This window comes from Dromaius novaehollandiae, chromosome 17 (genome assembly GCF_036370855.1).
Source record: "Dromaius novaehollandiae isolate bDroNov1 chromosome 17, bDroNov1.hap1, whole genome shotgun sequence".
Classification (NCBI taxonomy): domain Eukaryota; kingdom Metazoa; phylum Chordata; class Aves; order Casuariiformes; family Dromaiidae; genus Dromaius; species Dromaius novaehollandiae.
The window spans coordinates 2,719,113-3,710,574 of NC_088114.1; the positions used below are offsets into that span (position 1 = coordinate 2,719,113).

The 991,462-nt window shown below is 45.6% G+C and overlaps 41 protein-coding genes and 7 long non-coding RNA genes across 110 annotated transcripts; 23 read left to right on the forward strand and 25 right to left on the reverse strand.

Moving 5' to 3' along the window:
* Positions 1 to 320: 320 nt before the first annotated feature.
* On the reverse strand, positions 321 to 1,038 carry LOC135330191 (uncharacterized). Its single transcript, XR_010392021.1, has 2 exons — positions 884 to 1,038; positions 321 to 557 (listed from the first exon to the last, which is right to left on the reverse strand). It is a non-coding gene; the product is annotated as an uncharacterized LOC135330191 (long non-coding RNA).
* Positions 1,039 to 2,539: 1,501 nt separating this feature from the next.
* On the reverse strand, positions 2,540 to 13,125 carry LOC112991737 (uncharacterized). Its single transcript, XR_003261347.2, has 4 exons — positions 12,728 to 13,125; positions 8,186 to 8,341; positions 3,209 to 3,331; positions 2,540 to 2,583 (listed from the first exon to the last, which is right to left on the reverse strand). It is a non-coding gene; the product is annotated as an uncharacterized LOC112991737 (long non-coding RNA).
* Positions 13,126 to 13,312: 187 nt separating this feature from the next.
* Positions 13,313 to 91,618, forward strand: HECTD4 (HECT domain E3 ubiquitin protein ligase 4). 4 transcript variants are annotated; one of them, XM_026114479.2, is made up of 76 exons: positions 13,313 to 13,796; positions 25,556 to 26,073; positions 28,638 to 28,727; positions 29,082 to 29,212; positions 31,436 to 31,544; positions 32,187 to 32,325; positions 33,251 to 33,421; positions 34,584 to 34,776; positions 36,174 to 36,335; positions 36,433 to 36,546; positions 37,766 to 37,906; positions 38,235 to 38,467; positions 39,000 to 39,145; positions 40,094 to 40,164; positions 40,841 to 40,946; positions 41,596 to 41,716; positions 42,735 to 42,863; positions 44,079 to 44,203; positions 45,297 to 45,450; positions 45,755 to 45,855; positions 46,612 to 46,810; positions 48,245 to 48,391; positions 49,562 to 49,666; positions 50,447 to 50,610; positions 51,002 to 51,235; positions 51,464 to 51,656; positions 51,818 to 51,922; positions 52,004 to 52,092; positions 52,219 to 52,394; positions 52,883 to 53,018; positions 53,152 to 53,293; positions 53,404 to 53,570; positions 54,156 to 54,302; positions 54,620 to 54,804; positions 55,220 to 55,373; positions 55,696 to 55,976; positions 56,323 to 56,512; positions 57,678 to 57,759; positions 58,458 to 58,660; positions 58,844 to 58,979; positions 59,658 to 59,840; positions 60,128 to 60,298; positions 60,680 to 60,849; positions 61,264 to 61,379; positions 62,250 to 62,353; positions 62,629 to 62,790; positions 62,926 to 63,074; positions 63,337 to 63,416; positions 63,542 to 63,705; positions 64,241 to 64,478; positions 64,923 to 65,059; positions 65,229 to 65,355; positions 66,359 to 66,496; positions 66,880 to 67,016; positions 67,179 to 67,339; positions 68,382 to 68,563; positions 70,030 to 70,235; positions 70,562 to 70,692; positions 70,918 to 71,123; positions 72,105 to 72,284; positions 72,604 to 73,907; positions 75,567 to 75,774; positions 76,589 to 76,812; positions 76,893 to 77,044; positions 77,305 to 77,411; positions 78,374 to 78,497; positions 79,339 to 79,529; positions 80,650 to 80,796; positions 82,039 to 82,158; positions 82,298 to 82,453; positions 84,148 to 84,251; positions 85,058 to 85,279; positions 85,781 to 85,947; positions 86,433 to 86,628; positions 87,445 to 87,667; positions 88,118 to 91,618. In XM_026114479.2, the coding sequence occupies exons 1-76, from the start codon at positions 13,626 to 13,628 to the stop codon at positions 88,252 to 88,254; spliced, it is 13,284 nt and encodes a 4,427-aa protein (XP_025970264.2). In that variant the 5' UTR covers positions 13,313 to 13,625; the 3' UTR covers positions 88,255 to 91,618. The 4 variants fall into 4 exon arrangements, with proteins under 4 accessions (XP_025970264.2, XP_025970266.2, XP_025970265.2 ...); XM_026114481.2 differs by having other exon boundaries at positions 48,272 to 48,391; XM_026114480.2 differs by having other exon boundaries at positions 42,735 to 42,857.
* Positions 91,619 to 92,179: 561 nt separating this feature from the next.
* TRAFD1 (TRAF-type zinc finger domain containing 1) lies at positions 92,180 to 108,329 on the reverse strand. Of its 4 annotated transcripts, none has more exons than XM_064521908.1 (13): positions 108,183 to 108,329; positions 107,832 to 107,948; positions 103,236 to 103,440; positions 101,941 to 102,076; positions 101,816 to 101,869; positions 100,061 to 100,469; positions 98,317 to 98,580; positions 97,320 to 97,390; positions 96,912 to 97,124; positions 95,045 to 95,177; positions 94,417 to 94,729; positions 93,521 to 93,584; positions 92,180 to 93,120 (listed from the first exon to the last, which is right to left on the reverse strand). In XM_064521908.1, the coding sequence occupies exons 3-13, from the start codon at positions 103,277 to 103,279 to the stop codon at positions 93,076 to 93,078; spliced, it is 1,746 nt and encodes a 581-aa protein (XP_064377978.1). In that variant the 5' UTR covers positions 103,280 to 103,440; positions 107,832 to 107,948; positions 108,183 to 108,329; the 3' UTR covers positions 92,180 to 93,075. The 4 variants fall into 4 exon arrangements, with proteins under 4 accessions (XP_064377978.1, XP_025970269.2, XP_025970271.2 ...); XM_026114484.2 differs by having other exon boundaries at positions 107,828 to 107,948; XM_026114486.2 differs by lacking the exons at positions 107,832 to 107,948; positions 108,183 to 108,329 and adding an exon at positions 104,123 to 104,221 and having other exon boundaries at positions 103,236 to 103,300.
* LOC112991758 (uncharacterized) lies at positions 104,435 to 106,256 on the forward strand. Its single transcript, XR_003261351.2, has 2 exons — positions 104,435 to 105,570; positions 105,678 to 106,256. It is a non-coding gene; the product is annotated as an uncharacterized LOC112991758 (long non-coding RNA).
* On the forward strand, positions 108,297 to 141,223 carry NAA25 (N-alpha-acetyltransferase 25, NatB auxiliary subunit). The gene is made up of 24 exons (XM_064521907.1): positions 108,297 to 108,435; positions 111,478 to 111,563; positions 112,461 to 112,599; positions 114,229 to 114,347; positions 117,266 to 117,340; positions 118,220 to 118,327; positions 118,922 to 119,000; positions 119,888 to 119,999; positions 121,164 to 121,253; positions 121,633 to 121,802; positions 122,544 to 122,656; positions 125,723 to 125,930; positions 126,806 to 126,895; positions 128,445 to 128,625; positions 129,286 to 129,385; positions 133,848 to 133,999; positions 134,308 to 134,433; positions 134,744 to 134,987; positions 135,210 to 135,333; positions 135,693 to 135,758; positions 136,289 to 136,386; positions 137,088 to 137,198; positions 137,659 to 137,805; positions 139,665 to 141,223. The coding sequence occupies exons 1-24, from the start codon at positions 108,378 to 108,380 to the stop codon at positions 139,785 to 139,787; spliced, it is 2,919 nt and encodes a 972-aa protein (XP_064377977.1). The 5' UTR covers positions 108,297 to 108,377; the 3' UTR covers positions 139,788 to 141,223.
* A 1,841-nt stretch (positions 141,224 to 143,064) lies between these two features.
* Positions 143,065 to 148,163, forward strand: ERP29 (endoplasmic reticulum protein 29). The gene is made up of 3 exons (XM_064521909.1): positions 143,065 to 143,265; positions 145,034 to 145,172; positions 146,323 to 148,163. Exons 1-3 carry the CDS (start codon positions 143,146 to 143,148, stop codon positions 146,823 to 146,825), a joined length of 762 nt encoding a protein of 253 aa, XP_064377979.1. The 5' UTR covers positions 143,065 to 143,145; the 3' UTR covers positions 146,826 to 148,163.
* An 879-nt stretch (positions 148,164 to 149,042) lies between these two features.
* On the forward strand, positions 149,043 to 163,321 carry TMEM116 (transmembrane protein 116). The gene is made up of 11 exons (XM_064521910.1): positions 149,043 to 149,144; positions 150,457 to 150,503; positions 150,708 to 150,771; positions 154,394 to 154,525; positions 158,644 to 158,748; positions 160,483 to 160,532; positions 160,941 to 161,024; positions 161,108 to 161,246; positions 161,824 to 161,968; positions 162,083 to 162,156; positions 162,703 to 163,321. Exons 1-11 carry the CDS (start codon positions 149,106 to 149,108, stop codon positions 162,901 to 162,903), a joined length of 1,080 nt encoding a protein of 359 aa, XP_064377980.1. The 5' UTR covers positions 149,043 to 149,105; the 3' UTR covers positions 162,904 to 163,321.
* Positions 163,322 to 163,565: 244 nt separating this feature from the next.
* LOC112991789 (disintegrin and metalloproteinase domain-containing protein 20-like) lies at positions 163,566 to 166,209 on the reverse strand. Its single transcript, XM_026114542.2, has one exon. It carries the CDS (start codon positions 166,161 to 166,163, stop codon positions 163,971 to 163,973), a length of 2,193 nt encoding a protein of 730 aa, XP_025970327.2. The 5' UTR covers positions 166,164 to 166,209; the 3' UTR covers positions 163,566 to 163,970.
* A 2,048-nt stretch (positions 166,210 to 168,257) lies between these two features.
* Positions 168,258 to 170,555, reverse strand: LOC112991790 (disintegrin and metalloproteinase domain-containing protein 9-like). The gene has a single exon (XM_026114543.2). The coding sequence runs from the start codon at positions 170,553 to 170,555 to the stop codon at positions 168,258 to 168,260; it is 2,298 nt and encodes a 765-aa protein (XP_025970328.2).
* A 1,919-nt stretch (positions 170,556 to 172,474) lies between these two features.
* Positions 172,475 to 199,722, reverse strand: MAPKAPK5 (MAPK activated protein kinase 5). Of its 9 annotated transcripts, none has more exons than XM_064521913.1 (14): positions 199,290 to 199,712; positions 194,603 to 194,676; positions 193,237 to 193,312; positions 191,925 to 192,022; positions 190,330 to 190,438; positions 187,582 to 187,671; positions 186,854 to 186,949; positions 185,663 to 185,743; positions 181,514 to 181,701; positions 178,989 to 179,109; positions 178,183 to 178,313; positions 177,427 to 177,542; positions 176,957 to 177,061; positions 172,475 to 175,765 (listed from the first exon to the last, which is right to left on the reverse strand). In XM_064521913.1, exons 1-14 carry the CDS (start codon positions 199,323 to 199,325, stop codon positions 175,668 to 175,670), a joined length of 1,419 nt encoding a protein of 472 aa, XP_064377983.1. In that variant the 5' UTR covers positions 199,326 to 199,712; the 3' UTR covers positions 172,475 to 175,667. The 9 variants fall into 9 exon arrangements, with proteins under 9 accessions (XP_064377983.1, XP_064377984.1, XP_064377981.1 ...); XM_064521914.1 differs by having other exon boundaries at positions 172,475 to 176,140; XM_064521911.1 differs by having other exon boundaries at positions 177,421 to 177,542.
* An 832-nt stretch (positions 199,723 to 200,554) lies between these two features.
* ALDH2 (aldehyde dehydrogenase 2 family member) lies at positions 200,555 to 211,617 on the reverse strand. Its single transcript, XM_026114636.2, has 13 exons — positions 211,451 to 211,617; positions 210,137 to 210,241; positions 208,332 to 208,472; positions 207,476 to 207,555; positions 206,615 to 206,726; positions 205,518 to 205,646; positions 204,869 to 204,982; positions 204,381 to 204,483; positions 203,461 to 203,645; positions 202,939 to 203,103; positions 202,552 to 202,709; positions 201,646 to 201,760; positions 200,555 to 201,099 (listed from the first exon to the last, which is right to left on the reverse strand). The coding sequence occupies exons 1-13, from the start codon at positions 211,595 to 211,597 to the stop codon at positions 201,067 to 201,069; spliced, it is 1,587 nt and encodes a 528-aa protein (XP_025970421.2). The 5' UTR covers positions 211,598 to 211,617; the 3' UTR covers positions 200,555 to 201,066.
* Positions 211,618 to 214,221: 2,604 nt separating this feature from the next.
* On the reverse strand, positions 214,222 to 230,255 carry ACAD10 (acyl-CoA dehydrogenase family member 10). 4 transcript variants are annotated; one of them, XM_026114530.2, is made up of 14 exons: positions 229,735 to 230,255; positions 229,043 to 229,191; positions 227,892 to 228,067; positions 226,508 to 226,666; positions 225,574 to 225,733; positions 224,997 to 225,138; positions 223,600 to 223,668; positions 222,196 to 222,377; positions 221,477 to 221,627; positions 220,090 to 220,235; positions 218,821 to 218,994; positions 217,546 to 217,910; positions 215,294 to 215,365; positions 214,222 to 214,983 (listed from the first exon to the last, which is right to left on the reverse strand). In XM_026114530.2, the coding sequence occupies exons 3-14, from the start codon at positions 228,030 to 228,032 to the stop codon at positions 214,870 to 214,872; spliced, it is 1,875 nt and encodes a 624-aa protein (XP_025970315.2). In that variant the 5' UTR covers positions 228,033 to 228,067; positions 229,043 to 229,191; positions 229,735 to 230,255; the 3' UTR covers positions 214,222 to 214,869. The 4 variants fall into 4 exon arrangements, with proteins under 4 accessions (XP_025970315.2, XP_025970313.2, XP_025970312.2 ...); XM_026114528.2 differs by having other exon boundaries at positions 215,294 to 215,362; positions 227,892 to 228,086; positions 229,735 to 230,254; XM_026114527.2 differs by having other exon boundaries at positions 227,892 to 228,086; positions 229,735 to 230,254.
* A 250-nt stretch (positions 230,256 to 230,505) lies between these two features.
* On the forward strand, positions 230,506 to 246,989 carry BRAP (BRCA1 associated protein). The gene is made up of 12 exons (XM_026114531.2): positions 230,506 to 230,724; positions 230,976 to 231,125; positions 231,893 to 232,094; positions 232,942 to 233,131; positions 234,775 to 234,888; positions 235,411 to 235,559; positions 238,160 to 238,235; positions 238,866 to 239,004; positions 239,497 to 239,606; positions 241,188 to 241,277; positions 243,192 to 243,295; positions 244,574 to 246,989. The coding sequence occupies exons 1-12, from the start codon at positions 230,643 to 230,645 to the stop codon at positions 244,932 to 244,934; spliced, it is 1,767 nt and encodes a 588-aa protein (XP_025970316.1). The 5' UTR covers positions 230,506 to 230,642; the 3' UTR covers positions 244,935 to 246,989.
* Positions 246,990 to 256,993: 10,004 nt separating this feature from the next.
* Positions 256,994 to 311,940, forward strand: ATXN2 (ataxin 2). 18 transcript variants are annotated; one of them, XM_064521921.1, is made up of 26 exons: positions 256,994 to 257,289; positions 264,881 to 264,917; positions 266,636 to 266,695; positions 267,408 to 267,479; positions 267,717 to 267,867; positions 273,709 to 273,723; positions 275,888 to 276,012; positions 277,288 to 277,379; positions 280,183 to 280,380; positions 280,876 to 281,054; positions 282,575 to 282,784; positions 284,840 to 285,022; positions 286,587 to 286,775; positions 287,463 to 287,570; positions 288,366 to 288,436; positions 289,172 to 289,479; positions 289,966 to 290,029; positions 291,101 to 291,253; positions 292,613 to 292,679; positions 294,642 to 294,826; positions 295,463 to 295,595; positions 300,008 to 300,061; positions 305,580 to 305,725; positions 306,660 to 306,887; positions 310,259 to 310,427; positions 311,298 to 311,940. In XM_064521921.1, exons 1-26 carry the CDS (start codon positions 257,165 to 257,167, stop codon positions 311,324 to 311,326), a joined length of 3,351 nt encoding a protein of 1,116 aa, XP_064377991.1. In that variant the 5' UTR covers positions 256,994 to 257,164; the 3' UTR covers positions 311,327 to 311,940. The 18 variants fall into 18 exon arrangements, with proteins under 18 accessions (XP_064377991.1, XP_064377990.1, XP_064377992.1 ...); XM_064521920.1 differs by having other exon boundaries at positions 310,259 to 311,940; XM_064521922.1 differs by having other exon boundaries at positions 292,613 to 292,673; positions 310,259 to 311,940.
* Positions 311,941 to 312,951: 1,011 nt separating this feature from the next.
* On the reverse strand, positions 312,952 to 334,332 carry SH2B3 (SH2B adaptor protein 3). Of its 2 annotated transcripts, none has more exons than XM_064521938.1 (8): positions 334,206 to 334,332; positions 327,440 to 328,165; positions 319,463 to 319,564; positions 319,290 to 319,381; positions 319,120 to 319,193; positions 318,831 to 319,042; positions 318,127 to 318,298; positions 312,952 to 316,905 (listed from the first exon to the last, which is right to left on the reverse strand). In XM_064521938.1, the coding sequence occupies exons 2-8, from the start codon at positions 328,136 to 328,138 to the stop codon at positions 316,709 to 316,711; spliced, it is 1,548 nt and encodes a 515-aa protein (XP_064378008.1). In that variant the 5' UTR covers positions 328,139 to 328,165; positions 334,206 to 334,332; the 3' UTR covers positions 312,952 to 316,708. The 2 variants fall into 2 exon arrangements, with proteins under 2 accessions (XP_064378008.1, XP_064378009.1); XM_064521939.1 differs by lacking the exon at positions 334,206 to 334,332 and adding an exon at positions 329,109 to 329,208.
* A 4,404-nt stretch (positions 334,333 to 338,736) lies between these two features.
* PHETA1 (PH domain containing endocytic trafficking adaptor 1) lies at positions 338,737 to 342,692 on the forward strand. Its single transcript, XM_064521944.1, has one exon. The coding sequence runs from the start codon at positions 339,033 to 339,035 to the stop codon at positions 339,804 to 339,806; it is 774 nt and encodes a 257-aa protein (XP_064378014.1). The 5' UTR covers positions 338,737 to 339,032; the 3' UTR covers positions 339,807 to 342,692.
* Positions 341,275 to 358,090, reverse strand: CUX2 (cut like homeobox 2). Of its 4 annotated transcripts, XM_064521943.1 has the most exons (20): positions 357,782 to 358,090; positions 354,412 to 354,549; positions 354,185 to 354,308; positions 353,407 to 353,483; positions 353,255 to 353,321; positions 352,199 to 352,247; positions 351,564 to 351,668; positions 351,274 to 351,465; positions 351,132 to 351,190; positions 350,998 to 351,046; positions 350,811 to 350,910; positions 350,695 to 350,720; positions 350,094 to 350,310; positions 349,252 to 349,353; positions 347,041 to 347,831; positions 346,754 to 346,913; positions 345,770 to 346,039; positions 345,263 to 345,451; positions 344,800 to 345,073; positions 341,275 to 343,699 (listed from the first exon to the last, which is right to left on the reverse strand). In XM_064521943.1, exons 1-20 carry the CDS (start codon positions 357,939 to 357,941, stop codon positions 343,129 to 343,131), a joined length of 3,720 nt encoding a protein of 1,239 aa, XP_064378013.1. In that variant the 5' UTR covers positions 357,942 to 358,090; the 3' UTR covers positions 341,275 to 343,128. The 4 variants fall into 4 exon arrangements, with proteins under 4 accessions (XP_064378013.1, XP_064378011.1, XP_064378012.1 ...); XM_064521941.1 differs by having other exon boundaries at positions 350,094 to 350,720; XM_064521942.1 differs by having other exon boundaries at positions 350,695 to 350,910.
* Positions 358,091 to 409,854: 51,764 nt separating this feature from the next.
* On the forward strand, positions 409,855 to 414,455 carry MYL2 (myosin light chain 2). The gene is given in 8 exon segments (XM_026114628.2): positions 409,855 to 409,939; positions 409,941 to 409,997; positions 410,836 to 410,925; positions 411,641 to 411,716; positions 412,502 to 412,606; positions 413,543 to 413,618; positions 413,703 to 413,751; positions 414,155 to 414,455. Coding segments are annotated over 8 exon segments (609 nt in total). The 5' UTR covers positions 409,855 to 409,882; the 3' UTR covers positions 414,254 to 414,455.
* A 1,232-nt stretch (positions 414,456 to 415,687) lies between these two features.
* CCDC63 (coiled-coil domain containing 63) lies at positions 415,688 to 423,473 on the reverse strand. Its single transcript, XM_064522435.1, has 11 exons — positions 423,459 to 423,473; positions 422,401 to 422,567; positions 422,048 to 422,237; positions 420,375 to 420,494; positions 419,699 to 419,880; positions 418,751 to 418,932; positions 418,001 to 418,221; positions 417,270 to 417,344; positions 416,720 to 416,912; positions 416,015 to 416,218; positions 415,688 to 415,800 (listed from the first exon to the last, which is right to left on the reverse strand). Exons 1-11 carry the CDS (start codon positions 423,471 to 423,473, stop codon positions 415,688 to 415,690), a joined length of 1,662 nt encoding a protein of 553 aa, XP_064378505.1.
* Positions 423,474 to 434,607: 11,134 nt separating this feature from the next.
* On the forward strand, positions 434,608 to 453,503 carry PPP1CC (protein phosphatase 1 catalytic subunit gamma). The gene is made up of 7 exons (XM_026114532.2): positions 434,608 to 434,930; positions 445,802 to 445,933; positions 447,189 to 447,419; positions 449,931 to 450,035; positions 450,952 to 451,175; positions 451,708 to 451,842; positions 452,305 to 453,503. Exons 1-7 carry the CDS (start codon positions 434,876 to 434,878, stop codon positions 452,392 to 452,394), a joined length of 972 nt encoding a protein of 323 aa, XP_025970317.1. The 5' UTR covers positions 434,608 to 434,875; the 3' UTR covers positions 452,395 to 453,503.
* A 2,422-nt stretch (positions 453,504 to 455,925) lies between these two features.
* Positions 455,926 to 458,444, reverse strand: LOC135330193 (uncharacterized). Its single transcript, XR_010392022.1, has 2 exons — positions 457,266 to 458,444; positions 455,926 to 456,941 (listed from the first exon to the last, which is right to left on the reverse strand). It is a non-coding gene; the product is annotated as an uncharacterized LOC135330193 (long non-coding RNA).
* On the forward strand, positions 458,431 to 469,021 carry HVCN1 (hydrogen voltage gated channel 1). 5 transcript variants are annotated; one of them, XM_064521949.1, is made up of 7 exons: positions 458,431 to 458,517; positions 460,424 to 460,656; positions 461,150 to 461,254; positions 461,525 to 461,756; positions 463,686 to 463,798; positions 464,031 to 464,087; positions 467,332 to 469,021. In XM_064521949.1, the coding sequence occupies exons 2-7, from the start codon at positions 460,465 to 460,467 to the stop codon at positions 467,440 to 467,442; spliced, it is 810 nt and encodes a 269-aa protein (XP_064378019.1). In that variant the 5' UTR covers positions 458,431 to 458,517; positions 460,424 to 460,464; the 3' UTR covers positions 467,443 to 469,021. The 5 variants fall into 5 exon arrangements, with proteins under 5 accessions (XP_064378019.1, XP_064378016.1, XP_064378017.1 ...); XM_064521946.1 differs by lacking the exon at positions 458,431 to 458,517 and adding an exon at positions 458,633 to 458,869; XM_064521947.1 differs by lacking the exon at positions 458,431 to 458,517 and adding an exon at positions 458,633 to 458,869 and having other exon boundaries at positions 467,365 to 469,021.
* TCTN1 (tectonic family member 1) lies at positions 464,330 to 479,824 on the reverse strand. Its single transcript, XM_064521945.1, has 15 exons — positions 479,595 to 479,824; positions 478,361 to 478,481; positions 476,251 to 476,381; positions 475,352 to 475,518; positions 474,855 to 474,942; positions 473,880 to 473,989; positions 470,927 to 470,947; positions 470,130 to 470,255; positions 468,997 to 469,122; positions 468,531 to 468,615; positions 467,972 to 468,110; positions 467,527 to 467,683; positions 466,277 to 466,402; positions 465,809 to 465,953; positions 464,330 to 465,224 (listed from the first exon to the last, which is right to left on the reverse strand). The coding sequence occupies exons 1-14, from the start codon at positions 479,755 to 479,757 to the stop codon at positions 465,810 to 465,812; spliced, it is 1,704 nt and encodes a 567-aa protein (XP_064378015.1). The 5' UTR covers positions 479,758 to 479,824; the 3' UTR covers positions 464,330 to 465,224; position 465,809.
* A 3-nt stretch (positions 479,825 to 479,827) lies between these two features.
* LOC112991851 (uncharacterized) lies at positions 479,828 to 486,953 on the forward strand. The gene is made up of 5 exons (XR_003261365.2): positions 479,828 to 479,890; positions 480,624 to 480,743; positions 480,824 to 480,911; positions 482,407 to 482,535; positions 485,119 to 486,953. It is a non-coding gene; the product is annotated as an uncharacterized LOC112991851 (long non-coding RNA).
* Positions 486,954 to 487,153: 200 nt separating this feature from the next.
* PPTC7 (protein phosphatase targeting COQ7) lies at positions 487,154 to 510,475 on the forward strand. The gene is made up of 6 exons (XM_026114614.2): positions 487,154 to 487,737; positions 497,738 to 497,917; positions 500,854 to 501,052; positions 503,297 to 503,420; positions 505,441 to 505,570; positions 506,816 to 510,475. The coding sequence occupies exons 1-6, from the start codon at positions 487,536 to 487,538 to the stop codon at positions 506,872 to 506,874; spliced, it is 894 nt and encodes a 297-aa protein (XP_025970399.1). The 5' UTR covers positions 487,154 to 487,535; the 3' UTR covers positions 506,875 to 510,475.
* Positions 510,476 to 511,878: 1,403 nt separating this feature from the next.
* On the reverse strand, positions 511,879 to 519,717 carry RAD9B (RAD9 checkpoint clamp component B). Its single transcript, XM_064522436.1, has 10 exons — positions 519,628 to 519,717; positions 518,951 to 519,065; positions 517,869 to 517,968; positions 516,798 to 516,904; positions 514,685 to 514,791; positions 514,153 to 514,217; positions 513,441 to 513,563; positions 512,432 to 512,696; positions 512,328 to 512,346; positions 511,879 to 512,104 (listed from the first exon to the last, which is right to left on the reverse strand). The coding sequence occupies exons 1-10, from the start codon at positions 519,715 to 519,717 to the stop codon at positions 511,941 to 511,943; spliced, it is 1,155 nt and encodes a 384-aa protein (XP_064378506.1). The 3' UTR covers positions 511,879 to 511,940.
* Positions 519,718 to 521,735: 2,018 nt separating this feature from the next.
* Positions 521,736 to 526,486, forward strand: VPS29 (VPS29 retromer complex component). 2 transcript variants are annotated; one of them, XM_026114508.2, is made up of 5 exons: positions 521,772 to 521,887; positions 522,392 to 522,403; positions 524,265 to 524,456; positions 524,852 to 525,087; positions 525,410 to 526,486. In XM_026114508.2, the coding sequence occupies exons 1-5, from the start codon at positions 521,885 to 521,887 to the stop codon at positions 525,525 to 525,527; spliced, it is 561 nt and encodes a 186-aa protein (XP_025970293.1). In that variant the 5' UTR covers positions 521,772 to 521,884; the 3' UTR covers positions 525,528 to 526,486. The 2 variants fall into 2 exon arrangements, with proteins under 2 accessions (XP_025970294.1, XP_025970293.1); XM_026114509.2 differs by lacking the exon at positions 522,392 to 522,403 and having other exon boundaries at positions 521,736 to 521,887.
* A 438-nt stretch (positions 526,487 to 526,924) lies between these two features.
* On the reverse strand, positions 526,925 to 569,277 carry KNTC1 (kinetochore associated 1). Of its 2 annotated transcripts, XM_064521950.1 has the most exons (64): positions 569,163 to 569,277; positions 568,941 to 569,078; positions 568,725 to 568,845; positions 568,235 to 568,350; positions 567,785 to 567,857; positions 566,620 to 566,697; positions 566,020 to 566,054; positions 565,735 to 565,845; positions 564,749 to 564,842; positions 564,357 to 564,409; positions 563,962 to 564,074; positions 563,107 to 563,161; positions 562,385 to 562,483; positions 561,189 to 561,232; positions 561,009 to 561,074; positions 560,844 to 560,919; positions 559,521 to 559,646; positions 559,349 to 559,438; positions 558,603 to 558,668; positions 558,048 to 558,109; positions 557,503 to 557,614; positions 556,565 to 556,708; positions 556,257 to 556,313; positions 556,064 to 556,174; positions 554,853 to 554,969; positions 554,193 to 554,336; positions 553,801 to 553,899; positions 553,200 to 553,303; positions 552,933 to 553,038; positions 551,895 to 552,029; positions 550,547 to 550,666; positions 549,670 to 549,739; positions 549,527 to 549,594; positions 548,258 to 548,550; positions 547,409 to 547,581; positions 547,116 to 547,213; positions 545,625 to 545,766; positions 545,042 to 545,098; positions 544,367 to 544,530; positions 543,731 to 543,835; positions 542,835 to 542,963; positions 542,098 to 542,214; positions 541,607 to 541,716; positions 541,152 to 541,362; positions 540,562 to 540,651; positions 540,066 to 540,237; positions 539,588 to 539,646; positions 539,212 to 539,428; positions 538,625 to 538,698; positions 538,087 to 538,297; positions 537,871 to 537,980; positions 537,142 to 537,191; positions 536,330 to 536,408; positions 535,525 to 535,643; positions 534,529 to 534,664; positions 533,404 to 533,499; positions 532,448 to 532,504; positions 531,959 to 532,013; positions 531,800 to 531,863; positions 530,621 to 530,750; positions 529,387 to 529,476; positions 528,695 to 528,840; positions 527,697 to 527,787; positions 526,925 to 527,451 (listed from the first exon to the last, which is right to left on the reverse strand). In XM_064521950.1, the coding sequence occupies exons 2-64, from the start codon at positions 569,070 to 569,072 to the stop codon at positions 527,416 to 527,418; spliced, it is 6,678 nt and encodes a 2,225-aa protein (XP_064378020.1). In that variant the 5' UTR covers positions 569,073 to 569,078; positions 569,163 to 569,277; the 3' UTR covers positions 526,925 to 527,415. The 2 variants fall into 2 exon arrangements, with proteins under 2 accessions (XP_064378020.1, XP_064378021.1); XM_064521951.1 differs by having other exon boundaries at positions 556,073 to 556,174; positions 568,941 to 569,277.
* Positions 569,278 to 569,371: 94 nt separating this feature from the next.
* RSRC2 (arginine and serine rich coiled-coil 2) lies at positions 569,372 to 585,234 on the forward strand. Of its 4 annotated transcripts, none has more exons than XM_026114594.2 (10): positions 569,372 to 569,526; positions 572,774 to 572,930; positions 573,791 to 573,834; positions 576,487 to 576,677; positions 577,639 to 577,782; positions 581,523 to 581,645; positions 581,733 to 581,812; positions 582,406 to 582,638; positions 583,989 to 584,078; positions 584,606 to 585,234. In XM_026114594.2, exons 1-10 carry the CDS (start codon positions 569,521 to 569,523, stop codon positions 584,783 to 584,785), a joined length of 1,248 nt encoding a protein of 415 aa, XP_025970379.1. In that variant the 5' UTR covers positions 569,372 to 569,520; the 3' UTR covers positions 584,786 to 585,234. The 4 variants fall into 4 exon arrangements, with proteins under 4 accessions (XP_025970379.1, XP_025970380.1, XP_025970382.1 ...); XM_026114595.2 differs by having other exon boundaries at positions 582,409 to 582,638; XM_026114597.2 differs by lacking the exon at positions 569,372 to 569,526 and adding an exon at positions 574,735 to 574,812 and having other exon boundaries at positions 572,836 to 572,930; positions 576,465 to 576,677.
* A 1,542-nt stretch (positions 585,235 to 586,776) lies between these two features.
* Positions 586,777 to 603,715, forward strand: ZCCHC8 (zinc finger CCHC-type containing 8). 3 transcript variants are annotated; one of them, XM_026114505.2, is made up of 14 exons: positions 586,777 to 587,019; positions 587,770 to 587,812; positions 588,117 to 588,191; positions 589,829 to 589,934; positions 590,700 to 590,777; positions 591,098 to 591,201; positions 592,950 to 593,015; positions 594,905 to 594,965; positions 595,463 to 595,605; positions 596,319 to 596,461; positions 597,635 to 597,750; positions 598,455 to 598,538; positions 599,498 to 599,612; positions 600,347 to 601,841. In XM_026114505.2, the coding sequence occupies exons 1-14, from the start codon at positions 586,833 to 586,835 to the stop codon at positions 601,168 to 601,170; spliced, it is 2,145 nt and encodes a 714-aa protein (XP_025970290.2). In that variant the 5' UTR covers positions 586,777 to 586,832; the 3' UTR covers positions 601,171 to 601,841. The 3 variants fall into 3 exon arrangements, with proteins under 3 accessions (XP_025970290.2, XP_064378029.1, XP_025970291.1); XM_064521959.1 differs by having other exon boundaries at positions 586,883 to 586,997; positions 587,676 to 587,812; positions 600,347 to 603,715; XM_026114506.2 differs by lacking the exon at positions 586,777 to 587,019 and adding an exon at positions 587,106 to 587,329 and having other exon boundaries at positions 587,676 to 587,812; positions 600,347 to 603,715.
* On the forward strand, positions 602,180 to 689,488 carry CLIP1 (CAP-Gly domain containing linker protein 1). 9 transcript variants are annotated; one of them, XM_026114494.2, is made up of 26 exons: positions 624,658 to 624,853; positions 626,150 to 626,721; positions 640,357 to 640,481; positions 641,573 to 641,789; positions 644,864 to 645,061; positions 645,456 to 645,559; positions 647,824 to 647,884; positions 649,051 to 649,083; positions 653,324 to 653,428; positions 656,922 to 657,866; positions 659,263 to 659,379; positions 660,402 to 660,459; positions 660,702 to 660,785; positions 661,877 to 662,033; positions 662,680 to 662,845; positions 662,931 to 663,146; positions 664,188 to 666,473; positions 667,713 to 667,850; positions 669,708 to 669,814; positions 673,659 to 673,779; positions 678,761 to 678,813; positions 684,625 to 684,742; positions 685,233 to 685,392; positions 686,132 to 686,181; positions 687,685 to 687,809; positions 688,469 to 689,488. In XM_026114494.2, the coding sequence occupies exons 1-26, from the start codon at positions 624,760 to 624,762 to the stop codon at positions 688,689 to 688,691; spliced, it is 6,633 nt and encodes a 2,210-aa protein (XP_025970279.2). In that variant the 5' UTR covers positions 624,658 to 624,759; the 3' UTR covers positions 688,692 to 689,488. The 9 variants fall into 9 exon arrangements, with proteins under 9 accessions (XP_064378023.1, XP_064378022.1, XP_064378027.1 ...); XM_026114501.2 differs by lacking the exon at positions 664,188 to 666,473; XM_064521953.1 differs by lacking the exons at positions 667,713 to 667,850; positions 669,708 to 669,814; positions 673,659 to 673,779; ... (4 more) ...; positions 687,685 to 687,809; positions 688,469 to 689,488 and adding exons at positions 602,180 to 602,266; positions 604,660 to 604,723; positions 605,318 to 605,556 and having other exon boundaries at positions 664,188 to 666,656.
* A 127-nt stretch (positions 689,489 to 689,615) lies between these two features.
* Positions 689,616 to 698,949, forward strand: VPS33A (VPS33A core subunit of CORVET and HOPS complexes). Its single transcript, XM_026114591.2, has 13 exons — positions 689,616 to 689,759; positions 689,876 to 689,941; positions 690,240 to 690,367; positions 690,913 to 691,102; positions 691,923 to 692,039; positions 692,721 to 692,895; positions 693,668 to 693,861; positions 695,662 to 695,788; positions 695,964 to 696,031; positions 696,652 to 696,789; positions 697,467 to 697,604; positions 697,777 to 697,945; positions 698,512 to 698,949. Exons 1-13 carry the CDS (start codon positions 689,658 to 689,660, stop codon positions 698,703 to 698,705), a joined length of 1,806 nt encoding a protein of 601 aa, XP_025970376.2. The 5' UTR covers positions 689,616 to 689,657; the 3' UTR covers positions 698,706 to 698,949.
* A 77-nt stretch (positions 698,950 to 699,026) lies between these two features.
* LOC135330194 (uncharacterized) lies at positions 699,027 to 706,031 on the reverse strand. Of its 3 annotated transcripts, none has more exons than XR_010392024.1 (5): positions 705,808 to 706,031; positions 704,450 to 704,727; positions 702,674 to 702,780; positions 700,789 to 700,855; positions 699,027 to 700,072 (listed from the first exon to the last, which is right to left on the reverse strand). It is a non-coding gene; the product is annotated as an uncharacterized LOC135330194 (long non-coding RNA). The 3 variants fall into 3 exon arrangements; XR_010392025.1 differs by having other exon boundaries at positions 704,830 to 706,031; XR_010392023.1 differs by having other exon boundaries at positions 704,450 to 706,031.
* Positions 706,032 to 706,053: 22 nt separating this feature from the next.
* Positions 706,054 to 710,651, forward strand: DIABLO (diablo IAP-binding mitochondrial protein). Its single transcript, XM_026114688.2, has 6 exons — positions 706,054 to 706,165; positions 706,974 to 707,094; positions 707,485 to 707,616; positions 708,624 to 708,734; positions 708,890 to 708,986; positions 710,011 to 710,651. The coding sequence occupies exons 1-6, from the start codon at positions 706,119 to 706,121 to the stop codon at positions 710,223 to 710,225; spliced, it is 723 nt and encodes a 240-aa protein (XP_025970473.1). The 5' UTR covers positions 706,054 to 706,118; the 3' UTR covers positions 710,226 to 710,651.
* A 2,858-nt stretch (positions 710,652 to 713,509) lies between these two features.
* On the reverse strand, positions 713,510 to 715,916 carry B3GNT4 (UDP-GlcNAc:betaGal beta-1,3-N-acetylglucosaminyltransferase 4). Its single transcript, XM_064521960.1, has one exon. It carries the CDS (start codon positions 715,546 to 715,548, stop codon positions 714,403 to 714,405), a length of 1,146 nt encoding a protein of 381 aa, XP_064378030.1. The 5' UTR covers positions 715,549 to 715,916; the 3' UTR covers positions 713,510 to 714,402.
* LRRC43 (leucine rich repeat containing 43) lies at positions 715,384 to 721,273 on the reverse strand. The gene is made up of 12 exons (XM_064522437.1): positions 720,902 to 721,273; positions 720,709 to 720,819; positions 720,483 to 720,622; positions 720,108 to 720,346; positions 719,694 to 719,869; positions 719,454 to 719,580; positions 718,811 to 718,950; positions 718,613 to 718,696; positions 718,167 to 718,370; positions 717,782 to 717,869; positions 716,751 to 716,914; positions 715,384 to 715,521 (listed from the first exon to the last, which is right to left on the reverse strand). Exons 1-11 carry the CDS (start codon positions 721,271 to 721,273, stop codon positions 716,763 to 716,765), a joined length of 1,833 nt encoding a protein of 610 aa, XP_064378507.1. The 3' UTR covers positions 715,384 to 715,521; positions 716,751 to 716,762.
* Positions 721,274 to 731,525: 10,252 nt separating this feature from the next.
* Positions 731,526 to 785,100, reverse strand: MLXIP (MLX interacting protein). 3 transcript variants are annotated; one of them, XR_010392026.1, is made up of 18 exons: positions 784,641 to 785,100; positions 756,745 to 756,851; positions 756,312 to 756,397; positions 754,828 to 754,917; positions 754,509 to 754,550; positions 752,919 to 753,090; positions 751,801 to 751,890; positions 750,770 to 750,861; positions 749,938 to 750,601; positions 746,862 to 746,983; positions 746,039 to 746,225; positions 745,109 to 745,233; positions 742,953 to 743,054; positions 741,013 to 741,140; positions 739,839 to 739,962; positions 737,729 to 737,858; positions 736,961 to 737,143; positions 731,526 to 736,575 (listed from the first exon to the last, which is right to left on the reverse strand). XR_010392026.1 is itself a non-coding variant. In XM_026114492.2 (17 exons), the coding sequence occupies exons 1-17, from the start codon at positions 785,009 to 785,011 to the stop codon at positions 737,022 to 737,024; spliced, it is 2,754 nt and encodes a 917-aa protein (XP_025970277.2). In that variant the 5' UTR covers positions 785,012 to 785,100; the 3' UTR covers positions 731,526 to 737,021. The 3 variants fall into 3 exon arrangements, 2 of the variants coding, with proteins under 2 accessions (XP_025970277.2, XP_064378031.1); XM_026114492.2 differs by having other exon boundaries at positions 731,526 to 737,143; XM_064521961.1 differs by lacking the exons at positions 731,526 to 736,575; positions 736,961 to 737,143; positions 741,013 to 741,140.
* A 4,381-nt stretch (positions 785,101 to 789,481) lies between these two features.
* Positions 789,482 to 810,550, reverse strand: BCL7A (BAF chromatin remodeling complex subunit BCL7A). 2 transcript variants are annotated; one of them, XM_064521963.1, is made up of 7 exons: positions 810,259 to 810,550; positions 805,921 to 806,029; positions 802,295 to 802,376; positions 798,662 to 798,758; positions 797,076 to 797,243; positions 794,059 to 794,180; positions 789,482 to 793,059 (listed from the first exon to the last, which is right to left on the reverse strand). In XM_064521963.1, exons 2-7 carry the CDS (start codon positions 805,953 to 805,955, stop codon positions 792,988 to 792,990), a joined length of 576 nt encoding a protein of 191 aa, XP_064378033.1. In that variant the 5' UTR covers positions 805,956 to 806,029; positions 810,259 to 810,550; the 3' UTR covers positions 789,482 to 792,987. The 2 variants fall into 2 exon arrangements, with proteins under 2 accessions (XP_064378033.1, XP_064378032.1); XM_064521962.1 differs by lacking the exon at positions 805,921 to 806,029.
* A 1,324-nt stretch (positions 810,551 to 811,874) lies between these two features.
* Positions 811,875 to 828,501, reverse strand: CFAP251 (cilia and flagella associated protein 251). Its single transcript, XM_064522438.1, has 19 exons — positions 828,465 to 828,501; positions 826,872 to 827,172; positions 826,650 to 826,758; positions 826,228 to 826,308; positions 826,050 to 826,127; positions 825,706 to 825,750; positions 825,257 to 825,474; positions 824,452 to 824,637; positions 822,994 to 823,241; positions 822,754 to 822,902; positions 822,054 to 822,227; positions 821,575 to 821,759; positions 820,962 to 821,076; positions 820,625 to 820,788; positions 818,588 to 818,678; positions 818,248 to 818,391; positions 815,089 to 815,317; positions 813,752 to 813,853; positions 811,875 to 812,805 (listed from the first exon to the last, which is right to left on the reverse strand). The coding sequence occupies exons 1-19, from the start codon at positions 828,499 to 828,501 to the stop codon at positions 812,657 to 812,659; spliced, it is 2,805 nt and encodes a 934-aa protein (XP_064378508.1). The 3' UTR covers positions 811,875 to 812,656.
* Positions 828,502 to 831,039: 2,538 nt separating this feature from the next.
* PSMD9 (proteasome 26S subunit, non-ATPase 9) lies at positions 831,040 to 835,581 on the reverse strand. The gene is made up of 6 exons (XM_026114669.2): positions 835,349 to 835,581; positions 834,624 to 834,726; positions 833,490 to 833,683; positions 832,831 to 832,932; positions 832,205 to 832,293; positions 831,040 to 831,855 (listed from the first exon to the last, which is right to left on the reverse strand). The coding sequence occupies exons 1-6, from the start codon at positions 835,460 to 835,462 to the stop codon at positions 831,828 to 831,830; spliced, it is 630 nt and encodes a 209-aa protein (XP_025970454.1). The 5' UTR covers positions 835,463 to 835,581; the 3' UTR covers positions 831,040 to 831,827.
* A 1,404-nt stretch (positions 835,582 to 836,985) lies between these two features.
* Positions 836,986 to 842,744, forward strand: HPD (4-hydroxyphenylpyruvate dioxygenase). Its single transcript, XM_064521964.1, has 15 exons — positions 836,986 to 837,115; positions 837,363 to 837,389; positions 838,315 to 838,377; positions 838,504 to 838,608; positions 838,684 to 838,726; positions 838,815 to 838,897; positions 839,229 to 839,318; positions 839,522 to 839,625; positions 840,020 to 840,097; positions 840,275 to 840,437; positions 840,827 to 840,898; positions 841,195 to 841,317; positions 841,497 to 841,613; positions 841,793 to 841,916; positions 842,503 to 842,744. The coding sequence occupies exons 1-14, from the start codon at positions 837,113 to 837,115 to the stop codon at positions 841,901 to 841,903; spliced, it is 1,182 nt and encodes a 393-aa protein (XP_064378034.1). The 5' UTR covers positions 836,986 to 837,112; the 3' UTR covers positions 841,904 to 841,916; positions 842,503 to 842,744.
* Positions 842,745 to 844,929: 2,185 nt separating this feature from the next.
* SETD1B (SET domain containing 1B, histone lysine methyltransferase) lies at positions 844,930 to 897,033 on the reverse strand. The gene is made up of 18 exons (XM_026114510.2): positions 896,468 to 897,033; positions 896,054 to 896,208; positions 895,498 to 895,596; positions 894,735 to 895,005; positions 891,442 to 891,554; positions 887,338 to 888,513; positions 868,198 to 868,965; positions 862,685 to 862,855; positions 861,695 to 861,782; positions 860,194 to 860,411; positions 859,828 to 859,969; positions 858,668 to 859,123; positions 855,325 to 856,881; positions 852,746 to 852,912; positions 852,081 to 852,212; positions 851,056 to 851,175; positions 850,513 to 850,650; positions 844,930 to 849,808 (listed from the first exon to the last, which is right to left on the reverse strand). Exons 1-18 carry the CDS (start codon positions 896,538 to 896,540, stop codon positions 849,635 to 849,637), a joined length of 6,018 nt encoding a protein of 2,005 aa, XP_025970295.2. The 5' UTR covers positions 896,541 to 897,033; the 3' UTR covers positions 844,930 to 849,634.
* A 3,000-nt stretch (positions 897,034 to 900,033) lies between these two features.
* Positions 900,034 to 910,765, forward strand: LOC112991876 (uncharacterized). Its single transcript, XR_010392027.1, has 2 exons — positions 900,034 to 900,685; positions 901,899 to 910,765. It is a non-coding gene; the product is annotated as an uncharacterized LOC112991876 (long non-coding RNA).
* A 4,066-nt stretch (positions 910,766 to 914,831) lies between these two features.
* Positions 914,832 to 928,389, forward strand: RHOF (ras homolog family member F, filopodia associated). The gene is made up of 5 exons (XM_064521967.1): positions 914,832 to 915,031; positions 915,486 to 915,573; positions 924,049 to 924,158; positions 924,807 to 924,941; positions 927,330 to 928,389. Exons 1-5 carry the CDS (start codon positions 914,852 to 914,854, stop codon positions 927,492 to 927,494), a joined length of 678 nt encoding a protein of 225 aa, XP_064378037.1. The 5' UTR covers positions 914,832 to 914,851; the 3' UTR covers positions 927,495 to 928,389.
* A 900-nt stretch (positions 928,390 to 929,289) lies between these two features.
* On the reverse strand, positions 929,290 to 945,752 carry TMEM120B (transmembrane protein 120B). The gene is made up of 12 exons (XM_064521966.1): positions 945,558 to 945,752; positions 942,393 to 942,511; positions 941,242 to 941,358; positions 939,922 to 939,981; positions 939,169 to 939,264; positions 938,017 to 938,106; positions 934,411 to 934,476; positions 933,345 to 933,406; positions 933,070 to 933,162; positions 932,455 to 932,519; positions 932,206 to 932,274; positions 929,290 to 930,796 (listed from the first exon to the last, which is right to left on the reverse strand). Exons 1-12 carry the CDS (start codon positions 945,723 to 945,725, stop codon positions 930,683 to 930,685), a joined length of 1,119 nt encoding a protein of 372 aa, XP_064378036.1. The 5' UTR covers positions 945,726 to 945,752; the 3' UTR covers positions 929,290 to 930,682.
* An 11,681-nt stretch (positions 945,753 to 957,433) lies between these two features.
* MORN3 (MORN repeat containing 3) lies at positions 957,434 to 968,940 on the forward strand. The gene is made up of 5 exons (XM_026114578.2): positions 957,434 to 957,626; positions 958,463 to 958,620; positions 960,399 to 960,558; positions 963,073 to 963,257; positions 967,585 to 968,940. Exons 1-5 carry the CDS (start codon positions 957,482 to 957,484, stop codon positions 967,651 to 967,653), a joined length of 717 nt encoding a protein of 238 aa, XP_025970363.1. The 5' UTR covers positions 957,434 to 957,481; the 3' UTR covers positions 967,654 to 968,940.
* Positions 968,800 to 984,874, reverse strand: LOC112991813 (calcium release-activated calcium channel protein 1). Its single transcript, XM_064521968.1, has 2 exons — positions 984,568 to 984,874; positions 968,800 to 972,100 (listed from the first exon to the last, which is right to left on the reverse strand). Exons 1-2 carry the CDS (start codon positions 984,679 to 984,681, stop codon positions 971,534 to 971,536), a joined length of 681 nt encoding a protein of 226 aa, XP_064378038.1. The 5' UTR covers positions 984,682 to 984,874; the 3' UTR covers positions 968,800 to 971,533.
* Between the last annotated feature and the right edge of the window lie 6,588 nt (positions 984,875 to 991,462).

Genomic DNA, 991,462 nt, shown 5'->3' on the forward strand with positions numbered 1-991,462 from the left:
GACAACTTTAGACTAAAAGATCTAGAACTACATAGGAGAGTCACAAGAGTACCACTATACTTTCTCCTGTCATCATTGTCCTGAAGTAGCAGGTCACATAAATGACACAATATTATGGGTACAGTTTTGAATGCTACTGCTCCTCTTCTGGTTTGGAGACAGCATCTAAAGTTCCCAGTGATTTGGGTGGGAATGTGAGGATACAGGAAAAGATAAACAGCATACCTCTTAATTTGATTTCTCAACAGGCTGCACTAGGCACTTGACAACTCATATTGTTTAAGCAATTAGAGCAATCAGATCCACATTTTATGAGGATCTTATTCATAAACTCATTGGTCTTTTTTTTTTTTTAATTGTTCAGGAAGCCACTAATTGAACAAAGTGCGCCCGCCCCATTGGCTGTAGTCAACATTGCACTGAATCATGCAAGGCGGTTGGTCCATTACGGTTATATGTGGAATTTAACATGTTTGTCATTAAAAAAGCATGTTATTTCTTACCTGTGTAGTTGTTTTCTCATGTTTCTTTTATTTATATCAGACCACTTTCAGTCTCTGGCAGATGAAGACAAGAAAAACATTTTTGTCAATTGACTGCCTCTTTGGGCTCTTTTTATCCTGGTTTTAACCCCATTATTTCAATATTTATCTTTCCCAGTATAAATGACTTCACCTGATAGACTGCATACCAGCAACTACCAGCCATGGTTCACCCTAAACCAGACATAAATACTTATTACACGTAATAATGATAATGAGAGGGGAAGGATGGTGGTAAAAATATAACTTGAGATTAAGGAAATTAATTTTTTTTCTCAGCTCTATTGATTTTTTGATCCTGAATGAATAACTTCAGTTCAGTGAGGTTACTGTTCACCTACCTGTAGAACAGCAGTAATCTTTCTCATGCTGGGTCTTGAAAAGCCAAATGTTTTTAACTTCTGCAGACAGACAATTCATGACAATGCTGCAAAGTACATAAAAGAATGAAAAGTGTGTGCCTGGATTACACTGAGAGAAACTGGTCCAATAAGCTACAAAATGTCTTCCCCTACTGAGATCATATCAGCATTTAAAACTAAAAAATAAATGCATTGTATGGTTTTGAAGACTGGCACAGGTGGTATGAGAAATAAATGCTTTTATAGTTCTCTTTATCAGTTGCAATGTCATTTCTGAAGAACTTTGACCATTATATCTGTACAGGACAGTCAGCTTAAAGATTTAGTGTCTCTGGGCAACATTCTATGTTTCTGCATTCCTTCTCAGTTAGCTTAGCACTTTGCCTGCATAATTTTTTTAATAATCATAATAAGCAACTTCTCAAACATTACATACACTCAGTACTTTGGCCTCATGACACCCAGCAGAGATAAAAACTGCTGTTACAACACTGAGAAGCTGGGTGCAAAGGTAAAGTGATTTTTCCAGTCTACTGGAGCAAGTCAGTAGGATTTAAAGAACCAAAACCATGTAGCGCTAGGAAAGGCTTTAAACCTCGTGAAGAAAACAGGAAACTGAAACAGAAGCAATTACGTCTTCATCTATTTTGTCAGTCCTACTTGATCTAGAGGTTTTCCACTTGCTTGACAGATGCACTAGGATGTAATTGTTTTTAAATCTAAGGCTTCAAGGATTTCAGATATCACAAAGAGCTAGACATGGTATCCAATTGTTCAAAATGCTTTTTTTCATGAGGAAATAAAATACAAAGATAAAATGCGTAAAAATAGTCTTATGCAGCAAGTTTATGTTCTTGATATACAAGGGAGGAAGGTTATTTTTCTGAACAGGTTAGTAGGCCCTAAAAAGAATAATGTACACCCAAAATATTTCACTGGTGATGTTATGTAAAAGCAGTATGCAAATTACTGGTGTAAATGTCCTGCTAAGCTTAAACGGATGTCTGTTGCACCAAATTTCATTGAAGTTGGTGCATAACCATGACTGTTCCTTAAAATAAGCATAAAAATAAACAAACACCCCTCTAGCATCAGACAACTGAAACAACAGCAACTATTATGCAAATGACAGGCACATGGCAAAGCTTCTGTACATTGCATATTGTCGAAGGTTTCCCTCTGGACTGATGCAGAAAGTGCAAAAAGGGCTTGACAGGGATTTGAAATCTGGAGCTTTGTGTTTTTGTAAGTGAAAGAAAAGAAACAAACACATGCACACACTAGGGACACACAGGGAGAAAACAAAAACTGGATTTTGAGAATGCTGATCCAAGAAAAATCATTGAGGGAGCTTTTTTTGTCAAAGTACTGGTTTTGGTCAAAGTACTATGTGCAATAGCCTGTGGTTTGTTTCAACCTATGCTCTGGGAAATAAGACTTTTTGCATGCTTTGTAAATAATCAGAACTTCATCAAGGCAATGCCTAACATCATCATGTAATTATCTTCTAACACAAACAACATGTTAATCTCCAAACTGGCTAACAGCTTGAATCAAAAAATGAAAATAATACAAATAACATCACAAATGATGTGGCTTGGGCTTAGCTGAAATAATAGCTGATTTCACAAGTACCTGGTAAGTATGTCTGAGCACGAGCCAGTCAGTGCAGCTGTCTCCTGGGGGGATGTATAAGAATGGTCATTACAATTTCTATCATTCTTCGCATTCTCTCACCCCAAACTGCAACTTTTCATGCCATCCCACTGGCCACCAAACCAAGCCTGGCCAGACTAGACATTCTAAGAAACAGCATTTTTGTGTGTTTGTCATGTGCAATGAGCAGCCCATATGACAACAATCTGGAAGAATGTAGGAAGAGGCACAATATATGCATTATGGTCTCTGTACTGCATGTGGAAGGCTGGGCTGATGCTGTCTATTTATGAACCAATAATCTAACAAAGACAGTGATGCTAGTATAGCCCTCCAAATAGTTGGTTGGCTTTGGATGATTGACAAACAGTGCTGTTCTCCATTCTTCTGTTGATTGATTGCTTCATGGAGTTATTTTAGTTGAAGGGCAATTAACTGTTCTTCATGGTTTATCTGCAGGCTACTCTCATGCTGTTGCTCTTTCTAAAGAAACATTGCTATGTTGTTAAGCAGAAAGACACAGGTTTATAAAACAATTTCAGAAAAGATTGATTTTTACCTGTCAAGACCAGGATTTTATCAGCACTTGATATTCTGCTGCAGCATTTATAAACTCAACTCTACAATATTACAAACGAACTGTCCTACCTGTAGCAGCATGAAAAGACTTCCAACCATCCTGGCTTCATCTGGGGACCAGCCCATCTACAGGTCTGTAGAATGATGAATTATTTGGCTTTACTGGTTTATGCCATCTGGCTATAAGGAACACTGGGAAAAACAGGTGAGTCATAGTGAGCGTAGCAAGACTGCAGCATGCAGGAATGCAGTTCAGTTTACCTCTCACACAGAAATCATCATCTCTTCACTGACAGAACCACACTGGACACCTATATCCTTTTTTGTATGTCTTCCTCATATTCATTTAATATCTCATCAAGTTACACACCTTCTGTGGTTTTACTGATGACAGTTCCTCGTCTTCTTTTAAAAGTAGACTATTGACTGGAAAATACAGTAAAGAGATACTGGAAAGAACAGGAAAAGTGTTTCAAGAAAGAAGGAAAAAGGAGGCAGACACTAAGGGAAGAGCAACTTTGGAGATATGGGCATTTACAGCTGCAACACAACACCATACAGAGCACAAAATTATTCTCTCCAGAGGAGAAGGCGTTCCAATTTACACTGCATGGCTTCAGTTCTCAATTACTGGCTTTCAGTCTTAGTTTAGGTTTTGAATACATGTCACCACTGAAGAGAAAATCAGTAAAGTGTAAAGCATTTTCTCAGGCCACAGATTCACTGACCTGGCTTCCTTTTCTTAGGAAAAAGAGTAGTTAGTGCTACAATGCCTGTGAAAACCTGCTAATTAAGACTTGACAGGATCTTGGACTGATTTGTGAATTTGAAGTAAAAGATAAAAATAATAAAAGTTTAAAAGGCACCTTCATTTGAAATCCTGCTTTGACTCTTCTCTTTTGTTGCCTGTTGTTCAGACTCTCTAGTTACTGTTTTCTTTTTTATAAAACCCTGGCAAATTATGCTTACTTAGGGATGTGCTCATGGAAGGCAAGTCACCTTTGGATGAACAAAATGTAATGAATTGTGGTTTTTATTCCCAATATCACTAACTTGGCATGGGTGACTGAGTAGATTTTTTATCAGGATTGGCATATCTTTATCTAAAACTTGCATAATGATCCAGCTCTAGCCTTTTGTAGTAAATTATAAACATGTATTTACTTGACCGAGAAATTTAAGGAAATGCCAGATAAAAATTATTCTATATAAATGCCATTTGCAAGCACTAAACACTGCTGTGCTTTAGCTTATTTTTTATATACTTTACCCTACAGTCCTCCTTTGGAAGCAAAATCCCATATGCAGAAATGCTCTTCCCCTTACGGGACCCTGTAATTTTCCTGTCTGGGACCTTTGAACAGCCTACTTGCATGCTGCTTCTTTAACACTTCCATATGGGAATGCCCAAGCACTACAGCCAGGCTGGGTTCCTTTATGGCAGGTGCAGTTCAGCCATACATGTGTAACAATGCCTGCCCCAGGCATTTCACTCTGGACGACACCTATAAACCTCGGCTGATGGAAACAAGCTGGCAAAATTTTGCTTCTTGCCATCCTGAGTAATTCCTCCATCGTTCCCTCCTTCTCTATTTCTCCCCATGTGCGAGCTACTACATGACATTCCCAAACATGCTTTTGTCTTTTTCCTTCCTACAGGTCCTTCTACCTTCTCCCTACCATGGGTATGGAAATTACTTTGAATAGAATGTAGAAAATAGCAAATGGACTATGAGAGACCATCTAATCCCACACCATGAGATCAGCTATGCCCCCATCAGACCGAGCTGGTATTTGTCTGGTGCATTGCTAAAGCCCTCCACTAAGAGAGATCCCACAACCTCAGAAGACAATCCAGTCCCTTGTTGAACTTGCCATACCAACACGAAATGTTTTGTTATGTCTACCCTACATCTCATCAGCTGCAAATTAAGCCCTTTTTTGTCCTATCGAGAGCAGTTTATTTCTTCTCTGTTTACTTCAGCCTTTCACAGTTATTACCGTGTCTCCTATCCATCCTTTCTTCTCCAAACACAACATCCTTTCAAGCTTTTCTCATATACTGTGTTTTCAAGATGTCTCATGGCTCTCATCAAAACTTTCCCCAGCCTGAAAAGCAATGATCAAATCCAAATACAGCAATCCAGGTGATGCTTTGTGTTTAGCTTTTAAGCAGTTCTAATCTGTGTTTGTACAACATTTATTACAGTAAGATTTTGTCTTTGAATGATGCTTCCAGCTGCTACAGAAGTACAGATAATAAGAAAAAATAAACAGTATAGATAAATTCTTGCCAGTAATAGTAATCCTAGCTCTCCACCCACTTACCCATTCATGTATTTCCTTTTGCTATATTTATGTATTTTAAATCTCAGTGTCAAAATATTCTAAACGTTATCATATGATGGATTTACACAGAGATCTATGAATGAAGTTAAACTAGCCTAATATTCATAAAATCTTTCCTAGATAGTTGGACTTCCCTGTACTCCAGAAAGCCATGAGAACTTGTAATGTATGTTATTCCTAAAGTGTTTCCTGTAATGAGACAAGACTTGTATCAACAAGAAATGAAAAAGCCAAGATGCACTCATTTCTATTTCTTGATTAGTTCTGCTTTGTCACAGAGGAAAACTAAGCATCCTTATTTGTGAAGAGTAGCTCCTGATTGAAATAGCATGAAATCTGGTTAGGGTGGGCTGATTATTCAGTGTAGCAGAAAAATGCTGAAGCCTGAGGAAAATACTTAGATACCAGACAAATAGATGTGATTATGTCAGAAATACAAGTCACAGAATACTCATAGTAGATAATTCATACATTTCTTGATCTTAAATCTATAGATCATAGGAAATAAATCCTTGTACCAGAATACAAAGGATATGAGCACACTGGCCTGTCTAGGTATCCCTTCTTCTGTCTTATCATTTAATTCTAATTACCATTTCAGTTTAGTTAAGTGAGGCATTGTTGGTACGACAAGCTGTACAAGTGTTAATGTAACATTAAAAAAAAAAAAAAGAGGTGACAGTCTTGTCTAGTGTCTGTCAGAATTAGCCAAATTCAGATAGGGTAGCTACCTTTACAGGTAGATACAATCCTTCCCTATTCATAGTCTTGTGGCAATGAAGTTCATCAATCCCAAAACGAGAGCGAAGGGGAAATGCTGTATTAGGAAGCTTCTTCCAAGTATTTTTATGTGTGGTTCCGACAGTTCCAGACTGGGATGGAAAAAGGCAAAATCATGTTGTCTGTGACCAAAAAACATGGAAGCTGAAGCATAGCCCAGCCTCTTGTCCTTGCTTTACAGAACTTTGCATTCCTCTTGCTGCATAGCAAGGAGCTGACTGGGCCATGACTGAGTCAGGCCACTCCAGAAAATCTGGACCAACAGTCAAAGACATTTTATGATACCTCCTCTGATAAAAGATGCAAGATTTAAAGTAATGATCTCTGCTGTGTAAACCTGCCAAAGGATAGTTCCAGACTTAACTGAGGCCTGGCAGAGACAACAAAGGGACAAGTTTTTGTAAAATAAGGCTCTTGGTCAATATTAAGTAACTTGAACTTAGCCTGCACACGCACCCAGTGAAGCTACTGAGCTAGTTAACCAGGAGGGGTAAATTCCCAGGGCAGAGTCTTGGTGGCCTGGCCTGAGGGAGCTCTTGCCTCCTCAGCACCAGCAAGTACAGTGTGATGCTTCCACACCTTGTGATGCAGTCGCAGCGACTATCTTGTGCTTCCCGTTTCCATGAGGGCTTTGGTGACGTGAATATCCTTCTCTTCCTCCAGGAAGTCTGACAGCAGGTTTGACAACATGCTTTGATCATCTTGAATGAACATCTCAGGGAGTCTAATGAATCAGAAACAAATCCTGGCAGATTACCACACCCATCACCTGTAGGAGTCGTGGACGGGGACTTAACATCCTGTTTGCCTCTTCTTATATTGGGGTGCTGCACTGTGACAGCAGCATGATCAAGAGGTTAATGCATTTAATTTTCTGCATTATGTTGATTGACATTGCCACTCTCCCTAAAATACAAGTGTGAAGTAAAACAGTTTGTGTTCACACTATTTAATGTGGAGGATGAAAATATATTTAATTTAAAGCTGGGAGATCTTTAGTATGTTCAACTGATCAATTCTCATTTCTTAACTATCGAAGATTTTAAATTATGATATAGCACTGTGTCTCCAAATGGAACTTATACTGATTTAACTAAAATTAAAGCTGAGTTCTTTAACACAAAATAGCACAAATGTGAACATTTTAGATGTCTGACTTAGAACAAAGGACATCTTTGAGCAACAAAGCAATGCTCCTAGAAGGAAAAAAAACAGAAGCCTGTATGTTCTACATCAGTAGCTGGAATTCTTTCTTCTTATCAATGAATAGCTCTCAAACACTGAGATTTGCAGGATTAACATTTCAACCAATCTACAAAGAAAATTATAGAAAATTATAGAAATATAAATGTAAAAACCCAAACTATTTCTGGAGAGTCTAATAAAAAGCTTATGACACTTAGTATTTCCAAGAGTTTTATATAAAACTTGATGTAAAATGAGCATTAAATATGAAGCTGGAGGTATTTCAGATGAAAGATTTATCTTGGATTTTTGTCCAAGTATTAGCCATCTCTGTACAGACCACTTTCAGCATTACGACAGTATTGTCAAGCAGTACTTCTCTATGCTACAGGAGGAAGAAAATACCACCGATCTTGCAGCATACACTGATCAAAAACCTAACATTTTTGTAATTGATTCTTGAAAACGGAATTTAAAATCTTCAGATCTCAGCCAAGCTATTAGGGATTTTGACAATTTATTATCACAAACCCTGTGAAATGCTTTATAAAGTGGTCCTTGTAATAATTCGTATGAACTGTATAAATCCATCTTGTTACATTCATACTTTTACAATATTGAGCAGAATAGTGCAGCAGATTTTTTTTATTTATTTATTTACTCATTTTACTGTACCAGTTTTCAGGGAGTTGAATTTTAAAACAGTACCAAATAACTGTATTTAAAACCTACCTATTTTTGGATATTAATAATGAGTCTTCTGAGACATTAGAGATTCAGAAATTCAGGACAACCGCTGAGGGATCTGTTCATCTCCCAACCACTCTTCCTCACTGATGGGCAGCATTTAAATATTTCCCTCCATAAAAAGACTCCTTGCATTAATTTCTTGAATAAGAAAATGAGAAATGAGATTACTAAGAGTAACACTAAATATCTGCTTTCTTGTGTTATGCATGTGAAACACCACAAACAGAATCAAAGTGTAAATTGTTATTTCATTTGTAAGCTGAATATGAGTCAATAATAGCATACAGCTACAGAAGAAGCAAACGTCATATTGAGACACTTAACAGGAGTATTGCATAGAAGGTACAGGAACATGTCCAAACCACTTAGCACTAAGGCCTTACCTGAAGTACTATCAGCTCGAGAGAGATGCAGACCAATTGGAGGAAACACCAAAGAGCAAAACTGATCAGACTTCTAGAAGACGTGACTGAGAGAAAGTTTGAAAGGACTGAGGTTATTTAGAGCAGAGAAGACTGAGAGGAGATGTGGTTACAGCCTTCATACATGAAAAGAGGCTGCAGAAAAGGGGAAGGAAATAAACTGTTCTCCATGCTTATGATGGCTGGAACAAAAACTAAAAAGCTTGAATTACAGTACGACATGTTCAATTAAGCATTAGTAAACTCTCTAACAATAAAGACAATTCAATAGTGCAAGAGACTGCAGATGGTGTCTCCATCATTCTAGATGGGACAAATATTTGTCAAAAGTAGTGTAGTTACAGTTGATCCAGCCTTGGGTCACAGGACTGGATTAAATGACCTCTAAGAAAACAGTCGAGCCTTTTTTTTATTATGATTCTATAATTTACCTGTACATTCATTTCATGTCCATTTTAGCTAAGGCTATGTTTGCCAGCAGCATGATTCATATTCATGTTTCCTATAATAAAATTGTCCCTACTCATTTTAATAAAATCTCTTTTTATTTGTTCTTCTTACCTACCTTGCTATGTCAGAGCCTTATTCAGAGATTACTGTTAATATGTCAAAATGTGAATATTTTTCCTTTGCAATTGAAATGAATTTCAGAGGTTTGAAATTATTTTATCTCACTGTTTAGTTTCTCCTTTCTCCTCTGTCAAATACTGATTTTTCCACCTCTGTCCTTTCTAAGTTTTGCATAGAGAGAAACAAACCATATTTTTTTTAATAATAGTTACTGTGCCTAGAAATGCCAGTATTCCTTCAGTAGTGGCATTATTAATGATGGCTTTAGGGCACTCTGAATCAGATGTACTAGGTACGTAAGGCAGAGGAGCCAGAATTCAGGGTATGGATAGATCACATAAAAATAGCAGCTATTTCTTCTGTTTTACACATTTTTTTAGTGCCACAAAGAACATTAAAGCTAAAATGGGCATTTCTAAATGAACAGAAACACATACAGCAAAACCTTAGGATGAAAACTATTTCCCTCATACATTACAACTGTGTTAACATAAAATTAAACTGGAGGTCAAGACAGCGTTCCTTTAAATTAAGTTACATAATAGGCAAATAGTCCTTTCTAGGCAAAAATAGTGAATTTCCATTCTCAGCTCACAGGACTGAATGTCTGCCCATAGACCATGAACGTCCTATGCTAAATCTCTGTAACAGTGATGAACAAGGGCACAATCAGCTCCAGGACTGGGGACCCAACACATAAGATCATTTCAGAATCTGGCCACCAGAGGCAGACGCAAACACAGCTCAAGCAGTAGGGACCCAGCTGTAGACAGCTGACCAATCTGCTCAGAAATAATTAAAGCAAAAGACTGATTTTCTGTACCAGCCTATTTACAAGTTAAGGATTTTACTTCTTCAGCTTGGTGATTTATGTCACAAAATTATTTTATTCTATTTTTAAGTCACTCCATCTCTCATAATGTAGTACAACGCTTCTTTGTAGTTATTGCAGTAATCTTATGAATGCTACATTGAAGTTACAGTGGCTGACATTTTCTGGTTACATGCAGAACAAGAATAATATTTATTTTGTCATTATATTATACAAGGTCTTCTGTGCCAGATGCCAGGCAGACTGCTTTATATTTGCAGAATTCATTACAGGATCAGGGCCTTAATACTGAAAATTCTTGTATAAAGCTATGGCAGCATTCCATGTTATGTAAGCTTATAGATCATACAATACACAGTTAATTCCTGAATGCTGAGTATGTAAAATAAGTTAGTGCTTCATAAGAGAGAGGAATAAAAGAAAACAGAATACAGAAACAGAGGAAGAGAAGCTTATGTTTGTTAATCATTATTTTATTAACCCACATTGAGGCAGGACAGGACACATTTCTCAGATTTAGCACTGTATATTAATTCAAGAACCAATTTTTAACTTTGATTTGTCAAATCAAACATTCTAAAATTCAGAAGAACACCAAATAAACAAATAAATAAATACAAAATGGTAAAAAACTCTTGTGTTCAGCTTGTCTTCAGACAAATATGGCTAAAAGGGATTTCTAAAATGTCTGCACTATCTCCAATTTACAGTGAAGCAGCCTGCTTTTTACTCCAGGGGCAGGTCGAGTTACTTAGCTCTTGCTGAAACGCATGTATCGGGATCCTTGGAGCCTGGCTGTGCCGCAAGAAATTGTTTGCCACCCCCCAAATGACAAAGCACAGACTTTGGCCAGTATACAGTGCAACCATACACCTTTTTCTGTGCTTGGCCTGGCATGAGTGCATTCAGAGCTGCACAGACCTCTCTTCTAGCTCTGAGTCAGCTCCTTATTCAAATACAAGGCCTTGGTTTGTATTTCAAAGCAATTAGCGGATTGAATCGACAGCTATATCAAACCCTGATTCTCCATCTGGGAGCTACTGTGACAACCATAGTCCTCTGGGATAAAGCAGGCCATAAAGCCCTGGAGGAAGCATATGAAAGGTGGAGACAAAGAATTTTTAGCCAGGGGTTACCCAGCTATGAAACAGTCCTTCAAAGAACAACAGATGCATCCAAAGCCCAGCCATCTCTAGGAAACATTACACATTTTTCCTGTTGACAAGCCTTTCTTGCATGAGTGTTGCTTGTTAAGTGAACATCGTATTTTATTCCCAGCTCTGCTATTTCTATTGATTTTGTGGAAGATGTTCAGCTAGTACAGTGACAGCATTAGAAAATCTGAAGATAGAATGATTTTTTTCAGTGTTACTCCCACTAAAATGTATACACACTTACTTTTCTTCTCTCTTCCTCTATTCCTGTCTTATATGAATGAATGAAAACAAGGTAAAACTCCTACCCCAATAACAAAACAATAACACCAGTCATTACCTTGTAATAAAATATTGTGACTAATCTAACCTCAGCAGCTTTCCTATTTCTCCAAGGAGACCTTGTGAGCACAGCTTATCTCAACAGCCAGAAGTTAGCTGCCAAGTCCCACCTGCCAAGAAATCTTCACACCTCAGCCTTCTCTCTGACTCCTAGCAGAGCTCCCAAGGGAGGATCACGGTGCATTTCATTTCTATGGTATGTCTATCTGCAGCCGTTGTTCTCTGTGTCATGTCTTGACCAAAAATAATATATATCCACAAACTGCCTCTCACAAAAACATTTGATACCGACTCTCCCCTTTCAAAAATGAGAACTCATTCTCAGCTATGGGCATCTTTAGTGCTGAGGAAACAATATCTATTTCCACAATAAAACCAAACCTGAAAACTCTTCTGCTCTCTAAAGTATGAATGGTAGTGATATGCTACCAAACACAGTGTACTGAGTTACCACACAGATACTGTTTTTATGAATTTCTATGAACCCTGTTTTTTCTGCACTGACCTTAAACAAGAACTATGTAGTTGTGTGCATCCCCACAGTGCTGAGCCAGCGATAGAGAGCTTATTCATGGGGGTTAAGATGTCCATTACATGGCAAAAACATTTCTTCCCAACAAGATTTAATAGGACATGTAGCACTGGCAATGGATCTCATTTTACTACAGCTTTGAATTCATTTTTCCCCCAAATACCACAGTCCATTTGTTGTAATGCAATAATATATTATTGTAAATAATCTGATCAAACAAGTAAATAAATCTGTAGTGTTCCGTCTCTATTCAGCTGTGCACAGTCACTGCTCCATGAAAGGCAGCCACTTGCAATGGGAAACCCCACAGTAAATGTACACTAAAAATATTTAACTTTTATCAGCCACGTCTTTCTCATCATCACAATTTGTTTCACACGCACATACACTGCTGAACAGTGAGGTGCATCTGCGTGCGCCCCGTTGGGCCGGTCTGTGCCCTCTCTGAGCAGGCCCAGGGGGAGGACTGCACGGGCCGAGCGTGAAATTACACGGGCAGAAAACAGGAACGTTACATGATAGCGGACAAGAGAGAGAGAAAGGGTCAATTTTTCTTTGGATCTCCTTTTTTTTCCCCCCACATGGACTGTGATGTTGCAAAACTTTCGCTTAGCACCCTCTGCGTGTTCACTACCCCCACAAGTCTGCAGGAGCGGATTTGGGGGCACCTACCTGCTCGCGCACGGTCCCTCAGGAAAAGGCTCCCGAACACGATTCCCTCCAGGAGGTGATGGAGAGGAAGGCAAGGGAAGGGAAGGGAGAAAGGGCGGTTCATTCAGGGAGAAGAGAAGGGCGTTATTTCCAGAAGGCGGACCAAACGGGCTGGCCAGGGATGCCAGGAGGGGAGAGGCTACCCCGGGGGGGGAGGTGAGGCACCAAGAGGGATCAGCCCTTAGGGGGAAAACGGCAAAATTCAGAGGGGCTCTGACTAGCCACGATGGAGCCTGCTGAAGAGGGCAACTGAGGGAACAGGGATTCCTCCCGGGGCGAGGCGCTGAGAGGAGCAGCCGCCGGGGAGAGACGAGGCGCTGAGCGGGGCAGCCCTCGCGCCAGGGGCAGGCGCGGGCTCAGCTCCCCTCAGCGCGGGCTCAGCTCCCCTCAGCGCGGGCTCAGCCCCCCTCAGAGGCGGGAAGCGCCGCGCGAGCCCGCGCCCGCGGGGCGACCCTGACAGGCGTGGCTCTGAAGGGGGCGTGGCTCTGAAGGGGGCGTGGTTTTGAGGGGGCGTGGCCCCGCGGCGCTGGGTTGGGGGGAAGGGTGTATTGTTCCCCGCGCGGTGCATGCTGGGCGCGCCTCAGCTCTCCCCCCCCCAACATGGCGTCGCGCTGTCACCTGTGTGTGTGAGGAGGGAGCGGGACGCGGCGGCGGCGCAGCGGGCACGGCGGCTCCCGCGGGTCCCCGGGCCGCTGGCACCGCGGTGGCAGCGCGCCGCGCCTCTCTGCTGCCCGCCGCGCTCCGGCACGCCGGCACCCAGGCCGCTGGGGACCCGCCTGCCCCCGCCCTGCCCCCGCCATGGGGGGGTAGCGGGAGCCGCCTCGCCTCAGCGCTGCCGAGCCCCCCCGCCGCCCGCGCCATGGGCTCCCCGGCGGCCGCCTCGGCGGCGGCGGCCACCGACTCGGCGCAGTGGCTGTCGGTGAAGGAGGAGACCATCTTCCTGCACGACGGGCTGATCCGGGTCACCGACCTGGCCGAGCTGCCCAGCGAGATCGTTGGGGTGGCCGAGCCCGGCGACACCGAGCTGGAGGTGAGCCGGGCCCGCGGCCCCGGGCTGAGGGCAGGGGCCGGGGGGGATCGGGGGGGGGGAGCAGCCTCCCCCGGGCCCCGGGAGAGGAGGAGGAGGAGGAGGACGAGGACGATGGGGAGTGGAGGGAGAATGACTAGGGGAGGAAGGGAGGGCTGGGGTGGAGGGTGATGGACGTGGATGGAGGGGGGAAAGATTTGGGGCAAGGAGCCACCGAGTGTTGAGGCGGTCCCGCTTGTTTCAGGTCTAATTTATCTGAAATAATGATGAAAGTGGAGCTGGGCAGCAGGGTGGTGAGGAGCTAGTGAAGATGGAGGGTGAGGAATTGGCGCTATCTCCTTGTTTTGAATCAGTAAGGTTAGAAAATCTCAACCACGCTCATGCATTTCAAGGTGGCCTTTGGCTCAGTTATTTTTATCTACCGTTTTGTACCTTTTTGCTGTTGCTTTTTTATGGTTGGTAATTAATCTGCCTTACAATAAGATGCTTAGGGTACTGGGGTGTCTAGGTGTTGTATTTAGGGTGTTGCTAGTGATCATTTTTAAAGAGCAAGGAAGGCAGCTGAGATTTTTGCTCCAGCCTTCTGAAGCCTGCCGGGGATCTTGGCTATCGGCAGATTGTGCAGCTGTTTTGTCTTGTAAGGAGACGGTGAAGGACTGAGTGTCACGGATTGTAGGTTACATCTATTTTGTAGACTGCATTTTTTCTTCCCTGTGTGCCTTCCTTCTCTCTCACCCCGCCCTCTTCTCCGGCAGTGTGGCTTGCAATGACACAGGGTCTTTGTCAGAGGAGCCGAGTGGTGTGAGCTGAGCAGGGATGGTTCAGCAGCAGCTTCAGCTATGTGCTATGTTGGATTGCTAGCGTTTAGGCCGCAAACCCCTTTCCTGAGGCTTTGGCTGCTGACTGGGGTGTTGCTGAGAGCCTATGAGCCGTGCCAGATGCAGAGGCTTGCAGTTCTGACAACATCATTGTTAGACCTGTGATGTGAAGTCTTTATAGTGTTTATGAAAACTTCCTACTGCCTTATCTAAGGAAAGATTTTTTTTTAATTGCTGAATGTGCATTTTTATTTCTGTGTGATGTGACACTGGCAGTTGGGTTTAGATAGCCTTAGCTGCTACCATGAAATGGATGTTGGCAAGAATCACATGAACAGGATAAGAGACTTTTAAGGTGGATGACTTATCTCTGTGTGTATAAGCATGCAATGATTCTCCCTTGTGATCAGAGTCCACTTTGGCATTCAGTACAGTTTCTATTTGAGAAGGTATTTCAGTTCCATTATATAGTTCTAGAAACAGCATCATATCTAACAACTGTGTTAGAAAGCTAGCCCCTCCCACAGCATTATTACTCTGTCATATGGTTATAAAGGATACCCTTTTTGAGGAAAAAATAAATCTCTTTATTTTAAGATCTTACAAGCTAGGCCAGAAATGTGTTTCAGCATGAAACTTGACACATAGCTTCACCTGACAACCACTTTGGCACTGCAGAATTTTTCGTTAATGTTAGGAAAGGCTCTGAAACAATAATCATCTGGGGGAGACAGGGATGGAATTAGTGTCACTGTATCCTAGTCTTTATAACACTTTCATAAAGAGTGTTTCAGCATTCCTGTGCCACTGATTCACTTTATCTTTCCATTTCTGTATGTTGTGCATGCTTGCAGTGTGGAACTGAAGTAAAAATTACTCTTTGCTGTAGTACTCATTGTGATCTATAATTTTAAGCCACAGAATATTAAAGCATTTTATTTTCTTCCACTAAAAATATGAGGACCACAAATGACTTGTTTTTCAGCCCTTGATTGTAAAATCATTTTTAGTTTGGGGCATTGAGAGGAAGGAGTTGTAGAAAAAACCTTGAAATTTCAAGTGGCATAAATGTAAATTAACTCGCTTATAACTTTTCTGTGCCTTTGTGCAAAAGATAGGCTACCTTAGCAAACTGGAATGGCTTTGAGGAGCCATTTTGTGGAAATAGGTGCATGCATCTTATTTAACTGTGGTCATGGAATCGACTAATTCACTAAATCGCTCATTTGCACTATTTCCACTCCTGCTTGCCATGTAAAAACATACTTGAAAATGGTCCAAAAAGACATCTCTTGGGATATGTTATTGGAGAAGGGTAGGAGATGCTGCAGCTGCTGCTTTGATTAGTAAACTTCTTTAATACACTTCTTGTGCTTTCTTTGTCAATAGTAGTCAGAACCCCAATGAAGTTTTTTGATATGAAGTTCTTGATTAAAAGATGTAGTATAGACTTTTGTTTTTTTCTTTTTGCTTAAATATCCCCTTAAAGAGTTTACTAGTGAATAATGTCAAAATATTTGGTTATGTTTCTTTTGTCCTCTTGTTCAAAGATTTTCCTTCTTTTTCCTGCATTTCTTTATTTAGAAAGAAAATGTTACAGTGCTGGCCGTATGCCAAAACAGGTTTATGAAAATTTAAACCTGTTATTTGGACTTGCATAAGATTTTTTTTTCTTTCCCTTGATAGTAGGTTACAAAAGTCTTAGCTTTCTCTTTTGAAGACTGCTTGTTCCAGGAGTATGTTTAGGTTTAAAGTTTGGGGGGTTTGGGGGTTTTTTTTTTTCCAATTTTGATGCGATATAAACAATATATGCTAATTTTTAAGACTGCTCATCAGTGCATTTGTAAAGTATATGTATTATCAAAATTACTTTTTTTTAATAGCTTTCATAATGAAGTGCATAGAAAAGCTGCTGCTGTAATGGGCTTCACGTTAAAATCCTCTAGTCAAAAAGAAGTCTAGATGAGTTAGCAATTATGCAAGCCTTTTCACTCATATTTTAAAACCATTCATGTAGAGAAACCAGTTTCAAAGTGCACATGGTCTTGTGCTTCTTCGAGACTACCTTAAGTGCAGTAACAGGTAACAGATTAAGATGTTACCATCCCATTTTGTCCAGGCCCTGCCCTGATTGTCAATACCTGCGCAGGAGGGGCAGCTTAATGGCAAGTGAGCTGTTCTTATGTGCCACAATGGAAACGGCGGCACTGCCAGAATCCTCCCCTTCAGACATCTGTCACGGGGACAATAACCTCTGGGAGAGGGGCAAGATGTATGTTTGAGTGTAGTGGTCCCTTTAACCATCTAGTTTAATCTGTCCCTGTGTAAGAGTCAATGTGCTGAGATTTGTAAGAATGCCAGCAATATAAATCGACATGCTGGCCCTTGGTAATCTAATTATAAGGACACTACTGAACAGCGGTTATTCACATAGATCATGACATTATAGTAAATAACATCCGCTTGATTCTAGGCAGTTCACGTTAAATGGCTGATGCACGTTACTGTTGTCGTTCTTCCATTTGAGGATACCTACCTCCTGATCTCTGAGTTTGCGTCCCGTACTTTCAGTAGTTTTAAATTTGCAGCATCAGCAGTTCTTCAGCTAACTGAGAGGTCCAGTCAATTTTTTCACAAGGAAATAAGTGGTAGGAAAGACCAAACTAATATATCGTCTCAGTATGAAGTGGAATGTTAGCTGTCACTCCACTGTTAACTTGTAAACACTCTATATTTTACATAACACCCTAACAGAACTAAGTCATTTGAATACCTGCTCTTGCTTTCCTTCCTGGTTAGCCTAGGAAAGTCCTAAATACTTGATTTTTTTATGTGAAGCTAGAAACATAGCTCATACCTCAATAGCGATCTGTCTGGGTCGTGTATACGTCTGTCCTCATCTGATGTTTTGACTCTTGTCAAACTCCACTACTGTAGAAGGGTAGAGTATGAGATGCCACTATGCAGCTGTTGCTGTGCATTATATGTATATTTTAATTAAAAGTAGGTGCAAAAAATAAAGGTGGTACTCTTTCCCCTGCCCGCAATGCAGTCTGGGCTAGCCCTCTAGAGAGAAGTTCAACAGCTGAAGTTCAATACTGTTTTAACAGGATGTGCCAAGCCTGTGACAAACTTGCGCTCTCTGTCAAAATGATTTGGACTTGGAGATGTTTGATAAACTTCTAACTTTCACCCATTTTCCTTGCAGACTAGCAGAAACACTTTGTCATTTTTCTCTGACTGCTGAAAGAGAGTCGTTCTCTGTAATTATCTAGGTCAGAAATCTTTTCTGGTTGTGACCCTACTTCCGTCTACAAGCTTCACTTCTGTCAAGCTAAAAATCCCTAATGCCAGCATAAACAATTGGCTTTTCACTAAGTGGATGACCCCTCCTGAGGTTACGACCTCTAGCTTGGGAACTGCTGATCCAGGCATTTATGTCAGCCTTGTGACTTTCCTATTCCTCTGTCTTTGGGATCCTCTTCCTCTCCAAATACTCCAGTATTCCTCTTTAAGAATGCTTATGGCTTTCAAGAGTAACACCAAAATTAAGTCAGTTCTTGAAATTAATTCTGCGCAGAAAGATAACCTTACAAATGTGAGCCTTGGAATGTTATTTTTGCAGTTGCGTGAGTTATCAACACAACTCCTTGTAAGGGAGTGCTTAAATTCTGCAGGAGTTGAGGACACTTTCAATTTCACTTGCCTTCTGAGAGGACTCTTTGAAATCTTGATCATTTCCTTTCAAGCTTATTTTCGTTAGCTGATCCTTGCATATACCACCAGTACAGCCTAATTTGATATCTAGCACAGTTGCTCTTGTTACCATCAGTTATCGTAAGATGACTTGTTTGAATTTGATTAGACTTCTCCTATGATATGGACTACTGCTTTGGGGCTTTTTTAAAGTAATAGTCTAATTTATCCTTATAGAGGTATATTAGAAAACGTATGCTAAAGGATAATTCCACAAACAGCTTTTTTCCAAATATAGTGCATATTACATATTGCAGCTGATAAGTTGAGTGATCTGTGCTCTCTGCTGCTTAAAGGACAAGGATCAGTTTTCTGCCTTTTGTAGACATTTTCATATGCTACTCAATAGGAGCCAAATAAATATTTTAATAAATAAATGAACAAACTAAAAAATTAAAAATTTTTATAGCCTTTTTTAATTTACAGCTTTCCTGTACTCTGTAATTGGTCTCAGACGTCAATGTTATTTGATAAATTTGTACAGGTACAAAAAGATTACGTTTGGTACAATATTGTGTATGCAGTAAAAGATATGGGTTTGGTAGTGCTTTTCTCAGAGCAAGTAATTATATTTCTGATGCTTTCACAAGGGAAAAAAGTTCATGCTTTTAGCTGAGTTGTCAAAAAGCTGTGCTGCTATATACAGGATGATATGAATCAATAGAGGCTGTGAACAAGGTGATACAGTTTAAATTTCTTGGAGTAGAAAAGAAACAGAACAATCTTGAAACTTCTGATTTTAAATTGAAGGTATATGTTTGTGGTGGTGTAGTTTGCAACTGCAACACTAAAAAGCCTAATGTAAGTACATAGCATCTCCTAAGAAATTATAAAAATTCAGCATCTAAAGCAGGGTGAAAATGTTTTCATATGGTAATATATTGTATAAACTCACAGGCATATCAAACAAAAAGTCTTATAGAGGGTTTAGAAAAATGTTTTAAAAGAAATCAAGGCAGTGTTTTCACTAAGCCATCTTCATACTGTTTCTTCAGGAACTGCCCTAAGCAGAACTGCTGGTACCCAACAGAGCAATAGAAAATAGAGTAGGAGTCTGTATACAATGTTGCTTATGGGAGCACTTTGAGTTTTGATGTACATTTCAATTTTCAGGGTATCTTAAAACTGCTAATTCTGGTATTTCTCTTACAGAATAATCTATAAATCTTGGAATGCAATCTTTCCTATATGATTTTATTTGTATTTCTAAAGACAAAAGAACCAAGCAAACAGCGCTGTCTGTATGTTAAGTCAGATACAAGAGGAATGATCTTACAGCTATAATGTGGTGCAGGAAGTAAGGTAGTTAACTTTTTTCATGCCACTGTTAGAGATGTCTTATGACTTACAGGTTGTTACTGCCTTTCTGGATGGCTTGTCCCTTCTTCTGTGAGATGAGAATAATACTTATTTCATACAGAGGGTATTATGGGTCTAACTGGTGTTGGGAAAAATGTGCCACTATTTTCCAGGAGTAGTTCTCTTTCTGTGCAAAGTTCTGCCAGTTTAATTATGTGGAGAAAGGAATTACACTATTTTGGAGATTTAAAAAACTTTCACTTGTAGTACATAGCTATAGGAAAAAATACATGTTTTCATTGCTCATCAGTCCCCTATGTAGTAGAATTGAAGCTGATCAATAAAACCAGTGTGCTCTGCCTGAGGCTGTGGTTTAAGCTATTCCACTGAGAGGGCTATTACAAAAAGAAAAAGTCCTTGTTTCCTTCTGTCCTTGGCCGTGCATTTTCTTCTTCCTTTCCCATTCCACCTACACGTATGTGCAGTGAGCCAGGTCAGGGAACTGGTCTAAAACAGAAAACTAGCCTAAAAAAAGGGTTGGAGGGAGGTTAGTCATGAGAACACAAACACTACTGCCAGCACTAGGGAGAGGAAGAGGGGGCAGGAATTTCGGCTAGAGGAGAAAAAGTACCTTTTGGTGGCAGCTTACTTTTAAACTTAATACGGTCATAAAACCTCAAGCTAAAACTCTTCATATAGTTTAGTGCATCTTAGTTTTAATGTGTCCTGTATTGTATTTACTTCCTGTAGAGAAATATTTTACCCTAATAACAGTGAATGCCAGTGACTGCTTTCTGGAACAGCATTGGCAAAAACATCGATTAATGGGAAGAAGTATTTGGTTAAGGTCATGTAGTGGGATGTAACAGGGCAGGAATTGTATAACACAGGAAAGATGACATCCTTCTCATAGTTGGTGATCTAAAATTAGATATCTTTCATGCCTCTCGATGTTGAAGATGTTTTCAATGACCAATTAGAGTGATCGAGCTTTTGGATTACCCATTTTCTAATGAAAATATTTTTTGAAATTGATTAAAAAATTCAATAAGGAAATAATATTTAAGGACCAGATACTGCAAAATTAAAGCAAAGGCAATAAGCTTTTTATAAACACCTTTTTATTTTTTTACTGTATATGATTTCAGGTTATTAAGCCTGAGACTTCAAAAATGTGCACTTTTGAAAGGTAGCCTTTGCTAACTAAAGGTGGACTTAAATTTGGAAAACAGATAATGATTACAGTTGTGTTGTATGAACTGTAGTTTCAAAGGGACTAAAGAGTAGGATTCCCAGTTGTAAAAACTGCCAGCATGATGTTTGCCTTACTCATAAAATGAGACTTAGGAAAAGTTCCTTTTAAAGAACAATTCTTTTTTTATTTCTTTCTCTAATTCTAATGTCTTGATGGTTGGATGTTTGCAAACATTCAGATATGTTGCATTTTTTTGGTTCACCAGAAGTTGTTATTTGAAACTTTGTTTCTACTATAAAGATTTTTTTCTAATTTTATAATATTGATCGTTAATTTGTCTTATCTAAAGGCACAAATCGAATTGTTTTAACTCTGCCAGTGTACTTATGGTAGACAGGCTTCTAAATTTTTCTGTCAGTTCTCTTTACATTTGTTGTCTTAAATGACTATTGAGTATTAAGCATCAACATCTTAATGTCTTCATTTGCAAAGCTTCCTAGTGTATTAATGTGCATTATTTTTGTAGCTTGGCTAGTTCTCTTTGTTTTCTACTATTGTTTGCTAATTCTGAATGTAATCTGTATGTTTAGATTTTTATTTAGTATTCCTATAAGCGTATGATTTTTGTCCATCTGCCTGACGGTGTTACTATTGAACTGCTATTTCTGATAGAGACTGTCTTTTGAGAGCTGTTGTAAGTAGGCACTTGGGTAACGTGTTCTATGGCAAAGCAATGTAGTTCTTCTCTCATTTTCATGCTTTTAAATGTTTTCTAAGCCTTGTTAGCCAAAAATGTTTTGTGCTGTGAACTTACTGATTTACTGGTTCAGATGACTGCTTTTGATGTGCTGGCTTTCGTTTGTCTGCTCTGAAACTTCCCCAACGGTTGTATAGGAAACCGTAGAGGCAAGATGCCTGAGTATCACTTATGAAAGGATGCTGGAACTCAGTCCTAAATGAGAGCTTCAAACTCAGGTGCTAAATAGTGAGTCGCCAAAGAGGCAGGGGAAAGGGGAATTTGTTGAGCAAGCAGTTATTTGTTCCGTCAAATATTGGAGAGGATAACTTGACTAACAGAGATACGCACATCTGCAAGGAAATGAATCTATGCTTATTTTGACAAAGAGAATGGTCAGAGATTGGAGAATGGAGATTGGCTATAAAAGTTAGTGTATTCTGCCAAGAAGAAAGCCTCTCTAGTGGGTACAGCCTGGGGCAAAAGATATTCAGAACAACAGCCGCTGACTGAGGTGTGTCAGGAAGATCTGCAGTAAATCAGCTGGTTAAAGGTGTGTGTGGGGGGGGAAGACCATTCTGATTTAATCACAGGATAAGTAGAGTTAGCACAGATTTCCTATTTCTATTCTTTGCTGTGTCTTTTATGATCACTGATAGTTGCATTGTCTATTTTGGATTTTGTGAATAAATGTTTTTTTTTGTTTTGACCTGCTTTGACTTCAAAGGCGCTTGAAGATAACAAGCTTTGCCTGAAGATGTGAGAAAGCTGTAGACAGTAAGCTGAGGACACCTCGGCAAGGCCTGTGGTTCCCTTGTACAGCCTTTAGACTATGTACAGGGAAGCAGTATGCATGGCATGGAGCAATCGAAGCTCTAGCATTAGTGTCAGGTCAGAAAGAAGTGTGTTTTGTTAACGAGTGAGAACCAGAACGGCTCCTTGGTGCTCACCACATCTTGAGGAGCATGTCTGAATCCCGAGAGCTCCCAGTTTGTTATAACCAGTTGTGAAAAATCATTTTGAAGCTCCTTCTTGGAAGTAGGTCTAAGTACTTTCCTCTAGTCAATAAAAAGTCTTTTGAGGAAAACAGATTTTATTAAAGTTCTTTGAAGATTCGTGTATAGTAAATGATCTTGCACCTCTCTCCTAAAATCCTGTTATTTTCTGAAAGTGCAAATGCTTGCTTAGACCTTCAGAGTACATGGAATGATTGAAATTTTTTTCACTGGTTCCGTAATCTCTGGGTGATAACTAGCTGATGTTTCTAAAAATCTGCAAGTCTGCTTTTTTTGTAACCATCTTCTAAATCTGTTAAATCTAATATAGTTCTCTTACCGTTAACCCAAATTAGTACACATTTATTTTATGAAAGATCAAATCAAAACACTTTTAACATTTTCAGGCACACTGTACTATGCTTAAAAAGCAAGTTATAAACTAAGAGGTCAGTAAGAAAATGAAACTTCAACAGGAAAAGGCTTTTAATCACCATAATCACCTGTAAATATTTGGCACTGGCTTCTTGTCTTGATTTATAAAAGACTGACTGACGTGTAGAACAATATGCAGGACGAATGATTTATCTTCCTGGAAACTTCTGTGGGACGTGAGAAATAAGAGTGCAGAACACACCAAGTGACTAATTTTTATAAAGGTAGCTTCAGTTGGACTCTAAAGAGAATCACAAGGGGTTTTTTTTAATTTATATCAAAAACGCAGACCTTTCTGTGACGGTATGGTGACAGCTTGATTGGAGAGAACCTGCCAAACGTGACAGCGGTAACCTGAAGGAAGCTGGAAAACGCGCGTCGGTTGCGGTTGGAACTGAATTCATCATTCATCAGTTGCAGTTAGACATAAATCTTTGATTGAGTCTGCAATTTGGTTGAAATAAAGCAATTCTGATGTGTTTGAATATTTGGACCTTTTGCTCATTATTCCATACTGGAAATAGGTTGTACAAAGTTTGTGAATTAAATATATCACACAGTGATATACAGGAATTTATAATTTAGGTAGGCACAAGTTTTATATTATTCATTACTATTTTAGGTTACATATATTATTATGTATAACATTAATTACTGTTTATTATTAAATATTATCTGGCATGGTTTCCAGGGTTCCAGTATGTTTATAGGAAGGAGACAAGATCATAGATAACCACCCTCCCTTTTCCCCCCTCCTGCCTAGTGCTTATTAGAATATAAAATTGAAAACCAAGTAATCATATCGTGATTTCTCTTTTGTGGTGTCTTTGTCATTAGTATACTAAAGACCATAGACATCTCTTCTTCAGCATTTAACTATCAAGGTGAAAACATTTTTCTATTCTTCCTCCTCCCCTGCTGCAGCTGGTTATCACTTAGTTGCGAATCCATCCCTTATTTAAAATTTAGTTCAAGAATGCCAAAAGCAAACTGTTTTAGGATGCAATTGTATCTATAATAGCAAACAGTGAAACTTATTTTTGAGACAATAGCATGTATAAAATTAGCACTTGAGGTAGTTATTGTAAATGCATATGTGTTTTAGGGATTAATATTTCTCATCTGTTCAAAGAAATTAATAAAAAACACTTGAGTTTTAAACAGCTCAATATTAACATTTATTCAAGTATGACTGTATGAATTACATTTTAAAATGAACTTTTCGTGACTATAATGATAAGCATTTGGGCTCTACCGAAAAGCTGTTTCATTGACTGTAGTAAGGGTGTTTGTAGAAATGGCAGATGTGATTTGTCTTAAAGCATTTGATCAATCCTTTCAAAAGTCTACAACTTAGACATAACCATCTATTTCGTATTCAGTATGACTACTGCCTACAATTAAAAATATATACATGTATATATAGATTTACCCCTTGCATCTGTTAATCTCTCACGTGCCCCTTCTCTTGAAGATTAAAAAAAAAAAAAAAAAAAACATGGGGAGGGACAAGTTTTCATCATAAAGATGGACCAAAAAGCGTGTGTTTGGGGGTGGGTGAGACAGGGCAGTGTGGCATGCAGGCGGACGTCCCTTGGACACTGTATCAGCAAGTGTGTAGCTCAGCACTTTCTTGTGAAGTGGGCATAGCTTAAGTGACTTTGATCTCAGCTGTTGTGTGCCGAAGGGAGAAAAGTTGTAAATAACCTCAGACCGCGAGTTCTTCCACGTACCAGAATGGGTACTAACCCATAAATGTATTTGTTTCTGTCATGATTTGCTTGCTTGTTTTCTGTTGTTCCAACTTTGTCTCTGGTTTTACGTAGAAGTGCCAGAAAGACCTCTTTCTTCTGTCTAAAATGGTGATCAGACTTTGAGGTTTTTAAAATATGTCAGCAGTTGGGATTATTTTGAAAAAGGTGTAGCTGGGTGCAATAGGATAAAATTGAGGAAGAAAAAAACAGAGTAGGGAGAAAGTATAAGAAAACTTTTGGTTCGCTTTAGAGAACTGATGGTGTTTTGGTTTGAAAAACAATAAAACTAGAACGTATGAGTTCTTATTACAAAATATTTTTCGCCTATTACTGTCCATGAAAGGGCTGTAAGCACAGTAGGGTTTTTTCTTCCACAGTCCCTTTGAGTTTGTTAGTAAAGTTGCTGTGATTACAAAATATGCTCCAGGGAGCAAATCTTTATTTTTCTGAGGTATAGATTTTTAAGAAGAATATGTATCAAATAATATTATTGTTACTGTTTTAACATCATGATCAACTTAAAACGTTTTAACAGCGGCCCTCAGTTCCAGGCTTCGGTAACAATGCTGACACAGTAACAACTGGTTCCAGACCACTTGCATGCTCTTTGGCCTCCAATTTAACTTTATTCGTGCCCAGAAGTTTTTTTAAAAAAATTCTACAATGTCTTGTGGAAGACAGCTGATTTAGAAATTTTACTGCAGGCATATGGTAGACTTCTAGCTTTTTTATTATTATTATTATTAATACCAGCTTTTTTTCCCCTCGTTTCAGATACTAACATTTGAGACCAAGAATCCAACAGAGCTGGCTGAGCGCTTACGGTCCGTGTGCGGAAACCAGAGCAATGCTTACGCTCGGCTGCTGGAGTACCGACTAAATGCTCTGCGTGGACTCTGGAACGCCCAGAGGCAGCTGGCCTTGGAGGAGCAGCACGACCGGGAGAGCTCGGGCGATGAAGAAGCACTGGCCTTGCTCAAGCGTCAAGGCCTGCTGCAGCAGCCTGAACAGGCCCCGTTTACTTCACGAATGGGGTTGCTCTTGGTCTTTCCCCTTATTCAGTCTCAAAGTAGAACAGACCCTTCTCTCTGTAACATAACTGCTGAGGTGCTATTGAATTGCCTTCGAGACTGCCAGCCTTTGAGCTTGACTAAGGAACCGGCTGACTGCCTCAATGGAATAGAGTCTTTGCTGTGCTCCTGGCTGGAAGAAACTTCTGCTTCGGGCCAACAGATCCCATATAAGCAAAAGGAAAATGCTGCTGCCGCCCTAGTTGCCTTGGCTTGTGCAAGGTAAGGAAACTACACTGAGATTATGTTGTGGTTCGTATTGGGAGTAGGTGTTTGTGCTTATAGGCAGTCAGTCAAAAATGAGATGATCGCCCTATTGATATTCGTTTTGGTTTACATTAATCTTTTTCTTTCTGATATTAAAATAGTGGTTTGGAAAGGGTGAAACTAATAAGCTAAATATTTATTTTTTGCATGTGTTTAGCATAGGTAAAACCAGAAGGTTCTAGGTTACAAAAGCCTCTTGTGCATATTGCTGCTTCTACTGCAGTGATCGATCTATTCTAGGAATGGTTCTGCATGAGAAAGTTGTCTCACTTTTCCCTTTGTACTCCCCCTTCAGTCCCGTAGTTTGTGCAGCTTCATTTGGCTGTAGAAAGCATTACTTGAAAGTTCAGGGCAATTTATTTCAAATTTCAGTGTTGTCCTGTTAAACTTCTGGAGACGTTTTTTCATTTAGTGGCCAGGGAAGAGTTCAACTAGTATAGGTTGAACTATCCTGTGCCTTGAGTAGGTTTTGCACAGCAAGCGCTATCTAGCACAAAATGGCTGTAATAGCTTTTAAAAAAGACTTGCTTTTTTTGGGGGTGGGGCTCGAGGGAGAGAGGGAAGAGTATCACCACATTTGAAATTTAGATCCTGCAAAGCCCTATCAAGGTGGGAATCTGAGGTCACTAGTTGCTTTTGAAAATCTTGGCCTTAGTGTTTAATTTTTTTTTTCCCCTTTGGACTGCAGCCTTGTCTGTCAAATGTAACTCTGGTTTAAGATGCTGAAGTAGAAGTTCTCAGTAACTGTCTAGATTTTTTGGGGGAAGGGTTTGTTCATATGAAAAACACTTTCAGTTTCTAGTGCACTTGGTCTAATGAAGTTGATAAGATATCTACTGTATGTGGCAAACTTCTGCATTGATAGCTGCCTTATCTAAAAGGCAGCGTACTTAGCTGTAGCTCAGATAAATAAATTGTGTTTGATAAACAGACCTCATTTATTTTTTCCAGATGTCAATTTTCAGCAGTGTTGAGTGCTCTTTTGCAATTGAACTTGTAAAAGAGCTAAATGTTAAATAAGCTTTTTAAATGAAGTGGTTTTTTTAATATTCTTTGCAAATTTGTCTTGCATTGCTTACAGAGGTGTAATATCTTGACATGATTTCTGTCTACCTATGAAAGCCCTGCGTTCTTCATTAAATTATGTGTACCATGTATTGGGTACTATTATAAAGAAAAAGCCTTTGAAATGAGACAATTATTGATATTCTTGCTTGCAATCTTGGGTGCTTCATCTAAGAATAAAACAACAGGATGAATATTGATTTAAATAATTAATTGAGGTGCTTTGAAGTATTCAGTGTCAATTTTCTCCAAGATGAGTTTTATCAGTGAAAGCATTCAGCTGAAAATGACAGTGGGAAGAACAGGGTTTGGGGGGGAGGAGGCTGACAGCGGTAAGTCTGACCCTGTGTGACAGAAAGCAGAAGGCCGTGCACAGCAGAGTGCAGGGAAAGGATCTCTTAGACTGGTCAGTCATGCTTCTGAAAAAATCAATTCATAACTGGCTATTATCACATCTAAGGCATGGTCAAGATTCTTGTATTTAGCTAGGTTGCTATGTCTGGAAATAAAGCCAACCACATCTTTCAGAAAATGCGGCTTCTTCCTAATACCCTGACCCTTAAAATAGAAATTGTAAAATAATTTTTAATGACCTCTATATCTGTTTCTTCCTGGAAAAAAGGAAGAAACCTTTTGCTATGTTAAGATACAGAATTTGTAGGTTTTCCAGAAAAATTATTGAACTTATCAGTGAACAAGTATTATAATTAGAATTACAAACTCCATATGTTTGTAAATATCACAACTATTTAGGTTTAACGACGTCTGTTTAGATTTAGTTTTGTTTTCAGAAGAATCTAGTCTTATATACATTTAAATATATCACTTCAGTAGGGCAAAAGCTTCCCAGTTTGTTTTTGGAAGCCAAAGTAATCAGACTCTTGAAAAGACCAAGCTAATTAATTTATTATCCATTTTAGTCGAGAAAAAAAATCCTGGCCCTCTCTAGCTATGTCTGCAGTAGCTTTTATTAATGCTTTGGCTCAGCCCCAGGAAAACCTGCAAATTGTGTTCAAAGAGCTAAAAATGGTTAATTGACTACAAGAAATACTGAAAGTAGCTGCCTGTAATAGATGCAAAATTGAGGTATTTTATAATGTGCCTAGATTGCTTTTACTACCCCTGTTGTTTATGACACAGATAGCTGTGTGGTAGCTGATCTCCCTACCTGCATGGTGCTACTTCCTCCTTCAGAAAAATACTGTGATTAAGACTGGCAGTTAGCCAGCATTCTTCCTTTATGCTACCCTTTCTTCCTCTTCTCACTTCCTCCACAAAAAAATTGAAAATCATCCAGAAAAGAAATGCAAATTAGAAAAGATGTTTCGTGAAATATCTTGGATATTTTCTCTTTGTGATACCGGATATTATATTCTGCATATTTGCTGTTCTCTGTGTGCATTCAGTCTAGTTTCAATAGACATCTTTAATTCATATTTTTCTTATCCTTTTAGAGGGTCGCTGAAAACCTTTGTTCATACAGTACATCTATTACAGAAACAGACTGATCTAGGATCCTTGCCTGTGGCTGATGTATTATACAGGTTTGTACTGATTTTTCTAATTGTAGCACTTTCACATCAGCTCTGAAAATGTGTAAATGCATTTATGGGCAAGTGTCTTTTAATGGTAAATCCATTTAATCATATTTATTGAAAGCTCTAGGAAAGATCAAAATGTAGTCAATTGCAGAAGGAAAACGTTAGAAAGCCAAATGTAAAAGGATCTACTAATTGTTTGGGTTTTTTTTTTAATTAAATATTGATGATTCCTTTAAGTGGCTTATGAACTCTGACAGAGTAACATTACTTCAAAAATACCTTTAAGATCAACTTCCGATTTAGCTTATTTTTGCAGTCATTGTTCTCTCTGCATCTTGTTTTGTTCTCTGCTTAAAGGTTGTTGCTTTTGGAGGGGGGACCTGGATCTCCCTCTTGTTTGCTCGGAGGAAAGCATATAGTGTCTTGGGGCTTTGAAGACATGTTACCTGCACCTGATGCCAACAGTAGTTCCAGCAGTGAAAATAAAGGTGAATTATTTTATGACTATAAAGTATTATACTATCAGAATTAGCAGAGGAGAACAAAGATGCTTTTTTGTAGCAATAACTTTTTAAAAATTATCTAAAGCTTTCAAATTGGAGAGGATTTGTTTTTTCCTGTTGGAAGTCATGTAGAAGCAAGTACAGTACATATTAAATAATTGAAAGCTGAAAGGCTTAAAAGGACCATCTGGAGAGAGAACCGGGCATCACAAGAGTATCCAGAAGCCTGATATATAATGAGAGGGGGAGGGGAGCAATTGCCTAGGCACTTAGTTGTCTAGCTTGCACATTCAAAACTGAAGTTTTGAAAACGTAAGCCTGATTTTACAGGAGTACTAAATGGTTTGCATTGTTTGGCTTGTCATACCCATTCCCATTATGCTAATCTAATTAGGTATGTAAATGACTTGCTTTTTAAAGTTGATTTGGGGATCAGGTGGAAAAAAGTATCCTGTTCTACGTTAAAATGAAGAGGGTAAGTCTTAAGTCTGGTGTTAATTTTGTGACAGTATATCATATCTTTTTTCAAATACAAGATAACGGGTTCAGAAATTAGGTGTCACTTTTGGTTGCAGAAGATCAGATGCTGTTTTTAATTGTCTGGTAATCAAGTTGTAGGGTACCATTAAAAGCAGTAGGTACAGTGACCTTCTCTGCCTTCAGTGGGAATTTTGCGCAGAGGTTAAACAGAGTTTAAATCTTGCCTGCTCATTAGTCTTTTAGTAAGCATAACTTATTTGTCCGGTGTAGTATCACTGTATTCAGTAGCTGTTGTTGTCAGAGCCTATTTATTTTTAGAAATACTAGTTCATTGCTTTTCTTCCTGCCTCTGTTCTTTTTTTGTCTCTGTTGAATCTGTTCTATATGTTCATTTTTTAGTCTTCCCTTTGTATTTCTTCCCCTGAATTAGTTATCAATTTCTACTGCTTTGTTTGATTACCATTTTTGCAATATGAGAGAGTTCACATTGCTTTAGAAATATTAGCTCAAACTTTGATGATATCTCATTAAGTTTGATGGAAGTATAGGAATTTACATATCTGATTTATCACGTTAGGCTCTTTGCAAATTTAATGAAGATATCTATGTTTTTAAGATCTCTGTCCCTGCCCCCCAAATGACTGCTCAGATTCTGTAAACCTAAGTAAATAAGCTGACTGGACTGATTTATTGACATCCCAGTTACAGTGCTTTACCTTGTGTGTCCCTTTCTGATTGTCAGTTTTGTCACTCACAAAATAATAAATGCTTTTTGTCCTTAATTTAAGTATTCTGAGGTGGAAGAATTTGGTTACTAGCTGTAAGAGCAATACCGAGTTGTACCAGTAATTAGGTTAAGGCACAAGGTTAGATCACTCCTTCCCCACAAACACTATATTATTGCAGCAATGGTGGTTCTGAGCAGAAAGGCTTGCATATGCATAAACCATGCTTGTATTTTATCTTACTCCCAGTGCTGAGTTCTGAATAACATTGGCTCTTGTAAGAACAGAAGCCTTCCACTCCTTTGCATCATTCTGAAAGTGTTTAATAGCAAATACTAAAGTTATTTTATATTTAAGTAAAGGACTTTTCCATCAGAAGTGAATTTTGTTGAATAGTTCTGGGTTCCTAAGCGTGGTTAGATATGCTAGTCTAGCTTTGACTATATTTAAACTGGCTTTCCTGCATGCTATTAAAAACTACACACTTAGTGTTTTTGTTGTAGAATTTTGGGCCGTAATACCTGAAGACAGGTCTTTAGCACTAAAATGAGAGCACAACACAGAAAAAGGGAATTATTCAAAGATGGGTAATGTAAATTTGAATCATGAAAGACAGCACTATTGTCATTTCTTGTGTCAAAAGAGAAGCCGGGTGGATAACACCAAATTCCTGTTAAGTTTATTTGGCAATACTTGGAAATTAAAGCTATCCTTAGTGTTTGCATGGAAGAGTTGTGCATAATCCAGGCACCTGCTTAAGGGATTGTAAGAAATGCAAGGAAGTTGCTGTAAAAGGAATTTGACTTTAACTATGTTCTGGTAGCTCTAAGGACACCAAAGAATAAATTTAGTATTAAAAACATGATTCTGACCTGTCAGAAAAAGGAGCATCAGTGGGTTCTCAGTCGCTGTCGTAGCTCTAGTAGAAGCGCAGTCCTAGTAGATAATTCTGTCTTGTATGATACCTAGAAGGTCTCTGCTGTATTCTCTCTTCCTGATTCAGATGCAGACTTAGGGCGCTGTCTTGCAGCAGATGGGCTCTATCTTTATACAACTAATTCAGTGGGCAGAGGAATAAGCAAATTAGGATCTGGATTACATGGTACTTTGCGGTGAGTAATAGCATAGTTGAATATTTGCTTTTCTTCAGATTAAAAAAAAAAAATCCTTGTCTAGGTAAATCTTTCTCAAATGTTAGTGCTAACAAGACTAGAGTATATTATACATTTTCATTAGAGGTTATTTTAATGTTTTGGTTTTCTGCTCTGAAATTCTTACCAAGTATGTTTTCTGTAGAATTATAGCATAATTTAGGTTGGAAGGGACCTATGGAGGTCATCTAGTCCAACCCTCTTCTCAAAATAGGCATACTAGCAGAATAGCTAGTATTTTAGATTTTTGGTTTTAAATGTATAAGTTGGTTTATTTTTCACTAAGAGGGATCCACTATAGACAAATTTTGTGACATTTTTATGTCTAGCTGTACAATTGCTGAATTTGTAAGTATTTGTTTTCTATGTTATTCATTGTATAAATGATTAGTGCAGATGTGACTCACTGTACCTCTTCGCATTATTGCTTAAAATCACGAGGCTTCTTATGCTTAAAATCGTAACTTACAGAAATTGTTGACTTACATTGACTTGGATTTAAATTCAGTCAAAGTTCAGGAATGTGATTGTGAATTATTCTTAAAAACACAAAAACATAGGGCAAAGTCTTTTAAAAGTTTTAATATATTGCTTTTTTGCCAGAGGTTTTGTGTACTGTCGTAATGAGGAGCTGGAGACTGGCTGGGTTGCTTTTGGCAACAACAAACTTCTTCATCGGCCTGTCTCTTTTGATAATAAGCCTCACTCCCTTTTCCAGGTTGTGGATCAGCATACCCTCCAGGTAAAAAGAACAGCCAGTATGTCCTTTGCAGAGTAATAGAGTGAGAAAATGTTCTTAATTTAACATGGTCATTTCTAACCTGGCTAATTAGTTTTGTGTTTAAAGTTTTCTCTTTTTACTTTGTGAAACTGCCTTTTATAAAGCCCCATTAAAAAAACTTGTAAGTGTATTATAGATATTGTTCTGTTTCTGTGTGTTTAAATATACATACGTATAGATATATGTATATAGGGACATACGCTGTATGGTAGTACTGTGAGTGGTAGAACATGGTATGATCTTATTATAAAACAACCAAACAATAGCAAAATGGACTTTGACTTTAAGTAAAAATGTACTCTTCCTGATCAGCTCCTTATTCTTCTAACGTAACAGTGTTCAGGTTTTGTTTCTAACCTATGTCTTTTAGATAAAGGACTGCCATCCTTCCTAAAATTGGATAGTTTGTATACTTTGGGAGCTTTTTTCCTGTCATGGTTTTAAGAATGGTTGTGCCCATTCATGTCCAGCATGTTCCTGAAACTGAATGTCTGGATTCCTTTTTGCCGTCATTTCCTTCCAAAGTTTTGAGTAATGTTTCAGAAAGGTAGAGAAAAGTAGATAGCTGCTTAGCATGTAATTTTTTCCTAATGGTACTGTGGGTGTATTCTTAATCATTTGAGAGAAAGAGACGATCCTTTTATTTTTAGCTACATTAAGTGATTAGATATATAAGCTATTTTGAATATAATAGGCCTATTTGGCAAACATCGTACAATAGCTCTTCATTACAAATAAATGAAATGGGATCAGTGTGTCCAGTAATAAGTCTTATTATGGACTACCTGCCCTTGGTGTTCTTTATTATTATTATTTTAATTAGGCTGTTAATACTCATAAGAACAGATTTCAAAATGAGAACTTTTGTTTTGTCCTTACACCATAGGTATGTCAGATAATCCCAATGCCAGTAAATCACTTTCCAGTTGGCAGTACTATGACTACCGTGCATCTTTCTTCAGATGGTACATATTTCTACTGGATTTGGTCTCCTGCAAGCCTCAATGAAAAAACACCAAAGGGCCACTCTGTCTTTATGGATATTTTTGAACTTATAGTAAGTGAATTTGAGTGTTTTCTGTGACTCTTGAATTGGTAGCATGGCTAGTGCATAATTAAATATTAGCATTTTCAAATCAATAGACTAGGTTTGAGTATTGATATATGTAATCTGAATAGCTGCTTTGTAATATGTTTACAAAATAACTTTAGCAGAACAGAAGGTGTATTGTTCAGTTCTACTTTTCAAAGGGCATACAACTATCATGCTCTTGCAGTGTGAATTGTCTTCTAGTGTAAAACATACTTTATTATCGTTACCAGTTTAGTTTTATGCTGAGACAGTAATTCACTGCACTAGGATTTAAAGTCTTGTTTCCTGTGGATCCGCTTCATTGCATTAAAAGCTGATCAGGCCCCAGGAGTTAAAAACATAATTGTTTTGTCAACACTGCATTTTATAACCTAAAATGACTTTATATTGTATGCTAATCGTTAGTGTGTACGCACACGTGCATGCACACATGCACCACCTCAATCTAAAGATTTATTTGTTTACATAGCAGAGCTTCCAGCAATTCAGTGTATTGATAGTTGAAATTATAGGAGACTTTAGCTTTGACAAAGTACTTTGGGAGTGATGTCTGTATATCTGCTTAGTAATTTCTAACTGCAGATTGTAATTGCTCTACTTAGTGGGACGATGGAACTGGAAGAGATAGGTTATAGTAGTATAGCTTATAGAAATTATCTAATGCTGTAAATCGGACTTTACCTTCATTAAGAGGTATATTCTTTAAAAAAACTTCCTATAGAGAATACCATCTAAGAAAATAATCATTTATCCTTTTCGGCTGGAATATGATTTAAAGACTTCTCTTAGAAAACTCAGTAGTGAAATAACAATAATGTTAAAAATCTATTTTTTAAATATTTTTAAGTAGTTTTCCAGAAATAAATTAAAGGTATGACAAGCAGTTCTGTCTTCCAGAACTAAAAGATCAGAAGATACTATATTGAATTGCAAAGTCACAACCGAAACAATTATTCATCTGTCTAGCTTTTATAATACTTTTGCAAGAAATTTTGACACCAAGGTGTATGTTCATGTCCCAGCATCATATATTTTATTGTCCTCAGTAAGCAGGTTCTATTAAGATCCTCTGTCTCATAGGGATTTTAATGTCTAAAAGTGTTTTTTCTTTTCTCCTTTTTAATAGGTAGAAAATGGCATATGTATAGCAAATCCTCTCCAGGAGCGAATTATATTAATGAGAAAAGAGGGTGAATCTGCAAAGAGTATAAATGAGATGCTTCTGAGTAGGCTGTCTAGGTATCGAGCCTCCCCGTCAGCAACACTGGCTGCTCTCACTGGCTCTACAATCTCTAATACATTAAAAGAGGACCAAGCAGGTCAGAAGAGATTTTATTGGCTTACAGTAATTTTTCACCTTTTGTTTCTTGACCCATTTAATATCACTTCTAATAACTAATACTGCCTCAGTGCCAAGAATTGTATGCAATTTTTTTCTTCAAAATAAGTGTTTGAAATATATATGCAGTATTTGGATGCGGGTGGTTAGGGCTTGAATTACAAGTTATTTTGCTAAACCAGACATGGGTTGTGGGAAGAAATAGAAGAATGAAGAACTGGAGGAATACTTGTATATACAGCACCTTTTTTGGCTATGTATTCAATTAGATGGCTGACTTGTGCCATCTTTGATCAAACTGATAATCATATTTCTCTGTTAGCAGTTCAGGAGGTTTCAATGGGACTGTTTCAAAAGCAGGGTAACTGGCCTTCTAGTTGGTAATAAAATGGAACGCAGTTTAGAAAATGCAGTTTCCGTTTCAGAAGCAAATTGCGTATTATAATTTGGAGGTAATTTTGCTTTTTTGAGGTAATTTGTAAAATGTTTGGATATTCTTTTATGGACTTACTAAAACTACCCAAGTTAATTAGATAATCTTGAATGAACATAGCGTAGATTGCTTTCAGGAGGATCTGGAGCTTTTTAAAATTTATCTTAAGATTTTATTCAGTTTGCCCTTAATTACTTCTCTTCCTCTTTCAAACATACATCCAGAACCACATAAGGGTTTTTTTCCTTTGAATTTAAGGAAATAGAGATATTTCCATAAATACAAATTGTACAGGAAATAGATATGCTTACAGGGGAATTGGCAAAGAGTTAGCTTAAAGAGCTATTTTAAAGACTGTATTTTGCCAGTTGACAACTAGAGTGCTACAGAAGTGGTTATTCTTGGCTAATTCTTTAGTCAGTGCTCAGAGAAGTGTTGATCAGCTGTGGCAGGAGCTAGATCATTTTGACTGTAGAGATTTCATGCAGGCCAAGGAAACTTAAAATAGTAAGCGAGTAATAAATCTGAAATGGTTTCTTTATGTTAAAAGTTCATTTGGCTCTAAGATATTCCTTTCAATATGTTCATCACCGTATAATTCTTAAAACACAGGTTTTTTGTTTCTACTTAAGTTTTAGGCTTCTAACTTTCCTGATCTGGGGATTGCTGTCTTTATTTTTTAAATTGTTTCGTTCAGTTAAAAACCCTATGAAACCATCTGCATCCTTCTGGGGATTGATGGAGAATGTGTGGGATATTGACAGTTTAGTGGCTATCCTTTTAAATAACTTCCAAATTATGCAAAATGTTGCTTATATGAATTTCCATGTTGATTTATTTGAAGTCCTAAATAGAAATCTGCCTTGTTTGCTGCCTGTTTTTCTAAGTCTTTAACTTCATGAAGAAATGCATGTTTGTTTTATAGTTTCTGTTTAACATTCCAGCTGCAAACACTAGTTGTGGACTGCCGCTGAAAATGTTGAGAAAGACTCCGATATACACGTGTGGAACATACTTGGTGATGTTGGTCCCACCCCCAGGTGGATCAGGCAGCTCTGCAACGCGCTCACTCTTTGGAGGGACAAGTGCTTTGTCGTCTTTAAAAAGTAAGCTAGAAACATTTATGGTAGATTTTTTAAATCCTTGCTATTATGAAATAAGATAAACTTCTCCAAAATTTATTGAACACTCTTTTCTGTATAGTTCTGGCTTCAAGCTTGGTGTTCAATATTTCGGATGGGCAGTTCACAAGCCGAGCAGATCTCATTGATGCTGCAGGAAGTTCACTTGGACGTGGTGCTCTAGTACCAGGACTCGGTAGGAAGCAGATCTGTTTTCTGGGAATATTTCGTAACTGAACATATACAATCCCTATGTTCTAAATAATTTAATTTGATTTCAGTTTGCAGTAAGTGATTCTGCCATCTGTAAAATTTCGTGCTGATGTTAAAATTTTGCAAATTTTTAATTTTTGGAAGTTCAGAATTCTCTGAAGGTATTTCCTGTGATTTGCTTGTGCAATTTCAGCTGTAGACAAGCTCCAGAAAGTATTGTCTCTAGCAGAAAACAATCTTGAAAGAAGTCTGATATATACATTGCTTATGCTATAAGGTGCTAGAGGTTTTTAATTATCTTATTTTAGTATTTGTAAATACATAAATGCATCTGAACAACTGGAAGAATGTACTTTTTAAAGTTATTATTTTTTCCCTGTCACTTTGACTGAAACCTCATGCGAGTTTTCTTCAGTGCTCTTTTTTACAAACTTAGAATAATAACAAACAAAAAACATCGTAAGCACTGTCCATGCTACTTAAAAGCACTGTTTCATTAAAATGCTCGCAACAATGTGCAGCATTTACCTTGCCTAAGAAAGAAGATAGTTCTTAAAAATGCCTGAGCTAAATAGTTTTAAATAACATTTTCAAACCCCAGGGTGGACCAGAATAATTTGTTTGAACATATTAGCTACTGTTTAGAGATTTACCTCAGTCATTTGAAATATGTAGACAAGTATGTTGTTTTTTAAGAACTCCTGAAATATGCTAAGTACCTCTTATCATAGAGTTGTGTCTACAGTCCACTCATCTCGTTCCTTTTACTGTTTTGGACCTGCTTGTGTTTGTAGGTTGTAAGCTTTTTCAGAGGTGGGTCTGTGTTAACACTTTCTACCAGTTGCACCATGCAAACTGTCAGTTTTATAAAAAGTCAGGTTATAAATTTGTGTGATAAGTTTGTGGAGGAATAATATTTTTTACTTGTATTATATATAATAATAATATGTTTATGTTTATAAATAATAAACGCTAGAGTATTTACTTGGGACAGATATGGATGTGCATTTACTCAAAGCATCAAAAGGTGTGTGCATTAGTTTCGTTCCTTTGAGAAACCTCCTTTAACATTTTTCATTCCAATGCATAATTAGTTTGCTGTCTCACATGACAGATTTCTTTAAGGAAATAAATTGGATATATAAGATGATTTTTAGTAAATGTTCTAAAATCTGGTGTGCAAAATGTTTTCCTTCTCTTAGGTGCCTGTTATGATACTATGAATAACATGATCTGGACATGCTCTAATGATTATATTGATCAGTGGTGTAATCCTGGAAACCAGGCATTCCACTGTGTCTGTCAGAGACTGGGAGTCAGTCATATCATTACAGAACCTAAAGGTGAGGTAAACCAGGAGTCAGCCTTTTATACAAAGTGTAAGTTGAATGAAAGATTGTTGGAGAAACTACCTTCTGAAACTTTCTATGAAAAATTATGAAAATTATCCATGGTTACATGATCTTTGTAAAAAGAAAAAGAAGAGACATGCTTGAAAGTTTCCATATTCTTGCTAGCTTTAGCATGTTACAAAAGGATGCGAGTAATTCTTTTGTTTATAATGTAGGTGGGAGCCCTGAAGTTGAGATAATGATATCGTGTTTTAGAAGCAAATGGTAATCCAGTAATCCATATTTGTAGATGGTGTTTAAACTTTTCTTGTCCTTCTAGGAGATGCAACAACGACAAATGAGGTTATTAACCAGTTACTGCACCATGTTGGTGCAATGTGCATCCACCAACTCAATTTGCTTGCAGCCAGCAACAATATACCCATAACAAATTTTTTGGGCAAACAACATCCAATTGAAGCACATCATCTCAGCAGTATTTGTGACATTATGGAGAAAGCTATGGTGAATGGAGATACTTGTATAATACGCTGCATCCTTGTTGTCTTTCAGGTACAATGGCATCTTAAATATATTTCACGATAAACAAAAAAAAAAAGAAAGAAAAAGAAAAAAAAAACTTCTAGAATGCAGGCCACCACTTTTTTTTTTTTCTGCATTGCATTCAGTTTAATGGAGATTGAAGTAATGGTGGTTTTGTATTGTTTTATATACCCCTTTGAGGTTCCTAATTTGAAAAGTAGGCGTGATTGCCACCATTGCAGATTTAAGTAAAATCCAGAAAATCCAGAGAGGTTATGGGTTATTTTTCTTTTCTTTTTTTTCTTTTTTTTTTCTTTTTTTTTTTTTTTGTGTGTGTGTTAAGGGGCTGGAAGAAGAATGGCTTGTCTTGTTGCTAAGGTACTAGCCCAAAATTTTGGAAGGCTAAATTCAATTTCTGACTCTGAGACTTCTAGTCATCTAGACAAATAGCTTGAGAAACTGATAAGAAAAAATAAGTTAACTTAAACTACTACTGTTCATATTCATATCACCATGTTAGGCGTTTTAAATATTGTTGTGGCTTTTTAAATTATTTTCGTAGGTGGTTTTTAAGTTTTTCTTCAGTCCGCAAACTGAAAGAAATAGAGATATTGTTAGAAGGTCTGGCCTATTACTTTGGCAGTTACTGATGGCACCAAGGGACCAGATTTGCGCTGAAATTCAGAAGGAAGTTTGTCTAGCTATTAGGTAAATATCTCTTTTGTCTAATTTTAAAAAGAATTTAAGATCTGAATTACTGGAAAAGATCATTAAACTTGGGTTACTATAGCAGTTAAGTTTAATATTACAACAGGCAAACATTCAAATTGTATTAAGCAATTACATTTTAAATTAATATGATCAAATTTAGATCATTTTAGTGTAAAAATTATTATGATCTGTATTTGTGGAAGAAGGGAAATGCAGTGTGTTTGTTTTCCGTGATGAAAGTGAAATTACAGGTAGTAATTACAAGTAAAGTAAGGACAAAGTTCAACACAGCTGAAAGCAGAAATATCTCCACGAGGGTTATTTATGCATAGCTGCATTGTTCTGAAAGTGCTAGCTATAGAATCCTCTGTTTAGTTTAAATGAAGACATTTATAAGGAGCTGTTCTTGAGTAAGTGTAGAACTGTAACAGTAGTGGCTTCTTGGTTACTGGATCTTGCATTTCCCATTGCATTCTCTTATTATGGATATTTGAGCCACAGCTTTTTTCTCCATCACCACAGTTCTTCTGTTTGATTTGTTATTTAAGCCATCATCTTCCTTTCTTTCTTTTTTTTCCCCCATTTCTTTTAAATGTCTGTCTGTTTCCTGTAAAATGATTGTGCTGTCATATGTACAAGTAATTACAGTGGGGTTTCACAGAGGGAAGCAAATAGCTCTTGGAGAAGTCTTCAGTGTAAACAAAAAAACCGTAGTTGATTACAAGAGTTTGCTGGAGAAAGCCACTGCTTATTTTATGACACTGATCTATATATTCAGGTATGGCAGGTGTCTTTCTAAGTTGGAGGAAGCTATTATATAGCAATTCTAAGCACTATCTGTGAGACAGTAAGCTGAGATTCTGTGACACTATTTTTCGTATGTCCATTGAAATTATTCCCTTTACCCTTAAAGGTGTTAAATAGTGCTTTTATTTTTTTCTTTAGCTCTGGTTTAAATATCCTGTATCCTGGAGAAGTAGAAATCAATAACTTATTGAAATTGGTCCTAACTGAAGGTGAGAATTTCTTTCTGATATGTGGGAGTCTGCTCTTCTAATTGAAAACAAAATGTGAAAATGCTTCTCAACTTCTGCAGAGAGAACAGTACAGAATATTTGTCCTAAACCCAGCCTTTTCTAGGAAATTATGGAGTGCTTCCAATTCTGAAGCAGCCTTCTGAATGGCTGCATGGACAAGCGTATGTTAGGGGCAGAACAGGGAAATTTGTCTCAAAATCATGGTAGCTGTTTAAGATCAGAAAGGATCAAGACTCTGTTCTGTCAGTATTTGTAACATGTCTTGTCCAGCTTATATTAAAGAACACCCAGTTAACAATTAGTATTATCTACAGCAGCCTCTGATAATTACACAGTAACCAGTGGTAATTTTAGTCCTCAGTGAAAGAGTAATAATCTACTTACACTCACCATGAAATGGGAGCATGAACACAGGAGCAGCTGATGCACAGTAATTTGTTACTTCATAATAACTTGTTCATTTTTAAAAAGTGGAATTTAAAACAGTGCTGCGTGCACAATAAGTCTTAATAGCCTATAATATAAACAAGGAATCAGGCTACACTGTAAATATAGTTATTTCTGATCAGTAACATACATTCAGCAAGATATCTGAGAAAATAAAAATAAATTTTGTAAAATGCAGCTTTGCAAAAGTTTTTCCGTTCCATTTTAGGAGAGAGAAATAGTGGTCTCTCTCAACTTCGTGACGTTATCCTGACTAATTTAGCTGAACAGCTTCAGAACAACAGATTTGGAAGTGAAGATGATGATCATTATAGGTAAAATGAAGTAATTTTTAAAAAACTTTTAGTTTATAATGTTGTATGTTTCTGTTATTTGCTTTAGATAAGCTTTCGTAAAATTCTTCTTATATTGCTTGTACTCTTACTTCCAATATAATCTCAAATACTATCTTTGTGTGCGTTGTGGGTAGGATTTTATGAGGGCAAAGGGGAGAGATCATGTTGATTTGAGATATTAGCAGAAACTTTGGAGACTTCTGTACCTAAACTTAGATTTGAATTCCCTGGTATTCACCATGCACATGGTAAATGCAGATGATAATTTATAGTATCACATTATGACATTGCACTCCACATCACTGTGTTAAGTTAGTTTTCAGCAGTAAAACTGTCAGTCTTGGGTACCTGTTCAAGTTGAGGAGTGTTTTGTTTTGTTTTTAGGAGTCATTACACATCATATAGAGCAGCGCAGAAAATCATTGGTAGACTGTTGCATTGATTTCTGTTTTGTTGAACATTTCAGGCTTGTTTTTTTTGTGCATCTGAATTGCTCTGAAGTTGAACAGGCATTTGGTGGGCTTCACATAACTTGTATTACAGCTTGTGCTTGCATGGTATTTTGAGCTAAACAAAATGCACAATAATTAGTTTGTTAACATTTCCCATCTTTCCTGCATTTTTAAAGACTAAATGATGAGCTATTGCACTACATTCTCAAGATTGTTGTCCGAGAATCTTGTGTCTTAATCACCAAGTGCCAAACTGTATCTAAAGATGATTTTCAAAGGCTTCTTTCAACTGTGCCTGTAAGTAGAATGTATTTTGTTAAAAGTAAATTTGCTTTTGACTTCTTTGCCTCCTCCTTGAATCCGACCATCTTTTCAAGTATATAGAGGCGTAGTTATTATAGTCATGTCTCTTAACAAATATAGGAAAGGAATGTCTTTTGCTTATGCTATGCATAGAAGGAAGAAACAATTTCTTACTGCAAAATAAATCATGCAGTAACGCTAAAACAGGTTTATATATGGATGTATTTTCCTATTCCTCTGCTAACTGTTTCAGTTTGAAAGTATGCTTTTGTATCTCAACCGTCAAAGCCTCACGACAACTTAAAAAAAGAAAATAAACTCTTTTTACAATTGTGTAATGATTTATACAAGCAGACGGGATTATCATTTACAGGCAGAAATGAGTGAACATTGGTATTTTTAATGGAAAAAAATATGCATACAAGTTTTCAGCAGGATCAGCTCCCTGATCTGGCTGATTGCAAAGGCATGTGAACTTGTATGAAAACACAGGGCAGAGGGTAGGGAACTCATGGCCAGCGTTGCTGGAAGATGGGAGAAGAGTAGCAGGCAGCATGGAAATACCACTTTCAGCAATATGAATTAAATTTAGCTTCGGTTGACATGGAACCTTTATATGTGTGCTCTGTGGTGACATCATCTTTAAAACTTAAAAGATGAAGATTAAATAATTTAATGTTACAGTGCCCTGCAAAGCATGTACATACAAATGTTTAGTGCATAATTATGATGACTGCATACTTAAATAAAATGTTAAAGCTTATATACTTTGCATGTTTGTTTATTCACAAAATTCAGTATTTTGCAACTAGTTTCTTCTCTTTTGTTTGAATTAACAAGCCTGCTGTAAGTCAGCAAAAATTTTCTGTTCAAGGCAAACATTTTTGGGGTTTTTTACTTGTCTTTTGCCTCCTAATTTCTTCCTCTCTTATATTTTGAAGTACGAGGATTGGCTGAATCAAGACTGATTAAAGGGTTTAGATAATGTAAAGTGTACTTATTTATATTAAAGGCTGCATCTTCGTGCTTGCGGTATCTGATGGCTGTACAGAACCACCTACTCAGTAACACTATTTTGATTAAACCTGATGAAAATGATGACAGTGACAGCTCCTTGCAGGGAGAGACATTGAAGGTACAGGTAAACACCAAGTTTTATTCCAGTATGGCTCTCTACAGTCAGTGTTCCTCTGACACCTCTGTTTCAGCAGTATGTTCTACTTGGGCTGTGTTGTCAGTTCCTTTTCCTCTTGGTTTAGTTAAATTACAGTTGACAGTATTTTCCTGTTCTTCAGCTAGAGTCTGTGGTTGTTCTGGGTTCAGTATTCTGGTTTGAGTTCTATATGGTCAGGGAGAGCAGATGCTTCCTTTCCCAAAGCTATGTAATGAGGTTTAAAATTTATTTTAATTGATATGTATTTGTCAGAAATTTTGCATGCCAGGAATTAATTCTGCACATGTTCCCCTTCTCTCCCTCTTCATGTCATTTAGACAGACATTGAAACATTAATTTTTCAGATTTAGATAGAGAATGGTTTTGTCTTACTTGCCTTACTTGGCTTCAGATTTTTCCAGTTTTAACTATAAAGCTTATGTAGAACCATCTTCCTCCTGTTGTCTGAAATAGTGTGAAATCACTGATACCCTTTTTTTTCAGTGTTTGTGGCAAGGGAACTGTGAGTGGCAAAGGTTCAAGGACAGTGGTAGTTTTGTTGGTATAAGGTTTATTAAACTGTTGTCGTATTTCCTGTTATTGCTGGAATAGTACTGAATAAACTCATATAAGCCAGGTTTGTCCTAGCGTGCAGGCTAGGCTGTCTTGCAATAGTTTTTGAAATGGTTCTTCTATAATACTATTAATTTCTGAACTTCTGGTATTGTTTGCTAAGCTGTTTTTTGAGATTTTGCGTGCTTGTAACCTGATGCAGTTACGGTTACTCGTTCAGACTCGCTGAATAAATGCTAAATGTTTTAGTACTTTCCTTGTCTCACTATTCACCCATGTTTTCGTTGTTCAGTTTCTCTCTTTACAGTGATCCTCATACCTGCTAGGACATTCTGTCACCAATGCGGTACCTTGGCTGGCTAACAGCTGCTCTCCTGTGCTGGACTGGGGATTCCTTCCCTCTAGAAACTGGGTGTGCATCCTGTAATATGCACCTAGTTTCTCCCAGCACTTTGAGGCTTAGCATTAATCAAATTTAAGTCTTGGATGAATCTACTGCTGCAGGCCTGCCAGGTCACATTATCATTATTTTAGTTTGGAAATCCCATCCTTTCATTCAGTTGTCTTTTTTTCTTCTCCCCTCTCTCTCTCTCTAAGAATTTAAGTATCCTATAACTTTTTTGTACCTAGGAACTAAAGGCCAGCATTTTGTCACTTGCTACACAAATTTTGACGGGATGTGATGAAGTTTTAGAAATGCTGCAACAAGTCACTACAGCACTAATAAACAGTGACATTTCTGACAGAGAGCAAAGGTAAGACAGATGTGAATGTGCTTACTTCAAAATAGTGAAGTGTTGCTTTTTGTGGCTTGTGTAAGCAGAAGTTAGCATTAAATATTTTTTAATTTGTGACTTCATTTGCAAGCTTTGAATGTGTAGGAACTGTTTCTTACTATAGCATTTGCTTAGCACTGGTCTTTTGAAGATTTTTAGAATCAGACTTTCCATTTCAGTACTACTAGCTTGATGATCTACAGATTAGTATAGACAACTCAAATTTGTAGGTTTTTAGTCAGTTCCAATGGTACTTATAAGCAGAGTAACTGGAAACAAAAGGTAATTTGTCAGCTGAGAATGTTCCAATAAGATAGGGCTTTTTTAACTCCTGAATATTGCATCCCTATTAACAGTACTGGATATTTTATCAAATGCAAATCTTGGATGTTGTTATGACATCCTGCATGTCTCATCAAATAGTAAGTCCTTGCCCTTCTCTCCTCCATTCCCCTCCTCCCCCCCAAAAATATATGTTGGGATTGGAATGTAAACAGAATTTGTGGACCTTTTCAATAATTAAGCGAACAAAAATGCCAACATTTTCATCCATGTTTCAGTTTCTATGCTTTTCTGTGCCTGCAAGATTAATTTTGTTTATTCAATTTACAACTCCTTTTGAGACTTTTTTTAGATGAGTTTCATGCTCAGATATAGTTTTGTAGATGAAGATTCTTTTATACTCTTTTATAAACTACTCGAGGTAGAAGCCTGGTATATGTACTGAACAAATACGGTTGTGTGTATGGACTTTCATCCCAGGCCTATAGAAGCTTATACTTTTCTGAATAATTAATAACTCTTGGTTTACAGTATTTTGGTCTGTCATTGTTTAATAAGAAAAGGCAGCAAAGCCTAGGATGTAACACCTTGGAGAAACTGTAATATTTTCCAGTTTTCTTTTTTTTCTTCTTTTTTTTTTTTTTAATGCAGTGGAATGTGAATGTTCTCTGCTGAACTTTGAGTTATTTACTTGCACAGTCTGTTGGAAGATTAAACAGTTGTCTTGAAAAATACTAATGATAATCTATGAAACTAACTGTTACTGTATAAACCTTGAATTTTCTTGCAGATTAAAAGGCCTGGAACAAATTACAAAGGCTACTATGCTTGGTCATCTGCTTCCCGTACTACTGACATCTCTGATGCATCCAAATTTACAAACTCTAACTATGGCTGATGCCTTGATGCCTCAGCTGGTGCAGCTGGTTCTTTATACAAGTCAGGTATGGCCTTCACATGAGCAGTTGTCTACAAAGGAAAAAGATGTTGTGTGCATGTTCTAAAATGCTGTGAATGTTGATAAGCTGGTCTGCAGTAAGTGATCCACAGATTGTGGTTGAAGAACTGCTCAACAGCTTGTGACAGAAGCTGATACTGTTGTACCAAGTCAAATTTAATATACAGCATTAAATAGATATTAATTCTCATTAACAACATACAGCATAATTGTTAATATGTTTCAGTACTGAGTTTCGTAAAATGAGTTACTGTTTACATATTTCTAACACTGTATGTTTTGTGATGCAGACTGCACTGTTGCTTAAAACTCAGTCTCCAGTTTTCTCAGAACTGAACAGTTCCCCCACTGGTGCATCAGAGCAGAAGGGCAAGCTGTTACCCGATGAGAGGTGATTTGCTTCATGTTTGTGCCTTTTCATGGGATAAAACATTCTGTGATATTGGTTTAACCATTGCTGTAGGATAAATCTTAAAACAACAATCTTAAAGGCAAAGTTGTAATGGTCTGTAAAGTTGTCTTAAAGATTAGAAAAAAAGCATTTATAAAAGGTAATTCATCATCTTATAACAGTAAATTAGGCTTAGGAAGACCTTCATGAGAAAATGTAACTTACTCTGGCAGCAGGAGATACACTGTTGAAACAGTATTGAAAAGGTATTAAATGGCTTGAGCTATAAAGATAAATGTAACAATTTTAAGTCCTGGGTTAAAATCCTTGGTCTCAACTGAAAATTGTATGGTTTCTGCTTGAAAACAGATAGGATAAGCAAGTTTTGTTTAATTTAGTTAGTTCAATTTTTCTATTTGCAGTGTTGCAGAATTTGTAGAACCAGTGTGTAGTACCATTTACTTTTTCATGTTGCTACCAGCTTGTTGACCATAATTTGGTAATTGGAAAGCGTAGGGGAAACCTCAGGTTTTACACATCAGATTGGCATAGGTTATTTCCAATGTAGAGAGTGCATGCTATCTAAGTTTTTCATATTTCCTCAATACACTTATGCCTAAACTAAGGAATCGATATTTTGAGTTTCTATGTATCAATACTGAGAGGTGTTCTTAAGTACCTTACGTTTTGATGTTTGAATATGTAGTACAAATCTATGTGTTGGATTTCAGGACTCATTTTTCACTATTGTTTCAGAATGCTGGAAGAGAAAGAAGAGCCAGGTTTTCTTACGGGTTTGAAGATCCCTGCTCCCTGGGCTGCTGGGAAGACTGTAGAAACAGTTCATCCTGTCAGGGATAACTATAAATTTAAAGAAACTGTACACATCCCAGGAGCCCGCTGTTTATATCTTAGGTTTGACAACAGATGTTCTTCACAATATGATTATGATAAGGTAAGCAAGGACCAATTCAGAAAATCTTTCTTTCTTTCTTTTTCTTGTGCATTTCTGTCAGGAACACTTCTCATTTCATCTTTTCTGCCCGTTGTCTTTCATGGCACCTTACTTTCAGTGCTGAGGAAAATGTCAGAGGTTTTTTATTGATTACAGCTTGTTATTGTACGCTGCAATGCCACAGTCTAGTTATTTCAAAGGTCTAGAATATAGTGATGCAGGGAGGTTATTGGTGTTGCACAAGTGTCAAAAGTTTTCAAAGGAATTTTTGAGTTACATTTCAGTGCATGTAAGACTACATTTAGCTAAATAATAGAAAATATACAATGAGCTGTTGACTTGAAAAGGCAGGGAGGCGAAAGTGTATTATCTCCTGGTTCATGTTTAACTTTGTTATTTTTGAAGAAATAGTCCAAAAAGAGTGTATGCTTAAGTCTTCTGGTATATTGTTTCAGAACATAATATTTATTGATTCTGTCACTGTTCAAAACCCATCAGTTATAAGGGCTTTTGGTTAAGAGTTAGATTCCTTAATTAGGAAAAGTTTCCTCCAAAGATGTGAGGAAGTAGTGGTGGCTATGATGTAGGAGAAATGTAGTGTCCTCCAGAGTGGTTTTTTTGTTCATAAATTCATACCAGCTCTTCCAGGTTTTTACATCCATTTCATCATGGCACAGATTCTAAAAGTTTGACTTCCTTCTCATTTTTGCTTTTGTCCAGTTTTCCTTATTTCTTAGATTTTAATCTAGCTGCCTCATTTGTAGATGAGCAGAGTTTGTTTAAACTGGGCAGGACTGGAAAAGTTACTTTTTTTTTTTTTTTTTTTCCCTGATGATAAATGGCTTGTTTACATGGATTAATATGAACAAGTATTTTAAATTTCAAGAACACAACTAGTACTGCCATTTTTTTTAATCAGAGACCTACTTGTGCTGCTTACTAATTGTTGCGATGTATTCTCTAACATACAACAAGTCCTGTGATACTGACTCTCATTAGATTTGCTTGTAAATAAATGTGTAAATATTTATGTCACCAGTTACTGGTTAAACTCTTACAGAGAACTTTGGGCCTCATCATGTTCCCACTGAAGTCACTGGCAAAACATTAACTTCAAAGGGAGCAGGATCAATCCCTTTGTTAGAGAGGCAGTATGTTCTAATGAGCTTAGCATGAGAACTGGAAGTTAGGATTTCTCCTAATTTCTACTTCCAGTTCTGCTGTCAAACTGTGTGACCTTGAGCAAAGGACTTCAGCTCCCTCTCTGCCTCAGTTTCCCCATCTGTAAAATGGGGATAATAATACTTGCCTACTCACCTCACAGGGCTGTTGTGAGGACTTGTTAATGTTAATAAAGCGCTTTGAAAATATGAAGCGCGGTGTAAGTGCTAAGTATTATTATTATTATTAGATTTTCTTGTTTTTCTCTTACAGTCTAACAGTGTATTTTATGTTTTGAAGTTGGTGATCTATGCTGGTCCTAACACAAACAGTAGGAAGGTTGCTGAGTATGGAGGCAATACACTGGGATATGGCAGCCGTAGTGTCTTAGGAACTGGTTGGCCGAAAGACTTAGTAAAGGTACAGTATTATAATCCAAAAATATTTCACATAGAAAAGTCTCTTTTGGAAACCATGCAGAGACCATTTTAACCCTAAATGAAGTCCAAGCTTTTAAGTGTATGCTTATCCATGATGAGATTACTTCTTAAGTAGGCTATTATGTCCTTGGGGAATAACGTTAAACTCATCCATATATTATGTGTGTTGTTACTCTTTGAGATTATGTTGTTTTGTTATGTCTAATTGGAATTCATTCATTATTAGTATGTTCTGGTCCTGGAGTCTCTAACACCACTATTGTTCTCATATGTATATATGAGAACTCGTAGGAGGAGTTCTTACTGAATCTGAGGCTATGCATATTTTCTTAAGTGCCATAGGAATGATTGCTTTTTTTGTTTTTGTTTTTTAAAGGTAGCCCACAGATATAACAAGTAGCAGATGTAGCAACTTTCCACACATTTGTATACCTTCAGATATGCTTTTGGCAGTAAGGTTAAGTCCCTCAGAAACTTTGTTCAGTATGTTCCCTCAGATTTTATGTAATGCCATTTTTCTTATGTATTTGTGGTGCTACATCATCCCACACTAAAACTTGGCTAATATTCATAAGAAAACAAAACATCTTGAAAAAGGAAAACAAGAAGTAACGAACTGGAGAGCAATTTCATTCAAACACACCAGTGTTCCGAATTAATGGAATTTCAATGGTTTTAAGAAATAGATTTTTATATTGTTCTGTTAGCAACATCTTCTATTAACATTAACATTCTCCTCTCCTTGAAGAGCTTGTCTGTCTTCCAACTTTCAGGAAAAGAACTGTTGATCATTGCTTGTATTTACAGAAGAATAAAGAAAGCTTTGTGATGAGAATTAAGGCCAAGTAACACAGACTGACTTCATAAATTCTGATTTTTATTGCTCAACTACGTTTTTATTGGTTTTACTATAGTTAGCCAGCAGCAAAATTAAGATCAAGCTGTCCACTAAAAGATATTCTTACAAAAAGGGAAGGATCTTTAATCAGTATATGTAATTGGAGATAGAAACAGTTAACAGCCTTTTAAAAAATTAATCCATAAAATAAGCCACTTTTATGAAAAGCTTATTTGTTTGCCTCACTTCTTAAATGTATCTCTCTTTTTTTTTTTTCTTTTTTTCCCCCCTCCTCTCCTTTGAAATTTTAAGGTGGAAGGAGATACAGTCACCTTCTCCTTTGAAATGCGGAGTGGCCGTGAGCACAACACTCCAGACAAAGCTATGTGGGGCTTTGCTTGCACTGTACGAGCACAGGTACTCTAACGTGACAGATTCCATGGGATAGGTTCAGCTTAAACTTATTTTCTCTTTTACGTACCTTGTATCAAATGGAAACGTACATCAAAGTTGAAGTTCATTTTTGAAATTTAAAACAGTAATAACTTGCTTATTTTGACCACATAACAAAATGTCCCTTTACGATGTAAAGGACCTAAGTTTTAAACATCCTGCTTCCTTAGCTAGAGATGCCCTGTGGCACACTCTATAGCACGGTTAGGGTTTTATGGAGATAAATATTACCAGGTATGTCTTATCTATCTCTTATTGTTCACACTGGACTTGGATGAGGTTACTTTAATAGCCGTTGCTGTCTGTAGATGAGGAGCTCTTTGAAGAGACTGGGTACCTTGTAACAACCTGGGAATTGGAGAGTTAATGAGGAAATAATGATTCCAGTCTATAGAGAAGAGTGGAGGGAGCTGGGATCAGACAAAAGGAAACCTGAATCCCACTGCCTGGAAGCTTGAATCCCACTGCCTGGAAGCTAAGACTGGGTCTGCAAGATGACAGATCTGCAGGCTGAGGACTGACTGAACCAAAAATAATTTTACTTTGGGGAGATTTTTTTTGTTTAGGGAAGTAATGTTCATATCCCTTCCTTCCTGTCTTGACTTGTTCTTATATATTGCTTTTAATTGGTAAAGCATTTTTTCAGTATCCCTCTGTGTAAGATATATGTCTTATTTTGAAATGGATGAGAGAATGACTTCACAGTTGATTGACTGGTGCAACTTATCACTGTTCCTCCTACAGGAGTCTTCAGAGGATGTGTCAGGAGGTTTACCATTCTTAGTTGACTTGGCACTTGGCCTTTCTGTGTTAGCTTGTTCTATGCTACGAATATTATACAACGGACCAGAAATTACCAAAGATGAAGAAACCTGTCAAGAGCTCTTAAGATCTAAACTATTACAAAGGTAAAATAATAATAATAATAATAATCTTGTATCTGAGTTTCCATGGGGTTTTTGAGAGAAGGTGGCTTTTGCAGTTGCGCTCAAGTCCCATGTTTTACAGGTGGTTGCTTTCATAGCTGCTTGTGCAGAGTTTGCTCAACAGCTTTGTCATGCCTAAAACTAAAGAAATAATCCAGAGTATAGAGGTTCTGTTTTCTAGAACTAAGTAAATAGAGAAGGATTGGACCATATTTAGTACAAGCCACGATTGTTGTGCTCCAAAATAAGGCTGTATCAAGTCTTTTTTAATAGTGTATTGTTGACTAATGCATCTTTCTGAATGTGAGAGATGAGTGTTAGAAAAGAACCTGCAATCCTTTTCAGCTGTTCTTCTATTCATTTATTTTTCCAGATGCCAGTGGCAGGTGGAAGCTAATGGTGTAATATCTCCAGCCCTTACACCAAGTCCTTCTCCATTGCCCCTTACTATAGATGAAGACCGAGAATTTACATATCCTTCTGATGTTCTGGTGCCTCCTGTTGGACACTATTTTGATCTGCCGAGGATTAGGCTGCCTCCAGGAATCATGATAAAACTCAGGGAAATTTCAGGACGTGCTCGGCCTCAGTTTAGACCTAGTATAAAGTAAGTAGTCATTGTCCCGAACTATTTTGTTTGAAAAGTTTGGTGCCAAAGTAAGTGAATTCAAAAGGCAGTGGTGAGGATGTAGGATGCCAGTCAGCTTGATGGTAGGCATTCAATGTTCCATAAATACTTGTTTGTGAATGCAACATCTAGGGAGTTGTAAATATGGATTGTCAAAGTGTGCCTGTTATTCTTGCCTAATCAGTTTGGCTTTACCTATAACCCTAGGGAAGTGATTCAGCCGGAAGTAATGGAGGAGATGGTAGTTTCATGCGTGATTAAGCATTTGAATTTGGTTGATGCGCTCCAGTCCCTGATAAATTTCCAGTATCAGGAAGAACATGCTGAGGAATATGATTTACTTTGTAAAATTATGGGAGAGACTTTTAAGAAGCTAAATGCCATGGAGAGACAATTACAGGTAAAAAGAAAATTACACAAAAAAGCAATTTTTTTTGAGAATAAAGACTTATTAATAGCATTTCAGAAACAGAAATACAAAATGTACTGGAATTTCTTTTTTTCTTATCTTCTTGTTAAGATGAACAAATGCAATAAGCGTTATTTTTATCTGTTTATTAGAGTGTAGCTGAGCTGGAACAGAAATGGCAGAATGAGGTAGATGATGCCATGCATGGGAAGCTAGAGAACAATGTTCCATTCTTTTATGATTATCACTTCAATGAGGTAAGCATTGTTGCTGTCGTGTGTTCATACTTCAGGCTGCTCTCTCAATACATGTTCATCCTTTTTCTTCACTTTGATTAGAGCAAGATGAAAGAACTGGAACTTCTGTGTTCAATGAAAGAAGTTTCTTTTGATGGAAGTGATCTTGAGAATGTAGTTCTGGCATTAAGGTTAGTAGTTGGATGTGGAGTGTGCCATTTAAGCAAGGTACTTAAAGATGGGCAACTTTAAGCAGCTGTAGAATTTTTCAACATAATTGAGTTTGCTGCTTTTCTTTTTCTCTTCTGTGATTTCAGGGAGAAGTTCTTTCAAGAGGTGAATTCACTGATACAGAAGTCTTCTCATCCCCTAGCTAAAACAAAAGCATTAGTTAAGAGCTTGATGAATAGAGCAGAGCTGTTATTACATGTCACTATTGCAGCACAGTCTGGTATCACAAGAAGTATATCTGGTACCCCTACAGAGACTCCAGGTATGAATGAATGCACAGTATATCTCATTACTAGCATTGTACACTTATTTCTAAGATATATTTAGTCTATTCTAAATTATTCTTTTTCTCTTCTCTTCCCTCTTTCACTTAACAATAATTTGTTAATTTACTTTTTCAAATCAAATTAATTCATTTACAGTGAATGAAATAGAGCGTTTGTTTTCTTATTGTCGTATTGATGATAAATTAAGCTTGTAGTCATAATATGTGGAATTTAAACTTTAATATCCTGAATTACTGAAATGTGTAACCTAGTCCAAAAAAAAAAAAGCTAACTTGAGATAATGAAAACACATGACAAGAAAACAGGAAAGCCCTCTGAACTGAGCTGCAAGCTCTTGCTTAGCATGTGTTTCCCCCATCCTGTCTTACAGTTTTTACTGAATATGCACACTGATTTTAAGAACAGCCTGTAAATAAACTCCTAGACTAGGAGTGACGTGCTTTCCTATTCTATAATATTGCAGCTTGTAAATCAGCATCTGAAACGAAAGTGATATCTCACGCAGTACGCCAGCCTGTCTTTCTTCGCAGTATGTCGGCACCATCTGACTTAGAAATGATTGGTAACGAAGATCTCGAGTTTGCTAGATCAAGTCAAAGGTATACAAGGGCTTATGCCACTGAGCTGCTTTACAATAGCATGGCCAGTATTTTAAAAATCATCATAAGCTTTGCATCATTTTCATTGGATCAGCTTACAGCTAGCATGTCTAATTATCCTATATTCTCATAGGCGACGCCATGTTACCAGCCATAGAAGCAGCTCTTTCACTCTTCTTCAGTCCTTGACCATTGAGGATAGCAAAGATAAACCCACGTACAGTGTCTTATTGGGGCAACTGTTTGCTTTCATTGGAACAAATCCTGACCAAGCGGTATGTCATTTTAAATATGCTAAATTGTTATATTTTAAAATGTAAACTTTTACACTGAATGGAGGTGTGTCTTGTTTATGTCTCATTAACAAAAGGAAAATATCTCATAGGTATCCAGCAGCAGTTTTCTGCTAGCTGCTCAGACAAGGTGGCGTCGTGGGAATACGAGGAAGCAAGCGCTAGTACATATGAGAGAATTGCTGACAGCAGCTGTTCGGGTTGGTGGTGTGACGCATCTTGTAGGCCCAGTGACCATGGTACTTCAAGGAGGACCGAGGTTTGTTTGCTTCTCTAAAAATAATTAAATGTCTAGGTCTTTGTACAAGATGGTAAATTGCATTGCACAAAGACAAGCTGTAAGAAGTGACTAACTGTCGGGGCTCAAATTCTCAGAACTGTACCCACAACAACAAATTTTTTTGGCCATTGTGGGGTAAAAGGCTGAAACTTTTAAAAATATATAGATTTTTTGAAATTAGATGAATTTTCCTTTCATATTGGGATAATATGTCCACAAGTATGTATTTAGGGTGAGTTATTGTCTTGACTAATATTGCATTCACATTTATTAGATGTTAGTAGTAAATTAGCTGATCCTAATACTATGATCTAAATTTGATAGCTGTTTTGTAAGAATTTTGTTTGTTGCCAAATTTTGCTCTTGTTTGAGCTAAAACTAGAATAGTATCTTGTTTGTTTATTTAATGTTTTCATATAAAATATATGCAACTTGCGATTTTGCCTTTAAATCTTACATGAGTTATTTTTAATGTGTGTTGGGGTTTTTTGAAGCTGTATTTGGAAGTTTCTTCATTTCATTTAACCTAGAAAGCCATGATTTCAAATGTCTGACTACCAACAGAATTGAAGAGCTCACGTGTGGTGGGATGGTGGAACAAGTCCAGGAAGCTTTTGGAGAGACTATGACGTCTGTGGTCTCCCTGTGTGCTCGCTACCCCATTGCTTGTGCAAATAGCATTGGCCTGTTGTGCACTATACCTTACACGAGGTATGAAAGTATTTCTTTCAGAAAGGGAAAGAAATAAACCACAGCTGTCCTTATTAGGTTTTGCCTTAAGGGGAGAAGCATTACTGAATATAAACGTACTCCCTTTCTTGATGATGAGTATCTGAGAACATCCTGTTTAAATTTTCTCCGAGTCCAGAATTTGATGTAAGGAGGGCAACGGGGAGACAGAACTGTCCAGTTTTGCAATGTAAAGTAATTAACAGCTTAGTTAACAGCAAATGTTGAATACTGTTTGTATCTGTAGGTAGTGACTGAAAAGTTACTTTGGTAAAACTTGAATTTCTCCTCTCACGCAGGAGCGAAGAGAAGTGTTTGGTACGCAGTGGCCTGGTACAGCTTATGGACCGGCTCTGCAGTTTAAGCAGCCAGACAGAATCCAGTTCAAATGAAAAACAGACTAAGAAACAGAAGGTGGCCACCATGGCTTGGGCTGCCTTCCAGGTGCTAGCCAATCGGTGTGTTGAATGGGAGAAGGAAGAAGGTAGGAATACTGCCAAATATATTTTTATTGTGCGTTTTAAAATACATGCAAATACATGAGAAGTGGAAAATGTCTCTAAAATAGGGCATTCACTCACCACTGACTTCAGTAATGTTCAGGTTCTGAGAACACAAAAGTAGATATAAAAATGGGAGGGAGTCTTTAATTAGCTTTTTTCCCTCCTCCTCCTGTGTATTTTCCAGAATTATTTTAATAGACAGAGGCTTAGTATTAAGAAAATAAAAATTGAATGCAGTAATTTTGATTATGCTGTTATACTGTTTTATATACAAATGCACTATAGCAAAATAAAAATAATTTTGATTGTTTTCTGTTTGTGGGACGGAGTTGGTAGGTGCATGCATTCATTTGTTTGTGTGATTTACAATTGTGTAATCTTGCATTATCTTTAAAGGTGGTTCAACAGAAGCAGTTCACTCTGGTCTGGCTCGTCAGGTTTCCAGCCTACTTACCAATCACCTTGCACGGGCAACAGAGTGTTGTGGTAATCAAGCTGCAGGAAATGATGCACTTCAAGATGTTCTCAGTCTTCTCAATGACCTGTCAAGGTACTAGGCTCTTGTCCCTGGGGGTGTTTTTTGTATGTATGAAAGCAGTTCTTCTGGATTTTTTTCTGTTGGCATTAGTGAAGACAAAATAACTTTCAAAACCATTCTAAAACATGACTGTAAATAGACACTTACTTGATCTTTGTGTTTAGTCTATCAATGCTATCTTCAGAAATGTTGCAGATAAGGTCTTGTTAGAGATAGAATAATCTCTTTTTTAAACTTGTAAATAACCAATTTTTCTTTGTTTTTAATTTCAAGAGCATTATCAAACATTCCTTTTTTTTCCAGTAGAGATAATCAGGGTTTTTTCCCTTTTCAGGAGTCACATAGGTAAAGCAATCCTGAGCCAGCCAGCCTGTGTGTCCAAACTGCTGTCACTTCTCTTGGATCAGCGTCCTTCTCCAAAGCTGGTCCTTATAATCCTCCAGTTGTGTCGTGCTGCACTTCCTCTCATGAGCGTTGAAGACTGTGGAAATGTGGAACTGCCTCCCTGGAGTTACTCTGTACCCTCTCTGAACAGTGAACAGGATGATCCCAGTGACCCAGCCTCCAAGATTGCATCTCTGCTGTTAGCAAAGCTTGCAGATTATGTGGTACCAGGTACTGGCATCTTTCTGTGTCATGCCAGTTTGAAAAATTACCAAGCAAGTCATATTTTTGCAAGGAGCTTTTGTGTTGACAGAAGGTTTGGGTGGAAAAATGATGTATGAGATGTCAGCATTCAAAGGTTATATTTCTGTGACCTATTTACCTCTTAATGTAACCTTTTTCTGACTAAGGTGTGTGTCATACTGATGTTTTAATGTATCTGAGGATGTGGGGGTTTTGTTGTTTTGGTGGTTATTTTTCTTTGTAATTGCTTTTAAGGCCAAGAAAGTTTGTTAGTGGAGCAGCTTTCAAAACAAATGCTTGTCTCATGCTTTTATTTTCCCCTTTCTGCATCAAGGGTGCCAGACGGTTCTTTCTCCAACTGCTTCTGAACCAGATACTACTTTGGCAAAAGCCAGCCCTAAAAATTCCATAAAAGGGGATAAAGATCCTGGAGAGGAAAGCGAGGCAGTGGATGGTAAACTTTCTATTTTTATTCATAAACGGGAAGACCAGTCATCGCATGAAGTCCTTCAGCCATTACTGAGGTAATCTTAACTCAGTGGATTAGAATTAACAACCAATTCAGGCATTTCCATTTCTGTTCATCTTTTAGGGCTGCAGCTGTAGAAAGATGCATCCTAGGCATAATAGTAAATAAGAAGGCAAAATGTCTTCCCAATCCTGTTATATTTACTGGCAAATAATAAGATTATGCAAAAGTAGGTTATATGGCTGATGCTCAGTATGCTGTTACCTGGATAAAAATGCATACCACTGTACTGAATTTGTGGTGAAGCTGTAGCAGAAATAATCTAAATCCCAATATTCCCTTAACTTGTCCCTTTTATGGAACATGACTTAGCAATGATGAGAGCAACAAGCTGAAACAGAACAGAGTATACAGATGTATGAAAAAGAAGGGGGACTTGATGAAGTTAATCACAGTCTATCTTGACATGTTTTCTCTTTGGCCTTTTTACAAGCCCTGCAAAGCACTAGCGAAGGAATATAAAAACATCTTAATCTGCAAAAAACAATCACGGAAAAATTAGCTATTCAAATGGTGCTCTGTCAGAAAAGTTTAAGTATCTTGTTTTAATATTAGAGGTTACATAGGGCTAACAAATAGAACTGTCAAAACAAAAATGGCTTTGAAAGCTTTGCTTTTGATAACACATGCTTTGGATAATACATTCACTATTATATTTTCTTTAGTATTCGTAGTATGCAGTCATATCCACCTGGATTTTGAGATTTCTAAATGTGAAATAGAACAGAATGCAGCAGGTGATAATGTTGGCTATTGTCACATCTCCCCTCACTCCAAGTTGGTTCTGAACCAGTGCCTTAAAATGATACTGAAAGGTGCAGTTGTTGGGTGTTCCTAGGTGAAAGATTAACTCAAAGCCTTTGGGCATTTGTGGTCAGTAAAAATCAATTTCATAATATTTCTTTCTGGGCAGGAGGAGGGAGGACATGCAAATAAAATACATTCCGTAGTCTTCCTCATATTCCTTTTGGAAATTACAGTACGAATTGGGTATGTCCTTAACTGTGGAGTATTTCTGTTATTGCTAAGCAACTCACCTGCAAGGGTTTCTTTGAAATCATTTAAAAATGCATATAATATATTAAAGTGGGCTGTATAGTTCAGATTTTTTTTTCCCACAATGAAAATAAAGTTAATGCATTTTATTTTCACTCTTATAGTAGCTCAGAAGGTCGCCCATTCCGACTAGGAACTGGGGCCAACATGGAGAAAGTGGTGAAAATGGATCGAGACATGACTAAAGTAAGAAACAGAATAAATAGGAAATTATTCAACACCTTAAAAATTGATAGCCAGTCAGAGTTTTCAGTTTTCATTGATGTTAAATCCCCTTTATTAAATGTTGTTTTCTATTTTGTTTTAGTTTATTGAACTGTTTGGAAAGATGATTTTTATATGTTAGCATAACAAAATTATTGATGTAAATTAAGTGGCAAATACTGAAAAAGAATTTCAGCTAATGCGCTCTCCAACCATTGTAGGTCATAGTTAAGAACCTTTAATGTTCACTTTCTGTAAGTGTTTAATGCAGCTTCATAGTATGAATTTTAAAGCAGGTATTTAAATTCAATTTTCCTATTTATTTTAAGACATTTTCTCAAGTATTTACACCAGAAATACTCATGTGTAGATTTTGGCTTTTTTCTTTTTCTTTTTGTTTTGTTTTGTTTTAATCAAAGAAGAGAAACTATACCATTAAGCTAAGAATGGAATATCTAAAAACAGTGAATCCACATTGATCTCAGATATCCTTGTAGACTAGAAGAAACAACAGAGAGAATGTGTGTCTCATGAGTATGACTAATACATAAACAGGAGGGTGTTTTGATCTGTTGATGATACTCTCGCATATGTAGAGGGAAGAACGTTAAATGCATCTTATAGTGTGGCCAAATAGAGGTAACGTTAGTATTTCTCTTATGTGACAATTTTATTTTCAGAGCGGCTGCTGTGAAGTTATTACAGAAGAAGCTGCCGCAGCTCTCCGAAAGGCAACTAAGTGGGCACAGTCTGGTCTAATAGTCAGTGTTGGGCCACCCATAGAAACTGTCAATCCAGAAACCACTAGTGGGCTGTCCACTGGGGACAAAAAGAAGACCGCACAAACCTCTATCTGCAGGGAGAGGAATTCTGAGCTTGCCAGGTAGGTGACTTTGATTCTGTAGATTCTGCTTTTCCACATATCATTATTTGTAGCACTCTAGAAAATAATCTGGAGGTTCTTAATCTTCCCTTTTTGGTGTTGTGTATTCCTCCTAACAACTGAAGTGTCTTTTCTTCTCCTGTTTTGAAATTAATGGCCAAATGGCTATCTCCTTCCATGTAGGACGGATCCCGTGAGACCGTTTATCAGTGGTCACGTTGCAAACAGCATGGCAGCAGAGGTGATTGCTTTGTTACATAGCTTGTTGATGGCACCAGAATCAAATGCAGCTCAGATATGGACAACGACTGCTGAAAAGGTAAGCAAACAGAGGATTAAATATGAAATTGTACAACAAGCATGTGCTCTATAGTTTAAAGTACTGAATGATTAGCAGTCTCCCGAGGTAGTCCTTTCTACTTTACTTGTTGTAATTCTTCAATCAAGGATGTGTAACTGCATAGCAGCAGCCCTTTTAATAGTCAGTTTTTACTTGACATCTTGGGATGGATTAAATAATCAAAAAAATTCCAACAATAAAGAACATGCTATCATTTTTCAGCACAAATGTAACTTGTCATTCTTTTCAATAATTATTAATGCTGTTTGTTTAGGTAGTTATCCTCCCTTTGTCGTTCAGTCCACTTTGCCATGACCTCTGAAGGTCTAAAATATTGGCTGGAAAGCATAATGCTTTGCTTTTATGTTTCTTTGAATCCTGTAGCACATAATCTGCTGCTTAGGGTAAGTCCTTGAGAAAAGACTTTTCCTAAGATTGTACATACATCCCTGTGATTCTAAGAGTTATTAGGGAATGGAGCTGGCTTTGATGATATTCGCACTTCAGAGGACTCAGAATATGATGAGTTATGTAACTTTCTTCAAGAGCAAAAATAATTCTTCAGAGACTGTGTGTGGGCTGGAGGCTTGGGGTGCTGGTTTTTGTTTGATTTGTGCTTTGAAGTCATTATCTGGTATTTTTGCTTTCTACCTTCAGGTTCTGTCTCGAGCTCTGATGTACATTCCACAACTTGGGAAATATGCAGAGAGTATTTTGGAGAACGGGAGTAGCAGCGGAAGGAAACTTGCTAAACTTCAAAGAATTGCTCGACAGGCAGTAGCTGCCCTTTGTGCTCTGGGTGGCTTTAAAGAGACAATTAAAATTGGTTCTGAAGTACAGGTAATTCACCATCTTTTACATTGTATACCCTAAATGAGAATTGATGCTTTTGACTGTTGTTTGACCATTGTATTGCAAGCATTAACATACCTGTGAAGCAGTGTTGCTGATTGCCTGCAGTTGTGAAGTGGTGTCAAAAATATTTGTGGAGATTGCTATTGCATGTTATTTCTGGGTTGGCTAAAATACCAGATGTGATTTTGTGTTGCGTTGGTGCACAGTGTTAAACACTTCATGTTTCTTATTTGTGAAGCCTTAAACCTTATGCCGACCTTCTTTGGTTGTAGGTTTTAGGTAGAGGAATAGCAGGAAGCATTGGAGTGGTGGCATCTATTAATGAGCAAGAAGGTATAGCAACGGTCAAATTTCCACCTACCAGTGTAGACGGTAGAAAGACCTCACAAGCATCAGACACGTTAACTATTCCATTATCTAGGCTCTGTGTTCCAAGATCTGAGGTACGGTAGTTTTAAGAATCCAATATTAAGTATAATATGATTTTTTTTTTTTTTGTTACAGTATACTGGCAATTAATCTGCACTATGTAAAAGGCCTGTTTCATCTTTGATTAAAGATAACTTATAAAGTTTGCCTCATTATTTTAAACATCTCTTAACGATACCTATATTTAAATTCTCATCCAAATAACATGAATATTCATCTTTCAGAGCTTAAAGATGTTCCATTGCATACTGTGTTGTTTTTTCTTTTTTGGCTTGTGTTTGGTGCTGTTTTTGTAATAGTACAAAATGAGAATTAACTCCAGGTAATAAAACGCCCTCATTTCTTAGAAACTAACTACTTGAATTTAACTTTTTACCGTGCCCCCCCACCATCAGGCATTGCCTCTTCATAAACTGTCCATTACTGAGAAGGTAGTACAGGCAGTCCAGTCCATGTTGCTTCCTCAGGAGGGAAGTCTATCTATTCACACCTCACTTCCTGCAACAGGAGATGGCTCAACTCCAGTAATGGCAGTGGTCCGGCTTCTTGCTGAAATAAGAACTAGGTGAGTTGTTTTTTTGTGCAGCACTCCAGTCTGTTGTGATGCTGTTCAAAACGTGTTCAAGAAAACTGCACACCTTCTTGTTTTCTTCCTCTGTCAGTATTGGCTTACGACAGGAGGGAACAATGTAAAAATTCTCTTTGCTTCCATAAGTAAACTTAGTGTCTGCATGTTGTTAAAATGAGCAACAGAAGCGAGGTGCCTCCTGTAAAACTGGCAATACATTGAGCAAATGCTATGAAGCAGGGGAAAGGTGGTGTTGTGGAAGTTCCAGTGGATAGCTAAGCAACCAGACAAAGAAATAGATCAATTGGCATTCTTCCTTTAAAAATAATCTTGAATTGAGTACATGTGAAGATAACTTTGAATTCAGCCTACACTTTTGTAATGCTTTAAATAAATTATTTTTACATTAAGAGCATGCCTGGTGATGGCTCAGCTATTAGAAGACAGCTCGTTCTGTGAAGAATTTATTCAACAGTGTCCAGCTGCTGTAGAAGTTCTTAATTTGGTAGCACAGGAGTGCAGCCCTGGTAGGTATTCAACACATCCTTGCAGCTTCACTGTCATATTCAGTGTGGAGACATAGCAGCTTTTAAAACCATTTCAATGTTTTGTCCTCCAGCTACTTGAAGTTTGTGATAGCTAGCACAATACAGCATGGGTTGGCATAATTGCAGCTGTTAATGTAAGAGTAGCTAATAAGCAGGCTAAATAATTTAAAAATTAGGCATAAGGTTTAGACCAGAACGTAGCTATGCTATTATCACAGAAGATGGGACTAGCTGTCTGGTGCTACACTTCCATAATCTCTCCATTGGTCTTGCTTCTAGTGTAACCTGCTCTATATTCTTTGCTATGATTAGATGTTTTCTATATATGATCTTTTTGCTGCTTTTTACAATGCTTTCATATATTCCTTGTTCAGCTCTTGACTTCCTTCCCTCTTGTTTAAGGGTAAGCAGTGGGCCCAGCAGAAGTCTTAGTTCAAGGGCAAGTTTAGGAACATGTCAGAGCCTCTCAGTGGAGGAAAATGACTGAAACAAAGGATGTTAGGGTAGGAATGAAATGGATTTCAGTTTTATCTCCAGTGTGAAAGGGAGCATACTGATTTTTGTCAGTAGGTTTAAATTCTCTTGACTTCCTGCTTTTGCTGGGTCATAAGCTTGCTGACTAAATGAACTTTATATGCTTTTCAATTAACATAACCAAATATAAATTAAACATGAGGAAAACCATTACTTAATTTTACTAGGCGAGTGAGATATTTGATCAGTTATTTTAGAACACATTTTTGTCATATTTCTTTCTAATATGATTATTGTTTTTAAAATTGAAGTATTGGACTCTTAAGTGACTGATTTGCTTGGAACCTCATGACTTGGTTCGGTTTGTTGTTACAGGGGAGAGGCTCCTTGTTGTGGAAATGCAGTGTGAAAGGTTACGAATGCTATATCGTGACTGTGCTCGCCCTCCTCCTCCTCCACTCCAAGCAGACAGAAGACAGGTGAGCACAGAAATGGTGCCGAGTCTTCTGGCATATCACAAATGAAGTCAGCTATTGAATGCTGAAGGTCTGCCTGTGGTGTGGGAGCCAACTGGTTGGTTTCTATTTAAACATTTAATTTACTGTGATTTCATGTAATGGGATGTGATTTGTTGTGATTGCAGTTATGATAATTGCATGTGCTGTATTAAGTATGTATTTCATAAAAGAATGTCATTGGATTTTAGTAGGTAACTTCAACTGTAATTGGTGAAATGCTCTGTTCCTGTTTACAGCCCAAAGAAATCACTTGGAGCCCATCAAGAGTGTTTCCCCCTGTGCGAGCATGCATGTTTTCATCGCATCTCACAGCTGTGACCTTTTTGGCTGATCCTAGTGCAGGTGGGGGACTTCCTCGGGGCACATTTATCTATGCTACTTCACCAGTTCCAGTACAGGTAAGAACTCACAACAGTACAATTTGTGTCATTTAATATTCAATAGTGCTTGAACAGAAAGGATGAAAATTTTTTGCTTGACCTATTCCTTGTTAATGATTTATTACTATTTTTTGTTTCCACTCTTATTTTTAGGCACCATCATTTTACTGGGAAATTGAAATAGTCTCCTATGGAGATACAGATGATGACACTGGTCCGATAGTTTCTTTTGGGTTTGCTACAGAGGCAGAAAAACGGGATGGTGCTTGGACAAATCCTGTGGGCACTTGTCTTTTTCACAAGTACGTTGGAGACATACACATTAAAAATCATGGTTTTGCTCAGTACATTAATGTTTAGGAGGAATGCTGTGAGCACACTGTGGTAGGCAACGCATGTTAAATGAAAGGATAAAATGATGAACTAGAATATCTCCTTATCAGAATATGGGGAGTTGAGTTGCCTTTGTCGGTATTGTAGTTACCTAGGCTTCATTTGGTAGAGAGTTGTAATATTTATTCATTTCAGTGCTGGTTTTAATTTTCTTCTTCTAATATTACTTAGCAATGGGCGAGCAGTGCATTACAATGGGTCCAGCTTGCTACAGTGGAAGAGTGTTAGACTGGATGTGACTCTGTCTCCTGGTATGTAAGAATATGGCTACTTTGCTTAACTGAAAAATCAGAAAAATCTCTTAAATATAGGGGAAATAGTGGATGAGAAAACAGATAAATCATTTTCTTCTTTTGATGATTGTTTTTCCCTACAGGAGATGTAGCTGGAATTGGCTGGGAAAGAACAGAAGGAACACCACCCCCTCCAGGGCAGCCGGCTAAAGGCAGAGTTTATTTTACATATTGTGGGCAGCGACTTGGGCCGTATCTAGAAGATGTCTCTGGTGGAATGTGGCCAGTTGTCCACATTCAGAAAAAGGCAAGTTTTAACAAAAATACATTGGTTGATGTATGTTCTTTCACAAGCATTTAAAATGTTATGTGGAAAGTATCAAGTTTACTTTACCTACCTATCTATAAACAGTAGGATTATAGTTTCTACTTTTATTCAGTTAGGTTGAGCTCTCATTCCCTTCCCAGTGTGCATATACACTTCGTTACTTGGAACTATTTCTGCCCATCAGGACACTAAAGTGGAGATGAGATTATATTATTCTATAGTAGTAGCCCTTATGTCTACTAGTATTCCTTCCCAAGAGCAACCTTGCTGCAAAGAGTGCTGGCTAAATTCTCTGTATCTTGAAGTTAGAAACGGGGAAACTTCAAAGTGTTTGTTTAGCAGCTTAATACTTCTCCTGCTGCATCCAGTTTTATAGCCAGCAACACTGGGAAAACCATAAGATATGGAGATGCGATCAGCTTACCTTTTTTGGCAGAGTTTTGAAATAAGAGCAAAGAAAATGATCAAAAGAAAACACAGTTTATCTTAATGCTTTATGTGCATCTTGTTTCAGAACACAAAAGTCCGTGCTAACTTTGGATCTCGCCAGTTTGCCTATGCTGAAGGACAAGCTCACAGGAATGCTGCTGATCTGTGCATTGACCTAGCTGAAGAAATAAGTGCCAACTTTGAAGCATTGCCTTTTGCCATGGCTTCTGATAGTGACAATGATGCTGGCACCAGCATAGCTTCTGATCCTGGGACCCATGGCCCTCCTTGTAGAATTGCTGCCGTTGCCACAGCTCAACAACGTAAAGTGATGATTACTAACTCTTAAAAACCTCTTTCTGGAAAAGAAGTAATTAAATAGGATTTAAGTGTGTTCTGGCTGAAGTTCTTATATACTGCCTGTTTAGCTGAAGTAACGCAATAAGCATTGGCAAATACATGTTTATTTGTTTTTTACCTAGGGAGTTATAAAAATGTGTTATTTTGGTCATCCTTTGTATGGATACACAAATTGTTCTCGGCTAATGTAACTATAATGAGAAGTTATCTTATTAGGACTTTGAATATAATTAGATGCTGTAACTGACTGAATCAGCCAATTGGCTACACTGTGTCAAAATGCATTACATTTCTGCAAACTGAGTGGGGACCATGGAATGCAGTATGTCTCAAGAACCTCGCTGAATATTTTTGATGACTACTTTTACTGTGTTATGATCTCATTATTTCCATATTCATGTTTGCAGAATATGACAGTGATACATCTTGCCACTATAAAATGGAACTCAGCTATGAGAACTTCATCACATCAGGCCCTGATCCTCATCCTCCTCCTATTGCAGATGATGAAAGCGATGATGATGACGATGATGATATTCCCCGGGTGAGGAACATGACAGCTTCTGCCTGCTATGACTTGTTTAAATATGGAACTTGTAATTGAAATTTTTAAGTTTTGATACACAAGAGTTTCCCCTGCTTGCTTAAAGAAAATATAGTTGCCATTAACTTTTCTTTCCTCTTGGTGTTCTGAATACCTTTTGCCTTTGTAGGAGGATCACTATGCCCTGTTGGTTAAAGCCTGGGAAACTAAAGTCTTCCCTACAATTAGAAGAAGATTCCGTAATGAGGCTGAGAGGAAGTCTGGGTTGGATCAAATTAAAGGAGCTTTACAGTTAGGTATGGCTGTCTTTATTTCTGTGCGCATTGTTTTATATGATGTGCAGTAAGTGTGGAGATAACATCTGCATTTCTTATGCCTTACTGTATTCAGGGCTGGAAAATAGAAGATGTTTTGATTTGCTGTTTTTTCAAGTGCGTAGGATTTGTGGGGGGAGGGGGTCATGATTTTGCCTTGCTTAACTCTTCTATTTAGGTTGGACTACTTAAACGGGGAAAATGGTTTTAGAAATAGCGGAAGAATTCATTCAGCTGTTGTGAAATTACATGAAGATGCAAAAATATTTTGTAATAATAGTTTGGGAAGAAATTGTCTACATGCATTTTCTATGTATGATTACATCAATACAAAACTTCTGAGAAACACTTTAACAAAGAGGGAAATTTCTAAGTGAATACTTTGATGTTGTTGTGAAAAGAACAGGTCTGCCAAGACAATTTATTTGTGGGAGAGTCAGTGTAATGTAACAAGGTAAGAGTTCTGAGCTCTAATGAAGAACAACATACTAGTCACTGTCAGGAAACCTCCGTTCCCTATCAGCCTGGCCGAGAGAATATTTAAGTAATTAGATATCTTACCTGCTTGTGATGCTATGAGAATAAGAATTCTTAGTACTTCAAGTGAATTTATTTCAAACGTGGGGGGAAATATAACTCTACTTATAGTTCTTGCAGCATTTTGGGGTGTTTTAAAGTTTTGGTACAAAGGTTAGTCATTAGAGCAGTAAATTGAAGGTCAGGCATAGTAAGCCTCTTCTGCTGTGGGGAGATGAGGTCCTTTTGTTTCCTGAGAAGGGTTAACTTTAGAAATACACTTAAAGTCAGGTAGCCTTTATAAGTATTGCTAGAGTCTGCCAACCACTATCACTTTGAAATGAGTAAAGTTTGCAAAATGTGGTATATAATGATCAGTTGAGAATCTGATGCAGAAAATGCACTAGAGGTGTGTAGCTATTGCAAAATCAAGGCTTTAATTTAACCAGCAGCCTGTTCTGTCTACTAGGAATGGTTGATATAGCCCGACAAACTGTAGAATTCCTCTACGAGGAAAATGGTGGCATCCCAAGAGACCTCTACCTTCCTACCATTGAGGATATCAAAGATGAAGCAAATAAATTTACAATTGATAAAGTACGAAAAGGTAAGGTCATTTTGATCTTTTTTTCCGGAAAAAAAGTTATAACCAAATATCATTTATATCTGCATGTGCTGACAATATCATATGGTTAAAACACACAGATCTTCAGGTGAACATGGAATGGAATTGGAAGCATGAACTCTTTTTTCTTTTTTAATCAGAGTGCTGCTTTTTCTTTTTCTTTGAGGGGGGGGAAATAAATGTACTGTGTATGAAGTTATCTTGTTCCCTCTGCCCCTTTTAATGTGTCTTGTTAATGCAGAGGTACTCTGTTCATCTTAAGCAAAATAAAAGCTAAGGAGCTCTGGTGTTAGAGATCCACTGTATAAATTGTTAGTTTGAGAAAATGCAGTATTTTAATAATTGTGGTGTTCCTTTCTCTTCAGGTCTCACGGTGGTAACTCGCTCTCCTGACAGCAATAATGTTGCCAGTAATGCTGTTGGAACAGCTTTACCTAAGTTTGCTATTCGTGGGATGCTGAAGACTTTTGGTCTCCACGGTGTAGTTCTGGATGTTGATTCAGTAAGTAAAGCTACATCTGGAGGGCTTTTAATGCATCAGCATCATGCGTCTGTGAGCAATTATGATAAAGTGTATTAGATTGCTTAGAATGCTGATTCTGAGCTCTTTAAAAAACAAATCCATTATTGTGTTTATTGACAGTGTTGTTTTGTGTTATTCTAGGTAAATGAATTGGTACAAGTAGAGACATATCTCAGAAGTGAAGGAGTTTTGGTAAGATACTGGTATCCTATTGACATGTTAGAAAGGCCACCTGCTGGTTATAGGAGGACTGCAACGAATGGTTTGGTTACCCTGGATAATACAAATATCCAAATTCACAGGTAAAAAAGAAATGAAGTTAGAGTATGTAAAAGATGTTTTTATTACATGACTCAATCAATAACATTTCATATAGTGAAATCATTTACTACAACCTTATTCTGAGCAGAAGTAAACTTCTGAATCTTACTGTAGTTGTAGATTAAAACCAACAAAGATTAATTAAATCTTAATGTTTTAATGAATAGTGTTTATTTTTGTAATAAAGGAACTTGGTTATGATGGTCTTGTTGAAAGGGTGAAGTGATCTGTCTGTATAAATACGAAACTATTTAAACTTTCACAAAGCTGCATTGCTTGTGTAGTACATTCAGTTATTTAGCAGTACTCATAACATCTGCTTTTTGTCTGTAGGTTCTGTCTTGCTTGATTCTAGAAATGTGAATTTCACTGTTAAATACAGGACTCTGTGCACCTCATGAGACTGTATTTCTCACTTTTGGGACTGAGGTTTTAATGCAAAAGTTGCCAGTAGTACAAATCCTACCATTTTATTGTTGCATGCCAATTTGTTTAAAAATGTGATCTTATCTCTTCTCAAAAATGAAAATAGGTTTTATTTTCATGGCTCTTTTCCTCTGTAAGTGTAAAGGCTTGAAACTGCACAACCTGAGCAGTCTCCTTGGGCTTAAATTTGCAGGAAGATAGTGCCAATGTATGAGAAGCAATAGAAGACTACAGGGGCATGTTTTGTTTTGTTTAATTCAGAGCCATATTAATTAGTCATGTGAGAGTGTTTTTGATCATAAAGTCTAAGAGGTATCTTCCTGGGAGCCTAGGTTTCTTGTGCCACCAATCAGTTGCTATCTAAAGGCTCAAGAAATCTCAACTGACTCTATAGAGATTTGACTTCTAATTCAAACACCTTAATTTCATGCCAGAATTAGATGGGCTGAGAGCTATCTTAAGCAAATAAGAAAGATCTGGATCTATTTGAACCATTTAAATAAGAATAAGTTAAGAGCGTGTGTGTGTTTGTATTTGGATTCAAATGCAGTTACTGGATATGTCTTGTATTTTATGTTTTCATGGGTTTTTTTCTAGAGAGCTTTTGCGAAGTGAAGCTGCGCTGGCCAAACTGTACTGCCGCATGGCTCTTCTTAATATTTTTGCCCCCAAGTCTCCACACATGTTTACTCGCCTGTTTCATATTCCTGCCATCCGTGATATCACGCTGGAGCACCTGCAGTTGCTGTCCAACCAACTTCTTGCACCACCTCTTCCTGGTAAACACTAATCTTTATCACAGCTGCTTTTGATACAATAGTTTTCTGGGGGCAAAAAAACTAATGAGTTTGGCACTTACTGTTTGATTAAGTAGTTAAAAATGATGGCACTTGAAAAGTTTACTCAATGGACTTCTGACACGATTACTTTAGTGACAGGGGACTAAACTTAGATTCTTGCTGATGATCTAATTAAAACTGCGACTTCAGAGACCCTGCTAAGAACCACTCAGTGTGCTTGTGTTCTTTTGTCATTGGTTGTCCTCTGTTTATTTAAAAAAAAAAAAGAAAGAAAAAAAAAAAGGCATCCAGATGGGATACTTGTAAGGAATTGAGAATGTTTTATAGTTTGAATCCAGGGTACTAATACTAGATGCCAGCTGGGTCTCACAGTTTTCAAAATTCAACTCTTCTTCATTTTACAAAATGGTTTGTCCTTTTCCTACTGGAATCACAGATCTGATTAGAGAATGTATGTGCTGAATCATGGATCTTTGGCTATTTCAAGTGAGTGTTAAAAAGAAAACTATCGTGACAAAGCTATTCTGCATGCAAAGAGACGTGTGATGGCTGGGGCCTAAAGAGGAAGTAGAAAGCATTGAATATAGGCTATTAATAATTGAAAGTCATTATTTACTATTGGAAAGAGTTCTGTTCCCCTCTCCAATTACTCTGAAACTTAGCTACCTCTAACAGATGCTGCATTGTATAAGATCCTCTGGCAGGGTACAGCACTACTTTGCATGGCTTTGAAAATACTTTTACAAGCTTTTTTTTTTTCCCTCCTTTTTTTCTTTCCTTTAGTTTAAAGTATGTCTAATCCGAGTCCTGCTAATACATACAGTTTTCAAATTGGGATTTTGGTGAATGCCCACACTTGGCTTTAATGAGTGCCTTTGCGCAATACACTTTTTCTATGACTTCTGCTATTAACTCCGGAAAGGGAGCTGTCTGAGACGCGGGGGGCTTGGGACCTGCTTGGGGCCACATGAAAACTATCATGTTTGTACATGGGAAAAGCTTGAGGACAGATAAAGCTGCTTCCACCTCATCTAGAATCCCATGTGAGCAGGAAAGAGAGTCCTTCTGGTTCCTCATCCTCATACTTATGAAGTAAATGGGAATACGTCTGCCTTCGTATGTGTGACAAAGCGAGGCACCTTTACAGCTCATGCATGTCTGGCAGGTCTCCCTAAGGGTTGGTTTAAAGCAGGTGAAGAACACGGCTGGGATTTAGAGGGCCATCCCATCTGAAACCATCCATGTCAGGGATGCAAGTTTGGTTTTGGGAGGATCCTTTGTATTGCTGAACTTTGGGAGGGGAGGCTGCACTTGCTTAGGAGTGAATGTAGAGGCTTGTAATCCTACAAGTGTGTTAAAACATCTCTCTCCTCTGTCTGTTTCACTGGGTACGTAAACATTTTGAAGCAATTTCCGAATTTGTCATATCTTACCTGTTATTACAGATGGAACAATCAGTTCAAGTTCTATTCTTCTGGCCCAGTCCCTGCAGCATTGCATCCATTCCCAGAACTGTGCTGCCACAGATCTCTTCTATCAGGGCAATTCACAAGCCATCAGAGAGTGGCTTACTGTTGCCATTACTCGGACACTGCATCAAGGAGAAGAGAGTCTGTTAGATCTCACTAAACAAATATGCTCCTTTTTGCAGGTAAAATATTTATTAATGGTTCATGATGATTATTGTTTTTAAGGTCTGTCATCTTTCTAAGGAGCCCTTGCTTCATATATTATTCCAGCTTCCATAATACTGTCTTTTGCACTGAACTGTTTCTCCGGATGGATTGTGTTGCTCTTCAGATCATATTGGGCACACTGAAAACGTACATAGTAGCAATATCCTGGACCATATTGAAATCAAGTGGCCTCAAACTACATCATTATTTGCAATGCTATATTTGACTTGTAAAAGAAGGGATGAGGGGGAGGGGTGTTGCTGCTGCTTGGAGGCTTTCCTTATAAAACTTTCTTTTACAGACTGCACCAGAACAATTTCCTGCTGAAGAATTCCCAGTTTCGGAATCCAAAGTCAATATGGATGTTAATTTTCCTGGGGCTGCATTTGTAATTGTGTCCTGTAAGGAAAGTCAGTCTGGATTTCGCAAAGAGTAAGTAATTGAAGGGTTGAGAGTGGCAAAGATTACACACGTGCTGCCTAGGCTGCTGAGCCTCTGTCCCTGTGTATTTAGGTGCTCATTTTTCGGATTTTTCTCTTCTCAGAGGCTTGTTTTCTAGGTGGAGGGATAAATACTGCAGAGTGTCTGAATTGCATCTTGCTGTGTTTGGGTCGGGATTTCTAACAGTTAATTACATTCTTTTTACTGTTTTTCTAGTTCATCCCTGTATAAAGCTCCTTGGGCTCGAGTGCTTGTCTACGGGCTTGGGCATAAAGTTAAGAGGAATGGCCAGTTAAACCTAATTGAAGCAGTGTGTTATCCTCGAGATGCCTCTCCAACCAACACAGGCCTAACACCTCCCCCAACAACCAACCAGTACCCTTCAGTGATCACCCCCACAGACAAAGTCCACATCAAACTAGGTAAAAAAAAAATTAAATTAAAAAAAGAAACTCTTAAACTGTGCTCTCAAAAGTGAGGCAAGCAACATCACTCTTTCTGTAGGAGCTTCCTATATTGTCCCCAGTCCTGCCTTCTCTTATGAGAGCGTTTTTGAACAAGGTATTAGGAAATGTGTCCTAGCAGAAATATACCATTGCTCCTCACCAAACAGAGAAGTTTTTTATAAAGCTGGAAGCCGTCTGACTATGATTTTGTTAGTTCTTTTAAATCTGTCAGGATCTGCATTTCCTCTGATGATCTGTCATCTGTGAGCTGCACAAAGTAGTGTTTGGTGAATGTTTCTGCCATGTTTGAATTGGTGCTACTGTTTGATTGAGATGCTGTATTTCAGATGGAGATCAAATTTATTTTTTGCTTGTGATTGTAAGGTCCTTTAACATGTAGTTCTTTAACATTGTAGTTCCTATATGTGGTATAGGAATATATAGGTCATCCCAGCTTCTCAAGCAGAAGCAATTGTTAATTTTTCTTTCTTCATTTCCAGCCTAAGGGAGAAACAGTGTGATTTATTTAGAGCAGTGTATGTGACTGAGCTGCAGTCTTAAAACTTTCCACTCAAGGTCCTTAAGTTCTTGTGTTTGTTTATTTTTTATTTTTTAACAGTATCTCTTTTCTTGAAAACTGATCAAAAAACCGTTTCTTCGTAGTACAGTGCATGTGAAAAGCCTGTATGTTTCTAGATAAGTACAGGCTAAAAATAGTTCTATTTGATGTCATGTAAACAAAATTTTATTTGTACATTTATCACCATAGATTATATCAAGATATCATTGCATATAAACTTGTTTGTTAGATGCTTAATAGAGCAACTTCTCATCTAGCCTAAATTTAGCCTTAAAAAAAAGAAAAGAAAAAAAAGAAAAAAGATAAGATTTGATACTACTTTTACTTTTTGTAGTGCCCAGAGTCATGATGAGTATTTTCTTTGCCCTTTTGTTTAGGAGTATCTCCTCCTCCTGGAGCTGTGTTGGTCTTGCATTCTCTTCCCCTTGAATTCCCTCTGGCAATGGCATTCACAGAACAGCTACTAACTTGGAAATTGGAGGATGGAGATGGAAAATCAGAAGATGAACTGGATACTATTCCTGCTTCAGTTCTCTTGCAAGTAGTGGAATTTTTAGGTGAGGATACAATAGTTATTTAATAATGAGCACCAATAACATGCTGGTTCAGATGGAGGGTTTAAGAAAAAAGGAAAATGACAGTAGCTACGTATTTCTGAGCTTTTCTGTAATAATGAAATTTTCTTCAAATTCCAAAAAATTGTTGCTATGCACTTCTTGGATAGTCTTCCTATTTTTCTTATTGTTGACATACATCCACTGAAATGGCTTTCTCCCCCGCCCCCTTTTTTTTTTTTTTTTTGAATATTACTGTTGCAACTCAAAGCTACTGATAGCAAAACAATGCCGACTCCCATGTCTTGCCTTTCACACACAGGAAACTTTCTCTGGACAACTGACATGGCAGCATGTGTGAAGGAGTTGATATTTCATCTCTTAGCTGAGTTGCTTCGCAAAATTCACAGTCTGGAGCAGAAAAAAAATCCAGCGGGACTGTCCTCTTCTATTGCCCTTCAGCTAAATCCTTGTCTAGCCATGCTCATGGCCCTTCAGTCAGAACTTCACAAGTTGTATGATGAAGAAACGCAAAACTGGGTGTCTGGAAATGCATGTGGTGGTTCTGGTGTTGGAGTAGCTGACCAAGGAAGATTTTCAACATACTTTCATGCTCTAATGGAAGTCTGCCTTGCTGTAGCAGAAGTAACCTTACCTATCAATATGAGCGTAACAGCTAATGTGATGTCTTCAACAAATGCCCCAAATCTTAGTGACTCATCCTCCTCATCTTCATCTTCTCCAGGGCAGACACCACAGAGTCCAAGCTTGCTGTCAAAGAGGAAAAAAGTCAAAATGAAGCGGGAAAAGACATCATCTTCAGGTAAACGGTCTTCATCCAGAGCAGCCGAAACAGATGCTGCAATTCTCAGTATAGGAGGAAGCAAACCTGAAGATATGTTATGGTTTCATAGAGCACTGACTCTACTTACAATTCTCAGACACCTAACTAAAAAGGATCCGCAAGGGTTGGGTGTAACAAATGATGCTGTAGCAGATGCATGTCAAGCACTAGTTGGTCCTACAGCTCATAGCCGCTTGCTTGTGATTTCTGGAATACCAACTCACCTGGAGGAGAATACTGTCAGAAGTGCAATCAGAAAGGCATGTAATGCACATGGTGGGGTCTTCAAAGATGAAATCTACATCCCTTTGCAGGAAGAGGATCCTAAAAAAATCAAGGACAAAGCAGAAGGAGGAGAATGTAGAACTGAACTGGAAAAACCAATTGTGTCAAGTAGTGCAGACAGCTTGGATATCAGCAGTTCTAGTAGTGTCACCCCTGCTATGAGTGTTAGTGCTTCAGCATCTACAAGCCAGGCCTCCCTCTGCAGCTCGCAGGGTATATCTCGGACTGTTAGCGATATCTCAGTTGACCAGTTTCAAGCTGGACTAGAACTGGCCATTCCACCAGGATTGCTAGAACCACATGTTGTTTCCAGCCAGGAGAGTTTAGATCTTTCACACTGCAGCACTGGAAGCCTTGGCAGCCTTGGCAGTCTCGGGGAACCGCTTGACAACGTAGAGACAGCATCTGTGTCTGATGTTGGATCAATGTACACAGTCACGTCTCTGGACAACCAGCAACTTTTGTCACGGCCAATCAAGGGTTTTGCAGTAGTGGAGGTAATAGCCTTCAGACAGGAGGGGATTCCTTTCCAGTATGTTGTGCTTTTTTTTTTTTTTTTTTTTTTTTTTTTTTTTTTTTTGATATGATACTGTGATCTGACTATTAAGTGTTTCCTCCTGCTTGACTGAGACCACAACTTGAATGACTGAGAGTGGTAGGTACGGTGTAGCTCAGCACAGGTTATGGGGGCAGAATAAACTGTATGTCAATGTGGATGCAAGACTAAGGAGACTAGGAGTTCTCACCTTGGAAAGGACCACTGAGGGATATAGAATTTTATTCTCTATTTACTTTCTCTGTACCATTCAGTCTTATAAATACTGACTGTTTCTCAAAGGGCAGAGGGAGACTAGCAGTGAAGTTATCAAGTAGCAAGTTTAAAACAAAAGGAAGTACTCTCGCATGCACTGCTTAAGTTGCGGAGCTCATTGCCGCAAGATGTTGCGGAGGCAACAAGAGTATAAATGAATTCATAAGGGATTAAGTTCATGGAGGATGGGCAAACTGGTAGTTACTAAGTGCAGCAGTCAGTGCAGCCTTCAGCTCAGAAAATCTTTAAATCACTAATTTCTGGAGGCTGAGAGAATACATAAAGGAAAAGATCTACTCATGCCCTACTTCATGTAATTTTTTCCAAAGATTTGCTACTGGTCGCTGCTAGAGATTAATTCTGGGATAGGAGGCCCTCTGGTTTGACCCATAAGACAATTCTTCTATGCTTAACGGCTATATTTTCACATATTAAACCATTTACAGATTCCTCTGCAGTACTGCCTTAGAAGAGATAATAAATCATGTTGATACGTGGTTCCACGCTTATTTTTAAAAGCGTTTTAGGTGGTTGTCACTAGCGCCGGATTGAATGTCAGGCTCCTGTGCATGAGTGATAACTCATTTTCCACTGTTGTTGCACCGACTGCATGTTGCAGGTTTATCAGAACCTTACCAAAGCGCTCCCGTTTCTGCTAGCCTGTGGGTCTATAGAGAGACATTTCTGCATAGTCTGGGCTTGTATCAGTTTCCCTTTTTGAAGAAAATAGCTTACTCAAAGTGTTCAGTTGCTATTCTCAAGCTATTAATTGACGTGAAGACAGCAGAGTTGAAATAACGCATAAAGTGTGTACAGAAAGCTGTCAGCATATTCATGCTGAAACCTGCTCCAAGTCTGTAGCTGCTCTGTTGATGATGCATTATAGTTATTCTCAGAATCAAAGGAAATTATTGTTCCTGTTCCCTGGCAGTGCAGCTGAGGCTTCAAGGTCTGTTCTAATTTAGATATTTGCTAAATGGAGAATTGAAGCAAGGACAGCAGAGTTGCAAATAATGAAAGGTTACCGATCTGAAACTTTCAATTTTTTCTTACCTTATATTTCTAAGGACTGTCTCCGGACTAAGACATGGAATAATTTATTCAAAGCTGCATGTGATTAACTCTCAGGATGGTGGTTCTGGTGACAAGGTGGTCTTAGAGAAAATGTGTTTCTAGATTAAACCTGAATTCTGGTATCAAATGATTAATGTAGAAGAATGATAGAGGAGATACAGCAGTGATTATCTACATGGGGAGAGGAGAAAGTGTAAGACACAAATTAGTATAAATGGAAGTTAATTTGTTTTGTCGGAATTCTTCTTAACTAATTTCCCTGTTTGTACAGATAAGGTCAAGAGCTAAAATAGAGAAAATCCGAGCCAGTTTATTTAACAGTAGTGATCTAATTGGTTTGTCAAGTCTGGATGGTGAAGATGAACTAATGGAAATGTCAACTGAAGAGATTTTAACTGTTTCTACTGTAAATCAGAGTTTATTTGACACACAAGGGAGCCCAGCACTAGAAGATTATTTCAATGATAAGTCAATAAAAGGTATGTTTTTCATATTGGCAAATATCTCACTTCTACTGTGTACTTTTTTTATATGATATAGAGGGGTCGGATTCTCCTCACTGGCTGGTGTAAATTTAGTATGACTGCCTGATTGATAGGTGGTAATGAGCCGGGGAGTAATTTCAAAGCAAGTTTCCTTCCCTTAGTTGGCAAGCAGATGTTTGCAATCCGAACTTTGCTCAGCTGCCCCCACAGCTATCCATACAGTAGAAGAACTAAGGACTAAATTATTTAGTGACTTTTGGGAGAAAATATCCATTGTAACTATTTACCACTGTTAGACACAGCATCTAAAGTAGAATTTGTGTATAGTCTCCAAATTAGGAAAGCTAATAATTTATATTCTCTAACAAAGTGGAAGCTATATGGATTGTAATTAGTTGGAATGGGCCAAAATCTGCATGAGGGGAAAGGGAAGGATAATAACTGGAGGAAGAAACAGCCTCCACTACTAGTTCTGTTAACAGGTGTTACGGTATACCTGCACAACTTTAATCTTTACACTGGCATCGTAAATAATCAGCTTTTTCGTTACTCCTGTGGTCGCTCAAAATGTAATTACAGTATCTGATTTAAAAAGAACGGGGGGGAAGGCATTCAGTTCTTTATCTCAAATAAGGTAGGAGAGTGCAGAAATGTCAGAGCTGCTAGTAGCATTTTTCTAAATGATTTTATCTCTCAGAACAAGTGGTATGTGATGTAATATTTTAGCTTAATGGAAACCATTTTTTCCTGTTTCAAATTCTAAACAGTTATCATGGTATTTTGTACCCTGCTGTATTTTTTGTATTAGGTGAGAAATTGGTCCCAGGTGCTCGGGAAGTCCTCACAGAAATATTTAAAAGCTGTGTTCATTCTGAGCAAATGCTGAGCCTAACTCCAGCAAAACCCATTAAGGTTGCTGATATCTATCTTAGTAAGGAGCAGATAAATTCTCAGACTCCTGGAAATCTTCTTCATGTGTTCTTCACAAATGTCCGCCCTCCAAAGAAGGTGTTAGAGGACCAGCTTACTCAGGTAGTGTTTGAAAAATGTGTTTTCAGTATCTCTTTGTGTAACTTGAAAGCATTGGGTAATCATTCCCTTTCTGTTGGAAGATTTTAAGGAAATACGGTGTGCCCAAGCCGAAATTTGACAAGAGCAAATACAACAAGGCAGGCAAAGAACAGCATCCAGTGAAAGTTGTGAGCACGAAGCGCCCAGTAACTAAACCACCAACAAAGGAAAAGTCTGTGCTCAATAGCGTCAGGTTAGTGTCTCAAGCCTCCTGGCAATTGTGAACCATCTGGTTTCTCTTCAGGGATATAGATTTCCCCACCACCACCACCCTGTATTTCCACATACTGCTGGGAAGAGGGAATTGTACAATAGAGATCTAAAATAATCTTTACATCTGATATGACTTGAGGGCCTAAAAATCCTTCAAGCAATGCTTTTTGTTTTGAACAGGCACTATATTTACTTATGTAAGAAACCTTAATTCTAACATAAAAACATTCTGTCCTTTAGCCGAACAGCTTTAAGTGAGAAGAAACCTACTGTAAAGCCAAAATCTCCTGAGAAGAGCAAACCTGAAGAGAAGGACCCTGAAAAGTCTCCCACAAAGAAACAAGAAGGTAGTGGTTATATAGTGTTTTTCTGTAGTGTTCTATCTTGGAAGGTTAATACATTTTTTGGATCGGCCTGCTTAAGTGGTGTCATGATAGCTTTTGGGTTGTCTTTGTTTTTAATTAGGCTAATTTACATGTTAAATAAAAAATTTAAATGTTAAAATAGCGGTGAATGTTACTAAAATGCTGCTTTTATTTGTACACGTACTTGTGAATCTGGACTCGGTGATGTAAGTGAGGGCAAACCATGCTCAGTAAGTCAATATTCATTCAGCAGTCATGCAACAGTGTACGTAGGCCATGTGGATACATTGGGTAGAGAACTGACTTCCTAAGAGGTATGGATTCAAGACTTTTTTGTACAGTGGGGGAATGAGATATCATGGGGTTGAACTAGGATTCTTTTTTAAATTGTGTTTCTCAACTTGTATAGGGAAATTTTCTGTTAAATTACAAGAGGAAAAATGGAGGAAAGAAAAGTTTCAGATGCCTCAGAACTAGTCTATCTGTAGAGGATACAGCACAGCCATGCAGTGACAGGGGGTGGTTCCAGGGTCTTGCTTATTCTCTCTTCCTGCTGATGGAAGAGGGAAATATCAAAGCATCAGTTTTAAGTCTTCTGTCCACTGTGGGAAGTACCAGGTTAGTTCAGAAGCAGGGAAATTTACTTCAGCATTCATCCACATACGGATCCTTGATACCTGCTCGGATATATTGGTGAGGTATTCCTGAGGGTAGCTGAGGGATCTGTAACAGTGAGGGGAAAAAATGAGTACTGTTTACTCAAGGCTGGGTCGGTCTTGAACAGCACAATGTTTGGAATGTATTTGAGAAATGAGCTATGGTGGGGAGGGCAAAGCCTGGAGAAATATGGCAGGTAGTATCTCATACACCAACCGTTTTCCTACATGATGTGTAGACCTTGTGGTAAGTTATTAACTATTTCATGGTTGCATCTCTGCTGTCAGTTCCTGAGGAGAAGTATTTGACGCTGGATGGATTTCACAGATTTGTGGTTGACCGATCTAAACAGGATATCCGTAGTGTGTGGAGAGCTATTTTGTCCTGTGGATATGATCTACATTTTGAAAGGTAAGTTTTGCAAATGTTTTTGTAGAAGTGATAAGGATTGATTGTGCACAGTTTGAACAGGTTTGATCCTGAATTTTCCTACTGCACGTAGCTTTAACCAGTATGTTAATAACATCTGTACCTCTTATCTGTGGCTGCAAGGCGTGCAGAGAAAATTGTTGAGTAGTTTCTTAAAGTGTCCCTTAAAAGAGACACTATGCTGTCAGAATGAGGTTCCTGACTTTCCTGTACATAGCATAAGTAAGGAAATCATAAGCCACACTGTCAGAGCCTGGTTTACACAAAGGTGTTTCATCTTGTCCTTGTTACTTCTACGTTCTTTAAATTGGCCTGATAAAAACTGTAGATCTATCTGGCTCTCTCTGGCTGCTTCCCACATCAGATTTCTATTCTGTTTTGTGCACTGGCTATTTAAACTGACAGCATTTTTACTGGGTCAGTAATGATGGAGAAGAGGGAATTGTTACTTTCTTGTTAATATTGTACAGGAAAAAAGTCCCTTAAATGAATCCTTCTCAACTTCCTGCGCCAAGCCACAGCTAATTGCCACGTTCCCCCTCTCTTATATCTGCTTCAGAGCTTAAAGAAAGCTTAGTGCAATAAATAAGTTTAATATGCAGTTCCTTTTTTTATTCATATTTAGTAACAGTGAGACAAGGTAGGTCATAAATCACTTCTTTTTCTCAAAATGGAATTGTAGTACTGTCCATCCTGAAACAGCTCTGCTTAAGGAATAGGGGGGGAGGAGAAGCAGAACAAGCCATCTGGTATTGTGCTTAATATGTTCTTAGTAAGCAGCATTGTATTTGCATTTCAACAGTTGTAATGCCTTTACATTCAGGTGTGCCTGCATTGATGCAAGACATGCTCAAAAAGCTTCCCGGAAGTGGACGCTGGAAATGGATGTAGCCCTTGTTCAGTATATTAACAGACTTTGTCGTCACCTTGCAATCACACCAGCACGACTACATCCCCATGAAGTTTATTTGGATCCGGCTGATGCAGCAGATCCCAGAATTTCCTGTCTGTTGAGTATGTATAGATTATGGTGATTAGAATTGTTCATGCTTTGTGTTCTTCTTGGTGTTCTTGTTGCTTTGCTTGTGGATTCGTTGTGAAAGACACTTGCTGGAACTGCAAACCCTTTAAAGTGAAGGTCCTAAGGAAATCCAGGCTCCCTGCATCACATGTAAGAGATTAGTTGTTTCAGATCTGTTCGCTGAGCAGGGAGCTACTTCAAGCTTGAGAAGTGACTGAACGCAGGGATATATCTGACCCCTTGCTTTAGTGCTTGTGCCAGGACTGTAGTCTTACAGCTCCATTTATTCAGGAACCAGGGTATGGAACCTGCTCCCAAGGGCCAGCATTGATGCTGCCTGTGGTGAGACTTGAGCAGAGCTTGCTCTTTTCTTCTCGGACACAGGTGAAGGAAGGAGAAGTAATACAGTGATTTAAAGGGTAATAGAGTATTAGGCTCTCTAGTTGTGCTCCCTCTTTTTTTTTGCTCTCTCTACCCTAACGAGTCTTGCATCCTTGTTTGCATAGAAGCTTTCTCTTCAACTGAAGAGCTGGGTAGCAGTCCTATATGGGCTGGCTGCCATCCAGGTCGTTGGGGCATTCTTTTGGAGATGCAGATTGGAGCCTCGGCAGGCTGAGGGGAACACTGAGTCCAGGACTCCTGTCTCCTTGGGTATGCGTGGGCATCACAACGCCTTTGGCAGCATTATTAGAAATCCACTGCAGCTGTTCTGTGTTCTTTGAGCATACCTTCTAGATCAGACTGGAGCAGGAAGATGTCTCGCAAGCTTAGTTTGAGGGGAAAAAGATTGGATTTCAATTCTAGACCTAGGCAGACTTTAGTCACCCAAGTCCTCTTCTAAGCACTGCGTTCCTTTGCAAGTTTCTCAGGATAATGCAGATTCAGTGCTGATGAAAGGTCCTGGACTCAGGCATCTGGAGACTAAAGTCCACCAGAGGCAAATCATGGGTGACAGCTCTACAGGCATTTTCAGCCTTCTGCTATGCAGGGGTCATGAGTGGCTGCTTCAGAAGGAATTCAGTGTCTGGGACTCCTGGACTGAGTCCGCTGGGAGGATGGACTTACAGTATGCAGGGAGTATCTTCATCCCTGACTGAATTTTTCCCACCGCAGATGTTCCCATTGAAAGCCTACGCTTGCGGTTTGCACTACTTCAGTCTCTCAATACCACATTAGAGACATTCTTCTTACCACTGGTGGAGCTTCGGCAGACCGAGATGTACACTAACAGCATTGCTGCGTTGCTGCAGGAGGCCAAAGGTCAGTTTCCCAGGGAGCACACGGGGCCTGTGGTTGTTGCCTGAAACGGTCCAGTATGTGCCACATTGACTTCAGCGTGTTTTGGAGAAAATTTTAATGTATGTACCTCTGTGACAGAAACGAGAACATGGTGGGAGAGGGAAAGCAGGACAGTGGATGGTTTCACTGTACTAGTAGAGGTTCGTCAGCTTCGCTGTCAGCCAGCACATGATCTGTCTGAAATGACAGCAGAAAAACAGCATGGAAACAGGAAGAAAAACAGTGTTCCTGAGTTAGAGAGAACCAAGATGCCATATTTCATGTAACCTTGAACTGTTGGGTTTTTTTGTTTGCTTGTTTGTATAAAAAAGAAAAAGAGCGAGAAGTGAGGAAATATCATTACAAGGAGTTACTAGAAACTGTGCACCTTTCTTGATGCTGGGGGGACTTGGCCCATTTTTTCGGTCTATAGACAGCCTTCAAATATGTCTTGATCTTCTTTAGGGTATCTATATGCTACAGCAGTCTCAGTAATAAACTAGAATTTTTCATTGATCAGCAAGCAGTAGATCAGTTGAGAGTTCCAGGACATGTTGGCAAGCTAGCTGTCATTTAAGCGGTGGTGGTGGAATCAAAGAGATCAAGAAAATACTTACCATGCATTAGAGTTCAAAATAGTTGTTACGAGCCTTCATTAGACTCTTCCAACAAACAAAAATAAGATTTAAGTCATTACGTTTCCCAAGCTTGTTTTAATCTGAAGAAAGAAAGGATACAGAATTCCAAAGGTAACAACGTGTAATAGTAAGCTTTTTGTTTCGGCAGACTTGCAAACCCAGCATGTGGATGTGTGGAGCATTCAAAGGTTTTCTCTTTATGGAGAGCACAGATTTATAGTGTAATGTGACAACCCTATTATTTATCTTCTTTTCCTGCTTCTAGCATTACTGTCAAAACATCTCAGATTTTCGAAAGATTTTTGGTAAGGTGTTTCTGATTTACAGAGTTTCTAGTGGAGTTGCTAGGAAATATTTATATAACGTGAGAATTGTGTTCACCAGTGTTCTAATTCAGTGCACTTTTTCCTAGTGAAAATTAATAGCAAATGTCTTTACAAAAAAAGCTGAAGATGTGGATTAGCCATCTTTTAGCTACCTAATGAAGATGAAATTATTATTTGACTGTTGTCCATTAAAGAATTTCAGAAAGTGAGACTGTAGAAGGATAGATTAACTATACTCAAATATGTGTTTGTTTATTTAGGTTTGATCTTTTATGACACAAAAGTAACTGTAATGAACAGAGTGCTGAATGCTACTGTCCAAAGAACCGCGGATCATGCAGCCCCAGAAATCTCCCTGGATCCTCTGGAAATAGTTGGAGGTATGGAAAACACTACTTCTCTCTCAAATTCATTTTAATTTGTTGTAAGACACGTCAAATCAGTCTTAAACTGAGATGCTTATAATGCAAAGTACTCTTAAGTGTAGGTTTTTATTTTTTTAATTTCGTTTTTAAATAGGGGAGATCCGTTCTTCAGAAAATTCCTATTTCTGTCAGGCAGCGAGACAGCTAGCCTGCGTGCCATCCTCTCAGCTCTGTGTCAAACTTGCCAGTGGTGGAGACCCTACTTACGCTTTCAACATCCGTTTCACAGGGGAGGAGGTTCATGGAACAAGTAAGTCCGTAGCACAGAGTAGTGACGTGGGTGACATCAGGTACAGTCTTGAACTTACTCCAGATGGAATCCAGAATGTAGCTCATGTTAACTTTAAGGAACAGCATTTTTTGTAGTAGTGTTGCAGATGGAAAAGAAATGAAGCTCCCAAGAATTAGTTAACCCAGATAGATAGTTTTTGTCTTTTGGCTAATATAGCAGGAATTATGAGTGTCTAGGCATACAACTTTCTTAACCAGAGCAAGTAGATAAAGTAATAATGTGCTGTTTGAAGCATGGAGAGACCAGTTAGTAAGGATGTGTTCTCGGGGCGTTTGATGCCCAGACATAGTAACGCCAGACTGTGTTGAGATCAAATATTTTTAAGTACTTGCAAGTTAGTAATGAGCTAGGTAATGCTACTGTGGTATATAATGTTAAAGTGATGTGAGATTGTCTAGCCAACAGAGTAAGATATCTAAATGCTAATATAGGAAACCACCACTTTAACAAATGTAGTTGTCAAAGAATATGCAAACTTTAAAGATAAAAGGTGGTCATGCCCAAGGGAGTTGGTTTTGAGAATTGTCTTCAACTTGACATCAGAAGTATGAGCTTCAGCTTGTCCCAGACAAGCCAAAGTGGTGGTAGGTATAATAGCAAAACCTCTAGCAGCTTTCCGCTTTAAAAATTGTCCTTGATTTTAGCAGAAAACAGTATTAAAACTGCATCTTCCTCATTTCTGTGAGGAGACATGCACTGTTCCTTGTAATCATTTTAATAACTCTCATGTGACTGGTTAAAAGAATGAGCTTAATAAAGGACGACTATGCTGGCTTTACCTAACTAGTAGAGAGGCAGAAAGAGATTTAAATTAAGTGAGACCCAGGGATATCTTGCTTTACAGATCTGCTGGATGATTGGTAGGGTATCTAGGCAAATATAAAGTATTTGCCAAAGAAGAAAATTAATTGCAGTGATCTAAATCAGTGCAGTCTCCATGTACTGATTGTAATAGGTCCTTATTGGAGATTCATGGGGAGGACAGAGTTAGAGAAGAAAAGCCCAGAATGCACTTCTCAGATTACTGATTAGTGTCATCTATCAAACTGTGCAAAGGAATATTCTTATAAGTGTGCACAAATTAGCTGAACAAAGGGCTATTTGATGTGTTCCCTCACAGGGAATTCTTTTCTTTCTAAGAGCTGTGGTGGTTATTGACAATCTCTCCAAAGAGAGAAATGGTATGTCTTCAACTCAGACATCTATAATGATTCCTGATATATTGCCTCATTGCTTTTAGCTGTGGACGTACACTGTCTGCAGAGCCACATTGTTATGAAGACAGCACCATTCATCTTCTAATCGAGTTATGAATTCCGCTAGCAGGCCAAACAGAGTAACAAATGTTTATGCTGGTCTTGCACATGCTGTGCTTGAAGACAAAGCGGCATTTAGGAATTCAGCAGGAGGCAATCAAAGGAATATTTTTGCATGTTATTAAACTATTGAAATGTAGACTTGCACAAGAATAGGCTGCTATGGTTGTCATCTTCCCCACCTTTGTTTAGTCATGTGTTTGTGCAGTCAGAGAGTTTACGTGTGTAATCTAAGGCTTGAACCATGATTTCAAGGAGAACAGCAAATGCTGGATTAAAAGGTAGTTGTAACAAGCCTAAGAAGGCATTTCATTATTTTTCCCCTCTCTTTTTCAGGTGGATCATTCCGTCACTTCCTTTGGCAAGTTTGTAAAGAGTTACAGAGCTCCTTGCTCTCCCTTCTGTTATTGTGCCCAAGCTCTGCAGTCAATAAGAATAAGGTGTGATATCTCAGTACAAAAACTGAAGTTGCTTTTCTCCCACTGAATGCATGTCTGAACAGGAGCAGAACACATTCAGTTAGTACAGAATGAAATTCCAGATCAACAGCCCATGTTAACACATCGAGCCAGACAGATCTCATGTGCTGAGTACATCTGAAAATGACTGTTAATAAATCCCCTGTTACAAATGGTACCAAATGTGCTTGAAGAAGCAGCCAAGAAGTCTTGATTCTGCTCTGTTTTGCAGTGTTGACTCCTGGTCAAAGTTTACTTGCAATATATCTGTTCAGTTGTCTGATTTTAAGATTGTCCATCCCAAATAAGTGAAGTCATATTCTGCTGTGTTACTCCATGAATGTCTGCAACAGTCAGTTGCTTGTTTCCCTCAACTTAAGGCCAACTGCACAGCAAATCTGGCTTTACATATACAGACTGTATTTCAGAAACATCCACCAACTAAGACTTAGACACCAGACTTGTAATACAATTGGAGAAAAAGCTTGTGAAATGCTGATCAACCAAGCTTGTAAAGGCAGTGTTCTCTCAAGGAAGCGCACTTTATGGTATTGCTTTTGATCATTAAGTGATAAGATAATGTAATATTATATTGCTGTAGAGTATATATGCAGTCTCCAAGCTACACTTCAGTAAATCCTTTTGTAACCAACTTAACAGTATTCAACTTGTTCAAATCAGTATTTTCACAGCCACATTACTTTGGGATTTGTGCCTGCGGGGTATGCATCAATTGTTAAACACTGTTTTGTGTGCTGTATGCTTTTTTTTTTTTTTTTTTTTTAAAGGGGAAGTACATTTTGACACCTAGCCCTATAACCTACGCGGAGGAGCAGTTATTTCATTTCTTTGGGCAGCTCTTGGGTATTGCAATTCGAGCAGATGTTCCCCTCCCACTTGATCTCTTGCCCTCATTCTGGAAGACCCTGGTTGGAGAGCCACTAGATCCCGATGTTGATCTCCAGGAAGCTGACATCCTCACCTACAACTACGTCAAAAAATTTGAAAATGTAAGTAACTCCCCCCCCTCCACACCCCCCCCCCCCCCAGTTTCCCCCATAAGCACATTGTTCCAGTGACCAGTAGCAGCTAATTTTACCACCTCCCTAAATGGTAATGGTTGACTTCACTGCTCAGCATATGTTTTTATTTATTTATTTATTTATTTTATTTGGGCAGAGCCATGGAGCGTTTTCAGCGATCGTATCAGTGCTAGATTTTTGCATCCTGATGGCTTGGAAAAGCAGCTCAGTCTCATGTTTGCTGCAAGGCTTAGTGGAATTTAGGGCTTCTGGAAGGGTTAATGCAACTCTGTAGCACTAAAGCAGAAGAAAACTGACCAAAGCAATTACTGCCTTTCCGTGTTCATGCTGTTATTACATTACATCAGTGCACTGATTACATCATTGGATGATGCAACTGGTGCACTGTTTTGATACCTTCAATGATTCACAAGAATGGGATACTCCAACATGCTCATCACTAGGTATTTTTCCTGTGTTTTGTGGCAGATAAATGATGAGACTGAACTGGAAGCCTTGTGTGCAGAAATTGCTTCTCAGCATCTAGCAACAGAGAGCCCCGACTGTCCTAACAAGCCGTGCTGTAAATTCACCTACCTGACCATGACAGGGGAAGAAGTGGAGCTCTGTCCCAGAGGCAGGCACATTCCAGTGGGGTGAGTAACAACTGTCTTGGCAGGAAGTTGTACTAGGTGGGAAAGAACCATCTCTGGAATAGTTTTCCAAGCACCAGGCTCTCCAGAGATGCTTTCATAACAAGCTGAAAGCTGGCAAAATCTGGGAACAGTTTACATGTGTTGGCAGGACCTTGGAATCCCCAGCACTATTTATTGCCTTTTGTTCCCTAAGAAATAGACGGCTTAGGAGCAGCACACATCAACTGCCTCCTGGCTTAAGTAAACACCACCAGCTGTGAGGCTCATGAGATATGGGTAACGTGAGCATGAGGAAGGAGGAGTAAGCTGAAGAAAGCAGAATTGAATTGGGAAGCATCAGAATGCAAATAGTTTAACATTCAGACTCGATCACTGAAAAGCTGAAACTCACTGGAAGATCCCTCCTGTGTAATGACCTTTGGTGTAGGCCAAGAGAGTGATTCTTAAACACTCTCCTTTCTTATCCTGAACCTTTTTCCTTCCAGATGGGAGAATAAGGATGTGTATGCAACAGCAATCCGGAGCTTGAGGATGCGTGAGCTGCAGACTCCAGAGTGCATGACTGCAGTGCGTGCTGGACTTGGGTCTATTATTCCCCTGCAGCTCCTAACTACGCTGACCCCTCTCGAGATGGAGTTGAGGACGTGTGGGCTGCCTTACATTAACCTGGAGTTTCTCAAGGTGTGAAGTACTGCAGCTTCTTTGGCAAAGCTTTTGTATCTGACAAGCAGACGAGGACCTTTTCACGTGGGAGGTTTTAGGGGAGAACCTTCAGCCTGTGGTTTAGCCATGATGGTCCTTATGGAACAGTGCTCTGTACTTGGACACCCCCTTTTACCTCCAAAAAGTGTCATTGGGTTCAGAAAAATAGTAAGTGTGTGGCTATTTCCAGAGAGGAATAATTAAATTTTTTTTAAACATCAGATATCAAAACTACTTCCATTTTATTGAGCTTTTTTCAGTATCTGCCACTTGAGCTAGGATTGAAAGAGCTGCTGCCCCTGTTTTGAATTGCACATAACTTCTGAAAATCTAAACTCAATCTGTAACACTCAACTTTTGATCCTAAATACTTTCATTTTGATACCATAAGAAATATGCCATAAAAAAACTGTTTTCTTGTGTCAGAAGTTGTAGAATATACTTAACTGAGGGTATTAGCATTGCGTTTTGTTTTCCTTATAACAGCAGCAATTATGAACTGCCCCAGTCCTGCAAATTAGATGAAAAATAAATTTACACCAACAACACTACAGAGGAGACAGACTAGGACAAGCCTGTTGCAGAAGCAGATAGGTTGAAAAGATACAAAAATCTCTGTGTATTAACAGTATAGACCATGACTGGATTTCGTAATGATTTTGAACAGGTGGGAGATCTTGGGGAGAGAGGCATAATTTCCATTGTCTTTTATCCTCTTAAAGTTTAAGTGGGGAAGGTTTATGGGGGGAGAAGGAAGCAGCAGTGGACATCTTGCTTTCTTTTTTTTCCTGTTAGGCACATACCATGTACCAGGTGGGCTTGATGGAAACGGATCAGCACATCGAGTTTTTCTGGAGCGCGTTAGAAATGTTCACTCAGGAGGAGCTCTGTAAGTTCATAAAGTTTGCCTGTAACCAGGAGCGAATTCCATTCACGTGTCCTTGCAAAGACGGAGGTCCTGATACCGCCCACGTCCCACCTTACCCCATGAAAATTGCACCCCCGGATGGAGCTGCAGGTATGTGTATTTACCGCCTTCTAAGGCGAACAAAATCAGCTCTGCTCACGTTGCAGTTGTGGTTTTCAGTTCTCCCTTTTTTAATTTAAACATGTATTTAATGTACAAAGAATGAAAAAAAAATAGGCAGGTAGTTTTGGCGGCAATTAAGAAAAGAGAGAACCTGCTTTCAAACCACGTAATTCTGCAAAAATAAAACTTTTTTTTTAAAAAAAAAAGCTAAAACTACTTACAGCATTGCCTTCTAGAGACAGTCAGAGATTTCGTATAATGTTTGTCGTCTGTGTTTTGAAAATGATAGGTGGTATTTAAGGTTTAAGAGACACACACACGCAGTAATTTTATTATTTTGATATTTGTTAGTAATGGGCACTGGGGGGAAGGATACTCTTGGAAAATCAGGTGAGAGTGGAGGGTGTGTTCAAATACCTTCTTGTGTTTCCCCTGCAGGTTCTCCAGACTCTCGGTACATCCGTGTTGAAACATGCATGTTTATGATCAAACTCCCTCAGTACTCGTCTCTGGACATAATGCTAGAAAAGCTCCGATATGCTATACACTACAGGGAGGACCCGCTCAGCGGTTGAGCTGAAGAAGGTGAAGACTAGAGATGACTTTCTGGATTGTTTCATGACTCAGCTATGTTGGAAACCCTTCAATTCACATTAAAAAAAAAAAAACAAACCTCCATTATACTGTGTGAAAAGTTGGAGGTTAATTTATTTTCTGAACTATTGTTCCCGTTACAATAATTACTGGAAGACTTACATTTTGTATTTGTAGATTTTGTGGTGGACTGGTTATTTTGCTGCCTTGTTTGTGGAATATTTGTAGGATAGTTTAGTAAAGACCAGTTTGCGTATAATTTAATTTTGAAAAACCTTCAAACATGTACATTTCTAATTTTGTAATTTAGAATGGTATTACCCATGCGAACACAGCAAAACCGAGAGCGTTCTGAGGTTGGGAGCACTCAGAGGTAAAGGATTGTAGATCACTCTCCCTGAAACATTTGAGTACAAAAATGGAATTAACCGGGTTGGGAGAGGAATCACTTCTGGGTACCTCTAAGAGCAGAACATGGTACCTCTTCTTTCACAGTCTGAGAACTTCTAGCACTTGCTTGAGTTTTATAGCAGAAAATGTGCTGCCAGACTGCATGTTTACCTTTCCACCGTTTTCTTGTTAACTAACTTGTTAACTATGAGCAAGTGCACTGGTAGCCACCACAGGTAGTTTGGGGTTTCAGCTAGACACTCTTAATTAGGAAAGTTTATAATTGAAAGAATGTAACGGTGAAAGGACCATAATTCAAATGGGTTCTTGCCCTAGATGTTCTTGAATATCTGCTATGTTTATTAACAAAATAATTTCTTTATTATCACTAAAGTATTACCAGAAATGGCGTGGTTTCTCTGTATGGTGTAAGTTACCACAGTTCAAGCTTACAATCTGTGACCTTATCCTATTTCTAAACAGCTTTCAGAATAATCGGTATGTGGTTAAATACCTGTAACTTGTTTTTGTACTCAAAAATGATTGATCTTTAATTAAGAGCAAATTATCCTAGAAATATGACACCCAAAAGGAGGATGGGGGGAAGGCACAAAGTTACTTGTTTGAAGATATAGCTTTTATTTTATATGGAAAGATAATGGCAGACGAGAGAGAGAGAGAGAACAATTCTGTAAGTTTAACTTTTGTATTTTGTGAAATATGTTCTGCAGTGGTGTGAGAAACAACACATGCATCTTCCTTTACTAATGTAAAAAAGTGTGGCCCTGTACTGGGGGCATCTAAAAGTCAGACAGTACTTTGTTAATCACTTAAAACCAGACACAAATGACAATTACCTGTGCAATGAAGAACCGAAGAGAACATACTGAAATTACTGCTGTACCACTCAGCTCCGTACTATATGTAAGTTAAGTGCCAGTACTGAGCTACAAGTTAGTTACTCTCCTTCAGATGTGTTTAGTGCACATCAAACCACACAAAAGGTCATGATGATGCGTGTGTAACTGTACTTTAAGGTTGGTATTATATGTCTCTTTAGAAGACAGCATACACTAATTAATTTGGCTTGTCAGTGGTAATGGGAATTGAAAAAGCTGTATTTATTGTATATTATTGTGAATATTGGGAATGATGAGTGTGTGGTACTTGGAAGATAAAGTGTGAGTAAGAGAGAAAAGCCTAAACCAGTGTGTATATTCTTGTTCTTCTGTGAGCGAATGGAAAAATGTGTGTGCAACAGTTGTAGAGATAGTTGTTGGCATACGGAGTCTCCAAATCCTGTTGTTAGGAAAGCTGTGTTACCATTCTATTACATATTTCCCTTTCAAAGGAACAAATACATGTAGGAATAATATTTACTCTTGAATCTTGTCCATTTTCTGGTAGAAGCATATATGTAGCTGAAAAATCATTCAGAGTAAGGGCAAACACACATGTAGAGTTTACAGAGACCAAGGGGAAAACTAAGCAGAATAAATGGCTTGAAGCTATTTTATTCCCATCGCAGAAGTGCATTCTCAAACAGGTGCGAGCAGGAAAATGAGGAATGTCAACCGAATTTCATGGCAGAACTATTGTTGCTGACAAGGATATGTTTTGGGTTTCTTTCTGACGCTTCTGAATTGCAATTTTGTATTGTTTTTAAATCTCTCATTTCAGGCCCTTAATACTTTGAGTGGACTTGCAGTGCAGTCAAATACCTCACTAGCTGGGGTTTGAGAGCTCAGTATGCCAGCCTTTTCCAATGATGTGATTACAGCTGTGAGTAAGATAACTGCTGCTAATGTTTTTCTTCTCCTTCCAGAGAGCACATTCGAGTGAAACGTATCTGCATCTTGGCCCTGAAAAGTGTGCTGTAAAGTTACTTGATACATATTTATTACAATTAATTATTTATGATTACAAATAACAAACTTTTAGTCAATGCTGTTTACACCCTGCTGTGTAAATGAAGCTTCTTATTACAGGAAAAATGTCACAACAATAAATAACCTTCATCTACTTTGTTTTTTTCTGAAGATTATGATATGATCCCATGGTGAGAACTAGGGTTATGTCTTGGATTTTTTTCCTTTTTGGGGGGGTTCTTTAAGTTACTAGGAAGGAAGTGCTGCAGTGGTTGGGCTGTAGCTCAAATGGCCTTTAATTAAAGCTTTTCTAATCATCATTACTTCCTTGTGCTTTAAATGAACTTGACATTGTCTGTAATAGGCTTGTTTGTCAAAGCAAAGATTGGTTTGTGATTTTTTTTTTTTAATATATTCATTCAGAATGTAAAATTATACTAAACAATGGAAAAAAAAATGCCGAAGTTGAGTATTAGTTCTAGCTTGGTGTGTGTCCATCTTGGTACTACTACCTTACACAACATTAACCTGTCAAGTGCTCTTGGCCATACAGTGTACACCTGCATAAAGGAGATTCTTAACATCCCTTTAGATGTATTCTGTGTCCTTATTTGGGGCTGGAACTTTAAAGTCCTCCAATTCTGAAGCTGCATTGATGCAGAGGATTAGCATTGCTAGAAGTTAGTTGCAGGTTATCTGCTTTTAAACCCCACTTTTATGGGTTAATACACTGTAATTTGTTTGTATTTACTTGCAACAGAAATGTAAATATTTTGTACAAAAGAGAAAGCAAGTAAAATGGCTAATATTTCTCTTAAAGGAGGAAGTGCAATATTTCTCTTGCCTGAGAGATAATGCAGACTAAACCAAGTTGTCAGCTTAGTCATTTTAGTTATTTTTCATACTAACAGGTTTTGAACCAAGGCATCCTGTTAACCTTCACCGAACAGAAGAGACAGCTTAGGTTCCCTTGTCATCTTGCCATAGCAATTGTCCCCAGAAATGCCAGTGCAAGGTTGATTGCCACCTGTTTTTAATATCTTTATTCTGCTTTTCTTGTATGAATAAACGCTTACATTTGGTGGAAGCGTCTGTAAAATGTCTTTATTTTAGAACCAAGGTCACCTTAGCAGTCACTAGTTTCATTCCATTCTTGTGGCGTGTGTGACACTGCTGGTAGCAGTGACTTGGCATTTGGCCTGCAACAAGGCTTTTAAGAGAAGAGCCTTGCCCAAGAACTGCCACTGGGTAACGATCCCTGGCCACCAGCTATCCAGGAGGTTAATGGCCATCTTAGGGAAGGGGTAGTGTACAAGGCTGATGCCATGGTCATTATCTTACCTCCTCCTAAAGCACCCAGGATGCTAACAAACAGCTTTAATAAAGCAGAGTTCAAGGAAGACCTAATGCAGGTAATTAATAACAACAGAACATGAATTAGTGAAGACCTAATGCAGGTAATTAATAACAACAGAACATGAATTAGTGAAGACCTAATGCAGGTAATTAATAACAACAGAACATGAATTAGTGAAGACCTATTCTGTATGACTTATCATTTGGCCCTTGGTGATAAGCTTGCCCTAAAAGGAAGTTTTCAATCCCTTCTACTATGTCACTTCACATAACAGATTTCTACTTCACAATGTTTCAGGATATCATTAGATAAATTTTATTACAAGGAGTTTAAAAAGCATGAACTAATACAGCATTAAAAAGCATTTCACAGAACAAAACCATGGGATTAGAGCTCATCCACTGAAAACCATGATCCCACCTGTCCCTGCCCTGGGCACTTCTGGTAACAAGGACATGCAGCTGGAGGTACAGACCCCCCTCATCCCCAAAACATAGATATGGCTTTGCTTAGCCCATGCAGAGAGCTGCGAGATATGATATGAAGCTTTAAGGGGTTCAGCTGCAAGGTGTCCAGCAGTGCCACATTATTACTCTCTTCAGCTACTTGCTGCTGTTGAGAATGTTTTGAGCCAAACCACTCAGGCTTTTAACTTTATAAGGAAGAGCTGGATGCTCTCCCGTATGCCAGCCAGGGAGCCCTTCCTCCTAAAGGACACTGACAAGTACTCAACTACACCATAAATAAGTTACTAGGACCAGCTCTTCCCCCAGAGTAGTCTTGACTGATAGCATGCTTTGTTTTTTCATCATACATCGTTGCTGTCTTCAGGATAACTAGTACATGAGCAGCAGGAAACAGACTTAAAGATAGTATATCAAAGAAATTCTCTTGCACTGGCTGTCACAAAAAAGCCAACGTGGAAACATGGAACATGTGGTTCCCTCGGCAGAAGTATATTTGCTGACTTGGGATGTTGCTAGTATAGATCACAGAAGTAAAAACTTGTAGGATACTCTCACAAATTAAAAATACATATAAAATGATCACTGCCTATAAAAATTTAAATTGATAGAAAGTCTTCAATGACATGGCAATATAGCAATTAATTGCACTCAGATAAATAAGTACTTTAGTGCATAGTAAGAGTGCGCAGAGTGCTAAATACATATTTTGTAAGTGGTAGATCATTTGTCCTCTGGATAACCAGGTTCTGGGCTCTGGGGTTTTGCCTAGAGAGAATGGAAAAAGAAAGATGTTTTAAGAGTGCTTGATAAAAAGCAATTGATAAAAATCCCACTGAAGCAGAAAGGACTGTAATAGCTCATCATCCCAGCAAAACCAATACAAAAAAGGAGGGGCAAATGTATCGCTCACCTAGGTACCGCTTATAGTGATAATGAGGCAGAAAGTATCCTCTCTTACTAACTGGTCATACAGGATAAGCCAAGCATGCAGTAAGCAAATCAATAGCACTTTAACACTTTGCACGTTGTAACATTTCCACATTTATTCTAACCTTTGAAGCTTAGACTAGAAACCTGTCTGTTGAAGCACTCTTAAATGGAGCCATCTAGTCAACATCAGAGCACAGAATAAAACACCAATCTTACTTCCTGCTGGATGCTTTACCTTCACGTTCCTGTTCCTGAAGCCGACTGGAACATCCGACACCCTTCCTCCTTCATTTCCCATGCTGCAGAAGAACATGGAAGCTTTCAGATCAAGTAAACCTACAGCAACCTAGTGCTTTTACTGCTGAATAACCACAGTGCCTTTAAACCAGGGAGAGTTTGGAAGATCTAGAAGCCCTTCACTCTCCCCCGGATCCTAACCCAGTTACTTTGTAGCAGAAGAGCCAGAGCCTCTATTCATTTTGCCTTTACACACTTCAATAATACACATACACTGTGGGGGGGGGAGAACACAGCTGATTCACACTACATGTAATGCAAGCTGAATTAAGCAGCAAAGAAAGTAGGTGTTGAGCCACAGGGGCACCACACTAAGATTTTTGGATTTCATTTTAGGGTTAGGTGTGCTTCTTTTTTGAAGGGGTAAAAAGAAAGCTGTTCCAGCCCTACTGAGGTCTCTGAAAAAAATAAGAAGATGAGACAGCTACAATGGGTGGATAAGCATGCATTATCCCACATTTAGTCTCCAAGTGATTTTATTGTCCACTCTATTTTCATATAAAAAAAATCCCCAACTTTGCTGTTTGAGAGTCAGATAGGCACCAACCAAATTAAACCGAGTGAAACCCTTCTAGCCACAGGCAAATATCAGCAAATCTAGATTTGCACTGTAGGGAAATCGGGCAGAGGACTGCAAGGGATTTGTCACTATTTCTGCTGTTGGGTTGTCATTATCCAAAAATCAGAGTGCACCAAGCCTAAGACTGTCCCCCCACTTTCAGCAGAGCAAAGCTTGCTTATGCAGTGCCACTGCAGCACCTTATCCATCAGGGCAGGCCCAGCGTGGCTGCTTGAAACTGAAGACAGTTTTCAGGACCTCACCACAGACCTTACCTCCGTCGTGCTGGAGAAGTTCTTGAGAAGCTGGACGTGAAAGCTTCTGAACGAAAGTTTTGAGCTGGTCGTGTATGTGGCGTTGTCCCGCTTGCAGGTTCAATTGCGCCTCTGTTCTTTGGTCTTCCCTCGTTACCGGCTGCCTTCCGAGGCTTCCCTCGGAAATTCAGAGCATCATTAGCTCTGGCTGTACCAGAAGAGGTCAAGGGTGCACTCCTGGCATTTGCCATATTACTTAGCGGTCTAGTTCCTCGGGCAGGATAGCTCAGCCTCTGCTGCCTGAAGCCTTCTATACACCGAGGAGAAACATCTCCTGAAAGGACAAGAAGAGAGCGCATACTGGGAATAGCAAATGCAATAAAATACATTAGGGACTATTCATATTATTATAACAAAACCAGACCTAATTTCCATTCCAGCAGCATGGAATTTCATAACCAAGATCTTTAGTACATTGAGTTTTGGTGATTTAATCTTTCCTCACACAAAACTAGAACAAGGTAGACAACTGAAGATGTTTACATTTTGGAGACGGAACAGAATAAGAACATCTATTCTGTTTGGAACACAAACATAATCCTGCAGATATAAGGAAAACAATGTGCCTAAGTCTGCGTTTTGCCCACACCTTGATGCCTGATTCGTCTCCTAGCCAGCTCCGGCGATTCTCTTCTCTCTGTGTTGTCCTGAGAAGACGGTGGCTGCTGTGATGGCAAGCTGTCTGCCGGGCTGGCTGTGGCTGGGCGCAAATCACATTGGTCCTAAAGCAAAAGATAAATTTGAACATTTAAGTAACAGCTCGTTCAGATTTATTCCTATGAAAACATTGCAAAGCATTACCTCTCAAAAAGCTTGCAGTTAGTAGGGATGCGTCTTTAGAAAGAGGCAGATATTGGCTGTTCCCATCCCCATTTTCTTACAGATAGAGTCTAGGAATAGCTACTAGCTATCGTAGGACCTATGCAAAAATGGAACTGACTCTCAGTCTGTCCTACTGAACAGGACACACTGTATTTGGGGCCTCACTGCCAGCGAACCTAAGACCATACTCTCTTATTCAGCGTTCTGTCTCTCAGACCTAAAAATGACCCTGCAAAGCCAATCTCAAGCACGTAGCAAGTAGTCTGAAGTGCTGTTAGTGTAATTCTGATCGAGCTCCAGGTATCAACCCTGAATCAATGCCATTATGAACTGGAAAGGAAAAGCTTCTTTACCTTTTTGAGATACCAAGAGCACTACTTGGAACACAAAATATTAAATATACGGTGTCCTTTTGGTGGTTAGCAAACAGACTATATTGTAGCAACTCAACTCCAGTCACTAATTCTTAACAAGTCCTGACCATCATACACAAGCTTCACCAAAAAATATTAAAAGCTTATGGATAAAGCAGTCTTTGGATTCTGCATTTCCAAAAATCATTAGATAGGGGTGGGGGGGAAAGTCTTCCAATAGCCAGCTGCAACAGAAGGTGGATAGAAATTTCCCTTCATTTCAAGCACTACTATTTAGCAGAGGATAAGGTATGACATTTTATCAGATCTTACTAAGGAGAATAAAGGGAGAGGAGAGGAAAGAAAAGAGCACACACAACCCCATTCAAAAAAACAGCTTCATTATTTTATTAGTTAGGACTATAGGAACCACCATCAACTCTCCAGTTCCCTCAGTTCTGAAACTGAAGATGAGCAAGTTCAGCATTTTCACAACTTCTGTGACATTAGCCAATTCTAGAGGACTATTTCTTCTACATGTACACCACTCCCCAAATCTGCTCCTTAGAGGTGTACAGAAGTATTAAAGCACCTAGCACTAACTGGCATTTGTCCAACATTCTTAAAAAGCAGAAATAACCAATAACAGCTTAAATAGTACCAAGATCTAGTGCTACTTCCATATTAGAAATACCAGACAGCAATCTATAGAAGAATCAGAATACTCTAACAACTCTGCAGCATGTTCATAAACCCATCACTTCATAAACCCACCACTTCTCTCTTAGGCATAGCTAGGCCTAGCTTCAGACATATTCAAGCTTTCGCTCTTTTCCCCTCTCTACATCTACCCTTCTACACATCAGGAACATTTCTCCATCTCCCAGCTTTGCAGCCTGTGTTGTCCACTTCCCCTCTTGCCTGTACTCCTCCCCTCCCTTAGCTGCAGTTCATACCTCCTGGTTTCTGTTTCCAACATAACTTTTACGTACAAGTCAGCCATTTATATTGCATAACATCGGCACCCTTTCTTTCGCTTTCATTATAGGCACTTTCAAAGTAACTGCCCTTTTCTTTTTAGTAAGAACCCCAGCACGCCACAACATTTCAGATGAGATTCAACAGCCTTTGTTTAGGAAGATCTGATACAGGGGACAATTACATGGATTCTGGGAATGTGCAGCCCCCAAAAAGTCACAGGAATTGCCATAGTTAGCCTACTTCTTGAACAAATAGATTTGATACAACAGATCAAGTTTGGTCCCAGGATTGATTCAGTACCTGGTGGTGAAAGAGTACCTCCTCTTCTAATTGGATGCCACAAAATTCACACGGAATGATGATGTTTCCGTCTGCCTGGACAGCTTGGTGCCGGGATGAATAGAGAGATCTACTGCTTATGGGCCCAAAGTAATGCAAATCATCATATTTTCGTGGATTTGGAGAACTTCTTTTACTGAACGACGCAAAGGCACTTGCTGGATTACAACCTGTCTGTTATGCAAGCAATGTGGAAAAATTAGCTATCCTGTTTAGCATAAGTGGCCTTTTAAAAATCATGCTATGCAAAGAAAAACTTGCTACAGTTCTGACAGTGTCACTGAGTGAACACTGAACCCTTTTTAAGTCACAGTAATAGAAAAATGTCTATACTGCAAACCCCTAAATACAATACAAAAAGTACTAAACCTGATGAAGAATCAGATCTTCAGCAGGGTAGAGCTCCTCACAAAATTCACACGGCAACATGATCTCATTGCCTGCAAGGTAAGTAAAAGGTTATATTCTCTACCATAAAGAAGTCTGATGCAATCAGATCAACTGACCTTCTAAATTCCTAAGCAACAGACCCTGTTCGGTGCCACAGGGAGCACTCAGAGCAAGCACTGGGGAAATAGTCACTCTAGTCCCTCTTGATCAATTCCATGCCTGTAAATTCAGGTCACTCGGAACTAGAACAACATTTTGGGGTCAAACGTGTATTCACTGGTCTGGTACAAAAGCCTATCACCACCACAGATAATCCCTCAGTACCTCTTTCTTTTTAAACTAACCTGGCACTTCAGGTCTCCCCTCAGACCCTCCCTTCCTATCATGTTTATTTGACAAAAAAAGTTGTCACCTACTCATTTGTTACTAATCTCTGAACCCTGGCAGGCACAGACTGTTTCATTTTGTTTCTAAAAAAAAAAAAAAATTCACTTCAGAATGACATCGAGTTAGACATATTACTGTTTGATGTTGAATGGAAGGCACTTTTGCAACCCTAGGATAACTAAGAACATCTTTTACTTCTTTCAAGTGTTTTAAGTTGAAAAGAATTTTAAAATATCAAGGTCAGAGTTCACTATAGCTTTTAATCCTTCTTTCCCTACTATCCCGCTTTATTTTTTTTCAAAGAGGTATTATTAATTTAAACACTAGTATTGCTAAGTTTTGAGGGACCAGAAGATACAACTTAGAAAAGGAAAGAAAAATTCTAGAACATGCTATTCGTGCAGTGTATAGTCTCCTGTGTATTAATTATCTAAAAATGATTTAGAGGGAGTTGCAAAGAGCACGATTTTGGCATTTTTAAAATGCCAGAAAGAAATCTTTAACACTCCAATGCCAAGAATGCTGTCTTTCCCTCCCCCTTGCCCCAAACTTTAAGGGGGGATAAAAAAAAGTCAGTGTTTATACTTACTTTTTATGTGGTTTGAAATGGCAAAAGACTCTGGAGAGTCACAAGAGATGTTTGACTTGTCCATTTCAAGATGGGCAGATGGCACAGACTCTTTGGTGTAGTAGTTCTTCCAGAAGTCACTGTGAATTTCAGTTGCACTATTATTGTGAGGATTATTTTCATTTTGTAGGCTAAGGGCCAACATGTAGTCTAAACTGGCATTCTGCTCTTCATAAAGTGAAGAATTAGTGTTTTTATTTCTCTCCAGCTGTTCCAGTTCGGCCTCTTCAAAAGATAAATATCATAAGTTTTAGAGAATGTTAAGCCTTTAACAAGCAGTTACCTTCTTAAATACATTATATTAGTTACACTAAGAGGGTTTTACATGTGCAGATGTGGACACTTATCGAGTTCAGCCTTCCAAAGCCTCAAAAGGACACCCCCTGCATCAAATTTTGGAGGAAGAAGGAAGAATCATCCAGTTTTTGTTTGTAACAAAGAAAGGGAACTAGAGAAAAAAAGAGAAAGTTGTTTCTTTTATGCCACAAGCTCACGTAAGGCTTGAACCTGAGAACATTTGAGCACTTTACCAGAAAACAGAGTAGATTCTTGTAGCTTGACAGTAAGACTGAACAGCTAGTCAAAACAGGCACTGGGAGCTTTATAAAAGTTATACTGAGGAAAGTTCTGTAACCTACATTGTGAACAAGGTCCAAATAAAATATTGTAGTCTAGTCCCTCCTTACAAGGTTGAAACATTTCAGTCCTGTTTCTTCAATACATCAGCGGGAAAACTAATTCCTTTTAATGATATGATGTCTGAGAACAGTGGGAGTTATACAGAAGAAAACCCTGAAACACTTTCTGATAGTAAGGCTGCACTTAGGAAAAGCAGGGTTCCAAGACAGGGCCCAAGCCTGCATTAATGATGTCTAAAAAAAGGCTAAGCTTTTCCCCCATGCTGGCATATTTCAAATAGCTGAAGTATTTAATTTGTACTGATTATATGAGAATTTTAAATAAAGCTTACATGTGAGTAAAAATCCTACTTGTGAACACTCTTTTGAATTTAATAAAAGCAGCCTACAAGTTACAGTTCTCTAGGTTATTTAGTTTTATTAATAAAACCAGAAGTTACTTCTACAAGCGAGGCAGTCCTCTACAATGAAGACTATAATTTAGTATTCTGCAGTGTTAAATCCCCCAAGTGGCCCAAAACATAAAGCAGAACATACATTCAGCAGAGAGCTCATGGAAAGGGTATGTCTTAAAACATGACATGACCCTCTGCATGTTGAGGTAAGAGATTAGAGGCTTAAGTGGAAAGAGCTGAGATTATAAATGCCTCTGCTATGTCCAAACAGGCTTCTACGGCAGAAACGGTCAGCATCACATATGTGAACCCACATATAGATCTTACCTACCCTTTTACATAACTGAAGCAAAGAAGAGTACAGCTGCTAAATAAAAACGGACAGAATTTGCAATGAGCAAACAACTCTAATTTCATTTTTAAACTAGCTACTTGTTCTGATAATAGAACAGGCAGCGTACCAGCCTTTAACACCAGGTATCTCCACAATTCTCTTTTTAACTGGCTTATATATTTGCAGTTCTATTCAACAGTAGAAAAAAGTCCCATTCATATTGCCTCCGCAGTTTTCATTATTCAGTGTTTTCACATAAAGCAGTTAGAAAATCTTATACTTGAATCACTGCCAAATGTCAAATTAGAAGCAAATTATTACCCTTATCTATACCTTACCTTGATTCCGATTTCTTTGTACTGCTGAAACATTTCTTCTACTAATGTCCTTAAGTGTTTTGTCTCCTACGCAGCTGCTGTAAAGCTGATTTTCTAGCACCCTGGGAATTCTCCACAAAGGCCCAGCATAGTTATCTGATCTTAGTCGGTTTTTAATGTCTCGAAGGGAACGCAAATCTGCATCCTCACGCTCAAAGCGAGGCACTGTTCTGCTTACTCTTGCTTGTTTCACCTCTTTCCCACAGACTCGAGGGTGCTCTTTTAGATCTTTTACCATTACATTAAGACCACACCCACTGCATGTCTCAGTTCTAGCTCCACAGTAACTTTCATGATCGTGAAGCTTATTGAATGTAAGCTGTATGTCACAATGCTGACAGACTGCAGGACGCAAAGGGCATGCTGACGCCTTAAAAACAAACAAAAAAAGGATTATTCTTCACATATTGAAGACTTATGCAAAGGTGTGGGGGGGGGGGGTTCTCAGTTTGCTTAAGAGTTGAACAGTCTATTGTTTCTCTAGCCACATACAAAGTTACACCAAAGAATAGTCTGAAATAAGATACTATGCAAGAAATATAAGAAGTTGTTGTATAACCTGTGTAATCATAAACATGCCTGTTGAGGTACTCTGACTATTTAGAACATTCTGTGTTGAATTACCATGCCCAGGAGAAACATGATAAAAAAATAACATAAAAATAAAACATACAAAAATAATTCAGAAAAAAAGATTTTCAAAACTCTTTTTTAATCCATAATGCTTGAACAACAGATTCACATAGAGTTTTTTTAAAGTTAGTTTTTAGATATGGTCTTGAGATCCAATGCTAATTATATTTCATTGAAAGTAGTACAAAAAAAAAAAAAAAAAATCTTAGTGTGTGCTAAATTAGGGAGCGGATTTACAGCACATTCACTACTCGCCAATAATTGCTTGCATATGTTCTTTACCCTACATTAAATGCTAGATAAGTTACCATTAGAAAGGGGTTAACTTAACTTTTGTAAAACTTAAAGCATATGCTTGCTTAAGGGTATGTAAAATATATGTTATAATAGAAGATGATGCAGTAAGACATCATCATTTGCTTTATAAACAAAAATAAAAGGCAGGCTCCACACAAACTTGCAGGATAAACCACTTGAGGTGTTTTGCACTGGACATTTTCTCCATGAAAATCACTTTTTCCTCACCAACAAGCAGACTTGTGCGGCAATTCTTCCAGAGCTACCTTTAAATGAGCCCACTGGAAGATAAAATACTGAAGTTCATAACAAGGTGACAGCATAGAACTGGATTCAGTAACTCAGAAAAGTCTCTGTCCTATCTTAGTTTATTTTAAAAGCCTGTTCAGACATGACAAGCTCTGAAAACTCATAAAATGACTGCAGCAAAGACAAAAATGTGTAAAATTAAGGGAATGAAAAAAAATCAAGTTACTCATATTCTGTACTTCTGAAGCAGCGTACCATCTTCCATCTTAATCACTGATAAGGACAAAACTACCTATCATCCCAGATACTCTTTTGATACAGAGGTCTGAGCAGCCAACACCATTTTAAGGCAGTTTCCAACCAGATGTTTTCAGAGTATGCAAACTTAGAAAGCATGGTTAAATATTGCAAAGACATGCGTAAATGACAGGTTGGTATCCAGGTCTTGGCTGACAGGCTCCAGAACTACTGCTTGAAAATACTTCCAATACTCCTTGGAGTACCTTCCAAGGGTCTATAAACACAAAGTCCACCAACCTCATGATCCTCCAAGAGACTTTTTTCCATCTTCATACTACACTTACAGGTAACCTACAATAAACACATCTCATTAGATTCATTTCCATAAAAGACAGCAATTTTATAGGCAAAATTTTCATTACCTGCACATGTTCAGATTCAATATGGTTTTTCATTTCAGTCTTCGGGATTGATTCACTGCAGTAGCGACATACTCCAATGTTTCTGCTACAGTAGATTTCATGGATGGTGAAATTGGCAATAGGAATATCCTTTTTGCTATAAGAGACACACAGAGGGTTACTTTTCAGAAAATATGCTGACAAGAATTTTTAGCAGTTTTTCAAAGAAAATCCTAGTAAAGTTTTCTAAGAATTCATAGTTTAGAGAACTGAGTAACTAAAGATTAAGGTAAGCCCAACCAGGCCTCAGTGTTCCATATAGTCAGCATATGAATGTATACAGCATGCAGAGGTCACAATTTTCACACTGCATTAAGATAAAAATCAAGGTGTATTAATTTCCTTAAGTGAAAGAGAAGCTTTGTAGCATATCCAAGTTATCACCAAGTCCAAGTTAACAGATCAGTTGAAAAGATAAAAGTTTCTTCTCAAAAAGAACTTGGCTATGAGAAAAGACCCAGTAGTGCTCTGCTTGGGGAAAAAATAAACAAACAAACAAACAGCAGATTCTGTGTCTGTAGACCTGCTAACTGAATGATAACAGTAACCATATTAGTCTGCAGCCAAATACCCCTAACTCACTTAATTTCAAAGATACTTATTTTCCTATCTTCAGAAGGATGCAAGGCTTACAAGCAAACAAAAAAAGGCCCATTTGAAAAAGAACAGGTGGAACTGAAGCAGTAGGAACTTAGCTCTTATTTCTATCTCAAGCAGGTAGCATTGTTTCTAGATGAAAGTATCAGTCCCCTGTCCCCCTTCCCCCTCCAAAAAAAAAAAAAAAAAAAATCAGCCTTCAAAACACCAAAATTAACTTTATAACCTATCACTAAGCACCCTTCCCTGCCACAAAGGAAAACCACTACAGCTGTTCGGTTTTATCCCTTGCTAGGCCCCAACAAGCCAACAGTCTGGCAAAGCAACAAAGTCCAGCAACACTGTCTAAACAACACATGCTCACTTCTTGCAAACAAATTAGGCCGATGTTGCAAGAAACCACTCAGATTCCAATGTTTCTCTTTGAAAATATATCAACTTCTTTAGTTGCTTGTATCTAAAATGAGACTTCTGAGATTAGATCATTATCAGTAAATGTATTACCAACACTGCACCTTCTAAAGAAAGGCATTTGTTATCAAAGAGCATTCAAAGGGAACATATATGGCTCATTGGTTTGACCTTTGAGCTTATCTGTCAAAAGCACAGCAAGCAACACACAGCTTCACTTCTGCCAACTATTCAGTTTCATTTCTTACCAGTTGCCACACAGCTGGGTTTCCGGCTCGGTAACTGCAGCCATAGCCAACTTTCTGTCCAAGAACTGGAAGAGAGGACGAGGAAACGCTCAGTTTCGATTCCGTTCACGAGATAATCGCAAGGCTTCGCTCGGTAGCACCAGGTCTTTTACAGCGACACGGTAACACCTCCAGTAAGCGGCACGCTCCGTTTTCAGCGACGAGCCTGCAAGATTCCCCTGTTACTCAGCGGGTTATTTTAACTCCGGCTTCCTGCGGCTCCGCAGAGCCCCGGGAGGCCCCGCTGGCCGAGGCGCGGCTCTCCGGCGGGGACCGCTGCCCCCCGCGGCGGAGGCGCCGAGGCGCAGGTGACACCAGCTCCCGCCGCACCTGCGGCCTCGCGGGCCGCCCCCGCCCGCCGGGGCGGAGACACCGCCCGGGCCCAACGCGGGGGGGGGGGACTGGGGCACCCCCTTTCCCTCAGAGATGGGGGGGGGGGCTGGGGGTTCCCCTTCTCCTCAGCCGTGAGGCGGCTGGGGGCCCCGCGGGGGGGGCACCCCCTTTTCCTCAGCGGTGGGGGGAGCTGGGGGACCCCGCACATCACGGGGGGGGGGGAGACACCCCCTTCCCCTCAAAGACGGGGGGGCTGGGGGCACCCTCGTCCCTTCAGCCGTAAGGGGGGGGATTGGGGCACCCCCTTCCCCTCAAAGAAGGGGGCTGGGGGCACACGCACCTCACGGGGGGGGGGGCACCCCCGCCCCTCAGCCAAGGGGGGGGGCACCTCCTTCCTCTCAGCGGTGAGGCGGCTGGGGGCACCCCCTTCCCCTCAGCAGTAGTGGTGGTAGGGGCTACGGTTCCGGGGGGAATCGACCCCCGAGGTCAGGACCTCCCGCCCCGGGCCCACTCACCGGCTCCTCAGGAATCAAACACCGAACCCGACCCGGCCCCGCGCTTCCTACCGGCCCCGCCGCGCCCGCCCCCCGCCTCCCCATTGGCCAGCGCCGCGCCGCGCTGCATAATGATTAGGCGAGGCGGTTGCCGCTCACTGGTCAAACTGGCCACGCCCCCGCTGGGCATGGATTGGCTGGCGCAGACGTCACTGGGCTGGTAGCCCCGCCCCCTAGATATTTGAACCCGGGTCGCCGCCTTGAGGGCCTAGTCGGGCTTGGGGTCAGGAAGGTGATGGGTCTCTGTTGGGGGGGGGGAAAGGGAATGGACACTGTTCCTGTGCTGTCCTGAACCCAGCAGCAACCAGCAGCCTCCTGCAGATTAGAAACCTCCTTTCACCCTGGGGATTTCTGTAGCCGGTTCTTTCGTTGGCACACTTGCTCTTGTGCTAAAATTGTCCTGCGATGGCTCTTCCTCCTCTGTGCTCGGTGGAGATGCAGCAGCAATCCTCTCCGCTTCAGCTTTCATCTTGCCAGGCTAAACCCCAGCTCCTCTCGCATTTACGATTCTACAAAGGCCTCTTTTTGCAGCCCTTCTCAGCACCTTCCCAAACAGCTTGTTTCTGAGCTAAAGCAACCAGACCCATGTGCTCTGCCCCTCACCAGGCACAAACCTGTACAAGGCAAGCCACCTTTTGTCTTCTGACAGTATCTCACCAAATCCTAGGACTATAACATATTCCAGGGTTGAATGTTAAGCAAAGGAAGTTAAATTCCTGGACAGTCCTTCATGCCATACCTCAGGAAAAGTGCAAGTAACTAAGTGGCCTATGTAACAGGTTACAGAGCAAAACACAGTGTAGTATGAAGGGTGCAGTGACAATGTTGAAAAAGGCTATGTTATAAAATTCATGTCCTTTACCACTTTGAAGTCCTAATTTTTCACTTTGATGCCTAAAGAGAATTTTCACCTTTTTAGATACTGATAAACTATATCAGTCTCAGTTTTCTCAATTTAGGATTGTATTCCCTCTTGATGGGTGTTTGAAAAGGGTTCCACACCTCGCCAAAGGAGCTGTCTGACTGCGTATATCCACAAGATGTAGAGAGAAAGTCTTTTGAAAAATACCCTGACACATACCAATGTCTCTGCCTCATCCTAGGAAGAGGCATGTAGACTGCGTGAACAGCCTGTACGTTTGGATTTGGGAGCTTTGCATTGCATTAGAAGGGAAGAAGGCATCTAGGAGAAAAGATGTGATTTTTCCAAATACAGTTATCTAGGAAAATCCCTCTCTCCCTTCACAGCCTGCAAGGTATGACATGTGGAAGGTAAGCGCGCCATTCCTGCGCCACGCTGTGGGACTCTTCTGGCACGGGATTTCAGGAAGCCAGGAAAGGATCAGAGAGCAGCACTTGGGGGAAGGGAGTAACATGGGAGCCGCCCTGCCTGCAACACTTAATCCCCTGTAAGACTTGCCTTTAAGAGGAAAGTGAAGCAACCTCCAGTCAAACCCAGCTTTAACTTAAAAAAAGACTGTTAACAAATGTTGCTAATTGTGTAATCTTCTAAAAGGAAACCAACCTCTCTGAGCAAGTGCAACCACAGACAAGCTTCCTTTGTACTGGCTGCAGCCTTCGCCAGACCAGGCTCTCCCTGAACAAGAAGGTCACTGAGGCATTGTGCTGCTTCGCAATAAAGGAACCGCCTAGGGCAGACTTTTGTCTGGTTTGGGATCCCTGCCACAAAAAAATCTGCTTTATGAAAACTGCATTAATGTGAGCAACTCTGTATCACAGACTTTACTAAAGCATCCCTAGATAGGAAAGATGCTCAGTGAGAAATGTTTCTAATTAGTTTGATTATGAATGTTTGATTTCTGATTACCAGTCTATTGACTAAAGAGTGAATTTCTCCATTAATTACATTAGAAATTAGCATGAAGGAATGTCGGTAAACATTTGGAGCATCCCTTTCTCCCACATTCTTCTTCCCCTCTGTGGTAAAGTTGGACCTCTCTGTGAAACTGAATTTCTGATTTCAAAGAAATGATCTCCTGTATTTACAAAGGAAAAAGCCCAATATCTTTATTATGGTCTCAGAATCTGCTAGATTGTTCTTAAAATTCCAAACAAAAAAAAAAAAGAAAAAGAAGGCAGGTTTTCCATTTTCTCACAAGCTAAACCACGATATCATATTTGTAACATGGGCTCTGCAGGGAATTTTGCAGGAACCATTGGAAGAGTCAGGACTTCGAGGCACCGCGCTTGGTGGCTGCAGAACATGTTGGAAGGGTGTGGTACAAAGCTGTAGAAGGTACAGCACAAATTTCAGTACAGACAAGCAGATGCAAGTCAAGTCACACTACAACTAAGCCAGGCCAGGGAATTGTTTCCTGTGTAATGCCTCACCTTGCCTTTTCTGAAACCTAAAATAAACATGCTCTCTGAGCTCACCAAAGAATGGAGCTGCGTCTCTGTGAGTAACGAGTAGGAGGAAAGGGAGTCAGTTCCTTTGAAAGAAACAGCTCTGATGAAAGAGGGAAAAGGGAGTAGGTAGTCATTACAGCTACAACCTTTCACAGAAATTATAGCTTCTTGGAAGACACGTTGCAATTTTTACTTGAAGTAAGTAAAGATCAAGTATTAAATCTAATTGAACAATAATTCATGGCAGTAGTTCCATTTGTATACTGTTACTGCATTCATCAAGAACTGGTCACTCACCTACAAAGCTAATAACCCACAAGCATTGCCAAATCAGCATAGGAATCTGTAGTCTATCTAATTCAGTGTTCAGTCTCAGCTATCAACCAAAATTGTAGCAAGTGAGGAAAAAGGATGATCTGATAGATGATTTCAGTCTTTATACTTCTCTTCCCGTAAGTGAAAGAACACATGCACTTTGCACTTTGTCGTCATGCCATTCAAGATGCTGGCAGATAAACTCTGTAATCATTACATCTTCTAAATTATGGAGCCTAACTATAATCCAAATTATGGAATGTTTTATACTTTTTTTCAGGTCCAGTGAGTATCAATGTCTACTGTTTCTCTTCTGCAAGCATTAGCTAGACACATCTTGCAATAGACCTTGTCTTCTTCAGCTTGTCCCTCTCCTCCAACTGATCTCTCCTCATGCCTTTGCCCCAGTCTACTCTTGCAGCCCCTTTTATGCCTTTTGCACTGGAGTCAGGCAGCTTCCTTTTTTCACACTTCTGAGGCCTGGCAATGCAGCTGCTGGCAGAAGACAGCCAGCCTGCTTGTCCTCAGCTTCTCACATCCACACTCGGCCTGGCAGGGAGCAAGGCGAAGCTGCAAATTATGGCAAAAACCCTCTTCTGTCTGACCGCAGCCCAGCTAGCAAGGGCAGAGTCTTCTGTGAATTCAACTACTGAAACCTAAAGTCTCAACCGTATATATTTTTTTAAAGGCTTATAGGCTGGTGTAATTCAGATGAATCGTCAAAAGCATGTTAAGAGGCAGGTTCCCAGAGCCAACGGCCACATCTACACGCCAGCTTCTGATCCCGAGTGTGGAGATGATCAGGGTTAATGTTTGCTCTCAGAAATGTAAAGGCAGCATGGACTGGAATTGGCGTGAGGTGGACAAACAGCAGAGTAAATTTTAGACCAAACAGTTGTGCTTTGGCCAAACTTTAAGTAACCAAGAACTGACTACTGTGACGGTGAACGCCATGTTAACGCCGGTAACCAGTGGAGCTACCTGCCTCGTCCTCCAGCGTCCCAGGCAGCAGCAGGGGCCCTGCCTGTCCCCGGCGAGGCGTCACTCGTCCAGCCAGGCCCCGCAACGTGAGCGCGCAGCTGCGGAGGAGCCCGACGTCCACCTAAAGGAGGGGAAGCACAAGATGGGAGCGGGTAAGCGTCAGCGACCAGCCCAGGCGGCGTGGAGAGCCCCGCGAGGCACGAGCTGTCGCGACAGCACTGACACGGGCCTTATAGCAGCGGGTCATATCGCGACAGGCCTCGGCAAGACCCGCAGCGCGGGAAGGCCTGTGGCAACGCGCCCCTTCCCCCACCCCCGCGGCGGCGGGGCGAGCCCGAGCAATATCGCGACATGCCTGCGGCGATACGGCGGGCGCGGCCCCCCTACTCGGAGCGGGAAGAGGAGGAGCGGCGGCTCGGCGGGCCGCGCCGCCATGTCGCGGCGGGGAGGGGCGGGTAGCGCCCGGCCCGGCCCCTTTACCCCCGCCCCCGGGCCGGCCCCGGCCCCGGCCCCGGCCGGCGGCTGCGCACTGCGGTTCTGCGCTCTCATCATGGCGGCGCGGGGCCATGTGCAGGACCCCAACGACCGGCGCCTGCGGCCCATCTACGGTACGGCCCCCGCGGCGGCCCCCGCCGCCGCCTCGCCCGCTTCCCGCGGCCGGCTGTGGATAACGGGCGGCCGGGGCGGCGGCGGCGGCGGAGCCCGCCGGGCGGCGCGCTGCCCCCTGAGGCGGGCCCTGCGCGAGGCCGCGGCTCCCGCCTCACCGCGCGCTCCGCGGCCGGGGGCGAGGGGCGGCGCGGCGCCGGGGGCGGCGGCGACGGCGGGTGCGGGGCCGCGTCCCCCCTCTCGCGGCGGCCGGAGGCGCCCGGCGGCCCTGCGCCGGCCTCGCCGCGGCTCCCACCCGGGGAGGGGGGTGGCTCGGCCGGGGGCTGCGGGCCGGGGGCCCACGGGCCGGTTATGGCCTTGCGGAGAGTTAATTAGGGGACGGGAGCGGGGCGGTTTCGAGGGACGGCCCGGCTGAGGGGCCGCTCGCACGGAGCCGCCCCCGGGTGTTTTGCGGTCTGTCACCCGCAGCCGGGGTTGCTCAGGTAGATGCAGACGAGCTCGTCCCTGTTCATGCAAACACCGAGGAAGGAAGAGGGAAGAAAAGCCCTTCCCCAGGCTACGGTACCATCGGTAGGATGGGAGAGCGGGTAGAGATTTCGGATAAACGTCCTCGACTCTTTCCAGTACCAGGGGGAAAAAAAATCTCCTTAAAAACTCAAGGAGAAGTGCCCTCATTCTGCAGCGCGCTGAGTTGGGGATGCCCTTCGCTGTTGGGGCGCTGCTCTCGCCCGGAGGGCCGTGTGCTGCAGGCTGGCTCCTCCGTTGCATCCCAGGAAAATCAGTGAAGACAGCTGTGTTTGATTAAAAGCGAGAATGTACAGTTCTCTTAAAGTAAAACGTTTGTTATGTAACTGTTATTGCAGCTGCGCAGTTTACCTTTATGTGGCAATTCTAAGATTTTTTTCTTAATTTCTTAGTGTATGCTGTGATCGCCATTTTTATTGATGCGCAATTATTTGCGTTTAATTTGTATAACGTCTTAAATGTTCTTTAAAAAAAAAAACTCAGAAAAGGTAACCAAGATCAAACCAGATGACGCTGAGATATATTTCGATGTGTTAATTCCAGAGAGTATAGCAGCTAGTGAGAGAGCTTTAAAAATGCTTGCTGCTAGTTCTGGAAAGCATCATCTCCAGTGTAACACTTTGAATTCAGTTTTCGGTCATGCAGAACTCTAGATAAGGTATATATCTTTAAAGATATAAATGCTGGACTTTACAAAAGTCATAAACTGGATACGTGCAGCATGAGGTTGAGGGTCTGGTGATTTCGGTTAAAACAGTGCTTCTCACTTTGCACCTTGAGCTTTGGTTATCTCCGATTCTTTGCCAGATACGTTTATCTTTCATCTTAATTCATTGCACCTTCCTCTGAAGGTTAATATGTTGCGTTTCCAGTCACTGAATATCTCCATCTACAGACGTGCTACTAATATAGACTTCAGTATTTTTCTTTATCTTAAATTTCTTTGGAACTTGCCAACTGCTTCGGCTTCCAACAAACTTATTTGTTGTTAGCAAAATACAATCTTTTTAGTCTGCTGCCGTTTAGAGAGGTTTGTGGTTTGTTTGATTTACTTCAGAAGACCTAAAGCGGAGATCTTATCAGTACAGCTAGTTGTAAAACAACTCCAAGACAGGCACTGCAGACTGGAAAATGATTTGTGTGTGTGTGAACTGTGCAACACAGGTCCTGAAATCGAGAAAGCTCTGCCAGTGCATGGAGAGAGCGTCAGTATGTTCTGTTTCTGGATTTTTTTAAAGTCCTCTTCACTGATAAGTCTGTGCTTAAGTTTTAACGTTAAGGGTGATTCATAGGTTTTTGGTAAGTTAAAATGGCCCTCTGACCCATGCAAAGACAAGGTACTGCTGTTTCAAACCGTCTGGATGTTTTATCCAGCAACACTTTGGTTAGTGCGGGCAGGCTGCCTCCTCTGAGGTTTAGTCCGTGCTGTCCCACGAGTCCTGTTTGCTTTACTTCAAATCTGTGCCGCTCACTTGGCCGTGGAAGCAAGTGTTAAAGCTGCTGAAAGAAAAATTGTTAATGGAGATGTGCACTTTGTACAACGTACCAAGGAATTACCAAAGGTCACCTCTACTTGATAAAGGGTTCCCTCTCATAATGAGAACTATGGTCTTAGAAAGAGATATGTAATGTAATTGCAGTTAACTAGTGTTAGCTCTGTTCACAGTTTGGTCGGGGAAGGGCCAGAATAGCGTGAGCAGACTGTTCCTTCTTGGCATGTCAGGTGCGGCGAAGCTTCTCTGCTAGGTTTCAGTTAATAACCTTGGAGGGAGGGGAAGGGTATGGGGTCGTGTTCTAACCTAAAATTGCTCGTTTAGTTTGATACCCGTGGTTGTGTAATAGCGTGATGATGCATTGTAGGTGAAGCTGAAAATAATAAGAAGCAGCTGAGAAAAAGAGAGGATGGTCTTGAGACAGGGTTTTTGTACAGCTGGAGGTTTTACTAGATAGTGGAATATTCCCCTAGAAAATTTGGGAACTTCACATTTTTGTCTTTAAAACTGGTCTGCACAAAGCATGGCGATATTCCATTAGGGGCCAGGCTTGCTCTGTCTGAAGTGTGGGTCATGTAGCGAAGCGTGTCTTCTCGCTTAATGCTTTGATGGATTATGAGTGCCCAGTTTTTAAACTACTGCCTGTTAAAAGTCGCTGAAAGCCTCCCAAAGGCATACCAAATTAATTTGTGCTTTCACTAAAGCAAAGAGCGTAAGCTCCATTGCTAGCAAAGAGCTATTGCTACAGAACCCGCTGCATTATATAGCTCTTTTGTTGCTATAATGATCTATGTGGAGTAATTACAAAAGCTTATTTGTTTGAAAGACTAAAACTAGTACAGTGAGATGAATACTTAGTCTACAAAATGACATGTTTCCTGAGCATTTGGTTTGGTAGTAATTGTAAAATGAAAATGCATTTTGTACTACTGGCGTAACAATGCCTACTCCACAATAAAATTAGAGGTAGCATTCCAGAACAGTCTCTTGCCCTATAATAATCCTATATATGTTCTTCTTATACAGATTATCTCGATAATGGCAATAATAAAATGGCAATCCAGCAAGCAGATAAATTGCTCAAAAAGCACAAGGATCTTCACTGCGCAAAGGTAAGCGTGGCTGCTGTTCACTGATCTCATTTGGTGAGCAGAGTTCTGCGATTTGGAGTGTGTCGCTGCTTTTCAAGCACTGTCTGTGATCTTCCACGAACCGCAGCGCTTCCTGAACCCCGTGGAACGTTGCTGGCGGTTCTGAATCACGCAGTTTCTTGTTTGCCTGAAACCTTGTACAGATTCTTTGAGTGAGTTGCCTCTAATGCCTAAAGTATAGGTGGCTACACCTGAGCTACTGGTCTAGATCCCTGTCATAGCCACTTCAGGCAAATGTGGCAGGTAAGTTCTGCCTTAAAAATGCCTGTGTTAGACTTTAGGTTGAGGTACGTACTTGTCTTTGGTCATAAAAGCAACCTAGATAATCAGTTTAGATGGAAACATTCACTTTGAAGATGCGTTCCCTAGTAGAATATAAGGCATTTGCTTTTTTACCTCTTGTTCACTATTCTCCTTGCTGTGCCTCTGCTGCAGGGAAAGGAGTTCTGTTCCTCTTTCAGTTTTCTGAATATTAGAGTATCTATTTTTCTGCTTTTCTTTCTTCCCCTATGGATTTTCCTTTCTGTTTCATATTGCTTCTACTTGTTGGAAGCTTCCCAAGCTGAAGTGAGTATTGTTGACCTGACTCTCACTTATGTCACTTCTGCCTGGCTAGTGATTAGAAGACGGAGCGAATTGGCAGAGTGGCCTGCATATGCGTTAAGAAATGCAAAGCCACGGCATTTGATGCAGCTCGCATCTGGAAGCTTTTCTCCACACCCGTATGGATTAGAAATTTAATAAAAACTCAAGTTCTGTAGAAGTGATTAGGTGCTTGGGCAAACCTCTTCACCAGGAATGAAAGGACTTTCATTGCCAACTGTGTCTTTAACAGCTGCTTCTGTGTCCTATCAATAGGTTCTGAAGGCAATTGGCTTGCAGAGGACAGGGAAGCAGGATGAAGCATATACTCTGGCACAAGAAGTAGCAGCACTTGAACCCACAGATGACAATTCCTTGCAAGCACTAACTATTCTTTACCGGGAAATGCATAGACGTAAGTTTATTTGGTTTTTGTCCCTGCTTGTCCTTGGGCTTGCTTAAAAGTCATAATTATTTATGTTCTTTTAAAAGTATATGTGGTCCCCAGTTTCATGGTGGGGAAGAAAAAACTGGGCAGTTTTCACAGGAAAGTACCAAGTCCAGAGTTCAAGTATGGGCACATTATTACGAGAGTGAATTAATTTAAATGCTTCATTTGGCACCTCTTCTAAATGCCTCTTTGATAAAGCTCTAGATGATTAAAGTACTTTGTTTTTTGTTTCTTCTCATTAACCTTATCATGTACACAGTGCTTAAATGAGTGGCATGCTAATCATCCATCATGGTCAGCATATGAATTCACTTTTTTTTTTTTTTTAATGAAAGCTCCTGGAAGTTGTTGTTGCTATATAAGACAAAGATGACAGATCATACACACTGTGTTTTGGAAGGTACTTAATACTGCCTGACTTCAGGCCCTAAGAAGCTGTGTTACAAACAGAAGGGGACTCCTGACCCATTTTCCTGGGTTATCTTTTTAAATATGGTTCCTTGTTGTGAAAGGATATTTAAAACATAGTAAATCATGAATGCTGAAGCGATCAAGTAAAATTGTACATGCTTTTCTGAAAGAAAGCAGATGTTATATACTGCTTATCTATAGCTCTAAACAGTTGTTTCTGGCAACTTCTTGTGGTTCTTGGTGGTAACAGCGATGTTTACTGTTGAACTGCAGCAGAAAATGACAATGGAGTGAAACCACTTTTGTAGGAATGGATATCTGGAATTGATCTGCAACCATTTATTGGCGTATATCAATTGCATATATCCTAGTTTATTTCTTTCTATGCACTTATGTGTATTTATGTATGTATATGTGGTGTTAAAGTAACATTTCTTAAATATGAAATGTTTTTTGCAACTTCAATATAAACAGAGTAGAGTCCTGGATATGTCAGGAGTGTTTCCATGATTCTAAACAGCTTGTTTAAATGCTAAGCTCAGGTTTTAAACTTTTAGGTGTGTACCTCAGAAAGGAAATAGTGGATGTTAGGCACTTCCACTTTGGGTCTTGTAAGAAAATTGGTTAGATATTTAATGTGTATGTGTTGAGGATACGTGGATTATGTTAAGATAAGTTACATTTACTTTTTAATATTCTACTGCAATATAATTTTGTATGTAAGGGAAAAGATCTCTTTTCTTGAAGGAAGGAAAGATAAGTTTTGCATATGATATAATACCTATAATACTAAGTATTTAGTTATGAAGGGCCTATATTAGTATATTATGAAGTATTTTGCTTTTTAAGAATATTAAAATAGGCAATTGGGAAATAACAGGATATGTGTATCATAGACAAATCTGTGATCCAAAACAGATAAACTTGCTGAAGCAAAGACTTAGAATTGTTTCTGAGCAGTTCAGTTGTTGCTGTTAACTCTGTATGTATTATTTGAAACGCATTCTTCCTTTGACTACTGTTTGTAGTGCTTGGGGTCCTGGGAGAGAAAGAGTACTGTTTCTGTGGTTATTGAGCCTGATTAGATTACTCTTCAGAATATCACTGATGCTATCTTGAGGTAGCTGTTCTTTAAACTTTATCCCAAATGTGTCTTAACCCAAGCATCTGCTTTTGGTTTAGCGGAGCTGGTAACTAAACTTTATGAAGCAGCTGTAAAGAAGGTTCCCAACAGTGAAGAGTATCACTCTCATCTCTTCATGGCCTATGCCAGGGTGGGAGAATACAAGAAGATGCAACAGGTACAATCACCAATTTGTGTTCTGGTCATTTTTAGGTGTCACTTGGATTCTCTTTTTATATCATGCTGCCATTGTCTAAAAAGACCACTGTGGGGTGGGTTATACGAAGACAAATGTTTCCTTTTTCTTACATGAGCTAGCATGATGATGTCCCAAAATAACCAACATATCCTATCAGTTCAGAAAGACATGAGCTTTCTGTTGATCTGTGTTGGGCAGTACACTGTTTACTTATGAGGCAGTGCATGATAAAGGAATTCCAGAATATATGTGAAAAGATTTAGCAAGATCTTCTGATCCATGTTTTCAAACTTGATACTCCTTAATTTGTTATTTTCTTTAGGAAGAAAAGAGTAATCTTGCCCAAGCTCTTACTGCTGGAGCCTAACCTATAGTTAGGCTGGTATAGGTTGTAATTCGGCAGAGAAAAAGTAAAAGCACTTCTAAGCAGGTCTTACTTTTCAGTTGGCAGTACAGTGTCTTGCTGGTTAGTTTTGTTTTCATCCTTTCCAAATTAGGTGCCTAGAGAATGCCTATAAATGGAAGATTATTTTCAAAGCATGCGCACTCCCTCTTATGTATAAAAAAGCACACAGAGCCAAGAAAATAAGTTCTAAACTCCCTCTCGTTCCCCCTATGTTAAGGTGACTTGAATTTTTGTACAAATCCAGTCTGAATAGCTGAAAGAATATATTGAGCAGTAGTGTTATTCCCCATTCTAGTTCGACTTGTAAACTGCTTTAGTTCAAACTGTAGATGGAGGCAAAGTTATTGATGTACATAAAGCTTGTCACCTTGTTAAATTTCATGTAGGTATATTAAGAAAGAGATTAAAATATACAGTATTATTATATGTCTGGTCCTTAATTGCCTGTTGAGAGCTGCTTTTTGGTATTACTTATATTTAAATTATCATCTGAAAAGAAGTCATGAATCTGCGGTCTTCATGACTGCATCTTACACCCTTCTCTCATAGGTTGTGGCATTCCACCAATGATGGTGTAACATCAAATTACAGGATTATCATTAACAACATTATATATGCCAGCACAAAGTTGGAGCCTAACGTAGAAGGCCACGGATTATTCTTGCTTGCTCTGTTGTGTAGCAGAATATCTAAAAAATTGAGGTTAATTTTTGCAGCCTAGAAGAAATCAGATTCTAGCTCCAAATGGAGTAGGGCTATTTTATATCTGAAATAAGATTCAGGAAATGAAAAAGGATTTTTCAGAGATGCTGTGGTAAAGGCCTGTTTGATATTTGTTTAAATCTTAATTTTTTGCTTTTTTTGATTTTTGTTTTTATTTAGCAGCTTTAAATAGTCCCTTATTTGCGTGTACTTTAATGTTTTAAATGGGGACTTCCCTTTTGCTGATAACAGCAAACCTAACTTTAACTAAACTTTATACTTGATCATATGAAAATAATAACATAATTCTGTTGCTTAAAGAATCTGAGCAAGTTGGTACCATGAGTTTTTCTGATAAAATTTGTAATTCTGGGTGTTCCTGTCCATATTCTGTTTTTAAGGCTTTGTTGACTTCAAAAGGAACAAGCACTCAGCGCTCTCTTTGTATTTCAGAGTTCAGAACATCTCAGGAATCTGAGATCACTGATGTCAGCACAGGGCCATCTAAAACTGAATAGTGCTGCAGCCTTAGTTTAGCTAGAGTAGGATTGAAAGGTCTACAAAGCTGTCAAATTTTTTAAAAAAACAAATGATCCCTAAACCCACCCCTCAAACCTGCAAGTTTTGAGTAATTTTCTCTAATGGCAGTATACTTCAGAGATACTGTTTTTCTTCAGACCCCTATATTGTGCTCTGTTACTAGCTTCACATGGCAGCGTAAGCTTCAGAGGCATTTGACTGTTTAGTAATAGTACTCTTGTCTACAACCATGAATGGAAAAATTCCAGTCTTACACGGGTAACAATATTTAATGTTTAGCTGACCTCTTGTACATTTAAAATATCGTGCAGATGGGTATCTGATTAAATGAGTCGGACATTGTCAGAGAGAGGATGTTCTGAACTGACCTAAGCGTTAGAGCCAAGCACTTAACATCCACGCACTGTTTGCATCTCTTAAGCAACTGGAGAGTGAAAGTAAACCTCCGCCTTCTGTGTTCCGGGGTATTTCAGCTGAAAGTACTGGAATATGCAAACCAAGACTGCAGTCATAAAATTGGCACAAAAGTTTATACAAATGAAGAGAAATCTTTCTGTGGTAGTAGATTGTATTATATGTAGTTTCCTACCCACACTAATTAATTGTAAAAATGTTGTCCTCCATTGTATACAAACACTGCAAACCTCAGAGAAATGCATGAATAAGAATTATTTCTGTGTTGGACTAGAGAATCTTGAATGCTTTGATACAGTCAAGCTTTCAGCTCAGCCTTTGTTTAACCACTGCTTTGCAAATTTAGGTGGGCTCATGTTCCAGGTATCTGAGTATGTGTATGTATGAAATAAATGTAGAAGGGCAGTTGTTTACATGAACAAGGCATGTGCTTTGGTGTGCCTTTAGCACTGACTGAGAGTGCTGTTGAAAATCAGAACTGGAAACATCCCCTTGACTCTTAAAGAACAGGTCTCCTGCTTTCTGGTGTTGTTACCACTTCTAATTAAAGCAATCATCTGTTTGAGCAATCATATGTGCACATGCTCGTTGCCATGCCTTGTCAGACCTACTCAAAATATGATAGTCTCTGAAAGAGAAACAGTTTCACCCTCCATTTGCTTCTTTAACAATATATGTTAGGATGGAAGGGCTCACGGGTTGATAAAATCCTCCCGTCTAGTCGCTAATTCTGAGTTGTCTGCTGCTATCATTGCTGCTTAGCTTGCAGTGTCTGTCACGAAAGCTCAAACAGCTGCGTTCTAGGAATGACAAATTTCTTTCTTATGTTTTTCAGGCTGGAATGGCACTTTATAAAATTGTACCCAAAAATCCTTACTATTTTTGGTCTGTGATGAGCCTGATTATGCAGGTATGTACAGTGTTGCAAATGAGTTTAAGACTTTCGGTGCTGGTATAGTGCAAACATAGAAATGTGTTGAGTGAATACCACAGGTATTTTAAGTAAAGTATCAATTTGAACTGTTTATGTACAATGCTGGGAGAGAACTGAGCCCTCCTTAAGCAGCATCATTGACATGGTCCAAAATGAATGCTATGGTGTTCTTAATGCAGCTTAACCAGTCTGCCTTACTGCATTTATTAAACAACCTATCTCTACTGGTAGCCTACTATCTGTTTATTTTGGTTTAGTTAAAGAGCTAATAAATAAGTGCTGATTTTTTTTTTTCAAATAATATCTGCAGCTCCTTAGCTCCAAACTGTTTTTCTCTAACTAGATTATAAAGGTTCTAGGAGGAAAAAAAATGAGAGCTCTGAACTTAGCATTTTTTTCGGACTACAGAAGCTCTGCAGTGCTAGATAGCAGATCAGCTGTGCTGCTGTTAGCTGATAGAGAAATTTTAGGCACTAATCAAAAAGCCTGACAAAATATTGGTCAAGGAAAAAGTAAGCATGGAGGCATTAATCACATTAATTATATTGAAGTCCTGGCCTATATAAAATACAGACTTGGTCTTGCAATGTTTTACTTGCGATGGGCATTTTGTGCCTAGTTGTATAAGTCTTTGGACAACATAGTCAAGAGTGAGCATTTCAGCTTATTACTAGTTTTATTGCTGCCTATGTAACACAGCAGTTATTCTCTGCACCTGACGGATGGCATCTCTAAATGCGTGGTTTGGTGGGGGATTGAAGGACTTTTGTTTTTCCTTCTTCTAATGGGGAAAAAAGCAGCGAGTGGGGCGACACAAAGTTGATGAGCTGTTAGAATAATTCTTCTTTTCCTTAGTCTATTTCAGCACAGGACGAAAACCTCTCAAAGACAATGTTTTTGCCCCTAGCTGAAAGAATGGTGGAAAAAATGGTGAAAGAGGATAAGATCGAAGCTGAGGCTGAAGTAAGACTTGCACCTATTTTCAACTTGACCTGAATGTTATTGAGAGAAGGAATGCGGTGTTAAAGGAAGTTGGTTACTGCCTTGGATATTATTCTTATATGTGGATATGGTATACCATATATTTGATATATATCCATATATGTACATCATATCTGTCATATGATGTGAGATATATGTGGATATATCCACATATAATATGGATATATCATTATTCATTATTAGTTATTATTTAATATCTGTTAAAATAATAGTGTTCTGAAAGTAAATGTGAATGGAATGGGACAAAAGGAAAACCAAGAACAGAGGATTGAGAGGGATTTGCAAGAGTATGACCAAGGAAATTTTCTGGTGTTTCATTTCACTAGTGAAGTACTTGATTTTGCTCCCTGGAAGGCCCCAAGAGAAACTTCAGGACTGAGAATGGAAAAAAGACCTAAATTCTTGCATGTTACATGCTGCTGGATGCTAAAGATAGCTATGCAGTCATAGCTTTCTCCTATTTCTAATGACTGTAGCACAAGCCACTTTATTTCTTGGCACTCCTGTATATTGTTTTACTAGCAAATTTCATTGCAGTCTAATCTTTCTTTTAAGGTTGAACTTTACTACATGATTCTGGAACGTTTGGAGAAGTATCGGGAAGCCTTAGATGTTGTGAGAGGAAAACTAGGAGGTAACTTACTCTGTCAATAATCACAGTTGTGTGGAGGAGCAGCAGCTCTTTGCTTTGCTTCAGGGTTTTTCACTGGTTACAAAAAAAGAAAGCTATGAGCTACTCTGACTCTGAACACCACATTGAAACAAACAGTGGAAGTGCTCTTGTGCATGTTGTTTTTACCCAACTGCTTATGGTATTTTATGTTGTATTGACTGATGAATTTTGCAGCATTATGTTTATCTTCAGTACTAAAGTAGTAATATGCTACTTTTTAGCTGCCATCTTAGGAAAAGTGCATCCTGTGTTTTTGAGGATTCACTCTTTTCTGGTGATTAAATGCATGTGCAGCTTAAAGGAATTGGGCTATGAAGATTTGCATAGGATTCGGTTCTATTCTACACTCAACACAATGCTGTTAAAGGAAAGAGTTTTCAGCGAGAAGATGAAGGTTTTCTTCTGAAGAGAATGGAGTGGATTGTAGTTTGGTGTTTGTAGCTTTCTTACTTTCTGCAAGTACTATTTTTTCTGTACTGATTCTGTGCCTGGAACTCTTCTCTGTTCAAAAATAAGTGCTGAACTGTCAAGATCTTTCTAGTGCTACTGTAGGTAGTGAGATAGCAGGCCTCAGCATAATTAAATGCTGATTCTCTAGCTATACTTTGTCTAAAACCTTAATTTCTAGCATTGTTGCTCTGCAATATGCAGGATGTTAAAAAGTCAGTGTTGTATCATGCGATTTAGCAATATTTTTAGTACTGGTTCTGGCCTTTCCATCCTTTGAGGGCCTCTGTTTTATCTTCTTACGTTTACTGCTTTGTACCCTTGGCTATAATAAGATGCTTTATTCAGAAAGTGAAAGAAATCAGTGGATTAAATAGAATTGCACTTCCGTTCTAATTTAGAGAAACTGACAAGCGAGCTGCAGAGCCGAGAGAACAAATGCATGGCGATGTACAAGAAGCTGTGTAGGTGGCCCGAGTGCAACGCGCTCTCTAGAAGGCTGCTGCTGAAAAAGTGAGTTGAGATTTCTGCAATGCTACTAAAAGGAATGAGGGAGGAATTCCTGGCTGGTTGTGAATTGCTTGTTTAGTGGCTCTTGTAAAGGGTGGTTAAAATAGAATAACATCAGATGTTCTCAAAGCATTTCCAAGCATTTATACTCCAAAGCCTGAGGGGAAAGGCAAAAAAATAGTGGTATAGAGTCACAGTGGAGGTCTCACAGAATCAGTGTCATGACTGTAGTTCCTTCTCTTTGAAGGTCTGCTCACTTCTAGTGACATGTTCAAGCAATAAACTTGTTTCCCTCCTTATTTCTAAAGGCTATTGTGGCTGTCCAACTGCAACTTTCGGGGTGGGAAAAGATGGGAACTGCATTTACATTTAATTTCCTGGAACTCCATTTCTGTCAGTTGGCCAGACTTCCTTCTGGGAGATGCATCTAATGCTTTGAACAGATGCACCAGAAGAGAACATACCAGTATAATCAGATCTGTGTCATGGAACTGTCAAAAGGGTTTTGCTTTTTATTTCTCATTTAGCTGTGCCTTAATCCTAAACAAAAAAATAAAAAGCAATCTTAAAGATTAGGAAGTCCTGTCTGCAGCACCTGTCCAAGGGGACAGCAAAAAGTTTTTCTCTTCTAAGGATTTGTTCATAGTATTTAGTGTTTGTTAAATATATTTGCCATGGAAAAACAGGAAAACAAGCATCTGCTTTATAGGGGACACAGAAGTAAAATAGGGGAGAGATCACCTCACAACACTTGCAATATGCTTAGAACGAGCTTGAAGGCATTTTCAGCTTACCTTTCACTTTTGGCGTATCCTTTTCTGTAACTCCTTAAGTTGCTCTGAAAATGGGCTGGTGAAACATCTCCTGCCTTAGTGTTTTCATGGGGATATGCTTGAGCTATGTCTTCTGATTAGAATATAAATGCAAAAAGGAGAATTTGCACCTTGCCTCAACTCTTTATTGAAATTGTTTACCTTGATATGTTTCAAGAAATTCAGGATAATTGCATTATTTTAAGATGTGACACCTTCTCATGGGAAGATAGTTCTTATTGCAGTTGTTTTTCTGTAATCTTCATATGTGCTATTCCTTTTTATGCAATTTTATGAGTGAGTTACAGTATCAGCACTTCCCTAAACTTTGTTCCATGCCTTATTTTTGCTTTAGCTCAGATGACTGGCAGTTTTATATTACTTACTTTGATTCTGTGTTTCAACTCATTGATGAATTCTGGATGCCTCCACTTGAAGAAGAGCAGTAAGTTAACTGTTTTGTGGGGGATTTGTCTTTCCTTTGTGCTTAAAAAAAAAAAAAACCCTATGTTTACCTTCATATATTTGATATAATGCTGTCTGCATCTTTGGATGAATTCCTGACATCAGGCCCAAAATGATGTGTTCTCCCTACTTGATTTTGGAGGTTGGCAATAGCCTGCTGGAAACCACTGTATAAATAGTGGCTTGGATGCTGTAGAGCTCTTCCAGGTCATGCTTTTCACAGTGATTGAGGTAGAGCCAGACTTCTGGTAGAAGCCAGACTTCCTTAAGAGCATGTTTGGGAGTGCGCTGAATACATGTTGTCAATGCCTTAGGAATGGGAAAAGTCAGTGAATTTTTTTGTCTCTTTAATTGCACAGCTCTTCGGAAGGAGAGGTACACTATTCTATAGAGCAAGCTGTGAAATTTATAGAAGAGAGAATAACAGAAGAATCTAAGAGCTCTCGGCCACTTCGGGGACCATATTTAGCTAAACTGGAACTGATTAGACGTTTGCGACACAGAGGTTGTAATGATGAACATAAACTAGGTAAAAACCACTCACCGGATGATAACTTAATATTTTAGGGAGAGAACACAAATTTAGAACAAGCTTTTTACATTTAACTCAATGATTTACCAATGCCTGTTATGAAAATGTATGCAGAGCTTTGAAAGTATTAGAAACACCATCCTGAAGAAGAGCAAGTAACTCTAAACTACTCCAGGGCTTGTAAGAGAAATTTTCAAAAGCAGCTACTGGATGTAGGAGCACACAGTCAGTGACTTTGCAGTGAAAAGTGCGTTGCTGATACACTGCTTCTGTAGAAAGTCAGTCTTGCTGTTTAGCGGTAGTATCTGGGTGATTTTCCTTTTGATTTTTTTATCAATAATTCCAGGATTGATTTTTAAAAACTCCCATTTAAAAATCACATTTGGGGAGTCAGTGAAGGAGAGAATATGATTAGAGCAAAATCTTTGCTACTCAGTAGTTCCTTTTATATTTGCATCCAAAAATAAATTAGTTAGATAAGCAGAGACTGTATGCATGCCTGTTTTGCTGAGTTCTTATCTGCTAAAGTAGCTTGAATGAAGCTCTTGGGCTTTTTTTCTGTGTGTCCTTGGTTACCAAAGACATTGAGCCTCTGTTAAAATCTGCAGTAGTGCAGCTATCCATTTTGTAAATCACTGTAATCTTGAAAAAAATACATTACTGAAGATTTCTCATAGTGATTTTACAGGTTAAGCTTTTAATAGAGCATTTGAAAAAATGAACTGGCCTTTTTCCTAGGTGATCCAGAAGAACTAATGTTCCAGTACTTCAAAAAATTTGGGGACAAACCCTGCTGTTTTACTGATCTCAAAGTATTTGTAGATCTCCTTCCATCCAGCCAATATACAAAGGTAAGGAAAGATAAATGGTGGGAAGAACTGCAGAGTTTGTTCGCAGAGTGGTCCCTTTAGCTTAAGACATCTGGTGGGCATATTAAAAGGCTGGAAATATGAAATTGTTATCCTTTATTAGAAACTTTGAAAACTCCTTGCACTGCAGAAAATATAATGAATATCTGAATTCTCTGAATAACTTCATTGAGGGATTTTTACTGGAGGCTTTTATAGGTTTGGTCTTGCAAAGTCTCAGACCCAGATGCAGTATTTGTTTGGCCTTTTTATTGCCATTTCAAGGCACCAGGTTTCTTTGAGCAGTTTCTCTGCTGCAGCATTGAAAACGGATGGATTGATACTGATCAAGACGTGAGCAAGAGACCAACTGTAACTTTCCAGAATCTCTCCCTGAAACAAGCTCTCTTTGATTGAAAAGACTATTTGTGCAGAGTCATGAGCAGCTTGTTGAATGACTTCAGCAGCTGGGAATCCTGTCACTCACCCGTTGTTTTTCTAAGCCATTGTGTAAAATATCAGAGCTGGGTTGGGCTAGACAGAGAATGCAGCATCAGGCAGGGGCTGCTGATAAAATATTTGTGAACAAAGTATAGATAGTGCTGTTCTCTTTTATTATAAAAGGAATATTCCCTTGCTGCTAATGCAAGCTCTTCCCGCAGCCTCACTAGTTACAATAATGGTGGCCCTTGCATATATGGATTGCTGCTGATGTTTTAAGTGGAAGGCATGTTCTTTCCCCTGCTGGCAACAGGTATGATCAGTGGAATATTTAACTCGGATGTCTGGAAATGGCGATACTTACGTATCTCTTAAGGTAACCCTTAAGTCCTGAAGCACTGAAGAAGTTTAATCCTAACTTTCCAAGACACAAATTCTTAATCTGGGGGAAAAATCATATTTAATACTAATAGTTCAGGCAACAGGTGTTTCCCAGTGCTTGTAAAAAGCCTGAATTTGAATAAATTCTGTAAAGTTTTCTGACTGGCCTTGAAATTGTTGCTGGTTTAGTGAATGTTTCATTTTGTTGCATGCTGACATCATATTGCAAGGCCTTTCCAGCGTGTGGCTATCTTCTGGCTGTTGTGTCTCGGTTGCATGCATCCGCAGCTTAGAGGAGACTTGTAGCTGAAGAGCATTAGTGGTGTTAAAGTGCAGATGGGTGGGTTTGTTTGTTTTAAATTAACTTCAGCATATGGGAGCAATGCAGCAACTCAAAGTGCTAAGCAGTGCAATGAAAAGAATTCAAAGGGAACATTTAAAAGAAAACATGTAATGGCTTGAACTGTGATAAAGGCCGTGAGAGTGCTGTATAAAAGTGGAGGCAGGCAAGAGCTGAATCTTCAGTAGGGAAGATGTATGAAAAGGGGGGAAACATGGAGGCAGTTGAGGTGTATTTCGTTGTTTATACTAGCTTACATTTCTGGAAGCCTTCTTTTCGCTGTTACTGTTTTTAATTCACATCCTGGACAGCTCTGCTAAGAAAAACTACTTGAAAGGCACTTCGTAAATCACTAGTGTCCTGTCTTTTTTTAGATCTACTGAGGAAAAATGTATTTGCTAAAGCTTTCTGTGGGTCTTTTAACTTAAGGGAAATATTTTTAGGTTAGCTTAGATTAATTCTTGTTGCACAGCAACAGATGTTGAAGCAACTTCTCTACGTAATGGAGCAGTCATGCTCTTCCCTTGCAGCTGCCCACAGCAAGTGGGATAAAGGCAAGTCAGTCCTCTTCTCGTAGCCATTTCTTTAGGATCTGTGAACTCCAAAGCAAGTCAGGCTGTTCAGAAATACTGGTGTGTTTCAATGAGGGCTCATGTGCGATCGCTGGGAAACATATAGGAGAGAAGAATGGGAGCAAAGTCCCAAAGTGCTGTCTCGAATGCAGAGCTCTTAGTTGCGTAGTGTATTTGCTGATTTTGGTTAGGGGTAGAGAAAACAGAGGAAAAGCTTACTGCAGTGAAATAGGCCTTACTGCCCAGGCTGCACATCGTGATTTTATGTGCACCTTCAAGCACAAGGGACAGTGCTTGAACTACCACCTTTACTACTAATAGCAAAGCAGAAGCTGTCTGTCTCCATGCTGGCACACTGAGGCTATGAAGTGCCAGATTTTTTTTTTGAGAGCAGTGAATAATGTTACAGTTCAGTAGTTGAGAATGCGGTGATGTTGTTGGGCCATTAGACACGTGCACATATTTCAGCAATAATTGCTGTGATGGCATCAGTCTTGACTTCTTGCCAGGGTAGGTTGGAATATGCAGCCAAGCGATTTGGTTGACCTTGCCCAGCTTGGTAAAGTGCTGGTCAAATTGAAAACCTTTGCCGGCAAAGGCTCTATCAAAGGCTGTGGGAGAACTGGAACTGCTGTGTGTAGAGCTCTTAGCTGGCTGTCTTTTTTTTCCCTAGGGTACGCGTTTGATGCAGTTGGTTTTGTTAACTCAGTTCTAAGTTTGTAAACTTGGTTGAATCTTAGGGCAGCAATAAGCCTCTATCCAGTCCTGACCGTGTTGTAAGAAGTCTGCTGGTGGCTATTAAAACTGTAAGCAGTGAGAGGCTGCTTTTCTTTTTACAATTCTTGGATTAAGTCAGTAATGAAAGGTGATGCCCTCACTGGTTTCAACACAGTGCTTGAGGATTGAGAGAAAATTTAATAGCTTGTACAAACCATCGTTTCCTTTAAGTGTGCTGTTAAGCTTTTCAGTAACTAATTATTTTAATTACACGTTTTACTACTGTGAGTGTTAACAGGTGCATAAAAAGTCCCTAGTGTGTCAATGTATTGGAAACTCTTCTGTGAATATTGCTTGGGTTTTTCCTCCATCTGTTTGAAACTTTCTAAAAGCTATTGAGCTAGAATCATAACTGTGTGCTCACCACTTTTTTTTTTTTTTTTTTTTTTTTTTTTAATAAAAAGCAGCAAGCTCTTTAACCACAGATTTCAGTGCGACTTCCAGATTGATACGGACGTTATCACCTCATTCTTTCCTGATTTGAGGGAGGAAAGGATGCTTTTCGTTTGTGCAGCCCCAGATGCCTTGCAGGATTCAGCTCTGGTGTTTCTCTTTCAGTTCATCAGTCAGTTGCTGGAAGTAATCCCTCTGTCAACAACAGCAGAGAGCGAAATTGCACTACCAGATGATATCAAAGCCCTGCAGCAACACTTGTGTGTGGTGCAGCTCTCGAGGTTGCTTGGTATCTATCATGCCATGGATAAGAAACAGAAGCTGACTGTGGTCCGGGAGCTGATGTTAAGATACCGCCATGGATTGGAGTTTGGTGAGAAGAGTCTTCAAACTACTGTTGCGGTTCCTTTACTGCTTTTTGTGAGCAGAAGTTCAAAGCTTTTCTGGAGGGGAGGGAACAAGGCAAGCTCTTCTGGCCAGTGTTGCTGTTGATGCAAAGCACCGGTGACTCAGCTAGATAATGTTTTACCTTCTCTTGTATGGTAACATCCTTGATCTTACCAATGTGTTTCCTTTTAATTTTGTTTCTTTTGAATTGTCTGTCTTAAAGACAAATTAGACATTCCAGAACAGATCAAATGTACATTTGTATCATGTTTGGCAAAATTGCCTGACCTTTTGAACAAAACCAGTTTATATTACAGCTCTACTTAGGACAAATACAGGGGCAATAACATTTATTTATACATCTTGCAGTTGTAGGAGAATCTCTTTTTTTCCTTCCAGCAGCTGTTAGCTTATAAAGTGATGCAGATTCACTTGCGTTTTTAAGTGTGTGTGTATATATATTTTTCAAAATCTTTAACAGAGTTTTCCTGTTTAATGCAAAATATTTGAATGTGCAAAGCTTTGGGTTTTATTTTCTTTAATGCTTCTCTTTGGAGACTGAATCCAAGCACAGAAGAGCCAACAAAGTGTAATTTGAGACAAAGTGGAATGTGCCCCTCTGGCATTTCAAACAGAATGAACTGAAACAAAATAAATGAAGAAATGCAACATATCTACAGTTGTTTCACTTTTTAAGAAAATTCTGGATTGTATAAATAAGCTGTGATTATTATCTGCCTGACAGCTATGTTGTTCGATAATGCTGGCAATGTTTAAAAAAAAACAAAAAACACAGCTGACAGCACTGTTGTATGAAATGTTTTAACTGCAGTTCAAGGGTGACTTTATTTTTCTTTTCAGGAAAATCTTGTTTGAAAACTGAATTGCAGTTTTCAGATTATTACTGCCTGCTTGCAGTTCACTTGCTGCTTGATCTGTGGCTAGAGGAAGGTATGTCTGTAAAATTGTGTCTGTCTTAATCCCAACTAGTGTTTTGTTCATACCTGCTCTTACCTGGATGGTCAAGTCCTGCATTCTTCTGAGATAGAGGGCTGCTTTTTGGACAAAAGGTGCCACTGCCAAATCCCATGGAGTTATTCTGTTATGGGTTGACTGTTCTGGAGCAGAACCAGATGTCTTTTTCTTTTCTTTTTTTCCTTTTTCTTTCTTAGATCCATTTTTACCCATGATTTATAAATAGTACTTCTCCCTCATGATTTATTATCTGAAGTTTTAACAGAGCAATGTATCTGTAATCATTGCTTGTTACTTATCTTGAGTAGTTTGCTTATTGCTTTATGGTTCTGTAGGAAGACATGGTTTCTGGCTCAGCTTCCTAACTGAAACAAAAAATAGATTTTTGGGAACAGAATAAAATAGACAAATCAAATGAAGAGAAGTAGATGGGCCATCAGTGTGTTGGGGAGAAGAGTCTTGACAATCGTGTGGACACTGAATGGTCCAGACTGGATGTAGCACCCTGTGGCCAGTGTGTACCTGGCCTGGCTTGTTAGTCTCATAGCTGTCTGTCTTTCTCAATGTGACGTATTCCAGGAGTCCCTCTGTTCAGTTGGTGTTTGAGCCAACTCTCACTTACTGACTTACAGAGATTAATTTTTCCTGGTTAATCCCTGTGAGGTCCTGGCAGAGCTTTGCTGGCGACTCTTGCAGCTCAGTGCCGTCTGTCCTCAGAAGCTTGTTCTGCATTTCCTGTGCAGGTGTTTTCTCTTCCTTTGCACAGGTTCTTCTGCCAACTCCCTTCTGATAACAGAGGTGTTTCGAGGGTATTTTTCCCTCGCTGCCATATTGTGTCTTCTGGCTACTCTGCTTCTAGGGTTTCTGCTCAGACCTGTTGCCCTGTCTTGAATATTCTGTAGCACACACTTGCTCTGCCCACCCTACTATCCTAATTGCACAGAGTCTGCCTCCGGTGGTGGGCGTCCTTGGCACTGTTTTAATTCCTGCCTGTGCCGCAGTCAGGTATGGCTTTGTCCTTCTGGAAGAAGGTTTAGTCTTTAACCTGGGTAAATCCCTCACAGATTCTTGGCGGGTCACAGGTGGAGCGTCACAGGCTCTTGAACTCCTGTTTCTGGGCTGATGCTCTTTCATAATGCTCAAGTTCTCTGGGGTTACAAGCTAGAAATCCTGAACAGCCCAGGACCTATTAAGGAAAGTCACTTCTGCTGGTGGCCATGCCTGAGGGCTTTGCTCTGTGACAGATGTGAGCTGGGTATTCCCCGTGAAGAATTATTCCTTTATTATAGCCTTTCCCTCTAGGCAGCAGTTGAAATGCTGGGCTGGGTGTTACGTTTAAGGGCAGCAAGGTGGCTGACGAACGCAGTCTGCATGTTTAAATACGTGGGGCTGTTTTGGGAGAGGTGTGTAACGTGAGGAAGGAAGCTTTGATGCCCAAGTGAGTTGTGCTGCCGGTGTTCAGCGCCTCTCTCTGATCGCGCCTCTCTCTGATCACGCCTGTCTGTGTTTGTGTCCTTGTCACCAGGTGAAGAGATGGCTGTGTGGCAGTGCCTAACTCTCTTAGAAGAGGGGCTATCTCATAGTCCTTCTAATGCTCAGTTCAAATTGCTGCTCATTCGAATCTACTGCAGGCTTGGTGCATTTGAACCTGTTGCAGAACTGTACTCCAGCCTTGATGCAAAGCACATACAGCACGACACCATCGGGTGGGTAGTATATACTGAGAATAATTGGTCAAGGTGACCCTCCATGAACCAGTCCTGAGACCTACTGCCTTCACTACTCAAAGTTAACAGATTATCAGACTTTCACAGGGTGTTGTGTAAAAAGTGTTTTAGAATCGCAGGTCGCACTTGCGTTAAGTCTGCTGTAGTATGTTCCATTTCTAGTGAAGCATGTGTTTGTTCGGGGTGTTGGGAGCACTAACTACAAGGGATCTATTTTTTTTCTTCTGTGAAAGAAATCTGTGAAATGTGTATCTCCATGCCAGTCATAGCTTGGTGTTCTGGCTTGTGTCACTGCTCAGCAAATCTTGGGAGCACTAGGTAAAACACATACACCAAATGGCCTTGGTTAGTTCGTAATGTGTTCATAACATATTTGTGGGTATCTAATTCAATAAAGGTCTTGCACAATTAACAAGACGGTTGCAGGAACTCATGCCCCCATTTCCCGTTTTTAAAAATATTAAGAATTCCTTTCATTACTGTTAAGATTAAATTTAAATATGCATGTTGTGAATGCCCTCTGTTAAATCTCCAGACTTCTCATAAAAGCTAGTGTGCTGCATTTCTGTGGTCAGAGTTGCCCTTGATGAAATTCAGCGTTGTGTGCTGATGTCTGACTTGCACTGTGTTGTGTTGCAGCTATCTTCTGACGCGCTATGCAGAGTCACTGGGCCATTATGCTGCTGCATCCCAATCCTGCAATTTTGCACTCAGGTTTTTCCACTCCAACCAGAAAGATGTAAGTTGAAAGAAACCTCTCTGTCTTTGTAACAGAGCAATTATGTCGCGATGCCTTACAGAAGTCTGTGCCCTATGTGAGGGCTTATGGGGCTGGAGTGAGTTATAACACACAGGAATACTACATGCAACTTTGTGGTTATAGTAAAGGCTGACTCAACCTGTGTTTCTCATTACCAGAAATTGCAACTTGCTGCTATATGGGACTTGACTTCTAGGCTTTTATTTTTAAAAGTCACTGTTAATACTCCTCAAAAATTGGGTGTGGTTACTTTTAAATGAATGGATTGTGATTTATGCACTAATCCAAGTGAAATATAATGTGGCAAATGAGTTCTGGTGCTATAGCCTCTAGCATTTTAGAAGGCCATACGGCAGCCAGGGATGGTGTGTTCAGGTGTTGCTGGCATACATACAAATCCTTTGTATTACACTTATTGAAGCAGTATACTTCAGTGACAGTTGTCCTGGGTACTCGGGCCTAGTGGGGAATGTGTATCATTATAAAGGTAGTGAAAGAGGAAGGAACAAGGTGGAAGAATTTTGTGTGGGAGGTGGGGGAAAGAAATGACTCTTGAAAGTCTCTGCTTCACTGAAGGCAGAGCAGAGCTTGAGATTTGACCTTATTTTGAAGTGATAGAGTCAGACTGCAAAAGCTGGTCTTGTGCTAATGGGAACTATCTGCTTTATCCAATTCACATCAAAAAGTGGTGTAATTTAAAAGAAAGTCTATTTGACTGAGAAGCTTAGGACTAGAATGGAGGAGATAGTGAGGGGAGAGTAGCTGAATTCCTCTGAGACATCAGGTAGTCCTAAAATATGCTCCATGAACTAGGCATCTAGCATATTTGTATCTTGCTGATTAGTAACTGTACTTCTCAAGAATCTTACTTGGAAAGTACAGCGTGATGTACATTCTTATACATTTATAGGGGAAACATCAGTGCTGTCTCAGAATTCCCATGGAGTCATGAAAAATGATCTAGGCAGGAAAATGGTGAAACAAGATACATCTTTTGAAATCTTAGTGAAAATTATATTGGAATAGAAATAGTCTAGAATTGTCACAGGGAACTGTAGGCATAATGTTGGTCCACCTCTCTAAAATTTGCGAGGCAGCCCTGTTCTGAGGGCACAAAACACATCCTGTATATTTATATTTTACAAAGTTTGATCATTGGTGAGAGGTAGGTGAAAAAAAAAACGATTCTCACTTGGTAAGAGACTAGGGGGCAATCCAATTGCAACTCTTCCAGTCAGTCCCTGGCTAAGCAGGCTCCCAAGGCTCTGCAGTCTTATAACTTGCTTCCCCTCCTTCCCAGCACTAGATAAAACAGAGGGATTGTCTATACTCAATAGTAAAGATGTTCACATAGTACCTATAACACAGTAATTCCCCTGCTCTTTTGGCAACGTAGGTTATTCCTATGTACAGGATACCAGTTATCATTTTCCTGTCCCTGGAAGGTAGAGATGCTGAGTTAGTGTGACCTGCGTCTGACCCAGAAATGTCACTTTATCATGTGGAGGGGGATGCACAGAGATGCACGTGAATGGTGCCTTGGGAGCTTGCTCTCGTCTGCTTCCCTCAATTACTTGTTCTTTAAGCACTGATTCTACTTGCTCTGGGTTCCTGAGTGCAATGTTTTGTGCTGGAGTAAAATCCTGGATCCAAACAGCTTCCTCCTATGTACCTATTGCTTGTAATAGCTTCTTATTCTTTTTGATGAGTAACAACTTGTTCAGTATTGTTTGAAAGTCACTTGGTGGGTATTAATGAAAAGCATGCCTAGAATCAGCTGTCTGAATAAAACATTTGACTGCAGTGTGCCAGGTGAAAAAAGTGGATTGAAAAGACTGCCAGATGTGACTTATCTGCTTGGGAGCACTGCACTGTAAAGCAGCAAGAAATCATCTTTCCCTGGAAAAACCCTCTGACTGACGTAACTTCAGGTGTGGTTACTGCCTCTGAGCACTACCTTGGAGGGTTATTGACATGAATGATGATTATAGTGCTTACAGGAGAGAAGAACTGATTGTCTCCATAGCTTAACATCTGTACACAGATAAAGACCCAATGAGCCATTTTCTAAGTGATGTTACCAGGAAAATGCTACTCCACTAATGTTCCAGAAATGCTGAAAAGGTGGTGCCTGAATGATTTGACTTGTTTCACTACCACACCTTAAAAGGTTGGAATTGCAAGAGGGAGAAAAAACGATGCAATCAGCGTTACGTTATTCTTCGTGCTACGAGGCAAGGATATGTCTGAAACCAACTTGTGCCATGTTTCCTCCTGGAGATGAAGTGTTGCGACCAAAGGACCACGAGCTGTTGTTGATTTTGGGTAGCAGTGTCAATCTCGCGCATATCCTGGATGCTTTCAGTGGTTACCACCAGAAGTTGTTTCTCATGGGAAACGCATCAAAAGCTTTACAAGTTTGCAAATAGCACGTGTCCTTAAAACCAACCATGAGGTGCAAATTGCAGGAGGTCAAGGCTCATTTCAGAGTACTGCTTGTCTAGGATGATGGTATATCAAGAATGGAGAGAGTAGGAAAAAAAGGTTCCTTACCCTAAAATGTGTCTTCAGTATCGCAAGGTCAGAATCTGCCACCAGTTTCTTTGCTTCTGTGGTTCTGCTGGGGTTGCCCCTTCATGCTAAGGGTCTTGACATCAGCTTCCCATTCAAATCCCGTAACAGCATCTAACTGCAGTGTTAAAGGAGGACTATCCTTTAAAAGTTACCTTTATAGCTGATTTCACATGCTGCCTGCTCCTCTCTAGGTTGGTGTTTAAGGTAATTGGTACGTCTCCTATACCAGTTAAATATACGACATAGTGAACGTGTCCTGCAGTATTGTGTGGATGGGACTCTGCCTGAAGTAGGAAGCTTGGGATTTAAATGAGCTGATCTGGCATAAAAATATAGCTGCTGATTCAAACTGATCACTTCAGATGAATAAGTTTTCCCTCTGACCTGCTGAACTTACAGCCTGCAGTGAAATGAATTGTATTTAAGAGGGGGTCCCAGGAGCAACAACTGTCCAGGATGTTGTGCAATGCTGGCATAATATTTCTGTCCTGAGAGAGGATGCCAAGGACAGGGAGGAGAGAAAGGCAGTGTTGCTATACTTGGTCAATACTAAAAAGGCAACTTCATCCTTTTCAAGATAGTCCTCCTTTAAATATGCAGAATCACAAGTAATCTCTCTAATTTTCTTGTGTCCGTCCGTCTTTAATTTCTCCAGATACTGCAGGCAAACAGAACACCGTGTCCCATGGGGATTTAAAAGCCACGTCGATGCAGTTGAATTAGCACCCATAGCGCAATCCCGCAGCCTGACATGAACTCTGCAAGGCTGTTTAACAGAGGGTATGTTGTTGAATATTTGGCATATTTTTTCATATAATGCAAATAGCTCTTTTTTCCCCAAGAAATTTGGTTATCTAGAGGACACTTCTTATTTTGAAAAAAATTTAGTGGCTTTCATCTGTGAGTACTAGCTTCTAGTCTCTCAGAGCCTTCCAGACAGGTTGAGTCTGTTAGTATAGTTTACAGTTAATTAGGGTTTTTTTGGTGCCTTTCATCTTCAGTGCATCTGATAATCTTGTTCAGAAGAGAATGTTTGATTTGCCAAAATTTGTCATTCATGGAGTTATTCTGATGTAAAATGTAGTACTCTGTCTTCACTGGGAGCATAAATTGTTCCTTCTGTCTACGTTTAGAAATTTTCATTAAAATATAGTGTTTGTTTGGGCTCCTTCATTGCACAGATCTCCTTCTGGAGATTGCTTGGACTGATGTGACATGGTTGAGTGCCTTGTACTGCTGCATTTCATCAGAGGGGAAGCAAACTATCCTATGGACCCTGACAGTTTCCTTTGGTGTCTAGATTGTATTGTAATGTGTATGCACTGCATGATGATGTCGTGTGATACTGTATTCAAAAATCTAATAAAAAAGAGAAATAAAAAAATGTGTGAGTAATTTTTTTAATTGATGTCGTGGTAATAAATGATGCATATCCAAGTTGGTTCCAGAAAATCTGGGATACGTTTATTTTGCTTGAAAGTACTTCTTTTAATGAAACAATGATTTGAATAACGCATCTCAAAAAATATAAAATAAAAAGTACCTTCCAAAATCAACTCCCTCTTCCCTTAAGTAACTTGTCAGTGACAACAGCAATGTGATGTTTCTCAGTGTTGGTTTGCTTACTAAATAATGCTGCCCAGTGGAGCATCTGGACGTTCTTAAATTAAAGCAGTAAAACTGCTGGGATGATTTGGACAAGCAGAACTGTAGGCTTGTCCCAGGAAATGAGTATCTGCCAGACTCTGTACCTCTAGGTTAATTAAAGCCACAGAAATGCAATTTCTTCACAGTGACCTTGTTAAACTCTGGTTGTTCTGAATTTATAGAAGTAACTAATACAGCGATGGTGTGTGTTTTCTTCTAGACCTCAGAATACATCATTCAAGCCTACAAGTATGGTGCATTTGAGAAGATCCCAGAATTCATTGCATTTAGAAATAGACTGAACTCTTCCCTTCACTTTGCGCAAGTTCGCACAGAACGGATGTTGCTAGACCTCTTACTTGAAGCAAATATGTAAGTACAGCAGCAATAAGCGCAATACCTTGGGCAGTATACAAACTAGAGATTTGTGTATAGGCAGAACATTGGTCCCTTGAGACCTCAGTCAGTTACACTTATACCTTTTCAGTAAAAACCTCCCAGCTACTTCTCCCTGCTGCTAATTCGCTCTGCCCTCCAGCATCCTTGACAGTATCCTGTATAACACTTCTGACATCTTACAGTTGAGCTATACTGAAGAGAAGGTGACCTGTTAGTGAGCTGGGCTTTTTATTTCTAATTAACAAATGTTTGATTTTAATGTTGCTAATTCTTATGTACAGATCAACCAGTTTAGAAGAAAGTATAAAGTCCATGAGTCTGAGCCCAGAGGAGGATGACATTCCGTGGAAAGATTTGCGTGACAACAGAGACCTGACAGTCTTGTTTAATTGGGATCCAAAAGACAGGTGAGTAGAAATACCCCGAACTGTGGAGTTGCAGCTTTTTGATAATGCTTACGGGGAAAGAAAATCCTTTCAGGGCAGCTCCCATACTTAAATGTTCTCTAGACTGGCTAACTGCAAACTTAACGAGCATCATTCATCACTTCTAGCAGTGCTGCCATCTTACATATTAATACAGTTTTCTGAATTTCTGACTACTCCTTCCTCTTCATACATTGTTCCAAAACTTTGGATAGGCTTTTGTACCTGAGCGAAGCTTGCTGCTTTGCAAATATGAAGCATTTGCCTGAAAACGTTTGGTGCCTTTCTCCAGGGACATTTCTGAAGAACATAGGAAACTCTCATTGGAGGAAGAAACCCTGTGGTTGCGAATCCGATCTTTAACTTTAAGGCTAGTAAGCGGACTCCCAACTCTTAGTCACACTATTCAACCAAAGAACTCTGAAAAGACTGCAGAGAACGGCGTCTCGTCCAAGATTGATACAATTCGATCTCTGCTTCAACAGCTGGAAGCGGCAGTGGATTCAGGGAAGAAGTTTCTAGAACAAAAAATTCAGGTATCCGTTAAGGAAAAAGCTATTCCCAAATATTAAATGAACGTGAATGCAAGCAGAGAAACTGAATGCACCTTGTAACGTCCAACAGGCTGCAGAATGCACTTAACTGACCCCGAGTTTGTAGTGTGTGAATCTGACTGAGAGATGTGCCAGAGACAAACACTGTTTTCTGGATAAGGAAAAGCTGCAACACCTTTATCTTTTTCTTTGCTTCTTGCCTAGTATCCTGTCCTTGGCCCTCCTCCTACCCGAATGGCTGGCTTCTTCAGTAATGGCAGCTGTCAATGCCAGACTAGCTTGTTTTATCTTGTTAGTGATATTTATGAACTAGATACCAATGGCTTAGGTAAGTGTTTGAGGGGCAGGGCAGGGGCTTAACCAGACTGTCATGGGGTGTGGTGGGAGGGAGCGGAATACGTCTTTGTTTAGTTTGAAAATTACTAGGACATTAGATGATTTGGACCCAAACTGTTAACTGTGTAAATTTTTGAATGACGCTAGGTTATCCAGTAGACAATAATTTCATCTTTTATGCAAGTCTGTCTTTCTGGACAGTATATACTGATGTAATACTGGGTTTTTTTTGAAAGCGGTTGCATTTGGTTTTGACTGCTAGCATTAAATTACATTTAAACGCCTCTTGGTTTTCTGGAAGCAGAAAATGTACAAACTTACAGTTTAAAACTGCAATTTTTTTTCTTTCAGAAGATTCAGCAGCAGTCCAGGAGAGGATAGGGAATAGTTTCAAGTCTTTATTAGAACGATTGACAGGTAAATAGTAAATAAACACTGGTGGTTAAGGTAATGCTTCATAGTATAAGGATGTGTTCCTGAGAGTGTGCTGCAACTATGAGAAAGTGCGTTAATGAAGCTACAAACTCCCTTGAAAGATACTTGAGAACAAGGCTGAGACTCCCCTTGGCTTATCTGATTATTAAGTTGTTGCATGCCACATGCTTATGTCCTGTCACTTCACTACCTTGCAGCCTAGTCTTTGCAATTGCTGTCTCCCTGGTACTTTGTCCAGGTGTGGTTATAAATGCTGGAGAGATGCTATTTTTAATGATTTTTTGTGTGTGTGTGTGTGTGTGTGTGTGTGTGTGTGTGTTGCATACTGAGCAATTTGGAGGGAATTTTAGAACTGGATGTTGTTGAGAGGCTTTGGCTAAATCTGTCACTAACTGGTTAACAATCAGTCCTCTAACAACTTTGCACACTACAAGAGATACATGCTGCACAGAAAATTAAGCATTTAAGTTGATCTCCGTGTCCTGAATAAGACTTTTCTTTTCTATTTTCAGACTTGTTCAATAAATGTAAAGGTGACTTGATTGAAGTCAGAGATGGCAGCTTGAAAACTCATCCAAACCTGTTAGAAAACTTAGTCTTCTTTGTTGAGGTATTTTTTTTCTTTGCTGCCATTTAGTGTCTTTGAAGACTTTCACCCGCCTAATACAAAAACAAAGTTCCATCTGGCACCCCGGAGCTGCACAAACTCAGCTCCCTTCCCACTTCTGTTTGTGGATTGTTGCTATTCCATTGACTGTATATGTAATTGCCTTTGGGCTGATGTGAATATAAACCTTAATTTTCATCTTCAGACTAGAACTAGAGAATAACGTGGAGCCCAAAGCCATGTTTCTTGATGAAATGAAGTATTTTGGGCAATGAGTGAGTTTTGAGTCATGGCTAGGCACATGCAGTTAGACAGTTTTCTAGTGCATCTGAAGTTACTTCTAGGGTCCCTCTGTAAATCAATATAGAGCTTGTCTCCTCCACTGGACCCTTTGCTCGAGCTGAGATCTGAACTGCCTTTTGGAAGTGTCCATGTCCACTCATTGAGCTTGGAGTGAGAAATCAGTCTGAAGGGAGGTGGGATGAACACAAGTCTTGAAAAATAAAAGTTTTGGAGTACTTCAGAGTAGAAATGCTGGGTCTGAAATGCAGTGAAAGTTCTTTGATCTCAGTCACTCGTGGAAGCAGTGTTCTTTTTTGCATCTTCTAACTACTCTGAGTCTTTTCAGTAGATACACTAAAATGAGTTTAGGAGCACCTTGTAAATGCAACTTGTAACGTACTTGTACGTCTTTTTTTCTCCAGACGATCTCCATCACCCTGTGGGTATCAAGTTACTGTGACAGTGTCCTCCGACCTTTTAAATCCAACTTGCAAAAAAAGAAGAAGAAAAAAAAAGAAAGCAGTGTAGCTATGGTAGATAGTACTCCTTTCTTCCCCCCCCTCCCCCCACTCCCCCAATAAAAGTCCTGTCACTCATGCTGAAGGACAAAATCCAGGCAGATGATCTGTTAATACACTGTTTTTTGTGAGCTCTACCTTGCAGAATATGATGTAGGCTAGCAATTACTCAGTATTCATGTTTTAAAATTCTTTTCTGTTTAAAATCAAATGGTGAGAGTGCCACATCTCTGACATGCCATGACAGGTTTTAAATAGGAAACACACAGTTCAGAGTATCTCAGACCTTCCTAGCTGAAGTACACCATAGTAAAAACTAGCTAACTGGTTGCATTTATATGGATCAATATGGATAGCTTAGCAGTGGCATGGGGGAATAGAATTTATAGGCTTTACGAAGTGAGTTGTTATGTGGAATAGTCATTTGAACAAACATTAATGTGTTTATAATTAAAATATGTATTTATTTTTATAGCCTCCTGTATTTACGCATTTTCTGGATTATGTTACTGACCTGCAGACATTAACTTCCAATGTAATAGATCACATCAAAGGGCTTGAAATAATTCTGACTGCACTAAAACTTGAAGACTTGTCCCTCAAGGACACCCTGCTTTTACAGGTAAGAACTTGCATCGTTATTTTTGTGCTCTATACACTTGTATATGACAGGTAATAATCTATACTTACACCCCTACAGGATAACTTGGGTGAATATTTTTTTCCCTAAAAATGTTTTATTGGAAGGAAAAAAGACAGAAATCTCTTATGATTGACTTACAGCTGCTACCTAGAGGTTAGGGAGCAGACTGCTAGAAGCTGGGTTTTGGAGTGGTAGAGTTAGTTTTCCGTGGTTCATGATCTGGTACAGTGACTCTGCCTCATTTTATCAATTTTTGCTTACTGCACAAAATAGTGTTTTAAAATTGTTGTGTTTTAAATCTCATTTTCTACTACTTTCACTTAGCGTGGTATGTAGAGGAGAAAAATCTTAGGTTTTTAACATAATTTTCTTGTCTGTGGTATGACTGTTTTATCATCTTTATTTTACGATGCTCTATAATGGAGGCAAAGGAAGTATTCCAGGAAATTTTTGAGATTTCACAAACTGCTGATCAGTCACTTCCCTGGAAACCTTTACTCGATACATATGGAAGAATGACTGGCAACTTTTTTCCCCTTCTTAGCTATATAAAGAAAACCAAAGGCAGCAGTAATAGGCACTACTCATGCCAAGCCCAGTGTCAAATTTAGACTTGAAGTATGTGCTTAATGAGGAAGCTTGGCTTTTCAAGCCATTGCTCTCGAGCAAAATGTTGTGTTTAAGGCATCAAAATACTAGAGGACAGACCTGCAGAAATCAAGCATAAGATTTGCATAGATTTGAACAGAACTGTCTATAGGAGTCTGTTGCGATTTTTCCTGTTTATTCATGATGTTTGCTATTCCATTCATTGTTTGACATTGTTATAGGTAATCCTAATATATGCAGTCTGTATAGCTCTACTCAGGCCCAGAGCTGTGTTTGCAGCTCTGTGTATCTAGAGCTAAACAGTGCTTTCAAAAAATGTTGTTGTGCTCAAGTGTTAAAGAAAACTCTGGTGCGATTCAGGAATGGAACATGACTGGCGATGTGTCAGCCAAGGCTTGTGGCTGACATGAGGTTTTCCCCACATCTAATCGCTTCGCTCAGGCTGTGCTTCACAGGCTTTGCTGCTTGCTATCTGTATGGTGTCTGCAAAAGGCGTCTTGATAGCAAGTTGCCTCTTGCAGAACAACGGTTATAGCTGCTTCTTTGGACACCAAGAGCTGTTATTTCTGTCTACGGAAATACAACATTCACAGTTGGTCAGTGCTAACCTCACTTTATCTGCAGGAGCAAGGCCAGTGATGTTGCACACTGGTAATCCTCTTTACGCAGTGCTGCAGAGACAGGGCAGTTAAGTCTTTTAACTTGGGCCCATCAGAAAATTGCACATGGAAGAGGATATAAAATGGCTTCTTACCTTCAGGAAACCTAGGTTTCAGTGTTGCTGAACTGATGCCATCTGAACCCCTCCCACGCACCGTGCTTCTGGAATTTAGTATAAGGGTCTCTTAGTTGGTCAGCATTCGTTTGTTATATGATTTCAGTTTTCCATGTAAGAAAGAGATTCCCAGCTTTAATAAATGACCTCTAGAAAAATACTACACGCACCCCTCAATTTCAGCCATAAATATTTTTTGCACAAAGGTGTTTCCAGGGGTGAAGAAGTTGATGTGCTCCTAGTCCTGTCTGTAGAACGCCAGTACATGCAGGAATTAATACTGCTGGCCACTGACTGCTGCTTATTCTGTGCTGATAAGATTCCCTTTGTAATCTTACGCTGTGGTCCTAATGAAATTCTTACTATTGTTTGTAGAGATGGTGGGAGAGGTTTAAAAGAGGATTTAAATGATTGCAGTGGAGTGAGTGACCTGTATCTCTTTTGTGCTTTGCAGGAAGAAAAAAAGTTTACAAAGACTGTGCAAGGGAAGGTCCAGAGCAGTTACCATCACTCAGTTCAGGAAATTGGAGAGCTGCTGAAAAAGAGACTTGATACCATTAAAAAACTAAAGATTTAAGAAATGCATCTTTGTGACAAAGATTCCAGGAGAGTGACATCGGTCCCAGACAAGCAACATCCAATATACCATCACTTTAATCCAGAACTTCCTCATAATGCATGAAGGACTTAAAATCTTAAAATAACTTTTTTAGGTATTACAGATGTATTCAGCTGATTTAAATTACTGTACATAAACCAGACGCAGGGACCCTCATCGGGGTTTGACCACTTTTTATACATGTTCATAAGCATATTAGAACAGGAGAAAATTAACTTTCTTCCCTTTTGATCTCTAGAAACAACTGGAGATGGTCTTTAGAAGCAGCAATAGAAATCCAGTGTAAAGCATACATCTCAGAGGAGTTGTATTTTCATCACCATACAGTGTTTATAATTTTTTTTTGTATGGTCCTTGCCTTAGCAATGCCGAAATTGTAGATACCCACATTCAGCTGCCTCCAATGAAATGAGCCAGTTTTGGAGCTGCCTGTTTTATCCACAAGCCGCCTGGTCCTACTGAATTCGGTGTGTCGGTGCAGCAGGGGGAGGTGACTTTGCACCGGAGAAACGCGCTCTGCCTACGGCCTTCCAGCAGCGCCCAGCCCTCGGCGAGGGCAGCAGGGCCGAGTAAGCCATGCCTAGTAGTGATGCAGGTTCCTCCAAGGACTGAACGCGGAGAGAACTGCTGGAGGGAAGATGTGGGTGGTGTCAGTTTACACACAGGTTGTTTTCATGTTGGAGAAAACTGCAAACCTGCTGAAGAGCAAACTTGGCCCGTAAGCTTTAGAGAGAAAGATGGGAATCAATGTTTCAGCAAAAAAGACAAAACCAGAGACCGTGTATATAAAAATAGCTGCAGTGAGGTCTGACACTGCAGTCTCTGATCTCATGTCAGTTTAATGTAAAACAGCAATCATCATGACTTTTAAAAAGTGTATTTAGATTATTGAAACTTTAAGACTTAAATATTTTAATAGAAATTAAATCCTATTGGCTTTGGTTTTTAAGTTGGCAGAGGTAACTTTTGCTTCCGCTGTGGTATGAGGCTGAGAATGCTTTTTGTAACTGTATGCTTGCTTTTTGCAGTTGATCTTTGATTATTCAAGTACTAGCTCATTAGGCATTCTGTTAGAAAGTGCAACTGCATCATCTGCTCCCACTGAATCTGCATTTCTGCTGGTTTTTTTCCTTTTCCATTTTAAAGGAGTAATGCAGCCTGAAACTGGTGTAGGCATAAAAGTACATGTTGCACCTACTATACGAGGGACAGGTCAGACTTCTACAGATTCCTCATCTTCTGATTTAAAGCAGCTATTATCTGAAGTCTATATTTAAATTTTTAAGAGAGCTGACAATCCTACCTTTGTCATCTCTTTTGAATATGTTTTGTTAGAAATGCTAGAATGTTGATGAGAGTATTTTTTTAAAATAAATCCCCTGTGTAAAATTTCACACTGCTGCTCTTGCTGGATTTAGTTTTGCTTTGCCCCATCCTACAAGGGAAAGAAGGCTGCCTACCTACTGTCTGAATTGGAAGGGATGTGCTAATGGTTTAGTTGCAATGTCTGGTAAGTGCTCCGGACTGGAGAAATACCAAAATGTGTTAAGTTTGTTTTATAGTAATACTTTTCCTGAACAAACTGAGCTGTCTTATACATTGTATAAAAAATACCTTTTTTGGAACGAAGGGTGTGCTACTTAAATTAAAGCAAGACTGATGACTCAAGTTGATCCTTTGGAGTACATAGGGTAAGTGAAAACAGTCCCATTGCTGAGATTATGCAGTTCATAGAGAAGCACCGAGCCAGAAACCTGCACTGCCCATTTTGTTAAAGGAGAGAAAAGGCCGTTGCTGATGTTCCTGTCCCCTCGCTGCCCTGTGGACGTGCTAACCTGGACAGGGCTTCGGGCAATCACCAGCACTGAGCACAAAGGTGTCGCGCTGCCCTCGTCCGGAGGGGACAGTCCCGGCACCGACGGACGCTGGAGTTTCCTCGCGCTGCTGCAACAACGGGTAGAACTGAACCAGTCATATCAACAGCAACTGTGAGCACGTAAGTGAAATAAGCTTAATATAACCAAGCTTTTTAAATCCTCCGTGTGCCAGAAAGCAGAACTTCCTTTAAAAAAAAAAAGTTTTCTGCATCAGCTCCCTCAGAAGCAGAACTGAAACCCTCGGGGGCATGTGTTGTCTGAAGCGGGCTCTGAGCCGGAGCTGGGGCTCGCGCTCCCTTCCCGCTGCCGCGTTCGGCTGGGCTCCTGTCCGGCTTGTGCTGGCCGCTCAAACCATTTCCATACCAGTGCAGGAGAAACGCTATTCCAGCGTTAGCTGCTGTCCCATTTCCAGTAACTAATGACTGATAAGCTTGTCGAACATAAACGTTTTTGGATTACGTGGTAAATGTTTTATAAAGTCGGACACCATCTCTTTACAAGCTGTAACTTTTCTCTAGGAGGAGACAGAGTGTAAAGCACACAAAATCGGCTACATACTGGTTGTTTGGGGGGCCTGGTGGAGGGAGAACTCCTCTGTCCCTGTAAATTGTGTATAGTTACATATCTATTTCTTACAAAAGAGTGTTTCCCCTGCAGAATATGACCTGTTGGGACTTGGTAAGAGATTCAAGGTATAACCTAGTGCTGCTGTTCACCCTTTTACACTCTTGTGGGGTTTTTTTTTGGCTTTTTGATGATTAATTGGAAAACATACTTAAACCTACTAAGCCTACAGACAGAAAAAAAAATACTGCTTTTATACTGCTGGGATCATGAGCCACGATCCTCGTACAGATTTCTTCAACTCTTCTCTTTGCTTTAAACCATGGTGTCTGATGCAGGTAAAGGTCTGAAGTTTCCTACCTTCCTTTGTCTACATATGGGGGGGGGGGGGGATAAGCAGTGCCTGTTTGCCCATCATTTTTGTACTTTTTACCAGTTTTAACTGTTCAAAAATTGCATTCGTATTTTGCAGTGATAACCATGGCTTTATTTTAACCGCTGTTAACCTAAAAGGGGATTTCTGTCGTTGTATCCGCAGCCCGATCTGAACTCTGTCACTTAGGACCGTGGAGGACGCGGGTGCCTCAGCCTCCTGCCGCGGTACGTGGCGCAGCTGCCGGCGAGCCGCCTCGAACCGGACGGGTTCATAAGCGATGCAAAGTCGGTTTCGTTACCGGGTGGCTCTGCCGCCTCCCCCGTCGCGTGTCGCGATCAGCCGGCGGAGCGCTGGGCCGCCGGGCCCGCCCCCTCCCCTCCCCGCGCCCCTCCCCTCCCCTCCCCTCCCCGCGCCCCTCGGGGCGGGCCCGGCCCCGGCGGCCGGTGACACCGCGCGCTCACGTGACCCGCCGGCAGCCGCGCTCGCTCCGCGCTCCGCCATGGCTGCGGCGGCCGCCGCCGGCTCGCTGCTGCTCTGCCTGCTCGGCCTGGCGCTGCCCGGCGGCAGCGCGCTGCACACCAAGGGCTCCGTGCCGCTCGACGCCATCACCTTCTACAAGGTACCGCCGCGGCGCGACCGGGGAGCGGGGGCAGAGGGGCAGCAGGGCGCCGCCTCGGCGGCGGGGCCACGTGCGGCGCCGCGGCAGCGTGCGGGGGGCCTCGGCGGCCGGGGGCGCCGGGGAGGCAGCGGCCCGCGGGGCCGGGCTCGGGCTCGGCCGCGCTGAGCCCGCGGCGGCGCCGGGGCTTCTCGGCGCGGGGAGAGCGCTGGGGCGCGCTGAGTGGCCGCCGAGCCGGGCCCGCCGCGGCGCAGCCAAGGGGAGGGAGGCGGCTGCTGCAGGCAGCCAATGGGCGCGCTCCAAGTGGATCCGCGGCGCCGAGGCTCCGCGAGGGCTGCGGCACGCGGGGAGCCCGGCCGGGCGCGCGGAGCCCCCACAGCGGAGCCCCCGCCGCGCCGCGCGGTAACGAAGGCGCCTCCGTCGCCCGGCTGCTGCTCTGCTCCTCTCAGCCGTGCTGGAGCCCCGCGGCAGCACCTTGCGCCCGTTTCGCTATTTTTCTTGATGAAACAGAAAGTACCAGGCTTCTGTGCAAGACCTCGGTCTGCCACAGTTCTTCCCTCCCCCCACCCCAAATCAAGTTAAAATGCAAATATCTTAATCGAGTTAGGCGGAGGGGGTTTTTTCAGTAGTTGATGGAGGCTGGTAGTGCTGTGAAAGACGCTACAAGCCCAATTTTAAGAAAAGGGAGAGAAGCCTACCAGAAAAAAAACCACGTATCACGGATCGAAGCGTGTGCTTTGGCAGCGTGAGCTGAAGAGACAACACTCAGCTGAGCTGGTTAAATAAGTATCTGACCTAACCAAACTGCTCAGATAGGAGCAAATATTTCTTGCCACATATCAGCCTCCCCCAAACGTGGTTTTTCTGCTGTGGTAAGCCATTTTTGATGTTTTTACACCACTGCATCCTGCAGTCCTTAGCAGTTTCTAGCTCTCTTGCAGCACATAGGGATCTGAAGTAATTCACAGTACGCTGTAAGAGGGACTTTAAAAACCCTCAGAAACGGCACGGTTTTAATATATGCAGTATTCCCTCCTCAGGAGGAAGGGCACTAAACAGCTTGGAAGCGATCAACAGGCCTGGAACGAGAGGCTTTTTTGCAAGTGTTGCAACCAGCTGTTCTGTCAGAGCTTGAATAGTGCCTGCAGCGGACTGCGTAGGTGGGGACCAGTGCTGCAATCTGTGTTCGCTAGAAAATACATTTTGCAAGGGCTTCTCAGGGAGGGAGAAAAGAGCCCAAAGCAGGTGGCGGATGCGTTTCCAAGCTCATTTGAAAGGGCAGCAACAGCACAAATGAAGAGGCATCAGTGAAGAGATAGCAGTATGCCTCTGCCTTGCGACCAGCGTTTCGGCTCACTCCCCATACCTTCTGTTAGCACAGCTGCAGTTCTCACACTGAGAGACTTCAGACTGACTTTCTATTTAGCCTTTTAATGTCCCACTGGAAGTTGTTTAGCCGACTTCCTTCCAAGATGATAATCAGATTTAAATTGAACAAGCACATCATGGGTATAATTAAAGCCATTATCAGATTCCCCAAATATACCATGTAGAATCTTTATCATCTGGTGTAGGAATACATATGTTCACTCTTTCCTCCTTTTACACTGCAATGAGTCATTTTTCAAAGTGCATAACTATTAAATTTCCATTCTCCCTCTACCTCTACTCATTGCTTTGGAAAAAAAGAACAAGCTAGAGCACCCATATGTGACTTAGAAATTGCTCAAAATGGCATGTTAAGGACTCCTCTTTTTTTTCCTTGTTCTAGGTAATTCCAAAGCATAAGTTCGTCCTTGTGAAATTTGATACACAATATCCTTACGGTGACAAACAGGATGAGTTTAAAAAGCTGGCGGAGAGCTCAGGTTCCAGTGAAGATCTTTTGGTGGCTGAAGTGGGAATATCAGGTGAGAAGCTCTGAACCGATTAGTACAATAAGGGTTAGCGTGGAGGAAATAAAATTCACTGAGATTTCTGCTCCAAATAGGCTTTGAGGTAATTCTGATAATAAGAAATTAGACTGGCGCAGCCCAGTCGGACTAAAACACCAAATGTGCCTAGTCTGGTTAGTAGCAAAGCTGCCTGCTTTGTGCCTCCTGTGATGAGTGTAGGAGTGCTGCTTATCTTATTTTGGCTGGTTAATGAAGCAAGTCAGCCCACCCTGCTAAATTGAATGCCACCCTTCTCATTCACAATTTTATTTTGTGGTGTTTTTTTTCTGAGAGAAACCTTTTGGTTCATTTCCAGGGAACAGGCCTTACAAGAATCATGTTTTAACCTGGTCAAATGAAACAAATGCTATATTATTAATTCAGTATAGGAAACCTTCCATTTATTGCTGATAAAGCACAGATAGTGATTATTGCACTACAGCCAGTGTAACTTGATGTTCTTGTAATTAGCTTTAAGAGAAAAGCAGTGAAGAATGAATCACTATCACCTTCCTTCTTGCTCTGTAGGTAGAATTGAGAATTCAAAATTACAGGAATTGTCTTACTGGAAAATTTCACCCAGGCTGACATCTCTAAATATGCATGGTTTTACCTATGGAGACTAGCTGAAATCCCTTTAAAGTTATGTTTTCTGTCCTCAAGAATACATGCAATTTATGTAAGATCAGATAGTCTCTTGTAGCTTGGCATGCTGTCAGAATAAAATGCATACGTGTACACTCTCTGCACTTAGATTTGGAAAAGGTCCCATTGAACCATAAGTCAAATAAAATCAATAGGGCAAACAAGAAAAAAATCGCTATTGATTTCCCGTAAGCAGGACCAAGTCTGTGGGTAGAGGTCCCGCTGATGTCCTTAGACTATCACAATCACAACAAAGTACAACTAGAATCTTGTATTTTTCTTTGGAAAATCTAGCAATGGTTCACCTTGCACAAATGATTTTCTGCAGTGTTTTTGTTTCAGTGTGGCCCTTCCCTGCAAAGAGGTTATTATGGAAGTGTTGAAACTATAGAGACGAATGTTCATTGGCTTGGGGAGGAAAGAATCCTCCTTTCTTTTTTTTTCTTAACATAATGTGCTGTGTTTTGTTTTCTCTTGACAGATTATGGTGATAAGCTGAACACTGAGCTGGGTGAAAAATACAAGCTGGATAAGGACAAATACCCTATTTTTTACTTATTCCGAGATGGTGACTTTGACAACCCCTTACCTTACACTGGGCAAATCAAAGCTGGGGCTATTCAGCGCTGGTTGAAGAGTAATGGCATCTATCTGGGGATGCCAGGCTGCCTGAAAGAATACGATATGCTGGCCAGCAAGTTTGTGAGCACCACCGAAAAATCGGAACGCCAATCCCTCCTGAAAAAAGGGCAAGAAAGTTTAGAAAAAACAAAGGAAACCGATAAGAAGTCAGCTGAGCAATACTTGAAAATTATGAGCAAGATACTGGAGCAGGGAGAAGAATTTGCTGCTAATGAAGTTGTCCGAATCACAAAACTGATTGAGAAGAACAAAATGAGTGATGGAAAAAAGGAGGAGCTCCAGAAAAGTCTCAATATCCTTGCTTCTTTCCTGAAAAAGAATAATGAAAAAGATGAGCTCTAGTATGTTGGAGAACTTTGTGCAAGCTGTGAAACACTGGCAGAATCCTAACCAGTTCTCCTTATACAGGCAAACTTCCCATTGACTTCAAGAGCAGCAGATTTCCTTCTGATATTCTCAGTTCATTAGAAGATCAAGAGGAAGACATTCCATTAAAAAAAAAAAGTATTCTAAATGTTTTTAAAATTACCTTAAAGTAAGATGCCAGTATTGTGTAATACTATTAAATAACAGTGTTAAAGTAGACAAAAAAGCATTGGATTGGCCTGAAGCACATTCCTGGTGGTTTTTACAGCTGTTCTCTGACAAACAACAACAAAACACAGTCTCACGTTCCATCTTATATGTTCTAAAAGGTACAGACTTAGTGCCCCTCTCATTCCCACCTTTTCCTGTTATTTTTTAGTGTCTGTCTGATTTATTCTCTTTAATCTCCTCCTCATCATATCTGCCGTTTTCCCGGTAGTGCTACTTGTCTTGTTTCCCTTACCTGTTGTTGACTAAGTGACCTTTCCTTTTTCTGCTTCTCCCTCAGTGGCTTCCATCCCTCTTTGGCTTGGGTATCAGCCAAATGTTGGTGCACGCAGTAAAGACAGGTTCTCTGCATATCAGAACTTGCTCTTCATCTGGCCAGAGCAGCCTTTACCGGGAATTACCATTACTGTTTTGATATCCAGACAGAGCGATTCAAGTTCTAAGCAAGGGCAGAATCTTTCTGAGGTGCTATTACACTTAGACTTGCCAGAGTTTATGCAGAACTGTGATTTTTTTCAAAAGCTTATAACTTAGGCAAATTCAGGTGAACTTCTTGTGGCTGAAAAGCACAGCTGCTGCATGTGCTTTTTACCTGTCCTTCCCATCCAAACTTCACTTCCCAGGTTCAAAATATATAAGGACACTTAGAAAGTTTTGAGCAGTAGTTAATGTGAATAAAATATTTTTTTCTAACCTTGTCTTCAAAAATGATTGATGCTATCAAACTAAAGCTTCAACAGCAGTTGGCAGGGTTTTAAATATGTGAAACAGGAAGTATAAGTATTAATGCCCTTATAACCCCTATCTATAGTATTTTAATAAGGGAACCTAAATCCAGAGATCAGCTCAGTCCTGGAAGCTGTTACTGCATGTGCTGTTCATTCAGATGGCTGCTGTGAGATGCTACACTCCTGATGGGGTTTCAGAGTCTGAAGAGAAACATGTTCTGTGCTTTAAGCTAAGCAAAACTGATTTCTGCGGGAGCTTTGCTGCCTTTTGAATCCTGGGGTGGGTACAGGGAGCAGATACCCTTGCAAGACAAAATGTATTAATAATGCTCTAATAAAAAAAATTGGTTCCAATTAACAGCTGCTCCTTACACTGCTTTCTAGAGAAACTGCTGCTGCCTTCTGGGGTTCATAGGGAAGGTGAGGACTGCTCAGGCAGGAGGTGATGCCAGCTGGAAGCCAGAGGCATGCCCCAGGGATGAGGGGTTTATAGCAAGCTGGGGCACATCCCTTGTGGGAGGGACATGGAGGGCTGTGGTGGGTGGGCTTCAGCTGCTGCCCTTATGGGGCTGGTGTGAGGATGTTTCCCACGTTGCTCCTGAGGAGACAGTCCCTGCCGCACGGCTGAGGGGCAGCGCTCCCCTACTCCAGGCCTCAGGGAACCTCCGAGGCCCTAAAGACGGGGCTCCTTCGCGGCGGAGACAGGACGCTCCCTCAGCGGCGCCGCCATCCCCGCGCGCCCCCTCAGCGGCGCCGCCAACGGCCCCTCGCGCGCCCGCCTTAAGGGAGCCCGCCAGGGGCGCGCGCACCGCTCGCGGCGTCACGCAGAGGCGCTGCTGCGGGGCGCGGGGAGCGGCGCCAGGCGGCCGGCGCGAGCTTACAGCGGGGGGGAAGCTAAGCAGGGTCGGCTCGGGTCAGGCGCTGGAGGGGGGACCAGCGCGAAGGCAGAGGCAGCACGGGGACACGCGGCCTAGGGGGCTGGCAGGGACCTTCCCCCCCTCATTCAGCCTCTGCGGGCGGCCGGACTCGGGGTCTCCGCCGCCGCGAGAGCGTGGCAGAGCCCGGCAGAGCAGAAGCTTGCGCCGCGGCTTAATTAGATCACGGAGTAATTGGGGCTGCGGGACCCCCCGGGGCTGCGCTAACCCACCCCGCGCCGGTCAGAGCCCCCCGGGGCGCGGGCCCGGCTGCGGGCGGCTCCGCCGCGAGGCCGGGCGGGGCGGCGGCGGCGCGGGGCGGGGCGGGGCGGCGGCGCGGGCAGCCCCGGAGCGGCGCGGAGAGGCAACGGCGGCGGCGGCTGCCCATGGCCCTGCCGGCGCGGCTGGACGGGGGGTGGCAGGAGGTGAGCGACCCCGCGGCACCCTGCCCGTCCCCTCACGGGGACCCTGCCCGCCCTGTTCCCTCATGGGGATCCTGCCCTGTCCCCTCACAGGGACCCTGCCTGCCCTGTCCCCTCCTGGGGACCCTGCTCTGTCCCCTCACAGGGACCCTGCCTGCCCTGTTCCCTCATGGGGACCCTGCTCTGTCCCCTCACGGGGACCCTGCCCGCCCTGTTCCCTCATGGGGATCCTGCCCTGTCCCCTCACAGGGACCCTGCCTGCCCTGTCCCCTCCTGGGGACCCTGCTCTGTCCCCTCACAGGGACCCTGCCTGCCCTGTTCCCTCATGGGGACCCTGCTCTGTCCCCTCACGGGGACCCTGCCCGCCCTGTTCCCTCATGGGGATCCTGCCCTGTCCCCTCACAGGGACCCTGCCTGCCCTGTCCCCTCCTGGGGACCCTGCTCTGTCCCCTCACAGGGACCCTGCCCGCCCTGTTCCCTCATGGGGATCCTGCCCTGTCCCCTCACAGGGACCCTGCCTGCCCTGTCCCCTCCTGGGGACACTGTCCCTTCATGGAGATCCTTCCCTGCGCCCTCATGGGGCACCTGACTTGTCCCCTCTCCTGGGGACCCTGCCCACCCTGTCCCCTCGTGGGGACTCTGCTCTGTCCTGTCCCTCACAGGGACCCTTCCCGCTGTCCCCTCATGGGGACACTGTCCCTTCATGGAGATCCTGCCCTGTCCCCTCACGGGGACCCTGCCCACCCTGTCCCCTCATGAGGACCCTGCCTGCCCTGTCCCTTCTCATGGGGACCCTGTCCTGTCCCTCACAGGGACCCTGACTGCTGTCCCCTCATGGGGACACTGTCCCTTCATGGAGATCCTTCCCTGTCCTGTCATGGGGCACCTGACTTGTCCCCTCTCCTAGGGACCTTGCCTGTCCCTTCTCATGGGGACACTGTCCCTTCATGGAGATCCCGCCCCATCCCCTCACGGGGCACCTGCCCTGTCCCCTCTCCTGGGGACCCTGCCTGTCTGCTCATGGGGACCCTGTCCCCTCTCCCGGGGCTCTGCCCCGTCCCTTCCACGCACACCCCACCGCACCCCCCGTCCTCTCCCCATGTGCCCCTGCTCAGCCCCTTCGCCCGCCGGCACCTCCTGAGCCCCCTGCGCCCCGGCTACACCCGCGGCTCCGTCCCCTGCGGCGCTGGGACCCCCGGCCCCGTCGTGCTGGCGGCTCCGGGCAAAGGGGACCGCGGCCTCCCCCTCGGACGTGGCTCCCCCGGCGCGCCCGGAGAAGGGCCGAGCTGAGCTCACGCCTCTCCTTCCCCCCCAGGTCTACTCGGCTCTCCAGTGGATACAGTTCATCATGGCCATGCTAAGGTAGAACGTGCTGCTAAACCCGCGTCCCTGGCGCCGGGGGACGATCCCGGCACGGCTGGGCAGCTCACTGCAGCCTGTCGCACTCCTTCGTGCCAGCTCCAGAGAGTTATCGTCCTGACGCTGATTTTCTCGGGAATGAGAGAGCCGGCTAAGCTCCAGCGACGCAGATGTGCTCCTTTTCCAACCTGTGCTTTGTTTTGTCAGTGTTACAGGTTCCTGCTCCATTATTGCCTATGCCATCTTCCAAAACACCGTGCGGTCCCCCGAGGTAAGGACTGCACCTCCGTTTCTCTCTCTAAGTCGCGTTGGTACCCTGTGTGTAGCAGAGACCTGTGTGGGCCGGGCGTCCTGCTAGGAACGATTACGAGTCTCGGGCTTACGTCGTTAAACCGTGTTTATTCCATCTGGGAGGCAAAGGGCTTTCCAGGATTTGGGCTCTTTCTCCACAACACAAGGTTTAAGAGACTAACCTTGAACTATGGCCATGCAGGGAGAAGCAGGTTCCTCAGCACCACGCCTTCTGCAGATGAGGGAGAGCCCTGCAGGCTTTCAGATGCCCTGCCTGGGAGCGGGGATTTGTTACAGTGACCTCCTTTGTGGGGCAAAAAGCGTGCAGGATTGAGGACCTGTGTATAGAAAGCTGCTGAAGTGTAAATTGGATATGCCTCTGTAGGAAATGCATTTACAGGTCATTGTCTTTGGGCATTTCTGAGTAGTTTTTACAGGCAGGTGTGCTACTAAAGCTAGTATAACTCAAAGGTGTTGCAAAGTCCATGCAAAAATAGAACAGGCTGAAAAGCAGTTTGTTTTGCTGAGCTATGCAGTGAGGCATGTCCTGACTTTGAAAACTTCGCCCTGGCCACGCACAGGAAGCATTAACATTTCTAATGCTGAAGCGGTGGGACTCGGATGCAAATGGCGCTCAGTGGGCCTGTCCACCCGTGCACTGCTGATCCGGCGTGCGTGCAGTGCCCGGCGCTCCAGCTGTCTGCCCGGCATGCATCGGAGGCAACGCGCACGCACAGAGCTGATCTAAGAGCCCTGGCTCTTAGTCCAGGGTTTGTGGACCTCTGGCAGCCCAGCGTGTGGACCATGCGCGTAACAGGTTACTGCTAAGAGCAGGCGAGCACACCTGGCAGGTCTGTCATTGTAGAGCTGTTCTGTACCTTCCTTGTTTTCAAAGCTCTTCATAGGTTGCGGGTCTGTTCTGCAACCCAAGGACCGGGGCTTTCAGGGAAGTCGGTAAATCACCCTCGGAGAGGGGCGGTGTACACTCAAGCTGACAATTGACACACTGCTGGATGAAGCAGGGTGGGAAGGAGAATATGTGCCTGGGTTCGCAGGGCACTTTCGCACTGCCTACGGTAAGCCGGGCAGTCTGGCTCCTGGGTGGGAGCCTCGTGGAGACAGTCTGCAGCGTGTTGAGGACGAGCTGCGGAGGTCCCGGGAGGGAAGGCAGGCTGGGAGTTAGCAGCCTTAGGGCTGAGATAGACAACCTTCCCGAGGTTGTCCCGCGCGAGGCGCGTATCCCTGTGCCACGGAGCGCAGGGGAGCCCCAGACGTGGCTGCCTCTCCCGGGGTCCCTCCGCTGTGCTGCGGGGTGGAGCTGGGTTTGGCAGGGGCCCCGGCGTGACCCCACCAGCAGCCTTTGCGGGTTCGCTTCCACGGCTGGGAGTCTGCGTTGCTCAGGAGCCCTTGTGTCGTTAATCACATGATGGGGCCGTGGCTTGAGAGCCGCGCTCCAGCGGCGTGTGAGTCGCACATGGCTCCTAGCCGCAGATGGGCCATTCCTGCTCAAGGGAGTCCAGATGTTCCTGCTCAGATCGTTATTGCAAATCCGCACGGGATGTGATGGATACCAGCTGGACTGGCTAGTCTGCGTCAGGCTGCCAGGCTCGTGTTCTGCTGCCAGGGGGAAGCGTTGCTGGTGTTTCAAAAGCAGCAAAATAGCCTCCCCTCAGCCCCGCTTTCTTGGTCCTGTGGGCAAATCTGTAAACAAGGGTCTGGGAGGAATCTATATCGGAGCTTGCCATAAACGGCTCATTCCCGGAGTCATGAGACTCCAGGGTAAAACAGCTCCGGAGGCTGAGAGGAGAACGATATTATTACAACTTCCCCTACTACCCCCAGCCCAGGAAACCAAATATTGACTTCTTGAAGCTTATTTTCTGTCTCTGTGGCGTCAATTACACCTTCAGCATGTGCTAAATCATTCAGAAGATGTGATGGCAAGGAAAGAACACAGGGTTTCCTCTGTCGTGGCAGCAGGTTTTCTATAAGCAGACGTCCCTGAGCGGTGGTTGGACACAGCAAGATGAACATGTGTGCTGCTGCCAGGCAGCTCATCTGAACCATTACGTCTTTACATTCCCTTCCTCTATTTTATAAATACCTTTGTTTTGTTTTGTTTTTTTTTCTCTTTTGCAAGTAAGAACCATTCTGCCTTTTACTTACAGACTATGTCATCCACTTCTTTATTTAGGTTTGTGCCAAAATAGCTCCTCAACCAAATAGCAGTGCTTCCCTCCAAAGACGCTTGTCACTAGAGAAAGGGGTCACCTGTTCATTTGCAAAAGTTGCTCCTCTGTGTATTTCAGAGCTGCTCAGTTTTAACCTGCCACCTTCGTGATCTGGAAGGCATCCCCAGGCTGTCATCCCTGTGACTGCCTGCTCGTGCTTCAATTCTGCACTAGCAAGGGGAAGACTGAATTTATAATTGGTTAAAAGAGACATTCGTAAATGCAATGACATACAAACTAGCTCCAGATATTTAGCTAACAGCAGCAGTTTGATTGAAAGCAGAGGGCCAGCTTTGCTTAATGGCAGGATGGAGCCAAGGAAGATCCCAGACAGGATCTTTCCTAAAACTATGCTACAAGGGCAGGTCTAGTTCTAGCAGATTTATTGCTTATCAACCTCACTAAACTCTTTCTCTTTACTCACAGGAAAGAGACAAGTATAACATACCATGATGGGTGGCAAACATTTACTTAAAGGACAATACTGGGGCAAATTTCACCCAAAGGCTCAGTTCTATGACACAGTCTTCCCCAAATTAAGGCCTCTTGCAATGTTTTCATGCTGCATTTAGCATTATAATTTCCCCTTGGGGAAAAAAGAAGCCATAATTTTCTCTCCAGGATGCTGAAAATTAGGCACCAAAGACTACAATTAAGAATGTAGACAATTAGGCTAAGTTTCCCGAGTGGCTGCTCTCCCACTAACAATGAAAATGTTGGCCAGAATTTTGCACAAATATTTTCCTGCAGTGTTTACAGTCCTAAACGTCTCAGCTTTTGGCCAGTGCATGAGAACTGGAAGTGGACTGGAAAATGTCATTAGAGGAGACACAATTGTTCCAGCACGATGCAGTATCGCATATGAGCAGTGTGCAGCAGAGACCAGTGGCTCTCACAGTGGAAATTAATTTGGCATAAAAAATGGTTTCAGCCTTAGTCACCAACTGAAATTGCTTGAAAAACACAGGAAAAAAAAAGTCTGTTTCAAATTATTTCAGACCTGAAGAAGTCTGTATTTCCCGAAAGTTTGATTTCTGTATTAGCTGATTTAATAAACAACATCAGTTCTCTCTGCAAACCTGTCCCATTGTGCAGAATCATAATATTCTGGACCTTTAAAATGTTTCTGTACGATTTGATGCTGCTCTTGGATCCTGAGACATTGGTAGTGGCAGAGAGTTTGCTTAGAGCAGGGTATCTGTATTGAAGCAGCCCCTAAGTGCAAGAATCATGACGGTTTTCTTGTGCAGGGAGAGCTGCTCTAGCAGAATAGCTGGGAGGCAAAAGCATATCTGGACAAGGGGTAACGCTGCTGCTGTAGGTGATCCTGGGACTGTTGCAAACGTTGCTGACCACTTCCACTTTTCCCAGGTTCGTCCTCTTTTCTACCTGAGCCTCTCTGACCTATTTCTCGGCATGTGCTGCCTCGCCGGGGCCCTTCTCTATAGCACACCGACTTCCAAGGGGGATCTTATCTGCTATAACCTGCAAGCAACAGGACAAGTGAGTAGCCTTGGCGTCGCGATTCATGCTGTTGCTTTGCACTCATTGCCACAGTTATCGTCCCTGGTGATCAGAGCAGGGCCGTGGGCGATTATTTCTAGAAAGGCTTTAGTAGAGGCTCCGTGTGTGAACTTGACTTATCAGGTTTCTTCACCTTAAGTGTGAAACGGAGATAACAGTGCTTGGTTTTAGGTAGATCTAGTTTGTGGGGGGCAATAAGGAAGGCAGACGGAGCATGGGATTTTGTGGTTGCAGTGTTTGGGTTGCTTGTGTAAAGTCGATGGGTCTTGATCTATTTCCTGTTGGGCAAGTGCCAAAGATTATCTCTGTGTGTCCTGCACTGCCGCTTTTCTATTCCTCTTAGTGCTTCCCCCGTTCTGGGCAGGAGCAGACACATTCTCCTATTCGCCTGAGCTCAGACCTATGATGTTACTCAGGTAAATGACCCTGGGGCCTCTGATCCTGCTGCCCTGGCCCTATCCTCTCTCGTGCAGTCCCAGGGATGCTCATCGGTTGTTCTGTCAGTGCAAGCTGAGCTCCGTGCCCCGGCAATTCGGTTGCCTTCCAGGGCTCTGGGCTGATTTCATGTGCCTAACTGGAGTGGAACGAGTGAAATGTCCTTTTCCTGATGGTTTCCCTTTGTCTCACTGAGTTCCTATTCCATTCCTTAGGGTTTGCAAATCACTGCTCTCAAAATACTCCTCAGGGCACAGCCTGGCCTGCGCCAGAGTGGTGGTTTGCAAGTGGTGATCTTTGGGGTTAACAGTTTCCTTCTAAAGGGCCCACAAACAAAGTGCCTGGGAAGAACAAGCGATTGCCAGGAGCCTTCGTGTACCTTGTGCGGGCTTGTGGACCTCCCTGGGGAGAGTGGTGGGACCCACAGATGGGAACTGAAATCTCTCTGCCGAGCCACAGTGCCTGAAGCTTTCCAGCTCTGTGTGTACCCCGAGAGAGGACAAGAAAGTAACTGTGTGTGGTATGCGAGAGCGTTCATGCTGCCGTGTGTTTGGGGATGAGTGCTGCAGCTCAGCCTTGTTTGAAGAGCTGTACTTGAGGGTAAAATCGTATTACTCATGATGGCAAGTACTGCACTTGGAGAGCAGCTTTCCCACTTCTGGCTTATCTCTGATTTCTCTAGTTCCTCTATGCTGCTTTAGAAGCAACGCTCTATGTTCACTTTGAGACAGGGAACAGGAAGGTGTGTGTAATTTGGCCACTCGAGAATGTCACAGAGCAATATCAAAGACAATTTCTAGAAGATAGTGTAGGGGAAAATAAGGATAGCTTAGGAGAGGCTTTGCAGAGTCTGAAAGTGGAAGGAGCTTGCAGGACTGAGGGTACTTCTGAGGCCTTGCAGAGAAGTTTCACTTGCAGCCCTTACGTGGAGGACAGCTTTCACTGCTGGTGAGAGCCCTTTCAGGCCCAGGGAAGAGAGGCTGCATTGCTGGGACAGAGGCAGGTGGGATATAGACAGCACGGCATCATTTCTCAGTTGAGATGCTCTCTTTTCATTACAATTTAACACATAAGCATGCTGTGCTCCCATGTGTTTCTGGCTGTTTTTCCTTGCTTTTCCAGCATGTGGCAAACTTCTCAGGGATACCAGCAAATGTGGAGAAGGAGGGAGGAGGGCAGTGAGGGAGCTTTGCTTCCACACCTGCAAAGGCAGAAGTGGCCTTGCAGGACTTGCCTTAGTCTCAGGCTGGCGGGGGTCAGTCAGGGCACTGCGGTGGGGTGTCCAGGGTGCCCACCACATCTCAAGCTCAGCTGCAGGGCTGCCAGGCCTCTCTCCTGCGTGCTGGCAGAGGAGCCAGGCCAGCAGGGCACTCCGGGCAGGAGGACTGCAGGGGTGGCGAGCTGGCTTGCATCTGGCAAGAGTTCTTGCTGCTGTTTGCTCTGGGAGGAATTAAAACAAATGGAGCACTTGCCATAGCAACTGTGCCCGCATGGTGCATGTGACAGAGCGCAGGACACCTTACTAAACACCCGAGCAGTGCCCTTGCGTGGTGGGAACACCTTGTGCGTAGGTAGGAGCTAGTAACAGGTTTGACCAGCGCCTTCTGCAGAGCACAAGTGATCTGTAACCAAATGAAATGAATAAACATCTCCTGGCCCCATCCTGCCTGTGCTGAACACAGAAGTCTTGCAGAGGTTGCATTCCTGGGAGTCTCATAAACATATGTAACCTGGTCACATAAAAACACCTAGAAACTCTAAAATGTACTGCACGACGGGGGTGGGGACAGGCTCAGGACTGCTTAGCAGTGGTGTTTGCAGTTGACAGCCCTTGGAAAGACTGACACGACCCTCCATGTGATACGTCTTGTGTCTTGTGGAATTGCCTTTAGGAGCAGGGCAATAGACTTACACAGCCTGTTCACCATCGCTTTATGACCAAGGGCTAAAATTACTGCAGCTGGAAGTCCCCTGACATCCATGCGTGTGTCATAGAGGAGTGGATTGCTTTGTTCCATGGACTTTCCTTGTTTAGGCCCCAGACTCTTGAAGTCATAATAATAAATGTAAATAGTGCTTCCTTCTGCTGTCCCTTGACTTTGTCCTTTCCTCCTCCCTGCTTTGCCTTTGTGCTGCAATTAAGTCCAGCGCAGAGATTGCGGTTATAATTACATGGTTCCCCCACATTCTTCCAGTTCAGTTCAGTTCAGCTCCAGCAGCCGAACTGTCCTGGCAGGCTCCGCTTGAGCTGGCGTGCGTAATGGGAAGCTGCAGAAGTGTTGTAATGAGGCACTCGCATGTCCCCCAGCCCCTGCTGTAGCCCCTCATGCTGAGTGCTGCAGGGCTGTCCGCAGCCCCAAAGCTGGGTCGCAGGAGGGCACAACTCCCTTCTCCTTTTGCCAGCAGCTTCTCAAGTGGCTTTTGGTTCCCTCTCCCAGAAGAGAAGGCAGAGCTGATGTTTCGTGAGCCCTCTGAGGTATTTTGAAGCACAAGAAAATTATCTTTGTGGACTGTTTTGATGCCCTTCCTCGGAAATAACTGAAGAAGGGCAACAAACCCTCATTAAACCTCCTCTAATGAGCTGGAGAGCCACTGTAATGTTCCGTCTGCAATGTAGCAGCCCCTCAGACTCAGCCTCTCAAGAATCAGCCAAGAGAGTTGGCAATCTCCATGAAGGAGACCAATTTCTTTATTTAGGGATTGCTCTCCTGGACTTACATGGACGACAAATCTGTGTTCCTTCCCTCTTAGGCGGAGGACAGCAAATCAACAGAAAAATTCGCTTGTCCAGCCCTTCCTCTTTGCCTTTGCCGCTGGAGCATGTGTTTCCTGTAACAAACACAACACACATATATCGTGTGATTAGGCAGCACTGTTTATACTTGGCTGCCTGGAGCAACCATAGCTGGCCTTTCAGGAACAGATGCAAGAGAAATTTGTTCTGTCAGAGGAGGTTTCATATATTTGGTCTCATCCCAGACTAGAATTATGGGCTGTGAAACTCACCATGAGAAACAGCATTTTATATCTTTTCTTTCCTCCTTTTTCCCATGGAGAGCAAAAGGGCTCTTAGCACATTAATTCAGGTTCACTGTGCAGATATTGTATTCTTTTCCCTCGCTTTCCTCTTTAAATATACTATTGTTTTCTGTTTCCGCGAATTCGCTGTGTAGTGAGCCCATTATGTGAGGAGCAAATCTAAGTTCAGCATGTGTTGCATTTCTTAATGGATGTGGCATAAAGAGGGTCAAAGTGCTTTTTCACCCTTTTATGTTGTAAGGTTTGTGGCCAAAAAGAGAGCCAAGTCAGAAAGACTTTTGTTTGTAGGACTGTCCTGCTGTCATCATCTCTCATATCCCTGTATTTAGGCCAAAATGAAGCTTCCTTTGAGCAGTTAAAGGTGAGAACGCCTCCTCAGCCTGGCTTTTCCCAGTTTGTGTCCCACTGCAACCCAGCAGGCATGAGCACAGGGGCTCAGGAAGGCTGTGGGTGCACATTGATACTGCACCTGCGCTGTGCAAGGAACCTCACCTTTGATGGTCCACTATGGTGTTTCATATCTTGTCTTTGGCCCTCAGGCTTTGGGTTCATCAGCAATGAGCTAACGGTGCTACAGAAACTATTGTTATAGGACTGAAATCCTGCCTGTTTGTATTTCTCAGATATTCTATGTGGCCTCTTTTCTGTACACGGTCAACTACACTTGGCATCTGTATATGGACCTAAAGATGAAATATAATCAGAACCTTTACAGGACATCTCCCCTGGTGAGTAGGACTCTTACACAGTAACTGTTGGGTACCAAGGTCTAACTGTGGTGTCGTGGCACTTTAGGAGGTGCATACATAACAGCAAATCTTGCCACAAGGGCTCTGAAGGCCCTTCTGCCCTGTGGCTGTAGGGGTTTGACATATCTTGCCCATGCCACTGAGTTAGCAGCAAAGTTAAGGCCAGGTCTGCTCTAGGATCTCAGTGAAAGATTAGGCTTGCAATACCAAAACGGGCAGTGGCAATGTGTACATTTCAGAGCAGAAAAAGTTCAAGATTGGGCATTGGTGAAGTTTTTCCACAATTAGAGGTACAGCAGTTTGCACCAGTTGAACAACTAGTTTTTTGCTGTCACAGTCTTCTGCTAGTACATAGCAGAGGAATGAGTCTCTAGGAAGGACAGAAAAGGAGGGGGTGCCTGGACAAGCTGGAACTGAGAACTGACAATTTCTGCCTTCCCTGGACGTCATACAGCATTCAAGAGCATCAGTAATATATTGTAAGAGTTTGAGATAGAAGGTGTGACAAAGTGAGCTAGTGATGAAATGACTGGCGGGGTCTCTGAACAAAGGCCAGTCCTCACTTCTTCATCTCTGGCCTCTATAAAAGCCCTTTTGTGAACCAGTGTAATCGCTGGGAACCAAGGAACAAGGACACAGTACTCGGAAAAATACCCTTTGAGTTACAGGCTGAACAAACACTTCACATGCCGCGTGACCAAAATCTCTCCTTGCAGTTGTTTCATTCCTCACACCTGGCTAAACACTGAGGCACCGTCGTTGCTCTGTAACTAGAATTCCTCCAAATGTATTGCTGCTAGACAACAGGCTGTTTATGTGGCTCTTCTCAATGAAAACATCAGCCCCGTATCTGCATGTAGCTTTTCTCTTCCTCGGACATTTGATGTGCGCAGCATACTTTGCATCCCCAGATATTTCATGTCTCTGTGCAGGAGCAGCAAACTGGACAGATCAGATTGTATCTCAAGAACTCTTGTCTGTAGGGTTTGGATCCATTTGTAGGACTGATTTCTTTTTTGCTAGACTCTTACTCAAAATACATCCTCTACCATAAGTTCTCCAGCACTGCAGAAGTGCCTGTATGGTGTTGTCATAGCTGGTGTATGGATGCCAGCTGCCAAAGTACGTTTCCAGTGAACAGAGACCAGGACCCTCTGAATTGTTTGCATCTTTTCATCAGAATGTGATGAGGTTTCTGACAAACAAGGCCAGGTTAGATGAATAAGTAGTACAAAAATTGAATGAGTTTCGCCAGAGAGCTCTTCAAGTGTCTGCTGCTTTTCCAGTTTGAAGTTTCCTTCTCAAACCTTCTAGTCCTCAGGGAGAACAAGTCAGTAAACTTCTGCAAGTAGCGGTTGTTTCTATTGCAACTCGCTGCACAGTGAACCCTGCAGTGCTGATTTGGTAAAGAGTGACTTGCCATGAATCTTGCCTTGGAAAGCACTTCCAAACTTTGCTTGCGTGGCCATGGAGAGGCAAAGGCTAACAATCTAGTACTACAACCAGGAACTCCTGGCTCAGACAGAGATGCCTTCTGTCTGAGCCTTAGTTTCCCCATCTACAAAGTGGAAACAAACATTTGTACTTAGTTTTGGGATTAATCAGCATTTGTAGAACTCTCTGAGCTGCTGAAAATGCTCTGTGGGAGCCATTTCCTGTAAAGCAATGGCTGTATTGAAATGATCATTTAATTCAGCTCTTTGGACTTTGCAGGTTGTAGATTACGCGAGTTACATTGGCCGAGTAGCAACAATATTGTCCAGGTAAGGCTTAATTCCCTCTGGCAGAATGATACGGTTTTAGTAAACTGGAGTGTTCTGATCCCTGCCCCCTACTTATTTTGAAGCAAGTATTACTAAAACCTGTGTTCATCCATGACAGCAGAGTGAGCCAACAAACTCAGAAGCCAGTCAGTGTGTAAGGGCTTTTCTCCATCCAACCTAGTTATAACTATATAGCTGCATATAGCTTTTCAGATTTTGCTCTCTTTAACAATGTATTCCCTGCATGAATGAAAGTGCAGACGTTAGTAAAGCTGGTAAAGCGCTCTTCCGTAACAGTGTCAATAAAAACAATTTTTAAGTCCTCTATCGTGACAGGAGAAAGGACAAGCAGTGTGTGGGGAGGGAGTGGTGGTGCAATAACTGTCCTGTTGTCCTCTCTTCTCCTAGTGTGATCCCTTTTTTTCTGATGGTGCCTGTGTTTTGCCTGGGAAACAGCAGTAATTGCTATCAGAACTTCAGCCAGAAGCATGGGTAAGCTGCAGGCTTCTCTCTGCAACAGCCTCACTGCTTTTGAGCCACAGCAAGAGTTCAGTGTGTTCCCTTTCTCCCCTCAGATGTCTCCTGATGCACTCAGAATTAGCTGTGCCCACTAATGAACTCCTAACACTGAGTGGCTCTGTTTGCCGTGCAATGTATTACTATGGCATTGGCGTCTTCCTCATTTCCTTTCTGATCAGCTTCATAGCCATTCTGGTAAGAAACATAGTCCCTGTGCACTAGCCATTTAACCCAGATGATAACTGAGAGAGGAAGTTTTGCCCATTTTCATCTTTACGTGAGTCACAGGTCACTTTGCATGCATGATGTTCAACAATCTCCCAAGATTGCTGGAATGATACCATGGGACAGGCAACATCCGGGGAAGAACTGTGTGGTACTGCCTCTCTTTTGGAAGAGTGGGAGAATAGAAAATATCATTGTGCCACCATATAAATCCATCTGGAATCCTGTGTTCTGTCAGTCTATCCCCAAAAAAAAAGGATTTAGCAAGTAGGGGAGGCTCAGAGAATGACAGCAGAGACCACCCAGTGCATGGGCAAGCTTCTGTACAGCAAGAGACCAGATCAGTTAAGATTCCTCAGTTTGGAAAAGATCGCATGCAAAGAGACTGCTGTCCCTCCAGGAGCACGCTGTTGCATGGCATGAAAAGGTTTGACAGACTGTAATGAAGACTTGGCTAAAAAGCATGAGATACTCTGTACTAGATGAACAAACCAGATCAGAGTCTGTGCATAAAATGCAAACAACTAAATATGCTTATTCTTTTTAGGTTATACTCATTCAAGCCCGTGGTTTGTACAAAAGGTTTGTAAACTCCACAGGATTCTTGGGAGATCAGCAATGGGCAATGATTAAGATGGTGGAACAACGAGTGGTGTTTTACCCCATCGCGTTCTTCTGCTGTTGGGGCCCAGGTTAGCAGAGAACTGAGTTACTTCCACAATATTCTCCTAAGACATGATACATGACAATGAAGCTCAAAACAGTTTGGATTAAAGCAATTCCTTTCTGTCAATCCCTTTTCACAGCTGTCCTCCTCGGAACACTGAGGCTGACAGTTTCAGCAAACAGCAAAGTCTACATGGCTCTTTTTATTCTACAGGTAAAACTCTTCATCTGCAGTCACTCATGTATTGCCTTTTCTACTTGAACAGCCATATCAGTGTTTGCTTCGTTCTAATCTTGACTACACAAGGCATGTTTCTAGCCTCAAAGATCACTGCTGTGTGAGCTTAAATCTGATTTATGCTTTTATTTATGTTGTCAAATATCTTAGTTGGTTTATGTTTTTCATAGGCTTGAAAAGGTCTCAGTAACTAAAATCACAGTGTCAGAGAAATCATAGAAAATAGGACTAGTTGGGGTCCCCAGAATTCAGTTAGTTTGTTCCGTTCCTGTGAAAGACCAAGTCTGCAAATGCAGTTCCTCCCTGACGCTTGTCCAGCTGCTTGATGTGCCTGAGGAGGCTGCAATTAGCAGAGATGATTAGAATAACTGTGAGATTCCAATGTCACATGGGAATGGAGTTAGATAAAATCATGCTGAAAGTGGAGGCCTGGCATAACGCACCAGGACTGACAGCCTGGTACAGAGTTGCCGAGTGATGTGCAGTGCTGGCTGACAAGATCTCCCTTGTGGTCTCTGCTAGGCTCTGACAGCAGCTTCCCAGGGACTTCTGAACTGCATCGTGTACGGCTGGACGCAGCACGTCTTCCTCTCCCTCAAACGCAACGCCTGCCGGGACGTTGACACGCAGACTCCTCTCTTGCGCTCCCAGAAGAAGTTCTACGCCAGCACACTCCCTGCCAGCCCTCCAGACACAGAGGTGTCCACATCCACCCTGCTGTGACAAGTTCCTGCATCGGAAGAAGACTGAGCAGCCTCCTAACGGGGCCTTGTCACGTTTTAGCGATGTCAGCCAGAACCGGTCTCTGACTTGGTCTGAACTGTTTCATCATCAAGAAAGTTAAATTTAATGCAGGAAAAGCCTGAGCAGAGCTGTCAGAGACAGACACTTTTTAAGGTAGTTATTTATTTTACAGATTTATATGGACTTTAAATAGATTCTTTAAATATGGTAAATCTTTAATACAGACTTTCTTCTTATGGAAATATCTCTAGAAATGCAGCAAATTATATGTAACAGCTCAGAGGTCTGGTATGGATCCTCTGCAGGTAGGTGGCCAAAGGATGTTTTACATCTCTCGGTACTTGTCAGGTGTTTGCCAGTGCAACTTAACAGTAAAGCAAAGGTGAATATTTTTAAATCTATGACTTTTGATTTACTATAGAAATGAAAACACGCACCATCCTAATAGCCAACTGCACTGGAATGTAAAAGTTACAATGTAGCACAAAAAAATCAGAGCTCAGTTCCATACTTTGACTTTTCACACATTTCGCTTCTATTCTTCATGCCAGCTCCTGCTCAGCTACAATATTAGGAAAAATTTGCTTATGTAACACAATGGAGCACCTCTCATGAGCCAGGTGAGCGGGACTTGGCATGAATCTGCCCATGCTCTTCTAGATGCTCAAGTGAATTATTTACTAAGGCCTCACAGTTCTTTAAAAAATAAAACACATCTTTAGCTGCATTGAAATGAAAACAACTTTATAACTTTTACACTTTATTTTCTAATAGTTTCACTTTTTAGGTCCAAGCCAAATTTATTTACATAGCAGGTAATACAAGAAGAGGAAATACTCAAGTTTTGTGTAATTAACTTTTGTACAATTTACACAGTTACTTTGTGTAAATCACTTTATACACATCTCCTGGGACTAGCAGTCCAGCTTCAGGGACATGCCCGCAGGGGCCTGCAGCTGATGGATTTTCCACTGCTTTCATTTTTCTTAAACGTTGTTTTCTTTTTGCATACTCTGCTCCTCATCTGCAAAAATCTCAGTTCCCTTTTAGGCTAGTCTTGTACGGAAAAATGCAACTATCGCCGCTCTGTATTTGGTTACAACAATGAGGAGAGCAATTAGAGTGAGGGCAACAGGAATGCAGATCCCTATTGCAGTCCCAAAAACTTTATTTTGGACAACATCTGCCACGGAGACCACGAGAGGCGGTGGAGGGCCACTGTCCTTGCTGCCTCCCAGGCCGTGGAACCGGCAGTCCGGAGGGGCCCAGCCAGCTTCACAGTGGCAGTGTCCAAGGTTGTTGCAAACCCCTTTTCCCTGGCACAAAACCTTTGCATCACATTTTGTTCTGACTACAGCATCTGTGCATGTCTTGTTAATACAGATCTTTTGTGGCCCACATTTGGTGCCATCGAGCCCTCCTCCGATATCGGGTATATCTACCCCGGCATAGTAGCCTGTGCCCCAGCACCAGTCCTGGGGCCCTGGCGTCTGAATGATGGTTTCAGGCCCCCGCAGAAGGGGTATTCTCTTTACGTTTACACACTGCAGCCTACCGCACAGAGCATTTTGGGGTTTACATCCCACAAAAGCGACTTCAGACCCATCGCCCCCACAGTTGCCAAATCGATCCCCTTTCACATTCAGCTTTTTGTAGCAACTTTCTGGAGCACCCCGAGCTTCCTTCCCAAAGAGTTTTCTGCACTGGCTGTCGTAAGTTGCACATTTTCCCTGGTAACAGTAGCCGTCGTCGCTGCATGGCATCCCGTCGTGAACGTAGAAATCCTCCGGGCACCACTCGGAAGTCCCGTTGCAATATTCAGGCAAGTCACACTCGTCTGCCTCTGACCTGCATTTGTGCCCCGCAGCACGGAAGTGGCACTTCTGGCAGCATTGCCCGACAGAGCAGACAGCTCCCGGCTTCAGCCTGCAGTCTTGGTTACAGCAAGGATTGCCTCGGCAATCCAGCGGCCTCCCGCAGTCACACTGCTCTCCCTCGTCTATCACCTTGTTGCCGCAATGCTTAAAATAGAAAAGTCTGTGAGGCTCCGGGACGTTGCGTAAGCAGTCACCATCCCCTCTGTCGAGCAGGTCTAAATAACTCTTAACGCTGCAGTTGCTGAAAGCCTTGGTGTCTTCCAGTGATTCTCCGGTCATGTAGCATTTAGTGGCCTTCCCGCACGTACAGTCTTTTGTATCATGCTCCATCCCGAGATTGTGACCCAGCTCGTGAGCAAAAACAATCGAAAAGATTACGAAATCTCTCCGTATATGCGATACAACACCTGTGTTATAACCAGCGTAGCAGATGGTACCTACATATGCCAGCCCAACAACCAGTCCAAAGTCCCTGTAGGTAAATAAATGTGTGAGGTCATACTTCATCCTCTGAGCAAGATCCTGATTTGCCCAGTCATTAAAATTGTTAAGGACGTACTCTATATCCTGGCTGTATCTGATGAAGTTGCTGTGTGTCCAGATCTCCATCCCGATCAGACAGATGCGAACCTTCAGAGAATAGTAGTATGTTTCTGACAAATTGATAATGTCTGTAACCAGGTGCATGGCGGCGCTTTCGTTCCTCCCGTGAAAGGAGAACAGGTAGTGGTCCACCACGACAAATATCTCCACGTACCTGGTGTGTTTCAGCCTCTGCAAATAGTCCTGTGCGCCCAAGGGTGTTTTAGCTCCGACCTTACCTTGTTGATTTCGGATCATTTCGGTCAATCCGCAAGTCAGAGCCTTGTCCTCGGTCTTCTCCCTTCGATAGAGGAGGTGCTGGAAAGTGCGGGATCCCGGCACCGGTTCGATGGTGTAGCTCCTGTTCCCGATCTCCAGCTGCCCCCTGAGACCCGAGCAGGCGCTCAGCGTCACCAGGGAGCCCGGGCGGCCTTCGACGTAGCCGAGGTAGTAGCACTGCGGCACGTGGGGCTGCTCCACCATCCTTTCCCCACTGGGGCTGTAAGTGAAGACGGGCAGGTTTCTGACCAGCAGCCCTTTCTTCTGCCTGAGGTGGACCACGTAGTTCTCCTCCGCCGCCGTGATGGCGTAGGACGCTTCGCCCGCCGCGGCTCTCCCCGCCCGGGGGCTCAGTTTCTGCGGCCTCACGATCTCGTAGGCGGCGTAGCCCGGCGGCGGGTGCTGGCCGGCCGCGCCGGGGAGGAGGCGAGCCGCCGAGGCAATGGAGACCCCCAGGGCGAGGAGCAGGGCGCTCCCCCAGCCCGCCGGCCGCCGCCTCATCTTCCTCTCCTTCAGCCTCGGGGGAGGCGGCGAGGGCCCCTCAGGGATCTCCAGCCGTCCCCTTGCACCCAGCCGAGAGCTGTGGACACCGGATGAAGGTATGTGTTGCCCCAAAACGCACCCCCCCACACACACACACACCCCTTGGGAAGGTTCTAGAAGCTTCGTGGTGCCTCCCAGCCGCCATGTTGTGAGCGGGCCGGGGGCCGCCATGCTGGGTGGGGGGACAGCCCACGGCATGGCGGGTGATGAGCCCTCTCAGTGACGGGGACGGAGCCACCCGTCCCCACGGCACAGACCAGGGGGGCTGAGCCTGTTCCCCAGAGATGCTCCCTTGCTGTTCAGGGAGCTTCGGGGGCCATATATCCTTACCCACCCCCTTCCTCCTCCTCCTCCTCCTCCTCCGGCAGTTCCCTGTCCGAGGGACGCCTGCTCGTTGTGAATTCGGCAATTAATCGCCACACTAAGTTTTAACGCCTTTCCCAGGGAGGTTTGGGGACCCAGGCACCCTTAGCCCAAATCTTCCTCCACCCAGGAGGCGGGGAGGGGCCCCTGGCCGCAGGCCGCCTGCGCGCTGGGACTGCGACACTTTGCCACACTAACGCCTCTCCCGTGCGATTACTGATCAGCTCTGACTTAACTTCACACGTGCTGGTGCCCCTTGACGGTTCCCCCTCTTGCTTTGCCTGGCTGTAAACAGCACCCATGGGGAATCCGCGGCGGTTTAACCCCCCGCACCGCCCCGCACGCCCGCGGAGGGACCCATGCCTGCGTCCATGGTGAAATTCGTGCACGGAAAACCACGTCTCACACGGCAGGAATTAACCCAACGAGCTAGTCCAGAAGCACCCCAACTCCGGGCTCCCGGGTCTGCTCGCGGGTGTGTTTCCACCTTGCTTTTCTCGAGCCAGCGCCCAGGATGTACGCTCCAGCTCGGCACCGGCGCGGGCCTTCACTTTACCTGGTGAAGGCTGCGCCGAAGGGCTCCGAATTGATCATTAACCACGTCAGGCTGGAGGTGTGCAGCAGCCCTTCTGGGTGGAGGAAAAAGCACAAAGCGCCCTTGCTCCCCAGCGCCCAGCTGGTTCATAGGGACGGCCTGGAGTGATATATATATATATATATTTTTTTTTTTTTTTTTTTTTTTTTTTGCTCTGTACCCTCGCTGTGCAAGTGTGTCTCCTGCACGTTGTCCCCTGCTTGCATTGACACCTCGGTGGCAGCCTGACTCCTGCCAGTTCAACCTGCCGGGGAATCAGACGCTGCCAATAGTTTCTTCATCAGCCCAAAGCCTTTCCGCAAGCTCCTGTCCAAACGATCCTGTCAGCTTTGTGCTTTCCATAGCGCCGTGGAGACCACTGACATGAGCGATGATGAACTATTCTTTCCCTTGTTCTTTCCGTAATTCCTTTATTTTACACCAAAGGATCTCAGATATTTCCACAGTTTTTTCCTGTGATACAAGCCTCGGAGGCCTTTCCTCCCTCCTGCTCTCTCGCGCTGAGCAGGGCCTGATGTTCTCTGTGGCCTGCGTGCGGTAGAGGAGGTGCTCGCGTGCCCCAGGACGGGCTCGAAGGCGTGCACCCAGCCTGGGAGCGGGCTGCTGAGCGGGAGGAGGCTATAGGGGGTAGAGACAGGCCTGTATAGATAACATGGACAGTCTGCAGCCCTTCCACTGAGACGGCGGGGATGGTCCAGGACCCAGCAGTTTGCTTGCTCGCAGGGACGAGCGCATGCACTTTGGGGACTGAGCGAGGAGCGGGGAGAGGGTCTCCCTGCTGCAGCCCCCATAGGCTGCCCCAGCCACCCCGGGACCCTCCTTCCTCCGCCTGTGTAGGTCACACCCCTGTCAATGCAAACCGGTGGGACGGTGTCCAATCAGCCTGCGCCTCCTTGTCATTTTAGTCAATAATGTTATCTTTTTCCTACCGAGGGCATTCAAAACAATTCCATTTTGCTATTCTACAAACTGGAAACTGAGGTCCCCTAACTGTACGCATGCCTCTAAATCAATCTTACATGAATCTGCTGCAGCTGGGAGGCTGGATCCAGTGACTGTTGGACTCGAGCCGCACCACTGCTGCTGTACACCTCCTACGCAACGGCGTTCGGACTCTCTGGTTTAGCGCTGTCTCCTTCCCGCTGGGTCTGCACAGCCTCCTCAGGAGGCCGTTCTCGTGACTGGAAGCGTTTGGCTAGTCTGTTTAATGCTTGGGTTCTTCTAAGCATTTTCATGAGCAAAATGACAAGTGCTGCAAGTACCAGGAGAACAGCAACAGTTATTACCATGCTAGCCACGATTAACCTAAAAAGGCCCTTTTTAGTGACTGGTGCAGGCCCACTGTCAATGCTCCCTCCAAAGCCGGCAAACTGGCAGTAGGGAGGTGCCCAGCCATCGTCACAGTGGCAGTTTCCTTTGGTGTTGCAAACTCCTTTTCCTCTGCATGTCCTCTTGGAAGAACAGCGGGATGTCAGGTACTTGGCCTCAGGGACACACGTCCGATTAACGCAGATCTTCTTCTCACCGCACTGCATGCCATCCTCAACAGCTCCAGCATCTAAAACGTCTAACCCCAAGTGGTAGTCTGTGCCCCAACACCAGGTATCGCCCACCGGGGTTTGAATGATGGTCGTGTGATCTTGCAGCCAAGGTACATGTCTAATGTTTGTACACTGCATCCGCCCGCACAGGACATTTTCTAGCTTACATTTCTCAAATTTGCCATCTGCCCCACTCCCCCAGCAATTGCCAAACCGATCCCCTTTCATGTTCACCTCCTTGAAACATTTAAGTGGAGCAGGTCTTGTTTCTTCGCCAAAGATATTAATGCACTGTAACGTGCGAGATCGGCATTTGCCTAAATAACAGTACCCGTCCTCGGCGCACACAGTCCCGTCTTGCATGGTCATGTCCGCTGGGCAATGTTCAGATGTCCCGCTGCAATATTCAGGCAGGTCACAGGGACCGGTGCTCGCCCTACACACTTCTCCTTCTGGAAGAGGCTTGCAGTTCTTACAGCAGCCTCCAGAAGTGCAAATGGCTCCTGCTTTTTTTTGACAGGTGTTATCACAACAAGGGTCCAGTTTACACTGTGCCGCTGAGCCACAGTCACACTGCTCCCCAGGCTCCAGGACGCCGTTCCCGCAACGCTGCGGTATAAAAGGCATTACTGATTCTGGGGCGTTATTCAGACAGTATCCTTTCCCCGATGCTATAAAATCAAAATAGTGCTTAGTGCTGCAGTTGCTGAATTGGTAGTTCACTATGCTGTGTGCGTTCATGATGCATTTAGAGGAGTTGCCACACCTGCAGTATTTGTCATCATGCGCCATGCCAATAACATGCCCTAACTCATGAGCAACATGGGCAGCAGTGTGCATATAAGTCTGTTTTGCAAATGATATAACAGTAGAGGCACGTTGTCTATCACACACACTGGCAAAGTTCGATTTGCCACCCATGTGCAACGTTCCTGTACCATAACCGAAGTCCAGTGCAGCGAATAGACACCCCACATCATGCACAGTGTGCGCAAGGCTTTTCCGCTTCCGCCAAAAATTAAAATTATGGAGAACCTCCGTTATGTTTTTGGAAATACTGATAGGGTTCTTCTCTGCCCAAACTTCTAGTGCAGTTATTAAAACGCGGAGGCGGAAAGGATAAAACAGCCCATCCACCAGATTGATTATTTCAATAACTTCCAGTGTCACGTTAGTTATATTTTTACCAAAGGCATCAAACCCTTCCTTGTCCACTACAGCAAGGAGCTCCAAATACCGCGTGTGCCCCCAGGGCTGGAACTGCCTGGTTGCTGCCCCAGCGCCTGCAAACTGTCTGCCTGCGTTGGGTATTTTGCACATTATCGTTGCAGGACCTGCGTCCTCCCTCTGCAACAGAAGATGCTCGAACGTGGAGGAATCCGCCAGGGGCTCAATGCTGTAGCTCAAGTTTCCAACCTGCAGCAGCCCCCTGAGCCCAGAGCAGGTACTCAGGGTCACCGCGGAGCCGGGGCTGCCATCCACGTAGCCGTGGTAGTAGCAATCCGCTGCCACGCGGGGCTGTTGGACCACGATTTCCCCTCGGGCGTCACGAGTGAATACAGGGAAGTTTTTGATTATGAAGTCTTTCTTCTGCCTGAGGTTAATAGTGTAATCTGTCCCCTGAATGCTGATGACGTAGGACACCCGGTCCTGGCTGGCTCTCCCGGCCTTGGGGCCGATCTTCCTCGGAACGACTATCTCGTAGGCCGCGTAGCCCCAAGAGGGCTGCGGGCTGCCGTCTGCCGGGGGCGGCAGGGGCCCCAGGAGCAGAAGGGAGAGGCCCAGCCGGAGGAGCTGCGCCCCACCGCCTGCGGGGACACCCCTTGGCACGGCACGCCGGTTCGGAGACATGGCTGCCACCTCCCAAGCTGGAGGAAAGAGAGGAAAACGTGGACTTTGGGACACGAGAAAAGCTGCTGTTAGCTCAGTGAGGAGCCCGGCTCAGCAGCTAGCTTGGGCCTTGGGATGTACCCCCTCCCGTAGGGCAGCACTTCCCTCCCGGGGCCACCCCACTGCAGTGTCCTGTCTTCTCCCGCTCAGCCCACAGCCTCCAGCCTCCCTTTACCCTTTCCTTAGCGCTCCCTCGGCTACCTGTCCGCCCGTCAGCCCGGGAGGGTCGCGGCGTGGGGGGGAAGCGCTGCTGTCGGAAGGGCCCCGGGCGCAGCCGTTTCTGCCGCTCCGCTTCGAACGCAAACGTTCCACGGGGAGGCCGGGGTGGCACCGCGTGGCCCAGGCACCGGCACCGGCACCGGCCTCGGACCCCCGCCTGGGAGCCGCCTCCCGTTAAACACGCTCTGCCTCCCCCCGAGAGCCTGCTGTGCCCTACTTGGGCTGACCCCGTTCGCTCAGTTACGAGTCAGTGCTACTACAGCAATTTGTTTAAAAGGGGATTAAGCACTCATAAGTGGAAAGCCATAGAAGATTACAGGGAAAATAATAAGGCTTTGGCTGATAATGGGACTTTTGGCTTCAGCGGTGAGACCTTCAGTGTCTGTTGACAGATATCCACATCGCTCTGCTGAGTGCACGTCCCCGAAGGCTTAAATGATTTGAGGGGAATTTTCTTCTCGCTGGAAAGGAAGATGCACACTTTGGGCCATGCATCCTTCTATGAGCAGGGGAGCATCTCTTCTTCTGCCACTTCTGCACAGCACTTGACAGCAGGTTTGCAGCTTGTCTGGCTTCCTCAAACATGCCTGGGATGCTCAGGAATTGTTTTGATCTCCTGCTCCCCCTTCCAATGCCGTGGGTGCTCTGACAGTCACCCGCTCTCTAGCACACTGGTAACTCCCCAGAGTTACCAAGCAGACAGATGTTAATCTAAGCCTTACCACGAAGATGGCCAGGGGCACCCACTGTTGCCTTGCTGTCTCTTTTCAGCACAACTTTTGTTCTGAAATGCCCATGTGACAATGGCATATTTGGTTGCTGTCAAAAAGCCCATCAATACATAGTTTTGGGATAATAAAGCTATTTCCAGAGCCAGGAAGCGTACAGATGCCACATTCACTGCACCAGCCTGTGTTGGAAGGAGGCAACTGTAAGAGGCGAGGAGGAATACCCCAGCACTTGCCAGCAAGTTTCGGTGCCAGCCTGAGCAAAGGTCTGCTGCCGTCTCACAAGTGCCCCGGCCTGCCCCAAGCCCCACCTGGGCCTGCAGTGCCTCAGAGTCACCTCAACAAATCACAGCGCCCTGCAACCACCTCCATCATCTTACCGAAGAAACTGGATACCAGTTCCCGCCTCAACGGATACCCATGGCAGAAGTGAGGAGTTGTATTCGGCAGAGGAAATGCCATTCAAGCACTGACTGCTCTGTCCCCGCAGAACAAGTCAGTCCCCTCCCTCCCCTCACTGCTAAAAGGTGCAGTTACAAGTAGAACCGTGTAGACCTCACGGGCCAACCCGCAGCACTGGGCACTTACTGCTGCCATTAATGGAAGGCGGGGAGGGAGGCACGGCAGGTTGCGTGCCTGGCAGAGCACAGCCTTTTCCAGCGCCTTGTGCAGCCTGTTTTGTCAGCCATCCTTTCATCCCGAAGTGCTTTACAGAAGCAAAGCCTCATGGCACTCGTGCAAAGCATAAAGCAATGTCATTATTCATATTTGTAAAGCAGACAGGTTGGAGGACTGAGCGTGGCAGGACAGGTCTGAGCCTGGCGTGAGGAGGGTGGTGGCATGAGGAAGGCACGCTGTGCCCTCCGGGCCACAACTGTCCTTCCCTCTTCTGTGCTAAAGCGACTTAGGAACCAAACAAAACAAGCCAGTAACTTAAGTTTAGTAAAATCATTTATATACACTGATGCATAATATTTACATTATAATACTGATCCAAAATAAACTAACATATTACAGTTAACACTGAAAAGGAGAAATGAAAACATTTTAATACACAGAAGTTAAACATGGCAGATGAGGACAGACTCAGATTTCCAAAAGAAAAACCTGAAGTGCTGACAGCAAAACTTTGACATGTTGCTATTTCCAATCAAAAATTCTTCCTCCTAGTCAAGTTCTTCTATATTTTCTTTTTTAATGTATATAGCTGAAAATAATCAAGTCACAGGAGAAGTCAGATATACATAAAATTTTGAAAAGGTCAAATGATTTCAGATATTTTTCTCTTAAATAAAATTCTAAAAAAAGGAAAAAACTACATAGTTTTCCCATATTCTTTTAGTGTTTTTACAAAGAATTTCTTCTTTGATCCCACATGACCCTTCCATCTCAAGATATTTACAATATTCACAGTCTGCTATAAAGGATCAGTAGATTTATTACCAAGTAGAACATTACATAATGCAAGGTATCTTGTCTTGATTACGTCAACTGAAAAATACCAAACACAGGGAGGAGAAAGTAAAATATAACTTTAAAATAGGTAAATGAGGTCCATTAGAGTGTGTTTAATTTTGAAATCTAAAATCTAACTTAACATTTTAAAGAGTGAAGTTATTATGATCAACTTTCTCATATAAATAAAACCATTTGACCTTGAATCTTCAAATTGTCTTTTCTTAATCTGTCCCTCCCTGCCTCCATCTTAGATCAGGCCATTTTCACTTATCACAGACAATAAAATCAATAGTAAACCCATAAAAAGCAGTTCCTCATCGCAAAAACCCTCAGAAATTTGACGTCTCTCTCCAGACACCAAAACAGTTTGTGGTCAATCACAAATGTACCCATCTCACTATTAGTAACAGCTTGAAACGATTCTGTTGTGCAAGTTAAAGAGAGCATGAAGAGAGGAGGGACTCTCTAATGCACAGTCGGTTCCAATCTTCGCTGCCTGTTTCCAAGCTGCCTTAGACGTCAGCGAGCAGCAGTTGCCATCACGCTGCAAGGTGCTCCCCGCCACACCGGGGACATGCTTGGCACTGCGGAAACAGGCTGCAGCCGTTTCCTAGAGATCACCACACAGCAGCGTGCGAGCCTTGCTGCTGTCATCTTTAACACTACAGCAACCTGCCAGAGCAAATAGGTGCCGGGTGTTACACACCACATCGCTCACAAGCTGCTTGGACCACATCAGACAGTGGCACAGCAGTAGTCTGACTGCACTGTGCGTTAACAATGAGAGTAGCTACAGTCTGATCCATCTGATCCAGAAGTTCTGGCTCCCAAGATACTGCCAGAGTATTCTCCTCCTTGGTGGGTACAGTTCCAAAGTGCTTTTGTGGAGAATTTTCTGCGCTCGAACAAAGGTGATTTCCTTGCTTATTTCTCTATTTGCATTCTTAAAAGTTCCAATACAATGAGATGTCCCAGAAAAGACACTGATTTCAAGTTAAAAGAAAATGGTAACATGTAAAGATTGTGTGGATGTTGACATGATCGAGAATTTAGGGCAAGGATAGAAAAGCATAAGGCCTGCAAACTTGCTGATACTACCAAGAAATGACAAATGCTCATGTCTCATATTGTCCTGTACAGACACCCTAATCTGAAATCATCTCTTTTGAGGAAGATGGCAGTTCAATTCCCCACATTAATTCTGTCCTGCAGACCAAGGACTTGGAAGCTCTTTTCAAGCTGTACTGTTCTGTAGGGTAGAAGAGCTAGGAGACCAAGTTCACTTTCCACCCAGAATTATGTTTCTAGTAAGGAAAGGGGCGTTCTATTCTTGATCGTTCACTACTGTCGTCATCGATACATGTCAGTGCACAAATATTCCATGTAGTGTTAGAGGTACAATTCTGGCTTATGCAAAAACTCCCTGTTTCCATCAGAGAAAGTGATGGTTAAGTAGGGACTGTGGTTCTTACCACTTAATAATCAGGCATTGGAAAACTGTTAACAGAATTAAAAGAAAACTGACAAGGTGCTGACAAAGAATGGGAAAAGAAGTATCTCCTTCATGTAGAAAAACTAAGTTACTGTTTACAAAATTTTATAGAAAGAGTCAGACACTGGTTTGCCATCCAAGCTAAAGTTACAAGGAAGTCTGTTATAGAAAAAAAGACAAAAAAGAACAAGGCTGCACTGCCATATGAGTAAATTGGGAGATTCATGGCTCAGGTTTGTAAATGTAAACCCCAAATTAACGAGCTATGAAATATAACAATAATGTTCAAGAGTCATTACTAATAGCCCTGAATTGGCACTTCAGTCTGCAGACCAAACTCATTCAACGTCTGCACAGGTTTAGTACCAAAATATCTCTATAAAAAGCCTTCGACCAGTCTCAAAAGAAAGAAGTGTCAGAAGGTAGAAAACTAGAAATATGTACAGATTCTTTTCATTTGTTTAATTAAAATAAAAAAGCAGCTTTTGGAGCCAATATTTCAGACTAGTGTGAGAATCTGCGCTGGGCAGCCTCAAGGTCCAGGCAGCATAAGGACATGTGTCAAGGAGCAGCCCTACATTTTTCACTCCCCAGGGGGAGCTCAAAGGCATCAAAGACGTGGGAAGCTTGGACTCCAGAGTGACACAAGAGAAGGATCACCGGTGGATTCACACAGCAGCACTATGACCCTTGCCAGGATGATCTCTTTCAACCAAGAGGTCGAGTTTGAAACCAAGTGTTGGATCTTCTAGAAATGAAAGAATAGTGTATGTCGGTGGAACACAACTTCTCATCTGGGGATGAAGCAAAGGAACCCCACGTGTATTGTTGTCTGTAGAAGATCCCACCATGAAAATAAAAATAACTTGTGTATAAGTAACTAGGGCATTCTTCTATTCTGCTATTGAACAATACGATAAAAAGGAGTCTTATGCTGAATGGCCATTCAGCCTTGAAGAAGGTCAGAGGACGATGGATTACAGAAGACAGTGGGCTATGATCGGAACTGAAAATACAGCAAGCATATGGACTCAGGTGCTCTTGGCAAGGCCAAGTGTAGCTCTGGGGTCATCTAGTGAAACAGAAGGTTATTTTGTTGCCTCTACAAAAAGACTCAGAATTTAGGTACAAAGGGCAGCTATGAAGTTTGTGTTTCACAGCACTTGCTTCAAGTACTTACTGAGCAGGGTGTTGAGAAACTGTGGCTGTCTCATTCACATACATAGTCATTGTAGCTGGCTGTATGTATAGCAGATGGAAGGCAGCTTCTGCAACTGGTTATTAAGAAAAAAAAAGGTCTTTAACAATATAATTTGCCCCATCTGGGGGACTCATGATTAACAGTACATAAGTGATCATATATACCTCAAGGAACTGAGTTTTAAAAAAATATTACAGTACCAATGATTTTTTTGTATCTACAACTATACAGCATTTTCAAGCAGTATGGAAATTTAATGAAATAATTATGATTTATTAATTTACATAAAAATACTTTTTACAGTTAAAGAATAAATCTTAAATGGTAAAAAAAATAAGATTAAGAAGCTCCAGCTATTGAGAGTCATGGGAGTTTGTCTGCTCTTCAATAACTTGTTTTACTATTTCTGCCAGTTTTAGTCGATCCACTTTATCTGTGAATCCTCTCCCTGAAAGGAAAAGAATAGGTTGTCAGCTGGTGCTGGGAACAAGGAGGAAATCAAGCACGGCTAGAACCATATACTGACTGAACACAAAATAAAGCTTCATGTAGAATTTAGGACAACATTTGCAAGGGCACCGAAATGACTTATGACCTCAAGTTTCATTTAGTGAAAAAACAGCACTTGAAAAAAAAAAAAAAAAAAAAAAAAACAGAGTAAGGGAAGGGGCACGGGTAAGCCCTTGAGAACTTAGCTGATGCCAGCGGTCACCTTCTATTCATCACCATCCACTCCTGGAGGCTGACGTCCGTGCAGCCCTGCATCGTCAGGGAGCCACCTGAGCGCACAGTCCATGTCACCCCCAAGTCAGCTGGCCTAGTTTAAGTGTCTTCCCTCTCCAAACTGAGCAGAAGAGGTTTTGTGCTGACATAGGTGAGGCTGCTCATACTATCTGCTGAAACAGCTTGGTTGCAAGGGCAGCAGCTAACAGCAGAATGAGTAAAAAACAGCCAGAAGGAAACAGGCTCAGAACTGCTACAGCAGTTTCTAAAGTGATGGTCTGCCTATGGCTTTAAGTTCCTAAATGACTTCATGTCTTTGAAAACTCTATCCTGAAAGTCAAATACAATTTTTAAAGCAGGACTTAAATAACAGCTTTAGAACATCATCCACGCTGACTGAACAGGGGCCTGAAAGAGTGTCAAAATTAAATCATTCTGGCACAAATTCAAGAAGCTCATTTTATTTCCATCTAAGATCACTGCTTCCTCTCATTCACCTGGCATTAGCACTGCTCTCCAGGTAGCAGAGGGAGCTCCTTACCATTCCAACTGAAGCTCTGAAGAGTGTCTCGCAGCAACTTACACTCTCGATTATACTTCCAGGCCTCCTGCATTACTTCATTCAGCTTCTCATCTTCATTCTCTCCTATTTAAGAGAGCAAAGATAAACAGGAGGTTTGTCATTCTCACTTTCCACAACATTCAGAGTTTCAGTAAACAATACGTGCAGTTATTCTGCCTTGCCTCACGCAAACTAGAAAACTGGTTTGAGAGCAGACATTCCTGTTTGAAAGTCATTATAACAGTTCTGCATGTGACTCTTAACACTAACATCATGCATGCACCAAAATTACAGCTCACAGATAACAGTTTCCACTGAAGACTAACTATGATGACAGGATATTTGTTTATCCTTCCTTACTACTGACACAGACTGATCTTGAGGCACAACAAAAAGTTAGTGCCTTGAATGTTTAGGAATGTAACTTTCTTAAAAGTGGCAACCTTTACCAGCCTGCGGTAGAATGCACTGCGCAATCACATCTCTGAGCTTCTCCAGAGCCACGTTGGAATCGTTACTTCCATTCTCAGGGTCATGGATATAAACACCGTCCTTTGGCTTAGTGCTGCAACAGAACAAGGAGGAAACAATAACAATCTGAATGTAACTCAACTTTAGTCAGAACTTAACTCCGTTACTCATTGCATAACTGAACCAGTACAGCACACACTTACACTGGCTGGAAAGCAAGCCAGATTTAGGATTAATTATAACAATGAGACCACTTGCACTATGAGGCCACTTGAAATAAGGAAAAAAAAAAGTTTCTTTAAATTCATTCAACTAATCCCAGAATGCATTTTCCTATTTTTCAGTCAGGTAACTCAAGTAAAGAGATTACCTGACTTTCTGAGTAAATAAAAGTCAGCATCAGAACAAAATCTTGGAAGTCTTTTCCTCAGGTTGCTCTGCCTTACTCAACATATGACCCATCTTCTCATACCAGATCTGTTCCACTCTCTTTATAGTATACTAACAGCACTCCATCTCCTTCCTGCCTTCACTGTGTCAGAAGACACAGCATATTATGCAGGTACTACTCCACTCCCAACTACCCATTTCAGCAGGGAAATAAGTGTGTCAACCAAATCAGAACTTCAGGAGCATGGTTACAAGTGAATAACCTGTAGCAGGGCTTACAGTCACTCTCCAGGCATCAGAGCTGCCAACATTTTGATCTTTCAAAAACAGCTTTAGAGAGTTACCCCAGCAATTTCCTTTTGCGCAGGATTGGGTTGTTGACAGAGTGAAGGGGTTTGAGACTGACTTTGAGGTCTTGGATTCTCATGTTCGCAAGCTGTTCTGCATGAGCCTGTTGTATCCCTGCAACCATTGCCTGGAATGGAAAGAGTTATGTTCGATGTTTTAATTAGCTTTTTTGTGAATAAAAGGACAATACAGGGACAATGTTTGCCATGGCCAAAAAAAATATTTTATGCATTTCAGAGATGTGTATCAAAACTCAGGCTTGCGTTACACATGACATGCTTTGCACTACAGCCATCGATTGTAGGACAATATAGCTCAACCTCACAGGGGCTGAGTATGACAAAGTATCATCTCTGCTTCTCATGTTCACAAACTCAAGAGATGATTCTGAACTCCTGTCTGTACAGGGTTTAAAGGAAGCAAGCAGCAGTGGAGATTACATGAATGATTCTCTTGCTGCCAATTAATGAAGCCATTGAGCTGTAGTAAGGTATAAAACATGGGGGGGGGGGGGGGGGGGAATGAAAAAAGACCAAGAGAGGAGTCCTCAGTTATGTCTACTGCCATATTCTGTTCTCTCCTTGTTAGTGCACAGCTGCTGCTCTTTACCACCTATCTTGAAGCATCCCAGCCCAAATTTCAAATGAACTGTTCTCATTTCCATACAAAGATCTCAGGCTCTCACTAAAGCAGAAAGGGAGTTTTTCTGCATAACACCACGTGAAAGAGAACACTTAAGCCACCCAGTAGCTATCCAGCTCCCCTGTGCAACATTCTGGATAAAATAAAACACTGTTTAGACCTTGTCCATCATCAGCTGGGCAGAGGGTAGGATGTTATCAAGTGCCTCGGTGGAGTTGAGCCAGGGATGGTCCAGGACACCTTCAATGGTCAGCCGTTCCTCAGGTTTGACCTTCAGCAGCCTGGGTGAGGAATCAATCAGTCCATAAAGAGCTCCTTGTTCAGAGTTTCCATGTAACCATCTGCTGTTCTGTCTGGGATCAGAACACTTTGCAAGCTCTAAACATTAGAGAGGTCAAAAAAAAAAAAAAAAAAAAAAAAAAAAAAAAAAAAAAGAGATCTCTCCTAAGAGGTAAAAGACTAAGCTGACCCCAAAGCAGGCTGACTTTCCACCAGCCATTTCACCTCACTGACCCTTGCTGGGGTGATATTTTAATACTATCACAGCTCATTCACTTTTATTCAGCAACTCAGTGCAAAGAAAGCTACTGAAGACTGCTCTAGCACTACCTGTGTTCAGCTGAACTCTATATTCACATCCTCTCAGATGGGAATTATATTCCAGATGAAATAGAAATGATCCAGACTGATGTCCTCTGGAAATCTGCATCTAGAGCTCATCAGCATAATAGTCTATATTCATACCACAGACTCTGGGCATGGTGAAGTAATGCAAAGTCTCAAAGTTGGAGAGCTGGTTTCTGCATTATCTGCTTTCACCACACAGCTCCTTAGCTTTATTCCCTCTGCCAAAGGCTCCACTAACGGACAAATTAGCAGGCTACAGCACCTCAAAATAAAAAGAAACTGTTCTGAGATCTCTGAAAACCTTGTGGAATTAAGTTTTACTAGAAAAAAAAAACCACTGGAAAGAGGTTTTGCAGATAAACTCATGTTCTCTAGATAATCGCAACTGTTTAATAAAAAAGTAAAATTTCAGCCCAAGTGCTAACAAGTTATTCCAAGAGGCTACACTAAAAACAAAATGACTTGATGACTGTCATGCTTTCTGAACACAATTGTTCAACGTACTGAGAAAGCAGAAAAAACTTTTACAAAATGTCAGCAGGACCATGGGCTAGCTCATAAATTTCACTTGCAAGGCCATGCTGACAAGCAGGTCTCCAGTTCAGTTTTAATACAAGACCCATACATTCCTTTTCTGTCATTTTTCAAAGTCCTAATATATTCTCAAGCATTCCAATTTGTAGAGCTTGAGGTCAGAAATCAGCTCAACATGACTGAGAGGAAGCAACCACTTGAATGCAGAACCTCCAGAAGCAAGACTTCACATGAATAGCTGTCTACATAAATAAAGTATAAACTTCTCCAGAATTACAAAAAGCCTACAAGTATACCTGCATCATAAACACAGATTTAGACTCACTGGCTGGAAAAGACAGAAAAGCAGGAAAAGGAGTCCCGATAGCATTATTAAGAAAATTACATGAAGTCAAGTGAATCCAAGTAACAACATTGTGTGAACAGTTTCATTTTAAAAGACAATGAAGTCTTTTGACAGTGAAGCTTCTGTATGAGAAGAGTTGACCTTGGCATAAATGGAAGTTTCACTGCAACATAATCTGCAGTTTATTTGGTGAAAGACTCTGGGCTCTCCTGCATTGCTATAAACAGGTCCCTGCACCCCTTCCAACAATGTTCTTTTAAGTCCTTGGAGCCTTTACAGAACCTCAAAGGACACAGTGATTGTGACTGTTAAAAATTGTTTATCAGATTGATTTTTTTTTCTATTTATGCTGCTTGTACGTTTCCAGTTCCTCTGAAGGTACAAGCAAAAGCAGAAACTCCCCCTCATATTTTAAAAAAATAAGTGAGGTCAAGAGCTAATCAGCATCGCATTCTTGCTTTCAAACAGCACCACCGGGTCACAATATTTAAAACATGCGCAAGAGACGTACTCGTATTTAAAAAAAAAAAAAACGGGTTCCATTACCATTTAGAATAAAATAACCATGGAAAACCTTATTCTGTAGTCTCATGCCTTGCAACAGATCTTAATACACCCATCTGAGGTGAAGCATGACCTGTCAGTGTCCTTTATATAAGACAGTGAACAGAAATTAGTTCTGACCTCCCTTCCCACGCCTCTGTCCCGACTCCTTTGAGACGGTGTATTACGTGCACAGGGTTCTAAGGCACGGATCCACGGAGGTACCGAGTCGGATAATTCCTATTCGGCCACCTAAATGCCCCCAATTTTAACGGGAGTTTAGACTCTTCCATAGGAGATACATGCCTACAGAATGCTTGCAGGTTTGGCAGCCAGCTGTCTATATTCTTCTGAAGCAAGGTACTAAATGCACAATACACTAGCAATTTTAGAGACAGGAGACATCAAAAATTGAACACAAGCTGGAGAAGAAAAAAAAGGAAGAGAAAAAAAAATTTTTTTAACCAAACTTATTTCATGCTGAATATGACAAAAAAAATTTTCAGCTGCACATGCTGCAGGCAATTCCCCCACCTTTGCAAAACTGAGCCCTTTGTGATAATGCACTTTCAAGTGATTTTCCAATTTCTTCATTTAAGTGAAGAACAATACAACATTTTCCTCAGCTGACTCACTTTCGCACAATGTCTTTTGCCATTTCTGAGATCTGGCTCCACTCTTCCTCCGGAAATTCAAAGCTTCCTGTCATGATCTTTTTCCGCATGTCCTTTGGAATTGTCCGACTGTGGTGTTTGGAGTAAAACGGAGGGTATCCGCACAGCATCACGTAAATAATGACACCCAGGGACCACAGGTCACAGCTCTGAAAGCAAGGAAATCATCACTTTGGAGTACAATTTGCAGCAAGCAGTGGCGTAGTTCTGTGCGCTTCTCCCCCTCCTCCTGCAGGCCCCTATTTCCTTCAGAAATAAAATTTCATATGGATTTTTCTTCCCATCAGCTGCTTAATGTTTTATCCTTTTCTTCAACAGAAATACACCAGCTCACTATTTCTACCAGCTAGTTTGGCTTAAGAAGGAATTTTAAAATATCTTCCTGGCACATATATAGGCATAAGATAACTCCATGCTGCCAAGCCAGACTGTTTCCAGCGCCCAAACTAGCTTGTTTACAGAAAGCTGCTATAGCTCTGCTACGCAATGGTACATTGTACAGCAACAGCCAGTGCGTCAGAGGCATGGGCAAGCTGTGCATTTATTACATCTCTCATGATACTTGAATCCTAGTCTCTGAATATCAGAACATAAAATAAAACAGAATGCTATACAGTCGTGTTTTGGAATTGGAGATTTAAAAAGGAAACACCTTCAAACAAATGAGCTGGCAGAAAAATCAGAGAGGTCTGTAATGAAAGCACATGTCCTGAAAGCCAGAGAGATGAAGAACCTGCAGGTGAGCAGGAGCAATATCTCACAGCTGCTTATGCCGTGCTCAGAGCATCCCTCCCACCCCAGGCTAGAGCTCCCCTCCCCAGCCCCTGCACTAGTGTTACTGCTCGCATGACACAGAGCAAGTTCATTCAAGAAGCAGATCCAGCCAAAAGCCAACCCAATAAAGAAGCTGCACCCCAGACCGATTCCCCATCCAGATCACTGTGTTCATAAACATCAACAGTAGTCTGAAGCAGGGAAGAGGACCACAGCAGCCTCCACTTTGATTCAAGCTGCTACAGGACCATATCCTTAAAGACAGAGCTCTATTATCACTTGGCAATGACATGTTACAGCTTGGGGCTGGAAGGACTTGCTCTGACCCCAGCCATCCTTTCCATCCATTTCTCTTGTGCCAACACTAGCACTTGTGCAGCTAATCATTTATTTTCGCTGGCTTGGTTTCCAGCCATTTGAGTCCTCCAGGGGACTCCCAAAGGGCTGTGCCAGCACAAGGAGTGCATAGCCAAGTGTATGGAGAAGTCTGAACTCAGCTCAGGTTTAGATGACTGTCAGAAGACACCCATGGGCAGATCTGGGGGGCTGGGGAGTTTCTGCAATCAGTTTAAGCAGACAGAAGTCCGCACAGCTGCTGAATGGAGCGGCCTCAGCACCACCCTGTCTGCACCCCAGCTGCATATTCCACCGCGTCCTCTGGGATATAGCACTGGTGCTCCTGCAGCTGCATGGACTAACCCAGAAAATCCCTGACTCCAACGACTGCTTTTTGACTGGATCAGCAACGACTCAGTCCCTTGAAGGCAAGGCTTATCTTCCAGAGGCAGTACACTTAGATCAGCTCATACTCATCATGAAGCTGTACCCTTGACTTTTACAAAACATGTGGATGCTGGTGACAACAGAAACCCCGTGGCGTTACCCCACATATGCATGCCTTTTAGCAGGTTGCTTAAGCCAACCCCTTATGGATCTAGAAGTCTAATTTCTATTTAGATACTTAAATTCTCACTGTTTTTCCAGTGATTGGAGATAGTTTCTAATGAAATCAATGGGATTTTAGGCATATAAATAGGAACCAGGTGTCCAAAGTCTTTGTGAGTATGGTTCTTAGACCCTATTTTTCAAGGGTCTAATCTGTATTTAAAAACCCCTCCAACCATGACATACATGCACACATTTGATCCAATACACACACAGCCTAATGCAAATACTCAGGAAGTCAAAAAGGTGATTTTTTTCTCCAGTTTAAATGTGTGGGAAAGAGCTGCTGATCATGAAGTGGATTATAGGCATTTCCAGGCAGACTCCGAAATGCTGTGGAAGAACAGCGTACCTGGGAGTTCATTATAGTCTATTTCAGGGAATCAGGCATATACCAGACGCTGCTTTTCCAATGAGTCACGCTTGGCAAGGTAAGGATAAGGCTGCTTTCATTCAGCAGCATTTCCAGGTAGTACAGTCAAGACCAAAAACAGTTCAGAGTGAACCGATCAATTCTTTAAATGATCTGCCCCACGTGAAAACAAAATCACCACATCACCTTGTAAATCCCAGATCAAGGCAGCTGAACGTACCAAGGGGAAAACACATCAGCAGCAGAGTGTTAACCTTGTCAGTATGCGAGTAAACTCCAGTTGGTATCTGTTTTCAAGGCTCTGTAATTCCATACAAGAATATGGCCCAAATTTTGCTTCACTTGCCATGGCCAAGGCTATTTGGTTCATTAAAAGAACAAAACTGCTGTCAAACTGTTACCAACGTGAACAGCAAGCAACCACTTCTAGGTGTGGCTGGAACTGCATCCTACCCTTTTGCAATGAAAGGGAGAGAAGCCCCTGGGAGAGGACTATTATTGGAGAATCAATCTGCTTCGCTCCACAGAAGTGGAATTCTTGTCCCTGCCTTGCAAGACTTTCAAAAACTACAAAAAATAACTTTACCTGGGACTGGAACTTTTCACATGAAAGAGGGCAAGAGAAATTCTGTACTGAAAGAATACTGACACCCGTTTGAGAGCTCTTTTTATAAAAGTGCTTAGCAGTTGTTTCAACCATCAAGCTATTTTGCCAGGATCTCAAGAGAGAGCCATAACCCTGAAGGCGGCAGATTCATGATCAGGAAACTCACACAGACTAATTCAGCGAAGGCTGTCTCTGCCTGTCTTTGCCTTAGCTCTCTATAGAAATTATTCAAACACATCACTATATATCAGACTACCCCCTCCAGCATGTGTGGGTTAACCAACCATCCCTGAAGCTGGAATCAGTGCAGATATTTAATACTGCAATCAGAAATCATCTAACTTTAATCAAAATAGAGTCTCAAAGGAAAACACTCAGTGATCCAAACACTGCTAAGCACAGTAGGTGAGAGCGATGCTGACGTGGAGGAAGGTATTTTGGAATGATCAAAAAAGGAACACAATCTTTTCAGGCACTTTCTGTCACAAACTTCACCAAAATTCTAGCATCAATTGTGATCACCCATGGCCTACTGCGACAGACAGTGCAATATGCTAGTGCTCATCTTGCAGAAGGTCCCTGATACAGACAAGGCACCATCACAGCCGCCAGAACAAGCTAGCCTAAACAGTGCTTTGCATATGCAGAAGCCCCAGCTGACAGGGGAAGAGGATTCCTCTGAACCAGCCTCTTACGGAGGCAAAAGAACTTCCCTCACGGTCACATCCCAGCAGAATCATTTTACTCTCTCCAAAATCTTGTTAATGCTTGATGCTCCTGTTAACAGTGTTTGTAAAATTCTCCTTTAATTAGAGGATCACTAATTAGGCTTGGATCAAGCAACCATTTCATTATTTGCTTCATCAGAGAACACAAAGACAGCAGCGCCATTTAGCATGTTTCTTCTAAACTGACTGAGAAAGCTACCTGTAGAAATCACAATCTTCTGATTTACCAGTTCTCCAAGTAAACTGAACAAAACTTGGTCTGATCCTAATAAACTTAATGAGAGAAATGTTGCTGTATACCTGCTTACTCCGTAACATCTTTTAGAATAGCTGAATGAAACCCACTTATGAGAAACACAGTGCCAAAGTTATTGCTTCCTTCTTGCTCAAAACACACATGCATATGTAATAGTGAGTAAAGGGACATATTTCCCTATGGTTTCTTGTAGACCCTGCTTTCTACTGAGCATGGGGTATTTGGCTAGTTAGATGCATCCCTGAGCAACGAGATTAAAACTTTATTGCTCCTGGCTGTAAGCGGGTGATTTTAGGGCAACAAAGTTTATTGCCTTAGGTGTCAAGCTGTGTCTATAGACTACTTCTACAGGGGGGGAGGGGGGAAAGGGGCACGCAAAGACACTTTACTTAAAATATGTTGACATGTGGACTATTTCATAGCTTACCTTGTTATAAGTGTAAGGTGTTGGAGAGGTGGGGATAATACCAGACTTTTCTTTCTGATGCCGTCTCTGTGCCTCCAATACCTGTTGTCACAAGAGGGAAAGAAAGAACAATCCTAAGAAAACTGCAAAATACATCTAGATTACAGGCACGACAGCAGTGCCTATATCAAAGATGCCTGATGCTTTCAATGAAAACCCTCGTTTTGCCTGAATTAAAGCAATTGCTCACCCCTGTTTTCTACAACAGCTCTAATACCTCCATGCTTAGGAACTAGAATTTAAGATGTGTTTGGAGGGTAACCCTAGCTCCAGATATGTCCCTTTTTACCCCTCCCATGAAAACCTGCTCAAATCTGTAGCAAGTTTCTACAAAAATTTCAGTTCAAACATACCTACGAAAGGGTTTGGCAGTTCATTTGTTTTAAAAACCCTGCCCGCACTGTAGACTCCAGTGGATTGAGTGGGCCATGTATGGGGCACACTTGCCTGCGGCTGCATGATCCGACATCTGCAATTGCTCTTGCTAGCCATTAAAGGCTGCCAAAGTGCCCAGTACCACAATTAAATGGCAATCTCTGTCATTTTCTTAAGCTTTCTTCAGGACTCAAACACAAAGAACAAAGGAAAGACTGGAGAAAGCAAAAAAACTACAAAAAACAGCCTGTCTGTCTGTAATTATAGATTATGTCTTAACGCATACTGACAAGGGGGCCAAGCCAAGGCAAACGGTCAGCCCTCTGGCACTGCCCCCCTTGTGAGCAATTGCTTTTACAGAACGTTATTGTTTCAGCACAGTCCCGCTGAACGTAATCTCCTACGAGCCTGAGCTGGAAGGAGGATTGTGAGGCAGGGACTTCTACAAACCAACTGGTTTAACACAGCAAGAGACCAGCTCTCAAAATCCTGGAGTACTCTCACTGGTGGGAGTCAGACAGAGTCCGAAGGCACCAGCAACAAGTCAATGCTAGAAACAATCCAGGAATTTTGCCTCGCAGTACCCTGCTGTAACCAGTAGATCACAGTGGCACTTGACGTTGAAAGGCAGCTACCCTACATTGTTCACTTACTCAAGGCTCCTGCATCATAAGCCTTTAATAGTACAGCAGGAGCTTTTAAAGTGAGATGCTTTTGAAGGCACAGGCAATAAAGACCATTATTGCTCTATAGTCTAGAAGTGAAGTTATTCTTTACCTGAGGTGCTACGTAATACGGAGTGAACTGTGGTGTCATCAAGTCACCTTGGTCTATTTTGGCAAATCCAAAGTCACATAATTTAACAGGTGCATCCTAGAACAAGGAGGAGAGGTTTCATTACGAAATCTCACTGTATCTGCTTTTCTGCTATATCCTTATTGCCCTCCTATTCATCTTACCTTCACCATAGCACACTCCTCTTGTGTATTTATGCCCCTGTCATTTCACAAAACAGCTAATGAGGTCAGAAATGACCTTTGCAACGATCGTTTTTGTTCTCCTGGGTGCTCTGGTTCAAAGCAGTCCCTGTCTCAGCTTTGGAAAGCTCCAAATGCATTGTAGGGAGGTCTCTGCATATGCAGGGTGGTTACGAGTAAGAGAAGAAAGAAACAGGCCACATGCTATGGATATTTCAGTCAAAGCACCTACACTGCCTGCATAACACATCCTGATGACACGTGGGGCAGCAGTGGGGCAGGGAGGATTCTCTCCTCTACAAAGCAGGATTCCATGTCGAGATGGAGAACCTGATCCACATTTTGCATCTGTGGCATGGACACGCTCTACTCCAAGCGGATCAGATTACAGAAAAGCCCAAAGGTCATTTGTTTTTGTCACCGAAACATTGCACTGGTGCCATTTGACATTTTTCACCTACTCTGAATATCATCGAGCTACATTACAGAATTCAGCAATAAACAAAGATTACCAAGTCTTCATCTTACCAAAGAGTTATCCTTGAAGAGAAGGTTCTCAGGCTTGAGGTCTCTATGTGCAATGTTTAGTGAGTGGCAATGCTGCAAAGCCAAAGCTATCTGAAAAAGGGCACAATAAATCAACTACAATTGTAGAACTTCTCCTTTCACCTGGACAGTTATTTTTAGCTTTAAAAAGGACATTGCCAACATAGCTCAAGTCCCAAACATTTTCGTTCCACTTGGATACAATTCTGAGTTAAGACATCCCTGGCCATACTGAGCAATAGTGCAGTAAAGCATGAAGATCGGGAAATGAAACCAACCAACCATTTCACTCAAAGAAAACAGAAAATAAGCTGTATTAGACTTCCCAATCATTTCAGTTCGACTAACTCAGGGCATTATTACAACCCCCAAAAGTGAAATGGATCATGACAGTGTCCTTTCATATGCTGTAGTAGGCCTGCAAGGTCACTAAACTTGCTTGCCCGTTCCGCAGCAATTACATTCCGCTCAACGGTCAACAATGAGTTCCTGCTTCAAGATTTTGGTAAATACTTTAATGCATTTGTTACTCGCCTAAGAGTCAATATTCAGGCAGCTTTATCCTTTAATTCTTGAAGGGACTGCCTGCAATTTACTTATTTCTTGTGATACTGCACAGAAATACATTACTTGATTTTTTTTCAAAGACAACATCTTACACTGCTGTAGTTTAAAAACCTGAAGTCATGAAAGCTCTACAGGTTGTACATTTGAAAGTGTACTCCATTTAAAGAAAACAGAAACATAAATACTTAAACAGTATTACTGAAACAAAAGGTAAAGCCACATTAGCCTTATTTGGAAGTACTCCTATTGGCTTCTGTAGGATTGTACCCAAATACAGTAAGGTGAAGCACCGAGTCCTTTAAAGACTACAAATGACTGTGACGAGATCTTCAGCGTTAACTTAGCTCAGAAACCAATACAAATACATTCTCAGAAAACATGACGCAGCTTTGAGTCAAGGCTTTAACTGTGACTGGGCACAGGGAGCTAAGATTTGTAGCTCAGGACAGTGACAAATAATCACCAGATGAAAGAATAAAGGCTTTAAATTTTTTTTCAAAGTACATTTGTTTAAACATTAAAGCAAAGAGTTACCTGGGGCATGAATAACCTAACCATATACAAAGTCAGAATTCAATTCAAAGTCTTTCTTTGATTTTTGTTTTAAAAGGTTTCTGTGACAAATTAATCTTGGAGAGCCCCTTGCACTGTCAAAAATCAAACCACCCAAGAGGACATGAAAACAAACCATCAAGAATAATCCTGCACTTCCATCTAATTTCTCTGCTGGCTGAAGCCCAAAAGGTAACTGCACAATTAGTGTTTCATTAGAAACGAGTCAAAGCACAAGGCATAAAATTAAGATGAAATGATTTGGCCCTCATTTTGCTTCAGACCAAACAACATCTCCCTTGCACAGGGTGAAGCAATTAGGATACTGATATATTCATAAACAGTCATGTCAATTTATGTCAAATGCTGTAATATCTCATCTCATGTCTTCTCTCCTTTATTTGCTGCAGCAATCACTGGTGTAGGAGCAGGACATTTGCTGCTTAGCATCTCCACTGCAGTCTCTCACCTACAGTTCACACATATTTTGTTGGAATGTCACTAGAACCTCTGCAAGAAGCAAACGATGGTGACTCTGGCCCTCAGCTTCATGCCGTGGTACCAATTAGCACGCAGAACGGCTCGGCCATTCTGACAGCAAGTTCCTTCTGCCTTGTAACTCCTCACAGGAGCCTGCTGGTCCCCTGGTGCAGCTCCCTAGGAAGGACATCACGACACACAGCCATACTACCTTTTCTGCAACCTTTCCATGAATGCAAGCTTTCTGGCTGGGCACCACACCTCATCCAACAGCTTGGAAGCGAAAGGGAACAAGTCCACCCCAGAACTGAGAAGAACTGACGCTGGGGATCCCTGCATCGAATCCCACGGAGCCCCTTCTGCTTTGTCATCCTGCCTACTCCAGCAGGAGATAAGCTACTCACAGCAGATGCACTGCTAAGCAACAAAGAGCCTGATGGACACCAAAATCTCTAGTAATAAATACCAGTGAGGTATTAAAACACAACATTTAAGAGTGAGCTATAGTTGCCTAGAGAGCTGGAGAGGGAAGAATGACACCAGAACAAACAGCACAGAAAATACGAACTACACTGGTACGTTCTTCTTAGGGTCTTCCACGACAGCTAGGACTTCCACAAAATAAGATACAGAACCCAGGTTGAAAACCACTGGCTCAGGACACATGTACATTATCACGTGCTTCCCCACCCAAGAGGGGAGAGAAACACCAAGTCTGTCTCATGGCCGAGAGCAATTCTCAGACAGGAGCCAAGGGGCCACGTGTGGCCTGGTGAGAGCCTGCGGACTGCTGGATGTAACACCGAGAACAGCGGCGAGGGGGACAGCAGAAAGACTGTGGAGGAAGAGAGCTCTCTTTGGTGAAGTGCTCCGTAGATCACAGCAGGAAAACCATAGCTGAGAACAGCAGACGCCAGGGTCCCAACCCAGAAAAACTAGCCCACACCTTCAAATTCTTTGTTTCTATCAAAACTTTGGCATTGTCAGGTTATAACAAAGCAGGCAATGATCATCGGATCAGAACTGAGGATTATTTTAGCTTCCTTTTTCCCCTCCCCCCACCCCATGAAATTGTTAAATACTTTAGCCATTATCATTCATGGATTTGCTTATACATGGGAGTTAACTTGCCTGCTTTGTTACTTGGCTTGCTTGCTTCTCAGTAAAGTGCCGGTGCTGGCTGATTCTGTGAAATAGCTCTCCCCCTTCCATCATCTCCATTACAATTAGAAGCCGAGCCCTGTTTAAAAGCATTTCATTTTGTTACATTAAAAATAATCAAAGAATGACAGAATTGCTAAGCTAATAATGCATATTTCATATCTATTGATGCAGGCCAAAAGAGAGAAAAATAGTTGCTTCTTCTATAGTTGTTCTAGCCATTTTGGTTCAGTAATTTTGCCTTTAATCATGTAAGCTGCAGGATTTTCCGCCTCCCAGCACAATCCGACACACCGATTGTCAGCCAGGAAACTCCAGTTTGCTCTTCATGCTGGGCTCCCACTTCTAGCTGAACAAACATCACGGACATGTCTACATGGATGGATTCGGACAGATACCTGCGTGCTCCCCCCACACTTCCCACCAGCAAGCCAGTTTGAGCCTGGAAGCCATTTAGACATATCAACATGTAACTCCATCCTCAAAGAACAGTACGGCAGGCAGAGTCTTGCATTAAACAGGCTAAACACCTTCCAAACGTGAGCTGGTTTAGAGCGCAGCGTACACCTGCCTGCATCCATCCTTCCAGACATGCTGATTTGCTTAGCTGCCTTCCTAGGTGCTAAAGACATTCATGGCAATTTAGAAGCAGGAGGTTGAGAGGTGCCTGTAACACTTTTGAGTCAGGATTCTCTATTGTACCTCCTGGTTTTCATTAAAAGTTTTATTACCAACCTCCTGAAGTGTGGAGATCAGGAGTGAGGTCCTCAAGAAGCTAATTTCTAATTCTTCTCATCACACAGCAAAATCAGATACATCTGAGGCTAAGACAGGTCTCAGTTCTTTAATTCTCCCAACTCTTTTTTCCCACAACTAACATCTAATTAGAAAACAACATTTTATCCCATGTCATATTAGTATATGAAAAATAATTGGTCTGGCCCATGTTTTGTTGTGTTCATTTTAGACAGGACAATGTGTTGACATTACAGGACAGTAGTTTTAGAAGCTATTTTCTTCCTTCTCCTGCCCTCCCCCCTTCCCCTTTTTAATTAATACTGGCAATCTAAGTGGCCCACAGTCACCACCATCACGTAAAGGGACCTCACTTATGATTCTGGGTAGCAATGAAAGCTACAGCTCTAATTCTACTTTAACAGTGCTTTGAAAGGTGAAAGATGCTCAAAGGTTACAAACAATTCAACTCAGGCTACTAAAGCAATATTTAAGCAGGACAGAAGTTATTTTACCCTCTCAGACATTGCAAGTATCACGGATTGTCGTACTTTTCAATGAAACCCCTAAGTGTTGTGCTGAAAACCAGTAGTGAAGGAAGCAAATTCATTTCACTATGCAAAGGTCTGGGCACCGACAGGGGAAATAGCAAGCATTGCTTAGTTTGAAGTATAAATGTTATGGCTGAAATCCCCAAATAAACATTCATTTTGGTCACACAGTGATTAAAAAATAAATAAATAAATAAATAAATAAAAGCAAACTCCACTATACCTTGGCCTAAACATGGAAAGCAAGCTGTGGGAATGAATCACCCTATGTAATCTTACCTTGGGCTGGATTCATGTGGGAACTGCACACTGTTAGCATAAACTTCAATAATTTGAACAATATTTGGATGTGTTGCACACATCATGTGCAGACGTACCTTAAAGAGAAGGGAAGAAACGTTACTGTACACAACGACGCATCTGCCCAGTTCTTCTCCTCCCTCTGCCCCCAAGACTACAGCATACAGGAGCCTATGGGCTGCTCAGCTGTGCTCAGCATGAGTCACACATGAGTTAAAATAGACCTCCAATTATTCAAAAAATAAGAAGTGCCTGAAAGCATTTATATGAGTAACCCAACAGCCATTACGCCGCTTGGACTGAAGAAACAAAAAGATCATACGTTGGCAATCTATTCGTTGCAGACCATGGAATCAAACCCAGAGTTCCAGAAAAAGCCCAGTCTTTAGGATGTTTTTTTAAAAAAAGAAGAAGAAAAAAAAAGAAATCTGAAGCTAGAATTAGCATTAAAGTAGCAATAAGATATCACTTAAACTGACACATATCTGGAAATTTATGAATAAAAGCCAAAGTTCCCTAATCCATTTCCTTTTATGGACAGATGGATTAGTCTAGCACTTATGATAGGTAAAATCTCATCTCCTGTTCAGGCCTTTCGAAATAGGAACTTAAGGAATTTCACTCTATTTAAAGCCACCTGGACTGTCATATCAAGCCAAGCCTCGATGCTCTTTGTACAGACTTTTCCCCTGGGAATTTTAAACAAGCATTCGCTCAATAACAGGAAATGGAAGTTGCCCAAACCCTGAAGACAATGATTATTTCTATTGCTTTCACAGAAGCTTTAACAACTGCATATCATTTTAAATAGATTGACATTTTATGATGCGAGTTTACTTTGGCACGCTCTTGTCAGCCATGGTAATAGAGTCACAAGCAGTATCAGTGTGCTTATTTAGTTTCTCATATAGACTTACGTAACTCAAGCGTTCGCAGCAATTCTTACAGTACCGACATACAAAAGTGAGAGGTATGGAAACAAAACTACTTCTAAACAACTCAGGGTCCATTACACAGGGCATAGGGAGAACAGGGGGTTCAAAACACAGCTCTATAAATTGCACTTGTACATATACAACAAACACCTTCAGCAAATACACAGTGAGAAGGACCCTCACCTCATTTCACCCACTACCTCTAGAAACCAAGCCCAGCAAATCTAGGAGCAAACGCAAGGAATCTTGCATTGCGAGATTTGCATATCAAGGTTTTTTAAGCCACTGAAACAATTCCCTGAAAGGGAGAGACTTTGCGGTGTGTCAGAAGCAGACAGTATAAACAGGAACTATACCTCATTTCTAGCTTTTGGACGATCAAGAAGAATTTTCAGTGCAAAGCGTTCTTGAGAGGATTTTTTCACGCAGACTCTGGTATTACAGCAATAAAATTATTCAGTCAGCAAGAACGTTAAAGAGACACTTCAAGCAATTGCTTTATGGTTACGAGCGAGCTCTTCAGTGGGAGCTACCAAGAATGCGCTCTGGCATACACAGGGCACCGGTCACGACACCCAGGCTCGAAAGCCTCAAGTTTCACTGTCTTCTGCAACAAATATATTATGTAGAAACACCTCACACAAAGTTCAGCCATGCAGAGAGCGCACTTCAGAGCACGGGGTAACTGTGGACGAACACAACGTACTGCATACATTCGCTTTCAGAGACACTTCGGATGAAAAACCCAAGTCACTCGATGGCAGCCTGAACAACTCCAATGGAGAATCCAGTCTGCAATAAATAAAGCGCTGCCTAATGGAAACCCTTACGCTGGCAAGGCCACCAACTGTGCTGCGCATGTTTTTTTCTCTCTTTCCCCCATTTAACATTAACAATTGAACTGCGTCAGAGGGACGGGCCCACCTATTAACAGGCGGCTGAAAGAATAAAGAACAAAGGGATATTTTAATAGAGATCGGGGCAACACAGCCACAGAAAATGGATGAGGAGAAACCAACTGCCTGGACAGGAAGATAAATGGTGGCAAGAGACGATCGCCCTGCCAACCACCCCGCAGCAGAGAGGCACGGACATTTGTTTTCCAGAGCTCGTGCACAAATTCCTGCTCCCAAAAGGGAGACCGCTTGCTGAAAAGGGAACCTGTGCTTTGCTTTACAGAAAGTGTCCAGTTCCCGCAAGGGTTAGAAATTCATGACAGGCAGGTCTGGTATTCGATGCAGAGCTGGTGGCACTATCTGCTTTGGCCTCACATGATGATCTGAAAAAATAGCTGGTAAAAATAGCTAAACGGCGTAGAGCACTGACGCCTTAAGTGAGGACACCGTAGATGGGAGCAGCGACCTTTGCACCGTGCTGTCTGTAGCATCAAAAGGACAAAGGTGTTTGAGCAGCATTTTCTGCCGCCATCTTTTCACGACCGATTCCCGTCGCCACTTTGCTTCAGGAATACAGCGGGGAGACGGGACAAAGCAGAGCGGCGAGGAGAATTTTTATTTCAAACATACCCAGTAAAAGACAAAACCTTGCTCACACATCAGCTACCAACCACACGGAGTACAGAGACTTTTTTTTTTTTAATAAAGAGAGTCTTCAAGACATCACATCATTCTGTTATTAGCACACTTAAAATACATACTCACTTCTGCACAGGTAATGTAACAGGCTGAGATTACATACAAATCCGCAGGTGTGTTCTCTTACCTAACAGGACCACTGATCCCAGCTCCCAGCTTCTGCGTCCAGTTAATGTTGTACTCCTCTAAAATGGAGGTTTCCTATTCAAGAAGGAGCAGGGGGAGGGGGAAAGAGGAAAAAAAGAAAAAAAAGAAAAAAAAATTACTAAATCCCTTCCAAAAAACCAACTCAGCAGACCTAATCTGCAAGACACTAAAGCACAGAAAGTGTCTGCTTTGGGGTTTTGCTTCAACTAGGAAAATTACACATGAATACATCTATCTGTTCACGTAACAACATGAGAGCTCACATAAAGCGGCTGCTGTGCAGCTGTAGTATCTTGCTGAGATTGCTCACCTTGGCATTTTGAAACAGGATTATTGAGCACAGTAAAAGGGATCTTGGGCTTTTAACACAGAAAGCTTATAAAGGATACTTTCCCTCCGGACTCCAAAATCCAGCTTTCCTGGCTATAAATGATCAATTGCAGCTGAATATAAAGACCCCAGTTTTGGCATTAGGTACTTTCTGATCATAAAATATGACTGAAAATTGCTTTGCTTCTTTCTTAGAGTTTTCAAACCTTTGGAATCATTATACTATAAATTAAATGCATGACTAGTTTTAGCTTGTGCGATAATGAGCCAAGCTCATGTTTATAATCCTTCTGTCCTAATCCATACAAACAGGGTTTGGTTCTGTTATGACACAGCTTGGGTGCTATCATGCTTAAACATGTTGTAACGCAGGATGCAAAGGTAGCTTTAGTACAGAGCATTTTGATTAATACTGCTGCCATGGGCTCTTACACAGAGGGTGATCTAACAACAGGGCAGCACTGAACGGTAGAAATGGTGTGTGCAAACTCAAGGCACAAAGTAACACATGGTATAAAATTCCAAAATTTTTACACAAATATTGTTTCACATGTTCAGAATCAATTTTCCAAAAACCCATGCTTTTCTGATACATTGCGAGAGGTGTTAACAAAAGCTAGCACTAGAGAAGTTTAAACAAGCAGGTAAAATACTTTTAAAAACACACAGAAAACAAACGAAAGAGTCAACTGCTTGCAAAGTAACTTTATTTTGATCCGGTTTTCCCTTATGTTAATATTCATTCACAACCTGCTGCATTTCAGGATTTTACTCATAAAACAAACTACCAGAAATCTGAGAACAACCATGCTCTCAACTAAGCGTGTGGAAAACGGCAGCCCCTAACCTGGGACCCCTGACTCTGCTGCAACACAGAGCAGGGGGCAAACACTCCTGCCCTGCTGCAGCCAGACCTCCAGTCGCATGGACTGAAAGCAAAGCAAGAAAGCAGCTATTTAAGGCAAGATTTGGAGGGATAAGAGCACTGCGTCTTGTGTAAATGACAGGTGCAAATGGAGAACTTGCCTTTTTCAGTAATTCTGGAGTGGTTATTATATAAATCATAAGTGACTAGTATGAAAGGTGTTAAGGAAAAAAATTAATTACGACATAATTGGAAATCTTAGAGAAAACAGTCCAGGATCAGTGGACTACATATGGCCTGTTGTTTTCAAGCAGAAACTCAAAGAAACTTTGGCTCTTACCAAATTAATTAATACAGATTTCACTGAGCCTTGAGAAGCGTATTTGGGAAGAGCTAATCCCATTTTTCCTGCTATTCAGATACAGAGAACCGAAATCACCACAGATGTAATGAAAACAAAGTTTTAGAAGAGCATTATAAGCTGAGAAAGGGCTTTTCTGAGATACGCAGTATCTTCTCAGCACATCCTTTCAGGATCACACTTACTAAGTTTTGAAGAAAGTCAAACCAGTGCGCTGGAGAAGCAAATGCCAAAGCACTCTGAACCACATCTTGATTAAATGATAACCATTTTTTATTATTTTTTATGTAGCTTTGAAGTCTGTTGCTCTTGTTTCGAAAATGAAGAAGGGCCTGCATGCCTGCCCCAGAACTTACCTAACCTTTTCAACTATACAAGTAGGTCTAAAAAGAGATCCTGTCTCTACACGCAAGCCTGGGCTTGACAAAACGGTGCCACTTGTGCTGTGGCAGAGAGACCATTTTCTCCATTTTGGCTGAGCAAGAACACTAGCACCAGAGAAGCTGACGAGGAACCGGCAAGTTTGTGATCTATGAATGAAAAGAAGGGAGAATAAGATCTAATATCTCTCAACACCTGAAGGGTGAGGTCAACAACTACAAATAGTAACTTTGCTTTTAATTAAAAAATCATCTATTTCCTCTTACATGTTCTGTGCATTTAGCGGTGTTTTAAATAAAGCCAAAAATTGCTGTTTTCTGCATCTATGTTTTTATATTTCATTTATTTAAAAGCAGCTTGACAGCTGGAAGTAAAAAAAATAATCTAGTGATCAAGAAATGTTATTCACCATTTCCTAATAATATAAAACATATAATTTGTGAACTTTAATATATGTTAATCTACAGGGTGGGCTAAAGCTCCTTCTAGCTCACAAATACAAGTTCCAAGTCTAGCGCCAAGACTATATGCAACTGCAAAGGAACATGCTCTCCTAACATTCAAGCAGCACGAAATATTTAAAATGCGCAAATATAAAATTGCCCTCTGAAAATGTTAAAATCTATTTCACTTGATTAAGCCTAAATGCCTTGCTTTTCCATCTAGGTTAATGCACTATGGACGCAGGTAGCAGAAGGCCCAGTACCCTGCACTTGCTCCACATCTGGAAAACAGCGTGCCTCACAGTAGCACTGCTGCACAGCACTGAACTTGTAAACTGGCTGACAGGTCAGCTGGAACTAATCTGCTGAGGCTGGGAATACAGGAGGCAGAAGAGGGCTCAAGAGCGCACTTTCAGGAAAAAAAAAAAAAAACACTAAACATGCAATGGTGCAATTTTCTTACTGTAAACCTTTTTGCAGCTACTAGCGGAGGAATTTTAAACTTCTGATTGCACATTAATTTCTGTTGGGAAAGGGAATAAACTGATCTGAAATGTATTCAATTACAAAAAATTTCACACAAATTCTACAAGTCAAATTCTCTTCAGTAGTGCAATTCCCTTTCAAAAAGCTCAGGATACCCAAACCAACGGTTTGAGCATCTCTCACGCAGAATCAGCCATCTGGGATGGCAACAGCCTGGAAAGCTAGGACGGCAGCTTCTCCTAACTTCCTCAACAACAGAAAAGCTGTTTTCAGACACAGTTAGTCACGCTTCAGGCCTGCTCAGCGGAAAGGTCAGGTGTTTCTCAGTTTCCACTGAATCCCAGTGGAAAAAGGTATGACAAAGTACTTCAAGAATAATAGCACATATTCAAAGTTGATTAAAAGTATATAGACTGCTGCTTGGACAAACGCCACATATTCAACAAGTGAAATGCAAATCAACGTAACTGGCTGCCCACTGCTAAGCCATTGGCCTTTCGACTTCTGCTAGTTTGCACTAAATAGCGATCACAATCTTGAATCACAGAACTTAAACCTGCAGATACAGATGAAAACCAAACCTGAACAACTGAGCATTAGCGGAACAGAGGAATCAACATAACGCTCAGACTAAATTATGTCTCCAGTTCGGACAGTACCCGTCACCCAAAACATCTGCCCAGAATCTGCTCTTAGCCAGCACCCTCCGAACAGAGGAGCAAGGCAGATACGAGGTTGTCCCTGCTCCTGCGGGACAGGGGGTTTCCTGGTTGGTTTGTTTTAAATCAGGAGCTCCGATACAAACCATTACCTTTACATGAAATATCACAGAAGTATGTGACTAAATAATCACATTGAAAGCCTTCTGGATAGGTATTTCACCTGCAGTTTCTGTACAATCTGGATCGCCCAAACTTTATGCCTAGACTCCCTTCCACTTTTGGCTTTTTCATTTCAAGAAGCAAGACCCATGCATTTTTAATCAATCTAGAGTTCATCAATACAGGGCTGTATTGTGACATCTCTTTTTCACCCCAGTGAGCACGTAAGGATAAATTCCACAGTTGAAGATAACACCAATGAGAAAAAAAGACAAATTCCAATATGTTAGGTCTTTTTTTATCTACGCTCTTCTGGAATTCATTTGTCTTATTAAATGAAGTATTAAGGCAACCAGAATCTGCAACCAGGAACATTTTGTGCAAGATAAAACTTGCGGAGTCCTTAACACATTGTTTTATTGTCAAAACAGTTTCCCTGCTTTCCCCAGGAAATCTGCTCAGTCGGGTCACAGAAGGATTCCCCAGCAAGTGTGAAGCTCATACAGCGATTCTTGCTGGAGGGAGAGGAGGGGAGAAAAAAAAAAAGAAGAAAAGCCTGGATCCGCAGAGCTGCTCTGCCACCGCTCCAAACACAAACATCCCACATGCCAGATTTGTTTTCATAACAGCACTCGAACAGGAGCCCGGAGAGGGACCGAGGAGGCAGCGCTGCCTCCGTAGCCGGCACTGCCGCGGGGCAGAGCCTCCGCCGGGCGCTGCCCTGCTTCTCCTCCCCGCCGCCCCGGGGGGACGCAGCCCCGCGCCCGCTCTCCGCCAGCGGCTCCCACCGCCCTTCCCAGCGCCGCGAAGCCCCCGGCGCTGCTGCCCGGAGCCCCGCGGGCGCCGAGGGCTGCCAGGCAGGGCGGCGGAGAGCCGCAGCCGCCGGAGGACGGGGCCGGGACCCCCTCCGCCCCCCAGGCCGCCGCCGCCCGGGGCGCAGCCGAGGGAGCAGCCGCCGAGCCCCGCCGCCGGCGCCCTACCTTGATCGTCTTGTCCATCTCGTGATCCTCCGACATCCTCCCGCGGGGGCCCGGGCGGCGGGGGCCGGGGGCCGCCCCCAGCGAGGGCCGCGGGGGCCGAGGGCCGGCGCGGCGGGGAGGGAGGCAGCGAGGGGGTGCCGGGGTTGCCGGGGCCGGCCCGGGGGCGCCGGGGCGCGCTAGGCAACGGGCAGCCCCGGAGGAGCCTTTGTGCCGCCGCCGCAGCGCCTCATCGCCAGCCGGCCGGGCCGGGGGGCCGGGAGCCCGCGCGGAGGCGGGGCAGCGCCACCGGGAGGGCGCGGGCGAGCCCAGAGCCGCCGCTCAGCTCGGGAGCCGCCGCCGCCGAGGCGCCGCCGCCGCCCGCGCCGCCCGGGAGCCAGGCATTGCCGGCACCCTGAGCGGGGCACACCCGCCGGGCGGCGCGCCCCGCCGTCGCGCTGCCGCCGCCGCCGTGCACGGCGCGGGGAGCCGGCCCGGGCCCCCCGCCTTCCCCCCGCGCCCACCGGGGAATTTTAGAAGCCTCCGCCGGGGCGGCCGCGGCGTTTACAGGCGCCCGCCGCCGCCCCTAAGGGCGCGACGCAGCCACTAAGGCCCCCAGCGGGGCCTTCCTGCTGCGGGCCCCTTCTGATGACGCATAGAACGGGGCGGCAGCAAGGAGCACCTCAGAGGGGCGGGGCTAACAGACTGGCGCAGGCCCCGCCCACGGGGCAGGCCCCGCCCACCGCCGGGAGAGCTCGCGAGAGCTGGGCGGTGACGCGAGGCCTCGCGAGAGCTTGGGGTGCGCCGCCCTGAGGCGCCAACGGTGGCTGCGCGCTTGAGGGGATGTGGCCGGTGTCTGCGGCGGCCGCCACCGCCTCGGGCAGGGCGGTTGGAGCCGCGGGCTCCGGCTCCCCTTGGGGGCCAGGGAGAGGAGAGCAAGCCCAAAGTAGCCTCTCCTACCCTGTCACCCCAGCGTCCTTCAGGAGTGAAGGAGGACACCGCGCCCTCATAGCATACCTCTAGCCCTCCTGATGGGACAATAAAGCACTTAAGTGTTGGCATTTCAGGACTTAATCTAATTACTGCAAGATAAAAGTGACTCCCACCGCAGCTCCATCGCTCCATCATGCCTTCTGAAACGCACTCACCAAGGCACAGAAAGCCAGTGAAAACCTTAAAAGTTGCTTGAGTCCATAGCATTGATGGGTGGAAGAAAACACGAACGTGCCCATATACTTGAGTTTCTGCTTAGTGCACAGACAAAAACTGCAACAAAATTTAAGACTAGCTTTACTAAGACAAGAATGTTTATTATGAGTAGGTACAATGAGAGCGGGTACAAGCAGCTGGGAACAAACTTTGACCTCACAAATTCAAGTTGCGATGTTACCGTCCTGCTACGTTACACAACTGAGTCTCAGTTCATTTTCCTTACAGAAGAGGGATGTAGGTGTACAGGTTAAGGAGCAGCTGTTTGCTTATGCAGCTAGCTATGATGTTATTAAAAAGCCTCCTGCAGATTAGCCAAGCATTCCCGTGATTTCTTTAAAAAAAGCACACTCTTAGATACAGATGCAACAAGAATAGGTCAATTGACTGTATTTGGTATTTTAAAAGGTTAAAGCCAAGTAATGTTTTAAACAAAAGATCTTTCAGGCACCTTCTACAGAATCATTTCTTTAGAAGTTACATGTGGAGTTACATGTTCTCCACCTAAGTTTTGTGTGTTTTAAGAAGAGGTTTCCTTGCTTTGTATCTCATGAAGCTGCATAGATCAAACGCATGGAGAAGCTACTGTCTTTTACGAGTTTTTCTGTGGAATTTTGATTGTCACCTAGAAAAAAAATGTCACAAGTTAGTTTCCTCTAACTGGAGACAGGCCTCGCTTGTGAGCAGAGAGGCAGCAGCGTTACAATGCAGGGGAGGATCAGAAGCAGACGCCACTATAAACGCTGTTCCCTACAGCTGGTGCACTCCCAGCACACGCTCCTTAGGGCGGAGTTCTGTTCTCCACACAATGAATTCACAAAGGATCAATGCACTTGTATTCTTTACAATAAGAAACAGCTAAACTGATCGCTTGAAGACAGTGCCAAGTGGTGCAGACAACTGGTAGCTAAGACCCTTAAGTTTTATTCCAGCTGTGGTATTAGGTCACATATCCTTATTTTCCTCAGCAGTATGAAACAAGACGAGCTTTCTGTTTTCATACAGTTACATGGAGTTTTGTTTGCAGTTACTTTAGAAGTGCGGCTCCAAATTTGTTTCAAGCATTACAAAGAAGAAATGCAACTCTCAAGCCAGCTTATACCAACAGGCTCGTACGCAATTTGGTAGTACATGAGAAGGTGGGGAAGTATTCAGATACATGGATACTCACATTTTTCACCTCTAGGTATGCATCCAGACCATATTCTCCCAGCTCTCGCCCGTTCCCAGATGCCTTGTAACCACCAAATGGGGCTTGTGCACCAAACACGTCATAACAATTTACCCTGAAAAGGAAACGGTGTTAAGCATCTATAGTTTCAGAACTGCTTAATGGAAAAGGCTCAGCAAACAGACATCTCAGCTGTTTACAACAGAGGGGCAACTGAATTTCTAGGCTGGATTTCCACATCTGTTAGATCTCTAAGGCAACAGAGTTAATCAGGAATACTGGACCCTCAGTCAGGACAAAAAAGTTTCCTGATGGTCAATCAGGAAACAAAAGATCATGAAACTAATTCATATCTCTCATACCATAGGACCAAGTGTCCAGGTTGCCACTCACACCTCCTTTTAAGGACAGATATGAAGCACCTACTTCACTTAGTACCACTGAAGTTTACTTAGTACCATTTAAAAAAAAAAACAGTGAAATACTGATCTCCAAAACTGCACATTCTAGAACAGTAAACTGGTGTTCAAAGTACTGCCTTTGGCATAGTCTTCAACACACAGTAACATCAATTGTAGCAGCCAAAATTGCACAGACACGCTCGTGATCTAATCATTACTGGCACTCAAAGCCTAGTAGTAGTTGCTGCCTTGGCAAACTCTGTTACTGGAATTTTTTTCCCATCCCATTCATTAATTCCCAATGGTCTCATGGAAGCTTAATATACCTAAATTTTACCAAAAGTTGTCATTAAAATTCAAGGTCTGACAGTATATTCAGTGAAGTACAGGTAAAATTGGATCCGAAGAAAAGACAAGCTATAAAAGAGTAAGCTTGAATGAGAAATCACAGCATACAGGAAAGCTTCTGGCAGTTTAGAGAGAAGGAGGAAGTGTCAAGGCTCACCAAACTGTTCCAGCTCGCAGTGCCTGAGACACGTAGTTTGCTTTGTCAAGATCTTTTGTAAAGACTGCCGCTGCTAGACCGTACTTGGAGTCATTTGCTCTCTCAACTACTTCCTCAATTGTTCTGAACTTCAGGATCTGCATGACTGGCCCAAATATCTAAAAAATACAAACAGATCACATGAAAATCTGTGTAAATTGATCCTAGGGCAGGCTGTGGTTGATGCTGGAGTTATGTGTGTATGTTAGAAGTTACATAAGAGGTCAAATTCGAAGCTTGCAGCTCATGAATGTCTAGTACTTATAGACCTGTTTCTTTTTGCATCAGAGGGGGCAAAATGACAAAGAAGTGAGAAGCTGACAGATGGAAAGGTGCTGCAGGTCTCACCTCCTCTCTGGCAATCGTCATGTTGTCCTGCACGTCTCCAAAGACAGTTGGCTGGATGAAATAGCCTTTGTCTGCAGCAGGATTGCCACCACATAGCAGTTTGGCTCCTTCACGCTTCCCAGTACTAATGTAACCAAGGATCTTCTTAAACTGCTCCTCATCTACCTAGAAGCCATTAAAACAGACAGATGAGCTTGATTTCTCCTGAGGGTAAAAGAGAATTCTACTGCAACGTGCTCTGCATGCGACTGTGCTCTGTCAACTCCTTGTTTAGATAAAACTGCCAGCACAGCTTCAAAGGGAGATGATAATTTTTAAATACTAGTTTCAAGCGGAGGTTTTGGAAAAATCAGAATGGCTAATTAACTAATCCATTCTGCATAAGCAAGGGGACAATGGGCACAGTTCAAAAGAGATTAATCAGGAGACTGAATGAAACCTTTCAATCTACCTGTTGATGCACAACTATTCCAGATTAGGACTATTTCATGAACTAACAGTTAAGAGATTTCCTGCTCTCACCTGAGGTCCCTGCTCAGTTTTAAAGTCAAATGGATTTCCGACCACCCGGGACTTGGCTCTCTCAACACTCCTCTCCACAAACTCATGATATATATCTTCCTGGACATATGTTCGGGATCCAGCACAGCAGCACTGCCCTTGGTTGAAGAAGAGGGCAAAATGGGCCTGCTCCACAGCCCAGTCCACTAAGATCGGGGAGAGAAAAGAAAATAAGTAAATAAATGCAACAAAACCAACCAGAGTCAACAAGTGGCTTCTTTTGAACAATTATCATGCCAACTACTGGAACATTGGTGATACAAAGTCCTTTCAGCTGACAGCCATTTTCCATGCTTTGATAGGACCCAAGTTACGTATAGGTTTAGTACAAAGATCCATATGAACAACCTATATTAGAGAAAAAAAAAATCTGAACTGAGGCAGATTGCAGTTTCCATTTGAAATTATCAGATATTAAGGACATGTTTTTTTGGACCTAGTAGAGTTTCCTTCCTTACTGCCTTTTAAAAGCATGTATCTTGCTTTATCAAGACCAAAAGTGTGTTTATATACAAGAGAGAGAACTAGAACTTGATAATACTAGAAAAGAGTGGGAACAAGATGTACGAACTAAGAGAAAGAAAGAAAGAAAGAAAAAGAAAAAACAGAAAAGAGGAGGCTGAAGGAAAATACTGAAACAATTCTTATTTGTTGATAACTGAACTTTTTCACACTACTGGGAAAGAAGTGGGAGTGAAGAAGCGTTGATACACGAATGTGGCAGCTACAGCAGGAGGCACGGGGAGTGTTTTGGGTGAGGACAGTCAGGTGGTGTCAGAGCTGGAGACTCTCATGACACGGGAGAGGTTTCCCCTCAAGCTTTGCTGGCAGAAAGCCAAAGTAAGAGGTACAGATCAAATATTAAGCTAGCTGGTGCTTACTGTCCGCATCAGACATGATTATATTTGGACTCTTTCCTCCAAGCTCCAGTGTCACCCTCTTTAGGTTACTCTCTGCTGCAGCCTTCTGGATCAGATGCCCAACCTGCACCAGGAGAAGAACACGTATTAGAAGCTGAACTCCTATGTACTGCAACAACTAGCAGTGCAGTTGGTTTTAGATCTCAGTCAGCAGTTTAATAATAATCCCTTCACTGTCAGGGCTTTAGGGAAACAACTGAAGTCTGCCCAGAGATTCACTTATAATACGGAGCAGCTGAAGGGAAACAATAAGAAGTGCTCTAAAGAAAGCACCTCAGAAGAGTCTTACGTAAAGTAAAAATAAACGTCACACCCTGAAGCCAGCTTTATTTTTTTTAAAGGAACCTGTAGAAGGCAAGGCACCTCTAGTGTTTTGTACAAAAGAGATATTACAACAATGAGATATTCTTTATGTCCCCAAGAGCTTAAAGGTTAAGGCAGTCCATTACCTCCGTGGAGCCGGTGAAGGCCACTTTGTCGACCTCCATATGGGAAGAGATGGCAGCCCCTGCAGTGGGCCCGTAGCCAGGAATGATGTTAACCACGCCGGGTGGGAATCCAGCCTGCCAGTTCGCAGCAGGAGAGAGCAATGTTATTCTCTTTACAAACCAAAGGTTACACCTACCCTGACCTGCTAGTGATGCTTCAAAATGCTGCCCACAAAGAACGGAGCCTTTTCTACCTCACTTCCATTTCCCAGGTCCTTAGCTTTAAGGTTTAGTTTGCAAGGATGTGGACACATCTTCTTCTCCCCCCCTACCCCAAATTTAGTTTGGAGCTACATCTGTTAGCTCTCTCCTCACCCTGAAGCATAGCATTCCTCTAGGTAGAGTCTAATCACTCGGCCAGATTTGTTATGTCTTCGAACCTCAAAGAGTCCTTCCCTAACTGGGAGTGACATCTTCTGCATATGCACGTAAAAAGACAAGGAGTGTTTTGCTAAATCAAATGCTAAGATATACAAGACAATCTATTCTTTCTTCAGATCTGACAACCCTTCTCTGTTCCCGTCACATGCAGTCACCAGTTTGGTTGCATCACACTGCAATCCAGCAGTGATAGTGAGGCAGCTGCTTGGAAAACAGCTCTTTCTCTCACCTCTTTGACCAGGCTGGCTACATAGAGAGCACTCAGGGGTGTTTGCTCCGCCACTTTCATCACGACCACATTCCCAGTAGCCAGGGCAGGCCCAAGTTTCCATGCTTGCATCAACAGTGGGAAGTTCCACTGAAAAACAAGGAGGTATTTGCTGGTCCGAACTTGCAAGTTTTCTGTTAATCAGTAAGTAACCAGTGAGCTTCATTCAAATCTGCTGCAGCACCTATGGAACCAGTCTTTGATCCTTTCCTAACTGTTCTTCAACACGTTTGGTTCCTTTTTAAGCACTGCCTTCTGTTTGTCCAGGAAAACTGTAATCTGAAGGCTGACGTCTCTCAGTAACACCTCAAAAAAAACACTTTTCTGGAATTAACTTTCACTGTCAGTTTAGCCAATAAATGCTGTTCTGATCTTTTGAACTGTTTTGAAAGAAAGCCTATTTATAGGGAGAGTACGGCTCACAGATAGGCATCGATTCCAAAACGAGGCATTTACTTTCAATTCTTGCTTAATGCAAATATAAAAACATGCAAATACATTACACAATAACCAGAATCTGGGTACTCCTCTAAACAGGTAATACTATCCATGGATCATTGTATAATGTGGCTTTGTTGTTAATAAACCACCTTGCTATGCTTTTTACCTTCACGGAAATAAGATCAGGCACATACACTGAGTTTTCCACACTAGTTCTTTATTTCCTCCTCATGAAGAATTTTGTTTTTAATGCTAAATGCTCATTTAAGTAGTAATTTAAAATTTAACTATGATTCCTGCTAATGATTTGATGACCAAACTGCAGGATTTGAGATGTTTGTGGTAGCAGGATAACTCCCACAAAGATGTTTAAATTCTACTTTTTTTGCACACAAATACAAAAAAACCCCCAAACTCACAGACCACAAAATCAACAAGTTAGTTCTGCGCAGCCAGAGCAAAGTAACAGCCCTTCCAGCTGGTGCAAGCACAGCTTGCTTTCCCACTGGAAGCAAGCAGTACTTGGCAATGGATAATATCTTGCAGTTTAAGACAGCCCTTTATGGCAACACTGAATTCCTGAAATACTGCAGGAACTACTGATACATTTTACTCACTGGGATTATCTGTCCACAGACTCCCACTGGCTCGTGCCTTGTGTAACAGAAGAAATCTCCGTCTAAAGGGATGGTTTTTCCATGAAACTTATCAGACCAGCCTGCAAAATATCTGGCAACAGTAACATTTTAGTCACTGAATTTAGAATAACAAGTCTCCTGCCACCGGAAAATAAGAGAGAGTTCCTTCAGCTATTTGCTTCCCTCGCTTTTTCAGTCACTTCTTAAAATACATACTGATACAAATATTTCCCAAGCAGGTGATTTTAAGAACAGACAGGAAATGCAAACATTTGTTTCCTGCACTTGGCAGTGCCTTGCAAAACATGCATTCCCTCACGCTGTGGTGCAACATACATCACCGCCATTTGTATAGGCCCTATATATAGTGAGAAACATACAGACATTGGAGGGCAGGCAGGAGCATCCAGTGAAATGGATGAATGTTTTTGATAATTCCCACCCAACCCAACCACAAACTGGGTCCAGTCAGACCAGTGTGACCTGCTATGTTCTGGTATGATCTTTAATATCTGTTGGGGACCTACAAGCAGAGATTTAAGTCACATCAACATCTTTCAGTGATGTGTTCCCCTCCAGGCAGGCCCATTCCAGAGTCCCCCGTGAAGGACCTTGACTGCACAGGTTTAAACACATAAAGAGCTGCTGGCTCAGGGGCAGATTTTACCCTGCTGTGGGCCAGATACAAGCAAGAGATCAGACGCAGCCCTGTCAGCCACAGTGCTTCAGTCAGAGGCATCTGTTTTCCGCATGTGCAGATGTTCGACTACTGTAGGCCAGCTGAACACAAGCTTAGGGAATGAAGTGTCACGGTGCTGTCGGTGTGGCCTCGATGCCTACCTGAGACATTTGACTACCATGTCCAAATCCACCAAGTAGGCAACAGAGTACGGTTTGCCATTATCCAGCGTTTCCAGCGCCTACAAAGGACAGTGAGATTGCTTGAAGAGGAGGTGGGGAAAGGAAAGTCATGCATACAGGTTTAGATCCAACCCTCGGTTAGATCTTTGGATCAGTTCTGCATGTTGGCCTTTGTGCTAACTTTCAGCTTCCCAAAAATACTTCCCCATCCTTTGTAGCCCTCTGAAAAACCTTGGAGCTGCCTTATTTGAGAAATAGAACAGAGTAAACAGATGCTCTCTCTCCTTTCCTGGGGCACAGTATATGAACCCTTGGTTTCTAATGATACAGGAGGAAGTTTTCAAACTGAACCAAACTACTAGTGAACGACAGCACTGGCTGAGTCTGTTCTTCAGGCTGGAAGAAATGATTTAGTTGTAGGACACACTCACGTTTAGAATTGCAGAAAGATTTAGATTGGAAGGGACTGCTGGATATCAACTAGTCCAAGCTCCTGCTAAAGCAGAGCCAATTTCAAAGGTAGATGAGGTTGCTCAGGGCCTCATCCAGCCGACTTCTGAAAATCTCCAGTGTTTTCATACCCCAAAGGCCTATGACAGTTTGCATACGAGTCACAAGATCTGCCTTCTTTCCCACTTCAAGCATCTTTTGACGCTGACAGCCAAGGGCACACAGTGTTCCCTGATATACGGCCTTATCTTCCATGGCCTCTGCTCATGTACGCTGTGGATAGAAATCCCAAAACCCCCCCACAGGAGCAAACCACCCATCTCTGCCTCCCCGCACCCAAAGTTAGGGACTGTCGCAGAGCACAGCCACCAAGTGCGATACGCACCGCCAGGTAAGCCCGGTCTCTCTCAATCAGGTCAGCAAGGCGATTCAGCAGCTTCCCCCGGTGAGAAGCATCCATCCTTCTCCAAGGCGAGCCCAGCTGGAAAGCTGCCTTGGCTGCCTTGACAGCCTTGTCCACATCTGCCTGCGAGGAGTCCAGACAAGGAGGGTGAGGAAAGAGCAGCCAACCCCCGCACGCACCCGAGGAGTTAGCAGCTCAGCAGAAAGGACCCTGCTCTCATGGGCCAACCTGGCTAGCCAGGGGCAATGGGAGCAAGAGAGAGCGGTGCAAACTGACAGATACCTCCAAGCTCCCAACCAGAAGAAATGGGGTAACCTGCAAAACCAGCCACAACACTGCTCTCTTGGCCTCTTCAAGATCTCTGCAGCACGCTGGCCAAAGAAGCCAGTAGGCAGCCTAAGCTAAAAGCTGGGAGTTGTCAGTAATGTCTCAGATTAAAAAAATAATCAAAAAAACTTGTCTGTCAAAAGACAGCTGAAGCCTTCCCTGGACTCTGGAAGAAAGCAGCCTCCAGCCAGACGGCACAACTCGGTGCTGGCACCAGCCTTTTCTAGGGTAAGGACTTGCAGCTTTGCTGGCGGCTGACCCAGTGCAAGACACGCATCGCTCCCGGACCAGGAGAGGTCTCGGGCTGCGGCACCTGGAGCACTTGCCCCAGCATCACCGGCTTGGTGCTCCAGGGGAAAAGCACGCCGAGGCGCACGGAAACAAATGGCTGCAGCAGCTGTGCAACCACCACCACCGCGTGTGCTTACACTCTGTGTTATTTCAGCTATGTGGAGTGCAAATATCTTCAAGTTATTTCCGCAGTGCCATCTGCGGGGTTAATACTTGTATCCTCGAACAAGGCAACGCAAAAGCTGTAGAGGTCTGCTTTGATCCTATTTCAGGATTTCTTTGATTTCACCAGCAGACAGTCTAAAGGGTATTTTCACTTGATCAAATATCTCTAATCCAGCATTTTGTTCTGCCATGGCATTAACTTGTTTCTAGTGGGTTCACTGTTCTGGCTTGTTTTAACGGCTCTCGCCCAGACAAACCAGTCTCCCATGGCCGAACAAACAACGCAGGGTTTCTTTCACTCTCTGCTCCACTGGGGAACAGGGACAAGTTTCCAGACAGTAGCAGGAGCCCAAAACTGCTGGGAAAAAAACTCAGCTCTGCCACAGATCCCCAAAAGGGCCTTGGATAAGATACAAGGAAAATCTACTCCTCACTATCTCTCTTTCTTTTTTAATTTCCTTGGGCTGTGGACGGTCTCCCACGATGCGTGGACAGCAAAAGTCCAGGTGAATCCTGCTCTTCCGTTTCCTCCCCTCCGTGACTCGGGTTCACACACTCCGGCACAGCATCTGCCGGCCCGCAGAGGTGTCCTGCCTGCCCCAGCAACTTCCATCCACGATGCTCCCAAATCTCCAGGCACAGGCTCCACTTCACACCACACCTCTTCCTCTCCGCCCTCTCCAGTCCTGGCTCTGAAACCCTTCTGTCAGCCTGCCTGTGGCAAAGCCAAGGGGATTCTCACCACACCGGTACCGCAAAGCATAGCGGAGCTGCACTTCTTACCACCGGTGAGAAGCAAAGCCAGAGTGTTTCCAGGAGACCAGTAAGCAGGGAAAACAAGTGCAGCATTGGACATGGCATTTTTATAGGTCAGACACTTGATTACATGGCACTTTGTAGAAGAACACGCGAGCTAATCTCTCTCCTAAGTAAGTAGCTCTGCCATCCCTGCGTATCTGGCTTACACCGAAAACAGACTCCGATCTTGTCAAGACAACATTTACCTTATCGCCTTCGGCAACCTGGCAGATAACTTCTCCTGTTGCCGGATTGACAGAAGGGAAGGTTTTCTTACTGACTGCATCATGCCATTCATTATTTATAAAAATCTGCAATACAAAAAGCAAAGCAGCGTTAAGCCTTTGAGCCAGACCGAGGTGGAATCAGTAAGTGCTTTATATGTTTGATGGCACCCTAACAGGTTGTTCAGCTAGGGGGACTCCATGCCCAAGGACTCCAAAACTGTTCCCCAACATGAAGGAGATATTTTAGTCTAGAAGTACACAACACAAGACAAAGCCATGAAGTAATAATAGGAAATCACAGCTCAGCAAACAGCAAGGGAATTAGCAGTGGTTCCCATCTCACAAGGTCCTTCCAAGATGTGAAGGTCTAGCTGGAGCTGCACAGGGATGCCGGGATGCTCGGGAGACTGAAGGGCATAAAAATGCTTCATAATACAGTTGATTTTGTACATGGTATTGGAGCTTTTGCAGCATTTCTCTCACTAGCCAATTTTAGGCAACGTGCCTAACATTACTTCGTCCTGAAACAGAGTCAGAGACCAGGCACTAGCTTTTCAGCCACCCACTTTCCTTCTCAACAGGAGTGAACTTTTCCACACGTCGGGCCCGTAAGAAGCCGACAGCGTCAGTGCGAAGATCGCGGTGCTGGCTGCGGACTGGCCGGCTCTCCGCGATCCCTCAGCCAGCCACCGATTTCCTGCAAACAGCGAGGGGAAGGAGTGGCTCGGCGGTCTGGAAGCGGAGCGCTAGCCCTCCACCGGGGCGTCACGCAGTGACGGAGCTGCGCTTTCCCCAGGACAAGGAGAGAACAATCTAATCTCTGCAGATAACCCCAGCCCAGCAAAGCAGGTTTCCCTGCGCTCCCGTGCCTGACGGCTCACGTAGTTTTTGCTTTTTGCTCTTTGCTCGTTTCTGCTGAGAGCAGCAGTTGGGCAACGCACAGCGCCAAGCCGATCGCACCAGGTCACACAACTTCTGCCTCCGACTGGCTGCTGCGCCCGGAATCGCTCTTCCAGCGGGAAGTTCCCAGAATACCAGGCTTTGGGCCGAAACGCTCCGGCCACCCCAGGGCCCGCCGGGTCGAAACACTCAGGCTCCCCGGGTGCCCAGCTCGGGCGTCCTGCGCCGGCCTGGGGCTGGCAGCCCGCGGCCCCTCGCCGCCCCCGGGAGCGCACAGCCCCTGGGGGCTGCGGAGCCTCCCTGCCCCGTATCCCCGCGCTGCAGCGACCGCTGCCACTGCCGGAAAGGCTGCGGGAGCGAGCGGGACCCGCTCCCGGCGCGGCTCGGCCCTACCTTGGTGCAGGCGATCTCGGGCCGCGGGTTGGGCGCGGGGATGGCGGAGGCGGCGGCCGAGAGCGGAGCGCTGAGCCGGGCCGGGCCGCCGCCGAGCCGGGCCGGGCCGCGGCAGAGCCGGGCGCTGCGCACCGCCGCCCGCAACATGCTGCGCTGCGCCGGGCCGCGGCGGCGGGCGCCTCCCCCGGCTCCGCGGCGGCGGCGGGGCGGGCTCCTCCCCCGGGGCGGCGCGGAGCCGCGGTTCGGCTCGGCTCGGCTCGGTTTGGCACGGCTCGGTTTGGCACGGCTCGGATCAAAGCTTAGCATGACCCGTTTTGACCCGCTCAGCTCAGCCCGGCCACACTCAGTTTGATCGGGCCTGGCTTGGTTAAGCTCGGCTTGGTTGGGCCTGGCTTGGTTGGGCCTGGCTTGGTTGAGCCAGGCTCCACTCAGACTGGCACGGCTCGGTTGGGCTTGGCACAGCTGGGCTCGGCACAGTACAGCTCGGCTTGGCACAGCGCAGTGCAGCCCCCAGGCCGGCCGGGCTCGGTGCCCACGGGACAGCCGTGCCCACGCGTGCAGCCGGTTCGGCTCCCTGATCCGGCAGGCGCTGGCTGGGCAGCGATGCCGCGCGGTGACACCTCTGCGAGGTTTGGGGCCAGCCGCAGCCCCGGGACTGCCCAGCCCGGCACGGGGCCAGAGCCCAGCTCAGCCCGGAGATCGGGGCAGAGCCGAGAGCTGCATCCACGGCCCGCCCAGGACAACACCGCCGGGACATGTGCGTGCCGGTGATAACCCTGGTGTCTGGCACGGGCGCTGCCTGGGCTCCCCAAGCAGGGAACTTCGTGTAGTCACCGAGGAAATAAGGCAGAGGGAGACCAGAAACATCCCTACTGCTTCAGTTAACTTTACGGGGAAGGTGTGACAGCTTGGTTGGCTTATGTGATAAACAGCCCTGGGATCCCTGGCTACCCAAACCTGCTGCCGTTAACACGCACACAGAATCTAAAAAAGAAGCTTCTGCGTGTAGAGGAAGTGAAGCAAAGCCAGCGAGTTACCCTCACAACAGGAACTTTACTTGCTGCCTGCAAATTAGGGGCTTTGCAAGATCCTTCCAACAGTGCCTAAAGGCCTTTTCTGCTTGCTTGCTTAAGATGGCTTGCACAACTTGAGCATGTCTAACATGACAGTGAATAAGGTGTATTTTAAAGTTATCATTGTCATCGCTAAGGAAACTGCAGACCAAAAAGACTAAAAGAATATTTAACATCCAAAATAAACTTGTGGTAATTACCTTCTGACAGCATTTCTTTGACTCCTTTAAGACCGCTGCTGAGGGGTCTGTGAGCGGTAGCTGGGGGTTGGTGGCTCTGATTTATTAAAGGGGACAGAAGAATCGTACATTTTTTCAATTCAAAAATAGTTTAACCCACTGTCCTGAAAGACCCAGGTTGCTGGAAGTCTTGGTGGTAACATGCAACTCCAGCATCTGCAAGGTCTCCAGGCATTTAATTCAGGAGAGCATCTGCCCTGTTTTGCAGGTCGGAACTGTGAAGCCCAGTGAGATGAAACAATTGCCCAAGGTTATCCAGCAGGGCTCAGCTCAGCTTGCATGTTTTCTAGATCAGCTGAAAAGAAATCCTCTTGCACAGGGATCTCAGCCTCTCTTGTCCTTGGCCACCCGTATCTCCTGAAAGGTAAGTGATTCCCAGTTGTGCCCCAGGCAGCGGGTGCTGGACTGCAGCCCTTTTTGCGGTGGCCACTCATGAGAACTGCTTGTTCCAACATGTTCTCTCTCCCATTACAGACCTGCATGCCTTAAACCACTTTGGGGATATGCCGGAAAGACCTGTTATACTTGTAGCCCTGCAGAGATGTGCCTGCGCGCACCGTGTGCTGCCCAGAGGGACTGGGCAGGCTGCTTATCCACAGGACAGATCTAAGAGGTGAGCTGCAGTCGCATCTCGCTCAGGGCTAAGCTCCCGTACGCTGTCCTACATGTGTTTTCTGCCGATACTTGGATGGACGACTGGTGACCCAGGGCATTAGCCCTGTGTTAATGCCTTCGCTCCTCTTGAGCAGATCCATTCCCTCCCCTGGGAGTTGGCACACAAACCCAGCAACATTAAAACCACATGCAGTGGAGCAAACACTGTCATGGCAGACCCAGCTCCCGGCCTCAAACTCAGCCCTGCAGTAGCTGGCTGGTATAGAGCCTGCCTGAAAGATGAGATGGTGGGAGGTGCAAAGCCAGGTGCCTGCTAGGAAACCATCCGAACTGGCTGTGTTGGCAGAGTACAGGCCCAGAGACTGCCTCCCCCCTTCCATAGCAGAGCCAAATGCCTGAGAGAGGGTTGAATTTCACCCTGGAGCCTGTGAGAAACCATCAGCACAAGTCAGGTCATGGGACTTCCCTCCAGCCCGCCAGTCACTTGGTCACTGCGCTGAGTACCCAGCACAGCCATCCTGGGGCTCCTCTGTAGCACGCCTAGTGCCCCAAAGAGCAGGGAGCCAGTGCCCACCCTGGGCACCTGATGGATCCGGCCTTGTGGGAATGGGCTGTGAGGCTGACAGAGCTTCTGAGCTGGAGGAACCAGTGCCAGCTCTGGTGTTGTGACACAAGCCAGTGCTGGGACGCTGTCAGACGGACCAGGCCAGGCTGGCTACTTGGTGGTTAGGGAAGCTGTAAGCTGCACATCCCACTGTCCCGACACAGTGTTTCCAATGGGAGCAAAAGGGGCATAAAATACTGAAGAGTTGAACTTGTCACTATATCAAGCAAACTCAAGGAAGCAGGTTCCTCACTTTAATATTGCATTAATACCAGATTACAAATAAAGAGCCCAGGAATTACCACAATCATGCGGATGATTCTGCTTCTGCTGCTGGTCTCTGTGAAGTACTGAAAGCCTCTGTTGATCTGGTCCACATCGTCGCTGGTCCCCAACAAAACCCAGAGATATCCACTGCAGTCATGGGGGTCATCCAAGTTCCTCCCAGCTCCAGGGAGTCAGGCCCTGCCCCTGCTTCAGAGTCTCCCCTGAAGCCAGAACCCTCCATGGCCTGATTCAACTCTTCCTGCTGCTGACTAGCAGCTGCAGGTTGCTGGAGGTGTTGCGCTGAGTGAGAAGAGATGCCTTGCTCCATTCTCTTTACCCCCAAAATCAAGACTTGCATCCTAACCCTGTCATTCCTGATCTGCTCTCCCCCTCGCAAGGCCGGTGTTGAATGGCTGCAGCCTCATGGTCCAGGGATGGAATCTGCCCCACCATTACTGAGCCTGGCAATAGAGGCACTGAAACCAGATACCAGGTAACAGCAAACGCCATTGAAATTCAGAAGCTCCCAGGCTGCAGTTAGCACGACCTCTCCCATGCCAGAGCGGCGGCATGTCTAGCCTCTTGTCTGCCCCGTGCCATGGCTAGCAGCTCGGTTCCAGTTCAGTGAGCGCTGCCCTGTGAAGCGCGTGGGACCTTCGGGCAGACGTGGGGCCCAGGCCCAAGCGAAACACCATGCTGGGGGTCAGCACCGCTGAGACGCTCTGCTCCAGAGACCTGCATGAGAATAAGATCAGAACCCATGCAGGGCAAGCAAGGGACCGCAGGACCAGGGAAGCCTGGCAGCAGATGCCCCAGCCCTTTCTGAATGCCAGGAACGCAGTGCTAGGGAAGTGTCCTCCCCCTGAAACAGTGTCATGTTCTGGTCCCACAGCAGACAGGACAAATCACCCCCCACGCTTGTGGGCTGCCAGATTGCAATGCCTCATCCTGATGCAGAGGAGGCCCCAGAATGGAGGGAGGTCTGCACATGTTGCTACCGCTTTATTTGGGCCAGAGTAGGATCAGATGTTGGGTGTCTGCTTACCTGGTTAGCCTGATCCATGGCCCATACAGCCATCGTTGGAGCTGCTCCTTTGGTCATGGCACTCTCTGCCTGCTGGAAGAGGATGGGACATGTTATATCCTTCTGACTCCCCCAACCTAGTGCTGGCTTCCGCTCATAGCCAGTCCTGGCTCTTTCCCAGGCATCACTGCCAGCTGCTGGGCGCACAGCTGTGTGCCCTGTGCACGGGCCAGACACACCTACACTTGCTCTGGAGGGAACCTGAGCTCCGCTCTGCTCCCCCAGAGATGATCTCCCCGGAGGACTGCAGTGACGGGCAGCCTTCGGGACCAGCGTGCAAGTCTGCCACCTCCCTGCGTGGGATGCGCACGATCAGCCGAGGCACCTTTTCAGCTGTCATAACGTGGCCTTACAACAACCCCAAAGGCACCACTGCTGCTGACGGCGCTGGGAAGAGCCACGGTCTCCGCAGTGCCAGCTGGCATGGGGAAAGGCTTGCACTTGCCCTTGCCCAACTTACGAGCGCTGTGACAGTCCCAAGCCAGGACTACACAGCTGTTTAATGTTTCACTGCATTATCTTTCCTCCACAGGCAGCACCGCTCCTCCGCTGGCCTTCACAACACGCTATCACAGCAAAGGCTGGCAACGCAGGGATCATGTTAAGGGAAGGAGCAGTGGGATAGAAGGAGAGATGGCAGGGATGAGGGGCTCTCTGCTGCCCCAGACAAAGAGCAGTGTCTCCACCACAAGCCCAGGGCAGGGAGCAGAGAGAGCACGGCAGTCCTGACATTCAGAGAGGAGCCGACTCTCTCCCAGGTCTGAGGAAGAGAGCTAGGAAGAAGAGAGACGAGGAGATCTGCGCAGCTCAGCACTCCCAAGGTCCCTAGAGCTGCTGTTTCTCCTCCTTTTCTGCCTTCTTAGGGGATCAGCTGTTAAGTAGCCTGAAACGCAGGTTCTTGCTGGTTTCTGCCCAAGCACAAGGAAATGCTTCTTAAAGGCTGAACAACCAATGGGATTTCTTTTTGGCAGCTAATAAAGAGTTAAGTAACATGCTAGAATTTGATAATGTCACTAGAATATGTTAAGAATATAACCTCAGCAGCAACCCACAGATAGCAGTGTTTGCTTTCATGACACACTCTGTGAATGATTACCAAGGACACCACTCCCGGCAGATCTGTTTACATCACCTCCCAGCCCAGAGCTGCCAGAACCCTGAGCTGCGCCACGTCCACCGGCAGCACTGCGAAGTGGAATCATCAGGTGGTTTGCAAACACCAGGAAGGGGACCCAGGTGTCCTGATACCTGCCTGTTGGCCCAACCTGCCTTGCATTGGCAGAAAGAAGAGATGCATAATTACAACACTACAATTCAAGAGACCTGGTGCTACTCCCATCTTTGCTACTGACCCACGAAGTGACCATGGGCACGTCACTTTGATACGTGAGTTCTGCTTCCTCACTGCCACACCAGGAACAGCCAGTGTCCCTCTGCTTCAGCGATTCAGGACTGGAGCAGCAGTAGCTACTCTGTTGCCCAGGATGAGCCCAGGACGATGGCAGGGCCAAAATCCAAGAGGCATCCCAGCATCTGTACTGCCGAAGGCCTGATCACACCCTTATCACTGGGCAGGAGGGTGGGGGTGTTTGCTGGTGGGGGTGTCTGCAGGGAGAGCTGCTGCCAGGGAGAGCAGGATAAGAGAACAAAAAGGAGGAAATGAAGCTGTGGAGTGCGTGAGCAGCTCCCTGCCCTATCTGAGGAACCTCCCAAGCCAGCAGAGGAAGAGGCCCAGCTATGCTTACGTCTGGAGCATCTTGGGAAAAAAGAGAATGGACTTAGCCCTTCCCACAAGCAGAGACAGCAGTGATCCTCCAGAGCCCTGCTAGGAGAAGGGAGGGACCAAGAACTACACTGGCAAGTGTTGAAAAGCCCAAGCCCAGACAAGCTCTGGGGACTCCACCAGCTTTGGTGGCAGCATGTGTTGATCCTGCACCTTGGTGGAGCAATGCCAGTAGTTACAGCTGGCCTAGCATTAATCTGTTCATTTCGGAAGGGAGTCCTGGCCTCTGAAATTGCTGCCGCCCATAACATGAACTCTGCCACCTGAAGGTTGCCAGCAAAGGAATCTTGCCCCCTTGCTCCTAGCTGTAGGGCTCTACAAGTGTCTGATGTGATCAGGAATGCAAAGAGCACCTAGAAGCATGCCAAGAGCACCTACCCTGCTGTAGGTGCAGCAAAGGAAGGTTACTTTAAGGAGGAAAGTGACTCACCTTAGGTTTTTCAAGAAGAGAATGTGGAGTCCATTTGTGCCGGAAAATCTGGTGACCCCGCTGGACATCCGTGACCCTTTCCAGCTTGCAGTGAAGACCCAGGGCTGTCCCCAACAGGCCAGTGGGGGGAACAACCAGAGGGACTTTGAGCAAATGAGCTGCCCCAGGATGTGGCTGGGTAACGTAGCTCCTGGTGAGGAATGGCCCAAGCCTGGCCCATGTGCTGTAAGGTCGTACGAAAGGCTTCGTGGTGGGCAGGCTGTTGAACACACGGAATCCTTCTTTTACAGCGAAATCCCAAGCCAGGTCAGCCACGAACGCTGCGTGCTCCTGGCAGCTTTCACCTGGGGCTGGCCTCACGTGGCCTGGTGACAAGGGAAGAATTGGACACTTCTGCTGTTACACAGCCACATCCCAAACACCCCCAGGTGCCCTAGCCCAGGCCAGCCCTGCAGGGCTCAGAAAGACTCCTCTCTAAGGAAAAGGAAAGTAACATCTTGTCCTTCTCTGAGCAAAACTCCCAGGTCAGACCTAATGTGTGCCAACAAACTCCTTTGAGACTTCACAGCAACACCCTCCTGAGTCTCTCTGCTAAAGCTGGAGCTTAGTCTGGAAGTCTGAGAGCTCCACCTGTAGGACACACCTCCGAGCTCCGAACTCTGGCCTCTGCTCAGTTCTCCCACGAAAGAAAAGTGACAATGCAACCACCTCTGACAAATGCAAAAAGCAAACAGGAACTTGCATCCAACAAAGAGCAGCAGATGGGGAAATGCCTTGCTTGTGCTCCCTTTTTGGCCCTTTCTTCTGTTTGCAGGACACAACCTGGCTGCACACCACAGTCTGCCTGAGAAGTCAAAAGCCTCACACCTTCCAGAGCCTGTGCTGTCTCTGTATGGGAAGCTTTGTGCTTTAAGGATAGTCTATTCCCATCCCTCTTCTCGGCATGCAGCAATAACTTGCTGCACATACACTCCCAGACCACTCATCTCCAAATGCAGAGGTAAAACTAGATCCCGCATTTCAACCTCTCGTTTCCTATGGAAGCTCTGTGATGAGAACTCAAGGCTACCTGTGTCTCCAGCAGATCCAGGCATCTCCCAGGCTTTGCTTTACTGCCTGCAGTTCCAGAGCTCCCAGAGCCAGCAGTGCCTGAGCGCAGCAGCACGTGCTGCCAGCCTGACCTCCCCGGTTCAGCCCCAGCGCTCTCCCCGCCCAGATGCACGGCTGGAGGCAGCGGCCTGTGCAGCGCAGGGCTGGCGTGGCCGGGTTCCTCACCTGCCAGAGAGCTTCTGTGGACTCCCTGCAGCATCACGGCCAGTCGGAAAAAGGCAAAGGCCATGTAGAAGTTCCAGTTCTCGGGGCGCTCTATTCCCATGTGGTCCCAGTACATCTGGGAATACTCCTCTGCTGTGGGGACTCCCAGCCGCCCCAGATCACACTTCCACAAGCCTGGAAGAGGCAAAGAGGCAACAGTAAGTCAGCACACAGCGAGGAGCGTTCTAGGGATGTGTGAGGCTTGTGGCTGCAGAGCAGTGGAGACAGTTGCTATTGTCATTCTAAGCATGGGCTGATCTGATGCACCTGGACCCACCTAGGAGCAGCCCCAAAGTTCTGGAGAGCTCAGAATAAAACAAACACGAGAGGCTGCTCACAGCTACTGCAGCCAACGTGGGCAGCGGTAGCTGACAGGGCTCGGCTGGGATGTGGTTCTCACCTATACAGGAAATGTGACTGCAGTAATTCAGCCACAGTCACCCTTCACCTAAGAGAATGAATCCAGCACTGCTGCCATGCTGTCTCCGTATAAAACAAATGTTTGGCACCAACCAATCTAGGTGAAAAGTATACAAGGGAGTTTTTTTCTTTGGGGTGAAATTGGGAAAGCAGTGGCTGGTAGTTCTTCCTCCTGCATGAGAGAGTAATTTTCCTAACTGTTTACCCCTAGGTTTTTCCTTTTAGCAAGTATATAGCTTCATGCGCAAAATTGTTCTGGGCTGACTTAGTTCACAGCTTGGTCCTCCACCCAAGGGAGATCTGTTTCTTCTCATTCCTCTGGAAAACAAGTTCCCAACTTTTACTGCTGAAGTGAGAGAGAAAATAATCGAAATGGATTTTTAAATCCAGATTTGCAAGCTGTGAACCAGGGTCCTCCTCTCTGGGGCCAGCCCTGACACCGCTGTTAACAAAGGTCCATGTTCATGAACAGGGTGATGGAACCAGGTAGGAGAGGGAGCACATGGCCAAGTTCACAGCCAGGGCATCTTCTCAGCAAATGGGTGGCAGATCCCAGACAAACTGCGGATGGGGTAACCATGGCACAGCAATCACTGCACATGCAGGAACATGCCTCTGCCCTGGAGGGACGGGGGCGGTTCTTCAGGGAGAGCAGAAAGGACAGAGTAGGCAATACGGTATCAGAGAGGCAGCCCTTTTCAAATGCAACGAGCCCAACTGTCAGCTGAGCTCTCAGGGCAGGAGCCATTCCATTTCTGAACTCTGATTCCTATCTCCATTTGTCAAACGTGACTTCACCCCTCTCTGTACCTCTCAGTGTATCAAAGTGAGGTGGCAGGAAGTAGGCCATGCAGTTATTTGCCACATCAGAGATGGGATCTCCTAGAGTTGAAAGCTTCCAGCCAAGGACAGCAAGGACTTCTGGCCCCTCTGGATGAAAGATCAGGTTATCCAGCCTGTATCAGAGGGAAAAGAGGTCAGAAAAGTTCCAAGAGGGGGAAAAGATGCCAGCATTCAGCAGCAGTAGGTGCCTTCCAATGCTCTTTGCTCTGTGCAAAAATTGCTTTGGGAGGCTGCACAAGTGAAACATTAATTCCTGCAAGCATAGGTCAGGAAGGACTGAGATTACTCAATAGTGAATTCCTTGGTTAATAATGAACTGAACTGTGCTTTGAAGAATGAAAGAAGATGATTTGGAGCCTCAGATCATTAACAGATGTTACAGGACAGCCTAGCCAAAAAGCAATGCAGGCAAGTCCCTGTCCAGGGGGATTTTCTGGTCATTTTAAAGCATACAATAACTCAAGACCCTGCACTGTTGTGTGCTATAGATTTTGTTCAGTACAGCCTTCAGTGGCAGTGCGACTCCCAGGAGAGGGCAGTAGCCTATTGAGGAGGAAAAAGAGAGGGCAACATCCCTGCCGGGGTGCAGAGAGTTCACCTGCTTCCAGTCACATAGAAACTGTGTGTACTACACCAAGTGTGAAGGAGCCTTGGCCCAGAATTGGCAAAAACCTACACTCACTGCCCTGGCAGCCAGGGTCTGACAACACAGGAAGAAAAGTTCTCCTTGCTGAAGTAGCTCTCAGCATTCCTCGCCTCTGTCCACAGCCACCACACCCCTGAGTGACTTTATCCATAACACTGGCAGCAGGCAAGTTCTGCCATGCATCCTGCAGCATCTCACCAACCTCGTAAACTCTTTAAGCACCAAATATCATTAGCAACTTGCATCAGGACTGATTTCTGAATAGTGCAGAAATGGTTTATGATCCCCCAGCACTAGACCAATGTCATGCCAAGAAACTCTGAAATGTCAAGCAGGCAGCAAGGTTGGAACCAGGTGTCAGGACTCCAGGCTTTCAGTTCTTGCCCATCACGTCCCACTCTAAAATGGGGACCAGTTTAAACTGCCACAGATCAGTAGGCAGATAAATATGGGGGAAAATGTGGGAGCTCTGGGTGCAAGACAGCACCAGCCGGAGCTCTTGGGATATGTTTTTCATGAAAGACACAAAGGGTTCCTGGCACTCCTTGATCTCATTACCCAGGACATGCTGAACCTGACCCAAAGCATGGGTTTCAGGCTGCTCTGAGGCTGCTGGGCCAGCCCAGCTTTTTAGGTCTTGCATGTTGCTTTACACCTTTTCTCCCTCTCTACTGTCTGTCCAGGAGAGCGCTGTCAGCCAAGCAGTACCTGAAATCACCGTGCACCACCGTCGTCTTCTGGGATTCAGGGAAGTGCAGAGGCAGCCACTTGATGAGTCTCTCCATGGCTGGGATAACATGCGTTTCCATAGCTCGATACTGCTTTGTCCAGGTCTGAACTTGCCGCTGAATGTAATTACCTGCGGTAAGGGAATGAAGGCTCTCAGGGAAAAGGATAGGCACAAAGAAGCTGCAAAACAGACACATAAAAGGTGCAAGCAGAAACAAACAGCCAAACAGGTCTCTGCCCAGCACCCTGAAATAAGCTCCAAGGATCTGGTGATTATTTCCAAGGGTCTTGCACATTCGTAACTAGGCTCTGGATTTGATATTCTGATGCAAATAATCGGATCCTGGATGAAAATGTAACTTCTCTACCAACTCTTAGAAGCTGAGATAGCCCTGCAGAGAGACTGGACAAGCTGAGGAAGTTTAGTCAGAGACAGCAGCAAGCAAGTTACCCCTGAACACACAGCGCAGCTCTTGCTAAAGGTAGGAAACGCTGGGCACTACAAAACACAGACATGGAGGATCCCAAGCAGCTTTCCACACCCTCACAGCAAGCCTGGGGATCAGACACTCTGCTGCACATCTTTCCTTTCCCATCTGCCACCAAGTTTGCCCAAGTCCTGTACCCAAACCTGTCCCTTGAAACGCTGACACCCAGGAAGAGAAAGCAGCGATAGAGGGTACATAGCCTTCTCTCACCGTGCTCCCCATAGTCCTCCAGCTTGGCTGCTCTGAGGTCTACGCTGTGGATCTTGGAGAGGACCTGACTCATGGCAGCATAAATAGCCCTCCGCTGGCTAGGCTGCAGCCCGGGGAGGGAGACGTCCCTGTAGACCTGGCCAGCACAGTGCTCCATCAGGTAGAAAGGTGTGCCAAGGATGCTGGGGAAGCAAGGTGGAACCAGCATGTCTGAGGATAATCCTGCTCCCTATCACCGCTCAGATCTCACCTGCACCCTGAGCACACGCCCAGGCCCTATCCGTGTGGCATGATGAGCAGCCTCAAGAGCACTGCTCTGTGAACACTCCTTCCCAGCTGTGGCCTGGGCTCCAGCCCAGCTCCGGTCACCCGCTGGTGGCACGGCTGTGGCACGCTCAGTCTCCGTCCCTCCAGCCCCAGGAGGCAGAGGTTGGGGCTGGACTGCAGCACCAGCTGTCTCCCTGCTCCCCTTGCAGCGTGCTCCGGAGCTCGGCTGTCGGACTGCACGCAAACATCACGAACGGTGGACACGCATTTAACTGCCAGTGCAGAGCCACTTCACTACAGCGGCCGGCAGTGGCCGAGCACAGCTGTGCTGACTGCCACCACGGGGAGAGCTAGATTCTCTCCTTTGCCCCCTAAGGACTGAACTACATAGCACGCTGCAGGCACAGACTCGCTGCCATCATATCTTTAGATCATGGGGCAAGTCTGAGGTCTGGCAGTTAGAAAAAACACCTTCTTATTGGAAACCTGAGCATATTGAGCCTGAGTCAGCTGGAAGCCCCATAAAACCATTTTATAGTCGCTTTTCAAAGGAAGACAGTATTTTAATTAATTGCTAAAATAAGGACACACCTAAAACAAGCCAAATAAAAATGTTACGTTCCTTTGAACTTCTAGAGGCTCCTCTAGCCCAAGACTGGGCAACGCTAGTTAAGCCACTGCACTTTCATGAGGCCTGGTCTGGGAGACACAGCAGCTCCTGGAACAGATCCCGGCACACGTTTAACAGCACACAGTGATGCTAAACCACAGCTTAGTATGGAGACCACCACCACTACAGCCAAGGGAAGGCAGGAAGGAGGAACAGGGGCCAGGACCACTCTGTAAACACTCCACTTACATAAACAGTACTAGGAGTTGCAAGCCACCGGGATCTCATGTTTTGAAACACAAACGGCCAGGCCAGGGATCCTTCCAGGTCAACAGCCCCCTTTGCATCCCTGGAGTCAGTGTGGCTTTGCTGCGCCAGTCCACACAAACACCCCTGTTTGCCTGTCTGGGTTCTTACACCTGAACCAGCCCTGGCACGAGCACCTCCTTCTTCTCTTTTCTGCTTGCCTTTGCGGGGCTCTGGCTGAGGTTATCACACACAGAGTGAAAGCTGAGGGACAAGATTACCTTCTGTCCTCACAGAGGGCAAGTACAGTGGGAACAGGAACACCGGCCTCAGAGAGAGCCTTCAGCACCCTGCCAGGGCAAGTTAGAGAGCCATGTCAGCACAGAAAGGCATTAGGGAATTGATACTAGAACTGCATTTTCGCTAGGCAGATGCACAATATTAAAGACTCCCATGCTCAGTGTTAAATACACTAAAATTACACGGCTGGGGCTAGGGAAAAGAAACACACCAAAATCTTCATATGGCCCAGAACCCCAGGATCCATCCAACACACTCCTCGGAAAGCCAAGGGCAGAGCACAACAGCCCCCAAACGTCCTGCTGCTCTGCTGCTGTGCAGAGCTGTGCGGCACAGCAGTCTGGTTTGCAGCACAGCCCCACTACACCGGGGCGAGCCCTCAGCTAGGCTCCTCACCGCTCGTTTGCGGCCTCCGATTCACGGTGCCAGACACCAGAGCGCGAGCAGCCAGGCAGCTACACCACACGAGAAGGCACGCTGCTGGGCACGGGCTGCTGAGCAAAGCCCCCCACTCAAAGGAGTCCTGGGAGGGGGCACACAGCCACTTACTCCCTGCCATGAGACCCAGCTCAAGACCTGAGGGAGTCTGCACTACTGTGAGCCAAGGGGAACGAGGCAGAGGATGGGCCGGGACCTGCATCTGACCATGCATGTGAAACTCCCAGGTCAGAATGCAACCGCCCTCTTTGGAACCAGACTGAGAGGGAACAACTAACATGTTTACTTGGCAAAAAATACTGCCAGCCCTTTAGTTAACAGAGGAGACAACAGCAGCAATGCCTTGCTACGCCTGGCTGGACACCAATTCAGAACAAAGAGTGTCATTCTGGAATCACACACAATGCTCTTTAAATGTGACAAGAGGAATGTGCCCCTATCTATCAGGCAGGATCAGTTCATCTTTCCTCCAGGAGTCCTGAGCTTTCAGATGGCCTCTGTTCTCACGGGACACAGGGACTTCTAAAGGGATCCTGCTTCACCTGACGTGTGCTGGGAGAGCTGTGTTACGCCACATGGCCCGGGAGGATCCACAGTGTGGGAGCAGGAAGGGTGCCTTCCACAGGGGCTTTGAGCACAGGGTCCCAGGTGCGCGTCCACCCCCCGCGGCAGGGCAGCAGCACAGCCTTGTCTCTCAGTCCAGGACAGTCCATGCGAGCTGTAGCGAATGTACAGATCACAGGCTGGGAGAGGGAGCTATGCCGCAGGATGCAGGGGAAGACAATGTGGGAGGCAAGCGTGTGAACTGTGTGTGACGTGGACCAGAAAAGTCAAGGCTGTAATACAGCACTGGCCCTTGGACAGGGCTGTTGGGGTTCTTCTACCAGTCTTCACCAGTCAGCTGGCACCAGGAACACAGCCAGAGCGGCTGCCTTCTCACCTGTATTCCCTGGTGACAGCAGGGCCTGTGGGAAGCAGATCGCTAGAGGACTCCTTCTTCAGCACTAGCGAGCGATCTCCAAACTTGACATAGTAGGTCAGGGTAGGCTGTCCGTGGCCAAACTGCCGTAACATCAATGGACCTGAACGGTTGCGAGCAAAGGATCCGCAGACAAAAGCATGGGCTGGGATTATTTTTCACCACTTCTCCAGTTCTAGTTTCCCTTCTTGTGATTGGGGCTGGAATCTCATTTGCAGCAACCAGGAACCTACACATCGCTTCTCTGTCCCAAATCCCAGGGGACCATGGCAGTAGCTTGCAGATAGCAGTAGGCCAGGAATATGCCTGGCATTTCTTTGGCAACTTTTGCTCAATCCCTCCCACACAAGGAAGTCCTAAAATGCTGCTTCCCAGTTCAATAATGAGTGACCACTGAAACTTAAAAGGCTGCAATGTTTGCTTGGAGGGTGAGAAGCCTTTTGTTAATATTTTCAATCCATCCGTCATATGATGGAAAGAACCAAAGGCTCTGGGATATGTGACCTTTCAGGCTGAAGAGCAAAAAACACTGCAATACCTGTTGCCTGGCCACTGAGGACATTTTCAAGGTACTTTTGGAGACGATTTTTGGGGATCTCCATGGTCGGTCTCACCGAACAAGTATATGGAACAAACCCTCGCAAAGGAAAACCCAGACAGGTTTCCAGCTCTTTGAAAGCTACTTCTGTATCATCAACCTGAAAGCAGGAGGGAAGGAGAAAGACTGGATGACAGAAGATAGAATAAAGAAAGAGGTATGCATGCTTGTGATGCATTCATCTGTGAGTCCAAAGGCACTGATCTGCTAAGACACACAGGCATTCACTGGTCAGTCCCTGCCAACATGGGGAACCATTACCAGTATTCACGGAGCCACCCACCTTGGTCCCTGTCCAATTCCAATGGCACAGGCACATCCCTGTGAGCTTGGGCTGGAATAAGAGCTGGAATTCCTTGTGTGCACAGGGAGCAGAGTTCACTCTTCCCACCTGTCCTCTGCTTGTTCTTTCCTTGCTGGTCCCCTCACTTCAGTAAAACCCCTGTGCTCACTATCTCTAAAGCTTGGGGGTTATCCAGCCCTCAGATGACAGGTACATGAAGCCTCAGAGCTTCCAGAAGGTTATTAAATACCCCTTAAAATTTCATATTGGATAGACGTGGTTGTCTCAACCCATTGGTTAAGGCTGTTTCTGTCACAGGGAACTGAGGTCTATGAAGGAGAAGTGACTTCTCCAAGGTTACACTAGCTGTAGGGATCAGAGCTGGGAATGAAACGGTCAAGTGCAGACTTTGCCAGCAGTGCTCCCCTTTAACCCTGCAACAGCCTGTAGAAATAATGACAGGCTAAAACAAAAGGCTTGGTAACATGGGTCTGCCACTGCCATTTGAAAGACCCGAGCCATTCAAGTCAAACACAGCTTCTGGACTTAGAAACCACACCCAAAGCCTGCCCTGATTGCATTGCTTTGTACCTTCACTGTTTTAATGCCAAGCTGGGCTGCTGCCTTTAGATTCTGGCTGATGTCATCAAGGAAGATGGATTCCTGGGGCTGAACACCCAAGCGCTCCAAGCAGAGCTTGTAGATACGAGGATCCGGCTTGAATATTCCTTCGTGGCAAGATTCGACTATCTACAGTGACAAACAATGGGTTATGCATGCATCTACTGTGATCACAAACACCTGAGCAGTGCTGGAAATGGAGGACAGGAGGGTGGGAGTGAGACTGACAGGCAAAGGAAGGTGTGAAACAAAGGACCCAAGGAGTGAAGGGCGGACAGAACTGGATAAGATGTGATCCAAGTAACTGTTTGGATGCTGATTGCCTTGGCTGTGGCTCTGCCAGTTCAAATAAGCTAAACAGGATCAGCCAGTCCTTGGATGGATGATATCCAAGCAGATGTCATGATCCAGGTGACTCAGTGGATGTCCCAGGACATGCCGAACTAATTGCTCAGTGCTGTCGAAGGAAGTGTTGGAGTACACGACCTTCCGGATGGTCTGGAAAAGCGGTGTACTGGCCATTACACCTATCAGCAATGCCAAGGCAATGATCAATACCAACAGTTACCCATAACTATCAAGACCTAGTGCTATCGATGCCTCTAAGTGGGTATGGAAATCAACAGGCCTTGAGGCCTGTCAAGAATTGAGAGGTATCGATGCACACCAAGAGCGATGGCTAGCTAGGGATGCCGTGCCCAAGCAATACGTTTGGAAATCAATACTCGTTGAGGTCAAAAACGGTCAATGTCGATAGTCATCAGTGCCTACCAAGAACAACATCAGCCCCAGACCAAAAGCTATGCATGTGTGGCAGGAACGGCAGGTATCGGTGCCTATCGATAAGGTTTGATATTGATAGATATTGCCCCCACCAGTTATTACAACCCAATGCCACTTATTATGCCACCCTGGAAATTATTATGCCCCTTTCCAACATATTATGCTTTCCCTGCCATTTATTACAGCCCCCCGCCACTTATTACCCGCCTCCACAAATTATTACACGCTTTTTCTCAGGTATTACTGTGCAGTGCAGTTGCCTGCTACTACACAAGTGCCACACTGCATACGGGATGACACTGGACAGGCCATGGTTATTAAAGTGCTTTGAAACACTGGGATGAAAAGTACCACAGATCGTCATAAGAGAGCATCAGTATACCAAGAGAACCTCATAGACACCAGTGTCACTATTATAAGATACAGAAAGATGAATCAATAATGATATAATGTTGACAAGATGACTTGAAACAGTACTGGGTTTTTCAATGGAAAATACATATATATAGAGAGAGAGCTAGAGCTATAGAGCTAGATAAAGAAATGCATTTTGAAATCTGTCCAGGCTTACCACATCAAACTGCTTTCGGTCTAGGGGCAGAAGGCTCTCTTCATTCAGCAGACAGAAATTGTTGCTTAGAACAGCTGTCTTAAGACCTTCCGCACGGATACACTGTACTGCTTCTGCCATTATGGGGAGCTGTTTTATCATCTCATTTCTGATTAAGTCCAAGAGAAATGAATCCACTGGAACAGAAACATTTGCCTAAGAAACCAAAGAAACCCCAATAAAGATAATTAGCTATAAATGGTTTTTAAGCAGTGAAGAAAAAGTGAGACGAGGAGTGGCTGGGTAGGTAGACTGCCTGATCACCTTATTTTGCTGTCTTACTTCCTTTGGCAGTGGAAGGCAGCCAGAGAATCTCTTGGCTTAGACCAAATAAAATGGAGTTCTCAGGTTACTAATTCTACAGAAAAGCAGTAAAGCTAAAGGGCTGATTTGGGGAAAGAGAAGAGCACTAGAACTGTGCCTGCCATTGAATCAAGGCAGGCTGGAGTTAAATACAACATTACCATTCAGCAGGCAAGAAAGGAACTTGCATTTTAAACTGAGCTGTTTCAGAAAGACTTTATGGAAAAGAGGACTCTCATGTTGTGTTCCTGCATCTAGTAAACACAAGCTATGGTAGAGGGACTTCTCCTGAGCCAAAGAACCCTCCCCAGAGACCATGGTCTCCATCCACCAGGTGTGTTTGTGCCGGAATCAGCAGAAAAAGCCTTTCAAGTGGTCTCAGCCAGAGAGTCAAGCAAAATAAGAGAAGGGATGTCTTTTGGTGGACTGTCTCTGACTTATCATCTCTGCTGATTCTGGAGGTCTCTTGAAATTAGAAAGCTATGGAATATGGAGGAAGAGGCAGGTGGAAGTGAAGGCAAATTCTGCTCGTCATCCTCTTTGGGCACTAGAAAGATGAGGGCAGTAAAAAATCTGCCCTGATCAGATAGGAATACTTCCTAGATGTCTAAGAAGCCTTTAAGAAACTGCACTGCAGATGGTAAATCTGAACCTGCTCTTGTTCAATACATGAAGCACAAACAACTTCCACAGAACATTTTCTTTTAAAAGCTCCTCTTTCCTTACTGAACTATGATGTTCCCACATTGCAGGATCCCATTTCCCTGTAGACAGGAAGCACAAAGAACAGAGATCAGGAGTTGGCTTACAATCTCAAAGCACTGCTGTCCAAATTCCTGCAAAAACTCCACAGTCGTCAGCTCTCCTCTGGTATACTTCAGAGAGGGACTATTTTCCCCTCCAGCACGTACAGCTTGTTGGATGGTGCCAGCTGGAATACAGTTCTGGACCTCCCAGTCTATACAGAGAAAAGCAAGAAAGCCAGCAGAGAGCCTATATGGCATCATCAGAACTGGGAAACTAGCTAGAAATCCCTCTACAACCCTGAAATCTGATTCAGAAGACACAACACCAGCACTCGTGAGACATGCTGGACTGAGGTAATTTACCCAGCTGCAGAGAGAAGTTCTGGCATCCCCCCAAACCAAAGCACCTCATCCTCATTTTAGACGTGGTACCCTCGGAGTGAAAACACTAAGTCCTTAAAGTGTCCTGAAGCACCAGGTACCATTGTTAGGTGGTATCAGTTGGTGTTATTGCAGGTCAGTTTAATCTTCCAATGAGTTCAGGCCCTGACCAGGGGATGTCAACAAAATGACAGGTTGTTGTCAGTGCAGGTACTGTGGGTGGTGTAATTGGTTGTGCTGGGTAGCGGTATCATCAAAGTCACTGCAAGCAAATCCTTGAACACCTCACTGGAACCAGAGATGACCAACAAAGAAATGTGAAATTTGTTTTGCCTATATGCATAAAAACAGCAAGGTGAGGCGAGGATACACACCTGCAGCTACCTTGTAAGGGGCCGGCAGGAGCACTCCGTTCATGTCAAAGATTACAGCTTTATACGGGCAAGATCTGGAACACCTGTCCTGGACGGACCCCAGTGTTGTGCACGGCATGGGCCGAGGCACGCCGGCACCCCACCAGCACGGGGCTCGGAGAAGGCGTCGCAGGTACATGCTGCCGGCTGCGCGGAGAGCAGAACCGCCGCAAAAGCAGGGAGATATACACGATCTCTGGAAAAAACAACACGCGTACGGTTTTGAGCGTTGCCACACGGCTGGGGACAGGAAGGTAAGCAAACAGGGGGCCGACAGTCCCGCACGAGGACTTTTGGGGAAGCTGTGGCTGGTTTAAGGGGAAATGAAGGAAATTTCTTCCTGTCCTTTGGCCAAGGGCACAGGGCCTCCCCCCACCCCGGGCCTAGCGGCGTTGCCATGGCAGCGGGGCCTGCTGCCCCTGGCGCAGGCCTGCCTGGGGTGGTGGTGGGGAATCGCGCCCCCCCGCTCCGCTCCCCGCACACCCCCAGGGCCATCCCGGGGGCGCCGGGGGCCGGGGAGGGCCCGGAGGGGACAACAACGTCCCCTCCGGGCCCTCCCCGGCCCCCGGCGCCCCCCGCCAGGCCCTGCCTTGCCAGGAAGAGGTCAGGCGTCAATGCCCTTTGACCCCGCCGCCGCCAAGTCTCGCGAGAACAGGCCTGGAAGTCGCGCGAGGAGCAGCCGGACGCAGCTCGCATGGCCCCGCCCCGCCGCGCTCGCCGGCCGCCGCGTCGTTGCCGTGACGTCACGGCGTCGCCGGCGTGACCCCGCCGGGGTCAGAGGGTAAAGGTGCGCGAGGCGGAAGCGGCGCCTCATCTCCGTTGGCCTCGGAGCGCAGCGGTGGCGGCGGCGGCCCGCGGTGTCCGGGCCCATGAGCGTGTCCCTGGTGGTGATCCGGCTGGAGCTGGCCGAGCACTCGCCGCTGCCCGGCGGCTTCGCCTACAGCGCGGCCGGTGAGTCTGTCCCGGCCCGATCGGTCTAGTCCGGTCCGCTCCCACCGGGGTGCGGGGCGGCCCTGCCAGCGGGGGGGAGGGGGCCGCGCTCTTTCCGCGGTCCCGGTGGGGGGGGGTCGCGGCGTTTGGGCGCTCGTGGGGGTTTTGGGGTCCTGGGATCGGGGTCCCGGTGCCCCCCGGGGCTCCCACTACCACCAGCGTCGAGGCTTTGCTCCCGCCGGCCCGTCCTGAGCTCTCTCTTCCCCGCGCAGCTCCAGAGATGGCCGCGGAGAGCACCGGGGCGGCTGTCCCAGCCTGCTTGGAGGGGAAGGGCCCCGGGGAGCGGGCAGCCATCCTCCACCAGCACCTCGGCCGCAGGGAGATGACTGACATGATCATTGAGACCATCCAGCCCCGGCCAGGTACCAGCCTTGTGAGGAGGAAGTTTTGGGTTTTGGGTTATTGCCCACCACTTTTATAAAGCTCCCCATTAATGTGGGAAGGAAGTGGAATGCTTCCCCAGGCATCGGGTCCTGTGGATGACAACTCTCTTAGGAGTCTTGGGATGGTAAAAATGCTGCTGGATTTGCAGGTCCTTAGTCAGTCATCCATGTTAGGAAACAATAGGAGAAGTTAAGGACTGTGTGTTGGGGACTGGATAGGAAAGCTGATTCTTCCTCACAAACATTTCTTGCTAAGTAAAATGTTAACTTATTTTGGGCTGTGCTGCCTGGCCCATAGGAGTCAAATATTCCAGCTCTACAGACATTATGTTCCCTGATAGGGGGGAAGCTTAAGGACAGCAATGCCATGTCCTGCCAAAGTTGCCATCAAAGCAGAGGAGAAGGACTAGCACGCTGCTGCGTGGCTCGCCTTGCCTGTACTCTGCAAACCTGCCCTTGTTCCATTGTGCTTGTGTCAGTGTCTGTTGGGATTCAGCCTGTCACAGTACAGAACTTGCCTAGCTGATTTTGCAGCACTGGGGTCCTGCCAGAGGCTCTCACCAGGTGTCTGGCAGTTCCTGAGACTCCCCCGGAACAGCAGAGAGTAGAGGTGTATGCTTCTGCTGCTTTCCAGGGATGTAATTTGACTTCTCAGAGTGCTGTTGTGTACATGCAGGCTATGCTTAGAAAACAGTAGATATTTCTGATGTGCGGTTAGTAATCTGAAAGCTTTTGATTTGTAAAAGATGAAACAAAAGCTGCCATGGAAGGAAGAAAATCTTCAGAGGCTACATCTGCTGAGGACAAAAATAAACATGACGATCAAAGTAAAGAGCGTGAGGCTGCTCCAGACTCGCCTTCAAAACAGCTCCCTGACCAGATTTCCTTCTTCAGCGGGAATCCATCAGTTGAAATAGTTCATGGCATTATGCATCTGTACAAAACAAAGTAAGAATGCTTGACTAATTGTAGCTGTAGTGGGAACAGTGCTCCTGAATCATACCACCATCCAAAAGGGTGAGTTGGTCACCTGAGGGCTCTGGCTCCTGAGCCGGCTGAGCAGGGACAAACAGGAAGGGTGACTTCTCACCTGCGGTGGCAGGCGATGCCTTGCACTCATGGCGGAACTTAAGGCTGGCTCAGGTCTCCCAGCTGTGGTGGTGCCATTCTGGGTAGAGAGTGCTTGTGCCGGGGGCTGGCCATAAGAACATATAACAAATGCTGGTTCCTGAAAGATGATGTTTGAAAGCAGCTTCTTGAGGGATCCCACGGTTAAACTGTGACCTCTAGGATCTTGGCTGCAGGCCTAAAGAGCTATCCAAAGCTGGAGATTTCATCCCTTATTTCAGGGATTACAATTCCACACCACTCCCTTGTAATTGTATGAGAACTTCCATTTCAGATCTTCCTGAAAGCTATCAGGAGACACAAAATGGGCTTTTGAAATAGTAACAAACATTGCTCACTCATTCTAGGAATAGTTATGAGCATCTGTGGCTTGCCAACTTCAACAGTTTCTATAGAAAAACAGATGTCAAATTATTCCTGACAATACCATTGTTTTTTGGAGCTGCCCATTTTAATCCTTTGCTAAAGAGGAATAGCTCCATATGGGTATCTTAGATACTTACACAACCCCTTGCTTCTCTTTCTTAATATTTACAAATATGTAAAAGAGAATTGAGGTTAACAAAATCATTTTGAGAACTGCAGTTGTTGGAAGTGTGAGGTATCCAGTTGTGCCTTTGTCCTCCCTGGGAAATGACATGAAGTTGTCTAACTGTTGTCTTATCAGCAAGATGACCTCCTTAAAAGAAGATGTAAGGCGCAGCGCCATGCTGTGCATCCTCACAGTCCCTGCTACCATGACCAGTCATGACCTGATGAAGTTTGTGGCCTCCTTCTATGAAGTAATTGAGCATATGAAAATCATCAGAGATTCTACTCCAAACCAGTACATGGTGCTGATAAAGTTTAGCTCACAGGTAAGAGTCAGAGACCCCTTTGTCGCAAAAGGGGTGCCACAGTGTCATATAGCTGCTGTTGAGGGGTGCTGTCTGGCTTCACTGGCCTGCTGTTAGCCAAGATTGTGCTTTGCTGTGAAACAGGTCTGTCCTATTGTCCAGCTCTTTCTTGGGGCTGCTGGCTAGAATTAGACCCACAGTTTGAACTGGAAGTGTCTGTCATGTTCTGTCTATCCTATTTCTTGCTGGCTATGTAGACAAACCCTGTTCTCTGCTACCTCAGAGGTCAGTATGCTCCCTGAATTTAATACTCTGCATAATATGTTCTTTCTGCTTTCAAAAAAAGTAAGAAGAGGACAGCATGTGTCTCTGCATGCTCACAAAGGGAGCAGTACATTGTGTATGATGAGCAGGAGGAATCCAGCCAGTTGGGCTTTGCTTGCCTCTTAGAAAAGTCTCGACCAGCTTTCCTGAGGAGCTGGGTGGTCTCCCAGCCACTGCCAATGTAGCAAGAAAGGGGCAATATCCCCAAAAGCTGAGTCTAAGGGATGAATTGGTGAGTAGACATCACACTGCTGCTCACAGGTTTTTCTGGATTACATTGCTTTAGGCATTCCCTGCCAATTCCTATGTGGATTCCTCATTTGTACCTTCCTTTCTCCCAGCTGCAAACAAAATATTCTGGGGTTGTGGAGATGGTTTGCTCAGCGCTTCCCTCAGCCAGGAATGCTACACAAGATATTTCCCATGCCTTTTGTGAGGATGCAGTACTTGTATGTGTTCTCTATCATGTGCTGTTGACCCAAAGATGCATTTTTTTGTATATCACTTTGAATCCACTTTGGGCAAATATCTAGTGCTGCACTGCTTTGCAGCAAAGCCATACACTTGTGGTCAATTCACTCTAAATTCCTGTTTCTTAGGAAATTCTCTGAAGCCCTGTTTCTCTGCTGACCCCTGATGGCTGTCTCTGCAGGTCGCAAAAGCCTGTCTCACAGGCCTTTATGCACCTGGCTGGGACAACTAGGAATGTGGGAACCTGGCATTCGGCTCATTTGCCTCTTGTGGGATCGCTTGCTAGAGATAGGGTTTGGGTAGGCCGCTGAGTGAATATGGATGACACGTTTGACAGGTTTTGTTTTGATTCTGCCTCTTTGCAAGTGACTCTCAGGGACGGTTCAGAGCATGCCTGAATTGCTCCCAGTGAAATGGATCGCTTCCCACAGTTAAATTGTTACTTTCCCTGACGCAAGTATCTGCGTCCTGGAATGTGGCCCTCTCATCCCATGTTTTTAAGTGTGGGGGTTTTTTGTTTGTTTGTTTTGCAAAGACACCAAATTTGCTTTGCAAATGCACTGAAATTGCTGACGAGGGGCAAAACTGATGCTGAAGAGAAGCCCATTATTGCTGCTGAGTATTGAAATATCAGAGTAGCCATCACTGCTGTGAACTTCATTTCTTGACTTCAAGTGGTAGAAAATGGCACTAAACCCAGTGTGGAGATGCAATGTTTGCTGGCAGGAGCTGACTCTGAAATATCTCCTGTGTTATCAGGGGACTTGGCAGAGTGGGGAAGAGAGGATGCAGCAGACTTCTACTCCTCCTTGGCAGTATCAGCTGCAAAACTTTCTCTTTTTAACTGGCTTCTCTTGGTTTATGCATAGGCTGATGCAGATAGCTTTTATATGACGTGCAATGGTCGGCAGTTCAACTCTATAGAGGAAGACGTTTGCCAGCTGGTGTACGTGGAAAGGGCTGAAGTCTTCAAATCAGAAGATGTAAGTGTTTGGGGGGGTTTGTGTGTGTTTTGGTCTGTATTGGGGTTTGTTTTTCCCCTGTACTTGAGAGAGTTTTAACAAGATTATTTTGCACTGGGCAGGGCACTGTAAAAAATGCTTAACATCAACCCAAAGCTCACTTGCCATCTGTTTCTACTTGAGAGAGTGTGGTGACTTTATGGGCTGCACGGCTCACTGCTGCAGTGTCTCTAATCTAAACCTGCCTCGTGCAGTAGATTTGATGAATCCAGAAGAGTGAATCAGGCTGGCTGAAGATGCAGCAGCCACATTGAGCCTGTGGTACGGCGAGGAGGATGTGGTCTGGTAAATGTGTCATAGATCACTTTCCTTTTGCATCTGACCTCTAACTCCTGTGTAGACTCTCACAGGAATACCTAGGGGTGTTTTCACACCCCAGTGCCAGGTGTAATGAGAGAAGTTTAAGATTCATTCTAATGTGGGTGCTTAATTTACGGTGATTGGAGGACTCTGAGCAATTTGTCTCTGCCTCTTCTTTTGAAGGGGGCCAGCCTGCCTGTAATGGATCTGACAGAGCTCCCAAAGTGCACAGTGTGCCTGGAGAGGATGGATGAGTCTGTGAACGGGATCCTTACCACGCTGTGTAACCACAGCTTTCACAGCCAGTGTCTGCAGCGGTGGGAGGACACCACGTAAGAGGCTTTTCTTTATTTCCACATCTAAAGCCCTGCTTCGAGTGCAGTGGTTACATGCTGACAAGACTGGTTCTGCCCATCTGAGCACGGGATCAGAAACTACTGTGAGTTTTATTGCTCTTTTTCCCCTTTAAGGGACTTTTGGAGAGAAATCTCCCAGCCAAAAGTAATTGGACAAAGTTTCCTGTGGGCCTTACTGCTAAGGCAACAGGGCTCTTGTAGGGCAATGCAAATAGTTTAAAAATACTATAGGATAGAAATACTGGAGCAAATAGGGCTGCATGTGCATGCAATGCTATTTCACTCTTTTGTGCCCATTTGATCCTGGGTTTCCCCTGGCGTAGCTGAGGCTGTGCTCTGGGTGGATCTCCACAGCTGACTGGAGCCTAGGAGACACCTGGGGATCCCCTCAGGGCAGCAGTCCTGCCTGTCTCACTCAGACCCTCAGCAGGATGAAGAGGAGCTGGGCTAGAGCAGGCTGTGCAAGGGGACAGGACTGGAATGAGGGATAGAAGGGAGGCAGGGAAGGAAGGGATGATGGCAAGATCACTACATAAACTGGGAAGGGGAGGGAGCTGCTCTAAGCAGGCAATAGTGTAGAAGATGGGTACGGGCTGAGCAGTGGGAGGCTGCGTGCCTGGGGTGGCTTGGTCTGTCTCTCTGGCTCACTGAGACCCCCTGGTACAGGGCAGTGCTGAGAGTCTGACCTGCGTCTGTGCTCTGGTCCGGCAGAGGCTGCGTGCTTGCAGGTGCGATTTGTCCTGTCCGTAATGGCACCTACCAGCCCATCCAGTAGAGTTTTCCCTGAGCTTGTCTGAATCCTGCTCACAATGTGAGGTGCCAAGAAGATCTGTGAAAGGGCTAATTAAGATGTGACAGGGCTGGTTAACTTTACTAACAAAACAGCCACCTGTCCTTAAAGCTGCTCTTCTCTCTGTTGCTAACTCTTTCCTGTTCTTGCTCTTACCGTTCAGCACATTCCCGTAGTTGGATGTTTCAATGTGTCTCTAAGTCTTCTGCAGAGCTCTTGCCTAGCACTGGGTGCTGCTATCACTTGTGCATGTTTTGCATTCTTCTTGACGCTGTTTGCTGCTTTACTATGCATCAGGCAGTCACAGATACTGCAGCAGAAGGCTGCTGGACTGGAGCCCTATCTTCACTGTGTTTTCTTCTTTGTTACCAGTACCACTGGCTGTCTCACTAGCTGATAGACCAGGAGGGAAATCTTAACCCTCTCTTTGTGTATCACTTGTAAGCCACAGTAACAGAACCTCAGTGGGATTTATAGTATTTGTAGCTATTCTAGTTTATTGGTTGCTTTGCCCCATAAATCAAAACCAGTTTAAATTTGGAGCAGTGGAGCTTAGCCAATGTAGGAGCAAGATTCAAAGTAGCACTTAAATAATATAAACCTTAAGCTCCCAAACCAGGAGAATAGTAGAATAAAATTCCTGCCCACTTTGCTTAGGCACCACAGAGACTGTAAGTGCATGAATTTGTCTAGGAAGCTTACTGCAGTGCAAACCTTCCCTCCCATGACTACTTCTCTAGCTTATCCAGCAGCTCCTGGATTACCTCCCTGCCTAGCTGAGTCTCCTCGTGGTTAGGATCTGGACAAAGGTTCCTTCTGGTCTTGGGTCTTCTGTGTTTCTGACAGTACAGTGGTATAATTTCATAAGAAATGATAGCAGGGTGCCTGCTACTGATTCTTCTAGGGTGCAGTTATGGGACACTCTTCCTGGAAGGGATGAAGCTGAATCCCTTGGGGTAGGGATGAAATTGAAGCTAGAGCTCTCATTTCCTGAGGGATGTTTTAAGTACCAGGCTGTCTTTGCAAAGTGTAGGAACCTCCATCTCTTACTTGGCTGTCTCAGCAGTGTGTAGTTGCAGCATCTTTCCACAACAATATGTAGCTGCTCCACAAAACCCTGCAGATAATGGAGAATGTCTAAGAAATAAAGTGGTGATGAGAGGCCTTTTCCTTGTATGATTGGACTGCCTTCATCTAGTGGGAAAGCTACAAAACCCTTCACTTTCTGCATACCTCTTGCTTCACTAGAGCACTGAGTTTGCTCCTGCCTTCTCAGCTGTCCTCCTCAAAGACCACGGTGACTGTTATGATCATAGCTCTCAGCTGAAGATGTTGTCAATTGGCAGCAGTGCAGAGAAGTGATGTTCAGGCATGTGTACGGGTGTTTCTTACAGTGCTTGCAGCTGAGGCAGAGCAGTGTTTCCTGAGCTCTGCCATTGCTTTTGTGCTTACATGGCAGATGCGGAGGTCACTGGCAGCCCCACTGCTACTCTTGGTTGCAGCTGTTCTCATCACCTGGACTGGAGGAAAACCAGGTCAAACTGAGACCATGGAATGGCTTTGGAAGCACCAATACTTGTTCTGTCATTTCCTGGCTTAAAAACAATAGACTCGCATGGAATGGAGACAAATTTGAGTTGGGGAAAATGAGAGCTGAAAGATGCAGGCATGTAGGGAGTGTTCCACTGCATAAACATTCACTTTGAAATCTCTGGCTCTGTTTTTAATTACCATAATATTAAGATAGAGCTCCTTGTGTCTAATCATGATGCTTATTGCCCTCCAGGTGTCCTGTCTGCAGATACTGCCAAACACCTGAGCCAGTGGAAGAGAACAAGTGTTTTGAGTGTGGAGTTCAAGAAGTAAGTAGGTGGGTGGATGGTGAGTGAGATCTGGACTAGATTTGACTGTGCTGCTGCTCTAGTTGCTTCTGGGGTTAATTCTGTGGCTGCTGTTGGACTGATTTTACCAGTCAGCGATGTATCTGCTTTCCTTTTGAGTTAGAATCTGTACCGGGAAGGGATATTACCACCCAGGTTTTCCTGTTCTGACAAATGTTTCCAATTCTTAGAGACATATTAGAGTATAAGCTGATGAGAGCTTGTGTGATTAGATGCATATGACAGCAGGGGGCTAAACTAACAATGAGCAGTTCTAGTCTGTGTTCTTCGGAGCTTGCTTTCATGGTCCTGCTGTGCTGCCTTGTTCATTAAGCAGGGCCATTCTTCCATCCATGCTTGTGGTAGTATCAAAGTGCCTGGCACCTGCAGGCTTATAATTGGTGTGAATGAGCAGGTACTCCTGCGCTTTAGCTGTTAATCTGAGTGAGGCTTCAAAGAGGAGAAAAAGCAAATGCTGTTCACTTTCTAAGAAAGTGACTGGAATTACACAGCATCAGCAGGACATTGGTGTCCTTGATCACACTTCCTCAAAGCTCTGGTACCACTGCTTGACAGTATTGTATGTACAGGGCTTTTTCCTTCTGTTGACAGAACCTTTGGATCTGCTTAATATGTGGGCACATTGGCTGTGGCCGGTATGTGAGTCGACATGCTTACAAACATTTTGAGGAGACCCAGCACACCTATGCAATGCAGCTGACCAACCACAGAGTCTGGGATTATGCTGGAGGTAAGCGGTCTCTCTTCCCCTCTTGTAGGATGACCTTGTTTGTAAAACAGCTTTTGAGACCCCTTGGTAAGAGCACTTGCAATGGAGCTTTCCTGGAGATAAAGGGGTTTGCATCTGTACTAATATCTTGTCTTTTGGGAACATCCATCTTCTCCCTAATAGCAGCTTTTGTGGGACTGTACCAGATGGGAGAGGGAGAATGTGATTCCATAATGAACCTGGGCAGTCCTGTAGCCTCTGTGGAATGTGTTTGTTACTCCCTTTCCATCAATTTGTCCTGAGGTATGAAAATGGGCTGTTGTAATAAATATCCTGTAAGGTGTCTATGCAAAGTCTGCTAAATAACAAATACATCTGTTGTTGGCTTCCTGCCTTACTAATATGCTGTCGCAGCAGTCTGCATGGTTAATGTGCTGCATAAAGCATTTCCATTGGTGTCAACCTGGGTGTTCTTAAACTAAAACTTCCTTTGGATGAATTTTCTCTCTTCAGATAACTATGTCCATCGACTGGTTGCAAGTAAAACTGATGGGAAGATAGTTCAGTATGAGTGTGAGGGAGATATGTGTCAGGAAGAGAAAATTGATGCCTTACAATTAGAGGTAAATATTTTTGGCTCTTTGGACTCTTTGTGCTGCTGTGTCAAATGAAATGCTTCAAATCCAGATATGAGTACAGGAAAATGACATCAGCTTATGCAGCAGATTTGCTCCCTGTATGTAGGCAATCATCTTCAGGCAGAAGCAGGATGTTTTTACTGTTTTGTTTTGTTTTTTCTCCTCTCCCTCCTTCCCGCCCCCCCCCCCCCCCAAGCTCCTCTTGGCTCTGCAGAGCCAATGCAGCTAAGAGTAAGCTGGCTGCAATCTCGTCCTGTGTGCACTAGCAGACTGAAGATGAGCCAGTTGCACTGCTGCAAACACTGAGATCAGTGAGTGAGAAATGGTTTGAGTGTCCAGATTCACTCACCAGAGCCTTCCTAGCATTAATGGATCTTTGATTTGGCTTAAGAACAGATTGTGTACCTGTTGGCCAGCTTCTCTCTCTCAAACTAGAAGTGTGGAGGCCTTGAAAACAAAGGTCCACGTGCAGTGGGTTTTCCTTGCCAATGATCTGTCTTAAGGAAAAACTCTAATTACTGCTCTACTGAGGGATATACTGCAACGTGATTTCAGTCACATCAGACATAAGCGAGTCTGAGAAGCAGCAAAATGTAGAGACCAGCCTTTGTAAACTTACTGCTCAAAAAAGTATTTGTTTGCTTTTCCAGGAATTTTCTGAGTTATTCTTAAGGGCTAAATCAGCTATTTTTAACCCTTATTTTTAGGTACCTGGTGCTTGAAGTATATAAAATACCTCTCTACCTAGCTTAAAAGATCTAAATGTTTGCAGAGAGTAGACTTTACAATCTGTTTTTTGGTCTCTGATATTACTGAGAGTGTTCACAGCTTTTTACTCATATTTAGTTCTAAAGTGAAGGCCTAATTTGGTGCTTATTAGTCTGATGTTAAGAAATGGTTGCATTTCCCAGCATCCTCATAAGTCAACTGCAGAACAAAAAGGGAAAAGATGGGATGTAAGGCATTATATCCTTGTTCAGGTGCCAAAATAACATTGGAATGAGCCATCCTTGTTGGATAACAATACTTGAGAATAGTTATACACAGCTGAAGATGCTTTTCCAAAGATGCTCTTCCAATCAAGCTAGAGATGTGCATTTACCCCTCTCCTCTGGGTTTTGGGCAGTGAATGGAGACCTGTGCAACTCAACCTTTGAAATTTCAGGCTCTCATGACAGGGATTATTGATGTTTCATTTTTCTGTGGAGTGTAAAACTTCTAGAGGCTTATTGCTACTATAAAGAAAAATCTCTCTCTTGTTTTAAAAAGTACTTAGCATGATATTGGGTGCAGCTTGGGGGGAATTATCACTTGATCCTTGCTGTTATGCTCAAAAGGTTTTACTTTTTTAATCAAATGATTTGATTTAAAGTGTTTTGATTTTTAAACTGAATTGGTGAAACACATCTGCTGGATCTGTAGTTTGCATGTATTTTTCAGAACACCCTCTATGCTGAATTTCATTTGATTAAATTGATTTTTCTTTTGGAGCCCTTTTGACTTCTTCATCAGTGTAGCCACTCTTTTGAAAAAGCTGACTGTTATGTGTGTGTTTTGTGATCATAGTACTCATATCTGCTAACAAGCCAGCTGGAATCACAGCGAATCTATTGGGAAAACAAGATCGTCCGGATAGAAAAGGATACGGCTGAAGAGGTGAGCTCTGCGCTGGGCTTGTGTGAGCGCTCTGCTGAAACAGGCCTCTGGACCCTGTTAACTTAAATGGGAGATGGAGCTGTTCAGTCCCTCATAGAGCCCAAATTTCGTGCGATGTAACCTTGTGTAGCCTGTTTCACTACCAGCTGAGAAAATTGGCTCCAAGATGTATTCCTTATCTCAATGCTCAGATCTAGCAATTTGCTGCTCAGTGGTGCAGAAGGAGGTAGATTGCCACCTAGATTGAAGGCTGATTTACATGTGCTGCTCAGGAAACTGCAGCAGTGGTGAAAACAAGCCTGTGCTGCTGCAGGATCCCTGCTTGCTGATCCAATCTCTCTCATGCTGAAGCATATCTCTAGGGAAGGTTAGTGTAGCATAGACAGTGCGACTCTAACCTGCTTGGATGCAGAAAGTGGAAGCTGTCTTTCTGCACCAAACACATACTGATTTTTCCTTTTCTTTGTGATCTTCCTATGCCCCCTCATCACCCTTTGGGAAAAGTTTAGTCTCCTACTATAATGCATCCTGTAGGCAGGATGGCTTCAAAATGTCTTAAGTAAAAATTCAGTGAGAATACCTTTAATGCTTTTTCACACTATGTAGATCCTTTTAACTAGGTTTAAAATGAGTCAGGACTTGCACCTGAGCCCTTAACTGAACTGTCTGTGTGACTTCTAATTAAGTCCTTTACTCTCTGCAGTTAAGTAGCATCCTAAATGTAGAAATCATGACCTCTAATACCATCAAAATAGTGATCAACCCTGGTTTAAAGAACAGTCCCAGAAATCTTATAGAAATGCCTATAAAAGAAAAAACTGTAGTAAAAATCATCTTGCATATGACCAGGAAACACGATCCACCAACCAATCGTAAACTGAAATAACTACAATAAATGCCCTAAATGTTCTTTTGTGCTTAAAGACCCTTACAATTTATTCATGGCGGTCTATCCATGCAAGTCACATCTGGATCAGTGCCACTATGCAGTGTATTCCATTATCATGGCTTGGGCTACTTCCCCAAATTAACCATCAGCTGCATAAACATTCAGTGATTAAGGCCGGAAGGCTTAAAATCTGCCCTGGCATCACTGGGGACAGTATGTTGCTGCCACTGACATTTATCTAGGTTGCTTCTCCAGGAAAGCATTTTTCCTCTTAATTCCTGTTGCCAGTACATGCAAGCATGATTTTGACATTATTATAGGGGAAATGGGTACTTCTGTCTATGAATCTGCTAAGTTTTGCGTCAGAGTGTTTTCATGTGTTCGACGTAATGCCTGGAGGACTGGAGCATAATTCTCTTTAACAGTAATGGTCTCTAGTTTCGTAATAGAGGGGAAGAAGAAGCCAACGTACATGTGTTTCTGTTTGCGTTTTGCATGACTAAGATATTCATGTCAGTAGGTCACTGTCTTATGACAGCAGACTGCTGAGTCAGTGCTGATGGAAATAGTATGTTCATTTTCAGACTTTGACCATACCTATTTGAGGCTTAGTTTAAAATGAGCAGAAGCCTTGTATTGTAAAGCCCTGGGATGAAAATTTAAGTTTGCTGGCAGATGCAAAAAAAATCTGAGAGAATGGCTAAATGAATGCTGAACTGCAGTAGATAAAAAGTTACAGATCTGACACAGCCTTTTTTGAATGGAATCCCCTGGCACAGTTTGCAGCCTGAGTTGCTGTTCTGTATGAGCAACTTCCACATGGTTCTTGTTGGGGTAACTGCAAGGTGTAACGCAGAGGATTTTAATCCAGACTAGCAGCATTCGGTCTTCTTGCTCACGTGAACTGTTGCTTACCTGGGCACAGTAATTGGTCAAAGTCTAGAAACCACTCTGGAAAAATGAATGTCATAATGAAAGTGCACAGGACTTTGATCTGTTTGAAATGTCTGTGTGTTTGTTTTTAGATTAACAACATGAAGACCAAATTTAAAGAGACCATAGAGAAGTGTGACAGTCTGGAACAGAGGCTGAATGACTTGCTCAAAGAAAAGCAGTCTGTCGAAAGGAAGTAGGTACCGCTGCCAGGTTTAGTTGCATGCAGTCATTAAAACTCAACACTTACGTCCAAAAAAGAAAAATCTTGCTATCCCTGTGCAACTTCGAGCTATTTAAACTGGTATAGTGAGAGCCCAGCTTATTTTAAAAAAGCTCCCGCTTCTGTGGGTGTTCACAAATCTGCCTGTTGAGTGGAATGCAGCTTTTGGGATCTTGGCACTTTTCACGTGGTCTGCATAGTTAGCATTCAGTAAAACCTTTCTCTTTCCCCTGCCTGCTCAGGAGTAGACATGGGTCTGTTTTGCAATTGGAGGATGCATCCTCCAAAGAGGAAAGGCAGCTCAGCAGAGGCATCTCACCCAGCACAGAGGACTATGTAAAACTTGAAATGCCCAGATGAGGGATGTCAAGCACGGGGACCGAGTGGCTGGGTGCATTCCAGCTCCTTAGGTGGGACTGCATGGTCTCTTCCTTCTAGGCCACCAGCCCCCTGGCATTGCTGCCTCTCCCCCAGTCCTGGCTGTGGCAGGGAGCCCGAGCTAGGGAGCTGTGGTTCATGGCACTCACCTTGCTGAGTGGAGAGCAGGCGGCATGTGATGCCAGCAGGCTTTTAGGGGAGAAGCACTGGGTTGTCGATAGGAGTAGGGAAGCACTGTCTGTGGAACGTGATGCTGTTGATCTCCTTGTGGGAGCATCTTGCTTCTGAGTGAAGTGATATCATCAGGGTTTTGTATTCAGAGTGTGGTGGGAGCCAGGATCTGGAAGTGTCCAACTCTCCTTAGCTCTCTAAGGACCATATATAACCTCTGTATCATCCTTGTCACCTATTCCAGGAATTGCAGATGCACATTCAAGGCTACAGTCCCATCCTCTGCCCCGCGCGCACACCCCATCTGTTGCCTGCACTAATGGCCTTTGGTACCAGGTGGGATTGCCTAACTTGTGAGAGAAAGGTTTCTCCTGAGTTGTGCAGATTGAGTGACAAAGCTGGGATTCTGCTCCCACATCTTATTCCCCGTGCAGGTGACACAGGCAGGCAAGCAGGTCTCAGCAAGCCGAATGCTGGATAGAAAATTCCTAGGGGGTTTTAAAGTCCTTTTGTGTTAGGCCTGTTTTTTCCCCTTCCCCATCTTTTGCCAGGAGGCCCCAGTCAAGTCCTGAGTGCTCGTGGTGGGGCTGAGGACAGCTCAGGGGTCAGCTGCCCTAAGGACTGAAAGTAAAAAGGAGGCAGTAATGTTCAATCTAGGTGTATTGCACTTTTTTTTTCCTGACTTGTGCTTCTGTCTGCAAGGTGTTCTCAGCTGAATAACAAAGTGGCTAAACTTTCCAATGAACTGAAAGAGGAGCAAGAACTGAATAAGTGTTTGCGAGCGAATCAAGCCTTGCTTCAGAACAAACTGAAGGAGGAGGAGAGAGTGCTGAAGGAAACCTGCGAACAGAAGGACCTGCAGATCTCGGAAATCCAGGAGCAGTTGCGGGATGTCATGTTCTACTTAGAGACACAACAGAAAATCAATCATCTTCCAGCTGAGACCCGACAAGAGATCCAGGAAGGACAGATCAACATCGCAGTGGCATCTTCTGCCAGTTCCTCCACAGGGGGTACGGGCAAACCTTCTTCCAGGAGAGGCCGTGGTAAGAGGGGCAAATGAGAATCGGAACGTACTGCTCCCACGCGGAAACTGGCCGTGCTCCTGGTAGGCCAGGCCCACCTCTCGGGACTCTGGCTGTCAACACCCAGTTCAGTAAAGCTCAGCTAGAAATTGTCTTCAGAGCTTCTCATAAAACTGGTTGCCAGTCAGTGGAGGTGTTTGTGGTATTTAAAAGCATTTCACTGCACTATATAGCTATTTTAGGCAGATCTTAATGACCATTTTGCCTCCCTCCCTTTTCAAAGCCCCTCCTATGATGCATTTGACTTTCTTCTTGGAGAATGTGCTGTTAGGGGATGGGGGGGAGGGGGGCAGGCATATGTGTGTTCAACATCACATTCCCGAAGGGGATGTTGTAGGCTAGACCCAGTGTTTAAGGCTTCCCAAGTCCTTCTCCCCCACCTCTGTGGATTACAAGTATTCGCAGTTAATACCTGGTTTTATTTAAGAAACAATGTAAATTAGATTGTGTACATCTCCTCTTAGTATATGCAGTCCAGATGCTGCAGAGCTGCTAGTGCAGGAGTAGGACTGTAGTTTGGAAATAAAAAAGGTGTGGTGTGGAAAACAAACTATCTTAGTGGTGTAAGAAACTAAATGAGTCCTAAAGGGTCCTATCTAGGACATCAAATGCTTTAAGGGACTTTGCTGAACTACTATTTCTCCATTTTAAAGATGGCCTTTAAAAGGCCAGTGCTAGCTGCATTTGGGGCAGAGAGCATGAAAGGCTTTATACTCTGGAACTTGTTTAATGGTTATTGGTTAATGGTTATTTTTCAGGCATTTCTCTAAGTTAACTAGAACCTTCTTTGCAAAGACTGGTAGGTGTTGAGTATGAACAGCCGCGGCAGCGTTCTGATCTTCCCGGAGTGGGGTGCATTTGCTTTCCCTCTATTAGCTGTGCTGGGACTATGTTGGTATATGCTCCAGTGCTATCCTCAAAATGAGGTGGGGAGAATGACTAACACAGCGTTTTACACATTTGCTTCCTACGTGCCAGTGCTCAGCCTCTGCGCTAGCTGCCAGCCCCCAGCCCGCAGGGCTGCCGCGCTCCGGGTTTGGCCCGCAGAGCCGAGCACGCTGCCCTGTGCCAGGGCCCTCACTGCTAGACGCAGCTGCTGTGATCACGCAGTGCTGCCTGTTCTGGTTTGAAGCATGGCTCTATCCAAAATCTCGGGTGGCAAAACCATTGCATTGTTTGCCCCAAAGGTGCACAGACCCCTTAAGGGAAATCTGGAAAAATCTGGCTTTTCTCCTCTTCGGAGGCATACCACATGTGATGCTCGGGAGTGGGAACGCTTTCTTCCTGCCTGGAGAAGCGAATGTCCTTGTTGCTGTGTTGTGCTCGTAGCCTGAGAGTTTAAGGCTGCTCCTTTATTCCGAATGTCTGGGGGAGTTCTGCAATTGTCCTCTCGGAGCATAGTATGATCCCTTTCAGTTGTTAGAGCTGTGGGAACAGCCTTGATGTTAGGCTGTAACACTGAAAATGCAGCTGTGACTTACCAGCCCCAAACTGGAACACAGAAATAAAACAGCTAGTGTTTTATTGACAGAAATTCTTTTTGGCCAATGGAAAGGAATGAGTTACAATAAATATAACAACTCTAGTAAGGTGAGTCTTTATTTAATCTGCTTCATGACTTTGACTGGCAGGTTTTATTTCTTCTGGGAAGCATTAAACTTCCTGACTTTGAAATACCTGGCTCTTGTTAATGCACTCATTGCATCCATTGCTTTGGTTTGAAGATCTGCCCCAATCATCTGGGACTTCTACCTTTTCTAACTTTGTAGCATGAATGTACACTAACTCTTTTCTAGTGTGTGGATTGTACAACCAGGCCTCTGCCTTCTGTAAAATATTCTAAAGAGCTAGAGATATACAACACAGCTTGCTCTCCTATAGAAACTATTTTATTTAAGATATATTTTTACACCATCTAAGATCCTCCTACCTTTTGCTGAAAGCTTGCTTTATGTAGAACACTAAGATGCTGTACTGTATCTTGGGATTCATTTTCAAAAAATGTGATTGAAAAATTAAAACAGTGTACAGTATTTTCTGTTTGTGTATTTAAGTGGAGGGAGGAGATGGCAGGGGAAAAGGATGAAATGAGCCCTGTTCTTAAAGCCTTTAGTTCAGACGGCTTTGCCTTTGACTTAGAAGTAGTCTCTTGTCGTGTTTGCGTTGGGGGGAAGTTTGGCTCAGCTGAGCAAGCTGTACTAGCTAATAAGGCTGGGCAATTATCTCTGGCTCATGGAAAGGGGGCAGCTCATGCAGAGAAGGCACGGCTTGTTGAATGAATGCCTCTGTGTTCAAGCTAGTTGCCAAATTATCCCCAGTCCTCGAAGAGCTCCTTCAGCTTCTCCTCAATTCATGCGAGGTGGCAAGATGACCTGAGTGTGCATCTGGTTATTTTATTCACTGCTGCAGTAAACAGGGCTTCCCCCAGGCTGGGGGGGGCTCGCAGCATCCTCCGCGCAGCCCTTCCGCGTGGGACCGTGCTCTGTCCTGCTGATGAGGTTGGAGGACATGGGGGGCCTGTGGGAAAGGGTAAACTTCCAGCAGAGGCTGGTCCACGCCTCCTACTCGCCCATCATCTGGACACTTGAAAAAAGCAGTGTCTCTTAGACCTCCTCAGCCTGTGGTCAGGTTTTGACATCTGAAACTCAAACATCTGGTCAGACTTGTGGCTAAAGACTCAGCACCGGGACAGTAAAAGATTGCAGCAGCATAAAACTCCCCCCAAGCCCCAGACAGCTGAGATTAGCCAAGGTCCTGCCATGATTAAAAATTTACTTTCTTCTTAAAAACTATGAAGGAAAACTCCCCATCTACTGGACAGCAAGGGAGTGATGCTGTCTCCACTCATGCTGTGTCGGGTGTCTGGAGTGGCATCGAATAGAGCTAGGACAGAGCCTGTTGTAAGCGTTCTCCCCGTCGTGGGTCCTGTGACTCTCTCTGCAACAGGTCCCTGATTCACGGACTAGCAGAGAGGCAACAGGAATGCGAAATGACTCGTGATTCTGCATACGGCGACGCAAGCACTCAGCTCGCCACGTGCAGCTCGGCAACCTCTGAAGTGCCCAGCAGCCTCAAGACTCCTCAGCATCGGTGTTGCACCTCGGTGGTGAGAGGACACATCTGCTCCCGAGAGGTGGTCATGGAGGACTCCGGGCTTTAAAAAGGGCAGGAGAAATGCAGATGGAAAGGAGCGAGAGCCAGCAGTTGTGCGAAGCTTGGCAGAGCCCCTCTTGCTTTGAGGATGCTGAAATGATTCACTCCAGCAGCTGTTCCCGAGCGAGCAGGGAGGAGAGGCAGTGAAGCAGGGTGGCAGGTCACCATCCTTCCTCACTGCTTGTGCTCCTGAGCTGGCGGAAGCAGAGTCTGCAGCCGGAGAGGGATGGCAGGGATGGAGCGTGTGACACCTTTCTCCTTGGAAGGGAAATCGAGGGCAGCTCAAGGGTGAGCTGGCGCCCAAGCCTTAGCCATAACCGCTTTGCGCCACGGATATCATTTCCTGTACGCAAATGACTAAGTCCAGACTTAACAGGAGACAAAAGCAGCACTTCTTGGTGGGGCTCAGAAGTTCACGGGTAAGGCTTTTGCCCCACAACCAGCTCCAGTACCTGTGGGGTTGGTACCTAGGCCCTGGGTGTAGGGTTGACCCTTTGGACTGTGGGGCTATAAAACAAGCTCCTAAAATAGAAGTTCAAGAGCACTCGGGGTGTTTCATGGTTCCTGTGCAATAGGTGACCACATGGTGGGACAGGGTCACCCACAGAGACGCAGAGCAAAGCAGATACAGTATCTAGGGAAGAGCTTTGGTGACCACTGTCTGCTGATGGGTTTCCGAAGGCCTTTCCGCGTTGGAGCAGCAGCTCCCTGCAGTGCCCTTCCCCGTGCAGCCCGGCCGGCTCCAGGAGCCGCAGCTCAGGCTGAGGCATAGCATTTTCTGCAAAGCGCAGAGCAGCTGGTGGCTCTCAGGCTGCCCATCCCTTGATGCGTCCCCCAGCGTGGCGTTGCAGGCAACTCCCCTGCAGCACTCTGCGTGCCCGTGCCATGGCAAGCAGGGGCACTGCCAGACCAGCACGTTCCTGTCCTGCCAACAGTATCCCCCGGGAAGCTGGGGCAACCGGCACCCGTTTTTCCTTCTGCTCACCTCAACTAAGGTTTGTTTTTTCATCAGAGCCTAATTCCCTAAGGCCACATGGAAAATTTCTGCCTTGATCTGCGTTGACCGACTTGTCTGTTCTCGTTTGAGCTCCAAGAAAGTTGCGCCCATTTCTCCTGTGCTTTTCTTTTCTACGTAAATGGGCATTTTGGTCTAATAACTGTAATTTAAAGGCAGACACATCCAGCTGGTCCAGCTTCGCAAAGCAGGCCCTACACCAACGTGCAGCTAGCAGTGTTTGGAGGCGTGTTTTGCAGAACGGAAATGTTGCTTGTGTATTCTCCAGGCTGAGATTCAGCACACATTACGCAAGGCAACGTATGGAGGCAGCTCTGTGCACTGGTTCACTTTAGCCTCTGACTTCAGCTGCCTCAAATAGGTTAGGAGAATCATGAACATCTAAGGTTCACAATTATTTTGGAAGCATGCAAGCACTGGACCCTTCTGGGAAGTAGCCTTCCATGTGGGTCGCTTAGCTGCTTCACGGGAAGGGGGTCTGCTGCTCACGCCTTTTCTTGCTTAGCGATAGCCGCAGGTTGCGGCCGTGCCCGGGAGGGGATAGACCTGGCCGTGGTGCAGCCACGGCGCTCCGAGGGGCTGCACCGTTGGGAAAACAGCCAAGTGGTAGGTTTGCTTGAAACGGGAGCAATGCTTGTCCTTTGCTCTTATTCAGTGCCCAAGCTAAAGCCCCACACATGACGCTTCCTGCTTCTGCACCTCTGCTGAGCAAACACAGCGGCATTTATGGCTTTGCCCCTTCTTGACCTGGAAGTAATGGGTTAATTGAGTTAGGCAACAAATGTTGAGATACGGGTGTGTTTTCGTTTGCCTTCTCACAATGAATTCCTTCCATCCCAAGCCTGGTTAAAAGCATCGAGCACCTAAAAGAAGATAACGTTTACTTCCCCACCAGGAAATCGGTCCTTGTTGGGTAACGCAGCCAGGGAGGGCTGCACCTCTCCTCACCCTCAGCCCCAGATAACCTCAACAACCACAGCCAGGAACGCATCACGTTAATAAATGTGCACAGCAGGCCCAAATCCCAGTCTCCCGGTGAGCACAGGCCTATCCACGCCTCACACAGCTCGCAACACCGAGCAGTAAAGGCTTTAATTTAACTGCGTGTGCCTCAGGTCAAGAAACACATGCGCTTGCCCTGTAATGCAGGGGAGTCCAAGCATGGGAAACAAGCCCGCCCTGGGGGGTTTCTTCTTTTGGGGTGGGGGGAGACCCCCGCTATGGCTGTGAACGAAGCGCCTGGGCAGCCTCATGAGCTCTGTGTTCGAGTTCTGCAAACTTAAAACAGCAAATCTGTTTGGTGTATAAAATGTGATTAGATGTCTTCGAACCACTCCTCTGTGCCACTGGGAAACTCAGTGCAAGCACAATTAATGCAGGCCAGAGAAAATCCCGGCACCGCTGGCTCGAGTCCAAGGCCTGAGCGGAGCCCCAGCCCGGAGGGAGACGCAGCGGGGCAGGACGGGCGAGCCAGCGCTGCCGAGGGCCGGGCCGGGCCGAGCCGAGCCGGGCGCGGGGTTTAGCCGCTCGGCAAGCGCAGGGGGCTACGTGAGGAGCAAAGCGGGCTTTTTCCAAGCCGTTCTCCTTGCCAGCTTTCAAATGCGCTCCAGCTTCACCAGAGCGAAGGAGAAATACGGGCTGGATCCTGCCTATTCAGGGAAAGAGCAAAGGCCTGAACGCGGTCCTGGGAACCAGGAGCGCCTGACCTCTCCTCTTTAGTTACACGAACGTCTGCAGTTTCTCTGCAAGAAGCGAAACACCTACTTTTCTTCCCCAGGAATCAACAGGGAGGGATGGACAACTGTGTAAACGCCGTTTCTAACCAGCTGAGTGGAAAGGCAGGCAGGATGCTGAAATCACGGCATTTTCCTCTGCAGTGATCAGACTGCAGAAGCAGTTAAGAGGATTAGATATTTCTGCTCACATCTGCAGCTGCGCTAGCTGAAACCGAGAGCAGACCTCCGAACGCTCCATCCTGGGAAACGGCTCTGCGAGCCCCCTCGGGACCGCTCGTCTCGGTGCGGTCCGGGAGCAGCTGTTTTACAGAGCCATGAGCGTCTGCGGCTCCCGCAAGCCGCAGCGGGAACAGCGGTGCGCGGCCGCCTTGCACAGCGAGGCTCTGTGCCGCCGTGGAAAAGCCGGCGCGAGCCAGCCCGGATGCAGGGCTCTGAGCTGCCGTAACGTCTCCAAAATGTCAACTCCCACGCAGAAGGCCTATGTCTCCCGAGTGTCGTAGCGCAAACGGAGAACATGATAGAAACCCTGCCAGGTTTAAAACCAGAGATGAGGAGAGAGATCCCTCCCTGGACATCGGTTAGAGGATTTCTTTAACGGTTCTCTTGCCGTTATCCAAGTTGCCTTAGCACTGCAGAGCTTCAGCAAGGAAATCTAATTTCACTGCACTCCCGCTCACAGTTAAGCCTCAGCGTCTAGTTCTCGTGGATTAGCACTGTGTTACCATCCAAATAAAAATACCTGACGATTCCCTCCGAAGCTCGGTCCTGCGGAGAGGCCCGGGATGTGCTGCCAGCGTGCTCGCGGGAAGCTCCCAGCGCCTCCCCGGGGACCCCTCCGAGGAGCCCTCGGCCCCGCCGCAGAGGGGATGGGCTGAGCGCGAGTATGGAATCCATTAAGCTCTTTTCCAACCTTCAACAAAAATGTGGTCTTGTAACCAAGGAAGAAGACGTTGCTGTTTAACACACAGGCACGTTTGCTGGAAGCGCTGAGCCCTGCTCTTGGAGGCGGCCTGGGGTCTATCGCTAGCAGAACAGACTGCACGGATGGGGGGGACGTGGAAGCCCTTTCCCGACGGACGGAGCTCCTGCCGCTGCTCCCGGTTAACGCAGGCAGGTCTGCTCAGCAGCCAAGCTGCATCTCCAAAATCATTTGTCTGAGCCTCAGGTATAACGTGTCAGAGCAGGGAAAAATCTGCGCGTCTCACTTCCAATTTGTCTGACGATTTTAGCAAGGAGCTTTTGAGATCAGGCAAGAGAAGCCAGAGCAAACCAGCTCAGCCCTTTGCAAACACTGCCACGTGCTAGGCATCTGCCAGAAACACGAAACAAGATTGTGATCCTAAATTTGTCTTTCCAACATACCTGTGCCAGTTCTGCAGTGGTTTCTGTGTAATCACTAGGGATTAATACCAACGTGCATTGAAACAGCTGAGGTGACAGGGCACAGTGGAAATTCCTCAGGGGTTGGTCAGAGTAACCGAAAGCTGTTCTGGGAGGCAAACCTGATGCTGACTTGGTTTTTAATGGACATCTGTCTGCAGGGGACAAAATGCCATGGCAACTGGCCTTCTTGTTGGCATGCCGATCTCAGCGAGGGGATAGGGAGAGGATGGGCGCTGAAGGTCCGTGTGCTAGCACTCGGGAAGCGTGGCGGGACTGCTTGACAAGGCTGTGAGGCAAAGGTTGTTTATGCTCTGTGAACACCGGCTCCTGAGGGATTTAAGAGCTAAGTCTTGGCATAATGATTGCTTTGTCTGCTGCTGCGTACCAGGAGTCAGTCTTGGCCCCCCCCTCCCCTTTATAAAAATGCTAAGTCTAAAAGCAGAAAGTGCGAGGCCAAAGATCACCTGGCAGTTTGCTTGGCAGAGCTGGGGGCAGCGTCAGTGTCTCCCAGTTTGCAGCTCTGTCCCTGAAACTCGTGGAATAGCGTGCTGTTGTGCGGACCCCGGAGCTTTGTCTCCTAAGGAAGGAAATGTTCTCGTTTGGTGTCTGGGGCCAATGGACGCTGAGAACAAGGTTCACAAAAATGTCGCTTATAGGTAAAACAAGCTCTGGCAGCTCTGTATCCCTCTCCTCCTCTTTCAAGCTCTGCGGACATTGCCATTTTCCTTAATTTCCTACTGGTTGCAGTAAAAGCGGATGGCATATGCGTGCTGCGGCAGGCCTGTCTGTCATCTGCACCCTGACTGAGCTGAGTCCGGCCCCTGTTAGCACTGCTGCAAGAAGAGCAATGGCATGGATAGTACTGGGAGGAAATAGCTGCAACAGCGCAAGGGTGGTCAAGAGAGATGTGTTTGATGGGAGCTGGTCTCCACCTGGAATCCAGCTGTGGATTCAGGCACTGCAGGCAATGGCAAGACACTGCACAGCAGCTGGGGAGGGGAGGAAAGTCGGAAGAGAGTCAGCAATAGGCAGCAGTTGTCTCATCTAGCAGGCTTTTGAACTTGGGCTTTGGTTCTCTTCATTGTGCAGATACCTCTTTCTGGTTTGGCAAGTATTGAATTCATCAGTTAAAACTGAGTGCAGCTTTGCTGACTGGCTAATATCACGTCTCTCTGGGAAGTGCTCCTCGTCTTAGAGGGCCGGATTTGTTTTCCTAATGTCTTTCCCGTGCCTGTAGCATTGTCAGCAACACTTTAGCCTCCAAGAGTAGAATCAGGGATAGTGGAAGTAAATAACAGAAGTCTTCAGGAGAAAAAGTGTAGAAGTACCCAGTTCTGTGAGCTTCTCTAAGAGTTGGTTTTGCTTAAAATAAATGCCGAGTGCTAGTGTTAGTTGTCCGTGTTAGCACTCGGCAGGCTTGCGTGTTGCATCTTGTTGAATGCTGTCGAGGATCACCCTGGCTGGCTCGAGGGAGAGAGCACAATACTTAAAAGCAGGTTATGTCAAGGAAATGTTACCTCATGTAGCAGTTCCGGGTAAGTCATGACATTATCAGAATCATTAATCTTCCTACGCAAATACAGCTTGCACATGTAGTCACAAATCTGAATGGAAACAGTAGTCTTCAAAAAGACTTGGAATAAGAATGGAAACAGCAAAACGGAATGTGATTCTTGATTATAAATAGTTGCTTTTCTTCCTTAACCATGGAGCATACAAATTTGAATTCTGAGTTTTTCTACAACTAGACCATTGGAGCCACAGACCGTTGTCTGTCCCTTGTCACAGATCATTTCCAGCTAAACTAGCAGATATAATGGTAAGGAATGGCAACAAATAAATAAGTAGATCCAAATCATAAAAAGATAAATATGGGATACTGGGAACTGCAGGACCTTCAGGAAGGACTGCATGCAGGGAGAGGAAGTAGACATCTCAGGCAAGGGGAGTTATATACCATAATGCCAGTATAACTCCATTTCACTGGAAGCGTGAGTAGTTTGTTGCAGAAGTGAGCTCACAGGAGGAAGGTGGAAAGCAGTATTTGCACGGGCAGTCACTGAAGGCCTCCACTGCATCCAGCAACCTAGCTGCAGACCCTCTAATGGACATGGGTATCCGAGCTATTTTATGTGGTCATTTCTGTATTTATTTTTAAGGTGTTTGTATGAAGATGCTAGACAAACAAAGCAGGGGGAAACACAACGAAAGCCAAACAGAGCTTAACAAAACAAAGAATACATTAAAGGAGAAAACAAGTCAAACTGCAACTGTTCTTGAGTCATTACTGCAGAGATGAACGTGAGGGTCTTATTCATACAACTGCTTTCCAAGTATGTAATGTTACCCCAAAATATAATTTAATATAGTCATGTCAGCTCTTAGAAACCATCTCTGCCAAGGGGGAACCTCTTTTAGTTCTTTGGACATCCTTGAACATCAGGGGCTTCATCTTAGCCAGTGGGATCCCACAGCGTGGTTGCCACTCCAAAATGCTGCAGTCTCTTAAATTTAAAAGTTCCTAACATAAATAGTGACTAATTGCTGTGCCCTGTAAACACTCTTACCTGGAAAAGTATTGAAAGTAACGTCCTTTGCATCTAAAAAACTATTAAGTGATCTGGATATGTTATGTTTTGTTGTCTCTTACCAGACTTTCTTGTGCTTTTATTTTATTTTTTTTTTGGTAGCTTTCCTTTAAAATTTGAAGCATGCTGATAGAACACATCATTGAATAAGTAATCCTTTTTAGCTGTGGGTTACTCCAAGATCCAAAATATGCCTTGAAACTAACGCAAGTTCCTTACCTGCTACGTCTCCTGTATTGTGGTAGCACACTGAGGCCCTCGCTTTGGGGTCCAGTAGCGCCAAGCAAAAGACATACAAGACCTTACAAACAGTATCCTAAAAAGTGTGGTGAAAACTTTCTGTATGCTAGCAGACACATACATATATATATATACACACACACATATACATCTAAAATATATGCAAACAATACACGTTTATTCGACTTTACAAAAAAAAGGCTTTTCTTCTGCTTCTCTCAGGTAACATTAATTATCTTGTAAGTGCATTGAGACAGATTTCTGCCTTTACAGTAAATGGTCCTAAAGCTTGTGGCAGCGCTACTTTGCACACTTTATTATGTCCTACAGAAATTCTTGGATTGCTGAAACTCTTGACATCCTTGGGGCTCTCAGTTCTGTGGCTGTGAAATAGCAGAGTGACAAACAAGGTCGCTGAAGCAACTAGAAAACCTACTTTCCTTAAACTGCTGGCTCTGTTCAGGGAGGTGTTTCCAACTGAATAATTCTTTCTTCTGAGCCCATTTCAGCTGGTATCTGTCATCTAGTTAATAATGTGTTAACCACAGGTTATTTGGGTAAAACAAAATAAGCAGTTTAACAGTCAAAAGTGTAGGGAAATTGCTAATTCGAGGAAGCTGTTAAATATTGTTATCTTTTTACCATTGTGTGTTGCCACCCACAACTCTTCCAACCGCATGGGAAAACTGTTGCTTTGCAAGCAAGGTGTATAAATAATGCCTGCCTAACAGCACCGTTCCTTTTTATTACACTTGAATCCTGTGGGACTTCTGGAGCATTTCTATGAATAGCTTAAACTCAAAGCATTTTGAGTAACCATGGCTATAAATCAATTTAGCTCGTGTTTTTGAAACTACATTTACTCTTGCTAACCCTGTATGTACGTAGATTTTTAACAGGACAGACCGCACTTTGTTTTTATTAGCGTGAACCGGGTGCGCTTTAGGGCCTGCGAGGACTGTGCTTTTTCGGCAACGCAGGTACCATCACTGCACCAGAGCTGGCCGGCGGCTGCGTTTTACACTTATACATGAAATTTGGTGTTGTCAGAGAGGTAGCAGAGTGAGCTGGCATTTTGTGATCAAATACCTTTTTTGTGTTTTTTTTTGTTTTTTTGTTTTTTTTGGTCAGTTAAGGTTTCTCTGGACCGCAGCAATAAGGGGGAAAAAAAAAGACACCCACCCCCCCCGAAATGTCTGATAGCGGAGGGGTGGCCAGGGAATAATGCGATAATCCCCCCGGCTCCATTTCTGTCGCGTTTCACCCGGTGGCTGCGTACAATGGCTGCGGGACGTAAGCGTTCACCGGTGAGAGAATTTAACGTCTTTGTGCTCAAAGGTAAGGAGAAAAAAAAATCGGTTCATAACTTCGGCCGCCAGCGCAGGGCGCTGAGGTGACGCTCGGGCGCTGGCGCAGCTCGGCCATCTTCGCGGGGCGGGCGGGCGGCTCTCCGCCCCCGTCCCCGTCCCGCCGGGCGGCCGTTAGCGGCGGGGGCGGGCAGGGCCCGGCGGCGCCGAGCCGCGGGGCAGGGCAGGGCCGAGCCGGTCTCCTCAGCGCTTCCCGCCGCCGCCGCGCTGAGGGGAGCGGGGCGGGGCGGGCGCGCGCGGCGCTGAGGTGGGGGGGGGCGGGGGGGGGCTGCGGCGCGCGGAGGGCAGCGGCCGCCGGCCCCGCGCCGCCGCCTCACGTGTCCCGGCCGCGCTCCCCCTCCCTCCCCGCCCCTTCACCCTGCCGCATCACCGCCGCGGCCCCTTCCGACTTCCCGTAAAGAGTCCGCGCCCGCCGCTGCCGCGCCGCCCGCCCCGCCGCGCCGCCGCCGCCCGGTGCCGCGCAGCAAGGGAGGGGGCAGCTCGCCGAGAGGCGGCGCCGCCGCCCGCCGCGCCCCGCCGCCCCCTCGCCGCCCCCCGGCTCCCCCCCGCCTCCCCGCCGCCGGCCTCCCTCCCCCCGGATCCCTCCGCGCCGCGCTCCGCTCCCTCCGCCCCGCTCACACTGTTTGGGAGCAACCGGCCGAGACAGCGGCTGCCCCCGGCCCCAGCGAGCGCAGCGAGGCCCCGGCGCGGACGCGGCCCCTCGCCCCGGCCCCTCTCCCCCTCGCCATGTCCCTCAAGCAGGCGGCGGCGGCGGCGCAGGCCGCCGGCAACAACCGCAAGCCCCCCGGCGGCGGCGGCGGCGGCCCCGGCCTCCCGTCAGCCGCGGGCGGCGGGAGGCAGAACATGGGCAGGTGGGTGCGCGGCGGCGGGCCCGTCCCCGCCGCGGCGGCCGAGGGCCCGGCGCGCCCGTCCGCCGCCATCCCCGCCATCTCCCCCCCCCCCCCCCCAGCCCCGCACCGGCCTCCATGGGCGGCGGCAGCGGCGCGGCCGGGCGGGCGGGGGGAGCGGGGCCTGCTGCATGGCGGGGCGGGGAGGGGGGGCCGCGGCCTGGCGCGGCGCGGTGCGGCGGGGGGCTCCGCCCGGCGGGGCGGGGGGCCGGCATGGCGGCGGGCGGGGCGCCGCGGGCCGCCGGTTCCGCAGTGCCGCCGGGGCGAGGCCGGGCCGCCGCTCGCCAAGGCCGCGGCTGCGGTGCCCTTCAGGGGGACGGCGGGCAGGGCGGGCCGCGCCGCCGCGCGGGGACCATTTTCTCGGCGAGCGCGGCGCCGCGGTGCGCAGCGGCGGCCCGAGGCCCCCGCGGGGCCTGCGGCGGGGGGCGGCGGGGCCCGGCCGCGGCCGCACGTGCTCGGGGCGAAGCCGCCTGGGCCGCGGGCGGGAAGGGGGCCGGGGGGGGGGGAGGGAGGTCGCCCCTCCCGCATGCTATTAACCGGGGGGGGGGGGGGTGTCTTAACCGGGGGCAGCACGTCTTTAATTTAAAAGTATGCGAACATCTGCCTTTCGCAGAGCACCTTCTGCAGACGATTCTTTTTATATATATATAAATCTCCATAAAATACCGTGCGGAGCCCAAGCAGAGCGGCTGGAGCGCTGCTCGGCGTTATGGATGGATCTGATTTAGCTGATATATGCTGGACGCGTCATCCAACATGAGAGTTCTTTTTTTTTTTTTTTACACAAATTTGGGGGGTGTCAGGAATCAGGGTTTCACAGCAGGCTCAGATTCCCCTTCTCTTATCTCCCCCTCCCCATGCACACTCCTGAGGCCCTGCTGCCTTCTGCTGCCTCTGGAAGGTTGATACTGCTTGTGTCCCTTATCCACAAGCATTGCTTATAAAAATTCCCATATATTTGAGGGAGGAAAAAGAAGAGGGGGAAAAACAGACTTTCTGGTGTTCTGAGTTTTTCTAATGCTCTGGGGTCTAACAAAAAAGCAAAGCAGGATGGTAACAGTGTTGAAGGTCATAGTCTCTCAGAGCAGTTTCATTTTAAGTTTTAGTCATTTTTTTGCTAAGTTGACTTTTATGCTCTTACTCAGTTTTGTGCATTGGCAGTAAAACAGAATTTACTATGGTCCCGTTGTTGGACATCACTGAAAATAGGGTTTTACTTTGTTACCAGTCTGTGGAACTGGAAGTGGAAAAGCTTTAGTAGGGCTGAAAAGGAACAAAATAAACTTAAAAAATACTGATATTTTCAGCGCTTCATTGAAACGATTTAACAGTTTTTTATAAATGGGTGTCTGGATTGAACACCTCATGTTTAGTCTTCTTTGCTAAACAGTTATCCTTGCCAACGCACAGTGGCACTGTAGAGGTTAACATGAAGGACAACAAAACCTATAGCTTTTTTTGAAATTTCAGTTTGGTTGTGAACACTTGTCTTTAAGGAATGCAAGCTTCAGTTTCTTTGTCAAGTTAAAATTAAAGCTGTTGGGCACCCCTTGGAGGAGAAATCTTTCTATTTTTTGTTGGCAGATTCTGCTTCAAAACTTTTTAGGAACTGACATGTTCTGTCAAAGGTGGTTGCACCTTGTTCTTTGTTAGTCAGTTCTTCAAGTAATTTCTGAATGGAGGGTCTGTAAAATCACAGCCTTGGAGCTGATAGAGCTATGTGAAACACCATCAGAAAACTCCTCTTGTCACTGTCCTGAAGAAGAGTCTTGATGGTTTTTTTTTTTTTATGGAGTACAGATTTAAAGATGGTTGATGCTGCAAATTTATTCATACATGGCTCAGGCGAAAAGTTTAAATGAAAAATCAATTTCATTTCAGGTGGTCTGCATCTTGGTTTCAATTTTAACTGTATTTTGTTTAACAGAAACTTAAACAAGCATCTCCAGTTTATGTCAAGCTTTTTTCTTAATAGTTTTGCAACTCATTACTCTGCAGCGCTAGCATTCTTTTTCTTATTTTCTCAAAATGCAAAACAATGTTTCTTTTCTTGGCTAAGTTGCTCTTAAAATCTTAAATTTGGGTAGAAATTTCATTGGCAGTAAACTGTCCAAGACTTAATTTTATGTTGTATTCTTATTACTGTAAGATTTAATTGGGCAAAGCACCTGGTCCTTCTACATCTGATGGCGAGTTGGAAGGTCAGCTTTGCTTCTTCATTACGCTGGTTTCCATCGTCTTGTCATGGTTAATGTATGTTTTTCTTATTAGAAAAGTAAAATCTTGTGTGGGTGAATAGGAAATTCCAGTGTTTATCCTTTCGTTATATTATCCTTCCTTTTGTATTAGGGAAAAAATCAGAAGTGAAAATATCCTTTTAAGTGTTTTTTTTTTTTTTAAAGAATAATAACTCTCTTGTAAACAGGCACTCAATGGAAATGCTGTGTTTACTTAGTAGTAACTGCATGTGGAATATGGCAGATGGAAAATCAGGTTTTAGGGGGGATGCCAATAGCATGTTAAGCTGTAATTGGAGACAATGCAAACTTCATATATGAACCTGCTCCACTGTGCTAGTCAAAACATTATCTAATATCTACTTTTAGTGTTTAGTTCAGTTCTATCCTAATACAAACCTAGAAGGGTTAGCTGTTCTATGACTGAAAGGTGCATCTGTCTTAGTACTCTTTCAAGCAGCGCATCCTTCTTCATTACCAATATTTTCCCATTGGTATTCCATCTGAGGGCAAAACATCTCAGGGCAAGGTTTTGGATGGTTACTTGTGTAGTTACAATTGTGGCAAAAGGTCCTTTCCCCTTGCTTTTGTAACTTTCTTGCCTACTTGGACCTGAGAGTCCTTTAAGAATATTGTAAATTACTCTTAGAAATTGCTTTACCTATTAACATGTTAAAACTGAAATTATCCCATGTTGTCTAGCTTACTTTTGAGATTTGATGCTTATTGCCTACTCCTATTTTCTTTGTCCTTGACAACCTTTTTTTATTAGACTAACTAAAAGGCTTAAGTAAAGGGCAGAAGAGAGGTGTCCGTTCTGTTCAGACAGGTAATTAGGAATATGGAGTATCAAGGCTCCCTGAAATAGTGAAAGTGACTGTTCTGGAGATTTGGTCACCTGTCATTCAAAGTTAATTTCTAGTTCATTTTAATATCTTTGCCTGTGTTGTTCTTTTTAGAAGTTACTGCAATGACTGGCTATAGGATAGCCTCTTGGATAGCAATTCCTGAAAAAGGAATTATTCCCTTGATGTATCTTGTATTAGATACATACCTCTGACTTGCATAGTATGTACTTCTAAAAAGGAACCTCATTGGCAGCCTCTTTATTTACAAAACTATCTGCTGTCTTTGAAGTTTCTGAGTAGAGTTAATTTTAGGTTCTCGTCAAGTTGTGTTACTGAATTCAATGGACTCCTTCTGTCTTACTATTTCAGAATCCTAAAGGAAGATGACTTTTTTTTCCCCCCTCTCTGTTTAGCTTGTTCACATCTTGAAATCATGGAGTTCTTTGTATAGCAGACCCTAAATTTTTTCAGGCTTATATAACCTTCTTGGAGGTCCAAGTTTATAACAGTTCAGTGTTATAGCCAGTTGTTAAATAATCCTAAATAGCTTTGATGCAGTTGTGTTAAACCATTGAGCAAAATTAACAGATAACCTGCAGGTGTCTTAAGAGCAATTAATGCTTTTTTTTTTTTTTTTTTTTTTTTTTTCCTGCTTTGGGTGATATTACTTACCTGCTTCTGTGTAAGTTTTAAATTAACAACTGATTTGTGGCAATATATATGAAGAAGGTTCTACAGTGACTAATTTTTTCAACAAGCTACAGAGCGTGCACTGGGTCAGGTTTGATTCGGGTATACTTACCTGGTTAGAGAAGTTGTCATTCTATAAGAAGACAAGGTTGACATTAATAATGTTAGTATAGGGAAAAACTACTAAAAACTATGCTGCAGTACTTTTTACATGATCTAATTTGACAGCTTGAGTTCATTTGTATCTTATATAGACAAATTCTGCTATTAAATGAGGTATGAACTTTGTCTCCACTTATGGCATTTATCCCCTAAAGGAAAGTGCTTTATCAGTTCTCTGTGTTCACTTGTAGTGAAAATTCTCTAGTCTCTTGTAAACTGTTTTCAAAGCTGTAGTAATGCCAGTCAGTACTCCAGAAACATCTATTCACTCTGTTAAATTCAGCTCTCTTTGTAGTTGCACGTTCGCTGTAGACTACTGGTCATCTCCATTAACTGCAGTATGGATGCGTGTGTTTCTTGTTCCTTAGTCTCAAAGTGAAGATGCTGTTGGAGAGAGAACCTGAGAGCTTTTGCATCCTGGAAAGGCTTGCGTTCCTTGCTTTAGTTTTCACTTAACAAGAAAAATATGAATGTGTGACCTTGTTTTGCTTATACAAACACTCTACTCAGCATGTAAACGTTAGAATGGGAGGTGAGGGATGTTGAGAAGTAGGATAGTAAATGTTCATAAACATAGAAAAAAATTGCAAGTTGCTGTTGGGGGAAAATGTTTATTGTGCAGCATATGGGAGTAAGCGCTTCTGTAGGCTTTCACTCTTAAGGTATAAGTACTACCTTGCAATGAGCTGGCTACTAAGATTAATTGCTTGGTCAGACAGTGTTGTCTGGTGCAGCATTTGTCTGACTCTGATTTCCTTATCCTGAAGCGCTGGAATGGGTTTCCAAGTTTGATTTGCCAAGTTATTATACCTTCTTTCACCTTTACCTTTAACCACGCTTCTGCAATACAAAATGTGCTTTTTTTATTCAACATACTTATCGTAGTCAAGATATGAGTGTAGTCAGTAGTGGCAAATTGCTATCTGACCCTTCTCATTCCTCCCTCTGCCCCCCTAATTTTTAAGTGTTACTCTCCTGTTCTGAATTGTGGTAAACTTTTTCTGATGAAGACTGTCTACCTTCTACTTATGTAAAAGTCCTAGTTTGTCTTCAACATGATGTATCATCCAAGATATGCCAAAAGATATTTTGACCTTAGGTCTTCACCTGTTGGAATAAAAACCTCATGTCGATGGCCTTGGTTTTAGCAGAAAGTATGTGGGTTTGATTGTATTGCAGTGCTGGCAGATTTGGTTAAAATCTTAGTGAACATCTTCCTTTTAAAGTTTGTGTTTAATAGTTATAGCTAGGAAACAAGAGGTCAAGTCTGTGAAGAGATTTGGTAGATCAGTGTAGTATATAGAATTTCTGTAATTATCTTAACTCTTGGACTGATTCATAACTTATGACCTCTTGCTGACGTCAATGTGCAGATCCTTTGTTTAGAGTGTTTCTTAAAGAAGTGTGGGTAGAAACAGTAACTTTGGAAAGGCAGTAGGAGATGGAGAATCTAGAACACTACAGATTGAATACTTAAAAGGAATACTCCAAACTTTCTGACCAATCTAGCAGCCCAATTATTTAGGTTCTAAGAATACTTGTCACTAAAAATGGGAGTGCCTTCCATTTAGAAGACACCAAACTCTTTCACTTGTGGCCGACCAGGATCTGGAGAATATTACTAAAATGTTTGAGACCAACAGAGGGAAGCTGCGGTGGCTTTGTAAGAGTTTTCTTGAAAGACAATATTTTGTTGAAGCCTTTGGTTGTGATAAAAGCAAAAAATCAGAACTGGAGTGTAGCTTTATTTGGGGATCTCACCTCCAGTTAAGTGACTTTCAGGAAGAACAGGTTAATTCATCTGAATACAATGCTGAAAAACAATGTTGCAGGTTTATGAAGGCCTCACTTCAGCACCATAGCACAGGTAACCATTTGTCAGATGGCAGATTTAAATGGTGAGGTTGCTTGTCACCAGAGCAAGCTTAGTGTTATGGCACTGCCTTATGGAACATTGAAGCTGATAGGGAATTAAATAAAGACTGTTTGTGTTACGTGTTTGTATGTGTTTTTTTTGTATATATTTTAGTTAGATTAGTACTCTGCAAATATTCTGAAAATGTCAGCTTGACATCTGAAATCTGTGTTTTTTACTAATCAGCAGGTGTCATCACTATGCATGATGCTGTATAAGAAGACTTAAGTTCCTGTTTCAGAAGCTTATTTTCTTAAACTAGATAGGTGATAGTTCAGGGTTTTTCATTTTTCCTCTTTAAGGATTTTCATGGTTCTCATGGATGGTTGGATTTGCTAGCTTATTTCTGCAAAATATATTTGAGGGTATATTCATGCTCATTGGGGGAAGTTCCTTTGATTTCTTGACTAACTCTTGAGCCCTACTGGATATTGTTTTGAGAACAAGGTTGTATTCAAACACAGCATAGTGTTTTCAAAAGCAGTCGAATGCAGTTGACTTTCAGTTGGATTTAGATTCCAATATTGTCTGGATATTTTGAAACCTAAATGTAATTCATTGGGTCTCTTTAGTTAAATATGTGCATCTGTGAGATAGGTCTATTTCAAAACCTGATTTTTTTATAAAATTGAAGACTTCATTTTGCCTTACCTACAGTGTGCACTGTTAAGGTCATTCTTGTGATGCAAATCTGAGTTAAATCTGACCATACCTGTATAATTTCAGTTCTCTTTCAAGTATCACATTCTTTAGGAAAGCTGGTTATGTGAATGTACTTATATCATGGTGAAAAAATTCTGGCGCCCTTTTTCACAATTCGTGTAATTTTTAGTATCATATGTCTTGGTATTAATTTGAGTATCAAAATTAGGACTCAGTGCAAGGAAGTAACTTTGAAATAAGGTACACTTGTGAATTGGAGGAGCTGTAGCTGTTGTGGGCTTGTTAGCTGCAGGGACGTTGTTGAAACTCAAATCACTGCATTGGAGGCTGCGAACTGTTTCATCTCAGTTTGCAGTGTATTAGGAACATTCATGTTAAAAGCCTTTGCGTGGCCTAAATGCTAAATGGTGACCGATTTGCATTAAAAATGATTACTGTTTTTGAGGGGTGGACAGACTGAAGTAGATTGACTTGTTCAGTTCTGACTGTAGTGATACTCAAGCTCCGTAGGTAGGCTGTACAGAACCAGGGCTCTAGCTTGCAGCATGGGACAGTTAGTTATGTAATGACAATTACAATAATATGTAATCATAAAGACAATGACAATGTACTAATCTTAAATTAAAGAAGTTATTCTGTGCCAGAGATTGAGCCTGAAAGAGCAAATTAAGTGGTTTTGTTTTTGCATGCCAGAAAGTTTAGGAATTTGTTTTAGTTACAGGATTCTGCATAAGAGGTAATTTTTAGATCTTCATAATGACATGGCTTTAGAATTTTCTTTATTTTTGTTCTTTGATTTACTGTAGGCAACCCTTTTACGTGGTAAAGAACACTGTTTGCTTGTAGGCGAGTATTTTGGAAAATAAATGCTAAGGGGGACTGTAACTAATCAACTTCTGCTCTATGATAGTGCTGTTTTTCTTTGATTCTGCTGTCAATACTAAATTAAGATGGGGCTTTGAACTCTTGATTGTTAAAGAATTGGTTAACCTCAGTCATTCTATTTTTTAATTGCATCTGATGCATATATTTAATTTCAGAGGTCGCAGCAGTGGCAAAGGACCACCTCAGCCTACAGTAAGTATGTCTTTTCTCATTGTACCACTTTGAGATAGGAGGAAACTACTTGCCTACAGTGAACCTAAGTATCAATGTAAGAATAGCAGATAGCGGATTATTCTGTCAAGTTTTTCCTTTGAATGGCTTGATGAATATCTTAGACTATCAGAGACATGCTTTTCTGAAGATGTATTATCTTGCATTCATTTAATTTAGTCTTCTGTGGGGAGCGAATGGAGAAAGGACACTTAAACATTTGAACTATGGAAACATAAATCTCTTCTGTTTTGTAGTTATAGCTGTAGATGTGTGGATAAAATTTAACTTAGGAGCAAATAGGAACAAATTCAAAAGCACTGCCTTATCTGAAGACCATAACATTGGCCTTTTCGTTAAGCAGATGACAAAAGAGCCAAGACAGCATTTAGTTGAACAAAAAAAATTTTGTTTAGCTTTGCTATGAAATAGCTAACCCAGTGTTATCAATAGTCTGGCTGTATGGTTTTAGCTATTGTCAAGGCTATAAAATGTTAAAGTATAGAAGTGGGATAACTTGTAGAACAACATTTTATCAAAACCTTGGTTCTTGATTTAAAGAATGTATCTTTGAACTGCGCTAACCAAGCCTTTGCCAATTTGCTTGAGCTCTAGTTTTTGAGGATGGCTTGTTTGGGGGAATGGGGCAGGAGTAGGAAGGTCTAAAAGGACTGTAGTTTACTTGCACAGATGTTTATTAAGTCTCTTCACTAAAACTAAAAAAGTTTTGAGGGGAGAGGTGAAAAAGAGAGGTCAGATGCAAATGCTGAATGTTGTGTTAGTGCTGAAGTCTTTACGTCCTCCATACTGCATGTTGAACATCTTTAAACATATCTTTTCAGAACAGTGGTTGATGTCACAGAATGTGTGGTTAACCTGCAGGCATAAGTGGATTAAAAAGCTTGCAGAGTTCAGAAGAGAAGTTGTCAGCTAAAAAGCTCAAAATATGATGGGGTGCTTGCATGTTTCAGCATCTGTTAGTTCGCAATAGTGAAGTCGATGGAGAGAGATATGAAAAGTTGCAACAAAACAACATCCTTACCACCTCGTGTATGTTTATGCAAACTTAACAGTTGTCTAGCAATCTGGGCAATGCTTGGTCAGCTTTCCTAGTGTAGGATCTCAGATTCCAGTACTGCTGTGAATTTAGTTTCGACTAATTTTGTGGTATGTTTTGTAGCACTTTGACACTTCATGATTTGGTGCCTGTAGCTTCTGTTAATGAGTGTAATCCGGTCTGTTAGCTAGTCCCTGAAATGATGTAATTCAGCATGCCATCGAAGCACTTTTTATTTCTACAGCTGTCAAAGTACCTTATCCATTGATAGTTCTTAAACAAGACAGAGATGATAGCAGGGCGTTTTCAGTTATGAGTCTCTGTATATGAACTTCACCTAACCAGCAAGGGCATTTCCTTGTTGAGTGACATCTGGGACATGTAAGGTCTATGTTGTTTGGGAGGGTGTTCAGTTTAAGTGATCAGTGAAAGGGGTAAGGGTCCTAGTGTGACTTAAATTCAGTGTAGCCCTAGTGTGACTTAAATTCAGTGTATGCTATCTGAGTAAGGTCTTGGACTAGTGCATTTCTAGGAACTAGTATGTACAGAAAATAATTTTCACTGTTTTTGAAGCACTGGCTTTTTGAGTTGTTACCGTGAAATATATCTTTGTTTCCCTGACAGAATCATTTTTATTTTTCAGATTTCTTTTGATGGCATCTATGCAAACATGAGAATGGTTCACATACTTACATCAGTTGTTGTAAGTCTTCATGTTTGGCAGGAGGGTAAACAGTTTTTATAGTGGCATAGAATTGTAAAATATTACACTAATTGTAATGGAGCAAATATTAAATGGTAGGCATCTTCTGCCAAAACGGAACTTTAAAGAATCACAATAATAGATGTTCTGTACTTTGGCTTACAAAGCTACAAGCTGTATGTGAATAGGTATGGCAGATTTCTTACATGCACTGGCCATATTTTGGCTTTTTTACCTTTAGGGAGATTATGAATAAGTAAAATGAGTGTGTATACAAGGCACACAAGCCCTCCTTCCCTAAATTTTAAGGGAAATGCTGCCATGCTGAAAGTGAGTAACCGAGACTGTCGTACATCCTCGTGCTGGAATCGAGGGCAAGCCTTCATCCTTATTTGCACCTACACACATGCACAGATTATGTTCTTGCAATAATTTGTCTGGGCACATAGCTGGTCAACAGTCTTGTATGTACCAAAAATGTTTCTATGAGTATCTTTAAATCCCTTCAGAACAAATTTTGGTGCACACAGCTGTGTGCATCTGCAGAGCACATAGGCATATTTATAAATGCACAAATGTTGAATGAGTGTATTTAACTAAAAATTAAGCCATGTTTTTATACACTATACTTATGTAAAGATACATGTTTGAGAAAAACACTCAAATTTCATTTGTCAGACTGAGAGAAAACTATACTTTTCTTGCATTCTAGGGATCCAAATGTGAAGTACAGGTGAAAAATGGAGGTATATATGAAGGAGTTTTTAAAACCTACAGTCCTAAGGTAATTTTTGCTTTCTTTTTGAATCTTCCCTACTTTAAAAGATCAAGCATCGTTTATTCAGTAGTAGGATTATATTTGAATATTTACTATGAATTATTTTGGCTATTCATATCTAAGTTTATACAAGCAGATTCATTTTTGCTAACTATTATAAATATCTGCTCTCTGCAAGTATGTGAAGTTATCAAGTAGCTTATTGTATGTTAAATTAGTGTATTCTTTTTATATCTCTAATAGTGTGATTTAGTGCTTGATGCTGCACATCGGAAAACTGCAGAATCCAGTCTGGGGCCAAAACGTGAAGATATACTAGAGAGTATCTTGTTCAAGTCTTCGGATTTTGTTATGGTGCATTTTAAGGATATGGATACCAATTATGCAAGAAGAGGTATACTTTCATTTTAAAGGTTCTTAAAGTTAGCTTAAAATCATAAGTCAGGATTTTCGAACTAGATGGTTTGGGATCCAAAAACCATATTTAGACTCTTAATTCTTAAAAAAAAGTTCTGAGCATCCAAATATCCCATTGAATACAATGGACAGAATAGAAGCTGAGCATTTTCTGAAATCAGCAATTTATCTAAATTTTTAAAATAGGTTGCAGAGCCTTTCTGAGGGTACTGATCTTTGAGTAGCTGTTTTTGGTGTCTGGAAAGCAAATTCTCGGTAGTGTCACTAAACATTTTGCAGGTTTTGTGAGAGTCATTTTTTTGTAAATTTCTTTCTAAATTAGCTAGTTAAATGTTATATGAGAAGCCAAGAATACACAAACTCTATAAAAAGGTTATTCTTCAGAGTTGGTGTATATAAATCCTTTTCAATTAAGTAGCTTTTATCTCTACACACAATTTGTGTAAATATAATTCTAAAAATACTACTGCAAACAAAGTTAAAAATTCTTTAGAAGAATCCAGTATTCATTTTTTATTATTATTTTCATTTTTTATTTCTGGTCTCCTCCTTATAGATATGTATTCTGGAGAACCACGTATTTGGAGAACCACTTATGTATTTGGAGAATACGTAAGAATCTAGTGAATTGTCAGGCAAATAGTCTTAAAATCTCAAGACATGGCTTGATCTGAAGCTGTCAGAATTAAATGATTTACAAGCAATCGGACAGTCTTTGTACTTTTAATGTCTGACCTCTAAGGCCCTGGTAATTTTTCTGGAGCCTGAGGCTTATAATCAGACAGCTCCAGTTCCTCTGCAGTTTTTTTTTTTTTTTTTTTTGTGGGAAATCTTAAAGGTTTATTTGCTTATGTTCCTGATTTGCTGGGCATTTATGTATATCTTCAGGCTGCACACTGCAAGGCTCAACAAGTGTCACTGAGAGCTAAAGACTTACTGTAAAACACATGCTTTTTTCCCATGTATCAGTGATTTAGAGGAGATGTATAGGGACTGGTGGACATTTAATGAGATCTTGCTGTTTTCACCTTTTGCTCATGCATGCATACATTTTTGTCTGATTTAAAACTGAAGAATGAGAGGCTTGTTGTTTCAAGGAATTTGCTTTTCCCAGAAGATGATGCATAAATGTCAAAGCAAGAGTAGCATTGCAATACAGATAAGTGCCAGTTCCAGGTTCTGAACTGTACTTTCAGTTTAAGTCACTCTAAGGCTGTTTTATAATGGATGTGCTACAAGTATCACCTTAATGTAAATGCAGACTGGGCTGTCCATTACCCAGTCTTCATAGAGTTTTAGGGTTTTATAGAGTTTTAGTAAACAGAGGGAATGGGGAACATACTGCTACTTCTAGGAATAATACCCAATGAAACTTTTCTAGAAGAAAATGACTGCTTCAGGTTGAACAGTCACTCACTTTGCTTTATTAGGTGGAATTTCTTTGAATCTAAATCTCCACATAGCTGGAGAGGAGAGCTGAAATAAAGCTCTAGGGACTTGGAGCAAGATTAACTGGAAGGATGCAAAACTTGGTAATTCATATTGAGTAAACTAAGGATTCAGAAGAATGGAAGTGTAGAAGCACACATGTAGGAACTGTGGGCCTTTTTTTCGTGTAAAGACCCAAAGCTTCATGGTATGTAGTCAGATAAGCCTGTGTAAAAAGCTAAAAAAGTAAAGCTTTTCATAGTGAAAGCTGAAACTGAGTCTGAACTTCCAGGTGAGGACTGTTAGGTTCCATAGACTTCCAAAAAGCATGTCCAGAAACAAATGTTTTAAAATTGCCTAGCCCTCAATATCTTTTGGCTGTTCACAGACGAGTTAGTAGATAGTTTGGCCGTGCTTTGGAAGAAAGGCAGCTTGCTCTCACTTCTCTAAAAATGAAGTCAAACAAAAGGCACTCCCCAGGCACTTTTGCCAAAGGAGAGGCGTACTAGATCAGGGTGTGTTGGTGGGGTTGTTTTTCTTTCCCCCCCCCTCCTTAGAGGACTACTGGACTTCTGAGGAGGCCTTGAAGTAAACTTACTTTCTGCAAGAGATACTGCTTCAGAAATGTTTGTATCCTGGTTCAGTAAAAGTATCTTCTCAGGTCCTGTGGATTTTTGTTTTGGCACTTGCCGCTCTGCTGAACCAGAGTGTGGACAAAGGTGCTCCTGACTCATTGGATTTTGATCTTCTGAGTTATCCTCAGACTTGAATAGCAGAAATGTTAGCTGTTGCTCTTTCTCACTCTGCCTTTCTGTCAAAGACAGAAATAGAAAAGCTGACTGAAAGAGGACTAGAAAAGAATAGTAGGTGGGGAGAGAGGGTAGTAAGGGAATGGGGTGGATTCTCCTTTTGTCAGGAGTAGAAAGTGGAGTTGTCTCTGAAAGAAATATCTTAAATAAGCTGCTAAGCACCTTTCATTACTATAGTACTTGCACAGCTTTGGAGCAGTGAGCAGGTAATTCATCCTGCAGCTACATCGATAGTGCTGATGCAGGGAAGGTGATGGCAGCAAAAGCTCAGGGTGGGTGAAGCCACCTTGTTTGGAAGCATCAGGCTTAGATTTGCTTATGCCGAATGTAACATCATGCTCTTAGATGCATCAGTGGAGAGTGTGTGGTGCTTACACAGATTGCAGAAATTTGAAGGGATGGGAAAAAAATAATAGATCTGTGCAGACAGGGACTTGTTAAACATTTATTTTCTAAAAATAGATCTGTCCCTACTTCCGGGGCCCTCATTTCCAATTCTGTCAGTTTGCATAGACCTTCATGCTCTTGTAGATTTTTGTTAGGCTTCAAAAGGAATTAAGTATCTCCCATTGTGGAATTAGGGCTTTCTGCAGTACTGGCAACCTGATGAATGAAATATGCATTGCAAAACTCAGGTGAAATTGCATAATATCCATCTTCCCTGCAAGGATATTCTGTCTGCATTTAATGAGGGATGGGCACTGTCTTCTGCCTGTGTCAGTGGAAATCGGGAGCTAAAAATCCATTCTAATGTGCAAGTTCAAATCCTTGGCAGTAAGTTACTGTCTTTCTGCTTCACCTTCTGAGACAAAGGTGCAGTGCTTAAATCTGGTAGTTGCTAGAGTGCTTGGGTTGTATGATTGAAACAGGAGGCTATGTTTCTCAAAAAAAAACCTGTTAGCAGTGTTTCTTATAGCCCTAAACACTGATTTTTGAATCAGTCAACAATGCTAGTTTGCATGTGATTCAAATTTGGCTGAGGCTTCAGAAATATCTCCTTGGCTTCTCTCTAAAGATGAGAAAATTCAAGATCATTACTGTTAAAGTAAAAGGCTTCTACAATGTTTTTATTGTTTTTTTGGCACAGTTACTACACTCTGAGAAAAATACTACAAATCCAGTGAAAAAAAGGCAAAAGAAAATTGGCTATTGAAGGGGTTTTTTTTGAGTTAGCAGTGAAAGTGGCATCCTTCTAGAGAAACTGTTGCAAGGGGAATAGCAGTAGGCATATTATGAACAAAGGAAGGAAATGTAGCTCTGCAAAGCTGGTGGTAAATGATTTTAATGTTTCGAGGCAGTAGTAAGTAGATACAAAACAAATAAGAGTTTAGTGTTGAAACATTTAAGCTGAAACCTCAGTTTACTTCAAGCCATGCTAAACTTAATTTGCTGTTTGCAGTGTGGTGTTTGGATGTCTTTGGAACATAAAGCAGATTGGTTTAATAGAATTCGAACCTCAGAGTTGCACTTAAATGCCTATTTCTTCTATTGACCATTACTAGCCTAAAACATGTTTGAGAAAATGAGCATGTTAAACACTGAAGTTAATCAAACATGGGCTCTTAATTGCTCCAGTCTGGTAATCCTTTCTTTCTTTCTTTCTTTCTTTCTTTTTTTTTTTTAGACTAGTTTAATAGCACATACTTGAAGAATTTGCCCAAGCTGAGTTTTTCTCAGAACATGTATATTTAATTTGCCTTTACATAATGTGAATTTTGGCTGCATAAAAAGAAGTGTCATTGGGAATTTTTTTTTTCTCCTGTTAGCTGGCTTTGAGACAAGAAATGAGGTTTTATGTATCAAAGTTCTTTGCTAAGGAGATTTCACGTTAAGCAGATACAAGGCAGTGGGAGCTAGCTGGGTGTTACAACTTGAGCGCTTTGTTTGTATGACCAATTTTTTTTGATCTTTGACTTGTTTTTTACCATGTATAAAAGGAGTTGACTATAAAAATATGCCCATGTCAGGGTGCCATATGAATTGTTCATTCAAAAGTTTAGAGATATGAGACATCAGATAAGGTGGAGGCTGAGTCTGTCCAGTCAATATCTTGTCTGTTACTAGTCTGACAGTTGGCATTTTGTAGCAGCAATTTTTGTTCTAGCTTCTATTTTACTAATAATCTTAAGAGCAATATTCTTGTTTTGGAAACAGTTATTTGTAGAGTTTGTTATTTGTGTGTGTTCTTAGTTTAGTTGCTCATTAATTTTGGTAATGTCTTGTTTGACTTGCTACGTTTTTAATCTTGGTGTCCCATGTGCCTGTCTGGCTGTTTTTTCCAGGAAAATAGTGATCTGTGACTTCAGGTATCTTTCTGCTACATTTGAACTTTGCCTGGATACTCATAAGACTGTATTATATGACTAGAAGTCTGTGTTTGTAGCATGAATTTTTCCTAACTATGGGATTTTTTTGAGTTGTAAAGGTCACAGTCTCACTTGTAACTTGTGTCCTAAAGTGCGAGACAAATGAAGAGTAGTGAGGCTTCCTGTGTCCTGTGGTAAACTGGATTCTGCTGGGAAACTTAAGATTGACTGACTGTACAAATCTTCCCCAGGTCTGCAGCATTCTCTAGATGGTGGGGTTCTTACTCTGACTCGGGTTTTTTTTTTGTCCAAGTCCCTCTGTATCATCGCACTTTTTAACAGTGCTCTGCTGAATGCTTTTTATGTGGCTTTTTAAATAGGGAAATTTGTGGGTCGAGTATATGTGTCTATCAAGATAGTATTTTGTTCACAGTATCCGAAATGGCACCATTTGCTGTGGAGTTTTTGTACTGAAGTCATTTCATAGAAATTAAGGAAGCACCCCTGTTACTTACAGAAAATTACCACTGTCAGCTACTGTCATCATTCTTCTTACTTCTGATTTATCTAATCCCATTGGGGAAGATTTCCCCCTCCCACCAGTGAAGCAGCTTAGATGCAAATTTTTGTTTGCTAAATGACATAAGCAGTCTCCAACTTGTATTTGTAATAAAATGACTGATCGGAGAGGATCAAACATGAAATACCAAATTAATGATGTTAGGTACAGAAACAAAGCACCAGCCTGTCTAGCCTATCCAGGTTAAGGCTGGGTTCGCTTCTGAGTGTTGATGAGGTAAACGTAGAGTTTCCAAATACAAGTGTCTTTCTTTTGCCTTCCTGTCGAATGTGTTCTCTTGTTGCTATTTATCTGTGGATTGAGGTAGCACTTTGTTGCTATGTAGTTTCACGTTATATTTAAAAATATTTTCTGTTTCTAAAGTGAATTTAATTAAAAAGCTGTTTGCGTGAAGAGAAAATTGAGAGATGTTTTCTGTCATACTGGTGTACCTTAGAAATCTGTAGGCTAGTTGGAGGATTTTTGTGAAGCAGAACTGGGGAAATTCATGGGTCTGTGAACAGGTGGGAATATCTCTGAAGTTTTCCTACAGAAATGATCTCTTTAAGGTGGGAGATGTATAATCAGTTTGAATATGACTGTTAGTGTCACAGAAACATTTTAGCTTTGTCTGAATTCAGCCATATAATGTGAAATATCCACCTGTATTTATATCTGATGTCTTCCAATTTTTTCTCTTTCCATATCTGTTGTAGTTCCTTCAGAAACAGGTAACTTTTTTGGCAGTCACTCTGTCTCTGCATCTTGCCTTTCATAATGCTTTTGTTACCATAATATATAATGGAAACTTAATATCTTTGCTCGCACATTTATGGCACTATAAAACTTGCATGCGTAACTTCACCGAATCATTTAGAATATCTTGCAGTTAGTTGATGACTTCTGTTCTCACCCTTGATTTTTACCTATTCTGAACAGTTGAAAATGCAACAATTGAAATATTGCATCAGCACTAATAGGTAGTACAATGCTATAAAGACTCTGTTTCAGAACAGTTCACAAATAATCCTAGAACATGCCTGGTAAAGGCAACAGATTTAGTGACAAGCTAAAATATCTCATTTGAAAGTGTTAACCTTCAACTGAGTAGGTACTATCACAGCTTTCATTGGCAGACTATGCAATGACATCTCTCAAGGTGATTGATGCAGGTTTTTGCAATTTCACATGAGCCTTAACAGTGATGTGCCTCATCAGGTGTCTTTCTTTCATTTGCCTTTCTTTTCTTATTTTACTGATTCTTTTGTATTTGAAATGAATGTTTAGCTAATAAACTTCTCTTACTTCTCATACATCTTCTATAATGTTTTGTTTCATATGTGCTAATTAACAATGCTTAAATGCTTACCTGCTTACCCATAGTCGCTTTAGTCTCACAGTCTCATACTCTTTGTGTATGAGTTGAGTGAGCATTTCATGAGATAGTGCTGAATGTTATTTGACAGACTAAACAGAGTTAACTGTTATGACAGGTCATACCAATATATGTGCAGAACTTGACTGTGAAATTGGGTAGAGCAGGAATAATAGGTTATGTTGACAGTCCCTATTTAAAAAAAAAAATCTTCAGTGATTGTTTAAAATTTAACAGTAGTGGCCACTTCATGTTGTGAATTCTTTTCATGATGGCTTCAAAGTTCATTTCTCTTCAGTAAGACTTCAGATCTTGCCAAAATTTGATTTAAACCACGTTCTTCCATATCTGGCACTGCCTGGTGCTTTAATATCATCTTTTCTAAAGATCTGAAATGCTTGTTTCTTATTTTGTCTGTAGAATGACAATGAGAAGTTCTAGACTGAAAGCAATCTAAGAAGCTTTTTTTAATTTTATTTTTTGGTAAAGTTCCCCATGTTTCACTTATTTAAGAATTTGCAGGCAGCTATAAGATTTGGTTGCTTACAAATGTACAAGCTTGTCTTCCTTGATGAATGGCTTTGTACATTTTTTAAAAGTACTTTCATATCCTAGTATTAATCTTTCAGTTATTTTCTTAAAGCCTGGTTTGGATGAAACATGAACAAGTATGAAAATAAAAGTTCATGATCTTTTTTCTTTATCTTTTATTTAAAATTGCATAATTTATATAAATAGTAGCAGATCCCTGTTGCTTAGTGCACCTGACTAATGGTGTATTTATTTTGATATGTTGTTGAGAACAAGAGATAGAGGGTTTCTGAATCTTGCTGTGTGATCTGGGTAAGCTGCTACTTGAAAAAGCTCTTGCAGGAGAAAAGGTCTCCTCTGTTCATGTTACAATGAATGGGTACACCAAGCTACTAGATGATTCAGGGTTACATTACGAAGGGAGTAAAAGTGTTTGGGTGTGCATCTGGTATCTTGAGGAGTTATGGAAACAGAAGAAACATAGGTATCTGAACGGAAGCTTGTATTCCGCGCATTTGGAGAATGCGATCAGTTTGCATTGATGCTTTTTTGATATTTGCATAATATGTTAGTGTACAGTTATGTAGGCTGTTTGGAAAAGCATGTTATTCAAGTGTTGGATTATATAGAGGAATAAGGATACTCAGCCCTGTTCTTTAGTGAAAAAACATGCATGTAGTTTGTGTAAAATAGTCTGAAATCAATAACTATTATTCTCTGCCTTGTGCCTCATACTAAAAGTTGCAAAGAGACCTGTAAGCAGGTATGTTAGAAGTTAGTCTGTCCTTCCATAGTTTTTCCAAAGCGTGCAGTAGGCTGTTCTTAATGTAATCTCATTGAATGTAGCAACCACAAGAGGAAGTGAATGATGTTCATATACCTGTAATTCAGTTGTATTTGGTTATTCCTCAAATACACTAGTGTGTACAATGTCTTCCTGTACTTAACCAAATTTGATTTCACCCCCATCCCTCCCTGCTCCATTGTAGATGCTTTTACTGATTCAGCCATCAGTGCTAAAGTAAATGGTGAACACAAAGAAAAGGATCTTGAACCATGGGATGGAGGAGAGACCACTGCTACTGAGGAGCTTGAGGCATTAGAGACAGATGTTGTAAGTAAAGCTTTTTTTTTTTTTTTTTTTTTTTTAATCGTCTAAGCCAGTCTCTAGAAAACAAGCTGTTTATCTGGACATGCCTTGCAATATTCATTGATTTTAATCTAGTAATGACCAAAATTGCTGGCCTACATTGTATGGGTGTATGTTCAAACTTTGCTAGCAGCTGCCTCAGTACTTTTTTACAATTTGAATAAGAATAGCTGGATTTCAAATGCCACTTTTTGGCAAATATTGACAGATGGCAGCTGCTGCAGTAAGGGACATGTCTGACTCAAGGACTGACTGAAAGAGGAACTTTTATTAAGGACTCCAAATTCCAAAATGCACTGAAGTGATTTATGTTTAATTGGAGCATCCCTGTCTGACTACTGTTGCTTCAGAAATTATGGTGAAATTGTGCTTAGCTAACTGTCTCTGAGCTAAGCTGAAGGAAACTGATGGAAGTCTGACCCATGACTTAATAAGCACGGACACAGTCTCAGTAGATTCTGAATTGTTTGATGGAGAGTATATTCTCAAATGAAGTTTCTTTGTATATCACAGGAATCAGCTTTTACTCAATCATGCATTCTTTTTAGTAAGGCATTCAGACTGCAGTATGTAAAGGAAAGAAGATAATGTTACTGATTAGAGGAGAATCTAGTAATGTTACTGTAGATAATATTAACTTTGGATAGAAGAGTTATCCTGTCAATTTTAGTGTACGTATAATACAGCTCAGGTTTATTAGAATGCTTAATACCATCAGTGCTTTTATAAAACATTCAAAACATTTATCGTTTGTGAAGGTTAAATGCTTCAGTGCTGTAACAGCAATTTTATTAAAGTGGGGAAGTTGTGCAGATCAACAGGAGTCTTCTGCCTGTGGTGTGCATCTCCTAGGTAATTGCATTAGTAGTGCATTTGAAAAGATAGAGCACTTGCCACAGTGAGGCAGCTTCTAATGTTCAGAAGTGTCAATTTTCACTTTTTGAAAAGGCATTCATGTATATGTTTCTTGTTAGCCAGTGATCTAGTATAGAGCGGGCATGGTACTTGTTCAAAAAACAAACAAAACTCAAACCACTGGCTTTTGAGAGCAAAATTAGTGCATCTCATAGATGAAGAGCCCTGAAATAAAACTGTGGCTTTAATAACTTTGTTATATTGACAGTGAGTTTGTAGGCCCAGGAGAAATGGCAAAAGGTTTAACTTCTGCCATCAGCCCTTAATTTTTAAGGGAATGTGTTTCCAGTGTCATTTTGAAAAACAAGCATCGTTTTCTTCTAGTCTAATGGATGGGATCCCAATGACATGTTTCGTTACAATGAAGAAAATTATGGTGTAGTATCAACTTATGACAGCAGTTTATCTTCTTATACGTAAGTTCCAAAATATTTTGTTATTAGACTTGTGTTTAATGTTCTCCTTGGTTTGATTAAATTTTGTATTCTGAAGATAGCCTTATATACTTTCTAAGGTTGTGGAATCAAATGGCTGAAAAAACAATGGATGAAGTAGTGCTGAAGAAACCTTGCCAGAAACCTTGCCAGCTTTCTGTTAATAGTTAGATGTGGTATATTGCTGTATATTCCCTTAAATGGGCACAATTCATTCCCATTGCAGCAGGCATTCAGCAATGCCTGTTTCTTACAGAAACTTTTATGAATGAGGTGGAAAATAACAAATTTTAAGTGTAATCTATTTTAGGTAGCTACTGTACCCATAGTTTGTGTTTAACCTGTCAGAACAGTTTAATTTTATTGAGATAATTGATTTTCTCTATATCAGAAACTTGAAGTGCTGTTGATATTTTAAGGGGTCTTGTGTGCTGTGGATAACTGGTTTAGCAGACTTGTCCAAATGTAAAGTTTTAGCTACAATACACTAATACTTTGAAAATAGAAGTATAAAGCTTCCGCTGGCTACTTTGGCAGCGTGGACCCGTTCCCAGTAGTCTCCAGCTATAATGTTAACTGCAACTGCATAAACAAATCAATTGCAGATGTTGCACAGCCATGGTGAAGTGTCTTTTATCTTTTCCCACTCTTTTCACCTCCAAGGCATAAACCTATTTTTGGATGTCCAGGAACTGCAGCAAACATGCTGATGTTTATGTAGAATTGGAGCATTTGTCTGCAGCTCTCTGGTTCAATAATTTTATTTTTACTTTTTGTTAAAATAGATCTATAACATGGTGATAATCAAAGTTTCTTAATCAGCTTATAACTGAATCCTGTGGAAGCTCTTCTTTAGAATACTTTGCTGATCTAAGTCTCTGTACTTTTGAGCTTTAATCTCCCATCTTTCTGCTTTATGGATGTTAATGGAAACATTAAAACATGAAGGTGGCTTTAAATCTTTAGAGACAAATTCCACTGTTTCCCAGTCAAACAACTTGCTTTACACTGTTGTCTGCTAAACTGGGAAACTCCACTCTCTACCTGATCCTCCAAGTACATGATAAGCAGCGGGTTAGCTAAAGGCTTACCCATGTAACTGAAGGATGGTAGAGGATTTGCTTGATTGTTTTCCCTTTCTGGAGTTATCTGTGAGCAGATATAGGTTGTAAAACTACATAAAGGTAGAAGTTTGTATTCTAGCAAGTGTACTGCAGTAGTGTGCTGATGAGCTATTACACATGCTTCTAGCATTGCCGGGGTTAAAACAATGTCATCTTGCCCGTTGCCTTTGTTTCATCTTTAATGGTGATTTCTCTGTTAGGAGAAGTAAAAACATTCTTTTGCCTGTTTAAGTTGCCGTCAGTGCTGCTGCAGACATCACTTTCTGTTTTTTTGTTTGTTTTGTTTTTTTTTTTCAGTCATTAAATAAATGAGGAAGTATTGGGTGTTTTGCGTTGCTGTGTGCATACCTCATGTAGCTAAAGTGAGGCCCATGACTACAGGTTTGTATGCATGGTGTCCATGCATATCTTACTCATAGCCCAGAGTTTCATCCTGAAGGTCAAGGTTTTTACTTAAGATTTTTAACTGTTACCACTGATAAGGGCAGTAGATTTATGGGCTGGGCAAAGTGTATGTGTGTGTGTGGGGAAAAACTTGTGGTCTAGCTAAGAGCAATGGTTTGGAATTTGGCAAACTCACTTGTTTTCCTGGTTCTGCCTCCAACGCTTGAGTAAGCGTGCATATATTATTTCAAATTTGGCCTGTATTTCCACCCACTTTCTTTGTTCTTTTTTGTATTATCCAAAATACGTGCAACAGGGATTATATAATGCCCAGCATAGCATGGCCCAAGCTTCTGCCTCGTTTTGTATTTTTATGTAGTTTATGCTAAAGTAAGATTGGATGAAATAACTTTTAGAACTCAGAATTTGCATCAAAGACAAAGCACAAAGTTCTCTTATAAAACCTGACACTTCCACAAAAAGTAGAACAGGTGCAAAAACAGTGAATGGACAGAAGGAAGTACCGGTTAGCTCTGAGTATTTCATCGCTACGTGTATTGAATTCTTACTTGGTGGCTTTCTTAAGGGAGCTATGTGTCCTTTTCACAATGTAGTATTATCTAATGTCATAGGTACACTGGATAGATGGTTTTGAGGTCCTATAATATGGCAAACAAGGGATAGGTTTTTTTATTGTTCTGTTTGTGTGTCTTTTAAATTATTTTCTGACTTCTGGTCCAATGCTTTACTGCATTGCATTCATCTCTTCTGCAGTCACTCATAACAGGAAGAGCTGAAATTCTATGGCTGGAATTATCAAAGGATTAAGTGTGTAACACTCTAATTTCAGTAGGAGTGATGATACTTGTGTCTATTGGGAAAGTCTAAATAGCTAAAGAACTTCAAATTTGATCTTTAATGTTAGCTTCCTATCTAAATAATAGACTAAGGGTTTTTTTATTATTAATGTACTCAGTGATGTTGAAAGTTGGAGCCTTTGCACAGCTTTAAGGCCTAGGGATTTTGCTAGACATATGGAAAAACTGCACCCTGACCTCAGCTCTTTTAGGCAGCTAAATGGCACTCAATTTGCATATAATGTCTTTGATATCAGTGTTTATGGAGTGGTGTGACTTACACTAAAAAGCATAGCCAGTCTTCTGGCTTATAAGCAGGTTTTTTTACTCTTACCTACTTGCACTATATAATTTTTATAGATCCTCTGTACTTTGAATGCATTCAGAGAAATTCTTTTTTTCCTCTCCCTTGTCTTTTAGGGTGCCATTAGAAAGAGATAATTCAGAAGAGTTTTTAAAACGGGAAGCCAGAGCAACTCAATTAGCAGAGGAAATTGAATCAAGTGCCCAATACAAAGCTCGAGTTGCCTTGGAAAATGATGAAAGGACAGAAGAAGAAAAATATACTGCTGTTCAGAGAAATGCTAGTGAACGAGAAGGACATGGTGTGAACACTAGGTACTTACATACACTATGAGTAGCATTTTTATTTAAGTGCTGTACCTATTTTGGTACAGTAGTGATTTACTCATTGAAACTGCTTTTTCAGCACGGCTGATTTGGTTCGGAGCCCCGGGCTAACAATCATGTACTGTTTCTGGCACTCACGCTAAGTCGTGCACGTCTGTTTGGCCCTGTGTTATCTGTGTAGTGAGTGATACCAACTTCTCCATTCTGAAGTTTCATTGTGGTAAATTCATGCAGAATTACGGGAAAGGGCAGTGAATTTCAGGCATTAGTACTAAATCATTCGGTGTCTGCGGGCTCAAAGAAGGCACAGTGTGAGTTCAGTATCAAAAAGCAATTTATTAAATGAGGTCAACATTTGATTGTATTTTGAATTTTCCTTTAACTTGATTTGGGAAAGATAAGTATCATCAGAGCACTTGAACAGGTGCTGCTTATTATCTCCCAGTTCTGCCTTATAACTGATAGAAACTTGCTGTATTTCAGGGAAAATAAATACATTCCACCTGGACAGAGAAATAGAGATGTCCTGTCCTGGGGAAGTGGACGACAAAACTCACCAAGGATGGGCCAGTCTGGATCGGGCCCACCGATTTCAAGATCTGGATCCCATACTTCAGATTTCAGTTCTAACTCTGGAGCAGATCAAAGAGTAGTTAACGGAGGCAAGTATCTTAAGTCTAAAATAATGTGCCTTATACAAGTGCAGTCATTTATCTAATTGTTGAAACTGCCTATGAAATGGTTTTATGATGTGTATTTCATAAGCTAGATTAGCATTCATCATTTAACACAGAAGTGGTTTTCATTTGGGTTGAAGTTATTGGTAATGAAAAAATCATTTGCCTGCATTGTGTGTAGCTTCATATCCAGAGATGTCACTTCTTTTCCTTCTAAAAAAGAAAAACCATATTCCTTAGGTGATGGTGTGGTATACAGTTTTAAAGATTAAAAATTTGTTTTACGTATTATTACTACTAAGCTTTGTGTTGAGTAGTAGCAATACTGACATCTAGTGAAGGGGACGTGGTAGCTGTGTTGGAGGAAATGTCGTTCTTCCTCCTTGGTGCGTGTATCAATTCTGTTTCCCATTAAAAGGAATAAGGCAGATTACTGTGACGTGAGGGGAAGGTCATTGTTGGGAAAGTAAGGGAAATGTTATGCGGAAAAGGAATCAAAGGCCTTCTGTCCAAATAGCTGTTTGAGGATTTTCTGCTGTACACATGGGTAATGTTTATAAACAGGCACTGTAGGCACTGTATAGTGGGCATCAGCGATTCATAAACTGAATGCTGTTTCTTGAGATAGATTTCGGCAGCAGTCCACACTTGAGGCATTATTTTTATAAGTTGAAAGTGCTATTATTGAGAATGTTTTGTATAAATAAAAATGCATAATACTCAAGTGCCCCTGTCTGGAGAGGAAGTCTGAGGAACCTCTGAAGGTAAGTGATGTTTTCGTTTTAAATACAGTGTCAGCTGCATAAAAGAGATACAACTGAGTCTTGCCCAAACAGTGCTGACTTTGAAATCTGTTTGTAGTGTTTGTGGTTTCTGTCATCTTATTACTTCGCTGAATGAACATCCTGTACTAGAATTCACAAGCCATTTTGAATATTTTAAATTTTTTGTTTCAGAAACAACCCCATATCTGCTATATTAAAATACTCCATTAATACTTCAGATAACTGATAAAGGCATAAATGTCAGGCTTCAGACACTGAACACCGCTGTTTTTTGTAAAGATGCAGTTCCTAGAATTTATATTGCTCATCATTTGGTTTGAAAGTAGTAGCTTGTATAGTCAATACTCTGTGCGAACCACTGTATGAGATCCTTTGGTAGTTATTGATGGACCTTGTCAAGAGTGATGTGTACTGTAGAACATATATGATAGGCTAACAGATCAAACTTTACTGTCTATTCCTTAGTAGTATTTGTAGATCCTAGTTAACCCTTTGGGGAGTTTATATGACATTCAGATGTTAAATTTGAACAGTCCTGAAGTGGAGGAAATAACCTTGCAGAGCCTATTTTGTTGGTTGCAGAAATAAACTAATCTGTCCCCAAAGGGTTAAACATGAAAAATCATTTTGTCATATTTTACTTTTTTTTTTCTGTTGACCTTTTTCCCCATAATTTTTCTTTAGTTTTTATACTTTCCTTCATATCATTTGTTCTGTCAGGTGTTCCCTGGCCATCGCCTTGCCCATCTCCTTCCTCTCGCCCACCTTCTCGCTACCAGTCAGGTCCCAACTCTCTTCCACCTCGGGCAGCCACCCCTACACGGCCGCCCTCCAGGCCCCCCTCGCGGCCCTCCAGGCCCCCGTCTCACCCCTCTGCTCATGGTTCTCCAGCTCCTGTCTCTACTATGCCTAAACGCATGTCTTCAGAAGGTACAATACCACAATTTGTTCATGTTTTTGTTTGTCTTTGTTTAACTCCTTTGTGAGTTTAATTACAAAATTGTTTTTCCTCTTCATTACTTAACCTATAATTTGTGTTTAACTTTAGTTTATCAGACTATTTCTATTAACCTTTTTATTTGAAGAACTTTACAAAAACAAAATAAAGCTGTGAAATTTCCCAAGTTGGTATGAAATAAACTCAGCTTTGTAAACGCTGCTCAGTGTCTTAACAAACAACATGCACAACCTGATAATTATAGAGGGCATTTTTAGGAATATTATTTCATATAAAGTCTCATTTTGATACAGTTCAACACAAAGCAGTTTCAAATTTAATGAAATCATTTAATTGCCTTTTGTAAAAATACTATATTCAGAGAAGTGCTCTGTGGAATAGGATAGGGTAAGTTGCTTCCAAGGTGAACCTGTAGAAGACTTTAGATCTAAGTTTGCTCAGCTTCCTAGTAGTCAGTTATTTGCAGAGGAAAGTTAACCTGGGAGTCTTTGATAACAGAAGTATCTGGACTAAGTTTATCTGTACTCTGAGAACAATGAGGAAGGCTTTTTTTTTTTCTTTTTTCTTTTCCCCCCCTCCTTCCCTCCATTCAAAAACTAGCCTGCACAGCAAGCCTGGAGAAATGCAAACTGGCTGTCCTAAGCTAACTGGAAACTTGCAGTCTGTTTGCTGTAGCTGGCTCCACTGGAGCAACAGAAGTGATAAGTCATCCTGCTAATTGAAGAAGTGGCACTATTCTGCAGCTTGCCTGATAAATGCTCTATCAGCCTTTACCTGATGCTCTGCAACCAGAAAGTGGGCAGCAGTGGGCATGTCTGTATGATGCAATATTGTCCATTATGAGTATGAGGTTTTTTTTTTTAAAGTAAGATACTGAGAATCCACATGCAAATATAGTTATTTTTTAGCAGTTGTGGCTGTCATTTGTCAGGCATACAGTGAACTGTTGCTTACTGCAGTGTGTAGCTTCTATTGCAAGAATAGGATTGCTGGAAAGCATGTAGTCTTTACAACGCTTGCCTATATATAACTTGGGTTGAAGCGTACTTTAGATTCAGGGTTAAAATAGAGGCTGACACTTAAAGATTTATACAACTAGAAGAGGTACTTGATATTTCTTATCTGAAACTAGAAAGCCACTACCTGCGTTTTTCTCTATTATTGAGCTACTTTAAAAATGAGAACTGTAATCAGCCAGGTTGTCCATTGTCATGCACAGTTTTTGTTTGAAGCATCAATGCTTTAGTGTGAACTTGCATTAAAGAAAATGTTTATTAGGGTGTAGTAACTGTATTGCTGCTCAGATTTGAACATAACTCTTCTGTGGTAGCTGTATAAACTGTTCAGAGTTACTGTATTCACTGTATGGCTTTAGCTCCTGCAGTTAAACATGCATGACTTGAACCTTGGGATAGCAATAACTTGTTAAGTTGCAATTTTGTTGACTTGTAAATGAATTATGACCTGCTGCAGACCAATTTAGCCCAAGTGCAGAATGCTCTGCTGAAATTTCCCAAGAGCATTGGTCAGCCAGTGGTGACTACTCTGTGAATAAATGCTTAGTATCATTGACCACCTCACAAAAGTGATGGAAAACAATTTTTTTTTTCTTGAAGATGTTTGAACTATGTTGAAACAGAGACCTAGTGCTCATCCAGAGGGAGCCAGGCCGCTAACTTTTTTGGCTTGTCTTGCAGTAAACAATATTGAATGCTTGGATTCAAATATTTTAAATCCAGGACTTGTTTCAGTTCTGATACAGTGTCTAAATATCAGTGAATATGAGCTTTTGTAGCAAGGTGAAGAGTATGTTGATAGTCTGACTGGACCAATGGCTTGGCCTTTTTAGTCTTGCAGATCCCTGGTTCTAGTCAATGTCAGTGTAACTTGCTTGACTGTATTACTGCATTATTGAGAGTTACTAGAACTGAAGATTAAAGCCAGTTCTAAAAATAGATGGTATGTTTGGATACACTAGGTGATGGATGTTAAGTATTTATTGTGTGGGGTTGTCTTCTTTTTCTCAGGGCCTCCACGGATGTCTCCTAAGGCACAACGGCACCCTCGAGGTCACAGAGTCTCTACTGGTAGGGGTACAATTTCAAGTGGCTTAGAATTTGTATCTCATAATGCACCAGGGGAAGCATCTACTACTGCAGTGGCACGAGGCAGCCCTTCAGGTGGGACGTGGTCATCAGTTGTCAGTGGGGGTAGGTAAAGCTTGGCTTATTGCAGATGGCTTGCCAGGGGTATTTTAGAGTGTTAATGCTAAGCAGAATATGGCGTTTCTAGATAATTCAGGCTCTGAGTAAACACTGGTCTGCTAACTTAGTTTGCTCAGATGAAGTGGGAGAAGGGCGTTACCAGCTAGCTTAGTAAAATGGTTGGCTAGTCAGTCCTTAGAAGTGCAATATTGTCTTAAGTCAGTTTTGCTGTGTGAAAAGAAAGGAAGGAAAAAAGTGGGAGTTCGTTATTGAAAGAAATAATTTTAAGGACTGTTATTGGAGGAGACAAGAAAACTTGTACATGTTCCATTACCTCACTGAATTTGGATAATGGCTGTATAACTGGGTTGATGTGATTTACGAGTTAATGAAGTGTTTGGATGGAGGAATGTTGGAGTTAAAAGATGAAATGATATTCCAGTTAAGTTGGATGTATTTTTCCTTTAAAAGTGATCTAGGTTTTAAGTGGTGGTTTTGTCTTTGTCATGAGTAAGTGCTGTAGTAGCAGATGTAGTCAGTCTCTTTTTTTCTATTTTTCAATCAATTATAGTCTTTTTAGTATTTGCCTTTTAAATTTAAAGCTCAGTCTTGTGACATCTGCCCTGGTCTTGAGCTTTTGTAGTTGGGACTATGTTATAGTGGGTTGTCAAGAGTTGGGTGCTTTCTTGAATCAAAGAGCAAGTCAGCTATAGTTTGGAGTTTGACACTATTTAGCAGTGCTAGAATTCTAGGAAAGTGTTTAATGGGAATGTATTTTTAAGAAAGAAGGTGTGAATTATTGTCAGTCTAATGCATAGACAGTCCCCCTAGACCTGTTGCCTTGTGGAAAAGATTTAAACTCTTCTGTTCTAGCATTTGCTCTGATTCATCTTCCCTTCACACCCTCACTTTACCTATTACTAACGTGCAAATAGGACTGTTAAACAACTTACCTCTCTTTCTTCTTGCTCACTTGAAGTTTATGTATGATGTAAAGCAACTAACTAGCCACAGTGGGATGAGCAGGAAGCAGGAGGTACAACTCATTCTTTAAACAATATGCAACTTTTCTTGCTGCTTTAACACAGGGGCAAAAATATATATCAAATAATGCTCTTTCAATAGTATATGTTTTTTTTTTTTTCCAGTTGGCATCCCTCCAAAAGAGGACTATGTAAAACGGATGTGCTCTTTAGTCCCTTTAAAAACGTTTTACATCTGTTTGTATTGAGATTGACCACTTTTTCTGTTCTGCCTGAAATTGTGTTAATGTGAGCTTTTGTAGTTGTACCATGGGGGGCCAGGGAGCATACTGCAGTTTCACTGTGGGACTACAGGGCAGTGAATGTGTTAGGGGACAATCTGCAGGAAAATCGTACCGCTTATCTGAAATGCTGCATTGTAAAGAACTAGGAGATGTACCTGAAAGGTAAACAGGTTTTCAATTACTATATAATGTTGCATTGAATATTTTAAAGCATGGTTTTTTTAGCCTCATTTTAAAAATAAGCAAACTGCTAAGTAGATGAGGAAACTTGTCCTATAGCTATTTTTTCCTGTTTGTTTCTAGTTCCAAGATTATCCCCTAAAACACACAGGCCTAGGTCTCCAAGGCAGAGCAGCACTCCCACGGGACCAGCTCTGCCTTCTCCTCAACCTGGTACTATTCCTACTGAATCTGTTGCCATGCCTGTTCCAGCTGCCTCTCCCACACCTGCCAGCCCTGCATCCAACAGAGCAGTTACCCCTTCCAGTGAAGGTAAGTCACCCTCACTAGCTGGCAAATAGTCCATATTTCTAATCACTGAAAATGAGTATGCCCATAGAAGAATAAGCTGCTGCCTAAATGATGGGAAAGCTTTTGTCCGACACAACATAGCAACTCTAGTCAGTCCCCTTTTCTCATGACGATAGGCTTCTGTGCTTAATTACTTTTGTCCTTTAAGATATATGGGCTTATAGGTGTTTGACTTAATTCAGTTAGAAAAGGATTTTTTTCAGACTGATTCTTTAGCTCTTTTCTAATTGGAAGAAATCTAGGCCACTGCTTTCAAAGAATATTTTGAGCATAACGAAAGGAGAAAACCCTTCAAGAGTACCGTCATAGAGGTCTAAGAACCTTCAAATCTTTGTAGCATTTTATTTGAAGAGCTGGAACTAGTGAAATTAATTCACTCTTGGTTTGTATTTTTTTCAGCCTAGTTAGGGATCTGTGTGTGGCAGGGAAGAATATGTTCTGGGGTTTTTTGGTTTGATATAATTATCATAGGTGGGGAAGGTGAGATTCCCCTCCAGGCCCAAACTAGGTAGTATAAAATGTAGTATGTATGATTTCTTTTTTGTAAGTTGAATGTGGTTAAATTCCTCTTCCATTCCTATCTTGCTGTCTCTTTTTGATCAGTTTGAGTTGGGTATAAGAAAATGACTTTGAGAATTTCTTTTCTAGCTAAAGATACTAGGCTTCAGGACCAGAGGCAAAATTCTGCAACTGGAAACAAGGAGAATATAAAGCCCAGTGAGACTTCTTCTAGTTTTCCTAAACCTGAAAACAAAGGTTTGTATCAAAAGCTTCCATACATACTTGAATAACTTACTGAATTCAAGCACTAATCCAGATATATTTAGTGAAGTTAATATTTTAAAGACGACTTGGAGGTGACCCATCTTGGGCATTTTACAAGGAATATTTGATCACGCAGTTGTGAAGTGACAGGTTTACAACCTTAAGTGTTGTTCTTGGCTCATTTCATCACTGTAAAACGTGGAGATGCTTATGTGGATGGTGCGATTCCTTCCCCCAGGCAAAGAGTGTCTCCTTTTAGGAGCTGTGCTCATAATACATCAGAGCTTTGTGGTCAGCACAGTTTTTTATATAACGCTGCTCCTTGCTATTATGTCTTAAATTTGGCTTTCTCTGCAGCCATGCTTGTTTATTCAGTTCTCAGAATAAAATCTTCTCATGTTGTTGAACTTGATCAGTGTTTCAACTTTAATTTCTGCGTCTTAAAACGCTGGCATAAGCAGTTATATTTGGAAGTTTTTATTGCGTGCTTCTTTATGCTCGGAGGAGATGAGATGTAGTCCGTACACCTAAGGACTTCTGTCTTGGTGTGATGTGTTAGAACTATACATGCATTGAATACTTCTGTAATACCATGGTTTCACAGAGTACTTATGTGTGCTCACATGTGTAGTTTGTAGAAGTGTGCCCAATTACAGATAAAATGATACATATGTATTTCATTTTTAAATACACAAGCATTATCTTTTAGATAAGCTTAGAAATATAGGGTTGTATATGTAACTTGTATTAGAAATGCTTGGACAATGCTGGTCTTATGTTTGGCAGGTGTATCTCCAATTGTTTCAGAACATAGAAAACAGATTGATGATTTAAAGAAATTTAAGAATGACTTTAGGGTAAGTTTCTCTGTATGTTGACTTAAGGATATCATAGTTCTCATGTGCATCCAAATTATTTTAATGAATTAAATACACTGCATGTGTTAACAGGAAAACAGATCTTTAAAACTTGTGATTAATTTATGAAAATATTCATAAGGATTCATAGTAGATACTATAAAATCAGTGCTGATTCTTCCTGGTACAATTGCCTAATACCTGTAAATGTGCATATTGACTTAGATACCATGCGCTGAAACACTAGTTGAGACCTGCTTGATAATTAGGTATAAAGGATTGTCACATTTGTGCTCCATATGGAAGAGCTGTTTCAAAGTTGAATAGAGAGTTTGGCTGAAGAAAAATTAAAGATGAATATCAGCTGTTCCATAACATAGCTCCTGGTTAAGGTGGTCTTTTAAATTGGGTTAACTTCTCAAGTGTTACTGTTAAATCACATGGGGTGAGTCCAGGGGGTTGTCTTAAGCTTTCCTGTCACTTTCTAATCAATGTGTAGATCAATGGAGTCTCTGAATGGTTGCTTTCACAGTGTAGGCTTAAAAGATTGTCAGTGTTCCGAGATTTCATTACTGAACATGAAAGTGTGTTTTAAATGGTCATTTCTAGATGATTAAGGCCAATGGCACTGTATTTTACTCTGTATATGTGACGGCATTAGACTGTGTCTCTGATTTTTGTGTAGCAATTTACTGAAAATAGACCTTGGTGGTTGGTTTGTTTTTTTTTTTCCAGTTACAGTCGAGTTCCTCTTCAGATGCGGTGGATCAGCTGCTAAACAAAACTCGAGAAGGTGAAAAATCAAGAGAAGTGGTTAAAGAAAAGACAGAATCAACCCCTAAAGATTCTGTCATAGAAACTGGCAGTAATACTAACTCTAACAGTGGCAGTAGCAAACCTAATAGTCCAAGTATTTCTCCATCAATAAGTAATAGTTCTGAGCAAAAGCGAGGGCCAGAGGTAACTTCACAAGGTGTACAGACATCTGGGCCTGGAAGTAAACAAGATAAAGAGGATAAAGAAGAGAAGAAAGATACTGCTGAGTGAGTAATCATGCTTTTAAGAATAAGCAAATCTGTTATTAGCATTTGGCTATTTGTAGAACACAGTATTGCAAACGTGTGAAATCGTAAATGTTTATATGATCAATATATTCTCAGTTATATAGTGAGAGCAATACGTGAATTGACTATGCTAAACATCATCTAATGAGTCAGCAGCAGAGCTGCATATAGAACTCTGGTCCTCTTGATGCCTTATCCTTATCTAAATGCTTATTTAAATGTTGCCCTGTCTCATGCAAGCTGGAGTATCAACAGCTGGAAAACTTATTACGGAAAAGTATACTAAGAGTACTGTTAGTAAGAGTAGCTTTTTGTATGCTATGTGTCATCCGAGTTCTAAAAAATCTGACTCATAGATGGAATTTAGGTACCTCATCTTTCTAAATTTCTAATTGTTAAAGAGTTCCGCGGATAGGCTTGTAAAGGAATAATGCTGAGTATTGTTTTGTTTTGTTCTTTGTTTAGGCAGGTTAGAAAATCAACACTTAATCCTAATGCAAAAGAGTTCAACCCTCGATCTTTTGCACAAGTAAGTTATTTATTTGATACTGCTTAACATTATTTTTAGAGGTCTACACGGATGGCTTTCCTTTATGGGTGTCTGATCCAGGCTTACAGGAATATTGAGTAGATATCCCACTAGTCAGTGTTAGATTTGTGACTGGTTCTCTTTGATCTGACAGTTATTAGGGTTGTAACTTACTGGTTATTAGGGTCCTTAAGCATAGCAGTTTATCTGGTGATCTATCCTGAAAAGATTTGATATGCTTTCTTGTAAGAGAGACAACTACCTAATATAAATGCAAAGAGTGGTTTTGGTGGAAATCCTCTCTGCCTTTGTGAACCTTGACTCAGATCTGCTGTAGTTTCTCTAATTTGCCTAGAGTGGCACTCTGACATTTTCAGAGCTGCAGTGATAGCCACTCACCCTTTTAGGAAATATTCAGGATGTGTGGGTTTGTTTTGTTTTTGTTTTGTTTTTGATTGTAATTATCTTTGGGTTATCCTAAGGGAGGCACAAAACATCTGTGATGCATTTTGCAAATGCACGGTTTGCTTCTGTTTCTAAAACCCTTCTCATGGCTGAGCATAATACTGAATAATGCCAATGTTTCTCACTTGGAGTCAGAAAACACTAATTCTAATGCAGGTATTCTTTGTCTTAAAATCCAAATGAAAGGAACAAGGTAGTGAAGTTTAACTTCACTATGAAGCAGTGTAGGGTAGAAAGGACATCTTTAACTTTAGTGAGCTCTAGAGTTTTAAATTACTGTCTTAAAGCAGTAAACTGGTGGAGGGGGTCCTTTGTCAAGTCGTGGTTTCACCAGCACGATAGCCTCTCATCTTGCCACGTACCTCATGGAGAATGCAACTGGTAGATGAGTGGTACACTTAAGGTACTTGCATCAAAGCCTAGTTTTAATCACATTTAGGAATCAGGCAAGGCAGTACCTTCAGCAGAACTACAGAGAACACTGAGCTCCCTGGCGAAGTTTAGGCATACACAAATGTTTTTGGAGGGAGGGCTAGGGGTGGGACAGAGATATTTGGGGTATAATCAAGCTAATCCTGCGTTTGCATTGCTGAATTCTGTCTGTAGCCGAAGCCTTCTACTACGCCAACTTCACCTCGTCCGCAAGCTCAACCTAGCCCCTCCATGGTGGGTCATCAGCAGCCAACTCCAGTGTACACTCAGCCTGTTTGTTTTGCACCAAATATGATGTACCCGGTTCCAGTGAGTCCAGGCGTGCAGGTAAAGTGCAGCATGTAATATAAACTTGTTTACACTTTTCAGATGATTGTTAGTGAGTCAAGGAGACTTAGGAGACCCAAGTTAAAACAATGAACCAGTATGGTTTATATTTCTGTCGTAAAGTTTGGCATGATTACATTGTTGTTAAGTTCTAGCTATGTAAATGCTAACTTTTGCCAGTGGTCCCTCAACCTAGATGTTATAAGAATTTAAACACTTGTAAAATCTAACAGCTCTTCTCACATCTGTTGTTAATCTGTGCAGGCTTCCTCCCCAGTCTTCAAACCATAGTCTTACTCTGAAAGTTTTAAGCAACTGTTTTTCTGTCCTTAGCTTCCAGCTATGTCCTACTAATTTCTGGTTGTTGTAGGGATTACTAGGATTTTAAATCTAACTCCGTTATAAAGCTGTCTGACTTGATATATTGCTTGAAGTAGCATATCCAGTCATTACTTGAGAAAGGCTGTTGCAGACCATATGGTCCTAGTTGCTTGCACATGCAGACTTAATCACGACAATACAAGAAAGTATCATAGGTTAGGCAGTCGTCACTAAACCATATTTAAAATATGGGAAGTTTATTTTTCCTCGTCTTGGAGAAAATTGTTGCTGGTGATTAAAAAGATGTGGCTAACACTCCACTGTGCCTAAAACTTGTGCTAACTTTGCTGTTGTACTGTGTTAATTAACACCTCCTGGACACACTGGGTGATTTCTTGAGTGATTTAGTTCTCAGCTTGAAAAAGGGTACAAGAACTCCTCCTATTAGAACTGAAGGAGTGTGCAAGATACTGGTGTGAAGCTTGTTATAATAAATGTTACAGTAAAACTCTAAAATAGTCAGCAAACATCTTCAAATTGTAATTGCATATCTTTTTCCTAATTTTAAAATAGACATGCCAGAATATTGTTGGCTTGGTTTAGCAAAGGTGAATTTTTCTGATAGCGTATATGACATTGGTGAAGAGCTGAACTGTTAAATTTTAGCATAAAGCATTACCTTTGTATGAGTTGCCTGAAAAGTTCTGGTGATCTTCAAGCTAGCTTTTTCCTGTTTCTTCCTCTGAACCTTTCAAGCATAGTTTGAAAACTAGGATGTGGTAGTTCTTACTGAGATTAATTTCATAATGGAAAGTTTCACAGCAGAGAACTCTAATTATCATATCTGTAATGTTTGTCATCTAATTATGGCTGTAAAGTTACGGGAAGAAATTATCACGTCTCATATTATTAGAGGCTATCCTTTTTTTTTTTTTAATTTTATTTCTAAGCTCAGGTTAGAATATACTAAAATAGAGTTCTTCCCCCTGCACACTTTTTAAAGAAATATCATAGCTTCAATTCCTCCTTCTGTTTCAGCCTTTGTATCCTATTCCCATGACGCCCATGCCAGTGAACCAAGCCAAGACATATAGAGCAGGTAAAGGTGAGAATAATACTGCCTGTTTGGTTCTTAGTCTGCATGCAACATGAATAAAATAACGAATGCTTGTATATTGCCTATTCCATGTTAATTTGTTTTCAATTGATATTTTAAATATTATTTTAGTAAAAGAAAGTAAATGGAAATATTCAGGTGTTTCTAGATTGGCTAATTCAGTCAAAACATGATAAGTTTGAGTAATGGGGAGTTGCTTATTTTGGAATTTGATTTGGTAAACTGGAAAAGGTCTCTGTTACTTGGAACACTGGGGTAAGTTGAGTGTCTCCTATATTTCCTAAATGCTATAGGTTTGTTCAGAAAGGATCTTTCTGTTCTAGTTTGCAGCAGAGCCCTGAATAGTGCCTTAACAGAGTATTTCTGTCAACAAGAACAATTTGTATTTCTTCAGAAAGACTATTTTACTCTGTTCTGAAAAGGGCTTGTTGCTGGTCCCAGTTCGTTCTTTTGCATCCCTTCCGTGACAGTAACTGAATAACTGGACTAACAATACCTTGTTTTTAATGAGTGACACCTGTGGCTGTGGAGATGAGAACCCGTACGTGTGTGTGTATGTTGACGTGCACTCTCATCTCTTCAGTGAAGCAAAGGAGCAGAAAAATGATGGTCTTGTTTTTATAGTCATGTTTCAGATAATACGCTAATTCTACACAGTGCATGCTTTCTTGCAGTTTTATACAGTGGTTTGTGATGATCAGTTCCAGTCCTGTAGCTCCAGTCATTGGAGGAAAGGGATTAAAAGAGCAGTTCTGCTGCTGCTCAGAATTAAACAAGTAGCCTTTTTGAATGTAGGGAAGACAAAACCTGTAATGTATTTCTGTCTTAAAATACTCTAACTTTACAGTGGCTTGATTCATGAAGTCTTTTGGTTGGCAATATTGAATATTTTAATCAAACGTATATTGATATATACTCTCATTTGCTCTGCGAGGCAGGTTTCCTATTCTGAATTCCCTTTTTGAGTTTCAGTATAATTTTCTGCATATCCATCCTGTGTGCAGCAGAGCCCTGAAGGAACTGCATGTGTTTAAGTTCAGTGCCTTTATGCTGTTCAAGTTGCTTCCTATATTTATTTTTTTTCCTGTTGTTGATTTGCGATGTAAATTTCATTATGGAGAGAATTTACTGACACCTTCAACCTTTCCCTCTCTTCCTCTCTCTAAGGGGTCTGTCTACATTGCACACTGCAGTGGAGTTTACAGGTGCTTGAGTTACCTTAGCTTTTAGTTGCAGTTTCAGTGCAGCAAGGTGGAGCTCACCTTGAACTATCATGCCCTGTTGCTTAGTAGGTAAAATTAGTCTGAGTGCCTTGCTGCTGTGATTTTGGTTTGCCTTCTTATCAGGGTAGCTCACCACATTGCAGTGCTCTGCTCTCTTAATCTTTCTTCCCTCTAATTATTCCTATTCCTTTTCCTCCTATAGGATGATTTGTCCCCTTCAGTATTGACCGTGACCCAAAAGTTACTTTCTGCTATTCTGAGGGATAGCACAGAGCTTAAGAGGTGAATACCTAGAACTGTGGCTGTGTGGAGACTTTTATTCTACTCTCCTCAGCCATGAGCACAAGTAACTGTCACAGACTCAGCTCTCCAGTCAAGGAGCAGTTGCCCAGTAGTTTCCATAGAGGGTAAATTAAGCCTTTTGAAGGGGCATGATCAAATTTGATTAATGTAGGTATCCTGATAAAACCTCTCTCTTTTGTTCTTGCTTCTTGTCAGTCTTTCTTTCCTTCCACCTTCTCCCCTGCCTCACAAAAAAGCAGGCCGGGGTTTGTGGCCATGCGCATAGCTGAAAGGCAGTGATGAAAATTGAATGTTTCCTAGCAAGAGAAAGGTGAGAGGTGAGGATATTCTACTTTGTCATGGTGACACTGTAATGTAAAGTCTTTCAGGAAGACAATTGCTCCTCACCCTGTGTTTCTAACGTGAGGTGCTCTTTGCTTTGTAGTACCAAATATGCCACAGCAACGGCAAGACCAACATCATCAGAGCACCATGATGCATCCTGCCTCAGCAGCAGGCCCTCCAATTGTAGCTACGCCACCAGCTTATTCAACACAATATGTTGCATATAGTCCCCAACAGTTTCCTAATCAGCCTCTTGTGCAGCATGTGCCACACTACCAATCTCAGGTAAGCATCTTTTTAGTGTATGTGCTCAGTCAAAACAGAAATAATTAAGTGGCTCAGTTCTAAATACTGCCTGTTGTCTCCAGTAATTTTGTAAGTAGCCACTATGAACAGTTTCTGTATTCTGGAGGATACTTGGTCTTGATGTAATGTGCTTCAAAGCCTGTGACAAATGTTAAAGTCCGTTTAGAAACTGGTGTTTGCTATTGGTATTGCCTTTCAGCTCTGTTAAAAGGGCAGAAATGATTCCTTTCAAATCACAAACAGGGCATCTCCTGATTCCGCGTTCTAAAAATAAACTATTTGGTGTATCCCTGTTACTTAAAGGCTTTTAAGTACACATATATAATTGGATAGGTATATAATTATATACATAAGCTTACTACATAATTAGAGTGACAGAAATTAGTCATGCTAGTGCTTTTTTGTCATTTTCTAGCCCACTACAGAAAATATCCCTTACGTCTTTAGGGACAATTGGGTTAATGGTGATGGTGTGAAATCTTTAGTTTGCATTGCGTTTTAGTAAGACAAGCTATTTCTGTCTCTACATACATAATTATTGGTTTGATCAGACGAGTTTCTTTATAACAGTCCTTCGATTAACTGTCTGTTTTTTCTTATTTCTGTTGAATGCAGCATCCTCACGTTTATAGCCCTGTAATACAGGGCAACGCTAGAATGATGGCACCACCAACACATGCACAGCCTGGTTTAGTATCTTCTTCTGCAACACAGTATGGTGCGCATGAACAGACGCATGCTATGTATGGTAGGAAACGTTTTGTGTTATATGTAACTTTTTAAGTTGTTAAATTGCGCAGGGATATCTTTAATCTCAAGCTTCAAACATGGGTATCATTCAGATTACATCAGTAGATGTGGTTTATAAATCATATGATGAGCAGAGCATTGAAAACTGAGCCACCTGGTTAAAATGAAAACTCAAGTATGCTGATTTCAGTAAGATGCCAGTGACCAAGATGAAATTTCAACCTGGGAAGCTGCTAAAGAATATCTGCTGAAAGAAGTTTGTTCAAGTTCTCTTGATGCTCTTGAGACAACATCCCTTGATTGTTTCTTGATTATAATTAGGACTGATTTTATTGCAAGGCTATGATCTCAGTTTCAAAACTTGACTTTAGTTCTGACAACTAGTGAAATGCTGTCTTTATGGTACTACTAGCATTATTAACAGTATGAAAGCTGCTGTTTAAGCAAAATAAAACTTGTATTGCTTACCTTTCTTTTTTGGTAAGTCAAGAATAAGCATATGAAACAACTCATGTATTGCTCTGACTTTGACAACTAGTCTCCAGCATTACCAGATGGGCATATTTCACTTGCAGTGAAATCCTGAAAATGTGGGTTACCTTGTTACAAAGTATAACGTGAAGAACACTAAAGCATTATAAATGTATGGTAAATCAATACCCAATTCAGAGGAAAAAAAAACTTGCTGCGAAACATGCTTCGAAACAGGTAGATCCAAGGTTGCCAAAAGACTTGGAAATTGTCATAAAATGTCAAAACAGCAGGTGGTTTCTTGACAACATGGCATTTCAATACTTGTTATAGCATCTGAGGAAGACTTTTATTGGGTCACGTATATTATTGACTTAGATTCTAATAAAAGATTTTCTGTACCTTTAGACATCTTTGTATGTTTTACGGTGCTTAGTTTTACACTTCTACTTAATGGAAGCCCATGATGTATCATGAAAACTTACAAGCCTAAAAATCTGAAGTTTAGTGTGGAATTAATTCTGATTTAACCAAGTCTGTGTCTTACCCATCTGAAAACATCCTCCTGTCAGATCTCTGCAGTGGTATGATAACATAGTTAAGAAACAAAATTAATAATGGAGGTGAAACTTTTTGGCACTTGGAGGAAGAATATTTCAGCTCATTTGTAATAAAGCTGAAGTGGAAGTTACTTGTAGAGCTTAAGTCTTTCTCTCACGGGTCCTGCTAATTATATTACTTCGATCCTTTCAACTCTTGTGCTTGAGGTGTTCATGTAAACAGATCTTCTGTTTGCTTTTTCATTAGATTAAGTAGAATTCCAATGAAGTGAATGATCAAAGGCTTTCAGACCTTTTTTGGTGAAAACTCTCCTCTCGAATCCTAATTAAAATAAAACCAGACATGAGATAATCTCTGAGATCTGATTCAAAATGGATGCGTGTGACTTCTTAGCAGTATCCCATTGTACACCATCCTTATCTTCTGTACCCAGTGGGTTCTGTAGTACTGAAGTACAAGCCTGTTCCTTTGGTTGGCTTTGATCAAATCTCTGTATAGCTTTTTTCACTGATATTCTAATTTACAGCTGTTCTTATTATGTGGATTTTTTTGTTGGTTTTGCAGCTTGTCTGTTGTAGGTATGTGACTACCTACCAGTGCACACTATTGAAGCTGGGTCAAACTTGGAAAAGTTGTTTGGTGTTTCTTTCCACATAATTAAATGCTGCTTTTCCAAGAGCACCTCATTTGACAGAAATTGCATGTGCTCCTGTGTTCTTTTCAATAGCTACTTGGTATAGCTCTTTGGTATATACTCTTCTAAATGTTTCCCCACCTTCCCGGTAAATGATCAAGTCCTAGAAATTCTTGTTGTAGAAGTCACCCAAACCGCTTGAATACTGGTGCAGCATCATGAACTCTGTATGAGAGATGTTTTTGGTGAGAGTATATTCTTGCCATGTGCAGGCATGTTTATTGCCTAGTCTGACAAGAATTGGCCCAGCTGCACCCTTAACCTGCAAGATTTTCAGTTAGCTACACATTACGTGACTTCTGCTGTAGTGCAGCACAGTCTCAGTGCACATTTTTGCAAGTCTTCCATATGCTGAATCCTTCAAGACCTTGCCTAGACTGGTTGCTTTTCCTCAAAATGTATCCATCTGTAATGTATTACTTCAACTTCCATTTATCAATATGTGACTGCTTGGAAAGAAATATAGAATTGCTTAAGGTGATATGCTGCTCATGGAGTAAATTGCTAAAGGGCAACTTACTGGATTCATTCATAGCCTCACTGAGTGAGGTTAGATATTTTTGAACTGTAATGTAAAAAGTATCTACAACTTGTGTTCAGTATTTTGGGAATCTTAAGTTTACCCACAGTATCTTTGAATTAAATATACCAACACACGTTGATTCTGAATCTAATCTGGTCCTCTTTTAAGACTAACGGAAAATAGAGAGTGCCAACTTCCTGAGAAAGAACAACCATTGCTGCTTTTGATTTCTGGAGCGTTTGCTCAAGCAAGTTCTCAGATTCCTTTTTGGCTCTTTAAAATTGCTATCTGATTTTTTTTCCACTGTTGTCAGTATTAAGTGGGTTACAGTACCCTTTTATCCTTCAAGATGCTGGTGCTTTCTTTGAGATAATTCTTGCAAAATTCACTCCGTTTTTTTCCTATGTGTGTGGTAGAAAGAAGATATCTGCAAGGACAATGCACTGACGTGTGAGGGTTGGGGGCATTGCTTAGTATTCTTAAGGTGTGAAATATTTTCTGGTGAGATCTGAAACTCCGTCTTCATCAATGGTTTGAGTGAAGTAGAAGTCTGTGGCAAAGAGTAACTACCTGTCGATGAAGAGAAATGCCTGTTTATCCATTAAGTGAATTATCCTGACTGCTGAAAGTATTTATTTTTTGTTTTCCTTCCCATCTTATGAAGAGAGATCTCAATCCAAAAAACTTAGTGACTTATACTTGTTGATATGTAATTATTCAGTTAAAAACAAACCCCCCCCCCCCCCAAATGTTTGTCTAATGCTGTTTAACAGGATATTTCTGCACTTCTGGGGTTTCTTTGTCAGTCATTATGTGTGTCCTGCTTCTGTTTCACAAACTGGAGTTAACAAGAGCTCAAGAGAAGCAGAGTAGCTAAGCTGTTTGGCCACTAGCAGACCGTCTAAACATATGACAGAGGAATGTTTAAATCGTCGTTTTTTTCCCCTAAAAACACAGTTGGGAAATACAGTGTTCAAACAACTATCTTTCGTCCTGTCTACCAGCCAGACATGAAAAACGTCTATTATACACTTCAGCTTGTAACCTCTGGAGATGTGAACCACTTAAATGTCTTTATCATGGGAAGTTTGAAATGCATGTACTACTGAAACAGAGCGATACGCACACCTTTAACTGCCACATACAAATACCTTAATGCTGCTTTGTCATTCTTGCCCTGCTAAACTACACTTTGGTTTTGGAGTATAACATCTTGAGCCTCTGTCTTCCCCTGAGGCGCTGGCTCTGTGTGATCTCCGTCATACTGGCATCATTGGTCTGGCAGAATTTACTGGCCAGGGTTTGCAGTTAGACTGCTTGATATATGTAGCATAAAGACACAAGTCTGTCTTGTGGTGTCAGTGGAAAATTTGGTTACCTAAGCTGCAGGTGGATGTATTCCTGTGACAATTAACTTCTAATAGTTTTACCGTGTAGCTAAATTGCCTATGGTTTTGGATAACTGGAGTCCTCTGAAAAACTTTACTTTTGTGTTTAAAAACAAACTTGTGCAAAACCAGACCTTGGTTTTATGCGGATGCATTTCTTGTTTTTGTGTTCTCATTCCTGTCCCCACTTTCCCTTCCCTTTCCCCTTCTGCATATGTTTTACTGGTCTGGTATTGTCTCTAACTTTATCTGGTTTCTGTCTCAGCAGTAGAGTAAATTCTATTACCCCGATAGTACAATGGTGGATATAATATAAACTTCAAAGGATTCTCCAGGGACTAAGAGTGAACCAGTCACCAAAGGTGTCTTGGAACTGTTAAGAATGCCAGTGGTATAGCTGGAAAAGCAAGGGGCCAATTTTTGTTTTAATGTAATTATATTTTAACTTTCTCATTACAGTGAACTGTAATAGACCATTAATTGATGTAGACTTTATTTCTGTGTTAATACTAAATTAAGAACTGAAGTCCTCAGTGTCACAGTTCAGAAGGAAGGCTTACCTGAGACTCAAGTTGTTTCATCATCACCCAGTTGTAAAACTAAATATCCAGCTCTAATAGCAACTAAGTAAATAAAAATATCTGCATGAATCTACAATCTTCAAAAAAACAAAAACAAACAAAAACACAAAAAAACAGATGCTGACCTATCCAGAAGACGAGAAGTATGCACGTGGCAAGAGGCTAATTTACCTTTCTATTTCCCAAATTCAGCATGTCCCAAAATACCATACAGCAAGGAGACAGGCCCTTCTTTCTACTTTGCCAGTGAGTTGGGTTTTTTGTACTAATTTTGATTGTACAGAAAAGCACTTTCTAAAGAATAGATGTTAAAGGAATGGGACGTGTTAAGGGAACAAGTTTCCTTGCACCAAACCAGTATATAGAAAACACAGGAAGGTTCCTTTCAATGGACGGGGGAATTAAGCTGTTGAATGGATTTAGAGTACCACGGGAAGCTGATCTGTCAGATGTTTAAATGCATTTTGCACACCAAATAAGCTTGAACTTGACTACGTAGTCACTCATCTGCAGTCAGAAATTAGTGCTCTGTGTGGATAACCTCTGCTTAAAACCTGGGTGAACTCCCTTGTTTGCTATCTTTCATAGCTCAAATGAGATTTTAAAACTTTGCAAGTTAGTCAGCATCCTAAAAGGAAAAATATCTTACGCCTTATCACATTAGAAAGCTGTGGCCCGAGTTCTGAGCCCCCGGGAGGAATTGAGTTGCAGGTTGAGGAAGCTTTCTGCAGAGTTACTTTGGTGTCACTGAACGAGTGCAGTGAAAAAACGCACTTTGTTATTATTGTGACGAGAACACAGTTCCCCATTAAGGATCCTGTGTCGGTGTACAGCACGGGATGGCTTCCTCCTTGTCAGGTAAACGTTGCCAGTTATATTACGTGGCTCTGGTGCTCCTGTGTGTTGCTATCCAAGTTGGTGGCCTCCATCAATGTAAGAAATGAGAGGGGCTGTTGTACTCCATGCTTTTAAGTACACAGTGGCTAATCCAGACTTCAGTTGTATGTGTGTACCAGAAGAGGCAAACAATCAAAAAATACTGCCTTTTACATTGGCTTTTACCCAGAACTTTGAGGAAGCTGGTTTTGGTCAGTTAGGCTTTGGGTGGAGGGTGTAGTTGCAGGATGATCTGTAGCTGTCATCAAGGCATGGGGAAAGAGGACTGCAGTTTCAGGTTGTCTTTGGACTTGGCTCCTGTCCTGCAGTGAGACTTGTTGCTGTGTCTAATTCTGTGCAACCTATGCCAGGCTTCCTTCTCCTTCCTGATTTAGCTCCTGCAAGAGGGATATGAGAACTACCCCTTGTCCTCCTCCAAAAATCTGTTCCGGAACGAACTTCCTGTGTGTTTCTTGTACAGAAAAGGTTTTGTGTGAACCAGTGGAGTAGAGGTTGGCCTGTGCTATGTTCATGCATCTTGGTTTGGTGCACTGAAATAACTTGAATAAACTCGTTCCTTTAGTGGATATTCTTTTAAATGAAGTCCACTCTACATGTGTAAAATGACTTCTGTAAATGTTTATAATATGAAAGAAACATTGCTATTTCTTTGCTTCCTACCATTCAGGTCTTTTAAATGTAGTTATCCTCACCATCTTACTGGGTCTGGCAATAATCTTAAATTCAGGTTTGTTCTCTGGTCAGTTCCTGAAAACAGGCTCTATCAGTGCGCTGATGTTTGGATGTTGACCACTGTGTCCATTGACAGCACTGAAATTTCTACCAGGGAAAATATGAAATTACATGATACGATTTCTGTATATACCCTATAACTGGGAGATCTGTCTGATTTCTGCTGCTCTGCCTCTTTTAATTTCAGCTGTGAGTTTGATAGCTGACTTCTTTTTGTTTGCCTCTCAGAATCATGATCAGGGTTGCACTTTTGTAGAGTTGAATTTGGTGATCAAATCCATCTGATGTTTTTGCTCACTCCATTACTGAATTGCTTATCTTCACCCTGTATCCTCACAAGGTTAGTTCAGTTAAATATCTCATGTCAGGAAACTACTTGGTCAGAAAGGTGCTGAAGTGAAGTGAGTTAGCCCAGTGAGTATTTCTGGGGGAGAGAAACGTCTGGCATAGGGGGTGAGAAGCAGTATATTTCCACTGGAGTTCAGATGAGCTGATGTTACTTACTGCTATGAGCCATGCAGAGCTATTTTGTCCCTTCCTAGGGCTTTCTCAGCACTCTCAGATACTAGATGGCCATCTGGAAAATCTCTGAAGTGCTGACACACTGAGGAAAACACTGGATAATTGGTGATTTTTATTCCCTCCCCTCCCACCCAGTCTTATCTTGTTTCCTATTTGATACGAGTAGCTGTTTTGATGAACAGGAGAAAATTCTTGAAAGAGTTGCAGTGAAAGTGTTTTAGTTGCGGCTCAGTAGGTGAATTTCTCCTGACTATTTTGCAAGACTTCTTTCACAGGCATGCTAATCTAGGATAGATTTTACTTGTTTGTCTTGAACTCTTAAGTGTGCTAGCTAAGCATGGGAAACCCTTGTGAATTATTTCTCGAGTTAAAAAGTTTGAACCTTGGTTTTGAGCTGGCAAAGGTCTGCGCACTTATTTCAGCCTTGCTTCCACTCTTCCTGAAGCCTCCTTGATTTGTTTACAACGTCTGTACGGGACTTAGATAAGTCTCCAGATAACTTTTTCTAAAAGGCATTTTTAATGTTACTATTAAAACATAATTTGCAGCAGCATCTGAACTGGTTTCAAGTAATCTTCTAGAGCTTGTTACAGTAATCTGTGAAGACAGAAGTGGGGAGAGGAGAAGACAGGGAAATGAAAATTCTAAATCTCTAATTAAAAATCTGTTCCTTTAAATGCAAAGCTACGGACAAAAGGCCTTTAGAAGGTTATGAAAGAGCTGATACCGTGACAAAAACTTGACACTTCTCTTTTCTGCATCCCCCTCCTTTTCTGCATTTTTTTATTTGGTGTACTGTTTCTGGGTTTAACTAGTTTCCTAAGAAATAAATTCTTTATTTTGAATTTTTATTGTATAATATATCTACTGCAGAATAATTTAGTTTATTTTTCTCTTAGCCGTAAAGAAATGCAAGATAAATTGCACTAATGGTCTAAGGGAGTACCACATTATTTTGGGGCTCTTAACAAGTAGTGTGGCAGGATGTGGGAAGCCTTGAATATCTTGCAACTAATTTTCATGTACATTTTAAAACCTCTTGAATGGAGCTGAAGTTAATTTGCAGTCAGGCATGCCAACTCTGTGGCTGAAGCAGTGGAATGAGACCTGAGGAAGGCAGATGTCTGGTAGCATGCCCTTTGGCAAACACGCGAATCCTTCTATGCTTTTATTTCCATTACTTTGGAGATAATACTTCTGGCCTTCTTCAGTGTTGTATAATAATGAGGTTGAGAAATTCTACTACTTTATGAAACTATAAAATTCCTACTATAAAAATGGCCTGTGTTTCCATTGATCATTTGCATGTAGTCTTTGTAGGGAGGAATAATGTTTGAAAGTTGTCTAAATAGAAATTTGTTGGGGATGCTGCTGCAAAATAAATTTTAGTAGTGATATGAAAAGCAAAGTGCTGCGGCAGAAGATAAGTAGTCTTGCCAGTGTGCATAGAAAATATTGAAGCATTTCCAAAAAATTCTCCCCGTCAGAAATGCTGATAACATATGAAGGTTTACCACTTAAAGTATGCTAGGATCAAAACAGAGCTCAGACTGAAAGGATTTAGGTTTACAAGTATATAGGAAGTTCCTCTGCAGAATTACCTGAAACTGTCGTGCACATCACTGTTGGACCATTTGCTCACTGAAGACTTAGTAGAGCTTTCAAGACAGCAGAATGGAATTAAATTAAATGTTCTAGGCAGTTATTTTATAAAGGAGAGACCTTCATGGTGGCCTGTATAGGGCTCAACTAGGTGAAAAGATACTGTGTGTATGTGTTTTAGTGAGTCTGACTATTTTAGAGAAATAGTATTGTAAGCTTTATAACAAACCAAACTGGAGGAAAACAAATATGTGCATAGAGTAGTAATGTATCAAGGCTAGTTAATAGAGCACCATGTGGCTGCTGTCCTCTTGCGACTTGCTCTTGCTGAATAGTCATTTGCTTTCAGATGCAGCTACATTTTTGTCCATTTTCTCCATCCATCTCTCGCTTTTCATCCTTTGTATATACACTCAGGCAGTTCTATGTATTCAGAAACCTATAGCCCAACACAGTGAAAATCTTCAGAATCTGCAGCAAACAGTTACTTGCAGAAATGAGATGATGCATGTCACTAGCCATAAATACCCAGGGGAGGTGTCTGCAGCATAACAGTTATGCTTAAAGTTTCTCCTTGTACCTTGCTTTTCCCCCCCCCTCAAACCCTGTACTTGATTTTCAGATTGGCTCAGACAGGGAAAAAAAATTAACATCATAATCATCCTGCCTCAAAAATTTACCTGTAAAGGCATGCTGCAGAGAGGCACTTCATACGGCCATCAAGTTTTCTCGTGCAACACAAACACCATAAAAATGCTGTAACCCTGATAGTGAGAAGTAATTAAACTTGGTCAGAAATTACTTGAATGAATAAGCAACAGTTGCATGGAACAGGTTCAGGAGCAGGTTGATAGTTTGCTTTGAATGTTTCCCTTTCAGCCCTGTGGGTAGCAAAACTAGCCTCAGTTTTGACAGCTGTAGTGTTGGAAAGAGTAGTGCAGTAGTGCATGCTATCACAGGCAGAAATGTGTTTGTGGACTGTGGATTGGTTGATACACAAGACCCAAAAGCAATACAGGGGAATAGACAGTGCAGCTTCATTTCCTTAGGGTCTTGCTCTCCAGTTAAATACTTTGAGAGCAGTCTTTTATTGTGGCTTTTCATATGTTCTTATATTCCCTCAGAAATCAAAAAGCAATTTAGCATGACCCATTTTGAAGCAAAACAGGGCAGACTCCTCAAGGAGGACTTGTTGAAATTAGCTTGTTGTTGGAGACCGGTACGGCTGTAGCAACAGATGTGGTTTCACTTGTGTGAAAGTTTCATGTTGTTGTGGGGTTTTTTTCCTTTTTTGGAATTTCATACCTAATTTACTACTGTTTCAAGGAATGAAGAATTTCATAGCAATGTCTAGAAGCTCAGTGAATGGTGGTGATCCAGAAAGGATTCTGTAATTGGCCTTGTGGAGAAAGATATGTTATTTTAGTACAAGATACTGGCTTCAGCAAAAACTTGGTCCTTGAGAAGCCTTCGTTTTCTTAGATTTTATGTATATGCTGTGTGACCCTATAGCTCTTGCACATGCATGCAGTGTGTATACCTTACACTGACTGTGCTGTGAACAATTTCCAGAAGAGTAGCATGGTGAGGTTAGCCAGGTATAAGGCCAAAGAATTTTTTGGATGGTGGAAATAAAAATGGCTTGTAACACCTTTTTAAAGTATATTTCAGGAAAAACTAAATTGTATGGAAATGATAAATTTTATATTTTAAACTGGTCTGTTTGACTAAACAAAAGTTGAAATATTGTTCTTTTATATGAAGTATCTGTTACATTGTCAAACTAGGGAAGATGAACTGTCTAATTACGGTTATTTATAGACTTTCCTGAAAAAACAAACTACAGGAATGCAAGGTAAGATACTCAGCAATTTCAAGATAAATATTTTTTAGAAGGGGGAGGGAAAAGATTTACAGTATGATTGAGATATAGTAAAATCTTCAAGTGTAGATGATTTGGTAAGATATATGTTCTGTATAAGTTGTTAAACATTCTTCTTTTTCATCCTAGTTTCCACTGGCTCACTTGCTCAGCAGTATGCCCACCCTAATGCTACCCTGCATCCGCATCCTCCGCATCCTCAGCCTTCTGCCACGCCAACTGGCCAGCAGCAAAGCCAACATACTGGAAGCCACCCTGCTCCTAGCCCCGTGCAGGTAACAGCACTCAAGAGAGTGAATGTTTTTAAACTTTGACCCACTTTGTAGGAGGCACTGTATCAATCTGTTACTTTACATCGATATATTGATCTTGAGAGGAAAAGTGGTAGAATGTAGTTGTCTAAACAAACTACATGTAACAGCTTTCTTACAGGAGTTGTCTAGATCCTCCTCTGTTTCCTAGAAGGGAGGGAGTAGAGTGGTATCATTTCAATTTTCTGTTTGCAGTGCCTAGGAGTCAAAGGTAGTAGGCTCACGGCGTAGTTTGCTAGGTAAGCTAGCAGGAAAACTTGTTGCAGTCCAATTTCCCTTAGTGATGGCCAGCATAGAGCCCAACTGTTCATTTCTTCCTCTTCTGAGGGGATGAGATGTAGCTTTAAAAGTGCTTGTTTCTGTGTTAGGATTAAGGAAGGTTGAAAAATTTTGTCACAGCTTAATATGAGCGGAAGTTACAACTAGAAACAGAGTAGGTAAGTGCTGAGAAATGTTTAACTTGTTTTTGTCAAAGGCCTTCAGCTTCTTTCCTTGCTGAAAACAAAGTAGGCCTTTCGCAGACCTCGTGATAATGCTGTGCACGCCTTAGTTACTTGCTAGTAATGATTATGGACTTCTATAAATGCAACTGTGAAGTGTGTCCAGTCTCCAGGTTGCAGGTTCTCCTTCCTGTTTATGCCTGACTCTCTACGTTCTGGTGAATATATCAGTTTTCCAGGCTCCTGCTCACATGACTCCTTAGTGCAAGGAAAATGAGCCTTGTGGAATACAAATGAGTTTCATCATTACCATAGATGTGGTGATGCTTAGATCTGCCCTTTAAGATATTCGATATCAAGAGCAGTTTTGCAAGCCTTTCTTAGACAAGTTTGCAGAATAAATGTGTACCCTTTCCAGACCAAAGCCTTAATCTTACTGTTTCTTATCTTTTTTGCAGCATCATCAGCATCAGGCTGCTCAGGCACTCCACCTGGCAAACCCACAACAGCAGTCGGCAATTTACCATGCAGGTCTAGCTCCAACCCCACCTTCCATGACGCCAGGCTCCAATACGCAGTCTCCACAAAATAGTTTTCCTACAGCACAACAAACAGTCTTCACCATTCATCCCTCCCATGTTCAACCTGCATATACCAATCCGCCACACATGGCCCATGTCCCCCAGGTAAACACAGTTTAACAACCTTCAAGACTAAATGTCTTAATGCCCCAAAGATAGGACAGTCGGGCCTGCTGAAGGGATTTCCATTCTGTCACCTCTCGGCACAAATTACCTGTTATGTTTTTTAGATTTCTGTCTGTACATTGCCTTTCTTTTAGAGTTTTACAAGTTACTTGGGCCTCAGCTTCCAACACTCGCTACATCTACAGCTGTAGTGTAATGAAGACAGCTGAAGCTGGCACTGCAACTGAAAGAAATTGAGCTCTCTTCCTCCTATCCTTGTCTTACCCCACCATTCTGCTCACAGAACTGTTTGGTCATGCAGCAAACCAGACTGGGGACCTGATTCTGCTAACGTGTGCCCCTCACCCCTATTTTAGGCTATTTCTCAGTCAAATCAGTTCACTGATCAGGTTTGCTGTGTGATCACTCCAAGAGCTGGCATACAGAAGGGTTGGAGGTGAGAGCTGAGTTGAGGAAGGCTGAATTGCTAATTCTGGTGGCTGTGTTAGGCTCTGCGTTTTAGTCAAACTTACACAAGTACCTCCAGTAAAGGATATTACGAAGGATTACTAGGGAGTGAGTATCAGGGCAGCACTGCAGTGGGAGATAAGATAAGTGAGATTCAGTTCAGATGGGTGCAAGGCAGTCCTTGCTGAGAAAGAAAGGCCTGAATATTTTTGTGTCAGGTTCTAAATGAACAGGAGATTCCTGATGTTGCACAACTTAACCACAATCCTTGCTTCAGGATCAGACTCCCACTTCTCTTAACTGCAGTCTTGTGGTCAGCTCACTGAAAAAAAATTGGGGGAAGGGAAGCACATAATTAATCAGGAGCTCTGCATAAAGCAATGTTTAAAAGGTTTTCTAATGTGGTACTAAATCTAACAGATTTAGTGAGCTTTGTCAATGAGTGGACAGTTAAGCAATTTGTCTGCATAATTTCTTCACACTAAGCACGTGGTGTCTGGCTTATGCCTTCTCATGCAGGTTGACAATAGTTTGGGATATTGTCACTAACAGTAATTAGGGATGTTAGCCTAATAGGTGTCCAGTCCCTTACTGAATTTTGATAAAAGTCTTTGCTTTGGTCCCTGGGACACTCAGTTAATCAAATGAATTAACTGTTATTTAAGAATTGTTTTACTGATGTTGAAGTTTTAGCTTTTTAATTGTTAGGCTTTTAATTTATCTGCCTTTTTTTCCTGTGGGAGGGTGTAGAGAGGATGTCTAAACTTAAATACTGCTATTGTGGCACCTTGCCATGTCCTCTCAGGCTCTGGTTTTTGCCAGAAGCCGGATACTAGACTTAAATGAGCTATTGCTGTGATCTGGTGTGATGGTACTGCTGTGAATGTCTAGGTTGCGTAGCTTCTTGGGATGCCTTGAAATACCAGCCTGTGACCCCCAGAAGGGTCTTGCGGGAAGCTCTTGCGTTAGTGGCATGTTAAGTGCTGTGCCTTGAGACCTGTTGATTTCAAGGTCAACTTAGAGGCAGAACTGTGCAGAAAAGGCCAGGCCCATGCCTGCACTGTAGGGTGTTGCCGTTGTTTTCCTTTTTGTGTGTCGAGCACTTCATAAGCAAACTTTGCTAAAGCAAATCAGATGTAAGTTTTAGAAAGACTGCATAGCCAGTACTTTTTTAACAATCACAGGCAAAGCCTGCTTTACCCTTGATTTTTGACTTATGCAGTCTCTTCTGCTGTAAATTTTTTTTAGGATGAAAATTACAGTATATAAGCCATGATATTTATATCAAACTAACTGACTTCTTGAAATGAAGAAGTTTCCTGAAAATCTCTAATGAAGGAATAACTACAGTTCTTTAAGAAATTTTAAATGTATGTAATTATTCCATTGTGGGGAAACTAATCACTGCATTTAATAGCTTCTCAGCAGCCTGATTTCCAACTGCTGAATACCATTGTGAAATCTCATCATGTAGGAATTTCAGTTAGGCTAACACAGGGGATCAATTGAATTTCCCTTGAGGTTATCAGATGGATCTCGAGCTGTTAGATATCTCACTTGAGAAACAGTATTTTAAAAATCATTACGAAGTACTGTCAGCTCCCAATCTGCAGAGCATTTGAGCCACAGCAGAAATTATCCACTGTGTGTCTGTATTGAATACAGCTGCTATATGAATAGCTGCTTTATAATTATGGCTGCTGTAATAGCAGGTTCATCAAAGCAAAAATGGTGCTGATCCTGAAGGATATTTCTTTTTCACAGCCTTATCTTCTAAACCTTTTTTAGAACAAGAGTAAGATTTGAATTGCAGTTCCTGCCTTAAAAAGCTTCTTGAATGCTATTAATTATTAATCTTGAGTCTGATTAAAAATTTCAGGAATGTCTGCGATGAGTCAAATAAGAGACTGCCCTCTTGTCTTGAAGAAATAAAATTGTAGCCGGTACCTGCTGCTTGTCTTTACTGGCATGTGAGACCTCTGAGGCTGCAATTATTGCACCATAGGGCTCTCTTAATGGGCTAAGGTAGAAGGACAAATCAAACCTTTGACACAACTGTGGTTTTTTTTCAAGACAGACCCCCTTGACAGCTCTGAGTTCCTTAATGTTTTGTGCTTTTAATAAACTAGTGTTTACTGGATTTTAAAACAAAATATTGACATTCTCTACAGTCATAAACTGTTCTTTCTGAACTGAAGAAGCCAACTGACAAGATACTGAACTGGTTTGCCAGAAGGTGATCAGCCGTAGTAAAGATTAATCTCCTTTTTCCACTGAGACTTGACTATGATTGCTTAGATTACACAAGGACCTAAAATGTGATGAGCTTAACTGGAAACAGAACAAAGCTGACCTAACAATATTAAGGGATGAAATCACTCATCTCAGAGTGACTGCTTAGATGAAAGATAATGTGGGCACAGGTCACTGGAGAGAGTGGTTTCCAGGGCAGGGAGCCATGGAAGTGTGGAATTGTGTAATGAATGAGAAGGGGATGCCAGACTCCTAGAGCGTGTGAAGTGCATATCTATCCAGTGCGTCCTCTACATAGGAAGTGCTTTGATCTACGTTACTAACAATAATGTTTTGAAGGTTTGTTGCTGGGCTTTTTTATTTTTATTTTTTTAATATCCCACCTTTTGATGCTGGTAGTCTCTCCCAGCGCTCACTGTTCAAGTTGCTAGAGTTGAGAATGTTGCTCAGAGCCAGCAGTAGGGATTTGAGCCTTTTTTTAATTATGTCTGCGTTAAGATCTCTGACTTAATCCCTATTTGTACTCTTTAGCTAATCTAGTTGAAATGGAGCAAATCTCCGGATTTACTGGTACAGAAAACTTGATAGTCGTGTGGCCAGGAGTGATGCCTCCTTGTGACCATTTCATACTAAAGAGCTCTTTGTTGCAGGCTCATGTACAGTCAGGAATGGTTCCTTCTCACCCACCTGCCCATGCTCCAATGATGCTAATGACGACACAGCCACCTGGTGGTCCCCAAGCCGCCATCGCTCAAAGTGCACTACAGCCCATTCCAGTCTCGACAACAACACATTTCCCCTATATGACGCACCCGTCAGGTGAGGAGTGTGTGCCCGGGAGACCTGCACCGTAACTGAGCCAGGTCGTGTTAGCGAGGAGAGCTGTGTGAGCCAGACTTTGGGAAAAGGAGAACGAAAAAACCTGAAAATGTCCTTTTACAGTGGCGGGCTGCTGACAGCAGACCGTTTCTGCATTTAGCATTTGTACTTTGCCAGCCCAAATGCAGGCCTAGCTATGCGTGCGAGATTTAGCTAACTTAGCAAAGACTTTGTATAGCTGAATTGCAGAAATGGATAGCTACGCAGACACTGGCATTGTGGGACTGTGTTCTTCCAGGTTTTTGCCTTGGGGGTTGGACCGCGTAGCCTGTTTTTAATGATCTGGGGTTTTATTAAATTTAAAGTGATTGGTCTTGAGGATAGGAGTGAGAATACTGCTGAAGGGGTAGGACTGTTAGACTTCCGAGAGCTGAAGTGAAATGGCGTTCGAAGTCTATTCTTTAATTCAGAGCAACGTTCTGCAGCTTTATTTTGGGGGGAAAAGTAGATGCTATATGACTTTTTTTCCACGTTAAGTTTAATTCCTACCTAGGTTTCTGTATTATTTTACTCCAGACAACCTCTGAACTCTTGTAGTGACCTAGGTACCTGATTTTGTGTCTTGGGGGATGTGTGAGGAGGACAAGGATGCTTTCTGAGGGTTTAGGTAGGAAAACAAAACAAAACAAACAAAGGACATCTTAATATGCAGGGTTTTTTCTTTTTTCTTTTTCTTTTTCTTTTTTTTTTTTTTTTTTTTTTTTTCAAAAAAAGGAAGTTCAGCTCAGTAGTTGTCCTGTGACCACTTTACTAGCAAACTGTTGTGTGGCTTGCCAATTTATTATTTACATTTGAACTTTTTTTTTACAGTACAAGCCCACCACCAACAGCAGTTGTAAGGCTCATCTGGAATAACTGAAAGGCTGGATACCTTTTATAGGCCAAATACCCTCCTTCTACTGCTTCTGCCAACTGGAAGCACAGAAAACTAGAATTTCATTTTATTTTGTTTAAAAAAAAAATTGATTTCTTGTAACATCCACTAGGAATGCTAACAGTTCATCTTGCAGTGGGAGAGATTCGGACTGAGTAGAGGCATTTAGGAACTTGTGGGCTATTCCATAATTCCATGCACTGTATCTGAGTCCTGCAAATGCCCCAACTCTGCTTGCTGAAAACTGGAAGTTATTTATTTTTTAATGACCCTTCAAAGTTACGAACTCATCAGCTAGCAAAAGAAGTAACAAGAGTGATTCTTGCTGCTATTATCACTAAAAATCAAGACTTGGAGATCCCTTTTACTTCTAACTAAACTTGAAACAGGTTCAGTAAAAAAAAAAAAAAAATCTAATCGTCAAACTGATGAATTATTATTTATAAATCACGTTTGATGAGATAATCACTATCGTGAGACAGTGATGTAACTTTTAAGTTAAGAAAACTTTTACTTTGTAGATAATATAAAATAAAAACTTAAAAAAAATTAAAAAATAAAAAAAGTTTTAAAAACTGATCTGCTTAGTGCTTGTGTCTTGTGTTACCAGCATCTTTCTTTAATGTGTTTTCCAGCTTTTGATCCAAATTGAAAGGAATACTTTATTTAGCGTCAGGCTTTGCAGTATGGTGTGGTGGGGGTGTTTTGTTTGTGGGTGAGTGAGGGTTTTTTGTCTTTTTTGTTCTTCTCCAGTGAAACCAAATCAGTGGTGTTTGACTTGCAGGACCATTGCAAAAATGAGTCAAAGCTTTCATGATGGAAAGTTTGGTATGGCTTGGCAATCACCACCCATTTTAACTGATTTCTTGCATTCGCATTGATTCGCTAATGCCTTAAGCCTTGCAGTGTTCTGGCTGGTGTCTCACAGGAGATAGGTCACATACCAGGCCTTGATGCTTAAGATGATGAAACTATGCAAGTCAGCAGTGGTGCTGGGAAAAGGAAGAAAATGGGATAAGCATGATACTTAATGACTGGTAAAATGATGGGGAAAATGATAGGAGAAAGTAAGACTATTGCATCCTTCAGTAATATGCAGGCTAGTCATCACTGCATATATAATACTACCATCTTCCTACCTGTTCTGTATGGTGCGTGCACCCTAAAAGACCAAAAGATGATGCTGATTAAGTTGGATTCAAATCTAGTTGCATTTCAAAGGGAAGTCTCACTGTTGTATATGCAAGTTTTCAGGGACAGAAGTTAACACATTGTATTGTGGCTTGGAGAGGAAATGGGGAATACAAGTAACTTTAGTAGCTTCTCTCTTAGTCCTTTCAGACCAACAGTGTGTAGCAAAATGCAGGTGATTTATACAAGTAAATCCCGGTGGGCAGCAGGGGCATAAGACCTTTATGAACAGCAATGGTAACTTCGAGCAAGACTCTGTCTTCTGAAAAGGATCAGCTTGCTCACATAGGCTATCAGGCTCTTCCTAATTTCTAATAGATGGTTTCTGTCTCTTAGCAGCTGTTAATCAGTATCTATTAAAATAGTATCCAAGCATCTGGACAGACTCAGACTAAAAAGTGAGAAACAAATTCTAGAAACAGTTTATTAAGAGCAGATTTTTTTTTTTATATTATGGTAAAACTGCATTATTCAAGAATAAGTTACTTGTACAGTACATACAGAAACAATATATAGAAAACTACTATACAAGAACAACTTTTCTGTGCAGGTGAAAAGTAGAATTTTCAAACGAACATGCTCTTACTCCAACAAACTCTTGTTGGCTTTAATCCTCCTGTAAAAGACTGAGTTAGAGATGCACAGTCGACTCCCCCACCTCTGGTGGTGGTTGGTGAAGGTTATGGTCTGTTCAGATAGAACTAGCTTAAATTAAATTTTGGAATACTGTGTTCAAACCTGTTAGTCAAGATTTCAAGGCTTTATGTGCTTGTTAAGGTAAAACTGCATTGGTTGTATGACAGCTGTGTTCCAGGGTCCAAAGAATAGGAGAAACAAAAAGCCGCTGCCCAGATCCTTTACAGCTGTGCTGGTGCATGGAAGGGGGTGCTTCAAACAAACCGCCTTTGTCTCGCTTTGGCTCAGGCTGGGCTGCCGTCATTTTCTCATGGTTTTGGCTTTGGCTTCTCCCTGGACCTCTTCCTCCGTGATTTGCTGGGAAGTAGCGTGAAGCAAAAACAAGCCATGAGGTGACAGTGTCAGTGTTTCGGTGACCTGCTCCGAAATACCCTTCCCCTTCCACTGGGCTGGAACGATGCAGCCGGTGGAAAGGGCGAAGGCATTAAATAATGCTTCACACTCATGTCACAAACGTCTTCGGAGCCTGTCCACCGCAAGGGACATGCAAGAGCCACAGTTTGTCAGCAAACGAGTACTTTCCTAATGATGGAGTTTCCTAGAGATGGAGTTGAGTGAGGGAAGTTTTGTCTGGACCTGGACTAAAGCTTTAGCAAGTCTTGGGTTACCTGCTAACCAGGTTCCTGGTGTGATGTGCTGGACAGGGAGGGCCCTGCCTGTTGTCTTACATCTTCATCATCCAAAGCGACTGCCCTGAGTCAGTCTAAGACCAGGCTTGCTTCCCTGGGAAGCAGCTATCCTGAGTATTTCATAAATGCAGGCAAAAGCACGTGTGGGCCAGAGAACTGAATCTACCAAGTCCCAAGCTCAATCATTTTATTTCTTTAAGGAGCCAGAAGAATGTAAAAATTCTTTCCGCTGGCTCATGCTCTGCTGGCTCCGTGGCCTTCGCCTGCCGCTGCCGTCCGTGTGCTCGGAAAAGGTGGGAGCGCACGGCAGCCTCCACGCTGCACCGCAGCCAGATGCTTTCGAGGAGCAATCTGACTCAGCGCCCTGGCTAATTTTGCAGCAAGGGCTGAGAAGGAGGTGACAATTTAATGAAATAATTAGAGCGACTTTCCCACTGCTCCCTGGCAGTTTGCAGCCGCTGCAGCTCGGTTGCACGGGGGAACGGGGGGATAACGAACCCCGTGTATATTTTGCTCATCAAGCACCGCAATTTCCACTGAAACTATGGAGGAACCCCTTGCAATTAAACTGCAGGTTAGAAATGGGCTGTGTGTGCTGCTGGCGTCGCGCTCCCCCAGCACCAAGGGAGAAGGGCCCTGAATCCCACCACGGTGCAGGGCCGATGACTTGTCCCGTGCGTCCTCCCCGTCCCCGCGCCGGCTGTCTGGCAGGGCGAGACCCTGGGGCCTCATCCGTCAGGAACGAAGGGAACGGCCCGGCTTGGCAGAAACCAGCCCTGGCTGCACCTGCCTTCTTTTTTTTTCTTTTTTTTTTTTTTTTTTCTTTTTGTGGTGCAAAGGACCCTGCTCCTGCCTGCAGCCTCTGTTCTGGGTTTGGGGGGGGGGCAACTTTGTTCCTCCTGCAGCCTCTCTGCATAGGGCAGCCCTTGAAGTGACACTGTCCAGGTCAGGCTTCTCTTAAAAAAAACAAAAAAAAACCCAAAACAAAAAAACCCTCCAGTTTCAAGACTCGCTGTTTGCTAGCGTACGTGGTGCACTGAGCACTTTGCTGGTGCCAGGAGTGCTGCCCGTGTTCAGGGCTCCAAGAGACATTTTAAGGGGGGGGGGGGGATTTTGCACAGTGCAATGCACAAGGCACACGAGACCAGAGGGTTTTGGGGGGGGGGGGGGTGTTGTTTTTTGTTTTTTTTTTTAAAAAAAAAGGTCTGCTCACATCCCCTGGAGATGCCAGCGGGGTGCAAACCACCCCGTGAGCGAGCGCAGCCCCGTGCTAGCGGCTGAACTCCACGCAGCGGCCGATGGGCTGGCGCTGGTTTGAGTTGGGTTTTTTTCTTTTTTTTTTCTCTTTTTTTTCCTCCTCCCCTTTCCAAAACTCTGAACTTGGCCCCCCGAGGCTTTTTGTTCGTCTGCCAAGCTGTCCCCAGCTGCGGCTGCTCCGGGGGCTGGCGGCTCTGCAGCAACGCGGCTCCCAGCCCCGCTGGGAAAGCTGGAAGTCGCGCTGCCAACATCCCCTCGTGTTGCAACAGCTCCAGCCCTTCCTTATTCTTAAAATAACACCGGATTCTCAGAAGCGGCTCCTCCGCCGCGCTGGGCACTTGCCGCCGGGGCAGCACTTTTCCCCCCCCGTGAACCTGAACACATCGGCAGCAGCTTAATTTACGGCCCTGCGGCTCGCGTGAGCTCTGCGCCGGGCTGTGCATACAACCAATGTCCCTCCGAGAGCCGCCCGCGCTGCTGATTACGGCCGAAAAAGGCCAAACCATAACCCTCGCCCGAGGAAGGCACGAGAAGACGGAGCCCCCGGCAGCACCGCTGCGTGCATGGGGGGGGGGGCGGCTGGTTTTGGGGGGGGTTCAGCAAAGCAACAAGTGGTTTTTTTCCTGAGCCCTCCCGCAGGAGCAGGGACCCCCCCCGTCCCCCGCAGCCTTTTGCATAGCTTTAAATACCCCCAGACCCTTGGCATTAGTTACACAGCGCTTAGAAAAAGGGAGAGCTGGGGCGGGCGGACGCCTGTGCTGCAAGAATCATCTCAAGGTTTGAAAAAAAAAAAAAAAAAAACCCACAATTTTTGCAGGAAAAAACTCAGTTTAGACTTGTGCCTTTAAAAAAATATATATATATATATATAGAACTTCCATCACCAGGATGAATTTTCTGCTGTGACGAGCTGTCAGTCTTCGCGCCCGTCCTCAGCTCCTTGCGCCGTTAGCGACGGAGAGGTTAGTGTTCACCGCCGGCCCGGCCGCGCCGGCAGACGAGGGCACTCCTGCCGCGGGCCGAGGGAGGGACTGCGGCCGTGCTAGGTTTTCTTAGAAAAAAAGCAAGAAAAGCCAGTTTTCTCCTTATCTAAAAATAAAGACCAAACTCTCATAGCGAATGTCATCTCTGTACGACCCGAGAGCTCAGCTCCGGCGGGTCTGCGTTCGCCGGCAGCGCGTCCGCGGGGCGGGAGGGAGCGACTCCCCGGCAGCGACTTCTCCAGGAATTTGTAATCCACTTTTTTGGGGTGGTTTTCCTTTTTTTTCTTCCCCCTCCCAGCGATGCGGCTGTGGCGCACGACCCCGGTCCCTTTGCTGGGCTCTGTCGCGGCGAGGACGGGCGGGAGCCGCCGCTGCGGCACGGCGCGTGTAAACAGTGACGAGAACGCTTGATAATACCAAAAAAATAAAAATAAAAAAGGCCCTTTAACAGGCCGAATAGAGGAGGCGCACCCGTACTGGAGTGAAAAATTACCCCCTTCCTTGCAAAAAAAAAAAAATTAAGAAATCCCTAACCAGAAGGAAGAACGTGGTTACAGTCTTTTTCTTGGCCTCTCCTGGGTACCCAGGAGGTCAGAGCGGCGTGTACTGGTTGTCGACGGCGCGGACGCGGCCCCGGCCCGGGCCCTCGGCCTCGGCCTCCGGCTCGCGGGGGTGGGTGCCGGGGGGCTCCGGCTCTGCCGGCAGTGGTGCCAGGTGGAAGAGCTGCTCCGGGGGCGGCTCGCGGGGGCCGGGCGGCGGGAGAGGCAGCGCGGTGCCGGTGCCGGGAGCTGCGGGACAAGGGCAGAGAGCGGCGCGCGGTTAGCGGCTCCCCGGCGGTGCCGGCTGCGAGCCGGGATCGGGGCCCAGCTGGCAAAGGGAGCCGGGAAAAAGAGCCGGATTTTTACCCAGCTGCAGGGGAAATAGTGGCTGCAAGGGAAACGCAGCTGCAGGGGGGAAATATTGGCTGCACGGGGAAACATTGGCTGCAAGGGCAAAATAGTGCTGCAGGGGAAAACACTGGTTGCAAGGGAAACGTAACTGCAGGGGGGAAATACTGGCTACAGGGAGGAAATATTGGCTGCAGGGGGAAATCTTGGCTTCCAGGGAAACGTAGCTGCAGGGGGGAAATGTTGCTGCCGGGGGGGGGGGGGGGGAATACTGCTGCGGGGGGGTGGGTATTGCTGCGGGGGGGGGCATTGGCTGCAAGGGAAACAGTTGCAGGAAGGATATACGGGCTGCAGGGGAAATACTGGCTGCAAGGAAAATATAGCTGGGGGGGGATGTTGCTGCAGGGGGGGGGAATATTGGCTGCAGGTGGAAATATTGGCTGCAGGGGGAAACATTGGCTGCAAGGGAAAAGTAGCTGCAGGGGGGGGAAATACTGGTTGCAGGGGAAATTGTGCTGCAAGGGAAAAGTAGCTGCAGGGCGAAATACTGGTTGCAAAGAAAATGTAGCTGCGGGGGGGGGGAATGTTGCTGCAGGGGGAAATACTGGCTGCAGGGGGAAACATTGGCTGCAAGGGAAACATAGCTGCAGGGGAGGCAATACTAGCTGCAGGGGGAAATAGTGGCTGCAAGGGAAACGTAGCTGCGGGGGGGGGGGAAATACTGGCTGCAGGGGAAATATTGGCTGCAGGGGGAAGATGTTGCTGCAGGGGGGAAATATTGCTGCAAGGGAAACGTAGCTGCAAGGGGAAATACTGGCTGCAGGGGGAAAGCAGCAGCAGGGCAAGAGCCGTCCGGCAGCGGGTGGGCAGAGGTGCCGCGGCCCCGCGCCCCGGCAGTGCCGGCTCACCGTGCCCCGGCGCAGCCCGTGCCGCAGCCGCCCCGGCGCGGGAAGCGGCCCGAGCAGCCCCTGCGGCCGGCGGTTTGGGGCGGCTTCTCCTTTCTCGAAAGAGGAAGCCGGGGGCTCGGCGTCACCTTCCGCCGCTCTGCCCGGCCGCTTCCCCTTGCTCCGCCGGCCGGAGCCGTGGCCGTGCCCGCGCCCGGCCCCCCCGCGTCCCCCGTACCTGGCGCCGGGGGCACGACGACGACGTAGCCGGCGAGGCGGACGTCGCAGGCGGCGCCGCACTCCAGGGGGATGGGATACCGTTGGAAGTGGTGCAGCATCTCCACCACGGAGGCGAAGCGCAGGTGCTGCACGCGGCACTGGCCCCGCTCCGTCAGCGACAGCCGCAGGTGCTGCGGGCAGCGCGGTGCCGTCAGCCGTGCCGCTGCACCACGCCGTGCCGTGCCGCTGCACCACGCCGCGGGGCACGCACGGATGCACGGGTGCACGGGTGCACGGGTGCATGGATGCACGGATGCATGGATGCACGGATGCACGGGTGCACGGATGCACGGATGCACTGGTGCATGGATGCACGGATGCACGGGTGCACGGGTGCACGGGTGCACGGGTGCACGGGTGCACTGGTGCATGGATGCACGGATGCACGGATGCACTGGTGCATGGATGCACGGTTGCACGGTTGCACGGATGCACTGGTGCATGGATGCACGGATGCACGGATGCATGGATGCACTGGTGCATGGATGCACGGTTGCACGGTTGCATGGATGCACAGGTGCACGGATGCACGGGTGCATGGATGCACGGATGCATGGATGCACGGATGCATGGATGCATCGGGGGGGGGGACAAATGGCTCCGCGGGGGCCCGGGGAGGGTGACGGCACCGTGCCCCCCGCGCCATCCCCGGCCCCGCCGTACCTTGGCTCTGCCCTGGAAGTTGAAGGTGAGCACGTACTCGCCGCGGCGCGTCTCGCTCTGCCGCACCAGGAAGACGCCGTGGCCCCGGGGGCCGCCCAGCTGCACCAGCTGGGCCGCCCGCACGCGGGAGATGGGCCCGTGGAACCAGGGGAAGGCGGCCAGCGGCGGCTCCGGCCGGGCGCCCGCCGGCTCCGTGCCGCCCCGCGGTGCCCCTGCGGCGGAGAGCGCGGCTCAGCGCCCGGCCCCGCGGCCCCCGCAGCCCCCCCGCGCCCCCCATCCCGGCCCTCACCTTGGCTGAACGAGTCGGTGCTGGCGGCGGCGGCGGCGGGGCCGGTGAGGAGCTCCGGGTCGCCGGCGTCGGACCTGCCGGGGACGGCGAGATGCCGGGCTGAGCGGCGCGGGACCCCCCCACCCCCCCCCCCCGGCACAGGGCGGCCCTGGGGCTCGCTGGGCGCTTACCCGCGGCGGACGCACTCGCGGATCGCGGCCGTCCAGGCGCTGAGCTGCTGCTCGTCCCCGGCCTCGAAGAGCACGTCGGTGGCATCGTGCACCTTGGGGGGGGGGTGGCATCAGCGCGGCAGCGGGGACACGCGCCCCGTTTCCCCCCCCCCGCCCCCGGCCCCGGCCCCTACCTTGAGGACGAAGGTGTGGAGGTTGTCGGGCATCTCGAGGCGCGTGCAGCACCGCACCTCCCGCACGGCCGAGCAGGCGGCCTGCAGCTTCGGCTTGGAGGCCTGCGGAGAGCGGGGCGCGGCGGCTGAGCACGGCGAGCGGCCAACGCGCCCCGGAGCCTCCCGGGCCCCGCCGCCGCCGCGGCAAGGACACGATGCAACCCCTAAAGAAAGCCCGGAAGGTTTTGGGGACGAGCCGTGCGGCTTTCCAGCAGCAGGGACTCCGCGTTTTCCCGGAGCGGCGCCTCGGGCATCCCTGTCCCAGCCCCGGCGGGATGCGCTGCCAAACCGTCCTTGGGGCCACTCACCGCCTAACCCCGCCGGGGCCTGGAGACCCCCGATCCGGTGAGGGCAAAGCGTTGGCTTATTAAAACCAGGCTGTTTTCCACCCCGTCATTCATTTATTTCATGCTGCAGCCGGCATCTCCGAGCGGGACCGAGGGCCCGGGCTGCTACTTGGCCCCCCGCCGCGGGGAAGCCCCGGCCGAGCACCGACTGCAGCCCGGGGGCCGGGAGACGTGCGGCTCCGCTTGCAATTAGCCGGGATTTCTCGGCAAAGGGAGCAGATCGGAGCAAGGAGGTGCCCAAACCGCGGCTGCGAGGTGCCGGGTCCGCACCACCGCCGGGACGATCCCTCCTCCCGCGGCGGGGGCCTCGGCGGGGCGGGGGGGACGCACGGGCAGGCGCGACGGTCGCGTGCGGAGGCTCCCTGCCGCCCGGCCGGTTTCGCTCTGACGCAGGCACGCGCCGAAACGCTGAGCAAACACTTCCACAAACGCTGTAACACCCCTCCCGGGCGCTTTCGGTTCCCCCGCCGCGGCTCTCGGCACGGGCCGGCCGCGGGATGCACGAACGCTGCGGAGCCACGGCCGCGCGGTGCAGCCCGGCACGGTGCATTTCCCGCGATGCATCCCGCGCCGCGCTCCGGCATGATGCAAAAACACCCCCGCGCCCGTTTCCCAGCCGCTGCGGCAGCGTCAGCGAGGCCGGGAGCTGCAGCGAGGCCGGTGCCTGCAGGCGCTGGAAACCGTGCCAGCCGCGCGCTGCCTCTGCTCGAGGTTTTGTTTTTTTGGTTATTTTTTTTTTCCCCCTTCCCCTTCCTCCGCCTCGCTCCCCAGCACTCGCTGTACCCGGGGCCGGATGCGCCCCGCGCGGCACCAGCCCTTATCGGCGCCGCGCTCCGCCGAAAGCGGCTTCTCGGAAGCGGCCCGCGGCGCGTGCGAGGGCCCGCGGCCCGCAGAGCCGCCACGCCGGAGCCGGAGCCGGAGCCGGCCGCTTTCCCGGGAACGCCACAGCGGGAAATTCCGGGAAAAGCGGGTTCGCCGAAGGCGAAGGGCCCAGGGGGAAGCGATGCCGCGGCAAGATAGGGAGCCGGCGCGGCCGCGGGGCTTCGGGGAAGCGCCCGCCGCAGCCCCGGTGCCCCCCCTGCCCCGCGGCCGCGTACCGAGAAATGCCCTTCTCGGTAACGCCGAGCCGGCAGCTCCGCGCGGAGAGCAGCGAGGGATTTATTAATTAAAAGACGGGATGGATGAAGCGATGGGGGGTTGGTGCTGCTCTGCGGCCAGGTTCACCCTCGCTGGGCGCAGAGGAGGAGGAGGAGGCTGCCCGAGCGATGAAGGCAGCGATGGAAAAGGATGGAGCCGGGACGTGTGAGCTCCGCGATCCCCCCGTTCAGGCCGGATTCGGGGATTTTCCCCAAAGCCCTTCGCCAGCGGGGCCGTGCGCCCGCCGGGGTGACCCCGCTCGCCCCATCCCTCCCGCCTGCGGCCTCGGGACCCTGCTGAAAACCAGCGCTTTAGCGCGGCTTCCTCCCCCCGCGGTTTGCTGAACTCTGATCGTTTTTATTTCTGACATTGTCTTTGCGGGCGATTCTTTGCAAAGAGAGTGTAAAAATAAAAAAAGCTTCAGCTGGACGTGAACTGACCCAGAGGGGTCCCGGCCCCAGCAACACCCACCGGCGGGTCGGGCAACGCGGCGCAAACTGGAAGCGGAGGAAAAAAACGCCTCCAGGGTTTTCCTGCACGAAAGGAACCTCGGATGCTCCGTGGTCCTGGCCGGACTCGGAGCATCCCGAGCGGGAGCCCGGCCGAAGCCGGCGCAGAGCCTGCGCGGAGCAGGGCTGGAGGCGAGCGGGAGCGTTACGGGGACGGGAGCGTCGGCATCCCGGGGCGCATCCCGCCCGGCAGCGGCGGCGGAGCTCTTGGCAAGGCGCCCGCGCTGTGATTTCTCGCGGGGAAGCGAGCCGCCGGCAACGCTGCGCACGGCCCCTTCCTGCCGGCTCTTTTTAGCAGGTTTCTTAGAAAACCAGCTCCGCGCGGCACCCGCGGGAAGCGGCGCTGCTGGGGCAGGGGGAAAGGCCCCGGCGGAGGCGGCCCGGGGGGGGGGGGGACACGGCCCCTCCGCTCGCCACCGGCCCCGGCGAGGAGCGCGGGAACGAGCGCCGGCGTTTTCCCACGGGCGCCCTGCGGAGCCTGGGAAAGGCAAAGACGGGTTTGCCGGCCGCTGCCCGGCCTAGGGAGACGCGAGCTGCTGGCCGGGCTCGGCGCGGGGCTGTGGTCGTGCTGGAAGCGAGGCACCAAGGTGACAGCAGGGTCACGGCTGTGCTCGGCACCGCGGGCTTCGGGGCTCCAGGGCGAGCGCGGAGGAGCCGCTCGGCTTCCGGCTCGAAAAGCTCCGGTGGAAAAAAATACCACCGCTGCTCCTTCGCCGTTTACTTTCTTTAATACCGGTGTTTTTGTGCGCTGGCAGCCCTGCTTTCCAAGAACCGGGGGGAAAAGGCATGGCGATGCGGGGGCTGCCGGTCCCCGAAAATCCCGTGGTACAGGCCGGGCACCCCACGGCCTCGCCGGCGGAACGGGGGGCTCCGCAGCCTCCCGGCCGCTCCGGCTTTTTCCTTCGTCCGTGCCTTTCCCCAGCAGCCCGCTCCCCTCCTCGTGTCCCCTCCCCGACACGTGCCCTCATCCTTTCGCGGGCCTCTTCCTCTCAGCTCCCCCCCCCCACCTCGCTGGGGGGGTCTCGGGGTCGGAGGGCTGGCTGGCACCTCCCGGCCCCCAGAACCGCGAGAGGAATCTCTGCACCCGACTCAGGGCGAGGCTGCAGCCTCTCTCGCTGCATGTCAACGTGCCACTAGGGGATGCCGCACACGGAGGCTGTTCACTCTGAAACCTAATGACAGCAGCGCTGAGCGCCTCCGCAGGGTTACATTTGCCGTGGGGGCGCTGGACGGAGGAGGTTCCCTGCCTCTGTCGAGCACGCCAAAAGCACAGTTTCACCCTCAGATCCAGGCAGCAGCCTGTCCCGGTCCCCCATCTCGCACCGCCCCCAGCCCCAGGGAAACCGCTGCCCCCGAGGCCACGGAGCTCGGCATCGCCAAAAAGCCCCTCTCCGCCCCCCGTAAGGTAACGCGGGAGGGGAAAGAGGCCCGGCCCAGGGCACCGGCGCGGCCGACAGCCGTCCCCACTGGGAAGGGGCCCGGCGGCCACAACGGGCGTCCTTGTGCGGCTCTGAAGCGCGGGATTGTGCGCCGGCCGGGCACAAAGCCCCTCTGTTCAGATTGCAAACGGCTGCTGAACGCTAAATAAATGCATTAAAAAAATACATATATATATATACAGCCCCCAAAGCGCAGCGCCCACGGCGCGCGGAGGCCTCGGCGACCGAAACCCCGGCCGCAGCGTCCCGCCTCCCAAGCGGCGTTTTGGAAAGCCGGGGCTGTAAACAGGATCCTTCGACGACGTTTGCCGACCGCCCGCGTTGTATTTTAAGCCAAACCCGCTTCCAGCGTGGGCTGCTTTAATAATTTCCCGGAATAAATAAAGAGCACAGAAAGTAAACAAGATTTCGGCATGCGAGCGGCAGCCCGGGCGCCGCCGGGGCCTGAGTCACCCGAAAGCCCCGGCGCGGAGGGGGCGGCTCATCCCGGCATCCCGGGCCCCGCCGGCGCTGCAGCGGGCTCCTCGCAGACCCCGCGCCCTCCGTGCACGCTCTCAGAAACATTTACCTCCGCGAGAGCCACTCAGCCTCGAAACAACCACATCCTGGACCGAAACAGAAGAGGAAAAAAAAGAAAAAGCTGAAAAAAGAATTAAAAAAAAAAAAAGCCGGCCGGGTAGAGCGCCGGGGAAGACGGGGAGAGCAGCGCCGAGCAGGGAGCCCCGAGGCGCGGAAAGAGGAAGGGAAGCGGCGGCTCCCGCGGCCGAGCGGGACGGTCCCGGGATGGAGGCGAGCGGCACCGCGGGAGGCTTTTCCCGCGCCCCCCCCCGCCGCGGCCGGCCCGGCACCGGGGCGCTCCGTCCCGGCAACCCGCTTTCCAAAATAAGAAACTCTGCTCTTCGGCAATGAGCGCCGGGGCTGCGGTTACGCTGCGAAAAGTGTTTTTTTCCGTGCATGACCGAGGATGGAAAAAGTTGTGGTTAATAAATGACAAATAACCTTTTGTCTCGTCGCCCTCCCCCCCCCCCCGCCCCGCACTCCCTCACCCCGAAACACCAAAAAAAATCAAAAAAAAACCCAGAAGTCACCACCGAAATCTCGAAAAGCCCAGGCGATACCCAGCCCCGCTCGCCTTCGAAGAACAGCAGCAGGTCGGAGGGCGCCCGATGGGACCCAGGGTGACGAAAGCGGGACGTGTCCCCGCTGCTCCATCCCCTCCCGGCCGTGGCGGCTTGGCCGGAGGCCCCCCCGCTGGCGACAGCACCCCCGGCCCATGGACACCGGGAGGAAAAGCCGGTTTTCCATCACTCTGCTGGGAATAAACAGGCAGAGGAGCACCGAAACTGGGGGGGGGTGGCAGTGCCCTGCCCCGTGGGTGCGGAGGTGACAAGGACATTTGCATTTCCAACGTGATGCATCAGACCTTTAAGGCGAGACCTATAATTATGCTGAAGTGCAAACACTGCAGCCGGGGCCGGGTCTCCCCGAAACGCGCCCGGTTCTGCCCGTCCGGGCCGGGAGCCGCCTCCGCCACCGCCTCCGCCACCGCCTCCGCCACCGCCTCCGCGCAGGCCCTTGGGTGAGTCCCTTAACGCCACGCGCCAGCGATCCCAGGCCGAGCCGCTGCCCGGGATGGGGTGGGTGCACGGTCGCACCGGCAGCGGGACGGACCCGCTCGCTCGGGAGCCGGCGGTTCTCAGAAACGCACTTCAGGTGAAAGGGGAAAAAAAAAAAAGAAGAAAAGAAAAAAGAAAAAGGAAGTCGAAGCAGTCTCGCACCGAGCACGCAGAGACAGAGATCCTGCTCGTCTCGAGGACGAGGCTGCGGACGTCGAATCCGCGGCGCCGCGCTTGCTTTCCGCCCCGGCAGGGATCTCCCGGGCTCGGCGCGGCGTGCGAGCACGTATGGGACGCGGCGGGGTTCGTTAAAACGCCATCAAGAAACCAGCACAAACGAAAACCCCACTTCCTTCCCCTTCCTGTACAAACATCTGGTCAACATAAACAGCTGTGGACGTTTCCGCTGCAAATCCCGGTTTTCAGAGGCTTTAGGACTTGGCCATGGAAGGGAACGTGCGCGGGGCCGGGGCCGGGCCGACGCGCCGGGAGCCCCGAAGCTCCTGCCGGAACCGCGGGAGCCCCTTGCGCCAGCTCTGATCTAAAGGCCCCAAAGCGGAGAGGCCTCGGAGCCAGCGCATTGCCACGAGCGACGTGACACTTGGTGGCCCGGCGGAGGGGACAGACCCGCTCTGCGCCTCCGCTGAAAGGAAGGAAGGAGCACGAGCGCTGCCCTCCTAGTAGACATCAGAGACTCCACACAGGCCCTGTGCTCCTACGAAGACGCTGGGGGAAGAACTCATTTACCTAAAAGCACTTAGCTGAAGGAACCCAAATGGGGGGGGGGGGGATCTATTTGTATACAACTGAAAATCAGAAAAGCAAAGCCTGCAGAAGGTGAGCAGAGTTAAAAATACATATATATATATATATATATATGCATAAGATGTATGTAAGCACACACACACAAATACGTGACACACCTGTGCCTGTGCACAGCGATATGCACGCACACAGGAGCAAAACCCAGGGCCAAGAGGCAAGCAGAGGCGAGGCAGGAGCGGGCTCGCGGCGCCCGCTTGATGCCGGCACGTTAGGGATTAGGCGCGGGGCCTTTTCGTAGTGCACCGAGGGAGAAAGGACGGGGGGAAAGGAAAGTATCCAACAGCGGGAAGATCTAAGAGAAGCCGACATCCCTGAGTCCGCTGCACGCCGCATCCCTGCACCCAGGCACCGCATCCCTGCCACATCCCTGTGCCTGGGCACTGCATCCCTGTCACATCCCTGCCGCATCCCTGCGCCCAGGCACCACATCCCTGCTGCATCCCTGTGCCTGGGCACTGCATCCCTGCCGCATCCCTGCCGCATCCCTGCACCCGGGCGCCGCATCCCTGCTGCATCCCTGCCGCATCCCTGCCGCATCCCTGCCGCATCCCTGTGCCTGGGCACTGCATCCCTGCCGCATCCCTGCCGCATCCCTGCCGCATCCCTGCGCCCGGGCGCCACATCCCTGCCGCATCCCTGCTGCATCCCTGCCGCATCCCTGTGCCTGGGCACTGCATCCCTGCCGCATCCCTGCCGCATCCCTGCTGCATCCCTGCGCCCGGACACTGCATCCCTGCCGCATCCCTGCCACATCCCTGCTGCATCCCTGCACCCGGGCGCCGCATCCCTGCCACATCCCTGCCACATCCCTGCTGCATCCCTGCGCCCAGGTGCCGCATCCCTGCCGCATCCCTGCTGCATCCCTGCCGCATCCCTGCCGCATCCCTGCGCCCGCAGCCCCCCGCCAGCCACGCAGCCCCGGGCGATGCTGCTTTGCCCCCTCCCCTCGTCCCGCCGGCGGCTGCTCCCCAACACGGGCACTTGGGGCTCCCGACTTTGCTGCAAGGCTGGGGATATTTGGGGGTTCAACACTGCGAATCTCCGAGCAACGGGACTAAGCTGAGTTTTAATTCACATCTTACTGTTTAAAAGTAAAAAAAAATAAGGGGGGAAGAGAGGCGGGCAGCTCTGGCTCCCGGGGGAGCCTCGAGGGACCGAGCGCAGCCCGAGCGGCCGGAAACCAGCGGCGACGAGCGCCCGGAGCTGCTTGTGCAGCTGCTCGTGTCAGCTCGCGGCACCAAGCCTGGAAGCCGGCGGCAAAGGAAGGGACGGGAAGGGAAGGGGCTTGGCTCCCCCCCAGCCTTCCCCAGCGAGGATTTCCCTTAATTTCAAGGAAAAACCACAGCCCAGCTGTTGCGTTTCCAGAACCGCTCAGCAGAGGTTACTGGGACACGCTCCGGATTGGCGCTGCGCAACCAGGAGCGGCGGGAAGGGCCTCACCGGAGAGCGTTTCCCTGGGAACCGGTTTCCCCAGGAGGCTCCCGAAATCCCGGGAGCAACGCTCCTCGCAGCGGTGCATCCCGCGGCAGCGGCGCGGGCGGGCAGACGGGGGAAAGTCCAGGGCAAAGGCTTCCCCCAACTCGCCCCCAGCCCGGCCCCCCCGACACGCCGGTTATCCCGGTCCCGGCATATATTTGCACTTCCCAAGCGAGATCCAGGGATAACAGAGGCCGCTAGCACCAACGCTGCGCAGCAGAGAAGAAACTGCAGAAAGGCTTGCGAAAACGGCAAAGAAGAACCCGCGAAGGCGCCCGGGCTCCGGCTGCCCTAACCGAGGCTTCCTCGCCCCAAAACACGAGATAGCTATCGAAGTCAAATGACTACAGGGGAAAAAAAAAAAAAAAAAAAAAAAAAGCAAAAGCAAAAAAAGCAAGCGCAGCCCGTCGCACGCGCACGACAGCGGCCGCGCGGAGGAACCGCCGCGGTGACTAAGCCCCTTCCCCTCGCCGGCGCCCGGCTCTCGCCCTCGCATGCCGCAGCAGCGTCGCGTCGGCAGTCGCCCAACCGCCGCCCGCGTTTCTATCCGCGAAAGCGCTTTTTCGGGCTTTTTCACGGCGGCGCTCACCTTGGGCGGGTCGAAGAGCTCCAGGACGTAGTCGGCGGCCGGGGGGGGCCCGGCCGGGCGCAGCAGCAGCCGGCAGCGCTGCCAGCGCGTCCCGCCGTCCAGGCAGCTCTCGTCCAGCAGCCCGTACCTGAGCGGCCCCTCCTTGCGCACGGCGGCCGGCGGCGCCCGCTTGCCGGGGCCCGGCCGGAGCGGCGGCCGCTCGGCGAGCGTCTCGGAGCCGCGCCGGCGGAAGAGGCCGCGCCAGCTCCGCCGCAGCTGCCCCAGGGAGAAGGGCCGGCGGGCCGAGGCGGCCAGCTCCTCCGAGCTCCAGGCCTTGGGCAGGGCGCCGGGGCGCTGCTCGGGGCGGCCGTCCCGCTCCGCCTCGCCCTTGGCCCCCGCGCCGGGGCCGGGGCCGGGGCCGGGGCCGGGGGGCCGCCGCGGCGTCTCGCGGTAGTCGGGCGCGGGGCCGGCGGGCGGCACGCGGAGCTGGCCCCCCCCGGCGCCCCCCTGCACCTCGTGGCAGAAGTACCGCTGGAAGAGGTCGGTGAAGTGGACGGAGAAGCGCTCGGCGGCCAGCGGGTCGTGGTGCGGGTGCTCGGTGGCGAAGCGCAGGTAGTGCCGGGCCAGCTCCTTGGCGGTGCTGATGGCGTGCAGCTCGCAGAACTCGCTCCAGCCCCGGGGGCGCGCGGGGGGGCCGGCCGGCCGCGCCGGCCCATTCATCGCAGAGGGTCGAGCGCCGCGCGGGTGCTGCAAGACAGAGCGCACGGCGCCGTCAGCGCCCCGCCGAGCCCCCCCGAGGATGCACCCCCGAGGCATCGTCCCCCCCGCCCCGGTTGGTACCCGCAGCCCTCGGCCGCGGGATGCCCCGGCCCCATGCATCCCCGCCACGAGCGAGGGCTCGCAGGGCTGCCGGCACGAGGAGGGTGCTCCGCGCATCCTCGCCGCCCTGCCGGGGCCGGGCCTCGGTGTCCCCGCGGCCGGGCGAGGGCGTGCGGGGCGGCCGGCCGGCTCTCCGGCGTCCGCGGGGCTTGCTGCTCGCGCGGCTGCCGGCATCTCCCCGCGGGAGCGCGCGGCCGCCCCAGCCGGTTTCATTTTGCCGAGGCTTCGCGGCGCTCCTGGGTTTTCCTCTAAGGACCTCGTTAAGCCGAGCCGATAACGCTTGGGGGGGGCAACACACATATACATAATAAATATCTGCAAAACCCAGGGACTCATCGGCAGGTTGACCTGTTGCCCGGGAAGCAGCAGCTATGCAAACGGACTGGGAACGGGGAAATGCACCCCGGAGCACCGGCCCGTGCGCCCTGACCCATGCGGGAGCCACGGCGGGACCCCAAGGGGCTCCGCACCCCCGGCCCCGGGCTCAGCTCGCGTCCGGGCCCTCGGCTCAGGGGGCCGAAACCCAGTCCTAAAACCGAAGCTCCAGGCTGGCCGCGTTGGAAAGACTTGAAATGCAGCGGAGCGGAGTCGGGGACACCCTGCTCCGTTTTGCCCTCGTCCTCCACCACCTTTCCCCATCGCCGGCATTTCGGGGAGGCCGGCGGCACCCGGGACCGGGCTCCCACGGGACACGGCATCCCCCTGCCCCGAGCGGGTTCGGCCGCCGGGAGCGGCACCAGCACCGGGCGCGTGAACCCGCCGGCGGCCCGGAGCCGCGGGAAGAGCCGGGGCGGCCCGTTTGCTGCCGTACCTTGTGCTGGCGCGCGGCATTTATCGGCGCCGCGCATGCCGCTCAGGCAGGAAACATCCTTCCCCGGCGCGTATCCTGCCGCCGGCCCCGGCGCGCCTCTATCGCGGCCTCCCCGCCGCCGCCCGGGCGCTGGAGGGGCGGCAAGAGGGATTGCATGCTTTGTTGGGGGGGGCGGGGAGGGGGGAAACAATACAAATAATAACCGAGAAAGAAAAAAAATCGCGGGGGCCGGGAGGAAGCGCGCGAGGAGATTTGGGCAGCGCCGGCGCGGCAAGAAAACCTCGCCGCGCTGGGAAGCCGGACCTCTACCTCCGCGGAGCCGCCGGGCTTCCTATTACGTCCGCAGAAGTTTCTAGACGAGGGGAGATGTTATCGGCGCCCCGGCTTCTCGGAAGAGCCGCTGGGGCTGGGGTTGGGGCCGGGCCCGGCTGGAGGTGCCGCGGGGGCCGGGACGAACCCCCGCGGGGCCCCCGCCGTCTATCAGCGCCGCCAGCCCGCGCGTGACTCAGCAGCCTCCGCCGCCCGCGCGCTTCCTCCCGGCACCGCCGCCGGCTCCCGCACCCGGGGCTGCATCCCGCCCCGAGGGGCCCATCCCGCCCCGGGACCCCCCCTCCCCGCTCCCCGGGGTCCCGCGGCCCCGGCGCGGCGTTCCCACGGCGCGGGAAACGCCGGCTCCCGCGGAGGCGTGACGGCGGCACGGCTTTGCTCGGCACCCCACCGCGGGAAGCCGGCTCCCACCGCGGGAACGCGGCGCCCGGAGGCCACCGCCGACGGCCGCTCGCTTTTCCAGGCAGCGGGGCGATGGGAAAGGCCCTCCCTCCGCTGCCTTCGGGATTTCGCTCCGCGCGGTAGGGAGGGCGGGAGCTCCCCGTCGCCCTCCGAACGGCCCCAGCGGCTCCGATTCGGCCCGGCGAGGAAGATTTTGGCACCAGGGTGTTTTTACACTCGTGTTTTTTTGACCTTGGAAATGGGAGTAACGCGGGAACAGCCGGAATTCAACCATCGCTCCAGCCCCATATTTCATCCCCGCAAGCTGCCGCCTCATGCACCTCTTGCACGGGACGTGCACGCCCGCGGCGGGGCGTTTTCCTTCCCGCCCCCGGGATTTGGGGGCAGTTTTGGGTTCCCGCGCTAGCGGAGCGCCGGCACCCCACGGCCCGGGGGCTGCAGCGGCCCCTCCCGCCGCCCCAGCGCCGCTTTCCCAGGGCAGAGGCGGCCGTGGCACGCTTTGATCCGGGCAGCGGCGACGGGCCTGGGCTTGCGCGAGGTTAATCCCCGCGGCTGAGCCGCTTCCAGGCCTCCCGGGAGGTTTAATTAAACACTTCCACCAGCAGCGTTGGGCAAGCGGCGCGACGGGAGCGGGTCGAGCCGTCGGTGGCGGTGGGAACCTGGGGGAGCAGGAGAGACCGCCTGGGCGTAAGGGCTACGTGCGCCTTCCTGGCAGCAAAGCAAAAAGCAAAACACCGAAAAAACCACCCAAAAAAGAAAAAAAAGTCAGCAAATGCATGTGTTACTCGAGTTGCATGCAACGAGCAGCACGGAGCAGCACCTGCGCCCGCACGGGGCTCTGCACCGCAGCGTCCGGGAGCCGCGCGGGCCCCGGGAAGAGCCCGACGCGGCACCGGCAGGGAAACCGCGGCCCGGCGCGGAGACCGTGTTTTCCGCGCCCGGTTTATCTGCGCGAGCCAAGCGGTGCTCCCGCACCCGCCAGCCCCGGCGCCGGGCCACGGAGCATGTGCGAGCCCGGCCGCGCGGCCGGCGGTGCGAAAACGAAAGCGGCCCCGGCCCCGGCCCCCGCCGCTGTTGTTCACGCCGGGAAAGCGCCAGCCGGCAGCGCAAGTAGGAAATGTGATTTGTGCGCAGCCCGCGGCTCACGGACGCGATAAGGAGCCGCGCGGCCCACGGCACCCCGAGCCCGAGAGCCAGCCCGCAGCGGGGGCCACGTCCCGGCCCGTTTCGGGACGAGCGCGGGAAACGCGGCGGCTTTGCAGCCCGGAGGCTCCAGCCCGGAGAAGGGGGGAGCAGCCCCCAAAACCCCGATGCAGAGAGGGGGAAACCGTGCGGGAGCAGAGCGCCCGGGAGCGGGGTTATCGCCCGAGGCGCCGGGCACGAGTGCTGCAGCCCGGCGCGGCCCGTTTGAAGCGGCTCGAGCTCCACACCCTGAAAAAGCCCCGTGAAGTTTTATTGCTGCCTCCCGGCACGTGTCCAGCGGCTCACTCCCAATTCCTGCAGCCCAACGAAACTGCCGCTGATTTACAGCGGTGCAGCAGAATTGAAAAAGAGGAAAAAAGAAAAAAAGAAATAAAAAAAGAAAGCCCGTGCCCGCCCGCCAGGGCTTTGCTGTCTCGGCGCGGCCGCGACCCGGCGCCTGGCACGGCGCAGCATCACCGGAGCCTGGGAGCGGCACAGGCACATTGCACCGCGCTGCCTGGTGCTAATGACTTAATGAGAGGAAATGAGGGTTATGTGGCCGCTCGTAACCCCCAGAAAGCGGCACCCACGGATTTAGTCACCGCGAGCCGGCTGAGCACGCTGGCGTGTCGTGCCGGCCCCAGCATCGCTCCGGCAGAGCGGCCGGCGGCAGAAACTGCCCAGCGCCATCGACGCTAAATCTGCGTCTTCTCCGAACCGAAACCAAACCGCCCCGAAGGGCCGGTGCTGGCACACGGCTCCCGCTGCCAACCGCTGCCATTTCACACGTTTCGCAGCGGCGCCCGGCCCGCTCCGAGCACCAGCTCCGCAGGTCGGGCACAGACCTGCACCGCCGCCGCCCCGCGCACGGGACACGCGGCCCCGGCGGCTTTTCCACGCAAGCCGAAGGCGCCCGGCACGGCCGGAGAGCTCTCCTCCCTTCCCTTCTGCTAAAGCTGCTTGAACTGAACCAGCAGCTTCAAAAAGCGGCAGCGGAGCAGGTCAGAGACCCCCCCCCCCCCCACCTCACATAAGTCATGTTTTTTAGGAAACCAGGTCAGAAGTAGAGGGCTGGGGGGGCTGGTTTCTTCCTCCTGTTGCTGCTTTCCAGCAGGACAGACGCACACCGCTGATGTGACTGCCTGGCCCTAAAAGCGGCTCATCGAAACCTTGCTGTAGAGCCCAGAGCTGCCCCTGCGCGTCGGGTTTGCACGAGCCCAGCGGACGCAAACTCCGCGCTCGCTTCTCCCGCGGGAGCCGACCGGGACGAGCTGCTGCGCCCAGCCCGGCTCCTCCGAGGACGCTATTCCCGCGGCACCAGCCTGGCCGCTGCCGGCGGCTCTGCTCGCTCCCGTGCCCATCACCGCGGCGTCTGGCGCGAGGCGGCACGACCGGCGTCCATCACACGACGCTCTGCTGCCCAGGCCGGGGCCGCGGCATTGCCTTAAACCCATCGGCGCTGCTCGGCCGAGGGCCGGCGAGACGGGCCGGCGCAGCCCTTCCTCCTCGCCGAGCCGCAGCAGCGGCGCTGGCGGCACCGCAAAACCCTCCCCGCGCCGAGGTCTTGCACTTTCACTTTGTCTCCGTTGCTGGGATTTGTCCAAACGCCCTGGCGCTGGCGGGGCTGCTCCGCGGCGGAGCGCACGAAACGCGCAGCTGGCGGGGAGGAAGCAGCGAGTTTCGGTCCCGCTCGGGGAGGCGCGAGGCCCCCTCGAAAGCCGCGGCGCTCGGACAAACCTCCGAGCGATGCAGGACGCCGGCAGAGCGGCCGCTCCGCTGCCTCCGGGGAAGCGAAAAGGGATCTTTCCGGAGAGGATAAACGCATAAAGGCAAGAGCAGAGAAAGGAAGCACTTGGGGGATACGCACGGACAAACCCTCCGTAAAAGGGGGCAAGTTAAAAAGGAACCCGAGGCATCGATGTCCTCCCAAACGAGCCGGGGCAAAACCTCCCAGCGATTTCAGAGGCCTTTAAGCCGCAAGCGCGGGACCTGCCGGGACGGGGCGCGCGGGACCGGGGCTCGGCAGCGGCCACCTCTCCCGCCAGCTGCTTTCACTACCTCGGCGCAAGCAGCCAGAACGGCCCGGGACACCGGCCCGCCACTCCGGCACATCTTGAATCAATTTGCAGCAACAGTATCGAAATCGCAGCTTGACAACTCTCCCCCGTTTCCTTGACAGTAAATCCCAGCCCGGGCAGCGATGACCACGTTATTCCCACTGCCCGAGCCAGCGGGCCGGCTCCTCGCGGGGATCCCGCCGCCCGTGCCGGGGGCTCGGCATGCCGGTGGGGAGGCTGCCGGGACGCTGACCGCCGGCACAGCGGCCTCGCGCTCGGGCCTCTCCGCTGCCGAGACGGGCAGCACCTTTGAGCCGGCGAAGTCCCGGGGGGGTCAGAAAGCCGGAGCAGCCTCTGGGCAGGCTCGGCCGGACATCGGGGCAGAGGAGAAGGGGGGACGGGGCGGGCGTGTGGGGCACAGCCCCATGGGGGGGTGACACCCCCCGACAGGGGCTGCCGGGGCAGGGGAGTGTCTCCGCTGCACCTCCAAGAGGGCCCCCCCCATGCTGGGGGCCGCAGGGGGCTGGCAGAGGGAGGGTGTGGGGCTGGCTCCGCGCATCCCACGCCCCCGGATCGGGGGTCTCTGGGATAGGGGGTGCCGGGGGCAAACAGGGTCCCCAGGACCGGGGGAAGGAGGTGCCCGGGGGGGGAACAGGGTCCCTGGGACAGGGAGCCCCCAGGGGAAAGGGGGTGCTGGGAGGAAGGGGGCCCCGGGTACAGGGGGGCCCAATGGTGAAGTGGGGGTGCCAGGGGGAAGGGGGGCCCAGGACAGGGGGGAACAGGGTCCCCAGAGCAGCAGGTGCTGGGGGCACGGGGGTAGGGAGCCCCCGGGGGCGACCGGGGCCGCCGGCACGGAGGAAGGAGGCCGCGGGACAAGCGGGGAGAAAGCGGTGCGAGACGGACGGGGACCCCGGGGGGCACCGCGGAGCACGGCAGCCCGGGGCGGGGGGGGGGCGGCGGGGCGGGAGGTGCCGGCGCGGCGGCTGCGAGCGGGCAGCAGAAGCGGCTGCCGCTGCCCGACGGCACCGTCGGGAACCGCCGCTTTCGCTTTGCGCCGCCGCCGCCTCCGCGGCCCGTCCCGGCCCGTCCCGTCCCGTCCCGTCCCGTCCCCGCTGCGCGCCCGCGTTACCTGCAGCAGAAGGCGACCGGGCGCCGCTGGCCCATGGCGGTGCGCGGCGCAGCGCCGAGCCCGGGCGCGGAGCGACGCGACGGGACGGGACGGGACGGGACGGGACGGGACGGCACCGACGGCTCCGCTCGGCTCCGCTCAGGCAGGAAACGGGCGCGGGCGGCTCCGCATTTCCGCCGTGCGGAGCCGCGGCGGCGCGGGGCGCGGACCCCGGCCCCGGGCGGTTATGTAAAGCGGCGCGGGCGCCGGCGAGGGCGGAGGCTGCGCGGGGGCGGAGCGGCCTCGCCGCGGGCCGGGGGGCCGCGCCGCCCGGCCGGCAGCAGCTCCGCGGGCGGGCGCGCACGGCTCCGCGCCCCGCCCCGCCTTTATCTTATCGCCCGCGGAGGCGGCGGCACAAACACGGCGCGGCCGCGCTGGCTTTAGGGGGGGGGTTTGCAGGGGGACGGGAGCCTCGCCAGCCTCCGTGCTCGCCGCTACCCTCCGCTTTCCGGCCGAGGAAATCATCTTGCTGCAAAAGGCAGCTGCAGGGACCCGCTGCGGCGGCGCGGGGCTGTGTCGCCCCTCATCGTGGCCTCGGGCCTGCCCCGCCGAGCCGTGGGAAAGGAGCGGGCGGTGACCTCCCGCTGCGCCTTCTTCCAGCTGGGCGGTCTGTCCCGTCGCCTCTGGCCCCGGGAAACCTCCGAGCAGCCTCCCTGGGTGTCCCGAGGGCACCGCTGGGACCGGCAGCACCGCGGGACGGGGGGGCTCGGCCCTCCCAGGAGTGTCCCGTCTCCCATAAACGTGGTCCCCACTGGAGGCCTGGAAGCGCCCAGGCCCTGGCGAGCTGCAGCCGCCGGCATCTCCTGGGGATGTTCACGGTGGCCCACGGGGCTTGCGTGGCTCCTAAACCCCGGTTTCGTGGCCTTGTGCCTTGAAACCCCCCGTCCCTCTTGTCACCGTGCCCAATCTGTCCCCTTTTCACAGGGAAAAGCCTGGCACTGACACGCGGCGCGGTGCCAGCGGCGGTCACGAGGCTGCTCATGCTCTGCCCTGCCTCGGCCTCCGGCTCGGCTGCCATAAAACCCCAAACACGAGTGACTGGGAGCTGCTGTTTTGCAGGAGTTTTCCCTCCAAAGCTGCTTTTTAATCCCTCCTTCCGTTTCTCCATGCATAATTGCACTTTCTGGCTTTCTCCCCCCGCACGAAGCAGCGGTGAGCGGTGTCCTCGTGTTGCCCCTCCGCCGGGGACGGCTGCCCGGCCCCGCTGTCGCCGGTGCCTTCGTGGTCCTCCTGGATCTCAGCAGTGTCCCTGACCGCCGTGGCCCGAGGTTTCCCCGTTCGCTTTGCTTCCCACATTGATTTTCTGCAGTTCCTGGATACCGATTCGCCACCGGCAACTTCTGCTTTTCCTGCTTGCTCATGCGGGCGCAGGGCCACGCGCTGCCCTGCCGCTCGGCCCCGTTTGCCCGCTCGGGCTCCTCTGCTTCGGCCTGTTTCAATTTTGGGTTCCCGGTGGCTCAGAAATGCCACGTGGGCGTTTTCCAGCGAGGGACGCGGTGGCATCCCGGTGACTCCTGCCGCTCCGGCTCGGCCTCCTGCCAGGTCCGGGGCTGGGGGCTGCAGGGGGGCTGCACCGGTGTCCCCCGGGGCTCGCCGCGGCTTCGCCGGCAGCCGGGGGCCAGGGCACGGTGCCCCCGGTGCTACGGGAGCCGGTGCTGCCCGGGCCATCGCCGGGCTCCAGCTGCCATCTCCTGGGCACCGGCAACACTGCATGGCCGGCGGGGCCTGCGCGCTGCACGGTGCCTTTCCACGTTTCCACGCCGCGTCCCGGTGCTGCTCTGCACCGGTGCATTGCCACGCTGCGTCCTGGTGCTGCTCTGCACCGGTGCATTGCCACGCCGCGTCCCGGTGCTGCTCTGCACCGGTGCATTGCCACGCCGTGTCCCGGTGCTGCTCTGCACCGGTGCATTGCCACGCCGTGTCCCGGTGCTGCTCTGCACCGGTGCATTGCCACGCCGTGTCCCGGTGCTGCTCTGCACCGGTGCATTGCCACGCCGTGTCCCGGTGCTGCTCTGCACCGGTGCATTGCCACACTGCGTCCTGGTGCTGCTCTGCACCGGTGCATTGCCACACTGCGTCCTGGTGCTGCTCTGCACCGGTGCATTGCCACGCCGCGTCCCGGTGCTGCTCTGCACCGGTGCATTGCCACGCCGCGTCCCGGTGCTGCTCTGCACCGGTGCATTGCCACGCCGTGTCCCGGTGCTGCTCTGCACCGGTGCATTGCCACACTGCGTCCTGGTGCTGCTCTGCACCGGTGCATTGCCACGCCGCGTCCCGGTGCTGCTCTGCACCGGTGCATTGCCACGCCGTGTCCCGGTGCTGCTCTGCACCGGTGCATTGCCACGCCGTGTCCCGGTGCTGCTCTGCACCGGTGCATTGCCACACTGCGTCCTGGTGCTGCTCTGCACCGGTGCATTGCCACACTGCGTCCTGGTGCTGCTCTGCACCGGTGCATTGCCACGCCGCGTCCCGGTGCTGCTTTGCCGGGGTCTCCCAGGGCGGGTGACACCCCCCCCCGGCTCCCGCCCCAGCCAAGGCAGCAGCAGCCCTGCCCCGGTGCGGAGCACCCCGAAATGCACCCCTGGGGTCTCTGCGCCGGGGTTTTGTCCCACGCCCCGGAGCAGCCGTGACCACGAGGTGCCCTTGCCGAGCGGCCCGGCACCGGCCACCGCGTAATCGTGCCGCTAAGTCACCCGGCAGCCGGGAAAAGCAGGAAGCGCGGCCAAAGGCAGCCGGGGCGGGCGGCACGCAGCCCCCCCACCCTCCTTTGGGGCCCTTTCCTGCCTCTTTCCCTGCCGGCCGGGCACGGTGCTCGGGGGGGTTGTTTATCCCCCTCCCCCGAGGCCGCTGCTCGTCTGGGGAAACTGAGGCACGGGGGGGGGGGTGCGACCCGCCGGGACGGGCCAGGCCGAGCCGCACACGTGCCCCGAGCGGGGCTGGGACCCAGGCCCGGAGCTGCCACCCGGGCACCCTCCGGCCCCGCGGGAAAAGCAGGGAAAAGCCCAGCCCAGCCCCCAGCGCGCCGAGTTTACCTCGAGCTTAAGCTGCGCCTGCCCCGGGGGACCGCGCTGGCAGCGCGGCCGAGCCCAACGCCACGGGCCAGCGTTGGCGGAGCGCAAACTTGGCCGGCGCCGGCATCTCCCAGGCCAGAGTAAGCAAGGCAGCGCTTAGGCTTCACCCCCCCGGCGGGGTTTCCCCGGGCTCAGCCCTGCGCGGGGGGAAGCGGCTGCTCCCGGGCTGCTCCCGCAGCGCAGAGCCCCGGGGGGGCCGGTGCATGGCCGGCTGGGGGGGGGGGGCACGGGGGGGGCACAACGCCGGGCCGCTCGGAAGAGGAAGTTTCGGAGTCCGTGCCGCAGCACGCGACGATCCCAAGGGAGCGGCAACGGGAAGCAGAAGCCACGGGGAATTTTGCTGGCGGGTTCTGAGGCATCGGAGCAATTTTCCGAAGCAGCCCCCGAAGGGCGGGAGGGAAGCGGGGGGGGGTCACCGTGGGGGCCCGGCCTCGGGTCAAGCAGCTGGCAGGGCTGCCCAAAGCCGGGCTTTGAGACCCGGCCAAGAAACTCCGAGGCCAGGAGCACATCCACGTTTTTTCAGCTATCACAGCCGGTCTAATAAAAGCTGCTGCTTCTGCCTGCAGCCCTCGCTCCTCCCAGTCGCCCCGTGCTAAAGGGCGCTCTGGGCAGCACCGGCGAGATAAGCGGCGCGGGGAGAAGCCCCGAGACCTCACACCGACAGCCTTGAACAGGGAAGCTCTGCTCAGCGGGGAAGATAAGGGACAGGTGGCTTTCGTGGTGTCTTAAATCCCTTTTTATAGGCCGAAAGAGAAAGCCTGCAGGTGACAAGGTGCCCCGAACGCCACCGCCGCCGGCAAAGACTGCAAACGCCGGCGCGGAGCGTGCAGGGAGGCAGCGGGCAGCGGCCGACGCAGAGCGGCGAAGCCGGGGTTCATCGGGATCGTGCCAGCGGGGCCGAGCTGGCCCCGGGCTTGGGCTGCCCGACGGATCGCAGGCGCCGGGCGGTGCGGAGTCACCCCCGGCCAGGATGGGGCAAGCGCGGGGTGGGCGGGCGGCCGGCGCGGAGCACATCGGCGGCTCGAGGCGCACTGCCCGCGCGCTTGCGCAACGCCCGGCGCCCGCATCATGCCAGCCGACAGGCCGTCACCCGCCGCTTTCCAGGAGGCCGCTGCTTGCGCCAGAGTCGTCATCCCCTTCCCCCGGCCGCCCCCGCCAGCCTTCGGCTCATCCTCTTCCTCCGCGTTGCCGCAGCCCCCCGGGCCCGGCCTCTCCCGGCGATGCGGCTTTGCCCGCACGGCCGCCCTCGGCCCTCGCCGCCTCCCGCTGCCGGGGCGAGAAGGGGCTTCCGGGCACGTCGGGGCGGCCGGGGGGGGCGAGACGCGCCCCGGCTGCGGGGCAGCCGCGCAGCCGCCGCGGGCCGCGGTGAGGGGCGGCGCGGGAGGAGCCAGGGCGAAGCAGCGCCCCGCCCGCGGGGCCGGGCCGGGCCGAGCCGCGGCAGCGCCGAGCCGGGGACAAAAGGTGGCGGGGCCGGAGCGCCGGGGCCGCGGCCGAACCGCAGCGGCGCCGAACCGGAACCGCAGCGGCGCCGGGGCCGAACCGGAGCGCGGCCGGGCGGGAGCCGCAGCGGGGCCGCCCGGCGCCGGGGCTCCGCGGCGCGAGGTGAGGCGGCGGCGGGGCTCGGCCGGCGGCCGCGGGACCCCCCCGGTGCCGGTGCCGGTACCGGTGGCAACCGGGCAGCGTTGGCCCCGCGGGGCCCCCGGCAGCTCCCGGCGCCATGAAGCTGAACGAGCGGAGCTTGGCGTTTTACGCCACCTGCGACTCGCCCGCCGACAGCGCCGGCTTCCTCTACAAGCGGGGCGAGCGGCACACGGCCTACCACCGCCGCTGGTTCGTGCTCAAGGGCAACATGCTCTTCTACTTCGAGGAGCGGGAGAGCCGGGAGCCGGTGGGCGTCATCGTGCTGGAGGGCTGCACCGTGGAGCTCTGCGACTCGCCCGAGGAGTTCGCCTTCGCCATCCGCTTCGGCGGCGCCAAGTCCCGCACCTACGTGCTGGCGGCCGAGAGCCAGGCCGCCATGGAGGCGTGGGTGAAGGCGCTGTCGCGGGCCAGCTTCGCCTACCTGCGCCTCGTGGTGCGCGAGCTGCGGGAGCAGCTGGCGGAGATGCGGGGCGGCGGGCGGCGGGCCGAGCCGGGGATGCCGCGGCGGTCGCCGGAGCGGCGGTCACCGGAGCGGCGGTCACCGGAGCGGCGGTCGGCTCTGCCCGGCGCCCCGCCGAAGGAGAACGGCTGCGCGGTGTGGGACAACGTGCAGGACGCGGCCCCGCCGCGCCGGGCTAGCGGCTGCGACGCCGAGGCCGGCCCCAGGCCTCCGCCGGTGCCGCGGCGGCGGCGGGCGTCCAGCGGCGAGGCGATGGCGGCGGCGGTGATGGAGAGCGCCGGGGGGGCGCCGGGGCCGTCGGCCTTCGCCCGGCTCCACGAGCGCTACGGCAGGGAGGTGGCGCGGCTGCGGCGGGAGTGGCTGGAGAGGCGGCAGGGCCAGCGGCCCTGAGGGTCGGCGAGCCCCGGGCACCGCGACCCCCTTCCCGCCCCTCCTCTTCCTCGCCCTGGATCCGCCATCCGGCCTCCCCGACGCTGCCGAGCGGGAGAGCAGCCCCGATCCCGGAGCATCACTTGCAAAGTGCCGCAGCCCCCGGGGCATCGCAGCTCCCGTGTCCCGCCTGGGCGCAGGGCGAGCAGCAACGGAGGGTTTGCATCCCTCTTGCATCGCTCTTCCCCTCGCCCCGGCCCCGGGGGGGTGTTTTGGGGGGGTTATGTGACGGCAGTGACTTTGGGGCGGGTGCTGCCCGTCCCCACGCTGGCGGGTCCCCGCCTGGGCGCCTCGCCGGGGGCCGGGGCCGCGTGGGCCGCGTGTGCCGCGCCGGCCGGAGCGCTCTGCCCCGGCAGGATGTGGCTGCGGGATGGAACTATCTGCGAGCGCAGCCCTTCCGGAGCGGCAGCGCGGCCACCACCGCCCCGGGCAGCCGCGGACGCCCCGGGGAGCCGCGGACACCCCGGACCGGGCACCGCGGCCGGCTGCACGGAGCCCCGGGACGCTCTCGCAGGGGAAGTGTCACCAGCAGGAACCTGTGTGTCAGCGCCGGGGTGACGGATGATTCACGCGCGGCACCGACACGTCTCCCGAGTCATGTTTGGCTGCTCCGGGGCGTCTAACGCCGCCGCTTCTCTTTTATCTCACCAACCGGTTTTATCGGCGTTAAAAAACCCAGATATGGGTTAACACCCTCCAGTCCGTGCTGTCATAGACTGTGCAAACTGGCAACTGTGACATTTAAGTTATCTATATATATATAAGTAGATTATTTTATTGGCACGGCCTTGCATTTTGTTTTGAACGCCAGCTCATCCGTGCCATGTTTTCCCCGGCTGGCTCCCGGCATGGCATGCACCCCGCTCGCCCGCAGCCGGGCTTCGAATGGGCCAAGCTTTGCCAAAAAGTCCTTTAATTGCTCCCCGGTCCTGGAGGAAAGAGGTGGATTGCGGGCGGCCCCGTGGCTCGGGCGCACTCGGAGCAGGCGCAAGCCTTGGCTAAAATAAAGGCTGTTGCAAAAATTCCCGTGTGGCTCTGCTTCTCCTCTGGGCCTTTAAGCCCCAGGGCAGATGTAAATTATTATTATTACTATTATTATTATTATTATTTAGTTTTAATGCCCCTCCCATGCCTGCGGGGCTGGGCAGCGACTTTGTTCAGTGCTCGCTGCCGGCCGGCCAGTGCCATCGGATGGGAGACGGATTTCTGCAAACACGCCGCAGGGTTTTCCTCTTTTTCCCAATCATCCCAGCCCTCGCAGCCAAGTATTTTCATGAGCACATCTTCATTCGGCGCCACACAACCCGCCTCGGAGCCAGGGTTGCTGTTGGGCCGCGGAGGCGTCCGGGTGCCGAAACCAGCCGGGCTCAGCCGCTCGCCCGGCGCCGGCTCCGGGGGCTCCCGAACAAAGCACAGCCCGACAGCGCGCTCTTATCCAACGTCTGTATTTAGTGGCTCTTTACAGAACTTGTTCCTTCCAAAATTCGTTAACAAAGTTCATCGCTCTCGTAGAAACTTGGGAAGCGCAGCGCGCGAGCCCAACGCAACGCCATCCGCGCGTCCCGCGGGATTCCGGCACAACGGGATCCCCGCGCGCGAGAGCCCGGCCGAAGCGCTTAACCGGGTCCCGTCCCGCTAAAGCTAAAAGGAGCCGGCCGAGGAGAGCAGCAGTCCCCGCGGGCCCCGGAGCAGCAAGAAGAGTCGCCGTGCGCAAGCTGGTGCCGGCCCGGAGAGCACCGCGGCCCCCGCAGCACCGCGGCCGGTGGAGCCCCCCCGCCTCCGTAGAGCCCAGCGGGCTTGCTTTTAAAATTGGTCGTTAACTACCAGCAAAATATAAAAATACCTTCTATTCTGATAAAAACGTATACAGTGGAAAACTCTTCAATGCACAGCCTGGGAGCCCGGCCGCGGTGGTCTGCTGCTGCGTGCGGGGGCTCGCGGAGGCTGCGCGCGGCGGGGGGGGGACGGACCCCGCCGGCTTTCGGCGCTTGCAAAAAATGCGTCAAGAAAATGAAGAAATGGAAACCGGAGGGAACAGCGCGACGCAACTCACGGCCCCGTTCACCAACGGCATGCGGGAGCCGCGGGAGGGGCCGAGGGACCGAGAAAAGTGCTTCAGCCTCCAAAGCCGGATCCGGCGGAGGAGACGTGGCCGCGGGAAGCACCTCCCGCCCAGCCGCGCAGCCGGCGGTTGCGTTTTTTGAGGGCTTGTCCCCAAGCACCGGTGCTCGAGGGGGCAAAGCTCAGCAGCTCCTTCTCTTTCGCTCTTCCTTTCAAACCGGGCAAAAGCTACGGAGGGACGGGCTCCGGCCGGGGCATCGCGCCGGGAAGGCTCTCCCAGCAAACCGGCGCGGCCCGGGACGTCTCGCAGCAGGGACCTCTCCCGTCGCGCTCTCCCAGCGCCGGTGACGCAGGTCACGTCGTTCGCTTGGGTTGGGTTGGCGTTTTTTCTCCTTTTTTAACCGGACCGAGAGCCGCCCCGTCGCGAGCCGTGGTCTGCTGCCGCGGCGCTGGTAGAGGGAGTGCGAGGGAGCGCGTATGCACCATGCTACATCGTGTTCAAGAAGGCTATTGCAGACATTTCTACGACATATACAACGGCACGTGACATTCTGTGTTACAAAGGTTTCAAAACATACCACCAGGACTAAATACACACTCGCTGGCATCCCGGGTTGCGATTTAGAGTCTTCACGGACTACGGCACAGTCTCGGATGGGGCAGAAGTAACGCAGTGTCTTACAGACGGACGTGGAAAACCGCGATGCCAAAAGTTTACTCCGTTTGGTCAGTCTCATAGTGCTTCTCGATGGCTTTGCTCAGTCTTTCCTGTGGTTTTTTTTTTTTTTTTAGGTTCGTTTTTTAATCTCATCCAGTGGCAAACTACAAGACTTCAGTGTACATTTAATGACACAACTGCTACATCATCTTGATTTTATAGCTATCTTTAATATCAAAGCAGCTTAAGCTGTTAATAAATTCCAAAGTATCCTTTTATTAAAATATCTAAAAGAGGTCTATAAATATTCTTTTTTTTTTTTTTTTTCTAAAATCGTTCCCAGTTTTTCACATTTAAAACAAAGCTCGGGGGCGGTTCGTAGCGGGGTCTCTCGGCCCCTTCCACCGGGCGCGGGCTGCGCTCCCCTTCCTCCTCCTCCTCCTCCTCCTCCTCCGTCAGACAGGTCGGGTCGCCGTTCGCCTCTCCGTACGCGGTGAATTTAACAAAATATATATATATGTGTGTGTGTGATGTATATATATAGATATAGGCTCCGGCGGGGGCTCAGAACTCCCACTCGAGGGCCTCGTCGCGGTTGGCGGCCCGCTCCAGGCGGTGGATGATGTTGTTGAGGTTGGCCATCTTCTCGTGCCGCCGCTGGACGCTGGTGCTGAGCCGGGGGCCGGGGGCCGGGGGCAGCGCCGGCGAGAGGGGCCCGGCGGAGCAGGGCAGGGGCGAGCCGGAGGCGGCGAGGCCGGGCGAGGAGGCCGCCGAGGGCGAGTTGAGGGAGAGCTCGAGGCTGCAGCGGGACGACTCCGAGGCGGATTTGAAGCTGGCGGGGAGGCCGCCGGCGCCGGGGGCCGCGTCCCGAGCTGCGGCCGGCTCCGGCTCACCGGCCGGGCTGCACGAGTCCCGGCGGCCGCGGCAGCCACCCCGCTCGCCGGCCTCGGCTCGCTCCTCCTTCACCTGCGGCGGGGGCTCGTCCTCCGCCGGCGCCGGCTTCGGCTCCTCGCCCTCGGAGCCGGGGCTCGGCGGCCGGGCGCCGGAGGGTGCGGGGCCGGCCCCGCCGCTCGCCTCCGGGTCCGTGTCGTTGTCCTGGGCGCCCTCCACCAGCATCTCCCGGCGCATCCGCGACCTGCGGGTGCAAGCAGCGGCGGTGGGTGCCGGCTCCGACCCCCCCCTTTGCAAGCGTCCCCCCCCGTGACAGTGCCGCGGTGCCACGTGAAAGCAGAGGCGACCCCGGCCCGAAAACGGGGAAACGGCTTTGCAGCACTCTGAGCTGTTCCCAATTTGCAGCTTTCCAAACTGACCCCGTTTTTTTTGCAAATATTTTCCACTACCTTTATTCTTCTTTCCCCTTTTTTTTTTTTTTTTTTTTTACATAACCAAGATTTTTTCAAAGACTTCTTTGAGGGCTGCTGCATTTACCGAGAACAGCAGTGGCTTTCCTGCAACAACGCGTGGGGAAAGGTTGTGGCAAAGTCTTGATTTAAGTGGAAAAGTCTCGATCTAAAAACATCAGTCACCAAACAGGCCAATTTTCTGAGCTCTCCCCCACGCTCCCCTGAGTCTTCCCAACAAGCAGCTGCTTCCTGAGAGAAACTTGGGCCGGCTCCGATAAATATTGACCCGCGACTTCGGGCTGCCCCAGGGGAGGTGGAGGCTAAGCGGACCTGACACGAGCAGTTCTGTGCCTTTTTACGCTGTTTTACGCGGCCGCGGGGAGCAGGACCCCCGTGACTGTGCCGCTCGCCTACGGGCAGCAGCGACGCGGCACGAGGCCGGGCTGCTGTGCATCCTCGCCCCGGAGCCGGGATGCTGCGGGGATGGTCCCCGGTCCCCTCCGCCCCGGGGGGCCTTCCCCGACGGGCTGCCGGGCTGCTGCTCCGTGGTGGATGGATGCCACACGGCCGAGCGGGTGGACCACCGGCACGGCCACCGCGGCCACTGCTTCCGATGCCCAGCCCGACCCGCTGGAGCAGTGGGACATCTCCTACGGGTATCTGACAGCAAGGTCACACACCGAGTTTTGGCGACCTCCTGTGCCCCGTGAACCTCTAAAGGCCAACGGTGGCTCTGGGGCCCGCTGTTGGGACGCACGGCTGGGCGAGGGGGACGGGGGGCCCTCAAAGGTGCTCCAGCCCCATCATGCCGCAGTGATGGCCCCGCCACCTCCGCAGACGGTGGTGGGACTGGTCTGGCGGTGCTGCCCGGCCCCCCGAGCGCACCTCGTACCTGTAGTTGTGGAACCAGTTGATGACCGTGTTGGTCTTGAGGTTGAGCTGGAAGGAGAGCAGCTCGATGGTCTGCTGCGAGGGGTAGGGCTCCAGCTGGTAGGCCTTCTTCAAGGCTTCCTTCTCCTCCGGCGCCAAGACCACCCGGGGCTTCTTGATCTGCAGCAGGCTGAGCTCCTGCGGCTGGAGGCTGGGGCTGGCGCACTCGGAGCGGGCGCCGGGCGACTCGCTGTCCGAGCCGGCGCCGATCAGCCCGTAGCGACGCTTCAGGTAGGCTGCGGGAGAGGAGACGGTGCAGCGCTCCCGGGACGGACGGGCGGGCCACCCTCGCCGCCTCCCGGCCGCCTCCGCCGGCCCCGGCTGCTCCGCGAGGGCCGCGGGGCACCGGTGGGCGCGGATGCAGCCCCCGGCGCCCCGAGCCCCCCCCTCCCCGGCCGGGCGCGCTTCGCGGCCCCGCCGCTCACCTTTCTTCTCCAGCTTCTTCATGTCGCGGAGCTTCTCGACGTTGTGGGGGTCGTTGAGCCAGAGCTGCATGCGGACGAAGGGCTCCCTCCCCTTCAGGCTCAGCTTGTGCCACGGTTTGGGCCTGGAGAGGAGATCGGACACCGAGCCCTGCGTCAGGCCCAGGATGCTCTCCCCGAACAGCCGCTGGCCTGGCAGAGGAGAAGCAGAGATGGTTAGAGCAGGGCCGGAGCGGCGGGGCCGGAGCTCCGGACCCCCATCTCCCCCCGCCGTGGAGATGCGCCCGGTTCCCAGGGCGGCCGCGCTCCCCTCGAACGCCGTGGGGCAGGGGGTGAAAACGGGGCTCGGCGGCTGCTGAAAAGCGGGGTGACGCGCCCGGGAGCGGTGCAGGACGCCGGCAGCCCAAGAGCCGCCCGGCGCTGCTGCCCGTCGGGGCGGGCAGGACCGGGACCCGGCGGCGCCCGGCGAAGCCCGGCACCGGGCAGTGCCGTGCCGGCGGCGGTGCGCACCTAGGTTGTTGTCCGTCAACACCTCCTTGACCTTCTTGGTGATGGAGTAGGTGTCCAGCTCGGGGGACATGGCGACGATCTCCTGGATGCCCACGGGCCCCTGGCTGTTGGGGCAGGTCTTCCCGCTCAGCGCGGAGGCCGAGCGGCTCTCGGGCTGCTGGTTCTCCTTGCTGCTCTCCAGGGCGAGGGCGAGCGGCTCCTGGGAGCCCTTGTCCTGCTCCGAGGGGCTGGGTGGCGGCGAGGGGGACGACCGGGCCTCCGCGGGGCTGGCTGCAAACGCCGCGGGAGAGCACGCGTTAGCCGCGCGCCGGGGTCCCCCAAAGGGATGCCGCCAACGCCCCTCTGCTTGCAGAAGTATTTGCAAGCGCCAAAAGGCAGCGTGCGACGGCCAGTCCCTCCCCTCCGCGCGCAGCAGCAGCAGCAGCAGCATCGCCCGCTGCACCTGGAGCACCATTTCCAGGGCTCTGACTGACCACCAAACCCTTCCCATGGGTCCGACTGACCACCAAACCCTTCCCAGGGGTCTGACTGACCGCAAAACCCTTCCCAGAGGTCCGACTGATCACAAAACCCTGCTTTCCCAACTGCTTCCCAAGCAGCCGTGCGGCCCGCGAGCGGCTCTGCCTTTTGAAAGGGGGAAAAAAAAGCAGCATCTCTGAGGCCGCCACTGCAGAGCAGGACGCGACGGCAGAATAATTAAAGAGCGAAAACACAACATTAACATAAAAACCCAGTTACTTCTTTCTTCCAGGCACAAAGCCAAAGGTTTTGTTGTGTTTTTTCTTTTCTTTTTTTTTTCCCTCTTAACTAGATGACTTTCAAAACCCGTTTCTGACAAAATAACACGTGAAGGATCTGCCTAACAGCCTTGTCCTGTCTCACATACTAATTAAGGGGGTTCGGAACGAGCTGGATGTGTCGGAAGAGCGGCTTTGGAGACGGAGGAGAGGGTCTCGCCGGGGGTGGGGGCCGGGGGGCACTCACCCTGCGAGGGGGTGGGCTGCTGGCTGATGCCCTGGCCCAGCTGGTCCGTCAGCCACAGCTGCATGCGGATGAAGGGCTCCCGGCCCTTCTGCGTCAGCTTGCTCCACGGCTTGGGCCGCGACAGCATGTCGCTCACGCTGCCCTGCGACAGGCCCAGCACCTGGGGACGGCGGAGGGGTCGGGCGGCCGAGCGGTGCCTCGTCCCCGGGGGCCTCCGCCCAGGGAGGACACCGGGGGCGGGACGAGCCCCCGGAGCGGGGAGGACCCCCGGGACGCCCGGCCGGTACCTTCTCCCCGAAGATCCGCTGGCAGATGCCGTTCTTGGCCAGCTTCTCCTTGACCTGCCGCGTCAGCTCCAGCGTGTCCACCTCCCTGTACATGTACAGCTCGTACTGCTCCGGCGTCAGCGGCGGCACCGTGGGCTTCAGCGTCCGCGGCACGTAGGCCGGGTAGTAGGAGAGGCGGCCGGCGGCCGGCGGCTCGGCGCCCTCCGACTTCACCTCCGTCGCCCTGTGCGGCTCCTCGTCCGCCGCCGGCGGCTCCTCGTCGTTGGCGCCGCCCTCGCCGGCGTCGCCGCGGGGCCAGGCCCGGCCGTTGGCCACGCTGGAGTAGCTCGAGGAGGAGGAGGAGGGCGAGGGCGACACGGAGGCGTAGGGCCGGCTGAGCAGGCTCCGCTCGGCCGCCCAGTGCTGGTCGAAGTAGGAGCCGGCGTCGCCGATCTCCGACTTGACCTTGCGGATGATGCTCTGGACGAAGGCGGCGGGCGAGAGCACGGCGAGGGGAGCCGCCCCGGTCCCGGCCCCAGCCCCGGCCCCCGCCCCGGCCCCGCCGCCCTCCTCCTGCTTGATGTAGGCCTGCACGATGTTCTGGCTGACGGCGGCCAGCGTGGCGCGCTCGGCGGGCGGCGTGCCCCCGGCCCCCCCGGCCCCCGCCTCCATCTCCAGCAGCGCCTGCTGCTGCGCCTGCATCTCCCGCCGCGCCTGCTCCAGGATGCTCTTGATGGCGTCCTCCGAGCCGCCGGAGCCGGAGCCGGAGCCGTTGGCGACCGCCTGCGGGGCCGAGGCGGTTTTGGGCTCGCCTGGGAAGAGGAGGAGAGCAGGAGTGAGCGGGGAGGCTGCCGGCGCGACGGGGGCTCATCCCGGGGCCCGGCACGGCGCCGTGTGCGGGAGCGTTCCCGCTGCGCCCCGGGAAGCGGCCCGGAGCGGAGAGCCCGGCGCCGAGCATCGCCTGGGACCCGGCTCCCCCAGCCCGCGGGCTCGGGCGGTTGTTCGGCTCGTTGCTTTTTTTAACACCCTTAAACTCTAGCAAGAAACCCCCTTAAACTCTAGCAAGAGCGGCCGCTAATTGCATTTCCTTCCCTTGCCTTTATTTATTAACAGAACAGCTTTCGCTTAGCATGGCGCGCATGCAGATCATGGCAGCCCGGGTGGGGAGTTTGCACCTCGCTGGAAAGAACGGGAATTTCCAGCCTGCCTGCGAAAGCGCAGCCCGGGCCTCTCCGGAGCCGGAGCATCCCGGCACCGGCACAGCTGCGTGCACGGCATGGCCTCGGCCTTCATGCCAGAACGTGGCTCTCGCTGCTCCCTTTGCTATAGCGGCTTTTCCTTTTTTAGGGCATCGAATCGGCCGGGCAGCGCGGACCGCAGCACCCAGCAAAGCAGACGTGCTGCAAGCTACATTTATAACCGGGATCCTGTCTCAACGATTGCAAAGTAAATCCTATTAATGACGACGGCAATATACAAACATGTTTGTTTTCCCTGCCTGTTTTTCCACCGTTCTTGTCTAATTCAATTCTCAGGCATTCTGCTTTCTCAGCAGACTACCTGTTTTAATGTATTTCATTTCTTGTAATTGACTGTGCGCGCAGCTGGTTTAATGATTCCTCGTGCCATATGGATTGTGCGTTCCCACTTAATCATCTCTTTCGGGGTGGGGGGAAGGGAGAGGTTGGGTCCGAAGTTTCTAAAGGCCCCGATACAGAAGGGGCCCCGCGTGGAGGGAGCCTGGTGAAGGCAGCAGCACCGCAGCTCTCTCCATCACCCGGGAGGGCTTCGTCTCTAACGATATTTAACATATTTCTTTCCACCGTGATCCCCAAATATTTTCTACGGATGTCCCTAGGTCAATGCTTCGCTTTTCGTCACGACTGTGGGCAGGGAGGTGACAAAGTGACACTGCCCAGCTCCCTGGAGATCCAGCCCAACCGGGGAGGCCCCCACCAAGGTCCCTGTTGCGGATCATGTGTCCGGGCAGGAGAAACGCCCCAAAAAGCCCAGTTTGGCCCTGCCACCTTGGTCCAGGCGCCTGCTTGCAGCCGAGGTGCCCACGGGCTGCCCACGGTCAGTGACGGGCCCCCGGGTGCCACCTGCCCAGGACCTGCTCCTGCCACGGACACCAGGACCTGCAAGGCATCCTCGGGGTTCAGATGTCACCGGTGACCTCAGACACCCCAGAGGAGCCCTGGTTTCACGAAACGCCGCCACGGCTGCACCCACCTCCCTTCTGCGACTCGATCTCCTTCTTCGCCTGCTCCAGGATGTTTTTGATGGCATCGTCGGAGCCGGTTTCTGGCGTCCTGATCCGTGGCGTGATGCTACCTGATCAAAGAGGCACGATAACAGATTTGTCACCGGCGCTGGTTTTACAAGCTCCGCTTGCGTGTCAGGGAGTATTTACCGCTGCTCATGTTCAGCTATTTTTAGGGATGCTGCTTTTAAGAAGAATGTCACTCCCGATTAGTCACTAGCCACAGCGAAGGGAGCCCAGGTAGCTCCGCCGGCAGCTTTCGCCTCCTCGTCTCCAGCCCGCTCTGCCGGGGAGAGACCGCCCTGATCGCGGGGGCTTCCGGGCACCGTGCCGCATCCGTGCCCTCCGGCTGGGCCCGGACCAAGGACTGACGCCGGCACAAGGTCCCTGTATTTGCGTGGATTTGCAAAGCGGCTGGGTTTCCGGGGGGGACGCAGCCCCCCTTTTCCCCGGGCAGCGCGCGGGAGCGGGGAGCAGGCAGGTTTGGGGCCGGCGGACAAAGACGCGCGAGGTCCCGCGGTATTAACACTTCATTATTTTAACAAAACGCTCCCGAGCGCGTTGACTCACACGCGACGGAACGCGCTAATGCATAATTAAACGGCACTCGTCAGGATAAACGAGCAAAGCGCATTCGGGGACGCAGCTTCCACGACGGTTTGCTTTAACCGCTACCATTTGCCGGGGCCGCATCCTGCCCGGCGGCTGGGCACGGCGACGAGCATCCCCGGGCGACTCCTCCGGCTTGCGAACGACCCGCGGCGGCTGCGTCCCGCGGGATGGGGCGGCCGGGGCGGCCGGGGCCACTCACCTCTCTGTCGCACCTGGATCGTCCTCAGCGCCAGCACGTTCTGCTCGTCGGCCAGGAACTGCTTCATCTTGATGAACGGCTCCTTGCCCTTCACCGTCAGCTTGCGCCAGGGCTTGGGCCGGGCCAGGATCTCGCTGACGGAGCCCTGCGACAGCCCCAGCACGTAGTGGCCGAAGACCCGCTGCCCGATGTTGTGCTTCAGCAGCTGCTCCTTCACCTGGAAGGCGATTTCGGCCGTGTCGAGCTGCTCCTCGTCGGCGGCGCCGCCCTCGCACGGCTCGCCGGCGTCGCTGGCCGCCGCGGTGCCGCCGCCGCTGCCCTTGCCGGCGAAGTAGGCGGAGGCGAAGGGCGGCCCCGCGGCACCCTCGCTCTTGTAGCCGGCCGGCGCCACGGGCCTGGGGAGCGGCGCGTCCGCCGGGAGCCTCTCGCCGGGCGCCGCGCCGGCGAAGGGGGACAGCGAGAACGTCCGCTGGCCCTCGGGGGCCGGGCCGGGGCCGTGGGGCGGCGGGCCGGGCGCCGGCGAGGCGGGCTCGTCGGCCGGGGCGTGCGCGAGCCGCTGCGGGGACGGGAACGGCTGCTCCAGGCCCAGGGACTCCCTCACCGCCTCGTCCTCGGAGGGATCCTCCTCTGGAGGGGACGGAGACGGGGGAGGCACTATAGCTCCCCGGGGCAGCGAAGCCCCCTCCGAAAGCCGCCGGGAAAACGCCGTCACCCTACCAGCGCTGGCGAGCAGGCTCGGCTTCTCCAGCAGGTACTTCTGGGAGGGGTAGAAGGCCTCCTTGCCCAGCAGCAGAGCCTCCTCCGGCTTCGAGACGCTCTGGGAAGAGAGAGACGGAGGCGGGAGAGGGTTGGGGGGCGAGCGGGCAGGGCGGCGGCGGCGGCGGGCGCGGGGCCGGGCACTTGCCTGCGGCAGGCTGCAGCTGGCGGACGCCACCTTCATCGCTTTCAGGATGCTGGGGGAGAAAGGAGCGGGTTGGCGGGCCGGGCGGCGCGGCGGGGCCGGGCAGGGGAAGGGGCCGGCGCCCGGCCGTGCCCTACCTCAGCTCTGTCTTGATCTCCTCGTAGTCGGCCTGGGCCTGCAGCTTCTCCTCCAGCTTCTGCGGCGGGGAGCGGGCAGTGAGCGCGGAGCCGCGCGGAGCCGCCGGCCCCCGCTCCCCGGCCCCTCCGCCGCCGCCCTCACCTCGATGGCCTCGTTCTTGGCGGCCAGCTGCCCCTCCAGCTCGGCGATGTGGCTGGCCGAGGACTCCTCCAGCTCCTGCAGCGAGCCCTGGAGGTGCTGCACGTCCTTGAGCAGCCGCAGGATCTCCCGGTCCTTGGCGGCCAGCGCCGCCTCCAGCCTCGGCCCTGAGCACAGGGAATAGTGCACTTTGTCCTGCCGGGAGAGGGGACACCGTCAGCTCCGCTCGGCGCCGGCGGGCTGGGAAAGGCCGGGATGCTCCGGCGCGGGCCGGGGCTGGGGGGGGTCCTCACCCCGCCGGCCCCCTGCGGCGAGCAGCAGGCCAGGCGCAGGGAGCTGTTCACGGAGGCCAGCTGCTCCCGCAGGCTCTCCACCTCCCGCTGAGCCGCCTCCGCTCGCTGCAAGAGAGGGGGCCGCGCGTCAGGCCGGCGTCCCGCTTCGCCCGCCGGCGAGGCCGGGCAAAGAAGAGCCCCCCGCCATCGCCAGCACCGGCAGAAAGCACCCCCGGCGCTTGGGGCAGGAGCGGTCACCCCCGCGCGCTGGCCACGGCCCGCCCCGGCACACCCAAAGGCCGTGTTTACGCGTCAAAAGCCCTTCAGGCCTCTTTTATTATCCGTGCGCATTTATTCGCACCTGCGTTTTCCGGATTTAACAGAACTAATGAATGGGAATGGAAACGGCGAGGAATAATTATGCCTGGGACCAACAGGGGTTGGCGCAGGTCATCCTGCTCTCGCCCCGACCTGCTCCTGCCCGAAAACACCCACGACGGGCTGCAGGTGCTAAACACGCAAACCCCAGCAGCCGAAACGCAGTTCTATACATGCAATTGGTACACGAGCGAGCACCGGCGAGCGACGGCCGCGGCGGAGCGGAGCGGAGCGGAGGGGATCGCGCCCTGCGCTCAGCGGCGAGCAGCCCTCCTCACCTGGTTGGCTTTCTCCAGGTTCGTCATGATCATCGCCACCTCGTCGGCCCTGCGACCCCAAAGCGAACGGCGTCAGCTGGAGCGGCTCCGCGGCGCCGGCCCCCCGCCGCGCTTCCCACCCGGCTCCGCGGCCGGCGGGGGCCGGAGCGGGGCGGAGGATGCGCTCGGCTCTGAGGGATACGGAGCCCCGGCCAGCGAGGACCCGGTGAGCGGAGCGGCGGGGCCGCGCGGTGCAGCCACGGCCTGAGCTCTGCCCGCTGCCGGGAGCTGGGGAAGGGAGACCGCGCGGAGCCCAGGGGAGAACGTCGCCGGGTCCGGAGGGATGGGCAGGGACGGGGCAGGGACGGAGCAAGCATGGGGCAGGGATGGGGCAGAGATGGAGCAGGGATGGGGCAGAGATGGAGCAGGGATGGGGCAGGGATGGAGCAGAGACAGAGCAGGGATGGAGCAGAGACAGAGCAGGGATGGGGCAGAGACGGAGCAGGGATGGAGCAGGGACGGAGCAGGGATGGGGCAGAGACAGAGCAGGGATGGGGCAGAGACAGAGCAGGGATGGGGCAGAGACAGAGCAGGGATGGGGCAGGGACGGGGCAGGGATGGGGCAGAGACGGAGCAGGGATGGAGCAGAGACGGAGCAGGGATGGAGCAGAGACAGAGCAGGGATGGAGCAGAGACGGAGCAGGGATGGGGTGGGGACAGGGCAGGGATGGAGTAAGGATGGAGCAGGGATGGGGCAGAGATGGAGTAAGGATGGAGCAAGGATGGGGCAGAGACGGAGCAAGGACAGAGCTCTCCCAGAGAGCCGACGGAAGAAGCACTTTCCCTGCGTTATTGCTCATGTGCACGCTCGGCCCCTCCACGCTGCTTTGAAGCCCGAGGGCACAACACGCATCCCAGGAAACCTAAGGAGCGACCGGGACTCGGAGTCTCCCGCGGTCACCCAACGCATCCCAGCAGCAGCGGGAGCCCCTGGACCATCCACACGCCTCGCGGACGCTCGGCCGGACCCCGCTCGGCCCGGGCAGGATTCGGCCCTGCAGCAGAGCAGCGACTTACTTGGAGGCGGCTTCCTCGTCATATTTGCACCGCAGCTCGAGCAGCTCCGTCTGGGTCGCCTTCAGCGCTGGCCGGCCGCAGGGGGAGAGAGAGGGGTGAGGGGGGGCCGGCGGCAGGCGCGCGGGGCTGCCCCGCGCCCGCGCTGCCCCTACCTGAGTGCAGCACCTTGATCTTCTCCTCGGCTTCGCCCAGGCGAGCGGCCAGAGTGACCTGCGCGTCCTGCAGCCCCCTGCGAGGAGAAGCGCGTCGGCCCCGCGGCCCTTCCCGCTTCCCCTCCTTCTCCCCGCTGCTCAAAGCATCGCTCCGCGGTGCCGGGGGACGCGCAGGCATCGCAGCCGAGACGCTTTCACGCCGTCAAAGTTTCCGTTAAAAACCTTGATTTCGGGGGGTTTACAGCCCCGGCTGTAAAAACTCACTTCGGGCTGAAAACGGCACGTTGGATCGCAGCCCGGACACGAATTCCCTAACAAGGGATTCATTAGGAGGAACTAAGAGGCGGCGGGAGAAAAGAGGAGGAATGGGAAGAGGGGAACGAGCATCGCCGCGGCGGCACCTGCCCCGGGCAGACGGGACGGGCGTCTCCGCCGCTGCCGCCCCTCCAAGGTAATTAATCGGAGGGGGGAAAAGCAATCAGGGAGAAGTTATTCCGCGTTATTTATAGCTGGCTCTTGCCAGGAACTTGCTCGGAGAGAGATGCAATTTTGGGTTTAAAGACTCCCCGTTCATCTACGGGCACAGCGCGTTGAGGAATAGCGATGACGCGCCAGCGGGAAAGCCGGGAGCACCGCAATTAAAAGGGCGTTTAACGAGGAGCATCCGCCGACCTGCGTTTAGCTGATCTGTCCCAGCAAAGCCGCGCGGCGGAGCCGGGTTTCGAGGCAGGACGCGCCGGTGGCTAAACGTACGGTGCATCCCCAACTACTCACGTACTTTTGCTTTTCTGCCTCATTTCTCTGCAGCGAGGTTTCTGCGAAAAGCGCTGAGCCGTCGGCGCCGGCGAGCCCGCTCTCGTCCGCCGCGGTGAGCCCGGCCGGAGACGCTGCCTCGCGCCGCGCTGCGGGTGCACGGTGCTCACGGGGCGGCCCCAGCCGGGGGGGCCACGGGTGGCCCCGGCCCGGCCCCCGGCCCCGCGCGTCGCGGCCGCCCGCAGCGGGTACCTTGGGTGCCGCCGGGCTCCGGGTGCTTCTTCCACTGGCGGCCGAGGTCCTTGGGGGGCGGGTTGGGGGGCTCGAGGCGCTGGAGCTGCTGCAGCCGGTCCTCCAAGCTCCGGGCAGCCTCCAGCACCGGCGCGGGGTCTGCGGGACACAGCACGGAGGCGGTGAGGGGACGGGACGGCCGTGGCCACCCCAGGTCCCCGGTGGCCGCTGCGGGACCTGCGTGGTGGCAGCAGCTGCCCTGGGACCCCTGCGGTGGTGGTGGCCAGCCCAGGGCTCCAGTGACCACCCTGGGACCTGCGCTGTGGTGGCCACCCCGGTGACCCAGTGGCCACCCTGGGACCGCTGTTGCAGTGGCGACCTTGGGACCCGGTGACCACCCCAGGACCGTCGTGGTGGCAGCCACCCTGGGACCCTGGTGGCCACCCCAGGACTGCCGTGGCAGCAGCCACCTCCGGATCCCAGTGACCCTGCTGGGACCCCTGTGACAGTGGCCACCTGGGACCCTGGTGGCCACCCCAGCACCACCATGGCAGCAGCCACCTTGGGACCCCAGTTGACCACCCCAGGACCCTGGTGGCCACCCGAGGACTGCCGTGGCAGCAGCCACCTCAGGACCCCAGTGGCCACCCCAGTACCGCTGTGTCAGCAGCCACCTTGGGACCCCAGTGACCATCCCGAGACCCCTGCGGTAGTGGCCACCCCAGGACCATCATGGTGGCAGCCAGCTCGGGACCCCCGTGACCACCTCGAGACCTCTGCAGCCGTGGCCACTCCAGAACCACCGTGGTCACAGCCACCTTGGGACCACCACGGCCATCCAGGACCACCGTGGTGGCAGCCACCCCAGGACCCCAGTGACCACCCCGAGACCCCCGCAGCCGCGGCCACCCCAGGACCCCGGTGACCACCCCGAGCCCCCGCAGCCGTGGCCCCCACGAGATGCCCGGGGGCCGTGGGGAGGTAGGCAGGTGCGCGCGGGGCCGTCCGTCTTCCCCGTGCCGGCATTACGCCGTCATTAGCTGGTGCCTGCTCAGCGGGGTGTGCCATTATGTCTCCCAGGGCTGATGTAATTATACATTGACATAATTAACCCAGCAAGCCCATTAAGCAGGCCAGCTAAAAATTCATCTATAATTATTTGTTGTGTGCATGCTAATGAGTCCATCTGCACTGCCATTGTACAACATGAACAAATTAATTTACAAGTCTGCATTTTTTAATAAGTTCAGGAAAATGCCTCCTGTCGAGCCAGGTTAATATAGGTTTGGATCTTTAAAAAAATTAAGAAAAAGGGAAGAAAATAGAATCAAATTCTCCAGGGTCACAGAGTTGGATAAACAGGGAAGCGGGACGGAGCCGGGCGCGCTGCCGCGCGGCACACGCCAGTGGCACGTGTCCAAGGTGGAAAAATAATAACGGTAATGGGGAAAAAGGAAAACCCAAGCAACCGGCGGCCTCCGCTCCGAGCGGGATGGAGAGGCGGCTCTTCGCTACGGCGTTCCCGGGGCTCCCGCGTGCTCCAGCACGGAGAGCAGCCGCTGCCGCTCGGGCTTGCTCCGAACCGCGCGGCCTCGTCTTACAGCCATTAATAACGGCTGTAACGACGCAAGCCGGGATAACGACACGGGTAATTACAGCCCTGCTTGGGGGGGTGGCAGGGGCCGGGGGGGGACTCCCGCCCGCCGCTCCGGGTGCTCCCGCCGGGACCGGCCCCCGGTCGGATCAGCGCCGGCGGCTCCGCTCGCCGCCCCAACGAGAAGTAACGCAGGAGCGACAAAGCACCGGGGGGATTTTCCTTGGGTCGGCGTTTCCCTCCTGCCCCTTCGAGCCGCGGTCGCTGAAACGCAGCCGCCGCGCTCTCCCAACGCCCCTCTCCGTGCGGAGCCATCCGTCCCGGCACGGCGCATCCTCGGAGCGAGCTTTGGGAAGAGACTCGGGGGACGACAGCAACACGGGAAGCCCGGCCGGGGCATTTTAACGCGGTGCATCCCCGGAGGAGGCGATGCCGGGGGCCGGTGCAGCGCGGGTGCCGCAGGGCCGAGCACCGCGCTTGCACCTCCAGCCCCCAAACCGCCCCGCTGCGGGGCACGTGCTCGAAAGGGACCCGGGGGCACCCCACGCTGCAGGCTCCGGCACCCTGCTCCCCCGGCTCGCTTCAACGCCAGCGGAGAAAGGGGGCTGCCGCGGAGGCCCCGGGGACGCGGGCACGAGCGCGGCGGGAGGAGGGGGATGCTCCCGGATCCAACCCCCGCACCCCCAGCGGCACCGAGCCCCGGGGGCGACCCAGAGCATCGCCGCCCGCCCCTCGCTCCCGAATACCCGCGCGGGAAGCAGCGGTCGGCTCCCGCCGCGCCCCCCGCCAGGCCTCTGCGTCGCTCCGCGTTAATGCTCTCGCTTTATATATATATAGAGATATATATATATATATAAATAAAGTCTTGCCACTAGCTGGCGATATTGCCTGTGTTTTCGGCGGCGGTGGTGCAGGAGGACCCCCGGGTCGGGCAGCGGGACGTGTCCCGGCTAGGCCGGGGGGACGGGATGGGCACACGGGGACCCGCCGTGACACCCGCGACGGCAGCACCCGCATCCCGCATCCCGCATCCCGCTGCTGGTTCCGGAGCAGCGGCAGCGCGGTCCCGCGGGAGCCCGGCCGCCGTCCCGTCCTGCCCCATCCCGGCCGCCGGAGCCCTGCGAAACCCTCCACGAGCCAACGTCGGGCTTAAATCAAATCATCCCCAACGACAGTGACATTAATTATGCTTTTAACACGTTTTACTGCTCCCCCCCCCTCCCCGCCGCATCTGTGTGAACAATATCCCCAAGATTTACGGTTTTCTCCCGTAATTACAGCCGCGCAGCCAGCTCGCTTATCAAAATACTTGCTGAGCAATCAGGCTCCGCCGCGGCGCTGCCGGAGATTTGTGTCGGCAGCAGCCGTTCAGAGCCAAAAGCGCCGAATCAGGACTTGTGCGGCGCTTCCGAAGCCTCCCCGAGCCGGGACGCACGGGCCGGGGCGCCGCGGGGAGCCCGGGAGCGGGGAAGGGGCACGCGGGAGCCGCGGGACCACGGCCCGGGAGGAGGAGGCACCGGAGCAGCCCGCGTGCACGGAGCATCCCCGGGGAGCGCGGCGGGGTGAGAACCGGGTTTGGGGAGCCAAGCCGACATTTGGTTCCCGTAGGGCGGGATAGAATTTAATGAGGACGAAAACATGTCTCCCCAATTCCCCTAAGAAACTATTAAAACATTCTGTTATTCCTAAACGTCTGGGAAGTGAGTTAGTGGCCCTGCAGGAGCCCTTCTGTGCGTCTTCGGCAGGGCGGGCGCGGGAGAGGCGGCAGCACGGGCTCAGCCGCTTCGGTCAACTTACCGTCGAAAAGACACCTGGGGATAGCCGCAGCGGGGTTACAAGGGCTGAGCAAATGTATTCCTTTCCTAATGTCAAGATGCATTTGGCTCAGGGGCTGAACCACAGCGACGGCAAAAGATGCTCCCGCTCCTCCGGCCGGCCGGTATCTCCAGAGCAACATGCGAAAGCGAGCGTCGGCGGTGCCGGCTGCGGCGCGGGTCCCGGCCGGGGTCGGGATCGGGATCGGGGTCGGGACGGCAGGACGCTGCGCTCCTCGCTCCTCGGCGGCTCCGGTCCGGACGCTAGCTCGGCGGTGGCGGCGGCAAGCTACTCGCCACGCGGCCGGGCACCGCCGCGCTCCTTACCTGGGCCTTCGATTAAACGCCTGCGAACGCTCAGCAAAGCCGTCCCGGCCTCCTCGCTCCTTTTACTAAGCGCAATCACCTGCGGGGAGAGGGAAAACGGAGGTGAGCAGCGGCGTTTGGGAAAGCAGGGCGGCCGCCCGCGTGCCGCGCTCCCGCCGCGACGCCGGGGTGAGGGACGCGCCGCGAGGGGAGCAGCCCGGCGGGCAGGGCGCCAGGCCAGGGCGGCTTTCCCCGCGGGAGCACGGGCCCGCGCTGCCTTTGGCTGCGTTCCCGGCCCCATTGCAATGTCGCGCCGCGCTAAATCATTGATGCGCTCTGAGTAAATGAAAATTATAATTTAATGCCGGCGCTTAAATAAGAAATAAGAATTTCGCCTCTCGTCGCGCTCGCCGGGGTGGTCTCGCCCGGCCACGAGAGAGGGCGGCCGCTTCCTCCCGCCTTCCTCCTCCTCCTCCTCCTCCTCCTCCTCGCCAGAAAAGCCTCCAAGCTCGGCACAAGGCTGCATTTAAACCGCTTGTCACTCAAAACAAAAGCAAACCGCTCATTTGTAATGCAGCAGCCACCTGAGCAGGCTGCCGGCTCCCTCCCCGCTCGCTCGCGGGCGCTGGAGCACAAAGATCATTTTTCTATTGTTAAAATTGCATAAGCCGGGCTTTTTTTAGCGTCTCGTGCACAAACCGCCTCTCTCGGCCTGCTTGCAGCAGGGGAGGGACCTGGGGGCTCTGCAGCAGCCCCCCAAATACCCGGCTTTTCGCCTTGCAGCTCGGGTTTCTTCAACCATTGCCCGCCGGCAAAGCCACAACCGGAGCCTAAAAACATCCCAACGAACCGCTCGGACCTTTCCCGGGAAATCTTCCGCCTCGGAGCCGGCCGCTAGCTCCCGCAGACGCTCGAGGCCAGACGCAGCGGTGAGGGGCAGCGTGCCGGGGCCGCCGGCACCGCTCTCTCCGAGTCCCAGCAAACTCCAGGCAAACATCAACCAAAAAAGATGATTTTTTTAAAAAAAAACTTTGAGCGGCCTCTCCCGGATGGGGAAAATTTGCTAGCGCAGCGACTTCACCACCCCGCGGGCTTCGCGCCCAGCCCTCGTCCCCGGCGGAGCTTCCCGAAATTTTCCCTTTTTTTCATTTTTTATGCTTTTTCCCGCGGCACGCGCCGGCTCAAGGTGAGAAACCGCCCCGGCGCCGGCGGGGCTCGGCGTGATGAATTGCATTTCCGCGCCGGGTCTTTTTCATGGCTGGTGACTTTCCAGCAAAGCAATTATCACTGGAGAATGCGTAATAGCCTAATTAATTACTATTGTCAGGCTGGCCTCTGTGCCGTGATTATACCCTACGCAGCCAACTTTTTAAACATTTGGAAGCAGAAATATTATTGTAATTGACTGACAAAACGGCAAAACGAGGCCGCGCCGGGCGCGAACGGCCCCGCGCTCCTCCCTCCCGCGACGCGGGACTCGCGTCGCACCGGGCGACTTTATTCTCACACCCCCGAGATCAAGTGCGGGATAAGTAGTCGGTTATTTCCATCTAAATACTCGTGGCAGGAAAACACAAATGAGCTCTTTTTAAAAGAGGAACAGCTGCCAGGGGAGAAAGCAGCAGCCGAGACCCCAAACGTTAAAGAAAACTGATGGGGAAAGAAAAAAAGATGAAAAAAACCTCAAATCTTTGCTGTTTTCCTTGCTTTTTGCTGATGTATAGAGAAGTCTGGGAGAGCCGGAGGAGCAGCCGGCAGTGGCTCCATCCCGGCGTGCCGGCCGGGGGCGAAGGCGGCTCGCTCCGGGCGGCTCCCGGGGCAGAAATCCCTCAGAATTTCCCAAGGAAACGCTTGGGAAAACGCTTGGGTTTGCAAACCTGGGCTGTTTTATAGCTCGTGGGCTATAAAGCGGATGCACTGGGATGCTGCATCAAGGAGCAGCCGCGCGGTCCCTTCTTCCGCGGCACCTCGGGCCACTTGCGCCCGGCCAGAAAGCAGCTCGCGTCCAAAACGATCAATAATACAAAAATAAAGCAGGAGAATTCCAGCTAAAGGGAACGTCGTATAAATATGTCGTTCACGTTCGCGATTCTAAGATTAAAAAAAAAAAGTATGAATCAATATCGTTCTTTAGATGATGTTATTTCTAATGAGAAATACGCCGCGGCTGCTGCAAATAACTGCTAAACTGAGGGGAAAAAAACGCATTAATAATTTACTTCATAAAGCACATGATCCCGAATGAGAGAAAATTGCTGCTAGTTCTTAATTTTGTCGTAATACTTCCTGACAAGTTCAATGACGCTTTGGCGAAGCTCCTGACGCTAGAGTCAAAGCATGTTAAGATCATGATTTTTTATTTTTTTAAAATTTTTTTCCTCCTTTTTCCGAGGCGTCGCGGCGGGACGGCCGGGAGCGTTTCCTCGGACCGGGGCCGCCTTCCTCCGGCCGGCGGCCGCGAGCTCCAGCCCCGCGCGAACATATCGCAGCGAGTTAAAACGCCGATGGAAAACCAGCGCTGCCGGCGGGAACCGATTTCCCCTTTTGCATTTACCGATTTGCACTTTTTGGGCGGTAAAAATGGTAAAACCGGCTTCACGAGTGGCCTCCAGGCAAATCCGGGCTCAACGTACGGCGCGAGCAATCAGCGGAGCGGAGAAGGAGCTGTAACAGCGGGATGAGCATCGGGATGGACGCTCCAGCACGGAAAAAGATCATTGCACCCGATGTTTCCCGAAAACGGATCCGCTGGGTGCCAGGACGCCGCCGGGCAGGGCGGCCGGCCCCGGCGGGAGCGCCGAGCTTCACCTCCAATTTAGCCTAACAAAACTTTTAATTTAGATGTTTTCATCTATCTATCAGAGAAAAAGGAAAAAAAAATAAGTTTAAAATAATGACTGTAATAAATGAAGGTAATTAATTGTAGTTTGTTCCTTTACTGTCTAGTCAGCTTAATTTTACCTTTTCATCTAATAATGAGAAAATAATTTTTGTGCTCTGAGGGTTAATGATATGTAACTGCAAGAGCTGCTAATTGCATGTTGCAAACTATTCATCAAAATCCCCATCTGCGCTACTTGATTATGTTTGCTAAATTATTGCTTTGAATTATCTTTCATAAAGCAACTTTTGTAATTAGCAGGGCTTTCGCGTTGCTCTTTTCTCCGTGAGCAAGGATATTCAAACTCGGTCCGTCTCAAGCTGTTGCCATTAAACTGCCATCGCGGGCAGCTTTGTGCGATTCTCCGCCAGAGAAATAAACTGCCCTTTATCTAATCAAGACGAAAAACAAAAGCTGTTTTTATTCTCAGCGGGTACAATTTCTTCCTTTCTCCAGGCTCCCTCCCAGCCCCAATCCCCCCCCTTCCCAAAGAAATTATATAGGAAGGCTATAGGAGCCCGGACGCGCACGGGCTCCTTACGGAGACGGCAAACAAACGACGAGAAAAGCCCATTTGTGCCAACGCAGGTTAATATTTCAAGATGATTTTTTTTTCCTGCTTCCCATTTACAAGAAAGGAGAGAGGGGGATCTCTCGCCATCCATCACCGCGTTTTTATGGGCTCCTTCCCCGGACTCGGGTGATGTAGCGCTGTATTCTCCCTGGTGAATATTCATGGGAGCGCGGCGGAAAGCAGGGCTTAAAAAAAGTAAAAAAAAAAAAAGAAAGAAAAAGAAAAAAAGAAGAAAAAGGAAAAAAAAGGAGGAAAAAAGGGAAAAAAAGGAGGAAAAAAGAGGAAATGGCCCAAGCGGCTGGCTGGCAGCTTAATGCCGGCCGCCCTCGCTGCCCCGCTCCTGATGCGCGGGGCCGAGCTGGCACGGGACGCGGCCCCGGGGAGCTGGAAATCGGCTCCTCTCGCTGCATATGTGCCCCAGATCCGCCCAGAATGGGGCAAAAAGCCGCGATTCTGCTGCCGGCAGGTTAAGAAACAAACCCGCTCCTGCCTGCAGCCGGGGAGGCAGCGCTCCGGCACGTCCCCCCGCACCGCCTGGGACCGAAGCGGCCGAGAAAGCTCAGCTCCAAGGAGCAAATTCACTTTTCAGGCTCAATCCCCCGGACCTCCCATGGAAAAAGCCGGGAGGGAGGCAGCGCAGTGGGAAAGGGGAGGCCACCGGGCCGGGACCGGCAGCCCCGTCCCACCGCCGACCCCGACCACCTCGTGGCACGGCCCGGCTGCGGCTCCCCAAAGCACGTGGCTCGCGTCCTCGGAGCAGATCTAATGAAGACTATAGGAAAAAATGCAGTATTTAAAAGGCCGAAAATGTATTCCTATTGTTATCACTCTCTTCTATGCGTTTATGCATAGTGCATGGGAATGAATCAATACTGGATTGCCCTATAAATAAATGAGCATATCAGTAAACTGAGTAATAAAATGAAGTGATGAAAAATATGGAAATCAGTCGCATTTGTGTAAATCCAGTTATTGTTTACTTTAATATTTTCTTATGCAGTTACGCAGCTCCAAAGAGACAGATTTAAAATAAGGTAATGCGCAGCAGATGACAGATCCTAATGTGTCGCTGCTGGCGAGCGCCGAGTACCTACATCTCTCTGGGGGTTTCAATCTAAGCACATTAGAGGAACACAGAAAGCAACCCCCAGAAGAGAGAGCATTAGAAAAAAAGGAGGAAAAAGAGAGGAGAAGAGGCATCCTGAAGCGCGGCGCATCTCCCGCCCCACCTCGCCTCCGCGGGGATGCTGCTCCGCGGGGATGCTGCTCCGTGGGGATGCTGCTCCGCGGGGATGCTGCTCCGCAGGGATGCTGCGGAGAGCGAGCGACCCCGGTGCCTCCAGCCCCTGCCAAGCCCCTCAGCCCACTCCACGAAGACCGAAGGACCAACGTGGTGGCACAGGACTCCTCTGGGGACTCGAGCCACGGGGATACGGGGGGACCGGGCTCGCGGGGATGCCGGCACGCGCCTGTCCTCCGCGGCAGGGTTCGTCGCCTTGCCCGCTCCGCCCGCGGCAGGTCCACGTGGCTACGCCGCTGCAGAGCACGCCAGGCACCCCTGCCCTTCATTTCTTCCCTTATACTATATATTTTTTATATGCATATTGGGCTCCAGCTCTTACATGCCTGGCGCGAAAGCCGCTGCAGGGAGGGAGCGAGCGTGGGAAAAGGCCCCCGGCGAGGGCAGCACCCGCCCGGCTCGCTCCCCCCGAGCGCTTCTGCTTTTCCTTCCCGCTGCAGCAAGAAATAGCAACCGGGCCTGGCCGAAAATAGCCCGGGCGAGGGAGCCCGCCAGCCGAGCAGCCTCCGCCGGAGCTATTCTGGAGCCGCTCTCTTTTTATTTTTTTTCCTTCTTTTTTTTTCCCCTCCTCCGAATTTTTCCAACCCCCCTCTACCCCCATCCGGGCTGCGCCAGGACCTCGGGGCCGAGCGCCGGCGTTCTGCAAGCGCCCCGCGACCCGGCACCGTCCCCGCGGGGCCGCACGGGAGGGGAGCGAGAACGCCCCAAGGTCGGGGCCTGTAATTCGTCTTCGGGGCTAATTAGCTTCCTTTCTCGTTAGTCGCTTACGTCTACAGCTCTCAAAATCTAGTTTCGGCGGCGGCGAATGCGCCGTCCTGCCGAGCTAATTCCATCGCGGCAAATAGGCGGTACCTCAGGTGCATTTTTCTTAAATTCCCGGCTGAGTTCAATTAAATGTTTATGAGAGCGTCGGCTCCCCTCCTGCCGCGCCGCCGGCTCGCGAGCGGCAGAGCTCGGCTCCTTCTGCCACGACGCAAAAACAAAGGGAGAAACGGGGAGGAAGGAAAAGGGAGCGCGGGGAGCGTTTGTTCTTAAAATTGCACAACTGTAATTCCCCCAGAACGATGCCGCTCCGCTGCGCGCGTTGCAATATCGACAAGGGGGCTCATATGAATAATTGAAGAAACGGTGCATTCAGCGCCAAAGAAAAGCGGAGCCGAGCCGAGCGGGCTGCGGGGATAAGCAGGAGCTCGCTAATCAATATTCCGCTCCCCGGCCCGGCCTCCTCCTCTCGTCTCCGAAAGGAGCAGTGACATAAGCTCATCAGTAACTGTAAAAAAACATCACACTCCGAGTGTCAAAATAGTCGAGTGCAGCATATTGTATTGCCAGATTTTATTCCGAGTCCGCTCGGCTGCCAGATTACATACATCAGCGGGGAGGGAAGCAGGCCAGCGAGGACTTACTCACGCTTAAGTGTTCATAAATAAGATTTTTTTAAGATATATATGGCTTTTTAATTTCGGCAGAATTGGAAAAAACGGAGGCGCGGGTGGGAAGCAAACCGACCTCCTGCGCGGCCCCCCGTAAATCGCGGGCAGCTCCCTCCCGGCGCGGGAAAGGTTCCCCCACGGGGCCGAAGGCGGCACCCACGGCATTCCCGAGGCGGGGAAAAATGGGAAAAAATCACCAAAGGCAGGAAATGGGCACCCGGGTGGGCGACGCAGGCCATTCCCGCGCCTGGCCCGTTCCCGCGCCGGCTGCTCCCTCCCCGGGGATTCCCACCGCGGCCCCGGAGACGGAAACCCGCAGCAATTATCCGCCTTGTATCGCCGCGCGAACATCTGTAAAAAAATTTATGCCGGCGCCGTAAAACGTGGCAGGACGGAGAGGCCTTTGTCTGACGGGGAGCTACGGGAACCTCATTAGGATTTATCTGCGAACACGGGGCCTAATTACTGCCCCGCCGTCCGCGGCGGCAGACACGAGCCGTAAAGCCTGGGGGGGGCGGGGGGGGATGCTATTAATTGCTTTTTGATAAATTGGCCGCCGCGGTGCTGGAGGGTCGCGAGGAGCCCGGGTCGCCGCCAGCATCCTCGCCGTGACGCCCGCAACCAGGAGGTTTAAGGCAAATTGGGGTTTTCCAGCAGCGACAGCCCCCACGGCACCGGCTACGGGCAGCAAAATGCCGTCGGTGCCGGGGTGTGCAAATATATCGAGTTTCGGGCTGCTGCGGCTCCGGGCTGCCGGGAGACGTCGGCGCCGGGGAGGCCCCGTGCCGGCCGGCGGGATGCTCAGAGATGCAGGCGATCGCAGCGCCGCAGCCGTTTCGGCCACAACTGCCCCAAAAGCAAGGGGCAGAGCCTTTTCCTCCGCTGCCCCATCCTTGGCCGTGCTTCTGGCGTCGCCGGGACCCGAGGGAGGATCCGGCCCCGCGGCACGTCATTTCCGACGCGCTATGTAAATCCGCGGTGCTAAAGACGCACGGCGTCAATCATCCAAGCCAACCCCAGCGACGAAGCGCTCGGGCTCAGGCGAGCACGCGCGAGCTTGCTGCCTTTTATTGCAAAATATAAATATTTCGCTGTTATATAAAAAAAGGTATCAGCGAGAAAGCAGATAAAGCCGAGTCCTGCGTGTATACGGAGGAGCAGGGAGCGAAACGCGGCCGTCAGCATCTTTTTAACTGCCCTTCGGCGCGCTGCAGGCACCGGGCTCGCAGAGCGATGCTCCGGCGAGCGGCACCGGCGCCGGACCCCTCCGGCGCGTGGCCCAAAGCCCTGGTGCAACCGCGACCCGATGAATCACCGCGGCACCGGCTGCCCCGGGCTCTGCCGTCGCATAACTTAATACAGCTAAAGAAGCGCAAACGCCAACCAAGCATCACCGCCTTAAGGCTCGCTGGGCAGTTTTGCTCCGTTTTTCCCCGCGGCATCGCTTCCGAGCAAACCCCCCTGCAAGCACAGGGCCCTGCGCGGCTCCTCTGCCCGTCCCACGCCGGGAACTGATCCCAGAAAACGCATTTTCCTAATGGTTTTCCCTCCCGTTAGCGCCTCCGTCCTCGTTTGCAGGCCCGCGCGCCAGCCCAGGACGCTCTTATTTCATTTCATTCAATATATCAAACCCTTCCCCGCCACAATAAAACGGGAGAAAGGAAAAAATAAAAAGCCTTTAGGAATCGATACCTCTTTCTCTATCCCTCCACCTATATTTTATTAAAAACTTTAGCATCAATATTAATGTTTAAATCCTCACCGAGCTGAGTTTAATTACCTGTAAACTGCAGCCACAGCTACGCAGACCCGCTTCGCCCGGCAGTAAATAAAAGCGCTGCGGGTTTCTGTGGCCTACGCTTATTTTTGGCTATTTTCGCTATTTTTTTTTCCAAATTAGTGACTATGAGACCCCCGGCTGCAAGGGGCTGCCCAAAATGGGCCGAAGGGGGCCGGGGGCCTCGTCCCGCTGCTGCCGGGGGTCTCCGTGGGGCCGTGCATCGCCAGCATCCCGGGATGCAGCGTGCACCGCTCGGCCGGAGCCGCGCGAGCTCCTAATCTAAAATGGGATCGGGGCTTACGGCGCTTTATCAGCGCGGCTGTAATGGGATCTCGGCGAGGGCAGGGATTCGAGACGCGCCAGACCTCCCTCCCCAGGCAGATGGGAAGAGGCTGCGTTAAAAAATAAATAAACAAGCAAGCGGTGCCCTGCACCAGGCGATGCCGGCGGATGCACGGCACAATACACGGCACGACGCACAGCACGACGCACGGCACCGGCGGCTGCTCGCGGGCTGCTCCGGGCCCCAACGCTCCGCCGTGCCGGTCGCTGTCCGGCCAAGGCACCGGGAGCCCCGGGCGGCCCCTTCCCGCGAGCTCCCGGCTCCGGCAGCGCCGGGGGGCTGCGCTCCCCCATCGCCTTCATTACCATATCCATCCGGCGTTTATCTCGCAGATGTACGGCTCCGTTACAATGGGGAGAGGAGAGAGCTCGGGATTTGCTCTCAAAAGATATTCAAATTAGTTAATCAAGAGCCCTTTTATTACGCGGCTCGCGCAGCAGCAGCAACGGCCCATCGAGATAAACGATCAGCTGCTAATAACTGATTACACTGCAGCAAGTGTTTTCTTATCCCTATTACCACCATGTTTAAAGACATTTTATAAATTTCTAATTATTGCAAATTGTTTCGCCTTTTAAAAACATCTTCCCATAGCCATCATCCGTCAAATTTCTTTTTTTTCCCTTCCCTCCCGAAAATCCCTCTCCCGCCGCCTGAGACGAGGCGAACGGCTCTCGACGACTGCAAGACGTCCGTCCCCAAAGACGCCGGCACCTAAGGCCGGAGCCGCGCTTAGGACGGCGCTAAGCACGATCCTACTCCGTTTCTCCGCATCTCACGGACGGAGGCTGCTCGGCTCCGACGGAGACGGCGAGGAGGGCTCAAAGCCAGCGAGGACTTCCAACGCGGCGGCCGCCGGCCCGAGCGGCTGCCGGGCTCCCGCTCGGTGCCGCCGGGATCAATGAGCTTGGAAAACCACCGCAAAAACAATAAAAACCCCCTAAACTCCCCGGGATGCTTTAATAGAAAGCACATCGTCTTCTTTCCTCCCGCAGCAGCGGGCGCCGGGATGGCCCCGTCCCGAACGCGGGAGCCAGCCCCGGCATGAGGAGGAGGAGGAGGAGGAGGAGGAGGAGGAGGAGGAAGGCTGCGCCCCGGCGCTGCCAGGAAAGGGAGGCACCGCGGGGGCCGAGCCGCCCGGCCGCCCCAGGCTTCCCGGCTCCGGCGGGCGCCGACCCGGCGAGGAGACGCCACAGGCACCAGCCGCGCCATTATACGCTTTATTGATGCTGTTCTGAAGAAAGCTAATCAATATATTAGATTTCCCAAAGAAAGAAAACACCAGCTGCCAGCAGCACATCAGCCCCGGACGGCGGCGGCGCGTTTTTCCATCGGCTGCCGGAGCCGACGCACGTGGCCGCGCGGGAGGAGGAGGAGGAGGAGGAGGAGGATGGAGCGTGCGGGACGAGGCTCCGCGGCACGGCCAGCCCCGAGCTTCAAAGAGGGAAGAACAAACCCACCATGGATCCAACATTCACCACCGATGGGGAAGCTCAGTGTCGCGATGGGGAATCGATTAGTGTTTTTAATGGAATTAGATCACTCGGAGGTTTGCGGATCTCTTCCAAAGACCCAAACGTGCAGATTTGCACTGCAAACCCGAAACCAGGGCGCGTTTAAATAAGGCAGAGTAAATGTCCCACATTTCCCCAGGATTATCTGAACCATATCAGATATAATCCAATGATCTGTAAAGTGATTATACCCAACTGAATATAAGCGATCTCTCCTGGTAATGCAATATTTCATCCAGCTGCAGACATTAGGCGGAGGCAAACAAAGGAGGAGATTTAATAAGCGGGAATAAAACTATAGGCAGAGATAGTTTAAAAATTTTTTTTTTGTATTGCATCTAATTGCAATCAACAACAGACATCTGACACAGTGACAGCATCAGCAAAATTGCTGCTGAGAGCACAGAATCTTTGTCTAAAAATAATCAGACATTCTGCGCGCCGCTGTTTGTTATAACGGTAATCGATGCTGGAGGCTTTGAATTCCATCGATGTATGGATCTGCCCCGCTCTGCCTGGTGATTGTGTTCTGCACACAGCCCCTCGCGCGCGGCCGGGGCGCCGGGTGATTAAGATAAGCTCAGATTCCTTTCATACATTCCTTATCAGCTCTAATTCTCCAGCAGGCAGAGATGTTCACAGCAGTTAAAGATTAGTTCAGCTTCTCAGACGCCAAATTTGAGGGTATCGATCAATAAATCAAATCAGAGCAATCCGCTGCCCAATCAGGAGAGTCTAGCCGATGCATTATTCCTGGCGCCTTCGAACCAGAGCTTTCATGGGTTTCATCAAAACCCTGCTTCGCTGGCTCCCCGCCAGCTCCCGGCTGCCTAATAGACTCCGCAGCAGAGCAGCTCCAGCCCAGCAGAAGAGCAATAAATTTCTCATCAAACAGCCGATAGAGAAACAAGATGAACATCTGTTTTGCTGCAATGAAACTCCTGTGTTCTTCAGAAGCTGCAAACCAGCTCTGACAGACCACCCCAAAGGCAGCTTTGCCTTCGACGGAGCGGCAAGGCAGAATATTCGCCGGTTATTTCAATCAGGTAATTTGAGAAGACTTTGCATTCGCCTCTCTGCAGCTGCCGGAGCTTCGCAGACAGGATTCCAGCTCAGTCAATAATAAAAGCCATCCTGGGACCCTGCACTATGAAGGCAATTTTATGATACCCATTATGTGGCAATGTAACTTCATTAAAAGCTGTTTATTCCCTCTAAGCATTTTAAGCACTTTCCCTCACCCATAAAGAAGAGCCTTTCGGTGCACTGCAAAGGTTATTTTTACAGAGAGCTGCTCTGTGATGTTTCTTCCCCGGCAACGCGAGAGGCAGGTTGTTCCCTTTCCTCGCTAATGGGAGCGGAGCGGAGGGACCCGACGGCGATATTGCAAACACGGTCTCCCCCGTCCCCGCGGGCGCCGGGCCACCGGCCACGGAGGGTCCCCGGGAGCAGGACGGGGCTGCAAACGTCCCCCCAGTCTTCCCCATCCAAGCGCCTTCCTTCGGGGCACAGGGAGAGGGAAAGCACATCGCATCGCAGCGTTTGCAAACCAACCCTTTCGTGCAAAGATGCAAAAGGAGAAAACAAAGGAGGCTGGAAAATCGGCCCCAGCCCGAGCACCCGGCACCTCGGGCTCGGCGGCCGTGAGCAAATCGCGCCCGGGCTGGCGTGCAATACCCTGCACCCGCCGGTGCCGGCGTGGCAGCCGTATATTATTTTTATCGCACACTCAAGATGAGCTATGTTTACTGGAGCTCTGTTTAGGCGACGTTTATTATACCAGCTTGTTTTATAAATTAACCCGGACAAGCGCCCCTAAAACGCGCCAGCCCCCCTGCGCCGGAGGGCCGCGGTCCCGGGCGGGAGTCTCTGCAGGAATTTTGGGGCATCCCAGCTCTGAGGGACTGATTTTCCAACCCGGGATATAACCGAGCACCGAGAGACCGAGCTGGAGCCACGGCCAAGCCGGGGCCGGGCCCTGCCGCACGGAGAACCGGCCTTTCCCGGGAAGCGGACCCCACGGCATGCACGGGTCACATCGTTCCAAGGGGGAAAAATCAAATCCCAAGAAATAAATCCTACAAAACAAAAAAAAAACCCTAATAAATTTACCCAGTTTGTTTCTCACGAGCGCGGCCAAGAGGAGCGGACGGCTCAGCCGTGCCTCCCCAGCGCAGCGGCACCCGTGCAATTTATTAATTGCGGAATTAATAAATGCAACATCTGCATTAATCTCCACGCTTTTAGCAGCGGGACGATCCCTCGCCGCTGCCGTCGGAAAACACGCACCTTCCCCAAAGCCGTGTGCGTGTCCGTGGCCGCGACGATGGGGCTCCCGGCCGGCGGCAGCTCCCCGTCCGCCCCGTTAGCCGCCCGCACAGAGCACTGCTGCCGGCTCCAGGTCTTTAAACGAGAGCCCAGAGCAAAAGAGAATTACTAGAATACATTTTAATTGATTTACAACAGCACTTACTAACAGTGATAAAAGAAAAACTTGCTTTATTGGACCTCCTGCTAATTAGCTCAGCTAACTCTTGGTGACATACGGTCTCTCTTACAACACTACAACCCTGACCTTGACCCGGGAAAGAGCTTTTTTCTTTATATATATACATATATATGTATATATGTGTGTGTATATATATGTATATATATATGAACCAGGGTGAGCGAGGGGAGCAGGGCTGCTCCCCAGGCCCGGCCTCGCCGCCGGCACTCCAACCCACCGCCGCCGTTTCCAAACGGACGGGAAAAAGCAGCTTCTCCGGCAAATCCGAGCGCTTTTCCGCCCATCGGCAGGCCTTTCTTGCAACTTTGATATATCCTTCCCCTAACGACTTTCCCGGGCAAGTGGATAACGTCGAAAGAAGCGCACGAGGAACCAACCGATGCTTAATATTCAATAAATGTGTCAATTTTACATGGGGAGGCAAATGGCTCTTTATCGAGGAATTGGTAAATCTCCTCCGAGGAAAGTAAGTGCGTTTTAGCCTTCAAGGGGTCCCCGATGAATAGAAATGGAATGTGATTTGTGATAAAACTCAGCTGCTCCATAAAAGACGTTAAATAAATGTTGCTGTTGCACTAGGGATATACGGAATTGATTGCGTTATAGAGCGGCCGCGCGCCGCAGCTTCCCCGCGCCGGCTCGCTCCCAAACTCCCGGGAACGCCCCCGACTCCATCCCGTGGGATCCGAGCCCCGGCATGGGAAGCACAAGCCGGCACCGGCCGACTGATCCGGCAGCCTCCCCCCCTATTTGCATCCATTTGGTTGACGAAACGCGGGCGTTTACCGAATCGCCGTCACGCACAAAATTCGGGAACGCCGATCCGAGGGCTTCCGCCACCGGTAAGAGATGGCAAACAAACCTGTCTCCGCCCAGACAAATGAGAGGCCGCCGGTCCTACGCGGCGAGCGCAAACTGTGCTCTAATTGCGCTGCTGCTGCATCATCTTTAATCAATAGCATCCCGGGCTGCCGCCGCGCGCGGCCCCGGCGCCAAGAAGCAGCGCGGTGAAGAGCCCCCAGCGTCTCCCGCTAAGAGGCAGCTCGTTCCCTCGACCCCGCGGATTTCTTAAATAAACCCAAATCCCAATAATTGTTTAATGTTTGTTTTTAGTTAGTTCTGGTTCGCCTCCTCTGTCTCTTGATGTCGGAAATTGATATTTTGGCTCAAGCGGCTGGAAAAAATAAAAATTAGGAAGCTGTTCGTTACGTCTTGTCGAACTTGCAGAACGGCGGTGGGATGGTGCCGGGGAGCCGGGCTTTGCTCCGGGTGCAGCTCCCGCGTGCCGGCCGGGATGCATCCCGGGCATGCACCCACAGTGCCAGGGCTTTCCCATGCGTGCAGCAAATGCGGGCGAGTGCATTAATGCTCCCGAGGCTCCGGAGAGCCACCGGCTCCGGCGGATGCACCCGGATGCAACACGGAGAGAGGAGCCGGCGGCTCGGCGGGTTCGGGAAGCCCGTTTAAATAAGTCACTATTTCTGCAAGGTCTCCAAGACGCGCAGGATGAGCACGGAGGACCGTTCCCAGGCGCTCGCGACATCGGCTCGGCGGGCTGCTCCGGCAGAGCGGAGACCCTTCGGCACCAAGGAATTCACCCTGAAAAGTTTTAAGGCGGCTTTAACCGGAGCCCCTCGCCCAGACGCAGGGCACCGCGCTCCCGCTCCCCTGCCGAGCGCGGGGGAAGGTGGCTCTGGAAAAGTACTGGAAAGCTGCAACCGATTCCTTTAGGAGATCCATCAGGTCGGATTAGCAACTTAGTTTCTTATTAGCTATTTTCCATCCTATCATATTAATATTTGTTTTCACTAATACAATGCAGGAGTCTTATCATATTAGCAACTTTCACATCACATTAGCGAAAACAAATACTAATACAATACAATACTAATATGACATGATCTGATGGGAAATTGCTAATACAATAAGACTCTCCTACCATATTAGCACGGGAGCGATGCAAGTCCCGCTCCCGCTCCCCTTCCAGCACGGCAAGCCGGGACCAGGCGTTTCCGAAAATAGCCGGGTGCCTTGTGTCCCAGGTGCACGCGCGGGCTGGGGGCGCGGGGGGGTCCCGCACGCAATGCCACGGCCCGTTGGCGCAGGTGACCTGGATTTGCTGAGCTGCAGCAAACGCTTATTGCCAAAAATTAAACCGAGCTTGACTCGGTTCCCGCAGCGGTGGCGGGTGCTGCTGGGGAGCGACCAGCCGGGGCAGCGGCTGCCTGCATGGGCCGTGCCGCACCGCTGCAAAGCCACCGAGCAGGGCCGTGGCCTGGAAATGCAAGGACGATGACCCTGAACGGGGGCAGAAGCACCCCTGGGTGCAGGCAGAGGCTCCCCACATTCAGGGCACCTCGCTCGAGGGTGGCAGTGACGGTGCCGGGCAGGTGGCACCTCCGAGGACTTGCAGGTGGCACCTCCGAGGGCTTGCAGGTGGTCCTCAGCCGGCCTCACGGCTCTAACCATCAGAAGGGACCAGCCCAGGGTTCGGGGTGTTTAACGCACCGCGGACCCGCACGCCGGCACCCCGGTTACGCCGGCGGTAGGAGAGGACAGCCAGCGAGCCCGACCGGAGGTTACGACGTGATTTGAGCAAACGCTGCCCTGACGCCCGGCCCGTGGGTCTCCTGCGCTGAAGCATCGCGTGCCGCGGGACGGGCCCGTTGCCGTCTCCCGGGATCGGCCCCCGGAGGGGCGTCACGGATGCACCTGGCTGCAGCAGCTCCCGCTGCCCCCGTTTGCTGCCCGCCGGGGAGGATGGCCGGAGACCTCGGCCAGCACCCTGCTCTCCCCGAGACGCCCTCCCACCGCCGCACCTCGGAGGATTCACCCCCAGCAGCTTCCCCGGCCCAGAAACGCGTAAGGACACACGTCGGAAGAGGCAAGCGTCTTGCAAAATGCTTGGCCGGCACGGCACGGGCGAGCTGAGTCTCCCACCCGAGCATTGCATCCTGCTCGCCGGGAACAATTTTGCAGCCCTTCCACGTTTTTCCTGCAGGTCCCACCTAAAATCTCCTAATTCCCTGCTGGGAGCCTGGGATTCGAAAGCGCAGGGCAGGTCCTTGCTGCCCTGGAGCAGCTCCACGGCTCGGCACGCGGATGCACCGGGCGCTGGTGCATCTCCAGCCAACCGGGCCACGGCGAGAGCTGCAAACGCAGCTCCGGGGCCTCGAAAAGCAGCCGACGTGTTTACCCGGAGCAGGGCGGAGGCTCGGCGCGCTCGGCAATTTTCTATTCTCTCAGCAATTTTCTGTGCTACCGAATTAGTAGTTTGTATTGAATTAGTATTCATTTTCCCTAATACGATATATAAGCGTAATCGCGTTAGCGACTTTGATATCGCATTAGACCCTACGACTGGAACGCATCCCTGCCCCCACGGCGGCGGAGGGGCCGCAGGAGCAAAACCCCCCCGGACCTCCAGCCTGGGCCGGCTGCCGTTGAACTCCCCGTAGCACCTAAACACTCATTTCTGCATTTTCCGCCCTCCTGCCCAGCCCAACCTCTGCCTCGCCGCAGGGGCAGGGAGCGGGGCAGGAGCCGGGGTGCAACGGGGCAGATCCTGAGCGGTGCCGAGGGCCGTTTGGGTGGGAAACCGCCCCATCGCGCCTCCTTTTCCCATGGGGGAATTAACACCAGGACGGGGGCAGGCGGCAGCCGTGCAGGCGCCTTGGACGAGCCGGAGCCCCCGAGGCGGCACAGCCCGGACCGCGGCACGAGGAGCCTTTCTGCGTTCCCAGGCGATGGGACGCGGGACGGGTGACGGCCGCGGCGGTGCGGGTGCCGGCGGCCCCGGGAGCGGGGTGGGAGGGGGCGGCCGGCGGCGCGGCGGCAGCTGGCTCGCCCGTAATGGAGCCGGGAAGCGGCAGCGCGTCTCGCTGACCCGCCGTGAACCCGCCGGAGCCATCCACCCCCAGTCCTTAATTACCCAATTAGGCTGCGATGAGCAAAGCCTAAAGCGAGCGAGGCAGAGGAGGAGGGAGGGAGGGAGGAAGGGCCCGGCCCCGCGTGGAAGCGGCTGCGTCGACGCCGGAGCAGGGAGCACGGGAACGGCACCGCTGCTGCAAAGATGCTGCCGGCTCGGAGCGGCCGGGCAACACGCTGCATCAGCGGCATCGCGGCCGTCCCCGCGCATCGCTCCAGGCCGGAGCAGCCCTGGTGCAAAACCTACCCGAACACACGTCTACGCGTAGAAAATCCCGAGCCCGTGTTTAAGATCCACGGCCAATTTCCCAGCCGGGGAAACTCCCCTACCTGCCGGCTCGGACGTCCCCGGGGAGCCGCCGGCGCTCGGCACGCGCCAGCCCGGAGCCGGGGAAGTTATCCCGGGAAAAGCAGACGCCTGCACACGCGGATTTTAAAATCCTAAGAAAATCCTGAGTCTTCGCTGTCAGTGCTGTATATCACTTTGAGATATATACCATATTAGCAAAAAGAACTGAATTATATTGCATTCATGATGCAATTAAACACTTCACTAGGAATCAATGTAAAACTGATGAGGCCTGAAAGTAGTGCATATGGCTTAGAACATTATAAAACATTACCTTCACTCAAATCCTTTTCAGTAGCAATTTAAATCTTCTTACAGTTACTGCTGCCAATGGTAAACCATCTACTGATTCATAACAGTGCATGGGAACGAATGAATTTTTTTAAAAATTTATTCAACTACTAAATTACCCATGAAACCGGAATAGCTGACAGGAGTAATCTGAATTATTATTAGCTCTGCAAGTATTCTGCATTAGCCAATTTAAAACCCCGGCTCACAGGCAGAAACCAGTTAGTACAGGCAGGGTGTTAAATGACTGCCATAGTTCTTCATTTTACTGCTGCTTACGTTTAAAGGTCAAGAGATAAAAATTACATATGACTGCAAACATGGAAGGGGTGTTTATCTTTTTTTCTATGAATCAGGTCAAGCATAAACTTTAAAAACATTCGGAGATGCAATCGCGTGAAGTGATGCCTTTGAAAGGGTCGAGGCTTCGCGAGGGTCCCTGTGCCGGGGGGCTTCCCCAACCAGGGACCACGGACAACAGGACGGACACGCGTCCAGGAGCGTAAATCACCCCGTTATAAAGCCACCCAGGGCCCTGGCACCTTTCCCGCGTTACGGAGAGAGCAAAGCTCGGCTTGCTTGGACCCAGAACGTGGCCTAGCCCAAAATCACCCAAAGCCCCCGCAGCAGCCCCACCGGCAGCGTTTGCAGAGAGCAAAGCTCAGCGGAAAGCCCAAATTGCAGGGCTGGATTTGGCATTCCCTCCCAAACCCAGGGAAGGGGTCCGGATGCGCTGGGGCTACGACCCTGCTAGCGCGGTGTCGCTGCACCGAGCCGAGTGCCGGTGCTGCCGCAGCCCGGCCGGGAATCCAGCCTCTCCCAAAAACCGCCAACGGAAAAGGCAGGATGCAAAGCAGGTGAAAACCAGCAGGGACGCGGTCGCTGCTCCCCGCGCGTCTCCACTCATCAGTCCGGGCGCGCCGGATCGGTCGGGGCTTCAGGAAAAAGCACCGCGCGCCGCTGCGGAAAGCAGGCGTTGTCTCTTTAAGCGAGCACGACACTGTATCATCCTTTCTCTTCCTATTTTCGGTTTTATTAGCAAAGCAGCACAATGTTTATACTAGTGGGTATTACATTTGCCAGAACAATTACAGTATGACAAATGGCACATCAATGTAATCCATCAACTCCGCCACGACAGGAATCCTTTATCCAGGACTGCCATTAATTCCCGGCCCGGTCCCCGGGGTCCCCTGCGTCAGTCGCCATGGCAACGCGGGGGACGCCGGCTGGACCGGGATGGTGGCTCTCCGGGAGAGCTGGCACCCCGCGGGATGCTGGCCATGGGGACACGAGCGCCCAGGTGCGCTGAGGACCGGCCCTGCCCGAGGGCCGCGGCTGCAACTAAAATAGAGCAACTAAAATAAAGCAACCAAAATCGCTTTAATTTTGCCGTTTATCGGGCCAGCTCTCAAGGTTTTTGCGTAGACCGCTCCCCTGCCGACTCCTCCAAGCGCTGCCCGGGCAGCGCAAGCTCGACCACTTAAGCCCCGAGTCCCGTCTCTTCTCTCCCTGCTCCGCGGTGGATTCTCTGGTGTCTAATATCACGATTGCGCTCACGGAACGGTTGTCTCGATGGAGGGCAATCGTTTAAGGCCTCTTCCTCTGGCAGCCTGACAACCTATTTCCATGGAAGTTTGCACAAGTTAATCTCGCTGAAATGCCCATGTCTCCGGTAATTGGGTTAAAATTGACCGACGGAATCCAACGTTACGGAGCACCGTGCAGGACGCCCCGCTCGGCGGGAGGGCAGGGTGGAGAAGGTGGGCTCCCCCCGCGCCAGCAGCCGCGTGCACGCGGCACGGGACGGCGGCACTCCGGAGCCCTGGAGCTCATCCCTGCTCCGTGCAAACACGCAACCACAGACTCGGGAAAATTCAGGTCGGGAGGGACCTCTGGGGGCTCCTGCGCAGCCTCCTGCTCCGAGCTGGCTCAGCCTGCTCGGGGCCACGTCCAGGCGAGCTCAGAAGACCTCCAAGGACTGAGACCCCACCAGCTCCCAGGTGCCAAGGGAGGAGTTTAGTCCTTAGCTCTTAGCCGCAGCTTGCACCTTGTCCTTCCACCGTCTCGGCGACCCTCTGCTGCACTCCCCAGTCCTTTGCTCCCTTGCACTGTGGGTCCCCAGACTGGGCACAGTCCAGATGTGGCCTCTCAAACGCCCACTGGAGAAGACCAATCGCTTCCCAAGAGCTGCTGGCACGTCAGCTCGCCCACCGGCATCTCCGGGTCCTTCCCCATCAGCCCAAACCGCACCGCGGGCCGGGGACTCGTGCACCAGGCTGAACCCGGCTGATCTTCCCCTGCGTCGCTGGAAGGGGACGCGAGCCGCCCGCGCTGATCCGCGAAGGTGCCGAGACCCTGCCGACGGGCTCCCGGGGCTCCGCAGGAGCTCGGCATCTCGGAAGCATCGAACCTGCCCAAGCCCAGCGAGGCTGCAGCCCACGCCGGCGCGGGGCCCGCGGCTTCGAGGCGAGGACCGGGATGCTCGGAGCGGCACGCCGGCACGGGCCGAGGCAGCGGGGAGAAGACACGTTAGCTGCTGGGAGATGCAACGGGGAGCCACGGGATTCACGCAATCTTTGCACCAGGGCACGCACGGGCTGGCCATTTCTTTAAGAAAACGCACAAATTCCACCACGCAACGGTCACCGGGGGTCCTGCATAGCTCCCCCCCCTTCTAATTAACGAAATGAGCCAATAGCCGAGGCTCACAAGCCAAAAACAAGGCAAAAATCAAAGCCTTCTAATGGATGCTCTCTCCAAAGCGTAACAACGCAGGCACAGAGGGGTTTTTTTCCCCTCTGCCCAATCAATCTGGCCCCCGTCCAAAGATGCAAGCAGACAGACTGAACTACCTCACCTGTTTTATTAAGCCATTACCAGAATCATTTTATCCCCATTTATAATGTTCGATACATGGTCTGAAGACTTTTCTAATATAGTAATTAGATGGAACACTTAGATAGATGGATTAAATTGGGACGGTATTTTATGCAATTGCACTGTATTTTACAACGCTCTGGCCTGATTTAAAACACCCGAGTGCTCAGCTTTTGTCTGCATCCAGCACGCCGAGGGGGCTCGTCTCGCCTGCGGAAAGCAGGCGGGTCCGCGCGCGAAGGGCCGGCCGGGGTCCCCCCTCGCCCCGGCAGGGTAAAACGACAGGGTTTGGGGCTGGGGAGAAAAGGGGGTTATTGCACATCGGTCACAGCACAAGTTCTCCCAAGCGAGATGCTCAGAGTGGTGCTTTTCATGCGTTTATACCCGTTTTGGCCTTCCCCGGGACGCCCTGGGCACGGATGAACGAAACCGCCCAGCCGCGCACCGGCCCCCGGGGAAATGCAAAACCCACCCGCGAGCTGGGACGGACCCGCAGCACCGCCCGGACCAGGCACCACGGCATCGCCACCACAAACCCTGCAGCCAGGAGGGAAATTAAGGCTTTTTCCCATCTTTCTTCAAGCAAAAGCAATGGTCATTGCAGCCACCCCAATAAACCGGCCCCCTTTCCCCCCCGGGCCGCGCTCGGAAGCCGCCGGGCACCGCGGGGCCGGGAGGCGGCTTCATCCAATCGCCGGAGCGGCCCCGGTTCGGTAAATCATCTCGGAGCAATCCCAGCAATTTATGGGGAGGCCATTAAACGTTATGGCCACTGACGGCATCAAATTACAGCTGAAAAATTGAGTTCTGTCAGAAAATGAATTTCAAAACTAAATTAAATTAAAACCTAACTAAATTAAAATTAGGTTTCTAAACTAAAATGACTTTTTAATATTTTCATGAGGGGGAAAAAAAGAATCCCTCTGTCAACTAATAAAATTTGCCCGTGTCTTTCGGAGCTGACAAGTCCTGTCTGAGAGCAATTGCGGAGAGGCTGCGTAATAAATAACCAAAATGGAAAGGCAGGCAGGGCCGGGAACGTCGGCTCGGCCGTACCGGCTGCTCCGGAGGGGGCTGGGAAAGGACAGAAATGCCCCCGAGCAATTAGAAAAAAGGAATAATTAACGTGGTTTGAACAAGCAGCCGGTCCAGGGCGATCGGCAGCACACTGGGGACCCGGTCCGGTGCCAGGGCATCAGGATGGGATGGGAGAAGATTCCCTGCTTCCCGGGAGCACCAAGTGGGACCATCCCCTGCCCCACCGGCGGGGACGCGCCGAGGTCAAGGCATCCCAGCCTGGAAGCTCAGGAGAGCAACTCCACCCCATCCATCCGCCCGGCGTCGAGGCAGGACGGACCCCGCGCCGCTTCCCGCGGGCGAACGGGCCCCGGCGCGGACACGCGCAGCCCGCCCAAGCATCGGCGGGGAACCACCACCAGAGCCACCGACTGGGGGGTTTCCACATTAGAGGCTCCAGACCATGCGATGAAACCTCCCAAAGTCTATCCCCAGTCATTAACACCACTAATTAATCCATCCTGCTTTTTAAACAGCGCTCGATGTACGAGCCTGCCTGCTCACGTCTTGATCTCGGGTTGTCACGGCTTTGATAGAAGAGACGCACCGACGGCTCGGGTGACCGTGCAGCTATCGACTGCCAGCGCAGGCAGGCTGAGCACAAACACCGTCACAGGACACATCCAAACGAGCTCCGGGAGCTGGAGGAGGTCGCGCACGCGGCAAACGGCTCTGCGCGGCCTCGTTAAGTAGCTCCCACCGCCGGTGAGAGCTTGCGGCTATTCTGCCCTGCAAAAGCACCCGGGGAAGTAGCACCAGGGCGGTGCTGCCGGGATCCCCACCCGGAGCATCCCCGAAAACCCCTGCTCCCGAGCCCCCCTGCAAAAGCACCCGGGGAAGTAGCACCAGGGCGGTGCTGCCGGGATCCCCACCCGGAGCATCCCCGAAAATCCCTGCTCCCGAGCCCCCCTGCAAAAGCACCCGGGGAAGTAGCACCAGGGCGGTGCTGCCGGGATCCCCACCCGGAGCATCCCCGAAAATCCCTGCTCCCGAGCCCCCCTGCAAAAGCACCCGGGGAAGTAGCACCAGGGCGGTGCTGCCGGGATCCCCACCCGGAGCATCCCCGAAAATCCCTGCTCCCGCGCCCCTCTGCAAAACCACCCGCTAAACTCCGGAGCGGCGTGCATGCAAACGTGCACGCGCGTGCCCCGGATCAGACGGCGGCAGCAGCGCCGCAGCACTTCCTAAACGGCCTTCTTATCTCTCGATATTATTTATTGCTCCGTTAAATTGGCAGTTGCCGCAGCGGGTAACTTCTCCCCGGCTCGCCGCTGCCTCGCAGGCTCCCAGACTCAGGGCTAGCCTGCGAGACGCCAAGCGAGCCGTCCGCTTTCAACAACATTAATTATCTCGAGCTTTCCATAACAAAAAAATCTTGACCCCACTGGCTGCCGATAGTGGAGGAGCTTGCAGAGGAAAAGGCTTTTATCTTCGCATCTCAGAGAAGAGCCTCGTGTTTGATCAGTCGGGGTTTTTTTTCCCTCTTTGTACATTTTGAACTTTATAGACTGATTAATTCCTCCTATCGCGGTAAACTGCTGTGTATACTCTCGAGTGTTGACTTGATTTTCTTATTAAAAAAGAAATCTTCATAAGAAATTAAAACAGCTTAGCACATCTCTGCTCCATAAGCAAGTCGTAAAGAACCTTAGCCCTGAATAACGGGAGAGGGGGAAGGGAAGGAGGCAGTTGAAAAGATTTCTTTATTTTAAATTAAAGTTAAGGATTAAAAGCATCAGGCTTTCAAGAGTTATTGTGAAAGCCTTTTTAAAAGTCCCAAGTGGATAGGCCATAATCTCCTTTTAAAGGGCTAAATTTAGAACCAGAACGACTCCAGACCTCCGAACTCCAGACCTCCGAGCGGCACACGCGCGGCAGAAACGGGGGGCCGGCTTTGGGGGTTTTATGATCCCTGCTTCACAAAAACTAACGAGACTGAAACTATTTCTGCAAGCCTTGGCTGCAGGAAGCCTGGCGCTCCGGGCTCGGGTATCAATAGGATGACAAGTAACCGGCCGCCCATCGGCACAAAGGATGAAAGTCGGGAGGAAAAGATTGGGGCCGGCAAGTTCAGGAGTTAATTTCTGCGGCCGGGAGGAGCACGCACGCGCGGCCGCCAGCGCCGGGCCGCAGCGGAGGTGCCGCTCGTCTTCTATGCCGGCCTTTCTCGTTTCACCAAATTACCCTGCCCCTCACCTCCGATCGCAGCTCAATCAGCTCGCTGGGACGCTTTGTATTTTACTCTCCGCTTTGCAGTTGAGGCTCCGCAATCATGTCGAACAAAGAGAATCTGACCAGGTTCACAGCTATTTCCAATGATAAATGCTTCCAGATTTCTGGTAGTTATTCATGCAAGGACTACATCTCATGCAAAGCAATACCGTAAAGAACAATTTGCTAAAAATACAAATACCATGTTTATGCTTTAATAATATTAGCCAAGTTGGATTCTTAGTGCCTGTATGTAAAATAGCTGCACCTGCTCAAGTGACCAAAATAACATCAAAGAAACGCCTGATGCTAGTCGAGCCTAAAAATAAGCAGCAGCAGCAGCGCCTGCTCTCCCGAAGCAGCAGGCCGGCACCCCGGAGGGTCTCGGGGAAATCTGCTCTCCGTCTCAGCGGACGCTGTTGCAGGAGGCGCAAATAACGATGCTGGTGACCAAGAGCCACCGCAAGCCACTTGCAGAGAGGAACCAACCTTCTGCGGAGACCTAAAACCCATCTTCAAGGATCAACGGTGCAACGGGATTGAAACCAAACCTGACCGGCGTGGTCATTCCCCTCGTTTGGCCAATTACCAGGGACAGGTAGCAGAGGGAATCGTCCCCGTTAGAGCGATGAAAGCTTCAGGTGCCAAGGAGCGAGCTGCAGCAGCAGCGTGCACGCCGGCCCCGCGCCGCCTGCACAAACCGCGGCTCTCCCGCGAGCCTCCCCCAGCCTGAGGGACCCCAAGCGACGCCGTCCTCCTAAATTAGACTTCCACCTCCTAACCGTTCCCCAAAATCCTCCGTGGAGGGCAATTGCAATCCGGCATCGTCATCCACCGCCAACCCGTCGGGCGGCTCGGGCTCCATTGCTGCTGCAACCGTCCTGCCCCATCCCGAAAAGCCAGCTCCGGGCAGCTCCACAGCACGCGGATGCTTCCCGCACACCCTCCCGAGGATGCGGGCTGCCGGGGGAAAGCCGAGAGAAAAGGGGAGGTTTCGGGGGTTATTTTTGTGCTGATTTTTGGTACTGTGTTTCTAGAATTGGCGGGGCTGCGCAACCGGTGCCAGAGCCGGCTGCTCTCCCCGGCTCCGCGCGCCCTCCTCGCCGGGCATCCCGCACGGACATCGCCTCGGTCCCTTCCCCGAGGGCTGCTGCTGGAGAGAGACATCTCCGGCTGCAACTCCATAACTCAGAATAAAAAGACAAAGCTCAAACACGGTGCAATTAATGCAGGAAACATCGATTTCTGCACAGTACCACGCTGGCTCATTAATTCCAGGTGCTCCTACAAGCCGATTCCAGCACAGGCTTTGCAACAGGAGACAAACACGAGAATATCGAATGCCGAGATTCCTTCTTGCAATGACCTTTTATCACCGCTGAGCTTCAAAACCGCACACCTTCAGGCGTGCCAATAAATAATCGCACCCCTGGCCCCGGCTGCAAGGGCTCGCTGCCTCGCGCGCGGATGCAGGGTGCAGAGACCGCCGCGGGCATCTCACCCCACATTGCAAGAAATCCCCCCCAGTACCATGCTGCGGCGATGAGCACAGCATGCTGGCACGCGTCTCGACAAGCTGGGCCACCAAAAACAGCCCAATTTGGGCCTTTTAGTCCAGCAACCCTGCCCTGCGCGGTGGGGGCTCGGCGGGGAGGCACCGGGCCCCGCTCCCCGCTCGGTTTCCGCGGCCGTCGCTGCAGAATTGGCACGGTTTTAACGAACGCCAGAGCTGCTCCTCGCTTGATAGAGTCTGACAAGAGCAACAATCGCAGATTAGTAAGAAAACTTCTTGCTTTTCAACAAAGGTTAATAAATAGTGACAGCATTAAGTCTATTCTGATTAACTATGCTGAAAGATATTATTGCCGTTTGTAACATGAAATCATTATTGGATTAAGCACAGTGTATAAAAATGAAATGTGAGTTTTAATCTCGGGCGCGGGCTCTGCGCTCTGATGCAGAGCATGCAACTCAAAAGCTGCCTCGTATTAAACCCTGCAACCCAGCCTGTTGGCAGATAGCATCTACGCCGCGCCGCCTGCCTCGCTTTTGGGGTTTTTCTTCCCTCGACTAGCAAAGCTACCGCGATTTGACTCGAGAAGCATCTAAAAATGAGCCCCGTGTTCCGTGGCAAACACTGCTGGGAGCCAAGGCGGAGGCTTCGATCGGGGAGATGCCAGGGCGACCAGGCATCCCGGCGCCGGGACGGGGACGTGGCCGGCGCATCCCGCAGGAGGACCCACGCGGGGATGGATGGACGGATGCGGGATGCAGCTGCGGATGGACCAAGGGCTGCCACCGAACCCGGCCAGATGTAACCGCTGGAGCCAAACCCCAGCGCTCTGCCCCAAAACTGCCAGTTCTGCCCCCAAACCTAGTACATTGAGGGGAAAGGTTTTCCAAAGGGAAAAGTGTTCCTGTGCAAATGGCTAAAAACAGAAATCTGAACCAAAAAGCAGAAGGCAATGTTTGCGGCGAGGTGCGCGCCTGGAGAAAGCGCCCGCGCAGAGGAGGGGAAGGAAAAGCCCCCACCTCCGCCTAATTACTGGCCATGACCTCGTAATTTCAGCACGTCATGTAAATTCTCTCCAGCTGCTCACGGGGAATTCGCCCACCAACCCGGCGCTCAGGATAGGAGAGAGCCGCTGTGGCTTTCAATGAGACACGCTCGGGCCGAAGTCGCGCCCGGTGCAGCACGGCTACGCCGGGGAGGAACCGTCACCCCTTCTCCCCCCAACCACCCACTGAAAAACGTGGGTGAACAGACCGTGGCCAGCGCAGAGGCACGCTGGGGCTCCCCCTCCATCCGTGACTTTAGGGTGTTTTGGGTGACAACAGCCAGCAGCCCGCGGGCAGGACCACGGGCGATGGAAGCGGGAGACGACGGCCGGGCTCTAGGGCGGCTGCCACGCCGTGGGAAAAGCATCCTCTCCCCATGCAAACGCCACGCTTGCCGGGTGTCCTTTTCCTCCAGGGTACGGGTTTTCTGGAAGCGTTCCCTCTCGAAACACTGGGAAAAACAACTCCGAACATCTCCCAACAGATAATTTCCCCCCGCTCGGGGAGAAGTCGCTGATACGCGGCGTTCGCACCATCGCTATCACGCCCACAGCGTGTCACCCCGCAGCGCTGGGACCCGCTTATAACATGACATAATACTTTAACTATTCCATTATTGTATATTTTCTTTTCTCTCTTTTTTTTCCCCTTAATGTTTGAAATCATTAAGAGCAGCTGCTACGGAGCGCCCATGGAAAGCCCTTATCTTCCTCGCCGGATCAGAGGGGCGACGGTTCGCTGTAATGAAACCAGTGTGACACCCAGATCAAAGCCTCGGCTGCTGGTGCAGTGGGGAAAGTGTTTGACACTTGGTGTCAAAATGCCAAACTATTTCATTCCAGCGCAAACAGGAGACGCTTTGACGAGGGGAGATAAGATGTTTCAATCAATCAGCATTCAGGAACAGCTTCCCTCTATGATTAAAAAATAAATTAAATAATAAGGTGGTTTCGGTTATAGCAGCGGTTTCCGACACGTCTGGGAGCGCTGCTGCTGCTGACGCATAGCGATGCAATAACGAACCACAACACGACAGCGAAAACCAGCAGAACGGAGCTTGAAACAAAACTGAGAAAGCCAAAACCAAAAAAATTCCGAGTTTGCTGTTTTGGGTTTTTTTCTCTTTTTCTTTTTCCAGTAAACACTATCCATCTCTGCTTCAAATCCAAGCGCTGAGAAACGCCAAAGCGTCCCAGGAAACCCCACCTCCGAGCCCGGGCCGCCCCACGCGGCTCCTTCTGGGGCAGCGGGCCGAGGAGAAGGACCCATTTCACAGACGGGCAAGTCGAGGCCGAAGCAGCGCGGGGCGCCCGGCGGCCGCTGCAGGGAGGTTTCTGGGCTGGTTTCTGCAAACCTGAGCTTGCTAATTACCGCAGGTCTCCTCAAGGCCAAGGAGAGGTTTGGCCAAAGGGGCTCGGGAGCGCCGGGAAGCCGCCCGCGGAGCTGGGAACAGCCATGGAAGCCCCAGAAGGGAGCCAGGGCCACTTGCAAACAGCAAAGGTGGCTGCAGCGAGGCTGGATCACGTCCCAAAACACTCAAAGTGTGCTTTTGCATCGGATCGTGTCTCAAAATACACAAGTGCTTTTGCATTTGAAACAGATGCAGAAATTAGTTGCAAAAATTTAGTGTTACGTGTCACCAGCTTTGCCCCTGCGACGGCTGTCGGTGCCTCTGCGATCAAAACTGCCGCTGCCCCCGGGCCGTGCCCCAAGGCGCAGTTCTCCCCTTTTATTTCCGCCCGTTCCCCCCAAACGCGTTTCTTACAGCCAAGACCTCGAGGCAGGTGCTTTTGGCCCTGCCTCTCCCCGTCCTCAACCGAAACGCCTCCCGCACGGTGACACGACGTCGGCAGGACGCTCGCGCCCGTCCTGCACCATCAGCACAACGCAAACGGGCCGCGGGAGCTTCCCGACGCCAGCCACGAGATCGTATGTTTGTTCAAGGGAAAATAGAGTTGGAAGCAGAAGCCACCCATGGAGGAGATTAGAGAAAAGCCTGCTCAGACCTCGCTACGGCGGAGGAATTGCACGGGAACGCTTCATCCCTATGTAAATACAGCCAGCGTAGTGCTGCCGGAGCCGCCAGCTCCGAGGTTGGCCAAGTCACTGGCTGAGCAAACTCTGCTTGTTTAATTTTACACCACCTTCGGGCACGGTTACCTCCCCGATTCGCCCAAACGCTCTTTGGCTCACGCCCAGCAGCCAAGGAGACTCGTTCCTTGGAGTCAACCATCCGGCGGGATTGGCCCGGACTCCCGAAAGCTGGGGGAATAACCAAGGCCAAGCAGAAGAGCAGCTCCAACCCGCGGGGCCGCGATGCCGCGGGCGCCGGCGTCCCTTGGGGTGCCGGTCCCCAGGGATGCTGCGTGGGTTAGTTCGGGCTGGCGGAGCAACGCGAGACACAACGTGCTCCCGCCCGGCACGGGCGCTTTGGGGTGAGGACGCCAAGCCGCTCCGCGAAGCCCTCTGCAAACTCCCCTCGCAAAATTGGTTTTTAGCAAAGCCACTTATCACCTCCACCATCTATCGATTCCCCGACTCCCGGCCAGGGCTCCGAGGAGCCGGCGCAGCGTGGGCAGGGAAAGCGGAAAAACACTACTGCAAATGAGCTCGCTCAGAAGAACGTGGCCAAGATTTCCCCCGGCGGTTGCCAAAAGCAAGGCCCTGAACCGAAACCGAAGGCGGCCACGCGGGTACGAGTGGGCACGGAGAGGCCCTGCCCGGCTCCGCGCTGGGCGGGTGGGTGTGAGCTCTGCTCCCAGGGCCGGGCGCCCCGTTAAGGCCCTCGCGTTGGGCAAACGTCGCCTGCCAGCAAACGAGACCGGGGGACGCGAGCAGGCAGGGCCCAGCGACCTGCGTGGGCTCGTGGTGGGCTCCCTGCAAAGCCGGGAGGTGCAACCACCTCCGCAGCTCACAACACCTATAGGAGCTACTTTTTGCTGCATCCAGCAGAGAAAAGACAAGCGACCGTCCTTCGATCCTGCTTCACATCCCACCAGCTCCTGGGGCTGGATCCTGCCCTGTCCGCAGGCGGCTGCCGCCCCGGTCGATATACCGATGGGGACACCCGGCAGGCATCCGAGGCTGGTCTCAGGCCATCAGGTCCGATCCCACCACCCCGAACACGGGGGCTGGATTTGGCTGCCGCGACTGGCGTTGCCGCACGCTCGGAAACGCCGCGTCCGACAGCGGGGCACCTGCGGGCAGGACCACAGCCGTCACTCGAACTGCAGGTTAAAGTAACATTTAAGAGCAAAGAAGGTGGAAAAACCAAAGGAAGCGATTTACATTTTTATCAGAGAAATAGAAAACCATGCAAGGAGGAGGTTGCATGAGCTGATGTCAAATCCAAGAGAACAACTGCTGCCAGCAGCCCGAGGACACTTGGCTGATCGGGACACCGCGGCCAGCACTCGGGTGGTGTTTTCCCACTCCTCATGGTCCACAGCACCGAGACGGGCGTTTCCCACGCGTGCCCTGGCAGAGCCCTCTGCGTAACGGAGTGGGTTTGCTGCTCCCGGCAGAGCTGGGAGAGCTCGGGATGGAAGTCCGTGACTCCCCTTGGTCTTGCCCACCTTGAGCTTTGCAAGCTCAAGAGATGGGTTTACAATCAGCAGATATTTATATCATTAACTCTGCTTTTTTTTTTTTGTCTTCTGCATTGTATGGATGCTCCTGAGACGCGGTTTCACTTTCGCAGACGTGGAGGCTGGAACTCGGCCCTTCAAAACAGCGGGAGAGCTCGGACCTGCCAGCGACGGGTGCGGCAGCGTGAGGACGGCCGAGGGCAGGACCAACTCCCACGCGACAATCGCAAAACGGAATAAAAAATAAAATCAGCAGAGCGTTCCCTTCCAGGGAAGTGACCACCGTACTGGCGCGTTGCTTGAACCCAAGCCACGTAGCTCAGTCCCAGGTCTTCGCAAAGGACCCGTCCTCCTGGCTCTTCGGCATCCGCCGGCACGCGCCGCAGCCGAGCCGCCACCAAGGCAGGGACCCAACCTTGCAGCCCGGAGCCTGAGCACCCAAGCAGGTTACGGGCTGCCACGAGAGGCGGTGGCGATGGTGGTCTCCGTCCAGCAGCTCTTCCAGCAGCACGCATCACCCATGCCGGGAGGGAAAAGCCCCCGGCTGCTCCCTGCTCGCGCCCCGCGCGCTTCCCGGCGTTATCGATCTCACAGCAGTAACAGCCGGTATAATTTTGCTTAGCTTCAACTACCTGGTGATCATGAATTCTTTGGCCACAAGGTTACAAAGCATTCTCTAAAACATGAGAAAAAGATTAAGCCTGCTTATAGTTAATAATATACTGTATACTGTCTATCAAGCTGGCTGCTCGCTATTGAGAGCCTACTATTAGACACTTATTTAAAAGGCCTTTCAAGGCTTCCGAAGAAAGTGCAGTTATGCATTTTTTTTCTGGCAAGAACTACTATAGATAAACATCAATTCGCTCCTGCAGATCACAGTCACAGTAAATAAATTTTTCAGGAAGCTGAGTTCCATACAAAGCCTCCTCAAAGCTCCCCTTTCGCACAACATCAATGTTTGGCCTCCGAGAAATAAAAGCTCTGAGGTTGCCTTATCCAAAGCTAAATTATCAATTGTAGCTGCTTTAAAAAAAAAATGGGCATTTCAATGAGAAATCAGTGTGGGTGATGGGAAGAAAACACCGCGGTTTCTAGACAGCATTGCCTTTCGGAGGCAAAGCGGAGGAAGACCGGGGTTTTGCTGATGGTTGACCCAGGCCTCTGCAAGGGCTTCTGCAGCCCCAGACTTTCCTGCTCTGCGTCAGGCAGCACCAGCCAGCGAGACGAGGACAACCGGCTGCAGGAAACCCCGCAGCCAGCGCTCGCGTTCTCCTTTATAGCTTTTCCAAGTAGCAGACTGGGATTATCCATTATGCAGTATTTGTCACCAAAAAAACCCCATGCCGGTTATAACAGTAAAAGCGCGGCTCCTCGGATGGCTCCTCAGCTCTCCGCGCAGCCCCGACGCGGGGAGGGATGCCGAGCGCGGCGGAGCCGGCGGCAGCCACGCGGTGCTCAGCGTCTCGCAGGATCAGGCCCGCGGGAAGGAGTCACGACCCGTCGGGGCCCAAAAGTGCTTCCCGAAGCAGCTTGCAGGGATTTAGCTGCACGACCGCAAGCGCCGTGCACCGAAGGGGAGGCGGGGAATCGCGCCCCACCTCACCCCCAGCAAGGAGACGGAGCCAGGCCTACGCCAGCGCTCGGGATGCTCCATCTGCTCTTTATTTAAAGAGATGCTGGGCTCTTGTTTCCGTTTATTAGCCAAAAAAAACACAACCACACAAAAACCCTTGGCAGAAAGGGATTTTCTTCAGTATGAAAAAAAGCGATGGATAGAGAGGAGATACTTCAGCACGTCACCTGCACGTCCCCTAAGGCCACCCCCGAGATACTTGCATTCCCTGTGATGCTCAGACCAAAGGCGGCTCGTACCCGAGAGAGCAGCTTAATGATGAGGGGAGAAGGAGGAGGAGGAGGAGGAGGAGGAGGAGGACGGGCTCCTGCACTTGTCTCGACAACTCCAGATCAAACCTGTGCAGCCTCCGAGTGACACGGGAGGTTGTACCTGCCAGCCCTGGGCCTCCGCCACCAGCAAAGTCAAGCGGTGCAGATCCGCAGACCCAAATCAACCCCGAGCGACAAAGCAGCAACGTCCTTGCAGTCCCCTAAACTGCAAATTAAGGAGCAAAAGGTTTCTAATGCCGCAGGCGCAGCCTGCTCACGTCGTGCGAGGAGCTCGGCTCAGCCCGGCCCAGACCGGCAGCACCAGTCACTGCCCTTTCTGGGGTCGTTCACGTCTGCGGCAACGACTCGAACGCAGGCACTGAACGGTGATTCATTTACTTATTTAGCTGTTAAACACAAAGGCGATTGAGAGTTAATAAATTACCCGGGCCGAGGCGGACACCTCCACCAGCGAGCAGGGGAAACCGCCGCCGGGTACCGGGGCCGGGAGAAGCCCCTGCCCAAACGGCAGCCGCGCCGGGTCTCCAAGACCTGAGCTCTCCCCTTGCCAAGCCTAACGGCTGTGCCATCAACGTAATGTGCAGTAATAAAGTGAATAACGCGATGCCCACCCAAGGGCGAGCTTCGGCTCCAAACGCTTGCAGCAGGGGACCAGGCCCTGGTGGGAGCATCACGGAGGAAGCACCAGCGATCCGGGTCCTCGCGTGGAAACCTCTCCCGTCCTCCAGCACCGGCAGCCGGAGGCAGCAGCCACCTTGTTCGAGCATAGGAACCGGACGGCTCCTCATTACGCTACAAAAGACACTAAACACCGTTCATCTCAGTCAATACCGCCTAAGCACTGGTTATTGAAAAAATAAAAAATCAGGTCAGCTGCCCCTCTACTCTTTGTGAGGACGTTTTTCTTCCAGCCCATCTCGGAAAATAACCAGGAGATGCTCAACAGATAAGCACGTTTTCCATCACGAAAATAAACTTAATTTTAAAGTCATGAACTTGCGACACCCATTGCTCTCCTGAAAATAAAACCGCCAGGGATGATATAACATGCATATTTAACCTCCTGATGCTGCTAATGTTTTTAGCAGAAACCGATATATCTCCCGCTCCCGCTGACGGGCGCGGGAGCCGATAAGCTATTACTGCGGCTATTAGCAAGCTGCCCATTTCCTGCCGTGTTATTTCCAGGTTACATAAACGAGCCCTTGGGCTTACACTGCTTTAATAGCACCGGGCACTATATTGGTTTGTGCCGGCGCTTTCCGCCCGCCCTGCCGCAGAGCTCGCCCCGGTCGCTGCCTGGGTACCGCGACCGCGCCGGGGACGTCGGAGGGCTGCCGGAGGCGTCGGGAAAGCGCCGTGGGCCGAGAAGCTCAGCCCGCCCCGGGCTGCACCGAGATAACACCGGGGTCACACATGCATGTGTCCGTATATATGCATATGACACCATATGTGCATGCATATATACGTATATACACGCACGGGTGCATAAAGCACTGCAATGCATTAAAGCGCTCATTCATTCGGGTTTCCTTGCTCCATACGAGCCCACGTGATTCCCTATTTCCCGAGCGCCGGGAAGCCCCTCGGTCGGCCGTAGCGGTTTCCAAGGGCTCCCGCGCCCCGGCCAGCTTGGCCCAGCTCGGCACCTCCGGCGCTGGCAGTCCCCGGCGACGGCACGAGCAGCAAAGAGCGCTTTCCAGCGTTTTTAATAAGAGGCGAGGCAAATCTTAAGGAAAAAAAAAATATATATATATATATATACACACACACACACAGCCAGCAGCAAGGCCCCCCATAGCTGCGATCTTAATTGATCTGCGGCGAGGGGGAAAATATTTATTTAGGTTAAGGAGACTGCCAGAAGGCACAACTTTTAAAAGTGAAATCTCAAAGCACCCAGGGCAAAACTATGCAAATTGCCATTAAAACCAGCTTCTTATCTATATCAATATCTGCCAGCAAGAGACCTTCCCAAGCGATCCATCAGCACTTGCCGAGCAACCGCAAAGTAAGCTTTAGTCTAGCGACACTGTTTGCAAAGTTGTATTTATGGGACTTTTACCTTTCGTGTTATTGGAAGGGAGGGAGGGAAGCCGGAGCTTAATTTTCCGGCAGTTCTGGTCTCTCCGCTGTTAGCACTTGCTGCAGGGTAAGATTTTGACACACCAAACTCCACTTGGGAGGAAATTTATTTTATACGCATCTCTGCAGAAAGAAATGCACGCAGCTGCTAAGATGCAACGCTGCACGGCAGGTTTGGGGGAGCCTTTTAGTCCCCCAAGTCCTCGGGGTGGGGGAATATAAAATAAAATAAAACAGCACCTGCCCAGCTCCCCACACAGTATTTGTTTGGCTTCGCACAGGCAGCTCTGCTGGAATCGAGGATGATGGGGAGACCGGGGTGTCCCAGGATCCCGCGGGAGCATCCCGCCGCGGAGGGAGCCGCTCCCGCACCGACGGCGGGCGACGCCAGCCCGCTGCCCTTTCACAGGCTTTCGGCAAAATTCTGCCATCGGCAAGCAAATATTTTCCCATCGATAGCAACAGATAGCTAAACCCAGCCTTTAGCGTGTACTCTTATCTCTTAAGGAGAACCATGGATTTATTAACTAATCAGTAGATGAATCAAATGGCGATTCGAAGCCGGCGCTAATCCGGTCAATTTATTTTGGGGGAGACGAGGCGGGAGGCGGAGGGGGCAGGCTCCGGCCTCGGCGAGGATTTGCGTATTAGTAAAAACAAACAATCCTGTAAATAAAGAGAGCCGCCATCCTGTCCGCACGCCGCGGCTCTTATCGAGTGAGTCAGATGTTCTGCTGATTAAAAATTGATCCATTTCAAAATCTAATCAACAGAATAGGATTCTTTCATATGTTATCAAGGCAGCTGCTGACAACAAAAACCAAACCTGTTATTAACCCGCGAGCCCCGCTGACCCCAGCCGGGCCGGGCGCCGCGGCCGTAAATTATTCAGCAGCCCGGGAGCAGCGCCGCGAGCCCGGATGGATCCGCGTCCCGGCGCCGGCGGCCGCGAGCGCCCCGGGGGCCGCGTGGGACATGCCACTGCTCGGTGTCACGTCTGCAAGCACGGTGCCGGCGGCCTCTCCTCCGCGGCGAGCGAGGCTCCGGGAGCGAGCTTTGCATCCCTGCTTTGAGCCAAACTGGTGCCGGAGCAGAGGCAAAGAGCGGGGAAACTGGGCGAGCACCTGGGATTTTTTTTTTCAATCGTTATTTTTAGGGCAGACTTGGGGTCTTGCCCACGTTGCTCCAGCAGCAGCGGGATGGAGCTGGATACACGGTTGACATCAGCGGGCTCAGGGCACTGCTGGGTACCACCCGCCGCCTGCCCCGTGGAAGGGATGTTTCTTTGCAAGACCGGGAGGTTTTCTCGCCCCTCGCCAGCCGCTGTGGCCCCGCGAGCCCCCCGGGAGCACCCACGTGCGCGTCCCCGCAACCAGCCGGGCTCTGCGGCCGGACCTCCCCAAGCAACACCTTTATAGGAGTTTCCAGCCAAACACACGTGCATTTTCATTTTCCACCCCGATTTGAGGGCTGCTGCCAGTTTAAACGCACCCGCCGCAGGCAGCGGTGCCCGGCTGCCGGATGCACCAGCGGCAAGAGGCTCGAGCAGGACGGGGAAAAGGTGGCACCCCATAAACTAAGCTCAAAGACAGCAACGACTCTTCCTCTTAATAATATTACATTTATCAGTTTTCTGACTCGGAGCACAGCCTGGCCCAGCGCCCCGGCCCCCCCTCGCCCACGGCCAGGCCGGGGCAGCAACACGGGCAGCAGCAGAGCTGCAAGGCGCGATTTCCCCCCGCAGCCTCCTGGACTGGGTATTTCGACCCCTCCTGCAATCAGGGAGCTCAGGTGAAGCATTTGCTTTATCCAGAAACTCAGATATTTGCAAGCAGCGTGGTAGCATTACCAACAGGAGAAGAGAAATACTAGATATTGACTTTTTTTCTCCCCACGTTAAGTCCAACAGCGCTTTAAAAGCAGCCTGGAGAGAGCACTTTGCCATGCTGCCTCTCGCGGTGATGCCTCCCCGTCTCCCTGCAAGCACGGTCCTGGCTGCTCCGGGCAGCTCGCCGGGAAAGCCACCCTCTCCGCCGCGACGCCACCGAAACCGGAGCCAGCAGCCCGCTCCAAAGCCCCCCGCCACCGCCAGCGGCTCCGGGTGCGAAGCACAGCGCGAGGGAGGGACGGGGACCCGGCGCCCTGCCTGGCACGGGGCTCCGCTCCGCAGGGAAGAGCAAGGGGAACGGAGCACTGCCAGCACGGCACCGCCTCTGCCAGCCCCGCACGGAAGCCAGGAAGCTTTTCTTTTAATATTTTTTTAATATATATATTTTTAAGCCTCCCCGGTTGCAGGCTCCTGGCTTGCATCACCAAGCTCTGCATTTTTGGGGATCAGGGACAGCTCCGGTCCCCTCGGCGGGCTGCAGGCGGGCGCGTGGGGAAGCACCCGTGCTCCGGCCTGCCCGGAAAAGGTATCGGAGCCACTTGGACACGCTGCCACGGAGGACGCGGCAGGCTTTGCCTCTTGATAAATCAGATATTTGGCATAATCTCGTTACGAGGCAGATATCGGTGAACAGGTCTTGGAGGAGGAATTCAGCGCAGAAGGCCCTTGGAAAGATTGCATGCAAAAGGGGAAAAAAAAGAAAAGAGAGGGCATGCTTTCCGACTCTGAGGTTTCCGCCGCAAGTCACCGCGGTCTCTCCCGCCGGGCCGCGAGCAGCGACGGGGCGCGGGATGCGGCCGTGGGGCAGCCCCCAGGCACGGCGGCGGGGGCAGCGCCGCCCCCTCCCCGCTCGCTCCTAATCACAGTTGCGCCAAGCCGGTGCCGTACGCGGCGGCAGGAGGAGGCATCCTCGGAGAGCCGAGCGATCCGACGATTTTTAAGATCATGGAGCATTAAACCGTTCCCAGTAGGGTTTACTAATCAAACAGCCAAATCCTTCATAACCAACCAATCCCTACAGAGCAATTAAATCCTTCCCCTTTAAAACACTTGGCACGCTGTCTGGGGACAAAAAGAAAAATTTGCAAAATTCATTTGATAAATTAGCCAGGGAAAAGAACGGAGTGAATCAAGCTTTGTTCTTTTCATTTTTTTTAATTATGGAATTCACAATGCCTGAATAATGTTTAATAAGAACTATGAAAATTCCTAACAGTATTACAACACAACACAAAAGAATTAACCTGGTTACCGTGAAAAATTGCATATTTAATTAAGAACAGAGAGTTCAAAACTATCCGGAGATTTCAAAAGTGCCGTTGCCTAAGGGGCTGAATTACACGCTCGCAGTGCTGCTAACAGGGCGAGAACGCGCCGTCATTACCCAAGTGTCCCCATTAAGTGACAACGGGCAGATGACATCAAATTCATTTCGAAAGCAACAGGAACCCGAGCGCTCGCTTGGGTAGGGGAAGGCAAAGCGACGATCCTGCTGGCATAAACCAGACCCCTTGTTGATAAAGGCAATAATTAAAGAATAATGTTAATTAGCTGCTTTTATTCGAATGAGGCGCGCGGTACCGGGAGCACCGCGCCGCGTTGCCCGCTCCTGCCGGAGGAGCGGATCGGCGAGGAAGCGTCGCCTTTCCCTGGATTTCCGCGCCGCCTCCGCTAGTGGCACACGTGCCGGAGCGATGCCCGACGGCAGCCCCGAGCTGCTGCCGGGATCTGGGGGAAATCGGGAGGTGTTTAGGGTTGGCGGAGCGCAGCCCATCGCCGGCGATGGAGGAAGGGGCCGTGCAGCCGCGGCTCGCGGTTTCGGCATGACCCGTGCAGCGCCGAGCTCGCTCGAGCAGCCGCACGTGGAGGCTCGGACCTGCCGGAGGGACAAACCCGGCAGCGAGGAGCAGCGGGAGCAAGGATGGAGCCGGCGCTGGGATCCAGCCACCCGGAGAGGAGCCGGGGCGTGGGAGCACTGCGGGGACCGCCGGAGTCTCCCGGCTCCGCACCCAAACGCCGCCTCCTTCCCGCACCGAGGACACGGGGCAGGAGAGGGGTAATAATTACCCAGCTCCCGGCGATTGAGCAATGTTTGCAAAATCCTCCCGGCTCGCTCCGGGAGGATTAACGCGGAGCGAGCATCCTCCGCGGATGGGCCGAGCAGCACCGCGCAGCCGGGCTGCCGCGTGATGCTTCGCCCCGTTATCCCGGCGGATGCAAGCAAAGGCCGCTGCGGTCCCGGCTCCGGCACACAACCGCAGCGGCGTTACCAGAGGCAACCGCGGCGAGCGGCTGACGCACGGCACGGCTCCCGCTAGGGTAATATTTACACGGCGTTCAAATGGGTTATTTACTTTTTTAGCAATCGGCGGTGCAAGAGGCGGCGAGCGCGCCCGCCAATTAATATCGCAGCCGCCGCGCATTAGCGGCGAGTCGCTTAAACTGCGGCGAAAGCAATACTCCGGGGTCCTGTTTCGGCTTTGGGGAAATCATTAAGTGTTGCACCAAATGAGTCAAAAAAATAATTACACGGCGAGGCCGTATTACAAAAGCGCTGAAACCGTTTTGGAAGGAGTCGTCAGCACGTGCGTCTGTGCGTGGAAAATCGGGAAGCTCGACGCAGGAGGAGGTGCCCCTTTCCACCGTGCCAAACGCGGAACCGCCGCCAACCACGGGAATTCGCCAAAACAGCTCTTCGGGAGCCGCGGCCAAAATAAACAGAATTAAACACACAGCGAAAGCAGCCCCCCCATCTCGCCCTGCCTCGCAGCGGGATCCCCGGCTCCCGCTAACCCCGCCGGCGGTGCTCGGGATCGCTGGGACGGCCTCCGCGGGCAACGCCAACCCCGGCCGCAGCCCATCACCCCCCTCAGGCCTCCCTCGCTCCCTGCGGAGCCGTTCCCAGCCCGTAGCTGTCTCACTCCACCCCGAACCGCAGGGATTTCTCAGTCCGTGCAAAACGGCCTCGGCAAGACCGAGCCTCCCCCTGCTTTTTGCCATCTCTGCAAGATGCACCAAGAACCGCGGAAAAACGGGCACCACAAAACCCCACGTAATGAAAGAAAACGCGGCCGTAGATCCTAATGCAGCGTACGCAGGAAAGTGTTACAAAAGGGGAAAACTTTTTAATAAAGTCTGCAAGTATATATTCCTCCTTTATCAACCTCGAGATTTATTGACCCAAGGAGCCATATTGACTGAATAAATCTTGATAATGACCCCGGCAGACGTCAATACCTGCTTATTATCTCCCAAGTTGGGGAATTACATCTTTCTATAATAGGAGCAGGATGGTACAAAATGTTCGGAGGAACTTCAGCGAGCCTTTTTGGGGGAATGGATGCCTCTAATGTTCCTTTCCCAGTTGGAGAGGGATCTTCTGGGCTATTAATAAGACACTGCGCAGCAGAACCGTCTCCAGGCTTGGCGGGGGAGGAACTCGGTGCTGGCACACGATGCCGCTTCCGAACCCGAAATTAATTCCTTTTAAATCAAGCTTCTGCTCTACGAGCAGGTCCCTTCACATCTCCAGCACCTCCAGTCCCTGCAAGCAACGGTCTTGCATTTCGAATTCGTAATTTTGTACCGGCAGCTCCTGTGATAATTCACCAAAACGCAAGCAACGGGACTTCCCAGCACCAGCCAGCGACTCAACCTCGAGAAACCCCCCCGGCCCCCCCGGAGGGCAGGGGTCCCGCCAGGGCAAGGACTTGCCATGGGGGTCCTCACCACATCGGCTGTGGACAGGGCAGGAGACCCGGCAGCAGCGACCGCGCCAGCCCACGGCGTTAGAAGAGGCTGGGGTAGAAGTGAGCCCCAAAATTCAGTTTTTGCAAAAAATAAAGGGATTTTTAAAAGACAGGCAGTCTCACGCTGCTAGACACGTGCCCTGGGACGTTTCGCATGCATTGCCCACTGCAACTTCTTGAGGTCTCCTTTGGAGCTTGCAAAGTCCCCAAGACACGGGGCCGCCCGCGGGAACCCGAACGCGGCTCTCAACGCTGCTGTCTTCGACCAGCGAAGAGTAGCAGGAGGGGAAGCGGAGGACGAGCGCAGGCCGCTGCGGCCCCCAAACCCGCGAGCTCGTTGGAGACGAGCAAGGACTTCCACCTCTTAAAAATGGCGATTCTCTCGCCAGCAGTTAACTTCGCGTTCGGCAGAGAAAAGAGTAGCTCGGGGACTGCAGCGCACAACAATTATGCCTGCATTTTTATTTGAAGTCTCTACAGACAGCGAGAAAAATTAACTGAAGGGAGCAGCTACCGTGCCGACATATGGAGGGAGATGAGCAGCGAGCTCTGCACGCTCCGCCGAGGTTATCTAGCGGAGCAAGCACCTCCTAAAGGACTCGCGGGCTGGGAGCGAACTGTTTGCTAAATCTGGGCATAAATAATAATTCGGATCACCAAACATTTTAACATGCAGCTCCACCTGCAGCACAAAAACCCCGCTGAGCCCTGCTGAATTCGCCTTCCCGGAGCACGGGGCAGCCCTCGCCCCTGGACCAGCACCGACGGCGGGATGCTCCGACGCGGCCCCGGGCGGTGGGAGCACCGCGGTGGCCAGGAGCGGGACGACGGGGGCTGGCGGACCTCCGCCTCCTCCTCGCTTAACCCGCTCTGCGCTCTCCCCCATCCCAGCAGGAATCAAGCGGATGCAGCAAACCCAAGCGCGCCGGTGGCCGTGCCCATCGCGAAGGCAACGGCCCGGGAACCGGCCAGGAGGTGACAGGTCCTTCGCTCCTGTCCCATAGCAGCAAATGGTGTTTTCATCCATGTCCCCTATTCGCCTCTTGGTCACGGTCCCTTCCCCCCCCCCAAGGCCACAGAGACAGCCCACTAAACTGGATCAGGAGGCCAGCGCACACATCTCTAATGGGCTGCAGTATGCACACAATTAATTAATGGATTTATTAATTAGGGAAGAAGTCACTCTTCGGGCTGGAATTGGGGTCACCGGTTTCTAAAGTGAGAGCTGCAGAGCTAAAGATAAACTCTCATTTTCTGCAGCTCTCGTCTTGTCTGGCAGTGTCTCAATTATTCAACCACAGGAAAAAAAAACCACATTACGCCTCGGAACTTCACGGTCTGACTTTCCCTGCCGATGCACAACGCCGAGACGCAACAGCAGGCGGGACCGGGAACCCGGCCCGTCTTATCCTCCTCTTCATGTAAAAATCAGGGGTATTTAAAACACAGTGTTCACTAACGACAGAGCCCCAGGCTTGCTCCCTCCGTGCCCAAAATCGGAGCCCCCAGACCGGGGACGGTGTCCAACGCTCGCACTGGCTGAGCCCCGCGAGAGGCGGCAGCGTGCACGGCGCTGTACGCGGCGAGGGGGGACGTCTCCCCTCCCGGCTCACCCGATGGGCTGGCGCACGGCCGGGGGACCGGCGGCTGCTACCCCGGGCAGGGACCGCGGTGCGGGCGTGGAGGACGGGGCACCCCAAAAGGCTCCAGCGCGGCGATATCCGAAGAACCAGGCACCCCCAATGCTTTAACGGGCCACGCTGGGACACGGGCTGCCCTCCAAAAGCCAGTTCAGCTGGACTTCCTTGGTGGCACAGGGAGGGGACAAGCATTCCCGACTGCTGCAGGCCCACGTCTCCGAGGAAAGGCAGCTTCAGAGAGGACGAGCTGGGCTAAGGAGAGCAAGACCACTGGTCCCTGCTGGGAGACCGGCTGCAGAGCTCAGCCACAGTACTAGACAGCAGAGAATCCACACCCACTAGTGAGACAGCATGACTCCCCCGGTCACTGGAAACGCCTCCACAGGAGCACACACCTACCAGGCACCAGACACCCCAACCACAACACAGCTGCAAAGAACCAGGCTTCGCTACTTCCATTGCTCCCAATTTTTTCTCCCTCCTTGAACAAACCATGGTTTCCCAGCACACGTTCCGCCTTCCCTGCTGCAAGGGCAGGAGCTGTCACCAGAAAACATGGGACACGTTATCAACCCAACACACCCCCGAGCCAGTTCCCAGCGCTCCCAGAGGGGTTTGACTCCCGGGCAAGGGGGGAGGTTGCTGAAGGCCAGGAGAGCTGGCCATCCCGAGCAGCAGACCTCGCCGCTCCAGTGCGGCCACCACCCACCACACCGTGCCATCAGAACATCCCACTTTAACAAGTGTTTTGGTGTTCTCCCTCCCGTGAAAGCAGGAGGTTGTGCAAGAGCCTTCAGAGGTCCCAACCCACCAACTCACCTGCAACGCCATAGTTCAACATCTAGGAAGCTGCAGCAAGAGCGGTGCACATGGCAACACGCATCCTTGGGAAAACAACGCTTCTGAGGGACCCTTTTCCCATCAGAGAGCCCTATTGCTCCCCTCTGTCCCCAGGCAAGGTGGTCAGCCACCCTGCAGACCCATCAGTCACCAGAAGGGAAGAGAAGGGCAACTGGGGCAGGAGGAACCTTCTCCCTGCCCCAGATGCCTCCAGCTCCCGCAGGTGCACCCACACAGGTGCCCCCTCTTCCCCAGCCCCAGCAGCAGGGGAGACCTCTCTCCCCAGAAGCCGGAGACGTCCCGGGCACGGTGACCACCAGCACCGTCCCGCTGCAAAGGGCACCTCGGCAAAGCAGGGGTGGCACAATGCTGTGGCAAAGCTGCTGGTTGTGCTGGTCCAGAGCAAACTGGGAAATCCCAGGGCTCTCTCCCCTCTCCTCAGAGCCCTAACCACACGCGGGGCCCGGGGATCTGAGGAGGTGAAGTTCCCCCGCTCAGAGCCCCCAAATTTACCCTTCCTCCCCCCGTGGTTACCCTCCCACAGGCTCTGCTGCAACAGCGCAGTTCGGTTTATTAGTCCAAGCTTGAGGAATTAAGCTGCAGCCAAGAGGACTGATAGCTTATTTACTGCTGTCATCTATATAAAGAAGAATTTTGACACATTGTTAAATGATAGCACATTTAGATAAGTCAAGCTGTCATATCATTTAATGGATGTCTAAACTCCCTCTGTAGCTGATATGTAAAATTTATGCACTTCAGAATATCATAAGGTTATAATATTTTAATCACATCCACATTTTTTTTCTAAACTTCGAACAGTGAAAACATTCCATCAAGCGCAACGCGCTCGGCACGCCGCAGCCCCGCGCCGAAACCACCCAAGTTTCTGCCCAACTCGCCGCCGAGTCGGCTCCTGCACGCGGAGAGCCCTCGCGTTACGGGGAATAAAACGAGCGACGCTTTATTTGACGAACCAAGCGCTAGAGCCATGTAGCCAGAGCTAATCTGCATAATGAGATGTGAAGACGTTTATAAAAGATGGCAATAATGGGTCTCTCTCCCCTCGCTCGCAGTTGTATTTATTATCCCAAATCATCAGCTCACAACTCTCCCCATTTTTTGCTGTTCTAATACAGAACGGGGAGATTAAAAAGGCATCCGGAATGCAGAGTGTATAATCCATACAACGGCAAACTGAACATAATAAAACATGAGCAAATTAAAACAAAAAATCATAAAGGTATGAATCCCGTTATGACTATTATACACAAGAAAGCCGTAAAAAAAATACTGCATTAGTAATGTACACAATAAAACAATCTCATAACCAAATGAAATATGCCCGGCATTATCTGTGATAGAATTTTATCTCTCCTCATTTCCGAGACTATTTGCTGTAAAAGGGCTCAATGCCATTTTGATCAAAGTGCTACAGAGTAGCACATTATCTGCGTGTTTTACATATGCCCACCATTCATCAGGGCTGCTCAAACTCTGCCGCTCCCGGCGGGTCCTGGGCCGGCACAGCTGCTGCCAGGAACGCATTAAAAAAAAGGGAGGAAAAAAAGAAAAAAGGTCTTGGAGGAATAATAAGCAGATTGTGCCCCCTCCCTCTTTTTTTTTTTAATAGAGGGCATTAGGCCAAGCTGGCACAAGGTCACCTTTCCCACCGCGGTCCCGGGGAGGCGGCAGACCTGCCGCCCGGACAGGAGTCACCACTCGCCGCCGCTCGCCTCCGGCTCAGCCGCAGCGACGGGGGATCGGAGCTGCCCACCGCCGCGCGCGGGCCCGGCTCCCACCTCGCCACCCTCCAGCCAAGCCCGTCCCCGCGCGAGAAAGTAGCGGCCAATATTTTCCTTTAAACCGAGGTCTGTGCGTACATAGGGGGGGAAAAAAAAGTCATTAGCATGATGCACCGAGGACCGCTTTCGTACCCGAGCGCTCGGCCCCGTAATCCCCTTCCAGCCACAATGCTGCAAACGAGCGGCCGCGGCGAGCCGGCGCTCCGCGGTACCTGCCTTACTTTTAGGGCTGGGTATCGCAGATGCGGCACGTAATCCGCTCCAAGGCCAAAACGCTTTAAACGCTGGAACTGCCGACGGGGTCCTGCAGCCCCGTAGGGCGCGTTTAAGTGCTCACTGCCCTGCGAAGCGCGCTGCGCTCTGGACTCCGCGACATCCCAGCGGGACAAACCCGTCTGAGGTCCAGGCGAAGGAGGGTCCCCGCTCCGGCAGCGGGGGCTTCGCCGCGACGCGACACGCTTGGAAGCGCCGCGCTCCCCGCCACGCAGGGGCCGGTTTAAGGTCACCGACCGCGAACGCCCCCCCGGTTTTTCCCCCTTTTCCCCCGGTCAAACACCCCCCCGCAAGCGCTAACAAAGGACTTACCGGTGATTTCGCGGCCCTGCGGCTGGATGCGGCCCCCGCGGAGCCACAAAGGACCCCCCCCCCCCCCCGCGGCGCCGGCCCCCCCAGCACCGGCCCCGGCCCCGCGCTGCGGCAGCCCGGACGGCGACGCCGCGGACCCGCCCGCGGGGCTCCCGGGACGCCGGCAACAATAGCGGCGCCGAGGGGCTGCGGCCCGGCCCCCCCCCCCCCTCCCCGGGGCAGCGACCGCGAACAAGGAGCCGTTGCGCTGCCCCCCCCCCCCCCCCCCCGGCACCCGGTTTCCCCGCCGGGCACCTGCGGCTCGGCGCGGCGCGGCGGCGGCAAACTTGGCGGCGCCCCTCACCCGGCAACTTGGCGGCCCCCCCCCCCCCCCCCGCCCCGGTCCCGCTGTCACCTTGGCGGCGCCGGGGGGCTCCATGCCGCCCGCGCTGCTCCGCGCCGCGCCGAACAAAGAGCGGCGGCGGATCGATTGCTGATACCTATCGATGGGGAAGGGCGGGCGGCGGCGAGGGGAGGGAGCGCGGGGGGGGGGGGGGGGGCGGCCGGGCTCCCCCCACCCCCCCCCCGGCGCTGAGGCGGGGGCCGCGCGGCGCCGCGCCACCAACCTGGAGCCGGCGGACATCAAAGCGCGTCCGATACCGGAACGTCGATCCCACCTCGGCCGCCATCTTGGGGGAGCCGGGCGACGCGGGGCCGCGACGCGCCGGGCCCGGCCGCCGCCGCCGCCGCCGCCTCCACGCGCGGGGCAGCGGCGGGGCGGGAGCCGCCGCCGGCCGGGGGCGGCCCCGCCGCCGCCGCACCGCCTTCCCCCCCCCCCCCCCGCCCCAGCGCCCGCCCCGGGCCGGGCCCGCCCCGCGGGGCGCCGCCGCGCCGGGACTGCGCGGGGCGGGCGGCGAGGGGGGCGGCTCCTCCCGGGCCGAGGCGGCGGCTCCCCCCGAGGCACCTGCCGCCCCTCGGCGCCCGGCCCTGCCCTGCCCGCGGCCCCGCCGCCTTCCCTGCTCCTCCCGGCCCGCTCGGGCCGTCCTCGGCAGGCCTGGAGTGGGGGGAGGCTCCCCCCAGCCTCCCTGCTGGCTTCGCGAGGCCTCGTCCCTTTTAAATAATAATAAGAAAAGTTTAAGGAGTGCCTCGTCCCTCTTCGGCAGCTACCTCAGAGCCTGCTGGGTGGAGATATACCCATACCTAACATCTATATATTACTATATACATTTACAAAAACGGTGCTTGGAAGCAGTGGGTAAACTTTCCCAGTCTGCTGCTGTGTCCAGCACCTTTGGCCCTGGTGGAAATTGCCACAGCAAACATGCAGCACGCAGCAGCCAGGAGGGGGAAAAAATCCAATAATTCAGATTGTTTCAAGACTGTGATATTTTTAAATGACTTAATGCAGCTGTTCTCCGAAGAATTCAGGCAGCTCCGACAGCAGAGCAGGGCAGAGCCGCCGGCACTCCGGCAGCAGCCCGACCCGGCAGAAACACCCGCTCCGTTTCCCGAACGATTGCTTTCTTACCCCAAAGAAAAAATAAATAAAGAGCTTTATGGTTTCTGCCCTGAGTTGCGCTGTATCTTGTTGTACCGACTAGACCTACATCCGACGGGTCTCGAGCAGTCGTTTGCGTTTCACCGGGGGAACACGATAAATTAAACCCGCAGCAGCAGCAGCACCGCTGCGCTCTCGCCGGAGGGACGCAGCCGGCATCGCCCGCGCCAAGCCTCGCGCCGGGGAGCAAGCAGAGCGTTCTGGTGTCCCCGGTAAGGCTGCGCCTTGCGGGAGCCCCAAGCCGCCCCAGCACGCGAGGTGCCCCGGGCAGCGGTGCCCACGCCGGCCGCAGCACGCGCCCCCAGCAAACCCGCCGCGCGGTGACGAAGGCTCTTCACCCGCCGGCTAATGAGATGCGAATTCCCCCGCATCAAAGCCGAAACAAAAGAAAACGTCGGCCAGGAGCACGCGAGCGGCCGTGAGTCCCCGAGCTGCCGCCCCGCGCGGGCAGCCCCCCTCCCCGGCGAGGGGAGGCCGCGGGCAGAGCGGGCTCCACGCAGGCCCTGGGGCAGCCCCAGCGTCTCTGCCCCGGGACAGGGCACAGGGCGGCCCCAGGCCACCCCGCTACGGAGAAGCGGGGGTTTTGCTCCGGGACTCACCGGCACAGCGAGCCCAGCACGCAACAGCCCCGCCGGCATTTGGCAACGCGCCGGGCTGGGGCAGAGGCCCCCGGCCCTCCCCGGGCAGCTGCCTCCGGGAGGCTGCAGAGCCCACGCTCGGATGGGCCGGGAGAAGACCAGCAGCAGTCGCGATTCCCAACCCGGACAGCCCACGTCACTCACGTGCACAGACACCGGCAAGCCCAGGACAGCGTATTCCCACGTCGGTTGTCACTTGCAGCCCTTCTCCTTCCCGGCCCTGCCCAGCTCCTCGTGCTGCGGCAGCTCCCATACCGCTGGAGTCTCCCCCTCCACCCAGCTGGGGAGGAAATAACTTCTGCCCGTTAAAGCTTTGTCCCTGCTGATGCTTCCCACCTGGTAGCCCAGGTGCCGCCCTGCCGGAATTACGCGCAGGACTGAGTTTCCACTGGAAAGCGTTGCCCCTTCCTGCGGGAGTGCAAATGTAGTGCCCAAGTTTGCTCCATGAACACAACGGCCCCATGTGCAGCTGCTGTTCACGCTGCAAGCCACGGTCACAGAGCCACGACGCTCAGGCTGACAAGGGGGTGTTGGGACCGGTACCGAAATCGGGTCTGCTGGCAGGGCTGGGCGGGTGGCAGTAGGTGGCCGTAGGTGGCCCCGGGTCAGGGCTCAGGCTGTGCAAGGGGGGGGAATGTCTCTCTCTCCATGTGAATTTGTGTCCATCCCTCTTCGAGAGCCGTGACTTGCACTGGGAGAGGTTTGTTTACAGGATGCATAAATAAACCAGGGTAGCGTGGAGGAGACCTCGCTGGTCCTGCTCTCCCAGCCCTGCAAAGTCCTGTCCGTGCCCAGGGCCGGGGGTGGCTCCATCCGTCTGCACCCAAGATGCTCCAGGCATTTGCTGCTGGACACCGTCAGATGGGCCTTGGGCGAGGGGAGCTCCCTGCCCCAGCGAAGCTCATCTCGCGTCCGTAAATCACTTCTCCGCTCTCCCCCCAGGAGAACGGGAGACAGAAAAACGCCTGCTCGTAAATCGGACACAAAAAGTAACTTAGCATCTTTGGTGAGCAAGCGAGAGCGTGGGCTTCGGCGGAACATTTCTCCTCGGTCGAATCGTTAATAAATCGATGGGAGCTGCGGGGAAGAGGAGAGGGGCTCCTCCCCGGCCGGCGCGGAGGGCAGGGAGCTGCGGGGTGGGTGATGCCCAGCCCAGCTCCCCGCCGCCACGCCATCTCGACGGGCAGCGCAGGCGAGTGGCGCTGGGCGACCTGCCCCGAGGCTCCCGCGGAAAGGCAGGGATCCGGCCGGCCGCGCCGCGTCCTCGCTCCCGCCTCGCCGGCTCCCGCTCCGGAGACGGCGACGCCGCGCGGGTTAATCAATCAGTTTGTCTGCGAGCGGCTCGCTTTGTGCGCCCGACAAAAGCCCCTTGTAAGCGGCGGCCCTTGGCCTCCTCCTCTGAAAGGCTTTTAATTAAAGTACGGAAGGGGCTTTTCTGCGTACTTTAGGAAAAAAAGAAGCGGTTGGGTTTCAGCACGCTCCCGTCGCAGACGTTAATTTATTTTCTCCTTCCTGCCGCTTGCGATCCGCCCGATAAGTCCTTCGTGCCGGCGGCCCAGCCCGTGGGGCGGCCGGGGGGACGCTGGCAGCGCTGGCCAGGCCGGGCCGGGCCCCCCGCGCCGGTGGCAGTGGGACACCGTGCCGGGGCAGCAGGGAGCGGGCAGCCCCGGGGCTGGGGTACGCGCCGGAGCCCATCGCGGCAGCAACGGGGCCACTTCCCCCCTCGCTGCAGCCGGCCCCTCTCCCTTCTGCCCCGCTCCGGCCTCTCTCTGCGGCCTGCCCCCTTCCTCCTGCACCCCAGCCCTGCTCCCTTGTGCCCTCTCCCTGCCCCCTCCCACCTCCCCTCTCCTTTGTGCCCTCTCTCTGCCCCCCTCCCTCATGCCCTCTTCCTGCCCCTCTCCCTCCTTCCCTCTCCCTCGTGCCCACTTCCTCCTGCCCTCTCCCTCCTGCCCCTCTCCCTGCCCTTCTCCCCCCTGCCCTCTCCCTCCTGCCCCTCTCCCTCCTGCCCTCTCCCTGCCCTTCTCCCTTCTGCCCTCTCCCTCCTGCCCTCTCCCTCCTGCCCCCTCCCTGCCCCTCTCCCTCCTGCCCTCTCCCTGCCCCTCTCCCTGCCCCTCTCCCTCCTGCCCTCTCCCTGCCCTTCTCCCTTCTGCCCTCTCCCTCCTGCCCTCTCCCTCCTGCCCTCTCCCTGCCCCTCTCCCTGCCCCTCTCCCTCCTGCCCTCTCCCTGCCCCTCTCCCTGCCCTTCTCCCTCTTGCCCTCTCCCTCCTGCCCCCTCCCTGCCCCTCTCCCTCCTGCCCTCTCCCTGCCCCTCTCCCTGCCCCTCTCCCTCCTGCCCTCTCCCTGCCCTTCTCCCTTCTGCCCTCTCCCTCCTGCCCTCTCCCTCCTGCCCTCTCCCTGCCCCTCTCCCTGCCCCTCTCCCTCCTGCCCTCTCCCTGCCCCTCTCCCTGCCCTTCTCCCTCTTGCCCTCTCCCTCCTGCCCCCTCCCTGCCCCTCTCCCTCCTGCCCTCTCCCTGCCCCTCTCCCTGCCCCTCTCCCTCCTGCCCTCTCCCCGCCAGCCCCGCCGGGCCCGGGCAGCGCCCGCGTCGCACCGCGCCCGCGACAACGGCGCCACCTGGCGGCCGTCGCTGGGGCTACAGCGGGTCCGGCCGGACCGGGCCGGGAGGACATGGGGGGCTCCGGGGACAGCGGGGAGGGCAGGGGGGACATGGGGGACATGGTGAGAAACCGGGGGGACAGGGGGACATGGGGGGCACCGGAGGACACCGGGGACCACACGGGGGGACAACAGAGGGGTGGGTGAACCCATGGGCGGCCCCATGGGGATGGCCCAGGGGACTTGGGGGGAATAGAGTGACACGAGGGGGCACGGCGACCCCCCAGCCACCCCTGCCTGGCGGCAGAGCATGCACTGAGCTGTGCCCGGGCTCAGCGCGCCGTGCCCCGTGCGTGGCGCTGGTCCCCCGAGCGGGGCGCGTGGGGAGGGGCCACATTCCTGCCACGGCTGCTTATTGCCAGGCACATTCCCGCCACAATTAGCACGTGCTCTTTAATTAATTTCCCTCTTTTATTGCTTCGCTGCAACTATCTGCACGAAGAGGCCGCCAAGAGGGCTGCGCCGAGTGAGGACCGGCCCCGAGCAACGGCGAAAGACCGGAACCGAGGCGCAGGGATGTGACCGAGGCTGCGGAGGCGGTCGGTGTCGGAGGCGCCCGGCCCAGCCCCTGCCTCCGCTGCTCCCTTGGGCTGCTCCCCTGGCCGACAAGTGCCGGGATGCACAAGTGACCGGCACCGGGACACACCAGCGGCCTCCGAGCCCCCTCGGCAGCGAGCGCGGGGGTGCCGGGCCTGTGGGCCCCCGCCAGCCTCCGCCAGCTCCAAACCGCAGCACCGAGCCGCTTGGAAATCCATCTTTCTACCTTTAATAAGCTTTCTCCTTTTAAAAATAATCATTACCAATAAACAAATACAGCAGGCAGTGTATATAAGCATCAAATTAAGTAGCTACATGCATTTGTTATATTTGATATAGCCTTGTTAACTGGAAAATCCTAGGTTTGGAATATGTATTGATTTCAGCAAACATATATTACTTTACTGTAAGTACCAGCAGCCATTGTAGTTAATATACAACAGTTTAATTTAAAATGCATTAGTTTAATAAAAATGCATAAAATAGAAGAGAATTGCATTAGCTTCAATAAAAAATTCAATTTCATAAATATTATCTAGTGTTAAAATGCATCGATTTCCCAGGAAAATGTATTGGTCAGAGGTAATTTACATGGGGCTGAATGGGACCGTATCAGCGTGTATACATATGTATTAGTTTAGTCAAATGTATCTGATTGCGGGAAAACATATTGGTGGGAGCGAAATGCATTCATAAGGAAACCGTGACGGCGGAGAAGCGGCGCTCGCGACGACGGGCCCAGGAGTCCCCGCCGCAGCCCGGCCCCAGCGGTGCTGCAACCCGCGGCCACGCGACGGGGGACGTTATCGGCCGCGGCCAGGCCGAGCGCGACGTGGCTCCAGCACGGGCACGCGCTCGCCGAGGCGCCTCGGAAAGAGCAGGGGTTAATCAAATCCTTTTGATTCCGTTTTTTGTCGTGCTCAAGAGGGGCCGTCCTGTTAATTAGAAAGGCTTTTTCATGTAAAACACAGGCTCTTCCGCAGATAAGAAGGGGCGATGCTTGATTTTGCCGTTGCACAGACACATGTTATTCCCTGACATCCATTCACGTGCCGCAGCCGCTTCCCAATGGCTCTTTTGTCCACTCCAGAGCTCTATAAACATACACACACACACATATATATAAAATATATATATATTTTAAGCATTTGTTTTTTCCTGGATGCCGAAAAGTCCCTGAATAGCAGCAGCCGGGGAAGGAGAAGGCCTGCCAGGGCCAGCCGCCAGCCCCGGTCGGACCCTGCTCCCCTAGGAGAGGTCAGGATCCGGCCCTGCAGCGCAGGGGATTATGTCTGCTAGCGAGAAGGGAGCAGCGGAGCAGATGCGCCGTGCTGCAAATGCCAGCGGATGCCGTCTGCGCCCGGCCGGCGGGTTTGCGCCGCGCTCTGCCCTGGCGTGTGCAGCCCTGTGCCGGCAGCCCCGCGCGCCCCGGCCGGGCAGGACCCACCTCGCCCAGGCATTTCCCCCAGGAATATTTGGGGGAATCTCCCTGCTCCCTGCACGCCAGGGCAGTGGGCGCTGGGGGCCCGGCGGTGCCCAGGCGGTGCTGGTGGCCCCGCGGCCGACCGGTCCCGTTAAACCGCTCTGCATCGCTGCCCTGATGTTTATGGATTTTTCCCTAATGCCACAAATTAAGGTAATTGGGCTTGGCCGGCCAATGAATTCAGCTGTGCTTCGCACCGAGGTCGTGGCCGCACTGCGGTGCATCCAGCCCGTCGCCCGCTCCCGGCAAGCAGGGAGGGTGTTTTGGGGCCGAGGCAGTGCAGCCCGCCGGCTTTCCTCCGCCGTGCCGCTCTCCGGCCGCCCCGGCCACCCGGTTTCCCCGGTGCCGGCCCGGCGCGGGGCCGGTCGGAGGTCACACCGGGTATTAAAAATGGCATTTGTGTCCTCTGGGCAAGCGAGGGCAGCGGCACGCTGGCAGCGCCGGGAGGATCCGGTTTCATGTGCGCTGGCACAAGGCGTCACCTCCTGCTCCCAGACGTGTCCCAACCCTCCCCATGGCCCCCTGCCAAATGACCGTCCTCGTTAAGCAGCTGCTAACGAGCACAGCCGGCCTGGCCACCGTGCAGCCCACCCAGCGTGCTGGGGGTGGCAGCAGGGCCCGTCCGCCCGCGCCGGCAGAGCTCGCCGGGCCGCAGGGCATCGCTCGGCCGCCAGCGCCGTTCCCACCCCAGCACGTCCGCACCGCCGGGGGAGACGAGAGGGAGGGGAGATAAAATGAACAGGCTAAAAATACCGAAGACAAAAAGCCCTCAGCAAGCGGGGAAGGGTTCTGCTCCGCCGGAGCACAGCACGGCAGGACCGTCCCCATCGGTGGGGACAGTTGCTCTGGCTGGGTCTGGCTTCTCGAGCATCGCCAGCTCCGTTGCACCCAGGGCTGCCCCGTCACCAGCAGCCGAGTGACCCCCAGTCTTGGCTTCATGGGAGCTGCAATGGGGCCAAACAGGCTCCCGGAGGCTCCCAGCAAAACGTCCGCATCCCTCCCACCACCCCGCGCGGCCACGGCGGGGGAGCGGCTTGGGGGCCACGGCGGGGGCCGCCCGGCGCTGCGGTAACCTTGAAACCCTCTGTGCCTCGCATGTCACGCCGGCCGCTGACAACAGCAAGCTGCTCTCCCAGATTAGCGAGAGGGGGCCGGAGGCAGCCAGAGACAACGGAGTTGGGGGCGGCTGCCTTACCTATCACGGCCAAAAGTGGGCATGGGGCTATTTTTAAACCGCAGTGAGCTGTATTTATTGTTTCGGCCGGGGGAGCGCGGAGGGACTGCCTGCGAGATTCCTCCGGCAGCAGCGCCGGCGGCCGTGCGGAGCCATGGTGAGTACCGCGCGCGGCAGCGGGAAGCGAAGACCTCCGCGGCATTCGGTTTCTTTGCCAGGATAGTTTTAGCGGGCAGGGAGCCACGGAGGCTCCCGAGATCCGAGGCCAGGATCCCTCCTGCTCTGGAAAGGGGTCGAGCAAGCTGGGCAGCTCCCGGCCACGGCGGCAGCATCCCTGCTCCCTGCAGGGAAGAGCGGGAGCGCAGAGGTATCTCCCATGCTAGCAGCAGTCAGCGGAGCTTTCCGAACAGGACAAACCACTCTGGGGTCCAAATGTCATCCTTTTTCTTCCCCTTCCTCTCTGCCGCGAGGGGGTAGTTCTGTCCCCCGAAACTCCCCGGCTGCTCTTGGCCGAACGCCTCGGCGGGAAGGGAGAAGCTGCAGCAGTGCGTGCAGCGGGGAGGAGAGGGTGACTGACAGGCCCGGCAAGGCAGCACAGCGAGCGAGTCTGTGCTCATCTCCTGTTCGAAGGACAAGTCAAGCCTCCGTGCAGGAGGAGACAGATTTTTTAATAAGCAAATGTTTGGTCTTGCTTGCCAAGTGATTCTCCAGCTCATCCTTCCTGTCACCTATTTGGCAAAATCCATCAGGAGAGCGGGGATGGAGCCGTGCCGTAAGCAGAAGTCTGTACGCCCCTCCGTGCCTCTGAGCGCTGCCTGTGCCCACTCTCCCGAGCAGTGTGCCGGGAAACCACCGCATGCCCGGGGCTACGGCACAGCAGGCACCAGCCCAGAGCTACCACGCAGGACTTACGACTAAGAATAGGGTAGTTTCATGCTTTTATTCCGCACTATAAAAAGACAGTGAGTTAGTGGTACATACTTGAATCCCTGCAGGCACCCAAGAAAGCCAAGAAGAGGATTGAGGGGGCTAATTCCAACGTCTTCTCCATGTTCGAGCAGGCCCAGATCCAGGAATTCAAGGAGGTAGGTAGATTTTGTAGAAATGGCCAAGGGTCCTTGACACAGCGTGACCTTCAGCTCCTTCCCCTTCTGTGCCTTCAGATGGGTGCTGGCTGGTTTGCAACAGGAGGTGGCATGCCCATTTTTAAGTTGTTTCATTTTAAAAGTGAGAATAACGATTCAGAGACGTTGTTAAATGCGGAACTGCCTCAAAGCTCCCTAGCAGCCCGCGTCCCGCAGAGGAGGCAGTGACGGCACGCGCAGCCGGCAGCATCGGCGCGAGCAGGAACACATCACCCCAGCTGACTCCCACCCGCGGCACAAGGAGCTCGTCGTGCCCTACCCCTGGCACGGCTGACACACAGTCATGTGTAGATCCCAGTTACTGGGAGAACTGGTCCCAGCTGGGGCAGCTGATGGCGTAGGCTGCTCTCCCCGGCTTGTCCCATCCCAGTGCAAGGTGGCCCTGGCCGCGGCACAGGGTCTGCGTGGCATTAGGGTCTGCGTGGCGTTAGGGTTCGGGCTGCCGTAGGAAGCCGTCACCCTGCACTGCCCCTGCCCAGGGGCCAGAATTGCTGCTGGGTGATTGCAGTGGTTGTTGCTCCTTCGGCGAGTGAGGACTCCCGCAGCCCCATCCCACGCAGGGCTCTGCCCTCTGTTCCCCTTGAAGGCGACGGGAGGAAGAGGAGGGTACTGAAGCCTTCACAAGGGCTCCCTGTGCTCCTCCTGTTCTTCCCAGGCATTCACCATCATGGATCAGAACCGCGACGGCTTCATCGACAAGGCGGATCTGAGAGACACGTTCGCTGCGCTTGGTGAGCCCCCTTTTAGGAATCGCTCCTCCCCAGAAGCTTTGATGACAGTAAAGCTATCGGCTGAGAAACCACCCGCGAGTCTCCATTTAAGCAGGCCCCAGTGGTTAAGCGAATCTCGTGTCTGCTTTGCTGAAAACCTCCTGATCCAAAACCGCTTCTGGTAGAGGAGCAGATCACACACGCGGGGCACCAGAGCAGCTCCCGCAGCAGCGGGTGTCTAATCCTGCAGGTAGCACGGAGAACCAGCTCCTGGCTTCTGCGGAGCCAACTGTTCCCTTTGTTCTCTCGTGCTAAAAAGCACCTTGCTGTACCCGTCCCACGGCATCCCTGGGTTTACGGGCTTTATGGGGATTTTCAGGATTTGCGGAAAGCTGTGAAGTCACAGGCTTGGCTTTCCCATCAGCGAGGCCAGCAGGAACCAGTGACGGGTCTAGGGTCAGCCACAGCCCAGGTAAAGGTGTCTGACAGACGTGGCTGGGAATGATTCAGCTCACGATGTCCTGATGATTACAGCAGTGATCAGGTCGCCCGGGGGCTGGGGGGACTCACAGCACTGGTGGGTTTGAGAGCAGGCTGGAAAAACGCTTTCCGGGGAGGGCTGAAGCAGAGCTGATCCTGCCGTGGGGCAGGCGAATGGACTAGCACGGCTCGGTCCTTTGTATCCCTCTTTTCTGTGATCCTGGAGCCTGAAAAACAGAGCTGGACACGTCCAGCCCACCCCATCCTCTATCAGCACATGCGTTTGCAGCCCGACACCTCATTCACCTAACGCTGCTCTCCCCCAGGACGTCTGAACGTAAAAAACGAGGAGATTGATGAGATGATAAAGGAGGCGCCGGGACCAATTAACTTCACCGTGTTCCTGACCATGTTTGGAGAGAAACTCAAGGGTGAGAGGGAGCCCGGGGGACGGAGGGAGGGCTCGGCGGGCACCCACACCGCCTCCGATTTCCTGCACCGCTTGGGCAAACCGCCCAGCTCCCGGGGCCCCCACCACCCTCTCAGGCGAGGTCCTGCAACAGAGGGTCCTTGGGGGCCTCAAATGGGAGCTGCTAAAGAAGGAAGGGCAAAGGTTATGAAAATGCAGGTAACGCTGGTTGCAACACTACAGTGCGCAGAGCCCGAGAGCCAGCCAGGCTGGGTCAGAGCAAAGATGCCTCTGACTCAGTAGCTCTCCCACGCCACGGCCAGGAGCAGATGCCTGTGGACGAGCATGAGATTCCTGTGAAATCATCTCCTCCAGTTCATCCCTCCCACGTCCCTTAGTGCCAGCTTCTCCCAACAGCAGCGCAGGGACCCCCTTAGAGAGAGGCTTCAGTGGGACCATCACCTGCAACAGCCCCTCTCCCCAGGAGCGAGGACCCCGGCGAGGGCGCCGGGTGCAGAGCGACTTTGACCTCACAGCCCCGGGCGCCTGCTCCCCGTATCACTTATGCAAGCTGAGGCATGCAGCCTCCCCGCAGATCTCCAGGAGGCCGCACGGCCCGAGATCCTACGCCTGGAGCTCTATAAATACACTCAAGAGATTAGATACACGCCGGATGCCAGGACGGTGGCGACAGCGCCTGCTCTGCGGACACACTGTGACCGTGCATCTGCTCCGCTCCGTGCCATGACGCGCTCAAGGCTCAGCCCCTGAGGGAGTCTGGTATTCCCGCAGAAGCTGCCCACGGCACAGCCCGCTGCTTCCCACCCCGGCCGCGCAGGAGCCGACTCTCCCGACCATCCGGCCCCCGGGATTTCCCGTGGGAGGCTGCGGGAAGCGGGAGGCTCTGCCTGGCTTCTTCCTCCAGCGCATGTACCAGACGTGGTGTTGTCACCCGCAGGTGCCGACCCGGAGGAGACCATCCTGAACGCGTTCAAGGTGTTTGATCCAGAGGGCAAAGGCCTGAAATCTGCCTAGTAAGTGCAGAGGCGCTCGGGGGGGAGGGAGCTGATCCACGCTGAGGCCTCCCTCGCGCTCACAACATCCTCTCTCCTCTGCAGCATCAAAGAAATGCTGATGACGCAGGGCGAGAGGTTTTCCCAGGAAGAGGTACAAGTTCCTTCCCACCCTTCCACCCTTCCGCCAGCCTCCAGCCTCCCCCATCCCTGCCCATGCCCAAGCTGCGCTGGCTCCACTTCCCCTTCTGTACTGGGTCCTGCATCCTGTTTCACGGTCTCCCCGTGCCTCGGTTTCCCCTCTGAAAAGTACCCCGACCTCCCGGCAGGGTGGCAGAGCAGGCAAAGTTACGTTTCCAAGCGATCCTCTGGGCTAAATAACAGGGTGCTGTCAGGACCCAGCGGCCACCGCTCACCCCGCAGCAATCGAGCTGAGCAGGGCGCAGGAGACCTGGGGTTTCTCTTCAAAGGGGTTAGATGGGCCCCCAGCTCTTCTCCTGGCCCCAGACACAAAACCCTCCTCTGCCACGTTTTCACCTCTGGCCCTTTCCTGGCAGATCGATCAGATGTTTGCAGCCTTCCCTCCAGACATCTCCGGCAACCTCGATTACAAAAACCTCGTCCACGTCATCACACACGGTGAAGAGAAAGACTAGCCCACACTCACCCTCAGCACAGGGGTTGGCACCGTGGGATCACCTTTCTCGAGGTCATACGGGGGGTCTCTCTGTCCCCTCCATCAGCAGCTCCTCTCCTTGATCCCATCCCTGCCCAGCTCTCTGCGCTGCAGACCTGCCTGTCACGGGGAATACAAACCTGAACGGCATCCGCATTAAAGTGCATTGTGGCGCGAGGAAATCCAGCTGCTGGTGTGAGCAGGGCTTGGGTTTGCATGGTGACCGGTGTGCAGTGTCCGTGCGCGGTGTGGCACGTGCGTGGTGACAGCGTGAGAGCTGGGATGACACTGTGCCTTCCCAGGGCAGGAGGGGGCTGCAACTGCCCTGCTCCTGCCAGCTGCTGCGGCCCGGCTGGGAGCTCCTGGCTCTGTCCATCCCAGCACCACTGTCCCCCAGCCCCCAGCCCCCTTCACACCACCCTCGCACGCCCTGGAGTGCCAGCGCCCTGCGATTTCCCAGCCTGGCCAAGCTCCCAGCCCTGAAAGCCTCTGCACGCAAACAGCCGCTGCCTGTGTCGCGTTGGGCGGTGACCAGCAGCCATCTGGTCCCACCTGCCCAGGACTAGCACAGGTTTGTCCCCTTCTACTAGGCAGCAGAGGGCTGTTGGCTTTCCCAGCTGAGCTGGGAACACTCAGCAAGTGCGTTCATCCCCACCCTGTCCTCCCCAGGCCCCTTGGAGCAGGCACGAAGCAGGACGGTGGCCATAAGCCCCCCACCACGGTCCCCATCTCCATGCCAGCAGCCGTGCAAAGCACCCAGGGCCCAGTGGCGGCAGCTCCCTCGTGATGGACACACGTTGGGTTGTGCAGTGGGGAGAGCTGACCATGGAGCAGGGGTGCACAGCCCTCAGGGCTTTCTACAGCCCACCTCCAACTCTGTCTGAGTGCTTTTTGGGTGCGCGGTGTACATTAAGTGAGCTAAGCAAAACTGGTGCTGATTTGCCCCAGCATTCATAAATGAGAGACAGCCACAGCCTGACAAGGGTAAAGCAGAACCAGGGCCACCTCCAGCGCGAACCACCAGGCAACACGGTCGCAGTACGCCCGCGGGGCCGGGCTTTCTCGCAGTTTTGCAACGGGCAGAGAGGCAGCCAAACCCCAGCTCTCACCAGCACAACCCCCTCCTTCCCGGCCCGCGGCGCTGCGCGGTGCTCGCGGGCTGCAAGGAGCCGTGGGCCGCGCGGCTGCGGGAGAGCAGCTGTTCTCCGCCCCCGGCCGCGGCTGCTGTCAGCCGTGGGCGAAGCGATGCCGCTACATCATCTGGGGAGCTGCTGAAGCGCGCAAAAGGCTTTGGGCTCCTTCCAGAGGGGAAGGGAATGGGAAGCCGGGAAGCCGCGGCGGGACAAGCACTGCCCGGGCGCGGAAGCGAGCGGGAGCTAAGGAAGGGGCCTGTTTAATTCAGCACCGCCGGCTTTCATGCGTCGGCGTCGCTCTTCGCCTTCGTGCCCTTGTTGGCGGCGTCGCCCCGCTCCTCCTGGCTCCCGAGGATCAGGCTGCGCAGGCTGTCGTGGTCCAACGGCTTCTCAACTGCCTCGACAAAACGGCCACCCCACAGGGGCAATCACCACAGCACAGCCGCCACGGTGCCCCGCCGGGCTCATATACCCGGCAGGGCGGGGCAGGCCGGGCCGGGATTGGCTGGGGAGGACAGGTGGCAGCCAGGGATTGGCTGGGGGCACAAGTGGCTGTTGGGGATTGGCCGGCTGCCTTGCCACGCCTACCCCCCCTTCCCCAGACTCACAGGCCTCGGTGGCGTCTGCGGCGCGGTCGAAGCCGGGGGGCGGCGGGCAGAGCCGGGCCCGGTCCATGGTCTTGAGGAGGCCGGTGCCGCCCAGGAGCGGGTTGGCGAAGGGCAGGGCGTACGGCTCCCCCTCGGCCTCCGCCTCCGCGTAGCGCAGCACCGACGCCAGCAGCAGCAGCTCGTTGGTCTTCTTCTCTATGATATCTGCGCGGGGAGGGGAGGGACGTCCCACAGGGCCCCACCGTGACCCACAACAGATCGCGGCCTGCTGCCCTGCCCCACGTTTCTGGCAAAATCTGCGTTGAGCCTGTATTCTGAGCGCAGGGTGACACGAGCTAGAGCCAGCCGGTCAGGCCTGATGCAGAATAAACAGGGCTCCACCAGGCGGAAGGTTGAAGCGAGTCTGGAGTCGGTCCTTTGGCCGCTAGGCAACCTGTCCCCGCTAGGGGAGAGAGTCCCAAGGCCTCGCTCCAGCACCGAATCCCCTACCCAGGGCCAAGATGAGGGCTTGGGGGTCCACCAGGCTGTTTGTACTATCAGGTTAGCTCCATGTGAGCTAGCACCCCAGTTCCAGCTAAGCAGGGGAGACCGGTGCACACTGGGCAGGGAAGAAAACCGGCTCAAGTTCAAATACGGCGCAAGGGGCAGGCTGGGCATACGTTGCCCGGGCCACGTGGTAGGGGAAGATGGGCAGCCTTGACGTACCGAAGAACTGCAGCAGGTTCAGGTCCGTGATCTCCCCGTTCTCGCCCAGCTGCTCCTTTATCTTTGTGGCGTCACAGTTCATCTCTCTGAACAGGAACTCGACAGCAGATTTGAGCTGGCCCAGGACTTTGCTGCTCTCTTTGCAGCTGTGTTCATACTGGTTGGCTTCCTCAGTAGTTTTCCTTAGCTTTTCCTATCAGCAAATGTTTTGCTAGGTGTCACAGCAGCCCCCTGCCCCAGTCTGGACAATGGGACACCCCAGGGGAGGCTGCGGGATGCTCCCGTCCCTGCAGGGCAGAGCCCTTACGAAGGGGGTCCCCTGGCTCCCCATGGCGCAGCCCAGGCCCCAGGCTCTGGGAGACCAGGGCTGGCAGGAGCCCTGCAGTGATTCTCTCACTGTGCACTAGGAATTCTCAGGGAACAGGGCTGCAAAAGCCAGTGCAGAGCCTTTTCTGTCTATGCCTCTCCAGCCTTTTGCCAGAGCAGAGTCGACAGGACCAGACTCCCTAGGACACATGACGGGAAGGGCAGGGAAATCCGGCCTCCCTACCTCTAACTCCTTCAGAATGTGAAGGTCACTGCTTTCTGCGTTGTCCTGGTCCATCTCTAGGAGCGTAATGTCATTCTACATAAACACAAGCACATGGGGAGGCAGTGGCTAAATGTCAAATGGACTTGCACAACAGAGGGAGCCAAGCAGCGGGGATAGACCCCACTTTGCACTGCCCTGGGATCACCTGCCAGCACAGCTTGAAAAGCTGGGCCAGACCCTCACAGTGTGGCTCCACGGAGGGAGGCTGGTTTGCACCCACTCAGCAGTCACCTCCTGCAGATTGCCTCCAGAAGACCAACCTGCCCTTTCCTCTCGGCCTGGGGACTGTTGCTCTGCCCAGGGAGCAGGGACAACCATCGTCCCCAGGCCAGGAGAGCAGGCCATGGCCCCAGGACAGGCAACGTTTCTCCTCACTCCAGCAGCCCCACGAGGCAGGCTGTGGTGCTTCCACCATCCTGGAGCTCCCTCTTTTGCAATATATCTGCTGGGTGCACGGTGGCAGCATTGAGACATTTTTAGCTCTGAGAAAGCAGCTTTCTGTCCATTGGAGCTACATTTCTGGCTACCCCTTTGCATTCTCCCAGTCACACCTGTGTGGTAGCCTGTGAGCTGGGCCCTGATGTGGGTTATGTTGCTGGACACCCAGAAGAGGAAAAGCCTACCCCAACCCCAAGATGCTAACCGAGAAAAAGAAAATACAAGAGCCTCAGAGCAGGGCTGGAGCAGACCTGGAGGTCCTTGATCTTCCTCTGCAGCCTCTCCATCTCATTGTTCAGCTCAGTTGCATAGCTGAAGTAAGCGAAGTTCTTCTCCTCCTTTTCAATGAACCCCTTCACCAGCCGGTCGATGTCCCCATTCTCTGCCAGCTCCAGCAGGCGCCTGTAAGCCACCTCCCGGCTCTCGAAGCTCTCACCTTGTCTCCGCTTTGCCCGCTGGACTGCCTTTAAGGCTGATGGAGAGGTGGAGATGCCGAGCTGTACCCTCTCCTTCATGCCAGGCCCACTGCAGAGCCTTCACCTGTGGATGCTGTGGGGTTTAACAGGGGCCTTGGGCAGATGGGGAGCAGCGCTTTCCCTAGAAACTCTCCAAGGAGCTCAAAGTTTGCATGGGAATGAGAAAAACACAGGGGAGTCCCTCCCTGGGAGGGAAAGGCACCTAAAGCTGAGGAAAAGGAACCATGGTCTTCCTTAAGGTTCATATGGGGCCAGTTCTCTGCCTCCCCTTTCCTCCCTCTCCCCCAAGTCCACCTCGAGACACACAGTGTTGTGTGGTCTCACTCGGTTATGGCTGTTCATCCTGTTCATCTGTAGAGAGAAGGGGGTTCATGGCCCCTAACTGAGGTTCTCCCTCCCCGGGGGCCTGTGGGCAGGGGAAATGTTGTGCCTCTGGACTGGGTGCTACAAACTGCTATGCTCTAGCCAGCCCCGCAGCCTCCTGGTTTGCCGTCTCAGTTGCACGCAGTTTCTCTCACGTGGTACCTTCTTCCTTTTTGGCCTGTTCCTCCAATTCAGAGCGATCCATAAATTTCATGCGCATAAAGGTTTTCAGCTTGGTCTCCTGGTCCAGAATACGCTCCCGCTCCTGCAGCTCGATGTTGTACTGGACGGTGTCTTTGCAGTGCCTTTCCTTCATGGCAGAAGTCCTCGCCAGGGCCTCCGCCCTACGCACGGAGAGCAGTTACACAGCACTGATACTACCAAGTCCATCCTTCCTCCAGCCATCCATGGGCACTCCCTCAGGCATTCATGAGCGTGGATCCCACAGGGCACAACTCAGGAAAGCTCTGACATGGGGGCTCCTGCATCACAGACAGTGCCTAGAGGACTTGGGGGATCCCATGGTTTGGCTGCTACAGTCTGCAGTCGTTCCCACCCCAAAGACCACCAGGCCCAGGTGAGGTGTGTTGGTAGAAAGCAGCATAGCTATAAGGACCTGTATTCCTGACCGTTCCCTTGCATCTCTACGCCTGACCCTGCAAAGCCCCCACGATGCTGAGCACATCAGTGAGCTCTGATCCAGACGCAGCTCTGTTAGCCCAATGCCAGCAGCAAGCTAACAGAGCTCTTGGTGGGATTTTATGCTCAGACACAGCACCCAGCTGTGGCAGGCAGGCTCATTTGACCCAAGCTGGCTGGCCTCTGCACCAGCTCTCCCAGTCTCCAGGTATGCCTGCGTCTCCCCACGCAGACCTAGGATCAGCTGGGACTCACAGGAAAGAGGCAGCCCCATAGCGCAATTCACCCCATCCCAAGAGACATCTGAGATAGGTGGAATAAATCACTCCCCGGAGGTACAAGTGTCCCTCCATTGAGCAGGCACCTAAGCTTTAGACAGCACCCAGCTCTAGACAAGAGAGTGATGAACCCTCTCTCTGAAACTGCCCTTCGCTGTTGAGTTTACCACAGAGGGCTCAAAAGGCCATGTACCGCTGCTCATAGGCTTGTGTGGACCGCTCTATGACAGTGTCCATCCTTCTGTTCTGCTGATCCAGCTTCTTGTGAAGGTTTAAGTAGAAGTTGTCCAAAATGGCTTTCTGGATTCGCAAGTTTTCAATCTCTCCTCGGAGCTTGGTATTGGTAGTCAGGATGGTATCGAAATGGACAGTGACCTGGCAAGAGGGAAACAAAAGATTTTGGGGTGGTGCAGGACTAGGGAGCTCAGGCTTCTGTTGAAAAACCTTGACCAAAACTAGGACAAACACAGCCTGAGAGATCTTAAGTAGGCCTTGTGCTGTCCCCATCCCCAAGGCAGGGGAGGTCTCCGCAGGTCAGGACGATCAGGACGATCACGGCAGAGACCTGGAGTTAGCATCATCCGATGCAAGGTTGGCTTCATACAGCTCTGTTTTATCACTAAACAGGTGCAGACCTTCGGGCCTCTTGGCATGGTGCAAGCACTGCATTTGGGTCACCAGGCTTGAAGGAGCCTTTGAGATATTCTGGAAGCAATGAGGACAGGGGAACAATCCGAACCCTTTGTGCAGCTGTGTGGATCAAATGCATTTGCACTATTACCTTTTATCCTGACCAAAAAATGTTTTGCACACAGGCCCCAGCCTGGCACCCCACATAGTCTGGAAAGCTCTGCAAAATGGTTGCTTACGTGGTTTAGACGCGTCTCCAGTGTCTGAATCTGCTTTTGCAGCCATTTGCTACTGTTTGCTTGCTTCACCTTCACTGCTATCAGGTTTTGTCTTGCAATCTTTTTTTCCGTCTCCATTATCTGTACACGCACACACAAATTTAAAGCATAATCTCCACCCTTACAGTCTGGACTCATGTCAGCACACTTAGCCAAAGCAAATACCCTCTGTTGACCTGAACTACAGTAACCATGTCATTATTGAGATCATAGTTATAGAAACAGCTTAATCCCACAGGATCCCATTCTGCAGATGGAGAAACATAAACTGTAACGAGGAATCCCTTTATTTTCATGTCACCGAGGATATGCGTTTCTCCACCTCTGGAGGGAAATTCAGCAGGTGTTGAACAAGGCACAGCAACACTACGTGTAGAGTGGAAGAGGCAGTGAAGTGGGTTGTGTGATAGCGGTTCTTGTGCTGGCCACACAGGGATCTGTATAGCCCTCCCTGGAATTGAGTAAAAGACAGCGTTTGCCAGAACTGGGGAGCTGCCAAAGGAAACAAATCCACAAGAAGAATGAAGAAGTTGGAGAACAATGAAGCTGGGACCAGGTGGGAGAGCTATGACTCAGCCAAGAGATCCTAAAGTCATTGACTGAAAGCCAACCCCTTGCGGAAAGCTCTACAGCAGTCCTAGCAACTGTAAACTGCCTGAGCATGTTCCCTTTCTGCTGTCATGGGCCACTTGTTCAGAGCAGAGCCTACATGGACCTGTCACTTCTGCAGTACTGGGCTTTCCTTGGCCTGCCATCCCACCATTGACCGGACTCAACCAGGCTCTCCCTGGGAGAAGTGATGGGATATGCCTCTGATGTGTTGCTGCTCCTTTATTTGCCATGTCTCAGGCACATTTAGGAAGCGCTATTACATGTTCCATTTTTGCCCCTCTATCAGGAGCAAAGAAAGTCCAGGGAAAAGCACAGGGGTGCTGCACGACCCCAGGCAGGTGTGTGCTTTTAAACAGGAGCTGCACAGAGCTGGGATGACAACGCTCAGAGTCAGACCTTACTTTCCTGGCCAGTGCCGCTGACTTGGATGGGAGCCTGGCGGTATCCATTTGTCATTATCATATGTCTTTTGCTAGGAAGTAGCATTATATTGCAAGGCCTGAATTAAATGCGTTTTACATATTGGAGTTTCAGCCATAGCATTCACCTGCAAAGGGACCAAATGCAGGACACAACACTTTCTTGTGGCTTTAACTGTTTAGTTCAGGGCTTTGAATTACTCTGAGTCTTTCATGACAATAGCTGGAGAAATGAAATTACTATCCATGGCATTATATTATCAAAGATCACAACAGGGTAGAACACGTATCGTCAGTTTGCAGCACAGTCCCATACCCTCTTTCACGCTGTTGGGGAACACCCACACTGCTGCTTGTACAAGAAACCTTGCCGATTGCCTTACTATTACTCAGGTAAGATTTTCTAAGGTATGTGCTAGGGGTGGGTGACCCTTTTGAAATGCTATATGATGTGCATTTATAGAGACATGTGGAACTGTTTTTCCTCCTCAGCTGTAAACTGAAAAGGCTGGACTATAGTCACACCATGACAGAGAGCTGCTCACTCCGTGGCTCTGCTGTGCTATATCATGCTCGGTTGGGGAATGATTCAGATACTCTTACCTTTTTGTCCAGGTCAGCTAACATGTCTTTTCTGGCTCTAATCAGAGAATCATAGTGATCTTTGGTCTGCAAAAGGAATTTAAACTCCGTACGATTTCTGTCATCCAGCATCAGATTTCTTGGGGACTTGATATGGCTCAGCATTAATGACATCTCTTTGTGTTCTTGCTTCAGTGAATTTATCTCTTTCCTGTAGAAACAGAACAATAAATGACATTTAGCACACTCTGCCTGCACAGCCAGGGCAGGTTGTTACCCCTTCCCATCTTCCCATCCCAGGGTCAGAGTCCCCCGAAGAGCTCAGCCTGGAGGAGCTTTCCAACCACAGTGGAGCTGGGCAAAGCTGCACTCACTCCTGAGTGTACATTTGGTGCTTCATGTTGGCTCCGAAAGATTTCCTGCTTTCCGACAATATCCGAAACCGTTGCTGCAGTTTCCTGAGCTCTGCCTCAGCCATCTTTTCTTTCTCCTTTGCAGTGAAGTCTGAAACCATCTTCCTCAAAGAGGACCCTCTCCACTGCTGCAGAAGGAGAGAGTCTGATCACTTAAGAAAACACAAAGTGTAATTGTAGACAATGGATCTGGACCCAAGTAGCTGGAGTGGGTTAAAGGCATCACTGCCTCCAGCTGTTTAATACACGCACAGCTGCTTGTTACCCGCTTCAGCTCTTCGCTGCTACCCAAGATGCTCATCACCACCCACAGCGCCGAGCCGCGCTGACAAACACTGCGAGCTCTTCCGATCCGCTTCGGAGCAAAGTCTAGCGGTACTTTCGGTTCTTGGGTAACCCCCTCCCCACGCTACCGCCACTCTCCAGGGAAGGAAGGTGCATTAGCACCAGCTGAAATTGGTGCGTGTCCATCCCACCAGTTCCGCAGCAGGGTCCCTGCACACCTCCAGCGGCAGGGCAGGGCAGGCCGCCGGGAGCAGTCACCTCGCCTACCACCCAGCACGACTGCGAGGCCGAGTGAGTCAGAACGCTAAATCTCCCTCGCGGGAGATGCAGACGAACCTGGCTGACTTTGCGCAGAAGCGGAGCAGGAACGCGCACAGGCCCACCCCTGGGAAGGGAGCTTCTAGCTGGAGAACTGCCTCACTGGGGAGTGTTGAAGCTGTGGCAGCTAGGACACCCATGTCCTGAGCTAACCCACATTCCCTAGCCCTTCCTCCCCCAAAACCCAAATCACAGGACATGGTCTCATTCCCCGTAGGGGATGGCAGACAAAATCAGTCCCCAAAGCAGCACGACGCCTTGCTGGCAAAAGGCAGAGAGAGGAAGCCTGGTTCCCCACGCGCTGTCCAGGTGGCACGTACTCCTGCAGGTAACCCCGTCCCCACTGCAGATCCTCTGTGCTGCTTCTGACACCACTGCTGGGCAAGTTCAGGTTGGGATTGAGTTTTGGTTTTTACCTTTGAACCCTTCATTTTTTCCAGCCAATTCAGCTGTTTGCTCTGCAAACGCCAAGGGTCGGGAACGAGAGAGCCTCTGCGGGGACAGGCCTGGTTTCGGAGGGGAAAAATGAAATCTGGTTAAGGAGACGACGTGGTTGGGTCAGCAGATCTCGTGGGCCGGCTCAGGGCTGTGGCCGCGTCTCCCTGCCCGGCCCCAAACACCCGCTCGTACGTTTGGCACACGAGGAAATCATCACAGATGGCTGCATGATGAATAGAAGGAGACATTTGTAGTGATGTCATCGCGAAACATGTTCCTCTTACCGAGTTTATGAGCAGGGGAAGAACAGATGGTTCGAGCTATTCCAACCCGTTCGGTACCTGGGTTTCCATAGAAATCCTAGCGAGGCCAGGCGCTCCCGGAGCGCGGAGCCGTCGGCGGGCAAAGCCCCCGGCAGCGCTGAGCCGGGGGCCCTGGGCTGGGGCGACGGAGACGCGCTCTCTCCGGCAGGGAGCTGGGCTCGGTGCCTGCTCTGCCACCGGGGGAGATCACGGGGCAGCATCGAGGTGGCGCGGGGGGCTGGGGGAGCCGCGGGGGGACACGGGGGTGGGTTCCCCTCCCAGCCCTGCTTCAGGCAGCCGCACGGTCTCCCCGGCCTCGCTGCTCCTCGGGGCCGCGGGAGCTGGGCAGGCCGGGGGGGAGCAGCGCTACGAGGCACCCCGCGCCCCACCACGTGCCCGGCCGCCGGCCCCGGGGAGCTCAAACCCCCCCCGCACCGCGTTGGCCCCGGGAGCGCGTCGCACGGGAGGCGGCGGTTGGCACCTGGGGAGGCGGAGCGGGGAGGAAGGGCCCGGGGGTCCGCTCCGGCGACGCGAAGGCGCCCGGGGCTGCGCGTGGGGCCGCTGCCGAGGACGAGGATGGGTGGCCCGGGGCGGGCTGGTGGCCGGTGCCCCGCTCACCTGAGCCGGTCCCTGGCCTGGTTGCCATGGCAGCGCCGTGGGGTCCAGGCCCACGCGGGATCCAGCCCCACCGTTGGGACACCCGCGCGAGGGGGCAGGCGGCCGGGCCACCCACGCACCCTCTTCCTCCACCACCCGCCACCACCCACATGGAGCCCTAGAAGCCCATGCCACATCGACCAAAGAGGGCTACATGTCCCCAAAAATAGGGCGCAGCAGCGCTGGCGGCTGCAGGTGCGGGGCATCGTGACGGCCGCGTGCTGCAGCCCCGGCGTTGCTCGCTCGGCACCGGGCTGGGGGATAGAGAGGCAGCGAAGGTGAGCACAGGACGTTCGCGTCCCCGTTCGCACGGCTGCAGCGAGCACCGCTGGTCCAAGGAGAGGAGCAAAATGCCCGAAGAGCTCATCGCTCCGGAGATTGCACCTCCCGGTTGTCCCGGAGGCTTTGGTGAGCTAACAAGCCAGCCATCGGGTTTCAGGCTATTTCCTGGCCAGATGGGCTCTGAGGAGGCTTTTAATTGGAAATGAGTTTCCCGGAAGAAAGCAGAATGTGGCATTAGATACGAAAATCACAACCGAGCGCAGAACGACGCTGCGAAGGCACCCGAGCCCGCCCGGCCCTTCCTCCCCCACGGGTCCCGCCGGGGCCAGGGGAAGCTAGCTGTGCTTTTTGTGCTGTTTTCCCATGATCGACAGCTCCGTGGGATAATAATTCCAGCTTCTCCAGGGATCATGCTGTCGCTCAGTCTCGGTGGCCCTGACTGCATCATATTGCAGCTCCTTTCCCTCTGGTTTCCTTCACCCTTGGCACAAACAGGGCCAAATCTCAGGTTCAGCATAAAGGCAGAGCCATAGGGACGGACATTATCTTTTCTAGAAAAGATGTAGCCAGGCAGCACAACCGCTATTGCAGAGTTTCCCCTGGTGTCAGCTGCCTACGCAGCAATAGTCCGGCCTCGAAATACAGGCGGTATTGTCCGCCCTTGGTGTCCCCTCTCCATGGAGCAATTCTCAATCGTTTAGCCATGAACGAGTCAGTAAATGAAACTATTGACGAGGAAACTGTTTTGGTAGAGTCCGTGTCTGTCGCACTCATTGCAGAAGCATTTATTTTACTAAAGGGGACTTTTTTCACCCAAACAATGCTCGACTGTCCAACTCCCTCGGAGTAAGTGTGACTTCATTGTCTGGATGGACCTTCAGGCCGGGGCCGAGCAGAGCAGTAATCAGAGCAGGGAAAGACAGAGGAACGTCTGAATCCAGCAGATCTCTATCTTCGGGGAGAAACAGAAGAAGAGTGGCTTTCTTTGCAATTTCCATAATTTTAACCGATCTTCCTCAATTTAATAGATACACTTAAGGCTGATTGACATGGAGAAATAATTCCTTCAGCTGCAGATTTTGGGTCTAATTAAAATTGCTTGTGCTATTTTAAGGGCCAAATTCTGATCTGTGCAACCAGCACAAATCCTCCCTACTTTCAGCAATGTTTCTTCAGATTTCCCCCGTTTCCCCCAGCCCAGGAAAACGGCGTCTGCAGGGCGCTCGGACCCAGCAGACCTGGGCTGGCTCCGACCTGCACTCGCTCACCTGGCAGCATCGCAGGGACGTCAAAGAAAGTCACTGCGGTAAGCGAGAGAATCAGGCCCGTATTTTCATGCAAATGTAATACATTCATGTTACTTAATCCCTATTTATAACAAATCCAGAACTTAATTCTACTTAACCCGTCTTCAGTGTTTGACACACGAAATCTGTGAGTCAGAAGACTATATGTGGAACTGTCAAAACTTTTTCTTTCCCCCCCTCAAAAAGCCAGGATTAAATCATAACCAAACTCCCGTCGGCTCCAGCAGCTTCGCTGGGAGGAGCAGGAAGATGCTGACAACTGCTAAGGTACCTCGTGATGGGGAAAAATCTTCCCAGCCAGGAGTCTGATGGTGAAACCTTAGAGGTCTTGAATTCAGGTGGGCACACGGTCCACCTCTGCAGAGCTGTCACGCTGGGGACTTGTAGAGATTCCCCGGCCTTGTGGTCTCACCAGGGTGTCTGGCTTTACAAAGACTTTGCTTGGGAACAGGCTCTCATGAGCACATTCTCCACGGAGGTTTTTATGTCCTTCCTCCAGGGCACGGTTATCTCTGTATACACATGAACCACACAGGCCTCCAATGGACAAGCGCAGTTTTGGTCCTAAAAGCATGCAGCTGCTTCGAGAGCTGCAGACCTGCAGCCTTTTACAGCAGGCCTGAATATTGCACCGCGTGTTTCTTGCAGGAAAGGTTGCTTTCGAAACGTATGCCATCCAGTCCTCAAACGCCGAAGCGTTTTATCGCAGCACGCCACTCCTGCGCGGCACTGCTTTCTGCCCGCCCTGCCACGGGAGAAGGCTCCGACGCTAAGCGTTTGACACAGCAGTACAAACATCTGACACTATTTTCCTTATTTAACACTTAAAACAGAAATCTCAAACGAGACAGGAGCCAGATACGCTAGGCTCTGTGCAAGCGTGCAGAACGACACCCTTACAGTGTAAAAATAACAAGCGCATATCCGTCACGAGAGATGGCAAAATAGCCCACCAGCAGCCGGTTTTCACCTCTCGCTGTGCTTTCCCGTGACTGCAGCAGCAACGGCCCCTAGGTAGCAGGGCTGGGATGGAGACTCCTCCATACAACCACACGGCTCCAAGTTTTAAGCGTAATCTGCATTGAGTAAGGGGAGAGGGGGCTGCTCTTCGTTGCACTGCTGTTATCCCGCTGCACCCGAAGAGGAAATCGTCGTCGTCATCTCCTGCAGAAGGGTTTCTTCTGAACCGCTGACGCCGAGCGAAATGTGGTTTCCCGCAGGGAACTGACTCCTTCCCGGCATTACTCAGTACTTTCAAAGGGTTATTTTAGGTACCCCAGGCCTTGACTGGAAAAGCAAAACTCCCTTGCACTGCAGGATCAGCCCCTCGAGCTGAACCGAGTCGCAGGGCTTTGCTCAATCCCCCTGCACTGACTTCTGGATGTCTTTGCAGCGGGTACACCATGCCGAGTTGCTGCTCAAAGCCCGCTGCTGCGGGGGACAGCGCAGAAGCGAAGGAGCTGAGGACACGTTGCCCGGACCAGCGTGGTCTCGAAGCAGTGAAAGACCTCCCCGGTTTTCACCGGCCTCAGGGTCAGACCCGGTTAAGTAGCAGCGAGCGCTCACATGCTGCAGGAAGGTTTTGCGGGTAGCAGAGGGCTCCAGGACGGAGCAGCCTGCCAGAGCCGCCCTCACCCGGGGCCTCGCCTGCCCGGGGACGGGGCTCTCTGCCCGGAGGTTTTGTGTTTCGGCAGAGCTGTGCGAAGCAGCGGTCTCGGCGGGGCAGCGGCGGGCAGCGGCGCGGCAGGTACAGCCTGTTCTAGAAGCGCTGTTCCGATTAATCGCTGCTGATTATAACCCTGTGAAAAGCTCTGGACTAAGAATACCTCGTTAGTCAAGCGCACTCTGGAAGTGACTTAAGGCAACTGTGGATCTGCCTGTGTGGGATCACTCAGGGAAACGATCCTGAATTAATATTCAGAGGCAATTAATTAACCTCCGTGGGAGCATTGTGCATCAGAACCAGAATCGCTTTCCTCCAGTTCATCTTATTTTACTTCCCTCTTCCAAATTAAACGAAGGCCAGTTGATCTCCCGGGAGGACATCGGCACGGTGAAGTGCACGGCCAAACGGCAGCGCAGGAGCCGGGCGGATGAGCAGGGCTTCCCCTGCCCGCGCAGCACGGCCGGAGCGGAGAGCGGCAGCACAGCAGGGCTCCTCCGGCACAGAGCTCGGCATGGGGAGCTCATCCCAGCGAAGCCGCTTGCAGTCTCTGGGTTTGATTTAGGACAAGTCTCCTCGTAATTACCCCGTCTCGGCCCTCTGCTCCGAGCCCCTCGCCGCCGGGCCGAGGCACCGAGCGGGGCGGGAGCCGGTTTTCGTAACTGGCAGCTGTTGCTCAAGAGCTGATTTAAATTAAAGCTTTAGGAAGAAAATCCCGAGGGTGCGGGCCGCGTGTTTCTCTGGACAGCGCAACTCTGCGGCCTCTCCCAAGGAACCGCGGAGGCAACGCTCGTCAAGCTGGAGTATAATTAGGCCTGTTGGGATTTTCCCCGGTGTGTCAGCACACGTGTTTCTGCGGCTACTGCAAAGGGAAGCTGCATCGCTCGGGGGACGGCACGGAGCGGGGGACAGAGTCTGTCCAGCGCCGCGCTGCCGCTGCCGGCACAGCAGCGATGTCCCCGCGCCGTCCCTGTCCCCGTCCCCGTCCCCGCTGGAGGTGCTGCGGGAAGAGCAGGAGGCAGCAGAGCCGCTCCGTTGCTTGGCAACTCCAACGCACAGCTCCATCCTGTCGGAAAACATCTCTTTCAGCGGCTCCGACCGGCTTCGCCGCGGAGGATCGGGCCTGGCCGATTGGATTGGGTGGTTTTGAGGAAGAACGCGCAGCCTGGCTCTGCCGGGGCCGGGAGCGAGGAAAAGGGGCGATGCCGCCGGTGCAAGCCCGGCCGGCAGATAGGAACCGGCTGCATCTTATTGCATCCTCCGGACCCGAGGAGGTGCCGCTTTGACCCACGCTGGGCCAGGAAACGACGTTTCACGTTGTTCCTGGTTTAAAGAGAGGGAAACTGAGACCCGGGGAGCAAACGCGCCGTCGCGAGGCTGCGCAGGGACTCGGCGGGGAGCGGAGCGGGGTGCTGAGCGCTGCCCACTGCCGCGGTGCCCCGTCGGGGCCGGCCCCACTGAGCAGCTCCGCAGCATCGCTGTGCGCCAGCCCCAAACGTAGCTCCGCTTTATATTTAGCTACCAGCTTCTGTAAAGGGACGTTATGTAACAGCCCTCAAGAGTGGCATTTTATAATTTACCAGCTCAACTCGTGCTGCTTCCAGAAAGCCGCCGGGGCGGTTTGTTCCCTGGCTCTGTGCAGAGCCCTCTTCCGTCCCCCCGGCGCTCATCCGCGGCACTTGCCACCGCTGGAGCAGGCCGGGGCGGTAAGTCGGGGCCGGCCGCTTCACCCGCTGCGGCTGGGAAGGACGAAGGGCCGCGGGCGATGGTTTTGCCTCCGGGTCTCGCGGCGCGGCCGCGGCGGTTGTCACGGCCCCGGCGCGTGGAGCCGCTTCCTTCCCGGCTGGGGCGGCGGGCGGCCACCTCGCCCCGATCGCGCCCGGCGCCTGCCGAGCTGCAGCTATGAAAAGGAGAAAAGTTCAGCTGGAAAATACGGCTTTACCTTTTTATAGAAGAACATGGGAGCTGCTGCACTCCAGCTGAAAGCCTCGCAAAGAGCCAGGTGGGACTTCTTCTATAGATACATCGAAATAAAACCACTTCTTTCAAAAAAAGAGAAGAGCCCTGGCAAGTCTCCCACGCCCAGGGATGCACCTCATTGCACCGGCCACCGATGCTGTCAGCAGCCCGGGACCAGCGAGTGGCCCACGGGACACCTTGCCCCCCGCGAAGCTCGGAGGTGACAGCGGAGCCAGGCTCGCTCGCGGCGGAGGCCGACTGCAAACCCGGGCCTGCCCTGCGCCACAAACAGCGTGAATTGCTGCAGTCCCCATCTATAACAAACCCAAAGCAAGGGAATTTGGAGCCCCAGAGAGGATGCTGCGGAGGAAAGCGGAGGGCAGGGCACGAATTCAGTAACAAAGTTTAATGATACATCCGAACGCTAAATGCACGGCGAGGTGATGGCTCGAACCCAGCAGCGGGGCAGCCCGCGCTGAACGGACCCGCTGGAGACGTCCTGCTCCCCGCTTCGTCCCCTCTCCGAGGGATGCTGAAAGCGGAGGAAGCTCCAGGGTGAAGCAGCAACTGGCAGCGACGTGTCTGAGCTGCCCGGATGAGAATCCAGGGCTCAAAGCCGGCCCGAGCCATGGACTGCCCGAATCCCTGCCGTACCTTTTGATGCAACGTTATGGAAAAGCAGTCGGGCTCCTGAAAATCTGCCGGCCTCGCTAACGGAGAGCTGGAAGGAGGAGGCGAGAACAGAAACAAATAAACACGCACACGTGGCAGCTACCTCCACGATGGACCGCAACGCTTCCAGACACCGCAAAGAAGCAGAAACTCCGGGTGTCCGGCTGGAGTCAGCGGGACTGCTCTGGATTTACGGGAGCGTAAGGGAGACCCAAGCCTGGACCAGCAAAGCCACCGCGCTCTGAGCACTCCTAACCTGCCCCAGGCCTGGGAAGGCTTCGGGGCTCCCGGGCCACCAGCCTCCTGTGAGCCGGCACGTGTCTGCGGCTCGGGTGCCCTCTTCCGTTTCCACTGGCATTTCGAAGTCCCCGGTGGAGCCGGTGATGCCCAGGGCATGGGAAGAGCGCTACCTCGCTCCTGCATCTCTCACGCCGTGATGCTTCTCCCCCCGGGGCTGCCAGAAGCGCAGCCGCCGCTTTGCAAAGAGCAGACCAAGCTGGAATTGATCCGCTTCTCATTTCCACTGCCACACTCACCCAACAGCCCTCCTGGTCCTCCATTCTCACTGCTTTTAATCAGAGAAACAGCTCACGAGCGTGTTACGGTGGGGTAAAATCGGCGTAAGCCAAGAAGCCAGCCATGCCCCAGCCCAGCCACTCGCCGGTCCCGGGCTGCTGACACGCATCGGTGGCCGGTGCAATGAGGTGCATCCCCAAAATACTTTCTTCAAGCCACGTGAAGCCAAAACCACCCCAAATGTCCCACTTAGCTCCCTGAGGTGCAGCTGCCTCTCGCCCTCCTGCAACATCGGCTCCACACGGGGGAAAACTGAGCCTCTGCGAGGCTGTCGGAGCAAGCGGATCGGGGGGGAGACGCTCAGCGAGCCCCTCCGCTCCCGCTGCCTCCCTCCGCGCCCAGCAAGGGCAAAAAGGAGACGATGTGGTCCCAGCTGTATCAGAAGAAAAAGTGACTTAGGACATTTTTATATGAGAAGGGTTTTATTGGCAGTGTTTTTGCCGGTTTGAACCTTCCAAGACTCACCAGCAGAACATTTTCCCATCCGAAAATACCTTTCATCAGAAAGCCTTGAAGCACATCAACTTTGACAAAAAAAAATGTAGGAGGGGAGGAACTGCAAATAACATTTCTACCAAGCCTCAAGATTTTTCGAACAGAATCTTTTAACATTTTCTGTAGAAACTGTGATTCTAACAAACTCGAGATAGACTCGTCAGTGTTGTTGACAGCTTCCTTCGCCGGGAGGTTTCAGAGGGAAACTCGCTGCTGGGACGGCGAGATTTTTGGCTTCGTGGAAAATCCAAGCCTAGCTTTTGCGGGAAGAGGGGCAGGGGGAAAATGGACCCCACGTGCCGGAAAACCAAGGCCGGGCACCCTCCCCGTGGGCGCAGAGCGGAAGACCCCGCAAAGGAGCTGCCCGCCTGCAGCTTGCCCGGCTTGCTGCTCGAGGCAGATCGACGCGCTGCGTGTTTTGCAAATAAAATATGACACTAAGAAAATACCTGACTGCGTCACCAGCGCCTTTCCAAGCAGGACACGGACCCCTGCATCTCCAAAGCAGCCCACGGCATCGTCCGGCCGCGCTCCTGCTGTCTGACAAATTCCCTCCGTCTGCCCCAAAACTCCGGCAACACCTGAAATTTGGGGGTCAGCTTCAGGCATCAGGAGTAAGAGGCATCCACAAAAAGTTGATCTTGATTGTAACAGCAGGACACCTGGCTGCAAACTGTAGGAGCTATGAACACATTTAAATCACGTCCGAATATCTAGTCAGGAGAAGCAACACTTGACCCACGTCTTCTCTTTTTCCACAAGGGCTGTTTGCACAGCCCTTGCAGATCTTTGTTTAAAATGTACACAAACACATTGAATTTCACGGACTTAGCAAATATGTAGTCTAAAGCAAGGGGAAGCGTGGGTGACTCGCATTTCTTAGGATCCACCTACATACTGGAACAAAAAAAAGGAGTGTTTCATGATTATGTGTCCACGTATATTTATATAAAAACATACTTAAAGATATTTATACATCCTATCCCCCAGCAGCCCAGATTACGAGCTACCCTACAATAAACAAAGTAGTATGTGCATGAGATGGGGAGGACAAATCAGTAGGGAAGGATATTTTATCCGGAGGCTTCCAAGGAATGTTACTCAGGCAGTGATTTATTTGTGGAATTTCGGGAGGGGAGGGAGGAAGAGACACAAAGGTCTCACAGCTGCAAGCAAGATAAATCGTACATCATCGTGTATTTAGCAAACTATAATGCAAACCGTAGACAAATACAAGGAAAGGGGAAATATATGAACTCTAAGCTGGAGAATTATTGAATGCTTCGAGTCTGCATGCAGCGTTTAAGGGCAGAGGGATTTCCCTGATTGTCCCCTCTCTAGAAATAAATCCTTGTTCTGAGCAACACTGGAGAAAAAAATAGTTTCAAGATATTTATAACACCTTGGCTGTGTCCCTTTTTAATCAAGAGAAGCTGTTGGGGGGTGAGGCTTGTTATGTTCAGCAGAGAAAAATTAGCTTATTAAAAAAATAATTTTGTGGTGGCATTTTAATAACTGTGGCTTGCATGGGGTTTACTGCCGTTAAGTAAGTGTCCTTATTTTTTGTGTTGATGCAGCAAAACCATAAGCGCAAAAGACCCTGTGCAAAAGCACTGATGCCCTCTAAACAGGAGACCGAGAGCTCCCAGCTGCTGCTGAGACCCGGGAGCGGGACGGCAGCGGAGCAGGCTGGCGATCAAGGTGATATTGGGGATGAATATATTTCCCTCCTCTGTCGCTTCCCACGTTTCCCCTTTGCTACGTCTCTTCTAACGCAGACGGACGGCGCTTTGGACCTGGCCTGATCTGGTTCATCAAGGAGATACGCTCTTTGCCCTGACCGGTCTCCTCCGAAGGGCCTGATCCTTCCTTCCAGAAGCGTGATGTTCCCAATACATTTCCATGCCCGTAGGATTAAATCCCCTGGGTCGCATTCTGGAAGGCGCTGAGCCTCTTCCCCATTTCCCAGAGGATTAACGGGCGTGCAAGGGACTCAGCGTCCCACGAAAGGTGCCCGGATCCATGCAGGACTGGTCCTGGGGGAGAGGGGCAACGGCTGGAGGAGGAGAGAAGATGGAGACATTTCCAGCAGAGAAAACAAGGACAGGAAGGTTTCTCTGGAAACGCGGGACCCATTTCCCTCTTTGAACAATTCCGTTAAGTCCAAAGGAGTCAGCGAGAGAAAAACCTGCCCCGCAGAATTAGCGAGGATTTGGAGGAGGAGGAAAGCCCTTGGTGCAGAAGAGCCGGGGGGGCCGCTCCCGGGGAAGGTGCGGCACAAAAAAAGATGCAAATCTGCAAACGCTGTCACGTTGGAGCAAATCTGGAGTAACGCTATTGTCCTCAGCCGGCTGGCTTGGGGCTTAGCCAGCGTGACCGCGATTAGCGCATGGGCCCGGGCGCGCTCGTTTCGATACGCACTCGCTCGGAGAACTTGAATATCGAGGCCGCGTTTCGCGATGGGCGAGCGCCCGCGCTGCAGACGGCCTGTGCCCGCGTCCTCGTCTTCCTCGCGCCGGCTCCGAGGTGCGCTGCGATCGCGAGTCCTTTGCTTTATCGCCCTCCTGGACCCGACCTCTGCTCCGGCCCCGCTACGGTAATCAACGGTTATGAGTATTACCTAACTGCCAGCTTGGGGAACCTGGCAGGCGGGGTGGGAGCAATCCGCGCGGCGAAGGGCGGGGAGGAGGAGAGCACTCGGCACAGCCAGCCCTGCAAATTAAAGCAGGAGTAAATAAAGCAATTAAACAATATTCAATCAGAGATGCAGGCCGAGCAGCGGCAGAGGCCTGCGCAGCCCCATCGCCCTTGCAAACGCAATCCGGTTTAAGAGCAGAACCCCGCTTAAATGCTCGCGGCCAAGCCGCTGCTGCGCCTGAACAAAATAATAACGGAAACGTGAAATAAAAGTTAGGCACTCTGGAAAGAATATGCTGATTTCTCCGGCCGGCTCCCTAAGGATTTCCGAGCTCCCTAAGGATTTCCAAGCGCCAGGAGCCAGGGCACCAGGCCGCGCAGGGGCCGAGGGCCTCGCTCCGCGGCGGGGACCCCTGACCCCCCCCCCCCCCCAGCAGCCCCGCCGCCCCCCTCCCGCGCGTGGCCGCCGCCGCGGCACTATTTCGCCCTGCCGGCGGCGGAGGGATCCCCGCGCGCTGGCCGCCTCTCCCCGCCTTCCTCCGCGCGCTTCCCGCGCGGCCTATAAAGGGTTTCCGGCGAGCCGCGTCGCGCTCGTAGTATCCGTGCGCCGGCCGAGCTCGCTGAGGAGACGGCGGCCATTTTGTTCAGTGCTGGGTCTCGGCTGAGAGCGGCCGCCGAGGGGGGGCGGGGGGGGCACAGAGAGCGAGGGAAGAAGGAGCGCGGGGAGGCGAGAAGGAAGGGAAGAGAGGAGAGGAGAGAGACCGAGGAGAGAAGTCGGGCCCGGCCAAGCAGCGAGCGGAGGGAGGGGAGCCGCGGGGAGGGGTCCGCCCGGCCGCTGAGAGGCGATGGCGGATATAGACAAGCTCAACATCGACAGCATCATCCAACGGCTGCTGGAGGGTGAGGGTCGGGGCGCGGGGGAGCCCGGGGCGGGTGGCCGGGGAGGGGGCGGAGGCCGAGCCGGTGTCGGTGCCGGCGCGGCGCCCCCCTGAGCCCCCCTGAGCCTCCGCCGCGGCCCCTGCGCGCCCGCTGGGGTCGGGGCGCCAAAATGGAGGGGCGCCGAGGCGCTTTGTCTGCCCGGGGCTCGGCGCCGCCGCCTGCCCGGGCGCCTCTGCCCTTCGGCACCAGCTTCTGCCCCTGCCCTCCCATCCCCTGTGTCCCCCCGGCGCAGTGCCGAGACCTGCCGGCTGGCCCCCTCCTCCTTCCCTGCAGCTCTGAGGAGATGCTTAGCTGAGTGATATTTTTGTAGGGGAGCGTTTAAAAACCTGCAGGTTTAGCTTGCCCTCGCTTCGCGCACACGGGCGCTGGGTTTAGCTGGGTAGGCGTGGGGCTCGGGAAATGAAGACTTCCCATGTTTAAAGAGTCTGCCGAGGCAGCTTTGCACAAAGTCGGCAGGGGACTTACCCGGGTTCAGCGTATCATATTTTTAGCATTGGTTAACCGCTTGTATTGATACTACCGTTAGACTTTAGGTCTTAATTCATATCGTATGGTGGCTTTTAAAATGCGAATTGCATGTTGGGTTTTGCTCTGTTTCAGGCAGTATTTGGAAGGGCTTATTGTCCTGTATCGCTAGTACTTTGGGTTGAAAAGAGTTGCCTGGAGTCCAAAATCTAAGGAAAATCTAGACGTTGCAGGAGGTGTCTTCAGCATCTTCCCTTTGGCTGTGAGGGTCAGCATCAGGTTAGAATTGTCCGCTAATCTTTCCTAGGGCAAAAGGTTGAGAAGGAGCCAATGACAAATTTTCTCCCTGGCATCAGGGAAGATTATAATTATCTAGAGAAGGAAGCTAGGCTGATCCAGCCTCATTTCCAGTGTGTCAAGGCAGGCATCTCATCTGGATTTACGCCTGAAGAGCTTGGTCAGGGGTTTAACTTTTTTTCTGCTTGGCACAAAGTCATCTAAGATTTTGCTGAGACAAATAGTGAAGAAATACCTTTCAGTACTCTCCCACTTTTTTCTTCTTGTAAAATTTCACTCATTGTAATGGCCTGGATAATGACAGGCAAGGCAAAGGGACAATAGTGCTGCTATAAAATTGTTTGGGATTACAAATACAATAGGTGTATTTTGGGATTATTCAACTAGAATGAATAAAAGTAAATAGTGTTTTTTATCTGATCTGTTTTCGGTTTTGCTTGTTGCCCATTTAAACTCTCCTGGTTTAAATTGTTTGGAGGCTTCTGTTTGTAATTTAGACCAGTATTTTCCTGATGCTCTAATATACTTTGTAGGTGTCAGGTCCTGTGAGTTACATGCTTGGTGACATGTATTAATACATGCATAGTTTTATTGCAGATAGTAATCATAATTTTTACTTGATTTGTCCTAATGTAGCTAATGCAGTTTTCTCAAAGTGCAGGTTACTAATATCAAAGACTTAGAATAAGATAAGCCTAAAAGAAGGTCTGAGTAATTTGAATGATTTTTCTTGTTCAGAATTTCAAAAAGCAGTAAGATGTATTATATCAATATGTTAAATTCTTACCTGGCTTATATCAATATTCTACATTGAGAGGAGATGAGAGCTCGTAAATTAGGCTTCAGAAGGTTAACTAACAAGATCTTTGAGATGGCTGTGTAACAAAAGATATTACCTAAGGTTGCGTCAGCTGTCAGAACTGAAAGAATTTCTTGACTTTATTGACATTTTAGTTAGGATTTCATTTTAATTAGGATTTCAATTACAAATGTTAGTAACCCATGCCATATTTAGACCTATGCATTTTGTTTATTGCTTATTAAATGTGTATTGTGAGGCATAATACATCTTTCTTAGCCAATAATGGTTGACCTTTGATTTTTTTTAACTTTTTTTCAGAAAGGGCAAAGTGATATTGCATTTGAGCAAGTGCTGCATTTTTGATAGACTGCTGAATTGTGCAAATTACTGTGCAAACGCCATTCTCTCTGTAGTTGTTTAAAATTTACTTCTTGACTCATCTTTTCCTGAGATGATTATAGTACAGCTAGGTAGATGACAAGACTGATCTAAAGGGCAGCTCTGTATGGTATCTAACGAAGAAGAAAAAATCCAAAGGAGACATAAGGGGATTTTTAATCCTTTATAGATTTGGACTAAACATGAGAAATTTAAGATGTATTTCTATATAGTGTAGTGTTCTTTTTCAGTACAGTTTTAGTAGAATTGCATAATGTTCAGTTATATAAAGTTTGGTATATCTGTACGCACAAAGCTGCTTCAGTTGATACCCTTTTCAGGCTGGGTTCTGCACTGATTAAAATGATAGCCAACCACATACGCACTACAAAAACTCTTTTAATAACTAGCTGACTTGAATTGCCCAAATCCTTGTGCAAGGTTTAATTTTTAAATCAATTTGGTATTTCATTACACCTGTCTTTAAACTGTATACTTATGTATTTTTATAACAGTTATTTCAGGTGACTTTGCTAATAAAGTGTAAAGGATATGAACAGGTAATGTGGCAATAATACCTTCTTCCTTTTTAAAGGTAACAAAACCAATGTTATGGAGATAATTTATGAAGTATTTCAAATCAGTAGGAAAATGCATTTAAGCGGGTATTTGTATTTTATAATATGCCTTGGTATTGCACTGTTGGATGAGACCCAGAGAGTCACACAGGTAGTGAATGTAGTCTAATTGTCCAGGTGGAGCAAAGTGGTTAAATGGTGAATAATAAATTACTCCAGCTTTGGCTCTTAATATAGGGTATTAATAATGTATTTGTGAGGGGGTTTCACTTACTTTCTATCCTGACATCTCCTCTTATAAAAATTGAGGCAATTATTCTGATCAAATGACATTCTTACTTTTTCCCCAAATAGTTGATATATCCCACCCACATTAGGCTATTTAGCTGAAATTACCAGATGATTCTTTAAAAGGCTTTGAAGTATCTATTTGGCTTCTCATGCTAAGGTAAATATTTGGAGAGTCTTTATTTCTCCAAATGTTTATAGTACAGAGCCATTTGGCATTGAAATGTCACAAAAAACATTTTTTTCAGTGACATTGTTCTCAACCTTGGAGAGCAGCTTGATGAAAACATTGAACATAGTGATCATATTTTGTTGTAATTGAACTTATATTTTGCTTGCCTTTCTCCTTTGCTAATGAGGGTCATGTTCTACTAGGAACACTTACATGAGAACAGTTTGTCTAATTTTGTCACTTTTAGTTTCCTAGCAATGATTTTCATGAGAACAAGACTTTCAAGAGTATAGTAAATAACAGCATGCTGCATTGAGTATTGAAATGTTTCCTAAATGTCTTTGATAGCGGATAAAGGCTCAAATATAATGGAACTAGCTCACTTTACTGAGGAATAAAAAGGGACAAGCTTGAGGGCAGATTATCCTTCTCCTGGAAGGAGTATTGTAGGCAGTAAGCACTTGTAAAATTAATAGTTCTGAGCTTGCAGCTGTATGTGTCTGCTAAATCAAAACTGCCAGTAGACAAGAACAATGCTAGCAAAGCTCCCTGTGAGATGAAAAATTAGGGGCATCTCTGTAGTCATGAAAAGCGTTCCAGGAAATGGCAGAATTCCTTCTCTGCTCCAGGCAAAGAATCTGTGAAAAGAAATCCCAAGATTCCCTGAGTGTGAGCATGGTTTCCTTTCTGTTCCATGTCAGATGTTGTTTCTATAACTTGAGCCCCTTAACTGTTTCCTTCATCTAGTGTGTTGGCAGCTTTTCACACAGATAATAAAAGTAGGGTCTGGTTTGAAAGTGGAGCTCATAGTAACATACCTAGAAAACAAGACTGAAATGTACTAATCTTACCATAACAAGGTAAAATAATGCAATTTCAAGATATGTAAGTGGAACCCAAGCTGAAGTATGTCTCTGAAAATCTTTTCTACGTTACAGTTTCTGCAGTTGCTATTAAGGGAGAACTGTAGGTAATGAATGGAGGCTACTATGGATAAAGCCATGCAAGGCCAGAGCAGTAGCCTTTCTGAAAACTGCAATCCTGCTTAGTGCACTAAAATCAGCAGAAAGATTCTAAATCCTCAAACTTTCTTGTTTATACACCCACTGATTTCTATTCCTGGTAAAGCCAGTTGTATAGCTGTTGAGATACTTTATCTAATTTGCTTTAAATGGGGAAGGAGGATCTTCTAGTTATTAAAAATAGTTGAGCACAAGAATATGGATATGAACTTCTGCTGGCAACAGAGAAAACTATTTCTTACGTATGCAGTTCCCTGATTTTTTTACCTCTTTCTGGTTAATGCAAGCCCGAGGGCTTTTCTGGTCAGTTTCATGGGTCTGGTTCTCACAGCTGGTGCTCTGAAACTTGGTCAATTTCACTTCTTGGTAGGTTGGGATACTGTTACAGAGTTTCTTATAGACAAGCACCACTTGCTAACTTCAAATAATTTAATTTTCAGTAGCTTATAGCTTAAAGTTAATTGTTTCCTACTGTGTTGCAGCGGTTTCTAATAATGGAAATAGGAACTCTGCATATGGAAGACAGGGATTAGATTCCTATCACTGCTGTGGATTCAGATAAGTCGGTTAAATTCTGCCTTGGTTACCTAATCAGTGAAGTGTAGGCATTTGTCACCTCTGAGTAGCTGGATTGGTGTGACTGCGTTCAGTACATAGCTGTCTCCAGTGTGGAAGTATTTTACGAGGTGAAAATTTGTAGTCATGCACGATCTTCTGTTTGATAAAGCTTCTGTAAACTTTTGTCATACTAAAAAGAGTAGACTAGAACTTTTTCATACAGAGGCTTGGGCACTAAGGAGTTGCTTTCCAGCTTCAGTTTTGAATTTGAAATGATCTGATCAAAGTTGGTAGTGCCTGAAGTAAACTAAAACCTTTTTTACATCAATCACTTTCAAGTTATTTATTCCCTTTGTGTTGACGGTGCAAAACTGAATGTCAACCTGTCACAAGGAACTGTTAAAAACAAGATAAAAACAACCTGCAATATTTTTGGAAATGTCTTTAGGATTGCAGGCATCTTAACATAAAATATATGGTAAAATTGAGAAAGACTTGCTTAATGAGCTAAAAATGAGCTGAATTGCTGATAGACTATTTTATTTAAAGCATTTTCTGTGCACAAACTTGAGTCTAGCACTTCAGTTGACAGCATTTTAATTGCTTCTTTTAACATAGTGTTAAAGGAAAATGAGACATTTGGACCACTGAAATTTCTAGTATTTTTGAATAAACACTGGAAGAATAAATTCTTTCCTAAGTATCTCTCCCTTTCATATTACCCTTGAATGAGCTAATTCACCCTTGTTTTTATAAAAGCATTTACCTGCATTAAATGATTATATAGCAGCAAACTATGAATATTGGAAAATGCTAGCAGTGGTATGCCATACAGTCTGTTATACTGTCTTCTGTGCTAGAACCCACAGCTCTTGACATACCCTTCACAAACAAATGTATAAAAATTGTCCTAGACTTAATGGAGTTGAGCTCTTTCTGGCAGCTGCAGCTCTCCTTTGTGGAAGTTCCATTTACTTGCCCCAAAACAAACAGGGGTGCAGTTTTCCCTCTTCTTTTACTTCCTTTCCCCCTCTGCTGGACTGCTGTGCTACTGCATTCGTTTTAGAGTAGGTCTCTGTTGCTTTCTGGCGGCCTTCCTCCTTGTCCTGGAATGTGCAATATTAATTTTAATAGTAGGAACCTATTGATTTGCCTTTTGGACAGGCTGTGAGGAACTGTTGAGTTTCATAACTCAGGTCTGGAGTAGCACAGAGTGGAGAGAAGTGTGCATGAAGATGTCATTGTCTTGAAAGCTATGACTTGGGGCCAGTCTTAAAGTATGAGAAGTAAAAAGCTCTAAAAGGTGAATCTTAAGGTTTAGACTGGGCACCAGATGTATTGCTCTCCTTTAGCGTCCTAGGCTGGTTCCACAGCCCATATCTGTAGAAGCTGTAAGATTTCCTCGCTCAGTCTGTGACTTGGCAGAATACCTCTGCAGAGATCATGAAGGCCCCAGAGAGTGGGCTTTTCTTTAGTCTTTCCATCCAGTGGAGAGCTTATTTTCCAAACCTTTTCATACTTGTACAGTGGAGAGGATTTTACTTGTTAGGAGAGGACCACCCAGACTGGACATTGTAGTTCAAGCTCTCAGAAAATGATTTTTAAAAGTGCATCTCTGCCTAAAAGAGGGAATGTGTTACTATCTGGAAGTAGTGCAACAGTATGTTGAGGCAAGATATAAGTAAAATAGCATTTGAAATGGGCTCTTCTCTCAACTGATTAAGTTTTAGCTTGTTCAGCTGTCCCAGATTATTTTTTCAGGCATCGAAAGAACAAATGTGTATGTAAAGTACTGTTGTGCTGCCTTTTCAACTTTATGACCAAGCTGCCAATTAGTATTGCATTGTGTAATCTCAGTACAAGCTGCCTTGTTTTGGTCCGAAGCAGAGAACAAACTGTAAACACAACATATTTCTCAGTGTATTATTTTTGCCCTTCTTAGCAGGACTAAGTCTTGAAGACTTAATCAGAGAAACCTCTTAAGGATTCATTGAGACTGAATATCCTGCATTTCCTTGCCAGCTCTTTCATCATGGATGAGAGAATCCTTGCACTAAAAATATAGATTTCTCAATCCAACATGCAGTTCTGCTACAAATTTGATTCTTCCGAAGCCAAAAATAATCTTTCCAGTTTCTCAGGATGTAGGTCAATGCTAGAAGAAACTTAACACTTTAATTTTTTCTGTGCTGAGTCTGTGTTGGACAGTAGCGTTCAAAATGTCATTGGCAGACAGTATGTTACAGAACTGAATCAAATTTTCCTATTTTGCTATCCTGACATCTGTGCCAGTGAGTTTATATAAACTTCTGGCAACAAAGCATCATTTCATCCTGTCAAGGTTTCCTACAACCAAGTGACTAGAGGTGCAGAAGATTGTACTGTTTCAATGAAAATAGATCAGAAACCTGTGAAACTTGTATCTGAAGCAGTCAGTTTTCAGATTTTCATTTAATCTTTAGCAAAAGTGAATGCATTTGCTTTATTCATAAGCATCAGTGACTCAGTGCATAGCATATATTCTGTATTTTTGTTATACTTTTTAATTTATGAATGCGAGATAAAGGGTTTGATTATAGCAGTTTCTAACAAGACCAGATCATGGAACGTTACATTTTTGCTTTCTCAGAAAAGTCTAAGCACAAGTATATTGTATTTATCTCCAAAACCAAAGATGAGCCGTAATATTTAAGAGTCAAAAACTAACATTTATATTTCAGTTGGCTGATCACTTTTTTCTATAAATTTCTGTTCTTTATTGCTTCTGGATATTTGGCATTTTGAGCAACTTGCTTATTGCTCAGGAAGTGTTTGGAAAATTACTGTATGACTAAAAAGCTTCATGCATGATAAACTGCCGTGACAAAGATCTAACTTTCATTTATATGCTTCATTACTTCACATATTTTAATGGAAGACTTGAAGTTTAGTGGTAATTCTAGTGTGCCCATGTAATGTCAGTGCTGAGTGATGATACATAGGCAGTGAATAACATGGGAGGATATATTGCTTGAGTGATGGCATTGTTCAAGCTGTGACTCTTGACCCACAATTAACTTAATGTCACTGTCAGTACACATTGTAATTTGAACTGAAGGTCGGTTTTGAAACTTGCTTGAAGGAAGGTTATGTGTTTCAGGGCATTGTCAGCGATTATCTAGTACAGACAGCACTAGAACGACTAGGGTCTCTGGGGTGTGAGTCAGTATGCAGGAAGGTTTGTGTTGGTAGTAACACTACAAGTGCTAACTGATGGGTCCAAATGACACTTGATTTTATTGATGGATATTATACAATCACTGTGTTTTCTTAGTCCAGATAAGACACATGCACACTGGTAAGATGTCTTCTGGTTTTGGTCAGAGGCTTGCACAAAGAGGTAGAAAAACTTTGGGCTAATGAGAAATTGTAATCCCTTTGGAATGCAACTGTTTTCTTCCTAAAGCCCCTTTCCCCCTGTTTTTTTGTATTGCAGTTCTTGATTTTATGTACTGCAAGATCCACAGGGGCACTACTGAGACTACTGAGTCATGTGTAGCTTCCAGATTTCTCATTAACAGTAGCAAGGGAATTAGCCTGAAACAGTATTTAAAGTTGTTTATGGATTCAGGAGGATAATGCATTAGTTCATGTATTTGAAATGGGTTGGGGCTTATTGCTCGCTTTTTTTCCCCAACTAAAGACCAAGCTCTTTTGGGTAAGACCTTAGGTTCTTTAGTCTCAATGCCATGCAGCTCATACACAGTAAGCAGCTGAACTAGATGACACTGCTAGTGTAGTAGTTTTGTTTGTACAAGTGTTGTCAGAGTGTTTCCAGGCTTTTGAGGCTGAAGTGCTGAGATCTTCTGCCTTTATGTGGCTGAACCAATGGGTTATATTGTACAAGATTACTCCTGTCATTCCATGATCTTACTTGAATTTGCTGCAAGGTTTTTGCTTCAGCCTTATCAGTACCTCCATCTCATCCCTGGTTTTGACACCAGATAATATTTTGCAAGTTTCACCAATAAAGGCACAATATTAATATTTTATTATTTAGTGTTATCCGAACCCTGATAAACAGTGTGGTCACTGCTCTTCTGCTGTTGCATGTAATTTAGCCTTAGTTATGGAATGGCTGCCATGCAAATGTCCTTTGTCTGCCCAACAGAAATGGGGGGGGGGGGGAGAAGAGGTGATCAGATAAACAGAGGGAGAACTGTCCTGGTGAGAGTACAGGCTTGTTCAGGCCAAGTTGGGGTGCTTAGTGTCCAGACTAGGAAAGACTGAGGTAACAGTAGTTCAGAGGTCCTGTGGGTTTTGAAGAAGCATTGGCAGGTTTTAAAGAGAGCCAACTGTTCTGCAGTGTTGCAGTACAAGGAGTGAGGAGATTGACAGGGAGGGAGTGAAAGATTAAAAAAAAAAAAAAAAAAAGACTAAGTGAGGTCTGAGGCTGGGAGCCAGGTCTCTATCTTGTTTTTTCTTCAGAGGGAATGGTAAGGAGAGAAAAGATGGAGAAGTGATACAGAAAAAGCAGTACTTGGTTTCTGCAGTACAGATGAGTTTCTCTGGGTTTCCTGTCTAAGCAATGAATGAAACAGCTCAGTTTAAATGGCCAAAAATCTGGGATCATCTTTTCTGAAGTACAAGCACAATTTGTGTCTTGATAAAAATCCTTTGTAGCTTTGAGACAGTCAAGCTCCCTCTGTATTAAAACTCAGACTTTTCAAAGTATTAATGGTGTTAATGACTTCCTATCAGCCTTGTTGTGGGCTTTACCTACTTGGTTGGTTCAATTTTAATGTGTTTAAAATTTTTTCCTGAAGAGGAATCAGTAGCTAGGTTTTGAGTTATTTTGGCTGCATACCTGACAAAAAATAGAGTGCTGATATTACATGGACCTTTTTCTGAGCTCCTGGCAGAGGGTTCTCCCACATTTCTAACTTTGAATCCTAATTTTGCCTGTGAACACAACTGACTGGGGGAGGAGGGTTCTGCCATTGGTCCTGGCCTCCTTTTTTCTTAAGCTCACTCCTTTTTCTCCCAGCTTTCCCCTTTTCACCTTCCTTGGCTACAAACATTGATTTGGCACAGCTAAGAAGATGGAAATCCTCATGATGGGATGTCCAGAAACCTTCTAAAATAAATATAGTCACAGAACTTCTAAAACTTGTGATCCATAATTAGAATGAAACTTTCCATTTCATAAGTTATGGGTTTGTGTGCTCTCTTCACTTAAATGGGGATGTGTTTTTTCTTAGTGATGAATTTGGGGGCTAATTTGATTTGTTTGCTTTTCAGCTTACTCATGACCTAACAGCTTTAACTATACTGACATAGTCTAAACCTTGTGGTGGTGAAATGGTAACAGGCATCTTGGTATTTGTATGGTTATCCCCATGTAAAAAAATAGTATATTTTTGCCAGTTCAAACTTATTTTAAGTGTTCATAGTAGTTTGCAGGGGACTTCTGTGGTCATAGACTCCATTATAATAGAAAATTTAAAAATAAATTTTAAAACATAAGTGCAGTAAGATTCTGTAGAAAGAGGTGGAAGGACAAAGGTCTTCTGCTGCATATCTCTTAAAGTCACTTGTACTAGAAAAATCAGCCTCTTGGATTGATTGTCTTGTAATTCGTACAAAATACTTGGCAGCAATATTTTTGATAACCTTTTGTCAAGTAGGCTGCTCATTCTGAGGAACTGTTGTGACGTTCTGATCAGAAAATGCTTCCTTATGTATAGTTCTGACTTCTCAATTGTAGGCTTTTCTTCTGTGTTTGCTAGCTGCGGTGTAGAATGGTGCACTCCAGCACTTGTTGGTACAGTGATCTCGTTTATTTAGAAACTGCCTTGGGGGGCAGGGTTATGTGGTCGTTCAGGGAAGCTTGCAGTTTTAAGCCATGCTGTCCGTGATTAAACAGGGCACTTCATTCTCTCAGGTTCAGACAGCTTTACTGAGAACAAATGCATAACTATTTTGAAAAGTATAGTCACCTTATCCAAGATGTGTTTTATAACTAAATTAGCACTAAAGTGATTCTATTTAAAATGTGAAATTTAATGGGGGAAATACTGAGTCAAGAGTTCTGTTAGATGGAACTTAACACACAACTGAAACAGAACGCAATACCCTTTTTCTGGTAATATAGCAGTTTGGTTTCAGGGAGGCAAACTGATGTTATCCTGTTATCTTCTCATTCTATATTACAATGGCATTTAGTCAGGTTCTTAAAATAACACTAGGGATATTGTTGATTTGGATAACTGACTTCTGAATTCTTCTGACAGTGAGAGGATCAAAACCAGGTAAAAATGTCCAACTTCAAGAGAATGAAATTAGAGGACTGTGCTTGAAATCCAGAGAAATCTTTCTCAGTCAGCCTATTCTACTAGAACTTGAAGCTCCACTTAAAATATGTGGTGAGTAATGTGATTTTGATTTGATGCTTGGCTTTGGGGGTTTTCGGATGGATGCAGACATACTAAGAGGAGAACAAATGCAAGGTGCTACTTTTTGAGAAGTGAACTAATAAATGATTGTAATAAACGGGGAAAATAAACCCATGCTGGATCCTTTAGGAGAAAGAAGGGAGGCAGTAACAAATACAGGAATTGGGGTGGGGATCAAAAAGCCAAAACCAAGAAGTAACCGGTCCAGTTTACCAGGTCTGTTGCGAAAGGGATTCAGGCAGTGTTTTGGAAAGTAATTTTTATACAGGTCAAATAATGTTCAGTCCAGTCATGACTGAACAAAGAGAAGCAAAGGAGAAACAAAATAGTTTATTGTAGCTGCTGTTCAAAGAGTTAGTGGAACAGTGGTTTAACAAAGTTTTACAAAGTCCTGCTGGAAACTTCAGATTCTGTACCTTTTCTAGGACTGATTTTCTGGTTTGGTTTCACTAAACTTATACAGTGATGTTCATTTTGCACACATGTGCCTAGTTGTGCTAAAAGAATGAGGAATATCAAAGTAGAAGACCCAATAAATGCACTTTCTGAAAGCTTACAGCAAACAGTATTTTATCCTGCTCTAACACACGGGGTTTACTTCAAATTGAAGTAACTTGTTCGATATTTATAATATGCAGTGTTTCAAAAAACGTGATTTAGCGTTATCCTTACCAGAAACAAAAACATGATTCAAAACAAAAGCAGAAATACCAATTTCACTTTTGAGCCAACAAAAATGCTAGAATTTGAATTGCTGAGTGTTTCAAGAAAATGTAAATGGTACAGAGGAAAGCAAATTCCCTGAGTAGTCTGTTTCCCATCAACATCACTAATGCTATGTGGAGGTATCAAGAATAAAGTAAAGGTTTTTATTTTATAGCCTTTAGTCAAGTAAGGGACTTAACCGAATGTTGGATTTTTAATTTGAACATGTAGAATTGGCTTCTCAGAATCTTGGCTTGATTTACACATGTGGATGTTTTTAAGTAGCTATGTGCTTGTGCTCAGTACAGTTAGTTGTTGTCCTACATAGGTGTCAGACTTCTGAATGTGATAATTCTGCATGCCTTAAGATAAACTACATACTCTTTAAATAGGTTGTAAGCAATATGTAACTGCACGCTTTTTCTGTTTCTAAAGTTTCATTTGTTTGCTCTTTCTCTAGAAGTAATCAAAGAATGTAGCAAAGTGTCACTTACATGCCATCTATGAATACTCTTTATAGGTGATATCCATGGACAATACTATGACTTGCTTCGACTCTTTGAGTATGGAGGTTTTCCACCAGAAAGCAACTACCTATTTCTTGGTGATTATGTTGACAGAGGAAAACAATCTTTAGAAACAATTTGTCTCTTATTGGCCTACAAAATCAAATATCCAGAGAATTTTTTCCTCCTTAGAGGGAACCATGAATGTGCCAGCATCAATAGAATTTATGGATTTTATGATGAATGTAAGTAGTACGTATGTTTGTGTTTTTGTGACTTCAGAAAGCAGAGTAGCAGGTGCTTGATGCTTCCCAGTCGTTCAGTATTAGATCACTCTGTCTTAACTCACAGTTACCTTTGCACTGTTCAGGTGACCCCTTGGCTTATTTTAGCAAGGGAAATCTGTCCTTCCAAGTGATCCTATTGTATTCTGATCCTTATAAAACAAAGCAGTGTGCAAATGGGTGATTTTATTTAGCCACTATGTTAATTAACCATTTTTACTGCTACATATTGTTAAAGTTTTTATGGTTAGATCATCTAATGAGATGAGAGAAAATTTTACTTCACATATGCTTTGCAGTTCACCTCTGTTTCTTTCATCCGAGCTAAAATGATGCTGATGTATACTTGCATTATAACTTTAATTAGGAGAATGGACTGTTCTTTATCATGGTTATCTTACAGTGCTTGCAGTTTAAGACCTGTAATTTTGTAATGTAAAAAAACAAAAACAAAAACAAACTTTGCTGTTCTTTTCTGGGGGACCTGAAACTGAATGAAGTCCTGCTGTGTCATGCCCTGTTGCTTAGGCCAAAAAAAATAATCTCCCTCCTTTTCATAAGCTGGGCAAAGCATATGTGAAACCTTCAGTACTGACGTATTTCATAGCTTTCAAAGACCTTTCCACTGCCTTTGTGTTTGAAAGACTGTGGATACTTATTTCAGAAGTTGTGTATGTTTTTAGAGAATCCAAAATGACCTCTGTATTCTTTAAGAAATGCAAAGTGTTAAGATTTCAGGTTAAGTTTTACTCCAGGCTTCAACCAGTTGAACTTCAGTGGTATCCTCTCATATCCCTTCAGAGACAGTTTGGAGAGCTTCGTGCTCCTCGAATAGGTGCTCTGACTCTCCCATGGAGTTCACCTTTGAATTTTTCAGAATTAAGCTTAGATGGTGCATAGGCTTTTTACTGTCATCTGGGTGAATTTCATCCTTTGTCAATGTGTCTCAGTCTTCAAAATAGTTTGTCAATTTTCAGCGTCAGTAGTACTCTGCAGGTAAATTCACTTAACTTCAGACCAGAGGGAAAGTGGACTAGTCATTATTTAACATAGTAAGACATGGTGATTCCCTGTTGCTATTACAGGTAGTTCTCCATCTCATGAGGTTCAAACAACTTTGTATAGAATGGTAATAAGGATTTGGTGATTATACACACTTTTGCGGGGCGGGGGGAATTGATAAAATGAGTGTTCTTGTAATACTGGGGGTACATAGGCTGTTCTCCGACAACTTTTTGATTCATGTTACCCATAAAATAAAGATCTGCTCCATCAAATCTTTATTCTCATAGTACACATTAGAGAAAATGCTAAATAAGCTTTTTTTACATTGAGTGTTTTTAAATATTGAACACAGTTTCTGATCATGGTGAGAAGTATTTTACTATAAATGCTTGGGGATTTTAATCACTACAAGATTATAGTAGGCTAGAGTATTGCAAACTTGCTCTCTTCTGCTGCAGGTTTTGAATGATGTGTGTTTGGCTTGAAGACCAGCTACTTGCTTGTTCAGTAGGTGGCTTCTGCTGTAAAAGTTGTTACTTGAACCACCAGTGCGTCAGCCTTTGCTTTTATTTGGGGCTATGTGAGCACTCCTTTTGAACAAACTTAGTGTTGCTGTGCTGTTAATTTATCAGCTCTGTCACTACAGAATGCATTAAGATCTACTATGATAAAGGAGACTATACATAAACCTTACCATAATAAGTGTTATGCCCAGGTGTGTTGTAAAGTAAAGTGTATGTTCATATGTTTCAAAGGATGTGGCTTAAATCCGGGTACTGCAGAGGAGGTGAAACTGTTATATTAATTGCACACTGAGCCTTCTTGCAACTTCTGTCATGGGACACGCTTAGCTTGTAGCTTACAGGATGTACTCTCCATGTCTGGCTCTCCTCTTTCAGCAGCGAAGCAAAGATGTGTGGTATTTCAGAATTGACTCCTCAGAGACTAATCACAGACTTAGTCACATCTCAGATGCGTTCAGGGTTCGTATCTGTTGGGAGAGTCCCTTGGAAAGTAAAGCTGTAGCAGTTTCATTATCCAGTCCCATTTCTTAGCCTAGAGAGACCTTATGTGGTAAAGTACTAGCAGAATTTTAAAGAAATGATTTCAAATAAATGTGATTTTCTACTGAAGAAAGCAGCAAACGACAACTTTCTGAAATTTATCAGATTCTCTAAGGGATAATCTTCCAAAGCAAGGTTGGGGCTGGAGAGTCCATCCTCTGAAAGTAGAATGCAAGTCTTAAATAGACTTGTACCACTGAGAACCACTTCAGAGCTGTGTTTCTTTTCTCTCTGTGAGAGAGCTTGCAACTTGTTTATAGGCAGGTAAATAAGGTAAATGGTGTATAGGCTTTATTGCTAACTTTTTGCAAATATTGGTAAAATTAAGATGGCCATATTAGGTTGTTTGTAGTTAGCATTAGAAAAGTGTATTGACTGTTTTTTCCCCAAAATGTCTTTCTAGGTAAGAGAAGATATAATATTAAGCTGTGGAAAACCTTCACAGACTGTTTTAATTGTTTACCAATTGCAGCTATTGTGGATGAGAAAATATTTTGCTGTCATGGAGGTGGGTAATGCTTCTCTGGTTTATACTTGAGAGACTGTAACATTGTGATATAAATCATGGCAAATTCATGTTTACATTGTGTGCTCTTTCACTGTTGGAAAACGTTGATTTTGATTTATTATTTTTTTTCAAGCTCTGAAGCATTTGTTTTTTTTCCTCTGCCTTGGTTCGTGTATGAGGTAGGGTTGAGCTAGATTACAAAGTCTTGCAAATCATTAATTGAAGCTGGTAGATTTGTAACTTTGGACACAGTCAGCTTTTTTTAACTAATTTTTTTTTACATATTTAATAGGGTCTCCTTTCAAGGAAAGAATCTTCATGGTTTTTGTAGAATTACATGACCTAAGATTTGTGTAAATTCTGAAAACATGATGTATTTTGGAGTTCAACTTGTAGAAATTGGTTCTGCTATGCTGTGTTACTTGCTTTATACAACTTTTAAAGTAGTGAAATATGTATTACTATTTAAATGTTTATCATTTGCAAAGTAATTACAGTTGCCCAGGGAGACCTCAGTGAAAAACAGTGAACACTGGTGTTGTATTTCATCTTAGTAGGCCTGATCTATAAAATAGGCATACATTATGATTTCTAGTATTAATGCCTCTGTTACTTAACAGCACTTTAACAGATGCTTCCAAATTATTACAGTAAGATTACTGTAGTCCTGTAAAATGTGAAAATGGCTTTGCTTATCTTGCTTTCAGTAAGTCTTCTAAAAAGTGACTCATCTTCAGTTACAAAAGCTTTAAAACATGCTAGAGGAAAAAAAGTCTGTTAACATTGCCATTGAGCTACGTAAAATTGCAATAATGAATCACTTTGGATATAAAGTTATTTTTGTCTCAGTGTGTCAATGTTACAGAACAAAGTTGGAATAAAATGTGAATTGCTTGTATGTCTTGACTCTGAACAGGCTTGTCACCAGACCTTCAGTCAATGGAACAGATAAGACGAATTATGCGCCCCACTGATGTACCAGACCAAGGTCTTCTCTGTGATCTCTTATGGTCTGATCCTGACAAAGATGTCTTAGGATGGGGCGAAAATGACAGAGGAGTGTCCTTCACATTTGGTGCAGAAGTGGTTGCTAAATTTCTCCATAAACATGATTTGGATCTCATATGTAGAGCTCATCAGGTATTTAAACTTTGTGCATTAAACCATACAGTAGTTTAGGTTGGAAGGGACCTGAGGTGATCATTTGGTCCACAGCTACCCATGCAGGGGTAAATGTAAGCCTAACACAAAGTTGCTCAAGACCTTATCCAGTTAAGGATCTGCAAGGATTGCTGTTCCAGTGCCTTTCTGGGCAATTTGTGCCAGTGTTTAATAACCCTTGTTACGAATTTTTTTCTTAATACGTATAAGCTGTGGCTCTGACTCTTTAGCAAGATTATCTTGAACCTAGCAGAATCCTGTTGTTCTCACTGCTAATGGACTGTGCACTGAACCGGATCCTGTGATTGTTCTTCCTGTTTTGGTATAAAAGTTTGGAACTTCTGCTGCTTAGACCTAGCCAGCCTTTCAGCTGCTGACTCCGTTAGTGAAACTGTAACTAATCTTTCCTGAGCTGTATGTGCTGACTCGGGGTGTCCCATTTGAGATTTGTTGCTTTGCTCATTGTGGCAAGGAGTTGTCTAATCTAATACTTTGGCTTTTCTCTTGAAAGGTTGTTGAAGATGGATATGAGTTTTTTGCAAAAAGGCAATTGGTAACTTTATTTTCTGCCCCAAATTACTGTGGAGAATTTGATAATGCGGGTGCCATGATGAGTGTGGACGAAACTCTAATGTGCTCCTTTCAGGTATTAGATCTTAAGATTTTTACTTCCCAGTTAGTGTAGTCACAGTAACATTTTATGTCTGTAAAGATCTATTTGAAACAAGTATGGTTTTGTACCAGTAGAATGTAAGTTGAAACAGCAGGTTTAAAGCATGACTACAATAACAAAAGCAAAAATGTAGGTAGTGCTGTGTCTTCTCTCCAGGTATGTTTAAAAATGTGTTAAGTCTCTGCTGATGTGAGTAGATGAACTGTTTTACCTGGAATTAAATCATGCAAGTAAAGCATTCCTGTTTTCCTGCTTCCATTGGCATAAGATCTCAGATTAGCTGCTCTAAACCCTGTCATAGATGAGTAGGAAAGGTATTTATTTATTGGCAAGTTTGATTTGTCTGGATGACCTGTGCATTGGCTTTTACTAGCAAATGAATTGTATGACTCGGTGTAAGAAAGCTTTTTCTAAATGACTGAACTGTCTTTTCAGATTTTGAAACCTGCAGAGAAAAAGAAGCCCAATGCTAGCAGACCTGTAACGCCTCCCAGGGGTATGATCACAAAACAAGCAAAGAAATAGTCAATTTGGCACTGCCTTGTTGGGACTTGTAATATAGTATATAACCTCCATTTTTAAAACTGTAATGTGTACTGTTCAGCTTGCTCAAAATAGATAATGTGTTTGTGGTTTTCCTTTTGATTTGATGAATGGCATTTGCTGGTTGTAACAGCAAATGAAAGACTTTTCTCCCTCCCAGGAAAAGAGTTTTAAAAGCTTTCCTTTCGTTGGTGTTACAGCTGTACACTCCACAGCATCTTATCCTGTCATTATGGGTAATTGTACAACTGACTTTTTTGAATCTGTACAATGAGTAGTGTAAATGCTTGTTTTCTTCTTTAGGATCTAAAGAGGGCACTAGTGTGCTGTGAGAGTAGAAATTTGTTACTGTCAGAAATTACATACTGTTTATACAAACCACTGTGAACTTTTTTTACGTTAAAATTTGTTTTAAAGGGATCGCTTTTCTTTTAATGTCTTGTCATGTACACGTTAGTTTTATTGCTGTCAACATTAGGAATAACAATCTTGCCAGCATCACTGGTATGATGTATATTTAATTGAAACACACATCCCTCTCCGTATACTTTAAATGACAATTAAAGCCATTATTTTAAGTGTTTGTGTCTCTTTCCTGAAGCCAAAGTTTGCTTAGAAAACTGTATGTACACGACCCATCACAATGAGTTGGCAGGGCTTTCTGTTTATGCCTTCCTCTTGGAGATATAAGGAAGTCTTGACTTGAAATAGCAAGTAGAAATGCTGTGCTGTTTGTTCTATTAATGGTAAAAGTAAACACTTTTTTTGTACAATTTCCACATGTTTGATTGAGTGGACCTTTTTACAATTGCATCAGTCCTGTGACAGCCAGTCTCAGAAAGCTGGAAGTTATGGAAATGGTTCTAGATCTGCCTGAGTGATTTTTGTGCATTTTGGCCTAAAGACTTCGTTTTACAGAGAAGCATAGAAATTAGTGTAATAAGCCAAGCAGAGGAGTTAATCTTGATCACCAGTTTATACAAATCTCTCACGGAATCTTGTTTTTTAAAAACTGTTAATCTTTTTTGAACAGATAACGGTGTACAATACCATGTAGTGAAAATCACTTATTAAATGAAGAAATTGTTAAATCTTCTCAGTGTCAGTTTATCACAACATATACACTACTGCTATCAGAACACCTGACTTAGATAAATAAATTGTTCTGGAAACCCACAAATTCTTGGTTTGGTCTTGTCTAAGCTACAAGCTCTGGATGAATGCTTTTGAAAGAGTGTTTGATTCAGATCCACTTTGAAGCTTTAATACAGGCATTGCCCTTGAAAATACAGGCACCCTCCCACCAAATGTGGTGAGGGCTCAGGTATTATGCTACTGAACTGTTTCATGTATTGTAGTGGATCTAGAAAGCTGTCTAGCAAGCAAGGCAAAACTTTACATTTCAGCATTTGCAAATATTTGTATCTACACTTCTGGTTTTTTCACAGCTCTGTGATCAGGTTAGTTACAGACCAAGAATTTTTAAACTTTTGTAGGAACAGTGGTTCCCAGGTATATGCATGCACAGGAGGACTTGCTCCTCTCTGCTGGTGTTTAGCACTTTGCTGTGTTAAACCAGTTTGTACTCCCAGCCTTTAAGCCAGGTTTAACAGCTATTACATTTTCCCTTTTAAATAAAATCAGACTTCTTGAATCTGCCCTCTAGTTGGCACACTTGCAGCCTGAAATTTAGCCTTGTGTTTTGAGTGAGTTTTACCTAGAATAAAGGTACTGGTCTCTTGGGATCATGGACATAAGAGGGTCATAATTGAGAACACAACCAATTTCTGGAAGTGTTGAATATGTAAATTCTTGGCAAAGAAAGGAATGTCAGTAAACTTTACAGCTGTCCAAACTTTACAAATGCTGTCCATTACTTTAGCAAGACTTTGCATACACTGACTAACACAGGTTACAGTTGAAGTTACAAAGGGTAGAATGTGGACTGTGGAATTGTTGTTAGCTGTCTTGCCCTTGACAGGAATGCAGAGTTAGTATATATTCCTTCAGGTGCTGCCTCTTCTCACATGTGCTTTGTGGAAAATACTGCAAGATTTTTAGAAGTCAAATGAAGTTGCTTGCTCTGTATTATCAGCCTCTTTTAAAACTGCTGCAGTAATGAACTGGTGGGAGTCTGCTTATTGAAGAAATTTCTGTCACTGAAATATTTGGCTCAGAAAAACCACCAGCTCTGTTCTGGCCTCCTGTTTACCAGCTGAGTTTTCCTTTACCTTCTCCTGTACTGAGCTGAAATTTTTGGCTAAGGTGCATCTTCTGGGCAGTTCCCAGCTATTGTGTTGTGTTTTGTTTTTTAATGCCTTTTTCTCCTACTCTGAACATTTTTTTTCCTCCCCATAAAGATAATTAATCAAACCACCTCTTGGTAACTTTTGATGAGGTCACATCACATTTGGGGGGGAGGTTTATAGCCTTATAATTTTTCCACCTCCTATAAAAGTCACCTGCCTCTCTCTTATTGATCTAGTTCATAATAGAACACACAGAATGGATTGTTCTTTGCTGTCCGAAGGAATGCATTCCCCCTCGTTGAGAGCATTCGTTAGCTCACCAACCATTTTACATGTCACCATGTCACACCTTTTTCCTCAGCCTTGTTTCTTCTCCCTGCAAATGTATTTTCTGTGACACGCACACACCCAGAAGGGACTGTTTTCTGCATGACTGCATTCCAGCATGGTGTTTCAAATGTCCTGGGCTTACCAGCTGCTCTGGATCAGGGAAGTCACAGCACAACTGCAGAGAGAGAAAAGGCTGCTCTCCTGCTGGCTTGAGGCAGGAGGAAAGGATAACTGATCTTGTTAAGGGTTATGATCAAATGTTCACAGGTATAGGATGTTTTCTGCTCGCTACTCAGGAACAGCTATTGGGTTTTTTTGATCAGCGGAGGGAGAGAAGGAACAGCAGCTGCAGACTTTCCCTATTGTTTTTTCATAATGATGCTTGTATGAGGATCTAGTTTACACAACAGATTAGTAGAATAGCATGTAAACCTTTACTGAGGGGTGACCTGTTCACCCTGGCATCTTTGTGTTAGCACTTTCCTATCAGAGAAGCTCATTAACTTAGGAGGGGAGTAAAGCAGTCAGCTTTACAAATGGTGATCCTTACGCTAACGTGCAGCAAAAGGACACTTTTCCTCCAAGTAGTCACTGGTAGGAGACATTGACTATACCACGAGCATCCCTACTGCAGCAGGGAGAGAGACTGTAACTTGCTGAAGGTCATCACAAAAATAGCAGGAAAGTTGTAATAAACCCAAGTTCTCCTGAGTCCTCATCTTGTGCCTTTTGCAGGATGCCACAATCTTTGGTTTAAACATGTGTTACCCCATAGAGGAGCGGTAACTAACAGCACTGTATTGATTTGGATATTATTCTGGATAATGGTATGTTTCTCTAACAAAATGAAGTGAGTCTTGTTCACCGTCTAGTTCTACAAAGGCTATTTTTCAATACATGACAAATTTTAAAGAGAACCAGAAACAACTGAAGATGTGAACACTGCTGTGGCTTTCAGTCCTAGGCTGTTAAGTGAAGCTGCAGCACTTTAATTTCCTTTACAATGCAAGTTAGGCCAGATCCCCAAAGGTACTTAAGCAGCGTCCATAGGAAGATAGAAGAGACTTGGGGACGTAAGTCCAGAGATGTATATAGATACATATTATGCACTGTAGGCCTGAGTTTGAACAATAGTAATTGTTGAATTAGAATTGAATCTAGAAGAGTGCCTGGGGGAGGCACTGCACCAGGCCACTGTTTGCGGCTCAGCCCTGGAAACCCCGCAGCCGGCATGCCTAGGCCACAGCAAGGCTTCGGAAGGGGCCAGGGCCGGGGCCAAGCTGCCCGTGCTGCCCCAGCGGCTCCCAAGGCACCACGTAAAGCAGCTCGTCTGCGAAGTTGTGGCTTGCAAAGTGTGATACGAAGCATGTTTTCCTTGAGGATTACCCCGTCCACTTTTTCATTTTGGGCAGCCATTCATTGGTGAAATGAAGGCTGAGTTATTTCAAAGCAGTTAGGTTTTCTGCCCTTCTTGCTGCTATTGAAAAGAGGTTTGAGCCTCTGCATTAGAAAACATTTTTCTGCTCTTGTTTTCATGGGCATTTGTTTTTAAGTTTTAAAGGAAGGTCTTTCTCTTTGTAAGATGCAGTCTGATCTCTTCATTCCACTGCCTGATTTTTATCCCTGTTCAGCTTCGAACGCGGGTGCCAGCACTGATACCCGGTGGTGTCAGCCCCTCACACGATGCAGTTTGTGGCTGCTGGGGCCAAGACTCAAGACTCTCGAAGCTGGAAGGCTGGTAACCCACATCCTGCCCCTGGGGCACAGCAGCTGCTTCTCGTGGCCCCGAGGGCTGGGTGCGGAGCTGAGGGGGGACCTGCGCTCCCGGCTCTGCCACCCGGCGCGTCGACTTTGCCTTCCACAGCTCAGGCACGTAGCCGTGACCGCCCGTCGCTCTGCTGCGGAGAGGATCACGCTGAGAACGACAGATTCATCTTGTGAAGAAGCGCTCTGTAAAAATAGAAGTGTAGAAAATAGTAAGTACATTCACAGCACGTATTCGAGTGACTGCCTCCAGGAAACCAATTAAGAAAACAACCAGTTACATGATACAGGCTGTACTTCAAATAAGGACAGCTACCAAAAATGATAGTAAATCTTGGAAAATTAGTGTTACATATCCCTTTAGCTGGAAAATTCTTCCTCCACCAGCTGAGGAGTTTGAGGAGAGCATCGTCAGAGTTTGTTCCAACAGAATCCCATGCAGCTAATGGGTCTTGATAGTAAGAACTGGGTCAAAGATTCCCTGAAGCACTAGATACTTCATTTACTTACCAAGTTTAAGCTGCAGGCAGCCCATGCAGCGGGGAGAGGTTTAAGAGGAGGCCCCAGGCTGAGGGGACAGGCTGCTGTGCTTCAGGTGCTCCAGGTTTTGTGTTTTCATCCTTGAATCATGCATAAGCCCTCTCAGCTGCTCTGCCCTCCACCTGGTGCTCCTCACCGCCAGCTCCGGGGCTCTGCAGGTATCCTCTTCTCTCGCCCTCTGCGGAGCCTGTCCCCCTCGCTGGAATCGGGGGGGCGTGCTGAGAGCTCGGCAGGAAGGTCTGCCACGGGCAGTTTCACTCCTCCTTTTGCTGCCTTCTCCCATTAGCTGGTTGTATTAGTGCTTTCTGGATGCAGCTGGGCCAAAATGCCTAAATAGCTGGAAACACCCCCAATAAAACTTCCTTCCTGAGCCAAGTGGGAGCCCTGCTGTTGCTGGTGGTGGCCTCCAAGGCCTCACCTCGGCTGTCCTACGCTCCTTGGTGCTCGGCTGATCTCCATAGGTAGGTGGTTTGGGGTGATGGGTTGCTGCTTTTGCCTTCGGTGGGGAGAAGGGAGTTTCCGAGCTCTCCGAAGGCGTCGCTGGTGCCGATCCCCTTCGCGCAGGGCAGGAGGACCCGCGCGCTTCGGGGTGAGAAAGTTCTCCTGTTCCAGGAGAAGTTCTGAGCGCTTTCCTGAAGGATCCTCCCCAGAGGGAAAGACCTTTTCCACGGAAACAAACTTCTTTAGGTTTTAATAGAAGCATCAAAAGGTGGAGGGACATCTCTCCTTTAGGGAAGAACTAGAAATATTTCAGGTTGTAGCAAAACAAGCACAACAGAGGGAGTTTCCTGACCCTTTTTGCAGCTGCGTTGGCTCAGCGCACTTCCCAAGCCAGCGCGCGTTTGGGAGAGAGGAGGACCCCGGACGAGAAGGGGACTTCCCAGAAAGCGTGAGTCTATAGACAAGAGCCAGGTTAATCGCAGCCTAATTTCTCAGGTTTAACCCCTCCCTAATCCCGCTGATCCGCGGGACCGGCCCGGGCCCCCCCATCCCCGGCGGCGCCTCGCTGCTGCTGCTGCCGCTGCGCGTCGGAGCGAGCCGGGGCCGAGCTGCGGGAACGGAAAGTGTCAGCGCGGGGGGGTCGGGGCGGCCCCGAGAGCCGCCCGGAGCCTTTCCGGGGCCCGAGGGGGGGGCGGGCCGGGCCGGGCGGGGCTGGGGGCGGCGCGGCCGGGGGCGGCGCAGCGCGGCCGGGGAGGCGGCGGGCGCAGCCGGGACGCGCACGGTACCGGGGCCGGGGGGAGCGGACCGGGGGGGGGGGGGCGGCTGGGGCCGGGGGGCGGCCGGGCCCCCCCGGGGCGGCTTCGCGGCGGGGGCGCGGAGCGGGGCGGAGGTCGCGGCCGCCCCGTCGCGTCCCCCGGGCAGCGGCAGCCGCCGTTGTCGCTTGCGGCGCAACTCGGGGCCGCTCGACGCCGAGGCCGGGATGCGCCGCTTCCTCCGAGTGCTGTTTTGGCCCCGTTTTGGCAGCGGGGAGCAGACGCGGTGCGGGGAGAGGCGGGCTGGGGGCACCGGGCCCTGCCAGCCCCCAGGGTCTGCCCTGGCCCCGCAGCCCCACCGAGCCAAGGGGCTGCAGACGGGTGAGCGCTGGGCCACCCACCTGGGCCCCGCGGGCCTGAAGGCCTGGGACGAGCCCCCCACCCCGCCGCGGGGCTCCTGTGGGACCCGGGGGTCGCACCCCGGCACGGTGCCCGGGGCCGGCTACGAGCCCATCTTGCCTCCCACGGATGGGCGACGCCGCGGCTTGGAGCCCCCCAGCATCCGACGGGAGATGCCCCCCGGCTGCGAGCGGCTCCCACCGTGCCGGGACCGGGGGGAAGGAGAGCAGCCCGCGGGATGGACAGACCCACGGTGGCCCCACGGCTCCGATGGGCCGCGCGGGGCCCCGGGCCGGCTTTGGCCAAGAGGCGACGCACGAGTCTGGTGGCAGCAGCTGGGACGGGACGGGACGGGCAGCCCGAAAGGGGAAGCAGCTCGCGGGGCTGCGGAAGGGGAACGCAGTGGCAGGAGCACGCGGGGGCTTCTCTACGGGCTGGTTTTCGGCACTAAGCCACAGCGCAGCTCGTCAAGGAGCTGCTGGCCTGGGGCACGTTTCGGCCACAGCCCGGAGGGGCGCGTTGGCCACCTCGGGGTGCGGGGACAGGCGACGGGGCAGCCGCTGGGGACCGGGGGACCAGGCACTGCTTGCTGCCACCCGACTCCCGGCGTGAGGGTGTCCCCAGGGCCAGGAGCCCGATGGTGGCTCCACGGGGCCGCTAACGGGCGGCATCGCCCGGCTCTGATGAACGAGGCGGCAAAGGGCAGGCGAGGAAAAGCGCCTGCTCTCGGGTTTTGACCAAAAAACTCCATCCATCAGTATCTGGTAGAAACCCGACGGCTGTTTCCAGTGGCGAACCAGCCGCTGCCCTCTCTTGCATCACGAGATAAGGGCTGGTGCTGTTCCCCGTAACCCGTGCTCTGCTCGGAGGCGTTTGGTAATGCCCCGCGAGGAAGCTCCTCGCCGCGCGGTAACGCAAGGACGGGCCGTGCGGGCGGCTCGGCGGGCGCCGGGGAGGGAGCTGCCGGGATCCGCTTGCTGGTGCGGGGAGGGAGACGGGGGCTCTCTGAAGTGTCCGGGGGAAAGAGGGATGTGGGAGCCGCTGGCTGCTCCTCACTGCCCCGGAGGGACGGGGGTGAGCGTGGACGGGGCTGAATGCTGGCGGCTGCGGGCAAAACCCTTCCCCTCGGCTGCAGGTGCCCCGCCAGGAAGGGTCGGGACGGGGCGGCAGGGAAAGCGACGGCCGCTGGCAGCAGCTGAGCCGGTTCCCGGGCGGAAAGCGCCCACGGGGCCCTGGAGAGCAGCGTGGGCAGCCCGCGGGGCGGCTCTCCCGGCGCAAAGCCACGTGCCGTCCGGGATGGGCTGCGTGGGCCGGGCCGCCTCGACGCCACTTTCCCGGCGGAGGCGATGCAAAACCCGCGGCAGCACCGTTGAGCAACTTCCCGTCACGGGGCCCGTCCCCGGCGGCCCCCTCCGAGCCCGGTGCCGTGCTCCGGTCGTGCCGCCGGCGGGGAGGCGGGTGCCGCGGAGCCGGTCTCCCGCGGGGCTTCGGCTCCCGGTGCCGGCGGCGGGGTGACGTGCTGCTCCCGCGTTTCAGCCGTTGGAGCCGGCGGGGCTTTGCCTGCGCGACCCGGAGCCATGTCCAGGTACCTGAAGCACTTCACGGTGGTGGGGGACGACCCGGCGCGATGGAGCAACGACTACCGCAAGTGGGAGGAGGAGGAGGAGGAGAGCGGGGAGAAGCAGTCGGAGCTCAAGCTGGAGCCCTCCCGGGGCCACGTCTCCTTCCAGGACATGCTGAAGAAGCTCTTCAGCTCCCGCAGGTTCCAGGTGAGGCAGAATAAACCCAGGGAAAGCAGAAACAGCGGCGAGGCCCTGCCCAAAGCGGCGGCAGGGCTGATGCCCGATGGACCGCGAGGCTGGTGGCAGCCTCGAGGTCTCACAGCGGCTCCGGCGGTGGCCTGTTACCTGCTGAACCGGGACCGTGTTCGTCGGAAACGGGTGACTGAGGCGGGTGCAGATGTTTCCGGCGAGGCCGAGCGGCGACAAGCCTCGCTGCCCCAGGCCGCGCTCGCCGCGGGGCGGTGGAGGAGACGCCCCTAACCCGCCTCCCGCAGCCCCCGGGGACCCGCCGGGGGGGCGGCTGGGTCTGAGCCGAAACCGAGGGGGTTTATCCAGGCGGGACTTGGCAGGAATAACCCGCTAGCCGGGGGCTGCTGGCGCCGCAGCCCTGAGCAGGCACAACTGAAAGCTCCCCCCACCCCGATACAACCCGCAGACCCGCCGTGCGAGGGGTCTCACGGCAGGTCTTCTCCTCCGACAGATCCTGGTCGTCTGCTTGGTCATCGTGGACGCCTTGTTGGTCCTTGGGGAGTTGCTTATGGACTTGAAAATCATCCACCCGGACAAACATAACATAGCCCCCAAGGTAAGATGCGAGGAGGTGTCCGAGTGCACCGCGGCTTCCCTCCCTGGCGGGTCGAAGCTGCTGGGTAGGACGACGGGGCCAGCAGGGCTTCGCGGCTCCTGGTCCGGCTTGGCCTGGCCGCCCCGCAGCCCTCGCTCTGCCTCTCGGAGCAGAGCCGTCTCCAGGCCTCCTGCTCGTGGCATCCGACCGGATAGAGGTGGTCCAGCCCACGCGGGGCGAGCGCAGGCAGGAGGGGTTTCTTAGCCCTAAACTCGCGCCGTCTTTTCCCAGGTCTTGCACTACCTCTCCCTCTCCATTTTGACCATCTTCCTGGTCGAGGTGGGGTTCAAAGTCTTCGTCTACCGCCGGGAGTTCTTCCACCACAAGTTCGAGGTGCTGGACGGGGTCGTCGTCCTCGTGTCGTTCGTCCTCGACGTGGTCCTGCTCTTCCGGGAGCACGAGTTTGAGGCCATCGGGCTCCTCATTCTCCTGCGGCTGTGGCGCGTAGCCAGGATAATCAACGGTAGGTGCAGGCAGGCCCGGCCTGGGGGCTCGATTTCGGTGCTCTGAGGGTTTTGGGTTTTTTTCTTTGTTCCCTTCTCCAAGCTGCCTGCGAGAGAGGGGGACCTTGTTCTCCGAGCAAACGCTGGAGCTTTGCCCGTGCAGCTTTCATTGCTGGAGCGTGGCCTTAATTAACTTAGGAGCTCCGGCACGCGCCTCTGAAAACCGACCCCGATCGGCTCCCGAAGGCAGAGCCCTGGTCTCGCGTGAGCTACGGCCTCCCGGCAGCAGTGCTTTGCGGGGAGAGCAGGGAGCAGCCCGGCCCACCCGGAGCCGCCCCCCCGGCCACGCGCGGGGCCACGGCTCCGCCGTCCTGTCGGGAGCGTTGGGAGCGTCTCTGGGATGCTGCAGGCAACGTCCTGGTGCTCCTCGGGACCTTTCTCAGCATGATTCGGAGGGCTCGCCATAAAAAGAGGAATGTAACCCGTCCCCAAATCAGGCTTTTCCCTCCCTTCCTGGCTTTCGTGTTGCAATCGTAAATGGCTGCGAAGTTGTAAATTCAGACATTTCCGAAGCAATTGTAGCTGGAGCCATTTCCTGACTTCCCTGAAAACTCATCTGGGGATTTTAAAAAAACGTGGCAATGAGGTTATCCCTAATTCGGGCGTAAAACCTCAGGCCAAGGCCTGTCCTGTGCATCATGAGTGACCTTTTGGCGAGTGCTCTGTACTTACGCAGCTGTAAATAATCCCATTAGCTGGGATAAAGGGAAAAGATGGTTGGGACGATGTCTGTAACCTGCCCGCGGTCGCTGTGGATATGCTCCATCTGCAGCGAGGTCCGGGAAGGGGAGATGTGCGAGCAGGCTGCTGCCTGGCTCTTTGGGTCAGAGACGAACTGGCCTTGAGCGTGGAGGCACGAGCCAGGGACACCTCGGTGCCTCTCACCACGCCATTCTGCAGGAGAACAGTCCTGCGTTTACAAGTAAACCTTGGAGACAAACAAAACCTGCCCCAAGCTCGTGCTCGGGTGTCGCGTGTCGACGTCCCGGCACGGTTCACTGCCTTCGGTCACTGCTGGTTGATCGGTGGCTGGGCTACAGGCAGGTGGGAGATGTTTAATGTTATCAATGCAAATAAGCAGCATTGCTGCTTTGGCTTTAAAGAAATGAATCCAAATCGCCAGGGCTGCTGCCTGCAGCACTAGAAACGCGGGCACGCACTGCTGCCCGCTTTAATGCGTATTGCTCTGTAAACAGGCAGGGCAGCGCTCTGCCGGGTAGTGAGAACGTGCTGTTCTCGATCCTCTTACCGAGCTATTTTTTTTCCTTAGAAAACAGTGGGAAGAAATTGCCTTCACTGTGGGGGCTGAGTTCGTATGTAATAACCTAACAGTAATTCAGTAGAGAAATGACACCTCCGCTGTAACGAGAAGCGGTGGCCTTGCTGCAGTCGCACACAGAGTCGAACCTTGCAGACCTCGTGAAACGCTGGTGGCGGTGAAATCCAACGGCCTGCTGCGGCGGTGGCTGCCGGGGGGGGGGACGACGACACAGCCTCCCTCTCCGGGCTGTGCTGGTGCTAGAGCAAGGCCCAGACCGTGTGAAATCTGTTAAAACGCAGCCACGCGTCGTTTCAAAGCCATGAGTAACGTCCCCAAGGCGCTGCCGAGGGAATGAGCTCAAATTCAGGATTTGAGTGACAGTTTGATTAATTCGGTTCTGAGGCCAGACTGCCTCTTCCCAGCAGAGTATCGGTGTCTGAATCCCAGGGGTGGCTAATTTAAAACCTCCTCATTAAGGAAGGCACTTGGGAAGGGTGGTTTAACGATGACAGAACCAGAGCTTGAGAGGAACAAGTTCAACTCCTCGAGTACAGACCCTGTGTACTGCTCACCTCTGCTAGCGGCGGTTTTACACTGTGAAATGACTCCGCTGTGTATTGTTCCACAGGAATAATTCTATCAGTAAAGACCCGCTCCGAACAGCAAGTGTCCAAGCTAAAACAAGCAAACCTGCAACTTGCGACAAAGGTTGAACAACTTGAATGCAGCTGCACAGAGAAGGTAAGAAAACGCTTCAACTTTAAACAAGAAAGGCCTGCCCTCCAGCTGCTCCCTCGGACAAGCTCGCCACGGTCAGCTTGGTTCCTTCACCAGAAAGCAGTGGGATACGCTGGATTGCGGAACCACAGCCTTGCCTGTCCTGCCTGTGCTTCCCTTAGCTGCTTCTACTGCAAAGGAATGACTGCTACCTCTGTCCTACTTACTTTAGCCAGGTTGTCCTGTTTCACTGCAGAGCGAGATGTACTTCAGGGATGGGAAGATTTGTAGGAAGCTGGGAAACTATTTTAAGGTAAGAGCTATATTAATGACTTGACTTCTGTCTCCAACAGGAGCAAGAAATCGAGAGGCTTAACAAGCTGTTAAAACAGCATGGACTCGTCAGCGAGCAAAAATAGGAGCCCGGTTTTTTGAAGGTGGGGAAGTCTGCCATGGAGAGAGAGTGGTGTTGAAATGTACCCGTTTGACCTGAAAGGTTTTTGTATCTCTTTGCTTTCTCTTGTATAGTGTTGTCTATAAACATTTGATTAGACCTTGGGATTGCAAAAATAGCTTTACTGGAAAATTAAACACACACATTCCCTGTAAACAGTGATTTCATACGACCTTTTTGTACAGTTGTACAGACAAAGCTGCAAAATAATTTAATAAAGACATATCTTATAAGCTATACATCCAGGAAGTGCCACTTACGGCAGAAAAATGTAATTCTTTCAATTATGTTCTTCGTTAGCAACATTTTGTAGCAACTTGCAGCACAAATGATAAGAATCCAGGCCAAAAAGGTCATTTCTTCTGTATGAGCTGACCGCTCATCATTGCTACATCTTTTCTTTGCCAACCATTCTTTTTGCACTGTTAGTAGTTTCCTCATTTCTGTTGCTGCTTGTGTCACCTCGTTATTTATATAACGTTCACTTCCAAAAATACTAACATACCGCTCCTTTAGTTGACAATCAAATCAGCACCAAAAGAGGCAAATGAGTGCTGTCTTACGTCAAAGAATACCTCTGGCCTCAACAGCAGATTTGAATTCTGGTACTATATTCTCTCATCTCTTCTTCCACTTAAGTGTCCATTTGCAGCCTGCTGTGCTACAAAGTTCTCTCTGCTTCCACAGCTCTTAAATCAACACATTAGAAGAATGAGGATATGTAAGAACAGATGTAGGTGAGTGGACTGCTGGGAACAGTTAGGACTTCAGAAAAAACATTAGAAAGCATATTCTAAAGGAGCAGGCTGGGTGTTTGAACACAATGTGAACTTTTTCAGGTATTAGAAGGTCCCTGTGGTGAGAGTATTTTTAGCTGAAGAGTAAGTTTCACTGAGTGGGAATTTTAAAACATGTCAACTGTAGAAAATCTCTCCAATCGATTTCAGTCAGAGCCAGCTGGAAAGGTCATTGAGCTCTTCTGAAAGTATCACTTAACTGTTCAGATTTTTAAAAGAAAGGTCATTAATTAGTGGTTTGGGGAAAAATAGCTGGAAATGTGTGGCTTACTCATCTATGAAAACAGATAAAGCTGAGGCCTTATCTAATAGCACATGATTACTTTTAATTAACAATTTATTCTGTGAACAGCAGAACTAATGAAGCCTAGTCTCCTATGGAGCTGTATTCTGTGCCCCTATGCTTTTCCCCTTCCCCTCCTGCCTCCGCACTGCGACGCAGGCAGCTCTTACTAGAACTAGTTCAAAGATGCATGTGCTGAAAGGCCAGTCGCTGTACGTGGCTGACTGTACTGCCTGGGCTGTCAGCTGGCCAGCCAGCACATCACATTCATGCTGCAACCTCTTTTCCTTTCGGCAGAGGTATAATTTGGAACTCTCTACCAATGTTCCTCACCCCAAGTTTGTGAGAACCTGAGCCCTTTCTCCCTTGGCAAATTTTGACTCATTTTGTCTGCATCTTAGAAGAAACTGCCCAACATAGTGACTGAATAAACCTTGCTTCTTTAGGAAACAGGCTAAAAATCAGAAAAAGCAGATTTTTTTTTTTTGATGCACACTTACCTTAGACAAACGGAAAGAAAAAATCAAAGGGTAATTTGACATTAATGGTAGGCCGAGCTTTATAGCCTGGCTCTGCAGGTGAAGAAACATCAGTGAAAGCAACAGAACTTGTTATAGGAATAGTCCTTTCTCTTCCTGAGGGAGGCTGCAACGAAAATACATGTGAGCATTAGCTTCAGTCTTTGACTGCTTTTTTTGGACTAGGTTAAATATTCAGCTGTTATTTGTAATTTTTTTTTTTTGAGTTTCACATTTCTTTTCATGAATGATGTATAACTTTTATGAGAAGTGCGCTTTGGCAAGCAGTCCACAGTTACGTTTGAGATGGAACAAAAACTGGATGCAATACATTCTAACACCAAGTCTCACCTGTAGATAAAGAGATTAACTGGGCTGCTATTGTACAGTTGATCCCTAAGTAAAACAAGCCATTCTTTTTATCTTAAATTCTGTAATTTAATGACATACCTGGTTCAATGTGGCAGTAGTGACAGTTGCTGTAACATTCACTATTCTGGCTTGTGGATTGACTAGGGATCCATATTTAGTCCACTTCACTTCTATTTCAAGTGATACTGGTATTTGGCATGAGCTCTGAAAAATGTTATAAATTCTCTCATTGTCCAAGTTGTACAGAGGTAACCACATTAATTATTCATCGTGTTAAACTGGCAGAATGGCCCTAGAAAGCTTGCTCCAGGAGGTTACCAGAGCAACTAAGCCATGCCTGTGCTCCGAACTGCTGCCTGTGCAGACAGCAGGGGTGCTTGCAGCCTCGTCTCAGTTGCATTCCTGGAGTTTTCGTACAGTTTTGAGGAAATTCTGTCCACTTTCAAAGGTGACAGACTGTAACTGCATTTCAGACAGGACTGTTCTATCTTAGCACTGCAGGATACATTTGGATATTAACTCAGTTGGACTTTGGCTTTCAGTGATATTGCTGAGATGGTTCTTTTCAGCATGCAAGCAGGAAGGCTTCCCTAACAGAGTTGATTTGTTTCAGTAATGCTGCTGGGACAGTAGGAAACTCCTAACTCCACCAGGAAAGAATTTTGAAGCCTACAGTCTTAAGTATTTTTAGAAATTAACTTTTCAACTGTTGGTTTCTGTTTACAGAAACAATTCATAGTCTAGTTGCAAAAGCATGTAAGAAACCTACATATAAGCTGTTAGTGAGGGTGTGCTGTCATTCAGCCTGCTCCAAGCAGCACTGCCTACCACCAAAAGTGGGACTGCTCTGCATCAGGAGGAAAAAGGCTAATGCAGAAGATGTTAAGAATAAACATGTTGCTCAGCTCACTGAAGTATACTCCATTTTTAAAGGACTCTTGCTCTTACCTGATATTAGAGCACCAAGTAGAAACACTGACTTTGTTAGTTTACTCTTTCAGCCTCACCAGTTGTGCTTCATCCCATCTGCAGCGCAAGCTCTGGGGGGGTTGCTTTGTACCTAATGTGTTGCCTTGCTCTGTAACTGAGGTGTCTGGATACCACCCTGATAAAAGTAAACTCTCTCCTTACAGCCAGAGTGTAACTCCTTGTTTTGGATATTCCAGGAGGACTTTCCCCCATTGTATTTCTGCAATTTTTTTTTCCCCATGGGTCTGAGAAGAGGGGATCACAGCCTTGCCTAAGCTGATGCCGCAGTACAAGTACAGATCTCAGGCAAGAGAGGACAGTGAGAGTGATAAGGGGGCAGGAGGAGAGCTAACTTTCACCTGTTCTGAGGTGCGGAGGTGAGTTATCGGCACCCAGTCAAGCACATCCTGGGCTTGAGAATTTCCAAATGAGGCCACGTATTCAGGAAAGTTTTGTCCCTTCAGTAAATCTAGGAGGGTTTGAGTCAAGAGTTGGCATTCCATAGTGGCAGTGATTCTTCCAGAAAGAAAAGAAAAGAGTTAAAGCAAAACCCATTGGTCTGGCACAATAATAATTTCTCCTTGCTCTCATGCACTGTTTCAGCCCTCTGGCTACAATTGCTAATGTACACAATCTTTCCAAGAGAAAGACCACTGTTAATTAAATGACATTTCTTATAATTAAATACCCCACTCCTGATGTTCCTAGAGCTGTGTTAATGTCCCAGAATCTGAGCAGATTCTAAGGGAAAGGGCTGTCATTGTGTTAAAAGCACTAATCAAGAAATGAAAAATGTCCTCTTACCGTAACTTACAGCCTGATATCATGTTGTAACCAAATAATACTGGGGTTCTGGCTCCTGCTGCTGCCAGACAGTCCTGGTTGGAGGTACTTTGCAGAATGGTAAGTTGACCATATTTGTTAGTATTCTGAATGATGCCAGATGTAATACACAGTTAAGGGCAAATTCAATACTTGATATATGTTATAAAGAAAGAATCCTTAGTCATATCCTTAAAATATATCTGAAAAATATCATAATAGTTCAAGACTCCTCTCTTACACTGGAGTGTACAATGAAAGTCTAAACCTACCTCTTCTAAAAAGTCCCATGAGATTGCAGCAAGGACTGAGTCATTTGCTATTTCTGAAACACAGCCAAAAAGCATACTTTACTTTGCATAAAGAACAGATACATTGTATAGATGTCCGTGCTACAAAGTGTTTGTGAAGATGCACCAGAACAGGGCAAGATCCCTTTGTCTGCCTTTTGCCATGATGATGGTCTCTTTTCAAAGGACTTGCTTTGTGCTTAAAAAGTTTTTCAACCCTGCTGCAAACCAAATTTCAACAGGAAAAGGATATCCATGTGGCCTGAAGCCTGCTCTTACAGGCAGTCCAACAACATAACCAGGATTACCACTGAGAGGAACTGGCTTTGTATTTACCTGTAATACAAGTTTACAGTCTTAGTTCTTATCCTGCACCAAAATGATTGGAAAACAAAATATTTTGGGTATTTTAGGATTATTAACAGCCTTGAACAATGATAATAGTAAGACTTCTCTGTAAGATTGTAACAGTTCTCTAACATTGGGATCAGGCTTTGCTTTCACTGGGTACATTGTACAGCATTACAAGCTGACTCTTCTAAATGTGAAAAACAGACTTTGGAGGCCTTTAATGTACAGTTCTGAAATGCCGCCTCATTTGTGTAGCCAGTGCAAATTACATTTTACCTTGCTGCTGCAATTGTTCTGATTCAGGTTTAATAAGTTCTGTAATTAAATGTCTTTCAACAAGTCATCTGTAACATCTCCAGCGGTTACCTGAGTAAAGCTGATTTCAAAGCTCTGCTGTATTGAAAGTGCTTCTTTGGTAATTGCCCCCAAGACAAAAGAAGCAGCTGCTTCTATTATTTCTCCTGCTTCTGTGTATGTAATATGATAACTCACCTGAAAATAAAACATTTTGTGTACTAATTAGAATACATATGAGTATGAAACTAGCACAAAGAAATTAAAAAGTATAGAAGTTGCTTGCTTGCTTGCTTTAAAACCACTCTACTATGCTGTAGAGATGTACTATATCCTCAGCTGCAGTACGGCAAGGATAAGCCCGGAGAACGGGAGGAACTGAAGTACTGTTCAGTAGGTGGCTAGTCATTTTACAAGTCTTTGCATTAAAATATACAAGGCTTGCCTGTATGTCCAAAGTACTGATATATAGGGACTGATTAGACAGACTTTTCCTCCAGATATTGATCTAGCTTTCTCCTAAAGATTAAGGAGCCTGGTTTGGAGATATTGCTTACTTATTCTAGTTTGCCACTCATCTACTCCTTGCCAAGGGAGAGAGTTTCAAGAAGAGCATGAAAGAAGTGGTGGTCTAACCCGACAGACAAAAACACGACATCTGCAAAGAGGTTAGTATCCATATCAGATTTAGGAGATAAAGGACATGATTGTTACCAAATCGAACCACTGATTAGCAATGGTCAGAAATGGATCTAGGATTGGAGTCTCTTTAAAACTGACTTCTTGGAAACCTTTTCTAAGCCAACCCTAATGTTCAGCTACTCAAGATGAAAAGATGACATGATCTGCATGGTGTATTCTTCTGGCTCTCCCACCCATGTGCCTGAGGTCATCTTCCAAACATAGTAACTTAGATTCTAAACTCATCTTATTGTCTGTGATGTCATATACACATAGTAGTAACAGAAATTGATTTCAGCTTGTCTCTATGTATATTACATGTATTTATTACTTTGTTGCAAAACACTATGCGCTCTTTCATCCCAAAGGCAGTGTTTCTCCTGTCACATTTACCTTAGCAATGTCACAATGCATGGGAACTGGGAAAGCCTTTCTTGAGTCTTTGTCAGTTGCGAATCAGAAATGATTTGATGTATACATGCCATCCATCCAATGTGAGGAGGAAAAGGAATGGGTATACCTACCCCAAGAACTATATTTATGCACAGTTCATCCAAAATTGTAGGGAGCCTGAGAACCTCATTACTGCCAAGTAAGGTCCGTATTCCATTCAGAGACTGGACAACTATGGACTGGACAGTAATATTAACCTGAAAAACAAATTCATGCCATTTCTGAATATTGTGTATGATTATTTTTACTATTTTGTGTATTATGTTTGTGAACTTTAATGGATGGACAAGTACTTTTATAGCTATGAAAGAAGCCCAACAGTTGTATTTTATACAGTTTATACTGTATTTTATACAGCATTTTATAAGTTTAAAACTGTTTTTTGTTTGTTTGTTTTTTAGTAAACACGCTTGTTTCCTGGACACAGCTATACTAGCCAGGTGCTACCAGCACCTCCTTTATTCCTAGGTATTCATATTAAAAGACACAAGAAAGAGCTAGTTCAGGGTTCTCTTCCACAGAAGCAGCAGGCAACAATCCTTTAACTACTGCATTATTACATGTGTTGCTGAAGGTTCTGTTTTTAAGTAACAAATATTAGCTAAAAGAGAGTTATGCATGGAGCTGATGCATCAGACTTCAGTCTCAGCAGGTAGCATATTATTTCGGATCTGCTAAGTATCATAACTGATAGGAAATGTGGCAATTGTGTTCTAGTGCATACTGTTTTTTTGTTTGTTGTTTGTTTTCATTTAAAGAGCAAGGACAAAGTCTCTGTTCTGGTGAAGTCAGTGGAATACTCCCACTGACTATAAAAGAGCAAGAATTTTACCCTCAGATGTTCTAAGTAAGACAGAAGGATACTTACCATCTGACCTGATTTGGGTACCTAAAGCAGAAAAAAAGAACAATTTCAAACAATAGCAAAGATATGACCTAGTACAAGTAGCGGTTAAGTAAAGCAGTTAAGGCTTAATTGCTTTGCCTGTTTATCTGTTATTACAATGACTTTTACTTTGTGGAAATAATTGGATATACACTATAGTATCCAGGTAGTGTGAAAATAACTGTTGGCTTTGTGGCTAGTAGGCAAAAATCTTACAGTCCAATCCTCTTCTCCTTCCCCTGAAATATATGGAAAGTTTCTTACTGACTTACATCAGTTTTGTGTCAGGCCTAACTTTGGTGATAGTCCCAATAAATAAATAATACATTCAATAAATAGTAGATGAATCTAGTACTTCCCTTTGATAAACTATTTGCAACTCAGAGCTAAGAAACACTGAAAAAGTTCACTTCCATCAGAAAGGCAAGCCAAGAAAGACATCTCAGTTTTACACAATTGTTATTGTGTCACATTGTTTGGCCTATTGAGGGCCTCAGAGAACATTGTTCCTATTTCAGATCTGTGCAAAAACACTTGTAACTATTCACAGGCTGCCAGCTTAGGAAGTCTGCCAGGCTGTGCATACCCAAAGAGATAAAGCTATTGTTGTCCCATTCTGATGGTAACAAGTCCATAGTTCGATGGTCTCTAAACAAAGAAATGAGAAGCAAGCATTCCCTCTGTTGTTATGTAGTGCCTGGTTACACACAGGTGCCCTGTTGGAAAATTTCCACCAAATTTTGATGGAAAGGAAGAAATGTCAGAGCAAGGTCATCAATCAGGGCTGCAAGATACTCACATTCGGCACCATTTTGTCAAGAGATTTATTTTTGTGAGTTCCCAAAGTGTCCTTGATTCACATCTTTGAGAGGGGACCAAAAACATGGAGTCTAGCCATGAAACCAGTTCTGCAGAATTATGACATGATCCTGAGACCAAGCTGCTTATCTAACATCACAGCAGAGAATAAACTCCTGTGAGCTGGATGGGAAGGTGATGCAGGTAAAGTCTGCCATACACTGTCACATATTTATATCAACATCTGACCTAACAGCTTGACATATAGCTCAGCAATCAGACCCAGCTGTATGGCTAGAAGTGCTCATAAAGACTAGACCTTGTCCTTCAGGAGAACATGCTGTTTCTGACTGGAATGATGACAGCTCCTACCAATTCTATTATCTGTGGCTGGGGTGATGGATTTTGTTTCTGTAGGTCACTGGGAAGCCAGGTCAATGGTAGACAGCACTTCAGCCTCATTGCTGCCTCCCACTGAACTGATCTTCCCATCAGCCAGGGAGCCAAGCAGGGGCAGGCACAATATCTTCCTGTCACTCAGGCTGCCCAGCCTGGCAGTAAGTAGGGGCTGATAACGATGGGATTTTCTGAAAGGAACTGCTGTACCAGGCCTCTCACTGAGAAGGCTGATGGGTTTTGCCATTTCTTTTGCTGGCAGCTCCACCTGCTGGCACTAGAGGGGCTCCCTAATCTCCCCTGTGACCGCCCCGTCCCCAAGGCCGATAGCCCCGAATTCACTTTTATATAGTCATGTTATGTCTTCAGCTCCCTCCGGGAAGCAGAGCTGCCTACAGACCAGCTCCTGGGGCTACCTGTCATTCTCCAGTTCTTGCACCTGGTCCCTCCTGACCATCTGTTGTACTTTGGACAGCAACCTTCCTTCTCCTAAGCTGGGACATGGTAACTGGCAAACAACCCACGCATAACTTGTTAGATGGAGTTCTAGCAAGGAAAGAGAATACACTTCTTAACTCAAAAACATCCAGCCATTTGGAGCCTATCCTGGGGCATGCTTTTTCTGTTCCTGTGGTCTACAGCCTCCAAGAACTCTAACCTTGGGTGCATGTAGAAACACTCAGCATTTCTGACACAGAGGGTTTTCCATCTCTTCCACAGCAGAATAATCAAAAGCTAAAGTTTGTAAGCCTTGGCTGATTTCAATTATGTCCTCAAAGATTAGGAGAATGATCCCACCTGTGAGAGTGTGAACTACTTAGTGGAATTTCTGTTACCATTGAGGGCTTTGGAATTTCTTAGGTGAACCAGAAGACTGGAAGCAGTCTTTAAGCAGTCACTTGTTATGGAGTGCTAATTAACTGAATTCAAATAAATATATAAATTAAAAACATTTTAATGGAAGAAATGATGCTGTTTCTTGTTGATATCTATCCTTCTGGAAGGAGCAATCAAGTTAAGGTATTATGTGCCTCAGTTGTAAGTCTGTATGCTTCATTTATTTGTCTTCCTGAACATATGTAAAAGGTACTTATTTATACAGAAGACATCTTCCAGTTCAGAAAGGAGTGTAAAGGTAAGTTTAGCTTTGAAAATCAGCCATAGACTGGATTTAGCAGTAGGCTGGATACTAACAAGTTTGTTCTCAATGGGGTAAAAGGTCCTATCCTTGGGGAGGAGTGTAAGGAAGGCCTAGGACCTGGGGTGAAATACCTCACTATTAAAAATCTAGGCTTGCAAATAAGGCATGTATGCAGAGGATTCAACCTGACAGGTTCTTAAGTAGAAAGGTTTACCAATTCTTCAAAACCCAGACTTCCTAGAATTAGGCACTCTGGTAGTAGGCTTCTTAGAAGAGCTTAAACATGCACACATGCATAAAACTGCTGCCACTGCACTAAGTCTATTAGCTCAGTGACACGAACTTGTATCTTCAAGACCATTACTTTGTTGGCTAAGCAGAGAGCAATAAATTTTTCTGTTATCTAAGATGGAAGTAAAAACATTTTCAAAGGCTTTCTTTATGAAAGTTTGTTGCATAGGAAGATTTTTCCCAATCCACAACTTAGAATCTAAATGAAACACTGCTTTCCTTAGGAAATAAAAGCTACTTAATTCTGTAGATGTAAAAAACTATATAATACCAACTGTCAGCTATATCACGGTTTCAAATCATACTTACTGCTAAAATGCTGGAGTTAATATAGAACAGCATACTAACTGCTTGAATGGTGCTACACTTTTCCGCACTTACTAATCTACTGCATTTGGTAGCCTGGTTTACTAAAAACCCTGGAAAAAAAAGTCACAAAGTATTACTGAAGGAAATGAAATAGTAATTAAGAAAAACAGAAACAAAAACAACATAAGAACATCAATTAAATGCAAACTGAAAGTAAATGTAACGTCTATTGCAGATAAGGTTTTAGGTGTGCTGTAAAGCATGACATTATCTTAGATTCTCCAGAAATGCAATGAGACAAAACATTACTTCCTAAAAATAGAAGTTAATAAAAGCTACAAGAAGATTTGTGATTGCATTTTAGGAATCTCGTAAGATTTTCTTTTACAAGAGATTTCAATTTTCCTATGCTTATAATCATGATCATTAACCTACCATAATTTAATAATAACAGAAGATTTGGGAAGATGCAGTCTTTTCTTTTTCTCTACAGACTTTTAGGAAACTGCATGAAAGGTTAAAATGTAGGCCCAGGCCTGCAAGTCTGACTTGAGCTGCATTCAGGCTGTGAAAGGAACCTCACTGTACCAAAGGGACAACTCACAAAGGCTGCCCAATTAGGTTTTGCCTTGTGTAATAATATATTCCCTCATGGTATCACCCTTGTATTATTTTATTAAACCAGTTATGACAAATAGGATCAGTTTTAGAGGCATAAATGATCCATTAACAATACTCACTAGGATTTATGTATTTAAAGCTGCATGTTTAATCTAGATGTAACATAGCTTCCAGTGTATATTTAAAAAAAAAAAAAAACACAGAAATAGAAGCGATTTGAAAAACATTTGTTCACAAAATTTTATCTGAATTCAGTTGGTGTGTATGCTGTTTTACTGACTGATAAACTCAAGTCAGGAATAACAGGAGAATACTCTAAAACAAATAAACTAGAATTCAAATGCTTTTTCCAACCTGCAGGATTAGCATCAGAGCACCAGGAGGAGACAACAGGACTAGGCAGTCTCAGAAATGCATCCACTGTCTGTATAGGAACACCATACTGCCAAATAAAAGGATGTATTGAAGAAAGCAGGTACATTTCAGTTCATGGAAAGCTTTAGAGCATTTGCATTAACAACAAATCTGAACAACAGAAGCCTTTATTTACACTACATCTCTCAATATTGTGTACTTCTATGCACATCAGTTCTTAAACCATAGCTAACAACTTTCTTCATGTTTACAGTAATAAAACAGCTACTTATTTTTCACAGATCTTAATGTAGGTCACTTTTGAAGTAGGCTAACACAAACTATTGCATTTTACTCTGATATTTCTATATTTCCAGACCAAAATAAAGTTTGTCTGTTTAAGGAAAAACTACAGTTTCTTAAAAACAGATGCAAACAATGCTCGCTTCATCTGATACGAAACAATATAATACTGATTGAATAAGATCATTATTTACCTCATATCTGTATGTTTCATTTGCATCAGAAGAATCTTGAGAATCTGGGTTTATACTCCAGCTATCAAACTCAGTACTGAAAGCAGCACTTCCAAATTGTTTAAGCAATTGATCAAAATTTTCAGAAGTAGGCATCTCGGGAGAAATGAAGGAGAGTGCTTGTTTATCTGTCAAAACATTTTAAAGAATGAGATAATACTTAGGATACAAGATACAGAAACAGTATGTAGAAATAATTTTGGGGGGGAGTTTAAAAAAAAAAAAAAAAAAAGGACCAGATAATACCAAAGAAGGATGAACATTTAGGAGAATAAAGGCTAGGAGGTATTTTAATTTATGATTTCACCCTAATTCATGAAATTACATACTTAAACCTAAGGAAAGAGGTAAGCCCCTTTCTTTTAAAAATCATGGTTTCTAACAGCATCATATGTTCCAAAACAAAGACTTGCCAACTAGTACAATTTTTATGCTAAGCATTCAGATAAATACTGCACAGTCATAATTAAATTAAGAAAATAGTGCACTAATCACTTCTCCACTTCTACAAAATTCTTAACCAAAAAAAGTTCTCTCTTTCCCCTTTTTTCAGAAAAGATGTCACTTTTTAACTCCATAGTTGCAAATAGAAAGGAAAATTTTATTCAAATTTGTATTTAAGCCTAGTCAGAGCCAACAGCATTCCTTCCACAGAGAAGACTTCTTAAGAAGAGTATCTGAGATGTTTTGACTCCACAATTTCACAAGTGAAAGGATTACAACATACAGCCTGTGCACATATAGAATAATCAGTTTTCAGACAGGTTTAGTTACTTTTAATTTTGGTCTGTCTTTTCGATACCTAAAGAGCTTACAAAAATAATAGTGCAATGCTTAGTATTGGCAAAAACTCTACTTACAGTTTGCAGCATGAATGCAGAAAACATTGGGATTGATTTGGTCAATTAATTTAAATATCCTTTCTGGTGGATTTGCTTCAACATCAAGTGAATATACAGCAGCTTCCTGACTGCAAAGATGGCTGTCACCTCTGTGAATAATAATAATAAAATCAATGGTCCAGTAGAAGTTAGTATTAACCATATCATTTTAAAGTTATCTTCATGTGTTGAGGTAGCATCAGAAAAGCACTAATGGAGTTACTCTCTTTTTAACACAATTTGTATAGCAATTCTGTATCCTTTGAAGCCTTGTATCATTTTATACTGTGTGCTTAGTAACAAATAAGAGAGAATTCTCCAAGACATTTTATCTAGCAGAGGAAACAGTGTGAAGAGTAATATGAAATAAGATAAGAGATAGCCAGTGGTGAAGGGAAGAACCTGACAGTAATAATACTAGAGTAAAGATGACAGGTTGGATGGGATTCAGATGGTGTGAGACACCACAAATGCAGGATGCATCACAGACTGGACAGCTCAGAAGCACTTTTATTTATATAAGACAGGTGGGAAGGATGACCTTTAAGGTAACATGATGTAGGCCAGAAAAAGGTAAGTTTCAAGGACATTGGAATAATATTTACCTCTGTAAAAAGACACAGTGACCTACTTGAGACACATGTAAAAAAAGCGACAAGGTGAGAAACAGGGAGATGAAATACCGATCCAATCCAATTGTACCAGTGTCTCCGACGTGCTAGAAATACATGAAGGTGATTCCTGGGAAACGGGTACTTGTGCCAGAGTGAGTTAAAACAGTCAAGGGCAAAAAGTGAAAAAGTAAAATGACTTTTAGAAACAACTTCTTATGCATGGAGCTAAACTTTTTCATGAGGTGAACCATTTCTTAATAGGATCACATCCAAAATAAAACATCCCTTATTTCTGCATTTTACAGACCACATAACCTCTAACTTGTGATCAAAACCCTGTTAGTAACAACCACAATTATTCAAATGTGTATAAATCTAGAAGTAAATAAGCAGATCCAGAATACTTGTAGTCATTGAAAATGCCATGGATTTCTATGCAAAATGAAAATCTTACATAAAAGAATTTAGGAAAAAAAACACAACTTGATTTTATGCATTTCTAGTTGGCAAAGACAGAATAGTCACCTGAGACAATTAAACTGTCATTCAGGAAGGTGTTGATTAGACCTTTCTGATTTATATAAATACCTATAAATGGGGAGAAGTACTCATTGTGTGCAAGAACAATAAGAAATGGCACTCAAGGATGACTGCTAATTCAAATTTCAAAGCATTGAGAATAAACCCCATTTTTCAGATTGGCATAATTTATGCAGAAGGTAGGCTGACGAGCTATACTTATTGTTCTGAGAAGTCACCAAGAGACTTTTACATTTAGATTCTGAAATTAGCTTTCTTAACTTCTATTTGAGAAGATGAAATCTGGGTAAAGGTATTTTCAGGTAGTTGTTTCTTTTCTATTTACAGTCTATCAGCATTATTTTATTGATTATTACTCTGTTTGTGAAGTGACAGTGGCAGTGAGGTACCAAATTGGACACTTGCTCATAAAACTAAGATCAGGGTGATTCTCACAGTACTTCACTACAGGCCTGAATCAATCATGTTTCTACCTAATATAATAAACACCAATGAAAGAGGTTACTGATAAATTGCTGATGACCCATGAAGGTGGTCAAGTCGTCCCATGGTACCAGCCTTCTTAGCTTCCAGACACTGTGTTGTACTGATAGAAGTCTAAAGATACATTATTCTCCCCCCTAAGATGCATTATTCTTCCTCCTAAAGAAGGCATCACCAGCTAAGTGCCCACATACAGTAGGCCAGTGGAACAGGGGAAAGCAAGGAGCACAGGTTTGGAAAAGAGGGAATGAGAAACTGGGGTGGGATGCCAATTTGCTATTCTTCTACCCACTGGGGGCAAAGGACTACATGGCTAATGCAGGAGAGACTGATGAAAGCGTAGTCAGGACGGATGGGTTAGGAATTTGTAAGAGGAGAAGATAGAGCCCTTACAAATGCATGAGGCAAACAGGACGGGATTCTGTACTTCAGAAAACTATTTATTCACTTACGTGACAATAGGAACTGAACATGTAGTAAAGAGACTGAAATCCGCTGCACTGCAGTCAGGGTCACAGCAGCAATTTACATCGCACTGCGCCACCAACAGATCACAAACACACAGCTCGGCAACTGGAGAAAAGACATAAATTAGAATTAGAATTGAATCTTAACACATTACAACATTTACCTGAACACTTCATTTTTCACCTTGCCTTATTTTGACAATGGTCAAAAGTCTATATCCAAATCCACATTTTTTTAACAAATTGTTTTTGAAAGTTATGTTTTCCAAAGCATACTATAAATCTGATCCTGTGTTCCCTGTGAAATCAAAAAAGCAATCAGTTTATTGCTTTTTTTCCCCCCCCAGGAATTCTGAAGATATTAAAATACATTCAGGAATTATTTTCAGGAATGTTGAAGGTAATAAAATGTTATTCACTACTGCTGAGAAAAAAAGATACAAATAATGTAGCAATGCTACGTTTGTTTCAGCTGAGGGGGAGAGGAGGGTTTTGACAGAGCAATGAGAAGTTTAGAAGTACAAACATGCCCCAGGATACAGTAACACATTTCCCCCATGTTCCTACACAACCAGAGCTGATTTCTTTAAAGTTGCTTTTGTAGAAGACAGAAAATGAAGATCAGCACTCCATAGGTCGGACATAAATGAGTGTTTAACCTTCTAACTACTGTTTCTTTCCTTTCAGTTTGACTGTTACACATTTCCCTGTGGCCCTCTGCATGCTCTCTGCCCAGCTGAACCGCACCAAGCCAGTTCCCGGAATTTCTCAAGTTCTGACTGTTCTGTCAGCCGAATTTGGGATTGGAGTCTTTTGCTCACTGTGTAAACAAGGGATGTTTAAACGGAGAATGTGATTGCAAAGCTGTGTCCCTGAGAGCAGGGCCTTAAGCCTCTCATGCCTAAGGAGGCATGCACTAGGACATGTCTGATTTGGCAGGTAATCTAGTGAAACAGAAGCGAGGGGTGACAGCGCTGGGAAATCAAAGCTAAACCTATCCGCTCACTGGAAGACGGGGAGCGCTTGCTGACAGCACAGCTATGAGACGGTGCTGTCTGTGCTGCCACAGTGCCGCTGCCCATCGGCAGAGCCAGGGCTGAACGCGGGCTCTCAGGCTTGGGTGAGCCCGGGCGCATGCAGGGTCTCCCCGCAGGCCTGGGCCCGGCCTGGTCCAGGGAGCCGCGCAGCCCCGCAGCCCCCGCCCGGCCCGGGCACCCACCGTCCGTCACCGGGGCCGGCCTGCGCCCCGGCTGCGCCCGGGCGGCAGCGGGGGGCTCCGGCGGCGGCGCAGGGGCGGGCTCCGCGCTGGCGGCGCCGGGCGGCCGCGGCAGGAGGAGAAGGAGGAGGGTCGCGAGCCTCAGCGCCGCCATCACCGCCGCCATGGCCGCGGCTGCCCCTAGCGACGGGCGGGCACCGCGCCGTTACTAGGGGAGCGCGGGGCATCACGGGAGTGGCGGGAAAGCCCGCCCCCTGCCCCGGGGCGTCATGGGAGAGAGGCCAGCCCCCAGCCTTGAGGTACCAGGGGAGCGAGGCTGCCCCGGGGCATCATGGGAGCGAGGCCCACCCGGAGCCCCGGGGCGTCATGGGAGACAGGTCAACCCCGCAGCCCCGGGGCATCATGGGAGACAGGTCAACCCCAGAGCCCCAGGGCACCCTGGGAGGCTGCCGCAGGCCCCAGGGGACAGGCCGCCGTGGTGGGCCGCGAGGGGAGGCTCTGGCACGACGAGGCTGCAGCCGTCCTCCCGCGCCTCGCTCAGCCCGGGGAGCTGGCCACTATTGGAAAGCCATATGCAAAAACAAAAACGTCCCCCCTGTGAGCTATAAAATCTTCTGATTTATGTATTTATATATTTATGCAACTTTGTTTTTAACAATCTGCATTTCTTAAACTGTAATTTTTAAAGTATCCATTCTTCTGAAAATGCTGCGGGTCCTTTTGGTCTTTAGTGTTCAGTGCACATTAATCTTGATAGTACCTTTGCAGTATATACAAGCATTTTTATACCAGTTTGATAGTTGGGAAAACTGAGCCACGGAGTGACTAAATGACCGAAGTTCCTTGGAGTTAGCTCATAAATTTTAACATCCAGGCTTTGGGTCTAACCGAGAGACAACATGTGCTTTTTAAAGTTAAGCTTTCTGAGCTTTGTCTTTTGCATTATCTGATCAAAAGTGGCTTTGCAATGTTTGCTCCTGCGTCAAAGCAGACAGTGCATCATTACACAGGGTTTCTTACTTTTCTTTTTAGAGTCATTCCTGTCATCTTGAAGGGAAGCCACCGAAAGCTTCATGACCACAAGAGGGCGTGTTCTGTTTTGAATTTAATGTATCCGACTGCTCTCAGTGCCAGTCACAACATCTGAACAGGGTAACTTCATGTTTGCATGCAAATTTAGTATGTTGGAGAGGTTCCAGGTTCTACTACTGAAAACTGAAGTAATTCCACAGTGCGTACAGCATCTCTGCCACTTCTTCTGTCCTCTGCCTGAGTGCATTGTGCCTGGCCTGGACAGACCACATCTCAAAAGGAGACAAGGTGAGTTAATTCATCTCTTTAGCCTACTCAGGTTTCTGCTGCTCCGCTGGTACTGTACAAGAGCCAATTATTGACAAAAGTGTTGCTGAGTTATGAGAGACAGGCTATTGTCTGCCGCACATGGCACAGGGCTACCAAGGTCATTCTGATTGTATCTCATAGCACAGCTGGTAACAGCTGCCAGTTAGTTGGGATGGTTTGAAATAGCTCCATATCGCTTGGCAAAAGCCTGGAGTCATTCTTCGCCTTGGAAAGTCATCAGTGCGCTAAGGACATGGTGACATGAAGGTGAGAATCTGGTGTACTCCACTGGACCTCAGACATCAGGGTGCCTTACATGCAATAACTGTCTGACCTGGGTCTCTATTCTACAATCCTGGTAAAACAAGTATAACCCTAAGTTACCGTATTTGCCTCCTTCCTAGAAGGAGAACTGATGTACTTTGTTCTTTTGTTTCTTTGCTGATTCTGAGATTACCTTAGTTTGATTCAGCTGGAAATAGTCATGCATTTCCTTTTAACAGGGTCTCCAAAATCATGTTACTAGGGTTTTTTTTTTCAAGCTTGGGGAATAGCAGTGACTTCACATACAGCTGTGTTTTAGAAAGTGAGTGTAAAAATGTCATTGCAGGAATACTTTTTGCTTCTCATTAAGGCTGTGCCAGGACTGGCTGCAGCCACAGTAGAGATTATGTGCATGTGTGTGGGGGAGGTTCCATGATCTCCTGAAAAAACAACAGGTATTTGGCACTGTTTAGCACAGGAGATAGGCACAGGTGTAGTAGATGTCAGTGGAGGACCTATTCCCTATTCTCCTTGCAGCTTTAAGGAGAAGGAGGAGGCCTTAGGCAGGAAAAAGCGCCTTCTGTAAAGGAGGCTTGGTTTCCTGCCTGCTGAAAGGAGAGGGAAGTTCTTTTCTTTCATCACTGTTAGGTGAGTGAAGTTTCCACACCCGTTTGCTTGAGGGAAAGGAAAACAGATTTTGAAGTTTTTCTAATTGCTGTGGTGCTTGTTGTCGCAGCTGAGAGAGGCATTCCTGTAGGAAGGAACTTTTCCACCACGTGGCTGCTCTCTCCTCCACTGTCATGTGTTTGAGATCAAACATCTCCCTGGACAATGCTGACTTGGGGATTTACAGTTTCTTGAGCTTCCTTGACTAATCAGTTCCCACATACTGCATGTGGTCAGTTAACAAGAATAAAGATGTTTTTCCTACCTGTAAGTCCTGCAAAACTTGAGACTTAGAATTTAGTCTGTGGGCTGGGAGGGAGAGTGGTGCTTAATTTACAGTTTTCTCCTTTGAGTATCATCAGTGGTCATATCCTGTCTTCTGTTTCACTTGTGCAACTGCACTGTCATCAAATGAGATAATTAATATTCAAGCAGCCCTACATGTTAATTTACACATTTCTAATGGATTTGAAATCAGTGAAGAGTTCTGCTCTGCTAATAATGTGCAAGGGAAAATAGAATTTAATACATTTTTTTCATCCAGAATGACTTTGCAAAGCTGATAGTGCACAGTGGAACAGGCTCCTAGATGAAACCCAGGCTGTGCTGAAGTCTGTGAGTTAGTGCCAAATGCAGATTGGACTCTGAACACACATGCACAGAAGTTGGATAAGTAAGACGATATCATTTCTTACTGCATCTACCACTGAAATAGAATAGAACAAATGAGAAAGAGTTCAATAGCAAAGTATGATGTAATGAATCAGGTTTTCCTGTGACAGCTTTTGCAGAAGGGCTTTACTCAGCCAGATCAACAGTTCACCTAACCCCATCTCCAGTACTGGCCATAAAAGAAAAGTAGGGCAAGCATAGGTGTTGTGTCACTTCAGTTTCCTCTTTATTATTGCTTTATTAAGCGAGTAACTCTCAATTTCTAAATTATGGGATGTGATAGTTTAATAAAGTCATGAAGCCTTTCCAGAGATATATACACTTTAACAAAATGCGGTAAGTAAAAGTCTATGCAGAAACAAACACAAAGAAAATGGAAACAGGAAAAAACCCAAACCTTTCTCATAGAGAAAAGAAAGGCATGGCAAAAAAGTATAGGAGAAAACATTTGAAAAATCCCACCACCACAAAAAAAAACTGTGTTAGAGTTGAGAAGCAGATTCCAAAGAGCACACTCCACAGTGTGTAGGACAAGGTCAGGACATTAATAAATACGACATGTTCTCCATCACAGAGATTTTAATTTATCCTATCAACATGAGTTAACAATTAAAAGGGCACTGTGATCCTCATATAGGAGGTCCTATAAAATGAGAATTTGAGCAATTTAAGACTCAGTAGATTGCTATCAAAAACATTTTAAAGAATTTATTCTACTACTACTTTAATTATATTTTAAGCAACAAGATTTTGATGTGTATTTGAACACAATAGTGCGGCATTTGCAATCCAATGTCTTTTGTAAAACACTAAGATTAAGTAAAAAGCACTACTTACATTTCAGTTTCTCTCATCCAAGCTTATTTTAGTAATTCAGCAAGATTCTTTTTTCTTTTACTATATAACTTTCACCATAGCCCTTCCCTTTTAAAATTATTTTATATTTAAATATTTTAATTACTTTTACATATATGAAATTATTGCTGTTCCTCTGAATAAAAAATACTAAAGTTTTCAGAATAGTGCACCAACGTCTATCCTGAATGTAGTTACTAATGTGCAAACCTTAGTGAGTAAACTGGCAGTCTATTTGCTTCTCTGCAGCAGAACAATGAAAGAAATTCTGCTCATGGACAGACATCCTTTTGATTAAACAGTTTAAATTTATGTTTGGACATTTAAACTAACTCAGAGCATGATTAGCTTAATAAAACTGGTCTTCATAAATTATGATGGACCAGATATTGAAGCTGTTTATTGGCTGAATGTGTGCTGTTCCCACTATTGTATGATTGCAGCATTTTGATAAAGTGTTTCTTCTGAACACACCACATAAACCTGTCTGAGGTCAATTAAAAGCCTTTTTGGTGCTGGGAAGTTTTTAGTAATAAAATGCTCAACAGTTAGAGCTACTATTGTGAAAGAGCTTCCCTAGGAAATGGTATCATTCCTGTTACTTTAAATTTTTAAAATTAGACAGAAGAAAATCCTAAGAGAAACAGTTTTGTGTGTGCGTTATTCAATCTAAATATGTTTTTTCAGTCTTATACCATTCAAAACAACTTTAACACTGACCAAAAATCATAGTCACCATTAAACTACAATAGTTTGCATTTTGTAGATAAGCTGGATGACTTGGGTAAGGTTCTAAAGGAGCTGATGGAGAAATTGATACACAAAATAAATCAGCTCTTCCTGGATTTCACAGAAAGGTAGGATTTGGGAGGTCCAAGTTCCCTAGGGTGGGGATCTTCTGGCTCTGACTCCTCTCAAGATTCTTCCAAGTGGAGAGGCCTGATAATGTTGTCCTTTTCACACTAGTTTCTCAAATTGATATTACCACTCTGTCTTTAGCTCCTACGTCTTTTCAAATGAAATGCTGTTTTTGCTCCCTGACAGAGGACTTTAAAAATTCAAGTGGACAGGCATTTTTAGTTAGAGTCGAAACAAAGTCAAATAAGGCTGAAATAAACTGCATTCTGGTCTAGCACAACATCAGCCCTTAAATAAATTGTGAGAAGCTTGGGAACTCTGGGCTGCCTCTGTACAGCAGATGGCATTACAGGTAATATTTATTATACTCCAATCCCAAGGCTAAGATAGCAGGGAGGGAGGATTGACGTCAGCTGCAAGTGCATCAGTCTTAATACAGGCTGAAACACTGCTTGTGCCTTCAACAGTTGATTACATTGTACACCATTTCTGCTTAGCACTCCCCACTGCATTTATTAGTCTGTCTAAGCAAGCCTAGTGGGAAGAGTTCATTTTGTTTTGCAGCTTAAATGAACTGATGTAAATGGATCTTGGACTTTGAGTTGGGAAGATTCAACACAGCGGCAGTAACCAGGGGGATGCCCTTTGCCCCAGTTTTTGTGCCAAATTTGTGCATTTGAGATTTTTAAACAAATATCACTTGGCAGGATATAGCCCGTCTGGGTACGAGAATAATACTGGGTGAGACAGGGCACATTTCTCACATACTGGGAGGGATTTACAAGGAGACTTATCAGTAGTGATACTGTTCGGTGAGAAACAAACCCTGTCCTATTTCATTTGAAAATGTTCTTTCTGGGTTTTCCCACAGGAGCTCAGGATCTTCTGAATGAAAAACACTAGTATTTTTTCATCTGAGTAAAAGGTGTCATCGTGCAGGAGTGAAAGAGTTCAGCAAAGGTTAATTATCACATAAATTATGTCTTCCTCAGCAGTCTGGGTAAACCTGAGTGGGTGAACTGGCATGGAGGGATTATGAACTGCTAATGATGAACTGATGGTATATCCTGGCCTAGAAACCCTTCTGAAACAGAGTCATGCTCTGCCCAGTGGGTTTGACAGCCTTGCTCTTGCACTGAATTTCTCAATCTGTGAGCCATGGCTGACTGGCAAAGTGCTACGAAGAGCATCCCATCCTCCTCTAAGACACATGTGTGAGGAGGCAAGAAAAATTCACATTTAGTTGAAGTGAGATAGGGGATCATAGACTGAGAAGCAACTCTTATCAAACCAGTGTAGGACAAAACACCTTGTGCTGCTAACCAGAGCTGCCTCAGGGCGCTACAGCACTATAGGCAATGTTGAATTTTGCTGCATCAAGGGAAAAGGGTTTGAGTCAGGTTGGGCTTAACCTAGAAGGGACCTGGACAAGAAGGAAAGGGAAAGATGATGAGTGAACTGCGTGTCTGTGTTTCCCTTTCCCGCCAGAACTATTGGAGGGGGTGCGGCAGTGAGATCTGCTGCTGAGAGGAGCCACCTTGCAAGCGTGGTCTGTCACCCCACACACCCTGGCCAGCTGCAGCACAGAGCACCCTTATCTCCAGCCTGCTGGCAAAAGTACTGGCAGCTTCCGACTTCCCCAAAGCTGGGCCTGGGCCTTCCCAAGGTCCCTGCATTTGCTTTCCCTACATTCTGAATAGCAAACAAGCAGCTTAATTTCTGAAATTGGGAGATAATTTTGGTTTTAGGCTTAAAGTTTTCATGCATCATTTAAGCCTCTATGAATTTAAAAGTGATGAATATTTCCTCCATCAAGATATACAGCAACTGAAATGCTTACTTATCCTATTAGAACGACATCTCTTTAATATGAATATTGCCAGTGGGTTGGGTTCAGGGAGTATGCCACACAGTTTTTGCTTTCACTGAAGTCAGGTTTCAGGCCAGCCTCTGCTTTATTCCTATTGTTTTGTTATTTACATACCTATTTGATTAAATAATATGGTGGCAGCCACTTTATGCATGTGTATGCCTGGCTCTACATGAATTCATGTGCATTGTTTAGAGCTACTGTAGGAATTTGCAAAGCGCCGAGCCATTTTGCACACCCACAAGGTGCGCAGAAAACTCATCTGCGGAGGAATGAGCCTTTTTGAAAAGGGTGGCTCTTTGAGGTGTTGGTATGTTCAAGTTGTCCAAGCTGACACTTGAAAACCAACTCACTCTGCTTCTCTTTGTTTATATATCTTACGTGGAATTGTGATAACATCCACTGCTTTTTTTTAACGTGTGACAGCATACAGTGACCCTATCTGAAGGGCCCTCTTTTATTTGGCACCTAGTGTCCCGTATCCGGAACGGACCAACAGCCTGTACCCTTACGCACATTTCAACTAGAATCACGTCATTAAAAAAAAAACACACATTTTGGAGAGCTGGTTCCATATCTCACGAAAACGCAAGGTGCTCTCCTTTTAAAAATAAATTTCGCCTGCTGTGATTCATGCAGCCGCCCTCAATCGCCCGAGAGCGCAGAAGGCCACCAAGTTCCTTCGAGTTATTCAGAGCACGCGAGACATGCAACCCGATACGGGCGTGGAGGACAAGTATCTAGGCCGGGCGCAGCGCTGCTGACCCGTGGGCCGAAAAAAATAACTGCGTAGCCGCGGGGGGAGCGAAGCGGCGCTGAGCGGCAGAGGAGCGGCCCGCGGGCCCTCACGGCGCCGCTTATCGGGGCGTCATGTGAGAGGGCGCGCGGGAGGCGGGGGGGGGGAGGGGGAGGGGGAGGGCGCCGCGGGGGCTGCCGGGAGCCGCGCCGTCTTATTGTGCCTCCGCATGCAAATGAGGCGCTGCGAGGAGCCAATGAAGCGGCGGGCGGGCGGCCGCCGCGCAGGCGCCGTGGCGCGGGGCGGGGCTGACCTCGCCGCCCGCCCGCCGGGCCTCAGCACGCGCCTCGAAGATGGCGGCGGCCGGCTGGGGGCGGAGGGGGCGCAGCGCGCAGCACCGGCTCTGACCGCGCCAGCGCAGCGGGCGGCGCCCGGCGGCCTCTGCGGGAGGAGGCAGAGCCCCCCCCCGCCGCGGGGGGCGGCGGCGGCGCTGCTGAGGGGAGCCCGGCGGCGCGGGGTGCAGCGCAGCGAGGGCGGGGGCAGGGCGAGGGGCCGGGCCGCGGAGGGGCCGGGGCCGGCCGGGTGGAGGCTGGCCGCCTGCCGCGGGCTCGGGCCGGTGGGGAGGCGGCTGCGCCGGTGGCTCCCCTTGCTCGGCTCTCTGGGCTGCTGGGCGCCCCGCGCCATGTTCTCGGTGCTCTCGTACGGCAGGCTGGTGGCGCGGGCAGTCCTGGGCGGCCTCTCTCAGACGGACTCCCGCGACTACAGCCTGGTGACGGCCAGCTGCGGCTTCGGCAAAGACTTCCGCAAGGGCATCCTCAAGAAAGGCATGTGCTACGGGGATGACGCCTGCTTCGTGGCCCGGCACCGCTCGGCAGATGTGCTGGGTAAGTGCCCGAGCGGCTGCGGCGCGGGCCAGCGCCGGTCACGGCAGGGCTGGGGCTGCGGCGCCTCTAAACGGCAAAGCAGGGTCTCTTCTTACTTCTGAAAGGTCCCTCCTGCTCCCAGCTGCAGCGTGGCGCCCCCCGGCTCAGCCTGCCCCGAGAAGGGGCAGCGCGTGCCGCCAGCCTAGGCCCAACCTTGGTGTGTCACCTGTAGGTGCCTGCAAGGCCTAGTGCCTCTGAAAGCCGGAGGAACAACCTGGAGCACGCTTCGCTTTGCTCCTGTGTTTAAAGTCTAGCCAAATGCGATAGATACTCCTTTTCAACACAAGACCATTGAAGCAGGCACTTCCTTATTCTAGTTCGTGCTACGTCCTTGTCAAGCGAAAGACAAAGTGACATTGAAACTGGTTTCAAATGTCAAACCTCAGTTTCGGTATTTCTCGTATCCTGATTACGCAGTCCGGTCTGTATTTATGTGCAAGGTGAATCTCAGGACTTCAGATTTCAATATACTGAATAATTATAGCAAATCAATGGAATATTCAGCTTACGAGTGGCATTGTTTTTGACACTGCTTGACCTTTCTCCTGTGTAGTCAAGGTTAAACGTGGCTAACTGACAGCTTGCAAAAGTTAGTGTTTGAGCTTCTCAGTGACAGAAGTAACTTTACACTGCAACTTTTGATGTTTAGGGGGATAAAAAAAGACCACCACCCCCCCAACTGAAAAATGGTGGAATTTTGCTGCAGTGTGTCACTGTGTTACAGTGCTTGGTTGATACTTAAGAATTTTGTGCTGTCATTGTATCTCAATTATATTTTAATATAATAGACATTATTTCAGGAAACTGTAACTTGGTGCTCGGTAACAGTGTTGCTGGTTATTCTTAAGGGAGCTGTAGGTGATGCTGTAGTTTTCAAAGAGATAAGGAAGCTCTATCAATGTATTAGGTAATCTGCATCTCCTCTTTTGTGCCTGTTCCCCTGTAACTTTTTTTCCATTAGAATTAGCTGTTGGACAGCCATACTTTAACATGTGACTAACGCTGGCTGCCTTTACAGTTCATATGAGGCCATCACTGATAAATAGCTGAGCAATTGGTATTCATCCCTAAGAGAAATGCAGAATCTGCTTTACTTATAGGTGGACTCTTTGTATGGGGAAGGGGGTGTATTTAGAGCCATCTGTTAATGTTTAGGGGGGTTTGGCCATATTTGGTAATTACCATATGTGGACTTACAGTCTGTCTTGTCTTCCTGCTGGAATCAACAGAGAATTGCATTACTAAGTTTGTCTTTGCATTAATTTTCATGGCAGCTTGATGACAAACAGAATTGTAACTCCAGTCATGGATCAAACAGCAAAAAGCTTCAGACCAGCATGTTTTAAGTATCAAAATGAAAGCGGAATTTAAATTGAACTTTTTTTTTTCTGTAAAGCCATTTTCATTTTTGTTCTTTACTGCTTTTCTAATATTCATATGTAAATTGCTGGATATTCTGCAAACATTCACACTCAGGATGGTTTTTGATGCAATCTAAGATGTTGCTTTTTCTTCATCTGGAGTTTAAGCTTGTGGTCGTAGTTGCCTCCTTGTCTCAGCTAGTGCGATCACCTCTTTGTTCTCCCTTTCTCATCAGCTCCTCTACGCTGCTGCAAAAGGAGTTTCAGCACCGGGGTTTCCCTGTCCTCAAGTTCCTCTTATTCTCATCACAAATCTGAAATTCTTTATCCATCTTTTTGTGAGCCACATAACTTTTGTACTAACTCAGTACACCTCAGCAAAACTGTCTGAACTGTTGTCATTTCAAGTTGCAAAATTTTTAGCGTTGGTTTAATGAAGAGGTTCACATGCTTTTAGCAGAAGTGAATATTGTATATACTAAGGGTGTTTTTAGAGAAGAGTGAATTTCAAGTGTATCACTTAGATTTAGTCTGCCCTAGTAGTCATCGGTGACAAAGCTATGCCAGATAATTAATTTAGAATTATTCTGTGTCGGGATCTCTTCTAGAATCAATATATGGAAAGTAAGCCTGTGTGGGGTGGATATGGGTGTGGTGTAATAGTGAAAGAGCTACTCCCAGCTACTTGGCATGAATGCTTGGGGATTCATTTTCTTTGGTCAAACAAAAATTGACTTGGGCTAGAGAGGCTGTATGTTAATAGCAGAGATCTATTTAAATACAAAAATGCTAAACGTATTTGATTGTTTCATGCATACTGCAAAGGTTGAAAAATTAACAAGGTCTTCTAGCCTCTACTTCATCCTTTCATAGTAAGATCAACAGAAACCTTATGAAGATTCATGTTATTTCCAGCCCTCCCATAGATGTTAAAGGCTTTATAGGGACTGTTACTGCTGTGCTTGAATCCTTGGGTCTTTGTCTCTTATTTTGTCTTCTGGCTGTTACATACCTGTTAGATTTGTATCTTTTCTTCTCATCCTGAGCACAGGAAGGAACAAGAGACTCAAAGCCATAGTGTTTCCTTTGGGATGCCTCTGAGAAAAGGAAATAGCTCTGCTACTAATATTAATCTCTGTCTTGGAGCCTCATGATTTATGCAAGTGTTTGCCTACTGCTGCTGTTCGTACCATGTTGTACCTTTTCGTATGTTCACCGTCAGTTTCTTGGTTGTCCAGATCCTTGCATAGTTGCAGAATGAAATGGTCAAAATATTGGAATATCTTCTTGACTCTGTAGACATTTATGCAGCAGTTCATATTTGAAACCATGCCTTTTTAACTATAAAGAATAGATAGGTAATTTTTCAAAGCTAAAAAACAAAACTTCAGAAACCGACACCTTCATTTTTTTTCTCATTATCATATGAGTGGATTTTTTTAGAGCGTAGGGAGCAAAGCACAATTTTTTGTAATGAATTTAAATGTTTTATATAAGCATTTCACTTAACAAAACTAAATTTTGAAACTTGGTTATAAATGTTGAGATGTCTTATGCTGGTAATCTTTTTCTCTGTTGTTGGGATCTGCCTTTTCTTGCTTATTCCTGCCTTATCAGGCTCCTGATGTCTTTGCTAGTTTTTATGCATTTTCCAAACGGTTGTGTGACTCATTGTTGAAACATTACAGCAAGCAGTCTGCATCCCGTGACAGCATCACTTATACAAAGTCTGTGCTGGGTAAGAGTTTGGGTGTAGCCAGTACGACTTGATTAGTCTTCCAAACTATTTCTGTCCCCTCAGCAGTAGTAGGGAACCGTTTGTCCACTACAAAGTTAAAATCTGGCAGTTGTTCTATCAGCTGCAGATTTTGATTCAAATCTGAACTGAAAGGAATAGCATTTTACTTGAAAAATTAAGTTTGTCAGCAGCCTACATAGGAGGTATAAACCCCTACACAGATGAAGCCCTTTGCTAGTTGTTAGTCTCACTGTTTGTCAGGAAAAATATGCACAAGAAAAGTAAACTAAAAAACATAAAAGGGTTTGTAGATGAAATGTCAAGGTTGCGCTGGCAACTGTAGAGGAGGAAGCGATTCTCTCTGATGCCTGAAGGTCACATAAGACCATGTTAAGTGGTTTATTTGGTATCATGTCTATTAAAGAGATTGCTGCTAAAACTTACCACGCTAAAGCCGGCAAGTGATCTGCATGTTTCACGTGCTGTACTGGGAAAACTCAGGGCATCTTAGATCAAGTATTCAGTGGTTTGAAAAAAAAAAAAGTCAACATGCAATAGTCCAAGAATGTAAAATGAAATTTTCTTTTCAACATGGGAACAGAAGTACTGTCACTTGTAAAGGAACTACAGGTTATTGAGAAACGTGCCCATTAGCAATTATATTCACTGACGTGCTTGTCAGTACAGATGACTTAAATGTCAGCAGAGCTATTCCTAAATAGTATAGAATGTAACTTCTTAAAAATGTAGCTCTCTTTCTGAGGATGAAACTAAAATCTGATTCTTCTTCTTTACCACGGTTTCTGTAAGAGCACTGAACATGTTCTGATCAGAATTTGCAATTGAATGCTTTTTTTATTATTGTGTGTGCTATTGATGCTTGTTGATAGTGGACAGTTTTCCTTTCGCGAGCAGATTTTAAAGGTTGCTGCTTGAAAGAAAAGCAGGTTTTGTCAGAAATCACAGAAGGAAATAAGCAAAGCTGAACAAAAGTACAGTAGGTGAGGCATTAATCATGCTTACATTTCAGGAAACACTGCAAAAATTTCCTGCTGTTTACATTGGTTCTTCTGAACTATTAATATGTGAGCCTGAGATTATTCAGGCTATAAGTACTTTCAGTACAGCATGACTGACATGTTCTACGTTACCTACCCCTTTTCAGGATTTAATTGTCAACTGCCACTAGCAGTTCAGCTACAGAAAAGGTTCCGAGTTGTTCAACAACTTGAGAGGTTATGTAGTTCTAGCTATATGGGGAATTTTTTACAGAACTGTAGAGATAATTACTAGTTTAGTGCCTTTCTGTAACTCTCAAAATCCACTGAGCGATTTCTCCGACTTGGACTTAAATAAAATGGATAAGAGATCCACCTGTAAAAGCCTGTTTCAGGAATAATGGTGGACTGTGGCAGGAGAAAATTGATGTAAGGGGCTTCTGCTTTCCCCTGGAATTGGATGCACAATTTAATTTTTTCAGTTCCCTGCTACTCCTTTCATATGTTCTTCCATATTGTCTCTCACTTTGTCTCCTACTTTTTTTTCATCATTTTCACTTGGCCAGTTATTCTTCCAGTATCTTTAATGCAAGTGTAAGTAAGAACTAGCATAACTCTTAAAATGCATAATGTGAATAAGTAACCTTTCATTTTGTAACTAGTTGTCAGTCACACATAATCTACCTTTAGGGATTTGTATTTAACTATGTTATTTCTAACTTGGGGGAGGGGGACGGGGACCATTTGGCTATAGTATTATGATCCCATACATGCTGCTGTTGAAGCTGCTAGAAAAGTTAATGCTGGCTTTAAGCTTGTGACTTGCTTTGGATGGAGAACTTATCTAGGTGTGTAATTTATCTTGTCACTGATGAAATAAATCATAGATCAGTTTATCTCAACTCTGGTATGTTGACAAATATTAGGTGCTGTATTTCGAACTTCTGTGTAGTACAATAGATTGTGCCTTGTTAACATTTTAGTCTTTATATTTGGTGCAAAATAAATCTAGTTGCATAAACGCATCCTTTTGATACTCTTTTATCAGTTATTCATGGCTAATTCAGGTAAGGATCTCAAGACGTTTAAAGCTCATTAGGATGAGTGGAATGTCTTGCAATGTTAATTGTGGTTGCGTGCAAAAGCAATTCCTACTGGCGTGCTTGTGCCTGCCTGGTGCTGCTGTGTATACTCATTCTTCTTAGCTGATATGAATTCTGAAAATGACTGTCTTTCAAGAGATTTTTTGAGACAGGGTGATACTTCTGGATTCTGACCGTTGACAGCTGAGCTTGCCAGCTGGCCAGAACTTCCAGTCCTGAAGCTATTGATTTGAATCAGGTTTGATAGTGTCCTGATTTTGTTCTGAACTTCAAGACTGTTTTTATTTAGTCTGAACTCGATGGAACATTTAGATCAGACTTAAGCGTGTACAGTGAAAAGAACATTACTAGTCTCAGCATTGGCTGTCTGTTCTCTGGGCCTCTGCAGTTAACTTCATGCAGTGCTGGTAGTCAAAACACCTTTAAGCTTGTATTTCAGCTGGTGTTTTAGCCCAAGTGCTTTTAGCACTGTAAAATCAGTTTTAACAACTTTGAATGCCACTGTCTTCACTTGCTCAGTTTCGGTACTGCAGCATCAATCACTTGTGCTTTGTTTTGAAACTTTGTTATGATTGTTTCTCTATGAGAGATCTTGATTTACTCAATCTTTAAGAAGTTAGAGCCAGCTTTTGAACTGACACATGCAGCGAGTATTTAATTTGGCAGTAGTGTTTGTGTATTTTCCAGCAGAAGGCAATGTAATGGAGAATTAACTCTGTCACTAATTCTGAAGGGTCTTTATAATGCAGTGAAATATTTGAGAAGCATTTGCTCTTTTAAAGTAAATAGCTTATTTCGATATTTTCAGTTGCTTTATTTACAGTGGTTGTTCATCTAGCCACAGGCATTTTGTTATTATACATGGACACTGGTGTAACCTCTGAATAGGCTTGAACAAGGAAAATCCAATAAAATATTCTTTTTATGGAATGTTCTGATTCACTGAATAGCTTTAAAAAAAAAAAGATTTTATACAGTTCAACTTCAGCAATTCTTCTGTCAGCCATGCAGTTTGTCTTAAATGTGCTATGATTCATATGTTGTAAGTTGAATATTTGAAGTTAAACAGTGGATATTAGAAGACCATATGTAATGTTTTTTGATGAAATGTAAGAAAATCAAAACTTGAGTAATCTTGTTTACTTGTTAAAATAATAATTATTTTGATTTTTTTTTGTCTTAGGTGAAGATAAGGATAATATGGATCAATATAGCTTAGCATTATTCCTTGGCAGTGATACCACTAATAGCAGTACTTATAAATTTTCCTTTGGTAAGAGAGGAGAAAACATGCTGTTGCATAGAAGATGACTTATTTATGAGAGTATAGTTCTCTGTTCTTGCTTCTTCTGGAGCTCGGAATATCTCACAAATACTTTCTAGTTCCATGTTTTCTATATACCAAATATCACAGAGTTTTCTTATACTTTAGTCTCATTTACATTTCATCTTTTTTCAGTAGCAGCGAGTTCAACCTTTTCCATAAAACTGTCTAGTTTATGTTGAGAATTTAAAATGCTGCATTTAAAAAACGTACTAGTCTGTAGGACAGGATGGCTGAAGATCTTAGAGAACTGAAATCTCTTACTTTAAGGCAAAAACAGTGAAGGTAGATACTTTCCAGGTGGTACTGTGTAATTTAGAGCTTCCTGAATGTATTTTGCCTATGTACTGTCATTGATCAGGATGGCAGCAGTAATTCCTGGCTCTGTGCCTGAGCAGGAGGAAGCATTTGCCTACTCTGGCAGTGTTCATATACCATGCTTTAGGAGCCTGTAAGGTCATTTAACTTAAATTAAATTAATTGACCTGTCTTCTTTTAAAGCATTCAATAAAAAAAAAAAAATCTTTGCGGAAACCCCACGCTGTCTGTCTTGGGAAAGGACAAGAGCTGTATGACTGTGATGGTGCATGAGTTATGGGGAGCGGATTAGGAGGCACAGATGTTGCTGTTAAAGCATACTTATGGTCTTGTTCAGGAATGTGATTGTCCTGCTGCTCCTGTGCCAGGGATGGAGAAGGAATGCATGACTATCTTGTTGATTCTTAAGCAGATACTCTATCCTTTCCAGTGCGGTGCAAAGCTAAGTTAGAGGGACCTACTCATAGACTAACTAGAGGATACTTGTAGTGGAAGGTACTGGCAGAACCTACTGATAGCTGTTTATAGCTTACAAAAAGCAGACAGGAAGGAAGGCAGAAAAAGCCATTTCATGACTCAAGGCAGAGTATGAAGTACGCTGCCATGATTACAGATTCAAATTTCCTGCTTGGAGTAAGATGTGAGCCAAAGAAATCGGCTGGCATACTCTCATGTGTGTTTTAAAAATTGAAATAGGTTTGGATAATTAACCTGATCAGCTGCTTTTCATGAAAACTGTCGTTCTTGTACTGTATAGTAATGCCATAATACTTCTATTTAAATATTTCTCAAGAAAACTAATGAAAAAAATGGCCTGTTGAGCATTTGAGAAAACTACATAACTTTTGATGAGCTTGTTTGTAACAACCTTAGGACTCAAAAGCTTTGGTCAGCAATTGTCAAACATCATCTTTTTGTTGTGTTAACACTTGTCGCTGAAGCCATGCTAGTAACATGGCAGATGCAAGAGGTCCATTTATATACAGCCTTCAACTTTGTACTGCTATATTCAGCTAGAAAAATTATAGCTGGATTGTGCTTATCAAAGGGGAAAAAGATGCTCATCTGGTAACTTAATATAAAGCAGGCATCATCATCATCCAAACTGACATTTCTCGGTTTCTATTTCAGTTCATATTCTAGATCAGAATGGAAACTCTTTCCTGTTGATCTTTTGGTCTAGACTTGTTTGACTGGTGGTAGGAAGCAAAGGGTTAATCCAGTACTAACCAGAACCTGTGGGACTTGTAAAGAGAGGATTAGTTTGTTCCTGAAGAAACCAGAAAAGGCATGTTGCGGAGTGCCAAGGTTGCTTTTGCACGAGCTTCGTTCCGGGTTCTGCTCTGAAGAGATGAACACAGGGATCTGCCTTCCTATACTGTTCTTCTAAGAAAGAAAACATAGACAAAGCAGGTGTCTAAAAGGTTGTGCACTATTTTTGGGAGAAATCTGATTAATGTTGATAGGCTGTTCAGAATCTGGCTATAACCTCCTGTCAGATTATAGTTCGTGCCAAGGTCAGCTGTAAACCTTCCGTCTCAGTTTCAGACAGTGCCTGACGTGAAGGGCATTTGTAGATGAGGCAAACTTAGTTTTACCATCTCAGTCAAACTTTCATGTGTTTGCTAGAAGTGGTATTCTTTCTAAAGAGACAGTTCTTTAGCACAATCTGATCTCTGAAATTGGCTCTTCATGCTTTTATCATGAACAAATTATGTGAGCTTTATTTTGTTAAAAAAACATATGCGCCAAGTGATCAGCTCCTTGTAGGCTGAGGATCAAAAAGATTCTTAAATTCTGAAAAAATTTCCAAATAGAATTATTTTTTCCTTAGGTAGATTGCTCTCATGGATAATACCTATCTTTAGACAGTATTTCAATTTTAATGTTAAAATAGATTGGGGAAGTTCAAAATATTTTGGCCAAATAGGCAGCAGAATACCATTGGCTGAAGACAAAGTCCCAGCTGAGCCCATGATATTTGCTGCAGAGTCTTGTAATGGGAGAATTAGCCTAGTTTTCTTTCTTGAATATCAGTTATCCTGATTTTTCATTACCTATTTACTTTAAAATAAGATTGAGAGCATCTTTTGTTCAATACTTAAAAATCAATGGTAAATTCATAATTTTGTGATTGTATCCTGTATTAATTGTAACACTATCAATCTGGCTTTTAGACACAACTTTTTTTCTTCATTTTGGTTAAAAGTCCATTTCCCTGACTTCTATTGGGATTAATGTCTCTTCATTCATTCTGCAAATGCCTTTATTTGCTGTTAATGTCTGGTTTGGGGGGGCGGGGGAGATTCTTATCTATGAACATAGTGATTGGTTCTGCTGCTCATCCACTTCTGACCATCTTCTTTCCAAGAGCATCTTCGGTATTTGCCTCTGCTGTTGCGCAGAGGCTTCCCAAGCTTTGGCCAAATTTGTCTAATCCTCTGCTATCTAGGCTGTTTTGAGTAACTAAGTGGAAATTGATTGGACCGTAGTCAGTTTTCATTCTCTTGCTTGGCAGAAGCTGTAAGCAACAAACGACTTTTGCAAAATGTAGGTCCCAGCATTGTGTTCGTTTATATGGTTTTTGAACACTTCTGAAAAATAGTTTTTTTTCCCACAGAAAGTGACGTTACCAAGTGGAAAGCATCGTCCTTCCAATGAGCAAGTTGCTTGAGGAAAGACTTTGGGGCATTCAATAGTGGGGAAGAGTTTCTTTATCATTTTTGTCCTGTTTAAAATTGTAAGACTTTAAAATTGAAAGCCAATAAAAAAAACTCTTCTTCCTTTTGAATGGGCTAATGGAAGGTTAATGGGATTGGATCCCCCAGAACTCCCCAATAGTTGTTCTCTAGTGAAGTCAGTCTCCTCATGGAGTTCTGAGCAATAGACTTTTACCCTCTTTTTAGCAACTCAGGTGGTATTTGGAGCTTTACGCAGGAGCTGATGTTAGAAGTTATCTTAAAAATTTTTAGAAATTTTTTTTCTTAAAGTTTTTCAGCCAGGTGCTGTGTGGTACTTCTTAGTTATTGAATGTAATAACTGTGTGAGAATTCAGTTAAAAACCTTGTTTTGGTAGCCGTTGTGGTTCATATAACCCTTTCTGTTTTGTTTTCTTCTAGGGGTAGCAGATGGTGTAGGTGGCTGGAGAGACTATGGGGTTGACCCTTCTCAGTTCTCAGGGACTCTAATGCGAACATGTGAACGTTTAGTAAAAGAAGGACGGTTTGTACCAAGTAATCCTGTTGGGATTCTCACTGCTGGTTATTGTGAGCTGCTGCAGAACAAAGTACCCTTGCTTGGTAAGACAGCAAAGATGTACAAATTGGATCTGTGTTTTATGTTATCTAGACGTGTTTATTTGGGGTTGCTTAAGTCTGTTTTTATGCTTCTACAATGAATTTACAGACAGTTGTCTTTAACAGAAATGAAGATGTCTGTTTTGGTAACATCTTATTTTCGCTTGTATGTTTAAAAACTATCTTGACTCATTCGGTAATGCAGGGAATTCTTGTTTATTCAAAAAAGAAAACAAACTGCCTTTGTATTTGAAATGTGATAATTCACCCATGCTTGCAGAAAGTTTGCAAAATAAGCTTTGCTATAGAATATGTTATTGTGTGTGTGCTCATGCAGGCATTCTCTCACCCCCCCACCCTCCCATATATGTATACGTGCATATAAATGATCATTCTCCATTTGAAAACTGTTAAGAGTTCCTTGTGGCTGTTTAAGCTGTCCGAACAAAAATATTTTCTGATGATAATAGTAATAGGATGCAGTTCTATTCACTTGCTGTTCTTGTTGCCTTTCCCGTCCAACAAACTTGGGTATCATTATAGGGGTGTTTTTTGGGGGGCAGGGGGGTTGACAAACTAAAGTATATGCCGAATGTATTTTGTGCCACGCGTGACTTTAGGCAACATATCCAACTGCCTTGGAAATTGTGAACAGATAGATATGAAGGCAAAATTTGGGCTCAGCTGACAACCTTGCAAACAGAACAGGTCTCTGAAGGGCATGTGACCTCTTATGCACCAAGAAAGAGTTACCCTGCATGATATGCATGCTTCTCACCTGACCTTAAAATACTGTGCCAGGAGAGTGCTGGGTAAACTATATTTAGCTTGTCTGCTGAGCTTAGGAACAGATGTTCTCGCATTATATGCCTAAAGAATAGGTTCAAACCTCAGAAGTGACCTCAAATGTCACTAAAATAGTGATGGTCAGTAATGGCATTAGGATTTTGTGTGTTTAATAGTGCTTATTTGTGCAAAGCATATGTAGCTGTAAGTCATCTACAAAGTGGGCCGCTGGTGAGAGCTCTCGCTGCTCCTTTGTAGAGGGAGGCAACCCTGTTTGGCTTGACCTTTCCAATTCTGAAAAGCAGCGTATGCTGAGTCACAAGATCTGCATTCCACACGTGGCCTCCTAGTTACACTGTGTTAATACAGTTAGAATTTGAAACTAATGATCCTTAGTCTTTCTCCTTTGTCCAAGAACAGCATTTTTAGAAATAGGAAAAAAACCTTGAATTAACCCAGCAGTGAGCACTTAGGATTTATTTGAAATAAAGTGAAGGGAGAGGACTTCATTAGGAAGGATTCATTAAGTATTAACTTCTCCTTGCTGTTGTGCTTTAAGCCTTGACACTTAGTTTATCAGAAGCGAATCTACCAAATATTTTAACATAACACGGGAGTGGGAGGAAGTTGAGGCTTTTGTTTAAGCACTGTTCTTGTATTACAGAACAGTCTTGGACTCTGTCATATATAAAATCTTAATCTTTGTCAAGATACTATTTTGACTTATTCTCTAAGAGTGGAGAACAGAGGTTCGCTGTATGTGCTAAAGAACAAATTAAGTGCAAGTGAATTGCAGGGAATTCCTATATTAGAAAGTGAAGCATCTGGAATAAGTGATGCCTAGAGTCCGCTGAGCTTCGGTAGCAAGCCTGACTGTAAGTTTAGCTCATTGTAAGCCTGTCCTTCCAAGGTTTAGCTGTGCTTGGAAGCTTCTGCTGGTAGAACATTGGGGCAGAAGTTTAGTTATACTCCAGTCCATGATACGGGGCTTCTGTTGGAGGTAGTTTGAAGTCAGGGAGAAATGCTTCAGCTGTATTTCACACTTTTCAGGAATGAAAGTTCTTTTGGACGCGTTGCTGTCCTGTCGGCAGAATGAAGTGATTTATGTTTTCTGTGAAGGACTTAGTCTGTGTACGAGTGTCTTTGTGATACAGTAATTGTTGTGGTTTGCCACCAAGCACAGTTGGTGGCTAGATCCCCATGAATGAATCAAGAATTCCTTAGTGTCCTCAAGCATGACTGGAATAATTCTGAACACTGTGGACTTGTAGAAATGTTTCCATTCTGTCTTGCTTTAAATTTTTAATTAATCTGGAGTAGTATTTGTCTCTGAAATATCTTTTCTTTCAACTTGTGGGGGTAATGTCTTGAACACAAGACAGAAATTTTTCTTAACTTGGTAAGATGGGTAGTGATGATATTTACCAAAAAAAAGTTTCCTCCTGTTTAAATAGAACTGTGTTAAACTTAATTTGTATTGTCACAAGTTAAAAAGCTAGCAGAATACCAAGTTATGTATAGCATAGCCTGTTTCTTCTTGTCATTTAACTGGATAGTGGTGCTAATTTCTTCAGCTCTAGAGAAGTCTATTACTTCTGAATGGATGGCGTGAATAAACTGTGTTCCTTTAAAATGTTTAGGCCTCTCTTGTTGAGACAGTTTTACAGAGTCATGTCATAAAGAAAAGCGTGTTAATGTTCTGACAAGAATAATGAAACAATATCCAAGAACCATTTGCAATTATCTGTTTACTTGGCATGGATTATTTACAGTTGATGAATGAAAAGATGTGGAAGACACCTAGCACAGTATGAATGCTGTGGGAGTTCAACTATTCTCATGCTTTCAGAATTTCTGCATTTTGTGTATTCTGTAAATCCAGTCTCCTATAGCAGAATGTGCTGACGTATCTTAGGGTGGAAAACTGTAAATAAACTGGAATAAAACAGTTTTTTTTTTTTTTTAACATAATGTGTTTACCTAGATCAAAGCAAGAAAAGTTGTACATAAAGTCATAGTATGTGTTGTAAAGATTTTTAGTATCCTGCTGTTTTTAAGTGTATATTAATTTTCTGTTGTTATTGAGTATTTCCACATAGAATAAGCAGTTTTTATAAGGCTAATTCCAGTTACCATTTTCTGTTTGCTTCTAGGAAGCAGTACAGCTTGTATAGTAGTTCTAGACAGAACAAGTCATCGTTTACATACAGCCAACTTGGGAGATTCTGGATTTTTGGTAGTCAGAGGAGGAGAAGTAGTACATCGATCTGATGAACAGCAGCATTACTTCAACACTCCGTTCCAGCTGTCGATAGCTCCACCAGAAGCAGAAGGAGTTGTCTTAAGTGACAGGTAAGATGGGAGAGGATCTTAAATCTTTAATCCATAATTGTGATCCACCCCTAGAAGGCTGCAGTTTTGCTGCTACCATACTTTTTTTGGATAGTGCAGTGTAGCATGTGAGCTTTAAATAAAGTATCCAGTCAGAATCCTACACCCGTCCCCATCTGTATTTAAGGTAATGTGAATATTTCTCATCTCATACTTACAAAATTTGGTAGGCTGTTGCGCAGTCCAACTTTGGGTTAACGGTTATCATAATGGCATATTCCCATAGAATCTACAGTGTGCGCTCGGCGTGTTCTGGTCCACGGAGGGACTTTGCTCAATAAAGTGGTTGCGATGAAGACTACAGCTGTTGGGTGCACTGGCCATCCTGCATGACTGTCTTGTCTTATCAACAGCTTTTGTTCCAGTCCCTGTCTGTACTCTGTTGCGACTGGTTGCGAATACACTAATTTAGACATCTTGGCAGCAAGGTAGTAAGTACTTGAAGAACAGAGCAGGGGAACATGTGACTGTAGCTTGTGTTTCTGAGTAGCTGTGTTTCCAGCAGCATATTGTATTTGACCAAAATGAGCAAAACTCTGTTTGGCAGAACACCAAGCTGGGAAATGAGAGTATTAGGAAAGGACAATCTGTTCACAGAAATGAGTTGTTCCAAAGGCAGACTTGTACTTGTGTCCTCCCCTAAGAAATCTAGAATGTCAGGCAAATCACTCCTCTGAATTTGTGAAATCTCGCTAATAAAATGCAAAATAAAATGCAAAAAAAGAAAGTATTCATATTTTAAATGTGTCAAAATTTAGCTCTCAGATCAATGGTTATGCTCCCATTAAAGTGCTGTCCCTCTTATGAATACAAAAAGATAAAAAAAGGCGTCTTCAAGGAGTTACTACATAGTATGCAGAGAACAGAATAGGAATCTTAATTTTTTTCATTTAAGGTTCTAAATCTTAAGCCAGATGCAGTTAGGTTTGTAATGTTTACTGCAAAAATAGCTCCTTTTGAAAGTTATTGGAACTCCTCACCGTTCTTGCATATGGTTTTATGACTTCATTTGTACTTTTTTTTACTTCATAAAGCTGCAGGGAAGAAGCCAGTGTAGGATTCTGAAATTAGAACCCTTAAATAATCTACTAACCTCTATATTAGCCTAGAGTTAAATTACTTTTTGGAATTCTAGAACTAGTAAAATATTTTAATTTTTATGACGTACTGTCTTATGTGGAAAGCAAAAAAAAAAACAAAACACCACAAGGATAATTGGTAATGTCCAGTGGAAATCAGGAAAATGAAGTACTCCGAGTCGTTGCATAACAGGGAAAGTGCAAGATAAATCAGCTCCCACACTTCCACTCTGAATCATGATTATAGCTTGCTGGCTAGTTTCTGCGCTACCGCTGACGTTAATTAGTACTCATGCTTGTTGTCTAAATGCTCCTCTGGTATTTCTTATTGGTTGCCCCAATTAAATGTTAAATTTGGCTATATGTGGAGATGGGCAGACAATCTAAAGCCTATTAGCCTTCCTGCAGCTACAAATCAATTGAGCAAAAGCAGCTCTTCTGCTTTTGGGGATAGCCAAATGGTATGATATGCTGTGTGTTTTCTTCCTCTTAGAGATCCCAAAGGATCTTTAAAAATGAAGTTTTTGTCATTATGCTGCTTCTGAGAATCAGGTTTTGCAGCAGTATTCGTGGCCAAAATACATATTTCCTCTTCTTTGTATCGTGTAATGTGCGAGACGTAAGTAGACCTAGTTGTTGTGGTCTCTTGGTAGTGATTTCCGCATGTGCTTCATTATCCATTGCAATAGAAAGTTATTTAGAATTCTTAAGTGTTTTGGCCATTCCTGTTATTAATTGTCTTTTCAAGTATAGCTCTACTACATACTTAAGATGGGTAAAAAGGAAACCCTGAACTGCCATTCTGCTTACTGGTTTCCATGGCGATACACTTGCAAAGTGGATTAGTCTGCAGGATTGTTCATCTGGGAATTTTAAATGCAAATCCTTTGTGTAATAGCTGGAACATTACCTGTTTGCAATCACAGTTCTTCTGTTGTAGCTTTCTTGACAAGCTACCCTGATGCAAAAGCTCCACAGTTGGTGATTCTTTCTTTCTTTCTTTCGTTTGCAGCAAAACACATAGCAGTAGTGAATTGCAAAAGCTGTTGATGTGCTATTTTGATATTGCTTGGTGCCTTCGTGTGAGCTGGAGCCCATTTCTTTGACATATCTCTTATCTTCACAGCCCTGATGCTGCTGATAGTACTTCTTTTGATGTCCAGCTTGGAGACATTATTTTGACTGCAACAGATGGACTCTTTGACAATATGCCTGACTACATGATTCTTCAGGAGTTAAAAAAGCTAAAGGTGAGAAGTGTGTGTGTTCTGAATCTCTCAAATAGCTTTTGCCCTGGCAATCCCTCATAGTTAGTACCATTATTTTCTATGCCCATAACCTGTGTTGTACAAGACTCGTCACAAAGCACTGTCATTTGGCGGCTTTTCAGTTGATGCCACGTGGAATCAAGGAATAGAAAGGGCCATTCAGCCCAAAACGCACTGTCTTGGATCTCGTCCACTCTGAATCTAGAAGAAGGAGCTTCTGCATAAACTTCCCAAGTAAAAGCCAGTACCGTTTCACTGACTAGTAATGGGAGGGAGGCAAGGAAGGGAATGGGGAGAGGTGTTCAACAGCAGGCACTGTCCTGGCCAACTGCTCATACACTGTATTTTATCTGTACTTGCGGGTTGTAGATTGTATACGTGAAAATACAGCATTCTCTTAGGGGTATTTGAGGGAGTGGGCTCTATACTTAAAAATAATTTGAAGGTTATCTGAAAACTTAAAAAACAGTAGTTCTAAAGAAGTATGGGCTTATCTGAATTGAGTTGCATGTGTGTGAAAATCTTTACCTTTCTGTTAAAAATTTCATTTTTTTCACAAATGTTTAACTTTTCCAGGTTAGTAACTGTGAATGTTCCTTTTAAATGGTAAAAATGTATTAAACAATTTTAATTTGGATGAGAATGTTGTGCTTAAGGCTATTTGCTTACACAAAGGAAAGCATACTTGTGAGGTATCTATACGTATACCTTCCCTGAGGGAACTATTTTGATGTTATGAAATGCAAATAAGGCTAATGTGTAGAATTATAGTGCAATTTCAGAAAGCTTTGCCTGTTCTTATCCTGCAGCTACACAACTGAAAGGTGATGTCAGACAGAAATGTGTCCTTCCAGACACAATGTCTGGAAGGGCCCTGTCTGAACAGAAGGTAGATTGTGTTTTCCCCCTCTCTACAGTCACCACTATAATTTCCCCCCTCCTTTTGATGTAGTATTCAGACCTGAAAGTGAAAAGCATATAGACAGGCTGTAAAATGAAAAATGTGATTGTAGTACAAGCCAAACTATTACAGAAGCTTTGATCAAGCTAGCAATGGTAATGACAGCATCGAAGGTGCATTAGCGTGCTTTAATGGCCAGATTTGGAAGACTTGTATACTGGTTGCTGGCCTGTATGGCTGTTATTTACGCTCTAGCTAGATAATACTTGGGTTTGCTGCACTCCTACTTTCCTTTTTCTGCATAGACACAACCTTAGCCTAAGTGGACACTAGGGGTTTAATTCTCTTACGGAAGAAAGTTGAGCTCCACCTATTGGGTTATTTAGGTAAGGCCCTGGAGTGCTCCTTGGGGTACGAAGTTGAGCCAAAGTGCCTGCTAATTCCCCAAGCTGCTGGGAAGACTTCTGAAATGACAGGACACTAGAAAATAGTTTAAAAAGAAAAACAGTGGTGATTGTCGTGTCGTGCTTGCTTGAGTATGAAAAAACAAGTCTTGGAGCAAAGCAGCAGAGGTACTGAAACCAAAAAGATTGGAACTTGAAGAGAACGAAGTCCATAGAAAGTTTCCCTCATTAAAATTTTCTCATCTAATTTTTTAAGTACCCTCTCTCTCTCTCCCAAGTAAGCGCTTGTTGATTTGGGCAAAAGGCTCAGAGAATTAAGACTTTCCATTCAAATTAAAACATAATTACTTCAACTGAGCCTGCTTTGTGAGGGAAGAATGGCTCTTTCCATGTGAACTGCTAGTATTAGGTATCAGATCTGTTTCCCTCAGGTGAGACTTTAATCCATTTCAAGTATTAGTCTTCTAAGTATTTAAAATCTATGTTTCCTCTATAAAACAAGTCTTATAGCTGCTGGTAGGGAACCAATTTAGACTTCAGTTCTGAAGATTTGCAGTTCTAGCCCGAAGGTGATAACTAGTGCCTGAACTTGAGAGACAAGTCTTGCAGCCAGGTGTCTGTAAAGCTGATGTGCATCAGTAAAATGACTACTGATAGAATTTCTTACAAGATTTTTTTTTCCCCCTCATTAATTTAGAACTCAAACTACGAGAGTATACAGCAGACTGCAAGAAGCATTGCTGAGCAAGCTCATGAGCTGGCATATGATCCCACTTACATGTCACCGTTTGCACAGTTTGCATGTGACAATGGACTGAATGTGAGAGGTAAGATTTTTTCCTCCTCTTCCCACTCCTGCCACCCTTGAGAAATCTTAAGGTAGAAAGTGAATTTCTGGTATTCTCAAATCTGATAATGAAAACACAGTGTTAGGAAATGTGCTTGGCAACAGATCTGCCCCAGCCTAGTGTTTTGTGTTTGCCAAGGTCCCCAGATCCTGACAAGGTCATACAGGCCCTAGCTAATCGGAAGCTGGCTGTAATGCAGAGAACTCGGCTCAGCATGCTGTTCAGTGTAATGTGCACTCTCCTGCGCGAGGAGTCCAGCCCGGAACAAATTCTTCAGGCTCCCAGGAGATGTTTTGTCCTTTTAACATTACTATCCCAGTACTGATCTCAGTTTTGGCTGTATTTTCTATGCTCTAGAAAGGTCACTAACACCTGGCAGAGTTCACAGTCCTATTAAATATATATTGAAAAAAAGTTCTGCTCGTAAAGATGTCCTCATTATCTCTGTATCAGGAGGGCAGGATTTCCTGCAAGGCCCTTTAGCACCTTTCCTAAAGGTTGAGACAACAGTTGTGACAACATGGAGCAGGAGCTTTACAACTGTTGCGGAGAATCTAAATGGAATCTATTGCTAGCACTGTCCAGTACGATTATTCACTAATGAAACTGCCGCTCTCTTGAGTCCAAAGGACTGATTTGAACTCCTGCATAATAAAATACCTTTTCTCTGAGCTATTTCTGTAGAATCTTGGAGTGTCATTCCAGTTATTCTCGTTTGAAAAGTGGTTATTAAAAATACTAAGTAGCTTTTAAAAGGATTTGCAATAATATAGTGCTGGAGAAGATGCTAAAGAGATACTTCAGTGTTTGATTTACAGTAAATTCCTGCGAAATACTTTTCTGATTATTGGAGCTTGCCTGTAACAAATCAATTTCAGTTAGTTAAAGAAAAAGAAAAAAAATCTCTTCATATTAGAAAACAGGCTTTCTGCCCCGCTGGCTAACAACAGTGTTCAAGGTTTTATACTCCTTTTAACAGTTTGTGAGCTCAATATTGCTTAAAAAGGAGGGCTCTTTTCTACCCTGTTAAACGTTGTTGCTACTTTCAATTGCGTTTGGAAAGGAGGTAGAGGAAGCAGAGTTCTCTTGTCTATGCAAAACTACTTTTGAATATTTAAACTACTTTAAAAAGGGCTTTCAGTAGGGACATATCACAGGCTAAGAAGTTATGTAAGATGACCAACTGTGGTTTGATGAAATTGTTTGATTTTTCTTATGTTACAGGGGGAAAACCAGATGACATCACCGTCCTTCTTTCTATTGTAGCCGAATATACAGACTGATTTGCCCAGAGTGTCAGCTTCTGATGTTTTCGTTATCCCTGAGCTCCTAGCTTCACACGTACAGTTTCCTGCTGGCAGGATTGCTTTCTTTCTTTGCAGCTGATCTCAGCAGCCAGTTTTCAAGCTCGTTGCCTGTCTTGAGACACAACCGAAGTCCCTGTTAAGAACCACTCTTGTAGTACACTGGTCTTTGTCTGCCAGCAAGGAATGAAGAAACTCAAGGCTCGAAGCATGTCTTTCAGAGCTTAGTAATTGTCCGTAAAAGGGGGAGGATCAATCACACATCGCTACTACATTTGAAGTGTGACTTCCTTTCAAATGGGTAGAATTGGTTTATCATCATTCAAACTAGATTTAATAGAAAAAAAAACCTCTATAAGAGGGCGTGTTACTATATCTCCTAGAAACATTCACTATTCGTTAAAGGGTATGTTACAGAACACAGTTTCAGAAGCATAGTCTTGTTACAGTGATAGCTGAGGTTTTGTGTTTCTAAGCTCCAGTTTTCAGGAGACTTTATAACTGCTGTAAACGTTTTGCTTTTGCCATACATGGTGTCAGCCTAGGAGCCTTTTCTAGTACAAAATTTCAAAAACATACTTAGTTCAAGTTATATGGATGCAAATGTGTTTTGTGATTTCAGGTGCTTAACTGTGATCTTAAAAGTTCTGCAGATCATTTGTCTGTAATGGGCCTGGTATCTGGATGTTTTGGCTGTGGGTAAACTTTTTTTTTTTTTTTTTTTTTAAACAAAAGTAATAACTCAGTCTCAAAAAGCCAAGATGGTCAAAGCTGAGGTCCCTGCAGCATTTTAACCTATCTCAACAGCATGTGATGATATGGCATAAGTGCTACAGTGAGAGGTTGCACAAAGTACAGATCGTCCTCAACTCTGAACTTCTTTGCCTTTGGTAGATAATTCTGTTAACATAATTTGTGTTGATATTGCCATTCTCGCTTGTATGGAACAGAATATGTTGCACCAATTTAAGTCAAGTTGATCCTTGTCTTTCTGACTCAAACATGCACCTCTGCTTATGCTGTGGCAGCAGCAGTAAGTACAAAAATGGAAACACAACTGAATAATTAGCACAACTTACATTTCGGTAACTAAAGTTCAGGATTTTCAGAACGAACCTTAATGATGTTTACAGTTATCTAATAGCCACTTTGCAATATTACATTTCTTTCAAATTACAGTAGCTCACAGTTGTTCCCCCCTGTTCCATCAAGCTCTCCTTTGTTTCCTGACGTTCATACAAAAAGCTGATAGCTGTAAAGATTATATATATTTTTGGTCAGTTTTTCATTAACTTTTTTGCTGGTAGAAAAGTATGTAGAAATAAATTAAAGCCATGTTTTTATATATAAAAAGTCGGGTAATGTTGATGTTTAGGTGAGTGCAGTTAAACTTGGTCAGTAAGTAATCTTACCTGATCTCAAAAGGAGATTTTTACTACCTGGTTTGTTGTATTAAAACTGTTTAAGTTTGAGGTTACCTCAACTTGCTTAAAGAATTTTTTTGTGGACTTGTACTGTATATTTGCGTAACTATGTCAAGCTTTTATTTAAGATCATTTAACATGTACCATGTACATGTCATTTTACTATATTTCAATGCATCATGCTTGTAACAGGCATTTCATTTATAATAAGAATAAGTGATTAATTTGGAAGCTCTTCAGTAATTTATCTGCTAGTCCTAAATTGGCATAATGTTAGCTATCTATTTTAAATCACCTTATAATTACTTGTCAAAATGCCTTAACTACCCTAACTTGACCAAAATATTATTTTGGTGAGGGTATGGGGAGGATTATATTAATGAAGAAAAATTAATTAGTTTTGCGATACATGGAACAGTGAGTGGTGGATAACTTTGCACAAATTGTCAGTCCTTGTTATTTTTTAAAATTGAACAAGCTGTATCTAGCTGTCTTGTTAGAAGGAATGTATTCATGCTGCAGTATAGGGCTTTGTTTCTAGTATTTGGGAGAGCTGTTTCTCTCTCAGATCTGGGTATCTTTACATTTTATTCTTCAGTATTTACTATCATGCTTCTTTATTAGAGCAGATTTGATCAATTATTCTTTCCCGTGAACTTACCTTAAAATAATGCCCTGGTAGACCTGACTGTTTTGCACTCTGACCCCTCACTCTCAGTACATTCATGTCCAGTCCTCATTATTTTTTTCCACTTGCTAGAACTTTAAATTAGGAGATGTATGTGGATCAGATAAATGAGTATGGCAAAGGTGCTTGCCCCCAAGTGAGATGTTGCATGCGCTGTACTCTGCCTCTTTTGATCCCGGGTCTGGAACCCGAGATCGTAGGGATTCAGCTGCCTTCTCAGAAGCTAAACTGTGCTGCCTGGTGGGTTTGAGTCTAAGCCTTGCTGTTTGTGTTAAAGCAGTTTTTAGTTGAGCAGTATACATAAAGCCATTTGCCTCGTATCACATCATCTTTTTTTTTTTTTTTAATAAAGAACAAATTTGGATTTTGATTTACAAATCATGAGTTTATCCCTCACTGGACACACCAAAGACCAGTAAAGCTTATAGCTTTTCCATCTGTTTATAAAGCAATACTGTATTATAAAGAATTAATATTTTTATCACATGCTTGATTGTTTTTGTTTTTTTTAAGATGTGCACTCTAAACATATCAAACCTAATTTCTTCCTATGAACTTAAGCTGTCTGCGCACAACAAATTTTTGGAAAAGGAAATGACAGGGCCCATAATATCAAAATAACTTTAAAAGATGCATGAAGCAGTAACACTTCCTAGGATTAGATTATTGTGACTGTTCATGAGGGGAACGTACAAGAAAGGTGTGCCATGAAATGGAAACATGCATGAACGGTGAGCAAGCTGGCTTCCAGCTGCTGCGTAGAGCTTTTTGTTTCTTATCAGGAGCTGGCTGTTGGGGAGCAGTAATCTGAAGGAGAAGGAAGAGTTTTATATACCAGTAACCTATGGTACACAGAATATAATAGCATTTGCAGGAGTTGGGATTTCTGCAACCGTGTTGCTAGGTATATGGGTAAAAAAGGGCTAAGATGTGGTGAATTGAAAAACTGTGGTTCCTTGCTACTTTTATGGCTATCTTTGGGAGACCTGCAACATACAGTTTCCCTCTAACTTTACTTTCTTTGTGTTTATAAAGAAGGTATGGCCAAAACCAAAACCAAAACAAAACAGATTTTGGGACCAGATAGTTATGCCGGAGTAAGGGAGAAGGGAGAGGTGAAGGTCTAGCAAAGATGCAAAGTATTTTGTGATGGTGCTGGAATCTCCATCTCTTGGTAATGGACATCCTTTCTCCAGGGGAAAACCAGACTGTGTATGTGTAATAACTGACTGTATGAAGTAGTTTCTTACAAAGATAGCTGAAATAATAAAGCAAATCTGAGTCTGTATCTAATGAGGATGCTTTTATTTGTTGTTTTGTTTTGTTAAAATGAGACTATCATCTATGCTTACCTAAGAGGCAATTATGTGAATTTCATGTCTGAGGTATAACTTATGCAGGAATAGTTCTGTAAATACATTTAAATGAATTGTAAAGATATTTAATAAATATAGTATTTATACTAAAATGTGGGGTTTTTTTTAAGTTGACTACAAAAATTGTTTGTTAATGCAATGATATGGTGGCCCAGCCACTAGCTCTTAAGGGTGTTTGGCTTTCATTTAGACAGTGTTAGCAAGTACAGTGTTTCATTAATGTTTCATCAGTGTTTCATTAATACAGTGTTCTCTCAAATCCAGGTGTGAATGTCACCTTACCATACTAGATAAAACTTCTCTCTAATCGTTGGGCAAACAGAATTGCTATCTTTTAAATCAGCCAAAGACTGGAAATTTCAGTTTTTTAATCCAGTGTGACTTTGGAAATATTGCACCATAGCAGTATTGCCTGCCAGCTTGTTTGACGGTGAGCAAAGCTGGGCACTACTGTTGTGCAAATCTCCTCCTCTGTTCAGTACAGCAAACTGCTTTTTCAGTGCAGCAGTATAACAGATCAGTTGTGGATATGTTCTCCCCAAGAAAACACCAGCAAATGCAATTTTGTGGCTTTTTGTTGAGATGCAGTTGCTAGGGGTAAAGAGCCAACGTCACTGACTTGTGTTGGAGGAGGTGGGGGGAGGGAAAAGAACAATGCACATCTAGAACACAAGAACATCTTCAACTCATGCTTTCAAACATTAATATTTTTATTTTTAATGAATTTCCATCACAGCATATACTATTATTAACTACTCAGCTCACTATTAGTCCTACAAAGTTACTGAAAAAACACCAGCTATTATATAGCAATAATGTATTTGGCTATGCCAGAGTGGATGGGTTTGTTATTCCATTGCTTGTAACTTTACAATAGTAGTTTAATTTGCCTGAAATTGTAACACAATGTGAATTCTCTAGTGTACTGCTGGCGAGCAGAACATGAAGCAGTGCATCTACAGAATACTTAGTTTACAAATTTCAATCTAGTCAGTCATGACTTAAATTTATATTACACTATGAATACATCTACAGTTTTAGAATGACCTGTACTGGTGACTGACATACAGTATTACAAATAGTAGAAAACCCAACCAAAGCTAACAAAAAAAGAAAGAAAAAAACCTTGTGTTTAATTCTTAATGCTGGATTTCAAAAATCAGGCTCCTGTGAAACATAAGTAGTGAATAAATATTTAACTTGTGCTGACATAGCAGGAAATTATAGCATTGTATATTGAGTAGAGTTCTGTCCTTTTTGTATGTTTGTCTTGCAAAAAAAAAAAAAAGTATGAATTAGGCAGAACTTCCACTTTTCAGATTTTCTCAATAGATGTTAGTGAAATTCAGTTTACCATGCTGTTACAAGCTCAGAATACAGATAAAAGTAGTCTCTGAGAAGTTCTAACTTGTCTAAGAACAGTAGGACAGTTTCATAATAGAATTAAACTTCTTTCTAAAACTAGAAACAGCTTTACAATTACCATGTCAAATATACTTCTATCTTTGAAGACAGTCGTAATCTCTAAGTAAAGACTATTGCAGACACTTGATATCATTAGAGAACTTGAGATCTCTGCATATTGACAGAATCCTCTTCAGTGTCACTAGCTGTTGCTAAACTGTGGAAGATGTGGTTGATGGCATCTTTCTCCTTAAAAGAGACTGCTCCAAAAAACAAGGAATGAAACTGGAAAATGCAATATTTACAAAAGTAAGATGCTATGCATATGATACACAGCAGGGGTTAATTATTTCTCAATCTTTTGCCACTTTAAAAAGCACGTTTTTAAATCTTTGTCAATCTGCAGTGTTTCTAAGTAAAATACATCTGCCATCTGCAAATATTTACAGCATTATAGTTAAACATGGTGAATTTCTGTCAGCTATGCTGCTGTGAAAGCTGCTCCATTTTCATTGAAATGCCATGTGTAGAGCTGAACACCAGTGTGCAGTAACTTAGACTACATGGAGCATGCAGCTAAATACCAGCTTAACATGATTCCACTGTTTTGTAAAACAATGTAGATATGATTAGAGTCTTCTTACCTTGTGATAATCTGAATGTGTTGACCTTGCTTCCAGCATTGTACAGTCATCTGTCTCAGTTACGGTGGTTCCTTCTATGCCTGTAATATCTTTATTTGAGATTTTGGGAATTTTTATCTCTTGTTTTGCCAAAGGACTTCTAGGTGCTGCCAGCTCCGTGTTTTGTGAATTTCCATTCCATTGGGGCTTTCTGGAAGCTATTGCTTCTGAATTACTATCTCTCTCCACAGAGTTTTTTTCAGATTTACTCATACGTGCCTTCAAGCTGGATGTGAGAGAGCAGGTCCGGTCAGTAACTAGCCTTTACATGTCTTTAGGGGCAGTCTGTACTTCCTGCTAATGAAAAGCCTTATGGCTTTAGAACAGGTTCTCAGCTAGTGTCTTCCCTTCCTCTCTTACTGGAACAGAACTCCGTGGGGACTAAGCAAAGCAGAGATGAGTGTGGAGTGTTGCACCTAGAATTTTATTGCTATGCACATTCAGAAATGACCCCCAAACTCCTGTCCTGTCTCTGCTTTTGCTGCAAAAATGGTACCTTAGCGTTACCAGTAATGAAAGTTAAGACTGCGTTCAAGAAGGGAGCATCTGTCTAAAACCATTCCCTTGCACACCAGTGATAGGTAAAGCTATGAGAATCCTATGGGAGAGGTGACTCAGGCTGCTCAAGCAAACGTTGGCTGCCCGCTTCTATGGCAGCGCCTATACAAATAGCAGATCAGTAGCTATGTGCTTTGATGAAAAGAATCCACCAGTGGAGGAAGAGCCTGTCTCATGGTAAGCGTTCTCTCTGGGTCTCAAACTATGTCAGCTTTTTCCTGAACCTCTGTACAGTAGTAGTTCAGAATTTTCCTGTGAACAAAGGCTCCAGTGTTGCGTACAATGTTTATGAATGTCTAGTAAGAATTAGAAGGTCATTTCCTTTAAATCTGACTTTGCTGGAAACCTCAAACTTTGATTTTCAGTCTAAGGCAATCTGCCTCCTTCACCCACCCCTGAAGCCCACTGTTACCTTTCCTGCCTTTGTGAAAAGCGTGGAGGCTGTTCAGAGGCCGTCTCGTTTTCAATGTCAGATAAGGTAGCCAAAATAAAGCTGGCTTCCAGCACCATATCTTCAATGCTGAAAGCAATTGGTCTAAACACAAACATTCAGAGACTAAATAGCATGTATAATTACATGGGTTTTGGGGAGGAAGCATAGCTTATGCAGCTATATACACACAGATTAAAAATTAACTCTTCTAAAAAGATGAAAAGCTAATACAAGTATTTGCTACTTAGGAATGTAAGATGGCTATCTACTGCAGATATAAATGCATCAATGGGCAAATCTTACACAGTATTATACTTAGTTCAGTTGTGCTTTTAAATATATAACTGTTAAAACTGCACTTTAAACAGACAATGTATTGTTTCTTTAGACTACCAAATAAAATAAAGCTGTTGCATGCATTAGACTGAAAACCTGAAATATTCACATAACTGGTGGTGCTCAGCAGCCAGCATGGCTAGCTTGGTAATACTGCTGCTTGTATTAAATGCCTCATGTAATAACAAACTACTTAACTCTGCATTGCAGGTTAATTAGAAATATAGCTTTTGGTAAGAAATTAAAACCAATTTTATTGTTACAGTTGAATATTCATAGAGTAACCTGCAGACAGAAATTGATTGTAGAGTTGTAACTGTGCAATTGTTCTAGACAGGTGTGTTCCAAAACATACTTTCCAGATATGTCGAAGTGGATGGAGACAGGAGTACTGGTAGCTTCTGAAAATGCTAGTAGTCCCTGAAAAGAAGGGGTGGGAGGTTAAGTGCTATTTTAAAACCAGAAGAAGAGTAATATTAGAATATAAATTTATCCCAACTGTTGTTTGCTTGTGAAAAGAGGAGGAGGTAAAAGTCTACTGCTTCTGGAATGCATTTCTTGCCTTCCCTGACTGGAGTTTTGCCCAGAAAGCTTCTGCATATAGACTGTGGCCACTATACTTTCTCCAGTACAGTTATAAGATGCTTGCCCAGCACTGAAGCTATATTTTTGTTATTTTAAAAGCATTTCCCTTTCCCTCCAAAGGCTATAGCAAGGGACTCTGCAGTGTCCTGAAGATCCTTGTTTTCAAAGCTGTTCCTTCAACAGCTGCTGATGATCAGGAGGCCTGGAAGAACACCTTCACCAGGGACCATTCTGTATTTTCCAGGTCAAATTATGCAAATTCATGGAAAATGTTTTATTTTCAAAACAAATTCTTATTTTACCCTCAATTCCTTAAGGCAAAATGTTACTTCAGAATCCACTCCAACTTGAAAATAGTCAAATTCATCTGGATTTAGTTGTATTTCAGTATGCATTGCCTTTGAAAAGTCTGTTCAAAATAATAAGAAAGTCAGGGACTCAAAACTGAAATTTTAACTCAACAATACTATGATTATAACCATGAGGTTTTTTTACATCAGCACTGTTTGAACAAATAATTGTATTTTTATAGTGACTAATAGTAATAAATGTCTAGCTGGCTTTAGCTAAATTTCTTTCACAATTAAGTAAAATACCTTGAAAATCCTCAACATATTAAGAGTATATATTGTGGGCTTAAAATGAATTTTAACAAAACGTATTTTATATTTCACTGTGTGATCTAACCTTGCTACCTGCTTTCATACGTGCAAGCCTGCATTGTCCACAGGCATTCTTCATAAATACTCTTGCTAGCTTTTTAGTGTTGCATAGGTGGTAAGACCAAAATGCAGCATGATTTTAGCAGATTAATCATAACTGCTGACAACCATCGGAGGTATAAGAATGCAGACTTAGGATATTTGTTTTAAAATGTAATCTTTTCCTGACTTTACATAAGTGGCAGGCTGGAAGATAGGTTCTTCATTTTCCGGTATTAAATTGTTGCTCATTAGCATTAGAATACCCTTCTAGTTATTATAAGGGATGTGAAAAGAAAATAAGAGGGTACTTCCATGATGCATTACAGGCTCACAGGCATTCAGAAGAATATTACAGCAGCTTAAATAGTGCACTCCTATCCAGTTTGCTTTCAAAGCCAGGCTGCTAACAAAGCATTACAAACTACTCCCAGTCTTCTGTTTCTTTGTTTAAGAATTTTCTTTTCTCAGCTTTCAATAAGGTCCAACTGCACGTACATATATAATCTTGTAAAGTCCCTTAGGACTGCAGAAATACACTCTTATAATACACTTGCCAAGTTCCACAAGACAGAGCCTACTGCATGCAAATGAAAACAAGTCTAGGCAGAAAGTATAATTTCTTTCTTTGAAAATTAAATCTGACTCTGGGAAAAACCCAAGCCATCACCAGATGATGCATGCAAAGAATATATTTTGTTTCAGCATATACAGAACATTTGCTGCAGGCAATACATTACATTACATTCTACACAACAAGAATGATGCTTTGAATTCCTCCTTTTCCGCCCTTATTTGGCTGTTGTTTTTCTTTTTTTGGTTTACAAAGTTACATTTTTACCTACCATTTTTTTCACTCTCCTTCTTACAATAACCCTTTTAAGTGTATGTTTCTAAAATAACTAAATTCCTCATTCAAAACACTTTTTTTTTTTAGTGTCCTTCTATTTTCAGTATTTTCTTTCCCGTTTCACTCCAGCCAGTTTCCACTACTTTACCCTTCTCCCTCTCCGTTGCTATAGCTTGTTCTCAGCCCAGTCCCTGCCCCTACGCTCCAGACAGCCACCTTTTTCTAGGTCATTATGCTCAGCTTTGCTCATAAGCAAGTATGAAAAGTAGCCCTGTTTTATACAATATACAAGAACCCATACTTCAGAAACACAATTATATCTTTAAAATTAGTTTGAGTCACACACCAAGAATCTAGATGGTTCTCCATCTCCGATCTGTAAATGGCAGTGCACAACATGAAAGTTTTAGGCCAGCTAACACACTCTACTGCCCTTATATTAAGATATACTCAGCATTGCTATCAGTTCTATAATTAAGGTATTCAGATTTAAGTAGTTCTTTTTAAAAGCATAAAATGACCTCCTTTTGTATGCCTGTTACCATGTGTCTGCTCTCACAGCACAGTAATTATCTTTCTTCAAGCCTACAGCAAATGGCATAATTTATTTCAACTGGCTGCTCATTCTGGTATCTGCCACTGATACCAGAAAAAATATTATTAAAAACATATTGTCTTAACATAAATATATTAAATCCAATAGGTGGCAATATGACTTACAAGCTGTCTCTGTATGTTCCCTCTCCTAAAAATCTCATTCAGCCACGAAATGCATTTTCTGTTTATGCTGCAATGCTGCTTATTATTTCTTTAGTTCGCTTGTTTTAGAGTCCCAATATTCTTTCATGTTTTGAATTTCCTTACCAGTGTCTTCCTCAGTGTAACTCTTGAAACAAACTTTTATTGGAGTAACCGCTAGGGTTACTTCTTCTTGACTCATTGGAAAGTGAATCATTATATCAGCCAGCAGCCTATAAAATTTAATTTAGCATTAAAATAATTTTATATGTTACAAATTATTAGCTAGCGTTGTTATTCACATTAGAAGTTAAAACTGTTACATGGCAATACTGTTTAAAAAGACTGCCTTTGAAACATGCCCCTCTTAAAGTGTATTTTTTTAATTGATTTATATTGCAATAGTTACATATGTAAATTAAAATTACAATTAATTACAGCTAGTAACTGTGAAAATCAAATTTAATATTTCATACTGCTGGGCATACTGCCAAATCAGTCTTATATATATATGTATATAATCGCAATTTTAGCAAATATATGTATATTTTTAGCACATATGACACATTCTTTATTCAAAAGTTTGCAGTTTTAAAAGTAGTGTTATGGTTTTATAAACACAATACATATAATAGAGATACAATATATATAGCTATATATCTATATAGAGATATCTATCTCCAATGCTTTAATGGATGATTACTGTGATAAAAGCATTTATGCACAAGATGCACTTTAACAGAAATGCTGTCAGGAAAAGTACAGTCTAGCTGTTCATTGCCTTCTTTTCAATAGCATGCCAAATCTTGGATTCCTCGTTGCCTTTTCTTGTTTTTTGAGGGTTACTTTTTGAAGCAAAGTTTTGCTTTATTTTGTAAACGAACTTGTACTTTTACCACTGGATCCTTTGCCCATACAATTTAAGTACAACTTTATTTATAATAGGTGGAAGTTGCTGAGAAGTGTTAATTCAAATTATACATTACACACCTCTCAGGGTTAGACTGAGTAGGATTAATGGCAGAATAATCCAAGTTTCTGAAGCTGTAATGTGAAATGCCAAGTACTAGTACGTGGGATTTAGGACATCACCGTTTTTGGCTGTGGGGCCCTAATTAGGTTTTCATTATGGTAATTGCTATGAGAGCAGGATTGCATCATGTATGATTTTTAAAGAAAAACGTGTTTATTCATTACCTGGATTGGAGTTTAAGTACATTTGGACACATGTGCTTTGCAAAAACAGCCTGTAGTGGATCACATTCTTGAAAAGTCAGATTGTGGGTTTTTACAATACCTAAGTAAAAAGCGTATGAACAAAGATTAATACTGGCCTGTAATTTTTAATGCTTATTAGTGTTGTTCTTTTTCATACATCTCAGTAAAAGAGGAACCAAGGAATTTAGTCTACCTACCTGGAAATAACTCACCCACAAATAGGAAACCGAATTAAAATGCCATCTAAGTCTTTTTTCATCCTATTAGTTATTCCCCTCTGAAATCTGTGGCTCTTAACAATTCACAATGAACAAGTGAACAGCAATGAGTGCGACAAGTGCAGGAAAAAGAAGCCTTCAATATTTAACTGGTAAATAATAAAAATGGTGGGAGAAAGCAAAACTAAATCCCTCACAGGTCTCTCTATTTCTGGATAAGCATGAGCTGCTGAATGAGCTAAGTTAGCTTACTTGACCTAGGTAATATAGTATCTCATTATTATTAATGCAGGCTACATTTGTAATAGTATAAAACTGCCTATTACATAGCACAGCTCTGCAGGCTATGTGGCTAGATAATGGTTCTTTATGAGTTCTGCAGAGACTAATGTCTACGAATACACTGTCCTCTGCAGCACTGAGGCTGTCAGACCTCTTACAAAGCCAAAGAACTGCAAGTATTAGAAACTTAAAGACCCAGCAAATCCTCTAGTTCAGATACCTGCCAAAACAGGATTTCCCTTCCTCCCCTTTTAAATTGCATAATGTGTTTTTTTATTCCAGAATTTAATCCAGCCTAAATTTAAATGTTGCAAGCAGTGGGCTAACAATCAGTGTACAACATACATAACTACTGAACTGAAGCACAGAAGAAAGCTGACTGATAAATCCTGTTATAACTCCTTTCTAACATGGTGACGTGCATCAGAAATACTAATTATGATGTGAAGAGGCTGAAAGTGTTTGGCATAATGATCCATCAGTAACACACAATTAATAATTACACTAAATATTGTCTTCCTGTTTTAAACTGCTTCTGGAAAGTCACTTTATGTAACCTACCATGTTTACAGATGAGCTGAAAAGTTATGTGATGATCATTAATATTTGTATAAATGTTGCATTTCTCTACATTCCTTTCCAGTATATTTACACATCTAAATACAGGAAGAACCGACTGTAAAAAAAAAAAAAAAAAAGTAGTGCAAAGGTTACCAAGTAATTTTTGCAGTATTATTTCCCTAGTCTCATGCAGTTTATGTCAAGCTCCTGTTTTTTATGGCTTCCCAAGACTGCTTTGTAAGCAGACACCAAGGTAGCGATGAAGCTCCTTGCCATCCTCACCCACTATGCAACATGTGGCCAACAGGCCTGTTTGCTAAACAACTGGTCAAAGCTCCCTGGCTCCTACTATTTTTGAAGGTTACAGGAGGAACAAGAGACACAAACGTGGTATTTCTTTACCCCAAGATGAGCCTGGTTCAGCGTTTGGAAACCGCAGGGTACAGCTCGGGCGGTGCACTTTTTAAACACCAGTAAACACAAACGTTCCCATTTGCAGACCTGCTCAGAAGCACCAGAGCTTAGAGCTCCAAAAGCCACAGTAGTCTTCGGGTTTTAGTCCAAGAACACTAATATGTTATCTATATGCCTAAACAATCCTCTCCCTATAACTTCATTTGAAAATTGGGCTGATTTGTTGCTTACAAAGCTGGGCATACCAATCCACTAAAATGTACCTTAATTATCAATTTACACGGAAGGGGTAACTGTTTCTCCTTCTGACGTATTTCAGACCCAGCTGTCCAGCAGTAATGTTGAAAAAACATAGATGAAAAGAAGATACATGCACAGGCTGACCTAGAAGAATTCACTGATCTTAAGGCAAGCTGAAAATAAAAATATTTCATTAACTCAAAACTGTTTCATATTGAACCTTCAGCAAAAAGGCTATCTCTATGCTTCAGTACCATACCTAAGCACAAAACCTTTAAACAGGTATGTCTCAAAATAAACATAAATGCATCATGCATATAATCATGTTCAAACTAATCACCTTCCTTACTGCAGGTTAGAAGTCGCTGGTATAATGCAGGCATAGGAATCCAATCTACGGGCATTTAAGTGTGTGAGTTAAGCCTTTAATTGTGAATTACCTAAACATTTAAAGCTGAACGTGAGTTTGAGGCTTTTGAGGGATTGGAGCTTGTTTTAATACAATTTTAATTCTTGCCCATCCATATGATGCAAACAAATGAGCAAAGACATTGCGTATCACAGTACTAGCACCTCAAAAATACTTTAAATATAGAAAGAAAGTAGCTCCGCTTCTGATTTGCAAGCTTTCCTGCAAGGTAAGACGAGCTGAGTCCGATCAGCCTTGACTAAGAAGCCCCTAAAAAAACCCAAATTCTGCTGGAATGGTGTTTGATTAATGGGGGCCATTAAGCCTTTTGACCCATGACAATAAAAATTAAACCCACAGTAGCAATCTGGATGTCCTGGACAAGCTTCAGCTAAGGTAATACAAAAATCCATGACTATTAGGGGCAGAGTGGAGATGAATCGTCTTCCATGATATAGTCTGCATAATTACAACGACAGAAAATAGGGCATTTGTCCATATTTAAAGTGGAGGAAGCTGAGAGAGAATGTAACTCATACTGAAAGGCATTTGTAGGAAAACAATTCAATACAAAATCCAACGTTGTTCATTTCCAAAAAAGAAATGTTTAAATTACAATAAGTTCACTTACACCTTTTTCTACTGGGTCAAACCACAATTCATCACTAATACGTGCTATGGCATGTATTGCTTTTCCAAACACTGGTAGAAAAGGAGAAAGGTGCAATATGCATTCTCAGTTAAATGAAGAACAAGCTAGACTACATTTTCTCCACAATAACTTAAGAGGAAATATAAATCGATGTTGACATTTTCAAAAGCTGCCTCAAATGTTGGATGTCCCTTTGCAGCAACTGGTATGACCTGATGCCTCCGCAAATTAATTTAGTGTTACTGGACCAAAAAAAACCCTGCTGAAATTAGGGACAATGCCTTGTAGGCAGCAACTGGTTTCAGCGGGAGGAAAGCAGCGACGCAGCTGTGAAGGCCTCGCGCTAGGAAACACACTAGGAAGTAGCAGGGGGGTCTCAAAATTCACCTCGGCCCAGCCTGGCACTGGCAGAGCAGCATGTTGCACAAAAAGCAGGGGGAGGTTTAGTCGGGCCTTTGGAAGGAGAACAAGGGGCACAAGGAGGTGTGCAGATAAGCAACAGCTTATCCACCTGAAAGCACCCCAAACCCGGCTCTTTGTACTCAAATCTGAGCAGTTTTCAGAGGCAGCATGTCGCCTCTTGAAAACTGCTTGGACTGCTGGCGGGAGGAAGCTGCTCCTCACCCCCTGTGAGCGCAACCAGGGCTGGCAGTGGGTGCTGGCGCTGGGTGCCCCTCTTTGCACCGGGGGAAAGCCCCCTCGGGGAAGCTCGCTGTGGGCAGCATGCCAGGGCCTGCAGGGCGGCAGCAGGCAGCATGTCTGGGCCCCAGCGCGGCCGCAGCCACCCATCCCAGGGCCGCAGGCCTTGCTGGGGCGGACTGCTCTGTGGCAGCACTGCGCTCCAGCTCTGCGGCGCTTGTTTCCCCCACACGGACCCCTGTGTGCTGCCTCTCCTGGGGGCCACAGGTACCTCTGAGGTGCCCCCCCCCAATCACACACTTCATGGTCGGGGAGAGGCGGAGGGGCCGCCTCCCTCCCGCCCTTCCCTTCACACGACGGTTCCAAAAAGGGCGGGAAACCCTGCAGAGCCCGGCGGGGGGAGGGTGTCAGCGCTCCTCAGAGACCCGGATGTAGCCACCAGGGCGGCTGCGGCGGAGCGCTTTTCTGCCTGTTTTGGCCCTTCGGAGGTGCCGTAGCTGGCGGTTGGAGTCAGCTGCTCGCTTCCGGGAGGAGCCGCCGCCAGCCTGTGTGAGGGGGGCGCCGCGCGGAGCGCAGCAGGATGGTGAGCGGCGGCGGCGGCGGCGGCGACGGGGGGGGGAAGGGGGTGACCGGGGCCGCCCCGGGCCGCCCCCACACCGCAGGGGAGGGGACCCACCCCCCGCGCCGCCTCCCCCGCCGCCGGGCCGCGGCCCTGCGCCCCCGCGGCCTGGGGGCGGCCTGGGCCCGGGCCTGGGCCCGGGCCTGGGCCCGCGGAGGGGCCGCGCAGCGCTTGTTCCCTCAGCGGCCGCCGTCCCGCGGCGCCTGCGAGGGGGGTCAGGTAGCGGCGGGTAGGTGCCCCCGGCGGCGGGCAGGAGGCCGTCGCGGCCCGGGGAGGGTTGTGGCACAGGAACTGATTTTTTTTTTTTTTTAACGCTTTCTTCATAACATAAAAAATTCATTAATTATTGTTTGCCTATTCATTTGGCTATGTTTTCTTTTCTGTTGCTTTTCTTTGGTTTAACATTGATCATGTTTCACCCTGTTTTTCATTCCCCCTGTCTGCAATCAACTTCTTCATTCCAATAAGGCTGGGCACAGAGTAAGTTTACTCCTCTCGGCTGTTGCTAACACTGGTGGTAAGGGCTTGTTAACGTTGCTGGGTGATGTGAACCTGAGGTGATACGTACGAGTTACAAAGTGGCTGCTGTCCAAGCCACGTTCAAGACTGCACCAAAATTCCTGGTTGAAGCCAGATGTTGTATCATACTTTGTCATTATTTTATGCTACAGATGCATGTGATTATTAAATGCACTCGAATGATTTTTATTTTTTTTTTTTTTGTTATTGTAGTCTTCTAAGCTTTTCTTTAACTTAAGAGAGCCGAAACATGATTGGGGTAAAGTATGGGGCCTCCCTGTTCATCAGCAAAGGAAGTGCTCTTTGAATGCATAACCCCACTGAAGTGAGCTGATCTTATCTGTTTTAAGTGGCAGCATAATTTGATTAAGTATTAAATACATAACTAGTATCGCATGCATACGTCCCTTAAACATCAATTAGAGAATTTATCTATTGCCACTTTGTTATCATCAAAATTGGTTGTTATGGATACCTTTTTTACGTGCTTTCAAGTGTACTATCTCTAGACTGATATGAGTAAGAGTATTTTTCACTTGGAATTCTTACAAGGCCATCAAAAACATTTATTTTTCTGTCATGGACTTGTTTTAAATTGGTAACTCGCAAGTTAAAAAACTTGTGTTGTTTTACCAATACTTGCAAGTATCTGTTCTCCAAAGATGCATGGCTTTGATGCTAGCACTGAGACTTAGTTAAAAAGAAAAAAGAAAATCCCAAGTCTTCTCTGCCTTTTTTAATGACTGTTAGCATGAATATATTTGCGTAGCCTAAAAATAGAAAAAGGATAGCAAATACTTAAAAAGGTAACTTCATAGCGTAGTTACCACTGTTTATATAATGGGTTATATCTTTTACAAACACATCTGATGACTGTTCTTTTAGGAACTGTGTTACTAACAAAGCATTCTGATTGGGAGATAAACTGTTGCTGTCAGTATGGAACTATTTATCAGGATAACAGGGATGACTGTCTAGATCCAGTGTTTCTACAGTGTAGTAGTATAGTACCCATGCTTTATAGAGCTTTTCATGCCCTTTTTGCATAATTAATTTATCGCTACTTTGCTTGCATTAATTACTTCTTTATTAGCACATTTAAAGCCTGTGGTGTTAAACTATTGTCTTACTGTGTCTGAACCCTTAACTTTGAAGCCCCCCCATTACTATGATGTTAGAGAATCTTCAGGCATTAAACTTATATTCTTCTAACATCTATTTTACTGAAACTATGAATATATCTGGTAATGGAAACACTGTATGTAGTAGTCTGGTTTATCTTCTGTGCAGTGTCCTGTTTAACAAAAAAAATGTTGTCTTACTCTGCTATTGTTCAGTGGTTCCTACAGTAATGGCTCTGATTAAGCTTTCTATTCTGGTTAACTCGTAACGCATATTGCAAATTTGCTTTTTTATTACTCTTTATGAGGAAGAATAAATAATTAAAATAAAAAAAATCAGTTTATTGTAGTTCCCAAATTTGTGTAAATTACATCAAGTAGTAATAAATTTCTTTTGTTATACCTCTATAAAAAACACAAGGGTCTATAGAGGTTTTTTGTCTTTATGAGAGCCTCTACAGACCCTTGTGTTTTTAAGGCCCTTGTCTCAGCACCATTCTATAGTAATAGGGGCCGTTGTTTTCCCTCAAATATACATAAATTTCATCATCATTTCATTTTTTATTTCAATAGCTTTTATATCAAAAGCAAAATTATGAAACTGAGGAAAATATTGCCATGTTTTTTGCTTTGTAATGGTTCTTGCTGGCCTTAATAAGGATCCATAATGATCTTTCTTTCTTGCCGTGACACCTGATAAGTTGGTGTTAGTATTAGGAGACCTTCACATTCCACACCGATGCAACAGCCTTCCAGCTAAATTCAAAAAACTGCTGGTTCCAGGAAAGATCCAACACATCCTCTGCACAGGAAACCTCTGCACCAAGGACACTTATGACTACCTCAAGACTCTGGCTGGGGATGTTCATGTTGTGAGAGGGGACTTTGATGAGGTATGTGCCTCTCTTACATAAAGGCAATGTTTAGGTTATTTGTAACTTAAGTAAAAGTGGGCAAACGGAGCGTAGTATTAAAAGCAATATGAAAATCAAACTGAGCAAAAGAGTTGGGGTTGTGATCAATGATGTGACTTGCCCAAGAAGTAATTTGTGTACTTAACCAAGTCTAAGACTCTGGCAAACAGGATGTGCTGTTGTCAAATTATTGAAGTTCCTTGCGTATTACTAAATTCTCAGCAGTTTTCATGAAGGCAGCTTTGTAGCTGTCATTTGTGTAGTAGTAGGACTAATAAGAATATTTCCATAAGCTCCCCACTTTCCTTGGTGTTGCGTACATGTTTTTTTAATATAAGCTTGTATAGTTAATCCAACTTTTTTTTTAATTTTAGAACCTGAATTACCCTGAACAGAAAGTTGTAACTGTTGGACAATTCAAAATTGGTCTGATTCATGGCCATCAGGTTATTCCTTGGGGTGATATGGCCAGCCTGGCACTGCTACAAAGGCAGTTTGATGTGGACATCTTAATTTCAGGACATACACACAAATTTGAGGCATTCGAACATGAAAACAAATTCTATATCAATCCAGGATCAGCTACAGGAGCTTATCATGCCTTAGAGAAGTAAGTAAAGTATGGGAAATATCTATGGGGATTTTCTATTACAATTCTCATTGATAACAAAATTGAACAACAGTAATCGTTAGGAAGGTTAGTGTTTGTAATTTTAAATGCCAGGGATGGAGGTGGGGGTTGACAGTTCTTGCTAAATCTCCCTGACTGAAACAAATGATAGTAAGATACTTAAAGCTTGGATTTGGTGTACTGCGCTTACAGAATTCAAATCCATGTTTCTTGGAGTGACCTAATAGAAGCCTAATAGTCAAACACTAAGGCTATTAAATATACAATTAATATTATCACTATTTTCCTTCCCTCTTTCTAGCAACATCATTCCTTCATTCGTGCTGATGGATATCCAGGCTTCTACAGTAGTTACATATGTTTATCAACTAATTGGAGATGATGTGAAAGTAGAAAGAATTGAGTACAAAAAATCTTGAAGTGTCTTTGCTTGTCTGGTATTTTTACCATCTCATTCTGGAACTGCAAGTTACTGCAATACTTGATTGCTAGTTTACAGTACTACACTTATTTGCTAACAGCTTAACAATGTAGCTTATTGGTATCAACTTCAAACCAACAATATGTTTGCTTATTTTCTCTTGTATGATTTGATTTGTAAAAATATTCCATTAAAATAACTGGTTTAAATACTGTTCCTTAATGTTGTAATAAACTCTTTTCACTTCATAGAAAAACTAAGCTTTATGAACCATTGTTGAAAAATGCAAGTTATACCTGCTTTTAAAGTGTCTGGCAGTACTTTTTCTTGATAATGCTTAACAAACAGCCTGATGCAGATTTGGCAATTTATGTCTAAAGGATAAATTTAGCATAAGCCTCTTGTAACAGGCTTGAACACATTAAAGATTGAGGTGCTGGGAGGCATGTTAGGTCTGCCTCAGAATCCATTTGATATTAAACTAACTTTCTCATTCCAAAGTAAGTTGAAAGAGTAAATGGAGTGATAGTTTCTGAAAAGATTACAATCAACTCACAACAGTAGTAATTTCACTGTAGAAAGTTTAACTTTAGGCTTTTTATATTCAAAGTGGTTTAAAACAACTTGTATGCTTTACTGAATGATGGTCTAATTAAATTTGCAATCAGTGGAGAGGGGCTTTCCTTTACATGGCTTATGTATTTGTGTGTCTGACACTGTATATATACACAATTTCCTCCATGTACAAAAAGTTTTAAATAATGTAATTCTGTATGGCACTTGTACTGCTACTGAGGACTAAAAAATTGGTTGTTCAAGAGGACTGGAACTTCTGGCTCTCCTACTCTCAGCTGGCTGTAGGGAACTGAATGTATTTAACAGCTCCCACTTTTCCTGACTGCTAGTTTTCCAATAAAAACAGTATCTTGTCTTCTACAGAAGATTTAGAATTCAAAAGTGGCTTGTTTCCTTTGCGTATTTATATGACTCTTAGCAGTGCAGTATTTGTGTAAAACTGTACAGTATTACCATTGTCATGAGTCTGAGTTAGACTAATGGGTTATCCACAAAACTTAAAGGATCAACTACGATTCTTACTTCTGTGTCATAAACTTTGACTCAATACCTTATTTCTATTCACAATAAACTTGCTTTACCTTAGAAAAAGCTCAAGCATTTCATTCTGGCATCTCAGAGGAAAACTAGGTTTGGTTCACCTGCATCTATTGCAGCGAAATACATACTGCTTTATCTTCCTAGGGAGCTACAGAAAAAGCAGTTTAAAAGAAAACTTATGCAAATGTTAGCTTTCATTAAGAAAGGTCAGTGAGTGAGTACAATATGAACTTATTGACAACTTCGTCATTAAAAAAAGTGTATAGAGTATTTCAAAACCAAAATTAATGTCAGTGTATTTATGCCCACTGTAACTAAAATTAGGACTTGTTTACAAAGTGTATTTACATGAAGTACATCAGCACTTAGAGTATAAAAGAATTTAGCACAATCATAGAAGGTGATGTTTATGCGAATGAGAAGTTTTAGAGAGATTCTGACAACAGACTTCAGAAACATGGAGGAAGTAATGTAAGGTTAATGGAAAGAAAGTTTAATTCATCTGAATATCAAAATGCTGAACCTTGCTGTTTAAAAGAAACAGGAAAGCCTGCTGTAAATCTAAGCTGTTTCAACTGGGATAGATATTGCTGCTGGTATAGAGAAAAAACAGCCTAGATAAGTTAAAAAATCTGAAAAGCTTGTGGTAGCTTTTGGTAAAAGAGCATTAAGGTTTTAGTTCAGGGTTAGTTGACAAGAACACGTATTCCCAATGCATGTCACTAATCATGCCGATAGAGGGAGAAAAGACAAAGGGTAGGTGAAGACTATCAATCACAGGTCTCCTCTGGTCCATTTTGAAACACCTGGAGGGGAAGAGGACAATATTAATAGAGTTTAGAAAAAACAGATATAATTTGAGTCTTGTAAAAGTACTTAAAATTTTAAAGCTTAGCTCTACATAGATTTGATTAAAATACATTTTACTATATACAATATATTTTACTAAACTATTGGCTAACTAGCTTTTAGCAAGAAGTTGTTAAGTGAAAGCTGTAGTTTAGAAACAGGGAAACAAATACTCATCAGGTATGATGGTGGTTTGTTTTACCTTCAGAATATCAGGAGTTGATGCATCCACCAGAGTGGGATTTCCACATTTCTCTTGATACTCTCGTATTAGGGCTGTTGCATCATTAATGCTGTAGGAGGCAAAATTTTTTCAACTTCATCGACTAAAGTTCTCTAAAAAGCTAAGAATTTAGGTTATGTGCGCTGAAGTATAAAATAAGGTATGAACCCATGTTTTTGAAGCCAGGTACTTTCTATCATTTTCCAGTAGAGGAAAACAAGCCATGACAAGTCCAGCATTTTTACCTGTGGCTGTTAGTAAAACCCACACATACTAGAATTTAAATAGTTATTTGTTAGTTCCTACCATGTTATGACTGCAGGATAACTGGTAACTAACTTGTAATACTGAAGACTAAGTATTTGGAGTGTAAAATCAAAGTTAGCAGCTGTGCACAGTGAGCACAGCTGCTATGAGTCACTGATAGATTGCTGATTTAGCACTGCCCTGCAGTAGTAGGTTCAGTGGCAATATTTAAGTGGAACCTGATAGGTATTTTTAACTCTTGAAAAACTTAGTGGCTAACCCACTTCTGAATCTTGAGTACAGGCAATGTGTTTATTGTTTTCAAAATGTTCTCACTGCTGAAGCTGTGACTCTGATAGTGCTGAGCTGAACTCATCTGAAGGTAAGGTAAACTGATTCAAAGCAAAAGCATTTGCTGTTTCAGTCAGGTTACGCTTAATTTAACTGAGTTTAATATGCTTGCCAGTTTAGGGGTAATAAGCTATTATTTTGGCTCAAACCACATTGTGAAGCTGTCCTTTATGTATGCAAAGTAGTGAGATGAGATTTTTCTTGTTTTTAAGTTTTTTTTTTTATATATACTTAGCAATGCTTTCAAAACTCTTAAGTACTTAAGATTCTTAACTATTGAGAAATCTCCAGGACTTTAAGTAACTAAAACCAAAATAAAGATTCAGTTTCTATGACTAGCATCAGCAATGCATCATCTGTTTTACTTTCTATTAACCTACCAATTCTTGCTGGCAAAATAATCCACCAGTTCTTTAATTCGGTGAGTGTCTATCAGTTGTTGCTTCAACAGTGCAAAATACTTAGTTTTCAAAAATTTTTCATATAGCCTCTCATTTATGATGCTGTCCAAAATCAAAGATCTAATCTGAAAAGTAGTAGATAAAAGTTTTAGTAAAGTATTAATATTTTAAACATAAGCAGCTTGATCCTTAAATAATAACAGCTCAGATTTTTCTCCGCAGATTACCGTAATGAGCAAATTTTACCTTTTTTTAGTGCTGTAAAATGGCAGAATTTGTGAAGACTAGCCTCAGATTCAGATAGTGGAATGAGTTAAGAAACTTGCACTTAGGAAGTCAAGGGAAGGTAAAAGAGGGCCATTTTGAGAGCCCTTTGGCTTTTTTGCATAACACATTTATTTGGAAAAATAAAGTACTCCTGCTGCAAACAATGCTGTCCTACAAATAGGGACAGTCTGTAACACTGTACTGTGTAAAAAAATATTGGCCAGCTGCACAAAATTAATAAAAATGCAAAAATGCCTGGAAATGTTCCTGTATTTTAGAAGCGTGCATTTTGCCAACTGATGCTTGGCAAGATCAGGGTGAGAGAAAAGAGGTTTTTATGTACAGATTTTTCTTGATGGGTCAGTGTAAGTCAAAGCTAAGAGAAATAGATGTTATTTGTTTACCTGAGAAGCAAACCCCACTACTTCTCCAGCGTTCATGTGTTCATCTATTTGTTGCAGTACAGTTTCCGTGTTACATGTTGATAAGAAACCCTTGCAAAAAAGGATACAAAACATTAATATTCTATAAATAATTACAATATAAACTCTTTGCCTTCAGAACAAGTACTTGGTTTATTCAGGAACAGTTTGTATTTTGAGACACAAGGTACAAATATGAAATTCTCAAACTAGTATCTGTGCAATTTGACTGAAAGAATAGTATTTTTATTACATTTAACTCCAAAATGGTATTTTGCTGTAGCTGTTACAGACTTTCTGACTGTCATTGCCAGCAGACTAAATTTCTTACACTAGTGCTGTGATTTGGGAAAAATCTGAGCTTGAGCTTTAAACAAGGGGAAATTTAAGAATTTAAGATGCCTTTACTTGTGCCAGTGTTGATGTGACAGATATGGGAGCAGTCTATAGTGCTTCATCAGGGAGAATGACATTGAGCATAAAGTCATGAAAATGAATGAGAAGAGAAAGGAAACAGCGAAGGTGCATGAATATTGAGGACATAGCTTTAAGGCAAAAGATTTATGTCAGAACACGTGATGCATATCAAGCATCTTTCTAAAGAGATGGGAGCTCACAACCTTAAACATTTGTCTAAAGTAGGATTCTGTACTTCTCTTAAAAGCTGCTGGAGACTAGCCCACTAATAGCTCCTCAGCGATTATATATGTTGGCATCAACTTCACACTGCTTTGGCATATAGGCTTGTTTTTTCTTTTCATGCGTACTGACTATTCACCATGAACAAGCACTGGATATTGGGGAAGGTAATACTTCGGTAAATATTTGGAGGAAGTGGACAGATAAACAGCTGCTCAAGGCCTCTGTTGGGCATGACAGGCCTTATAACTCTGGTGGAGGGTGGGATCTCATGAAATGGTTTCTAATTGACAAAAGGCAAAGTCATATGACAAAGCTGCTGAGGATGACTTGAAGCTAGCTGATTTTTCCTTAAAAATAAATAAATAAAACAAAGTAGGAAGTGTTCACATGATCCTTTTCAGAAGCAGAAATTTAGGGAAATAACTGCTGTGGGTGGGAAGTGCTGAGCAGCTGGCTCAGCAGCAATGTATTCCAATAAGCTAGAGTTAGAAGATACCATCTTTCAGTCTCTGTTGAAAATAACATGTTTAAATGCATTTCCTTTGGGCAGCAGAAATGCACACTTCTTGTTTACCTGAATTTGCTGCTCTCGTTTCTCAGACTGAGGAATCAGCAAGAGGCACCCCAAAGCAAAAGCTGGAAGGTCTAGCTGTGCGTATTGTTTAGCTATTCCGATGACATCCAGGTCAGCCAGAATAGGACACCTTCAGAAGATTAGGAAGGAAGTTCTCAGCTATAAGATATATAGCTAGATGTCTAAATATTTTCAACAAAGTTGTTTTGAGATTTTAAGATCGACAAAACGTTTTTTTAACCTCATCTTATTTTCAGAATGGGACAACCTACATTAGTTGAAGTTCTACAGAATACAAATATATGGTGATTTTCTATCTTAAAAAATAATAAAAAAATATCACCCTTCTCAAGTTTATAATTCTTTCTAAACACTGTAGGCCCTATTTTGAGCTGAAGTGTTGGCAGCTGCCCAGAGTATTGCTTTGGTACATGTGTATCTGCACAGAAGTGTGAGCATGCTCTTTAGCGGATCCCTCTCCAGTATTTATTTCCTAACTGGCTTTTGTTTCAGATCAGTCTCTGAGCTCTGCCTTTTCTGTCAAGCAAGTCAGAACACTGATGTACATTAGCTAATGGTTTATGGTGCTTTTGTATGTTGTAAAGGCAGTGCAAAACAGGTTCATGTATAGAATGTTTTGCAGAGTTAATACTGCAGGTTAACCATGTTTATATAGGTGCAATTCTTGGCTTTTTTCCCCCATGTCAGGTTTACTCTTCATAGGAGAATGAATGCGTTCTCTCTTATACTCTGTTTAATGTTTGGGGAAACATGCAATACTTTGCTAAGAAGAAGAATTAACTGGACTTCTTGGGTGACCATCAATCTCCAAAAATGTCAGGACAGAACTGACATCCCTCATGGAAGTAGTGACAGGGGCAGATAAACTGGCTTTCAGCAGCCTGTGCAGAGTCCCAGTTCTGAGAGCAGTTCCCAGTGTGGTTTAGACAGCCAAGTTATTGAGTTACAGCACATCTCCAACAGCCTGTGGGCAAGCACTGAATTTTCTTTGAGTACACACCCTGATTCTGCCCCTCCCATGAGGGGCAAAAGGCTCTTCCCCATGCCTCAGGTCAGAATCCCCAGTTCTCAGAGCTCCTTTGCATGTTGCAGGGGGTGATTACAAAGGGGAAATTCCCACTTGGACAAATCCAAGTGCAGGAAGTAATATCTACTTACTTTAGAAGAATCACAAAACATTCACAGCATTCCTCTAACTGCTTAGGACTTGGTGGACATGAAGCTAAAAAATAAAGAAATGAGTGACTGAAACCATGATACAGTAACTATATAACGAAGTTACTATACAAGCATGACAGACAGCTGGTAATAATGTACCTGCAAGAAACGGTGACAGAACTACACTTCGCCAAGCTCGACTGAAGTTGGGAACCTGTTAAAATAAATTTTAAAAGTAATAGCCATACACAGTTCTAACTAAATGTACTTGTAAACACAGACATCTTGACCCATTATAGGTGAAAGAAGTCTGTTTTGTTTTTAAATGTTGTAGGAATTATTCCCTAACATTGCCTCCCTCTCCCTCTCCCTCAAACTAAAATTCTTGCCATATTTTGACGTTATTCTGTCCGACTTCATAAAACATGTAAAATAAGGGTACACTGAAGGAACCATAAGTGCGAAATGTACCACTTAAGCAATGAATAACTACTCAGTTGCATGGTGCAATGTCATAAAAATAATCATTAAACAGAAATTTTTTCATGTGTAGCACTCCTTTGTATAGATGACTGCCACTCACACACAGGATACTATACTCCTGTTAGATGAAGGAGAGCAAGATACACTTGGGGAATATTTACTTACCTCCCATAGTGAATGAATCCCAGTAATTGCTATCAAAACTTTTCTTAGATATTGCATCTGAAACATAAATATTACATTATAAAATGCTACAGTGTTTTTTTGAAGATTTGGTGATAACTTACAGGACTGCATTATGCTTGTTGTCTTGTGTGTAGGATGTGAACTTAGTTCCTCAAGGTACCTCAGTTTCCTTTAGGAGGAGCAACTGATGCATGAGGAAATGCAATTTCTAGTTTAGTAAAGTAAACTTTCACTAGCAGTAGCAGCATATGTTGTCTCAGGAAGTACCCAAAATTTCCAGTAGTAATACAACTGGTGCTGAAAACTTTGTGATCCTGTCTTCTTTGCTATTACAACTCAACTCTCATTAGACTAAAACTAGCTTGAACACCTGCTCATGATGCAATCACAATGCCACTCACATCTCTTTCCTTCTTAGGTTATAGTAACATTACATTAAGTGTGACAACCAGAGCTAATTAAGATTATGAATTACAAAATTACGATTACTATCATAATAGTAATCCTAGAACATTTTAGGGGGCAATGTGTGTGTATACACACAGATGTGTAGATATACTCCGTTTGTGTGTATATGTATATATGTAGTTTTATAGACAAAAAATTCATATAATATGTTGTAAAATTATAATACTATGAATAAATAATTTATCACAGGATTTAGTCTTCTTGACATCTGAAAGGTTTTTTTCCCCCCTCAGAAAATTCCTAAAGCTAGAACAATTTAAGATCAAAATTCTCAAACAGTACCGTTAAAACGCAAATTCCTCAAAGCTTCATAAATGTTCAGGGACAAAGAGTGCAAAGTAACCATGTAGACCGTAGATAAACAAGAAGTTTAGAATTTATACATCTATCGTATTCTTTAGAAATTAGTGGTTAAAAAAACCTTTTTCTCACCTCACTGTAGAGCTTCATGCTTAAAAGTTCCTTACCATATTGAAACCAAGAAGCTTCTGTAGCAGGCCATTCCAGAGTTGGGAGTCGTACACTTTGTATTCCAGACTAAGTTCAGACACAAGTCTAACAGCCTGAAGGAGAACAAGGACACAGTGTATTTTAAAAAATATACCTTCATGATCTTCAAGCCTTTTCTGTTTGTCAGAGTAATTTCAGATTTTTATGATTTTTACCTGGACCTTGATCACCTGAGAGGTCACAACCAGGACGCATACAAAATTATTTTACACAAATGAAGAGTATTAAAATACTCCCTACGCTTTATCATTTTATTTTCTAATTTTAGGAAGACTAAAGCTCTTTTAATCTGTCACTTTCATATTTTAAACTAGCATGCGCATATTTCAGCTGAAGAACAGATTGCTTCTCTTTTGTGGTTATAAATTAAAAGTACTACGGTTGAAGCCTTCCTTAGTAGAATAGCATCCTTTCTTGTCATGAACTAATTTCTCCCTGGAAATTTAATTTACCTGCCCTTGTCTTCAGTGTTAATTTAGCTGTTTAAAAATCATACTTGGTAACATTAAGCAATTGTCAGATTTAAGTTCCTAAGCAGAGCATAAACTCAGTCTATTGCTGGCATATTAGATAAGTAACTGATAGCTTTTCTAAAAGTATACACCTGTTAATATTTATTTCATATTGAAGTACAAGGTATTAGTCTAAACAATTTCAAGTATCCAATGGGTTATTAAAAAAGGGGGAAGGGAGGAGGGGAGGAAAAAGAAAAGGTGGGAGAGGGCTTCTGCAGCAAAAATCTTCCTTCTAGGACAAGAGACAAGGTAGGGATACACAAAGATGGGCAAGTACTAGGAAATAATCATGTGATGGGTAGTACGCAGCCCATCAACAGCTTGTAATAGCAACTTCTCAAGCATTATGGCAAAACCCAACAACCTGGTGAGATGTTTTTCATCCTCTGATACTGGCACTCTGAAACAGAAGACTTTAGGGTAACTGCAAACTTCCTGGTGTTTTAAAATGATGAGTAGTGTATGTACTGTGCAGCAACTTATATTTAGAAATACATGCACTATGTAGAAAGGTGCACACTTCACATAATGTGTACCAAGAAAGTCACAAAGAATTTAAGATCGTACCGTGGGTTCATGGCTGTGATTCTTCCATAGCCCTTTAATCATTCCTTCCTTGGGGCTTTTATGAAATGATTCATAAGTATATGGAATATTCAAAATTTCAAACTCTGCCAGATACATGCAGCATTTTAGAAAATACCTGTTTAAAAAAAAAAAAAGGCAAAAACCAGGAGCTAATTATACTTATAGTCATACAGTGATCGTTATAACTTGCATAATCAAATTCAGGACAATACTGAAAAGGTGTTTTCTGTTGCTTTAATAAAAGGGAGAATAACGTAGATGGTGTTTGTATCAATGAAAGAGATCAAAGATCCTGGTAATTACCTACAGAAACCTCATTCTGAATGATGGACAGCTTGAATCATCTCTAAAGATAAAACAGTTCCTGCAACTCTTACACTAGAATTTAATTCACACACAGAGTGCTTATTTACAGAAAGCCACATGTAAGTATTTGGCATCACACACTCTAAACATCACTTTCCGTAAAAAGGCTGTAACTCCAGATTACCAACATAGATTTATATTGTAAATCTACTCTCAGCAAGCTGGTTCTACAGTTACTTTCAGAGAAACAACATTACTCTGCTGGGGTTTTGGTTTTTTATTTTTGCAGAGGATGATGTCTTTGTAAGATGCCCAAATTTGAAGATTAAAAAGGATAACTTATACTCAAGATGTGCTATCTAAAATAGAATCTGAACATTGTCCTATATCATGGATAGCAGAAAATGCTTCAGTTAGTAGAGAAGTAACTGCAATCTATGCAAAATGGAACAAAGTATTTTCTACATAATGCCATGTTACTTCCAGGTTTACTGAAAAGGACTACGATACACTGGACTGCATTACAGTGAAGTTAAGAGATTTAATTATCAGCAATAATCGTTAATTTTTTTTTAAACCTTCTCCAAATATTATAGATTTGCTTCCAATGCCTGTTAAGACTAGTAATATGTGATTGTTAAGTAATACCTTAAGGAAAATTCATCTTACTTTATTTTCTCAATGGGTTTCTTGAAGAGTGATTCCACAGTATTGGTATCTGCCAAGTAGAGCAGACACTTCAGTGCTCTACTCCTGTGAGCAAATGTCAACTGATTAACACCAATTGGCTGAGAGGGGAGAGAGGAGAAAAAAAAAGTGAAAATTTACAACTATTGGTTGAACAGCTGAAAAGAGGGTTATATATGTTTTGTATGATCTTTCTAAGACTGCATTAATTTAGCATCAATTTATGATAAGTAACAGACTGGATTAGCTTCAACTTTTATACTGCCCAGTTGAAATATTTGTCAACCTCAAAGAACACTGCTCAATCAGCTGTTTAATAGATTTTGAGTATTAATACAAATGAGAAAAATTCATATCTATATGCATGGATATACACACGCGCACACACACCTCTAGTAAGGGTGAAAGACTGAAGGTTAAGGGTGTGCTAAAATTTTCCTGCTTTAACTTTACCCAAAGTGAACCAATATATTACTATACTAGCTTAAAGCATTTTCTAGGAAATGTTGAATGAAGCTATTTTCGGGTAATATCAGCAGTAAATTTAGAAAACCTAGAGTTCAATAGCCCTTCTTTACAATCAACAGCAAAATTCAATGAACATTAATTTTACTCCAAAAGAAGGGGAGTGGGGGAAGCACAGAGCTCACACAGGCATATAAACTATCCAGAGACAGATGCAAAACCTGTATTTGAAATCAATATAGTTAAACAAATGATAATATTTGATCTTAATAGGAGGTAAAAGTTTAAGTAGCCAAATTAAAACTAGTATTTAGAAACTTACTGATGTGGCAGATGTTGTAATTGCAAAAAGCATTCTTGAACTGTAATCCATTGGGCGTGACTGAAGTAGATATATAACTCTGCAAAAATGCATTTGTTTTAAACAAAAGTACAGCATTGCCAGTGAAATACAATATACCATTTTTCATATAAATGTAAATATATTTCACTGTCAAAAAGAGTTTGAGGATATGGGTTTCTGAAGCTATGGAAAATGATGGGAAAAACCCAAATAACTAGTCTTAAACGTTTACATGGTAAGTTATTGCAAATGGAATTTAATTTTATAACTAAATATTTGAAGATTCAAAATTGACATCACCAACAAATAAAGAAATGAAAAGATGACAAAATATAGACAGAAAGATATTTTTATGTTATCTAGTGCCATTAACTTCTAGAGAGCAAAAGAATTGCTCCGACTACAGTATGTAGAAGTTTTTAAAAAAAAAAGTCAGCCTTCGTTAAAATGTAGCTCCTGCACTTGCAACAAAGCAGCAGAAATGGGATTGCTATAGGGCAGCTATCTCCTATGCAGTTCTATTTCTGCATATTAGCAGTAATTAATAGTTACAAACATTACTATTTGATACAGCAAGAAGATAAAGTCTATGATTGTCAGCACTAACATGACATTTCTTGCTTATACTTGTTTATTGTCAGTCTTAACATGATTTTTTTTCTTGTTAGAGACTGCAGCAGCCAGTACCAAATCTCCTATACAAATAGGTTTCTTGTCTATGGAAAAGCCAGATATAGTTAAACTTGTGAAATAAGAATAATTGTCTATAATATATGTAAGACAACACGTACCTTCGGAGTTCTTCATCTTCCTTCACATCTCCAAAGATTCCTTGAGTTTTCTTTAAAAATACATTAGAAGAAAAAAGTTGTAAGAATTATTTGAATTATTTGCAAAAATTGCTGGGTTGGGGATCTTTGCTTAAATTCTATCTGAAGGCTGGGCACCCCTGCTAATGCAGCCAAGGAAAGGAATTTTGATTTTTATCAGTCCTCTGTTTATTAACTGTATGTGTGGCAGTTAATAACTTTCCTTCATCCCTCACCCTGCTAACTGGTATTTTGAAGCAGAGACAGTTTCTGCTCCCCGCCCTTTTTTTACCCAGGTGTATAGGGTACAGCATAGGCAGCAGTCAACCCTCAGTTGCAACAGGAGAGGATTTAGCCACTTGCAGACTCTGGAATCACTGTTGGGTGTGGCAAATATATTTACCACTTCTTCACTCCATTTGACTGGCTACACATCCTTAGTGCAATACCAAGGATAAGATTTTAATCTCTATACAGAGAGAAGGAAAGGCATTTCAAATTATTCCTGCTAGAGATAGCGGCTTGCAACAACATAAGATGCTATTGAAACTGTTTGTAGTCTGAATTCAGATGCATCTTAAATATATCTGTGAGTACTAAAGGTGAGTTGAGCAACCCCCCCCCCCCTTTTTTTTTTTGAACAAGGGAGAAAAATACAGTTTCTGTAATTGGCCAGTTATATCGAAAACCAAATCTCCAGAGATGACTTACTTCTGAGGGCAGTATACTTGGACACAGCCATTTATCTAGCAGTTTATCCCAAATTTTGTTCATATCCAAGTTGTTAATTTCAGCTATCTCCTTAGCTGCCGCGTGGATATCTACATAAATAGATTGAGACAATGTATTTACAAAAAAGTATTTTCTTGAATAGGATTTTTCAAAAGACTTTTTTTGTCCTTTTGAAACTAGATAAAGCATACTTGCCTGGATAATCTCTGCCAGTTGGATTTTGGATTCTTTGGTCTATACTGCAATGCTCATATAGTAAAACAATAAGATTTGCTGGTTTCCCAATTGACTTTAAGTGTTCTGCAGTGTTCAACTTATGGGTTATTAGAACATTTTCCGTAGCTGATCTCTTATACTGCATATATAACTTCTTCTGTAGGACTTCTGCCTTTTCATGTGCATCATCCTTTAGCAAAACACCACAATTTTTATATAAAACAACCTCCTTTTACTCAAAAGCTCTAGAAAAATCACATTAACCTTTTTATAGTCTAAAACAGTTAACAGGGGGTACGAGACTTGTTCTTCTGATGTTTCCATATCTGTTCTTACAGATCTTTTTCTGTAAAGAGATGGTATTACCCAGTTTGCTCTTTGCTTTAAAGAAAGTATTCTCTATACCAGGGTTGGTTATGGTACAATGTATACTTCACTACCCAAAACACCAAAAGACAAAACACTATAGTAAATACTTGACTAGATAACAACAGTTTTGCAAGCAGTTTGTCATTACCTCAGCTGTAGTATTCTTTAGCCATTTCTCAGCTAGATAGAGACAGAATTTCAATGCCTGAATCTGGTCAGGGCCTTAGGAAAAAAAAATTGAATATACAAGGTTAGTTTTCGTAAATGTCCCCTACAGTATACAGAATATCCAAAGAGATTTTGGGGTGTTTTAAAAACAAAAATATTTCAAATATTAAGAGAACTCTTGTTGCTAAAGAGCAAAAATTATCTATTTAGACTCAGAAGTGAGAAGCTGGGATATTTCCTTTTACCAGAAAACTTGTCTGGCAGAAGAGGATGATATTTTGGGGCAAAGCTAGACATGAAGTAGCTTAAAGTGAGACAACATGGCTTAAATGAGAAAAGAAAAAGTGTAGAATTCAACAGTGATATGTTGTACAACAGTGGTCCTTCTAGCCTACTGTTCAAAAGTGGATATAGGAGACAAAACGCATCTTATTTTCCTCAAGCCTCCCCAGGCTTTATCCAAGAACAATAAACTGATGTTTGCTTACAGTCTAGCTTTTCTTTTCTTAAACCTATTCTCTTTCTCACAGCTACTTTGCCATTCAAGTCATCAGGTATGTTCCTTACCTGTTGGAAATTCTTGTGCAATCTTGTGAGCAATAGCAACAGCCCACTCTGGATTAATTATAGACAAAAGATAAGACTGAATCGTCTGTACAGTTTTAGCTGTTTCCTTGTTAATAACAGAGGTATATCCAGTGTTTCTCATTTCAAATATTCTTGGTTTCAGTTTTTTTTCAAAGACATGTCGAGCTGCAGACATGTGTAAGGTATCCAGCGAAACCTAGAAAAGCATTAAAGTAGGTTAAAAGTTGTCATCAGAAGGCCTATAAGGGAGTCAAAAAAAAAAAAAGTGAAAGGAAAGAAGAAAGCTTATACTATTTTCTCTGCAGAGGGGAAAAAAAAGATAACTGAAATAAATCCTTTAAAGATGCAATTTTACCTTCATTAATTTGGAAATCAACAGAAGTGTTGGGAAGGATTCCTCACTGAGCTCTGCAGCTGTAAGGAAATAGAGAGAGCTGCCTATGACAGTGTCACAGTCTACCTTTATAAAATTAAGTACTTTCAGTTTATTGTTAGGCCTTCACTGGGACAAAAAGAATATAATCTTAATTAGGTATGCTGGCCTGGGATGTGGGATTCTTGGGTTACTTTGTTCTTTGAGAAGCTCTGTCCATTTGAGGACAGAACTCTGCACTGTATTAAACTCCATTGTATTGTCTTGGCTCCACCGAAAGCTAGTTACCTCACCAGTAGCAACTTGGGAGCACAAGTGCTCTAAGAAGCATTAGGAAAATAGCTACATTAGTATAGAAATACAGTCAATGCAAAACATAGTCTGTAGATCTTTCAAGTTCACAGATAGCAGAGTGAAAGGGAATAATAATGTATCTAGGCAGAAAGAATACTGAACATACATATTATACTCCAGAAACATTGTGTCGTTCTAAAGAATATCAGATGAAAGGGCAATCTGGTTTGAGCAGCTGGAGATAAGGGAATCACATGCTCTAAAACATATTGGTGTTCCAGGTCCACAGGTGGGGAAATTCTTTTATAAGACTCCAGATGTTTGAGAAGGCTCAAAGCCTAGGCAGAAAAAAAAAGGGGGGGGGGAGGAGAAAAAAACCAAAACTTGTGACTACTGTATTTTTGCCCTCAGTAAAACCTAAGGTTTGGACACACATCATTTGGCAGAGTTACTATAGCTCTATAGAGGTTTTTATCCCTGCTCTGACTCACTGCTGAGAGACAGCTAGAGATCACTATTTCTTGATGCTATTTTCTGAATGAAAGTTGTATAGATGGAATAACTGATTTAATTTCAACAGACTCTTGAATAATTACACTTGTAACAGACAAAAGAGGATACAGATACTATTAACAAAGTAACAGTAGCGTATCTGGTCATACCTGATTCAGCTGGATACTGGTGTTCTTTTCATCAGCATTTTGTATCACTTTCAGGACAATTTCAATAGTTTCATAGTCATATGGATCGAGCTGTTCAAAATAATAAGATTTTATATGATTTCTCTTATATTGCAGAAAGACCAGTTACATTAGTGATGAACAGAGGGGAAAACAAAACAAAAACAAACAAACAAACAAAAAAACTTTTCCCAAAATACCCCTTTTGCAGCTATATGTTTTTAATGGAGCATTTTAAAACATTTCCAGTATGGTGTGTTTCTTAAAAGCAACTTTTTATTTGACTATTATGTTCATTTTTTAATGCATGTTGGGGAAGGAAGACTTTACCTATCTTTAAGGACAATTAGATATTTCATTCTACTTATCTCTATAGAGAACTGAAGTTTAATACTTACATTCTGTAGCACAATTGGAAAAAAAAGCTTTTTCAGATTTCCATGGAATTATAACCATAGGTGACTACTTTAATTTATCATTCAAGCGATATGCAACATTTGAGATAAGATGCATACTTTCTGTATGCATTTCTGTTTGTTTGTTTTGCTTGTTGTGTGTTTTTTTTTTTTTACCTTGTACAATATTCCACTGAGGCTCATGACCAAGTCTTTTGTGCTTTTCAGTAGAGGAATTATTGCTAACGCTCTAGCCAGTAATGTGGAATGAGGTTGCTTCTCACTGTGTTCTGCAGAGTCATCTTCAATATGATTTGTATTAGCATTCTGGAGAAGAAGTGTTTCAATGCAAAGCTGCAGTGCAGCATCGCTGTCCAGCATAAAAGTACTAAAAGAGAACAGAATGTTTTCTTTATGACCTTTTGTGTGGTCAAGGTACTTATTTCCTTATGAACAAATTCACCAAGGCCATAATGTACTCTGATTTGTCTTTTTTTATTTTTTTTTTTAAAAAAACAAACAAATTGTATGTTACTTAAATCAGAATCTATTTAAACCAATATAGATTTCAATAGGCACGGTTATTATTACAGCAGCAATTAGACACAGGCCTGATTTGCGTCAGTTATTACCTGCAGTAATTCAATATGAGATCTGTGTCTACTTTTGGATTCTGTACCAGAGTCCTTATGAGTTCCTTCTTCCTTACTGGTGGTTGTCTAAATACAGTCTCGAAAGAAATCTACAGACAGAAACATTTAGTATTCTTCCCAAAGAACTCTTTTAGACAGTATCAAAACTAATTCCTTACTTAGTTAACCTTTTAACTCTTCCTTTAGTTACAACACGGAGATTTTTAGAGCAGGAAAAAGCAGTGCATTTTCTGAATATGCCCTGTGCCAAATGATATTTAAGCACTTAAAGTTCCCTTACAGCATCCTCGATTAATACATTTCTCAATTTCTGAACTTCATTTCAGCACAGGCAGAATGAAAAGTTTAAAAACAAAACAAAACAAAAAACCAACTTCCTTTCCATTTGAATCTTAAATCAGTACAAAATACATCTCAAACTCTACTGACATTTAATTAGTTAATAAAACCATCAGAATATTCAAACTTACCCCAAATTTACTAAGTTGGATACCCCATTCTGCATCAGTAACTAATTCTTGGAATTTTCTTTTTTCTTCTTCTTCACCACAGTGGGTAGCAAGCTGTGCTCCAACCAGAGCTACTGCCTTAAAGGAGAGAGAATGGAAGCAAACACAAAGAGAGTAAACTTGAAAATAGGGAATACTGAGGTCTAAATCTTGGGGGAGCTTAAACAATTCAGAGAAGATCACACAATTGTATAAGAAGGAAACAGTCCTCACAGAAAATATTATCAGGGTTACCACACCTCCTGAGTTGGCAGTTCATAGCTACTGGTCTAGTTACTTTAAAATTGTTTCTCAAAGATATTTTCCCAGTACTGTGCTAATGAAAGCAATAACAATACAAAAGGTATTTTTAGACACAACCTCTTCTGCAAATTGAAGGCACTCTATCTCCCTATTTCTTTATCCTTCACTTCCCATCATCCTTTATATTTCAATACATGTACTTATTTATTCCTTTCATTATTTACAATCAAGGTCAAAGAACAACTTCTCCAAAATATTGTAGGATCAGTGCACAATTCTACTCTGCAGTAAACTGTGGTGGTTTATCTCTTAGGGGTGCCCTAAGTACAAGTGGGGAACTTGTTTGAACAGCTGTACCCTTAATAAGGGCAAACTACTGTACATGACATTCCTAACAACTTGAAGAAACTCTTTAACATGATGTATATGTTGAAGAAATAGTCTTGTGAATTTACCAGAACTTTTTTGTAATTTTGCCATGTATTGTTTATGACATCCCAGAGTTTATTGAACACATCTTCCTTGGGCAAAATTGTGCAGTATCCGAATGCCAGGTTCTGATCTATGAGACGACAGTTAAACACCTGTGTATTAAAAAAAAGTGTTATAAACTTCAAGAATTTGTTTTAATAGAACTGTTTATATAGAGTATATATAATATGAGAGACAGAAACAGAGATTTTTCAAGTTTAAAAGTTAATATATAAATTTGCTGAAGCCAGTCTAAAACTAACTGAATTTAAACTACCTTAGAAGACAGCATATTGCAAGTTTTTTTGATAGCTTTTTTAAAAACTCTCTTCAGTTAAAGGAAATGTTTTAAAAAAATCTAAAATGAAATTAGGATTGAAAAACAGATAGAGAATACCTGCAGATCATAAAGGCCATTATTATAACTTAGTAGCACTTAGACTCCCACAGAACTCAAGCTTCCACTGTACAAAACCTTGCAGGTGGAGCAACTAGTGTATAATTAAAGAGCCACAGCCTGTAAGAGCTGTGCTAGAGTGACAACATGTGGCTGCCAGTAAGATGGTGTCAGTTCGGAGGCTATTCAGTAATGCACGCTCTGGCTGTGAAAGGAAGTAAGGCAGCAGGGGCCACTGAAGACAACCCTCTCGGGCCATTCAGTCCACCCCACCTCATTCTGGTATGGAGACATGAGGCTGTGGAACCCACTTGTCTCCCACTGGCAAAATACTATCACTGCTTCCTTCACCTTCTCTATGGTTTTCTAAGATACATGATTTTTTCCAGTGTTTGGGGGGTTTATGGCATTTGGATGCATGAAAGTCAGAATGGGCTTCTTTAGTAGGAAGGGTAGCCTCTTCTTGATACAGAACGTTCTTACCTTGTGTAGTAAGGTCAGGATAGTGGTCATAATTGCTGAAGTCGACTTCTGTTTCATAGCAATGAGAAAGCTTTTGGTGTCAGCCAGCATTTTGCCATCATGTAGCTAACAAAAAGATAGTCAGTTGATGGTTAAAAATAAATTTCAAGCCTTCAAATTCTCTTGGCATTCGTAGCATACTAAGAAGCACTATAATAATTTTATTTTCAGAATTAAGTTCTTAGAAAGATCTCTTTTGAATAGAAAAAGGATTTTTGTTTCCCAGTGCTTTTGAATGGAGCAATATTGCTTGAATATTCCCCTTGCAGCTTATCCCATACTGATCAATAACACAATGTGAAACAGTATAATAACCTATTACTAACACCAATTTGATTCCTGACCTCCATGCAGAGGCTAGGAGTTTGGTTCAGAACATACTTTGCAAAGAGAAACAGATGCCCATGAGAAATAGAGAAAAACCTATCATGTTACAAAATTACTGCACATCTGATCAGATGATAGTAATTTTTCAGGGAGGTCTTGGGGATAGCCCCTTCCTAACCTATCAGCTACTTGCCCAACTCAGAATTCATCAATGGCTGACATAGTTCTGAATTTTTTTCCCAGCAAAATTCAGCATAGTCGTTGCCCTACCTTCTCACTCAGGGACAAATCCATGTTGTTTGATACACCATGCTGAAGACAGGATCCAAATGAACAGACTATAAGGCGCAAAGCTAACTCACACTGACTACATTCCATGAGGTTTTGTAGCTCTGCACAGATGGGCGTTCTCGCCGGCAGCAGCAGGTTCTGTCCTATGATACATTTCACCAAAAACAAACAACCCCAGAAAACAATCAGTGTATATATATTAAGTTCTTGGAATTTATAACAGAGCAGTTTGTTTTTCTTCATTAAATTAATATCACAAGATCAGCCTTAATTTCCTTCATAAACCTTAAATTGGCAAGGTTTTTAACTCAATACAGACTCCCATTTTAGTTCAGAAACCAGATGTTTGTCATTTTCTTGGAAAGGCTGTAATGGCCCCAGCTGGTAGTTCTGGCACTTCTGTACTGAAGAAATCTACAGTCTTTGACAACATGCCCAAAATCACACAGGTGAATGATAGAAATTACCATCAAGCCCAGTGTCTTTTGTCCTGAACCAAGCTGTTTCCCTAACATCAGGCTCTAAGTGGAACGTCTAGACATCTATTTCAAAATTACAAGCTAGTCATGCTTATGTGAGTTTAATTTAAACCCCGCATTCCCTAGTTATCTGGTTATTTATACTTTTAAAGGGGTCAGTCTGTTGTCATGGTACCTTTAGTAAATGCACAGTTTGCCAAGCTTGTCGAATCCAAAGGATACAGCTTGTTCTCTGAAAGACACACAAATATACGTCAGCAATGTGCCAACATCTAAGCAACACTATGAATCCTGGAAGTAATTTAAAAATGCTGTACTTCAAGGATAGTACGTAAAATAAGAACTGGGTAAGAACAGAACTCGCATGAACTGTGAGAGCCAGGATTGCTATATATTTTTTTTTTAATAAGCTTAATTATAAGTCACTTTATAGGGAGGAACATCTCTTCAAATGCATCAAGGAATATAAGCAAACAGTCTTGAGTAACTACTTTATGTGTAAATCCCTTTGCCTTGATAGGACAGCCAACGTAAACATTTATCTATGAAAGTAATAAATCTGATTAAATCAATCAAAGAAGCATATGCTTCTATAGCCCCCTCAATGGATACTTCTTCCACAAGTTCACCTAATAGTGATTTCTGAGGTGTTAATTTCCACACACATGTGGAATTATTTCTGTTCCTAGATTAAAAAAAAAACTGTATGAAATGAAATATAGATTGTACATTGACTCAATGTTCAGGAAAAAGTTTACCAGAAATAGGCAGAAGAGAAGCAATAGTTTCATATGCAACTGGAAGAGCTATCTGTGGATCAAGAACTATCCCATCTTCATTAAAGAAGTCATCATAAGTCCACTCTTCATAAGGATCTTTATCTCCTCCAAAAGCTGTTGTCTAAATAAAAACATTATCAATAGCATAAGTAATCAAAAGAACACCTAGTAGGTATGTCTACTAACAAACTAAGCATTGCAAAAGATTAGTTTTCAAATACTGTACAGGAACAGAACATGATCTTATATTTGAAAATAGATTTTATTCTATTGCTTTTTGTTAAATTTTAAATAGGATTGAAGAGATTTCCTACCTATATACTGACCACACTTTTCTTTAATGTTGCATTTATTTAGTTTCAAAGCCAAAACTCATTCATCATTAATTTAATGGAGGCTCAGCATAAACATTCATATTATAGGCAAACATTTTTCAAATTGATTATTTTTTGGAAAGATAACATTCAGTGCATAAACATGCTTGCCTATCTGCTTTGCTCTACTCCACTTGAACTGTAAGAGCCCATTCATTTTAAATAGCCCAAAGCAATGCTTGACCTGAACAAAAAACAAAGATGCTATTCAAGAACTTGATCCATCTTAAAATGTTACAAAACTGTTGGAAATGCTTTCACATAATACATGCATTTAAGAAACAATACGTGCATTTAAAAAACAAACCCTCCCTGCCTTGTTTCGCTATTTTTTAAAAAAAGCTCTTGTAAAGTCAGATTTCTGTGCTCTCTAGCAAGCTTGGCAACAGCTTTTCAATAAAAGCACTATTTTTAGAGCCACATTAGCAGGATTTCATATACTGAAACATAAGTGGTGAATAACCACTTGTGCTTGTGTCACTGCTGCACTGCTTTTAGTACTCACATCAGTTTGCTCTTTACGCTGGCTTATTCAGGAAAGTTTTAATTTGTAGGTTTTTTTAGCGAACTGATCAAATGCTGCTAGAGGAATGTGAAAGAATCTTCAGTGAATCACAGAACCGTTGAGGTTGGAAGGGACCTCTGGAGACCATTTAGTCCAACCCCCCTGCTCAAGCAGGTCACCTAGGGCACATTGCCTAGGATTGTGTCCAGGCAGCTTTTGAATATCTCCAAGGTAGGAGACTCCACAGCCTCTCTGGGTGACCTGTTTCAGTGCTCAATCACCCTCACAGGGAAGAGGTTTTCCTCATGTTCAGACAGAACTTCCTGTGTTTCAGGTTGTGCCCATTGCCTCTCATCGCTGGGCACCACTGAAAAGAGTCTGGCCCCATCCTCTTTACACTCTCCCTTCAGATACTTATACACATCAGTAAGATCCCCCCTCAGTTCTCTCTTCTCCAGGCTGAAGAGGCCCAGCTCTCTCAGCCTTTCCTCATATGAGAGATGCTCCAGGCCCCTAATCATCTTACTGGCCCAAATGAAGACATTAAGAAACGATTTATTTTGTGAATATTTGCAAGTTCAAAGAAATTACCTTTGCTGTAAACCCACAGTTTTCTATTTGGCATTGTCTGTAAATATCCTTGGCAGCCAAAGTATATTTACATAGTTCCAGAGAGTCTAATAGCAAATCTGTAAAAATATTAATATCATCAGTATACTATTAATGGAAGGCTCATAGGCCCTATTAAAAGAAAACATTTTTTTGCATCACCTATTTTTAGAGGCATGTGTAGAAGTTCACTTTGTTTTCATGTTCATTTGAAAAAAGTTGTTCCAAAAGATGGTTTTCCAACATGAACACAAATAAACAATAATAGCAATTACCAGAACTGCATATGGTAGTTGCTTGGCAAGCCATTTCATAGATCACTGCTGGAAGATTCGTATCTTTAGGGGTGATCATTGGAACATCAGCTCCTAACATATGACAAAGCCTTTGACATGCTGAAAACAGTAGCTTCCCTGTTTCTTCATTACAGTGATTTTCATAGAACTCCCTGTTAAAAAATGGATTAAAAAAGGCCTTAAATTTGGGCCACAGACAAAAATACAAAAGGGCATCAGATAGAAAAAATTCTGTTTAAATTATTTCACCTAATAATTCACTGCAGCTAAAACTTCTCTGGCTGAGGTGAAAAAGTACAATGGAGATGGCCTTACAGATAAATACTGAAGGATATAGAACACACTATTGATAATAAGAAATATATTTAACATTTTCATCTGATTTTTCTCTTGGCGGGGGGGAAGTAATATTAAACTGACTACGTAAGCATGGGGCAGAGACCAGCTAAAAACCGTGACATTGTATGGCCAGTGTACAATGGTTTTCTTCCATTTGCAGGAGTTGAAAAACTTTCACAACAGCTATTTAATATTGTGAACAGGATGCCTTACTTACCTTACTATAAAACCGTGAAGAAGTCTTTTTACTTAGTAATCATGCTATGGCAAAACATAATTACAGTTTTCAGAGAAGAAAACATATCTACACTTAAAATCTTCTACAAAAGAAGAGCATATTGCTTAAACATTCCACTTCCTTTTAGGAGTAAAACCCTCACCAAAACTTTCCTTTGTTCTGTATCTACTTACTTCTACAAAGTATCAGAAATAGATACAGAAAAGACCATTAAAAAAGAATTCAAGTCCTGAAAACCTCTGCAACTTTACCTGCATATTTTCACAGCATCTTCAACTTTTCCAGCATCTAATGCTCTCAAGGCCAGTTTTTCTCCCAGTTCTTGTTCTGTCCTTTGCAAAAGCAAAGCCAGTCTATACAACCTTGACCCAGTGGAACGATTCTTTGTTTTACCATCTTCTGAATCACAATTCATTGTTTGTGCTTTTTTAGACTTTGACAGAGATCTGACAGTTTCATAAGCTTTTATGTGCTCCTCAAGAAGCCTTGACATCAGCAAAGGATTCCTGAAATCTTTGACTGAAAGAAAGATATCAAAATCTTCCTGCAACAACAACAAAAAATGACGATGTATTTGTATTCATGTGACTTCCTTTGAAAATTTGTGTTACCTTTGTTAAAATGCTTTTATGTCCTGTTTCATTCTTACAGGAATAGTTTCAGTAAAAGGTTGCTTTTACTAGTTTCTATCAATTACTAAGATTTATGTAATAAGTTAGAGAATTTTGCTTGGTAGCGGGTAAGCAAAAGTAAAAAAAGAAATCAAGTGATACTGCTTGCTCAAATACTATATTAAATAATTTAAGTTTACAAACCATAACAAGACCTTAATAAAACACTGTAGTACTCTACCATGAAATCTTTGATGTGTGAGACTATCCAACTTTTTGCTTTAAATGGACATTATGAAGTTCTGTCACTTCTTGCCAGAAACAGTGTTGCACGCTGTATGTCTAAGCAATTTTAGCCACATCCTTTCTAACAAGGCAGAGAAAAGGTTAGAAAATACTGTAAAGCAATGTGAACAATGTTTGATCAACAGCAAGGTACTGCTTCAGTTTTTATGACAGTGATTCAGCCTATGATAGAGTGACTTAAAAAAAAAATTAATGTGCTAGAGCAGAAGACCTGGCCTTTTTCAGAAATTAACCAGATTCAGTCTTTGATTAATCAAAGTCTTAAAGCATAGAACAGGAGCACCCAAGGAGTCTATTAACAATGATCTGTGCCTGATTCTAACGCCAGTGCTGTGCCTGAGAATTGTCTAGGATTGTACTAGTTGGCATGCCAGACACGCTAACGATTTGAGAGGATGACTGAGTTCTAGCGCTCGGGAACTTCTCTGACACTCTTTAATTTGTTAGCATAGATGTAGCCTTACAATCTATTTGAAGTCAATAATACAAATACCTTTTGCACAAAAGTTGTAAACAATTATTTTTTTATATCATCTATGTTATAGGAACAATTGGAACAACTACAGTAAACCAAAAGTAGTTTGAAACTATGAAAATACCTACCTGCAGAGTAGCAAGCGTTTCAAACATTTTCAGGTTTGCTTCACATTCATCTTTCTTCAGAGGATTTTCTGTTGGGGGAGAAAAACAATTACTTCCTGACTCCACTTACTAACAAAATATAAGATTTGCAAGTTATAACTTACCTTTTTGAATGCTAAACAGGAATTTAAGGATTTCCACAAGTGTCTTTGTCATAAACATTTGTGTTTTGCGCTGAAGGAAAGAGAGAGGTTAAGGTTTCGTTTTAGTCAAAATGTTGCCAGTAACAGGCTGTGATTCTCAGGCTTTCACTCTATTAAAATTTTATGCCATGTTCTGCAAATAGCTTGAGCAACAATTCTCACCTCTAAATTAATATCAATTGAAAAGCAAGGGAAAGAAATTTATTGTAAATATGCATCCTTTATAGAAATAGCATACATTTTATAGCTGCAATACATATGTACTCCGCTACAGTCTGTTAGATCTCACAGGAATTTTGAAACTCTCTTCACTCTTCCCTCTTTGTTCTTCTTTCCCCTTCCCAGAATAATCCCCTGAAACAACTGTTGAAAAAAATTCTCCTCTGTGGTTGCAAGCTAATGATGCACACTGTCAACAGTGGTGCTTCATCCCACTTAGGCATGTGGCAAAGCACCACCTTCTACAATTTTTGAATGCATATTTTCAAAGCAACTGAAGTAAGAATTGGAAAACACATAAGACTTGAGGTATGTTAATGCAGTAGTATTTATAAAAATATTAACTGAATTCAGATGGTGATGCCACTGTGTGGAGATGCCTTTAAAAATAACAGAGTAATTTTACAGTATATAGAATCAGAATAATTCAGGTTGGAAGAGATTTCCAGAGGACACCCAGCCCAACCTTCTGCTCAAAGCAGGGTCAGTTCATCACCCCTCTTTGCTGAAAGACACAGATTTTACATTTTCATTCCCTAACTTTTTTTAAAGCATCTGGGTAGGAAGAGTATTTAGAATAATTAATGCACACACTTTATGATGTGAAAAGACTTAGTACCTCCTCAGAATTATCTGCTTTATTCTGCAGTACCAGTGTCCCCCATACAGTCAATCTCTCTGCAACTTTCTCAGCTTCAGCAAGAGTCAGAGATTTTAACAGAGTCAGAGATTCTTCTCCCTGCAGGAAAAAAATTTTTTATATATATATATATATATATATATATCTCAGAAGTAAGCAAAACAAAGCATTTGCTTTTGGAAGGGTTTAATTTTCTTAACAGCCAAGTTATGCATATTTCTTTACTTCAATACAATGTTTGTATGATGGCCTAGTAGATAAGATTTATGCTCTGCTGATGAACTTCAAATGTCTTCATAAAATACATTTACCATGACATGATTTCCTTAAATCCCACGAATTATTTTTGCTAAAGCTATGAAGCATTCAGTAAAATCTCTGTGTTTACTTGCTGAGGGAGATAAAAGGCAAACTAAAATGCAATCTTGTAAAACAGCTCACTGGCATTTATGCAATGTTTCTAAAACAGTATGATTATGAAGGATTGTGCATATGATGTGCTAATAGGACAGAACAAGTGCTAACATAAGAAACTATTTTGCAGGGTTTGTTAATTTGATTCAAAGCCTCCTATTCTTCAAGTCAAAAAGATCGCAATAACATAACCAGGGATAACCACAGATTAACTACCGAATGGGTGATTACTTCTATAAAGACACCTATGGTAATGCAGCAAAATTAAATGTTCTAGTGAAGACATAAATGCAATTTAAAGATAATACTTAAGGTTTTTTTTTCTTCTCTAAACTGGGTCTTAAAATTTACACTTCTAGACAGAGAGCTGTGCAGAAAAGGAACCTGTTTTGTTTGAATGCAACAGGGAATGCTTAAGCTTGGAACATTCAATACACTGTATCACAAGACATACAGTCTGCGGTATATACGAAATTTAGGCACCCTTCATATCAGAGAAGCAGCTATGTATTGATGTGGGGTATCATGCTGCATTACCAGCTCAGAGGAAAGATTTTTTTTTTCTTGTTAGCGAGAAAGCAAATTGCTCAAAAGCAATTCCAGCAGAAAAAGTATGTGAAAAATATGTAGCATACTTCACTTCAAAGCTTGTCTTATGTACACAGGACAGTGTTTTTATCTTTTTTGGCAGGAAATGAAAGAAGGTTCACTATGTTTAAAACTTTGACAAAGGTCTAATTTTCAATGTTAAGTACAGGTAGTTACATGTACAATTAATAGAACTGTAATAAAATACAAATATGAAAACTGTGTACAAGACTTCAGCAAATAGTACAACTGTTGCCACTGTTTTGGAAAACAGGGCACAGTGTCTTTAAATACTGAGATCAAGTGACATGAATAATTTCAGTACCCTTTCTTTGTTAATCAGGTCTATCATTCTCAGGATGTAGACTTCCACAGTGGGCAACATATATGCTGCTACAATTTTCAAAGCATCTTCTAAAGAAGTAGGGGTATCTTGTTTAAGAATGTATTTCACCAGCCTCTGTAAGAGGAAAACAGACAAGGAGTTTAGCTTGTTAGTTATAGTATAACAAAGTAAGTCATTTATATAAAATAATTCTGCATTGTAATTGTACAGCCCATATCAAGCAAGTTATCTATAAGTTGTCTGTAGATAAAATTTGATTAAATACTAACTGGGATTGGGCTAGGAGAAAGAGAATTATGTAGTTGGTATAGATTATCCTAGATAGTATAGATACCCCAAATATCCTAGTTGGTATAGATATCCTAGATTTATCCTATAAATTATCCTAGGAACCCTCAAAATTCAGGAGCCTCATTCAGCTCAACAAGATGGCAAAGGAGTTTTCCAGGAATGCTCATATTTTCTCCCTGTTAAAGGGGAGATGCTGAAAACAAAAATCCTCAAACATTGTATGCAGTGACTTTAGGAGAAATCAGACTGGAAGGCTTAAGAGGTCATAGCCTGACATTTCTTTACCTTCCCTCCCTCTTTTCTTTCCCCCGGTAGAAAGCACTAGGTCATCGTTGCTGTGCTAATCTGTATAGGCTGTCTGAGATCTTCTAGTTCTTAAATAAAATCACTTAAAAATCACCTTGCTTTCAGGCAAGCATGCAGAACAAAATTAATTTATTCCAAGCATAAAGGAACCAAACCAAACTCACATAGTTATTGAAAAAAGACTTAAGACTGGATTTAAAATATTCTTTACTTATCAGTTCAGATTCAGGTACCATGTTAAGAAAAATTACCGTACAAGGAAGTCCCAACCGTACAAACAAATGGATGTTGATAGCAGATGGCAGGTACTAGTTGCTAAGTTCTTTTGCAAAATCTGGCCTTTAATACCTCAAAATACATGCAGATAAGCATACAGATTTTTGCTTAATAGAAGTCATAAGAGAAGTGCTGATCATTTACCATTATCATCTGCTTGTCCTTTAAGAGATTAGTATCCCTTATCCCATAGGCTCGCAAAAGCTTCTTCATCTCCATCAGTTGGTAACTTTCCTGCAATAACTTTACTCTAGAAAAATCAGACCGTTGTTAATTTCCTTGCTATTTAGATTTGAGCACCATAATACATCAGATGATACATAACTCCCCCGCCCCCCAAAAAAGAGAGAAATTCTTGTTTAAAGTATACATAGAATCATTTGATGGATGAGAGGTGGGATGTTGCCTTACTTGAAATGATTCATTTCCAAATGCTGCTTTACCAGCAGCTCCACTGCTGCGCTCCACGGTACCATGGCACCATGCATTATCTGCAGAACAGCATCAAATTTTAACTAAAAAAGAAAACAAAGAAATTATTTTTTCAAAATAAGTTATCAGGCAATCTCTTGAACTATTGTTCACATGTGATTCATTTAGATAAGCATTTTATTTCCTGGCCCAATCTCCACTTGCATAAAGGGAATATCATTATCATAATATGATGTGTCAAATTAAATTAGAAAATGGGTATAGTAATTTATGACACTGTAGAGCTTGAGTTTCATACATACTAGAATTGGTGAATTTTGCATGTGATGTCGTCAAAACTATGCTGTAAGTTCTGTAAGTACGTCCTTATTTCAAAGTTTCTATAACATTTGTTTAAGACACATTTGAGAACATTTTCCCTATCTTTAGCAAGATACTTAGTTATGTAAAATATCTTACAAAGACTTTTACAGCTTTCAAAGGTAGAAGTTAACTAATCTATGGGTATGCGTCTTGAATTCTGTTTCTTCATTAAGCCATCTCACTATAACATTTATAGCATATAGTGTGTAGTACATACATCTGTATCAGAGATGCAGCCAATGACAGCTATTGCCTTTGCCTCCCATGCAGTTTCAAATACTGAAGTAGACCGTGTACGACAGCGTTCTAGCAAATCCTGTAAATTTTGATAAAGAAGATTAGGATATCTGAATTCAGAAAAGCCAGAAAAATCCTATGATATAAGCAACAATGAAAAGATTTTTGGATACTAAAGGACAGACTTGGCTATTTTCTTTTGTCTGTTAATACCCTATTGCTGAAATAGTAATTTTCAGTAAGTTATTAACAGAAGTAAGCTAATCTGAAAGCTGGTCCTAAAACTCAAGTGTAACTAAAAATAGTCTGGCCAAATCAGATTTGATTTCCTGCTTATTCATGCTTTCTTCAAAGGAGAGAAAATATGAATACCTTTATATACTGTAGAAGTAGTTCATCTTTTTGTAGATTATGTTCGCACAGGTAGGGTTTTATAAACTTCTCCAAAATGGATGGGACAAGCTCTGGTGCCAAAATTTTATCAAACATGCGAAACACAATAGTAGTCGCATTCTCCTGGGCAGCAAGTAAAACAATGGCAGGTTAGAACATGATGTATGTTAGAACATGATCCTTTATTTCTCCAGTGACCATATTTAATGTCCATTGCCCAAATAAATCAACTGAAAGATCTGTGAAACTAGCATCTGTTTAGCCGAAATAAAAGCAAACACCTGATGCCTTCCTTTAACAAAGCCTTTTATTGTTCCGTTGTACTTCTAATTTCTCTGTTGCTAATCTTTGCACCAGGATTTAGTACATGACTTGTCACGGACTGCAAATGAATGCAGTTTAAGTCATACCTTTTCTTAGTACCATGTCACATTATACATTTATACCCCTATTGAAACAAAATTTATAACACAATGTATCAAATACCCTTACCAGTTTATGAACACGAGATTAACCAATTACATGAAAATTTCAGGATTCCTGTTCTGCCTAGCTTCAAATGCTATCCTACAATGTTTTTCTCCTTATCAGAACTATTCACTACTCAAAGCCTTGTTTTTGAAGTACCTGCAGAATTACCTTTTCAAAATCACAGAGTGCCAGCCTGCAGTTGTATCTTCTGTACAGATTTATCAGTTCTTGTAAATCATTTACCAGCTTCTTTAACCGATGTACCTCTTCACAGTCACCACAGCTCTGAAACAGTGTTCATAGACAAAACATTAGATGACTTACTATAATCTTCAAATCAGTTAAATGCTGTCATAAAGAGGAAGAAAATAATTTATTCTCCACATCTCTGGTATAAGGATAATCGACTTACAATGCAGCAAGGATTTCTGGTAAGACATTAAGAAATAAAAATCTTTCTAAAGATAAGGATAGTGCAGCCCTAGAACACCCTACATAGGGAAGAGGCATGAGCATTTCATTCACTGAAAGTCTTTACAGACAGATTAGGCAAATGGCTATCAAGGGCAATGTACCTACAACTGACCCTTTCTTTGGAGTAGAAGCCCTATTTTTTTCTGATTTCCTGAGAAACCCTGCATACTTTTTTTTTCCTAATGTTTTGCATACTTTATGAATCTCTGTGCTGAATTGTTACCATCATAGGGCATACAATGAAAAGTTTAAGCTGCCTGTTGAAAATGGGACTTAACAGAGGAAGCTTCTCTACTTTCCATCATGCGCTTCACATGTGGGATTCAAAAGTTTAAGACAGTAGCTTTAATGAATGTCCTTGTTTTCAGCACAGCTGTTTAGCTTTAAGCTTTATCAGTTTTCCATTTTCATACTACCATTTTTATAGATGCTGATATACCTATGAGATAACATACATGATTTATCTGTATTTATGTAACTCAATATTCACAACTTCATGGCTAGCTGATTTTAAGATACCTATTTTCTCCAGACCATAACACATCGTTAATAGCAAAAAAATTCTGAGGTTTTTGATAGAGATGAGACCTGTCTCTCTGATTTAAGTTCACATGGAGGTTCTTTACTGGAATTTAAGGTTTTTGCAGTACGCAAGCTTATTTGTGTATTACAAAACACTCAGGTGTATTATGCATGTTTAGACTGTTAATATACTTAAGGGTATTAATGTTGCCCTGATTTTTTTTTAAATCTTTAAATCCAAGAAAATTGGAACTCAGTTCCTTTCACTGAATTCAGTCATTCATCACCAAAAACAATAGTGATCTAATCATCATTCATTCCAATTCTAGCACAGAGTGTATGTTCAGAAGTTTCTTAATACTAAATAATTTTATGTCAGTCACCTTTCTTACCAAAGGATTCCACTGGTAAAAAGTCGTCATTCCCATTTCACCTTGATTTTTACTTGTAAAAAAAGTCTCTGCCATTTGGAGCCCATTTTCTGGCCAGTTTGCCTGTTCAAAATAATTGACATTAGCAAACTATATTACACACATAGAAATACAAGACATGCAAAGTTTCTGCAGTTTGACTGACCTTATCAGTTAATTCAAGATTTCGAGCACCTTGTTCCAGCCATTTTGCTAATATTTTCTGAAATAAATAGTTATAGAGTTATACCATCTATCAAAACAAAATTCGCCATGAGAAATTATATTTGAAATGAGTTCTTTTAAAACAAAACTGTAGGGGAAAAATTCTTTTAAAAAGGCAAGAATAGGGTTCTGACATTTAGAAAAACACAATTTCTGTAGGTCTGACTATAAAATTGTCTCAGTCTGAGAAAATTACATTCTGTATTTGTTAAGTCTATATAAGTTAAGACATTTCTATAGTAGTCTTACCTGTCCCTTTGGCACAACTCTTCTTAAGAAAGGGATCACAACATTTTTAAGCCACAAACATAGTTCTTTTAAAGGAACAGTGATATGGATGGCATTAAGCAGGTTCTCTAGCATTTTCTCATCAAAGCTGCTTTCAAAATCTGCCTAAAATATTAAAACAGGACAATTAATAGGTTTATGGAGTTTGATACTTCGTAGAGGTTTACTTGATATTTTGTAATGCTGTTCCACTAATACAAAGAAACAATAGATTTCACAAATACAAAAAGAGAAAAATCTCAGCATGCATAGATAGGAATTAAAACAAAAAAAGAAATCCCAGAAACAAACAACGCTCTCCCAGAAAACTCTCTTCAGAAAAACTAGAGTAAAGTCTTCTTAAATATGACCTAACTGAAGCTAGTTTTTTGCTAATTATTGGTGGCACAATCATACTTTTACTTTAGGACTTGTCCTATAGTTCTATCTTACTAAGAAAATAAGAGACATGGACCTGGAAGCTCTGCACTAAATAATATAATAGCCTGTAGCCACTATTATGAATCTGTCATTCAGAGTACGGAGTCTATGTGATTGTTTTTACAGGACTTGAAAGGTAGCCAGCAAATGCCCCTTAAAAGTTCTGTAAGTTACCAAGAGCTGTGCTCCCAAGAAGGTGAACAGAAGATTACAACTGTCACAGAATAAACCACAGAATAATCATAGAATTATTGTCCTTCAGACCTAGAAATATGCATTCTGACATCAGAAATACCAGTTCATTCTTAAATCAATAACAAGTTCAGCTTTCCAAGGATGAACAGGTAATCACTGTGATAATAGATGAGATTCTGCCATAGACCTTTGCTTCTTGCATCAATCTGACTTTGTTAGGCTGGAAAGTTTAAAGAGATTTAACATCCCCCATAAACACCAAAGAGATGGTTACGTCCTCTCACCTGATGCCTAAGCCAGAGGTACTGTGCACAAGGTAAATTTCCTTCTTCTAGCTGAAAAAGGATATTCTTGAAAATGTCTTCATTATTCAAGAATTCTGTCCAAGCAATACCACTAGAAGTTAGAGAAGGAAAAGAAACTATTATTATATGTCAATATTACAAAGAAAGGGGGGGGGGGAATCCTTTTCTAGCTAGTGGTATGTGCTGTAAGAGATCAGGGCAGTATTAAATGGGGAAAAAGGGAATCACACACCTCCAATATAAATTAAAAATACATATATTCATACATATATATATATTTATATATATATATGTATATACAAACACACACACGGCAGTTCATGTGCAATAGATAATACATGTTTTTAACATACAGGCTAACTCATCTTCCCATCTTCCACAGTGGAGGAATGGAAACTTCAGGAAGATAAGAAAGGATTTAAAGTTTAGTAAACCTTACAAGTTTAAAAATCTTACTTTAGTAAGATACTTTAACCATTGTAATTAAGTTTACCTTCAGTCTTAACAAATCTTAAAAAGCAAACCTGAATTTCTGTAATCCAAAGGCTCCATAGAAAGTGGTAAGCCTTGACTGAGCTCTCAATACCTGTACACAGACAAGAAACTAAGGTCAATATCTGGATTACTAAAGAGTGATATTACGTGGTTAGAATAACCAACATAAAGGAGAGACATGGGAAAAAAACTTCAACAATTTCAGTTAGTTACATATGTAATACAGTTTGTCTAATTATAGAAATGAAATTTTGGATTAATCTTTTAACATTTTTCATTGATTCTTCTTGAAGCTGGATGAAAGCTGTGTGGTATAAAACAGGACTAACTAAGAAATAAAATAAGTAACTAAAAGCCCCTAAGAAAATATCTTCCTCCAAATTCTGGAACACTCAAAAATGAATCTTTCTACGGCTGAAGGAATCGCTTAATTCTGAAAGCTGTCAGTATTTTGATTCACTTTCATATTTTAAAATATAATATTTAGATTGTAAAAAAGTTAGACAGTAGTACAGTTTTTTTTAAAACCCTACATCACAATTGTTTACCATATGGTAGTACAGGGCTGCAAAGTTTGTCCTCACCTCAGTTATGGATACTGAAGCCTCATCAGGTGACAGAGCAATGGTTCTGTCATCTTTCTTTAAGATCTGAAACAAACACAGAAAAATTTGGCTGGCAACTCAGTTGCTGCAGAACGTATCAGACACAGTAGTATGAATTTAATGAGGACACTAGCAAAAAACTAGCACCTCTGTAAATTGTGGGCTTTATTCTACAATTTTGGGCTATGGCTGGATTTCTACATGCATGCAGGATCAGACAGATAATGTGCACCTCGAGTTCCATGTGATAAGGCGGGAAAGACTAAAATGATGGGGGGGGGGGGGGAAAATCACATGTTTTACACTTTCAATCCTGGAAGTAAAAGGAACTTAATAAGACTGTTACTCAAAACTAAAACCTGCTTTCTGATGTAAAAATAAAACTACAATCCCTTTTATGCCCTTATGCAGAAAGCAGTAAAAAAAATCCCTTCATGTAAATTATGTAGATAATTAGCCCACAGACTGCAGGTACACGCAGCAGCAATTTTTTTTTGCTGTTTTTAAGTCAACATGACCAGCATGTGTGCTGTTAACAGCAAGAACTAGATTGGAACAAGCTTTGCTTCTTCATGTTTGGTAATATACAATTTATAACACATTTACTTTCTGAATAACTGTTATTTCATTGAAGACATTCCCTCAAGTTGTACAGAAGCATGTAACAGGAATGAGCAGGTATAAGAAATCTGATTTAACAAAACAAAAAAAACCCCTGAACTTACCCTGACTTTAGCATAGTTTAACATTTCTTGAGTTGTTTCGTACAGTGGCCACGGAGCATTTATGCAGTAATCCACAACAAACTGGCTATCCTGTTTGATTAAGGAAAAATTTTAAATTAATTCTAAGTGCCTTTAAAATAGTAGGGAAGGAGGAGAGAACACAAAAACACACCTGAATTTTTTGCAGATTTTCTTTGGCTTCATTCACAAGATCTAACCAGACTGTTTGACCATAACTCCCAATAGAAGCTGAGGCCAGTCTCTCTAAAATAGTGTTTGCTTTCACTTTGTATACAAGCTGTTTAAAAAAAGAAAGACTCAGTTTTCAATTTGATGTACTTCAGCTTTAAGCAGACAGTATGCAACTGAAAACTCAACACATTCCTTCACAGTTGTATTGACATGAAGCATGTCCATGTGCAACAAATGGTTTCATTACAGAAATGGATTATCTATCAGTTCCTAATAATCGTGATTCATCTCACTAGCTAAGCCTGTTTAAAAAAAAATAAAGCAGAAGAAATAGTTTTCATACTTCCATACAACATCTTGTAAAGTCATACCTTCAATGTTGAGTTTATGTTAAAGATCCTAGAAAGATTAAATACTCGAAACAAATCAGAAATGCAAAAGGAAATCTTAAGTTAGTAAGACTGCCTGTATATTAAATATAAACATGAAGCTAACCATATAAAAATGCTCTTAATCCCACTCGTTCATTAATTAATTATTAAAGAGGTTATTTTTAAAATAAATCACGATTATTTGCAGCTTCTTTTGTCTATGGAAGTGTACAACTCCACTACAAGGAATATTCTATAGATTTTTTTAAAGCTCTTTCCAGAAGCAATCTATTCCTGTAGATTGTAATAGGAAATCCAGCACAACCTCAACCAGAAAAGTGAGATTTGCTGCCTACAGAAATGGATGTGGGGTGGGGAATCTCACTGTTCTGAGATTTATTTATTTATTGTGAGATTAGGGAAGGTGTCACTCTGAGATACTGGTAGTTCTTAAAAGCTAACAGGAACTGAAGGAGTTCCATATCTTTATACAAATACCTTACTGAGATCCAGAAATAAAGCTATGATTTTGCATTCACATGCATTATTTGAACAAATCAGTGAATGCAGTCTGACTAAATGTTAAGGAATGCACATGAAAGTTTTCTTTTTAAAGCAATACTGTTTCCTGATACTTAAAACCACAAATGCCTCTGCTCTTGATCCAGCAACTCTCATTTTGATCAGAGCGTGTACCTCTGTATCACTTCCCGTTGCAATGTTTGTTAGTTATGGTAAATAAAAACATAGTTCACCATGCAGTTGGCTAATTTTGAACCAGCTTTCGTTTATAGAGAGATTGTAATCTAACATTCCAACATTTCTGTAATATTTTAAATGCTTTCTATTGGGCTACATGGCAGAAGCTTTGCTTTTAATTTCGGTTATGCTAATTAATCTCCCAATATAATTATCAAAAATGGGCAACTTACCTCAACATCCAGTTCAAACTGAATAGCAAAATTCTCAGCTTCAGTGAATTTGTGCTTGTGAAGTAAGCGACTTAGCCTAGGGGCGAAATAAAGTAAAGCATTATACTTATATTTAAGTGCCAAGTTACGGATGAGAAAAAACAAAATTTCAAGGAAAAATGTTACCTATTTTCTGGCAAGGCTTCTGTTAAACTTCTCATCAAAACAATAGAAACTGGGCCTTCAGGGGAACTGAGGGTGATAAGGGAACTGTTTTAGTTTATCAACTGTAAAATAATTGTATGTAAAAGTAATCTGCCATTTTTATACAACAGTGATCTAGTGATATATAAAACATTGTCTTACATCTGATGATTTTCATGAATTCCTTCCAAGAAGTATATTGTATCCTGTAGCAAGTAATAACAGAAATCATTAGGAAGGAAGGAAGGAAAAAACCCAAAAACCAAAAAACAAACAACAACAACAACACCAAACAGTCATAAGAAAGCAGAACTGTAATGCCTTAAGAGTTTATTAATCTGGAAACAAACTACTGCTCTTCTCTCAGATAAGTATGCTTTTTTTTTTTTTTTTTTTTTTTTTTTTTTTTAAATCTTAGCATCTTATTTCTTGGATGGTTTGCACCATCTAAAATCTCTGATGGCCTTAACCGTACTTTTCATCTGCACACTGAAACCACTCTACTATCCCAGTTTAGCTGCCATCAATTCACTCTCCACATGAGCAAATCATCTTCTTCACTTTCTTTTTGTCCAAGCCATAACCAGGGCACACAGTATCCATCTTCACATCTTTTAGAATTAGACCTGTGTGCTGCATTCCACAAATGGAATATTGTCAGTCTGAGAAACACCAGAGCATGTATCATCTCAGATCAAAGAAAAGAGATATATAAGCCACGATTTTCTCCACAGTGTAGCTGCATATATAATCTTTACTGCCAAGTGCTTCATACAAGGCAAGTAATTTCATCAGCTTCCCATTTTATTGCATATCAGATCCAAACTTTAGTACATTCACTGTCATGATTCTGATAATGAGCCATTAGACTTCTGACTTAGTATCCTCTCACGTACCCACTCCAGTCTTCATAACATTCCTAATTCATCAAGTTTTCACCAACTTTTTTTGACTTTCTCCTTTTGCTAAAGTCTTTACAAGGAAGTAAGTTAAAAACAAAAAGTAGTTCTTTCATCTAAAAATCTAAATAAATCTCAAATTAACCCAAGCCATTTTTATGCTAAGAAAATTAAAAACTTCATATAGCTTTTAGCTATAACAGCAGCAAGAACAATTGGCAGCAGAATTAAACATTAAACTAATAGATCTAGGCTCAGAATCAGCTTGTTCAGTTTACTTGTATTTATTGTATCTTTTCCTTTGGGGACATCATTTAATCTTTTTATGTACAGTTCCTGCACAGTTTATAGCACAATTTCATTCTAATCTAGTAAGAATAACACAGTACCCTCTTTAATAATTCTACCTATTCAGGTAATTATATTTCTTTAAAGAACAAAAAAAAATTCTAAACATACTGTGCTGCTCCCACTTTGCACCAGTGAAGAAACAATAGATACTTCCAAAGAATACAGCAGTTGCATAGCAGGCAATGCAAAAACCATTAGACTCTTCATCTGGAGGGAAAAAAAGAGAAAGCAGGAGAGACATGAAGACACAAACATAAAAGTCAGAAAAAAGTGTTGTATATTGGTGCTACAGTCATATTTGCAGAATCATTTCTGGATTATTATAGAATTAGAGGGAAGGTGTATTTTTTTTTAAATAAGTCTTCAAAAAAGCAGATCTCTACAATTTTAGCAAGTTTAACGCAGTATCAGATGTTATCATGTATAATCAGATATGCTTGATTTAAAATATTGTATCATGTTCACTGCGGCATTCTATTTCAGTTAACTCTACTAGTTGTACATGCAGGTAAATGCTGAATACAAAGATATTGTTCTAAAGAAACCTGTGAAGCCATATGAGACAATAGTAAAATCTTCTGCTGTCTCCTATTTGACTACTATCAAAAATAAACAAACAAACAGCAGAGCTGCTTGCCCTAGTCTCTTATAAGACATAGTGATGGCCCCTCACTCAGTGTATCCTATTAACTAGATGGCAACATCTCAGTTTTGACCTTTAGCTCCTGAAAGTTCTTCATGCTCCAAATGCTTAGCCATCTCCTATTCTTTTTTTTTTGTTAGTAACTGCATAGCAATTGAGGAAGAGAAAACAGAAAAGGAGGTTGTACCTGTTTATTATCGGGTACTGTCAGGATTATCAGTTTAACACTGGCAAGCCCTTGTCTACAGAACAAAGAAAAAAAGAGCAAAACATGTTGTATCAATCTTATGTTAAAACTGTGAAATATTCTGGCTTCTGAGTTTTTATAAAATTTAGTTTTCCATGGAAACTGGTATATTTTAAAATCTTACGGTGGACCTAAAAATAACAATGTTTTAGCAAGAAGAGGACATTTAATTTCTGACCTTTTTAAGCTTTTCTAACACACCTAATTTTTTTTTCCAATAGCAAGAGTAATGGAAAGAGCAAGGGGCTTGTTCTCTATTAACTCCTTTTATCGTTTAACCAATACACTCACCTCCAGGTTTTAACTTCTCCATCTGAAGAATGAAGATCTTACTATTTATCTGTTCTAAAGACAGACTATATAGCTTTTCTATAACATCAGGCCTTTAAGCAATATTTCACACCTTGTTCCAGAGAAGTATTTCCAAAATAATATGGATTCAGTCCAAGCTTCCTTAGTAGTAACAGACAAACCAAGAAAAAGAATCTATTTGCGGAAAACACCAAGGTTTTTTTTGTCTACAATGCAGAGCCAAGAATACCTGAGCTACAGTCCAGTATTTTGCCCTACTGCCTAGAAAAATCTCAACAGAATACATGGAGATGCAAAAGAAATCTTTCCTACCACGCAGTTTAGTCCTTAGATCTCTTCATGTCTAAGCCTGATTCTAGTTGCTCATCTGATCAACTAGAAATTATCCATTCTAAAAAATCCACTACCGTAGAAAATCAAATGACTGCTGGACATTTCCTGTAATGATAGACAACTTTTCAGAATTCATGCTATAACACTTACTGTATGACTGAAGAAGAATCTGAATCTGTAGTTAGAAGAAATTCTTCAATATGTACTGAAGGCCAATCCCAAACTAAAGTAAGAGTATAGACATCCCACATGCTCAAGATATTCTAGATAAAAACATACAAGTATTCAGATATGATCTCATATTTTCTTCACAGATGGTATTTGTTGTCTTTTTTTGAGCAGAATATTAACATATTCTGTAGCTTAAATAACTACTAGTGAGGAGAATAAAAAAACACAGTATTCTCTGAAAACACATTTCCTTTGAAAAGATAGGTAACTTCATTTTATAGAAATAGATTTTAGAGCTATAATTTTAAAATATTTTTTATAAACTGTTTCAATTTTTATAAACAGTAAAATAAAGACTAAATTGTTATACGTACCTCTGTATCTAAAACAAACAGCAGATTGTCAAGAACCTGAAGTGTCACTGCACCTAAAAAACCAGCCATACTCATGTAAAGTTAGTATTTTTCTTAAGAAATATTTGAAGCATAAGTGTTTTACAATGTAAAATCAAGCATTGGAAGCGTACAAATATTTAACTTTACAGACCTAGGAAGTTCCATTAGCATTTTAGCTTCAACAGAAGCATGATTTACATAAAGTTAAACTCAACAGTTTTGAAGCATACATCTTGATTGTGCCTTTACAACATAAGTTTTCCATTTGGTATATGTGTATTTATTAAATACAATAAGGTAATTGAAAATACCATATTTCTTTCTGCAATTAAATATGAATTCTACATTAATCTATAAAGAAAAAAAATTACCTTTGATCATACTTGAATCAGCAAAACTTTGAGCAGACACCAGATTATTGGTAGTATCTACCTCCCATTTGGAGAGTACGTAATCACCTTTACCCTATTAATAAAGTAAAAAGGGGTTTTACATTAAATGTGGTCATTAACAGGTTTGCTTCTTTAATTATCTTCAGTTTACAAAAACATACGGAAAGTTGCAAGACTAACCAAACACTTTCTTCCCTGTGAATGCTGATTTCAGGAAAAACTCCTATGTTTAAAAGTTAGCTCTTTTCCTTTCCCATTTCAAGAATGGCCTTTACCACGTCAATTATTACAGTCATCATCCCAGAACATTTTTGACTCTTCTAAAAGCAAGCCACACTTCAAAACATTCATTTTTATTTTTGTAGAATATGAAACCTGAATGAAATGTATACTGAACCTACTGAGAGAAATTGCATTGAATTCAACAGGCTTCAGACACTGAACTCTGAGAACTTGTTTCCAGTCCACCAGAGCATTTCAAAATAAATTTTTAGACTTATTCATTAGTTCCCTTAGTTAATACATGCTTAAGTGCTTTGTTCAATTGGGACCTTAAATTGTTACTTTGACAGAACTTTATTGAATGGGAACCTGATAGGAACACTCTTTCCAACTCTGGCTTTGTCTCTCTAAGCCCAAGAACTAGACTACCAATACACTAGCCTGTCAAATCTAGGAACTACAGTGATTTATTAAGGTCACACAACCAGGGTGAAAATCCTTTTTCCCTAGCCATCATAACAGTGCCAGGTCTGAAACGACAATTGTTCCCTTAGGAGAAAAACTATACGCAGAATGAACAACTTAAAGCCTTTAAATTTGTAATGAAGGAACTGAAAAACAAGCAGTCTTAGTTCATAAAATGTAGCATGTTCTTTTTCAACCAGTTAGAGATAAATGTTGCAGATCAAAAAAAAAGTCAACATTAATCACAGAAAAATCATTATAAATATTTTTCTATTTACCCCAATTATCAGGTGGATGTTGTTCATCGAGTTACTTATCACTAAATTCTGACAGCCAAGGCTATGATACTCTTCTGTGGAAATGAAGGCTGTCTTTATCTGTCCTTGTAACTTGAAGGAGGGGAGGGGGGCAGGGGGGAAAGGAAGGAAGGCGGGCGAACAAAAGAAATAAAAAGTTATTTATACATCAGTGGATAAAACTTTGAACCAATGAACTGCACAGATCAAAGTTATGTTACAAACTCTGTGCTTTAACACACATGCTAGAGAACAGCTATTTCTTACCTTCTTTGCCGTAATCATATCTGTATTGTCAATTGCTATGTAAAAAAAAAAAAAAGTGTTTTTTTTTTAATATTTCAGAATTTGTTGGGGGGGGGAGAGGGGGGAAAGGAATCCACAAACACCCTCCCCTCCCCCAAACAACAACCAACTTTGTATAGGATAGTTTGATCATAACCTGACTATTCTGAAAAACACATTGGCCCATATCATTGGTAGGACCTGTTTCTATTGATCACAATGTGGAGTTACAGAAAATTAACTAATAACTACGCTTACACAGCATTAAAAAATTAAAATTATTCTTGATAGTATACAGTACAATATTACATTATGACTTAAGTTCTGCTTCTGTAATATTCAGTACTCTCTCTAAAGCAATGACTCACAGGAACATAAGCTAAAGCAATTTTTGGAAGAATGCAAAAATAATTTTATTATAGAACTAGTTGAATATCAGTTTCCTTTGAAAACAAACTAAGATTACACAAAATATTTTAGGACAAGATTCTTAACCCCAGTAGAAAGAAGCATAGAAAAGCTTTTTAAATACAGCTTTCCCTGTTCATATGGAAATCGCAAATAGCCTGTAGATCATCCTACCTTCCTGTGTTTTAGCAAGTGGGAGGCACATAATACAAAAGAATCCATTGCTTGTGAGAATGAACATATGATAGACACCTAAAGGAAAAAAGACCCAACACAAACACTTCAAACTTAACTATCCAATAGCTATAAAGAAAACACTTGTTTATAAAGAGGACATGGAAATAACTGATATTTGAAAAAATCTGACCACAAAATTAGACTATTTTGAAACAAAAAGTTTGTCACTTTCACTGAAAAAGAGTAGAATAAGTACATGCATCTTAGAGTTTTGTCTGAACTCATGATTTTTGCATGCATCTGTCAGACTACAAATTCTGTTTTCATCATGAAGCTAGGCTTAAATATTTTGTATCTCTAAATATCAAGTATCTCTAAACATCTAAAGGCTTTCAGCAAAAAATATATGCATTATCTTGTGACAGGCAGGACTGGGAGGTTGTAGAACATGAACTGCTGCACTCTAAAGCCTGCTGCAAGGAGGCAGAGGGAATCCTGCCTTTTTGAGCATTTTCATAGGTTTAGTGCAATCCCAAAACAAACATATGTAACAGAAAGAGGTACTGAGTTCTGAAAGTTTGTTTTTTTCTATGCCATTCATAAAATAATTCATGAGAGAAATATATTTACAGGAAATCAATCCCCTCCTACAACAAAAAAGTGAAAAAGAAACAAAATAGTGATCAGCAAGCAGTTCACTTTGCAATTCAAACATATAAGATACTGAAGAAGACAATGTAACTTTTTTCCATACAGGTTACTAGAAATAAAATGTAACTCTTAATTAGTCTAGACATTTCTAACTATTCAAATAGAGTACTAACTAGGTCTGTGGAGAGCCAGAATAAAGTTCTGGGTCACATGAATTATGTGTTTTGTCCATAATCTAGCAACTAGATTTCACACAAAGAAAACCAATCACTTTTAGAGAAGTAAGTGCTGAAAAAGCAATTGAATTTTAAATTTTCTGAAAGTGATTGTCTTTCCAAATTTTTCACTGACCTGCAGGTCAGGCCCAACAAGATGTGACTGCATCTAATATTTTGCAATGCAAAGTAAAACTGCATCTGATTATTTATTTTATGTCATTTTTCTTTGGGAGATGATTAAAAAAAAATCACAAGAACTGAGATTAAGAAAAAAAGTTCTTCAAAAAGCTTACCTGCATCTGAGTTATCTTTCTCAATAATGAGATTTAAATAAGTCTTTTCATTTGAAGATTTTTCAACTAAAATCTAAAATGGAATCAACATAAAGACTATTACTCTCTGTTTGATTAAAAAACCCCTTTATTTGAAAGACTGAACACCAATTTAAACTTTATGCTTTTTTCTTTTATAAGGAACTGGTTAGGACAGTAGTCCTGAGGCTTCACCCTGCGTGTTCCCATTGAAATGGTTCTTGTTTATACATGTATTTCTGGATATATTTTGCTTATTTGTTATTTATGGGAAGAAAAATGTCTCACTAATCTGTATGATTATTCAAACTAGAAGACATCTTCCAACTCAAGAATATTTATATTTTGATATTTGGAAGGAAAAAAAAACAACCCAAGAAATTCTGAGAATGAAAGGCTTTCAGGAAAGTTAAGATTGAAAAAGCACTGTACCTGAGTTAGCAAGGTTTGCTTTGATGGTATGTGAATAAGATGGAGATTGCCACTTCTCTCACCAACCACAAGAAACTGTTTTTCCTGACACATACTGACCACATCCACATTAGTATCTGAAGAGTTCCATGACAAAATGTCAAATATTAAGATTTTGTTGTCAATAGACATTCATATTTGAAACACAGTTAGTGGACAACACAGATTTTTTTCAAAATTATTTACTTTGATAAATCAAACTGCGGGAAAGGGCATACTCCCATTTCAGTGAACAGCTGGCAAGCATCCTAATTGGATTGTACAGAAATACTTTATTAATGACATGCAGAACCAGCAATGACATTTTATTATGTAGGCATATATGATAACGCCTCCTGTTACAGGGTAGATAGTCATGCAGGATATTTTTTATATTTTCTATACAAAAACTACACATATTTTTAAAAAGTCAGTTTTGACTTCTAGATGAATTGCAAAGTGGTGAACTTACCAAACTGAATGTGCATCTGAAGAGACTGGCCAGTGCTGTCAAGAAGCACCACTGATCTGTCAACAACAATAATACTGCCATCCCTGGAGCTGCACGCATACAACTGTGGATTAACTGAGACCTAAGAAAAAGGTTGTTATAGTTAGAATACACTGATGACGAACAGGTTTTGATAATTATTAAGAAAAAGAAAAACACGGTTCTGACGAAGCCTACCTTCTCAGAAGATGTTATTTGAACTAGTGTATCCACTTGGTACAACGCGGTTCCACACTCCTGCCCTAAGGCTACAGAGAGCCTCTCACTTCCTGTGTCATCATTTGCAAGGAGTTCAATATCATTCCACATGTTTACCTACAATAAGCAGGTGGGAAACGCAGCGGCTAAAACAACATGCTTTAAGACAGCGGGTTTGTAAAAAGACCCCTCCTTCCTCACCGCCGCCCCGAGAGGCCGCCGCGCTCCCTCCGCCCCCTCAGACTTTAAAATTGGCGGGAGCCCTGGCTATCGCTACCGGTCGCAGCGCAGGCCAAAATGCCTCCAGACACGAACTACTTCCCGCCCCCGCCTCCGTTGCTAAGACACCATTTTCTCCCTCCCCACCCCCAGAACGCACTGCGGCGTCTCCCGCTCGCTGCCTCCTTCCCCCCGCCCCGCTGTTACATCCGGGTACCCGGAGGGAGAGGGAGGGCGGGGCTTGTTTTCTCGGTTCGCGAGCGCCACGGCCGCTGTCGTTGCGGGAGGTTGAGTCTCTGCAAGCAGCCGGTGAGCGGAGCGGCGTCCCAAGCGCCCGGCCATGGCGGTAAGTGGTGCTCCTTACCGGGAGCTTTGGAGGGAGCCAAGGTGGAAAGGGGGCTGCGGCGGGAGGGGGAGGGAAGAGCGCGTGAGACGGGGAGGGCTGGGTCGGCGAGCCGTGTGCGCGGAGACACAAAATGGCGCCCGCCGCTCCTTCCCCTGCCGGCGCCATGATGGGCCTCGGGGAGGGGGTGGTCGCCTTTCCCTCGCTACCCCTTTCCCTGTTTTCAGAAGTTTTTGTTACTTTTCCCTGGGCTTGAATAGAAGCGAGGGGGGCCTATGGCCTGGGCGCTGCTGTTTCTTGCCCTAGGAGAGGAGCAATACGATTGTAGGAGCGGGCGTTTCTCAGGAGGGCTGCGGAGCATAAGCTTCCTGGGAGGGGAGGAAAGGGGGAATCACTCTGGCCGTTGGGCCTTGTCGAGTTTCCGTTCAGGCAGCTTTCCCTTTCTTACTGTTTTTTTTCTGTGTTTGGTCACAGGCCTGTTATTTACAGTATCTTCCTGCACTGAGTGATTGGTTGCTTTCTTTTCTCCTTTTCCCCCTCTCCCCTTTTATGGTTAACGACGTTGGGAAACGCCTTTGCTGTAGTTAGACCATCTTATCTTTGCTTGGAGTCTAAGAAAAAGAATACTGACGCTGCTTTTTATGTTCATATATGGCATAACATTGTAGCTTTATTTGCGTGTAAAATTTGGGTGGTCTGGTAATGTATGAATGTATTTGTCCCATAATTGAGATGAAGACTCAACAAGAGCAGCTATGTAAACAGTGTCTAAGTTTTTCAAAGTTAATTTTATTCACTTGAGAGTGCAGAAAAATCAGAATCTAAACCTAAAGTGGTAAAACTTGCCAAAGTTGTCTTTAAGTATTTTGTGGTGTTTAATTTGGTATTTTAACTTCTCTTGAAAATTTGACCAATAGTGAAACAGAACAAAAGGACCATATATGTCTGGAGAAACTGTCTTTCTTTTCTAAAAAGAAAGAATTCTTGTCAGCTTATGTAATTTAACCTCTTACAGACATTTTTCATCTTATTCTTAAGTAACTGAAGAATTGTGGACATGTAATTTTGCCCCTAGGTTATTGGCACTATCTTTGAGATTCCTCTTAAGTAGCAGGTGGAGATCCAGTGAAATCCTAAGCCTGTGGCCAATCCACATGTGCTTTAATAACTGAGAATAGTCTTATCGAAGTTGATCAGGGTTTTCTTGCTGTCTCTTTTTTTGTAGGGTTGAGAGATTGCCCTAAGGTATGGTGTCCATGGGCATTAATGAATGGTTTTATACACACACACACACACACACACACACACACACACACACACACACACACACACACACACGAGGCTGGTAGCCCTGAAAAATGTGGCAATGGGCTCAATTTCTGCTGCTAGGTACAACTTTTTTTTTTTTTTTTTTTGAAATTAACTTAGCCTGCAGACCGATGTTTTTTCTTATCCTCATAAAACTTCAAAATGCTAATTCAAAGTAATTTTGAGATTTACATAAAAACTTTCATTAGTCGAGTCTTTTGGAAGCCTTACATGAAAAAGGGGAGTGGCTGGATAGAACAAGGAGAACGCTTTTAACAAAGTGTAGATGAACAGATGAGGTGGATGTGGAATGCCAAGGATTGTGATGGCTAAAGTCACAAATAGGAGAGTCATTTCCTGCTCTTTATCTAGTGTTCTAAGAGTTTTCAGGGGAGTGGGTGGGGTATTAAAATAGTCTCAGTTACACTTCTGAAAACTATAGTGAAAGTTCTGCTGCAGATGCAGTCTATCAGTGTTCCCTGCACCTAATGGTGCATTTTGAAATAAATACTGTTACCCCATGGTAATGGGGAAGTGAACACCTACCTTGTTTTACCTCTCACCCATAGAGATTGAATTGTGGATATATTTTTGTGCACATGCAAGTTAATAAAGGTTTGGAAAGACTTTTTAAAAAACAGTGGATAAGCCTAGCATTAATACACAGTATTTTAACCATAATGGTCAAGAAATCTAATATGGTGTTCATAGCATCTGTTGTGGTCTAACAAAAAATGACTTCTTAGATTTCAAAATAATGACTATAAATCACCATCTGACTGGTTGTCACATCTCTTGCTTAGTTGATGAGTAAAAATACAGCTGATTGAACCCAACTGAGGACTTGAACCTATGTGGTTTTCTATTATTTCTAAACAGTAGCATTCTCTGGGCCCAATTGTCCTTGGTGAAACCTTGTGCAGCCACATAATGTTCAGAAGGTTTGATTATGCCTGCCATTTACATGATGAAAGCAACAGAGGTCAATGAATCTGTTAAGGCATTAATGAGGGCGTTTTCATCCTTTCAGTATATACTCTTTCCATTCTATCCCTTCCATTGTACTGTGTGTCCATTGTAAACATTTGCTTCTCCCAAAATTACATCACAAAGCAGTCTCGACTGTTACACGTCAAGGTAAATTGTTGGCTTTAGGGGAATGGTTGGAAGGGATAGAGGGAACATCTTGCTTTTCATCCACATTTTGTCATCTAAGGAAGTTTCATTAAAAAGAAATACTGGTGTGGGTAGGTGTGACCTATATGCACTCTGTTACAAATGCTCATTTTTGCATAGAGCTACCGTTTGAGGCTTTTCATTATTCAAAAGTTACTAGTTTTAAAATACTGTGAACATATTAGTTCAACACTATAATACAGTATATCTCATTTCATTTCTCTTCAGAGTTCATGATGCACCTCAAAAAGTTATGAGGGTTCTGTGCCTCAGTAATGCCCTAACTTGTAAGGTGACTTAGACCTGTTGGGACAGCATAGTGCTTAAGTAATCTTAGTGACATGAATGTTTAAAGGTAATTGACCTATAAACAAAACCATTTAGGGAAAACTGAATCAAACTTCTGTAAAGTTTAGTCTCACTGAAATTTCCAAAACCTTGTGGAAAAAGTAAATTACAATCTAACATAGCAGAGAAGTGAAATGCTTATTGTATGTTAGTTCTCTAAAAATTAATGGGTATGCGTTTGCTGTGAGTTTATCAAGCTAGTGCCTGAATAGCAATGGGATGGTTACTCCTGAGATCTTCTTGACAGAAAGTAATTCTAATTGGGTTTTGAGAGTAAACTTTCAAAAATTACTTTGCACTGATTACCAGTGCCGAGAGATGCTTCTTTTGTACCAATACAGTCTTAAATAAACAGGATTTTTTTTTTCAGTCCTAAGTTTTTAGTTTTGTTGTTTAAATATTCTGTCATTGTATGTAGGGTAGTGATACAGAACGAGATGGAGTAGCCCCAGAAAAGTCTTCTCCAGAAAGAGAGAAGAAGAAGGAACAATCAGATGCATCTAATTCTCCTAGAACATCAAAACATCATTATTCAAGATCACGTTCACGGTCAAGGGAAAGAAGACGGAAGTCAGGTATACTCCTTATCAAATCAAAGTCACTATAATTGCATATTTACTTAAATCTTGTGGCTAATGGGATTTTGCAGTGTAGTGAAGACTTAGAGGTAGGATATTCTTCATCTAGATAATTAGCAGGTATCCTGATGAAGAATTAAATCAGACATTATAGAGATGAAACTTCATGGTCTCTTTCAGGAAGGAACTGTTTAGAAGTATATGCCAGTATATTTCTGTATTCATTACTTTGATGTTATTCAATCATGTGTGCTTATAGAACTGAAATATCTTAAAAGCTTTTTGGGGGAAAAATACAAATTTAGCTTCAATGACTTGATAGGATTGGAAAAATTGAAACTACTAGTTTTGGTTTTGCATCTCAAATGCATTATATTGAAACTATATTCAGTCTTAATCATTGAAGTGTTAAGGGGAAGAGGTCATTCAGTGTTCAGAGGTTATAGTGAGGAGGCCAATAATAAAAATAGTTTGGGGTGGGAGGGAAGAAAGGATACTGTAAGTTTGTCTTCATTTTAGTTAGATGTAGTTAGACTGAGACACTTCTGCATGGTTTGTAATAAAAACTAAGTTACCCTGCATGAAAAAGTAGAATGTGACTGGAAGATGATCAGACTGTGTATTTTTTCACTCTCAAAGCTGAAGTAAATGCAAACAAATAAAGGACTGGGAATAATGGCTAGAGTTCACATTCTGAATTAATGTTCTTAATCTGTTCTAATAGTGTTGTTTGTTTTTTAAGTCCTTATCCTTGACTTATAGGGGTGGAACAACTGAAAGGAACTTGAAAGATTATAACGAATTGATCTTTTCTTTAACTTGGTAAATAACAATAAATGTCTTTTTTTTTTCTTCAGATAACGAAGGAAGAAAACACAGAAGCCGGAGCAGAAGCAAAGAGGTAATTAACACTTTGTAGTGTTTAGGTAATTGTACAATACATCTTTAAAAATATCTTGTAGTAATGCACATATGTGTAAACCTATGTAAATGACTTTATGGTAAGTACAAAAAAAAATTGGAAACTTTAAGCTTAAAAATGGATATGGAGATCCTTTCATAGTGATTGCAGCCATCATGTTGACAAGGTAATAGCTTTATAGAAAAATGCATTCAGAAACTAGTAACTTAATTTCTTTTTTTTTTGTGGAAACAGCCAAATGAAAGAATTCATGTGGAGAAATAAAATGGTGTTCTTGATGACTGTTTCACAGAGCTTCCATTAATCTAAGACCTTGTGTGGCTTTATACTTGTCCAGCGTTCAGGACTTTCAATGATACATACCCATCTACTTAAGTATATTTATTAAAAAATAATTCCCCACCTGACTAAGCTCTGTTTATTGCATCCTTCAATTGTAAAGACTGTTACGGCTTGACAAACAATGTCAGCAAGGGTCAGCTGGAAGTATGACAGTGGCAACAAAAATTTCAGAGGGCTGTCTCAAAAAAAAAAAAAAAGAGGAAAAAAAAAAAACCTCGGGGAGTGAGAAGAGACAGCATCAATAATACGTTGGAAATAACTGGCTTAACCACCAGAGAAGAGATGAAACAAGCAAACCAGGAGCATCGAAAATAGTCAGAAAGGAAGCTTAAGCCATGTGGGGCAATAGCAGGCTGTGTCAGAGGAGGGGCTTTTAACTTTAACACGGGGTCAGGAACAACTTCTCCCATTCCAATGGAAGCTCTGTTTAAAAAAGGAAAAAAAGAGGAAAAAGAAAAATAATCTAGGAGAGTTTTTGTGAAATTGAATATATTGTTTAGATCACATGATAACATTTCTATAATAAATCATACTCAGCGTGCTAATGCGCGAAGAGACTGAACTGAAGACGCTGCAGACTCAGATAGCAAAATTATAAGCCTACTTCATGATAAGGTAACTATTAGTCATTCAAACTCATATTTCCCTTAAAAATATCTTAAATCCGTTATGGGATATAATGGTGTTTTATTACTAAGTGTGTGCCTGGAAGCCTGATTTTATTTATTTATTTTTTAAAAGAATTGTTTTAATGTTCAGAAAAATGTTCCTTGTTTAAAATTGTGTCCAGTGTTTTACCATGCTGTTAGATCTAAGTTAATCTTACACAATTTATTTAAAACTTTCTAAGTTTCACTATGTGAACAGATTATATGTATAATGACCTACAGTAGATTGAGTTACTCTTTCCGTTCACTTGTGATATCGAGGTTTTTGCCCATAGAGTAAATATTGCATATTAAAACTTTACTATGTACATCAGAACAGCTGCTTACATCATATACATTTGAAATTAATTTCTTTATAGAAGTAACATCTTGCATAAAAACACAGCTATATAGTTTAAGAAGTAATTGTTCAAGGAGTTAAAAATAAAATACCGTAAGAGCAGGAAAAAAAGTCTTAGCCTACATAAATATGTATACATGAAGGATTATAGTGAAATATATTTAGAATCTGAACTATAGTAATAAGCAGTTGGAAAGGCTTGGATAAGTGGGTGTGAGCTAGTTACAGTATCTCTTCCAGACTTCTTTTGAGTGAGCATTATGGTTATGGGAAAGGATTTGTAAGTATTTAACAGAGAGCAGGTTTAGATAAGCCAGAAAACGCTGAACCATTGAATTTTAGTCTAAGATGACTATATTATGCTTAAATTGTGGTTTGAAACAAAACACTGTTAAATCTAAGCCCACTTATGTTTCCTGTGCTAGAAAAGTTTTCAAAATAAACTGGATATATTAAGAAAAGGTATTGATGTCATGACTTAGTCTCTGAGGAAAACACTGGCAAAAATCAGGCCTGACCTTGCTAAGTATTTTTGGCATTGCAGCTATAAAAAGGAATCTTTTTTTAAGAGGCACTGCAGGAAGAAAATGCGGTATGGTGTAGCAGTATATCTTTAATGTAAAAGTACTGTGGGAGGTCTCAAAGTGATGCATGTTAGTTTTAAGTACTAAAAATGGGATGTCAGCCATGTAACTTCTTATTGCTTTGCTTTTTAAAAACAGTTGGAAGTTACTGACTGAAGAGAGTCTTGTAAAGATTAAAGTTAACTGTCTAATGATGCACAGAAGAATTCTTTAATTTCAAAAGCAGGGTAGTATGTGTCAACAACTGTATGTATGCATTTTAATAATTGTTTCTACATAGTAAGCTGTAGATAAATGTTAAACTGCAAATGTGAGTATTTGTATATATGCATATTCATATAGTCTCAGATTCTTAAAGATAGGAACGTACTATGTGTTTGGAGTAGAGAAAGTAACTGAGAATGACAGTTGTTACAATGCTGTGATCTCTCATATGGAAACACTGTAAAGATACCTTGATGGGTGCTTTAGAAATACTTTAGACAGTGGGGGGGAGGGGAGGGGGGAAATGATAGTTTGCATTTGCAACATTGTGTAGTTGGTGGCATTAGGTAAAATAGCCATCACTCATGATTGAGCCACACTCCTAAGGTTACTAATGTTGCATCACAACTTATCATTTTTTATCTTCTGATACCCATACTAACTCTCTTTGTTGCACTATTTTCCTGAAAGAACCAACTTCTTCTTAAAACAGGCAAGAAGACATGAATCCAAAGAGAAGTCCTCCAAGAAGCACAAATCTGAAGACCACAATGACAAAGAACATTCTTCTGACAGAGGAAGAGAGAGCTTAAATTCATCTGAAAATGGTGAGGATAGACATAAACGCAAAGAAAGAAAATCATCAAGAGGGAGGAGTCACTCAAGATCCAGGTCTCGTGAAAGGTAAATTGTTTTACATGACTTTTTTTTTCCTTTCTTAAAATATATTCATAAAAATAGTCTTTGGAATTTGTGTAGACTTCAGAAATCTAATTGAATTATATTCATAACATAAATTGGTGCTTTGGAGTTAAATTATGTTGTATGTTCCAATTTTGATTATTTTGCTACTACTAGTTTTCTTTTTGGGACGATTCTAAGTATCTCCAGGGCTTTATATAGGTATTCTGCCTAATGCTAACCCAAGTTTGTAGCTCGTATGTAGAGCGTATCTGAAATGTTCCCCGTTGTCAGTGACAGGAAAGGAGGCGTAGCGTCATTGCTTTTTACATCCTAAATCAAGAGTTTACCTAAAGACAATGCTGTGTAAGCCTCCTTGTGCAGTAGGCCACCTAGCGCGCTCGTGGTGGGAGCGTTGCTTGGGGTAAATAGGTTGTTACCACCTCTGTCTGTAGGTGAGGGGCCAATAGTAAATGTAGTGGCAAGGAACCAACTAATGATATACCGAGGGGCTGTGTGCAGTTCATGAGCTAAAATCTGGGCATTGCTTCCCAACTTTTCTTATCTCTTCCAAGGTATTGGAGTATCTTGGGGAAGGGAAAAGTTGCTTTGAATTTAAGAGTTCTGTATTTGATCAGTTTGGCCACGTGCTTGTGCGGAGGTGTACGCTTCCATGAACAAATGAAAATAGCTATACTGATGAGTGTGGTTGTGTGTTTGAGCTCTAAATAAATCACTTCTCTGCTGTGGTTGGTGGTAATGTTTGGTTGCTTTCCCATTTCATCTCCTCCTAGTCTTGTAACTTCAACTGTTCCAGGCATAAAGTCTTCCGTGTGTAGTTTGTCGCCCCCTTTACCCTACCTGATGCATTTTGTCCTGTATTGACAAACCTGTGTCTGACCCTTAAGTAGAAGCCAAACTTAAATGTGAGAATATATGTAAGAATTTGGGACATGTGTTTCAGACGTCACCGTAGTAGAAGTCGTGATAGGAAAAAATCCCGATCTCGCAGCAGAGAGAGAAAGCGTCGCATAAGATCTCGTTCTAGATCAAGATCTAGACACAGACATAGAAGCAGAAGTAGAAGCAGGACTAGAAGCAGAAGCAGGTAAGTGTTAACTTCCACGTACTTAGTGTTGTTCTTTGGTTGAATGGTCTGTGGCTTCTGTTGTATGAAAGAATGCTGGGTTTGGCTTTTTAGTTACACTGAATAGTCTTTAATTTTTTTTTCCTCAGTTGTATTAAGCATTAACAATGGGTTAAACACAAGGTACTTACGTTTCCACAGTAAGTGTATGCACTTGTCCCAGACAGCTTAAGTGTCTCAGGTTCTCAGCTTTCCATAGCATAATTCCATATTACCAGTTAGAAATGTTTAACTGTAGATTTAATTTTTTGGCTACCATCTAAAATGACCATTTTAGTATCTGGCTGATACTATAGAGAGAAAGTAAGTAACTTGGTATTTTCAGTGGTATGGTTACCACAGTTCAAGTTCTTTTGGTTTCTTGCATCACAACTTCATTTACTATCTTAGGGAATAATATTTAAGTAGGAAAAAGTGAATAATGAGGTGCAACTAATCCTTTTGTGTGTTCGATCCTACAGAGTAGTGTGATCAGTAGAGGACTACTTTAAAAATACTATTCTTTCTTTCTTTCCATATATACATATATATGTCATAAAAGGGAAGTTTAACTGGAATCACTGATTGTCAGAGATTCTGCTCAATGTATTTGCTAATCTTGAACAAATCTTTCAATAAAGTTCATGGAGTTTATCATCTTATCTGTGAATTAGTGCAGTTAGTGCTAAAGTGAATTTTTGAGCCACGTGGACTATTTCTGATCTGAGTGTACTATTGTGTTAGTGATTATCAGTTCTTTTGTCAAGTTCAGAAAGTGAATATTCACGTTGGTCCTCTGCCCTCTCCTCCCCCCCGCCTTCTCATGGGTGCTTTCATTTCTTCTTCAAATTAAATTCTGGAAGCACAGATTAAAATATTCTAGACCCATATTGGCTCACGCCAGGTCTCTGACTTACTCAGTTGGGATCTGTGCCTCAGCTGGAATATGCTAGAGAGTTAAGGCTTTCCTCAGAGTTTAGGAGGCAATGTTTTCTAACTGGTGAATCGTTCAGTATTTTGGGGTAAAATTCTGAGTCTACTTATGTGTCACCTTTGCATTTTTAATACCCTGTAGGATTTTCTGGACAAATAAGTTGAAGTAGGACTTAATGACTACGGTGGGTGACAAGGTTATTGGGGGGGGGGGGGGTTTCCTCTTGCTTCTCTAAAGTAGAACACCTGAATTTGGGGTGTAAATTCATGTCCTTCAAGGACTCCCAGGATAGTGTTGCTAGTGTTCCAGTTCATTTGTTTGAGTATTTTCAATAGAGTATTTTAAATTGCGTATTTAAATGGTGTAGAAGTTGGTACTGACTACTCAACATTACAGTGGACTATTGGAGACTAAGAATCTTGTAATGCTACAACATCACTTGTGAAACTATAAGAAGAGTTATCTTTCTGAAGAGCATGTTGAATTACATGGTCTGTGTCGTATTTTATGTTGGCATGCACTTTCTACCAAACTTTCAGCTGGGGTGAGTAAAGTTGAGTCTTCAGTCTGTATATACACATTACATGCAGTTGATGGTGTTTAAGCACCTTTTGGCACAATATGTAAGGCATTAATCCCCCATTATTTACATTATTATGTGCACTTAATGTTTAAACTTTTTTTTTTTTTTTTTTTTTTTGTCGGGTGGCTCCATAAAAAGTCCACGTCCCAAAATGGATATTTGCTTCTGCAGTGGAATTTGAACTACCTGAAACAACAGGAAACGTGGGAAGAAAAAGGAAAGGATATTCATAGCTTAGGAATTTCTTTAACTGGAACCATGTCTTATTGCATAATAATGGATATGCTGCAAGAATCCCTTTCTTTACTGTTTTTCTTTCACATCCTAGGGAAGGGAACATAAGGGAGGCACAAGTACTTTCTAACAGTAGCTAGAACCCTTCATCACATTCTGGGCTCATTTGAAGCCTTTGAAAAGAGAATTATGGGGTGGAGCTCAAGGAAAACTCTTCACAAGCCAGATGAGCATGATGTGGAACTTAATCTGTTAAAAGTCAACCATGAAATGAATGCCCTCATTCATGAAATGTAACACTTGCTGTGCTACAGTTAATAGGCTATGGCTTGAACTTCTGTTGATGGTTCTTTGCATAATCTCAAGCTCATATATCTTTGAGTGATCTGTTCTTACAAGCACATAATCTTTCTGTTCTGTGAACATGTGGAAGGTTCACAGTTCTTCCGTTGCATTGCTCTGATTATATGCTATACGGAAAACACAACACCATCTGCTTGTTTCACATTGAATTGCTCAAATGCAAAAGCTCAAATTCTTATTTCCTTGATGTTTACCATTGAAATAAAGCATCAGACCAAAGACAAGACCAAACTACAATAATCAGCACAGCAAAAGCGAAGGTGTCTTTGAAACATGCATTATATATTATCTAAGAATACAGATCTGTCACTCCCAGTGGCTATGTTTGTATTTTGTCGTCATCTAGTAAAAGATCAGTCTTGCCTCCTTTGTCTGAGCTCTTTCATAACTTCAGACTAAGTATAATGGTGTCTGTGGAAGCTACAAAAATTGCAAACAAAGAACAGAATAGCTGAATGCTATGTAAAGAGGCTGTTCTGACTCTAGTTAGCAGTTATCTCAAATGGTTCATAATAATATTTAAGTAAAAAAACTGCAGAACTGTCCTTTGTGGATCTTATTTGTTTATGGCAAATCTGGGAAAATGCGAGCCATTTCTCTTGTTACTTAAATTTTGTCAGACATTCCCAGAATGATTTTTTTTTTATTTAGAACGTTAATGTCAGAGGCTTAAACGGGAGAAGCCTTTATCTCTTGTAATGTAGTTATTTGGTGATACTGGCAAAGAGAACTACTGGTGATGGTACTATCTTTGTGTTTTGAGTAGCTGTTGCTTAAATGGGAGTAGATGCACATGTCACGCGAAGAACTTAATTGGGAGAAAGGGGAGGGAGCTACTAAAGGAGAGTTGCACTGAATATTTGGGGGGATTGCTAGAAAGTATGTTTAAACTAGGTGATTTTCATTTTTCAGCTTTCAGGTAATGCATGTATCATAATTCCCTGTACAGGTATTGTCTTATTCCAGAGCAAAAACAGGACAGATTACATGTTTAAACCAGCTATTCCATCTAGTTCAGTGTCCTGTCTCAAAGGGTATCCCAAAGCATGTTTAATGGAGAGTATACAAAGAAGGAAAGGATAGTTATTTCCCTGCGTATTACTACAGCTTTTGACTTGGATCTCTTCAGAATGCCTGTTTTTTAGCACAGTATTATGCAGTGAGGTCTTCTGTGGTTTTAAAATGTTCCTGTGACTTGATCTGTTTTACAGCTTGCTTGCAATTGACTTGCTGAAAGTTACACAGTGATTTTTCTTGTCAAGATTTAGTATGAAGGTCTCTTGAGCAGATCTATTTGGGCTATCACTGTTCAGTCAACCCACTAGAACAGGAAGTGTTCTTAAACACTAGGTAATAGGATAAACCAGCCCCTAAAATTATACATTTTGTTACATCTTACAGCTGGAAATCTTGGATTTTTGCTCTGTCCTGTTACCATGCGAGTGCAACTGTTAGTTACACTGTTCCAATACCCTCTCTGTGCAGAAGCTGTTCTTGAGAGCTCTCAAAATTAATCTTGTAATTTTCCAGAGTCCAAATCAAATAACTTGTGAAATGCTGGATATATGTAGTGCATTGTTTTACTAACTGTCTTAAATTTGATTTCAGAGAAAGAAAGAAAAGAATTGAAAAGCCCCGAAGGTTCAGCAGGAGTCATAGCCGGAGTCCGAGTCCGCCACCTTTTCGGGGACGAAATACAGCTATGGATGCACAGGAAGCCTTAGCCAGAAGGTCAGAAATAAAGATTTTAACATGACATGACATAAACAGTTGTTGATGCATTTGCATATTTAAATATTCTTTTGCATTTATTTCTAGATTGGAAAGAGCAAAGAAATTGCAAGAACAGAGAGAGAAAGAAATGGTTGAAAAACAGAAACAACAGGAAATGGCTGCAGGTAGTCCATGTGTATTATACTAATTCCTAAAGAATAGTATGGGTGAAAGATCACGTAGGCTTACGTCCTAAGCGTTAGTCCTCCCCAAAGGATGTATTAGTTGTTGTTTTTCTATGTGTAATTGTTAACTTGGTCCATGTTTAAGAAGCACTAGCACAAGGAAATGTTTAAGAACAGGATTTCTTCCTGTCTTATGCAGTACTGATGACTTGATAACAAAACTGTTGTATGTTAGACTGATAAATGATTTGGTGGTCATTGGACCCTTGCCTTATGCATCATTAAGCAAGAATTTGAACATTAATGCAAGCTCAGGAGTATTCAGAAGTATGGAATATTTCATCAGACTTGGGGCATTTCTTGCATGTTGTTTGTGGAATACAAGCATGAGTTACATAATTTACTGGTTTACTAAAATTACTGGAGACTTGTTTCTTAATAGAAATATTGTCACGCATTTCTTATCAGGCACTTTCAATTTACTTCTAATGAAGGAAATTGGGGAGGGTTGTGTGAGGGTGGTTTTTGGGGGCCTTTTTTTGTTTGTTTAAGTCTGAGTTTTTTGTGTGATAGCATGTTACCATTTTTTTCAGCAGCTGCAGCCACTGGAGGCTCCGTTATTAATGTTGCTGCTCTTCTGGCATCGGGAACGCAAGTAACTCCTCAAATAGCAATGGCAGCTCAAATGGCAGCACTACAAGCAAAAGCACTAGCAGAGACTGGAATAGCTGTACCTAGCTATTACAACCCAGCAGCAGTGAATCCAATGAAGTTTGCTGAACAAGAGAAAAAGCGGAAGATGCTTTGGCAAGGCAAAAAAGAAGGGGTAATACTGTCCTTTCTTAAACTTGTGAAATGTATTTGGAAACATGTTACTTTCAAACAGTTTAAGAATGCTTATTAACAGTTTTTCCAGCTAAGTTAATTTACTATTTGGTACTAAAATTTCCATATTAACAGCAACCCAAGATAAAACTTTCAGGGTGAAAGGATTAAGATGACTAGACATTGAACAAAGGATTATTGTGACAAAAAACATAGGAAAAATCCTAATACCGTAAAACTTAGGGGGTGTAATTAGATCTTAGAGTCACCTTTGTTAGTTGGTGTACCACTTGCAACTAAATATCAAATACAGAATGGTCTCTTTTTCTATGGTGCGAACCATTACTTTTCAGTAAACTGAATTATCTGGAGAGTGACACTGCTGTGATTAGCAACTTCATAAGTAGGGTTGCTTGTGATCTGTTACATTGCTTTGACTTCCTCCTTTCTGTAACTGTAGGGTGGGTTTTTTGTTTTTTGGTTTTTTTTTTTTCTCCATTGTTGTATCCTGTTCAGAATTTGCAAGGCCTGCAGATTTCTTCATAAATCACTTTTGGGGAGTAGAGTAATATGTTACTGTGATAGTTATGGTAACAAAAATTATAAATGCAAACAAGTCTTCAGATTTGTATGCTGTTTCAAATAAATGCTCTGGTATTTAATGAAAGACAGGCTATTGATTTAAAAAAAAAAAGTGGTAATTGCTTTTTCAGACAATAACTCTGAATTTCAGCAGAGTTTTTACCTGCAGGTGTCATGGAAAAACTGGTACTTGATATTTGTGTTCTGTCTCAACACTGTATGTTAATATTGAAGTGTATTATTGTATTAGATTAACTATAATCACATGACCATTGTATAACAAGCTCAGTTAGCTTTTCACAGACTGTTTCATAAGATGTGAAACCTGAAACTGGTTCATGTAGCTGGTGGGAGGGGAGAAGAGACCTGAATGCTGTCTAAGTGGTTCTTCCTCACTTGTTATGTATCACTCTCAACTGTAATAAGAAAATACTGTTTTTTGTAATTCACTGTAAGTATGCATTCTGACAAGGTTTTTAAACTTTATGGGAATTACGTTCTACCCAAGTAAGGAACATACCACCATTTTGAAACACGTAGTTAAGCAAACTTCCCTCAGAAAGTGTTTCTGTGGGAAGTGCCACAGCATTTCCACATTGAGGAATGTCAGACATGACCTGGAAACTTCTTTATGGAATCCTTTACTTCTAACTATGCTGGAATTGCAAAATGGGTTCATTTTCAGTATGGCTTTATTTACTTGCAACTATGTTGTGATTTTAGTGGAAACTTATGTAAAAAGTTGATATATCTATCTTAATTCTTGCAGGATAAGTCACAGTCTGCAGAAATATGGGAAAAATTAAATTTTGGAAACAAGGACCAAAATGTCAAATTCAGAAAACTGATGGGCATTAAGGTAAAGAGTTCCAAATGTGTAATTAGGTTTATTAAGAATTGCAGAATAGGCTTGTTAACACCATTTTCTGTTAACATACACTTAAAAGTTAACCTGAAACAAGCTGATCTAATTAAACTTCTATTTCTGACTTAAGCTCACAAGCAGTGTTCAGTTCAAATTGTAGCATTTCATGGTGTTTCTGGCTAAGGAGGCATCTGTTACAATCTGTAACAACACTAGTGGTAACTTTCACTCAGTTAAGTATTGGTAATCTGATAAAAGGTCATGCTTAGTAACTCTGCATAGCTACTTAATTGGAGACATTTATTTGAATGAATTAGAGAACAGGACTCAGTGAAGGGCTCTTAATGTTTGTTGACCCTGATGATAAACCACATTAAAATACTACAGCACTAAAGCCAGAGATTTGAAGTCTCATCAGCCTCTGAAAAGAGCAAAGCAAAATTGAGTTTAGAATGCCTATAATATATGAAAAGACCACTCCCTACAAAGTTAATATTTATTTTTTTCTTTCTGTTTTCTAGAGTGAGGATGAAGCCGGCTGTAGTTCAGTTGATGAAGAGAGTTACAAAACTCTGAAACAACAGGAAGAAGTTTTCAGAAATCTAGATGCACAGTATGAAATGGCAAGATCACAGACTCATACACAAAGAGGAATGGGATTGGGGTTCACATCTTCAATGCGAGGAATGGATGCGGTTTGAGGAAAAGAAAGTGATTTTTAGTTTGGGACTACGGAAGATTCTTGTTCAAATGTTGGGTCCTTGTTCACCAAAAAGCTAGAATTCTAGCTTGCATGGGTGTTGCATTGACTTTAATTTATTGAAAAATACAATTTTTTTGTAAATATCAGATCAGTGATACTGGTGTTAGTGTTGTAATCAGGTTATACCCACTTCCATTAAACTTGACAGAACTATAGAAGGACAGTATTTTTTAGTTCTACTTTTCAAACCAAGCAGCAGATGGGGTAAACTCATACATGGATATTTCGTGTCCACTGTCTTGTGTACTTTTGTACTTTAACCTTGTACAGTTATTTTCAATTCTTGAAACATGAAAGAAACATTGTGTAGATGTTATTTAGCGGTCTGGGCCAATAGGCACATAATCCAGTGCAAAAACCTGGTTAATAAAGACTTTTTTTCTCTAAGGTCTTCTTTTATGTTAAGCTGTCTTTTGGGCCAAACTCTAAAACTAGTTGAGAGATGTCAGAGAACTAATTACGAGATGTCAGAAATGGAGCATTTGCTTTGCTTTGCCTGTTTCGAAATACAGTTTTTAAAAATACAGAGATCGGAGGTATGGTTCATAACTAAAGGTGATGAATACTGAACTTGTTTTCTTTTTTTAATTTGATACTAGCACACCCTTCCTTTTAGTAAAGAGAAAGGGAGGGATGACAAAACCATTGCTGAGAAAGGTAAGATATTGGATGGTAATCTAAATGTCAAACTCGATCAATGTGCTCAATGAAAAATCTTTGTGAGACAGTTCTAAAATGTGCTTTATTCAGCTCCACTTGACTCTCATGAGGAGACCTCAGCAGCATGCAGCTTTTCTTTAAAGCTTGAGAAATATGTAAGCACAAAAATGTGTTTGAGTATGTATACATAAACTTGGTCTCCTCATTTAACTTTAAATTTAACATTTACCTTCTAGCTATAAGTCAACCAGGCTTATTTTACCTTGGCATTCATAGAATCGAGTATTCAGGGGTTATCATATGACTATATCAGCTAAGATGCTTCATCTCTAAGTTCTCCTCTTTGTGTATGTGTTCCCTTATCTATATTTCTTACATGACTCATGCTGTGACAATTAATGTTTTGGGAAGGAGGATAGAACTTGAGCTACTTTTTGTGCTGATTCAACAGGAAATGCGCTGTGTCTAAGACAGGGTAGAATAGCTGTTTTTGTGATCTGTTTTGTTTCTGCCCTTTGCAGTCAAGGGCAAAATGGAACCTTCTTTTTTTTAGTTCACATATGCACCAATGTGTAGCAATTGATTTAAAGAATATATTGCCTGTTAAGGTTGTGTTTTGGGGGGGGGGGGGCTTTTTTGTTCTGTGGTTTTTTTCTATGAGCCCCTTGCTAATAGTTGTATTGTTAAGAGTACTTTAAAGTACTGGAACTGTTAAAGCTTTATAATTAGGAGGAAAGCAAGCTTACCGTATAAGGATATTTGTATATGAGCATGTTAAATATACAAGGCAATGCCTAAGCGTGAGCACATGACATCCTCTCCAGGACGGGGTCTGTACTGCAGACAGTTTACTTAGAGATGCTCCTGTCCTGCCCTCTTCTTGCCCCCCCCCCCCCCCCCAAAAAAAAAAAAAAAAAGTAAAAGCAACACTACAGTCGAGGTTCCAAATGTATATTGCTGGCATCTTTGAATTTTCGTTTATCCCTGAAGGAGTTACTCAGGCCAGGGCGCTACTCCAGCTTCCTGCCGCTGGCGGCCGAGCTCTGCTGCCCCCCATTTTGGGGCAGGTTGTCCTGCTCGGACTGCAGCTCCCGGCGTGCAGCGCGCCGCCCGCAGGGAAGACTACATCTCCCAGGGTGCAAGGCGCCCCGAAGCAGGCCGCCGCGGCGGCTGGCGGCGGCCAGTGCTTGCTGGGAGTTGTGGTCCTCCGGCTCCGCACCGGGGACGAGGGCCCGCCCGCCGCGAGCGGCGGCTCCTTCTACCCTTTGCCCGCTCGGCGGCTCCCCCCTCCGCGCCAAGCCCCTCCCTTCCTGCCGCAGCTCAAGATGGCGGCTGAGGTGGATTTCGGGGACCGCGAGCTCTTCGAGCAGCTCGAGGAGGAGGACGGGCCGCCGCCGCCGCCTCACCTCCGCTTCGAGGAGGAGGAGGAGGAGGGACCAGAGGGCGCCCTGGCGGAGCTGCGCGAGCGGCTGCGGGACTGCGAAGAGACGGTGCGGCGGCTCCGGGCGGAGAATATCCTGACGGGAGCGGCAGGGCCTGCTGCGGGGAGGGAGGCGCGGGGCGGGGGGCTGCGCTGCCGCTGCCGCCGGTTCCCTTCCGGGCCAGCCTTGGCGCTTGCTCACCGGCGGCCGCTTCCGCCGGGGCCCTCCGGCCTGAGGGGCTGCGGCCCTTCCCGCCGCCCCGGCGAGGCTGGGCTCAGCCTGCGGGGGGCCAGGCCCGGCGGCCGGTGCGAGCCGAGCTTGGCTCGCTGCGCCCGCTGCCTCCTCCTCCCTCTGGCTTCTGCTTCCGCGCTTAGGAGGAAGTTTTTTCCCGAAGTTTTTCGGTGTTTATTTTTGCCTCTGTTAGCAAAGGGGGTGGTTGGGCTCTTGGGTTTTGGGATAAGTGACTCTTAAAACGCATAATGCTGGACGCCCCTCTTTTGACTATTATCTCTTTTGTGATGATTATAGATATTTTAAAAATAAAATGCTTAGTCTTGCAGTTCAGCCATAGCACGTGTAATGAGTTACTGTTTGGATTGTCACGGCTAGTCCTTTTTTCAGCTATTTTCTTGTATTTTTTTTTTTATTGAATTTCTGCAGCAATGGGTCGGTTTGTGAGTGATTCCTTATGCAGTGAAATGGAAAAGCCTGAAAAGCTCATGTGTTATTCTGTGGAATTCTTGTTAGGTGTGGGGTTTTCTGTGTGTTACCTGTGTAACTGATTGAGGGCTGTGTATGTGCGCGTTCTGAAGAAAGCAGTGTTCCTTAACAAGGAGTTAACATCAAGAACTTAAAAGGAAACTGAATATTCTGACTCGTCCTAGGTATGTTAATGCTGAATTAAAAGCACTTTGTATGACTTGTGTATATTTAAAATAGAACTTCTTTGGAAAATAGATAGTAGTTGCCTGAGCTCACTGTGTCTTTTGCAACATTCCCTTGTAGAAAGATTGTGTCTGCTCCCCTTCCCCTAGATAGAATAAACTTTTAAAAGAACAGAACTTGCATTGGCCAAGCTTTCCTCTCTGTGCTCTTTGGAGTAGAGCCTCTTCGTTGTGATAAAATGGATAGGGATGATTTACAGTAAAGCTAGTATAGTAACTGTTGTCTGTATCTCTGTTCTTCTAGTGGAATTTCAGTGGACAGCTCCAAATATGATGGGCCTCTGTTACAGATTTTATTTATGAACAATGTCATTTCAAAGTAAGTGCTTTCTCTTGCCAAGCAAAAGCATTTCTGACAGGAAATTGGACTGTTTTTTTGTTTGTTTGGATATGTTAGTATTTACCTGAACTGCATGTATGCTATTCAATAACATAAACTTGTTAAACTTTGATTGTGTATATTTAATTCAACAAAATCTAGTATCTTCGATTCCATTTCAGTAATCTATTTTTCCTCAAATGTACTTACACTAATCAAACTGTCTGCAGGTACAGCATGAGTTCATCATTAGCTCATATTCAATTTTAAAAAGTATTTGAGAAAACATTGTTTAAGTACATAAGGTAGTACTGCAGGATGTATCTTCATTCTCTAATCAGTCTCAAAATCAACCAGAGCTAGCAAAACAAGAGATGCTTGGATGTTGCCTTCTACATTAATGCAGTTGGCTGTGCTGATCCTTTAGTTTAAGTTTCAGCTATCCTTTAGTTTAAATTTCAGCTCTGCTGGTGGTGGTATATTTTGCAGGACTTGTGGAAACTGTATCTGAAGGCATAGTTTTGTGATTAGTGTAAGTTGACACTACTGCCAGACATTGCAAAGTCTTGTTCCTCTTTCCTTCGTTTGCTAGCTTAGTACCGATCTAGTAGTACGGGGATTCATGGAGGAGAGATGTTTTAATCAGATTGACTTCTTGCCCAGAATAAGCACCTCTGCTTTTGTGTGATGGTGCTCACAGGGGAAGAAGGATAAGAATCAGCAATGTGGCAGGAGGTCTGCTGCTTTCAGTAGCAATATTTTTTATTTTATCATGAAACAAAGTGGGACTTCCAGGAACTTGGAATCCAGGTAGCAATTTAAATTTCCGGAGTGTTATAACTGAACACAGTAAATTAAATTGCCCCTGCTTTTGAGTCTTTTTTTTTTTGTTTTTTAACCATAGTAATAGTAAGAATGCTTTCTAATAGCTGGCAGCATTTGTAGTGTTGAGGGGTGGGAAGAGGATGAGAGAGAAGTAGAGTTCACTGTCCCTTTTCTAAATTCTCAAGAAACAGTAAGTGGTAGATACTTAATAAAAAGAAATCTGGCATATGTTTCAGTCTTGCTAATTTTGTTGTTACAAGCACTGTAAATCTTAATGTTCTTTGTAGTTATATTTTTGTTAGATAACATTCTTTAACTTCTTTCTGAAATAGCCATTACTGGCTTTTTGCTGTCTGAGTATATGATAACGAACTGATTGGGGGTTCAGGGGTGCTGTGGGGTTTTTTTTTTTTTTTTGGTGTTTCTTTTAAGAACACTTGAACTCATGCTCACAAGTTTTCCTAACCAAGAATGGACTGGTTGAACCAAGAAATGTGAAATACTGTAAAATTACAACAGTAAGAAGTAGCAGGAAGATCTCTTGATGCTAACTTTTGAGCCTCCTAGCCTCTCCCAGCAACCCTTTCTTCCTAACGGTCTTTTTTTTTTTTTTTTTTTTTGCTTGATCTAATATACAAGTCCTATTGCTTAGAACGTTTACATTTCTCTTGGAAGATTATTTCACAGTCCATCTTGTGAATTATGAAATGTTCATAGATCAAAGCATTAGGTTCAACATCATGAAAAAAGTTCTTCCATCCATAACTTGCACAGATTTCTTCATCTCTGTATATTTCTTGACTCTGTTACAGGCAATATCATCAAGAAATTGAAGATTTTGTTTTTAATTTAGTTCAGAAATATGAAGAGCAACAGAAATCTGAAATAGAAAAAACCCACTTCAACGTTAAGCCACAGGTACTTTAAAACTGTGGTTGTGATTAGGAACTGCTTCTCTTGCATCTTTATGGGGGTGGTATTGGAATATAAATAAACACTGCTAAATAGCTGACTTCCAACTTAATTGCAAATCATCTATCGAATGAATGTTGTAAAACTATTTCTTCCAAAAATAGAGAAGGACTAAGACAATGAAGATATCTTTTCTGCCCTTCTAAATGATTCTTTAAAATTGTTCCTATTGAAATCTGTGTAAAACCAAAGCGAATGAGTTGATTTAAATAATCAAGAAAATACCCTAACATACAAACTTGCGTATCCTCTTCTGCTATCCTCTTTGGCCTAACTTTGAGTCTATAGAAGAACATAGGTGAACAACAGAATACTGAAATTTCCACTTTCTTCTTAGTTTAGAATTTGGAATTTAATTTGTATGTTCTTGTTTATGGTTTGCTTTGAATAATAAGGCAGAATGACATACTTCTTCATCTTTCTCTTCAGCTTTTGAGTTAAGAATAAAGATGTTCTTATGTAGCTTGTTTCTCATTATCAAAAGAAAAAGATTAGAAATGAGCCGTGTCATAATTTGAACTGTACAAAGCATTATTATTAACATGGCTATCTCATTCTACTATTAAGCTAATGTGTATTTGGTCATGGAAAAAGTAGAAGCTGTACTCCATGTTCTGTGACTCTTACATACTTTAGTAATTTAGGAGTTATGCTACTCTTCTGTTTACAGTTTTTTTCATTATTTATTTGCACTTCTGCTTTTCATGTCAGCCCTCCAGTATTCTTTTGGAAGAGGACTCTAAAGCAGCAAGCTCGAATTCTGTTAAAAAAATGAAGGAAGCCTTCAGTGTAAGTTTTAGCTATATACTCTTCAATGGTAGGTCTAACTCTCCACTCTTTGTTTTCAGTGTAGAGTGCTATTAAAGTGAGATCTCATTGCTAAATTTCATTTACCAATGTAATAACAGTCCAGTTCAGTATGTTTTGGCCACATCATTAGAAAAATGCTGATTTGTACAGAAGTGGGCATGTATTATTTGAAAATGGTTGCAGAATGGGGGAAAATTTCTGGAAGTATATTAAGCATTGTAAATTTCTAAAAATGTTACCAGATAATCTGACCTAAATACTGACACGTTTCTGACAATTTTCTGACTTTTTTTCTACAGGTTGTAGGAAGTGTTCTGTATTTTACCAATTTTTGTCTTGATAAACTGGGACAGCCTATATTAAATGAGAATCCACAGCTGACAGAAGGATGGGAAATACCTAAGTATCCTGTTTGCTAATACAAGGGTTTTTTCTGTTTATTAACTCCAAAGAATGCTAGTGGGTAGGGTTGAACTCAGATTCTATTCAGTAAAGCTTACATTTTTATCTAAGCCGTATCAGATATTATAGATGAAAAATTTTAATGAATAATTAATATGACGTTTTTATTCAAAACATATAAATATTTTGATGTGATTGGCTCACTGGTTTTTAGAAGACTGTTATGCTTGGAAAGAGTAAATACTGCATCCCTGTAGATTCATCTTTTGAATCTTGGAATTGCTTGGGTCAGTCTGTGATCAGATTTTGAATAACAACTCATTCCAGATATGCCTTTATAAGATCCGTTGTTTGAGAGAAGAAAAGGACTTGGCAAACTCAAATACTCTCTGAGGTGATTTAGCCAAATTTGGGAGCCAAGGGGAAAAATCTCATAACAAAACTTAATTATGGAATGCTCTTAATTTACATCCTGTTAATTTACATTTTAATTTACAAAGTTGGCTCTTTGCTGTTTCTTAAAGCCAGTATTTGAGAGGTAGAAGTGAGGGAAGTGTTGGAGAAAGTATTTTTTAATATTGTAGTTCTCAATGACAGAAAGAAATTGGACAAGAAATTGCTCAGTTTTCTCAAGTAATCTTATCTCTCCAATTTCCCAACATTGCTTCTGCCTCAGAAAGAGTCAGGGGAAAAAAAACTGTTTTGCATTTCATTTCTGCAATAGCTAGTGATAAAAGTCAGTCCCTAGTGTTAAAGTGTGATGAAGATCTAAATTTATGAGCTGGCTAACCTGGGTTTTCTTGTGCCTGCCTTTGACTGTGTATGCGCTGTGCTATAACTTTACATTTCGAAAGCTGCCTCTGTTGTAGTGTATTAAGTAAATTCTGCTCTTCAAATGGTATTTGTGCCCTCTCCCAACTTCTAAATAAAGGAATTGGATGTCTAATGGGGGAATTTCTCCTAAAATGCAAAGTTTAGCATGGCTAAACTTTCGTATCTATCACCTTAGCTTTATAATTGTTCTTCAGATATGCTTATTGCACCTTTCTTTAGAGCTCCCATATATGGCGTTGAGCCTAAAATAGCCGTTACTAATGAATTAAATGGTGTATCAGGTACCATGGCTCTAAGTGACTGAAGTACTGCACTCAATGTGTCAGTTTGACTAGGGTCTGACAAATGCTTTTCTTTTTAAAAGCAACGGTTAGATTCTGGACACTGCCATGCTTTTGAACTCTGCTGAACCTTTTAGCCTTTTCCAAGTCGGTTCCCTTGGGACCCTCTTCTCTCCTTGTAGGTTTCTATCTGAGTAGGCAGAACAATGGACACATAGTCAAAAAACAAAAACAAGTAATGTGATATGCCCTGGCTTTGCCTACTTTGAGAAGGGAGTTATATTGTGGAAATTCTGCCAGAATATATTACTAATTTTTTGAGGTCTGTAGTACTCGTAAGACTGATAAGAGAGATATCACAATTATAAATGTGAAATTTCTGCCTATAAACAAGAGGGTTCCCGTCTAGCAAGTGGAAAGAAAGAAATGGAGTAGAAGGGAACTACATAAACCCATCTTAGCAAACAGTTTATAGTGGATTGTACTTCTCAAGTATAGACTTTATACTGAGGACCCATCTGTAACTTAATCAACAGAGTCAGTATTCTATTAAAAGCACTAGTTTTTTATTGATATTTTAAATGAGATTGAAATTTTGCTTCATCCAGTAGCAGTTCCTTATTGAAATCTAAAGATATCAGCAAGTTTTCAGCCAGATTCTCTCCCTAGATGGACAAGAAATACAAGTAAAACCAAAAAGGTTTGTATCCTTCTTGAATATAAAGTTTTGAGCTGAAAAGTTCAGATGTGCACTGTGATTATTCCCTAGTATACTAAACTCTTGAACATACTTGAGAAATGAGTTCAGATTACATAAACCAGTGCTTAGCTGCAGTGAGAGGGTTCTTGTGGTCCCTTGCCTTTCTTTAGAAAGGGCCTAAAATCAATGTGTAAGAAACGGTTTCTGAAGTTGTTTGTGCTCTGGTCTTCTGTTGCTTGTCTGTTTAACGATTTCTTTGTCATCCTTGCACTGGTATACTATCATGGTACTGTGTGTTTTGTAGAACAGCTCCTGTCTGACTTATTTTCTAGGCTCTTAAGATAGACTTGGAGTTGGGTTTATGGCTTTTACAAGGGGAAAAGTAAAATTAATAGAATTTCCCAGTGATAGCTTGTGTGGTCTTCATAGCACCAGAAGTCATTGATTTCAGATGCAGTGAAGGACATACAAGCTTTGGGGAAATTCAAAGACGAAGAGGCATGTTGAGTTAAACTTCTCTCTTTTGGGTGGAAATACTATAGTTTGAAGGAAAAGCAGATTTAACAGTCATGTTCATGATAATGAGATGGTGATAAAGTACTTGAATCACTGCAGAATATTTCTGTTTGAATTGCATGTAAACGTGAAGCAGAAGATGCACCTTGTTTTATGTAATTGGAGGCTTTAAGACTTGGGGGGGACTTATGCTGTTCATCTCCCTTTTGGTTCCCCTCCTAATTTAATAAAAATGAATATTCAGGAAAAAAAAAATCTTTCTCTAAAATCTTGTAAGAGATTGGGATTTCCCCCAATGTCAAACATGCTTGTTACCATGGCTTCAATTTACAAGGAAAATTAAACTCAAAGCCAACTGCAATTCCATTTGTAGTCAGAGTCGCTTCAAGGTTTTCAGTGTGCAGTTTCACAATATGTGTAATTTCTTCAGTCTGTGGACCAGAACCTCCCAATTCATACTCTCCTACTTGTTTCTGCTCGTAACTGATTCTAAGTATTGTAAAAACAATCAGACCTCTGATGATACAAGCATGAGAAGAGTAATAGAGATATTATGTCTGTAGTACAGTAATAAGATGAGGGTCCTTATCTGTACTCTAAAGTATTGTTTAACATCTCTTTACTGCCTTTTGACATAGCATAAGCTTTACGATACAGGTTTTGTTTGCATTGTCCTTGGTGCTATCTAAGCAAATCTTTCTATATTTAATCAAAAGCAGAAATCCTTCAGGGAATGCACTTCTATCTGCAGCATGATTTGATATAAGAAAAAGCTTTTGCACCATTAGGGCAGTCAAGTATAGGATCATATTGCCCAGGGAGGTTTTGCAGTCTCCATCCTTAGACATTTTCAAGGCCCAACTGGATCAAGCCCTGAGCAGCTGAGTCTGCTCTCATAGCTGACCCTGCTTTGAGTAGGGGATTGGATTAGAGATCTCCTGAGATCTAACCTGAATTATTCTGTGACTATTATATTCACTCTTAAAGGAATAACTTCTGCTCTATAGGATATAAAAACTCCATTTCTGTCTTGAAGTACTACTTTACCTCTATAATTATAGTTCTTTCTTTCCTTCCTCTCCACATGCAGTCACACATTCTTTTATTTTTTTACAGGACTGTGCATGGTTTTTTTACTCCATTCTTGTGTTCTCTTTAGGACCATCAAATAAAATTTTGTTGTTCTTTTTTCAAGATTTGTATGAAACAGTTAATTTCAGAAAAGCAGAAGACAGTATGTGAAATCAGCAAGCAGTGCTTAACACATTTTCTTTCTAAGACTAAAAATCCAACAAAATTTAAAAGAATTAATTGCATTTAACATTGCAAAATGTTTTTCAAACTTAATAATTTCTTGGGCATTTCTTAAACAGGCCAAAACCTCATTGTTTCAATTGCGGTTCTGAAGACCATCAAATGAAAGACTGTCCAAAGGTAAACTCTACATCAGTATTCAAAAGACTGCCTCTCTCCAAAAATGTTTCAGTGTAACTGCAACACTAAATAAATAACAATAAGATGCAGTGGTCAGGATCTACAAATAGTTATTAATGTCTGTTGATTAAATTAGACCTCTCCATACATGTAATATATACACTAACAGACTACATCAGCATGTAAATGAATTTCATAGCATAATGGTTTGAATATACACTTTTGCTTACCTAGGAACATTTTTCAGTTTGAACAGTCTTTCTTCCTGTTTTAGAGCTCTGCTAGCTCAAATGCAATTTTTTTTTCTTTTTCTTTTTTTTCTTTTTTTTTTTTTTTTTTTTGCTGTTTAACTTTCATTACAATTGTAATTACACCTTGGATGTGTGATAAAAGATTGAACAAGCTCGGGGCAAAGAGTACAAGTTTTATGTTGGGTGAAGGCGTGCATAAATTGTAAGTTGTTCAAAGTTAAACTTTCCAACTACGTTATCTTTAAGCCACGAAATGCTGCTCGGATAAGTGAGAAGAGAAAGGAGTATTTGGAAGCTTGTGGTGAAGCAAGCAATCAGAATTTTCAGCAGCGTTATCATGCAGAAGAAGTAGAAGAGAGATTTGGAAAATTTAAACCAGGAGTAATTAGGTATCTCTTTTTCCTTCCATTAAGTGTTGCACTGCTTTTCTGGAATAACTTTTCTACCTTTGGAATGCCAAATGTTGCTTTTTAGAGTTCTACAAGTCAATCTGCTAATCTTAACTATGGGTGTATTATGTTCAAATTTGTTTGCTGAATTTGTGTTTAATAAATTTCTCAGATATTTTTTCAAACCAAAATTCTCATGCCTAGCTTAATAGTCCATCCTTTTTCCATGACACTTTCTCTGAGGCAGGGGGATGGATTTTACTCTTTGGCTGCTACCGCAATGCTTTTCACAGGGAGAATTATAAATATATTAGGCTCCTGATAATTAAAGATGGATGCAAGATTCTGAGAATTTTAGGCTTTGAGACTTGCTCACTCTCTTCTCCTCTGTGTTCAAATTATATATTAAGAAAAATTCGTCATATAGCTGTGGCAGTCTGAACAAATCATCAGTAAATTTAAAATATTTAAACATATCTACACTTGTTGGCTAAACTGAAGTGTTACAAGTTGTCTTTAATATCTTTAGTTATTTCTGGGATTGACAAGATAAAGTTTCTAACAACCAACATCTTCTGTTGAGCTTTTAAAACTAAAATGTTTTTTACTTGGTAGTTTAAAATTCAACAAAATATTCATAACTTCCTTCCTCTGAAACTCAGTTACGGACTTAGTGGAGGACTTGTTGTTTTCTGTTTGTTTTCTTAACTTAGTGAAGAACTTCAAGATGCACTTGGTGTCACGGATAAGAGTCTTCCTCCATTTATATATCGCATGCGTCAGCTGGGTTATCCTCCAGGTTGGCTCAAAGAGGCTGAAATGGAGCACTCGGGCCTTGCACTTTATGATGGAAAAGGTAAGAAATGTGCAGTGGAAATGCAGTTCTCAGTATGCAGGCTGTTTACTTGCTGCATCCTATTTAGAAGGCAATAGCATACCTAGTTTGTAAACTTCCGTCTTCACAAAAGAGTGAGAATGTTGTAAATCAAATTTTCTGGTCTACAGTCATGTAAAAATACTCCCTTTTATCTAGGCCTTCTGTGACAACAGAACAACTCTTTCTATAATGACAGAATTGCAGGGATGAAGAGACTTTGTCCACGTGCTTTCATTTTTTTTTTTTTTTAATCAACAACTGATGATAGAACATGGAGTTATTGTGGATGGAACTGCGAAGACTTCCAAATAGTCTGCTGTCAGATTTCCTCACATTCCTTTTTATAATGAGTTTACAACTTTTCTTTGTTTTGTTTCATGAAAGAAGCCATAACACTTTCTAAAGTTCAGTAACTTACTCCTGTATAATAAGATTTCAAGATCAAACTAGGCAACATGAAGACCAGCGAGCAATTAATATATTTCTTGAAATCTAATTTGCTATGAAGTAGTTTACCAGCTTTTTACTAATAACCAACATTAATGCCACTTCTCTAGAATACGAAAACAGATCATGTTTTGTTACTAGCCATTGGAAAATTTTTCCCCTTACTATTTCAAAATTGGCTAACACTGTCCTTTATCAGTTGCTTTCCTGGTTCATGTTCCAAATGAAAACTCACTTGGTGCAGACCATCAGCAAAGTATAGAACTGATGTTTGTTCTGCAGATAGTTTTCTTCTCTGATTGCACCAGTTTTGGATGGGCCTTATTGGATGTTGGCCTTTCCAGTGTTGGAGGACAAGCCTGACTGTCCCATGGACAACAAGAAGACTGCAATTGCTTCCAGCTCTGTTAGGTCCATGCCAAGAGAAAACATGCGCTGTTGACACAGAGCAGAGCACAGTCCCGAAGCCAAATTCTGAGGCTTACTAACAGCAGATTTGGAATAGTAGTATTATGAATATCCAGTTAGGGTTCTGGGGAAGCTGCATGCATATATCTGATGGATTTGGTCACTGTTATTTCCTTGTGGTTTGGAAAGCTGTTTATCAATACTTACCTTCCAAAAATCAAAACTGTATTCTTAAAGCTGTGGATTTCTTCAGTAGCATTCTTAATTAGTATCCGTAATAATTATATTTTGTAATAGATGATGGTGAAACAGAAGATGAAGGATCCCATCAACCAAAACGTGTCACTTACGATGTCTCTAAGTTGATAAACTATCCAGGCTTTAATATGTCCACTCCAAGTGGGATCCCAGATGTAAGTGACTGTCCTCTGCTTTCTAAACAGCATATTGAGTAACATTAATTGCTTTTAGCCAAGTATAGCATCACATTCAGTGGCTGACATTTTTCTTCAGACAAGGGATCTTTTATGATCTTTGCTGCCAAACTTTATATTCAAGAGCAATTTAACATGCTGTCAGTAACAAGCTTCAGCATTGATGTTAATGCCTGTGCATTTAAAAATAACTTGTATGTTTTCTTTTGCAGCTTTCCATTTGCCAACTTAATGGCCTCCAAATTTGTTTTTTCGTTCAGAGTTCTTACTCAAAAGCTCTGTCCTTAGAGCTTTGTCACCATTTTTACTGAAAATTAATATATTGTTCAAAGTACACCTTCTTCTCTGAAAGTTTATTTCAGAGGGAAGTCTGTAGTCGTGTTACAAATGTTGAAGACTGGTAACTACAAAAGGGTTAACATGACATTCCATAAAGGTGACAATTTTTATTACTATTAGCCAGTCACAGTGCATCGCATCAGTTGGTTTTGTTTGTATGTTGAAATGGAGCACTTTGGTTTGCCAAGAATTCATATTTAAGGTCTATCTACTCTGATAAATGAGGCTTTTGATGAGAACTCTAATCTATCTTGGCTTGTTATCCCTTAGTCTTTCCCTTCCATTTTACTGCCATATTAGTCAAACGTATGCAACATCAGCCTTATTTCTCTTTTTTGCTGTAGGAATGGCAGATATTTGGTTCCATACCCATGCAGCCATCTCAACAGAAGGACGTTTTTGCTAACTACCTTTCTAACTTTCATGCGGTGAATATGTTTCAATGTTATTCGCATGCACGCGCACACAGACGCGCACACACACACACACAAAAGCTGTCTAAGGAAGCCTTTTAGTTAGTATACACAAGAGATCATCGCTGTCAATATCTTCATTTTTGCACAAGGGAATAGACTTTCTTATAGACACTACGAAGTGTGAAACTGATGCTTTTGTTAGTTTTATAGTAAACTCTCTTAACATGCTACTGCCTTTGCACTCTAGTGAACCAGGAAGGTAGTCTGTATCTTGGCCTATCTCTCCTAACAAAAAAGGAGTTTCATGTTTGGAACAAATTCCATTATTGCAGTTAACATGAGCAGATCATGATTATGCAATATTTTCTCAATAGTTTTGAATAAAGATAGCTTTAAACTTTTAGAGACTAAAAGAAGTCTGCTAAGTTCTAGACTTTCATAGTAAATGAAAAGATTACTTGCCATAGGCATGATTAACAGTAATCTTAGTATACTGACTTGAGAAGACGTGTGGTAGCTGAGTCCTCTAGTATTCTCAGACATTCTCTAATGTGACTCTAGCCTAGTTTTGTCTACTGTCAAATACTTCTAGTTAAGGACGGAAGATGTGTGTTCTGTACTTACCGTGTAGCGCTGTAGGGAATTAAATGGCAAATTCGAAACCTGCTGTGAAGGAATATGCAATACTTGTGATGATCTCACAAGATCTAGGTGTCCAGGTGGAAACTTGATCTTAATCCTGTGTTAGGCATGCAGACAGTCCTTTTCTTTACTACTTAAACAAAATTACAGTTCTGTTCAGTTGCATTAAATCTCTCAAATTTCAATGTCTAGTTTACAAACTGGGTCACCAAGTGATTGCTTAATTATGCAATTGCTTTAAAGATATTCTTGTAGCAAGAAATGTTACCTGGTTTAATTCTATGATTTAATTCTAATTTCTTTTGTCTTCCCGGGTAACTTCTCTTCAGTCAAGTACAAAATCAAGCAATAAAAGGGCTGCAACGCAGCCAAGCCCTCATCGTTCAAAGCGACCAAAAGAAGACAACTTGGAGGTACCAGCAGCTGATATGGACCTAGATTCTGGTATAGTTATTCTGCCCTTTCTTTTTTTTTTCTAGTTTCAATTTTTATTTTCAAAATAACTTACTCTGAATTGAAATGTCAGTGTTGATAGATAGAAACCAAAGTGTTAGTATCCAGTATTGGTACTTATGGTAACTACTAATATATACTAGCAGTGTCCTATTATAGTTGCATTTGGGCCTCTACAAAAAGCGTTCTCTGTTGCTGTGATTGTAATATCTTCCAATACCAAGCAGGAGATTTTTAGATCTGCTCAAAGTAATTGAAATGCTAGGTTTCCAATTCCAATCTCTTTACTTTAGGTGTATCCTAAAGATAGTTCTGTTATGAAGACTTCCAGGTCCTAAAATATTTTGATGAAATGGTGATTCACACCTACTTAAAAATAAGTCAAATTTAAGAGGATTTAGAATGTTGCTTCAATTTTAGAATAGCTGTTGAAGTTTCTGGCTTTTTGTTTGATTTCCTCTGAGGGAGGGTATGTCAGTGCATCTCAATATGGAAGGAGTTTGTTAAATACATTCAAGAGTATTTTTTTTTTCTTGAACGGCCATCAGCATTAAAATCCAAAAATAGTTTCAGTGGATGTTAAAACCTTCAAAAGGCTTGCTCCATATCAGTTAGAAACCAAGGCTGAGAAGACAAAAGTCTGCTAGTTAATCAGAGCATTGGTACTCTGAATCTTGCCCTGCACAGATTTCTGATTGTAATACATGCCTTTCATCTCTTTCTAGATTTGGAAGTGTCACAAAGATCTCAAACTCGTAACAGTTTTCAGTTCCAGCCTCCGTTGCCACCTGGTCCTCCATCGAGCTCAACTCCTCCTCCTTTACCACGAGGGACACCTCCGCTTACTCCACTAAATTCTACACCGCCTCAACCTCCAACACCCACTCCCCCTCCTCTTCCTAGGACTACTCCACCATTGACTCTTTCCAGTGATATTTCTCAGCCCAAAATTGTGGACTCGACCATGGATGAGGATACTCTGACTTTAGAAGAGCTAGAGGAACAGCAGCGATTAATTTGGGCAGCACTAGAGCAGGCAGAAAGCACGAACAGTGACTCTGATATTCCTGTTGATACACCTTTAACTGGAAACTCTGTTACATCATCACCATCTAGGAATGAAGTAGATCTTGTTGCAGAAGTAAGATCATCTGACAAGGTGGTTACAGTGGAAACTAAGTTTTCTGACATAAGTGCGCAGGTACCAGGAAATGAACATTCTGAAACTAGTCCTAATCCAGGGGATAGTTCACTTAATTTAAAGGAAAATCCTGATAATGCAGATTCTGAAGGCATGCTGGATAACACCACTGCTGCTCCCAGAGTTGAGGTTAGCAATGGAGGAAATACAGGTGTTAATCAACTGATCACAAGCACTGAATCATCTGCAAAAAACTCCAGTCCTATTCCTGACATGAGCAAGTTTGCTGCAGGAATAACACCATTTGAATTTGAAAATATGGCAGAATCAACAGGTGTTTATCTACGCATACGAAGTGTTTTAAAAAATTCCCCTAGAAACCAGCAAAAGAAAAAGCCCTCATCTTAGCTGGTCTTCCTTTGTTCCATTATGTCCAAATCCCTGCGCCCTTCTCTCTCCTCCTCCAATTTTACAAAGTTAGATAATCTTCTTCTGCCTTTGGTGGGAAGGAGAAACTCTGGAAAAATACAGGTCTTCTTGGAACTGCAGTCAGTGCAGGGCTTCCGTATTGACCAGAACCAATGCTGCCAGAAAATATACAGGAATTTCCCATTTCCTTCCACTAAGGAATAACAGGACTGTTGATTTGTTAAGAACAATTTACTTGCCAATACATGAAACTCGAAGAAGTTGTGGGTTGGTGTTCATTACTTTGGCTAAAATTTATATTGTCCTTGAGTTTCAGGTGGATTGGTGATTTTTTTTTAATCTGTTCTTTGTACAATAACCTATACTTTATACGTTTTGCTAATTATCCTGTAGATAACTTTAATATATTCAGAATGTTTTTAAAAAGGGTGAACATAAAGATTTCCCACATCTAAATCCTGGCAATTGGATGGAAGTAATGAGGGACTACCAGCATTATCTTCACCATTTCAAATATTTTTATAAATTATTTATGTGGGTCAGTTTTAAGTACCACTATATCTTTTGTAACATCCTCCTTCATGTAAACTTGCTGTACATACCTGTTCATTTTTGTGTACAGAGGTTTAATAAATGAGTTTTTATATAAAGATTTTTTTTAATTGGAGTCCTAAACCCTCAAAATGCTGATTTTTGGAAAAGAGCTGCTGAAGATAATTCGAAAAACAAGCTGATTAAAATGAGGATGAACAGAGTTGAATATTTTAGGAAAGGTTACAACTTGTGGTTTAAGTTTTTATGATCAAGAAGTTATTAAAATTATTTTAGCTACTTAAATAGAAAGCTGCCATATCATGCAGTTTTCATAATCTGGAGAATGTAGTCTTCTCAAAGGACAAACCTGGAAGTGTTACAATTCTGCTAATTGTTCTAACTTTTTTTTTTCTCCTCTTAATTCTCTCCATGAAGGACCTACTGGTGGAATGGCTGTCTATTATTTGCATTGCCAGCAGAGGGAGTACTAGATTGCCTTAACAGTATTCATTGGAGCCACTAAAGCATGTGTTTGTCCTGTGTAAGTGCAGGAAAAAAAGTCTTTCTAGCCAAGTGAGATGCGCAGTGAAGCAAAGTATTGTCAGGTATCTAAGAAAATACTTGAGGGGGACCCGTTCAAGGGTGTTTTTGGTAACAGCTTAAAAGACTGAACCTATTCTTTAGAAACCTCAGTTTTGTAGATAATAGGCATATATTTCCTTACATTCCTCATAATCTGTGGAATTGGTATACTCTGCTTTTGAACACTTAAAAACAACTTTTTTGTAGTTAAAGCATTTATATTTGTTTCTCTTTATTGTTCTAAACTTTCTGGGAAGGGAAAACCAAAATGATTCTTTTATATAAGAACTGCTCAAAAAAAGTTTGTTTGCAGCACGTACCAGTTCAGTTTATCTGGTCACACGTGGAAAGCGGTGGTCAGGATAAAGTGTTCATCAGAGGTACTAAAACAAATGTCTTTTTTATTTCATCCTTTTAAGGATAAATTAAGGGTATTGATTTTTGGAACAGGGATGGATAGTGAAATAGTACGTGGTTTCCATAAAGATCCTGTGCTTTCTCCATGCTTCCTCCCCCTAGAAGTTAAAAACTAGTAATCACAGTTTACATAACCCATTATGTGCTGTGTGCTGCATCATTCACACGTGGATGATAATGTGAGGCAAGACATGAGGTAATGATTTAAAGTGTACACACCTTTTGGGTGTGTTGAGGTAATCATGTTTTAAACATGAAGTTCTTTCTCCACACCCTAGAAGATCTTTTTTATAGCTCTTATGAAATGCTGTTTCTTTAGTAGAACATACAGCCTAAACTTTACAGGCATGCTTACATACTTCTGCTTTGCTTACACCCCAAGATTAAAATCGTCTATATATTATAAGCCTACTACCCTCTAACACTATACTTAGCTCTGTATGTTCACAAGAAATTCATAATAAATCACCTTCCTCTTAACTGAGCAGAACAGATGAGTCTTCTAACTTTCTACAAGTTCTCGGACTTGCTGATAACACAGTTATTAATTTTATTGCTTCCAAGATTTGTTTTAAATGTATTGGAATAAAATGAAGTCATTTCAGCAACCCAGGTTTTAATCTAATGCTAAATTCTAGTTTGAATATGCTTTATTGATTTATAAAGCTTTTAATTATAAGTTGTTCAGCAGCATTTTTTTTTATTGCTCTGACCACTCTTACAGTTGCTGCACGCAAACTACTTAGATGTGGATTTTTTTTTATTTTTTGAAAGAAATGTCTGCTGGTGTCTGAAGCAAATGTTATTGTTGGGGCTCAGGGAGGGCATGGAGAATGTTTTATATCCATTGGAATTTTTGGCCAGAGTGACTAGTTGTTCAAACTAGGAAATGTTTTTGTTCTCCATCTGTAATTTGATGCAATTGGTTGCCGACAGCCAATGCTGTCATACCTGCTTACACCCTCAAATTAAAATTCACACAATTTGGATAGTTTTGTTTTAACAATCTTGTTTTATAATGTATTGAAAGACTTTATGCTTTTGTAAATACTGAGTTGTCTGTGTGCTCAGAATTATTTTTTATATTGCTTTTCTGTTTTTTGCAAAACTGCACTGTTAGCAGATGATCCCTGTCTTACATGCATATACATTTGGGGGTATCATTTGATACCAGTACTCATTATTTTCTAATGAGATCAATATAATAAAAAAAGAAATAGATGGTACAAGTATTTCCCTATATAGTCAAAATTTGTATAACTAGTTGGTTACTGATTGGCAAAAGTGGGCTCTTCAGTAGACCACTAGAAGGGTACGAAGAAAATACTGAGCAGGAAGCTACTTGGAGCCAGTCTGTGGAAAGCATTGGGTGCTAGGCTTTGCCTGGAATTTGGGCTATCTAAATATGGTGTTCAGAGAATATCCTTCCATCCTGTCACAAGTTAGAGCATGAAGTACCTGTATCATACCGAGAACATCTTTCCACCATTTTTTCTTATTCCATCAACTTAAAGGAACTATCTGTGGATACTTAGTTACAAAACTGAAGCTGCTAGAATCCAAACTCTTTCTCTAGTGATCTGTATAAACCATATATCAAAACAAAACCTTTTCCCCCATTAGCCTAAAAATTTCTTTACTTCCCCTGTGCAAAACATAGCTGGAAGTAGAATACTCTTTCATTCACTGCTCTAGAGAATAGTTCTTCTTTTGCCTTTCATATTGTAAAGGAAAATTATAAAAGTTCCTATAATACTTTTTTTCTTAAAATAAGAGAATTTTTGTAGTACATACTTTTGATCTCAGAGAAGTTGACAGGCTGTGGCAAGAACTATATCATTTTTGTTTTTAACTTGTAGTAGTTTATTTGAAATACAGGTGACCATATAAAATACTGGACACTTAGATGTATCTTTTAAATCATCTTTTCTGCAGAGGTGGTGTTCAGTATGGACAATGCTTTGAGAAGCTCAAGCAGAACCACTGAGCAAAATCCCTGGTATGTTTACCTCTGCTGTAAGTCATACAGTTAATTAGGGATGGGGCGTTGTCACTGCTGTTTCTCTTGTGGTCAGGAATGGGTTAATCTCGATCTCTAAATAACTATGTATATGTTCACTGTTCATCTCAAGTGTTATGTATCATTGCTGCACTAGACTTTTCTTAGGATGCTTGTATAATTCTTTAATTTCTTGAATCTGTCAGGTGTGACTACTCATTTTTATATATTGAAACTGCAATATCTGAGAAAAGATGAATAACAAAGTACTTCCGATACCTTTAACTTGCATTCTCATGGTGATGGGTGTGGCATAATAACCTAGATTAGAGCTCACTAAAATGAGTAATTTGTAATGAGGTGGGTATAGTGTGAGCAGGCATCACTCAAATTTTCCCACATATTCCTGCTAATGTAATACTGACATTCATTTACAACATTTTGAACAGCAAAAGCAAAACTATTTAAAAATGCTTATGTATGTATGTCTAAAAAAATTAATCTCTGCAAAAAATTCAGGGCATCAGTCTGGTGGCTATCTTTAGTTTCTGGAAAAAAGAGGTCTTAACTTATTTTTCATAACCTAATTTACAGTGCTTAAAATGTGATGGAAAGAACAATAGCTGAGATTCTAGAAGATACCTGAAAGACATGGTAGCTGCTAAGAAGAATTATTTTACTGCAAGCTGTGTAATGCAGGATAAGCACTTAGCTGAAGAAAAAGAATAATAAGAACAACAAGCTCAAATATAATGAAAGTATTTCAAATGCATTGGTGCTTGCCATGGAACTCCCAAGTACCTTCATTTTGTGCCAGAGACCGTAAAAGTGTGGTAAGTAAATGCCGTTGAAGACTGATGTTGTTCCTGAGAATACCGGGTAGAGCTGACAGTCATACTTGCATATTGGGGGATGGGGGAATGACTCAGAGGTAGGGATTAGTCTTGGAGAAGCTTACAGTCAGGGTGGATTTCATAAGATGGTAATTAATATGCAAGTAACTATTGGATGCTTCCTAAACTTTAACTACATGCAACAGAGGTTTGACATAAGATTTTATTTTGCAATTTATATTCGGCTGTCATCCAGTGACTGACTAAAAATGGATTTACCCTTTCTTTTGAATCCCATCACTCATTAAGGACAAAAAATCCCCCCAAACCCTGCCTCTCTGTAGGTGAGACAATTCAGCTTTTGTTGCATTTTATGTAGGTGGTAGAATGTTTACCTTCTGCTTGCACAGTCTATTTTTTCTTAATAGAATACAGTTTCTCAGTTATGTGTAAAATGGAACAGTCAAGGTGAAGATTACTGTTGTTAAAGTAAGTACCTTGTTTAATCGAGCATGGCAAAGGGACTCCAAATACTGTCTGTTCTTTTCACTGTTGTTTTATCCATGTTAGGTAGAACAAATAATGTAAAATTGGATGAAAATTTGACTTGTGTAGCACTCCAGCAAAAGAACTGTGGACTTTCAGGGCTTTTCTATGACTGCTGATCTAGTGAAGGAAAACTGTGCATTAGGAATGGGAAAAAATTTTGTAGTCCTTCAAGCGACTTAGCTGTGAAAAGAACTACCTTGTCTCAATGATTTTTTGCAACTCTCTTCTTGCAGACAAAAAGTGAAATATGAAAGTTGAAATACTAGAAAGAATGGAGGCATTACTAAGTTTGATACATAATACTTAACACTAAAAAGGACTGTTTTTCATCTAGTCTAGCCTATCAATCATGAGCTGTCGGTTTTACTCAGTCATGATTTTAAAGCCAGAAATAGTAGGGTAAGTATGAGACTTCAAGAGACTATATCTCCTTGGTATCAATATAGCTGTAAATATATGAGCAAGACATGCCACTTGGGTTAAAAGGGGGAGAAATGCTATTGTGTTTTTGTGAAGACTGAAACTACTACAGGAAACAATAGCACACAATTTCTGTGCCAGAATTTGTGAAGCAGTACTTCCTTGCTAAAAAGGCAGTTGCTTTTTCTGAAGCATGTGTGACCATCCTTTCAATATAGGAGTTGCTATATGTACATATTCAAGAGTGCATTCAGATGAAAAAAAATCATACATGTACTCTAGACCTTTGTCCTTGCATACATATATCCCTTTGAATATAAAAATGGATCTCTAAGGACATCTGTAAATGCAGTTCTTAAAGAATAAAATTTTAGCCATTCTGAAAGCTTTAATACTTTTGGACACTTCACAAAGATGACAAAGGGCAGAAACAAATTCAAGTGATGTTCCTGTATTATTGAAGAGAATAATTTCTCTTTGATCTAAAGTAGTCCTTGTACTTGTCGCTGGCATGCCAGTAGTTATGTCAGCTACATTTCCCTGGAGCATCCTGCAGTGCTTGTTTTCATAGTCATGAAAAGGTCTAAATGCGTTAATTGCTCATGCAGCTCAGAAAGGAGAGGGGCTAGAACTTGAATTAGATATGCTGGCTTCCAGTCATATTTAGTCCTTTATAGTACTATGATTTATAGTACTCGCACCTTTTTTATAATGATTGGTACAAAGTGGATGTGAACAGACTAGCTATGTTTGTCATTATCACAGTCTGCTTATATCTCAATCTAAGTGTAAACTGGTACACAGAAACTAAGTCAGACATTTGTAATGTGGATGAATTCATTAAAATTTAGTTACAGTTTTTCTCAGGCTATTTTTTCTTGGTTTGAAGGTTGATACTAGTTGACTGATGGATTACCAGCTCTCTTGTTGCCTACAAGATGACTTTGATCTTGCAGCTATGGTTCTGTTCACTAGAATTACATGCAAAAACAAGGGTACAGCCTCTTTATAGGTTGAAGCTTTTTAGCTATGCAAAATCATTCTCAGTTCTGTTTTAGAAACAGGACATTTTTAGCTTCAGTCTTGCAAGGAAGTGAAGAAAAAGGTATTACAAATGTTTGAATCAAATTTCTGCTATGTGTTCAGCCCAGTTTCTGTTTTACTGCTTGCATTTTACTCAGCCTGACTAATTCAACCTGCAAATAAAAATAATACTCTTCTAGGTTGCTGTTTTTCACTTAAATTTCCATGTGCTAGTTCATTACTACTTCTTACTTCATAGAGCTCTGGGAAAATTTGATATTGGAGTGCTTGTAAGAATCTGTTTAAACAAACTACCTGAGTCTGTTGGACTTCTATTGCAAGTACTACAAAATCTACTAGGTACATCTCCTCTCATAGGCAATGTAGAAGGAAGCTTTACTCTAACTTCAAACTGACTAAAGCTTGAATAAGAAGTTCTGCAAGAGCAGAGCAAAGCTGCAACTCTTAGTTTTTATCTTCAGTAGTAAGCTGACTTCTAGTTGCTAATCTTACACTAAATACATCAGGCTAATATTATTAAATAAAACTTTTAATGTTGTGCATCAAGTTGAATGCTCTTTGAAATCTACCTACATGTTAATAACCCTGAGACAAAAAATCAAACTAATGAAGGGGACCTATAGAAAACAATATATTAGAGGGAAACACGTTATTAGCATTTGATCAGCACAGAAAGCTCAAATCTGTTATACCAGAAACAAACAAGGTCATAACTGTAGCTCACAAGCCAACAGCTGTTTCACATAGCTGTTCTATAAAGTTAGAGCCTGAGTCTCTAGCTTTTACCCTAACTAAAAATTTCTGTGTTTAGGCTTATTTGCATAGGCAGGGGTTGCAGGGTCATATTCTTGTTTTAAGCTATTGCTTGCAGGTCCTGCTCTTACTTTTAAATGCAATCTAATATTTAAATACTCAAGTTCCTACTCAGCAAAACTTTATAAAATTTTGCAGGGAGGCTGTATGTGGATTTGAGTATCTGTTTCAATTAACATCTAATGGTCACAGAAAGAGCTTCTATTTAACACTTAGGAAGTGAAATTCTAACAAGCATTGCTAAATGCTGATCTGTTTGAAACCTTTTATTTGGGGGACTGCGTCACACCACTTTGTGCTTTAACATGCTGGATTAATGCCAAAGAATGGAGCCAAAATGAAACACAAATTCCAGTCGCTTTCCAGCAATGGAACTGCTTTCTCATCAGCCTTTTGTTTGAAGAGTATCACGCATAAACCAAATGATCTATGAGACTGCAAACTGGGGTTTGCTTTGTGATTAATTCAGAGGTTTAGGCCAACTCTGGCTGGGTCTCTTACATATTTATAAGAGAAGTGAAGCAGAGGTCTTTCATTCAGCCTTGAACATTGATCCAAAATTGTTGCTGATGGTGTTGGAGCTACTGCTGTGGCTGTTTAAAGTTTGGAAAGGGGATAAGGCCAGGTCCCCATGTGTTCCTTGATAGGCAGAATGAGAATTAAAATATTCTATAGTTTAGCGAAAGGGAAGACAAAAGGAAAATGGAGAAAACCTGACAAGCAAAGTTATTCGAGCGTGCTTCACACGCCCGGCTCCTCTCCCCGCTCTGCTGCCGGCGCGGGGAAGTACCGGCCGCTCGGGCCGCGGCGGCCAGGTCACCCCCGCGGCGGGGACCAGGGCAGCCCGGCTGCGCGCTCGCCCCGCCCGGGGGGCTGCGGCGGCGGCGGACCCGCGGGGCCTGCCCGGGCCGCGGGCGGTTCAGCGGCAGAAAAAGGGCGGGGGGGAGGGGGGCATTAGACCGAGCGGCTCTTTCCGCCGCGGCCGCCTCGCCGGGCGCTGCCCCGCCGCAGCCCCCTCGGCGGGACCCACCTGCGGCCTCCCGCTGCCCGCGGGCGAACAAAGGAGGGGCAGACAAAGGGGAAGCGGGCGGAGAGGCGAGGGGAAAGCGGAGCGGGGGCAGGGAGGAGCGGCCGCCTCTGCTGCAGTCTCCGCCTCGCGGCGCCGCGGGCCCGGCCGGCCGCAGACGTTGCCCGCCCACCCCGCCCCCTGCGAGCCGGGGAGGCGCCGCCGCCGCTGCAGAGGGGCGGGAGGAGGCGGCGGCGGCAGCAGGGGCTGCGCCCGGCGCTGGCGGCCGTGGAAGGCGGCGGCAGCAACGGTGAGGCGGCCGCGGGGGCCCGCGCGCGCGGCGGTGGCGGGTTCGCCGCGGCGGTGTCTGAGGGGAGCCGGGAGCCGCCGGCCGCCTCGGGGCCTCCGCTTCCCGTGCTGGTGTCCCGCCGGGCCGGGCGCCGCGCTGCGCCGCCGCTCGGGCCCGCGGCGGGCGGGGAGGCGGCGTTGGGCCGCCCGGCGGCGGCGGCGGGAGCGGCGTGGCCAGCGGTGAGGCGCCGGGGGGGGCCGGTCTGTGTGGGGGGGAGACTGGGGTGGGAAGGAGCCAGTCTTGGGGGGGGGGGGCGGTTGGGGGGGGGTGGAGGGACCGGTGTGGCGGGAAGAGCTGGGTCTGTGGGGGGTGGCGGGGCCGCTCTGTGTGGGGGGAGCCTGGCCTGAGGGGTGGCGGGGTGCTGAGGGACCTCGTGCTGCGGTAGGGGCCGGTTTGGGGGGCCCCGAGGGACCCCGTGCTGGTTGTGGGGGCCCGGCCCCGAGGGACCCTGCACCCCAGGGATGGCCCTGCGGCCGGGACAGGGCCGCGGGCAGCGTCCATCGAGCGTTGCCTCGACACGTGCCCCCGCCTCGCAGGGCCGAGGTGGCAGCAGCCAGTGTGGCCGCCTCAATCGCGCGTCCAGCCCCGCTTCTCTGGTGGGGAAACGGGGATCAACTGGTGCTCACTCGGGTCCGCGTCTCCCTGCTGCAAAACGCTCGGGTGTCCTCGCGGTTCCCAAGGGGCAGGTAGGGCCTCGGCGGTTCGGATGCGTCCTCCGCGCAGGTGTTGCCTCTCCGTCTCGGACGGCGCGGAGCTGCACATAGGTATCCGTGATTCGAGTAGGTGGGGTCATGCTAAACGCTGACTTACAGTTTTCAGCATCCCACACTTATTTACTATATGCTGTCATTTTTCCTCGTTAATGAATTGGCTTCTAGTTTACCTTGACTTTTTCTGGTTTTAAGTTCCGCTCCCTGTGCCTGCATCGTTTCTGGAAGCTGCTGACCTGCAGGTGAGGTGCCCGTGTATCGCCTCGCCGCTCGGGGCGGCTCAGCCATGTTCAGAGCCCGTGGCAGACTTGTGGCTCTCCTGACAAAGGCCGCCGTAGGCCCCTCCTGCTTTCCGCTCTATCACTAGTGCTGCTACCTAAGGCAATTTAGCGCTCTCTTTTCCATGCCTCAGCTGTCATGGGGTGCAAGGTAATTGTTTTGGTTACCATCCCATTAATATGGCTCCTGCTGCATTGAAATCGGGAGTTATGTTTTCCCTCTCAGTGTAGCACCTTTGTGTATGTCTTTAAAAAAAGAAAACTACCAAAAAAAGCTCTTCTAAAATGCAACATGAAGGAAAAAATGTAGTCTGTGACAGTATGTGCTCCTCACTAAAGGTATGACTTGTGAGATGAAGAGGGTTTTTTTTCTCCCCCTTGCTTTCTTACCCGGTTTGTAGAATGGGGGCAGTACCTCCTAGGGATTTGTGAAAGTTCATGAGTTGCTTTGAGATCTTTGAGCGGAAAGACTTAAAAACACGTGATGTCTGTATTAATATGTAGGAAGAAGAAAAGAGCTACAAAAAAGGAAGTGCTATTATGCCTGCTGCTTTGCTGAGAATTTTATTTTAGGAACAGAAATATACACGCAATTCTGAAAATAGCAATGCCAGAGAGTGATTTTTCATGAGTGTGTGTCTGCGTGCACCTGCTGCAGCATGTAACAAGATAGCAAATTAAATACAGTGGAAGAAAAATCAATAATTTTTTTTCTTAACAGCAAGGTATCTTAGTCTAAGGAATGTATAACTTCAGTTACTGATAAAACTGGTTCATGGCATACTGAAAATAGAAGATTATTAGTTCTTGGTTTAAGATTATGGTATTTTAAGGTTCTGTCTTCCCAACCAGTCCATAATACACACTAGAAGATTTCCTACGTATACTAAAGTGCACTAAATAGTGCACCCAAGTTTTGTGTGTGTTCAAGGGAGAGAGATATGTTGGCTGAAGCAGAAGAGCTTGGAAACGTGACATCTAATGTCCATATTTTTAGAGATCAAGAGGGAGATGGTATGTTAGGGCTGTAATTTGATTAAAAAAAACCCTCACTTATGTCTCTGTCACTGTGTGGTATAAAATCATTAGTTTTTGAATGCTAGAGTTTAGCAATGTGTTCTCAAGTTTGTGATTCAAATACTGTAAAGAAATTCAATTCATTTTAGGGAAAGAAAGTCCTCAAAAACCCACATAATTCTTAAATCATGGAAGTACTTTTCTTAGTTTTACAGAATATTTATGGTTCCTTTCAAGGAGAAGACTTCAACTTTCAAGTGTGTTGGGGTGTGTGGAGGAAACAGCTGTCTTGTATTATCATCACAGAGGTGCACTGTAGAAAATAAACCACCTCTTTCCTCATGTGACTATGCTGTAAGATGAAACAGTGCCCGTACATGCTGGTTAATATGACTTTCTACATGAATGTGAATATCCAGGACAGCCTTTATTTACTTAGGTTGGACAGGTTGGATAATTTCTTTAGTGTTTCTCCATTTATCTTTTTAGCCATGTTAAAGTTTCTCTTGGGGAGTGACTGAGAATATTTCAAAACAGATCTTTGCTCAAAAGAAATAAAGCAATCTGTCTTGCCAAAATAATTTTTCAGAACTGCATTTCTTTTTTTCTCTAAAACATTCAGGTCAAATGTTAACTCTCTATGTTAAATGCAGGTTTCCTAATGTTTGAGCATGATGGCCATGAACAAATGCAGCTCTTGTTTAATTCTTTGGCTTTCCTTGGGGACGACTGGCTCTGCTGGCATTATAAAAAAGTAACGCACTGGAATCCTTATTGGACTGGCATGTTTAGAAATGCTTCAGTTGGATGGTGTTTTGTTATTTAATGAAAGGCAATTATATCCTGCGTTAGCTGTAATCTCAGCTGCCCTGAGCTGGGTGCCAATTTCTACTGGAGCAACCATTTTGTTCTTCTTGACCAGCAGAACTGAAGCCAGCTCTGTTGGCAGCATGGTTCCTGCCTCTGATGATTTCAAACGTCCACTAATATGTTTGTGCTTGTCCAGGTGTCTGGCTTATATAGGCATTTTTGCAAAGTGATGCTGCACGCACATGACCTAGGAGAGTGGCACAGTTGACCCTTAAAATACCCACAAATCTGGTGTCTAGTCCATGGCTTCAGAAAGATTGGAGAGGATTTAAAAGATGTATTCTACGAACAGAATGTGCTAGTTTCTACCCTACCACCTGCTTAACAGTTTTCCACCTGGAGCTCTTGGCCAGCTGTCCTGTACAAACTCAAACGTGAGATCTTTGGGTGAATGGTACCATCCATTCCTTTAATTTGAAACATCCATTCTGCTTTTCTAAGAAGGAACACCAATAAAAGCTGTGCAGTTTTCTTAATCTTTATATTCTTGCTGTCTGTATTTTTAGCTTATTTTGACGAGAAATTGCAAGACAATGAGAGAAACTCAGTGACAGAGTTAGCTTATCTGTCTCTGTGATTCTGCCTCTATGCTTGACAGCATGATCCATTGAATCAGAGCGCTATTTATCAAAGCTCTGTATTTGTACTTCTGGCTTATTATATGCCAGCCCTGCAGCAGTCATGGTACTATTTAAAAAGGTAAGAACACTGAGAGCTAAAAAAGGATTGCTGACTTTGTTTTTGAGAAGTGTGAAATAGTTACAGTTTCATCCAAGTCTGTTAAAATTAAATTCTTACTGTAAAAAAGTGGTATCTTTGCTTCAGCTACTTCAGTTGTAATTATATTAGTTAGTAGCTGTATGTCCTTGTTTATATGTACTTGGTTTTGAGGATGACAGGAGGTGATATTTTCCTTCTCAAACTTTCATTTAAACTTTAGATCTCAAATAACTTAGTTTATGTTCTGTTGTTCCAAAATCATAATTGCTGTTGTGGACTGAATGCACTTACTAAGATGGTTAAAGTGCATTATCATCAGGAGAAGCCAGTGCTGGTAGTCAGATAAAATACTCTTTTTGTTATTGAAATGGAGGGCTGTTGAAAACCCAGTTAGGAATCTCCTTGGGGAAAAGAAATTAGGAAGAAAAATAAGTATTCCTAACGGGCTTATCAGTAGAGTAATGTACTTTCACCTCTGAAAACTTTCTCTCCATCTCAATCCTTGACTCATTCTGTAGAGAATGATGTGTGTTTAGGAGGATCATGTGCTTTCTAGTCTTTTAATAGACTGTAGTGGTGACATTTTTATAATGCATGTGTACGCGGGCAATGTGAAGTGTTAGAGTTTGCATCGTATCTTCTGTGAATTTTTTGGCTTGTTAACAGTTATTAGCTCTTCCTTTGTTAATTAAAGGTGGGAATCTCTCTAAAAATTTGAACAGACTGTGTTTAGAATTAGCTACATAGATTTAGAAAGAATTACTGATAATATTGCTACCCAAAAATAACTTTAAACTGTTACAGACATTGAGTCCTCTCTTATCCATGCTTCATATTCAAAAATCTATGTCTTCATCTTTCAGTGGTATTTTTTTTTTTATTGAGGATCTCAAGGCATTTAGGAATCTCAATGAGCATAGTAGGTTACAGAATGATAAGATGGGGTGACTTAAAATGTCCTTGATACAGAATTAAAATCCATAAATAGAAGCTTTAATGAATTACCTTTCTCATAGCATCATTGTAATGTCTGACTGATGGTTTGAGATCCTAAGCCTTTTAGTATCTTTTGTAGTACAGTTTCTCAGCCGTAGGAATTTGTCCTGCCTTTTCCCTTTCCTTCTCAAACGTGTGCAGACAGAATCCAGTCTATTCAGTTTCCAGTGAAGATCCTTCCCTTTCCATGGTAGAGAGACAGCCATGTCTCTTATTTAGCCATTTAGCAATGTCGCTAAAAACATGTAATTTTCAATAGATTTGTGTCTCATGGTACTTGCCTTTCTAATTGCATTATATTCAAATTTTGTATCATCTTCATATATACTGATAATCTTGTGCTGCTAAGTGTATTGGTGGCAACAGTTTGGCTTTTCCATTTAGCTTTAAAAATTAGTTGGTCTGATCTGAAGTTACTGGAAGAAATTCAAGGCTATTTGAACACAAGTCTCCCACCTACCTGTTGGTCTCTTCTGTGGAACTTGTAAGAATGTAATTATCTTAGAAACCTCCTGCTTTTTATTTAATCTAGTTTAAATTAACCAGCAGGTTCAAAATCAAAGGAGAAAGAGTTATATGCAGGCTTGGCAATCATAAAAGCCTTGGGGTTGGAAGATAAGCTAAAAGCCTTTGGTCCTTAATATGTTACAGGTCTGTGAACTCAGGCTGAAAAGAAAAATGTTCAAGTCATCTGCACAACCTAGAAATATAGCATCTACTATCTGTCTCAGTTAAAAAACAACTCTATAAAATTACTGGTTGAGGTCTAGATTAATGTTATTAAAGCTAATGAGGTCAGTATTGTGGGACTTTTGGATTGCTTCCCAAATAAGATTTGTTCCTCCCGAGTCCCTCTAAATGTGCAATAAGATAGGAGTTGTCTTCTGAGATTTTAAATAAATGGAAATTCATCCTTTGCGGATACAAAGAAACCAGTAGCTATTTGTGTGGAAGTCCTTAAACTGTGGTGTGATGGTTGCCTGATGGAGGTATAAGTGATGACAACACATAGTGTTTACATTACAGTCTTGGGGCTATTCTGAATATTCTTTGAGTGTCTTTGTTTCGCTGAACGTGATAGTTGCTTCGGACTACATCTAAAGTGGTGCCCTCTGTAACAGAGTTCAAAGATTTGCAAGATCTCCACTCGTGGTGATAAAGATGTGATATAGTTTGAGTAATTTGTCAGCCACTCTTTGCTTCAAGTTACGTTCATCAGACTAATGATACTCTCAAAAGAACTGTGTCATGCTAATAGGCATACTTCCCAACTTCTTAAAACGTTTTGGCTTTGTATCTTTAAGATAGCCAGAGTAAATTATATTTTGAGTTGCATAGAAATACTAAAGCTTGCATACTAAAGTAATTTCCTGGAGTAATACTGGTAGTGTCTTCTGAAGGCACTGCTGAAGAGTGAGGGATTGCTTTCATTCCATTTATTTTAACTGGGTATAACTATTAAATTATCAGAGATGAACTTATGCAAGAGTCTGTCCCTGAAAATATTCACATTCATATTAAGAATTTTAAACCAGTATGAGAAAGTGAGGCTTTGTGGTTCAAGCAGGATGAGAATTTGCCTTTGTGAAGGGTATACTTGTCTAGAATTTATGTGAAGGTTATGCTGGATTGGGCTGGAATGCGCTGAAGTGAAATATATTCAAGTGTCATAAGAAGAGTGATTCTATATAAACTATGGGGTATTCTTTATTTCTTATATGAGTATCTGCAAATGATGTGCTTAGGAGAAAGGTCTGAATTCTTTTTATTTCCTGCACTTGATAAACTGAGCCATTATCTGAGTTTTAAATGCAAGATCTTTTCTATCCTTAAAAATGAAGTACAAAACACCAATTTGATAGGCACCTACCAGTCCATATATTTTGATGCTGGCAGTAAGCATAGCACCTAGTAATCCGAATAAATAGACTCTTGTGGCACATAAACATGGTACTAAACGGTGCATATTTTTGGTGTCTCTTCTTATTGTAGTGATGTACTTAATGTATTCATGTCATCATATTCCTTGCTCAATTGACATCAAAATCCATGGTTTCTGGAAGACAAAAATAAGACTAAAGTTGTGTTTTTAAATGCTGAATAGTGCTTAAATGCTTTCTTTCTCCTAATTGCTCCGTGTTGAATGAGTAGTCACATACAGACTCCAAAATACTGACCCTTACTTTATTAAATTCTTAAATTCCCTTAATTCTCTTTATCTTCGGTATTCTATTTAAATTCTCTCTTAAATTCTATTCACTTCAACTTAAATGATACTTGAAGATGCCTGTGTAATCCCATAGTCTCATCACTGAACAGTGCAGCTGAATTCTTAAGCAACATTAAGATAATCAATTCAGTTTAAAAGTGACCACTATAGAGGCTGTTGTAACAGTAGCTGCTGTTTGTGGTTTGCTTTGTTAGCTGTCAAATGCCTACAGTGTTCTTTCTGGCCTGTTTCCGTCAGAATTTGCTACTCATTCCGTAAATGTTTTGGAGGTGAAAATACATGTTGAATTTGCACTAAGTGCAATGACCATTAGGTTCCTAAAGTAGTTTACTTGCCATTTATCTAATTAACTTCAGTGGATAAATGCAAAGAGACCTTGATGTGAATTTATGGCTCCAAAATAGTTGTATTTAAGTAGGAAATAGGTAAGAATACAAAGTGTGTTGCATTACTACAAGAGAAGTTATGAAAAGCTAATGCGTGAAGGCTTCCAAATTCATCTTTTTGGTTTAACTACTTATAATTATTCCAGAACTGTCTGTGAGGCTTAGTGTGACATTCGTAATGGATATTGTGTGCTGAGGCATTATTTCATTGTAAATGTAATCCAACTTTTGTAAAACTGGATATGGATAATCCAGTCTTTTTGGTTGCCCAGCATGAAGTACCTCAGCTAGACTCAGTTCTACAGGGCAGAAGTCTAGTACCCCTGCCACACTGGGTGCACTTGAACATAATGAAATTGAGTACTCGAAGTATCAAATAAAGATATAATCTGAAGAAAATGAGTTTATGACTGTATCTATATGAAACTCAAAATGACCAACTTTTTTTTTTTAAGAGACTTCCATATAAATGAAAGAGACTTTATTTGCCTTTATGTAAGGCAAATGTACATGTATACATTGTATAAATACATGTGTTTGGATAGAGGCAGATATCTGTCTTATAAGAAATGCCTACTGGGACAGACCGATGGCCAGTTTAGCCAAGTATTCTCCCAGCACCTGGCAGAGAAGGCACCATGGTGAAGAAGATTATTGCTTGGGGATGAGGCTCATCTCCTCCACTCTGGGTGTGCTGACTTTACAATTTCCCAAAACACAGGCAATTTGACTGCATAATTTGTGGTAGTGGGGCACTATGTTCATATTCTTCCCTGGAATCAAAATAAGACAGTGGCACTAGAAAATGCTGTTTGGGCGGGGATGTGAGCCTGGACGCTTTCTGCAGTTTATCCCCCTTGTACGTCCACATCATTCAGCATTATTTTAGAAAGGATGGTGGTGGATATGCCCTTATCTAGTCAGTTTGTGGACCTGCTGTTCATGGATTCATCTGATTCCTGTCTGAACCTTTCAGAAGTTGGCCTCTGTGATCTGGGACATTGTTTCAAAGAGAGAAATATTACTAAAGAGGCAGAAAGAGACAAACAGTAATGCAATGTGAAGGCATTTATTTTGTTTAAAACTGAAATGTGGTTATATTTTTAAATTGTGTATAATTTTTGAAAGCCTCTAAATTCTATTAAAAGCTTTATTTTATTTGCTTTGGGCAATACGTATCCTCACTTTTACAGAAACCTAGTATCAGTCTGGTACACCACAAATATAACTGTTAGAACTGTTATAAACAGTAGATTTGATTAATGTGAAAGATGCTTATTAATTTTAAAGTATTTGCTTTTGGAACACTATGTTTTAACACTGGAAATGTTTTCAGAGTTGTGAGCATTTATAACCATGAAGGGTCTTAGCCCTTGGAGTAACTCCTGGACGAAAAGAAAACTCTTCCAGGTTACTATCTCTGAAGCACTGTCAGGATTGTTGAGGCGTGATTCATGAGCTTTTGAAAGCTTGGCAAGAGTGTGAAAAATACTCAAGCAGTGCTGTTCAGACTGCTGTTTCAAGCACAATGCTTCATGTGATGAGTTACTTTTTCCCTTAGGAAAGTGAAGTTCCTGGTTTGTGGTGATCTTTGAAATATATTTTCCATATCATTTTTCTACAGAAGGGAATTTGTGATTTATTTTGTACATGTCAGTATATTTTCTTCTCGTCAGGGTTAGAACTGGTTTTGTTTTGTTTTTTTAAGATTCTTACTGCTCGACTACCACAGTGATTAAACATGATCTTCTCTGGTAACAGATCCCTGAGAGTTCTCCAGAAGATTTACTTTGCCTAGCAGAATTATTTATTGTACACAAATATTTGAGACTATTTAGTATGTATTAGTCTTAAGGTTTGTTTTGCAAGCATCAGTATACTTAGCAGAATTAGCAAGTTGAAGCTGTCTTTTTTTAAGATTAGAAGCATGTTGGCCTTGAAAGGCATTTTCCAACAATATTTAGTCTCTTAATGATGTTAACTGTGAATTTAATACTAATCTTTTTAATTTGAAATTTTTTTGAAGAACTTGCGCATGACCAGTTGTGGATGATCGTTCATAAACTAATTGTCTCACTTTGTTATTGTACCAAAAAACCACATGAGAGCAGTGCTCTGGTCTCAGAGTACACTGCGCAGGGTCAGATTGCATGTGTCGGCACGCAAAGACTGCGTTACGCAGTCTGTGTTTTGAGTCAATTCAGACATTATGCTGCTCCGTTCTAGAATGTCCTCTTTGTTTCCACACCAAATTTACAGACAGCTTGCTTTTCTCCATGGAAACACTGCATCTGTTCCATGGTCGTTGCGAGGTGTAATGTTAGCAAATGTTTCTTCCTTGAATTGTCAAGTCATAGTTTCAAATGTTTTATCAGATGAAACATTTTACTTTAATGTTGGCACTACCTGTCCCAAGGAAGGAGAGTATGGCGATGGCAGCACGCTTCTCGGATGTCAGCTAAGATTAAAGAGCTACTGGTACTGTTTTCTTTTTGTCATGACTACAGGGTTCTTACGTGGAGTGACCTATGACTTTAACCTTTTTCCCTTTTTGATTGTGCATGTAGATTTTTGGGTACTAGTTGTTGGAAATACTGTTCTGAAGGAAACAGCAGTGGTTGGCCCTTTTTCTATTGTAGGAATTCCTCTTTCGACTGCTGGAAAGTACTGTGCTTTGAGGTGGTGCAAAGAGCAGGAACAGCGTACCAAATTTATTTGCACTGAGGTTTAGATGTTTTCTTAGAGGATTAGACAGCTTGACCACAAGTCAATGCATCTGTTCAAATTCCAAATCAGCAGTTCATATGATGTATTCACTAAAATGTGCTTTGTCTTTCTCTTCACTTACATATTCTGGTCTAAATTTTCTAAAGCAATCAGCAGTTCTGGATGTCTAAACTTCTGGGAGTTCAGTCTGAGATGCTTTAAGTGAGCGTGCTTCCCCTCCCTCCTCCAGTGATGAGTGTCTTCCCTCTGATTTATTTACTTCAGACTTGGGCTCTTTCCATATCTTGTCGCTCATGAAAATTGACTGTTTCTAAGACTAAAGATAATACTGCACATCAAAATCATCCCACTAAACTGAGTGACAAAAGTATATTTCCGCAGCGAATGGTAAAAACTTCAGAACTGTGTGGCTGTATGATTTTTAACTCAGGGTTGTATGGTTAATTTTTTTATCATAACCTGTCAACACAATTTATATCTGTTATCAGTGTATTAGAATTTATTTTCTTAGACCAGTGGTTTTCAACCTATGGCTTATGGATTCCTGTGGTCCGTGAACTACATCCAAGAGATCTGTGAAATGTAACTAAGGAGAGTAAGCAAATTGGCAATGCAAAGCTTCGCATCTGCATTTGAAAATTTGTAGTAGTCCACACAGAAAAAAATTGCAGTTCATTGAATCAGATTCTTTGATTTTCCACCTTATTTTTAAAAAAGAAAATGGAACACACTGTCATATATGAAACCATAATTTCAGCAAGTCATATGTTTGATATCTCTGCCGTAGCATCTCACATGTCCTGAAATTAATTAATTAATTAATTTTTTAATGTTCCAGCCTTGGTGACAGTCTGGTATGTATTTGATAAAACTAAACATGCAACAGAACTGCTGGCAACTGCAGTTCCCACCAGTAGCAGCCCAAGTGCAAAGCTTGTGTTTAAAATCTCCCCTTTGAGCATGGTTACTGTTTAGGTGGAATGTGTGGCTTTCTGAACACCAAAACAGGACAGATTATTAGACTTCTTCTCAGCATTTCCATAGTTTCCTGATACAATCTTTGGGAAATTTTCAGTTAAGTTATTGCCTGTTGGTAATCTAGATTCTTTTGCAGATGAGCCAAAGAGGATTCAAGGAAGGAAAGTGAACAATTCAAGACAAGTAGTTAGTTACTAACACATTTTAATTCTCATAAGAGAAAATTGTCATCTGGAGCCTGTGAGGAAATTCTGAACTATGTAATACTTAAAATCACTTGATGCAAAGTTAAGGACTTCCAGCGTTTTGTGAATTCTGTTATGAAGTGCTAATATGAAAATGAAGATCTTGGTTCTTTCTAAAAGTCAAAGTTGCATTTTCACTATTGCAATAAGACAGTAACATACTAAAATGAGTTGCCTAGATTTTAGCAGTTTGTTGCATTAAGCTGCAATTTCAGTAACACTGAACCCAGGGCACAAGAGATTGTGTTACTTTCGGCCTAGCTGAAGGCTTGTATGTTGAAAAAAGCAAATGACACAGCAGATACATAACCCATGACTGTGGAGAGCAGGATTAAAATATGAATGAGTGCCTCACGCCAAGAAATGCGGTATTAGAATGTTCTAGCTTTCTGTTGACCAAAGCTTTTAAAACTTTCTTTAATAATCATTTGAAACTGGCTATTCAAAAGCAAGATGTAATTGAGGGGGGATTTACACAAGATTTGTATTTTATCATTATATTTTGTACCCACCTATCCTATATATATTTTTTTTTCAGTCCAAAAGCACTTGAATAGCCAGTTTCAAAAACATTATAATGGTAGAATATTGCTTCCTGGTTTTAGGAAGCAGGTTTTTTTAGAGGAGAACTTGTATCTTGCCTTTGAGCCAAGTTGAATTTTCATAAATCTTGTGTTTGCCACTGACAGAGGTCTGTGAACTGCAAAGAACTCTGACCTTGATAATTCTTGCATTTGTGTTTGTATCAAAACCTCCTTTATCGTGACCTGGTATTGCAACCAGTAGTGATCAGCTGGCACCATCATATAGTTAGGAGGAGGGAAAAAAGAAAGAACTACCAGATCTCAATGGCTCTTTTAGGTTTGTGCAGCCTTTTTTTGCTTGTTTTCTGCTCTACTTGTTTTTCTTCTAGATGAATTTGCCACTTTGGGGTTGTATTCCCACTGAAAGATGAAGGATGTGAGTGCAAGACTCTTCAAGAGAGCTGCTGCATAGTGACAACTTGGTTCCTGAGGCTCTGTAGAATTAATTGTCTTGTAGGGTTGAGTAATTGTGCTCTGGTCAAATGATGCCTTTCTCCTTTTTCCCTTTCTTTCCATTGGAGACCACATGACCCATTTTTATATGGCTAGTGATGATGTAATGTTCTGATTTTTAGCAGTGAGGAAGATCAGTAGAAATCTGTTTTCAAAACAGTTTCTCAGCTGTGCGCAGTGTGCCCATTCTCTAACCATTCCTTCCCGCCCGTACTCCTGGTGGGATTTCAGTGCTTGCGTTACTTTTCATAATGGAGTCCTCTTAGTGATTGTTTGCAAAAAAAACCTAGAATAGCCATTTCTTTTGAAAAGCAAAATAAAAAACAAATGGAGACAGGCCCATGAGATCTTTCATTATAGCATGAACACAAGTTATGAGTACTGAGCTGTCTTTATTCATTCTGGGTGATACTTGTTCAGTATGATAATTCTGAAGTGAACTGTGCTTTTACTAATAGAATCAACATTAATTAGGGTTTCTCCACATGTAACATGAGACTGATTTGAAAGGAAGTGTTGTGGTAGTGCATTATTTGGAGCTGTCCGAAATGGGTTACAGACGCAATTGGTGATCAGCTGCATTATAAGCCTTTAGATGAATAGCTTACTGTTTCAGAGTAATGTAAAGTGCTCATGTAGCCTAGGTATAGATCTGTTAATTACCAATTGTAATGATGCAAAACAAAATTTATTTAACATTCCTCTTGATTCGGTATAAGAGCCAGACAATGATGACACTTGTTTTCTGATCTTTCTAAAACTTTGAAAAATGAAAATTACTTGATTTGGTTTTCCTTTATCAAAAATAAATCTCGCACTAATCTCAATGGCATTTCTTTGTAACACATCTGTATTTCTTTATCAAGCCACAAAGTTTGGCATGATTGTATACAGTTTGCTCCTTCCATGAATTTTGATGGGTTGGGAAGAAACAGGGCCATACCTCTCCCTGTACTTCGATTTCAGAGATCTCACTCTCTGCTTTGCTGTTTGTGGATATGAAAGCTCCCATTTTAAAATTAATAGTAGATTGACGTCTATCTTACAGAAAGAGCAGAGAAATTTTTCTCTTTAGGAGCCATAACTGCAGATGGGTGGGTGTCGTACTTCTGGTAGTGCTGGGAGAAGAAGTGTTCAGCAACCTGCACAATGCTACTTCAGAGGTTTCATGCAGCATAACTTAAATTGTAGACAAATACCATACAGCTGAGGTGGTAATTAATGCTTTTTAAAGTATAAATTTATTGCAGGCTAATTAGAAAATGGCTTAAATTTGGCACAGCCAATCTTGAAATAGCAGGAGAATGTTTCACTTTGTCATATAGGTTCACAGAGCTGTGTGACTGACAATCTCCTTTTTCACAGTGAATTGATTTTTAGGAACACTGATGTGCTTGCTATTAACAATACATGAGAGGTAAAACTTACACTAGTAGGTAAAAACATGGGTGGCCTTTCTCTTTAGTCTTCATTACTATAGCATAGCAGTCTCTTCCTTACTAGCATCTCTCTTGCCTTTAAATGTACCGTGTGCCTGGCATGCACACCTGGGTGCTAGTAACACTGCTTCTGGGCAATCTGCAGTAGGCCAGCCCTTTGCCTGTGCGTAGGGAGCGACTGGTGCCAAGATGCTGAGTAAATAGCAGGGCTGAGACCTGCTTTACAGTTCTTGTTTGTCATAATCTGAGCAAACAGTCTGACATTGCCACATGTCTACATTTCCTTTGTATTTTTTAGGTTTTTGTTTAGGTAGGTGGTGGTTTTTAAGTGGGCATATTTGTTCTGTCAAAGCCGTATATATATATATGCTATAGATATATATAGAGCTTAGTAAATATCTAAGCTATGTTCACGAAGAGCAGTTTATGCTTTTGGGGGGGGGGGGAACCAGTCAATTTACAGCTTGGCTTTGAATTCACAATATACATTAAAAAGCCTTTCTAAAGCTTTTGTAACCGAAAGGAAGATGCCTTCTGTGGCAAAAACCTCGTGGCATACTTCCCCGAAAAGCTTATAGCTGGCTTCCAAGTCAGAGCAGCACTTTATCCTAGCAACGCAGGGAAGAGTCCCTCCTCCTCCTCTGTCCAGAGGGCTGTAGCTGGGGCACTGTGTTGGGGACTGTGAGCTGAGGTATCTGGTGATCTAAAGTGTCTGAGTCCAGCAGAGCTGAGGTGGATGTTTACTTTTTAGTTGTAAACATCTAGCGCTGTTGATCCATCTTAGTTTTTCAGTTCCAATAAATTCTTAAAAAACTCTTCCCTTTTATCCTGAAATTCCCTGTTCTCTTGACTTCTCTTGTAGTTAGCTCTCTAGTTTCAAGTTGTTTTTGCTGGCATGTTGCAGCACTTGAAAAATGTGACTTAAAACAGTAGGGTGCACAGAGCGATTATATCTATGCGTAATGTTGTTAGTAATGCTGTTAAGGGCTTTGTTTTTCTTTCTTAAAATAGCCTTTTAGTTTAAAGCTCAAGATGAATACATCAGCATTCAGCAAAGGGAATTATTTTGATGTTTTAAGTTCAGACTTAGTGTCTTTTAATAGGAAATGCCTTTCAAGAAATGAAGGGCTGGAAATGCTATCCTGGGAAATGCTTCTAGTTGTTACTGTAAAGCAGCTTTTATTGTGTGTTTTCATACACAAGCTGCCATGTAGTAACTTCTTTATTCTGCAGGGGTTAAAATACTGATTTTTTTTTTTCTTTTGTGTCTAATATTTTTATATACAGGTTTAATCCAGAGGTGGAAAACAGAGAAGAACATACTGTATCCATGTTAGGAGAAAGATAGTTACTACAGGTGAAGAAGATTAACACTGGCATTGCAGAAAGATGAGTATGTTAAAACCAAGTGGACTTAAGGCTCCTTCAAAGATCACCAAGCCTGGGAGTACGTTACTGAAAACACCTGCATCTGTTGCAGCTGGTAATGAATATTTAAATATCTTAACTTTTGCTTATTCATCTTTTCTTCAAACAAAAAGTAACTTGACAGCTATGATTATATACTATTTATACTAAGCTATTTTTGCTCGTATTTCTGATCTAACAAAAATGACATAAAACCTGCAGTAAAGTCTGATTTTTACTAACTGAATGCAATTTTAGTTTGAAACAAACTCTTTTTAAAAGGCAAATGCTGTAGTGTTGAAAGCATGGTGGAATGCAGAAAAAACCCTTTTATCCTAGCATACCCCCACTTCCAATTGAAAACAGTTCAACAAATTACAGTAGAGGGAAAGCAGCTGCCACAATTATTTAGCATATTTTCAGTTTTGCTGGCTGAGATGTACTTTTTTAAGTACAGCAAACCTGCTTTTTTGTTCCATGTTTCTCCTAAAATAGCAATGTATAAAATTATATACAACTGCTCTAAGAATCGTCACAAATAATTAAGCAATTATATTCATTGTTGGACATCTAAATTTTTTTTTTTTTTTTGATACACTAACAGAAGTTTGCAAGTAGCAGAGGGTCTTGAAGTCTAGCTTTTGTAAGGCTGTTTAAATAAGCATCTCTGCTGATGCTCTCAAGAGGAATAAGAACCTTACGGTTAAAGTATAGTACTGGAAATCAAGACACTAAAAACTGTTGCTGGCTACCAGGATGTGAGCTTTCTGTGGATTAAAGCTTTTGTGTATATTTTAATCCTTCACTGAAAAAGTAGCTGTTTTCTCAGTTTTAACAAATGTAATTAGACATTCAAGATGGAGTTTTTAGAGGAACTGAAGAATTTAGGTACCAAATGGCCATCGTAAATGATTTAGTTTAAACAACTTGGGTTGTGTCAGCCATGAAGCAATTTTCATTTAGATTGATCTAGTTATCCTGCGAGATAGCTATTTCACATACATCCTTGACAGTCCTTAGCCTAGTTCAGAATTCTACTTTTTCACTCACCTGAAGCAAGTAGTTTTCTTTGGAGAAACTTTTTGGTGATCATGATAAAGATGATTGCTTAGTTTTTGAGCTTTGACTTCTAGCGTTCAGTTAAAATATTGTAAAGACTAAGTTAAATGCGTTCATTGTCTCTGTCCTTAGACTTTGAATTATGTATTCCAGAGATTACAGTATTTTCATAGGTAAGAAAACTTGGAATTGTACTCTTCCTCTTAGAAATCATGCTTTTCCAAACGCTCACTAAATTGAAACAAATTAATGAAGCCCAGTGGAATATTAGTATATTTGATGCTTATTACTTTCTCATTGTGCTTGATTCTAGCTCCTGCAGAAAAAGCAGCTTCCAGTGAAAAGTCCTCAAGCACAACCACTGCAGACGCACATGATGAGTTTGTGGATGATTTCAGAGTTGGGGAACGTGTTTGGGTCAATGGAAATAAACCTGGCTTTATTCAGTTTCTTGGTGAAACGCAGTTTGCTCCAGGACAATGGGCAGGGATTGTTCTAGATGAACCAATTGGTAAGAATGACGGCTCTGTGGCTGGAGTTCGGTATTTCCAGTGTGAACCCTTGAGAGGAATATTTACAAGACCATCAAAGTTGACAAGAAAAGTGCTGACGGAAGATGAAGCTAATGGTACGCAGACAGCTCATGCTTCTAGAGCTACATCCCCAACTTCCACATCAGCTGCTAGTGTGGTGTCTTCGTCCCCTGCTGCACTTCCCCCTTCAGGAATTCCACAAAAGACTTCGCCACTTGCTGCTAAGGAGCACTCAACTCCTTCTCAAATTAGCAATCTTTCAAAAACTGCAAGTGAATCTATATCAAATCTCTCTGAAGCAGGATCTGTGAAGAAAGGAGAAAGGGAGCTTAAAATTGGAGATCGAGTTCTGGTAAGATTTCCCTGCAGCTTCTGTGTCTGCTTTTTGAATGATGAATTGTAATTTTTGCTAATACTCAAAACTTCTCTTCTGCTACCCTGGTTCAGATAGTGTACATTTTTACTCTAGCTTTCTTTACATTAACTTTCTCACGTGGACAAGCTCTTCACATGCAGTTTTGCATACTATAGGGAGATCTTCCCAGTACCAACATAAAATGGTTAGTTTGGCAGTTTTTATTCTATCGTTTTTTGCCAGTGTTTAATAAAACCCTTTGTTTGGTAGCAAACTATTTGTAGCTTATCTTTCCATAACTTTAAGAACTAGGGTCATGCTAAGTAGAAACTGAGCTGTTCAGGTAAAAAAGTCTTTACAAAGCTAACAGATGAAGGATTGATGGGCAGCAACATAAGTAGTCTCATAATGCCGGTGATCACCCAGGAATTGCATGTTCTGCTGGTGATGTGCCATGTTACTTGGCTGCCCTTCATAAATTCAGAACCACAAATGCTTCTGTTGATGTATCCCTTTCACTCTTAAAAGGAAGTTCTGTTAGTTTAAACACTTTTTAAATCTTTGTGTGGTGTACCTTTTAGACCACTATAATAAAGCATGGGTCATTTTTTGATAACTGATTTGACATACGTCTGCTAGGAAAAGTGGGGAATTTTGCACATCACGACCATCCTTTTCTAGAAGAGGCATTAGAAAGCTGGAGATGCGTCATTTAAGTTGTAGTCTTTTAAATAAACCAGAATAATATTTGTATGCCCCTCAGATCTACAATCACTTTAATAGATTTTAGGCTTGAATTACTTGCATGTGTCGTAATTAAACTGAAGAACTGTTTTAGTGTAATTGTGATTCTCTCTCCCCTCCCCCCCACCCTCCAAATATAACTTCCAAAATTTCCATTAGGTTAAAACAAGGACAGGAATTAATGCTCTGGCATTTCTGTGGATAACATCAGAATCTTGTGTAGAAAATTGCATAGATATTGTTTGTGTTATATTGACCCACAAACTAATGATTCTGCAGTGAAGATAAGCTTGATATTTTAATTTTATTTTAAAATTTTTGTTAAGGAAGAATTTGACTGTTTGCTCTTCTGCGTAAAGAGAGCTCAAAACATAGGGCCAAAGTGAAGAAGGTGTGAAGGAGACTAAGGTGTGAAGTGAGGGCAGATGAAGTTGATGGAGCTGAGCTGAGATATGGAGTGTCACGGGGAATGAAGGTTTAGTATTTATCCCTAGCTATTTCTTAGAGTGGACTTGAGCCCTGTGTTACAATCAGCTGTGTCTTTTTTTTCTTTAACCACTTTTTTGTTTTTTTCTCAAGGATCTTTGCAATGTCCTTTTTGTGAGGGAAAGTTCTGTGATATATGTGAAGGCATCACTCTAACTTTCCTGTATCCCATTAGTGCAAATTACAGGAGAAGTATATCCTAGACGTCATGATTTGATAGTAGTAAGGTGGTAGTAGGTCCCAAATTCTGTTATGCAGAACAGATTAAACTGTGTTACTTCATCCTCCCTACTTCTGCTCTTTGTGTTAAGTTTTCCTGTTGAAACATCAAACTGCAGTTTGAGGTTTTGGGGCAGTTCCTGGTACAGCATGACAGTGGTGCATATCTGTAATTTATACACCAGTGTAAGTGAGTGCATGCACAAAAAATACAGATGTTAAATGGTCAGGAGCCTTGTCTGCTGTTTTCAACCCTTTTTGGTTTTTAGTAGATATTCAAAATCTGGTGTTAAGAAAAATGAAATTTTGTTTTCCCATACTAATTTTTTCAAATAGATCTCAGACTGTGCCCAGCAGATGTCATGTCCAATAATAATTCAGATTTAAGTATTTTAAATCTCCACGTTAGTGCAAATACTGGGGAACTTGGCTGAGTAAATCTATTATTTCTTTCCTTCGTTGAATTCATGTCCAGCACCATGGACTGTAGAATTGAACCGTCACTGTTTGCAGAGCCTACAGCTGGCACCAGTTGTGAAGGACATGCCTGTCACTTACTGTAGCTTGCCTAGTCATTCAGTCTCTATCAATGATGCAAATGCAGCTGGATCGCTCCCCAGGATGTCATTTATTTTCTGTTTATACAGACAGCAGTAACTTTTCAGCAATATGTATACAAGAGGATGAGAGGGTTGATGGAATTTGTACTTCCCAGCTCAGTCTAGGATTTCACCTCCAAATGACAGCGTAGCATCCTAGCCCTGAGGTGCCCTCCAGTCCAACCATGCCATTGCAAATCTCTAATGCCTAAATACTGTACAAATTTATCAGTTATTGCAACTTGGACTGACTACTGTTGAATACTTAATGAAAGTTCTTGGTAATAGCAATGCCATGCTGAAGGCGATTAGGGTTATTTGGGAAGACCAACTGCTCAGAATTGCATCTTGGAAATGGTGAGCCTCCAGCAGTGTAGAATTGCAGTTTGCTAGAACAATGCATTCGTGATAGACAGCTGCTCATTTGGGAGTCTTATTAATATGCTTCAATGGAAAAATATGTCCTCAAGGACAAATTCATAGATAGGTAAATGCAGCTCATCAGTTAAGATTACATTCTAGAATGGACTTCAGATGTGGCTCAACTTTGATCTTTCTATGTAATCTTCAGGTGTAGTGTTACTGCTTTTCAGTATGTTAATTTTTTTCCTCCAACTTTTATTTGATTTTTAAAATGCATTTAATATGAGTTATCTTAAATTGACCTGTTCAGACTTCTTGTTGGCAACTGACTGGTTTTGGATGATATCTTCAACAAAAAAAGGGGAAAACAAGCTCTTACAGTTTTGTCTCCCCCCTGCCCCCTCCCCCAATCTGGGCTGTCAAGAAACAAGAAGCCATTTTGACAAATGTTTAAATGCCAGAGAAATGCAGCTAGCAATTCACATCTCATCTCATCTCATTTCTGCATTAGATAAATGTAAATTTGACAAAAGTTTGTTGAACCTGAAATGTTGGGTTCAAATCATTTCAGGCTTCACAAATTGGCATTTCCCATTATCTAGGCTTTATTGGAATATTCTTCAGTTCCTACTGAAATGTTATTACTGTTCCTTTGTATGAAAGGTTCTGCATCACAACGTTAATTCCATTTCTAAGAAACTGTGAACTCTTCACACTTGCTTCTGCAGTCTGTCACAGTAAACTACTGCATCAAGTGCCTATAGCCAGTGGTGTTGGGATGAGGTAATTTGATTAAAGGCTGTATGTGCAAAGAACTCTTGGAGAGAGGATTGCTTTAATCATCTACGTAGTGCATAGGCTGCATTGTGGCTATTTTATCCATAGGCTATGGATAGAAAAACGTCTAAGCTTATTTCCTTATTCCTTTGATCTCTCTTGTTTCACCAGTCTGTTGTGCACTCAATTAGAATTACCTAATGCTGCATGGTGCTGTGTATGGTGTTCCCCAAAACTTCTATGGGGAAACTGCTTTGTCTTTGAAAAAATATATATATAGTAATAAAAGAAGTTTCCAATGTAAATATCAGTTTTTGATTTATTTGGAAACAAAGAAAGGAGCCCTAAATAATCTTTTCTTACTTCAGATACCATTAAGAAAAATAATGATGATGTGCAAGCTGAGTATTTCAGACACTTGTTCAGATACAGTGCTAGTCAGAGAAATGCCACTGCAAGAACCGGGTAGAACTGTGAGGTTGTCACCTGTATATTCTTGCAATGCAAGCCTGCTTGGAGGATCTCATGTTAAGGTCATGCTGAACAATGCAATAAAAGCAGAGGTGCAAAGATGCAAAAGAGGCAAAGCTTTGCATTGGAATATAGGTTTGCTTTTTTCAATGGGCATAAAAAATCTTTTTCCAAGAGACCCTGCGTATAAAGTTTCCTTAATAACAAAACAGGCAGACAGCGCTTCAGGGTATGGGGTGTGTCTGCAGAGCTGTGTTCCTGTGGATGTTTGCACAAAAGTACCTGCAGCAGTTTTGCTGCAACAGTTGGCCACATTTTTTTTTTTCATTTATTTATTTGAAGAAATCACTAGAAAAATAGTTCCTTGCACACACTAGTGTCAGGAAGGGAAATATAGCAGGGATGGAGAAAGTCAAGTAACCCCATTTTTGTAGAACTTCTCTTCCTTGAGTTTCTGGAGGAATCAAAACAAAGGCAAATCAACCTAAAAGTGAAGTAAATACACAAACTGATGTATCGTACCCCAAAATGGATGGTCCAGGGCAGGAGGAGAGGTCCCTTAGATTTCTGTAGTTTATTCCTCCTCAAACGCTATTAAGTTAAAACAGCAGGCAAGCCCTCTGCTGTCTGGGAAGTCTCTGATAAGACGTCTGGCTTCCTTAGATCCTGGTTTATTTAAGCCAAATTCAGCGAGTCCTGTTCTTAATTGCCTTGTTGACTTAAAGCTGAGCAGTAATTTTTCCTTTCAGTAACAAGTATTTGGAAAAAAATCATATTAGTATGTATAAATGTTGAAAATGTTAGGAAGATAAATTACATATTTAAAAGAATGGTAGTATTTGGTATGTAACTCATTAGTCATCTTTTCGTACTTGTTGCACTGGTGTACAGCTTCTACTGAACAAATAGCCAAAGCACGGAAAAGTGATTAATGCAGAGGGTAGTTCAGATCGCTCTGACTTAATCATAATTTCCACTCTTAACATCTAAAGTATGTTGCAGAATCTGGATATGATTTAGTTGGTATATGCAGAGGGAGCACATTAACTCTGAGCAGACTGGTCTCATATTTGAGGGTTGCTGTGAAGTAGGAAATGTTAATGGGGAAATACGCTCTTCCTTCACTGGGTACTTCCTTCACTTCTTTTACTGGGTTAATGATAAATAGTGCAAGGTCTTTAACAGAGCTACAGCTGACTTGCCGACTGAAAATGAGACTGCATTTGCTGACCTTTTTAAAGCTAATATAAATAAGAGTTTTCATGAAAAAACTGATCTCATTCTCTCCTCTTCTTCCTCCTCCCTCCCTGTGCCAGTGGAAGTGTTGCTGTGGCCATGTAGTAAACCTGACTGGGGAAGAACTGGTCTGGCTGAAAACTGAGCTAAGAAGCAACTTTCTTTCAGGCTAAACCAGTTCCCATTTCCTGTTTGTCTGAGTTGCAGCCAGAGAAATTGCTTGCCCTGGCATTGCAATCACTCATGTTTTCTCCAGAGCCCAATACAAAGTGGGGTTTTTTTGTTGTTTTATTTTCGCCATTAGAATATCATGTTGAAATAAAAGGGGGAAACCTGCTTTAAGTGACAAACATTGCACCTACCAAGGTAAACAGTTGAAGCTGTTTGAGAGTATCTTAGGCTTCTTCCTGGAAGGACCAGATGCTATATTCAGGGAAAAAAAAAAAAAATCTTATCAACCTAAGGGGCCTTAACCTTCTCAAGGGATTAAAGTGCTTTCATTCTTTTAACCAGTTACAGCTTCATTATGGTCTGCCAAATCTGATGCTGCCGGAGCTGAGCTGTAAAGCTGTAACTTGGGCCTCCATCCATATGTTCACAAAACATTACAAACTAGATTTACAGGCATCTGCTGATGCGGCCTTTCTACAAAGTTGTTCTCTATGTATGAGTAATACTCAGTTTCCTCTAAACTGTGTTGGTTTTATGCTGCTCGCGCAAAGTTATTTCTTGCAAGTGAGTTCCTTACCAGGCTCTTCAGTGATGTAACAGGCAGAGACTGATAGGAGATTATTGTCAGATTTGTTTCCACCCATGTAAACTATCTTCAAGTGAACATGACGTAAGGCTATGAACTGATTAAATTCCAGGACTCTTAACAGCGACAAGGGAACAAATATTTCATGTGTAAAGAGAAGTTTCTCCCTTCAGAAATAACCCTGCATTGTCAGTGTGGCATTTTTATTGTAAACTTTCCATTTTCTAGCTTCTATAACATTCCAAATAGAAAATACACCTCTGAGTTTTTATTCTCTTAAAAATCTAAGTGGTCAGTATTTAACTGTTGAAAAGCAAAAATTCATAGGCCTAGTTACATGTAAAGCAGTGCAAAAATGTCTTGCCACAGTGCATAGGAGGAACAGAAAAGGAAGCAAGCCATGGAAGCAGAGTTCATATGATTGCGTGCTCTGCTCTGGCTGACCCCTCCTGAGCCTCGTTTGTTGTACTTGCAAATGTATTGCTAGGCTTAACTGCTCAGTCATACTTTTGTCTCATCCTTAAGCTGAGTTGACTGTAAGGTATTTTGATGGCTTTGTCATGTTAACCCAAGGATAAAAGTGATTCTAATATCTATGTAAGTGTATTTAGGCATAGCATTTTAGATATTGTAGAGTATGATGTAAATTAGCTGGTTGCCACAGCTTGCAAAATACATATAAAAATATAGCTGAAGGATGCTCTAGAGAGTATCCAAAGACTTTGTCCATAATTCACTGATCTTGGTGATTTTCTTCGTGCAAACTGCAGCTTTTTTAGTGTTAACATTTTAAACATTTTTCAGGACAAATTTTCTGTACGTACTTGTTTGGAGATATATGTTAAATTTATCTTATCATTGCCGGAAGGTGTTGGTTGTGTCTAACTGTGAGTCATTTTGTTTTGGCAGCTCCTTGTTTAACTTAAAATTACATGTGAGTTATTGTGATGTAATGGCAGTAACAGTTGATTTTTCACACCCTTTGCTAATAATTTGTCCATGCAAGTTCGAATTTTTCTTGTGTATGTGCATGAATTCCCTGCCTGCCCCCCGCCTTCCCAAGGGATGTGAAGTCCAGGAACATGCTGTACTTGCCTGTTTTGACACAGGATGGACGAAAGAACAACTTATTTATTTATTTTAGTCTTCACCTTTGCTTTTTAGTGGTAGCAAATTCATGTGTGGCTTTTGCAGTATGGAATTACTGTTAGAGTTCTTCGTGTAGTTTCCTTTGTGACAAATGAATTGAGGATCTTAAGTTTTTGACATTTGAACTATTTCTGTGTTATTTCACATGTGGAGAAACCTCAATAACAGATTATTTTTGATTAAGAATTTGGTTTCTTCTGGAAGTAGGGTTGTGTAATAACATTGTACCTCTAAGTCTCCTATTCCACATCATCTTTTTTGCCTGCTTCAGCCTTGCTTTCGAACTTGTTAGCCAACCAAATTTAACAGAGAAGTAGTGGCTTAAAGATAAGTTTTTACAAGTTTCTTGAAAATAAGTAGCCAAACAGAAGGCAGGGAATCCATACCACATGTTTTGGGGAGGGTGCAGTGTAACTTTGCAGACTTCTGCACGCCAGAGAGTCCATGTGATCAAGGTCTTGTCTAAATACTGTTCTCATCCCTGGGAACAGCTGTGGACACTGTTGCATTTTTAAATAGCGAAGTCACTCAACCGTGATATCCAGTGCTGTAGGAGAACAGACATCATCAATCCTGCTGTTCACAAAGCTGCTGGTTTGAAAAATCTGAATTACGGAGACAGGTTTTAAGTTTAGTAGATAGTCCAAACACTTGATCAAGGCATGACTGGAAGAGTGCTAATGTTATGCAGATGTTCCTGAAAGGAAATGGGATGACCTGGAAAAGCAGAAGCTAGCTTGTCTAGTATCAGGCAGAAAAGAAAGGCAAAAACTGACAGGAGAACCAGATGTTGACAAACTGAAACATGATAGTGATGTTAAAACAGATGGTTCTTAAGTTTTACTTCCTCCCTTGAAGCTATTAATTTAATGAAGAAAACTCAGAAGATGCTTGGTCTTTTTTAATAATTTTGAATACTGTATGACAGTATAACTTCAAAATTGGCATTGTGCTTTACCACTATTAATGTATTTAGGAACTGGGCGATCGATGGCACTCTCCCCCCACCCCCAAAGGCTGGGTTCTATCGGATATTGGTCACTAGTGTGGTTTTCCTGCAAACTAATCTAGTAGTAATACTATTCAGCACTCTGATCGATGCTCTGGAAGTACAAGTTATTTCTGGTGAAGTCTCTGGATGATGAGAATGGTAAATAATAACATGCGAAGCGCAGTCCATGAGAACCTCTCCTTTCATCCCTAGTAAGCCAAGCTGTTTAAAACAGAATATGTTTGGTTGTATTCAATTGCAGAGTTTGTCATGCAATTTATGCTCTTACTCTTAGGCTTATAAAGTGGGTAGCTGTCTCCTGGAGAGAGAGTAATGTCTGAAAAAGGTCCAGGAGTCAAAGGTACTGAATAGGAGTTCATGGTTTGCTCCTGTGGCGAAAGGACCCATGACGTGTGTGTGCCTCTGAACAGGAATTGTTGAGAGGAGCAGGGAGGGCTTTTTTGCGTTTTATGCAGCACCTTTTTGGTCAGTACTCAAATACTGCATATAGTTACAACCTTAGTTTTGCAAAAAGTATGTTGGAAACACTGGATAAAATTGAGAACAGCTTCAAAATGACTGAAGCTGAAGAAAACATCTTCCAATGAAACACTTGAAATCAATCTGCATAATTTGTGAAGGTGAAGATTAAGGAGTGACTTGCTTAAAACATGTATGTACTTTCCTACACGCTAAATACCTGTTGCTGAAGAGCTCTGTAATCTTCTAAATAAAAGCATAATGAGAGTCTGTGGCTAAAAGCCAAAGTCAAATTTGTTTTATTTGAAACTTAAGTGTGTTTATAACAATGGGATGATTAACCATGAAAACAAGCTGCCAATGGAAGTGTACTTTCTGATGGATATCAGCTCTGCTCTAAAAACGTAGAGAGACAGCTGAGCTCAGTACAGTTACTGGGTTCATTAGAGATATAATGGGGTGAATTGTAAAGTCCTGTCAAATACAGGAGACCCAGAACTGACAGTTCCTTCTGGCCTTGAGTCAGTGAAAGCATCAATTAAATACAACTGTTTTTGCCAAGTGGAAGTGGCTTATCTAAATATTGAGAAAGAAGAGAATGAAGATTCTGATGAGTAGATCCCAGTTATTTTCACAGGTGGTTTTTGTTTGTATTTTTCTCCAGGTGTTTGCTTGGGTTTTTTTGCTTGTTTGTTTTTTTTTCTTTAAGTGCTTCCTATTATTGGTGCCATAGTTTGAGTGGTTCTGGAGATTCCCGGTCTGTGTCACAAGCATAGAAACATCTAAGTGATGCTTTTCAAAGCACACCATAAATTACAGTGATCAGGCAAAAGAGAAAAGAGAGCAATTGTTCTTCACTTTTAGCTCTGCTGTTCCAACCTCTCCTGTGAAGATTGAGAAGGACGATCACACCAGGGAAAGTGGTCGGTTCTTTGTGCCACCTGTGTCCGATTAAGTGATACTGTTGTACTGACCGAGTTTCAGACAGCAGATTTTTCACAGATTTGTATTTTTTGATGAGCCTTGTTTAAACAGCAGTCTGACTTTTTAGACCATCTTTTTTTTTTTCCTGGAATTACACCTTTTTTGTTTGTTTGTTTGTTTCCTACTTGTGCTTATCTTTGGAAATGCAGCTCTCTAGAAGTTCTCACGCAGCTTGACTTACTCATACTGCTGTGCTTTCATCAAGAAGTGTTTGAAGTGTTTGTTTCAGGTTTACAAACCTGTTTTATTACTTTATTTTACATTGCAGTAGGTTCAGGTAAGCTTAGTTGGAATTTGATAAATGGAATTTAATCACTTTTCCCATGTGATTCACGTAACGCTAGCCAAATTCCAAATAAATTTCCGCATCTCCCACTGCCCAATAGCCTAACTTAGATACTCTGGCATATTATTGTTTTATATCGTTCAACTTGAATATATTCATGTGATAACTGACTAAAAAAAGATTTGGCAGTTCTTTTCTGTACTCTATTATTTAGTGACCTGTCTTAGCATGAACGAAGGTCATGGAAAACTGTCTTCATGGTAATGATGCCCTGTTTTTCCCATGTAGCTTTTAAAAACTGAACAGAGTTTTTTATTCTTTCATGCCCTCCTAGGAAGTAGGTCTGCAGGCAAATAAAACTAGTTATATATTTTTTTACAATTTTGCTGTCATTCTGCAACAGCTTCTATTGCTCAATTCATGTAAATACACTTGTTTTTTCCATATTAGTATATAAAATTTTGTGTTGCCTTAATCACTACTTAATCTCTTTTTCCCTTTAGAGCACTGTGTAAGTCTGTATGTAGAACAACTTTTATGCATAGATAAGCCCTTATCATACTGTATTGTACAGTAGGTCCTCACATTATCCTGTTAAGGGAATAAGTGATTGTTTATTCTGTTAAATGCTTTCAAAGTAGGTGTGTTGTTACATGCTGAGTACTTAACTGGAACTGGAGAGAGAGATACCGTTTTAGGCAGGCCTCTGAGTGACTGGAAGTCTTCAATAGATTCAAACTTTAGAGATCAGTGTTGACCTGGTCTCTAAAACTGAAGGTTTAGAAGGCTTTTGCTTGGAACTGAGCAAAACTGCATATATAGCTGCATCCATGTTATGAGCACTTTACTGCCACAGTATACACAGATTCCTGTTATTGGTAACAGGAAGGAGGCATCCTTCAGTATTTGCAGAAGGCCAGAAATTCGCTAACTGGCTCTTCAAAGAAGCTTGACGAGGTTTGGAAAAATACAGCTTCTTTGGCATTCTTTATTGCACCTTGTTTTAAAATAAGCCTGGTACCATGGTTACGAGACTAGTCACATTGCGGTTTCTCGTGGGGATCTCATGTTGCGCATCCCCATATGTTCTTGGTGTATGAATTCCTCTATTTGCTCGCTCCCACCAGGCCGTGGGTCGTAGTCCCATGCAGATCTGCCGTGAGTGCTGTCGCAGGTCCAATGGCAACTGGACACTGCCAAAGCTTTTCTTCCAGATTGTCTCTCCTGGATAGTCATTTCAATATGATTTCTTCAGAATAAATGCCACACATTCTTTTACCCATATGTGGAAAATGAGCAGGGCTAAGGTATGAAATAAAGGAATGCATATTCTGCACCCCAGACTAACCTGCATTTTACCAGAGCTCCAATAGTTCTGGCTAATTTACAGTTCAAGTTGGAGGAAGTAGCTTGCAACAGTTTTTCCTGCCTCTTGGAGAGTCTTCACATCCAGTTAACCTTTTTTTGCTGACATGCTTTGGCTAGATTTATCTTGCTTGCTTACCTTTCTATGGAAAGTCCCCCCCTCCCCCCCCTTCTTCTTTAACTGACTTATGTTGTTTAAATAACAAAAAAACCCTCCATGGAATTGCTGACAAAACTCCTTGACTTAGCTAAACAGTTGTGTTAAAGGAGGAAGCACAAACCTGACTTGACTTTGAGGGGATGCTCCTTATCTAGGCTATTGTTTTAGCTTTCCTGCCTGGTTTCTTTAATAGGTTCTTTACAGCCTCCTTTGATTTTTTAACTCTATTTGGGCAGACAGCAGCACAAAATCGAGTAGGCAAACAGCTGTACCTAGAACTAACCAGTCTCTCTTTTTACATAAAGATGTCTTCCACATTTATTTTAAAGAATGAAAGGTGGGGGGGAGAGGCAGAGTAAAAGCAACCAACCTAGAAAGTGAATAAAAACAGCTTGGGAGACCTGGCATGGACTGATATGTATGTCTGTATATGTACGCATAAAGACCCGCACATGTACGTATTTTTCTTTCATACTGCTCAGTTGGATTTTATTTTGATGTTTGTACTTACAATTTATCATCTAGAAAGAGTAGGATATGTATGAGGGAGACCAGTGTGGACTTCAGGGATAGCTGTTCCTAGGAAATACTGTTCACAAACGATGTTCTGTTTTCCCTCTTCACCACTGTGCCATAGAGGAGCTTTGGATTCCCTATAACTCGGTTGGTTAAGCTTCTTTTTTTTTCTCTTTTTTTTTCCTCTTTCCCGCAAGGCAGTACTCTTGTTTGCTTTTTAAGAAAGGGGAAGTTGCTATTCTCTGCCAAGAACACTAAATACCAAACATTCTACCAGTTACTATTTTAAGCTGAGTCATGATAACTGTAAACTTTGTGTCTTTTTATTCCATGAAGAAGAATAATTTGCTACAGAACCACCTAAAGCAAGATGTGAAGGTGGTCTGCGGATTAAAAATTGTTTGAAGGCTGCCTCTAATGAGAGATGAAAACAGGACTGCCTTTTTAAATGTGAATGAAAGTGTCTCTATTGGCTATTCTCATTTGAGTAATGCAAAAAAGGGTTAATTGTTCTTCCCTGTTTTTCTGAGGTTTTAAGCGTGCAGATTAGGAATTTTTCTCATCAGTTGCAGCCTTGAATTGCTAACAGAGCTGTCTGCTCTGCAGAGTTGCTGCCCGGAAGCTACAGCACAAATTCAGTATGGCAGCTACTGTGCACAGTCTCAGTACTTTGTGCACGCTTAGTGCTTTTAGGCAGGATAATGTACTCCATTTCTGTATTCCTCACTGTTAACCTCTTGTGTGAACACTTCTCAAATGCATTAATTTGGATTATCTGGTGTACTGTAAGCATGCACCTTAATTTATGGTACAAGAAGCTTGTTGTCCTCAAGTTATCCTAGGAAGTTCCCACCCAAAATAGAATGTCTAATGTTAAAGAGTTGTGTAAAATCCAAATATATTTTAAAGTACCTAAAAAGGAAAATAAGTTTTTGTGTTAGCAGGTTGCATCTAAGCTTTCTGTCAAGGCTACAAAATACATTCCTCATTGCGTAACGTGTGCTCCATTGTGCTATAAAGTACAAGTTTAAAAAGAAAAATCACAAAAAAAAAGTCCATGGTGAATCCAGATTACCTCTTGAAGAGGTAGTTTTGATTAATATTTGCTACATGAGAAGTTTTTAGTGCTAGGTGCAGGCTGAACAGATTTTCACACAAATGGGGCACAACATATTGTCATCCTGACCTGCAGGAATCCTGCAGTTCTGGCTTGGGGCCTCTCTTGGCAACTGTCAGTCACACTGAACACCTTTTGCTTCTTCATTTAATTTAATTCCTCTCTCCCCTGGTAGTTATGAAGAGCTATCATTGCAGACGTTGCAAGCAAGAGGAATGTGATCACAATGGCTGTAAAAAATTTAATAAGTTTGAAAACAAATTATTTCTAACCTTCCATTTAGGAGTGCAAAAAGTGTGAAGAAAGGATCAATAAAATGATTTTTCTCCCTAGTTAGCATTTTGCAAAGATGTAGATGCAATGCATTATACTTTATATAAATTCTTTCAAATACAAGAGAGGTGGACTATGTGGTTTATCTGAATTATCCTTTAGAGAAAATATGAAGACTTTTTTTTTCCTCCTTCCATTTATTCTACTACTTTCTCATAAAATTAGGATAAGAAATAAGTAGTTCTTAGAAAACCTTAATTGCTGATAGAAATCTATCTGTACCTATAATTCAAATCTTTTGCATTCAGTACACTGTTTATACTGAGTCTTGGCAAACATATTTTTAATATTACAGCCCTGTAAAGTAACCTAAGAGATCTGTGGCCTTCAGTCATGGCAAACTTTTCCTGAATGCCTAATCAAAGAGAACTAAACGCTACGAAAGTTGGGGTTTTTGTTTTTTTTGTTTGTTTTGTCCTGTAAATAATGTTGTTGTGGTGTTAAAACAAGATTTAGAGATAGTAGAATATACAACTTGAAATAAAAAATTATTACATCATTAATGTGCTTTGCGATTATGATTATACTGAATACTTTTTACACTTGATTTCATATTCATTTGGAAATGCAGTAAAAACTGTTGTGTCTTACTGCTTCAGGTTGGTGGAACAAAAGCTGGAGTTGTTCGTTTCCTGGGAGAAACCGACTTTGCTAAAGGAGAGTGGTGTGGAGTAGAGCTGGATGAACCTCTGGGAAAGAATGATGGAGCAGTTGCTGGAACAAGGTTAGTCAATCATCAGGTAACAGCTGCCTTAAACATTTTGGATCTTTGTGTTTTGATTTTTCAATTGTGAAAGTTTTTATATCAAAAAGAGTAGTTAGGCTGTAAATCTGACTGTCTACCTTGGTGTGGGGGTGAGGGGGAAAATCCTTAAACAGTGATTTGAATTTTATGACACCTACACGTCTCTGAAAGTCTGTTTCAGCTCCACATTCCTGGTATTAGTTGATCTCTTCTACTCCCACGTGTGTTTTATTCATAGGCTGGTAGTGGAAAATACAATTTCCTGCTTTTTAAACTTCTACTTGGTTTCTCAAAACTTAGGGGAAAATTTTCTGCATTGCAGGAACTGATGGCACTTACAGAAACGTTTGCTCCATCGTAAAGACTAGGGATAGTATAGATGCTTACTCCAGTAAGTCACGTTTAGAAAGCATTAAATCACATCACCAGTTAATGTTTCCGTGTTTCCTTCTTGTTTGGTATAAAGTGCAGGTCTTCAACTCGTTAAGAAAACTTTCTACAAGAATTGTGCCTTAACATAGGTGGTCACAATTTTAAATTTCAAGCGGCTTTTGTTTATGTATAACCAAATACATCTGCTTTATATAATCAAATATATGTATATTTTTGTGTGTGCGTGTATGTATGTATAATATGTATAATCGAATGTTAAATAAAATCTGGTTTTATTTTTAAATTTCTGCTGTCACATTTTTTGTGGCCAGCTCAGCAGAATGTGTTGAAAAGGAAGGATATGCATGTTAAAATCTGAATCTGAATGGAATTTTTCAGAAATAAAGAAATTGCGTATCTCTAGCTCAAGAGTTTTCTCCATGTGGAGTTTCTGAAGTCTGCTCTATGAGTGCTGTTGTAGCCTCTCGAAATAAAGCCAACCGTCCCCCGAAATCTATTATTTAAAGAAATTGTTAGGCAGCCAAGTATAGATTATGTTGTCACCAGTTGTTACCTGTCCTTTAATACTTTTAGATTACTGATCTAGAGTCTGTGTGAAGTTTTGTGGGATCATGTGAATGAAAAGGCAGAAGTTAATTTAGTGCTCATATCTGTGTCTTTTTTTTTTTTTTGAAAAGATATTTTCAGTGTCAGCCAAAATATGGCTTGTTTGCTCCAGTCCACAAAGTTACGAAGATTGGATTCCCCTCAACCACACCAGCTAAAGCAAAGACAACTGTGCGAAAAGTGATTGCAACTCCCTCAGCCCTGAAGCGTAGTCCAAGTGCATCTTCCCTGAGCTCTCTCAGTTCTGTGGCATCTTCAGTAAGCAGCAAGCCAAGCCGTACAGGACTAGTAAGCTTCTTTTTCTATTGCATGCTTTACACGCCTAAGCAAGAATCCACGTGGCACTTGCCTGTGGTTTACTTGCATAAATTGAGAACAGAGCAGATCTTGGGTACAATATACATCTAATTGTGCTTTTTTTTCCCCCACTCAAAGCATGCATAAAGGAAGGAAATCTTAGCTAGCCCTGAAATGTAGCTCAATACTCGAATATTTAAGCTTATGCAGTTAATTCAGACTAACTTGAGTTATTAAGAAAGGGGCTTGTAATGCCAACAAAATGAAAAGGCATCAGTGTGTTCTGATTGGAATCTACGTTGCTAGTTGTTCATTTTTTTTTCTCAGCGCTACCTCTGTATTATGGGGTTTGTGTTTGAGGAACTGGTATCCGCTAAAGCTTCCAGAGACCAAAACTGAGTTATATTGAGCAAGAAGTTTCAAATTGTCTAAAATGTAAAAGTCTTTCTTTTATCACTAAAGAGATGAGTCAGCTGAGAAATACAGAAGTAGCAATTCTCAAGTCTTTGCTGACAAGAAGCCTCTTTCTTTTCCTTTAGATTTGATTTTAATCCTATGAATTTATAAAGGCTAGATGTTGCAAAGTACAGTGCTCAGATGAATTTTAACATTGTACTAATTCTGCCTAATACACTTACTCTGGATTTTTTTGAAATTACTCTACTACATAGATGTCCTAGTCTTGGGTCACATGCAGTGAAATGGAAGTCTTCTGGGAAAGCCGAACTGAGGAAGGAAAACTTCTCTTTCATGGCAATTAAAAGCATAGAAATAATTGTTTTTCCATATTCACACTAGATTTTTTTTTTCTTTTTTGAAACCAGAGTATATGAATACATGTAGTTGGAAAGAGCACTTCAGCTCCCACTGAACTGAAACTGGTAAGCTAGCACACTGTTCCATTGACCAGCAGGTGCAGGACAGAGAAGTGACTTACTATAGTCTTTCAAAACTGAAGCAGATTACAAGTGAACAGAGGTCAAGAGTTGGTCAGGAAAACAGGGTTAATACCCTATTGCAACAAGCATATGGGATCTTTATTTGGCACGAAAGGAGGGACTTTATTACCTAATCTGTCCTGGAAATTACACTGCTAGCTGCACAGTGCCCCCTAGTTTGAAAGTGCTGCAATGTGTTAGTACTACCTCAGAGTAAGGGAATACCTGTTTGCAGCAGAGTTCATGGGGCTGGCAGACTCTCAGTGAAGCATTAGTATGCTGTGATACTCTCAGGAATAAGACAGCGTAGTTTTACATTGTAAATGCCTGCAATATATTTGCTTATTTTGCCTTTGTGTTGTGCCCCAGGGCGTTTGGATCTTTTGAGCCATAAAATATAAAAAATATAATGCTTCTGTAATCCATTATTTCTGGAATTAAAATTTCAGCTTCCCTTCAGCTCTGTTCTTAGGCAGCATGAGTCTTTGGTTCCTATTCAAGTAAAAGAACTGTGAGAATAATTTTGACACTTTCTTTCTTCAAACGTTAACCTGCTGAAGAAACACGATTTCCTGAAAACAAATTTTGTCACAGCAGATTTTTAGTGCTCTGATTTCTTTTGAAATCAGAAATAAAGTCAGGCTGGATTGGAGGAGCTAGACTTGTTAAAAAGCAATAGTTGTGCATGAGGTAAAGTTTCTCACATGTTCTGGAAGGAGACATCTTCCAGAAACTGAGAAGGTAAGAAACAACTGATCTGAACATCAGCGAAAGCTTCGTTTTATTAGAAAGTGAACTTATTCTGTCTCATACCCTTGGAGTCATGCAATACAGTATTTCCAGTGGATTATAGACTTGCCATTCAAGGCTGTGAGTAGACAAGTTAGAAATACTGATTCTGTAGGAATCATAGTAACAAAAGAGTAGGCATGTTTTTGTGATGGCAAGAAAATTATGTCCATGTTACGCTTTGTGGTCAATGTTACTGGGTGCTGGCATTCCCTGCTGTGTATAGCAACTATTCTTCAATGTTTCAATCTCTAAAAAGATCATAGAGGAAGCATGTTCTTGTTCTTGGGCAAGACTATTGGACAGAGCTAAAGGTTAATGTAACAAAAGAGAAAGTCTTTGCATATGGGTTTTTGTTTTAAGTAAGGTTTTAAATGAGATGATGTTCACTTCAGATTTCTGAGCTGCTAAGTGTAAGGTCAGTTTTTATAAACTGTATCAGTTTTTTTTTAGTTCAGTTCCTGTTCACTTTTATGATGTAATTTCAGTTTATTCACTTTCCCTTCTAGCTCAAAAAGTCTTGAGGAAGTAGAAGACAGGGCCATGCTGAATTTCCACTGACACTGGTTCCGTTCAGTGGAGCAGAGATCATGCAAGGTCAAGAAAAACCTTAAGGTTCATTTTAGCTGTAGTTTTCCAGATTCATTCACTTATATCTATACTCTTAAGTTGAATCCTTCAGAAGTTTTTTCCAGAATTAATCTAATTCTAAGTGTTAAATGTTTTAATCAGATAACAGTTGTACTACTTCAAAATGTTTTAGGATTATATTAGCTGTAAGGCTGGCTTTTTAAGGCAAGGTAAGCACCTTTGATCCTGAGTGTTTTCTTCTCAGAGCAGATGCACAAAAAGCCAGTTGGACTTCCAAAAGCTTTCCCAGAGCATTTGGGAATGTTATACTGTTGCTGGTGACCTAAGATTATGACTTGGTAAATAGAGGGAGAATGTTTTTAACTTGCTATAAGGATGCCTTTATATCTTGCACAAAAAGGTGCTTAGAAACCTAACAAGTTAGCCTTCATGTGAGTCTGCAGCACCCACCTTAAACTGAGGCCAGACTTTTGTTTTCACTTGAATGCTTCTGCCTCCTACGTACCACCTGCCGATTACCACAAAATAATCCTACTGTCCAGGTATGTCTGTTGTTAACTTCTAGAAAATGGCATAATTAAAATGTACAATCAAGAAAAATATTTTTCTTTTATTAAAAATGTAAAGGAGAAGATACAGTAGGTTACAGAAAGCATTTGCTTTACTAACCCAGTGTTTGTAGAATCTGGAGGCATCCATGGCTCTTACCTGATACAGAATGATTTTTAACATATTTACTTTCTAAAGTTGACAGAAACATCTTCCCGGTATGCAAGAAAAATTTCTGGTACTACAGCCCTACAGGAGGCATTGAAGGAGAAGCAGCAACACATTGAACAGCTCCTGGCAGAAAGGGACTTGGAGAGGGCAGAAGTTGCTAAAGCAACCAGTCACGTAGGAGAAATAGAGCAGGAATTAGCACTTGTTCGAGATGGACATGATCGGGTAAGAGTGGTGTTGCTGTTCTTGAAATAGAAGCTATAAGACAATGGACTTAATTCCTGAAATTGTGTTGCCTTATTGAAAAGGTCTGGGAGTAATAAATGGTGTTCTAAAACTGAAACAGTCCATACCTATGAGCTATTCCTCGTTGAGGCTTTGGTTTGATAAGATAGCAAATCTATTTCATTTGGCTAAGTTTGGTTGAACTTCTCTACATCTCAATAAGTGATGGTTTTCTACTACTATATGCAGATCTGAATATGTTGATGATCCTGTCTGTTGAACTATCACTTTACCAAATCACGATTAGTGAGATATAGCTATATACCTCAAATTAAATTTATGTATTGCCTAACTTACCTACTTACTATATTTTGTTCTTGTTACTGCCAATTAGCATGTACTGGAGATGGAAACAAAAATGGACCAGCTACGAGCTATGGTGGAGGCTGCTGATAGGGAGAAAGTGGAGCTTCTCAATCAGCTTGAGGAAGAGAAAAGGTGACCCCAAAATGTCTTCATTTTTCTCTCTCTGTTAAGGACAGAATTTTTATTAAAATGATTTGCAAATATGAAACAGATTTCAAATAACGTGGGTATGGGCAGTTATTGTACAAAACTACATTGCAGTTTCTTAAAAATAATGCTAAGAAAAATTTTTTACATTGGGTGGGTATTACAGCTGGTATAATGCAGCTGATGAAAGTTATACTATGATGAATTGCAACTAGAACAGGAAATTAGTATTTTGAGACCTCTTGTGACTGACTGTCCCCTTTTAGACTTGACAGATGGCACTGCTCAAGAAACAGTCCAGGTAGAAACTGGATAAAGACTGTAATTATTGCTTATAGCTGAATTTTATGCAATGCATTCCTTTTAGTATTGCCCTCTGTTGCAAAGGGTTTTGTTCCTACTCATACCAAGTTAGTAGACTATGCCTGAAGTTGAAACACACATCTTCCACTTCAAAGTGAAAGCTCTGATAATTCCATTTCCTAAGAGTGCTGGAATAGGAATTTACGCCTTACATCTCTTGTGAATAATTTATTGCCATCAGTTGCATGCTTCTAGGTAGAGCCTGTCTCTTACAGAAAAAAAAAATCCTTTAGTTTTAATGCCTTTTCTAATTGCCATTCTTAACTGAGGAAAGGAACGGAGATTAACAAACAGATATGCATGGTTAGGTGAGGAAATAATCTGACAAATTAATTGTCTTAATGGATTTGGAATGCTTTTGAAAAGCAAGAGTCTGTCTGGGAACCCATTGTCAGTCTGCGCTGTTGGCTTGTGTGCTTCCCTGAAATCAGGCAGGTGTCAGCCTCCCTGAAAGGCCTCCTTAAAACTTGAAATTCCAGGTGAGGAGACGCAACGGTAAGCCTTGGGCAATTCCTCTGCAATTTGCATGCTTCCATTTTATGGGACCCACTCTAACTGAATTTTCAGAACAGTAGACTTTAGATCTAGAACTGGTTGTATATATTCTGCAAAATAATGCAGTGCTTAAAAATAAATAAAAAGAAAAAAAAATTGCAGCACCTCTGTTTGCCTGGCCATGGACCTGTTTTCACTGAATGCCAGGTCAGTGGGGGTCTGCTTTACTGCAGTCCTCTGTGGCCTTGAGCTCACCTTCAGTGTGTTGCTAGGCAGCGTAACAGTGTCACTGTGTATGCCTGCTACCCATTAACCGAAGTGACATTTTACAGCTCGGGAAATATTTCATGGCTTCAGCAGTGTAGTATTTCTCCTTCCTCCTAACCACTCTAGGATTATTTATTTTGAAAGTTCTCTGTCAGAAGTATTCAGTACAGTCTCAGGAGTAACCTGAAGTCAAATAATCTTTAATCGTCTGTTCCCCAAAGCATGGGAGCGAGGCCCACTTTCAGTATTAAGATGAGACAAATTTAAGTTCTTATTGTCCTTTATCTTTTAGACATCCATCACTTGTAATTCCCTTTGATACAATGACCTTGCTGCAGTTATCTCTACTTCTATCAGCCCAAGCCCAGACATGAGCAGTGTATGCAACTCAAAGGAAAGAGGGCATGCCAGTCCCTTTCTTTGCCACATCTTGCTGTGCGGAAAGGAACAAAGGAAGAAGGAGAAAATCTGGCTCTAACGACCTTCTTCACTGAGGCATACCAGAGGCAGGGGAGGGAAGGAAAAAGATCAATTATTTTAAATCGGTTATTAGCTTCTCGCTTCTAGCTGGTCGTTCTAAAACTCCTGGAGGGGCAAGGCAAGCTGTATCTGTGTTCTTGCATACATCCCCATTCTGCATCTTGGCATTCATTTTGATAGCTAACATGCTTGTCTCTGCTAGAGCTTTGATGCAAGTTAACCAGCACAGTTCCAGAATGCTCTTAGGTCTTTTTTTCTGTATTTCCTAACTTTCTGCTCATTTCTTGGGTGAGTGGTAGAATATACCAAATGTTAGATCAAGCTGTTTGTTTAGGTCACTGCTTTTGAGGACATGCAAAACAGTGAAGGAAGGAGAGAAATGATGATGATTGAAGGTTTTTTTTGTAACTCATCAGAAAACACAACAAAATACCTTCTTTACAGAGCTGCAGGAAGACCGATGTCTGTCTCAGTGGTTTTGTTTTCAAGACATATTTTGTGCGAGAGATTTCTCCTTTCCTAATGCTTCTGGCAGTTGGCTGATAATCAGAATGATGTCACTGTAGTTCTAATTTCCACTGAAAAGTGAGCTTAAAAGCATTTGCTTTCAAAGGTGTCTGAATTTTAATTAATTGTCCCTACAGGAAGGTTGAAGACCTTCAGTTCCGTGTAGAGGAAGAATCCATTACCAAAGGAGACCTAGAGGTAAAATATCTCCAGCTTGGTAAACAGCACATTTAATAGGACATTGAAATGCAATCGGTTCAGATTAACTGTACCCTTCTCTGGAAGAAAGAGGCAGGAATGATTAATAGATGCAATAGGAATGATTAATAGATGCAATACTGGTTCAGGAGTATGCAAAGCACATGAAAGCAATTCCCAGTTCTGCAGTCCTTGAGTAAGCTAACCAGGATTGCACCCTTAATTCAGTTACACCCTTCAGCAAGGGTTCTACTGTGGAATGGCTGTGATTGCTTAGAGTAATTAATTTAATTCATAGTAAAACTCTACTTTTTGCTGTTTTATGTTATTTTGTATTATATCTTACTAATGTTTCTGAAATTGCTTAAAAGTAATCAAATACAAAAAATCATTTTGAAGATATAAGACCGGCAATTAATATTTGTGCCTTTGAGGTGAATATTGAACACTAGTCCTGTTTGTCTTGGATTAGTTTTTTTGAATAATCCCTGTGTTTTCCTTAGGGAAAACCGATTAACGAAGTGTTCTGTCATGAGTTAAATTTTACACAATCTAAACAATTACTGTGTGCAGCTTATTTTTATCTTCCTACTGTTTGTCGAGCTAAAATGTGGGACTAAAATGTAATGTGCTATTATACAGATTAGAAAATACATTTAATGAAGAATTACTCTTGACTATTTGAACACTGCCAGTTTTCATACCAAATTTAAAGCTAAAAAGCAAGATACTTTTTAGTTATTCCCTATTCTTGTTTAATCTGAAAAATACTAGAGCTTCTTGCACAGCATAAAGAGTACAAATTTAACTGACTTGTGACCCCGTGAACCCTTAATGATTGAAAGTGCTAGCCTTATGAAAATGATTCATTTCATATAACATTTCTTTTATTTTAGTCTTCCATTCATTTAAAAATACCTATCTAGACTCTTCATAGAATGCTCCTTCTATTGTTTAGTCCATGCAAGTTTTAGTTTTTTATTTTTTTGTTAAATTAGTCGATAGTTGTGGCAAACCATCTTAAAGCCTCTGGTTTGTTGAGCTACATAACTTAGAGTTTAAACTGAATTCAATATAATGAAATGTGTCCTGTTGTTTGTGTTGGAATGATAGTACTAAGTGTGCAGGTGAAATATTTTTGTTTTTGTTTTCAATTTTACTGATAGCGAAAGAGGCAGATTTCGGAAGATCCAGAAAATGTAAGAGGGCACTTGAATGTGCAGAGACATCCCATGTTAACAGATTGTGTACAGAAAATGCTTATACTTATTCACTAACTGCATAATCTGTTATTGAAACATTGACTCTAGTATTTGTGTGCATGTTGCTTTCAGAGCAATTACAACATTTATCAAAAAGAATGTGTGTAATGACTAAACGTTGTAATCCCCATTAACTGAAGAGAGGGCAAATGTGTCATCATCAGAATTCTTTAGTGTCAAAAACTTTGCAACTAATTGAAGAGTATAGGAGCTTGTAGAAAATGACTGTCTTTCATTTAAATGTAGGATTTCAGTTTGCTTTTCTCACAAAATCCAGCATGCTTTCCTATGAGCTCCAACTGCTGTTCAATAGATGCAGTTTGCAGTTATCTGATTAATTTTTCTCCAAGTTTAAAAAATAATTAAAAAAATGGAATGTTCCCCACATCCCCCCTTTTTTTCTTTTTTTTCTTTTTTTTTTTTTTTGCCATGAAATGCGAAGTGGAGAGAGAATTTTTAAAAAGTCTTAAGAGTTAGTGGGCCAAACTGTCTTGTTTTTTTACTGTATCTTAATATAGCTTCTCCCTGAATTATGTGGGACAAACATATGTTACTGGTTAATAGAAATTGCTTTACAAGAAATTAAAACAGCCCTGTCACTTCCGTAGTTCAGAATAAGTGGAATTCAGAAGCCCTCTCTTTTTGATTGGATTCAGGAAAATTTATCACAAGCTGCCTCCTGTGCTGCATCCCCAGCCAAGATAGGAAGTTCTCAAGACTAAAACTGGTTTCCTGCTGTGCATTCTTAGGTGTTCCTTTTGCGAAGCTACTTCAGCGATCTGGGTCTCCTCTATTCTTCCAAATCAGGCTCACGGTGTGTTAGAAGTAAATCTGCATGTGCCCTTCCTTTCTCTTGTTTTGTGCACTCCTTGTTTAATCCTATCTCTACTCCCGATTTCCTATTCTAATTTTCCCATAAATGGACATCTTCACTGTCTGAAGGAGAGAAGTGGGTGATCACTTAGTTTCAAAACTAATGTTTCATAATCTCAGTCATGTTCTGTGATTATCTCAGCATGAAGGGACTGAAGGGGCTCTTCTCACCCCGACCCTAGAACTGATTATCAGCATTTATGGCTTCAGCACAATTTCACAGACTGAGCTATAGATGGAGAACCTAACTGTATGTTTGTTTTGAAGTGAAAGAGTAGCTAGGATACACAAATGCTGAAAACGGTTGATGACTGCTCTCCGATGTTTGGATTGAGTGGAATCCTTTAGGGTTCAAGCCAACATAAAGCTTGTCCCGTTTCCCTATCACTCTTCATCTAACTGATGTTTTGGAGAAAGGGAAGATGCTTCCCTGTTGTTTTTCTGTTCTTCTTTTCTGTTGAAGTTTACAATCAAATTCTCTTCTTTTTATATTACTCTGCTCTCATTGATTTATTGCACTCTGGGTTTCCTCAAAGAGGAGCTTATCCTTTAGACATTTCTCTTCAGATGATCGGGAAGGAAGGTTGAGTGATTTAGAATTTTGCAGTGAATTTACCTCGTGGGGAACAGGAGCCTGCCCCTTGGAAACCAGGCTTGTTTAAAGGATAATTCCCCCATCTCCTAAATGGTGAGAAGAGTGGCCAGCAAAGATCATCATCTCTGGAATTTTTCTTTTAGCTTCTATTTACATTTTGGTAAAATTTGTTTTTATTTGGAATGCACAGGAGATGGGATTTAGAAATATCAGTAATCAGTGCTGATATTTCTGATTTTTGCAGTATTAAAGCAATGTCTATAAAATGAATGATCAATAGTGTTTTGTTGTTTATGTAGTATAGAAAATCTTAAGATAGCATATTTTGCAAAGTGATGTGAGGAGAATTCTGTGGGTGTCAGGTTTTGGTTTAGTTGGTTTTTAATAGATCCTTTTTGGAAATGCAGCGAGGAAGGTATGACTATCCAAAATCTTAAAATACTTTTAGGATTTAGAATTTTTTTGTGGATCAGAAGTAATACTAACTAGTCTGAGAGAGGGGACTGAATTCTACCCGCTTTTTTAAAACCACCAATGTTTTAAAGTTTTTATTTCCCTCAGAGTATTTAGTTCAGTTGTCAAAGGCTGCTTAAGGTAAAATATAATAGCCCAAGTTCTGATGGTTGTCGTCCCCCCCCCCCCCCCCCCAATATGCTCTGAGGATCTTCCACTGATAGAGAAACACATCTGCTGTGGGTTTCAAGAACTGAATCAATCTGAGAAGCAAATTTAATGATTGTGGATTTTAGTATTTTAGATCTAATAACTGCATAGTGAAAACAGCCAACTGTTTTCAGCAAAAGAGATATTTTTTAAAAAAAATAACGCTGGAACAGCACCAGATGTCTGCATGCTTTTGGGAAAGAAGATAACTTGATGCTGTCAGAACAGAATACTGTGATTGGACAGAAACAGGCCTGAAGCAAAACAGGAGATTCATCCCCCTCTCACTTGTGCTGCAGTGACTGTGTAAGATCTTTTAACTGCTGTGGCTGGTTTGGAGGCAGTCCTAATCAGCTCGTCACTCTTTATAAATAACAGTTCTGCAGGGGCTTCAAACTATCCTATTACAAAGACCAGAGAAGCAGCAGTGTCCTGCCAGCTGTGCACACACTGCTACACTATGGGCTTGGCAGCTGTGTGGCTTTGGTATTATTCACGCATCTTCCATCCTTTTGGATTCTTTCAATCCAGTGTTCAATGGGTAGCTTTTCAGGTTGCAGGACTCTCTCTTATTAGGAATAGTTCATAGGGTTCTGAGCTTTTCTAGTGTTTTACTCTGTTCTGTGGTAAAGTAACTGCTACCGCTAAACTCTTGAAGATCTTCCGTCAAGAGAGATGCATGCAACTTCTTGGGCTAATAAACGCATTTCAGCCTAACCAGCCAGAACTTCATTCTCTTTCTGGAGATCTGTTACTCTTGATGAGGGTAAGCCCTGAAAAACTGCCCTTTCTGGAAAACGTACTGTGAAACAACAACAGACTTCCATAATCCTTTTAATTTGGGTGATTACTTTTAAATTACATTGACCTGTTCAGATTGACAAAATATTCAGATCTTTGCATTTCAGAAATAAGTGTGACACCTAGTTCTTAACTCTGTATATTCCTTTTTCCTTTTTTCTTTTCTCTTCTCTTGTCTTTTTCTTTTCTTCTTTTTTCTTTTTTCTTTTCCCCATCTCAGAGGTTCTAGTCAGATTTGGACTAACTGCTAGACTTTTCCTGCATCTCTCAAACTTCAAGCTGTCTTGCAGGCCTCTGGGAGTATCTGGGAGCATCTGGAAGCCTGGGTATCAAGCTTACTGATATTCTGCATTCTTGCTAAAAATGCTACCCCTTTTTTAAGCAAAAGACAGAAAGTATCTTGTTGCTTAGTTTCATGTGCTGCCTACTTCTCCTTAGGAAAACAATGCCTCTTAGGATTACAAAAATCTTAAAATTTTTTTACTTCTCCACCTCATTCAATGTAATTAAACCTCAGTAATTATAGAGCAACCAGACTGATTCACCTGTTTGCCTGTCTTTAGAAAATCTCACTTGTTGCTTTCTTCCATCCTGGAGGAGGAGGGGGAACAGTTAGGAGGGATCTGCAGTTATAGGCAACCAGGTTCTTTATTTCTATATTTCAAATAATTCATATCCCAGTGACACATGAACCTTGATGTTCCCAGGACGTGGCCAAAAGGATTTTTACGGCTGAGACTTGAGATACAACTACTGCTGTAAAAGATTGGCTGTGAGTCATCACATGAGCTCTGGTGGTGAATTTTCATCCCTGGTTCATAATTAAATCATTTAAAAATATAAGCCCATTATATTGAGGAAAAAAGCATTAGTGGGATGACAAGAAAAGGGACAAATCATCCTGTTAGAACAGATGTATATATTTTTTTCCGTAACTATTCTAATTTGTGCTGAAAACTTCATGTACTGATAAATAACTTCTACTTGGCTGCATGAAACTTTTTTGTTCATATTTCTTCTTGTTTGTGGGTTTTTATTTTTTTTTCCATGTCAGTCAATTTACACTTTCAGTCCATCTTTCTCATCCATCCATAGCATTTCCCTGTTCATTTTATCCACTGCATCTTCTCTGCTCATCATTGGTAGAAGATTCTGGCAGCACGGCCTGCATGTGGCTACCTCCTCTTGTGCTGGCATGTGATGGTGGCACCGTTGTGTTCTCTTCCTTTCCCTTTTTACTAACAGACGCAGACCAAACTGGAGCATGCCCGCATTAAGGAGCTTGAACAGAGCCTGCTCTTTGAAAAGACCAAAGCTGACAAACTCCAGAGGGAGTTAGAAGACACTAGGGTAATGGTTTTCACTATTTAAATAACAAGACTCGTTTGTGTTTTGGAGGATTTCTGATGACACTGTCTGCTGGATATAAAAGAGCTCCTTGCTTCTGCAGTGATCAGTGCATGCTATCAATGTAGCTGGAACACTTCTAAAATTGTCATTAATTTTGAGCTTCAGTAGAGTGTGTGCGCGTATGTATGTATATGTGTACGCGTTTCTTCAGAAGAATTCAGGTAAGATGATTTCAAAATGCAAAAATAACACTTGAATACAGGTGAAAAGTAGCAAATGGGCCTGTGAAGTGATGTAAAGGAGTGCACAGTGATTCATTTTTAGAAGCAGCAAAGTTCATTATGTCTGAAAGAAGATCCACATCTTTATGCAAAGATATCTTTGTTTTTAACACAAATTTAGTATTCCAGGGCTGTATTTGGTTTCTGAGGTCTTAAGAAGTGGCTGTATTACTTGTTTTGCTAAACCATTGTTTCCAGTGGCTTTCTAGGTTTTTTTGCCACCCATGACATGATCTTTTCATGGGGATCCCAGTAGCATTAGTAATATAGTAGCCTTGGCAAAAAAATACTAGAGATATGTTGTCCAAAGACAGAGGTTCAGCAGATGCTCATTTCTAAGAGTTTTAGCACCTTTTTAGAGACCGATAAAGATCGTTCCTGCTAGGAAGATGCTAGCCCTATTCAGCTTCATTTGAAACAAGGCCCATGGGACTGATTTGGTTGACTTCGGTGTTTCAGCACTTACGAGTCTTTTAGCAAAGACCATTGTGCTGTAATGGTGCATTATGTATCTATGTTTCTTTGAAAGTAAAGATCCAAGAAGAGTGGAAAAACAAACATTTAAGGTTATAGGTAATATCTGGAGTACTGTTGCTTAATCCTCTTAACTTGCTCTTTGTGGCTTCTGTGAAGTTCATTCATAACAGGCTTCTCTCTATAACCTTGACGCCTTTAGTTAGCTGATGATGTAACATCAGTTGTTTTTCTCTTGTAAGAATTCTCAAGAGAGTGAATTTTGGCTTGAGGTGGCTTATTAGACAGGTCCTTGCTGTTGCCCATAAAATCAAAGTACTGCAGTACTTTCTTAGCTCTATGAAACTAGACAAAAAAGGGACAAAAAAGGCTGTCCTGGTTCATGCTTGCCCTGTATATTGAAGATGATGAAGCAAAATGGTAAAAGAGTGGTAAAAGATGCTTTCTTTTAACATCTTTTACAGCTCTGTTACATTTGAAATACAATATTGAAGTGCTTGTATTATGTGGTAAGGAAATTTCATTTACTCACAGTGCCACAGCTGGGGGCCTATTATTGGGAATCCTAATGCTGGTATGGAATCTCTGATTTTGGGAGAAGAGGATGATTGTTTCACTGTGCAAATAAGAGAACTTTGTTCTGCATAAACAAATCACTCACAGATGAATGTGGGTCATACTGTTGACATCCAGCCAGACTATTTAGAGTTATTAAAGAGAAGATGGGAGGAAGGCACTTTGAGCTCTAGGAAGGGACTTTCAGCTCTAGGAAGAATTTGCTAATAATCACTGTTTTCTTGGTATTACTGGACATCTCAACAGGATCAACTAAATGATCCTAATAATTTTGGGGGTTATACTGTACCAGAAACTGATAGCTGCATTTCCTTCTGTCAGGTCCAGTTATGTAAAGGGAATTTAGGTCATAGCTAATGGAATGCCATTGTCCTAAACTCTTCATGCGTAAGCACGCATCCATATTACTTTAAGATGCCCTTGTTGATTGTTCCTGGTATGTGGAATCTGATAGCCAGAGACAGGAAGCATCCAATGATAGACAGTGTAATAGATAACTAATTCTGCAACCTTCAGGCTTGAGTGTCAGGATGTTTACTGAAAACCTGTAAATCTGCTTCTAGAGACAATGAATCAGACAAATTTTCAATGTAAAGCGATGCAATGGAAATAAACTACTAATTTCTGTGTGGTACCTTTTATAATAAAAATCTCTTAAGATCACTTGATATGGTGAAGCCATGAATTTTATTCCGCCCTTTTCTTAAGTTGACAACTTTTTTGCATTACCAGGTGCAAACTTCCTCTAGTTACTGCATCGTTTCTTCATTTTAGAAGAAAAGAGTTAATGTTATCTTTTCCAAACAAAGCAGAAAGTGGTCACAAATTTTTAAGACTTACAAAGCACAGGATTCAGCTGAAAGAAATGCTATAATTCTGTACTTGCGAATCAGCTCTTTTTTTTCTTAAGGATCATTAAATGTTTTACCATTTCTCTTTTTTCCAAAGTAAACATTCCTTTGAGAGAGGGTAAGAGTTTTATACACTTACCTCATTTCTATTGTGGCAGACTCAGCTAACACTTGGTAGTTATATAGCCAATAGTATCGTATTCAAAATTGTTACTTACATATTTGTACAAAATGTTGCTTGTTAGTCATTGCACAACAGCAATGAAATTATCCACTGCTCACTAGATAATACTTCCTACATTTCCTTGTCTATTCCAGCTACTTAATTAGGGAGCTGAAGAATGTTAGCTCTTTTTGACTAGGTCAGGGAAAAACTTTGAATATGTATCATAGTATATGCAGTTGATGGCCACCTTGAAAACAAATACGTATTCACACAAACATGCAAGCAGCAATTTTTGAGGATAGGGTAGGGATGAATATTGTAAAACCAAGAAAGTACTCTGTAAGAAATACATTTTAAAGAGCAATTGCAGGTAAGTAATATTTTTCTTAGGCTGTTGGTAAAATAAGGAGGCTGAAACAGTGACTTTCTAATTAGAAACAATTGAGGTGGCTTCGTGTGCTTTTTGCATACCATAGATTTCTTTAACAGTTGGTGAAAAGCTTTGATAACTTTGATAAAGCTTTGATACTTTTTCAGAGATGACAATGGTGTAGGTATAGAAGGACTTTCATAGAATTTGTGGGCTAAAAATGTGCTTGTATTTTCTCAGGCAGTCTCATAGCTAGCATGAGATGAATTTGGAAGCAATCATTTCAACAAATGTAAAGCTCTTTTTTTTTAAAAAACATTAAAAATGCTTTTGAGAAGCATTTTGTTAAACACTGACAGTATACATAAATGTAAGCTTTCACTTAACAAGTCATCATTTCTAAATAACTTCAGAAAAGCAATTTAAATAAATTCCATCTTTAAAGAGAATATAATATGCATGTAATACAAAGATATCGACTCTTTTACTTTTTTAAGCAATAATTTATAAATAAATGAAACAAGTTGGTCTTGTTTCACTGCCTTCTGAGTAAAGGCAGTATTTGATTTTACTTAAGATTTCTTTAGCATTTCTGTAGAAAAAGAGTTGACAGTGAAACTCAAAGGTTTGAGTAAAAAGTTGGTAAGAATACACTAATGAGGTTTGTTTGCAATAACTGGTGATTTTTTTTTCACTGAGCTCTTAGTGTCTTGAGGTATTAAATATATGTATTATAATTCTTTCTTTTTTTTTCTCAAAATGCTGTTAATCATAGGTGGCCACAGTATCAGAAAAATCTCGCATCATGGAACTAGAAAGAGATCTAGCATTGCGCGTGAAGGAAGTAGCTGAGCTTCGAGGGAGATTACAGTCTAGTAAACCCATTGATGATGTGGACACTTCTCTTTCATTGTTACAAGAAATTAGTTCCTTGCAAGAAAAAATGGCAGAAGTTAGCAAGGAGCATCAGAGTGAGATGAATTCAATGAAAGAGAAGTTTGGAATTAGTGAAGAAGCTCTACAGAAGGAGATCAAATCACTTTCAGCTTCAAATGAGAGAATGGCAAAAGAAAATGAGTCCTTGAAAACCAAGCTTGATCATGCCAACAAGGAAAATTCAGATGTAATAGAGCTGTGGAAATCAAAGCTGGAGTCTGCAATTGCCTCCCATCAACAAGCAATGGAGGAACTAAAAGTTTCTTTCAGCAAAGGTGTAGGGGCTCAGACAGCAGAGTTTGCAGAGTTAAAGACCCAGATTGAGAAAATTAAATTAGACTATGAAAATGAAATGTCCAATTTAAAACTGAAGCAGGAAAATGAAAAATCTCATCATTTAAAAGAGATTGAAGCACTGAAAGCAAAGCTGTTGGCAGTCACAGAGGAGAAAGAGCAAAACCTGGAAAGCCTGAAGACCAAACTGGAAAGTGTGGAAGATCAACATCTAGTAGAAATGGAAGACACTTTAAACAAATTACAGGAAGCTGAAATAAAGGTAAAGGAGCTAGAGGTACTGCAAGCCAAGTGCAATGAACAAACCAAGGTTATTGATAGTCTTACACCACAGATCAAAGCTGCTGAAGAAAAGCTTTTGGACCTTGCTGCACTTGAAAAAGCCAATTCTGAAGGTAAATTGGAAATCCAGAAACTTAGCAAGCAGCTTGAGGCAGCTGAGAAACAGATACAGAATTTAGAGACTGAAAAGGTTGATGGAAGTAGCAAGGTTTGTATCAACATCCATCTTTTAGTTTTACTTTGTTTTTATTTTACATTTGTACTGTTTTAATCTGCTATAGCAAACTCATCACAGAAGAAAAATGTAGTTTTATTAGATGTGTATCTTAGTACCATCTGAGAAGGTTTAGAGAAGGTGTTAAGTGGGTCAGACCTCTAAAAAGCTAGCGTTCTTGCACAGTCCTCACTCTACACCACTTGGCACAAAAATTTTTTTTTATTTCTCTACTTTTTTGCTGCAGGCTTGTGTGTGCCTGTGCTGAAAGCTTTGTGTTATAAACATGCATTTATTGATGTATTGGGGAAAAAAATCCACACACTTTAATGCACAAGTTTTTAACTCTTGGTGGTAGAGATATGCAGATAAACTGACACAGGGATCAATGGGGAGACTTTTCCTCTGATGATAGTCTATCTAGAGAAGTGAAGTATCAAGAGAATCAGTACTTTCACTACCTATCCTCTTAGCAAACAGGATGGTGAAAGAGGCAAGAGAATACTTTAAAGAAATAGAGATCCTGATGGAACTCTTCTTTAAGATGAGGATGTGCAGTGGTGTAGTCTTGGAACCTTTTCACAGCATTTTTGAAGCGCTAACTGCAACGTAATGTATCTTACCGTGCTTTTTCTTGTTTTCAGATGATATGTCTCTTTGAATAGTAAGGTATTCAGCACCCAAAAGTTATTCTACCACTGCAGCTAGGAATAAAAGTGCTAAAATTTCATTTTTGCCCCCCCCCCCCCCCCCCCCCCACTCCCAGCCTCCAACCTCTATGCATGACCTGACAAGCTAGAGCTCTAATTGTAAAAGTAGTGGGAAGGTAACTGGAAGTAGCTTTCCTAAACCGTTCACAGATGGTGCCAAAATACTAGATTTCCATGGACCTTTGGCCCAATTTTTAGAGTTCATGATGGGTTTCTGCACCACCTCTGGGTGTGGTAAAGAAAAAAATTACATCCCCTGTATGTGTGTCATCAGAGTAGCCAGTTGAAGCGTAAATGCTAAATGTATCAATTTAAAAAACAAAAAAAACCCAGTAATACTAATTCAACTGATGTCATAAGTACACTTGGAAATATTTGAATATACTTCAAAATGTCTACCATTAAATAATATTTGCACCATAATTCTAAGATAACTAAATTTGAATTATTATTTCAAGCATATCCCGGAAGAAATTACTACTGTGATGTAGCCATCAGTGGAGACCAACTTCATTCAATTAACACATCATGTTTTTTCCTTCAGTTTTTGGTTTTTTTATTTTCCATCTTACTGTAGTTTTAACATTGTAGTTATGTCCTTCAGATTCAGCTTTTAATTTCCCTATTTTTTTCATTCATGTTTGTAATTTTATTTTACTCCATTTAATCATCTTTGTTAGGCTAGTAATCTGGCCAAAGAACTGCAGGGCAAAGATCAAAAGCTTCTAGACCTTGAGAAAAACTTGAGTGCGGTAAATCAAGTTAAAGATTCTTTGGAAAAGGAGCTTCACATTTTGGTGAGTAATGCTGAAAAATTTTTGACTTTATTCTTTGGATTTTGCTTTTCATGGTAAGAGTATAATTGAAATCTGAGGACCAATTCTGACTCTTCTTAACTGAACAAAACCTTTCAAAAGTACTTTTCTTCATGAAAGGAATGCAAGGTCTCATTACTAAAAGGATCCAGTCTCAGAATGAGAAGAGCATTGCACTTATCTTCTTGGTTATCAGGTGTTTTGCCCAAATAGAACTCACCTGTTACGGATTTCAGATAAAATAATAAGCTAGATCAAAAGCAGCATGCGGCACAAAATTAGACTACTCACTAAGGAACATGTGGCACTTAATTCGTACAACAGATATAATGCTAAAGGCTTGCTGTAGGCATGGGTTGCAAATGGGTTTTGAAGACAGACTTTTTCACCTGATTTCTCCTTTTGAAAATTTAATTGTTTGCAATTGCAGTTGGGTAGGATTCTCCTGCGAAACTACACCAGAGTTAAAAAACAAAGACATACTACTTAGGTTTTAGTGTCCTTGTCATAACATCTTTTCCATGGCCATAGTAACTACTTGAAGTTGATTGAAGAGTCTCACTTATCTTTCGCAGTATCCTACCTTTTCTTTCACAGTCTAGTACCTCTTCTGGCTGGAAAAGCTGGAAAACACTGGTATGAAATTGATTACAGGGCTGCAGGTGTCTACTGAAGCCTTTGAGCAGCATGGATAGCTTCTTAAATTGAGAGGCCCAGAAACCGTGTCTCCCACGCTGGACTGTGTGGCTGCAATTGTGTTGATGTGCCAGCTGATGGAGAAGTTGTTTTGAAAGTTCAGAGATTTGCTTCCAAACAAGACAGGGGAAAATTTTAAAAGCTTGCTTTATGTTGCTGAATGTATCTATGCTGAACTGTAATTCAAAACCTTCAAATCCATTTATGATAGGAGTGAAGATTGATCTATTTTGTACATGAAAAATACTTCAGTGGCTCAATTATACTGTCATTACCAAGCCTTACCTTGGGTTTTTATCCATTTTCAGAAAGAGAAGTTTACTAATGCAGCTGATGAAGCAGAAAATGTTCAAAAAACTATGCAAGGTATGTCTCCTGCTAAAGTAAACAAAGAACTAAAAAAAGTGCAGGAAAGAAATACTGCAAAATAAAGAATTTTTTCATGTGCTTTCAGATTTACACATGGCAAAACAGCAGTATTTATTTCAGCAACCAGAAATAGGATAGGATTACTTGCAGCCTCACTTTTTGAGAGTAATATGCCTTGCCAAGGAATGGTTTGAATCTAAGTAATTACTAACTTCATCTTCAAAATTTTACTTCCATAGAAACAATAAAGAAACTAAGCCAAAAAGAGGAGCAGTTTGCACTCATGTCTTCAGAACTGGAACAGCTGAAGTCTAATTTGACAGGTAAGGAAGTAATAAAATGGAATGTTCTGAAATATGCATCAGCTTTGTGCTTTCATGTGGCCTCCTCCTCAGCTCGACATGTCATAGTATGTAATGCTTTCACAAATGCATACGTTTTACTTAATTAAAAAAAAAAAAAAAAAGCAGTGTTTCTAGGCGGAAAGTAAGTCTTGTGGCACCATGTACAGTCACACAGCAAGGTGACCATGGTGTTAAGGAAACAGTCCAGTAAGGCAGGATATTTCCTGGCTAAGTGGGTTCTGAATAAATAGTTAAATTCTTGCTTTAACATTGCAACAAAATCATGCCATGATAATGGCCCAGTGCTAGAGAAAGGCTTGGGACTGGATTGAAGCATTTAGAGTTTAAGATGATTTAATTCACAGAAGTGTTGTACATAAATAGTGTTTTATTTTGAAGGACATCTAGAAGAGTCTAAAGTAGTTTGGTTGTCAACTTCCTCCTGTCTCGTAGGAGGGAAGCTTGCTATATCACTCTAGTCACTAGTCAGTTTAAGATCAGTTTGGGAAGAAATTAGGAATGATTATGCACCCTGTAAGCAAGCTTCTCAAGGTATCATTAAGACTCAAGGAGTCATCCCAAGGGCTGTTCTTGCCCTTGGTGGCAGTGCCTGTCTTGAATGTATATGGAGTCGGTTTTCACTCTAATTTCATTTTGCTTACGTTGTTTGTTTTCCACTGCTCTGCTAAATAATTGGTCTGTTGTTTTGCCTGCAAAACGCACGTGCCACTCACTGTATTGCTTGATTACTTGATGTTGCTTGATTGCTCTGACAGGGGTAGAACTCATACCAGCTGCTTATGGCCTATGACCTAAAGCTAAGTGAATCATTTCTGAAGGAAAGAATTCTTGACTAGTTGCTTTTCTAGTGTTTCCTAAAAGTTCTTCACCTTTCCTACAGCTCACAGTGCAAAGTCCAAAACTGCTTGTGATTTTTAATTTTAGAGATTGAATTTGCAAGGCTTTTAGCATCAAGAGTACACTCTTTATAATCTTTTATGGTAATCTAGCTATTTTGTGCATGCCATTTCTCTTAAATTTATTATGCTACTAACCTTTGTATTACCCAGTTATGGAGAAGAAATTGAAGGAGAGAGAAGAAAGAGAACAGCAACTGATTGAAGCTAAAGTCAAACTTGAAAATGATATTGCAGAGATCATGAAGTCTTCAGGAGACAGCTCTGCCCAGCTTACAAAAATGAATGATGAGCTACGCTTAAAAGAAAGGTATTCCACCATTGTCAGAACACTTTCACATTAATTCTTAACTGCTGTACTCCGCTCTTCTCATTTTATTCCTTTATAAATGGCTTAACAAAGTGCTCCTGAGTATGACATTGATATGACAAGTGAGCTTCTATCAAACTAAATTCATTGAAATCGTCTGCTCAAAGTGATTTGAAGAGATGATTGCTTTTAGAATTCTAAAATTCTTATGTAAGAATTTTTACTGTCCAGAGTTGAAAACTTTAATAATCTGGACTGCTTCATGATTATGCTTCTAATTATTTGATTACCTGATCAGCTGGTTTAATTTGGATATAGAAGAGTCTTGGTTCTCTTACTTGACTTGCAAGGAGAATGTGTTTTGTTTCAAATAAAAACTATCTGTAGAATAGTTGTTCCTCAGCTTTACAAAACCCTGGACCGTGGAGACAAGGTAATTGTGGCAGCAGTGTTGCTCTGCAAATGCTTGGTCTCATTTTTGTATATTTAATTTAGCAGAACATTCTCTGTATGCTAAATAATTAAACCTCTTTTTTAATGTTTTGAAAGATTATAGAACTTTAGCGTAATTTAGAGAGTCTTTCATCTCTGCATTCATCATGCTATCAGAAAAAAGTAATGTCGTTCTTTTACTTGGTCTTTTTAGGCAGTTGGAACAAATACAACTTGAGCTTACAAAAGCAAATGAAAAGGCTGTTAAGCTTCAGGAAAATGTGGAGCAGACAACACAGAGAGCTGAGCAGAGTCAGCAAGAAACTCTCAAGATTCATCAAGCAGAACTGAAAAAAATGCAGGATCAACTAATAGACCTGGTAAGAAGAACTTCAAAATAGCTACGTGAAGAATATTGTAACACTACATCTCTGATTGTATTCCAATTGTTTTATGTTCTGTCAGAAAAAGCAAATTGAGACTAGCCAAAATCAGTATAAGGATCTTCAGGCAAAATATGAAAAAGAAACTTCTGAGATGATGACTAAACATGAAGCAGATATCAAAGGACTTGAGCAGAACTTGTTGGATGCAGAAGAGACGTTGAAAATTGCACAAAAGAAAAATAATGAGTTGGAAACACAGGCCGAGGAGCTGAAGAAACAAGCAGAACAGGCCAAAGTATGTATACTTTGTTACTCTGCAAATAATTTGAAGTTTAATTCTTTCTGTTTCAGTGAATTGCTCCTTTTTGCCTGGCTGCATCCTTTTATAGTAAGCTTTTTGCAGTGTTTCTTCTGTGAACTTTTCCAGCGTAGAATAACAGTGGTTGGGAAACTGAAACATATATGACTAACTGGTTTTCTGTCTTCTCCATGTTGCACTGAAGTATCCATGAAATATGGTTCTTTGAAGTTAACACTTTATGTTCATAGATACCTGATTCAGCACAATCAGTTGGAGCTATGTTCCATTCTCGGTGTTTAAATGCATGAATTTAAATAAAATATGTTATGAAATTTTCATTTAGAGGTGTTACACACCTGAAATTTTGCTCTGTAGTATGATCCCATGTTATGTGCAACTACTTTGTATGTAGCTTCACGTGAATATTTTTCATTTTTTTCCCCATTTCTTTGACATTGGTGCTTGCTTTTGTCCCTCGTTAGTTATTTGCTATAATTTATTTTTGTATGCTTTAGCAAATCTTTAGTGTATAAATTGACACACAGGTTAATTTTAAATACATTTCTGATGCAGCATTTTGAAAACATTTTATAACAATGTGTCTTTGACAGAATCTCGGAGGGAATTAGTTACACAGGGTGACTCTGAGTATTGGAAGTCAGTATCTTATTAACTCCCTGCTTTTTAATTCACTTAAATTCTGATGAAATCATTTTGTGGCTCTTGTTTCTGAATAACTTTGAGAAGTTCATTGGTAGTAGTTTTATAAACAAGCTGAAGTCTTGTATGGAGGAACATTCAAGGGTGATCTTTTTTCATTTAAACTCTGCAAAGTTTTTGTGCAGATGATTGGTGTTTTGTAATGAAATATCATTGGTGGCAATCAGCAGGTCAGATTGCACAGGGACTGTGTGTCAGCATATACACTTTTTTTAAAACTTAAATTCTAATAGCTCTGTTTGCCCTTAATTCACATTTCTTATTTGTCTGCTTGACTTCATTTTTGTTTTCCCTTCTCCCCAACTTTTTCTTTAGTCCTTAACCTCTGTGTTAGCATCAGCCAGAAAAGAGATTGAACTAATGTCAGACAAGATGAGGGGTTTGATATCAGAAAGAGAGACTCTGGCTCAGGAGGGGAATACTTTAAAATTAGAGAGAGGTTCATTGTTATCAAAACTTTTAGAGTTGGAATCCAAGATTATGTTTTTGCAACAAGACCAAGAAAAGCTTTGGACAATAAATGAAGAACTTAATTCAGAAAATGAAAAAATCCTAAAGGAAAAGGAAGAAGCCGAGGCTAAAAGCCAGCAGAAAAGCACAGAAAAGATGGCATTAATTTCTGAGAAAGGCAAGTTACTCTCTGAGATAGAGGCAGCACAGAAACATCTTCTGAAGATAACTCAAGAAAATGCTGCTCTCCAGTCTGCAGAGTCAACCTTGCTCCAACAGTTAAAAGAACTTGAGGCCAGCAAAGATGCCATGGATATGGCATGTCAGACGCACATCAGGGAACAGAAAGAACTGGAGGATTATCAGAAGAAACTTTTAGCAGAGAATGATGCACTTGTTAAAGACAAGGATAGTGTCATTCAGAAGCTGAAAAGTTCTTATGAGGACCTGGCCAGAGATCAAAGAGAGCTGCTGCAACAAGTGTCAGTTCTGACTACAGAGAGAGATTCAGCCCTAGGACAATATTTGGATCTTGAAAGTACGCATATAGCCTTAAAAAATGAAACAGACCATCTGTTGCAAGCAAGCCAGAGTCTGCGGTCTGAGAAGGAAGAGCTCCTTAAAGGCATAGAAGAGCTGCAGGTGAGCTTAGCCACTGCTGTTAGTGAAAACCAGGCTTTAAATGTGAGAGCAGAAGAGTTGCAAACGGAACTAGAGGCTGAACATAAAGAACTTAAAAAGGTGCTAAAAGACAATGTGGAGCTGAAGGCTTCCCTTGATAGCTTCTCTCAGCTTCTTGAGGAAATTAAGGCCTCGAGGGAGATATCTGACTCTGAATGTATTCAGTTACTTCAAGAGAAGGAGGCTCTGTCTTCATCGGAACGAAGGCTTTTGGCTGAAAGGGAGGAACTTTTAAATGAAAATAAGGCAATTACTGAAAAACTTGCTAAGGCCACAGCAGATGCTGCACTTGCTGAAAGAGTCCTTACTGAGAAAATCAATGAACTGACCTTAGAAAAGGAATCTGTTTTTTGTAAGTCATTGCAGTTTGAAAAACAGAATGAAGCTCTTTTCCAAGAGAAGAATGAATTGGAGAGCAAATATTTGGCACTTCTTGATGAAAGCGAGTCTTCTGCAAATGCCATTTCTGACATGAAGAGAAAACACGAGCTGGACGTCTCAGCCAAGAGAGTTCTGGTCCAAGAGAATACCACACTCCAAGACTCCATTGAAGCCCTCAAGGAAGAACTAGACAAGAAGATGCTGGAAAATCAAGAGCTAGTAGCCTGTAAAAGTGACCTTTCAGATCTCCTGAAAGAGACTCAGGATGCCAAAAGAACATTAGAAAACGAACTGTCTGCCATACTGCATGCCAAGCAGGTCCTGTCATCTTCGTTGAAGACCTGTTCCTCTGATAGGGAAGTGCTGACTAGAGAGAGGACTGAATTGCAAGATAAGTGTCAGAAATTAAATGGAGAGGTTGAGATTATGAAAGAAAACTTAGCCATAGAAAAGGAAGCTAGGAAGCTGGACAAGGAATCCTTTTTGTTGGAACGTATGGAACTTCAAAACAACATCAGCTTCTTAGAGAAGGAAACGGAAGAGCTGAGAGAGAAAAATAAAGAATTGCTGACTGAGAAAGAACTTTTGGTTCAGGAGAAACAAAAATCCGAATCTAAACTGGAGGAAATAATTAAAGAAAAGGAAATTCTCAGTGCAAAGACAAAGCAACTTGCTTCCATTATCGAACAGCTGAAGAGTGACTTTGCTGCTTTGTCTAAATCAAAAGCAGAGCTCCAGGACTTGCACAGCTGTCTCTCCAAGATCCTAGAAGATCTTAGAGACAGTCATGAGGTGACAGAGAAGGAGAGGATAAAGCTGCTCCAGGAAAATGAGAGCCTGCTTGCTGAGCAGAAGTGTCTGGTCATCATTAAGGAAGAAATACTAAAAGAGAAGGAGAAGTTCTCCAAGGACTATTATAAACTGCATGAGGAAGTAGCACTTTTAGCACAAAGTAATAGTGATCTCTCAGGCAAACTACTGGTCTTTCAGGACAAAAATCAGAGGCTGCTGGAGGAGATGAATAATACGGCTTTGAAACTAAAAGAAACTGAGACTCTTCAGGCCCAAACAGTAACACAAAAATCTGAGGTATTGAAACACATTGTTAAACAATCAAGTATGGTTATACTAACACTGAGCACTAACTCAATGGTTTCCTATCTGCACTCCATTGCACAATCAGCACTTCATCTCGGGGTAAACAGGCTGCAATTATCTTTCATCTCAGTATATTACCTTGTTTATTTCAAATTGTGACAGAGTCTGAAAGATCCTTTAACAGCTATACTATTTTTTTAAATCGTGTCTAAATATGTGAGCCTATGTTGTCGCTGAATGTTGCAAGAAAACAAAGTAAACTGTGAATAAAAGGAAGTTTTCTGACTCTCATAGAAGAAACTGAGCAGCAGCTTCTGTTGAAGTACTTTGCAGCTTAATAGCTAGTGTAGGAATAGATATGGTTTTAGATTAGATCTTTGTGCAATTTTATGTTAAATTAGAATGAATACTATAAATCTGAGCTAAATTTGAGCTACTCAAAAAATATGAAACAATATATTGCTCCTGTAAATGCAATTGGATAAAAAGTGTTGCAAGAGAACCATTTAAAACTTACAGGACTTTCAGACTGTTAAAGACAATGGCATCTCTGGTATTCTTTTTATTCACAGAAGCGTTTTGTATTCACCACCAACAAATTCTGAAATAGTATTTTGAATTTCGGCTTGTGTAGCTTGAAACCCATGAAATCACTTACATTTTTATAGAATATCTAAAATCCAATTTATATTGTATTATGCCTACCTAGATATTTTAATATACTGAAAGTGTTTTGTTTCATGACGGTTAATCATAATGAAGAGCACTGCAGTAATGTGATATTTGGCTTTACCTCCTACTTAAATTTATTTTCAATTAATTTTAAACAGCTTTTTATAATTCCACATTTTCTGAAAATACAAGCAGTCTGTTGGAAGTGAATATCTGTTGAACTACTACTATTGTAAAATGTTTGGAAATCTAAGAGTAATCACAGAGGTTATAATTAGAAATCCAAGAACTAAAAAAGAAGCGGGCTTTCTCAGTGATCACACAAGCATGGGGTCATGACTGAATTTTTTGCATGGAATTAGACCTTCTCATGTCCATTTATTTTATACTTTATGCAGCTTCAGAATGCAAGTATTCTCAATTCCCTTTATGAAAATAAAGTTCTTCTTTAAATGGAAAACAGATGGCAAACAGTGGAGTTCTGCATAAAGTATTGTGGTTAGTCTTTTGCTTTTGGAGGGACCTGTCGGTAATACTTCCTTTCTCCATTATATTTAGGCTGCTAAAATGGCAGAAGATGCTTTTCAGATTGTGGAGCAGGTGACCAAAGAGAAGGATGCCCTTCACAAAGAAAAGATTGAAACTTTGGCCTCTTTGGAGAACTCTAGACAAACAAATGAGAAGCTGCAGAATGAAGTAATCACATTTAAATGCTTTTATATGAAAAGTTTTACCTACCTCATAAACAACTTTGATCTTTCTTGCAGTGTCTCTGCAATTTATGGGAAATCTATGTTATAGGCTTTGGTTATTTTCTGGTATGAAACAATGCAACAAAGTTCTTATGGTACATAGCAAAAAAATAGCACAGTGACAGCTCATTAGTTTAAGCAAATCTTGGCAGATTTGGCAAGATGAGGAGTCTAGGTTGTACACTGAAATAGGTAAGGGTATGGCAATTTGTCAGGTAATATGTAATCTTCTGTGTGTCTTTGTTTTTTCCTGTAGAATTTAGTCATGTATTGAGTTACACATACTTTGACTTGTATAAAAATCAAATTGAAATTGTACGTGAGATGATATTTGAATACCATTTTTCTGAGGGTGCATGACTTAAGGAAAAACTAAAGTGCAAATTTAGCTTTTCACTAGGCAATCCAGAACCCTCTGAAAGACTGGTAACAGCACAAGAACAAGTATTGAATTAAAGGGAATGGAGAAAGGGAAAGGGAGTGGGCTCCTTGCTGTGTATGCCATAACCTTGACACATGCTGTAGTGTCTTGATTTCTCCTTTGAAACTTATTTTTCCCCTCTTTCCTATTCATCAGAATTATGCTTTGACAAGGTAAGAGTTCCTCTGACCTGGGTACTACACAAATGCATACATGGGCATGACTGTCCCAAAGAATCTTACAGTCCAGCAAGTACAGCATTTCCTCTAGGGGTGGTTCTGCCTCGGGGCAACCATTCTTCGGTCCATCCTCTCCCGCTACTTTGAGATACTTCAGGGTTTGGTGGGCGAAAGTGTCCTCACTGGTCTCTTTCCCACTCTTTGGCCCGAGACTCTGTGGTCTAACATTGAATTGGTAGCTTTTCTGCAGATCCTAAGCACACTGTGGCCTCTTTCTGATGGTTCTTTAATCTTTTGCAGCCCCTGTAGTAATGGGTAGTGAACAGCTGGGCTAACATAAATGCCACAGCTTGTGCTGAAACACTAGTGATTTCCAAGGAGAACTGATGGCTTGGGAATTAAAAGGGATGACATTAATAATAGTAGCAGTTCACTTTCTGTATTTTTTTTTATTTTTTTTTTTAAAAAAAGGTCTGTAATTTCATGAGAGTAGCTGAAGATAATCTGTTATGTAAGATAACGTGTCACTGAATGTGAGCAAATGAGATTCACAAGCTCACAGTATTTATATGTTAGATGCAAGCGCAGTAGACAGAAAAGATACAACAATTGCCCCATGCAGCAAGATTTCCCCAAGGAATGGATTTCCTCTTGTTGCAAGTGCAACATTCAGCCTACTGTTTCTCAGAAATTAAGGTATAGTAAAGCAGAGCTTTTTATCAGTTACCTTAGAAGAATAAAGTTCGGGGGAGTAGCTGGTCTCTGGTCTTAGCAAGAAGTGTTAAATTATTTTTAAAAAAGAAAAGCATTGAGTTGCATAGCATTTAAAATGGGGTTGCTTTGGTTACCTGTTATTTCAATATCTATACATCAAATTACTGTAAGCAGGTCTTAAATGGACTTCTGATTCTTTGTACTGCTGGACTTTAAAACAGAAAGGCTCATTATGTTCTTTTGTAACTGTTTTGACTTTATTATGACTATTTTAGTTCCATAAATGATTTTTGTGACAATTTTTACCACATTTCTTGTTAGATGAATGCTTCTCATTGCAAACAGCTGATCTATTTTAAGTGGTAAAGATGAAAAAGTTTAACAGCTCAACTCAGGCTTCCGTTTTTCTGAATACCTTTTCCAAGTGCTACACCTGAGAATTATACAGTTTCATTACTGTAACGAGTCCTTTTCTTCCTTCTTAAAGTTGGACATGCTTAAACAAAACAACTTGAAAAATGAAGAGGAACTTAATAAATCAAAAGAGCTTCTAAATCTAGAGAACAAGAAAATGGAAGAATTTAGAAAAGAACTGTAAGTATTTCAGTGTTTAACCTGTTAAACCCTTGCCTTGTAGTTACGCTTACCTTTCATTTAAAAAAAGGTTTTCAGTACATCCCCAGTATCCTTATAAACAAGTATATTAGGTCAAAATTAAATACCAATTTGACATACATAAAGTTTGAAGTCAGAATATGGCTCCTGAATTGCTGGAGGTTAGTGAAGCAAATGCTTCACTTCAGTGATCATTGTTTGAAATAATTTGTTTGTTGGAAGAAGTATATAGTTCTGCCACCTGAGGGCACCAGATTGTTTTAAAAGCTTTGTTATAAATGATTCCTGTTTTGGATTTTATTACAAGTGTGCTTGAAGTGTTAAGTGGTTTTGTTTATATAAAATGTGGTTCTACTTTTATTTTTCATTAATTACTTTATCCAGTTTATTCCAACTGCCATACTGTGCATACATCTTCTAACTGGTACTGTACAGACTCTGTATATAGCATGTAAAACTGCAGTTAATTGCGTATCAGTAAAGCTGTGTCCATCTCAAGACAGTATGTTCTTTTCAAATGTGTTAACATAGTAAAATATCACTAGAGGTCTACTAAAATCTGAAATATATTTTGCAAACATTATCTGACCGTATTTCATCAGGTGACCATAATTCATTATGTGACCTTGCGAGGGAATCTGTAATTAGAAAGATGCTAAGCAAGGGTGTGAGGCAGGCTGTTTTGTAGTCTGGGCTTGCAGTATTAATGTAGTCGATTTTTCTCACAGGAAATGAATACAACAAGTTTTCAAAATATATTAAAAAGGCGGGGGGAAGCAGCAGCTGAATTTCATGACCTGACTTAAAACCCTAGGTTCATGTTTCTGTTGCTGTTTTACTGCTAACCTGGGAGTTAGCTGCTCTGAATGAGGGATTAAAAAAAAAAAAAAAACAACTTTTGCTTTTCATTGTAGACATTCTTGGTAGTGTCAAGCCCCCTTGCTGCAATTTGACCCACATGTTTTATCCTTTAAATAATGAGTTCTTAACTGATAGCATACAGTGTGAAATTGAGATTTGCATCATGAACAAACTACCACAAAATAACAAATTATTGTAAATTGGCTCTTTCGTAGTCATAACTGTCCATGAGCACGTTCTTACTCAGCAGCACCATGTTATTAATATATTAATTTTAGATAACTTCTTTCATTTGGGAAACTACCTCTTATATACCATAAGCCAGCGATGTGTGACACTACAAACAAATTAACTGCAAAGCATCTAATGGGAATTAATTGCTATCCTGTGGAATCTTATTGTATCAAAGCTTTTGGTGTATCATCATGAATAAAAATCCAGCCTGGTTATATCTACCCTGCAGTAGTAGCTGCATAACCCCCAGCTTTCAGAGATGTAATGCATTAAATAACAAGCCTCTGTTCTCCTTTGCACTCTGAGAAGGATTTGGTGACTAATGGAAGTGAGAGCTGGAATCTGGAATTTGAACTGAAAACTAAGAGTAGCTTTGACTTTATTTATTTATTTATTACTTCCATAAGTGATTTTGTTGATAGTTTTTACCACTGGTCTGAGATGAGGGCAGGCCACAAAGGAAAGAAAAACACAGAATTAATGCTAAGTTTCTGTGTAACTGGCAGGTTTTTCTGCTTGCTTTTAAAAAAAAGCTGAATGTCTGTATAGAGAGAAACCTCCTTTACAAACAACAGGATTTAATTCCATGAGCAATTACTACCTGCCTCAATGCTTGTGGGAAATGCCAAAGCAAAATAATTCTTTCCAGACTATTGGCTGTAATGCCGGGGCAGCAGGGGGTAGCAGATTCTGGTTTCAGGGGAAGACAAAAAATATTAGACTGTAATTTGTCAGGCAGAAATTATTTATAGAAATTACTTCCTTGAAAACCCTCAGTACTGAAAGGTTTTCTCATGATCTTGATCAATTTGTGATTGTGGTTTTTTTTTGTTTGTTCGTTTTTTTGCATAAGGCAAATCTTAGTCATAGACATTTGCTGAATGTGGTCTCTCATCGCCAGTGGTATGAGGAGACATTGCGGATATGTGGATGCTTGTCTAGTTCATTTTTAATTGATCTTTGTTGTCATAATAATTATTCTATTTTATTTTTTAAGTAAGGAATTAGATTGATAATAGGCATTTCTCGATCAGCAGAAGTGCGGGTAGTGAGAACACCTTTGAGCCTTGCCTTTGTGGAGGGGAGCAGAGGGGAGACTTCGCCCACGGGAGCTTTGGCTCTAGGCAGGGAGGTTCTGCTGCTGCTGGAGCAGTGCCTTATGCGGGGGGAGGATATTACAGGGGGACTGGTGTGTTCATAGAAGTGCTTACCAAGCTTGCCATGTAGAACTAGGCTTAGGTAGTGACACTAGCTGGGTGTTGCATATTCATTTAGTATTGCATACTGTAAAGTGCTCTTTCAGCTGTCAGTTTGAGATTCCTTGGTACTAAAAAATGGTAGGGAAGTATTTCATGCAAATTGACCACAGTATTATGTGTGTATTCTTTTTTTCTTTTTTTTTATAGTGCTCTAAACTTATACTTTAATGCTAAAAGCAAAAAGAAGAGAACTGATAAGTACTGCAGTTCAGAAAACAATTGTGGTTAAAAATAGGTATATTCCTGCATCAGCAAGTACAGTCATACCAAGATAATTTATTTCAATATTCAGTGATGTGAGACTGCCTGTTTAATCTAGTCAAACTGGTCCTTATTAATCTAAAATGAAAAACTCCACTGGAAATTCGTCAAGGTGGAACCTGAAAACTAATGAATTGATATAGCTGGAGCTCAGAGATTGAGGGAATGGTTGGAAAATCTGGGTTAGCTGTGTTACATTATAAAGACTGAATGTACATCAGGCTTCCCTTTGCTTACATGTGCCAAACGATCGATAGACCCATGTTTTTATTTTTCGAAGTGTCGAGTAAGTTTATGGCTTATGGATTCTTCTGCCTTCCAAGGTCATAAAAATATTTTTAATATTCCAGTCAGGATTTAACTCTGTGTAATATTGGCACATAGGAGTACTGAGTTTCCTTTTATGAAAACAAAACAGTCATAAAAATTACTGCTTAATGAAACAGTGTGCCTTTTTAATTTTTTTTATAACATTTGACCATGTCTTTCAGGAACTTGCCGCAGTGATTTGTGTCACAAGCATGAAAAATTTTGTTTTCAAAAATGCACTGAAGATAAACTTACTTTAAGGAAACCAAACTTACTAGTAGCAACCTAGGCTAAGGAAACCAGCAAATCCATCTTTATTTTTCAATTTTTGTTTTGTCTGGTTTTTTGGTTTTGTATCCGTTCAAATGAGAATAGATTAGATAGTTTCTGTTTTGCCCCATGTGATCTTGCCCATTCTTGTATGTTTGGGTGTCAGACCTCATAGGGAGTGTTCAAATAAGTGGGATCGCAAGTGCTTTTTAAACAATTCTCATGTTTAATTTTGGCTACAAACTACTCGGATATGTTCATTTACAAGAAAGTCTGGGCTCCCGAGTTCACCAGCAGTCTTCTCTAACTGTGCCCTGGCTAAGCGTATTTCTAAATCCAGGGATCTGTTGATCATTAGAAACATGTAGAACAAACAGTCTGAGCTTGCATTGGGTTTCTTTGAGCATCTAATGCATTAGAGGAAAAGGAAGCAATCACGTTTTGTGCTGCTGCTTTTCAGGGTGAAACCTGTCAGCGTGCATCTGAGGTATAGATCGTCGCCTGTATTATAGATCCCACTAGACACGTGACCTAGATGTATTTTTCCAAGCTGTGAAGCCGATTCTCTCCCACAGTTTTTTCTTGCCTCCCGTGTTCCTATGGTAACCATGCACTCTCTGTCCTCGCAGCGAAGCGCTGAAGCTGGCAGCTGCTCAGAAGTCCCAGCAGCTTGCAGCTTTGCAAGAGGAGAACGTGAAACTTGCCGAGGAGCTGGGCAGGAGCAGGGACGAAGTCACCAGTCATCAGAAGGTAGAGTGGCGAGAACATTTCCCGATCTGTGGCTAGAGGTTGTTGGAGTCTGACTGGCTTAAAGCGGTGTACGTGTTATTTCCACTGATGTCTGGGTGACATTGCACTGTGTGTTTGTGATTTAAAGACGAGTTGTTCTGAGCCTGTTTTAAAATAAATTTGGAAACCACCTGCATTGGGAGGTTAGAACTGCAGGCTAGCAGAAGGTTATGTAACCTGTAAAGGATACTTAGGTGGCTTGGAAGGAAGCTTAAATTAAATGTGCTTTAACCAAATGTATTAAAAGACACTTGCTATTTCTGTCAGGAGTAATTTTGTTATACAACTATGGAACTCTTGATCTACCCTGTACTAAGGGAAGCTAGCTATTTAACTCTCCATATTCCTACCCCCCATTCCCCACTAAAAAAGAGTATTTAGGATGTCTTTCAGAACCCTATTTAAAACTACTTGGGCTCTGTCTATAAGAAGTGCTATGCACATGCATGCTTGCTCAAACTTCATACTGTTCATGTACATGAACACTATTGCAGCCACTTGGTGAGTACCGGAGGACTGGAATTGATATTAGATTTTTTTTTCTGGGAGTAGTTTACAGCAAGGAAAGATTTTCATTATTTTTATTTTATTTTTTATCACTGCATTTGCGTGTTATTGGAATCTTAAATTAAGCATTTACAGGTACACAGCTTATAACACTGGTACTTGCCACAAAACAGTAGATTTACAGCTGTTAAATGTAGTGGGTTTATTTTTCTTTCTCTTTTGGAACAGTTTTGGCGACAGCCATGCTATGGATGCATCTTTGGAAGACCTAGTTCAAAAGCAAGAGCAGATAAGACACATGTACTGTCTTTCTCAGATAGCACTTGTGCATTAGAGGGTAGTCCTGTTTCCAGTGACAGTTGAACAGATCCTTTTCATTCTGCCACAGAGCTTGATGTTTTTAGAGCCAAGAGGCTGACTTTTTCTCAAGGGACCTGTTTTGAAATATTGAGATGGGTAACTACAGAATCTGTCCTGTTTCTGAATCCTTTTGGCTGCTGACAGGAGTAATACATGAGCTTCTTCATCCTGAAGAGCCTTTGGAAATGATTAACAAGAGTCCCAGACGTGTGGGCTCAGCCACTGACTCATGCCGCATCTGAGTAGTGATGTGACAAGAGAACACTGTCATCCTAAACAGCCAGTGGGAGCTCTGCTCCCCCCTCCCACCTATTTTCTTAAATTATTTCAGAATCTTTGAGGGTAACCTGTCATATTCAGAAAAGGTTGTAACTGGAGAAGGATTCAGCAACATCAGGTGAATCTTTCTGCTTATGATATGTAGCCAGGACCACCCTTCAGCCCACAAGGCATAGGCTGGCAATGGTCACTTCAGCCTTGATGACTGTGTCCGGCCTAGCTGTGGATCTGTCAGCAGGGGCCCTCTCCTGTTCCCGGGATAAAGAGCTGTAATCCGTGAAGCACAAAGAATAGTTAGTCATCTTGCAAATGGGAATAGTCTCAGTCCGCTTACACCATGGCCTTTTCTGCCTGTGAGTAGAAGGCTCCAAGATCTCGTGTTTGGAAGATCTGCTAGAGCTTGAAGAAGTGGTCTGTTTGCTTTCTTTAGCCATTTGTGTTGCATTTTAATCCTTTTCTGTGAGGAAGATGTAGTCTAAATCTTGCAAATGTGGGAATACTGGCTGTTAGGTTTCTTAAATAGGGGGTTTTTTTGCCACAGTGCATTTAGGTCTGATGAATTGCATGTCCTTTTAAAAAGCTGGGGAGAGGCCTTCAGTATTCCAGGGAATTCTATCATGGCAAAAGGAACAAAGGTGAAATGGTATCATATAAAACGCAAGTATTCCTCCAGGTGTCACATAACTAATGAATGCAGCTCTTCTCAGTTCAGTATCGTTCAGCTCACGTTGGTGAAGTGTGCTGCGTATCTGCTCTGGACTGTCATGTTATTTCCTGGTTGCTTGGGAGTGACAGCAGATGTTCTCCTAAAAAGCATTCCCTGTCTCATCTGGAGTGCGTAAGATACTAACCTTTCTGTTCAGTCGGATAGAAAGCTCCTATTACCTTGAGGAATGGCGCTCTTTTCATCTGCCTTTAGATCTTACCTAAGCTAAACTTATAGTCTAATTGCTCTACCTTTGATTCTGCCAGGTCCTCTTAATGAAATGGGTGCAAAGCTAGCTTGCTTGAGGAGTCTACCTTTCATGGCCCTATCTTAGGGTAATACAGTCTCACCAATTCCCCTGCCACCTTCACTTTGCTGTCATTTGGGCAAATGTACAGCATATTTGGGCACTAAATTACAGCATGCTTCTGGATTTCACAGTTCAAGCTGCCTGGGGAGAGAGGAAGAAATGTTACTGTGAAGAACTGCTCAGTTTGGTTTTAGAGATCAAGCATCCATCCTAACAATGAAGAGGTTTAACATGGAGCAGAACTGCATTTTATGCAGTGGATATTGAAAAAGTGGGCAGCAGGGAGGAAAGCACAAGAATGTAGCAATATTTCGGTCTGTGTGAGTTTCGTGTGCATGTGCCTATTAAAATGCAGTAAGAAAGGTAGCAAGCATATGTTTTAAGTATTTTGAGCAGTTGCTATGGTAACTATATAAATTCTAGCAAGTGTGTTAGTCAGTTGGGTTAGTGAATCTGTGGCTGCATGTGACACACTTTGCAAAATTAATGAATACTGTTTCATGAATGATTTATCCTGACATCTAAAGGTTAAAGTGTCTTATAGTAAAGATGCTGAGGGGGTTTTATCTATATTGATTCATAAATAATTAGCTGTTTGTAATTAGTTAGACTCCCAGTCAGATAGATCTTCAGCTTGGGGAACACTCCTGGCTTCAAGTTATCTGTCGTGATATTTGGGGGAGCCCCAGACCTGCCCAGATCTCTTAATTTCACTGGAAAAACTGTAGAAAAGAGAGTGAGCAGGTTGCTGGACAAACGTGGATGAGAGAAGGGGAAGCCTTGCTCCCCTTCTACCACAAAGCTGCTCGAGGCTTGATCCGTGACTGGGCGCAGCTGCAACAGTGCTTTAGAAGCTGCACAACTCTCCCAACATCTTGTTCTCCTTTTACTTTTCGCTCTTAAATCCACTCCTAGCTTGGCCTGTTCAAAAATTGCTTAGCTTGCTCATCGCAGCCCACCAGGGAACTAACAGGGATGAGAGATGCAAGGCAAATGCTCACAGTCTTAGAGCAGTCTATGAATGCTGGAGGATTTCTGAGGTAAACAAGTTCAGAAACGGCTTCTCTGCTCCCAGTGTTTTCCTGAAAGAAGCTGATGTGAAAGAAAAGTGTTTGTGTTGGGGAAGAGGGTGTCTTGGAGCACTGTGGGCATGGTCTCTGGGGAGCCAGAGGGCACCTCCCTCTGCAGGTGGCAGTCAGGAGCATAAACACCAAAAAGTTAAGCTGTCTCAGGGTAAAATGAAGCAATTTGTTTTGTGGACTGTGGCTCGTTAGTGCCGGGTTAAAGGTGCACTGTATGGCCACAGGGAAATGCAAATGCTGATAGAGGAGAACTAGGCCAAAAAACCCAGCTGGAAAATTGTGATGCACAAGAGAGTGGAATATGGGTCTGAGGGAGGAGGGGGGCAGCGAAAGGGTAGCTCGCAGTGAGCTGGGATTCTGGAGAGACGGCTGAATGGTGTATATACACGTAACTTCCTTGTGTGGGTCAAGGTAAAACAGAACATTTACTGGGATTTACAAATGAAACATTTCTCAGGATTTTCCCATGCTTTTTTCTTCTCTTCTCTGCCATCGGGGTGTATAGCTATAAGGAGTTCAGGGTGATCCTATACGCTGCCAGTGTGTAGGAAGCAGACAAAAATCCTCAAAACCAGGGGGTGTATTTTGTGCTGCCACTGCAATTGCTATTTTTGTCTTGCCTGCGGGAAAACTTTGGCCGTACCCCCATGCTACTAAGCTGCTCAGCAGCCTCACACAGCTCAGCCTTGTGGTCAGCTGCCATTAGAGAGACATTTTGATTTCTTTGGGACCTTTTAATATAGGCTCCCTACACTCTTCTGGTATCTGTTAATCATACAAGTAAAGTTGTCTGACTAAGCCCTAGCAGAACGATACCATTAATCCTAAACCTGGAAGGCTTATTGCATGTCACTACATGAAAGGAAAAGGTAAGTTGTCACAAAACATGGAGGAGACAGTTATCTAGGAGAGCTGTGTTAGGCGAGAATTGGAGGATGGCAGAGGCTGGCAGTTCCTCCTCGTTGGAACGTGCTTTCCTCTGCTCTTTACAAAGGATTGTATACTCTCTACGCCGATCTGTGCCAAACTTGAATGTCTACAGAGCATTAGAAGTATTTATTCAGCAATAGCCTTTCCTGTTGCTCCCAGGACACTGAGGCTTCCGTTTTAAACATATATATATAGCTAATCTTGTGGATGGACATTATTGAAAGCTTGCAAAATCTAAACCAAGGTTGTTTTCAAGGCACGTGTCGTTGTTAGTATAAGCAGTTCTTTTGGGCAGTAATTGCTGACACCGGCTGTTGAGTAGTCCTTGAGAAAGGAAAAGGGATGAAATGGGGAACAAAAATTCATTGGCTTGAAAGATATTTAGTCTCAAACTTTCTCAGATGCTCTCGGATACTCCAGTATATCTGCTGTGGTGGGGGTTTTCTGTTTGTTTGTGGTGTTTTTGGTTTTTTTCCATTCGTTTTTGTTTTTTAAACCATGTGTGCTTGTCAATTTAGACCCCAAGAACCTGCAGAAACAACATTTTCGGTTGAAGGTTTTACTAGCTAATATTCCCGGTCGCTGAACAATCTGTGTTTGTCTGTGTGTTGTCCCAGGAGAAAACTGATTACTTTGACGGAAGAATTTTAGACTCCATAACCTCTTGCAAGTTTGTTGGCTGATGATAATGGTGCTATGATATGTTAAACTAGGCAAACAATTCTTAATGTATTCACTCTATGCTCTCTTTTCATATTTGTGTTTTAGCTGGAAGAGGAGAGATCAGTACTCAATAACCAGTTATTAGAGATGAAAAAGAGGTAAGTGCTTCTGATGTGCATTTACACACTCCCACAGAAAACATGAGAAAACATAATATGAAAACAGTATTAAGAAAAAAGCACTTTTTATATTTAAAAGTCCTGAGGTTGTTGCACAGACTGGCTTATAGATGGTATTCTCTACACTTTCTTTACTAGAAATTAGATCAAAATCTGTCTGTATCAGTATAAGAACATGATAAGAAGTGGTATTTACCCTTTCCTCTTATTTAGTTATGCACTTCTTGCATTATGCTAGTTCCTCTTCGTTTTCAGTAACCAGCTTAGTGTTTGGTTTTACTCTGCTCTGGAGCATTGGATTGCCCATCAGCCTGAGAAACATGCATGCATGCAGACCCTCACCGGTTAAGTTCTTACAGAACAATGGAAACTGTTAGTGGTGCTAAGGATTGTTATTAAAAAAGGAGGGAAATCTCCCCCCTCACACACAATTATTCAGCTTTGAATTTATTATTTTTATAGTTTTAAGATATTCATTGTAGCAGTAGTTATTGTAGTTCATTCAGCACTGTTCTTAAATACCAGGAGACTTGTCCTGGGTGACTGGGGCATCCCTTTGTAAACTCCATTATTCAGTAAATGGTCCCAATTACAGAATGTGCTGTCTTTTTGTTGTATGTAGGGAAAGCTAATTGGCTAAGTGCCACAGTATGCTTAGAAAAATGTCGATTTTCTGAAAGAATTTATTAAATTATTAGGAAAAAGATGCAGCTCTCCATGATGCCAAGTTTGTTCCAGGAGAAACAAAGAAACAAAATCCTGTTTATAATTTCCTGTATCAATAATGATAGGGCAGAGAACAGTGAATGGCACCGTGGTATTCGTGCACATCCTTAGCTATTCAGTACTTTATTCCCTAGTAATTTGATATTTGGGGGTGGGTCACATTGCTAAATCACACTTTTTTTAAAGGTCACTGTGCACACGTGGTATTACAGAAACTAAAGCTTCCTCAGAGAACATAACAGTTTGATTAATTGCCATAAATAGAAGCAAAATAAATGGTTGAAAGTCCAGTTTTAACAACTTTTTGAACTGGATTACTCGGTCTTCAGCTGCAAGGTGGTGTGTGGGTTTTTTAGTTTGTTTTAAGAAAAAATGAAGGAGTAGATAGATGAAAAGTCTTAAATTCATGTAAATTATCGCAGACCTTTTGACATGCACAGAAATTAGTAAGTTTACACCAACTGAGAATTATCTCCAGAATAGCTGAAGTGGAGGAAGGGAGGGAAAAGGAGGATGATGTTAGTGCTGCTGACAGCTTTGCAGCTGTTTATAGCCATTATTTAACATGTTTAAAAATATTCTAAATGGCTGTGAGAGTTATTTTAAATAGTATAACTCCTGGCAGTTACTTTTACCTTGAGGGAAGGATGGAGGGAATGGTGCCCCAAGACTGCCTCAATAGTTTCTAGCAGTTCTGTTTCCTGGTATATATTTTAAGTTTGAACTCTGCAGTAAGTTATAAAAAGCAAGGTGTGTGGCTCTGATTCTCCTTTTCCTGCATTTGATTTTTGGTATTTGCACTGAGCATATCTAGTTGTTAATTTTATGTATGTTTTTACCCTGTGTGAGCTGCCTGAAATAAACCTAGATAATTGTGTTATTGTTAAAGTGAATCTTAATGTTACTTTCTGGGTTGTCAGATACATTTGTCTTTGCTTACCTCCAGTCAGTTACACTGAGATGCCCAAGTTTGCTCTGACTGGGTTAATGACATGTTTCTCAGCAGTGTTGGATAAACTCCAATAGAAAGGGTAAAACAGGTAGCAGGAACAGTCAGCTTCATTGAAACAGACTGCAGGCCACTAGGCGTCAAAGTATGCATGTAAGGCATGACATTACTGCTAACAAAAAAGTTAGGCTGAATAAAGAGCTAATTAAATAAATGAAATATATATTCCAGAATTCCACTGAAGCCGATGATGAGTTGTCGTCTTTGTTTCAGTATCTCTGACTTTTCAGACAAGAAACACCTTTTTTTCAACTAGGTCAAATCTCTAGCAGCAGTCTTCCCATCTCCTTCCACCCACAGAAATTGTCCTCCTTTATTTTAGCAGACTTCCTCTATGAAATAGTCCAGCTAGGAGTGATGAGTGTTTAATATTTATGAATCTAAGGGGATTCTATGTTACTTCGGCTCATTAGATTCATTGTGGATTGCTAACTGTCTTACTGTCTTTGAGCTTGCGCTACTTATCGATACTCATTTCATTCCTCTCTCTTCCCTTTCCTGCCCTTGCTTCCTTTGCTATATCTGTGTGTCTTTAATGGTAAGACTCAAGAAAGTCTATCCACGTTACAATAAATAGTTTTTTTTTTTTTTAAGTAAAGTTGTTGTACATATTTTGGCTGCCTTTGTCCCTCGGTGTCTTGCTTTTGTTTTGTAAAATATTCAGCAATATATATTATATATATACAAAAAAATATAATCTATATTTTTTTACTAAGACAAGAAAGCCCCTTGGTGCAAATTTAGTTCTTCCTTACAGTATTTTGCATTTCTATTCCACGTTTCTAACATGTGGTTCTTGTTATCTTGCATTTTTAAAGCTTGCCCAGTAACACTTTAAGGTATTTGCTTCATTCTTAGAATTTCTTATTTTTGTAGTAAGGGAAGAATCTGGGTAACGTTTTTAAGGTTAAAAAAAAAAAAAAAACTTTCCCATGACTTCCATACACTACTCAAAATATGGTTTAACCTCCTCATGAAAGCAGAATTTTTAAATGGCATGTGAAATGATAAAGTAGTTTTTTAGTAATTTTTTTATTCAGATAAACCTTTCCTCTTCCAATTCATGCCAAAAACGTGCTTATGTTCACTCTACCATTTTTTTCTTTTTTCTTAAAAAAAAAAAAAAAAAAAGTTTTCCACAAGATTTTTTTTTTTCTTGCAAGTAATCAATATTTAGTTATTTCACATTCAACATATGCTGCTCAAGTTTACTGGCCCTCATATAAATCATATTATAAATTGAAGGTGAGAGCATCAGTGGGGTAGATTCTCTGCTGATGTTGGAAGTGAGCTGTGATCCAGGCTCGAGTGGAAGGAATTAAAGTGACATATACCTACTGTATCTGTAGGCTTTCCAGTTTACAGCTCCAGTTTGAGGCACCCTGAAATGCATGAAGTTTTAACTCTTGTTTCTATAGAGAATGCCCTGTAAAAGAAAAAGAATGCTACAAAACAGGGACCTTCCCCCCCTCCTTTTGTTTTCTTTCCTCTTTCTTATCTCGTTTCTCTCTCCTTGTGTTGTAGTATTCTAGACTCCTATATTGCATTTGTAAAAAAATATATGTATACACTCTCAAACAGTTTTGCCTTTTTCAACCACTTAAATGCTTGTGCCTCCCTTTCACCAAGGCCAATAAATGGCAAGCTAACCATTTATGTGCAAAAGAACGTGTCTGGTCTTGATCTCTAAGATGAGGATCTGACCAAAAAGTGGAAACATTGGCTTAATAACAACCTCCTGAGCATGAGACAAGTCGCTGAGGTCCCACCTGCCCTTCTACAGCTGCATGAAGAGCAGAGAGAAACCTGGGCGAACTCTCAGGTACGGGAGAGCTTGAGAGCAGCATCTTCGATGTGTACTTTAATGCTTCCCCAGTCTTAAAAGCACACGGTGGAGTTGCAGCTCTGTGGACTGGAAAGGGCAGCTGTGCTCATCAGCAGCCCTCTTCCCCAGCATCTGATACACTGGAGAGACATTTCTTTCCCACACTTGTTTTCCCTTGCACCGCTCTGAGCTTTTGACCCAATTCAGCAAAGCATTTAAAAATATGGGTTAGGCTAGAACATGTAAATATTCCTGCTGAAGAAAACCGAGATTGCTCTCATGCTTTTAGTGCTCTGTTGAATCAGGACTGGCAAAGGATAATGAGGAGGTCAATTAAATGTTGTTGCCCTTTTTGTTAACAGGAGTATAAGCTTGTACTTGAAGGCAAGATTGTGCAGTCTGCAGTTCATTGTGTTTCTGTTTATATTAATTCTCTCATTGTAAAAATCTACCAAAAACAAAACCAACCTTTTGATTCTTGTGTGGTGGCCACACCAGCGTTTCTAAACCCCAGATTCTCCACTTGCTGCTTCCATTCCTGAGTATAATCTTAACAATGAAAGAATTACATTAATTGTGCTCTCATTGTTGAGTTTCCTATTTATCTTGAGTCACTGAGATTATTGTATTTCATGGTCTGGGTATCGTGGCTCTCACTAACTGCAGATACCATGGTTATGAAAACTTTTCAGTTTGGGCCTATCAGCTATCCCCTACCCGCTGTGCACTGTCACGCAAGGACATGTTCAAGAGATTAAGAGCAGAACAGTCCTAAGAGATTGTAGTTTTGTTTAGTTACTTGGATGAAATCATTATGCCATTTGGTCTCTTTGAAGTATTGGCTACTTCATGCTTTGTATTTAGTCCTGGATGTGCATTCTGATAGGTTAGCTCATCATCAGCCTCCTCAAAACTAGTAAGAAGAAAAAACAGCTAACTTCTGGGGCAATGAGCCTGATTTTCTAAACTGAGATGCATGAAATTGCATAGAAAACTGGCTTCATCTTCAGAAGCTTAGTCGCTCTCTAGATAAGTAAACAGAATTTGCAGTAGCAATAAATGCTTTTCCAAAAAAAAAGAAAAAAAGAAAGCACCAGAAACCTTTCAGCTTGTAAGGAGCTTCTGTACCAATAGCCCCGACATCGGGGGCCGATTACTCGTATGTGTGTTGTGACCTATCAGGAAGACTTGTTAATATTAGTGCGAGAATGCCACAGCCTTCAGTTCAGCAGTGCCCTCCCGACTGCGCCACAGCAGAGGGGCCAGATCTTTCCCGTACTTGAGCACTGCTGGTGCAATCGGCTGACACCTAGACTGCTGAAAGCTCTTGTTCCTGTCACTGCCTTAAGAGGTGGTGCTGAGGCCGTTCCAGTCTGGGGTTAACTGCAGATGTGGTGCTGACAGGTTACGGTTTCACATCACCTGTTAACTCTTCGGATTACTTTTGAAATCATTAGATCATGAATACAAAAAGCCTCAAATGTTTTTCAGATATTCTAATGCTGGATATGTAGTAGCTAAGATGCTCTCAGGATACCAGCAGTAATTCTAGGTAGAAGTCATAGCTCTTATTAGATCAGCTGAAAAAGTTGTGAAAATAGACAAAATTGTTTGTACATAGGGAGAGTTTGTGCGTGGTTTGGAGGATTTCTTTTTAAAGCTGCCTTTCTTGAAGTAAAACAAATTCCAAATAGTTTTCTGCTGAAACAGTAGCTGTTAAAGGCCCAGAAGTTCTCAAAGTATGCATCTCCGGCAATCATGATGTTATTGAAATTAGTGAGGACCAGCTGATATTTCCAGCATCATCAATGCTTTGCATGACAACTTGTATAATGAGCTTTGCATGTACGTTTTGTTGCTTGTTAATAATTTTCAAGAAGTAACAAAACTCTGAAGTTAGGTTTTGTGGAACATTCTGTGAGAAATGTTTGTTTATCCTATATCTCCCCAGTCTATTAACTTGTTTGTTTAAATTCAAATGGATACGATGATATGCAGATTCTGGCATGTACTACGTAGGTAAACTTTTTGCTTTGTTTCCACAGTTATAAAATCTGAAATGCGTATACATATATAGAATCTCAGTCATGTACAGAATTGAAATTTGTTTTTAAGAACCACTTTTTACAGTAGTTTAATATTTGAAATTAAATTAAACTTATTTAGGCATCAACAACAACATCAACAACTTTCTTTGGATGACTTCTGATTGTATTTGATTTTCTTTTAGAGAATCAACATTAAAAAAAGAAATTGATGAAGAGAGAGCATCTTTACAAAAATCCATCAGTGTTACTAGTGCCTTGATCACACAGAAGGATGAAGAGCTGGAAAAACTCAGAAATGAGGTACAATTTTGAAAATGCGGTTGTCAGGCTGCTGTATGTTTTGCTTTTGTAAGCCTATTGTTTTAGAGTGGTTGTAAACTTAGCACCTAAAGCTGTTATTTTAAATCTTTATGTAGGTGTTGATGGAGGTTTTCTTTCTTTCTTTCTCTTTTTTTTTTTTTTTTTTCCTTCTTTGTAAAAGATGTTATGTCTCTGCAGCTTTACTTGGCATTCTCAGAAGTCAGCACTTTGAACAGCAAGATGCTTCTTAATTTGGGGTTAAAATAGGGGTATAAGTGTCTGGCTTGGTGTGATTGCTACTAAAGGGTTGGCTAATTCTCTTTTTACTTGAGCATAGTTAAACCTTAGAATTAAATCCTAAGATATCTGTGCCTAGTTCAGGTGACTACTGACATTTTGGGTGGCTCTTTAGCCCTTACTTCTAAGAATGTTCCTCTGGTGTTTTGACTTCACTCTGGACGGCCTAAGCATTCTCAAATAATTCTTGCAGATCACAGTGCTCCGGGGAGAAAATGCTTCTGCAAAGACCTTGCAGTCGGTAGTTAAGTCACTGGAGTCTGATAAGTTGAAGCTTGAGGAAAAGGTGAAGAACTTGGAGCAAAAACTCAAGGAAAACAAGAAACAGCCTTTAACTGTAACTAGCTCCTCAGGTAAAAGAGAGCGCTGTTTACTCTCTCTGGGCTTTCAGCTTTAATCTTCTTATATACTTTCACACCTTTGATGTCAACTGTTAACCAAATAGTTAAAAGGAAGTTTAACTAATGGAACTTCCTGATAAATATGGCTTTCCTGTTGTAGATCTCATGCAAGATTTGAATGGAGGGAATCTGACTAACTGTAAAACATGAAAGCTACTGACGTTACCAATTCACCTCATTTATACTAGGGGTGGGGGCAGTTTGACCTAAAATGAAACTGCATAAACCATTCCAAAATGTTATCCCTTCGATGGTGTAGACTTTCTGTTCAAGAGGCTTCCTTAGACCCATTTTGTTTTTTCTTCTTGTAGTTGCAAAGTAACTTGCAGGCATCACAACAAAATCACCTACCTGACCACAGGACTGGGAATCCAACGTTTTAGACACTCATTCTTTCCTTACACTGAGCGTCATAAGCTCTGTTCCACTACAGTCTCATCTTTGCAACAGAAAGGAGAATTTCCTTGCAGATTTGTGAACTACAGAAATACATATATTTCTGTATTTAAGTAAATAATGTGCAGTATTGAATAAGCTTCTGTAATGCAGTGGTCAAAAAAAAAAATCCAAAAAAGCTGACACTATTTCTGCAGCCGACTAAGCCATTGTGTGCTTCATAATTTAGGTTACTGGCTATTTATATCTTTTTTTTTTTTTTCTTTTTTTTTTTTTTTTTTTTTTTTACTTTAAGGTGACACCGCCACTAATCTACTTCAAGATGAAAGTGCAAAGGAGAGTCAGGTATTTGGTCTGGAATATCAGCATATTAAAACAGCAATGTGTCTTTAGCAAGCAGAGTGAAATATTTTTCCAAAGACGGTTCCTATCAAATTTTATAAATTGAGACTATAATGGGCTGATTTTCTTTCCCCTTCTGTTTCTGAAGGGTAATATTAATGTCAGGAAATATTAAGTGATGAGCCATACTGAAAAATAGTTTGGGCTATAGGGGCACGAGGAAGCAAGCAGGAGAGCAGGATACTCTAGCAGGGGTGACAAGTTTTGACCCGCAGCCCTGTGGGGAGGTGCAGCCCAGCAGAGCACGCTCGTAGCGCTCTCCAGGTTTGTTCTTTCCAAAGGTTTCTCAGACACGAAGGAGGAGCGAGCTGCGGCCTGTGGAAACGTGGTGCTCGCTATCTTGGATAAAGGGGCTATCCAAGTGCTGATGCCAGGTCTAAGCTTCTGCGGTTGAAAACGTTTATCTTTGCTATTTTTAAATGCAGAACTTACTCAGAATTAGAGTTGGCAGCAATGGGGTAAGGAATTTGCTTAGTTAGAATATACTTGGTAACATATTTAAGAGAAACATTTATGAAAGAGTATGATTATCAGGAGGAACATGTGAAGTGGTGCTGAGCAACAGGCTGCCTGTGACAACAAATGCCTGGGAAACAAGGTTATAGCAACAGCAGTGTCTGTATATTATAAAAGTTCTTGTTAGATCACTGATGTCAGTTACCTGGATAAAAATGTCTTTCCTAGTAACATAGTCTATGCAGAGATCAGAAGTAGTATAACTAACATACTAACCACCTTTCTGTTTTCTTTTTTTTCCTCCTCCTTGCATCCCCTTGCATTCATCTGCTGCTGGCAACGCTTTCTTCCAATCAGCATATGGTTTGTTCTGCTTCTCGGCTTCTTTCATTTTTATTTGCTATGTTAGTTTCTTGTGCATTACTTGACCACTCGTCTTTCAGCCTTGAGACAGCTTGTGCAATGTTTGTGCAGTGCTGCCCTGCTGATCTCTGTGGCTCAAACTTGCTTTGGGAGACATGTTTGGAGAGAATGTGTGCGCTGCACTGTCCCACTGCCCCCTCCGGGGTGGCTCCAAGTAACCCCAGTCACCCCTGGTGCAGCCACTAGAACTGCAGGCTCAAAGAAACACAGGTGCTGTTCTGCTCAGGATTATACAGCTTGCTTTTATGTCTACAGTGCAGCATTAAAAAAATAAATTGATCTATCGGTGGTGGGTGGAGACCCACCGGCACCTGTCAGGCATGTTGGGTGGAACTAGTTAGCTCCCTGGACAGAAGTTGTACGGAGGGTCTCAAAGGTTCTTTGGGAAACTCCTTACCGTTCCTGCCCCCCATTCTCTCGGTCTCCCCACATCCTCTCTGTAATGCAACGATCGGATGGTCAGAATTAATGTAGATAGGTACATGTCGTTTTGAGGGGTGTTTCTTTGCTTGTTTTCTCTGGAAGTGCAGTCCTAAACCTGCTGACTGTCGTTCTTGAATGTTTTAGATTGACTTCCTCAATTCAGTGATAGTAGATCTGCAAAGGAAGAATGAAGAACTGAAGCTGAAGGTGCAAACAATGTGTGAAGCAGCCCTCAATGGCAATGAAGAGGAGCTAATTAATTATGACAGGTATAAATCTTAAAGGAAAACTTACTGGGTTTGTGTTTCAGAAGCTGTTGCTAGCAGTCAGTTCTGTCAGCTGCAGTTGTGAAAGACAAACATAACTTTCTTGTGAATTTAGGGTGACTGAATCCAGCCTTCTTTTAGGTCCATTACTACTGTGAATCTGGTGGTGAAAAAACTGCAGTTCTGTGGTAAACGCTGGTGTATCTTCTCATGTTTGCTGTCGGTTTTGGTTGTCCCTTTCCAGATTCAGTAGAAGAGTCTTTGCTCTTAAGAGGCTAGTAGCTGCATTGGGATGTGGGGATCCAGTTCGGTGAAAAACAGCTCAAGCCTACTTGCAATATTCTACCTTTAGATCTCTTCTATAAAAAACATTTTGAACAGTTTACTTTTGGTTTTAATAGTATTTATATCTGTGGATCCATTTACACAAAAAGATCCAGTTTGTTTAGTAAATGTTACAGCATAGGGGAATCTGGGTACTGCAGGAGGTGTCAGAAGATTTTCAGAAGTGTATTTGTAATTTTTTGTTTTTGTTGACCACCGTGGGGTTTTCTTGGCTTTAATAGTTATGAGATAGCTTATTGTGTGAGGCAGGGGAGTCGGCCTTTCTCCTTTATTGAGGAGAAGTATCCTGCCTGACTTGTACGGTACTGATCTTGCAGTGAGGAAGAAAGCCAGTCAAAGAAGAAACCTCGCCTCTTCTGTGATATCTGCGATTGCTTTGATCTTCATGACACTGAAGACTGTCCAACCCAGGCACAGATGTCCGATGACCCTCCCCACTCAACCTACCACGGCAGCAGGAAAGAAGAGCGCCCCTATTGTGATATTTGTGAGGTGTTCGGGCACTGGACAACCAATTGCAATGACGACGAGACCTTCTGATGCAATTCAAGGCCAGGAGAACAAACTGTTTGTACGCACTAACTGGACGATTTATACCACCAGCATTTGTGTGTGCAGATGTCAGGAAAAGGGACAGCGTTTCTTGACCCCTTGCTCCTGTTCTCCTTACCCATCCACTCCAGAATCAATACATTGATAAATATTTTGCTCTTCCACTAATAAATACCTTATTCCCCTTTAATAAACTTAAGTGAAATATAAATAAATGATTTAACGAATGATTTTATGCTGTTTCTTCCCAGCTTTTGGGTTTGTATGATCTCTAACAAGATCTGCCCCCCTACCCTTGCATCTATTGATGGGAAAACATGTATAGGAGAAGAGTGCTGCAGTTATGTTAAAGCTTATTTAAATACCTTAATATTATGCTGTTAATTTTCATATTTGCACTAAACCATTAAGGCTGCATTTGTACATGTAGATTTTTACGCTTTTTTGACACTGGAATGGGTTGAGAAATATTTCATCTTTATTTTCATTTACTCATTAACTATTTTATTGCGCTTTTGGTTGATGAGCACGAGCTCGGTGCACTACCCTGCCGGCCCTAGTGCCTTGTTTTCCGTTTGACTTGCAGTGTGACATGCAAAAATCACGAAGCAGGTAAGAAAGCGTAAGCTGCTGTGGGACTTCTGTAGGAACCTCGTCTGCTGTGCGTAGCCCAAACCGTGTGCGACATCCCCGTTTGCGTTCTTTCAGCTTCTCTATAGCGTGCGTGCGTGAGGTGTGCGTGTGTATATACGTATATATATTAAAAGTATATTTTGGAAAAAAAATGCGTTGTCGTGCACGTCTTTTAAGCAAGGGGGGGTGCGGCGTAGCTGGGACCGCCGGGCCGCGCGGGGGCGCTGTGCGCTGGGGGTGCTGCGCGCTGCGGCGGCCGCCGTGCGCCGGGGCCGCGGCCGCGCCGTGACGTGGGCGGCGGAAGGGCGGGGCGGGGCGGCGATGGCGGCGCACCTGAGCTCGGGGCGCGTGAACCTGACGGCGCTGCGCGAGGCCGGGCGCCGGGAGCTGCGCGAGTTCCTCGACAAGTGCGCGGGCTCCAAGGTGAGCGGCGGCCCGGCCCGCTCCCCCCGCCCCGGGTCCCCCTTCGGGGCCGGCCGCCCCCCGGGGAGGCTTCCCGGGCGCCGCGGCGCAGCACGCGCGCTCTCTGCTCTCCCTAGGCCATCGTGTGGGACGAGTACCTGACGGGGCCCTTCGGCTTGATCGCGCAGTACTCGCTCCTGAAGGTAACCGCCGGCGGCTCGGGGACACCGGGGCCGAGGAGGCCCCGCGTGTGCGCGGCGGGGCTGCGGGAACGGGCAGTGAGTGTTAGGGAGCTGCCGTGTAACCCGCGGAACCAGAGCTGGCGGGGCGGAGGCTCGAAAGCAGAGGAGGTAAGACAACCTTTGAGGAGAGGTGGTGCTGCCGGGAACGTCTCCGACGTGGTTTGATGGTGATGGGATGGCTGGGGAGCTTTGCCGATTTATCCTCTTTTGAAAACCAAGCAGGTACCTGCAGCTGAATAATGCCCTGGTCTCTTTGTAGGAACATGAGGTGGAAAAGATGTTCACCCTCAAGCCAGGCCGTCTGCCCCAGGCTGATGTCAAGAACATCATTTTCTTCGTTAGGCCCAAGCTAGAGTTAATGGATATAATTACAGACAACGTGCTCAGGTACAGATAATGCTTAGACGGAGAGCCGGCAGCTGTGGAGGAGCCGGCTCGGGGTTCTCTTCCCAAGGACCCTGTCTCGCGTTCCCACCGCGGGAAGCGACAGGTTTGGCTGAGAGCCTGCCGCATGATTTGCCCTGCTGGGGCTCGGAGTGGGGAACCGTGTGCTCATGCTGGCACTGCGCTGCAGCCGCTTCCAGGGCTGCAGACATCCTGGGGAGGGAGAGGGGATTGTCACTGTGGCCAGAGCTGCAGAGGGAAACCTGTACATTCCTTTTAATTAGCTGTAATGAGTCGTGCTTTGAATGACCCGCTGTTGGAGAACTGCGGGAAAGTGAGGTTGCCTTCACCTGGTTTCATGCCTGTGGCTCTGGGCGAGTGTGGCTAGGTACAAAATAATTTGACATAAAAAGTTAGGAATGAAAGTTGATAATAATACCTGGGCGCAGCGTTCTTACTTCCTTCGCGTTCAGCCTTCGGTCTGTGCTGTGCTGCTAATCAGCATGGCTGAGTTACCGTTTGCTGTGCCCTGCCTGTGACTCTTGCAGGGAAGACAGAGGCCGTTCTCCGCAGAGGGACTTCCACATCCTGTTCGTGCCGCGGCGCAGCCTGCTTTGCGAGCAGTGGCTGAAGGAGCAAGGCGTGCTGGGATCCTTCATCCACCGAGAGCAGTACAGCCTCGACTTGATACCCTTTGATGGAGACCTGCTGTCCATGGAGTCTGAGAGCGCGTTCAAGGTAAATGCTTATCTCGTCTTCAAGAAAAAACACGTATCCGGCTGTTGGTGTCCGGTAGAAAGGCTCTCAACACGTTTCTCAGTTATTCCCGCAGCAATAAAAGGCCTTGCAGAGGTGTGGTTTGATTCTCAGTGTTAGTGAGTCAGAACTTCTCAGTTCATTTACCAACTAAACATTGAGGAAAGAATCATTTTACCAAGCTATATCTTAGCTATAAATTTTTGCTGTTATTTTCACAAATTGAACATTCATAAGGCTTAAAATATTTAAGTTGTTACAAAGAAGTGGTGTAGTTTCAGTCAGTCAGCATGCTGCAGAAGAGTCAGTGCAATGGTTACTGTTTTGTGCTAAGCTGTACCGAGAATTAACAACTGTCACATACCAGCTGTGTACCCTGTTTTCTCAGAACGTTTCACTTGGGGATGGAAATGTTTGAGAGACTTTCTTTGGCTGTCTCAGCCTTATTAAGTCAAGCCAAGAGGACGTGTCACGGCTTGTTGCTGCTTGTCAGCCACTGTCGTGAGGTGCCATGCTCTCAGATTGGCCTAATTAGAGGGAGAGGCTCTCTGCAGTCACTTTCTGGCTTTGTTACTCCACTCCGTCAAGCTGGGAGCAGTGTGTGTGGTCAGAAAATATTACAATGGTTTGATTAAATGATTAACACACTAATAGCACCTACAGTTAAGGTCTGTATTTGCCACTGGCCTTAGTATTTTTTCTCCTAGCTTATGTCTCGTCTGAACTCTTCACATGGACCACATTCAGCTGTGAAAGCATCTCTGTCAGATCGATTCCATTGGGAATCCTTCTCGTTGTTTAGGAATGTTACTTGGAGAGTGACCAGACAAGTCTGTACCATGCAGCGAAGGGGCTGATGACACTGCAGGCTCTCTATGGAACCATCCCTCAGATCTTTGGGAAGGGGGAGTGTGCCCGGGTAAGGCAAATGCTGCTGCTTGACCTAGTTCTTCAGAACTGCCTTGGGGAATGTGTGGTTAACTGACATCTGTGAGGTTTTTTTGAATCCAGCCATGGACCCTTCTTGTCATACTGGAATTTCAGGATCGTGTCCAGCAGGTCTTTGTCACCTCTGGCCAAAACAATCTTTGTTGTTCCATAAATCTGGCTGTCAAGGGGAATTATCTCATTTCGTATATCTTGCTCTTAGTTACACCATTATGCTTCCAGCAACTTGTCTTTCTGTGGAGTTTAACACTTTGCCGCTCTGTTGGCATGAGAAAGGCTGAACAAACAGGGAAATGTGCAACCTACTGCTCATGCCTTATCTTTTTCATCTCTCCATGTAAGTCACTTGTCCTCTTCCTCTCCTCTCTGATCAACCTACAGTTTAGCTGCTACCTTTTGTAATTAGGGAGTGGCTTGAGAGGAACCCAGTGTCTTGGCCACAGTTGTCACTGTCACGCTAAGCTAGTGGAGAAGGCCTTGGTTTGTGTCTGCTTGTCCTGCTCCTCACCTGTCAGTCAGTTTGTACCTCTTGCCATTCGCTTTCCTTACACAGGACCGCGTCCCCATACTTGCGTGAGTACGTGCTTGTAGAGCCTAGAAATCTGTCTGTCGTGGCCTGCACCATAACCAGACCAATGCGGTTTATTTTCAGCACGTGGCTAATATGATGATCAGGATGAAGCGCGAGTTCCCTGGAAGCCAGAACTCGATATTTCCTGTCTTTGACACCCTCTTGCTGCTGGACCGTAATGTTGATCTGTTGACACCTTTAGCTACACAGCTGACGTACGAAGGGCTGATTGATGAAATCTACGGAATTCAGAACAGTGAGTACTGCAGGTCCAAGGGGGAGAAATCTCTGGTGTGCTGGAGCAGGCTGCAGTGTGTCAAGTGGATTTCTGCTTCCACTACATGGCAGTGATGTTGGAATAGCTCACTTGAAGTTATTAGGGGGATGGGTCAGACACTTAATTTAGCAATGCCAAGCTACAGCCCATCAAGATCAGCTTTGCTCCTCTTTTTAGCTAGGAAGAGGAGTTGACCGCGGTGCATGTTACTGAATGTGGACATTTTGGATGTCAGCTGGGTGCAAACATGGTGACAGAGAACACACAGTGTGGGAATGGAAATTGTAGTGTATGCCTTCACCCTCTAGCCTGGATTGTTCGTGTTGCGCCACACCGAGGGAAAGGGAAGAGTTTGTGAAATGCCATTCAGGGTTCTCCCCCTTTCTTTGGAAGGGTAGGAAAAGAACTGCAAAGGGGCATTTACAGCTTTTAATTCCCCGTGCTGTACTGATGACTGGCTGGAAGGCTGCCTCTGAACCTCTTTGGAAACAGGATAGTGAGTGCTTGGATTCTGATACTTGTGTACGTACTTCTGATACGCGTGTATCTAGGTCTGTGGGTTCCCATGTGAGTACAGGAGACTGTCCTTAATTCCCATATATACACTAAGTTGTTATTGTTATTAAGGCATTTATGTTGGTTTTGCTGCTCAGAAACGTCTCCAGATCAGGGGACAAGTTTTATGCTCTGCTTTTCTTAACTTGTGGTGAAATTCCAGTTCTTATGGAAGTTACTTCTCTGCATTTGATAGCGTATGTGAAACTCCCTCCTGAGAAGTTTGCCCCAAAGAAGCAGGGTGAGGGTGGCAAAGATCTCCCCACAGAACCCAAGAAGCTCCAGCTGAATTCTGCTGAAGAGCTGTACGCGGAAATCCGCGACAAGAACTTCAATGCTGTGGGGTCAGTGCTGAGCAAGAAAGCCAAGATCATCTCAGCAGCCTTTGAGGTGAGACCTGTATCTGACCATGCATCCCTTGGGCATTCTGGTCATCAGGTACAGACATGGTCTGTGTTCAGCGGGGCTGCAGCTGGCAGCTTGAGCTGCTGCCATGCAATAATCCCCCAGCCAGAGAAAACAAAAATAGTCCTCAGAAGTTCCTCCGGTCTGTTCCCCCATCCTGGCACGACATCAGCTCCACTTCAACTGCTCTGAGTAGGTGTTGGTCAAATCTCCTGTTAAGAAATGTAATGCAGATCCTCTGCTCTCCCCAGACCTCTCTTCTGGGGCTTTTGCTGTCCTCAAAGCTAGCCTAAACTGCATTTCTGCTGTGTGAGCCCACAGTTCCCTGAATAGGAATTGCTTTCTTCAGTCTGCAGAATAGTTAGATGCTATTTATGTCTGCAAGAGGCCAAAAGTTAGTTTTAGCATGCTGATCCAGTTCTCTTTATTGTCGTTACCTGTTAGCTGAAAGTTGCTTTTCCTTTTGTATTCCCTGAGGATGGAGGGAGACGGCTTTAAGAAATTAAACTCTGGAATGCATATTCATAAAGTATTATGGCTAGCATTAAAAACACTAGGAATGTGGAAGACCCAACTGTCTTACAGGAGGTTTGACTTCTAAACTGATGCTCAAATGTTACCTTAGACAAAGCTGGAGAATGCTATGGGGCATGTTTGTGGGTTTGTTTGGAAACATCATATTGATAATTTGTGAAGAGAGAGAGATTACACATTTGCGGTTTCAGATTACATGGTGATTCTCAAGACAACTTGTTGTATTGTTTGATATGTTTCTTTGCACCTTCACTTCTGCCACATTTAAGACAAGGTAGTGGTACCATAACTCAAATGGAGCGTGCTTAGGCTTATCTCCTAGTAAATGTGCATTACTGCAGTATTAGCGTTGAAGGCTTTAAGGCTGGATTATTCATATTGGTTGTTAAGAAAAGAAATTTAATAAATTGTCAGAGGTAATAGGTGATAATGAAACAGCACCATATTGGCAGCAGAGGACTTCTTAAATTGCAGGCTTCATTATTATCACTCTCCTGCCTGCACTTGCCCATTTCAGTCCTTCACACATAAGTCAAATTACTATTTTTATTCCAAGTTGCAGCAAGAGCCAAGTAGCCCAAATGAAATACAGACCTTTGGACTGCTCTGACAGCTGAAGTCTGCATTGTGCTTCATCAGACAGTTGCTCGAAACCTGGGACAGTGTTACAGCCAGGCACAGTGAATGGCGGGCACCTCCTCTTGAGAGAAATGCAAATCCTGCTATTCCTCAGCACCTTCGAATACTGCTTTGAGGGGTAATGTGCCCCCTTCTCTGACTGCATTTGCCTAAAGCGCCACATTTACTGGCAGCTAGCAAAGTAATTCATCTTTGTATGAAAAAGGTAATGAGTTTTGCTGGTTGGGAAACTGAGGAACAGATAGTGATGGCTGAAGTCAGAAAAAGGTAGAGAAAAGTGTCTGGCAACTCTGTTATAATGGAAAAAAGCAATGTAATGCTGAGATCCTCTTTCCTGTTGTATTATGTGCTATCTCCTCTAATTATCGAAGTGCAGTTATTGGTAATGCTGTGATTTTCCTGAACACTTAGATTATTTTGTCTGAAAGGTCAAACATCTCTAACAATATCTGTTGTTTGAAAAAAAAAACAGTATTGTATACTGGTGTTCACATATTTTACCTTTCTGTAATTTAAGCAGTGAGTAAAGAACTTTTGTGCGATGAAATGATCTAGCTGGTGTGTGGCTAATTATACTGAACAAGACCTAACCTAGGCGATGAATTTCTTTAGGAAAGACACCACGCTAAAACCGTCGGCGAGATTAAGCAGTTTGTCTCACAGTTGCCACACATGCAGGCAGCAAGGAGTTCTCTAGCAAACCACACCTCAATTGCAGAACTCATCAAAGACATCACCAGTGAGTATTCATTGAATAGTCTGATTTGAGTGTATCTAGATGCAAGACTGCTTGACCAATATCATTCAACTTTCCAAAGACTGGTTTTGTTCCCACTGGTACATCTCTGCTGGAAATGTTAAATGTAGAAAATAAGCTGTCAGTTGCTTATTGATTTTCATTCTTTTCCCTTAAGCATCAGAAGATTTCTTTGATAATTTAACAGTGGAACAAGAGTTCATGTCTGGAATAGACACAGACAAGGTAGGTAGATAATGACACCTTGTGATTCTTGCCTTTTTTTTCTTTTTTAAAATGTTTCTTGAGGGGGGGAGGGCCCCCCCTTCTTTTTTTTTCAAGAGCAAGAGTGGAAACATCTGATCTAGATAGTGTCCTTCCCGTGTCAAAGTTGTGAGTTCTTGTGTGTGTGTGTCCCCTTGTGCATTTACGGAAGTCTTTTCCAAGTGACGTGCGTCACTGAGCCTCCTTGGAGGTTGCCATACTGTGTGCTCTGCCAGGCTCCAGTTACGTATCACTGCCTGTAATGCAGGAGTACCCAGCTCGAGTGCTTTGACCTGTACCGTGGCACTACCTGCTGTGAGGGCTCACTGAAAAATTCAAGACCATTATCAGAACTTTTTCAGTGCATCAGACACAGTCTAGCTATTGATTGTGGAATCAACAGACCTTAGAAAGATGATAGGTGGAACCAATGCTATATCACCATTTAAAAGATGGTCTTAAGCTACCTGGAGAGCAGTTGCACTCCCTTTCTTGCTATTTTGCATGGTGAAACTAGGTAAAATTAGATCTTTCTTTCCAGGTCTGCTAGGCACTTTAACAAACCTTTGGCTAATAGTTTATGTATTTTTTTTTTCCCATAGGTTAACAATTATATTGAAGACTGCATTGCTCAAAAACATCCGTTAATCAAGATCTTGCGTCTCGTTTGCTTGCAATCTGTATGTAACAGTGGACTGAAGCAGAAGGTTCTGGACCACTATAAAAAAGAGATTCTCCAGGTTGGGCTATATAACTTTTGGGTTGTTATATTTCAGATAAAAATCCTCATGAAAAGCTCAATTCTACAGCGCTTGCATTCTAGACAGCTACATGTGTAGCCCTAGTGTGTTCAGTGTGACTGCAGATGTGTATGGCTGCAGAACTAGGGCTTGTGTTTGGGCTGACAACTGTGACATAATAGGTGCTTATATCTGTCTTACAAACCTCTCTCTGTACCTAGATGTTGTATCATTGCATGCTTTGCTGTCATGATTTAAATGCTCTAAGTGGGATACAGTCTAGAGAAGTCTTAACCAAAAATTTCTCTTTAAACTAACACCTTTGGCCTTTTTATCTGAAAGCTATATTTTTCTTTTTTTTATGATGGATGTTGTCTCAGCATAATGCATGAAAATGTTTTTAAGTGTTTATTTCTACTCTGCACACTTGTGAATTCACAGTGAGCTACCTTCATGAGTTAAGATGAATCTGCTCAGTGATTTCAGGGACAGTGCTATTGGAATCATCATTTTGGGGAACCATCATGGTGAATATCTAGATTTCAGAACAACTGCATTATTGAATTTTGTTAGTTTGTATTGTGAGGGGGGGAGTAGGCATTTCGTACACCACTTAGGTTAACGTTTGTTGTTGAACAGGCGGGCGTGGTATTAAAGACAAATTTTTCATGTTGCAGACTTATGGCTATGAACATATATTGACCTTAAACAACTTGGAAAAGGCTGGACTCTTGAAATCTCAGACAAGTGGCAGGAACAACTACCCAACGATCAGGAAAACCCTGCGCTTATGGATGGATGATGTTAATGAACAGGTACACACACACTTCAGCTTCCAGTCAGTTTATGCAGTGACCACCACATCTAACAATACAGGATTGTGTGCAGCAGTAAAACCACCATACTTTTGTTTAATTTTTATGGTGCTTTGCTTTCCAGTATGAAGTAGCACTCACCTGCTTCTTGCATTTCCTCTCTCTCTCTCAGAATCCCAACGATATCTCCTACGTCTACAGTGGCTACGCTCCGCTGAGTGTGCGCCTGGCACAGCTGCTGGCTCGGCCAGGGTGGCGGAGCATAGAAGAGGTTTTAAAGATGCTGCCAGGTCCCCATTTTGAGGAGAGGCAACAGTTACCTACTGGCCTTCAGAAAAAGCGTAAGTTTTGTTGTTTCCTCATTTTTGAGAGAGACATGCATCTCTCTTAGGCTGAGATGAGGCAAACAGGCGTCAGGACTGGCAGAGCCTGGGCATCTAGCTCATCTGCTTGTCCCACCACAATATTAGGTCTGCCTAGCCTGTTCTTGACAGATAGTTTTCTGACTTCTTTAAAACTGCCAGTGACCTATTCAGCCTATTAATGAACAGCACCATGTATACTTAAAATGCATCTTTATAATACAGAGCTGTAGATATGTTTAACTTCTCATCAGAGTACTAAAATAATTGCTAAACTTTATACTGAGATTTTAGTAAATAACATTACAAAGGTCAACATCACTCTTGTAGTACTAAGCCTGAGCAGACAGATGCATATCCTGAAAAGAAAATACAGAGCTGGGAATATAGCCTGCATATCAGAATCTGGTACTCTGCCCAGTAGGTTTCTCCTCTAATTCAGCTGCTAGCTTTATTTTAGGACATTTTGAGTTTGACTGACAGGCAAAGGATAGGAAATGTTAAAATAAAACTAAGACAGCCTGAAAATCTCTTTGAATACACAGGTCAACATGGTGAGAACCGAGTCACTCTGGTGTTCTTCCTGGGAGGCGTGACATACGCAGAAATAGCTGCACTGAGATTTCTGTCTCAAATGGAAGATGGAGGCACAGAATATGTCATTGCCACCACAAAACTGATCAATGGAACAAGCTGGATCAAATCTCTGATGGAAAAACTGGAGCCTGCCCCTTTCTAGGGTCTGTGGCAAGAGACTGCAAAACTGAGAGGCCATGTGTGATGCAGGCACATGGGTCTCTGGTCTTCTAGCATGGCTACTTAGACATCAGAGAAACATGATGGTGGAAGAGACTCTCCCGAGACCAGTTCATGATACAGTTACCCTCATTCCTCTCTGCACTCTGGTGTTCCTGCTGTGTGGAACTTCCTTACAGACAGTGCTGAAAGGCACTATCCATGAAATAAACAATAGGAGAAAGAGATGTCACTGCCTGTGGTCTGAACCAGCAACCAAGTTCTAGGGGAGGGAAGCCGGTCCTTCCATTTGACAGTTTGCATCTTTTTTTTTTTTCCTTTCTGTTTAGTTTTAATCTGCTGATGTGATTACTTTTTTGTCACCTTCCTAAGCAGCTCAGGAGGCAGGATGTCATCTCCTCCTGATTGCATACCAATATTCCTAGTCTCTCTCATCTGGTAATTCTGTCAATGCACTGAGATCTGTTGCTGTCAGAGAGCTGTACTCAGCTGTGTTTTGAAAGGCGGTCATGGGGGCCCCCTAAAATGTGCTGGTTTCCTTTCCTTTGGGCTCCCTCCACATTCTATATTTACTGGTAACAAAGGTTTCCTTTCTGGGCTATGCTAGGCTCTGTCCAGAACTACTGCTTTTGTATCCATTTCTTTGTAGTGTCTGTCCACTGTTTAGACCTACAAGCACTCTTCATTCTTTGTCATTCCTGCTACTGTATGTGCATTCCCAGTTACCTTACCTGACCCGGTAATTTTTGTGATGATGTTCTTTTTATGACTTAGTGATACTTTTCTTGAGAGGTTGTAGCAATGCACACAACTTGAACTGCAATTAGTGATAAAAGTAATGGCAAAGAACAAAGATGTGGCAGAAGGTGCCTTCTTTCCTCCAACATCAGCGCATCACTTTAAAGAAAATTTAAAACTGTAACTTTTTTCCTATTAGTTTTTTTTCTAGCACTTCCAAGGTTTGCGCCATTATTATGTTGCTAGAAAGATCGTGGCCTGGTATTATCATGTGAACAGGTAGCCAAAGGGGCTGGGCCACAGTAACTAAATTTTCTCATGTTCTTGGCAACTGATTTTGCAAAGGAAAGATAGCTTCTGACAAGGGGAAGCAATAACATTTTTACTGCATAGGTTCAGATACACTCTGAGGACAAAAGACCAATTACATGACACTTAATTCACAATTTCATACTTACGTAACTTAAAAATGAAACAGGATGAGCTGACAGGCTCCTTTTGGAGCCAGTTGTTCTAGGTCGCTCCCTGCCTTTCTGCTTCTCAGTTCCTCTTCAGAAACTTGGTGGCTACTGGGCATCCAAAGTAATGCTCCTCCCTTCGTCTGCACTGTAGCTGTAACAAGCTGTGTGTTAGGGTTAGTTGCCTCCAGGGCACATTTAGGTGCACTGTCCTGCACACTACTTGGCCATAAACCAAAGTGCATTTGGTTTCCTCTACCACATGTAGCATCAGCTTAAACTCTCTACATGCAGGGCAACAGCACTAACTAAACTAAACTAAAACCAACTGCACTCAAACAACAAGGGAAATGTTGGAGCCTTTTACTGGCTGTTTACTTCAACCGCCTGCTGAAGGGGATCTGTATGAAGTGGCCTGTTTCTCCAGTGTCCTTGGTACACCCACATGCTGTAAAGCAACTCCAGAGTATGAATTACATCAGTATGTTGATAGCCTGTCTAAAGCTACATGGGCCTTTCCCAAGTGGGACTCAGGCCAAAACCAGCAATCTCATTGAAACAGCAAGCATCAGGCTTAGATACTTTTCTTCTTCTTTCTGTCTTTTTTTTTTTTTTTTTTTTTTAAATAAGCCATTGCAGAGCCCAAAATACTAAAATGGAATTTTCCATAGGGCTAGTGGCTGGGGCCCTTGGTAGTAAGCCAGTGAGCACAAGGCAGCTTCTAGCTCCAGATGGCTCAGCCTTGCTCATTGCTAGAAGCTGGGATGACAAAACCAGGGACTGTCGCATAAGCCTGTGCAGCTGACCACTGGCAGAGCCTAAGCTGCTCAGCTTCAGGCCCTTTGCTCTGTCCACTGTCACTATACTTACTCATGCTCTTTGACAGAACCACTGGGGCCTCTACGTCACATTGCCATTCATTCGTAAATAGTTGAACCTACAAAAAAACAACAACAACAACAACAAAACCAAAAATCACAACGCATTAAAACACTATCTTTGCACACATTTCTGCTCTTAGTTACGCTGCATATGTCCCAAATCATCATTTTTTCCCAAGTTATTTGTCACAGTTATAGCTGCAAGATTTGGGCCTTAAAAAGCAAAAAAAAAAAAAACCAAACAACAAAAAAAGAGGATTGAGTTCCACTGCATCTGTCCCTTCACAGAGACGCTTTGTCTGTCCAACTCCAGTTTGCTTATTGTAATAAAACAAAAACTTCTGTGACTCTCTCTCTCTCTCTCTCTCTCTCTCTCTCTCTCTTTCTCTCTCTCTCTCTCCCTCCCCCCCCCCCCGCCCCAAACATAACACTAATTACAGTCCATTCTGCCATTTAATGTACTATATTGGAAAAATCCTTACAGGATTTCTTGACTGTTTAAAAGAAACATATTTTTAATCATTTGAGAATCTTTACTTAAGGCACGCAAGCAACTTGCAGCCTTCTCTTATAAAAATAACAAGCCATGATGTTGGGGTTTTTTTCAGTTAACCCGAATTTAAATTAACACACTGCAACTTTGACAAGCAAACCATATGACTTATCCAAAAAGCCAATGTGGTTTGGCCTGCTAAGCTTTAGTCATACAGTTCCACTGTGAAAGTACATAAGTTAGCAATGTTTAAAGAGAACGTTAAAGCAACTTTAGATCAAAAATTAGATGATACTGTGCCAAAAAAAAAAAAAACCCAAAACCCACAACAATGCTATTCAGTGCAGTTCTTTCAGTATATCATTACACGGAATGTCCTTGGTTTGGCCTTGAGGGTCTTTGTACTATCATAATTTTCAGATTTTTTTTTTTTGTTTGTTTGTTTTTTCCCTGGAGCCTTGAAAATTAAACTAACCGCAAAGAAACGAACAGCACTGATTAGGCTAGTTTGTGACCCAAGCTTATGATGTATAAAAGCTACAACATAGCTGAATTAAAAAAAAAAAACACTAATTCAACAGCTTGTCTGCTTTTTTCACTCAGCCTGGCAAATGTGAGAGTAATACTAGGGTCTTAACTTGTTTTGAAAATAGTTTATGCTGAACACTTGGTAGACTTTCATTTACCAGCAACACTGCTGCATTGTTTTTGCACAGACTGTAGCCTGCACCACAAGCAAGAGTCATACGGATACACAAACTAGACAAAGTCTCTTCCTGGAACTATACAACAAAAACAATAAAATAAAGGCCATCTTGATGTTGATCGATTCTCTGGAGGAGCAATTACTACTTAACAGGCTTCCTGAGCAGCTTGATTATGCTCTGCTTCTGTCTAAGGCCTTGCTGACCATGCGGGTAATAATTTGATAACAAGGGAACCTAATTAAATTAAGGGGCCATTTTCTAGATCATATTATCTTTGTAGGTAAGAGATTTGATTTGCAGTACATACAGTCTTGCCTCTCTCTGCTGTCTGCATTTGTCTGGTTTACAAGCAAAAAAACAAAAACAAAAACAAAAAAACCTAACCAACCTCCACCTCAAAACACTTTCACTTTTCATATTAACATTATCAGAAAGCAGTTTGCTAAAAATAAACAGGTATCTAGTCTCCTCTGCCCCCACCTTCTTGCTGCAAAGGAGTTGTATCTTTTGCTCTCTCGCTAAAAGGCAGGGATTAGTTTTTGGGTGTGCAAGGGCAAAGATGCAGCAGGGAACTAGTGAGCATGTAGCGGGAAGACTGTCCTCAGTGCTCCCTCTCCTCTGATAACAGGGCCTGACTCAGTCCACATAGTTCCATCCTGTAACCTGCTGCTGACCTTGGGAGATCCCCAGCTGTATGCCAGCATCCTCCTCAAGTGGCCCACCGAAGCACAGTTTCTCAGCGAATGGAGGAATATGCTCAACAGCCTCTCGGTTAACTGAACTGTGGAATAAAAGGCATAAGAAAGATGACACAAAGCTTTGTTAGAGCAAAATAAAGACATTTAAACAAACGCACGTTTTGAGCTGATAACATGAGGAAAGCCGTACTGCTTCAAATCACAAAATACGGTTGACAAAAGCGCTCTGGGGAAGGGGAGCTATTTGGAGCAGTCTGTACTGCTGTGCCGCACAGAGAGCAAAGGCGCTATGTCATATAATAATTGGTCCTGACCACACCTAGTGCATTAGTCCTCGTGTGGGCTGTAAATACAACCTCATTACTCCTGGCTCCTGGATTAGCAGATCAGAAGGGGATCAAACTACAGCACAAACCTTTTGGAAGCCAGAAATTCAAGGGACAGCTGCAGAACAAAACCAGCTAGAAATAGGAACTTTACGAAGTAGATTCCATCATCTACCTGGGTAAGCAGTTTATTTCTTTGTCAACATCTTTAGGTAATGAAAAAATATGTAAAGACTATAAATAGAAAACTTCAATACTTTGAACAACTGGGAAGCTATAGCTGTTTTTAAAACGCAACAGCTTCTATAACATATACATGTGCCTGAGCTTGAGGGAAATGACTGGAACTATTTTAAAAGACTATATTATTTTTAAAGGTGAACTCTTTAGGATAACAGCTCTTTAAAAATATTCTAAGTGGCAGGATGTGACTTCAGATTACTTTGACTGTCTTTAGACTGTTTAGACGAGAAATAATCCTTTTAGGTCAGCCTTATCCTGAATCTGGTTTTAAATCCCTTTATGTGCTTGACCAAGAGTGCAGGCATATTTCTGATCAAAATTAAAAATAATATGTTTTTACTGGAGACACAGTAGAATTTTTTAGATATGTCTTCACAGCTTTAAGTCCAAGAAGCCAGTAACTTTTGAAAAAGCGTTCAGATTTTGCATTAAACTAACTAACGAGCAACTTTTAAAGTGATGCATAAGTATGATTTTAAAATACAAATAGAAATGAATTCTAAAATTTCTTACCTTTTGTCCCTCATTTAAAGGTTATTTTTAACATGAGTTAGAAATCTTTGGCTATGCAAAATTGTATTTAAGTTCCATTTGCTTCAGTCTAAAACAAAAGGCTCAGTTTGTGCCAGTATCTCCATTAGATGCTATTATATTATTAAATATTAATGGCGGCTTCCTTGGAGGAATTGACCACTTTGATTAGAACATTCTGTTGGTAATGTACCATCAGCAAATGCTCTAAATGTTAAGCTTCCTGGATGCACAGCAACTGACACAGGGGAAAAGACACCATAAGCCAGCTGGACCCTGGGCCAAGGGTCCTTACCTACCCATCGGTGTCCACTGCATGTGTGTCTATATTTTAGGTTGCTTAGTTACCAGTCCTGACTTGGAGACTGTGATCAGATCTTGAACAACTCCTCGACACTGCACAGCCTGGTAACCCTGGGGAGGACTCTGTGTACAAGCACACACGATCCCAACCTGACGTTTAAGCTTTGGTAATTAACAAGCCTCTGAGAAAGCAGGGTGACCGTTAGCCCTCCCGAACACAGCCACTTCTTACAGTCGATTCACACCCACAGCTCCGCAGTCTCCTGCCCAGAAAGACTCATCCTGCCGCTCTGCTTTTCCTTCTTGCAGCCCCGGGGGAGCAGGGCGCCTGCAACCCCGGCCACCCTACCTGCCTCGCAGCGCCCGGAGAGCCATGCCGGACTCCTTTGCTGTCCACGTCCTCAAGGTGCTGAAGGAGCTGCTGGCCTTCGTGCTGTTCAGCTACACGGTGCTGGTCGGGGCGCTGCTCCTCGCCGGCTGGACCACCTACTTCTTGGTGCTTAAATGACAGCTCCTCTCCTGCCCCGGCAGCCACAGACTGGCCCGCAGCAGCAGCCCCCGCGGCGCCGCTTGCCCTGGGCAGCTGCTCGGCAAACAGAATGGCAGTCCCTTCCTCCTGCACCAACTCTGCAAGCGTTTTCTTTCATTACTGCCTAATCACAATCTTATTTTCTTATGTAAAAAAGAAGAAAGCTTAAAAAAATATATATCTATATGCATGCTCCTTACTGATCTTTGTGGCTCTTGCAGATTCTTTTTCTGTTTCCTTGACATTTGCTCCTGTTCGCTGAAAAATTTAAAAGCTTCCCAACAGTTTTGTCCAGGGATTTCCACCCCCACACAGATGCCCCCAGAAAATGGCAGTCTGCCAAGCACAGTGGAGGAACGGGAGGGATGTGACACTATCTGAGCGTGACCAACAGCTCAAGTAAACAAGTCCTGCCTTGCCTAACGCTCGCTCATTAAGGGTGTGAAGGCAGAGATACAGAATTTACTACTTTTTTTTTTCCACTTGATCCCAGAAACAGACTTTGCAAATCAGCACAAAGGTCCCCTCTCCCTACAGCTTCACGAGGTACACTTTCACAGAGGGGGTAAACGTCTCCAACAACGCATTACCTATTGGCCTATTATTTGGTTCTCTCGAGTATGCAATGCTTTCAACGAATGCTTAAAACATGGAGATAGCTGAAAGATGTGACTGAGATACAGCATTGTCTTGCTAAAACTAAACTGTGCTGGGTAAAATGGGTCTCAGTGAGAACAGGTATGACTTCTGGGTATATATAAACAGAACAGACTTAATTGATCTGGACTCCAGCAGGGCCTTTCACATGGAACCATAAATGAAACATTAGCTGTAGAAGCTAAGGATTATTGCTAATAAGGAACTAGCCAAAACCAAAGCAGTATCATATACCCTTGAAAAATAAGGATGAAGTAAACCAGAGGGAGGGTACAAGCAAATCTGTTCAAGTCTATCAGTGTGATCTCAGTCAACACCCTCACTGGTGGCTTGGCTCACGGCCAAGGGCTGCTCTCTGCGAACTTGGCTGCTCTCAGGCAGATGGCTATGAGTAGGGCTACACAGGAGGAACTGGCCAAACCGGAGAGCCCAGAGCAAGGCCCTGAACTGAGCCCTCATAATGAGCGTTTCTGTTTCTTTCTTGGGCCTGGCAACTTCAGGCCCACGAAAAGTGCGGTTACCTGAACAGCAGAGCAGCCTCTGGCGGGAGCGGGAGCGCCGCGGAAGAAACCCGACCCAACCCTTGCGCGAGGGCCGGTACCGGGGAGAGGGGGAGCCGCTTTTCCCCTTCGCGGCAGGCTCCCCACAGGGCGGGCGGCGGGCGGCAGCGACCGTTAGCGCAGCGACCGTTAGCCCAACGGCCGGGCGCGCGCCCCTTCCCGCCCGCCCCACGTGCCCGGCGCGTGCGCATGCGCCGCGGCGGGAACGCCCCCACCGCACCTCCCGCCGGGACGCGAGGGGCGTCACTTCCGGCGCACCGCCCACTCCCAAGATGGCGGCGGGCGGCAGGTGGCTGCGCGGCTGCTGCTCCCTGCTCAGGTACCGCCGGCGGCCCCGCCGCTCCGGGTCCCTTTACCTTGCCGGAGCCGGCGGCAGCGGCCGGGCGCGGCTGACAGGGCTGCCCCGCTTCGTTTGCTCCCTATAATCGCGGCTGGAAGCGCGGGGGCACCGCCGCAGCGTCAGGAATGGCCATAACACAATGTAGCTGCCTCTAGGTGCAATATTCTAGCTGGAACAGGGAGGTGCGGTACCCCAAGCCGCTGTCATTGATGTTCCATAGCTCAACACGCAGCACGAAAGAGGGAAAACCGGCCCGTTATTTTCAGAATATTAACCCGTAGCAAGAATATTGTCACGACTGAATTCTGTTTTTCTGCTTTAGTACGTCAGTGAGGGGCCCTGACCCCGCAGACACTTGCACAACACTGGTTGTAAATAAAACTCACTGAACGCAGAAGGCCCTAAGTGTCGCAGGATCACAGCTGACAATTATCACTCAAGTTGCTTACTTGCACGTACCATTTCTAAGCATGCTTTTTTATCCTGTTTTTCGATATTAATGAATATTAACAATATGTTGATACCGGACAAGTCAAGATGAATTTTTTCTTTCAGAGGATTAATAATGCGCAAGTTACTGTGCTTGTCTTTTTTCTTGCAATTATATTTAGGTAATATAAGAGGTTTCAGAACAAACTTGCTCATTCACTGTAATGCAGCTGTATTACGGAAACCTGGTAGAGACTAGGACACCTAAGGCAGTCTGGTGTTCTGTTTCTCTTCCTGTTTCCCACCACTGTTTTCCCACTGGTTATCTTTTGCACTTAACTTTTTCTTGCATTTCCAGACAAAGCTTCCCTGTGTTGCCTAACATTAGGAGACGCTGCCTCTCAGGCTTGAATGGACGATGGCACCAAATTGTGGGAGTGGGGCTGGGAGTTACCTTGTGTGCAGTCCCAGTCATAGAGGTAATGTGCGAGGAGGGAGCAACATACAGCACCTGCTCATTGGAAACAGTTTAATATGCAAAATTACTTGCTCAGCATTTTATGAGCTAATACTTAGCCTTATGCATAGAGCAGGACAATCATATTCTCTCAGGAACACGGATGCTTGAGCCACATAGTTGTTCAGGAAGAAAAATGAGAAGGTTAATGCTCACCTTCACTAACATCTTGCAAAAAGAGATGCCTTCTCTTTCAGAGAAAGGGAAGATTTTGTTCTGTTTCCTGGCTCTACTCATCATTAGGTTATCCAACTTTATAATTAACAATGATGCTTTTTCCTATTGTTACTTGTTTCTAGTAACATATATATGAAAACCAGTGTAAAGACCATGCAAATTTATTGTCTTTCAGAAGCAGAACTCAATTTCTCTCAGTAACGATGCCTTGATTAAAAGAGCAGTTTCCTTAGTAACTGATAGTACGTCTACTCTCCTCTCTCAAACAACATATGCATTGATTGAAGCTTTGACAGAGTATACAAAGGTAAGCTGAGAGATTACACATTCAGCTAGCAAATTAATACTGGAAATACCAAGTTATTAAGCACTATTTGCACCTATCAAATTATAGTTAAAATGCACTTTGGTTTTTATGAGTTTTAGTAACAGAGGCATCAAGGTTTGAAGATGTCAGGTCCCTAGGGAACAGTGGGGTAAAGTCTTGCTGTATCAAATGCAGAAGTTATTTTTAGATTTGTTAGACTGCTGCTTTGAGCTTGAACTTCAACCCGGAAGATCTATATCTCAGAACTGGTGCTAGAGAAACCCTGAGCAGCTGTCAGATACCTACCTACTGAGTGACTAGGATACACCACCCTGTAGTCTTAGGTATATTCTTTACCTTCTGGGCCCATTTCTAGGCCATGAAATACTTGAGTTTCATCAGAAAAATGGAGTGAGCCATATTTAAGTTTGAAACAACAAAATAGGGTTTTAATTTTGTAAGTGCCAATGTGAGTAGCATATATGCATTCCAGTTTACTTATTAGTATGGCAAGTATATAAAGAGGTATTCTTTACAGCACTGCTATAGGCAGACAGCAAATTCTGTCAGTACTCCCAAAGTTGTTGTGATCTGTTGCATGTTTACATATTTCTGCTTTCTGCTGCCCAGTACAAGTATGTTTGATTGCTCATTGTACCGCAAGGAGTTGCCGTAGCATGAGTAGTGAGAGAGTTGGCTTTCAGAGCAGGAATGCTCTGGATTCTAAAAAGCCAAGAATGGTGCACACCCTTGGAGCATCAGATTTCCGCAGTTTTGAGTCACAGCGCACGTCTTTCTCCTTTCAACACATTTCAAATTAACAGTAAACTTAAGAGCAAAGCACCTTTGGAACTATTTAGAGATCTTGTTACCCACTGCGAACAATAGGGATTAAATACAGACAGGTTAGTTTTTATTTTCTACACCTAGTTAATGCTGGATAACACTGAGACAACATCAGTGATTTATAGACTGCCATATAATTCTGTCAAATGATTTCTTTGCAGGCAGTTTATACACTGGTGTCTCTCTACAAGCAATACGCAAATCTTCTTGGGAAAATGAATTCAGAAGAGGTGGATGCAGTTTGGCAGGTGGTAATAGGAGCCAGAGTTGAGGTGAAGATTCAAATACCTCCAGTCATCAATTTGCCTGTTTTACTCTGCTTAGAAATCTCTCTTATCATTTGCTTACCTTTCCACAAAGGTATTGTGTAGAAGAGCATTCAGATACGGCTGTATCAAGTTAAATAATACTTTGTTTTTACTCATAGATGGTAGCAAAACAGCAAGAATATCTAAGGCTGGAATCCAGCTGGATGACTGCATTACGTCTTTCAGAGATGGCAGCAGAAGCTGCATATCAATCAGGTAAGTCACAGTTAAAAGCATTAATGTAATTCACTTACTAAGGCACAAGCAAAAATACCAACCAAGTCTTTCACCGACATTTAGGCAGTAATTATTGTACGAGAGAATGGAGCTGAGAGAGGCACAGAATGTAAGCTCAGTTGACATACCAACGTAGAACTAGTGCCTGGTTTTCAGAAGTGCCAGGAACTTGTATTCTTTTATTTGGCTTCAGGTCTAGTACTAGTGTTCCAAGAGATGGACCTGGAAACAGCAAATGCTGTTTTGGTTAAGACTGCCTACGCCAAAGAATGATTGAAGGAAGTGTTGGTCATTTTGAAATGCACTCTTCCATCACAGTTCTGAGAGTAGAACTAATGATGCCTGGGTCCAGCAGGTCTCACCAGCTGGATTCTTTTTAGTAAGAAAGTGAGAAGATTTGCCTTTCAGGGAACTACTAATTTTGATCTTTCCTCCCCCTACACAACCTTTACAAAACTTAGCTCTGAGACTGAGTTATGGTTTGACTTGTGACAAATAAGAAAGTTATTGTAGCAGGGAGAGGAGAAAGAGAGGAAACAGATGAATACGCAGGGGCAGTGTAACTGTGCAAGTGTGGCTTCCTGAGGAAACTGCTGAAAAAGACAGTCTGCAGGAGTACAGGAGGACAAGGGTTTCCAAGTTGAGCAGTGCCACAGACATTCTAGTTGTTGGGAGGTTCCAGTCCAGGACAGGTCAAGGACAGAAAGTTGATATGATATGACGACTGGGTTGGGCTTAGCTCTCAAACCCACTAGCACTTGCTGATCATTCTGATCTGGCCAAAATCCACTTTGGTGAGAATAATTTTAGGGGCCAAAAAAATCTCAGAGTAGGCATATTGTTGTATAAGGTAAATGAACAGTAAACACATTTAGCATTCAGATAGCCCAAGAGTTATTGAAACACTAAGCAAAGCAGGTGCTAATTATAGACAATCACTTTCTTAATTGAAGGTTTGCTGAGTGCTCCTCTAACCCAAAATATTTAAATGACTACTTTTCAGGTGCAGATCAAGCCTCAGTGACAGCCCGCAGCCACATTCAGCTAGTGAAATCACAGGTGCAAGAAGTGCGGCAGCTGTCCCAGAAAGCAGAGACCAAGTTAGCTGAAGCTCAAACAGAAGAGCTCATAAAAGCTCAAGGAGAGGAGTCTTCATTGCCACAGGGTATTTTAGGAAGTACAGAGGCGGGCGAAGACCCTTATCTTCGGGAAGACTGAGAAGAACTTAAGGGTCACCTTAGAGTAATTGAATGGTCCCAAACTTCAGTGTTGGATAGTGGGGAAAGCGCTGCAATAAATCTGTGATTCCATTTTTGTTTTTCCAAACAGGCTTGCTTTACAAATCAAGTCAGTTCCGAGTATCTGAAAGGCCCCATTCTTGTTTGTAACCGATCACGTTTATAATACTTACCAGTTCAGTTAAGTGTTTAACTATGCAAATGTGAAAATGGCTATCAAGGATAGCTTGTTAAAAAGTGTCTCTCTGCTGGGAGGATCCTACAAGTGGTTTGATATGTTTGTGAGAGCTCTCTAACTTGGAGACTAATGAGATATCAGCCAAAGAAGTGTATTTAAAAGTCATTATTTTTAACTTGTGAAGTAAATGTCTGTTCATATATACCTTTAATAAACTGTGCAAATGCATCTCATTGTGAGTGTGCCCATTTGGATAAGAGATCAAGTGCTTTTTTTCTATTTGTACTCTTAAAAGTTTGTAATGGAGCTGACTCTGAGAGCTGCGTCTAATTACACTTCATTGCAATCAGAGAAAACTTTTGCTATGGAGCTGAAAACACTCTTCTTATTGAAGTTTTGCAGTTTAATACAGTAGCCTCCTGCACCCAAAAGTCACTGCTTCTCAAATAGCTGCTTTCCCCAGGAAGGAAAGGGGATTTGGTTTTAAAGATACTGTGGTTATAAACAAAGTAGTTATAGCAACTGCTGCAGACTTCTATACAAAGCAGAAAGCAAAAATGAGTTTTACATATTTGAATTCTTTCTAGCCCAAGTTTCAAGAAAATAATTCTGTCTTTTTGTAAGCTTAATGTTTCACTGCAGGCTTCAAAACCACAGATGTCTTTCACTATTTTCATTTTCTAATTTGACAGCTTAATGTGAAATTTGCAATATTAATTGTATAGGCAATGTAAACTTAAGCTGAGATTGTTTTCTGGAAGAGCAACCATTGGAACTGTGACTTTTTAAGTCAGTTAATCCCTATTCATCAGTTTTTGTGGGAAAACACACATTAGTAAGTTTTTTCAAGACAAATTAGCATTGTGATACATTACATCTGCATTGAGGTTACTGTTACTAGACTATGAGTTGTGCTAAACTAGGAATTTTTTCAGCTGTAACATGAGCCTTTTTTAACCTTGAGCTCATTTTGCCTGCCTTTTGAACAAATGCACTCTCAGTTCTACAGCATTGTACTTACAGGTTAAAAATAGGCTTTAAAAGTGAGTTCAGTTATTCAGTACTTTGTGAAGTTCGTAGCTATCATGCTTAAGTAAAAAGGAACAAACTTCCCTTGCTTCTGCTCCTCAATGGATGCTGCTGTATTCGATGAGGGTGGCAGAGCCTGGAGTCAAAGAGCATAGGAAGATACCGGTGTCTGCTCTGCCAGTAGTTGGGGCCCCAAACATGGCTTTGGGTTGGGGCACTGGGAAAACCTGCTACCACGAGAGGAATATTTGCAGCACAACCACTCCCTCAGAGCCAAATATAACTTCAGGTCAGCCTCTAACCGCATCTGCTCTAACATGTCACATGCTGCAGCGTAAGAACTTCTGCCAAGCCACTTACCCAAATGTACGTTCACACACACAGCTTGTGTTCCCGTCCAGATGCCACGATAACTCTTGACACAGATGCTTGCATGGCAGAGGTACTGCTTAAGTCAGATGAGCACTGATACAAGGCTTTGGAAAGCAATCCATTCTTCCCCTTTCAGAGCTCCCCCTCATTTCCTCACTTCCCTATTTCACTGTATGCCCTTTTCTTACTACCTAGGATGCAGACTGTACCCGCACAAAACTGACCTTCAGATGTGACAGAGAAAATAAGTCAGTTCAGCCAAGTCAAAAAGGCAGTGAGGAGCATGAACAGCTCTATCTCACCTCCAAAAGAGTGGAAAAGAGCCCCTTCACCTTCTTTAATAAGTGAGAGTTGCCCATCAGTGATTAGCCAATACACCTAAGCCCAGGACAGCCATGAGTATCACTCTCTACGTTATGTTACTGAGTTTGCATTTGGAATCATCTAGTGGAACAGAAAAATGCTACCACGGCAGTTCACAGGGTACCAGACCTGCTCTGTCTCTAGAACAAGCAGCGGTGCCCAGAGAAGAGAAGTCACTAGGTTTTGCTGCCTGACATCATGCCTAGTTTACAAATCCAACGCTGAATACTTTGAAATGACACAGACAATCTCTGCTATACAGCTAATTCCTACACTAATTGCCGTTAGAGCTGCAGTGACAATCAGTGAGGAGCTGCAGCAGCAGCGCGTACAGAGACCACGCTGCAGCCGGGCACACACAGGCTCACCCTGGGAAGGGCCGTTTTTTTCAGACAAACACCTACTCACGTCTAGCACAGGAACAGCTCACAGGAGGGTTGCAGCTCCGACCACAAGATTGTGTGTCCAGCAGCAGGGCTAAATTAGAACAACGCCTGGTGCCTTACGAAGCCAAGGCACCAAGTGAAGTTGCTCCACTGTTCAGCACCAGTGTAATAAAACTAGACAGAGCAGCGATGCCGAAGGAAAGGCACGTGAAACAAGGACAAGCTATTGCCAGAAATCCCTCAGCTGGAGGTGGTATAGCACTGCACACGCTGGAAGGCAAGGCAGCCAGCCAGCCTCCTGAGAGAGCTTGTCTAATCTCTGGTCTAAGAGAAGAATATCCTCACTCTCTAAGGGGGGCAAATAAGCGGTTCCTGGAAGCACGTCACAGGCATATCTGAAAGCTCCAGCTCACATCTGACGGGCAGCGAACGCTGGACAGCTGGCGCAAGAGACAGCAATGACAGCAGCACAACACAAATAACAGGCTCTGACTTAGCGATCAGAAGCTTCCTCTCAACCCAGATTTTACTACAGCTTCCTGGCTGCTTCCCGTTCACGTGCAGCACAGCACAGCAGCCGCCTCCTGATCTAGTGCCGAGACACCCTGAAGCTGAGGAGCTTCATAAAAGCACAAGTGAGCCTTGGCTTCGCCTTCGATCTTTCCTCAAATTTACAACTCCACAAGCAAGCTTAACTGCTGCTCCTGTATTAGTACATTAGTATAGTAAAGTACATTAGTACATTGCATCAGTACATCCTGGACGGGGGAGAGAAGGGCAGTGGCCTGCAGCAAAGGAAGTGGCAAGTTTCCATTTCCACACAACCTTATTCTCTGTAATATCAAGATCTCCTTAGTGCGCGTACCCAGCACCAGATTGCAGTTTCTCTGCCTCTGACGACTCTTAGCTTTCAACGGGACCAAGAATACTCCTGTGTAAAGACTTTCAAAACTCTGTTTTATTTAAACCCAACACACACAAAAAAAAAAAAAAAGAGAGAGAGAAAGAACAAACACCCAACACTGCCCACACAACAGCAAAAGCTACAGCCACGATGGTTACAATTAACACTGATTATTCGAGACAAACTTCCCCTCTCAAACTCAACCAGAAAGTGTGTCGTGCAGAAGTTTCGAGTGGAAGTATACGTGTAAGAGACTTCTGTAAAATCCAAAGGGCTCACATAGGAATCCAAGCCCTTGGACTACCCTGCTGTGTTAAGGCACTAAATTTCGGAGGCATTTTTCCCCCACGCCCTTCCCTTTCTCCTGCCGCCCAGTAGGACCTGCAGGATTTCTAGCCAGGGACGGTGGGATTGCAGCGCAGTGGAGCCAGCAGCATGCACCGGTCTTTCTTCCACTGTTGCCTTGATTTCAAGAGGTTAGAGGTGATTTCAAGTGCTCTGTCACTCATTGATCCTCACCAGCTTTCCTCCAGGAGCCTGGCAGGCCAGCAGCAGCCTCAGTGCCGCAGGACCTCCCCCGGGGGTGGCACCTCGCTCCCTTCACCTGTGACTAGCTACCAGGCAGCTGTGACTTTCCCTGGCTCCAGCCGCCTGGGAGGAACTGAGCAAAGAGGTCTCGGTACTGCGTCTAACCACATCCACGAGCTGCCAGTCCCGTCCCATCCCCTTCCCATGACAATTAACCACTTCAGTAACCCACCAACAGAAAAGGACTTATTGCAAAACAACACCCTGTGGCTCAAGTACAATCTGTTAGCAGAGGACATGTTTCTACCACAACCTGATTTTTAGTTTAAGTACCCTGTATTCGTCGCCAGTCAACGCTCCCCGGTGCTCGCCGGGGGCCTCCTTTCCAAGCCCTTCTCTAGGGCTGCACTACCGATACCGCACACCGAAGGCTGTCATCCTTGACCAGAGTCCACATGATCCACATCTCAGTGGGGTTTAGTTTGTGCACAATCATCAGTTCTTTGTACAAGCACGGATCAAAAGGGTTAAAAGGTCTCTGGATCCCAAAAGTCTTAAAGCCAGGGTGGTTCTTCGGGGTCACTGCCATCTTTGCCAGACACATTCCCACAAAGACGTCGTCTATTGGGAAGAGCTCCGTGTCCTCTGCTGTGCTGCGCAGGCGGCGCACGGTCTCTCTAGACATCACGTAGCCACCCCCACCAGCATACGGAGGATAGTAGGGGTCTCTGTACATGGACCCTGGAATAAAGTATTTGACCTTGGTGTTTCTGATGGGCCGGGCCTTGGCGATCACATCGCCAACAAAGAGATCCTGTTCCGGGTCCAGTTCTCGGAGGAACTCGACAATGTTGTAAGTGTTGACGAAGACATCGTCATCGCCCTTGAGCACAAAGCGGGCATGCGGGCAGTCCTCCATGAACCAGCGGAGGAAGTGCAGCTCCTTGAGGGTCAGGTTGAAGAAGTCATCAGTGAAATCCCACTGCACAATGTCGTCAAACTCTCGGCTCTCGTAAGCCAGCAGCTGGTGCAGGGGGTGCGCTTGGACTCTGGCCTCCGAGCGCCCCAGAAGGAACACCAGCCGGATGCGTTTGCTGCCAATAGACACCTCCTTCCCCCACGTGTTCCTGATCGCCACCCGCCGCTCTATGTTGATGGGGGAAGACTTAACTGCCAGCAGCAGGAAGGTCTCTCTGCTGCACCTGGAGGGCTTCAGCAGCGTGGAGAAGATCCGGCAGTGCTTGTATGTTAAGAAGAGGCGGTGAAGCTCCGGGAGGGCGAGAGAAGAATTGGCAATGGTCAGGTTTGGCAAACACCTGCTGGGTTCAACACGGTCCGGAACCAAAGGCTTAGGCTTGAGATTCGATGCATCCACTTTCTGGTCTCCCGACGATGCTGCCAAGTTAACATCCTTCTTCATGTAAAAGAAACATGCCAGCAGCACAATCGAAAAGGTGTAGAGCACGAGCTTTTTTATCCTGGGATACATCTCAGCCTCCGGGGCGGAATCCAGGCCCTGAACAGTTAACGAAACACGAGTCATTTATTGATTACACCTGCAGCCCTCCTCCCCCTTCCCACCCCGCAGCCCCCGAGCCTGCGGCCAGCTCTGCGGACGGAGGCGAGACGGCCTGAGTCAACGCCACGAGAAGCGGTCGCGGCGCTTCCTGTGTCAGCTCCTTTTCACCTTCCCCACGCGGTGCTGCTTTTAAAAGAAAAAATAAAACAACCAACGGGCCGCGCCGGGGGCGGGGGGGCTGCTTCCCACGGGGAAGGGAGGGGAAGGGAGAAGCGCTCCCGACGGCGCGGCCGGGGCAGCAGCCGGGCCGGGGCCGCGCAGGGCCGGAGCGGAGCGGAGCGGAGCCGCCGCCGACACTTACCGGGAGCCGCTGCAGCCGGCTGGACCCGCCCCGGCACCGGCCCCGGGACCCGGCCCCGCCCGCGCGCAGCAGGCGCCGCGCAGCCGGAGCGCAGTGCGCCGAGCTCAGCACCGTGCGCGCTGCCCCCTGCGCGTGGGGCCAAATGCAGCGGGCCCTGCGCGCTGCGCCCCGAGCTGGGCACCCCGAGCTGGGCGCCCCGAGCTGGGCACCCCGAGCTGGGCGCCCCAAGCTCTGTGCCCCAAGCTGGGCACCCCGAGCGCTGCACCCCGAGCTGGGCACCCCGAGCTGTGCGCCCCAAGAGCTGCACCCCGAGCTGTGCACCCCAAGCTGTGCACCCCAAGCTGTGCACCCCAAGCTCTGTGCCCCAAGCTGTGCGCCCCAAGCTCTGCACCCCAAGCTGGGCACCCCAAGCTCTGTGCCCCAAGCTGTGCACCCCGAGCTGTGCACCCCAAGCTGTGCACCCCAAGCTCTGCGCCCCAAGCTGTGCGCCCCAAGCTGGGCACCCCAAGCTGGGCACCCCAAGCTCTGTGCCCCAAGCTGTGCACCCTGAGCTGTGCACCCCAAGCTCTGCGCCCCAAGCTGGGCACCCCAAGTGTGCACCCCAAGCTTTGCACCCCAAGCTCTGCGCCCCAAGCTGGGCACCCCAAGTGTGCACCCCAAGCCATGCACCCCAAGCCATGCACCCCAAACGCTGCACCCCACGCCCCAGGCCCTGCGCCCGGCGCTGCAGCCCGCCAGCAGCCCCGCAGCTGGCCCGGGGCAGCTGGCGCGCCTCGTGTCATCTCCCGGAGCTGGTGATTCAGCCTGCGGCCGCGGACGTGCCAAACAGGCAGCCACGCTGTCCCGTGGCGTTTATTTCACTGACCTCCACCGCTCGCTACACCCGCGCTACGGAACCGCTTGCCGGCTGCTGGGCCCCGGCCGCCGCGGGCCAGCGGAGCAGCTGCATCTGGAACTGCACGGTCAGCGGCCCCGGGGGCCCCCCTGGGCCCCGCTGCGGCTCGGCAGCCTCCCGGGCTCTCCCTCTCCCTGGGGGAAGAAGCAGGGAGATGGTGCTGGGGGCAGCGGGGGCGGCCGGGGTGTGCCCCCCCACGCCAGCGCGGCTCCCAGGCCCCGAGGGAAAAGTTAATTTTAGTCTGACTTCGGGTAAGAAGCCCAAAAAGTGTCTTTAAGCAGGAAATCAAGCCGGGTATTTTACCCTGGTATTTCTAGCAAAAGCAGAGAGATGCCGGAATATATCAGTCAGAGGATCCTGGAAAATCAAGCGTGGGACCTACGTGAGACTGCCCACGACATCTCCCGCATCCGGGCAGCCCGTGTGCGCCAGGCAAAGCCACCGCTCCTCTCGGAGCCGCTCGGAAGCCATCCCGATTGCCCCGAGAGGACTTAGCATTTGTGGGTGTTTGCTGATGAGGGGCCACGTGTCGGTCCCCGGCGCTGGCCGGGGGAGGCCGGTCTCTGCATGGAGCAGGCCGCAGCAGCCAGCTGCGGGTCTGGCACCGTCTCCTGGCACAGGGACCCCAGCAGCCACGGGAGGCTCGGGGGACGCCAGGGTCAGCATGGGTTTCTGCCTCATCGCCCCGTGGGTGCTCTCCGTGCACCCAGCGCTGCCTTGGCCGCTTGCAGGAAGGCTTCACCCCCGCTCAAGCCAAAGGGAAGAGCTGCTGCGCGCACGCAGGCGCTGGGGAGGGACGGGAGAAAACGCGCGGCAGCTAAAGCCGGCTGATCCCAGTGCTGATCCGGCTGCTCGGCAGGGCACTGGTGGCCGTGGCCGTGCGGCTTTTCTGGTGCCTCGGTGCGGACAGAGCGCTCATTGCAAAAGAGCATCTTTTGGGGAGCAAACGCTGGTTTAGGGCGAGGAGGTTTTGGTGGCGGCACAGCCTCATCCCTCCTCACCTTTGGCAGACGCGGTGGTCTTCTGGCTGGCCTCACTTTCTCGCTCCTCTTTTGGCTTTTTGCTCCTGTCTTTCCCTTTTCTCCTGTCCTGCAGAGAGAGAGACGTTTCCACAGTTAGGCAGTTTGGGATTTAACTGTCTGGGGGCAAAAGGGAGCCCCGTGATTACAGCCACCGCTGTCTGGGGTCTGGCACCAGCGTTTATAGGGCAGCGGAAAGGGGCACCCAGGAGCAGGAGCACAGCAGAGGGGAGAGAGGAGGAGAAGATGAAAGAGAAGGAGAAGGAGAAGGTGAAGATGCAGGAGGAGGAGGAGGAGGAGGAGAAGAAGAAGGAGAGGAGGCCACCGCGGTCCCCAGCCCTGGCAGACCTGCCTCTCCCCTTGGTACCTTCTCCTCCGGGCTCGGTGGCTGTGGCGGCTCCTCGGTGGTCGGGATCCCGAGGTCACACACGGTTGCCACCAGGGCCTCGGTGGCCAGCAGGGCCTCCAGGCTCACCCTCCCGGTGCCCAGGGTCCTCCGAATGGGAGGGTCGCTGCGGAGCTCACAGGGTTTCTCCTTCTTCTTTTTCTGCTTGTCCCCGGGCACAGTGCCCTGCGGGGCACCGGGGTAGGGACGAGCCTCAGCAGAGCACTACGGTCCCTCTGCCAGGCACCGGGCAACCCTGTCCCACCACCGCATCCCGGCCGAGACGCGCCCAACGGCTGCCACCTCCTCCTGCAGCAAGGAGGGGGCTTTTGGGTGGACGGGAGATTCCCAAACTGGGGCACTTGTCCCCTCCTCATGGTTTTGGCGGCTGGGGCGGTGCACAAACATGGGTCCTGCCGGTGTCCTACCTTAGCGCCATGCTGCAGCCCTTGTGCCTTCCCCTTCTTGATGGTGGCTTCATCCGGCTCCGTGACGAGAGGCCAGGAGAGGACCTGCCGGGAGAGCGGCGCCCGGCACTGCCGGCATGGGGACAACCGGGACCCAGCCTGGGGCCGGGCTTCCCCAGGGACCGTGCCACCCCCTGCCCCATGCCACCACGCGCCCACCTTCTCCTCCACCACGGAGAGGACGGTCCCGGCCTCCAGGAAGGCCTTCAGCCCCACCAGGTCCGGGGCAGCGTGCTCCCGCCGGTAGCCGCAGTCCAGGGGGTCTGCCCAGGGCTTGCCGGGGGTGGCGAACACCTTCACTGCGCGGGGACACCGGGGCGATCGGCGGAGGGGCCTCTCCTCCCCGAACCCGCGGCATTGCCCAACGGGGTGGACTTTCCCTCCGCACGGAAAGGTTTGGTTGCAATATCGGCTCAGGAGCCAACAGCAGAGCCCGAGACGAGCAGCTCAAGGCTGACTGGTTTACTGTGACATTGCACGATAATAACAATAATGGCAAGCAAATATTATCACGCTTCCAGCCGAAACAAGGATAAACCCAGCTATCCCATAACATCGAGCCAGGGTTAATATCTAGGCTGGGTTTATCCTCGTTCTGGGTTTTTTTTGCAGAGCCACAGGTACCAGGCGAGCTCGCAGGAAGCAGAGCGCGGCTTCTTGGAGCAAGCGCCTCGGACCCCCCGGCTCACACCGGCGCTGGCTCCGGTCCCAGACCGGACTGTGCCAATTCGCTACCCACCAGCCCAGGCTCGGCGGCAGTCCCGGCCATGGGAATAGCGGGTTTGTTCCCGATTCCCCTTACCGGCGCCGGCCTGGGGCTCCGTGGCGGCGGCAGGCTCCCGGGCCCGGCCTTCCGCGGTGTCCCACGCCGCCTTCCCGCCGTCGGGGTCCCGCAGGGCCTCCATGGGACACGGAGGGGTTTTCGTAACCTGGAGCAGGGAGGGAATCTCTGGACCCGTTCGCCTCGGGCCCGGGGACGCGTCGCCCCGGCAGGCCCGGTCTGCTTAACCGGGCCTTGGGAGCGGCTACGTCAAGCGCCAACCTCGGGGCCGCCGCCGTCCTCGCTCGCCTCAGCCGCCGCCAGCTCGTAGGTCACGTAGTAGCTGCGGGTGACGACGGGGACGGCGGCGGCCTCCGGCTGCGCGGGGGTGGCGGCGCGGGGCAGCCCCCTCACCTCGCCGACGCCCACCGCCACGCGCGCCCCGCCGGCCGCCAGCTCTGCCGGGCGGGCGCCGTGTCACCGCGGGCCCCGGGCCGTGGCGGGCCACCGCCGCACGGGGTCACTCACCAGCCGCGCACGCGGGCCCGGGTTAACGGTTTAGGCGCCGGGCCGCGGGGCCCCGTCCCCGGCTTGGGGAGCGCGCGAGCCGGGGGGATTTTTGCCCCCCACCCGCCAGGGAGAAAAATATATTATTGAGGAAAGCCTCCTCGTGCCGTCGGAGGGGGCCTGGCTCACCGGGCCGCCCCGCCAGCCCCCGGCACCGGTGCTTCTCGCCGGGGCCCACGTGCGCGTCGTCCAGGGCGGCCAGCCCGGGCAGGCCGTCCACGACCAGGCCGCGGTAGGCGGGGAGCAGGGCCAGCGGGTTCCCTCGGAGCACCAGCACGCGGAGCTTCGGCAGCGTGGCCAGCTCGGAGAGCAGCCCCAGCAGATCCGCGAGGGCGTTGAAGCCCAGATCGAGGGAAACCAGGTTGGGCCTGGCGGAGAGGAGCCGGCGGTCAGGGCGGGCGGACGGCGGACGCAGCGCCGCGGCCTTGCGCCGGGGGACGGGACGCGCGCGGCGGCCATGTCCCAAGGCACCAGCCTGCGGCTCGCGGGGGGACAGAGCCTTACCAGAAGGCCGCCGTGAGGTAGCCGTGCTGCGAAGCGCCGCGCAGGCGGTTGTAGCCCAGGCCCAGGTGCTGCAGCCGCGGAGGCGGCCGAGCGCAGAGGTCCCGCAGGTCGCCCACGGCGTTGCCGCACAGCTCCAGGACCTGCCCCGGGCAGTGGGACCGCCAGCGCCCTTTGCAATGAGCCTGGATGGGAGCCTCATCGCCACCCCGCCGTCGCGAGGGCTCACCTTCAGCGTCGCGGGCAGGTTGGCCGAGGCCACGGCGCTGAGGCGGTTGGCGCTGAGCACCAGCTCCTCCAGGTGCTGGAAGCGCAGCAGCCCCTCGTCGACCTCGTCCACCTGCGAAGAGCCGGGTCGGGTGGCCGCAGCGGCGTGGAGGGGACGGACGGCGCTTTCCCACCCGGCCGGCGGCCCCGCTTACGCCCTTATCGACGAGCCGCAGGACGCGGAAGAAGAGGAAGAGGCGGCTGCCGCGGACGAGCCCGGGCGCCCGCACGGCCAGCTGCCGCAGGCGCTGGTCCTCGGGGCCGCAGCCCGCCGGCAGGGCCCAGGGAGAGCGCTGGCCGCCCAGCAGCTCCAGCCGCCCCTCCCGGCTCTCCTCGTCCTCGGGCCCCGGCCGGGCTCTCGCCTCCGGACACGGCTCCTGCGGGGAGAGGCGTGCGGGCAGTGAGGGTCCCGCCGGCGTCGGGGCTCCGCCAGCCGCTACCGCGCCGCAGGGGAAGTCCTGCAGGCCCAGGCGCCGGAGGTGCTCCCGAAAGGCGGCCGAGGCGCTGCGGCCGCCCGGCCCCGCCATCCCGCCCCGCCGGAATTCCCTGGCTCCGTTGCCGGCAGCGTCCTCGTCGCTAGGAGATGGCGGGGATGCAAACACCAGCGGCAACCCCAGGCCTCGGCCGGGAATAAAGCCCCGGCTCGACACACCTCTGCCTGGGCCGCTTCCCCGCCGCGCGAGGGGAGAAACCCACGGGCTGCCGCGGCATTTGCGCGCTGCAGCGTCAGCCCTGGCCCCCGGCCCCGGCCCTGCGGCGTGGCATTTGCCGGCTCGGTTATCGGCACGCTGAGAGTCACTCCAGTTTCAGGGAGGAAACGGTCGCTTTCTCGGTTAGCTGTGAAAACACCACGGCTCGCATGTGTGCACCACGCTGCTGTCACCGCCACGACCGCGCAAGGCCATCGGAAAACGAAGTTCATAGCGAAAAGTACCTTCCCCTACACCTGGAAAAAGTAGGCGAGCACCAGGACCGCAAGGCCCACTCCGTCTTGGGTCAGCTGCAGGTTTCCGAGCGCTGAGGTTTATTTGCTTTTTCCAGCGACACACGTTGAGGTGAGGGCTACAAATGCCATCGTAGGGCACTTGCAGGGCAGCGTGTGTCAGCAAACCTACAGCACACGGCCTGCAGAGGCTCTGCGGCGGCCGGCGGTTGCGTAGTGGAAGGCTGAGCTTCCACTGGCGTCGGGTTTGACAGAATGGATGCCGATCTGCTCCCTTATCAGCTCAGCAGCTTATCGCGGCCGCAGGCGGCTGGGGAAGGATGCGCAGAGCGTGCACGCGCGGAGGCGGCGGCGTGGCGTGGCGGGGAAGCTGCTGCCCTTCGGCCCTGTGGAAAATGAAGTCGAACGTAAAAACCTTTGAGGAAGGAGTCACCAGTGGCTGTGTCATGCTTCATGGGAAACTCAAGGTGTAAGAATAGCGTTTTTCTTACTTGTATTACTGCACTACTTCAGGGCCGTAGTCCAGAACTGGGCCCCGTTGCCCCAAGTGCTGCACAAACAGATATTCCCTGCACTAGAGGGAAAACCCAGCTGTGATTCCTTGGGCTGCGCTCCCTGGTTGCACGTGTCCATTGCTGTTCGGCTGGAAGAGCTGGAAGGGGATGGCACGATGCCTGACGGCCTCCCGCACCCACCAACTCCCACACCTCTCCCTTGGCGAGGCACCGTGGTGCACGAACCAGCTGCAGCTCTCCGCTGCTCGTCTTCCCCTTCCAGCCTTTCCCGGCTTGTCCTGCCTCGGCCTGGAGACCGGCTCCCGCCCTGCTTGTCCGCTCGCCTCCATCCCTCCGTTTCCCATGGGCTCATTTTCCAAAAGAGCACCCCCCGCCCCCACGACATCTCTGCTGCGCGGAGGAGCTGTCTGTGCACAGCACTGGTGTCGGAGGGGCTTTCCTTGCCAACACTCGGCACGAAGAAACACCTCTCTCCTCATTTTACCCCAAAACAGTAACAAAAAACCCAAAATAAAAAAAGCCTCTGCCGGAACAGTCCTTTTCTTTTCTTGTTCCTCTCCAGCAGACTGCCATACTGTTGCCTCATACCTTCGGTTAAGATAATTCATTCTCTTTCTTCGTGTTATTTCGTGCCTAGGACCACGGGTCGTGCGAGGACAAGTGCAGCCCGTTGCGGAGCCGGGGAGCAGCCCGCCCTGCCGGACGGCGACTCCTCGGCCGCCCGGTCCCGGCTCCCGTGCCGCTCGGGGCAGCCGGCCGCGCTCCCATCCCGCCTCGCGCCGCGGCAGCACGAGGCCCGCGTCCAGCTTGGGAGTCTCCGTCGTTGTGGCCTTGGGAGTCTCCGTTTTGGAGGCCCGAAGTTACAGGACGGTGGGACGCGAGCGCAGCGTGGTGTGGGGGAAGCGTCGTCCTGTTTCGAGCCTTGGGAACCAGCTCCATCCTGGGGAAGGTGAGCGAGTCTGTCCTCGAAGGAGAAGGCTGGAGGCTGCTGCCTGGGGTTGCCCACGGCCAGCTGTGACCAGCCCCAGACACTTTGGGGAAGTTTATGCACACATCGAACCTTTTATTTTCAGAGCCTGCTTTTTTTTCACATGGAAAATAGAAAGAACTGAGTATTTTGACGCCAAAATGTTGTTCCTTGGAAGTTTTCTGGTAACTTTGCACACACACATCCTTGGATCTATCCCTGCCTTTCAGGTCTTGCTCTTATCACGGGACTAGGAAGTACCGGTACATGTGTATCGCTTAATACTTCCCCAAAGGAACATTTATAAAGGCTTCCTTTCCTTCGCTTTTCATCCTAAAACACCGGTAGTTCTGCAGGTCCTATTCTGATCACAGCTCCTTACTCGTATGTCCTAGGAATGATTTTCCCCCCTGTTTTGCTGTACGTGAGAACATCCAGCATCTAGTCACTGGAAGCAGATGACAGCTTCGGCCGCGTTAGAAGGGAGGCTGGCAGCGATGGGAGGTGAGCCCTGGCCGTTCTCCGCTGGGTTACGTAGAAGGGTTGCACCTGGAAGACAGGGTTTTATGGAGATCCGGGGAATTAATGCATACGTTGAGCTGGATGCCCTGCCATTCAAGCCACTCGTAGCTTTTTCGCTGCGGCTGCCAGCCCACCGAGCCCTGCAGGAGAGCGTCGCTGGCTCCGCGCCCCAGCGGTGCGCTTGCTGCGGGGGGGACCGCCGACAGAGCCCACGCTCCAAGAGCTACGTTTTGGAGAGCCCGATGACTCGGATGGGATGGCGAAGCCAAGGCTCCTGAACTTCTAGTCGAGGAGATGATACGGGACACCGTCTGTGTCAGTTTGAAACCGTATTCGAGATCACAATCAGTGCAGACGCATTTGAACCAAATTCTGATGTAATCTTTCAAAAAAGAAAAAAAACCCAAACTACCAACTACCATCTGCAAAAAAAAAAAAAAAAAAAAAAAAACCCATAGGGGAGCCACTGACGCAAAACTCCTCTGTGCTTAAATACAGCCCGGCCGTCCACATCTCCAGTGCTCCAGCAGCTTGAACGCCAGCGTCCAGCCAGCTCGTGGCCAAGTCAGCCGCTCTCTAAGCCCGCCATGAAACGCCAGCCAGGTGCGTATGCCTTACTTCACTGCACGCTCTACGTCTGCCTTGCTCGATGCTTCTTGTTAGCTCAGCAACTTAAAGCCTATATGCTTTAGAAATTTAGTATGTAGCAAAACCCAGGAAATTGTGCAAAACTGATGTATTGATACTTGAGACTGTATTCATTGTATTCCTTTTCCCCCCCCTCCGTTTGAATGCAGAAATCAACGGGTTTGCAGTCTTTCTCATCTGCTCTCTGGTTCCTTTGGTCTCCTTGGCCCCAACCGTCACCTCAGAAGGCAAAATTACTGCAGGGCAGAAGCAGAAGCATTTTACTACCAAACTAAAGCCCTTAGCATCAATGCTGGAAATGCAAGCAATGGAGTTGTTTGAAAACTACGTAAGTGTACCGTTTTGCGTCTGCTGTGCCTATGTCTGGGGAGAAATCCCTCAAATTATTATAAAATACTATACAGCCCATTAGACAAGGAATAGTTGGGTTAGAACTGAAAAGCGGTTTCTCTCTATTCCACGCAGGAGGGAAAACATTTACATTGTGTTATTTCAGAACAGAGTTGGAAGAACGTCTAGGACAGCTTTGGAGAGCTTGGGCAGCTTCACCTCAGCCCATGCCGGTTGTATCCTCCAGACTAACCTGTTGTTCATCCTCTGCCTCCTGCATTGCACCAGGCTTGGAGCAGGCAGATTTTTGGATGAAACCAGCTGGATGTTTGGAAAAATGGGGAGAATCGCCTTGCTCTTGGGTTTGACCCTAGTACTGGGGCAGTTGGGAGCACTTCTGCGGGAAACCCTGCTCGGCCCCTCGGGAGGGCGAACGCAGACAGCGGGGAGGGTGCTCTACCGAGCAGCCCGGTCGCCCCGGGTTGCACACGAAGGGCTGGTGCCACCCACTGCAGCTAAAATCTTCAGAGAGTTTTGGTACCAAACTCTTAATAGGTCTAAGTTCTCCTCCTCGCTTCATCTAGCCATTTTCACCTGCATGTGAGAAATAAGCTTCTTTTAAAAACTGGAGCCAAACTGGACCTTTCTTTTCCCTTTCTTTTCTGTGCCAAATGTGCGCTGAACCTAAGGTTCAAAGCTCAGTCAATACTTGAGGCAAATCTCAATTCCTGGGAAGGTAATCTCAAGAATACATTGGTAAAACATCAGTGTAAATGATTTCCCTTCAATTCAGTCTTGAAATTAAAAACATTTCTGCTGAAACAGTCAAAAATAGCTTCAGGTAAAAGCATATCTCTTCCATGACTAAATTTTACCTATATGGTTAAAAAAAAAAAAGAAAAAAAGGCTTAGAGAAGCTGAAAGCAATGCCAAACAGGCTAACAAGACAGAAAGTGCTGCACAGTCAAAGCCGCAGATAGCGTGTGATAGCTACTCAATAAAAGCAGCTTAGGAGTTAATATCGCTATCAAACAACAACAAAAAAATGCACGCAAAACCTGAAAAATAAGCATGCATGCTCCTAGACACTCTACTGGGAAGAGATCACCAGGAAAGGTGTAAAGCAGAAGGTTAATACAGCTGCTTGTCTCTCCTTTCCCCCCGCAGAGCACGTGCATCTCTGCAACGCCCAAAACCATGCCGTGGCTCATGGCCGACTCGCAAGCCAGAGAGCTGGTCCGGGCGATACCCGAATGCCCGGCCTTCGACAGCAGCTGCTGCGCCTTACACGTTTTCAACAAGATTTTGAAAAAGCTGAGCCATGACGTGGAGGGGCACTGCGGCGCGGGCTCCGCTGAGCTCGTGAATGCCACCGTGATCCAGCTGGAGGTGATCCTGAGCGAGCGGGCTGACCTCTACGTCTGCCGGAGCGAGGACCTTCCCCAGGTGGGCACCGAGGGGAGCCAGCAGATGAAAACGGCAAAGAAGACCACATACGTATGGCGGCTTTTGCAGAAATATGAGCAATTCATGCAAAAGACGGCAAAAGTGTACTCTTCCACAGATATGTAATATGCCAGGATGAAAAAAATAACTTCAAGATAGCAGAGCTTTGGCTAAATGTGACCCGCTAGTATTTATGTGATCAGTCTGATGCCAGGAACATTAATAATGTACTTACTATTCTATATATCCTAACTATATGATCTAGTTTAATTTAATATTTAAAGCATGAATGTCTTAAGTTATTGATTATATTTATTATAAAACTATTTATACTGTTTTATTTGCAACAGTGTATAAAAAGGATGGACTAATGTAAGGCAGGGTGATTTAAGTAACTGGTCATGATATAAATGAGCAAACAGGAAATGGTGATTTCAGCAATTTTAATGTTATTTATATTTTTATCTTGTGGTTATTTTCCAAAAGAAAAGTTGGCTGTCAGTAGACTGGTTTTGTACTTCTCTTTTTGCTAGCGAGTATACTTGGTATTTATGAATTTATGCAACACATTTATTTTTATAAATCTATTTAAGCAATTCTATAGCTTACATATATTTATTCACAGTTTTAACTTTTATATTTTATTGCTGAGAGGGATGAATGGTGTATTTCCTATTTAGTAGATGGATGGTTTTACTCATGTTTTCCGTCACCATATCTTTGGATAAAAACTGAAATTTAATTAAAATGAGACCAAATAAAACTAATACTGCTGGATTGTCTTTTTACTGGGTTTTGCTCAGGCACAAGCACCAGACCCAAAATGTGCCCGAGTCAGTTAATGCTCCTGGAGCTGGTAACAGCACAGACACTCAGATGGGCTTTGGTCCAGCAGCAATAGCACTTATCATAGCCTTGTTTTTCCTTTATCTCATATCAACCCCTTATTATCCCCAATAATGGTGCGGTTAGTAATAAATAATGTTTCTAGTCTAAGTTATTGTACGAATTTCAAGTCGTGGTAAGCATTAGCATCAATTCCAGAATTAACATTTATATAAAGAAAAAAATTAATGTGACTTCAAATACCCATTTAAATGCAGACCCAAGGGAAGGGTTTCTGCTACCACCCCCCATGGCCATGCATGGTCCCCCCTGCTTTCGGGGAGGGGAGAGGCTGACCTACGTGGGGGCTCCCGGGGGTGGTGCGGGGAAGGACTGCGAAGGAGCTGGCACCACCCGTGAGTGGGCTCTGAGGACATCGGAGCAACGGAGAAGAATTCCTCCCAGGCAGGACTGCTTCCAGACACTGTCTGGAAACGTCATATATTGGCGACAGGCCAAAGGATGATGGCCGATCTGATTCCAGTACCCGGTGCCTGGTGTTAGCACAGCTATCGTTGCCCTCTTTCATGTTAGTGCCGTGCTAGCGTGCCTTGAATCAGAGAACGTTTTAGTAAGTCACCTCTCTGAGCTGTGTGAGCTTCGTGCAGGCATGGTGAGTGGAGTCCAAAGGTGGCTTTCATTTTGCTCATGATCTCTTCTTAATCAGAAAGTCACCTATCAGGCCTGGAAGTCCCCTCGCAGGTTACCCTGCTGAGTCCCCGGTCTAACCATTTTCCCACAGTCCAAGAGGCACAATCCAAACCTCCCAGCCTCAATTTTTAGAGTTGGAGGAAGAAGAGGGAATGTAAAAGGATCCCTGTCTAAGGATGAACTTATCCCCTGGGCAGAAGCAACAGCTGCTGACCTTACCAGATAGGGTCAACAAACCACTGCGAGCAGGGAGACATTAAGATCCCGAGGACCGAGACATCACCCTTTCCAATGGTTGACGCAAACCACTTAGACCTTGCTGAACCAGAGGATTACACAGAGCCACTGCCTGTGGCAGGTGCACTCTGATGCACGTCTTTTCTTTCACCTTCTGAGTATCTAAAGAGCTAAATGAGCAAAGAAAGGGTTTTCCTTGGAAAGGGAAACAGATTCACCTGAGACTCAAAGAACATTTCAAAGTGAGTCAGACTGACTGTCCCAATTCACGTCATGGGCAAGGAAGAGTGACCTGAAAAAGGGAGAGAGTTGTTCTTCCTACGGGCGCAGGAAGCGGTATGCTGCCAGCCCCGAAGACACGGGGAGGGCTCCCCTTGGGAGCTAACGCAAAACCGTGACAAACCGCTGTTCTCCTTGCGTGTACTTGAAAGAGAGCAGTGCTTTGCCATGAGCCTCCGGGATGCGGCGAGGCAGCCAGACCAGCTGGTACCCAAACACCAAGCTCCAAAGGTTGAGCTCAGGAAGCGACAATCAACGCTAAGAGGAGCCAGGATGAGGGTGTAGGTGCACACGCAGCCAAGCGAGACAGTCCCTCCGAAACAGTGATTGCAGACAGTCTGACACATAACGTGACACAGTTGTATCTCCAAAGCATTTCTGAGGTCTGCATTTGGCTCATTTCTGCAGGCTCCTATGGCAAACAGTTAGATACAGTTTATTTGGGTCCTGCAGGCAGCCTATGGATGTGGGGCTGCTCGCTCACTCCCCTTTGGTCTGTCTATCCCCATGTGGTTGGTTCCCCACCCACCCTGGCCAGGCACAGAGGCTCCTTCTTCAAAGAGCTCCTGCTTCTTTTGAGAACATCAGACAGCTTAAAAAAAGGGAGGGAAATAAAATAGGTTAGGGTCACATATCAGGTGATTGAGCTTGGAGTAAACAGGAAAGAGGACACTTGAGAGCCAACAGTAGCTGCACTGTGGAGGTGTGTTTGTGGCTTCCTTCTCGAGAGATTCAGAGGACCTCTGCCGTGCAGGCCTGCGGCGGAGAGCTCAAAAGCTGCAGCTGAAGCCCAGAGAGGCTCCAAGGAAGGCATGAGCATCTGCAGAGAGCAAGGCTCCTCCAAGTCACTCCTAAGAGGACGAGACTGCTGGGGCTCAGTGCGAGAACTGCAAGTTTGTGCCTTTCCTGGGACAGGAGATTCAGGCCCCGAATCCTCCTCAGCCCTGGCAGGCCACGAGTTAGGGGATACACTTGCACCACATGCCGCATCTCTGCTGTGATGACGAGATGGTCGTACACACAGGTTTCTTGACAAGGAGTTCCCCGTTTAGCCTGACCAAACATGAAACCATTGGCTTCAAGGCCCACCAGGACAAGGAGCAGGAACGAGCAGTTGAGATGGGGGGGTCATGGAAGGACTTTCTAAGGCGGATCAAAAGGGAAGGCAGCGGCAGCACTTCGGGAGGTGACGGGGCCTAACCTTTTGTGGGTTTGTTTCCGTTTTGCGCTGCTCGGTGCCCGGGCACCTCATTCCGAGAGAGGAACATGTTAAGCATCTCTCCGGGTGATAACAGGACCCTTTTGTAGTGTGGGCACACCGGGAACTTCCCTGTCACCCAAGTACTCACCATCCGCACACCTCCTGCTGATAAGCACACGCCAGAGGAAGTCCTCTTTGATGAGAATAGCCCTAGGAGAGTTCCTGAGAGTAAATATAGCTCAGAAGAAGCAGAAAAAAAAAAAAAAAAGCTAGCGAGCAACGTTTGCTGTTTGTTTTGCAACAGATTCAGCTAGTGCTGGGAGAAAGCAAACTCTGCCAGAGCTGGGTTACAACATACTTTTGGAAAAATACATGGGATGTCAGTACATATAAAGAGGGACCTGGACCGCTGGCCCATTGACGTGCCAATTACCTTCCGGCACTTATTTCATTTGAAATAATTTGCAAAGAGGAAACCTAAGTCCACTTTCCGTCTTGTTCAAGGATTAGCACTATCAGACACAGGAATAAGCCATTTCCATTACTCTCTTTTGACACATGAGCTACAGTCATGCCAGCCTCACTGAAATCACCACAAAATCAGTTCTAAAGCAACAGTGCTCTCCAGCCACAGCTTCCTCCCAGCGAGGTTTGATAGCATCGCTGCAGGAACACAGACATCTGTATGTTCGGCTGAGAGTGATGTCAGGCTAAAGGGTTGATTTAAAGCTGTTTAGATAGCACTCTTTGTCGCCCCCTTCTCCTACCAAAATGCTTTGTGTGAGATCAAATTAAAGATACTAAAAAAAAATTAAATGCGAATAGAGTAAGAAAATTGTTCTATCTTCTCCTGGAACCGCAGATCTGACTCATTAAAAGTTCTCATAAGCTATATTAGGCTGAAGCCACCAATTGCAAGCACAAGATTAATCAGCATCAACTCTTGAGCAATGATTTTAAAGTAAGAATCTCTCTTTTCACTCATTTAGTACCTTTCACTTTAACTAGTGCCTCAGCCACCCAAGACCGCTTCCACTGGACACAAGGAAATCCAATATGCCAACGGGCTGTCGACTGAAGCACAGAAAACCGAAACGACTTATTCAGCCATTAAAGGCAAAGGTGAAACATTCATTGTTTGCTGCGTTTTTTTAAATGGATTGAAGCAGCTCAATGTCTAACATTGACATCGATTCCACGCGAATACCATGTTGTCTACTCACAGTGCAGCTCCGTCGACTCCACTGCCATCACCATCAAACAGCATATCAACCAAGAGCCCTAAATCCAAGCCTGAGAGGAAAATACTACCATTGGGCTCAGGGCATTGGTGGAGCCCCTACTGGCTTAAGAGTTTTGTCTTGCTTGGAGAAACACCCGGACTACCTTTGATTACTAGGCTGCAAGTTAAAATCAGGTACAGAAAAAAAGATCTTTGTCCAGTTAGTTCTGTCCAAAGAGCTCTCCCACACTACTGTGCTTAATACAATTAATAGTAAGGGTCTGATTGCTCTAAGAACACATCAGAACCTCAACACATTTGGAAAATTATGTCATGTAAAATAGGAAACAGCAGGCTGACAACTCCAGCAGTTACTTAGGGTGAAGAAAGATGGGCACTCTGCAGACCGGGCTTGTGGAGGGGGTATTGCACCCAGTCTGTTCATTCCCCGTCTCTAACCTGCTTCAGAGAAAGGGAGCAGAGCTGACTATGGAGCGCAGATATTTTTGCTCACCTTTAGCTCACGGCTAACACTGACTTTGGTGAGACAGGGAACACCCAGCACAGAGCACTTAAAGCCTGGCTGGCCAAGGCATGAGGAGAGGTAAATCACTGGTGAGCTCCAACTGAGCCCAGAGTGAGCTGGCTCTTTCAGTTGAGAAGGGCCCAAGGGACATCAAGGTTCTTGAAAGAGGGAGTTCAAGCTTCAGACGCTCAATAGGGGACACAAGCCTTGCAAAGGGAGAGCCCAACACAAGGACCCCAAGGGGTAGCTTCAGCATTGCTAGTAGGTAAACGAGTCCCTGTCACCTTCCAGAGTTGCCCAAGGGATGGAAGGTGCTGGTCCTGGTGGATGAACCGGGAAGAGTTCTACTCACCATTTCCCCACCTTCAAGCCAAGTTCCAGTTTGAAATTAAGGACATTACAACCAGTTTCTTCAAAAAAATAACCTTTATTGTTTTGGTTGTAAATATAAAAAAAAATGCATTGCACAATTTAATAGACCTACTTGAAAAGTGCTACATATCAACAGCACAACAGAAGTTGTGTCATGCAACAGAACAGGAAACCTAGGCAAAGCAAGAGCACAACCTGAAGTCCTCATACCTCCAAGCTTTTTTACAGCAAAAATCAACTCCATTCACTTAAAACACATTTAAATACATGGATAGAAGAAGGAAAGGAGCAATTTGTTCACTGTATTGTTAATTAAGAGGATCGCTCCTAACATTGACTTTTTTTGTCTCAAAACTTTACTCATGTTGGAAAAATTCAGATATAAAAGCAGTTCAGATAATGCCTACAAAGTCATTCCATTATATACCTAGGGTGTGTTTGTTTATAACTGAATCAAGTCTTACAGATCAATCTACAACTCTGTACTACTGCTTCTGCTCTAACACAGCAAAAGAGCATGAAATCCATCCAAGAATGAAACAAAAGGAAACTTGAGGCCTTAATTAATGTTGTGGGAACAGTGTTGGGACCCCATACAATAAAACCCTCAGAAACCAAATAATCTCCTGTAAAACCCAAATGTACGAATTGAGGAAGAATGACAGGACAACTCCTGTTGTCTCACCTAATTGAAAGACCTCCTGCAAGTCATCAGCAGTGGTCCAGGGTTCTCCAGGACTGGCATGACTGAATCCCTAAAGCACCTAAACCAGGGATCATTAGCCTTTTCATCTTGGGTGTTTTTCATATGGTAAAGGTGCTCAGGAACAAAAAAATGGAGGAAAAAGAAAGTCAAAATCACTGACAATTCATCTTATTTTGAACAGTACCTTCTAGTTGGCAACATCAAGGCAAGAACTGTCCACTCCAGAAACACAAAAAAAGAAACTGCTTCCAAATAATCTGGACTACAAAAGTATGGTGTTACTGGTTTTGCAGTGAGCTTCCATCTCCTTAGTCTATTTTTGGGGAGTTCTGGGCTTTAAAAACAAACAAAACTAAACTTACCTGCCCCTCTCACCTCTACCATGTGTGCGTGCATGCATGTACACACACACAAAGGAATGTAAAAAACCTGAGGATACAAAATAAAGTGATTAACTCCTTAGATAAGATGCTACTTTCCAATGCACTCTGTTAGCCCTTCGTCTTTCCAAGCCATCCAGATTTAGAGATTCATGCGTTTTCATGTTGACTGAGGATCTGTCAAACAACAACTGGTACGACACCGTGTGTGTGTGTGTGTGTGTGTGTGTGTGTGTGTGTGTGTGTGTGTGTGTGCGCGCACACACATGCATACATGGGAGGGGAAGAGTATGGTGAAGTCAGCAGGAAAGACAACTTTTTTCATATACACACAATTTTTACAACCTCAGTTTTAAAGAATCACAGTAATGCCATGCAAATAAAATACACTCTCAAAACCCAGGGAAGCCCCACTTTGTCATTTCACTGAATTTTCCACATCTCATCATATTAGGGGAAAAAATGTCTGACTCAAGACACATCAGATGAGCGCAGGACCCCAGGATGTAAGGCACAGATGGAAACGTTCTGCTAAGTCTCCCCTCAAGAAAAGCTTCCCTAAGGGTCTGGCAAAGCATGGAAGAACTTGCCAATGGGGTCAACTAGTATTAACCAAGAATCCTTTGGTTTTGTGTAGAGATCACATTATCAAAATAAAGCATGGACTTGTCTCCATCCCTTCCATTCATTTAATTCCCTCAATTTTAGCTTGCTCCTGGATTCAGTTTTTCACCTCGTTTCTCCTGTTAACAGGGAGCATACAAGTCTAAGACAACTACACCAGATAACGCACAAGCTCCCTAGAAGTGGGGAGGGAGGAGTACATCTACAATATATTAACAGAATTCAAGGTCAGAAGGAACCACTAGACAATCTCAAATTGACCTTGTGTGTATCACAGGTCACAATATTTAATCCAGCCACTCCTTTATTGAGCCAAGTGAATTGGATTTGACTGAATATGACTGCTGTTCGATTACATGGGGTTTCTTTAAAAGTCCAGCACCAAACCACTGGAGATAGGTGTGTGGCACCTGAAATTCTCTCTAGACTAGAGGCACAGTGTGTTTTGTTTGCATAAGTTTACTTTGGTGAGACAGAGGAAACTAGACTGCTTAAATTAGGGTGAAAGTGGTATGAAGTATTTTTTTAAAGAAATATATTATTTAAACTCCTCAATGGGTGAGGAAGAAATAGACTAAGGAATTCAAATACACAACAAAGCATAAATCAAGACAGGAATTAATACATATGTGGCCGATTTCTTTTCATACCAACAGCAATCCTCAGTACTTCTACAGTGCAGAGGTGAGACATAGTATACCTTCTCCTCCTGCGTTTCCTATTGAAGTGAAATCACATAAGGTTGACTGGTGAGAGAAGAGAATTCCGATTTGCAAAAGGGTGCCAAAAACACACTGAATCACTGCTTCAAAGAGAAGCCAGATCATTTCTGGGAAATGCCCTACGTGGAAAGTATCTTTTCATTTTACCTTCCTACCCCTCCTACACCTTTCTTCCCTTCTTGCCTAAGTAAGCAATCTTTGATTTAATTTTTTTCCTAAAAGACTGCAAATCTTCACCTAGTAAAGATGTGCCGTGAGCTTGTTTCTCCACCACAAGTTATTAAAGTAAGCATTTTCCCTCCAATCGTAACTAGCTCATTGTGAAATGAGCACAATGATTTCTCCACCCACATTCAGTTCAAAACTGTTAACGAGCAAAATTTTAAGCAGCTCTATCATACTACCCCTTCCTGTTCCTTTAAGGTCCCTCTCAGCTTCCAATGCAGTCAGTGAGATCTGAGATGCTGGGGTCTAAGCTTGGAAGTCAGCAGACTTCCCTGGGCTTTGAAGCATGCCTGTAGTGCACTTTGCTTGTGAGAAAACATTTTGATCTCATTTCATAGCTGCTAGTGCAACCTCAGCTGCAACACAGTGACACAAGGTTAAGAACATGGTAAGGACCAGGCACAATTCCTACATGACAAGTAGGCTGCACTGCAGAGAAGGCATTACAGAATATGTTTGTCTTAGATGTACAGCAAAACCACAGGTGGATCTGTGCCTGGACAATTTGCCTACTGATTTCTTTCTATAAAACCAGATACATATTTTTAACATGCGGACATGCATGTAGATATCTATGCATCTCAGAGAGATAGTCCTGTAAAGAAGAATTTGAGGGACACTGCCCAGCTAATCACAGTGTTAAAAGTCTTTTCTAGAATCAAGTTCAAGATCAGCGATAAAAATGGGAGAATTAAAGCACTGATAACAAAATATGGGGAAAAGAAAAAAAAACCTATATTTATTCAACACCTTTTATTCAGATGCATTCCAAAGAATATTGCTCGTTTTACTAAAATATTATGTATGAAACATCTGGATATGGATCCTCCTAGAAAAGCCACTCACCGCTTAATTACTATGACAACCTTTATAAACGATCTCAACAAACCATGCCTTAGCTGAGGCCCATATTTTTGCTGGCTGTGTCACAGGGACACAGGTTTTCATATGTGGCACAAACTCCAAACGATTTGTAAGGTTTGGTGCAAGGGCCAGAGCAGAGCATCTCCTCATTCTTCTCTACAGCTGCAGAAAGGCATGTTGGTGCTCAGGTCATGCCATTTTGTTTGTCTCCCCTTAGGTTCCTTCCACCCCCAGCAGCCTCCTTCAGCCCTGCAACTCCCCAGCTCACAGTCCCTCTGCTCAGGAGCAGCAGTTCCCGGGAGCTAATCCTCCACGCTTTCTCCGTGCTACGGGCCCTGCTCACACACAAGTGAATGCTGCAGTGAAAACCATTATCTGCATAATCTCAGAACGAGGAAGAAAGAAAAACACCCCCGAGGAAGAAAGAAAAGCACCCAAACCTCTTGCTGCTTTTTAAAAGTTTAGTCTGACAAGTGGGGAAGATTGGGGACAATGCAGCAAAAAACTACATCCCAGCAAGGGAACCTACTGACCCCATTTCAGAACGTGCAATGTCCGTATGTCTTGGCTGTTCCTCATTTTAGCACTGTGACAACCTGCTAATCACCTCCAGACAGCCTGCTTCTGAAACTGGAAGAAAACTGCTCACAGGAGGTACCGGGGCAGTTATCCACAGTTTGCATAGCTCCTAAGAATCGGGATCACGTAAGGACTGGAACTGCAAGGGTCACAGGATCATTCCAGCCCGAAGCACAAACGACGGGCTTGAATGAATATCCCAGCGCTGTTTAATGATGGACACACTGCCACTGCTGTAATGAGACTAAGCTCACCTGCAGCAAAGGGTGGTATTAGCGGAGATTGTCACAGAAAACTGTAATGCAATATTTCAAATTTTAAACAAGATGTGTTTTAAAATCCATGTTTAACATAACCTTGCTACTACAGACAAACAACTTTGGCCAAGTCCTTCAGGTTTTTCAGATAGAAAGCAGAAAGAATATGCAAAAAAGACAAAGAAATTCAGAATGGTTTAAAAGTCCATGTGGTTTGATACAGTTTCTGAGAAAACATAAAAGTCAGTTTCCTAACATTACAAACGCAATTCCTGTCTCTGAAGCGTTACTACATTTATCTACGGATGTGTTTTATATGAGCGCATTTTATGAGGAAGGCAGCTCAGCTCTGCAGAGTGCAAGAAAAGAGTTTACAGATAAACTGCGCATGAATTTCTTGTTTCTATTATAATTGCAGAATCTATGGAAACTAAAACTGCTCTCTTGCACTTACTGCACAGCCTGCTACTCATTTGCAATGGCTAAATCAGGAAAAATAATAAAAATCAGCTACTTCATTTGCGAGGAAATGAAGCGTGCCTTGAAACTGATCATATGCAAATGATACACTCATTAAAATAAAAATACACAATACACAGCCTGAGATTTTAATTCTAGTATTCTGTCATGAGTTGACATCACTGATGGACTTTTCTTCTCCTTTGGTTTTTAATATGATCCTGTTTAACAATTTGTACTGTTCAAGTAAAACGAATGGAACTGAACACCTGAAAACAAAATAAAAAGCACATTTTGTTTCATGAAATCAAAAGCGTATTTCCCCTTTAAGAGACCATTCCTTGGTGTACAAGATTTACACTTCAGAGAAATTACTACTTGAAGCTGCTTTATAGAAAGATGTTTGTTGCATATAGATGCATGCTGCATTGATGGAGATATATTGCTGCCAGCAGGACTCAAACCTGCTTAATTTACCTGAGCTTGGTGTTCTCGCTTAACGGAGCAGAGCACAGCACTGAAGAGGAATCAAAATGTTATGACAACGTTGCATCATACTTCCACATATTCCAAGGCAAAGTCAGATGCCCCGGACAACGTCTCGGATGATGGAGAGAATTCTTTCTAAAGTGCACCAGCTGAAAGGAGACTCACCAGGCTGCTTAGACTGGCAGGTTCTCCACACCTTGTATAAGCAACTCATAGTCTTTGGTTGTTAGGTTTCACCAGCTGTTTTGTTCATCTTGTTAATGGCCTCAGTGGCTTGCTCTGGCAGGCACGATGGATCCGACAGAATTGAGGTGGTTGTACTTAGATGCCGAAGGGTGTTCAGCACCACTAGAATAAAGGTCAGAAAGGTATTACAAAAAAACATTAATCTGGCTGCAAACAAATCTATGCATAAGAGTGTACAAGGGTGTTAGGAAGGAGATCTAGGGCTTTAACACAACACCAATCTCTTCTATTAAAGAGAGTATCACTTGGCAGTAACAACTGTAAATATAAATACTTGCTGAATCATAAGGGGAGAGGATCAAGCCATCGTGCGCAAACAGAGAAGATCGTTTCAAAGGTAAATACAAATCTGCAAAGCCTCTCCCTTTATAATGAGGCAAATCACACTGCCAAACACTACTTCAACTACAGTGGAGTATTAAAAATTTAAATGCAGCTTGAGTCTGTTTAAATTCTGGAATCTATACTTAGAAGTTTAGTAAGCTTTTTCTCCTCAGTGTTAAGCTTGTAACCAGGTGCTGTCATAGTAGGAGAGCTTGTTATCTTTCCACTGAAACAATGAAAAGATATTGAAAACGTATTCAGCATCATGTGCTTCTCTGTCCTACGCTGACTTTCAAGAAGCAGTATTATATACGGTCTCACTTACTTCGATCTGGAATTACTGCTAGCAAGAGCACTACTTACTTGGCCTCAGAACGGGAAGAGAACAGTGTTGATCCAACCAGGCCATTGCAGTTTGATTCAGATCCTTAAAGCTTGCTGTGGAAACCATCCCATTGAAGGACTCAAACAATGGCTTAATAATAATGCTGAACTGCAAATCATCAAATGTTAAAGGAGAGAACAAAGGAAGAGTTCAAAACATTCTAAGGAAAAGGCTAATACAGCTTGATCCACAAACAAAAAAATGGATTTTTAAATGGACTTCAGCTACTTGAAAGACTGGAACATTTTGTCAAATAAATTTTTTCAATTTGTGACACTAAGGAAAAGGAAAAATTTGAACAGCAGCTCCGAGTTATAGTGATTATTTTTTGTAAAATTTCTGCATGACTGATTTGATCTCTGAGCAGATCACAAGTGATTTGCTCAGAGCTGTCATCAGCTCTTCTCAATTTCTACAAACCAGTTGCATGCTGTGGCACTGCCACGAGTGCACAATTTCTTTTTTACCACCTCTTCCCATGTAACACTGATGCTTTCAGAGCAAGAGGATGCAGAAGCCTTAGGGTTGAGCTGCTCTGACCACGGCACACCACAGACGCATCCAAGCCTGGGTACCTGGATGAGTCTCACCTGGCAGCAGTGAATCCAGCACAGGCTAACAGTGAAAGTATTCAGCCAATTTCCCAGGCAGATTTTTCAGCAAGTGCTGGAGTTCTCTGCTACTGCAGCTAAACGAAGAGCTCCAGCTGCATAAACATATTCTTGGACACAGTCAACAACATGGCAGAGATTCCTTTACTAAGGACCAGCCTTGCCAATCTGCATCTATCCAAACCAGAATAGCAGCAAGCTGAAGACTGTCAGGCTCTTCTTTTGGTCTATCCTCTCTGCCTGGAAGATGGGCCCAGACTTGGCAAAACCTTTCTGGCAGAAAAGTAGTAGACAGAACTCTTAGCCTGCAGTGAGCTGAAATGCACAGAGCAACACCACAGGCCTTGGCTGGCCCCAGCTCCCAGGCCTTCAGATGGGCTTTCCTGGAGTGGCTGCCGTGCTTTAGCTTCAAAACAAGGTGTTATAAGAGTGCCAGGGTAATCCACCAAGTAGGTTCCAACTCGTGGCGTATTTATTTCAGAAGCTGGTTTGAGGAACTCATCTGAAGACTCAGAATATGTGGGTTTATCATGTTACTCCTAGATGGGTCTTTCTGACTACGATCAGCAGCATGTGAGAACATGGCCCAAACCAATCTCAGCACTGCGATACACCCTCATCTTCCTCAGTGTGCTAACAATCAAGATAAGTCTAATGATCGCCTGTAATATTAGAGAGGATTTGCATGTTCTTAAAAGTCTTTCGCAGAGTGACTGGAAGAACGACAAGGGTATTCTTCTATTGGTATTCTACTTTTACAGGGTATTCTATTCTTGGGTTATCTCTAATAGCCCAAGACCACATTACTCATTTCCCTTGTATATGCAACAGAAACTACAGTATTTTCAGATTTGTAATGAAGCTTCCTTCTCTTTCTCACAGTCATTTCATCTTTTATTAGCAGCCACCCCTGGGCCTTGCCAGCTTTTACTGCAAGATATTCTGAAATACATCACGACACGCTAAGGATTCAACCCAGTTGTTAGGACAACTGTTCCCTCAGAATTACATGCTGACCTGCAAAGAGAGGTTTGGGAACACTACTTTGCCTATGAACCTTTCTCTTCCCCCAAATATCATACACCGCTGGCTATCCAAACTCCCATTTTCATCCCTGGTAACCTCTACCATGGTCTGCATGTCTCTCCCTTCCAAGTTCTGCAGGCATTTAACATCTTGGAGCAACATAAAATAAATACACTATCCGATTAGCAAACGTGGGAGATTTTCTTTAAACAGTCATTTTCACTGTTAAATTAAAGTCCTCTGTTTTTCTAATTTACTTCAAACAGTGAATGAGTTCTGCCTCACAACAGCCTGTAAGGCAAGGATTCACATCCCCATATAGATGTGAAAACTGAGGAAATGAGTTACTTAAACAACTTAGTTTAAAGTCACAGCTTCAGAATCCAGAGTTCTTGGCTCCAAACATATCAATACCAAATCTGATGTTAAAGAGATTAACATAAAAGGATACAATCCAAAACTTCCAGTTCTGGAGGGTCCTGTTTCTGACATACTCATCGAACATCCTCCTCATGTGACCGTATCTTTGCCGTGTTATGGGAACACCTGTAGCAGGGAGCTGCTGTTGACAAGAACTGAAAAGAAGATATCCTGAGGTCAGCATCTCACCACAAAGGACATACTCCCCTTCCAGACTATAACGTAACGTAAGGAAAGCGTGCATCCCCAGTTTCCCGGACTGAGGTAGCTTCCTACTAAAAGATCGCCCCAGTATTTATTTGTCAGGAATACATACTGTTTTCCAATCAATTTTGTCTACATTCATGTAGCAAAGCGATCTCTCAAGCTGCCACACACTTCTTATGACAAGCAACAAAACTAAAAACAAAGTATAACACAAAACAAATTGTTTTTGGCGTCCACTTAGAAAGAAGCATGTTAGGAGTTAAGGAAAAATTTACAGACCCACTCCTGAGCAATGTTACAGAAGAAAATATTACAAAGACTCTTAAGAAAGAGATCAGTTTGAAATAAAACCAAACAGATGTTATCATACTTTCAAAAATAATAAAAGGTTTTGATGTACTGGTCAGCCTAATTACATAATGCCTAACACTTCTGTGGATGGAAGAAAAAACACTGGGGATCTCAACATGCTTTGCAATAAGGCCTAAACAGCATAAACCCATGGAGGAAACTGAGGCACCAGAAAGGTGAACTGACTTGATCAAGGTTACATCCAGTCAGCAGCAAGACTCCTTAATTCCGAGACCTGGTTCCTACCTACTCAACCATACTGCTTCCAATAAAAATAGGTTGCATTTGGAAAGAAAGCTGCAGCAAAGCTATCGTGAAGAGTAGGAGTGTTTGATCCCCAGTAAGCCTAGCTTTAAAAGCAATCGTCACTGGCTCTGTCTCCAAATTATTCTAACTGACCTGATGCAGCTTTTCTGATGCTGCCACTGTCGTGCATTCATGGTCAGAACTTGCTGAAAATCCACGGTTTGCTACCAGCGCCCATCCCACAACAACTCTGCTTTTTGTCTGGAAGCTGGTAGCAACTCTACTTGTCTTCAATACCCATCTGTTGTTTGGCATGACATCTGAGGCAAACATCCCCTGTTGTTAGCCAAAGCAACATTCCACCTGCACAGCTCCGTTACAGAAATCTCCCCAAATCTCACATGATGGTAGCGTTTAGCTCCTCGATCTCTTCCCGAAGGCGCCTGGTTTCCTCTTGCATCTGTGTTCTTTCCTGCTGTAGTTTAGCGATATATTCTACTGTTTTCTGGAGAGTGATTGCATGGCTGATCTAGACCAAACACAAACATAGAGCTCACTTTCTGGAACAAAGCTAAACAGATGAAGAGTTTGCCCCTAACCTGCTGTAACACCCAGAAAAGCACTTCAGCACCTTTTCTTAAGTTTCCTTCACCCTGGCAAAGCACATAGATAGGCAGACAGAAGCACTAAGTGAAGATAACATTCTCATTTCTCTGATTCCCATTTGCACACTAGTGCAGAGAAAGGTGGTTGCAGTAGTTTTCTTCTACCCCAGATTGTATTTTTGCTACTTTGTTCTTCTTGAAAGAAGTACTTCAAGAAGTATTAAAATGTTACATTTAATTATTGGTCCTCTTAAAAATATTTACAACTTTTACTTGGGGTACTGAGGGATGTGCTGCATTTGCTGATACATTTACTGTGCTGTTAGAAGCATCATTCCAAGCTGATGATTTAGATTACTTGGTTTGGGAAGTCTGAAATTTTTAAACACAACATATCTACACATTGTGATCTAGCTATTACCAAAGGTAACAAAAACAATGTCATGGATCTTTTTCAAAAACTGCTTCCAGTTTTGAAGAAAGAATTAAAAATTTGTACTTGAAAAACAAAATAATCAGATATTTTATTAAAGTCAAGTTTTTAAAACTGCCTACTTTTCAGATAGGTTATTCAAAATAGGAAGTGAAATTCTGATAACTTATGGCCTAAACATATGTAATTATAAAAATGATGTAAAGAAATCAGTTGATACGCTACTTAAAAGGTTCTGGTATTTAAAGGACATTTAGAACTCTGCCATGCAGCCAAGCCTATGTTTCAGTGATTTTGCTTTCAGTTTAGTGAGATAAGTTAGCTAGCATAGACAGAATATGTTCTTGATTCAAACAAAGCCATTTGACATGGAGAAACTAGTTGGGATTTCCCCCCCTGTAAATGTATGCATAGAAGATGAGTGACAGAGGAAAAAAACCAGAATATTTTCAACTCTGTGGACACACAGCCAAATTCTTCAAGGCAGCTAGTGATACTGGATGTCGAGACCTAGTGGGATTTTCAAAATCATCTGAAGTGGTCAGGCTCCTACCTCCCCTCGGGAGTAAAGAGTGTAGAAACTTTCAGAAATCTCACTGGACACTTTTCATCCGTTGACACACTGACATGTTTCAACAGTATTTGCAGGTGCACGAGGTTGCTCTGCCGTGCTCCTAGCTGACCAAAAGCAGTAGAGCTGCGGTTAGCACAGCATGAAGCCTAAGCTAACAAATGGTTCTCATAGGAAGATGTATTAGCTCGGCTTAACATCAAGGCATATTAGGCCAGGCTGGCTCATGGTGCAGGCAGAATAAGCTCACGCTACTGGCTAGACAGACCCTTTTTAAGTCCAGCTATGGGGACCAGAACATCCTGAATGAATGTAAAACACCAATATTTCAAAAGAAAAGCAACATAACAGTAAATACAAAGTCATCTTATGCTGCACACGTGAAAAAATCATCATTACTGGGGTCGCGGGAGAAGGAGCACAAGTATCAGTTTTCTTCTTTCCTCATTGGCTTTAAAGCTGCAGCATCTCATCAGAGAAGATTTGCTGAATGTTCGAAATCCATTGAAACAACACTATCTAAGAGAAAAAGGGTGCTCTCACAATCTTCTGATGAGAAGCCACGGACTTCTCCTCCTAACCTTTCCAAGTCCCTCAGTTCAAGTATCTTCACTGACGGCCTGGCATTCTTAGTAAACAGCAGAGAGGTTAAATTTATTAACAACTCTTTGCAGAATGCCTCATAGTTTCTTAAATTCCGTATTAAACTGTTAGCGGTGCCAAGTTACTTACCGAATTGGAGTTGGCTGAAACCAAGCTGTTCAAAGTACTGAAACCAATCTTGATGTTAAACCTTCGTTTTTGTTCTGCTGAAATATGCTTCATTCTTCGATTCTGCATAAATAAAATTAACTCAATCTATGCTGTTCTCCTCTACTGTTCTACTTCTATAATTATTTCAGCTATTGAAATTCACAGTGTGATTTTTGTTGAATTATGGCATTCATAATATTCTTAGTCCAAGCGACATGGCTATAAACTTGTAAACAATGATTTGAGAAATTAAAATGTCCAGTTCATTAAATTCAATTCCAAACCTTTCAAGTTTTCTTTTTAAAGTAAAAATTCCTATTTTCTTCAAGACTGCTACACAATTCCCTTTTCTGAAATCTAATTCTATATTTAGGGACATGCAATTTGTTAGAATCTTCTTGTGACCAGCAAGTTTAATAGTCTGTATCATTTTTTTCCTAAAACACATGGAACGTCTGCTGGTGTCAACTGCAGACAAAAAAAAAAAAAAAAAAAAAAAAAAAAAGGCATCCACAGCTGTGACCCATACTGAAGATAAAACCTTTGTCAGGAATTAACATTTTCATTTGCAGCATTAAAAACTTAGAAGCTGTTTCTACCATAATCCTTGGAAGAGAATAAAGAGTTTGCGCTTTGAGAACGTGTTTCTCTGCAGAGCTAGGCTTCCCAACAGTAACTCACCATCACCCCATTTTATAACCAAGTAAAAGCATGCGACAAAGCAGTTAAAGTGGCTGCCCAAAAACAAATCAAATGCAGGTCCAAGAGCAGAACTGAGATTTCCAGTGCCCTCCATATTTTGCCACATTGAAGAAACAATTTTACCCTGCAGTAATGGAACTGCTTAGTCTAATTAATGATGCCATCTGCAAAGGAGCAAAGAACCTGCACCTGGAGACAGGCAAACCTCACTGTTTCCCTCCTTTCTTATGGAAGAGTTACTGACGGTACACATTCAATACAATTCCTGTCAACAGAGGTGAGCTGAAACAGCTATAAAGCTCGTCTCATTGCAGTGTCCTTACTTTTAAGAACACTGCTCCATCTGGTGGCTACTTTCCCATCAAAAGCATGCCTTCATTCCCATCCGGGGATCATGAAAGAGGGTTTCTTTGGTTTTTTCAAAGGAATTTTTTTCCTTTGTTAACTTACTCTCTAGCAGCAAGAATGGGCTACAACTACTGATTGTGAGCATTTATGCTAAGCAAAGAAGCGCAGGCTACCATGAATATCTTGCAGCATGCTCAGCAAGTGGCACTCTGATCTTCCTCTGCAACAGAAGTAGAACTGGCTGCAATCACAGGCTGCAAGTGTTTACACTTACCTCTCTGCCCCAGGAGTAACCAAGCTGACACCAACTCACGGGGTATAAAAAGACAAAGAAGCCAAAAAGGGATTGTCACTCGCAAAATGATTAAGTGACGCTCCTTTCGGAACAAAGTGGATGCGAGGGTTAGAGTTGATTTTCCTGTATTGGTTGTTTTTTGTGGAGAAGTTTCTCATATCATCCAAGAAAATATTCTGACAACGTCAGCTTGTATATGAGGTACAACCAGCACTTTCAGCTGCTCTCTTATCCCAATAATTCCCAGAGTGTCTTCCAGTTGTAACCAGTAGAGCCTGTGCTCCAAACAGGAGTTCCTCTGTGGAGCAGCACAGCATCACTGGAGACACGTACGAACTCAGTAGGTCAAGAACTTGCCCTGCGGGGATGGCCAGGGCCCTGCAGGCCCGAAGAGCCAGAAGAGCTCCAACAGAACAACGGCTAGAAGCACGTTCAGAAAACTAAGCCTGAAACCTTTGACTGAGTAAACTGAGACCTGTCATAAGACTCCTGTGAGCCGCAACAGGAACTGCTGTCCTGACCATAAGGACCTGCAGAGCTACAGTTAAGCCTGGCCCCTCTGGTTGCCCAGGAATGAAGCAGAGTGTTAAAGTCTGACATTTTAAATTGAACAGAGCAGCATAGATGCAATGCAGGCTAAGCCCAAGAAACAAATATTCCACTGCTCCTGAAGCACAACTTACTCTCCAGTCCACACTCAGACATAGGGAGAAAAAAAAAAAAAAGAAAAAAAAGGAGGGGGGACTACAAAGGCAAACAAGAAAACCACCTCCAAGGAAAGGACACGCACCTTAAATGCAGCTATCTGAGGGTCAGTGGCAGGTTTTCCTGAGCAGCTGTTTTGGGGAGACTGAGGACTGGGGCTCTGCTCAGAAGTGCAGGGGGAAGCTTGGCCTGAATTCTGACAGTCTCGGCCTTCATAAAGGAAAAAAAGACAAGTCACATAAAAAATGGCTTTCTGTAGCAAATGTAACTGCTGAGAAACTTCTATTCAGAACACAACTGAAATACAGTCAACAACTAAATGATATTCATTGATACAGCAGCTAGATGCTAGTCAAGATTGCTGAGAAAGTCTAATATTTCATCACACAAGGCTAATACACCCTGAGAATATTGATATATCATACTCCTCTCATACATATACACGTCAGCAAAAACATATCGAATGTGTAGGCTCTGATTCCACTGTCCTGCTAGACACTCCCACTTGAGGCTCTAAAAGCCTGGGACCTGACAGTAATACTTACAATTTGCTGGCAAAAGCAGCATGCATCTCTTCAAACTCCTCTATCAACACATATACCAAAGGAGTCTTTGCACGGCCTACCATAATGCGGATTGTATCTGAGATCCTCTGATCAAAGAATTATAATTATGATACTGAACAACAAACCTATTCAGCCCTTTCTACACAGATGCCTTTCAAACTGGTTTGATTATTTCTTTGTGAAAATGACGGTGCTTCCTTTCAGAAAGGAGTCACTTACAGAAAGCAGAAAATCACAGCAACTGTTAGACAACAGTTTAGAACAAATATTGGAAACAACTGGATGCAAATGAAGCTGCAGGGTAAGAGGGCCTAAAAAGCCGTTCCTTCGAAAATCACCCTGGGATCTCTGTTCAGCTGAAATCTTACAGGCCCATTTACATCTTACCTAACCAATGCAAATGGTCTTGTACGCGTAGGGGAGACAATGCTCAGAGCTTTCTAACTTACTGGGTGTAGGCGAGGGAACTTGGGAACCGCTACTGTGGGACGGGATTTGCTCTCTTTTCACCAACGCATCCTGGACTACACTCGGAGAGAAGAGGCGCGAGACTGCGGACGGGGTTTGTTGGCTGCTCGGCGCCTGCTGCGCTGGACCGACCAGAATGTTGCTGCGGAACTCCGTCACCCCCGGAGCCTGGGAACGGCACAGGGAAAAACACGCAGAGAGGGAGAGAGAGAGAAAAAGAGATTGGTTACCTTGCTTTTCACTGCAAGTAGCAAATTAATACACGATTAACAATCTGATGACATGAAACAAGGGCTAACGTGAGAAATTGGCAGGCACTGAAGTCAGACTTCTGGCAGGAGACCAGTGTCTCTTCATAACTTAATGCGGTATTACAACATGTCAACAGCACAATATACTAAAACCTATTTCCATCTTCCTCTACATAACATATTGGAAAAATATACTGGTTCATGTACTCAAGGCACACTTTCCGACTTGTAATTGGAAAGTTGAGCATGCTAGGTTCTTTCTAGTTTCTGGATGATTAAAAAAGTATAAATCATCCCCATTCACAGCACTGTGCACACATGCCTCTTTGTAATCATGTTGTTGTGTGAGACAGAGGCTGTGAAGACCAGATAGTGCTTCCAGGCACACAAAGTAGTGAAAATAAAAATAAGCAAATCATAATGCTGAATGTACAAACACATATGCTGGGTAACAGGTCAGATTTAGGAGACCAGTTACCTTCCTGAGCGCATTACAGCTCTAGCTACTTGCAAGCAACACACCTAAAACAAACATATTTTTTCTTCTCCTTACTCTGGCAATTCCAGCTGGTGCAATTGCAACATTAGACTGAGACATGGCTGGAGTCAAAATCCCCTCTCTTTTTAAAGGTGCTGGAGTTACAATCACAGCTCTGGACTGTCCCTGAAAGGCAGCTGAAGAACACAATTAAGTTAGAATAGTTAAAAAGACAGGAAAAAAAGCTGGAGATTATTTTGTATGAAATAACTTGGCATGGAACAGGGGAATAGTTTAACGGGCACCTATTTGGTACTATTTCACTGCAACACAGTGTGCTACTAGTTTTTTGATAAACTCAGTCCCATAAATCCAGTACACAGGACTCTAACACCTCAATTATTTCTGAGGCTTCTAGCATCACTGTCACTGTTTCAAGGTACATTTACAGAGGCACCTAGTAAATCAGGGAGGTACAACATGTCTTCATTGTATCACAGCTGGGTTTCACAGGAGGAGGATCCTCTTCATCACTTCTCCTCTCACATCCCTGCTGCTTGGATCTCAGCTTTGCTCTGCTGACCCCTGACAGAAACCATCTGATGGATGCATATTCGTACTTTGTGCTTCCTTGTCCATATATTAAATTTTCACTCCCTTACTGCCTCACTCTACTAGCTCCTCTCACCATCTGGATTTATAGCTGCTTTACATGACACACAGCATGGCCTCAGCTCTCCTTTGTACTCGTGAAGTCATGGTGTATGAAAAGAGTCAGAATAGCTCAATCCCTGGCAACCCACCCTCGGCAGTTTAGCATGAGGATACTGAAGACTACGTATAGCAAAAAGGGAGACAGTGCATGATACCTAATGTCCTCTCTCGTCTGTGTCATCTGAGGCTAATGACAACTGCGTTTTGAATCAGCTAAAGTTTCTGTACTGCCTTTACTGGAAAGTCCTGTGGATTGCACAACTCCGGGAGGCCCTGTTGTAGGTATGTCTGGCGGAGCGCACAGTCACTCTCATACAGGCAGCTCACTCTTGGTCTGAGCATTCCCACCTGCAAAGCTGGAATCACCCTCCCTCCACTGTTCACTGCTGTACTGCCCAGCTGTATCCACGACATCTCTAACGAGCGGAAGAGCCTACTCTTACCAGTGCACTAATTCTACTGCACAAACTTGGTATTTCTGACTTCCACCTTTGGGTAACTGCAACGATCAGCACATGTTTAGATACCCCTTTAGAGGTTTCAGGTTTCTATCCTACATACACATCTTCTGTAGATGCTCCTCTCCAAATCAGAACATTTAAGCTGTAGTGGTGATAGCACAGTTCTTTTCCATGTGAAATCTTGCACCTGATGAGACAACTTGCACAGATTTCTGAGTCCTTATTTCACATGGCAATAAACATAATACATCCCTTTCCAAAAGAGGTTATAATGCAATTCACTTTATAATCATGAGGTGATTTGTGTGTCCCGAACACAAATAACAGGCATAAATGCCTCAGTTATAAGTACTGATGTTTACTCTATTGCCAAAAATAAAGCTACAGTCTTGAGATAAAATCTTGGATTTGAACTCTGAGCATGATGTCACAGTGATTTTGGAGCACTGTGATCCCTGAACACACGCCACTGCCAGGAATGAAAAAAAAAATCTGGATGAGAAACAAAACTGTTGGTAGCAATAGTGCAGAAGTAACTGATAAGGTACTGGAAAAGTGACGTACGGGATGAGGAACAAGGTATACAACTGAGGAGGCACTGAGTAAACTAGGAGCAAAGGCTTTCTGGCAATGAGCGTTGCCTACAATGCTTTACTAGGTAAGTAATGCAGGTCTTGACTGCTGAAGGTACATGGACTCTTGCTTCATAACAGACCACAGGCAGAAACATGGCAAGGAGCAACTTAGTGCTATTAACCATGGACCAACTTGTTCCCAGTGACATGCTAGAATTAGATCATCAGGTCTGTCCCACTCCTAAACAGTGATTTTTTGATGGGTAATCACAGCGCCAGGCCCTGGCAGACACACCTATTCCCTAGTAAAGCTTGTTTCATGATACTCCTCCAGGCAGGGGTTTTCTTGGATTACTGTTGCACTTTTCAGGTGGCTGAAGCCACTTTGCCACCAACCAGCACAAGTCTGAAGATAGTATGCAATAATCCCAAGAAAAAGTGTATTGCCTGTCCTGCCCTAGTCTTGAGTTCTCCCACAAGAACTGCCAGCAAAACTCTCTCTGCTCACGTTTGCTGTCCTCAGCCTCCTGTAGCACAAATTTCTCCAGATCATGCCCAATGAATGCAATTGTGGTGGTCCCAGCTTATCAGTTACACACTGATACACTGAACTAAAACAATCACATGCTCCTGACAGCATCTCAGGAGTCTCCAGATTGTTTGAGGCAAAGATCCCCAGTTCCCTGCATGCTCCATGTCCTATCCCACCCAAACGTTTGGTTCCCATCACTCCAGTGATGGTCTGCGAATGTGCGCTCCCATGCTTCCCTCTGCACCAACGCTGTGGTCCATTTCCACGGCTGTTTTCAGGCACACTGAGCTCAACCTCCGAATACAGCTGAAGCAGGAAAATATTACCCTGGTATTACAGAGGGCAGTGATGCACAGATAAGCAAAGTGACTTGTCCAGGGCAACCAGATGAGTCAGTGACAGTGACAAACTTGCCATTCTCCATCCCGCACTTGTCTCCCTGCCATCTCCTACTCTGCTGTGTGGCTAAGTGGAGCAGAGCTAATCAGAACAGCATTAAATATCAAAACCAAGGCTTCTATGGGGCAGGAGTGCAAATGTTCTTCTCCTTTCAGTCAGCCCATAAGCTGATGCATCTATAGAGCTCAGCACAAATCTTACAAGGAGATATAATCTTGGGGCTGAAAACCACACAGTGAATCACCCCTTTGGCAGGTGTCTTTGCACACTGTCAACAGAACTGCTTCCAGTCCTAGCAGCAGTCCAGAGCACCCCATCGTGCAGTGCAGCCACACTCCAGTGGATTCAGGGGTCCCTGGGACACCCTTAGCAAGCTGCATCTTTACTCATTATTTAAAAAAGAAAAGCAAGATCACTCCCTCCTAGTAGACCTGCTCAGTGAAGAGAAACACCACACCAATGCCTCTCACCTGGGGTGATGAAGGCATTCTTTAACACTAAGGACACACTTTCAGGCTTCGGAGCAGGCACTATTTTCTGTGACTGTTTGGGCCGTGTCCCAGCACTGGCCAGGGGAACAGCTTTAGGGAGTGCAAACGTCAGCTGGGACTGGAGCTGGGGCCGGGGCTGCCCCTGCAGGACAGCAGTCTGGAAAGCCAGGTTACAAGGCACTCCTTCCCCCGGCTGCTGCGTGGCCAGGACAAGGTTCTGGCTCTGGCTGAAGGTGGTAGCAGGGGCATTGTGGGTCAGCGTGGCGGAAGCTGTATGGGTGATAACTGTAGATTCACAGAGGCCAAACTTCTGGGTTTCTGGGGCAGCAAAAGCAGATGGTGGAGAGCTTAAGCCAGTATTCAGAGGCACTGCAGGCAACGGGGACTGGTGCTGTGGGGTCGCAGGTTGAAGCAGTGGCAGAGGAGTTTGAAATACTGGGACAAAAGGTTGTGGCCCGCTGAGAGACGAGTCAGGAGTGAAGTCTGCTGGCTGGATGAAAGATCCCCCACTTCTAATGCTGGAGCACTGGTCAGCGCCAACATCAGGAATGACAGGAGCAGGTACTGAGGAAGCAATCAGTCCATCACTGAGGTTCCCCGCTGGAAGTGCGTTGGGTAATGAACCCGACGGCAGGACAGGAGACTGACAGAAAAGAAAAATATTTCTGATTCAGAGTTGACCCCTGAAACTCTTCATCTGAGCCTCTTCTCAACTCCTTCTGAAGTAGAGAACCTGGCTCGTGTCTGAACATCTACACAACACATACATGTTTGAGCTGAGTCTGTTGTAAACATCGAGAATCAACCTTACCTGAGAAGATTGGTTGCTGCTGTCTGTGGTAGCAGAACTGACAGCAGACACAGAAGGGAAATAATTACTGGAACGACTGGATGTGAACAAATCTGAAATATGAAAAGTCGCTTATTAATCTTCTATATTTCATAGAATCAATAATCTTTTCAATAATCTTCTATTTTTCATTGATAAGGCAGCACTGCTAAATAACACAAATTCACAGGCATCTCAATATTACTTAGAAAATAATGAAACCACTAGATTTTTGCTTCATACAACTGCTGACTAAGAAATTACATGTTGTCTTCCAGAGGAACTGATCTCTTCACAGCAGGGCTCTTTACTTTTTATAGAAGCCGAGAATCACACAAATTCAGTGCACTGTGTAAGGTTCACCTGTATGCAGATAGCCAAGAGCTGATTCCCACCTGTCCCACAGAACTCAATAAGCTGATGCAAACTGCATGCAGGCCCAGCAAACAGATGCAACTTCCATCCAAATCCATAACAATCAAAGCTGTCAGGAGTAATGTCATAGGTAATTCTTGAGAGTAGTGGCAAATGTTCCAGGGCAAACAGAAATGTTTTCAATTCTCTAACACAGGTCCTGGCATTTCACCACTAAGAAGTGTTAAATGGGAAAACCTCAGTGATTCTGTGGGCGATGATTAACGTAAAAAGTTCTCCTATCCACATCTGATATTCTGTCTTTAATTACTCAATGACTTCAGATCTAAAAGCCATTCTTCTGAAAGCCACAATTAACAAATAGTTACCCAGTTCAAACACTGGAATAAACAATCCTAAAGTGATTTTCAAAGATGGATAAGCAAGGAGTTGGGATCACAATAACAAGAGAGTGTTCCCACACATGCATCTGCGTGAAATAAACAACAATGAAAATGTCAAATGTTCTTCTCCTTTCAGTCAAATTTCATAACTTCTAAAGAGAGTAGATATCTGTAAAGTTTATTTTTCTGTTAAACACTAGTTCATAAATCACTGCAATTTTAAAGAAATTAATTGATAATATTTCTGATTCTTACCCTGAAAAGGCTCAAAAGTATCCATGAAGTCAAAATTTGGCTGGAGAGGAATAAGCCCTGGTTGAATCATGTCAGCATTTCCTAAGTGTGCTGGAAAATTCAAGAGAGATTAGCTTTGCATCATTTGCACAGTAACATCAATAGGAATTTGGCACTTGGCTAGATCTAAGGCACCACAGCCAGGCTTGGCCAGGATATTTACATAAAAACTGCTGCTGAAACAGGTTGGGCGTCTGCTCTCCTTCAGGACTGTTCTGAGCAGTTCTGAGATCAGACTGCTGGGTAATTAAACTTTGAACTAGTGAAAAGAAAGAGGTGAAACCCTCAAGGCTCTGACTAACGACTAGGGTAGCCTAGCCTGGACACCTCACAAGCTTACTGCTCCCAAACCTCCTGTCCTGCCCCTGCTGCACAAGACGTCAGCTGTGAATCAGATCCTGAACCACCACAGTTTATAACACAGTGTTTTAAAATAAACCATCGTCCATTTCATTTCGCTTTAAGTACACTTCATGTAAACTGCAGCGGCTCTGGAGTTGCTCAGACAGCTCAGATATCCATGCAGCAAGGACGGTGCATAGCGGACATTTGCTGTCCCATTAGCCAGCCAGAGCCTTCAGTTAGAGAGAGGTTGACAGAACAGCATAGCTCTTGGGATTGTTTCTACAGATGTGACTTTATCTGTTCTAAGGGACATACCCAAAGATTTTGAGGCTACCTAAATGAATAGGTATTCCTCAAAAATACATACATATTTTTACACACACACACACGCACATATAAATACACATATATGATTTGAGATAAATAACAACGCCTTCACCAGTGATAAAGGTAAACAGTGCTCACTACAGACAGATTTATTCAGAGCCATATTAGAGGCTATATCAGGGTGACTGAGTAAGAAGCTAAGACAGAAATGATATTTGGATGAATAACTGGGATTCTATAACCTAAACAGCTATATTCCCTGGGCTATTTTTATCTTTATCAGCAAAGTAAGATAAGCTTTCTTAAGCACACAATGAAACGAGACTAGAAAAGAAGCAAAGCAACTAACCAGACATCTCCTAGAGATTCTCACTGCAAAATCAACATAGCTAACAGCCAGCAAATACCTATCTCTCTGGGATTTGGCCAGGAAACCAGCTGATGTGAAGACAGCGTGGAGAATAGTGTGTCGGTGAACTCGGACATAAGCATATCTGCATCCAAGAGGGAGCCTTCCTCCATGGGGACTGGAGTTTCTCTGCCATACCTTCTTTTTTGCCAGAGGACCACATCATCATCCTGCCAAAGGAAAGGAAAAAAAAAAGTCAGACTGCCTAGACGCAGGTAGGTAAAGCAGATATATAAAAACAGTGTCCATTTTCACATTTTTTTTAGAGAAAGAAACTCTCCTTTAGGAGCCATTCAGATGGACAGACTTCACATACAACTTGCTCCAGCACCCTGCCTCCTCTCACATTAGTCCACCTACTCTAGTTTTTTTACCTCCTGCCACACCTCATCAAACCAGCGCTCCATCTATTCTGGCCTATTTTACATACTAAACAGACCAATTGCTCGTCTAGTCTGGCATCAGTATCATCTCTTTACACTGAAACAGATTAGGGGTACTCCTAATACAACAACCTAAGCTCACTGATTTGAACAACGACAGAGAACTTCAGTACAATATCACCACACTCCGGGGGAAGTTTTTGCACAAAACCAAAAATAACTTTAAGAACACTTCCTAGTTTCATTGATTATGTGCATAACTTTGCACCTCCAGTTTAATGACCTTTTGGGTTGAATAAAGATTTAAAAATAACATGGACAGCAAAAACTCAGAGCAACCCCCCCCCCATCTTGAAGTATTTCTGAATCTCTGAAATGTAATTAGGTATAATTAATCTGACTCTCTACGAGGTACGTTTATGTTCTTGTGGGCACTTGTAGTACATCAAAATTACAACATACTGTGACTTGGCTTACCCCTCCTTCACTACAGGCTAAGCTAAATTGCATTGCCTTACAATGCTGCAGACTAAAAGCACAGAGTCAGGATTTGTGGCTGAGCCAGCCTGCAGCACTAGCTACAGCTGTGTGCCACGATGGTGCATCAGAGCTCAGGGTCAAAACAGCTGATCATTTTGTGAACCTGGGACAGATCCAGACTCATGCTTAGCTTCAAAAACAATCTGAACAACGCTTCTGATCATCAGTTCAAGCCCAAAGCAGGTTTGACAGCTTTAGTGGGCATATTAAATGAAGATGCTGTTGTTCTTCTCAACATCTTGCCTTGGATCCTGGCAGACTGTTTGCCCATGTTGTGGCAGCAGGAAGCTCTGCAACACGTAGCGCACACATCCTCATATATCCAGTTACACAAGCAAGGCGGTGGTGCCAGTTACGACTCAGCAACAAGATGAAATAACGTGCCAGCCCTCAAAGAGATTGATCTTTCTGGGCACCCAATACTGGTTCTTTTTTATTTTGTCACAGCACTTCACATTCAGCCTCTCTTCCACCCAATTTAAACTGGAAAATTCATGCTGCTCTCTATGGCGCAGAAGCATTAATGTGTCTGACCTTAATTAAGCCTAAAGCAAGATGCTTGTCTTTAGATTCTAATCAATGCAAGCTGCTGCATGTTACAGTTCTGTTACTTACTGCAGATTCTACAAACAGAAATGCTGCCGCTTATCAGAGGTATTACCTACCCTGACCAAACTGGAAAGATCTTCATCTTTGTGTTTCTGTAACTGCAAAAGGAGAACAAAACACACTTAAAACAAAGTTAAAACAGAACCTGTATATGCCACTAGAAGATCTGATTTTGCAAAATTCTGATCATGCGCAATTAGTCTCTGCGCAATCATTTTTAGTTTAGCAAGACTAATTAGATGAGTATGGCTGCATTAGCTTATCATCAGCTTTAAGTATTTTTGCATGCTAGCAAAAGTGCCACTGCAACTCAAAAAGCAACAACATATTGCTGCTAGTTCAAGTAAGTTACTTTCACCGTGCAAACCAACAGACCCTTTTCTTGAAGTAGGTTCTCCACTTGTGGTATTCCCTGATGACTATTTCAATTCTTCGTTTCCAATATTTTCCTTCCGTTGCAATGGCCTGAGAACACAACATATACCAGGAATTATACAGAATCACAGAACAGTTGAACATTCAATAGACTTTCAAGCAAATTTTCAGGCAGAAAAAATATGAAAGCAAGCATGCTATTTCTATCTGAGCTCATGTATCAGCAGACCACAGTGTCCCAGAATTCAGGTATCACAGAGCAAATCTGTGCCAGTCAGAGCAAATCATAGTACCAGTTTCATCTTTCCCACAATAAACAAACAAGAGATGACTTCTGACTGCAGTGTCAGCATCTCCCATATTGGACCAACCATAACCAATATTTAAAACATAGCAAAAAAGCCCAAAACAACTAAAAATGAACTTACTAAAATACAATATATAAAGCTTATAACACCCTGCCCTGCAGCAAACAGGCAAAGAGAATTTCACAAGGTTGCATGAACATGCATGTGCATACACAAAAGCCATTAAGAACGACACAAAGCAATAGAAGCCTAATGTCCAGCTCAGGGAGAAGCGTGACCTTGCAGGCCACACACTGTACACCACTGCCCTGACAACAACAAAAGGATCAGAACAACGTGGATCTCTAATGTATCACAGATACCAGTGTACGATAAACTGAGGACAGCAGACTAATGAGAGCCTTAACACAACTTTGGGTTCATGGATCATCTTTCAACAAAAACATTAACATTGTTCTTTTCTGGGACGGTTCCACAAACTCCTCTGGAACTCCTTTCAGTAGCAGTTGCTACCTTGTTGTTTCCTAGAAGGGTACAGCATTTATAATTTATTCTGGAATTATGCAGTATAGAGAGAGCCAAATATTGCCACATCAAGGGCCTCACTGGTTTTCTGCAAGGAGCCATAGGGCATCTATTAGTCTGCATGTATGTTTACAGTAGCACAAAATGAAAGTACACAAACCCATATTCACTCTTTTTGTGAAGTTACCTTGACAGAGAAAAAAAAATTGCTTGTTGTCTTGAAATCACACTTCATCAATTGAATAAAGATACAGAAAACTTTCACAGGGCCTCTTAGATTCAATCCTGAAAACAGTCAGCACTCTGATCTCCCACCGACTTCAGCAATCTCCAGCCAGAAGAGAACTGTGGCTGTCAAAATCTTTTAACTATTCAAATTCCACTTCTATGACTTATATTTCACCAAACTAGAACATAGACATAGGTTACATGGATAATAATTTGCCTTTGGGTTGCATCTTGACCATCTTAATATGATAAAATTACAAACACTGGCTCAACAGCGCATATTCTTGATATTGATGGTTCCTTGCAGATAGATAAACGCACCAGAGCATAGACTGGCTAAGCTGCTCTATATCTAGTGGACTAGAAAATCTAGTTACAATTTCTAGATCTCAGTAGTACAGACATTCCTCAGGTTGTACGTACTTCTGGCCGACGATGTTCATCTACATCAACGGAGCCATCCAGTGGAGTCACAAAATGGCACACCGGATTCTTGCGCTTCTCCAGATCTGAAACAAAAATGAGAAACCAAGCGCTCAGCATGTGCAGGCTCTGCAGAGAGCCCTGTCACCTGAACGGCAAGACGTGAGAAAATCTAGCCAGGGTTCCTTCCAGAGAGCCACCAGGAAATGGGGAAATTCCAGACTGTACTTGGATCATACAGTGCAGGGGCAGTGTAGAGATCTGGAGAGGACTGATCCAAAGACACTGACACGACAACTTTCTAGACATTTAGGCCATTAACAATTTCTGAACTTGCCATTAGATAGTAACTTCAGTTCTCTTGTCTCGCCTCTTACGTGTATGTCTTGGAGAAAATATTTTACAGTGACAGGCAGCCGAGTCTGATACCTACACTGCATGTACCATGCCCTCCAGATGGCGTTATTGAGACGGATTTTATCTCTCCACTGAAGTTTCAAGCCTTTAAAATTTTTCCATTTTGGTGAAACCAGCTTCCCACTGAAACAAAACAGAAAGAAAAAACATTCTGATTTCAGTTTTCTCTTGCTCCTCTCTTCAAGATAAGCAGCGTCCTCCTAAAATTGCCAAACTGCGAACAGAAGAGAAAGTACAACAAGCCATGCTTGGCCAGCAACCAAAAGGTTTTGCTATATGCTGTCTCCATATATGCTTTGGCCAAGGCTTACCAACCTAGGTGCCAGAGAGGAGTCCACCTTTCAGGCCTCCTTCAGATTCGGATGACAACTGTGACCACGGGTCTTCACTACATGGGGGTCACAAGCATCTCAAGCAGGACTGCAACTCATTTTACCCAAAGGATGCCTTCTCCTTGACTTCTTGAATACCAGCCTATGAGTTTCCATTAGCTGAGAATAAGATTGCTCAAAATTAAGGTCAAACCCTGGCCTGCAGCTTTTTGCAGGTTTGGCTGGGTTTTAGTTTTGCCTGGCTTGGATCTTGACAAGGAGCAGGATGAAGTCAATGCAAATTCGTTTCTGCAGTTCCTTTTGATTCTCCAGGCTGGTAGCATTGGAAAAGAGGAGCAAAGCACCAGCTCCGGCCTAAGAAGCACTGTCACCCACCAGCTCTGCAAGGGATCACCAACAGACTAGGAACAGTAACTCTCCTCCAAGGAAAGGGGAGGGTGGAAAGAGACACAGCTTGTGTGTGAACAATCTTCCGGAGACGGGGAAGAAAAAAGGGAAACGGAGACTCCAATAAGCACTGTATAACCACTAACTACCCAACCCTTAAAGCGCACCTTCATGAATCACGAATCTTAGGTTACTGACAGAGCAGAGGAAGTAGGAAACACCGGTAATCTAGTAAATCTCACGTTACGGATTAAAACATAGGTATCGTACCTGTCCCAGGGTCCTCCCTCTTTTTTACGGTTTTGTAGTCATACATCTTCCTACTTTATGCTGTTTGTGTGTCTTCAATACAACGGAAGCAGATCAACAGTACAAACTACAATGAATATGACAATGCACCGAAAGGCAAAAGGTTCCTCTGGAAACATCACAGCCATCAGGCCGAGGTGACGGCACCTGCTTCTGGGGTGAAGAGCACATGGACGGGGGACACGAACACCACTGCCCCCTCACAGAGAAAGACCAGGCACCTGGTCAGCCAGGAGCGACCGCTACCATGAGTCGCAATGGCACCGTACGGGGATGTACCAGTCCTGGGGCCCTGCGTATTTGACATGCCACAGTCAGTAGAAATGCACGCAAAGAGCTGAGTATTTTTTCTTTGAAGTCCCCGTTTTAAACTTAAGCCCTTAGGCCACGGTGAGACTAGGAAGCAGAGGGCCCAGGAGCGCCAGACACTTCACCGCGCTCACCCGCGGAGGGAGGATCGCAGCTTGGGGACTGCTCACTCCCTGCCTCGTACTCAGTCTAGGAAATCTCCTCACAGCTTCTTTTTAAGGAAAATTTGCAACACTATACACAAGCACAAAGTCTTCGGAGCTTATACAAAACACCCTAAAATGCCCGAGCTGCCGGTGGCGAGGCAGTAAATCACCACTTCCTCCAGTTATTTAGCTCACGGCTCGTATTTTTCTCCCGTGGTTGCACCACAACTGCTGCTACCACCCAGGTGGTCCCACAGCGGCTACGGCAACGTAGGAGCAAATGCCAGGCCTCAGCCGAGCTGACAGGGAAAGAAAAACCAGCTTGCTTTCTTTTAATTTTACCCTTGCTGAGCACTGCCAGCTGTAGCAGTGGGTTAAATCACCGTCAGCTGAGCTGTTGCCCAAGGGCAGAAAGTTTTTGGGTTTTTTTTTTCCTCCTTCATCCTCTTTAAAAATAAATCGTTATGCTTTTGCATGCACACGGAAGCAGGCACAGAGGCCAGATAAAGTACACTAAAGGGATCAGGGCAATTCCCCAGCAAGAGAGCAGACAAGCGACCAGCTCGCGAGGGCTGTGCTAACCACGGCCTCCGGCTACCCTGCCGGGGCAAGTCTGAGCCCTCTGGGGTTTTACTGCCCCTCTCCTTACGCCAAAAGGGTTGGTGCAGCCTTTGGGACTCTGGTGCCTGAGAAGCAAGAAAGCACAGACAGAATTTGGTGCATAAAATGGGCCAACGCTGGCTTCCTCACGGCTGGAAAGGCTGGCTGGAGTGGGCATCTTCACAGGCTAGAAGTAACGGAAAACAATGTGATCTGTCAGCAAGAAGTAGGAAAAAAAATTATCAGTTTATTCCTGCTATTCTCTTTAGCTGGGCTCTAAGACACTCTGCACAACATGCGCTCACTGAAGTCTTTAGGAAAGCCCCTGTTACCTCATTTTTTATTTTTTTCTTTTTTTGCTGGAGCACCCACATGCCACTCTTCGAAATATGTCTCCCCCAACCCCATTTCTGAGTTTCCAGGCCTCTCCAGTTGAGGGAAGCATGTCCAGGTTAAGCACGTTCTCCCTCTGTTTTCCAGCTGCGGCGGGCTCAGGACAGACGGGGCATCCCCGTCCCCTTCACAGTCCAGGCTAGATTATTCCATTCTGCTTTCAAACTTTCTGCAAGTTTTTTGCTCCTCCTTTCGTTTGATGGTCTCCCCATCTCTGCAAGCCATCTCATCACCTTCACTGCCTTCCCCGTGCAGCTCTGTCAAAAAATCACTGTATATCTTGGCTTACCATTATTTCGAAACCCAGATTAACACACACCTTTTTCTGTCTCTCATATGTATGTCAACAGTTCAGAGAGAGAGAGGAGATTAATACGCTGATGCATCACTAACATTGATACAGTGCCTACATGTCTTTGACTAAGGAATCCGTCAACTTAATGTTCATCTCTGGATCGCGCTGTATGACCGGATAGTCTGCCAAAGCAGCAGCGGTCTATTACTTAGTTAATCTTCATTCAAAACAACAAGAACACCTGCTTTTTCTACGGAAAACCTGAAAGGAACTATAATTATTTCTTGTGTAGCCAATTAAAACTGGAATTAAAATACAAATAGTTTAAAACATTTTCTATTACATTCTTACAAAATACTAAACAAAAATAGTGCATCAAAAGAAGGAAGTGATTAAGAACCTATTCTTAAAATAATTATTATTTTTAGTTCCCAGGGGAGCAAAGCACAAGTCCAACTTGAGGTCATAAGTGAAACGGCTTTATCCTCGGTGGAGACAAACCAGCATGAAGCTGAGAACAATATTTGGATCCTACTCCAAATTCCACCAACGTCAACAGTCACTTACTTTGAACCACGCTGTAACCCAGAGCAGCTGCCTAACTCAAACTCATCTTCAGGTTTTAAAGCAACGAAGCCAGAAAACCCACAGCGGCCCATTGCCTGCCGCCCCCGCCAGCTCCCCGGCCCCCAAGACCACCGCTGCTCCTACAACCAGCGCGGAGCAGCTTGCCAAGCAGGCAGCGAGCTGCAAGGCACCCGTCAGCGAGGGCACACGGGGATGGCACGTGGTGCCGGCGGGGCTCTCGGTCAGTCTGCAGGCGTCCTCGCTGCCGGCGGCCCAGCCGGCACTGCCCGCGCACGCAACGCCCGAGGAACATGCAGCTTTCTCATCTTCAGCGCTATCCAGTGCGGCTCAAATTGAAGTGATGAAAACCAGGGGGTGGGTAATGTGCAATAAGTTCCAGGAATTTAGCTCAGTCTCCCATGGAGAAATCGCCGCTTCCTGAAACCAAACGACCTCGAGTGGTTTGAGCTCAGCAAGCCGCAGCTGAGCAGCCCACGGAGCTGGAAATCCCCTCGCGTCCCAGGGCCCCTCCGCGCTCGGGAGGAGTCACAGCGCTTCCAAAGAGAGAAGCCGCAGCGAAACCCGGCAGCTTTCACCTACGAGTCCCAGCTACGCCGAGAGAGGCTGGATTTCATTCCCGAGCTTTTGGATATACGATACTTCTTCCCAGCTCGGGAACCACCTCAGGCAGCTGAGATCCGAGCGGGCAGATACACAGCACGGATCTGTCAGAGCAACAGAACTGTCTATTTTTAAAACAAAGTAAAAGTAGCTGTAATTTAAAAGCAATTAAAAACCTTCAAACACTACGGGATTTGTAGTGAAGTATAAGAAACAGATGCCCACTGTGAGGTTGTGACCTGGTTCCCTTAAACACAAATACATTTGATTTTTAATATATTTTTCTTTAATAGTCTGAAATGCAATTAGAGAAGGTGTGCGTTCTAATATGTAACAAAACAGATTTCATTTTTATTCAAAGTTTTGCCTTTATGAAAATAAAACAAAATGCTGAGATTCTCAAAATCCAAAACAAAGCATTTCCAGAAGAAGGTGGTATCTGCATGGCTTTAAGCATTTTCTTCCTCTCCGGGCAGCCTGTGCCCGTGTTCAGCTGCCCTCACAATAAAAAAGTTTTTTCTTACGTACAGCTGGAATTTCCTGCATTTCAGTTTGTGCCCATCACCTCTCGTCCCGCCGCTGGGCACCACCGCGAAGAGCCTGGCCCCGTCTTCCTCTCCTTCTCCTCCCATCAGGTATTTATACGCCTTGATAAGATCCCCCGGAGCCTTCTTGTCTTCGGGCTGAATGGTCCCAGCTCCCTCAGCCTCTCCTCGTACAAGAGATGCTCCAGGCTCTTAATCACCTATTTCTGTTTACTCTAACAGCTAGTAAAGTGCAGGCAGCTGCGATTTAATTGTCTTTTTTTTAATGAAAATATTCCAAGAATCATGAATCACCAGTCTACAAACTAGGTAGTACTTTAACTGCACCTACACAGGTATTTCTAAACACTGTTAGCTCCAACTACATCGCAACACCCTTCCACCCTCTCACTTTTGGGAACAGTACCTATGGAGGGTTGCTCTCTCCTCATCTTTATAGATTTTTAAAAAAACATATGTTAGAGATGCCTTCCACTGACGATTCGCAATGAACACAGCTTAAAGGCTACGGCTAACAGATACCGCCTGCAAGAGCAGTTAATGATCTTGCAGGACATTTTAGGGATTCTTTTGACCCAGGAGGGACAGTGCAAAGGGTTGACTTTCTCCCTTAACAGGTACGGGGCACGTGAGACAGCCGTCCACCCTGTCCAGATGCAGCAGCTCTCTGTAATTAGAGCACTGAAACAATTCAGCCCAACTCCACTGAAGTCAGTGGAAAAACTCCCGACATCAGTGGAAGCAGGATCCAGCTCTGATATAAGATGACTCACAGCAGAGGAATCCCCTGTTCTCCTCCCTTAGATCAGAGGATTTTAAAACGGACTTCGGACAGCATAAACCCATGGACACCACCACCCTCTGGATTAGGACAGGAAAGGACGTTTATCTGTGTGCAAACCCAGCAGAGGTTTTGGGTTTTTTTAAGAAATTACTAACTGGTAAATCATTATTTTAAGAAACATTGGTTTCTAGAGAGAATACTGAAGGGGCAGAGGAGAAGGAAAGCTTTTTTAAATGTTAAGATAAATACTTCCCAAACAGGACTAGATCTCAGGAGGCAGGTTTGGACAGCTTATATAGGCTCCATGAAATTTGAATAAGTGTTGATTAAATTACAACTATGTAATATAGCACAGTAGAACCTACTTTTTTTTTTTTTTTAATACAGCTCAAATGCTTTATTAAGTTGTTTCTGTCTCAACTTGCAGTTCCCCAGCCTTAATGAGCCACAGAAATGGTCAAAACAGTAGCATACCATTATGTTTCATCTTTTTTTCTAATAGAAGACAGGAGGAAAGACTGTTCCACTTTGCCTTAAACAACAGTCTGAAAAATCCCCTTCCCCCATTCAGAAAAAGATTCAGCTCCTTCCCCACGCCATGGCACACGAACGCTGCTGAGCAGGGCATTTCAGCCCGCAAGCCGTCTGGCAACTGCAGGGAACTAAACGCTCTGCAAAACCAGAGGTCTCTCGAGCCCCTGGGAGGGAAGAGAGGCACTGCCCGATCCCATCTAAATATTAGGAAACGGGCCGGGAGGCTGATTTCTACACCCATGGCTGCAAAGCAGGTGACTGACGGAGCTGGGCATGGGACCCAGCTGTCTTGCCATGCTTCCCTATGCTGCACGGAAAAGCCTCATTTCCACCCTCTTCTCTTTCACTGATTTTGATACGCGGGGACAAGGGAACTCGCGGGCTAGAGCCGCCTCTCTGGCTCAGGAGAAGCTATTTTTCCCTTCTGCGCTCTCACAGCACCTGGCCTAGATCTACCGTAAACGGAATTTAAACACAAACCTCCGAGCTCCGAGGCTCAGATTCCACAGGCCTGACCCTGCTGCCCAAATATATATTCCCAGCAAACGCAGCAAAGGTACCTTCAAAAGCAGCTTCTACAGACTCGCAGGAGCCACTGCTCGTACAGGCCATAGGGGTCTCAGGTACTGCAGTTCTAAGCAAACTAATTATTTTGTTTTCAGACCTAAATTTTTGTAAATTCGGTTACAGGAGCAATCTACAGAAGTGTGCTTCATGTTTTCTTTATTTTACAGATTCCCGCTGCCCTTGTGCTAAAAGCCGCCTTCTTCACTTTGTCGGCTCCAGTCTTAAAGCCCCCTTCTTCTGCGAGTTTTGTCCGATTCCCTCCTGTACACGAGCAGTCAAGCTTTGCTTATGAAGCAGACTGCAGAGACTATGATTTTTTTGCAGGTCTTTTAATTTAAGCAACAGAAAAAAAATCTGATTTGATAGTAAAGTAGCTAACTATATTAGCCTTTTCAGCAACAAAGAAAATGAGTTTTTTGGCTTCTCCCCAGCATTTTTTTTAAAGGAGTGGTTTTAGTTTGTTTTTTAATCTCCAATCTGTTTTGTTGGGGAGCTAGGCCTGTCAGCTCAGCTCTCTAGGAGCCAAAACTAACAATATTTCCCCAAACAAAGGTTCATTGAGGGAATCAGATTATACGCATTGTGTGCCGGAGCAGAGAGGCAGGCAAGTGAAACAAAAACATTCCTGCGTTGAGCGAATGCATGTAGGACCCGTGAGGAGGCCACGCTTTCGCGCTGATGCTTGTTACTACTCCTAATTACAAAGTCAATCCTAGCCACAGCCCTGGGAAGCCAAACTCAGACAGCGCTTGTTTTAAAAGCGAGCGTTAGGGCGGCTCATTTTCTCGAGGTTACCCAGCTCGTCCTCCTACCTGAAATGTTCCCGTGGCAGCAGATTCGGGCTGGGGTGGGATGCTACGTTGCCCACGCTCCACAAATGATGGTGGAGAACTTCGTGCTGAGGTCACGTCAAACACACTGTAAAACAACCAGGCTGCCCCGCTGCTCGAGCCCTCTCCTTTTCAAATAGTGTTTCAGTCTTGAAGACAGAGATACCAGAATGGACAAACATTTTCCCCCTATTGTGAGCAATGCATTAAATTTAAAGAAAACAAACAAACAAACAAAAACAAAGCTATCCATTGGCAAACTGGATTTGTAACACCTGCCAAGAACATGCCGCCCAAACTGTTTTCACCCAGGAAGCTGAGGCGTGCACCTCCTCAAAAGAAGCAGGAAAGTAAAAATTCAGTTATACTACAAAACCAGACACTCCTGCCCCAACTAATGCACTCTAAACCTTCCTGCTGAACAAGCAAGATGGCTTTGCTGGAAAAAGTTTTGCACTGTAGATTTAGCCAAACATAACATGGACAACAGCCGATACACGAAGAGCAAGGCTCGGAGACAGCCGGGAAGGACCACTGCAGAAATGCTCGGGAGAGAAGCAGGTTTCATGTGAGCTGTGAAAGGGTGAAAAGAGCACTGAAACAGCACGAGGTGAAGGGGAAAATAAAGAGCAGTATAAATATGAAGGAGACTTGGAGGCTACAGAGTCCTTCAACCAGTGTCTATTTAAAGACCCAGAATATTTAAATAGTTTCCCTTTTCCAGTCTGAAATCAAGGGATATGTCTAAAAACATTCCTGCTTTTCAGACATTTGTCCAATATTGACTCACTTTACCACAAAACTAAAACAGCAAGAAAGCTGAAGAGGCTTCACAAGTGTTGTCACTCCGAATATTTTGGTCAGGAGGAGGAGACAGGGGCTCCCTGCCACCATCCCTCGCTGCTAACTCCGGGGCAAGACCTCTCCGCTCTCCGTGCTGCACCCAAGTTCCTCCATCTACAAAACAGTCACGTACTTTACAAACTTTAACTTTCCAAAATGTCACATACTTTTTAACTGTTAAGGATCAAGACTTTCTTTAAAGAGCTATCGGATGCCCTCATAAGAAGAGAGCGGTCACTGACAAGAGCTCGCAGAGCCCTCGGAGAGCGGGCGAAGCACCGCCGCTCCATCCACGCAACCCTGCGCCGGCAGGGCAGAGCGCGGCCGGCCCGCGGCCCCCCGAGCTGTCAGAACCAAGGCAACCTACGTCTGCACTCTCATCTTATCCAACATTGACCTTTCTCTACTTGCATCTGGCCAATGAGAAAGACAGAAGAAAGCAGCTCTAGTTTTTTTTTTCCCACTTAGCTACAGATTTCAAGAAAAATAGAATCAATTTGTATGCCTCTGGCAAAAGGTCTGTCTTTACAAATAAACATTTAAATATGCAGATTTTCAAAACTCTTTCTGGAGACTGCTAGGAACACATCTGTTGGTCAGATACCACACACCAATGTGGGTAAAAATACTGGACCTCTTCAGACCGTCCCTTAGAAGAAAGCATCACTGTAAACATAGTCAATAATTAATGATCTTATATTAAGAGAGCCACAGAAACTTTGCAGTAATACATGTCTATTATCTAAAAAATAAACTCTATAGGAAATTGTTCTGATTTTTTTAAATAAACCCAAACGTTATATTCTGGTATGAAACATAAGATACAATCTGTCATTTACTTTCATGGCAAACCACATGTAGAAGTGAAGAGCACAAAGTGAAGATGATTAAGTTTTCTCGGTATTCAGTTTTAAAGTGCTCCTTTGGGGAAGAACTAGGCACCAATGCATCTTTGTGGACTTGGGCCTATGCTGTATATATTCAACACCTACTTTATACAGTGGAATCCAAATCCCAACTGGAACTGAACGCTAACGCATATTTAATACTGAACTGACATTAAATCTTACATAAAAGGAACACTATAGTAGCACATACAAACACTAAAAAAAGTAGGAAGCATCTGATTTTATACTGCAAGTTTCTCTGCACGTTCTTATGGTGAAAAGCTCTGAAGACAGGATCACACACAAGTTCTCCCACGTCCTAAGCCTCAGGGCACAGAGAGGTGGTACCCAGCGCATCCTGAAACGTTTAGCGCTCTTCTTGCTGTCCTACTCAGTACTCATAGCTCAATTTATAGATTAGGATTAACATATTCCTCACGGGCTTTTCTACAGTGCCCCCACCCTCATTTTTCAGATGGGAAACTGAGGCATAAATCTATTAACATTTCATTATCCGCTTCTCTGATCTGGCCAACATGCCTGTGTTTGCCTGCAAACCTGCATCCTCCAGTTCCCCTTCCTGATCTCTTGCCACCCCGCGCTGAACTCCAGTTGACGCCCTGACCACCTCTGCAGCCCTGCTTCAACTAGCCGCTACTTCCAGTTTCTCAGCAAATTATAACCTGACCAAGTTTAAAAACAGCAGCACAGGAGAGGGCACTCCGCTGGCACATGGGCCACCGCGCACCAAATATCAAGGCCCTGTTCCAAACCTCAGGGTAAGGTAGCTTCTGAAAAATCACTGGAATTTCTATCTTTCTTTTTTTAGTACAGGAAACACATTTTGCCTCAGCTTTGTGACTGGAATAAACTGAACTGCTTTGACCAAGTTTTCATCCAAAAAACATAGGCTCAGACACATGAAATTTCAGATCAAACAGTTAAACAAACAAACGTACAGTTACACAGCAGGAATCTGTGGGTAACTCTAAGAACAGGAGGTGTTAGCAGCGTTGCCTACAATAATTACTGGGTAAGAGCGTGGAAAGTCAATTCCTTTTAATGATTTCTGCGGTGTAGCTTAATGCCTCATGTTTTAAATAACTCACCCTTGTAACAAAACGAGCCTGTTATCTCTGTATGTAAAGCAGTATATGTGAAACCAGCTCCCAGAACGCCAGGCAGCTGTTCTCAGCCTGCGAGCTGCAGGCCAAGCAACTGAAGTCAATCCACTCCAGATGCAAAGCTCAGATGCAGCCTCCTCTCCAGCGCCGAGACTGCACGCAAGGGCTAGTCTAGCTCAGGCAGTGTCGTGTCCTGGACCAGAACAACCAGAAAATGAGTACCCAGCATCATGCACATAAAAGTCAAAACTATTTTAACAGACCAGGCCTGAGAGTTTCCAATGTAGAGAACACACTCTCTATGCTTTGTGTGAAAGGAGCAAAAGACAAATCAGCTTTAGCATCCCGCGTGACTCTGTAACATGCCGTGGGTCACCACTAACTATACTGTGATCAGCAGCAGGGATGGGAGTGGTAAGTACCGGATTTTCTTTGCTGCATCATCTTCACCAGTAGCTTTATTTTCATCTCCATCTCTCATGCATGCCTCTCTTTTAGAAAGCAGCCACTGCACTTGGAGCACCCTTTCTTCTCCTCTCCATCACTTCCTTCTCTTCATCTCACCTCCCTGCTGCTCAAGTAAGATTGAAAAGATCTTAGTGAAGCAAAGGAAGCATTTGTCTATCTAACAATGTTGCCACTGGCATAGTAAGAACATTACAATTAGTTCTGCTGTGATCTTTTCTTACAGTTCCTTTACGGGAACAGTTTTCCTACTCGTATCAAGTGTTATGATGAAAACCATCTTGTTGCCTTGGTAAACATTTCAGCAAAGCAATTCACATTAGATAGTAAACTTTGCTTTCTGTTCTCTTTGAAGCGTGTTCTCTCATGCACGATGAAGAGCACAAACATCTCAGCTTCAGCATCGAGGAAGTGATCCTCCTCGCTATTATCATGGTCTTTTGAAATCTTCCACTTCTTCCTAAAGCTTGAGTTTTGTCACTGGCTTTTGCTCAGACTCTTCAGGATCAGAACGTACACCACGCAAAGCTGTTTTCAGACACAGACCATCAGGAACCGGCTGCTGCTGTCCAGCGCTCCTTCCTTCCAATTTCCAAGGGCAGCCGCCACCAAGCACCCTCTGTACAGAGCTACGAATGCATCAGGATCCTTCTGCACGTTAAGGCATTAGCCTAGATTAATAAATTTATCAATACGTGATAAACGGGGACTTGGTTTTAAGCACCTAAACTGTGGTTCGGAGACTTTTCACATGCAGAGCTCTTGAGAAACCCAAACAAACCGTAATCAGCAGGGCAGATCTGAGCAGGGCTCTCGGCAGCGCACAGACCAACAGGAACCGAGAGCTGTTTACCGAGCTCCACAGGCCGAGAAACCCGAAACCAGCCCTTCTGCGACAGAGGATAGTGTAACATTCTCCGTACAACACTGCAAGCCTATAAATATACCGTAAGACTTCAGGGATCTTATTCTGAAAGTGACTTAAGTGTTTTAAAATGAGCAGAGACGCTCCCTACCTCTCGCCTTCTGGAACAAAGCTTTCATACCATCTGTCTGCGACCAGCTCCTGCAGCACAAAAAACTCCACATTTATTACCAAATTCAGTCATTAGAGACTCGAGACTTCAACACAAGGTACAGATTTTTGAGAGTTTACACAAAAGCTAAACCAGAAACTACACAAAAGATATGAGTAGAATAAAGACACAGTTACGTTACTACTAAGGCTACTGAAAGATCAAAAAAAAAAATCCCCATAGAAAGATAATCTAGGGAGAAAATCCTTTCCAGAGTTAACATAAAAAAGACTGGAGTGAGATAAAAGGAGAAAAAAAAGCCGCTCTCAAAGGCCACGTACACCTCAAGGGAAAGCTCTACTTAGGGCACTGCTGGACCCAAATGCAACGAATGCTTTTCCAACGCCTTCACCAAGAGCAGCCCTCCTCTTAGAGGCAAACAGTGCACCGAGCTCCGAAACCGGCCGCTTCTCCTCCCCCTGATGCAGGGCAGCCGCATCTCAGGGCGCAGCAGCCACATCCCCCCGGATGCCCCAGCCGAAGCCCGCGGCTCCCCACCAGGGCTGAACGTTCAGACAACGAGTAGCGGCAAGCAGACTTTCACCTCTGGGTCACCAGCTCAAACAGGAGCTGTGGCAAATTGCGGCAGTCTCTGAAAGGCCGCGTAAGTGACCCCTCATTGAATTAATTGGGAACAGCGAGAAGCTGCGGAGCCTGGCAGGCCGCGAAGCCCGTTTTTCGGATGCTCAGCGCACGCTCGCTGCGCTAAGCGAAAGGAGAACTGAGAAGCCGGAGTACTGTGATCACAGGCGCTGCAAACTAAAAATCAAAGTGCTCCACCATCTCTAATTCCCACTTCAGGGAGATGCAGAAAGGCAGGCTCAGAGGCGCGGGAGCTCAAACACTGTCCTGTCTCCAGAGGCTACAACTGAGGGAGTAACAGCCAGCTACTAGGCTGAACACACAGGTCAGGGCAGCTGCGGTACAGTTACGCTTCCAAACTTCTGCAAGCGTGAGAAAAGAGAAAATCCAAGAATAGAAACTGAGTGTATTATATACTTTGGCAGAGAAAAGCATGCCATGGACAAAAAGCCAGTAATAAAGTCCATGTGTCCAAACACTAATCATGTCTGACAGGCCATCAGTGTTTCTGGACACGCGGCACCTCCTCTGCACAGGGCTACGCTACCGCCAAGCTTCACCTCTGCTCAGCAGGATCACCGAGGACCCCAGGAACCTTTCGCAAGAGACAGTCTGTGTCTAATGCACACAGAGTTTATAAAACCCCTCAGATTTCTCCATGATGAAAAGCCCCATATCTGTGGTCAAATTTATACATGGATTAAAAAAAAAAAAATCACTAACAAATCCCCCACTGGCAGACAAATGCCAACACGTGTTGCAGCTTTGAGACACCGATGGCTCCAGCCCCTTGCAGTCACAGACCCCGGCTTCCTACCCGCTTGATTTAGACAAGCATCGAGCCTGCGCTGGCAATGCATTTTCCATCACCAGGAAACTGTCAGAATTTCTTAACTCAAGCAAAGCAGTTATGTAAAGAGAACTACTCAGAAGCAAGAAGTTAAAAAAAAAAGAGGCAATTTAAAGCTTCTCTTTACTGTCTGTATCTGCAAACTATGGCCGAGCAGCCCTTCTAACGACTGTGGGCACTGAGCTGGCCTGGAAGTCATGGCATGATATAGAACTGAAGTCGTCAAGTGTCAGCAGCCACAAGCGTCCTTGGGCCAGATGGATCAGCTGATGTGCTGCCCTTCCGCGCTCATAGGGCTCTCAAGAACCCTTCACAGCAATTAACGTTATGAAGCAATATTTAATCACACTACACGAGGCGAGCATCAGAGCGAGACCTTGGCTGTACTGCAATAATGCCTTATAAAGTCATTCTTTGGCTCCCAGTGACTATCACATCCAACTAGCTACCTGCAAAACAGTTTCAGAAACTGTCTCACACCATCCACCCCTCCGCTGGTTCTGAGATACAGCTAGGCTGATGGGTCCCCTCCCCTCACCAAGAACAAGTTTTCAGATGGACCTAGATGGTACACAGCCAAAAGCAAGTGGTGAATTCCCGACTAAAATTAGTGTCAGCACCTTCCCGCATCTTACCACAAGAAAAAGAATCTCTCTGAATGAGCCTAATGCAAGCCTCTTCTTTGAACCATGCTTGTCCCATCTGCAAAAATAATAATAAACCAGCCCCAGTCTGACTCCACAGAGACCCTTAGAGTGCTCAAATGAAAGGTAAGTAACACTTGTTACATCTTTATTGCTACAGATGTAAGAAATCTCTCTCAACTCCCCAGGATCTGTCTCCCCATTTCAAAAAGCTTGCTACATCCATGCAGCCTGTGACCACCGCAAGCAGAGGTCAGCTCCCCAGCCTACTAATGTGCTAATAGAAACTGCTAATAAAAGTTTTAGGCTCCTTAAGCTCTGCTAAGATTTTTACTGGAGATTTGAGTGCTCTGCTTGTAGGACTGGATACTGAGAACAGATGGAGGCATGCTGGGCTCCCAAACAGAGCCTTCGCAGACCCAAACGTTATTAGGAGCAGTAATGGATTGGCTTTTATTTCAGATTTCTGTGCATCTACTCAGTCTGTAAGTTGAATTGTGCTTTTCTATAACATATGCTGATTTGATGCAGTAAATGAGTGAAATCTAATCACACGATACAGGAAGGGTTAACTCTTTCACACAGCCAGAGAGACGGACCAAACCATACGAATGCCTCTTGCTCCCATGCAGTCTGATTACAGACTACCCCTCCTGCACACAAGCAATGACTCAGAGCACAGACCCATTAAAGGCACAAACATACTGGCTCTCTGCTTTCACAACACAGTGGAATATCCTGTACCTTCAGGCACGCAGCTAGGGAAGGCAGCAGCTCACAGCTAGGTTGGTATCACAGAAAGAAGCCACACAGCAGCATAAACTAAACTTATCTGCAGCTCTGCAGAACCCAAACGCCACTGACGCACAGTCTTGCACTGCCCTGAAGAGAACACGTTTCAGTTCCAAACAACAGCTATAAAATGAGAACACTCTGAAGCTGTAATTTTTATGAGTCAAAAGGCAACTCTTTTGTTTATGAAGACAGAAGGTTAGCAGACAGTGAAAATGTTGCCTGGATTTTTTTTACAGCTAATACTAAAGCTGTGTCCAGCTCACTTTAGAATCTGGCACCAGACCTGGCCTGCTTCAGCGTAAGAGCTCTAATATACAGGGGCTGGGCCCAAGGTCCAAAATTTCCCAGTACTCGGTCTCCAGCAGTGGCCACAAGCAGATGCTTGGGGAAGAACACAAACACGACAAGGACACACGTGTGATACTCCCTCCGGGTCCCCAGCACGCTCCCATCCTCCAGCCACTTCCAGCCGAGGGAACCCACAGACGCTGCAAGACCTTACCTGCACTGCTGTGTCCTCACTGGCTCTGCGTGTCTCAGGCAGCCCTGGACCGAACCGAAGCAAAACCTAGTTCTAAGAATCGCCAGCTGGATCACCCAGCCAGAGCTTAAACCAGCTCCAGTCCTGGCTTGCGAGTTTTCCCGACCAGCAGCAGGTTAACTGAGTATTCTGCACACCCGACTCAATGCACGATCACGAGGACGTCAACCTTTTGTAGAGGGAAACGATATTAACCTGCTCACTCCCTACAAGTGTGCCAGAGGAACGACGTTATTTCTCCTGACTTCTTTAGAGACCCCATTTTTTCCACACTTTGGTGAGACGAGTATGTGTATCGATCTGTCAGGTCTTTGCTTTGAAAAGGGAAGGATAATGACATTCTTAGTAGAGAACAGCCACTACAGTGACTGCTGCAAGAATTCATATGTCCCAGCCTTTGGATAGACCATTTCGGATTCTCAGTTATTTCACAAGCTCTGCTTTGCATTTTCAATAGGTGTTAGGTGTCAAACCTGGCTGCTAAATATCTGAAATTAGTTCAGTTTCCTCCTTAAGGATATCTGTATCTCTGATCAAGTTATTTCTCTTATCTCAACACTAGGTACATTTGAAATAAGATGACAACATGCACGGAACTTCTCTGGCTCTGCAGCAGACCTAAGTATTTCACAATATTATTCAAATTCTTGGCAGTGTTTGATTTAGCCCTTCCTTTCCAAAAATTCCACATCCTCAACCCCGGAAGAGGGCATTTGTGCGTGTGCTGCTAGGCCACTACGCTGCTCGCCACACTACAACCCTCCCTCCCAATTTTCTTGCTTAAAAGCTGCATTATAAAGGAGCAAAAGCAGGTAGATCATTGCCTCCCACCGTTTCATGCTCCTCCACATCTGGCATGCCTCCACCACGTCTTCTGTTCAAGTTCTCTCACCTCCCTCCCTGTCAGGGAGAGATATTTACCAAGCAAACAAAAAGCTGGACTAGGCTGAATTATCTATACAGACATTAACACACAGGAGTTTGAACACGTACAGGGAAACATTTATACCTTCCTTGGACACTGTACAGAACGAGCTAACATGAGAAAAATGATATATAACATCCAGATCTTTATGTGCTGCTAACAGACAAGCAAATTGCAGAGCCCATTCCCGAATCCACAGCGCAGCTTGGTAAAACCTGTCTTTGTTGTGCTGCCCCTCGCTGAACTGTCGCGAGTCCTCGGGACGCAGACAGTTCCCACTAATGCCGGGAGCATTAGCAGAGCTTGACTTGCCATGGATAAGCTTGTTCACATGGCTACAGCTTCTATGCAAACATCCAGAAATTCACCAAAATGAGCAGAGATCAACCATCCTACAAAATAACACGTTATATCATTCTTCATTCTGGGAAACGTGACAGCAGATAATGTCCAGAGCCACTGACTGGCACGTCAGAAAGGCAACAGGACCTTCCACTGGCCCCTTCCTGTTTGGCACTTCTTCTCTAGCAGCTGCCAAGCCCAGAGCCCCGGTATTTCCTCTTTTACTTTTTTTTTTATTTGCATGTCTTTCCTTTTTTACTTTGTTGATCATTTGTGTCTCTGATACACTACAAAGTAATAGTTTTCACTAACTAACACCGGCTGCACCAAGTGCCATACCACAAAGCAAAGGTCTGCATAATAACGAGATAACCAAGAGCAGCAACAGACTTCAAAGGAGAATCACAAGGAACTGAGAAGCTCCTCCACAATTCACGCTCCATTTGCTCCCTGCCCCTTTGGGAATGGAGTCAACAGTGAGGATAAACAGTGCGCAAGTTTACCAGCAGCCTAAAATCTGGATGAAAGATGCAGCAAGAGCAAGTTTAGCTGAACAGCCTGTGACAGCTCACATGCATACTCACAAGAATGTGCTCTTGCTAGATAGTAATTAAATGCAGTGGGCCTATGTTATTTTTAGATCTATTGTGAAACCCCAGTGTTACTTCATTCCAGCTGCTCCGAAGAGGCAGAAATACCATTGCAGAGGCCTGGGTTCTGTATCATCATTCCCGGTTTTATTTTCTGAGTCTGACCCATGTTCTACATTAGAATTTGGTTGGGTAATAATTCAGCTACGGTGACAAAGCCCCTGGCACGGACAGGGCGACGCGGACAAGAACAGTGCTTTGGACAGCTAGCTCACGTAGCCTGGAAAAGTGGCGTGACTCTTGGACAGAAAAGCCACTGCATCTGCTGCATCCCCGCTAGAGGTCTCAAAGCTATGCTGGCCAAGGTCGCCCCAGTAGACGTGTCCTTGAACTGCCACAGCAAAGCACCCGTTACTATGCGACCTTGAGGGAAGGGAGAGTAAACAAAGTGGCAGCGGGAAACGGAGGCCCAGATTTTGAGTAAACATCCCATGCGAGAGCGTTCTGAAAACAATGAACTTGGGAGATCCCAGCAGCAAAAGCGTCCTTCATGCCTGCGCAGGGCTTGCCTGGATCTCGTTACTCAGAGATACTGCTAAAAATCCCCTGCTGATATATGAGGACCAACTGGCTTAAGCGTTGGAAGGATCAGTGAAAAGACAAGAGCTCGGCCTGTTTATGCATGTTCCTGAGGAGCTATTCTAAGCGGTGGTAGAAGATGCAAGAAAAACTCTTGAGAACAAAAGAACGGTCTCGAATGCCTCTTTGCCCACAGCCCCAGGATCAAGCTACTGTATTTACCACAACTACTCTAATGGCAGCAAAGCTCTAGTGTCCGCGCGAGCACTCAGGGTGGTCACCCCAAAGACTCCGCATAGGCAGGACTCCATCAGAAAAACGCCAGTGCAGATGCAGCGCAGGAAGCAAGCAGCGCGGAAGAGCACACCAACACCACGCAGACTGATCAGAGACACAACTCGCAAGTTGTCACCTTCCCCACAGATCTGCCAGACCCAGGTATAAACAACGCAGCTGCTGTTTCGCTTCCAAAACTAAATAATGGCAATCTTATTTCTCAAGAAGGGCAAAGCTCTTGCACAAGAGCAAGGCTAGCTGGATCCTCCTTCTCTTTCCCCCCTCAGTCACCCCTAAGGCTCAGCTCCACAATTCTTGTCCTTATTCACAAGCTAGTCCTAGTACAAGCAGATCCCACTGAACAGCAGCAAAAGCACGATACTCTTTCATCTCCCAGCTGAGATGGAAGCAGCGTTTCCATGCGCAGGCAGAAACAAAGCGGTAACAAGCATCAGAGCCCTACACTTGGACAAGGACGGTTCTTTTCGGAGGGAGGCAGGGAGGCATCTCGAGCTTCGTTCTTTTGCCTCTTCTGCTGAAGGAGCCTCAGCTCTTCTGCTCTGAACTGTCGCCACAAAATTTTGTCCTTCATCTCACAAATTACTGGGGGAATGCGTAGGGAACTATGGTTTATCTGTTACTAGAGAGAGAAGCACACACATGTGCTTTAACTGTAAAGATATCCTTTGCTTGCTCTGGTGTGGTATAAAAGAACAATAAAGATAGTTCTGGCAATCCACAAATCTGCCATTTTATTTAAAAAAAAAATCTCTCCATACATAACAAAACACTCCCAAACAGAAAAATTGAAAAATTTCTCATAAGAAAAATAGTAAATATAGCAAAAAAGACTACAACCACTGTTAATGTTTGCTTGCACTACAACATCAGCTGAACTAGGAGTAGAGAGATGAGGAAGCCTCTGACTGTGCATTACTATTGTAGATAACATTGGGCTGCGAACATAGACCCAGGGATCAAAAAGCCACCGGACTGAGCTGTAACAAGCCATTAAAATCTTTCTGCACTCTTTTCAAAAAGTGTTCAGTTCATTAAGTAGCACACTTAGCTATTTAAAGAACTGAACCCTCTTTCTAAAAACATTATACTATGCTGCAAAACACATCATGGCAAGAGGGGTTATCTGTAGGTCAGCAGTGGTCTGGCCTAAACACACTTACATATCCCTAATTAAAGAAAATCAGATTCTTTCACTAATACCCTGCTCTATAGTAATCCAGGTGGTGGCCTGAAGGACGGTCCCATCTGCCCTGTCACCTTTTGCGTTACAGTCTCGGAGGAGAGGGAGCAGCTACCAGAGCCACCGACACCACCTGGGCTTTAGGCTAAATGTGCCTCCCAGGTGGCCCCGAGCAGGGGCCTGGGAACCACGACGGTTTGTGCCGTTTGCCTTTAAAGGGTGGAGGGAAAGGAAGGTCTCAGCCAGCTTTTCTCCCGCAGTGTCTGTCAGGATAACGGCACAGGGGAACTAGCGCGCTGTGCCGTGGGGCTAGCTGGCTTCCTAAGGTCCTCTCCAGTCCCACTTCCTATCACACGTATGGTGACACAGCTAGACTGCCCGACTTTAAAAATGATGGTATTCCAAAAAGGCAGGTGTCTGAGGCTGAGCCTGCTCTTAAACAGCACCCTAAGTGCAAGTACCTTAAAGCACAAACTGAAGCCTACTTGACAGTGAGGGAACGGGGATCACTCTGCAGCCAACCATGCATACGGCAACCGAACGCACAAGGCTTCATCCAGACTCTCCTTTAACATCCCCGGAGGCATTAAGCCTGCAAGAGACCTATAAAAGATCATCGCACAGATGAGAATGGCAGCAAGACAAACACTGTCCCCAGAGGAGTCTGGGTGCACAAACCATCTGCTCAGTGCAGCAGTACTTGTAGCACAATGAGCTCAAGTCCAGCGACTGCAGCACATGGAGCAAAGGGAGGAGAGCAGACGAGGGGCCCCCGTCCCTCGTTCCTGCAGAGAAAAACAGGTTCCCTGACGGGTAGTGTCCTTCTGCAACCCGGAGCAGCAGGTTCGCCTTTCCAAGAAATTTCTCTTTGAGAAAGGGGCCGTGCCTCACATGACAACTGTCTGGCAGCTCAAGGAGGCTGAAGCCACTGGGCTTCCAAGCCCAGGAAAACAGCACTCCGCAGCTGGAAAACCCAGACTCCTCTGTGGATACCCAGCTCCTGCTGCTCTACAGGCAGGAGGGTTTTCTGGGTTCTCCGGAAGGCCCCACCATCAGCAGGCCAGAAAATGCAGAGCTGATGCTCCAGCTATTTGAGCTTCCTTCACAATCCCTTTTTGCAGGGAGAACAGTGAAGCTTCTCAGGTTCAGAAGTACCTGCTTCCACACGGGGCAGATCCTTTTCACAGACAGTCCAAAAGCGGTCAGCAGAACAGGGCCTTCCAGAAGTACTATGATCACCATTAAAAGATCAGTTCGTTTTTATATCCTTTAATTAGCATCTGTAGGGTTTCTCATCAGTTACAATGGCCAGTGGCTTTTCTAACAGCAGTATCAGTAAGTTGCAGGTCTTTTCATCTTCCACTTGTCTCCTTCTTTCCAGTATCCTTCAGGTTTGCAACTGAAGTGCCATCTGTTATACACCTTCCTTTTAGGCTCCTATATTAGTTAAGTTCTGAACTTTAGGCTTCTCTTTTTCCCTTTTAAAATGACTGGTGCATGCATCTGGGTCTCTGCAGCGCTGAGACTATTTTGGTCATTTTTAAAAGGGGGAGAGGGAGGCATAAAGTGGTTAACTGATTTATCTAAGATCACTCAGATAACAAGCCAGAAACAAAGGGCTATCCAAAAGCTTTGTGCTTGCGCCACAAAGTAAATAAGCCGTGGCAAACACATACTAGAATATTTCCAATGCTGATTACTGCTTTTACTTACAATGACATGTCTACTTTAATCATATTATGAATGCTATCAAGAGAGCGAGTTTTAACCACATTCAAAATAAGTCAAAGACGACCTTCAAACTCCCATTTGAGCAAACAGGAAAACAGGGAATTATTTTTAAAAACCCATGTTTGAAATCTCTATTCTAGCAGTAAAACTACCAGACACGATTTCTGGAAAACCTGCTATTTCTTAACCACGTTTTCCAAGCCTTCCTGCTTCAGAAACAGCAGCAATACTGTAAATCTAGCCTGCACTAAAAACAATCGGATTTAGATTTTTCCATCACTGTCTGGAAAACAAAGAACCAACTCTATTTTCTTTGGAGACAACTGAAACAAGTACTTTTCCTAATTATCTCTGTAATTGTTTTATAGACATTTTAAAGGTTTCCTTCCCAGTATGAAAGTAAAAAAAGGATAAAAGCTGTAAAATATTTCAATAGCCATCAAAGAGTTTAGAAAGCTTGTCTTTTTCCTCAGCAATAGCTTAGAAGTTTTGTCTTTAAAGAGACTGCTTGTGCCAATGATGTTAAAATACCGCAGGACAGCTAATAAAAGCTGTAAATACAATTAATTTCTGCATACAAAGGAAAGGAAATAACAAGCATATAGTCTAAAGCTTGTTAATGACAAATGAAATACTACATTAAATCCAAACTGGTCCAAGTTTTTAAACTGATTTGGGTTTTTATTTGTTTACACAAAGCTTCTTCTGCCAGCAGAAGGAAGCAAGGCAGCACTGGAAGAGCAACACCAAGCCAGGAACTCCAGCTCTGCTGCCACCCTTTTCCTGCAGGATCACCCACGACTTCCATGTCTTGGCCCATCCAGCTCCCCCGCTCCCTTTTTCAGGCACTCTTACAAGTGCTTCCTATCAAGCTCTGCTGTCACGGACCAAGTTATGGGGATGAAACGTTGGACTTCTCCGATTCCAGACATATCTTCAACCACCTACCCTTATCTTCCATGCCATCGCACCTTCCATACCTATTTTTCCTGTCCTGAACAGCACTACAGCCACAACCTCCCTTCTCCCCATCTCATTCTTATCCAATCACCGATCTCCTTCCTACCAGTTCTCCTCTAATTACAGCTCCAATTTCGTTTCCTCTTCACAGAGCCCCTATCACCCTCAGTAATTTCCCCTTCTTGCTGCCACTCCAGTCAATCCCCCCCCCCCACTGCCAAACATCTCCTCATCAGCATGTGCTCAGCCAGTATGTAACCCAGGCTCAAACTCTCCCAACCCGCTGAAAGGTCATTGGTTTGACTTGAATTTCACGGTGTCTTTCATTTCTTCTGATCTTGTTTCCAGCTCTGTGACCTCCTCCACCAACTCCGTCCACCCCACTGTGCACATCTAGGCATGCTCTCGGCTCTTCCAGTCCCTTCAACACGTCCCTCAAAGATCCTCTTAATCCTACTCCAACTCGCAGCGAGGTTCGGGCCTCACTCCTCGCTCTCTCAATCTTCTTTCTTTGCAACAGATTTCTGAGCACTGTCACCAGGGAAAAAAATTCCACTTACACAAAACAACTTACTTCTGTGCAAATGTGAGATGCCAGTGAGTGTCTCTGATATCTCAGACATGCCTAGCCCCCAGCTCAATGTGCTTACAAAGCTCCCATCGTTGCTCCCCACCACTTTCTAGCTCGTTACACCACTAGACACCCCCTTTGTTTGATTAGGGCTAATCATAGCTTAAGGATACACAGACAGATAAGCAGATGCTGAACTGACTGTGTATCAACTCTGCCTTCCAAACGAGCGGAGTATTTTTTTTCCACATGGGAGAATAGCAAAACAAGTGATTCAGTGACCTACTAAAGGAGCATGTGGAAAAACTTGAGTAAACCTAAGACTTGAACTCTGGGTTTCTTGGCTTTAATTCCTCCTGCTGCTCTGAGGAAAGAAATGAAAACAGGTGAGGGGGAGAGAACTGGCAATCAAAGTGTTAATTTTGGTTGCTACCAACCTTCCTTTAATTCAAAGCACATCGCTTCGTAATCATGCTGTATGACACGTTGGCTAAAAGTACTTCCAAATCTCACGTATCAACCAAGCCCGTATCGGACCACGCACGAGTTACTGAGACTTGGCAATCTGGGAACGAACTAGCTCCCTCTTCCCTATTTCAGCAAACCATCAAAAATGATGATTATGAAATCCAAGTTGTATTTAAGCCAGAAAATAAAATCTGTTTACCTTGTAAAAACACAGGACAAAAGAACTACAACAAAACATGTAGATTAAACAATAAATCAAAAGATAATATCAACAACATGCTGCTTATAAAAAATGCGATTACTGCGCACCACACAGCGTGTAGCAACAGCCCACACAGCCTGGTCCACAGAAACCACTAACAGCTTGTGACCCGCAGAGCCACGGAAATAACCAGGAGCAGAACTCAAAAAGGTTTGTCCCTACATCTAATTCTCTATCTACAGAATTATGTCATTTATTCCTGTACGCCACGTGTAGCACTGAAGACACCAAGACCCCAACTTCAACTGAGGCCTTCTCGCACCACCATTACTGAGTATTCACTACGGCAAAACAAATGCATCTTCAAAACGAGAACTGCTTGGCAACCTTTCTGCAAACCTTCCTGATGCTCAAGGTTGCCAAGGTGAACTTACCAGTCCATCTTAAATAGAGCTTAACAGCTTGTGCCTATGTCAAGCGTTTGAAACAAGCAAGATAATAAGCTCTGTAACTACGTCCTGATTCACACTGCGCTCTGAATAAACCATTCTTGCTTTGAAATTACCCTTAGCTATGACTACTCCTACACACAGCAGCTCTGTTCAAATTAGGCTTAATTCATGGGATGAACATTGCTGTATTCATCAGAGTAGTTTTTACAAGCAGCATATAAAGTATAATTAAATTCTGAAAGCTTGTCATCTCAAACCTACCACCACCAAAGCTAAGAAGTTTCCAAAACACATGCTGCAATAAGAGAAATACGTGGCAAAGGGGCTTTGGAAACAAGCTGATCCCTAATGTCAATCTACCGATGAAGGGAATGCTTCTGTCTTACATCTACATAAAGTGGAGGAGGCACATTGCTGAAGAGAGATGAGATCTAGAAAAAAACCAGCAAGTCTTTCGCAAGGAAGCCCCGTTCTCCTGCTCTGTGCAATTTTAACGAGCAGGATCTAGAAGGTTTTAGACAACTATCTAATGCCACTGTTAACACTCTTACCTAAAGTACAACGCCTAGCATGCTCCTTAAGCCCTTATTAGAAGGAGAGAGAACTCTGAGGCTGCTTAGTAATAAATGAGCCCACAAAGTCATCTTCATTTACCCTATCACATCCTATTGCTGAATGAGACGGACATCAACCGGCATAATTATATGCAACGGAAGTTTAAAAAGAAAACCACACACATTAAAGACACTACTCACACTCATTAATTCCTAAAATAAAGCTTGTACTTTGTTTACGTTGTGAACCTGACCACACTCCATGCGCAACCGGCAATCCCATCTTCTCAACTGCATGGATTTGCTGCCGAGCACCGCAGAAGAGAGGAGCCTCCATAAGGAAACGAAGAAATGGTCCCCGGCACTCCTCAACCCCTCGTTTCCTTAAAGGCCGTAGACAAGACACATCGGGCGAGTATGAGCTGAAGTCTGCCCTATCTTTTACCCATTTTACTCCCAAAGAAAATAACTAAAGCATAAATTTAAGACCCTTTTTTTCCAAGAATAACATTAACCCCTGCAAAGCTTACATTAAGTTATTCCAGCAGGATTCACCACTCCAAAAAATCTACCACTTCAGCATCAAAAACCTGGGGGGAAAAAAAGCAGCATGATGTCCCTTCCTTAACAACCAGCAACTACCAGTGCCCCAATCCACCGCTACTGGAAAGAGGTGGACGCTGTGAAGAACCTGCAGCTCGAGACAACGCTGCCGTTTCCCACCACACGCTTTGGAGCTCTCAGCGTTTGGAAGGGGAAAATCGGCATTTCTACGTGCATCTCTCTCACGTTTCAGACCTCAAAAAGACTATATGCCACTGTTTACAAAACAGGGCTTTCCACAGGGAATTCTAACATCCCCATATACCAGTTTATTAGGGCAATAAAATGTTTACAGTGTCCTTTCTCAAATCACTTTTTTTTTTTTTTTTACTTCACGTAAGCCTTTGGCTTAGATTCTGCAGGGAGCTGAAAATTATTCTTCTACTGAAATCAAGAGCCCAACAAAACGAAGAGGAGAAATTCTTCTGTCCCAATCTGAGAAAAAAAATGCATTCCTTACGGTATGGTCAGAACATGGCAGAATATAGCTCAGTTCTGGAGAGTTATTTTTAGGTAATGGAATTATCTGGATAATTTTAAAGTTATTAAAGGGCTTTGCTAAATTAAATATCAGGATTACATATCAGTTGGCTTAATTCTGCTTGATAAGCACTATAGACCATATAACTGCTGGCATAGTTTCTCATTATTAGAACTAAGTGTCAAAGCTCGTTTTCATTTTGGAAAGCACATTTTAAAAATGTTGTTGCTTTTAACGTGGCCTACCTGCCACAGGTGGATTATAGTTACCCACGTTACCTGCAAGGTCTGCACGGTCATATCGTTTTGAAGGTCTGAGCGGGAAGAGCTAGAAGAAAAAACCCAAGGCTCTTTCACCTTCAGCAGTATGGTTCGGTTCCCACAATCAATCTCATAAAAGTACCTGGTGACAGTTAGATAAAGCGTGCAGTACAGGCCACGTGACGCCTGTTGTATACTCTCTTGTTTATAAGTAACTTATTGATTTAGAACTTGTTTTAATCTCCAAACCGTAGAGTGAAGCACGCTGTGGTCACATTTTCCCCTGTGAAGTGGCTCATCTGAAATCAGATTTTTCTACCTGGACAACCGTATACATGACTGAAATACATAGGAAGATTAAATTCAGGTTAGCCTGTACTACTCAAAGGCAAGAAGGAATCACTTCGCTCTCGTTCAGAAATAGCTTTTTTACCCTGAAAAGTGTGACAGGTGTTTAACAGCAAAAACTGTATTAGAAAAAAAACACTTGAAGTTGACGACAAAGCTGAAGCAGCCCAGGCTATGCCATGCATCCCAAACCAACTGTGATTCAGCATAAGTTTGGTCACTGCCAACATAAACCACCCTGAGCTGCCTACCTAGGAAATCAGAAAAAGGAGAAAAAATTGGTGAAGCTAATAGATAACACATAATTTGGTGCTTCTTTTTAAGACTTTAAACATTTAGTTACTAGCAATGGGTGTCAAGTGTAAATAACGTTACACACACAGAGCTCTGTTACAGCAACTTCCTTGTTTTTGTATTGAACCCAGCCCCATCACCCCAGCTCATTAGCGAGCTCCTGCCCCACGCTGCTGGCTCTGCAACAGCCGCAGAGCAAAAACCACACTTCTTCACCTTTTTGTTTCACAGTTTGGGGCTTTTTGTTTGTTTGTTTATTTAATTATTTTCAAGAATGAATTCCTATCCAGTGAAGGTGGTAGGAAAAACGTAAATGCAGTATCTACATGCTTTGTCAGTGCTGAATTGCATAAACGATAGTGGAAAGAGGCAGCAGAAGCGATGAAAACGTCCCCCATAAGCCGACCAACACTTCTCAGACCAAACTTGCAAATACAGCACGAAAGCTTAATCTATCATTCTTTAAATGGCAATAACTCCTCATTTTATACCTAGATTCATCACCCAAAATGATTTTAATCCTGCTTTTCAGACAGAATTTTGCAACCAGTTTGTCAGACTGATCAAAAAAAAATTATCACAAAGACACCAAGTAAGCAAACTGAACCTGGGCAGGGCATTTCAAGGGATGGAAGAAAGCAAGTCTTAACATAGCCAAGTACAGAAATATTAGGGATATGCTTTTGTCATCTAAGGGGGTATCTTCTGCACCTCGCCTCGTACTACCACCACCAGGGACAAAATCATTTCTGCTAAAATAGACTTAGTGCTCAATTTATGCACGTATATCAGATTTCAGTATTATCAAGTTTATATCACAGAATTATTCCTTCCCGTTAAATGTGATCCTCAGTTTCAAAATCCCAAGGATACACTAGTGGAAACATAACATTAAAAAAAAAAGACTAACAGCAGCTGATGAGAAGACAGACATGAAAAGTCTAGTTCTGCCACTCTCAATACTCTTGGTTACTTCATCGTACAAGCTGAGCAGGATATGTAAAGGCAGACCGGTTAATTTTTCGTCAAGTTTTACACTTTTATTTTCATTTGTAAACACACAGATTTTATGTCCACCTTTGTAGGCACCTACATAAGATTCCCTCGCTTGACAGTAACTAATACCTTGCAGGGCAAAAATAAGCAAAATTAGGAGGCTGCTTACATTAGATGTTCTTGCTAACCATACGGAACAGACATTTCTGTTGTTTCTCCTCCTTCGCTGAACAATACTTGAAAAAAAAAATGTTCTAAAACCAGAAGCAGCATCTGTAAAACCAAGACAGAACTTGGGGTGGGCAAAGTTCATTCTCCTTTATCGAGCTAATACGGGTCCTACATGTGAGGAGATGCATTTCCACGGAAACGCTCGCAAGAGTTTTCCGTCATCCCTTTTAATCAACTTCTCGGATACGCTCGGGAGGGAACATCAGATCGGACCCGGTTTCTGCTGCATCACAGGGAACAAAAGCCCGGAGCAGACACACGTCCTCCCTGGACCGGCCACCCCACGGCCCTGCCTCCATTTTGGAAGGCAGACAAAGGGAGCAAGTGGGAATAAAACACCTTTCTGGAGAGGTGGAAAGCAAAACCGAAGGCCGAGGAGAAGGCGCAGATAAACCCAGGAAGTGCTGCGAACCGAGGCCAAGCGCCGGAACAAAGGGAACAATGACAGATCCTAGTTTCTTGAATTTGCTGCTTTTTTTTATTATTATTAAAAAAAAAAAAAAAAAAAAAGGTTAGGTAGCTTGCAGATAGGCCAGGACACAAATACGCACTCTGCCCTTCCCAGATCCCTCCCGAGAGGGAGGATTTAAGGCTGCCGCCTTAAATGTTTCCGCAAACTTCACGCCTGCCCGCGGATGCTGAGCGGCTCCCAGTGCCTCGCCGAGGCGGCGAAACCGGCCCAAATGGGGATTTTTGGGGGGGAAACCCCCCACAGCGGCCTTCCCCGCTGCCCCGCCGAGACGCAACGACCCCCGCAGCGAGGCCCGGGCGGGAGGGGGGGTAAAACCGCAGCGGCGGCGAGGCCCCCGGGGGCGGCGGTACCTGTAGGCCAGCGACATGCACTCGAAGAGCTTCGTGAGGGAGGCGTCGATGCTGAGGCGGCCGCCGGCGCCGCCGCCGCCGCGGGCCGCCCCGAACTGGTAGGTCTGGCAGGTCTGCTCGTTGACCGTGTCGAAGTCGTAGCCCTTCTTGGGCGGGTGCTCGCTGTGCGGCGACGAGACCATGAAGTGGCCCGAGTGGATGATCTGGGGGCCCGGCGGCTGCCCCCGCCGCGGCCCGCACCGCCGCCCGCCGCCCGGCGAGGCGCCGCCGTCGTCCGTGTCCGACGAGTCCTCGTCGGGCTCCGCGCGCGGCGACAGCGGCCCCGCCGCGCCCAGCAGCCGCGCCGGCCGCATGAACACGTCGGCGGCCATGGCCCCGCCGCCGGCCGAGCCCGCCGCCCGCTCCGCTCTGCGCCGCCGCCCCGCCCCGAGGAGCCGGAGCGCCCCCGCCGGGGCGGCGCTGCCGCCGGCACCGCCCTCCGCCCCCGCCCCGCCGCCGCGCCGCCCCCGCCTCCCCTCAGCGAGCGGCCCCGCGGCCGCCTCACCCCCCCCCCAGGCCACCTTCCCCCCCCCCACACACACACCCCCAGCCCCGGGTCCCCGCCCTGCTACCGGGACCCCCAACCCCAAAACTCCCTCCCTCCGCCCCCGCTTGGGCGCTCCAGACCCCGCTGCCGCCCTGGGGAGGCCCAAGGCCCCTGCGAGGCCCCTCGCGTTGGGGGGCTCCCACAGGGCAGCGCCGGGCCTTGCCTCGGCCCCCCAGGCCGCCCCGGCCCCCCAGCGCAGCTCCAGCCGCCCCAGTTCCTCCCGTGCCCCCTCCTCAGCTCTGCTGCCGCCATCCACTTCCTGCGCCGCGCCGCGACACAAGCGGAGACAGCGTTTGGTTTTCTTCCTTCCCCGCTAACGGTGACACTGGAGCGGGCGTCCGAGCTGGACTCTTCCGCTGCCCGCGCTGGAGGAGGCACCGCGCGGGCCCGGCCCTCGGGGAAGCAGGGAGGACACGGGGCTGCAAGTGGATTTTGCAGCGAAGGCGTCGAAGGGAAGCGCGATTTGGGGGGTTGTTTCTGTTTGAGAGCCAAGGGAGGCCCGGCCGCAGCAGGGGGGCACGGACAGATGCCGTGGCAGCGCTGGGTGCACCTGTACACCCAGTGTGGGCAGCTCCATTACGAAGCGAGAGCCCAGCTCAGCGGAGAGGGCAGGATCATCCCTGCCGCCCCACGCCGAGAACCCAGAAGTTTCTTGGCCGTAATTATCACCCACCGGGTTTTGCGCTTCCCCTTGTACCTCTGCCCGTGACAAAACGTCCCTCCGGGGCTGCCTGCAGCCTTGCCGGAGTCACCGAGTCACCACTGCTATTGCACGCCACCGCTTTCCTCCTGTCCCCACTGCCCCAAAATCCCAAGAACTGTCCCCATTCCTGCTAGCTGCCACAGAACGACCCAGTGGGCACTTCCACTCGGGGGGACAGGGCCACGGGGCTGAGACGGGGCTTGGAAAGCACCAAACAAAAATGCATAACCGCCTCTGACCTTAAGGCTAAGGACAGCTGGGGATGCTGTAGTCGTTAAGGACAGAGCCATCGCCAGGAATTAACAACAACACGTCTTTGGTAACACACTTTCTCCGGGAAGCGCCCCTTAGTTTATGGGAATCTTGTGAACATAAGAAGTTGAGAAAAGAGAACAGCCCAGAACTGCCTAGAGAAAGTCAACAAGATGCAACTTAATACATGTTTTTAGGATTCTGCTACCAGTCCATCTGTCCTGTTTTAATTCAGCCTGAATTAAAACCAAAAAGGCAGGAAAGCCACGGAGGAAGGCACCAGACCCAAAGTGTGCTTTCTTTTTATTGGCATGAACTACTTTTCCACAGTGAGTTCTCTCTTCCCACCCAATATGCAATTACATACATGAAACACTAGATGTATTTCACAGATTTCAAACCATCTTGAATACAGTAAATTGCTTCTTATTTTCCAGGAACAACCTGCAAGGAGCCTGGATACCTATCAAAGTAGCTGGAGATCTGCAGGACACAGGTTAGAAAGAGGGCTGAAAGGATTAGCTTAGAATCATAGAAAAGCTTGGGACATAAAGCTCTTACTTGTGGCCTGGTAGTTCAAGCATAACCCACATACCTGCTTGGTCGTGTGTGTAAAATAAGCACAATGGTTCCTGTAGATGTTAAGATTGAATTTCATCCTTCTCAAAAGCATAAGGGAAGCAACGGATCCTACAGATCAAGATCAAAGCACACTAATAAGGCCAATGGATGTATCGGTCTGCGGAGACAAAAAGTTCACTGCACAAAACCCCATAAATACACACATGCACACACAAAGTCAGGAAAAACATACTTCTGGTTCGCTCCATGTAGCAAACCTCCATTGCCAGGAGGAAGGTAATGCTATTCTAGGTAGCATACTCCAAGGCATTTACACTAAATTGTTTATATTCTCTCAGCTCTAGGACCTTATACTTAAAAGAAAAAACAAGCTATTCTACCTAGTCGCCTTCAGGGGAGGGAAAAAATTAAGTCACCATGTGGTACTTTCTTTTGTAAAATCAGAAATAAGATCAAGGAATAGAGATTGCAAGTCTTGGGCACAGAAAGAAGGATTCTCACAATATCACAATTATGTCCTTGCAATGATCTAATATTCTCCATTAGAGAGCGTGAAATCGAGACAGATCACTGCATTTAGGAGAAGGGCGGCAAGTCAAATACCTCCCCACACATTAAAGGAGCAGTAAAGCATCGTCACATCACGTGAAGACTCTGTTATTAATCTTTAAAATGAAGGCTAACATTCAGTTCTTAGTCAACATCACACATGACTAAAACTTTGGAGGACAGGCCACAGCCATAATTTAGTTTCAAAGAAGTCAATTGTTGCTAGCTCACATTAATGTCGATAAAAAGAATAGCGCTGTCTCCCCACACGGCATCCTCACTGGGAGTACCGAGGGCAAAAACTGAAAATAATTCAAAGCAACATTCATAGTTTTACAATGTCTATCCTAAGTTTGATGTGTAGTTTGCTGTTAAAAGCACCTGAACTCAAAAATCACAGCTACAGATCAATAACCGTGCTGTGTACAGTACTTTCACGACGACAGCCTATACATTTACCTTATTAACTTATCTGGAAGCCCAGTTGCTGTCACACTTGCTTCTTCCTATTTGCAAAGAGGGACAGCATTAAAACAAAGCAGCTAGACAGCAATGTAATCTTCTAAGACAATTTAGTAGCATTGCAAAACATCATTTAAAACAGGGCTAGCAGTATTAAGCTATGAGAAACATTTGATGCAATTTAGGGTTTTAAGGGATAGATTAAGGGTTTTCTCCTCTAATTTTCTCCTCTAATCAGCTTAAGCGCAAATAAAACAGATGCAAAGAACGCAAACTTCTTGCCTTGCCTTTTTAAGTTCAGTATTTAGGTGACTGGTGCCCACCAACAATTCAAGGCTCCTGGTTGTCCTTTCCTTCTCCATAGCGGGGAATTCCAGGAGGCATGGGGAAACTCTAAGGGGAAAGAGCAGCCAGACACATCAGTATAGCATCTTTTGGGTACGCTTTTTCTTAATGTTTCTGCAGTGCAAAGTGAAGCTCTGTAGCCCACCATATTCTGCTGATGTTCCTTCACCAGAACAGGTTTTCAGCACAGGAGACAAGTTTACTGGATCAGAATTCAACTGTAATAGGCATGGAAGAGAGAAAAAACAGGTTCAAGGTTTTTAAAAATACACTGCTAAGTACTGTGGAGTACACTGCAGTAAGAGATTATCCTCCTAAATCTGTAGGTACTTTGGTGAGGCGCATGAGCACAGGGAATCCTACTCCCAGCCTCAGACCATGGGGCTCATGGCAGGGACCAAGCGCCTGATGTCCTGGTGCCCTCCGCTGGCTCCTCTGCCTCTTCGCCAACCTCCAGCTCCATACCCGCTTCCAGGCCACGCTGTGGCTCACGCCATAACCCGACTGGCCAAGCCTTACCTGTCCAGAGGCCTTTTCTTCTGGGACTGCCTTGAATTACATCCTTGCTTGTATTTCTGCTCTATTCTTTCTATCTCTCTCCAGTTCCACTCCATTCCTTACACAGCTCTGCTGGGCTGGTATCTGTGTGCAGATTTAACTCATCAATCCAGAGGAAAGAAAAAAAAAAAAACCCAAACCCCACACTAGGTAAAAATGGGTAGTTTTCTCCTGGTTAGCAAATTGTAGGGGATCACAGGAGGTCCCCATGAGTACCCCAGGAAATGCAAGGGAGGGACCACCACCAACCAGCCGGGAGCAAGGCCAGCTGTGGCTCACCGTTCTGGTAGTGGGGAACAAGGCAGCCAGTTCAGTTGTCTGAAACTCTGCAGGCTACTCTGGGACAGCGCACACAGCACTGAAAATAAGCAGGACACTTCTTGAATATAAAGAATTATAAAACATTGAAGGAGCTTTATCCTCACTAGCATCTGACTCAAGCACCTTTTGAAACTGAAGCATATTTTAACACTATATTGCCCTCCACCCCCCAAGTTACCATCACACAATAGCTGAGTACCAAGCCAGCAGCCAGCACCTTAAATTAGCAAGGTACCGTGCAGGTTGCTGTAAATGCATTGGCCTTACTTATTACTTCGTTCTTACTTTCTTTTTTTTTGGCACAAAGTCCTGCTAAAATGATACCAAGACACCTTTGGTCCTTTGAAGTAAACCATTTTACACGTCACCACATGAGACACCATAGAATGCACAATTAAAAAGACTATTCATAAAAACTGAAATTTATTTTAAATTTGAAAAACAAACTGAGATTGTTTCTTGATAAAAATTATTCACACAGCATTCATGTCATGATTTTTTATTTTATTTTTGAAATGAAACCATTGTACATTGTACAAACCATAACTACCGATGGAATAAATAAGTGAAAAATTATACTGCTGTACAACACACACACACACAAATCATAAGATGGAAAACGATTAGGTATTGAAGAAAACAAAATTCTTTACACCTTCTAACAGGCCCTTAGATATAAAGAACATTCCAAAACATGACGATGTTTATGTATGAAGATAGCCACCCAAAACCAATATTTTTATACTGCCTTGTTGATTATTTTTTGTTGTTTTGTAAGTGCCAGCACTTTTTGGAATGTTTAACAACTACTTTCCCAAGCATAAAAATTCCAAGGAATAGTTCTGCTATAAAATGTTTGGCTGAGTAAATCGCTTATTCGGAAGGCCTTCCCACGTGTTCCACCAACTCAGCTAATTTACTTGCTTGCTTCTAGTTTCTTTTGCTTTTGTAAATGAAGCTCCAACATTCAGCACTGTAGCAAGGAAGCACTTCTTGATATTTGCACTATTTCTAAAACATTAGCTGTATGAGAACTTTCAGTCATCTTGAAGAAAATTACATCTCTCCTTCTGCTCCACGTCTCAATGCTTTCAATAAACCCTTTTACAGTGAGTTCATAAAACAAGTTTCTGGTAGAGACAGGTCCAAGCCAAGAAAGCTGGATTTAGATCTGGTTTCAAACCTTACGTGGGTTTGAATCCAATGTTCTGGTTTGGTCCCATCTGTACTTTCTGGCATTAAAATGTGTTTAATCACATCCGTTGGCCCATAAATGTTATCAGGCACTTCAAGAAAAGACTAATAACAGTCTTATACACTATTTTGGATTTCTTCATACCAGATAATGTCAAAGCCTCTTCTCTCAGAGACTGACAATAACAGGTTTAAGGAACCCAAATCTATCTGCTTGTTCAGTTGTCTGTTGTCACTAGAATCTCTGGTTTAAAAAAAAAGTTCTGAATGTATTTTGTATAAGCTGTAAATAAAGCATTACTATTTTAGAAACAAAGCCTCTAGGAATATGGTTATGATGTCTTGTTTTTTAAGCCACAGAACAATGAACAGTTCTGAGCAGAAGCCACAGGAGAGAAAAGGAAATTTATAATTAAACCTGTTGATGTCAATAATGCCAATAAATGCTTCTATCTAATGAAAAATTTGAGGTATTTTAGTGCTATTTATATATTTTATTTCTTCCTAAAGTACAGGAATTAGTTCCTAAACAAAAGTCTATTCACTCCCTTGGAAACACCTACAAAATTAAAATAAAAAACTTGCTGTGATGCACCTGAAGATAGTGATTAGTAAACATGACTACTTTTCAAAGGTGGCATCAGATTAACTTTATCATTAAAAATAAGAAAAAGCTAGTAAATCAAAAATATTTGTAAGTTTGAATCTTTCTAAATTTGCCCATTTAATATATCAATAGAATTTCTCACAAAATATCACTTAAATCTGAATGTAATATACATACAAATCAATTGTCATTGACCAGTTATCCACATTTTAGGCATACACACAATTCAAGAGAGAATTCTACCATTTCATTGCATATATTGTGCAAACATTTTTTGGCTCCTCATTTCCTTATTTTCAGAACATTAATGGACTTCATGATCAGACCAGAAATCCCAAAAACTTATTAGGGAGCACACTGCTTTCATGAATGATTTGCAATCCAATTTTATTTAGTTAAAATCCAAAAAGTTTATTTCAACATAAAGAAGAAGTTCCGAAACTGAGTGTTGTATATTATTTGGAGTTTAATCCTACAAATATTTTTTGGAAGGTCAGTACTGGCCCCCCAATCCTCCCTCCCTCCATTCCCTCCCCTGACTTCCCCATTGTTTTTCATAATAAAATGGTAATTGCAAACGCAATGCAGTAGTCTAAGTGCAAGCCATTTTCACTATTGGAGAATTCAGAAATAAATAAGCTTAATGAAGAGCTAATTATGAAAATGTATCAACTGGAAGCAATTTTTTCATTTAAAAAAGTATTTACAGTTCTTAGCTTACAAACTATATGCAACCATTTTCATAGCTATGAGATCATAATTTAAATTACAAGTTCCATCTCCCAAAGTGAAGACAGACTAAGGGCCTAATCCAGCAATATGCATTTGTGTATGCACGCACACACACGCACATGTAAAGAGTTTTCAAGTGAGAAATAAGTGCTTCCCACCGACATCAGGTATTTATAACTGGGCGCCCATCCTGGAAGTACAAAGCCCACTGTAAGACCAAGCCCGTATGACCTGACCTTTGCTGATGGCTCTGCACCTCTAAATGCAACAAATTTGAAGGGAGTTGCACATGCTCAGCGCCTTTCAACCAAGTTTAGCATAAGCATACTTCAACATAATTGAAAAGGAAAAACATTTCTACCAGTGATGTAGAAACTATGGAAACAACAAGGCTTATTTACAAGACTTGCTGAAAGGAAAAGAAAATCCCAAATACAGTATTGACCTGGAACATAGAAGTAAACATCTTATAACGAAACAGTACAATAAAATCCAGTTCAGTGAAAACCTGATATCAAAAAAGACCAATTGAAAATAAATTCACTGTGCATCAATCCCTTTGATCCTACTTATGTACATAGTGGAACTCTTCTGTAAATAAAGTTGTACCCAGTACAGAGATCTGGACCTAATACGTAAGTATTTTAACTGTTGCGTTATAGTATATATTCAGATCTGGACTATAAATGGTAAACAGATGTTAACTTCTGATGAAGTTAAGTATTTAGAAGACCAAATTTACAGTTGCGAATGCCATGCATTCAATAAAAGATCTCCACTATAGCTGCTAAAATAAAATATCAAGCTCCTTTTTCTCCTTGGACTCCAAGAGTGAAAATGGCTTCCTGATCTGTATTTGTTAAAATTTAAGCACCAGGGATTTAAGATAAAAAAACAAAAACAAAAAACTCCAAACCAAAAAAAACCCAAACAAACAACCAAAAAACCTTACTACATGGCATTATACAAACATAGGCCACTTTGCAAAGGAGACTGTTGCAAAACAACTTTTAAAAGTTAGCACTGTTTTCAGAACACAAGGCACAAAACAAAAGCAGACATCACGCCAGAACAATGAACTTCACATGAAAGCTAATAACTGACCTGTACCATCCTTAAATATCTTACATTGTTAAATAGAGAAATGAAAAAAAAAAATACAGCAGCAACATAATTGTAATTTTGACTTTAGAAACAGTGCGTAGACCCCTCCTGAGTTGTTTACTCCAACCATTTCAGAGACAGTAACTTAAAAGTTCTCAACGTTTGTTTCACAGGAAAAAGTTTTCAGTGTCTGAGAAGTTAAACCTTTGTTAGGCTTTCTTGGATTTTTGCTTGGTAACTTGAAAAGTTAGGAGTTCTGTCCTCATCCAAGAGAAGATGCTTAAGTAAGGTTGTTCTATAATTAAGCCCACTGATGTACCTTACATAAAAACTGACCAGAAAAATCTATAGTCTAAATCTCTTCAACATTTTGTTGGGAAGCCTCTACTTTCATCTTTTTAGAAGGTGGCACTCCTTCAGAGTCCTTAACAGGGGGGAAAAAGAGAAACAATCATGTTATCATTGCAGTGAATCTCAGGTGCCATAAACATCAAACAAGAAGCAAGAGCAAATTCTCTGGAGTGTCATTTGTAACATACAAGTTATCCCTGGATTTGAGAATGACATGACAAGTCAATTTGCTTCCTGACATCACTCCTCCACTTCCACCTTACCTCAACTTCTTTACACTTGTTGTCATCTACTGACGAACGGCTAAATTCTAGTGAATACTCCAAATGCAACAGCCTTGATGCATGGTTATGCCTGGACTTCCCTTCGCTCCTCACTCGAGCACAACCACACTCGAGCATAGCAAGTGCACGTGAATTTGTTCCAGCTGTAGCCAAAGCAATCTCTACAGGACAGAACGTGCAAGGTTTGGAAAGAGCAAGGGGTGCACTGAAACAAGCCAGCCATCCAGAAGGAAAACCAATGGACTGAACAGTACTTATTTGAGGATCCCAGTGTGAGGGGAACAACTACAAGGATAATCTCCTCCCTCCACCCAAAATTTTTCAGTATTCCAGGAAGTGTACATGTCCACTGAATTAACAAACACCCACTTTTCTAACTGCTATATATATGTATTTACTTTTATAGAAAATATTTTACTTCTGAATGATCTTCTAAAGGCCCTTCCAGTAGGTTAGGTCCAAAGAATTCATTAGTAACATTAAATTTTAGTATTTCCTTACGAGACTAACACAGTCTAGTACAGGCAACCTGAAAAGTAAACCAGACCAATCTAGTGTTACTGTTCAAGTTGAGTGAAATGCAAGAAGCCAATGAAATGAACCATAAGGACAGATACATACATATACATTTAATAGTCTACAATGTCCATTTAATACTCTACCACTGCTTTATTGTCATCACCTTAGGAAATGAGCCTAAATGTACAATTGGCCTCCTGAGATTTGCCTTCTAAGAAAAATGTTCTCTTCCAAACTCCAAATAATCGGGCTTTTGCACTTAAGGTTACCTGAGAGTTTTTAGATGCCTCTGTAATTATATCATTTTCGCCAGAGGACTGAATTTCTGCTTTCTCTGAACTATTCATGGAATTTTCCATTGAAGACTGTGAATTCTGTTCGTCAGAGGTATCTGAAATGTCAAGAAATCATTTTAAACAAACAAACAAAAGAGCTCAGCAGGAGCTTTTAGGATGTTTTCTCACTAGCAACATCCCAAACATTAAAATTTCACTCATCAGTAACCATTAATGATAACGTATAAGTTGTAATGAAGCTCAGACTCCAAAGCCAAAACTACAGGCTGCTGCCACTTGAGTAGACCTTTGCCTTCATGCTCCCAGCAGGATACAATTGCTGGGATGGGTCCCTAGAGGGAGCTAAGCTCACACGTGCCCTGTATCACAAACCATTTCAATGCTATTTGCAAACAAGTTTCGACATAAACTTTGTAAAAAGGCTGAACTCTGTGAAACCTGCTTCGAACCAGAAGTAAGAGGCAGCTACAGAAATCACTGAATTGTGACAACAAAGGGACCTAAAACCGTGTGGCTAAAATTATCTGAACTGAAATTCAGCCATATATTTAAAATCTACTTTTTTCCCTGCCACTGCTTTTAGGTCAGCATTTAGAAATTCAGCTGACTAGCTTAACCACTAACAGTTTATGTCTGGTGCATGCATGTGGAGAAGTCTTCCAGCTTGCTATGGCTCTTACCTGCTTCCAGTTTTTCTCCGCCCCCTCTCCGTTTTTTTTAATCCTTTCCTTCTATCCCTCTAAAAACATGACTTACACTGCAGGACTCAGGGTTAAAGCACTCAATCCACTAGAAGGGAGAACAGGGGAACTTGAAAAGTCTTTACTGGTTAAATTTCACTAAAAGTTGAACACACTATGTTGAGACACAGATTCATCAAAAAAATCTGGTACAAAACCAGTTCTATTTCTTTCTGTATCCACACCACCAACAGTACAGAGACTGGAACTCGTTCTTCCCTCCACCCCCTTCAAGATCATTCTGACTTGAGTGAATTCTCAGAAGCATATGCAGAGAGTCAGGGTTTATGAAGTGATCTCTCCACATGTCCCTGACCCAGATAACTAATAAATTTATTCTAGATGAAGAAAAATGCAAGACTAAGGTTGTTGGGTTTTTTTCTCCTCAACACCTACGGCCAGAGAAGATGGCATAATTAGCAAGTGGTGTGTATTTTTGTGGCATACTACATAAAAAGCATCACAAATATTTCTGGAAGTTTGTCTGAACTTAACCTAAAGTGAACCCTACCGTAAGCAGTCTCAGACATCAGATTCAAGAAACCCTGGCAGAATGAGCTTCCCCTCCATGTTCCACCAGAGCGCACCTCCATACTGACTAAAGAAACAACTCTCACAGGTCAGAAGAAATTTGAGTTTCTGTTGTGCATGTCTCAGCCCATGCAGCAATTTGAGCTAAGGAGGATTCTCTGCTGTGCACATCTCCCCATGACAAAAACAGACCTAGAGCAATTCCCACAATGGACAGCTCAGAGCTGCTGCTCCTCTTCCACTTGCTACTGCCCGATACTCAAACTGCTACTGATCTTTGGGTAAAAGAATCCAGACTTGAAACCAGCAAGCCCAAAGCTATTCCAATGCCTGCAATGACTTGCTAACATAGATGCAATCAAATCTTTCTGCTGCTTTCTACTAAAAAAACCCATATGAGGTGTTTACGACCACTCAAACTGCACCCTAACTTTGAGGAACCTTCCTGATGTCAGTGTAGCAATGTAAGATGCACAAGGTTATTAAACCTATCCAGCTAAGTAATGTCACAATTCAAAGGGTTTGATCAAACATCACTTCTGGTAGATGAAGAATTATCTAATAAATGTAAAAACACAGCATATAGTCATATTAATAAGGGGTATTTTTTGTCATTACTTCTTCACTTCATTTTTACAGTAAATGGCTCTGGAGCTAATCCAGAGAACCTAGTATGTTTTTCCCTGAATCTAAATTTAGTCATGGGAGCACATATGCTATGTAACAACATCACGCAAACAGGTTCAGACAGTATTAAACCTAGGAGGAAACCCTTACAGTTAACCACGATCCAATAGGTCAGCTGAGATTTTCTTTTAAGGCTATGACTTTCTGATATATTTCAATTTGATGATAATTTGGTTGTCAAATTTTAACCCCAATTAACAATGACATCATGTAACCAAGATAAAAGGTCTAAACTTAAATTCGTTAGTGGATCTGCTAAGCTAAGAATGGAATCAGTAGGACATAATTTAATTGCTTTGCTATGGGAAGAATTCTGCAATCAAATTATTAGAATGGTGTTAAGGACATCTTTTATCTGTTATAATAGGATGAAGAAACTTATCTTCTACAGAATATAAATACAGAGCATGTTCCAATTACCTAAAATACTGCTTAAAGAACAAGGTTTAGAACAATCTCTTAACCCTCAAGTATTTTTAATCTGTAAAGGACTGCAGTAAAATATTCTAACTCGGCTAGAAAATTAGGACCAAATTCAGAACTAGCTTTTGAGTAAGTAACTACCTGGGCTAAGGAGGAGGGGGGGGAAAAAAAAGCTTCAATTATAGTCTACAAAACTAAAAAGAAAATCATTGCCAAGTATCTCACCTCCATTTTACTTTCATGCTGGGTAATGAATATTCCCAGATCTACCAAAATAACACTTCCCAGGATGTGTGTGATTAAATGGTAACAGCAGATTTTAAATTATTTCTTTTTTAAAGACTGAGATTATGACAGCAACAAACTGAGTATTTTGTTTGATTCCTCTCTAAAAAGACCCTGAATGTCAATCTGACCTCTCCTGTTGTATGGAAGGATCACTGGAAAGCAAAAGAGGCTTGGCACATTTTCAGAGAAATGTTGAGAATTTAGAAGCCATTTCTTTCAAACTGTTATTATTCAGTCTTTAAAATGGATAGGTAGATAAAATATATCAGAACTAAAGGATAACTGTTTTGCTGAACTTTGAAGAGAGTCTTTTCAGCTTACCTTCTGAACCAGGTTGCTCCTTTGCTTCTGTCTGAGTTTCGTCAGACTTTACTTCAGTGCCATCTGCTTGTGTTGTCAAATTCTGTTCTGGTGCTGGACTTGAATTACTACTGTTTTCTTGTTTTATTGGAGAAGCATCAGCTATTGAGCTCTGGTTGCTATTGTCATCTGTTAAAAAAACAGTTAAAAACAAGATGCTCTAGTTTAGTAAGATCTGAATAAAAAGGACACCTTAATTCTTCTATATTTTAATTTTTCATGTATTATTCCCAAATAAGGTAGGCCATAGTCTAGCTTGCTGGAGAGCTGAGCAAATCCAGAAGCATTTAGACTAATACTATGTTCAAACTTTTTCTACACCACCACCACAATGATTTCTGCCCTTGCAGCCTATGCTATAATACAGGTGTTTTCAAGTCACAACATTATTAGTTAAATCGTATGCTAGGCACACAAGCTGATCTACCTCACTTTGCAGCTGTATAATCATTACATCCAAAGGACTACAGGAACACACAAGCTGGTGATGGGACCATCCCTTTTCAGAGCTATCTGAAGTCAGATCAGATTAAGTTTACCATGAAATCGTACAGTATGTCTTAAAACCACAAATGATAAATGATAAAAAAAGAAAGTATTATATTCACTTCACAGATGGGGGAACAAGACTTAAGAAAATTAAATAATCTGACCAAGGCAAAAGTTAAGAAATCTGCAACTCAAATCAAAAATTAATCCAGATCTGTGAATATCCTGCTCAATCCTTTAATCGCAAGGCCGTACTCACTATGAACACTGCAAAAGCCAACACAAGGCAATAAAAATGCAAATAAAGCTGAAACAAAAAATCTACATCCCACCAAAAAGTGATCCTCTATAATCAGCTCAAACACTGCCACATTCTCAGCTGTAATTGCTATCCAAACACCTCGCAGCTAAAAAATTAAAACAGACCTGAGCTGTGAAGGCTCCTCTGTAATAAATATCATGTTAACATGCAACAGTTCACACTTTTTTATTTTCTTAATTGATCTAATAGTGCCTGGCTCTGGCAAGCAAAAAATGTTTTCTTAACTAGTTCATTTCAGCAAGCAGAAAGCTTCCCAGCAGAAGGAAGGCACAGCAGAACCACCGCTCGTGCTCTTAGCGCTGACAGACTTCTGTCCTGACTCGCCTGCAGCTGAGAATGAATTCTAGTACAGTCCAACAAGTACAAAGCCAGCACAAACAATGGCAGTTTGGGGAGAGGGTGAATCCCCCCGCCCCAAATGGCAAGCTCTACAATGTTACTACCTCACTTAGGTAAGTGTATGGCATCCTGGATGGTAGATATATGTATTTTTTTCATATTCAGCTCCAGCAACAACTTGCTTTCACACACAGCCCAAATGAAAGTGGCATTTAACAACCGTTAAGACATCTACAAAATAGAAATCTAAGGCACCACATGAGTATCTGATGTCATTCTCACTTTGGCCCAATCATGGTGCTGCCCAGATATCCGAGTAATGGGGAATCTGACATGGTTAGCTTATACTTTCATACTGGTTTAACAGGGTAATTGGGGCTGACCTTCTCCCACTCACCATGCATGTCCATCATCCCTGGAGAGGAGCTGTTCTCTGGAGTGGTAACTTCAGAGCCACATTTTTCATCTTTGCCTTTCTTCTTATTCTTATTTTTCTAAGAAAAAAACAAGTACCCAAACAAATTAGATGATCACTAGGAAGAAAAATTCCCATTTCAATATAAAACTCTTCCCACTCATTACTTTGTAAGCATCTCACTTAACTTTCAAGTGAGAAATAAACCCAAGAACCACTGCAGCTATCAAGAACGCATTAGTCCCAATGACCACACGGACGTTTTTGTAATTGCATTCTTTGTGAGTGTCACAAAGCACTAGAATATCTAGGTTTTTATCCAGAAATTCTAGTAATGGTTGGCATTTGAACATGTTTTTCATCTTCAAACCACTGCACGATTTTCGTAAGACTACAAAATTATCAGTGCTATCCCTCATTCTACAAATGTGGAATCCGAGGCACAATGACCGAGTGCCTTGCTGAAGCCGAGTAAGAGAATTTGGGAGGTGCATGCAGCTAACCGTGCTCAGTCCAAAGAGCTACCAAGGCAGGGTCAAAAGAATCCCTCCTACACCAATAAAGGGAAGAACATCACTGATCAGAGATTCAGGAAACTATTTGATTTCTGGGCTCACACTTCTGCTCACTAAATGGTATGTATATTATGTACATTAACTCCCAGCTACAAAACTTGGTATATTCCCTCTTCCTTATCAGGAATCTTTGTAGACTGCACCTAGAAAGTATGCATGAGTGCACAACAGGAATGATGACAGAGATCTAGGATTTTAACACTAAGACGACAGCTATTTACCTCTTTCTCAATGACCAAGACTGCAGAGACCTCTTCCTTCCCTACACCTAATGCTGCTTATTCATTAAAACTAAAGGATGGATGAAGAAAAATATCAGACTGGCCTAAAACAAAGAGCATAAAAAAGACAGTCCTACATGAACAATAGGTCATAACATGCTTATGACCAAAACAACAGTACAAACTGTAAGCATTAAAACAAAGGAAGAGACAGTGGCATCCATCACATGGAAAATCTGTGTCTGCTAAGAGATGCAGCATTTTCAATTAAGAGGTGACGTAATCGGTCTCATAGGAGAAAGAGCCAGCTGCACTGCTTTTGGAGGATCCTGCATGCCAGCCGAGAAGACAATTAAAAGCCTGACTCTAGGAGGAATGCTCAGCAACCCATCTATTCAGATAAGACAATGCCCTCCGACAAGGGAGGAAAATAAAACCACAGTCAAATATGGTCTAAGACTGCAGAAGAAATTCAACAAGTGAGATCTGGAAGGATTTTTCCCCTCTATCTTAAATATATTATTTGGCCTTTTTTTAATTGCATTTTTACTTCTGAGAGAACAAATGAAATAACTCAGATTTTATTCCCATATATGGAACTGAGGTGAAAGCATATGGAGTTCTTTAACCTTGCAAAACTAAAATTCAGAGGGGGCATAGTCGCTCTTAGTGAACAACTTTTTTTTTTTGGTAAAGTGAAAGGCTACTTTTGGCACAAGAGAAATATTGATAAAATTACTGCAAGCAATTTAAGCTGAGGTTAATAATAATAATAATAATAAAAAGCTTGACTACCAAAGCCATGAGGTTCCATAATAGCCTTCCAAAACTAGCAGGAGGAAAGAGCCCACCTAACTAATTCTAGTTTTAAAAAAGATCAAAATAGCTTAGGAAGAACATGCAGGAGGGAGGAAGAATCTAATCCACGTTCTCTAAAATGACAATTTCCATTTGAAACATCAAGCAGTAGAAAAGACTCCATTCTCCTGTTCTAGTAAAAAGCAAGTATTCTCCATCTGCTCTTGCATATGTAGAGGAAGTCAGGTATAAAAGGATGCCCATAACCAAACAGCCAAGATAATCACCACCTGATATTTATTTGTTAAACATATTCAGATTTTTTTTGATGAGAACTTCCAGAGCCTAAAGACAAGCCTTATGACATCAAGTCTGCAGCATTTGCAGCAGCACAATAGCCTCTACTTGTGGCAAGCAGAATGTGACTGTAGGATGCTAAAGTGACTGGTTTTGAAGGAATGTCCTAAGTTCGGCAAATTTGGGGCCTAAACCTAAAAATGATGGCTCAAATACTGCAGTTAAACTCTGCACTTACAGACCTTTATGTAAACCCATGCTTCTTAAGAGAGAATCTGACCTTAGGATTGGTAGCAATCGCTTTGAAAATTAATCCAAAAACCTCACTAGACATTTGTTTTCAAAGTTCCATGGTATCCATCATGCAAGCATAGCTTGACTGTACAAAAATAATTTTCAGAAACCCTTAAAATAGCAACCCACAAGCCTAAATATCCTAAAATCACATAAATAGCACAGCCTTTTCCCCTTGTGTATCATAAATAATAAAATCAAGACCAAACATCTGAGAACTAGACAGAATGAACAAATTTCTGTTAAGAAACCAGGAAAGGTTTCCCAATTCACACTCTATTTCACAGAGATTTCACTGCTCAAGCTTTGAAGGAACATAAGAGGCTCATCACAACTCCCAGAGTCGAGAAAATATTTGGCACAACCAAAGGCACGGAAAGAAACAAACTGCCTAAAACAATCCTATTCAAAAATAGGTCCTGAACATAGACTTTGAATAAGGCAAGTCCATGACACCAACTCTTCTGAAAACTATTACTTTACACATTTATTAAACGAGTAGTGTTCTTCCAAATAGGGCTTAATTCACATTTCAAATAAAGTAAAATCACAGGATAGCCCAAGGAAAGAGTACCAAACTAAGGATATATACCCAATTATGTCATTAATGTACTGTGGCACCATCAATTAATATTCTCCCTATAACAATATCTCCATTTATAAAATAGGAATAATATTGATAACTAAAGCTGAAAACAATGTGTAGGTGCTGTCAATTTTGATTTTTATACTTTCTGTTCTTATGCCATATGACTGTGTCATGGGAAATAAACAGGACTTCCCAATGCACACTAAGAACATAAATATGATGCATACACAAAACATTTACCATGAGAAAACAGACATTACAATAGAAGTATCTGCTGGACTGCTTGAGCTGGACATCTTAAATACAGATGATCTCACAATTCCACAGGATTTTCCTAGCCTTACTTCAATGTTTTGTGCCTCTTTTGGGGCAAAATGGCAGTGGTGCTTAATGATGCACAGATAGAGGAATGCATTCCCTGAACAGTTTCATAGCAACTACTTTCCTCTAAAGAATCAGGCAGAAAAAAAGGAACTGTAATTTATATATATATATTAAAAATATATTTATATATTTATACAAATATAAATACACACACACACATATATTTCCATTATGTTGGGGAAAAGTTTCAAAATCAATTGCAAATAAACGATAAAGATGCTATGTTTCAAGTCCAGTGTTTAATAGCTAAGAATTGATCCGACTTGACTGCCACCTACTGAACCATCAACATCACTTTCTGTGAAGACCAACATTTCCCCTGGAGCTCTTATACTCAAATACTGGCAAGACCCACACCAGCCTTAACTTTAAAGGCTCAGAGGAGCATGTTTCTTTCAACCTTCCCTAGAAATGATTCTCCACATCTTGAAAAAGCAAGACATTGCAGGATACTTACATCATCGACTTTAGGCTCTGTTACTGGTACCCATTTGTAAATCCTTAGGGATGTGTCGCCAACTGTCACCCACTTCTTCTCCCTATAAAATTACAATGCAGGAGAAGTTAAACTTCGTATTCAAAATAAAGTGATCTACTATTGTAAGTTGTCAAGGATTTAAATAGGCTATTAGGTAGGATGATCTCTATTACATCATCTTTAGTGCTGTATTGTGCAAATTGTTCTTTGCTTTTCAAAAATGTGTTAGAGCACTGCTGACCTGCAGAATTCGGAGGGCTCTTACTTGTCTAGGTGCGTAACTGCAGTAGCAGTAGTGAGATCTGGGTTAAAGGTACAGTTAAGAAGAACAGCTATTCAAAATGCAGGCTTAACGCTTACAGTTTTCACTCAACTTTCTAGAGAGAAGAAGAGTTTTTAGACAGACCAGTGTGTTTTGGTTGTCATGAAGCTGTTTAATGGTATTAGGAATCTAAATGCATTTTGACCATCTGAGGTTTATTTTTAGATAGAAATCTGCTGTTAGCAATTTAACATTCACTCAACGCTCCTGTCAGCCAGTTCTGAAATTTTAGCCTTAGAACCATTGGTAGCAATATGTGCCGCGATGCAGGATTCGGAGCTCAGCCTAGCTCCCTCGGAGAGGGAAGGCCGAGGCGGCTGTCCCTCGGGAGAGGGGAACGGGGAGGCCTGCAGCACTCTGGGCAGCCCCTGCCAGCCGTCAAGTCAGGACACTGACAAGCTGCGAAGGAAACGTGGCCGGAGGGCGTCACTACGTTACGGGGTCACGCAGACACAGAGTGCGGAGATGGAAAGGATGCTCAACACTGCGCTAAGGGATGAATTCCTTGAGCTCTTTACATCGGAACGTTAAAGCAAGGTCCATAATGCCAGAGAAATTTCATCCAGTTTCTGTGATCAGTTTTCAGGTCACAGATTACCACTGCTGGTTCCTGGGTTTGCAATATAGCTCTGCAAATGGATCAAAAGCTAACAACACAGACCAATTCCATTAACTGTTCAGGAACATCTGAAATTAATTTGGCATGAGATCTCAAAATAAGCATTTTTGTTATTTCTTTTCTAAAAACACACTTAAATAATAGATTTGGAATCTAGTTGCAGATTAAAAAAATGTTCTTTGCAGGATGGGAGAAGCTGGATGTGACTCCAAATACATATGTGATATCTCCGATTTTAGAAAGTTTCCAGAATCAAAAGCAGCCACATTGTACAAATGTCACAAACACCTTCCAGACCATTTGTTTTAGCTACTAAAGCCAATCTTATTTGTTTTCCCTTTAGAGGAGACACTTTCCTGTTAAAAAATAAAAAAAAGAAAAAGAACATGGCAATTTGATAAGTTTCGAATCTGTCCACGAGGACGTTTTAATTAAAGTATACAACTATTTCAGATTCATTTCTTTCCCACTGCACTTCCTGGAGCACAGTTGTTCTAAGTGTGTTTAGATTCACCCATTGAGGTACACTAGAGGGCTAAAGTGTGCCAAAAAACAATTTTATGCTAGTTTGGAGCTCTATTGCTAGACGTGATAAAAATGACAGTGGAGATGAGGGCATGTAAATAATGAAAGCAGACTTAATTGTGAAGAGATGATCATGATTTTTTTTTTTAACAGATACAAGACAAACTAAACTTATTTCTAGTTAGGAAAACCTTTGAAATTATGGAAATAAAACCAGCTGGGGGATTTTGTTTTGGGTGGGGGGAGGTGAATAAATGTTTAAAAATCGAGATTTTAGTCTTTTCCTACAGCAAAATATTACTTAGAGATGCTGCACTGGAAAACCAAAAGTTCAAGATACCTGTTAGCATCTCAAAGCAGCCTCACACAGCATCTTCACTGGACAGACTGTAGAACACAGGAGGAAACCTATATTAGTAACTTTTTCTTTCTAGTATTAAAGTTAGCCCTGACATTTTAATTCTTTTGAGCTTCTTAAGTACCCCTTTAAATTTTGATAACCTTCAGCTGTAGGAATTTTTTTTTCTGATTTCAATACACAGTATTTCAGACAACAATGGGAATAAGGATATTTTTTGATGGAAGTACACCAACATCCCAGTCCTGCAAGCACTTATGGTTAAAAAGAAAACCCAACATTGAACTGCTACTATTCAAATATTTTTACATATGTAAGCATTTGCAGTATTGAAACTTTAAGACCATAAAAGTATTAATAAGAAAGCAGAAGACAAGCTCCTCTAAAACTCTTAATAAATCACTAGCAGCATAAACAAATTTGTTAACAAAGAAATGTAATGGAGTTTCAGACACTTAAGATCAACAGGGTAAAATAAATTCAGAATTTAAGAGGTTTGCTGCAATTAAAGCTTAAAACATTATCTGCAGTATTTACTGCCTTTCTGTTTCAAAAAAGTCCACAAAAAATAAAAAAGCCACAGTTCTACTCTGAACCCTCACTTTTTTTTTTTCCCCCTTTTGTGCAAAGTCACAACGCCAATCTGCTGTTCAGGGACATTCCTTTTTATTAGTTAGAATTGACAATTTATTTATGCTGCCCATAACACTAAGTTTACTAAGTGCTGCACAAACTACAAAATATTCTAGCTGACCAAATGCCAGAGTCGGAACAAGGAACTCTGGGGCTCTCGTGTGAAACCCTGGTGAGATTCTCCACGTGTTTTCCTGTCTGTAAAATGGATCCGCTGCCGAATCCACTCGTCTTGAGACGCTGGCCAGAATCCCACCCCAGGTAAGTCTGTCCCACCTTTGTCAGGCAATCACGAGGCCACACTTTCTATTGCCCTGCACCCTGTCACGCTACACAGGGTGATCTCTGCACTGACCGGTGGACTGGAAGAGGCAGAGGAACACTACCAACCTGAGAGTTATTCAGGCTCAGCATTTGGCAATTACCAAATTCAGCTGCCCATATCTACCTGACGAACTCCATAGCTTTCCAAAAAACATTTTCCTGGTTTTAAACCTGTTCTTCCATAAATGACCCAAGCATAACAAAAGGGAAATGTCAAAACAGAAAATATATACAATACTTCTCAGTATGGAAGATTAAAACCAAGAAAATGAAATTATCTTAAATATTTTAATAAGTTCAGAAACTAGTCAATGCAACAGAAAAAAAAAAGCCTTACATTTATCTGAAATGGTGTTAAAGCATTCTTACATTTTGAACCATACCATTTTAAGGACAGCCAAGGATATGTACGGTAAGCATTAATTTCAACACTTTTTTAGTTCTTATGCCCGAGGCATACTATTACCCTAGAACTTACATAATTATATACTAAATTCCCCCTTTTAAATAACCCAAGGCTTGTAAACATTTTTATATTTTGATTAATAACACTACAGCTCCAAAGATGAGCATCAAATTCTGTGTATAAAAGTAATATACTGGTGAGCAAACACAACAGTGTATATTACACTTATACATAAAGTGTCAAGGCAGCTTTTGCAGCAGCAGTGAGTGCTAGAAACATTCGATGGCAGGGAAACAGAAAGCCTTTACTGCCAATATATTACCATTCAAGAGAAGGCTTTCACGCTTGTTTGGCTCTTTACCACGACTACCATTTATCATAGTGATTTGCATTTACACAAGGATTTGCTCCCACATACCCCATCTTCTGTTGATGATCACGAAGTGACGTCATAATGCTGAATTTATCACATCACACTCACTTGCATTGCAACAGAGTTTGGTGAAAATCACAGAATTATGACCTCCCTGTGGGATCAAGCAAAGGAGAAAGGGGAATGGGAAAGAAAATGCCATTATTACACACACAAAGTGCTGTCAGATGCAGAAAAGAGATTTTTTTTTGAAAGGTAGGCTTGCTTTTCAGAGCACGCCTATTGCTACGTAGATGTTTGTCCAGCCACTAACATGAAGCAGCCCCAAATATATATGGCGTCTCTGGACCATGCTGCAAATACAATAAAATATAATGTAGCATTAAAATGAATGGAAAAGACTAGTGGTTAAGGACACCTCTCTCTTGCAGTTTATTTAGGTATGTTGCACTACGAGAGTCCCCTTTTAACTCACATATGCCAGCGTGTTTTTAAGCAAGTTCTGCTAGTTTCCACATTGCAACAAGCACCTTTTCTTACAGTAACAAGAAACATGGCTTTACAGATGATAAAATTCCTCCCTTACATACATCCAACTTTCACTGAAGTCACAGAGCATGTCCTGGCTCAAAAAGAAATAATTATGAGCCAAAAAAACTATCTTGCAATTCAACCATGATAACTGTGTTTGGATAACTACAATATTTCAAAGTAGTGCCTCTGCGTACACTAGAAGATTTTTAATGTCAGTCACCACTACGTGAAGTACAATCTTAGCAGGAAACCAAGCGCAGCCAATGTCTTAACAATCAGCAGCCTAAGCTAGAGGGACAATCTGACAGCATCAGTCAGTCTTTTATAAAGACATCGTGTTAAAAAGTTATATGTCTTAACTACTTCTCAGATTGAAAATCTGTTGCAAGAAGGAAGCATGAGCAGCAAAACCTGCAGAAGCTCAATCTCAGAGCATTACATACCATACAAAAATATTTTACAAAGTCTGAAAGGAGACAGTGAACAAAAATGCCACAGTCACATTGCCTAGGAACTCTGCTCCCTAACTGGCCACAGCTAGAGATCCCAAGCAGCGTTATCCAGGAAGGTAACACAAGCTCACTGCCTATAGTCATTTTGCTCCTCAACTTTTACACAACATGGTTTGTTCTAAGCTACATCCCAGTCAAGTCTGCTTCAGCAGCTGATTCTCTTCCACAATAAATACTCAGCACTTTCTGTAACTACTTCCATCAGTTCTCCAAGTTCACTTCTTTACAAAGTGTTTTCACTATCCCTAGATTACTGCTTTGAGAAATGGGGGAGGAAAAGGTGAAATGACTGATGCAAAGACACTGCAATTCAATGACACCAGACTAAGATTTCCTCATTCCTGGTGCATTCCCTGGATCAGGACACCTATCCCAGTCAGCCACGCCATGCCTCTATCCGTAACGTTTGCACGGATGCCCAAAAGTTCAGAAACCCTACGTACCCAGGCAAATTATTTCACTGCCTCCTAAGACATCCAGCTACTTACACTTGTATGCTGTCCACTATGTTTTTTCCCCCACAGTAAAACTCTGCATTTTCTATCATTTAATAAATCTGACTTTTATTTTAAAAAGAACATTTCCATTATTTCGTAATGCTGGTTGACAACGCAACAGTTTTGACCCTTTCTTGAGGGCCTATTTAGAATCTACACATACTTGTCAGCCTTTAAAACAAAAAATAACCCCATACTGCTTATAATTCATTGAGTTAAACTTAACTCAGATGATTTTTTAATAGGCTGGAAGAAACGCGACAACTATTGTGAAGAAAAAGCAGCTCTACACTCTTAACCATGGAAATACAGCATTCTGCCATGTAAATACAACACAACCATGTATTTTGAAGGATACGTACTAGGTGTTTTATAGAATAGATGCTCATTCGTGAGAGTGATTTAAACAAAGGAGATTAGTTTTAATCTTGAGATTAATGTAGCAACTTTACCATTTACCACTATAAATTAAGCTCCATTAATATCAAAACTGCTAGGTACGATACAAACACGCGTGACGATGGCTACCTGCATCAAAGGATGGATTGCTGTCTAAGAAAGAATTCGTGCTTTCTACAGGACAAACTCTGCACTGACGGAAACTCACTCCAAACAGGCGTACACACACACGTGGCAATACAGGCATACGGTAACGTGCTGCAGCGAGGCTGCTGCCACCTTCACCCACGGATGGAGTGCTGGCCAACGTGCACCGGGGCCACTGTCCGCTCGGAGGAGTCTGCAACACGGTCTGTCCCGCTTCTGCCTGCGGTACACAAGTGCAGCACTCTGCATGCACAAGTCTCAGAAAAGTCTGTTCTGTGAAACATTGTACACAAGCTATTTTAATCCTCAGTGGCTGCATTTCCACAGAAAAGCTGTGGATGGCAACAAATTGCTCCTATTATGCAAATGAAACTGCACACTGAAAATTGCCTATGTGGCTCTTTACACACTAGCAATTCCTACGTCTTATGAAGTTCAATTTCACAAGACAAGCCTTCTCAAAACATCTGAACCACGAAACACAGAATCTCTTTTGCTAATTTTCCAATGTGCTTGACTGCAAGCAGGCAGGGGGGGAAAAAATCATGAGTTAACCAGCAAATTAGGATTCCTTTAAAAATATGAAAAATGGTTTGTTTAAATATTTGTGAGATGCACATGCAAAAAGCTGTATGAATACTTCTGACAGCAATCAGAAGAAACACTCTGCAGGATTCTGTACAGTAACCTTTTCAAACAAGCTCTCTCTCAGGAGGGTTAAAATGTACAAAATCTATTTATACCCTAAGATTTCTGTTTTATAGGGGAAGCCATAGCAACTGACATGATGGCAGAAAGCTCCTGCCAAAAAAAGAAAAAAAAAAGAAAAAAGAAACTGGACGTTTTGTTGAATGGCCAAGCTCCTGCCTCTACTCTTCTCTGAAATCCACCAACTAGGATTCAAAGGAAACGCGCCGCACTCATGAATGAACGATCTACAAATAAAATCGTCCCACACATCCAACAATGCTACTCTTTGATAAAAAGGATCGTCCCGCCGCTACGTAGTTTTGATCCTTCATAGCTGGCCAAAAAGCCAGCAAACAGCCCTTAAAAACACCCCCAGAGAAGAAGAGAGTTCCTGAAATCAGCAGAGCTGTAATCCTCCGACTGCTTCGCTCCCGGCACAATGGAGGGATTCTCCGAAATCCCCATCCCGTGCCCTGCGTTATCCGACACACGTTTCCATTCTTTGTCCAGCTCGAGCCAACTGGCCCATTCATGTGCTCGAGGCCATTTAAAATGCAACAATCCACCTTGCCAGGACAACAACCACATTCAATTTCTGCATTTTGCTATTTTTTTTAATGAAATCAAAGCATTTGGCTGCGGATTACCAGAAAAGTGCCCCCTTATTTTATCAGATCCAAAACAGCCCAGCGATGCATGTTAATGCTAACCCAAGGGATTTTCTGTGGATTTCACGTGTTTAAGAGAAGATTTTAAGACACATGCACAAAGACCACCGAGCAGCCTACTTGCTGGAGGAAAGACCCACTCTCGAGTCACCCCGGCACCGCTCCTGATCCCAGCCAAGACCCCTAGACCGACTGCGCGGCACGCTGCAATAACTGTGCTTCGCTGTATTGTTTAAACGCCCCACGTTGGTTTTCGTAATAAAAGCAGAAAAAGACAAAAGCGTAAAAAAAAAAAAAAAGCACTTTTTTAAGGCCTAACAAAAGGGAATGATTTCACTAGGGGTCCAACCTTTAATTACGGGGTTCAGAGGAAATTCGAGCAGCTACGGCACCGATTCGCACCCGCCACCGCGCCGGGGGAGGCGGTCCCGGGCGGGCTCGCGGCGCTCGGGCGCAAACCTTGGCAACTCGGGGGAAAAAATTGGGAAAAAAACCCAAACTAACTAACTCTTTGAGTTGTACAGTGACATTTTTAACGCTTTTTTCTCTTTTTTCCCCCTCAAACACCTCTGCGAGCGGCAGCTGCGCGCGAAGCCGCCGGGCGCGGAGCTGGCCCGGGCCGCTCGCTGCTCGGGGAGGGCGGCGGGAGGAGCTGGAGCCGCGGCCGGAGCCGGGGCCGCGGCCGGGGCCGCCTCCCCGCTCCGCGGGCCCGGGAGCCGCGGGGCAGCGCGCCGGGGCCGGGCAGGGGGCTCGGCCGCACAATGGAGCCGCCTCCGGCCCTCACACGCCGCCGCCGCCTTCATGTGACTCGCCGGAGCGAAATGGCTTCTGGGTGCCGCCGGCTCCCCCGCCCCCCGCGGCCGCCGGCGGGCTGCGGCCCCGCGCGGGGGAGGGGAGGGCGCGGGGTCCCGGCGCGGCGCGGCGCGGCCCGCTCACCATTTGCGCACTTTCTCGATGGCCGCCATCACCCGCTTGATATCATCCTTCGCCCGGCTCCGGGTCTCGGCCCGCACCGACCGGCCCGACATGCTGCTGGGAGGGGGGGAGGGGGAGGCGGCGGCCGCGGGGAACGCGGCGCTCGGGCTCGGCGCGGCTGGGCTCGGCGCGGCTGGCGGCGTCCGTCCGTCCGCCCGCCCGCACAATGCTCCCTGCGCTCGGCTCCGCTCCGCTCCGCTCCGCTCGGCTCCGCCCGCCCGCCGGGGCCCGCGCACTGCGCACGCGCCCCGCGCCGCCGCCGCCGGCAGCCCGCGCGCGCGGGGCCGAGGGGGGAGGGGGCGGCGCGCGGGAGAGGCGCCGCCAGGGCAGCGCGCGCCGGCGGCGGCGGCGGGCCGGACGCCTGGGCCCTTTGTTGGCCGTTGTTGGGGGGGGGGGGGGGGAGCGCGGCCGCAGGGATAACGACGGGGATATGGGGGGGGGGCGGCCCGGACGCCTGGGCTCTTTGTTGGTGTCGAGGCGCGGTGGGGGGAGCCCGGGCGCCTGGGTCCCGCGCGTGTGGGGCATCCCCTCAGCCGCCCCCCGCGTCCCCTCAGCCGCCTCAGCGAGCCCCGAGGCCGCGGCGACGAGCCGGCTCGGGGGAGCCCCGGGGCCCCCTCGGGCATCCAGGTGTGGTGGCAGCGCCCCGATACCGCCCGCGTCCGCACGGGACCGCGAGCCCCGAGCGCAGAGACCGGGCCTCCGCGTCGTGCGTGGAGCAGAGCAGCCCCGGGGTTGCTCAATCCATGACAAAAATTCAACCCGCTTGGCCTTAACTTTGTTCGTAGAGCAGAGCAGCCCCGGGGTTGCTCAATCCATGACAAAAATCCAACCCGCTTGGCCTTAACTTTGTTCATAGCGTGCCGGATGCTGGAGCGTCGCCTCCCCGCTGCGCGCGAGAGGGATGTCCGAGTGACAGCCGCCTCCGGCCCTTGTGCAAGTCGTTGTGACACCGTTGCGCGGACCTCGAGCGCGGTGCCTGGCGGTGCTTCCTGCTAAGCGTCTGCCTTGTTAAATGGCATTTTTAGTAAATCCACAATACGCAGGTTTTTTTGTGGTGTCTGTAAGGTTTCTTGGCTGCCTAAAATGCTTCCAATAACTTCCATGGAACTGGGGTGATCTAAAGTGGGTGAGGATCTGATGCAGGGAGTATTTGCATGTGGAAGTAAAGGGGCAGAGAGCTGCATGAGAAGACCCGCAGAATCCCCAACGTCACATTCCCAGCATACTCCGGTCCCTGTGCTCCTGGACTTCTTTATTAACTTGTATCTAGTCATATATCTTCCTTTTTGTGCTAATTGAACAAGCACAGATACTTCCCCCGTACGTAATAGCAATCTCTATTTATTAAACATTGCCACTGAAAGGCACGCTTCTTAAGGGCCTACATTATTATTCAAATTGATGCTGAGGATGATGTAAAGAAGGAAGCATGTTCAACAGCTCTTCACTGATCTTTCTACAGCAACTTATATCAGCTTCATTATGCTGTTTATACAAACACTGTAAAATGCTGTCCCATTGGTATTACACTACTAATTGGAACTACTACTTTCAGAAAGAAAAACACAAGTTGTAAAGACCAAAATGGAAACCTGGTTTTAATTTGCATCTCCATGTTCCTTTCTTTACTGAGGGCTGGTGGATTTATTTGCATAATTACAAATCCATTCTGATGTATCCAGGCAGTCTGTATATTACATTTATCAATGTATATAATCAATACAATACTTTTACATTGCTATTTTACTGTCAGGTTTTACAAATGAATACTGCCTTAGCATAATGAAAATAGACTGCATCCTAGCTTCATCTGGTGTAAAACCACCCTAAAATGAATTCTAGGAAAATTGTAGGCAAGAGCGATGCAAGATGATCAATGCAAGAAGATAACACACGGACTACTCTTTCGTTCCCTGCAGCTTCCCCCGTGTTTCTGTACATACTGATGGTCACTGGACTGCAAGATGGGTGCATTTACAGCAGAGTCTTCATGCTATTCTCCCAGAAGATCATTTTAGGACCGCATCATGTTCATTTAAACCACTGTTTATTAACTACCCTGTAAGAAGGTATTAAAGGTGTTAGCCATGCCCGAACAGCAGGAATACTTCCACTGGCAATCTCCACATCCAAACTTTCTGCAGTACAGACAGTAAAATACTAGGACCGTGTTTGATTTGGGAAACAGATTTGATCCAACAGGTTTGTGGCCTGTGCTAAAACAGGGGTTAGACGGGTGTTTGATCAGTCTAAAATGATATTGCCTTTATTTTTTAATAAATGCAAAAAAAAAAAAAAAACTTCACAGATACTTGAGAGGAGATTGCAAAGTAGGAATGAGTAGAAAACTTTGTAGTAGCTACAATTCCGAGCCTTCATGGATCAAAGATTCATCTCTCTTTTCTGTTCTGTTTTTTTCTGGTTCAGGAATAGGTAAGCCAAGAATGTTAGCAGTGAACATCTCTGCTGTGATTTCTTCTGGAATTTCTTCCAGTAAAGCCGCTGCACCTGGAGAGCAGTAACAACAAAAAACATACAACAGCAACATAAAAATGGGTTTCCATAGAGTAAAGTTTATAAGCGGCAGTTAAGGGGGTGGAATGTTTTAAAGGTGTATGAAGTGATGGTGAAAAAGGATTGGCTTAGCTTAATACTTCATGCATCCTTAATGGGGACGAACTGTCAAATCTGTGAGGTTGACAGTCTCACCTTGCAGGAAACATCTACACAGGAACAAATGGAACTTTTACACTTGTTTTACACTTCACACGTGATTTCACTTCGTTCTAGGATCTTAAGGAATCCAGGGATTTCCAAGCTGGTTTACGGGGTAGGCAGTTCCCTCAGAAGATGAACCCTCAACGCACGCAGGTCCATTACAATCAGCCCTGACCAGAGGCTGTTCTAGGCTGGTGTGGGCTGGGACATGGACTGTATAAAAATGTGGTACTTAGCAGCAGTTCCAATTAAAATGGGCAATGCTACTTGGATGAAATCAACACTATAATTTGCTATTCTAGACTGGTGTAGACTGGGACATAAATTGTATACAAATGTGGCAGTTATCAACAGTTCCATCATAATGGACATTACTGCCTGGATAAAATCAACACTATAATTAGCATATTCTAGGATTTCTTTTTGCCTATGGACTTTGGCGTGTAAACCTTCCACTGTGTTTTCCTAATTTCAGTTCCAAGCCAGCAGATAAACAGCAATGTAATCTTGTCAGGTCCCAGTTACATTTCATTGTTCATTTATTTTTAGATACACCCATGCAATTGTTGCATGGATCAAGGACAATCTATAGCTCTATGACTATTTTTGCAGTCCTATCTGAATATTTTTGACAGCTCTTGGCCTAACAGGGTAATAGGTTTGCAATTTAAATTACTCTGTTTGGGACCCGAAGCAATTCTACCTCTGTGCTGTGTAGCATGATAATCCTGTGTACCTGAGGTATCGCAGGTGCCCGGTTCAGCTGTTCCTCCCTCTGGATTCATGCCCAGCAAGGTGGTCAGACATGCTGCCAGCTCTTCCTCTGTCATATGCTCTCCTGTACAGTAAAGCAACACCAGTCTCTTGGGTTATGGTATCATTGACACAAAAACTAGCAGACCGCTCTCACAAGAACAGCGTAAAACAGAACTGGGTCGCTCGAAAGAGGATTCAGCTTCTCTGAGGTGCAGGCCATATCACCAGTCAAAATGCATGATCCTAACACAGGAGAAAGTTGATCCTAAGAAAAATTGTTCATGTATACTGTGTGCATTGTGGGCAAACCTCTTTATCAAAGGGAGAAATGCTCTTGCAGATGGCTTTTTAGGCTAGGTTGCACCTGCAAGGTCTTGTGCTTCTGTTCCCACCAAAGTGCTCCTGGCACAGGACAGACCACAGTCCAGGCAGCCCAGCGTCCGTGGCAGTAGCCAGTTCCACCCAGAGGAGGAAGAGGAAGGTGTGGGAAAGTCTTTAATATAGTATCCTGGAATAACTTGGATGTAGCGGTTGTTCCCAGTTAATGGTTGGCTCATGCCCTGAAGCATAAGGTTATAGATCTGTTATGAAACTGTTCTGTCCTATCTAATGTATCTCTTTATGAGTGTTCACACCATCCATAAAAACAACTAACCTGTCTCACACCGGTTGAATCCTTGGTTTCCAAGCATCTTTACAGGAAGGAGTTTTACCAGCTGATGTACTGAATGAAACAGCTTTTCTCTTTTCCTGTTTTAATGCTCAGCTGCAATAAATGCTCTTTGTTCTTACAAAAGGAGCAAGATAATACTTTATTTACCTCTCTATAATACGGGTCATCAGTATATTTACACAAGCCTTTACGATGTTCCCTCTGATTAAGCTAACCTAAACCATCCCTATCTTTCCAGGCTTTCACATATAGATTCAGTCCAGGACTCTGACCATTTTCATCCCTCCTTTCTTGTCCCTCTCTTCAGCTTTGTATCACCTTTCTGGACACTGTGTGACTAGAAAAGAAGACAACAGTTCAGACAAGGCTGTGCTGGGAGAAGGGCATCATTGCCGAGACCCATGCTCTCCGTTTGACAGACGAGATGCTTCAGGCCAGCAGAGATTTCCGAAGCAGTAAAGAAAGTGCAGCGGAGACGGTAGATGTGATTACTCAATTTAAAATTCCAAGACAGGTGGCTCCACGCGCCCGCCCTGCTTACCAAGCCATAGTTCCAGATTAATTTTTTGCTGCAGTGAATACATTCTGGAATTGAAGACAGAACTAGCAAGCATACAGCTAATATTAGAAAAGAAATAACTCACCTCTGCGCTGAAGCAGCAGCAGTAAGTCTCCTCTGTCAATAACTTTTTCTCCATTCTCATTGTCATAACCAAGGACCTGAAACGCTCTCTGTATTTTTTTCATTGACAAGCCAAATGCAGGTCGATGATTTATATAGAGTTTGATAAAATCCCCTAAATTGATTTCTGTCACTTGCTTTCCAGTATCCGCATACTCGCTGAATTTCACTTCATTTATCATGTCTTCAATCTAAAGATCAAGGCAAGAAAGAGTGTTACAAATGTTCCCGTTGAAGAGCATCGGGGCAGTTTCCGATCCCGTGCAAGCCCAGGTACCGCACCGCGTGTCCTGGCACCGCGGATGTCATTGCTCTGTCCCGGCGAGGAGCAGGCAGGCAGCGGCTGAGAGCGGACACAGCTCATGGTTACGCCTGTTGTTATGACAATATTAGGTAAAGACGAGGGCAACAGATACTTAGTCATTCTGGATTTCCTGCATTTGCTTGTGAAACGGTTCTCAGCAGAGCCAATGGAGTTACTCTAGACTTAGGTGAGCATAACTGAGCTGTTTATGCTCAAAATTACACTAATGCCAGCAGTGTAATTCCTGCAGTATTCTGGCATCTCTCTCAGATGAGCATTTTGCCCGCTATGTTATACGTTACTGCTATGAGGTGGAGAAGAAACCGTCCCTGCAGCCCGAGCGGCGGAGGGGCTTGGTGCCTTGCAGCTGTCACCGGTACCTTTGCTGCAGCTGTGCCGCCGCTCGGGGACGGCGGGCAGGCAGACCGCAAAACAGCAAATACACCACCCGCTACCCAACCGCGTGCACCAAGTCCCAACGCAGCCAGGCTGCGCACAGCAAATGCGTGCCGGGGCCGGCACAGGCGATCTCCCCCTCGACGTGCATCTGGTGCAGCTCTGTCGCTGCAGGAGACGGAGCTCAGCTTTGCTCCGCGGGGCTCACGTTGTGCATCCCTACTGCTGGATCGCTCTTCTGCGGCGCAAGCTTTGGCTGCGCTTGATCCCCGTGGTTTCCCTGAAGTCCAGTGCTGTGAGTCGGCCCGGGGGCAGCTGCACGGAGGTTTGCTGGGGAGGCAGGTCCTGCTCCAGGCCTTGCTCGTGCTCGGGGAGGCAGCCCCCTCGCAGACACGAGGCAGCGCAAGGCCGGAGAGCCCCCAGTCCCGACGCGCACCAAGGATGCTGCTGCCCGGGAAGGGGAGCTGACGCAAGCGCTCCCCAGGGAGGACTTTGCATTCGGCCCTGGGCCTTTGTCCTCCTGTCACAAGTTTTTCCACTGAATGAAGCCTGGGGAAGATGGAAATCTTAGCCTTGGATTTCTCCTGTAGCAAATGTCACGCCAAGCAAGAACAGTCAATTTTGCTCAGCTCTAGCTGATCTGGGATTAGGTTTGATATCAGCCCCACTGAACTACAAAAGAAAAACACCAATTCCCTGAAGCTTTGTTAGCCAGCCCAAGCTGCTGCTTCTCCCTCCTGATTTTCCTTTATTAAAACACTCGGGAGAGAGAGGAACTTTCTGTACTTTAATACTGTCCTGCCTGCCTTGAGAAGCAGATTGCAGACTGCCTAGTTTCACAGCAGCTTAGCACCTCTGTTTCCTTGCATAAAATGCTGTTTTGATTTTGATTCCTTTTTTTTTTTTTTTTTTGGTTAAGTTATTCTTCCAGAGACATTTCGCAGCAAGCACCTATCAGAGGACTACGTCCTCTCTGTCCCCAAGGAGCAGAAATGTAATGAGCCAAGGAGAAGGTCTAACAAAGCACCAGGGCATGCAACCAAAGCATGACACAAGGGCGAAGCGGTCCCAGCTTGGACACGGACTGGGTGCAGGAGCTCCAAAGGAGGTCTGTTAGGTGGTGGTTGTGCTGAAGGTCCTGCCTCCCATCTGCTGCCTCTTCTGGCAGGGAATATGGCAGGGCAGATGGGGTGGCTCTGACTCAAGCAGCATCTCAGCAGCCCGTGGGGCTCCCGTGCGATCAGCAGAGACGAGCACGGCCTCCCCCGCAGAAAGATGAAGGAGCGCAGCGATGCGCCGCTTCCCTTGGGAGAACCCCTCCTGTGCTGAAGGCCTGGAGCTGGTGCAGGGAGGTTGTTACTTAAACCGCCTTACATCAGATTCGGTAATTTTTTTCTCTATGTGCTTTAATTACCCTTCTGCAAGGTTGCAACATTACAAAGGAGGTGTGTGCACGGGCAAACTGCCTTGGGGATACAGCTACGAAAGGGGAGCAGCAGCACCCTTATTAAATCAGTTGTCTTTGCTGTAAAATTTGAAGCTAAAAAGCTCTTGAGAAATGTTTGATAGGAAGCTCCGCTGCTGCAACCTGAAAGGCGAGCTCAGAGAGAGCCTCTGCAGAGTTATCGGTTATGAAAGAGCTTTAATTCCTTGGGAATAGAAGCTGCCGGCTCCATCTCAAGTCATTCTTTCATCAGTCCAAGACAGATCAAGAGAAAGAGGCTCTGTTACATCCAAAAGAGTCACTGCATGGAGCTAGACGCTCCCACCCCCTTTGGTGTGTGGTGTTATTTAACGTGTAGGGAGCTTTGGCCGAGTCTCCATCCAGACCTGGAGGGACTGCTGACGGCTGAGGTCTCAACCCGTGGCCCACCGAGCACGTGGTGCTGGTAAAGAAGCTCAGACATTGCTGGAAGTCACAGAGACACCGAAGGCTAACGCTGCCCACAGCACAAGGTACTCTTGCCCATCGGCCATGGAAAGTTGGCGACCACTGCCCTTAGGAGCCAGAGGAGGATTTGTTCCTCAGCTTCCTCGGTGTATCTTCTGCAGAAAGCCAGCTCTCTTCGGAGGTGGCAGCTCTGGGAGTTGTGCGATTCGGGCACTCGGCCTCCGGAAGATCTCAAGTCATCTTTCCTTGAGCACATCCCTGCTCCCAACCCCGGCTCCATCCCAGCCTGCCCCGGCAGCCGTCCCGCCCTCCAGCGAGGGACCGTGACCTCTTCAGAAACAAGCTGCCAGATTCTGATCGCTCCTCTATTGCCACAGACCAGATAAAATGCATTTAAAACCAGCAAACGTGCTCTGGACCCATCTGGCACGACAGCGGTCAGAATCTGGCCCGCAGGACACTCTGTGAATGCAATCGTTCTCACTTTTTTTTTCTTTTAATAACAACAACAATAAAAACAACTGACTGACCTTTTCCTCCGACGGATAAAATCCCATGGCTCTCATTACAAAGGGAATTTCCTCCAGGGGAATGTGTGTTGACACCTGTCTGGTCTCCATTGTATCGATGCTGTGGCCGCGCAGCTGCGCGTAGTAAAAATAGTCTTCCAGTTCCTGAGCGGGATGCAAACGAAACGCTGTAAAGTTCAGCTGCCGCCAGGCGCAGCAGATAAGGCTTTTTTTAAGATTTATTAACAGGCCTATCAATGAGAATGTTGTTAAAGGCGATCTGGACAAAAAGTAAAGAAATGTCAGGCCTGTATAAATGCATCTTAAACTCTAAGCAGATGCTGCCGCCGAGCGTAATTACCCTGAAGAACTCGCCGTCTCTGCCGCCGTCCAGCAAGTTGTAGAAGGGCACCAAGTCCTGCCCGCCCAGGGCAACGGCGGCCTCCAGGGCCCTGCAGCGCGGAGGGAGGAAGGCAGGGGAAGGGGTCACGCGGGGAGAGACTGCGCGTTTCCCTTTCCAGCCTTTGCTTTCAATAAATAAATAAAATCCCCCGGCGGCAGAACGCAGGGAAGCAAAGTGCCACGTTGAACGGGGCACGGTTTTGCTATCGGCCTGCGCTTCGGCAGCTGCTTCGTACCCAGGTTTTACATACAATAGGGCTGTGTGGGAATTACTGCTTCGTACCCAGGTTTTACATACAATAGGGCTGTGTGGGAATTACTGCTGAATGGTGCCCTTGTCCAGGGGGGCGAGTGCGGGGCGGGCAGCCGGGAGCTTTTCCACAGACTCAAGCTGGGCGTCTGGCATTTGACTTTTCTGCTTCCTTATAGAGACACTGAGGGAGACGAATTAGCTAGGTCAGCACTTTGACCATGCACAGGGCTGGGGCTTGGTGTTTGCAACCAGCCACACGGGCCGAAGCTCCCTCTTCCTTGATCCAACACATCCTCCCCCAATAACTCGGGGCAATCCGTCACTGCATCCTCTGCTCTAGCGGGTGTCTGTTTGCAGGTGCAGCATACGTTACCCTAAAAAGGCCTCCGCGCCACCTCGCTGCTCTTTGTTTCAATTTCGTAGGCGGTTGGGGGTCAAAAGAATCGGCTCGGTTTGTGCACGTGAAAAAGGGAACGAAGCCCGGCGCCGCAATCACAGCGCGGCATTGCCACATCGCGCCCCGCGGCTGGCAGCGCGGCCGCAGCGCCGGTGCACACCTCCAGAGCACAGCTTCCACGCGGCTTGTGCAAGCGTCACCCTTTCTTTCATAATTAAGTTATTTGGGCATTAAACACAGTGGAGATGCACAAAATGCCAGAAGCAGCAATAAAATGATAATTAGCTCATCAAGAGCTTCGCTCCAAAAACAAATTACATAGGAATTCAATGTTGCCTGGACGCTGGCCAACCATTATAAAGAAGGACCGTTTATATTCCACTGCCTTCCTTAAAATGTCGCTTATTCTGACCCCCGACTGCTTAAGCCACACAAAGTGGAAAAGAAAATAAATAAGCCCGTTGCTCTCCCACCCCGTCTCCTTTGTTGTGGCACGTGGAGGTGAGCTGGCTCAGCACCCTTTTGGCTCTCGCCCGTGCGCGCGGTACCTGCGACAAGCGCGCTGCCAGGGCCGGCGTGAGCCGCGATGCCTCCGTGCTGGGGAGACGAGGGGGAATCTGTGTCACGGGGCCAGGGCGCTCCAAAAAGCAAAATGCGAGCTAAAATCGGGTAGGTTTCTAACAGGCATTTGGAGCTGCTCCGGCAGGGGAGAGCCCGCTCTGCCCCACGTGCATGTCACGGTGAGCAGCTTCGGCCCCCGACTTGCAAAGCCGCGCGTGCAACACCCTTCGCCGCTGCCGCCCTCCCCACGGGAGCCTCCGTGCCCGTCCAGCCCTGCCGCCCCGGAAAGCTGGCGGAGGGAAATCCCACGCTTGCAGCCAGAGGCAGAAGAAAGCTGGCAAAGGAGTTTATCACTGAGGCGCCGGCCAAAGCCTGGAAAGCCTCATTTGCGCAAGCAGCCTCCAGCCCTCCAGCCAGCCCGTTTCCCGCGGGCCGTTCACTCGTGTAAGCCAAGCTTTACGGGATTAAGGTGGCTTGTCCAAAATGCAGCCTCCAAATGCAGGGGGGTTTCCTAGCAAGTGCTGCCCTATCCCATTCGGGGAATGGACGTTTTTGTGCCAGCCGTCTCCCCGCGTGCTCATCCCGTGGCCAACGCCACTTTTCCCATCCTCTGATCACCCAAATGGTGCCCCATCACACCGGCCTTGTGGGGACCAGAAAATCCGATCGCTTAGCATCTGGGCAGCATTTCCTGGCCCAGAACAGCCTTTCCGTGGGCTGCGCTGGGCAGGGAGCTGGGAAGGCCCCCGTGCATCCCCTGCTCGGCTCCTCTCCGCGGTACTCACGGCAGGTTGACCTCCCACTTCATAACGGTGCGGTCATCCCCCCCCGCCGTGAAGACGTAGCGTCCATCGTAGGAGGTGGCGAGCTCGGCCACGCCATCCGGGTGGCAGATGAAAGCGCAGGACTTGTGCGGGTTGCCGTCGACGGGCAAAATCTGCACCCCGACCTGCGAGGGAGGAGGGAGGCGGCGAGGGCCGGGGCTCCTCTCCCTGGCTCCCCGGCCAAGCCCCGAGCACGCTGCAGACCCTGCCCCGGCACCGGGGACGCGGGAATGGCCGCGCTGCTGGTGCAGGGACGATCCGGCAAGCTCCTCCGACGCAGGCAGGTGGGACTCCGTACCTTGTCCTTTGTAACGTAAGCCAGATAGCGTTTCTGAGGGTCCGCCGGGTTTGTTCTTGGGAGGATTTGCATCTTCTCCAGAGGGGAGCCATAGGTTGGCCCCAAAACAGTCTTTCTAAAAGGTAAACAACATCATTTTCCCCTCTGAACTGCTGTCGAGCACGAGAAGGGGTGGCTATGGGGAGGTTCAGAGGGTGCAAAGGCTGTAGTGCTGACAGGCCAGGCCAGGACCCCTGTCTGGAAGAGCCCACGCCAGGGCTAAGAGAGGAATTCAGTGCTCAAGGACCACTCAATCCTTGGGTTTTGCTGATCCTGTGGGCTCCTATCTCTTTATCTTACGTCCAAATGCTGCATCTCTAGTCCAGTGTGCTGGGCAGCCTGAGACCCAGCCCCAGCCCTGAAAACCTTCCTAGACCAACATGTTGGTAAAGAGCAAGGTGGAGACAAGGATGGAGCAGCCCAGGGGCTCCATCAGCGTCGCTTGTTTGATGAACATACGCTCACGAATGGGAGCAGGGCAGGCATTAGGAAGAGGAAAACCCAAATCCAGGATAGGGCTCCCAGGTGGAAGGTGAGAGGATCTGGGACCGCGAGGGCTGAACCTCTCCTCTACCTGCACATTTTGGTCGTGCTGTTGTAGAGCTTCATCTTGTAGCAGCTGTTGGCGGTGAGGATGAAGGACTCGGTGCTGAGCTGCGGGTACCAGGCCAAGCACAGCGGCACGGCTGCCTGCTCTACCCGGTCCCGGCGCAAGACCACCAAGCGGTCCTTGCTGCTGCTGGTCAGGTCGTACTCAACCTGGAGGGAAGACGAGGAAACCCAGCGACTCCCCTGGGCTCGGCCAGCAAATGGGACCCCTGAGGATTAACTGGATCCAGCGTCTGTCACTGGAGCCAGGGTGAGCAGCCCACGGGCACAGAGACTCAGCCCTGAGCCCTGGCAGACCAGCCCGGAGGCCAGGCTGAGAAACAGCCCCCGCGGGGGACAGTAAGGACCTGGAGAGCCAGAGATCGAGCCTCCCTCGATGTTCTTGTGAAGCCCCTGCTTTAACCACCAAACTCCGCCGCCCTGCAGACTTGCCCATCGACTCACCAGCTGCCTGTCCTCCCCGAGGCTTAAGAGCCTGGGCTCATCGCTGTCTAGCTGCACCCCGAAGAGGATGCTCCGGATGGGCTTGTAGTGGGAGTGCAGCCCCGCCAGATGTTCCCAGCACCTCTGCCCGTTTCGCAGAACTCGTCTGTAAACCGTCACCGAGAGTTTCTCGTCCTGGAAGGACGGCACGGAGGTCAGCAAGCTGCCATCCCCAAGCTGCCATCCCTGTGTGTCCCTTGGCTGGCACAGGCGGCTTTGCGGGTCCCCACCTGGCTTCGCTCAGCCCTCGCAGCTGTGCAAGTCCCACCAGGAGGGCTGCAGTCAACCAGGGTAAAACACCACATCTGGCAGACAGACCCCGAAGGGCAGAGGAGCAGCTCCCCATGGAGCACGAGGCAGGAAGAAACCTCTGCCCTAGCTGCTTCCACAGACAGATGAAGAGCTAAAGCTTGTCACTAAAGTTAGAGATGGGACTCTGCCAGCGGCAGCTCCGTGGAGCCGCGGGGGCTGGTGACGTTTTTACCGAATGCCTCTTCGAGCCAGGAAAAGCATTTTGGAGTCGCAGAGCCCCTGGGGAGGGACAGTCCTCCCCGCTGCTTGCTCAGCGTTACATCACAGGATGGCCGGCAATTCCCAGTCCCACCAAAAACTGCACCACGAGCAGCACACACAAATCACAGAGAGGAAAAAACAAGCTTACAGCGGTTGCAAGGTACTCAGAGTCATGCGAGAAGCTCAGATGAGTCACAGGGCCTCGTGAGAACTTGAACTCTTTGCAGCTGGACTGGAGAGAAATAGCATCGAGGATGTAAACGCTTCCATCAGTGAAGCCAGCCGCCAGCAGAGAACCTGAGACGCACACCAGAAGAAATTGCAACACAACCGCGCATCCCGGGGAGGCCGGCGCTGGGCACGCGGGCCGATCACGAGCCCGGAGTACCTTCAGGGTCGTAGGAGAGGCACTGGATGCTGGCCTCGACGAATATCCTGCTGACAAGGTACTCAGTCTGCTCGTAGTCCCACACCTTCAGCAGCCCGCAGTGACTCCCGACAGCAATGAGCGCTTGGCTGGGGTGACACGCGATGGCGGTCACAGCTCTCTTGGCCTCCTCCATGACTTTTTCATATTTTGTCCCATCTGTTGCAACATGGAGCACCGTTGCATCAGCGGTCGAAAGGATAAAGTCCCTGTTTAGTGTGAAAGAAACAGAATTTGATGAATCAGACTAGCTGGCTCATCTCCCTCCGAGCTATACAACACATTATTCTCCTGGTGGCAACTGAGCTGGACGATCATTTATATTTTGCGATATGCAATATGCAGACACTTCCCAACCACGAAGGCAGGTGGCACTTTGTGCTCATGACCTGGTAAATCTCCATGTGAAGACACTGGAGCTGGTTACATTTTCTGCTTGGGCAGGCAAGTCAGAAGACAACCGACATCTGGGTAGGTTTTGCCATTTTGCAAGTCACTGGTGTGTGAGATGGATAAATGAGCAATTGAGGATCCTCTGAATAGTCCTTTCACATGTCTCCATGCCACCATTGTTAGTGGCCGCACGCTGGCTGTGCTGCGACGGCCAGGGTCAGAGGCGAGCTCTGGACCGCGGTGCAGACAGAGCAGCTGTCTGTCCGCTCGCTCAGCCATGCCGGCTGAGACGGTCCCACTGCAGAGCTGGCGATGTGTAACGGGGACATCTGAATAATTCTGCACATTGCAGAACAAACGTGTAGTCGCCAGTCAGCCTGAGGACGCAAAGGCTGGGCCCGGTTAAAGGGCCAGGAGAGGACCACACGGAGCCCTAACGACGAGAGCTGCCCACCAGCTGTGCGTGGCTGCCGGCGGGCAGCTCTGGTGGGGAAATCGCTGCCTCTTTTGCATACCCACCCCAGGAGATGCCTCCTGAGCTGGGTCCTCACCCGGGGCTTGGGTTCCTGCTCCCTCAGCTCAGGCTGAGGGGCACCAGCAACCCAGGAAGGTTCGTGGGGTCTGCAAGACTTCCAGAGGAGTCCCAGGACTTTAGTGCTCCCGACAGGAGTGTTTGAAAGAGCTGCTATTGTAATTGTGGCTGTGGAGGAACCCGTCTCACGCGGCGCTTTGGGAAACGCACGCGGCCAAGGGCAGCTGCTGCCAGAGGAGCCTCAGGCAGGGTGGTTTGCAGGCTGGCTCGAGCACGGCGCAGCTTCGGCCAGCTGGCAGACCCCGGCCGCTCGCCCGTGCTCCCTCTCTGTGCCACCGACCCGGCCCCGATGCTGCAGTCCTGCCCTGACGCTTCGCCCGGGGATGGAGTTAAGATCTGCTCCAGCCCAAGAGGGAGCCCATGGGCAACCTTCAGTCGAAGGTCTCCGCGGCTTTGAGGCTGTGGGGCAGCTGGAGGAGGAGGTGGGCACCCACCTGACCACGAAGGGCTGGCCGCCGACGGTGCAGGACCGGGCGCAGTCTGCGGAGGCGCCGGGAGGGGCTTTGGAGAAGGAGATGGAGCGGATGGGGCCTGCGCGGAGGTGGCTGCACCAGTTCAGGAGCTGCAGCTGCCCGTCGTAGAATTTCACATCGCCGTTGACATCGCCGGTTACGAAATAGCTGGAAGGAAGGCGAAAGGCTTTGGTAAGGGAGAGTGCCGGAGAGGAGCCAGCCTGTCCCGGGAGCCTGGACGCACCACGAGGCTTGTAAAACACCCTGGAAAGCTTTTATCAATGTGTCAGTGGAGAATGCTCCAACGCTATCGGAGAGGGGAGCAAACCTTTCCCACTGGCCTTTTCCTTGCACGAGGGGGTGAGAGGAGCCCCGCACTGACACGGCCACGAGGGTTGGGCCATGCAGAAGCCAGCGGGCCCTGCGGGACCCTCCGTGTCCCCTGTCTGCGCCCGGCGCTCCCTCTGCCGGCAAAGGCCAGGAGGCCGGGAGGCAGCGGCATGATCCTCCGAGGCCTCGGACGGCCTGGTGCCCGCGCTGCCCCGGGTCCTGGGAGAGCCGGCATCAGGGCGCCACGAGTTTTCGGCTATTTTTTTAAACAAAGGAAGAGTGTTTCAGCCAAATGCGCTGCTGGAAAAAGCAGGCTCAGAGTCACGCAAGTCAGCAGCGCTTTCCTGCACAAATGTGCCTGGTCCTTGCACGCTGCCAGGGGCTTAAAACCGCGGCACTGCTCTGACACCGCGGTGCCTACGGTGTCTGAGGCTGCGGCAAGCTGCCGTGGCGTTACCTGTCCACGGCGGTGAGCACGGTCAGGCCGTCCTTCTGCACGGGCACCAGCTTGATGGCCTTCATGGCGTGTGGCTTCGCCAGCGGCTCCCGGGGCTGGGGCCAGGGCCGGACCTCGTCCCACAGCACCAGCTTCCCAGCCGAGGTGCCCGTCAGCGCTTGCGAGGTGTCGAAATGGAAAACAGACTGGCTGAAGCGTCCCACCGCTTTGCTGAAGGTCTGCGAGGAGAGCGGAGCGGCCGCGCGGGTCGGTCCGGGGCTGCTCCCTCGCCGAGCACGGCTGTTTCCATTTGGTCCCCGCGGGAAATTCCCTCCCGTCCCCGGCAGGAGTGGGGCAACGTGCCGGGAGGGGAAGAGCCCCGGGAGGGGATGCGATAGAGGATGCTCTTGCTGGGGGGGGACGGGAGCCCCTCTGGGCCTCCGTTTGGGCAAGGTGCCGCGGTTACTCACCCCGTCGGTCAAGGGCGGCGCGCCGTACTGCAAACCAGCATCGCTCTGGGGGGAGAAATCAGCACAGCCGCGTGAGAACAACTGTTTTACAACTGCGCTTTGCAATCTCGGCGTGTCCCTTACCCGGCCGCTGGCACCCACGCGGGGCCCTGGGGCACAAAACCCCCCCAGCACCCGAGGCGAGCAGGGGCGAGACGGAGCCCATCGACCTCGGGGCCGAGCCCGGCCTCCCCGCGGTGAGCAGGGCGAGATGCTCTGCCCCGAGCATCCCGCTGCCGGAGGAGGGCAGGGAGCGGGGCCGGGACCGGGGACGCAGCATCCCGCTGCCCCGCGCTGCTACTTACCCACAGGTAAAATATCACCTGGGTTTGGCTGTTGCTGACAAACTCATAGGGATTTTGGGGGTTAAAAACGACATAATCCTGGAAGGAAGAGGGGAGAATCGTGTTAACCCCAGGCCCTGCACGGCGGGAGCAGCCCGGCTGCAGCCCCGGACGTGCTGCCGCCGCAGCCCCGGCTCACCTGGCACCCGAACTCGGGCCGCAGCTCGGCGCTGCACACGGGCGTCTCCGTGGCATGGGTCCACCTCCAGACGCAGACTCTCTGGCAGGGAAGGGAAGACCCAAGGACGCTGGTGGCTTCCCGGGAGCACCACGCTGCCCGGGCGAAGCCCATCCCTCTGCTACGCGGCCTGGCACCCTAATTTCGGTGAACGGTGCTAGAAGCAGCTTTAATTAAAACACATCGGAGCCCGAAACTTTCACCCCCAGTAAAGATGTGCTCTCTAAACGCCGCAGCGCTCAGCGTAACGAAACCCAGATCTGCTTCCCAAAGCCTCGGCCAAACCAACGCCACCTCGCTCCCGCCGTCCCCATCCACCCCCGCCGCGCAGGCGAAGGCTTCGGGGAGCGAAGGAAATTTCGGAAAGGAAATACCCCCCTCACCTGCACCGCGCCAGAGCTGATGGTCGCCAGGTACTTCGCGTCGCGGGAGATGGCGACGGCCGCGACCCCGCCGGCCGGGTGGCTGTCGAAGATGGTGTGCACGGGTATCCTGCGGGGAGGGAGCCGCTGCGCTCGGTTTGCTCCCTCCGGAGCAAAACCAAAAAATCGCCGGTGACGCTTGGTGGGACCGGCGGTCCTTGGCGGGGGGGCCCCGGCGCTCACCCGGAGAAGGAGTCCCAGACGATGAGGAGAGGGTCCGGCCCGCGGTCGGCTGTGACCACCCAGCGCCCGTCCTCGCTCACGCACAGGCACGAGATGATGTTGCTGTGACCCTGGGGGGGGGGAGGAGGAGGCCCGCGAGGCCGCTGCACACCCGGCGCGTCCCCCGTCCTCCACCCTCGTCCCTCCCGGCCCCCGGCCCCGCACCTGCAGGAGGGCCTGCCGCTTCCCCGGGACGTCGTGGAGCACCAGGGTGTGGGCGCAGGCGTAGAGGAGCGCCGGGGCCTCGCCGCCGCCGCCCAGGCTGTGCACCGCCAGCCCGCTGTCGTAGCCCAGCGCCCGGGCCAGGCGCTGCGGGAGAGGCCACAAAATGGCGCCGGGGGGTGAGGGCCGGGCGCCGCGGAGGCGGGGGGTCCGGGGGGACCTGCTCACCAGCGGGTGCGGGCTGCTCCGCTCGTCCTCCTGCCACAGCCGGCCCGGGGCGGCCGTCCACACCGTGCTGGCCGGGGCCGCCTCACTGGGGCCCCCCAGGGCCGAGGTGCCGGCCGTGCCCCCCCCCGGGGCGGCCGCTTCCTTCCCCCCGGCCCCGGCGTCCTCCTCGCTTGGCCCCGCCGCGGCCGCAGCGAGCGGCTCCTGTGCAAGGGAGACACGTTTCGATGCTTCACACCCCGCCCCGGGGGTTTTCCCCCGAATTTCTCCTGCAAAACGAACCTTTCGGTCCTTTCTAGGCTAAAACAGGCCTTTTTGCTCTCCGTCCCCTGACTGCTCTGCCTCACCCCGCCAGGGCCGGGTGTCGCAGCAGGGCACGAGGCCCCGGCTGGCGAGGCGGCGGTGACGAACCGGTGACGAATCCGTGTTGGATCAGGGGGATCGAACAGGAGGGACCGGGGGGCGAGAGGGATGCGAAGGGCTGGCCGGAAAACCCAGCCCCGGCGGCCGCGGGGCAACGGGGGCAGCAGCCCTGCAGCCTCCTTCCGCGGCCCCTCGCCAGCTGGCTGATAAATCCACGGAAGAGCCCTGGGTCATCGGAGCGCGGCGGCGGCTCCGGGCAGCTTTGCGGCAGCCCATGCGCTGCCTGCTTCACCCTGCTCGCGGGACCCAGACCGGCGCTCGCCTCTTCCCACGGGGCTGCTTTATTTTTGCAGCAGTCGCTCCTGCAAGGTGCGAGGCTGGTCTGGCAGCCGCCGCCGTTCCCGCGCTGGGCAGGACAACGTTTCACCCAAGCGCAGGGATGAGGCCGGTCTCCTGCTCAATAACCCTCCAACGGTTCAGGGAACATTCACGGCAGCTCCAGTTTGCTGCCGCGGGTGGTAACAACACCCCTTGAAGCCGTTCTCCCCGCGCCTGTCAGCTGGCTCGCGCATGGCAGGGAGACGCAATGTGACACCAGCCGAGCTGCTCCCTGCTCCTCCCGTCCTGGGGACATCCCAGGAGACGCCATGTGCATGGAGAAACCGTCCCCAGGTCCCGGGGATGGGGTTTCCGTTCCCGCCGTGACCTGGCCCAGGGACCCCGACGGTACCGTTGCCTCCCGAGGCGTCTGGCCGTCCTGGGCCGTCCCCTCCGACGCGCTGCTTGCGGCTGCTCTCCCCTCACTCGCTTCCTCCGCGTTGGTCTCACTCGAGCCGTCCATCCTCCCCTCCGGCTTCCTTCCAAAACACGCGGGGTTTGGGGAAAAGCCTCCCCCCACCCCCCCGAAACTGCAGCTCTCGGGGAGCCCCTGCGCGAAGCCGCTCCCCGCCGCTGTTTGCACCGACTCCGGTTCCCCGGGCAACGGGCGACGCGCCGGAAGCGCCGCGGGACGGGGGGGCCTGGTCCCCATCTCCATCCCCATCCTCCGAGTGGGACGCGCTGAGCAGAAGCTGGGGAAAGCAGCCGCTTCGGCTGCCCGGCCCTGCAGCCCCTCGCAAAGGGGGTCCCAGGGCCCCCGAGCTGTCGCTTCCTCCGCAGCAGGTACCGGGCTCTGAGCTCTCCCCGCTGAGGACTTCAGCTCTGCTATTAAGCTCGAATAATAAGAATTTCTCCATCTAATTTGTTTTTCCTTCTGCCCAGCAGGAGCCTGGCACCTGCTGCGGAAGAAAAGCCGTTTTGTTCTTGTTTCCAATTATCTCCTCGACCTGCCGAGGCTGCGGTGGGGGTGTCGGGTCTCGCTGCACCTCCCCTGAGCTCCGCATCGGGGCACAACCGGTCGGATCAGAGGATTTTGCGGTAATTCACGGCCCCCTGCTCACCTGCAGGATCCTAGTCCGGGATTTTACAACGATCATCACAGCCCACATGGTTTGTGGGCCCAAGCGCGTGGGTCCCCCGCTCCCCTCCTGCCCTGCAAGCTGAAGCAGCAGCAGCTTCCCCGACTTGCTCCAGCCCCTCTGGGTCAGCTCCCGGCTCCATCACAAACCAACCTGCCGTGGCAACACGTGCCAGTCTCTGCTCCGGCTTCTGGCTCATCCTCTCCAGCTCTTGTCCCTCCACGGCCACTTTCTGGAAGTTGCGGCAATGACCAGCTTTGGACCACGGCCAAATTTTCAGTCCCCCCCATCCAGTGTATCAGCACATGCACGTAAAAATTTGTTCAAAGCAGTGAATTTTTTTCACTCAGCAACACTCTGTCCCCGTTCCCCGATGGTACGGGACACGGGAAGCCGACCTGTGCCTGCCCACCAGCACAACCCGCCTCGCTTTTATTCCCCCAGCCCCAGGAGCTGGAGAGCAGCACCTCTCTGCTCCAGTCCTGCGGCAGGGGTTTGTGTGGTCTAAGAAGGACGCTCAGATCTCATCCATCTGCAGTAGGTTTTGCAACATAACCTGTGCTTACACTTGTTGGGACTGCTCAACCCTTTCTGCCCCAGAAACAAACAGCGGGCCTGGGGATACAGCAGACAGCTCCGCCAGGCTCTCGTAGCAGCGCGTGGCCTAGGAGCCCTCTGAGGCGTGCAGATATTATCCCCTGCGAAAGGGAAATGAGCTCCTGAACAGCAGGAATTAACCCGGCTGCTCTGGGCTAGACTGATGCACTGACCACTTCAGCCAGAAGGGAGAAAGCTGGAACTCGGGAGGCCGTTTCATCCAGGGAGCACAAATGCAAAGGCCCCAACATCCCCTAAACTCGATACGAGGTTTATCTCCACGCTTACAGCTACATTCTGTTTTACAGGGACAAACGGGAGGAACAGCTCGCATACCTGAGTCACGTTGTTTAGAAACTGCAGCAGCGCTTGTCTTGCAGGCAGGACTTCTTTTGCAGAAACAAGGCTCCCAAATCTGGTGCAACGTGCATTTAAAAGTTCTGATTTTATGCAAGTCTACCATTGACACTGTGGTCCTATGCAGAGAGTAAACCCTGATACAGAACAAGGGAACTTACGTGGTAACCACAGACATGGAAATCACATTGCTTTCTAGCGGGATTTCACAGTGAATTTAAAAGATGCAGTGGTCCTCGTGGGTTATAGCATCCGATGAAGCTCAGCAACGCAGGCTTAGCCTTAGAACAACTCCAGTAAGGCAGAAGCAGGATTTACACACAACAGAGGGTGCCAGAACGCCTCCCATTCTCAATTATTTTTCAAGAAAAGAGATCGAGCAAAATTTTGACATATCTTGGCCCTTTTAAAATTACTTGAAGGAACAAAACAGAAATTGCTAAGGTAGAGACCAAGGTTAGACCGAGTTTGATGGGGATTATATAGATACAATCTTATCCAAGGAACACTTCCATAGGCTGCTGCGGTAATACTTCCCCCGTAGGACCACAAAGCCTGCAGGAATCACTGAGCAATGAGCTTTGCTTTGAAGCTTTGCCATTTCAGCAAGAATCCGCTCTGTCAAATTGTATGCCGAAATACAAACGCTTGAAATATCAAAAGGATAAAGCTGCTCAATTTAACAAAGAGACCCCAATGACTGACTTACGAGTGTGTTTTATCAGTCCACTTTTTTCGTCCGTTTCAGTTCTGGTTATTAACATTTACTGCAAAGTTGCTCATTATGTTTGATGTGTTAGTTATGCCCACAAGCTGCTTACAAAGCACTAATGAAAGACTTGCCTGGACTTTGGCACTGGAAGGTCAGCAATCATGCTTTTGTGTCTATGCAGACCTGCTTTTAACCCACCCAACCTGGCCCACAATTATTGCCCCAAAATAACAACTTCTACAAGAACAGAGAGAGATGCATTACTCGGGTTTATTGTTTTGGGAGAGGACTTTGAAGTTCAACTGGAAACAAGCTTAAAATAAACCAATCACCCCCAAAATCCCATTGAAAAGTTCATACACCATAAAACCAACTACAGCAAATAAACTGAAAAAAATATATATCAAATTAGGACTAATTTTACATAGTCATAACTATAGGAAATACTAAAAGTAAAGAAAAGTAGTATTATAGCCCCTATTCTTTATCCCATTAACTTAAAATAATTAGAGTTCTGAAAATGCTTTCATATTTAGCAACTTCAGAAGTTGCAGTAACTCAGGGAAGATCAAACTTGCATGTTTCCTGACTGTGATCTATTATTATAGATAAAGTGCCCCAGGACTTCTTAGCATATTTTGCAAGATGTTCAGTAAGAAATTTTAGGCGGGGAAAAAAAATGCTTTGTTATCAGCAAATCAGAGTATTTCTTGCTTTTTTAGAATCTGTATCAAGTCCTTCATTAACTGAAGAATTTTGCATTTCTCTATAGCCCGATTCCAAATTGATACGGGGTGTAAGAGATGAGAAGCCATATCCCGCAGCTCTACAGGCTGCTCCTTACAAAGCAGCGCAATTCTGAAGTGTGGCAGGGCTCTGCTCTACCAGAGCTTCTTCACGCTCTGCGAGTCTGGCACCTGGAGGTCACAGCCTCTGAAATGCTTGTTTCAGCAAAAACACGAGGACTGCAGGGGAAGTTTTCAAATCAGATCAGAGTCCAGAAAGCAGGCACAAGCTTCAACTTTACTGTTTTCCAAGCAATGGTCATCTTTGCAAGGGAATGATATTGCAGCTGAAAAAGAGAGTGTAGAAAGAAAGATTAATGTCTCAGCTCCCAAACAAACACAGGAGATCAAACACAGCATGAATCAGACCCTCCACATCCCTCTTCCATTGGTTTCCTTCCCTGATGAAGCTGGTCACAGAGATCTTTCCCTTGTGCTCACGTTTGATACAACCCATCTACTCATATCACCGCGTTAAGCTGACAGCCTCCAGCTCTCAGTGAGCACCTGCCACCGAAGTACGTCAGAGCAGGCAGCGACACACAGAGCAGAGCCCAAAGCTGGCCCTGCTGCAGGAGGCTTGCTCTGAGCTGGGCAAAAGCCGCATCCATACCGATAAGCGAAACAGCAACCTACCCCAGAAGGCCCTTCCCAGCCCAGCGCTTTGGTGTCAGCCCCACGTGCACTTTTTTGCCGCTGCGGATTACAGTCACGCTCAGGGGTCTCTGAGAGAGGAAAGAAAAAAAAAAGAAAAAACCAAAAAGATGGCAACTTTCCTTTATCAAGTCATCCCTCTTCATTCTTTTGCTGAAGCACCAAAGGAAGAACATTTGGCCCTGGGGGAACTGCCCTCTTTGGCAGTTCCCATTCCCACCCCTGTAGCTAGATCTGCAAGCAGGGAGCATTCAGTGGGGAGACAGCTCAGCAAGATCTGTCACTTCCACTATGAGGTGCTCGATGGCTGTGGGAGCTTCGCTGGCCAGTCCGTGAGGCCACATGGGTGGCATGGCAATAAGCTCCAGGGCAGGAACAGAAGGGATGATATCCACAGCAAAAATCATGCACCATTTAGCTCTCTCTGTCCAGCTCTCCAGGCAGAAACTATCTCAGTGCTGCGGGGAAACAAGGCTAGAACAGCACAGACTGAATTTGACATTGTTTCTGACATGGAGGAGATGATCTCAGAGATCTAAATTCCATTGAAAAACCTGCAGCTAATAAAGACAGTCAAGGGAACACAGTTACAGCAGAAACTAGCTCACCCCTTCGCTGTGCTGCACCACTGTGGCAATGTTCTGCAGGTTCTGGAAGTTGTGTACGTTGACAGAGCCAAACTCCACAATCTCATCATCGACCTGGAGCCCCTGGACAGTGAGAGAAAGCAGATGAGTATCTGCATTCTCCAAAGACAGGCAATATCTGCCTGTTCACAGGAGCATCCTTCACCTAGCCACATGGAGAGACTTGCACCAAGACCCTAGTCATCTCACCATTTAGGCAACTGAACTACATTATATCCTCTTCATGTCCTTAAAAAGAAAAGAAGCAAGTACTCATTCCTTTTTCTGATTATGGAAGGAGAAATACTGAGGCTAGAACGATCAGTGAGGTCTGGCACACGAGCTGTGTAGTGCAACAATACAGCTGAGAAGAGAGTACTCATCTATTCACAGAACATCCCAACGTGGCCCTGGCACCAGCATGCAAGGGCTGTGTCCGCCATAGGAGTTTTCAAGAATAATTATGCCAGTGGAGAAGGTTACTGAGCATTCAGCTAATGCTTAAGGCTGGGGGGAGGTAACCCAAGAACCCACAACTTATTCCCAATTGTCAGCAAGGAGACAGAGAGAGCCATCTGCCACATTTCCCTTCCAGGTCCCAAAGAAGCCCTCCCTGTTGGCTACCAGACCACACAACTTACCGAGATACTTGCAGGAGAGCCTGGAGTAACTGCATTAACTTTGGCAAAAGCCTGTGGCAGGCTCTGGTTCTGGTTCATCGCCTCAGCCAAGGCTTCTGCCTCGTCCTTGGCATGCTTCTCCTTCTCCCGGGCATGCAGCTGGTGAAGAGCTTCCTCCACCTGCTTCATCAAGGCCTTGTGATCGTTCTGCAAACCTGGGGGAGAAGACCATGAGCACAGAGACAGCAGGAGCGAGTTCCATCTAAGGGTTCTTTCTTGGCAGACACCTCTTCCCCCACAACCGAGCTTTCAGTCTGAAAACAGTGTTCTGGGTCTCTTGGATCTCAGCTGTGGCTAGCAATAACCTTCTGCCAGCTTATCTACTGGGTGCTGGTGACAGCCCTGCTCACGCAGCCAGGGCGCTGGCTATCGATACAAGTTAGGTGCAGAGGAAACCACCCTACAAAGTTCAGTCAAAATGCCAGGAAACTGTAAGGGCCAGGAGGCCCAAAGTCGCCTAGAAATCATTAAGCAACTGAAGTCTTTTTCCATCAAATCATTTCCTGTTAAGTATCTAGAGCAAAAGCCATCCCAAATACAGGGCATGAGGTAAGCTTGAGTGGAAGTAAATGCCAAGCTATTTTTTACCCAAAGTTTATTTTATAAACACCACAAAAATGCGTCATTGCATTTCATGAATCCCAAATAGCTCCACAGCAGCAGCAGAAAAATTTCAATGACTCTGCAACAGCACGCGGACAAAAGCATTTTACTGACCAAGCCAGTCCCTGTCAGCTAGGAGGACAGAACAAAATAGGTTAAAAACAAAAGTCAGACCAACCCCGTTTTTCAGTTTTTCAAGCTGAATTAAATGCTTGCAGTAAACAAACAGCTCAACATGATGTTTCAGTTACTCAAATAGCTGTATGGTTGTTACTAATTGTTACAAACAGGAATTAAGGATATTTGTCCTTCCAAATAACAGAAGCATGTGTGTGTGTCTCACACAGCTATATTTTCACTTCTGTTTATTCCTGCTTGGTGGTGGAGCTCCTCTCCCCTCCTCTGTGAGCTAGGAGAGAGACTTCCCCAGGGAGGCTCTGCCTCACCCAGCCCCGTCCTCAGAGAAGCGTTACTGAGAGAGAATCCACTCACAGATAATGTTGTGCCGGGCGGTGCGAACTTGGTAGAGATCGATATCCGCACGAGGGAAGCCTTCCACATCGACGAGCGGCTCGTTCATCCCAACACCCTTTTGCTGCGGGCAGAAAGGCAGTCACGGAGCTGCAAACCCCCTCTTAGCTTCTAATTGTGCAGAAGAGAAATGCACCTATGTGCTAAACAGATGTTTAACTGAACATCTGGATGGTAAAAGCCTATTTAAAATGCCAGGGTGGCCGTGGGGACCGTCTGACAATAATTTCTGGCATGGCGACTGCTCAGAGATGATCCCCACAGGAGCAGAGGCACCTAAAGCCGAGGAACACCCAAGGCCTGCCCGCGTGGGGCACAGCCCACGGCGCCCCGCAGACCCGCAGCTCTCCGACACGGGGCAGAGGCGGCCCCCGCTGCGCGCTGGCACGAAGGCCGGGGGGGCACGGCCTGCACGGCGGGGGGACGCGCGGGGCAGCGAGGCCAGAGGGCGCCCAGAGACACCCACGCGCCCCCCGCACCCCCATGCGCCGCACGCCCACGAACACGAGTGCGTCCCCGCACATCACCCCCACCACCACCCATGAGGCCTCCTGGGGTCCTGTACCCCCCCGCCTCCCCGTGCACCACGAACACGCACCCCCACCCCCACGCGCGCCCCGCCCATCGCGGGGCCCCGCAGGGCCCGGCCCGGCCCGGCGCGGCGCGGAGCGGCCGGGCAAACTCACGTCCTCCAGGACCTCGTAGTAGGCCTTGATCTGCGCCTCGATCTCGTCCTTCTTCCTCACCAGCTGCTGCACGTCGCTCACCGTGACGGCGCGGCCGCCCGCGGGCTGCGCCATGGCGGCGCCCGGATGCGCGGAGCGGCGCGAGCGCGGAAACCGCCGCTACGGGGAGCGACAGGAGCCAAGGCGTGTCACAGACGGCGAAGCGAGGGGCGGGCACAGGCGCTGCAGCTCCGCCCGCTGAGGAGAGGGGCGGGGCCTGGGGACGGGGCGGGGCCTGGAGACAAGGGGCGGGGCCTGGAGACAGGGGGCGGGGCCTGATGAAGGGGGCGGGGCGGGGCTGCAGCTGGGAGAGGGTCGCTCCGTCCGTGGGACGCTGGTGCGCGGCGGAGCGGGGCGAGAGGCCCCCCCGGCCAGACCCCTTGTGTGCACGGAGCTGCCCCGGTGCTGTTTACGCCCCGTTAAAGCCCTTTGATGCTGATCGTTCCCGGCGGGTGCCTCCGGGCAGCTTCTGGAGCGCGAGGGGTTCGTGCCGCTCTGGTTTCCCAAGCGCTTCCAGACGCGGCGGGCTGGGGGCTGCGTGCGCGTGCGCTGGTGTTTCACCCGCTGACGCCTGCGGAAGGTTTTGTACTTCCTCCGTCTTTCTGCAAGCGCTTTTAGCCGCTTGCGGGCAAGGCGCCGTTGCTTTTTGGACATTCGCAACGTTGGTCTCACGGTGGCCGAAGGAGACACCGAGTGTCCCCAGGCCCTCAGCCCGTTCGCCTGGCGCACGCCCGGTCCCTGCTCCCGGCGTGGGGAGGGGAGAAGGGCTCAGGCGGCCTGGCCCCCCTGCCCAGGGGTTTTGCACCTTAAACACTGACATTGGACAAACCCTGAGCGACGAGCGCGGGCACCGGTTTGGCTGTAGGCGGATGGGCGACGGGATGGCAGCGCGCGGGCGGAGCGGACGTGCCCGCGCTCTCCCTGGCTGTGCCGAAAGCCCGAGGTGGAGGCTCGAGCCCGCCCCAGGCCCCGGGGGCCAAGGCCTCCCGCCCCGGGCCGGCACGGAAAGGGGTGAAGGGCCCCGCGGGCAGGCAGCGGGGCCGGTGGGGAGGTGCTGCCTGCTCTTGCGTCACCCTGCAACGACCGTGGCGGGATTTGGGGAGGCCTGGCGGGAGGGACAACCTCGGGCTCGCGCGGGGCGAGCCGTACCGCCGAACCGCAGGTGGGCCTGGCGCAGGCGGGCGCGTGCTCGTGCCAGCGTCGCCACGGCCATGCTCGAGCCGTGCCGTGCCCAGGTCCGGTCCCGGAGGCACCGAAGAGGAACGTGCTCGTGTGCACGCTGCGTTGTGCATTTAACCTCTCCCTGCTCCGGGCCAGAAATGCAAACAGCCTTGAGAGGGGCCGCGCTGGCAGCCATGCGCACCGACCGCACCAACTCCGAGCCGAAGCCTCGAGGGGACCGAGCGACCGACGGGCCGGCCCCGGTGGGACCCCATCAAGCCACTCATCCCTTAGGAAACCCAGTTCTGCAAGTCCCAAGTCCCTAGAGACAGTCTTGCATTTGGCAGCCTACGCGGCTCTGACCCAGGCCCTGCTCCCTCACCTCTGCCCCGGGCCAGGACCGGTTCCAGCCCAAACCAAATAAATCGCTGGATTGCAACCGTTTCGGGTTGCTGGTGGGAGAAGGTGGAGCCAAGGAGGAGCTTTCTGTCACCCTGTCACTATATTAAACGCTCCCGGAGACTCACTCCCTCTTGCCGCTGTCACAACCGTCAGGACACAAAAATGGTGAGGGTCAGAAAGAGAAATCTGAACCAAGCCGACACCGCGGGGGTTAAACGGCCGTGTCTCCGCTGGTGCAGAATTCCCCGTTACTCGTTATTCTTTCTCTCTGAACGCGGCTTTTTAGTGAATACGATAGAAGTTGTGCAGAAAACGTGTGCTTTATAAACCAACCTTTGGCTTGCAGGTCTCCAGGGATTAACGTGCCATTCCGAAATGCTAACGTGTCTCTCTTTTAATTCTCTCTTTTCAGACGACTTACACAGACAAGGGAGAGAAGGTAAGAGCGGGTTTGCAGCCAGCGGTTTCTCTCTGTCGCTTCGTGCGAAATACTAGCCCTGTTAATGCAAAGCTGATAATATTAATTCTTTATTCCTCGATTACCTGGGAGAATTAAAAGTGGAATTGCACGCTGGCTGGGCCGCATGGAGACGGTTTCTCATTGTAAATCGCAGTTAGTGACAGAAATCCTTTCTTTGGCTTTTTGTTCTCGATTGGGAGGGGAGCGAAGAACGGGGGGTGACGGGTATTTGCCGGTTAGACCTAACGCCTGAGCAGAAGCTTCGCCTGTTGTAACATTTCTTTCTAACCGCAATACCTATCCGCAACCTTTTTCCCATTTAAAGTGTTTTCATTTGAAGTGCTTTTGCCTCTTCCGAGGCCGCACACGCGTCCGGCTGCCGGCCGGGGTTAAACCGGCGTCGCACGAGATAAAAGCGCTGGGCCGGGGCCAGGGGGCTCGCCGGACTCTCCCCGCGCGATTCGTCCCCGCGCCGGCCCTCGGGCAAGAGCGCTTCGGGGCAGGGTTAATCTTTAACGCGACAAGGTTGGCGAGACGCGGCAGGCCCCGTGCCCGGTGGCACCCGCCGGCTCCGGTGGTTTTGCCACTTTTTACGTGGAGTAATTCCCCGGTCGTCACCGCCGGGCTCAGGGAGCAGGGTGTTTGCAGGCGGCAGGACTAGGCTGGATGAGGCCTTTGCTCCCCAAATGTCGTTTTTCCCCCATCCCAGGGCACGGTGCAGCCCCTCCGCTCTCTCCCGAGGCTCTTCCCCGTCCTTCGCCGGCGCTTCCCCGCGCCGGTGGCTCTGCCTCGCTCCCCGCAGCCGCCACACGCTTTGCAAAAGCCTTGTTTTGGGGCAATTGCAGCAGTCAGCTAAGCCAGCGGCGCCCCGGCCTCTCCTCTCCTTTTCCCCCTTTCTCTTTAGCCCCCGCGGGGACGCTTCATCCACTTCCACTCCATCACCTTCTGGGTCGGGAACGCCAAGCAGGTAGGGAGCCGCCGCCGGCGCGCGCGGGCCCGGGGGGACGGCGGCCAGGGCTGCCGCGAAATGGCCGCCGCCTCCCCGGTGCCGCCGCCGCCGCCGCCTCACCGGGGCCCGTCTCGCCCGCCGCAGGCCGCCTCGTACTACTGCAGCAAGCTGGGCTTTGAGGAGCTGGCCTACCGGGGCCTGGAGACCGGCAGCCGGGAGGTGGTGTCGCACGTGGTCCGGCAGGACAAGGTGGGGCGGCCGCCACGGCGCCGTTGGGGCCGCGCAGCCCGCGCCGGCCGCCTCACGCGCCGCCTCCCTTCCCAGATCGTGTTTGTCCTCTCCTCCGCGCTCAACCCCGGGAACGAAGGTAAGGCGGCGGCGCGGCGGCTCCGCGGGGCGGGCGAGGCGGCCCCGGCGGCGGGCCCGAGACCGAGGCGGCCGCCCGCTCGCCGCAGAGATGGGGGAGCACCTGGTGAAGCACGGCGACGGCGTGAAGGACGTCGCCTTCGAGGTCGAGGACTGCGACTTCATCGTGCAGGTAGGCAGCGCCCGCCGGCTCCTCGCCCAGGGGCGGCTCGGCTGCGGCGGGGGTCTTGTCCGCACCGAACGGCGCTCGGTGCCCCGAAACGGTGAGTTACGCGGGGGAACGAGCGGGCGACGAGCAGGTCTGGCCGCGCCGGAGCAACCCTTGGGAAAAGCGACAAAATAAGCCAGCGCCAAGGCCAGCGGCTGCTGCCTCGGCGGTTTCGGGGACCTGCGGCCGCCCGTGCAGCTGGGTCCTGGCGCGGGGGGACGCTCCGGGCCTTCTCCCGGCCACCCGGCCCCAGCCCGCGCGGGCGCCGGGACGGGATTTCTCTCCTCCTGCCCAGAAAGCCAGGGAGCGCGGAGCAGTGGTCGTGAAGGAGCCCTGGGTAGAGGAGGACAAACACGGGAAGGTGAAGTTCGCCATGATCCAGACGGTAAGCGGCGGGCGCTGGGCTGAGCCCCTTCTCCCTGTGTTTCCCCGGCCGGTGGCTCCGGCGTGGGGTTACGCTGCCAGGAGGAAGAGGACCATCTTGAGCCTTGGCCAGGTCTGGCTCAGCTGGACCTTGGCGCTCAGGGCCCTGCGAGGTCCCTGCGAGGAGCAGGGTTGGCACACGACGGCTTCTCTCCCCTCTCGCAGTACGGCGACACGACTCACACCTTGATAGAAAAGCTCAACTACAAGGGGCTCTTCCTCCCCGGCTATCACGCGCCCCTCTTCAAGGATCCCCTGCTGCCGAAGCTGTGAGTGCTTCACAGAGGGCCTGGCCCGGCTCCTTCCCCTTCCCACCACACACCAGCAGCTCCAGCTCGGGCATGACTGGAGATGGGCCATGCTGTCACGCAGGGAGGCTGGATGTGACCTTCTCCACCAGCTCCCTGGGTCCACAAGTTCATGGTTAAGCTCAGTAAAGGCCTCCCCACTGCAGCCCCTCTGGCCTGGTCTTACAAGGTCAAGATGCCCACCCACGTTCAGAGCCACACGGTACCGTGAGGGGCTCCCAGGGATCTGAGTACATTTCCCTGAGTGGGAGCTGGGTGTGGGGTGAGAAATCCACGTAAGAGCCTAGCTGGACCTGCCCCTGCTGCCGAGTGCCCCTTAGCCTGGCTGAGGACTGACCTGGATTTCCTCCTGCAGACCGAGCGCCAAGCTGAACTTCATTGACCATGTCGTGGGCAACCAGCCAGATCTCCAGATGGTCCCGGTGGCAGACTGGTAGGACTGGGGAGGGCTGGCGGGAGGTGTGACACAGCAGTGGCACCGCTGGGCTGGTCTCCAGCATCTCAGCCATTCGTGGCTGAGGGCTAATTAAGCCAGAGCAGAGGGTCATTAACGTGAGGCTAGACCTGTGACATGGCGGGATTTAAACATGTCCTCTGTGGCCCGGGCCAGGTACCAGAAGAACCTGCTGTTCCATCGGTTCTGGTCCGTGGATGACAAGCAGTTGCACACCGAATTCAGTGCCCTGCGCTCCATCGTGGTCACCAACTATGAAGAGACCATAAAGATGCCCATAAACGAGCCAGCTCTTGGCAAGAAGAAATCCCAGATTCAGGTGAGCACACGTGGGCTAGTGCTGGCAGTTGAGGCATCAGGCTGCCGTCGACTAGAGTGGGTCTTGGGTGAACCAAAACGGCAAGGGGCCCTGCACAGCCAGCGGGCGAGCGATTCGGGAGGGCGTGGGAGCTGGCACAGGCTTGCAGGGCTGACAGCGGCTCGCTGGAAAGCAGCCCCTTCTCTGCTTGGTCTGCAAAGGGCTGTCAAATCCTGGCGGAGCAGCTTGCGTTCCCACAGGGCACAGAGCCAGCTTGCCTCCGATTTCACAAATAAAGCGTCTTTTTCACTTCATGGTGTCCCTGAGTTGATTTTGCTTTTAGTGTTTTTAAGCCCGTATTCAGCTGTCGGAGCTGTGATACCGCTAACAGCATGGACTTTTTCTTATAGGAATACATCGACTACTACGGCGGGGCGGGAGTGCAGCACATTGCTCTGAACACCTCCGACATCATCACGGCGGTGAGTGGGACGCGGTGGATTTAGCCCACTGCCTTTGAGCATTTATTTGGCTTTGGGCTCCCTCACCAGACCGCAGGGCGAGGAGCCCCCAGAGGGCTCGGGGGCTGGCGTGTCTTCATGCGGTGGTTGCTGTCAGACCTGGGTCATCCTCCGGCACCATCCCCGCGGCCTGCCCGTGGGCACGGACCAGCTGGCTGCACGTGGAGGGGCCCTGAGTCTCTGCCCGGAGCTCCTCACGCCCAAACCAAAGCGAGCCCCAAGCCTGAGCCGCGCTCGGGCCTGCCCCTGCCTTACAGATCACCAACCTGAAGCAGCGGGGCATGCAGTTCATGGACGTGCCATCCAGCTACTACCAGCTGCTGCGGGAGAGGCTGAAAACTGCCAAAATCCAAGTGAAGGAGAACATCGATAAGCTAGCGGTGAGTCCGGTCAAGTCAGGCACGGCAGAGAAAAGCTTTGAGCTTCAGCCTGGCATCTGCGGTGGACCAGCTCTCCCCAGGCCGTATCACGGGAAGCGTTTCATAGGGATGAGGGATGCAGGGGGATCCCTTTGCTCCTCAGTGGCTCTTCCAGCTAGTTTTTTATTACTTTTCTCCAGGAACTGAAAATCCTGGTGGATTTTGACGAGAAAGGATACTTGCTCCAAATCTTCACTAAACCAGTTCAAGACAGACCCACGCTCTTCCTGGAGGTCATCCAGCGTCATAACCACCAGGTTTGTTTGAGGATGTCACTGATAAAGATAAGATGGGATGGTCTGGGCTTCGAGTCGCAGCCTCTGTGGCTTCAAGTACCATCACCCAGACAACTCCTACCGCTGTTCTTCTACCGCCCCTTTAGATCTAACGAGTCCGTTGCCTTGTCCGCACGGTCTGTAACGGTCTGTCTCTGCAGGGGTTCGGCGCTGGGAACTTCAAGTCTCTGTTTGAAGCTATCGAGTTTGACCAAGATGCCAGAGGAAACCTGACTGTCCTGGATCCCAACGGGGAGATCAACCTCCTCTAGAGCACACGGCTGGGTGAGCGGCAGCCGCCGGCGCTGGCAGAAACGCAGCCTCCGTCCTTAGCAAGCTGATTAACAAACAAAACCAGGAAACGGCCCATGTTTTGGGAAACAGCCCAGAACTAAGTGTCAGACACCCAAGAAAGTCACTGCCAAGCTGGAAATGTAAAAGGACTCAAATCTATCCCGACCCAGCCCAGACGCTGCCCTCTGGTGACTTCACGGGAGAGAGAAAATGGGAAATGTCAAACCTGCCAATTTAACCCAATCCAAGCTACTGAATTCTTAACACAGGGCAGACTTAACATTTCTGTCATAGGAGACATTCAGTTATGGAGGAAGACAGAAGAAACAACCAGGAGTGCTTAATTTTAGTCTCTCCAAAGTTTTCCATTAATTTTAACTATGCGGGAAGCTGAGATAGGAAAGCTGGGAGGAAAGCATGATGGGGTTTGCCTCTCCGTGCATCTCATATTTTATAAGATCTTTTAAAATTACTTTTATATTCCATCTTGAGTTTGAATTTCCTGCGATTATACACTTGGTTTTAGGGTAGTTACAACATTCCTGGAATGAGATTTAATCTAATTTATGTTTTTCAGCCTTCCTTTCAATGTAACGTAGCCTTGCTCTGATACCTTTGAATTCCGGAACTGATGAACAGTTGGGGTTTCTCCAATATTTAATTCAGACTTGGAGAAGTAATTGCTGGAATTTGCGGTGATGGTCTGGCTCACATCCCGGCTGCGCAGGAACGCTTCCCTCGGGACATCGCTCTGGGCACTGTCCCAGGCCTTCCCGAGGGGACTTTCTCCTCCGACACAATAAAACCGTTTCTGTCGCAGCTCGTGTGCCTGGTGAGTTTCCCTCTGTGGCTGTAGGGACACGGGGAGGAACTGAGGCTGCAGCAGACTGAACAACAGCCTTCTAAAAGCATCTGCAGAGCCCAGTTGTCAAATCCTTGGACACAGATAAGGCCAAGAGAGACCAAAGACTGCAAAGGCTCCCTGAGGAGTCTGCAGAGCTCATTCGCGACTGCTGGAGAACTTCACAGGGCTGCTGGTGCCCTGAGTCTTCCGCTGCTGCAGCTCTGCCCTCCAAAGCCCCTGCCCACCCACCGCCGCTCGCCGCTGACCCTGGTGAGGAGCGCTGGAGCTGCTCAAAGCCTGGAGCAGCAAAAGCCCTCGTTCCCAGGCCCGAGCCTGAGGCTCAGGACAAGCCCCCCAGACTCGAGTCCCACCAGCATCCTGACGTGGCGGAGGTGCGGAGCAGCCCTCACGCCCAGCCCAGGCAGCAGAGCCTCGCAGGGACGGGGCTACCATGGGAGAGGAGCTGTGGCCATCACCTCTGGCCACCAAACGTGGGCCTCTGCTGGAAGAAACCTGAGGTTGGAGACGAGGTGTGGGGACCCAGCGGTGGCAGAGACCTGGCCCTGGCCCCAGCCGTCCTCCTGCTCTCTGTCCCCATGGGGTTTGGCCTCCAGCTGCGTCCCCTCACCTTTCCCGTGCCGGCATCAGCCACGTCCCCGGGGAGCCAGGCTGAGCACGGGGAGCGCGGAAGCAACCCGCTGCAAAGCCTGGCTCGTGCGCAGCGACCTCGGAGCACCCAGCTCACCCTGCTGCGGGGTGAAATCCCGGGATATCCCGCCAGCGCCTGGTAATTTACCCACAGCTCGGCCCCGGCGGCTGCTCCTCCCGCAGCCCGGAGAACCCGGGGCCCCGGGAGCAAGTCGGCCTCCAAAACGCCTCATGCAGCCAGCGAAAGCCTCTACGACCACGTGGGCTGCTCACTTCTCCAGTCCCATTTCTAAGTATTTTCTGGCCACTGAGGTCAGCTGTAAAAGTGGGGATAGCTGAGAACCGACCTGGGAATTGCCTCTCACCTTGTGAAACCCTCTGCAGCAAAGACCCTCCCCTGGGTTCAGTTTTCCCCCCTTTACCAGCTGCTCCACCACCCTCTGCCTTAGGTCTCTCTTTCTAAGCTTGGAGGAGCCACTTCAAACACCGCCACAGCATTACAAACCTGCACGGGGAGGCAGGCGGCTGCCGTCAGCTCAGTAAGCGATCAGCAGCAAACCTCAGTTTGGCTTCTCCAGTTCCCTCTCCTGTTAAATGCAGATAATAGAATTAATTTCAGATTTAAATAAAAAGCTATTTAAGAAAAAGGGATAAAAAAAGTCATTTAGAAAAACTCAAAGGCTTTTGGCTCCCTGACAACCTTACAGCATCATCTTAACCAGCCCCAAAAGCCTGAAGCAAGCCGTTATCCCACGGCAAGCCTCGGCAGCAGCCACATCCCGTCGGAGGAGACGGCGGAGCCCATCGCGGTGCCCGCGGCACCAAGCCTGGTCCAGGCGGGCGGCGGAGGGAGCGGCACCTCCCACTGCGCCGAGCAGCACCCGCACTGGGAAGTTAAGGGTTTCCACCAAACTAAAGTCAAAAAAAGGCCCGAAAGGCAGGAGTACCGAAGGAGACGGGCTCTGGCGAGGCTGGAGGAGCAGCGACCCTCTCGCCTCCCCGGGCAGTGCTGCGATTGGCCCTGCAAAACCCGGGAGCGGGGAGCACAGGTCGAGGCTGAGATCTCTGTCCAGGAATCAGGGACAAATTACCTGCCTCCGCTTCCCCCATTTAACAGGCAGTTTGCACCTACGCGCACGCGGCAAGAGGCTCTGCACGAGCGGCTGCTCCTCCGGCACCGGCCTCGCGCCGGGGCTCCGGCACCTCCTGCGGCAGCCCGGCCCGCGAGGGGCTGCTCCCGGTCTCCTAAAACTTGCCAGGATTTCAATCCTACGGCAATTCTCTCTGCTAAGTTCATAAACTTAAACTGCTCGTGTACTTCCTCCACACAGTATTCGTAAGATGGTGTTTAAAAGTCATTGCCAGTACCCCAGGATTAGCGTTTTCAGTAAACCTCTCTTAAAACCACTTCTTTGCACTCTTTTTCTGGATCTGGTTCCTTGAGCTCTCCTGGTTCCTAGCCTGGGTCTGAGAAACAAAAGCAGCCGTGGCTATACATTAAGCACAACAGCATTTTTCTGTAAGAAAAGTCAGTATATTTATGGTTTGCTTTATAAAAGTTACTATAATACAATGGTACATAGTATTCAATTCACAAAAATATGAACAAATATATACAGCATGACACATCCACAACAAAAACACTTTCTTCAAAACAAGATACATACTGGTGACAGATTCTATATGCACAAAACATCCCTAAATTTATAAATTTGCTTAACAAAAGAAAAAGCAGAAATCCTAAATCTTCAAAGCAGAGATTTTTTTCTTCTTTTAAGGAACTTAAAAAAAAATAAGATTTTTCATTCTTTGCAAACCATTTTACCTGCCTCCTTTTAAAGGAGGCCCTTTATTTTCACACTGTGAATTAAAACAACCTGTTGACAGAACCGGGAAACTGCACGCCTCGGGAGCAGGGTGTTCTTTGATTTTGCTTCTAAAACTGCCCATTCGTTTGAGTGTGTCCTTTATAATGTGTTTCTTTTCACTTGGACAAATACTACAGTGGCAATTAAGGAGGAAATTTGTAAAAAGAAAACAAAAATATTAAATTGAAAAAATCCAGTTGCAGACTCGCTTAAATACATTTTAGGTTGTCTATTAGACTATACACATTTCCTCGCTTGAAATAAATAGATTTTGCACATTAGGTTTCAGACTGAGGGGGGGAAAAAAAAAAAGAAGCCTGACTTGGCAATTTTGTCTTCAGTTTCTTAATGCTTCTAATTTCATCTATTTATTTGACAAAAAAAAAACATATTTGTACAGAATTTACATTATACAAAGCTTGACACAAGCTGTAAATGCCACCAGCTCCTTTGCTATACTTAGTCCTTCCTTCTTGCCCACCTTCTTGACATGAGTTAGAGCTGGAATCTGTTTTAAAAAGAACTCCAAATTACAATAGTCACTTTTAATAAATTATTTACATGCTCTTGAAGTACAAAGAAATCAGCAAAAAAATTTCAACATGTTTCTACAAGAAACAGTGTTTGAAGAGAAGATTCTTGAGTTTGCCTATGTACAGAAGATGCATTTTTTTATACTTCAAAATCCTTTTCTCCTTAAATTTTTATTTTATACAGAAATGCACTGAAATGATCCCTGAAAAAGGTCACAAAAACCGGAACTGAAACTACTGTATACTTTGTTGGAGTTTAAAAATGTTTTTCTTGTAGAAAGAAGCTGCTCTATACAATATAAATATCTGCGGGATGAGCCCCTTCCCCTCCCGGGCCCCGGACAGGTACGGACCACTTTTGGGACCAAGCTGGAACTGGAAACGCGGGGATGAACAACAGACAAACGGAGACGTCGGGCGACGGCGCGGGGATCCGCGAGCAGAGCACGCGGCCGAGGAACGCCAGCGGCGAAGGCAGCGACACACCGAACCAAGCTTATTCCTCCCGGGAAACCGAAAATCTAGGTGACATTTCCAAACTTTGGACTATCCTCTAGGATCACTGCCCCACGCAGAGATCCTGAAGCCAGATGCAGCCTCGCAGGGAACACAGCCAACGTCTCGCTCTCTTTAGTTTTAGTTTTAAGTCAAAGCAAACTAGGGAGATGCTTTCCAGGGAGTGAAACTACGTGGGTGAATCTCCGGGGGAAGCCGCACGCGGGGTCTCGGCGGCACCGGCGCGGGCACACGGGCTGCCCCAAGACCCCCGGCTGCCCTTGCCCTTCCCTCCTCTCCTCTCACCCTAAGCCCAAGCCAAAGCACCGCGGAGGGGTGCGAAAGGCACCTCCGGGGCCACCCAGCCCCAGCGAGCACCCGGTCGGTTGCAGGGACGCGGCGGCCGCCCCAGCGCCCGAGCGGCGAGCACCCGCGGGGACCATCCCCGGGGCCGGCCGGAGCCCCTGCCGCGGACGACCTGCGAGCCAGGACTGCCAGGGAGGAAAAGGGAAGCCTCACGCTCGGCTTGGAGCCCAGAGGAAGGTGGGTTTTCGGAAGTGCCGAGCATCGCCCAGCTCCCGTTTTTCCAGGGGGTTACTGGGAGCTCGGCGCTTCGGAAAACCCACTTTTCTGTCCATAATCCTACAAGGGGCTGGTTACGGACGTTTTGGGAGAGCCCGTGCGACGTAGGTGCTCGTGAGCTTTGGCACCCGAATCCCTTCAGTGCTCTAAAAACGCAGGAGCCAAACCCGGCGGTCTCGGTTCAGCAGACCACGGCCGGCCACCCGGGCCGGCTGCTCCCCTCGGTACAGGTTAAGGCAAACCGCGGGGGCTAATCCTGTCCCACCAGAGCTCCAGAGCACACGGAGAAGCTGGGAAATACAAAGTCATCAGCACGTATTTCGGGGCTGGGCGTTTTCCCCACAAACCCACCTTCACGCAGGGGTTTGGCGGAGCAGAGAGGAAGGAGACCAAGAGCATCTGAACTCGGAGACGCGGGAAACGTCTGTGCATTTCCGAAGCTGCGAGAGCGCAAAAGGCCAGAGAGGCGCCGACTGGGGCTACTACACAATAAGAGGAACCACATAAAAAATAATAATAATAAAGAAAAAAGCAGCCGCTTTAATTCCCAAATGCTCCTGCCACAGCTGTAGCTACAACCAATGCTCAATGACAGAAACTATTTGTGCTTCTCATAATTTTAGGTTCTGGGTCACGACTACCCACTTGCTGGAGAGATTTACAAAGAGGGGGAAAAAAACCCAAACCCAAAGGAAACAACAAGCAAAACAAAACCAGAGGTGAAACTACGGACCGTCCAACCCTAGGGACAATCTCACTGTCCTCAGATAGGAATACAGGCGGTATTAAGGCAGCTTGTAGCAGTCGGTGTGTTCCTGCTAGTTGAGGCCTTTTGTTTGGAGAAGAAATTGGGATACGGAGGTCCGGCCTACGGCACAGGCTCCGCTCCAGAGTACGGGCCTGGCAATTCCAAGTAACAGCATAAAAAACTTCTGGGAAACTCACTGCAAGGCTGTAACCCCTGATCACGGAGCTGGGTCAGAGAGTAAACGTCACTAATCAGAAAAGGGTTCAGACAACAGCTGTCCAATTTGCTTTGTGGGGGAAAGATTTTTAGTTTTTAAGTCATGCAGATGTCTGCATTTCATAATTACATTGCCATTTCCCCTGTAAGCCAATTAACAAGGCTTCATACAACTAATCTCTACTTTTAAAGCCAGAGAAATTCAACACAAGCTGAAACACTGATCCTGTCCATCCCCGAATGGTCGGGCATCGTCTCCAGATCACATCCAAAGAAGCGTTTCTTTGGCGTTTCGGCCCATTCGTAAAGGGAACCTCTCGGAGAGCTGCCAGCTTCACCTCGGTACATCTACAAGGGCAACGCGGGTTGGAAAACGATTTCAAAAGACGCCTTCCGAATCTAAAAACCGTTCATTCTCCCACCGCAGATGGGGGAGGACGGCGCTGCTACCGTAACTCGCGCTCGGGAGCACTTTCTTCCGTGCTCGGTGGCACGGGAAGGACGGGCCCAGCCGAGGGCGAGTTACTGTGTAACGGAGGGAGGGAGCCGCACGGCAGCTCCTCTCCTATCACGAGAGGCATCTCCCCCATCCAAGGCCGGAGCACACACTCCCCCCGCGAGCGCTCCAGGGGCAGGGAGGTGCAGGTGACAGGGAGAAAAACCAACACGAGAAATGCATCAGCTGCTTTCCCACCACCACCTGCTAGCGACATGGGCTCCACTGTACACTTAAAAGGAGGGCAAGGTTTCTACAGCGTAACCGAGGGCTGTGCTGTCCACTTAATTTCAGCCTCAGTCTTTTTTTTTCAATGCAAGACAAGCCAATCCGCAAGAAACGGGCATCCGAAAAGGCCATCCGCTGCACCGCGATCCTACAGCTACGTAACTGGCTCCGCTTCTGTATCCAAAATTTTCCTTGTGTGGATGCTGAGGTTTGGATCCCCCAATATACCAGCACAGTGTATGAAAATTAGAGATGAGCCCGAGGCGCTGGAGCTGCGGTCTGCGGCAGAGCTCACCGCTCCCCAGGGCGTCCGGATTCGGGGACTTGTTCGGGCTCATCCCTAACGCAAAGGCAGGACAGTTCACCTACAGCCTCACTGCGGACACATCCCCATACGCACACACGCACCGAGCACACGCACGCAGCCCATTCACACCCCCTCAAGCCGCTGGCTTGCTCTGTAACATCAACCTTACATTTATTTACAGCTTACTCTGAGAAGTCTGTGCAATTGCAGCCAATCAAGCTCCCAACAAACCTTATATGGCATTTTCAGTCTCTGCTTCACATTTAAACGTTGAATGTCTTTTTCAACCAACAAAACTGATGAAAAAAAGGTAGCAGCATTTATGAAAAGATGAAGGTTTATAACAACAATTAAAAAAAAAAAAAGGTACCATTATCCCATCATGGAGCATTAATGTAGGGACCGAACAGAGAGAAGCTAGTGTTTGGATAGACCATGCCACAAAATGGTAATCACCTTTTTGTGTGCGTGTTGAATCTGAAAAGGAAAGAGCACCTGAAACATAAACAGTCCTCGTAAGCATGTGCGCTTTTTGCTTTCATTCGTGATCCTGGCAGAAGTGCGAAACTTGCTTGTTTTTTTTCTTCTCTTTTTTCCTCTCTTTTTTTAATATTTTTTTCTTTTTTAATTTTTTTCTTCCTTTTTTTCTTTTTTTTTCCTCTCTTTTTTGGCAAAGTGCAACCACACCTGGTTACCACAGTTCTGACATGGCCGAAGGTGCAAGAGTGATGAGAAACCTCAAGTTCAGTTTAGGGTTCCCCTGCAGTTCTCAGAGCCACATAGACACGGGATTTTTACATCCTCTATCGGAAACTTGTAGTCGTAGGTAATTTCCTCGTTCACGTTGATGTGCTGTTTCGAGTAGATGACGATCTTCTTTTGAGACTCCACGGTGATCACTTTAGCGTAACAATTTGGCTGCAAGGGTGACAGAACAGGGAATGATTTAGGCTCCCAGTGGCCATGGCTTCCCAGCCTCCACAGAATTATTCCAAACTAAAATAGAGCGGCCGTCCTTTTCCTAGACACCCTCCACCACATTCCCAGAGCCTGGACACAGGGGAGCCAGCAGGTAGCCGGGAGAGGGAGGCGTGAAGCCTGAACGCAGCGCAGCCCTCCTTGTGCTCCTCCACAACATCCACGTTCTGGTCATTCATGGTGCAGAAGACCCTGGATGATGCTACACTGAGCTCGTCGCAGGTTAAGAGCCTTCTCTGCTCACAGGCTAAGAGCAGCTTCTCTGCCTACCAGGGCAGAAGATACTTTTTCTGTGCGGACAATGAAAGGACATTGTTCCCACAGCAGAATAATAATGCTAAGGCTTGTTCTGTTTTAAGGAAATACTCCCTGGATGTCGTTAAACAGTGTTGATCAGGGTCCCCCAGCACAGCTGGGAGATACTGAGTGCACTATCTCACTGCACGTTTAATTTCTCAGGTCTCTCAAATCTCCTCCTCACATTAGTTTAGACTCTGCTTTGATCTACTGCAGGTCCTTAACAGTTAATCACAACCCTGCAACACTTTGCCACTCCTGAGCGTGGCCCTTGTCAGAGTTAGCGAGGGCTTGACAAGATTATCACTTCAGCAGAGCACAATTATATGAAGAGATGTGATACTTACATTGCAGCTGTGATTAATAAACCTGGCAAAGTTTCCGCACTTCGTGGCATCGATGATGGTGTCGTGGTCGACTCTGAACATGTAACTGCTTCCAATGCCTTCATCCTCGTATCGCTTTTCACGCATGTCAGCAATGACCTACAGAAAACCCCCAGGCTGCATCACAACGTGCCACAGAGATGCTCAGAAAAGCACAGATCTACGTTGCACTAATCTCAGCTGCGCTTGTGTCACTCAGCTTTTCAACAGACGTACGATTCCAAATACCCCAAGAGAACAGAGACTTAACTGAAATCACAGAAGTTCAGGATGGGCTTTTCAAGAGCTTATTTCCTGAGGATTTGGGTGCCTAATTCCTATGGGTCATTGAAAATCCCACCCTTTCACCTCCAAACCATATGCCAACCTCTGCCTAGCTTATGCAGCTAATGCCTTACAGCAGGGGCTCCAGCCCAGCATGTCAGACTTGGATAATCTGCCCTTTCAGGGCTGTTTTGCTCAAATTTCACCCTAGCCCAGTCCCAGCCCCACGGTCCAGCTTACCTGCCTGATGTTCTGACCCACGTATTCAATCACCATCTCATCAGCTGCAATGGGCTCCATAGCAAAGAGGCCCCAGTCGTGAATGTGGCTCTTGCAGAATTTTAGTTTTTTCTTCCGGAACTGCATGGAAAAAAACACCCCAAAATCCCAGCCCAGAATTAGCCACAGCACAGAAAGGCGATTCCCAGGTACAGCACCCCCAGCACGTTCCCAGCCACAAGCAGTGCTGGGGTGCATCAACCCAGTTCAGCTCCCTTCTGTCCCAGCAGTGACCGGAGGTGACAGTGGGGACAGCGGAGACAGGAGGTCCCACAGAGCTGCGGTACTTGTTTTTTACCACTGGCCATGCACCATTTGGGAGAACGGACCTTTTGGGGCCACCAGAGTTGCTTGTGCGGGATGTGATTCCCTCCACAGCTTTTGCTCTCAGTGGGCACAGCGCAGGGACGGTCGATAAGCAGTTGCTGGTTACTGATCAGTACACATGCACACACTGTCCCTCTTTCCGTTCTGCACATCTCGTGGTTTTGACTAGGGCTCAAGCTCCACGAGTTCACTTGTCAAGCAGCTCACGTCTCTGCTCCTCAAAGGGGACCACACTAAGCTAAGTGTCACATTTTCCCCGTGATTGCTCTGTTCCTGTCTGTTTAGGTAAATTAGATCACAGAGGTCTTTGAGCTGCATTACATGGAAGTGCAGGAGAGCCAAGTGCCCCAAAGAGACTCTACACTGGCTCATTCCAGAAGAGAAGCTCTTCTGCTCACAGGAGCCGCTACAACCGCGTAGGCTGCAGAGCCCAGCTCCCCAAAGTACTTCTGACCTGCTCTGCAGAGATGATTTTGCAAAGAGCTCAGGAAACACTTCTGGGCCCCACTCAATCCTTTGGCACACACAAAGGTGCCCAGCACAGAGATGACCACAACCAAGGTCAGGTAAAGCTGGCATCCACGGCTTTCTCCTGCCCTGGCTTTGCCCTGCTCCTTGCCAGCCCCTCCACAAAGCAATAATCATATGGTTTGTCCTACCTTGAGTTGGTTGAACTTGAGCAGGTCGCTGTCACAGCTACCAGTGAAGGAGGAGAGGAGTCTGCGTTGTTCTGACCGCCTCTCGGAGCCAGCCCGGGTGGAAGCGTGAGGTTGGGCAGGGATGCTCATACCCTGGGGACAGATGGGTGGTCAAAGCTGATCCCATGGAGCTGACACCCCACGTTCCCAGCCTAGCAACAGCCTCTGCATCGTGTACAATCACTTATGCTACAGCACAACGCTGCAGAACACGCGGCCTCCTAAAACATCCCACAGCGAACACTAACACCAGCCCAGCAACTCCCGAACAGGCAACTCTACACAGCCGGAGCAATGCTTCACCTCTCCCCTAGCCACAAGGTAGGAAGACACCACTTTGCATGACATTGATAGCTGTAGAGGACAGCGTGGGAGTGGAAACAGTGCTGGGCCCCAATTCCTCAACAGGGAAACTAAAGCGCTTCTCTCAGCTGGAAGCTGGACAGGACACGCTGGAAAGAGTCTCATCTCCATTCACACAACAGGAGTTTTGCCACGATCCCTCCGATTGACATTAAGTCAGGGGCACTGGCTCAACCCCATAATCACAGGGGACAGCGTGGCTCTCAGGAGGTGACGCTACGTTTAAAACCAAATCCCAGCAGTCAGCAGAGGCGTACCCTCACCTGCGTGTCAGCTGGAGGCTCCTCCGCAAAAGCTCGGCTATTGTTGAGGTATTTAAGTTTGTCCTTCTTATCAATTTTGTAATAGCCTTCACTTCGTGCGCAGCCCGTCACGTGCTCCCGCATCCCATCATCCCGCTTCTTTTTCTTGGGAGTAGAAAAGCTAGTTGGTGGAAATAAGTTAAGGAGCAACACAGCTACCTGTGGAAATCAGATAATCTGTCACGCCTACACGGAGCTACCAACTAGGCAATGCCAGGAGCCTGGAAAATTAGAACGGTTTTTGAGGTTTGCAAAAAAATAACAACACTATTTAAAAAACCATCCAAAAAAGCCCACATGCCTACAGGGAAGCTAAGCATGGTCTTTTCTTCTTAGCTGGATGCTTTGGGAAAATGAAGTAAAGACAAAAAGAAAGTTTAAACAAAAAGGTTAAGCTGTCAAGAAAAACCTGTTTGGAAAAGGATTTCCCCTGTGCACCGGCCACGTACATAGACAGCAGCTGCCCAGCCATCTGGACAAACTGTTTACTCTGTGTTTTCAATGACACGCTTTCATTCTGCTTCCAGAAATTCCCTGCAGCTACCCCAAGCCCTGAGGAGATGGCACTGAACTCACTGCAGCAATCACAGCCATGCTTTTAGCGCTGGATGCTGCACAGACAGGCACGGAGACGCTCCTCAGCCCCAAGGGCTTCGAGACGCTGCTCTCCCCAGCCTCAGCTCAGCTCAGCTCCTTCAGACCCTGATGGGAAGAGGATGAGACCCTGCGCAGATGTGTTGAAGCAGTCAAGCAAAAGTGCCGTCAGCCTGGCAAAGCCACGCACCACACTGCACAGGCAGAGGAACCGTATGGCTGCAGTTGCCTTGGCCTCTGGAAGGGTGGTGGACCTGCTCTCCTGACAGCACATCACCAAACATGGCCATGAAGCCCATGAGGCTGGAGGTCTACCCCAAAATACTCCCTGCGAACCATAACATCTCCTTAACACCGTAAAACTGAAGCAGAGGGCTCAGAAGCAATGGTCTGGAAGTCAGCCAGAGAGACGAGGTGTGAGCTGGCTGCAAAGCAGGTGAACCCTGCAGGTACTTTCACACCTACTGCAGTGTAGCACAGGATGAACTGACAACTGGCCACATATTATTTTTATACGGCTTAAAAAGTGACTGTAAATTTGCTGTTACAATAATCCTTATCAACAGGGGACAAGATCTCAAATATTTCCATTAGGTAAGTTACAAAAGGCCACCACACGTGAGAGCATCTTCACCTACCCTCAGCTGTCCTGCTCTGCCCTTCGCTGGCAGTGGTTCCCCACCACTGTGCAGCCACCTACGCCGGCCTTCAAACCAATTTATTTTTGGAATTGCTTTCTCAAATGGGTCAGATGCAGACTCAAAACTACTGTGGAAGATGGGGAATATTCTTTCAGAATATTTCCTTCAAACAATTAAATAAATCTGGTATTACTCTGGTATGAAAAGGCAGAAAAATATAAATTTAATCTGACACACTGCCCTTTGAGATGCAGAGAAAGCAAGCACTAAAATGCAGCTCAGCACTGACCTCAAATTGCTTTTGCTAGTGTGAATCATATCACTAGCTATTTTAAGTGGTTTGGGTTTGGATTTTTCTTTTTTTTTGCTTTCACAAAAGGTAAAAAAGCAGCATCTTGCAGGGAGTCAGGGGACAAGATATTTTTACTCCACGCAACCTGTAGCAGTACAGGAGGTGGTGCGTTTTGTCTTCTTTAACATATGCATTCATATTTGCTTCCTAAAAACACTACTAGAGAGTTCCCAGATCGTGGGCACACCGTTCTGGGCTCTCTTCTGGAGACCGATCCTGACGGCTGCACACACGCAGGCGCTTGCGCTGACACAGCTTCGTGTCCCAACGATGCTCCCAAAGAATCAAAGCTGCCCCTGGACTGCTGCTCACCAGATCACGGGCAGGGAGGGAGCGACAAGGCCAGATCCTGCACCTCGAACACCGACTGGTGCTTCATGTGCTCCCAGACGACAGGACCCGGCGGCCACCGCCAGCCTGCAGCTGTGCCTGATGTCCCTGAGGTGCCACTTAGAAACCATCACTTTTATGGTTATTTGTATTTTGAACTCAACACTAGTTAAAGCTGCTAGCACTACTGACACCTCATTTCGGGCACAGATGGTGAGATTATTTTTACAGCAAGTTTTAGCCCCAAATAAAAGCCCTGTACATACAGACTAGAAAATCCACAGGCAAGCTGAAAAGAAAAGTCTAGTTTAAATGCAGAGAGAAGCTTCTCAAACTAGCAAGGAAATCTCCCCAGAAGAGGTGCATACAAATTTTCCCTGCAGTCCTAGATCAAAAATGCAGCAACAACAGCCACTTCTGCAGTATTTTTGTACTGCAGCTTCAGTGAAAAAGTCTAAAATTCCCTGCTGACAAAAGCAATTGCTATTCTAGTAAGTGAATGCTTCTTCCACCAACTAATTTAGCCTTCTGCAAGGTAAGTCCTACTCCATGACCATCTAGTGTGTCCCCCCTTGCTGTGCTATGCCTTGCGTATAACGCAGAACGCCAGTGAGAAAGGATATAAGGATGGAATACCCACAGGGTGTCGTTGAGCCAGTCCATACCATTGTCCTGCTGTAGCAAGCGGTCATATGTGATACACATGAATTTGATATCTTCCTCATCTATGCCTCCGTTCCAAATATCATACAAAATGGTCATCTCCTCAAACTCGGAGCGTGGTCTGAACTGAGGCCGGGGTGGGGAATACTCAGGGGAAGGAATCACTGGGATGTCCTCGGGTGTCTTCTTCTGCCTTCGCCACTGTCTTTTAGGTTTCACATGAGCTTCTTCTTCTTTGAAGTCTTCATTCCACTGGTTCTCCAGTTCCTTAAATGGCAGTTTCTCTGTGACCGTCTCAGCTGCTATTTTCTCGTGGAAGCCGTCATTCCTGAAATCCAGGGTGACGGCTTCAGGGTCTTTCAGTCCGTAGAAAGCGTCGGGATGTCCACTTAACAGCTCTTTGCTCACAGCACTTTCCACCAAGGCCACTGGGACAGGAGGAGGTTCTATGGTTTTGCCCGAGTAGGCATCCAGCGAGAGGACAGAAGGTGGTGACCGTTTTGGCCGACCTGGCCTCCTTTTGGGAAGAACAGAAGGTGGTGGTGGGGGAGGAAGAATAGAAGCACCTGTGGGTGCTTCTGGGGAGAGCAAAATAGATTTTACTTCTGCCTTGCATTCCTCGATGGGCATTCTTCCATCTCCAGGCAGGCAGGGCAGGGCTGCTACAGGGATTGGCTCGTCAGGTGGCAGGCCCATGTCTGTGTGGAAATCTGCTTGTGGGGGGCTGGCAAAAGGGATAGGGGAAGGAACACTGTTCATGCTGACCATAAGGGAAGCACCGAGAGGCTCTTTAAAGGGTTTCTCATCTAGCTCATCCTCTGACTGTTTCTTGCCAGACAGAAGGCAAGGAATGGTAGCACCAGCCTCTGGGAAAGTAGGCGTGAAATTAAAATCTCTCCCAGGAGTCCGAGGAATGCCACTGTTAATGCCAGGAGATTGGGACGGGTAGGAAAAGGGGCTCCCTGGGACTTGCGGGGAACTGAGGGTCAAGCTGCTTCCTGTAAGGGGAGCATCGCTTCCTGGGGTGGCTGGAACAGTGTCTGTGCTCTGCGACTTTGCAAGGGGGTGTGAAGACTTGGCCAAAATGTCCCGCCCAGGAGTCCTCGGAATCTCCTCTTCCACAGGCGTTTTGGTCACCATTAACTGTTCAGGGAACTTTTCTGGAGGGACTAAAGATTCCTCTTTACCGGGAGTCGATGGTAAGGGGAGCGTGGAGGATGGCACCTTGTGGGCTGGAAGCAGAAGAGTATCACTCTCCGAATGGACCACCACCTCCCGCCCAGGCGTCCGAGGCAGCCGGTCTTCTTCCTCTGCTGCAGAGGGCAGTTTTGCTTTGATACGGGCTTCTAAGTTGCTGTCATCAGACTTGCTAAAGAAGCTGCTTTTACTGGGTAGAGATTCTCCAAAGACTCCCACTGGGGTCGAGAGACACAGCGCCACCTCCTCATCTTGAGATTCAGGCTTCAGACCTTCCTGTACCTCTGGCTCTAGCATAGCGACTGGTTCGGACTCTTCCTCTGGAAGGGGGAAAACAGAAGAGAATCAGGAGCTTTACTTCCACTCGGTTACTCGCCACTTCCCAGCAAAGGCACGTCTAAGAAATTGCAATTACAGAACAGCTCAATTCCACCGGGAGGCTTTAAAAACTCCAGTGCTTTACATTTTGGAGGCACAGAGCGTGGAGTAATTAGACGCTACCACTGACATCCCTAATGGACCATAAAAAAAAAAAACACTATTAATTTGAGGATTAGCTACTACACAGGCCAGAATGAAGGTTTTCTGCTTACAAAACCCCTGACCACCTTTTTTACAACCATAAAAAGCATTAGTGGATTGTGATCCGAGGGTTTTCGAAGGAGAGCTGTCAGAGCCCCAAGCTATCAGCTTTTCTAACGGGGAAAGGTAAGCTAATTGCAGGGCCAAGAAACATCCTCTCAGCTCTCCACGGAGGGGAGCAGGGACGGGAGAAGTGTAATGCTCTTGAACATGACACTAAGGAAAACGGGAAGCCCTTGTAATGAATGAGGAGACACTTGGGTGGTATCAATGAGGCAATTTATATGCTGCTCTCTCTGCAGCAGGCTCATTAGTCTGGAGCTTATTTACCTCCTTAAGGCCAAGGCCAAAAGGAATCAACAGTGAATTTTTGTAGGCAGCTCAAAGTAACATTTTCAAGTGGGACAGTTGGAGGGGAAGTGCTCCCCCTCTGTGCTGAGTGAACTGGAGAAGAGTCAGGCTTGTTTAACCCCTGTATGAGCAGGCGAGGCAGTTTGAGCCCGTTCCCACAGTCCACCTCTAAAGCTCATTCCACATGTCAAGGTGCCCGAATGCAGCTCTCCCCGGACTCCTGTTCTCCTGGACACCAACCTGTTCTGGAGAGGAGCAGGGCAAAACAGATCTTTCTTTGCTCTGCCTGACTTAACATTTTGCCTCTATAAATCTTTCAGATTTTGTGACAGCCCAGGAGTGATAGCTTGAGCAGGGACTGGATCTCCAGCTCTCCAGGAGGCAAAACCATGCCCTGATCAGCAGCCCTCGGACACCAGCCCTGCCCAAGGCTCACATCACAGGCCACACTGGAAGTGCTCCCCTGGTTGGTTCCAGTTTTTAACTTGTCAGTCCTCCCTGCATGCTGCAGTATTTGTCAAGCTTTATGTACCTCACTCCTCCTCTAAGAAAAGGTTTCCAATTTCCTTGAGGATCTCTTCATGGGACAGATACAATTCTGAATTTAAGCAAGCCAACTTCCTTCTCCCAGAAAACCAGAGGATATCGCCCATTCAAGAGAACTAACTGAAAAACCACATAATACTACAGGAACCTGATATAATCCTGAGACTCCACTCCCTTGCCCTATACAGCTTCCCAGCCATATATCGTCTCTGGTACCAAAACAGACAATAGCCAGTATTAACCCATTCAGCACAGATTCCTGTTCTGTTTTAGCAGCCTTGGCTTTTATATCTTGAGCTTCAGCTACACTATCACCCAGTCACTCACCCTCAGATGATGACAACTGTTCAGTTCCTGTAGGTCACTAATTAAACTCAACAAAATAACCACAGTAATATTAGTAGCAGAAGGCCTGTGTGGAACTCCTCACTAAGGAGAAAAAGTTCAGCACAGACTTCTTTCTCTATGCTAGGCTAACCCCTAGCACAGAGCTAGGGGGTTAGCCCTGACTGGAGGAAGAAAGAGAAGGAATGGACAAGGTAAATGTCAAAAATATAGAATGGTTGCCATGAGAATGCTGTACTTGGACACACAATGATAAATGACAAACCAAATGGAAGACCATACCTGGCCCACAGATGGGAGACAGCGCAAGTTTTGTCTCCTGGTCTCTTTCTATAACCAGGAGTGTTTCAGCAGCAATAGATGCCTCTGGGACTTCACCACATTCACTTTCCCCTGGCTTGACTCCTTCCATGCCTTCATCCTTTTCTACCAAAGCTGGCTCTGCGAGTCCCAAGCCCGTTGCATTCATGAAGTCGTCCACAGGATACAGTTCCAAAATGGTCTCCCTCTCTTCATCAGGGAGCTCATGACTGGCAGGTTCGTGCTCTGTCTCAGCAACCATGGCTTCTCTATCTTGATCTTCAGCCAACTCCTCCTCTTCCTCTTCCTCCTCCTCATCTTCATCCTCCTCCTCATCATCATCATCAGAGTCAGAGCTCGACTCAAATTCAGAGGAGTCCTCACTTTCATCAGATGACTCAACTTCAGCCTTGGAAGATGAGGGGCTTGCTACATCTTCTGCAAGAAGAACAAGTTATCATTAGTTCCCCTTTCTGACCTCATTAAACAATCAGGACCTGCCACAGGAACAAATATCATTTCCGTGCTGTAACAGGATCCACAGCAGAGCATATGGGTTTGAAGGAGTTTTCTCCCAATTTATTTATTTTTCCAGAGAAATATAAACCAAGTATTTGGATGCTTACAATAGTCGCCGTACAAGAGGCAGCTCCCTGAGCAGCAGAACCAGCAGTGCCTGGCACCCTGCTGATGTGGGTCTCCCGGCGGGTTGCCTCTTTAATGGAGTTATACTGAGAGTTTCTGTTGCATTCCCAGACAGCTTTAAAATGTGGGAGCTGCTACCTTCCAGAGCAGGAATCGATCGATAGGATGGAAAAGTTACTTGAGGCTAAATTACCCATTTGAAACCTGGTCCCTTCTCTTCTCAGCCACACACATTTCATGAAACAGGCAGGAGTAAGAGTTAGCTGGCTTTGAGACCTCTATCCCCATCAAGCTGGGCTGAAATCACCCGGGGCTAATGAGCTATTACAGAGGGACCCAGAGACTGAGGGACACAGAAGGCTTTCAGTTATCTTGAATAAAACAGACCTTAATTGAAAGAGGGTGCAAAGATAAAAATCGGCTCGCAAAAAGTGCAAAAGGGAGACTATACCTGAGGTGAAAGCTATGTGCTTGCTGATTACCCAGGAACTGCTTACCTTCCTCGGAGTCCTGCTCTTCTTCCTTGTCACTTGTTTCTATTCCTGTCTCCTCATCATCATCCTCTTCATCCTCATCTTCTTCTTCATCCTCCTCCTCGTCCTCATCCTCCTCGTCCTCATCCTCATCCTCCTCTTCCTCCTTTGCAAGAAAGCATTGCTGAATGTGAACGGTGTCTGGCCCTTTCTGAGACCTCACTGTCGCTGCAGTAACTACCAGCGACTCCCAGGGACGCTGACCCGAGAACCTGCTGGGGTTCTCTTAGGGCTCATCTTTCACAGAGGCAATTCTGGGAGCTGAAATTACTGGACCCCCCGTGTTTAATGACAGACAGCATTCAAAACAGAACAACAAAACCAACACACCTTGCCAGGTGCTGCTTTCGCCAAGCCTCCCTCTTCCTCCTGCTCTTCCTCCTTCTCTGAGGAGGATTCTTCCTCTTTACCCGACGTCTCGTCTCCCTCCTCCCCCTCGCTGTCCAGCTCCAGAGGCCGTGCTGGTCGCCGTCTCAGCCCCACTGCTTCTGCATCCTTCTTTGACAGGTCAGATGTCACATCGGAAGCATCTCTGTCCCTTTCCGATTCTGGTGAGCGAAAAAAAGAAGGAAATAGCCCTCAAATACCTTGCAAGTGAAGGAAAGAGTTGACTGTATCACGCAGACTTTTTCTGTGGCAGGACAGAGGTTGGGAGCAATATGGCCCTGTCGTGAGAGTCCCCAAGCTCACAGGCGCCTGCTAATTTTACAGTGCAAGTGAGGATGAGATCGGGCACAGGGTGCTGAAAGCCCCAAGGACGGCAAAATGCAAGAGGCCAAAGCTGACAACACAGGCAGAGCAGCCAGTAGACGTAGCACCACAGAGATCAGAGCAAGCAAGCAAAAAAAGGCCTTGCCAAAGGGCTGTCGTGCTTAGCCCCGCCTAGAGAAAGGAATTACAGTGTCACCCTTGAGAAGGATGCATTTTGGGGGCAAGGGGTTCAGACCAGCATGCAGAAGAGGGTGACGCACACAATACAGGGATACATTGCACCAGCAGAGATGTGCTTCCCCATGAATCAGAGAAGTAAGGCAGAGCACACAATTCTCATTTGGAAACTCCCTGTGCTCCTTCCCTTCTCTAACCAGGGATGCATTAAGGGATTACTCTTTGAAGAATGGATTTGTGCATCTAGTTATGAGAAAGATGCTTAGTTAAACCTGGTTCTTAGAATTTTAAAATATAACACATTTTTCTTTTACTCAAATGTTTTACAAAACCCTGCTTCTGTACTTTGGCTTCAAAAACAGCTGTTAATCTGGAACAAGTCTGTGGTTCAATTAACTTGAAATAGCTTATCTTAAATAAAGGTTATTCAAGGCTTTGAGCCTTGAAGGCTTGAAGTAGAGCTTTTCCCTGTTTCCAGGAAAAAATGTCAAAATATCTTCAAATGGATTTTTCTGGCAAATATATATATATATATATATATATATATATATATATATATTTTTAAATCAAATGCAGGCCAAACTGGCTCTCACTTGCTCTCTCCCACAATGTACTTGGTGACTTACAAGCACAGCTCTGGAACATGGTCCATGAACTAATCTGAGCTCCCTCTGCTGGACGACCAATTCTGCATCAGCAGAACTAAATTACGAGTTACTCATAAAATGCGTGTCTTAAATTTCCCACCAGTGAATTTAAGATAACAGAATCCAGAGGAGACATCTCCCAGCTGATCGGAGTTTTGTGAGAGGCAGGGTTTTGGCTCAGATCCTTGACTCTGTGTCTAACTGCAAGTGAGCACACTCCTGTGAAGTTTAAAAGAATTCAGCTTGCATGTGGTTTGCATCTGCTCTCGTGTTTCAAACAAATGTGCTTTGCAAACCTTCATCTTCATCATCAACAGAAGTAGAAGGCCGGATTCTCTTCTGATCTCCTGCTGAGGCAGCTTCAGGTGGCTCCTTTCTTTTCACCTGAACAAAAGACACCATTAGCATTTCTAAAAGAGTTTAAAAACAGCAGAAAACAACTTCTTAAGCAAATGGCTACTGTTTTACTTTGCCAGGGTGACTTGCACCCAGAAACCAAGGACTACTTCCCCACAGCTCCTGATTCCTTTATTTGCTTGCAAACAAAATTTCACTGTGAATGAAATTCTACCCTTTCAATTTGCATCAAAACACTCTCCATACCAGCATGGTGTATGCCCTCACCAAGTACTTTGAAGTCAACAGAGAAAACTCTTGAAAAAAACCATGTGTCTGAGATGTAGGAAAAAAGAAACAGAGCCAAAGCCTATGACATCTTAAAGAACCCCCAAAGCAAGCTTAGCTCTAAATCAAGACCACAGAATCTCATCCCCAACCTTTACTTGCACCTTCTGTGCATTCACACTCTTCATTTCAGGGAAGTCCTCTATATTCCATCATTTTTTTTTTCTTTTAAGATCCTTTTCATTTTTATGCTTCCACTTCTTGGCAGGAAGCACAAATGCTCTTTGAAAAAAAACATGACTCTTTCTAAGACTACAAGTCTGATTTTGTAAACTCACATGAGGTAGAGAACCCTTTTAACCTAACTTCCAGGTAAGACTCAGCTGTCAATCTGCAGGACACTATAACTTACACAAGACAGTCAAGCCTCAACATCCAGAGATTCAGCAATGTTACAGGCCTATTACCAATGGTAAATCCAGCTCCAAATAAGCTTTGTTTAAACGGAGTTCTAAGTGGAGAAACAAGAGTGTAAACTACTACTAGCATAAGCATGTATATAAAACCACACTGAAACAGTGGCCTAACACAGGTAAATACCTAACGTCCTCCTACTGCTCCTGTAGGGAATGATAGTATTTAAGTGATGTCTTCATTTTTACCTTGAAGGATGGCAACCGGATGGCCCCTCGTAACCCAATGCCCAAGCCGATTCCCTCATATCCCAGGCCTTCTCCTTTGTTCCAGTTCTCCAAGAGACAAGATGTGATCCGATCCTTTGGCTTTGGTTTCTCCTCCAGTTCTCCTCCAGACTTCACTGGAGTGAGAGATGCCTGCAATTGAGAAAGCACACTTAAAAGAGGAAAAGCCTCCTGGGAAACACACGAACTTTGGAAAAAGCTCAGATAGTTGTGGTTTGTGGAATACTGCTCCCCCGCTCAGGTATCAGCTTCTCTGAAGGCTAAAGCATCTTGAGATGTGCCACATGGCCCCGTGCACCTGAAAAGGGGAAGGTGCAGCAGTTCTTGCTAACAAGGCCCTTCCATCTCTGAGCAGCCTTCCCCCTTTGCATTTTAAGAAGCCATTTTTTCTGCCCAAGGCACTAAAACTGCTGGAAAACAAACCTGCTGGGACTCCAGAACACCAAGGCACCTTGCACCCGGAGCCACTGCATTATGAGGTATCAAAGCAGCTCACGCTCCTGCTTTCTCCACCACGTGTTTTAGAACACGCTCTCCATTTCAGTCGCGTGTGGCTTGACACAGGCCAAAGTACTTCACAAGTGAAGGAAACGAGCAGCCCCACAAACCCCTACGGCGCATTTCGGGTGTCGCCAGCGCCTTGTGAGGGGACCGCAGTGACCACCCTCAGAACAGCCAAGAATCCAACACCCGTGGTAGGAACCAAGGGAGAAAAAGGGAGAGAGGAAAAGGGAAGAAGAGGTGCAGACATGAAACCAGGACGTGACAGCCCGAGCGAACACATTCCTCTGCCCAGGCAGAAGCTGTGCAGTGCTGAGGAGCAGCTACCGCACAGGCTCTCAGCTCCGGAGGGAACACCCGGAGCTGGGATACACCTCCGTCCTCGGACGCGGCTCCCTCTGAGCTCCCAAACGCTGCAGGAGCCCTTCTCGCCTGACCAACTACACATGTATCTCCGACAGAGCTACTCAAACCTGCTTTAGACAAGTCAGCCCAAAGCTGTGTTATCTGCCTTCATTTGCTAACCCGCACAACTGAAAGCAACTTCAGACCTTCTAGTGAAGGACACTTCTTTTCTTTTTCATGCAAGGCACAATACAACAGAGTCAAAACCACACATGCCCACGTGTTCACTTGGCGATCACAGTCCAAGTCCACAAAACCTGCCAGAAGACTCCCATCGTGGACAGCAGAGGAAAAGCAAAATATTTAGGCAAACCATCCGAGGACTGCAAGACTTGATAACTAAGCCCACGGCCTCAGCCCTGCTCCGGACCCCTTTTCGCCTGAGCTGGGGGGCGAAGGAAGAGAAGGCACGGAAACCCGTGGGGGCTGGGGAGGCGGTGAGTGGGGACAGGGCACCGCAGGGGTGGGTGCCACGTGGCCCGCGAGCAGAGGGCATCGCAGGTAACACTTACTCTAAGCAGCTGGCGGTGGCACTCGGGCTGAGTTGGTTCCTTTCTCAGACGCTACAGAGCTAATTTGCTGGAGCGGAGTGTAATCACCGAACGGGAAGCATCAGCTCAGCTCTCCTGCTAATCAGGGACAGGACTAACGGGAATATCGCGCTGCGATTCCATGGCCAGGGATGGCGGGGTATTCCTGGCAGGCAGCTCAGCACGTCCTCCTCCGGCATTCACGCTCAGGCCATGGCCCGATTCGGGAGCGGGGGGGGTCTCCCCCGAGCTCCGACAAGCAGGGGCCGGGGGACGCGCTGCCTTCCCGAGCAGTGAGCTCCTCCATAGCGGCCGCCCTACACGTTTCTCATCATGCCTGGCCTAGGACACTGCGTCTGCCCTTGAGCTCTCCTCCTCTTTGCCCGGGGCCCCCCATACTTTCTGCCCCGAGCAAAAACAGCAGCCAAAAACCAGAGAGAAAAGGGAAAAACTGAGGGCTGGGAGGTGACAAGCGTGTCGCCCTCTCATGTGCTGCTGCGGTTCCGGGGCTGCCAGAAGCACTGTGCACCTAATATTTACTGTCCTATTAAACTCAAACTTTGTAGGCACTTCAGGAAAACCGTCACAAGGCTTCGTGCTGCTGGGCTCGGCTGACAAGCTGCACCCCTGCCGCGGCGCTGGCCCACGGGCGAGCCTGGATCTCTCCCGCGACGTGTCGGGAAGGCTGCGGCCACAGCTGAGGGTCCCGGGACAGGAGATATTAAAAGATACTATCTCTCCCTACAGACCTGCCGCGCTTCTTTCCAAAGACAAAAAAAAAGGTGTTAAACAAGCACATATGTTGCCTTATTTATCCTCCCAAACCTCTGAAAATAATATCAGCTGTTTCATTGCTATTAGTAAAGAAGAATCATATTTTCTTTTGCAGCCCCTTCCAGTTTCTGCTATGAAGGATTCCTTCGCATTGCTTTGCCGGGATAAAGCAGCTGCTTTCACTATAAGCGTAGGGAGAAGCTGGCAAACAGCAGGTACTCAGCTTTCCCCAAGGCAGTAAAGGCACGTTCATCGGGACGGCAGACCAACTCATTCCTGCAGACGTCTGCTCCTGGAGACACCACCGGGATCCCAGAAGTTAGTGTTTTACGCAAAACTGCAAGGGTCAAACTGGAGACCAGTTCTGCTGTCAACCCAGAGAGGTGCCACTGGCTCAGTCCCTCCTGGGCAAGGGCAGACAACTTGGCACTGCGAGCAGAAGCCCTGTCTTGCCACAGCACGTGCTAAATCCAACCCCAGCACCGGGCATAAAACGCCGAGCAGCCACCGAAGACCTGCCTCAACTCGCTTCTGCTTCTTCACCACGGAGCCTGGTTTAAAACCGCTTCTTGGGCACTGGGGCTGCTGCTTCTGCAGCGACGGGCTGCCCGCATTTCCCTCACTGCCCTGGAAGCAGGGGGCCCCCGTTTCTGCCGGCACGCGCTCGCTGGCAGGAGGCACAAGGCTCGAGCGTCAGTCGGGAGGAGAGGGACTGGCTTTCTCGCCGCATATCACGCCAGGCAGCTCCAATCCCGAGCGGATTACACTGTGTCATAAAACAGCTGTTCAGGAGCAACATTACCCGTGTCTCCGGAAAGCCGAGGAGCTCTCCCAGGCACGGGAGCATGCACGCGACTGGCTTACAACAGCCCGTGGTGAAGATACCAGCTCTGGAAACTGCTATCTGAAACAGAAAATGTATCTGCAGCTTGTTTTTTAGAACAACTCGGAGCAACAGTCATTCTGAGGTCTGCATTAACCTTTCTATAAAGCTAGCTTTTCCTTGTAGACACAAATTCACCACGTACTAGATCACAGAGCTGTTCACTGGCTACGGTACACTTTAAATTAGCTGAGAAATGATCAGACAATTCATGCAAAGCTATTCCTTACCCAGCGCCTGGAACTGCTCCTGGCCAGTGCTCAGCTCCTGCGCTTGCTGCTGCCGCGTCCATGCACGGGAAGGTGGGAGGAGCGCAGAAAAATGGAAATACCCCTGGATCTCGCCATGCAAAGTGGGGAAGCACATAATTTCAGCTTGGTGGTTTCAAACGCTCGCTTAACATCTGACTTTGGCTTCTCAAAGCCAAAGTTTGACTTCCTCTTCGGTCCCAGAGGCCCTTGCGCACCAGCTTTGTGAGCGCAGGGTCATTTCCTAGTGCAAACCCCTTGCTGGTGCAAGCCAGCAGCACCCCTCATCACCAAAAAATAATCCAACGTTTCCAATTCCAGAACCTGCCGCACTGAGGGAGGAAACGGGATGAAGGGAAGGGGATAACTCTGGGCTTTTAGGATCTGAAGACAGCAGCCCTCTCAAATTCCTGAAGGCCTTCCCAAAAGGAGAGCAGCGGGGAAGACTCTCCCAGGCGTAAGGGCTTTGAACATGCTCGCCTAGCTCTGCCTCGCGGAGCAGCCATCCCCACGTTATGCCTACTGCTCGCTGGGTTCAGCTTTAACGAGAGCACAGGCCGCCCCACCGGCACGGAGTCTGCAGATGTAGCACCCCGGCTCGCGAGGAGGAAACCCAGGAGGTCACTTAGTCCACGCTCCTGCCCGGGGGCAGCTCAGCCGCAGCTCGGCCGCTCCTCCGAGAAGCCTGTTGAACGACGCTACGGCCCTTTGAAGCAGCCTGGATAACAGCTCGCTTGCGGATCTCCACGAGCACGTTCCCCAGAGGGGGAACGCTCGTTCCCCATCCTGGATGCTGCCCAAGCGTGGCCGGGTGCGTGCCGCTCCCCGTCAGGGCAGCTGGCTGCCACGAGGGCCGGGACCCACGCGCCGGGCCGGGCCACCACGCGCCCCGCAGCCAGAGACGAGCAGAGCGGACACACGGGCCGGCAACGGGGCATGGAGGACAAACGAGCTCTGCAAGACCCTTGCGACGGGCGAGCACCCAGGAGGTGAGCAACCAAGGTGCGAGACGCGCTCGGTTCCTTGCAGAGAAAGGGACTGCCCCGGGGCGGACGCCAAAGCCGGAGGGGATGACGAGGAAATCCGACCCAAAACGAAGGGACTACACTGAGACCACAGTGCTTCTTCCACACTCCAACCAGTGGAACGATGCAACAGCAAAGCAGAGGAGGACCTGGACCCTCAGGACAGCACCGATAACTCCTCGGTGAGCAGTCAGAGCCCCAGGCACACGTTCAGAGGCTGCTCTGCACAGGGCACCTCTGCTACACACGTCGCACACAGCAGCTCAAGGAGACCTCCCCAATAAACTGCTAGGTTAGGACATCTCTGTGTTAACTTAGTTTAATCTTTTAATTTACTAGAATCACCACCTGTAGCTGCCCGCACCCAGCGCCAGCTGACAGGACCGTGGGGCCTCTCTTCGCTGACGGGGTTCCCAGCGCACGTCTGCTCCGGTGGTAACAGCCGTGGGAAATGCCCGCACACGCGAGGGAGCGACACCGCAGAAACAAGCCGGGTTTTGCACACAGGCGCTAACCTGCCCCGAACCAGTGCCTGCAGCGGTGGAGTACATGGCATGTTATTGTGGCCTGCGGCTGCTGCTTCCAGCACGCTCCCGCCGCGGCTCCCCGCCACGGAGACCAGCGCCAGGCGCCAACCTCCTGCCGAATCCGGGCCGCTCCGACCGGGCTGGCTTGGGAGTCCCCGTGGCCCACTCCCGGAGCAGGGCTCTGGGGAAGTGGTGATGCCGGGGGAAGGCTTAGAGACAGGCCGAGCAAAAGGACAGCTATTCCTAAGGGATAATAAATACCGCCAGTTTACTCAGGTAGAGTCTGGTTACAAAGGCCTGGTGCATCCCGCCAAGGCCTGTTATGCCTGTCCTGAGTCAGAAGGAGTTTTCCAATCAACATCCGTGGGTCAGGGATGTACGTGCCTCCCAGGTAATTTTAGCAGCCTCAAGCAATGGGGTTCCTCATAGCAAAGCTATTCCACGGCTTTATTTTTTGCTTCTATTTTAATTACTGTAATATCGGGGGGGCCTTAATTCAATTCCAGAGCCCTGCTTACCCACGCCCTGGCCATGGTCAGCTCTCCCCTGCAGCCACCAGCACCGAGCACACGAAAGCCTACCTTTGCCAGACGTTCCTTCTTGTCCCACCAGTCATCAAACGCCCGAAACGCTACCACTTCAACCATCTTCCGGTTCAGGTCCCTCTTCATGATAGCCTTTAGTTCCTTCACTATGACCAGGAGGACTCCGTCCACAGTAGCTTTGTGGGGATCCTCCTTCTTCGGCTCGTAACCCGGTGGTGGAACCGAGGGGTCAAACTTGGGCAGTGGTGGCCACTGCTGTCCGCGACCAAGCGCTGCTCCCATGGAGAAGGGGCGGTAGGGCGGAAGATTCAAAAACTGCATCCGGCCCCCCATGAAAGGTGGATACTGGTATGTGTTTTGTCCCTGCATCATGCGGCTCAGCATCTGAGTTTGCATCTGGAAGGACATCGGCATGCCACCCCACTGGTTGCCCAGGACACTTATCATATCCACTTGCATGACCGGGAACATGCCGGGATGGAACGGAGGAAGCGGAGGCAAGATGTGAGGCGGAGGGACCCCGGGCGGCGCGGGCAGCGGAGGCGGAGGGACGGTGACGGCGGGGTGCGTGGGCGGAGGCGGCGGGGGCAGCGGCGGAGGCATGGGGAAGCCTGGCTGCGGAGGCGGCGGCGGCGGCAGGGGAGGAAATCCCGGCGGGGGCATGGGGATCGACGGAGCCATCACGGCTGTGTTGCTGACGGAGGAGTTCACCACAATGGTTTTGGCACATTCCGCACTGGTGATGGGCGCAGGATTCATCTCGTCGTCGGAGATTTCCATGTCCTCCCCTGAAGAATGCTGACCCTGGGACAAAAGAGAGAGGGAAAGGTGAGGACCACATTCCTTTTACGTTAAATACCATTGCGCTGGCTGCTTCAAACAAAAGCTAAGTTTAACACACGTTTGAATTGGGAGCGGAGAAAAGCGAGCGATGCGCTGAAAAGACAGAGCCCACGGAGCAGCTGGTGCCTATTGAAGCTATTCTGTGCCATGTTAGACCTCAGAAAGCAGCAAGGTAAAAGCTTTCTAAAAGAGCATCGGTACCAACCGAACAAAACCCTCTATTGCTACGGAATATAAGCAATTGCTGCCAGGCTCGGAGAAATACACCCAAGCTAAATGTCTTTCACTACAAGACACATCATGTCTTATTTACATCTAATACTGACGGGTGCATTGCACCATGGGGTTTTACTCTTCAGTTTTCACCATGGACAAAGAAAGAATTCCCATCTTTTTTAAATTATAATCCCTGGCTCATTTGCTGTCAACATTTAACCTCTATTTGGGGGAAGACACAATACTTTCACAGTAATGGTTGCCGCTGCTAAAACTTGTCTTGACTAGGCCAAAGCAATTCACACTCGAAGAAAAGAACCCTGAATCTGCTGAAACTGCCTTTATTCTTCACAGATTTTCCCTCTCACAAATGCTGCGATTCAAAGACACAGCATATGCCAAGCTCCCGAGCAAAAGGAGTACTTCGCTAGCCATGAAAAACGCAACTATAGGGTTATATAAAACGCAGAACGGATGTCCTACCTCCAGTGCCAAAGAGATGGAAACTGGCTTAAAACGGAAGGTGCCTGTTTGCTCCGAAGCCTCAAAGCTGCCCGATTAGGTTTAGTACGACATGGCGGCCTTATCGGCTAGCTCCATCCCCGATACACACCGAATGATCGCAGCTGCATGTTATACTGTATGGGGGCATCGGACCTGAAGACCTCCCCAGCACAGAGGAAGCCCACGTATGGCTGCCACATCTCTCAGGTGTTGTTAGAGGAAAACCTCCTTTTTCCAGCTAAAGACGGCAAAACCCACCATCCTGTGACAGCAGACAGGTCTCTTGGGGGTTTCCAGGGCTGCGAAGGAGAAGCACTCATCACCGCCTCTTTCCTGGCCGCCCTGCGAGCATCACTGCCTGCATCCTTCAGACGACTTGCAGAGGGCTTCCTTCCTCAAAACTGCTCCGCACTAAAAAGCCGGGCAAACAGTTTGCGCGTTGCCACCGGCGGATCTAAACCCAGAGCATCTCGTCTTCGCTGGCGCGGGGAGAGCAGAGGGCAGCCGGGGCGGCCCCACTTCCACCAGCGCGCTGCTGCTCGCTCTGCGTACCGCCGTCCCCAGCCCAGCCGAGGAGACCAGAGATCGTAACCAAGCGGCCCTTTTCAGTGCCTGCCGGTGTCTCAATCCTGGCAATAATTTTGGAACCTGCCAGGACTGAAGAGCTCAGAGATGTTTAGCTTTCCCATGTTTCAGGCTAGCAGGTGCCTCTTCTACCCGCTCTCCTCCCAGTCCTCCTGCTCTGAAAGCAAAGGGGCCATAAAGCTCGGGAGAACCCGCACGGCGAAGCAGCTTGGCTGCCAGGTCTCTCCCTGAAGCTGCTACAATTCGATTTTTAACCCGGGAATTTTGCACAGGGATAAGGGAGCGACACAGGAGCAGCCGAGTCGACGGCAACGCTGTGAAGTGCAGCCGTACAAAGCTGAGCAACCGCAACCAGCCAAATCAAACCGAAAGCTTCACGTTTTATCAAAGGTCATCTCCGCGACAGCAGCCGCCGCCAGAGAGCAGGCTGAGCACGACGGCGGCAACGCGGCTCCGCACGCCCTCCCGGCCTGGCGCCTCCCTCGCCCGGGCTTCCCCGCTGCAGCCCGGGCGCCTGAACCGCCCCCAAAGCCACCCGCGACCGTCGCGGTCTGAAGATGCCCCGGGCTGGCGAGGTGCTTTACTGAGGCTGAAGGCGCGGGCAGGCGCTCTGAGGACTGCTTTATAAACCCCGAAACGAACAGCTGAGAGAGGAGAAGCACAAATAATAACCCGTTTCTGAACTCGAGCCTTCTCAGAGCTGTGTTTTATCCGTCACTCCGGAAACTCTCCAGTACTTGCTGCCCGGTGTTTCTGCACGGTCTCAGGCCTCTCATCCTTCCCCGGCTGCAGCACGTGCCGGGGTGCCGGCGGGGACGGGAAACGCTGCAGCTCAGCGCGAGGGAAGGGCAAACAGGGAGACAGGGCAGGCGTCAAGGAGTTCACTGCACAGCAGACCCCGTTCTCAGCAGGGGAACACAAAGAGACACCGGTAAAAGCGCTCGCTCCAACAGCGATGACGCTGAGCGTCGGTGCTGGGTCGGACTCCAGGAGCGCTCAGGCTACTGATCAAAGACACAACCGGCTTCACGTCCCGCAGCCGCATCACCCTGACAAGGCCTGGAGGAAAGGCACCCCATGAAGGGCACCAGCACCAGGAGCAACAGGGACTCTCGTGTCCCCAGCCAGACAGGCCCAGTCCCTGGGCCCCAGGCCCTCCGGCAGGATCCCGTGGCCCACCCTGCTTTGAGCCGCTGCTGAGGACTGGTCTCCATCGAGCCCGCAACACCAGCCCCAAGGTCCCTGGCCATGCCAACACGTCCTCCCTTGCCGGGGCGCCGGCAGCACCTAGCACCTAGCTCAGCCAGCCCGGCCTTAGGAGACGTGCGTGGGTCTGCCTGGAGCCCGCTCCTCGGGGCCAGCCCTCAGGGGTCCCTTCAGCCACAGCCTCAGTACCAGCAACCCTGCCTCATGGGAGGTCGGTTTTTCCTCTTCAAGGAAAGGTCAGGTAGGAAAAGCTGTTCCTGAAGTTACGAGAGCTGGCAGGACCAGCCAGACTCCGTGCTCCAGCGCCCAGTAGCTTTCTCCATTCACACTTGCATTTATTCTTACCGAAATGAGAACTGCCAAAGCAACACCTTGCATTTTTGGAACAGTAAAGACGGTCTTTTAAATGCCTCTGGGGCTCAGCCGGGTCTGCAGGAAGCAACAACAGATGCCCCGCTTCCTACGTCGTCGGGGCTGCCGCCCCACCTGCCCTCGCACACCAAACGCAGCCTGTGCTGCCGTTTCATCCCCAGCAAGGTGGAAAGGGGGAGAGAAAGAGCATAAGCTGTATGGAGAAACGGGTGGAAAAGGCAGAAGAGAAAAGCACACACAAGGTTAGGAAAGCGGTCACACCAAAAGCAGCCCATCTAGAAGGACCAGTCTTCAAGGAAAGTTAGATGAATATTTAAAGAGGATGAGCAGCTACAGAAAAGTTATATCCAAGGGGGAAAAACATAGGCACCAAGTAAGTGAGAGAGATGAAGCTGCAGAAGAAGAAATCAACATAGAAATAGGCATAGAAATATCAACACAGAAAAATCAACATAGAAATAGACAGAGAAACATCAACATAGAAAAATCAACATAGAAATAGAGAAATATCTTTTGTTATACAAATTCCTTTTCCTTCACCTTTCTGAATGTGGATTGATCGTGGTTGCTAGCAAGCATGTCTCAGGGTAGAGCCTAAAAGTAGCTATACTAACTTCCCAAAGAAGCTGCCTTTTCACCAGCTTCCCTCCTTGTTTTTACCAAAAAAGAGAAGAAAAAAAGTTAAGCCGATACCCAGCATACGTACTATGGTGAGGATGTCATTTCCCTCACTGCCAAACCCTGCGTCAGTGAGCCCTGGAGTTCACCGGCACACTTGCGAGGGCAGCCGGTACAAAGCCTCCAGAAAGGCTCCCTTCAGCCCACAGAGAGAAAAGCCGTTTGCAACTAAATTAATTTGCACTGCCATCTTCACTTTGCATTAATTAAATTAAGAGTTAGCAAAACAGGTATTTAATTATGTGCATGACACATTTTCCAAAGGTGTTTTAACGATGCAAATTTGGTGGGAGAGACTCACGTCAGCGTAGCTGGTTATACACCACCTCGGTCGCCGTTCACCCCAAACGCTAGCCGCCGCACCGCACAGGCAGAGCCTCCGGAGCCACGCGAGGGGAACGCCCCGAGAGCTCGCTCCCAGTCGGCCTGGACAGCGATAGGGCAGAAAGCTGCTGAATGTGGGGCGCTGCTCTTCTCTCAGAGCGATGCCCAGCATTTAAAAAGTGCTAAAATACTCTGTTTGGCCCCAAGTTAGCTATATTTGGGGCAGGCGCCCTGTATCACTGAATATAGTGACTGCTCTGCCATATCCCCGCTGAGCCCTGCGCACCAAAGTGGCGAAACACAGGCTCTACGGCGTTCAGGGCGACGCAGGTCCGTGGCGCTAGCGAGGGGAAGCATCCCACGCTCGCGAGGAGCAGCAAACCTTCCAGCCCGCGGCATCCGCACGCACAGAAAACCAGCAGCAGCGGAAAAGGACGAGCAGGAGCCGGTTAACTTTCTCCTGCAGCGATGCACTGCGGAAATAAATTGTTCTGTTAAGTTTCAGCCATATTTACAAAAAAGTGGGGAAAGGAAAACCTTCCCCAGGTGAGGGAAGAGAGGCAGGGAGAAGTCAACAGTCAGCGGAGTGACCAGCATCGCCCAGCAAGCCACCAGCAGGGGCGAGACCAAGCTCCGGCCCCTCCGATTCCCCGGCCAGCGCTGCCTCCGCCGCCGCGCTCGGAAAGGGCCCCGGCTCCGTACGCCGCGAGCTGGGGACGGCGGCAGCACGTGCTGTCTGCACCCGGGCGCTCGGGCGGCTTGGTCACACCTCGCCTCTGCCGCGGGCAGCTACGGAGCGGCCAGCAGCGTGCCGACCGTCACCGGAGCGTTTGGTCGCCAGCTCTTTGGGACAAGGACAGTTTTTCAGGTGCATTTGTATCACCGTAACACCCAGTTCAGGAACAGGCAACTTAGCAGATTAACACATTCTGGATCAGTGATTATAAACATCTTTAGCAACTGCTGTACTTTTATATAGCTATATATTTGTACAGCACCTTTCAAATGCAGCTCTCGGGCAAAGGTTGCAAGTGAAGTAGAGCAAAACACAACAGTGACCAAGGCGATGGACTCACCCCCTTGTCCTGCTTAAAACAAGCACCAAGACGACAAGCTGCCAACGGATCAGGGACTCGTGGAGGGGGCAGGAAATCACCTGGGTGCTTCGATTTCTTTATTGCTGCCTGCAAAAGTATCCCTCCCTACTTGAAGAAGAGAATTCAAGCTCTAAGCAATGACAATATCCTACCTGACAAACACACTGCCGCGGCTCGGCTTGTGTTTTGGCCTGGTGCTCGCCTGCAGCACTTCTTTGGCCCAGAGCATCCTCCCCGCACCCCCGGGGCTGTGCAACGGGTCGAGCAAGCAACAGCAATAATCGAGGGCTCATGGCGAACAAACAGCATCTTCCCAGATGAGAGGGAGGGGAAAAAAACACCCCTTTTTTTTCCTTCTAACGCCCAGAGGTAACTCAGCTGATACCTCAAACCCCAACAGGATAGGGGGAAGATTCCCCAGAAGTGTGGGCCAGTCCCCGAACGAAGCAAGGCCGCCGCGGTGCTCGTTTGTGCCTCGCAATGCGCCGGTCCCTGGGGCCGGTCCGTAATTAGGGGGAGATGCCGCGAGAAGGGGCTGGGAGGCGCGCGAGGAAGCGGCTCCCCCGGCGCCCCGCGGGAAGGCTCTCGCGGGGGAGCACTGCCTGCGCAGCACCGCGCCGCCCGCCCGGCTCGAGCACCCGAGACGGCTCCCGACGCTTGGCGGCACCTTTGCGGACCCCGGAGACGACCCTCTGCCTCCTCCCCGAGGCACAGCGAAATAGCACCGTGGCTGCCCCAGAAAGGGATGGAGAGGTAGCTTAAATCCATATTCCCTAAAGCACAGCCCCAGGACAACCGACAGGACATAGGGCATGCAACGGTGGTCCACAAAGAAATGAAAAATTAATGCAACAAGTGAACACGAGAGGTTCAGGCCAACTTTCACTTGACTGTAAACAGAAGCCCCAGTGGCTACGGGTAGGGATTTTTCTTTCCAGAAGCTGAGAGGGAGCCTGGAGTAGGAAACACCCCCTCAGCCAGCCTCTCGGCATCTCCCTGAAGCTTAGGACCTTCCTTGGTTTAGCAACAGATGGAGGGAGGGACAAGTCTGCGTGAAGCAAAGAGGACCGAGATGGGAAGTAAGCCCAGCGCAATTAGTGGTCTGAGGTAATTAGGTCTTCACTGATCTAGAAACAGGGAGACATGAGAACTGCGGTCCCGCAGGGAGAAGACTCAGCCCGCGTGCAGCACTTGCAGAGTTGCCTTCTCCTGACAAGGCAGCACCGTACTCGAGTTTTCGGCAGCACTTTCAAGAGGTACGAGCTTCTGAGGGCGGCAATGCCCGGAGCCATAAATTAGGATTAGTAGGAAAACTGCCAGATTTGCCTTAACAGGAAGCTTGAGGAGTTGAGATGAACTGGCAAAGGGGGCAACAACTGGCCGAGGGGCCTGCTCTGCTTCTCAGCAAGTGCAGCGGCCTCCAGAAAACGTGATGGCTTCACTCAGGTGTCTCCTCCTCCGGGAGGGGAAAGGAAGCCCTGAACTGCAGGCTTCGCAGCGCTGCTCCGGTTGGCGAGATCGCCAAAGAGGGGATATTTGGAGAAGCCACGTACTTCCCCTGAGTTTCCAGCACGTACGAGAGTCTCCCGAGCATCCACAGGGTCAGCTCTAAGAAAAGCGAGAGGGCGAACGCCCTCCTCCAGGCTCCACGCTCACTAACACCGGAGCTGCAACCACCGGACCCCGCGAGCGCAGACCTGAGTCGAGTCAGACGTGACCATCCAACCAGCCAGACCACGAAGACAGCGACTGCAGGAGATGGGGCTCAGCCGGGCCCCAGCACGGGGCCGGCCAGGAGGCCACTCGCCCCTTCAGCCGCGTGGGAACAAACCTGAGCCGGCAGAGCAAACGCGTGCCAAGCCAGCGGCTGCGTCGGGCAGCCACAGTGCTTTTCATCATGTATGAAACACCCTCAAATTGGATTTACCATCGCAGGGAACCATGGTCTCTTCCATCAAGTCTTAAGTAGAGGGTTAAAAAAAAAGAAAGAGGTTTCTTCATGGGGAAAAGAAGGAGGGAAGAGGAAGGAGGGAAGGGGAGAGGGGTGTTAACGCTGGGGAGCCATGTAACAGGGCTGTCCATGGCAGTGGTTGTTCTGGTTTCCCTATTTCAGTCGGGGGGAGGGAGAGCTGAAGAGCTATTTCCAATCTAACTTCAAAGGCTTCAGTGGGCTGGGAAGCTAAGTCATGCATAAAAGGATGGGAGAGTGGCAAGAAAACACCCCCTACGGATAAATTAGTCAGGGAACGTTCTCTGCTTCTCCTAACGATTTTTATAAAGCCGGCCTGTCTTTACCCAGGTAAAGCCCCTTTCAGACACCAGGTTCAGGGAGTGATTCAGAGTCCTGGGAACAAACCTGACAAATCCAGCAGACAGAGGAACTGAACAGTCTCTCTGAAAAAGAAGAAAGCAAGCAGGCAACGGGCTTCGCTTTGTCGCTTTCTGCCATCTCAGCTATTATGAGCAGATTTGATTCTAAGGCTTGTCCGCACACAAAAGACCAGGAGCTTGAGAAGGCATCTCTCTAAAGAAGCGAGAAAAAACACGAAGTTTGGGAGAAATTGCATGAGACCTGGAGGACCCAGTTCCCAGGCGATTCTGCGAGGCTCTGCCCTGCGTCTGTCCAGCGGCACGCAGAAGTGCACCAACATTTCTGGAAGACAGCAGGTACTTTATAATCAGCGATAAAGAAGGGAATTGGCTACATCAGGTCAGAGCCCACCTACGAGAAAGAAAGAAAAAGGATGCAATAACTGAGTTCACGGAGTACATGGACACCTTATAGCTCAGTGCCGGGCAGGAGCTCAGGTGCCGTCCCCTGAGCTTACCCTCATACTTAGAACTTAGGTCAAACAGAGCCATGAATTCAGATTTTGCTACTAACAGAGTAGCAAAAGAGAAAGCAAAACTTGAAGAACAGTCTAGTTTCCCAGCGGATAACAGCCTATTGAAGAATCAGTTGTGCACCTACTATATTTAAACAAGTTCTGATCAGCAGACCTGGGCCAATTTGGTACTTTTTCCCCCTTTTATGCACTGCTGCTACATCCCAGAGTATCTGAAATCATGTGGCTATTACCGTTACGGCAGCGTTTTCAGTGCCCCATTTGGTGCTCCGCATTTCCCATGTCAGCAGCAACAGCAGCTTAATTTATAAGACCTGAGTGCTCGTAACACAGCCTGCGCGACGGGGAGCTTCCTCAGCAGCAAGATCAGAAAGCAGGGATTTGGAAAGGTCTCGAAGGACAACTGGCACACGAAAAAACGGAGAGCTTCTGTTACTCACCCATCAATTTCATCCTTAATGCTCTTCTGCTTGCAGCAGCCGGCGCTCAGAGCGAGGTGCAGAGCCTCTCCCACGGCTGCTTTCGCCCTCCCTCTCGAGAGGGTTCGGACAACAAGTCTGGCTCCTCTCTACCCTCCCCGAGGGCCGGAGCTGCTCTCGGCCCAAATTTCTAGGGTGCAGTCCCGGTTTGTTTGTGCGGTTGGAAAATGAGAGGCCCAAACATTTCTGGCCCCCGCAAGAAAGCTGTGGAGCCTGTGAGCCAGCGCTGGTGCAGAAGGCCAGAAGAGCCCTCTCCAAACAAGCCCAGCTTCTATTCTCCAAAAGGTGTGGAGCGAGCAGGGTGCCCATCAACCGAGGCATGTAATACACTCATTAAAACATTAAATATCCTCCTCATTCTAACACAGAGCCTAAAGCAACATACAGCCAAAAATACCGTCGCGTTCTCCCTCTCCAAAACCCGCCCAGGGAGAAGGAGCTCAGCTGCAGCAGGCAGCTTTCTCCCCACGCCGCTGCTCCCGGGCGAGGGAAACGTAACCTTGTGGCTGGCAACCGCTGACTGATGCATTAACAAAAATAATCTGTGCGCAGGACGCAGACTTGTCATGGGCTTCTAGAAAACATCAAACTTCTTCAATTAAACTACCCTCACTGCATGCAAAATAAATTGTGTAACCGCAACTGCTGTAAACTGCCAGAGTGGAAATACCCCACCGCTGGGCGGCATTTCCACCGCCGCTCGCTCAGGCACAAAACATTCAGAAAAACCAAACAGACACAGGCAACTATGCTCATTTCCCCATTTGTCCTCTAATCATCGAGCAGGAGGCTGAAAACAAATGCAAGGAAACGCTATCCGTACTTCACACTTATTCCAGAAATAAATTCCAGAATTCAGTGGGGCACCTTGTTGCCGCAGGATATTGCAAGACCTCAGAAGTAGAGATGGGTTTAAAAACAGCTCAGACACAGTGGAGGGCAGGTCCACGAGCACATGGCCACGACGCCACGGCCCAGGGAGCCGCTCCGCAGCCAAGCCCCACGGCCCCGATCCGGGGCGGCTGGAAAGCCCCCGGAGAAGCGCGGCGTACCTGTCCCGCTGCTGACGGGGGGTTTGCACGGCGTTCAAAGCAGCACCATGAGACGGGCTCACCTCATACGGACATTTTTTTGGTAAATGAGAAGAAATAACCCCCTAAAAACAGCCAAAGGAAGGCAAAGACAGGCCTTCTCCTTGCCTGGAGAGCCCTGCAGAAGCACACGGTGGTACAGCAGCAGCATCTCCATCCAGCCCCCCCATCTTGATGCCAGGCTGATGCAGCAGGACCCTCTGCTTTTATTTTTATTTTTTTAAATAGCTTTCCCGCTCGATTGGCTCATCAGTTTGAGGCTGCAGTTGAACTCCTGAAAAGGCAGGTTACTCCTTTAAAGAGCTACACAAAACCGTTGCGAAAAGGCCACAAAAGCAACCGGAGGCGGCTCTGCTCGCGTAGGACGTCCCCTGCTCTCTGCTTCAGCCGAGCAGTCGGAAGGCGCGAGCCCCTCTCTGAGCAGTTGTGCAGCTCTCCCTTCGAGAGCAGCTGGCTCCGTGGTTTTCCAGTAAGAGCTTTTTACTGGGGACAGTTTCTCGCCAGCTCCTTCCGAAGCACCAGAAGGGCTCAGGAGCAGCAGGACGGCACGGCACTCCTTAACAACGCGTACCGTATCAGTAGGCCTCGCTTACCGGGGATGATGTTAAAGCCAAGCCTCGCTCAAACACAGTCATGCTGTACAACTGTGTTGACACCACAACTTAAAAAACTTATGAAAGAAAAGGATAAAACACTACATACAAAATTGGGTCATGACAAGGGTGCAGCTTAGGTAAACTGAGTTGTGACAAGGATGAATCTAGCCCAATATCCATCTACAATAAAATCTTCTCCTAGCAAAATCCCCATCCCAATTCACAAGTCCAGAGAGTATTAAAAACTGCTCGTTTGGGTGCCGTGGGCTTGTTTGTTTTTTTACGTGGCATGATACTGTCTAACGGTCGTATTTTCTTCAGCTGAACCCTGAAAACGGATCCTCGCAAAGTCTTGCGGAGCAGAGACGGAGGCACACGCAGAGGCTGCACCCCCCGCCGGCCTCTCCCCGCTCCGGGGCGGCCTGGGTCCGCGACGCCGGGCTGCCGGGCTCCCCAGGCCCCCGGGCCCAGGGCAGCCGCGCTGAGAAGTGCTTTCCCCGGCAGCTCTGCGCCGCTGCCCTCCTTCTGTCGCACACCCTAATGTCATGGGGGAGAGAGATCCCACAAGCAAACAGATTCATCCAGGGATCCCCTGCCGAACACACTCACTCATGTCCCCATGGTGCGTATCCGACTGGTAGATTGCTCCGTTTCATGGAAATGTGAATAATTTTGTGCAAAGGATTTTCATATTTTCGAGTCATTTTTTTCCTGGACCACAGTAAAAGGCTGCTAGCACCACGATGACAGTTGCTGCCTTTTCTTCGCAGCCTCCCAACGCAGCTCTTCCGTTATCTGCAGGAGGAACCCGGGCCGCATCTGCTGACCGAAGTGCCACGTTCGGCAGCAACACGGCGGGCTGGGAAGCTGCCCCGCTGCATGCCGGCATCAGAGCTGCTCCGCACGCTCAGCCCAGGCCTCTACCCGGAGGAAAGCTTCCCGCCTGGGCTGCCCAGGCCGGGCACCCGAATAACAGGCCCCTCGGAGCGAGGGGAAAAAGCTGCTTCAGAAATCCCACTCGGGATGCGGTTATCAGCGCCGCATACACACACGCTCTGCAGAACGAGCGCGTTCAGAGCAGCCAGCAAACGCAAACCCCGCCGGCGAGCGCCTGGGTCACAGCAGCGGCATCCCGAATGGCAGAACTGCAAGTTTTACTACAGCTGCTTGATCCCTTTCGCAAGGAAACCTCCAAGCCAGACGAAATGCTGCCAGCTCTCAGTTTCATTTCCTCGGGCTGCCGGCAGCGGTGTGGGGGCTCGCGGTGCCCTCTACACGCGGCGCGATTGCCGAGGCCCCGGCCGCGAACGACTTCCCCCGGCGCCCCGCTCCTGCAGCACCTGCAGCCTGCTCCGGCGTGGAGGGGGGGCAGAAACCCCATCTCGCGGGGTTTAGTGATTCTTGAGCTCCTCGGGCCCGTCTGCGCTGCTGGAAACTTTCGAAAGCAGCTGCTGGCTTCAGTTCAGCACTCAGCAGATCAGCAGTGTTTAAAGAAAAGCCTGTGTTTTTAAAAACTTTTTTTTTTCCTTGTGTCAAAAATCTTGGTTTTAGGAGCTGAGAAATCAGAGAGGGACCTTTCTCTCGCGGCGACGGGGCATTTCCAAAAGCAAGCGCTGCAGTTTCGCAACAAAACCCGAGCCGGCAGCAACGCCCCAGGGGCAGAGGAGCCCGCGGGCCGGTGGCAACGCGTGGCCCGAACGACCCTGCCGGTTTCGCTCCGAGTTCTGCCTCGCCTTCCGCAGGCACAGACGAGGGCCCCAAACCGAAAGCGGCACGTCGCAGACGGCGGGCACGGTCATGGGACTCCGAATCGACGCCTGTGCAAAGGCTGCTCAACCGCGTCTATTTAGAGGGCTCCAGGAAGGCAGCAGCCGACAGCAATTTGAATAAGCGCTTCTCTGTTCGCGGCGCCGCGGCTCGCGCACACGGCACAGAGCACGGCGGCTGCTCCGCTTTCTTCAAAATCAGACCCAGAAAGTAGTGCTCTTTGGGCGGCTGCCAGCGCAATACGTTAATAGCAATTACTTTCTCAATATTTCTGCTGATTACCTAACACACTGGCACATTTTCTCGGTGTCACCGCACGTTGCGACACACGCTGCCGTACCGTAACTCGCCCACGGTCCCTCGGTCACTTTGCACAACCATCGGATGCAAAGTGCAGGTAGAAGGGTAAAGCACAGGAAAAACTATGAAGAAACTATGTCACTTGAACGTGAGGCTTCGCAGCCTGCACTCGTGACACCTGAACACTCAGTATCAGCGCTGCCGAAGGCTGTGTTGAAAAGAATAGGAAGAGCTCCATAACCAGCGAAAGGAGAGATGCCAAAAGCTCTCCAAGTGCAAACGGGCTGCAGAGCTCAGCTTGCAAAGCTTATTCCTCCATAAACAACACGCTCTAGTTAAACACTGCAATTTGGACCTAAGCTTCCAGAGCGCCAGGACATCCACAGGTTTCACAAAGATGAAAAAAGTACCGTTCCTGCTTACTAACCCACAATTCGGTTATATATATCCAGAGCAGCAGGAGCTGAACACGTACAAAGTCGGTGGTGGTAAAACAAAAAGAGAACCAAACCAGTGGCAAGAGTACAGCCAGCAACAGTGATTTATAAAAAAGGAGGCAATGTCATTTCTGTTAGATATGCAAAATGCAAAAGCCTCAAAGTCCCGGCCCGAGACGAGAGAGTGGGAGAAGCACTCAGCCTCCCAACCACAGCCTGCTTTCTATTTTTCAGTTACACTCCAGAGCATTCACCACTTCTAGCTCTGCTATCGACAAGAGACGTGTTCCCTCACTCTTCTAAGGGAGCTGGGTATCAAAAAAACCCCAAACCATAAACAGTCGAACATTTCTCAGGGTAGCTCTTTCCCCTGCGAGCGTGCATGCGTGAGACCACGTACCGCCAGGAACACCTGGCGACTCCTACACCGTTTTCCTCCAGAAAGGGACTGTAGAACAGTGACACGGGGTTTGTTAGCTCGCCCTGCTTCCCGCAGCGCACGTGGGGCCGGCCGGCCCTCTCTTCGGCTGGCCCCCGGCCTCGCAAGCCCTCCGAGAGCCGAACTGGAACCCGAGCCAGATACAGCGCAGCCAACGCTGACCGACTTCTCTGCTTCACATAAATTTTGGTAGGAATAACAGGCCGTCACGTGGCAGATGAATCAGATGTACGAGGAAGCAGACCCTGCTCGTGGTCTTCCAGCACCGGCTCCGGGAGGACATAAAGTTACAGCTCGCACTTCCACAGCAGCCCGGAGATGTGAACCCGGGGGAGCGAAGCTGCCTCCGCGCTGCCTCCGCAGCCCCTACGCCCCCGGGAGCGGGGGTAAGCGCCGGTCCCCCTCGTCCCCGCAGGGACGTCTCTCCCAGCCCCGGGGACCCCACACGCTGCCTGCGAGGCCTGAGGACCCCTCCCAAAGCGAGAGCGTTTCAAGCAGAACCACGTGCTTAGACTAAACAGATCCCCGAGGTCTCAGAGTCAAATGTAATGCTGTATTTAAAGCATGTTTTGATTTTTCCCACCGCCGCTCCGGCGGGTGAGGGAGAGCAGAGCAGACCCTGTGGCCAAGCCGCTCGCTCCGTGCCGGTTCAGCCCTACGGGCACAGCTCGCGCAGGAGCGGAGCGGCCGTCCCCGTCGGTGCCGCCCGGGCACTGGCTGGCCGCGCCGCTGGAAAGTCGCAGTCACAACGTACACCTAGGTCTGAGTTTCCATTAGGAACCGGTTCTGTTGGGCGTGATCGCATTCGCAAGAGCTCCAGAGGCAGGAAAATTTGAAAAAGTGTTTATGAGCTTGGGCGTAAGACACAGCTCTCGGAGGATTTTTTCCTCCTTTCCTCAATTAAAAAAAATAAACCCACAGCAGCCCCTCCCCTCCCCACCTCTCCTCCCCCGACCTCCCTCCAGAAACGACAGATCCCACTAACTGTAAATTGGATCCCAGGTGTACTCATATATATTATACATACATAACAGCTACTTATAGGCAGAAGGGCTCTTGCACCGTTTCTGTGGAAACCAAAGTATCAAATTCCCTGGCTCTTAGGCTCTGCATTTTCAACCCTAATGTGCATTTACCTGGAATAAACCACTTCTGCACCTTGCAGCCTGCAACGCCTCCTCGGCAGCGTGGGTCCGGGTGCATCTTTGGGAGCCCCATTTGACGGGCCGGCGATGTCCGAGGAGCCCTGCGCCACCTCCTAAAACCGCGCACGGGAGCCGCGCAGAGGAGAGAGGCCCCTTTGCAGAAGGCAGCCGCCGTGCTGGCGGGGAGGGCAGCCCACCCGGCACGGCCAGCTCGCGGGGCACCGACCGCCCTGGAGGAAAGGGGACTCCCTTCCTCGCTCCCGAACCGTAGCCAGGTCTGCACGTGCGTACGGCAGCAAGACCCGGCACCGTGCCTCGAGGAGGACGACAGCACGTCCCGCGAGCACCCCGCAGGGACAACATGACACTTGGACATGAATTTCTTCCAGCTCCAGGCGTGACCACACAAGAACCCAAAGATACTTCAACGCAAAGTGCAAATTCAGCCCAGATGTAACCCCGGGGACTGCAGCAGAGCTGCGCTGTCGGTACAGGTCCGACCCACCTCGCCTACACTGAAGTGTAAGCGCGGTTCAGAAATCCTTCCCGGGTCACCAAGACAGGATCTGCTGCGTAAGCACAGCTTGTCACAGAGACACCGTCGGTGTCCCGCAAGCGGCACCCCAGCGACCTGCACGGCAGCAAAAGCATCGAGCGGTGCTGACGGGTGCTGGGGGCGGCAGGGGCTTTCAGCGGTCCTGAGCGCTGCCGTGCACCGTGTGGCTCCCAGCTTTCTCCCCCAAACATTCGCCAAGGCTCCCACCACGCACCAGCAGAAGTGCTCGCACCTCACTCACGTTTCAGCATTTTTATTTTAATGATTATCTTAGCATTTTATGGCACCCTTCCCACCACAGTAACTGCGTGCTTATCCAAGCCACCAAGAAGACAGGAATCTGTTAGTCCCTAATTAAAAATATTCCTGTATTTGTAAATCTGCAAAAATACCACTGTCAATCATATGGTCTTCCTACTACACACAAACTGTACACGCAAACATGTTCATAAGCTGAAACATGAAAGGCATCATCGATTCACAACCAAGTACCTCGTTATAATCCTGCCGCCCTCCCCAGCGCGCGCAGGCAGGGCCTCTTCCTGTAACAGGCCAAGCGAAAACAAGACCTGGCTCAAATGGGATGTCAAAACGTCAAACGGTACTTACTTAACCTTTGCACTTTTGAAACAGCACAGAAAGATCCTACGAAAAAGAATTCATGATAATTCCTTCCTTGTTATCTCTCAGCAACATAGTAAAGAAAGTTTGCACACTGCTACCCTCAAAAAAATCATTAAAATAACAATATAATTCAACGAGTTTTCTTCATTGCCATCTTTTGACTTGAAAAACCCTCCCTGCCTTGTCTCCCCGGCTGGCAGGTTGCGTTGTTTGTAAGGGATCCTTTTTTCGCCCTCACCTCGGACAGCCCACGTCCCACTCTCCGCGCCTGTGCCTTGGCGGAGCTTAGCAGGACTTTCTCTGCAGACCATAATCACGGCTGGGAGATTAGCTGGAGTTAGGTGTTGCAGACAGACGCACAGCCCTTCCTCTCCCACACCCAAGCTCCCTGCCAAGCTCTGGCTTAGCAGTATCATACCGGATCTTGTAATCAAACTCCGGGGTCTTGCATGAGAAATCAGTGCAATTACCGGGGCTTGGCTCTACCCTCTTCACTTACGGCAAGTCTGGCTTTGTTAACTTGCCTGACGATTTGACAGCGCATTAGCTACAGAACAAATGTTACTCTATCAGCAACTGTTGACAAAAATCCTACCCACTTCCATGGGAGCAGGAATAGGTCCTTGAAAAGCTCCTATTGTCTCAGGCAAAAAACTTCCCTGCAATTTTGCTGATGTCCTTAAGAGTCCTGAGATCTTCCCAGCTAGAGCACACACCCAAAGAGAGCAGGCCCACGCGCTGCTCAGACCCCTGAAAAGCAAATATGAAGTAAACAGTGGTTCAAACTCTCTGCCCTTTATTGCTTCCTTATGATACTTAATTAGCCCTCCCTACTCTAACAGATCTGCTCTGCTCCCCATGCCACAGGCACTAGAAATATTCGGGCCTGCCTTCCCTCTGCTGCTGGAGGATTCTTTGAAGGGCTGAAAGTTGAATAGTGGTATCACAATAGGCTGAAGCCGGAGGTTCAGCTTTCCAGCCCTCAGACAGGCTCAATGCCCCTCTCTAACTCGGTTGGAAAGCTGCAGCTCAAATTTCAGCCTATGTTAAGTCACTGTTCAGCTCCCCTCCTTCAGCAAAAGAGAGGAAAGCCAGGAGAGCCTTTTTCTAAAGCAAGAAAAAGGGGGGAGAAGGGCGGGGGAAGGAAGCAAAAACACATGGAGATCGTTTTTTGTACATCAGAAGGAGCAATGAAAGGCACAGGCAACTTTTCAAACATGCCAGAATAGCTTAGTGTGATTTGTAACTAAGAGGAGGGATGAATAAACAGATCCAGCAACAAACACCGAACTTTTCGGGGGGAGGAGACAATTACGGCAGCAATGACCTGCACGGAGACACTGGTACCCCTTTTCTGACTTCTGCAGAGGATCGAGGTATTTATTTCATTTTGCATCACCGAACCATTGACCTGAACTTCCGACACCAGCATCTCATTAAGGGGAGACAAAGACTTAACCCGGGCTTCGACGTCAGCACGCGGCCGCCCCCGTATCGCAGCCCGCAAACGCAGCCTGCCAGGCAGCCCTCCGATGCTGATCGCAGGTACAGGCGGAGCCTGACCTCACGCACCACGCTGGCGTTTGTCCAGCTTCCTAAATATGCTCTTAATTGGCTGCATTTCTCAGCATAAGCATAAGGACAGCAGACGCAAGCCCAGAACGGCAGGCAGATAAGGGATGCCTTCCTCGTCTTGTAAGCAGACTAGAGTATCCCCTCCCAGCCCCGTCAGACCAAGCTTACGGAACGGAAATCCACTTCCTAACACATCGCGGGTCCCACCGGCCAGCGACTTGCCTCCGGGGAGGGGAGCCTGGGCCAGCCTAGATAAAGAATGAGACCTCAAGCAGCTGAATTGCTCTGAAGGCTGGATGGCCAGCTGCAAGGACAGCCAGGTTTGGAAAGACACTTATAAAAAAGAACGCAAAACATCCATGATAGTTACAGGCGTTTTTTTATTTATCACTGAGACATGCACTATGCTACTGATGCAATGGTTTTCCTCCAGACAAGCACTCTGCAAAGTCTCTACCTACAGCAGCGGTTCCACCTTTCCTGAAATGCAGCCACTTCTGGGGTGAAAACCTCACAACTGCAAACCACTGGAGGGAAATGCATTCTGCCAGCTTAACCGCAGCAATTTGTATGAGCAAATTTAATTGATCTATTACACTCGGGTCATTTACACGAGCGGAGCGCTCCTGAACGGCTGAGGTCTCCCTCACTGCAGACTTCTTGCACACCAGGGACAGCAATTTCGTCTGCTTGCGTTACCGAGGAGAAAGGGTCTGGGGCACTTGCACAGATCTAGATTTTGACCATGCCTTGACACAGGAGAATAGGACCAACAGGTCCACTGCAGCGATACTCACATTTGTTGCAACAGACATCCCAAACACACACGCCACGCAACATAATTTCTCTGTCTGCTGGCACCCTTCCACAGGGCTAAGCTCTCGCTGTCCCTTCAGCCCCAAATGCCCCAGCCGAGGCAGCAGGCTCGGCTCTATTATTGGAAGACGCGGTGGAGCACATCCCCCACAAGCCAACTACCTCCCCTTTTCAACCGCGCGAACAGAGTATTAAAACCCAGCAACTGTCTCCTGTTCCAACCAGATGGCATAAATAGCTGGAGAGCTATCAAACAAAGTATACATTCAATACTTGGGAGCAACACGAAAGCCCCTTCGAGCAAGCGTGTGCACACACATACACCCACATTCAGGGACCTAAGCAATGGCAGAAAGGACTCGATTAACTGCTCTCGTGGCTTAAGTATCTGTCGACACTCAAGGCCAAACTTCAGTGGCTTGTTCAGTCCTTGAGCTCTCCTGCAACTATAAATTGCAGTGGGCTGCTATTATAAACCAGGAAACCTGTAGACTGGCAAGTAGATTAAGACCATCACTTTGTGTCACATCTAGCTGATTTCCAGCCGCCTCAGTAGAAGAAAGAAAACCACCAGAAACCCCATGCTCTAAACAGCACAAGCCACAACAAAAACACAGCAACTCCCTGCCCCACTCTGGGGATATGCACGGAGCTCGATACCTCGGTCCCCGCTCACTTACCTCATCCATTTTTTCTGATGTTGGAGTCTGGTCACCAGGCACCATTTCTTTGACCTCCGAGGTCTCAGTTTTGGAGGTCCTGCTCAGGGGATCGACAGGAGTCATGCTGGCCTCCGGCGCCGCCCTGGAATTCTGACCCAGCGAAGCTGTCCCAGGGATGGGCTCGTCGTCATCGGAGTCCGGCAGCGGCGTGGGGCTGATGTCCTCCAAGCCCGTGCTGGAAGGGCGTGAGGATGGCGTTTGAGCTCTGTAACCAGGCTGAGAGTTCGAACTCTGCATCGGGATTGGAGAAAGCTGGGAAGAGGAAGAGGAGATAGGGCTACCTTCCATTCGGACCTCATTATCCGAGTCATGTTCATTAAGAAAGGGTAACTTTGTTCTCTGCTCTTTTAAGAGCATCTCAATCCTTGAGTCTAAACTGTTATGCTGCATTTCCGATTCCATGGTTGGGGTGCCGGGGGTCTCGCTCCTCTCTGGAGTCTGAGAGAAGCTTGCTGAACTCGGTTCAGGAACTGAGTTCGAATCTGGCAGGGGTGGAGGTTCCTCCTGTTTTTCCTTCACCGGAACAAAATCAATATTAGCGGCAGCGCTACTTTCTACAGCCATCTCAGTCGGAGGGGGCGCAGGTCTTCGGTACTCTGTTTCCCTCGAAGGTTGGGGAAACTGCTGCTCATCAGATTGGGGAAAAACAGCTGGTGCTTGGTAGGGAGAGAAGGCAGATTTGTAGCTTGAGGAACCAGAGTGGCTCAAGGGAGGAGTGTGAGAGAACTGAACTGGTTCTTGCTGATGAGATTTGAAGGTACTAAACTGATGCTCTGGCCCTCGGAAAACGCCTGCCGAATTATGAACATAGTGATGTCCCGGTCGACGGTTATAGGCATCTGTAAACTTTGTTTCATGCCTCCTGGGTTTGTACCCACTGTCCTGCCCAAAATGGTACACAGGCGTTGTCTGACGACTAGAATAGGTGGAATCCTGGGAAAACGGCGTCCCTAGCCGTGGGGTGTGAGGCGTTCCTTGGGACTGGGGGGTGTATTGGCTGTACGAGTTTGGGGTGTCTTGCCGACAGCTGGAATAGGCTGTGTCATGGGAAAACGGCGTGCTACTGTTAGGGGTAACAGATGATCCCGCAGAAGAAAGATTACTGTCTTTCAGGCGTTTTAGAGAATCCGTCAACTATAAAAACAGAAAAGAGAAAAGCATATAAATACATACTTTTTTAAAGCTATTTGTGTAATCTGTTCAGTTTTCAGAGAAGCTGAGTACCCACGAGTTTGCAGTTTGCACTGACTTCCATTGCAAAAAATGGGTTCTAACATCCCTGAAAACAAAAAACATCCACTAAGAACAGTTCCCTTTGACAAAAAAGAAAAGGCACGAAAAGAGCAACTTGTTTATAAGAGGAGGAGAAAGAAAGCAGATAAATGCTGTTTATTCTGTATAAGCTATACACAAGAGCATCAGGTGAAGAGGAGACTTCCATGAATACTTTTAGCTAAAAGATTTTCAGTTTCTCTCCACTATGTTAGGCTCATCTAAATTTCAAGTAGGGAAGGAAATGGCAAAAACCTGCACTAAAACCAGAAAAACCGAGAGCACTTCTGAGACATGAAATAATCAAATTAGCTTATCTGTGAACAAAACATACAAATCAGCACACTGCCAACCTGCAATCAAATCTGCATAGCAAACCCTTACTCCAATGTGGAGGCCTGCTGAAAGCGAGAGGGCTCTGTGCTGGTTCCACCAAGGGAGCAGACCCACCATCCTCTTTACCAAATGTTAATCTTCCATAAGGAGGGAAAAGGATGTATAATGCACAGAAAGGATTTCTCTCCACTGCTGAACATACATTTGTCTGTTTTAACAAAGACAAAAGATCAGGTAGCGCACTACTGATGATGGCATTCGAAAACTGGAACCCTACAGACCTACAGAGGAACCGAGCGCTGGCTCCACAGTTCACCTCCCAGGCACGTTCGGGGGTTTCTAGGAGCCGTTCTGCTCCGATCAGGCACTGCTGAGTCATATCAGTGCCACACTAACCATCAGAGCCAGAATCAATTTTCTGCAATGCAAAGCAAGAGCGCAGTGAAAACCCTCCTGCTAGCGAGAGGCAAGACTCCAGCTGCCCCAAAGCTCACCAGGATATCTCACAGCTGAAACTACAGCCTGGCTGCTACTCTCCCAAGCACCACTAGGTAAAGGGAGCCTTAACACGAGCTGCTCTTAACACACCAGCACCATCACACCTAAGCTCAGCTCTCACCGGCCTGCTACACTAACACATCTCGCCACTCATTTCGATTTGCTTTGGTGCGACCCTTAGAGACCATGAACACACAGACGTCAGAAAACTTCCTTCCTCAGCCGCTCTAGCAGCCTCAGAAAGGCACAGAAACCAGCCACGCCATGCCTCCTGCTGTGATCCACATCTCTGCCGATTTACTGTACATTTAATGTGGACTGGTGTTCAGTGGGGTTTGGATGTGGCCTCAGGGAAGGGACTGCAGCTCGTGGGACTGCCAGGCCTTCGCTGTTCTGCATGAGGGGGAAATCAAACGTCAAGCATATTTTACTGAAACTACAACAGCAAACTAACAAGCTTTTTGGCAGATCCTACAGACAGCAACGTGATGTGAACAGTTAAAGTTACCCACAAAGCAATAATTCTGGTGGTAATTGGAAAAAAAAATAAATTCAGGATAATAATATATGAAAGCCCAGGAATGCAATATATAGAGAAACAGTTTTAAGGATAATTATGGTAGGGACTGCTTTTGAGGTTACATCAATTAAATGCTTTGCTGTTGCTGCTTTTTCACAGTTAACAGCGAGTCTGGCCATTTCTAGCTGAGATATGCTGCAACGAGAAGTGAAAAGCCAGGCCCTGCTCGTTCCTCCTGAGGTCAGGTGGAGCAGACACAAGCACATTGCCAAGCAGGGCTCCCAGCAAAATCACCACTCACCTCCTTCCCACGCCCTCCTGCCTTTAGAAAGGACATTGCTGGGAGGTAAGGGAGAATCAGCATCTACATGAATTTGTTTAGAGGTTACTGGGGATTTATTTTGCCTTGTTGCTGTTGCAGGGATTGGTGGCAAGGAGGAGAATTTGGCTTTTCAGATCAATGAGATTTTAATCTTCATTGCACAGCTCTTATCTGTCCTGAAAACATCTGATCACAGAGTTAATAAATATTATTACGGCTTTTTAAGAGTCATAATAACGCAGAGAAGTAGAGAGATGAAGAAAATCACATTTAGCAGATTTAAAACTCTCTGCCAGATCTCTTTTAAGACCTGATGCCTTAAAGTGTGTTCCTAAAGCCATAATCAGGAGCCAAAGTACATACAGACAAGCCAAGAGGGCTCATGGCTCCACGCAGCCAGGCTCCACTGTCCCTGGGGCCCCCCTCACTTCAGTGGGGTTGGGGTGGGGGGGACAGTATCAGCACAAAGCCATTTACAGAATCACTCTGCAAATACCGGGGAATGCTTGGGAGCCTCCAGAAACACTGCCCACTGCTTTTATTAGCACCTGACTCCCGTGATTAATTCGGATTCTGGAGAACTGATGCCTAAGAGCATGATGACTATGAATTGTTGCCACTATTCAAGATCTGACACCTCCTTCCTTTTAGCCTTTAAGCAAAAGCGCAGAACACACACGCTAAGGATTACACACTGCAGACACTGGGCCAGATGTACCATTTTAAAACATTCCCTATCTTCAATGGAACAATCTCATCTCAGGGCAAGATCTGGTCCAGTTCCCTGAACTGTAGGAATTTCTAATGTTAATATAGTATACAGTGACGGTTCTGTGGGCATCTCATTCAGAAAAAGACAAAAATCACTTACCATGCTATGCAGACACTGGTGTACAGATTAGCCACATGCACCATATTTGCAGACAGTTACATTTGCTACGGCAATTGTTAGTGAGTTATATTTAAATGTGAATCAGTAACATCCACTGATAAACTACGGCAGGACAAAAAAAGTCAGAAGCTAAATTAAAAGTGTTAAAAAGCCAACTTTAATGAGACATTTGTAAGGAATTTTCTAGAAAGTTACTCTTTAAAAAGGCCAAGCAAACCATACCTGCAGAGTTTCATTCACAGTTGGTGACACGTTCTGCTCGGTGCCTACGGGAAGGGTCTGAGGAGTGTAAAGACCATTAACTAGCAGTTCATAGAATCGCATGCGGGTTTCACCTGCACAAACCACAATGGAAGAGTTTATTAAACAGCAATAGAGCAGCCTGCGTATAAATACATCATCCAACCCTTGACGCATGCACGACAGCCTCTGAGGCGGGTAAGGATCATTTCAGAGGGGGCAAGCGAAGCGAGGCGCTCCCCTCCCCAGCCTCGACCAGGTTTCCTAAATCTTTTTTCCTCTTCTTCTGCACGGCAGCTCTGCTCTCTGCCACGTTTTCTGCAGACCTACAGTCTCCCTCCTCTCTAAAGCGTCAAACAAATAATTTGCACATTTTAGAATTGAAACTCTTAGGAAAGGGACAAGCCTCCGCCACCACCCGGAGCCGCTGCGGAAAGCTCTCCCCGAACACCTTGCCCACGGAGGCCGGCTGGTACTCACGCAGCCAAGAAGCATGGCAGTGCCACGCACAAAACCACGAGCGCTGCTTTTCCAAAAAGGCACCGACTACTTGTTTTTTTTCTTTTCCACTTTAAGGGGTGCTCAGCAGTATCCTTGAAACGATATAAACCAGAGAAGCAAGCTGCCCCTTACGTTGTTACCGGGCTTCAGTTGTCTTCATTCCTAAATTCCTGAATCCTAGATAAGCCCCAGTATCTTAATACTGGATTTTTCATTACTGCAAAAAAACAGTCCTACTCATTCTGCAGTCTGTAGGAAATTTGTCATCATCTTCAAAGGAAACAGAATCAGACAGACCCTCTGAGACTGTGTGAATTCTCCTCATATGATAAATGGATTTGATCTTGTCTTTTTACTGAAAAATAAAGAATATATAGAAAAATGGAGAGAACCCACAAGATCTTCCTTGAAATGAAACTACTTTCATGAGGAAGTCGTAAAGGATCTAACCTCAAACTCCCTGTAAATCACTCTGTGCAATTTAAAACTAGAGCATCTTTATCCTGATCCTGCACGCTGAAAAAGACCCATTTATCTTTAATAAAAGCTGCAGGTGAGGTTATTTGGTTTTCCAATCTCAATTCACACACCAAGTCTTGAGCCATATTCTCAACTACTTCAATGGTTACAGTGCATTTAAAGTCATGAAAAATAGATCTCTTCAAGACAAAGCCTAAAATACTTGAAATATTAACACACACACACCCTGTCAGGAGACTATAATGTCACGGATATGGAAATGCTAGACCTACTTTGAAACTGGTTTTTAAATAAACGTAAACTGTTAGCAAGTTTCGTAATTCTTCCTGGTTCCCCAGTACAACGTAGTAAAATTCACAACTCTATTTTCAAATAACTTTATGAATGTAAAAGGATTCCTAACTATCGCTATAAAAATAGGCATTTAGCGAGTGTGTCCATTCTGCAGATGGATAAACCAAGGCAGATTGGTTAGACCAGGGAACATCTAGATTTATTAGTTCCAGATTCCTAGGCCTGTGCTCTGACCAGACAGATAAATGAACACTTGTGTTCCTAACGTTTATTTTCCTAGACTATGGAAATCAAGTCTTTAACTAAACAGTCATTTTAACAACATTCTGGAAAAGCTGAATATGGGAAAGAAATTTTAAACATTATACATATATATTTTAAGAATACCCTAACTTGCTAATGCTGCTTTGGGAATAGTATTTTTACTTGATTCCACCAGATCACCTAACACTGCCAATCTTGCTCATTAAGAATGAAATAGGTACAACTGTGGAAAAAAATACTTTAGAAACACACAGATGGCAAACAAAACAAAACTGCAATTTAAAACTAAGATTAGTCAATGTTTTCTCCAAAAAAGATAAAAGGCATTAAAAAACCTTCTCCCCTGATGTGCAGCTAACTTTCTCGAACAGCTGTCTGTTCAAGACTTGCAGAGTAAATTATGAATGGAGGAAAACAGGGAGGAATGTACTACAGCCAGCTTGCTCAGAACATCTCTCATCAAGACCTCCTCTGCACCACTTATGAGCCAGCTTTAATTTACATTATTAAAACTACAAACGATTAATCTCTTGTTAAATGTAATTTTTACTTTCAAATTTCACAGTAACCAGGAGAAATAGCCTATCTGTAAAAATTGATACTAAAATTTCAAAAGTATACATATGTAAAGTTCAGGTTAACTTACAATGCAAAATGCTTTAATAATACTGTGATTTTTCTTTTAACAGAGATCAGTGACGTCAGTAAACATCCTACTATACCCTCTTACCACGTGTGGCATACCAACTGCTGTATAAATTACACAGAAAATTTTTGAAATCTTTTAATACAGAACAAAAATTTCAGCATTATGCTTCTTTGTTTGAGAGTGGTGTTAACAATGTCCTCTTCCTCCAGAAAGAGTGCAGCAAGTCAGCTTTAAACTAAAAATGCCATGTTTGCAATGCAACGCAGAAAAAAAATACAAGTGGCTATTTATCTACACCTTGTTTGCTACACCTCTTCCGTTTTAGACATTTTCTAAAATTCAGATACATTTTAGTGAAGGGCCCAATGCTTGGAGAAAAGAGAAAGTTTCCATACTCCCAGAAACTTTATTGGGCTCCACAGTGCTCAGGGCTGGGACTGAGAGCCAGTTACTTCCAGGACTCGGGGCTCCTGTCGCTTTAAGAGAGACAGTCTCACACTTACACACACACACACACACACACACACACACTCACACACACTGTCAAGTGCTGTGCACTCTTTTACTGCCAGCCTTGAGTTTGCTGCTAAATATCAGTGAAACACCAGGCACCCCCAGGATGGCACCCAGCCCTGCTGCCGCGGCTGGAAGGCAAAGATTTGGGTCCCAGGGACCCCCAGGTTTCTCCGAAAACACCAACTTTGCCAGGCGGGTGCCAAGGGGCCGGGGCAGCCACGGGAGGCAGCTCCGGGGTGGGCAGCAGCTCAGGGCAGGGGGACGGGGTGCACGGGAGGCTTCCAAGGGCAGTGCTGGGGGCAGGCGAGCAGGGGAAGGGGCAGGATCCGGGCAGGATGGCAGCATTTTGCAAATTACAGGGCTGTCTCCTAGCAACAGACAACACATTTGGCTCCACGTGACTTCCCCAGGCCCCAGAAACCAGACACGCACGCAGGGGGACAGGAGCACTCGCTTCACATTTTTAATCACCGAGCCCTTCCAGCCTGCAAAAGCACCGCATTTTAGGAGAGGAAGGAAGGACGTGGGAGCTGCAAACAGCAAACCGGTGAAGCTGAGATCTGCCCCTCACCTTTTGTATCCAGCTCCACGTGGATGATGTTGCCCATGACGGAGGTGTTGTGAAGGTGCTGGACCGCCTCCCGGGCACCCTTGACAGTGGCAAAGATCACTTTGGCGATGCCCAGGTGCTTCTTGTTCTTGGGGTTGTAGAGAATCTCCACCTCTTCCACTTCGCCGTATTTCTTGCACATGTCGGTCAAAAAGTTTTCGCGGATGTTGTCGTTCAGCTTGGCAAAGGTGACCTGCTTGGGAGGCACTGGCCCCACGTAAAATTCATCGATCTGGAAACGGGCACGAGGGCGGCAATAAAAATCACTGTCAGCGTTAAAGAGCGTGAGGACGGCGTGGAAGGGAGAGGGTTAAAGCGTCCTGCAGAACTTTGGGGGAAGAAGCCTCCTCGGAGGCTCTCGCACCAGCCCCGGGAGCGGCGGAGCCCCTGCCGTTCCAGCCATTCATTCAAACGGGTTCCTTTCTCGGCTACAAATATGTATTTTGAGCAGGGCTATCGGCAGACAGCCCCCCTCTGCCACCCACCCTCCTGAAGAGAAGCACCCAAGACGCAACTCCAAAACATTCAACCTGATCTTATTAGACAGATGTATTGATTTTTTGTTATCTTTATGGAATAGGATTATTGTTAAACGGCTCGCCAAATAATAATGTTAATAGGAATATGACTGTCATTTAAACGGTTCATTAAACTATCTGGAACTCAAGCTTCATTCCCGGATAAACAAGAACACAAAGCTCAACCCAAAAGACAGGGACAGTACCTTGAATTTGGGGACAGACAGCTCCAACTCCTTAGTTTTGGTCCATATTCGCCCTATTCTGGGATCTCTGACACAATCCACAGGAGCGATTCCCGAGTTCTGGGAGGAGGAGGAGAAAAAGCACAAAACCGGCAATAACACTGCTTGAAATTTAAGCCACAAATAAAAAATAAATAAAATAAATAAACCCCGACGAAGCATAGGAAGTCTCCAGGGAAGAGAAAAGCACAGACACACACATACACACACGTGTCAAATTGCAATACTGCTGGGAAATGCACACAGATTGGAAACACAGACATAAAGCTGCAGGTTTGGGCTCCTTTCAGGGCTCCTGACAGTTGAATACATCGTGTCAGGTGGCAGCAACTTTGGTGGCTGCGTCCGTCGTCCCCCCCCCGGACCCCTCTCCAACACACCCGGGCTCCAGCGGGGAACGCCGGGCCCTGGGGGGCCCCGGCCGCCGCGGCTTGGACCGGGGGCGAGCAGCGTGGGTCCGGGCTGGGGGGGGGGACACAACGCGACAGGGGAGGGACACAGAAACCCCCACACTCACAGGCATGCTAAAATGTTGCCCATCGTAACGATAGAGTTTGTGCTGTCCTTTTTTCAGAGCCGGGTCAATAATCAACTTGTAACTTCTCCAATGGTGATTTCTTTTCTCGACAGAAGTGCTGGCTTGGGTGCTGTTCTCCATTCCGTTGATCCAACCTGGAGGGGGGAGGCAAGGGGGGGGGAGAGGAGGAGAAAAAGCACACAGAAAAACACAAAGTTAAAAAATATCCAACAAAGACCCCCCCCCCTTTTTTTTTTAAAACGAATCGCCCGCTCCACACACCCAGGCAGGGAGGAAATCCACCAAGAAGCGAGCCCTAAAATGGGGGAATCGCGAGCCGTGTCCCCCCCCCTCCACCCCGGCGAGACAAGAGGCAGAAAGGGAGGAGGAAAAAAAAAAAAGACCCAATCTCACTTGAACTCTGCTTTTTGCCATGATCTTCAGGGTGCTTGGCTTTCTCCCCCGCCTTGATCTCTCGGAAAGACATCGCGTTTGGCGGCCGATCGTCTCCGGGCGGCGAAAGGCGAGCTCCCGTCTCACATGGGGCCGGTTACCGGCGCGGGCTGGCCGCCAGGCTCCTGCCTCCCGTTTTCGCGAGCCACCACATATTGTGTGTGCTCGCTGCTGGCGGCGGCGGCCTCCCACAATACACCGCTGCGAGCGCCGCGAACGCCTAACCGCCCTCCGCCGCCTGCACATTCACGGCGGCCGCGCCGCGCAGCCCCCGGCCCCGCGGCCGCCCGCCGCCGCCCCGCCGCCGCCGAGCGCCGCGGCATGGGCCCCCGCCGGGCGGGGTTTTTTTTTTTTCCTCCCCGCCCCGGGGTTAACGGCATGCGGGGGGGAGCGTGGAATCTGCCCGCTGCATTTACCTTAGCGCAAACTGTTTCTAAACAAGATGGACCTAGGTGGGACAAGTTTTGGGGGAAGACTTCGGCGAGCCCGCGACGGCCGGGCGGGCGGCCGCGGCTGCGGGCGGAGCGCGGCGCGGCGCCCGCCGCCCTGCTGCGGCGGCGGCGGCGGCGGCGGCGCGGGGGGGGGCGGCGAGGAGGGAGGGGGGGGCGCGCGCGGCTCGGCGCCGTTTGGCGACACTGTGGCAATTTCACACGATTGGGGAAGGGGGGGAAGCGGCAGTTTTGCTTATTAAAGGTCCGGGGCTGGCGGCAGCCAATCAGCGGGGAGCTTCCATTTTGTTTTAGCTATTAAAGGCCGCGCGGCGCGGTCCCCCCGCCGCTCGCCGGGGCGCGGAGCCGGCCGCCGCGGCGGGTGCAGGGCGCGGGCGCGGCTCCGCGGCCGCGGGGCCGCAGCTCGGCCGCGGTCGGGTAATTGGCTGGTTAAAGGCACCGGGCGGCCGCAGCCAATCGGCGCGCAGCTTCCATTTGGCTTGAGTTATTAGACGCTGATCTAAAAACATCCTTCAGCAGACAGCTAAGGAGAGGCCAACAGATCAGGCAGCCATTTTTCTGCAATGGAATTAAATGGCCAACTGGGTTTTCCTTTGTTCCAAAAGGGGATACTCCATTTGAATCCACACCATCCATTTCAGGACTGCTCAGGGTTGTGTTAATGTCTGGCAACATGCTAGAGGACTCACTGAAGAAGGAAGACAAAAAAGATTCGGATTTTTCCCTATGATCTGGAATCCATCTTTGTCTTGTGTAACTAGGTCATGGCACACCCTATGTCAGCAGTAACAATTTTGAATGCAAAAAATAAGTAAATACATGTTTTTGTTTGGGGGTTTTTAAGCTTTAGAGCTATATGATGACTGAACAATAAATTTTAAAACGTAATTCCTGTATTAAACACTTAATTCCTGGCCATTTTTATTAACTCCTTTGGTGCTTATAAGGTAATGTTTTAAATATAGACGTAGGAATAGTAAATTCTGGCAAAAAGGCAATTTTACTATGATAAGCTTTTTTTTTTTCCTCTTTCGTTGTAAGTACCCAATCCATTCTGTCCTTACTAAGTGTAGTTTTCATGTTAATGTTACTGAAGTGGTCCTTATTTCTAAGCCTTCATTTGCATGTGTTATGTTTTTGTCTGTTTATCTAAACCAATTTATGCTTTTGAAATATTTTACTTATATAAAGCAAAATATCTAGCTAGAGATGTTTAAAGTTGCTTACAAGCAGTAAATGTTAACCAGGTGTTTTCACACTAACATGTAGAGACTAAAATATTTAGGAAAACATTTTTAGTTTCTGCGTACTCTGTGGAAAAACACTGAATGTCCTTTTTATGTACAGAGTAAATCTCTCCCGGGAACCTAGATTTAAGCCTCGAGTAGAAATCCTAACTGGATACTGTCAGTCAACATAGCTGGACAACATTTTCTAGTTTTTTGGGCTTTTTTTGATGCTAGAGCATTGCCATGTACAGATCTGTAAATATCTTAATGAGATCCGTTTTGACTTGCAAACTTACAAGAGAAGTGGTGATACAGATCATATATATTTATAGCCATATTTTAAAAAGCGTAACAACTTCACCTTCAGAACTGCATTCAACTATGGTGTGCGGGTAAGTAAAGCCTTTTGCCCTTGCAGAGAAACATATAGACCAGGCCTATGCAGCAATGTTATTGTCCTAGACAGAGAGGTCCTAACGATCGTCCGTAGAAACGGTAGCTATCTTGGTCTTGCTAGATACATATGGAGCATATCTTAACGTATATTTTCAGAGAGTGGTTTTCTGCACAAAGCGCTTTGTTGTCCGCAGCCCTGCTTTTTGCGGAGAGATGCTGCTGTGAATCCATGCAGGCATTACGTGGCTGTTAAATTGAACGCACAAAAAAAATAATCTGCCTACAAACAGTAAGATATTACTAAGGTTGCTTAAAAAAAAAAAGGCGAAAAGACGGCGGTGGTGGTGGCGGTGGGATCCCTTACGTGTTTGTCCCTCTAGTTACAGAAGCATTTGGTTCGACAAAGAAGTCAAAAGCAACAAAATGGGGGGGTTGTTTTTCAGGACGGTGAGCGTCTTAATGGAGAATGTCTCACTATAAAAAAACGCCGTAAAATCCTTCATACCGAGAGGCAGTGGCTTGGAGAGGGGGCAAAAGGAGGTCTGGAAGTAAATCCAAAATGAGGGAGTTTCCTTCCAAGTGAGGGACCCTTTGCAGCCTGAGTTTTACAGTTGGAAAGATGTGACGCAGTTGATATTCACAGCGGTTGTGCTTTAGTGCAGCTACTCAGCACGTGAAATGGCCTCCCCGCCGACGGCTCGTGGTTTTATTGTGTGAAAGCCAGCGAAAGCCCCGCGCCTGGCGTCTCGGGTGCCGGCAGGGGCGGCCGGCGGCAGTTGCGCGGCGCTCCCGGTCGCGCTCCATGTTGTGCGAGGGTAGCGGCCATCATGGCTTCTCCTCCCGCGCCGCGTTCTCCTCAGGGCTGGGGCGGCGGCGCGCCGGGCTCTCCCCCGCGGCCTGCCGGCGCTGCGCGTCCCGATCACTGCAGGGAAACGGCCGTTTCTCCCCACCCCACCCCACCCCCGCCGCTTTGTGAGGGTTTGTGGACGGCGAAGCCGGGGAGGGAAGCGGGGGGCCGGCGGGCTTTTCTCGCCGAGGCAGCCGCGCACAACATGGCGGCGGCGGGGAGCGCCCTGCAGCAGCGGGAGGCAGCGCTGCAGTCGGCGGGGCTGGCGGCGCTCCAGCCATGGCGGCCCGGGCGGGGGCCGGGGGGGGCCGCGGCCGGGCTGGCAGCGCGGCCGGGCGGGGAGGACAAAGGCAGTTCGCATAATGCAGGCGAAGCCCTGGGTGCCTATAAATAACGCAGCCCGCCCCTCGCCTTCCTCCCTTCCCCCATCAGCAGCCTCCGGCTCGCTTGCTTGTATAAATACCAAAAGATGAAAGTAGCCTAATGCGGAGGAATTTTTTTTTTTAAGCGCAACAGACAACAACCCCCCAAAAGTCGAAGGGAAAAGGGGGGGGGGGGGGAGGCAGCCAGGCAAATGAGCAGGCAGCGCTGGCTGCGGGAGGAGCGGGGCGGCGTTGCCAGCCTCCCCGTCTGGAGCGGGCTGCGCGGGGGCCGCGGCGGGGAGCGCCGCCGCTCCCCAGCGCTCGTCACATGGCTCTTTGTTGTGCTCCTTCTCCTGCCCCTCCTGGGCTTCCCCCCCGCCGCCGCCGCCGTCTCCGCCGCTGCCCTGCCTCCCGCCGCCCGCAGCCGGGGGGGATGGCGGGGAGGAGCCGCCGCGGCCTGGCGCGGCCCGGGTGCTGCAGCGCCGAGCGCCCCGCCGGGCCCCGCCGCCGGCTGGGGGAGGCGGCCTCGCCGCGGGCTGCCCGCCGGGGCCGGCGGCCGGGCGAGCCGCCATGGGCGCCCTGAGGTGTTACACGTGCTTTTTTCTCTTTTTCTTTCTTTCTTTTTTTTTTTTTACTTCTTCCAAGCAGATTTTCTTCCCGCTTGCCTAGGGTGGAGGTGTGTGGGGGTTATTTCGGAGCTTCAGAAGCTCCGCGGGGAGTTAAACCTTGTACTGCACGGCAGACTAAAATTAGCTGAGATAGGAAAGCCCGGCTTGAGCAACCATTTCAGAGGGCAGGACAGGGAGGAAAGCAAACAAACAGAGCGAGGCGTAGAGGTGGCGTTCCCGGTAAGGCTAGAGCAGGACCGTCCTGTGGACCTTGTGGGAGGGAAGAAGGTAAGTGGCTGCTTGGCAGAGGTTGCCGAAGGGAGGCGGCATGTGCAGGGCAGGGTTCACCCTGCCCGGGCGTTCATGTGTCTCAGGACGAGTTGCTCTGTGGTTTTGTAAAAACTGTGCTGTGGTATGTGCTGAGGCTGAGGAGTGTTTTCCTGCGATGGAGCAGGGTGCTGCTGCGAAGGAGGCACTACAGTCGTCCGCTCCTTTCGCAACGACCTGAGCGTCTGCGCTCATTTCTTAATTTAATTGCTTTTCCTGTGGTCTTGCCCGTTTCCACCACCTGAATCAGGCTCTGTTTAGAATAAGCAACAAACCCGTCTACACAAACATACACATTTCCACGAAAAAAAGGTCTCTAAATTTGCGAGGCTGCCTTTAAAATGAGAAAACGGGCTCCACGCGCGCACTGCTCCTGGTATCTTTTCGTTAAGTGCCCCTCTAACGGGGCTAGGGTGGTTGCAGAAGCCGCCCTTCCCCCGCCTCGGCGGCGAGCCGCCGGAGCCATGATGGCTTGCAGCGCGCTCCTTTGTGCGGCGGCGGGGAAGCTGCCGGCGCCGCTCTGCAGTCGCCGCAGTCTCCCTCTGTTAGCGACATGTAAAGCTCGAGGTCTCGTTAAGTGCTCGATCCTGGGAAACCTTCTTTACATGCATGGCGCTTATTTATGTCAGTAGTGCAGCTGCCTTCCTGTTTTACAATTACTTTAAATAATAATACGTGAATAAAGACATTTGCATAAACTGTGACATTATTCTTAGTTAAAATGTTCCTCTACTGTTTCTTAATACAAGTGAAAAACGTTTTAACTGACCGCAATAGGATGACATGGGCAAAAACAAGCAGCTTAGAGATCAAAATACTGCTCTGAATAGATCTGTTCTTCGTTTTGCTTTTTTCTTTTTTTTAACTGTAATGACACAGTCCTAGAGCTTGCATCATACCGAGTTAAATCAACATGTAAAGTGATAAGAAAAGTACCAGATTTAAGCAACGTTTATTAACTTTCCAGGAATTTTAAACTGATATTTAAATAGATATTTGGATTTTAATAATATCTGCATTTTAAGTTAAACCTTAATTTTGGTTTTGTTCAACACTGAAGCAAACTAGTCCTGCTTAATACAGTCCAGACTTTGAAATAATGCATCCAGACCATAATACTGTGGGAGCCTACCCAGCTTTGTCTGCACATGCACTCTTCCGCATATTTTTCCAGGTCTATAATCCTTGTGTGCAATTAATCATTGTTCAGAATGGCCGTCTCCGAGGCTAGGATTTATGAACTGCTCCAGCTGGGAGAGTCCTCGAACGTGTGCCGAAAACTGTGAATGTGCAAACAAGGGCCAGAAATTGCTGGGGCAGCAAGTGTTGTAAAGCTCGCTAGTGGTACCGACCTAGCGAGTTGTGTGGGTCCTCAGCACCTGTGACAATTGTTCTGGTAAGTCTGAACTGAAAACTGCTTTACTTTTTTAGTTTCTAAATGACTATTACATTCAGTGTAGTTTAAAAGTCACCGAGGCAGTTGAGACCAGTTGCACTCCCCAGAGTGGGTGGTTTAATGGCTGAACATCATATCTAAAAAGCTAGATGTTCTGGTACAGCGTATTTAAATCCCAGAAAGGTCAAACCAGACTTTCATACTTGAGTTAGATTGACCCTGGCTTACTGCATGAGACTCTTTAGAGAAAGAAAGAGATCTTTCAGGAGGAAAAAAAGACAGAAAACAAAAAAGACTCTTGCTCTGAATGGCCTGTGGTGAGACTGTGCACATTCTTGAAGCAACAGAGTTTGCTCTTGCCCACAGTATCCTGCTATTTACTTTACCGTTCAGTTGAAAACTCTGTGCTAATTATTTTAGTGTCTGTTATCAATAAGAAGTGATTTAATTCCTTTGGCAAAGTGTTGCAACTAAAGCAAACTAGATTGAGAGGCAAAGTGAAATAAAAAATATGCAGCTGTTCTGCCAAACAATGATTGTGACTGTTTACAACGTTTTGTTTTAGACTGGCTTGTACACAGAATCCTTTATATTGAAGGTTTTCATGTCACAATCCATTGCTTGTCTAAGCAAACTAGATTAATAGCTTATAAAGGACAAAAGAGACCTCTAGGTTCATTTGGTCTGACTTCCTGCAGGTCATAAGACTTTTGTGCATTAGCTGCTTTTTCACATCTGAAAGATGTAGTTGAACTACAGCATACCTGTATCCTAGAAAAACATCAAATCTTAATTTAAAAGTGGCCGGTGAGAATAAAGTAAGGGTTGGTAAATTGTTTCCATCAAAACTCACCGGATAGACTAGAAATGAAGACACCTTTTTAAACTGAGTTTTGTTTACTTTCTGCTTTCAGTTATTGGACCTTGTTATATCTTAGTTTGCTTGACTGAAGAATGCTGCATTACCAGATTTCTGTCCCCATGTAGCTGTGTACAAATTGATCAACCAAGTATTTATCATTCCCTTTGGAGACTTGCAGAGCTCCCCCCATGGTCCATGCTTACTAATCCTGTAATTATTTCTATCATGGTTCCCTGTGAATACCCTAGTTATTCAGCGTTTTGATCAGGGCAACCAGAACAGGACAGAGTATACCAGCTGCGATCAGACCAGTGGCGACAGCATTCTCATCTGCAATTCCTGTTCCGCATCCAGGGATTACGCTGGCCCAACATGAGCTGGTTTTCCAGCACAGCTCCTAAAATGCTATGAGAACTGTTCCTTCTCAGGATGGTGTCCCCGGCCTGTTGGTTCGTGTGCCTTGTTGTGTGCTGCTTTACACTCGCCTCTCTTGAAAAGGACAGTGCTTTAGACCAGTATTGCTCTGTGCAATGGCCTTCGCATTCGACACCCCTCTGCTACTGTTGTGCCTCACCTACAAACTTCAATGATAATGGTTTTATATATTCTTCCAGCTCATCGATAAACATTGCTTCTGTCTCTACTGTAGCAGCTTCCCAATTCCAGGCGTGTGTATGTCCCAAAGAGTCCTGTCAAAATTGTGTCAGGAGGAGATCTGGATCTACACTGTCCTCTTGCCACACCTCAGTTCCATGGGAAGAAAACCCCGTTTAGGAGCTGGAAGGGAGCTTCAAAGCACACTGCAGGACTTGCACACCCAAGTGTCTAAAATGTAGCCATTAAATAATGGGGGGCCAAAAATGGATGATTGCCAGACCCTTAACAGAAAGACAACAGCTCTAGGACACACTGATCACAATCACATTTTGAGACCTTCCCATTGGATGGATTTTAATCCATTTGATCATGCCTTCTTGATTTTATATTCTGTTCCCCTACTCATAATAGTGTAAATGCTTCACAGAAACTGAGTATGGCCCATCAACACTCCTGTGGAAATCTCCTACCAGTGTTATTACCATTCACCACCTAACCTTCTAATTTCTTCCAACAGTTTCTCTCAGCAGATAGACTCATGCAGTTTTGTTTCCTATGGATTTGCATCCAGAAATTCTCCTGATTAATCTTCCAGCTTTTTCCCAGTCTTGCTCTCCCTGCTTGGCTGAGCAAGAGGTAAAGACTGGTTGGGAGCTTCCCAGGGGCCAACTAGCCAGTTGTTGCTGCCCCTTGGTAAGGGCAAGGGCCTGCCTTTCCCTGAGATACTATGTACTCTACCCAGCTTTTCATTCAAGACCTAAGGATGTTTGAGGCTTTGGCCCCACTGCCAAATTCAGTTGAGATGGGAGGAGAGAGAGGAAAAATGACAGAACAACACAGTCGCATTACACTGTTTTATTTTTAGGAAACCAGACTAAAAATATCAATGGAACATTGAGTAGGACGATGGGCCAGGTACTTGCTTGTTCACTGCTTTTGCTCTGACATTTTTAATATCCTCCTAAGTATAGCAAATGATACAGCTAGGGAATTTCTTAGACAAAGCATGCAACCTCCCAACAGATTTCACCTGTGATCCACCACACACAGAGTGCATGGGCTATATGCATTGAATAATGAGCGGGAATCGCTGGTCTGCTGTGTTGTTTTGGCTACCTGGATACAGAGGGATGTACAATGATGCCTGAGTGGAACAAACACATTCTTTTTCTATAGACCAAGATCCATTTGACTTTTGATGGGCATCTTGGACATTTGCCAGGGCTGTTTTTTTTTTTAAACTGCATCTGTTCATTATATTTCTGTAAGAATTATGACAAAGCCACCTCTGCAAGACAGGCAGAGTGCTTTTAGAGATCTAATCATTCTTCAGCTATAAAAGAAGAAAAAAGCTATTTCAACACCTAACTTGCAGAATGCTTTGTGTCACTTCTTGCCATTGAAATGCAGCTACTATTGAGATGCTATGATCCCCTCACTACGTACAATCAGTTATTTTTTAGAATACTTTCAAACTTACAAAAATCATTAAATAAATCAAGAAGGTTGGCAATTTTCATCAATATTCTAAAGCCATCAAATTACTAAACATTTTAGTTCAGTACTCCATGGCCTAAGCAATACAGTCTTAAAAAAAAGTGTTTTTTAAATTCTGGCACTCAGAGCTTGCATCGAGAGGAAATGAAGATACAGATTTATAAGCAGTAATCTAAAAGGATATTTATGCATTAAAATACTTGTGTACCAGACTCCTAGCATTAAACAGTCAAGATGTGCTGGTAGCTGGAAACCGGTGAGCCTTTTTAACAAATATAGCACATACAGGGAATATTCAAAGTGGCGGATTATAAAATGTTACAGCCCGAGAAGTAGTAACAGATTTCAAATAGAATTAGTTTAACTTACATATCTGAGCAGTTTCTAACTGGCATGATGCAAACCGTGTACAATACAAAATCAAGACAATTTTGCCCTTGACATTGTCACCATTACTCCTGAATCTGCAGTTAGAAATCAGTGTTTTGACTTATTTTTTGACAGGACCGGTCAGGAGTACCCCAGCTGGTCCACTGAGCCACGGTTTTCAGCAGAATGGCCCAAAATACGCAGTTAGTGAATGTTGTGCCGTCCGCTGCCGCTCTACGCTACCGCATAACAGCAGCTCGCAGTTGCTAAGCAGCTGCAGAGCCGTCCTCGCCTTCGCTACCCATCAGCTGTTGTAGGGAGCAACATGGGCTCCCTGGTCGGCAGCGAGGAGCAGGCAGCATGAAAACAGGAGCAGTGGCCATAGCAAAATGGTTTCTTTTCTGGCTGGCTGGTGGGGCCCCCTGGCAAAAACGCTCAAGCGAAGTGAAGGGACACTTGATGGACCAGAAGCAGGGGGCGGAGAGGAGGGGAGAGGGGGAGCTAGCATATGTGCACAGCGGCGGTTACAAAGACAGCAGATCTTAGCAGAGCAGGGGGGACACACTGAGGAGAAAGAAATGGGAGAGAGGCCAAATGCACAGTGCAGAATAAAAAAAACCCAGGAGGAGAGTGCAGCATATGGAGAGGGGAAATAAAGCAGAACTTGCACAGCCTGCAAATAATTGAATAGAAAATACAGAAGGAGAGGAAAAGAGCTTGATTCATGACTGCCTTTCACCTTGTGGAGACGGTTACACCCGGGAAAAGGAGGTGCGGAGTACATGGCATCTTTGATGTTTCTCAGTGAACTCTAGGTTTTACTTTTCAACCCATGTCATTTGTGGTTTTCTACCTGGATAGCCTCTGCCTTTTGTTTACATTTGGTTCTTGCATGCTCTGTTCTTACTTTGCCTAGTTTCCAGTTTATTTTCATAGCTGTTCTGGCTTTTCTGTTTTTTCAAGGCATGTCTTAAAATAGCCTTTCCAGATATTCTCATTGTTTTACCCCAAAGAGATTTTTTCTGCCTGCAGGACATTGCTAATCCCCAACTGAAGTTAGTTTCTACTAAATCCACAAAGCTCTGTCTGCTTTTCTCCCCCTTTCTCTCCAGGGAGTTGCTGATGGAGACCAGGGTTCCCTTTACTTCCTGACACCGTCCCCTGCACGCTCTGTCACTCCTTTTCCCTGCGCGATGCCTGTCATCTGTCCATGCAGACTTGCTGCTCTCAGTGCGCAGGAAGCGGTTCCTGGGGCAGTAAATTATCACATGCTACTGCCATATTACAAAAGGGGTTAAAACATGTCATGAACATCTGCAGGGTCGTTCTGACCAAAAGCGATTCTAGTCCCCTAGCTGTTCAGCTGCCCATATAAAAAAGATTTCATAATCTCAGTGCCTAATATGCGATTGCCTGCATTACAGGAAACGCCACTGGCGTTGGCAGAGAAGCGGGGTACCTACCTGGTCCTCTCTCCAGCTCCTCCAGGCAGAGGGTTGAGGGGCACATTTGTACAGGAAGGCAGGGAGAGGAATTAAAGCTCATGCAGCTGTTGCCCTCCTCTGTCGCCAACCCTGGCTTGCTTGGAGGCCTGTCAACTGAGCGCACTTTTCCCCAGGTCTGAAATTGAGTTATAAAAGGAAACTAAAGCTGCCCAGACCTGCAACGGAAAGGATTAGCTATAGGCTCTGTGTGTATGCATGTTTTTCAAGCCAATACAAAACTTAACAAATGGGCAGCCAGATGTGGTTTATACTTTGAAGATTTTGTCTTAGGATGTCTGATTTGGAGTAATTATGTTTTGCCTCCTCCTTCCATTTGTCTGGTGTCCTGTATCTGTGCCTGAAGAGGCACCGTCTATACTATTGTTAGACACTAAGATCATTAAAGGTCTAGCAGCATTGTCATTTTACAAGTAGCTTCAGCTGCCTGTCATGTAGAGGCATCTTTAGCATTATCGGACATGTAAGTAATTAGAATGGTTTTAACCAGGAAATTTCCCTGCTGTAAGAAATCAGAGTTACTACCCTATTCCAAGGAAGTAACTGGGAGCTTTACAGCATGCCCGCGCTGTTACAACGAGAGTCAGGAAGGGTGAAATGTGTGTAGGAAGAAAAAAATTGCACAGGAAACATGCAATCAAGGACAGCAGTATCAAGCTCGTTCGTGGCAGAGAGCCAGTCCCCAAGTTTCGAGTGACCTGGGGGCTGGAGCAGCCCCGGCCGGCTGCTGCCCTCTATGTGCCTGCACACAGCAGAGCATGCTGCCGCAGCTATTTCTCAAACAAGTTGCGGAGCCGCTCTGGTGCTTACAGCTAGGCCTTCCCGCCTGGCCAGTACGCACCGTCAGCCTTCCCCCGAGCCTGGCACAGGCCGAAAATCACAGTTCTAAACCAAATGTGACTTTACCACTGGGTTTAATTCTCAGCCTTTCAAGTTATTAGTTAGGCTGCTCTGAAGCCTTGCTGTTTCTTTCGGGAGTTTGCCCTGGCTGGTTTAAGGGCTACCTTCAGGTCTGGGATGAACTCAGTCCGGGGTTCTCTTGTGCCTAGGGATGTTCTGACAAGCCACAAAGCTTCCCGGTTCCTGTCACCCCCCCCCCCGTCCCTACGTGTGAGCTCCGTCCCAGCTAGACACCAGCAAGCACCACTGCTTCCTGCTTAGTGCTTCCCTACACACAGCACTCACGGAAAAGCAGGCAGAACTGATGGTGGCTCCCACAGGGACATAATCAGAGGATTTTATCTTCTCTTCAGTCTGCAGTTTGTGCCCTCCTGTAGGAAGTTTGCACGAAGATCTGAGAGAAGCGACACACTTTGCACACTAACTGCCCTTTAACATCGATGCCACAGGTTACTCAGCAAAAGCCTGCCTCTGTTTCAGCACAGTCCTCTCCCTCACAGCCTCCTCCATCCATTCTGCTGTCCTTTTTTCTCCCCCTATTTTTGTCCAAAAGGTTTCTGAGAGCTTCCTGCCTAGGCCAGGTGCTGAAGTGATGGGTGTTGGATGGCTGATGGTGGCAATGAAGTGTGAAGCCTGACTCTTCCAGTGGCTCTGAAAACCACTGCTTGTTCAGGTGGCTTCATGGCTCACATGGGGGAAGGCACATTTAGCGAGCCAAATCTGGGATCATTTGAACTTGAGGTTCTTGAAAGCCTCACAAAAAATACAATTTACATATTTCAGGATTAGTGGAATCTACCAATCAGCTTGTGGGGAGCTTAACCCAGATTCAACCATCCACAGTTCATACAAGCTGAATGCATCCTGCATTCAAGTGCTGTGGCCATCCTAATTAACATACACTCCTGTTGGCCTCAGTCCTCACCTTGTCTCTGAATCACAAAGTACATTAAAAAAAATCACTCTCTACCAGGAATTAAGTTAGGAAAGAGAAAAGAAGGGAAAAGTAATCTGAAGAAAGCAGACAGTGCAGAAGGCACTCTGTTTTTGAAAAAGACTGCCACATCTCAGTGCTTGCTGGGTCAGGTACAGTGTTAGGTAATGAAAAGAGTGGAAGGCATAAGGCAGAGGTATTTCAGGGCTGCACACTAGACAGAGTGGTTGGATACTGGGAAAAAACACATTGTGTTGCAAGGAAAGCTGCACAGAACTGCTTCGCCTGTGTTTCCTAAAATTACTTCCTGATGGTATTATTCTCTGCTGCAGATCTGGACACAAAAAAGCATCTGATGCAGATTAATTTCACGCAGTTCTGCAGCAGAGCCCTATGCCGTCACGTAGGCATGAGCGAGCCTGTGCCTCCCTCCAGGACCCGCTTCCTTCCAATGGTTCCCAGGCGAAAGCCAGCTACATCTACCAACAGAAATGCCACCTGCAGACCTGGGCTAACAGGAGGCATTTTGAATCTTTCCAGATTCATCTTTGAGCACATAGGTGGAAGACAGTGTCACTGATAGCTCTGCCAGCCTGTTTGGACAAACACCTCACCATCATTCAATAAAGCCATGCCGCACCTCGGGGAGACCTGCAGGAAATGCCCAGATCTGTGGGAGCAGAGTTGCAGAGTTAGGGTGGCAGTGGTAGATACTTCTCTGTTCATTTCATGCTTTTCAGAAATAAGTCATTGAGTTTGATGTTCCAGAATGGCATAAGATGATCTTAACATTTTGTTGCCAACACTTTTAACAGGATTTGGCTTGAGAATTGACACTTCAGTGAGGAATCAAGCAGCTGAAACTGCAGGTAGGCACTTGCTGCACTTTAATGTGCTGATCTACACACTGTTCAGATTGAGAAAACTTTTTTTCACAACTGAAAAGCCAGAAACTTACAGTTTGTAATGAAAGATGAGATTCAAAATATGGCACACTGGCCACACACACATCAGGTGGGCCAAATTTGGCCCACATATTTGGCATCCCTGATTTAAAACATACCAAAGAAAATAACCCAAGAAACAGTATGTGATCCCTATAAATAGCTACTCTCTAGGTAGTCGTTAGTCTGTGGTTTATGAACAAAGTCTGTCCAAAGTTCCTGAATATTCACGGCCCGATTTTGCCGAGTTGTATGTCTAATTCGGCTAACGCTTCCTGTTACAGAGAGTTGTCCTGCTTTCTTTTATAGCCCTCTCAACTCTGTGGTAGCATTTGGACAGTTTTTATGCAGAGTTTATTGAAAGATTTTTGCACTGATTTAGTGCATGGGATACCTGAGCCAAGTGAAACAGGAACTATATTCCTAAGGCATGAAAAGGCAGAAAGAGAATTTTCTTACGGAAATTTAGTTTTTCCACATTACTCAATAGTCTAGAAAATTAATACCCTTCTGGCAGCACTTCCCACTGGAAAAAAAATATATGTAGTTCCTACTCAGCCAAACAACAATGTAGTGATGTTTTAGGTTGGGTTAAACCTCTTAGAAACTGGCACGTGTCACAGCCACCTTGCCTTCAGTGAAAAAAAGGCAATTGAGATCCCTTATGAAACAAGGGATTTATATCAGTAGGGGCTACTACACAAAAAACAGGCACGTGGCAAGTTTTGAATAGATGGTGAATCATGTGGCCCAAGGGATTTTTCTGGATTTTGGGGGCAGGGGGTGTTTGTGTGTAAAATGTCAGGCCATGAAGACCAGATGGTAGAGCTCTGCATGTGCAAAAGAAACCGCAAGAAACACTACACAAATGGATGCTGAGAAGCAGCTGAAAGTCAAGGAGACTGGGAGCTTTGATTTGGGAAGAAGACACTTCTTGAGTTGAGTGATGGCTGAAAGAGGCTTGGGATTGTGAGTCTTTCTGGGTTGAAACATACAGAATTTTGTATATTTGTTTTATGAATAAATGGAATTAACCTTGAGTACATACCTAGCTTCATCATTGGCTTCACAACCTGATACTGTCACCAAATACTTTGTGTGTAAAAGGGACTGTTCACCTCTCTATTATATTTTCCCCTTCCCTGTCTGCCCCATTAATTCATACTGTAAATTCTTTGGGTCAGAGATTATTTTTTAGTAAGTGTCTGTGTACATTACAAACAATTGTGGGACTTGTATAACATCTGGAATTCTTTGTAAATTCATTCTGCTTACATACTAAGTCCCATTCTTTTAGAGTCTGTCTTTCCAATAAGACTCTAAACTCTTTAAGGCATTTTCTCTTACTCTGTATGTACAGAGGTGTAGTTCAACAGGAATTCATCACTGACATAAGACATAATTAATGTTACTGGTAATGCTCAAAAATAAATATTTAAGGCTCTATCTTGTTAAGCACATTCTTAACTAAGTTTTTGAGTTATTTCCTTTGACATAAATGGGACTACTTGTTCTTACTAAGTTTATGTTTAGTCTTTGTAAAGGTAGAGTGTGTATTATTAAGAAGAAAATTCTTAAGTGTAAAAAAGTAGTTTTGAAGACATTCTAGAAGGAACTGGTCCCCATTCTTGTCTTGCTTTTATTACCATATAAACTAGTAATATGAGTATACAGCAGATGGCGTTTGCTTTTACTTCTCTCTGCAATTATGGATAGAAGGAAGTATCAGTAGCCTGTCACTTTGCTGGCTAGTTAAAATAGACATATTTTCCATTAGAAATACTATAGCGAGCCATACTCATCTGTCTAAGGACATGCACTACAACAGAGATGACGTGACTGGAAGCATCAAAGGTGTTCAGAGTTCCTCCAAACAGAAGAATGTTTCTAAGCAGAATATTTTGTCAAATCTGTTAACCTATTTCTATTTAAAGACACATTTTGTGAGCAGAAGAATTTGCAATTATGTTTCTGTTCCCCGCCTGACTTTCTGTCATCACAAAGCCCACGAGCTTCTAATATTTTTAAATCTAAGTCTCCTTGTCTATTTAAAGCATATTTGACCATCAAGTCAATAGTTACTCACAAGGGACAGACAGAGACACGGCGCAAGGGTGCAATTACTGCTTCCTTAGGAAGTCAAGCCAACAACATGCTTTCAATTTCTTACATAACATCAGAACTGTCCAGCAGGTTGAACCACTTTTCCCTGGCCTCTGTATTTTGAGAAATTGGAGTACCAGCTTATTTCATCACCCTATATCCTCAAAAGGTCATAGCTTCAATTTTAGACCTAAGGTGTGAGTCTTTTTAACGTCCTGAATACTATCCCAAACCGTCTAAAGTGTTAGTGTCTTTTAAAAAAATCATATGCTTCCAGCAGTCTTCCTAGGCAGTAGGATAAACTTTCACTCTTTTCTGTTATTTTCCTTGTCACTTGTGAATTGACAGATTGGTAACAGGAATGGCACATGAGTGTTTGCCATTTCCCATTAAATTCTTGATTTTGGTATACTCCTTGTAAACCTTTACATGCATGGTGCCTCTTGAGCTGCAGACATGTCAGCTTTGGTGAAATACAACGTATCAAAATCAATATACAGGCCGAAACAGAAGTAGGATAAGGACACTTGCAATTTATACTGATCAGATTTGAGTTTTGGTTATACAGGGCTGAATCTTCTTCCATTTAAATTGGTGGCAGAATTCCATGTTAGATTTTAATTTTTCAGAGCCAGCAAAAAACACTTAGCTTTTGTGTAGTATCTATCTAACACATGGTATACATGCTAATTAACTAAGATACTGAAATGATATATTTTGTCAATATTTTGTCAATACTAGGTTGACTCATTACAGATAGAATATCTATTACTTAAAAATAGTCTGTATAGAGTTTACAGTTGATTTGATAGTCTACTCATTTTATATTGTTTAGTCCTAAATCTAAAACTGTACAAATCTAAAAAGTTTCCCTAACTATAAATACAGAAGGAGAGTGACAAAGTTGTGAGAAACGTGGGGCTACTTTGTTTTGTAGGACTGTTGCATAAAACAACAACAAAAAAACACCTAACGATGAGCCATAAAACACTTTTATCACTAACAACCTTTTACAGCAATTACTGAACTGAAAAGCCGATGCATTACAGCAGTCCACTGCGTGAAGACTAAGCAGCCTGTCTGCTGACTGTATCATACCACTCCAGTGGGTCTGAGCCAGGTTCAGAGGAACCGTTTGAGGGTAAACCAGTTCATTTCTGGACCGTTCATTCCTGTGCAATACTGGAATGCTCTCAGCCACTAAAGTCTACAGGAGTTGATGGCTTTTACTGTCTTGCAGATAAGACATATATGATTATGGTTCATAAGGTATCTTTTTGACAGCTTGTATATTCTACATGCTGACGTTTACTTTTTCTTATTGAAATGGTTAGTTTTACACAGGTGTGAATTTGGCTGCCTTATTTTTTTAATTTGTATTACTGACACTTTGCTGGGTAGTTACGTGTCCCTCCTCCTCCCTCTCACTGAAATATCTTTTTCTTTCTTTCTGTTTGCCCTCTGCATAAGGCAGGATCTTTCTTGAGAGATTATGCCAGGCGATGGGGAATACAGTCGTGTTTTGCATTCAGTCTGGAAGGCCATCTAGTGACACAATCATGCAGGAGGAGATGTGAAACCCTGCTTGAATGACAATTTTTTTAGTTGAATTAAAGAATTTTGCTACACTCGAGCGTGCTCACGGGGATTTGTTAGTATTCCCAATAAGTGGCATTTCAAAAAATTCTAGACTCAAATTTGATTTCTTAGGAAGTGACAGGATTTGTTTGAGGCAGCACATCATTAATCTCTGCTAGAAAAATAAAACACAATTTTTGCACAGAACGGTGGCAGATTTTTTATCTGAGCAATTCTACTATAAACGCAGAGTCACTCCACCGAAATGTGGATCAGGGCCAGGTTTGTCTCAGTGTTTTGATTCCCTGCCTTCGCACGGGTAATTTCAGCATGTGAAATAATGCCGCACGTAGGTGTTTGCAAGGCTTCGCATCTCTGTAATTAAAAATGTAAAATCCTGTTTGATTTCTACCGCGGCGCACCTCGCACGAATCATACCGAGCAGATAAACAACGGCAAGAGCTGGAGGCTCCTGCTGAAGTGATAAACGCGCCAGAGAACAAGTGATAAATCACAACCGCTCCAGGCAGCCGGCGTTTCGGCAGCGCGGTGTGTTTTGGGGGTTACCTGTGGAGGCCTCCGCATCCCCGTGGCACCGCTGCCTCCGCCGTCGCCCCGCTCGGTCGGCCGCGAAGCTCTGGACCCGCCGTCGGGGCAAGCGAGGCCGCACTGGGACACAGCCCCTCGGCTGAGGGCAACATGGAGGCCGGAGGGGGTCCCCGGGGAAACACACGGCTGCCCCCCGCCCCGGGGCCTGGCAGGGTCCTCGGGGGGAGCCCTGAGGGGAGGGGAGCCCTGAGGGGAGCCCTAAGGGTGAGGCGCCGCTACGGGGCCGCCGGGGTGCGGGCGGAGGGGCAGCAGGGGGCGCCAGGCGCGGGTTCCCGCCGAAGCGGGGCCCTGAGGGGAGCCCTGAGGTGAGGGAACCGCTACGGGGCCGCCCGGGCGGCGGAGGGGGGGCCCTGAGGTGAGGGGAGCCCTAAGCGGAGCCCTGAGGTGAAGGAGCCGCTACGGGGCCGCCCGGGCGGCGGAGGGGGGGCCCGGGCGGGGGCTGTGTATGGGGCGGCGGGGGGAGCCCTGAGGTGAGGGGAGCCGCTACGGGGCCGCCCGGGCGGCGGAGGGGGGGCCCTGAGGTGAGGGGAGCCCTAAGCGGAGCCCTGAGGTGAGGGAGCCGCTACGGGGCCGCCCGGGCGGCGGCGGGGGGGCCCTGAGGTCAGGGGAACCCTGAGGTGAAGGGGCTGCTACGGGGCCGCCCGGCGGGGGCTGCGTGCGGGGGTTCCCGCCGGGGCGGCGGCGCGGGCCCGGGCGGGGCCCTGAGGCACCTGCGGCGCCGGCGCCCGCGGCGCGGCCAATCCCCGGCGGGGCGCGGGCGGCGCCTGCCCGCCCCGGGGCGCCCCGCGCGCGGCCGCCGAGGGAGCCGCGTCCCCGGCTGCGCTGCGCTGCGCTCCATGGAGGTGGCCAACGGGGCCCTGCCCGACGGCCAGGCGGGGGGGGGCTCCCGCGACGGCGCCGCGGCGGCAGCGGCCGCCCCGTCGGGCAAGAAGGAGGTGAAGATCGTGATCGTCGGGGACGGCGGCTGCGGGAAGACGTCGCTGCTCATGGTGTACGCGAAGGGCGCCTTCCCCGAGGTGAGCCCCGGCCGCGCCGTCGGGGAGCTCGGCTCCCTCGGCGCCTCCAGGCTGGGGTTAGGGCTTTTCTAGGGCTTCTGCTTTTCCAGGGCTTTTTTTCTTGTTCTTCCCCCCCCACCCCCCACCCCCGAGACGCCCAAAACAGCACCGAAATCCCTACGCTGTAACTCGTGGCCGGGAGAGGGACCCTGGGCTTTCCCCTAGCACCAGGGTTTAGGGAGGAGGGGGGAAAAAAAGAGTTTAAAGGCTGGGAGCAGGAATAGGTGAAATCCCGCAAGGGCAGGGTGAGTTTGGAAGGGCCGAAATGCAAAGCCACGGGACGGGTGTCCCCACAGCCCCGCTCCGCTTGGCCGCCGGCAAAGCGCCCGGAGGTCAGGCGAGCAGAGCCCTCGTGGCACCAGGGCTGCACAAGCACTGCTGTTAGTAACTAGAATTCTTTCTCCTGTGTTTACAGCAATATGCTCCGTCTGTCTTTGAGAAGTATACTACCAGTATTACCATTGGCAGCAAAGAAGTCATCTTGAATTTGTATGACACTGCAGGTAATGTGTTTTTCATGTACTTTCAATTTTTCCGATTCCCAAAATAATGAATGACAATGGCCAGTTTGTCCAAGACCCCTGGGACGGGATTGTGCTGGGGGACTGGGTTGAGACTGAACCCAAATGCTGTGCCAAGGCTTTTGTCTGGTACAAACAGTGATATAATTTCAGAGCGTTAAGCAGAAATTGCCTTCACGTGTGTAAAATGCCGTTCCTGTGAATGTGCTGGATCAGTGTGTTTATTCCAAAAGATTTTGCTGTGTCAACTTTAAACAGACTGATAGTAGAAGATTGCAAAACTGGATGTGTTTTGATACTGTTTTTTTGCTAGCACGCTTCTGGCCTAGTATTACAGTTAAAACTATTAGAGATTTAAACACAACTTTAAAGCAGGACAACAGCCGTTACCAATTTAACGCATAAATGTGCCTGCCGGGGAAAAAAGAGTCACTAGTCTAATGGGTTTGCAGTTCTAGCCCTGGATTTGTTCTTTATCCTAACAATGCAATTCATTAGGTAAATCACATTGAATAGCATACATATCTGAAGGTATTAAAACCTAGTTCCCAGATGCATAGCGTAATATAATCAACCAAGAAAATACTTTAATCTCCTGCCATTTGTGATCAAACAGTAAAGGGAAAAAAAGGCTAGTTTGTGTTCAAAATAAAAAGGCCATAGTGTTAAAAACTACTTGAAAATGCTAGTAATTTGTTTGGGTTCCTTTTAGGAACTTGTGAAATGGCTTGTGTTCAACTTCATTCACAATTTTTATCATATTACTGAGACACAGGTGTCCAGCTGCATTTCTAAACAAACCCTAAAATTGACACGCACTCCATTACAGCTCAGTGTAAATCAAGTTTGTTTCAGTTCAAGTCTGTGGAGTTGTTCCAAATTTATGCCAATATAAATAAGAAAGGAATGTGGTTCATACTTGCTTCTAATAGTAATAAAACACACTTATCTTTTTACATACCGTATATGATATTTGAGTAGATGGTTTTAAAGGTTCTTTAATATAAAAGTGAATTTTATGGCTAATTTTTATTGCAGTATAGTAAGATTCTGGGCACCCAAATCTGCTAATATTTCTTTCTAACGTTACTTTTCTTGACTCCAGTGATTGGATAATCTAGCTTCTACCGAAGGGCAAGGCTTCTGTGTTTGCTTTAAGCCTTGAGAGAAGGGCTGAAATGTGGTTTGAGCAACCAAACAGGGATTTCCTTAATACAGTGCATTGGCACAAAGATCTCGCCACAGTGAACTTGTCGAACAAACTTAATGTTTGTTCACTGTCAGTGTGGGATTTTAGCCTGTCATATAGTTCCTGATAGTTGGCTGGCTCTCCTTTAAAATCACCATGGTACAGCTTCCGGCACTTGCCTTTGGAGACTCTTCCAGGCTGGATTCAGGAAGGGCTGTTGATGGGACGAAGCTCGACATTGTAGCACTAAACTCCTAGGCCACGTAGCCGTGTGAGTGATAGACCGCAAGCCTGACATAAGCGCCCAACTCCTTGCATCACGCAGTGAGTTCAGCTCTGTGTGAGACTTACAGCCACCAGCAGCCTGGAGAACACTCGCTGAACCCAGCGCTGATGGCTTATCTCACCCCCGTTTCCTTGTTTAGGCGTGTAACTCAGCAGAAAGCGTCTGCCCCCCCACATTGACTGCTCAACTACAGACACTGTCCTGGAGCAAAGCACCTCCCCGTTGAAGAAAAGGGCAAGGGTTATTTTGTCTCTCTCAAGACACTTCAGGAAGTGGAGATGCCACTGTTGCCTTACCCATAAAAGAGCAATTGCCTTCCATCTCTCATCTGGAGAGCTTGAAACCTCACGTATTTCACCTCCCAAAACAGTGCTGTGGCTGCCAGCCTACAAGTTGCTAGAGGGGGCTGACGCTCTCTCCTCTCTTCCTGTTAGGTTTCTTTTGCTTTGCATCAGACAACTCGAGGTTGTCTGGTGCCAGGAAAGGGAGATGTTGCTTTCTTGGTTAAGGCATTTGCTTGGGAGGAAGAAAGACTTGAGTTTTGGTCCTGCCCCAAAGCTGCTCACCTCGCTGTTATGTTTCACACTTGGTAATTCAAGCAGCATTTCACCCTCTTCCTGAACCTGGAAGCTAGGCTAGAGGAAGAATTCTTCTGAGCACACATTTTTTAATCCCATCCTGTTTTTAATAAAACAAAACTGATGTTGATTTGCTTAAGACTAGGACCAAGAATTGTTCTGTCTCCTCTAAATTCAAACAGTGCAGTAGAAGACAAGTAAGGGGGACGTTCGGTTCAGCGGCAAAGAGAGCTTCTGTCCCTCCGTCGCTTCTGGCTGCAGAGGGAGATGCAGTAGTGGGATCCTTGTTTCACTGCACTGACTCATTGCTGTTGTATCATGCACCGAAGGCCCATTAGATTACTCTCAGCTGGGTAATGATGCTCTGGGGTGGGTGCTATGTATAGCAGCAATTATGGCTTAAAGAGGAGAACAAGCCAGCGTAAGACAGCTTACTAATAGCAGTACAGTAGTTTAGCAGTACAGCATACTGGCTACATTTCACCAATTTTCTTCTGACTTACTGAACTGCTTGAGTTGTTCTTGCTCTTCTATAAAAATCTAAGACAGCTTTACCTTTGTATATTGCTTCTCAGTCTGAAAAGACCCCAAACCATTCATACCGTCCTAAAATCATTAAAGTAAGATGAAGAAGAAAGAAAAGCATTTCTGAGGTGAATGGCTCCAGCTAACTGTCATGCAGCAATGTAGGGGAGGAGAAAACAAGTACGTTCTTCTAACAAAGCATCACTGGATTTTCATCATCCACCCACAGCAGAAAGATTTTGGTATCTTTAGGATCTTGCCAAGAGCAGCAGTAAACAGAGCTGCATGTACTTCAGTATCGTGGGAAGGTGAAGGACAGGTTCAGCTCGGTGGCTGGTAAACCTGTAGTTTGACAGGATTCTTTGTGCTCAGTCATCACGTTTGAGACTTTGGGCTCGTCCTGCTTGCTTAGGGAGAAGGACACAAACACGGTGACTATAGAATCAAGCATTTCAAGCTGTAGAAGATTTTTTTTCTTGGCAAGCGTTTTGGTAACAACTGAAGTTAAGGAACTAATCTAAAATATGCTAGAATAATAGTTTTTTTGAGGGACTTGTATTATGCCACTCTAATCTTCCTCAGAGACACCTCTTGCTGTTGCAGGAAGTTGGTGCTACGTATACGCAATCTATAAAGACTTTGCAATATCAATTATCTTGTCTGCAAACTGCAGCTGCTTATTCAATTAAAAATTCCCATTTCTCACTGTGCTTGACAGAGACAAAGAAATTGCAAGGTAAATTAACTTTGTAATTGTTTACATACTAAAGGAACAGTCTCATATTGTTGATGCTTTAGCTGCAATTCAGACATGAGGCTTAACTTCTGCTAGGTGCAAGACTTTCTTAGAACAGAGAAAAAAATAGATTGAGCGGAGGAAGGCTGGGGAGGAAGTAATGCCTAATCATTGTGGGCACTCGCCCTGGCTGGCAGGAAATGCACTTGAAGCCTCCAGCAGGGTCCTTCAGGTCCAGAACGACAGATGCGTTACATTACAGTGTGAGGTCTTAAGAGAAATTTAAAAGGGGGTATATGCAAGAGTAATTTTTCATAACTTTGAAAGAGAGAGGGAGGGCCTGAGAAAGAAAAAATACTCACTTTTCAACTGAAACATGCCCCTGCCCCTCTCACCTCCCAAGTGTCCTCTTCTGCTAGTTTTATTCCTGCCAGGGAGAAAGTAAGTTTCACAAATTTTTCTAGATAGAGTAGCACAAAAGCTTAGCTGTCAAGCTAGCAGCCATGGTATTCTCAAGTCTGCAGAATAACAAACCAAAGGGAATTTAGTGCATTTCCTTGTATCTGTGTGAGCTCTCCACTACATGATTACATGTTAGTTTTAAATACTGAGTGTACTGTATTTAGGACAACGTATTGACATATATAGGAAGTGGTTGGCTGGTGTGGGCTAGGTGACAGGATATTACAGTCTTCCTTCTGTCCTGGCAGTTGGTGGCAATGGACAGTGCTACTGTAAGCGAGAGCAGCACTTGCTGGGAGACTCCTAGACTGCCACTGGTTAGTTTTGAATATATTGTTTACCCTCTCCTGTGAATGGCAGTCTTGTAAAAAGTTTGTCCAGATGGGAAAGCATTTAGTTACAAACACGGTAACTTTTTTTTTTTTTAAAAAAAACAAATCTAAATGTTTCATATTTTAGATTTCTTTTCCTGAGATACACAGGGAAAAAACTTTTAAAGCCAGAAAGAGAATGGTTTATTGTGTAACAAGATGAATTTGTGGAACTCCGTGATCAGTTATTAAACAGGAACCTAGCAGGATTGCATCTGTAAATTGCTTTGTCTCTCTTTGCTTTTGCTGGAAAGACACAGATTCAGCTCTGCCAGGTAGACTGCTTTTCTTTGGGAAAGTTAGAACCAAAAATTAGCCACTAGACTGACCTCAACAACTTAGCAGTGAGCATACGGAACATCCCTGGCCCCAGCATGCCTTAGGTAGCATCTGTTCAAACAGGACACATCTTAATAAACTAGAAATCATGACTGCTTTCTTACCTTCTTTCTGCTGTGAATGGGTGAAGATTGGTTCAGCATCCTCATTGCCACCGCTCCACTGTGTTTTCAGAACAGTCTCGTCTAGCGGCTCCCTACACATCATTTGTACAAGTGACCCTTCAAAACGGGCCCTGGGCCTGCTCTCCTCCTTCCTGACTAATTCCATGCAGCACTCTACCTTCTTCTCCGTAAGGATTAATTGCACTGAAAGTAATTGTTCTACTTTAAAAGGTTTGCAGGAACAAAAATGAGATGTATCCGTGTGCTGTAGGGGGCTGTTGTGTGTGCTCAGGGGATTATCTGCCCTGTCTTTGGAAAAGCTCACTCCTGCACTATGTTTTTTTTCCTTTAAAGACATGTTTCCACAGCTCAGAGAGGTCCATTGGGTTGTTGTCTATGGCCTTTCCCTACCTTGAAAGTGTGGCAGGCCTGTGGGCATTTTTTTGTAACTTTACGATGTGGTATTTTATGTGTTATAATATACATATCTATGTGATACTGGTCAGTCCTGTGGGGTTTGCCGTAGGCCTGGTGCAGTGCACTGGAAGACAGGACCTGCAGCACCCAGTACTTCAGCATCCCCTCATGTCCACCTTCGGCCTTCACCAAGAGAACTGCCAGAAACACCACCTATGATTAGGAGTACAAGAGGGAGAAAGCCACTAATTAGGTCTAGAAGGAAGACGTTCTCTCTGTAGCCTCTAGAGAAGCATGAAAAGCTGGACAAACCCTGGCTCCCTAGGCTGAGTAGGGCAAGGCAACAGTCATCCCTCCCAGTCTGCTAAACAGACAGATGCCTGCACGAAAGCTCAGAGGCCGTGCACGAAGCAGTGCTGTGGTGGGAGGACTTTACTACCTCCCCAGTGGCCCAGAGAGATTTAAATGTCCCTGCACAGCTCTTGTCCCCACACTGCAAGCAGCTACTGAGGGCCTTCCCAGCCTGAGCGCTGAACTGACTGGCACTTCCTCTGGTGGAGGTTTGCTGGAGGGGAGAGGAAGAGCAGACGCAAACACGCATGTGAAATCAAGATCTGTGGTTTCACTTCTTCCTCCTGTCCTCAGCCCTCGCTTGATGTCTCACCACTTCTTCAGGCTCAACGCAGTGACAGAGTGATGCGGGTGTGTGACCTTTGCAAAGAATTAGGGAATTTCAGGTGAATTCAGCTGGATAGGGAAAGTCTCAAAAAAATGCCATCGTCTCTTACGCTACAATGAACTGAGAGAAGCCAGAGGAGAGTCACAGGTATGCTCAGACACAGGTGCTTATTTGCCCGATTCTTTCACAGGATGCTCTTTAACTGGAGAAAGAAAACAAAAAAAGTGCTTGAAGGAACACACACACTCAGGGGTTTTGCACAGATGTTCAGTAAGCACTTAGGTTCAGCCCTGCTCCTTCATTTAAAAACTCTTCTAGTAGAAGACCTAAATGTCTACCAAATAAACCCTGGCCACAGACTGAGCAGTTTTACAGAAGTCTCCCAAGCACTTTTTTGCATTTCATCAGCAGCACTTAAGGAGAGGCTGTGAAAGGAAATGTTTTCAATAAAGTTCTTGGAAGAGAGCTGTTGATGTTCAGACACTTACAACTTGATCTGGGTCCTGTTAGACCACAGTTCTTCAGTTGTTGTGGGTGTAAACTCTTAAAGAATAGCTTCCTCTCCTTCCAAGTGAAAGCTGCAATTATCTTGCCACAATACAAGTTAAACAACGTATCATCTAACCTCGCCACTGCCGTCTCTGCGTTTTACCTCGTCCTGCGCTCTGCATTTGACATTTCAAACGTGAACGAAGACTGAAACATTTGCATTTTACAGAGCTGTACTTTCTCATACGTTTATTTTCTGTTTACTTAAATCTTAACTGCAAAGCTGATTTTGAAGATGAAGGTGCAGTTCACTGGGGCAATCACATCTGTATTTTTCAGCTTACAACACAGCACATCTGTGTCACAAAGACACTTCTGTCATCCTGCCCTGGAGAGCGTGGTTATAGCAGTATGTTCTGACTCCAGGCAAGCTAGTGTGGTTTATTCAAATGGGACGCTCTTCTGTGCCTCACAAATTGCCAGCAGTAACTTGGAGGATTTAATAACTTGATTTTACAAGCTACCTTTTTAGAGGCTCAGAGGCATGAATTTGAAAGGGAAAAACATATCCAGCACGTAACACTGGGGAAATAAGTAGGAAAAAAAAATTTGGCACCTGACACATTTAAAGCATTTAGAGGATTATCTCAGCAACAAAATGGTAAATCAGTTGCAAACAAGTAGGTGGATTTGGGAGAATAAGAAGGGCTAAACAGTACAGTCTTTGCTCTGAACATTTATACAACATGCATAATTTTGTCAATTGCCTATTATTTTTGGATTAAGCCTGGAGGGATCAATCATCCTTTGTTCTGCATGTCACCCATGGAACATGCTGCTCTTATGGGAGCTCAAGTACAGCGAGTGGCCCAAACTTAAAATTCCTTTTTTACAGACATCTCAGGGAAACTAAGTAATGGGTTATCCAGTAGGGATTGCCTTGTAATAATCTGTATCTCAATCCATGCTTTAAAATAAGAGGGATGACAAAGTAGTGTGGAGAGTTCCTGGGCATCTTCAAAAGTAACTTGAGACAAGCACGTTGGCTAGAGTAACGAGCATGTGACTTAGAACAGAGCTGGGTACCAAGATAAGGAATAGCTGGTATAAAGTTGGAGCATGCTTACATTTTTAGCATCCCTTCATTTGATTTGCCAATGCAAATGTTTAAGATGTGTAACTTCTATAGGGCAGGGAGCTGGCAGATTCAAGGCCCAGTATATATAGTGCAGTGATCAGACAAAGGACTAACATTCCCAGTTCTCACTTTGGAAATACAGTGCATCACAGAGACATACCTGATTCCCAGGGCAGCATTCAAGTGGTAAATAGATCTTCTACTCTGCTTAAATGGTGGTTTCTTCCTTAATAATGTCTCTGAAAAACATCTCAAATGAAAAAGATCTTGTTTTCTGATCTGCCAACTATCTCTGGTAGTTACTGGGTTTCTTGAACTTGCCCTCTCAAAAGCAAGACGCCTTCAGCGCCCAGCGTTGTGCTGACTGCTAAGTCATATGTACAGCAAGCAAAGGGGAAGAGTACAGGACTGAAGCAAATCAGCTTCTTGTTGTCTGATCGTGTGCTGCAATATTGCTAATCAGAACTCAGAAAAATCCCATGCTTTTCCAGAATTCAGCAGCAGCCCCAAGACCTGCTGAGAAGTCCTGCTTCAAAGATCAGTTAAGGCTGGTTCATGTTGCTGTGTGTCTTGTAAAATCAGCTGCTTGCTGCTAGTAAAATGTGGGCACAGAGGGCGCAGGTGCTGAAGGAACAGCATGCTAATCACTGCTTCCTCTCAGCTCACAGGGCTGGGAAATGCAAGGCTGCCACTTAGCTTTCTTACTTCAGCATTTGTGCCCAGCAGATAGTGGTTTTTTTCCTCTTCACGACACTGCTTGTGCAAATGCATCTGGGGGAATGGAGCCACTGCCAAACTGCAAACATTTTAATCAATGACTGTCAAATTCCTCTTGCTGATTTTGCTTGTGAGCAACAACTCAGCAATCAGAGATTAAAACTGCTTCTAAATACTTACTAACTGAACAAAACATCCTTTTTATTAAAACTTCCTAAGGACACGTTTTATATTCAAAAGCATCAGCTTTGTCACTGAAGAGGAATCTCCTACATCTAAGGGAAGGAATTTTACAAAAATGGAAATGTTTCAGTCTGTGCAATTAGAGCAACTCCTGTTCTTGATCTCAAGTATGTATCTTTACGTGTTCCTGTCATATCATCTATTAAGGACAGTTTTCTTTTATCCAAAACACTCTGTGTTTCAGGGCAGGAGGACTACGATCGGCTCCGACCACTTTCTTACCAGAACACAAATGTAGTGTTAATTTGTTACGATGTCATGAATCCCACGAGCTATGATAATGTAATAGTTAAGGTAAGAGGCTTTCATAACTGCTTTATACTTTTATATGAATTAAATATGCCAAATGTATGACAAGATATCAGATTCAAAAAGCTGATGGCTTTTAGTAGTCCTGTACCCAAGGCTTGTAAGTGCACAGACCATTCATGGTGCATTGAGCTATGGGTCACAGTCCTTAGGCTTAGGACTCACCTCAAAGGCTCACAAGCGCTCAGAATTGGGGGTTGGCTCTGCAGTACACTAAAAGGATCACAAACCAGGCGTGAAATCACTGTTTCATCTATAGCGATGTCACACAGCCAAGACTGCATACAAATATTTTAAATTTAAGTCTACTTCCATCATATACGTATTTAGATACAGATTCTTACATGTGACTTCAGAGGTGTTCTTCTGAATTTAAACAGCTTTTAAGTAAGCGCTTTGCCATAGTGGCATACGCTGCCTATGCTTTTATAAAGCAACTGACTTCTGTTAGGACTTTTGAATGTTTCTGTAAATAGCACACTTTGTGCCCTAGCACTAGAATAAGGACTTTCAAAACTCTGAAATTGCAGTGTATATTAAGTGCTGGCTCTGTTCCTTGACTTTGTTTTGATTTCTTTAAAAAAAAAAAAAAAAAAAAAAAAAGATGTAAAAGTTCTGTTTTTCTACTATCAGTGGTATCCTGAAGTGAGTCACTTCTGCCGCGGCGCCCCTCTCGTACTGATCGGCTGCAAGACAGACCTTCGGAAAGACAAAGAACAGTTGCGTAAGCTCCGGGCCTCTCAGCAGGAGCCCATTACTTACAACCAGGTAAATACAAGTGCATTTAAAGCATCCTCTTCTGTGCAAGAGACAAAGCACGCTTATTTCAGTGGCATCATTGCTAACACATTGCAACCACAAATATTCTAAAATCAGGTGAACACAACATCTAGATTATAAATTATTGACAATCAGCATTGATAGGGGTTTCTGTAAGCCCTTTTTGAAAGTGGCCAGATCACTGCCTGTTTTTTGTACCAAAGTAAAGAGAAATTTGATGGGTGTTTTGAATATCTTTGGGTGTCTGAAAGGACACTACTAACTAAGCCTAGTATCAAGACTAAGGTTTTCCTTCCAGCCTAAGGAGAGCAGCAAGTGTCGGTCATTTGTGTGCATCTCTTCTAGGCTCATTACATCTCATTCTTGTTTCCGTTCACAGCTGGGTTATTACTGTTTTGAACTGGTAGGCTTCCACAAGTTTGTCAGACTCCCTCCATAATTCTTGTTACAACACATTTCTCCCATCACTGATACTTTTATCAGAGTTGTGAGAAAGACTGGAGACACTAGGATACATGTTACAGTATTAAAAATATTGACTGTTCTGAATAAAATGTTTTGCAAACCATATTTAAAAGTAAATCCTTTCAAGGGCAATAGCAAAAACATCTCTAAGGCTTTTTTAACGTAAGAAACCTTTCTTTGAAGTCTCTGAACTAATCTAAGATACTGCATATTATCAAGTGTTTTCAATTTAAGCATTACAAAGCACTGAGCCTCACAACTAGTATTACATGACAGGCATAGCTGTCCTAGGTACAGGAGCAACATTAGTCAGCAGTGGAACAGCTTGTCCCATGTCACACGAGACCTTTCCGCTCTGGTCTCCCACCTCCCTGCTTTTTACTTTTACTACAAAGTCACCCTTCACCTCTCATCTCAGGGTTTTTGGACTATTCTAGACACAAGTCTGGGAAACAAGGTTAACTGCGCTAAGACCTTGAATGAATCACTTATTTTTCTAAACACCATGAAAAGGAACCGCTGCTGCCTCACCACTAAACCATGCTAGGACTTCTACCTTTTCTTCTTCGTGCACAAGAAGAGATGCCTGTCCTGTTGCTTCATGAACATCTGCAGATTATCTCTTGTTTGCATTAATAACACCCTTCATCACCCTCACACTCGAGATACAGGGCAAGTGACAGACACCCTCTGGCAGGTCTGCTGAGGCCTCACATCTGGCACTGCTACTGCCTCAGAGTGGCCTGATTTCCTCCCCCAGCCCCCAAGCAGCTCATCACACAAACGCTCACAAAAGAGAGGGGAAGCTCATGAGCGTGAGCCTGAAGGAGAGAAGGTGAAGTGAGGCTAACACTTGTGGCAGGCAGCAGCAAGCGTGCAGTTAAATTCCATGGCCTATATGATGTACAGTCTTGGTCCCCCATGCAAGTCCTCCCACTTCATTCCCCCCCAACACACACCTTAAACATACGCTACCTCAGTCTTTCACAGCTCACGGCATCTTGAGTCACACGACATGATGCTTCTGATGCTAGGCACAGAGGAGCTGAACAGTAGCTTGCAAACAACTAGAAGGAGACATATTTTGCTTAAATATGCTTAAGAAAAATCCCCCTGTAGAAGTCTGGGTGCTCAAGTGACCCCACTCCCAGGGCTTATAATGAATAAATGCAGAGTTTGTGAGCTGTGGGTTGCAGACCCAAAACACATGCCAGGGTGTGATCACAAGCACTCAAAACTGGGGGCTGACTCTGCATGACAATAAAAGGATCACAAACAAAGTAAGAAATCACTGTTTTGTCTGTAGTGATTTCAGACAACCAGGATCGCATGCAAGTGCTTTAGATGCTAGGCTGTTTCCATCACATGCATTTGGGTAAGGTTTAGAGACACGCAGACCTCCATTTGTGTATTAAGATTTCTGCTGAGCCCTTGCAACGCTCCAAAGCGGAAGTTAGGGTTCTTGTGCAAGGCACCAGCAAAACAGACGGACATTGGGCCAGGTTCTGATCTTGTATATGATGTTCATTGCTGGAGCCTGCAGACTCCAGAAGGTAACATCACATACTAATTTTGGTCAGGGCCATGTGCTGAAAAAATACACCATTTGGACATCTTAATTCTCACTTGATCTATCACAGCATTTCTTTTAAAGGAACTTAACACTGAGACTATTTCTACACTATCAGCAGTCTGGAGCTTAGAGCCTCTAATGCACTGAGCTCCTGGGCCAGCTTCTAGAGAAACTTTTTTTTCCCCTAGGTTGATCTATCAATGGCTCATAATTTATTACCAGTACCACTTATGCCTTAGCACTATATCAGAAGCAGCAGCTTCTTTCTTCCCCAGCTCACCTTCCTTCCCCTCCCAAACTTCAGGTTTACATCTTTTCTTTCCTTTTATTCTTTCCAGGGCGAAACAGCTTGTCAGCAAATTCATGCAGAAGTTTATCTGGAGTGCTCAGCGAAGTGTCGTGAAAACATAGAAAATGTTTTTAAAGAAGCAACAACCATTGCACTAAATGCCATGAAAAAAGCCAAACGCCAAAAGAAGCGGACAGTGTGCTCAATGCTATGATCTGGACTGCAAATGAGCATTGCAGCCAAGTGATTCACATTTTAGCAACAGTATAACCTTAAAGACTTTTTTTCCCCCCCGTTACATGTTTTTATTCCTGCAGTGATTTTTACATTTTAACTTTTTAATATTTTTGCACTTTTGTTGAACTGCTCTCAGAGCTTTTGAAGCTAAGTTAACTGATGGCCCACCAATGAGTTCTTGGATCCACTGTAAACTGCAATGAACTCCTACTATCTGACTTGAATAGTTTTTTCTCTAGAAATTAGCTGTGGTACATTTTGGCTACAATTTATTACCTTGGTTAACTAAATTTAAGCAGAAAAGCTAGAAAGGCCACCTCTCAGAAGAACTGATGTTAAAGCAGCACATTTAAAGAGGACAGGAATTAACTTGAAAATATTAATATAGAACTTAACTTACTCAATGACAGTGAACTGAGTTAGCCTCAAACTGTCCCCTAGACTGCACAGGCAAAGCATCCACTCCTTTATCATTGCACCAGCTTTGCAGAGCTGCTCCTTTAGAGGACTCCTTGCAAGGCCTGTTGCCCTAACAGAAAGTGTTACTCATCATTGGCTATACATCAGTTGCTCCAATTCAGAAATGGAGTATCATGGAAAACATTTAATCTACAGCACTGAAAGTTAGAAACACTTGAAGCAGCTACTCCATGCAATATAGTCAGTTTTACAATAAACTCCTGCAGTTTATTTAATACACAACAGATGCAAATGTGGGTGCATGCTAGGGGCAGAGAGGTACTTAGCTGGACAACTCCTGTTCATTAGCTGATTAAATAATTGCTACTACTGTGAAATAAATTCTCCCTTTATGATGAAGGTGTCAGTTGTCTATTAAAGGACATTGGTTTCTCTCAGTGAACAACCTAGTACCTGTGCCTCAAATCTCAGTTCTTTTGCACATTGTCATACATAGCCACCATGAACCAAACCTGTGAGGGGGAAGGACCAGTTTCTGCAGTATAGGGGGTGGTAGTGAAAGTTTGCTGCATACGGCAGATGACTGCCCATCCTAAGCGAGAACACGCAGGACTCGATAGTAAAAAGGCAGAGCCTTTTGCCAAGAGGTTTCAGCAGTGCATGCCAGCATTTTTACTACTAGACCAGACACCTGCATGTATAGCCAGGTACCTGTAGATCATATGGGTTAAGAGCAACTTTGTCCTCTGCTGGTGACCAGCTGGTGAAAAACCCTGCTTTGGAATGAGCCATCATTCTTGGTTTTACATGTCAGGGATGAAGATCTGTTTTATCTCACATCTTTTATTTTTTTTCCCCAGCTTGTTTCAAGTTAAAATTTGTGAATCCCTGTGAGCTTAAAGTGGAAAATGAAAAATATATATATATAATGACAGACTAATAGTCTGTGCACCTCTGATGACTATAGAAAAACCTCCATTTCAGCAAATGTGCCCTTTCTGCATGGGAAGACATTTGTCACTAAAAGTAACAGAACCATACGTCACCTTACCCAGCAAGTAACTGGAACACACTAACAGAAGGTTACTGCACTTGCGCTCCGTTCCACAGCAGGAATCTTTCCTCGTTTCTATAACCTGAGTCTCTCCTACCACAGCATCCAGGTTACTTACCATGCGCAGAGCTCCCTCACCCCTGGAGCACCAGTTCCACTGTTGGGATCCAGCAGCTTCCAGCCTTGCTCTCAAAATAAAAGAGGTTACATTTCGTAAATGGAGAGTTCCAAAAAGGCTCATAGGGTGTGCAAAAATCAAGAGTTAATGTAGAAAGATACAGCCCAGCTAGTGTGAAACTTGTTCAAAATAGGCAAATTGAAATTTATTGTTCATGCCCACAGGACAGCAACACTGTAAAGGTAATTTTGCTAGCCTTGCAGCAACAAAATAATTGATGAAACCATTTAAAGTCTATAGTGCATATATATTTCTTTGTGAGCACTCTTACTGGGAGAGGGGCATAATTTTCCAATCATGTTCTGCCAAAGCCATTTGCCCAATCTGGACATTGTGCTAGCACAAAGAAAGTTTTTACAGTTGAGAAATACGCTGCATAAAGCAGCTCACAATATTGAAACTGGGTTTAGGAGGTACAGATGTTAAAACACTCAAACAAGCTGTATTTGAGTGAGTATATTTAAGTTCAAGCAGCACAAGGAGTTAAGGATGAGAGTCAGCACTTCTCAGCCAAGCTTCTGACAGAGTGTTTACATTCTCTTAACTCTTGCCAACTTGATATCCCATAATGGCAAAAGCATGGTATCTAAAGGAAGTATTTAATACTTATGCTTAGTCTGTCTTCACCACCTTTCCAGAATGGCACTGGGAGCAAAAAATACTGAAAGAAACTGAAGGGCAGTGGCTGCTGCACCTAACGCCACTGATCAGGGCTATTTTCAGGAAAAGCAGAGTCTCAAAAAATAGATGTACCAACCCAAAGGGCAGCGTGTTTGTTATTAAAAAGGGGCTGAACCAGCTGCATATTATGTGATTTATTTTAGGTCTTTTCCAGGCCTAGACAGATTTCCTGGACTCTCTGGAAGACAGTTGGACTTCCTTGCCATTTAACAGCTAGTTTTGCTGGCTGGTTTTTTTGTTGTTGTTTTTAGAAGAGGATTTCTCTTCATTAAATAGCTTTTTAAAAGCGTATACAGCAGCAGTATGGTTCAAAGATGGGATTTTTCTTCACAGTACACACAGGTTAGTGTTGCCACTGAAAATATGCCTTAAACAAATGCCTTTAAAAACAGCATTCGGTCTGTATTACTGATCGACCTACAGTATTTATAAAGCTTTGCAAATTCAATACCCAGAATTTAAATAATAAAACCGGAGAGGAAAGCATTAGAGATTATTCCAGAACTGGAATTACAGTAGATGCCACATTCTCCCAATACTGGCACTCCCTCTGGCAGGTGCATGCTGCTGTATATACAGAAAAACCAAAAGCAAACATGTTTTGTATTAAATATACATAAATAGCAGAACTGCGGACTGGAGAGCCATGCTTGCATAATACTGAGTCTGTGCTGGAAGAGTTCACGTCCTTCGCCAAACACGGAGACGGTTCTTCTCGGGGCCTGTTCACAGCGCGGCTGCGGTTCAACAGGTTCCGCCTGGACACCGAGCGCCTGCTGCAGGCGGAGGAAAGACGAGCTCCTGTGCCAGCATCCTTCGCACCGCTGCTGGTTCACAGCTTCTTCATTTTGTCTTTGTTTTTCTGGAGTTTAGTGTGCACCACTTTGAGAGTCGTGAGGAAGTTCCCAAGGAAGAGCAGCAGAAACGTGAAAGCCAACACAAAAACCTGAGGAGGGGAAAAAATGACAAATAACAGTGAGCCAATTCTGTTTCAAGGGTTTTTTTGCGTTCAACCATGGCAACAGGCAAGGGAGAGGGGAGCCACTTGCACAGGGAAGTCTGGTCAGAAGCAGACTCAGTCTTAGCAGGGTCAGCATTAAAACCCTGCACTAGTGAAACACCTGCATGGGACAGGTCTTCCTTCAGAGGGCTCCCTCAGGGAGAGGGTTTATTCTTTCTATACAAGAGGGTAAAGCCTCACCTGTGTCTCCCTGCCCCAATTTCTGATGCTTCCCTCTGTAGCCAGTGTTACCTGTGTCACGTAGGTGCAATGTGAAGGAACACGTTTACCAGTGTGTATTTACCCAAAGAGAACTGAGAGAGGAAAGTCCGTTACCCCTTCACTCCCCACGTGCCCCAGGGGTCAGACGACCTGGGGCCGCACGGCATTTCTGCAGCCCGCAAGTGAGCCCGGATGGGGTTTGGTTGGCAAGTCCTACAGTCCGTTAGCCCATGAGAGGAGATCATAGACAAACATACAGCCACACATCGAGTTTTGAGAGTGAACCAGGAAGTATATTTCTTATCACGATCATTTAAGTAGCATTTGCTGTTTTTTAAATATTACAACAGGGTCTATACATGGATTATTTTTGAAGTAATTTCCATTCAACACCTTTGGACACTTCCAGCCAGTAAAGTCCAATGGTTATGAAGCCAATGGATCAGCATCATGCTACAAGCACTCTCACCTAGCAGCAGTGGCACACACATTCACAGGAGAAGCTGGGTTCCTCCTTTTATGCCAGCGAACAAAGTGAGCAGGTGACAAGCTACAGCAAGACCTGACCCAAATAAAGAACATCAGATTGCCGGCACTGCTGCCCATGCGACAAGGTCATATACATCACTGCCTGTGATCAATCTGAATCTACAGAAATAACAGCATAGCTGGAAAACAGACAGACATCCTTGATGGGTGACAGCAAATAGGAAAAGAAGTGGAAGGAGTAGGGTAGGGTAGGGTAAAGCAGATAATGTATTTTTGATCTGATTCATTGTTATCATTTTTCATGTGTAACCCATGGTTTAGCTGTAAAAATAGCCAGCAACACAGCAGTCATTGCTATTACATGTAAGCATACATGAACACTGTGCTGGGATATTTACCCAAATGTGCTTTCTTTCCCCTACACCTTCTGCCTTTGATTTTGTGCAATTATCTGAGGGTGCAAATTTTCCTACAGTAACTCAACTTTGTTTTAAAGAACTGACATATCTTAAGTTCTGCTGTATAGGTACTGTGCCAGATGATGTTGAGGTATTTAGATGGACTTAGATGCCCAAATATCTTTAAGGATCTGCTTTAAAATAACAATTGCCACCATGTTCTTTCCGAGCACAACCAACACCCACCTGCCATTCTTTGCACTCCTTATGCCTTGACAACCCAAAAAGTGTGATTGCATTATACAGCTGCCAAAACTAGAAAGAAAAGAGGCAATTTCATTATTACTAAAACTTAGAAATGCTTGCCACAAGCACACGCGATTCAAAGACAGCCTCCTCACTGCTGTGCTGCAGTCACGGCAACAACAGCAGACTCACTCTAGCGCCCGTTACACGGAGCAGTGTTGGATGGAGGGACTGAACTGCCCAACTTACATGCCCAAAGAACAAGAAGGGAAGGAGGAACGTCAGCCCCCGCCACATCCAGGACTGAAATCCTTCTGCAAAGGGTTAAGAGAAGATGCACAGAGTGAGCACAGGAGAGCGAGCGGCTGCCCCCAGGGGCAGGACCAAAGCTGCATCTCCTCCCCTTTGCGAAACGTCCCCCAGTTTCTCCACGACCCACGTGGGGAGCAGCTCTTCCCAGCCAGGCCACCATCTACGATCAGTCCCCCAACGTGCCCCCCCCAAGGGCTATTCCTGCCCCGCTCAGCTAACTAGCCAACTAGTTTAAAATATACACCTGAAGGTGTAATAACGGAAGGAGGATGAAGATGAGGATGAAAAACACCCCAGGTTTACCCCTGAGAGGGCCTGACAGGGATCAGAGCCCTCTGCTTCTGACCTACAGGGATGAAAACCTTACTCTTCTTCCTCACTCCTCTTCCTGCCTTAGGACAAAGGCAGCAGGGAGGGGAAATGAGAGCTACGCAGAGGAAGCGCTCCTTGCTCTTTGCAGGTCACAAAGCCCACCCCGTATCACTGTATTTAAAGCTGGCCCCATCTGCTTGACATAAAGTTTTGCAAACCAAGTATTACAGAAAACCTCACCCACAGTAAGGTCCAAGTGGTTTCTCTCCCCCAAAGCACGGAGTCTATATAGACAGCCCCTCTGATAGTAATATTGGAGGAACTGAACACAACCTGGAGAACAAGAGAGAAAACATGTTGCATTGGCTATTCAGGAGAATGAAAAACATATCAAACTAGTTTAACACATCCAAAAATGTTCAACGATTGTCTATACAACTGCAAATATACAACATGCACGTATGATACTGTTTGTATTTATACAGTTTAAGACTCAATTATGAAGATATACTCACTCTGAAATATTGAAAATGCTAAAAATTGACTGCGAAACATTTGATACATGAGTCCATCTGGCCTGAAAGCAAGACACAGAAGAAGTTCATCCATTTGATTAAAGAAAAAAGCGTACACACACCGCACATGCTACACAGTGCCTTTCCCTCATCAGTCAAGCCTGATCCAATTAGCAAATGAAGCAAGCAGCTGGTTTCCAGCCCTCTCCACCCCATGCAGAGCCTGGAAGGGGCGTTACAGCCACACACAGGAATCCTGCGCTGTAGGAAGTCATCTGAGCAGGCTTCCCCTCTCCAGCGCATCTGAATGCTGCCCCCTCTTAGTCGCTTGTTTATAGCGGCTTTCTCTAGGCAGCGATCAAAGCTGTTCAGCAGTGTCTGCATCAAGGATCAAAGTGGTGGAGCCAAGGGGGGCTGTTGCATTCCTTATCCTAAAGGTAATTTGGGACATACGGAGCACAAGGAGCCTTCCACTCCAGCCACTGTACGACTCCCCCACAGACTCAAAATCAGAAATATCTGTTTGTTGTTTTAAAGCAATTTTTAACTATTAATCAATCAGCCCATACCAAACAAAGTTGAAATGGTTTGTATGGTCACCCTGCGCAGGGTGCATTGTGGGTTTTTTTTTTTTTTTTTTTTTTTTGATAAACTACCATCCATTTGAGCATAACTTGAATTTTTTGTTTTACATTTGATTTATAATCTGGATTGAGTAAAGGCACTGAACAGAGTCCATTTGCTGTCATTCTCCCACTAAAGCAAAGTGCTACTTGTTTGCTCAGTTCTTTATGCAGAGACAGAAACTGGGAGACTTGCAGAGATTCTGGTACCATCACCACGACTAAGTTCTGGGAGTTTTGTTTTTGTCATTTTGTTTGGTTTTTTTAAACTAGTTTTGTAAATACAAGCTTACAGCGTTGCATTTAGCATTGCAAACAGCTGTAACATCAAACAAATATTGAGGCAGGTGCCAGCGCAGGCAGTTACATGGTCACAGCGGATTTAAACGCTCAGACGATGCTGTTTGTTTGAAGCACCTACCAGCAGACGAGAGAAAACTCACCACGTTAACATCACCCCAGACAAAAACGTGGAGACGTAGTGATGAGATACCCACCAGCCTTTGATCCTGCACAGACGAAAAAAGAAGAAAAGCAACAGTTAGAAGGAAAACATGGATCTCAATATTGAAAGTTTGACTTTAAAGACAAAACACAATCCTAGAGACTGCGGTGAGTAGGACAACACAAATGGCCCAACTCTAAGGGGCAAAAAATTGGCCAGGTCAGCACCAAAGGAAAGGAGTTTCCAGGAAACCATCAAGAGGCAACGCAAATTCGTTAACACACAGCACGCGGGGGTGGACGAGTGCCGCAAGCCCGACCGCTCGCAGTGCCCCATGGTGCGAGCCCAGGACCGGCGCAGGAGGGCGACGGTGGCTGTCACCCGCTCTGCGAGTGGCCAGCGGTCACCAAACCCCAGCACAGGGAGAGGAGACCCCAGACTGCAGTTTATCCCCCCAGCACCCAGCTGCCAAGCGCCTGCTGCAAGAGCCGCTGCACAGCCCCGCGAGGCCTCGCTCACGGTGAGGGGCATCAGCAAAAGCAGAGCCAAGGGAAAAAACCTCAGCACCACCCGACCCGCTCACTCGCACCTTTTTAACAAGCTGGTACCGCGCAGGATCACGTCAGCCGCGAGCGCAGGACGCTCTTGGGATGAGCAAGCGCGAGGCAGCGGCGCGGGGAGCCGGGCTGCCTCTGCCGCAGGGGCCGTGACTCGCTGCAAGCGCGTCCCAGGAGAGGGGCTCGTGCAAGGCACCGTCTCCTAAGAGGGTTTAATTGGGGGCTGCAAACCCACAACCGCTGCAGGGAGGCTCGGGACGCAACGCGACGGGTCTCGCGTGCTCCCAAGGGAGGCAGGGACAAGCAGACTTTCTAGCACAGAAAGAAGAGCAGTCACCGCGGCGTGAGATATCGCAATGACTAACGATGCTCGCGTTTCGGCCCACACATCCTCTCTTTCCGTACCATGCAAATAAGTGCAGTTTCCAAGTTCTCTTTATTAGATGACTTTCTTTCAAGTGTGAACACTGCAGAAAGCTCAGAAACTTCAACCACAGCAAACAAAGGCAAATGAGGGAGAATCAAGAAGTGCAGAACTATCCCAGGGACAGCGCTGCGTTAGAAACTAAACCAGCATGACGGGTTAATTTGGGGTGTCTCAGACCAAAGGTGTTGAGCCTCAAATACCGAGACGGCGTTGAGTCACTGGTAATCCTGCAACCCACGTCGATGGCTGCAGTGAATCCAGGCCCAGAGCTCTCCTTGCTGGTCTTAGGCAAACTCTTAACACCTCTGTGCTTTGGGTGTCCCTACCACAAGAAGCAGCAACCCCTTTTCCTTTGCGTCTTGCAGAGTGCATGAATTTTGGTTCTCGCATGCACCGTTTGGTCTCCAGCCCCCCAGCAATCCCCCCCCGCTCCGAAAGCCCTCAAAAGCAGCACGTCCTGCCCCGCAGCAGCCCTGGGAAAGCCGGGCTCGCAGAAGAGGCACCGGGAACCAGTCCTCAAGCAGCTCCCAGCACATTTTTAAGATTTCGCCCTTGGGGGAAACGCCCCGGCCTTGCCCAAGCCACACACACGTCCATTGCTACCACTTGATCCGGAGAACACTGCTGGCAACAGACTCCGGCCACGGCCGCGAGCGCCAGTCTGCCCCGTACGAGCTCAATCACGAGGGAGCGTAACGTCATCTGGGTCCCCAGAGCGGTGTTTGCTGAGCGGGGCGTGTGGGAAGCTGAGCTAACACGATGTTGGCTGTTCAAAAGGCAGCAAACAAGACAAGTTAGAAGCCCAATTAATTAACGTAACAGGGAGCTGCAAACATTGCAGCAGCAGCCGCTCACCCATTAGCAAACCCACGTGCAAACTCACGCTCGGGAGGAGACGTGGCAATCGCTGCCTTTTTCCCCACCATGTGCCGTGCCAGCCTATCCGGACAACGTGACCTTGAGACATGCGGCCATCAGGTACTGCTGAGACCTAAGATCAGGCTCCCGTTTAATTACACAAGTGCAAATCCAAGCAACTTCTCCAAGCTCTGCTGAGATGTGCCAGAGTAAAGAAGGCAAGAAGCACAGCAAAACCAGCCCGTTTTATCATTCTTCCCAGCCGGGGGAGAACGGCTCTCACCCAGGGCTGTCTCAGGGTCTCCAGGAGCGCTGCAGGAGTCGGCAGATATCCTGCAATTCCTCCTGCTCGGGGGACTCTCGGGAGGAGGGCAGGGACGTGAACACCTCCCTGCGAGCACCAGAAGGGCCCACGCAGCTTTTGGCTGGAACGGGAAGTGCAAGCTTGCGGGTTTGTTTCATTTTGATTTTTGAAGAAACACACGGATTGCAGGTTGACTTTTGTTTGAACCCGCTTCTGGTGGAGCCGTATTGCACAGGCATTTCTTAATACCAGATGTGAAGCTCCCTCCCCTGGCACCCTTACCAGTCTCTGTGGCAAGGATGGGCTGTTCTCTCCCCCGGCACCAATGAGACGCGTCCCCTAAGCCTCATTTAAAGCAGCGATTCGCAGGAATACCACACAGCACAGATAACCCAGACTTAAAGGAGATGCTCCAGGTACAGTTCACAAGCAAGATCTCACCATCCTGCTCCGCGGCCAGACTGGCCAAACAGCTTAGCAATCCTGGTCCCAAAAGCTCTCCAGGTTTACGTCCACCCGGAGAGCTGCACACCCAGCAGCCCTCGCACCATCGTCAGCCCCAACCTCACCCGCGCACGCAGCCCTGCAGGGGAGCACCCAGAGCCCGCGAGAGCTGCAAGCTGGGCCACACATGGGCTAAGACTCTCAGAGAAAGCTGTATTCCTCCTCCCAGGATTCTTCCGCTGTAACAACGTTCGGGCACACCTAATAACCCAGTATGTCGTTTGAGTCGCAAAGCTCAGTGCCAAGGATGTAACCGGAACAGGAGACTGGAAATTCCCCATAACTCCAGCTGAGCCTGGAAGCAATTCAAGATGCTCCTACTAGAAGCGTCATGAAAAGGAAAGCGAGAGCAAGGCTTAAGGATCATCTTTTACTTCTCACGGGGTTTTACTTGCATTCCTAGCTGTCTCCTCCTAACTGCCAGTTTTCTCTCGACACAACTGTAATTTAGTCAAGCACTTCAGAACAAGCTGCAGTGACCTGCGGAGCGGTCACGCTAACCACATGGTGTAATGCAGATGTTAACTCAGCTTCTACTTCCTTTTTCTACTATGAAATCAGTTTATGTATGCACTCGCACAGACACGAACTGCTACAGGCAAAGAAAGGCACAAAGCTAGTACCTCAGGCTGGTCGCTTTGCCAAACACGCACACTTTTATATTCCAGACCACATCTGCAACTAACTTGTAGCTACCAAAAACATTCAATACTTTGGATCAAGAGAGTACGGACTTTTCAGAAAGTGCACCTTCTCCTCCCTTCCCAAATCTCAGGTGGCCACACCTGCCTTTGGAAGTGAACGGAGAGAGGGTCGGAGACAACAGACCCTGCAGAGAAGAATCATCGTCTCAGATTTGCTGGGCTTCAACACCAAACCAAATCCGCTTTTGTTGCTTGTTTTTCTTTTAAGGACATTTCATGCTTTAAATAGTTTTTGCAGATTGCATGGTACCTTGATCCATTGCTAATGAGAATGCTTTCCCGTATCGTCAGCGTGCAGTAATACCACACTAATAGAAAGTTAAACACTTCATCTGTCACCCTGTTAAAAAAATACAGCAAAAAAATCCTGTTAATTATAAACACATTTTAAAGTCCCTATTCTTCCTCCCTTCCCCCAAGAAGCAGGGTGAATGAAAACTCACCCAACTGAGACCAAAGACACAAAGGCCCAATCCTGAACATCTTTAACCCACATGCAGAACCACAAACATCAGCAACCCTGCCGGGCTCAAAGTCCGTTACTCTGAGAAGTGCCCCATGATATAACGCTGAAGATCTCGAGCTGATAAGCAGGTACATAGAGATGACATTAATTCCTTCTGAAGGAGAGAAAGCACCATGGAAGCAGCAGATGATCCAATTTAGAGAGGCATTTCCAGGCTAATTCAATGAGGAGACTCAATGAGATCTATATAAATCCAATCAACTAAAAGAGCAGAAGAGCATTACACTCTGAGGGGAAAAAAAAAGCCTTTATTTTGTCATTTGCAAGTCCCTGTAGCCACAGGGATTCTGGGCAGCCTTTTTACACAGCAATGTATTTCCATGGTACAATCCTGCATTCATCCCAAACCCATGGAAACCCTGATAAAAGGGTCAGGCTTCAAGACTTGTTATTTTTTTAAACAAAACTTAACAGTGGAAGCTTGTTGGTGCTCAGATACATTATCGTGACCTAACACTTCAGATCTGACCATTTGATGCAAATGTTCTCACTGGGTGTTTGCAGCCCCAAACATTCAGCACAGTGATGATTCCTTTTGGGGACTATCAGGCAACCAGAGAGCAAAACCAACTGCTCATTCTCAAGTACACCAAAACACCACAAAAAACCAAAACAGACTAGAAAATAAGATGTTCAACTTTTCTTCGTTGTAACAGATTCCTAAAATATTAATAGCAAATAAGAAAAACCAAGTAGCTAAAATGCAGGGCCAGGCTGCACTGAAGAACAGGCACAGAAGTTCTACTGCTGGGGCAGTGTAACTACTCAAAGCCTAAATATTGCCCAAGTCTCAGTCTTTAACAGAAGAGGATAAGAGTTCAGGCTGAATACATTTTTATTCAAAATACTTGTAACCAAGTAAAAGTGCAGGCTTACCTGTAGTGAAGAATAAACCTGCAGGCCACAGCCCCAAGTAACAAGATTATTGTCAGATAAAGTTTGAACTTTTCATATTCGTCTTTGTAAGCGAACCTGGAACAAAACAATCACAGTGCAGGAAACCTCATGCTTTGTATGAGGTGTTTTACTGGAATGTGACTTTTCTTCTGTCAAGCCAGACAAATCCAGGTGAAAACATATCAGCCCTTTTGCAGCCATGTGCACCCTGTGCTCTCCCTGCCCCATGTGCACAGCCTCCCCCCAGGACCACAGCCTCCATCCCTGCGCCATCTCCTCCTCTCGCCGACAAGCGGGTGCAACGGAATAGCAATAAAGCCTTTGTATGCTGCAGAAGCAGGAGCCCAGCTGAGCAGGAGGATTTGGGCTGAACTAACTGCACTGGAGACTTAACCAAAGAAAAAATGGAAATGAGGGAGAGCGTGTGCTATGCCGTTTTGGGATCCCGACCGCTAGCACACTTCTGCATACTGCACTCAGACCTGCCAATCCCAGGGACAGTTTTTGCTTAACAACACTCAGAAAACCAGCTGACAGGGGTGAAAGGCAGCATTTTGCCTGCAGGGTCTGGGCTGCAGAGCTGTTATACTGTGAGACAACTCTACAGCTTAAGTCCGTAAGAGCTGGTTTCTGCATTAAGTAGTAGCAGCTGTTTTATTTCCTAGATTTACATAAAAATCACTATGTTCTTGAGCCCTGTATGCCTCAAACACTAGAAAAATGCTCACTTACTTTGCTTGGTTACTCAGAAGAGTTACATTCACGTTTCCCAGCACCAGATTTAAGTACAAACTAGAAGACAAAAAACAAGAGACCCACATAAGTCTGTTTTATTTGAACACAACAGTTCAGACAGATTAGTTTTGAAGAGACTGTCATATTTGACTAAGCTACATTTTGCTCTAGGCTTTTAATTAAAGCACACTAGAGATACAAACTACAGAAGAGGGCTTAAATGCAGAAGGCTCTCCACAAACTCCTCAGCCAGGGCTGTCTTCCGCCTGCGCTCACTTGCACTGTTTTGATCAGCGTTTCCAAGAAGGTAGAGAAAAAGGTTTTTTTCTTTTCTCGATCTCTCTTATGTCTTTGGTCTAGGGGTAAGAAGCAGCATGTGTACAAACAGAGAAAAGAAAAAAGAAAAACAAGAACAAAAAATAAAAAGGAGAAGTTGGATGAAGTTTCCGACAGCTCCACCTGCGAGCGGCAGCCCACAGCCCCACGCAGAGAGGACGATTCAGCCACTGCCGCACGCGTGTGCCAGGCGCTACACGGGAGAGCTGGGGCGAATATGCCCACCGCCAAACCTCCGCCTTGGCAGTTACGGCTGCCCGGCTCATGGCAGCCCTCCTTCTGCTCCACCTTTCCTTCCCACTCGACCCTCCTTGGACCAGCGTGATGAATGAGAGACCGCAGTGGTGTGGCTGATACCTGCTGGTTTATTTTGCGTCACTACCCCGCTCCGGGGCATTTCCACCCAACGAGCTCCGCTCACCACAGACATCGAAAAAGCCAACTTGAGCAAATGTTAGGACAGGAAGGGGAAAACAAACCAACCAAGGGTAAAAATCAAGTCACTCGGCCCAGTTTACCCCGCAAACAGCATCAACATCTCCTGTTTCCCAGCGGCGTACAGCACTTGACAACTGAAAGAAACCTGTCCTAGCAACCTGACTTGAAGTGAAGTGCAAATCTGAAGTCAGCTGAATGCACTATTTAAAAGAAATGAGACAGAAAACTCTAGTGCTGATTTAGTCTTTAAAAAATTACACAGGAAAGCATTATAGTGTGAAACACTTAATTGCGTGATCTCTCACCAATGCAGATTTTCTTTTAACAAGAAAACCTCTCTGTGCCTACACACGGTACATTCACATACACTTCTAGCTAGTGAATTATGTCCAACTGACACAGCAACTCAGCAAGAGATTTATGATTAATCCAGTTTTACATGCATTTCTTCAATACACACATAATCCTTTGGGAACACCACCGCTGTGAGTATTTAAAAATCAGTTTTCTTAGAGCATGCGCCTATTCTGACAAAGCACATACCCGTTCTTCTTTGGCAAGTAGGCTTCCATGTCAAAGAAAACATTTTGCCTCTCTTTGATCTGGCTGCTGATTTGCTGTATGAGAGCAAATTCTTCAGGACTAGCTCTGGGCTTGCACCTGCGAAAACACAGAAACAAGATTTTCCTGTTTACATTTTTACCTCCGTTTTATTTAAAGGAAGCTAACATTGCCATAAAACCCATGCTGTTAAAGAGTTTACTATGTAAGTTTACCCCATTGTGCACATCATTCCTGTATTTTTCACCTACAATCATTGATAAACCAAGTGGTAATTTGACCACCCGGTTTATTTCACTGCAGATCATTTCAGTCAGCTGGTTTGTAAACAAGCTGCTCATCATCTCATTGACCGGATTCTGTGCTTCTTCCACTGCAAAAGCCGTTAGGGCGCATTGGAGGGAGTTTTACAGGAACTCCCTCCAAATGTCTGCGTGTGGTTTCAGACACTGCTTTTACAAACTCCAAACTCATTCGAACTCCCTGTAAGTTGGAAAGCCTCTACCCAGACCACGTAAAGTCTCCGTGAGAGGCCAGCTGAAGACAAAAGCTCACTGAACAGCCTTTAAAAACAAAAAGCGACCTCATGCATTCTACACAGCCACCAGCGAAAGCATGTCAAACTCATTTAAATCGAGGTCAATTCAGCCATTGCACAATTAACGGCGGGTTGGACAGAGGAAGGTGAGGGAGAGGGACCTTCTGGTTTGCGTTTCTCTGTGTGCTCCCTCTCCTGGAAGAGGCGGTTTTAGGAACGGCAGGCAGTGCAGCCCGGGCATTTCTGCACGCCAGCAGTGGTGGACGAGAGAGCTTTGCAGCAGCTCTGCAAACCCCCCCGAATACCGCTGCTCCACACACAAAGCTGCGTGTTTCCATCTGCAGGAGGGACCAGAAGGGATGCACAAGCGCTGATGTTTGCGGCATGAACTCTACGATACCTCCAAAACCAGCCGCCCGTAGAGAGGCCACCGCTGAGCATGGCACAAGCAAGGGCTGCGGGAGCAGAGGTGTCCACTCGCGGCCCCCCCACCCAGCCACCCCAGGGGGACTCCTGAAGCTAATCCCCATCCGCACAGCATCTGCTATTTGGGAAGAGGAATCATCCTCTGCCCTCCCTTCCCATCTCCCGTTACCGTTGCAGGCGGTACTTCAAGTCTTTTAATGTCTTCTTCTGTTTCTGTATGGAGCTGCTGCAGGCCGTCTGCAAGCTGGTGACTTCTTCCAGTTTCTGCCTATAAACTTTGTGAGTTTCCTGCAGGAGAAGAAGAGCAATTTGTGAGAAACAGCCCATGGGGTTGCAGACTGCATTTGCTCCTTTACCTCTGAAGGAAGCAAGCAAACCCCCAGCCCTGTTTTTCTGGGAGATGACAGGAGCCCAGAGTTTTCCCCAGCTCTTCTCCACGTTCATGTCTTTTAGTCTTTCCAATGAGCTTTCCTGCTCAGGAGCGCCTCGTTCCTGTCCCACCCCATAATGAAGTCACGCTCTCACTTTTGATCCCAATCTGTCCTAGTCAAATGGCTGCCTAAACCACAGATCAGGAACTCTGATTGCACAGCCTGATTACACTTAAAAAGGAGGAAAGGCAACGAGCCGCCAGAAGGAAAATAGAAAAACAACCATGCACAGAAACCTCAGGGTTTAGGCAAGTCTCCTGGCCACAGCTGCCATCTCTATTCCAAATACGCTCAAGCAATTTAATGCACCATATTCTGGTCTAAGCGCTTAAACCCTCCCCTCCCCGCAGTATTAGATGCTCCTTGCGAGGAGTGCTTTTATCGCAGCTTGTTTATCCGCCAAAGCCCTGAATTAGTGCTTGACTGGCTGTAATTAGGACACAAACACCAGTTGCAAGCCCAGTGAGCACTGCTGTTCGCTTTTACCCCTCTCTTAGCTTAGGGACAAAGTGGGAGGCCTCAGAAGCGCGAACGGGAAGACGGGGCCACCCGTGGGGGACGTGCCCTGGGGCTGCCCGTCCTGGACCCACGGCTTCACCTCCTCATGCTCCCCGGAGACACATGGGAAGCCAGGCCCCTTATCTCCACCTGGAAGTTCAACATTAGCCCTGCTTTAAAAACACCTGGTCTTCTGATATCCATAGCATCTCCAAAGACGGAGTTTATGGAGTTAGAGCCGAGGAGAGGAAGCTTGGCTGATATGGCTCTCTGCACTGCTGCTTCGTCTGCTGGCGCATCTTGGGCAAGGACCACAGAAAGCTGCCACCAGTTTTCCTAACGCCATCCAGCAGCACACACACAACGCCGAAACCATCCAACCCAAACCCTTGCTCTCCTTCTCATTAGGACCTGGCTGCTCGTTACCTACAGGAACGATGCCCAACGAGCTCTCGTATCTGATTTAAACAACTTAATAACCGAACTAACCACGTGCAAGCACCAGAGCTCTCCTTATTTTGGGAGTGGTGTGGTTTTGCTCAGACCAGGCAGGACTTCAGCGGGTTGCACAAGAACTCGCTCTGCTTCGCTAGATCTCGCGCACCAGGGTCCCTTAATGCATCGGCAAAAAAGGTCTAAGAGGCTCTTCGCCAAAAAATAAAAAGTTTAAATTAAAAAATCATGTGTTTCTTGGAAATGCAAGCACAGTTTGGAAACACAAAAACAGTTGAGAGCTGGTAAATTCTACAGCTAACCGAAAACCTTCAGGATGACGGTTTTAAAACAACACTAGCATTTAGAAGATGCCAAAACGCGCTAGGGAAGTTATTTGTTTATCAAGGGACACGTGGCGAATGGGTGCAAAAGGGACCCACGGCACCTCAGGGAGCTCAGGACCGCCACTGAGTCCAAGCCAGAGGCCAAACCGCCTTGCGAGGCTGCAGGCCACGACGCCGGCAGCAACGCGCAGGGAAGCTGCGGATTCCAGATTAAGGCAGGCTAGGGTTGAACACGTAGGCCCCACGCGACGGCCGCTTCACGCTTTCTGTAGCCACCCTGGAGCCTGCTCCCCACGGCGCTCGCGAGACGAAAACCGGTCACGAGGAGCCTCCCCAAGTCACGATTTCCTAATCGAGGGCCACGTCGACGTCCGCACGCAGGTTTGAAGGAGTCATTGCTGCTGCTGGGCCAGGCCGGACCGCTCCGAAACGCGGCCACTCCGCCGACGGCAGGCTCCGCACGGGACGTGGCCGTGCCGCCATCTCGAGGGGGGACAGCGCGGACGGAGCAGATGGCGGACGGGGCCGCGCCGGCACCATCGCCGCAACCCCAGCCAGCCCCGGGTTGCCTCAACACCGCCTGCTTCAGCCCCCCGGCCCCGCTGGTGCTCGGCCCCCAAGGACTAACCCCCACCTTACATTCGGTTAAAGCAACTCCAAATCGTGTCACTTAAACTGGCTTTTATTTAAGACAGCGAGCTAAATCTGGAAGTCGCACGCTTTCTGCGGTGCGTGTTCTGCTTAACGGCCTAAAAGCTGCTAACGGCCAAGCCGAAGGGGAACAGCAGGTCGTATTTTAACACTGGCTCACGAACTAAGCGCACGCACATGGCGCGGTGTCCGTCACCCGCGGGGAGGAAGGTTTCCGAGGTAAAAGCCACCCGGGCTGGTGGAGGACGCCAAAGGCTGCTCCGGGGAGGCTCGTGCCAGAGGGTCCTCCACCACCGCGGTGCTGCTGGCCGTCCTGCCGGACACAGCCGACCCTCCAGCGGCCTTCGGGCCCTTCCAAGCACCTCTCACCTGGACACAACCAGGAGGAGCAAGGGCCTTTTGGCACCCTTTGAAGCCCCTTGTTGCGGGCTGCACCCGGTTCCTCCCGGAGGAGCGGCCAGCAGGGAAAGCAAAGCAAAGGCAAGGAAAGGCAAAGCAAAGCAACACCAAGCAAAGTAAAGCAAAGGCAAGGAAATGAAAGGTAATGTAATTCAAAGTAAAGCAATGCAAAGCAAAGCAACGCCAGGCAAAGTAAAGCAAAGGCAAGGAAAGGCAATGTAACTCAAAGCAAAGCAAAGCAAAGCAAAGCAAAGCAACGCAAAGCAACGCAAAGCAACACAACGGCAAGGAAGGGCAATGCAAAGCAACGCAATGCAAAGCAAGGCAAGGCAACGGCAAGAAAGGGCAATGCAAAGCAAGGCAAGGCAACGGCAAGGAAGGGCAATGCAATGCAATGCAAAGCAAGACAAGGTAACGGCAAGGAAGGGCAATGCAATTCAAAGTAAAGCAGCACCAAGCAATGCAATGCAATGCAAAGCAACGCAACGCAACGCCACGGGAAGCGCCGCCCGCACCGCCGTGGAGGCAGCGCGCTGCCCGGCCGCGCTGCCGCAGGCTCCCCCGGCGCCGCCTCACCTGGAGCTGCCGGAACTCCTCCTCCAGCTCGCGCCACTCGCCGCGGCACCGCTCCAGCTGCCCCCGCATGGCGCGCTCCGGCCCGCCCGCCCGCGCCACCTCTGCCGGCAGCGGCGGCGGCGCCCGCCCGCACGCCGGCTTGGGGGCCACGTGCGCCCCTGACGTCATCGCGCGGGGCTGGGCGCGACGCCCCGGCGGCGCGCGACGCTGCGCGCTCGCCCCGCCCCTCCCTGAGGTGCGGTCTCCCCTCAACGGCCACCGCCCCGTCCCGCCCCCCAGAGGCGCGAGCTCCCCTCAACGGCCCCGCCCCCCTGAGGCGCCAGCTCCCCTCAACGGCCGCCCGCCGCCCTGAGGCGCGAGCTCCCCTCAACGGCCACCGCCCCGCCCCCCTGAGGCGCCAGCTCCCCTCAACGGCCACCGCCCCGCCCCCCTGCGGCGCGAGCTCCCCTCAACGGCACCGCCCCCCTGAGGCGGGGGCTCCCCTCAACGGCCGCCCGCCGCCCTGAGGCGCGAGCTCCCCTCAACGGCACCGCCCCGCCCCCCTGCGGCGCGAGCTCCCCTCAACGGCCACCGCCCCGCCCTCCTGAGGCGGGGGCTCCCCTCAACGGCCACCGCCTTCACCCGCCCACCGGGGGTGTCTCCACGCCCGCCGCCGCGCTGTGCCGTAGCCCCCCAGGGCGGCCGGTTGAGCCGCGGTGCCCCGGGGGCTCCTGCCCTTTGCAGGTTCCTGCCCGCTCAGGGACCTTTCTCCACGGAGGGGACCGTAGGGGTGGAGGGGGACAGGTGCTGCGGCAGCAGGCATCAAATAAACGCCCCTCGCAGCCCAGCTGAGCCGCTGTCTGGCTGCTGAGCAACCTGGGTTTGAATATCAGAAAATGACAGTACAATTCCTGACCTTTCTTATTATTACAAATAATAACTCGCCTGGCTGCAGGACTGGCTAACCAGGAGTGGGCCACTCCAAAGAGCTCACAGTCTAAATAACACACGACATGCCAAGCAAGTAAAAAAGAGTATAAGGGGCAGGGGAGGAGTGAAGCCAAAGTAAAATTTTAGTGCAGTTCTGTCCTTTTGCAAAGAATATGTGTAAGATCCTGTTTCCTTGAACTCAGCACAAAAAAATATTTGGTGTAAAGAGCTTTCTCAGTGTGCGTTACATCGCTGGCCATTTTCCAGGGCTATACTAATGCTCTCTGCCTGTTCTATTCCCTTTTTGTTTGTTATTTTCATGTGTGTGCGGATGGACACCTGAAATGCAGTCAGTGGCCCCGCTACCTGCATCAGCACTCGGTTTCCAAAGAGATCTGCTCAGAGTTTGCAATGGTTGGTGAATTCTGCTGATTTAACAGCCACTAACCACAGGGACATTTAATTGCTCCTTCTGTTCTTCCAGTGCTCTTCTCTTCAGGGAGGTTAGAGATTGTCCAAAGATCAAATACATATGTTGTGGCAGGCACTGATAATCTTGAAGTGCAATAATAAACTAGTGAATGTAGTACGTGTTAAGTGTTGCAGGAGTTTGTTATATGCATATGAAAGTTTCCCAAAATTCTAGCTTTTGTCCATAATAAGATTTTAGGTTACAGGAGCCCTGCAGGTTTTTAAGTTTCAGCAGAAAAATCACATCTCACATCATGGCTTTAACTCTGCTCTGGATATGTGTTAAAACATTCCAGTTCAGCACAAGATCAACGTACTCCCTACCAACTAAATATTTTTCCTTCCTGTGTGAAAATAACCCCTCTACCTTTGCAGTTGTTCTGTTGTCTTAGCTAAGTTTATAACAGAACCACTCCTTGCCTTCCTCTACATCGACACAAATGTTTGTTCTCAACAGGTTTTGCTCTCCCAAGCTATGTACCACTTTGCAAAAAAACATTTAGACAATTCACTAAGCCCTGGAAATCTCTTACAGATGGTATATTAGAGATCAAACACAGGCTGCCCTGCAAGGATGCTTGGGAAGGGAGGTGAGAAAGCCACAGTACAAAATTTGAGCCCCCAAAACATGTTGCGCAGAGTGCCCCAAAGCCTGGGGCTGTGCTCTTCAGGGTTAGCAGGGCACTGAGCGCTCGGTGCTCCAGTTAATGGCTGGAAAGCACTTTCTGGCAGCTGGTGTCGGGACGACACGTCTGCCCCTCCTGGGTGAGGGAAGGGAGAAGCATCTGCCGCAGAGGAGTGCCTCGTCCTCTCCTCAAACCCACAGGCTCTGCTTTTCTAGTGCTCCAGTACTGCCCACTCTGCCCCTCACCGCTGTGCCCCATTCAGAGTTTTTCTAACCCTGACATGAATTCCCAAACCTGCGACCTGCAGCCTGGGGATGGTCAAGGGCCATGACTTTCTGCTGGGTTGCAGAAACTTAGCCCCCACACAGTGCTCTCAGCTCAGAGTGTGATTTAATGAGCAGAGAAAAACCCGTACAGACTCCGTTCAAGCATGCACCTACGTCTTGTCCCTTCCTGACATGCTCTCACGGGAGGTTGGAGTGGTAGCATCCTCCTGCACACCTAGGTGAACCCAGACTTGTGGTTGCCATCATGCTGGGTGGGTCACGAGATGTTTGGTGAGGTTAACAGAAGCTGGTCTAGAAAGCACAGGGACTGCTGCCGTCGGTTGCATGAGTGTAGCCTTACAGGTATTTTGTACGCTGAAGCGCTAGCATGTGGTCATAGCAAACACTCCAGTGTCTCCTGTTGATAGAAACGGTCAGTTTAAAAGCAGGTGGTTCTGTAGATGTTCCCTTATTTCCTTTAAGTAAAATCACTGCTCAGACTGAGCAAATGTTTCTTCTCTCTGTGGCTTCCTAACGTAACTTTAAGTTGTGTGTTTTCATTTTTACATGCTTGGCGTGGCCTCTTTGCCATGAGAAAAGTACAACAGGATGGCTTTTATCTCGGAAAAACAGAGCTCAGTCTGTGCTGAAAGACCAGTGGTTATACTGCAGAGTTTCAACTCATTGCTTCTGGGCTGGAGAAAGGGGGAAAGATATTAAAAAGAAGTTTGGGGATTTGGGGAGAATTTACTGTCTTTGAGGGTGAGCATTGATTACATTTGGGGAGCAAAAGCTTAGGGGACCACAGTCCATTGCATGAGCTAGCTGTCCAAGAACATGGCCAGCTAGACTGAGAACACAGGACCTCATGTCACCCTTCCACTGCTAAAAGGACTGGCTCCACTCCGTCTCCCGTGAGCGTGTATATGCTGTCGAGTGCATCCCCGCTGGGCCTGCTAGGCTAACACAGTGCCAGTAACACAACACACAGGCCAGTTGTGTGCACTTCTTCAGCGTTTATAGGACTACTAACATTCAAGAAGACGTACTTATAGAGTACATCATAAATTGTAAATAACCCTTAAAACTATTCATTTAACTCATGGGCTATAAACTTCAAAAGGAACTTAAGAAAGCTCTTAATACCATTCTTGGATATTTGCCCCGGGCCGTAATTTTACAGCCTCATTAAACATTTGTTAGGACTGTGGTCCAATGTTTTCCCAGCCCGAGGCCTCACGGAAGGCACACGTACAAAAGCCGGAAATTGTGTGCGTTCCCCATTAAGGGCTAGGGTAGCTTCGGAGGTCTCCTTTAAAGGCAGTGAACAAAATCTTACTTAGGGATCGTCAGAACTTTATTCAAAGCTTTAATATTCCTTTTCTACATCTCTCAACAAGGAACAATTCTTACATGTATTGGGGCTGTGTATAATTATAACCCCAAAAGATTTATTTACAAATCTTTAAACTAAAATGTGCTAATTATTAATAGTATTTATTCAAGAGACCTGTGTATTCTTTAAATGAGTAATATGAGAGAACTTCATTTAACAAATAATGTGAGTGTAACATGGCTGTCTCTACAGCTAGTTCTAAAAGTATTTAATCTTGTTGCCATTACAAAAGATTTCAGAATTACCTGTAATCTCTTTCCTTCTCCTGGGATTTTGCAGCTGTTTGTATAGTCTCATTATTTCAATCACATCTTTGTGTAAAAAAACAAAGCAAAGTGACATACCAGTGATTTTTTTTTTAGTAGTACTAGAGAATTTGTTTATTATAGTGTATATAACTTTATTTGCTAAGAAAGGAAACTGGCGATTTTAATGACATCTGTCAATTTTGAAAGGACTAAAACTTCTGAGTTAACACTCATAAAAGAAAAATCACATAATTTCTATCACAGTCTGTGGTCCTGAGAGACTAAAATTTGCATATCCATGTTCTCAGCATCATTCTTTTTCTTTAAATGTGAACTAATCTTTGAGTTTTCAAGCTTTTTGCACTTTTTTTTTGGTAACACCTGAAGTGTATTCCTTAATGAGATTTCCTGGAGGAAGAGACTCAGAAATCATTGTACATGTTCATCAAATGTTTATCTCAGGATAAAAATACCTCAGGGTTAAAATTCCCTCATAATGAAAAGATACATTGAAAAAATATAATGTGAGGTTTCGTTTTTTCTATCTGATTAAGATGCACCCCTAAATATCTGGTAGGCTGTAGCTTGTTGCACCCAGTGGACAATCGAAGACCTTACTGGACAATTAAAGAAAAGCAAATTCTTTTAGCAGCTATAAAGCATTTAGAGACGGAGAATTTTAAAAGGGAGTCTCTCTGTAGCCAGCATTCCCAGCTTCTCCTTGCCTCACTTTTCTTGCTCTGCATTAAAAACAGGTTCTGCAGCTCAGCTGGAGCGTGGAGCAAATTCCTAAGAGCAGGTATCTCGGCCATTGTCTCCAGCCTCCCGCATTGTTTTCTGGAGCCTGGTTTATCTCAGGACATTCTCCGTTCCTTCTGCATACCTTTCTTCACAGCCTGCTAAATAAACCAAATAGGTTATTGAGTCAACAGTTTATTCACCCAGTCCTGTGCAGTTTTCACATTCGTTTCAAGGATGCCTCCCCATCTGCCCTGGCAAACAAGGTCAGGGCAGCTGCACTGGCTGGGTATGTCCCCCTGCCCTTCCCCAGGCCTGAGATTTAGTGCTGGTGTGGACGAGACTCTGATTCCAGTTCATCATTTTCTGGAGTCAAAAATACTGTTGTGAAGATTCAAGCAGTGAGAGAAGCTTCTTAAAAGAGGGCTCATGGCTTCCTTGAAGTAGGTGTGTTAAACACAATGTTCCAAAAAAAAGTTAGTTAAAATGTACAGAAAGGAACCAGTGCCTTCATGCTACACGTTGTCTTAGCTGTGTACCTAGGCCAAATGCATTGCACTAGCTCTTTCTCCTTCATCTGAAGAATTTGTGAAGAATGGTGCCTTTCCTCTGAATTTGAATATTTTAAGAACATTTTTTTAGGTATCTTTAGGTAAAGTCTAATCTTCCAGCTTTTTAATGGCTGGCTTTCGCTGCCAGAGCTCTTCTCAGGCCTTTGTACAGTGAATCACAAATATGAAATCTCTGCTTTACGTTCAGCTTTAATTAATCCCCAAATCATCAACTATTCACTGCCAGAAAACGTATCAAAGAAACTGAATTAATAAATCAAGTTAAAGATCACAGCAAAAATGTGACTGCTTGTTCTTTTAAGTTTAAATTCTGTTTAAGTGCATGTACTTACAATAATACATGTATAATCAGGCGTGAACTCCTTTCCAGTGCCTTCCAGAGTATTTCTGAATGCAGATTCCATTCATTCTTCTCTCTTGTGATAATTTAGTCTGTTTCCTTAGCTGCTTTTCCCCATCCTCAAAATATTCTTTCCAGCATAGTACAAACTAGAAAGGATAAAATGTATTCGTGGATAAGTTAAGTCCTTATTCTAACATCAAACGGCAATAAGCCATGATAAAATAAAATACTTAGCACATATTTCAGCTGGAAATTGGTACTGCTGGTCTCATCTTATAGCCTGCATTTATTCCTCAGTTAAGGACTTGAAGCAGATATTGCATAACGCTCAAAGTATGGCCAAATTTATCTGTCCCCACTTCATACTGGGATCATGTTTTAAAACAATATCAAGGGTCCTACAAAGCAGTCTACAGTTGTGCAGGGAATAATTCCACAGCTTTGGGTAACTTTGCTGATTAACACCAGAATCCTACATTTGAATAGTGTTATTGGAGCTATTTAAATAAAGACAAGTAGCTGTAAACCTGCTGCAAAAGAAATTAATGGGGAGAGGGTATCTGGTGAGCTATGGCTTGAAAGACCCTCTAGTAAACACTTCCCTTTGAATGAATATGTGTTTGAATGTTTCAAACAACCTAGAGTTCTTATTTTAGATTATTTTGATTTAAAAGCAGCTTTTTTTTATCCTCAGAGAGCTAATATGGCAAAAAGAATGGGAGAGATCTAAAGAAATACTTTTCCCCATAGCCATCTCTTAAGCGAAAGTCAACCCGTGACGTTTGTAACTCTAACCCTTCGCCTCAATCCCACCTAAATTCTGCTAATAGTAGTTCTTGGAAACAGATCTGTGGGGAAGTTCCGTCAATGCTGCACCCACTCTGTCTTCATTCCACTCGAAACCTGACACACACTTGGTTGAAGTCCAAGACCCTCCCACCTCTTCCTCTGGCTTTTATTTTGAATGTAGCAGCAATAAAACACACATCTTAGCATCCTACTTCCACAGTATGTTGTTGTCACATTCTTCACCTTTAAAGAATTCCAACATATGTTTCTCTAAATGTTTTTCTCTATTTATTCTGCAAAGTTCCCAGAATAAACTTAAGTTATTAACTCTGACAGCTTTCGGTTGGTTTGGGCATTTCATTTTGGTGATTCCCCAAGCTCTGCAAGAGCAAAGTCAGCTCCGAGCAGCTGTCTCCTTTCACTGTGAAAATGGCTGGTTCCAAGTGTTGCAGAACACTGAGGTCCTTTGGGTTTATTTCATTTAAAAACGTCTTACTCCTTAAACCAACAAAAAATTAAGACACATCATTTGTCAAGGAACTTTGCTCCACAAATGGCATATTTCGAGGCATGTTTCTCCACGCATCCTCCCGTTGCTTGATGTGCACTTGGGTGCGTACAGAAGCTACCGTCAAAACTGGAGCTCGTATTCAGAGGCAGAGAGAAAGCGGAGCTGTAAAACTCCATCACAACAAGTTGTATTGACAGTGTTATGGGAGAAGCTAAAACATGATTTAAACTGACCAGTTTAACAGCTTTCTTTCAGTCTTAGTAAATGTGAAGTTTAATCAAATACCAGAGAACCAAAGCAAGAGCCGTACGAGCAGCCAAAGCACTGAGGCCCCTGTCATTGCCCAGGGGAGGAAGCTTTGCTGGTACTCCCGTAGCAGTGACATGTGTCTGGGAGAAGAACAAGAGGAATCAGCCAAAAGAACTGAGAAAAGCCAAGAAGGGAGATTTGGGGCCAAATTCTGGCTGGGAAGGCCAGAATAAGGCAGGACTGCATCAAGGAAATACTTTACTCTGTCAAGTTCTCTTCCTAGCCCATCATAACCTGGATTTTAGCCATGCTCTTAATGACCGCTTCAATGCTGTGCCGTGGAACGACTGCTCTTGTGGGAGGAAGAGAATTTGATTGGGGTATTTCTGGGTCAATTCTGATTTAGACCTCACACTTAGCCTGAATTCTCTATTCGAGATAGCTGAAACGCTTTATAAAAATTCTCCACATTTTTCGGTTAGTAACAAGGTTACTTCTCTCATAAGGGAATAACATTTTTAAGTAGAATTTCTGCTCAGTGAGTCCAAAGAGCCTTCTGATAAAGCTGCAAATATTACCAGCTTCTTTTCAAGCTGGTCAAATGTCACCCTTTATGTGAGAAGAGTACGCTTATGTTTACCGCTCTGTATCCTGGGAGCGCAACAAGGGATAGAGTGATAATAATGAGTGACAAAAGAATTAAGTAATCAGATATAAGTACTGAAAAGCCTAATACTCTGTCTCTTCCCTTTACTGAATAAATTGCATATTAAGGCATCAAATAGATATTTGTCACCCCAGGGTACTCCTGATGTTGAAAACTCCCATCGCAGTGAATGAGGGTGGTACAGGCCTTGCTTTCTCCTTGTCCTTCCTCTAGGATGAACTTAGAATAAGAAAACTGTCAATGGGAATTGTGCACAACCTCTTCCCAAATAAATCACTCCGCAGAGCTTCCTTGGTAGGGCCGGGAGGGTCTGTGGGGGCCAGCTGGTGCTAATAGCCCGGCTCTCTGGGACCGTGGAAGTGAAACAGCAAACGCTCAGTGACTGGGAACAGAAACTGTTTAAAATCAGCACCACACAAACTGAGACACCGTCAAGTCTTGCTCTCCATCACATCCAAACATGACGGTTTTCACAGAGGCAGCTGCGAGGCAGCTTTCAGTCGCTCCTACTCTTTCGCTGCCATTACAGAGGGAGTTAATGGTTACTGCAGCTGTGTCCGTTCAATGTGATCCCGGACCTGCTGCACGCAGGACTGAAGTTCATCTCAGGTACATGGTCTAGGCTTGGAGAAGTTGAATCACTATAATTTCCAAAATACAATGCCTAAGAGCTTTCTCCATCTTAATATGACAGAGCCATTTCTTGAATCATTTCATGTGTATACGTATCTTCTGGTTAGCAAAAGCTGTGCTTAAGTGATATGTAGTCTGGATGTGCAGTTCAAAATCCTCAGGCAGTCTGTGCTTTTTAAAAATAAATAACTGAAACAGATTGTCTGAGCTAGTAAATTATTTTAATTGACAAATTCTCAGTGAACTGCCATAAAACACAGGGACTGAAATATTCAAAATAATTTATATTTTTGCAGAAGGGGCTAGTTCTCGTTATAATTTAAGACTAATTTGGGGGGATGCAAGAAGCACTCTTTCTTCTCCCTTATGAGTTTCTCTCATTTCCTCCAAAAACCCCTATCCTGCTCTCCAGCCCCATGCAATTGGCACTGTAAAACAGGAACTATCATTTTCAGTCATTCTTAGACTCTGCCCAAAACCAGAAAGTGTTTTATGAACTAATGTGAATAAATTGTTCCTCAACATCTTCATTTCATTTCATTTTTAATAGCAGGAAATATTTTGTCTTGTAACTTGGTCGCCTTTCATAGCATCCTGTCTAGTTTTCCTGCTTGGAAGAGAGAAGGTCCTCCTGCATTATTCTTTCACTTCGTTGTAATGCAGTGAACTCCTGGATTCAGGGAAACGCAGAACCGCCTGTCCACACTGTGTTCCCCTGAAGCCTGCGAGAAGATGCTGGAACCTGCTCACAGGTAGGTACTGTCTTCCCGCGTGATCTGCTCCAACACCAGAAGCCTCAGTAGCTGCATTTTTCCGCAGTACAGGTCTCCCTCCGTCATTTCCACACCAGCCTGGACATTTGACATGGAGCATCTCTTCCCTCCCTCCAGCTCATTTCACTCCAACGTCTTACTTCCCAGAGAGCTGTGTTGTCTCCTCCCGCTCTGCAACACTCACACATGCAATGGGAACTGAAATAATAGACTAGACACACACAGAGGCTTGGAATAAGTCAAATGAGGCAGTTTTTTATGCTAAGACACAAGCATTCAGGCAGTCTTCAATCCTATGGCAGGCAAACAGCCAGCAGGACAGACCAGCTTTCTGCACCAGCTGCAGCAGTTCTGTTCCTCCCGGTCTCGCACAACCTTCCTCATCAGCCATCTCTGATGCCTTTCATCAGCGCTGCCCCACGCACCTCCCCGCTCTCCCGCGTGACTCCTTCCCTCCCTGCGGGGAACACTGCGTGTGCGGCGGAGGGGCTGGGTAGCTGTGTGTGTACGCACCTCGCGTTGTCATGCAACGAGGCTGTAGAAGCCGGTCGTGGCACCGGACCAGGACGGGGTGAGGTTTACTACAGCTCCGGGACGGGCTACCCGAAAAGTGGCTGTTGCACAGACCAAAGTGGAGGGACAAAATCAGACAACACCAATGCAGCTTGGGGGTGTTTGCGGGTGAATCCATCTCCCTCTGTCCCTAAGGCTGACGGACGGCATCATTAGCATTTTATACCTGCCTTATCCGTGCAGATGCCTCGAGCCGTGAAAGCCGGGCGGGAGCCAAGGTTTAACTCTCAGGGAGCGGGTTAGAGGCAGGCTCTGCTCGCCAGCCCGGCCGCCCCGAAGCCAGTGCTCGGGCCTGGCTCCCGCGGTCCTTCCGGCAGAGCCGGCAGCCCCAGAGTTTGGCAGAGTTGCTATGACGACTCCGGCCGAGCCTGTACACAGACCGTGCACCCAGCCGGCACCGCTCTCCGCTCGGCCCGGCGAGGTTGGTGTCCGTGGGGCGGCCGGTGGGGCTGGGGGTGGGGGACAGGGCCGGGCTGGCTCGGGGACGGGACAACGGCGCGTGGCAGCGGGGTGGCCCCGTGCAGGGCCCCTCTCCTCCGTCCTGCCACGGCTCCTCGGAGCAGGGCTGCCCACCACTGCCCTCCCACCGACTCCTCCACCCGCCGGGCCAGAGGTCTCCCGCGAGACCAGCATCTGCGCCGAGAGCCGAAACACGGCCCGATGCTCTCCGTGCACTGGGTGAACGTTACCTTCTGGCCTGACAAAGCCACTTTTGGTTCACCCTGGACTTCCCCCAGCTTTCGGGGCCCTCGATAGCACAGGGATAAAGCAAGGGATGGGCTCACCCGGGTGGCCCCCAGGGCTGGGGACGCTAGAGCGGGGGGCACCTTCGTGCCGAGGCTGCAGCAGCCGGGCGCCGGGCTGGCAGCACCCTTCTCCCCCGGCGGGGTGAGGACCCCCTGCCAGCGGGCTCCTCTTTGCAGCCGGTTGTAGTTTTCAAATTGCTCTTTATTAAGTTAACAGGTAAGGTTGAAAAAAAGTACCTAAATTGCCCTGCTGTGAAGTTCTGCAAAGAGCTGAGAAAAAACTGGGCTTCCCGTGGGGCCGTACAAACTGAGACCTGAGGAAACTCGGGTGTGAGAACATGCGGTGACATGCGGAGGAGGACACGGGACTCGGTGCGAGCTGCGTTCACAGCCGCAGCGCTGATGGCAGCCGGGAACGGGAGCAGCAGCCTCTAGCCGCGGGCGCTGAGAGCTGCAGCCGCGTTTCGCTGCCTCCGGCGAAGGGCGAAGCCGCCCAGGCCGCGGCAGACGGAGCAGCGCCGCGTTGCTGCCAGCCTCCGCGCTTTGGGAGGGCTCGGCGGAGCAGCGGCGCGGGGCAGCGCGGGGGACGTTTGCACGGGGTTGCTGTGACGTTTTCTGAACTTTCCCCGCTTCCGAGGCCTGAGCTCACAATCGCGCAGCCCCGGCGCCCGCCGCAGCCCCGCGCCCGCCAGCCCTCCGCCTCGCCGCCCCTCGCAGCTCGCCGGCGGTAAGGAAAAGCAACGTATTCCACATTTGTGCGCATTGCCTTTGGGGGAGCAATGACCCCCGGAACACAGAATAATATTATTTTTAGCAGTAATATCCCCCCACGTGGGTTTTGAACACCCATCTTCCATAGAGATGAGTGTTAACTGTTTTTTCCAAGGTAGTTTCTGACCTTTCTTCCCTAGCGATGGCCAGAAGCGCCGGCCTTTCTGCAGAGCTCCCTGCTCCCGCGCTGGGGACAGAGACCAGCTCTCCAACCCGCTCTATTTTACAAAGATTTTCTGATGTTCTGGCATATTTCCTAAAAAACAAACAATTTTCTAATGTGCTTAAATCATTGCTCCCTCCTCTCGCCGAGCACCGAGGCCGTCCCGAGAGGGCCCTGGCTCTCCCCGTGCCCGCCGCAGCACGCGGAGCAATGCCGCCCGAGCCACGTCCCGCTGCGGCTCATTTAACATTGCCTAACGCTGTGTGCTACAAGCCTCTTTCCAGCTAGTGCTATAAAAAAAATATTTTTAGATCCCTTCTGCTTGTTATATTTTTATTTTACCCCCTCAAAGGCAGACATGAGTCGCTAGCTTGGTGCACACTCCAACGTAGCCCGTAAATAGACTGCTCCTTTAGTACCTGCCTTGGTAATTCCTGCCTAATTTGCTCCTCACAACCGCTTTTGTCCCCAGCCGAGAACATGCCCTTCGTGAAGCACCCGGCGGCCGCCGAGCCCCGCTGGCACGAGTGGGACAGGAAAGCCCAGAAGAGCGGGCTGAGGCACACGGTGTTCGCCGTGACCGGGGATCGGTACACCGGAGAATGGCTGGACAACCTGCGGCACGGTGAGACGCGCGGGCCACGGCGTGCGAGTCCTTCGGGCCGGGGGCGGGCAGCAGCTGGAGACGTCCCTAGGAGAGCGCTCATCGCGTGCGGCGCAGCGTGTTTATCACGGTGTAAACGCTTCGATATGCGTCAGGCAGAAATGTGCTCGAACGTGGTTGTAGTCAGCAACTAGCAATGCTTTTGCGTGCGCTCAGCTGCAGGGCAAGTGCATGGAGCGTCCAGATTTGGGCAAAGCTTTTCCCTAAAAATACAGCAAAGTGGGGTCAGCGCGGTGCCTCCGACCCCCCCGCCGGCCCCCGGGCTGGGGGAGCAGCACGCGTGGCCGCTCCGCAGCACCGAATAAACCCGGGCTGCTGGCGGGCAGGTTGCCAGCCCTGAGCTGCGCTTGCCCCGGCAGTGGTAGTTCAGGCTCAGGCCGTGGGCTCTGCTGCCGGGGACCGGAGCCGCAAGGGGAGGGCGATCCCGCCGGCACGGGGCAGCCGGGCCGGGCTTGTTTCCAGGCAGCAAACCGAGGCTTGGAAAGATCGAGTGCGTTCACCAAAGGCCACGCAGGGAGCCCACGATAAAGATTAATGATGCTTCCAATGATGCCTCGGGAAGCTGAACCAAAGCCTAGACGTAAACCTGCCTCTGCACGGGAAGCGCTGCAAGGCGCTCGGCTCACCACGGGCTCCCGGCTCTCCCCGCAGGTTCGGTGTATTTGGGCAGAGAGGGAAGCTTTGCCCTGCTGCTGCTCGCGGGCAGGGAAGTGTCGCGAGCCCTAAGGGCAGCCGCAGCCACCCGGCTCTTCGTGGCTGCGGTGATCTGGCTGCGGTTCCCGCTCTTCGTTCAACAGGTAAAGGCACGCAGATATGGAAACGCACGGGAGCCGTCTACAGCGGCGACTGGAAGTTTGGGAAGCGGGATGGTTACGGCTCGTACAGCATTCCCGACCCCGTCACCAAGGAATACAAGAAAGTGTATACGGGCTGGTGGAAAAACGACAAAAAATGCGTAAGTGAGACCTCCTTGGCCTCCCCCCACCCCGCCTGCGGCGAGGAGGCACCCACAGCAGCGTGGGCCCAAAACGCGGGCAGCATTTGGGTGCACGCGTGAGAAAAGGGCACTTTAAGTACTGATTTTTCCAATGAAGTCTGAGCTGAAGGTGCAGAAATGTTCTGGGGAAATGAGTATGCGGAACAAGAAAATGAAAGCAAGAGTAAAAGCTTTCTTATTTCGGCCTTTGCTCCCATGGGGGGGAGTCTTCTCCCTGCCCCACCGGCCTTGGCCAACCCGACTTTACGCACTTTTCCACCTTAGATATTGCGGGAGCTGTATTACTCCCCAAAGCCAGCAACAGAAAAGAAATGATGTGATTTCTGAGAGAAGCTATGAGCAGGAGCTTTCCTCCGGGCTTGGGCTTGCTTTATATTTTAGCTTGAACCTGCAGAAAGCCCGGGAAGCGCGAGAGCCCCGGCTCCAGGCAGCCGTCCCGAACGCGCCGTTGCCGCCGGCTCACCCGCGGCTTAGCCGGGCAGGCGTGAGAGGTTTGGCATCCTGTGTCTTAATCTTCCCCACACGTTAATTTAATTACTACCGTGTTTAAAGCGGCCGGGGGAACTTGCTGATAGAGCGTGCGTTACAAGCGCTGCAAGAAAAGGCACCTTCCTAGGACTGCTCTTTCCCGAGTTTTACAGCGCATTAGACAAATAACCCACGTCCTCTTGGAAATTAAGCCTGTCACATAAATCACCAGTTTTTCTAAAGAAAACGTAATGAGGAAGTCATCTGGTAAAAATGACTGCAATCTTATGTGCAAAATCCTTTTAGGAGCGTTTTCTGATCTGCTGGTGGAAACCTGGTGCTACCCTTTGTGCCTGGCCTTAAATGAAGTTAATGGCCTCTGATGCCCCTAATTGGCAGGCGGCTCCGCGGCTCGGGCTCTGCAAGGGAGCCTCCTTGCTCCTTCTTTCAGAACATATTTTGGATGATTGAGCTTTGGTGAAAGATTTATAATGACATCCAAACATTACTAGTTTTTTTTCCTGCTCTAAAAGCCTCCCATTTACATCCACGACGTTTAATAAAACCCGTGCTCAGAAAAATCAGTTATTTCCAGAACTGATTTTGTTTTTTTGCAGAGAGAAACTTGCTTTCTTCCCATGGAAAGAACTCACTGATATTACCCAAATACGTCGCGGTGGTAGGGGCTCCTGGCGCAGGGGGTCGCGGTGCCGGGCAGGCGCACGGGTGGCTTTGCCGCCCCTCCCGCCGGTCCCGCAGGTGAAATTCAGGGCCGGCTTTTCGGTTTCTCGCAAAGAAGGAAGGAAAAAAGCGAAGAGGCTGCTCAGGCCGTTACGTTTGGGGTTTACAGAGCAGAAGGCAGAGCGGTTTCCGCAGCTCGCGTCGCTAGGAGGCCGCTGGCCTGCGAGGGGGAGGGAGGGAAATCCCGAGCCGGGGCCGACCCGGCTGTAGGAAACAGCCACGCAGAAACACGTAAAATCCCCGCTTTGAGAGACGGGTGTTTTTATGCTGCCTGTCCCAGGCAGATTGATACGCTAGGAAACCCCCCTTTTAGCTAAATATTAGCAGCGACTACGCCAAAAATAACATCCTGAGTCACAAACCTGAGATTTTGTCAGAGGAATTAAATCATTCTGCAAACGCCCTGCTGTTACCTCTCATTTCCCCGAATACCCAGCGGGCTGGTGGCACTGCCACCGTGACGGGTGACGAGCCGAGGGGCGGCGTAGGGGCCGGGGCCGCTGACGGCCGTCTCTGCTGCCGCCCAGGGCTGCGGGACGAGGCTCTACGGCGGCGGGGAGCGCTACGAGGGCGAGTGGAGCGGCGGGCAGCGCAGCGGCTGGGGCCGCCTCTACCGCCGCGACGGCTGCGTCTACGAGGGGCAGTGGCGGCGGGACCGGCCCTGCGGCCAGGGCATGCTGCGCCTGCGTGAGTACCGCCAGCCCCCCGGCACCTCCTCGTCCCCCCTTTCAGCAGCCCTTTCGGCGCCGTTCCCCCGCCCCGGGTCTCGGCGGGCGGGCGGGCGTCGCGTTGCTCGGGCCCACGTGCACGAAAGCTTGTTTTTGCTGTGATTTACATTTAGATGAGCGGGATGGTTGGGGTTAGACATGACATACTGTTGGGTCAGAGAAGAGCAAATCTCTCTGCAAGCCAGGCGCTTTGCCAGATGTGCTTTCTGACTCCACATGCCGAAGAGGAGGCTGGTTTACAGTGTAAAAAAAGAGACGTTTTCTTTCTGCCCTCTCTCACTCCGACGCCGGCTCTCGCCAAGCGCACGCAGGGGCTTTGTTAGCGCTCCATCCCTCCCCAGAAAGAAGAGCACATCACAGACTGGGAACGCTGGGACAATCTCATCATAAAAATAGAAATTTTGATTTTTTTAAATTTATTTTGCTTGGAGTTTAACGCATTTGTCCCCAAAGCCAAGCATGCCGAAGCTCTGCAGCACAAGACGCTGCGTCCCAGGGATATTTGAAGAAATACTCCCTCCTCTGGCACGGCCTTCAGCTATTGTTTTTCTCTCGAAAGTCGTTTCAAGGCTGGGAGTTAACTAAGCAAAGTGGCGAGGAGCAGCGAGCCGGCCCTTCGCTCTGCATCGCAGGCAGGGCAGCGCCGTCTCGCCCGACCGGGGACTCGCTGTGGACCAGCGGCTCCGGCTGATAAAATCGACGCGCTTCTGCGGGCAGGTCGGCCGGCTGGGCTGCTCCGCTGCCACCAAAGCCACCCTCCGCGGGCTCCGTCGGAGTCATCCTCGGCAGGTTGTAAATAGTCGCCGGTGCCGCCGCTCTGCTTCGGCACCCAGCTGCTCCGAGCATCGCCTGGAAGCGACGGCGAGCTGGATTCCTTCGGGTTAAAATTAGCCGGAGCAGTGATTTTGTAGCCACGAGCTCAGCGCGTTGAGCTCAGCGGCTGGAAGCGTGCCCGCGGCTCCGCGAGGGGGGAAGAGAAGGAGTTCTTCAGCGGAGGTCACGACGAGCTACCGCTCAAGATTAAATTGCTTATCCTGGCGGCATGCCCGGAGAGGGCGACCGCGGACGGCAGAGCCGCGCGGAGCTGCTGGCGCCGCTGCAGCCCGTCGCAGAAGGGTTTAAAACCAGCTCATCGCATGTCCACAGCGGAGACCTCAGCTGCGAGCGAGCCGGCATCCGAAATGCCATGGGGGAGAGCGGACGGGAGCAGCCGACGGCCCCCTCCGTCCCAGCCGGGCCGACCGCGGTGGTTCCCAAGCTGTCGGTGGCTGGAGGACAGAAGCCAGGCTGCTCCCACCACGCGGCAGGGTAGGTGGTGAAGATGAGCATCTAACAGGGCACACGCTGAAGATCACCACTGCTCTGGCACCATCCTACGAACCACGGCAGCACCTGGAGAACCTCACAGCAACGCCTACCACGAACAGCTTTCTCTTTTTCCTCCTGCCTTACCCCGTCCTGGCAGCCCCTGACCAGCTCTGCAGCACTGCTGCGGGGTCCTGCTGCTTCTGCCACCTCCTGCCACAAAGGATGGTGAAGTCTTCTGACACCCAAAGACATTCCCACCGAGTAACTGGGTCAGAAATCCCTGTATTTTTTGGCCAGAAAAGAAAATACAGGAAAATTGTCTGGGAAAAGGAGACAGCAGAGGAATCTCCCAGTGAGAACAGGGTCACCTAGATACATCCCAGCCCACTCACACAGGCGTGGACATGACCACCCTTCTCAACCAACGTCACTGGATAAACGTGCTCTCCTTTGCTTGCAACTCTGCATTTGCAATAGGCCCTTCCCATTCATGAAGGGATTCTTGGAGAGCAGCTCAGTGCCCCAAAAAAATCTCTCCTGCAGAAAAAACAGAGATGCGACACAGCTGGAAAAACAGTCTGTAACTGCTTGCATGAACTGTTTAGACATTCACAGCAATTCCTGAGCTGTAATTCATTAAGGGAAAATAAAACTACAAGTGTTATTTGAAATTAAGATTATTTTGGCTGGAGAAAGATCACACAGTACTACTGTTCCTCACCCAGAGGAGCAAACCTCTCCAAGCTGCAGTTCCAGTGCGATTAGGGGCAGTGACAACTCTGAAACTCGTGCCCTGCAATTTTTCATGTCATTAAGAGCAATTCAGCTGCTCGTCCCTTATCCTGAGCTCATTCTCTCAGAATATACATGAAAAATGAATATCACCAGGAGAAGAACAAAGAAAACGAGTGCATTTAATGTTCCAAGTAAGTAAGCGTGGGCTTTATCTGCAGCATTTTCTCACGCCAAGGCACAGCAAATAGGGCACAGTTAAAACAAAATGACACACCATGCTGCATCTCCCTCAAAATTACCGACAAGGGCCAAATCGGGAGGCAAACAGATGATCTACTCTTATGTTGCTTTTCTGTGTTGATTGGTTTCCTTTGTAGCCACCTAATGAAATGGTGCACGTTTCATGGTCTGTTCATGTATTTAATTGCAGCAAACGAAAATCGGTATGAAGGAGGTTGGAAAGATGGAATGAAGCACGGACCAGGGAAATTTTTCTACTTGGATACGGGACAGTTGTTTGAAGGTGTCTGGGCAGCAGATGTACCAAAATATGGAATCATGATTGACTTTGGCAGAGATGAAGCTCCTACCCCTACTCAGTATCCAATCCCTAAGGTAATTGCTTGGAAATTTCATTTTTGCTAATGATGTTTTTCATTAACAGCATTCATCAGAGCTCAAGGCATCTGTCCAGGTAGTGTTTCATTCTTCAAGCGATTGCTCACGTGGGCTCCAGGCTCGCTGCCTGCGTGCTTTTGGCCAGCAGTGTCCTAAATGGCCCTTTTGGGACAAAAAGCCTATTTAGCACCAAGCGGTCTGTGCAAGCCCAGCATTGGAGCCTCTATTACTCGCCTGAACATCTGAAAAAATGTAGTTCTCATGCACCAAAGCTGCTTAGAGACCTGAACCAACACAAAGGAAACGGAGACAATAGAGGCAGAGACAATAGTGGGATTTGCGTCAAAACCAAATGACTTCTCCAAGCCAAATTGCTAATGCTGACTAGACCTTACTGAAACCCTGGTGGCTGCGATGCTGGTCTCAGCTATGTCCTCCACTCAGTCACGCTGAGCTAGGGCTTCTTCTGTGTCCACCAGCTTGGTGGGCAGCAGGGCACAGCTTCCCACCTGGCCTTAAGGCAGATGGAGGGATATCCAAGAACCAACATCTTCTGCTCCCCTTTTGCCTTAAGGAAGCAGGTGATTCACAAGGGAGGTGCAGAAGAAGAGCAAATCCTAATCATCCTCCCAAGACTTTGATACGCACAATGGAGCACGTGGACACCCCACTGTGATAGGAGACACATGAGCCGGTGGGTACGTTGGAGCCTTACATCCCAGTTAAGCTCACATCATCTCTTAACACGATGCAGCTAAAGCCTGCAGGGGCCTGATGACAGACAGCACACCTCACTACTCACCACTTCCCAGAGCATGAATAGACAGTCCTACTTTCCTACAGGGTCCTCAAGAGCTTTTCTTCAGTGTCAGGTTCCCTTGCCGTTGTGGCTATGCAGAAGAAGTTCCACAGCAAGGACCCGCTAAGACACCACCCCAGGAACGAGATTACATCTGCTTGGCAGAGAAACGCGCTTGTGTCAGTGCACAGCTGGGAACAACAGCTGTAACGCACTCCTGGCAAAGCAGCTCTATCTGCACCCCACAAGCTATCGGCTCACAGAAAGGCTCCATCAGTGGCGTGAAGATGAATGGCAAAACCCAACTTAGGCCAAGTAACTTTACAGGATTTTTCTGCACTAGACCTCAAACCTGAGGAAAAATTGCCACTTGTCTTGGCTCAGTTAGTGGCTGTAGGGCCTTGCCATAGCCCCCTGTAATCAGGCCAGAAAAAACTTATCTCACACAAGAGAAACTCTAAATGATAACAAAAGGGATGAGAAGAACTGCTTGTGGTCAGCTCATGCTGCTACAGCTCAAATGGCTGGCTTTAGGTCTTGCCTGTGCTCCAGCAACCTGGACAAGTAGCCTGTCCTCAGAAGGTAATTAGGCACGTTGGTTTCTTCATGGATTTGGACCTGAGCTTCTCGATTCCCCATCTGTGACGATGTAGCATCCAGCGCTGTCTTCCTGTTGCATGGGACTGCTAGGAAAAACAGTAGATCAGGGAGGTGCTCAGGTGCTGATGGCAATGAAGAGGTGGTAAGAACTGGACAGGTTAAACAAATGCAACTACCAGCCTCAGCCTTGTCCTACAGCTAGTGCTCCCACCCCTGCACCCAAGACTGGGGCTTCTGGTCAGAACCAGGGAACAGGAGGAAAGGCCGATGCTGGAAGCAATGGGCAGCCCCACTCCAACGGCCGACGCAGCCGGTAGCATCCCAGCTGCGCATCATGGCAGTGGCCAAGGAGAAGCCGAGATGTGTCTGCTGCCAGGCAGCCATCTGGCACTGGCCAAGGCACGTTCTTCGTGGGACTGTGCCAGCCCCGCACCTGGCAGCCTCAACCTGCTAGAGATCGCTTCGGCGCAGGATTGGGGCACAGAAGAGCCCGTTCCGCGCTTCGTGCCCTTGAAGGAGCGGGGACATGGGGATCTCTAGGGAAGAGACGTGGCTCCAAGCGGCACAGCTGGCCAGAAGGACCTCAGCCCAGCTCCCCGTAGCACACATGCTGCACGCACGAAATCCAAAAGGGCCACGCGTTGCAAAGGGCCAAGTTCTGCGAGATGGGTGAGGAACCTTGCTGGGGGCTGAACAGAAACACACTCCATCACCACAAGCACAGCACAAAGGCCTGATCTTAACATGTCACGCTGTGTTATTCCAATAACACGGGGAACAGCACAGCCCTGGCCAAGAGAATCAGGTGTTGTTGGCTCCCTGGTCCCCCACAACAGGTAGAGGGACAAGGTTGCTGCAAGCAGTATCAGGCAAGCTTCACCAAAGCTCACGGGTGTTTGTTACATCTTTGGTTTCCTTCACCCTTTTTCTTTTTTTTTTTTTTTTTTAAGTTTAGTTTCTATAGCACAGGTTCTCCGAGCACAGACACTTTTGACAAGTCAGTGAATTCTCCAAGTACTAGGTACACCCACAGCAGTGTAAAATAAACACCAAATACTCACCATGGAAGAACAGTCCAGCGCTTGCTTGCAGGAAGAGTGAAAGGAGCAGTACTTCTGCAACTGAAAATATTTACCGTAAGCGGTTTGTCAAAGGGCACCCGAGAGAACTGCTTCTTCGACATCCTAGCCCAAAAGTGGTTGGATGAGTTACCATCTTGCTAAGGCAGCATGTTCAGGCTGTTTCTTTAAACTCCCCAAAGACCAAGTTATGACCCTGTTTTCTTCCTGCTCTGTGAACAGAAAGCAAGCATCAACTTACCCTGCTGCTACTACACTTCCGATTGGAAGAGATTCGTTTAACTCTCAGAATATGAAGGAAATACCAGATAAAGGAGTAAAACTGAGTTTAGATTTTTACTAAGCCTTTGTCCAGTTACCTTCACAAGAAGCTGTTAAAGAAACCTAGACATAGGGTGAAAGTTAGAAATTGCCAAAACCAGAGATGGAATAAATAGCCAGCTTTTGCCTGGCACAAGGCTAATAGCAAGAAAGGATCCGAGATTCTGTGTGAAATAAGTGTCATTTTGTGTCTTCACCAGCAAACAGGTAAAAGGAGCAAACAGTGGTGCAAAGGTTGGGCAGGACATAAAATGGCTGAAGGCTAGAGTGTAGAAAAGCTTGGGAAGAATTCACTGCATAGACGATGGGGCAGCAGGAAGGCAAAACTTGAAGCTTTTTACAGACACAGAAATACAGACTACAAAATCAAGGTGCTCGTACGCCTTGCTCCAAGTTACTAACACAGAGGGAGCTGGGAATCGGCACAGGCGGGAAGACCATCTTACCAGCAAAGAGTGGAAAATAGCGCTGGACACGCTGCAGTTGCGGTACTATTTTATCGAGTGTTCTGTCCTCATTACCCTGCACACCGAGAACACAAGAGGGGCAACAGCAAATCCGGGAGTCGACGGAGCAGGAGAGGCCTCCGGTCTTCAGCACCAGCGGACACCGAGAGCAGGGTGAGCACGCAGCACCACGACCACGGGACCCTCTCCCACAACAAGCAGCTTAGGGACTTCCCAAGCCAGGGGTGGATGAATTCTTTGATTAATTTGCTCCGTCACTTTATACATTTTTGGTAATAATTCCTACCAGTCAGCTTGAGTTTTTGACACTTACTGAGCCTGGAAGCAGAGTTTTTAGTAGGTATATTAACACAGCACCAAGCTCTTGTTGCAGGGTGTTATCCTCTGATTTGACCTTCTTCTCCTGATCTCTTGAGAAAACTATGCAACAGCAGAAAGCTCCAGAGAGAGGGAGGTAACCGTAGAGCGGAAAGGCACAACACAATGGACCCGGGATATTTGCTGTTACAGTCACTGAGCCAAGACTTCAGGAAGCAAAGCAAAATAAGAACAGGACTGGATGCTCTCTGCCTGGCAGAAAAACCTATTTGAACCTCCCAGAAAACAGGAGAATATAAAGCAAGTTGGACTCAGGTGACAAGTTCCTGGTCAGTGATGCAAGGCTTGGAGTCTGCATCCAGTTCCATGCAGGTTCCCGGACTCAGCCAACTCCTGGTTTCACCTGATTTACTGATGCTCACTCTGACTGCAAAGCACTCACCTATTAAAGCCACAGGTGTGACCCAGCAGGTTACAAATCCAAGTTTTGCCCAGGAATACGTCATTGCTAGAAGATGCACTCCACGCAGAGCTACTGCAGGAGACAAACTGACATCCAAAATGCTAATAAAGTTAGAAAAGTGCAGCAATGTTTCTAAAACGGCAATTGAAAGGCTGTGATATAAACTAGAAGGCCTGCTACATGGGAGACTCTCCATTAATGCTTAAGTAATCAGTATTTATAAACTCTAAGCTTCTTTAACTACACTGCATAATTGATTTGTATTCTTTTTATTTAGATTGAACTAGCTGATCCAGATGGTGTTTTAGAGGAGGCCCGAGCAATGTTTGATGACAGCCAAAAATAGTACTAACTGGATCCTGACGAAAAAAAGTAAAAAGGATGCTAGAGGAGAGCAAAACCCTGAGTTACTCGTTTGTCTCAAATCCACACCGCGGCATATCGGATGGGGTCAGCCGCCCTCTCCCCCCTCGAGACTGCCCACCTAGGCTTCACTCTGCAGGCAGCTTTGCTCACACATCTCCTACCAACCCCAACTATATGAAAAAACAGCAAAACGCTGGAAGACAAGCGCAGTGACTTGTTGCTCAGGTCCTCTATGGTTTACTTGCTCCTCCTATAAAGAAATCGCGCTCCTGTTGGTTTCAAGGTCTTTCACACTGACTGCAGCTCTCCAGGGCTCTGCTTTTATAGAGCAGAATAGAAATCTGCTGCTTTTCTCCAAGGCAAATAAGCCCCTTCCCCTCCCCAAAGTAACTCAGCCCAACACACACCTGGGAACCGAGATGCCTTTGGAGGTCGTCACAGACCACACTGCTATTGGCATTAACGTAACACTACTTGTTCTCTGTGCGTATTGTGCAAAGCAAGGCTAGATCCCGTTCCTAACCATGCCGGGACGCAGAGCAGCAGACCTAACCCCAGCTCTGTGCCTGCACTGACCCACGAGCCAGACCCGGCCGGGCCCTGGCCCCATGCGGACAACGCGGCCAGCAGAGCCCCTCGCTGGGGAAGTACCCCCAAGTGCCACCACCGAGTGCCACCCATGGGCGCACCAAGGCGGTAGTGCAGCTCGCTGGCCACAGGACCTGTGGGTGAGGGTGTAACTAGCTCACCTGCTTTAAACGGCATTTCTGAGTATCATGTGTCCTGTTTACAGTTCACTTGGCCCCCTGACTCCTCATGTTTTCGCAGCTGAAAGATAACCCACTTTCCTATTTACACACACAGGGAGAAGAATAACAGCACATTTTAGCTCCAAGATTTAAGCAGGGCTGACAGGAGGAAAAGCATGCCAAATACTTTATATTCTTTATACCTGTCTGTGTGAGCAGGAAATTTCATCTTTATACTCACGAAATGAGTAGCTGAATACATTTAAGAGATTCTCAGGAATCCACAATCACAATTACCACAATACAGGCTGAAGAATGAGAAGGGATGTAAAGAAAACGAAGCGTATTTTTAGGCGTCTAGATAACAAATAATCAGCAACAATTGAGTATATTTTTATTTCATTATTTTAAGTATTTTATATCTAAATCAGTGGTATACAATAACCAAGTTTAAAATGCTTGAGGTAAATGCTTAATACCGTTAGTATAAATAAGGGATTTAAAAGGGGGGGGGGGGGGGAAAGAAAACCACCACTCCAAGCGCACTCCTGATGTTTCCAGCCATGCTTTCTGGTCCTGGTTACTGACCCTATCACAGCTGTGAGACTGTGCCCAAAGTGTAATTTCCATGACCATTTCCACAGCTGGAAAATATACTCAATACTAGAGCTTAAAGTGCAGAAAATAGTTAGAAAAGCAGCTGTAGCAACAGCCCCATTAGCTTGGAACCTACCAGCTTTAAAAAGTTAAAAATAAGGTTGCTTCACCAGCTTGCAATTCCCTATTTCCCCACAGAATCCCCACTTCTTGTCACTTTGTAAAGGATCCACAAAATAAAGTCAGCTACTTATCCAGGACAGCAAGTAGTTTTACAAAATAAGCTAGGAAAATATATTTTCTGGACTTCCATTCATAATAAAGTTACAACTCTAGTGCATAATTTACAGACAGAAGTGTAATTTTTAAGCCTGACAGCACCTTTTCACCCATTTGTTCTAGTGTGAATATTGAGTGAGATTTGCTTCCTTTACCGAGGCTGTAAGAACCCCCTTCTCCAAAATGAGCCTCACTTTAGTAAAGGATGCACGAGGAAATTTTGTGCCTACTACAAAGATCTCAGGTTTTGGAATGCTGCTTTATTAATGCCTTTACTAGTGCAATCCTTCCAGTGTTCCCCAAATGGACACCGGTGGGATTGCAGCCCCAATTCTCATCATCAGAATTACATCAGTAATTGTATTTTTATACTTGAAACCTAACACAATAGCAGAGCTAGAGAAAATCCAGTTTGTCCTCTGGGTACCAGAAGGACTTGTGAAAACGGCAAGCGGAAAGCGGTTTTCTGCACGTGACCAGAAAACACCCCTGCAAGAACGCCACCGAAAAGCAGCCAAGCAAGGTTGTTACAGCTACTTTTCGGAATAGGAAGGGCACCGTGGGCAGTCTCGTCAGCACCTTCTGCTGCTGCAGCGCTGACACCAGCAATCAGCCCCATCCACTTCACCAGGGCGCTTCCGTAGCAAGCCCCACACTCTGCCATCCGAACTCCGTAAACACATCCCCCAGTTTGCAATACGCCAGGATAACCTGGGGTGGGGCTGGATCTGAGAGACCACGCTCTGCCCAGGCTCAGTCAGGGACAGCCCCGCTGCACCGCCACGTTCACCCCGTCTCATCGCCACGTCCCACAGCGAGCTATGACAGGGGTTCAAGTTTTGTTCCACGAGGTTTGAACCGGTCTCAGCTTGTGTGTTCAAAAAGGGCTTGCACACATTAAAGCCAACAGCTTCTCCAGAGAAGAAAAACTGCTTTCCAAAAGTTTCACTTCTAGAGACAGCTGGAATTACACCAGTTCTGCAGCAGCCCAGGACAAACGCTGCAATCTTGCTTGGACAAACCTCGCATCTAATAGACCAAACGGAAGGTTTTGCTTCAGGAAGAAATCGGAATTTGACACAGTAGCCTCACTCTATCAAAGATGCATGTATCCAAAAGTAAGCAGCAATATTATTTACAAATAACCTGCTCTTATAAATAAATCTACATAAAGTAGTCTCCAGACCCTTTGGAAGCAAAAAAGGTGTAAGTTATTAAATACAACACTTCATCAAGCAGAAGACTTTCTAAACAAGGAAGACCAAGGCATAGCTAATTACTTGGGAATCCAACAAAGAGAAAAAGTGCCTTTTGCTGCTTGTATCTGAGGATTTATTAAAAAAATACATTTTTATATAAAAGTATAAAATAGTTACCACTTTGGCTTGGAAAAAAAACAGTAGTGGTTCTGATTTTCAAGCAAAAAAAATTATCCAGTGATAATTTCCATCTAGTTTCTTCTTTTTAAAAAAGATTCCTACATGGAAAACAGGCAATTCTTATCTTCAGATAATGCCAGCTCATGAGAACTTTAAAACACTTATTGCTTTTACTTTCTTCCACAGAAGAGCGCAGTAGAGTCTCAGTCCAACTCATGTGGCCATACCACATCACAGTAAGACTAGTCATAGGTGTTTAGGGGGCTATAAAATGTGTAACTGCCATGGGAAAAGGCGCTGGAGAAATCAGTGAAGTAATTACTACTTGGCAGCAAAACACACTGGGGAAAGTGGTGGGAAAGCTTTCACTTCTACCATCTGTCAGGCTTTCTAGAGAGCACAGCACTAGCACTGAAACCAAGTGCTAATTGCTGCATATCCCAAGTAATTTGTATCATGCCACGCAACATGTAGTGGACAAGCAGTATCTTCTAATAAATGCCAACATCAAATAAAGAGAGGAAAAGTGCTTCTCTATCCATCCCTAACAAATACGAAAAATTACAGTGTTATTCTCCGTGTATTTATGTAGCCGCCATTCAGCATTAACAAGAAGCAATCTACGCAGTACTCGCTAGAGGAGGAAGGCTCACGCAGTGCAAGCACACCCCACCATCCATTCCTCCAGACATCAGCTATCCACAATGTTATGACAACATTTTTTTTCCCATAAAGAGTTAGAACAACATTTATAAATCTCTCTTTAAAAACAAATCCATAGTTCAACCAGTTCATGCATGGGGGAGTCAACATCGCAAGGCAGAAGCAGAATAGTGTGTTTATTTTAAGTACAGGTTTATGCAAAGTGGCTAACACCTGGGGAGATGGTATCACCTCTGTGATCCAGCTGATCCTGGAGCCGTGCAAATTCAGCAAGTTCATTCAGTTCTTGAAATTGCCTGTCTGTTTTATGGCTCACCAGTGACCTGTAGAAGTGGACTGCAAACACAATGAAAATCAGTCCAAAAGGAACCATTATAGATGTTGATGCAATGGCTGCTGCCTCTCCTGATGTGATGGTAGAACTGCTGTTCTGGGATGAATCAAGAGGGTTCTTCTTTAAGGGGAGAAACTTCACCCAGCAGAGTAACACCACCTCTGCAAGAAACAGCAAAGTCCCGATAACAGTAGAAAATGCCCAGGCAAGCTCAATGTGCCGATGCATACGCTCATGGGGAGATTCCTTTACTGAGTTGAGATTATGCACGTTGCTAACAGCCTCTATATTTGGAAGAATGCAAGTACTTATCATGAGTGCAAAAAGATGAACTGCAACAAGGACAGTAGTACAGGCACTGAAAGCTATCAGGAGACCTCGAGGGTAGTCATGATCTGCATCTAGCTGAACTTCTACCATAGCCACCTGGAAAGGAAGAAAAAAAGACAATAATCTATAGTCAAATAATATTATGACATAGATATTACAAGTTTAAATCTGCTCGTTGCAACTATTTTTATTCCAGGATAATTAAACATCACATTCTGGTTCTTTCTATTTATGTCTGGACAATAAAAAAAATACTTATTTAGAATTCAAATGCTTCAGGAGCATCTTCTGATCCAAAGGAAATAATCACCTGCATTTTAATTTCTCTTCATGTTATTCTGCAACCTTTTCATCTGGCCAAAGTTTACATCTGAGGTATCAAAGCACACTTAAATTTATGCCTTTTTATACTTATTGCTCAGCTGCAAAGCAAACCATCAATATACAAAAAAGCTGTTAACAGCACAACCACCTTGCTACCTCCAGCTCATCCCAACAGAACAGCTGGACCTCATGATCAACACACTTGGATTCTTAAGTGAAAGACAACTTCTTTTCTGTGGTATATTGTACTGGCAGCTTCTGATCTTTCACTATAGATTTTAGTGTTTGTACAGGGTATTAGGCAATGTTTTGTGCCCCAAGTATGTAGAATGAATACTCTACAAACTCTTTTGAAGTAGGTATCTACAACATGAAAGCCTGTGAAGGCAGTGTACTGCCCTTCACAATCTCGGTGGTCCTTTTTTGTTATATATCAGCGTTTAAGTTCTGAAGAGCAGGAACCTTTCATGGGGCTCTCAGTTTTACTCCTTCATTCAAAATAAGCCTTTAAGCAGACTCTAGAACACAGATTCAAAACCTGAATGCCTCCATCATGCCCAGGGTGGCCAAATGGGCCTGTTAGAGGGAAGAAGCCTAGAGAAGGCTGGAGGAAAGAAAAACAAGTCTCCCAGAAAATTAAAGACAAAGTGCTTCCAGATGTTGCTAAATGCTCTTTAAATCACAAGGGAAAGATACCAGAAGAAATCACTCAGGTCAGCATGCTCAGATCCCACACCCAGACAGCACAGCGGCTTCTACCATCTGAACTAATAATTAATTGCTGTTCACAGTGGAAATCCTCCTGTTCATGGGACGAAAGCAATAACAGAGAATCCCAGAGAGCACGAAACCCTGGAAGCGGTGTCTAGCCATGCTCACGGGCAAGCAGTGCTACCTCAGGAAGATGCTGCACGGGCCAGTCCTTCGCTAACACATGCAGCCGTGCCCTTTTATAAACTCGAATTTCCAAGCATGCCTGGGCTGAAGGAGCAGAAACTAGCATTAAAAAACAGCACTAGAAAATTCCTAAATTGGACTCAGATATCATTGATAAATGAAATGTCTCTAATGACAGAAGCTTTTCAAGTTGCCAGGTGATTTTAAGCATGCACAGTTGATTAGAGACATTAATCCTAGAAGTGCTCTTGAAAAAATAAGCAAGCTTTCCTGATAAATTTGCCTTTGAGACAAAGCACAGCTCCAAACAAAGATGGAACGATGCAACAGTGTGTCTGTATGTAGTCCTGTTTCTCAAAGGATCTCACTAAATAGCCAAAATACATTTAAAATGTAGAGAAAAATTAACAGCAAACTAAAATATATGTACATCATATGGGGAAGAGGGAGGCTGGCATTCAGCACAGCCTGTCCTTCCTGCGCACTGGCCACCCGCTCTCGATCCTCCGTTGAAACAACAGCTTGCGAGCCCAGTGAAAGCCAACTGGTTGAGAGGTGGTAATCGTCTGCCAGGCTGGGCAAACTGTTCAGCAGTGCCCTGCTGACTGATGAAGCTGGCCCAGGCCTGTGTAACTGCAGAGGGAGCAGACCAACTTTGGGCAGCGCTAAGCTATTAACTTAGCTCTTCTGTAGCTTACCGTTTGGCCCTCAAAAAGACCAAGAAGCCAGTTATTACAACACTGCACAAAACAATTGGCTCTTTTATTCCCACTGATACAGTCTTAGTCCATTACAGTATGCCATTAATGGTACACCTCAACCCTCACCAAGTTCATACAAAGAAAAGCTTCCTAAAGTGTGGGGTAATGTGGATGCAGAAAGACACAGAAACTAAGATCCAAAAGCAGCTGCAGAAACAGGAGAAAATATTCAAATCTTACTCCTTTGCTAGAGCGGAGCCAGGCTACACCTGATCTGGGATCCTGTCTCCCTGCGTTTATAGGTCCAAGATGTCCTGGGACCGCAGAACAGCTAACACACCAAACGGATTAACCCAACCCTGGCTCCTGCTCAGACACATTGCAATGGGCACTCAAGGCCACCTGCCAATATTTTCATTGCTTTATTGAAGGTCTCTAACCTAATAAGCGTAACCTACCACCCAGCTGGTAAACAGTTTCCACGTGTTACAAGAAACTCTGTAAGAAACTCAAATATATTTAACTCTTGCTTAAAGATTAAAAAACATCTCCCTAGGCTCAGCATTTCAAGGGATGAGGGCGAAAGATCTCCCCTTTGAACATTCAAGGTGCATTTAAAAGAAATGTGGGTTTTTCAACTGTGGGAAACTTCACATTTGAGAGGATAACAGCGCGGTCATCACGTCTGCTTTCTGCAGGCACCTCCCCGTAAGCCCCGGAGACCTCACCAGGTGCTGGGCGTACTGCACGCCGTGTTTTTCATACAATACTTGCAATCTTTCACCACAGAGGATTAATCTTCATACTTACTGAAATCTTTTCTTCTCAAATTTTCTGGTTGTTGTGCTGATTTTGAAAGCTAGGCTGCCAGTTCTATTTTAGACTCAAGAACATCCCAGTATTTCAAGACATTTTAATCTTCCATCCTAGTACTTACGACAGTAGCATAGCCAAACAAGACACTAAAGAGATTCAGAAGACTTTATTTTATTTCCCTTTAAAAACCTGATGATTAAATATTTAATTCCAAGTATAAAAGAAAACTTACATTTTCACTGCTTGAAGTCTCTATGTAATACTGATATCAAACATCTGATTCTGGAGGTTAGTCAGGATTCCCTAATTCCAACATACCAGCTGTTCTGGAGCTACTATTCTCCTCCCATCTCAAGAGAGAGCCAAGAGGAATCTTTCTTCCTCTTCTCAACCCATACTGAGCTAAAAGAAATGCTAAGTAATCACATTTAATCTAAACATACCTGTTTCTGATTTGGCTCTGATTGTATGCACCACCAGAGCAAAATCCTGCAGGAAACCAGATTAACTGAAGCAGCATTCAGACGCTCAGATAGCTCTGCGCCTGCACCAGCGCAGACACAATCATAGAGACGACAAGCAAACTGTTAGAAGAAGAGAGGTTCAGGCCAGGAATCCCAGTCTTCCTGGATTAAAAGGCTTCATTTTTAACACTGCTGGGCGTTACGCTAAAGGAGTGACCCCAGCAGTATCTACAACCTTCATACACTGATGGAATAGGTTAAATCCGAGTTCCAGCTACGCAAGCAAGGCTTTGGTTTATACGGCTGACAAATGCATTAACACATAGCTGCTTTGCAGAGAAAGTTTGCTGTTTTAGCAGGCCCAAAACCATCTCATAAAGCAAGAGCTTTCTGAAGCTCAGCAAGACTGTAGCTGTTACTTAACACTTGTCACACGTAACCCGGGGAGCAGGAAGGGTGTTAACTTCCTGCGGCTCAAACCATGCCGGGCTACTCCAACACCAAGCGTGCTTTCTCTTGAATTATGGGGAGCATCTACGGCACTTGAAAGGTAGCCTAGGTACCAGCCTTTTAGCGTGTGCAAAATAAACTGGCAGCCAAGTAGTCACCACCATATACAATGCCATTTTTTCCCAGTTTGGACTGATGTTAACAGACAAGGTGTGAATAAAGCAGAGGCATGGCACTTGGCTGTCCCAACCCCGAAAGCCTCGCGTACAAACCTGCACGCGGCCAAAAGCTGCAAGGGAGCAGCAGACTGGGGCATCCCGCAGAGGGGGGCACCCCGGGTCAGCTTCAGTGTCTTCCCTAGCCTCACTCCCCCCACGGCAGTTCTGTGCCAGCAGAGCTCTGGTGCCGAGCATCAAGGGACACCAGTGTTAGGAACGACACTTAAGTTGTTAAAGTCAGAACTTGGCTATCCTGCCAATAAGTAACATGACCTCTTCTCCATGGCTGGAGCCACAAGGGAAAATATTAACAGTGTCAAGTGCTGGGCCAGGACAGATCCCACAGCAAGGTGAATAACAGAACTGCTAAAAGGGAGACAGCATCTGCTTGTTTTGAGAGAAAACAGTGCAATTTAGCAGCTTGGGAGACCACAGCGTCTGGAAAAATATTTCTATTGACCCTGAAAGGATCACAGCTTCACAGAGTCCAGCGGATAGCGGTAAGAGATCCCCACTTTAAACACTCAAGATATACTTACAAGAAAGACGCATTAAGTGCAGCTCCAGCAATGCATTGAGAATGCTTTGCAGATGGCAAGTTCCCAGAAAGGGAGCTGGATGTTTTTCCTAAACCCTCCTCAGGGAGAACATGTGATAGAAGCTAGAGGCTATACGCATAAGAGAGAAAGGCAGGAGAGTTCTTCATGGGTTCATAGACGGGAAAGGCAAAAATTACACTGAAGCTAATTAGCTGGACAGAGACACCCTTAAGCAAAAAGAAAATGCACTGCGTAAAGCTGCGGTTTTAAGTAACGTGGTGACACTCAGTGTTAGCAACACCCTGAAAGGAGGAGTGGGGAAAGCGGGAAGCACTTCTTTCCCATTCATGCGGATTAATGGACATTTCACAACTCGTTTCAAACGGAGACTTTGGGGAGGCTGCGGCTGCAGAAGGATTTCAGTCAGCTGAAGTGGACGGGAGGTCTCCAGGGGCACAACAAAGCCTGCTTGTGCTCGTGCCTGGCAGGGCAACTCCTGCTTGACCCGTAAGCGAAAAACTAGCTCATGTTTTCTGTCTCCTCGGACTGTCAAGGAACTAGCGGACACGCTGCCAACTCTTTTCAGCTACAAGCCTCTGTTCTTTACTGCCCGGGCCAACCTCCAACCAGGCACCTAAACCAAAAAGCTCCGTTTTCCACTGTCAGGCCCCATGCCTGTTTCCAAACAGTGACGAGAAGCTCCTCGTCTCTTTTGTTCACGCTGCGATTTCAAAATGCACAGATCACGACTGCTCTTGTAAAGCAACACTGCAGTATCAAGGTCCAAGTGAACATACCTGATACGATCCAAGTCCATGTAAAGCACGACCTTCTACAGACTGCTGATGTTCCACGCAGGAGGGCTTTTTCCCTCCATGTCCTCTATTAACTTTCGACACCCTTTCAGAACACAGGCCCTGCAGGGCAGGAACTGTCATTAAGTCGGCACAACAGCCAATACAATGTACTGCAGCACCATTTCCTTCACCTTTTTAAACGTTTCTTGAAACATCTGCCTCCTGGTTTCTACCGTGCAGCCAGCAAGGTTGCTGCAAGCATCCTGCTTTGCCACGTAATCACAGAGCAACCCAGGCTGGGAGAGATCTCAAGATGTCATCCAGTCTAATCCCTGGCTCAAATAAGAGCTAACTTTAACATCAGATCATCCTACAGAAATGACTGACAGACTTGCTACAGCCCTTAACAAAGCTGTAAATCTGGAATACAACTTCTTGACAAAGTTAAAGGACTCTCACGCTGTTAAGAAGCGGGACTGGAGTTCAGTTGCTTTTAGAATACCAGCGAATTTGAGCACACGATCGTGGCAAGGCTTCCGACAAGCCTGGCTTTCACGGAAAGCATCGTGGCAGCCTGATTACCGCCACATCGCAAGAAACTAAACAACCCGCACTGAAGAAGCTGCATTTCAATTTTAGCTATAGTTTAATAGCTTGAAATAAATTCATTTCACTTGCTTATGTACGATGCTTCCATATCTTGTTAGACTAAAAAGGTCCAAATTAGGTTCCTGCTTAAAAAAAGGCCTGAGTGCTATGAAGGTTTTATCCTCACAAGAGCACTTACACGGTGCATCTGACAAACATCAGCTCCATAGCTTTGCAAAAGCAACCTATGCTACACTAATATAAGCTTCCACCAGCAGCAACACAATATTCCATAAAGAACAACGATCGGTCACACGCAGAGCTGCAAATGAAGCCTGAAGAGCTCATACGGCTTCTGAAACGCAGGAGAAGCAACTGCCCTGGCTTGCCTTCTGCTCATCTCTACCACAGCACGTAAATTATTTCCCAGTTTTATAAGCCACAAGACAATTGACTGGTTTCAGTTAACTTGGTTTTAATTCCAGCATAAGGCAGATTTGAAGTTCAATTTCTGTTTTAGGATTGTGTTCGCTGAAGGAAGAAGTAACTAGGGAAAATAAAACGTGACAGACTATCAGAAGGAAAACAGAAGGGAGAACTAAGAGCCACCCATGTAGCAGGTCATATTGACACTCAAGACTTTTCAACATAGGGAAAAGAGGTAACTGCTCTTTGTTATCGCGTGAAGTAACAACAGCAGTGAATTCAGTTTTCAAGAGGGTTTTGACTTAATCATAAGCTTGCATCTTTGTACAGCAGTAGCTAGTGATTCTGAAAGAAAAGGAAACAAAATGCCTTATCCCGAGCAAATCTATATTATCTATGAGCTATTTATAGATGACTTCCTCTCCTCCCCTTCTGCAGAGACAACTCCTAGCTTTGGTAGGGAGGAATATAACACAGGCTGGGAGCATGTCCCAACTGTCATACTGCATGGGCTTTTATCCTCCGTCTCTCATAGCATCAAATACCAGCATTAACACTCAGCTGAGACTCAAGACTGAGTTCAGCCTGCCATGGGATAGACAAACTGCTTTAAATCTGACAGAGCCGCAGTCAATTCAAACTCTTCGCTGCCAGCTCCGATCGATGCATGTGGCTGCTATTCCACAAACTGCCTGATTTCAGCTAAATACATCCTATAGCTGGGGGCTGGGTCAACAGCTACCGAAGGCCACGCGATGGGGTGGCTGCAGATTTGCCCCCCCAAGCCTACAGAAGGCTTTGACCAGTCTAGAGCTCCAGTCGGAACTGCTCCCCTGTCCTTTCTATCTGAGACTCAGACAGGAACGACAGAGCAGGAAACCAGTTTCGTTATTAAAAGCTACTGGGTTGAAACACAGAAGATGTCCTAATGACCCATTTAACTGAATACTTTGAGAAACGCTGGCTCTCGGTATGATCACGCTCTTACTACGTGTACTGCTCAGGGAGCTAGAGGCATTGCAGACCTCTTACAGCGAGCAAAGCCCCTTCAAAAATGACAACATGCCTCCAACACCAGTCTCACTACAGACACCAAGCACCTCTTAATGAGTCCAGCTCTAGAACGACCTGCACATCCTTGCAGCCTGCTCTCGCCTCCTCTCCCCGACCACTTCTGCCGTTTCCAAGCAGGAAGCTGACGAAGACGACAATTCTCCGGCAGTCAGGGAACAGAGCAGCTTGTCGGGAATAGCTTGTACGAAAGCTGTGCCGAATGAACATCGCAGCTACGTATTGTGAAGGTCCTTCCAAACAGCGAGAGGAGGATGTGAATCATATCTGGGTAAGAGTACCAGTGTGACAATACCTTTACCTTGCTGTTCCGATATACCCCAAGTTATACTGGGATAACTACAGGTTTAATCAATGCCTATCCACAGAAATATTTGCTTCGGCCTCTATACACCTTACCTCCATCTGTTGTAGCAATGACTAGAGTTGATTCAGTCTAGTTATCCATATACTTAGATGTGGAAGTGACTCTTCCTAATACACACTAACCTCAGTAGAAAACAAACAAACAAGAAAACCCCACAGAAGTGGCTTCTCAACGTCCTGAAGCTCACATCAAAAGGCTATTTCAATACCAAATCCCACCTTACAGCCCCTAGCTTACCCGTGTGCAGGGCCACAGGGGAGGCTGGGGATGACATAGGCACCCCAAGATCATCCGAAGCGAGCACTCCCCTAGCTGTGTCGTGAACCCCCAAGTCCGACAGTCCCTTTTCCTGACAGTACTATTCGTTCTTAGAGACAGAGGCACAGAGCCAAGCTCCCTATAGCCTCCATACCATTCATTAAGAGTCATAACAAACTCGTACAATATGACTCTGTATGGGCCAGAACCAGCCACCGGAAATTAAAAAAAGATAAGTCAAAATAATGATATTGTAACTGGTTTTAAACAGAAGAGAAAGTACACGTCATTTATCCTTTAGCCTAGAATCTCGACTTCATGGCTTACTATATTTTACAGAATGGCAAAACACATTCATATTTATAAAGCCACCACCTGAATACAAATACATGATTTAATTTGGTTTTGTTAGTAAACACAAAAAGGTTAATACCCATATAATCACAGTAAATGCATCCGGAAGAGGCAGTACTTCTACAGAGCGCTACTTACAATAAATCTATATTCTAAGTACAAGGTCAGACTACGCAGCACAGCAGGGAGAAGATAACAGTGGCTTAGTATCAGCTTCACATCCTCCGAGCTCCAGCAGCCCCAAGCAGCCATGCAGAGCCGCTGCGAGACAGCGCGGCACCAGCCCCGGGCGCTCCACGCTGCCTCCTCGCTCGCCTGCGACCTCGAGGCAGGGATGCTCGAAGGAGCAACTAAAAGCCGCTCTCGTGACTGTAAGCAAATGTAAGAGGCCTTTTATACCCGGGAGAGTCTTCAGAGCACAGTTCTAACCTGTACGTGCAACAGCGGTACAACTGTAAGTGGTGGCGGCAGCCATAAAGCTAGGCCTGTAATGTTTTCCTGCAGGTTGCAAAACACAGCTATTGCATGCTATTCTGCTAGCAACTCAGAGAAACAGAGCTAAAACAACTTCTAAAGAGAGATCATTCAGTGTTTACAACCGCAGAGTAAGCTTTACTAGAGAAGGGCTATGCTATCATGAGTATCCATACAGCAGTGGGGTCTGGGGCTTACCTAGGCAGTATCAACTACTTTTATGGAAATGAGTTTCATAAATATTTGTCAGTGCAGTCAGCCTTTTACAAGCGATGACTGAAGCTGTCTTCAGAGACTGCACTGGCTATACTTCAAAGCGAGAGCTGACACTTCTCTGACGATATTCAGCAGTGGAGGCTTGTATATCACTATTTACACAGCAGTCTAGCCAGTTCGCATCGTTAGAGCCATTTACGAGTCAAACGCACTGTCTGGCAAATAACGCCCTCAAAACTCTAAATAATTCAGGCAGGCACATTGGCAGTATAGTTTAGATCCCTAGTTTAGGCTAAGCTTTTTCACAGAGCTATTAATTGGGGGGGGGAGTTTTTCAGTTTGATGACTGTTGTGATTTAACAATTTCCGTATGATATTTGCGACTCAAGTCCCATGGGGCTGTCACATCAGTATGTGATGCAACTCTGGTGATGATATGAAGCCACCAAGTCTGTTCTGTTCAAACTAAAACACCCTGCCCGCAGTCTGTCTCCATTACAGCTCTCGATCCTAGTGCGTGTGCATGAGCTAGCGTTAGCAATAATGGGTATATTCTGCTTAATGGTTCCAGTGGTGACAGCCAGCACTGAGATAGGCTGGATTAAGAAATAAGAACAGGCATGGAGGGAAAAGAAAAAAAAAAAGTCATATATCAAGACCTGGGATTTAAAGCAGAAGAAGTGAGAAATACCAAATGCCTCTACTAGGTGGAGATCAGCACAATACCAGTCAGCATGAGTAATCAGCCGAACCCTCAGGTCTTTCACAGGCTACACGTACGCTATAGTTGAGAATTTCTTTCTCTGTATCTAACAATTTGGAGATTGATATTACTTGCTACATCATAGATTGGGAGAACATCTTGAACGCAGAATTATAAACTTCATGGGCTTCCTCCTAGATGCACGGCACTGGATGGTAACACCCCTGGAAACATGCATGAAGGAAACGCCTGGGCTCACTCTCCTGAGGTTAGCTCCATCGACAGCTTGCGGTTACCAGATCAGGCATCTGTTTCTCTGAAGCTGGCACACAGCAGCAAATTGCTATGTGTAGCTCCAAAACAGAATTCACATTCAAAAAGGTTTTTACCAGTTCTCACTGCAGAAATGTAACACTTGTGAACACAAAACTTGGCATTTTCATACTCTTCACATAACTGACCTGTGCAACCTCCTGACACCCGCATATGCCATTTAACTGGGGTATGCTTAATCAGTCTTGAGGGAATAAGCTCTGAAAACCGGTCGCAGTTATACAGATGATTAGTCCAACGATAAAGGAATAGCTTCGCGAGGATACTCAGTTCATACTAGTGGATGAGAGTACTGTTTAATAGAAGAGCCAGGATGAATGGAGCAGGCATGAGAACAGGCACGTTCCACTACCGTCAATTCCCATCACTTCACTGGGTAGTCTCGGAGGGTCACCTAGACTCACTCGCTCTTTCTTGCGTAGATAAGGAAAACTGAGGAACATCGATGCTTAACTGCTGTTTTAAATCTAAGATTAGGTTGTGCTTTAGTAGCAAATTGTTCCAAGGTGAGTTGCCAAAGAACCTGCTGAATTCAGTAACTTTACGCAGATGTGCCAGAAGGCCCTGTTTTTCAGTGCAGAAGTTGGTAAGGACAGATTCAAATGATAAGCAGGGCAAAGTTATTTCAAAGGAATTTAAAAAAAATTGAAAAACTAAGTCAGCTTTTCCAATAATAGATTAGAAAGTCCCACCTAAAGGACTATCTATAACAGCAAAAATCGATGAAGTTAGGAGTTGATTTCCAAAGCGGCCTTGTCAAAGTAGGGGGAAAAAAATGGAAATTTTTGAGCAGGGCAATTTCCAGGTTACCTTAGTATTATGAATATTCACATTTAACATTTCTGGCTACCAGAGATTCTGCTAATCAGAACAAAGTGCCTTTTTCCTGAATGACCCTAAACAAGACAAATTCAATTAAAAAAAAGCAGCAGTTTTCAGCTGCAGGACAGTGAGCTTAGAACTCTCTCACAGAGAATCAAGAAAGAAGTCAGCCCTACCCCATATGTCCATGGGGGTTTTATAGCCCACATGGCATATACTTACCAAAAAAAAGGAATTTAATAGGTTAAGTATAACAGATTGAGTATGGCTTTTAGATAATCCTTACAAAACTCTAATACGCTGCAGCTTCAAAAATGTGTAAAAAGAAAAATCCACAAGCCACAGTTCTTTCCTGTGTTTGCTCTCAAACTCAACGCAAAACACTGAACCAAGAAACAAGCCTGACGAACCGCTGCGTCAGAGCGGAACAGGCTAATAAGGAAAACTCGTTAGCAGCAGAGGAGCGCGAGCTCGCGGCGTGATGCGCGTTACCCAGGGAGAACCAGCCCAAGCGCGCCGCTGCGCTCGCACCGTTGCCTGTCAGTCAAGCGAATGCCAGTCCGCCGTGGGCCCAGAGCGTATGCTGTTTTTAGCCGTTGAAGAAGGGCAGTGACATTTATTTGACCGCCCGAAGGCTGCTGCAGACCAGCCGCTGGGTTTTGAAGAAGCATCCTCCAGTCGGAACAACGGCTCTTAAAGGGAATATCTCTTACGGCTGAAAAACATATATTTTTTTAATCTGCGCAAAAGTCAAAAGCGAAAGGAAACCCCCTCACAGCTGCGCAACCCCAGACTGAGCGCAGGGGCACTGCTGCGGGTCGGCGGGCAGGATGCGGCGGAGCTGGCAAGTTACCCTATCTCAAACTAACTCCGTTTCAAATAGTTAGGATTACCAGATTAGTTTTCCTCTGCATCAAACCCTGAAGTAAAGAAAAAGCCCGACGACAAGATAAGACATCTCTAAAACATGCACCAAAAAAACCCTCCAAATTAAGTAACTTTCCAAGATTTCCTTAAAAGAAAGGCTTAGAAACGCCGCAGCCAAAATTACCGAGGACGAGCAGGAGCTGGGGGGTCGCCGCCAGCTCCAGCCCGTCCGTTTTCCGGCTTAATTCAGCGGAAAACGGCGCTCGGGCAGCACCTGCCTGCGCGGGGGGGGGGGGGGGGGGGGGGGGGGGGGGGGCAGCGGGAGCTCCGCCGCTCACACGCGGCTCCGGAAAGGGCTGAAATGCGTGTGTGTGGGGGGGAAAAAAGTTAATTTCTGTGTTTATAGCAATTTAAGGTGCTCCGTATGCGGGGAAGACGTGCTGTCCGGCGCGGTTTTCGCGTTTACAGCGTGCTCCGCGGTAAAAATAAGCAACAAACGGGACGATTTGGAAGTGTTGCGCCAGGTTCGGGAGCTGCAGCGGCCGCTTTCGGCTTCCTGTGGGGCAGCGACCTACCGCCCCCCCCCCCCCCCCCCCCGCCTGCCCGCCCGCGCCCGGAGGCCACGGGAGCAAGCCCGCAACCGGGCTGCAGCGGGGGCACCGGGTGCCCGGGCCCGGCCGCGGGGCGGCTCGGCGGGAGGCCGGAGCGGGCGCAGCACGGCGCGGGGAGCCGCTGCCGCCGGCGGGGCCCGGGCGGCGGTTGCTGCCGGCGCCACACGCCCGCGTCCCCCCCTCTCCCCCCTCCCCGCGGCCTGTCAGCGCGGGGCCCCGCGGGGCGTTAGCGGCGCCCGTCGGGCCAGGCCGGGCCGGGCCGCTCACCATGGCGAAGCCGGAGAGCAGCGCGGAGGTGCGGCTGGAGGCTTTCAGCTTGGCGCGGCTCAGGTAGAGCTTCCGCCAGGACAGCGCCTGCATCGAGTGCTCGTTCAGGCTCATGGGCTCCGGGCGGCGGGCGAGGCGGGGAGAGGAACCGAGCGGGGCGGAGAGGGAGGCACGCGGCGGCGGCGGCGGCGGCTCCTTCCGGCCGGAGAGCGAGGGCGCCAGCTGCGCTAACACCCCATGGCGCCCGGCGGCGGCTCCTGCCGGTGCTGGGGCCGCGCCTGCCGCCGCGGCACTGCGAGCCTGCGCGCCGCCGCCCGCCGGCACCGCCCCGCCGCCGCCTCATTGGGCCTCGCGGCGCGGCCCGGCCCCCGCCTGCCCTCGGCCGCTTTCCGGCAGCGCTGCGGGGAGCCGGAGGGGGGAGCGTGCGCCGGCGCCGGGCCCGAGGGGCCGCCTGGGGCGGGGGAGGAGGCGCGAGGGGCTGCGGGCCTCCGCCCGGCCCGCGCTGAGGCGAGGGGCCCCCCATCTTGTCCCCCCCCGCCGCTCCCCTCGGCCTGTGCTGAGATGAGGTGTCCCCCATCTTGTCCCCCTCTGCCACCTCCCCCCGGCCTGCGCTGAGGCGAGGGGTCCCCCATCTTGTCCACCTCTGCCGCTCCCCTCGGCCTGCGGTGAGGCGATGGGCCCCCCATCTTGTCCCCCTCTGCCGCCTCCCCCCTGACTGCGCTGAGGCGAGGGGTCCCCCATCTTGTCCTTCCTCTGCCACCTCTCCCCCCAGTCCACACTGAGGCGAGGGGTCCCCCCATCTTGTCCCTCCTCTGCCACCTCCCCCCGACTGCGCTGAGGCGAGGGGTCCCCCATCTTGTCCCCCCCTGCCGCTCCCCCCGGCCTGCGCTGAGGTGAAGGGTCCCCCATCTTGTCCCCCTTTGTCACCTCCCCCCGACTGCAATGAGGCGAGGTGTCCCCCATCTTGTCCACCTCTGCCACCTCCCCCCGGCCTGCGCTGAGGCGAGGTGTCCCCCATCTTGTCCCCCTCTGCCGCCTCCCCCCGGCCTGCGCTGAGGCGAGGGGTCCCCCATCTTGTCCCCCTCTGCCACCTCCCCCCGGCCTGCGCTGAGGCAAGGTGTCCCCCATCTTGTCCCCCTCTGCCACTCCCCCCGGCCTGCGCTGAGGCGAGGGGTCCCCCATCTTGTCCTTCCTCTGCCGCCTCTCCCCCCAGTCCACACTGAGGCGAGGGGTCCCCCCATCTTGTCCCCCCTCAGCCTCTGCCCAGACTGCGCTGAGGGGAGGGGTCCCCCATCTTGTCCCTCCTCTGCTGCCTCCCCCCAACCCATGCTGAGGCAAGGGGTCCGCCATCTTGTCCCTCCTCAGCCTCCCCCCCAACTCGCACTGAGGTGAGGGGTCCCCCATCTTGTCCCCCTCCGCCACCTTCCCCTGAGCTGCGCTGAGGCGAGGGGTCCCCCATCTTGCCCCTCCTCTGCCACCTCCCCCTGGCCTGCACTGAGGTGAGGGGTCGCCATCTTGTCTCCCCTCTGCTGCCTACCCCTAGCCTATGCTGAGGTGAGGGGTCCCCCATCTTGGCCCCCCTCTGCCACCTCCCCCTGGCCCATGCTGAGGCAGGGGGTCCCCCCATCTTGGCCCCCCTCTGCTGCCTGCCCCTGGCCTGTGCTGAGACAAGGGGTCCCCATCTTGTCTCTCCTCTGCCACCTGCCCCCAGCCTGCTCTGAGGCGAGTGGTTCCCATCTTGGCCCCCCTTTGCTGCCTCTGGGAGCCTCGACTGAGACCTGCCTCTGAGGTGCTGCTGTAAGCTAGCTTTTATCAGCAGTTGATAATCAATATAGCTGATTATTAAGCAGAATGTTTCAACTGGTATATATTGTCAATGTCGAAAGACTGAATTTCCACCCAATGTTGTTGAACCATTTTTTTTTGCTTTATTTTACAGAGGGGAAATGAGGCATAGAGCCGAATTCCATAGCAAATATGCGGCACAATTACGGAGAGGATTTCTGAAAATTTGGCACTTAATACAGTGCTTGTGCCCTGAAAAACCTGTGGATCTGAAGAGTTTTTAAGGGATGTGAAAGAAACTTGTTGCTAACAATTTCTAGTAAGAAAATTTGGAATTTTAACAGTAGAAATAAGCAATACTGGACAAAGATGTACAGGCACATGACATACAAGCTGAATCACTGCAATACTAGTTGCATTAGAAATCATCAAAAATATTACTAATTGTCTGTTGCTTTGAAACTGTTTATGAATAGGAAAAATAATGTGGCACGTAAGTCCTAAACATGTTTGCTGTATTCCTCTCCTCGTGCCTTTCTTAGTTACACATATTCTAATGTAAAATTGATGACAGAATCTATACTAACATAGGTCACTGTTACACTTTTTAGTTAATTTACACAGCATTCTTTAAAAAGGGATAGCTGAAGCATCCAAGAAATACTCTTAACGATTTGAAGTCTCCAGATACATTTCCTGGAACTACAGTTTCTTACTGCAATAGAACTGAATGACCTTTGTCAGGAAATAAACGGAATCTTCATGTTAAAAACAACTCTTGGTGAGATTTTATCTGCAGGGGCATTAAAACACCTCTGCAAGAGAATGAGTTTGACCTAACGACTTTTTCTGTAAAACCTTTGCTGTTGTGCAAGTGACTCCATGGAATGCTTGCTATTGCCTTGTCTTTTAGGGATGACAATACTACTCCATGGGATCCATTTGAGTGAAAGGCCAGCATAAAATAGCATTACAAAATTCTACTCTTTGCTCAATGTATTTTAATTCTTAAAAAAAAAAAAAAAGCTTCCCAATCAGAATGCTTTCTCTGTTTCCCATTTATGCTACAAGCTAAATCTGAGCAGCAGATTGCAAAGCAATGAGTAACAACCATATTGTGATTTCATTACTGCCTTTTACTTGGGAAAATGGTAACCATCAAAAAACAGCACTAAAATTTCCCCCCACATCTCAAGCAAAGGTTCCTTAAGACTGTTCCTCTGTCATTTAATTTCTGTGGAATCATACATTTAAAAATATTTTGCAGTGCTGTTCATAGGCTACGCAAAATATGTTTTTGTATGTGTACACAACAAGATTATTCACTGGTTCTTCTTGTCTCTGTGCACAATGATGGTAGAACAGTCAAATAATGTGTGACTATCACTGCACAAATAATACCTAGTTCTTGTCCTGTTTCCTAAAATCGGATTTATCTAAAAAAGAACATTGCACTTATGATATTGGTGCAGAAGTGTAAGTTGTTGTAAAGGGAGACTCAACAGCATTAATTAAATAGCTATAGAAGTAGAATAGGGTATAATTATAAATTTTGAATTCATCATTACCACAGCTGCTGCTTATCTGATTTAGTACTCTGGAAGCTACAGAAAAACCTGAGAGAGAAATGTGCAGCTAAGAAAGACTTCAGCTGTCTTTCTAAATAATTGTATTAAAAATAGGCTGCTTGATGAGTTAGGTCTTGTTGGTAAAGAGATGGAGTGCCCACTGTATTGCAACTGAAAGACCACTTTCCTGATTGTGCTACCTTTAGCGTACATAGTATGACTAAACAAGATCAGAAGTTTAGTCAAAATGGAAGCTTTTCATATAATAAATCCAGGTTACTTACTTCCCTTGTGATCTAAGAGTTACGTAAAAATGCTTTGAACTCACTCTTTTTCAATTCTATCCATCACTCCTGTTTCTGTTCATTAGGAAGGGCTTTCAAAGATGTGACAGCATTGCACGCTGATGAGTTGATATTGTTGAGTTCATATTTCATTCAAAGAAACATAGTACTGAAAGGGACCTACTGGATCAGACCCAGCCAGTAAATAAATCTCATCCTGTCCCATACACATTTCCAAACAAAAACCATGCTTAATTCTAAGCTTACAAGCTCCATCATTGTAGCTTTAAAATAAGCATTATTTTCTTTCCTCTCAAAAATAAAAAATCAGTTTGTTAAATAGAAAAACATAACTTATTAGGGTCAAGCCTTCTTCTTCAAGCAAAATGTTAAGACTTAACAGTGTACCCATTTTTCCCTTTATGCTCCATTCAGTGATTTCTGAGCTGTCAAATACAAACTAAACAGGATACATTCTTCTATTTCCAAACTTAACTACTCATTAAAGCACATAACTTCTATACTGCCATTCTTGAGTTAGCTGAAATGAAGAGTCAGCCATGCTTAGTTAACTCTTAGAAATGCTTCAAAGAGTTCTCCTGAAATGGTCCTGGAGGTTCAAGGTTGTGGTCTGATGTTACCTCCGATCAGCGCAACTGCAGAAGACCACCAAAAGGGTGAAGCCCTGCACTCTTCCTTCATCTGCCCCCACTCACTGTTCTGTAGACTTAAAGTGATCAAATGGCTACAGAGCAAAGACCTCAATGAGCTGACCCGATGAAAAATACTTTCTCTTGATGCGTTAGCTTTCTGCTGGAGTCGCTCACTGAACTGACTTACCCTGTGGTGCATGAGCACTAGACCTAATGCAAGAGGGAGCTACACACAAGAGAAAGGGAACCACCCCTTTCAGCAGCAGCCCGCTATTACCCCTAATTACAGGTAATTTCAACCCATTCCCTGAATCATTTATGCATGAACACAATTGGAGCAGGTGGCAGAAGTCCAAGTTTCTTTCCAGAGAGCCTTGAGAGATCTGTACGCTGTCACAAGGATACTCATGAAATTTTCTGCTATAAATGTACTTCTGTATTTTCTGTAGGAGAAATGAATAGGAAGTGTAGATGCTCTGAGTACCATATGACACTATTAATGTGATATGGTACTTAGCATGCAAAGGTGCTACCCTCTGCATAGCAGTCTTTCTTTCTAAAACATATTGCTAGCTTCACATGCAAATGATCACTTCCATTTGTTCCTGTTGTTGTACCAAAACCAAATCAGGTTACCACAAAATGGAAAGTCTGGTAGTTCTGCATTAAAAACAATACACCAGGAGTAGCAATTGCAAGAAGCAAGTAAAGAAAGGATTGTCAGCAGTCCAGAGCAGTGAGGAAGTTAAGGCAAGCATCTCCTCTAATCTAAGGTAAATCTTCAAGTTTAATTAATGGAATTTCTAGAAATTAAATATTTTGATCTGTCTTGCCTAGAAAATCATATAATTATTTTTAACTTCTTTCATACAGCAATGAAGTGGTTAAACATCTAGCCTTCCATCTTAACCCAAGGTAAGGTATGTAATGACAGGTCTTACATGGCGAAAGATGACTTTTTTTAGTATTTAAAAGATTATTTCTATCCATTCTATCCAATGGGAAATAAATATGTCTGAAGGCTCAATAGGGGCAAAATTAATCCATTTCTTCGTACAGCCATCCTAAGCAGAGAACTAGAGTTCTTACTTTATTGTGAGCTTTGCAATGGAAGTTTTATTAAATGACAGATCCTAGTTTCAAGCAAACAAGGTCAGCATTGAACACATTGTGAAACATGATTAGAACTTAAAAATTTAAGTTAAATTGACATCAAACAGAGGCGGTTTCTAGGGTTGGGAGGGGCAGTTCATCTGAACCCCTTTCTCGAGAATCACCCCTCCTTTTCACAATATTAATGGTTTTCCCTTATTTTGGATTGGAAAGAAACCCCGGCTTGCTGCAGTAATGGGCTCTGCTGCAGCAAGTGCTGCCTGCCAGGATCAGCACCGGGCACTATCTGAACCCCCTGGTGGAAAATTGTGGAATGACCTGCTCAGGAGGGAAATGAGCCCTAACCCTCATCTGTTAGCAGTTAACCTGGGTCCTGAAGCACACGGGTTTAATATAGTTTCTAAATGCTTTTATCCTGTCTAATGCAGCTGTGGATATTCTCGCCATCTATACCATACCCAGTTTTTTAGTTCTTTTAAGTTTGTGGCTTAGTTTTTTTGTTATGAATTTAGGAATTAATACACTAAGTGATTACAGTATTATTTTAATGGCAGAATGAATTGTAGTTTAATACAAATAATTTCTGTCTTAAAAGATGATTAATGATGCATTTTCTATGTTTGGAGGTCTGTAGATTAAAACTGTGATATTTCTGAAACGTATTTACTTCCATATTTCAATAATGCGCTCTAGTGTTTCCAGGTGTATGTGATTAATATAGTCCTTGGTGGCTTTGCTTGATATACCAAGAGTCTCAGATTGCTCATATCCAAAGAAAAGATTTAGCAAAATTAGTTGATTTTCTTTTATGTCTCCGTTCTTTTTCGGTGGACTTTTATAGAATGGATGGATGATGTGTTTTTGTCTGATGATTCTCTAGTAACATCCATTTATCTTATACGAGTACTCTGTCCTCGATCCTACAGATGCACACGTGCATTTAATTTTAAGATCGAGTAATCTTGGCTGAAAGGTCATTATATGCAGACATCTTTTGAGGATTATGGATTAGCAATGCATTTGATATAACAGACATCTGGAATCCACACTTCAATGTATAACCTATACAACACTTCCATATAATAAAGTTAAATCATCTGCAAATAGGGAGATGTTAGAGAACGATTACATGATCTTTCAAGATTCTGCAAACAGTTATTGGCAGTTTCAGAAAGAGAAGAATACGACCTTAGGATTTAAGGTAGTAGGCTATCTGCTAGACAAATTCTTCCTTTATCCGTGTGTTCATTAAAATACAGAGCTTTCTAAAGAGATGTCCAGAAGGGCCCAAGAAGTTGAATTTGAATGTTTTATGTTTTGCATAATATTTAATATGTTGATATAGTACCTAGAATTTAATGGATTAGGTATACAAAAGGTAACTGGATTCTATATGAATTTGTTTCTGTTGGGTAAAAGCAGACAGGAATAGTAAAAAAGAAGTGCCCTATTTTAATAAAATGTCCAGTCTCCATTTACCTGATCTGAAAAT

What these genes read in the sequence shown, in the direction of transcription:
- CUX2 (XM_064521940.1), bottom strand. Translation starts at nt 357,941, where the DNA reads ATGTTGCTCTGGAGATACCGGCCGGCCGGAGGAGCGGGAGCATCTTTT. An exon ending in GATCAAGGTGCTGCACTCAG is followed by an intron (nt 353,322 to 353,406) that starts GTAGGGGCAGCG and finishes GCGGCCGGCCAG; the next exon opens with CGCTGAAGGCGACCCAGACG. An exon ending in GAGCCTGCTCGCCAGCGCTG is followed by an intron (nt 350,721 to 350,810) that starts GTAGGGTGACGG and finishes CGTCCCCTCCAG; the next exon opens with AGGAGGATCCCTCCGAGGAC.
- HVCN1 (XM_064521946.1), top strand. Translation starts at nt 458,716, where the DNA reads ATGCGCCGCTTCCTCCGAGTGCTGTTTTGGCCCCGTTTTGGCAGCGGG. An exon ending in AGCCAAGGGGCTGCAGACGG is followed by an intron (nt 458,870 to 460,423) that starts GTGAGCGCTGGG and finishes CCCGCGTTTCAG; the next exon opens with CCGTTGGAGCCGGCGGGGCT. An exon ending in CGTAGCCAGGATAATCAACG is followed by an intron (nt 461,757 to 463,685) that starts GTAGGTGCAGGC and finishes ATTGTTCCACAG; the next exon opens with GAATAATTCTATCAGTAAAG.
- TMEM120B (XM_064521966.1), bottom strand. Translation starts at nt 945,725, where the DNA reads ATGACGTCAGGGGCGCACGTGGCCCCCAAGCCGGCGTGCGGGCGGGCG. An exon ending in CTCATTAGCAATGGATCAAG is followed by an intron (nt 934,477 to 938,016) that starts GTACCATGCAAT and finishes TCGTCTGTGCAG; the next exon opens with GATCAAAGGCTGGTGGGTAT. An exon ending in CCTTCTTGTTCTTTGGGCAT is followed by an intron (nt 932,275 to 932,454) that starts GTAAGTTGGGCA and finishes TTTTCTTTCTAG; the next exon opens with TTTTGGCAGCTGTATAATGC.
- RHOF (XM_064521967.1), top strand. Translation starts at nt 914,852, where the DNA reads ATGGAGGTGGCCAACGGGGCCCTGCCCGACGGCCAGGCGGGGGGGGGC. An exon ending in CGAAGGGCGCCTTCCCCGAG is followed by an intron (nt 915,032 to 915,485) that starts GTGAGCCCCGGC and finishes CTGTGTTTACAG; the next exon opens with CAATATGCTCCGTCTGTCTT. An exon ending in ATGATAATGTAATAGTTAAG is followed by an intron (nt 924,159 to 924,806) that starts GTAAGAGGCTTT and finishes TTCTACTATCAG; the next exon opens with TGGTATCCTGAAGTGAGTCA.
- RAD9B (XM_064522436.1), bottom strand. Translation starts at nt 519,717, where the DNA reads ATGTTTTTTCAACATTACTGCTGGACAGCTGGGTCTGAAATACGTCAG. An exon ending in GTACTTAAACTCCAATCCAG is followed by an intron (nt 516,905 to 517,868) that starts GTAATGAATAAA and finishes TAAATTTTATAG; the next exon opens with GCTGCTGGCTGATATAATGA. An exon ending in TTTTCACAAAGGCAGGAAAG is followed by an intron (nt 512,697 to 513,440) that starts GTAACAGTGGGC and finishes TCTCACATCCAG; the next exon opens with CTTGAAGGCACGTATGAGTA.
- BRAP (XM_026114531.2), top strand. Translation starts at nt 230,643, where the DNA reads ATGAGCGTGTCCCTGGTGGTGATCCGGCTGGAGCTGGCCGAGCACTCG. An exon ending in AGTCTGGGATTATGCTGGAG is followed by an intron (nt 239,005 to 239,496) that starts GTAAGCGGTCTC and finishes TTCTCTCTTCAG; the next exon opens with ATAACTATGTCCATCGACTG. An exon ending in AAAAGGATACGGCTGAAGAG is followed by an intron (nt 241,278 to 243,191) that starts GTGAGCTCTGCG and finishes GTTTGTTTTTAG; the next exon opens with ATTAACAACATGAAGACCAA.
- BCL7A (XM_064521962.1), bottom strand. Translation starts at nt 810,350, where the DNA reads ATGTCGGGCCGGTCGGTGCGGGCCGAGACCCGGAGCCGGGCGAAGGAT. An exon ending in ATCGAGAAAGTGCGCAAATG is followed by an intron (nt 802,377 to 810,258) that starts GTGAGCGGGCCG and finishes GTAATTTTATAG; the next exon opens with GGAGAAGAAGTGGGTGACAG. An exon ending in GGAGCAACCTGGTTCAGAAG is followed by an intron (nt 794,181 to 797,075) that starts GTAAGCTGAAAA and finishes TTGACATTTCAG; the next exon opens with ATACCTCTGACGAACAGAAT.
- VPS33A (XM_026114591.2), top strand. Translation starts at nt 689,658, where the DNA reads ATGGCGGCGCACCTGAGCTCGGGGCGCGTGAACCTGACGGCGCTGCGC. An exon ending in AGTCTGAGAGCGCGTTCAAG is followed by an intron (nt 691,103 to 691,922) that starts GTAAATGCTTAT and finishes CTCGTTGTTTAG; the next exon opens with GAATGTTACTTGGAGAGTGA. An exon ending in TCATCTCAGCAGCCTTTGAG is followed by an intron (nt 693,862 to 695,661) that starts GTGAGACCTGTA and finishes GAATTTCTTTAG; the next exon opens with GAAAGACACCACGCTAAAAC.
- HPD (XM_064521964.1), top strand. An exon ending in ACGTGGTCCGGCAGGACAAG is followed by an intron (nt 838,609 to 838,683) that starts GTGGGGCGGCCG and finishes CTCCCTTCCCAG; the next exon opens with ATCGTGTTTGTCCTCTCCTC. An exon ending in TCCAGCGTCATAACCACCAG is followed by an intron (nt 841,614 to 841,792) that starts GTTTGTTTGAGG and finishes CTGTCTCTGCAG; the next exon opens with GGGTTCGGCGCTGGGAACTT.
- ZCCHC8 (XM_026114505.2), top strand. Translation starts at nt 586,833, where the DNA reads ATGGCGGCTGAGGTGGATTTCGGGGACCGCGAGCTCTTCGAGCAGCTC. An exon ending in ATACAAGTAAAACCAAAAAG is followed by an intron (nt 593,016 to 594,904) that starts GTTTGTATCCTT and finishes TTTCTTAAACAG; the next exon opens with GCCAAAACCTCATTGTTTCA. An exon ending in CTCCAAGTGGGATCCCAGAT is followed by an intron (nt 597,751 to 598,454) that starts GTAAGTGACTGT and finishes TTTTTGCTGTAG; the next exon opens with GAATGGCAGATATTTGGTTC.
- VPS29 (XM_026114508.2), top strand. An exon ending in TGAGAGGGGACTTTGATGAG is followed by an intron (nt 524,457 to 524,851) that starts GTATGTGCCTCT and finishes TTTTAATTTTAG; the next exon opens with AACCTGAATTACCCTGAACA. An exon ending in GCTTATCATGCCTTAGAGAA is followed by an intron (nt 525,088 to 525,409) that starts GTAAGTAAAGTA and finishes CCCTCTTTCTAG; the next exon opens with CAACATCATTCCTTCATTCG.
- CFAP251 (XM_064522438.1), bottom strand. Translation starts at nt 828,501, where the DNA reads ATGGACGGCTCGAGTGAGACCAACGCGGAGGAAGCGA. An exon ending in GACCAACGCGGAGGAAGCGA is followed by an intron (nt 827,173 to 828,464) that starts GTGAGGGGAGAG and finishes GGCGGTGCACAG; the next exon opens with CCTGGGCGGCGGCGGCGAGG. An exon ending in GAGACGGCGAGTTCTTCAGG is followed by an intron (nt 818,392 to 818,587) that starts GTAATTACGCTC and finishes CATCCCGCTCAG; the next exon opens with GAACTGGAAGACTATTTTTA.
- SH2B3 (XM_064521938.1), bottom strand. Translation starts at nt 328,138, where the DNA reads ATGAATGGGCCGGCGCGGCCGGCCGGCCCCCCCGCGCGCCCCCGGGGC. An exon ending in TCCACACCTTCGTCCTCAAG is followed by an intron (nt 319,382 to 319,462) that starts GTAGGGGCCGGG and finishes CCCCCCCCCAAG; the next exon opens with GTGCACGATGCCACCGACGT. An exon ending in CACCGACTCGTTCAGCCAAG is followed by an intron (nt 319,043 to 319,119) that starts GTGAGGGCCGGG and finishes TCTCCGCCGCAG; the next exon opens with GGGCACCGCGGGGCGGCACG.
- ALDH2 (XM_026114636.2), bottom strand. Translation starts at nt 211,597, where the DNA reads ATGTTGCGGGCGGCGGTGCGCAGCGCCCGGCTCTGCCGCGGCCCGGCC. An exon ending in GAGACCGGGCTTACCTGGCG is followed by an intron (nt 207,556 to 208,331) that starts GTGCGTATCGCA and finishes TGTCCTTTGTAG; the next exon opens with GCGCTGGAAACGCTGGATAA. An exon ending in TAGCCAGCCTGGTCAAAGAG is followed by an intron (nt 204,983 to 205,517) that starts GTGAGAGAAAGA and finishes GCGAACTGGCAG; the next exon opens with GCTGGATTCCCACCCGGCGT.
- MAPKAPK5 (XM_064521911.1), bottom strand. Translation starts at nt 199,325, where the DNA reads ATGTCGGAGGATCACGAGATGGACAAGACGATCAAG. An exon ending in AGATGGACAAGACGATCAAG is followed by an intron (nt 194,677 to 199,289) that starts GTAGGGCGCCGG and finishes CTTCTTGAATAG; the next exon opens with GAAACCTCCATTTTAGAGGA. An exon ending in CAAGCCAAGTAACAAAGCAG is followed by an intron (nt 187,672 to 190,329) that starts GCAAGTTAACTC and finishes GCCCTTTTTCAG; the next exon opens with ATAGCTTTGGCTTTGCAGCA.
- NAA25 (XM_064521907.1), top strand. Translation starts at nt 108,378, where the DNA reads ATGGCGGCGCGGGGCCATGTGCAGGACCCCAACGACCGGCGCCTGCGG. An exon ending in TCCACTCCAACCAGAAAGAT is followed by an intron (nt 129,386 to 133,847) that starts GTAAGTTGAAAG and finishes GTTTTCTTCTAG; the next exon opens with ACCTCAGAATACATCATTCA. An exon ending in AATTGGGATCCAAAAGACAG is followed by an intron (nt 134,434 to 134,743) that starts GTGAGTAGAAAT and finishes GCCTTTCTCCAG; the next exon opens with GGACATTTCTGAAGAACATA.
- LOC112991789 (XM_026114542.2), bottom strand. Translation starts at nt 166,163, where the DNA reads ATGAGGCGGCGGCCGGCGGGCTGGGGGAGCGCCCTGCTCCTCGCCCTG.
- MLXIP (XM_026114492.2), bottom strand. Translation starts at nt 785,011, where the DNA reads ATGGCCGCCGACGTGTTCATGCGGCCGGCGCGGCTGCTGGGCGCGGCG. An exon ending in ATGAACATCGTCGGCCAGAA is followed by an intron (nt 754,918 to 756,311) that starts GTACGTACAACC and finishes TTGTGTTCTCAG; the next exon opens with GCCATTGCAACGGAAGGAAA. An exon ending in AGTTCCCTCGCCTACACCCA is followed by an intron (nt 745,234 to 746,038) that starts GTAAGTTAGAAA and finishes TCCTTTATGAAG; the next exon opens with GCCGAGACTGTCAGAATTCA.
- ATXN2 (XM_064521920.1), top strand. Translation starts at nt 257,165, where the DNA reads ATGTCCCTCAAGCAGGCGGCGGCGGCGGCGCAGGCCGCCGGCAACAAC. An exon ending in AAGGACCACCTCAGCCTACA is followed by an intron (nt 264,918 to 266,635) that starts GTAAGTATGTCT and finishes TTTATTTTTCAG; the next exon opens with ATTTCTTTTGATGGCATCTA. An exon ending in GACATATAGAGCAGGTAAAG is followed by an intron (nt 292,680 to 294,641) that starts GTGAGAATAATA and finishes TTTGCTTTGTAG; the next exon opens with TACCAAATATGCCACAGCAA.
- CLIP1 (XM_026114494.2), top strand. Translation starts at nt 624,760, where the DNA reads ATGAGTATGTTAAAACCAAGTGGACTTAAGGCTCCTTCAAAGATCACC. An exon ending in TTACCAAAGGAGACCTAGAG is followed by an intron (nt 647,885 to 649,050) that starts GTAAAATATCTC and finishes TTTTACTGATAG; the next exon opens with CGAAAGAGGCAGATTTCGGA. An exon ending in AAGTCACCAGTCATCAGAAG is followed by an intron (nt 673,780 to 678,760) that starts GTAGAGTGGCGA and finishes TTTGTGTTTTAG; the next exon opens with CTGGAAGAGGAGAGATCAGT.
- SETD1B (XM_026114510.2), bottom strand. Translation starts at nt 896,540, where the DNA reads ATGTCTTTCCGAGAGATCAAGGCGGGGGAGAAAGCCAAGCACCCTGAA. An exon ending in CGAAAGCAGCACCTGGCAAG is followed by an intron (nt 859,970 to 860,193) that starts GTGTGTTGGTTT and finishes TTTCTTGCAAAG; the next exon opens with GAGGAAGAGGAGGATGAGGA. An exon ending in AGAGCAGGACTCCGAGGAAG is followed by an intron (nt 859,124 to 859,827) that starts GTAAGCAGTTCC and finishes TTCTTCTTGCAG; the next exon opens with AAGATGTAGCAAGCCCCTCA.
- HECTD4 (XM_026114479.2), top strand. Translation starts at nt 13,626, where the DNA reads ATGGGCTCCCCGGCGGCCGCCTCGGCGGCGGCGGCCACCGACTCGGCG. An exon ending in TTCCAGCAGTGAAAATAAAG is followed by an intron (nt 29,213 to 31,435) that starts GTGAATTATTTT and finishes TTCCTGATTCAG; the next exon opens with ATGCAGACTTAGGGCGCTGT. An exon ending in CAATGATAAGTCAATAAAAG is followed by an intron (nt 75,775 to 76,588) that starts GTATGTTTTTCA and finishes TTTTTGTATTAG; the next exon opens with GTGAGAAATTGGTCCCAGGT.
- PHETA1 (XM_064521944.1), top strand. Translation starts at nt 339,033, where the DNA reads ATGAAGCTGAACGAGCGGAGCTTGGCGTTTTACGCCACCTGCGACTCG.
- ERP29 (XM_064521909.1), top strand. Translation starts at nt 143,146, where the DNA reads ATGGCTGCGGCGGCCGCCGCCGGCTCGCTGCTGCTCTGCCTGCTCGGC. An exon ending in ACGCCATCACCTTCTACAAG is followed by an intron (nt 143,266 to 145,033) that starts GTACCGCCGCGG and finishes TCCTTGTTCTAG; the next exon opens with GTAATTCCAAAGCATAAGTT. An exon ending in GGCTGAAGTGGGAATATCAG is followed by an intron (nt 145,173 to 146,322) that starts GTGAGAAGCTCT and finishes TTCTCTTGACAG; the next exon opens with ATTATGGTGATAAGCTGAAC.
- LRRC43 (XM_064522437.1), bottom strand. Translation starts at nt 721,273, where the DNA reads ATGGCGGGGCCGGGCGGCCGCAGCGCCTCGGCCGCCTTTCGGGAGCAC. An exon ending in TACCTCACGGCGGCCTTCTG is followed by an intron (nt 720,347 to 720,482) that starts GTAAGGCTCTGT and finishes CCTCTCCGCCAG; the next exon opens with GCCCAACCTGGTTTCCCTCG. An exon ending in AGGACGGCGGCGGCCCCGAG is followed by an intron (nt 719,581 to 719,693) that starts GTTGGCGCTTGA and finishes TCCCTGCTCCAG; the next exon opens with GTTACGAAAACCCCTCCGTG.
- TCTN1 (XM_064521945.1), bottom strand. Translation starts at nt 479,757, where the DNA reads ATGGCGGCGGTGATGGCGGCGCTGAGGCTCGCGACCCTCCTCCTTCTC. An exon ending in GCCGGCCCCGGTGACGGACG is followed by an intron (nt 478,482 to 479,594) that starts GTGGGTGCCCGG and finishes TCTTTTCTCCAG; the next exon opens with TTGCCGAGCTGTGTGTTTGT. An exon ending in ATATCAGGCTGTAAGTTACG is followed by an intron (nt 467,684 to 467,971) that starts GTAAGAGGACAT and finishes TCTTTCTGGAAG; the next exon opens with AATCACTGCCACTATGGAAT.
- TRAFD1 (XM_026114486.2), bottom strand. Translation starts at nt 104,206, where the DNA reads ATGGGGAGGCGGGGGGCGGGCGCGGCGGGGCCGGTAGGAAGCGCGGGG. An exon ending in AAGATCTGATTCTTCATCAG is followed by an intron (nt 97,125 to 97,319) that starts GTTTAGTACTTT and finishes CTTGCATAACAG; the next exon opens with ACAGGTTGTAATCCAGCAAG. An exon ending in AGGTACTCTTTCACCACCAG is followed by an intron (nt 95,178 to 96,911) that starts GTACTGAATCAA and finishes CTTTTGCTTTAG; the next exon opens with GACCAATGTGATTTGCGCCC.
- LOC112991790 (XM_026114543.2), bottom strand. Translation starts at nt 170,555, where the DNA reads ATGTCTCCGAACCGGCGTGCCGTGCCAAGGGGTGTCCCCGCAGGCGGT.
- DIABLO (XM_026114688.2), top strand. Translation starts at nt 706,119, where the DNA reads ATGGCGGCGGGCGGCAGGTGGCTGCGCGGCTGCTGCTCCCTGCTCAG. An exon ending in TAATAGGAGCCAGAGTTGAG is followed by an intron (nt 708,735 to 708,889) that starts GTGAAGATTCAA and finishes TTTTACTCATAG; the next exon opens with ATGGTAGCAAAACAGCAAGA. An exon ending in AGAAGCTGCATATCAATCAG is followed by an intron (nt 708,987 to 710,010) that starts GTAAGTCACAGT and finishes ACTACTTTTCAG; the next exon opens with GTGCAGATCAAGCCTCAGTG.
- KNTC1 (XM_064521950.1), bottom strand. Translation starts at nt 569,072, where the DNA reads ATGTGGAATGATATTGAACTCCTTGCAAATGATGACACAGGAAGTGAG. An exon ending in AGGACAAGCAGATGATAATG is followed by an intron (nt 552,030 to 552,932) that starts GTAAATGATCAG and finishes TTCCTCTTACAG; the next exon opens with AGGCTGGTGAAATACATTCT. An exon ending in AAACCCATTGAGAAAATAAA is followed by an intron (nt 534,665 to 535,524) that starts GTAAGATGAATT and finishes TTTTTTAAACAG; the next exon opens with GTATTTTCTAAAATGCTGCA.
- ACAD10 (XM_026114527.2), bottom strand. Translation starts at nt 229,912, where the DNA reads ATGTACCTGCGACGCCTTCTCCGAGCCCCGTGCTGGTGGGGTGCCGGC. An exon ending in GACAGCAGTGCTTTGAGATT is followed by an intron (nt 228,087 to 229,042) that starts GTAAGCCAACTC and finishes TTGGTTTCTTAG; the next exon opens with GCAAATGTTTCTGTTCCAGT. An exon ending in ACCGAAAGCAGTTTGATGTG is followed by an intron (nt 226,667 to 227,891) that starts GTAAGCCTGGAC and finishes TTGTCACTGTAG; the next exon opens with ATAGTCGAATCTTGCCACGA.
- B3GNT4 (XM_064521960.1), bottom strand. Translation starts at nt 715,548, where the DNA reads ATGACTCGTGTTTCGTTAACTGTTCAGGGCCTGGATTCCGCCCCGGAG.
- PSMD9 (XM_026114669.2), bottom strand. Translation starts at nt 835,462, where the DNA reads ATGGCGCAGCCCGCGGGCGGCCGCGCCGTCACGGTGAGCGACGTGCAG. An exon ending in GCTCTCCTGCAAGTATCTCG is followed by an intron (nt 832,933 to 833,489) that starts GTAAGTTGTGTG and finishes CTCACTGTCCAG; the next exon opens with GGGCTCCAGGTCGATGATGA. An exon ending in GCTGGGAAGGGCCTTCTGGG is followed by an intron (nt 831,856 to 832,204) that starts GTAGGTTGCTGT and finishes TCTCTTTTTCAG; the next exon opens with CTGCAATATCATTCCCTTGC.
- MORN3 (XM_026114578.2), top strand. Translation starts at nt 957,482, where the DNA reads ATGCCCTTCGTGAAGCACCCGGCGGCCGCCGAGCCCCGCTGGCACGAG. An exon ending in CCAGGGCATGCTGCGCCTGC is followed by an intron (nt 960,559 to 963,072) that starts GTGAGTACCGCC and finishes ATTTAATTGCAG; the next exon opens with CAAACGAAAATCGGTATGAA. An exon ending in CTCAGTATCCAATCCCTAAG is followed by an intron (nt 963,258 to 967,584) that starts GTAATTGCTTGG and finishes CTTTTTATTTAG; the next exon opens with ATTGAACTAGCTGATCCAGA.
- LOC112991813 (XM_064521968.1), bottom strand. Translation starts at nt 984,681, where the DNA reads ATGAGCCTGAACGAGCACTCGATGCAGGCGCTGTCCTGGCGGAAGCTC. An exon ending in TGCTCTCCGGCTTCGCCATG is followed by an intron (nt 972,101 to 984,567) that starts GTGAGCGGCCCG and finishes CTTCCTTTCCAG; the next exon opens with GTGGCTATGGTAGAAGTTCA.
- PPP1CC (XM_026114532.2), top strand. Translation starts at nt 434,876, where the DNA reads ATGGCGGATATAGACAAGCTCAACATCGACAGCATCATCCAACGGCTG. An exon ending in TTATGGATTTTATGATGAAT is followed by an intron (nt 447,420 to 449,930) that starts GTAAGTAGTACG and finishes ATGTCTTTCTAG; the next exon opens with GTAAGAGAAGATATAATATT. An exon ending in AATATTTTGCTGTCATGGAG is followed by an intron (nt 450,036 to 450,951) that starts GTGGGTAATGCT and finishes GACTCTGAACAG; the next exon opens with GCTTGTCACCAGACCTTCAG.
- RSRC2 (XM_026114594.2), top strand. An exon ending in GGCAAGGCAAAAAAGAAGGG is followed by an intron (nt 582,639 to 583,988) that starts GTAATACTGTCC and finishes TAATTCTTGCAG; the next exon opens with GATAAGTCACAGTCTGCAGA. An exon ending in GAAAACTGATGGGCATTAAG is followed by an intron (nt 584,079 to 584,605) that starts GTAAAGAGTTCC and finishes TCTGTTTTCTAG; the next exon opens with AGTGAGGATGAAGCCGGCTG.
- CCDC63 (XM_064522435.1), bottom strand. An exon ending in CACCAAATGTACACTCAGGA is followed by an intron (nt 422,238 to 422,400) that starts GTGAGTGCAGCT and finishes CTGTTTCTACAG; the next exon opens with GAAAGAGATAAATTCACTGA. An exon ending in TAGCTGACCTGGACAAAAAG is followed by an intron (nt 420,495 to 422,047) that starts GTAAGAGTATCT and finishes GTGCGTGTACAG; the next exon opens with ATAATGGAGACGGAAAAAAA.
- TMEM116 (XM_064521910.1), top strand. Translation starts at nt 149,106, where the DNA reads ATGGCCCTGCCGGCGCGGCTGGACGGGGGGTGGCAGGAG. An exon ending in AACTTCAGCCAGAAGCATGG is followed by an intron (nt 161,025 to 161,107) that starts GTAAGCTGCAGG and finishes TTCTCCCCTCAG; the next exon opens with ATGTCTCCTGATGCACTCAG. An exon ending in TGGCTCTTTTTATTCTACAG is followed by an intron (nt 162,157 to 162,702) that starts GTAAAACTCTTC and finishes GGTCTCTGCTAG; the next exon opens with GCTCTGACAGCAGCTTCCCA.
- PPTC7 (XM_026114614.2), top strand. Translation starts at nt 487,536, where the DNA reads ATGTTCTCGGTGCTCTCGTACGGCAGGCTGGTGGCGCGGGCAGTCCTG. An exon ending in GGAGTTGTCTTAAGTGACAG is followed by an intron (nt 501,053 to 503,296) that starts GTAAGATGGGAG and finishes TTATCTTCACAG; the next exon opens with CCCTGATGCTGCTGATAGTA. An exon ending in AGGAGTTAAAAAAGCTAAAG is followed by an intron (nt 503,421 to 505,440) that starts GTGAGAAGTGTG and finishes TCATTAATTTAG; the next exon opens with AACTCAAACTACGAGAGTAT.